Genomic DNA, 1,153,433 nt, shown 5'->3' with positions numbered 1-1,153,433 from the left:
TATTCCAAGTCCATTATCATATACATCAGTTCGTTGCCATAACAATCCTGTGGTTACATATTTGCAACTGTTCTTATCCCACAATAATTAAACTCATATTCCTTATTATTCCCTGTTAGTCATTTTGTACATTACTAGCAAAATTACAATGTGTAAACCAAACATCTTATCTTAAGTTCCTTATAAATTAGGGTTACTACCTGTTAACTTATGTATGCTAAGGCATGTAAGCCTAAAGCCTGATGCTAACTGCTCAAGCTAAATAATACAGGGTTCGGCCTATAGATTTCTCGCATTACTGCTGGATATGCTATTCGCATTCTGTAAGCTACAGTTGGAACATGGATGGGTAGGTGATGGGATGAGACAGTGAGTGAATTGGCATGGAAAGGGATGAGAGACGTGTTAAGAAGCCGTTGAAAATACTTCTAATGAAAAATGATATGGTACGTTGTATCAGGGCAGGTAGGCATAGGTTGAGTAGCTATACTTGGGCTGGAACTCAAGGATTAAGTTAAAGGAGAAACACACATTTTGTTGGTGTTTTGCTCCCACATGTGGTGCTCATTTATACCCCAGTTTTGCACTGTAATCTGCTAGTGCCAAGCCTTGCAACTAGTTGTATTAACTTTGGAAGTGCTTAGCATGGCAGGGTCTGTGCTGATGACTGATTGGGATCATAGGCCAAATCCAAAGCTTGTTGAAATCCAGGGTAGTCTTTGCATTGACTGCATTGGCACTGGCATCAGGGCCTTAGACAATAAGCACTTTGGGACTTATACTGAAAGCTCTTTGGGGCAGGGATATTCTTTTTGTTCTGTGTAGGAAGAATGTACTTAGCACAGTGGGGTCCAGGTCCATGACAGGGGCTCCCAGGTGTTCCGATAATACTAATGCAAACAATAGTCATTAATAATAGCACAGAGTCCTGTCGAATTTCAGGTTACCAAAATATTCAGGTTACCAAAATATCAGGTCTTCTATAAGTATTAAATGAAGAATGACCACTTGGCAGAGGAAGGAGATGAAGAGCCAGTTCACTAAAACCAACACTTCTTCATCAGTTTCACCATGGCACTGATTTTAATGACTGTGGAAATAATTGTACCAATAAGGAAGTAGCCCTTCAAGAACTTTTTAGTTAAGTAGCAGCATGAAATATCTTTATTTGTACCTAATCTTGTTATTCTGGGCATGCATTTTTAAGGTTGAGTAGAAGTCAGGATAATAGCAAAGAGCTCCAAAACTTTCAGTTATATAATCTCCTATAAATCCTCTGGAAAATGTATTCCTGTAGTTTATTGATCTATACAATTCTCCACTTTTTTTTTTTTCCTAGTGCTCTGTACATTTTGCTCCTTTTTGAGCAAAGTCACTGTGAATTTCAAGGCACATCTCACCTCCTATTTAATGTGGCTTTGCAAGCAGAGTGATGTGAGGTGAATGTTATAAGCTGCACAATAGATAGCTCCCATGTATGCTAAGTGGATTTCACTGCAAATAAGCACATTTATCTTTATTTCCCAATAAGGAAAATAAAGGGTTTAAATGGTTGCATTAGATTTTGCCCTCTGCAATATTACTTCATGAATAATAATTAATTGATCTTTCTGTCTTCCCAGTGACTTCTTCTTCTAATACATTGTGCCACTCCTCCTTTTATTGAATTTAACAGGTTGTGTTTGAGTATCAGTTTCTTCATTTGCCTTGACGATTGATGATATTGACAGATTGTGAGTTAAACAAGTGTGTGAATTAGGTGAAGGCCAGCACAGAACTTATGCACCACTTAAGACATATTTTGAAGGCAGATCTTGCATGGGATTTAAGTCCTGCATAAGCCTCATGCTGGTCCTTTGCAAAGTGTTCTTTAAATGCATAAAATGGGCTTTCCTAGAGCTGTAATAATAATAATAATAATTAATGTCTAGCTCTTATATATCACTTCTCATGAGTAAGGCTATGAATCGATCACAGAGGTCACAGATTCTATGATTTTATGAGAGCTCTGTGACTACCTGAAAATACCAGTAATTCAGCCCTGGGCAGCAGAGCTCGGGCTTTGGCTTCAATAAATCTGTAAAATATTGTTTATTACCTGCGTCCTGTCCGTGACTTTTAATAAAAATATTCATGCCAAAATTGTAGCCTTACTCATGAGTAGATCTCAAAAATCTTTACCAAAGGAGGTAGGTATCATCACCCCCAATTTACAGATGAGGAAACTGAGGTACAGAGAGGTTAAGTGATACGCCCAAGGCCACCCAGCAGCCCAGGTGTAGAGCCAGGAATAGAACCCATGTTTTTTAAGTGTCAGTCCAGTGCACATTGCAATTCACTTTCCAAAACTTCTGAATAATTACAGTTGAGCCAATGTCAGAACGAAGACCCTCCCAACTCAACAAATAATGATCCTACCTATTCAACTGTTTCATAAAGCTATAAGCTCTGATGGAAAACAAACACGTGCTCTGTAAACCAGGGAGCATCTGAGAACGTTCTAGTAAATTCAGGCAGTAAATTCCACAGTTGAAATCCCTCCTGTGAGGACACTTGTCCCCAGGCAAAAATTATCTACAGTAAAGTATGTCACCTGGATAGTCTCAGCTGACCTCAAACTTCCATGGGTAAGGCATAAAGAGAAAGCCAGTCTCAAGCAGCCAGAATCCAAACCATGAAAGGTTTTATGAATCAAAATCAACATCTTGAAATGAATTGGAAGCCACTGCCAATTCTGAAACAACAATGGAATATGCTCCCAAAGAGAGATTGCTAAGGAAGCAGGTAGCCATGTTTGACATTAGTTAACATTTCAGAGCGGTTTTTAGATATATCCCAAAGCAGAATGCAAAGCAGCAATGCCGTTTTCACATGACAAATGTATGGGAAATTGTATCAAGGACCACATCTGTCAAAAAAAAGATGCATCTTCCGTACAATAATGTGTATTGGATATATTGTGACTTATTGCAGTCACAGGTGTGTATATATACTTCTCATCTTGTTTCTCTGTCCATAAAAGAAGCATATTTGGCTCTGACATTCTGCCAAAAGGGAATCCAGAATATGGAGTTCCACAAGTCTTTGGCAGGGATTGGTTGATGGGATATGAAACATGGGAACACACATTAAATATGGTCCTAGGAGGTTTCCGTTTTTAACCATATAATGCAAGTCTTGCACACAATAAATTAGAATAGACTATAGTAATGAAATAAAGTACTCTGCATCTTTGTAAAGCATTATAAACTAGAAGTTAAGGAAGGAATTTGAAAACAACTGAAATCTATTTAGCCCTTCCATCCATGTACTAATCCTATCAGTGTACCTGAATGCATCCAAATGTTTAAACAATTGCTCTTTCTCTCCCTTCCCTATGCAAAGGGTAAACGTGAGTGGCTAGTAAGTTTATACAACACCCATACTGTTTTAAGTATGGAGAGGGGTGGTGATAAGTGTGGGGGACCAACCCATTTCATTTCATAATGAAAACAGCTAACTTAAAGAGAGGAGTTTTTCATTTAATTCTGAATGATCTGAGGTCAGTGGATGGTGTTAGAGCTGTGGAAAAATAATGAATGTTTCTTCATGTCCACCATTTTTTGCTGAATGGTCACTCTTATATTAAAACCTGGAATACTTTTAAATGTTGCAAGTTTTTAGTGCAAAATATGATAGTTGTCCGAACAAAATTTCAAAGCATAAGGCAAAGCTTTGTTTATCTGATTTGTGTTTTTATACTTAGCATCTGTCCGATCTGCTGTCCTCTGCACCTGTCTCTTTCAGATACTCTCTGAGCCCTACTTAAAGCAAGTCAGGTTTGTTCTCTCTAAAGTGTCTAATAATATGTCCTTATGGTGGGGTAACGCGCTCGATAGGGGTGTGTTTTCCAAAGTACAGTAACATGTTGCATATTAATTAGTCTGTGTAGACCCTGCTGGTGTGCAGTAAAGGTTCTCTATAGTTCCAGAGGAGTAGCCGTGTTAGTCCGTATACAGCAAAAACAAGGACTCTCATTGTTTTAACATAGCACTGTTTCAAACAGCGCTACATTAAAGTACACCAGCAGTCTGCATGCACCAATTAATGTGAAACAGGCTAATGCATTTGAGAAATTACACCCTAGGGTATGTTACGCCACCATGCAGATAAGCCCTAAAAAATCCCAGAGTCTCAAAGATCTCTCCAGTTTCAAATGCTAGCAGGTTCTTTTGCAATAGAAAATGTTTCTTATGATTGGCACACCAGCTGGAAGAAACCCTCCAAGAAACTCAAGACAAAGAATGTTGGAGGAAAGGATCCACCTGAGTAGAAAGCTTTTAGAGTGACTCTTACCTAACCTGACATTTTGTATTGGTTAAAGTCATTACTGATCTTTTGGTATTCAGAATGAAAAATAGTACAAATTACTTTATGGCTGTGTATTGTTTAATTTGGATTCTATTTAAAAGAAATACAGAAGAATGAGATGTGATGCTGACCTCCTATCAATCTTGGAGTACCACAGGGAAAAAAAATACAGGAGAACTCAGACAAAATTGAAGTTTGCGACATTCAATATATTTGTTTATCAAGACAAGGTGAAACGAGATGAACGGAATTCCTGATATAATGGAAGAAAAGGCTGTACACTAGGGAAATTATTTACTTTGACAGGACTATGCTAATGTGAACTAGATACTTTTTAGAGCATTCCAGTAGGCGTCTACACAGGGCAGTTAGAGCGCAACATGTCCAAGTGCTTTACAAATCACATCCTTCCAATGCGCTTTGCCGTGTTGTGAAGACAAGTCCAAAGTGATTATGGCCTGTCTCTGGGATAGCTTACACACCAGTTTCAGGCTGCAATATCTGTTACAGGTAAAAATGTACTTTAAGATACTCATGCTTAGGCGAAGTATAGGAACTATTTTGCTCATAGAGTTCCCCCATCCCAAAAAAACTTGTTTTTTATGTAATTTCAATGTACTTCAACATTAGCAACAACCAGTAACTCTTCAACAGTTTCATCGGTATTATTATATGGAAGCCGCACCTTTGCTGTATTCATGGTTGGAATTAAAGGATGACTATTCTAAGTACTCTAATATCCACATGGTGACTTTGGTCATCTTGAAATTTATGAGACCTGTGTTGTGGATTAGGTTTAGTGGACCAAATTTGTAGTTATTTGAGCAATGGTTCCTGAAAAACAACCTCTGCAACCAAACCCTTCCCCTCTTCCCCCCCCCCCAAGCAATTTACAAAATCCCCCATTCTAACATTTTTGGAGCATACCTGGGGTCAAACTATAGCTCTGATCTACCCTAAAGTGATCTCATCTGTTCTGCATTAATCTCAGGTAGTGCCTGGCACCCACTGTCCCCCTTTTTGGTTGTGGCGGGGTGGTTAAATTGATGAAGTTATTGAGAGTAAAGTTTGTAACTCCAGGTCAGCAGGAGCCAAAGTGACATGCCTAAAAGAGTGAAATGCACATGCACAGCAAGACTAGGGCTCTGTTGAAACAACAGCATTCCCGGGCAGTCAGTTGTCATGGTAACTGGGTAGCTCAAGGTGATATGTTTGGTCACTGCATCTGAGTACCACCCCTGCACTGTAAATTCATGCTCTACCTGTGGCAGTTTTCAGAGACCACGTCTTATGCATGGTCCTTATGTTCTGCGGGGGCTCCTTTTAAGAGATTTTTCCCCTAGAGACCAAAATTTAAGAGCAATATGTTAAAGTGCTCTTAAATCCACATGTACCCTAATTGTACTTTAGTAGCATAGCCAAGGAAATTAGCATCGGTTAATAAGGGGAAAGATGAAGGACTCTAATAAGCAATTGGGATAATGTAATCATGGTTCCTAAGCAATGGAACTGTGTGATCAAAGGAAAGGAAATTGCTGGGTCATTTGGTCAAGCAATTCCCCATGCACAGTCCCCCTAACATAAGCTGCTCCGAACAATTTGAGTCTCACACAGATTTTTTTGGTATGGCACTCCAGAAAATGGGGGGTTGGAGCAGTGAAGGGAGATGTAGAGGGCTATTCGGGCAATGCTGGGGTTGTGGGGGTTGAAAGGGTTCAGGGAAGGGAGGGGATTTGGGACAGAGGTGTGAAGCTGCTGCAAGGGGAAGGACACTGGTAGAGGTGATAGATAGAGAGGTTGATGGGGTGGTGATTGGGGGGAGCAGGGTTGGAAGGAAAGGGTGTGACTGAGGGAGGATATGGGGTGGGTGGCAGGAGGCATGGTAAATGTTTACAGACAGGGCAAATGTGAGACTTACAGACCCCCTTTCTGTTTAAAGCAGCTGCCCCTTCCTGTCTCTTGCTCTCCATGTCCTGGCTGGGCCTCCCATTCACAGCCTCATCTCTCAGGGCAACGGCCAGTTCATGGAGGGGGATGCACCTCAAAAAAGGGGGAAATGGGGCAGCAGTAAGTGACTCCCAGTCTTAGGGAGCGAGGCAGGCATTTACGTTACCTTTGTACTTCCTGGTTTTCAGAGATTTAAGTTTAGCCACACTTCACATTATGGAAGAACATGGGGCACCACTAGACAATCTGAACTCTGCATCAATTAAATTTTGGGGCATTTAATACATCAAAAGCTCAAGTAATGAGGATGGACCATCTTGCTTACATTCTCTTGCATAGTTAAAGAAGGAGAAATGCTGTATTTGACAAAAGTAATCAAGTCTCATTAGCACTTTAGGATTAAAATTAATCCTGATATAATTAATGGGAGAATAAAAGAGAGAGAACAGTATACCAAATCAGGCACTGCTAGACATATATGGATTGGTGTGATGACCCATCCATGTCAGAATCCTCAAAGGAAAAATAGTATTAAATTAGCAGAGTTTTGTTCCTTATTGTCAGGAGTAAGGATCCGCAGCTAGTCTGTTTACCTGATCGCTTAATCCCCAGGCACTCTAACAAGTGCAGGTGGGCCCTAGATAAGCCACCTGATTGGCTGAGGGGATCAGTAGACCTACTAAGACATGCAGCAGTAGTAGCGGGTGGTGGCTGCTCAAAGCATTTGCCCATACCTGTAATAGTTCCTGTGTCTGCTTTTTCCTAGTCTTGTTCCACCTCTTTGCCTGCCATACCTCCCTTCAGGTGATCCTCGTCTCCGATTCGCAACTTTGGCTCTGACCTGCGGGTCCAGTATCTGACCTCTAGTTCCAGTTCTGTCCCTCAGCACCAATTCCTAATGCCTACATCCATGTCTCTGAGATTTATAAATCCTTTAGCTATCATGTCTCTTTGGTTAGTTCAAATTCCTGCTGCATTATAGGCTTTCTCTCTACTGCATAGGGCCATCTATGAAGAAAAAGGTAATCAAAGGACTCAGCTGCCTAAGAAAGGGCATAACTGTGTAACAATGGGGTGAATGAAGTTCGTCCATGGCTTGTATCAAAAAATGCATAGAACAGAAAATTGTTTAGCTCAACAGCAAATATAAAAAACTGCCCTACAGATGATGTGGAACTGGAGATTTTTATTAAGGATCAGATGAGTGTCAATGGCAGCATCTGGCCCTAAGGTCTTGTCTAACTTAAAATACTACAGCTGCAGTTACCCTTCTGTAGGGCTTCAGTGTAGACACTCAATACAGCAATGGCGAGGTGGTAGCTAAATCACGTAAGAATTCTTCCATCCACTTAAAGCTGCCTATGCTGGCGGTTAGGTTGGCTTAACTGTGTTGCTTGGGAGGTGGATTTTTCTCACCCTTGAGCAATGAAACTGGGTCAACCTAATTTTTCAGTGTAGACCTGACCGAAGTCATTACTAATAATCTTTGAATTGTCTTTCTTCTTCACCCCAAGCCCTTCTCCAGCCTCAATATTGACACTACAGCCTGGATCCTACATTTTCTCTCTGTAGCATCATTATAAACCATTAGTTCCTCCTCATTCCCATTGCCAGAACTGTTCATCCAGGCCCTGATCATCTCTTTCAGAAACTACTACATCCTCTCTCTTGGGATTCAGACTGCTCCCTCAAACCTTTCAATGGGCTCCAAATGATGCTGCAAAAATTGGCTTTTTTCCTGCCAATCTATGTCCAGCCCCTTCCTCTGGTCACTTCTCATTTGATTAGTTTACTGAATTAAAGTCCCTGGTGCACCCATGTTTTGAATAAATAAATTAACTGAATTATTGGCATCTATGACTCTTGCTTCCAATGGCAAAGCTTCCATCGACTTCTGTGGTGAAGCAGCAGCCAGGCCCTCAGTCTTGCAATGTACAGTATATTGAACCTGCTCGGCCTCCCATCTCACAGCTGCTAAACCTTGACACATTTTCACATTGCTTCTGGCCCTTTACATCTGTGAGAGTTTGTTTTGTTATTAGTGCAGTAGTTATCTGTGGTCAGAGGGGTATGTCAAATGTCTAATCTTTTGTATATAAACGGCTGAATCTAGCACGCTTTAAAAGTCCATGGGAGTCTTTACATTAACTGGGCATTGTATCATGCCCAAAGACTTTTGGACAATTGCACTTTTGCTTCCTAAGCACCTGATCCAACTCCCACTGAAATCAATTGAAAGCTGTCTTTGATTTCAGTGGAAACTGGATCAGGGCCTAAAAGCCCAGACGTAGAATCCTGTTCCCATTGAATTTAGTGGGAGTCTAAACTGCAGTAGGGCCAGAATTTCAGCCCGATATATCCATTAAGAGATATTTACTACAACAGTTGTTTTATGAGAAGTTCCTGCTTTCATCCCTACTCCACTGGGCTTGCAAAAATGATTCTCTGGATTCCACTGGGGATTTTTTAAATATATTCTGTTCAACATTTTTATAACAATCTGAAAGCTATTCCGGTGCTTTTAACCGTAGAACATTATTATCAGAACCTATGGGCTCAGGAGGTTTCTGTTCTTTAACTTGGCACTAACTCTGGTTCATATTTATTTCTGTTGATATGCGTCTGAAACCTCTGTTCACAAATTCAATAAAAGAAAATGACAAAGTAATTACAAGAGTGAGAAGAGAAAACCATACCACACTCACTGCATCCAGTTATGAATGACTCACTGCTTGCTTCTGCTCATCCACAGCCATGTAACTATACTACCTATCCTGCAAATACATGCTGCCCTAGCATAGCCCCCATGGGGACACAGGTCTCCACGTTAGCATGCTTATTTGCAGGATTGGGCCTTTTGTAATTATCTAATTAACCTTGTACCATGAGAAATTAGGGAAGTCAATAGACATAAAATAAATGAACAATTTCTTTTAGTTGCAGTTGCTAATAAAAACAGATGCCTTTCCTTTTGTAATTAGTGTAAAATATCTATACCCATCAGCTCATCCAAGAAACAGCGCTACCTTTAGGAGCAATGGTGAATCTAGAAAGAGTGCAAACGACATGCCTTGAAATCTAATCATGTGTCGTGCTAAACAAACATTATCCCTTAGAAGAAATCTACCCTTAAAACATTTATATGTAATAAAAGGAAAGGAGCAAAATCGAGAAGTTCCAGTTTTCAAGCCACTGAAACTAGAGCTGGTTGAAAAATCAGGATGCAAGGAGGAAGAATTGCACCACTGGAAATGTATATATTTTAATACTGAAACTTTGTCAAACTTTTCTGAAATTTAAAAAATGTCGAGCAGCTCAATAGTGGGTTGAAAGAGGGGGGCAGATCTTAAATTGTGTTGCATATGTTTCCTATCTTTTAATTTTGAAAATTCAAAATGGAAGTGTTTCCTTCAGCTCTAATCAAAGCCTTTATAATAATGCCTTTCAAGAAGAAAGCAAAACTGCTCACATACCAGGATGATGGGTGTAGCTATAGACGTAGAACATTATGTAGTAGTAGAGGAGTTTGGTTCCGTTAATTACTCGCAAAGGTATCTGAGAAACAGATTTCAATATAGACAATAATCTGCATTAAAAGTATATTATTTGGTAAGACAAAACAGTCATTTGTAGGTGAAATTAGGAAATACCATTACCAGTATCTAGTCATCCCTCTTCGATATAGCTTCATCTAGTGTAGGAATTTGGAAGTATAGTTCGGAGTAGTTAAAGGAGTGCAGCACTTTAGTTTGGTTCAGATAAGTGTGACAGAATGTGGCTCTCTGTACCCCTCTAGGAGTTATTCTACATTTGTAGGTTTGAGTGCCCTACATAACTGTTTGGACAGAGAGTTTTGTTCTGGTCAAATTTCACAACTGGGATATGTAGAAGAGCTTGACAGATTGTTCCTCCCACAGCAGATTTCAACTTCACAGTGAAACAATCAAAGTATTTGAGTCTCAACTTGAAATATTTTGCCAGAAAACCAAACACTTTTTTGCCTGGTGGGAATTGCAATTAGGTTGCCTCATTATCCCATTCTATATGCTGTGCTCCTGGTCAGTCTACATCTCCTTTGCTGTACCATGGGCTACCCTCTTAATGAAGGGAGGCAGTGCATCAAAGTCTGGTGGCGGAACCCAGCCCAGGGAGGACAATGGAGACATGAGACAACCAAAGTATAATCCCCCAAAAAGCACTGTGGCAATATCTCCACATCTAAAGTTTTGGGTTTTCAAGTATTCAATTTATCCATGAAAAATCAAAACTTTCCACAGACAGAAGAGATGTTTTGTGAAAAAAAAATTAAGTAAAAAACCCAGTTTTGCATTGAAAACCAGTTTTGACCAGCCCTAACAGGTAGGGAGGCAGGCATTAGGAGCTCAGAACAGCTGGACCTACATATTGCAACCAAGGAAGAACAGAACTGCTGAATGCAGATGGTCTTGATATTTAACACGAGCAATATTTGACACTGTGGCTTGCCCAGCATGTTTTGAATAGGTGTTCTTTAAATTAGATTTTGACTGATAGAGGGAAAGCACTACCGCTCTGTTTCCAAAACCAATCTTAACCTGTAGGCAGGGGGTTGTTTCGTCCAGTAAAACAAGATGTAGGAGCAGAGTTTTCCGTAGGCGCCTAAGGAAGTTAGTCATTCAACTCCCATTAAAATTCTGTGCAGAGCAGCTTTTAGTGTTACCTAAGAATATGTGGTGTGGCTATAGTGACCACAAGTCATCTTGACTGGTGTTGAGGACTATACACAGATCAGGCTATTGCACCAGCATAATGTGGTTACTACTGTTTTATAACTACTGTTATAAAATAAAAATAGAAGATCTCTGTGAGATACAGAGGAGAACCACATCAAAACAGTTACAAATCTTATAAAACAGCGGTTGTATTAAGTTTTATTCAAAGACAGACAAAAACGAAGAACTGCTGATTAAAAACAAAAACAAAAATCCTTTCCCATAGCTGCATTCTCAAACAAATTTATAATCCGAATTTTACCATTAGATTTCAGTTAAGTGGCTTATCTGAATTATTAATAGGGTTAAAATGTGTAACTGGATCACAATGGAAGGGGGAAAAAAACTGGCCAAAGATGGGAAATTCAAAGGTGTAATGAACGGTGCTGTTATGAGCATAGTTAAATCTTATTATGGATTGAGTTAAAAACCTCACTGAATTGTGAATGCATCTGTTACTTAAAATCATTAAGGGGCCACACCTACACCAAGGCATAATGGGAGTTGGACAGAAATTAGCAGCAGGTGAATGGAGGGTTGCATTGAGCATTGTTCTGAGAGGGGTATGAGCAGTAAGTAAAAAGTCTACCTGGAGGGCAAGAAGGGCAGGCAAAAAACAGAGCAACTCAGAGGCAGGAAGAAAGCCAAGCCACAGTCTGCATAAGCTCATTGTGATCCAGAAGAATCCTAGAGGAAGGCTTTGTGACTGGTGCTGGCTAGAAAGTCTTGGGGAGCTGTGAGCAAAAGAAGCTATTTCCTGCTATTTGATTCCTTCTGTGTTTAGAGACACAGGACTTTGTACATTCTTTGTAAGTAAACAAAATTGAATCAGAGAAATACCTGTCTATCACCTATTTCTCCTAACTGGAACAACTTCCTAGACCCTGAATTTGTGGCCATCTGCTCAGGTCAAACAGTGATAACAGTACTTCAACAAGAACATGAGCTAAAACATTTATTTCCCATATGACTCGTGTATGAAATTATAGGGTTCAGTAAGAGAAACAATGCTATGAATGAACTAACTTGGCAACCTTCGTGTAAGTGAAGGTGCACTACTCATGTTTCACACTGTTACATCTCCCATGATGGTTTAGTGCATTTGGGCTGCTACATATGGATTTTTGTCTGTGTTTTAGTTGCAATATTTAGGGAGGAATTCCTCCTCTATTATAGTCTACATATGTGGTTGCAGCAGCATACAGGTTCCGTAAAAGCCCCTATTCCTGGCTATAGGAAAATTCCCTGGCATTATGTGAGGCAGCTCTGTGCTCGTCTCTGAGCCCCCAGCCCCTCCTCCTGCACAAACTGCAGCATAGGAGGTGGGTCTGGCAGCAGCGGTGGCAGTAGCATATGTTAGGAGCATTCCTGGCATTGCTGTTGCCTAGAGGGCAGTCTGGGGAAACTGCTGTCACTTAGGACAGTCTTCGGGACTTCTTAAACTATGCAAGGGTCTGCCTCATCCCACAGAGTAGCCCATAATAAGGAGATGTAAAGGTGGCTTAAAGCCACTTTCATCCTTCCTCTCCTAAAGCTAAGAGTTCTTTGCTGATGCTCCTAGCCGTGCACCCAGTCCTTCAAGGTGCTGCTAAATCCTCAATTCCGTTGAAGTCAGTGAAACTAGAGGGTGCTCAGTCCCTCAAAGGAAGGGCTATCCATGGCCATCGTTGCAATCAGAAAACAGATTGGACCAGCTATATTTAACTATATACTGCTGCACATACGGAGTAGATTCAGTACTTGTGAAGTAATTGGTATGGGAGAAGTGGTTGGAAATGCACTGTAGATTGACAGAGCTTACATACTACTATTCTCCTACGGTGTGAAAAGGTGTTCCACAGCTCTGCTATGGTTCCGTATGTGTCAATCTTTTCTTAACATATTTTGAAGCTAGAAACTTAAAGATAGGTGTATGTATTTCATTTGGAATGTGTTGCTATAGAAAGACTTACATAAAAAAATAAACTATACACAGGATTGAATCAAACCCAATTAAAAAAAAACCTCTTAAACCAGAAAGACTGTTCACATTTCATTGACTTTGATGCGGCTATAAATTATAATTTTCTGTGGCACTTTCTATAGTATGTTGATATTCTCTCATTTTATGGGCTTCCTTTGTGTTTCACTTCTATGCGTATGAACTGTCTAAAGTAAGAAATCAAATTCCATGGAAAAGAGGCAATTCGGCAGCAGCAGCTTCTTCTCTGTGTTAATCCCATAAACTGGTCTGCTGTATGAGTCCTGTGCCTCCAAAGAGCTCTTTTCAATGCCATATCCTCTATCATACCACATGCTAGTATGTCTTCCTTTGTGATATCCCACCACTTCGACTTGTGTCTGCCTCTCTGTCTTTTTCCTTCAGTTTTGATCTGTTGGGACTTCCTTACCCTACACAGTTGTCAGTTCTGCGCTTTACATGACCAAGCCATCTGAGCCTGCACACTGATTTTTTTTTCTTTTGTGAGTGCTACGTTGAGTACATCCATAAAATACACATTCCTCACATGGTCTTTCTTTATCACACATTTCAGCCATCTCACCATTTGCATTTCTGTGGAACTGATCATTCGCTCAAGTTTCTTCTTTGTTGCCCAGCACTAAGTGCCATACATTAAAACTGGACAGAACCCTGTTTTATAGACCTTTCCTTTTAATCTTACTGCTGTCTTCTTGTCACATACTAATCTCTCTCCATTTGAGCCAGGCATTTATTATCTTAGATCTAATTTCAACCTCCATTTTCCCAGATTCTAGAACCCAAATATTTGAAACTTTGTGTTTTTGGTATTTTCTGCCCATCTGATTTCAAGGATAACTCTTCAGTGTCCACATTATTGAAATCACATACCATATCGTCTGTTTTTCTTCTGCTTATTTTGAGCCCATATCTCTCCAACACATCTCTCTATTTATCAAGACCCTCTTGTAGACCATTATCTGCAAACAGCATGAGCCAAGGTGTTGTCTTCTGTTCTTTGTATTCGAAGATGACCGTGGAGGAAGGAAATTTAGGACTTGTTCGCTCGGTGATGAGATGCAAGTCCAGCATTTGAAATAAAGCCTCTGTGACAGTTTGGGCAGGAGAAATTGGAGAGCTGCTAGATATTCTGCCATTGAAGATGGTACTGTTGATATGCTGCCTTTCTGTGCACGTCAACTGCCTGGATAGAATCATACACTACAAATCTCCATTTACATCTATCTCTGGCAACTTCTTCTGAGTTCTCTATGTTAACATTTGCTTTCTTCATGTTCCTTTTCAAAATATCCTTATAGTGCAGTTTTTGCCCTCCTCTCTCACTTCCCTTCTTGGAGTTCACCACAGAGGAGAATCTTTGGGAGCTGATGCTCTGGCATGCGGACAATATGACCTGTCCATCTCAGCTACACAGCTGCTATAAGTACCTGGGCATGCTAGCTCTTCTTAATACCTCAGTGTTTGGAACTCGATCTTGCCCTTTAATTCCTAGAAACTGCTGCAGATGTCTCAGTTGCAGGCTTGTAAGCTTTTTGATAACCAAGGGTTATTGTTTCTATAGAATGCAGAAGTGCAGTCAGCACCACAGCATGCTAGACCTTCATCTTCATTGCTCTAGTGACGCTATGCTGATACCAGAGACGTTTCGATAGTCTTCCAAACGCTCAGTGCTGATCCCTGATGCACTCCCACCTTTACCAATAGTTCATCTATTTCACCACTAGATGTTCCGACTATTGACATTGCACCTACATTCATGGCTTGAACAAGCCTCACATAAAATTCTGGTACCATTTTCTCCCTCCTCTACCTAATGATTTCTGTTGGAACTGGGTCAAAGGTCTTTTCCTTATCAATGAATACCATGTGAATATTTTTCCTTTTCTCTCTAAATTTTTCCACGAGCTGCCTTAGTACCGGCAGGGGAGAAAAATAAAATGTTTAATAGAAAAGGCTGCTGAATGATAAAATAATCCCCCTTTTCCACCTTTTAACATGTGGGTTACTTTAATACGGCTTTGGTGCAATGAAAATGGGACATTGGCATTGTTATTAATAGTGTTAACCATGTACATCTGCACAACATCACATGTTCAGCTGATAATTAATTCTGCCTGGTAGGCATACTAATTAAGGCCCTACCAATTTCACGGTTGTGAAAAACTTATCATGGACCGTGAAATAAGCCCTTCCCCATGAAATCTGATCTGCCCTGTGCTGCTGGGAGTGCCCTAGCTGCAGGCCCCCTAGCTGCTAGTCCTGGCTAGGCTGGGGCACTCTCAGCAGCATGGGGGAGATTGGACCCACCTCCAGTACCTTCCCTGCTGCAGGAAGCTCGAGGACTGGGCAGCAGCCATGGAGCTTCCTGCAGCCAGAGGAAGCTTGTGGAGGTGGGTCCGATCTCCCCTGTGCCGATCTTCCTGAGCCCATTCTCAGTCTTTGTGGATGATCAGAATATTTTCCAGAGACTTTTCAAGAACCACGTGTGATATTTTCTCCAGACCATTATTTCTGTTCTTCTCCGTCCCATATAGAATGCTAATCTTTGCTCCAGCTACCTCGAACCTCTCCTCCGAAGGCATGAGTCAGCCTGAAATGTCTCACTTTTGAAGCAGTTCTTAACAGATTCATCTGTGTCATCTCCGGAAATTGTTTTGTTGACCATCCAGCATGCAGCTTCAGAATATGGAGACAGTGTCATGGTTTCAAATAGCAACATGAAGAACTCAATCATCTCAATGATACAATCTGCTTCTGGTACTTCTAGATATCAAAAACAATTTAAAAAAGCCTGCAAACAACAAACTCCATAGCAGCTTCCCCACATGCTAAAAAAACAAAAAAGGGAACTTCTCCCATACTAACATATCTGAGCTATATTTCTCCCCATGCAGGGACACTCCAGGTGTAGATCCCCCATCCCACACAGAAGGGGCTCAATAATCTCTGTGGCAGCATGCCCTGAGCCCCTCACTAAAGGCTTCATGGTTCCATGTGGACCAGGCTAAGGAAGAGTGAGTGCTGGAGGATGCATATTGTCTTTCCAGGGGCCCAACAGAGCTAAAGGAAGAAAAGGAAATAGAATCAGAAGCTGTATTCTATCTTATAGGGAGTACGCCCCTTTAAGGGTGGTTTCAGGGGCTGCTGCACCCAGCTGGAGAATCTTAAGCCCCATGAATCCACTGGAGTTGAGCTGGCAAGGTGCAGGGTGGATGTACCCAAAAGGAACACAAAGCCAACACAAGGACTGCATGGGATGGTTCTAGTCTCCCATTAAGTCTCTGAGTGGGCCCTGCATCCTTATCATAAGAAATGGAGAAGAAACTCACCAAGAGGAGCCTTGCAGCGTTTTCTCCCATTAAACACTCTGATTTCCGCCCCCCCCGCCACACACACACATACATGGGTGTTGGCAATTGATGCATTGGTTATCTGATAGCCATCAGAGCTGATCCAGACAATGCAACCAACCAGACTGCTCTGGCACATCCTGTCGTCTCTAAAGATGGCCGTTTGGCAATTCTCACTGCATTAAAATGACACACCTGTGCCAAGGGTCAGCAGAAGGCCTACATGCTACTTACGTCCTCCAGGGGGTAGGCAGTGTGTGTTGCTGGCTTAGGAGCTAGCCTGGAGACCTGAGTTCTATTCCCAGCTCTGCTACATACTGACTTCTGTGATCTTGGGCAAGTCACTTTCTCTCTCTTGGTTTGTTTCCCCTGCCTATTTGTTTTATAAATGATTTCGGGTTAGGGTCTCTTACTAAGTGTTTAACTTAATGGGATCCCATTCTTAGTTGGGAGCCTCTAAAAGGCAATACCTTAGAATAAATAATTAGTCTATAGGCCTTGTACTGGATCTCTGGACAGGGTGAATATCACCAATTGTTACTAAATTAGAAATTAGATAAATATGAAAGAACTGTCCTTTTACTATTCATATCTGAGAAGCTTCCTTGATTTGCCAGTTGATGACTCTGGCCCATTGTTCTTATTAGAAAAAAAGGGCATTTCAGCCACTGTATTTATGACAGATCACTTCCCTTATCCATTTAGCTCTGAGTTTTTGAGCTTGCACATGATCCCATTAGAGGCCACATTTATTTTTATTAGTATTCCATTTTCTGTAAAGTCCCTGCACACTTCACCCCCGCACACTAGTATCCCTAGCTGATGCACAAGTCTTCCACACTGATGATAGTTTCTGATGCAAACATCTTCCCAGAAAGGAGGTCTAGGCTGGATATTAGGAAAAAGTTTTTCACTAGGAGGGTGGTGAAGCACTGGAATGGGTTACCTAGAGAGGTGGTGGAATCTCCATCTTTAGAGGTTTTTAAACTGCGGCTTGGGATGATTTAGCTGAGGTTAGTCCTGCTTTGAGCAGGGGGTTGGACTAGATGACCTCCTGAGGTCCCTTCCAACGCTAATCTTCTATGATTCTATAAATACTGCATAACCACCATGCCTTTGTCTAACCCTGGTGGGTGATTTATAGGGAGATCGAGCCTGGCGGTGTACTTTACATGCTGTGCCTTAACCTCTTCGGTCTTGATCCTTCAAAAAACTGAACCTTTCTGAGAGGCCTTACACTCCCGGTGATGTCCGCAGCACTTGAGGGTGCTCAGCACCTTCACTGCTCAAGCTATTATTCAGAAATGCATTACACCAGTGATGTCTCGTTTGTGGCATATCTTTTCTGAATGGCTGCGAAAGAAAGGAGGTGGTGGCCGTAATCCTACAAGGTGCTGAGTGACTTCTGCAATGTTCTGATAACACTTCTTTCCTATTGGTATTAGTGGGAGCATAGGGTTTTCAGCACTTGACAGGCTAGGACCTGACGTACAATAAGGAAGATTTTGGGGAAAAAACAATTCATATTTGGCATAAAATGATTTCTTTGACTTGAGGTGAAATTCATTCACTTGTTAGTTCTACACAGAAAACGTATTGTAATCTTGTTTCATTATCTGACTAAATCTCTGAAAATATTTTTCTTGAAGCTCATGGCAGCTTGCATATAAATATGAGATTGTATAAGATTATATAAAATGTGCTCTTTTTTTTTTTTTATTCTTGACTTATGGTTCCAAATTGCTGCTGAAAATGTAGTTCATGACACACTTTTTACTCTGTCACAGAACCTCAAAATACCCATTCATCTGCTTCCATCGGAACAACCAAGAAATGAATGCTACAAAAATTTTATGAAACAAAAATGCCACACCTCATAGCAATCAATTCTGTGTTTTTATAGTTGCTGAAGACTTGCATTTTCCTCTGTAAATGATCTGTCTTCTGTACACAGAGATGTCCATCAATCTTTTCAGGTTGCCATTTATTGCAATCATATTTTATATAAAAAACATGAATAACTGGCCAAATAGCTGATGTTATGCTATTTTACACGAATTTTTCAGACAGGAGAAAGGAATATTCCTTTTACCAAAAGCTTTCGGATATGTGTATACTGAAGAAATACTGATTTAATGACATTTTCAATCCATCCTGGCTTGCTATAGCATTCAAACAGTACTTAGAGGAGCTAGTATATGAGATTAAGCACGTGCAACAGTGCCATGCTATTCATACTAAATAATATAAATGATGGCATTTTCCTTTGGCATACATTGATTTTCCCCTGGCTACTAAGTTAAGATTCATACTGCTGTCGTTCTCTTAATTCAGTCTGCTCTGACTCCAACTAGGGTAGAGAGAAAGGTCTGAGTATTGGTAAAATCTACAACACATTGTTCGGTTTAACTGTGAACTTTTTAACATGGTAGTTTCTATTCTGCACTGCTAAGTCAAAACATCAAATGAAGGGCTGTTATTTTATGCTTAACAAAACATGTTCATATCTGTGAGAAAGGAATCTCCAATGTCCGTCACCTAACTACCTGTTTGGCCCTCATCAGCATAGTATCTCAGCACATCCCAATCATTACTGTGCTTTATCCTCACAAACCCACGGTGAGGTAGGAAAGTATACTTCATTGTACAGGCGGGAGAACTGAGGCACAGTATAAATTAAGGGACTTACCCTAAGTCATAGACAAAGACAAAGTTTGTGGTCATTATGACTTTGCAAACTGAATAATTTTCTTTTAATGTAGATTGTTTTTTTGTCTGTGTGTCACTATCCAGAGCCAGCAAAGTTAAGGGGGCAAAGAATCTGGTACCAAGAGTAAATGTAAGGCCATATCTTTGCATAGAGGTGTGATCACAAATGGACAAAGGTTAGTTAAGTTTGGGCTGAAAAGCTGGTTTGCAGGCTAATTCAAAATGATATGGCTGAATTTGAGAGTTTCTGATTTAGTAAAGGCAACATTTGCTTTGCTGCTGGCAGGATTTTTGTTCTTCATCTGGCCTTTCATTAATAGCTTCTTTGCTGCCTAATGAACCAATAGCATGGGGCAAGAGCATTCAAAATAATGGCAGCATGGTCTGCTGCAGCACAGCTGTTAACACGCTGCTCGATCTCTCTCTCTCTCTCTCTAGCTCATATTTGTCTAATGACTTGCCTACCTTGGGAGATATGGGGATACTGTGAGAAAGTGAAAGGAATCAGCCAGACATTTACACTTGTGAGTTCCATTCCTAGATATGTTGGATGTTTTAAGAGGTCTTTGTTCAGGTAAATTGCAGCACCCCTCCAGCCAGACACTGTTTGATAGGATGCAAAGGGACCTCCTTTAAATCCAATAGGAAATTGGGGGAATTCCACAAGGGGCATATGAAGTTTAAAAGAATGGTGAAAGATGAATTCATCTTCAAATTTGTAAGAGAATATCACAAAACATGCTACATTTTTAATGGAATAGTGAAGATGCTAGTATATTTTTTTTTATATTGGTGCCCCATTATATATTTTCCCCTTTGGCTCAAGCTATTAGCCAGTCATTGGGACCTTGCAGGGTGCAGGGGTGTTTCCATGAGGATGAGAAATTGATTATATGAGTCAGGTTGTTGTTGTTGTTGTTGTAATTTTGTTTAGGTACCAAAAATTGTACACAAAGCCCTGTTTCCCTGATCACAGTAGAAACAACCAACAGTAGATAGCTTCCTTGCTCAGGAATTCCCACATCTGCCATTCCAGCAGAAGCTTTATGTCTCTGCACGCTCTCAGAGATGCATTCACAACTCCTCCTCCTAGCTTTCTGCTTCTAACCACCCACCACTTTCAACCAATATCCTAGCATCTGCATTTGCAACTGGGAAAGCCCTCAGCCAATGAGACTTAGTTCTGACCTGCCATGTGTCTTGGGCAGTCCTACCATTGCTTGTAGTTGTCTCTACTACATAAGAGAGCTTAAATAATCCTTTCGTTGAGCCTGAAAGTGTGTTTGTCACACCCATTGATTCTAATGAGGTGTGTAATTGGCATTAGATCAAAGACTCACCTGATGGCAGCCAGTAGCACGTTTTCAGCATATCTATTTTATATAGTTATTAAGGTTGAAGCAAGCTTTTCATTATCACAAGACCAATTTTTAAACATAACCACCCACAACTTACCCCAAAGGAAACAAAATGTCACATTTACTCCCAGAGAATTTTTCTGGGAAGTTGGGAAAAAGCAGAATATGACTTTTAAAATTTTGGGAATTTAAGATTTTTTCTGGTGTTTACTCCTTGTACATTTTCCTAAGATTTTAGCTCATTTATCCCCAAGCCAACAAGCTCCACATTTGTTTAAAAAACAAAACAAAACAAAACAAAAAGAGCAAACCAAAACACCACCTTAAATAAAAAGTGTGTTTGAATGACACTTTCAGCACAATATATCTGCACCTTTTTAAAAAACCCAGATGTTACAAAGCTTGGAACTGAACACTGAGGGATCTAGTCAGATCTTCACTACCATATTATTCTCTGTTAGTTACTATTAGACCATACAATGCAAGTGACTGATTCACCGTTAACTCGGTGCTTTTGGTTTCACGGAAGCTCAAATTTAAAAAGAAAAGAAAAGGGTTTTCAAAAAGGTTAGTTTCATGAAACACTGGGGCTTCTTAATCTTAACAATTTTTTTTCAGGAGAAACTTAATTTTTTTAAAATGCATTTATAATTAAAAGGAAGCCTGTGCTCTATAGACACAGATTCTTCCGTGAAAGCAATTCTTGCCTTGCTTCTAGGACCATTAGAGAGAGAAAATAAATTTAATTTACTTTTTTTTAAATTTAGCAACCCAAAATCTGTTTTCTCAGAGCCAAATTGAATGTAACCATGCCTCTTGAGTGTGAAATTTGCCTAAGAATGACACAATCCCTCAAAATGTGGAACACTGATGCTTTGTTACATATTTGTCATAACACATAGATTATAATGTTTTTTTACTACAAAATCTTTGTATAGGAATATTTCCTCTGTGTGTGATTGTTATGTTTACCCTCTTGTGGGGTCTCCGGAATGCTATATTCATCGGTCTGTCTTGATCCAGTCCCTCGTACTGTATTTCCAACCTGCAAACCCAAGCACGAGTCAGGCCCCCAAAATTCACAATTGACTTAAAAATCATTTAAAAAAAGTAAATTGGGAGTTCTCTTATTCACTTTTTTGAATGATTAGGCTACCACTGAGTTATGTTTTCCGGCTTTGCTCTGTAATCATGAGAGTAAAAGCTTTTTTTTTTAAATAAAAGCTGAGATTCTCCATAATAACCTGACTGCAGAGACTGGAGCTTCAAGAAAACTCACCAGATATAGTGAGATTTGAGATGAATATCAGTGGAGTTGGCAACCCTACTTCTAGGTTACAGGGTCAGTGTACCATGGGTGAGGCAAGTACTGCAGGCATGTCCTCTGTTAAAGCTGTATAGATCCTGCCCCCAGTGGGTCCCAAAACACTCTTCCACATGCCTGTAACACCACACTCCTCACAGAACCACATACACCCTCCCTCTGAGATCCACTCCCTCCCTGTCCTGCTAACTTCCAAGAAACATTTCCTTCCTGGGGACCTATATCCCTCCCCCAGTGAAGGAAATGAGCATAGTAGACTGACCCTCAGCTGATTCGCCACACTGCCCCCAATCAGCACAGAATTAAATACACAAGTTTTGTGATCCATTACAGATAGGGACAGATGGGAAGGGGTTGCTCTAATCAGGTTTCTCAGGTATTAGTGTGCTTGGGGAGAGGTCCTTTGCCAGCCTTTCTCAGGGCAGCAGGGAGAGGTGTTCCCTGTCCAGGCTGCCTCTAATATATAAATTAATTCAGGCTGCCCTGCCCCCAATTCTGTTATTTCAGGCCAGGCCCCAAAACAATTAATTTAGCTGTGACCCAAGACAATCCAGTCCCCACTCAGCCTCTCTACATGGCTCTAAATTGCTATCCCAGAGAGTTCCTTGCTGAATCTCCTAGGGCAGCTCTGGGCTCCATCTCCAGCTCTTCATGAAATAAAAGGGAGCCAAGCTGCTCAGGAAGGAACTGTTGATTTCCAGATGACTGGAGGGGAGGAAGAAGGTCAGAGGAACCAGGTGCCACTGCTCCATTTTTTTACAGGAGGGGAAAGACAAGGAGGGAATGGAGCCATCCAGCCCATGAAGAACCACCAACTCTCATGGTTTTATCCTAAATCTCACAGTGGTGGTTTTCTGAAAGTCCCATCTCCTGGAGTCATGGGATTCTGTCATAATCTCAATTTTTATTATTTTCTTTTAAAACCAAAAGTTTCTACCCCTCATACTTGCAGAGAAATGTGAACCCTAAAGGTTCAAAACCCTAGAAAGCAAAGAACTCAGAATTGATTATTTAAAAAAAAAAACCAAAAAACTAAAATCTCATTTAAAAAAAACTAATCTCATGCTTTTAAACCTAACTCATGACAGTTGGAGCGGTGTGACTCATGGTTTTTAACTGGTTGGCTTTAGCAATACTGAGCCCAGAAGCTCAGGGCTTGTTCTGCTTGGTGCTTTCATCCCCTTGGTGAATAAAGTCAAACTCCAGACTCCTTAAACCACCTATACCTGGAAAAAAATAAAAAACCTAGCCTTCTCTCCTGCTTTCTCTGGGGCTCTATCTATGCTCCCCGGAGGGTAAGGTCACAGAGAAGCAACCACACGGAGCTGTAAGAGGAGGATCGTACCCTCTTACTGCTAGCCAGTTTCTGCTGTTCCCTGTCCTTCTGGGACACTGCTCAAGTATGTGCTGCAGCAGGACAGGGAGGCTGAAGCAGAAGTAGTGCAGAAGCTACTACTCAACATGCTACACTTGAGAGGTCTGAATATGACCTTCTAAATATTAGAGATCCATGCATCATAGGTTCTGCTGTCCCTTTAATGACATGCCCGGGTCCAGCCAATCCTGTTCTGAGTTCTGGCCCAGAGCAGTAAGGCATTCTGGGACATGTAGTTCCCAGGCATCAGGGAACTATTGAGCAAGCAATGCTGGGAAAGGGAGAAGGATATATAAGAAGCAGCCTTTCCTCTAGTAGGGGAAAGAATAAGGAAGCGGTATCACCTGGCATCTTTCATGAGAAAAGATCTGTTTGGACCAGTGAAGGGCTGCTTGGAATCCTAAACCCAGATAGGGATCTTCCATTTTTAGTGGGTGAAGGTTTATTGAACTTTCGTTTGGTTGCACTTTTGTTTTCCCCATAAGTGAAGGATATTTGTTGGTTTGGCCTACTTGTGTTGTGTTGTTTTTTTTTTTTTTTAATTCTCCAGCTGTTGAATAGAAACTGAGGCAATGGATGATGTAAGGCCAGGCATGCCACTGTTGTACCATTGTTACATAGGTTCTGAATATAGCAAAATGAGTTATTCCTATCCTACAAATTATTTGTCAATTAACTTGTCTTAAATACCAGTTTTTCATTCTCTTTATTTGCTGTTTAATAACTGTCACCCATCATCTGTCCTTTAAGAGCCATTTGATGGTCATAGGCCTACTGGTCCGTCAACATGACAAACTTAAATTAATGATTTAATAAGGAGGATTTTGAAGAATGACTCATGACATTTTCTTAACATTTTGAAAAATATAGCAAGGCAGGGAAATGTTTTTATCTGGGTCACTTGACTGCAAACATAAGTTATTCGTTGACCTTTATCTCCGACTTCCCACTTTCAAGAGTTAATAAAACATTATGCTTTCCAGGGAAAGATCTGAAACTTCATTCTATGTGTGAAAGTAGGAATATTTCATCCTGTTCCTAAACAAATTAAAACGCGAAGTTTGCCTGTTCTTCCCCATCCACACTCCCTCCCCGCTTGCAGCACTAGTTGATCTCATGCAGTGTGAATACAGCAACATTAATATAAAATTATGTCTGGATGATTTCTGGTAAGCATCCACACCCCGCATGTATTTAACTGAAAATTTCATAATCTCAGAAACTTCTGTGGCTTTGTAGGATGCACTGTGGTGGGACAAACTTCACTAAAATAGGGTTAAAAATGTGTCAAGGGAATTCATGAATTCCTCCGCCTCTCCCCAATAACATCAGATTTCAACCAAAAAAAAAATGCGGAAAATTTTGACCAGCTCTATCTGTGGCTCTTCAAAATCTAGCTATTTAAACATTAATTAAACTCTCTAAGAAGGCCAAAGCAGCTATCTAACGGCTGTTTGGATCCCAGGCTCCATTATTCACTTCTCAGGTTGGTTGGGAAAAGGTGTTCTGTGAAAGCAGTGTTTTCAGACCAAAGGAGGAAGGATGACTGGGAGTATCTCATGGTTTCCGGTAAGCTCTATCATGCTGAAGAAACAGTGGTGAAAGGAGTCTTATCTAGCCCTTCTTTCCCAAACAAAAATGTTTACTTCATGGTGGGATGGGCCCTCTAATGAAAATGAAAATGGGGGGAATCCTTCCTGTGCTTCTTCCTTACAAGAATCATTTTAGCACAGCATCTTGTTCCCAGGTATAAAGTACTATTACCATATTTTAATGTTTCAGCTCTGAATGAAGTGATAGTTCTGTGGTAAATTACAGCGAGTCTGGCTCCTGTTGCTACAGTTTAAAAATAAATAGGGAGGAGATTTAGAGGCTTTAAGAACACACAAAGAATGAGGATAGTAACCACAAACACAGTTACCAATAAAAAATATTGTTTATATTATAAGTTATAAGGCGCGCACACACCCATTTACACAACTTGAGAGAGTCCATGCACTGGCCAATGCCATAGCTCACATCCCCGAAGATTGCTTAGAGTCGGGTGGATCTCTTAACAGGTGGTCATTGAAAGAAGGGTGTTTCCTGCTGGGGTCGTCCCAGTGAGGTCTTCCATGCATCTTCCTCCCTTCATAGGTGCTGGAACCTAGGATGCTGCCATACCCCCTGTCTTGAACTGGTTTCCGTCATATACAGGATTTACAGTTTGGTTCAATGGCCCTCAGAACCCCCACTATAAAAATTATTCCAGGACTACTGCCTCTCTTGTGGGGGTTCTTCCCACTTTTACCTAACCAGGAAACCTCTTTCACACTGTTGTTCCTACTACACCTAACACCTTATGCATATTCATTGAGGTTTTAATACCCCTTGCCTTATTTGTATTTCCACACTCTGGTTGTCATAGGTTGTTTTCATAGCTCCCCTTATTCTCATTAGCATCAATGCACCACCTCTGTCCGTGGTAACCTGCAGTTATGTGTGTCCAGGACATCCAATGATATTAAAATCAGGTATTTTGCAGTCTAGACAGGTACATTGAAACATATTTCCTGTAACATCAACTATTGGCACGTCTTTTACAGTAATTAATCTTGTAATTTTATTGGCATAGGATTATTCCTAGGTCACCCTCTCATGACAAGTGTTCTTAAATTCACAGCCCGGTATGGCTAAGCTAAAATCTTACAGCTGTAGGTCTTGCATTCCAACCATGATTTATTTACATACCTAATACACACACATCACTCTTAACTACTTGTCAATCTTATACTTCTATAATCCTACAATTTAAATTTATTTAGCATATATTGATTGTATATGAAACAGCATGTGAGTTGACCATAACACTAAACAACACAATGATAAATGGATGATAAAATGATATAATGATATATAAATGGATGATAAAATGAACTAATTGTCTACATCTGTGTGTCAAAATTAGGGATCTTTGACAATTTTCTGTCAACCTTATTTTCCAGCCAAAAATGTTTGTGTTCAGTGAACACAAACTTTCACAGAAAGAGTCTGTTTTCCTTGAAAAAAAATTATTTTATTTTTTCAGAAAGCCAAAAACTTTCAGACAAAACCTGAACGTGTCAGTTACTGAAAACTGAATATTTTTTGGTTTTAATTTTTTGATAAAAGTTGACATTTTTTTCTGGAGGGGGACATCCAACTAGTTCTAACCAATATAACTGTTAAACTAAGAATCAAGTGTATATTGTAGACCTATGATGTTTGTGACAGAATAGAAGTAAGAGGTGGTAATAGTGGAGTTGTGATTAGGAGCTGACAGCAGAGTTTTATTAAAGAAGAAACCATTATTTAAAAAATGAACCATCTCTTTGTAGGAAATGATGGGTTTGATTCTTCCACTGTCAAAAGAACAAACCTTCCCAGAGTTACATTGTCCCTCTTACTCACTGCCATGGCCTCTCTTCTTAGAGGTGTTAGATCCTGGAGGATAAAAATCTCTTTGCAGCAAATCATATTGTCCCTGTCATAACAACTAAGCTGCAACTCTGAACTTAGAAAAAAATTATTTAATGACAGCAAGCTGTGCTTAACCTTAGAAAAGTATCTTGCAGTGTCTGGGTCACAAAATATTTTCTGCTCTCCGATGACTGATGTAGCTCTACTATATTTTGTCCCTCAAATAACCTTAAGGAAAATCAAAATACCTCTATTTGAAGATCATCAGGATGAACCACAGTGTATACACCCTTTCTTTTAACCTGCTTGGAGTACGAGGGAAATCCCTTATTACCTCAGTCTCTTACTGCTTAACAGTGCTTGTTATGGGGTAGTAGGCAGAAAAAGGGGGTGAGAGGAATTGACGACCCCATAAATCTATCACTTAAAAATAAATCTTGAAGGAATTTGTGGACTGACAAACACCTGCAAATAATTCATATTCTGGCAAAACTTTGACCAGAGTAAATTAGCACCTGTATGCAGTGTTGTTGTATCTGTGTTAGAGACACAGTACATGCTGCCCAATATATGCAAAGATATACAAGATATACCAACAAGGGAACACAGGCAGACTCATTATATCTGGCCACGGCATTCTTACTGAAGGAATATCGGGATTCCTAGAAACCATCCTCAAAACACTCACTATGCAAAGGGCCAACTTCCTCCAGGACACAACCAACTTGCTCTGCAAACTCAACAACATCAACAACCTCCCTCAGAACACCATACTTGTCACCATGGGTGTCACTTCCCAGTACAGTCACATAACTGTCTGCCTCAAATATTTACAATACAATGGACAACTCTCAGATATCCACCTCAAACATATCACCAAACTCATCCATTGCATCCTCAACCAAAGCAATTTTACATTCAACAACAAGCACTTTGTCCAAACCATGGGAACAACCATGGATACTAGGATGACTTCCCAATATAACGACCTCTTCATGGGCCACCTTAAAGAAAAATTTCTCAGCAAATTCTCTACAAAACCAATGACATGCCTGGATACATCAATGATATTTTCATCCTCTGGACAGACAACTTAAGCTCCCTTATAGATTTCCATCACAACTTCAACACCCACCACCCATCTATTAAACTCTCTCTGGAACACTTCCACATTAGCATCAACTTCCTGGGCACCATGATCTGCTTCAGTAATGGAATCCTACAGACAACTATATAGAAGAAACCCATGGATCCCCCACACCTACCTTCATAGATTTATTAACCACCCCAAAAACACCAACAAATCAGTTATCTATAGCCAGGCACTCAGTTATCACGGAATATGCTCCGAGAAGAAAGTCCAGGATATATATCTTAATACACTCTAAACCACTCTCACCAAACAAGGACACTCCACCAGAGAAGTAAATCGCATCAAGGAAGAGGCCATCCAAATACCCTGAGAGAACCTTCTTCAATACAGAAATAAAACCCCTTCTGACCACACACCCTTAGTTGCCACCTACCACCCTACCCTGGAACCTGTAAAGGATATAATCAAACAAGTACAACCCATTCACTATGGGTACCCCCATTCTGAAAGAAATCTTTTCTGAAGCCCTTTTCTGGACTTCAAACAACCCCCCAACCTCTCCAAGCTCATCATCAGAGGCAAGCTCCCAACAAATCAGGACATACCAACTCAAAGTGGCACCAGACACTGCCAGAATAACAGATGCAAACATGCCTTCACTGCAGACATATTTCCACTTCTACAATAATCAACGCCCCCCAACACACCTTTCAAGATCCATGAGTCCTACACATACCTATCACAACACAGGATGTACCTCATTCAGTGCACTATATACCCCAATAACAACTATGATGGTTGAAACCAGACAGTCATTACGCTCTCGAATGAACTCACACAGAAAAACAATAAAAGACAAAAATACCCTATCACCTGTGGATGAACGCATTTCACAAAGTGATCACTCAATATATGACCTATCAGTCCTCATCCTTAAAGGAAACCTGTACTTTCAAAGGACGAGCCTGGTAGCTTAAATTCGGAACTTTGCTATACACTAAAAATCATAAAGACACTGTGTGACCCTGGCAGACCCAGTTTTTCCAGAGTGTATTCAGGCCAATTCACTTGTATATTCGTATAGATCAAAGCAATTGTTAAAGGTATATGTGTATTTGGTGTTTAAACCTCATGAAAATAAATGGGACTTTACTTGCATTGTTTTCACTGGTCTGTATCCTGTTACGATGTAATAACAGACATTTACATTGTAAATACCTCTGTAACTGAATAACCCATCAAAGAAGCCTTGTAGAATACTAATGAAGGACATCAATATAAAAGTATTTCAAAGCAAGTGGCCATTGTGTGTGATGACCAGAAGTCAGAGACTTCGAGCGCATTCCTCTCTCACAATCATCAAAAGAAAATCCCATGTGGGTAGAGACACTGTCAGGTTGCTTTCTGTCAGAAGAAGCTATCAATATAGATTCAAGGCAAGATCCATCAGCTCTGGATGGTTTGGACTCTTTCAGGAAGTGTACCAGATGCAGAGCAGAGATCCCCAGAGATAATCTGGGTACCCTGAAAAGACTTGGTAAACTGGCAGTTTACTACATCACTGTCACCATTTGTAGTTACCTGCTTTAACCTATCTATGGCTCTCATTCTTTTTTCTTTGCTAATAAACCTTTAGTTAGTTTACTGTAGAATTGGCTACCCACATTGTCTTTGGTGTAAGATTCAGAGTACCAATTGATCTGGGTAAGTGACTGGTCTCTTGGGACTAGGAGAATCCTGATGTGGTGTGATTTTTGGGTTGTGACCTTTTATCACAAAGTCCCGTTTTTCTTGGTGACAAGACACACTGGAGAGTCTCAGGGCACTGTCTGTGGCTGCATGGTTACTGGTTTGATGAAATCTAAGTATGGAACATACCACCCATTTGGGATATCTATCCTGTTTTCTGACAGTCTGTCCTGATGTAGGCACTTTCAGATGGGAGCCACTCTAGGCAGCATCACACACTGGATTTATGGCTTATTACAACAATCTCTAACTCACTAACCCCCTTTTTGTCCTATGACTACAGGGATATTAATGGGCTATTTCACCTTGAATGGTCCATTAGAATATGTGTTACTTATGCTAAACTGTATGTTCAGTCTTGTATTTAGCTGTGACACTGTTTGTACCTTTCCCAGATCTGAAGAAGAGCTCTGTGTAAGCTTGAAAGTTTCTCTCTCACCAACAGAAGCTGGTGCAATAAAAGATATTGCCTCACACATTTTGTCTCTCAATAAGAGCTTGGCAGTTACAGTGCAAGAAAGATCTAAAGATCCAAGGTATTCACTGTATCTATTTACAATAGTCCCTATTTAAAAAGTCAACATTTACCTATAATTACTACAGTTATCGGTGTTCTGGGTCTGGGGGAATAATGATGCTACTTCCATATAATGGATGTCCTTAGCTATTTACTCTAAGTATTGCCAGTATTAATGGTATTGCCATTCTAACTATAGTGGATATTTGTTTGTTCTGGTATACCTTCACAACGGTAAAAGTAAACATTTTAAGGAGGTCATACTATTATTGTGGCAGGTGCTGGCTTTTCAATGGCAGACATTATAATGTGAATACAAGTTCAGTGTTTGGAAAAATGAATTCAGCCCTAAATACTTCAAATATATAATTATATCATTAAAAAGAGAATCTGGTACCATTTCTCTCTCATTATGTAACAGCTCATTCATAGACAATGTAAACAGCAAAAGATCTCAAAATATTTTTCATTCAGAGCTTGTTTCTGTATTGTACACAGTGTTTGGTTAAAGATTTAAAGTGACAACACCAATGAAGCATACAAAAAATCTGAGTATTCTATATAAGTTATTGTACTATGCTCAGTGCTGTAAGATCACAGTGCCTACCAGTAGTGAATTAAGGGATGTAACTAATATCTGTCTTCTCGGGGAGAACTGGTTGTGTAATGTAGTGACTTGTTTTTGGGTGAATTGTTTCTAAATGTCCATTCTGCTATATTTGTTAAAGAAGGAAAGGTAAAAAAAAAAAAGTGCATCTTGAACTTGGAGAAGGTACTGAGGTTTGTGATGGTCAGAAGAGGTTATTATAAAACATGCCAAAAATGCTCTAGTTGTAACTGCTGTCTTCAAAATTGTGGAGCGGGCCAGGGGAATGTAAAGATAACCTGTGTTTGCTTGCACCTCATCCTCAGGAGCTTCAAAGGAAGACAATATTTGAAAAAGTGATTTTTACCCTCCCTTGCCCCAAAATTAACTGTATTTAGCCTGCACTGGAAATCAGAAAATATAAATATACTTAAAACAGGAAATCTAGATTACAAAGCTAAGCATGGAAAGCAGATATATTTTTGCACAATGTCTCTGTTTTGTAAATTATTAAGTAAAAGGGATGTGGTTGTTAGCAATGTGCACTATATGGCTTAAGTTACACGCCTGGGGCATTACAAGACAGAAGAAGTGGGTAAATTTTAATCTCATTATTTCCTGAACTTCCTTTATTTTTAGGTGGGATGTCTTTATCATTGCAAACTCCCTGTGACTGTTGCAACATTTATACTGTGGGTCTTCATAATTATCCTTGCTCTGGGATTGCTGAATGGCCAATCACAATGATCCTTTAGTGTAAGCTGTTTTTTGGAGCTGTGTAATGTTGTTAACGTTACTAAGGGAACAGAGAGCAGGTGCAAGCACCATCTGTCATCTCTACCTCAACTGGTAATTTACATAAAAGTTTTAAGAATAGCAGCTTAATACAGAAGCAATCAAAGTAGCAGAATAAACCGAACATAAAATCATTGAAATAATTACTGATACCAAATACTTTTCTCCCTGCTCGCTTCTCCTTGTTTTACATTGTTTCCAAATAACCATGGAGCTGGAAGCCAGATGGGCATGAAAAAAAGGAGACATAAATAAAGCATGTGGACTCTTCCTCTATTGCTTCAGCATTTAAGGGACAGTTATGACATATAGCAATGTTGCTAGCTAGCTGCAATTTGCCAAACTAACAGAAACTTCATTGTTTACCTTCCCTAGTTCCAACTTTTGTAACTTTGGGCCAGATTCTCAGCTGGTGTCAATCAGCATTGCTCATCTTCAGTGACTGGAGCTATGCTAATTGACACCAGCTGAGAATCTGGCCTCATACTCCACTTCATCTCCTTTTTTTTTTTTTTTTTTTTTTAATGTCATCATAACATAAATATTTTAATGTCAATTTTATACTTCCGGTTAGTGCTTCTAGCTTATTGCTTAAAATTTTGGAGCAGCAAGAAAAATTCAAATACATTTCAGACCTCTTAGAATAACTCCTCTTTCTTTTCTTAATGATTAAAGTAAAAGGACATTTTGTATTGTAGGCTTGTATCCATCATCAGTTCCAGACATGGTGACTTATGGAGTTGAGCAAAAAAAGAGGAAAACATTTTTAAAAAAATATTTGTTCAAATTCCATTTGGAATTTATGTTCATAAACTTTTAAAGTTAGTTTTGCCCTAATCTTTTACATTTTAGTAAAACTTTACTAGTATGAATACTCATGAAAAGTGAATTAAGCTCAATTCTCTCTTATTTGCTAAAAGCAAATTTTAAATTGTATATTCAATATTTGTGATTAGAGAGATGTTTTATGGTCAAGTGAACAGGTCCTGGAGTAGGAGTTGGAGTCAGGAGACCTGTGAACTAGTTTTGTTTCTGCCACTGAGCTTCTCTGTGACCATGGCACGTCACTTTACCTCTGTATGCTTCTCTTTCCCTTTCCATCCTTCATCTCAACTATATAGATTGTAAACTCTCTGAAAGAGGACCTATTGTGTTGTACATACAATGCCCAGCGCAAAGGGGCTCCTCTCTGAGTTGTGGCTTCTAGATGCTACCATACTACAAATAAGTATCCCAGTCTAGAATATGAAACAATAGCATGATATATATAACTAGCCAACACAGCAACCATTTATAATATTCACCCCCAAGCCATTTGTAAATGATTCACAGAGGAAAATACTCATGACAAACTTTCAGATAATGAATTTGATAATTTCTCTGTTTTCAAACAATTCATTAAGAGAAAGAGGCAAAATTGAACAATTAATTAATTAATTCATTATGAGCAATTATGAGTTGTTTTATCACTGATTAATTACACCACCTACTGTAACCCTTCTTGCTTTGCTCTTCATCATCTTGCATAGATGAAGGTCATTTGACTTAAGCTCACGATATAGGTGATGATGACTGATTAGGGGAAGCATCGGGAGGAGCTAGTGAATTCCATGACCATTCACTTTATCAAGGTTGTCCATCCTTCCCTGTCAGAGGAATCCACAATCTCAGGGTCCTTCCAGATTAATTTGTGCTCCTGCATTCCCTGATAACAACAGTGAGGAGTAACAATGTCTTCTTTGACTGGTCATAAGGCAGTGCTTCTTTCATCTTGATGTAGATCTTCCCGTGACTGTGTATATCTTGAGTTACCACTAATAAAATGAGCTGCAACTCGGACTAACTACAAAGGAATCTGATGAGAGTATGCTGCACCTGTGCTCTGCATCATCTGCCAGCTAGATGACATTCACTCTACTGCTTACATTTCACAAACCCTTGAACGGCTTAACATCCAAATGAACTGTATCTGTCTGATTTGCTGTAAAAATGGTGTTAATCTGGAATGCCTAAATTAGTCCTCCAAACAGTGAATCCCAAGAAACAGCAGGGCAAGCCATTGCTTGTGGCAGGCATTTGTCTCAGAAATATACTATCACTAAATATAATCACCTAATCTCTGAGCCTGGATAAGAAAACGGCGTAAAATGCACCTTATTTTCTAGACTCTTTGATAACAATTGTCTCTATTTCTCTGTTATTTAGTTCACTGGCCAGTTCTTGCTCGTGGATTATTAGCTTTTAAATATTTTTGCCTTAATCTAAGTGAAACAGAGAGTGTCCACGTACTACACCAATGTGTGTCATATATAAATACTTGTTGTAATGTACATGTCAATTGTAGATAATAGGGCAGTTTGAATAATCATAAAACACTTGCCAGATCATTGTTTTAGGATTTGAGAGGGTCATTATTTGATGCCATCTTACCCTCTAAAAGACCTCTGTAATAGCAGCTGCTACCAGAAACTTGAAGACGTGGGGAAAGAAGTGTCAAATCATTAGATCCCAAAAGATGTTTAAAAAAAGGTTAGGTGTCCTAGTCTAATACTAATCCCCTGGGCCATCTCGTACATTTTTTCTCTACTGGTACAATATGTTTCTAGGAAAAAAAAGCATTAGAAACTGTGTAATGACAGAATTTGGGGCACTATTGTTTGAAACCTATGCAGGATCTCTCTACCTGCTGTGTTTAATTTCAGAATTGAATAATATCATTACAAAATTAGAAACTTGTTTGTGCTTTCATTTTGGAATCGCATTGTAACAATTTTATCAAAAATTACAAAAACCTCCTGGAGGATTATTCCCCTCAGCTACCCCTTCCTTCATGTGACTGACAAGTAAACCATGAAAAGGACACTTCTGTGCTTTTTTTTTTTTTTAAAAGACCCATTGGGAATACCTGTCCTTATTATGCCAGAAAGTCAAGTTATGTTACTGAGCAAAGATAAATAGCCAAGAAGAGAGTAAATGCTGGAAAAAAATATACTTCATAGCAAGTCTTATTATATTTATTTATTTGCTTTTCAATGGAAATCTGGAGGAGTAATAATCTGTGCAGGAGATACCTGTGTATCAATGGGCAAACTTCTCTGGAGAAGTTAACATCCTTACTCTGGCAAAGTATAAAAATATATATGGGGCAAATTCTGGTGAGACAGCGCCTAGATGCATGTCCTAAAATCTATGAGTAAGATGGAATGCAAATGGTGAGACTGTCTGTCATGGAGCTGACTCCTCCATGCTGCCTAAAGTGGCTGCGGGCAAAGGAGCCAATGAGAGAGGCTGCAGGCAGCAGCCAATCAGGGTCCAGCAGGCTCACATAAAAGGAGTTGCAGAGCCAGCGTCACTTAGTTGCTGCCAGGAACTGGAGGAGTGAGGACTGTGTTCCTGGTTGAAGGAGCAGCAGGACCATGGACAGATCAGTTACTAGCACGGACTGGGGAGAGCAAAAGGGAGCGCTTGGCTGGCTGCTGGGACTGAGGATAGAAGAACAGCTGGGGCCAGAAAGGGTGAAGAGTCTCCAGAGAGGAAGCCCTGGGGGTATGGCCCCATACAAGGGTCGAGGGAATATTTAAAGGCTAGCCTAAAAGGGGTTACAGGACTGAATAAGGACTGAGCCCAGGGAGATCTGCAGGAAGACAGTGTCTCCAGGGAGGAAGCATATGGCCCCATACCAAGGCCAAGACTATTTAAAGATTGACCCGATGAGGGCTACAGAGATACCAACAGAGGGTACTGGTGGACTGTATACCCTGGAAGGGGTCTGTTTGTTTCACATACAGACTGTGTGTGTGACTCTGTCAGAAAGCCAAGTCTCTGAAAACCTTCCTGGGAAACCACTGACAGAGGTCATCACAAACTGAGAGCATAGAGGCACGCGCACTCAGCTAGGGGGTGCCACCCCATTACACATCTGCTACCTTCCAAATCAGTGGATACATACCATTACAGGTCTCCCATCACCTGTCCCACAGAAGGTCATGCTGGTAGAGTTTGGTAGGCAACCTGTGTGGGACGTGCATTCATAGCCATAGTTCACTGGTGGAACCAACCCTCCCTTCTTAGCTAAGACTAGCTGTGCTGAAGGTCTGATTGAACTTGGTCAGCGGGTTGGATTATGACTTTACTTTGCAGCTGTATGGTACCAGGCTGGTGAAAGGCTTGTGCTGTAACAGCAGCCAAAAGGACAATCTTGGCTGACGTGGAGGGAAATCTGCAACCTTTGTGCAGAGTGCCCTCCACCCTGAGTGCCTCCAGTTCAGCTGGCTGGTTCTGCACTAGACCACGGCCTTTCTCTTATTCCAGAGCACCCCTTTTAGAAAAGTAATGAAACTGCCTTTATCCACGTGGCCCAAACCCTGAGTTTGGCAGTCACGTTGCAGCAGGTCTCCACTCCAATGCACCAGTGGGGACGGAGGCTTCTTGTCCTTTCTGTTCTCCACCCTTTCTTTCTGCACCAGTGGTGCCAGACACACTGCCCTTAATGTCTAAACTGTGAATTTGCAGTACATGGGGGTTTTTTTTAATCTAGAAGTGTTAAGGCTGTAAATAATTACCAGCTGTCCTATATTACCCAGTTTAATCTCCAGACTACATGCAGAATGTGGGCCTAATCCAAAGCCCATTGAAGTCTCTGGTAGTGTTTCTAAGGATTTCAGTGGGCTTTGGATGTGGCCCTAAAGCCTATGCATGAAGCTCCATTACAGTTAAATTGGAACAACATATGCATAGGGAGAAAAAGAGATGAGATCATTTGAGCAAATGCTGTGAATTATTTACACTGCTGCGTTCTTTATCCAGTGATTGACAGGAAATACCTGACCCAGAGGTGGCTTTTGCTATTATAAACTGTGAATATCAAAATATAATTAAATAATTACTTTTGTCATGTTTAGCTATAATTGGCAGGGATATGGTGTTCCGTTCCCTGTGCTAGTCTCTTCCGAGGAAAGACTGGTAAAGAAACCTAAAGGGAAGCAACAATTCATTTTAAATTAGTTTTATTTTGGATTGTGTGTGTGCGTGCGTGCATGTGTATTTGTGTAGTATTATAATATTAACATATAAACAATAATCATACACATCAGACCTTATCAATGCTATTGGGCAGATGACCCCAAATCAATTGGAATCGGTTCTTGCATGAATACAGAAATGTTCTGCTATATTAATATATTCACAAAAGTTGTGGTGATCTGTTTCTTATTCCTGAATCCAGATTTTCTGGTCAATTATCATTCAAACTGTGGTAATACAAACAATTATCGTGCAAACATTGTATTAATGCAAATAATCCTGTGCCATTACATTATTCACTACCTGGTTCCCTCACCCCAAATTCCTCTGAGATTCTATAAGGGAATTCCTCCCTCTACTGTGAAATTAGACATAGGATCTGCTCCCACGTTTGATGCTTAAATACCAGTTCAGAAATCTTTGACACCCTGGACTATGTGTGTACATACATACGCTCCTCTCCCACCAGATGTGTGTGAGAAAACATCTTGTTAGACTGTTAATTTCTTTTTAACCCTAAGTGCCCTCATTATTTTAGCAGAATACTCTTACATACAATAATACATAATATTACATAAAATAAATACAAGTTACAGTGGCTAATCAAGCCTAGGTTATCAGGGTAACCAAGCTATCTGCTCCTACTGATTAGATCAGTCAGAAACACTGATGGTTTGCTACAGCCCTACCAAGAAAAAGCTGCCTACCCACACTGCTTCCAAGAACCTACGAGTTCTAAGTAAGTTTTGTGTTATAATGCAATCCCAAAAGCACTGGAAATCCATCAGCCACTAGAAGGCTTATGGTTTGTTTTTCACTTTGATGGGGAAATTACACTGGGTGCTTTAAACCCAAAAGTATATGGTCATAACTTAAATCTCTGTATAGGCAATCATGTTCATCTTCAGGCTTCTATCTCTTGATGATAGTTTACCATGTTCTAGTCAATAGGTACAAGGAAGTATGGTCTAAACTAACATAGCACAATATAAAGCTATAGATGTTGTTGATAAGAAGCACGATTTTGGCAACACAGTGCTATAAAGATGTATATCTTTATATATGTCATATATATAAAGTTATCTTAATATATATGTACAAAATAAATAGAATCCTATCCTATCTATGTATTGAGGTTTCAGTAGCTCGTGCCAATGGCAGTGGATTATAAAAACGAAGGGGAAATACAGATCTTGATAATGGTAGATGAAATACTTATGTTTGTAATATTCTGTTACTGTTGTTGCCTATCCACCAGGCAGTTTCAATTCAGCACCTTGCAAACAGGAGGGAAAAATAAGTATCGCTGTTGCTGTGACCTGAATGCACTGATTCAAGCAGCGTATTATTAGTAACACATTTTACCTACTCATAGCTCTGCACTAATTCAAAAATCATTTACAGTTCATATTTCATCTTATTGTTTCCATAAGTATTTCTCTTGGCAACTCGCAAATCAAGATTTAGCCTACACTCTCATACTTCTGCACTACAAGCTCAGCATATCTATTCATTTGACCATACAGAAAGCAATGAGTGACAAAGGACTTTATTTGAAAATGCAATTATATTCCAAACGTATTTTTCCCCCTAGCTATTCTAATCACTCTTGTCACAAAATTACTGGGAAACAGGGTGGACAATACAAGCCAGTTTGTACAGACCTTTGAATTTGGGAAGAAGGTGCATTAAAATTAGATCCAGGCTGAACAAGAACAGGTCATTGGAGTAGGCATTTTGATGCAAATAGAAAAAGAAAGATTTCCTGCAATAATGAAAAGAAGCTCAAAGGAGTTCAAAATGACTGTCTATGAGAATTCCGTTCCCCCTATACAGTTCCACCTCCTATCTCTTCTCAGGCTCTGTCCAAACTCATTAGAAAGGTAATTGCAACTGTCTGCTCAAATACTACATAACAGCAATTGCAATTTCCCCTTCCCCTTTCCTTCCTTTTCCATTTGCAGGTAATCTCTGCACTGTCTGCAGATGATAAGAGGCAAAGTATGCAAACACTGTACTCCATCTAACCACCAGTCTATTCATTTCTGAACCCAGAGACTGGCAAGTAATGTATTTAAAGCAGATTGTAAAGAAGTATTGGTGTTCTTAGTGGGAGTTTAGTCATGTGAATGCTAAAATCCAGTAAAGCCAGGGTTACTTTCCATTGTGAAAGGGAAACAGCTGTGAAAATGCCTATACACTGTAAGCATTTAATAAGCCATTTATCATGCTTCATTGTGAGAAAAATCTATAGAGACAAAACCATATTTCCAACATGGAATGTTTGATTAAATATTCTTCACTGTACACATGCACAGAATTGAGCTAATTAAATACCACTCAACACATTGTATCAAATTGGAAGCATTTTAAAATACATTAAACCTAGTGGGCCTAATTCATCCCTTCTGTAACTCCATTAAAATTAATGAGGGTACAGTAAAGATAAGTTTAGTCTATTAAAATAATGCTTTAAGTGCTATATTGTTTTAAATATGCATGTATGCATTCATAGTAATTTATTCTAAAATTGGCCCTTTTGGCCAAAAATTTGCAAAAATAAGTAATAGAGCAAAGAGAAAAAGATCAATGTCTGAAACATTCAGTCCTCTCAGCCCTACCTAACTACTACTTTTCCTTCCTCCAGTACATCCCCGTCAACCGATTTTCCCAAGAAAAAATAAATAAACCTGAAAGAAAAGATCATCTTTGTAGCATGACCTGAAGGTCAAGAACAGTGAGGTCAGATAATCAGGTGGTATAAATCAGTGAAGCACCATTGACGTCAATGCTGATTTACATCAGTGAAGGATTTTGCTTCTCCTCATGGTTTACTGGCGCACCAGGGCCGAAGTTCCTTCCATGAAAACCCTGCCTCCAGAGGCTGTCTGGTTAAAGCAAGGAACAGTTAGGCCGAGTGCCTCAGATGGTTGCCTCTGTCACAGTATCACAGTGAGAGGCTGTGTGAGGTACCCAGGACCTGAACCGTTCAGAGCTTTAGAGGCTGAACCCAACATCTTACCCTGTACCTGGAAATGAATTGGAAGCTGGTGAGACTCATGGTGCATAGAGGTGATGCTCCCTGAGAGAAGTACCAAGAAGCAAGAAAGCAGCTACACTGTGCATTAATTGTATATTTCAGGCGGTTCCAGGCAGAAGACATTGCAGCAACCCATTCTGTTGTGACAAAACACAAAAATTGCTGGGGTGAAATCTACATCCAAAAGAAGAGTTTACAATATTGAGATCATTCAGAAATGATTAGGGATCCAAAAGCAAGCCTTCTAGGTTGTTAACCTGAGTAGTTAACCTGAGTAGTCAAAGGTTGGGAAAACAAATTGTTGTCTGTGCTATTCCTTCCTATCCCTCAGTCAGGTTGCATTATCTTGGGCTTGTCTGGGTTTAGTCTCAGCCATCTTGCTGTTTTCCAAGTCCTGCTCCTGGCCAGACAGTGGGTAATCTGACCTGAGTGCAGTGCAATGGAGAAACACAGCAAGGAAAGTGAAACTCAACATCTGATTTGTCATTAGAACTTTAAGGGCTATAGGGAAGACCACAATTATCGAAAGAGTTTGGTACAAAAGCACAGTTGTGTCAACATTTACTCTAGAGATTCTTAAACCTTTCAATTTACCTGGTCTGAGTTTCAAGTTGGTAGCAGAACCCTGAAACAGAAAACTTGCATGTTGCTTCTGGCTTTCTTGCAAACATTTTTTGCAGTTCTGTTCATCAGTTTTCCTTGTCATACAGCCTGTGGTCTCCTGCCCAATGATCCCAATCCTTAAGAGAGCGCATCTACCATTCTGCTACATTCAGGTTATAAACAGTTTGTTCAAATAATTATCTGAACAACTTTACAGAAGTTATGAATAACTAAATGCAGAAGTGATTATTTAAAAGTGTAATGTTCTTTGATCCGAAAGGATAAAGTTCATAGGGGGAAAGTTAAGAGCTTTATTTCACCTTTGGTTGGATATAAACCTAGGCTTGCATGATGAAGAATTTGGGTGTCAACTAAATCTAAACGAAGATTCTATGGACATGACTAGAACTTCATGGCAGGCTAGTGTTCTAGTGTGTGCCACGAGATATGGAGACAGTTTAAACCCCAAAGAATTAACAGCACAGGAACAGTACTCCTTTATTCTTTAGCTTTATCAGAGAGCACCTTGCTAGAATTGATTTGTACTGACATTATGTCCATCACTAACTGTGCCAAGGAAGTTATCAGTGAAACTGCATCATTAACTTATTTAATGCAAATGAGAATGTCCTGAAAACATTTCTGTGGTAGACATGATTTTTGGAGCTACAGTCTAAACTGGCAGTGATTCTTAATTCACTTAATCTCACTATTGTATTTCTCATTTTCTGATGTAAAAGTACAGTATCTAGAAGGCAAAGTCTGAAAAAAGAAAAGTTTAATGCAAAACTGTGATAGATGGATATTTATAATTTTAATTGCATGCTTGTTTTGTTTTGCATTTTGAAGTGTGCTTATAGTTACATTGAAAAGTGACCAAAGATGTCAACATGGGATTGCATGGGTTTTTGTCTCTCACTGTCTCCCTTAAATCAGATTTGTTCAATTCGATAAACAAAAGGACGCTCTCCCTTCCACCCCCCAAACTATCAACACTGTGAACTCAGTCTGAAATTTGAAAGTCAAGCTGGATTTTCTCCAGCTCACACATCCTCACTTATGAGGGAATGTTACTTATCTGTAGTTCTGTTTCTCTGAAGATCTCATCACTCTCAGTCTTGGGTCTTCTCATTCATCCACAAGACAGGGATGAACTCTTAGTTCTAATACTTTAACCTTCCTAGGTATCAGTGAGGATGGAAGGATGTTATTTGAATTGATACTTTTCCCTGGGATTTCAATGATAGCAAACCTTGGTGCTAATTTATCAAATGTTTACATTTATTGGCTTTTATTGGGATTGCTTGCTCTCATATGCTTCAGGAGCTAACTGGGAGGTTCTGGGCACCATGGGTGGTGACAGCTGGTGAGGAGTGGTGTCTTCAAGGAAAGCAGAGCTCTAGCACTCTAGCAGCCATTACTGCTGCATGAACCCAATTCAGGAAAGCTATTCAAGATGGTCTTTAAGTGCATGACTAAGTGATGTCCTGAAATGGTGACCTAGATGGACACAAATCTTATAGCCAGGGGATTCCCATCCTGTTTCATCCTTACAATCTGAGACCCAAGAAAAAGAACATTGTCCCATAGTATCCTTAAAGAAAAAAGATTCCACTAAGGGAATAGAGTTAACAAATCAGTTGATGCATAACCCAGTACAGAATCCAGTTCCCTCTCTCTTAGTTGTGTTTGGTTCTTCTGGACTAACAGGAGTATAAATTAAGGGAACACTTAGATCTGTCACTCAGGTTAGCAGCAAGTCTGAACACAACCAGGGAGATGATCTGTTGAAGATAATGCTGCTTTCTTAGAGTCAGCTGTGTAATCGCAGTCTGACTTCACGTAGGTTTCACTATATAATGGTTGATCAAATATTTTGCTGTTTTGGTGCTCTAAAAAGAATTTAAACATTTAATTCCATACTTATCCTAAAGTTCAGGGGCATTTGGGTCCAGAATTTGGTTCACACACCCATCTTCTCTGGTTCATAGTATTGTTATGGCATATGGTGCTAATGGTTTGTAACTTGACACTATCACACTGGGTCTCAATAGGGACTTGGAATGGTCATTTCATTACAAGAAGTAATTGTCACTGTTCACACATTCTCAGCCTCTAATCAATGATTGTGAATAGGTCTCATCTACCCTAACTGAATTGACTTTGTTAGCACTTGCCCTCCCTGTTGTTATGTTTCTCACCCTTGGATGTATATATATACCTCCTATCTGTGGTTTCCACTTCATGCATCTGATGAAGTGGGTTGCAGCCCACGAAAACTTATGTCTGCAGAAATGTGTTAGTCTTTAAGGTGCTACAGGACTCTTGTTGTTTTGTACAGTGTACATTATCCTTGTATAAGCACACCCAGGATGAAACCACCAGAGAATTAAAGATGCCATGCAGTAACTTCACCTAGATTTATGTGTACTGTGTGTATTAAAGCACTCTCCTTTGTCTTGCCGTTGACTCACTGAGGTTTCTTTTGTGTGGCAGAGTAGATGCCTAGGCCATGTGATCTTGGTGAGCTGACTTAGGCTCAGGGTTTCCCAGTACCAAATCTCAGGGGATTGGAGCAGGAAGAGGATACTGTGAATCAGTGAGACTAGTATGAAGCCCTAGAGTGGGACTGAAGTGCAAGACAGCTGTTTTCTGGAGATTCGGAGGTGCCTTACTTGAGGTTTCTGCAAAAGGATTATCTGTGTGCTGTTGAACACCTCTGTTCAAGGAAGCTGTACTTGTGTACAGTTTGTAAGTAAACGAAGTACACTAAGAAAACACACGACTCCACATGAACAATGTCTGCTCCAAATATGGAAGTAGCCTGCAAGGCCCCAAGTTCTGCTACTGCTTGGCAAAGTGATAACAGGATACATTGGTCACAATGGATCTTTGGGATACAGGCTATTTGTCCTTATGATGCTTGGTAACTCCTCAAGTGACTCCTGCAGCATTCCCACAAGAGCTACAGTCCAGTGTCAACTCTAGATTTATATGCAGAAATAACAAGAGACCCAGCTTCTTAGTTCCTTGGACTGAAGAACATTATTTCATAATTCAAGACTGACAGAAAAACATACACTTGAGATGGTAATAGAGGATGGAAGGAAATGCATCGAAACAAGATTAGATATTTTTACATTTATTACATCAAAGAGTTAGAAAGCTAATTAGTTTCTGTTTTGCAAATAGCTCTAAATATAACTCCCAAAGGTTTAACCTGAAAAAAGATCCCAACTCAACACCTTAGTATAACATTAATATAAATTATTTTTAAATGGTGCTAAACCTAGTGCTCATATAAAGTCATTATGTGATTAAAAAAGATATCAGACTATCCTATAGCTAACGGTCACATCTGTTGTTGAACAACAAATTTTGGGCCAGGTCCTTTTACTTCAATGGGCTTTGGATCAAGCCCTAAGGTCTGTTGTATTAATTTAGATGGAATATGGGTGCCCCAAGATGTTAACATAAACCAGTCGCTGTCCAACATTAAATAGTGTTAAACAAGGTCTGGGGTTCAGTATACAGAGACCTCAGCCCAGCAAACACACCATTAAAAATCCTTTTACCCTTTTATTAAAGTTAAAGAAAAGAAGGCAAAAAGTTAAAGCATCTGAAATGTATTGAATAAGGCTTTCATTTTAACAACATCCCTTGTTCCTTTTCCCTTTAGCTGGAAATAATTTTTAGGAGGAAAAATCCTCTTGTTTGGCAATACGTTAGATGATATCGAAGATGATGATAACTGGTTTTTGGAGGGGAAAGACAAGAAGTTAGTTGAGAGGTCTGGAGCTGTTGTTAAAGTCTCATCCCGTTTCATCCCCAGGGGGTAGTTGGGATTCAGCTGGAGCCAGTGGGGTGGCAATGCTAGCTCTTTCCCTCTCACTGACCCATTCTGGTCAGGACATCTCTCAGCATCAGGATGACGAAGGCCCAGGGTCCCAGGAGACAGTGGGGGTGGCATCTATGATGATGAAGCTTACTCCAATAGCCAATTTTTCTCCTTAATATCTCTTTCTTTAAGGACCCACAAAGGGAATGGTGCATAGAATAACCCAAGCCCCCATTTTGTTGTCCACCAGTTAGGCCTACTTTCTGACACCCCAATTTTGATTCACTGGTTTCTGGTTCCAAGTTTTTCTTGTTTACCAAGCATGATCTTAGCACAGTCCTTGAGTAATATCAGTGGGCTCTTTTGTTTGAACTAAATCAGTCTTTCTCTCTCCCTTTCATACTTTTTCACATCAACATTTGTCATTATATGTCATTGTGACATCTTGTAAACATTCATGTACTTTTGACAGTTGAGCTCACAATTAGGGTAAATTTGTAGGCCCAGTTATCACAACTGGCCTCAATAATGCAAGGTGCTATGTACTCTAGCCCTAATCCAGCAAAGCACATGCCTAACTTTAAGCATGTGACCAGTCTTAGTGACTTCAAGTTAAGATGATCTGAAGTGCTCTGCAGGGTCTGGGCTCTGCACCTTGTTGGAATGAGTCTTAAATGTGTATGCCCCATACCATATTCTGACCAAACACTCTTTGTAACCTCAAAGTGTCATGCTGTTCTTTCTGTAACAAAATAACTTCAGGAAACATTTTGGTATTTTGCCAGAGATTATTAACTGAAAAAGTGTTTAAATTCTCAGTGCTTATTCAAGCAAAACTCCCATTGGGGTCAAATTCAATTAAGCCAAGCATGGTTTGCATGATTGGCCCCTCAGCATATTGTTTTCATGGAAAGTTTTACTTTTAGTACTAAACAGGTATTTCAATTATTCATTTTTCTTTAGAAAATTGGCCAATACAAGAGGAAAATAATTCAGGATATGAGGAATAAGGTAACATTTTCCTTTAGGATTGTAAAAGTATTGGATACAGTGTATATTAATATACCCACTAGTCTCACAGAGGTTCATATCAGTCATACCTATGAAATTGCTGGGAATAAATATTGCTATGACCCTTATTCTTACAGGTCTGTGTCTTTCTGTGAACTAGAGGTAGAGTAGAACTTAACTTATAGCTGAGCCATTCAGAACATTTCTAGAAAAACAGTAGAGGAAAGAAGTTCCACAGTCTATATATCTACTAGTAGCAGAATAACTTTGGTTAAATTACAATTGCATTTTACGAAGAAGCATTCATTACTAGGTATGATATTGTAGCAGACACTGGAAATAAATTCAAATGAACAAAATATCATAAACCCTGACACTTAAGGATGGCATAATAAAAAAGTATGTACGTATTTACTCTCCTTTTGTATTTATCTTCAAAACTGCAAGTGATCAAGATTTACTTAGTACATTTTAAATTTGTACCCTCAAGAAAGTGCATCAGGCATGGTATATTTTTATGTGACATGGTACGAAGTGCAAAGGATGAGGCTCCCAGTACACTGGGATAGAGGAAATTAAACATACCAGGTATGGATGTGATGGCACTCTTTGAAATGATGAATGTGTTGACAGATGGGTTATTACTTCTTGTGAATGCAATGAGAGAAAGTTAAAACCTGGCATGCCAGCCACTAGATTTTACAGCAATCCAATTACTCTAGCAACTATGCCTTGCTCTTCCTATGCACTAAGGGAAGAGAAGCAAAACCATTTGACTTATGTGACCAATCACAACTAACCAAAGTAGTTCCAATGTCAAGAATTGAACACACGTTCACGATCAATCTGCGGAGCATAGCTGGCCAAAATACGAACTGACAATTACTCTGGTGAATGTATGCGATGAGTTCAATTCACCATGATCACAGAGTTGGACTTTATCATTCAAACAACTGCCAGGTACTTGTGAAAATGTTTGCTAATCTCCATGAGATTTAACATCCCAAAAATTATTGAATATATTTGAAGGATGAATTCATTCAAGGAAATTGTGATTTGCTTGGGGATTTCCACATGCTTAAAGGGTTAAGGTTTGACATTCAATACATACATGAGCTAGCAGGTTGCATAAGTTGCACAAAGCGTGGGAATAGTCCCAGGAGGCCTTTTGACATACATACCTCTGAGTCATAGTTCCCCTTCTGCAAGATGGAGTGTGTGTGTTTGATTTGTTGTAATTTACTACTGGCCCAAATAGCAGAAGACTATTACCTGTAGCTACTCTGGCCAGTAAGTACCGAGAGTGGAGTGCAGGCTCTGCCCATTCATTGCTCTTTCCTGATCACCTGCTTTAGGGAGGAAGTAAGCCGGCAATTACCCCACCTACTTCTACACACCTAGGGTGAATTCCTGACTCCACTGATGTCAATGATAGTTTTGCCCTTTACTTCAGTGGAGCCAGGATTTAACCCCTAAAAAGTAGGTCCAAATAGCCCACATAAAAATGTAATGAAGGATTCTTACTCCCTTTGTCTGGAAGACAAACTGAGTCAAGAATCGAGCTCTGAAAGCAGGTAAATTAGCTGGATACATTATTCACTCACTGTGAAGCTTGATAAACTGACATGCTTATCAGAGGCTTTGAGGAAAAATACAATTATACTGAAATGTGGTTTGGGTTTTTAAAAGTGCCTTTGCATGAAAAAAGGGACCCAATTTAGGTTATATGCCCAAAACTAAATTGTGACTCTGTTAGAACAAAAAGTGGGTATTTTTCCAATTCCATTTCATTTTTACAATGCTCAGAAAAATCTGTATGATTATGTGCACTGAATTTGTAACTAAATTGCCTATCTCCTGTATGTAAGTCTTACTAATGTAGCAGTGCCTCATCAGACAGATGCTGCTCTGACGATGCAGTACACAATTAAGACTAAACTCTGTAAATGAAAAGGCATAAAACCATGGAGGCATTATTGCACTATCAAAACAACATACTCTTTGCAAATACACATGTGGCTGTAAAAAAGGGATTTAAAACAATGGGGGACTAAATAGAAAGTCAGGGACATTTTGGCATTGTTATTGATTTTGGGTTAGGTGTGTGGAGTTTAATAGCAAACTGGAATTTTCTTTCTCTTATATCTGTCAGTCTCAAGGGTTTCCAAAACTGTTAAAAGAAAAGCTGTTAAAATGGTAAGGAGGGGAGACTATAGTAAGGCCAAATGTGCTTGGCCAGAGCTTTCAAGTGCTTTTATCTGACAAGTCCCAAGTGTGACTTGGCATGTACTGTATAAACTTTCTCTTTTGGATAAATGGAACTCTGCAAAAGAAGGGATGGGACCAGATGTTTGCTGTTCATAACTATTGCAATCTCTGTTGGTTGAACAGTTACATTGCCACACTTTCAAGTGTTTCTATTTTACATCCTACTCTATACAAGCCCTGGCATAGGCTACTGTGACAACTGCCAAGATTTACCAAATGGCAATGCAGGGACACTCATCATTACAATGTTGTCATCTACTAGTCTCAGGAAGGACATTCAGTGTTAAAATGTTAGCATGGCACAGTAGAATGGAAGGGGGGAAATGCTGTATAAAAAAACCTTATACTCAGCTTTTCTTTTTTATATTGCATACATATCCCTTTTCAGTGTCTTATTAATGCTACACAATATTACATTTCCAAAGGCAATATATTAAAAGCAGTAAGACATCTAGGAAATGCATTATATTCATAGTGAGAGCCAAAGCAAATGTAAATTATCTGAAGAGAAAATAATCTGAACTATTTTTCTTTCTGCTTCACAAAAGATTCTTTATTTTTATTACCCATGCTACATTTCAAGGCTAAGCATTCTTAGCATTTGCTTTAAAGCAGTACTCTGATAGCACTTGTTGTAAAAGAATACATTCACCAAGTTGAAATATGCAGTGACTGAAATGCCCTTACGTGTTCAAAGTTTGGAAGTCTCAGTTATAATCTTTTGGGTCAGATAAATTTAAATGATTTCTTATGTGGGTATCATTCGGAATCTAGTTATACTGAGCTGCCACAATTTTTTACAGGGGTTCTTTAAATATAAATTCAAAAACCCAATTTTAAGCACTTATTTTTGAAAATCATAAGATAAAGGCCAGCTGTAACATAATTTATATTAATATTGTGCATTTTAGCAGCTACTTATTAAAAGCAATTTTGTGCTCAGCATTTTGTTAAATTCGCAGGAAGCATCATAGACAGGGCTGGTAGTACCACTATTAAGATGGCCCAGCACTTCCCATTATAACACCCTGTTTTCAAATGCACTTTTCCAAACTCTAACCATAGGGGATGAAATTTTCCATGCTGTGTCTCCACCTCAGGCTGATTTTAATATCCGCTATAATGGTTCAGCCATTTCCAAGAACAAGGCTAGGGAAAAATGTTGCTTTGCCCATGTTACATTCTGATGACTTTTTTTTTTGGAAAGCTTTAGCATCCCCATGCTTTGGATCAGAGACTTGAAATTTGCCAGTGGTGGTGTAGCCGTTGTGTCAAGGATGTGCCCTTTTCCATCCCCTTGAAAAAGTCTAAATTTAGCCAAAATATAAGTCTTTGAAAAAATGGAGTTTGCCCATGCACATGATACAGTCTTTAATTACATGATCACATGCTATTTTTTCCACAGAACCCCTGTCTCATTCAATGCACAGAACAGACCTGGGAAAAATATATGTGATTATGTGTTTAACAGGTGGGTCATAATGCATACACACCAGGGCACTGAATTAAGGTTGGATATGCAGCTTCAGTTCTGGCATTTCCTAACTTCTGAGCACTTGACTTTGCAATCTTCATAATGCCATTGTGATCAGTGTGTATAGGCAATGCATTTTGCAAAGATTTGTAAATGAGAGTGCTTCCCAAGTATAACATAAACATCTTAACATGCTATCAGGTTTATATTTGAGACTGTTTGAAATCCACTTCACCTACAAGTCTTCTGTCCTGTTCAGTTGGTTTTGATTTGTCTTTTACTGGCTTCTCCTAATCTAGTCTAATCTAGTCTCTCATCTAATGGTTCTTGTACCGTGATCATCACTATAGTAATCGAGCAGCTCAGAAAGGAGGAACACAAAGTAGTCTTGATTCTGATGAGCACATTGTGATTCCAAGAGCCCTAGTCTCCCAAAGAGTTATTCAGTGATAAGTACTCCAGATACTATGGTGATCAATGCAGTTTGATTATTTACCTACATAAATCTGCAAATATATCTGCAAATCTGGGATGGAATCTCTGCCCTGTTGGAATCTGTGGGAGTTTTACCATTTGAATTCAATGGGGTCAGTGTGATACCTCTGGACACTAATGGAACAGTATATTGTATATTAATATTCCAGACTATATTATCTAATAGACTGAATCAACAGAAGCCAGGAGATTGTTCCTGGGAATAACAGGGACAACCATACCAGCTCAAGAAATGTTTCCCTTTTGAGGAGGGTTCCAGAAGAAAGAAGGAAAATCATCCCCTAATATTAGATAATTTAATGTGACATATATTCTGTAATTTTCTACTCCCTTGCACATATTTAGTTTATAGACCTGTGTGTTTTCAGTGGCATTATTCAAAGAAAGGAGAAAGAATAGGTTACTAAAAGGTTAACAGCAATTTTCAAAACAACGAGCCCTCAAAAGAGATCAGGAAACCAAAAACAGGTAAGAGTTGATTAATTAGCTTACGTAAACTCCTGCTCAGCCATTTCTAACTCAGTAAAATTGTAAATATTCATTTAAAAACAATTATAGGTTTTTAAAAAAATTCCTAAAAGCGCTTTTCAGTTATTATCTTTATCTCCGTTGTGCACTGTGTATCTCAGGCATCCCATAGCTGCAATTTACTTTTAGGAAAATAACAAACTGCACTCTGATTCCTTTCTGTTCGTAGTGATAATACACCGTATATAGTGTGTGTTAATAATGACACGCTATTCAAAACCCTTACAAGTCAATGTCCAGAATTATGTGTTGAATATATCTAATGCATTGTGATCATCCTCCCAACAACCAACAGATTACACTGTCAAGATGAAGACTGTTGTTGGTTGATAAGCTCTGAGAAGTGATGCTGTTTGTAATTGTTAGAAATAACCAAACAGGTTGTCCCGGGGGTGGATTGGGGAGACGGAACCCTTTATTGCCTGCTTGCTCCACCTTGACGCCGCAAGTGAGCAAGGAGGGGGTTACTTTACAATTCTTTTATCCATAACAGTATGTAAATGTATACATTTCCAGCAACTCCCCATAGACTCTTAGTTGGTTACATTGACATCTATAAAACGAATATTAAGAACTACATAATGAATACAATTATACTCACCCCTGTTTGTTGTTTACAGGATTACCATACAGAGCTCAGGCACATCACCTTAAAACCTATAAATTTTACACTAACATTCTTTGAAGTAAGAGCATGCCAGGGGGAGAAGGAAGATAATGCTTTCTTCCCACCAAAGGGCCTTGCACAGAAATGGCGATAGTTATTTTATTAGCCTTATTCCCAGCGCAGATGGCCAGGAAGGGAGGAAAAGAAGAGAGATAACAGACTCTAACTAGAATTCACACCAATTAACAGAAACAAGGTTTGCCCTTGCCTTGAGCCCGTTTCCTGTAGCTTAGGCCTGACCACTTGTCCAGTTGTTAACTCTTTACTCTCCTACAGTAATAAAACAATATATTTCCTTTGTTTAACAAGAAAGCTTAGATCGAGGCAAGAGTTGTTTGGACTTTGCAAGCCCCAGTATAATGGTATTATACATTGGTTCACTGTAAACCAATAAAAGAGGCTTTTATTTACAAGGCTTTGTACATAGAACTGGTCAGAAAAAAAATCATAAAAATAACTTTTTTTAAATTGGAAAAACTGCTACTTTATTTAGTGCAATTAAAAAAAAAAAAAGTCCCCATTTTTGCCCAACTCTGTTGATCAATAATGGATTTTGACTTATTCTACAGACTGGGGAGGAGGGGGAGGGGGAAACAAACCAACGATAAATGACTTGCCCAGGGCCATAGAAGGAATCATTGTTAGATCTTGAACTATGTAGTGTTCGGTATTTTTATCTCGGTGGCGGGATGGAGCACACTGGCAAAAGGATGTCAAAAGTGCTTATTTATTACACGAGATAGCATAAGAAAGACAGGAGCGGGAGTTCTTTACCATACAGGAACTGAAACTCCGGCACAAGTCTTAAAGTGAAAAGTACAATGAAAGTACAATTAACCACAAGGATATAAAGTAGCATGAGATAGCATAAGAAAGACAGGAGCGGGAGTTCTTTACCATACAGGAACTGAAGCTCCGGCACAAGTCTTAAGGTGAAAAATACAATGAAAGTACAATTAACCACAAGGATATAAAGTAGCAACTTATAGGTACAGGACTTATTATTATCATGAGCTGAGTAACTGCAACAGCAGCAACAATTAGTGAACAAAGAAGTGAACTATAAAGCAAGGAAGGGACCTGCCAAGAGGATACCTACAGCAATATACTCCTGGGGGCCCATCGATGTAAGAGAGCTAGCCTTATCTAAACGTGTGCAGGAACGCTTACCACTGCAAGAACGAGGAGACCCATACTTCGTTCTGATAAGCAGGTGGCGTACGGGAACCGCCTTGACCGAGGCATCCGCTAGCGCTTCCACGGATTCATGGAGAGTCTCAGCTTGGGGAGGCTCCCGGGGGTCTGATATACCCTTTTTCCCCCCTCACCTTGCAGCAAGCCTTACCCAGTAATACATGACGTATATCTCAATCCCAGTAGGGATTGGGCCTTAACACTTAGTTGCTATTAGTCTATTGGTAATTAGCTAGGGACCTTCTGGAACAAAGTGACGTTAGTTGTTTACTTCAAAAAGAACCTAGCCATAGCCTTACTTCCCCTTTATTATTACTAAAATAGGAACCTTTTAGCTTATCAAGCATTAACAAATGTCTGTGGTCGTCTCAGGATGCTCCAGACCCCAAGGCACTTCCTCCTCTGGCCTAAGGTCGGGCATATAGCAGCATCTGGGTTCTGCTCCTGAGAGGTCTTAACTCTTGCCTTTCTGGCTGCTGGCTTAGCATTGCTTTCAGGGCCTTGCTCTTGTCAAACTATACTGATTTCGCGTTACAAAGTCTTGCGCACCCTAACAAACTAGAACATAATATTTTCCAAAATACACTTGAACTACAACACACGGGTGAAGCCCTGTGCATAAAACTGCAGTAAAGTCAATGGGGCTCTGTGTGGGCTTGGGTGCACCCAGACAAGTCCTGCTGCAGGATCTATCTTGGCACCAGTAGGTCCTTTCTGACAATGTAACCTTGTTAAACATTATGGTTATTGCTAGGGGCTGCTACAGGGCTAATATTCAGACTGTGCATTGTAAGCCTTCAGTAAGTGCAACACTTGTGTTTATAAATAAGCAGAGATATTTTCATGAACACAACTAAAATACTGAATGAAATTGAGGATCAGGGAGGTGGCCAGGCCAGTCATCTTTGCAAAATATAGTTAGATTAAAAAATAAAGTAACAATCCAATGCCCTCAGGCTCATTAATACTAGCATAACGTGAACCAGCTCTTTTTCTTCTTTCATTCAAGCAAACCATGACTGATGTAACCAAAAAACAAATTAGTAGCAGGCAAAATGTACTGTTACTGATGCTGAGATAAAATGCTAATTAGCTGAAATTCTGTTTTGGGTTATTTTGGTTGGTTTTTTTAAAATAACTCCCCTTTTCAATGCCAGCTATTAATTATTGTTTAGTCCAACCTTTCCTCTGAAGTATATGCTCTTCTGAAAGACTGTGTTTTTTAACAAATCATTTAGCTCTATCCCTTATCAATCACCTAAAAGTACTTCTTACTAACCAATCCTTTATTTCAGTACATATGATGAAAGCCTGTGAGATCACTGAGACTTTGACGGATTTGGCAGTCATTTAGTTTTTCATTATGTACTCGGACACAGGATAAAGGTGCAGTTTCTCTCCTATGACAGAACTCTGTGTGGTGTGAGAGTTGTGGGTGGGGGTAGTAATCGTTCTCCATCGGAGTCATGCTGTCGGGACATTCCATGGCTGCAGCCAGCTCTCCCCACCACAGAAGAGCTCCACAGAATAGATAATGGAATAGATAACAGCCAGGAATAGTATGACCTTTCCCTGGGTCTCTGTCTAGATGATGATACATATCCCCCAGCCATTCATCCTGCACAGTCCTTTCCATCACCTCGCTCCTGATCTTCTGGAGATTCCATCACAGATTCTCTGGGTGAAGAGGAATGTGCAGAAGAACAGAGATTTCTGGGTGAGTAGGGCCCTCCGCGTGTAGCTTTGGGCACAGAATCCGGCCTATGGTGCTTTCCAATAATTCACAGTAATATGCAGGTTTAAGTAAGTGACTGAAGTATGTTTGTTTATTTAAGGATTTATAAATGTCACATACAAGGTTGGCATCTGGGGCCCTCATTCTGATTAAAACAAATAAAAATGAACAGATATTAAAATATTATTTCATCCAGCTTCCGTGGCAATCCCTAAAGAGATAAGTCTTGCTCTGTTTCCCAGAGCTCACCAAATCCAGTTTCTGAAAGATTGGTAAGAGCAGCAGGTGCCAGACGCGGTGCCCCTCTGCCAATAATACTTTGCCAATGGTTGCAGAGATTTCAAATCCAAGAATCTGATGGGAAGAGTGTGGGAACGGAGCTATGTAACTAGTATGCTTCTTTTTCCTGAGCTCTGTATCATTGTGTCTAAGAAGCCTGGGGTCTATTTGAAGGGGCAGTTGTTGTTTCGTGAGACAGAGAGAATGCAGCATGTTACAGAACAGCCATGAATGCTGTGATCTCTTGTGGAGGTTTCTCTTTTCCTTTTCTTATTTTGTTCTTTTCCCTCAATCTACAATAAATCAGATATGCTTGATTGTTCTTCAGGCATTGAAAAACAGAAGACAACCACCCAAAGGATCACAAATAACATATGGAATATAGGTAGAGAGATGATCCCTCAGGTAACTCAATCCCACACTGTTTAGGGGTTTATAGATCATAACCAGAACCCATAGGTAGGTGCAAAAGGATAACCAGAACAAAGCCAATTTAGCCCAACAACTTAGGCCCAGTTCTACCGTGTACAGTACTTCAACACTTTAAAGTCAATCACACTTAAGTAAGTGCTTTTGAGTGCAGTCCTGAACAGCAACTGCTGAAGGGTTTCCCTGGATCACAACCTTAGTGCTGAATGTGCACTTTCACATTTAAATAATCATGGCCAATTATATCTTCAAGCCTCACCCACTTATTTTTCTCCTCTCAGACAGACTGCTGGGGCTTGATTCCCTCTTTCACCAATGGTATTCCACTGGAGGAGTTACTCTTGAATTTCAGAGGCATAAGTGAGAAGAAAATAAGGCTCCTAATATGTAATGGGTCTTAGCGAACTACATGGTCGATTTTGGACTCTTAAGTATTACCTATGGAAAATGACAGTGTCTGTAAGTAAAGCTAGGTGAATGACAGATTTTTTTTATTCACTGCCAGTTCCAATATTTATATATATATAAACTATTTTTAAAAATGTTTCTGATCAACCTGAAAACAAAATTATTTGAATTTTTGGCTAATTAAAAAGCCCCAAAAGAAGTCTTTTTGTTTTGGGTCAACAACATTTTGTTTTGATTTTGAGCCTTTTTAATGTTTTAAAAATAAAAGTAAATGAAATTTCAAAATGAGTAGTGATTTCTAATAAAAAATAGAAATGTTTCATTTTCACACAAAATGAAACATTGAGCACTTTGGGGAATATTTTCTTCACTTATTTTATTTTACTGAAATAATTTGGTGAAAGCCACATGAATTTGTGAAACATTTCAGTGTCGCTGTAGCAGCATTTTTTGCTGAAAAAAGTTAGTCAAAAAATATCACCCAGCTCTGTTCATAAGTGCATTGTGAGTCCACAAAGCAAGCAATTCAGATGTTTCTGATGTTCTTTTAGTGTGCTGATGGATTGTGTGGGATTGAAAGCCCAAGAGACGGCTGTGCTACTTATCCACAGACTAAGTGTATCATAAGCAAGGCAAGCTTCTCCATATTGCCTGGCTAAATGTCTCAATCTTGATCTGGGGCAAGAAATAACTGTAGGAAGGTAGTACAGTGATAGTTCTGTTCCTACCCCTAATTACCCCTTGGACTCTACTAATGCTACTTACAAGGGTATCTGTCCATTACCAACTCATTTTCTATGGCTCCAATCAAATGCTGCTACTTAAAATGTAATCTTAATTTTTTCTTTAATGTGTGTTTAAAATTACTACTGGGCAGCTCCATTTAGTTGTATAGCAGATATGTTTTACAATGATTACTACTGTCACTATTGCAAAACTATATATTGCTTTTTAATTTGAGTATATGGAAAATAGACATCTTATGCAAAGTATTGTGCATAGCGTATCTCCATTTTAAAATGGACATGAATAAGAGGGATGTATCGATCCTCTATTGTACCTTTATAAGTACATTGGGCTGTACCACAGCTTTTAAGACGCTGCCTGAGTATGGGAGGAATTGTGGATCTAGTCCAATGTAAAATATGCAGGTTTGATTTTTTTCTCCCATACATCCATTTCATGATCATGTAACTACTGACTTCAGAGGAGTAACTTATGGTTTACATCATATAAATGAGAGGAGAATCACATCCTGTTTCTGTGCTTATTTAATATATTTAGGGCCAGATGCTCAGCCAGTGTAGTTCAGTGCAGCTCCATAGACTTTGGTTGAATCTCACCAGTTAACACCAGCTGATGATCTAGCCCTTAAAACTTTGTTTACAAAGGGTTTGGCATTTGATTTACATGACATAAAGTTTGCACATTTTCAATTTCATGCAATATCTGCCGATGTTATGCACCACACCAGCCAGGATGCCTGAGGGGGGAAAGAAAGAATAGAGGAGCTGAGTCAAAAGCCTTGCATGAAATGACTGAAGGATTAAACACACTGTTTGAAATAAAGGATTTTTATCATGTGATCCAGCCCATAGAACCCAGCTGTCAAAGGACAAATTGGAGAATGTATTAGGCCAATATAATAATCACACAAGTATCGTCTAGGTCAGGAGATGGTTTTAAATTATTTAACATGTTCCTATTCAAATGGAAAAGCTTTGCAAAAGAACATTAATAGGATAGACTGCAGGGGAGGTGGGGGGCAGGGTGAGATGAGGTACAGTATATATCCTAATGGACATTACTGTGATTATGGAAGATTGGAGGCATGGTGACTTCAACTGAAAGTGCAGGTCTACGGGAATTAATCTACTTAAAGCTGTGATGCAATTTGACATATAATGGTGCATTTTAGAAGCAGCTTTCCACTCTTTGTTCAAGGCTACATTCACCCAAATATCTTGAGCTCAGTGACACAAGGAGTTTTATTAGTGACAATGGAGCTTGGTTTCTCCAGCAACTACCTAGTCTTGCTCTATCCAATTTGGCAGAAGCAGGAGAATAAAACTGAGAAATGTCCCCTTTTCCTTCTAGCAGCCACAGGAGAAAGGAGAATAGTGACGTTATGTGGTAATGCAGGACTTTGCCTAGTCGAGAATATGTTCAAGAGAAAGTTCTCCAAATAAGCTGTGGGTAGCAGTTAAAGTTACAGGAGTGAGAGCTCACCCATTCTGGTGGCTGCCTGCCACTGTGGGGTTGACACCATGCGGCAAAGTGATACTTCATCATGTTGTATCATCTGATGCAGCACAGGGAAGAGAGTGAGGACAAGGAAATAAATGTATCTGAAAGGATTCCACATGTCCAAACAGGCCCATATCTAGCCAAACAGGAGTGCGGCGTTGCTTAGGGCAATATTTTTTGTGCTCTTGCTCATATGTCTCACCTTTCTGCCAGTTATGGTATGGTATGGTCTGCCATAGTAGTATGGTAAGTGACAGGGCCATTCTGTCTCCTTGGATTCTGCTGGTGTCTGACAAGGTCTCTTTTCCACTGGATGGGAGGAAGAGCTGGAAGGGTGCAAACTCTCCCTCTGGAGAGGAGGAAGCAGCGTAGGGAGAGATCATCCTGTTTCTTGTGAGAGAAAGGAGGCAGATCGAGGATTCCTGGCTTGGACTGTTCTTCTCCCACCAAGTGTCAATGATGCTCCACCTAGTGATTGGGAGATTTGGAGCCTCATAAACTCCCTAGCCAAGCAACAATTTCAACATCTGCTCCTGCCTCATGAGTCCTCATTCCACCAGCCAGCGAAGAGATGGGAGGAAAGGGAACTCAGGCAAACTAAGACAAACTAAGAGAGGAGGTGGAACTCAACCTTTCCAGTTAAGAGGAAGGGAAGCTGCACTCTCATATGCTTCCCCATACTGTAATCCAGCAGTTCCCAAACTGTGGGTCATGACTCCAAGTGGGATTGCTTCATCAGCATACGGGTCACAGAAATCCCGAGCATGCAGAGGACGCCATTTTACAAAATGGCCTCCCTTGCAGATCGTGACTTCACACGCACCATATACACGAGTTCACCTCTCATGGAGGATGCTATTTTGCTCCACAAAACGGCGCCCTCCATGCAGCATGACGTTGCACACACCAGTTGTGTGTGAGGTCATGCAGTCCAGAGGACATCATTTTGCAAAGCAAAATGGCATCCTCCTTGCAGCGTGACCTTGCACGTACAGTGCGTGTGAAGTCACACTGCATGGAGGACACCATTTTTAAATGACAACTTCAATGCTGTCTGGGGTAGTGGGAGACAACACTTCTGAAAATGGGATCATGTAGGGAAAATATTTGGGAACCGCTGCTGTAATCCCTGCTCTGCATCTTTAGTTTGCTGAGCTGATGTCACATCACGGGCCCTTCTGGGGTCACTGGTGCAGCACCATCACCTTGCTGGCTGACGTGAAATCAGGGGCCTCTGTAGTTACAGACTAAGTACCTCTACCTTGCTATTTAAATACTAGATAAAAATTAAAGCTCTGTGAAGGCTCATAGGTATATGATTTCCCTGCATTGCAAGTTATGTTTGAACTTGCAGTGATGTCACTCTAGAACTCCCATCATCCTGGCACAAAACAAACAGAAACAACAACAACAACCAAAAAAAACCCAAAAAACCGTGATCAAAGAGCTCATTAGTTCATGATTAAGGAAGTTATCATATGAGGGATTTTTGCTTGTAGGAAAATAACATTAACGTTACTGTAATGATCAGAGGTGTTGGGGAAAAGAAGAGACTGTGGAATTCACAAGGCTACTTAATGTCAATGGGTAGATTGCCTGGGTTATGTTAAAGATAATATTTTTGGAGCAATTACACTTCACTTCTGCCAAAGTCTACTCTTCTAATAAACTAATTAATGCTACATTGATAATATTACAACCTTCTTAAGTGTTGAACTTCTTTGTAAACAGGCATGTACATTTAAAAAAAAGAAGGGGGGAAGAGGAAGAAGAAAAGAATCAGTTTGTAGCTAAGTTATTTATACAGATAGATGTGTTTGTGAAATAAATCCACAGTGGTGTGGTATAAGAAGCTGGGGGGTTCAACAGCACTCAGTGTTGCCCTAACTTTGCTCCCACTGGCATGAGCACTAAATTTACTATTGACTTCCGAGTTAAGAGTTAATAGAAGAGTTAAGCTAACCCTTAAGATCTTTTTTTTTTGTCCTGAGTTTGAAATGGGTACGTTACTCACCAGTGGCAAAGTTATGATGGAGTGATGGGGTCTTATTTACTATTAATACTAATGTAGAGTCTTCACAGACACAAACCAACTTTAAAAAAATGAGCTAAGATTTTTTTTTTTCTGTACAGAAAATTACCACTAATTAAAATCCATTATGTTGGGCCTTTCCAGGGCTAAAAGTGAGTGCTGGAAATCTTCAGTCATCAGTGGGATAAAGCTTCTATTTCTAGCTCTGCATGATTGGAATACAGTTTAAATTAATAACATTGTTAATTATAGAAAAGTTGTCAGTGACCCTAGTAGCGTAATTTGGGGGGAATAAAATTCCACAAGTGGGTTGAATTAATGGCAACTACTTGAAGCTGTTGAGGAGTTAAAAACACATGGTAAATTCACAACACATTGCTCTGCAGTTTAGCACTTGGTTCTCCAATTTATAACATGGTCATCATCATCACATAGAATATACTTGTTAACACCGTGTCATGAGGTATTTATACCTGAGGTGACACATCCATTATAAAAATAGTGAAGTTTAAGGATAAGGCTCACTATACTTTGTGGCATCCTTTGCCTCTCAGTATATGAGAACAGAATAGCAAATTCTGCTTGACTCCTGCTTGTTCTTGGAAGTTTCATTGAAGCGGTAAAAGTGAAAACTCCTTGCTCCACTTCTAATCATCAGTTCAATAAGATAGTTACTTTCCTTTTTCTGAAGACCCTAATATAATAAAGGTGATGTCTAGCTGTAAGACAAGTAATTTCTTCTTCTTCTGACTCTTAAACTGAGTCACAGATGCATGAAAATGACTTGCTAATATTTAAAAATAATAAAGAAACATCACACTTTGCACTGACTGCTGTTGATAGGATGGAAAGTTTCACTGTTTTCTAATCCCTGTCAACAGTGTCCATAACCTGTGGTAAATAATATTCTCGTCATATGATCAGTGATCTCTCTCTCTCAGAAAACGTTGCCAATGAAGTTTTACTCAAAACCAGTACATCTCTACAAAATGTTTCAATTTCTACCAAACAGCATATTTCAACAAAATTTCATTTAAATGAAAATGTTCCGACCCACTCCATTTATCAGTTTCTATCTTACCATCAGTTCAAGGATCTAGCTCTGCCAGTCCAGTCTGAAGCCTTCACTGGAGGCTTCACTGTTTTCTAATCCCTGTCAACAGTGCCCGTAACCTGTGGTGAATTTTATTTTCTTCATATGATCAGTGGAAATGAAAGAGCAAAGAGTCTTAGCCTAGACTTGGGATAATGCACGGTGGAAAGTCACGTAATTCCACCGTGCATTATCCCAAGTCTAGGATAAGACTCTTTGCTCTTTCACTTCCACTAGAGTAATTCATCGCTTCTCTAATATTGACCCATGTTATATTATGTGATTTCTTTAATAACATTTTCTCTGTCTATGTGCACATATCCCAGCACTTACCCTTTGACTAACTTCCCTTGCAAGAAAGGATTAGCAGTTACCAATAAATGTGACTATGAAAGCTGAGCCAGACATATGGCATTGGGTTAGTTCAGTGGTTCTCAAACTTTTTTTTGCTGGGACCCCTTTTGCAAACATTTCAGGCTGTGATGACCCTCCTCCCCCCAAAAAAGTGATGACCCCCCGCATGCCATGCCACCCTTACCGGCTTGCTCGACCCCTTCCATACTAACCTCATGACTCCCTGAGAGGTTTCGACTCCCAGTTTGAGAATCCTTGGGTTAGTTCAATCTGTAGGGGTAAACCACCTCAAACTGTTTCACGGATTCTATCCTAGTCATTCCCTTTAATGATCATATCAGCTCAGTCACCAAGGCTAGCATATATTATTTCAGGACCATTGTTAAATTGCTTTATTATACCTCTCCCAGGAGGCTGTTGAATTGCTTATCTGCACCTTTGTCACAGTCTATTATAATTCTCCCTCTATTTGGAGGTCATCCAGCAACAGTCTATACATCAGTTACAATGGATTCAGAATGCTTCTGCTGGGACTTTTTAACTCCCACTAAAATATAATTCTAATATTTTACCTTTGCTGATGATGTTACCTTGTCTCCACAGTAAAATATTGGTTTGGTTTCAAAATTCTGCCACATTTAAGACATTTTAGGGATTCTCTCTGCACCTTACTCTCTCACCAAACTTTATTAAACATGACAACCCTGTGTTGCTGTGTGGCTGGCTCATCATCTTCAGCTAAAGTTTCATCACAAGGTAGAGGGAGTTTAGACTTTAAACAAATCACGGACCCCAAGTGGCTGGAATTCCCTGCACATAATTCATTCCCCACTTCTTCATCCATTTGATACATTTAAAATTCAAAGCCTTATCTTCTTAAATTAGTATTTCATTAGCAATGATGTCTGTGAGGTTTTACTGCCTTTTACCAAATGAGTTGGGAGATTTACAAGGGGTGCTGCTACTCTTGAGTTCCCTTGTATGGTGTGGGATTAGGGTTTTTTTATCAGTCTAAAATCAGTGACATTCAGGCCTGCAGATTGTTGAGCTACCGTTCCATGAAATGGAATCACAGAGAGCCACGAAATAATTGCAACGTGATGTCCTGCCCTCGGAGCATAGTGCTGATTTTGTGACATTACTGCATGTCATTGCAATACATGTACTGATGCACAATGATTATGACTTTTTGGTGCTACTGTAATAGAGAATATAATACCATGATGTAAACATCAACCCAACTGTCAAGACGCTGCACTTTGACTTTGGCTCTTTGATTCCTTTTGTCCTTTGTCTTCCTGACTGTCTCTCCCTCCCCCTCATTCCTGGCTGCATAGTGCTTATTTAGAGCTTGACGGAGTTCATTTAGCCCTGCCCCAACCCCCTGCCTCGTAGGAGAAGCAAGAAAGGACCCTGCCCGCCCAACTGTGTTGACTTAGCACCCTTATGTGCTTCCTTGCAACTGTAGAAGAGTTGCCTGTAAGTCAGGGTTCTCTATCATTTTGGAAGGCTGTTGTATTGTGTGGGATATCTTTAAAATAGAGAACTGTACAGAGTGTATAACTGTATCTTCTTCCATAGTTTTCAGGAAGTTACTGTCATGACTAAAAGTGGTCCTAGCACTTGACACTGTCCCTTCTGTGGCCAGCCAACTTTCTTAGTAACTCTGCCTTCCTGCTGCATTACTGAGGCTATGTACACATTGACGGTGGCAAATTTGCCACCATCAGATCGATTTTTCTGGATCGATTGAGCGGCAGTGAAGTCACACTCAATCGATCCAGAAGATGATCTATTAAAACCACCTCCAAAAAAAAGTAGTGCTGCGTCGATGGGATGCATTTCCCATCAGCACAGTGGAGACGGTGCGCTAAATGGAAGTAACAGAGTCAACAGGAGTTACGCAAGCTACTCTGTTCCAGAGGGGTAGCCATGATAGTCTATTTTCAGCAAAACAATGAGAGTTCTGTGTCACCTTAACGACTAGCAAATCTATTTGGGCATAAGCTTTCGTGGGCAGAAACTCACTTCGTCAGAGGCATGAAGTGGAAACTACAGTTAGGTAGGTATATATACACATGCAAGGATGGGTGAGTTACATCACAGTGAAGAGGGCAAGTGTTAACAAGGTAATGCAATCAGGGTGGATGAGTCCCATTCACAACAGTTGGTGAGAAGGTGTGAATGCCAAAAGAGGGAACATTATTTTTTGTAGTGGGCTAGCCACTCAGTCTCTATTCAGACCTAGTCTGATAGTGTCAAGTTTGCATAGGAGTTCCTGCTCTGCAGTTTCATGCTGAGGTTTGTTTTAGAAGTTTTTTTGTTGAAGTATGGCAACTTTCAAGTCTGCTACTCTGCATAGCTTGCATAACTCCTGTCAACTGCCGCTGAATTTTGCCAGCAGTGTAGACCTGTCCTAAGAGTCACTATGGGCCTAATGATTAGAAAGGACAGAATTACGGCACATCTACACTGCCCTGCAGTTTGTAACGCCTCCATGTGGTTGCTGTGGGTGCAGTTTTACAGGTTCCTGCTTTGCATTAATATTGTCCTGTTTGAAGAGGACTATGTTAATATGAGCTAAGAACCTTTTAGTTTATGCCCATAGCGTCCGTGGGGAGGAGTTATAGTGCAGCCCTTTGGTGCACAGGGCTATCCACAACCCCATAATCCAAAATGTGGGGCAGTGTAGACATGGCCTTACATGCTATTTATGGGAATGGGTCCATTTCCAGCTTCAAGAGAAATTCATATTTTTGGTAATTCCCTATTTTTTGTCCTGCCGTCCCAAACTGGAGTTATTCTGAGAATAATTCCCAGAATTATCTGGGGATCAAAAATGCTTCCTTACTAGTGAGAGACTGTTGAGAACACACCAGCCACTGGTCGGCTGGAGCAGAGTGATGAGACCTGCTATGCTGCCCTTCTGTGAGCTTAAAAGCTGCTAATGGCATGTAGTAAAATAGCTGCCACTCTATGTTTATGGTCACTGTCCAAGTTCAGCATAGGTTTGCAGCAGCAATTCATTATTTATTCATGCACCAGATATTATTAAAACCATGAAAAAGGTATTGGTGGACAATTTAAAATGAAAACAAAAAAACTGCATTAATAAGCAGAGGGGGGGGGGAAGAGAGATGTTTCTTCTTAACCTTTAATAAAGCCTCTTTTGATCAAAGTTCTTACAGTCACTTCCTTACCGTGCAGTGATAGAGACTTTAGAAAAGCGATAAGATGAATTTTGTCAAAGCATCTGTCTTCAGACAGAGGTGTCATTAATATTTCGAACATTTAAAAAGCGATGAAGGTAAGTGTTAGAGCTGCTACAGAGCCCGGTTTTCAAAAGTGGGCACCTAAGCTAGCATGCCCAAGCCTGCATTTGAGTACTTTCTATGGGCATGTAGATGCATAAAATGAGTACATGGTTACCTAAGTAATATCTGAGCACTCTAATGTGAAACTCAGAGCCCTAAGTTAGGTAGTCATGTCTGAAAGTTAGCCCCTATCATTATCAGTAAAATTATCAAAACTCTCTGAGTGGGAATCAGTGGCAGAAACTTTCCTTTTGAAGGTTAACGCAAGCTGCTGTTAGCAATCAGGTGAACTGTTTATCTGCCTGAGCCACTTGGCTGGGTATTTTTTTCAAGACCTATTCAGGTCATTATCCTACAGAGATGGGACAGAAAAGAACAGGAGGAGCAGAGAAGGATAGAGCATGTAGTGTAGCCAGCACAGCCTTCCTTGACTGTTTAGTCCAGGCTTTCATGTGACAATGCTCCAGAATCTCAGAAGGAAAGAGCCAATTTCTTCTAACACTGAATCAGGAACTTTATTAGAAAAAAGTGAAACAATATTATTCGTAAAGCTAATCTATATCTCCCTGTGCCTCAGACCTTTCTCAGCACTACGGATTTAAAGACACAATATACATATCCATACATAGACTAAGAATTAGGGAGAGTGGGTAAAATTTTTCCTTCAGAAAAAGCTGATTCCAGAGAATCAAAATGTTCTGTGAGAGTTTGTTAATTCTGTTGAAATGTCTGACTGGCACAAAGCAGGCTGGCCAGCCTAGGCTCCCCAACTCCGTGGGCAGCTACTCCCTGGGACTACCCAACTCCCCAGGCCTCCAGCTTCCTGGGGAGTCAGATAGCATGGGGAGGCAGCAGGGTGCAAAGACAGGCAGACAAGAGCAAACCAAAAAACATCATGCTGGTTCTCCTGGAATAGAATTTTTCAAGATTTTTTTGTCAGGATTTGTTTGCCAGGAAGGAAATTCCATTTTCTGGCCAGCTTCCTCTGGGGAGAGCCTCTGTGATGACACTAGGTAAGTTTAGTCTAGGAGCTTCTGAGCCAGAGGGGAACATCAAAGTTTCTTCTAGTAGCAAATATTTAGTAGCCTCATTAAGAACCCACATGATATTCATTACAACAGAGTCTCTTCTTTTCTCTCCAAAGAGGGACACTATAGAATATACAAGAGTGAGGCATCCTAGCACAGAGAAGGAAAGGGGAATAAAGAAGTAAATTTTAAAAATTACAGAAAATATAATATTTTCTTTTTATACAATATTTGGTACTCGATATTTCAGTAAAAAAACTAAAATATTAACTGTGTGCTTTTGTTTTGTATTTAACAGTGATCTTGTTGGCAAAGAAGTTTTAGAACTCCCAATGCTGGATGTTATTTTCATGGGTTGAAACCAATCAGCTCCCACTTCCCATTCTTGCTATTTTATAACACAGTAGAAAACCCAACTTTGTCAGAATTCCTTGCTGTGGGTCAGATCCTCACCTGATGTCAACTGGCATAGTTCTGCTAAAGTATAAATGGATCTGATCCTATGTGTCACTACAGGTTATTATAGAAACAAAGATTTAACATGAATGCATGAGTTTTCCAGTTTCACACCTATTTTGTGAGTGGACATTTGCTGTTTGTAGCTATCTAATTTACTATATAATGAAGTTACCAAATGTATACAGGGAGGAGAGTTAGAGGCTAATATTGAGTTTCACCCACTTATCCAGACTTATTTCATATGATTCAGTTATTACCAAAACTATCTGAACTGATCTCTGTTTAGTTTTAAATACTTTTGTTTGTAAAGAGAAGAAATAAACCATGGCCTTCTGTTTGATTCACAACTATTCCCTTCAGAAATATTATAGGTGTGCATGATACTGCAGTACATTTTCAGTAAAGAGAAAATGTTTAGTGCTTTCGTGTTTGAGATGCCATACTTTGCCAATATGATTCATACCTAGTTTTTCACAACAGTAATACATTTTGGGCAAAATAAAAAACAAGTTAGTCATTATTTTGACAGTATAACCCATCCCACCCCAACACACAAATAACTATTATTTTTCATGAGGTGGTTGATCAGTTGATTGAGAACTGCTTGCATGAGTTAGTGTCTGACTAATGTTGCTCACTTGTCTGGTTTAAGATGAAAAACACTTCTGTGTTTGGAACAAAACATCTTAGTGCTCTTTCATGGCATGTAACTACACTACATGCTACAGAAACCACTCTTTTTATGAGAAGTCCCTTGCTTGCAGCAGAAAGGGTATGTCTACACTGCAATGACTGATGTGATTGCAGCATGTGTAGACATACGTGAGGTAACGTTAAACTAGCTAGCGCAGGTAGCAGAGCAGTGAAGCTGTGACAGCATGGGCATCAGGGCAGCTTAGCCACTCCAAGTAATTACCCAGCGTGCAGGTGGCTTGTACATGCAACATAGAGGATTAGGGTTAGAAGGGATCTCAGGAAGTCATCTTGTCCAAGCCCCTGCTCAAAGCAGGACCAACCCAACTAAATCATCCCAGCCAGGGCTTTGTCAAGCCACACCTTAAAAACCTCAAAAGATGGAGATTCTACCAACTCCCTAGGTGATGCATTCCAGTGCATCACCACCTTCCTAGTGAAAATGTTTTTCCTAATATCCAGCCTAGACCTTTCTCACTGAAACTTGAGACCATTGCACCTAGTTCTGTCATCTACTACCATTGAGAACAGCCTAGCTCCATCCCCCCTGGAATCTCCTTTCAGGTAGTTAAAGGCTGCTATCAAATCCCCCCTCATTCTTTTCTTCTGAAGACTAAACAAGCCTAGTTCCCTCAGCCTCTCCTCGTAAGTTATTTGCTCCAGCCCCCTAATCATTTTTGTTGCCCTCCTCTGCACTCTCTCAAATTTGTCCATATCCTTTCTGTAGTGGGCGGGGGCAAAACTGGACACAATACTCCAAATGAGGCCTCACCAGTGCCAAATAGAGGGGAATAATAATTTCTCTCGATCTGCTGGCAATGCAGCCCAAATGCAGCCCAAAATGCTATCAGCCTTCTTGGCAATAAGGGCACACTGTTGACTCATATCCAACTGCTTGTCCACTGTCACCCTCAGGTCCTTTTCTGCTGAACTGCTGCCTAGCCAGTCAGTCCGCAGTCTATAGCAGTGCATGGGATTCTTCCATTCTAAGTGCAGAACTTTGCACTTGTCCTTGTTGAATCTCATCGGATTTCTTTTGGCCCAACCCTCTAATTTGTCTAGGTCATTCTGTATCCTATCCCTGCTCTCCAACATATCTACCACTTAGTGTCATCTGCAAAGTTGCTGAAGGTACAATCCACCCCATCCTCCAGATCATTGATAAAGATGTTGAACAAAACCGGCCCCAGGACCGACCCCTGGGGCACTCAGCTTGTGACCGGCTGCCAGCTAGACATGGAGCCATTGATCACTACTCATTGAGCCCTATGCTCTAGCCAGTTCTCTATCCATTTTATAGTCCATTCATCCAACCCATACTTCTTTACCATGCTGATAAGAATACTGTGGGAAACTGTATCAAAGCTTTGCTAAAGTCAAGGTATATCACGTTCACCCACATCCCCAGAGCCAGCCATCACATCGTACATCCCATGCTGCTGTGGCTTGACTTCTCCAGTACCAGAACTGCTACATTAAAACTGATTCAGGTATGTCTCCATGAGCTGCAACAGCACCCTGCCACTGCAGTGTAGACATACTCCAAAAGACCACCTAGGACACGCGATCATACAGGGATCCCTCATGAGAATTGGGCTTTCAAACCACACTTCCTACACAATTGCTAAGGATCTGGACTAGTGAGTTTTACATAGTTGCTTGCAATGAAACAAAAATTTGATGTAGCTCTACATACTTTTCTCTTACCTCTAATGACTGGATCTCAGATCTGGTTTGGATCACAAGTGGAAATCTTGAATTTGTGATTCTTGGCATAACTGCTAGTGACTATCCTCAAAGGAAGGTCTTGTGCTTGGATTAAGTCATTGGCCTAGAATTTGGGAGGTCTGGGTCCAATTTCCTACTCTGGCATAGTTGTCTTTAGTGACCTTCAAGAAAATCACTTAAACTGTTAGTACATCAATTCCCCATCTGTAAATTGCAGATAATAATGCTTTCCTACTTCACAGGAGTAGTGGGAGTATAAAGTCAGCAATGCCTGAAAGACATTCAGATAATACAGTGATAAGGATAAAGAAGTACCAAGATGGATAAAGGTTTTTTTTTAAGAATGAGCTTACACATTTTTCCAGTCACGCCCCACTTTTGTGTCAACCTGTTCTGAGGACGTGTCAGGTATATAATATAAAGAAATATATATGGCAGATCAAGATTACAGTGTATTAGCAAGGATGCAGGGAACTTGCATAGTCCCTTCCATATTGTGCTTAGCTCCAAGAAATGTTATAACTGGTGATCAATCCATCGAGTATCTTTAAGAAAACAGACAGTCATGGCTAACATTTCTATTGCATTTTTCATGTACCCTGCCAATATGATGCAAAATTTATAATACTTGTTTTACAAATACATCATATGCCACTGTGTGAAATGAACTGCATCTAGTTTCTCATATTTCATTCTCTTTTTATACCTAAAGGGAAAAACTTAGAGTCTTCAATCCAAAAATTCTGAAGGAGGCTAAAACAATTTTACACTGTGTGTATCTGCCTTCATGTTTTGAGGGTTTTTTTTATGTTGACAACAGAGAAGACTCCATTTAATATTCATTCCAGGCTTTTAGCTATTTAAAGACAGGTATGTCATACACTTAAGCTAATCCAACCTGTGCTTCTTGAAAGTGACTGAATATAAAGGGAAAAGTTACCTGAGTGATTTTAAAATGCTCTCCAAACTATTTAAACTCTTCCCTCATTAGTCTTTTGTTCAAGAGCAAAAGTTTTAGGAACAAGAGTTGATTCATGGTACTATAATCAATTCTATCAAAGCACTAGTAAAATGATCCCTTCTCCTAGCTATTATGGCTTTCTTTTGGGGCATGAAATCCTATTGAATTAAATCTGACCTCTTTTTCAGATGTGAGTAGTACAGTGATGGAACCACTGAATCTATTAAAAGAAAAAACAAGAACTAAGATTTTAAAAAATAGTTGCCTAAATTGAGGTTCATACATCTGTATTAGGTACCTAATGACCCAACCCTCTACCACTGAAATCAATGAGACCTTGTCCATTGACTCCAAAAGGGGCAGGGACAAGCCCATCAGTAAGTACTCTGCTTTTCAAAAATGCTGAGCAGCCAGCACCTCCAGTTGACTTAGGCACCATGTTTTGTAAACGACGGCCTATTGCTCTCTATTTTCCAAATAAGATGAAGAGTTACAAATGAAGGCCCTGATCTTGAAATCAGCTCCGTACAGGTGGACCTCTGCACTGAAGTCACTGAGGCACCACAGGGATCCCATTTCAGGATCACCTAAGGGCCTAATCCTGTTGCGATGAAAGCCTGTGGCGATGTTGCCATTTAGTTAGATCAGAGCAAAAAATCCTATCGATAGACGGATGGGTTGCTCCTACCCTTCTGCCAGTTGAACTGTGTCACATATTATAATAGATAATATCATCAAATAAAATATAATAATTTAAATCAATGGCAGAACTCCTACTGCCTTCAATAGGAGCAGGATTAGCATGTAAATTTATTTTGTCATAATTTCTCACCTAAGTGTTTCAACTGTTATGATCAGAAAAGCAACTGTAAAAATTATGCTTTGTTTACACTCCATATTTATTCCCATAAATGTCTTCTGAGTCATATTTGTGCAGTTACCTGATAAAAGCTTGTTTTCAATACTGCCAGCCTTGTAGAACCAATATAAATTAAAGTGAATCACTTGCTTTCATCATCAGAAGATTTCCAGCTAAATTCTGATTGCAGAATCTCTGCTGTTGGGCATGCGTTAGAAAGCATAAGAAACACAGATTGGTTTTCAGATCTGCTGTAGAAGTTTGCTGTGCTATCAGGAAGCAAGCTCTCATTTTGACTTGTAAACTGAGCAGATAGGTGTAGAAATGATTTGGACCCTAGTTCTCCCACCCTTACATCAAGTAGTGCATAGCTAAGTAGTCAAGAAATTGACAGCTTGATAGTCAAAGCTGGCATTGTTAGTGGACTGGAGGGGATACGCGGGACACAGAATGAGATGAGCGATCAGGCAGTCCTGCTGCATTGGTCACCAAGGAACTGTAGTTCATAGCTTGCAAGGAGGGTGCACAATCTCCTTATCTGTCCCCTCCGTGCAATCATATTGGTTCCACTGTATAACAAGTTTCCCTCCCATGCCTGGGGACACTTAGCAACAAAATGAATAAAAGCTCCTGTAAAGCTTTTTTCCACCTCTTCTAATATATGTGTACAGAAAACAGACTTCAGAATATTGACAGGAATAGGGAGAAGCTACCTTTCGACTGAAATGGGGAGAGGGCAGCATATTAAACTATTCCAATCTGCTGGGACAGCAGCAAAAGCTGACTTTTCACTATAAATATTTGGCAATCTGTTTTGATCACTGAAGTGTCTCTTGATGTGTATAGAGAGATTTAAAAGACAATTAAGAGGGGTCCACAAGCAGAGCAGGTACTATAGGCCCATGCCATCTCAGCTTTTTTAAGTAAGATTCCAGCCCTCATAGGCACAAAGAAACCATGGAAAATGTGAACTGAAGGTAAGTGATGCAGTGACTTCTGCCTGCATCGGCGGACAGCCTGGAGCAATGGTTCTCAGAGAGGTGAGCTTTCCCTTTCCTCTCAACAAAGTGTTATCTTCAGCACCACTCCAGCAGTGAACTGGGTGGATGGCAGGAGGAAGAGACTGCAATAGGCCCAATCAACCCACTTAGGCAGATGTACTCTGACTGATGGGGTAAGAACTGAGGAAGGAGGGGGGTTCTGCTGACACTCTTGGTGCTCCCTGAAGACGAAGGGTCTGTTGCTGTTCCTGGGGATGAAAAAGGCAGGGAGGACCATCTTGCTGCCCTGCCTCTCTGGGAGGAGAGAAGGCCCCTGGCCCTTGTGAATGTAAGGGGGCCTTCTGCTTCTATCCCAGCCTATCTAGGGTGGAGGGGAGCCCACACCTTCCTAAAGAGCCCCCAAACGACTTGGCAATATAGTTCTTGTGGGGGTAGCCCTTTGCACTGCCTCTACAAGTGGAGGGCAGGTCCATGGAGGTGTCTTGAATTGTCTTAATCGGATGCTGAATACAAGAAAATGAATATTATAGAGATGGTAAATCGTGTGCTCCTATTTATCCTCTCTTATGAGAGAAGAACAAAGGCACACACAATAAAAATTAAAGACAGTGCATTTAAAACCTAAAAAAAAAAAAAAAAAGGAAACTTCTTTTTTATATAATTTGGAACTAATTCATTGCCACAAGTGATCACTGTGGCTAAAATCTAGCAGGATTTAAAAACAAGAATTGAACATTTTATGGAGATGAGAACATCAAAAGTTGCATTAGACTGGAAAAAAATAAAAGGGATCAAATTTCTTATGATTCACAGGGATACGCCAACCACTCACCAACAAAGTTAGGAAGAAAATTCCCTTTATGGGCAAGGTATCCCGTAATTGTCCATTATGAAGTGTCTTGCACCTTCCTCTGAAGCATCTGGTACTGGCTACTGTCAGGATACAAAACTAGATACACCATGAGTCCGATCTGATATGGCAATTGCTATTTTGCTAGGCATTGCCTTGGTAATAGTGCTTTTTATTACTCATTCCGTACAAATCGCAGAATACCAAATGACCGATTGGATGACAGGCTTCAGAGTTACAGCACATGACTTTAGTTTTACATAGGAGCAAAAGTTGTCCTCAGACTTAATTGGTCTTTTCAGTAGTATCCACCAGTCTTTCAGCATATTAAGTAGGGTAATAAGAAATAGAAGTTATCGCTTTATGTCCCAACTCTCCCAGAAAAAAGATCTTTTGTCCCTGTCTGTAAAGTTCAATAGCATTATGTTGATGTGTCTATAGGCCTGCTAGTTGGGCAATATTTTTATTTCTTCTCACTGTGTTCAGCAAGCTACCGCATTTATGGGGGAACACATCAAAGTCCAGGGAGAAAGCGTGTACTATCTCTTTAAGGGTTACCCAGGAGCTCACAGCCAAAATAGCTTGGGTATAATCAAGGAGGCTCCCTGCTGCAGCCTATGGCTGAGCTATTTAAACAGGAAGAGGAAGCTGAGCAAAGGAGAAAAAACTAGAAGCTATCCAGATTGCAAGAGGTAGTGATTGGTTTTTCCCCTCAAACTTCAGAAGACTAGTTTGACCAGGTTCAGAGACTTGATTTAAGGACTTGGAGCTCAGGAGTCTTGAACCAGAATCCTAAGGTAAGGATCTTTTAAATGTTTTTACAAATGCTGCTTCCAAGAGCCTTTATTAAGGAAAACTTGCTGGTTTTGATTTCTTTGGTTTTGACCTCTGCTGGCCCAGATCCTTTCCAGGGATCAGTTTGATAACCCAGGTGGGAGAAAATAAGGCAAAGCTCACCTACAGTGCCGTATGTTGCCATTTGTAATCGTGTGGGCTACCTCTATGGGGCTAGCCCTATACTCCCCCCCGTGGGCAGTGTTACATTCATGGCACACATACAGGGAGGTTAGACCCAAATATAAATACTGGGGCTGGAAGGTTGCCATGTAAAATCCCTTTATTTCTTGGAATTCAGAATGATAACGCCCAAGAATCCAAAACCAGAGAAACACAAAGCAGGCTATTTCCTAAACCAGAGAGACAAAACTGACCCAACCTTGGTCTAGGCTGGCTGGCTGGCTTCGATTGACAGCTGCTCGGGTGCTTTCCCTACCCAGCCCAGGAAACCCGTGAGTCTTTACAATGATAGCTCTACAATTTTAATACCGGTTTTTTCCATATGCAACAGGTGGGCATGAGGAAGTGACTTTTACTTTATAGCGTAGGTGAGAGTGATATTGGAATACTGACTGCATCCAGTTGTGGTGTCCGTGTTTTAAGAAGGATGCTGGGGGGAGGGGCAATGGAAAGGGTCCAGAAAAGAATGACCAAAAATTATTAAAGGGTTGGAGAAAGCCTTACAGTGAGAGACTGAAAGAGCGCCATCGATTTCGCTTCTCAAAAAGTTCAAGAGATGATTAAATTACTGTGTCCAAGTACCTTCACAGGGAGAAAGTAGCAGGCACTAAAGGGCTCTCTAAGCTAGCAGAGAAAGGCATACCAAGAATCAATGGCTGCAAGCTGAAGCCAGACAAATTAAAATTGGAAATCAGGCACAATTTTTTAACAGTGAGGGTGATTAACCAGTGAAATAGACTACCCAGGGAAGTGATGTATTCTCCATCACTTGATGTCTTCAGATCAAGACTGGATGCCTTCCTGGAAGATGTGGTTTAGCCAGATACAAGGTGTTGGGCTCAATAGAGGGATAACTGGGTGAAATTTAATGTCCTGTGACATACAGGAGGTCAGACTAGATGACGTAATGGTTCCTTTTGGTCTTAAGCTCTACAAATCGATGAGTGACTTACAGTTTTATTGCTTGGTATCATCCGTGGTATTTGCAAAATCTGTAATATTGTGAAGACCCAGGGACCAGTTTGATAAGTATATTGAAATCTACTGGAATCTGCATCTTAGACCTTGAGCATAAACCTGAAAAGAAAACTTTAACAATAGAAAAGGATATATTGGCATGGCAGAAGCATGGTATTTATAGGCTTAATTTCATAACAATGAGATGAGTGTTTGCTATGAAAAGGCATCAAGATGTCCAGTGACTATGCTACTAAAATAATTATATTTGAAATCTAATATCTAGACAAGTGCCCAGTCATTAGAGCATAGAACTGAGGATTCAAAAGACCTGAGCTCTAGTTCTGACTGCCCCAAATTTTGCCCACAAATTTGCTGTGTGACCTTGAGTGACTCATTTTAAATGTCTCAGCAAAACACTTAAGCGCATGCTTACATTTCTCAGGGCCTCTGTGTACCCATCCCTGAAATGGGACCATACTTGCCATTGTTACAAAGCACTCAGACATCTCTGGATAAAAGGAACTATAAGTGCAAAATATTACTATGTTACTGTTGAAACAATCTCATTCTTTCATTGGGCATCCTATAACACCTAAAGCTATATAGATTGCCCCCCGCTGTAAATAGACCTTCATAGTATGGCCAGAGCACCCCCTATCTTCAAGGCTGGTGATATGAAATTTAATTAATAGACAAGGTATATTAACTGGAGATAAAATTTTATATGTCTCAATGAAAAAGTGATAATTAAAGACTAATAATAAATTAGTGATAATTAAAGATTAACATTAAAACTATTAATATTTAAAGAAATAAGAAGGAATTGTATGATTGAGTTAATTTGTTACTTACACATCTATCTGCGCTGATAACATTCTCTCAAATGAGTGAGTGTGATGCTTGGTTTTATGATGCTGTAGCTTTCAAAAAGTTGGTATCCTGTACCATGCTTGCTGTCTGTAAGCAATGTGTGGTGGTGGTGGGTGAGTTGTTGGTTGGTGTGGTTGTGGAGTGGACCTGATTCAGCAAAGCACTTTAGGCCAGGCTTAACTTTAATGGGGCTACTTATATCCTTAAAGGCAATGGGAATACTCATGTGCTTAAAGTTAAGCATGTGCTTAAGCACTTTGCCAGATCAGGATCAGAGGAGCTACACATGTAAGCTTTAAAGCTCATCAATCCTGACACTGCGGAGCGTGTTACAGCAGCTATAAAATAATCTGCTCCCAGTGGACCTATAGCCATACTCATGGCTTAACACATGGTGCATATGATTGGCCACAGTGAGGAACCAGCCCAACAGCAGCAGTGAGGAGAAGCAGCACTGGGTACCCCTCTGTCATGACAGGGGTTGCAGGGCCAAAACTGAATGATTGGTGTTGCGACCTGGTGCATGTGGCTCACAGCTAGGGTCTGCCAAAGCTCGAGGACTGTCCTGGAGTCTCCAAACTGAGTGTGTGGCATTGTGAACAGATGCACGGGGTCACAGCACTGCTCAGGGTTGCTTTGTCAGTGAGGCACCTAGTGCTGCTTCTCCTCACCACAGCCGTGGGGCTGGCTCCAGCCTAGCTCCTTTTTCCAGCAGCCCATGTCCCTTCTTAGGGCTGGGGAGCGATGCTGCCTCTGGGGAGCGATGCTGCCTCTGGGGAGTAGCTGCAGTGTGGATGGCTCCACAGGGAGAGATGGTGTACTATGGAAAAATTTCTAGAGGTGCCCCCTCTTTTTTCTCCTTCATCTGATTCTCTTCTGTTGTGGTCCCGAGCAGCATATAACTCAGGCTGCTCCACACACATTAACATCCGCTAATGTACATTAATATATGCTTATTGCTTCTGTGAGCACAATCCTGCTCATTATGAAATATACCAGGGAAAAGGCACATGGATGTAGCTGCCTGGCTACTCTAACAGTGTCTTAACAGTCCAGCCTCCTGCTTTTGTTGCCTCTCTTCAGAGCGAACATGTCTGTTCCTTGGTAACTACTATCCAGGTGGCGGCTTGCTCTCCCTTGTCTTCCCCATCCCCCTTTCATCTCACCATCTAAATAAAAAAACACCTGGAATCCTCTCCCACATAAGACACTGGCAAGATTTCCAAACTGAAGTATTTTGGGGGTTTTTACATTTTTTTTCAGTATGGGGGTCGAGAAGATCCCTATTTTTGGACCAGCTCAAGTGACTGCATGCATCAGGACATGTGCCCCGTGCAAACTGTAGAAAATTTGGCCCTAAGATTTTTTTTTACCTACATAGGATGATTCCAGCCCCTAACCTCCTAAACTAATTGGCGGGTGACTGAGACTAAAATGCCTTTTTCCTATATTGTTTAAAAATAAGTTGGAATTGTAAAACCTTCACCTTTTTCATTGGGACAGCCCACTTCATTTTAAGCTCTGTGGGGGACACCGCCTCCTTCTGCATGAGAAAGCTACAGTGCCTCCCTGCTATCCTTACTCTCAGTCTTCCTAATTACGGTTGGGGAGTTTAAATTTAGTCATCACTCTGAAATGAGAATGAAATTGCAATATTATCAAGCAAAAGCACTGCAGGTGAAAAATACATCTTTTGTTCCATAGCTGAAATAAGTCCCACTACAGCTGCCTGCTGGCATTCAGAATGGCACCAGCTCCATGCTTAGAGTCATGTGTGCCAAGAAAGGCCAGCTCTGTGTGAAATTGCCTTTCTGTGCACACACCTTGGATGGCTTTTTCTAAGTCTAATCTTTTAATTAAGCTCTGCATGACAATGAGGTAACTATTTGCTAGGCTGTAATGCCGCTGCTGTTTGATGTTGTCTCTGATACAAGCTTGCCTTGAACTCTCAGCTGTCAGAGTCACTTGCACTCTTCACTGGAAAAGCGGCTGAATAAAAATGCACTGTTCTTGGGGGGGGTCGGGGTTTCAAAGGTCATTAATGTTTCTGTTATGCTTGTCCCTCTTATTCTGAGACAACAGCTCTGAAATACCAGAAATAACTAGACTTTTACATTATGCTGGCACCCATCAGAAGCATACAGTCAACTAGCTTTTCTTATGCAGTGAAGGCCTTCTTTAATTTCTTTTCCTTCATCAATCTCAGCCCCTATAAATGACTTGAATTGTAACAAATCAAGCCTGGAATCTGTAGCTGATTCACTGAAAAATGCATATTTCTCCCCTCCCAACTGTGTGTATTCTATGACTGCTACTTACTCTGGTGCTGGACACTCTAGAGAGAGAGAGATGAGACGTAGGAGGGGCAATAATCTAATTCTAATAAATCTACTCATCAACATTTTTGTCTATAGAGAGAATCTAGAATCTAGGTGGTGTCCACAAGACATCTAAACACCACTCCTCTTGGATTCTTTGAGATTCTTTCTTCCAACAAAGGCGTGTTCCAGTTGGTCATGTCCATACTAGAAAGACAAGGAATTGAGGCCTGTCAGCGGAGTCGGCAGCTGGAACTGGCCTGTCTGAGTTTGCATACAACTGTGTTAATCAGAAAGCCTCTCCTCGGGTTTTATGGAAACACAGAAGATAGCCTTCCCTTTGCTGTTTCTATACTCCGCTCTGATGGCAGTTAGAGGCACTATCTTACCCTTTTATATTTTTTGTTCTTTGAAACACAGACTTGTGCTTCCAGTAAAGAAATGTAGGAGACAGAATAGGAAAGGTAGATGAAAAAGCATGGGGAAAAATATTTCATACTCCTAAAGCCATCTACAATTCTTTCTGTCACCATCAGCTTGGCCTTGCCCGACTCAGTTTGAGGCCCATAAAGTCTCACCTGCCCTGCATGGATATCCTGTCCTTTAGAGAATATTCCACTGAAAAATGAGTCTGTGTAAGAAGATCCTTTCTGCAGGACAGGTGAAATTTCAAGGGTCCTGGATGCTGTGTTTCAGTTATCTATTGGATTGCAAGCTGTTGGGGCACGGACTGTCTTTCACTATGTGTTTGAACAGGTGCCTAGACAAGTCTGTGGGCCCATTGTGCGGACTGCTCCAGGCCCTACTGTAATACAAAAAATAGAGGCAGTCCTTGCACTGAGGAGTTTGCAGCCTAAATAGAAGAGACTGAAAACAGGTGGAAGTATTATCCCCATTTTACAGAAGGAGAACTGAGGCACAGGGAGAGTGAAGACCCTATACAAAATCACACAGGGAGTCGATGGTAGAGTACAGATTGAACCTAGAACTCCTGTGACCCAGTCCAGAACCACAACCAGTTTCCTTCCACCCTCCTGTCTCTCTGCCTGTTTGAGCAATTTAAGCCATGCATAGTGATCCATGCATCACTCCATGGGAACAAAATTAAATAGTACTAGTTCTTTGTACCACATTTAAAGTTTTTTAAACTCGAGGGTACTCCATTTAACAATTATGTATTTGTGAAAGTTCTATTCTGTTTCAGAATAATCAGCTGAAAATGAACAGCATTAATTTCCAAGACTTGAGTAATTACGAGCCGCTAATGAATGGTTTATTAATGGGTGAATCATACCTGTTGTGTTAATGCCCTAACAAACTGCTCATTTGCTGCCGTAATTATGTTCTTGCTCATTAACTTCTAGATTACGGTGGTTACAAACAACCATTTATTTACTAATATGCATTCTTTGAGAAGGTGAGTTAGACCTTTCTTTTATTTGGTTGACACAGAGACATGCAATTGCTGAGGCTCACACAACAAGGTTGCAGCTACAATAAATTCTCAAGTAAGTAGCCCTCATTTTATATTTATTCCTAACTAAAAATAGCTTCTATATACACTAGCTTTTGATAAGCTAAAGAATAGCCATATTCTCTTCTTTAATCCTTGACAGATTTCCTTTGCCAGAATATAATATTTCTCTTGCCTGAAAACTTAAAGAAGATAATAAAAAATTATATCCCTGAAGAAGAATTCCAGATGTTGGCTTGAAAATTCAGTTAAAGGTTATCTTATTAAATTCGGTACACTAGACTGTGACCCTAGTACTCATGTTCAGGAGTGGTTACTCCCCTGAGCAGTTTTATTGGTCAATGGGAAAGAAACTGTTTACAGGAAAAAAGGTTACAAGTTATAGTTAAGACCATGAAAACAACTCTTTGTAAAGGTTCTAAGAGATCTGAACCACTGATATGCTCTGATACTCTAGAGCCTCTGCTAAAGCTTCATGATTTAATGGGAGGAATAGGCAAAGAGCTGGACGTCAGGCCCCTAACGAGATCCTGGTCTGTGAGTGTACAACAAATACCCAGCTTAGACATCCAACTGCACAAAAGTGGATGTGTCGTTTTTCACACAGATCTCAGGCATCTTTCAAAAAAAATGACCCACTAATCTAAGCAACCATTCATAGTCTACTATAGCAACGTTTCTCCAATGCAGCCACCAGGGGCTTTTCTTGCAGCCACAGACTCCTGGGTGGTGATTGGCATGGGGGGAGGAAGCAATGGCCCCTCCCCTGGAGCCAGTAGCAGGGGTTGGGCCCTCACCACCCCTGGAGCCAGAAATGCCAGAGGAACAGGCAGTCGATGTGAGTGCCCCACATTCTCAGGGGCCATGGGGCTCCATGATCTGGCTTTAGCCCTGGGATGGTGGGTGGCAGCCTCTGGCCGTGGAACTTTAGACTCCATCTCTCAGCCCTGGGCTCACCATTCCCCCCCATCACCCCCGACCTGCGCTTCGGCTGTGCGGCAGCAGGCTCGGTCCCCAGCTGCAAGGCTTCAGGCTCTGGCCCCAGGCTTGGCCCCCTATCACTCCTGGACTCTGCTGTCTCCTTCAGCCCCGCATCCATCTCCCGGGCCCCTGCTGCTTCTCTACGCACCTCCCCACTTGCTTAATTTGTCCTTCAGCTTGCTGGACTGAGTAAATCTGCTGTGAAAAGTGATGTGTATGTTCGTTAATATCACTTTTCACTGCCTGCTAGCTAGCTAGCAAGTCTGCTTTTGTGAAAAATGCAGCAGACTTACAAGCTAGGACATTTTAAAAAAAAAAAGGGGGGGGGGAGGGAGGGGGGCAAAAGAAACAACTACAACAAAAGACAAGAACATGCGAAACACCTTCTTTTTGTTTCTTTTAGATTTAGGTCCGGTAAAGAATAGAGACAACTATACATTATTTTTATTATTGAGATTGCAAGGGGAAAAAAAACCTACATAAATTACAATGATTTGGACATGTATATGTGCATATTTATTTTTTTTCTTAAAGTTAATTAAATATTTTAGGGGAAATTGTCAGAGCAGCCACCAGCAAAGAGTTGGTGGCCGCACTCGGAGGCCACCAGAAACTTTGTTGTGAGAACTCCTGGTCTACAGAGTGGCATGAATTCTCTATCTAAAATTGATGTTTTCCAATAGTACCTTGTAATTGTTTGGGTATTCAGAAATGCATGGACCAATGCAGGTTGAGGGGTTAGAGTGAGATTCTGACAGCATACCCCTCAATCAGCAACTGGATTTGGACTCTCATTCAAGTGACTTATATGACTGAAGTCACCCAGTACTAAACTAAATAGATAAAAATAAACCTCTCCCCTATCTTGCGATACCATTATCCCCTTGATCTCTTGTTCAGCCTTGTTTATTTTTAGCTCTTCTTAGCTCCGGCAAATTGCCAGCTCTGCTGCTGTGGGTCCCGCACTTTTCCTTCTTGTGGACTGACAATGCGCCGCCTGTTGCCCCTATTTCTGGGCATTGGGCACCCCAGTAGTGACCAGTGGGGAGGAGGAAGAGACCCGGATTTTCCCTCTACTCTGGGTCCCAGCCCAGGGGCCCTGATGGTAGCAGCTATGCACTGCTTACAGTACTTCAAGCTGCAATTTTCCTCTGGGCTACTTTCTCCCTCTGCCCTTCCAGTTTCTGGGGTTCCCCACCCCCTCTCTTCTTGGGCAGGGTCTCCTCCAATCCTTCTGCCTGGGAGAATCTCTCAGTCCTGTTGGCCCCTTTTGGCAGGGTCCATTTTCCCTCAGGTCTCTGTCTCTTTGAGCCAAGGGTTTGGCAGGGAAGCCTCCCTCCTAGTGTACCCTTTCACCTGCTGCCTTTTGGTCTTTCCTCAGTCACTGCTCTCCAACATTCCCACCAGCTCTCCTGCCTCTCTCCCCCTGCCTGGCTGCAGTAGGGGTTTTATATCAGGCCCCTGACCTTAATTGGCTCCAGGTGTGCTAATTAACCTGTGATAACTTCCCTTCAGTCCACGGGGAACAAGGCCCTGAGCACTCTAGGCTTTATATACTTCCTTTCTACCACTCTCCGGCTGCAGGAACAGTGGGCACCGTCTGGGGTTCTCTGCTGGGTGTCCCCTTCTGCTTCCACTTGTTTGACCCTGTGACCTCCATGTCTGTTCCTGTTTGTTTTCATTAGTTGTCCCAAGGAATCAGTTGCGTTCTGGGTCCAATGACTCCTCCCCTTAGGATGGGGGAGGAGCCTTTAGCAGTGAGCCCACCCACTTTTCCAGAACACAAATAGGACCATTCTCCGGCTGCTCCCTATCCCTGCTGTCTCTCACTCTATTTTGTCATTATAAACATAGCCAAATCAGAATCCCAAGTAGTTCCTGAATAATAGGAGCTCTGGAATGATATATAACCTGAATCTAAACATTGAGCTAGGCAACCATCTGTATCATGTATACGTGTACAATACCACTCATATGCTGGCATTCCAATCAACAGCAGCAATTTCCCCAGAATCATGAGCCAAGATCATGAATACTCTCTGCACTTGTGTGATACTAGCACACAATATTTAAATGTAATGTCATTGGTTTGGGATGAAAAAGGGACTACAAGTTTTTGAAAATTTTACCATAAATCCCATTTTCAAAAGTGACTTAGGGACAGATTTACAAAGGCATTTAGGTATCTAGTGGGACTCATACAAATGCCTTAACAGGTTAGGGACCTAACATCTAGGATTTAGGCACACAACTGCTCCGGCACTTCTGTAAATCCCACTACCCACCTAAGTACCTTTTATAAATCTATCCTAGACACTGAGGAGCCTACGGGCAAGTCTATACTAGAAAATATTGCCTGCATAGCTATGTCAATTACAGATTTTTTTTTTGTTTGTTTTTTGTTTGTTTGTTTTGCCATAGATATGCTGGGAAAAGCCCAAGTTTTGAAGCATTTATACGCTATACTTGTATGTCAATTGAAGGAACCAGCATAACCTATGTCAGTTTTAGTGTTTATAATGGTATAACTGCATCTACATTTAGAAGGTTTTGCTGGTTTAACTATATTGGGATAAGTAGACCCACAAAGACCCAGTCTATAATAAGAGGGCATTGAGACTTAGGCTACTAAGTGCCTAAGCTACTTTGAAACATGGGTCATAGATTCCTAAGTTAGTTAGGCACATCTGAAAATTGCACCCCTAATGTGGAATTAAAAATGTTTCCCTTGAAATCTTAGATCAGGCAAGGCAAGAACAATTTAGTACGTCAAGCTATTCAGTGTAGGTGTATGACAAAAATTCTTTGGATCCAGGAAACAGGACTGAATTTATCACCTTCTCCTCTGTCAAATAATGAAAGGACTGGTCATTCATCTTAGGAAGGGGGCAGGATAAGGGAAGACCTCTTGCACAAGAGAGAGAGAGTTCCCAGCACTGTTGTAAATACTCAGCACAAGAGAAATGTTGCACCCCACCTTGAGGCTCCTGGAGATTGGTAAGAATTGCTCATTATTTCCAGGATAGACATGTTAGAAAAGGATGAAAGTGTTTACAGATGCTATCAGCATGAAGTTGGATATGTTGACAATAAATCAATGGCTCTTTCTGACATGACCTGCGGAGTAGGGAGAAAATGCCTGAAGTAACTTTTATTTTTTTATATATATATAACTGGCAGACAGATGCGTATGAGCTGAATTTTATTAAAAATGGTCAATGAGACTAAAATGTGGCATAGGAAGATTTTATCAGCACAGTAGTGAAGGGGTGTGTGTGTGTGTGTGTGTGTGTGTGTGTGTGTGTGTGTGTGTGTGTGTGTGTGTGTGTGTGTTTTCTTGCAACCACCCAGTGGAAAAAAAGAAGGGAAATTACTTATATAAGTAAAATCCTTCACAATGGCCCATATCCCTGATTAAAATATTGGGAGTGATTCTGAACTCCGTGTTTTACATCTGCTTAGCTCCACTAATTGAATGGAGTAACTGTCTCCAGATGTATCTGGTATGAGTGAGATCTGAATCCGGTCCACTGGGTTATCAAATGTGAATGCCTAAAGTTAGGTTCCTGTGGACCTAGTCCTGCAGCCAGGGAAGTCCATGGTACAGTTCCCATTGACTTGAGGGGTGCAGGATGAAGTTCTAAAGCCTCACTAAGGCTCCCGCTTACCACATTTTCAACAGTAAAACCGGCACGACCGACTCATTCGGGGGAAGAAAATGTGGAGGGCGCTGCCCTGTGGAGATTGCCTCTGGTATCATTCTGTAAAGGACTAGGATTTGGCCCGCACAGAAAGAGATTCTGTGGGAAGCTAGTGCCACCTGCATGGAAGGCTGGATCTAGAGCCACAAAAGGGACCCAGATGTTACAGCACTGAGCCTAACTTTTGGTGTCCTACAGTCTTGTGGAATCCACAGCTCTGAGTTAGGTTCCTTATACAAGGCATTGGGGGATTAGATACCTAAGAATGGGGTCCACAAAATCCAGCACACTGAGTGGGGAGCTGCCTAAACTAGCCACATGGAAACCCTGAGAAATGGATATGGTCTAAGGCCAACCCCTCAAAGGCATTTAGGTGCCCAGAGACAGGCAAGTATCTCTGCTTGGAGTCACAACTGTAAGCCCTTTCTCACTCCAAAAACACAAAGAAAAGTCAGTGGTGCCAGTGTGCTTTCCCACCTCTTAACCTGGGTTTAGGGCACTCGGATGGGGGGGCAGGAGGCACACATTCAAGACCCTGTTGCAATCACGATTTAATTATTTATACAAAGTTGAACAGCTTCAGTAGAAGAGACTGAGCGAGCCCCATGCAGAATATCCCATAGACTCATGGCTAGGGCAGTGTCATGAAGTGGAGAGATGGGTTCTAATCCCTGCCTCAAATCAGATGGGGGGGAGAGGATTTGAACTTTGGGGTCTCACATCCTCGGTGAGTGCTCTGTAACCTTAGACCAGTGAATAAGGGCATCTCCTCCTTGTTCAGAGCCTGATCTGTTAGGAGGCCTCTGAGAATATCCACTTAGGTAGGGGAATGCTTACTAAGAGGATCCCACTGGGGCTTAGAACTGAGGTGACTGCTCAGACCTCGTAGCAGATTTTTTTGGAGTCTAAGAGACTCAAGTGGCAGAAATGTGGGTGCCTAGGACCTTTGGATGCTCAAAGTGCTACACAGCAGCTGTGTGGGGGGAGGAGGGATTGAAGAACTAAATGTTGGACTTTGGTGCCTCAATCCCATTGTGTGGATCCAATCCCCTGTGTTGTCATACCAGCTCTGGCTCTCCGTCTCCCTGTCGTCACGTCCCTAGCATCATGGTACAACCTTGTATGTTGCAACCTATGTGGAATTTGGACGCAGAAGCACAGGCTCCAGGAGGCACTAGAAAGTCAGTCGGGGTGCACATGCTTGCTGCACCTACAGCTTGCAATCCAATCTGTAAATAATTCTCTTTATTAAAAGCCAGTTTAGTTTTAGAAACACGGAATCTTCTCATTACCCGGCATGTGGTATATGAAACATGGGTCTAGATTCATCCAGCAAAATTGGGCCTCTAAAACATACACACCTACTGAGTTCAACAGAAGTGAATAATTAAGTTCGCCTTGTAGGCAGGATTTGGCCCTAACAGCTAAAGGCTGGGAAGATGCAGGTGCATGTTAATGCTTATGGCAACTGGAGCTTTAAAAATCGGAATCCATTTTCTTTTGCTTTGCTCCTGTAGCTTTTAGTTTTGACTCCTTAAAGAGGACGCCACTGATAAATCAATACCATCCGGAATCAACCGTTTTAATGAAGAGGGAACACTGAAAAGCAGCACCAGTGTGGATTAGCTCCAGGTAAAGCTAGGGCTAGCAGGCTTATTTTGTTGTTTAACTGATCAGATGTGCAAAGTTACGAAACATTATGTTCCTCCCTTCCACTCTTCAATATGTAAGTGGTCATACTTTTTTGTTCACATAAAAATAAATGTAAAGGTAATAAAGGCTTTAGGATCTCAGCCTCCCTTTTATATTAATGGATTGTATTCAAAATGTATTTAAGGGGATGATTAGTGGCATATTCGAGGAGGTGGAGAGAAATCTAAGCTACTTCTATGATCCCTAATATCAGCATGTCACAATTATTAACACATTTGTCCTCACAATACCCTGTGGTATAGGGAAGTACTCATTCTACCAATGGGGAGCTGAGGCACAGAGAGGCTAAATAACATGCCCAAAGTCAAACAGGATGTCTGTGGTGAGCAGGGACTTGAACCCCAGTCTCCAGCTTGTGCTCTAACCACTGACCCATCTTTCTTCTACATATATGTCAGGCCTGATCCTTCTTTGATTTGTGTTTGGTGCAAATCAGGATGAGGTATCTGCCCTGAAGGTAATGGAGTGTAACACTGTGTAAAAGTGGTTTAAATAAAAGAAGAATCCAACCTGTAATGCAGAGGCCACAGCGCTGCTTTACTCCTTGTGTCCCTCAACAGTCTGAAATGTCACTTCACCCTAACACCACTGCATAACAACTGCCCCTGGAAGGGCGGCACAGCATCCTACTAGTTATTCTGGGAGTGGCAGATCTCAAGAGCTTTAACTGGGAATACCTGCCAAAATGGTCCTTTGAAATGTGTTAATTACTTACACTAAACACTGTGTTCCATCTTGTGCTTAGCTGTGACAGAGTCAATTTCCTAGACTTGAAGAAGAGCTCCATGTAAGCTCAAAAAAGCTTGACTCTTTCACTAACAGAAGTTGGTCCAATAAAAGATATTCCCTCACCCACCTTGTGTGTCTAATATCCTAGGACTGACTTGGCTACAACAACACTGCATGCTGGAAACTCTGCATACAATTGTCACAATAACTTCTGCACCCATCTGGTGTTTAGAGTTCATGAATAGACAAAATAGGCCGTTCTGTGTGTAAGAGAGCATTGTACGGCACCTGTGAAATATATACCTGTCAAGTTTTTTTCCCCTTAAACTTTGACTCCTGTGAATGTGATGTCTGCACAGATATGTGTGGATGAATGTCAGTTCTGATGACCTTTTATAGTGCTGCTTGCATGCCCTTTACTTTGTAAACTAATTGGTCTTGTTGTTTCGGGTTTATTGGTAAAGAATAATTGTCTGCTGCAGTGTTGTAACAGTTCTCCCCTTGCAGAGTCATTGTTTTAGTATTATAAATAAAGCTGTCCGGTGGAGCCTTTGTCTCTGCTTCTTTTTAAATGTAGAATGAACACCAAGAAGTAAAAGTTAGGAAAGGCATACATAGGACTTACAGGTTGGGGACGTTAACATTTGCATAGCTGTTTCAGGATGTGACCTGGATATTCATGAGAAACTTAAAGGTCAAATGTTCAGATTCAAGTGCCCAGCTTTATTCACAATATTTTTGCACTCAGTCATTGCGCACACAGCTTGTTTGTTCATGCAAATCAGCTACTTGAATTGCACAAGCAAGTCTCTGCATGCACATTTACTTTGTGAGCATAAATACAAAAATATGCAGTGGATGCATGCGCAAATATTATAGCTGCATTCTGTACTTTTGGATAAAAGCTATTGTGTACAAGTTCTGTGGGGAAGGGAAAATCCTAGCACATGTAGTAAGACTAAAGAGATCAGCTATTAAAAGAAAGAGCTTAAATAAGACTTTTGTCTGCTGTTCCCCTTCTCTACATTAAAAATTACATGTTCATGGGTGGATCCCACAGCTAAAATTCTGGGATTTCTTTTATTGTTTGGGTTTTAATTATATGTAGGTTTCCTTGCCACATCTGTAGGGTTTTTGTTTTTCTCTGCAAATTTGCATTGAGAATGCGTGTTGCAAAACTACAGCAAGAAACCAAGGTTTAGCAAGAACAATCAAATTTTGCAGTGGACTGAAAGAATACAAGTTCATAGGGAGTAGGCAGTTTTTTCCTAACTTAAGTGGAATTTATATTCGATTGTAGAAGAATCTTTCTTGGTGTTAGTTCAGGAAGTGAAAATCCCCTCCAATTTTTGAGATTTCTTTTCTTTATAAAAGTATTTCCATCACTGTGAAGCTCAGATGGAGTTATCTGTGAACTAGGAAGGCTGTGGCAACCACGTGGAATAGCTCTTGCTGAAGAGGTAGAAGCTGTTAAGAAACAGCAATAGCTAGATAAAATCCCTGAGCACCAGCCCCATTTATTGATCTTTTATTACATCAGAATTGGAGTGAGGTTAATGAGAGAGAGCCATCAGTTCAGGTGTGGTACAACCACAATCGAGAGATTTGATCATGGAAGTAATCTATATCTAAAACATAATATGATGCAGGCTCTATGGACTTTGGTCAAGGCAGACACATATTAAATGTTCTCAGGCCTGGTCTACACTGCCGTCGATGGGAGATACACAAGCTATGTAAAATAGCTTGCATATCTCTCATTGACTTACTTACACTGCCGTACCATGGTGTCTCCACTGCACTGTGTCGATGGGAGAAGCCCTCCATTCAATGCAGCCTTGCTCTTTTCAGGGCGGTGGATTTATGGAGTTGACCAGAGAGCACTTCTGGGATCCATTGAGCAGGTCTCCACAGCTCATTCAATCAATCCCGCTGTATCAATCTGTGCAACCCTGGCAATGTAGACATCCCTCTATTGTTGTGGAAATCTAATTAAGGTAAGTAGAAATGGCCTCATGTTAAGAAAACAAAAAACCTTCAAAATCACTTGATCCATGATCCAAATGTCAAACTATAATGGGCATTCTAGTTTTACCTATCTATTTATGGCACTCAAGTACCATGTTGATGAGTATTTATACTACACATCAACATGGTACTTGAGTGCACATCCTACATAATTAAAACTCCACTGCAGTTGTCAAAATAAGTGAACAAACTACACCTTCTGATGAATAGTCTGTGCTTTTGGGTGTGTTTGTTCGCTTGCCAGTTCACAATAGTAATTGTCAATAGATCTGTCACTAGTGAAAATCTACCACACTTTTAATTAGATCTCTATCTCTATAGTATTTACATGGCCCCATTACTGTAATATGAGTACATCACAACCTGGGATTGGTTTATCCCCACAACCCCTCTGTAAGGTAGGGCAGCAGTACTACCCCATTTTACAGATGGAGATCTGAGGCACACCGAGCCTTTTTTAAATACTGACACACATTAACTTTCTTCCAGTCTTCTGGAACTTGCCCAGTCTTCTAACACTTACTGTAAATCAACAATTTTGGATGCAAGTTATCTGGACCTGCTGGATTTTAAAATAAACTTTACTAGCTGCTTTTTAACATCTTCAGATATTAGTGAAATGGAAGAAGTGTTCACAGTCATGTGATAAGATTATATCATTTGTTTTTCTCAAACACAGTACAGAAACACTAATTGAACTCTTCTGTCTTCTCTGCATTATTATTGATAATTCTACCCTTTCCCGCTAGTAATGGACCAATACCATTACTAGGATTCTTTTTCTTCCTAATATACTTCAAAAACACTTTTTTATTGTCCTTAACTCTGTTGGCCTTAGACTTCTCCTTGTGTCCCTCTGCTTCCCTTATTAATTTTCTACAATTCCTAGCTTACTTCCCCTTTCGTCCTTTTTTTTTTTTTTTTTTTTATTTTTACAGCTGCCTTCACTTCCTTTTTAAACCAGGTGGGTTTTTTAAACCAATACAGCCTTCTTCCTCAGTTTGTGGCTTATGGGGTATTTAGTAAAGTGTTCTTAAACAATTCCCAATTGTAAATCACGTTTTTCTGATTAAATTCTTCATCCCCAGTGGATTGGCTCATAATTGTTTTCAGTCTTGTGAAATTGGCCCTTCTTAAAGCAACAAATGCCTATATTGCTGGTCTAGACTTTTGAATATTATAAATGTGATCAGGTCATGGTCACTTGTATCTAAGCTACTGTTTGTTTTTAGTTCTGTGATCAGTTCCTCTTGATCTTTATGTGTGAGGTGTAATGTAGTATTCCCCTGTGTTGACTGCAATGGATTTTGAGTTAGGATATTGTCTTCTATACTATTTGGAAATTCCAAGGATGTTTTAGCACTGACAGTATTAGACCTCTAGTATATGTTGCTAGCACTGAATTCCCCCATGATCATCTGGCTTATTTTCCTACACATTATAGATAGCTGTATAAGGAGCTGGCCATCCTGTTCCCTAGTGTGATTTGGTGGTCTGTAGCAGACACCAACTGATAGCCCATTTTATGCTTTATCAATTAGGACATTGAACCAAGAATGTTCAGGACCCTTTCCTTCCAAGCAGGAAATGCTCCTCATCAGATAGGCGCAGTACTTCAATGGCATAAGGTTAACTGTGGACCTGGACACCAAGGAACATTATTACAACTTTGTAATTATGTCCCTGTCCTGTTCCCTTTACATTCTGCTTATTGTGAAGTCTATAAGACTGTGTATAGATGTCAGTTTTAATGACCTTTTATTATACTTCAGTACTAATACACCCTTTTCTTTGTAAATGAATTGGTCTTGTTCTCTTTGATATGTATATATTTTAAAAGAATAATTATCTGCAATTGTATTGTAGCAGTTCTTTCCACTGAAGGGCCATTATTGGTGTGCTAATTTAAATGCAACTGCCTGGTTGAGCCTTTTGTTCGTATCCACATGTTTCTTTTTAAAATGTAATGTGAGCCTTCAGAAGTAAAAATAGGAGGCCTAGTATTTGTATAAAAAATTAGCAAGGAAAGTTTCCCATGTTACTTGGACACTAAGTGCAAGAATTCAGCAGTTGAAAAGTGAACACTTTTTTTTTTTTTTTTGGTAGTTACCTAAAGTTTATTAATTACCAGTGGAGAAAGAAAATGGATTGATGAGTTCATAGAATGGGTTTTCTAGTAACTATTTTCGAAGAGCAAAGTAATTATTAATAATGCACAAGTAATTTGTAATCCATGAGAAAACATACATCACGAGCATCTCTTGTGGCCAAATATGAGTTGTAACTATTTTTCATTTCCTTCTTTCATCAATGTAAGAAAAATACTATGATAAGTACTTGAAGTGAGCCAAAGAGGAGGGGAGAGGAAGAATTTTTAAGGTCAGGATTCTGAAGAAAGAAGTACAGAGTCTTTTGCATAAGAAGGTCTCCTTGACCCAACACAAACAAAACCCATACACACAGCCTACTCGTTTTTTAGCACAAGATGTAGTGTAATGTTTGATTTTGGGGTGGGGGGAAATATTGGGAGTCAAGTAGCGTGTGTATGTTGGACAAGCAGTGTCTTATATAAACACTGAGATTTCTAGCAGGGAAGACTGCCTATGGTTAAGATTTTTAATGGCCATTAATTGAATTTTGAATATAGTGTTTTCTAACAATGGATAGGGGATTGGGGCCTGAGGGTGGGGAAATGATCCTTCCTCAGTTCTAGAACCAATCTCAAATTGAACACTTTTTTAATTTTTGAAATGTCCAAGTAAGGTTTTTCCCCATAGTTTCCAGGCTCCATCTGCAGCTGGAATGGAAATGTGGTTTTCACAAGACTTCTAGCTGAGTTCTGAACATAGAAAATGCTAGCGCTGTGGTTCTCATAGTGTGGCTCATGGACTATTATTGATCTGAGGAGCATTTGCTGGCAGGGCATGTAATGGTGGCTCAATCACCTTGCTTCCAGCTGTTCTGCAGGCATCCAGACTCTCTTCTTTTGGAAAGAAGAGGCCATGTGTCTGCACAAGCAGCTGGAAAAGGAGTAATAACCCTACCTGCCTCTTCTGAAGGCCATGGCTGTTTTGCAGAAAGAAGAACTGTAATAAGTGTTGCTCTCAATGGAACAGTTAATCACCAAATAGTTTTCTAATACTATGTTCCCATGTAGGTAATGACTCTAGTGGTCACAAAGATGCTTGACACAGGAATGGATGTTGCATAGGAGACCTTAGTAAGTTTCACAAATTGTGAAAACAAACCCCTAGGTGAGGTTAAGCATCAGAATGTAACCTGAATGCTGAACCTTTTGGAAGTTTGCCCGTTGATCTTTATGAGTTGCCTGCAGATGCAGTGGAGCCTTCATTCATGCAGATCAGATTGCATTTTTGCATATGTTTGTATGGAACCTATCATGGCAGAATCCTGTTTCTGATTGAGGCCTCTGGAAGCTAGTGTCTCATGAGCATTAGTACTATGTTGCACACTGGATTTTTCTTGTCACTTTTTCAAAGATTGTTCTCATACTTTTCGTAACTGGCTCTCTTGCTTATTGCATATGGTGTTCTAGTTGTGTCGGTCCCAGGATATTAGAGGGAAGGTAGGCGAGGTAATATCTTTTTATTGAACCAACTTCTGTTGTTGAGAGAGACAAGCTTTCGAGCTACATGAGCTTATTAGGTGTTTGTATCCCAAATAGAAGTTGCCAGCATGTAAACACACCCTTTCAATAGTATTTTGGGAGACTGCACTCAATCTATACTTACTCTGTTTCATATTTAACATTATATAAAAGACCATTTTAGATCCCCGTGAGATCACTTAAAAAGCCAAACCCATAGAACTCTACCTATAATGGCAAAAATCACACCATCTTTAACCTTGCCCTGACCCCTTGCTCTGCGGTCTGGGGACCGATCCCCGCTGTGCCCGACTGCCGTAGCCCCTCGCTATGGGGACCGACCCCTCCCCGCCCCTTGCTTCAGGAACTGACCCTTGCTGTGTCCTGTCAGCTATCATGTCCAGGAAAATCTGGGCCCTATTATTACTACTAGCACTTGTCCTCCGGTCTATATCTGGGAAGTTAACGTCTCCCATCATCACACAGTTCCCAGTAGTATTTACTTCATTAAAAGCTTTAAAGAGGTCTCTATCCATGTCCAAATCAGATCCTGGTGGTCTGTAGTACATCCCAAGTTCTATCCCAGGGGAAACTCTAGTCGTTTTCTTCCCCAATGTGATTTTTGTCAATTCCATCACGTCTAATTTCTTTACAGTCTACTTCATCATTGATATACAATGCTACTCCACCACCTTTGCCTTTATTTCTCTTTCCTAAACAGCACATACCCGTCAATACTTGTACACCACTCGTGACTACTATTCCACCATGTTTCTGTTATCCCTATAAGTGTAGACGTTAACTTCAGTATTGCCAAGCCTAAGGATATCTTTTATAAGATATATGGCATGTCAGCATCTATGTCTAGACAATGCTCCTCTCCTGGAGGTGAGGGGTGATGCGGAAGCTGAGTTAATGCTGCTAGGACCAGCACTCTTTCACTTGAATATTTATACTCCCTCATATCTACCTGCCCATAAGGGGAGTGTGCCTCAGAGAGCAGCGGCTCTGAAGTTTGGCTCCTTCCCACCCTGGCCTTTCCACAGGCCACAGAACTGTGGCATGTCAACCACACAGCAGAGGCAGTGGCTACCTAGGAAGAATAGGGACTGGAGTGTGTAGCAGACTACCTAATTGTATTCCTCTTGACTCCCCATCCCAGTTTTGCTCCCCTCTGCCCCTGTAGGTGGAGATGGGGGAGCATTCCGTCCCTTGAATGGTGGGGGACAATAATGCAGCCCTTACTTGTAGCTGTTTTTGGAATGGTGTTAATCTTAGAACCAAGGATCTTGAACTACCATCTCTCACGTTACATCCTTCCAAGGCTATGCCTCTCCAAATATGTCTGGGCTGCTTTCTCCTCATCCTGAATGTTCACCTATATACAGCCTACTCAATTCATCTTGGCTGTATCTCCACATCTGTGATCTATCTCCATTAGAATGTCACCAGAGAGAGCTTCTGTGGCTGTCTTAAGTGCTCATTGTAGGGCTTATCCATTTAGGTCAGTTCATCTTTGACCATCTGACTAGAGCTGGTCAGGAATTTTTTGACCGTGTGTGTGTGTCTGTTTTGGGAGTGGGGGTAGGTATCAGGAAATACCATTGGTTGAAACCTAAACATTTTCATGGGAAAGTGTTGGTTCTGATGAATTCGCCATTTAAAAAAAAAAAAAAAACATTTAGGAAGAAAACGTTTTTTGAATTGTTGAACCATTCTATTTTGATATTTTGAAATGAGAAGCTCATTTTTAAGGTTCAAAATTACTTCTTTCCATTTGAAATTTAAGGGTTTATATATTTTAAAAAACTGAAATTGAAATAAAATGTGCTGAAATTATCAAAATGTAACATTTTTATTGACCCAATCCAGATTTTTTGTAAACTTCAAGTTTATGAAAAATGTTTAGATTTCAGCTTGTTGTCTTGATTTACGATGGGAAAGGGTTGTTTTGTTTTGTTTTTTTTTTTAAATCTGTTTCCCCTTCTCATGAGAATATTTCCTGTCCAGCTGGACATTTGACCTTACATTTTTTTGTCAGTGACTTCTGTTTTCTAAATCATTAGACTCAGCTCTGTTGTTATGTTCTTTTAACTTTTATACATCAAAAGTGCAGTATAAATTAACCTAATTCTTTGCATGGCCTAGTCTCTGGTTTCTATACATGCAACATGAGAATACAGCTCAAAAAACAATAAGTCATAAAAGTTTAGTTGGTTCAATAACACTTGGAAGCTGTTTTAAATTCATTTAATTTCTGCTGTAATATTACAAAACTTCTCATTGAAGTTAACAATTGTCTGTCAATTGTAATATAGTCGGATATACTCTGTTAGTTTCATAGCATCAATTAGGAATCATTGCCATTAATGCACATTTAATTGTTGTATCTTCTGAAACTAGACATCACATGACAAATGTTTTCTATAAGTATTCCTGATCAAGAAAGAGTTGGTTTTCCCCCTATTTAAACTTTATTTCGTGCCTTGATATGACAAGTAAAGCAGGTCATTTATTCTGTGCTCCTCTGGTTCTGGAAAGGGAGACAATTGCAGTTTCACAGGAGTGATAGAAGCCATCTAAAATCTTTCCTTTTATTAACTCCTCAGCAGTAGTGTTCATGGTTTTTCCCAGTGCATGAAGGGCGGGGGAAGACTCCTGCCACTAGGAAGTTTAATATTAAAGTTGAAGGTGATTTTATGAAGGAATTGTATTGCCACATGCTTTTTTTCCCAGATTGAAGCCCTAAAATTTCATCTTATATATGTCACTTTTAAAGGGCTCAGTCTGAAGGCGTATTTTTTCTTCTTGAGATATTTTGGATTGACATTTCTGCATTGTACATCAAATGAACCATCCCTTCAAGGAGACAGTAATTCAGTGGACAGGGCATGGAATTGGGGGTCAGGAGACCTTTTGGTTCTACACCTCGCTCTTAGTGATGTGAAGCGACCTGAAGCAAGTCACTTCACTTCTTTGTGTCTCAATTCCTCACCTATCAAGAGGATGGTAGTGCTTCCTTTCTGTCCCCCAACCTTTGTCTGTCTTCTCTATAGAGCTGGTCAAAATCCTTTTGTCCAATCATGATATTGACCCAAAAAATGACCAAACTGAAACTTTTCATGAAAATGTTCTGGTTTTTTTGGATAAACTTTTTCCAATTTTTTTAAAATGAGAAAAACCAAATATTCCTCCCCTCCTTTCTCTCCCTTTTCCAATGGAAAAAGAGGGGTGGGAGAACAAACAGTGCGGTAGGTGGGGCAATTATTTTTGTAGCTATTGTTTTTTTTTTAAACTGAAATTCCACAAAGCGATAGCCCATCACTTGTCATGTGACCTCCCTGGGTGGATTTTCAGTAATGGGGTTTAGAACCCAGAACTTCTGGATCCAGAAGAATGGGCTTTACGCCCTGAGCTGACTCAGGTCTGTTAGCTCAAAACTAGTAGCAGGCTCACATCTGTTCAGTCTAACCACTAGAATGGGACATGATTTTAGCTCTGGGGGTCTGTGATTTCATCCCCGGTGTGTCAGCTATAACACTTGGTTCTATACATGGACATAGTTGTTGAGCGTTGTTTTGTTTTTTTTGGTTTTTTTTTTTTTTTTTTTTTTTTTTTTTTTGCATTATTTAAATAGCTTTGTTAATTGTTGTTTGATGTTTGTTTGCAAGTTTAGCCCTAGCATAAAAGGGTTTCATTGACTCCTCTGCATCATCTTACACCAAGGGCTAGATTTGATGCAATATATTCTCAGTATTATAATAAAATGAACAATAAGCCTAATACTACAGCCTTTCCATCTCTCCTACTCATAGGCAGGTGTATCACACTCCCACTCAAAATGTGAGGATCTGTCCCCTCTGATGGTGTTAGGCCACAAATAGAGGAGTTTGAGCCTGCTACAGCCTTGGCTAACAGAATAGAGTATTTTATCTCAAGCCATAGCAAGATATGAAAGGATGCATCTGTTAATACGGAGGTTAGCACTTTATTACATTAGTTCTAAATTAACATTTTGGGGAAATGTTTTGGCATTGGGAAAGTTGTATTTTCTCCTCTAATCATGTAAAATAAAGAAAAGGAAACCTACAGGAGGCCAGAATAGATTCAGTGGTCCCTTCTAGCCTTAAAAGCTGAGTCTGTAAATGAAGGAGAACTTTCACAATGAATCAATAACATGGACAAATGAAAATATTTGTACACAAAATAATGTTCTATCAGTATCTGTTAGACTGAGGGTTGCAAGTAAAACTTCTTTGATTTGTTCTTCCAGTCAGATTATAAACTGGGTTGAATTGTCACTAGTCATAATTAAACCACACAAAACAATACGTGGGAGTAAGGTCTCCCACACCCATTTGCACAGCCACATTAAGGTTGACTGCATCACAGTCCAGGGCTTAGGGGAAATGCAGGGGCTGTATGCCAGATGCTACAGAGACCCAGTTCTGCCTCTGCCTTCAGAAGGCAGGAATGTGCTGCAACCATTAAAGGACTACAGCAAAATGCTCCTTCCCATTATCCACCTTAGAGGGGTGCCTGGAGCAGAGTGCCTCTCAGGATTCTGGGCTGTGCTCAGCCCAGCCCAGCCTAGCCCTGTGTGTTTATAATTTCACTGCTTACTTCTGTAGAAGTGATGTGTGGCATTACAATTCCAGCATTGATTTTCAGTGGCAATAACTGATGCTGCAGGCAGAATTGTAGGAATGTTTTTTATTAAGCATTCTTGGTGGCCAGCACTCCATGCTGATGCTCTGGAGTTTGAGTGTAAGCAAGTCTGTACTGAGCTTGCATTCCAGAGCTCCTGGAGCAATACCAAACTAGGTCCCTTCTAAAACCTGACCTCTTTTTTTTTTTTTTTTTTCTTTTACACATTTCTGCTTATCATACTACAGTGGCTACGCTGTAGAATTACAGTTTTAAACCGGAAGAGACCAAGATTGTCTTCACACTCCAAGAGATTTTCGTAATTAAGAAAGCTGTTGAAATTACCAAAGGTTCAATTCACTGATACAGGCTATTGAATTTTTGTCTCTGCGATGTCCCGAGTCTTGAACCCAGGCCTGGGAATCCCCTAGACAGCTGCCACATCCAGGCCACTATCCAAAAGCTGCTGAAGTCAGCAAGGCTCTGAAACTACTAGGGCTATAGTCCCACCCAAGACACCACTCATGAGAGTTCTGATTGGAGGATCACCCAGCTCCACTGATTGGTGCAACTGCACTATTTAAGCCAGGAAGAAGACCAGGAAGTTTGATTGAGTAACAAAGCCATTTTCTGCTGTGACTGTTTCCTGCACCCAACCTTATTCCTGCTCTCTCATTGTGCTTGATCCTTGCCTTTCCTCATGCCCTTATAACTCACCAATCACCTCCAATCCTTAGTGATCAGTCCTGGCTCCGACCCTGGCCTCTGACTTCTTATCCTGACTCTGGCTTGACTTGACTCTTGGCTCTGGCATTTGCCATCTGACCTCAGCTCTGACCCTCAGCTTAGATTCCTGGTTCTGAATCTGGCTTGACTCCTGGCTCTAGTAACTGGCAGCTGACTCTGGTGCTGATGCATGGCTTTATTTCCCTGATCTGTACACCCCTGTTCTGCCCACTAGACCTGACTCTCTACATCCCAGTTCTTAACAGTCTCATGTCAAGAATTTTTGGCTGGTTTTGGAAAAATACCTTTTGGGGGTGGAAAGAATTCTTTGCAAAAATATTTCAACCTCATCAAGATGTGAGAATAGGAACAAAACTTTCAGTGAAGTTTTTCATCAAAATCATTATCACAATACTCTATTTATTGAAGACCTTGTTTTCAGTAAAAATGTGGTTTCTGGTAAACAAAAAATTTCAGAAACTATTTCTGTAAGTTCTTTTGTTTTGAAAATCATTATTCTGTTCATGTTTTGCCCTTCCCCAACCCTCTGAGGGATTATGCCCACAAAGGTAGCTCCATTAAACTTTGCTGGATCAGACTGCCCTGGGTCTGAGCAGCATCAGCACATCCATTTGACCACGCTTCCTCCCCAGCCAGTGCTGTCTTCTTCAAAGGTTCTCCTATCTGGCTGCAGCTCCTGCCTTGTGAAAAGAGATTGCCTGTGTTTTGCACCTCAGCTGTTCATTCTGGACCAACTCTTCACCATGGAATCCAGGTCTGAATATAGCTCTTAATATTAAGAGGTTTTTATGACTGCAGACAAAGCATGAAGGTCCTTTTTAAAATAAAGCTCAATTTTTCTGGTATAATTAGTATTTACAGGATGAATCCAACTTTTACCTTCTATAAAATCAATAGTAGTTTATGGTGACTTTTTTATATATAATTTTTAAAAATAATACACAGATTTTCCATTTCCATCCTTGGTATGTATATAGATACATTGTTTACCTGAGATTCAAAAATCCTGGTAAAGAAATTCCCTCCTGGCTAGAAGAGAAGAGCTTGCATGCATACTGTCTATTATTAGACCTGGGATTAGAAATATGCCTGAAAGCAGCAGGGAATTTTACCAAGTCACCAACAATTATGAACTCTAGGAGTCAAACGACTGCAAGAGTAGGAACAGAGTTATCTCTGCAATGTTCAAAATGTAATCACTTTACCATACAAACTCTCATTTGACATGGGCATTTCTTTCTCGGTTTGAGGCAGGAAGGAAAAAAAACATAGGGACCACAAAAAGAGGGATTGCTTTAAATACCCCATCAAGGAAGGAATTAAGGTGGGTGGGACAATTTCATACCTGGTATAAGCAAGTGAAATTCCTCTTAAAGAGCATGGGAGTTATACCTGCTTGTAATAAGTCTAAATTTTGGTCCTGAATTTCAAATGTTACAATTCAGAGTGTGCTCTCTCTCTCAATATATCTGCGCTCTAAATTTAGTGTAACAAACCAAAGTTTTACAAAATCACATAAATCATTGAGATGCCTGTTGTTGAGTTGTCTTCTGCATCTCATCTATTACATTTATACTCTATCCTTCCTGTGCCAATGTTGGTGCACAGGGTAGAAATCAGTCTCTTCCATTCCTTTCTATCACTTGCTGCTGCTTCCATTGTCTCTGTAGCTGTTCAGCCCTCCCTGTTAATGATACTTAAGATTTCTCCTGGGTGCCCTTGTTTTCTCATACCCGTTATTTTCCCCTTGATGAATTCATATGGGAAATTGTGTTGCCATCCAGATTACATGCTCCAAATGTGTCCAGGGCATCCTTCTGATTCTGGTGGAGATGAGCTGCTAGTTGGTGAAGTCTCAGTTCTTTGGAGAGGAAGTCTTTCCATCCAATGGCTAGCATCTTTCATACTCAATGATTTTTTTGAAGGCATCTAGTTTTCTGCCTTGGTAAATTTCCAGCTTTTGCAGCTGTAAATTAATGCTGAGATTATGCTTGAGTTGAAAATTCTCTGTTTTGGTCTGGTGATGTATATTTTTGATTTCCATGTGGGGTTAAATTTAGTGAATGCTTTGGATGCCTTTCCTATTTTTGTTGTCACTGCCCTCTTCAGGTCTTCATTGCCTAGTATGGTTAGGTGAACTGTTTTACTTTCTTGACATTTTTGCCTTTTAATGTGGAGATGTTGCTTGACATCTCGGTTTCAAGGATATTTGTTTTGGTGTAACTGATTTTGAGCCCTGTTTGGCCTGTGGTTTTTTTCCAGCTTACCAGTCTTCGAAGTGTTCCAGAGTAGTTGCTCAATAGCCAATAACATCAGCAAAGTCTAGATCTTCATGACATTTTCCATCTACCCGTGATATAACAGTGTTTGTGTTGCTAATATACTTCTCCATTATCCAGTCTATGCCAATGCTAAAATCCAGCAGAGTGAGAATACATCCCTGTTTCATGCCAATATCTACACTGAAGTACTCTGTATGGTTGTTCATCCTTACAGAGCACTTCACATCTCTATACATGGCATTAATAATGCTGACAACTTTATCTGGGATTCTATAGGAATATTCCACCATGTATGTCTCTGCAAGCTGTCAAATGTCACTGTCAAATTTTGGAGGTTGATTAAACTGATGAGAAGTAGAGTCTGCCATTCTATGCTTCTTTCTCTAATGTTTCTTACTGTGATTTAAGGATCTCTTGGGCCTGGAGTCTAGCTTGTTCTCTAAACTTTGCATCTACTACCCCTTTCATCCTATGTTGTATCACACTGCAGAAGGTTTTTCTTACAACAGCTTGCTAAACTATTTTTAAAAAAAGAGTACTTTATTTTTAATTTGAAGTTGTCAAGTTCCAACTTCCAGCCACTGAATTTTGCTTTGCCTTAGTTTGCTAGATTAAATAGCCATGATGTACCAGTTAACTTCTTTCTGTATCTGTAGAGTATGATCAGGTCACCTCCCAACTGTCTCTTTGGTAAGCTACACAGATGAGCTGTGTAAGGCCTTGTCTACCAAGCTGACAATGAATTTTCTGTCACTCTAGGCCTTTAAGATTGGATGTCTCTGAGATATCTTCTAGATACACCATGTGTGGTTGTGCTTGATGCAGAAATTACTGGCTGAATTTCTATTGTTTGTGTTATGCAGTCCAGGTGATCATAAATGTTACTTTTGGGGTTTAAAAATCCATAAAGTGATTTGCCCAAAATTACAGTTAATGTGGCATCCATATGTTAAGAGAATTTATATTCAGAAACTTGAAGTAATTTTTGTAAAGTCATAATTTATAAAGAGCCCTGTACTCCAGGGAGATTGACATTTTGGCATCTTTGTTGTCATGGTGTCTAAACTTTAGATCCTTTAATGATGAGTTTCATAGGAAAATCTAAGCCAGCCAGAGAAATGCACCAAAGGATATTCAAAAAACGCTGCTCAGTGCCCCTAAAACATGTTTGTTTATTCCTCTACATTGTACAGTTGTTTTTATGGCACCTGTATCCATTTATTCTCACTTGTTGAAACAAACTTGCTGATGGCTTGACTTGTTTCAGAAAAGTCTTTTTTCCTGCGAAAAAGAAATTGGGTGTTTAATTTTATTTTTTTCGGGAGGACTTAAATTGAATTTCAGCTTAGTATCCTGTGGTTTTCTAACAGAAATAATGAGGAGAAACAAATAGTAGGATGGTCAAAACAGAATTAACTTGTGATGGTTTGCCTGGTTTTTGCTTGTTTGTTTTATAAGTCCAGTGAGCAGGGAAGGATCCACCAGAAACCAACATTGCCACATTAACATAGACAGTTCTTCATTATTTTTTATTAGACTGAAACAAAGGGACTTTCTCAGTACTAAGAAAATTAGCTTAAATTACCCTGCAGCTGTAGCTGAATAAAATGTATTTTGGAGTTGTCTAGGTAGCCTATCACCATAGTATCTAAGCTAAAACTCCTTAGTGAGGACTCTAGGGCTTGTTTTTACTCATTGACAAGATTTGCATTGACTTCAGTGAGCACACTGGATCAGTGAATGTCCTGATTCTTCTGCTCTTTCCTTTCGTAGAAGATGCAGGTCTCCTTGGGGTAAATCTAGATAGTTCTCACCACTTCTCCTTTTCTTCTCTTCTCCTTAAATATTTTCAGAGAAAATCTCTCTGTTTAGTGCAACAAGAGGGAACTAATATGAAGAAAATTAGTAAAGACAATGTTACATAATAGTTCTTAGGGATCCTATGCTCTGATCTGATTTCACTTAGTTTGGAGCTTATGTTCAGTTAGATAAGGGCTCCAAAGTCTGTGTGAATTTGGTTTGTAACAAATTTTAGGTCTCTCAACACGGGACAGAGCCACCATATAATGTAATGGAAAAGCATGGGAAGATTTCCCTATACTGATTGTGTATTAATGATCCCTATGCAGCATGTTCTGTGATTGTGTAATAAAAGATTGTGTGTCAAAAGTGGCAAAACTATAGAGCAGTTTAGCAATCATTTAGTACCTCACCAATCTCCTCTAGCTGGTGGCATCCAGTGTGGGGTTTTCAGATTAGTGGAGATACGGGACAAGTGAAAGTAACATGGTGTATTTTTGCAGGGCAAAGGAGAAACTCCTCCTCACTCACTGGCCCCACTCAGTAACGCCCTGGAAATGAGAGAGTGCACTGAATGTCCACCTATCACAGAAAGTATGGGGTTAAACTGTCAATTACCTTCTGCAGCCCTGATAGAGCTGGGCAAGAAATCGAGTGGAGTGGAGAGGCCTTAGAAAAGCTGCTGCTCTGCTCCTCTTTTTTTTCACCTGGGGGTCTTAGCGGCCAACTCTGTGGCCCCCATCCCAGCTTCAGCACCCACCACCCTGTTTTGAGTGGCAGAGGACATATTCCAGCTCTGACCCTTTCCTTCCTTCTGCTGGGGAGCAGAAGAGGGTGGAGCTGGGGGACCAAATCCAGCCTTGTCATATGCAGATGCTACTTAAATAGCACCCGCTATTGAATGTGGCTATTATCGTTTAAAGCAAAGATCTGTGCAAAGACCATAATATCCATGTCTTAGTTTATTATGGGCATAATACTTATCTGTCCTGCCATACTAATGTTTTGACACAGTATTCTAGCTTTCTAGATTACTTTGTGGTAGGCGTAGGGCTTATCTATGCAGTATGGTAATACACTATTAGGGGATGCGATTTCTAAAGCACACGAATGTGTAGATGCTGCTGGTGCATAATACTTTTGAAACAGTACTATGTTAAAGAGCACTAGGGAAACAATTAATGTGCAACCTATTTGTACGCTTTAGAAATCATACCCCTGTACAGCATATTACCCACTGTGTGGACGAGGCCATACAGTGCAGGCAATAGCTTTGCAACTACTGTGATTTATATTCCAGGATTGGTTTCAGGCCTCAGCTATGTTCTCTTTTTTTTTTTTCTGCATCCATGTGTGACATTTTGGGATTCAACCCAGACTAGTTGCGTCACCCTGCTTGCTCTGTGTGCCTTAAATGCTATGCTGCTGTATCTCACAGCCCAGATACCAACAGCCAGCATACAAGCATGCAGGTCACGCTCTGACTTCCAGCACCCCGTTACTGCTTGTAGAGAGATCCCACCACTTCCCCCCCAGTCCTGAATTTCCCCAAACTGTCTTCCTGCAGTGTCCAGCCCTCTCCTGGAACACTGGTAGAAGTTGTTTGCTGCTCCTTTAAAGAGACAGAAACAGCAGCTTGTTATCTTGACTGCCATTAACAATCACTTCAGTTGAATCAAAGCACTGGGCTGGTTTAGATGAAAAGTAAAGCAAGTTTATTCAATCAAAAAAGGTTTAAAGTGATCCCAAGTATAAGGAATATAGATAGAAAGGGTTACAAGCAAAAAAAAAAAAAAAAAAGTAAAAACATGTTTCTAAGACTAAAACTTAATTTCAGGAAGTTACAATATTTGCCTAAATAGGTTTCTTACCGAAATTTAGTTCAGAGACTTCAATCCTCTTGGTTGAAGGACCCAACATTCTTGGGGATTCAAGAGGCTGGAGCTCTTGAAATCACAAGTGATGGGCAGCTATGGGGTTCTCCCCTCTTCTTTTCATAGTTCAGTAAATGCTTGAAATATATTCTTTGAAATGTAAGCCCAGATATTGGCTTCTACACTCCAGCTGGGGTGTTGATGTCATGCTGTCTTCTCCCCTGCTTGGTAACTTTGTTAACCTACGTACAAATTTATCTTCATTGTCTCTGCCTGACAGCCAGATTGGTCAGACAAGCAAATACACATTGCTTTGTCTAGGGCAGACTGGGTTTATGCATTGCTTGCCAAACACATTTTAAGACGTAATTCTAGCACAGATATATAATTTTGTACGCACCCTGTAAGTGCATCACACACCAACATGTTACCAGTCTGTACATGATAGAGGTTATGACAACAATGTGTTAGATGTCGTGAGTGTGTCAGGCCTGAAAAGAGTTGCTGACACTGAGTAGTGAATCACCAATGGGCCTCTGTGTCACACCCTGGTCTCACCACTAGCTTAAAAATCAAAGCTCTTTAATGTTTTCTCTTATGAATATTTGGTGAAATTCTTCAGTGTAACATATTTTGGGTCCATTCCTAAAGGCTTCAATGGGAGCTTTGCTTTCATGTGATGATAGTCCCAAAAAGGAACTCTCTCCCAAGACATAGCTCACACTGTGAACACATGAGGATCACTGTTACAGCACACAGTTGAAAAGGCTGACAGCCGTAGACTGTGTACTGTAGCCGCACCTACATCATTTACTCCAACGCTGATATCACAGTCCATCACTTCCAAAAGCAAATTGTACCATCCTTCATGTGAAGTGTTAAGATTCTTCTCTAGACTCATACTGCCAAAGGTTAAATGACATTAGTACTGGAGTTTGTGACTGCATAATATGCTGTATAATCCTGAGGACATACTTTAATGGTCGTCATAGTTGCCTGAATACTTCCGCTGTGCTATAGATATAAAAATCTTTCTGATGGAAAATTGTATTTTAGTATGAATAATTGACAATACCTCAAGAGGTGGGGAGAGGGAGAAGATGCACAACACATTCAGATTAAATGTGTACACCCTGGGGTATAGTCTACAATGGAGGTTTTTTTGTTTTGGGGGGCTTTTGAAAAAATATACTTAATGATTTTTAGGAATATATTCTAAAAATATAGTCCCTTAGCATCTGGGTATGAGACATGAATTAAAAACAAAGCAACGCCTTATGTTGTACTGTCCGCTGTGAAAAAGGCAAATAACATCCTGGGATGTATTAGGTAAGGCATTTCTGATAGAAATAGGGAAGTATTCATGCTATTGTACAAAGCCCTGGTAAAACTTTATTTGGAACACTGTGTACAACTCTGACCACCCATGCTCAAGAAAGATTCATTCAGATTGGAACGAATGCAGAGAAGAGCTGCCAGGATGATTAGGGGAATGGAGGGCCTGTCTGATGAGAGGAGACTGGAAAAGCTTGGCTTGTTTACCGTAGCAAAAATAGGCTGAGGAGGGATATGATTGCCCTCTATAAATGCAGCAGGGTGGGTAAACACCAGGGAGAGTGAGAGCTATGTAAGATGAAAGGACAATGTTAGCAAAGTCAAATGGGTATAAACTGGCCATGAACAAATCAGGCTGGAAGTTAGAAGGTTTCTAACCATCAGAGGCATTAGATCCTGGAAGAGCCTCCCAAAAGGTTTAATTAGCTTTAAGGAAGGGCTGAACAAAAGGAGTGGGATTGCATGACCGCTTTGCTTGTGATTAGAGGGAGGGAGGGGCAGAGTTCAGCAGCCTTCCGGTTTATATTTTATGTTCTAAAGGCTCATGTTTCAGGGCTCCATTTGGTCACTTCCAGCACCAGGAATTCCTCTTGCCTTCCCAGTGTATTCTGAGGATTTTGGGGGTCTGCTTTCTCTGAAGCATCAGAGATGGGCTATGGCTGGAGATGGGGCACTGACCGAGTGAGCCAGCGCTGTGTGGTGGCACTGAAAATACTTTCTTTCACCCGCTTGGCTGTCTGGCTGGTTCTTGCTCACATGCTCAGAGTACTAACTGACCACCATATGTGGGGTCGGGAAGGAAGTCTGCAGTTGTCAGTGACCTTGGCCAGTATTTCATTTCCCTCCACAGCCTGGAGTGCAGACAATTTACCAGGATTATCTGGATTTCTCATTTAACCAACTCCCTGCTATTGCAAGGGCCTCAAGCATTGATACCCTTAGCTCCCTTCTAGCCTCTGCATGTGGCACATGCTAGTTTAATTTCTGGTGGGCTGTAATATTTTCATTTAATTTAAGTTGTTGGGTTTAATGTGCAGGTGCTGGGTGATGCTAGCCTGTGGTGTGCAGGAAGTAGGACTGGATGATCTGGTGATCCCTTCTTGTCTTAACCTCTATGTAGTGATCCATAGCGTTACATACTTGACCAATAGATGAGACCTTTCTGTGCTCTTAAAGCCAGTAAACTCAGGTTCTGGCATGTTCTGAGAGAAGCAATTTCATAGTCCCTCAGCAAAAGACTCTGGGTCTGATTTCCCCACTATCTTGCACCTCAAATAGTCATTTGCACTTCTGTAAAATGGGTGTAAAATGCTACCATTCTGATTGAGTCACATTTTGTACCCTCTTCACGCTCACTCTGGCAGGTGTAAATGATGACAGCGTGAGTGTAATCTACTGTTCAGCATATCTTATGCATCCCTCTCTGTGCCTGATCCACAGAGGATGTGAATCTGTTAGCAGACCTATTCCTTTAACTTGAGTTGCAGAGGCTCTTGCATTCAGTTCTGGAGAGGCCCAGTTTAGTTTCTGAAAATCATCACTCTCCAGAGCTCACAGGCAGAGGGGCTGTGGAATGCAGGACTAAGGCCTCTGCGCCAATGCTTGTGACCCAACAGGAATCAGGGTGGAAGATTTCAGTTGATTTGAACTTTGTTAATAAATCCAGTCCCAAGCAGGTTTATTATGACACCATTGATGTAGGGGATGTGAATAACCTGGTGAAATGGTCATTGTCATATTACTGGAAATATTAGGACTGTAAGAAAGGAAAGGTGGGTAAGAATTGGTGTCATTCTGAGATTATCAGCATAGGTAGAAAGAGATGTTTCTCATTCATTTCCCATCATAAAAGAACTGTCAGACACTTAATGTAACTAACAATGACAAATTTAGAATTTAGTTTACAAAAGTCTTTGTACAGACTATAGATAACTTTTTTTGGATCACTGAGACAAAATATGCAGTGGAATTAGAGGACTGAATATAGAACGAAAGAAGTTGAATTAAGTGGGGAAGAAAGGGGAAGAGGTTTCAGTGATAATATCTAATCCACAGGGATAAAGAAGCAATTCAGTCCTCCTCCCCCAGCCTCTTTGCCAACAGTAAAAGCTTTGTACAAATAGCAAGACATGCGGAATTCTTTGTTTTGTTTTTAATATTTTAAGCATAAGATACTGACCTCTTCTGGAAGAGAAATATTAGAAGGAAAATAGTCTGCTCCATTATTACCATTCCTGTAAACCTCTATACATTAGTGATGCTATTTAAGTGTGGTTTAGGCTCATTGAGTCAGTATTTCATTTCACTGTATCACAACAAGCTACTTCAATTCCAGGGAAAACAAAAACTCAGGATGAACATACAGTGGCGAGCTACCAGAATGACTCTGCAAAGCAAGTAATGTAAACTAAAACACTTACGCGCCAGATAGGTAAAGCCATACATTTGCTGGGGCTGTTCTGTCTATGCTTCTGTTGCACGAAGATACTCATTAGAGCATAAGCAATAAAGGATGGTGAAGAGTGCGAGTCTCTGTCATTCTTTGCTTAAACTTACTTATCCACCACTAATTTCCTGTGGATAAATTAGAAATATTTGAGCATCATTGCATTTCTTTTTCACGTGATGGAGACATAAATCCCTAGAAAGATGTTCTAAGTAAGAATCTGCAGGCTATATCATAAACTTTGTCCTTATTTCCAGCTACGTCAAGAAACACATTTATTTTATCTAGATGCTTTCCCCTTAATAAAATGAAATCTTGTTTCTTTGCTCTTTCTCCTTCATGCCAGACTGGTGGCACTGATCAGCCAACCCTTGATCCTATTACAGACAGTTGTTTTGGGGATCACTTCTTCAGCATTCAATTCAGCCAGCTCATGCTTTTCCACGTGCCTCGTTGCATAGACCATCTTAGCTGAGCACACACTGCTATTTTCATGGTAGCCCATATAAGCTCAGTTCCACCACCGTTATTAGTACATTTTATTGCCTTTACATAGGAAAGAATCAGATCAGATAACTTATGAGCCCTATGCATACCAAGCCTCCCTTGTTAGATGTACACTTGAACTGAACCTTTCTTGAATTTCTGAAGTATTCAGATTTTTTTTTTCCATTCTGATTTGTCTGACACTGGCATCAGAAATGAGAAAATACAAAGAGAGGCTTCCCTTATAGTCTTTCAAACCAGAAACTGGAATGGCAAATTTTCTGTGAGAGCGTGTTCCTATAAAATGTCCAGGCCTAGTTTGTAGAAGGTTCTGATAGTTTCATAACCTTTAACTAAGGCCCTTATCTCAACCAAAGGTAAGCTTTGTCACTAGTTTGTGTGTGCAAATACAAGAGGTATGAAAAGTAAATGAGGTTTCCAGTGCAAAGCACTACCATGCTAAAACAGCATCTTCCTGCCTATAAACATTTGTCCTAATCAAAGCTCATCAAAACCACAGGGAGTCTTTCTGTTGACTGAAGTGGGCTTTGGATCAGGCTCATGGTCCTTTAGCGAAGTATTAACTTGCAAATAATGTAATAGTTAACAAAACTTGCAGTAGTTTATAAGAAAACTTTCTATTGTAAAATTGGTAATTGGTGACTGAAGCTACCACAGCCTAGGTCCTTTGCTATAATACTTAGAAATCACCATAATCACTTCAACGGTGTAATTGGCCACACATTAAAGGGAGTGTTATTACCCTTTAAAGTCTTTGTTAGAGATGTACACTGTGTGCCTTCTGATTCATCTGGCTCTGTATTTTTCCTCCTGCATTTGTCTCACGTCACTTCTGCATGCATATTTAGCAAATTTTAAAGAGGAGCAGAATATGTTTTCTGTACCCTGGTGATAATCATTAGCAGATCAAACAGAATCACACCAAGATTAAGAAGAAAGAAATCACATAAGCTCATCTGGGTGAAGGAGGAACAAGGATGGCTTTGAACCTAGGAGATTCCCCCACAGCCAGCCGAGTACATTGCAGTTATGTCACGGGTACACCAGATGATCAAGGGGAAAAAGAAAAATGATTCTGTGAAATTTGATGACAGCTCTTTGTCCAAGCTGTATTTACATAAAGGTACACTTCATAATCTATTAAATATTAAGATATAGTTTTACCAGAGCTGTCAAAGATATTTAAGAATATAAACATTTTAATTTAAATTATCTTAAGGAATATTGTCAGCGCTTTTAATATATATAAAAAGTTCCCATTATTTTAATACCTTTTTCGGGCCCTGACCATGCAAAGAACTTAAGGTGGGTGCTGGGGTCTGCTCATGCAAGGATCATTTCAGGATCATAGATTTAAAAATTAGTATCCACCCCAGTTTAGTCCTTTCTTGTTAACCGAGCAATTACTGATGTACACTTCATTCGTTTTTTGGCTTTGGGTAACTCACTTAATTTTTCTGAGTGTCCGTTGCCCCATCTGTAAAATGGAAATAATACTTATCTTAATGGAGTAGTGTAAGCATTCATTCGTTAGTGTTTTGTACCGTTTTTGGACAGTGTAAAGTCCTAAATATTGTCATCTAAATATTTGGGTAAAGTCATTTTTAAAATGAGCAAGAGAGAACAACTATTTCACACTGCTGCAATGAGACTGCTCAGGTGCATGTTGGGTAAAACAAGAGCTGACAGGCTATGCGATGAAACCATATGAGCTACAATGCAGATAGTCTCCACCTCAGGAAAGCTGAGAGAGTATCGACTGAGATGGTTGAGTCCTATGAGATGTGGGTTATGTTGGTCAGAGAGTATAAGATCTAGTAGTTGGAGAACAAGGAAGAAAACAAGAAAAGAGTGGTTTGAGATGCTAAAGGAGAACATGAAGGTCTTTAAGATCTATGTACCATTATCCCCTTAGTTTTAAAAAAGGAAAAAATCAAAACCTGTAAATTGTATCCAGTTTTTGGACCAACTCTAAACATAAGCTGAATTGCAGAGGTCTGTGGGAGAAATCAACATATGCACCCTTGATTATTTATTTATATTGCAATAGCACCTAAATAGCAGGTAGGGTGGGTGTATAAATATTTTTAAATATGTGCCCTGAAGAGTTTATAGTTAACACTTCATTTCCCCCCATTGTCTGTCTATTATCTCCATTTTATGGATGGAGAATTCGAACAAAGAGGGATTACGTGGTTTCCCATGGTCTCACAGGGTGTCTGTGGAAGAATCAGGAAGAGAACCCAGATCTCCTGAGTCCCAGTCCTGCCTTTACCACAAGAATAGCAAGTCCTGTCTGCTTTAAATTTAGTGGGAAAACCTGGAGCCATCTTCAGCCTTCCTTAGCACAAGGTAGAGCCAGGGGTGTAGAGACCTGGAGCATGATGGCAAGAGGAAAAATTGAGGGAGTCTTGAAGCTCATGCAAGAAAAAAGCAAGACACAGAATGCACTTTGCATGTTCTGGGAAGGCTAACATCTGAAGTCTTAGTGTGATTTTTATTTCATGTACTCTAAAATACATATCAGATTTCCATTGGGTAAATCAAACATTAAAGAGATTAGGGCTAAGAACATTAAGGAGTAAATTGGAGATGGACTGAGAAAGTGCGCCTGCAAATTTTACTGGTTCAAATATATGCTTGAACTTATCGATCAACTGCAGATTAAGCATCCATAATTGTTTGTGCCCAGTAGTGACATAAGACCTTGAGTACCACCCTCAGGGCAGACTGTTAAGAAGCAGGGCACAAACCCCAAATGGGTGAAATCTAAGTTTAGAACTCAAAACCAACCAATTGCATGAAGTGCAAACTCCTCTGGCACTTTCACAGCCTCAACATGGAGTTACAGATGGTCCCCTGGGCTGTCTTGCGATCCAGGTGATCATATTTCTGTGATAGATGACCCCTTACACCAAGAATCATAGCAATGTTCAGGTGACTCCTGATCACAAAGGCCTAGTCACTTATCCCAGGTCAACTGCACTTTAGGTATGACACCAAAGAGAGTGCTTGTAGCCAATCCTATAGTAAACTAAACAGGCAAAGGAAATTAGTTATTCACAAAGTTAAATCCAACATCAATTGAAGATCAGTGGGACTCTGACTTAAATAGGCTAAGTGAACATGTGTCTTAAAGACTCTCTAAAATGTCCAGAAGAAATTAATGAAAAATTGATAGATAAAGGTCCAAATTCTCATTTACAGCTCTGCAGCCCCATTGCATTAGATGGGGTTGCACAAATATGTCAGAGCAGAATGTGGCCCAAAGACCCTAAGAAACAGAGCGTATGCTTCACAGCATATAAAGAGAGAACACAGAAACATCAGCGTTGTTCCAAACTCCAAATTTCTCAATTGATATCCATTATAAAAGGTGAAATATTATATTCAGACAGTCTTTGTTCCCCTTTCATCTTTCCACCCTCAATGACAATAAAGTTATAGCAGCCTGCACTGTGTATTTTTCATACAGATCCTGAGACCAGTATGTGAAATTTGTGTTCCTTATTACACAAATGCTAATTGCGGCAGAGAAAGGTGCAGTGGACATCTAATGATTTCAGTCTTTGGGTCAAATAAGAGAGAGACAAATAGAAGTTTGCCAGAAATTGACAAAAACTGCTTTTGATTTATGAGTGAAACTTTCAAAACTGCAATAGTGTAAACGAGATTGACAGAGAGAAGGTCATCACAAGCCTTCTACGGAGAGCTCAAATGAGATTTAAGTGGTTCATAGGCTTTGTGCTGGCCATCTGCACATGGATAAATATCAGTTTGGTGAGCTTTACATTCAAACAAAAGCCACTTTTGAGAGTCAGGGGGAGGAAGGGGCCAGTATCAAGAAAACAGACAATTCCATCAAAAGATTATACTTAGCAAACTGCCATCAAATTATGTTTCTACTTAACTCCTTAAAAATTCATCAGGCTTTGAAAGAGATCTCCCAGTGTTCCCTTCTGACACTTATATGATGTCACTACTGATTTCTGATTCCCTCTCTGTAGGTCTTTGCATGAAAATAAAAGAAATAGAACTGAAAGAAATTATTAAATTGAAATGTGAAGTAAATATTTGTTTTTTCAAGTCACTTTCTATGCACTTCCCTTTAGTTCTCAAAGGAGATTCACTCAAAGGAGTTAGAGCTTTGATCACCATTCATCAGTTCTCCCCCCTTTTTTCTTACTCTTTACTAGCTAGCAACACAGTTTTCCCCCATAGGAACCATCCAGCTACATATATCTAGAGTCTGAAATGCCAACAATGGTCCTTATTTTCCAAAGCAAATAAGACTGTGAATAGGCAGTGTCTGATCCCACACAAAGCAATGTATTGTGTATATTGCATTCAGATAATAGTGGCACAGGTATAAAACTCTAAAATAGATTAGTCGATACAGTCACCAAGTGCACTTAAGAGTTTACTGGCTTCCTGACTTTTTTTTCCTTTCCAGTCATCCATATATGTCTGAATTTCAGCTGCAAAGAATGGACTTAAACCTCTCTAATACCCTGTTTGTCAGGCTGTGTGGGGATCAAGTCTGTCCTCCTGATGTCTCTATCAACCAGTGTCCCATAAATACCTTTACTAGTCATTAGCACACAGTAGGAACAAGAGAGGTAGCCATAGCAACACAGGAGAGAGAAAAGACCCTGTCAAAACTCACCCTTTGGCCCTATGTGACTGCAAGGGGATAATCCTAATATGGGCACCAGCATAGTTTCACTGTCACAGCCTCACATCTTTGCCCGTGACAGAGGCCTCAGTAATCAAATATACAGTCATTTTCTCACAATGTGCCTGGGCAAAATAGGAGATCAATACTGGGAGACTCCTTATGAGTACAGAGGACATGGTATAGTCTATCACAGTGCATTAGTTCAGTGTAACTGCGTGGTGAGAGGGGGTTGATCTGTGGTGGTTTTAAATGATTTTTTCAGAAAGACTCCATGATAACGATACCATACTGACAGTGACTCCAGAAGGGGAAGAGTATCAGGGTCATCCTGAAGAGAGCCTTAACACAAGTGGTCTTAATTTGTAAAACGGAAGAATTCATCATACTTCCAGAATGACTAGTGTTTGGAAAGGAGCAGATACTAGAGCAACAGGAAAGTCTGCATGGGCAACAGTTTCTGGAGACTGGTGCTGTGCTGTGTGTATTGCTCTGCGTAGGTAAACAGCAATGGCACAGGCTAACTAATAACACTTGCTCAGGCTAAAAAAGGCTAAAATTATGAGTGTGGGAGTATTTTTTTTTTTTCCCATTAACACCAGCAATCCCAAACAACGTGAAATGCCTCCTGTATTGGTTGACAGAACTGCCTCTGTAAACCCCTGCGTAATTCCTCTTTAGGAAAACACATCAAGCATAGTCATAGTGTTATCGATGTGCAGAAAAGGTTAAGTGAGTATTAGCACCATGTCTCAGGGTCCCCTCCACTGTTCTCACCATTGTGCAACAGCAGGGACAAGTGTTCCCATTTTTGATGTGGCTTAGCAGATGCATCAGCAGCATCACTAGCACTGCCTCAACTGTTCCTGCAGGGCCCAATGATCTCACGGCCAAGCAAACCCTCTATTGTACTGGCAGCTGAAGAAGGATGTTTGGTGGGCGCTGGTTCATGCAGCTGTGCACCTAAGCCATCCTTCTCGCGCATCGACTCTGTACATCTTATTGGCAGAGGCTGCGGTCACCAACGGCGTACTTGTATCTCCACGCCGAATGTAAGGGCTGCTTTTCATTAAAAATGAATCATGCAGTCTTCCAGAATACATAATCAATAGTGGGGGCGGAAGCACAAATGGATGGGGATAACATGGAGGAATTATCAGTACAAATAATGTGTACCTCGTTCATTATGTGCTCCATGGCAAAAACCTGCCATAAATTGTCTTTTACAGAAAGCACTCACTGTGACTTTTTTTTTTCCCCGTTGGAGGCCATTTCAGTTCTGAGAGAGAGAGCCAAAGGATACTGACCTCTGTTCTCAGGAGCAGGCACTTGGCAGATCACACGGTAGACAACCTGACAGCATATTAGTGCCAGACTCCCATTTATTAGTACGCACAGACTGTCTCTCCCAATTTTTGTTGTTGTTATTTGCATGGCTTTGAAAATTCTTCTTTAGAGGAAGAAAGATTGCCAGATCTGTCCCCAAACTGATTATAGAAACGTACGTGTATTTACACCTCTGCTTTGTTTAAAAAAGTATTCTAATTCTTACACACCCACTTGAAGTAGCATGAACCCTCCAGATTTTCCAGTTACCCAGAGTTGAATATGAATTGCACAACATACCCTATTAAACATTGCTTGCCATTCACAAAAGGTAGGAAATGCAGTGTTGGCCATTCACAGCCAAAAGGAAAAATAAATGAGTTGAAGGCTTCTGTCGTGAAGACACTAAAATGGTAAAAATAACTTAAGTTGTTTTATTTTAATGAATGGACAACTTTTTTCATTTGTTAAATTGTCTAAATAAATTCAAGGGCTAGTAGTTTGGCAATTCCATGTGGATTTGATTATGCAGAGCGGTGCAGTCCTATGTTGCCATAAAGATCAAAACTTGTTAATTTGAGAGATCAGCTTAATGAGTGCATTGCTTTTTTTGCCGGGTACTGACTTCCCTTTTTGGGAGATTTCCCTGTGGTCTCTATTAAAACTCTGTGTGTGTAATAATAATAATATCTGTCTTTGGTAACTTCATTCATCATTTTCTTTTCATATCTCTAACTTTGCCCTTCAGAAATGACAGCATCACAACATAGTCATGAACTGATGGAAGCCAACAGTTTTAAATAATAAACATTGTAATAAGCATAGTAACTCTCTGAAATGTAGAGATTAGCCGTACTTACCCATTCATCTAGTAAGTCTGGCCTTCTGTGTTTCAGAAGCTTAGCTCTAAGCCTTAACACTTGGTAAGAGAACATAGAAATCAATATTAATTCTGTCTGTGACTAAGTGCAAAGTAAATGTGCTGCTCATTTTCACCTTTCTGAACATGACCCAAATCTCTTTGCAGGTATCAAAGAAACCTCATAAGGTGAAAATTGGACAGTGCAGTGTCTTTGTGGAGTATTTGGTGGGTGACGTCAACTTTCTATTTCCACCTGAGATATTTGAAATTGCTGTCAAGTTCACTGGCTGGGTAAATGCAATCTGAACTGGCAGTGGGTGGGGACGGGAGAAGGGAAATCCAGTGTAATTTATATTCCTACATAAGAACTGAAACGAGGAGTTGCAAAGTGTTCAGTTGTATCTTTTAATGATCCTATGTGATTAGAAATGTTTAATCATTGCTACTTGAAGGAATTTGGTACTAAGACTGCATGTTGTGAGGTTTGTTTTAGCAAATGTAGGAACTGAATTGAAAAAAACTAAGTAGATTTGGGATTGCATATTTATAGTTTTTCCTCTGTTTTACTTGGTGGCATTTGTTGTTAGTTAATACCCACAGCTTCCGAGAAGGGCACTATGTTGTCAATTAAAATTAAAAATCCTCCTTTTTCTCCAGTTAAACTTTCTATAATATTTCAGTTAGGGATTAGCAGTGTGCTAATATCTTCATTTAAAAATTAATTTATTACAAGGAAATGATGGCTAAAAAACACAATAGCAAGACATAAATCACATATTAGCTGCGTTACTAATAATGTCTTAGATTATAATTGAAATAATTATAAATCTCTTCTTTTCTTTTGACGATTTATGCTATTTCCTTACATCTTGCATTTCGCTCCTCTCGGAAAATGAAGCTGCCCTTGCAATTCTCATGCAGTAGTAGAACATTGAGGTACTTAGGGCTCTCATCCTGCAGTGAGCTCTGCACCTGCACAGGGCTCCAGGATAGTTAAGGAGTTTCCATGAGGGCATAGGGGATCAATTCACATGGTGCTCATTGCAGGACTGGGGCATACCTTAACAACAGGGCAGTGGAATATTTAGTTGCCCCCCAAATCTGTTCTCATTTGGATTTGTTTGGTTATAAAAATCTGCACTTTAAATCTAATTACTTGACAGTACCCTTTTCACATCCTGACAAATCATAAATTGATACATTTTATCAGTCCCTTCATAGGTTACACCAATACATATATGTCCAGTTATCTGAAAATGCATGGTATTAGAATGAGTTTGCAAAGTCACAATATTAGATACTGGTGGTGCGGTGGCTGGGTAGACAAACTGAGCAATTAATTTGCATTCCACAATATCCTGTATACGACTTGGGATATTTATAAAATGGTATTAAGAGAACAGATGCTGGCCAGAATACCACAGTTACTCTTTTCACTGTAATGTTTTTCATATACAGAAAGATAAACATTACTTTCAATCTATATGACATTTACTGTAGACTATGGACTACAACAAGCAATCCAGTATAAAACAGCAACAAGAGAGAAAGGATAGGGTAGCTCTCACTCTTCCATCTTCATCCACTCTTCTCAAGATCTTCCATCTTGAATTGTCTCAAAAGACAGCTCATCTGGCAGACACACAACTCCCATTTAACACTGTATTTCAAAGAAAACAGAAAAACTTTTCTGCCCAGAACCATAGCCAGTGCTCCATGAGTTGTAATAGTCTCTTAAAAGGAACCAAACTCACAACACTCTGACTCCAATAAAATGGTGCTATTGGTCGGTAACACTGACTTGCAGCTAAAGTCTGAAGCTATTCTGTCAAAGGCATGGGTAGAAAAGAACAAAACTCTGTTTTGGGCCTCAGGAGCATGTATGCATATACACACAGTTTTACCCTCCGTTTCAGGTTTGGACAAACCCCAAAACTCAAAACAGAACTTGTGGGGCAGGGGGAGAGACAGCAGCCTTTTTTCCCCCGGCATAGGGTTTAAAACCATGCATAAAAAGCCAAAGATACTCAAATATTTCAGGATACCTGACCTACCTTTTGAATCTGTAACAAAATTTGAAACCAGGAAAAGTTTTGCACACTTCTAAAAACAGGTATCCAAAATGCAGTGATAAATTCACTTAACCTGGGCTCTGTCCCTTTACCTTATTTTTATGCATTATCTGGCTTCCAGGTAAGAATATTGTGCTCTGTATCTGTTCAATATTCATCCAAATGAATTGGCATGGTCATCAGCAGCTGATGGGAACGAGCTCCTTTGCATTCCAGCAGACCACAGAGGAAAGGATGGCTCATGTAATGAGGGCTGACAGCGAAGACTGCAAACACATCCTGGATAGCCAAACCAAAAGATCATCTTCTCTTTAATTTCAGATGTAGTACATTATAATGTGACTTATCATTATTATAGTTTAACCATCTGTAATAGCTCAGTCCTATTTTAACCATGTTATATATTAGCTCCTTACAATGGCATTGAAGAACTGTAGCCAAGCACACTGCTAAAGGACAAAAACATGTGGTGAGCTCTCTGAAAACACAGGCAAGTTCACAGTGTAACACAAACAGAACTAGATCGGGCTTGGCCATTATGTAGGGCAGAGGGGCTCAAGAAGCTTCAATCTTTTTGTGTCGTCCAGGCATTTTGTTGTCCAGGGAAGGACAGAGCGCTTGAAGCAGTCTCTCTGCTTATGTCTCTTTGTCCAGAAGGGAGCAAAGAAGAGGCAAGGCCTCAGACCAACTTCTGCCCTCTACCAAACCGTCCTGCAGACTGGAGCTGCACTGGTACATGAGGGAAGCAATCCACATCCTCCTAGTGCAAGGTACAGAGTGCACCTACAACTCCCTGCTTTCCTTGGGGTGGGTCTGTACTGTTCCTTGCACAGGACTACATGCATTTCACACAATACCATCCATGGTCCTGTAGTGACAATTCACATGATAGTTGATTCCACATAGGGACCAGAGTAGTAAAGCCTCTCCTCTCCCATACCATAGCAGTAATAATCACACTCTGGTATCACTCCTGAAAATCCCACTCTTTGTAGCACTTCATGGTAAATCCATTGTCTATCAAAATATTTAAATCTGTGGCTGAGTTAATTGGTACACCTGTACTTAAAAAATACAGGGCCAAATTCTGATCTCCGTTGAAACAGAGTAAATACATAGTAACTCCAATGATAGCTGGTGAAGTTACTCCAGATTTACTGCACGGCTGTTTACATCAGAATTTCACCCACAGTACCTGCATCTACTGGGGAGGGAGGTGGCCAAGAACAGTTCTAGTGCAAACACCAAACAGTTATTGTTTTACTACTTTAAACAGAAAATCCGAAATATACTAATGATGTACTCAATGTGTTCCTTGTACTTGACTGTATGGTATTTACTTTTAGCCTCAGTTGAGTGTATTTGGGGGTGATTTTGTGGGCATTCCTCTCCAGTGTGGATCTTGGAATGATCATCCCAGCTTCAGTCACTTTCAGGCTCGGTTACATAATGTGTTCTACTTTTAATTAATTGGAAGCTTCAGTGAGTATAGAATTCAGCTGTTGTCTTCTAAGAATGGCACACATTTATTGTGAGCATATAACACCTTTGCTCAACTCTCTGCACTAACGTACTTCTAACGAAAATGGAGGGGATGATGGAGCAATCTTTAAAGTTCTGATTATACTGAAAACTGGCTGTCTTAGATACAGGTGTTTGTCCTGTATTCTGTTGCAATAGCCGAAAGAGAATGATGGCTCATTTAGCAGGTTCCTAAAATTAAACTTTCCAGGAACAATGATAGAGCTTTCTCTAAAGAGGGTTTTACCTTTAGAATGGATTACATTTAGCTGGTTGCCAGAACCAGCTTTGGCAGCTTACAGTCTGATTACAGCATGTTCAATTATTTAGCTTTCAGTTAATTTGTGTTTTTTGTTTTGTTTTTCAGTATCTGAGCCATTTGTCTGAAAACTTACATTTTGCCACAATGGTGGCTGTACCCATTTTTGGTAGCATTTGTATTGTTTCCATTTATGACTCTTGTAACAACTACTACCTCCTAAGGTAGCAGACGGTTAAAGAACTAAAAAACAAGATAATAAAACTGAATAAAAAAAAGCTAAGAAGGACCCGCAGGCCTCATTTTCCATGCTATCTTTGGATCCAGCTGGCCTTTGTTTTTCAGAAGCTTTTGAGGAAGTGGTAACTTTTTTTTCAGTTCATCTGTTAAAATATTTAGGAAACTTATGTAATTTTCCCACACTGTCAGGCATCACTTAGTGCATGGACAAACCTGTGCTGTCCCATCTATCCTGGGCCACTCTTTGAACGTCCTCTGTGTCAAGTCCCATAAGATTCTTTCTCTGAGTAGTGATCAATGGAGGGTTTCCTTCAGTAAGTTCCTTTTGTGTGCTCCTCCAGCTGTCTGTGGCAAATGTTCTTACAGAAACTTGCATTTAATAAGGGAGAATTTAGGCCCTAGTCTTACAAATGGACATATGGGTTCATCTTTATGTATGTGACTAATCGCAATGACTTCAATGAGCCTCATGGGTGCAAAGCCAACACAAGTACATGAATACATGTTTGCAGAATAAGGACCTGACTTTCTGTGGATCTTTTGTTTCTTTCTATGAATGTGGCATTGCCTTTATTATAGGTACAGAAGAGGAAGCCATTCCAGCAGGATGAAACCTCTTCAGGCAGGGAAATGATCCAAACATCACAACTTTGTGTCTATTTTTAGGAAGTATAATCTTTTTCTTCAAAAGACAGATGACTGTAAAACACAATAGCAAGTTACAGTTAACACCCAGAACTGACCTTCACTTTTAAGAACTTTCATTGACCATAAAGCTGAAGATTAGAAAGTTGTTTCAACTGACTAGTCTCAATATTTTTCAGTAACCAGCTAGCAGTATGTGTTCCTTTTCCAGATGACCGGCACTAGTAGTCCATGCTATTTCTCTTTCCTCGCCAGAAATTGATTTAACTATAACATTGTCTTGGGTATAGTCTCAGTAAATTCAGTATATCCTTGGAACGCTGGCGTGGTTTGTGATTGCTTGGAAGCACCAGGAGTATACTCAAGATTTTATAAGGAAATCAATTTCTAGCAAAAGTCAGTGAGCAGTGAAAAGAATCACTGAAAAGAACAATAGGTAAAGGTTTAGAAAGTTTTTAGGAGGAAAACAAAATGAAGGTAAAACAATGCTCTTTCGAAAGAGCATGACCTCCTAGCGTGTATAATCCTGCCTAGTAATTCTATGCTCTGGGCCTATATCATTCCAGAACTGTCCGCTTCAAAATCAGCACTGAATTGCAGATTTCAGAACCAGCCACAGAATCCTCCAGAGGCAGAAACAAGATCTGGGACACTGAAGCCATTAGTCAGTCACTGCCTTCCTTATTACAGAATATGTCATTTTATGCAGCAGATATAAGAGTATGCTGCAAAAATGGGACAAGTGTTTGCACAGAGTTCTTCTGGCTCCCATCTTTGTGTGTACTGGAGCTGTTTGAAATTTTTAGTATTACAGATTTTTCCATATGAAAATGTCCATACTAATGGACAGCTTTTGGTTTTACCCATGGAAAATTTAAAAAAGAGAAAATATTATTTCACTAAAAATGTCAGAAGGTTTCATTTTGATTCCTAAGGTTAAAAAAAAATCCAAAATAAAACATTTTAAATTGGATCAAAACATTTTTTCAAATAGACATTTTGAATCAGATCAAAACACAACTGAAAATTTCCAAACAAAAAATTATTTTTTGTTCTAAATTTCTTATGGAAAAATGTTGGGTTTTCAACCAGCTCTAGTACGTATTAACGAAGGGTTTCTTGTTGTTGAGTCTGAATGGATGGTATTGTGGCCCCAGGACATGATGGGAATCCAGAAGCTCTGCATTCTGTTTCCAGCTGTCACAGACTTCCTTTGAATTTGAGCGAGTTAGCTTGTCTACATCTCAGTTTCTCCAACTGTAAAAGGGGATTATACCTGCCTCCCTCTGGAACATGTTGTGAGGCTTAATTTCATTAATCTTTGTAAAGCAATTTGACATCCTTAGACAGAAGGTACTATAGACAATGCAACGTTTTTATTGTTAGGTGGGCCCAGGGGATAGATTTGTTCCTGTTACCCCTGAAATTCATGAAGATTTGTATTGTGTGACATAATAGATGACCATTTCCATGCCCATGTACTTTTCAAATTTGAATTTGATCATTTGAAAATCAGAGCGTTTGGGGTAATATTTCCCCCATTATGTACAATGGTTGAGCATAGAGTTTGCACTGAAGGCGATACAATGAACAGCTGTATTTTATGTGCTTGGTGCATGCAGATTCTGATGTGACTACAGAATGTAGGAAAGTGGAACTCTTCCCAAAATGGGATCTCTAACACTCTCAGAAAATGGCCTGTGAACGATTTAATAGATCGATGATTATTTGTAGAAATGATTTGAGCCTAATCCATCTCCCATGGAAGTCAATAGACTTTTTAAAATTATAGTAAGTGAGAATTGGCTTGAGTATCCTGGTGAATATTTTCAAATAACGAATACAGTAAAGAAATGGTAGGGTGTTCCTGGGTAATTCACCAACCTAAAAAGAGGTGAGATGCTCCAAATAAATTACTAAGGATTATTCCCTTATCCTTCTACTACATTGTATTCTTTTTCTGTTGACATTGTCAGTTATATTGCTTCAATTTCACCTTAGCTCTTGCCCTTTCAAAAATATGATTGCAAGGTGGGATAATCTTTTCATTAAGGCACTTTTCTGTGACTTGGGTAGGTGTGGGTTCAGTTCCTGGCTCTGCCGGACACTTCCTGTATGACCTTACACAAACCACATAATCTTCCCATGCCTCAATTTCCCCATCTGTAAAATAGGGATAAAAACACTTCCTGTCTTCTACCCTTTGTCTTGTCTTGGCTATTTAGATTGTAAGCTCTTCAGGACAAGGGATTGTCTCCTACTGTGTGGATGAATGTACAATACATACACAATGTGGTTCCAATAAAGGTTGGGACCTGCTGACACTGCTACTACGATAATAAAAGTAATTAATAATTTATCCAATTGGGATGACCCATCAGGCCTGGTCTTTCTCTTTCTTGCCTTGTGTAGTATAGCCATTGCATCTGTTCAAAGCAGGCTGGAGACATTGCCAGATGAAAATAGTAGCATTTTACAGGCACTTTGCACAGGTGTAGATCACCACTTGCGGTAAACTGTAGAATCAGGCCATCATGTCCAGTAAAGAAGTCCACTTGATATGGATATTTGATATATTTTTTACTGCATTTGTTTCTGTATCATTAATATCACAGATGATCTATTGTATGTGGAAATAACAAAGTTCAACTTAGTTTCCATACAAAATTTATGAACCAGGGAACTATAGACTTATATAACGATGGCGCCGTTAACATTGGGCTCGCTCAGAACCTGAGCAAACTAAACCACTACATATCTGGCAATTCAAGAATGGAGGCCCGCTTGAGATCCTCATGCTGTTCAACTGCTGATGCAGAACGCTTTAAAAAAAAAAAAATAGAGGCGTGGCAAGTACAGAAAGTCAAGGCAAAACACTTCGTAAAGTGCCTTTCACGCAAAACATTTCAAAGCCCTAGAGTGGAAAATGTAACTTCCTTTAACAAATCCTCCATCTAAGGTGTTTCACAAGCACAGCTGTGGGCCTGTACAGATTGGAAAGCTTCCAACTTCCTTTTCAAAGAAGTCAAGAAGCAAGCAGGTGTAATGGTTATTGGAAATAAAAAAAGGAAATGTACATTTTTGGATGTTCTCCTCTCCTTGCAAAATTCCTTCAGAGCAACTTCCAGAAGATCAGAAAGAGAAACACAAAGGGGGGGAAAGAGAAAATCTCCACCCTCACCGCTCCACCATGCCCAGCAGCTCTCCCACTGGTTGGAAGGGTCTCTAGAGTCAACTTATTTACTTTCTTCAGCTTTTGTTTCCACACCCATTGTTTTCAGGTTATTTCCAATGGACTAAACCCTAAAGCCCTTATGCAGCCCTTACTCAGGGAAAATTTCCATTTTAGGAGCGATCCTCTGTAATCCTTGCCACAGTGCAACTGGCATACAGTTTGTACATGGTGGAGCAGAGAGTGATGCGTCTTCAGTTACTGGGATTGTCTTGCTCACCCTACTTATAGACGAATACTGTGATATACTCCCAGCTCCTGGAAGAAGTCTGGCAGAACTGTTTGCACTTGTTGAAAGTGGCAGTTCATACCAGGCAATTAGGATCTTGTTTTGTCAGGAGGTTGTAGTGAATGTCATCTTTTCCTAGGTCTGTGCTTTTTGTCTTCATGAGTCTGAATCATTGACATGGCTATATCTTGATCTGTTATGGGACATTGCAATAACAATGTAAAGCCACAGGGACCGAACTTTTTAGAAGTAGGGAGCACAGACAACTCCCACTGAAGCTGAGAGAACTGAGTGTCCAGCACATCTGAAAACCAGCCTCTACAGATACGTATATGAGAGATAATGCTGTGGTATAAAGATCTTATCAATATGAATTGCATTAGTCATAAGTGGCAAAGATCCTCTCACATTAGGACCCCAGTCACTGGGGTCGGGTAGCCTGGTCCAGCCACCGCCCTACCCAGCCTCTGGGCCCTGAGGCAGGATCAGGGAATGGTCGGGGTCTCGGCTCTGGGAGGCAAGCGTCTCTGGTATCGGCTTAGCTCCAATCCAGCCTAGGCCTCAGCTGGCAGGACAACACATCTGCCTCCGACAGCCGTCTTCCCTCTACTGAGCACTAGGGCCTGCCTTTATACTGTCCCTTCCTGCAGAGGCTCCGCCCTGCTGTTGGTGATTGGGCTGGCCAGGTGGTCCTATCACAGCCCGGCCTGTTGATTGCCATGCAGACTGGCCTGCCGGCCCTATCACAGCCTGGCCTTTCTGTCGCCAGCCAGACTGGCCTGCTGGATCTGTTTCGGTCCAGCCGGGTCGCTGTGGCCTTTCCTCGGGTCCAGACTCTGGGGGAGGCCACAGCACCTTCCTACAGGGTGTTCTGAGAATGTTCAGTACTATAAAATTTAACTGAGAAGTCCCTGCATCTATTGCTTGTTGCTCTGCTCAGAATCATAAATTGTACAAGAATCCCAAGCTCACGGCAATAAAAACAGGAACACAGGAAATGCCATACCAGATCAGACCAGTGGCCCACCAGTACTAGATGCTTCAGAGAAAGTTGCAAGTAATGTTGCAATAGGCAGTTAAGGGGTAATCAACCCATAGGGCAAGTCTCTTCCTAACCCCTCCAGTTACTTTCTCATCATTCTCATTACTGATCTATGAACCCTTATTTCTGCTATATCTTTTTAAGAGAGGATGATGAGAATTGAACACAGCATTCAGGATAAGGGTACCATTGATCTATATAATGATGATATATACGTTTATCCATCCTGTTCCTTTTCTGTTCTAACAGAAAGATTCTGATGTCTGCTGTTGAGCTGTCAACAATGATGCCCAGGTCTTTTTCCTAAGCTGATAATTAATTTAAAATCCAATCAGGTAAACGAGTAGTTCAGTGTTTTCCCTCCATTATATGCTATTTTGCATTTGTCAACAATAAATTTCACATGCCTTCATGTTTCCTATTTATCTAGCTTTGTTAAGTCCCTCTGAAATCCTTCACAATCTTGTCCAGACTTGTCTAACCTAAATTATGTGTCTTAGCAAGCTTGCTACCTCACTGTTTATTCCCTTCTATAGATTACTAAAATATATATAATAAATCATTACAGGCCAGTTACAGATCCTTGTGGTGAACTTTTACCATGATGAAAATTCAACAATTGTTTTCTTACTCTTATCCAGTTTCTGATCCATGACAGTACTCTTCCTCTCATCATAACTACTTGGTTTCTTCAGTTGCCTTGAGAGGCTTTGTCAAAGGCTTTTTGAAAGTCCGGTATTTTATTCATATGTTGAAAGACTTCTAATAGAATAATATAGCATAGGGCCTATATCTAGAGGTTACAACAGGGATCTGGAAATTAGGATTCCTGGGTTCTTTTCTCAGTTCTGGTGCTGACTCATTGTATGGCCTGTTGCAATTCTCTTGACTTTTCTGTACTTCTATTTACCCATCTGTAAAAATACATAGGCCATGTCTACACTAGGAGTGTGTTTACCAGAATAGGAATACTGGTATACTATTACTAGCAAAGCACTTTTCGTGTGGACACATCTATACCAGCAAAGCTGTACTTAGTGTCAGTATAATAAAAACACTTCTACAAATGAAACTAGTTATAGTGGTAGAAGTGCAGATTTGCCAGTATAGCTGCATTAATCTAGGGACTTCAGCTAGCCAGTCAGAGACTCGGCCCCTTCAGATCCCTTACTGACATAGCTATGCTGGCAGAAGTCTCTAGTTTAGACCTGGCCTTAACCTAGCTCCCAGGTGTGGTAAGAGCTTTAGTTAACGTTTGTACAATGTTTTGCGCTACTTTGAAGACAGACACTTAAATAAAGTAAGTGCAAAATAAAATATGCTTGAGAGAGTGCATTAGACAATGCTATCCTGAGTGCATATGCATTTGTGAAACTAGAAAATTCCAGCAGTATAAGGAGTAGGGACCTCAATCCAGTTTTAAATTCTGGTTGCATGTATTCCAGTACAGAGTATTGGATGTCATTACAATGGAATTCAATGTTGCGGGTTCCCTCAGATGTGGGTTTCTTCTTTATATCTCTTATCCTGACTGCTAGCCTTGTGGCTGATTAGATTGGAAATGATTAATTTTCTTTTCTTTGATGCTTTCAAAGGCAGGGAAGAATTTTGTACCTCTGTGAGTGCCACTCACTGGCATGCAAAGAACTTCACAGCTAGTGGGAGTGTTAATTAGAGCCAATTATGAGTTCATTGACCTGCCTTGGCACCAAATTGCACAGAACAACTTGTATGGTGGGAAATTGAGCTCAGATGCATGTGACTCATTTGGGAAGCTTTCTGTTACATGAAGATTCATGTAGTGATCAATCAAATGGGATGATCTACAAGTGGGTAGGAAGTTATTTGAGTTTCCCCAAATAATAATATATGTAACAAAATCCTACTGAGTGCTGCTTTAGCTACCATTCTTAATTTTATTGACCTCAAACCAAACTGGTTAATAAATTAATCTGTTTTCACTGGGGGGGGAGGGGTCCGTTATTCCACTGGGACTATCATCCCTGCAGATATTTTCAGAGGAACAAGCCTAGGAGTCCCCTCCCACTTCCTATGATAGCAGGAGTTTTAGTGCTTCTCCCAGTGGGTAGCAACACGCCGCAGGACCATACCCCACTGTTGCAATTAAAAACGTTACATTACCCTAATCAAGGAGTCCACTGCACTGCCCATTGTGCCTCTGAAGCCTCGAAGCATGAGACTGATGGGCATTTGTAGATGTTAAAGCTAGAAGGGACTATTGTGATCATCTAGTTTTGACCTCTTGCATAACACAGGCCATAGAATCTCATCCAGTAATCATCCAGGCACACTGGACCCTTTATAATAAATAGATTGCCACTAGCTGGGAGACCTAAAATATATAGTAGTAGCAGCAACAGAAACAAGAGGAAGCTCTGGCAGAGAAAGACACCACCATCAAAACAGGGATGTATGCAGGCCAATCTCAAGTATCAAAGTTCAGTTTGACCGGTGGGGGAGGCAAAAGTTCAGTCTGCTTTTTAGTTTGGCCAAACTAGTTCAAAGGGTAGTATGAAGCCTGTGCTATCATATGAAGGCACTGGGAACGAATACTCTTTGAGAGGTCTGCTTGCAAATTTGAGTCTGATGATCTTCAATGTTATGAATAAAGACATAGTTTAGAACTCTAGTGGTAGGGCACAATGAGGATAAGTTCCTGCTCCTTATTCACCAGCTAATGGACTTACTCCTTTAGCTTAAAAGATAAGGACATCTGCTTTAGGCACTGGAGGTCTGGGTTTAATTCCCAAGGCTGATCATGACTTTTTTTTTTTAAATGTGTTGATGGTACCTCACATATAGATCCTTAAGAGATTGTATATTTGTAAGTATACTGACACTGGCTTTTTAGAACATCAAACAGCAAAGTGGGTGACTCATGCATAAAACTGAACTTGTTTCCCTTGGCCAGGCCTATCTGTGAAAATGCTTGAGACAAAATGCAAGCCCAGTACTAGAGGGTTTGTATAACAGCTAGTCATAGCAGCTAAGCAAAGGAGCCCTCATCAGTAAATCAGGCTGCCAACTTAGCCATTATTTTACCAACATGGTTAATACTTTTGTTTTACGCTGGTGGTGTACTTGGGATGGTAAATGAGACATTTAGACACAGTCATCACATCTGTATTTCAGCCCAGAAACTAAACTATCACCATCCTCCTGAATGATGAAGCCAATAAATAATGTATCCATTAACAAGCCGAGAAACCAAGGACATAGAATGCAACAAGCATTTGGTTCCAAAAAGAAGCATTTCATGTACGTCAGAATTTAATTTTAAGCATTTTTCCCCTCCATTTATTCCCTGCAATACAGTATCCGTCTGCATTATCTGTTGCAGAAGCTTAATTACCAGAAAGACAAGTGAAAACCTGGATCATATGTCTGCATAATAAAGCAGATTACAATGTTTAAAAATACAGACAGGAGCCCATATGGTGTAGATATTGAAACCCAGGGGTTTCAGAATAGGGGCAAATCACAATGTCTCAGTACTCTTGGATATTGTATTCCTGTGAGAGAGAATGGAAGAGCAGGGCCTGAAGTGAGATTTACACTCCTCTAACCTTTAGTCTCTCATTCCTGCTATACTCATGATCAGACAGCGTTCCCTGTCCTTCTAATCACCGTAGCCAGACTCTAGCTGGCCCCTCTTAGGAGGTTGCCTCATTTGAACGTTTTAGGATAAGGTACCATTTTCTTCATGCAAGGATGCACCAAAGTGACCATACCTCAAAGAACTCTAAAACACCAATGATCTACTTGCATACAAGACTTACTAAAAATAGAAGAAAAAAGAGATTAAAACAAAAGAAATGATGTACATCTAGTACCTGGTCTTAAGATAAGCTATTTGTGCTCGATAGAGGTCCCCTTCATGTCATAAGAGCAAAACAAGCAATCTCTTACATGTTTGGACTGTGTATCCTTTATGCCTTCTGACTCTGTGTCTAACACGTGCTGCCTACCAAAATCTGCAGTTTCAGGTGTGTGTTGGCTTTCTTCTTCTTTGACTCGCAACACTCTTATATTTCTCAGGTTTCTTTAAGTCCGTCTTACTGTCATGCCAGATTCACCCCCTGCAAAAGGTGAACCCCAGCATCTCCACAGAAGGGCTGTTTCTGTCTGTGCTTGTACGTCCACTCTGTGTGTCTTAAGTTGATTCAGAACTGAATTCATTATTTTTGGTAAACAGACTGATTTCTGTTTTTTCAAAACACCTTTCATAGCTCATTTTCCAAATACGAATTCCTCATCCCGGGACCAGCTGCCCCCACATCCTCTTCTATTTTTATGTCTTATAACTATGCTTTCCATTTGAACTGTCCTGGTAGTGTATGATGGGTAATTTTCAGAAATGCTGTGTACTCACAAATTGTGCTGTTATCAATGGGAGCTGCAGCTGCTCAGCACCTTTGAAAATAGTCCTTTTTATTTAGTTGCCTATGGATTTTGGGAGTTTAACATTAAGCATCCAGGTTTGAAAAACACTATTAGCAGCATTTAAGAGCTGCCCCATGTCAGTAGAATCTATGGACACGACGAGGTTTTGATATAAGGACAAACAATATTTCCACAAAAAGGGAGCATATCCTATAAGACTCTCCACTACAAATCTCACAAGTGGGAGAAACCTAACTGGTTGGTAGGTTAAATGACAAGATATTCCAGTACCACAGTTTAAGGACTAGAAAAAGATGTCTTGTATCACATTCCACTCATGGTGAGGCCCAGTTATATTTTCAGTAGTAGCTAGCAGGTTTAAAGCAATAGGCAGTGGGTTTAAAACAAACAAAAGGAAGTACTTCACACAACACACAGTCAGCCTGTGGAACTTGTTGCTAGGAGATGTTGTGAAGGCCAAAACTATAATAGGGTTCAAAAAATAACTAGATAAGGTAACTATTTAGCCAGGATGGTCAGGGATGCAATACCATGCTCTGTGTGTCCCTAGCCGTTGTTGGCCAGGAGTTGGGAGTGGACGACAAGGGATGGGATCACTTGATGATTGCCTGTTCTGTTTATTCCCTCTGAAGCACCTGGCATTGGTCACTGTCAGAAGACAGGATACTGGGCTAGATGGAACATTGGTCTGACCCAGTATGGCCATTCTTATGTACATTCTAAAGGTGAAGGTTTGCGTGGAGAATGCCCTGACCCTGGTCATGCATAATTTTCCCTGCAGATTAACAGCCAGAATCTTCCTGGTGAAGTCAGTAGTTGTGGCTGAGTATAGAAGGGGGAGCATTCTATATGCTTCCTGAATTTTAAAAGGTGCCTCTTTAGTGAAATGATTCACCGTATATTTAAAAATCTGAACTCTCATCCACCAAAGCAAGGAAATGCTTAATTCAGGATTTAGCACTCTATTGCTGTGCCTCAGAAGATGAGGAGAGCAGAATTTCCCAACAAAGGGAAGAGTTGAAGGATGCTGAAGTAGAGGAATAATCAGTAAAAGAAACATTCAGAAAGTAACAACTGGGATGCAATACCTAGATCCAAGGCCGTGACTCTTTATAATGAATAAGCACTGAGATATTCAGGCTGAGATTTAAAGAAAGAAGAAAAGAAGGAAGGAGGGGGGAAGAAAAGGAAAGATAATCAAGCACAGCAGGTGGAGGGGTCAAAGAGTATAGCAAAATTAATATTAAAATCAACTAAGATGATTGGGTCTTTACACTGCAGAGCTAAATACGAAAGATGCTCAATACTTTCCACAAGGCCTTCACAGAAAGATCTTTGGAAGGTGTTACATAAGTTCCAATTAGAGTAAAAAATGACCACGTAAGGATAACTAGACTGAGTTTTATATATAATAGATAAAATGAGTATTCTTTATTCAAAGGCTTTCAGAAGACCCATAAAGGTTACAGAGGAAAATAAATCCTTTGCCAGATCCTTCTCTGCTGTAAAGTAGCATGCAACAGAACTATGCCAATTTACAGCAGCAGAGGATTTATTCCCTTGTAGACGTAGTGCATTGTAGGGTCTGTTGTTAACAACAGTTTTAAGGTTTAACAACCTTAAAAAAATAGGAGATAGATCATGCGGGGGGGAGGACCCACAAAGCAAACCAATAGCCCATGAAAGTTCAACATAGTTCAAAGATCCAACAGCGAGAACAGTTCAGACATTGTCTCTGTCTGTCTCAGAGGCAGCTTAACAACATTCTGCACTTTCGTTAGTGAATTTCCTCACCAGTGAATAAACAAAATTAAACAGCCCCGTCAAAGATGTTTCTTTCCTCTGTAACTCAGTCATCTGCTATCAGCCAGTCTGACCTGTCAGAGTGCCATATGAATGATGATTTCTGTTTTCTTTTCAATTCTCTTCTTATTACCAGGATCAGAACGATATTGAGAGAGAACAGTGGACACTGACATGTAATAGGCCTGAAGAATTAACCCCTTTTGTGTTCCGTTTACTTGTAACGAAACCAGCAATAGTCAAGGCAAAAAATGCTCAGAACTGTCAGAATACCATAAAGACTTTTATATGATCAGGCTTGATAGCCATGAGAGATGAATAATGTCTATTAAATCTCTAAGTCCATGTATGATGCATTTTCCCAATTAGAGGACAGATCAGCTGTTCAACCGATATGTTAACATTTCACATGACAATAAAACACTTTGCACTCATGCAAAATTCCCATTGGCTTACCTGGTAAGTAACACAGAGGTCACTGGAAGCTTTGAGTAAAAGGCAGAATCAGTCCTAGACTCTTTTTTACAGAAAGCCAAAAAAAAAAGTGATCTTTCAAGAAACATCAGCTCCCTAGGTGATTTGGTTAAACATTCTAGGTTTTGTCTTCTGCCCTTAACTTCTCCACCGGTCTTTATTTAATTAACAATGTAAAATTATATCAGACTTTGGGCCTGATTCTCCAGTGCCTTGGACCCTGGATAGTCCTTTACCCCTGTAAGACATGGCTATTCTTATTTGGTAACATTTTATACTCCTTATATACATCCGTATGTGCCTTGCCAAGGCGCAAGGGTGTGGAGAATAAGGCCCCTTGTTATTTCAGCAAGTATTTGTTTTAATTTCTGTTGACTTTCAGTGGTTCTTTCTTTTGAAGAGTAAAGTAATTGCTTGTTCACAGGTTAAATTGATTAAAACTGAAATTAACGTCCATTTCATTACATTGGTTTCCACTTGAAGATGCTCTCAGAATATGGGGCATGTGTGAGAGATTTTCCTGGTCCTTTAAACAATGGTTTTCAATTTTTCTTACCCTAAAACTACAGCAATTACAAGCGTCCTGTGTATAAAATTACATGGCAAACATTTGAGAGAGAGAGCAGAAGATCATCCAAGCTGTACTTAAGTTTTGCTGCAAATATAGTCCTTTCTATAGAGAAGTCACTTAAATGGGTGACCGTAAAGTAGTGGTGGCTGGGAGAGAACACTATAGGTAAAATGTGATTTTTACTCTGAAATTTGAGGCTGTAAAAATGGCATTGTAGGGCTCCACGTTTATTGCCTTTCACTGATTTCCGTATCAATGGGGCCCAATTTACAAATGAAAAGGTATTTTTTAACCCCTCCCACCCTGGAATTTCAACCTCTTATCTGGGAGTCTAGCCAGTTCTGTCTGCCTCATGGATCATCATCAGTGACAAATATTCTGCAGTTTTGATTCATCCCCTAGTTATGCCTTTATAGGTTAGGAAGATACCTGTCCATACAAATGAGCCCTAGTGGTAGGTACTTCCATCGGAAACAGCAGCCATCCCGTCCCTCTCCACTCCACCAAATCCAGATCTGAATGGGGGATCCTCTCTGAAGATTCTCCCTCCAGAGTACCAGACCCAGCTGGCCTCTCATCCTTCTGCCAAGTTGGCTCCTTGGAGCAGGTTCTGCTTCTTGGAGCAGGTTCTATCTCCCCTTTCCGCCTTTGGAATTTGGCTGCATCACTAGAGAATATGGATACAGAATGAGGCGCCTTCACACCTTCTGGAGCCCAGTAATGTCAGCTTCCTGCATGTTTGAATCTGAATTGTGTACATACGTCTGTCTTCTGATTGGTTGTTTTCTCCAACCTTCTCCTGTTCTCTCCCTCTCCTTCTAAGGCTAGCCTCACTGTCTCTGCCCTCCATGTTCCTCTCCAACCTTCTCTTTCCACCTCCACTCCTTGTCCTCCCCTTCAGTGCCCCTTTTATCTTAGCACCATCCCCTCCTTCCATTGCTTCCACCTCTTATTTTAAATTTACATCCAGCCCATGCCAGTGTTGGCACCCAGGGTACATCTACACTGCCTGCAGCATTGTCGACAGAGAAGGATCCATTTTGCGGGATCGATTAAGCAGCAGTGGAGACCTACTCAATTGATCTGGAAGTTGACTGAATAAATCTACCCCCGCAAAAAAATTAACACTGCATTGACGGGCGGGCATTTCCTGTCAGTGCAGCATAGTGGGGATGCCACACTAATTAGAATTTAGGAAGTCAATGGGAGATATGCAAGATACTTTAAGTAGCTTTAAGTACTTTAAGTAGCTTGTGTATGTCCCGTTGACTGCTATCAAATTTCACTGGCAGTGTAGCCAGGCCCTAGGGTGAAAACCAGTCTATTCCACTCCTTTCTGTTAATTGCTGCTGCTTCCATTTGCCCTATGATGTTGAGACTAACTATTCTGCCCTTCCTGCTAAGTATTCTTCTTAAGCTTTCTCTTGGGCACTCTAGTTTCCTCGCATCAGTTGGTTTCCACTGGACAGCTTCATGTACGAGCCAGCAAGTTGGCATCCAGAATACATGCCCCAAAAGTATCCAGAGATTCCCTCTGATTCTGAAAGAAACAAGCTGCTGGTTGGGGATTTCTTTTACTTCTTAGTTGGTGATGAAGTATTTCCAGCCAATGTGCAGAATCTTTTGTAGGTGCCTAGATTTCAGTCTAACATTTTAATAGCTCTCCAGCTCTCTCAGCTGTATGTTAGCCCCGAGATTCCATTTGAACAGAAAATTCTCAGTTTTGTTCTGGTGCTGTATATTTGTTTCATATCTATACATTGTTGAGTTCAATAAATGCTGTGGTTGCCTTTCCTATCCTTAGTATCACATCCTTCCTGAGGTCTCCATTTGCTAATATAGTGCTGCCCAGGTAGGAAAACTGTTCTACTTTCTTGATATTTGTGCATTTTTAATGTGATGTGACTACTTGATGTCTGGGTTTCAACAAGGATGTTTATTTTAGCATAACTAATTTTGAGCCCTTCTTGACTTGTTATTTTTGCCAAGTTATCTGCCTTTATAACTTTTCAGGGATGTCGCTTATTAGCATAATATCAGAGAAGCTTAGGTCTCCTAGGCATTTGCCCTCTCCTCATGTTATACCAATATATCTAGTCAATATCAATATCTAGTCTATGGACCCCTACTCCATAATAAGTGACATTAATAAGATGTGTCTGAAGCATCATCTTGACTACTTTGCTTATATATGTAGCCATTTCCACCCACTCTTTCTCTGTGCTTCTTCTGTTCAGATTGTAAGCTCTTTGTGGTAGAGACTCTTTATATATTGAGAAAACATCCAGCACATTGTGGATGCTGCTTCATTATTAATATATTTTATTTTGTGTGTGTGCGCGTGTTGCATTAATTAGTTTTTGATCATTAAGTACTGGATAATTTTTGTTTACGCAAGCATATATCCATGGGATAAAGGATCAAACTCTTAAAATACTGCAATTTCTATTGGTTCTCCATTTCAAGGATTTTATTTTTCCTTCTTCTTCCTTTTAAAAAAAACACAAAAAGAAATTTAAAAGCATGTTTTGATGACCTTGTATGCAAGAGATACTGTATAACTTTGTCCTGATTCTGGTTATTTGTCTTTAACCAACTGCAGTGTACAGAATGTACAAAAGTATGATTTTACTGTCTACACCGTCTTAAATCAGGTATATGTTTAGTACAATATAGGTCAGATGTTGGGGTGGTGTCTATTAACCAAGGTTTACCGAAGCGACTTTCTGCCTTTTCGTTGTATTCACTATGATCCTGTGACTTCAGCCATTGCTGTTGTTGTTGTTGATGCCAAACAGCACATTGTGCAAGTGAGAGACTGATGTCAAGCCAGCATCTTAGTGAAACTCCCCATAGTACACTATTGTCCCTTTAATATTTCATAGACCTATATGTAGCTCTTAAATTATTCAAGTGCGCTCTTTTTCCTGAACATAATATCTTTTTATAAGGGTTTTGTCAAAAGGATTGAAATGTGGCCTTCTACAGGAAACCTGATACTGCATTAAGATGCATGAGAAGAATTGAAATGAAATTGACAACCCTATTCACAGCATTAAGTTAATTCTGGCTCCGTAACCCCAGCTGAGAGCAGAGTGGAGCTAGTGAAAAATGCACACTTTTTTTTAATCATCAGTCTTCCCGAAGCAAATTAAGAGACTGGATTTCCTGTGATAAAGCATAAAGCTATTTACCACCTTGAAATCTGTCTCTTGTAATACTGCCTATCTCTTTCTGCCTTTACTTTCTGATATTAAATTATAAGTGATGTCTGCTTCAAAATACTCTCATCTTAACTAGTGCAGACGATCTTAGGAGGACAGATAATGTTTTGTGAGCTAGTGATATTTAACCAGCTTTTTTACTTCAGTAATATGATTTAACAAGCAGCATAATGAAATCAGACAAAAATCCAGGACATCTATTTCTGTGTGAACCAAATGTACTCACCTCGTAAGCATGCATTATACTTAATAGATAATACAGAATTCAAAGTGACAGAACATCTTATGCAGATCTTATTTAGTTGGTAAGTATTTTTATATTGAAATCTTCAGAGTAACCTAAAGATTGATCCAGAATCCACTGAAGTTGATTTCAGTGGGCTTTGGAGCTAGTCAATAGTGATGTACGTTTCCCAGGTAATATTGGCCACCAAGGTGATATCAGATCTCTCCATCCATGTAGATCCTTGGGCCTTTCAGTGTTTTGATCTGTGTGAGCTCCACTTATTCATGCTCTAGAAGTCATGAGAGAATGCTGGCCTGCATGAAACCCTCATGGCTGATAAAATCAGATTGGGGTATTCCAGTGTCTTTGTTTGAATTTGCTCTATGAAAGTAAAGGGTCAGCATCACTCAAACCAGCAGTTATTAGTCTCCTGGCAAAGAAATGACCCTTTGAAACAGACTGTCTTTCTGATTAGCATTTTGAGGAGAATCCCAAAGCATACGGAGCTATGCTGATTTCTACCAGCTGAGCATTTGGCCCTCTGTCTCAAGCCTTCTTTTCTGAGAAGGCTTTGTTAGGACACAATGTTAGCAACATTTGCTTTCAGTCTATGTGCTGGCTAGCTGTGACTGCTCTTCCCCTGTGCCCCCATAACTAAGGACACTTGCTCAGTCTGTAGAAATTAACATGTCTAGGCTTGGAAGCAGGGGTTTCTCAGTGTCAAAGGTCTTGACATGTCAATTGTGAAGCCTTATATCTGAGTTCTTTTTATTTTCTCTTTCAACTATAAACACAATCTAGGAAAATATCTTTATGTGCTAATGCATTTTGAAGGGGGGGTGGGAAAATCCCAGGCAGAATTATTTTGCGGTCCTTCAGCTACCTCTGTGTCGCAAAATCTATTAGTAAAAAGTATCCTGTTGAAAAGTATGACTCTTGTTATTACAAGCTTAACCTCACAAAATAAATTCTCATGAAACAAAATAATAAAGACAAGAGCCTAATGTGAAAGTTGGCGAAAGGGATGGTGGAAACAAAGAAAAGAGCTAGATTATAGCACGGAATGAACTAGGTATGAACATTTTCTCTAATAACGTGGAACCTCTGCAAGCTTCAGTTCCCTGCTTTTCCATAGATAGTCTTTTAGGGGATGGGAGCTTGCTCCCTACCACCACAGATTTATTTTTTTAAAGTCAGAAGTGACCTTCATGATCATCTAGTCTGACCATCTTCCTAATGCCAGTCATAGAATTTTATCTATGGAGTAGGTAGGGAACATGAGGGACGCTACCAGCTAAGACAATGTAATAATTTCTATCAAATATACCACATGCATCAGGGCTTAGATAGCATGGTGACAGTTTTTACACAATAACTTTAAAGTAGCTACATTTGGGTAGTCCTACACTATTTTAAAGGGGGATATGAAAGTAAGGAAATTAATTAACTTATTTGGCTCATGATCTGTGTGTATCTCACCAATAGAAGTTGGTCCAATAAAAGATATTCACTCACCCACCTTGTCTCTCTAATATCCTGGAACCAACATGTCTACAATAACACTGCATATCACAGGTATTGTAATGTTAATAGCCAGCCAGAAAGCTCCAATTCTGTAAAAAGCTCTAAAGCCATGCCACCACTTAATTTTTAAAATATTGATTTTTTTTTTTAAATCGGTTTTTTATTATTATTTTGTATTAAAAAGATCTGTGGGCAAGAACAACTCAGGACTGAACTCTCCTATGGAACAGAAACACATCCTTTTCATAGATAATAATGAATTATATTAAGGAAGATTGGCATATACCAGGTTCACTAGCCAGCATAATGTACCAGAAACTCAGAGCACAGTTTCAGATTTCTCCCTATTAAAAAGTGGAATCAGTTTGAAATGATGTTTCTTAATTTAGATTTTTAAAATGACATGGTTGCAATTTCAAAAGAGCCTAAGGCCGTTTTTCTCAATCATGGGTTGTGACCCCTCACTCCCTCCCCCAGAGGGTCACGGAAGGCAATCAGAGGGGTTGCAAGGCGAGGAAAATTGTATTACAATCTAAAGCAGAGAATATCTTGCTCCCTCACTCTCCATATACCCTTGCCCTTCAAGATCAAGTATTCTCTGTCAACTTCTCGAAACACACACACAAAGTATATTGGCTTATCATTAGCACTGATATATTCTTTTAATCTTTTATAGTAAGAGTAAGGGGGAGGGGGTATGGAATTTTTAAATTTTGAATAAGGGGTCGCCAACTTGAAAGACCGAGAGACTGGCCTAAAGGAAACAAGTACCCAAATATCATAGAAAATTAATTAAATTTAGGTTTCTTCCCTAAATCTTCTTTGAAAACCCTAATCTATATCTTTGCTGTAAGTAGTATGGTAGAGACTAATACATGAAATAACATATTAATCTCTCTGGATGTGGTTGATGAACACTGCATGAGACATGAAAGGGTTAAATAGCAGCAAGCATCTCTCATGGCCCTTCCTTGTTCCACGGGTGAAGCATGCCAGACTTCAAAGAGGAGTTTTAAAAGGGAGCAGCCCAGATTGGGGAGGTGGCCAAACCTCTCATTCTCTGCTCACAGACAGGAGCACAGGAGATGACCCAACTCCTTAAAACAGAGTACAATAGACAGCTACTCCAGGACCTTTGCCACAGAGAAGGTACTGTCCTCCATTTGTTTGGTTTTTCCAGTGTTGTTTATAGACCTGGAACCAGGGCCTTGACCCCTGCTGACCTCACAAAGTTCTTGCAGAGAAGAAGGGGTGATGTAAGACATGTCCAGGACTATGGGTCTTGAACCCTGGGTCACCAGGCTATTAAGAGCTAGGTAAGGTGCCAGCCTACCACCCAGTGACCTACTAGGAGCTGCTAGAATAGGAGCTGAATGCTAATAGAGGACTCCTGTCCTGCAATCTGATTGGGGGAATGCTGAGGGTCCTGACTGGTCCAAGCCTCTATTTAATCCAAGCCCAGGAACAGGAAGCTATCTATGCAACTGGGTTCTCCCTGCTCAGGACTGCTTCCCCTGCCCTACTTGCTATTGATCTCCTGGCACCCTGCCTGCCTGATTCCTGGGCTATCTTAGACTCTGATCTCCTGTATCTGACCTGGCCTGACGTGCACCTCCTACTCTGATCACTAGGTCAGACTGTCCTCATCCAGGCCATGATGGGAAGTAACTCCAGGAAGAAGCAAGAAGTCCGACAAGGTTTACAGGGTGCCTGGGCTGGAAACCTGGGTAGAGAGAGGGACTGGATTTCCCTACAGCCTCTTGGAGGAGGCAAGCGTGAAGACCTCAGACCCAAGGGGCTGGAAGGACTATTGGGTGTGGACGTGATGTGAGATCAGGGGGATATTGAATTCCACTCTTATTCCCCCTGAAAGGGACATACTCAAAGTGACCTGGCCAGAGAGCTGCGTCACAAGACAAAAGGGACCATCAGCAGACCTGAATGACTGGTTAGCAGGACTATGGAGAGGAACGTCCTTTGCAGTGGCACACCAGCTACAAGGGATGCATCAGCCGGTGAGTCACTCTTTCACGTTCAGTGACAAACCGCAGCAGTCCAGGAAACTTTGATACTTTCTTGAAAACAAGCATTTGTGGGAGGGGAAAAACATATCTGAAAACAGAAACCTCTCAAAAGAAAATTTGAATATAGTTTTTTTTTCCTTAATTAGAAGCATTTCTTGCTTATCTGTCTTTTGAATCTTGTGAAAAAAATCAAACTTCAAAGGATGTATTAGCTTGGAAGTACCACAACTCGCTGGCATGTGTGAAGACAAGGAAATTGCCTTCCTCTGATTTACCTGAGCTGCTAATTACCTGCCAAAAATTTGCTAGATTTAAAAAAAAAAACAGAAGTGTTAGGGAAAGCAACTTTTTCTTTCTCAAATACAGTTTTGAGGGTTTTTTTTTTCTTGTATTCTAAACTTTCATTGCCAAGGAGTGCAGGAGGAAAAAATACGCAGGAAAACAAACATTAGAAAGCAACTGGGGGGGAAATGTAATAACATCGTTGCATTCTGGCATTGGTCTATATTTAAATGTACTTCTTTATCTATATGCTGACGTAGTAAAAATGTTATAACCCACCCCACCTCAGTTTAAACTCAGTTTTGCTATATAGCTTATTTCTCTGACGAAAAAGGAATAAGCTACACTGCTATAAATTCCTTTATGCTGGTATAACTGCGTCCCCAGTAAAAGTCATACAAGCATGGCTTTAAATAAATAAATAAAAATCACATCCCTAACTAACTGAAATAATTATAGTACTATAAAAACTGTGTGTAGACCAGACCCGGGAATTTCTAGATTTGACACGCTCCAGGTAATACCTTTAATTTTGGTACAATATCAACTCATTACTAGAAATAAATAACCACTCTCCTGAAAGTCTTAAATGATTTAATCTGTTCTAAAAAATAAAATGTTATACTCCTCATCATTGTATGGAAAATCAACCCAGTAGTAGTTATCCCTAATATTATTCGTATGGTTTAATAAATCAGCAGAGTGACTCAAAAGGCTTTTTCTCTCAGCAGCGTGATTAAATGAATGGGGTGTGGGTGTGTGTAAAATAGTCGACATAGAATCCACCCATCCAATAAGTAGCCCCTGTGTTACTAGTACAAAGTATCCAGCCCCATGTAAGTCTCGTAATAGGTATATGTAGCCATTAGGTTCATATCATCAGACTCATTGTATGTGCCCTTGCATTTCCTGTCACCTATACTCAAGCCACTTCCCAAGCCAACCTACGCATAGCTGGTGTCTGGCTCTCTCTCCTACATATATTGGACGTGGATTCATTGTAGTGTAACCATATAGCAAGTGTGAAAAATCGGGACGGGAGGGAATAGGCACCCATATAAGGAAAAGCCCTGCCTATCAGGACTGTCCCTTTAAAATTGGGACATGTTGTCACCCTAAGTCATTGTTCCCTCCAAACACACCTCCATCTCATTTCAGTGGCTGTCCACCTCCTGGGGTGGTTCTGGGGTTTTGCACCCTCTCACAGTGGGCCCACCCCCCAACTGGCAGGTCCCAGGAGGTGAGAGCCAGCTACACTTTTATTGTGGATTTGATGCCAGATTACTTCATAGTACGTGGCTATCTCTAATTTCTCTCTTTTCCTCAAGAGTTAGGTACAGTTTTCCTCATCACTTGTTGATCAGAAATAATAAGAGGATGAATATGTAACATGTGAGGATCTCTCTTACATTCCTTCTCCCATTTCAATCTCCACCCTTCAAAATCACTGAGTCTGTCCTTATCTCATTATTCCCAGGACCAAAACCCTCGTTCATACTGTCATAATTATTTTAACCTTTTCTTTTCCTTCTTCCCCTCTCCTTTCTATTATCCATTCAAAATGCTGCTGCTAAACTCATCTTCTGCTGTTTTGACAATGTCTGACAGGATGTACCTGGCCTTTGCAGCTCCCTACAAGAAGCCCTGCAGTTCTATAACACCCTGTGCCAGGAAAGGAGCAGAGAAAGTGGGTCCTTCAGGCCTGCAGAGGCCTTACAGAAGCAGCCAGTCAGAGCGAAGCAGGCTCAGATAAAAGGACCTGCAGGGCCTTCTCACTTCAGTTCCTTCCTTGCTTCTCATGTCATAGCCAGGGTGCACCAGTCTGGTGGCCACAGGAGTTTGAAGGATAACCAGCATTTGTTCCTGGCTGCATTTACTTAAGATGGATTTGCAGGGAGAGAGAGGACCTAACAAACTTGACTATGAGCTAAGGATGAAGCTAAAAGGGCTCAGGTAGGAATAGTACCAGGGAAGAAGCAGCAATGAACTTAAATCAAGCAGTGCATAATGCTGGTTATAGGTTCTCTGGGTTAGAATCTGGAGTAGTGAGTGAGCCTGTGTTCCTCTACTGGCTGCAGTGGCATAAACCCCAGAAGGGAACCGGACTTATTTGAGAGCCTGAACAAAGGTCTGGATTTAAAGAACCCGGAGCCAGGGCAGAAAGCCTTAGCAAGGACAGTTTTCCTTCTTTGGATTCTTTACTACCCCAGAAGGAGTTCCTTGGGAATTTGTGACTTGGCCAGAGGGCCAAACTGCTGAAGGATGGCTGGCAGCCTTCAAGGAACATCCGGAGCAAGAAGAGGACTGTGGTGCTTGGAGGTGCTCAAGAATTGAGGGGCCCCTGTTACACTATGTCATCCCCACATTGAATCCCTTCGCTTGCTAGAGACCTGCCTAACAGGAATGCTCAAATGTGTATCTGATTCACTTTTCGTTCCTGCAAAACTGCATATTTTCTCACAGCTTACAGAGACTTGCTTTATAAATACAGTGGGTAAGATTTACAGAAGTGCTGAGCAACAAGAAACTGCAAGTGAAGTCATTGAAAGCTGTGGTGACCCAATACCTGTGAACATCAGGCCCCTGGTATATTAATTCCAATTAATCAGCTAATAATCACATAAGGAAAATATCTTCTTGAATCTTCCTTTTACCCCTCTAATGGTACGAAACCCTCATCATAGGTTATTAAAGTTGCTTTTACGCTACTCGGTTTGCTGCCCCAGGACTCTCACAATGAATTGATCATCTCCCAAGAGACTTATCTTGGAAAGTGACTTTAAATAGTGTATATTTACTCTGTATGTAGAGATTTTAATTTTTTAATTTCTTTTTTTTCCTGAGAAATATCTATGGGAGAGAGTGGGGAGAGTCTTTGTATTACTGGAAGCTGTTGTTTCTGTTAATCAGTTGCTCATCATTTTTGCAGCAAAGAGTTTGAGAGTCTGATATGAAGAGAATCCTTATCAAATTCCCTTTGTCCATGACAGGAGCAATGATTTTGATTTTTGTAAGGTATTTGACTTAGTACTGCATGACATTCTGCTTAAAAAATGGCACAATACAATATCAATAAAGCAGATCTTAAATAGATTAAGAACAACTGATTACTGATGGATCTCAAAAAGTAGTTGCCAATGGGAAATCTTATTGACGGTGGGGGGGGGAAGGGGTGTTTCTAGTGAAATTCTGCAGGGATCAGTACTGGACCTATTACATTAATTATTTTCATTAATTGTCTGGAAATAAATATAAAATATCTGCTTATATTTTGCAGATGGCACTAAGATTGGCATAGTGGTAAATAATGATGACAAGGAAGTCACGAGGGTAGTCTGGCTAGGGAAAACAATGCAATGCAATTCTTTGATGTATTAAAAGAGGAGCAGTGAATAGGAATAAGGAGGTGACTTTACCTTTGTATAAGCCATTGGAGAGAGTGATGTTAAAATACCACATCCAAATCTGTGGTCTGCATTTTAAAAGATGTTGAAAAATTGGAGAGGGTACAGAGAACAGATGCACAAATTATTTAAGGGCTGGAGAAAATGCCATACAATGAAAGCCTTAAGGAGCTCTATCTGCTCAGTTTATCAAAAACAAGATTGAGCGGTTACTTGCTTACAGAGTTTATTTACTTTCATGGGGAGAATTCCAGGTACTAAAGGGTTCTTTAATTTAGCAGAAAAAGGTATAATAAGAAGCAATGGCTGAAAGGTAAAGACAGACTAATTCAAATGAGAAGTAAGGCACAATTTAATAACTCAAGGGCAATTGGGTGCGTTTCTCTGGCTTGTGTTATATGAGAAGTCAGACTAGATGTGTCATTTTGGAGTTAAAATCTATGACTCTGTGGGAGCCACATTCAGATGGTAAGAGAAAAAAGGAAGCATAGAAGAGGGGTTTAAGATTTAGATGAAAATTGGTTATTAATCTTAAATTTAGGATACAAATTTGAACTAAACTAAGTTTCCCCAAAGCCTTAGAGAACTTCAGTTACACTTAGAAGAAAGGGAAACCCAATTCTCTGTAGGGTAATGTGGTAAGCAAGGAGGCTAATATTTTTAAAAGCGACTAGTTAATTTGGATGACTTCATTTTTTGGGCACCCAACTTGAGACATAAATGGCTTGATTTATTTATTTCTTAAAAGTGAACACATCCACCCTTTGAAAATCAGTCCTCTAACATGGCGACCCAAAATTTTGGTTACTTCTGAAAATCTTGGCCTAAAACCTTAGTGGGGCTCACCGGGATTTTAAAATCTTCTGGTAATTTGTTTCTTCGATCTTTGCATGTTTCTGCAAATGTCAGGGGCAAAGTTAAGCTTAGGTGGGCAGAATAAATCAGGTGTGATGGGAGGCCTTGTGAGTTGGTGTGAGTCCTCTCAGATGTCTTGCAGGTATGAGTCAAGACCTTCATTTTTAATGTAACCTACCCCCCAAAACAAAGCTTTATTTGAATTTATGTATTTTCTTTTCAGCATATGGATTTCACATCTGGTTTAAAATCGGTTTGTATATTTTAACAAGTGAGTAAAGCTCAAGGGAGGGGTCTTAGTAATTAAGGGATTATGTTTTCATGGTGTTAATTAATTTGATTCCCAATATATCATCACTTCCTTGTATTTACTATGCTTTTTTATTGGCCGAGTATGTTTGTTAAAGAGATTTGCTAATAAAAAGATTATCTTCAAATCCATGCAAGCTTTTGCATTTGAGAATCAAAGGGGGTCTCTGATGGAGTGTGGATTAAAATCAAGGAGAGAAATTCTCAAGCAAGGGCCTCATGTGAAAATGTTCAGCTTCTGTGAGTTGCTAGCTGATTTTTAAACAGCTATGCAAAGATCCTTGAATTGATGGAGCACAGCGATTATTCTGCTAATTATTCTTCAGAAGCTTTCCCAGTTATCCATGGTGGAGTTTTGAGATCTGAAACGTGCACTGTGGGTTTAAACTCTAAGAATTCATTAGTGAATTTATTTCTGAAACTGAAGATGTATGAAAACAAAAATGAACAAAGATAACGCCTTGAGGTTCAGGAAAACAAAACATCATGATTCATAGCAAAATCACTTGGGTCCAGATCCTGCAAAAAAGAACTGAGTGGATGAACTCTTATACCTTTACTCATCTATCTAGCTGGACAAAACAAAAAAATATGCATTTAATGCCATGAAGGTTCCAATCTTGCTCACTTTGAAGCGAGTGGCAATACATCCGTTATTGACTAGTTTTTTAATTTGTTAGAGAGAGATGTCCCGTTTAATTGGAGAGTGGATTCACCTGAATAGAGAGCAGGAGATGAGATACCTCCCCTCTGGCTTTCTGCTGAGGTAGATCAGCTTTAAGTTAATTTCATAAAAGTCCTGTTTCAGGGGGGTCTGGGGGAAAATGGTGAATTAGAGGTGGTTTTGACTAAATTTGTTTTTCATCAGAAAATGCCAATTCTCTGAAACTTTGTGTGGGAATGAATCAGTTTCGACAAAACTTCTGCTGGGAAGGATTCCTCTAATCCAGGATGGAATTTCAGCTTCAAGTCTTTGTTTTAACTCTTTCAGAGTAAAGACTAGATGCTGCATTTCCCCAACCACTCAGCTATAGGATATTCTGGGCTGAGTCCTTCAATCTCTCTTGCTGAAGCTATTCTACATTGTTTAAATAAATATTCATAGTGCCAGAGAGAGAGAGTGACTCCTTAGCCTATGGTAGGGCACTCATCTGGGACATGAGAGATGCAGGGAGTTGAACTTGGTTTTCTACATCCCAAAGCAGTCTCTTGCTTGCTCAATTAATATGTAATTACTTATACCCAGTGGACCAGCTCCAATATGAGAGAATGACTCTATAGCCCAGTGGCTAGGGCCCTCTTCTTGGGATGGGGGGGAAACCCAGGGTTAAGTCCCTGTTTTCCCTGGTTCAGAGCAAGGACTCTTGATTCGGGGTCTCCCACTTCTGAAGTGAGTGCCCTATTCATTGTGCTTTTTGGCTATTCTGGAATATCTGCACGTGGTCTCTTCTTTGGGGTGGGAGGGAGAGAAAGAGAACAGGGAAAATGTTCAAAATCGCATAAATCGTCACGAGCCAGGAAAGTCATTTTTGGACAACCACCTATGGGCTCCAGATCAGAGGGTAGTTTACATCTGCTTTTTACTGCCACTCTGTTTTCCCTTGTTGGGATTTCAACTGCAGGGATCTCTGCTAAGTTCTATGCCAAGTTCTTCTAAGGAATCATAGGGGTGAATGTATTGCAAGACTTCAGTGAGTCAGTAGTGAGTGGCAAAATGAAATAGTGCAAAATATACTAGTACAGTAGAATCCATTAAAAAGTCAGCATGTGGAAAGTAGACCTGGCAGATATGCATTAAGCAGGGAAATGTAGGCAAAGCAGTCAAAGATGCCTGATACATTGCACAGCCATGTGACACTATATTTATTACAGACGTCACTACCACACACTGAGTGTGCATATGTGCATCTGTTTCTGTGTCTGTTATATTACCAATAGGATATGCAGTGTAAACCATATATGTAGTCATGGTGCTCATCACACAAATGCCTGTATTTTCCCAGAGCTTATTTCCCAGTCGTACAGTAACTAAATGCATTTAACCCCAGCTATTTAGAAGCTTATGATCTCTGGAGAAAGTACCAGAGCCCTCCTCCTGCAGGGATCCATGACTGTACCCATAATTATTACATTCACATACTAGCTTCCATTCTCAACTATCCTAAAGTGTTTTACAAACTTAGCAAAAGAGTGTACAAACTATACATGTAGAGGACTTCAACCACTTCTGAATTGCAGCAAATTCTGGGGTAGTTCACAGCAGCAAAGCAATACTCCAGGAGAAGCCAAGGGATTGGGGGAGGGGAAGGGAGCAATATTCTCCAGTTGAAACTGGAGGTGGGTGGGGGGTCACTTAGGTCAGCAGAATACTATTGGCCATTTTGAGATTTGGCCACGGCGTTACCTTTACATTTGCAGAAAAAAGAATGTTGCGGACCTTAATAGGACCGTAGGGGGTCAGGCTCTACAGTATTTTTTTTGTCTGAAAGACCAGTACTTCCCACACCATTAACATCTAGCTGCACGTCAGTTCACAACTGATTCAGAGAAGGTGGTGCTATCTAACATACCCTCAGTACCATTTCCTGAAACACGTGGAAATTTCCCACCCCAAGTATTGATCAGCCTTAACTGTCCTTAGCTGGTGAGAACTGATGCAATCACAACTCAAGGTAGTTATGACCACAGGCCATCCTAAATCAATAAGAGGTTGTTAAACATGTTAAATAAGGGAGCAGTGAAGTGATACAGGAAGACTTTAAAAGTCTCCAGTTGTAAGCCATAACCCCTGACATACAGCTATTATATCATTAAGTAAAGGCAATGTAAGTTTCCCTTGTTAAAGCAGAATTTAATGAGACCAATTCTGCCTTCACTCAAGTATCACAATTTTTGTTTCAGTAAACACAAATCAAACTCCTCCATGGAAGCTTTAGTCACTTGTGTGGTGTTCAAGTTCTTGTAACACTTTAATAAAGCATTCATTTTTGTTTCATCTGTAGCTATGTTGTTACTCATTTCATTTTAATGGATGGAATAAAGCATGCATCTTCCTCCCCCTCATAATAGTCTAGTAATTAATTTGCCTGGGTGTTTGAAGTATCATAGAAATCTTGTTAGCATATGAAATGTAGATTGGTGTGTGTATCTATCTATCTAATATATATATATATATATCTTTCCAGTACTATAAATGAATCAGGTTTTCCACTTGGAGTGTGCATTTAATCTCATTAATGTCATAGGTGTTTCTCTCACCCTTTAAAATGTTGAAGCCTACTCTTCTTCTTAAGGCTGCTGTTTTTCTGGGAAAAAGATGTTTGCCTGACAAGAAATGGTAAATATGCAGAAAGCTGCCTGGCATTTTAGCTATGTGATTTACTCTAGCACTTTCAAAAATCTCCACTGCACTCGTGAACCAAAACAGGCCTTTCCTTAAGCCACATAAATTATTCTACTTGATGTAAAAATATTTCTGAAAAACTTTTAACCCCTTGTTAGAAACCTGTTAAATCTTTTGTCTCTGATTCTTTGAGTTCTTTTCCATCAGACATGCACACTGTATATCTCCTTGTTGTGTGGGAGTGAGAAATCTAGGTCTAAGGCCCTTGTCCTGCTAGCACTTACACACATGCTTAACTTTATGAACATGAATAGTCCAATTGAGTTGGACAGGACAGCTCATGTTTAAAGTTAAACAGATGTGTAACTGCGGCCAAGATCAGGGTCTTAGTCTTTGACATGTTTCCAGTGCATGTTGCACACTGTAAGTGCTTGTGGGACTGAAGTCTCTCTGTATGTTTACTAGTTTACCAAAATTCAGACTGACTTGCATGAAAGTAGTGTCATATTAACTGAAAACTGGCTGGAGGACCACAATCAAAGGCTGATGAAGTGTAGCAAGTTGACAGTAGGGGGTGATAGGGCAAGAGTCCATCATTCTTATTTAGCATCTCCATAATCACCTTGAAGGAGGGGTTAAGCAGTATATCAAATTACACATATTAAATTGGGAGATGTGAGAATACAAATAGGGTAGGGGGATATTAAATAGAACCTAGAGAGACAATAGGTATGAGGAGGAAATAACCAAAGAAAAGTCATCTTGGGGAAAATATTACTCAGTACATTTATGGTGGTGGAAGAACAATTAGAGACCCAGGACACTTGTCTATGTGGAGACTTAGTACACAGAAAGCCAGTGCATGAATGTAGAGCACGCTATCCTGCCATGCACAAAGTGGCTCTGTGGACACTGGTTCTGTGCATTAAAAGTTCTGTATGCACTTTGTGTATAGCAAAGCACACTATGGGAAGTTTACTGCACAGTAGAGGAGTACACAGGCCCAGTTAATGGGCTATCGCAGGCTTGTGAGCTGTAGATTTATACCCCGGCTTGCTGTGCACTAAGTCTTTATGTTGACAAGCTCCCAGAATTTGATGGAGCAGAAAAATGTGGATTCTTCATTATCATCCTTATGTTTCTTCTGGCATTACTAATCTCCATTAGAGGTGAGTTTACAATGCAATACACCAGGGGAAGAAAGCCAGCATAATTCTAGCTGTATAAACAGGGGTTAACCACATCAAGTGTGGTTAAAGGCCTGATGAGTCACTATTGTAATCATCAGGAGCCGGGTTAAAGTCTTTAGGATTGTAGTGAGAGCAGGCTTGGAATGCTGCATTCCATTCTTGACACATCATTAAGAAAAAGCAGTGGACAAACTGGAGAGACATCAGAGAAAAGCAATAAAAATGTAGGAACTGACAAGTGATAGAAATTAGAGATAAGAATCCACACCTTAGCCAAGGATGTCACTTAGTGGAGCTGTGATAGCTTACATCAGGATTAGACCTGCCCCTAAATACGTGTGTGCTGGCTAAGAAACAATTAGGGGACATGAAAATGGTCTAGAAATAATTTAAAGAGTACAAACGCAAAGCCAGAATGAAATTATTAATCATGGTACCTGGACCAGTTCTAGAAATAGTGGAATGGAATCAAGAAAAGGAGACTTTCTTTGGTGAAGAAAATAAAGACTATGTCAGTAATAAGGAGGACTATTAGGAATGGAATATTCTTTCAAGGGTAGGGATCGAAGCTCCATCCTTTGGGGCATGTAAAATACAAAGTAGAAAAGGACTTCAAAAACTCCACATCCTCCTCTGCACTGCTCCATTCACCAGAAACGTCCTCCCTGGATTCATCCATAAAGCCCATTAATTACTTCCCCTTCAAATCTTTTCAAGAAATTAGCTAACTAATAATGGGTAGGTTGAGGGGCAATTGGATATAATTGCCTTACAATCAACATTTTGTAATTTTTTTAAAATCTTCCTCCTCCACCCTTCAAATGTTACTTATGTTCTTAAACCCAAACCCAGCATGTTATCTTTAATGGGGCTCTGCCCCTATGGAACAACTTGCAGGTGCCTTTGAATGCAAGTTCTTCAAGGCATGTAGTGGCTTGTGTTTGTGAACAATTCCTGGAACGTAGTCCGTGCTACCTAGTTATAAATAGGTTTCTGACTTTATATTGGGTGGCACAGTTGCAGCTAGAGCCTATGCCTGGTTCACCATTGCTGAGATTTAGCTTTGTGTAAATAGCACATATGCATGCAGAGGTCTCGTCTTTAGCCTGTGATTGCTTCACAGTTCAAGTAGTGATTCCTTCCATTTGATCAAAAATGCACTTTAAAATCCAAGCCATGTAGCCAAAAGATCCTTTTGAAGTTTCACAATATATAGAAAAAGCATGGCTTTTTATATACCCAGATAGAAAAAGTACACTGTACCAGATAGCATTAACTATAGGTAGTATTCTTATTTACCTTATGAAAAAGTCCTGTAGAATGTAATGGAAAATAATTTTTCCCATAGCTTTTTTGATTGATCCTATAGAATGTAGTAGAGAAGTATGTTCCTGCTACAGAATTTTATAGGATGGCTAAAAAATAATCTATAGCAAAGATGTTGTAGTCTATTAAATTCTATTTTTGGGGAATGCAATGGAGGGCATAAAATAATTTCTATAGAACCCTGTTAAATGTTGTAAACCCTATTGGTTTAATTCATATTTAATTCCATAGGGTTATGGAATATTGATGCTTATGAATATTGATTTTTATAATTCTTACCTTGCTTTTTTTTCTCATTAGCATCTTGTGGCAATGAGTTCCGCTAGTTAAGTGTTAGCTTGGCATATAATTAATAAAGCCATTTGATAATTAAACTGAGTGAATTTTTCAGTCATGAAATTAAGTAATAGCTCTGTGTTAAAGTGATCACAATGGTTCCATCTGGCTTTATAATCTATGAAGTTAAGCATAATGTACAAACTTTTGCACATAGATCTGCTAATTCATCTCAATCCTGAACTGCATTACCCCTGTTATTCCAGTCCTGCGTTGCTTGAGAGAAAAAGCAAATTATGCCAAATTGTGCTAAAAATTGTGCAGTGATGTTAAGGACTAGGAGAAGAAAAGCAAACTCTTTCACTTGTGACAAAAATTACGAGCAGAATTTGGGTCCCTTGTGATGAAAGTCTGTTCTCTAATCCATTCTGCTATTGAGCACTGCCCTTCCTCATAACACTGTGTTTATAGGTATTAAATCCAGTACACATATTTAACATGGAAAAATGCCTGCATAATTTTGTACAAAGAGCTCAAATCTTGGTACTACCATTACTTGTAAGCTGAGTTCATCTTGTAAATAGAGTTGTACATTTTTTCATTTCACTCAACCTCTTGTTAAACGAATGGAAATTTAACCTAAGAAAGCTCAATGAAGCTTTGGTAAAAGCGTATTTTTGGTTGAAAGATTATTGTTCTTGTCTAATGAAGTAAGATTAAATCTGAGGTTTTAGAACCTCCAATTCTGGGACTTAATTTAAAATGAACCCATCATGTTATGGTTATTTAAGATATCTTAATTTATTTTTTATTTTAGACTAGGAAAAGGCAATCATTTACCTTTTATATATTGACAACATCAAATAAAATTAGAATTACATTAAGTGCTTAATGGCGTGCGCAGCACCATTGAGTTTAAAGCAGTTGGGTCGATCTGCAATTTTGCTTTGTTTTAATTATAGTGTCAGTTAATATATGCTGTAATCTATCATTATGCTCTTGGCAATGCTAACATTTACTTTGTTTTATAAAATTGTTATGTTTGCTAAGGGCACTTGTGAAGTATATTAATTTTGGGTATAATGTTCACTTTTATCTGGATTTATATAATCACAACCAATCAAAAGACAAATAGCCAAAAATAAAAACTATTATGATGCAGTAACTCAGCTGTCTCAGTAGGGGGACCAAATGCAAAGTAAAAGGATGTAACTTAAAAACTTATACACAAAATTTGATGGAGAGGAAAAACAGCTGTATGGATGGTGTGTAGGAGAGGCCAGATACCATGATGATGGCCTCACTATGGACAGGGGAGCAGAAAGATAGGTAGATATATCCTAGCAATTTGAAATGTGTGTACAAACTGTCTAATCTGTTGCTTTTGTTTGGCCCATAGCTAGCCCATAATGTACAGGCATCAGGTCAGGCAATATGATCCCCTGACACAGCAGATATAGACGGAGATCACTAACACTGTTAACAAAAGGTATGGTGGTGAATCAGAGCACTTACCATGCAGCACCCCACAAAAATGTTGACTTCAGACAATTAAAAATGGTACCTCATAGTATGTATATCGTTTATACCTGTGTATACACACTGGACAGGAGCTCAAACCTATATGGGCCAGTTTGTGCCCTTGTGTAAGTAGGACCGCCTTCCTCAAAGATAAGAGCTTTTAATGGTGACATGAAGCTATGGCTATTTGGAACAGGTAGGCACGGAATTGTCTGCTTATACCACGGTGGCATCTGGCCTTCTCATCCACTTGGTTACTTTGTGAGTGATAACCTTACCAGCCTAAATGTGAATGTGGCCTATTTAAAAAGCTGCACAAATAGTACTGAGTACCAAAATCCCAGGGATGAACTGTTAATAGAGCGTTTCCTCAGGAATATTTCTAATGGCACTGCTTTTTCATTGTCTTTTTATACAAGGCAGCATTTTAGAATGGAGGCTAACTCTATAGTTAACTCTAACTCTACTGAATAAAATGTATGATCAAATTGAATTCCATTATTCACATAATCAGGCAATGGCAATAAAGTTTTAAATCCATTACCCAATGCATCGTGTCAGTTTTCAGATATTTAGATCTCTGGAAAAGAAACAGGTGTCATGCTGACTTAAAAAAAGGAAATAGTAATAAAAGGCCAACATGAAATCTCAAGCCTTAGAACAAACTCTGTTTTGGTTTGTCTGTATGTTAATAGTATCCTACTCAGATGCCAACCATCATTAAATCAGCCCAGTAAACATTAGCCTCTGAAAAGTCTAATAAATATAACAGTGATATGTTCACAACAAAACTTGACACTCAGCACAATTGAGCTGATTTTGAATTTCATCTCAAACTAGAATGTCAGATCCAGTTCTCTTCATTGAAAGATTCGCTAAGGTGCATGAGTCTTTTGAGTGAGGTAACACAGACCCAGTTTTGAGTTTCGGCCTGCTTATGGAATTTGAATAATGAAAAACTCTTGTTTTCAGATTATTTCAATGTGAAAACTAGATTAAACATCACTGTCAACTGAGTACTCCTTTTCAGAAGAGTTTCAAGGTGATTTGGGGGGGCGATGTTAACCCATGTGGATCAAAACCAGTAAATGTTCTCAGGTGCATCATCAAAGCTGTGTTTCACAAAGCTCTTGTATGTTTATATGATTGGTGAATACTCTTCAATCTGTGGATGTTCTATCTGAATGGTTCACACTGTGATTTGAGCCAGGGACTCACCATACAAATGTAATCACAAACTATTATTTAAGCAGAAATGGTAACGGTAGAATTCTGAGGTACTATGCCTCATGGAGTCTGTGAATACTAGTACAGTGGTTATGTTTACCCTTGCTAAAGTGATTAATAACCAGCTTACAGTTACTGGATGATTGTAGAGATGGGTAAGGATAAGGGCCTTTCTCACCCTGTTTAGTCAAGGAAGATGCCAAACTGCTGGAGGTAGATGCTCCAAGGAGAGCCCAATGTTTACATCATAGGTGATATCTGTTAAGGAAGACCACAAATTTTCCCATAGTACATTCTGAGGGGATGTTATTTGGAAACTTAATTATCAGAAAGGGGCAGCTGTAGTTGCTCAGCAGCTCTGAAAATCAGACTGCATGTTTAAGTGCCTGAATGTGGATTGGGCTAGTTGTGTAAGGACTGACAAAGGCTCAGCTCACTTCCAGGCTCAGCTCGCTATTATTTACTGACTGTAAGAGTGACTTATTTAAAAAGTTTCTGTGTATTGGCAGTGAGTGCTCAGGGAGAGAACCTTTGAGCCAAGGGAACTCCAGTCCAATGTGGGGCCCAGGAAAGAAAGTCTCTCCCATCTGGACTTGTCTGTGACATGAGAAGGCGTAAATAAGTGGATGTGGTTGGAAGCTGATCCTTATTTCTCTTCCAATTAGGTATCATATAACCTGCTGCCCTTCTTGGAGCTGGAAATCTTACTGTGAGGCTTCTGGCCCAGTACAGGGGTAAAGTCCTGTGGAACTGGTGCATGTTGTAAGATGTTGGATGGGTTGAGGGAAAAGTTTTAGGTATGCTAGTCTTATTTCAGTAGGATACTCCCTTGTATGTCCAAAGACCAGCTCATCACAGCTCCATGTTAGAATAACATGATATGCTGAGGCTCTTAAACCAAAAGTGTGATTTGATGCCTGATAAGCAAGTCATTACTGATGGCTGCAAATCAGTCCAGGGCTGGTGGCAACACACACCGGAAACCCAATAACCATGAGAAGAGATCATGTTTGAGAGCCAAATTGTTCTATTTAAACAGTCATTAAACTGTGTCAGTAATGCAGAGCCCAGGGGAAGGCCAATTTGGCCAGGAAGTTGGGTTATGAATAAATTGGTTTGTCTGAGGAACTGAATAAATTAAATACTTTAGGAAATGTCTGTCAGTTTCTCCACCCCATTCCTTGGTTGGCCTGGAGAGCAGCTGATGTGAAACAGAAATTGTGAATGATTCCTTAGCTGGCTGTTTATTTCTGGAATCCTGGAATAAGCTTTCAAAGGATAAAGCTAGAAGTGAAGGTTTCAGTACATTGTAAGGTACGTATCCTGCACCCCAGCTCACTGTTTGAGAGCTTGTGCTATGTTCTCAGGTGTGATAGTGATTGGGTTAGAGATTAGTGGGTGTGGCTTAATGAGCTATAAAGTTTACCCCATGTCTGAAACAGTCAATCTAGCCTGGAAGACTGGCTTAAGTGGATGCCTGCTGGTTTGAGAAATGTGTCCCAGCCCTGAAAGGCCTCATGTAGCCTCGAAGTCTAGCCTAGACGAAGACCTTCTATAGACTGGGAAGATTTAGTCCAGCGGAGGATGCTCAGTGTGGGCAGGCTTTAGCAGCCACAAAAGGTACTGTTCAATCTGGAAGTTCAGCCCAGACAAAAGCTAGTTCTAATTGGGGGGGCTTTTACTTTAGCTGGGAGTTATATGGTTATGAAGATGCTACGGGAATCTCTGAAACTTAAGATATTTCACTTCCTATGTGATGTTGAATTAGAGAAGTACACATCCATTATACATATTTTAATGCTCCTGATCTTTCCCCCCGCTTTGTGGTATTTGAATCTACAACCTACAGTTCACAAGCCAGATCTTGTGTGTCTCAGGCCAGTGCTTTAATCACAATACCATTCTTCCCTCCATTCCTTCAACCCTTTGGATGTAATACATTCTTCAATACATTTAATGTATAGTTTGTGCCTTTTCCTCAGTAGGAACTGAGTGCTATCAATTATCTTGAACTTACAAACTAAAAAGCTTTTTTACTCTGAGGGTCTTAAAGCACTTCCCAAACATCAGTGATCAAAACCTCACACACTTCCATAAAGAGGGTATTGTACCCATTTTACAAATGAGTAAACTGAAGAACAGAAAAGTTAGTTAACTTGCATGAGCTCACAATGCATAATGTGGTGGCACTGATAAAAAAGCCAGGAGTTCTGTCTCCCAGTTACCTGCTCTGTATGCTCCGTATGAAATAGATGACAGATGGCAAATGTAATCTGAGATTCCAGTTAGATCTATTCTGTATCCCTCAGTCTTGTTTTACCATAGGTCTGCAGCAGCTGCCGAGACACACACAGATCCATGCACCACTCGTAAATCGTCACATATCCATTTTCTGTAATGCTGTAGATTTATGAAAGCTCCAAAATCATGTACAAAGCTAAAACATAATCCTGACCCAAGAAGCATCTTGCACCAGATGGAAAAAGTGAATCTCATCTGTTTGCTTATCCTCTGGAGTAAATGTTGCGTCACTGTGGCTGTATCAATAAAAAACGTCTTAAGACATGCTTTTTTGGCTATGACATGCTCCTCAGTGTGATAGTTTCAAAGGTGAGATTTTACAAGGAGAGCAGAGTTCCTTCATCTGGAGTTGTTTAATAATCATACCGTAGATTGGACATGAATTTCTGACAAACCCTTAGCAATGAATATGCCAGTCAGCCTTCTAAATCCGAAAGTTCTAACTGTGGCTGTAGCTTTCTGCCCCCTCTCATCCCCCGTTATCTGTAACATGGATGTTTCTAACTCTAAAAAGGCTAAAAATCAAGCAAATCACTCAAGCCTTTTAAAAGGTAAAGATGATGCTTTTTGGAAAATACAGTTTAAATGTTTCCCCTCCCCACCCCCCTTGAAAATCAGGGTTGCCAACCTTGCATTTTAGTTTTTACTGACATGAAGATCTGATGTTGATTTTTTTTTTACTGACATCACTAAAAATACCATAAACAATACAATAATGTCACAAGTGTGTACTCACTCGCAATATTCTGTACACAGGAATTTGGAATTACGCAATTGTTTTAGCTGCAGTTAATTGATCAATTGGGTTCTTTGTGCGTGTGCAAGAATAGAAAACAGGAAATTGATAAAGTCATGGTCAGTGTAGTTTTATGATACAAGAAGTGGTTCTGAATGATGACAATCAATGTCAAAATACAATATGTTTTATTTCTCAAACATATTTGTTTACGGACATATTCATTTATTTATGGATTTACTGACGGTATTAAAACTGTACATTTTTTTTACTGACTGTCTGTAAATGGACGGTTGGCAACCCTGTTGAAAATAAATAATTGCCATTTTCTTTAAAGTGTAGGTGTAATCAGAAAATGTATTCCATAGGAATTTCATGGTGTGGTCCAATATGTATTCCGTCTCAACTTCTAGAAATGTTCTCAGCGTATGAATCAATGAGTGACTTTTGTAACTGTCAGCCCTCCAAACATAACCTTGGATTTAAAAATCAGGCCTTTTTTTTTTTTTCCTCGCCTCTTATGTCAATACCTGTGTTCTAGAAAGAGGATATCTTTGAGTAGAGCTGTTGAACTTTAAGGCATTACCCTAAAATATAGGGTTATCATTACTATCCTTAGATGCTTGTATGGCCTGCATCACTGTGGTATCTGAGCACCTCCCTTTTTTTTTTTTTTTTTAATGCATTTATCCTCACAACATACTTGTGAGGTACAGAAGTGCTGTTATCTTCATTTCCCAGATGGGGAACTGAGCAGTGAGAAGATGTGGTACATAGCTTAATTTTAACAGTTTTCTATCTCTTTAAATTCTCTGGGGCTTTTCTGGCTCTGTTTACAGGCTAGGTGCTCTACAAAGAAGTATGTGATGTGTGTCTGATAGCAGTCAATCTGCAGAGTTAGCATTTCTAGCAAGATGGGGTGAGTTGTGCCTCTTCGCTTTAGGGCATAGCCTGTTTTGTCCCTCTGTTTTGGTTCTCGCATGTTAAAGTTCTGGATTTTAAGAAATAAAGTAGTGTTGTGATATAACCTTCCATAAAAAGTGTTTTGTTTTGTGTCTGACTTCTGTTTATGTGCTGTGAGTATAACAGAGGATAAGTGACTTCCTTCCTATATGGTGTCTTTGTTGGGGTCTGTGATGGGGTTATCACAGTTCATTTGCGGCTTGGAGTGGAAATCCAGTCCAGTGAGGAGTTGTCAGTGCTTGCCCTCTAATCCTGGGTGCCTCACAATGCTTTGCTGCTGTAACTCCAAACGTGGGCTGCTCACAACCTGCCAATTAGGTTGCACCTTGAGTGTCTGTTTATAGCTGCAACTGTGACCCCAGTAGCCTGCCAGCAACACACCAGTCACACTCTGGCTTCCACCAGTCTTGATTACAACCAGCAAGCTGACCCCACGTACTCCTAGTCCCTAATTCCCCCAAAACTGTGCGCCCTGGAGTGTCCCGTTCTCTCCTGGACTGTTCACAGAAATAATAAGGTTTGTTCTTCCTGTAAAGAGACAAAACCACATCATAGCTGAACTTAAGTGAGGGTAGAACACCCTTCCTTTTAAACACAACACTGAGTGTTTTTAAGGTAAAAAGGAAATAAATTTATTAACAAAATATACATAGGATTAAGTGAGTTCAAGTATAAGGAATGAAGTTAGAAAGAGTTACAGGTAAACAAAATATGTGTCTAAAAGTCTAAAACTGTTCTTTGGTGGATTAAATCTTTGCCTAAGCAAGTTTGTCAGCTATCTTCAGTTCCCGGAGCCTTCAAGCCCCCTCCCCCCCCCCCCCTTTGGTGGAAGGACCTACCTATCTCAGCTTCCAAGTGCTCTATTGCCTTGTGTCTGTCTAGTGATGGATGACAAAGATAGCATCTATCTTTGCTTATCTTCCAAAGTTCAATTAACTTGTTTCAAGAAGCAGGATGATTTCATGCTGCTTTCCCCTTCCTGTGGGCTTCCCATCTCCAAGTAAATATCTGGGACATTCCCTCCTGTTTGGGCACAAATTGTTCCTTCTTTTGTCTGCCCACACACTTTAAAACATAACATCAATGAGTATTCATAATTCCTCCTATAGTGTGATTAATATCTTATAAAATGTACATATATGTTAACCAGCATGTTACAGTCATTCATAAAAGAATGATGCACTAATATTGTATTAAATTAGCTGATCCAATTGCTTATTTGAGATTTAAACTATCCTGACTTTATAACTGAGATCAAGTTTCTCTTCCTTGCTGGGGTGTAGCCATATTGTGGTCCCTCCCCTCCCCCCCCCCCCCCCCATGTTAATACATTCTCATTGTCTTTCTAAGTACTGAGGCAGTAACTCCCTGGTGGAGAAGCCACGTTCCTTTGGTTAGGGTGGGGTAACTCTTGTTTGATTGGCAAATGCATATTAAGAATTAGTTTCAGTTGATGTCCATAACTTTGCTTACAATTCCATTGCACAATGATATTAATAACCAGTGAGTTATGAGTTTTCCAGTGACCTATTACATGGCACCTTTTTAGATACAGATTATAACAATCATGCGTTGGGATATACTGGGCTGGTCAGGCCATCTGAAACTCTCTGCTAGATATCAGGATGCCCCTTGCTCTCTGCCTTTGAGTTGCTCTTAATGTCACAAGTGTATACCCCACACTGGCAGTGACAGGCTTAAGGGAAACTGGAGATCCCAATTAGCCCATTTTGTGGCACCTGAAGGGGAGATAGGTAATTAGAGATTAGACCAAACTGAGAGAACCTCAGTGGCTTTTGAGTGTTTTAAAGGACTGCAGGATAACAAGGGACAGAGGAAACCTAGGGGAGACTTTTCATTCTCATTCTGGGAAAGGAATCGCAAAGGGTCTGCAGAAGGAAGGTTTTTGTACTTTCCTGGGAGGGAGAGGATAGTGGGAGAGAAACAAGAAAACTCCTAAAGCAGGCCTGCTTTGAAAAGACACTCCAGGGAAAAAGCCCTGAGTGTCCATTGCTTGGAGGAGCTGGATCTCCAGGAAGGCAGCGCTTTGTAATAGCATGGTGAGTGTATGATAGTGTCTAGTATGCTATGTGAATTGGGTTACCTGGGTCTTGAATCCAGATGAAAACGCCTGGGTGTTTGTTTGATTTTTCTTGTATGAAAACTAATAATTTATGATTTACACAAGCAATACAGAAAATGCTGTCATTGATACTTGAGGCAAAATAGAAATGTTTGCTCTTCCATTGCCATAATAGTTTTGCAGTGCAAACAGAAGTAAAATCTGGAATGAAATCCTGGCTTCCTTGAAGTCTGTGTCACAACTTCCACTGCCTTCAATACGACCAACAACTAACGATGTTTAGCAGAAAAGCAGGCACATAAGACTCCATGCTGATATCCGTCAAGTAAGAGAATACCATTTTTACATAATCCTTTTGTGACAACTACATTGTAATGGCCCAATATTATTGCAAAGATGAGTGCACAAATTGTGCACTCATCAATTTGCGTGTGCAAATACCATGACCGTTTGGTCAAGTACATTCCCCTTTGTCAGGGTGGAGCAACTTCAATCACTTGACTTTGGGGGGAAAAAATTGATTTTTAAACAGGTTGAGACTTTGTGAAACTAATTTGAAAAACTGTGCTATTGGAATTTTAGATTTAAATTTATAATCTAAATTATAAATGCTGTGGAGTTTTTATTGTTTTTTAATATTTTTTTAAATGCCACTATTGGTAGCGTATCTTATTTAAAATTTCACAAAACTACTATAGATAAAAACCAAAATATTGGAAACTAAAGACTTCATCTTGCAAACACTTAAGCAGATTCATGACTAGTGCTATTGGCTTCAATAGCACTTCTCATATGCTTAGACCTAGGTCTGTACATAAGCGTTTACAGCATCAAAGGGCTAATTCTGTATTTTTATTAAAATGTTTTCTCTTAGCATAACATTTTTATCACTTCAAAACAAAATTTTCATTGTTTACAGAGAAGCTGTTAAGACGTTCAGTACCCTGATGGTGATTGTGAACTTTTTTTATACACCAGGTCAAAAGTTTCAAAAACATGAACCTAAAGTTAAGCTCATATTTATGCCAGTGTGACTTGCAAAACCAACTAAAAGAATTAGGATCACAATTTCCATTGATTTCAAACTGTGAACCCTGACACAGGAGTATAGCCTGGTCGAAGTATTCCAGCTGTCTTGGTTTGTGGAAGCTCAGTATGTGAGGATGGTATTGGTTGCAAATATAGCACAGTCTATTTGCTTATCAGTTTTGACTGTGAATGTGTGTGTGTGGCATTCTCATTGTAAGACTGTTAATGAGGTCCTAGAATTGTTTTTTTCAGCATAGATGAGAAATTCTGCTAATAGTTAAGAAACTAAAGGTGTGATCTTGTGCCCGCTAAAGCCTTACCTCCCGTTGAATTCAGTGGTGAAGGATCAGGTCCTAAAGAAACAAGTATAAAACATCCATTTTTAGCAATTTAAGACTATAAACGTAAAAGAAAAGAACTAGCACCATATAAACAAAAATCTGATTTAAATTTATATTTTTAAATCATAATAAATATAAATAAATAAAATATACCCTAACGTGCATGCAGTCATGGCATCTGCACACACATTAGGCATGCACAATAGTTCTTGAGTAATTGCCGAAGATCAGTTTTTGGAAATCAGGCCATACAGGCCTCGCTTGGAATTCTATTCACTTTTGCAACATACAGAACTGAAAGCATCTTAAACAAGACTCAGATCAGAAAAGTGGATGTGGCAGTAGTTAAAGGGAGGATCTGTAGCATTTCAAGCACTTGCAGGATATGCTGTTATGGTAGAGTAGAGTGGAAGTGTAACACTGTATGACCTGATACAAGTCAAGCTTTGGAGAGTATTTAAAATGTTACATAAATGGGAAATGTTACTTTACATACTATATTACTAAGCCCTGTTTGTTTAAAGGGAAGCAATAATGTTTGAGATTTACTTAGGTAAACACTGAATGCAAAATTACTCCACGATAGTCATGTTGCATCATTGTATATCATGTGGTTTTCACATGCTTTATCTTGATTATTGAATACTGAATTGTAAGTAGGGTGACCAGAAAGCAAGTGTGAAAAATTGGGGTGGGGTGGGGTTAATAGGCATCTATATAAGAAAAAGCCCCAAATATCAGGACTGTCCCTATAAAATCAGGACATCTGGTCAACCTAATTGTGACTGTTCTGTGTAATGATGAAAGTTTAAGTAAGTACTACTGGAGATTCTGAATCTCTTCTATTAAAACATATAAGCCTCTTATTTTACATTAAAATACTTGAGGCTTTTTTTAAAATCAGCTAACTTTAAGTAGCACCAGATTTTTTGCTGCATTTACATTTAAAAAAAAAAGTGTCTATTGTGCAAACTCCACTATTATCAATCCAGCTGTTTTAACGATGTAGAATCTGCCGGGGCATTAGTAATTGCAGGGATTTCAGAGTTATCACAGTTTTAGTATCATTGGTTTGGTAAGGCTACTGCAACAATAAAGCCCTGTGCAACGTAAGGAAAGTTAACAGATGCTATTCAGTTCTCCTCTGGAGGCCTCTGAAATTGCAGTGCTTATAGCTGTTCAGTAATAGGTGCTTGCAAGCCTCTTTTTCTCCCTTATACAGCACAGAAAGCTCTGCTGAGCCGCCTGAATCTCTGACCTTGCTTTGCTATTAGATTTTTTTTTTCTGGTCATCAGCAGTGAGAGGGTGCATCATGACTCTGATGCACAGTAGAAACCCTAAGGGCTAAGTTGTACCATTGAGACACAGGTCAGTGTAGGGGAGGGGGGAAATGGGGTGGAGCCTTCCTCCACATTTCTGTGGGAAGCATACAGGAAAAGCATGCCCGTTACTACAGCCCTTTGTAGGGTGCAGCTTGCTCCCTCTTCTGCACCAGGCTTTCTTCATGCATTTTCTAATTGCCATGCCACAAATTCACCCTAGTTTAGGCATTGTCACTCCCATGGCATGCATCATCATCAGGCCAAATTCTGCACTCTGACAACAATGCAGCCCCACTGGTCTTTAGTAGGCTTGCATGGATATCACTGAAGGCATAATCTGAAGACAATGGGGTGTCACTCAAGACATAATTACGTCTGCAAAATCCATTATAGTGAATATCTGACACCACAATGCTTTTTTTTAGTAAAGCGCTAAATACCTGCCCATGTTCAGACAACATGATTAGCTTTTGTGTGCCGCCCCTTAAAAGAATATTGTCTTGTGTCATCAGAGAGTCTGGATTGTAACTGTCCCATTTGGGAAGGGTGGGGTTGAAAAAGCTTTTTTTAGAGAGATTTTATTAGTTTTTGAATAATCTGTTAATAAAGAATTTTATATTGCATTTTTGGCATATCCAAAGTGCTTGTGCAACAATAGTATAATGTGAAAAAACAAAACATCAAATAAAAAGTTTGCACACTCAGGCCAATATTTTCAAATGGGGGTTCATGAAATAAGGTATCTAAGAGAGTACACTTGTTTCCCAGATGCCTCCTAACCTCCCTGCATATCGATTTTGCTGCTTGACTTTAGAGATCCAAGTTTGAAAACTGACATTCATCATTATAAAGATTCAGGACAATATATATATTAATTTTTTAAGCCAGTTAATAAAGAAAAGCTTAGATGCAGAGCTGGTTGAAATATTTTTAATTGAAATGTAATTGCAACAAAATGACTTTGTCAAAAACAAAAATTTTGCAAAAAATATAATTGGACTGCGTTTTCTAATTTTCATAAACCTGATTTTTTTTTTAGTGAAAACGTATTCAAAGTTGATTGTTTTAGTTTTCAAAAACCAAATTTTTAAATGAAAAATGGGGGGGTTGGTTTTTTAACTTTTTTTTTGTCAGTGGCAAAATTGTCAAGTGAGAGCAATTTAATTAATTCCGAGTGAAGAATTGATACATTATTTTTAACCAGCTGTACTTACGTCTGTTAGTGCTGTTCCAGTCAGCACTATTTATCTGTGTATTGCACACTATTTACCTAGAGATGGATTTAAGTGGGTATTCCTGGTTTTCTGCAAGCTGCATTGGCTATCCTCCTAAAGTTTATGTTCTCAAGCAGCCTAAGAGCTTTGGATTTCAAATTCACATTAATTTTACTGGGAATTGATGTCCAAAGTCCCTTAGACAGCTTAGAAAATTATCAGTCTGAACACCAAAATCTGTCCAGGATGTAGGGAGGTCACTTCAATTTTATTTCACTTTCCCAGTGCACTGCCTCCAGTAAAATGCCTGATTTAGCATAGCAGCTTCCTGAGGCTGGCAAGGTCCCCTGGATGAGGAAGAGTGGTTCTAATGAGTTGCCCAGCTGCCAAAGAGGACAGTGCTGGCCAAAGACGGGGTGTGGTCAAAGTACTAGGGGACTGCCTTGATTCATTCAGCACATCATCAATCTCCATCAGTAGGGCTGTAATGGAACCCTAGTAACAAGCTAACGCCCTGTAGTCCTTGTTCTGGGGTGAATCCCTCCTTTGAGGGAAGAAGCCCCTTGTGCCAGCAGTGGTGAATCAAACAATATGGTAGTTGGTGGAGCCTCTACTATTTTTGCAGAATGGATCTTGAGAAAATGTTTTCTTCCTTTCTTGGTGGGAGCTTTCTCAGGCTGCTCATGTTATTTCTGCTCTGATTTATTTATTAATATTGCACAGCAGTGTTCTTGCGAAGTCTGTTATACTCACTAACTACGTTCCAATTTTTAATGCCTCATTTGTCATTCCTATTTCTATCCTGCGCGATCTTTCTGGAAAAGAAAGTCTCTTTTAAAATGGCTGAATGGCCAAGATTTATACAAAATATCACTATTATGGTAGCTAAATCAGCTCTAATGAAATTTACAGAATGCCTTTAAAATGCCTTTGATATTGGTAACTTGATTTTTGAGGCAATCACGTGGAAATACCTTAAAATATTAAGCCAAATCGCATTCAAAAAAGCTTATATTATTCTGGCCCATGTGCCTCTTTGTGTGGCAGCTCATTTATCAGATGTTATGGCCACAGAGATATTTTACATCTCTTAAAAAGCTCAAGAAACATCAGGTTTACAAGGAAAAAAGGAACATGGTAAAGACTGGCTTAAAACTAATTTTCTCATCTGGAATATCATATTTATATATCACAGAGTATTTTTTAAAATTTTTCTGTTGTAGCTATATGTTAGTGCCTAAAAATTAAAAAAAAAAAACACAAAAAAACAACCATACAGACCCATGAAATGTTGATTGAAAAAGCAAACCTATTACTACTTTCATAAAAGTTAGAATAGCAGCTGTCTCGCTTCCTTAAACCCTGCGGTGTTTTTTTTAAATTTCCCTTTTAAACAATATTAATTCCTTATTCCGAAACTCCTATTCATAGGATGCATTGATTAATTCCATCACAACAGCTACATTAAAAGCACATGAAGGTTGCAAGGTTAAGCATTTAAATGGTAAGGAAATGATACAGTTAAGATTCTAATCTGCCCACTCAGGGGTGCCTAGGCAGTGCCATGGTAGTACATCACTATTATGGTGCATGACTGTTCCGAGTCTGTACCCCGAGGCTCCAGGTGGGTTTGTACTCAGGTGACTAGCCTATGCCACTGCTTGCAACTGCTGGTGCTACTGCAGCTACCTTACTATTTTTAGTGCACTAACTTGATGGGAGCTAGTACTAGTATATCTACTTGTGCTGGGAATCACAATCCTATCTCCATGAGTAGATGAAGCCTTAATGACCTAAAAGGGTGTAGTCAAGTAATTTGACCTATTGTTACTTATCCTTACATAATTGATGATGTAAAAAGGGAGAGTTGGCCTATGCTGGTCTGAAAATTCAGGCCTATAATCTGTCCTAATCACCTTTTTTCCCCCAACAGTGGGAGGCTGGAACACCCATGCCAAGGTCATCCAAGAAAAGCTTGCAGTGGTTCCTGGCTGAATGGCCAATCATCGGAACATAGGATCTGCCATTCTGAATCAAACCAGTGTTCTTTCTAGAACAGGATCCCTTCTCCAAAGGTAGCCAACACCAGGTAGTTCAGAGGAAAGTCAACAAATGAGTGATAGCTGGAAAAGGCAGTTCCTGCCCATAAAAAGAGAATTTCATTCCAATTCATGAGGAAAAAGTCAACAAATTTCATAGGAGAATTTAAAAAAAATGCCATTACTGGAGAACTAAGACAGATCTATTTCTTCCCCACTTAGGAACTAAGGACAGGTCCCTGAAGAGCAAAATCCCCACCAGGCAGGCTGCCATGCAGCTTGTCAGACTGCTGGCTGGCTCGTTGGTTGGCAGGGAAGCAGGCTGGCCAGCCTGCCTTCTTGCCTGTTCTCCATCAAAACATTTAAGTTCAATTGAATAAACATTTTCTGATAGATGACTGTTCCATTAAGAAAAATTGACCCGATGTGCAATGAACTCTCTCCCAGGGAAAATTTTTTGCTAACCCCCATTAGTTACCGGTTGGCTTGTGCCCTCAAGCATGAGGGCATGATTCTTCAATGCTGAGCTGCTTAGACACCTCACTGGCTCAGAAATACCTAGTGATGGCAGAAGAGCTGTTTCTCAACAGTCAGTAACTAGGAAAGGTCATATAACAAAAACAACACAAGAAATAGATAAAGTCTTAGCTATGTGTGGCTCCACTCCTGCTCATTTTAATAATAAAAAAAAAAGAGAGAAAGAAACACACTCTTCTCCTTGCTTGATGTTTACACCTTTGAAATTTTTGTAGACTTGTCTCATGACTCCTTATCTTAATCAAGCTATACATTTCTAGGCCTTTTCATCTTCCCTCTTTTCATAGATTCACGTAAGGGATCCAAAGATAATCTAGTCCGACACACTGCATAACTCCCACACTAAAATTTCATCCAGTTACTCCTGTACTGAGCCTGTTAACTTGTTTGACAGAAATGTATCTGCAGTAAAGACATCTATCTAGTCTTGATGTGAAGATTTTCATAAGGTGGGAAATCCACCCCTTCCCTTGGTAGTTAGTTTGTTTTGTTTCTAACTTGAATTTGTCTGTCTTTAACATCCAGCCATTGCTTCTTGTTATAACTTTCTCTGCTAAACTAAAGAACCCTTTAGTATCTGGTATTTTCTCACCATGAAGGTACTTTTACGTGGTAATCAAGAATCCTCCCATCAAACAGCAGCAGTAGGGCTTGAACCTTCAGGATGGGAACAAAGACTGCTACTACTTGAGCAATCTTGAGTCATTCCCTCCAGCAACCTCATCAATGTTTTTCTCTTCTGACTCCCCCTCCACTTCTTCAATATCGTACTAATAATAATGTGTAGCCGGAACACAGCAATGTTCTAGGCTTCATCCTACCAGAGCCATATCAAGAGGGACTGTGCATACATGATCTGATGCATGACATGATTCTTTTCATAAATATCTTTAAATCACATTAACTTCTTATTTATTTGCTGCTCTATCATGTTTTGTATTGAGTTGAGTGAAAAATGGCAATGAGTTTTCATTTCACAGGTTTCAAACAGGAGAAATTTTTCACTTGTGTGAAACTGATCTTGAAACTTTCATACTTTAAATTCTGTGATTTTATTTTTTTTTGTGTTGCTTTTTTTTGTTTTCCCCCTTTATCCACTTTGCCCTCTTTGTCGGGAGGGGAAGATATTGAAAATGGGGGAAAAAAATTTGGGGGGGATGAACAGTTTAATGAAAATTGGCATGTTTTTAAAACAGGCAATTTTTAATGCAATATTTTTCATTTGAAAAATCTTAACCACCTTTCGTTCCTAACTTGTGTCTAATCTATTGTGCACTACGACCCCTAAGTTTCTTTCATAATTTCTGAGTGAGTATCTGTGTCACAATATATCTGGGGAAAACAATCTATTAAACTTTCCCTATGCTAACTAGCTGGAATCCTAGGGTGAAATCCTGGTCCTATTGAAGTCAATGAGAGTTTAGCCATTAATTTCAATAGAGTTGGAATTTCACCTCCTAGAGACCTCTGAAGATTCTGTGATTGTGATTTTTATTATATGATCAGATACTGGAAAATGAAATATAATTTCAAGCTGTATTTTAGTCCCTTGCAAAAGAGCTGGGAAAAGACTGTTAGATTGTCAGCCTAAAAGTTTCAAAACTATAACACTTTAACATTCTGGACTGACAGCTGTCAAAACATATTTCATCTTTCACTAATTTTTTAGAAGCAGTCATTATGGATTTGTTTAATAAATTATACATAGGATTTCAAATAATTACTCCACTGCCAGATATTTATTTTAGCTCCAGCTTGTAAGGGCTAACAGAATACCAATAGCAAACTTCTTTTATGGAGAGTGTATAGACAGCAATGAGAATAATAATGATTAGTGCCAGCATTGGCATTGCAGAATCAGGAAAATATGTAGTATAAAACAGTAATGGACTAAGCTTCAGACTGCAGTGGTCTAGAGGTGGGAGCAGAGTTTAAAGTCCCCAGTGCCAGCACACTGGTATCCATGAAAATCACAGAGGAGGCCTTGAAACGGCCTATGGACCTACAAATAAGACTCTAGAATGTTGCTGTGAAGACACCCTATGTGTGAGAAAGTGCCACCAAATCCATTCCCTACAGTTGAATACCAGTTCCTAAAGCTTTCTACAGAGTTCAGTGCTGGAGCAGCGCGTCCTACAGTCTTCTTAGACCAGAGCCTCAAAGTCTATTCATTGCCCACGTATTGCAGTTATATTTAGTTTGAGTAGATGGAAAAACGTATGGTTTGTGGATGTGGTGATGAATCCAAGTCCAATAAAGCATCAAATCAACTTCTGCATCTTATAGATTTAAGTACTATTTACTTCCTTTGCTAGAAAGATGCAGGCAAGTGAACACAAAACCCACCAATCAGAAAAACTAAGAAGCTGTGAAATAGAGAGGGGGGAATCTCCCCAGGAGAAAGGTGAGAGCACTTGAATTGGGGCAGGAATATTCCACAAATCTCCCACCCTTACAGATTCAGGTAGTAAAGTTAAATCTGGCCACTTCTTTAACTTTTAGCATTTCAGTAATGAAGTAGGGGTGGCATCTGTTAACGGTGATATGTATTAATTTATTCATTTGTATTCGAGCAGCAGCTTAAGACCTGAACCAAGACTTGGGGCCTTGTACTGTACATTTAAACACACAGTCAGTCCTCCAAAGAGTTTGCAATATAATGTTGTATAAGTAATAATGTTTAATAATGATGATATTAACACAACCGCATAATCAGCAGTGGTCATTAAAAGGACTGGTGCAGCACAGAATGACATCCTGAGTGTCTGACAGTTACAACTCAGTCGTCACAAACCCCCAAATCAGTGTTTTTTTTTTTCTTGATCTCATTTAACCTTTGATCCTGGGAAGACTTGCACACACGCACAGAATTCTTCACTACATCTGGGCATGCACAATTTTTTTGGCAGGATTGGGCCTTATATTTTAAAATGTTGACTATATTAGTTGCTTTGAAACTAAGAACAACTCCCAGCAAAGTAGCTGTCTCCCATTGACTTAATGTTTTAAAAATTTCAGTCCAGAGTTAATTCAATCCACTGAGCTGCATAGAATGATTTATGAACTCAAAAGGTGCACCTAATGTAGTGGTGTTTTTAATGAAATGTTTGTTCCAAATGGAAATAAAAATATCCTATTTTGTGTGCTAAGCAAAATTTGAGTTGATGTTTAGTTTAATCTTTACCTTTAGCACTTATAGACTTGACGGTCAGAAGGGATCATCATGAACTAATCTGACCTCCTGCATGTTGCACATCACAGAACCTCACCCACCCACTCCTGTAAATGACCCCTAACCTCTGGCTGAGTTACTGAAGTTACTTGGCATAGCTCATCTGATATATTTCAATCCAGAGTTTGTAAAATGGGTTCTGTGCTCAGATTGAAAAGAAAACTGTACTATAAAAGCCCATTTACATTTTTATCTTTAAATAACATTTAAAACAAAAAATGCCATCACTTTTTTTAACCAAGTATTTAGGGGCAGGTTCTCATACTCTTAACGCTGAGTAGCATTCAGTCAATGGAACTACTTGCAGAGTAAGATGTCAATCAGCTTGAATAAAGCCCGAGAGGAGATGTCCCCCAAATTAATTTATTTAAATATTGTAAATTGTCATGTCAGCAAGAAGAACAAAACTCATGGACCAGCACTGAGTACAAATAAGTATATATCTATTTATAACACCTGACTTCATCCGCCAAAGGGCCTGGCGTGCTTTGGGAAAATGGGATGATCCAATTATGAGGCCATCTGGTGTTTTGATTTTTAGCTGTGAATTTTAAGATTTCCATTCAGTACATCTGCATGCAGTTAAACCAATGAAAGAAAGCACAGGCTTTCAACTGAGCTACAGCCCTTTTATTGTTCCTTTCACTAAGCTGCTGAAAACATCTGCCGCTGCCAGCTGCTATGATGTTAGAGGGTGACTACTTTGCTCTAGGCTCCTGATAAGGTTACTTTTTACAAGTTGTACTGGTGGTTGTCTTGGTGCTGTCCCCTTATTTTGCATCTGAATCTTGTTAAACAAGAAACTAAAACCAACTGCGCTAGGAGACGCCATTGTCGATAATAATATATTACCTTAGATCCTGATTCTGCAGAGACCTATGCATGTGTTTACTTTTCACAGTATGAGTGGTTCCATTGTAAAATTAAATAGGTATGCGTTTGCAGGACTAGTTCCTCCATTTATAAACACATTGAAAGCCAGTAATGGATATACCTCATTTCAGTGCAATGCATTGCAAGAGCAAGTCATCCATAAAAGTCTTATGGACCAAATACTGAAGTGCTGAGCACCAACAGTAACTTTAGTAAATCTCAGGAACTGGCCTTTTGGAAACAGAAAATGAATCCAAGACCTTATCTACAATCAAATGATTTGCTGTTGTAACTATACTAGCACAGTTAAGGTGGCAGTCCCACCTCTAGTATGGATGCAGTTACAGTGGTATAAAGAATAGTATTTATTCTTATTCAGGAACTGAAATAAGCTATACGGGTATAAAAGCACCTTTATACCAGTATACCTGCAATTGTACTAGGATATGTATCGGGATAAATGCCAAGCAAAAGCACCTATTCCAAACTAACATAGTTATGTTGCTAACACTTTGTGTAGACCAGTCCCCAGAGACTGTGCTAAAGGTCTAGCATGCCTACTGCAGTGTATGGCCATCTGATATAGACAGTTAGGTTCTGGCTTCAAGACTCTTGTTTTAAGACCAGATCTAAAGGGCACTCAAGTTAATAGGAAGTCAAAAAGTTAGAATTTTCCTATGAAATTTCTGGAGACAGAAAAGCCTGTAGAAGTTCTGCAGAACATTTACAGACTTTTATGTAAAATGTTGATTAAAAATGCTAAAGAATTCTTAAGGGGGAGGGAGGGAATGCTCCTATAATCTCCTTCTCCCCCCTTCCACCCCCAATTTTCTACAAATCTTTAAAGTTCTACCAAGATGCAAGATTTCACGCACTTGAATCAATCACTACAATACACCATTTGCCTGGAACTACTTAATCAGTCTGCCTCACAATTTTGGACACTTTTGGTTGATATCCAGATAATACTAAACACCGCATCTTGTGATTCACACTGTATATCTTTGCTTATGCACAATACTCTTTACTGCAATCATATACTGAGCTAAAGGTTTAAGAGCTTTCTACAATAAGGCAGAATTCTTTGCAAAGATATATCCTTATTTATACTATACAAACAAGTGTGCATAGTGCTTTACTGACCAATTAAAACTGTTCAGTGTCCACAGTCTCTTAAATAAGAGTTAAGGTTTTTTTGCAAATTACTTTCTTCAGTTTGCTGGGAAAAAAACCCCTTACTCATGTGGTTTAAAACTGTGGTTCTCAACCAGGGGTACACGTACACCTGGGTGTATCCAGAGATCTTCCAGAGGATACATAAACTCATCTGGATATTTGTCTAGTTTTACAACAGGCTACATAAAAGGCACTAATGAAGCCAGTACAAACTAGAATTGCATACAGACAATGACTTGTATATACTGTTCTATGTACTATACACTGAAATGCAAGTACAATATTTATATTTCAGTTGACTTATTTTATAATTGTATGGTAAAAATGAAGTAAGCAATTTTTCAGTAATAGTGTGCTGTGACACTTTTTTGCATTTTTGTGTCTTATTTTGTAAGCAAGTAGTTTTTAAGTGAGGTGAATGTTGGGAGTATGCAAGACTTAATCAGACTCCTGAAAGGGGTGCAGTAATCTAGAAAGGTTGAGAGCCGTTGCTTTAAAACAAAATGCTAATTATAATAACAGGGATTATATTTTTACAAATATATTTCCTAGAGGCAAAATCTGTCCCAGACATGCAAATTTTCAACTAACTCTATAAAATGGGTAACCAACATTCATTAGACTGTGGCCACATGAGACTATTGAGACGGTTATAATTATCTACTTGGCAAATGCACCTGTACACCCATAGATAAACCTTTATGCTGTAACCTTGTCTTCCATCCATCACGATTCTCATCATACATTTGTTTGTGTGTTCACCTGCTGTGATCTTTCTAAATGCTAGATTGACTTATCTGGGGCATGGGATCTTTGTGCATTTAGTTTGTACAGTGCCTGTTTCAATAAGTGTTCCTCAGTGTTAATGCATTAGGAATATCAATAAGGCTAATTTCAGGTCTGGGGAAAGACAGTGTTGCAGATCCAGTGAAGTCAGTGACTACTTAATCTCCAGTCCATGTCTGGTCTTCAGTCTCTAAACCAATTTGGGGTGAATGTTTCAAAAGGCTGCAGAATTAGGGCTGAAAAAATATAGTGGCAAATTTACTTAATTCTTTATGCTGAGTGGCTAATGGAAAAAATAAGTATAGAATTTATACTGCAAAATTCACCACCACCCTGGAAAGAAGGAATTGCCTAATATCACTTGAGCAGCTCTATCTAGACTTGCTGCCCGTTGCTGAGCATGGCAGGAGCATTACATCTGAAATGGTGATTTTTGTGAGTCAGAAGAAATTAGTCATGCACCACCGATTGTTGCCCTTGGAGCTGCTTTAACAGATGTGGAGTTTGACTTTTTGATGGTGTCCTCTCTCCAATGCTTTTCTGGGTGCCTGCCCAATGGCTTTCCATGCTTTTATATAGGGAGAAGTGTGGCTATCAAGAAGCATTTCTCAGTGCTCTGTGGCCTCAATGCTATTAAAAGACTGAAAACATTTCACTGGATGGCATCACATCTGACCTCTTTCTCTTCTGGGATTGTAGCTCACAGATAATTCCAACTTTTTTTTTCTGGTGCCTACTGCTTCCAGTTGCTCACAGGGTATTTTTCTGTGTTTCAGGTGACTGCAAATTTAAAACTTTCCCAACAAAAAAAGGACAAGACCTAAGTAAAACTCTCCCAGCTTAAATGCAGATGGCATGACACGTATTGTCTTTAAATTTGATCTGTGTTAGGAAGCTACCATGTGGAGGGAGTTGGCTGTCTTTTCATTTTCCTTCAGGGAGGAAATAGGAGGAAGTCTGATGATGTGGAGTTAGCTCAAGAAATGGAAGGTCAAACATTATCCAAATCCTGACCTTAAAAAAATGAGCCACCATGCTTGAATAAGAACATGTCCTGAAATCATTCTCCAACCCTCCACTCCTTTCCTTGTCTCTGTATGTGTGCACTTGGCAGTCTGACTGGCTGTCATTCAGCCACACACACTGATGGACAATTTTATGATGCTGTCAACTACTCAAGTCTTTTCTCAATACAGGGGTAGGGTGTTTGGTGGGGATAGCAGGAAATCTGAGGAAATGTGTGTGTAAAAGAACAATTGGATCTGAAATAGGAGTTGGTGATCACAAGGCAAAATTGCCATAACGAAGCGCATTAGAGATGTCAAACCCAATCTTGGTGAGTTGACGTTTGGTGACAGGAAGAGGAAGTCTTTGAAATTGTTTGGCATGGGCATAATAGGGAAGAGACATTCGAGGGAGGGGGATTGATGATGATGTGGGGCATGGCTTATAACATCTCATGTAGGAGATATATTTAGGTTTTTTAACTAATTTAGGCAACCCTTGAACAATTAAAATTACTTTCTCTACTTCTTTAAAAACAAAACAAAGAACAATTGCCAGTAAATACCTCAGAGCCAAAGAAATTTTATAGTGGGGGGAAAAATATATTTGCTTCATCATGCTGAGCAGATTTTGCTGACCTGGCCAGTGTATTGCTAGTACTTCCTGCAGTCTCTGCTGCTCTCAGCTCACTACAATAGATAGAGCACTTTTACTTTTCAAATTTAAGGACCTGTGTTGAGAAATTGGAGTGTTTTCTACTGTGGTGGAATGCACCCCTGTATTCACACCATACACACTATTGTGATCTTTCTACAAGGCACACGTTGAGTTATCATTTGAAAACTCATAATTTGCTGATCAGTAATATAATACAATGCATGGAGCAGCATTATGTGTAAAGTTATGAACATAAGCTGCAATCACTAATGAAGTGTGATTCACAGATAAGTCTGGGTAGTGGCTAAACCAGTTTCTTGAAAACAAAAGGTAAGTTGACACCCCAGCCTGGTGTCATCAAAGCTGAGAGACCCTTACCTACCAAATGGCCATTCTTTGGCAAGAAAGGAGGCCAGGGACAAGGATATGCACCTTAGCTAAGTATATGTGTACATTACCACTTAGGATGGTATAACTTACGTTGATCTGGGGGGTAAATAAGCCACCACCTTGAGTGACATAAGTTAAATCAATTGGACAGCGCTATGTCCCACTAACATAACTGCTGCCACTCGTTGGGATGGATTAATTAATTAAATTATTAGAGCAACTCCTGCTTCTCTACTTGAAATGTTTTTCAAAGAGGGACTTAAAAACACTACAAGATGCCCCTTTCTCTCCCTGCCCATCTCACTCTCGGCACCTGACAAGACAAAGGAAACAATTGTTGGACTCTGGGGAGGGTTCCTGACTTGAAAGTTTGGTCACTGATGCTGTTGGAAGCCTGTGGTGAGAAACGTTGCTTTGAATCTGATATAATTTTGTTAAACTAGGCACTAAAAAGTGATACATCTTTATTTTTCTTGTAACCATTTTTGACTTTCATGCCTCATTGCTTGTACACACTTAAAATCTCTCTTTGTAGTTAATAAACTTGTTTCATTGTTTCATCTAACCCAGTTGGTTTTAAGTTAGTGTCTGGCTAACTCCATTTAGGGTATCGAGATGTGTGCTTATTTCCTTTAAGGAATAACGGATTTAAAATATTTGGACCATCCAAGAGAGAGAGAGCTGGGTGCTACAAGATACATATTTTTGGGGAAAAATCTGGGACTGGGAGTGTGTGGGGATCACCCTACAGCAATAATTAAGGCTGGTGAGAACCAGAGTATAACTCAAGTGCAACTGGCAGGCTGCAGGAAGTTCCACATAGACACTCAGGGTGTGGCTTGCATGCTAGAAAGCTGTCTGTGAATGTCCCAGGTGGCAGCTACTACCAGCAAGGCATTGTAAGGCACCCAAGGTTGCAGGGCAGGGATGATGCAGCTACTCATTAGTCTGGATTGCACCCTGGTATGTCATGTCCACCACAACTTGTACATGTAGAATACAGATGCAGTGTCAGAAATAACATTTAATGTGTTGAAATTAAGTAATCCTATGTCAGATAAATAACCCCTGGATAGCCCGTATCTTTTCTAGTGGCCCCTATAACAAGGGTTTTACACAGACTTTCCTACAGACGTTGGGGCGGGGAAGGGAACAAAAGTAGATTGTTCACAACAATCTTTCTTTTGCTAAGCAAATGTCTCATGGTTTACACCCATGCCTTATGAGAAACCAGTTTAGGAAGAACTGAACTGCAGTTGTTATGACAGCTGTCAACCCTGGGGATGAGAGTTTCAAAGTAAATAGTGATTGGCATTTTGTAAGCGTTAATCCCCTGTTTCAATTTCAAGTACAAAACCGTTGAATCATGCAGTAATTTTTGTTGCTTTTTTAGGAACTTCTGTTTCTCAGTTGCCAGTCTCCTGTTATAATTTAAGACCAAAGAAGTCCATCATAGCCTTTTTGCCATCATACTTAGTAATCTCACAAGTACGATCATTCTGCGGAGTCTTCTATAAATCTGCCAAGCCATTGACATTGACAATTAAGGAGAAACTAATCTCTCCAACCATATGCTTGTAAACTGTTTACTGACTTGGTTTCAATAGCTTAACACTGTTGTACTCCTGAGAGAGGGGAGTCTTAAACCCAAACAGTGTTCTAAAAACCTTGTTTGATTGCTACAACTTTAACGACTTAAGTGTCGTTCAAGGTTTTGAATCAGATTTTTGCTAGTTTACTCCCGCTATAACCACTACCATTAAAAACAATTAATAAAAAAAAAAAAAGGAGAAACACTTAAATTATTTGAAATTCACAAGGCTAACTAAACTTTTCATTTGAACAATTTTGCTTAATCTTTGCATAGAGTCTCCTGTGGGGGGAGGGACGGAAGCTTTGACTGAAAATCTGAAGTTACTAAATGTGTTTAATTGGGGGCAGGAGGAGAGTGAGAATTGTTAAAATCAGCTCACTCTTTTCAAGATAAAACAAGATGGGTACCTGCCACAGGAGAGCAAGCAATCGTGCAAACCGAAAACGCAGCTTCTTTCTTGCTTCCAAACTAGCTTCTGGGAAAATCATGAGCACAGGGTACTATCTTGTCTACCAGTCCAAATCCTGAAAAACTTTTACAACCAATGTTAAGACATTGGGCATGGCTTTTCCCTCCATCCCCCTTCTGTTTTCCTGCTCCTTCTGTAGTCACTTACACCAATGCAAAAGGCAGAGTAATCTTGGCTGGTCGAGCCAGATAATTACTAGGCAGAAGGCATACAAAAGAAGGATAGCTAAGAGGTGAAGGAAGGTGGAGAAAGGAAAATAGCTAAGGCCCTTCATTTTCAGCTCTAAATTGGTTTAAAATTCCCAGGAAATGTTAACCACAAAAAATAAAAATGGGTGAAAATTAGTGCAAAAATTAACCTCCGGGTTTTTGGGGTAAAGATCTGGGTAAATATAATTCTCTTCTGTGTTTAAAAATCATTATTTTGAAAGGTAGTTGGATACAGTTCTCTTCTTTAGACCATTTTAGCCTGAAAAGTAGTTATCTAACTTTTATTTACTTTGAATGTTAATAGCACGGATATGCAGTGGTGGTGTCTTTCTTATAGCGGAGATAGTTATCTGATAGATATGCTGATAATGTATATGTCGTGAGTGTGGGATTAACAGTACATACACCTGTGGTTGAGTTATTCCGGTACTCCTGACGTGGCTCCCTCCTCTGGAAGTTCCAGCACTTCCCCATTTCATGTGAAAATCTTTTAATACCAAATAATGGTTTTTGTAAAACTTGGGAAATTTCTGGTAAAAATCAGTAAAATCTGAGTACAAAGGACCTTAAAATAGCAGACAGGAAAGGAGATTCACTTGCTAGATGGTGGTTGTGATTTTTGTCAAACATGATTGAGGGTGGTGATGATATCTGGTTCACAATATCTGTCAGATCATGATATATTTTGAGGCCAGGACAATGGGAGACCAACTCCAAACATTTACCTGGTGACTTCATATATGGACAGTTTTAGGGTAAACATGTCCAGCTGGAATCATTCTTTCTGTCTCCAACACTTGCTTATTTTTATAAACAATTTTCTATAACAAACTGAGCTGGACTATTTACCTTTTGGTTTGGGTAATTTAGAATACAACCCCTTGCACCACAGTATAGGTATAAACAATGATAGAATGTAATCAAGAGTGCACAAATGGTGCTAAGGATCACTGGATTAGCAGAGATATCATGTTATGAATGAGAGATAAAATTGGGGTCAGAATCATTAGACCTCATTGCATGGGGTGGGAAGTAAAGTGGTTACACTGTGAAGTTTGCTTCCCTACATCTCCAGAAGTTCTCACTTGTCACTTCAAAAATGGTAGTCTAAACTGAGACATTCTCTCTTTTCATTCAGATACAGTTCTAAAAGGCAGCAGAACAGCAGGAGCAACCAAAAAAAAGTATCGTCAGGTCAGACGTGGGCAGATTTGGAAAAGGAACAGCAGACTCTGATGTGTTGAACTATTACATCCCTTTGAACTGAAACATTCTAGAGAGTAAGTCGGTCAGCATGGGGTTGGGTGGGATGTGCAGATGGGGAAGGACATTTTGAAAAGTGGCAACTCCTGGGGAATTAAATTGAAAACATTCTTTCCATGATATAAACAAGTGAAAGCAATTCGTGAAACTAAAATTGATGCTCTGACATCCGCTTGTCTAAAATTGAAGGTTCTATTGACTGTCAAGCAACTGTGCAAACCGTGAGTAACCGTTCAGATGACGGGTTTTTGGTTTTTTTTTAAAGTTGAAGTTACGTCTTAAAGCTGTATCTAGGTCAGTGGTTCCCAACCTTTTTTCTGCCGTGACACACCTTGATATCTTTAATTATTTTGAGGCACACCACCATATAGTCTCAAAATGAACTTATGAATATTCATGAGCCAGTCCAGAACTCTTCAAGAAGTTTTTCAAAAAATTCCGTAGCACACCTGCTCAGGTCCGATGGTACACTGGTTGGGAAACACTCATCTAGGGCTTTTCCAAATACGTTTTTCAAGTGTTACTTGGGTGAGATACGATTGTTACCATAGCTTGAAATAATTTTTTTTCTATTCTGCGTATAGATGAGGCTGTTTTCTTATTTCAAATCAATTGCCATTTTTCTGGGTCTGTCCATTACTGATATCTTCGTCTCCCTCTTTCAGAAAAATAGTTGATTTTCCCCTAGAAAAGCTTGCATACGGGCTTTGTAAAACCTGAGGGGTTTTATCTTTCTCTTTCAAAAGAGACTTTTCTCTTTTTTTTTCTGTGATGAGATATTTGAAATGAGTAGTATCATGTAGCTAGAGCTGGGTGCAATTTTTGACATTAAGCTTTTTTCAGTGAACAATGCAAACTCAGCAACACTGAAACATGTTCTAAATTTGTGTTGATGTGGCCAAATTGCTTAAGTTTAAAAAATATAAAATTCCCCCAAATTTGAACCATCTTGTTTTGGTATTTTCTAAATGAAATCTCACTTTTTTTGAGGAGGAGGGGCAATTCAAAATGACTTTTTGTTTTAAAATTTCCTTTAAATTTTTTTTTAATTAAAAACCATTTAAAGTGGTCAAAATCAAAATGAAGTGTTTTTTGGGACAAATGAAACTATTTAATTCAACCCAAACAATATTTATTTTTTTGATTCACCGAAGTATTTCACGTTTGGTTTGGTCTGAAACAATTTTCTTCAGTTATTCAGTCTTGCCAGTGAACCAAAAAATCATTATTCATCCAGCCCTGCTTGTAGGGGTTGGAGTAAGGCTTCAAGCCTGCAAACACACATATGCTTAACTTTAAGATGTCGTGTGGCCTTATTATCTTCAGTGGCGCTACTCAGCTAAGTAAGGTTGAGCACATGTATGCAGAATCAGGGTATCAGTGTCCGACTTCCTGAGTCTGTCCATCTTAGCACAGATGTGTAAACTGCTCTTTGGCTTGAACCTGAGGTTTGCTGAGATTGGACTCCAGGATAGGAAAGAGCTAAGTTAACAGGGAACCGTACCCCACACCTACAGTGTGGTCCTGATTAAATGAGCGTTAATAAAATTATAGCATGCAGTGTTGGTGTAGCTATGTCAGTCCCAGGATATTAGTGAATGAAGGGAGGTGAGGTAATGTCTTTCATTGGACCAACTTTTCCGTTAGTCAGAGGAAACAAGCTTTTGAGCTTATACAGAGTTCTTCTTCCCTTCTGGGAAACGTACTGGGGGTGTCACTGCTAAATACAAGATTGCTTAGCATAAAGTAGTTAATCCATTTCAAGGGACCATTCAAGGTGAAGTGGCCTCTCCAGTCATAGGAAGGAGAGGGGGGGAATGTAGCAGGAGGTGTTAGTGGGTTACAGACTGTTATAATAAGCCATAAATCCAGTGTCTCTCTTCAGTCCGATTTTTAGCATCTAGCAAAATTATGAATTTGAGTTTTCAGGATCAGCTTCTGAAAATGTTGTGCAGGTTTCTTTTGAGGATGAGGACCAATGGTCATTGTCTGGTTTTACCCGTGTAGTTGACCATGCTCTCAAAGGAACTCTCAAAGAAAAAGGATTAAAAAAAAAAAAACCCCAAAACACCCTATCACCTGAACACTTTTCACAGAGCGATCACTCTAGATTTGACCTGTCGGTCCTCATCCTCAAATGAAACCTGCACAACACTTTCAAAAGACGAGCCTGGGAACTCTAATTTCTAACTTCGCTAGACACTAAAAATCACAGACTGAATAGAAGCTCTGGATTTATGGTTTATTGCAACCAATTTGTTGCAACAAACCCCCAGCTGCCCTCCTATGACTGGAAGGATGTTAATGGGCCATTTCACCTTGAATGGTCCCTTGAAATGTGTTAACTACTTTACGCTAAACAATCTTGTATTTAGCAGTGACAGTCTGTTTCCCAGACCTGAAGAAGAACTCTGTGTAAGTTTGAAAGCTTGTGTCTCTCACTAACAGAAGTGGGTACAATAAAAGATATTATCTCACCCACCTTGTCTCTCTCATGCTCCAGGACCGTTGCAGCTACAACATGGATATTGGGTGTAATGTACGTACTGTGATTCAGATTCAGCCATCAGATATGTATGTCATATTGGGGAGTGTGCCTTTTTAAGGGCTGAGCTTCTCAGAGAGGGCAGGCATTGTGAAGCTCTTGTTAGGAACACCCAGCTGGAACTGAACACAGAATAAAGAGAGCTCTCACAAACACTTCATGCTCTGAGACAGAACTGAATATCACAATGCACATCCAACGCCCAATTGAATTCAGCAAGAACTGTACCTGCACGTATTCGGCAGAATTTGGATCTCTGTTAAATACTTGAATATATACACTTTACTGATACACTGGATAGAGTCTCTTCTCAGAATGTATTAGGATCATCTGTTTATTCCAATATACATATATAACACCATTCTAATGAGGTAAGGTATTTGTTTTGCACGTGCAATTAGACCTCAATAAAGGTAGGAACCTGACTTAGCTTGCTTTGTAAGAGGATTAATTTTCTAATGCATACTTTTGTAGTGCAAGAACACTACATTTGTTCATATTCAGCCTATTCTTGCAAGAGATAATTAGGTTTGCTGCACCCGAGGTTAAAGATCTACATCAGCCTTTACTGTAACAAACTCTTAGACAATTGGTATCTCAAATACATTCACTTTTTACACTACATATTGCTTAACATTTATAACGGCTTCTGAGTTTGCTAATCTGCTGCCCCAGATATTTAACATATCTTTGATAATAAGTCTTGCTATCTAAATGTATTGCAATCTTTATAAAGATTACAATCACTTTAATGCCACTAACAAAAGACTATTATAAGGTAATCTATTCTTTTATGGGATTTTGGTTTATATTTTTGTCATCTCGAAGGATGTGGAGACAAAGGAATATACTAAAATTACGCAGTCCAACTGCACAGAATGTTGTAAGACAGGCAAATATGCAGAACATGCAATATGAGGTCATAAATATTGGTCCTCAGCTAGTGTAAATTGACATCACTGGTCAATTTTCCTTTCTTTGCTGGCTTCTGCACTTATACAACTTTTGACATCTTGCAGTGTATTTATTAGCTTATATCAGTTTAGCCCATAGGCAGCATCTCTGCACCTTGATTCAATCAGATTCTGGCAAGGAACTATCTTTGCTTGTTGTATACAATAGCTTCTGTGAAGAACTGCTATACAACTACCATTATGCACTTCAAGACTTAGCTACCTCTATAGTCAATTAAATAAAAACTTGTAGGGTTATTTGTAATTGTGCCATCTGGTGATTGACCATATATTTTATGTGCTCTGTATTTAATTTTTAAAAAACATTACCATTATCCCATTTGGTTATTATTATTTATATTGCAGGAGTGACCAGAGGCTGCAACCAGGATCTGAACCTTGGGGCGCCAATACAAACACATCCTCTAATGCAAACCTATCTTAATGCAGTCTCTGTCCCAAAGAGTTTATCATTTTGGTCAAGAAAAGCCACTTGTATTCACTGAAGGTGAATAAAGCACTTGACATATAATCTTGAATGTTTTTCTAAAAATATTTTTAATTAGTGATGGGTTTGTGTAAAAAGTGCTACATGAACTCAGGTCTGAAATTCAGACCAAACGACATCAGAGTTATTTATGTGTAATAGAGTGTAGCAGTCCCATTGTGCTAGGGCTGGCACATACACCTAGTGAAAGGCGGTCCCCGCCCTGAAGAGATTGCAATCTAAATATGCAAAAGGACAAAGGGTGGGAGAAAGGAAGTATGAATACTGCTGTTTTCAGGTGGGGAACTGAGATGAAGTGACTTTCCCACAACCGTATAGGGATTCTGTGGCAGAGCTGGGAATTGGACTGTGACTCCAAAGATCTGCGATCAATACCTGTGCCTCAAGGCTCTCCTTTCTGAATAGGTTTTGAGATTTGAAAGAGTATTTTAAAACACAAGAAAATTATGCATTTGTACCCTTTGTGGTTTGTGTTTGAAAGCAAAAATGGTGAAATACCAAGAGAATAATTTAATTATTTTATAATTCCAGCTTAATGCAAAGCAGGAAGTTCTAGGATTCTGATGGTAAACTGTTCTGGCATGGTTGCTGGCCATCTTCATCAAGGAAGTTGGAATAAGAAACCAAACATGTTGTTTCAACTTGTGATCCAAATCATCCAATTTGAGGCTGATCCATCATTTTTTATTCACATAACTAAGGTCATTTTAATAAATGCCACCTAAGAGCTTGAGTCATCAGTGGCCTATTGTGCACATTTACTGGGCAGAGGAAAAATGCCTGGAAAAAAAACAGGATATATAACAAGCGAGAAACAAATTTATGTGATGTGAACCTCACTGTGATCAAAAGAAACTGATTGAGGGCTGACCGCATAAGTGGGTCACTCATTTATCTGATAATCTGCATGCAGGTAGGCTGGACTTCTGCAGTCGTGCAAACTTATCTCCCTGAGTTCTACTCCAGTTTGCTATGTTATCTCAATTGTGAATGCATTTGCGATCTATGAACTAGCAGCTTCTCTCCTACGTAAGCCCCACTTTACATTTTCATCCTTCTCCGATGTTCCCTTCCCCCACTCTTGGCAATCTGGACATGCAATGGAACAGAAGCAACTGAGGCCATCTCTGAGCTTGCACCAAAATGTTAAACACTGTTGCAATGAAATGCTAGATGATTGTCTAGACTAGTGTTAATAATTTGGTGAGTAGTAATAATACTTCATTCTTTGAGTTCAACCCATGCCCCCTGACTCATCTGGGTAGTCCACTGGGTGCATGACTGGACTGTTGTACAATCTTTCATCAGGGACTCAGACTTTTTTAGATCCGAATTAAATGGAGCCTCACAACTGACCAGTGGGAGACTGAGTGATTATATGAGCACTTGGTTTGGGGTGTGTTTCAAGAACCGTGTTAGCAGCAACACTGTAATAGCAGTAGCTATTTATTTTTATTGTAGTAGCACCTAGTAACGCCAGTTGTGAACCAGGACCCCACTTTCTTCGCCTTTGTACAAAGAGAACAAAAAGGACAATCCTTGCGCCAGAAAGATTACAATATAAGAGACAGCAACTCGATACAAGCAGCCAGACTGGGAATGGGAGGAAACGTGGAGATGACATTAAACAGCATAATGGGCAGTGGTCTCAACACAGCAGCTGTAGAGCTGTTATACAGACAGGTTTCTCCAGTTTGCTTTGACTGTTCAGTGATTGGTCTCCCTGAGCTCCATGTCACCCCCCACAAAACACAGCCCCTGCAATCGCCTTCCCTGATCTTATTCTGACCATGTTCCCAAGCCCCCACTCTTAATCCCTCTACTGCTTTCCCCTTCTAATTGTGTTGCAGTAGAACTTAGAGGCCCCAGTCAGGGTTCTGACTCTATTTTGCTATGAGCAGGTGCACAATAAGAGAAAGTCCCTGCCCTGAAGAACTTAGTCTAATTATCATTAGATGGCCAAAATCATCACTTGCTAATCAACAGTGTGCTATGCTAGATATGGTGCTCTCTGAAGTATTGCCTCTGAAAGGAGCACTTGGGATCCTGTTCCCATTGAAGTTCATGGCATAACTGAGCAGGATCAGACCCCAACTCTGAAACAGCAGGAAAACAGAGGAGCGAAAGTTATGTTATTCTCCTAAGCAGTAAGCACTAAAGACAGAAAATGGTTTTATGGAACAGCTATTGGTTGCATCCACAGAGATAGGTGAAGTGCTTCTAATAAAACAAGGACTTGAAGCTAAATTCTGTGGTTGGTTTGTTTGGTTGTGGGGTTTGTTTTTTTGGTTTTGGTTTTTTTTTGGTACCTACCAATCAGTTAATTTTTATTGATTCACTTTTGGGGGAAGCTTCTGTGTCACCTGCTGGCTTGGTTGGGGATAGAAGCTGAAGTGCTGAATTACCATTTTTGTAGTGGAAATATCAAAGGCAACACTGTTCTCATGAGATTTCCATCCCTATTTTGCTGACTGTGCAGGAACAGTTGCCATACAGAGAGATATGTGCCTCTTCGCTTTTGGGTGCTCTCCCAATCTGAACCTCCAAATAGTTTTGAAGATTGAGCATTATTAGTGTTTTAGATATTAGGGCCCTATCCTACAAGGCACGGAGCATCCTCATCTCCCATTGACATTGCTATCAGTTGAAGGCACTCAATCAATGTTGTGTACTAGGGCTCCTCACTTTGCTGGACTAAGCCCCCAGCTGATGCATAGTAATTGTTACAAATACATTATGCCTTTATAAGAACTACATTTGAAAGCATTAGACTGTCTGCTTACTGCTAACAGGATCTTACTTTTAATCTGTTGGGCACCATTAAGAATAGGCCATTGTAGATTCATAAAAGGTCGCAAGAAATCTTCCTCCTGTACAGGGGCAGTGGGCTAGCCATCATCTGTTTTTTTCCCACGTATGCAAAAGGACTCCTTGAGTTGAGCATCAACAATAGGAGTGATAGGGTGTAAGGGCCCTGCCTGCTCGCTCATATATACGTACTATTCTCCCCAAGCTGGGCCACCAGGGCGAAAGATGTATGCTGCTCTTTCAAAAGGAGTAATGTTCCTGCCTCATGCACAATATCTCCTAGAAGCTACCATTTCCATGCCCTCTTCTACTGTAGGAAGTTGCTCAAAAGCCACAATTTAACCTGGTTAAGGTTAATTTGGTTAAGGATGTTTGAGCCACTCAGAAAGTACAGCAGAGTAGAAACAAAGTAGAGAGAGGCTTTACTAGTGAGAAGAAGAAACATTTAAGGATGTGTAAAGATTTTGCTTTCACTATGTGTTTGAGCACCTTAGTTTGTTGACTGTCTTAAATCAGAAAGATACTGAAGTTGTAAGTGTGTTTCTGAAATTAATTCTGTAGCTGGAAAAATACCAGCATTTTGAATGAACTGAAGACTACACAGTATTTTGCCTGAGAGGCAAACATAAGCTTTCACAAGTCCTCACTGAGTATCTATCATGTAAATTCACAAAAAAAGAAAGCTACAACAACAACAAAAAGAGAGAGCATCTGGTGCAGGGATGGACTAAAACTCTTCAAATCACTGAACTTCTGTCTTGTAACTAATTATTGCAGGCACTTAGTGAAAAAATATTTTCAGTATAATGTTGTCATGGGTTTTAATATTAATTCCACTTCTATTTGACGTCCTCAATCAGATAGCCTTCCACTCATTCATGTCTGATGAGATTTTTCTCAATATATGTGGTCAGTGGAGAAAAACAGTGTATAATGCATAAACAATATATATGGTCAGTGGAGAAAAACAGTGTATAATGCATAAACAAGACCAACTAACTTGACCTGAGTTCTAGATCACAGGTACTGTCTTGTTCCTGTACCAGATATGGACTGGCTATAGAACTTGCTTAAACACACCAAATATGTTAATCATAAGATTCTTTAATGCTTTGCCAATTTTGACTGAGCTGCATTTAAATAAGATATTTCACAAACTGCTGTGTAGATGGACAGTATAGTAAAGTTTAGCATTCCATTACGTGTCCCCCTTTAAGTTCTACATTCCTACCATTCACAGTATTTACACTCTCATACTGTCTTTGAAGTTCAGCACACATCAGTCTAAGTGTCCATGAATTGTTCTGATTTTCTAATTACACAACCCAAACGTGGAACAACTTGGTCAGCTGGCTGTCCATTAGTTGCAATGACTGGCTGCGGGGGGTGTCTGGAATCCTGGAGTTGTCATTTTGTTCTGCATCTGCCATCTGTAGCCATCTTCTTGATCTTGTGGAAGAACAAACTGTACATGTCAATGGTTTCTACTGAACTCTCCACTGTGGGTCTCTATCACATATGATGGAGACATTAATTCTTTTCGTTCATGACAGCTGGAATTGTTCGTCCTTTTTTTTTCTCCATCCAATTTGACATGAATATGGTCACCAGGTTCTAGACCTGGCAATCTGCTGAGTGACATCTGTTCTAAAAGTGTTCATAAGCTCTTTTAGCCCTTTTATTTGATACTGACTACTCGCTTCACATCTCACAACTTTGGAAAATAGGTTCATTTCCAAATTTGGAACAGAAGTTCTGATGGGAAGTTTTACTTCCCATCAGGAGTAGTGCTGGATTATATCTAGTTGCCGCTATTGGTGTTGATCGGTAACTCAGAAGAGCAAGGAATACATCTTCCTGCTGTAGGATTTTCGTGGTTGTCTGTACAGCTCTCTCTGTCTCTCGATTCGCTTGTGGATAACATGGACCGCTAGTAATATGATCAAAATCATACTTCATTTGGAGTAACTTAAATCCTGCTATAGTGAATTGTCATTCTTGAGTGAAGTCAGCAAAAGTGCACTTAGGGTTTCTCAATAACATTGTAAAGTATCATGTCTTTCAAGTACATTATTTCTATGTATCTGGACAAACAGTCTCTGACCACCAGGTAATGACATCCTCTGAAGTCACATATATTTGCATATAGTCTCTTCTATGGTCTGTCTGTACACAGAAGAAGTGTCTGTACACTATAAGATTCAGCATTGTCTCTTGAGAAGAGATCCAATACAAATCAACTCAAAAGTCCAATATCATCAAATCCTCCAAGTTCTTCCACCTTTCTCATTAGGCCCATCATGGCTGCCACACTGCACCTGAGAATGCTTTTGGTCTTTGATCATTTGATCACATGCACTCTGAATGCTTTTGTCTTTGTAAGGTGATGACCTGGCCCATCCAGTTCAGAATACCTCCCGGAGCTAGTCAGGTGACTTCAGGAAGGGGTTGAAGGTGATCATATGTCCCTCCTGAGATGACATTAGCTGTGACATCAGCATCTGAATCAATTTTGAAGTCAATAGTCTGCACAGAATCCTATAATATTAGGGTTGAAAGGGACCTCAGGAGGTCATCTAGTCCAACCCCTTGCTCAAAGCAGGGTCAACCCCAACTAAGTCATTCCAGCCAGGGCTTTGTCACTTCAGTAAAATCAAACGATTTAAATATATGCTCTGCTTGCTTCCCCAAATTAAAGAAGATATCTGTAAATCTCCAGTTGCTCTGTGGAATTTGTTAGCAATTCAAAATATTGCAAAATTGTGCTTCCAGTATGTCCATTATGAACATTTATCAAAGCTGAAGTTTTCTAGGACATTGAAGAGTGGCATGTTGAGGAGATCTTGCAACCTTTTTTTGCTGTTTTCCTTCTGTTTCTGTTCTTTACTTCTGTTGTTTACTTCTGACACCATGTCATTTTGTTCTGTATCATATATGGACTGACTACAGAGCTTGCTTATAAACACCAGAAGTGTTCATGACAAGATTCTACAACGCTCTGCCAGGTATGGCTGAGGTTCTTTCAAATAAGGTCTCTTGCACACTGTGACATCTAGTAGTTGACCAGTATAATAAAATTTGGCATCCATTTTAGGGACAATCTTTTGAGAAGCTGTTTGTCTAGGGAAAACTTGAGATGTTTGTGCGGATTTTTTTATGATGCCATAATCCCCTGTAGGGGATACAGAACATACCAGAGCTCCATTAGTATAGAGGCTGAGGAAAGCATTTGGGTCTGAGAGTGAAAGACAAGATTAGTGGTTGAAAGTCCACAGAAGAACGTGATGGTTAGAGCTAGGAGAATATTACAAAATATGATGTGCAGATATTGATGGATAAAACTGCCAAGTCCCTTTATTTGATGTTTGTGAACATTTGGATGAGCTAATTTTATTCAGAAAAATTTAGAACATATATATTTATGCAAACAAATATTCACAGGAGCTTCTCACGCTGAAGGATTCCTGTGGCCATTTTGAAAGCTCTTTTTGGGATGGAAGGTAGGAAAGGAAATGAAGAGTGAGGTTGTTGGAGAGGAAAGTGGAAGGGAGTGCAACTACCTTAGCACAGTTAGCAGAAATGTCAGAATAAACTTCTGCGCAGGTATCCGTAGGTCATGAAACTCACCACTATACAGAGAGCCAATAAAAGGCGTACGCACCATTGAAATTCTGCTTAAGTCCTGCTTTAAGGATTTTAGTGCTGCAAAGGACTTGTGCTCACGTAGGACTGAATCTCATGATTGATTGAATACACATTTACATATGAAGTAGTATATCTGTGTAAAAACCAGACTCTTCTTTGATCACTTGTCATTTGTTGTTTACATTTTTTCAAGAGTTTCATCCAGTCTGGAACTAGTCTGAAAGAACTAGTTACATTTTATGAATAGCAAACAGTGGAAGTGAAGAGTTTGTGACCAACACACAGGTTAAATGTTGTTTGTCCAAGCAATCTAGTATTTACAAATGTAATCAAGATTAGTTTGTGAATGATCTGCAAATGGGGGGGCGGGGTGGAGGGAATGGGCTAAAATCTGATTTATTCCATCAGCAATTTAACTGAAGCTCACTTCAAATTTAAATTCATTTTCTCCATAATTAAATGGAATAACCCCCCTAAACATATTGTTACAACCAAATCTGCACACAGAAGGGGTTGGATTAGATGAGCTATAACAATTAATATGCAACCATGGTCTGTAACTTTTAAAATGTTTCATCCCAGTTCTCTTTAGCTGTAACTAATTTGGGCTTTGCACTTGAGTCAACAAATGAAACAGTATATTTATTACTTTTCAATAGATGGTTGTGTGTAAGTGGTAATCACTCAGTTTTTTCCTAGGTTACGTTCCTACTAATTGAGTAATTATATCTGTCAGTTCTATACGCAGTGGTCGCTATTTAAAATGTCGTCATTTTCTAAATGTTGCCGTACAGCAGTTTCCCTCATACTTCAAATGGCACAATCACATTTGATAACTCTATGGTAAGAGGTTAATATTTTAAAGTATCTAATATATATCAATTAGAGCTGAGTGAAAAATCTAAATTTCCATCCTGCAGGAAATTTCAACATTTTTGTTTTCATTGATTTCAAATTGGAATGAAAAGTTGAAATATTTAAACTTTTTCATGGAACAAAATGTACTGAAAACTTTGATTTGGAAATGACAAAATATTGAGTTTTCAGCATTTTTAATCGAAACAAAACATTGACACTCCTGAAATCAATATATTTCATCTCTTGAACTGATGCAAAAATGCCGGCTCTCTGCCTCATTGACCCAGAGCTAGGAAATAAGTAGGGAGTCTCAGGGCAGTGCCAAAAGGATATTTTTTGTCATAAAATTATTTTTGATGGAAAATTCCTGATCAGCCTAAATTTCAGCCTAGCACTTCAGAGCTGAAAAGGTTATGTAATTTTTCCATAGGGAAAATTTTGATTTTTGCCAAAACAATTTGACTTTCCATTGAGGCAAATAGAAATGAAATAATAGTTCATTTTGGGTCAATTTGGCCTGAATCAGGATGTTTCGTATTTTGAACTGACACAAAAATGTTTCATTTCAAAGCAATTCAACCACGTATTAAACTGTAGTTCCCTAGAAGGACACTAATTTAAAGAAGTTGTGTTTGATCCTGTAGTCCAGTGGTTCTCAACCCGTGGCTCAATCAACACACAGCTGTGACTCATCTGATATCCTCAGGGCCATACAGACAGTGTGTATTGTGTGGATGAAGCCCACAATGGAAAATAGGTTGAGAACTAGTCCTGTAGTCTCTCCTATGGACTGGACCCCCAGCATCTCCCATAATGCTATGTGGATTCTGCCCTGAGCTGTATGGTGCATTGTGGGAATTGCATGACTCAGTGCATATGGGAGACATAGTCTAGCCAGGAACCTTGACCAATAGGGGAGAATGGGAACATCAGACTCCAGAACTAAAACTCCTATAAGGCAATGAACCATGATGGGAAAGTGCAGCTGACTATCAAAATGGCTCAAAATAAAGTGATTTTGATCACTTTAATAAACTGAAATAAAACATTTGAATTTAGGGAATGTTGCAATGTCAAAATAAAACATTTCTAAATTTCCAAATAGATGAATTTCTTTGTGAAATGGAGATGCTTAAAATTAACTTTTTGTCCCTATTTGATATACAAACAAATGTTGAAACATCAAAATTGTCTGTGGGACAGAGATTATGAATTTCATTAAACTCTAGTAAATGGTCAGTCTCTCTCTCTCAAATTAAGTTATTTTATCCACTAATCGAACAATACTTAGTGAAATTAACAATCTTCAGATTTTAATCATCTGATCTTTAGGTTATGAAATGTAGAAACAGAAATTTGTATTTGCAATTGTTTTCTGGAAGTGGAATAACTTTATGCTTCCCTTCTGGTTTTAAGCTACAAATGATTGAAAAGTAGTGGCCTAAATGCTGCATTTATGTGCATAGTCTCCTGTTTTTAATAGGATTGCATGGAGTGTACATCAGTGTAGATTTTGGCCCACTTATTTTGTTTTCCTTAATTAGGATTCATTTTGTTAAAATGAAGAAGAAGGAAAAAAAAAAGGACTTTCATTAAGCTGAAGGGGTAAAGGGGATTTGAGAAGACAGCCAAGAGGGTAGGAGGGAGAACCGTCTCCGTCCTGGCACAAATCTCATCTTCAAAATGGCAACACAAGCTTGCCTGCTTCTACCTGCACAGCATGTATAGCAAAGGGGAGGTATGGGGTGGGGGAACAAATTCCAACCCTCATTAGCCTTTATTGTTGTTTGTTTTATTTATTAATCAGCTGCTGTGTCATTGAGTGTCATGTGTTGGGTTTTTTTCGTGTTTTTTTTTTTCATTTTGTGGACATCCACTGTGATAGTTCTGATTGACTGTAACATGCTGATGTCAAACTGCTGGGTATTGCTGGCTAGAGCACTAAGCTCCTGAGTGATTACTCACTGTGGCAGACAGAAAATAGCTTGCAGTATAGAGTGGTGTGACCATTCTACTGTCCTGGCTGATAACACAGGAGATAATGCATATCCTCACTGTGTGCTCTGGGGGGAGAGAGAAATGGGATCAGCTTTCCAAGGGTCTCTAAATATTGTAATTCTCTCACATTTTTCCCATTATAACATTTGAGCTGTCAAAACGTTTGCTTGAGGCTCACAGAACTCAATTGAAGCGTGGGTAGTTCAAAGCTCACTAAATCCCAATATGATATCACACAACTGTAAACTTATTTAGCATGCATGATACTAACACATCAGCTTAAATGTGGAGAAGAATAATTAATCCCCCTATCCACCATCCAAAAAGAGGAAATGAATGGAGTTTTCATCCACAGGAATGAATCATTTAAATTTTTTTCATTCTGCTCTGCAAAATCAAAAACAGAGCCATTATTAGTCTCCCAACCACAACTATTACATGTTGTATTAAGGAGCAGTCTTTTTATTTTGGTGTTCTTATACCTATTAAAAAAATATCTAAAGCAATAAAGATCCAATTACTAACTGGGTTCAAAAAAAAAATTAAATAAAAGCAAAATTATTTATTTGCATAAAAATACTATGATAGTTAAATTTATTCAAAATCACAATGGGCTCATGTTCTGTTAATTATTTATTTGTACTGAAATAGAACCCAAGAGTCTCAGTCATAGACCAGGACTCCATTGTGCTAGTTGCTGTACAAACACAACAAAAAGACAGCTTCAACAAGTTTGTGAAAGGCGAATAATATAAGGGCTAGAATCTTCAAAGGAGTTGAAGGGATTGAATTGCAATGGGACTTAAACACCAAACTTCCTTACACTCCATTGGGGCTCACTACCTAAATTCATGTTCTTCCTCTGCTATTGAGCCCCCCACATTTATCTCCCACAGCAATCCCTAGCCTCTATTTTAGTATTTTTTACCTCCTTCCATCCTAATATTTCATTCCTTCCTTTAGCCCTGGGGAGCAGTTCATGCAAGTAAAGAATTAGCCTGTGACTTGGATAATGTGCTTGCACAAGGGAATAATGGGAAATAAGAACCCTTCTTACCACACTTGTGGGCTACTCAAACATTGGGTCTGGCTGTATAAAACTAAGCTATGTTCCTGCTTGCTGTGTCCCCAGTGCAGATATGTGTGTGGTCTTGACTCCATCCTTTTCTATTGATTGATCATATCAGCTGAATCTGGGTGCAGAGGAGGATAATTTGCTGGTGGTAGAGTATAGTGGTAAATAACTACTTCCAGGCAGTTTTTTGGTTAATACTTCGTCAGATGCAAGAAATAGAAATCAGATAGGGGTGTGTGTGTGTATATATGTGTGCATATATATATAAAAAATACACATACAAGGGTAAGGACCAACAATGGGGAGAGTAGCCCATGAAAGCTTATGCCTGCAGAAATTAAATTTTGTTAGTCTTTAAAGTGCTACAGGACTCTCGTTTTTGCGTCGAGGCAGTAAAGAGAGCAATTCACTCTCAGAGGAATTTGAAATAGTGATTCCTGGAGTGGTGCAGCCTCCACTCTATCTTCAGGGCTCAGGGCTTCAGAAGTCAATTCTGTCCCAAAAACGAATGAGGGCCAAATTTTGTTGCCCTTTCCTTAATGCCTTACTCCATGAGTAATCTTGTTGAAACCAATGACCTGAAGCCGAAATGGAAATAGTGCTCAGATGACTATTGTGTCCAGTTTTGGGCCCCCCACTACAAAAAGGATGTGGACAAGTTGGAGAGAGTCCAGCGGAGGGCAACAAAAATGATTAGGGGCCTGGAGCACAGGACTTATGAGGAGAGGCTGAGGGAACTGGGCTTGTTTAGTCTTCAAAAGAGAAGAGTGAGGGGGATTTGATAGCGGCCTTTAACTACCTGAAAAGGGGTTCCAGGGAGGATGGGGCTAGGCTGTTCTCGGTGGTGGCAGATGACAGAACAAGGAGCAACGGTCTCAAGTTGCAGGGCGGGATGTCTAGGTTGGACATTAGGAAAAAGTTTTTCACTAGGAGGGTGGTGAAGCACTGGAATGGGTTACCTAGGGAGGTGGTGGAATCTCCATCTTTAGAGGTTTTTAAGCTGAGGCTTGACAAAGCCGTCGCTGGGATGATATAGCTGAGGTTAGTCCTGCTTTGAGCAGTGGGTTGGACTAGATGACCTCCTGAGGTCCCTTCCAAGTCTAATATTCTATGACATAAGGCAGATAACAGGTGTGCACCATCTGATCCTCTTACTCACCCTTCCAAGCACTTACTCATGTCACTAGTGCCAATAGGTTTACTCCAGTGAGTAACAGCTCACCAAAGTGAGTCAGAGCTTTACATTCTGGCTCTTAGTCAGCTCTTTTCTTGTAGGCAAAATGGAAGAAATGGCTTATCAGTAAGGATTTAAGTGTGTGTGTTTGGGGATGGGGGGAGGAGGAGGGAGAGGCGGAAAGTGTAGTGGCTTTGAAAACCAGGTCGGGAAGGTTTTCTTGCATAGGGTATGGCATGAAAGAATGCACAGAACAGCTGAGAAGCAGACAAAACCTGCCATAATTGGTGAGGGAAGCAACATGCTGAAAGACACTTTATCTGACTATAAATACATTAAACAGTAATTTAAGAGCCATGAAGCACAATGGGCCAGCTTCCAGTCTAATATCTACCAGTGAAAATAGGGATTACACCTTTTTACTCCAAACCGACACCCGTGTAAATCAGAACAGAACCTAGCCTACTATTTCTACCTGCAGGTTTTCTTGTTTCCGTTTGTATTTGGTTCCAAAGAGTGGTACAATTTCCAGCTGGAAGATGACATATGACAATAACCGCTCCATCACAATTATTTTATATACAATAATCTAAGCACAAAAGTTTTAAGAGATGATTTATTATAGTGTTGGGTAGTCAGCCCACTAGACATCCTTGTACATACCTATGCTGCTGTTGGAATGTTCAATTTACTTTGCCTCCTCAGCTGGGGAAACCATTGTCTGATCTGACAGAATCTTTTTTAGTCTAAATCACTTTTGTTGTTGTCCAGGAAAAGGACCTTCCAAACACACTTGGCCAAATTCTGCCTTCCTATGTCAGTGCAATCGGGAGGTAACTCCTTTGGCTCTAGGGTTGTAATTGTGGTGGTACATACATGGAACTGATAGCAGAATGTGGATGATCATATTGTATTCAGTTGAAGAAACTTGCAATCATATCACACAAATCTTGTTGATGAATTCTAATTGAACCCCAGAGGATCTTTATAAAATGAATCAAATGCATATACCATGATTCTTTTAGGAAAATGGAATCCCACAGTAAGCACTCAATTTTCAGAATAATTTGAAAAGCAGAACAAAACAAAACTGTTACTGCACTATTAAAACTGCATGGTTCAATAAGAAAAAGTCACAGAACTGATGACTCTAACTTGGCCATATTGGACATACAAAGTATTTTTCTTGTTAAATGTGAAATCAAATATATTTTCAATGTTTTTAAAATGTACATGTCTACCAGACAAATGGGATGAGAAATCAGATAGTGTATTCTGCTTTTCCAGACAATAATGTATGCTAAACTGAAAGGGTTTCAGAAAGAGACACTACATGTCAAGTTTTTGAAAGTGTGTAAGTTTCATTTTCACAAATATTTAAGGCACTTAGGATCTTGAGGCTCCTAAGGACCAGACTTTTTTAAGGTTTTTAGGAAGTTCTTGGAGTTTCAGGTGTCTTGAATCAGGAGTGATAAGACTGATCAATGAGACTATAGTCAAGAAAAAACATGGGTCAACATTTCTGTATGAGTCTGAGACCAGAAAACCTCACTTTTTTCCTTGTCCTTTGCCATGGGCAATGATTAGCAGGTTCTTCCTTACTCAGTTGTGGCAGATTCATTCATTTCCCCAACAAGTATCGGAGATACTGTTCCTCCTGCTTCATCTAGGTGTAGTCCCATTACAACCAACTTTTTTTCAGGGGGGTCTGTCCTTGCTTTCCACTCTTTCAGTATTTGATATCTGCCTGGAATTCATTCTGTGTGGAATAAAAACTTCCTACATAAAAATGTCTGAACCAGTCTTGCATATTATAGTAGCCCAAAGGGTCTGCAATTTGGCCAGTAGCTATAGGTAACAGTTTGCAACAGCCCTTTCTGCCTTGAATGTAACTTCAACTTCCTGTAACATTTGGTTATCCCTAGGTAGATCCCAGGGTTCAGCTGAATTGCATTTTCAATGTAGATTGGATGGGATGGAACATGTGCAAAGGTAGCATAGCATTCACCTTGGTGCTCTCTGCCTGGAACTGCTGTGTGTAGGACTGGTTCCTCTGTCCCAAAAGCACATCCAGGATTTTCTATGGGCATGTCCCCTACAACAGCACCCCAGTTGCAAGTGGCTGGGAACCTCTACATCATCAGACGAACCCCTCTTGCACTTATTTGAGGTTTTCCATATATACCAGGGCCAAGCACAAGCTGGCCTTGTGTGATTTCATCCAAAGTCCTACACCAATCAATGGCATAGCCAGAAATTGCACCCAAGAATCCTTAGTGCAAGCCTTCTGTTTTGACAACTACAGCAGGTTCCCTTCACCAGCTGTGTACACAAAGTCATTATGTGAATTTCAGTGATCACACAGAGGATAGAAAAGGGGATTTAGAGACTTCCTTTACTCATATAAAGACTGTTGGCAGCTGTTCAGAGCTGAACTAATGTTACTTTATTCATCCCAATATATTATAATGGCTGGCTTCACTGTAGTACCTAAATGGCAGGAATAAGACATTATAGAAGAGAACAGGTTCATTAGAAACTTTCAGCATTCTGTTATTAGTCCATCATTTTTTCTCCTGTTGACTGTAACCTTTCAGTTGTTGGATATTTTACATCTTTAACAACAATTTTGAGAGTGTGAACTTCTTGCTGAGGTTATGATAAAAATGACATCAAATGCCAGTATTAAATGATTCTCAGGTGTAGGCCAATGGCAATGAAATATGTTTCAGTGTGTTACTTTACTAGTGTGCATAGGAGGGGTTTTATGGCTCATCTTTCGGCTGAATTTTGCCAAACCCTCTCTGACTGCTGTAACGCAGGTAAAGTAAAATCAGTGTAGATTATGCAGGACTTGGAACTTTTCTGAGATCTGATTACTGTTGTTGTTGCACCTTCTTATTGTATACAGTGGTTTCTGAAAGAACAAGACAAGATTGTTTCCCTGAGGACGTGGCCATCAAATTAAGACAAAGCAATTCAAGTAATGAATGATCTGATGCATAAGTGACAGTGGAGAGAGATGATCAGTGTTGGAAAGTTTTAAAAAAAAATTAAGGAGAGATTTGAATGAGCCTATTACTATGGTTAATAATACAGACTGTGAGGAATAGGTTGGTGACATTGCATATTAAATTGTAGTGACCTGTGTGAAATTCATATCTATCACAAGATCTCATGCAATTTCTGTCAAGCCTGTGTTCTGGACTGTTTCACTATTATCCATTTGTTACCATGGGAACACCGTAGTGAGACGTTCTCTCCCAGTGATGAAACTATTAACTAATGTCGGTATCTCCAATGCTTGTGGCTGACTTCTTAATGAAAGATGTAAATGTCTGAAATCCAGAAGGAGGTGAGTAGCAGACCAGTGAAAGTCTCTGGGTGTCAAAATAAAAGCTGGAAAAAAAATAGCAGGGATGCCATGGTAGGGGGTCTACTGTATGTCATGAGGAGGAAGAGGTGGATGAGGCATTCTAGAATACATATCAAATATATTTTACAAAAAATAAGACCTTAATCTTTTTCAGTGGATGGCTGGGTAATATGTTAAAACCCAAAATTTACAATATGGTCTTGAAATGTGAGACAACTTCACCTTTCAGAAAGTGGAGGAAGTAATCGGGGCAGCCATTTTAGATTTGACTTTGACTAACGGAGAAATTAGTAGCAAATCTGAAGGTGGAAGGCAATTTTGGGTATAAGTGATCATGGAAATGTTAGATTTCATGATTCTGTGGAATAAAAGGAGAGAGAGCAGCAGAATAAGGAGGAGGGATTTAAAAAAAAACTGACCTTAACAAACTCGGAGAACTGATAAGTAAATTCTGTTGGGAAGAAAATCCAAGAGAGAAAGGAGTTTGGGACAGCTGGCATTCTCTCAAAGACATAATATTAAGGGCACAACAGCAAGATATCCCAATGCAAAAAAGAAAGACAGGCAGAATAGCAAGAAAAGAACATGACTATATCAGGAGTTCTTTAGTGACCTGAAAGTCAAAAAAGGAATCCCACAAAAAGTGAAAATGTGGTAAATTGTTAAGGAGGAGTATAAAAGCACAAGCATGTAGTGACAAAATCAGAAAGTCTAAGGCACAAAATGAGTTACACCTACCAAGTGACATTAAGGCAATAAGGAAAGGCTCTACAAATACGTTAGGAGCAAGAGAAAGATGAAGGGAAGTGTTGTTGCCCTACTTAGCAGGGAAGGAGAGCTAATAATGGACAACACCAAGAGGCCTGAACTATTTAATGCCTATTTTGCTTCAGTCTTTACTAAAAAGGTTAATTGTGACCAGATACTTAACACAATATAAACAACAAGGGAGAAGAGACCCAAGACAGATTAGGGAAAGAATAAGTTAGAAAACATTTAGATAACTTAGATGTATTCAAGTTGATAGGGCCCGATGAAATTCATCCTAGGTTACATAAGGAACCAGCTGACGCAATCTTGGAACTATTACTAATTTATCATTGGGTACGTCTACACTGCAGTTTGACACTTGTGACAACGGAGGACTCATGGAGGTTGGGTGAAATCCCAGAGAACTGGAGGAGGGTATATGTAGTACCTATCTTTTAAAAAGGGGACCTAGGGACTTACAATTCAAGGGAAAATGGCCCAAGTTCTCTAGGGGAACTAGAACCAATTGTCGGCCCAAGAATCTGCTAAATCAAGAAAGATTGATGTATAAGTTTCACACTGCAATGTGTGTGCTAATAAAAGCAAATACAAAGTACTACGCTTAGGAAAGAAAAAAATTAAATGCACAGATACAAGATAGGGAATCAGTGGCTAGGGAATAATACTGCAGGAAAGGATTTCTGGGGTTTATAGTGAATCACAAGATGAATTTGAACAAACAATGTGATGCACTTGCAAAAAAGGCTGATATCATCCTGAGGTGTATACCAGGAGTGTTGTATATAAGACACGGAAGCCAATTGTTCCACTCTACTGAGCACTGGTGAGGCCTCAACTGGAGTACTCTGTCCAGTTTTGGGCACCATGCTTTGACAGATGTGGACAAATTGGAAAGAGTCTTGAGGAGAGCAGCAAAAACAAGATGTCTGGAAAACCTGATGTATGAGGAAAGATTTAAAAAACTGGGCATAATTAGTCTTGAGAAAAGAAGACGGAGGGGGTGGGTGCCTGATAAGTCTTCAAATATGTTAAAGGCTTTTATAAAGAGAATGATGATCCATTGTTCTCCGTGTCCACTGAGGGTAGGACAAAAAATAATAGGCTTAATCAGCAGCAAGGTTTAGGTTGGATTTAGGTTGGATACTAGGAAAAAATCTTTCTAAATATAAGGATAGTTAAACACTGAAATAGGGTTTTAGTTGAGGTTGTGAAATCCTCATTATTGGAAAATTTTGAGAATGTATTGGAGAAACCGGTTAGACAAATACCTGTCAGGGATAGAGTAGATGCATTTGGGCCTGCCTTAGCATGGGAGTATGAACTAAATGACCTCTCAAGGTCCTTTCCAACCCTATATTTCTATGAATTTATGGAAGCTGCTCCAAAGTTTAGACGAGCTAAGATCAAAACAATAAAAAACTAGTCACAACATACTAGTGGATGTTAAAAGTACTTTATATATGAAAGGTTAATCCATTTTTATGTAGAAGAGAAGGAAATAAAAAGAGGGATAAAGATATGATGGGAGACCAGCTGTCAGGGTGCCATTTCATTCCACGAACTCTGCACATCTGGACAGCAGTAGGAAGATGAGGAATGGCTATGTCAGCAGACCTGTTCTAGTTTGCTGGGAGACGTGCTGCACAAGATCTAGGGCTGGTACAGCAGCCCTATACTTCTGGAGCAAATTATGGTGATCCTTGTGAGTCTCCGTTTTCTTCCTGCTTTGTTCATGGGACAGCACAGCTATCCACTGCTCCATACCAGGGCTTATGGCAAAACCAGAATTGACCCAAAAGGGAGCTAAATTTTTTTAATGAAATATTTGCAAATCAAAAGTCCATTTAAAAAAGTGTTTAAAATTGTCAAAACTTTTATGGAAACTACTGATTGAAAATTAACTTTTTGGTTCTTTTTTGATGTAGTTTCTTCTTTTCCATTTTTTGCATTGTCTGTTTCGATTGACCATCTGAGCCACAGATAGGGATTTTTTTTCCCAATTTTTCATTAAATATTTCTATTTCAAAACTGAAAATCTTCAATTTAGAAGATTCCCAATTATGATAATTTTTGCTAAAATATTAATAGAACAGAACATTAATGATTTTGTAAATTACTGTGAAAAAGGGTGTGTGTGTGTGTGTGTGTGTGTGTGTGTAATTTACCAACTAATAAGCATTTATTAAACAAACTTTTCACAATTTTTCTTAATCAAAGTTGCTTCTTCTATAACTGTCAGCAAGGGTGCCGGTCTGTATTTTTTTAAATATTCATTTTGAATATTTTCAAAAAGTACAGTCATTTTAATGCACAAGGCTTTTTGAACAATGAAGTTTTGGTGAAAAGGCTGAAATCGGAGCTCTGTTGAAGTCCACAACAAAACTTTGATTGACCGTAATTGCAATGTAGACACACCCAGTGAAAACCCATGTCTGGCTTGTGCTAGCTGACTTGGGTTCACGGGTCTCGAGCTAAGAGGACTGCTTAACTGTGGTGTAGATGCTCAGGCTGCATCCCAATCTTTAGGACCTTGTGATATGGGAGGGTTCCCAGAGCTCAAACTGCAGCTGGGGCCTGAATATCTACATGTGACAAAGTGATCAGCAAGAACATCTATTGGGTTCTGCGACTCTGGTCTCAGCAGTTCCCATCAAACAATGCAGAATGCAGCTGGTTAAACACAATGGTGCCTAATTTGTGGGTGGAGCAGAGTTGGAAGGCTAATTAAGCCATTAGTCAGAGAGAGGCTACAAATAGTCAGCGGAAGGAAGTAGAAATGGAAGGGGGGGGGGGGAAGCAGGCAAGAGGGGGAGGAGAGAGCTCTTCTCTGCTTGTTACAGGAGCTGAGGGTTCCCTAGGACTGCTGGAGCAGAGCTGTAATATAGTGTGCAGTGGTGAGAACCCACAGTGTAAATAAACTACACAAGGTGTTTGACCAGCACAAGGGTCTCTGAGCAGTCTGTGAACTGGAGCCGAGGCAGGAGCCAGAGGGCTCTGTCACCCAGTACCACAATTAAACAGCCCTCAAGCCCACACCCCATAAGCCTAAATCAGCTGGCACAGGCCAACCACAGGTGTCTAATTGAAGTGTAGATATACCCAGTATGGTGAGGATTTCACAGAGTCTTTATCACATGGTAAAATAGCATGATATGTATGAGTAGGGGCCAAATCTTGGTCTCAAACTTTTCAAAACTTTAATGTGTTTGAGACTTGAAACTTGCCTTCCTGTGCCTTGAAACTTGCCACTCTTATTTTGCAACCTATAAAATATTTACTCCCTCAGCAAGAGCAGTAACCTCATTTTCCTCCATTTTATCTAAGGGCTACTCTATACTTAAATTGTGCCGCTGTAAGAGCACTTGTGTAGCCACGTTACGTTGACAGGAGAGAGCTCTCTTGCCGACATAACAAAACTACCTAAAAAAGCAGCAGTAGATATGGTGGTGGGAGACCTTCTCCTGCCGACACAGCACTGTCCACACAAGCACTTACGCTGGCAAAATTTAAGATGCTCCAGGGGGTGTTTTTTCACACCCCTGAGCGACAAAAGTTTTGCCAACATAAGCTTTGTCTACACTGGCACTTAGCTTACCTTTCCAAAGACTGAGCAGAAAAGTGCTTTGGTAGTTTTAAGTTTTAAAACTTCCGATTTGTGAGTTCCTGTGATTGATTTTTTTCATTATTTTTTGTAAGCCATCTGCTTCATGAAACCTGTGCACTCCTGAAATATAGTGAGTTTTGTTCCTTTAATAAGTCAAATGTAGCGTAAAATGTTTCTTTCCAAAGGAAAATTCTCTTTCAAAAAAATATAAGGTATGTCTATATTCTCCTAATGAGCCACTTCGCAGTACCCTTCACTGACTTCTGTAACAGAATTCTCAAAAATCCAATCTACCCTACAATATGTAAAAGTGTGTTGTACTTTTTTTTCAGATCTGTAGCTTTAGTTATGACCAGTGGGTCTGAGCAGTGCTTGTTTAATTTGCCCTTTAATCTTTTTTGGTATATGTTAGGTTTTAATGTAGAGACGACGGAATTTGTTTGCAGCAGCATGTGTAGGAGTCTGCATATTATGCATTTTGGCATATGTATAATATCCTTCCATTGAAACAATCGGGAGATAATGGCACATCACCAATTGTGCCCTTAAGGCAAGATTGCACCTCCACATACTGTACATCTCAACATCTTGTCTCCTCGGTTTTATTTTTGCCTGTGAAGCTATAAAAGCAGATGACCAATAGTATCACCTGGGTTCTAATGCTTGACTCTGCTACACTAGATTTCATATGAGCTAAACTGTGTTTACTATATTGGAGTTACAATGGCATATAAGTGGAATAAAATAATGAAGAATCCAAGCTACAGATGTGAATGTTGGTCATCGGTTTGTTTACTGAGAGAAATAATTTATTTGATTGTCAGTATCACTTAGAATGCTATCCCAAATTCATGTCTACATCAGTTTAAGCTTTTGACAGAGGGTTATTCTACTTGTCATCCGTGAGGAATAGGGCTGGCTAATCAAAGAAAGTATCCACTGTTAGGAGGTACCTAAACAAGTGTGTGGTGTATTCTACACTATGTAAACAATTGTCCATTTTTGAGGATCCAGAGAACCTGCCCTCCTTCCATTTTTTTCCTTCTTGCTGTTTCCTATCTTCCGTGGCATTCTCTAGGACTGATTTTTCCCCCCGTATTTTTTCTCTTTTGCTACTAACAGAAACTGGACTTGTGGGCCAAGAGCCTTTACAAGATGCGTTTTTGGCAAACTACCACCAGACCAATAATTTTTTTTACCAGTTGTTCAGTAACTCATTTTGGATAACGAATAAACCCTGAGAGAACTGCAATTTACTCAGACGTTTCGTGAACATTAAAAGAAGTGAAATGGATTGATAAATTTATTTAGTATGATATTTATTCAGCCAACTTTTGTGGTAGGTCAGGTTCAAGTTTCATTATGGAGTTGATCCAGAGCGCATTGAAGACAATGCGAGTCCTTTCATTAATTTCAGTGGGTTTTGCTTCAGCATCTCATGCTTCTTTTGTTGTCTTCTTATCCCATATGTCATCTTTGAGAATACCATGACACCCTAACTACTGTAGTTGTTTTTTTCGGAAGCCTTAGAAAGCCTTAAAAAGATGTATGATGCTGCACTTTTTTCCTAACTGTATTCAGACTTCAGATATTAGGAAGCTTTCTTCTATTTTTCCTGATATGAGTATTGATTTACTGTATAATGCACATTAATCTCTGTATTTCTATTTTTGCTGGTAATATACTACCTCAAAAGTATGGCATATGGTGTCCAGCTGCACTGCATTATCCTTCTCAAAGTAAGTCTGAGGCATTTCCTTATTGTATAAACTAGTTATCTAGAAAATTGTCATTATTTTAAAAAAGTGCAATTTTTTTTCAAATTATGTAGGGATTACATGCTTTTAAGGGTACTTTGAAAATGACGGGTTTTCCAAAGACAGCCTTAAAAGCATTTATTGGAGTTAAAGAAAAAGAAAGAGAAAGAGAGTGCTTTCAGTAAGAGGAAAAACACTTTGATACTGTTAAATAGATCACCAAAATTACTCTCTTTATAGCTTCTCTCTGGTAATCCACATATTTTCTGGGGCCTTTTCATTTCCATTCCCATAATTGTCCCTCCTAAGATTATTATATGTAATGTAATTTTGATTGCATTAATGGAATAGTTTGAGAATAGTCAAAAACAGAAAAAGAATGAAATGAACAAAAAGGAACAAAGCTTATGAAAAACAAATAAGGCTCTATTAAGCTTCTGATATGTGGCTGGCTTTGGAATTTGTTATGATTAAATTACTGTCACCACATTATCTTCATAAGCATCTTAAGCAATGAGGCTAAGATAACAATAATGTAGGTGACAATTCATATTTTAGAATCAGTATACTGCTTCCTTGTGGAAACATGAATTGGCTTGGTTTTTCAGCACACGCCTTATTCCACTGCCAAAAATATAGGTCTGCAAATGGCCAATAAGTTTGTAGAGCAATACATTTCTTGGTTATTCTGAGGAAAATTCAGTATTCATCTAAGGTCTATGTAAATCCAACAGTATAGCTAAATGTGCCATCAGCTGGAATATATTATTTTTCATTATTCCAAAGTATCTTGGAAGAATCAAGTAATTTTGATAACTAAGACTCTCATCCTGCAATCATATACACTTTGTTTGACCCTTGCACGCACAGAAAGCCCCACTGCCATCAAGGAGATACCACAGGTGCCTAAAAGACGTTGCTGACATCATCAGTAAAGAATTACATGTTAATTAATACATTTTCATAAAAGGAAACCCTAATAAGCCCTTTGTGAGTGCTTTGGTTTAACTCTGTTTCCTAAAGTGCTAGATTTGATACATCACTTCCACATGTCAGTCTCTATCTATATTATAGCAATTTAGCTGATGCTTGAAAGAGGTAAAATGACGATTAAACTGTTTGTTAAACCAAGGCGCATATTTCTGTAGGTAAAGGGTAAATATGAAAGTAACCCATCACAGGAAAGTTCCAGAGGGGTAACTGTGTTAGTCTGTATACAGCAAAAACAATGAGAGTTCTGTCACACTTTAAAGACTAACTAATTTGTTGGTCTACAAATATTAAATTTGTTAGTCTTTAAAGTGCCACAGAACTCTCGTTGTCATCACAGGAAAAGGGCTCTGGGTAAGTTGTTTTCATCGGAGCCTCGTGTTTTACAAATTGGAGAAGTCTGCCACTATAAATGCTTAAGCAGAAATCACTAATATATTTGGAGATGAGGATTTAAGAGCTTCGTAAAATTTTATGTAATGTCTTAAAATAAGAGCCTGCCATAAAGTGATGAATACTCAGTACTCTTAAATTACTATTAAAAGTGCCTGAAGTCAGATCAAACATGGCTGGTGTCAGAAAAGCTATGCCATCCTACTAAGGTAATCACTACTATTTTTTGGTGTACTGATTCTGTCATAAATATTTAATCCATTCTCAGAAAACCTACATACTATTCAGTTTCCTTTTTCTTTTCACAGATAATTCTTTATTTTCTTACTACTTTTGTTACAGTCGTATATATACACTCTTATCCCTGAGGAATGATCAGTTCCTATCACACTTGGGATGAGACTAGTTGTGAATTTGTGATGTGCATTTGCTCTTGTTGGTATATTTTAAATCTGATTTAACAGATTAAACCCTCTAACACTCTTAAGCTCTTTTGAAAATCCCAGCCTTTAGAACCAATCTAATTTAAAGCATATGGAGTGAAATACAATTAGTTTCAGGCAAGGGAAGTTTCTCAAATATATCCAAGTTTATCAGAAGACAAAATCATTCTTTCTTTCTTTCATTCATGGATATTTGGCTATTAATCAGTAATGTTATTCTGAGACCTTTTTGAGTTGAGACCTTTGGATGGCGCCAGTTGAAATGTTCAGCTAATCATAAAAATCAAACAGCTGAGCTATTCCAAAATCAATTTAAGTCTCTCTTGGCTTGAGCCAATAACTTTATTTTATTATTTCAGTGAGAAATACTGGCTTTAGATAGAAGGAAAAGAATCTACCATGTTTCTCATTTCAATGATTCAAATTAAGTCCCAGTCTTGACTCATGTGAATCTATTCCAGACTATTAATTCCTGTAGGACTACTTTTTAAGAATCTTTTTAAGGATGTTTTACATTAACAAGGGTTTCATGGTCAGGCCCTCTATACCTGTGTACTTTTTCTTGACTCTAACCTAGTCCATAAGAAGAAGTATATCCTAAAATTTCAATCACTTCTAATGGACTGGAGAAACATTAGACATCCATCAGACAGCTCTTTGAAAATGATGAAGAGGAATTTAATATAACTTTATATCCACTTGTAATTATTTTAAGTAATAGGCAAGTTACTGGTGTATCCAAGATATTTAAAGGTGGCCTACCTTTCATAGAGAAGAGCTTTTAGTGACTTAAATTTTCTTTATCCTTAAAAGCAATACTCCATTTGCTTCCCGAATGGATAGGTTGGAACACTCTTTCATGTGTCTTCTTTTCAGCTACTGTCAAGTTGAGACAAAATCAAGAGGATAACATCACCAAAAAAGGGATATTTGGATAGACTCAGATCAAATATCCCATGTAATTGTTCTAACTGCTTGGTTCTTCTTAAACTACCCGATCTTACATAAATTTATCTTCCACTGAAAAAGACTTACTGACAATTTTCTATCCATTGACTAGAAGATACTTCTACAAGACTGCGAAAATCTCTGTTAAATATTTAACATTTGACTGAACGCAGTGGGACATGTTTTGCCCTCAGTTACACGTGCAGCCTGGATGAAGTCAATGGAGATATACAGGAATAATAGAAAAGCTGTCCAGGTGCAACATGTTTTGCTGACAAACTTAAAAACGTGGTAAGCTGGGGAAATGGGGGAGGAGGGAGGGAACGGAACAAACAAACAAAAAACAGTAGGAGGTTTAAAAACTTCAGAGTTGTGCTCTCACTTTCCTGATGCTCTAGGATCAGACTTAATGCACCATTGATGCTTCTGCTATTCAGGGTTCATCTCAGAATGCTTATATAATTACTAGAGCTGGGCAGAAAATGGTAAATATTGTCAGTGAAAATTTTCACTAGAAATGAAAACTTTTAAAGACATTCAGTAGAAAACCAGCTGTTGCCAGCCCCATGATAGGCATGATACTGTTAATCTGATCGATATCACTTCTCCCATGTTCTCTACTCTGTCTCTCCCTTCTATCCCATTTTCTAACCTACCACCATCTCACTTAAGCACTACATGTTTGCTGGAAGATCCTAGCACCCACCCTCTCATGTCTCCTTGATTGTCACTCTACCCCTTCTCCACCAGCCTTTTTTATTTTTTTTCTTCTGCTCTTTCAGGACTGCTTTTACCTCCTTCCTGGCCTCTGTCCCTTGTAATATGTCTATCTTTTGCTACTACACTGCAGACTGCTCAGTTCAGAGTGGTGGCACGAACATCACAGGTGAAAGCCAGTTTTGTCCTCAGCTACAGTTCCTCTGCAGGCTGTAATATCCCTGGTTGAAATGCAGTGAATCATCAAATGAAAAGTGTGTGTGACCAAGGACCTCTTGATGCCTGCTGACAGACAGTACAAGGATGCATAATGGTTATAGGGATCCCCTGGATCCGGTCTTCACTTTCTAGCTCACCAAAGAGTGTCATGTAAGTTCTCTACTGAAAGCCTGTCACATGGGTCACTCTAATTTCTGTGAAAGGTACATGCAGATAATATGGAAGGCAATATGTATACACTGGAAATTTACATTGTTAAGGCCTTGTAGTTAAATACAGGTCACCCAGAGGTAGCATGCATTGAGACCAACTCCAGACAGGAAGCGAGGGACACTTATCTCCCTAGCTGACCATTGTGTGTCTTACAATAGAAGTCTATTAGCACATTGAGTCAAATGCTAATGAGGCGATTTTGAGGACATCTGATGGAAAATTAACAGGAAGAGGTAAACATCGGGGAGAGGGAATCCTGTGAAAAACAAAGCTGGCCTAATATGTGCAGAAGGATGCCCTGGAATCCTTAATCGGGGAGGCAAGTTTCCATCTCATGAAAGGAGGGGCTCAGCCATCCTGTTTGCAAAACACCGTGAGAAAGACTTTAGGATAAACAGTACCTTATTAGATAAGAGGCCTCTTGTTAGCTGAGTTTAGGTTCTAGAATGTGTTATGGTTTAATTTTATATGTTGCCCTTTGTTGCCAATATTTCTGTTTGCTATCATATGAATTTTGAATTTTTTGTTAAACAAACTTATCCGACCCTTCTCTATATGCAAATCTTAGTGCTGTGTGTTAAGCAGAGCTGTGTTCTAAGGTCTAACTAGTAAGCTCTGGTGCGCCTATTACTAACCTGCATGAGGGACAGTGGCACCTGTGTGGGCTAATAGGGAAGCCCTTCTGTTGCCTGTGGCTGGGAGGATCAAGGAGCTGACCTCTGGCAGGTACAGACATGGCTTCTTCGCACAAAGGGCAGATGCTAGCAAGATGCTTATGGAGTAGGACAGTGGCTCAGAGAAACAGACATGGAAAGGTGTGGGTTTTTTCTTATGTTTGTATGTCTTTTTTTTAAGGTGGGCAGATAAATTCACTTATTCAACAAATTGAGAATTTCAGGATTGGTTGTTTATAGACCATATGAAGTCAAAGTGAGTTTAGGGCATTCTGCTCTTCTTGGGATTGCTCAGCACCTTACCGGATCAAGCCATGATGGCACATCCACAATATACTGGGTTTTGGTACTATCCACAGCAGAATCAATGGAGAAAAGTCATGAACGCAATTCAGACAAACTCAGGAAGTTAATTCTGGAGGAAGTGCCTCTTATATATGACCCTGCAATCAGATCTGTGTGAGCAGATCTATGTACCCACATGAGCCGCACTGAAGTTTAAAGAACTTGTGAGCACAAAGGTCTACCCATGAAGATTCAAATGCCAGATTGGAGAGAGAAAGAGTGTGAGTGTGTACAAAATACATACATAATATAGAATTCTGCAATGATGTCCTCATTCACTATAAATATACAAACCCAGTAGTAATAGTTACTAGGGTCATTTTTAAAATGGTAGCTAAATAATAATTAGGAACGTCATTGATTTATTAAGGCTTGCATGGTGAAAATATATACCATTAGCCCTTTTGACAAAACAAAGCTTAATATCCCATTGCAGAAAGCCCCAAATTGCATTGCTGACATCCTTCAGCCATAGTCTTCAAGGTGATTTTAATATTAATTTTAACAAACTCTCTCTGCTGATTTATTTTCAGGCATAGCAGAGAATTGACAGTCTGCACTGCAGCAATTTGGAATGGGGCCCTAGAAAAGGCTCTATATACAGTAAAGTTGTCTAAATGACCCAGGTGCCCTTGCTAGAAATATTACAATTTCAGCGTTCACGTATACAGACTAATATTGCCATAATCTGCGGCTTCTAGCAAAACCCTTTGAAACGTTCAGAGCTTGGAGCAGGTTGTAGCTGCGGTGTTTTTGGGCAATCTTTATAGAAAGACTTTCATAACTTTTAAAAGCTGAACAGACTGGAGATGTTCCTGACCTTACAGTTCAGAATAACCTCCCATTCCCATTACTATTGAAAACCAGACCAGCAGTTAAACCGTTATATTGTCTGTGACAGAAGAGGATTCAATGACCATGTAATATTTTGTATCACAGCATTTTCAAAAGGCCCACAGTGCATTCAGTATATTTTACAGCATCAGTTGCTATACGCCTTACGCCATTCATTCTTCAACAAACCTTGATGTATTAAAAACACTGAATCAGTTATGATAGTTATTGCATGGTCGTTAAAATCTTGGATGTTTAAGGTTCATGGTCTTTAATTCACTTTTTTGCAACAATTAAGCAAAATTAAATTATACAAATAATTTATAATTGCATTTTATTAATGCACTAACCTTATGAGGCATGTCCAGCCGGTTAGCTGGATTTAACAAGATAGTTGAGGCAAGATCCTCATCCTAAGTGACACTGAATAGGCATAAGAATGAACTAAAAATACGGAAACATTATTATGTTTTTAAGCGCAGGGCTGAAGCCATGAAATGTGTTATCTGTCCCTATGATGCCCCACCCCCAGCCAAACCCAGCACGCCATGGGGCAGGATGCCTGCAAGAGACAGGCATCCACTGATGCCATCCAGCTGTTATGCCTGAGGTCTTTTGGGAGATGTCTCTTTCAGTACTGGCTAAAGTCAAAGATAACCGTCACAGGGAAGTTTGGTAGGCACCTGGAGCAAACAATCATGCCACCCCAGAGGGTGCTGGGTGATTTATCGCTAACTGGATATAACTAGTTGCTGAAGGCCACAGTGAGGTGTATAGACTACATCCCATGGTTGCTGCCGATAAGAGAAACTGTTCGCCCTCTAAGGCAGGCCCCAGCTACCTCGCTTTACTGTAGGGATTCACAAGGCAAAAAGGTGGAGAGCCACATGTGAGAAACTAATTTCCTAGCTTCCCAGAAGCAGGAAGGAGAGCCCAAAAGGGATGAAGAGGAGGGAGTTTGAGAAAAGGCAGATGGGGGGGGGGGGTGTTAGATATGGAAGGAAAAATATTAGGGGTTATTACTGTCATGTTCTGAGGGATGGTGGGACTATGTGAAAGTGACTCATGGAGACACTTTGATTGTCTGAGGTAACCACCCTGTTCGTTTTGTTATGGAAATCAGCTGGAGCTTAATCAGTGTAAAGATCCAATCACCTTACTATCGACGTGAATATTAGCACTCCAGTGAAGTCAGCAAGCCCAGGATAGGACTCTAAACAAGTACCCAGGGCAAAATTCATCACTACTACAGTCTCCAGTTATTCAGGCTTTGATCAAGACAGTAAACTGGGATTTGTGTGTGGGATGGAATTGACACCAACCTGCAGGCAGGCAGTGGGACTTCAACACAGTTCCTCCATTGCCTCTGTTCCAACCTGTAGGCTGGAAAGGCAGCAGTTGCAGGCTGACACAGAAAGTTTGGGCCACTAAAACCATGTGGTTGGTCATCTTGTGGCACCTTTCCTGGCCTCTCAGTCCCTAAGTTGCCCCTATGATTGATCCTGCTTTTGGTGGCGATGGAGCTCTTATACACACTGTTTGTCATATGGAGACCTTTATGCATTGCTACTCTACCCACAGACCCAAAGCATGTCTGAAGTGGTATGGAGGGCCTCGTGCAGGGTCTCTGTGTTACAGGTGAAATTCACTCAGAGTAGATGTGCACAGGTACCATAGTTCCAGATCCTCTCACCTCGCCTTTCAGGCATCTCCCTAGTATCATATGAATGAAGCCATGAATAACATTTTTAAAAATAGGTCTACAGTGGAATTATTGCTCTAATGAGAAGCTGAACATGAACAAGAAATGAGATAAGGCCATATTCAGTTTTGAATATATTACCAATCAGAACTCAAGCAAAAACTGGTTGCATAAAGGGAATTTACCAATAAAGGTCAACTAAAATGTTACTGGAAATATTTGGGGTGTGCTGGGATATATGGTCCTGATCCTGTAGCTCGGGGGGGAGGGAGTAAAGGTTAGCTACCTCCCTTTAGAAAGTATTTCAGCTGCCGGCTGCCTGTGGCCATCTTCAGGGCACGAGGGCAGGATCACCTGTGTGGAATTAACACTCCAGCATCCCAGAATAAGAAAATGGAGAATCAGATGGGGGCAGGGAATTGAAACTCATGGGAAAAGCTTATCTAGTAGTCAGGAGACAGCATGGCCTAGGATAAGGCATTGCCTAGGAGCCAGGAGACCTGGAATCTAATCCCAGCTCTCCCAGTGATTTTTTGGGACAGTCATGTCACCTCTGTGCCTCCTTCCCCTTCCATCCTTTTTTCTGTTTTGTCTATCTAGATTGCAGACTCTTGAGAAAGAGAGCATCTCTCTGTGTTCGTACAGGGCCTAGCGCAATGGGGTTCTGATCTCTAGGCAGACCATAATGCAAATAATAAATAAATGAGCCAGGAACTTTGAGGGCACTGGACTAAAACAATCAGCAGGGTCTTTTATTATGGACTAGTTGAGGTGATAAAAGCAGTCCTTTGGATCCCAGAGCTTTGGTTGCAGAAAACCAAAAAGGATTTCTTCATTGGCCCTTAAAGGCTTATTACTTTTCTTGGTGGCTTTATACCCCGCTTCTCCTCCTGCTACTCCCAGCAAATTCATTTTTTTCGTGTTGGGGCTCTCTTGGTGGGTGTGTCATTGTTCCAGCTCTGCTTGGATGAGCTTATTACATGATTCTTTAAAGTGGTTGGCAAGGTGACAAGCCTAGCTGCTCATCTGTTCTGTGTTTGGTTTCTTTGAGCTACTACACTGTGTATCCATTGTGCACACCCAGCAGGTCTGACTGGGTTTGGTACCTGTGGTTCTTCCCTTTGTGAGTCTGTGACCAGTGGTGAATACAGTAACTAGACAGCCTTCTTAAGCCAAAGTATTATTTGATTGTAACAACAGGAACAGAGCAGTTAGAGGATAAAAAGGGGTTTTCAATAACACAGTCTACATGTCTACCTTATCTAAAGCCTATCCTGTGATGGTGACTCTAGCAGGCCACAGTCTATGCCCCGCAGGTGCCTGTGGCAGTCTAAACAGCTCCCCAACAACTGCCTCCAAGACAGACAAATACTTTACACCGAGAGTGTTCCTTTGCTCCTCCTGGTTCCTGCATTTTGCCCTGCTTCTCAAAACTAGTTCAGCAGGGCAAGGCAGAATCCTGAGAGCTGAAGGTTCATGCATTGTACCACTGAACCTTAAAATTCACTGAGGAGTGTTTATCTTCTGCTTCTTTACCTTACAACCCCCATCCATCAAACTAAACCAACATAGTCATACAGCCACCACCCAGGACACATGCACTATTCATAACTTATTACAGAGCAGCTCTACATCATTATCATAGTCATTTACGATGGGTGGTCTTGAGTGCAGCTTTCGCTGTCTATATATGTACAGGGCCTGATGAATTGAAGCTGGCACAGGGAGGTATAAATTACACCACACTGCCCCGCCCCCCTCATATGTCTTCGGGTTGGAGATATATTGCAGAGAAATAATCATGGTGGCTGCCACCAGCGCTTCCTAAGCTGTTATGCCGGGAGTAGGCAGCTTTAAAATCCAGCAGGGTCCCAGAAGAGCTCTGCCAGTGGAGAATATTGTAGGAATGTGTTGAGTCAGTGGATCCTCTGACTTGACTGGCTAGCATCTCTTGCTTTTTTTTTTTTTTTTGGACCTTGATGGCTGACTGCAGTGCCTCCCAAGTGAAAAGGGAGAGATGTCCTCCATTAGGGTCTCTTCTGATAGAAGCCAGCTTAGTCCTTGGGCTTCATTTAGAGCGTGATCCAAAGCCCACTGAAATCAGCGAGGGCCTTGCCATTGCCTTGAATGGGCTTCAGGTTCTTAACCTGATGTTTTAAATTTTGAAGCAGGAAAATATCTGCTAGACTGACATTAGCATGTATGTCAAGTTTCAACACAGAAGGAAATTTTGCATTCATCTGTGTGCATTATAGAAGCCCCAACAAGGCAAAATAATTGTAATTGTAATGCTGAAGGACCATTAACTAACAGTGGCATGGCTTGCATTGCTATAATGATGTGATGCTTATCAGTGTGCTGGAGTGGGAGTAGAACAGTAAGCTAAAGTAATTGAATAAACACAATGTAATCAAATCACTGAGCTACAATTACAGGTTGCTCCATATTCCTGATGCACTTCAAGATATGGTGTTTTCAGATTTTTATTATGTATAGTTATTTCTTGTTGCCAAGTGTAATAAACCCTTTGAAATTGCTAAAATTGATAGACTGGGAGAAATAATATATTTTATAAAAGAATGAAATTATATAAAAACTGTTGGATGGTTCAGGAGAAACAGCAGCACCTTTTTGGTTTGGACCTCATTAATTACTAGTTAGGAGCATTTTGGTAGCTTAGGAACAGGGTGTATATGTGTATGCAGACTTGGGCTTTCTTTATTAAGGCCCTGATCTAACTCCCATTGAAGTGAATAGCATTCTCTAAAGCATTGACGTCGAAGTTAAAAAGGGAGGTGGGGGGAGGAATAGAGCAAAGTGAGAAGGCTATTTACTGAGATGTAAACATGTGTCACAAGCCCCGCAAAGCTCTCAGTCCTTACTGACAGTATAGTCTGAGGTTTAATTGATTTCATAAGCAAACCCACACTCCTTCCCACCCCTCAAAACAAAATAATGTCTTTCCTACTTACTATCCACCCCTCCCTCCAAATCTGAAACTTTACGCATTTCTAGATGGTTTCGTTTGGGGATGTGGTAGGAAGAGGTTGAGTTTCTGAAATACCCATTCTTTTCATTTTGACCAGAAATTTCTTTCTCTTCTTCAAGTAGTATCCCTGTGGGTGCTCCACTCTAGGTCTTGGTGCATCCTCGATCAGAGATTTTTTTTCACCAGCAGTGCTCATCCTGGTCACGCACGCCCAATCCACGTCTCATGGCACCATTGGTGCCCTTTTCAATGCACGCAACCGGACACCCTCAGTTCTTTCTCAACCATTTCTCAACCGAGACAGAGCTTCCAGCAGTTCCTCAGAGCTTGATGGAGAATCTCCAAAGTTTACTTTTTTTACCAAGTTTAGTCAGTTTTGTCACTAGTTACAGTTACCCCAGTTCATTTGTTTAAAAATAAATAAATTTTTCTTCAATACTTATTTTTCCCTTAGACTAGGTTAGTTCTTCCCCTTCTTCAGAATGGTGCAACATGCCAGACTCACTCGGCTTCAAGTGCTGCACCTCCTGTAGTGACGCAGTGCCAGCATCCAATGGGCATGCAGAGTGCATTAGATGTCTCAGTGAAGGACACATTTCTCAAAAATGTCCTCACTGTAGAAACCTTAAAGCCAGAGCCAGGCGTGATAGGAACCTCTGCCTAAAGCTCATTCTGATGGAGAAATCTCTGACCTGCTTTGCCCCCTGGACAGAGTAAACACTCGTTGCTGGAAAGCAATATCAGGACAAGAGACTCCACGCCGCCAGACACAAACCACGGGAAAAAGAGGAGGCCCTCTCCTGTTAAGGAAAAGAGACTCTGTACCAAAGAGGCTAGAGGTTCCTCTGGTATAATGGCTCCTGAGTTACCAAATGACCTTCATAACTCCATTACGGAGCCAAGTCTTACCATCTCCACTCGGACACAGCACTGTCAAAATCAATGGCCTGTAGAGCAGCAAAACCAGCCACTAGCTCAGCACTCTCAAAACCTCCAGTAACAACAAATACAACAGTGCCAATATCCGCTGGCATGTTGCATCAGTTCCAATAACAGCTACAGTACTGTGATGGCGCTGCCCCTCGGCACAGACCCAGTTCTGGCACCAGCACTGACAACCACACCAACTACTCCGGCCCTGAGAAAATGCCCAGAGAAACGTCGGCACCACGACGCAGAGGAGGAATTATTAACGTCCTCCCCTATATTACCTTTATATGGTACTGATACTTCCCCAGTGCATTTTAATTGGGACAAATCGATTTCACCTATTTCATTTTCCTGCGATGAGCAATATGAAGGGGAAGAGGCGACATTTTCTCCCCAACATTCCTCACCTAAGCAGGAAGCATCCAGACGCCGAATACACCACAGACATCCAGCACACCCACGGTGGCACCCCCTTGGTTCTGACCACCACTCCCATACCGCATGCACTGGCCTGGTTGGGATGCCTGGTCTACCTACTCCACATACAGGAGTCCATCTACTTCTGACAGGCATAGGGAAAAATCTCTGGCAAGATCCATTCCCACGGATACTCAACTTTAACCTTCCGAAGACGCTGCACAGCAGGTCACTACACAACCTGCAAATAATTCATCCTCTTCTCCTGACAAGGCTGTAATCCTTCCATCCTCCATGACTACAGATGACTTCAAGCAGTTTCAGGACCTCTTTAAAAGGGTAGCCGACAACCCTGACATCCCCCTCCAAGAGGTCCTCGGATCAGAGCACAAACTGCTCAAAATTCTGCAGATCTCGACTTCTTCAAAGATCACTCTCCCGATGGATGATGCCCTTATGGAACTGGCCAATAACATATGGCAAACTCCAGCCACCATTCCCCCCACTTGCAAAAGGGCTGACAGGAAATTATTATTGTGTACCAGCCAAGGGCACAGAATTTCTTTTCACACACCCACCACCAAATTCCGTGGTGGTAGAGGCAGCCAACCATAGATCTAAGCAACACCATAATAAGTCAACCCCACAGGACAAGGATGATAAATGAATGGACTTGCTGGGCAGTAAGGTCTATACCTCTGCTACTCTACAATTAAGGGTAGCTAATTATGCAGCCCTATTGTCCAACTATGATCACGACAACTACACAAAGATGGCAAAATTTATTGAACATATCCCAGAGAACAAAAAGGAGGAATTTCAATCATACATAAAGGAGGGTCAATTAGTTGTTAGGATGGCATTATAGGCCTCCCTCGACGTTGCCGATACCACATCCAGGACAATCACAACCGTGGTAGTCATGCCCAGATCATCATGGCTTCATTCCACAGTGTTACCAAAGCAGCTTCAATCCACAATCAAAGATCTGCCATTTGACAAGGTGAAGCTTTTCGCAGACAGAATGGATGAGGTGATGCATACAGTGAAAGATTCTCGAGCCACACTCCGTACCTTTGGAATATACACACCTGCAACAAAAAGAAAATCATTTAGGTACCAGCCTTACAACTCCAGATATCCTCATTAATCACAGTACAGACGACATGATCCATTATGTAATAGACAAAGACCACAGCGACGCAGACAATCAAATCAGCAACCATCAACATCTCAGGTTGCTCCATTGAAGCCTCAATTTTGAGGTTTTGGTCGAGGATCTATTTGACTTCCCCCAAATTCCAGAAATGGAAATCATACCAAATACCACTCCTTTCAACCACCAATTATGCCTGCATTATCAAACTTGGGCAAACATCACCACAGACAGGTCTTGGAGATTATCCACTCGGGCTATACTATCCCCTTCATCTCCACTACCCAACCTCCCTCCCCGTCCCTTTTCAGGGACCCATCTCATGAGCATCTATTACAACAGGAAGGCGATCACCTGTTGCAGATAGGTGCCATACAACACATTCCACCTCAGAACAAGGGCAGAGGCTTTTATTCTCATTATTTCCTGACCCAAAAGAAGAACAGAGGTTGGAAACCGATTTTAAACCTCAGGAGGTTGAACAAGTTCATACAGGTACAAAAATTCAGGATGGTCACTTTGGCTACCGTAATACCAGCATTGGAAAAGGGAGACTGGTTCGCAACACTTGACCTCCAAGACGTATACTTTCATGTTGCTATCCATCCACCACATCACAGATTCCTCAGGTTCACACTAGGGACCAACCATTATCAGTATGCAGTACTAACTTTTGGCCTGTCTGCTGCCCCAAGAGTGTTTTCCAAAGTACTCATGATCGTATCGGCTCATCTACCCAGACAGGGCATAACCCTATTCCCATATTTGGACAATTACCTCGTAAGGGCATGCACCCATCTCAGACCATTCATGTGGTTCAGATTACAAGAACACTCTTTTGGAAATGAGGGCCAATATTAAACAACAGAAAATCCATCTTGATTCCTGTGCAACAGATAGAATTTATAGGGGCATATCTGGATTCCCGCACAGCCATGGCGTTGCTACTGGGCCACAGGTTGGATGCCATAGTAAACCTGCAAGCCACAAGAGAAAACAGCCCGACTATAGCCGCCCGCACGTGTCTCCAAATGCTCGGACATATGGCAGCCACTACTTTTGTAGTGCAAAACGCACGACTACACATGCGAGCCCTACAACTGTGGCTCTCAATGGTCTACAGACCACAAAAGCATTCCATTCACAGAACGCTAATGGTGCCAAACAAAGTCAAACAATCATTGAAATGGTGGACGCAACGTGTGAACCTGACATCAGGCATCCCATTCACACAGGAACCACTTTCAATTATAACTACAGACGCATCCCTGCTGGCTGGGGAGCACATCTGCAAGAACATACCATACAGGGCAGGTGGTCCACAGAGGAAACAAATTTCCATATAAATTTACTGGAAGTACGTGCGGTCCGTGATGCGTGTTCCCACTTTCCTTCCTATAATAAAAAAATCCATAAAAATAATGAAAGACAGGTCTATCAATCAGTTCTCTTAAGGTACACCTAACAGCCATCAGCACTTTCCACAGTCAAGTAGAAAACAAATCAATCTTTACACACTCTGTAGTTAAACGTTTTATCACAAGTATGCTGAATGTATACCCAGACGTTCGCCCTCCCACAATACCATGGGATCTCAACCTAGTGCTTAAAACCATCATTAAACCACCTTTTGAACCGCTGGCAACTTGCTCCCTACTATATATGTCTATGAAGGTGTTGTTTCCAGTCGCCTTTACTTCGGCACAACATGTAGGGGAACTCGGGGTACTCATGGCACATCTGTCATATACAATCTTTCACAAAGACAAGGTGTTCCTTAGACCCCACCCGAAGTTTATCCCCAAGATTGCATCATCTTTTCATATAAATCAGCCTTTTCACCTACCCACATTTTACCCAAAATCTTGCAACACTGCACAAGAAGTGGCTCTCCACACATTGGATGTAAGACAAGATAGAAAGCTATATCTAGAAAGAACAAAGGCATTTAGGGAATCACCCAAATTGTTTATATCCCTGGCAGATCGCTCAAAGGGAAAGCTAAGTGGCTATCAGGATGCATTCACTTCTGTTATGCACAAGCAGGAGAATCACCACCGCAACAAGTCAGAACACATTCCACCAGGGCGGTCTTGACGTCAATAGCTTTTTTGCACAATATCCCAATTGTAAAGCAGACACCTGGGCATCGGCTGACAGATTTGCGAAGCATTACATTATCGACCAAGCATCAAGGGCTGATGCAAGCAGTTGGACTATCCGTACTCTCTTCTATTCAACCTAAGATCTACGAAGATCCCTCGTCCTAATGAGGGCACTGCTTGAGATTCACCTAGAATGGAGCACCCACAGAAACACTAATCGAAGAAGAGATGGTTACTTACCTTGTGCAGTAACTGAGGTCCTTCAAGATGTGTGTCCCTCTGGGTGCTCCACTACCCACCCTCCTTCCCTCAACTTCAGAGTCTACACATATTGCTTCTTGGTAGAGAAGGACCAGAGGGTGTCAGGTCATGTATGCTGAAAAGGATGCCAATGGCACTGAGAGATGTGGATTCTGTGTGCGCAACCCAGAGAAGCACTGCTGGTGAAAAAATCTCCAATCGAGGACACGAGGACATGCCAAGACCTAGCGTGGAGCACCCACAAGGACACACATCTCGAAGAACCTCAGTTACTGCACAAGGTGAGTAACCATCTCTTCCAGCTTTTTGTTTTGTTATATTTGTAAGTGTGTTTTACATTTAAAAAAAACCCCGCAAATCAACATAGATTTCTAAACTAAATGTTTTGAATCAAGATGATTCATTTAGAAAATGTCTTTTTGTTTTTTCATTTGGCTGAAACTATTTGCCAAATTCAACCAAAAATGGATCCAAAACTGCATATTTTTGTTGAATTTTCTATTTGATTGAAAGAATTTTACGCAGCTCTACTTCCAAGTGTTTTGTTTTATTAATTTGTTACTGGTATCTGTTAGGAGAGAAAGTGCCCGGCATTTCAAGAGCACCTATTTTTCATGACATTTTCCAGCCCAATATTTCAAACTTAATAGTTTTAGATAGTTAATTTCAATTTTGGAGGCTTAGCCAGACTGAAATCTCAGCTCTGAAGGTTTAGAGGCTCACCCAACATCACTGGCAATATCATCACTTTAGTAATAAGATTTAAGAATGGCCATACTGGGTCCGAATGATGGTCTATCTAGCTCAGTCACCTGTCTTCTGACAGTGGCCAGTGCCAGCTGCTTCAGAGGGAAGAAACAGAACAGGTTAATTATTGAGTGATCCATCCCCTGTCATCCAGTGCCTGTATCTGGCAATCAAAGATTTAGGGACACCCAGAGCATGGGGTTGCATCCCTGATCATGTTGGCTAATAGCCATTGATGGACCTATCCTCCATTAAGTTGTGGAACAGCCTTCCAACCCTTTCCTAATGTTTCCTGTCATTCTGTTAGCTTTCTTGATTCCCTTTGCACACTGAGCTGATGTTTTCGCAGAACTATCCACAATGACTCCAAGATCTTTCTTGAGTGGTAACAGCTAATTTAGGCCCCATGATTTTGTATGTATAGTTGGGATTATATTTTCCAATGTGCTTTACTGTACAATTTATCAACATTGAGTTCATCTGCCATTTTTTTTTTTTTGCCCAGCCCCACCCAAGTTATTGAGATCCCTTTGTAACTCTTTGCAGTCAGCTTTGGACTTAAGTAATTTTGTATCATCTGCAAACTTTGTCATCTCACTGTTCACCGTTTTTCCAGATTTATGAATATGTTGAACAGCACTGGTCCCAATACAGATTCTTGGGGGACCCTGCTACTTACCTCTCTCTACTGTGAAAACTGACCATTTATTTCTACCCTTTGTTTCCTATCTTTTAACCAGTTACTGATCTATGAGAGGGCCTTCCCTCTTATCCCATGACTTTGTACTTTGCTTAAGAGTCTTTGGCAGGGACCTTGCCCAAGGCTTACTGAAAGTCCACGTACACTATATCCAGTTGATTACTCTTGCAGTGGTGCTACAACTAGAGGTGCTGGGGGGTGCTACTGCACCACCTGGGTTGAAGTAATAACAACAAACACCAAATACATGGTTTCCATCATCAGCACCCGCACTATAAAAATTGTTCCAGTGCCCCTGCATCCTTGTCCACATTTGTTTGAGAATTGTAACATGTTTTTTCGTCAAATAATTCTAATAGATTGAGGCATGATTTTCCTTTACAAAAGCCATGTTGACTGTTTTCCAACATATTGTGTTCATTCATCTACGTATCTGACAATTCTGTTCTTTACTGTTGTTTGAACTAATTTGCCTGGTACCGAAGTCAGGCTTTACCAGCCTGTAATTGCCAGGATTGCCTTTCAAAAAAATCGGCATCACATTAGCTATACGCTAGTCATCTGGTACAAAAGCTGGCTGAAGTGATAGGTTACATGCCACAGTTAGTAGTTCTGTAGTTTCACATTTGAGTTTTTAGAACTCTTGGGTGAATACCATTTGGCCTTGATGACTTATTACTGTTTGTTTTATCAATTTGTTCCAAACCTCTTCTATTGACACCTCAGTCTGGAGCAGTTCCTCAGATTTGTTACCTAAAATATATGGCTTAGGTGTGGAAATCTCCTGCACATCCTCTGCAGTGAAGACTGATGCAAGGAATTCATTTAGCTTCTCCACAATGGCCTTGTCTTCCTTGGATGCTTCTTAGCACCACAGAATTGTTTGGCAGGGATTTTGCTTCTGATATGCTTAAAAAAATTGCTGATACAATTTGAAGAGCACAAACAACACAAAAAGTATGTTGGCTTGCCTAATTAATACTTTTGTACTTGACTTGCCGGAGTTTGTTCTTTTCTATTTTCCTCAGTAGGATTTAACTTCCAGTTTTTAAAAGGATTTCTTTTTGTCTCTAGCTGCCTCTCTTTAACGATTGGTGGATGATTTTTTTTTTTTATCCTGTTTCTGTTATTTACTTTTATTTATTTGGGATAGCCATATACTTTCATTCTCTCTTATGGTGTTTTTTAAAGTTTCCATCTAGCTTGCAAGCATTTCATTCTGGTGACTCTTCCTTTACATTTCTGCTTAACTAACCTCCTCACATTGTGTAATTCCCCTTTTTGAAATTAAATGATGCTGTAGTGGGTTTCTTTAGTATTTCCCTTCCTCTCCCCGACCCCCATTCCCACCTCCACAAGGATGTTAAATTTAGTTGCATCATAGCTGCTATTACTGAGTGTTTCAATTATATTCACCTCTTGGACCAGATCCTATGCACCACTTAATACTATAGCAAGATTTGCCTTTTCCCTTGTGTGTTCCAGGACTAGCTGCCCCAAGAAGCAATCATTAATGGTGTCTAGAAATTTTATCTCTGCATCTGGTCCTGAGGTGACATGTTCCCAGCCAATAAGGGGAAAGATGAAATCTCCCATTATTATTGGATTTTCTGTTTTTGTAGCCTCTCTAATCTGGCTGAGCATGTCACAATCACCCCTGGTTTGCTTGAAAGCTGGGGATGGGGACCAATTTTAACTAAAAATGGGCTCATCCATTCATTTCACATACCTTTTCCCACTTTCTCCTACACAAACTGGATTTGTCAACACATGATGACATCTAAAGTTTACTTTCCCTCCACTGTTTATACGAAAACAAGATTACAGAAACAGAGTTCCAGTGCGGAAATTGACATTATTATTATTCAAATGGAATAAATCCCAACAATGGAACATGTGTAGGCCAGTCTTCAATCCCTACCTCCTCTTAGCAGGAAGTCTCAGTGATATTCTCTTTTTTCCATTTCATTTTATGTGTGAAAATAGCTTTACCAGGAGGAAGAAAAAAATAAACCTGTCATCTTTCTACCATGAAGCCTGATAGGAGCATCTGTTCATAATGACCATTTTTTTCACAGTTGTCAGTGTACATAAATGTATTATGTGCCTGCATCTCATACTCAAAATAGAGTTGAAAGATTGAACTTGTGCTTTATTTAAGAAAGAGAGATGCCCAGTAAATTTCAGTAATTTGCATTTCTGGATTCACCCTAATCCTTCCCTTCATTTTCTTAAAAGAGGAAAGCGAGGTCTCTGCATTTTGCCAACAGGAATGAGAGCAAGTAAATCTGGTAACGTTCCATTAGCAGCCTCATACTTATGTTTTGCTCCATTTTCCCTTTATCAGCCTTTGAAGATCTTTCCTTTGCATAATGATTAAACAAAAACAAGAGAGGTTGAGCACTACTGAAAATCTGGCCACTTCATTTATGTACCAAAAAATGGAAGCTTGGATCCTTTTGAAAATCCAACCACAGAATTGCAAGTGTCCTGTTAAGGTAATCTTGTACATCCCTTTTCAGTACAGGAATGTTCCTTGCGGTACTGTCTAGTCTATCAGGTATCCATAGCAGATGGAGCTTTGACTTAAAGTTGCTTGAAAAGAAATTGGAGATCGTTTCCTATTTTGTTTTGTGGGGTTTTTAAAGTAGTTTGTTCTTGTGTTAGAAGAAAAAAAATTACAAGGACGTGTGACATAATTATGTTAAATAAGTTCTATGAGAACTTGAATCTAATCCGTGTGTGTGTGTGTGAGAGAGAGAATCTCTTTCTAAAGTGTACATACAAGTAACCAAGCATTGTGAGCGAGAGGTGCAGCTGGATTGATAGTCCTTATATTCGTGTGTGTGTGCGCGTGCGCGTGCACTCTTCAGTTCTTGTCTGCTGTGTTTTTCTTGATGTTTATTTGTTGTTTGGAAGCTTAAAGAGATCAATTACAGCTAGAAATGGACTATACTCATAGAACAAATTCTTAGTGTCTCTATTTATCTTTACTCAGTCCTCCTTAAGTAAAAATTCTGGTGAAAATCAGTGGGATTTGGATTCTGGTCACAACAGTAAACAATACAGTGTCAATACAAAAAGTAAATCTGTATATTTAACAGACGGCAAAAAGCAATGTTCTTATGCTGGATCTATTATTTTTTTCATGCATTATGAGGGAAATTCTGTTCTCATTTACTCACATGAGACGGAGCAGAATTGAGCCTGTTACATGTATGTGTTCTTTTATTTAAAAAAACATTTTAAAATAGTAAATAAATATTAAATGACTAAATTGTATGTAACAGCATAAATTGACTCAGAAATATATAATATCTGAGAGAGACACACAAGGTAATACTTCTCACCTAAAATGCATTAGTACCATTGAAATCAGTGGAAAAAAAAGTCAATTGTTTACAAGGGGAGTACAACTGGCCAATACTTAGCTTTCACTTTTTGATTGTTAAAAACAAGGATCTGAATTCTATCCTCACTTGTATGCATATAACTCACTGACTTTATCAGAGAGTGGTGCCTGTGTAGCTAAGGCTAGATTTATTCAAAGATAATCCTCTCTTGAACAACCTTTCTATAAAAATCTTGTAAAATTTAGCACACATGAAACCAGCAGTAATGGATGGATATTTAACAATATTTGAGAACATACAGATTCATTATTAACAGGATGCAACCAGTGGGTGCACCAGGGAAACAGAACATGTGGTTTTAGGAGGATGAGATAACAATAGCATAAACAGTTGAGCAGAAAAAGCAGATCACAGCTCATCACTGTACTTATCAATGTCAGCCAGGAATTTTATAGGTTTGTGGTTGAAGCCATTTTATAGAAGGGATCATTCTTCATTCAATCCTACAAGATGGTTAAAACTTGTAGAAATGCTAGTAAACTCTATAGGCCTTTTCCACAAAGGAATGTTTTTGTTTATCCTAAACCCAGGGTTGTATCACACAACGGTGGTTGGAGATCCATTTCGGAACAAAGGAATTGCCTGGATCAGACCCAAAGTCTGTCTAGCCCAATATCCTGTCTCTAGGGTGACCAGATGTCCCGATTTTATAGGGACAGTCCCGATATTCACGACTTTGTCTTATACAGGCACCAATTACCCCCCACCCCTTGTCCTGCTTTTTCACGATTGCTGGCTGGTCACCCTGCCTGTCTCTGACAGGGAGTAATACTAGATGCTTCAGAGGAAAGTGTAAGAATCCCACAGTGGGGATGATTTTCTCCCACATAGATCTTACCCTGATCTCTACTAGTTAGAGATTAGTTTAAGACCAGTTGGCTTAGATGCACACTCAGAACTGTTGGTTGCATGGGCTATCACCATCTTAAAGAAGAATTTCTTATTTAATAGCAGGAACATTAGAAAATGAGTAAGTAGATCTGCTTGAAAATCTGCTTGTAAAATATTTTTGACTAATAGTAATTTTCACCAAAAAATTCAGTTTCCTTTAAAAATGTGGGATTTTCTCAATATATTATAAACTTGAAAACAATTTGGTTTTTGGCAACCAAAATTATTTCAGTTTGACAGTCAAAAACCCTTTTTTTTTTTCTTCATCTTACATAAAATCCTTCATTTCTCAGTTACCGAAATTCCACTTTTGTTTTGACCATTGAAATTGCCTGTAAAGTTAGCATAGACAAAGGTAGTGAGAGAGACTGTAAAATACAGCTAACTTTGGTTAACCTTTATAACCCACATATGGGAGACAGTTTTGCCTAGTGGCTAGAGCACTGGACTAGGACTGTACAGACTTGGGTTCTGATTCTGCCATTGGCCTGCTGAGTGATTCTGGCTGACTAGGCAAGTCATGTCACCTCTGTGCCTCAGTTTCCTCATCTGTAATATGTGGATAGTGATACTTACTGTAAAGCACTTTGAGGTCTACTGATAAAAAGCACCATATAAGAGCTAGGGGTTAAGATAAAAGCAAGAGTATGGTTTTTTGTATGTTGCACTGTGTGCTTCTATACTTGTTTTATTTTTGCACTTTTCTTTCTATTAATTGTTTTTTATTATTTTTATTTTTATTTTGTCATATAGCTAAATTAAAGTGAAAATGTCTTTTAAAAACAATGGAGAATAAAAACAAATCATACCTCAAGAAACATAGATCTTTGTGAAATATTCTTATGCATTGCTGAGATGAAATTTTATCCTTTCAAATTTGAAAATTGCTTAAAGCCATATTGGTACAGAGGAAGAGAATACCAGGAGAGGTACATTTCATCATTTGCTTCACTTCCACCTATGATCTCACTGGAGGATATGCTAGGAATCCAGTAATTCTCAGTAATATACTGTATTTACCCTGTGTGCCTAGATCTGCAGTTCTGTCTTATATTTATTTTTCTGTTTACTGAATGTGCATTGTAAGATGTACATGTTAGTCCTCGCTGTTATGTCAGATGTAGTCAACTTAATTACAGGAGGCTTCCTTCCAACTCCGAGTGGTTTGAGGGACAGATGATTACTTTGCCTCTTAAAAATTGCAGATGTATATAAGTACATTATATAACAGCTTTACATATTTGATTGTATCCCTCATTCAGCAACCCTTCTTGTTTTGTTGTTGTTCATTATTTGTACTGTGGCATCATCTCAAATTCCCAGTCACGGACCAGTTGTACTAGGTGCTGTACAAACACAGAACCAACAGACCGTCCCTGCCCCAAAGAGTTTCCATGCTAAGTAACGGTCACTTGTCATCTTTGGGCTTGATCCTGCTCATGTTTAAGCCAACAAGTGACTTCAGTCATGCAAGATCCATCCCTTAGTCCCAGGTCCTACAATTAACAACCTATGGGTGAAGTTCTGTGCAGTGCCTGCATAGAACCCAGGTTACTCCAGTGGGTTCTAAGCAAGCGTTCCAGGCTGCTCCGTGCACTAAGCTTGTAAACTATTGTTGGAGGGACCATGTGTTGTGTTTTGGGTAGCACCTAGGACAATGGGGCCTCCCGTCTGATTGGGGTGTCTGGGTGATAGTATAATATAAAAATTAAACAAAAACTTCATGGTCTACTCACTGTGCAGTAAGGCTTCGGTAATCTGTTGTTAATGCAATGAAAGAACCGTAAAGTGAACAGTTGCAACAGTTATGTAGTACCCATGCATATTTGTTTTCAATGGCTATTTAAAAGTGCTAGTAAAATGAGTTTTAAGAGTGTGTGTCATGCAGGTAGCCATTCATCTAGAAAGAGGTCATTCTGTTTCCTGCATACCGCACCTTTAAATCGGGCATACCACCCTGTGTGCTTCAGGAGCAGGCTGCCATTTTGTTTCATTTGAAATACAGATGATTAGGATGAGTCTATCTTGGTGCCCTTCTTTGAAAAGGCGATGTTGTATTTGTTTTTCCTTGATCTAAAATGCAGTAGTCTAGACTGGCAAATGCATATTTTGCTTCTGTGCAGAGGGGAAACCGACAGCAAGGAAGGTTCTGTGGGTATGTCTGGACTGCAGCCCAGGCCAACTGACTGGGGCTCATGGGGCTCAGACTGCGGGACTAAAAATAGTAGTGTAGATGCTTCCTTTAGGGCTTGAGCCAGGGCTTTGAAACCAACAAGGAGAAGGGTCTTGGAGCCTGGGCACCAATCTGAGTGGGGACATCTACTCTACACTGCTATTTTTAGCTCCACAAGCTCAAGTCAGTTGACCCAGCTCTGAGATTCAGCATCACAGGTTTTTCTTTACAGTGTAGATGTACCCGATATCATAAACTTCTTGCTTGTTTAAAAAAAGAACTATGAGTGTATCTGTCTACTGCCCTAGTTCAGTTTTAAAATATTTTGCAAGTAGTAATACTTCGAGCTATCTTGAGAAATTATGACATTGATTTTATTAGGTTTGGTTAGAATACCCCATTCTCTTCTTTCCCTTCTTCCTCCACTGGACATGCTGATGATCACCATGAAATGATGAATCTGAGGACCTTTTAAGAGAGAGCTATGTGTAGCTGAGGTTGTGGACTTCTCCCTTGTGGCACTGTGTATGGAAGATATTAGATCAATCAAAACTGTGTAGAGCAGTATGCAAAGATGACCTTGAAGAGTACTTCTCAAGTGCACCTCATTTTAAGACATCTTACTCCTTTTAGTCCCAAAGTTACCTAAGTTCTGTTCTAATGTAGTATTCCCTTACTTTACACTAAAAGTTAACATCAGAAGTAGAATCATGAACTTGAAGTTCTAGAAAGAGCTATTTACATTAAAGGAATGAATCCCACAGCAGATATCAGAGAAGGTGGGTCAGAGGTGAACAAAACCAACAGACCGGGTGGGAGGGGGTGGAAGAGGAGATAAAATGTGATCAGTTAGCAGATAGAAATTATATAGGAGACAAGTCACTGGGCTTTTGTTGGTGATGATGAAGGTAGAAGGGCTTGTTCTTTTCTACCAGTGGAACCAACTGAAAGTTAACACAATACTGGTGATGTGTCCAGTGGAAATCTCCTATGGAGCAGAACAATATCATGTGGTCACGGTTCCAAACTTTTGGTTTAAGCCAAAAGTACATATGAGTATTGGGCATAGAACAATCTCTTCTGTACCTGTTTTTGAAAATGACTATTGTCTTTAGTAGTCCAGATTATCAAGATTTAACTAAAAAAAGTATCCCAGTCTTTCATACACATGTACCACCATTAAAGTTAGTTAAAATAATTGTTAGAAAGGAAAGAATTGTATTTAATTGAAATTAGTAGGATATGAATCAGACCGAACAAACATTGCATAAGTTATTAAATGGTAGCACCCAGATGAAGTATCAACCACTCTCAGCATTCTTAACTAAAACTGCATTATTACATATCAATTGACATTTCTGCTGTATGTTAGAGAAATCATGGCGATCATCTAGATTTTTCCCCCTTTCATTGATAGGGTCATTCCACATTAAAGGGGTTATTTTTTATGGCAAAATAAAACATTGAACAACAGTCTCAAACTTCTGTGCCTGTTATTAGGCACCTAAATCTTTATTTAGGCTCTGAAGTGAAAGTGGCCTGATTTTTTGAGAGGTTCGGAACAATGAATGCGATCTGGGGGTGCTCAGCAGCGCTGAAAGTCAACCACTTCTGCTTAGGTGCCTAACTTTAAGCCAAAATGCTCCAACCTGGGTTCTAACTTTTTATTTTACCATTAAAAAACCCTTTACCATGAAATGACTCCCTCTGTGAAAGGGGGAAAAGCCTGGATGGATTAAAATTTGTGGGTGTCCACAAATGTTAAACTGATGACGATAGGCAACTTTCTATATTTAAAGGCCCTGATTCTTGTTTATGATAAGATTCCTTCATCAATCTAGCAGTTGAAAGGGGCCTTGAAGTGATTTCCTCACACATAAACAAGGCCTGTTTACCCTGCCAGGTAGTTATAAAGTGGCCTCAATATAATTGAGAATCAGGCCCCCTGTATCTGAATTACTACTGAAATATCTATTTGCAGCATTGTCGTAGGCATGTTGGTCCCAGGATATCAGACAGATAAGGTGCATAAGGATTATCTTTATTGGCTCAACTTCTGCTGGAGAAAGAGACGAGCTTACAGAAAGAGGCTTGTCTTTTTCTCCAACAGCAGTTGTTCCAACAAAAGGTATTACCTCACCCACCTTCTCCCACTGAAATATTTGACCTATTTCCAGCTATTAAACAGAAATTCAAGTATTGCCTTTGACCCCACCCTAGAGAGAGTTCCTGAAAGAAGTGATGGCAAACCTTGTTACTACTTCTCCTCACAAAAGACAGAGACACAACAGTTCTTTGCTGCTGGATTAAGTCTTGATGTACTAAGCCAATACTAAAGAGAATGACTGGCAAGGATGTAGAAGGGAAGGACAAAAACAAATTCAAGTTTTTAAAAAAAAAAAAAAAGAACAGTTTTCATGTCTACTATTTTTTCATGGTAATCCACACTTCATCATCCTGCAGAGGTGTTAGACAAGGACTAAGAAATAGCCATGCAACCAGATTTCAACAAGCATCTGCATGATAAAGGCACTGTGCCTTTAAAACTACAACAGTTTTTTGCGTCTGTAAAATCATCGAAACATGTCAAGGCTTAATCCTCTGACTTTTGACACTGACTAATGCTTATTTTTCTTTTCTGTTTTTTTTTAAATATACTGCTGAATGATCTAACATACCAGACTTGACAACATTTCAGATTTTTAAACTAGGACAGTGTCTGTATTTAATAATTCAAATGAATGGCCCAAAAAATGAATCCTGGAGGGGGAAAAAAGTTACAAGGTTGATATATTTTTTGTTTTGCTTTGAAATCTCATCTCATGTCTTATATTGTGTCTAGCACCATCACTTGGAAACTTCCTTAAATGCTGCACTTTATACAGTGATTTTCAGTGACTGCCATCTATTCCCCAGGATAAGATAGAGCTGCTCATATCAGCCAGCAGTATCTTTCTTAGGCTCTCATAAGTATTCCTAGCTTGTTTACACAACAGAGAATCTCAGCCATTGTCTCTTTCCATCCCTGTAGAGCAAAAAAGAGACATCTAACCTGGCACTCTTACTGAGCAGAACAGTCAAGGCAACTTCCTATGGGAAGCAAACTTCTCCTACTATAGGTGTTAGTGAGTGCTTTCATACTACTAATTTAGTTTCAGATCTTGGCCACAGACGCTAAAGTCTGCATCGCTTGGGCAGAAGTGCATACCCAGCTACTCAGACAAGGGCATCAAGTCTAATTAAAAACCTGCCACTATAAACTGAGATGGAACAGCATCACACCAGCCCAACACATGATGCTTGTTTTTGCAAATTTGCTCGGAAGCAATGTGCATGCCTCTGTTGCTGTATCTTGGTTGTATTTATGTTTTGCAATCTTTGTGTTGACCCATGTCCTCTTTCCACAGCCAGAATTGGTTGGCATAGTCAGTCCTGTAATATATATATAATGTAATGGGAGAATACCATATTTACCTTCACGTCATGCGCAGCCCCACCTTTTGTGCTAACCTGTTTTATTCTTTGCACAGGTAAAGGGGGTAGGAGATAACCTTTACAGAGGAGTTTTATAATTTTATTTATTTAACCATTTCCTCTTTAACTCTTGAGTATTGCCGATTGATTCTGCTTACATAAAATTTCTGTGGATTCTGCTGTTTTTTCTCCTGCCCCTTTCCAATTGTGAATAATAATCTAAAGTGTTGACAAATCTGTCCATGTATAGCATGATGGCAGAGCCAAGCCTGAAACAGGCTTCAGTTAATCAAATATAGCCTATTTCTTTGGAACTAGATCAAACTGATCTACTTCTCAGATATCCTGAATTCCTTTCCAAACACAGATGGCTAGATATGTGGTGTGTGTATGTTCAAAGACAATGTCTCTCTTTATATCAATCTGTTTTTCTCCCTTTTCTTTCCATAATCTCCCTTACTTCTGTTTAACAGTGCTACCAGATCACTGTCTTCTAAATAACACATTCACCAAAATGGATAATGGTAGTAAAATTGCTTCCTTTTAATAAGATAAGGTGCAAAGCTTGTGACAAGGGAGATAGTTATCTAAAATGATTTGTCTTATGTGGAGGTTACACTGACACAGCTTTTAAATAATCATTTATAAGAAATGTGTGTGTATATAGCACCACCACCATAACTTTGCACAGTTCTCTATAGAATTACGACAGACACACAGTGTAATAGGGATGCACTGTAACTGTAATAGAGTTGCTCTTACCACTAGTGCACCTTCTTGCATCTAGGTCTGTGAATGTAGCTGTTACTGCATTAAGTGTACCCTTGTAGCTCGTTGCTCACCGTGTGATAGTCTTTCTTCTGGTAACTTGGCACTCTGGTCAAGTCTGAGACTATTTAGTCCACTCCTTCTGAAGTTACAAAATCCAACAGGACAAGTATCCAAATGCTTTCTTTAGATGGCGTTCAAACCCAGCTTGGGATCTGTGCCACTTTGTCAGTGGCTAGTAGGGGAACATGACCCCACCCACTACACCAGGTACTGCCTAGGAATCCTATAACCAGTAATCCATGTTCTCAGTCCCCATTGTGTTTTCCTAGACTCTTTCCTACCAAGCTGCCCTATCTGCCTTTCTCATTTTGGGTTTGCCACCAGACACTACTCTACTCTCTGTGGCTATTTCACTTCTCCAAGCCTCATGTTAGACTCCTTACTCCAGGGCAGGATCCTAGTGCTTACTCTCCTTTTGGCCTTGGGGAGAGATTCTAGGTTCCTTTCCTTGCAGCCCCTTTCTGCTCTCAGCTTCTTGGCTTTATGGTGCTGGCCCAGCCCTTCCAGAGCTGGGCTTCCTTCTCTATCAACCCTGGTCCTCTTCCTCCTCTCAGCTGATGCCAGATGATCTTATTGGATTCTCAGGCCTGTGTTGACCCTATGAGGGCTGATATGGGGTGCACACTCTACCACACACAGTCCTGAACAGCTAACGTTCTATGGGCCAGATTGTGATACAAGGATATGTTTACACTGAAAAAAAATGTTCTTAACGGGTTAAAATAGCTGTGAAGACACAGCAACTCTGCTGTTGACTCAGGTTAGGGGTTCGAGCTGAAGCCTATAGAGGAGTCTGAGGCTGAACTGAAGCTGCTAACCTGAGTTAAAAGCAAAGTTGCCATGTCTTCTCTGTTACTTTAACTCAATTGAACTAATCCAAGTTAAGAACTCCCCATTTTTTTGCAATGTAGATGTACTCTTCTGTGATGGGGCATCCGTCCCACACTGGCAGGGAACAGGCTAATAGAGCCCTAGGGAGGCTGTGCAAGAGTCAGCCAATAGGAGAGGGGCTGAGAGGTGCAGCCCATCAGGGCCCAGTAGGCTCACAATAAAAAGGAGGTGCAGGGCAGAGCAATTTCAGTCACTGCCTGGAGCTTCAGGAGTGAAGACTGTGTCTCTGGCAGACTGAGAGACCTGCAGCACCTTGGACAATGCAACTGCTGGCAGAGACTGGGGAGTGAGAGGAGCTCCTGGCTGGCCACCAAGACACTGAGTAGTTGCAGACCCTGAGGAAAGACAAAGAAGGTGCTGGGGCCATGGGGGACGTGGAAGGAGCCCAGGGAGACATAGCAGTGGTGAAAAGAATTTGAGGTGCAGCAGGAGGCTGCTAGCTACAGGATCCCTGGGCTGGGACCCGAAGTAGTGGGCAGGACTGGGTCTCCCCACTTACAACTGGGGAAGTGGTGGGACTAAGAGCTAAACTGCCCTGGAAAGGGGGAACATGGACAGTGACACAGGTGGAGCGCCGAACCATGAAGAGGACACTGAAGTTCCTGATGCTGTGAGTGGACAGCAGAGATGCAGTGACGGTGTGCAAGCCGTGGACAGGGAGTGCTGGCCTTGTGCTAATCCCCAAGATGACCAGCATGAGGCACCGGTCTGGCGGTGAGTAACATGCACTGTTCCTTGTGATGGTTCGAACATCACTGCATCATTGACTTCTTTGAGATATTGCTGCATAAAGGTATTATTCGTTGTGAATAGAGATCATGTAAATTGTTCCTAAAGGCAAATATAGACCCAGAGTCTGACACACGTACTCACGTTGCATAGTACCTTTACTCTACACACAGTTCCACTGAAGTGGAGTGAGGCGTTATTCCCTATGACCCAGGATATCAGAATCTGTCCCAAAGATATTGGAGAAAAGTCAAGGGACAGAAAAAAGGGTTGATAGTAAACCAAAATAAGTAACAAGAGCTGTATTACATTGTAAATTAATCTAAAGTTCTGATATGCTTCAAATTAAGAATCCACTTGTGATTTATAGAATAACAGGAATGGGTAAAACAGTAGTTGGGATCTCCAGAGCTATTCCTCTGCACAACTCCACACTCTGCTGCTTGCTATACACCCATTCACCCACTCTTGTTGAGCTGGCTATGGGCCTACTTGGGGATGGGGACTCTTTTAAGTTACGTTGACGCCCTTGTCCCATTCTCTTCCCTGACTCTTCACACAAGATGATGCAAGGTCACTTCGCCATATGATGCTACACACCCATGATGACATGCAACCACCAGAATTGATGAGCTCCCCTTCCTGTTTTGATCTTCTTTAATCACCTCAATGCTTCCTTCTGCAAAGGAATTCAAAGACTCAGCAGGGTTAATACTGATGTCAGCAAAAGCCTTTGTAAAGAGCCTGGAAAGAGTGGAAGAGCCACTTTTGAGCTGTCCAGGTGCTAAAGGGATTGTAAACTATACCTTTTTCAATAGTGGTGCAGTGCCCACTCTCGACTTGTATGTCCTGAAGCTCCAGGAGGCATTGTGTATGCCTGGAGATCCCACTGGAGCAATCCTTCTCCACCAATATGGGTCTATGGCTGTGACACACAATGCATCCCAAAATGTTAGGTTAGGCATGTGGTTATAAATAATTAACTTTGAAAAGCCACTACGTTAAATCTGAGGGACAGAAGATGAAAATGAAAATTAGTAATAGTAGAGAACCTAATACAATGTATTGAAAGGAGAGAGAGAACTAACTCTTATGTTAATACAAAACAACATAAAGCAGATGCAGTAGGTAACAGTCTCCGTGACCTCTCCATCTTCTATATTTTCTGTATTTAATGATCATCTCCGTTCTAATTTCATCCTTGTGGTTAAATATAACCAGACCTGCAACTTTTCAGAAATAGCCTCAGGAAACCCAATCAGTAAGGAGATTGTTTTCCTATATTTACTTCACAGTATCCTTTTAGAGTCCTTGAAAGTCTGCATAATCATTCATTGTCTATGATCATTTACCTTGTTCTCTGGAATATCAATAATTATCTTATCACTGTGGGTAGCGTGAACGCTTTCTGTGAAACTTCTGCAATAAAATTCAGGGCAGAAGTTAAAATGGAGGATGGAAATCAATCAGTCTGATTTATACATAGTATTTTAAATCAAATTCTTACATGACACAAATGTATTGAAATTGATCTTGCTGTAATGTGAAGTTCTAGGGATTCACTTTTAAGTTACTTTAGGCTTACAAGGACACTGTCAACGCATATTAAAATCTCTTCTGTTCTCTGATTGTTGTCCTTTGGAACTCAAACGTTCAGAGCCTGATTTGCTTGGACCCACTGTGTATCTCTAGTACTGATTGGGGGTAGCCATGTTACACCTGCACGGTAGGCACCTAATTATGGCTTTAGGAGTTTGACTGTTGAGACTCAATTTTAATTTTTTTTCAAATGTTTAAAACTTGTTTGTGCCTAAGTTTTCTGCTCCGTGGTGAAAGGAGGTTATTAACCATGCTACAGTAGCTAAAACCATGATACAGAATAACCCCTTCTTTCTCACAGCGGGCTACTACCCTGATTTCTGAGCACTCTCTTGTAATGGATTTAGTAAGTATGCTGAATGTTACGTGCAAGCCATGTTACAGCTCTGTTGAGGCGATTTCAGACCTAGCTATAAGCTCAAATATGGACTGTGCCTCTCTGACTAATGGTGGTTCAACGTTCTCCAAGCAGAGTTGAGAAGTGAACAACTAACACAATACATTCTAGGAAACCCATTATTTATAAAACTGATCTCAATATTTATTCAGCTACAGCTGCAACATACAATCTGATTTGATTTTAAGATGGAGATTAAAGCTTCCAAGCTGCAGGGTGCAGTCACATGGTTATTTTTGTCCGAAAGACAAGCAACAGTTCAATATTGTTTCCCCTTTGGCCTCAGTGGGTAGCCAGTATCCAGGGGTTGGCAGAGTTCTTTCCATTAGGATGAGAAATCAGTTGAGGCAGGTATATTCTTGGTGTAATCTTTAGTTACCAGAAATGTAGACCTCTTTTCCTGAAACACAGTAGAGACAAACAACAGCAGGCACTTTCCTTGCTCAGAAATTCGTAAGGAGGGCGCTCCAGCGTGTTCTCTGCCCAAGAAGTTCTGTCCCACTATTTTATCCCAGTGTCATACTGACAACTTTCTCCTAGCTTTCTCTGCCAGCATACATACAGCCTGTTAGAGATATCCTAGCCCTTATGTTTGCATCAAGGAATCCCCTCAGTCTACAAGTTTAGCTCAACTCGCCATGCAGCCTATAGTGTCTTGGAGGGAAACCCCCAGTTCTAGCTAGCTGTTTTTTCTACATAAAGGAATTTGATTGCTCCTTCTATTGAACTTGAAGGAGAACGTCTGGCACTCATTGGCTGTGATGAGGTATGTGCTTGTCAGTGGATACAAGACCCACTTGCTGGCTGCAATTAGCACCTTTCAGCGTAACAACGTTCTAGCCAAGCCAGAGTAGACTTTGTAGTAAAAAACAAACAAACTATCATTAGATTGCTTCTTACTACTGCAGTATACATTTTTATTTGATTTTTCAGAAGAAGATGACCTCTTCCTACCACTTTGTTACAGCTTTTTACAATTGCAAACTAGACTGTTGCTGTCTTGGCCAGGCAATTTAACTTGCAAATCAATTGTTGATCTACACTCCCTTCTAAACACACACAGACATAAAATCTCTTTAAGCACCGATTGATTGATTGATTTTGATTTAAAAATATGGATTTGAGAAAGGTCTTGAACACCTCAATTCACCTTGTTTTGTTGCCTTTAAAAAGAAAACCTCAGCATGGATCAGTAGAGGTTAATAACACAGGCCCTGAGAGTCTACTAAAGTGTAGACATAGAGATAAAAATACACTTTCTGGAATTATTGGAAAAGTAAATATCCTTGAGTTTCATTCTAGAAGGATGAAATCCTTTGTGTAATTTCTAGAAAGCATGATATTCTTTCTAAGAGCAGCAGCCGTTTTTATATATGGGTGTGATAGCGTCCATAGAAGCAATGTTGCTTAATAGGTAGAGCACTGGACTGGGACTCAAGACCTTGGTTCTATTCCTCGGTCTATCACTGCTCAGCTGGGTGACCTGGGGTAAATCATGTCTCTCTCTGCCTTAGTTTCCCTATCTGTAAAATGGAAATAATAATACTTTGCCTCCTTTATGAGGGCTTTGGATGGATGAAAATTACTTATAAGAGGGAGATGTTGTTGTTAAACATACATGATCATTCCATTGCTCACGTGAAATGTGAGCTTTGTCACTTTGTCCACAAGAAGCTGCTGTTAATAGATTGTAGTTCCATAAAATGTAATGTGAGGACATGTTCAAGCTTGCCACCTTGTTTAATGCTTCTTATGTAATTTTAGTTCCAGAGATTTTTAAATACACTGCAACTTGCGGGCAAAAACTGGCCTTAATCTTGGATCAAGCTACATTAACATTGTCAGAGTGAAATTGCAAAGTGTCTCAAATATATAAATACCGGGTTTATAACTGTACTTGCTGATGGATTTACTGACGTGTCTGTGACTGTGCAAGACGCTGTATATATCAGGTTTGAGAAAGTTGAGGAAAACTCGCAGTCTCTTTGTTGACAGACTAGTCAACATGAAATCTGGCAGGAGGGAAAACAAGCAGCTTGAGGAGTTGTGGGGGGTCAGGAGTTCAAAACAGAAGTGCTTGGTCTGAATTCAGATGGTGCAGCAGTGTGTATGGGCAGTTTAAATGGAGGTCAGACAACGTGTAGGCAAAATACTACCACTCATGTTGTTGTTGAGCACAACAACCACAATCTTGAGCTTGCTACTCTGGACTTCAGAAAGATTATCCCTATCTTTAAATGCCCAAAGAGGATAGCTACTTCAACCTCTTGCCAGTATTTTGCAGGCACCTGTGAGCTATTTCAGACATCCTATGCCATCTACAGTGAACTTGCTAGGCAGGCCAGAACAACGATGACAAGCTAAGAAATGATCTTTTGATTGTCCCCCCTTTGTAATAAATTGTAGAAAGTGGTTAGGAGCATTGCTAGAGAGATTAAGACAGGCAAATTTGTGGACTCATATTTCATGATTGACATAGTCAACCCTTCTGGTTGAAGTCCTTTACTTTTCACTCTGAGGATCTCTTGATTTTTTGCAAAGCCTTAAACAACTAGAAAATCCTACGCTGGCACTCACATCAATGAAAAACAATCCTGTCCCTCCTATCTAAAGCTTGTCCTTAGAAATAGGAATTATTGAAGGGCAAATATTTCTAATGTTTGGGAGGCAAAGCTGAAGAATCAAAAAGTTAGACTGGTTGGTGGAAGATAAGACACTGTGCTTTTGTTAACCACAACATCATCCAGGCCAGATTGAATCTATTCAGGCATTTAGAAATATCTAGAGAATACTGGGCATGCCCAAATATAGGAATTGATATACTCAAACCCTTAGGAGCATTGCATCATCTCATTTACATAATCACTCTCTTCCTAGTGATCCTGATCACTTTCTGCTCCCATTAGCATAACATTAAGGCTGGTCAATCAGGATGCTGGAGGATCAGTTCCTGATATCCATATTTGTCCTCTGATACATGTGCATAGCTCCCCTGTAATCAAACAGGAGTTGTGTGCATGTAGATCAAAATTCTGCACTCATTTACATATGTAAACTAGTAAATTTACTGTAAATGAGTAATAGTTCCTCTCCTCCATCTACATGATACAGCGTAACGAAAGAGACTACAGACTGCTTTAGTTTCCTGTTTTATAGCATGGAAAACGCAGTATTTTTACTCTGAGTATTCTAAAAGTAGTTAAATAAACTGCAAATCCCCTCTCTCATGTTTTCGACACCCATGGTTACCCCAGTGACTCTTACATGGATGTGATAGGTAGTTCAAGTAAATCTTAAGAGAACTGGCTTCCTATTAAGCTTGGTTACTCGGTCATCTTTTGTGATGTAAGAGGTAGAATCCGAGTTTGTTGGAACAATAATATTCCAGGGTGTTAATACTGTCAGCCATCACAACTTTTGAGTAAGCATTTGCAGTTTCCAAATGTACTATAGAGACTGTGTTAAGTAAGTTTCCACAAATTAAAGGTGCATTGCAAACCACAAAATCAGAAACAGTACCTTAAATGCAAGCACTGGAAGATTTTTGCATTGCTCCTGATCTCTCACACACTCGATCCCTTGTTACAACAGAAAAACAGATTGGGACACCGCTTTCCAATCTAGAAAAGGAGGATGGCTACAAAGCCCCCATGTATGAACCCATGAGCTAGACCAGTGTTTCTCAACTGGAAGGTCACGACACCATGAGAGGTGGGGAGTAGTTGTCACAAAAAGCAGTTGGAGCAGTTAAGCACTGAAAATGTTATGACAGTCTAAAGCAAGGAAAGTATCACTCCCCGATTCCCTTCACCCCATTATCCTTCAAGGTCAAGTATTCTGTTAGTCTCTCGAAACACACACTCCAATGAGTCATATTGTCTCACTGTTATCACTGATATTTTTTACACTTTTAAACTAAATGCAAGGGAATTGTGAAAATATTGTACCTTGAATAAAGAACACCAACCTGAAAAGACTCAGAAACACTGATCTAGAGGATCGATTGACATTAAAACTTGAGCAAGATACAGTGTTACCATGGAGGCATTCTATACCTTTGTATACGAGTGCTCTATCTTTTTCATTTAAATATTTTCTTGTTAAATTCTCTGAATTTGTTTTTGCTGGGGGATAATAAATTCACCTTCCAGGCTTGCTGGCAAGGAAAAGTGGTTGCCCTTCAAATGCAGCGCCCATATTGTATGAGCTCTCATATTAACTTTCTTCTAGTCTCCGGCCATAAGGTGAGCCTGTGTAAATTAGGTGCTCAGTGAGACCTTATATCTCATCTCTCTGTAGTGTTTTAGAGATTCATGTCCTTTGTAGGTGTTCTGGATTCTGTCGACTCATCCATCAATTTCAATATCACAGAACTGGCACTTTAAACCTTGTGCTGCTGCTGTTTTCTCACCGTTATTGCTGCTGTCAATTTCAGTTCTTTAATAACAAGATTTTCTTGATGCTCTTGTACATAGCTGCCTGCATGCTTGGGGTCTGAGAGTCAGATGTAGCTCTAATTGATATACAAGATGATACCTTTTGATATTTTATTTTTGATGTGCTTATTGGAGAACACTGATTTAGGTCCTGATCTGGCAAATTGTTGTTCTCTTTCTGAGAGGTGCAGAGTGCTCTTAACTCCCACTGATTTATAGGGGCGCCAAAGTGCTATAGCATGAGCAGCTTAGATCCTCCCAGAATTGGGTCCTGAAATTGATATTCCTTACGCCTCACTTCCAAACTGCTCTTTGAGCATGTGATTCCATTGTGTGTGTATGTGCATTCCATGTAAGCTGAACACTTGAATAGCCTTTTTTGCCTCCCCAAGTGATATGGCTTCTGTTAATGTTTATAGTCAAGTCGTAAAATAAAATATATGTTTTTCCTAGGGTTAGGGTGACCAGATAACAAGTGTGAAACAAGTGTGAAACAAGTGGGGGGCAATCAGCATCTATATAAGACAAAACCCCAAATATTTTGACTGTCCCTATAAAATCGGGACATCTGGTCACCCTAGGGTTAGGGTGACCAGATAACAAGTGTGAAACAAGTGTGGGGCAATCAGCACCTATATAAGACAAAACCCCAAATATTTTGACTGTCCCTATAAAATCGGGACATCTGGTCACCCTACCTGGGGGAAATGCATATTAGTCAAAATTCACAGCTACTCTCAATATGGCAAAAGAGGCAGCAAAATCTAGAGAAAAATAAGTTTGTTTAACATAAAAAAAGACATGAAATGAAGATCTGGTATCAGTTCACCAAGCAATCAAAGAACCATAATTAAAATCAATTGAACATAACTACTCCATTTTTCTCTGAATTCTACCTGTCCATTGGATGCTATTGAAAAGTTAATTTTCGCTAAAATATATCACATCATATGGTTTGGGATATATTGAGCGTATTATTTGTATTATAGTAGTGACTGGAGGCCTCAACACTACCATAGGCCCCGGGCTAGTCACTGTGCAAACACATAGCAATAGGCAACCCCTAGCTTTAATTTGAGTGGACCAGTGTTCCCAAATGGTGGGTCCTGACAAGGTTCTAGATGGATTGCCCCATCTGGAGCCAGATGAACACATTGCTGGGACCTGGCCTGGGGCAAACATCCGCTTTCCCCCAGTCTAGTGCAGAGGGGAGGAGCTGGGATGGGGTGGAGAGCAAGTCTGCCCTGCACTTGCCCTGCAGCAGTGGCTCCTGTCCCATGAGTCTGGGCTTCGTTTCCTCCTCCAGGTGTTACGCATAGGGTCACAGACCCACTCAGGTTTGGCCAAGCCACTGTCATGACAGAGGGGCGGTTAGATCAGACCTGAGTGGTACTGCAACTCTGTACACCAGGCATATATCGTGTGCGCACGTGTATGTGTGTGTGTGTGTGTGTGTGTTTGTAAGAACCCCTTTTGTATATATCCCTAAAGTTTTGCAATGGTTATATTGTCCGAAGGCAATTTCCAGTTACTCTCTAATTTTCACAGGGATTTTTCCAAATGATAGCTATAGTCTACATAGATAAAGCCCGTTGTGGATACATTTAAAAAGCAAACAAATAAACCCTGTCACTATTGCTGTGTTTTCAATTGCTTTTGGGACTAAGGTCAGGACTGCTGGAATAAGAAATGTACTCTCCCAAATGTTAGTTTCATTATACTAGACTGAACTTCTCTGTTAGCTGCATAAGAATATAATGTGGCGATAAACCAGTGCCACAGACCACATTATTTTTACAATATTTATTTATAACATTTTCTTCTTTCTTTTCCTTTATGCCATATTTTCTGGTGAGGGTCGCAGCAGCAGCAGCGTGGAAAGTAGGGAGGACCAGACCTCCCTTTCCTCCACAACAGGTTCCAACTCCTCCTGGGGGAATTCCCAGGAGTTCCCAGGCCAGCCAGGAGATATATTCCCTCTAGTATGTCCTGGGATAGGCTCGTGGCCTCCTCCCAGTGGGATGTGCTGGGTTATAGTTACAAAAGAAGCTTACTGGGGGCATCCTTATCAGGTGCCCAAATCACCTCAGCTGACTCCTCTCGATCTGGAGGAGTAACAGCTCTACTCCAAGACTCTTCTGAATAACCAAGCCCCTCACCCTGTCTCGAATAGTCAGCCTAGCCACCCTGCAGAGAAACCTCATTTGTGCCGCTTGCACTTGTGATCTCATCTTTTCGGTCATTACCTATAATTCACGACCATAGGTGAGGATGGGGTCGTAGACTGACCTGTAAACGGAGAGTTTCATCTGAAAACTTACCTCCCACTTCACCACTATGGATCAGTACAGTGTCCGCATCACTGCTACCAGTGCACTAATCCACTGGTCAAACTCACGCTCCCACTTACCATCACTTGTGAAAAAGACCCCTAGATACTTAAACTCTTCCACTAAGGGAAGCTGTTCCTCCTTCACCTGGAGAGAACACACCACTCTCTTCCGGGGAAAAAAGCATGACCTCCAATTTGGAGGAGCTGATTCTCATCCCAACCGCTTCACACTCAGCAGTGAAGCATTGGAGTGCACATAGGAGATGACAGTCCGAGGAAGCAAGAAGGACAACATCTGCAAACAGCAGAGATGCCACCTCCAAGTCCCTGTACCAAGTACACTCCCCAACTCAGTGCATCTTGATATCCTGTCCATGGAGATCACGAACAAGAGTGGGGACAGGATGCACCCTTGGCAGAGTCCAATGCCAAGAATGAACTTGATTTGATGCCAAGAATGTGGACATGACTCTTACTCCAGGAATAGAGGGATCGGAGTGCACACAGCAGCACTTCCCACAGGACATCTCTGGAAATGTGGTCATAAGCCTTCTCCAAGTCTACAAAACAGAGGTAGACTGGGTTAGCAAATTCCCATGACCCCTCGAGTATCTGTGAGAGAGCAAAGAGCTGGTCCATTGTTCCATGTCCAGAACAGAAACTGCATAGTTCCTCCTGAATTTGAGGTTCAGCTAATGAGTGTAGCTTCTTCTCCAACACCCTGGCATAGGCTTTGCTGGGGAGGCTGAGAAGTGTGATCCCCCTGTAGTTCGAACACACCCTCTCATCTCCTTTGTTAAATATTGTGACCACCACCCCGGTTTGCTAATCCCAAGGTATTGCACCCACCTGCCATTTATCATTGAAGAGGCACGTTAACCATAATTTTGTCCAGTGATTTTAACATCTCCAGGTGAATCTCATCCACCTCTGCTGCCTTACTGCAGTGAAGGCATTTTACCACCTTCCACCTCTCAACAATCTTCTTAATCGCCATCAGCGTTTCACCACCCTTGCTGAGAACAGCCTGGGCAGTGTCCCGCCGACCCCTCCTAAGGCAACAAATGGTTTGCCAGAACACCTTTTGAGGCCATCCAGTAGTCATTCTCTATGGTCTTTCCAAACTCCTCCCAGGCTCAGGCATTCGCTTCAATGACCATAGCTCTTCTAGCCAGCTGGTATCTCTGTCGTATCAGGAGTCCGATTCACAAGCATTTCTTGGAAGGCCTCCTCCTTCTTCTTTTATAACATTTTTATAGTCTTCTTCCATGCATTGTCAGCAATCATTCACTCTTTAACATCAACTCTCTCCCAGTGGGCCTAGATAATCTACTTTTGAAATAGGCTTTTTAAAGTAAAAACAAATATTACACCAGGTTCACAATCCTACTCCTAGTAGCACTACTGGTAGAGCTACATCTACAGACAGACATCTTTCCTTAGCACTCTTTATGTGTTAATTGTTACCTTATCTTGTCACTACAAAGGACTAATTTTCTATACCAAAAAATTTTAACATGATAGGGAAAAAAAGGTCTATCACAGACTAAGGCCACATAACTAGTTAGGCTAACATAAAAATTGTCCCCCAACTCTGATTCAGACTTCAAACCACACTTTTTGGAGAATCCCACATATTTAGTTAACATCATTAGTAAATATAGTTTTCTTTATCAAGGGCCAAATTCTGTTAACCTTACTGCCATTCAAGAATCTGGTCTTTGATTTAAATAAGAATATAAGAACAGCTATACTGCAGCAGACCAGTGGTCCATCTTGCCCTGTAGCCTGTCTTGTGACAGTGAGCGGTGCCAGATATTTCAGAGGGAATGAACAGAACAGGGAAATTCATAGAGTGATCCATCCCCCATCATCCAGTCTGAGCTTCTGGCAGCCAGAGGTTGAAGGACACCCAGATCATGGGATTTCTTTGTTTTTTGCCTTTTTTTTTTTTTTTTTTTTTGCACAGGCACATTCTGTTAGCCTAAATACAAACTCCCATACACTTCCAGGGACATAATATTCCACGTCATGTTTGAAAAGTAACTAGCACACTTGTAGATGTTACTGAAAACAAAGAATTAAAAGGAGCAGCTGAGACAGTGTGGTCTAGTAGATAGGGGCCTGGACTGGGAATCTGAAGACCTTGTTTCTGTTCCTGGCTCTCTCACTCCTCTGCTGGCGGACCTTGGGCACATCACTTTACATCTCTGTGCCTCTGTTTCCCCTTCCACTCTGTCAGTTTTGTCGACTTCTGTGGTTCCCAAACTTTTTAAGCCGGGCAAATTGCATTGTGTCTTTTCTGTTAGTGACTCACCATTACAGATATGCACCCTAGGCCTCTGCACTGCAACCCTAATCCTGGCCCAGCATGAAGTGGAGGCCTGGGAGGGGAGAGGGGTTGGAGAGTGAGCTCACCCTGTAGTGGCAGTTCCTGTCCCATGGGGCTTCCGCCCAGCTTCCTGCTCTGGGAGTTGCAGACTGGCACACTGATAGAGAAGTGGCTGGGCCCAACCTGAGTGCTGCTGAAACACCATGCACCAGATTGCAATGTCCAGAGCAGGGAGCTGGGTCTAGCCTGTGTGTAGGAGCTGCTGTGATGTAGGGGCAGGGTGGGCTCACGCTCCAACCCTCCCACCCCCAGAGTTTCCCTTTTGCCCCCTCATTCGGTCCAGGGGAAGTGTATGTTGGCCTACGCCAGGACCCAATGATGGGTTAATCTGCACCTAATAGCGGTGACCTATTTAGAACCTTCCTGTGACTCACAGGTTGGGATCTACCATTGGAGAAACGCTGCATTGAGTGAGTGAGTATCATTTCTCACATCTGTCTCCTCTGCAAACTGATTCTCACAGATAGTGGCAAGTGTGATATGATTCAGATTCCATGAAGCTGCTTCTTGTTGCTTATTTTCCTGATATATGACCAGGTTTTTGTTTCATTTTCTTTCATGTAACAGATATAGCCTTTTTCTTTTCCTGATGCTCTTCTCCTGAAAAGTAAGTGGCAATCATGCACCTTCTGCTTTCAACAGAGTAGAACTGGTCAGGAATTTTGTTTGAAACGATTTTTTCAAACGAAAATGCAGGTTCCTAAAAATCAAAATTTTTCCATGGAAAATTTTTACTATTAAGAAAATCCAAGCAAAATATTTTGGTTTGGGTCAGCTTGACCCAAGATGGAATATTTCAGTGTGTTTAACTGACAATAAAAATAACAAAAATTTCACAGCTTGGACTCCCCTCTGATCAAGCTGTGAGATGTAACCTGGAAGTCACATAACTGAGGGAGAATGGAAGCAAGTGGCTCCTAAACTAGAACTCCAATGAAGAAATGCAACATAAGTAAATGCAGGTTAATTCTGCACTGATTTAAAACTCAACGTTTTATGTCAGTTCAACAAAACAAAATCAAACGTTTCAATTTGGGAATGTTGAAATATTTAATTTTGATCAACAATGTTGAAAAACTTCATTTCAATCCTTCCAAATAAAAAACTTTTCAGAATATGTTCTTTCCCAATATATTGCAACTTTTGAAGTAAATGTAGGTCAAAAAAATGTTGAAATATCAAAATTTCTCACGGGATGGAAATTCCAATTTTTGCTCAACTCTGCTATAGTGATACCCCAAAGGATATTAGCTGTCCCACATATATTCTTCAGTTGAACTACTGCATACCTCGGCTACTGAGTGAGCCATCTGTGAGCGGCAGGGAGCATTTCTCCATCTTTTCACAATCAGGCTGCCAGAGTGAATCTGTACAATGGCATATCTCAAGCCTTTTAGTCACAAGCAGCCTATAGAACACTCAGCAGCTATGGGTTTTCTGGATCAAATAATGCAACGATGGGTGGCCCATGCCATTCTGTTGTGCTGAGAGAATTTCCTGTACCAGTAAATGCCATTATGAAAACCAATTCCCTCCTGTGACTTACTCAGGATATAGGAAATAAACCTGCCTCTCAGAGAGTTACATTCCATTCTTGGAACTCTGGGAGAGTCTGGAGAAGGACCCCCATCCAACCTGCTGGTATTTCCTTGGAACAGCTTGTTCAGACACGCAGCTGGTGCATCCTGCGAGTAGGATTTCCTATGACCTCCCTTGCCGTGCTGTGCGTTTCCCAGCTAACGTGCCCGATGCATTACTATACAGTTTTTGCACTGTTATCTTTTTAAGGACTCACTGTTGATCCTGAGGATCTTGCCTATGCCCTAGGAGAACTGGATGGACTTCGCGATATTGCTGTAACATACATGCAAATGGTGGCCCATCTGTGCCTCGATGTGATGTGTCAGCCTGATGACTGGGAGTCTTACTGAGGAAACAGTTATTTTACAAGGCCAAATAGAAAGCTCTTGTTCCTCTTAAATAAATGGATTTTTGTCAATAGTTTGAACTATTGAACATCCACCTAGGGTGACCAGATGTCCTGATTTTATAAGGACAATTGTGCTATTCAGGGCTTTTACTTATATAGGCACCTATATCCCTCCACCCAATGTTCTGATTTTTTTTCTCGCTTGCTATCTGGTCACCCTACGCCCAGGTATAAAATATGATTGGAGTAGGGATCAGTTTGCCCTACTAAGGCTTCTGAGTTCATTATCCAGAGCTTGTTGCTGCTGACAAGAAAGGTACTGAAGCCCATAGCAGTGCCTTGCTAAACATTTCACACACCTAAACCTACATACTGTGGCCATTTCATTTACTTATTGCTACTTGTCCTTCCTAGCCGTTGATTAATGCACCTATTAGTCTGCTCTTTGGTATTTTCAGTGCATTGTTGTTGTTGCAGTTGTTGTTGTTTCATCTGTGTCTGAGCGAGAGCAGCGGCTGAGGGATTGGCACTCAAGTGGCAACAGCTGGATCTGAGCACTCAGAGAAAAAGACAAGTGCCACTTTGGTTCACTTTTCAGGCTTTAAGGATTTGCTTAGCATGAGTTTGGGATTCATAGGTTCCAAGGCCAGAAGGGACCATTGTGATCATCTAGCCTGACCTCCTGTATGACACCGGCCACAGAACTTCCCCCAAAATAATTCCTAGAGCATATTTTAGGAAAAAAAATCCAATTTTGATTTTAAAATGGTCAGTGATGGAAAATCCTCCACAACCCTTGGTATGTTGTTCCAGTGGTTAATTACCCTCACTGGAAACACCCCACACACACACACCTTATTTCCAGTCTGAATTTGATTCACTTCAGCATTCAGCCATTGGACGGTGTTATATCTTTGTCTGCTAGACTGAGGAGCCCATTTTCAAATATTTGTTCCCCATGTGGGTACTTATAGACTGGGATCGACTCACCCCTTAGTCCTCTTTGCTAAACTAAATAGATTGAGTTCTTTGAGCCTATCACCACTACTATTTCCTAATCCTTTAATCATTCTCGTGGCTCTTCTCTGGACTTTCTCCAATTTTTCAACATCCTTCTGAATTGTGGGTACCAGAACTGGACACAGTATTCCAGCAGCAGGATGACCCTCTCAGAAGATCGCCCTTGGTTAAGAAGAATCCTCATAGAGCTATTGTAGCAGTTCTAGGCAATCCTGTTGCTCCATACCCAACGTGTGGCATGTGGTCAGCTGAGTGTAAGTTGAAGCAGCCCTGAATTTGTTTTATCTGACAGCAGGGGCCAGCTCAGCTCATGCAAAGCCTCATCTTTGCCCAACGCTACCTCTGCCCCAATCCCAGTGCTCCTGCATCAAGTATAGGCTCCGCCAGACCAGATTATCTGTCCCTATGTTGTTACATATGAAGGTCATGTTGTATATGGCAGTATTTAAACTTTCAAAACTATAGTCATACCTTTCTGGAATAGATCATCTCTTTTCAGCATATCACCCACTTTAGTCTACCTTTGATTGATTAAGGGATGCTTTCCACAGAAATAGATTTTTTCATTACCCTTTCCGTTTCTCTTATTTCTCTTAATTTTATTACCCAAATGCTGCCTTTTGGTGGTAGTGAGGGAGGGGAAGTTTAAGCAAACTATAGAAATAAATTAGCAGCATCAATCATACATCAAGACAGATGTTGGAAAAATTCTGGCTGTTAATTTTCTTTAATTCAAACCTATGATCAGTATGGACCAATGCCAGGAATCAAAGTGATTAGAATTTGCTAATCTCTCCAGACACCAAGTCCCCTTAATTTGTTGTGGATTTAATGTAGACAGGGTTGAACAAATAAACCATATCATGTTACAGAGATACATCTGGGACACCTCAGATGGTGCACAGTTTGGCATACCCAGCTCTTGGGTCATCATCTCACTCATTGCTAGTGTAGGGGGCATGTCAGGGCCGGAGAAGCAATGTGGTGGACATATGCTATGTTCAGCCAGAATCCCTTAGAGACCTTAGCCAGCTGGTATAAACTAGAGCATCCCCCCCAGATTGCTCTAATCTATGCCAGGGCTCTAAGGAGTGCAGATACACCCTGGAAATTGGAGACCAATATCCAGCTCTTTTGTGACCCCCACCTCTGTGCGGTGTTGCGCAGAATCTTGGCAAAGCGGAGAAATCTGGGCCTCTGTGGTTTTGAATGCTATAAGCACATATAGATAAGGAAATTTAGTGGTGGTTTTTTTGTTTTCAGACACAATAAACTTCACTTAAGTATACAAGAAACTGAACAAAAAATGAAAAACCTAGAACAATTTTACACCTAAAATGGAAGGGGTAGTCAATTGTTGTCATAGAGTATCTATTGTAGTGGAGTGGGAACAGAGATTTCATTTAAAAACAATTTGAGAGTTTGAACGTTCAGCATTTAGAGCAATTTTAAAATAATGAAGTTATGCATTTTCTATGCTTATGTAGTTTTTATTTAAAAAAAATATTAAACAGCTTTTAGATGCTTTACACAATGGGGTGATTTTTTTTGTTTTGTTTTGTTTTTCTTTTCTTCTTTTACTCCTAATCAGATCTGAAAAACTCCTATGAAGAACTGTATTCTTTCGGTGGCGGGGGGGTGAGAAGGTTACTTATAATCACTGTTAGGCACTTTGGAAAATCTTAGTCTAAAACTTCAGCATTGTTAATGCTACAGTATAATTCTCCTCTGTTAACTGAATAAACAACATAATGTCTTGACCATGGCCAAGCATGATCTAACAAAAATTTTATTATCATGGTTTATGTGCTGTATTACAGCACTAGCTTTTTAATGAACTTTTTCAAGCAGGACATAGTTTTACCAAGAAGTATCCAGCCTAACACACAAACCATCATCAACCCCATGAGCTTGGTGCTTTCCTTGCAGTCGACTCCATAAACTGAATACTAAATAGTGCGTTCTTGCTGTGGAAGGGACACCAGCTCTCGTCTAGAAAGGCTCTCGTATGCCTTGATATAAGGCTTAAGAAGCTCCACATACTGAGTTGATCAAAGAGAAGTTTGAGAAGTGATTTGATCACTGCGTATGGTACTTACACATGGCAAAGATATTTCAGTCTCACTGACAGACATAACCAGATCTGGTGGCTGGACATCAAAGTAAGACAAATTCACGCTTGAAATAAGATACAATTTCCTAGCTGTGAGGATAATTAAATATTGGCACAGTTTAGCAGGGAGGTGGTGGAGTCTCCATCACTTAGTCTCTTTAATATAAGATTAGAAATCTTTTGTAAAGATATGCTTTCGATCCCCATGTTCATTCCTTTCCTTCCTGGCTCATGGGGAGAAGGATTGCTTGCATTGCCCTCACATGCTCTTAACACTTGCAGCTCAGCATTAAGAGGATGACTATTACCAAATTTCATTCATCAGGCCTTCAGCTAGTTGCTTGCAGGGATCAGGAATGATTTCCTACCCCCCCTTTTGCCAATTGGCTAGATGTATTCTGGGATTTTAGTTTTTGTTTTTCACTTTCTTCTGAAGCATCAAGGATTGGTTACAGAGCAAGAGGGGGCACTAATAGAGGTGGACTAGGGCTATGAGGTGACAGAGAATCCTCTTTCTTCGATGCTTGGCTGCAGATCCACTGACAGCAATTCTGGGCCCCAGGGCAGAACAGTCAATGGCCTCCCCCTAGAAAGGGAGGGCTGAGGTCCGAGGTGGGCTTCCACCAGAAGTTTTACTTATTTATTATTTGCCATGTAGGTCCCTGGGCAGCTGAGGAGGCAATATCTGCTACTCAGCTTCCTGGGTCCCTTGGACACCCCAGCCTTCCTGGGAACGTGCATGGCACATAATAAATAAGTTCAGCTCAGGGGAGGCATGGAGAGTGTGAGCGGCGGGGGCCTCAAGGGAAGGGAGGGGTGTGGAGGAGAGGAGGATACATATCTATCCTCCCAGGCTGTTTAAATCGCCACCTCCCGGGCAATTGCACCCCTTGCCTTCCCCTGCTGGCAGGCCTGCCTGGCTGGAATGTCTTAATCATTTGCTCAGGTTCAGTCTGAATGTCAGATTTAGGGTCAAAACGAATTTTTCTTCCGTGTGAGATTGGCAGGGAACCTTGAGTTTTGTTTTTCGTTTTGCTTTGCCTTCCTCTGCTGCATGGGGCACGGATCGCCATGGTAGGTTCATCTGAGTAGATCTCTTCTAATCGATTCCCTACCATTACAGAGGCCTTGGGCACGGGCAGCACATTATTCTCTCCTGTTCTGTCTGTGGTACACAACAATGTAGTCTGAGGACTGAAATGTGTTAGTCTAACTAAAGTCATTGGGCTCAGCATAGGGTAACTTGGTGAAATCTGATGGCCTGTGGTATCCTGGAGGTCAGACTATGTGATCTAATAGTCTCTTCGACTTTAAGCTGTATGAAAGGAAATAATCACAACTTTTATGTTTTGTCATCTTTTTTTTAAAAACATAAATGGAACACAGCTTTGCGTGAGTTGGAGTGAAAAATACCCTTAGTGAGGAGTAAAATGACTTGAATAAATTACTGTAATTTTTGTTTCTGGGTTATATTCTAGGAAGATTCAAATGGATTTCAGTTGTTTAAAACACTGTGGTTCTAAATTTTTCTTACTGGAGTAGGATCTAAGAATCTCAAATGGAGATCAGGGCAGCATTGTACTAAGATCTTTTAAAACAAATAATCAAACCTCACAGAAACCAATGCCGAAACCAGAAAGACAGTCCTGCCCAGGGAGCTCTCATAATCCAGCATTTAGACAATATGCCACAGTGGAATAAACAGAAATGTCGGAGAAGACATAGTAATAGTAGAGACAAGTGTATTTACACAAGTTTATAGTCCCACTGGTCTCAGAGCTGGTTGAAAATTTTACCACAGAGCATTCTTCCATCAGAAAAATGTTCCATGGGAACATGTTGATTTCAGTAGAATTTTTCTTGTTTTTGTCATGATTTTTTGTTTAGAAATGCATTGAATGACATAAATAAGTTTGAAACTGAAACAAAACAATTTGGTTGAACAAAAACTAACTTTTTTGAATCAATTGTTGTCATATATAGCAAGCTTAATCCCTTTGGCCACTTTACTTCTGAATGTAACTGTAACCACACAGGGTTAACTAGATTTGTTTATCAACATGAACTTCACACTTTTAGGTTCATCTTAAAGTTCCTGAGTCTATCCTTGTAGGATGGCCTGAGGAGCGTACTAAACCATATCTTCTAAAGACAAAATAATTTTAATTGTCAGGACCAAATAACTTGCACCCAAACTCCTGCCTAACCAGTCGGTCCCCAGTCAGTAGCTGTGCATGGGATTCTTCTGTCCTAAGTGCAGGACTCCACACTTGTCCTTGTTGAACCTCATCAGATTTCTTTTGGCCCAATCTTCTAATTTGTCTAGGTCACTCTGTATCCTCTTCCTGCCCTCCAGCATATCTACCACTTAGTGTCATCTGCAAATTTGCTGAGGGTACAATCCAGCCCATCCTCCAAATCATTAATGAAGATGTTGAACAAAACTGGCCCCAGCACCGACCCCAGGGGCACTCCACTTGTTACTGGCTGCCAACTAGACATCGAGTCATTGATCACTACCCGTTTAGCCCGATGATCTAGCCAGCTTTCTATCCACCTTATAGTCCATTCATCCAACCCATACTTCTTTAACTTACAGTCTCCCACAGTATTCTTATCAGTATCAAAAGCTTTGCTAAAGTCAAGATATATCACGCCCCTTGCTTTCCCCACATCCACAGAGCCATTCATCACATCATAGAAGGCAATCAGGTTGGTCAGACATGATTTGTCCTTGGTGAATCCATGTTGACTGTTTCTGATCACCTTCCTCTCTTCCAAGTGCCTCAGAATGGATTCCTTGAGGACCTGTTCTATGATTTTTCTGGGGACGGAGGTGCGGCTGACCCATCTGCAGTTCCTCGGATCCCCCTTCTTCCCTTTTTTGAAGATGGGCACTATATTTGTCTTTTTCCAACCATCTCGGATCTCTCCCAATCGCCACAAATTTTCAAAGATAATGGCCAATGGCTCTGCAATCACATTAGCCACTTCCTCAGCACCCTCGGATGCATTGCATCCAGCCCCGTGGACTAGTGCATGCCCAGCCTTTCTAAATAGTTCTGAATTTGTTCTTTCAGCACTGAGGGCTGCTCACCTCCTCCCCATTCTGTGCTGCCCAGTGCAGTAGTCTAGGAGCTGGCCTTGTCTGTGAAGACAGAGGCAAAAAAAGCATTGAGTACTTCAGCTTTTTCCACATCATCTGTCACTAGGTTGTCTCTCCCATTCTGTAAGGGGCCCGCACTTTCCCTGTTCTTTTAACATGGGGAAGGGGGGGGGTATATGTAATTTATATTGACTTGAACTTCATACTTCGATTGAAGATCGTATCTTGTGCATTCCACTTTTACTTCCCATTCCAAATCAGAGCCCAGAATCACTGTGGTCTGTCTGGCAACATCAGTATCTAAAGCGACCAGAGAAGCAGTTAGGGAGCAAAAAGGCATCCATCACACATCGTCAGAAGTCAAAAGGAATGAGAGGGCAGTGATCTGGGAGCAAACTGATTGGTGTGGACACTGCATGTGGGAAGTGACATGTTCTTTCATCCTGAAAGAACCAGATCTGAAGTAGCAGCAGCTCCCAGAATGTTGCCCCTGAAAAAGGCAGAGTGAAAAGCTGAGCTGAGCATGTGACTTAATCACCGATAAGCTGGCAGCCACTTATATGACCACAGTGATATACTGCTGGAAGTCCCTTCCCTCAGCAGCTCCTGGGTCGCCATCTACTGTGTCCCCATGTGTTAGAAAGACAAGTACTCAGACTCAAGTCACTCTAGCTGAACAGGTCTCTAAAGATGGAGGGAATAAGCTTTTTAAAACTCTGGTTAACCAGTTTCCTTTTATGAGAATTTATGTCTGGGGACAGTTCTTTCAGCTATTCTATAAAATTGTTCAGATAATGAATTGTTTTAAAAGTCACCTTTTGAACCATTAAATTCCTGTTCAGTGAAGCCTGGTGATACTGTGAAGGGTATTAATACAGTATATGCATTTGTGTGTGAATTTATACCTAATGGTTATTGTTCTGTGTTGAAATGATGTTTTAAATAAGTTGTTAGAGGGAAGAAAAAAATGCGGTATATAGCACTAACATTCATCCTCTTTCATCATTTCTCTCTTTATAATAACAGCTACTGCACAAGCAATTAGCTGAAAAATATCAGGCAATCCTACTCCTTCTGATCTTCATGAGATAGCGAGAACTCCAGATTATAATGCCAATGGTGTTTCTTCCATTCTTCTCATTGACTGCATTATTGTTTTGGCATTCTCTTTAGTTTGTGACCTTGGAGCAGTTGCTTAATCTCTCTGTGCCTCAGTTCCCCTTCTGTAAAATAGGAATAATAGAGCCTACCTTTGTTTTGTCGTCTTTAAGGTTTGTGTCTTGCTATACGTGTATGCACCTAAAATAGGGACCTGAGTTTGGTTGGGTCTACTGCAATACAAAATATAAATAACAATAATTCCAAGATGTCTACCGAAGAATGCTCCATGGTATCAGGATATCTTCCATTTTGCTTCTGCATTCCAAGTTTTTAAAATTATTTTAAAATGACTGATACTTTCCATAAGCTTAGAATACAGTCTGTGTGCAGATATTAACAAGAGCTCAACACATCTCTGACAAGAATAGTTACTCAGAATTCTGCTTTTCTCCAAGACGCTCCACAGCCCTTTCTAAGTCTTCTACAACCAGCCCTATGGATTTTCTAAGTTCCGTCACACTCTCTCTCTCTCTCTCTCTCTCTCTCTCAAAAAAAGGTTACAATTTGAAATGATTCACCAAAGTATATTTCAATGTGACTTTTCCTATGTTCTTGCAGTTCTAATACAGACTTGTAGACTGTAACACCTTTAGTCATTGCTTTGAAGTATAAGGTATAGTGATAGGCTCGGAGGTTTAGGCTAAATCATATTGGAATTGTGCATTTTTCATGTGTTCCTTATATAGCAGTCATATAGTCAACTAATCTTGCCAAGCAAAACCCTTTCCATTTTGAATGATAGGAAGCTGTAGTTAATGCTACATCTCATAACGATATTGGAACAGTTGGAGCACATGCGGTAATAGGAAATCATTTACAAAGTTAGCAGTCAAACGATGATCTTAAGGAAGTGAATGAGTGTATTTGTATAATCAGGGTAATAACAAGACTGGTACAAAAGGAAAAGGCAAGCAAAAAAACCCAGAAGTTGTCATTATGACTATAAAAGCAGCAGGCACTTTCATAAGTTTGTCACCAGATCAGGGGGAGGGGGAGAAAGTGCTTATTATGAGAATATGAATTGTCCATGAGAGTCTGTGCTCACCGGAAAGATACTGTACTATACTACATAAAGCAATAACAGAATGAAGCTGGAAGATTTAGAGAACTTTACATTTCCCCACTATGTATTTAAGCTGAATATAATGAAGCATCTCAGCCTAAATGAGTGCCAAACTTATATTTACCGCCAATGTGGTTGACAAATGAGAGAGATGGGAAACGTCCCCTCTCTTCTGAACCCCTCAAACTCATTTTTCTAGGCCTCTGGAGTCTGTTCAAATGTAATGGGTAAGGCCCATAGGCTGTCTCTGCTATTTGACACTGTAGGCATCTATGCCTTTCAGCCCTGACTCCACGTAAAGGAGTTAGAAAACAAAGCCGATCCACAGGGGCTACCTCATTCAATTAACATGCCCTTTTAAATGCTGCAAGATAGAGATCAATATCCCTTCCTCCTTTAACTGGGGCAAGAGTTTAGTGTTTGTGCTCCCCACAGCATTGGTGTTACATGTTCAATCCTTGCTTACCAGATCATTGGATGTGTGCGTCACGTCAGGGAAAGAAGTCACTCAGCTATTCTGTCACATCAGCCAAAATCATATTAGTGTTTGTGTTAAGACTGTATCATGTAGATGACTCCTGATGTGACGGAATAGCTGATCAACACCCTCTTTTCCTGATGTGACTGACATGCGCACGTACAATCAAGGATGAGAACAAAAAAGAAGTTGAGCTTTGAGGTGGCTCCTTTCAACAACATTCCCTCTGGTCTTGCTCTGTAAGAATGCTATGGCAGGTAATCAAGACATGGGAGACACCCTGTAACAATTACAAACAGATGATGAAATGGGGGTGTTAGCATTTCCTTTGAATTAAGGAAAATCCTAGATTCCCTAGGACCTGAGTTAAGGTCTCCCTTTAAAAATATGATGACCTCTTTAGCAGAATGCATTGATTTTTGGTTGGGAAAGTCTGTTTCTTTCCTAGGAAGGTAAACCCCTTTCTATGAGGTCATTGGCTTTCCATCTGGCTTTCTCATGGCCACATGGCTTTCTCTGTGGCTCAGAGGGAGCTGTCAGACCCAACTGCTGGCACAGAATATATGATGTCTTACGGTTCCCCACAGCTGCCTGGCAGTTGGGGGTGGGGTAATTTGATCATCCTCTTCTCCTGGACCTCAGGGAGGGCTTTCCTGTTATCCGCTAAAACTTAGATGGAGCAGACATGCAGACTATATTGTCTCTGGCTGGGGGGGAAGTTGGATGGCTGTGTAAGCACTAAGGCTCCAGTTCTCTAGCTGACTCTTTGGTTGTGGTTCCCTGAGCCAGCACAGCCCCTTTGACTTCCATGGTGGTGGATCTCCAAAAGACTCAGTCCTTCCTGACTGCCAGTCACAGAGGTTGCTCCCTGTTTTCATTGGAAGCATTTTCACCTGAGTAGCAACCCCATAAATCTTATTTAGGCATCTCACTTTTGTTCAATCAACACTGCATGCATCTCAGGAGCAAAGTCTCCAATCAGCCCAGTTGCTATTGATGCCATCAAGTTTAAGATGCCTCCAACACATTAAAGAAAAGACATTTTCATTCTTTGTCAGCAAGGGAACAATTTTAAATGATCATACAATCTAAAAAAAGCATCTTGAAAGGCAGTTTTGTTCCAGAATTCACCTAGAAGAGACTTATTAGCCCTCCTTCCACACTCCTCTTATATCCCACAGACTAGACAAGAGCTAGGGCCTTGCATGGTGTATGAGGGGCACTTCATCCCTATGGCTATAGGAAATCCCACAGATGTTCTCTGCAACATGAAAATAGGTGGATCCAAGTTTGGGGAATTTTGGTACATAGAAGGCAGAAAGTTCATTTACTTGAGCTCTCCTCTTGCAACCTGCTGTGTAATTCCATGGCCTGGAGGGTGGTTCAGGTGAGGATTGCGCCCTGAACGGCAAGCTGATTTGTGAAAAGGGTGGGCCTATTGTACAACCAACGCCCACAGCATTTTGGGGTTGGCAGGACACAGAAGGCCTCCATTACTTCCTATTGAATCCGGTCTTAGGTGTTTTGATGACATATGTTGGTTATTTTCCAGTTGGATCTGGGTATATACTTGGTCAGTAGTAATTAAAATGTATTTTTGCTAAAGCTGAGAACGTATTTTGTCCCTTAGTATGTATTGTCTTGGCCTGGATTCCCCCTGTATTTGTTTCTTTTTTGAGTTTACTGAGGTTTTTTTTTTTGTCCCCAGAAAATGCAGTGATTGGCAAAGGTGCATGGTTGACAGCCCAGGAGATTGAGGTCTTCTCCCCACACAAGAGGGATAGCAACAGCATATGGTTTTCTACATTTGTGCCATTGATTTGCCTGAACCGTTTCATGGAGGAACCTTTAGCAGCTCCAGCTTCGTAACTGTTCAGTTCTTGGACTCTCCCCTGACACTGCAGCAGCCATGCCAGTTATGATGATGGTTTATGTGATGTGGACACTTGTCTACCTCTGCTTTTATGGGAATCTCCCCCTTTAAATCTGGAAATGACAAGCAGCTGCAGCCCTAAAGTGAATATTGCACATGTCATCTTCAAAGTGATAAGTAATCTTAATTACCTATGTATTTTCCTCTAGTATTTCTTTAGGAGGTGGTATAATCTTCAGGCTGCATTTGAACCTTTGGACTAGTTGTGGGAAGGTTCCATATTCATTTACTAACTTCCCAAACTACTCAATCCTGTGTTTACTTACTCCTGAACAGGTATAAAGTTAAACGTCTCTTTTTTGTTTGTTTGTTTTTTAGAAATCCTGCAAGTTTGGGAAAAGTGTGTTTGCATTGAAAAAAAAAAAAAAGAACCGATCAAATAATATTTACCATATTTACCAGGCCCAGACCATAAAAGGAATTTCAGCACTGGGAGTTAGGCGCTGAAATACTTTTGAGGAATTGGTCCTCTGTGACAGCTACAGGTTTTCAACAAATAAATTATGCACTGAAGTCTTATTTGTGAGATTCCACCAGCTCTGTTACTGGTCAAATATAATATGTCAAATTATTTGAGGAATACTAGCAATTATACGCTAGTTATTTAATAAATATTTTTCCTAGTGTGTGGCCAGCTCTAATTAAAAGTAAACATAGGTGTGCTCCCTTTAGTTTCTTTAACGAGGGTTTGGTTCAAACACTGTCCTTCTCTATAACGCTGATTAGAACTTTGCTCTTGTACACAAGAAGTGGCAGCAGGTGCTGAGCTGTGATATTAAAGATGGTGACCTTAATTCCCCTAACATTTCTTTCTTTTATAGACACACAGTCTGTCCTATTTTTTAATTAAACTTCCATTTTGGAGAGCTGCTATAAAATCATTTTTATGAAAGTGGGCAATTACCTCCCGGTAATTACCTTTGTGCATCTAGGAAACGATTCAGTTCAATAAATGCTTGTGTTTCTAATTCTCTTTTTATACAAGCAGGCAATTCTAGACTCCATTCCACAGTGAAAAATCTCCTGCTAACACACAGGATGCAGCCCTGATGCAGTTGCCTGCACTGTAGCAACATTATAATAAGAGTATCTCTGCTCCATGTTTAGATGAACTCAAGGTCCCTTCCAGCCCTATATTTCTATGATTCTGTGTTGAATTCCTTTTATGTCAAACCAGCAGCTTGGATAGATTAGATAGATAGATAGAGAAAGCACAGCCCAGGGTGGAGAAACTGTGGCCTGGCCTAGATCCGTAAAGATATTTAAGCTTCTCACTTCCATTATTTCAATGGAAGTTAAAAGCCTAAATACCTTTGTGGATCTGGGCCTATTTGAATTACATGAATCTCCAAGCAATAACCGCTTACATTTACACTGTCACTTTCAGTCCCCAAAACACTTTTACAGGCTATGGTCCCAGTCTTGCATCAGGATCAGATAGAATGGACCTGCATGCATATGTAGAGTCCTAGGGGAGCTACTGCTAAGAGAGCACAGCGTGTTATGCTTTTGTAGAGTGTTACTTCACTGAATTCATGGAGCTATGCTAATTTACACCAGCTGAAGATCTGGCCCAAAGGATTTCAACCATCAATTTGTACTCCTTGTTAGACTCTGTAACCACACATTATTACCGTTACCCTCCTCCCTTGCTACCACTTGATTGATGCTCACTTTGAGCACTTGAGGTAAAATCTTGGCTCTAGCAAAGTCAGTGGGAGTTTTGCCAGAGTTTCACCCATTTCTTTGTGTTGGTTTGGATCAGAGAGACCATGCCTACCTATATATTTGTATAGGGCCCAGCTCAGTGGGGTCCTCCTGATTGAGGTCTTTGTATGCTTCTATAATATGTTTTCCTTAGAACATTATGGCTCTGACCCTTTAAGTACTTGGGTGCGTGCTTAATTCTGTTCACGTGAGCAGTCCCAATAGGCTACTTCCATGCTTAAAGTTAAGTATGTGTATAAGTGCTTGCGGGATCTGGACCCTAAATATTTAGTATCAATTCAGCCATAAAATACTTTTGGAATATAGGGTGTCATTTTATGCTCTTACCTGATACAGTTAATGAATCAGATAATGGTAAACGATTCCGGGATGCTGATATAAATTCTATTTCAGAGTCAGAAGATGATTTGGCTTTTTTTTTAATGTCAACACTATAAAAAAAGACAGAGATGGAGACTCTCATATATTTGACTCAACAGAAATAAAATAAATTGACTCTGAGATAAAAGAAAGGACTCCAAGATATAATAAATCTGTGCCAAACTTTGGTAGCAATGTAATATAATTATAATTTATTAAGGCTTTCTTTAATAAAGTACAATTTGATTAGAATTTTTCTTATCTATAAAATAATATTAAGGATTTGTTTTCAGTTTATTAAAAGAAGGGTTAGAGCTTACTCATCTTTGAAGACTGAGAAATTAATTGAGAGCAGTGGATTAGTCTATATTGGTGCTGATTATTGCAGCGGTGTGAACTAATGATCAGTGACTAGCATTAGAATGAATTATTATGGCTTTTGAATTACTGATACTGATCTGCATTAGTTTTCCTCCATTTTTACCAGAGTAACTGGTGTTGCACTATTATACCCTAAAAATACGTAGTAATGGGAAAAAAGTAAAATTATGAGGCAGATTATTTTGCTTTTGTACACCATTATAGATGTGATTGAGTGACACTGATCTAGGTCTCTGCTTACATATTTGTGTGTGTATTTGTGTTTGTTTTCCCTGCCAAATAACTGTGAAAAATTATTATTTTCTGAATCTTTCTGATGATTCTAGAATACCTTGTTCCTGAAAAATGTAATGGCAGGTGCCACATTAACAAAACATAGAATAATGAAGGCTATTTTAAAATTGTTACCATTCTTCTTCATAAAGCATATGACAAGAAATAGTTCTGCTGAGCCTTATATTCCACCCAACGTTACGGGGAGGCACATTTACTATTACTTCTATTATGACCACTGTCACTTTCTGGAATATTAATTCCATATGTACATGGCTTGTAGAACACCAAATCATCATTTCTCCTAAAACACACACTAATATATTTGTTCCAGCTATTTATTGCATATTATCCCAGCAGAGATTGGCAGGCCCTGAACTTCTGATGCATTCATGAGCTCTCCATGAATAAGTCAAAATACACAATCTCAGGGCAACTAACCATAGGAAATTTTGCAAATTAAATTCTTCAAAAATCTAATGAGGTCCATATCCTTTGAATTAATTCCTACAACTTCGTAAAGTGCTGCCTTTCCAGAATAACCTACCTTGAACTTGCAAGACTTACACCTGTTCTCACTACTCTGATGAGCCTTGCACATTCTCATATGTAGGTTTATGCAACTACTGTGACAATTTTTTCAAGATACAGGGCAACATGATAAATATCAGAGGGTAGAGTTAAGCTTTTAAATATTTGTGTTAAGTATGTGTCATCCATGTTTACGCTGTTTTTTAACAGAATGGAATAATACTGAATTCATAAAAATGAGGGGGGGAAATCCTGCTTGCTAGCAAGATGCAGCCGAGCCATCATAACAATAGCGATAATTCCATAGGAAGCAATACCAAAGCTAAAGAGTTATGAAATGGGGAAAGAATCTGCAGGTTTTTTGTTTTGCATTATTTTCCAGTGTGATAATGCAATTGTTGTATCCAAAGTAATAGTCTTGAAATGGCACCTAAAGGGTTTAGGAGCACAAGTCTCAGAAAGTCAATGGGATTTGAGCTTCTAAAACTTTTGGGCGTTTGTGAAAATTTCACCCTAAGGATTTAGAGATAAGTTAGAAAAGTAACAACTAGGCCCAATTCTGCTCTCACTTAAACTAGGGTGGACGAGGACTACTTAATTTAAGTCAGTGCCATTATATCAGTGTTACAGTGGTGCAAGTGAGGGCAGAATCAGGTCTGCTGAGTTCAGTTAGTGCTAAGCCCAACTGTAGGCGGTTGGAAGAAAGTTCTGAGTTCTTTAGGAACTGGCTAAAACTCCCCAGTAGGATATCACATAAGTGACACACATTCTGTTAATGAAATGCCAAGCATTGCACTGTCAAAGTAAATTGTATTGGGTCATTATATCTGGAATGCATGACAGTAGGCTGAATTTGGATTTCCAAAACTGAGCAGACGCTAGGGCGCTGTTCGTAGCAATTTCTGAAAATCTACTTTTTCCAGATAAACTTCATGGGTGTCACATGCACCAGAGCAGTGCCTGTGTCAAAGATGCATTTTGCGCATTTGCATAAGAAAATGGTGTCCCCCATGTTACTGAACAGCAAACATAGCCTACATACAGCAGCCAGACCCCTGTAGTTTGCATTCCGGAATTATTACAGCCTCTTTCATTGTAATCAGCTATCATACAGTCTGTTACAGTATCTCTGAGGTTAACTATTTTCATTTTAAATTCATGTTTTGTTTTCCATTTCATATTCAACGTACAGTAGAATTTTACACTGACAGCACATAGTTTGTGACGGGAAAGCCAGAAGTTTGGGCAGGTGGTCGGGAAATATTGGAGGCCTGTGAGGCCTGAAGGCAGACTTGGATTTTGGCATTTAGCAAGGCTTTTGACACTGGGGTAGGGGAGGGTCATGCATCTCTTATTTCCCTCCCCTTTGGTAGGGATTTGAAATTCTCATCCCTCATTCTAGTAACTCCCCACTAGTTCTCACCCCATCCAACAAGGATAAACAACTTATCTGGAGATTTTTTTTTCTAAAATAGCAGAGAAACACTTAACTATGATAACATTAAAATTGTCTTCATTGAGTTTCAGAGACAATCAGTCATTCAGATAAGAGAACCAATTTACCCCAGACTCTGGAAGACAACACTACATCAGTTTATATCGGGCTCAACTTTTGAGAAAGATCTTGGCAACCATAAGGGCTATGGAAAAGCTTCGATTCTGCCGCACCATTCCATGGCAGAATCCATACAGGGGTAGGATTCTGCAATAAAGTCTGTGGCCACAGACTATTCTGATAATTAATAAGATAACAGGTAATTGTACACCAATGGACACATACACAACATTGCATGTAGCTGCTTGTTCTGCATGTACTCTTGCCTCTGTGTGTGTGCGCGCCTCATTTTTGTACATGCAATGCATGTACATGTAAACTTTTCTGAGGGATAGTTTATTCGATGAAAAATGCAGTTTCAGAAGACCTAAAACTAGTCACAAATTTGACAAGAATAGCTATGGACATTCAAAATAATAGCTAGAATAGTGGTGCGGCTGTCATCCTGCCATTATAACCCAGACCTTGGTGGTTATGGCCCTCATCTGGGAAGTGGGAGGCCCAGGTTTGTAATCCCTGACTCTGAAGCTAACCTGTAATGGACTTTTCTGAGCCATCAATAACTTTGAGAAATTTCAAATTTGGTTTGATGCAAACCACTTTTTCTTTTTAAACTTCCACCAAACTGAAAAATCCAATTATTCGTCCAGGTCTAGAACTCACCCCAGGACTTTTAATTTTATTCTGAAGTAAACAGAGAGCCAATGGAATTCATGAAGCACACGTGCAGTGAGTTTCTGTTGGCCTGTGTTTAAAATGTGCACTTATGAATATTGTACTGACCTCAGATTTCTTGTGGGATTTACAACCAGCCCTAGGAAGAGAGCTGTAATAATCTAACCTGAAGGAAATGGAAGCATGGACCACAGTAGAGAGATCATTGTCTGGGTGGATTAGAAGGGGGTGTGCAGCTTTCTGACCAATGAAATGGAAGAAAGCATTCCTCACTCCTGTGACAATCTGCATGTTCAGAAGTAAAGACGAGATGACATACTCTCAGTTGTTGTCAACACTCTGACCTTAACCAGTTCTCTCCCCACTAACCTTGCTTCTCTCTCTCCCAGATTGAGCTTCAGCTGAGAGTTCTTTATCCTATTATATCTTCCAAACACTGATACCTTGTGATACCAATGGCTGCATAGCTGGAAAAGGGAGACATTCATCTGGATATCACTGACATTCTAATAGCAATTATTCCATGTTCCTGAGTAATCTAATGTAGGAGAAAGGAGTGTATTGAGCTTTGCAAGACTCCACTAAATAAGTAGTTAGCAGACAAAAGAATCAGAACCTGTCTACATTTACCTCCTGGATTCAGCGGCGGTTGACGGGAGTTACGCAAGCTACGCAAAAAACTTGGGTAACTCCTGTTGACTTCTCTGCTCCTCTTCTGCACGCCATCTTCACTGCACTGCGCTGATGGGAACCGCATTCCTGTCGACGCAGAGCTACGCCACTTGTGAAGGTGGTCTTAGTACATCAATTTCTGGATCAACTGAGCGGGTCTGCACTGACCACTCAGTTGATCCAGAGAAATCGATCTGACGGCGGCAACTTTGCCGCTGTCAGTGTAGCCATAGCCTCAGAATCCCTCTGGAATCTGTCTGATAAGGACGACTGGATTCAGCATAGTTCTTTCCTATTCACCTCAAAATTTTGCATCTATGTCTGTGTCTAATATTTAATACTTCTTTCTACTCTGTAAGGATGAATAATTAATCATTTGTAGTTTATTAAGTAACCCTGCATGAACAATAGTTAGTTAAGAAATCATTACTTCATTTGATATAGCCAGTAACTAACTAAGAAACTTTTGTTTGGTGTTTTCACCAAAGGAGATTATTTTTAGATGTTTTAATATGACCCCATTGAAAAATAATTGACCTTATTGAATCCAGACATGAGCAGGGCTTTAGAGAGGAGAAGGCAAGTCAGGCTATCATTGATGTTAATTGATTGAGTTGTCATTTGGATGGGATATAAAGAGTAACAGTTAAGAGCTGTTTGGAAGCATGATGAGTAACATGTAGAAACTATTGTCTGAAAAATTTGATATTCCTTCTTAAAGGAAAGGATTTACAAATGTCAAGTTTCATTAATAATGTTTGTTTGAAGTAGTTTTGATTATTAAAATATAAGAGACTTTGGAATTTCTAAATTTCATGTCTTTTAAAAAAAGTTTACTTAATGAATATTTTTGGATACTGGTTGAAAGTTTAAATGAAAGAGAAGGATTTTATTTTCTGTCTCATGATCTGATCAATTCATGACTATAAACTCCTGTCCTGTATAAGCCTTTAACTTTAAGTGTTGTAAAATTCCTAAACCTCTGCATTCTTTCTTCTTTTTTTCTCCATTTCACAAATCTATTTTATTTAGATTAAAGGACAGTTGCTTCCATTACAAAGTGATCCACTGATGCCACAACTATTCCTCCTACTCATCATTTCTGTTCATCTGATGAAGTGGAAGAAATGCACCATTATTGAAGCACTAAGGCAGAATTCCTGCAGAATACTTAAGAATGTGTGCAGCTTTGAACACAAATAATCCCAATGAAGATCACAAGACTACTCCTGTGCGCTGGTGGTTTGCTAGAATGGTGCCTAAGATCCAGAGAAGCAATATTTGTGGTATGGAAAAGTTGGAATTAATAGGCTTTGTATTTAAAAACCTGGTTTTGCTAGTAAAGGTCTAAAAGGGAAGGTTTCAAAGGGTAATAGGAAGAAGGGAGTAAGACAAGATAACTTGTGAGCTTCCTCCCCCCCTCCGCTCTCCGAAGGTGACCTAAGAGCAAAAACACTTTATTTTAATGCAAATTTCTGCTTCCTCTGCACTATTATAGTTTCCCTTTCTATTTTAAGAAGCTGCTGCTAAGGTGGGCTGCTTAAATGTCACTGAAAGAGGGGAAAGCATCTATTTTTAGTTCCAAAATCACCTACACCCTGCTCCAGCTATCTGATTTAAACTAAAGCAGGTTGCCAGCTTCAACTCTGGACTGTTCTCATTGTCATAATCTGTCTCAACCTACTTTTTCCTCAGCTACTTTTCCTTTCACAGGATCATGGGACTGTAAATGTCACTGATTCTAATCCTCTGCATCTCACCAACTGAGACCGTAGAAGACTTGGTTTAAGAAATGCTGCTGTTGCTGCTTTAACTCCTGGAGCCCAACAGTTCTTGTAAGTCCCCTCCACAAAGTATCTGTCACCAGGGTCTTTTTGAAATGGCCAGATAGACTTTAAAAAGATATTTTACCATAGATATTGTAACTTTCTTTATAAATGGGTAAAATGTGCTTTTATTTTCTTTACAAGTCGGTAAATAATATCTGTTTGTGGCAGAGTGATTTCTTTAGTGACCACTGCTAACAGAACAACCATGATGGCAGTGTTTCTAGTGGATCTGAGAATCAGAGTCTGTTCTCAATACTCACCTAATCTGAGGTGTGACTTGAGCACATCACGTAGGGTATGTCTATACTGACGACGGCAAAGTCGCCACCGTCAGATTAACCTTTCTGGATCGATTGAGCGGTCAGCGTAAATCCACTGAATTGATCAGGAAGTCGACACTGGTAAACCATCCCCTCAAGTGGCATAGTGCTGCGTCGATGGGAATGCGGTTCCCGTTGGTGCAGTGCAGTGAAGACGCCACGCAGAAGGGAAGCACAGCAGTCAACGAGACTGTGTAGCTTGCGAAACTCCTGTCGACTGCCGCCAAATCTCCAAGTAAGTGTTGTGAGATAGTGAGGGCAGAGGGCAGTAGGAGAGTGCAGGAAGGGAGGTATGTGAGCCCAAGAATGCTCGGGGCTCTGTTCCCTGCAGATTAGCTAGGTGCCATTAGGGGGCAATTAGGGGCAGCTGGAGCCAGTGAAGGATCACCCAGGAGCCTCATAAAAGCCCTCCGCCCCAAACAGTCAGAGCACAAGCAGGAGGAGTGTGCTGTGCTGTGCTGTGCTGTGCTGTGCTGTGCTGTGCTGTGCTGTGCTGTGCATCGGAGTGACGTGGATCGGATTGAAGTGAAGGGGAGTGGTGAAGTGAAGGTGGAGGAACAGAACGGAGTGCAGAGGCCGGTGGACAAACAGAGGTATCCGGCTCAAGGAGCCAGAAGGAGGGGGAAAAGTAGCCCAGGGGAAGACAGTGCAGCTGGGAACATGGTGCCAGCAGCACATAGCTGCCTCTCCTAGGGCCCCTGGGCTGGGACCCGGAGGAGCGGGTGGGCCCGGGTCCCTACCCCCCTCCTTAGGGAAGACGGGGTGACTGGACACGTCTGGCCCACTAGAGACAGTACAAGCGTGGGACCCACCAGAGGGGAGCTGACGGCTGCCACACGTGGTGTCAGAAGTGGGATACTCACGCAGTGGACTTAACTCAGGGCGGTCCTAACCCACCCCACCCTCCTTCTAAGATGGAGGACGTGGTCAAAGCCCTGGTACAGGCCACAGCCGCCCAGCAAGAAGCTACCCGGGTCCAGGCAGCTGCCCAGCAGGAAGCTGTACGGGTACAGCAAGAGACCAACCGCCTGCTGATGAACCAGGCTGCCCAGGACCGCGCCCTACTTCAGGAGGTGGTAGGCCAATTGAAAGTCCTGGTTGGGCAAGGCGGCAGCCAGGGTGGAGCACAGACTATACGGGCCAGCCACTATCTTCAAAAGATGACCCGGGAGGATGATGTAGAAGCCTACCTCCTGGCTTTTGAAAGGACAGCCCAGCGGGAGGCCTGGCCCCGGGATCAATGGGCCAGTATCCTAGCCCCGTTCCTGGGAGGGGAGGCCCAGAAGGCCTATTATGATATGGCGGCAGAAGCTGCTGCAGACTACCTTCAGCTGAAGGCTGAAATCCTGGCCAGGGCCGGAGTGACAGTAGCAGTACGGGCCCAGCAGTTTCACGAATGGAGATACAGGGAAGACCGGGCCCCACTGTCGCAGCTGTTTGACCTGATCCACCTGACCCGGAAGTGGCTGCGACCTGAGGCTCTCAGCGCCGAGGGGATGTTAGAACTCTTGGTGATGGATCGCTATACACGGGGGTTACCATCGAACCTCCGAACCTGGGTTGGCCAGAATGACCCCGCTACCTACGACGAGTTGGTTGCCCTAGTGGAGAGGCAGCTGGCAGCCCAAGAACTGTCTCCGACCCCCGGGGAGAAGGCCCGGCAGGCACGGAGGCCAGTCCTCAACCCCGGCCCCAGGACTATTGGGAGGCCCAGGGGAACAGGGACCGGACACCAAGACCCTGAGGAACGGCCCGGGGACAGGAAGGGACCTGGGAGCTCGGGGGGTGAAGGCTGGGGGGCCCGACCAAACAGCCCACGGCAGAGGGGGGCCGCTGGGGCCAGTGAAGGATCAGCCAGGAGCCTCATAAAAGCCCTCCACCCCAAACAGTCAGAGCACAAGCAGGAGGAGTGTGCCATGCTGTGCCGTGCTGTGCTGTGCTGTGCATCGGAGTGACGTGGATCGGATTGAAGTGAAGGGGAGTGGTGAAGTGAAGGTGGAGGAACAGAACGGAGTGCAGAGGCCGGTGGACAAACGGAGGTATCCGGCTCAAGGAGCCAGAAGGAGGGGGAAAAGTAGCCCAGGGGAAGACAGTGCAGCTGGGAACACGGTGCCAGCAGCACATAGCTGCCTCTCCTAGGGCCCCTGGGCTGGGACCCAGAGGAGCGGGTGGGCCCGGGTCCCTACCCCCCTCCTTAGGGAAGACGGGGTGACTGGACACGTCTGGCCCACTAGAGACAGTACAAGCGTGGGACCCACCAGAGGGGAGCTGACGGCTGCCACAGTGTAGACCAGGGCTTAGCCTCTCAGTGCCTCAGCTTACTTACCTGGACGATATGGATACAGAGAGATCGTATGAAACGCTGTAACCAAACTCCCATCCCACACAGACTCAGCCTGATTTTGGGATTTGTTGCCAAATGGAGGATCTGTCCATATTCATGACCGGTTTCTGAAGTAACTGAACCACCAAGTAAACATGCAGAAATGAGTTGGAGCTGATCTCTGTAGTGGTCAAATACATCAAGTAGTGAAGCTGAGTTAACGAACAAAGCCCAAATTTTCATTTTAGATTTTGGGCCTAAATCATCCCTTTCAGATACTTTGTGTGTTAGGGGACTATAAATGCCATAAGCTTCCTTCAGGGACAGGGTAATAGGCAATCCTTTCCATGCCCCATGGAATGAAAAACACATTAGGCCTCTCAAATGTTTGGATCTGCCAGACTTCTGGGGTATAGCTATGTCAAGGCTCTTTCTGAAATACACATCTTTGAATATTAACAGCAAATATGCCAATGGCCTGTGAAGGGATGTTAAATGGGGTGGGCTCTGAGTTACCACAGAGAATTCTTTCCAGGTGTCTGGCTGGTGAGTCTTGCCCACGAGCTCAGGATTTAGCTGATCGCCATATTTGGGTTTGGGAAGGAATTTTCCCCCAGAGCAGAATGACAGAGAGCCTGGGGTTTTTTTCACCTTCCTCTTCAGCATGAGGCACGGGTCACTTGCTGGTGGATTCTTTGTTCTTGAGGTCTTTAAACCGTTATTTGAGGACTTCAGTAACTCAGTCATAGGTTAGGGGACTTTTACAGGAGTGGAAGGGTGAGGTTCTGTGGCCTTCGTTGTGCAGGAGGTCACACTAGATGATCATAATGGTTCCTTCTGACCTCACAGTCTGTGAGTCTATGAAGCGAGAAGTTGAGGCCATGTGCTCGATTTACTGGCCACTGCCCATAAATTCCCTTTGTGGGCCAGCGGTGGTTCTACTAAATTCGGACAATCTTATATAAGTGTCTTATACCTAACAGTGAAACTGCTAACCCTGAGAAAAGCTTTATCTGGCTCAGCCCACTGGCTGCACGAGCTACCAACAGCCCATCGCCTCGTGCTCAACGCTTCGCGTTGGTCCTGCATGCGGTTAGCCCAGGTTACCTGAAGGACTGCCTCCTTCCACCAACCCATCACCATTCATGACAGCTATTCCACTGGAACAACATTATTGGACTCGGCCACAACATGGACATTCACGAGGTTGGGGAACAGAGCTATCTCAGCAGCTAGCCAGTGACTCCTGGAGCACATCAGATTAACCACAAACCTTTTCACCTTCCGAACAAAACACAAAGCTCATTTATTTGCCTTAGTTTCATTGTGTGAAAGCTAACGCTTATATGGAGAATGAGAAAAACTTAAAATAGCATATGTCCAATAAGTAGGTTAAAAACCTCTAAATTGCTCAAATACCTTTATTTGATTAGAGCATGTATTAAAAAAACAAAACCATAAAGGTGCCACCTGGCCTCATTCCCTCCTCATTCACCAATCCCTGGCTTTGCTGAGCACCCATATAGAGTCTTTGGCAGGCTGACCATGAAGGGGGAGTCACCGCTTTTCTCACCCTTCCATTCCACACCCCCTTCCTGTTGCTTTTTCCTCTTGTCTGCTTGTAAAAGTAGAGGGAACTCTTGCCTTCAATCAAAATGGTCAAGGGGCAGCTAATTCCATCCTGAAACTATGCAAAGCTGAAATTTGCATGATTTTGCTGTAACCACAGGTTGATCCAGGTTTCCATGATATTGCATTGATGGTGAACTTTAGCAAATACTTGGATTACCCTGGTCTGAAGCCTATGTATTCTCACCAAGCATTGAAACAGTGAATCTTCATTAGTTTCTGGTTTTGCATGTTTGCAGGTGTGGTATATTTGTAAACAATTTGGCCAACTCATTCCAGAAGCTTTGCTTTATTCTCTATTGCAGGCCACAGAAGATCATAGAAAGCCAAAGCCCTTCTTCTTGGATTTGTATATCACATTAAATTAAATACTCATTTCATTCATTCTGTGGTTTTCTCAGTAAAAAGGACAGTATTTCTTTTTTTGTTTGCTGTCTGTGTGCAGCTATTTAATAAATGTGTGACAGGCTGGCAATTTTCAGCTTGGTTTCGGGTATTGCAACGTGCCCTAACCATTTGACTTCAGCTACAAATAGTTGCACGTAGAATTTTATACTCTCTTCACTGGGAAATCACATAAGGAAATGTTCTCCAACATCACATCCTTTCTGAATTAGCTCACAACCCATGGATTTATGTCTTGGAGTAACCTGTCATTTAGAATCAGCATATGAAACCTTCAGCACAAGCAGCAGCATTGTCATATCAAAACAACTTGGGACCAGCTCAAGAATATAGTTTACTCTCTCACTCTATTTACACCTAAGAACTGCACTTGGGCAGTATAAAGCACCAGTATGGATCCTTTCAAAACACACATGTTCCCACAAACCCCGTTGCCAACTCTGCCTGCACATCAACTCTAGTGATACCATCACAGGTCCTAACCACAACATCAGGAGCTCATTCACCTGCACATCTACTAATGTAATATATGCCATCATGTGCCAGCAATGCCCCTCTGCCATGTACATTGGCCAAACCAGACTGTCACTATGCAAAAGAATAAATGGACACAAATCAGACATAAAAAATGGTAACATTCCTAAACCAGTAGGAAAGCACTTCAGTCTCCCAGGACACTCTGTAACTAACATGAAAGTTGCCATACTTCTACAAAAAAACTTCAAAAACAGACTTCAGCGAGAAACTGCAGAGCTGGAATTCGTATGCAAACGACACTATCAGACTGGGTCTAAATAGGGACTCGGAATGGTTCTCTCATTACAAGAAGTAATTGTCACTGTTCACACATTCTCACCTTCTGATCAACAGTTGTGAATAGGCCTCATCTACTCTAACTGAATGGACTTGGTTAGCACTTGCCCTCCCCATTGTTGTTTCTTGCCCGTGTGTGTGTGTGTGTGTGTGTGTGTGTGTGTGTGTGTGTGTACTTCCTATCTGTGATTTCCATTTCATGCATCTGATGAAGGGGGTTGCACCCCACGAAAGCTTATGCCCACAGAAATGTGTTAGTCTTTAAAGTGCTACTGGACTCTCGTTGTTTTTACTGTTCCAAATGATTTTTAATTTCTCTAATTTTAGCCCAAGTGCTTTTTAGCTCAAGTGCTTAGATTGATCTTTAGATCACTGCAGATGTTTGAGTCTCTACTGTCAATGAAGTTTTCTATCAAATGTGAGTCTCTCTCTTCATGGTACCCAGTGACAAGATATTCCATTGTCACCAGGAGCACAAGCATTATGTCAGTTGAACATTATTTTGACACTCCAAAGACATTTTGTTTATTCTCAAAATGGAAAAACAACTAAAAGAAATGAAACTGAAAACAATTATCAGTATTGACAGTTTGGGGTCATTAATCAGCTAGAGTTAGATTTACTCCTGATTTTGTTTTGTTTTATTTAGGGTCAGAGGCAGATGTGAACTAGAATAATGGGTCCAACCCCTGTGCTTTAGGAAAAATTATCCTTTAGGACCAGATAGAATTTTCTGGACTGGCTGGAGCCTATGTTTATAATGGGCCAGAAATGATTGCCACGTCCAGATACCCTTGATATGTTTATCTTTTAGGGATGTTTGTATCTAGGTCTGAATTGCTTGGGCTAGCTTCTTCACTGCTCTTGCACCTCACGAAAACAGGGGAAACAGCCGCTTGCAGGCAAGTAATAGTTTTCTGTTTCTCATCTTCATCTGGAATTCAAAGCAAGAACAAAAAGGAGTTAACTTTTTCACACGCTCCCAGTACTTCAAGGTTTGTTAATATTTCTTTTATTCACGATTTTGTTTTTCCATTTATTTGGCCTCACGGGCAGTGAATATTTTTTGCTCAACTCCATCTGTGTAAGCCACAAACAAGAAAAATAAAACAAAACAAAACAAACCCTCAATGGGAGAGCACTCTGTGGGGAAGACAGTTAAAGATAACATAATCCGTGTCACCGTGACAAATATCCACATTCTGCCTGAGTGTTGGTAATTTCTTTCAGATCTGGGCTAACCACTTAATTCCTCTGTGCCTCCTTTCCTATCTGTAAAATGGGGATTATAATACCTCCATTCTTCCATCCCTTACGTTTTATATTTAGGTTGTAAACTCTTTAGGCCAAAGACTGTCTCCTACTATGTTCATATGGTGCCTAGCACAATGGGTCCCAATCTTTATTGGAGAGACTAGGCAATATTGTAATACATCTAGTGTGTTCCTTTCCCCCAGCCTTTGTCTGCAGGGGAGTGCTACAAATGAGGTGACTGAATGCACCTCTGTATTCACACCATGCATACTGTCATAATAATCTTTGTATAAAATATGCCTTGTGAAGTATCATTTGAAAACTAATAACTCACTGATCAATAATATCATGGTGAGAGGGGGCAAGCACAGGAATTGAAATTTGACCCCTTTTGGAGGGGCATGTTCTGTGCCACCCTCCAATTCTAGAAGCTCTTGCTTTCTTCTCCCCTTCCTTCCTGCCTCCCATCCCATGACCCCAGAAGGAGCTCTCGCTCTCTCCCCCACTCTCCCGACCGAGCCCCATGGCCAGAGAAGTTCTGTGCTTCCAACAATTATTGGGGGGACTGGTGCCTGTGCTTGCTCCCCATTATGCACACCCCTGCACGGTGAAACGTATGTAGCAATATTATATATCAAGTTATGAACATAAGCTGATATTGTGACTGACGTCGTTACCAGACAAGTCTGGGGAGTGGATAAACTGGTCTCTCAAAGACAAAGGATGAACTGATGCCTCTAGCCAGGTATAATCGAAGATGATGGGCAATCACTTATCAAGCGGCCATTCTTTGGCAAAGAAGGGGGATAGGAACATTTCAGGAAACAACACCATGGAACCGCTTTCACCACAAGACTCCATGATTCCAAATTCACAGAGGGAATGAATTTTATCTAGGGGTATCCCTCAGAAAAATGCATTTCAAAGGGTGACTGGACTATCAAAGTGAGGGGCAAAACCACCCCATAGTAACTCTCCTTATCCGTCTGTCACTCTCTTTCGCCCAAGGAAGGAAGCAGCCACTTGGCTTTGGGAGAGATTCTGACCTGAAATTTGATCAGCACTGTTGCTGGGAGCATGTGGTAGGAATTTTTATTGTGAACCAAGTCTAGTTCAAATTTTAGCACTAGAAAGTATTTATCCTTATTTTTCTTGTAACAGTTTCTAACTTCAATGTCGTATACTTGTACTCACTTAAACTCTCTCTCTCTTCGGTTAAATAACTTGTTTTATTTTTTAATCAAACTGCTCCAGTGTTGTGTTTTTAAACTGGAATGTTGGGTAATTCCAATTGAAGTAGCAAACTGTGGTATATTGACCGCTTACCGGGAACAATGGACTTTAGATATCCAAACTGTCCGAGAGAGGGCTGGACAGTGCAGAACACATGTTTTGCGGGAGGAGGGATAATTCAAGGCTCAGATTGTGTTGTGGTCAATGCACAGGTAGTAACCAATGTTGCTGGGGTCAATGTTGCTGGAAGGCTGCAGCCATACACTCGGGGTATGTCCGGCATGCTGTTTGGCTATTTGTGAGGAGCGCAAGTTGGAAGCTACAGCAGCAAAGCATTGTGAGGTACATCACGTTGCAGGGCAGGTGATGACAAAACTCCTTATGGGTCTGGATTGCACCCCATAATGTGACACTCTCATTATGTGTATGTATAGGTTGGGGCTATACTTCTACTACTACAACTAATAATAATAATGGTAATCTGTAGCTGTTAAATCTACCCATGAAATTCAGGGGGCATCAGCAGATTCTTTTTTTTTTTTTCCTTGTTCAGTTTTATGATTTGTCTCCTGAATGCTACTGAATCTTATTTTAAACCTCTCAGGGGTGAGAGCTGAAGCTCTTTCTATTTTTTAAGCTTTTAAGCTCTGACAATTCCTTGGAGCTCTGAGAGGATCTGATCATTGGGGAGAAAAAACGAGGGCAAAGGGCTAGGTCCCACCAGAATTCAGCTTCTTAGATGTAAAAGAATGTCCTTAAGAATAGATTTTGTACTCCCAGGCATGTTGCATGAAACTTGCATAGCTGTACAGGGGATTAAAACCTTCAAGAAAAAAATGTCACAAGAAATTAACCCTTTTTCAGCTGAACTTCTCTCACAAAACTAGCCAATGCTGCTGTACAAATCCACCTGATTGCTGTCTTCTTTTTCAGGTGGCATTTTTTAGTATATCTAAATTTTACTCACGTGTTAGTAAAGATGCATGTAATGCTCAGCTCCTGCTTACAGATTGATTAATCATGTCCAATGGATCCGTCTATTTTAATAAGGATTTGGGGGGGGGGGGGGTAAATTTTCAGTGCCATGTGTTTAGGCATTTAGTAGAGCTGTGCAAACACTGCAGGCTTCAATTTGTGTGAAGTTTAACTCAGTGTTACAGGTTTAGTTCCTGGTAGGTTGAAAACAAACCAACCCCTGAAAATTTTTGGGAGGTTTGAGTTTGAAACTAAAGCTTCGAGAAGAACATCTGATCCTCCTTTCTGCTCCATGTCTCCCCTTCCAAACTATAGGCTTCAAATTAGGAATAGGAGTTGCAGTTCCACCTTATCTTTTGGCTTTGGGAGGACCAGGTGACCTGTCCCCATTCTAGTCCTTAAAAGTCTTGATGCTTCTTGCATCCTGCTATCTTTAAATGAGGTGACACAAATCTAACTGTGGGCAGTCTTAAACTATGGGCTATCTCCACATTCAGATTATTTTAAAAGTTCAGCTGAGGGGGCTAAAAGGGAATACTTATGCAACACCAGCCTCAGGCTCCTATTTTCTATTTAAATCTTTAGAAGCAACCTAGATGCATACTTCAAATTACACAAGAAATTCCAATAAGAAAATCTAGACGTTTTAAGAAATAAAGAAGAGAAGAACTGACTTTAAGACAAAGTACTGAACTTCAGCAAGGCTCTGCGCTCCTCACTGAACGCACAATAGCCAGCAATGGCTGCTACAGAAAATAAAAGCCACACACAACTTTCCAGGAACTCAGCTGTTGGGCAGAAGATGTCCACTTCTGTGCCAGCTTTGTCTTGCTTAAAGAAAACAGAGCAAAGGAGACAATAAATTCTGTTGCAGATTCCACTAATGAAAGATCTGTATAAACAACAGCCTGTGGCTGCGAATGGGTACTCCATGTCAGCCCAAGATCAATTTGAATGTCTACAGAAGGACAGGCTCATTAAACACTAAATATACACTCACCGGAGTCTGAAATTATTATTTTTATAGAACTCATATTTTATGGTCACTCATCTTGCTATGAAAAATTTGCTGCTAAATCAGCTGTGAGTCATTTACAGTATGATGTTCAAAATTGGCCTTAGAATTTGTAGGTCCTGTGGGCAAATTTATTGAATGCCTCCAGCCACCTAGCATAAATTTCCTAATCTGTTCACGATGATTCTGGCTAAAAAGCAACTACAGTTTGACAGTCACAATGGTATAAAACTAAAGACTTTAAATGAAAAGTTTATGGCATCTATAGTACTAGTGCCCCATGCTAAGGCAGCGTGAGCAGGTAAACAGAGCATCGGACTACGACTCTGGACAGCTGGTTTCTATTCTTGGCTCTGCCACTGAGCTGCTGGGTTACCTTGGGCAAGTCGCTTCCCAGCTTTGTGCCTCAGTTTCCCCAGCTGTAAAACAGGGATAATGTTCCTTCCTGCTTTGTGAAATGCTTTGAGATCCATTGATGAAAAGTGCTATGTAATAGCTAGGTATTATTTATTTACCACTATGGCCAAAACATTCTGTTGGGCTCAACACCTAAAATCAAAACCAAACTTTCAAAAGAGCTGCGTTTTTAACACTTTCTATGAAAACCCAAAAAAATTCAAAGAAAATTTCCAGCAAACTTTTTTCATTTTTGTCCAGAGACAAAATGAAGGGGAGGAGAGATCATTCCCCTAGGACAGAGTAAAAGGAAGAGAGAATGGGATTGGGAGAGCCTATACCCATAGGCTTTAAGTTTGAGCTATTTATTCTACAAAGAGAAACGTCAGTTGAGAGGCATGTAGACAGGCATTTTTAGCAACCAGCCAGATGTCCAAGACACTACCAATTATTTTGCTTGTTGACCTTAACTATTTAGCAGGCCTTTGCAGGAAACTTAGCATAATTAAAGCATCTGGAAGTGGGGGTAGATAGTGATCACATGACGTGAACCTGATCCCACATGCTCTCTCCGATATGCTTGTGGTAAACGTCTTTGAAAAACAGGAAGTCTGGATATATTTTTCCCTGTTGTCATGGGGAAATATACTTACTGGAATAATGTCTTGAAATTGCTTACTTAACAATTCTTTTTTTAGTGACATGTTTTTGTAACACCTGCTTTTTACCCAGTGATTGACTTCATTCGATCAGCTGTATAAGATTTTTGATTAATCTCTCTATAATTTTTTGAGTATAAAAGGGGAATTGTGGATCTGGGTCAAGCAAATCACTTTGTGGACGCATTGCAAAGATCTCCAGCTGCAGATGGAAGGACTGGCCAACCAAAAACCTGTGAGTGACCACTTGAAGACCACCACAGACTTGTGCGATAACTATCAGTCTGGGGAGCTCTATACCCTGTTGTGTTTTGTGTTTGCTTAAAACTTATAAGGTATAGACTTTAAGTAAATGCATTCCATTGGAAGTGCTGGAGACTAAAAAAGAAAAAAGGCTCTAAGTAAAAGCACTTGACTTTGACTTGTCAGTCCCAGCCATGTAGCAGACAGAAGTGCTGCATCTCCCTTGGTTACGTCCTGATACCGCCTTGCAGAAAATAAAGTTATGGGTTTGAGGAGCCCTGGGTAACAGGCACCCCTTGGTCATGACACTAGCAGTTCCTTGTGAAACAGAACTGTTCATTCGCAAGTGATGTCTCCTTTACTTCAGTATTCTGCAGTGTCTTATTGCATAATATTTTGTGGATTTTTTTCCCTTTTTCTGTGGGCAGATGAGTGTTCTGTAAACACGTCATGGTCACAACTCATTGCCTTGGTACTAGGGCATGCCTGAAACAATACAATAGCCTCATACATTAGAAACACTCCTGTCATTGACAACTGAGCTCACCTTGCCCTCTCCCTCATGCGGAATTTAGCTGCATTCCACCCGTGGTAAGAGCCCCCCCACCAGATGTCAAGCACTGCTGCACCCATCACTGAAACCTTGCCAGCCATAGTTCCTTTTGATCTCCGAAGTCATCCCCAAATGATGAGTATCCTTTGTCAACCCCTACCTAGATCCTAAAACTCATCCTTTCCTTGTTCTAGCCCTTGGCCTTTGTCTCTTCCCGATGCGGCTACTTCCCCAGTAGTGTTTGTATAGCTGTGCTTCAAAATGGGCACCAATCAGAAGAGGATTTAGGATGATGAGAGGGGAAGAAAGAACCACAATAACTCAGGAGGAGCCAGCGCTGCTGAGAAGAGCACCAACCAATGAGCCACCAGCAGTGCTGCAAGCAATTACAGCAAGGTAGGATTCATATGCCAGTCACATGCAGTGCAAGGGACACTGTGCACTCAGCATATACCTGAGTATTTGTATTGTCAGCTGGGTCATTAAAGAGCAAAGAAAAGTGCAACTAAAAGGAAACTGAAAAACAGAACACCTGTGCTAAGTATATTCAAAGGACTATATATGCTACAGAAGTCCTCATCTCCACTGACAATAAAATCAGTAAGCCAGGGGAATTTTTACTGATGCAAGATATAAAATGTAACTATTTCTGTCTGTCACTCAGTAGAAAAGGTATGGAAACAAAATAGAAAATTTTAATCTAGAACATAATTGCACCTACAATATCAAACTTTGGTCTAGTCTCACGTCTTTTGACAGTGTGATAACCAGCTTCCTCCTAATTGAATCCCCAAGTAGCTTTTATTTTTTCCTTCATATCAAGAATGTTGTTTATATATCTTATAAAGGTACATACCATCTTGAAACAAACCAAATACCACTCTGTTTAAATGTAGCCCCGCTGAATATATTACGTGAATTTAAAGCTTAAAAAGAGCCTTAGAACATGATTTTTCCTTTTGTCTTTGCTGTGCATTTTAGACCATATGTCCCACAGTAATTTATACCACTTCAAGATATGGAGGATAAAAGGCATAGCTCATCTCACAAATATTTCTGCTTGATATCTATGTGTGAAAAGTGGAGAGGCAGGGGACAAGATCCTGAGCTTCGACTGAGCTATGCTTTGCTAAGGGTAAGGCTCAGATGACTGAAGCTGAAGTATTAGAACTGTGATTTGAAGTAATGTCAACTTCCATTCCTCCTCAGAGTTTTGGTCCAGTTTTGTATCCAAATCTGAATAAATAGAAGCCCCATCTTGCAAACCCTTAATCATGGAATTAAAGTTTAGTGAATATTAACCAAACAATTAGTAATTAGTAACAATTACTTCTCATGAATAAGAGTTTGCAGCATATGACCATGGTTTACACTATATGCTGAACATATTAACATCTATGTTTTTGTTCATTTTTTGGGTGTCATTATCTGTCTTACTCTGTATATGTCTGGTCAAACAATTTATTGTGGATTTATTATTCATGTGATTTCACCTTTTTCCTATTTGTGAATTGTCCCTGGAGTGATGATGTTGATTTTTTTTCCAGTGTCTGAAGAAATCATTAAGCCATGGAACCTTTAAGGGAAAGGATGGGAGATCAGGTTTTGCGAGATAGACATAGGAGATAATCAGGCCTAGAAAATTTTAGTATGTACAAATCTTTTCCTGTCTTCTCTAGCCCAAGAAAGTGCTTTTATATTTAACTAAATACACAGACCTTATATTTTAAAATAGCTGGGTTACTTCCTGACTGAGAAACAGAGAAGATGTCAATCACATTTATTAGCAGACTAATGGACTCTCAATTTTTTCTTGTCATGTTCGCACCAATGAACTGCAAAATTAGCCATATATACATGAATAAAAATTTCTACGCACAATATTTGTGCAAAAACTAAGTTATACAAATGTTTATGGAAAAAGCTAACACAGAAGCCGTCTGTGGCTGCGTATGCGAACCATCTAAGCCAGGCAGTGTCCGAGGACTCCGTAGCTGCCTTTGAGGGGCACTTGGCACTGTCAGGAGTTATCTGTTTGGTGGCGCTTTCCTGTTCCCTGATTTTTAACATTGGCCCTTCACTCCTATCCCTGGTTTTTTCATTTGTTGTCCCCAGAATTTATTTGTGATTTGAGTTTAATTGACCCTTCAGCTGCCGGTGGGCTTAGGCCTACAGTCTTCCGGCAACCACAGTAGGTAACCCTCTGGGTCTTGAAAGGATTATAAGGGTGACTAAGTCAAAAGTCCCAAAACTCTGGACAGGAGAGACAAGGGTTAACCACCAGGTCCAGGGAGCAGCTGGAGCTAAGTTGCCTTCCTACTCAAGATAAAAGGACATACAAGCCAATAGCAGGCTGCTATTCTGAGTAGCTAGTAAACCAATGAGCAAACCAGGAGAAGAGTTTGCCCCTGACCTGACTATAAGTCTATGATTGGCTTCCTTTAGTCTTCCCTTGTAGGTTGGGCTCTGTGGTAATTTACACAGCCCCGAGGAAGAAAGAACAAAGTTCTGTGCTTGTTCACTAGCAGCCTTACTTCAGTTTGTTTGGGTATGGGAAGTTTCCAAAGGCCTGGGATTGTGGGTAGGCTAGCTGACAACTTAACTCTACTTTGAGTTTTGGACAGGGTGGTATAACCAGGAAAGGCAGATCAGCTTGGAGAATGAACACGAATGGCTATCTAGCCTTTAGGTCCCAAGACTAGGACTTGAGAGCAGATTGAGTGGGAGTCCCTCTCTCCCTTCAAGCCCTCTTCCTCATGCGCAGATTGAATTGTGAGATGGATGAAGCAAATATCTTTGAATAAAAATGTTCACTCACTCAGATCAAATATGTAAATAATGCATTTTTTCTAGTTGTGGGTTTCCCACCTTCAACTCCTCAACACCCCATCTCTGCAGCCACAATGTCATGTTGACTAATTATGTAAATTTTTAGCCCTGAGGGCTAGTGGGGTTTGGACAACACTTATTTCAGAAAGTGCCAGTAGCTTGGTGAGGTTTTGTTTCACTCTCCTCCTTAAGTTCTAAAGTGTCATTGGCAGTTGGTAATACTTTGCCTTTTCATAATGCAAAATAGCACAAGACCGCCTATGCTTGTTGTCATTTGTGTGCATTTGTCTTGGAAATACTATTAGAATAATATTTGTACCTATTTATATTATGCTGGTTTTTAGAATTATATTTCTATTTAGAACCAAATATATATTAGATCTGTTTGTTAAAACAAATAAGTCTTTAAAAAAAAAAAAAGATCCCTTCAACCCTATTCTATCCAGGCACCTATCTTTGAGAAGAATAAGTAGTATTAGCATGAGCAGACAATAAAAATTGTACCTAATAGCTTAGAAGTCCACCTCTAGTGCGTTCAGTTCATCCCTGCACTCATTACTCAGGCAAAATTCCCAGTGTTTTCAATAGCTAGAAATTAGTTTTATGAATGGCATTTATTTCGCTCATAGATCTTAAAAGTTGTATATCGCATGTCGAGTAGTTATGATATTGGAACTTGTAAATTCTATGAACCATATTTCTCTCGAGGCATTTAAACTCCACTGGTTAGGCTAGTGATCTATGCATCGTAATATAACCTCTTCCTCCTGCCTTACAGCATAGTTTCAGCACTTTTTTAATCTTTTGCTGAAACTGCCTGACTAGCTTGAGGGAAAGGGTTTTATATTTTACATTTATCTCTTAAAGAAAAACAAAACAATAAAAACCTTCCTGTTTAAAATAAATTGCCACAATCAGGAGTATTCCATTTTTTTCTTTTGTTTACTGTCAAGTTATGAGTTAATCTAGAAAACCACATGTATAGTTCTAAAATTTCATTAAAGGACTGCTCCATTAAAGCACTGCTCCAGTAGTGGTGACAAACAGAATTGCTCTTACATGCCATAATTCACCTCCTTGTCCTTTTGCTTTGAATGAAGAAAATGAACCCATAAATTAAATCTTGGTGCTGGATCATGAAAGTGGAACTTACACGGAAGGAACTTTGCACAGTGTACAGTTTAGTTTTACCAGCATGAGGCTACATTGAGATTGGCAGTAGCCATTTGTAGACTTCCACGTTCTCTGCTAGATCCCTTGAAGGGTTCACCTTGTTGCCCTGAAAAACCCTTAGATGGTAGGATACAATATCTATAAATCTAAGCATAAAATCATATTTCCTAACTGTCCATAATATAATCTGCACCACATTTTTAACCCCCAAAAATGTAATTGGAAAAAACGATAGCTCTGACAGAGGCAGGGAAAATCTGATCCAAGTCTGAACTGCTACAATAAATTATTTTATGTGACTATAAAGTCAATTTACTTGACTAAGAAAAGTTCCTTCGCTCAATCCTTTCTCAGGTAAATTCAATTGTTTCAACACTTTCCATTTACAGGAACACCAGGTGAAACAGAAATATCTATCTTTAATAATCTTCCAACACAAACTTCCCCCAGTTTCTTACCATAAAACTCTAGAGAACTCAACAAACTAAAATGCCTAACTGGCTGCATTTTATTATTCGGCCAATCTGTCCAGGACTATGGCTTCTCGGTGCATTATTTCATAGCAACATTGCAAGTCCTATAATCAGTCCTCAACTAAAGGGCAGTGCTGTGGCTCGTGTGCAAAAGCCCTCCCCATTTCGGTATTTGAAATTTTGCTGTTGTAGTTAAAGGAATAGGGACAGATTTTTCAGAAATATTGAATATCTACAACTCCTTTTGAAGTCAATGGGAGCTGCAGGTGGTCAGTACCTCCAAAAAGCAGGTCCTATACAGAGTCTCTATAGTTTAATAAATTACCTTGATTCCACTAGAACTCTGGGATGAGCAAATTCCCTCAAGGAACAATCAGTCATTTAGCGCCACTTTCTGACACCCTTATGTGTGTGAATCTCCAGTCACATTGCTTGTAGTGTAAAGTACTACGTGTAAGGAGTTGAAAATCTGGCCCTTAATAATCTTAACCAGAAATGTGGCTGTATCAGAGGGAAATGTTTACACCAGTCTACCCCTGAATCTTGCAAACCATGCAGGTACATATCACATTATTTGTAGCTTTCACAAGATCGGCAACAGCATTTACTTCCACAAAACCTCACTCAGAAGCCACAGAATAAATGAGGAAATGTGTGTTGTAGGTTTATTATTTTTGGACATCAAAATTTTAATAATAAAGTTTAAAAAAAAAAAAAAAAAAAAAAAACCTCTATATGCTGTGGGCCAAATTCTGGTCTTATAGATGTCTATGGGAGATTTGCCATTGACTTCAATGGGATCTGGATTTGATCCTAATTTTTTTAAACCAAGCATAAATATTAGACTGATTTGTGCTTTGTAAGATAAGCCGTTTTTGAGCTAAGACTGTTAAAACCTTCTTTTTCAGAAAGAGAAGCTCCTAGTTTTGCAGTGTCCCATAACACAAAACAGTATTTGCCTTTCCAACTGAAAGTTTTACACTTAGCCAATATTTGCAATGTTGTGTTCCTAGCATCGTCACTGTTCTTCTCTTGCTTCCCAACACTGTGTTTCTGCAACCACCTGGTGTAGCTCTGCTGACTCTGGAACCCCAAAATGTAAACCATCTTTCATGTCCTATTTTTATAACACACAAGGCAATGATCCTGACTGAGACCTCTGGGGCATTTTTGTAATACAAAGAATGTGTGACAAAAGATCTGATGCGCTAACAAGATCTCAGCCTCAAGAAATCTGAGCCCAACCCAGAGCTTTGATTGGGCCTGGAACCTGAAACTTGAACTCCAGTGTCAACCATATTCAGATCCAGCCCTGAGCACTGTCTACGTGGCCCGTCTCTGCTTCACATTGCCTACTGAGATGGCTATTGCGAACTTGTTTGTTCAGTGCCTCGCACAATGGACCCCAATTTGTTTGTGGCCGTTAGGTGCTACCACAATAGAAACATTAAATCGGAGTATTAAGGTGAAGATTGACCTCAGTATTTATCATTTGCATGGAGTGTCCAAGGTGCACAAGGTATTTTAAAGGGAAATAAAAACACAGCCAAAGGATATCGCAACGTAAGGACCACATAACATTAGCAAAGGAAAGGGAGGATGGGAAGGAGAATGACAACAAATAGTTATGAAGTTGCTGCGTAATGTGTTGGAAGATGGGCACAATTGAGGGTTTGTGGAAAAGCTGATTTCTGACGAGAGATTGGAAGGCAGAGATGGGTCTGGATAAAATGCAGGGTCAGGAAGGTCATTCCAATGTGGGGGCAGGCATGAAAGAAGGCAGGGAAGTGCTTGTGGGGAAGGAAAGGGAAGGGGCTTTCAGGGAAGAGGAACTGGAGCACAGGTCCTGAATTGGAGACTGCCCAGCCTACATCTCCTCTTACCAGAGTTGTGTGGCATCTTGATGGCAAGAATGAAGATTTTGAATTTAATGTGCAGAGACAGTGAAGGGGCCTGAAGATTTTTGTCAGAGCTGCAGAAGAGAGCTGAGATTGTTGGCAGCATTTTGGTTAAAACAAAGAGGAGTAATTTACTTGTCAGGTATACCAGGGAGAAGAATGCTGAAGTGACATAAGTAGGAGATAGTCAGGACTGAGCCAAAGGATTTGGCGGTAAGGAGAGAATTTGGAGGTGATATAGAATAAGCAATGGAATTTAGTAACCAGCTGAATGTAAGAGATGAAGGCATGGGGGGGGGAGAAGGGAGAGAGAGAGGAGCAAAAGATAACACCAAGGGCTTCATCTTGTAAACACTTAGGCATGTGAAAAGTTAATGAATCTACTCACTTGTGTAAAGTTACAGACAAGTATAACTTGAAGGATCAAGAACTTAGTTTTCAAGTCAGGAAAAGAGAAAGGAAGATGGAATAATTAACTGAATAATGGTGTATTCCATCAAAAGAAGATTGGTAGAAAGAACTGGCTAAATTTTTGTATTGAGTCCCTATGGATTTATTTTCCATTACAAAAAAAAAGGGAGTTGATTTGTTTTTGTTTTTTTGTGCTGTAGTTCTCAGAAAAGCAGTTTTTTGTCTCATTTTTAAACATTTCTTGGAACTATGTAAACTGAAATGAACATTGAGCTCTACAAACAATAAAAGAATAAGAATTTCTTCTTGCAATACTATTTAACTTTTCTAAGATAATGGGGCTTTAACAGCTCAGGATTACCGAAATCAAATGTTCTCTCAGACGAGTGCTTTTAAGTGTTTGTCTTCATTTTAGCCATATGTTATTTAGATGAAGGAGATTCTGGACTTTGTTTTACCCCTGAAATGACTTCAGTTATAAAACAAACAAAGCAAACATTTATTCCACTGTTTTCATTCATCTCCTGTGACCCAGAATGCATACTGTTGACAAAACTCATTCTGACCAGAGGCAGATGGTAAAAAGCTGACTGGGTTACTGATGTAATATGATCATCAGAGAGCAGTTGGGACATCGAGAATCACCCCTAAATTGTCAATTCATCTGACCAATGGCTGACACACTCCTGCAATCAAAAGGACAAATATTAACTCTGCCATCTCCTCCTACCACTTCCCCCAACCCTCGATCACTTCAGTGTTGTTTGGATTGAACTGCAATCAGCTAATTCCTATCCATGCTCCAGTCTCAGCAAGACATTGACTGAAGTCCAGAACAATGCAATCATCCAAATCAGAGATGCAAGTGGGTGCCATCAGCATATTGTGAACATGACACTCCTGACCTGCTTGTTCCAGATCCTCCTCCACTCCTGATTCCCTGCCTCACTCCAGGTCTCTGGTCCTCTGCCTGTCTCCTGACTCCGACTCTGGCTATGACCCCTGGCTCCAATTCCTGGCTTCAACCACTAGGCATAACTGCCCACACCCTGGTCCTCACATTAGTTCCTCTAATAACCCACATATATATTGGACAGGAAAGAGTGACAGAATGGCACCTTTCAGCACCTCACACTGGAGAGTCCTTCAGGAAGAGGTTGAGTTGCCCACAACTACTTGTTGAGTTCTCTGAGATAAAAGAATGGAGCCATGAAGGGCAGCCCTGTCTACTCACAAAGGTTCAGTGCCACCTCATGATCAATGGTACTGACATGGACAAGCATGATTTTCATCCATTGTCTGGAGATCATTGAGCAAAACAACTGATGCAGTCTCTACTGAAGTCAGGTCTGTACCTAGAACGACAAAGGTCAAGGAGATTTGAACAGCTGGATAGTGAGAGTTGTCTCATTGCTATCTCCTCCACATGCTAATCTAGTGTTGCTTCATCTAGACTTGGCTCAGTCAGAAGGAAGCTTCCCTTTAGCTAAATTAGATCCCACTGTGGTGTTTGTACCATGAGAAACCTGATTGTGAATCCAAGCTGCAGTGAGATGAACATGCACATTCACACACACGTAGGTTCACCCACAATGGAAGTCAGTGGAGTTACTCCCACTTAAATCAGCAGTGAATGCAGGGATGAGATGGAGGGCTCTGCCCACAACACAGTCCTGTCTTGCTGAACCCATTTAATTGAAATGCTGGGCAACACATACTATTAATATCACTTGATGCAATGGTTTCCTCTCTCACTTTACACACATGGTTTTCAGGATTTCCCTGAAATATTTAAGATAAATGGGATTGTCCCATAATTTGATTTGAGCCCTCTCATGCCTGGCAACCACTGACAGATAGCAACAATTCAATCAGCAGAGCTTTACACAGGTGCAGTCAAAAAACTACACAGACTATATCTCAGCTTCACAGTAATTTTTTAGCATTTTCCAACACAATGAAATACCTGGGTTTCCAACAATTATATGAATTCTACATATGTCAAATCTTTAGAAAGGAACCCCTGAATTTTCCTTTCTCACAGCTTTGCCCTATAGTTCCATTTTAAACAGAGCTAGGTATGTTTTAAATGAATCTTTCCCTAAAACTTAATATAATTTCTCCACTAATTTGTAAAACAATAACCACCGTGGCTAATTAGTGCTTTCTAGCAGGATTATGAATAGTTGATGTGCAGTGATTCATGCAGCAAAATAACATACATTACCACTGTCCCAACAATAGTCTTAGCATTTCTAAAACAGTGTATAACAAAGGACTTTTCTTTGTATGAAGCAGGAAAAGGGAATAGGGGTCAAGGATCAGTCCTTCCTGCCAAAGACAACTTCAGAATTAATCCTTTTTTTCAGTTGTTTCAAAATGACTTTTACTGGGGAAATTGTGATCGTGCTGGCTAAAAGCTATACTTAGTTCTTTACTGGAACAAAGCATTTTTTAAAAAATTTTAATCAGCAGGTATATTCTCCATTCCTGGCATGTCCATCCAGAGCTGAATTGTTATGTCCATGATGATGTACACGCTGCAGCCAGTTGTTGCAAGATAAGGAGAGCTGTGTGTTCATCAGAGGACTGAGTTCTGCCCTGTTTGATGCCATGTTACAACCTGGCCCGGTCTTCCTCTGGAAATAAGGTAGTAAGTAGACCCAATCAGTGTGTCTCATATGCTTCTAAGCCTGCTGAGTCTGGCCAGAGTCCAGTCACTGTTTCTAGATCTGGATCTATAGGGCACACTCCCAGACATAGGTCTCATGTCTGACACTTTTCTTGGGAGGTGGGAGTCCAGAGTCGAGTCACCCTAGATCTTGAAACAAATGTCTCTAATTGCCCACGTCCCGTCATATGCTTGCACATGCTTCGCAGAGTTGCTGTGAGGAATGGACACTGGGTTTCTAGTTTAATGATGCTGGGGACAATGTAGCAGGAAAGCAAAGAACACAGGCTTAGCAAAAGAATTCCTGTAGCTGATGTAAAAGAAAAAAGATAGAGGATTGAATCCTGCATGCTGTATTAGATCTAGCGTAGAGTAGATCTAGATGTTACCTTCAGAGCTCCAAAGCCTGTGCTGGTATAAATTGGCTGATTGATACTCCATTTTATTCAGCCCTCTTAATCTCTTGTCCCTGTTGGACTGCGGGAGTAGTGCAAAGGAAGTAGAAAGTCAGTTGCTCTTCACCATTTGAGGATTCCCAACTTCCGTGTCACCCTTTTTCCAGCCCTTGCTAGAGGAAAATTATTGGCAGCATGGGGGATATTGCCATCTGGAAATAGTTTTCAACAGTTATAGAGATTTGTTGTACTATAGTGGGAGATGAATTAGGCCCAGCAAAGCCCCAGGGCTGGGGAGCCAGTCACAGTTCCTTTGAAGTTGCTCTACTTTTGTTGTATCCAGTGGACAGTAGATACAGCTGAGGACTGAGCCTGGAGCAATGACAATTCAAGTATGCCAGGGTGAATATTCATGTTCACAGTTGATATTAGATGTAGCACAACTGAGAGGCATTGAAGTGGCGTGGAATCTTTTTGACTTATAATTTCATAGACCAAAACTTGGTTCAGCTTTTCTTGAAATGTTATTTCTATAGGTAAAACTTTGAAGAAAATCAATTTCTTGCATGTAACTAATTTTGTTTAGAGCATCTCAAAGTAGATTGATAAGAACCAGTCAACTGTTTCTGGTAATACAGTGGAAAGAAATGCAATAAAATACCAGGTTAAATCTTAACAACATGTGAGATTTTAACAAAGCTGTTATTTGTTAATATCTGTCACAGACAGTTTAGTTTGTCTAATTGTCTAGATATATAACTAGACTTTTTCAGTGGTATAATGAGCACAGAAGGAACATAATGCTCTGTTTGTCAAATGAATCTCTAATCTATTTGTAGTTACTGACTACCAGCCCATCATTCAAAAGCTATTGTACTAAAAGAATTTGTTCTTTTCTGTTAATCACCCACAGAATTTCTTGCTTCTTGAAGAATGACAATCTGTTTTGTAAAAGTACTTTTGGCTTCTCAGAAAGCAGTTGACATTACATCAAATTGAGAGTATGTAGGAAACAGTGCAAAACTTAAGAAAATGTTATAAACTCTCATACACAAATGCTTGAGCATAACTAATTATGGGCCAAGTTGTCTGTAAATGTTCCCTACAAAGAACTGCAGGTTATCATGCGTTATTATGCATGACTGTTACTGTTCCTTATACTTTTATAGTAAGGCCAGACAACATCTTGACAGATGAAAGGCAACACGACAAAGTCAGTCAGTGGAGCTGGTCAGGAGTACGAGAGAAGAGCCCAGTATGCAAGCTGAAGACCTTCCCACGTTGGCTACGGGTCAACTCACCGGCTGGAGCGCATCCGGCTTTCTGGCTCACCTACGGGCCTCAGCCTGGGCTCTCTGCTGACTCTCCACGATGACTTCACCAGCCTTAACCCGACTTCTCCAGACTGGGGGATTGTGGGCAGGCCTCTCCCAGTTGTCAGTGGGAAGGCTGAATTTCTTGAGACCCTGCTGGACTTTGTCGTTGCATCAAAGCTTTGGTCTCCCCCTGGGTCGCAGGTAGTTTTTGAGTTAGCCATAGAGCACAACCTTCAGCAGATGATCTTGAGGCATGCGTTTCACGTGTCCTTTTATAGCACCATAAGCATATACAGCATGGTACACAGTAGGAGAACAGTGCCAGACAAATAACCAAAGAGTACTTACATATTAAACAGGTATGTGCAATGCAGCATAGACATACTGTCTTTTTTTAGAGCTGGATGAACTATTTGTATTGAAATTTGCCTTTTTCTTTTTTCATTTCATGAACTCATCAAGACTGCCACAAATCTGTTCATTGCTAGAAATTATTCATCAAATGCTTTATAGAAGATATTTTACTCCATGGATTGCTCACAAAGTGGATGAATTGTTGCATTCACACTTTGAAATTCAGCCCTTGTCTACACTAAAAAGGGTTTACCAGTATAGCTATACTGACAGTCTCTCCTAGTGGTACTGCGGTTCATACCAGAAAAAGAATTATTTTGCCGGTATAGTTTATACTAGTTCCCTGAATGAAGTAAGCTATACTGGGAAAAGAACTTTTTTTGCTGATATAACTCCATCTTCACTCGAGCTTTTGCTGGCATAACTTTATCAGTTAGGGGTGTGATTTTTTTTTTCTCATGTTCTTAATTGATATAGCTATGCTGGCAAAACTTTTAAGTGTAGATCAGGCCTCAAACTGTTTTGAGTGGGCACATACTGGGAGTCGTATTGAACTAACACAGTACTATGAAAACTCACTATTACAAATGTGAACTTTGATTTCTGTGAATTTTCATCAATATCTGCTTTTAAATTCATTGATTCAGCAAACATTCCTGCCAGTGAACTTGTTAATGTTTCACTCTTGAAAAGCGATTACTAAAGAGCCACAAATAGTCAAGGCAAATTCATTCAAGAACTCAAATGGATGCTGACAGATATTATCTTGCAGTATTAACTGAGCTAGTCCTGATACAGTAACTGACCGGCTTCAGAACTGGTGGGCTATTGGAGTTGTTTTGAGAGGGAGCTTGGCAAAAGTTAGCTGAGAAGCTGTTTTTAAAATAGTAGGGCAGTCTGAGAAAAGATGTGAAGCTGTGAGGGAGTAAGGGAGCGGTCAAGAGAGAATGTGTCTAGACAGAAGATGAGTCTAGAGATGAAGGTAGGCGTGGAGCTGCAGAGAGCTTTGAAAGTGATGGTGAGAAGATTGAATTTAATGTTAAAAAAGGAGGGAAATAATGGGGCGTTTCAAGAAAATGGAAGAGTAGGGTCAGAGTAGTGGGAAAAGAAGATGATCTTTCAGTAGTACTTCAGATGAACTAAAGAGGAGTGAATTATTAAATGAATTATTTGTGCAAAATGCCATGACACTGGAAAATGCCACGGTGAAAACACATCTCTATATTTGTCTTTTCAATAATAAAAGGAGTTCTAAAGGATTTAAAAGGAAAAGTATGTGGTAGACATAAAACAAGGTTTTGTTAAGACAAAATGTTGCTATGAATATGCTAGGGTATTCCAGCATAACTGTGGTGTTATAGCTATGCTGGTATAGTCCCTGTGATGTAGACAAATACTTAATTTAACAAATTTTAAATAGAAAAGTAAAACCAAAAACAGCAGATCTAATTGTATTTACAGTAAAATGCAAACAAGAAAGACATTTAAGGCTTGACCCAAAGTCCATTGAAGTCCGTTGAAAGTTTGTATCAGGCCCTTAGGTTGGAATTTTCAGTTTTGGCCTAATTTCATTGGAGGCAGATTTAGGCCCAAATGGAACAATCTTGAAATCCTAATCTAGAATTAGTATTTGTGTGTTCCTAAGAGAGTGTGTGTCAGCACACTTTATCCTAAGGTCAGCTGACAAGAGGAAGGGGAGGGCTTGGACAAGTTACTCTTAAGATTAGAGGGTCCAAATATTTGATAAGAAAGACACAATAAAGTAAAGGCATCCAAGTACAACAAGTATGATCATCAAAAAATAAACTCTGAATGCTCCACCAGTGTCTTCGGGGAAGAATATCAGTGGAACTGTGAGTGAGTTTACTGAGATGGAAACTCCTTTCATGGCAAATGAAATTGCGGAGGAATTTGAATAGCACATCATGGAGGAGAGGCTACAAAACTTTGCCCAGCCTGCGTGCTGGAGGGAAGATGCCCACAGGGAGACACCAGAATGACAACTGTCCGTGATGCTGGTGACAATGATGAGGAAGATAATGACCCAGTACTCCAGGGTCCCCCAGCAGGAGATTTGAAGTGAGTGAGTTTTACCATTCACAATGCATAAATCATTGGAAACAATGAACTCCAAATCTTCACCAAATGTTTCAATAGCCTAAAAATAAATATACCTCCTTGGTAAGTTGAATTTAATTTATTAATCAAGGTGCCAAAAGAACAAAAGTTCAATCACACTGTGGGTGAGGGGGGGGAGGGGAGTCAAAAGACAGAAGAAAAACAGGGCTTTCTCTTCACAGATATGGTCCACAGCCTCTTTTATTGGTACCCTCCTTGAACAGGTGAGTGGATAGGTACCCCAGATCGCCTTGTTCCATATCCTGACACTGCTGCTATAATCTCTCCTTTTTTCTGTTCGTTTTCTCTATTATGTCCCCTTTTATGTTTCTCTTTCCCCTCCTAGTTATCTTTGTAGTCTGGTATTTTTCCTGTATTCATTGTTCACTCTTTTATATGTTTGCTGATTCGTCTCTTCCCTCTGTTCAATCTTTCTTTCTTTCTGGGAGCTCTGTTCCCTATCCCCATTTCTCCACTCATCCCAAGGCTAGATGCTTCCAGGGTGGACATATCCTTTAGTGCCACCCAAAGCTGACCCAAGGAACCAGAGAAGGGAAGCTTGGACTGGCGCTCAGTCTGCAGCCCTGTACATAAATCTACTCCTTCACCCAGCTGCTGTACTTGCCATCAGAGAAGCAAGGAAGAAAATTGGTGGCTTTAAAAGAGCTACCTGTGGTTTCACTTGCAGATGAGCAGTGCATGTAGGGAGTATAGCCTTCCCCATACGTATTGATCCTAAAACAAAATATTTTCTTCCTCAAAAAGAAGCTATTCAGCCAATGCAGTGCTGTGTCAGTGACCATGCAGGATATTATAGGGATCCATTATATGATGTTTTGTCCTTGATTATTGAGAGTGAAGCTTAGCATTCTTCTCTCTTGATTCATCTTTATAGATCATATAGCTATTCAAGCAGCCTGTGGCAGATGACCTGTTTCCCTCCTATCCTCTCATTGCCTGGCTGCTTCACTCAAACTCAGAAGGTAAGATGACCATCAAATCCAGAAACATCAAACAAATGGGGAGATTGTTGAGGGCACAAAGGGTGGTTTCGAGCAGACGCGAACCCACGCCAGACTCCCTTTTTAAGCCAATGGAAGTTTTGCCAGTGATTCCAGTGGAAACAGAATTTAGGTTCACAATATTTTATGCCAAATTTTTCAAAAATAGAATCCTAAAATTAAGCTCCTAAATCTATATTAGGGACCTTTGACCTCAACGGCAGCTGTCTGTGTGTTCAGTGCTTTTGAAAACAAATGGATGCCTCAATAGATTTAGGAACCAAATGCTCATTAATTTAATAGAAAAAGTCATAATGAGATCCAATACTTGGAAGCTGGAGCTAGACAAATTCAGACCAGAAATGATGGGTGCAAAATTTTAACAGTGAGAGCAATTAACCATTGGAACAATTTAGCAGCCTGTGTACAAACCAGCCTGGACCCCTGGGTATGTAGTCAGGTAGCTGGCCCATGCTATCATCTGTGCTCACCAGGACCATGCTGCTATGTTTCGTGATGTGGCTTAAATAGATCTAGCATACGTCAGTCTGTCTACCCATGCTGGGAAGCACGCTCCCAGCTGCAGTTTAGATGTAGCTCAGTGATTTGCCAAAGGTCACACAGAAAGTCTGTGGCAGAGTGGGGGCTTGAACCTGGCTCTCCTGAATCTCAAGGTAGTGCCCTAAACATTGGATCACCCTTCTTTTCTGAGGATTCTGCTAAAACCCTGTGCAGGCTGGATGGATCCTTTTACCTCCCATAGACCGATCTGCTCCCCTGCTCACGCTTTTATGTGTAACTGGACTGACATACCCTTTGTTGCCTGGGAACTGTTGCTTCTCCACTGAAGCCCGTAATTGAGTCTTCTACCTCTCCTCAGTACTCCAGTCATGCTAAAGAAAGGTGACAAAAGGGGTGTAAATGAAACAAGAACAACCAATGAATGGGTACAAGGGAAAGGATTGTTTTTTTCTGCTCTCTGGGTAAAGTGGATGTAGCAGACATTTAGAGAGGGGAAAAAAAAGAGAACCAGACAGATCTCATTCACACTTCATTTGTATCACATTCACACACACGTTCAGATCAGGAAAGACTACCTGAGCAGACAGCACTATTTGTCTTAGCAGTCTGAGGGGTCAAACAGTAAAATAAATAAATAAATAAATAAAAATAAAAGACAAAATAATTTTAAATTCAAGACTTAGGGAGGGAAAACCAAAATGAGCTTTGCCAAGCAGATTGGGAGAGGAAAAGGGTTTAATTAGATGTGGCATAGGTGGGGAAGATCATCTAACTAAGAGCAGAACAGCATGTGAAATCCTAGCTCAGTAAAAGCACGGCGTAACAGACTGTAAGCAAGTTTCCAGCCCATTTTATCATGCCAGTAAGACAGGCATGTTAAATATTTAATTGATAAACATAAATTAGATTTCCTCTGATGATTGTGAAACAAGTACTACATTAAAGAGAGATGGAAGCTTGCTTGCTTTCTCCTCTTCTAGGCTCCCAATATATCAAGGAAGCAGAAACATAACAAATAATGTCATTTCTTTAGCAAGAGTGCTGGCTCTTTACCGTGGGCCCTCAAATGTCTTTTGGAATGAAAGACTTTATTTCCAAATATAGTTCACCAATTGAATTGATTGATTGATCTATTTATTTAAGGGGGTGGGATTTTATGTTTGGTTGTTTTTGTTTGGTTGGGTGGTTTTTGTTCTGTTTTGTTTTGCTTACCATACAGACAGATTCTGTGATAATTATGTAGCCATTTCTCAGGTAACTCACAGAGTATTTAAAGGGTGTTTGCCTGAATTAGGACAAAGTAACAGCTGCAGGAGAACCTCAGGATTTTAGCTATAAGAAGAATTGGATACTGACCTTTCCCAAACACCCCCAAACATTAAGTACATTTAGATCTGAATCAAAAGTTTCTTGTTTGGACAGATCGCTAGTGAAATTTGCTTCATGGGACCTTATTCTTGTTTATACTAAAACCTCTTTGGAATGCTGTAGCAGCATAAAAGACACTTACATTTGATGTAAATGTAAAGAGCTCTTGGTGTAAATGAGACCCTGGCCCATTGTCTTTTGAACTTTTAGATTGGTGGCTGAGAAGAAAGGATACTGCTGTGTCTTTCTCAGACTTGGTCTACCTGGCAGATTTAGGTCAATGTAAGGCAGCTTACGGTGACCTAGCTATGGAAGTGTCTACACTACAATGTTGCTCCCACCGATGTAAGTCACCCACTTCACCGACCCAAGAACTCCACCTCCACACAAGGCTTAGGTCGATGTAGCTAGGGCAGCGCAGTGTTTGTGTAGACACTGCATTACTTATATCGCCTGTTGGCTGTCAGCCCCACCAAGGGTACTTCCACCAACTTCACTGTGTGGGGCATTGACATCTGAAGCCCCCACCCCATCCTGGGACTGACAGCCAGAGTTGTTGGGGGGGCTCCAGCTGTGAGCCCCAGACAGGGCTGACAACTCTGGCTGTTGGCCCCAGGGTGTGGGGGTCCTCCAACTGTCAGTGCCCCACAATGCCCCACGCAGTTAAGTCGGTGGAATTGCTCCTGGTGTGGACCTGCACCACTGACAGAGGGGGCATAGTGTGGACGTGAACCACCGCAGGTCTGTCGACCTAACTTAGGTCAACTTAATTTTGTATTGTAGACAAGGCCATAGACTCCTTTTAGACAGAATATAAATGATTTGCTGTTACTATTTGCAAATACTAAGACAAAATAAGGGTCAGTCCTTTAGTCAAATCCTGCATCGTGGCAGGGGGCTAGACTAGATGACCCTTGTAGTCCCTTCTAACCCTCTGATTCTATGATATTCTGCCCTATTGTTCCTTGCCATGTGAAAAGCAGCAGAAAGGGGCTAAATGGGATGGAATCCCTGGAGTTTTGCTATTACAGAAGATTGGCTGAGGGTAGATTAAAATCTGATACCATCACCCTAAGATATTGAAAGAGGTGGGGGAAATAATGCATCCACTGTAGCCCACCCATTCCTATACTTGCCTAGCTGTTGCATGCTTCCATTTCCCCTTAAGGATCGTTAGCCCTCCAGGGTACACTCTGCAGCGGTTGGGAGTAGGATGTGATGTTCCCCAGAAGCAGATGAGCACTCTTTGTGAAATGTGGGGAGGAGGAGATCCACGTGCAGTTCTCAGGGGTATGATCTAGTCCTTTAGTTTTGCTCAGATGTTACTTATGAAAAACCTCCCATTGAGTTCAGTATCTCCAGGGACCTCAGGATCTGGCTCCTTATTGAACGTTAGTGTGTCAATATATAAGAATGGTGAACATAAAATGAAAATTGGTCAAAGTATTCATCACAAAATAAATCATCCAAGGATGATCAGGGATGGTCTAGGTATATTGACTCCTGCCTCAGTATGGGGGGGAGACAGGGGATGGACTAGATATAGGGTTGGTCTCTTCCAGCCCTAAATTTCTGATTATGAATTTAGAACTTTCTTCTGTTCATGAATATTCTGCTAAGGAATCTTGCTTTTGGTGACTGTTACTCTTTAGTCATAAATATTAACTTAATCCTTTATGCAAACAAATTTTAACCTCTATGGTGTTCACAAAACTGTCTGCTTAATTTTTTTTCTTTCATTTTTTTTTTTTTTTAAGTTTTTATTCATGTGTGGTCACAACAAGTCATATGTCATTGTTTCTGCTGCTGGATTAGATAACTGAAACTCAAACAGTAATAGGAAAGTCAAAAAGATTTTATGATGGCTGTATGGCTACTGAGTGTGAACCTTTATACAGGCATGTTAACGTTGCAGGCTCTACAGTGGGATGCCTACAGCACCATACCTATGCTGCTATAACTCAGTAGTGTAGACAAAAACAACAGCAACAGAAGATGTTCTTCTGTCAGTATACAAACTCCACCAATAGTAGTTTGATCAAAGGAAACATTCTTTCATCAATCTAGCTGTCTACACTGGAGGTTAGGTTGGCATAACTATGTTGCTATAACTCTGTAGTGTAGACACAGACACTTCCCTATTCACTTTCTGCACACCATTCATGATTTTATATCCCTCCTTAGTCATCTTTTTTCCAAGCAACGCAATCCCAATCTTTTTATTCTCTCCTCATAAGGAAGCTGTTCCTTAATCGCTTTTATTGTCCTTCGTTTTACATTTTCCAGTTGTAACATACATTTTTTGAGAGGGGGTGACTAGAACTGCATGCTGTATTCAAGGTGTGGTCATACCATGGATTTATATAGTGGTATTATGATATTTTCTGTCTTAATATCTATCCCTTTCCTAATGATTGCCAATGTTCTATTAGCTTTTTTGACTGCCACTGCATGTTAAGTAGACATTTTCAGAGAACTGTCTACAATGACTCCAAGATCTTTCTTGAGAGGTAACAGCTAATTTGGACCCCATCATTTTGTATGTATAGTTGGGATTATGTATCTGATTGTGTGTGTGGAGGGAGGCCTGCATGAGCCATTAACTATTGACATAGAGGACCACGTTTTCAAAAGCACTGAGGACCAGATTATTCTACTACACAGCACCGACAATTAGGTGCAGACCTGGAAAAGTGCTCATCTCCCATTTCGGTGCCTGGATCAGGGTGAGGTTTTCAGAAGTACTCAGCAGGAGAACTGCGTGAATTTTTCCAGACAAAATATTTTTAGCTGAAAAATGCAGATTTGGATTGACCAAAACATTTCATGAATTTGTGTCAAATTCACTGAATAGTTTCAGTTGGAAAAAACCCCTGAACACTGAAATGTTTTGTTTCGACACTTTCTAAACAAAGTGTTTTGATTTTTCTATTTTAAAAAAATTTTCTTTTTTAAATTGTCTAAATTGTATTAAAGGGGAAAAAAAGCAAATGAAATGAAGCTCCTGAAACTAAACGAAACATTTCACTTGATCTGAAATATTTTTTTAGTTTTGGTGTTGGCTCGGACAGTGAACTGAAAAATCAGTTATTCATACAGCTCTATTTAGCCGTTCCCATGATAAAACTTAAAAATTTGGCCATTCATTTTAGTGCCCAAATGGGAACTCCGCTCTTTTGAAATCTGATCCATAAAGCCTAAAGGGGGTGGAAGATGACACAAGAAGGATAGGTTGAAAGTCTGTATTTTTCTTTAACAATGACTGTAGTTAATGGAGACGAGTAAATTAAATACTTGTGATTGGTACATATGTCAAAAGTTGCTGTATAAGGGATAAGATTCAGTGATTCACAAAAACAAAGCATCAAAGAGAGATATTTTCCCAAACCCTGGGCACAGTCCAGACACTAAAAGAGTTTAACGAGATAGGGGAAGAGAAAGGGGGCCAAAGGTCTCAAGATACTAGCAGTCCACTGTGCCAGGTAGCAGGAAAATGACAGGTGACAGGGTGGGAAATGGCACCACTACTGCATTCTTTGACAAGATAATCTTAGGTAAGGAGGAGTCCTGAAGCCCATGGGAGGGACTGGGGGAAGAAAAGAGGCATCCGTAGCCTAGGGTCAAAGACAACTTGGGTTAAAGTTAACCTGGTTTTAGGTCTACTGTATATCTCCCTGAAGTTCTTTGAAAGGTTTATTAAATTTCAGTAGAACTTGCTAGACCCCATGCCCTCCTCCCCCCCATCACGGCCCCTCAAAAACAATCCCTCAGTGAGTCTTAGTTTTGTACAAAGTTGGAACAAGACCTGAAGCCCGGTAAGACTAGGCCTCGTTTCAGAATTTTACAGAAGTTTTGCACAGCTTTAGTTCAAATGTCCTCCAGAAGATAATAAACAGTGATAACAATAATAGCTCTGTCATTTCACGTCCAGACCTGCCAATGTGCTAACAGAGAGCATGCGAAAAAAAAGGAATTCACTTCACTAAGCGGTAGCATTTTCTATAGAGACTCAGATATATCATTTCCGCTTTTAATATTCATTTGATCTAACTACAAATATAAAATAGGGGCTGAGGAATTTCTAATTTCCATTATTGGCTTATCCTTCCTCACGTACAATAGCTCTAATCTAGTGCCACTAGATCTGAATGGCAGTGGGGGTGTAGCCATGCCACGAGTCCTCTCACACACAGCAGAGAGTACTTGGAGAGTAGAAAAGGGATGAAGCCAGGCTTCACTGTTCAAAAAAGGTGTAGGAAGACTTGCCAGGAGCACATTCCTCCTACAGTCCCTGGAAATACTATGCTTATCTAACGTAAGGTATTTATTCCACCTTAATTACCATAATATTCAAGTACCCTATGGAATTTTATTATTTCACTAGGTAGTCTATGCACAAGTTCTCTTCCTGCACCTACAGAGGAGTTTTCATTCGTTGTAAATAATGTATTATTATCTTTACAGGAAAGATGAGTCTTGCCTTTTGTTCTGTAGGTGGTAATGTTTGTAGTGAAACTTAATTCTTGAGTGAGAGATTTCCACAATTTCCGGCCCCCAAGAAGTTTCTGTCTGCTATTCAAAAGAGTGTCACTCTTCTAGTTTGCTAGTTTCACACTTCACTTTGGTGGAGTCCGTTAACACAGTAGATCTTGGTCACAGAGAGGGAGCGAGACAAGGAGACTTTACACTTAGTAACAGCCTGCCAATTCATTACACTAGTATTTAATCAAATCTTTTTTTTCAAGACCAATATTGTTGTTACTAATATTTATTTGTTAAACAGCAACAATGTGCAAATATTGCATGATACAGGGACATACTGAATATACCAAGAATATAATGTAAAATAAACCATTTTCATAATAGCAATATCCTATACAACCTATACAAGTTCAGTTGATAAAGGTAATGTGTTGATATAATATACATAGACTTCTGCGAGGCAGTAGACTGGATATTGCATGACATCTTGATTAAAGATCTTGAAAAATATAAAATTAACATGACACATTAAATGGATTAAAAGCTGGGTGACTACAATAATATTTACAATTAACTTATCAAATGGGGAATTGTCATCAAAAGGGTGTGTTTCTAGTGATGTCTGGCAGGGATTTGTTCTTGACCATATACTATTTGACATGTTTATTAATGACCTGGAAGAAAACATAAAATCCTCGTGATAAAGTTTGCAGATAACACAAAAACTGGGGGAGTGGTAAATAAAGAAGAGGACAAATCACTGATACAGAGCCATCTGGATTACTTGGTAAACTGGGTGCAAGCAAATAAAATGTGTTTTAATATAGCTACATGTAAATGTATACATCTAGAAACAAACAATGTGGGCTATGCTTACAGGGTGGGGAACTCTATCCTGGGAAGCAGTAACTGAAAAAGATTTGGGAGTGTGATGGATAATCAGCTGAACATGAGCTTCCGGTGCGATACTGTTGCCAAAAGGGTTGGTTATTGTTGGATTCATAAACATGCTAATCTCAAATCAGAGTAGAGAGATCTTTACCTCTGTATCTGGCACTGGTACAACCAGTGCTGGAATACTTCATCTAGTTCTGTTGTCCGCAATTCAAGAAGGATGTTGATAAATTGGGGGGGTTCAGACAAGAGACAGAAATGATTACAGGATTAGAAAAAATGTCTTAGTGATGAACTCAAGGAGCTCAGTTTATTCAGCTAAACAAAAAGAAGGCTAAGGGATGACTTGATTAGTCTGTAAACACATACATGGGGAACACGTTTCATAACACGCTTTCAATCCAGCGGAGAACAATATCACATGATGCAATGGGTGGAAGTAGAAGCTAGACAAATTCAGACTGGATATTAGGTGTAAATTTTTAACATTGAGAGTAATCAACCATTGGAACAATTTACCAAGGGTAGTAATGAATCAGCACTGACAATTTTTAAATCAAGATTAGATTTTTTTCCCTAAAAGATACACTCTAGAAATATATTTCTAGAAGTTTTATGGCCTGTGTTACATAGGAGGTCAGACTAGATGATCACAGTGATGCCTTTGGGACTTGGAATCTGTAGATGTCAAAGTGAATTCAAGACGAGTACAAGTTCAAATGCTTAGACTTGTTTGAAAAGGCCATCCTTGGTAGGCTGAAAACAGTATCTAATCTGCTATTGCAGACTGAGAAAAAGCAAAAGAGTGAGCATAATATAATATATTCTACCATAATATAATAATACAGATACTGTGTGTGTGTGGCTGGCTTTTATGTGGGCAGTGAATGATTTATGGTGTCCTTAAATACTCATTTTCTGTTAGATTTACATGCTTAGATTTTGTAAGCTATGTGATAGCTAAGTGTAGTTTTTCACACTCAGCAGCCTTAACTAGCTTCTGAAAGTAACTTTTTTGGTTTGAGTATTGGCTTAATTACAAAATGGGGAGTTTTGATAGTATCTACTTGTTTACCTGAATACCAAAATTCTAGCAAGTCTCCTAGTGAAACCTAGGCTGTACAAACCAGTGCAAATTAAACCCATTGGTGTTTGAAAGCCCAAACCAGCAGAATTCACACAATTCTAGATGTAATAAACAACAATGATGGGGAAAAATGATATCAAGCATAATGAATAATTGTTATAGTGCTCTCAATATGTTGTAATAACAAATACTGGAAGTAAATGCAGTATATAATATGTGCAGCGACTGATCGCAAACCTGTCACAATCAATAGTGTATTTCTAGAAAACTGAAACCATATACTTCTCATATCATGCCCCACTTTATACAGAAATGGACAATAGTCTAGAGATTTTCCAGAGGGATGCTCTTTAACACATTGCTTCTAGAGGACTGTTGTTTTAAAAGGGTTAAGATCAAATGTTGCAATAAACTCTTAAGGAAAACCCACTGTAGATATGCAAATTGGATGCAATGAAAATCTTCCTTCAAGGCAAGATAATTCATATGTTCTCCAGAAAAATGCTGGTAAAAGTATAATAAAAGTATCATCACCCCCAGTAAGATCATAAAGATCACAAATAAGGGCATAAATTATACATCAAGAGAGCTTTTTTATTTTTGGTTAAATAGAATTTCCATGTTAAAGAAACCACAAAAGAAGGTTTCTCATTCAATATAACAGAATAAGGAATAACAAATGTAGTTCTAACAGTGAAAAATAGCAAAAGACCTTCATTATGTGGGTTCACAATAGACTAAATACCTGTTTGTTAAAGAAATAGGTAAACACTTTTCCAACAAGCATTTAAACAAATATTACTACAATACAATAATTCTTAGGTCTAGGAAAATATAGGTGAGTTACTATGTTTAGCAGCCAATAATTTTATTAAGAGTAGACTGTGAAATAATAGCAAAAAAATTGATGAGAAGACTGGAAATGGTCCACCCACTCTCCCTAAGCAAGTAGGCTATATGAAAAGTAGATGCTCTTGGAGGATGCAAATGAGTTGATATTTTATGTGAGTAAAAATAAAGCCTTTAATTACTGTGGGACAGATTTTTAAAGGTATTTAGGTGCCTATCTCCGAAGGCGCTATATATCTTTAAAAAACTCGCTTTGTCTCTAAATTCATGCCCACTGGGGTTCATCCATATTTATGGCGGTTTCAATCCTTTTTCCTTTTCTATACTTCAACATCCCAATACATTTGGGGTGCTCCATTTTCATGGGCTGACTTGTTAGTTCCCCTTATACTCATTCACATTTATGTTACTCAGTCACTATCACAACCTGTGGTTAGCACATTGTGCACACCCTATGACAGCAAAAAATCCTGAAAATATACTAACTGACTTTAACTGGTACATTACAATATATACTTCCTGACTATCAGCAGTTTTGCAACATAGCATTCTATCTTATGACATCTTGTTATATATGGTCATTGCTACCTTGTGACAACTTATGTTCTAGAGTCATTTAATTGTTAATTGGATATCTCAAGTCTTTAGACCTGAGGCCTTGTTTGGCTAAACTAAATATCTTACAAGTCTGAGGCCTGTAGGTCCTGTGTTATAACATTAATTAAATACATATATTTTGCCTTTATATCTTAAATATACCTGGTATCTTTTATCCTGGGCTACAGTGCTGTTCTAAAACAGTGCAGAGAAGCAGTTTAGAAAACCTTTCTAATTTCAGGTGACAAAATAGGTGAAAATTAATACTGTATAGAGAAATAATGTGCTTTATGCTGATGATATTTTACTATTCATTTTAAAACTGGAAAAATGGTTCCAGCAGTATTGCCATTCATAAAGGAATCTGGAGCGTTGTTTAATTATAAAAAAAAAACAAAAAACCCTCAGTTGGAAGTTTACTAAATATGAGAGGTTGATTGAAAGCATAGTTTGAGAAGTGGCAATTCAGATAGACTCCTGAGGAATTAAAATACTTTGTTTGTTCATCAGTAATCAATCAAAAGGAACAGTCAAAGTAAATTTAAGCCCAAAATAGAATAAAATTAAAATTGAGTTAGCTGATAAAAACAGATGCATTTTTAATCTATTGGGAGGAATAAAATGTATAAAGATGAATATACCCCCTTGGATATTGTATGCACTCAATATTTTTCTCTTTAAAAGTTTCTGGTAAACATGTCACCAAATGTAACACATGATTTCAATTATTTGAAAATTTCATATGCCGGTTGAGAGAGAAGCATCAGGTTTTGGGGTTTTTTTTGGATAAACTGTTCACTTATACTAATGAATATGGGTACCGTTTATTTAACAATCCAAGTAGAACATGAGGCATTCGTTGTAAAGCCACTTGCTTCGTGTGCTGAAGATGACATTAACCAAATGAATCAAATGTTGCTAAAATAAAGAAAAGTTCTATTTTGAGTGTGGAAAAAAATCTTAATACCTAAATGTCCAATAAATTATACCGTTAAAAACTGTCTACTTCTATTTTAAGTGAATAAACAAATTAGATGAGTCATAACAATTCTGTGAAAATATGAGCCAGATTATCTCTTGGTTCCTTTGTGCCATATGTTGAGAGGAGGAGGGAGACCTATCCAAGCAGCGCACAACTCTATTCAGCCAAATTGCATCTGGCATATGGTCCCTTCGGGAATAAGTTAGAGTAACCCCTAGGCCCAACCATAAATTCTTTTGCTGAGTGGATCTCAGTGTAGGAAAGAATATGGCCCAACATCTTCAAAAATCATTTATTTTCAATCATGTCCACCATTGAGCTATCTTCTTATTGCTGTTAAGGACTGGATTAATCCTTGCTGAAACTGGTGGATTTAAAAGCCCCACCCTTCATTCTTGATATATCTAAGAAACCATTAAGCTCCTCTAAGGAACAATAGCAGCCTCCACCCAAAATACAGGCACATATGAGCAGAGTTTTTTCTCTGGGTATTGTTTGGTGGAAGTTGTATGTGTCCTTCACTGTGAGAGAAAGGATAAACAGCAGAGAAACTAAGAGAGAATCAGCAGAAAGCCAAGGACACAGCCAGAGCAAGTACTGGGAACGTGGCCTAAGAAAAGCACAGACAGAGAGCTTTTGAGCTAAGTGCTGGCTGGAAAGGATCTTGGAACAGTGAGGAAAGAAATGTCTCCTGATTCTTGAACCATGCTGTGTTCAAGGAAACAGGCCTTTGTACATGAGCCGTAAATAAACAGCACTGCATGAAAGAAATATCTGACTGACTCCAATATCAATTTCTCCTCCTAACTGAAACCTAGATTTCAAATTTTGGCTAACCACCAAAGAGGGGTAACGTTTTTGAGGAATATCAAGAAGGCAGCGTCCACAGTCTCAGCCTGTGCGACAGATGAGGGCAAACTCAGCAGAAAGCACAATCCCCCTTTACTGCTTTGAGTTACCAAAGCTTTATTAATTTTAATGGTATTCTCTGGATGCCGCTGCTCATGCTAATCATATTTCATACTGCATGGTGCTCCTGGAAACCCTCACCTCTCGCATGGAATTTAAAAGGGTCAGTAGCAGACTTAGAATTATTGCCACTAAATCGTGTATCTGAGCTGTGGAAATAGTGGGGAGTTTCCCTGGTAAAATAAAGGAAATAAAGCTTCAGGGGTTAATATTTTAAGGTTCTTTCCTTAGGGCTTGTTTTATTGTTCACAAAATGATGAGCAAATCCAACTGGGAAATACTGTGCAATAATTCTCATGAGCTTTCTCTTTTTCAGCCAGCCAGGAGGGATGAGAACACACCTTTCATCTCCTAAGGCCACATCTACAGGGCGAGCTAGAGGTGCGGTGCCCCTGCGTGTGTACACATACTGGAACGCAAGTATACATCGCAGTATAGCTGTGATTGCACAGGTGGTGGCACAGCTTGGCCAATGAGAGCAAGCACGGGTATGTGCCTTAGTTCTCTTTTGACCTACCTTCTTTTTATACTCTGCCCCACGCGGCTCTGAGATAGGCAAGGACTTGTTAAACTTTTATGCAGTGGCCCCTATCTTGTCAAAATGATGTAGAAACTTCATCCGTGAAAAGTGGTGCAGTAGGGAAGAACCTCAACACAGACTCTGTCCCTCTCCCAAGGACAACGACCATGGGGCGGGGACAGGGGATTCAAGAAAATTGGTAGAGAAATGGTAAATAGAAATGTCTGTCAATCATTTCTTGACAACTGCTGTTGGCACTAGAAGAGAAGACGAAACCAATTCACCACAGTGGTATTATGGGAGAAGCACGGGGCGGGGGGGAGGGTCTCTTAGCTACCCCTCCCCACAAAGGCTCACACAATATGGATAAATGCTGCATGTTTATCCAAACTGAACCTCCTAATCTTTTGGTGTTCGCTCACCACAAATTCTCAATTTAAAAGGTTTTTCAACACTCTACTGAGCATAATAATTGATAGCAGCAAGGCCTAGGGACACAAGCCAAGTCTTGTAATTATTTCACATGGCAAGAAGTGGCAGATGTGTGCAACTATCCATGTTTGTATCCAGAAAAGAGGAGTATTTTACATTTTGTCATCCTTATCGCCTGCTTAAATCTGGATCCTATTGCTGTCATCTGATAAGTATTGTACATGTTAGCTTTCCTAGATGTATGATCTCTCAATTATTATAATGTTTTGGTGTTTTCTTTTCCCCATAAAAACATTAAAAGCATTGTATAGTTTAATTCCCACATGCAGGACTATTAAACCTGCATCACTTGTCTCTGTAGCAAGAATAGCTAAAATTACATAAAACGGCAGACATGCATGATTATTCATGTTACCTGTTTTGTATCCTTTGCAGTATCAGGTTGACAAGGAAAGGATTAAAGAAATCAAAAGGAGAAAAATACTTCTACCATCTTTTTAAGGACTGATAATATCTCATTTTACAATTACTGTGTCATCCAAATACAGACAAACTACATACTCAGAGAGTAAAAGAAGCGACATCAGCTGAAGGTATTAATATTAGTATTTTCTAAAATAGTGATTTATTTTTTTCATTTTTTAAAGAATGAAAATCTGATTTATGTGCCTATCTGCCCCATCAGGTGTCTAATTAGTTGTGTTTATATCTGACATGCATGTACCTCAGAAATTTGCATATATATGTTAAGCACATACCAAAGAATAGACAGAATTTTGAAACTGTTGTTCATAAAGCCCCATAGTCCACATTCCTAAGGGTTGTGCTATCCAGACACAGTCCATAGCAAAATGTGATACCACTCCAGGATCATGCTAGGCTAGGATTATTGGTCAGAGAACCACAATTCCTTTCCACTCCCCTTCACTTTACTAGGAAGCAGTTTGTTGCTGGCCTCTAACAGCAACAAATTAGTGTATCTGCCAGCACTGGCTCAGCTCTGCTAGCCAGCATGACAGGAGTGGGGAGTGAAGCCATGCCTCTGCCCACTTCCCATCCCTCCCTACTCACCTGCAAACAACGACCTAAGATCCTGGTAGCCCACATAGGCTCGTAAGATGGGTTCTTACTTGCCCCCAATGTTGTGCAATTCCAGGTGCAATCTAGCAGTTTAACTATTTTTTATTGTTTTCCTCTCTGCGCAAGCCCTGTTTGCTGCTACGTGTTCTCTAGCAATAACGGTATAAATAAGGATAGGTTAACCAGCAGAGATCTAGCTCTGTACCATATAGCAACTAATTGCAGCTAGGCCATCCTCAACCTTGTCTGCAGATAGGAGTTAGCTACACTGTGTTTTTAACCCTGGGTATTTTTTTAAAATGTGAAATTAGTGTAATCACACACCTTTCAAGGAAGAATACATATGTCTGGCAATTTTATTGCTTCCAGAATGTCAGGGGAGATTCAGACTAATTCCAAGCAATGTGAATGGAAATGGCAAATAAGATTAAACTTTTCTTTAATGTCATTAATTACCTTAGTCTATTTGCCTTCTCAAAGGAATGTTCTATGTGCCCTACATGTGGCCCACATAGTGATCTCTGTCGTACTGGTGTGACCCGCAAGTAAATCCACTGACTTTACTGCAGTTACTCCAGATTTACACCAACTTGACTAAGATTAGCTCTCTCCGTATGTGTTTATATTAGAAAATGTCTTTTTTCCTTTTCGTCCATTGAAACATTAATTGGCAGGAAAGATTATGCTGTAAAAATGAAGCAAGCGAACATCTGAACTTTTCTATCAGTTTTATTGCACATCAATGGAATTACTCCTGCTGTCAAGAGGAATAAAGCTTGGTACCCTCAGAGAGTGTAAATGTGTCAAATGTATTCTTTCAAAATATAATGAAAGTTGGAGACAGTACCAAACTGAGTATAGACTGGAGTCACTCTCAGGCTCCTACACTCATTAGAAGTGATGCAACGGCAGTAGCCCACAAGCTCTCATTAATCCTTTGAGGAGGCAGGATCTGTTCAAGGCAGTCAAAAAAGTTTGTGCAGCAAGGGTGGGGGAGGGTGACTGGGAAAGGGTACCTGGAGATGCCATGACTTGGCCCTCTGTTAGGTGGCATCCACCAATGGAACTCATACCACTGTATATTAAAGCCCTTTCCTGGAAGAACCAATGTGTACTTCATCCCAAGAATGAATCCCCCTTGTGGTTGGTTTCACACAGGGGCCAGCAGGCATGGTTGTAGGGTTGCCAGTTTTGGTTGGCTGTATTCCTTGAGGTTTCATCACATGACATAATCTTTAATTAAAGATAATTTTTTATTCCTGGAGACTTCAGGACAATCCTGGAGGGTTGGCAATTCTACTTGGGTGGGGGACCCAGGCCCTGCATCTCCACCAGGTCCCTGCCCGGGGCCAAGTGGGAGGGGTGTGGAGTGTCTCAGTTGACTCTTCATAGTGTATCTGACTAGCCTTCCCTGGTCCACTCCCCACTCTCTCTTCAGTTTGGGGCACAGTCACAATTCCCTACTCTCCCCCAGTAAGGCGATCTCAGTCAGTCAGATAAGCATTCCCCAGCTCTCTTCCTAGTGTCCAGTAACTTTCCCTCAGCAGGGAGTGGGGGCGGGAAAAGGAGGTCAGGCCTTTTTATTCACAGTCCAGACCCTCTCCTGTGGATCACTTTGCCTCCAGGAGCCTGAGACTGCTTCCTCCCTTGAGACAGCTTCTCCTTCATTCTTCCATCAACATTGACTGTCAAAGTCCTCTTTTAAACAATCTTCCATTGAATGGTGGGGCCCTCTTGGCCCAGGATTTCTCCTTTGCTTCCTTAGTTTCCATCTGGTGTCTATAAACCCCATCACACCTCCCGTTGGTTCAACTGTCCTTGCAAACTTTGACCTCTGCTCACAAAGATCCTGGGGATGCTACTGACCTTCTCATCCCTCTGCCACTTCACTTTCTCCCCAAAGAGCTGTCTTTTTCCGCCAAGATTGAGTGAAGCCATATAATGTAAGCACTTGATCTGGTCAAATAAAAGGGGAATATTGTCATAATGTTTCATTTTGTATTTCCCTCCCCTCCCACCACCTTATTTTTTTCAGATTTCAAAATCTGAAAAAAGTACCAGATGTATAATTGGTGAGAAAAATGAGGGGAGGGGTCTTCTGCAGATAAATAAAAAATTACCATTGTGACAGGTATTATGGACAATCGGGATACCCAAAGACTATTGTATCAACTTTATCAATGTTCCATGTATCTTGATCAGCTAAGGATTATATTCTGGCTCCATGGGGAAATTAGAGCCGTTTCCTGCAGGAACTAAAATCACTTGGGGTGGGGAGTAATTAATACAAATCCCTAGACAAGAAAATGGGTTTGGAGGACCCCTCGGGAAAATTGCATTTACTGTTTTTGACTAGTTGAAGAAGACTATTAAAGTGCGGAGAACTATATAAAGTGACCAGCCTGACACAGGGGAAGAGGTCAGTCTTACTCGATCCTAAAGCTGCCGTGACGTGATCAAGAGGGACAGACCCTGCGGGAATGGTTTAAAAGACTTTGTTCTTCCTGGAGTTTCCCTATGGAAGATGGATGACGCTGGTAAGCTAAGAACTATATGTAAGCTGTTTATTCTTTGATATGTTTGTGCTGTAATGCTTTTGTTCTGAATAAATATGTAGTTTATGAAGGCTGACTGGTCACTAGTTAACCTTGTTATTGCCTTAAGAGAGAACAGAGCTGCAGGGGCTCAGACCTGCTGGATAAAAACAATGAGGAATTTCAGCCTAAATCCCTGCATTTGAGGAAGAGATTTGCAGGACTCTGCCACAGGAAAGGTGATGACTAGAGGCCTGAGACCTAAGTGAGGGGGCCCTCAACCACAGCATGAAGGGGTCAATTACCTCATGATGATCTTGTTTTGCCACTTTTTTTCAAATTAGAAATGTATTTGAAATTTCATAATTTGGAAAAAAAAAATCAACTCCCTGTAGTAAAAAGTTATGGGATGGGGGGTTAGAAAAGAAAGCGGTAGTTGGGGGAGAGGCTTTAGAATGTCAAGTTCACTGACTGAATGTCTAAGCGAACCTGCAGTCATTTGTTTCCAGCCTTTGTGAACCAAACTGAAGGTAGGGGGAGTAGATGTTTTTGTGGTTAAAGCACAGAGCTACTACTCAAGCTCTGGAGTGTACTGTGGACTCTACCACTGACTTAGGTCACGTCGATGAAGCTGTGCTGCTTAGCACTGTAGTGTGGATATCTCCCACATCAACAGAAGGAGTTTTCCATCTATGTAGCTAACGCATCTCTCTCAGAGGTGGTAGTTATTTCAACAGAATAATTCTTCTGCCAACCTAACCACAGCACCCAAGTCACGAAATTTTTCACAGCCCCAAGTGACTTAGCTAGGTTTATCTAATTTTTAAGTGTAGATCAGGCCTAATAAAAATACCTTGCTTATGCCACTTAACCTTTCTCAGTTTCTGTTCAATGAAATTAATAATATTTATCATCTTCACTGGGGTGTTCCAAAGATTAATTAATATTTGCAAATTGCTTTGAGAGCCTCTGATGAAAGGCACTGTAGTAATGCAAAGTATGTTTATTTTAGCTCATAAACTTGATGAACCCCAAAGGATTCAAACAGCTCTATTAAATATCAATTTACACTTCCTTCAGCACTACCTTACAATGAGGTAGAATGTGGAATACTCTTCAAAGCGAAATAACAGACTTCACCTGAGCCATTTAAACTAGCCTGGAGCAAACAGTAGAAAATATATTGCAAAAGAAAATTTCTGCAGAGGCAAGGAAGAACTAGAAACCTGATCCAAAGCCCATTTATTGAATGGAAGTCTTCTGATCAAGCCCTAATAATCTAATGGCTATTTTCTGTCTCTAATTTATATGATACACAGAAAAACGATACTCCTGTGCTTTGAAGATGAGGTGCTTTTCCATCCTGTCCATAATCTCAATTGTGCTACAGTAGAATAATTATTTCAACAGATCCATTCTGTGCTACAAACCTAGCAAACAATTTAAAAGAGCAAGCTCTTACGCAGTAATAAGAGAGAACTTTCAGAAACAGACATTTAATGGGAAGTTAATATTCTTTATTTCCAAGAGTGCTTTGTGGACATGATTGCTGAAGTATTCATTAAGTTCATAAAAGCTTCTGATGGCTTATTATTGTTAAAGAAATTAAAATGTTATTTCAGGGAGAAACAATTCCAAAAATGGTCCAGGAGCATATAAAAAAGATTACATGGGCTGATAAGCCTTTAATGAACATTAGTCAAAGGAGTTTGGCAGCAATACTCCTTCCCCATAGTCACAAAAGTGATTTTTTTTTTCACTAACACAAGGCTCAAAGCCACAGTAAATATGCTTAGCATTTTGGGGAAAACTATGCTAGCTAACTACCTTAATTCAGTATATATATCTTCTGATAAAGAATGGTGTAATTAGGATCAAGCTACCATTTGTTCCTGGATGTGTTTCGGCTTGTTTTCATCATGTTTCTAATTCATCTGTTTCAGTGCTAAATGTAATTAGTATTAATTCTTCCAAAAGTGGGGAAAAGAAAAACACCCTGGAACACTGAGAGACTGAAGTGGTGTGCGAACAAATACCAATTAATGTTGGTTTCTTAGTTTTATTTTCAATTACTGTAAACTTTCACACCGCGTTCTAATTTTTCTTTCCACGAATCTTTCTGCTTCCAGTTGGGTGGAGGTGGGGTGAAGAATGGGCATTTACCAGAGTTGAGAGAGGAAGGAATAGAAGAGGAGTATACGATTAAAAAACTAGTCTCAGATGATAGATTAATAAATTAGGCTAATTATGTAAAGTATAATCAAGCTATTATTTTTTCTCTACTTTTACGTAAAGATCAGTAATAGTGTGTCTTTTGCTAAGGCAAAGGGAATCCATTCAAGCGAGAAATCCTGCTGCCGTTCACTGTCCCCACCTCAAGTCTCCAACAACAAATATGTAATTAATGACTAGGACAGGAGACACAAAGCATGATGATCACTTACCGCCTCAGCATACAGAACTTTTAAAATGGCTACTTCAATGCTTTCCTATTCCTTAGTAGGTCAGAATTACTGCTCAATGTTTTAAACGAAACTGGTGACTTGCGTCCCCTCACTGAAGACCTCATCTTGCACCATTGAAGTCAATGGGAGTTTTGCGCAGAATCAAGCCCTCATTTTGTGTGTAAGTATGAACGGGAAAATGGTTTTATCTGCTAAGTTGGGCCCTGCACTGGCAGAGGAAATGTATAAAAAGCCTTTCCCCCACATCGTTCCCCGCTCCCCTTGCAAGGGTTGGTCACGGACGCTGTCGGGAGTGCAGAAATCCCCTAAGGTGTCACCTCAAAAGTGTCATGGCCTCATCCCTTGTGCTGAGCCAGGCACACCAGCAAACTGTACCTTTAGGCAATTGCACATCTCACACCAGGGAGCTCACTAATGGATTGTCACCATGCTTCCCAGGGCGCCCCACTTGTGCTGCGTGGATGGTTTAGTCACAGCATCACCTCCATGGACTTCAGTTGCTTTGGATCAGACACATAGCAAACTTTAGTTCGGTGTTGTGCTGCAACACCATGGTGCCTGAAAACAGAGAGGGAGAATCTTTCCTTCATTTGCTCTTTGATTTTTTTTACTTTTTTTTAAATCAAAGTTTCATGAAATTTTTCATACACACTCAAGCAGAGCTGGCTTTTTCTTTTCTTATGGCGATGAGGCAAGGTATAAAATGGCCAGTGTCATGGTTATAGGCCTAGCCTTGGTCACCTGTCTGGTCTTTCTGAGAGCAAACCCCAACAGGTGTTAGGCCTCTTGCCCTGCCTGACTCCGGGGGGAACCTAATGATTCTTTCATTCTAGATGAGGACCCAGGATCACGATCCCATGTATTCCAACAGTTTATCACTCTGCAGCTCTTGACCTGGTTTTGGATACTTGAATTTCCTCCCTTCAGAAACCCATGGCCAGCGAGTCTGACCAACAGGCTGCTTAAAACAAAGTATTCTTTTAGCTGTTGGAACAAAGTATTGGGAAGGGGATTTTAAAACAACAAACCACTTGTATGCATAAATGGTCTAATCCAACCTTATACTTCACTACAAGCTAAATTAGATAGACTTTCGAGTCTCAAGTGCCAGGAAAGGAACAGAACCAATGTGTAGTAAGCCCTGATCATCCTGTGTCCATGTGACTTTCAGACATTTTGTTCAGACTGGTTTGGGGGCTCTCCAAGGACCGCTGACTAGAGCCATAAGGGCTTCTCGCTTTGGCATTACTTTTTAATGACAATTAAATGTAAGCTGTTAGACAGCTATTGGCAACCGTTAGGTGACTCTTTCCCTAGGTGAAAGTGCTGAAACTACCTCCTCTCCAAAGCCAATCACATAAATCACATTTGGGGGACACAACAAAATAGGCCGTTAATACAGATATATGGTCAGATTTTGAACAGGCAGAAAAATCAGCACATGAAAATAAACATAACCCTGATAACCCTGAAAATTTGTCACTGCATTAGGTGGGCCAACCTCTCCTCTTAGTTACAACTCTACACATATATATTACTATTACTGACTATTAAATGTTTGTATTATGATAGCATGTAGAACCCCCAGTTAGGACTGGATCCCGTTGTGCTAGGTGCTCTACGAACACACAGAAATACATGGTACCTTCCCCAATGAGTTTAAAGTCTAATGTATGAGCCTTATTTTGTTCTGAGTAAATTATTCCAACATAAAACCTGAGTAGCAATTTTGACTGCAGAAGTACACTCAATGTAACTCAGAGCAGAATTTGGCCCAGTGTTGCAATACATAGTGTGTTTTATTTTGGAATGTCCTGTCTTTTCTGCCAGCAGCAACAAACCAAACCTAGAAGGACTAAATCTGTAAACTTCAACAGCGAGGGGTGATGGGAAAAATAAGAACTTTAAATCTCTGAAGAAACAATAGCAGCTTTCCCAGAAAGAAAACCTTTCCACATTTCTTTCCATTATATGGTAAATGAGTGGCATTTGTAGCTATAACTCTATTTAAAATAAACCAAACTTTTTAAAACTTGGCTTAAATAACTTTTAGATTTACAAACCAAATGGACTTCCAGCATAAATGATGGAAAAAATGGAAATGAATCCAGCATATGTGAGTGTCTCATATCTGAAAAAGCAAATTCTGAGAACACTGAAAAGGGCAGGTGAGCAAAACTGAAAACAGACAATGCATGCCATGTATCCCCTTAGAGCAGCTTACTGCAATTTATGATTCAGCTGATAACTTGGAGGCTGATTCAGCAATACTATAAAGCTTTTAGGAGTGTGGCCATTTAAAAAAAAAAATTCTAGTACATTTAAGTGCTTGTGAATGTGCTAGATTTAGTTTTGGAGATCCTGTTTGTCAAAAGAGAAAACACAGTATTTATATTTGTCATGTTTATATAAAGTAATTTTCATTTGAATGTGCCTTCCTGGTAGCAAAGATTGTGATCAGATCCTTGTCTGACTAATCTAATTGTCCCTATGCCATGCCTCCAGGGGAAGGGGGAGGGAGGGGATTGGGAATTCTATGTCCTGCAGTGTTGAGCAATATCACATACCATATTAAATATATCGTTTGTTATTGCATTTGCTGATTTGTAATATGTACCATCACCACAATAATTGACAAAGTAAATGTGATGCGTGGTTCTAGAAGTGAAGGACCAGTCATATATTTGCCTGCCTTGCTTATTGTTAGAGTCAGAGCACAGAACAATTGAGTTTAGAAAACTGTTTCCCTATGCTATTTCCATATACAGTATGAGACTTCTGGTGTGAATACTCCAGAAGACTAGTTTAAAACTTACTTTTCACAAGTTGTTTGTAAAAGCAATGCTCAAATGTTTGCATGTTAGCTTCAATTGATTTCAATGGGCTTTGGGTGTAACTTTTTTCCCACCATCAATTGTCAGTAACATTTGTTTCATGGTAAACAAGTTTGTTTTTATTATCTTCCTCATTTATATCTGCAAACAATAAGTATCCAGAATTGTTTTACCATAATTTAATTCCCCATTGGTGGTTCTGCTATTTAAACCTGCAAATCCTGACCTTTTCAAAGGGCTTTTTGTATAAATCTTTATCCTTAACAGTGTAAGTCTTACTACTTTTGAACTTGGAATAGAAAGGAAAAAAAGATTTTATTGCCTTGAAGCTTTGTCAGTAATAAAGCTTCTCCTTGTAAATGTCCTTTAAGCAACTTCAGATAACCTTTAAATGTTTAATATGCATAATCCCAAGCATCGAAGTATTTTTTCCAAAGTAAACCACCCCAATTTACAATATGTGTTTGGAATACACTGTCCTTTAAAAATAACAGTTGTTCAAAAATTCACATATCAGTCATCTCAATTTTAAAATCTTCTAATATTTGATGGAAATAATTCCCTCTCCTAAAATTAAAATATTCTAGGATATCTTTCCACTACAGTTGGTCAGGAATTTTCCATTTGGGGGAAGGAAGGGAAAGAGGGAAGGATATGCAAAATCAAAAATTTCCAGTGGAAATTTCAATTTTGCCAATTGTTTCCAATTTTCCATTGGGAAAACCTATCCTGTTGTGCCCTGAAAGACATTTCCCTGATTTAACAGATCACTACAACTCTGTCAGTCTTAGGATTTAAATTGCAACTCATCTGTATGTATGTTTGCTTGCTTTAACCTGTAAATAACTATAATTTCTTTTTTCCTAGTTAATAAAACTGTTAGCTATTACAGGATTGGCTACAGGCATTGTTTTTTATGTGAAATCTGGGGTATGTGACAGGTCTCTTGGAACTGGAAACAATCTGAATATTTTGCGTTAGTGACTGTTTATCACTAAGTCCAGCTTGCCTGGGTGGCAAGATAGCCTGGAGAGTTAAAGCGGACTGTCTGTGACTCCATGGAAAGACTGTTACACTGATCTAGAAATTCACACTTGTCATTGGTTTGGTGAAATCTGATTATAGAACATACCACCAGTTTGCAGTATCTGCCCTGTTTTTGACAATCGCCCTGAGGTAGGCACTCACGGTTGTGAGCCACTCCTGGCAGCCAGTATTCATTATGAGTGTGCTTATGTTATATGGCGAACTACAAAAGTTTCTTCAGAAGATTCAGAGGTATTTTTTGCTAATAAGTGTTTGGATATTTTAACTCATGAGCAGCCTTTGAGTTCTCTTTCTTACGTATTCTCAACAGAGAGCCTTTTAACTCAAGGTATGTCTATACTGACGGCGGCAAAGTCGCCGCCATCAGATCGACCTATCTGGATCGATTGAGCAGTCAGTGAAGACCCGCTCAATCGATCCAGAAGTCAACGCTGGTAAACCACCCCCTCAAGTGGCGTAGCGCTGTGTTGACGAGAATGTGGTTCCTGTCAGCACAGTGCAATGAAGATGCTGTGCAGAAGGGAAGCACAGCAGTCGAAGGGAGTTATGCAAGCTACTCTGCATAGTTTGCATAACTCCCATCGACTGCCGCCGAATCGCCAGGTAAGTGTAGACCAGGGCTATGGTAGCCTGAACTAAGAGAGTTCTTAGCAAATACATCCTTTGCTGAAGTATCTTCAAGGCCAAATAATCAGGTCTGCATAACCAGTTTTGGACAAGCTCTGGACCTCAGGCTTTCATTAGATGACGTATATGTCTTTGATCAACAATACTTTATGAATACCCAAAACTCTCCTGTAACGATAATATAATATAATTATAATCATTTTGCTGATGGGAAATCTGAAGCAGAGAAAAATAAACAGCCTGACTCAACACAATGAGTTGAGCCAGGCATAGAACCTCCCATTCCTAATTCCCAGTTCCATGCTACAGTTGCTATATAATGTTCCTTCTCTAATTAATAGAATACCTTTTGTTATGCTGGTGTGCATAGTAGTTTCCTATATTTTTTCTTTCCTAATCCTATTATGAACCAGACCCCATTGTGTTAGGTACTGTATATATATGTCCTACAAAGATAGTATGTTTCATGCACAGTAATATTTTAAGAAGAGACTATGGAATAATTCTGTTCTTTCTGCCTAAAATGGTAGGAAAGGATTGGCCTAACTGATTGGAAAAAGTCTGAGCAGTGGGATTTGTAAAGCTCTAACTTCTGTAGAGAAGTGGAGGGCTGAAGAGAAATGACTTCAATAATGAATACAAGTCACTCCATTGGGTAGCAAATGGATTTTAGACCTGGGCTGCTCTCAGAAGTTATAGAGCATAAGATGTTATAATAACTGCATTCTAGCAAATGAAACATAAATTCCTAGAACAAAGAATTAAAGAAAACTATTATGATCCGTCAAGGAAATGTCTTGGTGAAAGTCATTTCACTTTTTAGACGCAAAAACTGAAAAATATAGAATTAGGCTCTCTCTACATTTATTTCACCTTGCTGGCTAACAGTATTTTTAAAATCATCTAATAAAAAGGGTGTAATTAAACTGCTCAAAACAGTATTTCAATCTGTTTGCATTGTTCCACAAAAAAATAGAAATCACCAGCAGGTAAGATTCATAGACAATTTTAGTCAGGCCCTAAAATTGTCTATGGTTCTTACCTGCTGGTGATTACTGGCTAATTCTACATTTTTCACTTTTTAGAAAAAAAAGTGAAATGATTTTTACGAAGGCATTTCCTTGACAGGTCATAATAGTTTTAATTCTTTGTCTCCAGGCACATCCACAAAGAAATGCAAGAATTGAAATAGATTTACAAATTTTAAGGCCAGAAAGGATCACTATGATCATCTAGTCTAACCACCTGCATAACACAAGCCACAGAATATCACCCAATAATTCCTGCACTGGGATGAAGGAATTTTTTCTCTGCTGTATAATGAACGCTATCCCGCTCAACCTGTAAACTAGAATATATTATCGAAAGACATTTATTCTAAGTTTTATAGTGTGTTGTTTCTTTGGTAATCTGTTCCAGTGGCTAACTGCCCTCTTTGTTAAAAAGTTGAATCCTATTAGCCACATTAAGGGTCCTCAAATTTAATGTGTTGAGTGATGAGAAATTCAGTTCCCATAGGAAAAGCCAAACACAAAACATATTTGTCTACATTCAGAAACAGTAATTTAACTGAAAAACATCTCCTTTATTTCTTTGTGTTAATGACCTTGTGGTCAATACAGATTCTTGTGCATATTACTATATATCAGCATGGTGCACAAGAAATTAGTGGGTACTTAAGGCCTCCAAGAGAGGAAGTATGTTTAATAGATGCCTCAAGAGACTGATGTTAGGAGGATTGTTGTGCTGAAATCTTGGCACCTGCGATGTTTCCCAGGATTCCTTGACTCCGTAACTTTTAGTCTTTGTGAGCCTATATCAGGAAATAAAACAAAGGAAATGCAATATCTCTGCCTGCTATATTGCTGGTACAGACAAGTAAAAACCAAGTGCTTTTGATTGTAATGCTTTACTTTATTGGCCTCCAGCAATTCCCATCAGAATGCCTTTGCCAAAGTCTCCAGGTATTAGTCTTAAGAACATACATATACCATAGTATATTACCCCAAAACTTGATAGTTACCCCCACAAGTCTGAGGCAGTCTTTGGGTGAATTGGTCACAGATTTCTGGATGTCCAGTCTTTCGTCTGTGCCTGGAGATCCTTCCAAATGTGTCCTCAAAGTGATCTGCCTGACTCAGATTTGCTAACCTCTTTCTTATACCCCAAAAGTTAGAGACATGTCAATCAAAAGAATGTTACATAGCTGACCAAACAAATCAATCGCTGGGCAGAAGTAGGAGTTAGGGACATATCACTAAAATATATATATTGTTAAACAAGCAGTCTTAAGATGTTAGTCTGATAACTAGATTTCCACATACCGACAATTCTAAAATGTATCCAGACTTCCTGTTTTTCACAAACATCTGCCCGAGCATATTCAAAGAAAGAGAATGCATAGAACTAGGCTCACTTCACATGTCCACTGTCAACCTTTCCCAGTTTGCCTAATTATGCTAAGTTCCTGCAAAGGTCTGGAAATGACTAAAAGCAGCAAGCAGAATAATGGTAGTCCATCCCAATAATTGGCAGTGGCTTGGACACCTGACTAGTTGCTAAAATGCCCCTGTTCCGTGGCATCAATGGGAGTTTTGCTCCTGTTCCAGACTCAACTGAAGTCAAACAGTGATTCAGTTTAAGTCATTTTAACCTTTTCTTTCTTATGTGTAAAATGATTGAAATAGTAATTCACCTAACTCTCAAGGCTGTTATGAAGCTTAATATACTAAAAGTGATAGATAAGGAGAGGCCTTCAGTCCTTTCAGCTACCAGAAGTACTTCAACTCTTAATCAATTCTGGAAAAATGTGTTCCTTGGTTGCCTGATGTTTATTCTGCCTCCTGTTCTTCATCTTTGATAGGTGGAAATATGTTTGCAACATTTTTAAGCCACTGGGGATAAACAGAATTTACAGTAGAACTTTGCCAGTTACATTAAATTCTTCTCCCATTTCCTTTTCCAATAGTCACTTTCACACATGACAACTTCATTCCTTGAGGCACTGAAAGCATTGAATAGAAGAACTAAATTAATCCCCGGGAAGTGGCTATAATTTAGCCTCAAAATTTTATCAAGTTAGATAATGCTTGTATTTAAACAAGACTGAGTCCGTTAGTGTAAATGAGTAGGTTATTAAACATCTAGTAACAAAGAATGTAGGGGGACTCTATCCTGGGAAGCAATGACTGAAAAAGATTTGGGGGCCATGGTGAATAACTGGATCTGAATATGAGCTCCCAATGTGACGCTGTGGCCAAAAGAGCTAATGCAATCTTGGGATTCATAAAGAAGGGAATTTCAGGTAGAAGCAGAGAGGTTCTTTTTACCTCTATATTTGGCACTGGTGTGAATGCTGCTGGAATACTGTGCCCAGTTCTGGTGTCCACAATTCAAGAAGGATGTTGATAAATTGGAGAGGGTTCAGAGACGAGCCACACGAATGATTAAGGGATTGGAAAAAGTGCTTTAGAGAGGGAGATTTAGAGCTCAATCTATTTTGATTAACAAAGTAAAGGTTAAGAGATGACTTGATTATAATCTATGAATAATCACATAGAGAACAAATATTTAATAATTGGCTCTTCATTCTAGCAGAGAAAGGTATAACACAAGCCATGGCTGGAAGTTGAAGCTGGCTTTGGAATCTATGAATTAGTGTATAGGGTAAACTCTCAAATACAAATGGTTTCATTAATAAACTGTTATTTTTGGAAATTATATTGAAGACCTGCTATACTGGTATAGGTTATATATGCTACAGTTTTCATTAAGGGTTTTAGGGCTACTAGAATCAAGTGAGAAGAATAAAGGCACTCTGATCTGGTTCCTTTATCAAGTTAAATGTTACCATTAATTTTTTTTTTTTTGAAGTTGTAAATACGAGAGAATGAAGGCCCCCAGTCCAGTGCTTTGCTGATAGTCTTGGGATGAAAACATGTCATTATAATTTAAAGTGCAATAGCTATATTGCCAGTCTCTCAAATGCCTTCTCTGTGTGCAGAAAAAATACTGCTGCTGAGACTGAGAGAGTTTATCCTCTGGAATAAATGGCAAAAAAAGGCCCTGAACTTGTAAATGCTTACACACACGTTTGTGTGTTTACATTTCAGAGATTTCTTTTTAAAAATGTCTGAAGGATAATAGTGGGTAATAAGACTAGCAGAAAAAGAAGAACTGCAAGTGTATTACAATTTTTCTAGCTAGCTCATCTATTGTGTTACTATGTACTAATAGGGACATAGATGAAATGTCTAAAAAAAATTGCAATATACTTGATGTTCTCCTTTTCCTGCTAGTCTTATTACCCACTATTATCCTTCAGACATTTTTAAAAAGAAATCTCTCCCATGTAATGTATTTATTGATTGAGTAGCTTAGCCACCTATTTGTTGTGCAGTCCAAAACTGAAATTGGAAGGAAAGAGAATGATGTTTTACTTAGGACTTGTCTACACTTGTGGTCGTGCCGGCAAAACTTTGTCACTCTGGGGTATGAAAAAACACTCCTCTGAGTGACAAAGTTTTGCCAGCATAATGGTGAATGTAGACAAGCCCTTATAAATAGTCTTCAAAATAGCTGTGGCTATATATACAATGAACAAGCCTCGTACAGAGTATTATGTGATAAAATTCACCATGGTGGATTGTCTACAAAAGTAGTAATATCCTTCTTCAAAGTACAATTTTCTTCAGTTCTGTCACCCACTTGAAAACTGTAGGGGAAATTATGACTTTGACATTAGGCTGATTTGTCATCTTGCTGAGGCCATAAGGCCATATTGAGGAGAGCTGATCAAAAATTTTCCATTACTTTTTGTCAAAACATGGCCTATTTTCAAAAATTTAATTTTGAGGAAAAAAAGTAAAAATTATGAAAATTTTCCACTTTTCATTAAATGTCCATACTTTTCACCACAACTTATTCCTAAATAGTTCTCAAAGTATCAGGATTTCAGTAAAATATTTCTATAATAAATATCCTGTAAAAATTTCTCTAAATGTTATTTCTAGAGTTCGCTTCAAAGATTGTTTTAATAAAACCAAAGAACATTATAATGAATAGAATGACTGACTCAGAAGGGATGATAAAAGCAGAAATTTCCTCAGCAGTAGCCGTGCAGCATGTCCTATGTAGAAGTTTCTGCTTTAGAAATAGCTTTTTCATAAGAAGCTAATCATTTTAAAGTAAAGAAAAAACACATTTGGCATAGGCAGCCAAGGGGTAGTTTGACTTTTTTATGCAAGAAGTTCAATAGGGCATTTTTGTCAAGTTTCTTGGCAAGCAGGATAGAATAAATTACCATGAGCAGATTGGAGTGCATCTGGAAGTTATCCATATCAATGCAGATGTTCTATATTGTGTTCATATGTGAGAAATATTCATGGAAGGAGCTCTGCTTTATCGAATTATCACTTCAAATTAACGCCTATAACCATCAAGCTTTACTTAATTACAGAAAGTCTGGCCTCTCTCCCCCCGCCAGACACAATCATTGGTTTTTGGTGGGGTGGTGGTTGTTGGGCTTTTTTGTTTTTGTTTTTAAATCTCACCCAAAGAATTGAGGGCAAATGAGACTGTAAGGTGAATACAAATACTCTGCATAACTTGTGTCTATAACATCATGAAGAAGAGAGAAACTGACGTGCAAAATGTAGGGTTAAGAAACTCAACTGATAAACATTTGGGGGAAAATAAGGTGTATAGATAATTGTTTAAATGTTGAATATACCATGGCTTTATACCATAATTCATTGTTTAGTATTAACTATTATCCTTACTTGGCTTACAAAGGTGTTTTTACTCTCTAACCAAGCAGTATTCTCTTCAGATTGAACCAAAGAGTAGGGTATCACAAATTCTTTCATCGAGTGGACCACATCTCAATGGAGACAGATTTTAGGAACTTCCTATTTGCAATGACACAGACAATCTCCCCTTCCAATCACAATCACACGACAACTGTTAGTTTTCCATATACCAGCTGCTGTAGTTGTAACACTAGGGAAGTGTGCATATATTTTTGTGATATGTGTTTCTTGTTCCTTGAGGAAGGGGGAGCTGATCTCACTAGGTAACATTTTCTAAGTCCCATTTCAAAGTCATTGAAAAAGCATTCAGGCACTTGTGAGAAATTTTAGCCATCACCTAGCTTTGCTCAGCGCACGCACACACACACACACCCCGCCCATCTTTTCTGTTCCTCTGCCTTTCACATGTATCTATGTGTCTTAGGGTATGTCTACACTGCAGAGTGAAGTCGATTTATTTTAAATCGACTTTCACCCGCCAAATTTCAGAAGTCAGAGAAGCATGATCACACCACGCTCATTGAGTCAGGGAATTACATCCCCACTAGCCATACTTTGGTTGACAATCAGAGCAGTGCACTGTGGGTAGCTATCCCAGAGTGCAACTAGCCACAGAGGCTTTTAGGAAGGTTGTCATCCTCCCATGATGCAACAGGCTTTCCCCTCCCTCCCTTCTTGTCCCAGTCCAAAACAAACAGATGGTCTTTTCACGCCATTTTTTTAAACCTTTCACTCTTTAGGTGGTTGATGTAAGCCGTGTTACATTGACCTCCACTGTCAGTGTAAACCAGGCCTCAGTCCTCTTCCTCTGCACATGTTTTCATGCATCGTATTTCTTTTCGCCTTTGGATAGGATGCCCAGCCACCTAGTCCTTTTCTCCACCTGCTCCCATGCACATACTTCCTAGTGGCCACCTGCTCTGGGCATTTCTGTTACTGGTGACTGGCAGCTCCAGATTCTTGGGCAACCTGGGTCCCCAAGAGTAGCTCCTGTTTTCTCTGCTCTGTATCCTCTTCTGCTGTAGAGATTTCTAGGTGCTCCCCTCTACATCTCTTCCAGCTGCTTTTAGCAGTTTCTCGGTTTTTTTTTTCTCTGCAACGAAGAGATTGGATGCCTGTAGCAGCGGTTAGAAGCAGGGAAGTGTTAGCACCACATGGCCAGCCAGTTCTCCATAGTCCACCAACAAATGTCCTGCAGACAGCTTAGCAATTCCAGTAATAGAGTATTTTCTGTCTCAACTCAGGCTCTCTGGCAACAAATAACCTAGGCTGAGCAAAGATCTGGAGGGCAGCTGGAATTTCCCGACACTCCTGTCACAGTCCTAAGTGCTCTGCAAGACCCTCACATTTTTATTCCCAGAAGAGAACAATAACAATGTTAAAATGGAGTTAAAGTTGCGTTATCTATTGGTAAGTGAAGAGTATAAGAAATATGGCAAGGATGTTTTAATTATCCCAAACCCTAGAGTTACAAATTCAGGAAATTCAAAGTTAAGGTGACATTTAAAAGAAATCCAAACATGCTATAGTAAGAAATGCACACTTAAGGCATCTCAACAACTTTAAATCTGCCCTGTAATGACCTCATAAAATAACCACAATGCATATCATATGATTATGATTAAGCATCTTAATATTTGTAGGGCTAGACTAGATTAAACTGATATTTAAAAACATTTTTTCTCCAGGCCCCCCATGCTTATGTCATCAATACAGGCTAAAAAAAGGGGGAAACATTTTCCTCCACCCTATTTTGAAATTCTAAATCTTTTGATCAGCTCTACTATTCACAGAGCAACAGAACACATTGAAGCATGGCAGAAATTTGTATCACCTACCTCCAAACCTGCCAGGGTTAGCTTTAAAACATGTTATACTCCTCCTGTACTTCCTTATACATATTTAATATTCCCAAGAAACAGCAGTTATAACTGTCACTTATTAATTGATACTATTTCCCATCAAACGGTATCCCTTAAAAGGAAATATTTAGATACCCCAAAAAGATAACAAAAATGAAATATTAGAAAACCAACAACCGATAGGTCAAACACTGTTCTGTGATGATGAAATACACATTTCTTTATACTTGATAGGAATATTGGACTACCCATTTTTAATCAGATATCTACACTGATTTCAATTTCTTCTTGAAAACAGATGGCCCACTATGGCGCGCGCTGTGTGTGTTACATAATAGAGTAAGACCTGCTGTCCTTAACTATTCATTTTTTTGTTTTTGAGTGATTGTGTGTGTGTGTGAAGTAATGATTTTGTTGTTTAGCAACCTAAGCTGTATTTTTGGAATGAAGTTTTTTTTTTAGAATAAGATACTAACTGGAATTTCTTCTACAACATTGCATGCTTCAGGCATAATGTAATTTAAATAAAGTGTAATAATATTTAATACACTGATAGTGTTTCGCAATTATGGGCCTGATCCAAGACCCATTGAACTTAATTGAAATGTTTCTATTATGTTTAATTGGCTTTAATTAAATTAAATTAAATTATGTTAAATTGGCTTTATATTTGACTGTGTAGACCAGCAGTTAACATTAGTCGGTATTTTCCATAAGCTATTCCATAGTGATATTTGAGAGACTTCCTGTTCCCCTACCCTTACAAACAGAGATAAGTGCGTCCCTTAACCTCACTGAGTCCAATTTTCCTCAGCAAGTCTATTCCACAAACATTATTTTGGACCTGTTGTCAAAGCCATGAAATTAGGAGGGATAGAGGAGTTAGTCAGTCACTCATGAAACTGGAAGTGTGCAGTATGACAGGTTCAATAGAGAACTACAGTTCTGCCCCATTCAAGTTTCCACCCCAAAAGCTGAACCACCAGGTGTACTCAAACGTATAATTTCGAAACTCAGCTGTGCAAAATAACATGTGCAGAGGCCTAATACACATAAGCTACTAGCAGTTGTGCATATAAACAAGCAAATGAACATGTAAATGGTCAGTGAAATATGCAACTGGTCATGTGTGTGTTCAATAATGTCTTGGTGGCAGGGAGTGTTTCTTTGTGAGTACAAAAACTAAAATGATGGGGTTGTGATTCTGAGAGAAGCCTCTTGGATGTACTTTTAATACAAATAAAATAATAGTTGATTAACCAATTTCTGCATTTACAAATGTGTGTATCCTTTTATAAAAATCAGGTCAATACTGTCAACAATCTGAAAATTGGCACGTGTCACTGTGAGATGAAATCTTACTATATACCATCCCAAATAAACAAACATCATGGGAACATCATGAAACAATGTGTCAGCTTTGCTTTAAGCAAGGGGAACATTGGAGTGGTACCTCTGAGGAAGATGGCGAGAAACATGGGGAAATTTCCTGTAGTAATCTTGAAAGACCTTATTGTATTAGATTTATGTACTATTGTTGACCAAAATTATATGGAACCTTTCTTGAAGGAGATGTCACAGATGTGAGACCTGGGAGTTCTAATGACTATATTAAAAATGTGGCAGACAACAAGTGTTAAGTGGTTTTCCTGGGGAATCTCTAGGAAGAGGTTAATGCAAATTCCCGAATTCTGGTTATCCAAAAACTAGTCTTTTGAAGCTACGCCCAGTAGAGGGTGATTTGTCTACTGATTACCTGTACAGAAGGCCAAGATCAATATCCTGAGTTGTAGAAAGAAACAATTGATCTGCCCAGCCTTTGCTTTGATTCTTGGTCTAAGATGGGGTGAATTTGTAGTCTTGGGGGAAAACCAAATTGTGGGTTTTGAAGGACTACTAGAGTCTTAGGTTGGAGTTGGGAGAGACCTCTGGCACGCTTTTAGCATGGATGTACGTTCTTTCATTGGTTTAAAGTTTTTGCAGTAATGCTTTTATCATAATAAATGTGTTTGCTTAGAAGGAGCAGCGTGATAACATAACTGCACCCGGGCAATACACTCTAGAGTGAAGGCAAAACACAAACTGGCTTTTTTAAGGAGTCTTGCTTGGTAGGGATATCACTGTGTAGATGAGCGAGCTGTGCAGCTTTAAATGACCAGTTTGGAGGGAACGAGATGTGAGTCTCTATCCAAAAGAGGTGATGGCTTGGAGCTGGCATCCTTTAAGCAGGTGCCCTTGAGGGACCATGGAGGGAGAATACAGTACAGTTACCCTGAAACTCTGACAGACTGAATTATCCTTGTATTACCGAAGGAGAAACAAAGGTGCTTCAGTTGAGTTACTGTAGGGATAAATATATTCCAGTGAGACAATTATTTGCCAGGGAACACCAATTGAATGGTTTAGGTGTGAGAATCAAGTTTCTGACAAGAATGTACTTTTGCATAGCGAGAGCTCAAAAAGGCTGAACCAATTTTGCTGAAACTTTCCCAAAATTTTTCCATTGCCTGAGAATAAGCAATGCAATTTTCAAGAACCGAAGTAATCCAAAAGAGCTAGTTTGTTAAAATTAGAAATAACTGAAAAATGGGATTACTGTTTGTTTTACAAGGCCCAAAAGTGTGCTAGATGCTCAACAGACATATAATTAGAGAGCTCCCTGCCTCAGTGTTTATCATCTAAGGCCTTCAACCTGGAGTACAATGTGAGGGTAGATGCCTTTGCTTGCACACACTTCTACTGACTTCAGAGGGACTCCATACAGGCGGATCACCTGCACATTGCAAACCACAGGATCAAGGCCTAAGCAGATGAAAGAAGTATGCGATGGAGGAAGAGAACCAAACATACAAACAAGCGATTGAACTAGTGTCTGCCAGGCATTGTGTGCTGTCTCTGCTCCAATGACAGAATTTGCACATGTAAAACTAACTCCCTCACATGCAGTTTTGTGTGTGTGTGTGCGCGCAGACTTGTTTGGATGCAAACATACATTCACATAAGTGAACACCATGTGATGAAGATCGCCCTTTCCACTATATGTAATTCAAATTATTATTTTCTTGTGTAATTTTCATACAAATGGCGGTAACATGCTCTTTTTTTAATGGAAAAACTTTTTACTTCAGTCTGAGTAACTTTCTTGCAAACAGCTAATAGGCTTAACAATTCTGTCTTCTAAATGGTTTTTGCATGGTGTTTGTGGTGATTTTTTCCTTAATAAAGTTTCCAAAGTAATTTCAAACATAAAAATCTTTAAAGAGTCTCCATCTGTGATGAAGAAAAGATTTTTTTTTTAGAAGGGCTATTATCTCCTGTTGAAGTAGTAAGATTTTAATTGTTAGTTCACTGTAGCATACTTTACAGGGGATTTTCTAAAGTGTCTTCTGTCTTTTTCCTACAGTTTCATTAAGCTAATTTCTGCACATCAAAGGAAGTTTAGCTCATTCTTTAGCTAGAATCTGTGATGCCTGTGAGACAGGCCAAAAGTCACACCATGTAGTATCAGAGGATCGTGAAGGCTACCCTAAAACAGCACTTGGTCAGAAATCGTGTCATCAATTTTGAATAGCATATCTACCAGGGATACTGACAATCACATTGACCACTTTGTTGATGATTCTATTGACTTGGTTTGTCACAGGCTGCTCCGTCTGATGTGCAGTGAAGCATATTTGAAAGGCCTTTCATCTAAGTTACGATATATTATTTAATAATGTCAAACCTATTTTGCTGTTGCTGGATTCTAAATGATTCAAGCTGAGCTCCTACCATGTATACAGAATCATTTCACTAATTTCCTTAAATTATGTATTTCCTCACCATCTGCAAGAGAATTCAGTAGATCTCTCTCTCTTTTTCCTGGTGCAGCATTTTTCTCTTTCCCCTCCCTCAGTTTTGAAACATTTTTCCACAGGCCAACATTCAGTAAGTATGAACTTGGCTCAGCTGGCAATGATGCTGAAAATATTGCTAGGTATCTGACTGTGCCTCGCTGATTTAACAAAGCAATATATGAAAGCATGTGGACAGTTCATTCTTGTAGTTTAAAGAAATCAGCATCTACCATTAGCTACTACACAGTGGTATTTGAAATATTGGAATATTCTGCTGCAATTAGAATGCTTAGTAACCATGTTTTATCAAGTACCAGTGTGATAGAATCATGTCTTTAGACTCCAACCCCATGTATGGGCTGTAGGAGCCCAAAGAAGGAATTGGGACTCAGTATAACAAGTCTTTCCTTGCATACCCTTTGCTTCTGTGGGAAGGTAACTTACTGCGACTTATTTTGTCCCCTGGAGTTGGCTCAGTTCCATTGGCTGGCATAGTAAGGGGAAGAGCTTTAGCTCCATTCACTCCCCCTCTTTCTATGCCCCCTATAGTTTCTGTGTGCATTTAAGAATCCAGGAGAGAGACAGTTGGCATACAGGCATCTTTTGCCGTCACACCCTGCAACCTTGTGCTTGCACACCTGGGCTGCTGCCCAGAATTGGGAATTGTGTGTTCTGCAGCTGAGTGTCCTGTGCTTCTTTTAGTCCAAAAACAATCATACTCTGTAAGGTATCCCTCTTCCTCTTTTATATAGGAAATTCTCATGGATTACACTTAGATTAAAATAAATGTTTGACTCTCCCATAACTCCTTAATTCCTTACTTAGGAATAACCTACAGTGAATTGAAACAATACTAATTCTCAGAACTGTCCTGTCCTAGAATGAGACAGAACCCATTATAATTTTACCTCAGTGTTTTAAATACGGCCTGTATCAGCAATGATCATAGTCTGGGCAAATCTCAAAGGGATGTGGCCTTTTTGCAGTTCACGTGCCACCCACATAGCTCTCTGGCTTAGTCCTTAAAATAGTCTAGTTCTATATTCAGTTTGTCTATCACTGGAATTTTATTATGCCACCAAAGCTCTTGGCACCTACATAATTGCCGGCTGTGGAGTGGCATTCCTTGGTACACAAGCTTCAGAATTAATTGATTTTCCATTCTAATAATATGTCCCTACCAAGAAAGCCGCTAAAACCAAACTAGTGCGGATGGAAGCAATTGTTGGGTTCAGCTTCAAATATTCTCATATCTGATCTTTTCCTGCCACTTGATAAGGAGCAGCTGATGAATCTGATGATAATTAAAAACATCAATGCATTGTTCTTCAGCCTTCCACAACACCCATCTTTCACTTCAGTACACTAGACTTGGTATAATCTCCAAGGTCGGTATGTTTACAGTCTGAAGGTGTTTATGCTGAAGTCAACTGCCTGTTACAATCTGGTCAGTTGTCCTTCTTGCTGAAACAGCCCAGAGTTTTTCTGCTGTGAGGTGAAAATCAATGAAACTGTGATGTGGGTTAATTAATTAGATGAGGCTCAGCTGGATGGGAACAGGAGGGGCCTGTATAATGCTCAGGAAGCAAGACCAGCTGGAGGCTGCAGGGCAGTAGTCTGCAGTCACTCCCTGGGAGAAGAGAGATGTGCAGTTGCCAGAGCCAGAGCCAGAGCCAGAGCCAGAGCCAGAGCCAGAGCCAGAGCCAGAGCCAGAGCCAGAGCCAGAGCCAGAGCCAGAGCCAGAGCCAGAGCCAGAGCCAGAGCCAGAGCCAGAGCCAGAGCCAGAGCCAGAGCGGTAGGAAAGGCTCATGGGAAAAGCAACAAAGCAGAGGATAGTGCAGAACTTGACTGCTGATCAGAGGGCCCCTGAGCTAGAAGTAGAAGGGTGAAGTAGAGGGTGGGCCCAGGTTCCCCTACCAAGCAATGGGGAAATGGCATAGTAGAGAGCAGGCTGCATAAAACAGTTTGCCCTGAAAGACTTTGATACCACAAAGGGGAGGACCACAATGAACTGATAAGAGGGCCAAGTCACAAAGAGGAAACTGCAGCACTTGGAGCAAGAGGGGCCTCAGCGTGAGCGAGGATGATGGTTGGACAGACAGCCCAAGGAGAGTGTAGCACCTGGAAGGAGCTAATCCCCAGAGCCGTCAGGAGGAGGCGCCCCTACTGGTGAGTGGACCCAGTGACAGAAATCTTGCTAAAGGGCCATTCTGGTATCCTGTAAGATGGTGCCAAACCTAAAATCAGTGCTTGGAAATGTCTAACACTGTGCAAAACGGCTAAATCCCTCCTCCTCGCCAAGTGGTTGAAACGCCTGAATGTTGATATCTGTGCTTTATCTGCAGTGTGCTGGCCAGGAAGCAGTGTAAACAATTATAGCTAACATCAATTATCCTTGGCACTTGTATAGCTGAGGGTCGCAAATTCTTTGGCAATATCAACAAATTAAGCCTCTTAATACCACTGTGAACAACTTTTTATTCTGTTGATAAACTGATGTACACAGAAGTTAACTGGCTGGCCCAAAGCCCTTCAACAAGTCAACAGAACTGCAGCTAGAGAACACATGACCTGGGTCATGATACCCTCCTTTCACCTCTTAGCCACACTCCAGTAACCAAATGTTACCATCTAAGGGCTAAAGAGCAATTTATGTAAAATTGTTTTAATGTGGCAGTCTCATTTGCAAACAATTATTGCTAGTCTTACTTCTATAGTGGTAACCGCTAAAAACCCCACACAGGAATTACAACCTCATTGTATAAGGTACTGAGTGAACAAACACAAGATTGGTAGATATTTAAGGCCAGAAGGGAGCAGACCATAATGATAATGTAATCTGACCTTTTGTATATCCCATTAATTCCCACATGAAACCCACAATTTCTGGTTGAGCTAAAGAAGTTCGTGTTCCAGAGAGCACACCATGTGGGATTTAGACAAATGCAAAAGGTGAACAGACATACAACTTGGGTAAGGGAAGCCAGGGTGACTGTAGAGAAAGATGTAGTCGCATTAGTAATCACAGTCAAAGGTTGTTGGTTTAATCTATGCCAGATGGCAGTTTAATGATTTTTTTTTTAAGTGACTAATTTAAAGCAAATTTCAGTTGAAAGTTTTGCAAATTCCATTGATGCTGTCTTACAAATTCCATGCAAAGAATTTATACTGTGGTAATCACTTACTGTATTTCAGCAATGGAAAAAAAATCATAAGGAATAATAATTATTTAATCAGACTTACTCAAACTCCAACGGTTTGACTGTCACACAGCTACTTGTGTGGAGCAGAACCATTCTTTCAACAATCCCACTGAAGTAAATAGGCCCACTCATGGAGTAAGAGGCTACTCTGAATTGTTAAGGGTGACCGAATCTGGTCCTAAGTCCATTATCTGCACAAAGGCAGTTAGAATGAAAATAAAGAAGAAAATTGAACAGTTTAAACTGTTACATGAAAATGAGCTTGGAATATAGCAAGCTGGGAGCAGTTTCTTAACTCAAACAAGTAGAAACTAGCCATTAAGTCATAAAATAATAATACTATCAAGGTGTATGCATATGAGCATAGCACCAATTATTCACAGTCATTTGTGAACTTAAATCTTTACAAGGTCTCAGACTGAGCAAATTTGAATAGTTTTCCTTTTGCAATTAAAAATCACATCAAGTCGCACAGATTATGAAGCATTCACAACATCCTAATATGTATGGAGGAAGAATGAAACAGCAAATAGAAATGCATTAGTTGCCAAGGCACAGTCTTTTCAGATTTCTGTTCTGCTTTTTCTGAAAGTTACTAGCCAGAAATACAAATGGCTGTGGAGGTGGCATTCGGAGATCTGGATCATGAAACCACCGAAATTGGAATCTGGGATTCAGAGGCTTATCAGAGTCCATGTCTCTCCCCACAGATGCTAGAGGAGTGAAGCAGCCAGATGTCCCAAAGGATATCAAAAAGTGGTGGAAGTGAGTTAAAAAAAACCCATGATTTCTAATGGTGAGTGAATAAGGTGATGTGTGTGAGGAGCTTAGGTGGGGCAGGACGTTGGTAGAACCGAAGGGCAGGACAGCTTCTAAAACAGCAGTATCTACCCCACCTTCCAATCTTAGCTGCTGTATTCAGATTGGATCCAAATGAGGATAGATAGATCTGTACCCTAGCCACTTACCTTGATTTCAGAGGAAAGCGTATCCTGATTCAGTTCCAATTCTAGATAGAATTCTTCATCATTTCTAAAGAATGATTGGATTAGATACATACATGAATGGAGAAGCTCTTGCTATTCCAATTAACCTATGAGTACTCTCCTGGTACAGTTTGGCTCACTATGGTCTCTTGACTAAAAGCTGGTGGAGCATATATGATTTGAAGTAATGTCTGATGCTGACATAATAGCTCATCACAGAAGGGGCATTTCATTCTTAGACACTCTTATGGATGAGATGAACAGAGGTACCAACTGCTTCCTTTGGGTGGATGATAAGGTGGAAGTTAAATTCTTCAATTTCAGGTTATGGGATGGGTCTAGAACTGGGGAGGAAAACCTGTCCCATTCTGCATTGGGATGAAACAGCCTTTTTGAAGTTTGGAGGGAGAGACCTTCCCCCGACCCTAGATTACTAATAATTCAATAGTTAGGGCACTCACTTCCAAATTGGGAGGCTAATCACCTGAGAGCAGGGACTGGAACCTGCATGTCCCAGATAAGTGTCCTAACCCCTCATCTATTTTGAGGACTCACAAACTGTTCCATCCTAGATGTGCGTGAGAAACCTGTCTCAACTAAACTTTCGTTGAAACAGAGATGTGCTCTTAAAATGCTGATTGTTGAGCGAGACGATAGTATGACTGCCTGTTTTTCAGTGTGGTGATGGTGTCATGCTGGAAATTCCACTCTCCTGCTGAGAAGGCTTTAAGAAATCTATTTGATTCTTCTAGCTGCTCTGCCTTGCCTAATTTAATCATGACTTTTCTCCTCCCTCTTCTTAGGTTGCTTCAGTAAGTCCAAATCAGACACAGGGTTTAAGATACAATGAGTAATACAGGAAATAATCATGAGTGGCTGCAACGTTTTTATGTCCTCCAATATACTTCCAGCTTTTCATTGCAGAGCACTTGATATGACTCCTAGAATTATTGGTTCCCGCATGATAGGCATCAATATAGGAACCTACAACGATAATTATTGAGGTATGTGAGGTCTGGTGCACATGAATAACAGTTTATAGCTAAAGCTGTGGATTTTCTAGATAGAATGTAAAAGTAACAAAGCATATAATGATTTATTACTTTATTGCTGGGAACAGCGGTGGCACTAAAGTTGTGGGTGTATTTGGAATGGTTATTTTTGGTTAATAGGCATATGTTCAAAAGAGAGAAGACCGCACAAAACAAACAAATCAAAAGTACTCTTAATATTGGATTTTCCTGACCTTTACTGATTCAAGTGCATGGCTCTTTAGTTTGTATCTTCAGTAGAGTAAAATAGGTTAAAACATGAAACACTGGCCTGTGTGAAAGATGCTTAATGGTTTGGATTAGATAGTGTGTGAAGCTTATGGTTTATATAAAGCTATAGCAGATGGTTAGGTGTGAACAGAATTGCTTGATATAAAAATAAACTGTTTTTCACATACTGTAGAGAGTCTCGTATAAAATATATTGCTTTGAATAAGCAATGGCTTCCATGAAAACATATTCTGTAATTTTACAAAGATGACACAAATTAATGGTAAAATAAGTGTATACTTACCAAATTTACATTGTGAAAAAAAATATATATATACACACTTGTGCATGAATTCAGTTTCATTACTTATATAGGAGACCCCTGGCTTATGCACAAAGTATCTGTTTTTATTATAAAATGCATGGGACTGAACTAGAAGACTTCTCAAAGTCCGTTCCTGTCCTACATGTCTATGATTTCATCAGATGGACGAACAGGCAAAAAATCTAGACAGAGGTATTATTGATGGTCCTGACTGATAAGAATAATGTAATCTGCCAATTTCTAAAAAGAGAATTTCAAATTTGACTCTTGGCTGATTTAAAGTTCTAGAAGTCACTTGTACTCACCAACCTACAGTGTTAAAACTATCAAATGTTTTGTCTGTTTTTAGACAAACAGTACTGTACAGGCAAACCAAGATCTTAATTGAATTAAAGAAACAAATTGAGCATAGCAAATGTAAAAACAAAGGCCTAGGTGCGAGTGAAGCTGGAATTTGACAAACAAATATATATGCAGGCCTAAGTTCTTTCACAGCAGTATGTCCTGTACGTGGTTGAATAACATAAGAATGTCCATACTGGGTCAGATCAATGATCTATCTAGCCCAATATCCTGTCATCTTTACAGTGATCATTGCCAGATGCTTCAGAAGGAATGAACAGAATGAGCAATTATCGAGTAATTCACCATGTTGTCCAGTCCCAGTTTCTTGCAATCAGAGACTTAAAAACACCCAGAGCATGGGGTTGCATCCCTGATCATCTTGGCTAATAGCCATTGATGGACCTGTCCTACATGAATTTATCTAATGCTTTTTGATCCCAGTTTACTTTTGGCCTTCACAACATCCCCTGGCAATGAGTTCTGCAGGTTGGCTGTGAATTATGTGAAGAAGTACTTCCTTCTGCTTGTTTTAAACCTGTTATCAAATCTTCATGTGTGGAATGGTGTAACAAGAACAGTAGGACTGTCAGTAAATAATCTCTTGATTTATTATTCCTGAAAAACACTGCTCAAACTATACTGTGCATGCACAAAGTGTGATTCTGCCCTGCTCCCTCTCCCAATGAACCATAATATGGCCAAACCCAAACCAGTGTTCACTAGAACATTCAAATGCACTTCTCACCAATGATGACTATTTCTATGCCAAATTTCAACCTCCTGCACTCAGTCATTGAGGCTAAAGAACTACTACAAAAAAAATGTGGAAAGTGTGTGGGGTTTTTTTTTCAATTGTGGGGAAAGTGTGTGGGTTTTTCCTTCTCTTCAAATATAGCTTCTTTGCTGTTACTTAAACTTAAAAATAAAACCCCAACAACAACAAAACTTACCTTTAATCAAAGACCCATACATGGAAAATAATAGCAGAATAGCTTTCAGAAAGTTAGAAGCAACTAAAAACTGAAAGTTGGGATGGAGATGTTCATGCAAATTTATTTATTATAGTAGGAGATGCCAATATAGTTAAGTGAATGACATTTAAAAAACTATTAAAAGAACATTAAGGTCCCAAAGCCAAACACTCAAAAGTAAGGAAATGTCATACTTAAGACTGTCTATGCAATCTTATTTTAGCCCTTTTGTGCATATACCTTCCCTGGGCACCGTATCTTGACATGGTGGAAAGACTCATGTGTTCCATCAACCATGTGTGCTATGCTGACAGCTATTTTTATTCCTGGCCACCCAAACCAGACAGATCAAAGGCTAGGAACCAGACAAAAAGCAGTAAAAGTCTAACAACAAGACATTACAGCAGCGATTTCAAGTTCAACTGAAGAACAGATATCTGGTGCTACAATACTTAGCTACACCACAAGAAGTCAACACTGATAAGTCATGGACTCTTCTATATGACTCTATACTGTTTACTTTTGCTTGGCAGTACACCAGGAGGTAGGGAATTTGATTTTGTTCTATATAATCTGTCTGTATAATTTGCAACACTTTTTTGTTTTGTTTTCAAGGACCTAAAAGGTCCAAATACTAGGAGTAAATTTAGTAAAATTTATAATTTCTCACAGTAAAAATGTGTAGGAGGGAAGATTGCTTATTAGGAGGACAATGTTTTCATGATGAATGTGCAGACATTGACCTAACTTTCAGATTTCAAGCTGGGTTTTTTATGATTAGTACCCCAGACTTGTAGTTTTGCTTCCCTGATAGGCGAAACTTCATATAGTCAAGAGTGCTTGGCTTGAGCCATATTGACTCATTTTCCCATAGGAGAAAGAACTCTTGGTGGCAGAAGCAAAGAATAGGTCTAGTGTTTCTAGTGGCGGGCACTGAAGTGAGGTGGTAATAACACTGGATCAACCTCACCAGGTGTAACAACACTGGCTCCACCTCATCGGGTGTACGTCATGAACTCGAGGAAAGAAAAATCAACCAGAATAATTCAAAATCTCATTAATCTGAGCCACACAAATCAATGTAAAGCTCATGGAAAGGTATACTACTAATGGAAACATTATGTTAAACACTGAAACCAATGGCATCTTTCAAATAAGTTAATTTAATTTTCACAGCCTGCCATGTCACAACAGATCTGTAGATTCCTTATATAAATTGACATTTTCCATTACTAGGCACACAACCATTTATGCAGTGGCAGTTCCTCAGGAGTGGTTTGATAAGCACTGTTCCTACCCTCTCTCCTTGAGTCTGAGAACGGCAAAGATCAGAGACCCAACTGATATAAACTGGCTCTCAGAATATTTTTGTCTCTTTGTCTACTATCAGGTGTCAGCAGATCCCTCTCTGTTTGAGCACATGAATCACTGTACTTCATATGTCAGTGCATAACATTAATATTTGAATTTTGGCCTTTGCCCCTAATAATGAAACATTCCATTTCATGCATCACTCTCTTTTGATGATGCCCTTCATAGCTGTCTCATCTTCTGTTTTTCATGTACAGTGCTGTCACTCTTAAAACCTCAGCCACATTAGCCTTCTTCTCATGTAGTTATCAGTTTAAAGTAGAGGTCAAATAGTCTGGTGGTTATATTTCTTTAGCTAATGTTAGGTGAGACCTATTTTCTATTATTTTTGTGTCTAGTACAGTGAAATCCTGTAGATCACCCTTCCTGTTTTGAAACCACCTCATACACTTTCCATTTTTTTCCTCCATTTTCAAAAACCCTATATTTTTTTCATATTTAACATCAGTAAAATAAGTACATATTGACTGACAAATTAAAAGAGGTAAAGTCCAAATGAATGACAGCCAACTTGTCTAAACAGTCCTTCAAACACATTAGGAATTAAAATAATAAACAAGATTTGCCTTTATTAGATGTCCTCCTTCTTTAAGTAACTGATTTTTGTCAGACTTCTGAGAGATTACTGTAGATACTTTGGAATGTCTTTCTTGAGGAGATAAGAGATCCTATGATAAGCAAATACATTAATCATTAGATGATCAGATCATGTTTTATTCTTGGAAACCAGAAGTTAGCTAAAAATGCTTCTCAGGAAAAAATTCATCTTTAAAAAGATAAAAACCAATAACAAAGTCCTTTGTTTGTCCCCTCCCAAAAAAGAAACTTCACAAGGAGACAGGTAAAAGAAATATTGTTTGTCTTCTGAAATCATATACACTCAGTGTAAAAGCATCTTATGTCATGCTGTTTGCCACTAGTGGCCAATTCTATAATTACTGCATCATCCTCCCTCACAAAAATACCAATGGGAGGAGATCTGTAGAGCTGAAAGGACCTCAGGGACAGTAATGTGCTAGGGAGGACACTCCAGAGAGCCTCTGGATAAAATTCTGCCACAAACCTGAAGTGAGAGATAAGTTTATTTCCCTGCCTCAAGGGCAATCACTTCCTTTTCAGATATATTACTAAACCACCTTGACAGAGACAATTTATCCCTGAAGTTCATGAAAGATGCTTCTTAAGAACAAATTTTGCCTTTGGAGTGCCTCTGATGGCACCAAATTTTCAAGTACTTTATAAAGGCCTTCACAGCCGCTTACACATGCTGAACTATACTCTCAATACCTTCACTATAGGGTTTAGGCACAAATAGTATTTGGAAGCTAGGGCCTCCTCTGTTCTAGGATAGAGCTAGGATATGAGAAACTGTCTGGATTTGAATGGGAAAGTGACCCAGTAGATCACCCTTTCCCTCATCTCTGCAAATATATCTAGTGCTAAGCACAAAAATGATCATGGGAGCCTCTTGTTCAAATAATGGTAGTACATCATATTTGGTCTACTATGAGGGAATGACCCACAGGTTTGGGGAGACAGTTTGGCTGCTCAGGCCTTTGCCTAGATGTTTCTGAACTGGCAGATGTGTCTGGCAAATCACCTGAGATCTGCATGTTCTTCAGGGCCCACACATACTAGCAGTTCCACAAGAGGTTACATAAACAACCCTTGGATAAATCAGTGGAAGTCCACACAGCAAAGTCCCCTGGTCTCCCCTTTACCAAAGGGAAGGAAGCTTACTAATGGAAAGGTTATTCCGTTTACTTTATTTGGTTTCTTGAGTGCCACAAATCCATAATTATCAGTGGCCTAATGAGGAGGAGGAAGGAAGCACGTAGTGTATTTACGCTTCGGTGAGAAGCACCCTCTAAGTACCAATAGATAGATACCAGCCATGCAGTTTCCTAAATACTGTTAGGAATACTGTACTTGCAACCATTTTAAAAATAAAAAATCCCTTCCATACTGGAGGGTAATTCTTCAAAGCTATATGGGAATTCCACATCCCACTTCCATTAGCTATTCTCATGCCTTCTGCACAAGACACCTGCATGCCATTTAGAAGACGTCATCTCTTTGTCCTTAGGCATTCCTCACACTTTTGGCAGATGGTCTTTTGGCTTTTAGTGGTCACTTTTTTGGTGGAGGGGAATATATGGTACTTTTTTTTCTTTAAAAAAAAAAAAAAAAAAAAAAAAGAGGTACCAAAAACCTGACACTCCCCCAGTCTTCATTTAGACCTGGGGTGCACAACACCTCCGAACATAGCCAGACATTAGTTGGCAGTAAAAGTTAAAAGACAGTGAGCGAGTGAGGCCAGCAGTGGTTGAACATTAAAATATTATCATTAAATGGGGAATGAATAGGATGAAGCTCAAAGTGAGTCCCTAAAGTACACTGATATAGAGTCTTTTTGATGTGTGGAATGCAAGTCCAGAACGACTAAGTGCTTTAAGAGAGAGGAAGTGACTGAGAACTTTATTTTTCTCACCCTGTAATTTATCTGTAAAGCAGTATGAAGGAATTGCAAACACAAACTGGTTCAACTGAACTATTTAATACCATTTAATTTGCTGCCAGTCAACCACGTAACAATTGGCATGTTTCTCAACTTTTAGGTGTTATTAAGTGGCAAGAGGCCAAGCTACGATTCCTTTGAAAAGATGGTAATGTGAGGAACAATCAGAAGCTAATATGGTTTACAAGGAATTGTTCAAAGGCCAGGTTTTTGGTTTTAGGTTTTGTTTTTAAGATTTTTTTTTTTTAGAAATGGAAAAGAGGGGAGATACTCAAACACGAATTCTCACTTATGGTTTATGCTATAGAGGAGGAAAAGAATAAGGAGCATATAGAAATGAAATATTTTAGGTGCCGTATTGTTGCCAAAAGGCTTACAGAGAATAAAAAAAGCTTTGAAAATATGAGGTGAGCAAAAGAAGCTCCAGAGATGAGACCTTTCATAAACATAGGGAGATGAAACTGTTGTCCAAAATGTCTGAGGTAGTGAACCTCTTTCTAAAATTTGCCTTTAACAGGAAGATAAAGGAAAGAAATTTAGGTGGCAAAGGAGTGAGGAAAATTTGAAGAAATATATGCTAATAAGAAATAAATAATCCAAACTAGAAGAAACTTTGGAGGCAACAGTATCTGCAGTGGTAAAATTCTTACCAGCCCTTGTTTTATTCCCTGCTGTATTTTTGACTTTTACTGATTATATCCAGAGTTGACCAGACACAAGCATTTTAAAAAAAAAAGTTTCTCCCACCATAAATGAGAAGAATGTTGCTCACTTTCTTTTAAACTTATCAGGAAAAATAAAGAAAAAGAACAGCAGGTCAACTCAGTCACTTCCAGTAATGTTGATTTTTTTTTTTTTTTTGGAAGAGTTTCTCTGTTATTCTCTGCACTCCCCCTCTTTGACTCCCCCACAGCTGGCAAAAAAAAAGGATGGTGAGTCTGACTTGAAAACTTGGCACAACAAGGAGAATTTATGATGTACATTTCTTTCCCCTCCCCCCAATCCATGAGCCAACAGGTGAAGTAAATGGGAAATGTGCTGTTTCTGATTTTTTGAGAACCAATGAAGTGTTTGTCTTTCAGGGAATTGTTTTTGCCCAGCTTCATCTGTTTCATTAAGATTGAGTATCAGATTAAGATTAGGGTAGAGACCAAGTATAGAACAGAGATGATTTAATTGGTAAGATTATGCTACAGGACCTTATTCTGTTTTTAGTGAAAACCACAAAACTTTTGCCATGGACTTGAATGGAGAAGGATCAGGCCTGTGAAGTTTTTTATCATTTTCTTTTAACCTTCTGCGGTAGGACAAGAGACACTCTGGATAGAAGATACCAAAAACCCAACACGCAATTTGTCTTGTGGCTTAAACGTATTAATATATTTGTTAAATTCCCAGTCTTTTTACTGAGAAGAAAAGGGGAAATACTTATAACTGACCAGCCAGTACTGATTCACTTGGGCATAACAGTCACACATGTGACTCTCAACTAGCCATTGATAGAGCACCCCATTGGAATTAGAGTTCTCATGTATAGTAGCTCCTCCATCAACTCCACAGCCAACTTTGGATTCTCTCCCTACACTGCTTGACACAACACCCTGGATGCAAACACTCCTGAACTTTTCAAGGGCTTGGAAATGGAATCTGGATGCAAATTTTTCAGGTAAATCACTTCTCTAAATAGTCCAGACAAAAACTTTATGTCCAAGCGCCTCCAAACTTTGAAAGATTTCATTTGAAAGCCAGATTGAGAAATTCCAGTTTAAACGACAAAACAAAATGTTGGGGTCTTCAAGAACAAAAGTCTTAAGGGTTATATTTTGATTGACTAGTACATTATGACTGTTATTATGTTGCAGGGACCTGGAATGCTATAATAATTAGCCTGTCAACTCAATTGTTACTCTTCATTAAAAATGAATACGAGGGAGTAATTCATCTCACATCTTTAGCAGCATTAGGGCATTCTGTTTTTGCAGTTGTATGCAGTTCAGTGTCTCATTTAATTTTGGGAAGAGTATCACTTCCTAACAGAAGGCTTCACCTTCCTTATTTTCATTATGCACTTGAAGAGCAAAATTTCAGATAATACAATCCTTCGGTGTACCCCCCCACACACACATTATTCCTCCACCCATCCCCCAAAACATTAAAATGGAATTAAGGTTGGGAATACAAATTATTTATTTAAGGATTTAAAAAGTTGCACTAACATTGTAATTAACCTCAGAAGAAGAATTACAAATCCAGAACACCTTAACATGTTTGGGGCTTTCTTTTTAAGTATGGAAATTAACAGTTAAGACACGGAAGCAACCTTAACTCTGTCCTATAGTGATTCCATGCAATTACCATGCTATTATAAGTAATACAGTGAGGTGTTTGTGGGCCCAGATGAGATTACTCATTTTTAAAAGACAGTTTCGTATTTTTTTATTTATTTTTCATGGTGACACTGTGGAGCAGTATTAAGGTTGCTTGGCTATGCCCTCAGCCAGATTTTTAAAGGTGTTTAGGTACCTAAAGATGAAGCTAGGTGTTCCTGGATGCCTATCTGCATTCTTAGGCACCTAAATATCTTTGAAAAGCCATCTCATTGTTCACCTGGACATTTTAACCCTTTGCTTTACCTGTGACCTTGAGGGGTGTTACTCTTTGCCATCTCAGCACCTATGCCATATCCTTAAGGCAGCTGCTTTTGTCCTTGCTTTCCCAGTTCATTATGAAGCAGACAATGTTATGCCTTCACTTAGAATAATGACTTCATTTCTAGTTACTCCCTCTCAAAAAGAATATAGTCAGAATAAGTAGGGGAAGGGGGAAGTCAGAGACTGGAGAAGACCATGATGAAATGGATGGAACAATCCTCAGATGAAAGCAGATTGCAAATATGGAGATTTATTTTAGAGACGAGATGAATAAAACAGAACATGCATACAAAATTATAAATGGTATAGAGAAGGTAGAAGAGGAATTTCTATCCATCCTGTCCGGATTCAATGCAATTGAGAGATGGCATGTTAAAAACCTAAGACTAGAAATAGAAAATACTTCTTCATGCTGTTAGCCTGTGGCATTCATTTCCACAATAGGCTCTTGAGGCCAAGATCTTAGAAAATTTAAAAAGGAACTTGATATTTTTATATTTGATAACAAGAAAGCCAGGTGTTAAAATAGTAAATATTAAAAATAAACAAGAATTTCAGAAAAGATATAAATATTCATGCTTCAAAGCAATAGCTAATCTCTAACTATTGGACATTGAGAAGAACCTTTTTCCAGAGGCAGGATATCCCATAATTAGCTACAGCAAGGTTTCTTGTATATTCCTTGAAGCATCTGGTGCTGGCCATTGTTGATAACTGGACAATTTGGATCACTGAGGCAGTATGGCAATTCCTACGATCATTCCTCCCTGAGATGAAGATATAAATTAGAGAGATTCTTCCATCTCAATAGAGTTATGCCAATTTACACCAGCTGAATATTCTGCCTTATGATCGTCAAAGAAAACCAGAAAAAGGGACTCTTGTCTCCCCCATTACTTAAACTGATAATTACACACTTCAGTTTGTGTCCAGAGGAGATGGCATCAAGGCCTGACTGCAGCTGTGCCTCAAAAGCATGGCTTTGAGGAATTGCATGTATATAAAACCCTCAAACACTGATGACATTCCATCTGTAATTGCACAAGTTTGCAAAATTATTTCCCTCTTCTTGTCTATTCCGTGTGGGCTTGTTTTACTTTTCCATTAGTTAAGAATTCCCTTTACCTTCCCTGTCAACTAGAGAGATGTCTATGAAGAAACTAATTGAAACGGTTTTCCATGTTTAACAGATGCTACTTTCCGCGTGGTTAATGTTTGTATTAACAAATGATCTACTGAAGACTAGAGACGGTTCTGTCATGACTGCATACATTATTTTTTTGCTTCTGATATCCACTTTGGAAATGAGCTGATTAAAACAGCCACACATCTTTTATTTGAAGACTTGCAGAGTACTTCAAGTTCAATGTACTCCGGATGACACACAAGGCAGGATTTACACCATTAAGTGCTACAGCTGTCTCTGAAGCTACAATATTTTCCCTCTAAATTATTTTGGCAAAACAAATAGAGATTTCCTAGTTTCAGATATGTGGATATGCTGTTTTCTAATAAAAAGAGAGAAAACCTTGGGCAAGTCACTTAATCTCTCTCTGCTCCCTACCTGCATAATACGAATAATCATACCCATAACTTACCCTCTTTTATAAGGTACTTGTCACACAGTATTATCAGTTATGGCTGTAGGTGGTCTGAGTTAGATTTAAAGAATAAGGGAATTGATGCTGCCTGTTTAACAAAAAGAACAAAAATACCATTGCCTCTTTATGAGATGGGAGAAGGTAGAATTCAGCGAAATGAAAAGCAATAACAAAAGCTCTTTGTAAGCCGATTGATTGGGGTCTTTAAACAGAAAGCTACGTGTGTGTCTTGCCCATTTTGACTCAATGTGGGGTTTTGGGGAGATCACCAAGTGAAGAGACATCCTGGGGTCTTCGAGTTGGATCCCTTCCCACCCATCTTCTAAGGATGGGAGACACGTATGTGAGTGGCAATTTCAAAGGCAGGTAGGTGCCCATATCCCCGTGCCAGGAATGGTGTATGAGCTAAGGGCCTTTAACTCATCCCATTTCTGAACACAGTCTTGGGACTGAATGAAGTGAGGATGAGGACAGGTGTATTGGACTCCAACAGCAAGCATAGATTAAAGCACCCTTCTCAATGCCCAAACCCTTCACATGAGGAATGGACTAGACTAGAATAGAATTTGGCCTCAGTTTGAAATCCCCAATGACGAGCTGCGAGGGAGGGAGGAAGGCCTAGTCTGTATGAAGAAAAGAGGAAAGAGTGCAATTTAGGTACTGTGTCTATAATGGGATGACAGAAATCAGGAAAGTGTTGCTGCTGTGATGTGTTCTTTTCTAGACCTGTGTAAATAACTCAGCTTTTGGTTCAGTAGCCAAAATGGAAACAAAAATTGTTTCAGGTTAACCCAAAACACATTTTAAAAAAATGTTGGCAAAGTAAAATAGTCAAATTTTGCTGTGGGTCAAATAAAATGTTTTGTTGAACCTGAAACTAAATATTTTGTTTTGTTTTAGTTGTTTTAGCTTTTTTTCAATTAACACTACAGTAAAAATTGAAACAACATTTTAAATCAAAACTGAAATATTTTGTTTAGAAAATGCGGAAACATTTTGATTTTTTTTGGGGGGGGGGAGGGTGTAGAGGATCCCCCTGTAGGGGGCAGTGCCGGCAGCTCTCCCGCGGTGTCAATCCCCGAGGGAGGCCACACGTCCCGGTGCCTACGCCCTTCGGGAGTCCAAATTAAAGGGGCCATCTCCAGCCCTTAGTAGGGCGAGCCTTGGGTTCAGACCGTTCCTAAAGGGGAATAGTCTCTTGCCCTCATGGGCGGGCAACCAGCCTAGGGCCCAGTACTCAGCCAGGGACAGGCCAGCAGCAGGAAAAGCAGTCTCTAGCCCCAAAGGGCGAGGAAACAGTCTATCGCCTAGCCCTTTGGTAGGGCAGGCCAGCAAACACAGGCTCAAGCCTTTGACGGGGCGAGCTGCAGTCTATGGCCCGAGCGGACGACGAAATGGTCCAAGGCCTGGGCCCTTGGGCAGGGCAGGGCAGGGCAGAGGGACAGCAGTCTCTAGCCCTTAGCGGGTGAATAGGTAGTCTATACCCGTCCCTTCTGCAGGGCGTGGCAGGCAGTAAGGGGCAGGCTCTGGCCCTCAACAGGCGTTCACCCCGGGTCGGGGTAGGATGGGGGAAGCAGGCCCACCCGTCTCCACTGCATCTCAGCCCAGGGCCCAGTCAGTGACGGGGTGTCCCATCACTGGGTCAGCAGGGTTCCGGCCAAAACGCACCGACTCACGGCAAGTGTCAGCTCAGTCGGACCATAGTCGGCTTCCCTGGGCTCCTTCATCCCACGAGTACCTGTGGCCAGTTGTCTTCCTCTGGGTCACTGAGGTAGACAGCAAGCGGGAGTCCCACAAGTCCCTCACCGTCAACCAGTGGCTGGTCTGGAAACAGTTCAGGGTCCTCTGGAGAGGGCAGTTCCTCTAGGTCCTAGGGTCCCCGTGTCCCCTCTGGCTAACCAGGGGTTGGTAGCAAGGGCAGGTCCTCAGGGCCCCAGGCAGTAGGCAGTCCAGCAGCCCCTCCTGCGGGTCGTAGGATCCGGGGGTCTCCTTCAGCTCATCCAGCTTAGGCAGCTCCTCCAGATCCATAGGGCCCATGCGGCGGGTAGGTCCGGCAGCTTCTCCTCTGGGTCGTAGCGGTTGGGTGTGGCCATATGCTCGAGCACCAAGGGAGAGGCGTTCTTCTCCCTTGGCCACTGGGCTCTAACTGAGCGGGCAGGCCTGGGTTTTATAGGCCTAGCCCTGCCTATCTGCTTCCGGTCAGCTGTTGCCTTCCTGGGTTCCAACCCCCGGGGGAGGGGGGTGTTTGGCTCTCCCTGGGTGTCAATCTCTGAGGGAGGCCACACTGGCTACAAGGGGGAACCCCTTTTTTTCCCTGACCAAAACAATTTGGAAAATTCAACCCAACTTCATAAAAAGTTTTGGTTGACCTGAACCGGCATTTTTAAAATTGTATTTATTTATTTGTGGCCAGCTGTATTCATCTCTCCATTTAGACTGTAACATCTTTGAGGCAAGGACTGTCTTTTACATACAGCACCTAGAACAATGGATTCTTGAGTGTGGTAAGGGTCTTTAGGTAATGCAAATAATAAATACTAATCGTGGCTAGCCCTGAAATATATTTATGATTTTCTGCTTTTTTTCTGATTGATGCATTTAGGAATTTGCGGCCTTGAGAGCTTGCGATGGGATGCAAGCTTCATGGAAGATTGTGATTCATGATGATTAGGTCGTGCTTGGTAGCTGAAGCAATAACTGGTGAAGAGAACTCATGCAGTTAGTGTGATTGCCAGTGATTGCAGGAAAATTAATGGAGAGAGAAGGAATAACGAATTGAGAATCATCTGCCTTTTTTTTTTCTCACTCTCTGTGATAAGTGCAGTCTACACCTCAATGCTGCTGACGTTTGAAAAGGCTTTGTATCCAAGTGAAAACCCAACACTGTGGTTTTAGAAAGATGGTTTTTAAAACAAAGTAAAGTTATCAAAATGTAAAGAAACATAAATGCATTTGCTTGCATGAAAATAGAAATGTAAATGACCAGTCTCTACCTCATAGTTGATGACTATGCAGGATTATAAATGTCGGTTGGCTTATTTAGGATCAAAGTAGTGGGAGGCTGTTTTTTAGAATGGAATGACGGATTATTCTCTTCGACAAGTGTTGTAGACTGAAACACGTGTAGTTATTGAATGTGAACAGTGTGTTTGACTCAGTGCTGGGTTTAATAACGCTTTCAGAAATAATCAGTCCTGAACTCACTGTTTAATAGTAAGCGGTTACTAGTAAGGACGAGGTGTCACGAGATGAAGGAACTTCAAGTACACATTGTGTTACCTTACATTTGCTTCAAAGCACTGAGGTATGGTATCATTGCTACTGTCACCAGGCAATGCACATCCTGAGGTCAGACAGACAGAAAAAGACAAATGCCCTAAATTTACTTAAGGATGATCTTTCATAGGTTTTGGTTAGACGATCTGCTGACCAATATAGTGTGTGTGAACACAGGCTACATGAAAACTCTGTATAAGTGGGTGGAATGGTGATTGAAATCTGGGTGATTGGTCAAACAGATGGCCTCTGGATTATTGGTGGGGGGGGGGAAGAGATTATGTGGTGGTTGTGGTACTGTCATCCTGATTTCAGTATTCCTTTCCCCATCCCCATGCCTGGTAGAAATATAGAGGGCACCTCAAGGTGGAGCCTATGAAAGGCCCTAGCTCTCTCCGAGAGCAGGAGTCACAGTAACACTAATATCAACGATTGACTCTGGTCGTTTTTTGGTTTTATGGTCGGGGTTTACAGGTAAGTGTAATTCTTCCCTACACAAAGACTCCCCCCAGCATGACTCTTCTGCTTGCAACATACTCTGCTTGTCCTGGCAAGGGCACTGCAGGGTTTAACTGGTGCAGATGGTTTCCTCCGGCTCCTCCATACTTCAGGAAATATCAGATATAAGTGTCAACAGCCTGTGGAGTTCATTGTTGAAAGAAATTGAGAGAGGTGGAAATCAGAATTGACAACAGGCAAAAATCATTTCACTGCCAGGTCCTTCCTGTCTGGAACACTACCTATAGATTAAATCAGCCATAAAACTATAGTGAGTCAGAAGAGCTGCCATTTAAAAGTTGACATTTACCAACAGATGTCATGTTGCTATCGCATTTATTTCTTCTTTTCAGGATAAGAAAAAATATGGTACCTAGATTAGTTCTGTGTGGTAACTATGTGGCAAAAGCTGACTTTGTAATGGCATGCACTGTATTATTGCAGAATATATTGACTATTACCTGTAGTGAGCTCTATTTTTTGTCTATTTACTTGTTGTCTGACTACTGAGATATACATGGAAATAAAATTTTATTCTATGTGCTTACCTGGTTAGCAAAATTGAAAGCAAAATGAATAAATGATGGGTTCTGTGTACTGATAAATATAGCAATTGCATTTGGTGCCTGTCAGAGACAAGATTATAGTTTATGCCTTATTAGAATAGAACCATTCAAACTTTAAAATTTATGGTTATAGGATTAGTCAGTGTAATACCACACACCGTATGAATCAACAGTGCTTGCAATGAAGATTTTAAAATAAGGCAGCGATGAAGAACACACAGTTACCCATTCCATGCATACATCTTCATACTCACGTGGTGTTCTATGTAATAAAGGCAGCAGATGTGGGCTGGCTTCTGAGGTTTCCTCTCAATTTAGCAGTTTGCAGATAGGCTGATGCTGATTGTGGAAGTATGTCTCTATGTAGAAAAAAGTTGCCATCAGTGAAGTTAACTCCCTTTTATATTAAGAAATGCTCCATAGAAATTCCAGGAAAATACCTTTCAATACTATTCTCTGTATCCATGAATAGTAATAGTAATTATTAATAACAATACATTGGCTGACATCAGCTTACCTTTAAGACCAAGGCGTGAATGAATTCTCCTTTCTATGCACTTTCTGGCAACAGTTTACCTTATTTCAGATCCTGGACTGGAGTTTCCATGTTTGACAATTTTATTCTCTTTAGCTCCTGTTAAAACCTCAGAACCTTCTCCCCAGATCCCTCTGACAGACACTTCTACAACCTGCCCCAAAGTCCTACTTTCTGTTGGACCGATGTAGCTACTCAACCTTTTTTCCATTACTTTGAAATATGAGCTTTGTGTTTGTAAAGATCAGAGTGCCGCCTCACTTCAGACTTTTACTTAGCCACAGAACATGAACGGGATGTGCAGTGGCAGTAAATGTTTTGTCAAACCAACCCTTCTGCAAGATGACTCCAGCCAAAGCTTGGATGGCTCACCTAAGGTGAGATTGCCCTTTATAACAGTAGACTTTCTGACCCAAAATCCCGACTGGAGCTGGGTGAATAAAGGATTTTTCAGTTCACTAGCAGTACTGAAAAATCAAAAAAGTTGGGTTTCAGATCAAAACGGAAACTTTGTACGTATGTATTTATTTATGGCGAATCAAACAGTTAGAAAAAATGTTGAGTGGGGTCAAAGCAACACATTGGATTTTGACCCAATGCAAAATTCTTCTTTTCGATTTGGTCACTTTTAACAAGAGCAAAGGAGTCGGTTTGCAAAATGGTCAGCTGAGGCAGAATTACCTCTAGCCTCCTCATCTTTTTTAGCCCAGTGGGCACATCCCCTGGGATGTGAGAGACTTGGGCTCAAATTCCTGCCTGATGTGCAGAATGTATTTGAGTCCCCTGAAGCACGGGGAGAGGAGGGGGAAAGGTCATAGCCACTGGGCTATGGGATATTCTGGTGTGGGATGTTTTTCAATCTCTCCTCTTTAAGTTCCACTTTAAAAAAAATAAAGAAAGAAAGAATTAAATAGCTATGGGGGCAGGGCCTGAAACATGGGGTCAGCTACATCATAGGTAAGTCATAAACCCCCATGCTGCAGAGTCATTCTTGCATTTTGGGGGTTTGTTTTTGTTTAGTTTTTTTTTTTGGCCCCACTGCCTGTTCAGTGTCATGCCTAGTAAAACAGCCCCATCCTTCATAATGAGAAGGACTAGTCATGAAACCAGAAAGGAGCAAGAATGGCTCTGTAGATGTTCAGTGCCCTCACCTAGAATGGGGAGAGTCAAGTTCAAGTCCCTGCTCCACCAGCTCATTAATTCTTTAATAAAAAAGTGGAACAGCTTCAAATTCCTTCTCCTGATAAGGAGGCCATGGGTGGAGCTGAGAAAGAAGGGGGGGAAATCTCCCCCTCCCTCCATGTGGCATTGCCCTGAGATTACCAGTGCATTGCACACAACCAGCAAACAGCCGCCCACTATCAGCTGTGTTTACTGCTGGCGCAGGGCAGATTAGCACCAGCCACCCGGGCCCTCACCTTCTCCCCTCCGCCTAGCTCCTGATTGGCCTCCTGGCCCCGGGGAACATCCTATGGGAGCTGCGTGCAGGAGCAGGACCAGCGCCCTGCTGCACCTGCTCGCTCCCTCCCTCGTTGCAGCTGCTCAGCTGTGCTCCACGCGCTACCCAGGCGCGAGCCCTCACCTGGCTCCTTGGGCTGGGCAAAGAGCAGCCCCCCTCAGGACTTAGCCAAAGGGAGACGGGACAGGCGATATATTTACTCTGCCTATCCTGTCCCCCGCGGAGAAATGATGAACAGAGGCTTGCTTTCCCCTCCACACCTAAGCAGCCCGCTGGGAAATTGCTCCCAGCTGTTGAGCTTGAGAACGCCCTGTTTGGATGGAAAGGCGGGAAAAAAAAAACCCATGCTGGTAGTAAGAGCTGCATGGAAAGAGTGCTCCTGTGACAGAGCCCGCCTGCCTCGGAGCAGAAGAGAATTGCTTTTACTAGCAGGGGAATGAATGGGAGGATAGGGGGACCTGGTTGCAGACAGAGGACAGCTGGGGCAAAAGCTCGATGGAGGAAGGGACTGTCGAAGTTGGAAGAGTGTGGAAAAGAAATGGGGTAAGAGAGAGAGGGGTTCCAGTAAGGGCTGAGAGCAAGAGGGGGGGAAAGAGTAAAGAAAACATGGGAAAGAAAATGTGCAGTAGCAGTAAATGCTGTGGTGAGGGAAAAAGGCCCCAAATGAGGCTGGGAGAATAAACAGAGGCAATGGGAGCAATAGATAATTTTCTATGTAAGGGATAAGGAAAGAAGGGGGTAAGAAGGAATTAGCGAAGAGGTAGAGGATCCAAAAATGGGAAGAGACAGATGAAGCGGTGCAAGCGCTTTGTAATAAAAGCTCAAGCCAGGAAAGAAGCTGACACAGCTTGTGTGCGATGAGTTAGTGGGTGAGGAGCTGATCTGCTGGGAATGCCCACCTTGGCTTGCAGAACACCAACTTGCCAGCACAATGAGCTTCACATCTGCCTGTCTAATGCTGTCTGAGTAAGACCCGTATATCAATGGAAACCTGTGTTTGCCTGGTTGTTTTCATTTCAAGCCAAAGTGCTGGAAACAGACAAAATGTTTTAAAATTTTTTTAAAAAAAAGGTTAATCAAAATGGCTTTTGTTTCCTGAAAACCTCTTTTGCTTAACAAAAATTCAATAAACATTTAATTTTTGATACAAAATAAAAAAACAAAAAAAGCTGCTATTTTGATCCTTTTTGGGGGGGACTAGTTTCTGATTAGAAAAATATTTGAAAAACTTCCACCAGCTCTGTATGTAAGCATATTTGAGAAACACGGTCTGGAAAACATCCTTGTGATAACAATTTACTTTGCCTAAGTTTCTGAACTTTAGTTTAAAAAAAGCAGCTTTCCTGGTAATTCTGCCTAGTGAATGCTGTTATATTTAGTATAACATTGTAGCATATTGGGTAAAATTATGAAAGATTGAGAGTTATAGTCTTCATTTTGATTATAAATCTTTGAAAACTTTTTTTAATATTTGTGAAATCTCTTTTTTCCACCCTGTGTGGGTTGGTTTGCAACATTTGTTCGTGTTTTTGTTTTTTTCAGAGGAAACAACTCTCTCTCTGTGGAAGAAAAATCTAGTAGAGACCCTTTTTTCTTCTGTTGTTTTAATCAGTCTTTTTGGCAATGGTTACTTTAAAAATATTTCTAGGTTGGTTGTGTTTTGGTTTTTTTCCCCCGTCTCGCAGTGGAGGTGCTTCTTACACCCTTACTCTGGAACCTCTTTCTAGCTCTATCTTGTTACATCAACCAGTTCTTCACTGCCATCAATGAGGCTTTCAACTTTTACTTTTCTTATTACAAAGGTTCTGCTCAAAGGAGCAATCATTTATTCCCAGTCCCTTTCTTTGATGTACCACGTGCCTGTGTTCAGTTGTTTGAGATTGCATGTTCTACTTATTTTTTAAATGTTAGTTTAAAAAAAAAAAACCGGAACATCATTGCCCTTAAACTTTTTGATTATTTTTTGTATTGAAACTTAAATACCAAGGCAGACTTAAAAGTGAAGCTGATGGAGCAAGGAGAAGTGGGAAATAAGCAGGAATTCTTGAAGAGGACAGCATAAAAAGAGTGAATCAAATTCTGCCCTTGCAAATACATGCACAATACCCATTGGGTAGTTGTGATGAGAACTGAAGACATCATCAATACAATTTATGCCATATATTTCAGGGTAGAATTTGGCCCGCTTAGATTATAAATTTCTTGTGGTCGGGATCTTCTTGTCCTTATATATTTGTAATGCCTTGCACAATAGGGCCATGATACCTAATTGTAAAAATGTAGTGGATTGGGGGAAATACCTAGTTCCATCTTTTTTTCCTTTTCAGCAAGTATATAAATGACTTATTATTTACATGAGATGATGTAAAGTGGAAGCTGGGGAGATCACCTCTCTGTTCTGTAGGAACTTTTGATAATTAGAACAAGTTCCATCATCAAAAAGGCCCAAACTATCAGACTACAGTTTTGAAAATCAAGCTGCAATAAGGGCTACTAAGTGTAGAAATGCTTACTATTGCATTATGATTGTGCTCATGATTGCATATTGATAACCAGCTATCTTGCTCACTGATATACATGATCTTTCCACCTGTTTGCCAACTGTTTGCAGCAGCTTCATTCTTCTTTTCATCTGAGTAAACAATAGGCTGTAGGAGACTGATGAAAATTAATACCAAGTGAAGGCTCAATCAAGTGAATACAAATCAATCCCAAGAGTTTGGTCTGTAGGCACTTGGGTGCTACTGATCCCATTCAGGTGTGCGGGGAGACTTGCATTTGGCAAGCTCAGACTTCTAAAACATCATCCACTCTTAGCCCTCCCTGCTCCTCTTTCTCCAACAAAAAACCCTGAGATCCTTCTTTATTTGTACTAGATTGCTCAAGAAACACCTTGTGGTTTCTACTGAGGGGGGGAGAGTAGATTTAGAAAGAGAAACCCTCTGATTTCCCATACAAGGCAACCCCACAATGGTAATATTAATAAGCATGTTAATCAAGGAGTTGATTAAGTCTTAAAGCTAAAAGTGTGGTATATTACAGTTAAAATAACTATCTAAGATGTTAAAAGGTTTTCTGAAGTAATGTTATACCTCTGAGTTGATAAATAACAATGGCCACTATGAGTGACACTAGAAATGTTGGAACCGTGTGTAATTTAAACTCCTCTTTTGCAGATGGAAAAATTCTAGTGGCACAATTTTTCAGAAGAGTCGTTATTGGAACAGCAGTTCAAGTGGATGTCAGAGCCGCTGCTATTTGAAATACAGATAAATAATCAAGATTCTGGTAAGCAAAAGCTGATGATAATTTCCTCTTTTAAACAAACAGGAAGACAGATGGCTCTGGGTCCTGGAACTTGTGTTTAAAAAAATAAAGGAATGTGACTTTGTAGACAAAAACAAGGACCTGCTATTTCAAAGGAAAAGCTAAGCACTATTGGTTGCCCTCTGAAATAGGGAACAAGTGTTGATAAGCAGAAAAGACCATGTGGATCAGCAACACAGAAAAGCCTTGGTGATAAAAGGAACTCCTCACAAAAGACCAGAGTTATCAATGTGAGGTGGTGAAAAGATAGCATAGTTCTATACAATATACAAATATCATCCCATTTGATTCATATCACTTTCCATACGTCCAATTAGTGGGGCAACCATGCTTTTCTGATCGTCTCTCAGGAAGTGAAATGGAGAGTTTGCGCCCTAAAACAGGGTAAGAAATTCTTAAATACAAGAAAACCCTAATTAGGGGTTTAATCTGTATGTCTCTTTGAGACTGGTCCTATCTGAGACCTAAACCTGGGTGTCTAGCAAGCAGCATTGTCCTTTATCTGAGAAAACCCTCTAAGTATAATACTTTCATCTAGGATGAACTGTGAAATCCTAGTCCTATTGAAACCAATGGCAATATTCCCATTGACTTCAGTAAATTCATCTCACTCCTTACACTGATGTGGGAAAGATGTCATTCTGAATGAATACAGGATAATAACATTTATTTCATGTTATACAGCCAATATGATCTCCTTAGCCTTCATAAAACATCATGCCTTCGTGCTATATACTGCTGTATGCTAAAGTCTTGGTTTTTTCCCCTGTCTATTTAACAAAGGATTTTCTCCACTGCCAGCCAATATTTCGATCTAACACTGATATTTGGGATCTAAGAGTGAGCAGAGTGATGATGTCTTGGTATCTTTGTATAAATGCTCATTGGGATGTTGATTTCTTCATTACCATGCAAAGGGAAATGGCTTTTTTCATGTACTGCAAACCAACAGAAAAACTTACGTTCCAATGCATAATTATTTATATACTAAAGTGCTCAAATCACCAGTAATATTTATACAACAGGTAAAATTCATCTCAGACAAGCTACACTTAGTTTGTCACAATATTGTAAGATGAGAATGTATAAGATCAGTGGGATGTATTTAGAAAGATTTTGCAGCCTTTTCATGGGTTGTACTCTGAGATATAAATTGAATTGGGGATTCCTTTCCAAAAAAGGATTACATTATTTGACTGAATATGATGTGTGAGTGAATCAAATGTGGAGATAGTGTTTTTATCACAGCTGTTTACTACATAGTATTTTTCATGGCTGATGTTTAATAACTTTGTTTTGCGTATTCTGCAATGGTTAGTTATGGGTTTTATGTGGTAGATAACTTGCACATTTAAGTACAAAAGGAAGAAAGCAAAATAATAAGCATTTAATATGTTCACAACCAAACACATCCTTTCTGTAATTTGATTTATAAGGAATGGAGAATGAAACATTACGAAGCATTCTTCAATAATTCATGTCTTCTTTAAACATGAGCTGTCATGTAAGCTTAGGAATGCCATTTGTGCTTCTCAATATGCTGAAAATGCACTCACACATTTAAACACACAGCCTTTTACCAGGCCCGACTACTTATTGGAGTGTCTTGTGTAGGCACACACTAGATCTTTTGTTCTCAACTATTACCTGACAATGTTCATGTTGGCATGAATGCACCTATTCTCCCAACCGCATTCACAATTACCCATTTTCCACTATATGACAGTGGTATTTCTTTGAAAATGAAGCCCTTGCTCTCTAAATCAATATTCTACAAGGATATAGTCTCCAATCAGTGCACTTGTGTGGGGGTCTCATTAACAATTAGAGCATTATGCATGTACTGAGGGAGAGAATCAAGTCTAATGTATTGAAAGCTAACTGCCAGTTGCAAAAACTCTCTCCTGTGTCATCCAGACATTAGGGGACAAATAGTCAGCTTGTGTAAATCGGTGTAAGTCCATTGATTTCAACCCGGCTATGCCAATTTACACTAGGTGAGGATCTGACTCCTACGGGCCAATTTATAGCACCGGTGCGCCTGAGATAGTAGCATAGTATAGCACCGGTGCGCCTGAGATAGTAGAGGGGACTTGAAGAGTCCTCCTCTCCCTTCTCAGAAAAGCCGTTCCGGAGGCAGCCATTAGGAGCACTAACTAATGATCAGGAGGATCTAGTGCTGCCTGCTGTACTAATTGACACCTGAAAGTGAATATCTGGGCTGAGGAAGGATGAGCTTTCCAAGGCTCTGCTCCCTGCCAATGCCAGCAGCTATGCACACTGGGACAGAAGAGCAAGAGCAGGTTACATCTTTCCTATATCTTTAGGAAGACCTGCTGTTCTTTATGGTCCAGAGGCACTCCTGCAGGCATTGACTTCCACAGGTTTCATGCCTCACTGCACAGCTGTTGAGGTGCACATGATAATCCCTTCCTTCATTGCTCAAATACTTAATTTATCTGCAGGTTGGAAGTCTGAATAAACTAAACCAGTTAGACCTGAGCACTGTGTGTGTATGTGACATTTTAAAGTGTAAGAAATATAACAGACTCTGAGTTCTCTCTGTCCAATATAAATCTGAAGGAAGAGCACTTGACTCCACTACTATTTTACTTTTCTCATTTGTATGTATTTATTTTTATCGCTTTCTGCTTTCGTTTGAAAACAAGGCTGCTTGAATTCAGGTTGATCCATCTTCTCCGACAGCCTGCTAGTTATGCCTATGTCCAGTTGTATGAAGCTTTTGATCTATGCAGTTCTGTTTTTTGTGAAGAACACACATTCATGATTTGAATACAGAATACAGCATTAGCAAGAATGCAGCAGGCTGAGAAACCTGAAAAAGAGTCTGAAGCAGTGAGTTAAGCTTCTGTACTATGTAAACAATAACAGTGACTTTATTCAGCATAAGGATTTTGAAAACTAAAAAATGTCCAACGACAGCAGGGGTTTTGAGCTTTAAGCGGAAATTACATGAGGACGTTATACAGACTCTGAAAACAAAGTTAGCAAATTTTAATTCTTAAGTTCTGAAGATGATTTGGCAGCTTTTTACAATTATAGGCTACTGATGATTTGGGAAATAGCATTGATCTGCAAATTGGCTAGCCTTCCGTGTTTCCGTTTGTACTGAGTATTTATCATTTTAATACCTTGTGCAAAGCAATGGTGGAGGCATTGGATGGACAAATACATGCTCTGAAAATTTGCAAGAGCACCATGTGAAGGGAAGATGCATTCAAAAAATATCGTGAGGAAAGCAGAATTAATCAAGTGTGCATTTTCACCGTGGAATAAAACATCTGAGCAAAATTTCTGAAAGATTTCAAGCAATCACTGTGCACTGAGTATTATAGTATGGACCTAATAACCAGAACCCAAGGCAACTGAAGTTCTATTACATTACCTTGGAGTTGTTCTGAATCTGACTGACATCCAATGCTCTTTTTTTTTTTTTTTTTTTTTTTTTTTTTTTTTTTTTTTTAAAAAAAGTCCAGATTCCCCAAACTTGGCAAAGACTGCCAACCAGCAGCTGGTGAACATCTAGAGGAAAAACTGCCCTCCACATCTGGGGGAGCTTGACTACCGTTAATGACCTCCTTTGGGATGGTGCTGAAGTTAGCTTGCATCCACCAGTTAGCTTGCTATGAGACCAGTTCTTCCCAAAGTGGCCATGTTGTTACTGGCTGCTCCTTGTTGCATTTTTCTCTTCCAGAAGGAAAACATACCTGTTGGTTTTTCCCTTTTCTTATTTTTGAAGAGATGTTATGCGGGTGAGAGAGGAGACTGAACCCTCTGGTTGTGGGGAAAGCAAGTCAGCAATGGAGAGCAGCTTTTTCTCTCAGATTAGGGAGCTGTGAGCAAGCTTTGAATTCTGCAGTTCTAAGCTGCAGAGCTCCAAAGACACGGAGACAATTGGGTTTCACTCTGCTAGCACTTCCTTTAAATCTGCTAACTTCCCTCACCATCATGCACAAATGCTTATGTCCAAAACGTGCCCAGATTGCTTTTGACAGAATTTTTTAATACTTCATAGTGTTTCTTCACATTCCGCTATCTACAACCAATCTTCCTCCTCTGCTCCTCAAAATCCTCTATGCCTCTCCTTATAGGAGGATCAGTGGGAAGTTGGTGCGGTAGTTTGTGTGGTGTTTCTGAGAAGGATTAGTTCCAGTGGGCTGATCAAATTCACTTCAGCGGACTCCCAAAGACTAGGCAGGTTCATCCTTCTTCAGACAAAAGATAGTAACTGTCCTGGCTACATGAAAACGTGTGTTTTTTAGATTCAGTGTATTTCTTGATATTTGCCACCTTCAAAAAATATGATTTACCTTGGTTTTTCAGTGTATAGGGTTTTATGTGGGGAAGGTTCAGGAGCCAATATGGTGTATAAATTATGTTACTTCCATTTTAACTTCAACTTTGCTCATTTAGGTTTCATTTTTATGGACATAAATCAGAATGGTGGCAGTTTTTCTCCCCACCCCTTTTGCTCAAGGGTAAATGACTATGCAACTCAGTGGAATTTCAGGTCCAATGACTTCTCAAGGAATTGGATGTCCAATAAGATACAGATTTATATGTCTGTGTCTTCTAAGGATTCCACTACACTTTTACACTTATTTCTAGTCTAGTTGCAACCGGGAGAGGGAGTGATCACCAGCAGACTCCCTTTTCTACTTTTGAACTGTCAGGGCAAAACGGTTAACTACATGCTACCTCAAAGGTTTCTAAGTTGCTTTCTGATTGAAGCTTTGTCAAAGATGCAGTCTGTCTTAGCTCAGTCATCTACAATCTCAAGAACAATTTGGCTGTCAAACATTGACCTCAAAAGTGGCCCTATCCAAAGTGCTTGTTTTTTGTAGCAAGTGGTATTGCACTGAAGTGCGTAATCTTGTCTGATGTGCAAAATTGACTGTTGCTTGCAAAGGATACTGGAAATACTCCTTTGACTTCAACAACAGCCAAAATATTAGTATGTCATAACTGTGTTCATGTTTAAATTAAAATTTCCATACTGCTTAATATCAGTTAAATACAAATTTACTAGTGATTACATTTGCTTTTTGTTCTGCCCACTCACCCTTAGTCAGTTGGTGAAATTGTCTTCTGTTATAATGGTGTAAATCCAGAATTTCTCTTGATTCCCAGTAGTGTAAGTGGGATTTGACCCAACGGGACTTCTGTGTCATTTACAACCGGTGGAGATGATAGTCCTTTGTACTGTGAACAATCCAGCTAATACACATGTAATTCTTATTTATGCCACCACCTCTGTTGACATATTATTTTAAAAAAACCCTTTATTTTCCTTGAGCTAATTCTTGGAAGAAGGACATCTTATTTCCCTTTTCTTCAGAGATCACCACTTCTTGATTTGGCCAAAACACTCTGGGCTGAATTCTCCCATAACTTACACCTCATGGAAGCTGGTGGGTTTGTATGGGGTGCAATTCAGGGCAGAATTTGGCTTCCAGTTTTAATGGTCCTACTCAACCAGCAACAAATAGTTCACAGCTCTTGCCACTTTTAGTGTGGGGTTTAAAAGCCTCTTTAAGTGATAAGAAATCTGGGATTTGAGATGAGATCAAGTCATAGAGTTCAACGCCTGGGGCAGGGATGTGGGGAAGCAATCTAGTATTAAATTAAATTTGGACTCGTCTCTACAATGAAGAAACCATTCATTTTTTTAAAAATGTGCACAAGCAATATAGGCTGGATCCAAAGAGTGAGGTGTAATCCCAGCCAGTGGAAAGGAAATGTCTGTTTTACATCAATGTGGCTACAGTGCCTTACAGAACAGAGGCTGATTTGCAGAGAATAGTTTGTGATTCTGACTGGCTTGTTCAGGTATCCATAGTCTTGCATCCATTATTGTTGTTGTCATTTCAGCATATTAGCTGCACATTCATGGTCTTGTCTCATTATTACTGTATGATGAAAAGGTCATTCAGTGCCTAGCTGACTTCTGGCAGAATGGCAGGCCAGACAAAAATCAACAAATGGGCTTCTCTTGCTATAAGGAAGAACACAGGTTTAGAACACTGAAGAGCTATGTGGAGACGTGCGTGTTGCGTTGCTGTTTGCATCATAACAGGCAGAGGTGCCCATGTGGTTGTTAGAAGGAAGGCAATTTGGTTGTAAAGAAGCTTATAGGTCTAGCCAGCATAGAATAAAGTCGCACCAAAGATGACACACTGCATCCTTATTGTAAGCTCTCTTCAAGAACTGCATATCCTTTGTGACCCTCAATGCAGTCTTGGCTTCATGCTAAACTAATGCTAGAATAACCCTGGATATCCTCTTGGATTCCTTCATTTAGAACATTTAACTTCCATGGCTCCCAGGGGAGGTTACTTAACCAGAAACTGCAGGACTAGGTGTGTTAGAAATACCTGTGCAATAAAAAAAAAAAAAAAAAAAGATTCAATGCAATTTTGCATTTTAGCCACTAATAAATCTTAACACAAATAAAACCCATTTTTTGAAAACTTTATGGGCCACGGAAGAACAAACTTGAAATCCAATTTTTTCGACTTCAGATTTTTATCTTTCAGAAAAATAGGAAATGCCAGGCAAAAAAACCCAGCTTGATATAAGCAATATCTGCATTTCCTTATAGGTAGAGATACAAAGTGAAAAGATTTTTTTATCTGGTAATTGTGTCTCAAATATGAGAGAGACAGCTGAAGCATGCTTGATAATGTACTATCTATTGACATTATGAGAAGCTGACTGTTTTGTATCACAGGAAGCATTTATTATGTAAATTATGCTCGATGAGAACCAGGTCTACTTCACTGTATAATCTGTAAAACAATGACAGCTTTTAGAATTACTAACAATTTTTCCAGATAAAATGAATTGATTATTATGACTTTATGCTAATGGTGGTCACTCTGATAAATTACACAATGTTTAAATGATCTCTTGTATAACTTTTTTTTTTTTTTTTTCTTGCGAGGATGTGATGCTAGTTTTTGGTCAACTGGTGCTATGATATGTAAATGGCCTATAAACATTTCAGCTTTGCTTTCAAAATCACACAGGACAAGATTTGGGGAATTCTGAAAAATAAAGGTAACAATCTATTTTTAATTGAACCAGTTCAGTAACTATAGGTCAGTCTAATACACATGCTGAATAGTGACTAGCACGAAGAGCTCTAGTGAAACCAATAGGGGCTATTCACAAAATAAGGTACTGCTCAACTGGAGTAAGATTGGCACAGTCTGGCCTTATAAGCAACTTCTAAAACTATCATTATTTTAGATAAATCCTGAGAAGTGGCAGAAATTTCAGGATAAAATTTGAGAACCACTTCACGTACCAGTCTTGCAAATATATATAGATGTGGTTTTAATTCAACTGCCACTAAAATTTCATAGACTTTCTCCAAGAAGCTGAGATCAGCATTTTCAAAGGTCTACTAAGTTTGGATGCGACTGTTTGTGAGTGCCTTTCTTGAGACATCTTAGGTCTGTTTTTGGTTTTTTTTAAATGTGCTGCATACCCTCAACTCCAGCTGAAGTTCATGGAAGCTGCAGGTGGTTAGCATCTCTGAAAATCAGCAACCTGGTCAGGATAAGGATAAGCAAGATGGTCAGTTTTTAGTTATCGTGAAAGTGAAGTCCCCCTCTCTTTTCTGCATTGTGGAGAACTCCGCTGCATAGTCTTTACTGATGCTCAAGCTCAACTGTGCATGGATCTATCTAGACTGGAGTTTGTGGTCCTGTTTTCACCTAGTGGAATTGATTTTATTGTCAATTACCACAAATTGACTCCTACTGGTGAGACTAGTCTATACAGTCATCAAATGTTTGTGTCCTGGAACAAACATTTGTGGAGTGCCTAAACTAGCATTTATCATCACTACTGTGTCAGTCAGCTCAATTTAAATGACAATAAATGAGTAAAAACAAGGCACAAACTCTAGTCTAGTTTACGTTGTCTCTTGAAGCCCACTGACAATCAGAGTTCCATGGAGGAGTTTATTATTTCACAGTTATTACAGAGGTGCTATAAATATTACTGCAGTTTACAAACATAGATTGTGTGTATAATACACAATACATCTACTCCATGGCTATTAGATCTGCAGTGAAAATCCAAAAATCATATTTCACTCAAAATTTAGGTTGCAAACTTCAGTTCAGTTTTTTTGGGATCAATATTAATGAACAATTTAATCTTAATATTTATTTAAGGTGATACATTTTGTGATGGGAGTAGGGGAGGAATCATATACCATTCACACTATTTAATATATAAGAATGCTTTTAATTGTTCTGAACTATTTTAAGCACTGAACTTTCTCCTTTCTGATTGGTTATGTCTCCTGAACTATGCAAAATTTGTGAGTGCATGTGCGGTAGTAAAGGCTTAAAAGCATGTGGTCAGTGGTGTGTAATTATACAGTGGATTTTAAAACAGACCAAAAAAACCCTCCTTACCGTATACTGAAAGTTGATTTCCTACTGAACGTGATCTGTGTAGGTGGGAGAAATAGCTATGCAAACTCTGCACATCAAAAAGAGATCCTGAAGGAAAAGAATGGGACTGTGAACTAGCTTCCATAATAACATTTTAAATTGTATTTAAAGAATTGGACAGTAGAGGAAAGAATGTGGAGCCTCAGACTAGTAATTTTAAGCAGAACAACTTAAAACCTGGAAAATTAGATGCTGAATATTTGTTTGATTGACAGCTTAACCATATACATAAATGTCCATTAACTCTAAAGCATTAACGTAAGATTTTTGCTACCAAAAAAAATCTTAACTGTCAAGGGTTGCTCCGGAGTGGGATGCATGGTCCAACTAATTATCCAATGGCTTCAAAGATTATAAGGTGTAGAGTCATCTTGACATGTAACAGTTCTAATTCATGGGAGTTAAGTGCAAATGCATTGTAAAGATTGTTTGTAGGTAGGGAGTCCCTACCATAGGAAATAATATACAATAAAGGGTCAAAGTGCCTCTGACATGTTCTTGCATTATGGAAGGACTGTGTCTGAATACATGAACAACCAACCTGAACACTGGCTGCAAACTCAAATCAATATTAAGTTTCAAAAACTGCAGTTAACTTTTTCTCCTTGTGGTGTTTTAAAACTATTATATCAATGCTTCTTGCTGCTTCATGGTTATGGCCAGAAACGAAGGTACTGAAATATAGCTGAAACATCTTTGCTGGGGGTATTTCCAAACTGGGCAGACCAAAGAAGTATTGAATGAGAGACCGTGTTCTTGTGATAGTTCCATCTGAGTGACAGACCTAAGGAAATAAATTCACATAAAGTGACCAATCCCGTAAACCTTATTCATTGAAAATTCAAATTGACTGTTTTATGTGAGTAAATCTGTGGGATTGAGCCCAGATTTAATTTCTCTGCACTAAACCCAGCTGCCTATTGAATTAAAATGAATCAACAGAGGATCAATGGATTAGATCCAATTAGATATTGGATATCATAACAGACAGCTGAGGAGCAACGTACAGATAAAAAATTATTCGCAAAATAACTTCAAAATGTGAGAAGAATGTAAATTGCTCAATTTACAAATCAGAAGGAGGCTAAATTTGTCAAATTCCTTACTGTAGATTCTTTGAATATGTCTGCACAGAAAAGAAATACGCGCCGCTGGCCTGTGCCTGCTGACTTGGGCTTGTGGGGCTCAGGCTGTGGGGCTGTTTCATTGCTGAGTAGACATCTGGCCCCATGCTGCTGCCCAAGCTCTCAGACCCTCCCACTTCGCAGGGTCCTAGATCCTGGGCTCCAGCCTGAGCCCAGAAGTCTACACAGCAATAAAACAGCCTCATGAGCCCAAGTCAGCTGCGGGTTTTTCTTTGCTGAGCAGACATGCCCTCAGGTTATCTCTAGTTGCAGCCATAGTTTGCTGAACCAATATAAAACTCTGTCATACAGTGATATAGCTGAACAACATGTCCTTGCCCATATAAAAAGCTTTGAGTCTGTGAAATTATATAGCCAGATCCAACTTCTGCTTTTGGGTGTTTTTTATTATTTGGTTTATAGCATTGTTTGGAGATTAACAGATGTTGGCCCCGATTGTGTTAGACACTGTAGAACACACAGTAAAACACAGTCCATGCCACAGAGTTTACAACCTAAATAGACAAGACAGATTAAGGATAGGAGGGGAGACAGAGGTGAAGAGACTTGCCAAAATATTATGCAGCAGGTCACTAGAAAAGCCTAAAATAGACTCTAGATCTGAGTCTCAGTCCATTTAACTGCACTCTGTCTGCATGTGTGGCTTCTGCTCAAGTTAATAGGAAATGTGCATGCAGTCAACCAAGGACAGAACTCAGCTAGGGTGACCAAGTGAGAAAAATCGGGACGGGGTGGAGGGTAACGGACACCTACATTACAAAAAGCCCCAAATATCAGAACCATCCCTATGAAACTGGGACATCTGGTTACCCTAAACTCTGCTCCCTGTATTCACATAACTAGGAATGTACGTGAGGAATGTGTCCTGTTACAACTCACGGTTATTTTAAAAAACATTTTTCTTTGCTCCACACAGCCACTTTCAACCAGACATTGCATTTAACATCTCTGGGCTTAATAACAATCTCATGACAGGAAAGCTTCAAGAACAAATAAGTGTCTGGATTGCCTCCCAAGGTCTTTCCCCTGGTCTTATTACAAATGACAATGGAGGCAACTTTAGACAAGCAGTATAACAGAAGAAATTCACACATTTCTATGTTAGGGTTTGTTTTAAACCCATCTTAACTACCAGCCACATCATTTATTTCAGGCTGGCAGTGTTACAACATATCTTCTGGTTGGTACATGTAAAAATACTCCCATTTGTCACTCATCAGAGTTTTGCGAAAGGACAACAGGCTATAAAGTAAAAGGCACAAGAGGAAACTTACCCAGATACTGCAGTTTGGTTCATATTCCTTCATCTGCCAACAACAGGGGAGAGCAGTGAGAATTTAAAGCTGGAACAACCCATCATGGACCGTGAGTTCCAAAGCATGCTGTTCACTCCAGTTGTGGGGAGGGTCCTCTGTTCAACACCCTATGGAATTCTGGCAGTGGGAGTGGGGTTGGGTGGGAGGATAATACTGGTGAGGAAACTGTTTTCCTCAGCTTTCTCCATTGCAGACTACATGAACACACAACTGTGAGTTAATGCTGTACTAATCACCAGGATATTATATATTGCTGGGGCTGGTTAGTGACCAGGGCTAATTACATAGGGGACTTAGGTGTTCTGATGTTTTGGATTCACTTCTATTCTTCTGACACCCCTACTGCTTGACATGGGAAAGCTTATTTACAAAGATGTGGTTGCAGAAGTGTGGGATGCGGAAGAGAGTAAGTAAAAGGAATATTGAGTGGACCCCGCCCCCTCCCCCCCTACACACACAAGGAAGGAAAAGAGAGTGGTGGAAACATGAGGGGATCTCAGCACCCCACTTCTCCCCTCCTCTGCCCCTGAATCTCTCTGCCCCAGTTTGTTATAGTTGGAAGCAGAGAGAGAGAGAGAGAGAGAGAGAGTTACTGGCAGCATGATGCCTTTAGAAACCACTTGATGCTCAAGTATAGATTTGCTGTCAAAGAAGTATTAGCTTCATCTCTCTGCATGCATCTACCTCACAGGGGGCTTAGAGCATAGGTGCTGGGCGAGGCGTTCAAAGGGTAACACAGATCTTTACAGAGCCAAAGTCTGAGATTCACCCATTGCCCATTAATTTCATTTATAACTGGGTGAGTAAACTCCTAGTCATCTTTGAACATCTCCCCCAGAATGCTCTGAAGTACACAGAGAGACATAAAGGCCCTGAGATGAGGCAGTAAGGGACTAGATATCACTGCCATTCCTGTGCAGGATTCCTGGGATATGCCCCTTCTACAAAACCTTAAATCTTTCACTCCTTGAGGGAAGCATGCACCTAGAATTCCCACTTCAAACATGTCACGTCCTTGTGAGGTTTTTTTTCCATCCTCCCACTGGTTTCTCCAGAGGAGGGGAAAACACAGAGCCTAATATGCTTGCTGTATTTGCTGTTCCAAATTGCTGCTTGTGGCGACTTTCTGTTTTACATCAAGGTTTGCACTAGCAGAAAGCTGGAAATGCTTACTTTGATTTATTTACATGAATGCACTAATTACTTGTTTAATTACTTTATTTTGTTGTATTCTGCATTCCCAGGGTCCTTTGATTGCATAGCCCACGTGTGGGCTTTGTATGCCCTGGTAATCTCAAAAAACAACTTTATTTATTAAGAGCCACTTACTGAGAATTTGTACATTCAGCTGGTAAATTACATCTGATGTAAGTTTTGATCGTTATCTTCAAAAATCTTTAGCGAAAGTCACAATATTGTATTCTGTTTTTTTAAAATACTGAAAATGGGGGGGTCGTACTTCTTGGTATTACCCCTATTTTTAGACACTTTTTTCAAATATTGTATGGCCAAAAACTATTCTCAAACAACACCCATTGACTTGGATGGTAGTTGTAGGTCTCTGAGGACAGAATTTCACTATAGATTTCAGTAAGGCATTTGATATGGTTCCACATGGGGAATTATTAGTTAAATTGGAAAAGATGGGGATTAATATGAAAATTGAAAGGGGAACTGGTTAAAGGGGAGACTACAATGGATTATAGTGAAAGGTGAGCTGTCAGCCTGGAGGGAGGTTACTAGTGGAGTTCCTCAGGGATCGGTCTTGGGACTGATCTTATTTAACCTTTTTATTACTGAACTTGGCACAAAAAGTGGGAGTGTGCTAATAAAGTTTGCAGAGGTATTGCCAATACAGAGAAGGATTGGGACATCATTCAGGAAGATCTGGATGACCTTGTAAACTGGAGTAATAGAAATAGGATTAAATTTAGTAGTGGAAAGTGCAAGGTCATGCATTTAGGGACTAATAAGAATTTCTGCTATAAGCTATGAACGCATCAGTTAGAAGTAAGTGACAGAAGAGAAGGACCTGGGCGTATTGGTTGATCACAGGATGATTATGAGCTGCCAATGTGATGTGGCCATGAAAGAAGCTAATGCGGTCCTTGGATGCATCAGATGAGATATTTCCAATTTAGATAGGGAGGTGTTAGTACTGTTATACAAGGCGCTGGTGAGATCTCATCTGGAATACTGTGTGCAGTTCTGATCTCCCATGTTTAAGAAAGATTAATTCAATCTGGAACAGGTGCAGAGAAGGACTACTAGGATGATCTGCAGAATGGAAAACCTGCCTTATGAGAGGAGACTCAAAGAGCTTGGCTTGTTTAGCCTAACCCAAAAAAGGTTGAGGGGAGATAGGATTGCTCTCTATAAATACATCAGAGAGATAAATACAGGGAGGGAGAGTAATTATTTAAGTTCAGTACCAACGTGGACACACGAACTAATGGATGTAAACTGGCCATCAGAAAGCTTAGACTTGAAATTAGACACAGGTTTCTAACCATCAGAGGAGTGAAGTTATGCAATAGCCTTCCAAGGGGAGCAGTGGGGACAAAAAAGCTAGCTGGCTTCAAAACAGAGCTTGATAAATTTAGGGAGGGAATGGTATGATGGGACAGCCTAGTTTGGCAATTGACTGATCTTTGACTACTGGTGGTAGATATGCCAATGGCCTGTGAAGGGATGTTAGATGGGGAGGGTTCTGAGTTATTACAGAGAATGCTTTCTGGGTGTCTGCTTGGTGAGTCTTGCACACATGCTCAAGATTTAACTGATCGCCATATTTGGGGTCAGGAGGGAATTTTCCCCTAGGGCAGATTGGCAAAGACTTGGGTTTTTTTTTTTTTTTTTTTGCGTTGCTCTGTAGCATGGGGCATGGGTTGCTTGCTGGTGGATTCTCTGTACCTTGAAGTCTTTAAACCATGATTTGAGGACTTTAATAACTCAGTCATAGTTTAGAGGTTTGTTACAGGAGTGGATGGGTGAGGTTCTGTGGCCAGCGTTGTGCAGGAGGTCAAACTAAATGATCATATTGGTCCCTTCTAACCTTAGAGTCTGAGTTTTAAACAGTAAAAGCATTTCTGTTTGGGTATCCATACCACTCCATAACAATATATATTCACTTTTCCTACCAGTATATAGATCCAAACTCTCATCTCCATCATCTTATCTATCTTAGCATGAGTAGTACTCTGTTTTTGAAGATCTTGAAAGCCACTTCATTATCAGCTGAGGTCACAGAGAGAGACATAATAATCACAGTTCAACATCTCAGTGCTGTTGCAATACATATTTCATGAAGTTGCATCATTACAACTCAATATCACAGTGTGGGTAAACACAGGACATTTTGTCACCCTCCACAATTTCATTTGTCACAATATCCAGTCTCTTTCTTTCCCTTTCCTGTTCTTGACTGAGGAATAAGAAGGGGAGAAGTCTCAGGGATTGTGGTCCATTTCCTCAAGATACAATCTCAGTCTGTGCAATCAGACAGCTTGGAGAATCATAGGTCCTAGACAACTGACAGATCTCTGTCCAGGCCTTTGTGTTGGTGATGCGAGTCTTGTCGTCTGCCAGTACCTGGTTACATGGACTCAGGTTCGGTCCTGTTACTTTCGATGATTTTTATTACGTTATCTCTGGGTGGCAAGGCAGGATCTGTAACTGCTTGCCCCGATCTCTTTGTCAGTCAAGAAATTTCTCAACAGAGCTAAAACTCCTGACTCCATGTGATGACAGATGACAGTTTTTAAGAGTGGGATTTCTTCCCTGAAATTTGGTTCAAGCCTGGTGATTCAGCAGAGGAAAGACAAATGGCACCTCTATGTACTGGAATTCTGACCTATACCCCTAGCCTTTCTTCTTCTGGGACACCATGCTCACAGAACCATCCTCATTGGGATGGACAAATGAACCAGTGAGGGGAGGCTGAGTCAGCCTTGTGAGGGGGGCATCCATTTCCAGCTCTGCCAGGATACATTGAGATGCGGAGGCCCCAATTCTCTGTTGTGCCATGCATCTGCTGGATGAAATAGAGTGCAGGGAGAGATATTGGATAGGTGATTTAGCCCTCTGATTCTCCAGCTGGTTTCAGTGCAGGTTAGAACAACATTCCAGACACTGTTAACTTTCAACCCTGTGCTCAGAGGTGCCTCCCTAGGATTTTAGGATGTGACTCGTCAGGCTCGTTATCTGTGCAGGAGGCAAAAATGCAAGAGAGAAAACAAAATGTTCTTCCTTGCTGTATGGCTTCTGTGCATTACAACTCCATTACAGATATCCCATGTGCCCCATCCGGGAGTGCCCTTCAGATGAGCTACCCTCGGCTAATTAAAAATGTATTTTCAGTTCAGCTAGTTGTGGAAGCTGGGAACCTGCATGAAGAAGGAGCTAGAGCCAAAATGCCTCTCCTGTTTGGACACCGTCTGGCAGACTGACAGGAACACCCCAATATCTGTATTTTCATGCAATGGGAATCAAGTGGCAGGTGAGGAATGCTTGGTTGCTATTATTAGTGCGGTAGCCTCCTAAGTGGGTTCCCATGCTGGTACGACTTCCGGAAATTAATCCTACAGAGTGATGATCAGAGCCGAGATGTATGAAATTGCTGCTGTCACTACCTTAAGCCTTTTTCCAGAAGAAAAGGTCAAAGAACATGACACGGATATTCTACTTAAATTAGAACAAAACACTCGTATTTAGAAGGGGACACCTTACTTATACCTGCTGGCTCCTGAAATGAAAAGCACGTGGCCTGCCTTGTGACTACATCTACTAGGCCCTAGCTCCTTCTTCATGCAGGTTCCCAGTTTCCACAACTAGCTGAGCTGAAAATACATTTTTAATTAGCCTCCGCTACCTCATCTGAAGGGCACTCCCGGATGGGGCACATGGGATATCTGTAATGGAGTTGTAATGCACAGACGCCGTACAGCAAGGAGGAACATCTGGTATATTTAAGCTCTCCTCTCTCAAGCATTTCTTCCAAACCAAGTTTCACTGAAACTAACCTTGTTATGATCCAAGTTGATCTGAATTCTATCAAGGAACAGACTTACTTTTAAATATAAAAATGGAGGGTCGTATCCTCAGCTGGTGTAAATTGATGCAACTCCATTAACTTCAACAGAGCATATTTACTCCAGCTGAGGATCTGGTCCTGTATGTTCTCATACCGAAGATGAGTGTGTGACCCTAAGGATAACTCAATGCCAGCTAGCAAAGGGGTCACTGTTGTGTCACAGTAACCCTTGACAGGCCTGACAAACTCACCACATTCAACACATTGCTTTCATAGTATTTATCCAAAGAGGGTCAAGTGAGGTATTCAATAAAAGGGTATTGATCTTCATAATCATTGTCCAGTATGTGAATGTATAATGTTTAAGTAATTGTGTCTGTATATATACTGGAAAATATGTCTTAAAACCTGAGTCAAAGAGGGATTGTGCTGGTTTTGATCAGATAGGATGTATGTTCACATTTGTAAGCCAACACAATAAAAGCCTGTTTGCAAATGAAGGGAATAAACCATGGGGGTCATCCTGACTCTCGGGACAAAAAAAAAAAAAACAACTTTGGGATTATAAGAAGGTAAAATGATACACATTTATCCTTCACTGAGGAAGCAAAAAGAACAGCACTTTTTGCATTCATGAAAGGGGGGATCCCAGCCATGCTGGTTGGTGATGCTGGGAGATTAGTTTAGGTGACAAACTATTTTACAGAAAGACTTTCGTAGAATCACAGAAATGTAGGGCTGGAAGGGACCTTGGTAGGTTGTCTAGTCCAGTTTAACGCACTGAGGCAGGACAAAATACTATTATTTTAAGCCTGTTAAAGTTAAATTTAGACTCCATGAAGCGTGTTACACTTTTTGTTTTATACATAATCCTTTCTTTTCCCACTTGTTATCCTTACTCGCTGACTCTTACATCTTAGCCTTGGATGATAAATGTATGATTGTTTTCACTATATATGTCAGTGCTGTGATATTAAATTAGAGTTGATGACTCAAACAGACTACAAGGAGTTCTCAAACTTTTTGTATTGGTGACTCCTTTCACACGGCAAGCCTCTGTATATGACCTCTGGCCCCCCTACACATTTTATTACCCCAGCCCCCGTGGACTCTCCACTCTCCCTTCTCCCCAACCCCTGCAGGAAAGTGACCTGCATGCACTGAGTGGCTGGTATTGCTCCTTGCCCCCTTGAACGCTGCTTCTCCGCGCACTCCTAAGGGGCTATGAGGGGGCAGAGCGAGGCGCAATGTCAGGACTCCCTGCATCCAAGTCATTTCTCCACCTGGTTGCATGAGGGGAGGGCAGAGAGCAGCAGCTCCTGATGCTCACCTCACAGCACAGGCCAGGTGGGGATACAGGGAACCCTGGTGTTGCTCTTCCCCCCGCAACCCTGTAGTGGGGCACAGAGGAATGTTGGGGGGACTGAGCAGTATCTGTGTGTCACCGCTCGCCTTCCCCACCCGAGTTCCTCTGCTGGGAGGAAGCAGAAAAGCTCACAGCCCCAAGCGTGGCCGGGGCCAGGGCTCAGCGCCTTGTGTTGGATCAGGGTCCCACAGGTGAGGGCGCCTGCGAGTGGCTGGGGTTGAGGCTCACAGCTGACAACTCCCCACATAACAACGTCACGACCCCCAGTAGAAACCATGGCTAGCGTGTGTGGGGACAGCTTTTCTGGTAACTTCTGAGAGTGTCCAGTGACTGGTGGGAATGCATCCGGGGGGGGGGGGGATTCAGGGATTGGGGTGCACCTATTGTTAACCTGCCAGGACAGGTAAGGGCTGGATCAGAGGAGCTTGTTTGGGGGGCGAATACACTGGTGGTGTCTGGGAGCTGCCACCCAGTTAAGCGCGTGCACGTCTCTCTCTCGCTGGAGGCAGGGGGGGTTACAAGGTGACTTACAAGCCTGGGCACCCTGAGAAAGTGTCAGAATGATTTGTAATAGGAACAGCAGATGATGGAGTTTGTGATACTTCATTAATAATACTGCTACTGGTCTATCAAAGCGGGTGTCTTGTGTCTGCCTGCGGCTAATATCTCATGGTAGGGAGGTGAAAAACAATATAACTAGCCAATGCTGTACATAAAGGGTATGTCTGCACTGCAGCTGGGAGTGAGCCTCCTTGCCCAGGTAGACAAACTTGTGTTAGTGGGGCTAGGCTAGCACACTTTAAAAAGAAAATGGTGCAGACACTGCAGTTCAGGCTCTCAAGCATTTTATTGCCAATTGGATAAAAACAAATTACTTGACTTTTAATGGTCCAGAATGGGCTGCATCCACCCTTGCATGTTTGTTTTTGCTTGAGATGATGACTGTGGCTGAAATAAGAAAAAGTTCCAGCATTCAATAAGTACCTAAATATCCCATTCTCCCTCAACTTAATTCAACTGAGTAACACCATGGAGAAATTTGGTTCATTACATTAATCCAGGTTATAGGGATATAAAATGAGCTTTGATATCTGGTGGAAACAGGCTTTCTCATGCATTTGCTGGTAGTTTCTCATCAGTTAAATAGCACTTTTTCTCTTCCAGAAAATTTATAAACATTAACTACTCCTCTCAACAACCCTGTGATTTAAGTACAGTATTCCCCATCTTACAGATGAGGAAACTGACGTAGGTAAATACTTGCCTAAGCCACTAAGACAATCAGAAGCAGAGCTGACTATGAAATGCTGGAGTCCCTGGATCCCACTCCTGTATGTGCTTTGACCATGCCTCCTTCCATTAATAATGATGCTGAATGGCTTTTGGTGTCCTTGACTGATCCCATCCTTCAATTATCTCTTTGGTGGACGCGCCTGATGCAGAGTCCACTGAAGTCAATGGGAGTGTTTCCATTGACTTCATTGGGTATTGAATCTCATCTCAAAGCTATTCTGCTTTATCCTGGGCTAGTTTCAAAAATTTAAATGTTATATTATTTTTCTTGTTGTCATTAGTGTTTGGTTTTCTCTTGGAGTTTCAAATTCTGCACCGATTTTTTTAAGCGCACCTTGGTGTCAGGAGAAGCCTGGAGAAATGGCTTTTATGTGTGTTTCCCAGTTCCTTATTGTTATGCACTAACAGCAGTAACTCTGCATATGATTCTGGAATTATTGTACTACCCAAAATGTTCCATTGCATTTACCTCCTTGTCCCTATCTTTGCGGCCCAACAGAAGTCTGTCCACGCCTACCTCTCTGATTTCTTCTCAACATTCTCCTCCATTTGGCCCTCTCCAGCACTGATACTAGCCTCAATGCTCCATTTTGTTTTATTCTCCTGCTCTTGTCTCAGTGCTTTCTGTCATGCCTCCCCATCCCAGTTCACCAAGCCATTTCAACCAGGTCCCTGCTAGAGACTTGCATCTTTCTGAGTGTCTACAAAAAGAGAGCTGCTATTAACTCTTTGCATTGTAGCAGAGCCTTTAAGCCCCTGTCATGGACCAGGACCCCATGGTGCTAAGTGCTGTACAAACACAGAACCAGAAGATGGTCCTTCCCAAAAAGTAAACAAAACAACAGTTACTCTCTCTCTTTGAGTTCCTAGTTCATGATGGCTTCTCTCTCAATATAGTTTGCAGGCACTTCATGGCAGTAGCTTTTGAAATTTGTGCCCCGTATAACAAAGAATATGTTGCCTTCTCTTAATAATAATGAGCCTCTTAACCTCTCAGCAAAACTACATCCCAATATTGTATAAATGTCCTATTGCTTCATTAATGACCTTCTCTAAGGCTGCTTAAAAGAACTGCTGGTCTGCACAAGGCACGAGACTGAAATCTCCATTATGATGCATTGGCTCCATGTCACACAAAGGCAGCCACAAGTGGTAAATAACAGCATGGTGTGATCCACTAGAGAGTGCTAGAGGGTAACTCCTTGTCAAGCAAACTATGGTAAAAGAATCAGGCTGTGCAATTCTGTAAGTTGTGGAAAGGGAGAGCAATGAATCTAAAAGTTCCCCACGTTTATGTCGTGAAGCATTATGCTGGATTTTTTCCCCTCTAAATTTCTAGGATAAGCAAAGTTTTCCCCCAATTAAACTTCACTGGCATTTCATTAGTTACTATTAGTTACTTTTTGTATAAAGGACTGTGCTAATGATATAATTTGTGGGGATGACCTAATCCTTTACGTTTTTTGCATAGACAATAATTTATTATTAAAAGTCGATTTTTTTTTCAACCATAACTCTAGTATGTAGGGTTTGTTGTGTTTAAAAGTGACAAAAATCACTAAATGTAGATAGTCAGGATATGCATAGTTTAGGCTCCACTTTTAAATACAGCCACATCCACTACTCTACTATCCACTCATTAGAGGGCATACATAGTCTGTACCTTATTATGTACATATATTTTTAAAAGTTTAGTCTTTGTGTGAAATGTTTCTCTTTTTTTTTATTCATTTCGGTTACATCATAAGTAGTAAAACAAGAGTGTTGGTATAGCTTTTGTGAGGGTTTCACTTGACTACTCAGCAGTACTGATAAAAATGTGGAAAAAATTTAACAAAAACCTTTACAATTTTTGTCTTGTTTTTCAATTGAAATTTTAAATGTCCATGAAAAATTTTGTCAAAACTTCAAAAAATGTCATTTAACTCCTACAATAATGAGTAAATTGAACAGGGCTGATGTGGATATATTACTTATATAAGATTTTGATCATTGTGTCAAAGATCTATTAGTAGGAAGATTTGGCATGTATTTTTTATGATTTTGACAGATATTTTTAACCTTTTTGAAGTTTGTTTGTTTAAATTTTCACAATTGAGGGGAATTGTGAGAGATCAGACACATATTCAGTGACAGACATTGAGATTCAAAAAATTAAAACTTCATAAACCTGTGATGGGCTGTACTAAGACTGAAGGCTCCCTGCTGGAGGAAAAGAGCAGAAGAGGTTAATCCTCTAAAGCGCCTAGAAAGGCTGTGTGGGAAGCAGCCAATTAGAGTAGAGAGAGTGTGTGGGAAGCAGCCAATTAGAGTAGAGAGGGTGTGTGGGAAGCAGCCAATCAGAGTCCATCAGGCTCATATAAAAGGAGCTGTGAGCCTGAGCACATTCAGTTGTTGGCTGGAGCCGGAGGAGCAAGTAGGGTACTCCTGGCTGGCTTAAGCAGTTTTAGTATCTGGACAAAGCAGATGCCTGCAGGGACTGGGGGAGCAAAGTAGGTGCTCCTGGCTGGCTGTTGGGACTCAGAGAAGACTTCAGCTTAAGATAACAATGAAGCTGAACGTGCTGGGGTTGCAGGGAAGTGGCCCAGGGAACTATAGCAGCAACAAGTTAGTTAAAGGGATGCTACAGGTGGCTGCTATTTGTAGGGTCTCTGGGTTGGAACCCGTGCAGAGGGCAGGCCTGGGTCCCCCCACCAGCCTCAGGCAATGTGGCTAAGGCAATGTGGCTGAGAAAGAAGTTTACATAGGCCCAGGGAAAGGGCTTATGACACCAAAAGGGTCAGTATATATTGAACTTTAATACCCCAAAAAGAGGATGAACTGAACTGTAACAACCACCCAGCTGGGGTTGGTTGAGGCACACTATAGAGCAAAGAGCCTCCAAGGAGGAAGTCTTGGGGCCCCTGTTTCATTCCAGAGCAGGGACTATTTGAGAACTAGCCCGGTAGGGGCTGTGAACACCAACCAAGGTACTGTGATTGGCCCTGTGAGACTGTTTACCCTGGAAAGGGGTCTGCTTTGTTTCACACATGGACTGTGTGAGATGGCCGGAGGGCTGAGTCACTGAAAACGCACCTAACAAAGAGAAATGGCCAGCAGAGAGCAATACAAAAGCTGAAAAAGCGCAGGCACACGCACACCCGATAGGAGGCGCTCGTGTGAGGTGAATGGCTCCCACTACAAAACCATTAACACACATTGTCAGTCTCACACATCAAAATACACAATATAAAACTGAATATCCTTAAATCAACAAATCATACCTATTTTTATTACTCATTCTCTGGTCCATTTGTAACAAACCTAATTCAAAAGTCTAAATCACTGGATTTTGACTGTCTCAGGGAGCATTTTTCTTTCTTTGCCTATCTGTATATTTTCATTATTATCGATGGGAATATTCATGTGTGTGTGAAGTGAAATCAACATTTATGTATTTAAAAAAAATTAATCCTTCCAAGCCTATCTATTATCTAGTGTGGTAGAGAAAGGCACTAATTAGCAGCTGTGTGCCTGCTGTTGTGAAATGTTCATGGAGAATAAGATGTGAAATGTACCGTAATATCCGGCTTTTTAAGATGAATTTGGACAGGGATTGGTATGATTCTGCAGCTTACATTTCTGTTTCTTTAGCAATTTGTAGGCTAGCACATAAAATGTTGATGGAGAATTTTGTGTGTGGCTGAGGTATAAAATTTGTAATTATGTTGAAGTGGGGTTTATTGTAATGTTTTAAAGGGAGTTCTACATTTGGCCTTAATTCTATCTTTATAAGAATTTTTTCTTGGGAATTTCCTTGTTTGTTTTTAAAAGAATTGTACATAGTAATCAGGTTGGTGTATGTGCTATATTAGTGGTATTATCTACTAGGAGCCCTATGCAATGCTTCCAATCTTGACACGTTCTTTATTAAGTCACTAGAGTTTTAAACCACTGTGAGTGCTATGATTCAGGGCGTGTATGAATAATACACCTAATAGGAAGAATAGAGTTAACAGAAATTCAGAATTTCTATTCCGTGGAATTATTATTTAATTATTTAATTATTTAATTAAAAAAAAAAAGAAAAGTAGAAATTTACCAGAAAATCAAATATCTGAAAAGAAATTCTTTCTGATCAGTACAAACACTTGATTTCAATTTTGAATTTTTTATGTTCAATTTTATTTTTATATTTTTATTTTAAAAGTAAAGGTTGGTAATGAAACTATAAAATATAAATGGTGACTGACGTAATTGTTAAGTAGCTTGGTCATTGGTATTCTGATTGGTTTGGTAATTGGCATAATAAAAAATCTTTTTAAAAAATTCAAATGAAAAGTCATTTTGGGTTCATTTTGTTTCTTTAAAAATCAAGTTTGATTGAAATTTATACATTCATGTTAAATATTTCTTTCAAACTGGCATTTTTTGACAGAAAAGTGGAAAGCCTCTAAGTGAAGAACTCTTCTCCCTCAAAAGCCACTAGTGTTTCATGATGGATTACAATGTGAACTGAGTTACTACTCCTCATCTTACAAGCACAGAGGGTCACATTCATCTTCATCTCCTACTACTAAAAACCTCACTTTAGTGTCACAGTATACAGCCAACGGGTGGGATTGTGTGAGCTCCCTCACTTCCTAATGTTTCACCTCTGCATGAAGTAGTAGGCTGTTCCTTTAGGCTTTCTCTCTGTATCTTTAGGTAGGCTTTATTTCACTGTGGGGTGTTTTTTAATTATTATTTTTAATGCCTTTCCCCTCAATAAGGGAGAGTATTTGGAGACTGAGAGTCTGCAGTAAACCAATATTTGAGAAGACAACATGGCACTGTAGCAGGTCTAGTAAAATCAAAGGGGTTCTTGTTCCATGGTCCAGCTGTGCAATACTACAACCCTTCACCGCTCCACAGCACGTTGGCAGGCAAGCCTTAAAGCTGGTGGGGGGCAGAATTGCACCAGCAGGAGCAGGCTTTGGAGAATCTCCAGGCCAGCTGGCCCTGACTATTTGGTGCTCTTCGCCAAGGTGAAACATAGCAGCAAGGGCTGGCTCCAACAACAGTGATGTGGCAGACAAGCCTTAAGCTGCTTGGGATGGGGGTAGGAGGAGACTCAGCAGCAAGACCTGGCATTTTGGAAGTTATAACCCAAAGGTCCTTGGCTATTGGGTTTTGGTTTTTTCCCTTTTCTGGCAGGGGTTAAATATGGTTTCCAAGGGTATCCCTAAGTTTCTGGTAAGTTGAAGGGGCAGTAAAAACCCAAAGGCAAGACTGCTAGTCACCAAGTACTTTTGCCTAGTTGTTCCAAGTCTTTGCTGTGGTCAGTATCTTTAAGCTCAGCCCTGAGTCAGCTCCACTCTCGCTCTCGAGGTTTTGAAAACAAAACTTTCTCTTCCCCATACTTTTGATTTTTTCCCTCCTGTTAGTAATTACAGGAGAGTAAGTAATGTGCAGGGGCGGGGGGGAGGCTTATCCATCTGGGATTCTTTATGTGCAGTTTTCCCCAGTTGACATGATTGACAGCACCAGGAACTTCTGTCCCCCAGAGTTATGATTCTCCCCAAACAGAGTACTTGCCTTCTCTATGCTCTAAACCCTTCCATTACTAGAAAATTAGTGTTACTACTATGGGCACTAAAGGGCTTTTAATCTAGTGGAGACAGGCAGAATAAGAGCCAGTGGGTGAAAGCTGAAGCCAGAAAAAGAATACAATTTTAACAGAGAGAGTGGTTACAATGATTAAAGTGGTAATTTTTCTCTCTCTTCATGTCTTCAAATTAAGACTGTCCTTCCTGGATGATGCTTTAGTCAAACACAAGTTATTGGGATCAATACAGGGATAACTGGGTGACATTTAATGGCTTATGTATGCAGGAGGTCAGACTAGATAATCTAATGTTTCCTTCTGGCCTTAAGAACTCCATTCAAATGTTGTCTGTACAAAGCTAATCCTTCATGAACATTGAATGCAATTTTAGGATTTGGTGGGTGACCGAAGAAGAGGAGGGCAAAGGATTCAGATCCACCAATTCCAGAGGAGGAAACTCAGGTGTCTGTCAGGTCTACAAGTTATTCATTAAAGATTCTCCTCCTCCTCCTCTTGGGGGAGTTCACTCAGTCAAGCACATGGCCATTTTGTGGGCAGCACAGCACAGTGCTTCTTCATTCAAGTAATTTTGTCATATGACTACTAGGTCTTCAGTGCATTAGTTTACCTATCATTTTCCTCTGTTCTGAGTGGGGTGACATATGGTGTCAGGGAGCATCCCTACACTTTTGGTAATTTGGAGGGGCAGGAAAAGCCTATGGGGAAATATGCCTCCCTAGACCTTTTAGGCTACCACTATAGCACAGTACTTTTTGCCCAGTTTTCCAGGAAGGACCTTTGATGAGGTCAGTATCTGGAAGCTCTGCCCCTCAGTGGTTTGATGAGCTTTCTCTGTCTCTGAGGTTCTGAAAACAAAAATTTTCTGTTTCCCACACTTTCTCTTGGTTTTTCCTGTTAGTAATTACAGGGGAATTAGTAAGTTTGGGGGCTGTTGGAGAGCTAAAATAGAAAGTAGAAGCATTGTCTTGTCTGATGCGACTTTCAGATAAAATTTTCTGCTGTCTTTGTATAGGTTTTTTCCCTCTCATTAAGGCCCTGTGTGTTGTGGAGGAAGGTAGAAGAAAAAACCCAAACAATGAACCCCTCAGATAAGAGCTCTTTTTCCTCTTGGTTCAGTTTTCTGTGTGTTAAATTTCCCTCCTGTTTGTGGATTTGTTTTATTGCTACTACTTCCCAGTAGTAATGGATCATGGTGCACCAGGTGCCTATGAAGGAGAAGGGCAAGCAAGTAAATTTTACCTGTAACTTTTCCTTCTCTGAAGTGAGCACCTGGTGCTACATGAAACTCCACCAAGGGCATTAGCTAATTTGCATTAAATTCCATTTGGAGGGGTAACTCGGTTCTTCCTTCTTCCCTTTTGGAGCATTCCTGCAGAAAGTGATGGAGACAACTTGGGATTCCTGCCCTCAGGGTACTCAGAACCATAAGCCACTAATTACCTCCCTGTCTCATCAAGGGTGAGCTTTGGTGAGCTTAAACCAGGTGTCAGCTCCCTGCCACACCAGTCTGTCTGCCTCACCCACACATCCCTCACGACTCTGCCAGTTTTAGCCTTGCCTTCCAGATAACAGTCTGTGAACCCCAATTCCTGAGTTTCCCAGAGACGTGTCTCTGCAACATCACTGGACACTGACAGCAATTACCAAGTCCACTGCCTCCATAGAGACAGTGCAAACACTAGCCTGTTAGTTTAACTGAGGACCCACACTGAGATGGTTTATGGTAAAACTAATCATAAGTATATTAATAAGGAATACAGATGTAAGTGGTTCTAAGTAAGAGGAAAAAGAGATGGGTATGGTTACAAACAAAACAAAAATAACAAGTTTTCTAGTGATTAAAACTTAGTTTTAGCAAGCCACAATCTTTTCCTAAGCAGCCTTCTCACTTATATCAAGCTATTGGCATCTCCAGTCCCGCAGGCAGAAGGATCCACCATTCGTAGCATTAAAGGGTGCTGGTCTCTTTGTCTCCGAAGTGATGGATAACAAAGAAATTCCCTTTCTTTCCTTTTATGGTCCAGAAAACATTTAAATTATATTCTTTGAAAAGCAAACCCAAACAAAGTTCCCTTCCCCTGCTGCTGCTTCTTTGGGGTGTAGGTGTTGGGTGAACCCTTTGCCAGTTGGCATAAAGAAGCTCTTAGGGTCACAATTCCTTCACTTTGGGATCTTGCTTTGCTTCTTTGTCTTCATTTCCATTTTTGTATAATAAAAGATAGTCTCATGTTCGAAGATGAATAAACATTACAGAAGATTAGCCATCAGAATTTCTGATTTGTTCTCAGCCTGGGCAGTTGGCTGAGGAGTTAGAGAGGTAATGAGTTCTCTGGACTAACCCACTTACTGGTTTTAGATTGGGAAGCTACAGAGAAAGAGAGGTTTTTAACTAATAAATAAAGAGGAGCTTCTGTGGTTGGATTATAAAGTGGAATAACCCAGTTGGGCCCACTTCAATGAAAGAAAAAATATGGGTAGGTGAGTCGATTTTAACTGTTGCCTATCAAATCCTATATGACTTAGTGATCATGAGTCCAGCTGGTAAACTTGCCATACCCATGAATGTTAAAAGCACAATTGGGAAGCTCGTGGAGTTTCCCAACATTTAGAAGTATCGTACTGATCTCAGCGCAGATACTAGCTTAAAGGGTAGCGGAGAATGTTACCCTGGGGCAGCTTGTTGTAACCCAATAAATCTGGGTTTATGGCTTTATTATTCATTTCTTTCGGCATCTATGACGGTTACAAGCTCCACTAACAACCATCTTTCATAACACATTTCATGGTTCATTGCTGTCACAACGAACAGCAGCAATGGGGTAGCACTTGTAACTCTTGTGAGTGATATACGTCAGGGTTCACAGCCTGTAGCTACCTCATTGGGAGATCAGTGGTGCCTGTAACCACTGAGTGAGCAGCATTTTTAAGAGTCTACAAATGCTGCCAGTAATGCTGGAAAGCTGCAGAGCTGGTGATGGTTCGCACCACTTACAAACACTCCTAGCATATGGACAGCAGCCAAAACTATTGTGAGTCCTTCTGTTAGTGATTGGCTCGGATCAGTTAGAGAAACTGAGGACACATTATCATTACGTCCAATAGTTTTTTTGGCCAGCATAACCATAGTGGCAGGTACTGGCACGGCTATCATGATTGGATGTTTCTGCTTAATGGTGCTACTAAGATTCCATTGGCCAGGATAGTCACCAGCAATTCTTCTCCACATACAAGGACATTGAGTGGCATAATGAGGGGCTCACACCACTTAATACTGCATGAGCCCTAAAACAAGCCATAACATAACTCAAATACTCTCCTTAACCTGACTCCTGGCTACACAGGCAATCTGTAGCTCAAGTTAAGTGATGCTTTAAACTTGAGTTCTCTGACTTGTCAGGTAGTATGGGTTGAAACTCCAGCGCTGCCAACACTTGAGCTGGCAATGCATTGGGGACTCAGATACTCAGTGGTGCGAATGGTCACCCTATGCATCTCATTGTGTTTCCCAGTGTGACCATCCTGACTCAAGGGAAGCAAACTCAGGAGGAGTTAATTAAAATGTAGATAACTCAGACGCATGCTGCCGTGAAGACAAGCCCTTCAAATTAATATCACTTTATTAGCAGCATTTAGAACTATGAAGAGTGCTTTTGTCTATGGTATTAATGTTGAAAAATATGGCTGATAAGCCGGTGACATTTATAATGTTCTCTAGATGCTTGAAGATATTGTCTGTCATTTCTTATGAACACAACTGATGTGTTGGTGATATTTACAAAGTTTAACACACATGCCTTACATCAGTTTATAATATTCAGCAGGGTGCAAGTGAAGTTTATAAAGTTTGTCATGTGTCTGGTGACACTCAGAGGGCCTGACTTTTATTATAATATAGCATGACTTAGCACATTAGGTCCAGTGTGTTCACATTTTTGAAATATCAGTGGAAAAATTGTAAATATTTTTCATGATTGTTTTTACCTATGGTCAACTTTTTTTTTTATTTTTTGAAGAACTGAACTTTTGATGAAAAATATTTGCAAAAGAAATAACTTTTTTTTTTCTCCTGGCCTTTTTTAATCAGCTCTCCTAATGTTTTACTCCTGATTTTACATAAGTATCAGGTTCATTGTATCTGGCATGAGGCTGACAAGATTCATAAAGCTTTAAGTCTGGTCTACACTGAAGATACATCAGCCCAGCTACGTCTCTCATGGGTGTGAAAAATCCACACCCCGATATACGTACTTAAGCTGATTTAACTCCCTGTGTAGACAGCTCTCGGTCGATGGAAGAATTCTTTCGTAGAGCTAGCTACTGCCTCTTGTAGAAGTGGATCACCTACAACAACGGGAGAACCCCTCCCATCGCTGTGGTAAGTGTCTAAGTGTGGTAAGGGCAGCACTGCCCTTGTGCCGCTGTGGCATTTTAAGTGTAGACATAGCCGTAAATTGATTTAAACCTTGTGAGTGGGATTGACTACGTTCCCGGTAAATGTAAAGAAGCCATTGTAATCAGGTGGCTGAAACAGTTATGCAGCCTCCACCCCAAGGTAGATCCATGTCTCCAGCCAAAACAAAGACATATCCAAAGCCACTTAGGAATTTAAACTATGTGAGCAGGGGCATCGCTTCCTATTAGTTTGGGTGGGAGGGGAGCCTCCGAGTGACAAGCAGGACAGGGAGACGGAAGCAGTGAGAAAGCTAAGCAGACAGAAACAGAAGCACTGGTAATGTGGCCTTGAAAAGCTGAGTGAAAGCTTTGGGATACAAAGTGCTGGCTGGAAAGAGAGGTTTGGAACGGGGAGTAAAGGTACTGTCTCCTGCTGCTTGATCCCTACTGTGTTCAGAGAAACAGGACTCTCTACATAACGTCTACATGTAAGATAGAGTCAAGTATTTTCTTTGAGGCAATCATCGGTTTCTCCTTCTAACTCGAACAACCTGCAGCACCCTGAATTTGAACAACTGATGAGGTCAAAAGGGGTAACGATAACGTTCATAAGATGCCTGCCCATACTTGCAACATGCACTAAGAGCCTTCGGGGTTCTCTCCACATTTAAAAATTGGTCTTTGGATAGTTTTAAAAATGGTAGCTCAGGATTCAGAAAATTGGATGAGTTTTCATTGACATTGTGACAAAGGCAATTTTGAAATTCATAGACCAAGCTATTTCTGACCTAGGAGAGAGTAAGCAATGGTGACATTAGGTTTTGAAAAGGAAAATCCACTAACTTTTCCCAAGACCCACAACCCCAAACCAGAACATAGGATGTAATTTAGACTTTCAAAACAGTTCTTCTCTGTCCTCAGACTAACTAGGAAATATTTCAGGCTAGAACGAGCTGTCTCAAAGTCGGCAGGTGAGAGAGATAATAAACATGATTTTTAACCTTAACTATGGAGTCACTATCATGGCTCCCAATAATAATGCTGTCAGATATATTTTAGTTGATAGTATTTATATATTATAGTAATTTTTTTAAAACTCGAGAACCTGAATCTCCACTCTGTTACACCAGTATAACTATTGAAATAAGTGTGGTTTCACCAGCATAAAGTTATCTTTCTGAAGCATTAATATGTCCCTCACTACGATAGTATCTGAGCACCTCACAGTCTTTAATGTATCTTCACAACAGTCCTAGGCAATAGGAGTGGTGTTCTCCCCATTTTACAACTGGAGAACTGTGGCACTGGGAGATTAAGTGACTTGCTCAAGGTCACAAAGGACATCTGTGGCAGAGCAGGGAATTGAACCCAGAGTACCTGAGTCCCTGGATGGTGGATAGGGGATGGGCAGAGTAATAAAAATAAATCAGAAGACACTTCATATATTCAAATCTTAATGAACAATAATCTGAAGACAAAGAGGTCATCCTGGACCCAACAAATATGAGACTGAAACAATGCAGATTAGCAGTAGCATGTAAAGAAAAAAAGAAGCCGTTAGACTTGGTGGAGAGGAGACAATGGAGATGAGTGGAATTGGTGGAGAAAGGACAACGAGATAAGTAGATCTTAAAATGCAAGTGCCTGGACTGAAAGAGACAAGGGTTAGTGATTGAAGACAGGCAATAACACATCAGCAGAAATAGCACAGTGTGTTAAAGTGGCACAGCAAGGAAGGGGACTGCAGACACACTTTTCATCATGGTTCAGAAAACATCACCCAGAGCACTCGTTCCCTACTGCAGTGTCATCAAGGCAGCAGATGGCAAAGTGCTAACTGCACAGGAAGACATTAAGAAATACTGAGGAGAAGGGAAAGCATTATAAGCATCTGGGGAGAATCCAAGAATGAGGCTAACAGGTATGCTGCTGGCAGAAGAAGGGCCTTCACCTTTTGCGGTGCAGGGATTAAAATTACAATCGAAAAAGAAAGAAATAGCATTCAAGCTAGGAGTTACCCTCGATAGAGATAATAGTGTATCTGAGTTCATGAAGCAGACTGTCAACTTTGCAGTTAGCATGTTTTCAGAAAATTCATCCAGGCATATGAGAAACAGAAGAATGGCTCTGTAGACTGGAAAAAATCAACCCAAGTCAAAAGGAGACGTCAAGAAGGAATCTGAGCCCCGCAGAACAGTGTCATTAGTTTCACCTGTGATTCTGGACCTGCTGCTGCTGCATGTCACACCAAATTGTGCCCTGGGCAAAATGAAGTCAGGATAGTTTATATGTGAACAGGCAGCATTGTGGAAGGGCCAGAGGAAATCAGGATCATTTCCTCCTCCACTGGAGGATTTCTGATGAAAAAAGACTAAGGAATTTAATCAGCCACTCTGTCGGTGCTTCACTGATTACCAGAAGCATTTTTCTCTGTTTTATGCAACGGTGGCAGGTGATGGGGTGCTGATACTTGTAGTTTTCTTTCCTCCCTCCCTCCTACCCCTAGCTCTTCAGCTTGGATGTCGTAATCATAACCTGTAGCATAATCAATTATCTGTAGCATCAGCCATAAACCACAGTGGCATCAATCTCGCCTTCTGTGTATGCGGATGTTCAAATAAAGCAAATTGGGATTAATGTAGTTACAACAGTGATGTTCACTTGGACATGTTCACTGTTCATGGATATCCATTACTTGGGTAATTTTTCCCTGACTGCCATCTCTGTCCTTCTCTCCTCTGTCTGCCCCCCCCCCCCCCAAAAAAAAAAAAAAAAAAAAGGAACAGTAAATTTGCTCAAAAATCAAGTGTATGATAAATGTCACATAACTCAAATACCTTAAAAATACAAGAAGCAACACAGGCTAATTACCAGCTAAGTATTGCTTCTAATTGCATGATATGGTGTTATAGCATCCAAATAGTTGGGGTAAGTAAGTTGGGTGGTCACTAATGGTTATCTGTGTGGCTTGCAGTTCTATTTATCTAGTGTAAATATTCATTCTGCACTCATCACCACAGTAGCTGTCAAAGCAGCCTGTAGTGGGAAGAACCAACTCTTTACGGTTTCAGAAAAGTGTAACAGGACACGCTTCATTCCCATCCTCTGATGCCCTAGAAACCTGTCAGACTGTATCCAGTAAGTGGCAAGCTTTGTGTGATTTATGTACATTCCCATCACCAATAACAATACAGTTTTGTGAAGTAAATTATGTACAGTGTTTCTCCACCTGCAGCTCTTTTTCCCATGGGGCCAGAGAAGAACAGAGGTCTCCCTTTCTTGAGATCTCTGAACATACTGGTCTCAGCTAGCCCAGATCCTCTCTTGCTCCCCCCCTGTACTTCCTTCCACTGTCTTCCTTATATCTCTCTGCTGGTGTACTAATTGGCTTCCCAGCCTGATCAGCTATTTAGCTTGCGCATCCCCAGTCAGTCTTATCACGGTGAACTGATTGATGCCTAAGTGATCAGTGTGCTGGTTCACTTGCTGTCTTCCAGCACACTGTCATTGAAAGGAACTATTCTGGGCCAGTATTACCTTATTCCAGGAATGAGTGCTATGTGGCAAGGGATGTGGTCAGAGAGGAAGAGGAAGTGATTTTAGGGAGGTGATGTGAGAAAATCCATACTGCTTTTATTGGCAGAGAGCAGCAGTTTAGGCTGGAACCCTCACTGAGAAGGGTACATCCTCTCACATTCTGCCATGAAGGAAGAAGAGATGCAGCGGTGGGTGACGTTTTTCAACCACAGCTTTCTTGGTGTAAAATGCAGATTCAGCAACACTGAAACGTGTTGTGAATTCCTGTCAAATTCAACTGATTGTTTTGGTCGGAGAAAACTAAAACAAAATTCTGAAAAAGTCAAAATTGATTTTTTTTTTCAATGGGAAAGGACCTTTTGTTTTGAAATGTCCATATAATTTTTTAAAAATATTGAAAGTGCTCAAAACTGGACAGAAAACATTGGCTTGGCCCAAAATGATTTTACTTTGTGATGTGTAGAACATGTATAAAAATTCATTTTCAGGTTGACCAGAAACAGGTGTTTTTGTTTTGAATTGCCTGCAAACTGAGAAGTTTGGAAGGATGGAACTGTGGTCCCCAAAGCAGTTAGGAGTGTCATCAGGAGTCCCCATGAGGTCTGAGGGCAAATAAGGGTGTGTGGTAGGACTCCGGCGAGCCTGCCTGTTTCTGCTTCTTTCTCTCAGAAAGCCAGTCAGAGACCCTCGATTCTGTAACCACTGGTGAAAGTTGATTTATGAGTTGTGCACCAACCACCTTTTCTCAGACACAGCTTGCCCTCTTAGCAGCTAGACCCAGGAGGGCCAAGCCACTGCTCTGCTTCCACTCCCTGGCTCCCTCCTTCCTTCCTTTCAGCCCTTTATACAGTCTCAGGCTAATTGGGCTAGCAGCTGCCTCTAATTGTCTAAGTGCTGGTTTTCTCCAGCCAGCTCCAATTTACCTCCTTAACTGGGAGCTGGTGTGACAGGGGGCTGCCTCAGCAGTCCTCGCTCAGTACTTTGTCAGAGGGTGGGATATATAATGAGCACCCTTATCCAGAATAGAGAGGTTCAGAGAGAGCTGGGGAAAACAATTCTTTTCTCCAAAAAGAAGGGGAAAAATAGCCCAGTACTTTCGAGGGTTGGGGGCTTGTTTGTATTCTTCCATGCACCAGCAGAAATGCTGTGAGTAGACAACCCCTCTAAGTAGGAACCAAGCGGATTAAGAAGCTGGGAGGGCGGCAGGGGTGCCTTTACCTTTTTGTTGGAACTATTCTATTGGTGTGACTTGCCTTTGGCTGGTTTGTTTTATTTTCACTATGGTTTTTGACACACTTGAAAACTGATTTGTGTGTTATGGACTGAACCAGGCAAATAATCCTCAACCAATAATTTAGCTGATTAGCTCCTCCCTATGCAAACAGTTGGTTGACAGCCTGGGAATCATCCACTGAACAACCAATACACTTTTTAGTGTAATATGATAGAAAAGGTAGAACTGAAACATTTTCCTTTATCCTGTGATGATCAGGATACAGACACCTCAAGGGGAGAAGAGGAGGTTTGAACCCCAAAGAATAAGCAGTTGAATCAATTAATTGCATACAATGTTGTTGTACCATAACAGTATGTCAAGTAAGGTCTTTTATGACAGCTTGGAATGTTCTGAACTTGATAGTAGCTATGAGATGTGCATGCAAACAGTGGCTATGAATTTGTGTTTGTTGAATTGCGCTCATAATTTGTGCTGCAACATTCAGCTCCACCTCACAGAGGGTGTTAGGTAGTCGGAGGAGTGGGGGAAGGAGTAGGGTCTCCCTCCCTTACTAGATGAGACTACCTCCATGCTCCTGGCATTGTACAACTTTGAAAAAGACAAACAATGGCTTATTAGGGTTAATCAGAAGGCACTGGGGAAATTCTAACCAGAATGTCTCAAGATGAAGAAATCATGAGTCACCATAATCTGAAGGGGGGAGCAGAAACCCTTTTTAAAAAGGAAGGGTTTAAACCAAAAACGATCCAGAAACTGAGGGACAAGTCACTTGATGGGTGCTGTCCATGAAAAGCTGGGTCCCCCCCTTATGGCAGGGAGTATGTGGGGAAACAGTTCAGAGGCAATAGGTAACTTGTATTAGAAAGGTGATTTTTATCTAATTTGGAAGTGTAAAACCTGAGGTTGCATCTTTATTTATTTTCCATGAAACTTGTATATGTTTGCTTTTCCTTTCTCTTCATCTTTGAATCTGTCAATATTTTTTAGTAAATACACTTTGTCTTTATTTTTACCCCGAGCAGGCCTCTGTGGTGCAATCATGTGTGCCAAAGTATGCTGGAGACTGGCTTCTCACCTTCAGGGTGATGATCCAGATGGGGAAAGTCTGAGTGTCTGATGGTCAAGAACTCTGGGTGGATGGATTTGGGGAAACTCAGGACTGGCAGGCTTGTTGGAGTCACCCTTCAAGAAGTAACTAAGTTCATGACAATCACCCTGAGAGCTTGTGCTAGTGGGCAGGTTACTATTGTCAGGAATCTGAAAGAAACCTGCATAGCATAAAGGTTACAGGGCAGGTGGTGACAGAACCCCTTGCTGTGGTCCCCAAAACATCGCACTTCCACTCCCCACCCTCCCATCATGGACATTCCACCAGCAGGATTGCAGGTGCTGAAAAAGGCATGCACCTTTACAGGTTTCCCCCCACATTTTCTCTTTCTTCTCTTTTCTTCTCTGTATTTTGTAATTTACTAAACATATATAGAGGCAGAGAGGGAGTCCAGTTACCTCATGCCAGCAAGACATCTGTTGGACACTAGGATGCCACTGCAGCAGACTTTACGTGTGCCAGTATAAGTGGCTTGGAGAATCAGAAAGATTCGGAAACCTCAACTGACTAGAGTCTGGAGATCTTCAAACACTAGTGCTTGCACTGAAACACGGGTCTGATATTAAGACTTAATTGCAAGCTTCCAAAGAGAAGAATCAAACCACTGTGAGGTTCCCCTTGGGCCAATGTTCCCCTCATAAACAAAGTACGGTACAATGGACAAAGATAGGACTGTCTGTCACAAAGGCAGATGTTAGTGAATTATTGTCTTTAATAAAATCAGTTATATCTGAGATGCCAGCTTCCTTCCAAGAACTATATAAAGATGTAGATAAACTTACTGATAGAGTAACAGAAGTTGGAGTCTGTCTTAAACCAACATTCATATGTATAATAGAGGATGCACTATGAAATCTGTGCTGAAACTTATGTAACAAGTTATATAAGAGTTGCATCTGTTAGAGAGAAACTACTGCATTCATTTTCAAGCGTATAAACAGTTGTGATTCACACTGGTGGTTTTATAAGTAAAAGTATTATCTGTAGATTTTACTATCAAATACACAATTCAAGATTTTGGTTTAGACAAATATTTGAGTGTTTGAGTCAAAAACCTGCTTTCTCTCAAGTACGTGTTAGGGCAGCTTGAGCATTTAAAGGTTTGCAGAAAGCGAACATGCAAGGGTGGCAAACGTGGATGGATCTGGGGGCTATATCTACACTTGGTGCTAGGGTTGTAATTCCCAGTTCAGTTAGACATGCTCCCTCTAGCTCTCATTGAGCGAGAGTGCTAAATATAGTAGTGTAGACATGGTAGCCACAATTAACCTTGGTAACCTAGGTATCCACAATTAACCTTGTTTCTCCTTTAATAGGGTAACATTTAAAAAAAGCTTTCTTGTGGTTTCCATTGCTACTTTATAACGTATTACTCCAGTAGTTGGAGCCAGTCACAAGCACAAAAACAACCTTAAACAGGCTGAAAAGACAGGTCATTGAAAGATCATGCATTTTCACTGTGGGATCAGCATAACTTCTAACTGCTAGTAGTTCTGTATTATATGACTTAGCATTGCTTTTTTTGCAAAGCATTATGGGAGTCTTGTCAACAAGCTCTTAACGTTAGCCGGGAGGGGTATGCTGGGGATTTTAAGCTTACATGATAACACCTCCACTGATCTTGAACCACCACTGAGGTGTATTGTCTGCTAGATTTCCCCCTTCTCCTCACAACTTGAAAATGTCAGATCTGTTAATGTTAGTCATCAAATACCTTGAAAGATTGGCCTTGTTGCAGTGTGGATGTTCATTAGTCATTGTGCTGTAAGAGTAAGCGCACGCATGCACGCGCACACCTCTTCAAGTCAATTTGCCATTGCTGACGCTCTAGTACTTTCAGCTTGTTTTGTGACTTTTAATTTACCTGATACTTTTCCTTCTTTGCTTGCCTGCTAAAAAGTTGGGTGTGAGCCTGGAAAGATCAGTGACATGCAAAGAGGAGTGAAATAGAGCTGAATTCTGTTTTTTTCATTTCATTGTGTGTAAATTTGCTTACAGCATTCAGGTTAAATTTGATGACTTCAAAGGGGCTCTGTGCCAAGGTATTTTGCGTCCCTATTGCATAGGACTACCTTAGGACATCATATAATGCTTTTTGGAGGTTAAAGGAAAGACTCTCATTGACTTCCATAGGCACTGGCTCAGGCTATTAATGCACGACGTGTGACTCTGTTCATTAATATGAATTAATCAGGATGTAAAAGTAATCTATGAAGGTAATGGCATATTATTTAACTGTTAAATTTCAGTGGTCTTCCACATTAATACTGCATTAGTTCATCATGATTAACATTATTACAGGGAATACCTAGTGAATTAATAATGACCACAAGCTTCCAGTAAGGAGACACAGGCCATTCTCTAATGTTCAAACACAGCATGGGTAGGCTTTAAGGAAGATTTCTCATCCTCTATATCCCACTGGTGAATATATTCATCTGGACTTTTCTGTACATTTGTGTTTGCTTATGTTCTTTACCATGTAGTGGGTGAATCCATGCCAGAACAGAAAATGATTAGAATCAATTATATTGACTAAATTATATTCACTGCATGTAAAATGTGCTCATCTGTGCGTGCTGTGATGGTGTGCTAAATGCTTATGTCGTAGTTTACTCCTGTCATTATAGTTATGTGGAAGATATTGATGATTATACAATGTACCAGTACTTTCACGTATTCCTTTTACACTCTACCATTGTATTCTGCTGAACAGTGTGTCAAGTTTGGCATTGCTGTGATTCCGTTAAATCAATGGGCACAGAGTAGATTAGCAAGGATATCACCACCGCCAAATATGGTTGTAATAGATGATTCATGGCTAGTTCTGTTATGTTGCTACCTGCGCTACTACTTGTGTTGATAAGCATTTTATAATACAGATTACTTCTTTGGGTACATCACTGGTGAGAATCACACTTCACTGTAGTCCGTGACAACAGCTAGGGAGACTGAAGCCATTTAAGTAAAATATGAATGAATGAGCCAGAACTGTTTGGCTAAATCTTGAATCAATGCTCGTTGAGGTATGAAAATTATTTGAGCATGTTTTATAAATGTATTTTTCATTTTCAAACAATTCTGCATTTCTTGGTTCTGGCCTGGGATACAAATTTCTCTGAAAGAAAATCTAGTTCCATACAATGTCTGGCTCAGCTGGAAGCAGTGAATACCATAAATCTTGCGAGAGAGGCTGTTCTCATGAGCTTTCCAGTCCAATTCTCACTGCAGATGCCTGCTGGAAAATTTGTGTCTTTTAAAACTGCATTGCTCATTACTTTTCTTTTTAAGTTTTTCCAATTTGAAGATTTTAAACACAACCCTTGCAGGCAAGAAAAACAGCCATTGTTCTTACTCTGACACTATATGATCAAAGAGAGGAGCTCTTGTAACTCAATGTTTTGCTGCCCAGCTTGCTGCAAAAAAACTATTTGTTGAGGGGGAGAAAATCTCTCTCTCTCTCTCTCTCTCTCTCAAGCTACCATAGCTGCAAATAGAACAATAAATCTGACACAGTCTTCCATTGTGAGTATGGGTAGCAGTGCTTGCAGTATGTGTATATATCATATGTCTGTGGGAAGTGCACATCTTCTAAGAGTGTATGGATGTTAAGATTAACAAACAACTAGCGGTGGGGCAGTGGTTCATTCAACAACTTCCTTTTGAATTTGTTCTCCACTTTTTGGAGGTAGTATTTTGTGGTGCATTTAAAATCCCAGGACGCCATGCAATTACTTTAATGTTTCATTTAAAAAAACAGAATCTAGTTCTAAAAAGTACAGAGCATTCTTTCCTCCTGTTAACTCCAGTGGTATTTCAGGACACTCATTACCTTACAGCTCTGTTTCTTTCTTTAAAGGATTGCTAACCTGAAAAGGTTAGGAAACACCACACTCTAATTAACAGTTAATATTAATATTTGTATTCCAGTAGTGCCTTGAGGTCCCAGCCCTATTGTGCTAGGTGCTGTACAAACATGTAAGGAAAAAAATTGTTCCTGGCCCAAACAGCTTACAGTCTAAGAATAAGATGAGATACAACAGATGGTTACAACAGAGAGACAAGATAAGAGGCTGCTAACTATGGTCAACACTTGCACAACTCCTTTCACTATCCTCTTCCTTTTATCCTTATTTTGTATGCCCCTTCACTAGTTCTCCACAGCTTGAGATCCTGTTCCTTGCTCTTAACTCTTTCTTTACCAAATCAAAGGGAGCTTCTGCAACAGAATAATCAGCATTCATCAACCCCTATTATTTATTTACAGATCTAAGGGTATGTCTACACTGCAATGTAAACCCAGGATTTGAACTCAGGCTCAAACCTAATCCACCTTCCATCTACACACAAATCATGCTAACCCAGGGCTCATATTCAGGATCCCAGGATCCCACTGAGGTGGAGGATATAATCCAGGACCCAGGGTTCAAGCCATGTTACTTTGTAATGTAGACACTGCCCCATTGGACTTGTGCTCTGGGAGTCCACCAAAAGTATCCCATGGGCCAACTTTCTTTGTCTTCTGGACAATCAAGTTCGGTGGACTGTTAAGTTTTCCCACACTGCACCATGAACAAAGGGCTAGAGTGGACACATTTTGGGAGGGCATCAGGACATCTGTGATATGGGTGGTTGGACTCAGGCCTGCATAATGCGGTGTAGACACTGGCACCCCAAGTTGGGACCCAAGATTCAGCGATTCCTAACTTGGATTACAAATGAGTGTAAATGCTCAAATCCTAGATTAACAAATCCAGGATCTGCTAACTCAAGTTCTACTAACCCTGGGCTTCTGTTGCAGTGTAGGCATACCCTTACTTTTCTAACTACTAAATAAAATCCTAGAACAAGACAAACCCTAAGAAACATTTGCTTGGTTTCAACCTGAGCCAAATTCATACCCCCTGCAACTGCAAAGGTCGTGATTTCCCCATTAGCTGGCACAAGGAACACATCATCAGATCACTCTTAATTGTAAACCAGTTACATTTACAAGTGACATTAATAAAGTTGTGCAAAAGCAAGTCCTACTCAGAAGAAATTACTTCTCTCACTTAGGGACCCACTCCTTCATTCAGTGAAGCCAAAGGGAATTTTGATAATGCCTTCAATGGGAACAGGATCCAGGCCTTAGAACATGGAACCAGAGTGAATATAGATTTCTCTAATTTTGGAGTTAAATTATTTGAGAATCTGTTCAGAATTTCAATTAGAGGGATAGGTTCAATTAAAAAATACATTTAGAAAAAAATCAATGTTTTGGAACCTGCTTTTATGGCTGGAGGATTTCATTGCCAGAAATGCGTTAAATTATTTCTTATATTTTAGTGGAATTATCATGCCAGCAGCACCAGATTAGTATAATCATCATTAACACTGTGTGAAATGTTGAAGGGCTTCTGTATTTAGAAAACAACCAGAAACCTCAACTAAACAAAAACCACACATACAAAACTGCATGATGATAGTTTTAAGTGTACAGTATTACCTAAATGTGCCAGGATTTCAATGTTTTTACTAATGCTAGGGCTGAGTGATGGTGCCCTGGATATGCCCCATATGCTGAGAGAGGCACGGTATGGGGGCAGTGAATGCAGAGTCATAGGGCCCAGTGTGGTGCAAATGCTCCAGCAGGGAGTTCCTCTAGGCCAAGGGAATTCTCTGCTCAGCATTCACAGCTAGATAACGACTCATTTGTCCCTCTGCTCTAGTTAGAGAATCTGTCTTATTGTTTTTTGCCACACTGAGTGGTTTGTTCAGTCCTGATGGTTTTGAATTATTTCGATTATATTTCCTGTTACGTGTTGTTAATTGTCATAAATTCTTTAGGCATCAGTTCACTATAAATAAAAATGCAATTAAAATGATGATTGATTGTATCCTAGGATAGGGTGTACAAGCTCTTTAAAGTAGGTGAGGAATCCAGCTTGGCCTTTCTCCTGGTCCCTGCTCAACACCCAAGTACTCTGGAAGGGGGCAACTGGGAGCTAAGGAAAACAGCAATAAGGCATCCTGGGAGGGAAAGATCAACTCATTTTCCTTATAATAGGGGGAGACTGGAAAGGAGCTGGGAGGCATCCCTTTGCTGTACAAAAAACTACAGTGAAGAGGAAGTGATGCATGTGCCCTGATAATCATTTATTAAATTATAAAAACCTTCCTATATGTTTTTTTAAGCTGCTATAGGATTTAATACAGACTATCTCTTCTGTAGTATTATGATGGCAAGGATCAGCAGGTGGCGATAGTAGTCTTAAAGTTCTTTTTTCTTAGTGCGTGAGCAAGTTTTTAGTTTTGGAAGGAATGCGGTACGGTGGCATTTTTGGAGGAGGAGCTGTGGTAAGCAGCTGAAGGAGTTTGCTCTCACCTTTACTCTGTCTAACTGGAGTCAGTTCTTGAGACAGTGTTGGTCCCTGGAATTTGTTACTGACATTTAGGATGAGATTGCCTGTGTTATCTTTATGACCACCCTTGTTCCAGAACTGCTGTATGTGTGTAAATATAACAAGTTGCACCACTACATGAGTGATTTCTCCTCCAATAAAAAGTTGACCTGCAAGACACTAACCTTTGTCATAGGTTAGCAGAGCAGCAACAGTAGTTCTATAGGTTGCTTTAAAAACAAAACAAAAATAAACAGCCATATAGAAGGGATCATTGCTTTGGAACAGATATAATTTAATAGAGAATTTCTATAAAACACTATTAAATCTCTATAGAACCCTATTTGCTTCATAATTATGTTATAGGACTTTTTCAAGAGGGTAAATATTAATATATTACTTCTAATTAAGACTGACTTTTCCTCCTGAAAAGTAGACTATATTTGCAATTTAGTTTGTGTTGGTTGCACCACTTTCTTCGTAGAGCACTATTAAATTGGGAAAACCAAGAATGAAACCACACTGTCTTTTCTTTAAGACTGTGTAGTCTCTGATCCTGCAAACACTTATGCATGTGCTTAACTTTTTGCACAAGTGTAGTCTTGTTGATTTTAATAAGCCATGTTTATGTGCAAAGTTAAATATATTTAAAGTTAAATATAAAGTTAAAGTTTAAATATTTTGCAGGAGGCCTTACTGCATTCGGTACTGGCCAAAAACTGTTTGCCCTCTATCACAGCATCCTGACCAAAGGAAAAGCTTTGTCTGCAAAATGTTCATATTTGTTACTAAAAATGTATTCCTTTCACCTTTTGGAATAATACACTGGTCAAACACAGGTTTTTCTTCTCCACATCTAAATTATTAAATCTCCTTTCTCAGCCCCGCCTGACAGCTCCCCTTGTAACTAACGCATTTACTTAAATGTGCTGACTTCCTCCCAGTGGTGCAGAAAAGAGAGGAGATGGGGGTCATTTAAATTCTAAGAGAAAAAACATGTACTCTTCCTGCTGTAACGGGGAACAATCAGATGTCCATATGCTTAAGTACAGCACAATGTTAAAGAGACATTGATATATTATCACCCAGAGTAAGAAGTAATCTGTAGATGTACCTAAACTCAACCCTTAGCATCTCTGTGCACTCAGCAGCTGATGTGTTGCTCGGCAAATCTTTTGTTAGCACAGAATCAAGATTCAAGGGATTTTTCTGCATACTACCAATGCCTTTAAAAAGCAAAAACAAGCAATTACTTAACAGATAGGATATCCTTTCATTGCCCACATGTATGATTTATTATGCTAATAAATCCAAATCCACTGAAACACATATTGTTCCAAACAAAGTGAGGCAGAGATTGAATTTAGGCAGTATGCGTCTGAACCCGTCATAGAAATAAAATAGAGAATGATTAATCTTCTCCGTTGTTATGAAAAAGCCTAAACTATACACACAAATACATTAAAATAAAATGTAAATTGCAGCATACACTTACTACTTTTTAATATAGTGAGTATTCCAGTAATGATGAAGATAAAAAATGTTCTTCCTCAATAATACAATAAATGAAGAAATGGCTGGCTAATGCCACCTAAAGTGTTGACCTAAAAATGAATCTGGACCATTTATTTTATTTCAACTAAGGGCATAATAGGGTAAATGAGTTTTATTGTTTTGTTTTAATAGTTTCAAGTTATTTGTAAACATGATTTTGTTTGTTCTTATCTGTGTTGTGTTTTGTAGGGTTTTTTGTTTTTAAACTTTTAAATTCATAATACTAGTGGTTCAAATTTTACATACGCCTACAGACGGCTGGAAAAAAGTGCATAAAATTCATGATTATGATTTTTTGCCTGAATTTGAATTTCTATTAAACATTTCATTGAGGGGAAAAATCAAATTTTTGAAAATTTTGAGCAGCCTCACATCACACTTTTAAAAAAGCCATATAGCACAAAGCACTATTAATGAATATTTATTCCATTTTACGTATGGTGAGACTAAATACCAGTTCATATAACCAGAAAGTTAACTACTTTAAGGAACTGTTTTATTATGATTAACCCTTTGGCTACATACAGATGTGCTTCTAGACTTTAGGGGCATTCATTCCATTGTGTTTTACAATGTAATCACTCGAGTTGCATAGATGAATTTAGTAATAATTACATAAACAGAAACTCTATTTAAAAGGGATTAATGTGGGTTAAGCGAGACTCTCACCCCACCTCATGCAATCATTAAAATGTAAGGACATGACAAGTTATGAGACACATTTTAGCCTTAACTAAAAGTCCACACGTCAAGTTTTCATGGACAGTGACAGAATCAACATGTTCATAAAGAAATCCCTCCTTTGTCTGCAAAATGTTCATATTTGTTACTAAAAAAAGTATTTTTTTCCCCTTCTGGAATAACACACTGGCACATATGGAAACACATCCAGTTATCTGTCTCACAGTTTAATGCAAACCCCTCGCTAAAACTTCAACAAATAATTAGGGTTCAGATATGTGCCCCAGGGGGGTGTTCAGCATGTTGTGTTTTGAGTGTGAAGCAAGAAGTTGTTAAGTTCCTGAGTTGGACAGCCAGAAAATTTTCCATTAAAACTGTTTTTGGTTTTTTTGACATAAACCTAAGTTTTTGACTAAAGAACCTTTTTTTGCAAAAGGTGTCTGCTTTCTGCGCAAAAAAAACAAAACAAACAAAAAAAAAAAAAAAAACAGCCAACCCCCCCCCCCACCCCAAATAAACATAAAATGAAATATTTCAGCCAAAAAAAAAAGATGACTGAGAGATCCTACTATGGTGCCTCATGGGAACTGTAGTTCAGTATCTCCTCTGTAGGCCATTGTCCCCAGCCAGACGACATCTCTCATGATTCATCAAAGCCGAGAGTCCCATGGTGAAACCCCACCTCCTGACAACATGGGAGATGTAGTCTGAACGAGGTGCCTAGTTTATAGAGGAAAATGGGGGCATGAGAGACTCGAAGTACCACTCCCATGCGGCACCATAGCAGTGCTTCCAAATCAGAATATTTTGTTTTTTCATCATTCTCCAAAAAATCAAACTTTTCCTTGAAAAAAAATTTGATTAAAATGTTTTGGCTGGGGGTGGGGATGGGGTTTGTTTTTGTTTTTTGGGGGGTTTTTTTGGTCAATATTTTTAGTGGGGAGGGGAGACTATTTTCTGACTAGTTTTCTAGTTTTCAGGTCAGTGGAGTCGTCGTCCATACAGATCAACTTGTAGGATTGGGACTTAATACCCTGCAAAGACATATGTATGTAACTTTACATGAATAAACCATCAAAGCCAATTGAATTACTCAACTGTGTAAAACCCCCTGCAGGATTGGAGCCTAACTGTGCTTGTTTATTTTAAAAGTGAGTTTGTGTTAAACTTGAACTCTTGGAAAATAAATTCGAGTTTAAGAAAACTTCTGTCTGATGCTATTTGATTAGAATTCCCAAGAGAAATGACCAGACCTGTTCAGCTGTTTTGTGGTGATGATTTCCTCCACAGGAAAAAGCAATGTAAAAATGTCTTATCATGATTCTGTCTCCTGATTTTTCTGAAACGAGACTAAAGTTTTATGTGATCCCTAAAATGTTGTTTATGGAGGTATTTAGGTGGGGTTTCATAAGCTTGGCTGCATTTTATAGGCTTATTAGAACTGCTAATCTCTCATTCCTCAGTGAATACAAAAGGGTAGATAAGTATGAGTTATTTTCTTTTTTAAAAGCACTTTCCATATTTTTTGTGAAATGATTACAAAATTACTACCAGAAATTAGGTAATTTGGACATCATGTAAATTTAAAAAAAATCTATTTTAGCGGCCACAAGTTTTTCTCCTCGTTTCTTTGCAGAGTAATATAGTAAATATTTGTTTGCCTTGATTGACTTCCCTAAATCCCTTCTTTTCTAAATCAAATATACTAAATAGGTATTAGCATTACTCTTTTGCATAGTTGTGAATGTATTTAGTTTGGTTCACATTAAGAACACAATTTTGAATGTAAACAGATTTTTCAAAGGAGTTTAGGGGATTTAGACAAATAACTTACATTAAAGTGAATGGAAACTATTTGTCTAAATCCTCTAGAATGCTTTGAAAAATCTCAGCCCTGGGCTTTTTATTAGGCCACTATTTCTTTGAAAAAGACAGTCCTATTCAGTTGATAGGCCATAGACAGTCTTGTTCCCATATGGGGCACAAAAACTGTTTTCCATTGTGAAATTGAAATAATTATTTAAGAGCTCAGCTTCAAATAACATATGCAAAAGGCACAGGTGGATGAAGGTTCATTGTTGCTTCCATATTTATTGCTGCAGTATGAGCAGACCTTGTTTGTGAACCTGCAGCTGAGAGTTGTATCAAAGCGGCTAGAGAATGCCCCTACCAATCTGGATGATGTTAATAGTGCTTTGAAAGAGGAGTAATACCAGGACTTTTTACTGGATTAAAACTCTTGCTTATTTTGTTTTTAGTTTGCTTGCCAAAAAAAAAGGCAACAGTTTTACTCTTCTCTGAAGGCATTATAATCTTTTTACAAGAAAACAAAGGCAGAGTAGGTTCAGAAGTCTGGGGGGAAAACTAGACCTTTTTTATCCAATTAATAGTTTAGAGTTTTTTCTAAGCCTAATTATACACAAAACTTGGAGTAGCAGCAGCCTGGTGCCTGAATAATGGCTATAGACATGTCTTGTCTAAGGATGACCCTGACATGCAGAGGGTTTTTTTGGGTTTTTTTGTTTCGAACGAGAAATTATTGAAGAAATATAAAAACCCAAAAAGCTAAATTCTGCCCTCAGTTATTCCATAGAATTCATTGGGAATTGGACTCTCATACCTGAGGACAGGATGTGGCCCTACAACAACACTATAGGAGCACAGGACTTGTCAGACCAGTGGTCCATCTGGTTCAGTATCCTGTTATCAACAGTGTCCGGTACCACATGCCCCAGAGGAAGGTGCATGCCCTCACTGAAGTAGGCAGTGAAGGAATAACCTGCCCACAGAAAGTGTCCTTTAATTAGAGGATGGTTTGAAGCATGTAGATTTATATTCCATCAAAAACTTTGGCTTTTTAAAAATCCTCCCTATTATAATAGAAAGCAGGAGATATACCTAGGCTACATCTATATATTTCATTGGCTGGCACATTTTACTTGCTAGAACAGGGATTTCTTCTAGTGACGCTGAGGAGCCTTCAGGCTGGGAACTGAAATGAAAATAAACTTTGCAGGGTTTTAGTAAATTAATTTAAAAGGGTCTGCCCTGCTTTATTCTTTTCTGCTATTTTATGGGTTATGCCAAGTTCTGTATGCTGAATGGAGCTTTTTAGAATAACAGAATGAGACCGTCAGAGGAGCCTTTTATAAATAAATTATTAAACACTGAAACAGAAAAATATGGCATTTGAAAGTAAATGTCTCAGTACGCAGTTAAGAAAAATTTAAAATATTTCAAACCTTTATTTTCTTGCAGCTTCTCTTGTGATATGTGCAAGATATTGTTTTTTTTCAGTGATGGTACCTGTTAGAATATAAGAACGGCCATACTGTGTCAGACCAATGGTCCATCTAGCCTAGTATCCTGTCTTCCGACAGTGGCCATAGCCAGGTGTTTCAGAGGGAATCATCAACAGGTAATCATCAAATGATCCTTCCTGTTGCCCGTTCCTAGTTTCTGGCAAACTGAAACCCCTGCCCATCCTGGCTAATAGCCATTGATGGAGCTATGCTCCATGAACTTACCTAGGTTTTTTTTGTATTCCCTTATGGTCATTTCATTCTATGCACCCTCAGGTTTCCCAGTAGCATCCCATAGAAGCAGACCTTCCTAACCTATAATCAGTAGCCAGGATGTCATTACACCACATTTTATCAGTTTCAGGCTAGAAGACAGGCCTAATAATGCTCTCTTTAGAAATGTTGTTTGCAGCATTGCTGTAACCATATTGGTCCATCAGAAATGGGTTAAATAAAAGACATTGCCTCATCCACCTTGCCTTTATTCAGAAATGTCAGATACATGTCAATTAACCATAAAAAGTAACCCTGGAAGTCGCTTTTGAATTTTCACAGACATGCACCCAAAGACTTCTAATTCAATTAGGCAAATTGACCAATAAACCATACAGAAAACAAAAGATGTTAACCATGATCTCCTTCCCTTGGAATTGTTAGAAGATCTTGCAAAACTATTTTCTGAATTTGGTTATGTAGGAGACGGAATTATAGCAATAATACTATTTTACAGCTTTCGTAATGGAGCCCTCCTTTAAGTATATAGATTGCGCCATTACGTTAGAGCCCTGAGTAGAAGCTGTAGTGCCTAAGGAGGAAGTTAGGGAAAGATTGTCCATTTAGGAGTCCATGCTCTCCTGTCAGGATTTATTCCAGTTAATATACATGAAAGGAGAGCATGGTCTCAGGTCTCTGCCCTAAGAGTAATATATTTTAAGGCCCAGCAATAGGAAATGATTTATGCACATGCCTAAATACATTGCTGTTCAGAACACAATGTAAGCATATTCTTAACTTTAGGCATATCTCTAAGTGTTGTCCTCTATAGGGATATTTTCCTGCACAGGGGCCTAATTTGGATAAAAACAGCATGAGGAGGAATATCATTGATATTGATGATATGCACCCTATGAATTTCCCTTTGCTTCCCTTTATTTCACTGCTGATATTTATTTCACCATTTCTCTCTTAATCAATGCAATACCTGATTTTTGAAAAATATATATCAAATCATTCCCTCTTCATCTTTTCCTTCTGTCAAATATGAACAATAGCAGTAATTTCCTGGTTTTGGTGTCATCTCGTCCCCTCCGTTCCCAGGTTGTAAGCTGCTTTACTTTTGAAAGACAAGACACTTTATGGGAGGATTGCCAGTCAGTCTGTGAGCCATGAAGCTCTTAATGCTGGAAATGTGCAGCTGAAACAAAGTTGCAGGAAATCAAAAATGCAGACTAATGGTACTAGTATCCTAGAATCTTTTGGATTGGCTGGTCATTGTCCGCAGCTTTGCACCTTCATTTACAGCTGTGCAAAATGCATATTAAACACCACTACTCTGATTTGTGAGTATTTTATACCCACTTTGCTCTCAGTTTATAGAACTGTAAATGATTGCACAATGTGCAAGGTTGTGGAGAATGAAGACCTGCTTTTTCTTTGTGCTTTAAAGTCTTTCTTACTAAAATATATTGGTTTTCTGGAATGGGCTTTTTTCCATCAATCACATCGTTACTACATACCATGATGTGAAGATGCTGATTGAAGTTGAATGGCGACATACTGTATGTCACAACAACAAATATCAGTACACTGTTGCAAAATGCTAAACTGACCACAAATAGCTCTTATATTTTCAGTGGTAGCCCCTACAGAGTCCGCTGCACATTTTTGCTGAAAGATAAGATTGTACTTTACAATTAGGGATTGATTAATTCTGAAGTGAGATTGTTTTGCAAACTCTGCCTAGGTTCGCAACATCTTTACTGTCCTCTGCAATTTAAACTCTATTATTTTCTCTAGAGTTCCAAGTATGAGTCAATTTAAAACATAGGTATTCCTAGCTAAAGGGAAGCCTGTGGTGTGCATTAGGTATTGAATAATCTTTCGCCACTTCCAAAGAAACAACCTAGGCTGGAATAAGTGGGTGATTATATGTAAGTTGCAGGTATATGCAAACTGTGACCAAGTTGTGCAAACACATTTATTTTATACACACACACACACACACACACACACACACAGACAGACACAATCTTTTAGAACTCTATCAAAAAGACTGTAAAACTTGTGAAAATTAATGCTTGTCCTCTGTCTTGAAAGACTACCTTTAAGAATAATGTAGGTTTGACTAGTGTATCTACACACTACTTTAAAAGGGAAAACTTGCACATAAGTTCAGGTAGGATGCCTCCTTAATGCATGACCCTGGAACTGTTTTTAGCTTAATGTCTGCAAGTAATTAATATTTATACATTGTGAGTAAACATATACGGTTCTTTACTAGACAAAAATATACACAGAAACGTGTTAGATTAGCATTTCAAACCTCTCTGAATGTATCTTGTCTGCTACTGATCAAGACTGCTCTAGCTTGTGGAGGGTGCGATTTAGAGCCAATTATAAGACTGGCCAGATTGTTCTGCAGTGATATTAAAATGGCTAGTAGAACTCAGACTGTCCCTGCATGATAGAGGTACTCTCTGGATGTGTGATTTAGGAATTTCACTGCTCTCTGTAGATCTGGATGTAGTGATCAGTTAGATTGGGATTGTCAAAACTGATCCTTATTTTCTTTAAAAAAAAAATTCCACTGTAGCCCTAACAGTGGGCATCCTTTCAAGTCTGTCAGTTTTATCCAACTGAGAATGCTTTCTCTCTACCTCATTTTCCAGTGTGTGTGGTAATTTACTGTTGAATGCTTTCCTGAGAGAGAGAGAGAGAGAATAGTTAAGTCCACAAAAGGAAGGAAGTGATGTAATAGAGGGCTTTTTTGGTGCTGCAGTGGCCCAGAACTAAACTGAAAATGTTTAATGGACTGAATAAAATATCCTAAGGGAAGATGAAATGCGAGCTACTATGTAGCACGAAATACTGCACTTCTCTCTCTTCCTATGAACAATAGACTTGCTGCTGGAGAGCCAACCACATTTAGTTACTGAAGGTATGGTCAAATTAAGTTTTTGACATTTCCCTTCCTCATTTTTTCTGTGGAAAGGAAATGTCAAAAGAACTGCTGCCAGACACAACGCGCTGCATTACCCCCTCGGCCTCTGGGTCTGTGGCGATGTGGAGAAGCATGAGATGTGGCTAGCTGGTTATGAAGAACCTAAAGATTTATGAGAAAATCCACTTCCAACTCGGTCAATCTTCAGGAAAATGGCAAGGAGAGGCAGCCCCCCTCTGCAATGCTTTGACCTCATTTTTCCTTTCTGGGAGCAAAGTGGTCCTTGAAGTCTATGCTGCTGCCGACCCTGATGAGCAATTAGGGAGCCACGGTTACCGCTGATTCTCCTGCTTTTGCTGCCCTTTCTGATTCCACCTAGCAGTTCAACTTTGGTGCAAAATCTCCAGGGTTCAAAAGTGGAGCGTGGAACATGGAGTAGCTACTCCCAGGATGCTCCCAATCTGCTGGACTATAACACCTAAAATCCTGCATAGATTAAACCAGTGTTTCTCAATGGTCAGTCCATGGATCTCCCTGACACAGTTTAGGTAGGCAGCAAGCCTGTCCCTGGTATCAAAAAAGGTTAAGAAACACTGGACTACAGCACCCAGCATTGTACAAAGGGACTTCCTTAGTCGCAAGGAACATATGAGGTATCAGGGACCATCTTACTCCTTCCGTGAATTAAGACCACATTTGGACGGACGTTGACATCTCTCCGCAGCGAGGAAGAGGGGGGAGTATGTGGTCCATCCCTGTTATAAAAGCAGTAGGAGAAGCTACAGAAAGAAAAAGTGAGCTTATTGTTGCCTAATTACAACAGAGGTTCAAAGATTTGGACTCAGATGTCATTGGCTTTGCTTTACACATAGGTAAGACTGGTGGTGGGGGAAAAACCAGCTGAAAAATTAGGGTGAAGAGAGAGCACAGCAAGCGGAGTAGAAAACAAGTGCAGAGGGACTAAAATAGAAATGGGGGAGGGGAAATGTACACAGAAATTTTACATATTTACACATTTAGACACAGAAATAGATGGATCCATACATACATACATACCCACATACATATCTCCACATCAAACATTTAAACAGAAACATAACTTTATCCACTCACCCACTGAATAGTTCCATTGATCTTGACTTAAATTGGAGGATTTGTGTATTAGAGTTATGCACATGCATAAGTGTTTATACAAGTTGAAAAATATGTTCTTAAAACCTTGTAGTTAAGACCAGGTCACCCAGAGGTAACGTCTTAAGACAGGTCCACCAGAAAGGAGGTGGGAAATGCTTATCTCCCTGGCTGACCATTGTGTATTGTGCGCAAGGTAATACCTTTTATCCAACTAACTTCTGTTGGTGAGAGAGTCAAGCTTTTGAGCTACACAGAGCTCTTGGTCAGGTCTGGGAAATGTACTCAATGTGACCGCTAAATTCATGGTGCAAGAGACTGTTTAGCATAAGGAATTAACACATATTTCAAGGGACCATTCAAAGCAAAGTGGTCTCAACACAGCTATAACAATGTTGCATATATTGTGTGTCTCACAATGAAGTCTATTTGCATACAGAGTCAAACACTAATGAAGAGACTCTGGGGATTTAAGGAGAAGAAATTAACAGGAAGAGGTGACAGTGATGGGGGGAAGCTGTTTACAGGTGAAGAACAAAGGACTGATCTAATATATCCAGAGGTGCAGAAAGAAGCCCTGGCATTCTCCATCTGGGGGGACAAACTGACAGTGGATTTGGTCTTCTGAAAGCAGGGTTTCAACTATCCTGGTTGAAAAATAGTGTGAGAAGGACTTTGGGTAAGCAGTGCCTTATTAGATAAGAGGGCATCTTGTTAGTTATATTTAGGGTCTTGCGTGTTATGATTTTGTTTTACATATAACCCTTTGTTTCCAATATTTCTCTTTGCTATCATATGAATCCCTGTTCTTTGTTACATGAACTTATGCTTGCTTTCTTTATAAACAAATCTAAGTGCTGTGTGTTAAGTGGAGCTGTGATCCAGGGCATAACTGGTAAGCTGTGGTGTACTGTTCCTTTTGGGAACAGAGGATCTGGTAATTCTGGGAGTATGGACACCCCAGGGAGATGCTTGGAGGACTCTGGTGTTGAAGAGTATCTATTGCTAACCTAGAAAGGGACGACAGAGCCTGCATAGCCTGAGAGGAGGGTGCTTGTGTGGCCTGTGACTGGTGGAATCTGGGAGCTGGCCCCTGGCATGCACAGACAAGGCTTCCGCATGCTATTGGCATGTGGTAGCAATGTTCCTCAGGGTATCCCCAGGAGCATCACAACATGCACCACTGTGAATTCCAAGTGTTCTGCAGACAAGGAAAGCCACAATTTGCATCAGCTGAGCTGATCCCTAAACCTGGGTAATTTCCACTGGAGCAAATAGTTACTTCCCTGGTCCATGCTTGGAATATGCACCTATGCTACTACATCAGAGGGAGGCCAGAGATTGCTGCAATCAGGGCTAATTTCCGGTGTCAACCAGATTCCCTTAATTAATCACCTGACATTCCATTATCCACTAGGCATCGAATAACCCACTAGCTCCCCCAAGTGGGTCATTGCACTGTATCACCAACAGGCTGGACTAGGCCCACTTTGTATTTCTCACTTCCTCTATGCTTGGAAGCAATGGACTGCTTGGGTTTTTTACAGACTCTATTACTTTTTTTTTTTAATTGAGGTATAGGAAAATAAACCTGGAAAAAGAAGCCATTCTCTCTTACAGGGGAGTGTAATTTTCACTTCAGCAAATTACAAGATCAAAATTAAACTGTGGGTGGGAGGCAGGTTTTTTTTGGTTTTTGGCTGCAACAACATTTCTTCATTGAATTGCTACTTTTTTGCTGAGATTCAAATACAAGAAGAGCAATAAACTTCTCCTAATGGCTGCCCTTACTTCAGCACTTTATAGTCATGGCAAATAGTTGATGCTGGAGATCATCTCTGGGGACTGGGCTGTGTTAATAAAACGCTCCCCAGATTAAACTGCACGTGGCTTGTACACTGTTCATCTGCCATTTATTGGCACCCAGCAGAGAGCTATACCAAAGCCTGCTCTGCAAACAGTATCTGCAGAGCAACAGCACCTCCTTCTGAGTCTCCCCTCTTTGCCACCCACCACGAGTGGTTTATGGTTTGCCAAGTGCCATTTGGAGTTCCAATATTTATCTCTTTCTCCCCACGCTACATTTGTAGCGAGTACATTGTCATCCTATGGCTGAAGCAGCTACAATAGGTAATTGGTACATGCATCTGCCTTCTTATAGCTGTAGCATCTGCCTTTCCACTAGACATCATTCCAGGAACGGGGAGAGAGGGGGAGGCAGGTAGGGAGACATGGAGACAAAAGTAAGCCATCAATAAATCAGTAGAGCTCCTGCTCTGACTAACTGGCAGAGGGATGTAATTTAGGGGCAAGGGAGGTTGGGCATGGTTAATAAAATATACATTACAGGCATGCAGCTTACAACTGCATGCATTATGGGGAAGTAAAGATACGGCCATCATTAAGTATTCTCTTTTCAAGAGCTAAGGCAAACATGTATTTTATGTAAAGTAAAACTTTATTTTAAAATGCACCATCCATCCCATTGTCAAAAATCTTGGGGATGGGAGGTGGAAATGGTTTAATGTGATGTAATGGGAGAGTTTGCTTTGATGGCTGGGGAAGATGACCGAAGAATCCTTGTGTTTTTTTTTAATTATTATTATTATTATTATCTTGGAAAATGTGGGGGAAGTTGGATTGTGTAGTACTTGGAGATGGGGAAGAACCTGGTGCTGGTAATAAACAGATCGAAAGAAGGTGGATCTGGATGATTTAGGAATTTGATGTGGGCTCTAGAATGTCTCACTTTCAGGTGAATGGTCTGGATATGGTAAGACCAGCAGTGAACAAAACTAGTTACCATCTGATGGCTGTGCCATAGGTGATGTCTAGCAAGTTGTAGTTAGCAGTTCCTAGACCCTGTTCCAAAACCTTTTTAAGTTAGTGGAAAGATTCTCATTGATTTCATTGGGCTTTGAATCAGGCCTCTAGTGAACAACCCACATGCACAAAAAGACTGAGGACTGAAGGGGCACAGAAAATGAATAAACCTTCTATACCTACAAGTGGTTCCTAAAGAGTTGAGATACCAGTGTAAATCTCTAAACAATGCTTACGTAATCCTTAGTTGGAAGTTTAGTGCCCTGGAAGCTTTAGATTTCATGCCTGTTTAATCTGCCTTTTGAGGGATTAGGTGAATGTCTTTCTTCTCTCTCCTTCCTGATTGCAAATAGGGGAGATTATGGACCTAGTAGGTCCTCCATTGTCTCTCCCAGATAATATGTCTGTCCTGGAGTTCGCCTTCAGGAGTCCCCTGGGGCAGGTGCTTGCTTTAAGGTTGTCACTGACTGCAAAAACCTACCCCATCCTCCGTTGCCTATACACAGAGCCCAGGGAGCCAAGATCGCATCCCTGGGGGGATGGGTAGGAGTCGGCGGAATCACATAGTACTTACTTGAAAAAGGGTTCTGTCCACTTCGAGCCACCAAATCATCTCTGACTGAATTTTGCTTTGGGGAATTGGCAGGTCAAGATTTGGGTCTAGACAAAAAGAGTGGTTTTAGTCCCTTAACAATATTAGGCACCTGAAATATGCTAATCTGAGCACAGTGCTGAAAGTTGCTGTCAGTTCAAGGGTAGCAGATGTATTAGACTCTGGAACAAGGTGATACCATATCACAGGTCCTTCCAGTTGTTACCAAGTGGTATCACGCCTTTCTTTATTTAAACATAAAGTTACAGCAAATTGGCATTGGTTTTAAAGAGGAAGGATTGTCTTGAGGTTAAGGCACTGGATTGGGAGTCAGGAGAATGGCGTTTTCTTCCCTGTGTGCCTTTGGGTAAATCATTTTTTCTCTCTCCATTTCCCTGTTTGTAAATTGGAGATCCTTTCCTCAGAGGTGTCATGTGGCTTAATTCATTAATGTTTGCCAAATATATTGAGATTTCTGAAGATATTCTATAACTTCAAGGTGGTAGTAGTTATAGTATTAAAATTGGCTTATTTTGCAAGACCACTATCCTTAAAACTCTCGACATTGCTCTTAGATTCATACTAGTCCACCATTAGTAGACGCCTAAACTCGATATGCAGGAATTGTACAGTGCATACTTCTTTTCAGGCAAGCCCTGGAGCTATCTATACATACACTTTTTTCCATATACACTCAGTAGAGTTGGTCAAAAAATAACTTTTCCCTTATTAGCAATATATATATATATATATAAAAAAAATTTCATCCAAAACCAGGTATTTTATTCAAAATGGTGCTGCATGGTAGTTGTAGTTCTGATGCCTTATGCTCTCATTCTCTTCTACATACCAGGATCTCTGGTCATATCCCATGATGCACCACTTCCTCCCCTCTTGGTGAGGTGAGGGGCTGTAACACAGGAATCCCTAGGCATGGTGCATCATGGAAAATGTAGTCCATCCAGAAAGCCCAACAAATAGAGGAGAATGGGAGCATACAGCACCCAAACTACAGTTCCTAGGAGACACTGTGGTACTGTTTTGAATACAAAATATTTGTTTTGGGGTGAAAGAAAATTGTGTTTGAGCACCTGGCTTTTTGATGAAATATCAACATTTTCTGCAGAAAGTAGATATTTGAAAATTTTAATTTAGTTAAAAACACAATTTTCTATTGAAAAAGTTTTGATAGAGAATTTTTATCCACCTCTAATATTAGGGAGTGTCCAATTGTAATTCTCGCATTTTGGAGAAATCAAAAACTGATTTGCTTACTAAAATTATTAATTACAATATGTAAAATTGATGCTGAGTTTTTCTCACTTTCAATATTTTCAGTAGAGAGTATCGCCAGCCAATTCTTCATACTCTTTTTGGAGAGAAGGAATAACTTAACAAGAAAGAATAAAGTAAAAACATGATGAAAAAATAATCATATTAAGGGGTTGTTTTTTCACACGTAATGTGTCACCTTCTGTTGGACATACAAAAAAGATTAATATACATTATTTACTTCCAGAAGAGATGGCTTTCATAGCATTGGTGCTTGTGTTTTAGAACTAGGGTGACCAGATTGGGACAGGGAATGGCGGATAATAGGTGCTTATATAAGACAAAGCCCTGAATATTGGCACTGTCCCTTTAAAATCAGGACATCTGATCACCCTATTTAGAATTTAGAAACTTAGAAAATCTTTTTGTTCTGGTTTGTGACAAAAACAAATCTTAGAATCACAGCATTTCCTACAAAACAGCACTTCCTGCACAACTCTAACAACTACCCACTCTAGCTCTCATTGACCTTAATGGAAAGTTTTGCATTGACTTTGATGGGAGATATATTGGGTTCTAATTCCATCCTTCAGCAAGACTGGTCTGCAGATACAATTGCATGGAGTCCATCTTTAGATTTCTAATCTGCTTCTTTACAGGTAAAGCTGAAGAATCCTTTTTGTTTTAACTGGCAGAACATACCCTTTCACTAATCGGGAGGGTGGGCAAACTTCCCTCAATAAAAACCTCTGATTTTCCTGTAACTGCAGTGTAAGTCAGGAACAATGCCCTTGAAGACAGTGGAGTTATGCCAGATTAATAAAAATGGTGGCCCACAGCTTGTTTTGCAGCTACTTCTCTGGGAATCCATGAGGGCTAATGTGCAAAGAATTTTTGCCAGAAACACTTCTTCAAATCAGCTGGGGGCTGCTCTATGCCTAGCACTTAGAGGGTCAGGTATGCATGCGGAAAATTGTAGGTTACTTTATTCTTAGACAACTGAGAGAAAAGAGCAGAAAAGAATAACTTAAAATTCACCAGAATATACACGCAGCTCTTCAGCAGGCCCCGGATACTAGGCTTATTTGAATTTTTTTCCCTAGGAAAACATGCTGCTCCCCATCTTTCTGAAATGGCTTTCCCTGTTTGCTTCCCACCAAATGGTTCCTGCTATGCTCCCCACCTCCATTATTTCTGGTACAGTCTTCATGTTTGTAATGCATCCTGCTTAAGCCTTCCATCCTCTCCTGGAATCGTCCTTTGCTCCCTTTGTCCACATGGGTCCTTCTGTGCTCCCCTTAGCTTTTCCTCCTCACCTTTCTACCCTTTGGTCCTATGACTTCTTCTGTTGTCCCCCTAACCTGTAGCTTGTTACTCCTTTTGTTCCCTCTTCCCCGAATGCATAACTAACCCCAATGTCTTCTCCAGGTGTAGGCTGCTCTTTTCTCAACTGCTTAGCATATCTATGCTCCGCTACATGTCTTCTGCTTATCACTCTGTGCTCAGCTTGGCAAAGGGATGTAGCTGGCTGCTGAGAGAGAAGCAGCTGTCAGGGAGCAGGGTGGCCAATATAGTGCTAGGACATAGGGAAATATAGTATTGAATCAGGGCCCATCTCTTCAAATGGGTTGGTTTGTTTTTATACCGTGCATAGCTATTTTAGAACTATAAATATTTTTGTGATTGGCTAATTTGGGGAAAGGTCTAAAAATCTGGCCTAACATGATTTAGGCAAATCAGCAGAAACATTTAAAGCTGTTAATCAGAGGCTTTCCAGCAGACTGGATAATTCATTATGCTCACTCGGTACAGCCTGAGAACAGCTGAGAGAGAAACTATGAGCTAGAAAAAAAGATTCTGCGTGAGCCCTGGCATTTATACAAATACTATATGTGCAAAGTTTGGCTTATCACTCCCTGGAGAAAAGGGGGGAGAGGGAAAGAAAGAGGAAGAACAACTATCTAGGCTGAGTGTGCTGTGGTTAGAAAGAATTACTAATGGTTCTAACCCTCTGAGACCTGTACAGGCAAGAAAGCATGTACACTTGACACTTATTATTTCTTGCATAAGATAAGATATAAACAATTCAGGTTAGGAAGGGAAGCTGGCTTTAATGTATTTTAAGAGATTTCCCTTGGAAAAGGATTTGATCTGTGGAATTCCTTTGAATTGTTCTGAAGTTTACTTTTGTTTTCTTCTGGTTCAACTATACCTTGTGTTCACCTTTGTCATCACTGAGCTCAGACTGACTGGATGGCTCACTTGGTCTGTCATCAGAATTCTAGGTCCAAGGATCTGTTCAAGCCCCCCTCCCCCCCCCAAAAAAAAACCCCACCCACCTATGTATCCCTGTGATGATTTTTTCCTCCCATCACCTCTGTTATGCTCTTTTACCAAAGAAAGTGCTGCTGCAATGCAAGAGAGAAAGAATGGGATTGTGATTAAGGCATGGAACTAGACTTGGGATATTCTGCTTCAGTTATCTGCTCTGTCACAGACTTCCTGTGTATCATTGGGCAAGTCACTTAATCTCTCTGCCTCAGTTCCTGATTTGTGAAATAGAGACAAGAGAGCTTCCTTTCTCCCTACCTTAGCCTTGCCCATTTAGTATATAAGCTCCTTGGAGTAGAGACTTTCTTTCTCTCTCTCTCGCTGTTTATGAACAGTTGTCCAGCACAAATGGGCCCATAGGGGCTATAGGAATGCAAATAATCATTAATGATCTAGTGGCCGTCAACCCCATAGCAACCTGAAATGATGTTTTCCTCAGTAGTTGAGTATGGTACAGGCAGAGTCCTGCAGTGGTGCTGTAGCAAGAACAAAAGCAGTGTGGGAGTGGAGCATCAGAAGTAAGAAGGGCACAAGTGTCTCCATTCCTTCCCTTCCCCCTGCTGGCTCCTAGTACCCATTTCATTTGTTTATTTCCAGATTCATGGGGTGTAACCCAACAGGCATCTCACAGCCCGATTTTGGATCATGCCCTACATATCAAGAAATACCCCCTTATGAATGTTTCTAATCATAATAATCACAATGCTATAGCAGCAATAACAGTGCCGAGATAACAGGTACAACACACACTGTTATCTCTCCATCCGGTTACCGTATCAACCAGTGTTGGGATTATGCCAAGATTTGACCACGCTTGTTTATCTTGTCTTGTATTGTGCTGGGATGTCAGACTAAATTAAAGTGGCTCTTGAAGTTCTGGCAGTCTAATTCCAACTATCCAAACACCTGCTCCGTCCAAAATAATTCCCCACATTTTTTTCCCTTTTCTGACATGGAATAGGGGATAGTTTAATGTAAATATTTAAATATGTCTTGTTTATTTTGTATATATTTGACTTTCATTTATGTATTATTTCTACAAGCATCATTGAGTGTATAAGAATTCTGTTGCAATGCACAATATCCGTTCTGAACAGAAGTCTCACTGTTACTTTGACTATTCTACTTGGTGGAGTTTTGTTACTCTTTCCAATTATTTGTAACTGTATAGAATTATTTGGGGTGGGGGACATAAAGGAGCAAACATCTGGGTCAATGGGAGAGTGGAACCGATAATTTATTAAATTACTGAGCTTTGACACCTAAAGACAGTACGGCAGAGTATGTTTCTTTAAGAAGGCACTATGCATGGTGCAGCAGCTGCTATGGAAAATATGTTTTTATTGACTATCAGAGTTAATACAGTTGGTATATAAAAGACACATAAAATGTCTGTGTCTGGGTTTCCAATGGTGCCCAGGGGCTGCAGTAATGCTGCATTCCCTCTGTTTTCTAAAGTGTTCCAGGTAACTTCTTTTTTATTTTTCTTAATTTAAAGGCACAAACATCTACAGACCCATTTACATTAGAAAATGTTGGTGTTTCAAGAACTGGTTTAAGCACCTGGAAAACTTTGTGCTCATTTAAAAAAAAAAAAAAAAAGTTCTCTTAATCTTTCATAAGCATTCCCAATGTCATTAGAATTGTATTAACTCTGATAAAATCTTGTGGATGTCTCTGCCCTTGCTGGTTAGATTTTAACCAGTTTAGTATTAATGTAGCTAGGGAGCACAGCCATCACAATTGCAGCAGTTCAGTTGGTCCTCAGGGTGGTCCTCTGCACTTTGCTTCCTCTCTGGGGCATCAGATATAAAGAGCTGCTAAGCGGAAATCATTTTACTGGTCCTACAAAACTTGGGAACAGTGCTGTACATTCTTGAACACCATCTACAGCACTTTGTCTATTATCTAACCATTTATATATAAAATATATATAATATGCAGTTATAAAGGAAGTCCTACTGTAACAAATGCCTTTCTTATCTTTCTATCAGACCCTGTACCTTGGGTGATTGTGGGCTTATCTAGATAAAGATAAAAAGTGGGTGTTTCATTTTTGGTTTTTCTTTTTTCTTCCAGTGTTAGAACATTTTTAACTAACCTGTTCTACAAGCCTAGTGTGAATAGAAAAAATGTTTTATATTATGTGATAGCTGGTTGAGGTGAACACTAGGTGTTTTTAATAGGCACTTAATAGATTGGGACCAGTTTCCCCAGAAACCATACTCCATGATTTTCACCTGCTCTAGAGGAAAGATGTCTTTGGATGGACCCAGCTTCTGACTATGGCCTTGTCTTGACTAGGAAAAGTGGTTAAATTTCATTTGGTCTTCGCTATCTCATATTACTGAAGCCCTACCTAGACTCAACCTTTTTCCTAGTGAAGAGAAGACCCCTCAGTATTTCTAGACAAGTGTTTGTGCTGCTGTTTCAACCTGAGGTAAATGATTGCCAATTAACATGAATTAATGCTAAAAAAAAATAGGATTCTAGGCTCTCTCTGGATTAAGATTTTAATGTGTGGTTTTAGATCACATTAGCCAGCTCAGTCTAACACATTCCTTCTAAAACTGTCGTCAAAACAAGGCAAATTGTATTTCAGCAGTTCAGACCTGTAGTCTAGACATACTGGGACTGGAGCATCCTCTGCAGTAGAGTTCCAGTTATAGGACTAATTGCCAGAGGAGATCAATCTGAATTGAGGCTTTTAAAAAAATTAACCTAGCATTGTTTTGTTCCATCTCTTTGCACTGTAGAAAAAGCACACAGTGACTGTTTTGACAGAGTGAATATATAGAGTTAATACTTCTCCTTGTGTTCTTACAAACGTACCTTTATATTTTTATATATATATATATATATATAATATGTCAGAGAGTTTCTTGTTTAACATAGAGGGCAAAGAGAGCATGGAAATTTCACTTTCTGGGTCCTTCTCTTGACTTTGAAATCCAGGTAGAAAATTGCCTGGAGAATACGCCCGCATTGACAGAAGCTGGAGGTAAGAGTTGAAAGCAATTTTTAAGGAATTTCAGTCATTCTTTGCTAAGGGCAGTGCAAAGACATGGTGTGGTGGGACAGGTTCCCAACCCAGCTAGGAAAGGATTAGGAAGCTCCCCTGGGCACAATAGATTCAAACTCCAGGCACCTGTGAGGCCTGTTTCATCTGGAGAAGCATGGCTCCTTAAAAGGGAGGATCCAAACTCAGTGAGAGGTGGCACTCGGAAGGAAGGAGAGCTAGAGAGCAGAGCTCTGAAAACCCACAGATTGGGGACTGCAGGAAAGCTGCAGCTAATCTGCTGCCACCTAGATTCTCTAGATATGTACAGGGACCCCACCTTTAGCCCAGGATGCCAAGCCTGGGCCCCTCAGATTGACAAGGGGTTAGAGACTCAACCCATGCTCAGAGATTGTTACACTCATTAGATTAATGGAGGAACAGGGTGAACTCAAACTGACTGAGGGACAACGGGACTGATTCGTTGTTGTTGTTTGTTGTTGTTCCCATTTGGATTACTGATACATTTCAGAAAAGGGGAGGGAACTGTCCTGAGTACTCTAGCTGGAGGGATATGCTCCTGTGACAGAGCAATTCTATAGTAATATTTGCAGCCAGACAAAGGTGCTGGGGCCAGAGCAACACACCTGCCCCCTCCAAGGATGTGCTCTAGAGGCACGGCCTGTGACCACATGGATATGTATGAACCATTTGAAAGGCTCCATCCTTCATAACTGGCACAGACAGGAAAAATAAAAGACAAGAAGGTAAGGTAAGGAAAGTTACTGTGGACGGAAGAATCCCATGCACTGCGCAGACTGGGGACAACTGGCTAGGCAGCAGTTCAGCAGAAAAGGAACAGGGGGTTACAGTGGACAAGAAGCTGGACATGAGTCAACAGTGTGCCCTGGTTGCCCAGAAGGCTGAAGGTATATTGGGCTGCATTATTAGGAGCATTGCCAGCCAATCAAGGGAAGTGATTATTCCCCTCTATTCGACACTGGTGAGGCCTCATTTGAAGTAGTGTATCCAGTTCCCCCCCTCCACCCACTACAGAAAGGATGTGGACAAATTGGAAAGAGTTAAATAGAGGGCAACAAAAATATTTAGGGGGGCTGGAGCACATGACTTATGAGGAGAGACTGAGGGAATTAGGCTTGTTTAGTCTGTAGAAGAAAAGAATGAGGGGTGGATTTGATAGCAGCCTTTAACTACCTGAAAGGAGGTTTCAGGGAGGGTGGAACTAGGCTGTTCTCAGTGGTGGCAGATGACAGAACAAGGAGCAATGGTCTCAAGTTGCAGTGAGGGAGGTCTAGGTTGGATATTAGGAAAAACTTTTCACTAGGAGGGTGGTGAAGCACTGGAATAGGTTACATTGGGAGGTGGTGGAATCTCCATCCTTGGAGGTTTTTAAGGTGCAGCTTGACAAACTCTGGCTAGGATGATTTAGTTGGGATTGGTCTTGCTTTGAGCAGTGGGTTGGACTAGATGACCTGTGAGGTCCCTTCCAACTCTAATCTTCTATGATTGTATGATTCTAAGTGAACATAAGTCACCAACATAGCAGTGTAATGAGAAGGCTGGATAGATTCCCAGAACTGATACTAAACTAGGCATAGCATTCAAAGTCAAGTGAGAAAAGTGTATGATGTATTTTGTTTATTTTTAAAAATATTTGACAACATTGCTTTTTGGAAAGTTAATTTGTAGTTAACAACTACTCAACAATCCTTGAAACCCTGAATTTGTTGAGGCGGGATCTTTGCTAGGGATAATTTGGAAAGCATAATTTGTCACTGAACTCCTGTATGCTTGTGAGAAGGAGGTTAGACAAAATTAGTTCCACACTGAGTTTAGACACATCTGTGAACAATGGGCGCGTGTGTGAGAGCTGCAGCAGTGTCAGGAGTAAACCCAGGTGTCAATGGGCCTCATACACCATTCTGAGGCATAATTCCCTAGAAGCAAATTACGACACCAGTTGCACCAGTTCAGTTGCACTGGCCAGCATGTGGGTTGAGGGAGTAGAGCCTTCTAACTCCCCATTCTTCATTGCCTGAGTGCTTCTGGCTTGGTCTACACTTACCTCCACGATTCAGCGGCAGTTGATGGGAGTTACGCAAAGTACGCAAAGAATTTGTGTAACTCCCATCGACTGCTGTGCTTCTCTTTTGTGCACCGTCTGCACTGCGCCGACAGGAACCGCATTCCCATTGATGCAGTGCTACGCCACTTACAGGGGTGGATTAATAACGTCAACTTCTGGATCGACTGAGCAGGTCTTCGCTGACCACTCAGTCGATCCAGATAAGTCGATCTGATGGCGGCGACTTTGCCACCATCAGTGTAGACATAGCCTCAGGCTGCAGGTAGCCTGCGCAGGGATGTCAGAGGGATGTAGCCCAGGACACAAGTGTAAAGATTGTTACCCCACGTCAAAAGGGAATTTACTGACGTACTGTCCTAAAAATGGAGAATTGTAGATGAGAGTGAAATGTATGAATAACTCTTCTGCAGCTGAGTCACCTGAGAAGCCATTCACAGATTTAATGATATCCTAGCACTTGTGTTATTTTGCAAACCTGTAAAGACAAGCAAGAAGTAAAATCTGACTAAAGTATTTTAGAAACTTGGAAGTTTTATAGCTGGCTTAGTGTCACTGTATCTAAGAAGAAATGAATGTATACATGATGTTTTCAATCCTGCTGTTGCTGATTCTATAGAATTCAAATTTTTGTGGCTTGTCTAAAAAGATGCATTCCATATTTGTAAATGCTATATAGTGGGAAATTGACTTACTTTTAAGTTATCTTGTAAAGGTGGGGAATTTTTTAAGCTTATGTCATTTTTAAACACAGGCACTAGAGAATATTGAAATCAAAATGATGATCCCTTCAGTAGTGGCTGGTTAAGAAGCACCTACTAATGAATATCTCCTGTCTAATTCAGAGATAAGCAAAGAAGTCAGAGATCTTCATTGAGGGAATCCACAAAGATCTGTTGTGAAGGAAAAAAATACTTATATTCTATATGGAGTTATTAATTAATTCTCAAAAGTAGGTCAAGATTATACCAATTTTTTAGATGGGGAAACTAAGACACAGCAAGGTTGAGTGATTGCTTAATGTCATATACCTAGTCAGTTGTATAGACAGAAATAGCACATATATGGCTACTGATTCCTATTCTCCTGCTCTAACAAGAAGCAACATGTTTTTTTTATGAGTGGGTACTGTATCCTCACCTTTACTTGCCCAATATATTCAGAAAATTATACTAGTTATTATTTCAACCTCCTAGAGGAATCTTCTCATGTTCCACCCATTCCCTGCTACTCTCCAGGGCTTTTAATACAACACCATGGTGACCTTCAGATGAGCAGGGAAAGATCTTTTCACTATGTTCCTGTTTGAGCATGTAGAGGAGGGCAGACTAGTCAGCCAAATGTACAACAGAATACTGAAAAGGTCAAGCCAACAACACTTGCATTATAAAGACCACAGTGGAAAGAGAGATCATGAAACAAATACCAAATTAATTTTTTACAAAAACTTTGTTAAACTGGAGTTAATTATGAATGTACATATTAATTAACTGAGTGTCATATGCTTTGCAAGAAATTTGGAGTATTTTAAATATATATAATATATATATATATATATATATATATATGGGGAAATTACAATGAGGATCACAAAAAGACCTGTTTTTAAAAAACAAAACAAACATTTTAAAGACACCAGCTTTTATATTTATAATGTTAATATTTTTTTTAAAAGTGCACGAGAAACCGAAACATTTGAAACCAAGATCAAAGTTAAGGCATCCAAACCACCTTAACTCTCCCACCAGAGTGACAGCAGCTTCCTCTTTGTTCTTGTTTATACCTACTTTGTATGATGTCATTTTTGGAACAAGAACTAATTTTGATTTCTCAGTCTATTGCTGCTGTAAAGGAATCAAGGCCCGTGTTAGTAAAGTATTTAAGCACATGCCTAATGTTAAACATGTGAATAGTCAGTTTGACTTTAACTGTCAGTTTGACTCTTCTGTTTAAGATTCTTGATTAAGTACCCTTGTTGAATCAGGGCCCCCAACAGTACAATAGAAATCTTCAGAGATCGGCTGAAGGAAGCTAATGGAATCTACTGGAGTTTCCACCAGGTGTGGGGGGAGCAGATGTACCTAATAGCATGTTCTCTCCTGTCCCAACCCCTCTGACCCAGACAGAGTTACAGCTGCTCCCCAGCTCCCATCCCAAAACCCACAGAGGAGAGTTGAGACATCCTGGAGCTTTGTGGGGAGAGGGTGGTGAAAAAGGGGAGGTGGAATGTTCACTTGGTAAAATTCAAACCTCCAAGTGAACATGAAAGATGATTCACAGACAGCTCCTTTTGAATTGTATACTGCAGAGTGCTTTTGCATAACCACAGAAGCTTATATGGCTAATTTCTAGCAGAGAGAGAATCCAGAGCTACTTTCGTTAATGACGTGAATTTTAATAAACTCTCATGGTAAATGCATCAACTGCTCTATACTCACGGGGAAAAAAGATCTACACTGATCCGTGTTGGCAGCAATCATGTGTTATAGCCGTGTCAAAAGCAGGTTAGTCTGTCTTCAGTTTTCACAGTATCATCAAGTACAAGAATAATACTCTGCAAGAGAGATGGGTTTTTTTAATAAAATAATAAAATGGGATTTAGAGACCATTTATTTGATGTTGCTGTTTGCCAATGTAGGTCTGAAATGTAATTACACACGAAGGCCTACCTATATTTTGCAGAAGGTAGAAGTGACCAAAATGAATTGACACATGGTATTGTGAAGCTTGGGGTTGGGTGGGCATAAAAATAGGCAAAGGTCTAATATTTCTTGTGTAATATGCAAAGCCCAGCACCTCCCCTCACTGCTGTCAGGCAGTAGACATGTTTTATTCATAGGCAGGATTATGTGAAGAGAGATTTATCATGTGTGTCGATACCAGGGAAGGAAGGATGAAGATGAGCTTTCTTTCCAAAAGAAGATGACTTCCTGCAGTTAATATAGTGTAGTCTATGAGTTTAAAAAAAAACCCACAACCACTTCTTCCAGTATATTTGTCCAACTATCCTTTTCATTACCCCTCCCTCCTCCTGGTCCCTATTCTTGCCTTCCACCCATTCCTTGTTACAGTGGTTTATAAAGATCATAGCAATCACTGTAGGGGGATTGTATGATTTAGGGGGTTGCGATTGATTACTTTCCAGCCCTGGGACAGAAATGATCAAATGTCACTGTTATCATATGATGGATGTTGGGGGACCTATATGAAACATAATGATGGTTTCAGCCCCGTTCCTAGTGTATAAATATCCCTATCACAAACTACATCAAGTGACAACCTTATTGGTAGCCTCCACACACAAGTCCAGTAGCTGGACGGTTACAGAGACCGAACTAACCTTTCTCATCTCTTGCTGAAGTCACTCTAGATTAGCATTGAAGCAAATGAGATGAGGTAGTGTTAGGAACTTTGCACTGTCACTGTCTGTACTGTACCTACCCTGTGGTGGTGGCTGTTTACATGGGGTCAGATTTTCTAAAGCTCTCAGCACCCCCAAAAGGTCTAAGACTTTCTAAAGAGCTCTGCTTATTAGGTGCTGGTCTTGATTTTTTTGAAAACTGGCCCTAACAGTCAGCGTGGGAGCTGCTGAGTTCTTCTGAAAAGATAACCCTTATTTAGGTGCCTAAATGAGAGCTGAAGTCTTTGGAAAATCTGGTCCATATAGTGCCCCAAAAATGTGTTAAATGCTTTACAGACAGAATGAGACAGGGTTTCTTATGAGATTTCCAGTGCCCCCTGATTATCTCCAGCTGGGAAATAGTATAAGAGCAGACTTTCTCAGGGTGTAGTGAAATGAACTTTAAAGGTTATTGTGGCGGGGCAGCATGATCCAGTGCATAGGGCACTGGACAGGGAATCAGGAGATCCAGGATCTATTCCTGGCTTTATTAGTGTCCTTCAGCATCCAACCTCACTCCTCTGTTTTCTTTCTCACTCTTTGTTTGTCTTGTCAATAAACTCTTCAGGGCAGGGACTAATTCTTATTATGTGTCCGTACAGCACTGAGCACAATGGGCACCTGATTTGGCTTGCGTTTCAGTGTAACTTATTACAAATAAGTAATATTAATGAATGGGCTATGTATATGTTCACCACTGCCTTCTACTGGATTAAACTGGAACTGCATGTCATAAGCTACTAATGGCTAATCATAGAAATGTAGGGCTGGGAGGGACCTCAAGAGGTCATCAAATCCAGCCTCCTGCGCTGAGGCAGGACCAAATAAACATAGACAATCCTTGACAGGTGTTTGTCCAATCTGTTCTTATAAACATCCAATGAAGGGGATTCCACAGTCTCCCTTGGATGCCTGTTACAAAACTTAACTACCCTTTATAGATAGAAACCTTTTTTTTTCCCCTAATATCTAACCTAAATCTCCCTTGCTGCAGATTAAGCCCATTACTGCAGTGGACATAGAGGAAAAACTGAGCAGTCCTCTTGGTACCAGCCCTTAACATATTGGAAGACTGTTATCGGATCCTCCCTCAACCTTCTTTTCCCAAGACCAAACATACCTCTTTTTTTAACCTTTCCTCATAGGTCAGGTTTCCCAAACCTTTTATCATTTGTGTTGCTCTCCTATTGACTCTTCAGTTTGTCAACATCTTTCCTAAAGTGCGGTGCCCAGAATTGGATGCACTACACCAGCTAAGGCCTTTACCAGTGCTGAGTAAAATGAGACCGTTTCTTCCTGTGTCTTACCTGTGACACTCCTGTTAATACGGGAAGACTGTCCCTTAGTTCAAGTAGTAAGGTATGTGATTTTTAGAGCTCGAGTTTTTGGATTCTCTCTCTCTTGTCATTGCATAGTTCTGTGTGGCCATGAAGTGCACAGCTTTGTGAGGGTTGGGCTTCTGCTTTGGCGCCCTCATGAAACCAGGAAAAGTTGCACTGGAAAAGTTGAAAAATATTTTATATTTTTATTTAATGCCAAAATATAGGAACTTTAGGTTAGGGTTCAGCTTGTCTCATTTCTTATTCAACCCAGTTGATCCCTCCCTAATGAAATCCTGGTGTCATCATTTTTCTTAGGTTAACAAAAGCTTTATAACATACCAACTTCTAAAATACTCAGTGGATATTTAACATCCCATTGCACTTTTGTGCATTGTTGTGCGCTTTCAGGCCCTGTCCTTACCCTATGTGCTTCCCCACAAATGCACATACACACATCATACTCTGTGTACATGATGGACTGAGCCAAATAAATCAGTCATTCACAAGGTAACACTCTGTGTTACCCCTGATGGTCTCCTCTTCATTCCCTTGCCGAAATGTAAATATGCTGCTTGCATGCTTTGTGCATGGAGCAAGTGAATTAGGCCCCATTGATCAGCTGGTAGAAATGTAGGTACTTTACACTTGATTAATCATTAGAATTTTTGAAAGTACAAGAAATGAAAGCAATTTTAAATGTAGTTGCTTTGCTTTTGACTAGAGGAAGTCAGCTACAGTAGGTCAGCTGAAAAGTACTTTTTTTTTTTTTTTTTTTCCTTTTGGTTCATGTGGAATGTCCTTGCATTACCTGAATCCAAATATATTTTGTCATTTTACCTGCAGTAATCTAGCTTTCAGAAGACTAAAAACACAGTAGCTGTTGGAATGTCCAGCTAACATTATGATTTTGCTATTGCTTTGTAAGAAACAGCTGAAGCAATTAGATAATGTAGTTATTTGTTTATAACTAGAAGTTTCAAAAGCTGCATATCCTTAATCCATTATATTTTTTTCACTTGCTTTGCTTTGTGTATTTTTTTTCAAACACTACTTTCATGGAATTGACTTACACCCCAAATTTAAAATGCATTCAAGTGCTAGACTTAAATATATGTATTCTAATATAGCATTGTATTTCGCTTATCTTAATTTGTAGCACTAACATTTCATCACCTCCAAAGCACCGTGATATTTTTTCACTCAGGCAGTATATTTTGTTCTGCCAGTGAACTTAATATCAAACATTTTGAAGAGACACTTTCAAGTAATGAGATTTTATTAAGGCTCTAATGTTTGTGCTAAGACATATTGTCTCTTTTGGGCTCATTTTTAGCTCAATTGCTCTCAACCTTTCCCAGACCACGATCCCATGTTACAACAGAAAAACGTTTCAGGATCTCCTCCTGCCATAGTTCCAGGACCCTCCTCTTGTTGAGCCAGAAAGGATGGAGGTACAATACCCAGGTTGAGAACCCACATGCTAACTCACTTGTGCTCTCTCTGCTGGCTAGATGCCCATCTGTACATCTGGATGGCCATAAAAAATACTTCATAGTCATGAATTTAAAGTAAAATTCTCCTCTGGGATATGCATAATGGAAATTTTTACCAGTATTTTGCAGTTCCCATATATATATATGGACAATTAGCAGGGGGGCTAAGGCAGCATTGGAGTCTAGTCTGTTCTGCAGATCCAGAACAAGAGTTTTGTCCTAAAGTATCTTTGGTCTTGGGTTTTTAATTTCTTGGTGATAAAGTGGTAAACATTTTCTTTCAACTATTTTGCACTTGATTATAATATGCATCACATTTTGGCTATAAACTGAGAGCTTTGTACAGTATTCCATGAAGACTCATTAGCATTCAGTTCTCTGTTCTCAAAGGATCAGTCTTGGCCCCTCTCATTTACTCTTTATAGAATGACACTTGTATCATTCCTAGCCTCATTCTGCCTTTTCATTCACTGGCAGCTGGCATACTGCCCCATTCACCATTTCCTTGATTTCTCCTCTCTCTCTGGTTCTGCTTCTTCCCTTGATAATCATGGGATTCAACCGCTTCACAATCTTGGGGAGAGCCCAAGTTTTTCACTATTGATTCTACGCATAGTCTTGATAAACATTTGATTTGAAATCATCTCTATAATTTCAGTGTGAATGGCAGACAGCTTCCTCACTGAATCTGCAATTCACTCAACTTTCCGCAACACCTTGAGTTCCATTCTAATACCATGAAGGCTTTTTATTTGTATCTGGAAAGGGCTGATAGGAGGGAACACGCCAGCCAATTTCTATTTTCATTGCATGTTGTCCATCAGTTCTAGACATTCCTGGGTATGGAATATTTTGCATCCTGTAAACAGCCATAGAGGAATATTGGCTGAGCTCTTTTTTCAGAAAGACTGTTCTCAATTTCAGGTCTGAGACAGATTTAGAGGGTGTAATTCTGTGCTGCACTTCTAAGATCCTGGGCTATTTCAGTAACTGGCAGGGGCCCCAGTGCAATTTAGGTAGTTGTGGGGACCTTTCCACATTATGGCAGCCTCCGTTCTAAGGCCTATCCTGACATGTTCCCTATGCCAGAGCTTGTGAGTAGTCATAACAGGGCAGCCTTATGGCTGTCTTCCACAGTACCTGTGCTGGGAAGTCCTACCCTAGCTGCAGCCAGGTTTCTAGAACACCATTATGCCTCTTCAGTTCTTGTACATGGCTGGAGCAGAGGCGAGGATCTCTCCCGCAGTATTTAAGATGTGAAGTAAAGCTCACTGTGCTCAAGGATATGGATAAATTCCCTGTGGATTTTTTTTCTTAGTTTCAAATATGAAACCCATACTCACAATGGAAGCACGGACCATTAGGGGAAAATATCATATAGACTTAATAAAAAGTTTGAGAACTGGAAAGAAAGAGGGGAAAAAAAGCATTGAAATCATATTGTCCCTTCTTTTTCTTCCTTCAAAATACTAAGCACATGTTTTTGCCAAATTTAACAGCAAGTCTCATGAGTATGCAAAGTCAATTAAAAGGTAGAACCAATGGAAAAAAGATAAAATAGGCCCCAGGAAGCATTTAGCATATGTTCATTACGTTTTCAAGAAAAACTGTCTTGAAAATTTTCTAAAATCAAGTATGTTGTCTATATCTTCTAGGAGAATTGTAACTTCTGGAATACAATTTACCTATTACTTCAGTTCAATATTATTCCAAACAGAATTATTAATTTTCTTATTCGATTTTACTTTAGCTAGTTTACTATCAAGGATGAGTTTCATACCTGAAGTTTAAAGCATGCATGCAAATATAAACTAAGTCACATTGAACAGTTCTGACAGCAGGAGAACATAATGGTGAAACTAAACCTGTTTATTTAAACGTGATGGCCCTATTTTGGATATGTATTAATTTAAGCTAGATTCCGATACCTGTGTGTACAATGATTCTACAAGGGATCCTGTTGAAATCAACTCCTCAATATAAATCCTTTTGGAATTAGATACGATTCATGAGAGTTAGAGTATCAGAATCTCTTTATTTTGCATTATCGGAATGTAAACACTACATGTGTTTGAAAGTGAAGTACAGTATTACAGTGCACCAGGTTTGTTAGTGCATTTCAGTATAGTCTTGTCTAAATTTATCATTAAAATATGTCTTGTATTGTAATCATGCAGTTTGCGCATTATTTTCCAGGAGAAGGGAAAGATCAGAGTTGGTGGGATTTTAATAGCCTGTCATGGAGTACACATAACTCTGTCATGGGTCATGGAGTACACACAACCTGCAATGGGAGTAAGGGAAAGGATCTGCCCAACCCTGTCCAACATGCTCAGCCGGTCTGTTAATTCAGCCCACATGGGATTAGAGAAGAGAGACAGTGAAGTAACGGGCAGCTGCAGTGTGGGCCCAGTATGAATAAGTCCTCCTGCCTTTCCTTTCTTTCCAGGGAGGAAATGGATTTAAGAGACGGTGAGAATGGGCCCAGGCTAGAGCCCATGGAACACCTAGGAAAATGATCTCATCACTTGCCCAGAGCAGACAAGCAGGGCTAGGCCAGCCCCCATGAGGCGGGGAAGGGAGGGAGTGCCATCCAGTGCCACACTGCCCCCAACCCCGGTCCTCATTGTAGCTCCAGTCCCGGCTCTTGACTGTGGCTTCTTGTAGGAGGACAAAGACAGATTTCATTACGGGTAAGAGGAGGGCGGGGGGGCGATATGACAGAAAAAATTTGGGGACCACTGAATTTAGCGCAAGACAAGGAGAAATGACCATAAAAAGGAGGTGATTTGGGGGGTGACATGGAAAAGGTTGAGGACCCCAGGCTCAGAAAATGTCTGTCTGTGGAATTCATGTATTCAGACTTCTTCTAGAGAAGTCAGCTGGATTGTCTGACTTCCTGTCACTCACCTTTTCCCTGGCTAGCCTGCAGTATCTATCAGCTGTTAATTTAGACAATACTGTGCTGCATTGCAGGAATTGATTGCTTGGGCTGGTTTCGAAACAATATATGAAAGATTTCCCCAAAGGCTGAGTTATTCAGTTTGAAGTCTGGAAGAATGGAACTGCTGCTGTGAGACAATGAGAGAACTGACTGAAAAAGACATTCTGGAAGTGCCAGCCCTTCTTCAAAGAGCTGCTTATTCCTGCCTGGCAAGCAGATTTTCCAGCCTACATATGTCTTGAACATCCAGAATTAATATAACGGCATGTCTTGAACTACAGGGGAGCTATGAGGCCTAGAACTGAGGAAATAAGGGTGTTGCAAGGTTCAAGGCTACATTGTCCAAAATGGAGGTCTGAACCTCAAAAGGGTGCATTAAAATCTGTACCTACCATTATGTGCTGTCTTACCACAGCTGAGCACACAGCTTGGGGAAAAATACACGCAAATGGCCCTTTAATAATTTGGCCTTTAATGTTAATTCCTTTTCCATTTGTTCCACCCATTTGCAAAAGATGAAGTATTCTTGTGATCAAATGGCTTCTCTAGCCAAATGCTTATCTTGATAAGCACTTATCTGGCCAAAATGCTGTTTTCTTACAATTTTAGTGCTGTCCACGCAACTTTCCAATCAGTATAACCTCATGCCAACCTTAGTGGCTGAAGCAAAGTACTGTTGTTACAATTTCATGTGGATTCAGAAATAGGCCTGACGATTTCTATTCCATTATGTTTCTATGGATGAGAAATAACACTAGTGGTTGCAATTTTTTTCTTTAAAATAGCATTCATGCATAATCTATTCCGGTGTGATAAGGTGCTGTCACATGTAAATACAGTAGGTTTCCATTTTACCTTTTAACAACTTCAGATGTCCATTTCTTCTTTCTAGCCACACTGTGCAACTGCTTGAAGGATTTAGGCTGTAAACTCTTCGGAGCAGGGACTTGCTTTACCTGTTTTGTAAGAAAGCCAGCATACTGGGGTCTTGGGTTGCTACCGCAATATAAATATTACAAATTAACAATAACTGCACACCTTAAGGGATCATGTTCTGATAACTGAAAAGGGCATTTTGGGGTGGAGGAAGAAACTGAATCTGTGTGGCGGGGCCCCTTACTGGTCTGGAAAGGATTAAGAGGGACCTTGGAGAGGCTGTGCGAAAGATAGCCAATAGGAAAGGGCTGCATGGCAGCCAGTCAGGGCCTAGGAGGCCAGTATAAAAAGAAGGCGCAGAACAGAGCAAAGGGAGTTACTCCCAGGAGCTTGAAGAGGGATAACTGTCAGTGCCCTGGACAGAGCGGTGGCTGGCTGCTGGGACTCAGCAGAGCGGAACGCCTTAAAGCAAGGGTGGAGAAGGTACTGGGGCTTCAGAAAAGTGGCCCAAGGAAATCAACTGAGGAGTTGCGGGGAGACGCAGGGGAAGGCTGCCACACTCACAGGGTCCCTGGGCTGGGTCTGGAGTAGTGGGTGGGCCTGGGTTTCCTGTCACACTCCTGATTGTCATTGGAGTGGTGGCAGGACTCTGACCTGTTCTAAAAATACTAAATAAAAACATGATTTTTGTCAGACAGACTGAAATAGGAATGACCATTAGGAGAAATATTTTAAGAGAAATTGAGGATGGTGATTACAGCTAAAATTTTCAGAAGCACCTAAATAACTTAGAAACCTATATCCCTCTGACCTTCAATGGGATTTAGGATTCCAAGTCATTTTAGATGCTTTAAAAATATATATAAAAGCTTCCAAATACCCAACTTCACTTTTTTGTCCCCTCTCTTCTGTATAGGGTCCCTGGTTGATAGCTGGTGGATTTCCAGAGAGTGGATGCTAAGTAACTTATAATAGGTAGATTGTAACATGGTTCGACTCACCACCATGGTGCCTCCTGCTGGCTATCTGGGATCTCAGCTCTCAGCTGGGCAGATGCCCCTCTCTGCGGTGTCTTGCCCTCCAGGTTGTCTCCACTGGACTCTCCTTCTTGTGACTCGGCCCTCCAACTAAGTCACAATCTGTCTTCCCCCCTTCCTGGAGATTCTGCAGTCCGTTCTAGCCACTCGCCAGCTGATGTTATAAGAGCAAACTGTACTGTGGGTGAGTCACTATCATAGTCTGGGAATTTAACCCTGCAGCTCAGTTTGCAACAGATTAGCAGCAAATCAGCCATTTCATATTCACGTAGAGGCTTGAGATTGTAAACTCAAGGGAGTGTCCCTCCCCCCCTTCACAGCTGCACCCAGGTTGCTTCATGCAGCCTTCTCCAGCAAATGCCAGGTGTTTCCAGGGGACCCAGTGATCTCTTTTCCTAACTGGATCCAAAGCCCCGTGACTTTTGTAAGCTATTGAGGCCAAATTCTTTGCTGCTTGTAAATTACAACAGTTCCATTCACTTTAAGCTGTACAAATCTACACCAGCCGATAATTTGCCTCTGGGTGTCCAGGAGCCACTGGACAGCTGCACCCCCATCTTTAACGCTTAGGGAACACTGGGCAGTTACTGCCAGTTCAGTCGTAGAGATCTTTGGGGTGGGGAAGGGAAACAGGAAATGACCTAGCCACCTCCCAAATGATATATTGGGAATGGAAAACCCTTTCTGTCCTTTTACTGCATCTTTGTCTTAAGCTGCAAGTACAGATAGCACCCCATCAGGCCTAACACAATAGCTAGGGAACCCTCTGGCTTTATCTAGCTACCATGCACTAGGAATAATGGGGCTTCATTTCTTTAGCTGTCACTTCACATTCATTAATAGCAGTCAGCTCTGCTGTGCTTTGCTGCCCCGCTGCCACTTATTTCCAGCAGTCTATTCCCTACTATAACTTCAAACATGTGACACTTCTGCTGTGGTTTCCTTTTCATTCTGACCAGAGTGGACAAAGGCACTGGCAATTAACATTGCTTTGCAACACACCAGGAAGTAAAAGCCCATGTCAATGTCTCTCGGCAGTGCAGTGTTGGATGATGGCTCTTAGATTCCAAATACGGATGCAAACTGGAGCCCAACAACTCCCCCACCCTTGTTCTTGTTTCATAGCCACATTTATTTCCATGCATGTGCTGTGCTGATCTTAGAAAGAAAAATGTCCTATTTACAAAAATTTAGAATTGGAATGAAAATAAGTCGGTCATCATTGTATCATCCATCATCTATATGCCCTTGGCAATTTTGGTTAGTCATAGATCAGAACTAAGTGAAGTAGAAGCAAACTGAGTTGAATGGGAAAACAAACTCGAAGGGAAAAGAGCACAGTAAGTTTACAGGGGCCTCTGTCCTTCCCACAATAAACTGCCATTGTGTTACTAAATTGGTTTTGTTTTGCTCTTCAGCAATTTGTTTCTGAAACTTCTTTATAATTTGCTATTGAAATGCATTAAAGATAGCCTAGAGCTGACAACTCACAACACCATCAGGTCAGTCTTTCACCTATATTTATTAATACTACACAAAGCTGAGGATGCACTGAATGCACAGCAAATCACACAGACCTTGAGTTGATTGTACCTGAACATGTGACTAAAGACTGTATCCTAATGTATATGCTTTTTTCTTCTCCATGCCACCTGGGTGCCAGTAGTGGGATCAATTGAGAGCACAAGACAGTTTTCCTGTGGTAGTCCAGTTAACCAGCAACACAGCGGACCCTAGCTGCTAAGTGAAGTAACTGCAGGAAAAATTGGACTTAGTAAGCTCTGTGGGAGTGAAGCACATCTGTGGGGCTGAAGCATGCTCATTGAAGATGGAATCTTCGAATAATTCCATTGACAGACGTGCAATGACAATATTCATATAACTTCACCAAATCTGGGTTGACTTTCATAGGCATGGCAAAGGCCACTTCCTTGGCACAGGGGGACTGCATGCCCAACAAATTTCAAGTCTCTGTTCCGAAGCATAGATGTGATAGAACTTTTCTTTAAAAAGGGTAGTGAGACCATTTTTAACATTGGGAAACCAACATATCTGTCTCTGACCTTGCTGTTGGAAATAGTTGAACTGGTTTAGCTGATATTAAATATTAAAGTAAAATAAATTTAGTGTTCTGCAAACACCTGTCATGGGAAATATCACATAAACCATTTATATTTTGGCAAAGTTATTAACAACTGAAAACAAGGTCTGATAATGAAAAAGTTTAGACCAACTTAACTTTAGGCATGGTTGCCAGTTTCAGCCATAATAATAATTAGGGTTTATGTCAGGGGTTCCACTTCGTGAATTATGTAACAAAAAGGATGCCTGTCCTCAGGTTGCCATTATATATGCTAAAGGTGTGGGCTTTTCCAACAATCTTCTCATTTTTCTTCTGTGCTCTACTAAGAGGGAGGCGAGGAGGAGAACCAAGCTCCCATTGCATGTATAGTTCTGGTGTAAATTTCTTCTTTCCTAAACCAGCTCTCTGTGAGCAGGTATGTGCCAAACTTGCAGCTGTACAGGGCTCTGACCATCCTCAACCTTTATAACGTCCCTCAACTGCTGCATTACCATAGCCATGACTCAAATTGCCACAGCCCTCTAGTGACAAGAAATCTGATCTCTCCTTGCTCAGATGACAGACTCCTCTTCATATGCTCCCAACTCTCCAGGAATGCTAAACGTACCCTGACCACTTCTTCCTCACCTTCAGCTGTCAAACCACCCCAGATAACTTGATTACAGTATTTGCAGCAATCTGTCTGAGGCTCTGGCCAATGTTTCTTAGCAGGTCCCCTTATAATGCTAGTGCCAGCCCTTCATTCACACGGGGACTTGCCAAAACGACAGGTTTTCCTCACAGTCTGCAAGTTTTCAGACCCTCTTACCAGTCTGTGAGGAAAGCCACGCTTCTAGGGGGAAATCCTCATCTGATTAGCCACCCTTCCTCATTCCGCTGCCTCCCAGGGAAAGACATCTAGTCAGAGATGCTGTATTTAAGGGACTGTCTGGTCCCTCAGAAGATGGAGCAGCTAGTGCTCCCCACCCTGCTTCCTATACCTCAGCTCTGTGACGAGAGGAAGCTGGGAAGTGACAGTTTCTACCAGCAGGGCAACTCCAAGTCTAGCTCCCAGCACTGCCCTGCTTTGGGAAGCCAGGTGTGTGAAGATACTCCTGGGCTGCTCTCTGTATCCAAGCTTCTAAAAGTAAAGGGGAGAATTGTTTTTGCGATGAAGGCTGTTTTGGGATTCAATTTGGAGATTTTTAGGGGTGTTTTCAGTGAAGATGATTGGGTTGGTCGGTCTGTCAGTTGAGGATCGTTTTTGTGATGAAGCTGGATTTTGCATGCAGAGGTTGGAGCAAATTCCTGATGCTGAGGGGAGGACAGAGGAATGAAATGCAAGTAGGAAGAAAGTAGAAATGCTGCAATCTCTCCCTACACCTTTTCCTGGGTCTCGAGGCCTATCAATGCCAATTTGTGCAAACACATCTGAATGTATGTAGATGCACACAGATGTATGTGAATCGGAAACCATTTGTTATTGCTCTGAGGATGTTGGCAGGTATGCCGTGTGATTAATTAGAGCCCTGTCACTGTGAATCTTGAACTAGTACATCTGCTGCGCAAGCACCTGATGTGTAGTGTAAGATTTTTGTCAGTGAACTAAATTATTAGGAACTCTGTGACTCTCTTTATATATTGGATCCATAATATATTTTCTTTTAAGATTATCTGAGAGGTTCAGATATTTGGGTTGAAATTGCTAAGAGAGACAGATTTATAAAGGTACTTAGGTGTTGCTGCGCTCAGCATTGCAATACCTACATCTGATTTTCAAAAGGGATTTAGAAACCTACATTACATCAACTGTCAATAGGACTTTGGACTCAGTCCCCTAAATCAAATAGATATTAACGCTGAGCACAGAAATGCCTAAATACCTTTTAAATATGTGAGCCTATGCATCTGAGGAAGGATAGTCTTGTGGTTAAGGCCCTGGACTGAGTGAGGATATCTATCTTCAGTTCCTGGCTCTGGCACAGACTGCTTGTGTGATCTTGGGCAAGTCCCTTCATCTTTCTGTCTACATTTGCTACCTGTATAATGGGAATAATATAGCCTTCCTTCCGCACTTTGTCTCATTTATTTAAATATTAAGCTCCTTTAAGCAAAGGCTATCTCTTATATATCTGCACAATGTGTAACATACTCGGACACTAATCTAGATTGGGTTTATAGACATTGCCATAAAAAAAATAATTAAGGGAGGTTGCTTTGTTCCCCCTTTCTCTTTCCGTTGTGGCTCACTCTTTTGTTTGACTCATCTCAACAACATATTCAATAATTATAGCTAAAAATTGTGTCCTTTTTATCATTCATTTTTATGTTTTTTTATTTCAGTGGAATATACTGTTTATGTAAAAATCAAACAAATGGCTCACAGTCAGTGGCTGTCGGCAAGAGATACTTTCCTACCAAATGTGAGACAGATGAGAAAAATATACCTGTGTTAACTGTTGTTTGATGAGTTTTGTGCTTGTATCAAAAGAAAACTAGCCTTCCAGAGTCTGAGAGTAAATAGATTTACATATTGTAGTGTCTGGCAACTGTTTCAGCTGTTTCCTGATTGCAGATAGTTCTAATTTTTAAATAGGAAGAAATTATTTTAACAATAGACCCTTATTACTATTGCTGGTCAGACTTTTTTCCATGGAAATGATTTTCTGACCAAAAAAAAAAAAAAAACCAAACCCCTTTTAACAAAACAGATTTCCCCTGGGGAAATCTCAGTGTTGGGGGGCAGGAGGAGGAAAGATTATTTTGCTCAGGAGAATCAAAATGACAGCTTACCTGGAATGCAGAAAATAAATTTTAGAAGAGCCTTCCAGATGATCAGATAAAAAATTCTGTTACAATTCTCCTGAAACTAATTTTTTATTGAAATCCCTTCCCATGAAAAATTTTCTTTTTAAAAACAAAACAAAAAAATTGTGTCAGTAAGTCATGGTTAAATTCTGGTCTTGGTAGAGCTTAGCTATGGCTAGCTGATATGATGTTGACTCTGACCCTTCTCCACACTGGCCAGTCAGTCAAGGTCAGTATCATGTTTCTAATTCAATTCCTAAGAGTCATGTTTACATTTGCTAGTGTAGACAACTTCTCTAAGGTCCGGGAGCTTTTGACAATATATCTAGTACTTAGAATAATGGTTAGATGAAATCTAAGGGAATACGTTTATGGTTGAGGAAAAGGTCTCTGGATCTTCCCTCATGAAATTAATAAGTTTGCTATAGTAATGATAATGCTCCATATTTAGACAGTCATGCCTGGTTTCCTCAGAACATTGTGGCTTAGAGTTTTGTGTGATGAGTCAACTTGAAGAGAAGAAAGACCCAGGATATCTACAGACTCTGATTTTTAAAAAATAGTCATCATGCAGCCTTTAGGGAAAGCATTGGCATTTCATCCTAGAACATGAAGTAAAATGTTGTTTCTTGTTAACCTTTTCCATAGGTAGTATATAACTTTTTACTTTTCTGTACTACTAGGTATTGCATAGAGTTAATTTTGTGCCATTAAACAGCTGTTGCCCTGCAGTTACTGGTGAAATGATCCCTATATATAGTTCGTACACTATATTGGCTTGCTAAATTTGGATAAATGTGCTGTGTAAAATGTAAGATGTTAATTAGAACCAGTACAGGAAGCAGGTGGCAATTATTTCCCACTCTGCTTGTCTTATAATGGTCTTAGGCTATTTGGAAGGATCAAATAAACCAAACTCCTTAGTACTAATGAAGATACAAAGTATCCCACCTTTGTGACTCCCAGACAATTACTTCGTGTCCCTAATCATTACCAGACTTACAGTCACCAAGTCAGTTACAAGGCTGATGCATTTGTGCCAACCTTAAATTTGTAGAACAGTAAAGTATCTTTTAGTTAGTATAAGAGAAATAAAACCTGAGGCTATACCCAGTTGTATTCTTAAATTAATACTACTTATACTCAGGCAAACTCTGTCAGTAAATAAATATAAGGTTGCTAGTAGAAGACGACTTGGTTTCTAGCTTTTCTAAGCTTAAAGTTGCTGTAAATCATGTATAATGTTCTAAAACTGAGCATACGAAGGCTTTCATCATATAAAAATGAGATAGAAAAGAAATCATTCGGTTTGGAAACATGTTCCATGTTAGAATTGCCCATGGTCACTCATTCCTATCCTTACAGAATAAAGAGCTAACATGGGAGGCAACCTTCCACAGTCATTACTTGCAAGTATTTAAATACATGTTCATTTCACAGCTCAGGAATAACTGCATGTATGCACACTTACTTGCTTTCTTTGCTGCTGATAGTCTGAGGATGGCAAGTCTACCTCTGACTTTTTAGCGTGTGAATACTCTACACATGTAACTAACAAAAAGTGACCACTGCTAAAGACTAATGAGAGAGAGAACAAAATTTAACATTAAAATAACCTCTTTGGATCTTTTTGTGATATTTTCATTGGAATCAAATGCTGTAGATTATCAACTTTTTTTTAATTCAAAATCTCTTGTTTCCCTCCCCCCTCTGGCACTGACTCCTTTTTTTTTTTTTTTTTTTTTAAATGAAACTTTTAGGTTGGTTTGATTAGAGCACTGCAATACCTTGTAAATAATTAGTCCTTAATGTAAAACCACAGTCAACATGCACCTATCTGATCAGTGTAGAGAAATCCCAAGCACCTTTGACGTTCTTAAACATGTGATTTCACTTTGTGCCTTCTGTGTGTGCATGTGCGTGCTTGAGCGAGAGAGAGATTTGGAACATCCATAGTTACATGAGATGGGTTTTCATAAAAATGAGGAAACCCTTATGCTTTCAGCCATAATCCAATCACTAACTGCCACCGGGGTTGGGAAAACCCTGACCTGTGGATAGTGTGTCCCATAATTGTCCACTACAAGACTACTTCTACTTTTCTCTGAAGTATCTGGTGTTGGTCACTCACTGTCAGAGACAGAAAACTGCAGTGCCACTGGTCTAATCCAGTATGACAATGTGAGTGTAGGTTTTATATATAATATTGGGTTACATATAAATAAACTGACCACATGAATATCTACAGTGATGTACTTCAAAGTGTGAATTAATTGGCGGTAACTTTTTAATGTTGTGTTATTGCCTCTTCGGTTCTCTATCCTTTTAACTCTATCATGCTCTCTAAGTGCTCTTCTGTGATCTTTATTTTCTCAGTTCCCTTTATGTGGTTTATGACATGTAACATTATAAACTCTCAACAAGAAGATGGTATAGTTTACTACAGTACATTGGAGCCCAGGAAAGATGTATTATAGGGTTTTTTTAAATAGTTGTGTTAAAATAATACCCAGGGACCCCAATCAGGGTTCCATTTTGCTAGGCACTGATCAGCTTCTGTCCCTCCCATATCTTCTTACATGGCACAAGACTAGGGGTCAAGAGATGTAGGTTCTTATCACAATCTTGCCCCAGAATTTGTGTGACCTTAGGCAACTCACTTAGGGTTTGCTCTAAAGCCCACTGATGTCAGTGGAATGACTCACATTGACTTCAGTGAGCTTTGAATCAAGTCTTTAACCTGTTTCTGTTTCCCAATGCTTCCCTACATCAAAGGAGCGTTAAAGCCTAACTCATTAATTTTTGTGATTCTTATAAGTATTGTCTTTGTTTCTGATAAGTGGTGGGAACATGGATAGCAGAGATTTACATACCTCTTAGGTCAGCAGATATGTTCCCAATTTTGGTGATAACTGAGAGAGGATTCTTAATCACGCAGAACAATATTACCTACCAGGAAATAATATTAAGCAAATAGAGAATGACTTCTAGCCCCTGGTGTATTCACAAGGATAGGTAATGAGTTTGCCATTACAATTTATTTAGAGTGTAGAAGCAGTGCAGATATGAAAATACACTAGCAACTGTTCTCAGGTGCCCCATGGTTGGAGTAATCCAACTTTTTGGTGTTGGCTAAGTAATATTTCTAATTAATTACTGTACCAGCATACATATAAGTAATTATTTCATTTTTTTATATTTCATACATTCTAAAGTTGAGTAGCTATATTCCCAATAAAATGAAATATTAAGAACACTTTAATAAGCCAGTGTGGCATCCACGATTTACGTGCTACTCATTGGCATAAATCCACAAAAGCTGATTTGTGTGCCACCATTAAAAACGCCAGCAAAAATAAGTGCTTTTTTTTACGTCTGCATGAATATTTTCTTCTGAGCAGAAATGTAGTCATGTAGTTTAACCCAACAGAAGTTTTATTGTTAAATATAAACACACTAAAGAAGAAATGAAAATCTGTGCACAGCATATGTTATATAGTTTTTTCCTCTTATGTCAAGTTGAAGGATTATGGATTCTGACCTGTTATTATAAACAAATATTTTGTTTTACTTATTCAATAAAATATAGCATCAAGATGATGGGAGAGCAGTTTTATGTGTTGTAAAATCACTGGTGAGGTAATTCATATACCGTAAGAATAACTTAGTTAGGAAACTGTAGCTGCACTATATTCCAGCAAAGAGTTCAAGTACCAACAAGAACTATTTCACTGATGTTTTACTGAAATTATTATTAATATAGAGTCATGATATGCACTGTATAGTATTTACAGCTGAGAGCAGTTCATTCAGGCCATTCATGGAATTCTGCTTTAAGCTGTTGATCTCAACACCTAATGGGTGTTTTTCCCTCCCCCATTTATTTTGGTTATATGGGCCTGATTTTCTAAAGTGCTAACACACTACTCCAGTTGATGTCAATTGGAGCTGCAGGAGCTCAGCACCCCAAACATCAGACCCCACAGTTTGTACACAAATACAAATAAATGTCATGTAGGTCGAGAATTACCAGAGATGTTTGGTTGAAACAGGATCATGTACAAATGATTTTGTATGAAACCCTGCCATCTTATGTGTGTGGTTTTTGCTCTGACCGTCAGATGTTGGGGCTGGATGAAAGGGAATGGATCACTTGACCCTGTTCTGTTCATTCCCTCTGAAGCAGCTTGCATTGGCCATTGTCCGAAGACAGGATACTGGGCTAGATGGATCGTTGATCTGACCCAGTGTGGCCATTCTTAGACTCTTATGTTCAAATCATCAGTAATTGGCTCAGACAGGCTCACATGATCTTGTGACCTACAATAGAAAAGTTGGAGTACAATTTAACACTAGAATTGCAGCATAATAGGTATGAAAGGACTATTTTGATCTGCCAAATTTTTCATCTTAAATTGCATGTCTCCTCTGAAAAGTGACTGATGTAAAAGTGAAAACTTACTCATTTACATGTGTTCTTGATGTATCTTCAACAGAATATCATGGCCGACAGTAGCAAGGAACATAGACACGAACATGCCCTGGCACATTTCCTGAACCCTACTTGTGTAAACTGATTTCCAGTCATAGTCGTACTCTAATATCAGAGTGACAGTCATGCACACCCATGTGTATACAAATACTAAGTAAAGTATGCACATATAATTTGCAATTAGACCATATACAAATGGCAATTTAAAATTCTTTGATTGCAACCATGTGCACTCTAGAAAAAATGACAGTTACTGAGTGAGGAAAAGTTGCTTCAGAATATCAGATTCCATTTTACTGGGTGAGCAGGGAGAAATCTATTTGGTATCTTATATCATCTAGATTTTTACATACTTCTGCACCTAGTGTTATAAAGCATCACTATTTTCAAAGAGGTTTACTGTTAGGCACCATGAGAAGATTTATAGCATTTAAATGTGATTCAGAGTTCAAGTGGTGACTTAATGTTCTGTTGACTAGAATTATCTGCAGAAAATAACAGAACAGATTTTTCCCACCTAAAATTATAATCCTGAAATTGGAGATTGAGATAATTTGGTATAAACCAAAATGTGGTGTCTTGTAACAAAGTTTTTGACTGGTGTATAGAATGTTTTTTAAGTTACACAATTGATGTACATCGCGCGGCTACTGCAGTTTCGATGCGCACGCCGGCTAATCTTTCGGCGGCAGCTCTACCGGCCAACATCTAAAAGGTTTGCAGGCCGGATAACAAAGGTCTGAATCCCCTGCATTAGGGTGTGCCTGGGCACACCCGGCGCGCACACCTATGGACTCAACATTCCAAAGTCACAAGTATCTGTTCAGCAGCTCAGTCTAAAAATCTTTCATTGTAAGAGCTGGTTCCATACTCATTATCAACAAAGAACTGATCCAGCTCAACATTCAGCAAGATGCATAGGTTGAGTCTTGAAACAAGAGTAGCAACTAGTCATTAAGTGGGGCCATCAGTAGTAAAGTTGTAGCAAATAGCTATGAATAAACTGTTTTAAGACTCAAGTTACAGTGACAAGTTGAGGCTCAGCTGACTCCAGCAAAAGGAGCAAGCAAGGCGGGAGAGAGACAATTATCTAAATAAGAGAGCTTAGGACAGCAAATGAACTAATAATAATGGTCACATGAAATAAAAAGAGTATCCCGAATGAAATAGCAATTCTCAACACAGAACTTTAGATTAGTTTGGAAGGTGCACGCTCATTCATCACACTCCATTATCCAGATAGTATTAATCCATTTAGATTTGATATAGTCATTACCAGATGCATTCGTAGGGTCTAATTCTACTGTATTATATCTTTATTAATTAGGACAAACTCCACAGAAGTCTCTAGCATTCTCTGGGATGGACACACAACCATAATTGAATAAACTAGAAGAGTAGATAGAAAATATATTAAATGTGACAAACGTTTCAATGAATCCTCTTCCTCAAACAATATCAGTTAAGTGACTGGCATGCTGTGCTGGGGTACAGCAGGTGAATGATTAGTTGTATACTCATAGTAAATCTGGTGCAAATATAGATGCAATATAAAAAGTTGTATCTAGGGTGTGTAAATACAAAGCCCCATATAGTCCATTGCAAACTGGCCTAAATTCTGCAGCAAAGTCCTTGGATCCTTTGGCACTTGGAGTGCCAGACTTGGAATTATGTGCGTCTTCCACTTAAATAAAATACCTAAGGCCTCTGTTGCAAGTGAGGTATGATTGTTGTCCCCACATCTTCCATTTTTTGACTGACTGCAGATTTTGGTACTGGCAGTGCATTACTGAATCATCAGAGTTGTCAGTGTCGGGGAGCTGGAATGTCTGAAAGTTGGGATTTTTGAAATCTGGGGAAATACTGAAAGCTATCTGTAAGGGTTAGCACATTAAGTAGATATTAGCGATAAAATGAACAGCAGAGAAATCAGCAATGATATTTTTAATTGTCAGCATTAGGTTTCAGAGTTAACAAATCACTGAAATGAATAGGGGAGTTCAACTCTCTTAGACCTCTTCCCCTCAAGCTATCTGCAGACTCTGAAAAATGACAAATATGTATTTGGACTCCTTTCCCCTTTCAACAGATTTGTATCAGTTATGTTATATTGGGGAAGTTTCTGTCTCTGACAGGATGGACCAGATGTTGCCAGTCTAAGCTGCAAAAAATAATGATTACAACGATTGCCTGATAAGACGGAAGCCCAGAGAGAGATCACAAGACATATGGTAGGTTGGGAAGTTTATATCCCATAAGAGATCTTTACCATCTTGTTGTAGGCAGCAGTGTGTGTTTGTAAGTTTGCTTTGTAGCAGCTCAGTTGGGCAGTCCAGAGCGGTTACCCCCATCAACGTTCAATTGACCTGGCCTGCTGGTAGCTTGTAAGTTATGTGTGTGTAATTAAATTGTTCTTCGAATGCTTGCTCATGTCCGTTCTGATTTAGGTGTGTGCGCGCCAGATGCACCAGTGCTGGAAATTTTTCCCCCAGTGGTACCCGTAGGGCTGGCTCTCGCACCCTCTGCAGTGGCGTGCATATGCACTTGTATATAGAGTGCTGCTGGCCACCCTCCCTCTCAGTTCCTTCTTACTGCCTGTGACAGTGCTGGAACAACTCTCCTGCTCTTTTCCTAGTGATTTTTGCTGGCTTTTTTTCCTCTGCCTGTATGGGAGTCGAGCCCGGCACCTGCACTGCTGCCAACTCCGGGGAACAGCAGAGGCCCACGCCTCCTGTTGTTCCATTCCATGCCTGAGGCATTCCAGGCAATGAAGTAACTATTAGCCATGCTGGTGCCGCCTAGTGTGCAAGAGAGCAGGCCGAAGAGGGGACAGTCTGTCAAAGGGGAAGTTGGTGTTAGCACAGCCGCAACGCCCCCCATCAACTGGTTGTCGCTCGCCAGTCCCGCAGTGGTCGCTGGATTCTCAGCACCGGGAGAAATCAGGTTCACACCTCCGGTGTCCAGACGTTAGGCACCGATCCCCAGAGCAACGGCACTGTTCTGCTGAGAGTTAGCATCAATCCTTGGAGTGACACAGTTCCCTGAGCCCATGGCACCGCGTGTCAGTGGCACGCAGCGGGTCACTGGAGCCCTGGCACTGCTCCAGTCCTTACAGAAAACCAAAGGACAAAATGCCATCAAGGCATGGTCAGCGCTCAGACTCTCAGCATCACTCCCTGACGCTGGAATACCAGCACAGTGAGGTGGGGAAACACATGGCGGCAGCACCCCCATGGTCACCGGGTATACCTCTTTGAACTCGGGAGAGGAGGTCACCGTTCCCCCCAAGGGACAGGCTACCAACGGGGTTCCCTATGCCACTGCAGATGGGGAGGGGTGGCCACAAGGTCAATGGGCTTGGACCTTGGCAATTTTGGAACCCTTGGGGGTTCCCTCAGCCCACGGTGCCTTACCTGCTCTTGTCCGCAGGAGCTTCGACGCAGCACTCGTCCAAAGATCCAACCATGGCACTGATCTTAGATGTTGACTCGGACCACGAGGAGTAACTCTTAGGCAGCCTGTCGGTGACCACCCTGACTAGGGAAGAGGTCTCAGCTGCCCCCCAGCTACCAGCCTTCTCCTCGTCCTCACCAGACGAGGCAGTAGCAGGCCCCTCTCCAGTGGTGTACCGAGGGGGGGCAGGCCCACAGGTGCTGGCCTGAGTGGGGGGCGCCAGGCCGGCCCTTCATGATACACGGGGTGGGGGCTGGGGCAGCCCTTCACAACAGGTCGGAGGTGGGGGGTGCAGGAGGCTCTGAGGGGTGCCCCTCAGCACCTTCTCCCCTTGTGTCGTGAAGGGCCGGTCAGGCTCCCCTCCCCAGGCAGGGGGGTGAGGCTGCCCCATCCAAGCCGGCACCAGGCTGCGGGGCTGCAGTGGGAGAGGCAGGTGCCGCATTCTGGGTAAGTGCGAGGGATAGATGTTGGCGGAGGCAAGCCTACATTTGCACCCACCTCACACACCCCTGCCCCCTGCAGGTACAGACCCCCTTTCCCGGGACAGCTGGGGGGTGGCACCGGGACCCCTCCTGCTCTGTGTGGTGGGGGGAGGCTAGGGGGGCCGGCAAATGTAGGCTTGGCCCCCAGGCGCCGGAGACCCTCCGTACACCATTGCCCCCTCATGCTGTCTCGTTGGATGACTACAGGTCACACCAGGAGCTGTTGAAGGGGGTGGCAGCCAATCTGGCTCTCAAGATTGTGGAACTCTCAGAGCCTGTTGAAGAACTCTTTGGCATGCTGCCAGCTGCTGCAGCCCCTTCCAAGGTGGCCCCTCCCAGTGCATGAAGGGGTAGTGAAGCCTGGCCAAGATCCCGTGTGTGGCAGATCCTGGCCTCTCTGTTCCTCACATCCAAGCAGGCAGAGAAGAAATAACATGTGCCCACTAAGGGGTTTGAGTACTTGCACACACGCCCACCCCCGGGCTCGCTGGTGGTCACGGCAGCCAATGAGCACAACAGACAGAGACAAATGAGCTCGACACCAAAGAACAAAGACGTTAAAAAATTAATTTATTTTGTCATAAAGTTTATTTGACTGCGAGCCTGCAGCTGAGGGTGTCCAACCAACAGGCATTGTTGTGTCAGTACCATTTTAACATATGGCAGTCACTGGATAAATTTGCTGACAGTCCTCCAAACAGGAATTTGAGGCGATCTAGGAGGAGGGAAAGACAGTAGTCCAAGCCTCCTTATATGCAGCATCAGATGCTGCTGACTCTGCGGCAGGGTCAATGGTCTCCAAGGTGTCAATGAGAAGGGCGTCGTGGTTTCAGTCATCTGGTCTTTCGGCAGAAGCCCAGCAGTCTATCCAGGACCTTCTGTTTGATGGCTCGGCCCTGTTCGCGGACCAGACCGACTCCAGGCTGCATGGGTTAAAGGACTCCAGGACCATGCTACGCTTTCTGGGCCTTTACAGCCTGTCTTCTTCAAGGAGACACTTTAGGTCCTCCCAGCAGCATTGTTTTGGAGGCCACTTCAGGGGTGAGTCCTACAAAAAGAGAAATAAAGGCTACAAGTGTTGCTGAGGCAATTCACCGGCCTCAAGTTCAAAACCAGGCCCAAGCCGTCATTCCTTGGGCGGAAAACGAAGTTTTTGAAGGTGCACCTGGGGGCAACCTATTAGACAATACCCAAGATCCAGACTCTCTCCCATTCTCCTCCCGCTTCATCTCCTTTTTCCCACATGGAAGGTCATAATGATGGACCATTGCGTGCTAACCACAGTGGTTACCGGCTATAACCTACAGTTTGTTTCACCGCCCCCCCCCCCTTCCTCCCTCCCTGTCCCTCTTCAGGGACCCCTCTCATGAGCAACTTTTTTTTTTCAAGAGGTACACCTCTTGCAGGTGAGGGCAGTGTAGGAGGTCCCTCAAGGACTGAGAGGCAAAGGATTCTACCCTCAGTATTTTTAATCCTGAAAGCAAAGGGAGGTCTAAGACCCATACTGGACCAATGGGCCCTGAACAAGTTCCTCAGAAAGCTAAAATTTTGTATGGTCTCCCTAGCGGCCATTATTCCTTCTCTGGATCTGGATGACTGGTATGCCGCCCTCGATGTGAAGGACACCTATTTCCACATCGCTCTTTTCCTGGACCATAGGAGATTCCTGCGGTTTCTGGTTGGCACAGGACATTACCAGTTTACAGTTCTTCCATGCAGTCTCTCCACCACACCTTGTGTATTCACCAAATGCATGGTGGTATAGTGGCCCACCTCAGGTGCAAAGGAGTACAAGTAATTCCATACCTGTATGAGTGGCTCATCAGAAGTCAATCGAGTGAACAGGTCCAGCGTGGCATCGAGATCATAAGAGACACATGCCGGTCACAGGGCATGCTGGCCTTCCTGCATCTGATGGCGTGGATGCTTCATGGCTGAACAGGGAAGAGCGTCACTGTTTGGCTCAAGTTCAGAGTTTCCTGTTGGAAACTAGGGAGCCTTCCACCAGGACATCCTATCTAGCAAAATGGAGATGTTTCACCTGCTGGACGATCCATCAAAATGTATCACTGACGAAGTTTCCTATACAGATGATCCTGGACTACCTCCTTCATTTGAAACAGGAAGGCTTAGCCTTCTTGTCCGTTAAGGTGCAACTGGCAGCGATATCGGCTTTTAACCCACCAATACAGGGCAGATCAGTGTTTTCCCATGAGATGGCAGCTAGGTTCCTCCAAGGACTGGAGAGGCTTTTCCCTGCAATCCAGGAGCCAGTTCCCCAATGAGACCTAAACCTTGTCTTATCCTGGCTAACTACTCTGCTTTTTGAACCACTGGCCTCCTGCTCCTTCATGCACCTGTCCTGGAAGGTGGCCTTTCTAGTAGCAATTACCTCTGCACGAAGAGTGTCTGAGATTAAGGCCTTGACCTCGGAGCTTCTGTATACAGTGTTCTTCAAGGACAAGGTCCAACTTCACCCTCATCCTGCGTTTCTACCAAAAGTCATTTCCCATTTTCACGTTAACCAGGACATCTTCCTGCCTGTATTCTGCCCGAAGCCTCACAGCTCTAACGAAGAGAGGCGCCTTCACTCTCTTGATGAAAGGAGGGCCCTCGCCTTCTACATTGATAGGACTAGACTGTTTCACCACTCCAGACAGCTCTTCGTAGCCATCGCTGACCGGATGAAGGGCAGGCCAGTCTCATGCCAGCCAGTATCATCCTGGATTATAGCCTGCATCCGAGCCCACTATGAGCAAGCAGGGATCATGCCTCCAGTGTCCTTGTCAGCCCATTCCATAAGGGCCCAGGTGTCTTCAGCGGCCTTCCTGGCGCAGGTGTCTATTCAGGATATATGTAGAGCTACATTATCGTCCATACATACCTGTACGTCCTACTATGCCATCATGAAGCAAACTCGGGACACTGCTGGATTTGGCAGAGCAGTACTGCAATCGTCATGGCCATGAACTCCTTCCTACCTCCAGGGGCACAGCTGGATAAGTCATCTACATCAGACTTGAGCAAGCATTTGAAGAAGAAAGAATGGTTACTTACCTCGTAACTGTTCTTCGAGATGTTGCTCATGTCCATTCCACAACCACAATTAATATCCTCTCTGTTGGAGTTCCAGAAAGAAGGAACAGAGGGAGGGGGGTCAGCAGCACCCTATATACAAGTGCATACATGCGCCGCTGCAGAGGGTGCTAGAGCCAGCCCTACGGGTACCACTAGGGGAAAAATTTCTGGCATCAGTGCATGTGGCACTCACACACCTAAATCAGAATGGACATGAGCAACGCATCTCGAAGAACAACTGTTACAAGGTAAGTAACCGTTCTTTTCCCTAGCTTCAGTCATTGGGGAACCTGGTTACCTACAAGCATCCAGCTTTCTCTGAATAGACTGGATCCATCTTAAATTTTAAACTGCATGACTGTTGACATGTGAAAGAGTATGTCAGCATGCTACTGAACAGCTTGGCTGCTGAGGATCATTCCCATTTTGTCTAGGCAGGTCATAACTATGGTGCTTCTGAATATACCAGGCGATAGCTTACCTTTCCACCAATGTCAATCAAAAGTTGATACAGTGAGGCTAGTAAAGGCTGGGAGTAAATGGCTTAACAAAGATTAATGTTCCTTTCCCTCACACTTAAACCCAAATCACCATTATGAATGAAGCACAGTTTAAGTGCATGGGCCTGCTTCACTTTATCAGATTCCTCAATTTTCCCACCCCTAAATAAGGTAGAAAAGTAAATCCAAGGTTGTAGTTTTATACCCACATCACTACCTTTCACCTATCCCTAAAAAGCAATTGTCACTATTTCTACTCAGGAGACTTTTAGGATTTTGCTTACTTAGGAATTTACTGTCATTTGCATGGAATATGGAAAATTATAGAATACAATCAGGGATTGATAAAGTCTGAAGGGTATTTGGTGTCGGTAAATAATGGGCAAAGCCAAACATGCAAATAGTAAAAGGGTGCAATGACAATAGCAACAGAATGTTGCTCACACTAGAGATATTGCCTGAGATTACCTGAAGCCAGAGATTTTACGCTCAACTGTCTAAACGATTTATACTCTAGGGCATTTTAAAAAATACTATTGCCCCTAGAGACAGTCATGCTTGATTTTATTGTCCTTTTGGATCACTTACTGCGCTGATGCCTTTTGACCAGGTTGAAGCTAACTCTGATTTGCACGCACAGTAAAGGGAGAATTTGCAAAGAGCTTCACCTTCTATTTTCTCCCTTGAACAGAAGTTACACACAGTACGTGTTCTTACATGCACTAGGGGAACAAGGATCTGGAGTTTCTAGCATTCATGGTGGCACCCGTTACACTAAAGGGATAGAGCCCTAGGCCCCACCTCTTTCCCTGGCCAGAGGAGCTGACCTGGTATATAGAAAGCAGCAGATATTATATTTTCAAATGATGCAACAGTGGCCATACTGAGCATTCGTGGAAGATCAGTTCTCAAAGCCATGCACAAAGCCAATGGGAGCTCCTACTGTCTCAGTGCATCTCCATGCACTTTCTTTACATAGGCAGCCTTTTAAAGCCATATTTCAGAGACTCATGGGCATAAGGACTTCAGCACACAAAGATGACTGCACAGAAACCCTTAAAGTTAGCATGTGCTTAAGTGCTTTGCTTATTCAGGCTCTAATTTCAGGGCAGTAACTTGTATGCTGAAGTGCTTTGCTGGATTGGGATCCTATACATCAGCTCCTACATGGAGACTTCTGGCTGCTTACCAGCTTTTCTAGATGGTGGCAGATGGGGCAGTCAGCCAGCTCCTCTCCATAACGGGTAATATTGGGGGAAGCCTGGAGCATTCACTCAGGGAAGCCAGCCACAATGCTGAACATTTTTGCAGAGTTCTCCATTGGATGTCCATGAAGACAGTAGGTATGGATCCTCCATTGTGTACTGTCACCCTTTCAAGAGAACAATAATAGCACCAATCTAATTTTGGTCATGTGACCAATTAACCTAACAGATTGATTAAAAAAGAGTTTTTATAAATAGAGCTACTTAGAAAAGGGAAAAAAGTTACATTCCTATTTAGAGCAAAATATGCTCTACAATATAGATTGTTCCCCAGAAAAGTTGTATTTATCCAGTGCCAGAGACCCTGAGCACTCAGACAAGCACCATCATTTGATAAACTTTGTCTCAACTAGAACATGGGATAGAAGACATTGGAAGGGAGCAAGCCATCTTATCAAGCATTGAAACCAACCTTCAGTCAATCTGCCAGAAATTAAGGCCATGAAAAGCCACTGGAAAATAATTCCATTTTGATTACTTAAGCTGATAAAACTGATTCAGAATTGTTTTCACTATACTCACTTATAAAGATAAAATAAAGGATTTTTTCTTTCAGCATGGCACCTTGACATTTTCAACAATAGAGTAGAAGAGAGTTTTTGTGTAGCTGCTGATATCCCTTGGTTTAGAGCAGCCAATCATGGTACAATCAACTTTTATTAATAAGACACATGGCCAGCAAAATATATAATGAACTTAAGGATTTCAATTTGTGCAAGAATTTACAAATCTGATTTATTATATATCTATCAGACTGGTTGTTGCTTTGTTACAAAAATCCATCCAAACATTTGTTAAAATGGCACATTACTACTGGCAAAACTTTTGCACAATGGATTTAAGATCTATTTTCTAACAGAGAAAACATAATTGATATAAACTTAATTCTTATACCAATATACACTTAAGTGAATCTTGACAAATGACATTTATTTTTCTACTGCAAGTCATTTTAGAGGAAGTCATTATCACAATGGAATTCTGGTGTCTCTACCACAATACGGACAATAAACAATAATATTTATATTACAATAGTGCCTAGCAACCTCAGCCTCATTGTGTTAGGCATTGAAACATTTTTATTAAATGTTTGTACCCCTGTGACACCTGAAATAGGAGTGATGCCATCAGCTGCTATAAGGCCCCCAAAACAGCATAGGGCAGGTTGTAGCTGTGGGCATGAGGCATCTTGTGGGTATTTAGCAGTAAGCTAACAAGGGCACTCTCAGATCCTACATCTTGCTCTCCTGTACCTGGGTTAGATTTGAGTCTGCAATCATGCACTCACCAAAACTTTTTCTGCATTGCTACATGAAATGGAAAATAACAGTCTATAATTACTTTCCAATTCAGTTCCACATCAACTGCTTACTTGAAAGCAACTGTGTAGTATTGGCTGTCACTGCAAAATACCTGATAGTGATAACAGTAGCAGGTATGTGCTCAATGTTGTGTTCATTTGAGCTTTTGCCGTGAAAAAACTATAAAAGTTAAATATCTTCTATAGTTCTAATTTAATTACACTTTGTGTAAATAAATTCTGCCTGAATTGCTTATAGGCTAATCCCTTCCTCGGTGTTGATAGGACTCAGTTAATTTTTTAATTAGCTACTGTATGTTAAATAGCTCATTTGCATGTCTATTACTTTTGCTTTCAAATTCTTGTTTATCTCACAAGTGGATCTTTTTTTTTTAAACATATAAAATGCATTCTTTCCAACTCTAAGTTTTAACCATATAATGTTTAATTAACAAAGCATAGGAAGTGTGTGCATATTTTGTTTTGTGTTTACTGAAATTTTAGTCCTTGCCTGAATCTAAACTATTACTGAAACTATCAATGCATCTTAAAAAGTCAGTATAAAAGGAGTAGTTTGCTACAAATGGACTGCATCCCTTTAAATTGTCTGCTAGCAGACTGGCAAGGTAATTATTCTACAGCTGCATCAACACTCTTCCCTCAAAATTTTCAACCTGCTCATCTTTGGGCTGTCTTTTGTGAGAGTATTGTCACCTATTGGTAGTCTTCATCTGGCTCTCCTGCTGTGGGATCTGAAAGGTATCAGTTATTAGGCATGCCTAAAGTATGAGGCTATTCTGCGGAGATAGATGGGGAAATGCCTACTTTGAAAATTCCACTTCAGGGCTCCTGTGGCTTCAGCTAGCACTTCAGGTAACTTGTTAACTATGGGTTGGGGTCAGTGCTTCAGCTGCTTGGCAAATGCTTTTGGATGGAAGTTTAGGCACTTATGGGGTTTCGCAACCACTCAGTGTTTCTTTTGAGAATGTGACTATGGATTTCCCTGTGCTGAGCAGCTGTGGTCAGAATGGTGACACCAGCAATACGCTCACAACACAATGGTCTCATTAGGTCTTCCACCGCTCCAGTTATGTCTTGCAGATGACCCAAAATACAGGTCGGGTCCCGAGTTTCCTCAAAAGCATCTCCCCTGCTGTTTCTAATCCCTCCTACTGGGCACACACAGAGGTAATACCAAGTTCACTGCCTCCAAACAGTCAGTACACATTGCTAGCTTAGCTGGAGTTATTCATTTCACCTTAATACACAGCACTGAGATGGTTTGTAATAAAACTAAGAATATGTGTATTAACAAAGAACATAGATTCACATGATTTCAGACAAGAGAGAAAGAGATGTGAAAGGGTTACCAACAAAACAGATAGCATGCTTGCTAGTGTCTAGGGCTTAATTCTAGAAAGATAGAGCTTTGCCTAGCATAGTTTCTTACTTGCACCAAATTGTCAGCATACTCTGACCTGTTTTGGTAGGAGAACCCATCTTTCATAGATACAAAACACTGGCTTTTTGGTGTTCTCAGGTGCTGACTTGAATATCTCTTTGCTCCCCTTATATTACTCCAAAGTTCATTGTCTCTGTTTCAAGATCCAGAAAGGCTTCCTGGGTGTGCAGACTCTATTCCCCCCCCCCCCATAGTAATTGTTAAGCAGTCATCTCCCCCACTTGTTAGCTTGATGGCTTTGTTTACCTTCTATTTAAATGTACTTTTTCATTGTCCTCTGTGAGCAAGTTGGTCAGATAAGAAATATACATTTCTTTGCTAGGGCAGCCTGGGTTTTATGTGCTATCTGCCAAACACATTTTAGGAACATATTTCCAACATACCTTTATAATTCTTTGTACATACATCATGCAATGATTTTCCAGACCAGCATGTTACTGTTTGTATATAATACTTTACACGACACTTTTGATATACAGATGATAATAGAGTGTTGGGGTAATGAGTGTGTCAGGCCTGATATGAGTCATGGTTTGTTATGCCTTCTCCCAGTTGGCACTGAGGGAGCTCATAGGGTCATAACTACTTCCTCCACAGGATTCTCTAACATAGATCTTAGGTCCTTAGCATGAGAACTCCAGAGCTTCCTAGTATGGTTGGTCAAAAAAATTCCATATAAACTGTTTTTGATGGAAAATTTGGTTTGACTAAGAAACCGTGAAAAGTGTCTGCTTTCCACATAGCTCCTCAACTTTTTCTCAGAAATGGAACACCCCAAAACTGATTATTTTTTTTTTTTTTTTTTTTTTTTTTAATTTGGAAATGTCACCATAGTGTCTCATGAGAGTTGTAGTTTGTTTCCCATGCCCACGTCCCCTGTCTCCCAGGTTACCAGCAGGACTACCTCCTCCATGACATGCCATGGCTAGGGACTCCCATGATGCTGTGCAGTGCCTCAGCCAAAGGGGAATCCATGGTGCATCACATGAGAGATAATCTGGCCTGGGAACACCACCCAGAGAGGAAAATGTGGGTACACAATCTACAATTCCTGTGAGGCCCTACTGAAACATTGGAAATTGAACATTTTGGATTTAGAAGTTGAGAACTTTCAGCATACATTTTTCAACTTTTGAATTTTTTTTTTTTGCTGAAAAATCAAAAATTTCCATGGGGAAAAATATCCCATTTTCTTAGAAGCTCCAAAGGTTATTTGATTGTTAAGAACTGTCGTAGGGGGATGGTAACTGTGAATATATAGTAGGCAACTTAGCCAGATTGTACCTGGTCTTCTGAGGTGGCTGTGAAGTCCTAATTGTCAGATTGGATTCATTCCCCTTGCCCTTGGTGAAACCATGGTGCATGGGAATGCTTTTTGCCCTTAAGCTGATTCTTGAACCTACAAAGTCGACACTCTCTGAGCAAAAACCTCTGGTCTTAACATCAGTATTGCTAGGAGCAGAGGCACTGGGATAGCCAATATCTTCATTTCCTGAAGCCCCTTTTAGGGTTGTTGTCCCCCCCCCCCATCAGTTAGGTATTATAAGTCAGCCTCTCTTGTTAGGTATTATTTTATTTTAAGGAAATAAGAAGCTACTACTTAAGGAAGTAAAGGAAAATTTAATTTAGATCACATCATTTCCCAGGCTTTTTTTTTTTTCCTGCAAATTATACCACATTCTCGGTCTCAACTGCAAACCTGAGAAGCAGATCGTGAATGAAATTGGCTAAGGTTTTAGCACCTATGTAAATCACAAGTGCCATGAGAAAACAGTAAGCAGAGTGATTTTTCTGCCCTTTTATTTAATTTTTTTTTTTTTTTTTTTTTTTTTAAAAAAAAAAGATGGCTGGGGAAATGATCAAAGGAACTTTCTGAATAGTGTGCTTTTTCTCTTATCCTGGGTCTTTCTATGTGGAAACTTGTGAAAGCGCAAAATACATTCTAAAAACAAAAATATTGCTCTTCATGTGTCTTGTAACAAAGAACAAAGTGTGGTTCATAGCCCTGTGTGCACAATATTTGGCTTCAGTGTTTTGACATTGAATTTTAAAATGAGTTGACCTGTTTTATTTAAGCATAACTCACTAGGTCTTTGTTGCTTTTCTTCTCTTTTTTCCATTCGCTCCACATTTTCTATCTTTCTATAGTATGTATTCTCTCTTTCAGTGCTTTTTTGCTCCCATGACCCTTTCATTTCCTTTTCTCTATCCTTCCCTGTTCGGCATTCTCTCCTATCTTTGCTCACTCTCGTCCCGTCATCAGCAAATGCTGTCACTCCATCTTTTACTCCTGCACCCGTTCAATCTCCGTGTTTTTCTCTGTATCTTTCTCTTTGATCTGCGCTTTCTACTCAGTAAAACCCTATTCCCCATGCTTCACTCATTCACCATGCATGTCCACTCATTTTCATACCATATCTGTGCTTTCTGCCTACATACAGTTACCCACTCATTCATTCTTTTCCACACTCAGATTCCTTCATTTTCCTCAAATCCACAGTGTATTTGTTTCTGTATCTCTTTCACACATCCAGCCACCTTTATGCACACCCATTCATCATGTACTCCCCCTCCACAATACAGTCTGCTCTGTCATACCAACCACGTACAATTTAGAATTGCCATTGAGCATGGACGATGAGGGAAAGTACTTTTGGAGGCTGGGTATGTTAGCTTGGGATCTTTTTCTCAGCTATTTCCTCTACCTGTTTGTTGGGATCGGGATGTGCCTAAGATTAAATGGTTTTTCTCACATATTGAATATATTAAGAGTGTGATAAAAATCTAAAGTGGTCTGAAGCATTTAATACATTATTTAAAAATAATCCCAACAATGGCCCCAATCCTGCAAACAGTTATGCATATGTTTAATTTTCTTTAATTTAAATTAACAAGATTACTGATGTGCTTAAAATTCAGATCATGTTCAGTTGTTTTTAGAAGTGGGGCAATTCAGAGCAAGTCAGTCCTTATTTTAAAAGGGGGGAAATGCTAGTCTCAGCTAATGATTTTTAGATTTTGTGGTACATGTAGTGAAAGTTGTAGTGAAGCAATTCAGACAACAGGTTGTGAAAATGCTTTGTCCACATAAATTAATGAATTCTATAGAGGTGGCAGTCGTGTATTTTCTCTAGGTTAGGAGTCAAGTTATAGCCATTAAATGCTTTCTGCGTCTATCCTGCAAAACGAACTGCTTGAGCAACCTGCTTTGCCTAGACAGAGTCCCAGTGAAGTCAGAATTCTGGCATTAGTGTGTGAGTTTCCTTCAGATATTATAAGCATTCAGAAAACCTTATTGCACTTATTCATTCAGCTGTAGGTGTCATTTTTAGAGTTGTGAAAACTTGATTTAATTGTCAGTGTTTGTCATTCAAGCAGATGGATCAACTAGTTGTGAAACCAGGCAGGATCAAGGGCTGCAAACCTGAAAATGTGATAGCCTGTAGAGAGCCACTGAAGAGGGTCTGTGAGCTGTAGAGACATGGCTTTCTAAATAAAGTTCCCAACCTGTGACTGCTGATATGTTGCTACATGTTTTCTCTCAATCAGCTTTTGATTCACAAATCAGTTTACATGGCCAAAATATAGAGAAGAGAGAGAGGCTTGTGATTAAAGCACTAGACTAAGACTCGGGAGAAATAGATTCTCTTCTTGATTCTACCACAGACTTCTCTGTGACCTTGACAAGTCACTTAATTTCTTGGTGCCTCAGTTCCTCATTTGTAATATAGGGATGGTAATGCTTTTCTCTGCTTCACAAGAGTGCTAGCATTAATCCATTCATGTACGTGAGTGTCTCAGCCAGTATCGTTGTGGGCACCCTAGAAACATACACAAAATGAAACAAATGAATAAAATATGTTCTTGAATTTCTCCATCTTGAATTTAACATCCTTATGTCAGGCTACCAGCAGGGCTATAGAAAAACATTTGTGATTCTATGGAAAAATGTTACCTCAAAATCAAATTTCCATGAGTTCCTCCCTCCCGCCCCCCCAAAATGTTCTTATTGAAATATGTGACATTTTAATTTTTTTCAAGATTCAATACAAAATCGATTTTTATCATATTATATTTCGACGTGTTGAGCAGGGGGTTCCTTGAAAGCTCAGTAACAGTAATATGCAGCTAAAGCACAAGAAGGATATTCCTACCCCAAAATATTGTGGCATCTAGACTCATTTTCAGAAAAGATGAGTAAGGCAAGAAATGCTGATTTTACAGAGAGAGACTCTTCCTTTTACACCATGAGGGAGTGAAGAAGGGCTATGCAGAAGTTGGAAAACACAGGAGGAATTCTGGCAGACAAACAGAATTTCCCTCAGGCTGTCAGCATACACCACAGTGCTTGCTGCATCAGTCTTGTAGGGTATGAAACACACTGTCCCTGTATAATAGCCAGCTCTGCTAACTATTTGTGAGTAGAGGACTGGTGGAGCCATGACCTCACCCTCACTCCATTCCTATTCACATACCTAGACCCCTGACAGGATAATAGGGAGAAACAAGGACTATGCTCCCAACAGGATTATAAGTAGTTCCAGTTCAGAGGCACAAAATATAGTGAAGCTTCTTGTTCCTTCTTTATGCTGGCCAACAATAACTTCTAGTTTCAAAGAGACTATTTGCAGAGTGAGGTACTACATCACATGAGTAATGGTGACACACTCTAGCCCTTTATTTGCCAGGTGAATAATGTCTTGCAAAGATGTGTAAGATTTCCTAGGGCCAGAGTCTGATGTTCTTACTCTAGTTTAGTAAAACTGGAGTTTTATGAAATTTAGACTCTTAAAAAATACAGTTTGCACAAGTGCCATGGCTGGAGAACTTTTTAGGAGCACACCAACTCTATGGGGATCACACCCTACTCGTATTCAAGAGCTGTGTCCCCTCTCAGTAGAGCTCCAGTCCTTAAAGTGACAGGACACAGTAAAACAACCTTGGCATTCCAGCAAGTTTGTAAACTACACAAAATAAAAAAAAGTTCACATTTAAATACTCTAACATACATATGTATTAACTTGAGAGTACTACACCAAGACATAAGAACCTGCCAGACCTGTCCTCCAATTATTAATGTATTTCATGTCTTGTGGCATCATGGTGACTTGGAACAGTTTTGGTTTGGCAAACATTAAAGAAGGAATCTTTCCATGTTTTTGCACCATCAATGCTATTTATAATGCAGGAGGGAAGAGGGGGATTCTCTGACCCCTTTGAATTTGTCTTAGTGCTTGCTTATTTTTAACAAAAGAAAATATCTACCTGCTGGTCCTTACTAGTATTTATAAAACATTTAACAGCTAAATCAGCTTGCTTTCATATTATTTTCAGCACAAGATGTTGTTGCTTTGGATAAAAGTGCCAAATGCTGCTCTGTTACATCAAAGTGAATCTGGAGACTACACCAATTCATATCAATATAACTCACAGCAGAATTTGTCTCTCCCCTTTTGGGTTCCAGGACTAGCTGCTTCAAGAAACAGTTACTGATGGTGTCTGGAAATTTTAGCTTTGCATCATGCCCTCAGGTGACATTGACCCAGTCGACATGAGGATAGTTGAAGTCGTCCATTATTGCTGTGCTTTCTGCTTTTGTAGCCTCTCTAACCTCCCTTAGCCTTTGACAATCCAGACATGTAGACAAGCCTGCAACCAGCCAGATCAGGTGATCAGTAGTATATTCCTGCTGCTATACTATTATTATTCACACATGGAATTTCTATCCAGAGAGATTCTATGGTACAATAGATTTCTTGTAAGTTTTTTACCTTATTTGATTCTATGCTTTCTTTCAGATATAATGCCACTCCCCCACCAGTGCAACGTACTCTGTCATTCCTGTATATTTTATAGCTGTTAACAGGTCACATTGATTACTCTCATTCCTCCAAGTTTCTGTGATGCCTATTATATCAATATCCTGATTTAAAACCAGACAATCTAGTTCACTCAATTTAGTGTTTAGAGTTCTAGCAAGTATATATAAGCATTTGTACATTTTGCTTGCCTTCGTATGTTGTACTGAATACATCTGAGGCTGGCAATAAAGGAGCCATCTCAGGCAAAATATAATAGTGGTTTTGTGATGCAAACTCCTGTCTACTAAGAAAGACACGTCTCTCAAAGGCTACAAAAGGGTCATCAAAGAAAGAGAAACTTAGTCCACCTTTTCCACTGCATCTTCACTGCTTACTTACATCTTTGTAAACACTGAAAATTGGGTATAAAATGCTTCCATTCTGCTATGATGCTCTTTCACCTAATTTGCATTTCCTTATCACAGATGTGACTGCACAAAGTGCAAGGTTATGTAAAATCAAGGCCTCTAATCTTGAACCTGGCCTACCATTTATATTCTCCTCAATATTGACTCAATAAGAGATTCTGATAAGTAACAGCTAGGTAAGGAAATTATTTTAATCAGTTGGTGTCACCGACACCTCTAAATGTAACATGTCACAAGTTGTTTTATTTGTTATTGGGAAGTTAAGCATAATTTTTTTTTTTTTTAGCATTGCCTTCAGTAGAGAAGGAAGATACTCTCTACTTGATACTGCAAAATGCAAAATTATCTGATAGGTGACTCAGTAAAAGTGACTTAATGGGGTTCCATGTTTATTGTGTTCTGAACAACACTGAGATGGACTATAAATATTAAGACACAAGTAAAACACTGATAATGTTTGAGCAAGAATGATCATTAACAAAAATATTTGTGCTTGTAAATTAAGTGACAAGTCTGATGATGACGCATAGCCAGAATGGAAACCAGCACACTCTCCTAGATAGCTGTGTTCTCACGTCAGTACTAACAGAAATAGTAAAAGCTTGCTTACGTCAAGGAAGTGAGCATGAACACATGCAAGTGTTATAATGGGTGCCATGCTTTTTAATCTGCCAAGGCTCAAATGTGAGATGTCATGTGTGACAGACCCAAGGGACATGAAAAAATTATTCATGACAAAAACGTAAACACTTTGGTATCAACGTAAACAATGCCTCTTAGAGTCTGTTTCATGAGTCTTTAGTTCTGATATAAATCACTGTTAACTAAAGTGAGGATCTACCAACTTTGTTTAGAAGATAACCATTGAAGTAAAATCAGCAACACCCCTTGAAAAGAGGTACACGTGAAAGCTGTTGCAGGGGTTGTGCCTACTCTTGTTCAGACTGAATAATGGTTTCCTGATTTTAGTCACTTAACATTCCACACTTTCACCTTTCTGGTGTGCAAATAGCCCTCCAATAAGGAGGAGTGTGCTAGAAATGGTCTGATGGAAAAAAAACATGGTTTAGATTTGACCAAATTATGACCAATTGAAAACTACCCCTTACATATGCACACTATAGTTTGTAACTTGTATAATGTTACACTGTGTATAAGCTTCTTTAATGTAGCTTCACAGGGAAGAATTTCGGCTGCACTGCGCTAGAGCCAGGACTCCTGACTGCACAGTATATTTGTACAAGTAGAGCTGAACACCCCTGGGATCTCAGGGTGAAACACAGTGATTATTCTAGAGGGAACTCCCAAGAACCTCTGCTTGAAATCACACAACTAACTTGAAAATTAGCTTGTCTGGGTGATTTCTCTATCTCTGAAGAAGTCACTCCCTCTGTGGATCGTGCTAAATCACTCCTGCTTGAGATGACTTACCCCTAGGACTCTTCAAAAATATTTTTGAGAAGCACAGTGGTTTTTTTTTTCAAATTTTGTGAGGATAATATTGCACCAAGTGTTGCGTATTTCTGAAACATTTTCATAGGGGAGCATAGCCTTGGACCATTAACAAAATATCCTCATCTCCTACATCCCCCACCATTTCAAATTATGCAGATTGAATACTGTGCTGTTATATCAACTTACTGAGTGTTTTTTCAGGAACAAAGTATAAACATTTCCAGCCAATGCACTTGAAATACTTTGCCACTTGGTGTTGCTTCCTTCTTTGGTGCTGCATATGTGTTTAACTGGGAAAACAAAGGACAAGATTGACAGTCCCTCATTTCTTTTCTCTGCAAATAGTTGCACTCCTGTGACTGAAGGGTTTATCACAGAGTAAAAGGATAATTAAACTATTGATGTAATGTCAGTGTTCCTGTGATGGGGGGGGGGAGGTATGTAGTCCTCCATGGCACAAAAGGTTAATAGGAGCTAGAGTGATCAATTAAAACACCTGCTTGCACATGGAGGCTGGGCCAGCCCAATTGAAGATGAAACTCAGCTGGGAGGTGATCATGACGAAACTCAGCCTAAAGGAAATAGAGATTGCAGGGAGAGAAGAGCAGAGCTCCGTAGTCCTTTTCTGGCTGTTAGGGAATAGAGCAAAGGCCTAGAGAAAGGCAGATGTACAATAAACCCAGGGAGGGGCAATGAGAGAGAGTCTGAACAAAGGCCAAGATAGGAAGAAGTGTAGGGAGGAGCAAACCTTAACTGCTCACCACAAGTTCCCTGACTGGTACTCAAAGGAGAAAGATCAGGGTTCCTCTACAGACCACTGAGGAAGGCTGATGTGGAGAGACTTTTGCACCAGGGAAAGAAGGATTAATTGAGTTAGGAACTGTCACTTCAATGAGAGAGCCTAGGATGTGTTGCTCTGCACAAAAGAGTGAGGACAGCCCTAGAGAGCCCAGGAAGCGTTGAAGCGTCTGCAGAGGAGTGAGCCTGGGTAGACTGAAGTGTTATGTTTGTTTGATTTTAGTTTATTGGACTCCTTGTTTACCCTGAAAGCAGAGAGACTTTAGAATGAGCTGGATGGAGCATGAGACACACAGCAGCTGTCAGCAGAAGATGTTATGTGAGGAAAGAGCTGATATGCCAGGCCCAACCATGAGGGTGTGTACACACGGTGAGTCAACCCTTCTACAATTCCTAAGGCACAAAAGATGGGGGGGGCTTTCTCTAACGGACTTCATAAGGTGTATGGGACAGGACCTAGTAATGATGCTAGCCAAATAGTTCACAATCTAGGATTTCCTTTTTTTGTTAACAAAATGCCAAGGAAGTTCTATTAAAAAAAAAACTGTTTGGAAAAAATCACATCATATGGTTGACCATTCAAAACTCTGAATAGCACGCCTCCCTCCCCCACTTCACCCCCCCCAGCTAAGAGTGTACCCCGACTTCTTCAGCTTTGCATGTGTTCCTTATGATAAGTCTTTAATTATTTGATCGAACACTTCTACAGCATACCTTACAATTATTTCTACATCTGACGCTATTTGTGTGGAATATAACTGGGTATTTTTCTCATTCTGAATATATTTACCCTATCTTCATTGACCAGACTTAAATTGGTCTCCCTGTAGGGGTCCATCATGCAGAGCAGACTTCAGGATTGTGCTTAGAGCAGGAAGCGTATCTGTAGGTTCTCTTTTCAACCAGCAGCACAGGTGCAATTGAAGGGGTCAAGTGTTTAACTACAAAGCTAACTTAGATACAAACTTTGGTCCATACATGACACCCAGTGATCACTATTATCTGTTTTATTTTTACTCATGGAGGATGAGTATGTTGTATAAATATGATTTACTATGTACTTGCCATATGAATTATTTTGGATCTAGATGGCTGATCTTGAATATACAGTGGGAGCAGAATCACTGAATCAGAAAGTGCCATTTTTATATAAGGTAGGCACTTTTCTGACAGTGGTCACACTTTCAATAATAGCACAAAGCTTGGGTGAGTGAGCAACGGCTCCGGTCAATTTCCTCGTTAGTAATTTCCCCTCTTCGGTATGTAGGAGACAAAGCTTTGTTACAGATTATTAGTCTCTGGCAACAGAATGAGAAAATAAGGTCAGTGCACTGAGACAAAGCATGACAATTTATAGTTGAATGTAATGTGCTCAAATGAAATTGTTGCCCGATGCCTGGACTAATAAGGCTGGGCACAATGTTTGCAACAAAAATAGAAAACTTGGAAATCTGAGGATTTCACATTTTGAGCAATCTTTGAGGGGATGGGGAGGAGGAGGAGGAAATGAAATGAAAACAGACAAGTTTGAGAATCTTTTTGGCAAAAATATGTCCATTTTGAGGGGAAATTTTCATAATTGTATTAAAAAACAATAATCTTTGTTTTAGTTTTTATTGACATTTTTGGTTTTTGACAGCTCTATTTTAATATTGAAACATATGCAACTTTGGAATTCTGTGGGTTTTTTCTATATGAAAAATGCTATTTCATGATGCTTTACCAAAAAACAACATTTTTGGGTTGGCAAAACCTAGAACTATTCAGCATTTCTTCTTTCCCCTCCCCCTCAAAAATTTTCATTAATAATATTGCTAACATCCTGGACAATATATGTAGTGTTGCATGAGAACAAAGGCTCCGTAGCACCCAATATTTATGTACTCACGTTACCCAGTAGTAACCTGGCAATATAACACCAATTAGATAATATCTTTGTGATAACAGTATCACTGCACTGGTGTTCAAATCTTCTACCATGCACCCAGCCTTGGTAACTTGTCTGGGAGTTCCACAAAAAGAAATCCTGCTCCTAGAGACTGGATTAGGAACAGAGCCAGTCCATGGAGAATGGTCCCAACAGTGATCCCAGTCTTGTAGTTGAATCTACCCAGGCAGCCCCTTGTTGGTGTAGATCACCATTGATTTCATTATGATGGCATGTGGGCATACATGTCTGATAGCCTGAATCTGACTGTAGATTCAGAGTTTAAAAGCTGAATTGACCACCTTGCTGTTAGTGACCTTCCTATGGTAGAGGTGGGAAGGAACCAGAAGATCTATGAAGCTTTATTTTTTTGGCCTCATCCTTAACTGATTCCCATGTGTATGCATCTGCAATGAGCCACCAGAGGGCTGGTTTGCAGTCAGCTATCTGGAGCATGTATGGCTTGATTCAAAAACCCACTAAAGTCAATGGGGGTTCTTTTTACTATCTTTAATGGTGTTTGGATCAGGCTTATATAAGAGCAAACCCATGCCCATTTCTACAGTCCATTTTTTCCCTTTTTAAAATGTTAACTTCATAGAAAACATATATTTAAATGGAAACAGCTGAGATTTTATTAAAATTATTTACAAAACTAAAAACTACTTTTAATTCCCAGGTCACAAATGGTGGTCTATGTACAGCACTCTTTAAACCGTCTCAGTCTGGGCAACCTGTGCCACCATTATTCACAATATGAATGGCTGTCACTTTACTGCATGATATTTTAAGTCAATTGCAAAACTCCCATTGGTTTCAGTGGAGCCAGGATTCTCTCTTGTATGTCTTCTCTCAGTCGGTCAGTGGGTTAAAGCAGCTGCGATCTTTAAGCACCTTCCCCTAAAAAGGAAGATTGCAGGATCAGCATAGGAGTGCATTCACTACCCACTCTTCCCAGCCTACTGCTAGTGTGCAGCTATGGAGGGAGTTGTCGAAGCAGTGCTTAATGTCTTTGCAAGTGACGTGCACCCTGAGATCCAGGCCCCTTTTTGCACAGCGGAACTGCACCAGTACCACTGCCAAAAGAGGAACAAACCTATACTGAGGCTCTTGCCTTCAGAAAGATGGGCCCAGCTGAAATGATGGCAAAACCTCATGTGAACATGGTGTAAAAGGGCAGATGATTTTCTGTTACCTAATGGTTATTGCCCATTAAATTATGTGCAGCTAGGAAAAAAAAACATTGTCATTTGTCCTCTGAATGGTTCAATAAAGGGTGGTTATTACTCAAATATGAAAATGTGGCAGTTGACAAGACTCAACCTTGTTTGCCTTTCTATGGGGTTGGGACCTACTAAGTAGCTTTACTAGTATCTTACAAAAGTTTATACCAAAGGACTTGCAACTATCAGAATATTCCTATAATCTGCATGAGTTCTTGTTTCTGTTCCAGATTTTTATTCTATTTTTTCTGATCAAAAGAGTCTAGTAAAAATCCCAGAATTTGGATCCAAACTTCTTTACTGAAAAGATGGGAAAGATTCAATTGCCATTCAAGTCTTTGATGGGGTGGGAAGAGAGACATTAATAACAAGTATCACTCAGATCTATTTTATTTATTTATTTATTTTTAGTGGTGAAACTAATTCACGGTATAACTTGTTTGCTTGCTAGCTCTGACAGATACAGACAGGATATTAACAGAAGGAGTAATTCTGTAACACCTAAAATTGTGTTTCATGTTGGAAAAATTAAAAATAAGCCTCTGGTCACTTGCCTTCTTAGTATTTTTTCATGTTAGTTTAAAAACATTTTCTAACTCCAATCAAAGTAACTTTAAAGTATATTGCAGGATTACCGCGTGTTTACCATTTATTCTTCTAGCAATCTGCAGGAACAGCAACCTCTTTTTAGATGATCAGAAGTCAACCTGGGTGACTTCTTCTTTTTTTTTCTTTTTTTTTCCCCTGTGAATAGCAAATTTGGCCTTTAAAAAAATGCATTTTGGGGCACCAAAACTATTTGTGCATTTGGTGAATAGTTTTTGGCCAAAAACAAAACTGGAAAAAAGATTGGAGATGTTGAAACCTTTTCTTTTGACTTTTTTTAAAAAAATAATTTCAACACTTTTTTGTTTTGGAACACATTTTTTAAAGAAATTGTTGATTCAAAATGTTCTATTCAACCTGAATAGAACCTCTTTCAGGATTGTCTTTTTCTTTTGGCAAGGTTGATGGGGTAGATATCAGCTTTTGTACAAAATGAACTGAATTCTGGATTTTTTTTGTGTCAGCCACTACACTGAAAAATCAATTATTCACTCAGCTATACTCAGAACCTGGTGACAATTGTCCAACTTTGGACTCTGCCCGAATGTGAATGTTCTTACAAAAAATATTGGTAAAAACGGTTTAGTCATTTTCTGAAAACCTTGTAGCAGTCACCCTTCCTCCTCCCTCGAAGCCTGTTTTGTAAAACATCTCTAGAATTCAAGTGGCTGGAATAGAAAGCTGAAAACTGTTTTGGAAATATTGAGAAGTGGTTTTCAGCATTCCAGTGAAATTTGGTTTTGACTTGACAACTGTGAGGTGCTTCAGGCAAGCTTACTATGTTCCTTTCCTGACTTTTGAGTCCTTTAACCATGCAGCCTTAGGTCTAGAGTCCATCACCCTTACCTGCCTTGTGTGAAATCCTGCCTCCTGAAGTCAGTGGGTGTCTTGCCCCATGGAAATCAAAGGCCAGGATTTCATCCATTGTGTAGTACTTTCCTCTACCTCCAGTCCCATTTATTTCAATGGGTCTACTGCTGCAGTAAGGTATTATTCAGTGTCAGAATCTCAGAACTGGGACCTTAATATAATCACATATGACCTGATGGTGTACCCCTTTTCATAATGGGGCTCTTGTGAGTAACAGATCACTAATGTGGTCGGGTGGCTTACCCCCTTTGAAGATGGTATTTTGTATAGAATTAAGAGACCATGTGAACAAGCGTGCCCATGACATTCTGTGCTTTTTCTGTCCCTTCCTCTCTGAGAGCTTTGCCTTAGGTTTGGGTTGATGCCTCTAACTTGTGGCCAGACTCTGTCAAGAATCTGCCTTCTTTGTGCATGCTGACGTTAATACAGTAACTCCATTTTAACTGGTCCCTGTAGTGAGGTCACAGATAGGTAATATAAACTAAAAATGTGTTGAGGTGCTTCAAATACTTCTGGGATATGTTGTGTTTATGGAATGCCCTTACTCTCTTTTCAGAAAAAAATAAATGTTGGAAAAGTAACTAGAAAGTTGTTAGGCCACCCACATCTCATCAATATACACCCAATCCCTTACAGTTTCTGAGCGTCCACAACAATACTGAACCCTACCGGCTGTCTTTCATTTGAGGATCTGAAAGCACTTTTGAAAATTGGGTATTATCTCACTGTGCAAATGGGAGACTGAGGCACAGAGAATGGTTAATTGACTTGCCAACAGTCAGGCAACAAGTGACTGACAGAATTGAAAATAGATGTATTTGAATTTTAAATCCAGAAGGGACTATTACAGTCCTCTAGTCTGATCTCTTGCATAACACAGGCCATAGAACCTCACCCACTAACTTCTGGATCAAGCCTGTAACTTCTGTTTGCACTATAGCAGATGTTTTAGAAAGACATCCGGTCTTGACTTAAGCTTCTTCAAGTTACAGAGAATCCACCATGTCCCTACACAAGTTGTACGAATAGTTGATTATATTCACTTAAAAATGGGCACTTCATTTCTAGTCTGAATTTTGTCTAGTTTCAGCTTCTAACTTTTGGGATCTTATTATACCTTCTCCCCCCCCTCCCCCCCCCCCCCCAGATTAAAGAGCCTCTACTATCGGAAATCTCATCCTCCATAGGTACTTGTAGACTGTTATAAAGTCACCAATCCAGGATAGGCATCCCAGCACTTCCTGTAACTAGCAGACAACACTCTTGTCTAAGTAGATGATTTTAAGTATCAGATCTGCATCCTAAATTATTTTTCTTTTTCTCCGCGTATTGCTCCTTTATCATCAACGAGGTTGATCCCTTCATTATGATGTTTGCTCTAAATGAGAATAGCAAAAGCTAAAAGCACTTGACAAACGTTGTGTGTTCGCAGTTTATTAGTCTACCCTCCCCTCTCAATAAATCACAAATCAAAGCCAGATAGTTGATACTGAGATGTTGGAATTTGGTCAGCTTCGTGTGCAATGCCATCCTATAGAGGGTACTTTAGGCGGTTAATCACTAAGGCTTGGGGGCTATTGATTCTAAGGCATGATTTCCTTTCTCTTCACTAGTATGTACTGGCAGATGTACCCAGATATTCTAGTTCTACAGTGATTCATTACCATATGCCTTTGAAGAGACAGTAGGCCATACAGCTGCAGCATAGCAGGAAGGTACAGCCAGCATAAAAATTATCTAAAGTAGCATTCTTTTATCTGTATGAGAGATCCTAAATGTACATGAATTGTGTGCCCAGTTTATACAGATCTAGTGAGTTTAGGTGATAAGCTGTTTAGGCCAGAGGACCTTGTTTTCTGCTTTTATTTGTATCTTTCACTACAGTAAATCTTTGTACGTCTGTGATGCAGTATAAATAACAATAAAATCACTTTATTGCTTTTATAGATTTCTCTGACCTTCTGATCACGCTTGTTCTCAATGGAGCAGTAGAATGCAAATGTGTTCCAGAGAAAACAAGCAAGAAAGTGCCTGTCAATGGAAGGTTCTTGTCATTTATTTTGTCTGCAAAGCATTATGGAAAACCTGTATAAATAATGATCAAAATTTATCAAAAGAAAGCATTTTAACCGTGATCTACTTCCTCCCAGAGGCAAATCTCCTCTTCAAAATTAGAATTGACAAATAGACTGAAAATGGCCCAAATAAATGCCATGGGTTTGAGGTGGGCCTTTTTTTTTTTTTTTTTTTAAGAAACCCAGATCCAGTTTGAAAATCTAAATCATTCTAATCCTACAGAATACACACCATTTGGTTGACTCTAAAACTTAACAGACAATGAAACATCATGGGTCAGAGTCTCAGCTGTTGCACACTAAATTAATTGACACCACTGAAGGTACCCCAGTCCTCAGTAATTGAAGATCTTGCCCTCTATGTTTAGGTCAGAATAGTAGTGTGAATTCAATTCCTTTCCAAAATACTTTGTTTAAGCACAAGATGATATGCCTTTTGTACTGGTTTGAGATGAATGTTTTGTACAGAATTGTCCCCTTCTTCCTAAAAGCCAGTGACATTCACTCTGCCTACCAGTCTCCATCTAACATTATATGCATTCATATTGCTCTGATTTACTTTTACCACATACAGTAGCTAGTGGGCACTGGTACCCAATGTAACATTATTTGCATTTGAAGTTAAAACTGCAACATCCATAGAATTTGCTTTCCAAAGAAGCTGGTTGAGACATTCATTTTTTTCTGCTCTGATAGTCCAAAGATGTGAAGGCTGTCCCCTTTCCTAATAAATTTTACCATCATAAAATAGATTCAGATCATTCTTTTTCTTAACCCCACAACAAGGTATGGAGGATTTATTTAGCAGGGGGTTTTTCCCTTCAAAACTTCAAAACCTGCAGTTTTTAGTCAACTTGATATGCCAGGGAGACAGCTCCCTAAATAGTGCAACTTCTTATAGCTTCTTCTCATAGAAAACAAGCTGACAGCATCACTACCCACATGGGCTTTTCTTTTGATGGAGAGTGAGGAATGCGTTTTGAGTCACTGATGTCCGATCATCATGCATAATGACCACTTTGAAATTAGCACTTTTCTGTTAAAATTCTTCATTTGCATTTCACAAAGTTCTTTCTTATTTGATAGGTTGAGTAACAAGGGAATATGCAATGTAAATGTTTGCTATTATAAGAGGATAAAGATGAGTGAAACAATGCAAGGAACAACCTATTAGTTTTCATGAAGTTTAAACAGCAACTAAACGTATACACTTAACAATTACTTTGATATATACTAATACACAAATGAATTCATCTGGGGCTTTGGCATGAGCTGGCATCTGGTCTGCCAGCATCTCACCTGCAATTTTCTGAAATGGAAAAATTTCTGACACTGTTCACTTTTTTTTTTTTTTTTAATTATTGGACTTAGACCTCCATAAGGATTTCATTTTGAATAGCAAGATCCTTATTTCCAATGGAGGAAAAATATTTTTTGTTTGCAAAAATAATTAACCCCTTTGGGACAGATTCTGTTATTCTATACACGAGTAAGGACAACAGAATGTGCCTTTTTTGGTTTTTTGACACTTGCTTTTCCTGTCTGTAAAAATACTGGTAAATGATTTTGATGTGACATAGGTGTGACAGATTTGTAGTTGCTCTGTAATAACTTTTGAATACTTTGTTCTGTATATTTTATGCTTTTAAGGGGTGTTTACTGTATTAATGTTGGTTTAGTTTAATAACAGGAAAACAATTGCTGGGAAAACTAACAGGAAGGCAATCCAAGGACCTGAGATAAGACATCCTTCAACAAACACTCCATGGCAAAGAGGGTTGTCGAAAATACTTGAAAGACAATGGAAAGGCCTTTTGTTTGATGCTGTAGCAGGTCCCCTTAGGAAGCTCCCCAAACTAATTTTGAGCAGCAGGTCCAAATATATGAGCTGAGAGAAGCCTGATAAGATTCAAACAGAATCATGATGGACAAGGGTAGGGAGTGAGGGGTGATCTTGCGGAAGAGATCGAGACTCAGACCCCAGAGATGGAATTCTTGGTAACATATGCATGTAGACTTCTTGTTTTAAAAATCCTTTGCTCATATGTCCATGTTAGAGTTAAACAATATTTAGTGTAAGAAGGCTGGTTTTGGTCACTAATTCACTGGCCACAAGCTCCCAAAAGGAAGAACTGCAGGTCTCAAACCTGTTGGGTAAGCATGTTTGGTCCACATTGTACTGTAGCCAAGGATCCAGTCTGAGTGGAAGATTCATGGTATTCCACTTCAAGGAAGGTAAAGACGTAAAGTCTGAAAGCTGGGGCGGGGAACACTCTGTGACAAGAAAAGGGGTTAGAGGTGCAGATAGGCCTGTAACCATGACAGTAGGTTTCAGAGTTCACCTCAGAATTACTGTGCTCACTTGTTTTAGAGCATACATAAACAGACAGAACCAGATACTTAGAAAAATGTGTTCTTAAATGCCTATGTAACTTTGCCTCAGACTGTTTCATATACTTCTAATACAATGATAGACTGGAGCTGAACCAGATGGCCCTATTAGTCAGTTGACAAAAAGGCACAGGTCTCACCTTCAGTAAGTCTAGAAGACAATGCTGTACTTACTGCTGCAGGTTAATTGAGTTTATATGTAGCATGTGAACTTCATAACACATGGTGGGTGGAACTGAGTGGGAGACGAGCAAAAACGGTGGCTGTCCAAAAGTAAGTTCCATTACTCTGCTATTTACTTTTGTGTTGTACGTTGCCCCAAGCACCTTTGGCGGGGTGTGGGGAGCACTGACACATAACAGTAGTAGTGTTCTTCTTTAGTGGTTAGAAATAATTTTCAGGGCTACATTTCAATATTACAACTTTCAAAGTAGAAGAGCTAAAGAGTGTTTGTTAGTTTGTGTCACCACAAAGTAGCACATCGTATGAAGGGTTCTGTCTCATTCCTTAGAGAAGCACACCTATTCCTCTGGCTCTCTGTGGAATGTTGTATCTGGTTCTAAATATTTCACATATGAAAATAGTCAACGTTAGAAAAAGAAGAGTTCATCTTTCTCTTGGTTTACATCATTTTATGTGTCCTCTGTTGAAGGACTATATGCTGCCCAGGGATAACAATGGACATAATGACCTAAAAATAGCTTTTTTCCCATCTTTTTTTAGCCTCCAAATATAAAGATCATACATATTAAACCATGTTAGAAGAGGCTAAGTTGTTTAAAGGTCAGGTTAAATAAGACCCAATTCTAGCATAAGAGATCCCCCTGAGGACATTAAATGCTGGGGCCATGCACAGAGATGCAGAATTACGTTGTTTTGCTGACTCATTCTGACAGCCTCACCAGCTGGGTCCTTTGAACGCCACCCAAAAATATAAAAGCTTGAGGTACTCCTATCTAAGACAGAGAGAACAGGGTGTGGGAAGAGAGAGACCACAGAGAGAAAGCCAAGCTCAGGAGGAAAGTGAGAGTGCGTATGTGTGAAACATTTATTTTTGTAACTTTAAACAATTGGCAGGTGCTCAGAGTTTGTGGATGGGTACTTTATTTTTATTTAGATTTAGTCTAAATATAAAGACAAATCCCAGAAAGGGGAAATTTGGGACAATATCCTGTCTGGTTGACCTTTGATAAAAGTAGACTGGAATGCCATCTACTTACGGTCCCCTTGCTAAGGTTAATGAACAGAAGTGCTGAACTGAGGAATCCAAAGTTACCTCTAAATGTATATTGTTTAGTTTCTTTATTTAAGAGGTTGATACTCTTCTAAAATAGCTCTTAATCCTTTTTTACATGTCTGTCTAGTTCTTCATCTAACTTGTTTTTTTGGGGTTGTTTTTTTTTTGTTTGGTTTTTTTTTTTTTTAAAGCAAAGTAGCATTTAGTATCAGTCACTTCATTTTCCTTTTTCTTTGCATTGATCAGGACGGGAACACTTTTAGACATTTCAGTAAATGTACAGCCATAAGAGGAATCAAACATCGAGCCAGATTCTGTTTTATTTTAACTCCTGCAACTCTGTTGAAGTTAATTGGATGGTACATGTATCCTAATGTAGGATTTGGCCATAACCTTTGTAATGTGAAACTGATACTCTCCATTAGGATAAATCATTACCATCCTTGTTTGCCATCTAAGTGAATTTACAGGTGTTAAATTGGCTACAGGAAGGCTCAGCTGTGCCCGTTCTTGCCTTGGTAATGGTGGTATAGTTTTTACATTTGTACTTGTAATGTTTCCTATCATGTAAATATGGAGAATTGCAGTTGGAAGTGTACCAAAATGTTGTGGCTGTCTTATCTCTCTTCCCCCCCCCCTTTTTTTGCTCCAGTTGGAGCTACTGATCAAGTCTAGGTAGTTGTGATAACGGTTCTGGTTTGCCCGCCAGGGAATCCCATCTCCTCTGAGTAGGCTAGAATGGCTGATGAAATTTCTAATTACATACCCTCTTTTTGGTGCTTCCCTTGTGCATGTCCTTGGCAGGAGAGCCTTTGCATTACAAGAACCAGCCATACTGTACTTTGCCACAATTCCATGGGAGAAGCAGTCACATTTTTCTAATAGTGTGCAATATTGAATCTAGTTGCTAACAATAAAAAAAAAAAGCAATTTGTGGTTCTGTTTTAAAATGCCAATCCTCTACTGGAGCATTAAACTAGTAGGTCATGGGATCTCTCTGAAGCTGGCATTTTGTCATAAGATTAATCTCTTTAATAATTTCTGCCCAAAACTGCCTAATTCCTGGGCACAACCACCACATTTTTAACAGATCATTTTTTTTACAAAAATACTTCAAAACTCCAGACAAACCTCTTGAAATCCTAGTAAGATAGATGATTCTCAGAGATGCTGTCTTAATGTAATTCTGGAGGGTGCGGAAGATATGCTTTAACACCTCAGTATGACAAATGAGAAAACTAATTCACAACAAACAGGAAAAGCTGAAGTGTATTCATTTAAAATTTGGACTGCTTTGCGTGTTACACCAAGAACTGACAGCTCTCCTACTCCGAGACCATAAGGTTTCATGGAGAAAACCAGTTCTCCCCAAAATGAGACTAGGTCCTCAGCTGGTCTCTTTCTGAAATACAAAGACTTCTCTTGCCAATTGAAGCTTCCTCACGCTTTCCCACATAAGTTATTCCCCACAAAGAGCAGCTTTCCCTTCTATCAACCATCTACCGAGCCTCATCAGATTCTGCTCCCCATTTGCATCCCAGCAGATAGCTATCTCCTTCTGAACTGCTGTAGTGTTCAAGGCTTGGGACAGAGGTTAATATTGATATGACTAGGCCATTAACTTTGTTTTTGTTTCCTTTTTTTTACAACAGTGAAGGTATAAATATGGGAAAAGAATAACACTGAATGCTTTACACATTCAAAACCCTTTGAGATCATTAACAAGTCCATCTTCCCATCACCACAGTGAGGTACAGTGGGAAAATTACTATTATATGTAATTATTATAATTATAATTACTATTATAAGAATTACATACAATGAAGTCAATACATTACTTTTCAAAAGTGGTTATGAATTTTCAGTAACTCAGGTTTTGGTTTCCCAGGTTGAGATACTTCTAGAACTTGCTTTTTCACTTCATTTCTTTTTTTTCACTTCGCTTCTTTTTTCTTAAGTGCTGATCACTTTTGGCATCAGTTGGAGTCCTGGGTGCTCAGCATGTCTGTAGATGCAAGTTGGGAATCTGAAGCACCCAAGATTAGTGGACATTCTTGACAATTTAGGCCTCAGTGATTGACCTTGACTTGCTGTGTGGTCTTGGGCAACAGACTGGTTTAGAATTCAGGAGCACCAGGTTTTCATTCCACTGACCTGACCAGCACAAAGCCATGTTGTTCAGTGTGTGTATTTTTAAAAGAGACTATTTTTCTTAAATACGTGAAAGAAGAACACCTAGATAGAATGACATGCTTTATGTCATAGTGTAAAAATAGCTGAGGCAAAGCATAAAAGTAGTTCTTCCTCTGCTGTTGCAGAAATAATAAAATGATACCACTGGCCTTCGGTGATTTGTGACATACATTGCATTTCAATTACCCCATAACCAACACTTCCCACCGGCATCCTCCATCTATCCATGAAAAGGTGTTTATGAAATTTGCCCTGATCAGCCCTGAGATAACTTCAGAGCTGCATCTGGCTAGATGAATAGTAGATATTAGAACATCCCTTCAAAGACACTTAATGGGGCAACTTTTCAGCAGTGTGTGAGGGGGGGAATATACTACTTCAGGTTGCTATTACTGAGGAAATATGTATTTTAATTCTCATGCACCATGTTCTGTGTTCATCCCTATGAAATAACTTTTATACTGGGACATTCAAAAGTTCCCGATTATGGATGGCACCAACACCACCTCAGTCTTACATATTGCAACAGCCATTGGAAACTGGGAAAGGAATTGCTATCAATTTGGTTTAAACAGAGGGAAAGAGCCAGAACCTCTTCCCCACCCTGAATGTTTTGTGCCCACTCTGGTGGTGGAAAGCAGCCACAAAGCCAACTTCATGGGTCTCTTGAGGACAGGAGAATCTCCTGGTGATGTAGAGCTCCTGTAACTGGTGGCCTGGCTAGGGGCACGGGTGTGGGCTGGGTTTCCTTGTGTCTTGATGACCCTGGAGGGCCTGAGTGGTCTTGAGGGGCACCAGGGTGTTAACAGCTCAGATAAATTAGGGCAGCCATGAGGTGCCTGTAGTCTATGTTGGGGGATGTCCCAGTGATTAGCCAGTCCCAGTATTGGGGAAACGTGCTCTCAGCTGAGCCATATGTTCAGGATCTGGGCCAAAGCATATAAAATCATTAGACCCTAATATTGGTTAAAAATGTGGTTTTGTGTGTTGATAGGGAAGCATACAGTGGGTTTTTTAAAAAAAAAATAACTTTCTTTAGGTGCTGAATTTCATAGGCCTGATTCTCAGTTGGTGTAAATCAGTGTGGATGCATTGTAGTTTAACACCATTGGAGAATCTGAGCCGATGTGTTTAAGGTATATTTTTGTATGCAAAAAATCTTGTTCCTTTAAGGATTTTTATATATGTAATTTTTTTAAATGGTAAAAGGATTTTAGACTATTACAGAAATCAGTTCATATGATGAATTTACGTCCAAGAGAGGCAAATGTTAATCTGCAAAATAAAGTATAACCAAAGACTTATTCTTGCACAGAGAGAAATAGTGTTTTGCCAATAAAAGAACTGGTAACATTTACAGCAGTAATTTGTGAAGAAAATGTACTATGCACCATACAGTTCAAATACACCCTGAAGGGTATACTTTACTGTTTGAGTAGAACTATACGTTATGCTTACAGGAAATGTTGCAAATTGCATTCTTGGTCATTCCGTTTGTCTACTATGGAAATATATAAGAATGTCCTCTATGGGTCTGATTCAATTCCCATTTAAATTCAGTGAGAGCTTTTCCATTCAATCTAATAGGAGTTGTATTAGGTCCTAATAGGGCAGTGTAACAGGACTCAACGTTCTTGCTCCTTGAAGATCAGGCACTCTGGGGGTGCTACCTTCTACTGGAAGCTTGTGACTGACAGCAAAGTCTCCTAGGAGAGCAAGCAGGATGTGAAGACCAAACCGTTTTCTTTGTAAAGAGGAGGACCTGTGAATAAACAGCACCTGGCTAGCACACAGATAGCTGCTGCAGTGTCATCACAGGCAAGGGAAGTGGGTAGAGTTTGATTTTGAGCCAAAATAGGCAGCTGTGAGGGAGGGTGGCAAGAAGTTTGGGAGGGTCAGGGTTTTCCTGGAAGAGTACTGGAAGTGTAATTTTGAATGGCACTTCATAAAAGTGATGTCATGAAGCCTGTTACAAAGGAATGATTATTGCCAAATCTTATTGATAAGGCTTTAGAAGCCCTAGGACAAGGTGAAGCTGGGAGTGCATTTCTTCTGCCAGTACACAGCTGTATTGTGTAATAATCCAGACAACAAGAGGGGAGGCTCCGTTTTGGAATTCGAGTTGTGTGATGGGTAGAACAGGGAGTTAAGTGTACAACTGAGTCTCAGTTTCCCTAAGGCTGAAAGGGTAAATACCCTATTTTCAGACAGTGATATTGCTCAATTGACACCAGCCTAAAATTCTTACCCATCATATCGTGTATTGTTCATTGCATCAAACAGCAATAGGAAGTAATTGTTGTATCAAAAAGCTGCACTAAAAAGTATATCCATTAGAAAGGTTAAAATGTATTGGAGGACATTTTATACATGAATATAAATTCACCAGAATTTCCTGGTCATGACTTTCTTGAGAAGAGCTTGTCCAATTATAGCAAGTAATTGGAGGAAGAACCCTTACAATTTTGATTGAAATAGGCAAACAAATGCCTTAACTGGCTACTTTGAAATAGATTATGAACCTTACAGCATTTAGAATGTTAACTAAGCCTAAAATCCTACACTAATTGTATTTTCATGTATGAATCCTATATTAATATTCTTTTCTTTCATGACATTTGGAGTGTTAAATCAAGCAAAAGCTGAAGTTACCTTATTGAGCAACACGGTATATAAAATGAGAGAATTTCTATGCTTGTGACATTTAAGTTTTTGATCTACTTGCTCCCTGTAGGTTTTCCTGACTCTTTTTTCCACTGAATTGTTGATCACAAACTATCTATGTCCTGTATTACTGACTTCTGATGCAACTGAAGCACAAGGATGGCAAATTTAAATACAGTCATAAATTATTTTCCTCCGAGTCTTTAAAAGTACAAAAATAATATTGACAATTTTGTCAAGTCTATTTTATATTAAAAAATGTGTTTAGTCATATAGACAGAAGAGAATATAGTCCTTTAGCATATTATCTAGAATGGTCTCTGCAGTCCTTACTATGAGTTTATTCCTTAGATCTTTCTCGATGTCTATTCCCCCAATCCATACTAGATCAAAACAGTTAAGGGCATAGAATGTAGAGCAGAAGAGCAGAGTTTTTTGAAGAGCAGAGGTGGGTTTTTTTTTCTTTTTCTCAGAGTATCTGTTAAGACTATGCACTTAAGATAAAATTCACCTTTACAAAGCAGGCTGGTATAAAGTCTCCACATAACTGAAATCTTGTGCTGTCCCTCTGCACAGGGTTGAATCTCAGACTGAGACACACAGCACAATATGGCACATTCAGAAATTTGAAATTATTTAGAGAGATCAAAGCATCTAGTGAAAATACAAGATTCTGTTTTGCACACCTAAATGTATAATTACACATGCTGGGTACCATCCATTGGTGTTTGCAGTGTTGCAGTAGCTGTGTTGGTCCCAGGATGTTTGAGACACAAGGTGAGTGAGGTAATAGCTTTTCATTGGATCAACTTCTGGTTGGGGGACAGATACAAGCTTTCGAGCTTACACAGAACTTTTCTTCAGACACCTGTTACCCACCTTGTATGTCTAATACACCTCAGATACAGCACTTGAAAATCTACCCGAGAATGGTTTCATTATTCCTTATGTGGAAATCTGCCAACTAACTTTAGGAATACAGTTTGCAACTAGGCTACCACGTGCTAAAAAGAAACTTGTCTATTTAAATAGGCTGGAATATAATGGTGTAGAGGTGCATCCCTTGGGTGGTGTATTGGGGGGATAGCCTGTTCTCAGGAAATCTAGATGGATTGCACCCAATATAACAAAATAAGGGGTCTTGTAGTAACCTTATCTAGGAGAAGGGAAATTCTGCTTTCAAAGCAGAGAGGACTGAGCTTGCTTTGCCTCTGCAAGAAAGTTTGTCTAGGAAAAGGAAAACTGTGATTTCAAATCAGAGCAGTCAAAGCTCCATTAGCCTGGGAAGGCAAGTGGACTTGGGTGGAAACACTGATACCTGTTCGTAGAAGGCTATGACATAGCATTCCCATGAACTGGATAGTGTGAAATGGCCTAACAAACCATTACATTCTCAGCTCATGTACACATACTCATGCTAGCTCTCATCAAGCTCATGCAAGTACAAACAGCCATGGCATAGCTTAACTGGGCTGAGGACATACCCACCCTTTCCCCTGTGTCTGTAAAGATGCTTTGGGATGAGAAGAGGGGAGACCTAAATACGTCGTCATGCCTCCTAGATCTGTCCACATAATTTAGCTTTCTCCTATAGTTGCACAATGGATCTTTTGCTTAACATTTTTCATAGGTGATAAGCACCCAAAGTTCCCAATGGCTCTAGCTGGAATTTTGGGTGCTCAGCACCAATGAAAATCTAGCCTTCTGCATGTGACCCTCTCATGTATGGAGGAGTTTGACACAGCTGTACCAGTATGGTGTCCCCTGCCAGCAGTGATGGCAGGAGCCCATGTAAGTATCTTTACTGGCTCTTGAGGGGCTCTCAGTATGGTTGTCCATAATGGCTCTCTGTTGGCAGGGTTGGGTTGGCAGATCCACCTCTGCTGGTCATCCTTTGCTTTCACAGTATAGGGAAGGGGACATTAGAGCTTCATATCCTTCTGTCCTTTTAGGCTGGAGTTATTGCAGCAGATGGTTTCCATTCCCCTTTTCAGTGGGGATTGGGAAGTCTTTCTCCCTGAAGATTTGCCCATTTGAATCCCTCAGTGAGGCGGTACAGTTTAGGCCTAAATGCGTCAGAGCAACATCCACAACTTTAACATTACAAGTGTTTTCAACAAAACTTTTTTTTTCAAAAAAATATGTTTTTACTCTGGTGTTGAATATTCTTTGCCCTACAAGACCTCGCTATCATCTGGCTCAATTTGATACTGACACATTTCACATGTCCGGAGATAATGTGCTAATGCTTTTGCGCAACTCAGGTGCTAACATAGGCTCCCACTTCTCCAGAAAATGATTACTCTCCTAACTGGAGTTTAAATTTACTTGTCACATCAGGAAAAACAGATGCCACCACTCTGACTAACCAAAAACAAGGAAACTATCATTTCTGCATAACTTTATCCACTTCTGGTAATTCAGAAGAATACAACATTTATAAGTAAGGGAAGAGATAATTCAACAGTTCCTGAGTCTGAGAGTTAGACTACAAGTCTCAATAAGGACTTCCCCTCTGCTGTGGGCTGAGAAAGATGCAAATTCAATTTCCAACTATTTGGGCCAGACACCTTATCATTGGTCAACAGTTACTGACCCAAGAAGTCCTATTGACACCAATAGGACTGTTTGCCCAAGCAACAGCTCACCAGCAAGAGTAAGGGCTTCACAATTGGGATGTCACATCCCACTTCAGTCCTCCAGCAAAATGGGTGTGGGGGAGGATGACCATTTTTTTCCCCAGGTCATACATGAGAAGTAAAAATCACCATCTTTTTAATTTTTTGCCTTTGCAATTCATCTTGAAGGTCTTTCAGCTCCTTTCTTCTTCCCCATGCAGTCACGATGGCTTTAATTGACCTCTTGAGGCAAGCAAATATGTTTTAATATGGTTAAGTGTAAATGTATCCATCTAGGAACAAAGAATGTCGGCCATACTTACACAAAATAGGAAACTCTATCCGAGGAAGAATGACTGAAAAAGACTTGAGGGGTTATGATAATCAGCGGGGCATGAGCTCACAGTATGACACTCAGACATTCCAGGCTATCTTTCATACAGATGGAGAGGGCTGCAGAAAAATTCAGGTTCCTTTTTCTAAAAGTTACCTGCCTAGTCATCACTGAACTCTGGAATTTGTGGTTAATCTTTTCCTGCATACTGTCTCTGTATTTGTCCCTTTTTGAATCTGGAAACAAGAACCAGCTTCAGTGCACAGTCAGCTACTTTGCCTCTGACTGCTGCAGATTGCAACTCCCTCGCTGTCAGCCAGTAAGCCTCTAGTTCCTTTTCTGTTGCTTTTTCTCCTCATTTCTGATGATCTGGCACACCATCCCACTTCTCTCCACCTGCAAAGAGTTCTCCAATTATAAAAAGCCCATTAACAGAACACTAAGGCGTCAAAGCAAGCACAAAAGTTCTCCTTGTCTGAAATGGGCCAAACATTTTTGGTGAAACTTTCCAACTGATCAGCTGAGGCAGCTATCCAATTTCAGCCCAAGCTATTAGGTTGGTGAAGTTATGAGCAAATAAAAACAGGGACTTAATGATGGGCAACCTTAAGTATAGGTAGAGCTACTACCTCTGCTCTAATGTTCTTCAGTCTTCTGCCAGGACGTTATCAGTGATGGCCGGTCCCCAGGAATGGGGATCTGCACAGACACTTCTTAATAGTGAAAGGACTGTTAAGTGTAACTGGAGATGACCTTGAATACTGCCTCTGTGCCGATGCATACTTAAATAATACAAGGGGCCTACCATCAAGCAAATGTTAACCCCGCCCACCTGGGGGTGGAACCCCTGCCCCATCTTCCCCTGTCACCGGAAGCCCCGCCCCATCCGGTTGTCTGACTTCTGGCCCCTCCCCCTTGACCCTTAGGCCCCGCGCCCGTACACTTATGTCCCGCCCCATCACAGGCAGTCCTGCCCCATCCGGTCACCCGACTTCCGGCACTGCCCCCAGGATGCCCCGCCCCTTGACTATTAGGCTCTGCCCCCTAACCATTAAGCCCCGCCCCTGTCACCGAAAGTTCCACCCCAGCCGGTCACCTGACATCCGGTCCCTCCTCAGGTTATGACTTCCTGGTCAAGATGGGCACCTAACCGGAAGCGGGTGGTGCAATCCCTCCGCCAATCGGTGTGCATTTCACACCGAGAATGGGATTGGCCCAGATAGGGTACGGGGAGGAGCAGGGTGCACTGTCCGCCAATCGGAGTGAGCTTAGGCCGTCCCAGAAGGGAAAGATGCACCAATCGGGGATGGGGTGGAATCTCTGGGGCTCGACGGTTGGTTGGGTGGCGGCGCTGCCCCCAGAAGGCTTGGGGCCTTTAGTTTTCGAGACCACATGGTTCACAGCTCGTGGAAAAATGCCGAAAGTAGAACATGGACGCCTTCCCCACTGCCGTGAGGCCTTTGGAATTTGTTTTGGTCTGGGAGTCAATGAGACTCTTGCAAGCAGATCTTTGCAAGATTAGGGCCTTAATGAGTTTTCAAGAAATCTCATTAGATTTTATGAGGGCCAGGTCCTGCAATTTTTACTCGGGTAGAACTCTTCAGTAGGAAGTTAGCCTAAAGACTTGCTAAGGACGACAGGATTCTGCCCTGTTATACTGTAAAATGGTCACGCAGTGTAAGAGTAAGTCAGCAAGCTGAATTGGAGCTGTAACGGAAAAGAACACTTTCCGTTCTCAAGTTTACAGATCGTGATTCAAAATAGTTGAAATTTGCTAAATTAACTGCATTCTCCACTAGTTCCTGTTGAATATTGAACTGCTTCTGAATTTGTTTTACTGTCTCACAAGGTGAGACTGCAGGTTACACAATTACCCTTGACTGCCATTTTTTATAAGCAGTGCATGCACAGTGGGCATATATGGAAGAGGGCTGACTCTCTTCGTTGCCATGATCTAATTAACCTCCCTTTCTCCTGTTGATGAACTTTGGCAGACAATTAAGCAAACTGATAGTGGTTTTGCTGTCTTGCTTTCCTCGTACCTTTTCTTATTGTTGCATAAGAGAAATAGATTAAATGTGACCTCGTATTCATGCAACACTAGTACATTCCAGAGGGAATTGTCTTCTTCCAATAGATCTACAGCACAGTAATAACTAGGGCTGCCTTCTACTGTTCAGTGTATCCTTCCTGAGAAATCCTAAAGTCAGAATAATCAGACAGATTATTTCAGTAGCCCCCATGGGAAAATCCAGGTACCATAAACCCATTTCTATGCAGCAGACTTTAATTTCTCCGGGCACTGCATCACAGCAAAGAGCCATATTTTCACTTTTTTCTTTTTTTTTAAAACCAGGAATAGGCCACTACTATTGGAGGTGGGAGTGGACTGTAACACAATATATAGGCCAGAAATACAGTGGCCATATATTGCTGGCCTAGTGGCAATTTATAAGAAGTGATTTTTTTTAAAAATCACAAAATAGAACAAATATTGACTGACTGACATGCAATACAGATCTCACTTGATTAGAACCCAGAGTCACATGCAGAAATGTTCTAAAATTTCTGTTCAATGATCCTTAAATTTTGTCTCTGTCACCGTAGTTACTGGTTTCACTTATTCTCAGTGAAGGCTGTAGTCATGCCTACATTTGTCTTTTGCAGTTTGATCACAAGGGTTTTGTTTCAATGTGGTAGAACCAGCCAGTGCCTCCTCCCGGTTCCTCCTCATTTGGAACAAGTAGATAAAACGAGATTAACTTTTACTACTCTTTTTAGCACTGTTCTAGTCCTTCCGGGTAGAGAGATGCAACTCTTTAAAAAATTCCCCAATAGTTCTCTCTCCCCCCCCCCCCACACCCCCCCCCCCCCATAACATACATGCCATTGTAGAATGCCCAATGATGTGGTGTGGAATTAAGAATTTAGCATCAGGTGATTGGGATGATTTTTATACCTCTTAATGCTGACACCTGTGGGTAGTGTGACTACCCATACTTGAGATTATAAAACTTGTATGCCATGCCATGAATTTTCTGTGACACAACTCTCGCTATGTGTGTGTGGCCAATGTTTGAAAAATGGTTAGTGATCTTGGGTGACTTGTCTTTTTGGCACCCAATTTGAGACAACTTTAAAAGGGCGTAATGTTTTCAGAGAGTTGATGTTCAGCACTTAGTGTAAATCAGGTTTCTTTAAGGTGTCTCCAGGATGTTCCCAAAAATTGAGACTCCTCAAATCACTAGGCCCTCTGACACAATTAATCCATATATGGATATAGATATAAAAGAGAGAGCCAATACCTGGTGGCTGGTGCATTGTCCTTTTTGAGCTTTATGCCTTTTGAGTTTGAGGGCTGCAGTACTCATGAGTGGTGAAGTTACTTCATTGTTCTTTTCTTTTTTTTTTTTCTTCCCAGGCCACTCTTCCACTGTCTCAATAAATCTGAAAGTGATGAATGAGTTGTCAACATAAACAATAGATGTAGCTTTTCATTGAAACATTTCTGAACTTAATGTTGGCTTACAGAGTGGTGTACATAGCTGCAAGGTCCAACAGAAATTGCTTTAACAATTGTTTTAAGAATCCATTCTACAGTGCCCTATGAAATGATGATCTGTTGCTGTTGCTCATTGCATCCATCGTGTGTAAAATATGGTCAATTCTTCTTTGAATTTTTCAGTTCACTTCCAGAATTGATGTACATTTAGCTGAGATCAATTGTAAATTGAATACAGTCCTAGCCATACAAATAATTTGACTACAATTGCTTTCAATACTAATTCACCAACTGCTAACTCTGATTTAGAAAGTACAAATTGTGTTTGGATACCTCTGTAGACTTTGAGCAACACCTGTTTTGTTCAGCCAAGCATAATGGAGCATAACGTTAGCTATATCATTCAGGAATAGGATATGATTTTCTTTCATGTATGGCTCATGAAATCAATAACACTGGAGTACTCAACTAGTTGTTGAAGTATTGTACTATCTCTCTCTCAACTTAATTTAGATCTAAAATACACAGTAGCAGGATTCTTTCTGTTTATCACTTCAACCAATCTCATTATCAACACAGCTCTCATTGTTTACCTTAAATGTGACTCAACAATTAGTAGAATTCACTTACCATTGTTTTCTTCAATGTGTTAGTAGATTTTCTTCTGCTACATATCAGTAGCAATGCAGTGTTCAATGATTTCTTAGTATTATATCTTGAATGAAGTCCAGTACCAAATTCAATACCATTTGTATTTTGCACTTCTAGTACGACAGTATCAGAAAACCGTTTGTTGGGCTCAAATACTAGGCCATGTAAAGACTATATTAAAAGTGTGCAAATGGTCACATTGTCTCCATGACTTGTTCTTTTGCATCAGCAGCAATATTATTGTTTCTCAAACTTTGTACTTTAGTCTTTTTTACCAATACAGTAAGCAGGAAACTACAACTAATTTGTATGACCAAAACCACCTTTTTTTACCATGTATACTTCTATTCTTTTAGAAGTATCAGTAGCTTAAATACTATAGCTTATGCTGCATCTCGGCTTACCATTATTCTATCCAACCTATAACTGAAGTTCAATATCTGACATCTGATCATGGTGAACTTGTAGATCTTCTCACAAATGTCACTTGACCACACTATGCTGGAAATGAAATTAAAGGCACAAAATCTACTCTATCTATGAAACACACATTATTTTTCCCTCCAAGGGTGATCTGAAAAAAAAACCAAACACCTTATTTTCTTGATTGTTGTAGGCGGGCTTCTTTGTCAACAACCACAATATATTTTTTTTTTTAATTGTGGCTTGCTTTCTGTTGACATCATTCATAAGGACTTGCAAAGATACCCTATGAAGAGAAGACTGGGGAGTATGAGTCATTGAAAATGAGTACTAATAGACTCATTAAATTACATTAGTCAGTGTCACTGAGTGCTAACTCATTTGGGGAAAATGAGTCTTCCTTTGCCCTAACGATGGGTTTGTCAATATAAATGCATGTGTCATTTCTGATTAATGTTGTCAGCATTACTTATGCTGACGCAGACTTGCATTGTTTCATTCCCGTGAAACAAAGTGCTTGGCGAGTGGGTGGGTTGAAGTCTGTTAGATGACATGTCTTTCATAGCCTGTTTGCTTTGTATGAAATAGTGTAATTGTCAGGCTTGGTGCAAGCCTCATAGCTGAGGTTTATTCCAGAATTTTTGCAGATGTCACAATGGTGGTGCTCCCACAATGTCCTGAGACACAGAAACATCCTAGCCACTCCAATAACAGTACAACACTGGCATGACCTGCGGGGAAGGAGAAGGTTTTCCTTTCTCTACAGCACTGGGTGTAGATGAAGTACTGAGCCCACATTACAAGAACAAAGGACCAGATCCTCAAATGTTTTGAGGCATATCACTGAGTTCGATGGCAGTTCAGTATCTAAATACCTTTGAATATCTGGGCCACAGTTCTGTTCATCAGTATGTTATAAAATTCAGTTTTATAGTGCCTGGTATTATCTCAGTGCAGAAACCCTTCAGTCCTTTATACTAGTAACTGAATTGTCATTGTACTGTCTCTTCTCTCTCTACATAAGAATGGCCATACTTGGTCAGACCAATGGTCCATCTAGCCCAGTATCCTGTCTTCTGACCAATGGCCAATGCCAGGTGCTTCAGAGGGAACGAACAGAACAGGTAATCATCAAGTGATCCATCTCCTCTTGCCTATTCCAGCCTCTGGCAAACAACAATCCCTGCATATCCTGGCTAATAGCCATTGCTGGACCTGTCCTCCATGAACTTACTTGGTTCTTTTTTTTAACCCTGTTATAGTCTTGGCCTTCACAACATCCCCTGGCAAGGAGTTCCACAGGCTGACTGTGTTTTGTGTGAAGAAATACTTCCTTTTGTTCATTTGCCTATTAATTTCATTTGATGACCCCTACTTCTTGTGTTATGCAAAAGAGTAAATAACACTTCCTTTACTTTCTCCATGCCAACCATGATTTTATAGACCTCTATTATATCCCCCCTTAGTTGTCTCTTTTTCCCAGTCTTATTCATGTCTCCTCATATGGAAGCTTTTCCATACCCCTAATATTTTAGTTGCCCTTTTCTGTATTTTTTCCAATTCCAATACATCTTTTTTGAGATGGGGCAACCAGATCTGCATGCAGTATTCAAGATGTGGGAATACTATGAATTTATAAAGAGGCAATATGATATTTTCTCTTATCTATCCCTTTCCCAATGATTCCCAACATTGTTAGCTTTTTTGACTGCCACTGCACATTGAGTAGATGTTTTCAGAGAATGACTCCAATATCTTTCTTGAGTAGTAACCGCTAACTTTGACTCCATTTCATAGTTGGGATTCTATTTTCCAATAGGACTTACTTTGCATTTATCGACATTGAATTTCATCTGCCATTTTGCTGCCCACTCACTGAATTTTGAGAGTTCCCTTTGTAAATCTTCGCAATCTGCTTTGGACTTATCTATCTTGAGTAGTTCTGTATCATCTACAAATTTTGCCACCTCATTGTTTACCCCTTTTTCCAGATCACTTATGAATATGTTGAACAGTATTGGTCCCAGTATAGACCCCTGAGGGACATCACTATTTATCTCTCTCCAATCCGAAAACTGACCATTTATTCCTTCCCTTATTTCCTATCTTGTAACCAGTTACTGATCTAAGAGAGGACCTTCTCGCTTACCCATGATGACTTACTTTGGTTAAGAACCTTTGGTAAGGGACTTTGTCAAAGCTTTCTTTTGACTCTTCCGCAATAAATTGTATTCATCTATGGGTCTTATAATTCTGTTCTTTACTATATTTTCAAACAATTTGTCTGGTACTGAAGTTAGGCTTACCAACCTGTAATTGCTGTGATTGGTTTTGGAGCCTTTTTTTAAAAAGTGGCATCACATTAGATATCCTCCAGTCATCTGGTATAGAAGCTGATTTAAATAATCGGTTGCATACTACTGTTAGTAGTTCTGCAATTTCACATTTGAGTTCTTTTAGCACTCTTGGGTGGATACCGTCTGGTCCTGGTGACTTATTACTGTTTAATTTATCAATTTGTTCTACTGGCATAGCAAAGGACAAACAGATCGCTACCACACCCACCTTCCAGATACTTCTTTCTCTCAAACCCACATTGCCAGTCTGCATTGCTAACATTGAATTGTGTATGTCCAGGAAGAGCGAACATAATGAATGTAATAATTTACTACTAAAGACAGACAGTAGTTTGCTGTTTTAATATCATACTGGAAATGAAGTCAACTATTGCACGGTAGTTTAGACTGCATCGTTCTCTGAACTATGATGATGCTTATGAACTTGCTATCACTTTAGTGCTAAGATCTCCTCGTGTCTTTCAGTACTAATATTTTATTAAAATTGTCATTGAAAGTCAGTTCTAATTAATGGACAGATGTAATCAAACGTAGTCCTCTTCTGATCTTATGGTTCTCCCCGCATTGGCCTTTTCCCATCTGTCTGAAGCATTGCTCATACAGGAGGAACTTGCTATTTCCTTTGTGTGAACTGGCGACCCACTCCATTTCTGATTGTGCTTTTCTGAGTTCAGAATTAGGTTCCTTATCTGCAAGTCTCTCAACCATGCTTAACCATGCCAAAGTCTCCATATCTAGTTCCAAATATCTTAAATAACAGCAAAGTCTACTGGCAGAATATAAAATTTATAAAGATTACAAAATGAAAATTGTAAACCAAGACAGATACTCCTAAAAGCCCTGCTAGGTAGGAACAAAAATTGTGTTACAAACTACGAAACTTAAAGCAAACAGAACCATATCTTTCTCTGTACTCTTTCTTTTTCTGTTTGTCTTAGATTTTCTATTGATGTGGGGAGTAGCTTTAGTTGTTGATTGAATATACATACACACAATCCCTAATATATCTGTTCCTGTTACCTAGCCAAATTTATTAACTTAAACTTGCATTTAGTGCAAGTGTCCTCCTTGTCCTGTCTTATACCAGCTTCTCGTGTTTTTCCCCCATTTCAATGTTTACCTAATGTGACACATGTAAAGAGAAATTTTCCTTTCCCTCTATGTTCAACCTGGAGGGAGGATGATCCAGTGACTAAGGTGCTACCATGGCATTCGGGAAATCCAGGTTCAATTTCCTACTCTGTCAAAAATTCCTTGTATGATGTTGGGCAAGTCACTTTGGGTAATGTTTTCAAAAGCATCTAAATCCTATTTTCAAATCTTACTTAGATATGTAGACCTAAAAAACTGATCTTATGTAGTCCATATACAGTTTTATTGATTGCCTTTCATAATTCTTTGAGAGAGTGCTTTATTACCTTATGAAACGTGAAATAGCCTGCTTAGAGAGGGTTAAAAAGTTACTTTATATATTTTATTGAACCTAATTCTTTCAAGTCACAACTTCTTATACAGTAAATAGTAGTCAAATCACCAAGCCAAGAAATCATCCTTTAATCGATGCAGAACAACAGATAACAGGGAAATGAGAGGGGGGATGTAAGGTATACAAAATCTGTAGAACTGGTGAGCTTCTCATGGGGGGAGTTCATGGTAGACAGACATTGGGTGTGAGGATAATTGTTTACTTCCATACGCATAATCAGGTGCTGATAGCAAATCTTATCATCCAACTTCCTAAAAAATCTTAATCTGAGTGACTTAACCACAAAAAGGTGGCTTCCATCTGGGTTTTATAATATTTGGAAGGAAATTTTAAAAAAAATGTTTCACCAGCTAAGAGATCTTTCAGCTTTTTTTCACACTGGAATAATCCCAAACCTTTTGTTTTTGTTGTTCAAATACAACATGGATTTGATCTTCAATGAGGCATCTTGGAAGACAATTGGTTAGAAATAATAGTCTGCACTGTAGACTACTATAATGCATTTATCTGAATGCAAGATGCCATGCTCATTCCCAAAAATGCTTCAGCAGTTTTCTGTATTTTTCATCAACCAGAAATCAGACACATTCTCAATAATAAAGGACTGCAAAAGTTCCTTAATATTGGTAAGATCTGCAAAGAGGAGACAAAGCTCATGTTTTAAATGTAATAAGTTCTTTAAGATAGGGTCCACTCAAATTCTATGGGGCCAGGGTTATGAGCAAAGGCCAACAGGGGACCTAGCAGAGAAGGGAAAATATCCAGCTTGACCACATTTTTGGAGGGTGAGCTTTGACCTCAGAACTATCTGCTTCATGCAGAAGGGATTCTGGGGTGGTGGATGATGTTCCCAAATCAAAATCCCTGCTCTACATCTCCCATGTCCCAAGGAGATGGCGTGAATCAAGGGACATTCAATAAAATGTGGTACACATTTTAGGCTGAACTCCATAGGGCCAATGGTGTCCATGACCGATTTGAGAGAATCCACCAGATTTGCCTCCTGGAAGTTACTAATCCTAAATGAGGTCATATCTCCTCAATTACTAGTATAACTGTCAGTTTGTCTTTTTTTACCAACCTGGATTATGCAGATGACATCCTCTGTCTGGGATGCAAATGACCTCATATAGAGACACTAAAGAGTTACCAGCATGTGACAGCTGCTCTTGGGGTAAGATTTTCTTGGGCGTGGTACAAGACATCTGTGCTGCTGGACAAACCGAGGACGTAGTAGATGATTTCATCTATCTATCTATGCCGTAATTGTCATCAAATAAGTACAACAAGCAAGACATTCTAAGGAGAGTTGGTTTAGCAGCTACAGCCGTGAAGGACTTGCATTGACTGGAACCAAAAGATGGTGAAATTTATATACAAAACTATGGATTTATCAGACCTGTGTCTTATACAGATCTGAAACAGATGTTGCTTAAACAAGACATTAGAAGCCTAGTGACATTTCATATTGGGCATAAGTTATTTTGGTTTTTGTTTTTGTTTTTTAAATCAGTGCTAGGAGTGTATTGAGAACTGGCCTCAAGAGAGTGAAGTCGTCATTGGTCACTGCTGACTGGCTCTTTCTGGTCATATAGCCCACCTCAGAGATGAAGTTCTGGTCTATCAAGCCCTGAAGATTGCACTTGATGTCAGCAGGGGACATACCCTGGCCATGGATTTGGGGAGGCCATACGGTCATCCACAATTAACCTGGATGCAGCACATTAATAACCTTGTGGAGCTTTTTGGAAGCCTTGAATAAAACCATACAATGTGGCCATGGATATTCAGCACTATGGACCCTTGTTGTCTAAGTGTGTTGTTGTATTTGTGACTGTTGGCAGATGCATGTTTGATTACAATTTGCAGCTGCTGTTTTTTCATCAAACTTGTGTCCCAAAAAGTACCGTATATGGTAGGTAGTATGAGAACAGATGGGCTTTCACATCCAGAGCAATAGCTGGAAATACAGAAACAGAGTAAAGGCAGAGATATGTTGTCTTCGTCTTTTATCAGCCCAAGTAACACCGTCTGGCTTCCAGTTGCGGAACTGCAAAAAAACCAAAAACACACACCCACATTTTATTTTTTCTTTATCATCATTTGGTATCTCCTGGTAGAACACAGATGAACTTGTCAAATTTGATTCTGACAATCACGTTGAGGGGATTCACAGCATACAGATTCTGTAACTTGAGTAATAGTTTTGTAGGACTGGCAGTGTGGGATGTTACCATGCAGATATACTAGGTGAAATCCACATTCTGGGTCATCCATTGCCATGTGATGCATGATTTTGGCCTTCAGCATTCTTTACAACCCTTTTGTGTCTCTGTGGAAGACCTTGATGCATATAGTTCCATATGAATAGTTCAGCACAAAGTTTATGCCATGGATTTTGGTGGAGTACATTCTAGGTTGGAAAGAATATTGTATAGATCTTGTCTTATTTAACAGAACTTTAAAATACCATCAACACAACAATAATAAAAAAAAGCTTGAATATAGTCTAATTTGAGGTAATACAGCCATTAGTGAAGATCAGTTAATTGAGTTTTTTTTGTTTTTGCCAGTGTTTTCTAATTCTTTAAATTTCTCTTCTGATTACAAGTCAATGTTCTTGAGAAAGCTACAAGTATACAATGAAGCTTCATGTCTCCCTGAATTGTGAGATAGTTGGGATTCTTCTCATTTTATAGGTTGATAAACTAAGGCACAGATTTTTCCAGGATTTTTCCAGTCACATAGCAAGTCCGCAGAGAATGTAAATGCAAGTATTGTCTCACAATAGAAACACCCATAACTTTTGACTCCCAATACCCAACTCAAACCTCCATCCTATTTTTTCCTCCAGTATCAGTCATAGTGTTTCTTAACCATAATAACTCTTCAAAATAATGGATTTTATTTGTTGCTGTTCACTTAAAATCTATAAAAATAATTAATCCTTGTTTTAGGTGCACTATAGAAAGCTTAGCAACATCTGTTCCAAAATTAGCTGTAAATTGTTCTGTTATCTATATCAATCTTTGGATCAGTGGAATGATTACATACTGTGACTTAGAATAGTGTGAACAATCTGTAATCATAGGGGAGAAAACAATAATTGAAATACTTAAGGCCTAACTTGCTGCTTAACTATTCCAGTTTTACACTGGGATGACTTTATTGATTTCAGTGAAGTTAAGCTGCATACAACTGGAGTAATGCAGCGGTGAGTCAAGCCTTGAAAATATTAATTTAAAAATATCAGGTTTACTTACATTCATATGAAATTTAGCTCTAAGAATCTGTTACTTATAGCAACTGAAGGCTTTCTAGGAGGCCATATTCTACCATCAATGTTTGCATAAACCTCCAGTGGAATGAATGTAGATAATGACCACAATAAACAATTTTTTTCTATTAACCTGAACATAGGTGAAAATATCTCTTTATTGATCTTAACATGTGGCCTGTAGAAATGAAATAATAAAAGCTCTGGTCAGTACTTTGAGTGTTCTAGACAAAGCCGTAAGAGTTATGTAGGAATACTTAATTTTGAATCCTTGGGTGTCAATCAAAAAGAGGGCTTGTATTTTGATAAGGTCCTAATCTAGAAATAAACTCCCCAATAACTGAACAAGCAGAGAAGAGGACGTATTCAAATAGCTAGTGAACCAACTGCATGTAAAAGAGATGCATACAATCTAGACCCTTCTGTCATTTTAAACAGGAAAAAGATGCACATCAGGAAATGGCCTGAAAACCTAGGTAATTGGATTTTTCTATATAATATATGACAAATTCAAAATGATAAAAGAACAGAAGTTCTCTTTCATTAGCTCTTCCTTCTAGGTGATTATTTGAAATGAAATTATTTAGTTCTTTCCTATAATCTAGTTTCCAAATAAAAACAAACAAAACCAAAGCAAGCAGACAAACAAACAACATTATGTTTGCATGGAAGAAAATAACTGATTGCTGAGAACGGTTTGATATGCTCCTGGTTTTACCTCTGAGGTGATCAAAGTGAAGTGTGTGGTAATATTAACATCAGAATTCAGAAATAGGGTATTGGGGATGACTGGTTTTTCATGAAACTTCCTTTCCTTCCATTTATAATGATAGAATAGTTAAAACAACAAAAACAACTTAAACCCATGGCTATAATGAATAGACTCCACCTATTTCTGATTGGTGATACTCAAAATCTATGTAACCATACATAGAATATAGTACTAATTATTTACTTTGCTGAGCATCATAATTTAGTATAGCAGCCTAAGGTAAATATCAGCGTTTATCTCTCATGCCAATAAATCTTGCTGATATTGAGGTATGTGGGGGGCGCTTGCATGCTTCCCCCATGCCCTGCTACTACAGCAAATACGCCTGCAGCCACACTGTCTCTTTTGCCTTTTATTTATTAGACTGTCAGCAGATTCAGGGCTTCATTTCTTGTATGGAGGACAAAATCTTATTTCTAATGGCTATCCCAATCTATAAACTGGAATAGCGTCTAAGCAGCCTGTGCATCGTCCCTGTATCCTGGCCCTCGGTTTGAGGAGATTTAATTCCATTCCATTCTTGGTCTATTTGCATAGCTATCTAATACAATGTGGGGGTGGGGGGGGGAGAGTGGATTTTACCCAAATTGAGTAGACTTAATTTGAGAGAAAGTACTGGCTATCTTAACTCAAATACAACAATCCTAGATTCTCCTCCACAACTTGCTTCCCAACCTCTAATCCGGTCAGTTAGCTTGTGACTCAAATAGTGATCCAAGAATAAAGAGAAGATGGAACTTCTGATCTAAATTATTAGTGGTATCACAAAAAATTGTCTGGGAAAAATGAGCCCTAATCCTTAACTTTTATTTCAATTAATATATCTAGCTAGAAATAGTTCTGTAGGCTAGAATTAGCCCACATTTTCCAAATTCTTGACACACTTCACAATAAATCTTAAGAGGGTTTTATTAAGTTCCTCTTTTTCAACCAACTTGTATAGTTGGCCAAAATTTGTTGAACGTGCAGAATTTCAACTTTTTTCCATAAAGCATCATAATTCTTAACCAGCTCTACAGTGTGTATTCTATTTTTTAACTTCTGTTCATTTGACTGGGTGGTTTTTTGTTTTTGTTTTTTTTACAGTTATATGCAAAATGAATGCTAAAATTGTAAATTTCAGATTGTGGCTCAGTTTAATATTGATACTTCCTAGCTGCCAAAAAAAAAATGTAATTCCCCCCTCAAAGTTTGGGGGAAACCAAGCAAGGGAACTGTATGCACAGTCTGTGTCTTAAAAGGCTCATAAAACTACATGCATTGTAGAAATCCAAAGGATTTCTATTGAAGGTGGAGGCCGGGGGTGGGAGGAAAGAAGTGAAAATTCTGAGACCCTGTATGGATAGCCTCACTGTGCTGGAATGGAGAGAAGAGGAAGGCATTCATAAAAGACAGATCAGAAAATAAGTACATCAAATGTAGATGCGCTTTGAATGTACTAAATGAGTGTTTCTTTGTAATTGAATGGAGTTTCAAGGATCATTTCCTAATTTCCTGTGTTTGATTCATAGACTTTAAGACCAGAAGGGACCATCATGATCTAGTTTGACCGCTGTACATTGCAGGCCACAGAACCTCAGCCACCCACTCCTGTAATAGACCTATAACCTCTGGCTGAGTTACTGAAATCCTTGAATCATAATTTAAAGACATCAAGTTGCAGAGAATCCACAAAACCAGGGTCTCTGCCAATCGGACCCCAGGGAAAATTGATTTGTATGTTTTTAATAATGATACAAGATAAATGCAAAATAGTACCCTTTATATTTCTAAAAGTAGCTACACTTCTTCTGTAGTTTCAGTTCACACATAGTATAGGATGGTTTCCCTATAACAGACTTTACATTCAGTATGAGTATTGGTGCAGTGAAACTATATTTAAAGGACTCCTTCTCCAATTATAGGCCTGATGGGGCCCTTTCAAAATGATGTCAGAGAAGCTGATCCAAAGCCCACTGAAGTGAATGGAAAGAATGCCATTGACTTTAATGGTTTTTACATCGAGACCTGCATGAATAATTTCAGCAGTGATCAGACTCCAGCTGTTCTTCAAATTCCCCACCTCTTTTGAAAGCCAAACATCTCCTACTGATAAATCAAAACATTTCAAGTTTCAACATGTAGTACTGCAAAAATTCTCTTATGATCCATGTAATGAATCAGTCTGGTTTATCTATAGGTGTTGGCTAATCAGATGTAATGGAGTTGTACAGCAAGATTCAGCTTTTCTATTCCTTTATAAGACAAATGATTCTGTTTTCTCTGGTTAACCCTTCAACTTCTGGTTTTTGGTTTGCAATCGCTATGTTAATGAAAAGTTTAAAGAGATTTATTTTGTAAATTTCAATTGTACCATTTGTTTCTTTCAGAGAATAACCCTCTTGGGCAAAGTGATAGCCTTACTTAGAACTCTGCTATTTCTTTTTTAGCACTTGGTAACTCAGTCTATCTATAGTTATGTTGCTTTATCTCCCACTTAGAGGAACATTCATGAGGTGGAAGCCTCTAAAAGAGGCTTCCATTTATCTTTTTGTCAGTGCACTTCTTGGAGTAAAAAGAGTACTTTGTCTTGCTGTTTTGTAAAGCTTCAGAAAAATTTCACTTAACTGGCGAATCATACACACATCCATATACAGTATTCAGTTTCCATCCAGTCTCAAAACATCAGTGCAATCCTTTAGAACAACCACTTCTCTCTGTTATCAGGATTGCACTAAAACTGCAGCAACTTTTTTAGGCACTTTCTTTAACTAGAAATTATACATTTAAGAACTGTGCCCATAATTTTCAAAATTTACTAGTGACTTTGGGTACCCAACTTGATATACCTTTAATGGAGCCTTAATTTCAGAGGTTGGGAACTGAGGACCCATTAAAGCATCTCAAATTAAGTAGCCAAAAATTGTGGTACCTAAATTCACAAGTCACTCTTGCAAATGTAGGCCCACAGGAAGACAATTAAAACCTTCCTTTTTACAAGTAATATGCTACCAACCACCATTTGTGGCTTTTTCTTTTGCAGAGTTTGTAACATGAGTCTTCATGATTATTATTATAAATATGTATAATCCCATTCTGTTTTTCTCTATTATATTCAAAGACCTTTAAAAACTTTTTTAGACAGTTGCTTTTGGATTAGTTGTTGTGCTTTCTTTCATTGATGTGTAGATTAGTGCAAAGACAGCTGGAGCCAGGGTCAAAACCAGGCCTTTCACTACTTGTTTATCATGTGCCAAAGATTGTTGGCTGTATCAGAGACCTTATTCTGCAGCCTCGCACCCACAGGCTGAGAGGCAGAAGAAGACATCAGGTATAGTACTGTGGGTGGTGGTGACTATAGCAGGTGAAGGAGGAGCTTCTGTTGAAAGGAAAGGAAATGTGGTTTCTTATCACTAAAGCTGCCCTGGCTAGTAATTAACAATTACTTCTTACCTTGCAAAAACTTTTCACTACAAGAAGAAAACTGCTATTTATCTGTGATGGTGAAGGAAACTACAGCTCACGCTTTTATTGTAGCTTTTTCGCCAAAACAGCCATTTGGTTCCTAAAAAGGAATACATATTTTTTCTTTACATCTTCCTTTCAGTTTATATAATTGGCATGTTAAGCTAAGTAGCTAATAACTAGTTGCAAACTGACTTAAGTGTGTCCATACTTATCTTGCACTGTTTTAACTAAATGGATTGATTTAAAAAAAAAAAATCTTGTGCAACTATTGTCTCTATTTTCAGAGGTCTTCTTTTCAGAGAAGCACATTATACTGGTGTTTTGAAAGTTGAAAGACACCAGTGCACCCTTCATCCAACTTTCAGAGCTACAAGCAGCCATGAAACACTACTGATCATGGCCCCTTTGATAGAATATTAGAGTTTTTTGTTTTTAAAGGGGTGGGGGGAGAAGGAGTGCTGATTAATTTAGGCTCAGGAGTAAAGGAGAGAGCAGCTAACCTTTTATTATTCAACTACTGGGTATGTGTAAATAAAGAATGTAAGGTACAATCACTGTTCCTAATTAGCGAGTAGAAGAAACTCCTGAAATGTGCCTGGTTTTTTCCTAAAGATGTAATCTGCCAATTTCTCTGATTCCTTCACTTTGCCTGTAAAGTACCACTCCAATCAACTGGGTTTCACTAATGATTGAAGAATCTTTCCTGGAAATCTTCCTAAAGGTGCTATATAAGCAGCTCTAATCATGCATATGGAATTAAGTGTGCACTTCCAAGAACAGCAGTTGCTTAGTAATCCTCCTGAAGGAATATTATTATCGCTTTAGTTCTTTTAAAGAAACGTTTATGTAAATGTATATTGCAAGTTACTAGGTTAGAATCTGCAGAAGAGGAAGCGGCAGAAACAGTGGTACTAGTCTTGGAGAAGTTAAACCGCCTTGCCTGTGAGAACCCCAAGGGGGAGTGTCTTCATCTTGAGACAAGTGTCAGACCGAGGAGGAAATGGAGCTGCAAGATCTTATGGCATCTAAATGATGATATTTCAGACCACTCCATAGCAAAGAACAACTGGTGGCAACCCTTTCTCAGGATGAGCGTAGACTGCAGTAGAAATCTTAGTTTAATCAGACCTCCAGTTTTTTAGGGTGAGTGACTTGCACACAACTCATTAACATTAAACAATTCATTTTGTAAGCAAGCATTTCCCTGTTCAAAATGGAGATGGGGCAGGGCTGTTAAAACTGAACAAGTCTAGTTGAAGGACACGCAGGTGAAGCCCTTCTTGCTACAATGAGCCGGGTCCAACTCCAGATCTTGGAAAAAGTCAACTTCCAAATGTCCCCGCTCGAGTTTTTCAATAGCAGTTATCCAGGATTTTTAAAAGCCGCTGGGAGCTTTGCTGCTTTCTTCCTTCTCTTCGGAGCTGTTACTTAAAGCGCTGCTGGTTTCCCCTGGTTCGCCGGTGGCTGTAGCTGACAGCACTCACCCTCAGCTTGGAGGGGCTGGCTAAGTGCTTCCCCGCAACTCTGTCCACAAATTGCCGGCTGATGCTGGGAAGAGACACGCTGGCGTCACATCTTGCGCACACAATCCCTTCCGCGGTATGGTAATGGCAACTCCGTGATGGAAGCAACGCAATGATCGTCAGTTACACGGCCTGGTTCTCCTGGTACATTGCCTGCTTGGGTTTTGGCCCCCAGCTCCCTGCCCCCGTTGTGACTGACTTCATGCCCAGGGCGGCAGCAGCCTCCCCCTCTGGAAGTCAAACCCCTGGGAGAGAAGCTTTCCTCCAGGTCCCTCGGCTGCGGCTGCTCCTCCTAGTCTCACCAGCAGTTAAGGCTTCCCTTGAAACGTGCATTCGCCCCACGGCGAGGACCGTCTCCTTTCACATCCGGCCTCCGCTTGCTTCCAAAGCAGCCCCTGGCCGCGATCAGCCTCTCCCCTCCCTCTGAGCAGGGTCGCCATCAACTAGCCGAAGGGGGCACTGAAGGCGGGCGGCAGGGGCAAGCCCTGCCTGCTGCCGGGGCGGGAAGGAGAGGAGAGCGAGCCTGGCGGCGGGGTCTGCCCGCTAAAGTTTAGCTCCAGTCAGCTGCCCGCGCTAGGGACTTGCTGCCACCCGCAGACTTCAAGCACCCTCCCTGCTTAAGTCAAGACCACAGCGGCGGGAGAGCCAGAGCGTGTGTGCGCTCCACACACCCACCCACCCGTCCGTCCGTCCGTCCCTTTGGAATAACCACCAGAAGTTTACTCTAATCACTGCATGCCGCATCTTGCAGCCTGGAGGCGGGGAGCGCGCCCACCCACTCGGAGTCTAGACAGGGAGAACCGGACCCCACCCGCTGTTGCCCAGGGATGCAAAGTAGCCTTTTGAACGATTACTTCGCAATCGCGCCTCTGACTCCGGCCCCCTGGGAGGGCTAAACCCGTCCTCTCCTCCCGGCAGCAGCGGAGGACGGCGAGGACAAGCTTAGCCAGGTGCAACCCCAGCAGCTCCCCTGCCCCCGCCAGCGCTGCCCCCTGCCCAGCCTTGGAAATGGCTGCGAAAACTGGCTGGGTCTTTCCCTCCCCTCACCCCTCACCCCTCCTCTTTACCAGCTGAGCGTTCCACCTGCTACCGTCTAACCCGCTATAGAGCCGCAGTCAACATTTAGAAACGTCAAGGCGGCAGCCGCTCGCCAATCCCAGCTGGCTTTAGGCGGCGCGGTGGCGAAGGCAGAGGCCAATCTCTCTTAGCCGCCTTTAAAAGGGGGGGGGGGAGGGGGAGAAGCTGGAGGAGGCGAAGCTGGGGATGCTTTGGCGCCGCTATTCGAAGGGATGCGGGGTTGCGTTGGACTCCGGTGCAAACTGCACCAGCCCCAGCCGCCGACGCCGCGCTTGCTTCCTTCCTTCCCGAAGAAGTGGGCAGGCCGGGGAGAAAGGGGTTAATAGCCGCCTGCCTGTCTCCAGTGTAGCGGGCGGTAATTGTCAGACCAGGCAGCAGCCTGGCTGGGAGAAGCTGGTGGGGCTTGCGGGAAGGGCTGCGGGTGCCTGGTTGCCAGCTGCTAACCACCGAGGAGTCAGTGGCTGATTGATTTTTGTGTGCGCGTGGTGCATTTATTTCCCCCCTCCATTTATCCCTCCCTCCCTCCCCTTTCCTTGCTGCTGCCGGACTTGCTGGTGTGTGCCTGCCAGCCCTGGCAGGAGCCGTCCTCCTTCTTCTCCTCCTCCCCCACCCCGGCTGCGACTGCTTCAGCAGCCCCTGAAAGTTTCCTCCCCTGGCAGGGCCCCGGGAGAGCCCCTCGCCTTGGCACGGCCGTGCCCGCCTCGCCCCGGAGGGGCTGCAGGGAGGTGAAGGAAAAGAGCGGACGCTCCCATTGAAGAAGAGGAAGCTGCCGGGAGTGTTTAGGGTTTTTTTTTTTCCCCCCCCTGCTTCGTCCTGTCTGATCGAGGGAGTTGGGCTGGGTTTGCTTTGCTTTGAAGGGGGAGAGGAGCCTTCCCCGCAAGCCGAGCTGCGAAGGCGGAGAGAGGAACCGAACCGCGCGCGGCTGTGGGCTGGCGCAGCCCCCTTGTGCAGGCTGACCCGCCGAGATTTTCCAGCGCTGGGGTTTGGTTTTGGTCCTGGTTCTTGCACCTAAGGAGGCGAAGTGGATTCAGAAGCGAGCCTGTGCTGCCTGGCTGCCCCTGGGTCCCGCTGGGTGTGAGGACGTTAAGGATCACTTCAGACAGGTAAGTGAAGGAGGGAGCACAGCGGGGGTCTTTACTCGTCATTTAGAGAAGAAATAACGGGGGCGGGGGGGCTGGACGGATGCAATCCCATGAAATCCCCTCTCCTCGCTCGCATCCACTCCCTGGCTGCTCGCAGGGGCGGAGGAAAGTTCCTGCTTCTCTAATGAGAGGCTGTTGCGGGGGGGAAGTGTCTCGTCCTTGCTCCTGGGGGATGCAACAGTGAAGTCCTAATCCCAGGGTTTCCCCTTCCTCCCCCCTCCCAGCCGTCCGCTTCTCCTTGGCTCTCCGCGCTGGTGGCTGGCATGGCAGCACCGTGTGCCGAGGAGAACGGCAAACGGCAGGGCGGGCTGGGAGAGGGCAAGAGACGAAAGGCAGCTGGGGTTGCACAGACGCCTGCCCGGCCAGCCAGCGCCGAGCGCGGTCCGAGGGAGTCCCCTCCCGAGACTTGCCCGCGTTGCTCTGCTCCTTTCCGCCGCTAGAGGCTCTTGGGGAGCGCGGGGAGACCCACAGCCCGAGCCCCTGCGGCGTGCGCCGGTGTCAGCCACCTGCCCGCCGGGCCGGGAGGAGGCGGGGAACGCGCAGCAGGGTGCCCGGCTCCACCCGTCCCGCACCGCCCTGCCCGGTGCCGGTGCAGCCCGGACACAGCTGTGCTGCGGCGTTGTGCGCCCAAGCTCTGCTGGCTGGAGCCGCGGCCGGCCCCTCTCATTGCGCTCGGGAACCTGGCGCTGCCCGGGAGAGCATCTCTAACCTCCTTTTCTGTCTCCTGGATAGTATAGTCAGGGCTGAGGCTTCATTACCTGCCCCCCCGCAGCTATTCTGCCTTGCTATCCTATTCCCCCACCCCCCTTTTAAAAGTTTCCCTAATCTTCACTTCTGTGTGGCCCGGAGGAGGGATTGCCCTGTGCTGTAATTATAGGAGGCTCCCTGCCCTTTGTTTGGTGACTGGAGGTGAGAAAGGGGCCAGGTGGGTTGTAAACCTGGGCCTGAAGAAACCTCCATCGCCATATTATTGCCCAAACACCTAAGGACTCTGTCCTGGATGGTCCCAGTTGAAAGCAATGTGGATGGTAACCACCACACATGGGCGAGGTGGGAGTTAAAGGAGAACAACCAAAAAACTCTTGGAATAACTAAGGCGAATGGAGCTGGATCCTGCTCCTGTTTCAGTGGGAGCTGGAGCAAGGGCCTGGGTGGGTTTTGATATGATGCAGGTTTTTTGTGTTTGGTTTTTTTTGTTTTTAAATCCTTTTGTAACTGGCATAAAGGGGCTGCCACACCTGTGCCAAGTATGATGGCATGTGTGCCTCTCACAGTTTGCATGTTTAATTATCTCTGAGTGCATGTGGTGATTTGACACAACACTGCAGATTCTGCATATGCCATATTTTAAGGGGGGGCCTCCCCAAATATAAGTGCTGGAGTCTGTATCTTGTGTGAAATAGGAGATAAGAAAATAACCAACCAAGGGGCCATTAGTCTTTCTGAATACAAAGTTTAAATGTCAGCATTTGAGAAATACTGTCTTAAACATTTCTTTCCATAGCTTTCTATGGGATAGGACAGAGGAATCTGTGTGCTCTCACCATTATCATACATGCTTGTGTCATATTTGCAATATCATTCCAAACTGTTCAGGTCAAAAATAAGACCACTTTTGGATATAAAAAGTAAAAGGTCAAATCTCTGAAATAAATACAATTTGTAAAGGAGGGAAGTATAGTGGTGGTTCGTGGCTGTGACATGAAAACGAACCATGCAGTTTTTAGTTTGGCTGAAACTACAGTACTAAGCTACAAATATGAAAATCTCTCAATGTCGTTTATCATAAGAAGAATAAACCATGACTTGTAAAACCCACGTGCACGCGCACACACACACACACACACACACTATAGTTCTCAAGCCTCACCTTGCTTTGTACAAATGTGTGCCACAGATGGAGAGATGCGCAATGTGAAATATTTCTACCAGTAACCATTTGAGACTGTGGCTGTATGTTATGTGCACTATATGTACATTAGACATCATGGCATTCAGTGGTAATGCACAGACAAAACACTATAGCAAAGCAGGAGCAGAAGGAGGTACATATTTTGTAAAGCTTCCATAGACAAATAAAAACTAGGCAATTTAAAGTAAGTTACTGCTCCTCAAAATCAAAACATCATGTTCTGTTAGAGACAGCACCCATTCCAGGAACGGGCATCCCTGTCATTGAGAGGCTGCCATGTGGTCTGCTCTGATAGAGTGTAGGTGATTATATCTATGAATGTCCTGGCCTTTTACTGGCTATTAAATATTTATTAATTTAGAAATGGTAATGTGAAAACCTTCTCAACTGCTTACTTATTTAAAATCTAAACATTCTGAAATTGGCTAAACTCTGCAGATCAGTCATGTGTCTCAGATTAGATGACCAGAGAAAAGGGAACACTGTATTTAACTTCTCTGAAATCTGTTCACTGATTAAGAATAACCATGAAGACCTACCTGTGTGATATGGCCACATGTGAGCTGTGTGTTTTGATATGACCGCAGATATTGTGCTGCATTTATTTATTCATTTTTTTTTCCTAGACATTCTATAAAAGGGCTGTAGGTGGAAATGTTTTCCTGTGCAGTAGGAAGAGGAGGTGATGAAATACGAAGTATTTGAGAAGCTTGTCAGTGCCAGATAGCGATCTGTAGGCTCAAAATTTGTAGTTTTAATGTGTAGTTCTGAATAATACTGTACATTTCTGTACATAATTTGCTCTTCATAGTTTGTGAAGTTGTTCGTTCTCTTCTAAAATCAAAAGATAAAGGGGTCTGGAGGTAGGGAAATAAGCTCAGTGACCTGATGATACATCTTAGAAATGCAACTGTGTGCATGTTTGTTGGTACTTTTTTCCTTTAGTTATTTAAAAAACATCAAAGTAATATAAACATGGCATCTGGTTATAATGTGTGGACCTAAAAATCTAGTGAATGTTGCTATTCAGTTATAGTTTATGCTAGGAGGATATTTGCTTTTGACACTGGCCTCTTGACTATTTTATTCCTTGAGGCTGTCTAAAGGATTGATCAAAGTCTATTGACTTCAGTAGGCTTGGTATCAGGCCATATATTGTGTGATCAATTGGTCCTCAATGAGCAGGTGCAATATCTTGTAACTTTGTTGCCAATATTTTTTAAAATATCCAGATTTGGGCTGATGAAGTAAATCTTTTTCAGTGCAATGATGCAAATTGTTAATATTCTGTTGATAACAGTCCTCCTTCACAAATGGCCTATTGGGTTATGTAATTAATTGTAGTTTAGTGAAGGGTTGTTTTTTTTTTTGTTTTTTTTTTTTTTTTTTAAACAGATCCCATTAAATAAAGTATATTTCTCAACACATCAGTTCAGATATGGTATATACATTCAGGACATTTAGAAGAAAATTGGTATATTTTTTTACAACTGCTAATTAATCATGGATTGACATCCTTACGTCACCTATAGACTTTTTTAGCTAAGCCTGTGTCTAATTATGGATCCTTACAAATTGTTTTATTCTAAAAGGTAGGGTACCTGTTAACTTTTTCCAATACACTTTTCAGGTCAGATATTTGGAATCAATTTTTGGAGTTGTTGTTTCCTAATTCACAAGAAACAAGCAGACACTTTTTCTGGAAGAACCAGTTAGACAAATGACTATATTTAAAATCTATTAAAATAAATTAGATGAACTCCAGAGCTAATGAAACTGAAATAGTTAATGCTATGGATATTTCTCAAGATTTGTTTCATGCAGCATACAAGTCACATGATGATTTTAATCATAATACATTATTTCTGGATGTTAAAGTTCTTTTAAAGGAATTATGCTTCCTAGTTTTCAAATTTAAAAAACCAACTAATTTAGGTTGCATGCCATTACATATGCATTCTGATCCCTGAGGATACTTCTAGTTGCTTAGCTATTCAGTCAATAAAAAAAGAAAAAAATAGAAGACCAAACTGTCAGCAGTGCTGTATAATGACATTTCAGTGACCCAATTTAGGGGGAGGGTTGTGTGTGTTTCTTTCAGGAAACAGCATTTGAAATATCTCACGTGACTATTTGATGAAAGGGCTAATCTTTAATTCCCTTTGAAACTATGAATAGACATCACTATCTGTATATTGCAGAGGGTTTCATTCACATACCGATGTGCTATTAGCTATTTCAGTGTGGTGATTATTATAAAAGTTGTTTTGGGTCAAAATAATTTGATTTAATAGGCCTTACACTGGGAAGGGATTTGCTGAGTGACTTTTTTTTTTTTTTTAAGACCACTGTTTTACAAAAATATAAATAGCTTCATTTCAATGGGCTATCTTTTATTTGTACGAAGTAAAGTATTTTAGGTTTCTTCTGATAGTGGATGAAGTTTTAATTGCTCTTTGTTTTTTAAATACTTGTTACTTAATGTAAAGGAAAACAGCCTTTTGTTGTAGCTTGCAAGATACATTAAATGGCATGTATTCCCCAGACTTTAGGTGACATTCTATTTATAAAGGGAAATTATATTTTCCCTAGCAAAATGAATGACTGAATGAGATGAGTATCTAGTTCTTTCCATTCCTAGGAAAGAAAATTACTTTTCAGTTATAGAATTGATGTAACATAATATCAAATTGTGTAAAAGGAGGCTTTTTAGCTCTCAAACTAAAAACCAAATGCATGATGCATCAGAAATGTGTGTTAAAAACACTAGCATAATTTTCTCTTCAGTAGCAACACTGTAGTGTATTTAAAATAGTCTAAATTAGACTGAACAAAAGGATATGGGGTCTTCACAATCTCATTTTAATGTTACTAAGATTAACTTCAAGATGTCTGCTTTACAGCCAATCTGAAGAGGAATAACTAGTATACAAATTGTATTTCTTCTATGCACCAAGGGAGTAAATAACGATGCTTTATGTTAAATGCATTTTAAACAAACCACTCTATATGCTTCATGTTTACGTTTTTAAAAAATTACAACTACTGTGCTTTTGGAGTTTTGGTTTTAAAAAAAAAACAAACAAACCAAAAACATCTTCCAGCTGAAGATACTTTGGTTTGAAATAATATTTCAAAGGGGTCATAGCAAAATCATAAGTGTCCAACATACATTAGATAATGATATCTCAGCCTCATTTGTGATGACTGCTTACGTTTAACATACTGAGGAGGATAGTCCATGCAATACTGCGGTGGTACACTTTAAGCACATAAAGCAGCTGGTGTCCAAGAAACAGCTCAGTTTTGATTATTGAAACATAACAGCAAAAGATAACCAAAAAGACACCATTATTTCAAACACACCAGGTTCCAGCTTTGAAAACCTTGGAATGCATCATAGCCAAGAGTCTGATCTAGCACCCACTGAAGTCAATGCAAAGCCTCACATTGAATATAATAGTGTTGGTTCAGGTCCCAAATCCTGCCTCTCAAAAAAGTGTAGATTCACTTCAGTCCTTTCCCTAGCAGCTGCCATCTTTGGCTGCCTTATCACGACTGAATCGTCATTGTGGGGCCACACTTACAGGAATCTCTCCCAATGTTCTCTGCTCATAGGTGACTATGTTTTTGCTGGAATGACATTCATCTGCCATTATGAATCTGCCTGCTGCGTCTTCCTCCATTCTAGCTGCTAATTCCTTTAGTCTCTATTCTGTCACTCTCTTAGTTTTCCCTTTCTCTTATTCCTGAGGGAATGGCATAGCATCACAGTGAAAGGTGTGTAGAGTTGCAGTTGTTTTAACAAATTTTGAATTAGAGAGTTGATGAAGACCTGGTGGGATAGAAATACATGATGGCCATGAGTTAGCCCTGGTGGCCAACTCTCGGAGATGGACCAGGCTTTTTTCAGGCTGTTTCAAGAGTGAATCCCAGTCAGGAAAAACTTAGCACTGCTACTGTTGTCAGCTTTCTGAAATTTCTCCCTCCTGTGAAACAGAAAGGCTTTTTAGTTTTTCCTTGACTTTGTCCACATGGATCCCACTCATGATGCTTCATGAGTGAGAGCCTCATGAACAAAACATTTACAAGAACCACAGTTACGGTAAGGTAAGTAACTGTTCTTTCTGTTGTTGGTGCAGTGGTGAGAATATGCCCCACCCAGAGAGCAGACACGTGCAGTGGAGGACTTGACTAGGCTTTCATTCTTCAGGAATGAAGCTGTGAGTAGCTCGACAAAAAACTGAACTTAATATGTGGTTTTGAAAGATGATTGTCCTTGCCCCTAAATATCAATATCCTTTGAATTTACCCATTGCTTTTCATCCTCACTTTTCATCCCATCCCAGCCTCCCTTTTCAAAGTCTGGGTCAAGAGGTGGACAGTGGGATGCTGTAGTGGCCTTGCGCTGAATCCCATGGGAAAAGGTCCAAGGAGAAGCTCTAGTCCCCAGACTCACCTTCTCCTGCGCCCCCCCCCCCCCTTTTTTTTTTTAAAGCTACCCTTACCTCATCTCCCTGACTGTTGTGAGGAGTAAGTGATGCATAGCAACTCTCCAGCCCCACCACTGATGATCTGTTCAGACTAAATTAGGTTCTTGGGACCTACTCCTTGTTCTCAACAGGGGAGCATGTGTGTGGGAAAGACTTTATTGTCCCCATTGAACTCCCACCTCTCATCAGGCCTTGGGGAGCTCTGTCTTCTCTGGAGTCAGATGGAGCCCAGTGACCTGCTCTCTATTTCCTACCACTTTCTGATGCATACTGTGTTACCGTGTTACAGGGACAGGCAAATGTTAAAGTCAAACAATTATCTAATTTGTCTATTTTGTTTATAGATTTAGGAAGTATGATCAAGCAGAAGGATTGGGGCTTGGGAAATCTGCTTGTGAATGGAAGGGAGGGTGATAACATGTCGGTTCAAGGGAAGTGAGATATTTTTGGTTGGAAATAAAGGGCCAGATCCTCATCTGGAGTAAATAGTGTAGCTCCATCAAGGTCAGTGGAGCTACCCTGATTTGCCCCAGTTGAGAATTTAGCCCAATGTGTTTTGACTATGACTTTTTTTTTTTTTTTTTTTTTAAATGTTGATGCTGGTGGTGTTTCCTTTATTTAAAAAAAAAAAAAAAAAAAAAAATGCAGTGGCAATGCTTAACTTTTTGTGTGCTCATACTTGCTTTTGTGCCCATCTTATGGGAAATGCATGGGCACATTTGTGACCTGGTGACTCCAGTGGATGCTGGCAGTAGTTCACCCCATTAATAGATTTGGGGAAATATATTTCTATAAACATGTCAATAACGAATTGAGAGGTGTGTTTGCCTCTTATAAGAACATGCACTACAACTATCAGGAGAACCTTACAGATGCATCTGAATTTTTGAAAGGCATGGTAACTCTTTGAAAATTCAGACTTCAAAAAAAAAATTTGGGGGAAAAAAAAGACTTCAGGATTTTAGACCATCGCTCATGGCTTTTAGTTAATTTTCCAATCATCCATAAATTGATTCAACCACATAGTGCAGGGATTTGTTATAAAAGTATATTTATATCCACTTTTCTGTCATTCCCCTTCAAAAATGATGTCCTCAAACTTTTTGGTAATTGTTGTAACTGAAGCTTCTAACAGTCTCACTTTCAGAGTGATATAACCCTTATAGCAAGCTAAAACAGAGTTTTCACTTTTCCCACAGTGATAGCACAGGCTATACAGTTCAGAACTATTTCTAAATTATGGACCTAATTCTGCTCCCAGAAAGGCGTAAATTTGGAATAACACTAGACTCCGGTAGAGTAATTCCAGAATGATGATGTCCAATTATGACAACCAGAGTTGAGACTAGAGTTGTCATAATTGACGACAGCAACAAATTTGAAAGGACATTAAACCTCCATGCTTCAGGTCTTAAACGAACCTCCAACTGTTAGAGACGATGAGATTTATGTAGGGGGCAGATTATTCTTCTGCCTACTGTAGTGTTTATCTTCCTTTGAAGCATCTGGTATTGGCCACTGTCAGACGGGATATTGCCCTAGATGGACTTTGAGTTTGATTCAGTACAACAATGCTTATATACCTAGCAAACAATTTATATAATACGCTTTTAAAATTTTTTAACTACTTTTAGCTTAATTAAAAAAGAACCTCAACAACCCTGATTTCTTTTCCAGGCCCATTATTTTTTTTTTTCCCCCTAATTTTTGACTGTCTGCTTAAATCAATTCAGGTTGAACTTTATTGGCATCTGAATAAGAGCTGAGCGTGCAAACAGACTTGAAAATTGGTTAGTTTGGTGTTTTTGGTGTGCTTAAGGTGATGTAAGAAACCAGCTCCCAGGGTAGAGTTAAGGGAGATCAGTGGAAGCAGATTGTGGACTATGGCAGTGGCAGCAGCAGTAAACTCAATGAGAGTATCCAGATGGTACCCAGTTTATTGCAAAGAATGGAGAAGATTTAACTAGTTCCCATATTTCTGAAAGGTAGGTAGGTAGAGGGGTGTGTGTGTATGTGTTGGGGAGGGATCCATCTATGCAAGGAACTTGAGACTTTTTTAATGCCCAGGTAAAAAAAAAATGTGTCCAAGATTAATAATCTTCTCTAGATGATGCTGACTAGAATACTTTGGAAATAGATGCCAATAGGAAGCTAGTTCATGATGCAAAGAGACCAATGAGGAGAAGAGGGACAACTTCTCATGAGGCACTGGTCTTCCAATATGCGTAGAAAAGATGAGTTTTTCCTCATGTACTGAACAAGCACTTCAGAGAGAAGGAAAGCCAGTTGTGATGTACTAAATATCCTGGATAGGTAGGGATTGTATTATTAGGTTGGGGGGGAAGAGGGGGGAATATGAGAACCATAAGGTAACTTATCTAAGAGGATGTGGATGTCAAATCTCATGAGAGATGGAGAAAATCTTTTGAAAGAGCAGGAACTGATTCTGTGGTTGTAATACTTGTCTACCAACAATGCAAGGAACTGCAGGAAGATTGAGAACAGCAATCTTTAGGAACAAGGTTTAATTTCAAGTTCTCTGTTAGCAATTCTTCTGAAAAATATCCTCTGTATAAGAAAAAGATGGTATGGGGAGAGGGCCTAATTTTGTTAGAACCTTTTAATAAAAACAAAACAAAACACATTAGTTTGTTGGAAATGAAAATTAGTAATCCACCAAAATGTTACTACTAAAAGAAGGGGTGAAATTGGCAAGTAATTAGAAATGCTTAGATCAGATGGATAAATACGCTGGAGATGGAAGTACAAATAAAACTATATATATATAAAAGGTTACAGAAACTTTGCTATATTGTTGTCCTTATTATAGAGCTTTTTGTATGGCTGGTGTAGAACAGCAACTACAATTTGATGTGTAGTTGATGGAGCCAGATGACTACATTAGGAGAGGCAGAATTCATTGCAATGATGTCTCCTTCATATTGCCCAATTTATTAATGAGTCATGGGTTCTGACTGACTAAGGTTGTACAACAGTTTCTGTTATAAACAGAATTTTGATATTTCCTTCCTCATCCCCCGTCGTCTACATTCAGAAAAACCCTTTTCCACCTCAAAATTTTCATTTTCAGTCACATTCAGATTTGGCAGGGAAAATGTGAAAATGGTATTAGCCAAGTTGAGAGAATCTGAAAAACAGGTAACTGAATGTGTAAAAGTGAGCAAAACATTCACTAAGGACAGCGGAAGTGGTCAGCCTACAGAGAGTCATTGGGCCTCATTTTCACTTCTGTTCAGGTCTCCTGCCGGAGCAATGTAAGGGGACTTAGTGTAAATGAGTGCTGGGAATTGTTAAGAAAGGGCTAGGTAATAGACGGTGTGGGAGTGTGTGGCCGTCCCTCGTGGTCAGTCTCTGAGGTCACGCCCCCTCGCTATCACACATGTCAAGGTGAGCTCAAATAGAGGAATTAACTGTCTCCGATCTCTGACCTTTATGCACAGGCCAGGCAAGCAAGCAGTCTAGAGGGGCTCTGGCCCTCAACCGTGGGGAGCACCAAACAACCTTAAGGGAACTTTGGCTTGCAATCAGGGCAGGGCAGAGCAGTGGTGTGTCTGTGAGCCCAAGCCCTCAGGCAGGACGGGGTACCAAACAGTCTAAGGGCTCAGCCAGGGGTGAGCACCAAGACAGTCTAGGGGCTCAGGCAGGTGGTAGACACATGCAGGCCTTTTGGCCTCAAGTGGGGAGGTAGCCACCCCAGGGGTGAGGTGTTAGGGGGCAAGGGACATGGGCCCACCTGACTCCACCATGTCCCAGCCCCGTGCCCCAACAGTGGCAGAGTGTTCCGCCACTAGCTCAGCAGGGCTCCAGCCAAAATGCACCAACCCGAGCTTGGGCAGGAGAAGAGCTGGCCTATAGCCGGGCTTCTTCCTACATCCTATCTGTAATGTATCTGTGCTTAGGGTCATCCTCAGTGTCCCCGGGGTACAGTGTGAGCGGCTCAGATGCATCCTGGATGCTCCTGGTCTTCCTTGCTGACTCCACCCAACTGAGCTGGAGGGCCCGCCTATTATACCTCTGCTTCTTGTCCCACCCTTCTGCTTCCAGTGGGGGGGCATAGCCTTCCTGGCTGTGACCCCAAAGGGGCAGGTTATGGTCCCTGCTGATCTATTTGAGGGAGTCGTCGTCCGTCCCCGCCCCCCCCCCCCACGAGAGATATATTGCCTCTTTATAAATCCATGATACGCCCACATCTTGAATACTGCGTGCAGATTTCATAGACTCAAAGGTCAGAAGGGACCAATATGACCATCTAGTCTGACCTCCTGCACAATGCAGGGCACAGAACCTCACCTACCCACTCCCGTAATAAACTTCTAATCTGTGACTGAGTTATTGAAGTCCTCAAATCATGGTTTAAAGACTTTAAGGTACAGAGAATCCACCAGCAAGTGACCTGTGCCCCACACTACAGAGGGGACCAGAACTGCACACAGTATTCCAGATGAGGTCTCACCAGCGCTTTGTATAACAGTACTAACATCTCCCTATCTCTACTGGAAATTCCTCATCTGATGCATCCAAGGACCTCATTAGCTTTTTTCACGGACACCTCACATTGGCAACTCATAGTCCTCCTGTGATCAACCAATCCGCCCAGGTCCTTCTCATCTGTCACTTCCAACTGATCCGTCCCCAGCTTATAGCAGAAATTCTTATTAGTCCCTAAATGCATGACTTTGCACTTTCCGCCATTAAATTTCATCCTATTTCTATTACTCCAGTTTACAAGGTCATCCAGATCTTCCTGTATGATATCCTGATCCTTCTCTGTATTGGCAATACCTCCCAACTTGGTGTCATCCGCAAACTTTATTAGCGCACACCCACTTTTTGTGCCAAGTTCAGTAATAAAAAGGTTAAATAAGATTGGTCCCAAGACCAATCCCTGAGGAACTCCACTACTCACCTTTCAGTATGACCCGTTGTAGTCTTCCCTTTAACCAGTTCATTATCCACCTTTCAATTTTCATATTAATTCATCCCTATCTTTTCCAATTTAACTAATAATTCCCCATGTGGAACTGTATCAAATGCCTTACTGAAATCTAGATAAATTAGATTCACTGCATTCCCTTTGTCTAAAAAGTCTGTTATCTTCTCAAAAAGGAGATCAGGTTGGTCTGTCATGATCTACTTTTTTTTAAAGCCATGCTGTATTTTATCCCAATTACCATTAACCTTGATGTCCTTAATTACTTTCTCTTTCTAGATATTTTCCAAGACCTTGCATACTACTGAGGTCAAACTAACAGGCCTGTAGTTATTTGAATCACTTTTTTCCCTTTCTTAAAAATAGGAACTATGTTAGCAGTTCTCCAGTCATATGGTACAGCCCCCGAGTTGACAGATTCATTACAAATCTTGCTAATGGTCTTGCAATTTCATGTGCTGGTTTCTTTAATATTCTTGGATCTAGTTGTCCCATCTCAAAAAAGATGTATTGGAAATGGAAAAGGTACAGAAAAGGGTGACGGAAATGATCAGGGGTATGGAATAGCTTCCATATGAGGAGAGATTAAGACTGGGACTTCTCATCTTGGAAAAGAGATGACTAGGGGGGGGATATGATAGAGGTTTACTTTCACCACACCAGTCATCATTATTTTATAAACATGGAAGTGTTGTTATTTACTCCTTCTCATAACACAAAAACTAGGGGTCACAAAATGAAAGGCGGCAGATTTAAAATAAACAAAAAGAAGTATTTCTTCACACAACATACAGTCAACCTGTGGAACTCTTTGCCAGCAGATGTTGTGAAGGCCAAGCCTATAACAGACTTCAAAAAAGAATTAGATAAGTTCATGGAGGACAGGCCCATCGATGGCTATTAGTTGGGATTGGCAGTGATGCAAAACCGTGCTCTGAAGTGTTCCTAGCCTCTGTTTTTCCAGAAGCTGGGAAAGGGCAACAGGGAATGGATCACTTGATGTTTACACATTGTGACAGTGGCCAATGCTAGATGCTTCACAGGGAATGAACAGAAGACAGGATACTGGGCTAGATGGACCATTGGTCTGACCCAACGTGGTCATTTGTATATTCTCATTTTCTAAGCTCAGTGGATCTGCTAAACAACCAGACTCTAAAGGAGAAAAATACATTACAGAGAAACTAAAATATCTTTGTCAGAGTTTTCTCCATTCAGGGTGATGGAGAAATAATTACCCTAGAGTTACTCTGAACAGGTAATGAAGAAATAGGGATGTGGCAACTAGAGAAATTTAAATTGAAATAAATCAAATTGTCTGAATGGCTTTCATCCAAAAATTCTGAAGGAAGTGAAGAACAAAGTAGCTGAGCTACTAATAAAAATCTGTAATTTATCATTAAAAATGACAACTCCTGAGGGTGACCAACAGAGTATCCATCTGTTAAAAAGATGCTAAGGTTGAAGTTAGGAACTGTCAGTGGGCATGCTTTATTTCAGTACCTGGTAAAATAACTGAATAAAAAAAATCATTAAGGAAAAGTTACGATGCACTTGATGAGCATATGATAGGCACATCTAGATGACAATGAGGAGAGCAAACTTGCAAAGCTTCTGAATGGGGTAAATCATGCCTCTACCCTTTTTGGATTTTTTTTTTCAAAAATATGTTGATAAAAGTGAACCAGTTGACGCATGTTTAACTTTCAAGTGTCTATTGTTATAATACCCCCCCTTCCTGATTCATGAAAGCACTTAAGCGCTTCTTAAACCCTGTTGTCTTAAATGGAGTTAAGCATGTGCTTAAACTTAATACACGCTCAAGTGCTTTATTAACTGGGGTCATAGGCTCTCATGAAACTGTTAGGAAATTTGGTAAGCATTGGGCGCATATTGTCAAGGATTAAAAAATGCTTAAGGCCGAAGAAGCAGAGTAGGGGAACTCATCTCTTCCCCCCCCCCCCCCCACAGAATTGGAGAAGGGGGGAAGCTTAATAGTGGAGAATCCCCAGGGGTCAGTCCTCTAAGTGGTGTTAATCCATGTAACAGTGGATTCCAATGCCGATTTGCCAGCAACCTTCTTCTCTTCATTGTGTTTTCTGGTTCTGGAATACCAGTGGCCTGATCTTCTGTTCTGGTTATAAAGTGCTTAAAGGCATTTTACCTTGTAGGTTATAAGAAAGTCATCACACTACATTCCTTTTAACAGGCGCAAATAAAAGAGGAAGACATGTTAAAATGGTTCTGCAGCTGAAAAAGAGTATATAAAGCATTTGAGCCCTTTATTAGAAATGTTAAGTGATTATTGCAGCTGTACTGCTGCTCCTTGAATAGCTTGTTCAGTGTTGGGCCTCTCCCATCAAAACATAAAGCTTAAAAAAAACCCAGAGGGCCTTTACAAATTAATAGATAATTAAGGGAAGGAATTCCGTGTAGAGAGAGATTGCTATGGGGCATGTAAATGCCACACTGGCCAACAAGGGTTAAGTAGAATCTGATAGCTCTATTAGCCTCACCTTTTTACACCTGGGTGGTGCTTCAGACTCAGGGAGGAATTAAAAAGTAGGTGTTCAGTACAGCTGGAAGAGGGTCACCCAGGAGAGAGAATTTGAAGTTTCTGCTCTGTGAAAAGACCTTGACGGGAACCGGGCAGAAGGAGAACTGTGAGAGAAGCTACAGGAGCAGAACTGGCTACTGTGATGGGCCTTGAAAAAGGGGCAGGACTCCAGGAATGAAGCCCTGTGTTAAGAATTCTGTAGTAGACCAAAGAACTGGGGAGAACCTAAGAAGGAGGACTAAAAGCTGAAGCCCAGGAGGTGATTTCTCCTTTTGGATGAGGGACTCCCAGGGCCCACAGGGCTTGCCCTTGAAGAAGTGTGAGATCGAGGAAGATGTTTGTGTTCATTGCCGTTATTGTGACAGACATTATTTATATGGGATGCTAATCTGCTGGAAGGGGTGGAAATATAGTGTGACCCTGCCAGTGGGCCATGTCACTATTGTCCCACACCACTGAAGTCTTGAGGACTAGGTGAGGTGGCAAAATGCCACAAATGAGTACTCTGGAGAAGAAACAACTAAGATATTTTTATGTACACCAATGCAAGGAGCCTGGGTAACAAAATAGGGGAACTAGACGTACTGATGCAGGAAGTGAAACCAGACATTATAGGGATAACTGTAACAGGGGAATAGTAGTCATGAGTACAGGTATTGAAGGGCCTGTGCTGTTCAGGAAAGACTGAAATGATAAAGGTGATAGAGTAGCATTGTATATTAATGAGCTAGAAGCTTAAGACATTAGAAGTGATGGAATGGCTAAAACAGAGTCTGTTTGGGACAAAATGACTTTTGGGGAAGAAAGCTACCCTGGGATAGTGCTTGGGGTATGCTACAGATCCCCAGGATATGATTTGGATGTGGATAGAGAATTCTAATATTTTAATGAAATAAATACGATTGGGAATTGTGGGATTTATGGGAGACATTAACTTTCCAGATATAGATTGGAGGATGAGCCCAACTAAGAATAGGAGGGCCCCGATTTTCCTGGATGTGATAGCTGACAGAGTTCTTCACTGAAGAGGTGATGCCACTTTAGATTTGGTATTAGTGAGTACCTCATAGAAAAACTGGTTGTAGGGGATAACCTTCGCTCTAATGATCATGAGCTAATTCACTGTAAATTAAATGGAAAGATAAACAAAAAAAATCTAACTAGAGTCTTTGATTTCAAAAGGGCGAACTTTAAACAATTAAGGGAATATAGTTATGGAAGTGAACTGGACTGAAGAACTAAAGGATCTGAATGTGGAGGAGGCTTGGAATTACTTTAAATCAAAATTCCAGAAATTGTCTGAAGCCTGCATCCCAAGCAAGGAGAAAAAAATTGTAGGGAAGGGTGTTAGACCAATCTGGATGAGCAGGCATCTCAAATTTATGAATAGGAAAAAGCAGAAAGCCTACAAGGAATGGAAGGTGGGAAGGATACGAAAGGAAAGCTACCTCTTGAAGATCAGAAAGTATAGGGGGGGAAAATGAGAACTGCCAAAAGTCAAGCAGAGTTGGACCTTGTGAAGGAAATTAAAAACGTTTATGAAAGGTTCTATAAACATATAAAGAAAAAGAAAACAAGGGAAGAAGTGGGACCATTAAGCACTGAGGATGGGGTGGAGACGAAAGATAAATCTAGGCGTGGCCCAACACCTAAACTAATACTTCGCCTCAGTTTGGTAATGAGGAGCTTAAGGTAGTGACAGGGTGGCTAATGGAAAGGAGGATATGGAAGTAGAAATACCACATCTGAGGTGGAAGTCAAACTTAAACTGCTTAATGGGACTAAATCAGGGGCCCTGAATAATCTGCATCCAAGACTGTTAAGGGAACTGGCATGTGAAATTCCAAGCCCAATAGCAAGAATTTGTTAATGAGTCCATAAACTCAGGAGTTGTAGCGTCTGAGTAGAGAACTGCCAACATAAAACCTATTCCTAAGAAGGGGTGGAGGGTGGGGAAGGGATCTGGGAAACTACAGGCCTGTTAGTTTAACCTCAACTATGTGCAATGTCTTGGAACAAATTTGAAAAAGGAAATGGTTAAGAACATAGAAGTAAACAATAAATGGGATGAAATACAACATAGTTTTACGAAAGATAGATTGTGCCAGACCAGCCTTATCTCTCTCTTTGAGAAGATAACTGAATTTTTAAGAAATGCAGTAGACCTAATCAACCTGGATTTCAGTAAGGCATTTGATACAGTTCAGCATGGGGAAACTATTAGTTAAATTGGAGAAGATGGGGATTAATAGGAGAATAGAAAGGTGGATAAGGATCTGGTTAAAGGAGAGACTACAATGGTGAACTGAAAGGGGAACTGTCAGGCGGGAGGGAGGTTACTAGTGGAGTTCCTCAGGGATCGGTCTTGGGATGAATCTTTCTTAACGTTTTTATTAATGACCTTAGCAGAAGAAGTGGGAGTGTGCTAATAAAATTTGTGGATGATGCAAAGTTGGGATGTTTTGCCAATATGGAGGAGGACCATCAGACAAGATTTGATGACCTTGAAAACTGGAGTAAGAGAAATGGGATGAAATTTAATAGTGCAAAGTGCAAGGTCGTTCATATAGGTCCCCAGTTTATTGCAAAAATTCTTCTTAGTCCCTATCAGTTGGAAGCAGCAGAGGAGGAAAGACCTGGGTGTATTGGTTGATCACAGGATGATTGAGCTGCCAGTGTGATGTGGCAGTGAGAGACTAATCCTAGGATACATTAGGTAAGGTATTTCCTGTAGAGATAAGGAAGCATTAGTACCATTATACAAGGCACTGGTGAGACCTCATCTGGAATACTGTGTGCAGTTTTGGTCTTCCATGTTTAAAAAAGATTGATTCAAAGTGTAAAAGTTACAGAGAAGGGCTAGGAGGATGATCAGAGGAATGGGAAACCTACATTATGACAGGAGACTCAGAGTTTAGCTTGTCTCCCCTTAGCCTAACCAAAAGAAGGCTGATGGGAGATATAATTGATCTCTATAAATATATCAGGGGAATGAATACTAGGGAGGGATGAGGAGTTACTTATGTTAAGTGCCTAACGAGTGGGTATAAATTGGCCATGAAGTTTAGGCTTAAAATTAGAAAGGTTTGTAACCACCAGAGGAGTGAAGTTCTGGAACAGCCTTCCAAGGGCAGCAGTGGGGGCAACAAACCCCTAACTGGCTTCAAGACTGAGCTTGATAAGGTTGCGAAGGGGTTGGTGTGAGAGAACTGATCTACGACTGCTAGTTGCAAATATTTCCCAATGGCTGGTGACAGGACATGAGACGTGAAGGGCTCTGAGTTACTACAGAGGAGTCTTTCCCAGGTGTCTGGCTGGTGGGTCTTGCCAAAACGCTCAGCATCCTACTGACTGCCACATTTGGGGTCAGGAAGGAATTTCCCCCTGGGTCAGATTGGCAAGATTAGATAAAATATTAACACTATCTGCTTTTACACTGGGGTGGCTTTTCACCTTCCTCTGCAGCATGGGACACGGATCAGGTCACTTAGAAGTTTAAACTAGTGGAATTGGTGGATTCTCTGTAATTTGTAATCTTTAAATCATGATTTGAGGACTTCAGTAATTCACCTAAAGGATATGGGTCTATTACAGGAGTGGGTGGGTGAGATTCTGTGGCCTGCAAGGTACAGGAGATCAAACTAGATGACCGTGATGGTCCCCTCTGGCCTTAAAGTCTGAGTCAATGATGGAATTAACAATCTAAAACCTATTGCTTATAGATAGATAGGAACCTGGAGACATGATGGAGGTAGTTAAAATAATAAATAACTAGGTCTCCTGTTTTTACTCTCTTACATGACAGAAACACAAGAGGTCTCTTGATGAATTAAGCAACAAATATAAAATTGAATTATAAAATTACTTTTATATAACCAAGTGTCATTGAAGTAAACAGTTACACAAGAGTTGAGCAGGATTAAAAAATTATTAGATAAAATATTAACAATCTGCTGTTACTCTAGCTAAGAGAGAGATTAAAAATAAGTACTGCACCTCATGCTCTGAGTCTCACAAGCAATCTCTTTCCATTACATATATGTAACCAAATGTGTGATACTGGCAGTGGATCTTTTTGATCTTTTCCTCAGAAGTGTCTCCGATTGGTCAGTGCAAGAGGGAAAAGGTCAGATTACAAACACCATTAGTCTGTTCTAGTGTGGCAATTCATCGGTTCCCGTCTAGATCACTGCACCAGTGACCATCTTTGCTCAGATTACTGTAGGAATCTTGCTCCAATACCAATAAAATCTTACTTTGCATTATGGAGAGATGGAAGCCTCTTCATAGTTAAAATGACAGCCAGCTTCCATTGGAAATTCCTACTTCAGCCCCCCTCTCCCTCGCAGTAATTCATTTTAAGATGGAAAATAGGTCGTTTTATCTCTAAAAGCAAAACAGAAGTTTTCTGCAATGTTGGAACACAATTTGTCAAACCGTTTGAGTTAAAAGTTATCCTGATTTGGAACTTTGACTTTTGTCAAATGTTTTATTGTTGCAGTTTGATTCTTGTTGTTACCACCTCCTCAGACATTCCATATAGTTTGCATCTCTTGAAACACTCGTGCTATCTATATCTGAAGAAATTAAAGTTAATAGTTGTTCTGTTTGACATGAATGAGATGCGTGCGTGCGTGCGTGCGCGCGTGCACACCATCCTAAACAAGACAATGCATATGTAGCTCTCTGTTAACTGCAGTTTAAAAAGAACTGTTAGGTATAGCAATACCTCTGTGGTGTTCCGCTCAAATGGTAGAGGCTTGTGGTTTTGGAACTGAAAAACTAGTTTGATTTTATTCTGTAGGTGTTCTGTCCTATTATGGAGAGGTGGTAGCCTCTGCATATTTTATGTTTGCACACAGTCCTATTCTAAGTCTCTGATTTTGATCCCTCTTGTAATTCAGAGAACAGAAGAAAATATACTTGTGCATTAAATTTTTAAAATGTGTTCATCAATACCTAAAATATTTTCAGAATTTCTAAATTTTTTTAGATGAAGACTTCAAAAGATCTAGAAGGGCTCTTAAAAATATTGTGGAAAGAAATATGAAAACAACTCTCACTACCAACACACTAGCATGCTTTAGAGCAACCCCAGGGCTGCATTAAACTGTGCCAGACTGCAACAGCCCTTAAGGAATGATAGTGCAACCAAGAATAGCCAGACTGTTGTGGTAGTCCAGCCATGCTCCTGTTGCCCCAAGTCTTTCTCCTGACATGCTCTCTACACAGATTCTGAACTTCCCAAGGATTCTCCCCTACAGTGGGGGAAATTGCTATGCAGCCAGGTAAGCTTTGTCCAAAGGAGCATCAGTGGGGGGTTAGGATCAGGATCTGGCCCTGTCTCCATGATGTTTGAGTGCTTTTAGCTGTTGTTTGAGCCAGTCTCAGTTGCATAAGGTTCTGTTTTTCTACTGCTGTTTAGAGAATGTTATAAACACAGTAACCTAAAACATTTCCAGTTTTCACCTTTTTTGTAACTTAGACAAGTATCTCAGCTGTTGAGATGGAAAAATTATTTGAAAATAGGTCCTAGCAAAATGATAGCAGCATGCATAATTCAAGAGCCAAGTATTTGAAACTTACACAAATTCTATGTAAATCAGAACATGTTTATCAGAACTAATGTTTTCCAGCCCTATTCTGAAGGCTTGGTTCATGTAAAATTCACAATACTCACTTGATTTATTCTCTTCTGTTATTTACCCATAGTGAATTTAACTTTCCTTACCCACTTTGGTAAGCTTCATTATAGGAAATTTAACAGGAACTGAGGTGGTATGTGTAATCCTTGAACTCAGAGGCAGAGCACAGGTATGCAACACAGCCCCATGTATGGCTGCTATTCTTGTCTATAAACATGGCTCTTCCACAACCCTTGTGCTGGGGAAGGCAGCCTTTGGATCTTCTCTAACCTTTATTATGTTAATCAGAGATACAGAAAACTACATATAGGGGAGTGAAATCTCTTGACTGGTGCACAGATCCAAGCCCTATAGAGAGCATCACTGATCTGGATTTTACAATGTCACCTCCCTGAAAAAAGTGTCCTTCACATGCTAACAGCTCCCTATTAATGTTAAGTGAAATGAAGCTAATGTGTACAGTTTATTTCAGCTAGCATTTGGGATATACTGAGACTGTACATTATTTTAAATTATGTATTTACATACAGCCCAAAGTGTAGTCTGCACTTTACAGATGAATAAAAACACGAGGTCCTTGTCCCAAAGATGTCAGCATCTTAATAAATGACTTTTAGGGGATGGCAAGTGACACTCATTAATATTTTATTTATTTGCATGGACTGGGCAGTGATATACAACATAGCTCTTCTTCATGTCATGTCATTTTTTTTTTCTTGAACAGTTGTGATTGTTTGGTTAGCACATCTTGGTTGGGGATGCTACATTTCACAGACTGCTTGGAAAAGTGGAAATCTATTGAGCTTCAGTTCATTAGTTGGAGATAAGGGTAGGCAAATAACTGGTATGTATCTGAAGCTTTCCAGTTTTAGTTGAATCGTGGTCCATTTTCATTGTCGTCAAGGTAAGATATGCATTTGCCAAGGTGGCAGGAGGAAAGTAGAAAGCGGCATATAAATAAAGTTATGGCGCAGCTAATGAGAGATGCTGCATAATATGTTTGTGTAAGAGTTGCAGTTTTTGTCTTTTTTCTCTTTTTAAGTGGACCAGGAAGCTTTGTGATTCAACTGATACATAGATCAGAGACTTTAAAAAACAAAAACAAAAAAACAGTTATTTATAATCCCCTTTTCAGCTAAATCCAAATATGAGGCGGAAGTTTGGCTATAGATTTATTTGAGACAATACTCTGATTCAAGTTCCATGAAAGAAACATTGAATTTTTGCAAATACCTGTCAAGTGGCACTGATTCAGAGTTATGTAAGAGGGTTATTAGATGAATTAATGTCGGATGCTCCAGAAATACCTAGGACAAATAACTAAATTTGTATGCACCTCATTGGAAGCACTTACTGTGTGCAAGCTGCTTGTCTTATGAATAGAAATTCATCAGAGATTGCCATCACCTAGCAGACACCAACCTGTATTCCATAATGCATGTGAATGCCTAACAGATAAAGCCAGACATCAAAAAGTCTGTTTTGAAGAACTTTCTCATCTATATTCCTTCTCCCACAGTCCTCAAAGTATGTTTTATTTTGCTGCATGTTTTGTAAAGTGCTGGATACAGTGTATGTAAAGACTCTAAATAAAATGGCTGCATACACTGTGTAAATACATATGCAAATTAGACCTTGCCCTCTGGCTCCTGGAAAAGTTACCAGTACATCTCATGTCTTTTTTGCATAGGTTGTTTATCATCGAGAAAGCAAAGTAGTTCACCAAATATTTAGTATATAGTATAACATATTAAGGCTCTCAGGTGAAGCTCACATTCAAAATGCACACAACTGTGTGCCTACTTTGTGCTTTAAAGTACAACAGTTTAAAAAAAAATTAGAAGACCTACCTGACTTGGGAGCCTAAGGCCCATTGAAAGTAAATAGGTTTTTAAATGGCTTAGGCCTTTTGAAGATTTTGCTTCACATCTGTATATTTGCACTCACAAATTACTAGTTATCCAACTAAAATAAAATTGACTTATTGATATAAGTTTTCATGCACAATTATTGCAGTTGTGCTGGGAAATTAGGTGGACAGTTGTAGCTGCATTTTTGTACACACGCACAAATGTACAGCTGACTTTTTTTTTTCAAACTCAGACCTCTGATTTAATTTACAGTTACCAAGTAGAAATCTTGGAATTTCTTCAAGTGGATTAAAATCCTCGCCTGTCACTTTTCTTTCCTAGTCCAATGGCTTTTTTAAAAGGACTATTTCACAACAGGTACAAACGTAAACCGTACACAAAGGAAATTATGTGGACTAATCACTTTCTGCATTTGTTTTCTCGTGTTTGCTACATTTGCATTTGGATAAGAACATGATTCCTCACAGTCTAAGTCTCTAACAAAACATTGACCACTGTGTTAGAATATCAGCAGGGACCTTTACTTGCAGCTGCCAGGATAACAGAGGGGCTTAATCGGTGAGCTCCATTGTTTCCTCTCTGCTTTCTTATGCAATGACATTACATGTTTGGCATTAGACTCTTTTGATGTCACAAATACAATATTAGGGACTAGAATTCTTCTTTTTCTAGTCGATTTTGCAGGAGATGGAAAAGATCACTCTGAAAGCCTTCCAGTAAATGCCCTGTAGCGTAATGGAAGATAAGTGCATTGTTTTCCTTTAAATCTGCTACATATGAAAGTTTCTCTCTTATTGTGAATGCCCAGCTATCCTTAAATGCTATATACATGAACGAAACGCACTATAATGATTCTGCTCACAACCTGTTACTGTTTTATTTCCAAATGCAAGATGGGACTGAAGCTCAAGATGTGCTATGAAATGTTTATATTTTCATGGTGGGAGTCACTAGATGGTTCTGTTCTTTAAATTTTGATATATAATTAAGAAAAGCAACTTGTAAACTATAATGTGAGCTTTCTTCAGTCTGAAGAAATACTGCTTTGTTAGTTTTGGGATGAAGATTCTCTTTGTGGGAGCTGTGGCAAACAGCAAGGGAGTTTGATCTCTACCTGTAACTCTGTAGAGTCAGTGTGGTTCCTTGGGAATGAGGCATTTGTGCCTGGGCTGAAAATCCTGAAGGGGAGAATATATATATGTACTGTCTTTGACCACCTCTGTTTCATCCTTACAATGTAAAACGAACAAGTTGCACAAAGAACATACTCTGTTTCTATGTCACTGACTTCTCCAACAAGGAACACTCCTGCAAGACCAAAGCATTTGCTAGGGCTTGGCAGAAGAGCAACAATATCCTTGTGAGTTTACCAACTTTCAGTGCTAGCCTGCATGATTCTTAAGCCTAGTTAAATGAATCCTGCGAAGGAACTTGGCACAAGATTGTGGGGGGAGTGGACAGGAGCATACAAGACCACTTCCTTCATCTCTGTGTCTTGAAGAGAGGGGCCATCCACAGAGCCCAAGGACTAGGTAGGGCTGTGGCTGTCAGTGGCAATGAGGGAGATTGCTTTTGTTTCCATACACTTATTTTCAAAGTCAGATGCGCCTTCCATGAGACACAATGCCCATCTGCTCTATAGAGGGCAGCAGCTTAAAGTTCTCCCTCCCTACCCCCAGTAGACTTTATTTTTTTGTTTGTTGTTGTGGCACCTGGCACATTGGGGCTCCAACTCTGGATGGTGCCTGATATATGTGAAGAATACTAGAACACTTCTCTAATGGCTGCATATGAATGGAATTGATTTCTGTTTGCCAGTAAAAGTAAAGTCTCTCTGGAGCATCTCCTCACCCTTTAGACTGGAAACGTTTTAAGGCATCCTTCAACCAGAAATTGGCTGAGGTTCTGTTACATCATTTCACCGCAGCAATTGCAGGAAATAAGGAATACACTGTTGTCGCATCTTGAATAATTAAGGAGTAAGGTAGACTTTAAAAGACTAACATTTAAAAATGGAATTTTTGAGAAATATGTGGCTAAATCCGATCAGATTTAGGTGGAGTAGAATTTAAATTTTACCCTTTGGAATTACAGTACTAGATGAAATGATGCTATTTTGTTCTTTTAATAAAGGACAAGGAATGTTTCATCTGTCTTCAAGTGCAAATTAAAGTTATCCTCCCATATATTTATATTGTGTAATATAAAGATCAGGCTGACTTATGAAAGGAAAACCTTTTTGCCAGCAATAGAGATATTAACTAATTGTTATAATAGAGGATATGGCTACTAGTCTCTCTTAATTCTCCAAAGCACCTCTTTATCTCCTCCCCCACTACCCTATCTCTGCCCCCCATTGGATGCAGGCACAAAAAGATGTTATTGTTTAAGATCTAGCTTTACAGGAAGTATTTTTTTAGAAGGCAAAACTATAAATTATTTGAACGAAAATATTTATTGATGTTATTACATGAATTACTTTGCCTACACAGGCTTTGTGCTTTCCTTTTATCAAGATAAATTGAAATGTAAAGGCATAGTTGTATTTCTATTACTTACTAAGCATGAGGCTACATGTTTCATTATACAATTACTTAATCTGGTTACTGTTGTAAAATTACCTTTTGAAATCTGCAAACCATCACTGATGATGATTTGCCTTACAGTGGGCTGGAAGAACATGAATTTTTCAGAGGGTACTAAGGGCAATTTCTGATCCTTCCCTCGGGATATCATGTATTGGGGTTTGGCAGAGTTCTGTCTTATCATCCCTCACATTGTTTAACATGAGGCTACTGAAAAGGCAGAGGGCCGTTTCCGGATGCATTGCTATTAGCGTGCTGGTGATGCTTTGCTCTGTGTCCCTTTTTCATCATCAAATCCAGATTAAACCTGAACAAAAGATGATGTAGACAGAAATGAAGCTAGGGGAGGAGGCTGAGAAATTCTCTGCAAGCGTTTGCTGAGGTTCACTCACGCCTTTTGCTAAGGCAGTTTGCCACTGCTGCGCTCTGAGCATTAATGGTGTCGCATCCCTCTTCAGCGCGCTCTATCGTGTGCTCTTGTTTAGGGCTGTCAATGAAAACCATACAGAAAATTTGGCTGGGGAGGAAGGCAGATGTCTAGCTGTTGAGATGAGTGGGCCTCTATGAACATGTCATGTCAGTACTCGGAAAAAATCTATAAAGCAAGTAGATGGTCTCTTGGATAACTGGATCACAGTCCATTCATCCATTACACGTCAATGGTAAGGAATCATGGAAAGAGTTATTTTCTAACGCTCACCAAAGAACTTCACTAGCTTAGGGAAAACATACTTATCCGAAAAGCTACTTTGCCTCTCTGCTTGACTATAGAGATTGCGCCGAGAATCTTTCCCCAATTCTCCTTCCTGCCTGGCTTTCTGCTACAAATTTAAAAATTGTCTCACCCCCCCCCCCCCCCCCCCCCAGCCCCAGCCCCATCCCACCACATACTCTGTTGTAGCAGCTCAGTGTAGTTCTGATGTTCTTGCACTTGGCTCCTGGGATAAAACTCTCCAAAGCTGCTGACAGGTCTTTTCAATTGAGGGCCTTCTCTTATCACCAAGAGCAGTGAATTCTAAAGTTAGAGGCCATGGTGGGGAGGATATAAGGCTTTCCCCCTCTCCCAAGAACTTGGTTCATTTTATTTAATTTAGTATTTAGAATCATAGAGTTGGAAGGCACCTCAGGACGTCATCTAGTCCAACCCCCTGCTCAAAGCAGGACTAACCGCAGCTGGATCATCCCAGCCAGGGCTTTGTCAAGCCGCAGCTTAAAAACTCCAAAAGATGGAGATTTCTGCCACCTTCTAGGTAACCCATTCCACTGCTTCACCACCCTCCTAATGAAAAACTTTTTCCTAATATCCAACCTAGACCTCCCCTGCTGCAATTTGAGACCATTGCTCCTTGTTCTGTCATCTACTACCATTGAGAACAGCTTAGCTCCATCCTCTCTGGAACCCCCTTTCAGGTAGTTAAAGGCTGCTATCAAATCCCTCCTCATTCTTCTCTTCTGCAGACTAAACAAGCCTAGTTCCCTCAGCCTCTCCTCATAAGTCTTGTGTTCCAGCCCCCTAATCATTTGTGTTGCCCTCCTCTGGACTCTTTCCAACTTGTCCGCATCCTTTTTGTAGTGTGGGGCCCAAAACTGGACACAATACTCCAAATGCGGCCTCACCAATGCCGAATAAAGGGGAATAATCACTTCCCACGATCTGCTGGCAATGCGCCTACTAATGCGTCCAATATGCTATTAGCCTTCTTGGAAACCAGGCCACGCTGTTGACTCATATCCAGCTTCTTATCCAGTTACCCCCAGGTCCTTTTCTGCAGAACTGCTGCCTAGCTCGTCGGTCCCCAGTCTGTAACTGTGCATGGGATTCTTCTGTCGTAAATGGAGGATTCTGCACTTGTCTTTGTTGAACCTCATCAGATTTCTTTTGGCCCAATCGTCCAATTTGTCTAGGTCACTCTGTATCCTACCTTCCAGGGTATCTACCACTGCCCCAGCTTAGTGTCATCTGCAAACTTCCTGAGGGTGCAATCTACCCCATCCTCCAGATCATTAATGATTGATTAGTTTCATTAATTTTTTGTTTAATTTGGTTTTAGTTGCTGATCTAGGTTGTCTTAAACCATTTGGGAAATGGTGACTATTTTTCACAACCGGTTTTTGAATGTTTTTGTGAACAAATTCCATAAAATGCCACATGGAAAGAAAAGTCACCAGCTGTACTAGTCTGGTACCATAAGCATTTGGTCCTGTGGCCAGTGGGGCAGATTAATGACAGTTTTACGGTTACCATTTGTTGGAGGCAGCGTATGTAATTACATTTTTAAACGTTTGTACATGACATGCTTGGTAGTGCTATAAAATTCTTTGATATTGTACATGCAGCAATTGCTGTTAAAACAAGACACTGTTTGCAAGTAAAGTTTTTGTGGCATTATAGGGAATGTAAGATATTTCCTGAGTACAGAAAATCCTGCAGTCATGTTAATTAAGCTACCAGTAAATATTTTAATGGTGATCTCTGTCAGAAGGAGCAAATAGCTTGGTGCAAACTATGTAGGCAGATAAGTGGAAGTGCTAGGAATGCTAGCTTTCTAAAGTCTGAAAACTGGATGCCCCTGCTCCATCTCTTCCCCCTTCCTCATTACTCGAGCTTCTTCACCTCCCTCCCTCTCCAGCTGAGCTCCCTCTGCTCCGAGGTTGGGACATGGAGCTGCAGCCTGACCCAGAACCTGCTGCCTGCCTGTCCACAAGATGCAGGTAGGAGGCAGCCCCGGCTGAGCAAGGGCTGGTGTGGATTGATGACTTGGTGCCTCCCTGTCTGCGGTAACCAGACTTTTTTGGTGTCTGGTTAGCACATCTGAACAGACACTCTGTTTCCCTTTTCAACTGGACTTCCCAGTTGAAAACCGGACACTTGGCAACCCTAGAATTTGTCTGTAGCTATTTGATGGCCTCTTGTATGCTTCATCTTGAGTACCAGTTGTACCATATCTTAGACATTCATCCCTGAGGGTCTATGCTCATTATATAGCATAAGCCCACATTTCTGATGACTGTGCTTTGTATGTGATGCAAAAATTTTACTCAACTTTCATTTATTAAAAACAGGTACCTTAAGGTGACCTGAATTTTATGGAGTATGTTATCTTTTTGATGCAATGCGGTATTACAGTACCAAAATCTAACTTAAATGAATCATATTTTTAGATGGTTTGCCCAAGGGTTGGACCCTTTTGGGGTGAAGAATTTGAGACCAGTCACTCCTCTTGTAGTAAAATGTATTGGAGCGGACTGGGGGGGGGGGGGATGTTTGCAAGGTGCTGTGATGGAGACTACCCCACATTTGCCTATGGGGGGGAGGAGGGGATCAGGATTTGCCCCACCCCCTCCTTCATGGAACAGGCTGCAGATTCTACTTCAAAACATGCAGATTTCCTGGATGGTTAAGCAGGAGCTCCTGTACCTCTACTCTGGTTCTATGGCCCCGGCAACTGCCTTTGAGATCCCTCTTAAAGGGGAATTCCCACTGCAGAGGGGGCTCTGCGGAGGAGGTATACAACAAAAACTCCTGTTATCTCTCTTTTATTTGGGGGGGGGGTGGGGTTCTCTGTGTGTCTGAGGGAACCTCTGTGAGCCCCACCTTCATCCCTGGCCCAACCACTGCTTCCCTTCTGCCTGTCAAATCCCTGCCATCCTTATGTCGACCCAAATGAAGTTTCCTCCGCAGAATCTACCAGAAAAAGGAGACAGTGCCACAGAAGCAGCCGAGGCCTCAAAAAACACAGGCAGGGACCCTCCATAGGCAGATCTGCAGACACAGTCTTCTGGTTCGTGTTTGCAAAACCACGTCAGAATATTTTTCATTTTGATTTATTCTGAACCTACTGCCTTCGTTATATAAAGAGCAGTAAAAGACTGTTCGAAGAAGGGTGCTTTTTGCTTTTTAAATGAAAATTAGCACTCTTCGCATGAGTGAAAAAGTGAATAATTCCTCTTTAAGAATCCATTCTTTGAATTTGGTACAGTTGGAAGTACAACTCCATGTATATAAACTCTCTGTATTTTTAATTAAGCTAGCAGAAGTTTAGCATTTTTTTTCAAGCTTCCTTATTTTAGAAAGAAAGGAAACAAGTTTTTATATTTAGTATTGTCATAACAGGCACTTTTCAACCTCTGTCACTCTGAGCATCATATCCTAGAAATATAAAGATTTATTGAAGACATCAGAGTGCGGAATGTATTATCCTATAATATTAAACATCTTGGTTTCATCATCAGCCCCTCAAGGAGACAGGACAAACACCATGCAGTGTTTCTAAATAGGTGCAGTTAAAAATTCTCCAACCTCCTCCTCTCTGCAGAGTTCCTTGTATTCAGTCATTTCTTAGTGAATTCTTGGAGGGAGAGGGAAGCACACTTAGGACTGGAAGCTGCAGAGAAGATTAAATAGTGTTGTTGTAATATAGCTAACAAATGATGTTTTAACCTCCAAAACAAAGGGCCAAGTAATGCATCCTTATCTCGCTAAGGATTTGAGAATAAAGCCCCAGTTCAGCAGTTGACTTAAACGTGCTTAATTGCTTTGCTAAAGTGGAGCTGGAGGGCCTGAAACAAAGCCCATTGATGCAGATCCTCTGCTGATGAATATTGTCATTTACATTGTCAGCTAAGAATCTGCCCTATTAAATCAATGGGAGTCTCTCCATTAACTTCTGTAAGTTTTGAGTCAGGCTATTGCTGCAAAAGAAAAGGGGACATTTAAAGTTAGAGAATAGATGCTTACAAAGGAGTGGAGTTTCTCCAACTTTTCATCTTCTTCCCCAATCTTCAAATCGCTAATTCTCTCGTTATACAGATCCCATTTCTATATCCAGTTAGATTCCACTCCCTGATCTCTGGCTGAAGGTTATTCCTTTCTCTTCTTAGTCTGTATAATTGTTGCAAACGTCTTGAGTGCATTTTTACCTACTTATGGCATTATTTTCAAGAGAAATATACACTATTCTATAACAAACTTCACTAATACAAAATTAAATTTAATAACTGATCAGTATTGTAGGATTCCTAATGTTCTGCTATGAAGCCTAGTGAAAACACAACATTCAGCCTCTTCTTGTAGACGTTTATTTCAAAGATCATCTTTCATATGCTTCAGTTTTTATTTGTCAATACTCCCGTCAAATAGAAAGGTCAAATCTACTGCTTACTAAAATATGCTGATCTTGGAAATCTCTTCTGTCCATGCCACAGATCTCTGCAAAAGGTGTTGGTTCGGAAAACTGTTGTGCCAGTAGAATTTTACTCTCTCATTCAGCAGAGCTTTTAATTCAGTATGAAGCATGCCAGCTGGTAAAGATGACTGATTGACTGTCATTTGTGCCCAAGGAGACAAAAATGTGTTGAGGTTGAAAAAATAAATAACGGGTCAGGTCGTCAGTTGTTCTAAAGTGGCATGGCTTCATTTACCTCTATTGATGTCCATGGAGCAATGCTGATTTCCACCAGCAAAAATCTAGCCTGTAATACTCAGGTAATTCTTCAGTGTTGTGAACTGTTACTCAGTGTGCATTGGCTCTTTCAGGTTAGTTTCATATACGAGGAACCAAAACCGAGGAATTCTCTGCATAAACATGTTTTAGGTTTTACAGCTAATGACTAAATCACTTCTTGTCAATGTTGCTTTAAGAACTCCTTGGACGCATGCCATAGAAATGTATTTTCTTGACTACTGTTGTTTTCTGCCTCTCAGGTATGGTATCCGTACTGGCTTTATTTTCACACGAATTGGGCACCTACAGCTTTCATTGACTTCAGTGGAAGTAGTAGATGCTCAGCACTTCTAAAAACTAAATGATTTAATTAGAAACCTAATTTATAGGTGGGACTGCTAGTACCACCTATTACTACTGACACTTCACCTTAGAAAACTGTCTTCAGTTACGTATAACTTTTTGGCCCAAATGCTTACATGTTGGTAACATTTTCCACCCTGAGGGTCTGCCTCAGTCTGAATGTTTGATTAACATTTCAGCCAAAATGGTTCAGCTGTTTTCAAGAATGAGGCTAAGGAAAATGTACCTTTTTCCGTGTGTGTGTGTGTGTGTGTGTGTGTGTGTGTGTGTGTGTGCGTGTGCGCGCAAGGTCTTTGCTGGGTTTGTGCAAGTGGTTTTGCTTAAACCAGTGGTTCCCAAAAGTGGCCCACGGGGGCTTTCAAAGTGGCCTGCCACTTCCCTTCTGCCGGCTGCATAGGAAGCCGCTGCCTAAGGACCCGGGCGGAGCACATTGCCACGTGGCTAAAAGACCAGTGCAGGCTCTGGGAGATCAGCGCTCCCCTCCCCCTGGCTGTAGAAGAGAGCACGCCAGCAGGGCAAAGTGCTCTGCCTGGGTTCCTAGGCGCTGGGGTCCCTGCTGAACCCAGGGGGATGGGAGATCAGCACTTCTCTCCCCCAGCTGTAGGAGGGAGCAGGGCAAAGCGCTTCACCTGGGTCCATAGGCGCTGGGGTCCCTGCTGGTGCCGGAGGGAGAGGAGCACTGATCTCCTGCCGCCTGGCTCCAGAAGGGAGCCACTGCCTGAGGCCCCAGGGGGAGCGCACGGAGCTAAAGGATGGGTGCGGTTTCCCTGCTGCAGCCAGGGGGACTGGAGATCAGCGAGGAGGGAAGCAGTCTTCTTGTTGAACTCCTTCCATCTGACTGCAGTGGTGTGGGGGGGTCAGAGGAAGGCTGCTGGCGGAGACTGGTGGCCCTTCAGGGCTGTAAAAATATCTGTGGCCCCCAAGACAAAAAGTTTGGGAACCACTGGCTTTAACAATCAGAAAAAAAATCTGGTAATAACTCAGTGTAGTTTAAAATGAATTCAACAAGAACAATGTAGAGCTTCGATGGCTATATGTTGGACACTGCTATGCTGGAACCACCATAATAAGACTGTAATAAATTGGCTATCAGTCACAGGCTCCCTTGGAAGCTGGTCTCCTGGTCTGTATCAAATATGCTTTTTAAGAATATACATAAGAATGACCATATGGGGTCAGACTAGTGGTCCATCTAGCCAGGTATCCTGTTTCTGTCAGTGATCAGTGCCAGAGGAAATGAACAGAACAGGGTAATTATTAATTAACTGTCAGAAGTTGCAACTGGACTAGAATGACTTGCCAGTGGCCAATTATGTTAAGTTAGCATGATCAATAAATGTTGCACACCAAAGCCACGGTGCTCCAAATGCTGCTGGCTTTTCTCATCGAACACATAGGCATAAAAAGATTCCAATTGCCCCCATTTTAAAACACACAAAATGCAAGTTACTTTTTCCCTGAGCAGAGAACACGGATGCTCCCATGCCTACCTCTTCTCCAAGGCCCCTGTAACAATACACAGTTATGGTTTTAGGATTTTGGTGCCCCGGGATAAAGTGTCAATGTCATAAAGACTGAGGGGGAGATCTCTCTTCCCCCCCCCCCGCCCCCCCCCCCCCCCCCCCAAAAAAAAAAAAAAAAAAAAGGCCCATGGGATTGTAGGAGCACAAGTCCTGCTGACTTTAATTGAGATGTGGGCTCCTAAAACTCTTTAGGCACTTTGAAAATCTCCCCTATAATATCCACAAAGCGTGGAAAAGAGATATTAAAACAATGAGAGAACATCCTTAGAGATGAGTTTTATATTTAAAAACCATAAGTGGCCAACTGTGATATGATGTGGAAGACCTGGGTTTTGTTGCACCTTTTGGGAATTTGGCACACTTTGGTAGGTCGCAGGTTGAGAGGCGTGGGTTGAACTGGCATAGGAAACAAACCGTGCTCTTTCTCCATACACCTTTCCCATAATAAATGTTACTGCACGGATAGAACATGATGTCCAGTGGTCTGATGATACTGCTGTGCTAGAGTTTGAGGTCCACTGTAGCAAGTCTGAGACTGTCTCTCGAACGACTGATCTGATATTGTGGTACTCTCTCCAGTGATTAACGCCTCGTTCTGAGAACTTGTGGCTAAATGGCATAGGTATAATTGTAATGACTAGTGCTACTACTGGCAACATGGATAGAACTACTAAGGCTGGAAAAGTTGGCGTTATTGAGAAGCAGGAATATGTGTTATCTGTTCCTGGTGCTTTGCTGCTAGTGCAAGACTGCAGCCAGCTGGGAGAAACAGTCTAGGCTTAAATTCAATGAATACCATAGAACCATAATCTAGTAAATATGGTCAATATGAATTGAAAAATAATCATCAAAGGTGAGAAACCAAGTATTAAGCCCTTCAGGTTTTCAAAGTTTTATACTAGGAATACCTTGGTCACAGCTATAGGAAGTCCGCATATGGCAACAGTTATCATTCAGTGGTGTTTGACACTGCAGTTTTCTCCTTTGCTTGGAATGAGAAATAATTGCAGTACTCTGCTGGCAAATATTATTTTTAATGGTGAGCATTGAATATGATTTGGTTTTTGCTAAAGATGAACATGACAATTTTGACATACTTCAGAAAGAATCCAACTTTGCTTTGCTTTGGTTTTAATCAGCAATGATCCCTATGTAATAGGTTGTCTTACAGTACAGCGGTTCTATTGAGCAATAGAGTTATCAGTAGAAATATGGAGTCTGTGGGAACAACTGATGGATAAATGGAGTTTGAATGGAAATAATTGCTATGTCCATTCAATGCATGGCTCAAGGCTAGCTGGAGTCTCCTATTTCTCTTTCCCATAAGGGTGTTGGGGTTTCCCAGGCAGGAAATTAATTTTCCTCTTCAGTCCAGGGAGGACAGGTGCATGGATTAAGAAGGTGGGGAATTTTTTTTCTTCCTGTCTTTGGAGACTGAGGATGAAAAGGATCTTTGGTAGCCATGGCTGAAACATCCTTTAGGAATATTAGTGAGAACTCTTAGCTCTTATCTGTTGTCAGATATTTGGGGTGAAAGTATTTTAAAAAATAAAATCTACTGGTGATTGTTCAGTGGTAATCATGTTATAATAGTACCATGTCTTGACAGATGCACACAACTGAGTGATCTGGTAAGATTTCCCAAGATTAGCAGGGTCAATGTGCTCACAGCTAGTACTTGGATTGAGGAACTCCAAGTCAAAATTAGGGTGAGATAGAAAGTGGTGTTGCAGATTCAGAAAGTGGCCCTTTTGCTCTTCTATTACTGAGGTGTGGTACTGTGATATAACCATGGAGTAAGGAATCAGGAAGCTGAGTTCTAAAGATTGCTTGAAGCTTTGAGATAAGGACTGTAGTTGATAACTTCTCCTCAGATGTAATGGAATTTTCTACCATAAGGGTAAAGCTAGTTTGTGCAGGAGAGAGCTTTCTCAGAAATTTGAAAAATTTCAATCAATCTATATATCAGATTTAAAAAAAAACGTTTTGCAGAAAATGTTTTTGAGATTCTGAAAAGTCAAATGCTGTGACCATCCTCATTGTCTCTCATTTGTTATACCTACTGCAATACTCCCTGTAGCTGCCTTCTGGCTGTATTGACAGGTGAAATCAGTGACGGGTGAAGTGACGTGTAGTATAGTTTTGTAAAGCAAATTTGAATGGCAAAAGTCACTATAAAATATATTGTACAGCTATTTCCATTTTTTTAATACATGCACCCTTCTCCAAGTGTATATTTGCACATTTTTGATTCTGTTCTGTTCTGTTCTCTTTTGCACATAAATACACTTAACCATATAGGGGAAGTGTACAGCAGTAGCAACAGAGAAAAGACAACTCTAAAATGAGCTTTTCTAGCTACTTGACATTATTTCCCAGAACTAAGAGCATAAAGTATTATTATTAAGTATAATATATTGCTCCTGCTGCCATAATAGCTTCTGTGGTGGATTTACAAGGTTAAAAAGGAGTCTTCCCTGGTTTTTTTTTTTTTTTTTTTTTTTTTTTTTCCCCTAAACATCTTATGTATGTTGGAGGGAATTAGGTATTTACTTGCAGTCCATCAATAAAACCAACTTCCAACCTCAAAGTTATTAAAGCATGTTTTGGAGTAGCACTTATACTCTTTCATTTAATGCTTTTGAATTAAGAATTAAGCTTTTAGTGCTATGCAACTAATTTCTATTATGTGTGCAATATTGTCTATCTCCTTTGTTTGCTTTAGAGTGTGTGTGTGTGTGTGTGTGTGTGTGTGTGTGTGTGTGTATATATATATATATATATATATAAGAAAAAAGTTGCTTTTGATTAGGTGTGAAAGGATCTCAACACTAATCTTGCTTTTCTTTCATAGTATTTTTGTCTTGTTCTAGTTTGATTTTAGAAGCAGCTGCTTTAGTTTAAAAAAAAAAATCTTTCAGGGTTTTCAATGGTTGGTTGAACACAATTGTAATAACCTTCAAATTAAATAAATGGCCTGACACCAGTATAAATTTGGAGTAACTCATTAAGCCAGTGGACTCTGATGCCAGGAGAGAAGATGAACCCCTTCCCTGTTCTGTTCCAGTGAAGAGTTTGAACACCCATTCCCAGGAAAGGGCAGCACTAACTCTCACCAGCTTCCTCTTCATGGACCATGGAGCAACCCTTACTCCTTGCCCAAATTCCCTTTCTTGTATAACACCAGGTGGCATTCTGACGTGACATAACTTCAGTGGAGTTGATCCTGATTGACACTAGTGTAAATAGGTACATCTGAACAGAAGCAGGCCTATTGACTTTACGACTCATCCATGCTAACATGACATTTCAGTTACAAGATTCTTCCAAACTTCAATGGTGCTCACAAGGTCATGTTCTTCATCTCTTAGTTTCACTTCTGGTTCTTTATTTTGGTTTCCCATCATCCTTTGTGCATTAAAATCTTAATACGCTAACGGTTCTTATTCACTTGTTTCAGAATATAACTTCACCTTTTGCCTTGCTTTGTATGTTGGCTGTCCTTGCTGTGTAATGTGCGTTACATTGTTCTGCCTCTTATTTAGTTTTAAATCTGGGGCGTCACTTGTGAAGGAAAATAATTGTTTGCTTGACCACAGTTACTCCATTTTAGTTTCTTTAAGTGTTCTGCTCTCTGAAATCACCCACCCCCACTTTTTCCTTTTATCCTTATAGTGCTTATCTTGTGCCAGGGTCAGAGAAGGGTTTCCTAGAAGAGGCAAGGAGACACCCCCAACTGGTTTTAATTAGTTACACAGCCTTGAGAGAGAGATCAGGCAACTTTGATAGATAAGCTGAAATCTTCTGTTAACATGTTATCTGTTATGCTTACCTTTATAATTAGTAGAAGTAGAAAAGTATAAGCCAATAGCAATAGTAGTAATAATTTGAATGTACCTATAAGCATCAAGAACTTATGCATATGTAATTTCTTTGGCTTGTTTGTATAAATATGCAAAAGAGCATGCCTTCGGGGTCTCACACTGACCACTTGCTGGGAAGTGTTTGACCTCTGCAGAAATAAAGCTTGGATACTGCCCAACTACCTGCGTGGATCTCTTTTCTATCTGGTGCAGGGTAAACGAACCTCATTTGGAATCTTTTTTTTTTCCAACACTTGCTATCAGGCTAGGAGGCAGTTATACCCCAGACTTTTTATTGGTCTCTGCGCTTCGTTATGTCTTGCACTCCCTCCTCCAGCCTCACCACCTTTAGACATGGTCATTAGGAAAGTAATAGTTGCCTAGTTTTTCTCATTTGTGATGTTATTTGGGACAGAGGATGTTCTAAATGCTGACAACTTTCTACCACCCCTATTCCCCAAAATGTGTCTGAGATGATGCCCCCATTTTAAAGCCTACCTAACAAGTTCAGTTTTAAATGTAAGAGGATAGTACATCTTCTGCTTTATGTGCAGGCGTGAAAGCCAAATGTGCCCTCGTCAGAGAATCTGTGGATCCAAAACCTTTCTCTAAATCACTGTCATGCCCATCAGTTTTTCCACAGGCTCATTCTTCTCTTTGTGTTTGCACTTCACACTGGGAGTGTCCCTGAGAGGGTAACATGCTGTCATGTCCATAGTCAGTTCTGCAAGTCCCTGAAGTGACTCATGGTCATGTTGTCTGCCCCAGCATGCTTTAGTCTATCCAGCACCTTTATTGCAACATCATTTGCCTTGGGATCTGGGAGGCAGCACATGATCCGGTTTTCTTTTTTTCTGGTCCACAGTCATTTCATCTAATTTGACTCCATAGGGAGTCATCAAGAAGAACTATTTAGCTCTTCTTTCTTGGTCTTTAGATGATGCCACAAATGGATAATTGCTCATCTCCATATGTCTTTAATCATCACCTGCCTCCTCCTCAGAGGCAGAGACCTTCTTGCTGATGGTTAAAGGCTTCTTAGACAAGTAGAGGACAAAGATCTTAGAACATTCAATCTAATTACCACTTTCTTCTGTTGTGAGCCTCCATAACTATCCTACCCCTTGTTCCCACTTATGATATCTGACTGTTCCTTCCTTATTAATTCACTTAATTTTTGCAGTAACATCAATTGCTTCTTCAGCCTCAAACTTTTTTCCTTCAGGATAGAGAGGGAGGGGTTTATGATATCAGTTGTTACAATATCTCAAGATCATTTCATCCAGAGTCTCCTATTTGTTGGGATTTTGTCAATGTCCAGAAACATTAGCCTCTTCCTCTCAAATGAATCTTGTGTCATTCTCAACTCCACCTTGTCACTAGCACTGGCTTGCTGAACTGCTCCATGCTCAGAGATTGGAAACAAAACTGCCAGAAGGACTTGGGAGGCTTGCTAAAATAAATGAGCTATGCAAGCAGCTTCAGGCTTTTCAAGCAAAAAGCAAATGTACATGAATAACTTAAAGCAGCTGGAAGAAAGAGGGGATAGATCAATCAGTGTTTTGATAAAAGAAAACAAACCACTACTCTGCCATCTAGAATTCATCTTTATTCCAGTGGTCTCACAACATTAGCATATAGGGACTATCGATCAAGACTGAGGAAGATGATGTTGCATGAGCGGTATAAATCTAGATTTCAGATATCTTAAACTTAAACTTAGAGCTGAAGTATGAGTCATATGTGGAAAGGGTTTCTGAATCACGCATAGTAAAACCTTGCCCTCTTTGGTCTGATCTTCAGGATGTAGACTGAATCCTTGTAGCATCTTGAAAAACTGTAGGAAATGAGATATGAGGAGAACCGCACTGTTACTTCCAGATACAAGTTCATAAATCAGGGAGGAAAAGAATCATGTACCTATCAAAGTCTTCAGAGAACGCAGAGACACTGTACTCTGCAAAGCTCAGTAGCAGCAAAACATATCGGGGGTGAACTGAAATCGGCTGAGAACTTGCTGGAGGAGAAATTGAAAGAAAAATGAACACAGAAGAGGTAGAGCAGCAATCAGATGGAGTTCCTGAAGAGATCTTCTGAGACAAACTTGAAATGTACTGATACCTTTTTCACCTGGCAATACTACCAGCTCTATGAGAGTTAACCCATTTTCAAAGGGATCTCGTGTTGGTAAAACAGTCACTAGGCAACGACAAGCCTATTATGTGTATTTTAAGCTGAACATTTTAAAGGTTTTTACATATTTTCTTTTGTTAAAAGTTCCTATTGATCACTCAGTGTAAGTATACCTACCTTTTCCTCCACTACTCTACATGTGTCTTCTATTCAGAAAAGTGATGCCATTAAAATCAGCATTATAAAAATTTGTCCCTTAATGGATTCTTAATAAAGTCACTCATTATATAAGTTTCCTAACAGGCAACCCCGTGAATGCAACCTGCAATCCAAAAATTAAGCTGGGTTGTTTTTGCCTACATCATCAGAAAAAAAAAGATTCTGCAGTTAGCACTGAATTAACAATTCTGTTGAAAATATGTGAGTCATCATAGAATCAAGGTCCCTTAATACTGAGAAAAGTCATCATTTTATATAGTAATTTTTCAGAGTAGAACTGTACTTTAAAACCTTAAAAAATAAAGGACTTCTTTTTTTCCCCCCTGAGATATTTTAAACAATCCAAAAAGAACTTTGCAGTGATCTCATGTCTATATATAACTTCTCCTCATGCCAATTTTATATGCTGTGGTACTGTGGAAAAGGTACTGGGGGGATATACTGGATCACAAATGAAATAAGTCAACAGTGTGGTGCTGTGCCAAAAAAGGCAAATAGCATTCTGGGATGTATTAACAGAAGTTTTTGAATGTGAGACACCGGAGTTAATTGACCCACTCCTTGGCATTGGTGAGGCCTCATCTGGAGTCCTGGGTCCCATATTGGGCACCACGTTTTAAGAAAATTGTGAACAAATGGGGGCGGGGGGGAATCTAGAGGAGAGCAACAAAAATAAGAGGTATAGAAAATATGACCTATGGGGAAAGGTTAAAAAAAAACTGGCTTAGTCGTGCAAAAAGTAGACTGGGGGTGGAACAGATATGTAAGGGCTGTTATAAAAAGGGTGGTTATCAATTGTTCTCCCGCTCCATTGAGAGTAGATTAAGAAGTAATCTGCTTAATCTTTAGCAATGGGGATTGAGGTTAGAGACTGGGAAAATCGTTCTTACTAAAAAGACAGGTAAGCACTGGAACAGATTATCTGAAAAGGCTTTGCAATCCCTGTCATTAGAGGTTCTTAACAGATTAGACAAACGCCTGTCAGGGATGAGCTAGGTATACTGTAATCTTGCTTCAGAACAGAAGGCTGGACTAGATGACCTCCTGAGGTTCCTTCCAGCCCTACATTTGATTCTTGGAGTGTAGAAAGGGAACAGTAGGTGCCAGCATCTTCCAACTTTTCTTCCATCTGTTACTGTTTCCTTCTCATTCTGTCTCTTATCACCACACTCTCCTGAGCTGAGAGGCTGAGCAAAAGTGGAGAAGATTAAAAAGTGACTGTACATTGGAAGAGTTGCCATGGCAGCAGGTACCATCCCAATCGCTAGGTCAGCACCCAGCTGAGCTGAGAGGAGCAAGCTACCCTACCTTTACTAATAGAAAGGAATGGTGCAACATGGTCTGTCACATAGCAAAACTGCCAATATCTGTGAGCATTGGCTTGACCAGCCTGATTCCAGTCAGTAATCTTAGACCTTCCCCAGCAGAGTCTATCCAGCTAGTAATTGTTCAAGGCTTTTGTGAGACTAAGTCTAATAATTGTCATCTTGCCTCTTTCTCCAAGATAAGGGCTCAGAAGGAATTTAATTATCCCTCTAATATATGGTAGGAGTTGTTATTTTCAAGGGTATAAACAATATATTTTTGAATAGCTTGGGATATTTGTCTAAGAGTTGAGTAATGATGGTAGATTTGGCTTTTTTTCCTCCAACGTGGCACTATCCTATTGGAACCTCCCCTGTAGCACGGTGCGAAACCTAGCAAGGGAGAAAGGAAGAGTCTTACCACTTGTTCACTTAATTTAGAGTTTTAGCTCACTTCTATAAGCACCAACACTTAAAATAATGTTTTAAAAAGTAATTTGGAATAGTTGGAATCAAGCCCTTGCATTCAAAAGGATTACCTGAGGACCATCCATATGGACAACAGCATGTTAATATGGAGATTAAGAGACAGCAAATTACCTAAAAGGACTGAGAGAACCATATCTAGATTGTCTGTCTGGTTTTTAATTAATAGTGTATTTTGAAAGCAGAAGAAAAGTGAAGAAAGCTGAGCATAAATGGCAGTTAGCTGGTTGTATTGGTAAAAGGTGTTTTACGTGATCTTACATAACATTTTTTTGGAGAGATGAAAAATATGAATAATTTTTTCTGATCTCCTCCCCAATTCCTTCTCCAACTGCTTCAAGAAAGAGACTGACACCTATCAATCAACACATCCCCTCAAATGAATATCTAAATTAGAAGATAAATATGTTAAAGATTTCACTATTATCTAGAAGGAAAGAAGACGAAATTAACTATGGACTAATATGAGAGAGACGTATATTAAGCACAGAAATCTGTGGTCAAATATGATTGAAATTTTGAAAATTAAAAAAAATTTGACCAGATCTAATTTTAATAGATTAGACCATTTGTTTCTCGCTATGAAATATCATACCAATGTAATGGAAAGTATAATTTTTAAAGGCTTATATTAGCTGCATACTGCTGGGAATTATTACAAATACAGTTCCAATGTATAAAAACTGGCAAGGTATTGACCAAATATTATGAAATAAAAGGGTTTTAGTGTGTATGCATAAGATGATGGACCCTAAGTTGTTTGGTGCAGATACTCTGGAACCAATGGTACACCTTGTTAGCTTGGCAAATTTTGCTTTCTTGCAAGCCAAGTATAGGACTGCATCACAATAAAATACTGTAAATTGACTCACCTAAATACAGTGAACCATGCTGCCAACCCAGCCTCTTTGTGCTAGTCCTATAGCACAAAGGGGCCAGAAAATTGTCTTTACAGGTTCTAGGAGACGGATGGGGGTATGGCGGAAGAGCAATGTGGTCTGACAATCTCATCCAGTGTATTGTCCCTTAGGGGTCCCTTTTAGATGCCCAAGTTAGAACAGTTCTGAGGCTGTTTTAACTTGCACCAGGTGCCAAACTGTAGCCAGATGCCCTAGAGATGTGACTTCCTAACCTGTGTGTTTCTCTCCAAACCCCAGCTCCCCTGAGCTGTATTAGATCTGCAGTGCTAGTAGGGGTAAACAAAATAGTTTTAAAAGTAGTTAAGTATTCATTTTTGTCAGTAAAGTAAGGAGACTGGATGTGGAATGCAAACTGGGAACAGATCCATTGAATAAGAAGGTAGTGGTATTACAAAGCCATTTTTATTACCATGAGCAAACTTTAAGCAGCTGATGCATTGTTCATACACCACATTTTCATTCTGAGAACATAGGATTGTCACTTCTTGATTTTCAAAAACATGGGCCAGTTTCTCTAGGACCCTCTGGCTGCTTTGCACCACTCTGAGAATGCAAAGTAGCCATATCCCCAGTTTATCTGGTCCTCTAGGCTAGGTTTGTGGCAGCTTTGTATCACCAGAGCTGCACAAAGCAGTATACCCCTGAATCTGACCCAGCAGATGAAACAATGGGTCTGTGTAAGGTCCACAGACCTACTCAGAATAACACTCTTTTTGAGTTACATCAACTGATCTCCAAGTGTTACCCCCAACAAAAATCTGTAATAGTCTTTAGAATTTTTCACAGTACCTAAGGGATTTAAAAGCATAAATCCCAATGACATTTAATGGGACCTGTGTTCCTAAGTCACTTAAGCACTTCTGAAGGCCCCACCTTGGCACCTCAAAGACTGATAATCATAGTTATGAAGAAAACAGGTCTATACAAGAGTTCCCCATGACTTTTAGTACTTGCAAGTTTTTGTCTAACTCATAACTCTGCTTTGGAATTAACTGTAAATATTCTATGATATAGTTCTGATGGAAGGTTCTGTGCCAATTGTCTTTTAAAAATCAATTACTGTTTTTAATTGAAATTGGATTCTTCTAGTGGAATATTGAGTATCAGAGAACTATTATTTACTACTTAAATATGAGCCAACCCCTGAAAAAATTCCTGAGAGACTGAATTTGTTTTAGAAACTGATCTTATTAAGGAAGTTTCAGGAATTTTAAATTTTTACGTAAAAATAATTTCAACTCAGTTATAACATGGAAGGTCTTGTGCAAAATCGTTCAGTGTGTCAGGCAACAACAAAAAACTTGCTGTCTTTCTTGGACCTGATCCTATATCACTTACTCATTTCTGTAGTCTCTGCTCCTACAAGTGGGATTGGGCCCTTCTTGCTCGTATAACTAAAAGGATTTTGATTTGGGATGGAGGGGAATGTTATGACAGCTATTATAATAATGGTTGGTGTCTTTAAAACTCCCAAGATAGAAGTTTAATAAATGGCTTCCATGAATGTGCTGTAAATGTTATCCCACACATTTTGCTCAATTTTCCTTTTTATATATATCCACATATTTTAAAATACATATTTAAGCACTTAAACCAAGACAATGAACTATTTTAGTCTAGAGTCTAACTACTCCAATATGCTTTAAAATAGTATTGGTATGTGTGTAACTACTAATGGACTTCTTGGGTGAAATTCTGGTCCCACTGAAGTAAGGGGTGTTTTTCCACTGACTTCCATGGGACCAGGATTTCGCTCTTTATCCCTAAACTGTGATCTAAACAGCAAGACTAACTTACCTGGAGGCACTGGTTTCAGTTCCCATGGAAGTAACTCAGCCTTTCTTTTGTACCTTCCAATGCGAATAAATTGAGCTCCATGCAATTCACTATGTGGGGGTCTTTTGCGGTGTTTGAACTGAAACCTTTTCCAAAGATGACACAGCCTGAGAGGCTGTGTCCTAGTGGATACTGTGACGGAGCCGGCCCTGGTGGCTATAGGAGGGTGCTACTATTTGAGTCCGGTGGGGGGAGGGGTGGGCAGGCACAAGCCCACCCACCGCTATCGGCCCCTCCCCCAGCCTAGGAGGAGGAACCACCGGATACAGGACTCAACTGATTGCGGGGGGCAACAAATGAGAAAACAGGAAGGGGCGTGAGGGTCAAAGGGTCAAACGGAGGGAACCAGAAGGGGACACTGAGCAGAGAACCCCGGACAGCGCCCACTGCTCCCGGAAGGTGTCAAGGGAGCCAGCGGACTCTGCCCAGAGGAACTCTGCCCGGATGTGTGAGTGCACAAGGGAACGGAAGTAGGCCCCACAGTCAAAGGGTGCCCCCCCCCGGCCAACCTCCTCTCCCTGGTGTTATAGATGGCCACTTTGGCCAGCGCTAGGAGGAGGCTGACAAGGAGGTCCTGCGACTTTGTGGGGCCACGGACGGGGTGTGCGTAAATGAACAGGTATGGGGAAAAGTGCAGCCAGAACCTCAGCAGGAGATTCTGGAGGAGCCGGAAGAGGGGCTGTAGCCTGGCCCACTCCAGATAAGCGTCCGCCAGGGTCTCCCTTGTGCCACAAAAGGGGCAGGTGTCGGGGCGGTGGGTGAACCGTGCCAGGTACACGCCCGTGCTCACTGCTCCATGGAGAAGCCGCCAACTGATGAACCCGGCGGGCCGTGGGGTCAAGGTGGAGTACAGACTGGCCCACCGGGGCTCCTCGCCCTCTACAGGTGGCAACAGGTCCTGCCGTTTGGTGTCAGGGCGGGACACGAGGGCGAGGAAATGGATGGTGTGGAGCACAAGCATGTAAAGATGGGCCCTCGGCGTGGTTCGAAAGAGGACCGGCTGCAGGTCGTGCAGCCAACTCGGTGTGTGGGGAGGGGGCAGCTGGGGAGGCTCGAGGGGCCTGGGCCTGATGGAGAGCGCGGGAGGGCTGGGACTGAGGTGGGAGTGGGGAGCACCCTCTCGCAGAACCCGCTCGAGGGAAGCCTGAGCAGCAGGGGGCAAGGCTGCCTTCACCTCCTGGAGTACGCGCCGGGGGGTTCGAGCCAGTACCTGGGGGTCCACCCAGTCCCCCCCGGTTGTAATTCAGTTGGGGCATCTAGATGCTACTGAAATACAAATAAATAATAAGGGGGCGGGCTCGAGCCCTTATACAGGGACCTGTCATCCTTCTGTGCAGACATTTTGAAATACAAACTAGTGTGTTCCAAAGACGCAAACAATCCCAAAGAAAAACTTTTTTTGGAAGCAATTTTTATAAGACAAGGATTAAAATAATCTTTAATACATGGTTTAGCAGTATCCATAGAAAAGTATAAATTCTATCTAAAGCATGGTAACTTCCTTTCCTTCCTCCAACCCCATTTCTCCTTCTGTTTAGAATACCAAGCTTTCAGATATGACCTTCATGTCTGATGCCAACATTTACAATTTTTGGTGCCTAAAGATAATCAGCTAAATTCATATTTGGGCATTTAAATAAAAGTGGCCTGGTTTTCAGATCACTCACTGCTCCCATCATAAAAGGAAACATAGCAACTAGTGACAAAATAAAACATCAAAAAAGGTTTTGTGTAAAATTAAATAGGGCAACTATCGGCTTTTGTTTATTGGTAAGAACACAATCTGCTGTCAGAAATGGCTGTCATGGCATTGGGATTGCGAGGAGCTAAAAATATGCCACTTTGCACATTTGATTTCTTTGTTTCCTTGTCCCCTAGGGATAAATTTTCAAAACCAGAGGCCTGAATTGTTCCCATAAAATATACGCATGCTCAAGCAGGCTTTTGTGCATGTAAAGTACACATTTTTGTATGCAAAGTGGTTAAGTGCATACAAAAATTGGCACTTACATTCCAGTGGTACTTCTGTTAAAATTGCATAATCTGTAATCTGACGGTAAAAAAGAAAAACATTGACATTTTGGGTTTAATTCAAAATACCATAACAGTACATAAATATATGTATTATTTATGCACAGAATTAGCCGTTTAAGCACACATACTTATATTTTGAAAGCACAAGCTCTGTGTGTAATTTTGAAGATATGTCACAAAAAATGCATTAAGAAGAAAACATGTTTATGGATTGTTGGGAGCTCTCTTCTCCTCCTTGCATAATAAGTGTTCTAGTGGACAGTTCGGTTGGGGAATATCCCTGTTGGTGATGAGAGAATTTCAAACTGCTTATTTAGACCGTAAGCTCTTGGAGCAGAGAACATCTTTTTGTTCTGTATCTCTACGTGTACAGGGCCTAGCACAATGGGGTCCTGGTCCATGATTGAGGCTCCTAATACTACTGCAGTATGCATATTTAATAGTGATGATTAAGCAGGCCACTTTCCTGTGAGGTTTCCTTTTGAGGCTGGCTCATCAGGAGAGCAGATACGTTACTTTTAACTCCACGAGCACACGACTCAAAGTTGAAGTGTCAAAATACAGCTGGAAACATCTGATGCATGCTGGGTATGTCCTGAGACTTAACCCATCTGCTAACCTATTCACCCCATTATAATCATTACGCAATCTAGTTTCATGATACATAGCCTTACAACTTTAACATGTGAGTGATAAAAGACAGAAGGTTTCTATTTCACCTAGGCTGAAATTCAACTCTGTACAGAAAGTCAGCACCGGCCTAGATTCTTAAAGATATTTAGGTGTCTTAACTCCTAAATGGCAATTAAGCACCTAACTATCTTTGAGGATCTCGGCCATAGAGCTTAAGAGGGCCTTAAACTATACCCAGGCCTTGTGCTAGATAGAGCTGGTTGAGAAATCCTTAGTAAGCATTTTTGACACACAAAATTCTTTGTGGCAGAATGGAAATGTTTGCAATAATATTTCCATTTTAGGCAAAAAAAATAAAAATAAATGAGGAAGGGGAGGGAGCTACTGAGAAACGAAAGCTGCCCAACTGAAAAATGTTCATTTTTGTCTAAATCTTTGTGGATTTTTTTTTTTTTTTTAATTGAAAAACCGAAAACCAGGAACTGAAAAATGTCAGGGTTTGGGGCTTTTCAATGAAAATCCCAAAATTCAGCGAAAACTTGCTATAAAATTTAAAGGGGTTTTTCCCTCCATTTTCTTCAAGATTTTCTCACAGGAAACAAAATACATTTCCTGACCACCGCTGGTGCTAGCCCTCTGCACAGAGGTGAATTTCACCCTGGGGCTCCCACTGAAGGCAATGGCGAAGCTTCCGTGCACTTGAATAGGAGCTGGGGCAGGCACAATTCCTTTGATACAGACAGATAACTTCCATTGAGGACAGTGATGATTTTGCAGACACAGTCTGAGTTGAACATATATTCCCTTCCCACTCTTGGAATGCCTCTTCCCCTCAAAGAAATATTTACAAAACACCGGGAAGCATTGAAACAAAATGGGGCTGAAAAGATCTATATTTACTCAATGGAACTGCAACCATTTAAAATGTTTGAGCAAATCAAACTACAGTATCGATCTTAGCTCAGAATGAAGATAAAACTAAACTAAAGGAAAAGAATCTTAAGTTGCAGTACTTAGTAGTGTGCTTTTGGGGGGGAATAAAAAAGGTTTAGCATGATTTTTATCCAAGTTATCCTTTGATATTTTTATTTCTGCCAAAGATTATATTTTGCGATGATACAGGTATTTGATGTTAAAACAAGATTTGGATATTCCTGACATAAAGATAAATTTTTAAAATTTGGAATTGAAAAGGCTTTGCAGTCACCCACTGTGTTTGAAGTAATTAGTCAACATCTTTGCATTTTTTGCTGAATTGGAAACGAGAGCTAGATAAAACCACCAAGTAAACTCTGTGGTTGCTGTAAAGATATACTACTACTTCCCTCTTTTTTTACTTTAGCCATCCCTCCTTGCCAGAAGGAAGAAAACATTCATTATAGTTAAGTACTGTTTTCCCCTTGTGTAAAGGGCTATCTATGTTCTTAAATAGGGAAGGAGCATGATGTAGGGACGACAGAGGTGACCGGGCATGCTGGGGTCTGTTCTCAGCTATCCTCACTGACTTGCCCTTCGTCAAGTAACTTACCTACCTGTTAGCCCCTCTGTGCCTTAATTTCCTCATCAGCAAAATGGGGATAATATTTCCCCATCTCCTAGCAACGTGGCACTTAACATTAGTTAAGCCTTTGAGATACCCAGCTGGTATGGTATTTGTTATATTTTATTACCTCCAATGTCAAAGTTGTTGTTTGTGAGGTTTTTTGTGATGTCATCAGATTACAGATAATGCCCCATTAACAAATAACCAAGTACAATAAAACTAATCCTATCAACATAATGAAAATACTTTTAAAAACAGCAGCAAGTTCTCACTATTTATTTATTTATTTATTTATTTAATTTGTATTGCGGTAGTGGCCAGAGGTCCCGGTCAGGATCAGGGCTCCACTGAACTAGGTGGCTGCATGGATTTATAAGTAAATGCAGTCCCTGCCCCAAAGATCTTACAATCAAAGTCCTCTGTCCTGCAATCAGATCCACAAAGATCCCTGCGCCCACACAGAGCCCCACTGACTTCAAGAATATTAGTGTTTAATATTTACATGCTCTATTGGATTTCCATCGACACACCAAACCTCTTTTAGTAATGTAGCCAAAGACTGAAAAATAATTACGTAAGACTCTGAAAACTGAATAGGCTGTCTGATGATTAACTGCATTTCTCTTAAACCTGTTTGATATTAATTATTCTCTTTCATGTAAGTATTCTAGCACTCCTGTTCAAGATAACCTAATTTAAGGGGCTGTCAGTGTTTCTATTCTAACTCTGTTTGTTTTAGTAAATTTGTATCTTGGCATTAATTTACTTTTTGAGTGGGGGATGGTGGAACTTGCTATACATCCTGTCTCTGCCCAACAATGGTGCAAACCATATAAACACACAGCATCACAGGTTAAATGGAAAACCGCCTGCATATATATAAATTTAACAGTGATTACAGCTGTTCCTAGGAATATATTGGAGAAGAAATATTTCAAAGAGTGCTAGACAGGAAATCAAAATTTAATTAGGACCTTGTATTTACCTGTTTCTGCATCTAATCATGTGATGGCATCAAAATATCATTAATGAGAAAAGGAAATTTTGCTTCTGGTTTTGTAGTAGTTGTGTGGTTTCGAGTGTAACAAAGCATGCTCTCTCTTTATTGTAACTAGAAAACTTCCGCTTGTGATGCACTAGATTCACACGCCAGTTCTTAGTTTGGGAGTCTAATACCATATTTCCACTGCTCACTACTATTGGATCAATATTGGGGTGAGGAGAGAATTAGGACATACCATTGCTTTTATAGGAGCGTGGATGAAGGAGCATGTTGGCATTTTAATCCAGCTGGAACATTGTCATTGTCCAAAGTTGGCACTTTATTAATTCGCCAATGATTTTAAGAGATTTGTATATCACCTTTCATGTCAAAATGTCTTCAAATGCCAGTTATTTGAATATAAATAAAATATGGTGGCTTCTTTCTTTGAACCTGGAGTACTACCTCTTCTTCTGCCCACAGCCTGTCCTGCACCGTTGATATCAGTGGGATCTAGGACAAGCATATGCTGATGTATTATGCAGATCAGAGTTCTACACGGTCAGTGACTGCATTTCAATACCAACATGAACATGTATCCCACTACCAACATCAGCTGTGCTGAATATCAGTGTGCTGTAGAACTCTGATTATCTGAACCTCATATGCTCAGCATTGGCTCTTGGGGTGAGATTCTCTGCTGCATCTTTAAGTGCTGCGGTGCAGAATTCACAGCCCAGAGGGATAAGCCAAAATGGTTTTAACCATCTATTTGCCTTCCTGATCTTGGTCTGCTCTGAAGGTTGGGAGAGACCCTTCAGCATAATTTAGTTCCCTCTAACTAATGGCAGCCTCCCCAGGCTGACCTATGTTCTTTCTGCTCCCAGCTCCACCACCGGCATGGTCTCCATGCTAGAGCTTGTGAGGAAGTTCTTAGAAAGCAGTCGTCAGCTTTTGCTGGGGGAATCCTTCCACCGATGGTGGTAGGGATTTTATGGCTATGTTATGATACTGCAAACCTCTTTGCTGGGCATACAGGGGTTGGAGTAGGGATGGTACTTTCACCCATCTTCCTTTAAACGCAACAGTATTTGGCTGTTTTTTGGTTCTCAATTTTAAGTCTATTAGTGACATTTCCTTGGGTAAATGCTTCCATTTTTCAGGTTGATACAACTTCTTAACGGTTCATTTTTGTTGACACTGTAGTATGTTGCATTTGGCAGGGCTGCCGCCGGCAGAGTCCCTTTTACAACAAAGAGCTTGTTATTACCAACCTAAGCTGTCATCTGTCTCCCCTTGCATCGCCTAGACAAAATATTTGGGTGTTTATGGAACAAATAATGTCTGAGATAAGTAATGTTTTGTTGCTGAAATAGTAGCTCATTTTATTAGACTGGTCCACGTTCACTTAGTTGGACAGTTGTATTTACCATGTTTCATGTCCGAGATCTATCGTTCAGCTACCAGAAATCAAAATCATTCAGTATAGAAATTCACTAAAATAATTGAATAAAGAAAATAACCAGTTAAGGCTACATCGTTCAACACTCACTCATAGGGGAATAATAATAATCCCATTGGAGCCAATGAGTCTGAGTGTTTACCATGATAAGGGTGTCACAATCTGGCCCATGATAAACCCTATAACATTCTCCAGGAATCAGGATATACAGGATCCTGAAAACATGTGCTTAACTTTAGCCAAATCAAACGATCTTGTGAGTAGTCACGTGAGTAAAATGAAGTGTCCCTATTAATGTTTTTCAGGACTTGTGCTTTTTTTTTTTTTTTTTGCTGTTGCCCCATGTATACAACACTGTTGTGGGATTATATTGACTGAAAAACTCACGCTCTAGCATATCATGCTTATAAACTATTTTTATTTTGTTTCTTCGGTGAATAACAATTTGATAGCTGTATTGTTTCTTGCCTGTATTAAACTTGTTAAAAAAAATACCCAACATGGTGAAGGACTAGTATTATTTTTTTGTAAATGAACTGTTATTTTACTTTAGAAGTGTTACTTACCAAGGACACAAATGACTCTGAAGTGCTTCAGCCTTTGATGTTACCAAAAAGAGATTTAATGGAATGCAACAATATATCAGAATTCGCTATTTTATTTAGTGATTCCCAGTTGACGAGCAAAAATGTAATCTTAGAGAAAACTACCTTTTACCTGCTGTTTCAGATTGAGAAAGCTGTGAGAGACCGTAAGCTTAAATGAAAGCCATTTATTTTATCTCCTCTTTTTTTGCCTAAAGCCCTCTTTAGATTGATGGCTGTGTTATGAATAGAAAGGTAACTTTAAAAAAGAAAAAAAGAAATTGTTGCTGAATGTACAGTGCATCCAGTGGAACACTGCCTGTTATTAACCATGAACATAAAATTGAAACACTGCTTTTTAATTAGTGTATTCTGAGATACAGAGAACTTATTTTCTGCTGCCAATCTACCAAGGACAATTGGCTAAATCCTAAGTCTCTTTAAGTGTGTTCATAATTAACCTGTCATGGTGAAGACTAGCATTGTACAGCCCTGTTTTGAGATCAGTCTATGGAATGATATGTCATTACAGTGTGTGTTTACAAAAACAATTTACAAAGATATTAAACTGGTGAAACCACACTTAAATGTGGGGCTGTTTAAAAAAACTTGTAGTTTCTAAATTGTGATACTCAGTCTCATTCTGGAAAAAGGACTGATATAGGAACTAGATACATTAATTCTTAATATTTAAAGTTTATACCTCAGTGTCCATTTAGTATTAATTTTTAATTGCACATCAGGCAAATGTAATAGTAAGAGAATCAGTGAAACAATCCAAAATTTGTCTATGCTCCTTTACATCCTTGAGATGGCAGTGCAAGCTATTTCCTGTAGTCTGAAATGCTTTCTTACTAAGAACAACGAGAGTCCTGTAGCACTTTAAAGACTAACAAATTTAATTTCTGCAGACATAAGCTTTCATGGGCTGCAACCCACTTCGTCAGATGCAAGAAATAGAAATCAGATGGGGGAGGGGTGTGTGTGTGTGTGTGTGTGTGTGTGTGTGTGTGTGTGTGTGTGTGTGTGTGTGTGTGTGTGTGTGTGTGTGTGTGTGTGTGTGTGTGTGTGTGTGTGTGTGTGTGTACACATCCAAGAGTAAGAGCACCCATATGGCCCCACAGTATGCCAACATTTTTATGGCTGACCTAGAACACCGCTTCCTCAAAACTCGTCCCCAAGCACCTCTCCTTTACCTACGCTACATTGATGACATTTTCATCATCTGGACCCAAGGGAAAGAGTCCCTCGAAGAATTCCACCCAGATTTCAAGAATTTTCACCCCACCATCAATCTCAGCCTGGACCAGTCCACACAAGAAATCCACTTCCTGGACACTACAATACAAATAAAGGATGGTCACATTAATACCACCCTATACTGAAAACCAACTGACCGCAATACATATCTTCATGCCTCCAGCTTTCACCCTGGACACATTACATGATCCGCTGTCTGCAGCCAAGCCCTAAGATACAACTGGATTTGCTCCAATCCCTCAGACAGAGACAGACACCTACAGGATCTCCATAAAACATTCTTAAAGCTACAATACCCACCTAGAGAGGTGAAGAAACAAATTGACAGAGCCAAATGGGTACCCAGAAGTCATCTACTACAGGATAGACCCACCAAAGGAAACAGAACACCTCTGGCCATCACCTACAGCCCCCAGCTAAAATCTCTCCAACACATCATTAAGGATCTACAACCTATCCTAGCAGATGATCCCTCACTCGCTCAAGTCGTGAGAGGCAGACCTATCTTTGCTTACAGACAGCCCCCAACTTGAAGCAAATACTCACCAGCAACCATACAACAAGAACACTAACCCAGGAACCTATCCCTGCAACAAACCCCGTTGTGCCAACTCTGCCCGCACATTGACTCTAGTAACACCATCACAGGTCCTAACCACATCAGCCACACCATAAGGAGCTCATTCACCTGCACATCTACTAATGTAATATATGCCATCATGTGCCAGCAATGCCCCTCTGCCATGTACATTGGCCAAACTGGACTGTCACTACGCAAAAGAATAAATGGACACAAATCAGACATAAAAAATGGTAACATCCATAAACCAGTCGGAGAGCACTTCAATCTCCCAGGACACTCTGTAGCTGATTTGAAAGTTGCTATACTTCTACAAAAAAAACTTCAAAAACAGACTTCAGCGAGAAATGCAGAACTGGAACTCATATGCAAACTTGACACAATCAAACTGGGTCTGAATAGGGATTTGGAATGGTTCTCTCTTTACAAGACGTAATTGTCACTGTTCACACATTCTCACCTTCTAATCAATGGTTGTGAATAGGCCTCATCTACTCTAACTGAATGGACTTTGCTAACACCTACTCTCCCCACTGTTGTTCCTCACCCTTGGATGTATATATATACCCACTATCTGATTTCTATTTCTTGCATCTGACTAAGTGGGTTGCAGCCCACGAAAGCTTATGCCTGCCGAAATTAAATTTGTTAGTCTTTAAAGCACTATAGGACTCTCGTTGTTTTTGCTGTATACAGACTAACATGGCTACCCCTCTGGAACATTTCTTACTGAGAAAAGAAGCATATTTTTACTTAACACAGTTCTTTCCTTTCTACTGGGGGGGGAAACCTTTCAAATGATCTTTATCCAGGAATGTTCCAAAGCAGATAATTATATGAAGAATCATCTTTCCATTAAGAAAAGGCTTTTAAGCTAATACCAGAGATCCTTTCTCCTCGCAATGACCTCTAGCTTGCTAATGGTAAGTTTTCAGCTACCAGATCAATCAGTATGTTTATTGGAAAATACAGCAGGACATCAAAAATCTCTCTAGTTTTGTGCTTCCCTACAGGGCAGCATGGGTAAATTTCACCCATGTGCAGAAGGCCTGCACAAAGGCCATGCAGCACTTAAACCTTATGCTGAGGGCTTCATGCTGCCCTTTAGCAGTATGTAGGCCTTGTTCCAGCCCTCTGCTCAGGTGAATTTCAACCTTAAACTTTTCTTTCCACTTCCTCCTTCATAATATTAAACAGCAACTTGTTACAGGACTTTAAAAAACAAAAAACAAACCATTTCCTAGGATTTCTTTTTATGTAACATCAAGTGTTCTGATTGTTTTGCTTTTGTTGCTGGTATGTTCCTTACCCCCCCTTCTTAGGCTCAGATTCACAGAGGTATTTAGCCATCTAATTCCCATTGATTTGTGGGAATTAGGCTTCCAACTATCTTTGGGAAGGTAGGCCTGTAGTATTTGTGTACACCATGTAGGGGGTATTATGGTGTTTAATATGGAGTTCATGCTTTTCCAAGGCATCTTGCTAATATCCAGAGAGGGTGATGATGATATTGGATATTCATATTGAACTCTGTGGATTAAAAGTATTCTAGGACCTAGTTAAAAAAAATAATCAAGGGCAGGATTATGATCTACCCTTACAATACCATGAAGGCGGGCTAGGAGACAGTGTTTGGGGGCATTGAGTGAGTCAGTGGCTGGGGATGTGGGAATGCAGTAGATGACTTAATAGCAGGGAATGAGTAGAATATACATTGATTCTGCCACTTCAGTACTCCAGGCAGTGGAGCTGAATTGGCATGGAGGGGGAAATTATAACACTAGACCATTAATTAGCAGCAATTATTTTTCTTTTTTCCCCCTCTCCATCCAGTCCCATCCCAACCCCAGGAAACCAGTCAGGGAATTAAGATTCTGAAAATCAGAATTCCTTCCATGATCTGCCTTGAAGACCACAGTCATGCATCATCTCTTATACAGGGCAGACTGTAAATTTATAATCTAGCCCAAAGACTGAGAAACTTCATTCTGAGAGAGAGAGTTATTAGTTGCGTGCTGTGACCCTAATCCCTCTTCTCCATGGTGACAAGGTGAATCTCTAGTTTGATGGGACTCTTGATGGCGGTAGTGTATGAGAGACATTGTCATTTGTGGCCTCTACTGGTGAGGGCAGGGGATGATTGTGCCTCCAGCTCAAATTTTGAATATTGTTCAGATTTCTCATACTCCTAGAAACCAAGAATTATCATCCAAAAAATGGCAGTGTTCAGACAATCTCTCAAATAAAGAGTAAGATTCTTAAAATAATGTATTTATTGAGTGTGATTCATCCAGCTTTAACTAGGTGAGGTGATGGAATTAGAGTTAGTTCTGGGAACCTGGGTACTTCAAGTAATGTTGTACAAAAGGAGACATTTTTCTTACAGTGTCAGAAGCAGGGCTGTGTGAATAGGGTAGTCAAAGTAGAGCCCCGTGAGGGCAAGAGGGATTGACATTCACAAACATTGGTCAATGTCTAAAGAAGTTCAGAAGACCCAGGTCAATGCACTTGTTCAGACATTGCCGTATTTGCAAGGAAACAATATTTTCATTTCCATCTCCACCCCCTTACTGCCTTTCCACACATTCTTGGCAATGTTTTTGTTTGTTTTTATGCAATCTTGATAACTTAGACTACAAGTCTGACTATTCCCCCTCCCCCCCCACACACACAAGATGCATTGCTGATTAAAACCATCTTGCTTTAAAAAAAAAAAAAATGGGGGAAAAAATAAAACAAGATGTCTCATTTATATAGTGGAATTATAGAGCTGTCACAGTGGTTTGGATCAGTTTCAAGATATTCCTCACCCATATTGAGATACAGGAAAAAAGGAGAGTATCTGATGATTGGGAAGATAATTGGGCAGATAGACTTTTAACTCTACACCTGGATCACAACAATGTGTGACTGCAACAATCCGCATGCATGACGGAGAGATGGATGACTTTGGAACAATATGAAGTTATAATTACACATAAGGGCTTCTTAGAATGATTTATTGCTCTGAGCAACAGCTGCTAGAACTTCATCTTTACTTCATGTAAATTAGGTGGAAGCATAATTGAAATTATGAACATTAAGAAACGAACCACTTTGACAAGTAGAAAACAAAAGACCTATGAGTAGTGCATGATTTTTTTTCTCTTGTTCCCTTTTGTTCGAAGCATACTAAAAAATGATCCAGATGGTGAAATATAACATGCCAAATATGCACTGACAGTGATGACTTCTTCCTACTGATTTATACTTGACGGTGAAGTCTTTTCCAAAATTAAACATGTGATTGTGGAGGTATTACAATGGAATTGTGTATGGGTTTATTAATATTTACAACGTTAGATTTCCCCCCCCCCCCCATTGATCTTTTTAAAGATTTCTGGGAAATGGCAGAATTGAAGAGGCATGAATAAGCCCTAAATACTTCATCTATTTGACAAGTATGGTGGGGAGGGAATGGAAGATTGAAGGCATATGTTTTTAAGTTGGCACCAGATGAAATCTTAAGCATGAGAACTATCTGATAAGAGCACATGAATTACACTAAAAGACCAGCATAAAAACTTGACTGAGAAATTGAAGATATAGGGCCTGAGTCTTCTCACCTTCACACTGGTATAAAAAGTAACTCCACTGAAGTCACCAGAGTTATGCTGGTGTGAGTGAGGGCTGAATTGGGCATGTAGTAGTGAAACGTAAAAATGAAGTAGAGAAATGTTGATTTTTTTAAGAGTATTGTTGCTGCATCTCTGGAATCCAATTCCATGCCTCAGTCATAGACTAAACATTTATAAACCAAATTTAATGTTTTAGAGAACAAAATTCTTATGTTTGCCTGTGGACTTTCCATTGAGTCTCATCTTCTGCATTTCCATGGATTGTGAAGGATGTGGGTTTTCCTTTTTATTTGTGTACAGCACCAAGAGCAGAGGGGCCTGAAAGAAGCATTCTTTGCCACATTAAATTAAGGCTGTATAATAATGTTTAGAGGAGATAATAGCTAGAATAGTCAGGCCATCGGCAATCTTCTTATAGGTAAATCTGAAAGATTCTCTGCCCCAAATTGCCAGATGGAATACCTAAATAAATTAGGATAACTTAAACATGGTCTGACATACGTTGAAACTTTAAAAAAGGAAACGTGGAGGGTCAGTCTCATTTACATTAGGCCCTTTAGGTGTTCAATTATATTTAAATCCATTTTTACATTGCTGAAGGAATTGCAATGCAAATGAGAAATAGGTCCTGAAAGTGCTATACACACCAAAATTCTCAATAAAGAATCCACCATGGAAGATCAGGTGGTAGGAAAATCAAGACAGACAATGAGCTATAAGAATTCTCCATGTCTGCTTGCTAGTAATGTATTACCTTTTCCAGTTAAATTTGTAGAATGCTTTTGAAAACTTTCCCTACAATATCCAGTCTCATTTAACGCCCACTTTTGGGAAGTGTTACAGAATTCTCATGAGAATGAATGTGGGCATAATATCGAAAGTGGATCTTTAATCACAATATTTTCAGATTCACATGACTAGGTGCACATTTTGAAAGAGATGACATCTGTAAATGATTTGCTGTCTGAAGGGATGGGGATGGGGTAGGATTAAATCTTGGATCTGACATTCTGGAGAAATCAGGCCAGGCTGAGAGATTTCTCTTTTCCTTTTTAAAAAAAAAAAAAAAAAAATCAGAAATGAAGTATAGGGGTTATGGTATTCTTCCTGGCTGAACTGGCTATTTTTATCAACTTTGCAGTTGAGGATTAGTGCTTTGGTTGCTTCAGTTATGATTGGGGTCCTATGATGCTGGGCACATATACACAGTAACAGATAGTCTTTGTTCCAAAGAACTTGCAATCTAACTGGAAGAAAGTATAACACTTGACAGGATCTGTATTTTATTTGGAGTATACAGTACGCATTGTTTTACAAAATGGCTGACTATGGTTTTTGTAGTGTCTCATACTCCCTGTTGCTCCTGTATATATTATTAAAGATTAAAGACCACTTCTCCTGACACTTCAGGTAACTAAAGAAAGAATGTCAGATTTTGACTTGGAACACTGCTACACTAGCAGTTAGTTCTATATTGTATTTTTCAGAGTGAACACATTTATATTGTGCACTGTATACTACTAAAGAAAAAAGCAGTCCTCATTAAAAGCAGTCCTTTATTTTCACACCTGTATATCTATTATCTGAGTCATACATAAAGAAAGGTGTGTGTGTGGGGGGGGGGTGGGGTGGAGATTGAGAGTCCTTAAATAGTTGAAAGCACACTTCTGAAAGCATTAAGGCAATGCAGAAAATCTAAAGCATTCATGAAACAGCACAAATCTGTTAACCTCTCATAACCCTTTCATTTACCAAACATGTAATGCTGAAGGTATTGATCTAGATAGTCATCAGAGGAACATCACACTTTTATGCTCATTTCAAATAGATACCAAGATGAAAATTTACCACTTCAGGAAAACACAACTAAGTGACCTAGATACAGAACTGTTTTTTTTTCTCTTCGTATGTTGTTTTTAAGTCATATGCCATCAAACAATAATGTTTTAGGATTATTTGGTTGATTAAATCTACTTTCACTGTTTTACAGTCAAATCCTGCCATTGTAGGTGCAACACAACTATAACCCTGAAGACAAAATTGACGCAAGCCTGCAAACATTTATCACTTGCTTAACTTTGTTGATGTGATTTAGTCCAATTGACTTCAGTGTGTCTACTCACCTGATTAAAGATATGTGCATAACTGTTTTCCAGCTCAGGACTCCGATACAGTGTGCATAAACTGAAAAATATGCACAACAATATTCTGCCATGTGGCAAAAAATATGCACGCTGTGAAACAGTTATGTATTTAAGAAACCATGCCTAGTTAGGCCAAAAGCAGATGGTTTATCGGATATAATACATCAGTTCTTGCTGTTCCTTAAGAGGTATGCCATATCTGTAAAGGAGACTATCTTGCTGCTGAAAGTAGGAGTAAAATCTGTGCATATCTCAGCATACAGCCCAGATAATACGTGACTTGGTACATAAATCCACACATTCCCAACGAAGGTCCTCAAAACACACTCACATGGTACTGCCAACCTCAAGTGCTGAAAAATCATAAGCAAGGTTCCAAAAACAATGAGGGTCTTTTGTTTTTTGTCTTTTTTTTTTTAATTGAATTCTTTTTTATATATACCTTTTGGTTCCTGAGCCTTTAGGGTTGACTTGCTTTGTTTTCAAGTTTTTTTTTTGTTTTTTTTTCTCCACAAATGTGAGGGCTGAAAACTTCCTTTTTGAGAGAGAGAGAGAGAGAGAGATTTTCATGTAATCACCTAATTCTGGCATCCCCAAACTTCAAGAGAAAAGCTCCAAATATCATGAGACTCAGTAGAATTGTGGTAGTGGGCAACACTGAGGCAGTGAGTGCTGTTACTAAAGATAATGGCATGAAAGCACATCCTGGGCATCAGTATCTGACAATGAGCCAAATTTTGCTGAACTTGAAACAAAACTGTAATGTGCAGTTGCATAAGGGCAGTTCTCAGATAGGTAAAGGAGCATTTGCACAGTTGCCTAGCATATATTATACCGTGTCTTTCTATCACTCACTCAGGAACATGAATCCTCAAAATCAGGTGAGGCAAAGGAGTAAAAGAAAATGTGTTGTATCGTGTCCGTTTATATTCTGTGCCCAAAATACAAGCATGGGGGCCTGATCCTGCAACAGGTTCCAGACAAGTTTGAACTTCTTAGGTCTGTATGGAATCGCCCTGAGTGAGGCTGCATGTGAGGTGTAAGGATATGTGTGTGTGGATTCTTTTTGCAGAACTGGGCCCATGGATGAAATTACTAAAGCAGGAGCAAGATGGTTGTGGCTGCTTTCTAGTTTTCAGGCCTGAGACTAGCTTTCAAAAAGAGAATGATGGGCTCATTGCTCATGTTTTATGACCTTTGTGTGGAGAACTGCGAAGATTAAAGCTATTAGGTGGACGCTCTTATGTTATTAATTTTAATGGCAATGAATCTTCCTCCTCCAGGTTAGTGCACTGCTAGTGAGAGAAAAGAGACCTCTCTTCAAACCTCACTTGTTTGAATAAGATATAAAATGGATATTATAGCACGTGAAGACTTAATGGGGGCTTTTTGTGTGGTAATGAGCTGGACCTCAAGGGAAGTGGATTTTAATTTTTTTTTTTCTTTTTTCCTTCGGAAAACCTACCCATGCCATACTATCAGGCAGGATGGCAATGATAGATTAGGCATTTTTTTAGATAATTATTTATTTATCTTTTTTCAATCTGTAGTTAATGTTGATAAATGTGTTCTGGCAAACGTTCACCTAAAGAAATGACAGAGACTGTATATAAATCAGTTAGATATGATATAGGGCAGAGTTTTAGCTGTGTGAATGCCATTGACTTTAATAGCATGTAGGAGGCTAAAATGCTTATGACCACACTGAAAATGGATCTAGCCTTTAACTTCTCCAAAAGAGACGTAGTAAGAAACTAAGCCTCTAAATAGCTCAGATATTACCATACAGCTCCCGCATTCACACAGATTGAGAAGGACAAGAAACTTTTGACAAGAAACTCATCCTAAAGTCTATTCCTCTCCATTTCTTTCTCTCACTTCTCAGAACCATAATGCGTTTTCCTTTTATAACTGTCTGATAGGTATGGCAACACTGTTTCTGTGAGTTCTAACCCTTTTTCCATTTTCATTTATTTAAAAATATCTTTTGGTTTCCTTGTTTAAGCTAACCAAAATGTAGTAGGGCTTAAAGCAGTAGGTTGCTCTTCCTCTGTGACTCGCCATCAGACCAATCACAAAGGGTATCTGAAAATGAGACATGATCACTCCAAACCATTGACCAATATCAGATTCTAATAGAGTCCACGTAAAAGAGGATGAGACTAGAATATAATTCATTCCTGTACATGCCTGGTGGAGACGAGAAAAATGTGTAGCCTCCGAAAAGAAGATTGTTTCCTCTTGGCATCAAGAATACCTAATTCTTGCAGTTTATTTCCTATGTATAGACCTGAAAATCTATCTGACTCCAGCTTTTTATTGGATCTAAGATTGAATTGAATGTTACATTTAAATTGCCTCTTAGTATACAAAATATCAGATGCAAACCTTGTCAAAATAGGGGAAAAGGGAAGTATTTCCACTGGGAAATAGAAGAGGCCTTTTCAAAGAATAAAGTTAGATTGCTAGTTGACCAAGAGCAGAGCTTCACGCATATGCTCCTCTGTCAGGTTAGAGTTCCCCGTTTGTTAATATCTGCCTCTCAGTGCATCTCAAAACAAAGTTCAAAGGGCAGCACTACTTGGATGAATAATCTTTTAAAAGAAATGCCTATCAACCTGAAATCTGTACATTTTAAAAATCAGTTCCCAGTAGTTTGGAGTACTACATATGCCCTCTCCCAACTTTGTGGTTAATGAGAGCTTATGGGTGCTCAGCACTCTTGGAAATCAGGCCAATTATTTAGGGTGGGTGGGTGGGTGTGTGTGTGTGCCCATTTTTATTATTTTGATCAGTGCCCCTCTTGTACTGTTTAGAGCTCATCTGACCAGTTTTGCCATCAAGTAGTAGTCCAGGCACTGGATGATGATAGAAGGTGAACTTACTAATGATCAGAGGTTTCTGAGAGTTCTAAGTCCAGCCAGACATCTCCTCCCTAAAGTTAATGAAGCCAAACTTTGATTTAACTGTGTGAACTTTTCTTGCTTTCTAGTTAGGTTTGTTAAGGTTCTTTATTACTGTTTTTACACAACTGGAGCCTGGCAGCCAGAAAGCTCATTATCAAGGGGTAGTGATACCTTCTTTCTCCAAATGTTTGGACTTGCATGGAAAGACTTATAGGAACCTAACTACCTGGTTAAAAAAATTACTCTTAAAGGTAGTGGTAAAAGAAACAGACAAATCATTTTTTGGTGTAGGCTGCAAATGGGATAATGAGAAGCTAATAAAATACTGCTCTATGGGAACTGCAGGGAAGAACCAAAAATTCTCCAAGCCATCCTTCAGCAGAGAAGGAGATACCAGGAATGCTAATCAGTGCTAGAATAATGAAACACTTGGAAAGCTATTAATTAAACTGCAGCCTGAATTCATCAAAAGAAAATTGTCCTTAACAATGCATTAAATATTTTTAAGCATGAAGCAAAACAAGTGGATGGAGGAAGTCATAGGTCTTATTTACCTGGACTTTGAGAAAAATTTTCGTTTAGCATAGAAGCTTAAATAACAGACGTTGTTAGTTTATGCTGATGATGAGGATGGAGGTGACTAGTGCTTGCGAGACTAGATAATTGTCATAACAGATGTCAAATCTAAGTAGTATGAATAGAAGTTTTTTTAAATGGAGGGAGGAAATCACAAAGAGTATAAAGATAACATTTGTTCACTTTGAACCTATTATCTCTTGCCTACGAGGTTAGGGTTGCCGAAAGCATTCAACAGATCTAGGAAATGGCCTGTTGTTTGGCCAGTGAAAACTTACAGGACATTTCCTAGATAGGTGAACAGTCCAGTGTTCAATCTGCACAGCGATTAGGCACGTCTTCAGTAACCTCCTTATTTAGCAAAGTGTCCTGGCCTGAGGCCCATCCAGTTTACTACTGTATTTGGAAGACCAGCAGATTTAGGCTATAAAGCTGGGAAGCGTAAAAATTAAGACAATGAAGTTCAGTAGCAAGTTTATATGATTCAGTAATGAAACATGAAAGATGATTTGCAGAAAGACGAAAAACTTAGGAAGAATGCACCTTCAAATTTAGATTCTGAATGTTCCTGTTCCTAATTCTTAAAGGAAAGAGAGGAAGAAAGGATGTTTTCTTGCTTCTCACTTCCCCACCAGCATCCACTACCCACATGTGATAGTCCCCTAGCCCTAGTGTCTCATACTCTCACACAAGTAAAACTTAACCCATCAGCAGGGTGAGAAGAGGGAAGCGATGCACCTTGCTGTCTGAAGTCCCAGGACTGACTTTGTGTACCAGCCACTACTGCATACATTCATGTAATGTATGCAATTTATATTTTTCTTTCCAGAACAATTTATCCTTGTCAGCGTATTTTTTCTTCACTATTTTTCTTAATTTACTAAAGTTCTTTAATTTGAAAACATATATTTATTTTCAATTAGGCCATATTTGAGATACTAGTTATTCTTCTGATTGTCTCGTATCTAAAAGGATATTTCAATTTTGTGAAAATGTAGCAAAATGATCAAGGAAAACAAGGTTTAAAAACAGCAGTTAATTTTAGGCAATAGATTTGAATAGACTATATTAAAACAGTGACTTGAACGGGAAGGCATATATTAGCTGATCCACCTAGTCCCACCCAACATACAATGTCTTCGGCTTCAAGCCAGACATTCCATCTTTATGCTGATGGGTGTGAGTTATTTTCATTGAATGATTCATTCTATTGCAGAGGTAAATGTTAAATATGACTATTCTGCACACTGATACCAGTTTGCAAAAGAAGTCTCTGCTGAAGCCTATCAAAATATAAATAAAATATATAGTGCTTGCTTTCTAGGCTTTTCAAAGACTTTGTAACTTTCCAGGTACTGTGTCTTACCCTCAAATTCCCACCTTGAGAAGGAAACCTTGTGGGCTGGCACTCTGGACACTTGGGTGCAATTCTTGGTTCTGCCACTGACTTCCTCTGTGACAACGAGCTAGTTACTTAGACCTTGATCCTCAAAGGTATTTAGACATTTAACTCCCATTGTTTTCAATAGGAGTTAAGTCCCTAAGTACCTTTGAAGATATGGGCCTTAGTCTCTTTGTGCCTTAGTTTTGTAAAAAGGGGAGTTAGGATAAATACATTAATAATTGTAAAGTGCCCAGATACTATGGTGTGTATATATATGGTCCTCAGAACCATAGACAGATTACTTATTTAAGATCTTTTTTTTTTTTTCCCCCCTGAATGTTTCTTTTGGTTTCCTTTTCTATAACTATAAAGTGCTTTGCCGTTCCTAAAGGTGACCTGATTTTATCTTACATTCTAAAATAATTTTTGTGGGAACTAGAGGCACACTTCAATAGTTCAGGCTCCTGTCTGGATTTAGGTGAAGCTGGATGCTTGGAACTAGCCATCTGTAAAATGAAGATTACAAAAAAAGGGGAAAGGTGCAGCCATCCTTGTATAACTGTCTCTCACTTGGAAATTCTGATTGAAGCCCAAGAATTAAGTAATTTTAAATGTAAAGCAACACCCAAATAGTCTGCATGTCTATCTTTATCCTAAAAGCTTGAATTGTTTAATGGAGGAGGAAAAAATCATTTGAAGCCTTTTACAGTGGCTATAAAAGTCTTCAATTTGATAACTTGTGTTTGCCTCTGGAGGAAATGTGCGGATGAGACCTTGTCAAGGACTATACTCCAGGGTGACTTGATGATCTTGACTGGAACTCAACAAGGAAATGGCTTATTTAGATGTTTTCAAAGAGAGTTGAAATGTGTTGTGCAGAATGAGAGAAAAAGTGATTCAATTTGTGTACTAGCCAAACACAAAAAAATAGACATAAATGGCATAAAAATTAGCATTGTAGGACACTGTTGCCAATTGTCTAGTAGAACAGTATAGTCTACTTTAACGGCCTTGGAGCTTATAATGTAGTTCCCTTGTGGGCATTAAACAAATAAAGCTTTTTGTGGGAAAGAAGTTGCTTTAAGTGTAAGCCTTCAATTCCAGCTGTCCCTGTACAGTGCATTCAGGAACAAATCTCTCATTGTCATCCTAGTAAAAAACACACCAAAATAGGGGAGGGAGAGAGATGTTCCTTTTTGTTTCTCATGAGTGCTTTGGCCTCCTGCAGCAGTGATAACATTAAGTGTAACTTGTAATCATCAGGAAAAGACAGCCAGCTTAATGAGAAACAGTTATGGTTCCTAAAATCTGAATCTGACGTTTTCTGGGAGAAGGAAACTTGGCTTTCTGCATGAGTTAATTTCTGCCACCACAAAAATACATCCCCCTTTTTCTAAGGGCATCTATTTTAATGAAAAGTGCTGCCTTCGTAATCTTTAACACTGAAGTCCATTACTAGTCACCGAACAGGCACAGCTCAGCTGTTGGTCTCCCCTGTAGTGCCCCTCTCTGTGCTTCAGCTGGGATCTTAGAACAGCACTCTAGGGAAGAAATGACTGTTCTGTCCTTGTCTAGGTTAATTCCGCCTTTTAACCTCTTCTTTTCTTCCTCTTTGTATCTTGATACAAGTTGCTCATGTTCCACTTTGCTGTTCCTGTCAAGATTTCCACTTTTTAAGAGTTGCTTTTTTAGCCCCAATACACGTGCATATTTCAGTGTTGTACTACTCTCCGTTTTGACTTCTTGTTTATTCAGAAGTATACAAACCTTCCGGGCCTCTTCACACCTTCCATGTTGTTTAGCTTCAAGGCTGTCTGTTTTATTTTGCCCTTCAGTCTGCTCTTCACCATTCTTCTCATTATTCTAAAGTCTGCCCTTTTGAAAGATCACCCTAACTGTATAACTCCGAGGGGAATCTCTCTCTATGTGGATATCCAGCCCAATTTTGTAGTGATCACAATTGCTCAATGATGCTTCTACACGTGACCATTCTAGCAGACCTTGCATAGGGTCACCTTTTTTGTTTTTCTCCCGAAGATGTCAAAGCAATCCTCACCAAGAAGCAGTTTATATGGTTTTGTAGAAGGTGAATGACTAACAGTGCCACCCAATGGTTAGCATGTTGTCGCCCTATTGAAACACAGTTCTGTCCTTCCAAGCCCCCATCCCAAGCGTTTCCAGTCTTCTCCTTTATCATAGGGATTTGGGGTGGCAGGGGAGAGGGCAGAGCCCTTGAACAGTCAAGGTCTCTTCTATCTGGCATCTTGCGTCTGTTCTCCCATTGTGAGTAGGGGAGCCAGGCCCTCCCTCTCCACTGGGCTCTGGTCCAGGGCCCAATGGTGGGTAGCATCACTCAGCACCTTAGGGTACTAAGCAGCTGCCCTGCTTCCAGACCCTTTCCTATCCCGGTCTCCTTTAGCTTCATGGAGTAACACACTTCAATCTAGTCCCTGACCTGCATGCTTAGTCACCGGTCTTTCCTTTATAGGTTTGCACAGGTTTGTTGTGAGGCCAGAGGACGTGAGCTCCTGGCCAGTACTTTCTCTCAGAGCAGCTGTCTGCTCTCATCCACTGCCACCTTCAGAGCTGCTCTGCTTTGCTTTTTAAAACCCTGCCTCCAGCTTGTGCAGGCTTTGCAGGTGTGTCTGGGCATGGCTGCCTGAGCCCAGAGTTGCTTCTTAACCCGTTGCTCTCCAGTGTGGGGTTTATTGACCTCATTACACGTATCAACAAATTACTTCCCCAGACTAGGCTGGAGTATGCCCCTGAACCAGTTAATAATGGGTTATATCAAATCACCTCGTTTTTGTTAATATTATATCAGCAGATCATTTATCCTTTAATTTGTTTTAATAATTCCTTATCATTCTTTGGGTCTACATGCCTTTCCGTGGACTATTCACACAGTTGTGTTTGTATTCTTCACACAGTGAATTTGTAATCCAACAGAATTCACCCTATGGCGATACTTAAGATCGGAGAAGTTTTTGTAACTTTGGTCTTCTTTATGCAACACATAAAACAACTTTTCCCTGGTACCCATACTACTTTCTTTTCATTGCACTATAAGACAGTGGACATACCATGAAAGTTAGAGACTAATTTAGCATCACGTTCTTCAGTGAAATGTAATGTTACGGTTCGTGACATTTCATGATATAGTATGTAATTATACATTGTAATATCATACACATGTACTTAACAGTAAGAAGCCTGAGATACTTAAGGCTGTATTGGACTCACCATCTATTACAGTGGAGTATTGCAAGGGGCTTTGTGAACAGTATTTTATACTTGGGACAAATTAAGTTTAATATATTCATTTAAAAACATCCATGCCCTAGGGCTTTGTGTAAGAGGAATATTTTCCACAGGCCTAAAACTTCTATTTACCACAGCATATCAATTCCCTCAGTAATCAGTGAGTCACACAAAGCACATTATCTGTATAATAGATTACTGATGCTCAGCTTTAAAAAAAGAGAGAGAGAGAGACTGACAAAGTCAATGTGGAATGATCACTGTCTACTGCAGTGGTTTCAACCTGTGGTCTGTGGATCCCTGGTGGTCCACAGACTATGCCTATGATTTCCAAAGGGGTCCGCAAATGAAGACAGGTTGAAAACCACTGGTCTCTTGTTGTGTTGCTGTTAAATAGTTGCCATTTTCAACACCCGGCACTGTCTCCAGAGATGGCTGTATTTTGACATAGCCTCTACCAGTCTGGAGTTAGCTTTGCAGCCCAAGAACCTCTTTCATCAATGTAAGCATAGCAGTGGATTCAGTGGTATCTCCCTCAGCCCAGACCCAGTGTACCCCGGAGCTGGGTTCCATGACACACTGGAGCTATGCGCAACCTCTGTTGTCCATTCTGATTTTTGCTCCTCCCTTCATGCAGCAGAATGACATCAGTTCTGCAGACAAAGGGGCTTACTGCATCAATGGAAGAAGGGGTGGGATTTGTCCCTTAATGTACTAAGCAGTTCTTACATTTTAATTCAAAAGCATTGGGTTCCTCTTAAATCTCTTGCAGCATATTCCAAATAGGGGGTTTACAGTAAATACTATTTGCCTAAAGTATAGGGCTGTATGGCCCAACTTCATTATTGCCTGGCAGCTTACGTAGTAGGATTGGGTGAAACATTTTTGATCAAAAAACGTTAAGTGGAAAAAATGCAATTCGATGGCACTGAAATTCATGAAATTTACAAATTCATGTTGTACTTTTTGGGGCGAGAAAGAAAACACTAACAACTTGTTTCAACACATTTGAAACTAAACTTTTTCTATTTTTCATTTCAAAATTTTGTTTTGAAATTTCCTTTATTTTTTTAATTTTAAAAATAATTTGAAATGTTGAAAAATACCTGAAATAAGATTTTGAAATTTTTTTCCTCTGGTGCCACCTGAATTCCCTCCCCCCCCCGATTTTTTTGGAATTGCCAGCTTCTATGGTGTAGTCATTTTGTATCAGTGCAAAGTGAGTTTAAAATGTTATCTTTCTGATCTAGTAGTATGTTACATTTGTTGTTAACAGATATAAATAACCACTCAAGTGAAGGGCAATAGTGATTGATCTGTATATTCTTCTACAAAAATATACCACACCCTTTTCTCACTAATATGTTTTTCCTTAGAAAGAAAGAAACAAACAACCTCTTCCTCCCCAGGTCCCCCCCCCCCCAACTTCCTTAGTAGGTTCCTTTTTCACTCCCAGAAAGAAACAAAGACATATGTTTAAAATGTATTAGTGCAAGAGATTTCGATTCTGTGCAACAAACGTAGCAGACCCCTTGGGGTTTCATAATCAAATTTTGACAGATGATGAAATATCTGAATGGGGAAAGAGTCATGATTTCTAATAAGTGTCAGATCTTGCTATTCAGTTTCAGACACTGACATGCCTAGGAATTGGTAGTGGTTGAGTCACATTTCTAAAGGGAAAACATGTCAGGTCCCCCGTTAATGGGGTTCCAAGGTATGAGAGAAAACTTGAATGAAATATGAAATCTTTTTAATATTGAGAAGAGACAGATGTTTAACCCAAAATGCTTTGTTCCTTTTGGAAATCCTGATGCTAAAATTACTTTACAGAGAGGTTTCAAACCCCAGCAACTCTTTTTTTTGAATTTTCAGAGGTCCAAAAGATATAAGTATGGTTTTAATAATTCATCTGTGGCCTCCAAACACTAGGTTAGAACTTTTTAGAATATAATTGAACAATAGCTCCTCCGTGAACTTTATGCGCGCACACAGAGATTTTTATGTCCAGAACACGCAATCAGTTTGCACTCTGGAGAGCATTTTCTCATGAGAATATTATTTCTTATATTTACCCCAGGATTGCCTAAGGACCAACCAAGATTGGAGCCCTATTCTGCTAGGCAATGCAAACACAGAGCATATAATCCCAGTCCTAAAGAATTTACAGTCCAAGTCCCACTACTTGCATGAGTATGGTTTCCACTATGAATAATATCCATTACTATAGTACTCAAAGAAATGAATAAATAACGGAGGCTACACTGTTCCAGGGATAAAAGATCTTATTTATCTCATAAGACACTTTCATATTTTAAATCCTTACATGAAAAAGAAAACAGAGAAAAAATGCTGCCAATATGTGACTATAACTTGTTACCTAATTAAATTCACCCTAATTAGGAATCTGACTTGAAAAGAAATCAATATGCCACCATAGCAAGATTATAATAACTCAAAATTAGATAAAAATGAATCTTTAATTTCCTCCTCTAAGAAGAAGGATTCTTGAACTTCTTCTAAAGCTTCTTTATTTGAAACTATGGCCCAAATCCTGCAGTGAGTCTGACTACTGCACCCTCGTGGAGCCCCAATGACATCAGTGAAGGCTGCTTGTAGGTTCACAGTCTGTATGGTCTTCACAGATCAGGGCCTAAATTGGATTCAGGGAACTGGATTTCATTCCTTTTACTTGTATTTACGTGAACCTAATCAATTATGTAAATTCCATAATGTTTTTAAATAGCCCTTCATTGCTTTGGGTTTTAAAAATTAAAGACTTATGCATCAATTTAGGTAAATCTGGCTTTAAAATATTTAATTTTAAAATAAACTTTAACCTGAATTTGGAAAGCGAAGGCCCAGTTCCAGGAAAGCATTTGAGCGCTTGTTTGTCCATCTGTATTCAGAGAATGTGATGAATTACCTCTCAGTCTGAGCCTGCTTAAACCTGATGAGCCATCCCTGAGCCAAGGTGTGTGATGAATCATCAGAGGCAGTTACCTGTAGGTCTTGTGATCGGCCTCATGCCAGTCAACCAGGGTTCAGCCAATCCACTGGCAGCGACCCACCCACATAATCCCAAAGCAAATAAATAATATCCTAAGGGCATCAGTGTCTCCAGTCTGCTCAAGGTCACTATCTGGCTGGGAGTTCTCCCATTGTCCATAGCGTCAACAAGACAGCTCTTGCTCTTGCTTACCATGGTAGCCAGCCCCTGCTCCAGCCTGCATCTATTTCTGCCTCAGCCAGTTGTCCGGTGGTTATAACAAAAAACACTTCAGCTTGTGCTTAAACAGGTGGTTTAATAGGCAAGCTTTCCTGTTATATAAATGGCCTGAGTTTGAAATGAAGAAATGAGGCAAAAGCTAAAATGACTTTAAAGAACTTGATGTTCCAGTTTGACTTTTGATCAGTGGCTTCTATAGATCTGAACTGCATCATAGTTAAATCTTTTGGTTCTGCTAGAACTGCTGCCCAATATCAAAGAGAGTAGTAACCAAGAGATTGCACTGTACTTTAGTTAACAACTTTGATCAGCCAGCCATGAGCTGCGAGACTTTTCTATACCTCGTTTAGTTTTTTTAACTTTTGATTGCCCCGTGATTATGGCATTTTGAAGAGCATGCTACCTCTCACATTGAAAAAGGGTGAGATATCGTTAATTTTCTTAGGACGCCTTGATATTTAAACTTTTTTATAGCAAAAAGCAAAACAAACCCCAGTAATTTTGCTACCATTCGTTTTCCCATGAACAGGGATAACATCTACCTTTTTCCTCTATTAATGCACGTCCATTAATCCGCAATGTCTGAATTGTATCCTCTGCAGAGACCAGAGGTGATTCCTTGAGCTCTCTGACTAGTTAGCTAAAGGAAAATCCACTGATGTTCTCAGGAGAACTTTCTGCCTTTGACTTCCTGGCTTTTAGGTTATCCAGCGTTCTATTTGAGAATCTCTTGGCATTAATTGATGTAGGGGTGTGAGCAGAATGCACGTCTATATCTTAGCAACTGTTGGCAACAGAATCCTTTTTTGCTGCTTATTTTGATATATTATCTTGTTAAGTGGGAAAGAGAGACGATTTATTGTAGTCATAGAAATAGGAGTAGGGAACACTAGACACCCAGCGCAAATGTGAAGGTTTCGAGTCTGGACTCCTTGATCTGTGGGACTTGGAGCTGGATGTGGGGCCTATCCTGCCAAACTCATTCCAGCCAACAGAAAATACCTGGGAGGGTTCTGCAGCAGGGAGAACTGAGAGACTTCCTCATTCTTAGCCCAATCTGGTAGAGGGGGGTAATCTGACCGTAATGGGGAGGGGGGAGACACTGACGACTGAGCAGTCTTAATTCCTTGTATTTCACTTATAGTTAAAGGTGCAAAACACTTTCTTGCCATGACAAAGCCAGGACTGCTATAAGTTTAATGAAGAAAACAAAAACAGCAGAAGCCTGGCATACAGTATTTTCATTGTTGTGAAAGTATTTTTCATTAGAAGAATTTTACGTAAGTCACCATTAATAGTTTGAGTATGTAAATACAGAAAATATATATACAGTAGAACCTCAGTTATGAATACCTCGGGAATGGAGGTTGTTTATAACTAAACAAAATGGTATGGTTCTTTCAAATGTTCACAACTGAATATTGACTTAATACAGCTTTGAAACACTACTACGCAGAAGAAAAATGCTGCTTTCCCTTTATTTTTTAGTTGTTTACCTTTAACACAGTACTGTACTGTATTCGCTTTTTTATTTTTAGTCTCTGCAGCTACCTGATTGTATACTTCCAGCTCCAAATGTGGTGTATGGTTGACTGGTCAATTCGTAACTGGTGTTTGTAACTCTAAGGTTCTAAAGTACACGTTTGGCTACTTTGTGATGGCTTGATAAAGCATGTTATACACTTCTAAATTACATGCTTTACTTGCTTTTCTGTAATCACTAAACAGATCTTACAAAGACAAAGGACTTGTGTACACGATGCCTTAGTCCTCACTAACTGGGGCATGAATTCTAATGTATTCTAGAATGTTGAATGCTAACTGGCCTCTGTGGATCCTGCTAGCGTTCACTAAAAAGTTCCCTAGTGCATGTTAATGTAGTATTAGGCTAGAAATTTCATTATTTTTTTTAAATGAAAGATGATGTGCTTGTGAAGTCACTTGCTGGTAGCAGCTGGAGCTTATAAGAACACCACCAAATATTTCAAGATTTGTGATAACATTGTGAGAGAAGGCAATACTGAGTAGCAACAACTTCTGAACCAATAAGTATTCACGTATTTACTATTTTTATTAAGCATTTGAAATAATTATCCAAAAGCATTTTCAAATTACAAATAGCAAGATATGATTTCATACTTGTATAACTTTATTCCTTACATACTCTGTGCTGTCTTAAAATATCTCACGTTAACCAACACTGATGTAATAAATCAGACTTGAAAGAGATAATGTGATGTGTGTGGGTACAGGGTTCCCTTCACAGAACAATGTTGCTAACTGAGTGTAAATGTTGTTTTCTGTTCGATATCTACACTGGAAACCACAGAAGTAGTTCCAATATTTGAATTATTTATGTTTGTTCTATAAAAACAAATAAAGGGTCAAAAAGGAAGTTAGTGGTGTTTTTGCATGCCTCTGTAATTCAAACCACAATATTATTTATGCATAGTATTAGAATCATATTCCTTATCTCCAAGATGTACTTACAAGCACATTTGCAATCTCATGCTGTAGTGTGATCTATTTCAAAGTGGAGGAGATCAGGGCTGAAAAGCCTATAGAAATTGCCAGGGCTGCACCATCCAAAACTGTCAGCCAAATAATTTCACTTCCTTTCTTTGTACCATGTGTTATAGTAACGTTTCAGCTCTCTTTGGAATGATTTGGAAATACAGGTAACCGTTCTATTTTTTGTTGCCACAGATTATTTCCCAAACAGAGTAAATAACTTGAATCAACACTGAAAACCTGACTTCAGGAGACAGAGTAGAAATAAATGCTGAATGACAACATTCTGTTTCCTCAGTGTAATAGCAAACTCTGTTGGAAACATTCAGTGGTAGGTTAGCAGGCAGAAGGAATTAGAGCCATTCACTAAACTTGGCCTAAAAAGAAGTTGTTACCAAGTAGTGAATATTCAGGAAATAAAAGGTATCCCTGTGCAGAGACACAGCACAAAGTATATGCGTCAGTTAAGCTCTCATCACAGACCTTCCCTTCTGTTGGCCTTCTGCAGAGAGAGGGATTTCACCCATCTTCTGTCCATTTTGTGTGGATACATAGAGGGACTAAAGAGAGCACCGGGAGATATTTCCCCCTCTTCTCACACACCTGCTTACAGCAGAACAGGAGTTCTTCCTGACATTCCCCAGAAGGTGCCCAGTTTTCAAGGCTGTGCTTTCTGTCCTTGATTCAGCAAAGCACTTACATGTATGCTTAACTTGTATGTGAGGAGACCCATTGGAATAAATGGAGCTATGCACATGCATAAAGTTAAGGATATGCTTTGTGTTTTGATAGATTAGGGCCAGAGTGCTCAGCACTGCATAATTGAGTCCCCTGGCCCCCATAAAGCATGCTATTTGATGTGCCCAGATCCTCCACCCAGTTAATACATGTGCTGTAGCATCAGAGCAACACTTAAGTGTGTTTAGAATCACCCTGAGCAGCTGTACCCTGCACTGGCTATAGATGTCTCTTGGACTATGCATTTGCTGTACTCCTCCATGTGTAGATTCGACCAGTAAAGACAGGATTTTACCATATATTTGTGCACAATGTCCAATGTGCTGTGTTCTTAAGATATTCAGAGTAAAATACTTATTATGCACAAATACATCCTTGATGATCACAGACCGTCAATTTTTTCTGAATGATCATCAGAGTTATTTACTGAATTATAAGAGAGTTTCAGACCATAGAAATGACTGCTAATGACTAGGAGAAATTTGAGATCATCTGGCTTTTAATTTGTCATAATACTCAGACAGTAGTACTAATTCTATTGTAATGTATTCATTTCGTAAGATATTTGTCTTGATTTACACCCGTATGTGAACAATTACCATCTATAAAATAGTTTATTGAAGATGGAAATGATCACAAGGGCGCTTTGACACTGTGAGAAACCACAGTGAATAAAGAACAGTACAAAAAACAAAGAGCAGTACAAAAATGACTAATTTAGCAGTAAGCTAATTGGAATAGAAATGCTTAATTAACGAAGAGATGAACCATAGAACGCAGACTGAACATGGAATATGTTTCCGTCGTAATTGTGCATTTCTGCAATTCTGAGACTTGGGTTTGGTATCACTCCTTCTGCTATAAAGAAATAGACACTTGGGGCAAATTTGTGTGTGTGTACACACGCGTGAAAAATGTCCCTTTTCCATCAAAATATCAGATTTGAAGTTTTCACAAGTATTGGCTCCTCTGCTTGCCCAGTTTAGCAATGCTTTGAGAAATCCCAGTTTTGGAGAACTTAGCCAACTTTGGTACCGTTACTTTGACCAGGAAAGAAACACATGAACGGCTTATTTCTTTTTCTCTCTCTAGAGATTAAAAATTGAGGCCTTGTAGAAAGCAGGTAGAGGCTGGCTAATTTTAATTAGTGGCTGATGGGACAGTGCATAGAAATGATGGCCTGCTGAATAGTTCAGTTATACATCTTCAGAAGTTAGCAACCAAACAATTCTAAACAGTTCCAGAGGGTTGGTTTTATACACAAATCTAATCTAGTCTGGTTATACATACAATCCCTATTTGATGGATGCATTCAGTATTGTGAATGTTCAAAGCCTACGTACTGAAACTTGAAGAAACTAAATACTCCAGAATGAAAGCCACAGATGACAGGCATATTTAGAGGAGAAATACTGAATAATAGTTAAATTCAGCTACCTCTGTTCCCACATTATTATTCAAAAGAAGGGAGATGGTAATCCTTTACCTAATTTCTGTAGTCTTATTTCAATTATCTCTCTAAACAGTTCCTGCCATGGTCTACGTTTCCTAACCAAATTACTCTGTGCAACAAAATACACAGTATTTCAAAACAAGGGGTCAATAAATGACCCAAGACTGAACATATAGACTGCTGTAATACCCTAGTCAAGGAAAGAAGTACATCACAGTTCCTTTGGATGAGTTGACGATGGACCATCTGGTTAAATTTATTTATTCTCCATAACTAGCTTTGTATTTTAATGGTTGTAACTGGGTTGTCCAGATTTGACTGTATAGTTTAGTTTCCCAGAAAACACCTGATTTGTTATTACTAGAGCTGTATGGAAAATAGTTTGTGTGGGGGGAGGTTGGTAGTGGGATTTTTGTTGGCATTGGTGTTTTGTCTTTGTTTTTCTTGTGCAGAACATATCAATAATCTAGCAAAAAATTGAAAACCAAAATCTTTTGGCCAAACCCAAAGATTTTCAGCCAAAAGTTTCTCTGAAAACCAGATTTCTAAATTTCAATTTAGAAAAGCTGCTGGGATGCTTCATAGGAGTTTTCATTGATGCCTCATGTGCCCATTCTCCTCTATGGGCCATACTCCCTGACTGGATTATGTCTCCCATGATTCACCCCAGTTCTCCCTTGAGGCAGAGGTGCCATAGTGCTCCATGAGAGATGTAGTCTGGCTATGAATCAGGTCCACTGAAGAGAATGGGTATAGGAGGCATATGAACTCCTACTTCCTCGAGATACCATGATGGAATTTCCGAATTAGTTTACAGTTTTCAGCTCAACTTTTTTTTTTTTCCCCACCCCCCACCGAAAACTGTTTTTTGGTGTTCAGTTGTCACATAATTTTGTGGACCTGAGATGCTTTTTGCAGTAAGATTCATTTAGTTTAGTTTAATTTTCCATCAAAAAGCAGTTTCAGTAGAAAGTTTTCAAGCAGTCCGAGTTAATGTGGCATCCTATTTAAGTATATGTAATATTTTTGATGGCAGGACTATAATTTGTTTAGTAGCAAATGGTTTACTAAGAGCACATGGAATCCTTTTTTTCTGGGAAGGCAGGTTGGTTAGCAAATATTAGAGAGAGGATTGACATTAGAGTGAAAACCAACAGAAAAACCTATATCCAAGTCATCAGATAATATGTAGCAGTATCTTGGCCATGATTCAGAACATTTACAGTGTACATTATTGAGGCACTTCTGGTAGCTTAATCTCCTCTAAAAGCTAAAATTAAGGTCATTATAAAATTTTTCATGTACTTAAGACATTACATGTTACAATGAGAGACTTGTTTGCTAAGAACTGTACCTGATTCTATTCCCAGACTGTGGGCCAAATTATTTCCTGTTGTGCTTTCAGGTGAGGAGAGGGTGAAGAGCAGGCAAATGCTGACCAAAATTGGTCAGAAAGTATACATGGCAGGAGAGGAGCTTTAATAGCATCATTTCCCCACAAACATGCCCCTTTCTCTGAACTGCAGAGCGTCAGGCACAGCCAGGCAGGGAGGTTTGGATCTCAGTGATAACCAGTCTACATGGCTGTGACCTTCCCCAGGTTACAATCTGGACAGTTGAACAGCTGTGTCCCCTCAATTCTCCAATGCAGGGTGCCTTTTACACTGCTTTGCTGTGAGAACAACTACTCCTAGCAGTTCACACACAGCCTTTAGTGCGTAAAATCATTCCCAGCTGAATTACATGAATGCTCTGGCCACCCACTGATGAATGATACACAAGGCGACACCAGCAAACTCCGAGTCCCAGAACTTCTCCTACAAATGTACGTCTTGTACTGCCCAGCTCTCTACTGGACAAGCAAGCTCATATCAAGTTCATCATTTTATCAGTGAAAAATGATGTGCACAAACCCTGTTATCTCAAGTAGAGATTCCCAGCCACTTCAATCCAAACACACTGCTTTAGATAAAACAAGTTTATTAATGATAGAAAGATAGCTTTTAAGTGATTACAGGTAATGAGGCATAAAAGTCAGAATTGGTCACAAAGAAAATAAAAAGATAAAACTCAAATTAATACCTAACTTAACAAGCTAAATAGATTCAAAGCAAAGGTTTTTCTCACCACTTCCTCTTTGCAGCTTTTACTGGCAGGAAGTCTGCAGGCCAGGACCCCTCCCTCAGTCCAGTGTTCTTTCAGATGCTGCTGATGCCATGAGCAGAGAGAAAGGGAGGGGAGAGAGGTAATTCGTGTTGGTTGTGTGCGCTCTATTTTTACACCTTTCTCCCCTCTCTGAGGATTATCTCCAGCTGGGGTTCAGACGACTACCAATCTGTTTACATGGGAACCCCCAGTTGTTCTATTCTCAATATTGTCTATTCCAAGCACAGAAACTAGGCCCATGGTCATATCCTCATCCGGTAAAAAGTTCTTCCTGCCAAAGAATGGCCATTTAACTAGGTCAAATGGTCCATTTGACTTTGACATTACCTGGCTAAGTTGTTGGTTTGTCTTTTGTTTCTGAGGAACTGGTTTGTACCTGCTTTTCTAAACTTGGAGCATGTTTCTACTGTATAACGTTTCTGTATTTTATAATTTTACATAATGTTGATACACATAGTTTACTCGTACAACAATGTTCAGCAGATTGAGTTTTCAAATGGTACCTCACAAAACATAATTGTACAAAATTTATCATGGTCTTGTAAAAAGGATGAATGTAGGGATGTAGACTGTCACATGACGTCATTCCCCTGCTAACCTGCAGCAATAATGTGGAACTTCCCGTGAAAACTGATGTTGAGCATTATCAGCATGTCCCCTCGAGTGGGGTGTACAGGATACTGGGAACATAGTTCTGAGGGAGCTGAATTGCCAAGGGGAGACTGGAAAAGCTGAGTGCTGGGATGTGTGGAGGAGGGGACTTATCCCCAGATGTAAGGACAGCTGAGGGGTTTGGGCCATGCCCCCAAACTGCAAAATGCCTCAGAAAAATCCATGGGCATGGTTCTGCTCCTACTTACGCTGGTGTAGCTCCAAGGAGTTCAGTGACATTACTCTGGATTCACACCTCTCAATCTAAGCACAGAAACTAGGCCCATGGGTCATTTCCTCTTCTGGTGAAAACAGGCATAGCTCTGAAGTCAAAGGGGCTCTGCCAGTTTATAGCAGAGATCTGTCTCCATTTGTTTTAAGCTCAGAGTTTTCTAAATATTTGTTGCCCTCCTATGAGGTTTTTCTGCAGAAGACCGTAATTTCTTATCCTTTATCAGAGCACCATAGACAATAACAGGACTGATTGTTAAAATATACTATTAGTATTCCAAGATACATAGGAATTCTTAAGGGGTGGGGAAGCACTCAGATAGTGCTATTGCTAAGGACCTGTACATGGATGGTTCCTTTTAAAAAATCCACTTTTAATGCATATATACTTCTATCTCTTAACTTGATAAAACTTTAAGTATGTTATTAGCCCAGATGCAAATTTTTTTGGCATAGTTCCCTCCCATACCCCTCCAAACCAAGTCATTTTAAGAAAGCTATCAAAAATAAAGCAAATCAAGATGATTCAGTTACTAACAGTGTTTAGTTTATAAAAGAAAAGGAGAAAACAATTCTATCATGGTACTTACACATGGCAAAGAGATACTTGTCTGATAATTGCTATGGCATTCAGTCCAATAAGAGTAGCCAGGAACAATAAAGCTGAATCCTGTAGTCAAGCCAATATAGTTTACTGAAATGAAAGGAGATGGATGCTGTTTTGCTGATCATTTTACCACTAGTTGTCGTTATCAAACTCCGAGCCAGATTCTCACCTCTGCTTCCCTTTTTAACTAATCTCAGGGGCTTCTTTTTACTCCACACCAATAGATGCACACAAACCTACATGGATTCTGTTAGCGTTAGCTTATATCAGCTGTCCCATTGAACAGTAAAACTTCTGTGGGTCAGTGACCAGTTGGGGAATGTCACTGTTCAACTGCGCCAGCCACTAAGCTGAAATCCATCTATTTTGAGGGCCAAACCCTTTCCCCATTCTGGGAATATGGATTTTGATGTTCATGAATTAGTTTTGGGATGGGGTCTGGGTCTTTAAAACAGTAGAGCTGCAAACGGCAGTGCTTTGCTTTATTGCTTTCATTGTTCCATAAGCTAGCTGTGTGAGAAGGAAACCTCTTCTCCCAAGAAGAGGGTCTGGCTGTCATGTGGAATTTTAATGGTGGCCCCTGGGCGTTTTGGCAGAGACCATCAATATTTCAAGTAGTAAGAGGTTCCTTTACAGGCTATTCAGACAAGTAGGGCAGGAGGCATTACTAAAAGTGTTCAGCAGCATGAAGTTCTGTAGTTCTACAGGTATATCTTGAGGAATTCATTCCAGAAATTCCCCTCGTACACGTTCTCTCTTTCTCTGCCTCAGAGTGTTGTCCCTTGTTTTTCTTTTCTTTTCTTTTCTGCTTTGAAACTGCATATATTTTTCATGAGAGGAGCTGAGATTTGATCGCCCGAGACACACATGGTTTATATTTTTCCAGACAATGGGTACAGCACAGGATGTGCCGGTGTAAACGTCACCATATTATTCTCCTGCCAGTGTGCTAGATCAGAGGGACTTTCCTCTAGAGGGTCAAAGGATTATTGGCTGGCTGCCATGCCCAAACAATCCTTGGCAGTATCAAAAGTGAGGTCAGCTATATTACCATTTGGGATGCTGTTTGTCTTTATGCATCTATTAATATTTTGGATGAGACTGATAACCCATTGCACATAGGGTATTGAATATCTAGATAAATAATATTGAACTTTTTATTGATTCATACTACAAAATGCCTTTTACAAACATCAAACGTCTTTATGAGCGATGTACTATGTAATAACTATATATATAAAAAGATGCACTGTTAAGTACTCAAAAATGAGGAAATTTCATTTAAGGGATACATGTCCAATATTAACTCAGCCCCCTTTTGTGTATGCATGATGATAGTCTAGTTACACAAGAATGTATTCAATACATAAGAACGTATCAATTATCAAATTTGTCAGTGTTAATTTTCATAATTTCCCCACAAATGATTAGATCCACATGTATAGCAACTTCTAATCTTTTTTCCCAAATTTATATGCTTACACTAATTTCAATGCCAGTGTATCTTGATACCTTTTAATGAAGTAATAAAATAAAACTTTCCTTCTCTGTGTGAAATATTGACCAGTATTGTCAGCATCAATGTGCCGATTCTTTTCAGTCATCAGTACATCCTGAAGGTCAGAGGAGGAGGAGCAAACAACAAAGCTATATCACCCACATATGTGCAGTAGTTCAAATAGATCAAGAACTGAGTGTATCCTAAAGGCTCAGAAACCTGAAAGCAAATTAAAGGAACCCAATAGTTTTAGAATCTCATTATTGGAGGGCCTGACTCATTGTTTTCTGGAGTGCTTTGAATTGGCAATACTGAAGACTGAATCTAAAGGCAATAATATAAAGACCTGTTGTGCTTTCACACTGTTGGTTAAATGTTCGTTAGTTGATTGGTTTCAGACATGTCAGTATATGGTTGGATGAATATGGTTATATGAATGGTTGGAGACATGAATTAAGGGCAGGAATATGATTTCCTCTTTGACATCCCCTGTACTGCCCTGTGCAGGCTATCCGTGTTGAGTCCCACATGCCCACTTGTGCAAGTGGAGGTGAAATAACTAGGTAGGCTGAGGAAATGGATCCTGCCTTAGTTCCATCTGTTTCTCCTCCCAATGCACTGGACTGGCAGAGGTGAGCCTGTGTAAAGGGGGAAGTAATGTTCTACTGGACTAAGTTACCTAGGAGATAATTTTTCTCCCAGTGACATACTGCCACATTTGGTACCAGCAGAAGTACATGAGCTGGGGCCTCACTCGTGTGAGAGAGGGAGCAGTGGCTGGATGTTTTCTATGGGGGTCCACCAACTTTGGAACTTCCTTTGTTCTGATTCCAAACAATCCAAATTTGATGACCTGCAGGGCATTCTGCAAGGCTTCTTTTTCTCCCTCATAGTGAGAGTTGGTGAGGATTCTGGTGGTAGGCTGTACAGATCTTAAGTGTGTTGGCAGACTTTCTCTCTTTTTTTATGGAATGAGTATATAAGAGGAAAATAAGTATATACCTACTGGAATAAACCAGTAGCAAATCACCTCCTTACCTTGGCGCAAGATAGGGTTGCACCATCAATGGAAATAGTCAAAATTCTCTCCCTTGCGCATTCCAGGGGTGGCACAGCTATTCACTGGCCCTCGTTCAGGGTAGATGATATTGTTAAAATTGAACTTAAGGGATCTATTCTACCTGAATGTCTCTGGTACTTCTGAATTTTCAAATCTGTAATTCAAATTTAACAACTCAATAGGTAATTTTTAAAAAAGTTGGCATCTGTATTGTACTGTAGAAATAAAATAGTATATTAAGCTCTTTCTTTCATTTTGATCTGATCAGACACACACTACTTAACTTTAGGCTCGTCTGATTTTCCCATCAAACTGATTTTATACCACGTTTATGGTGTTAGGTTTGCATTTCTGTATCTGCTGGATAACAGTGCTTTGACACTTTTCACATTTGCTTAAGTGAGACCATTTAGAATAACATTATAGGCCCCAGTCTTTCAAAGAGATACACACACTTAACTTTAACCACATTGAAGTCAATTTGCTGGAGCAGGCTCTTGGTTTTTTCCCAATATGTTTCATTTCCAATACTCCCCCATCATAGTTAAACTGTCCTTTGTTAATGCAATTGCTCGACCACACTTTTTGGTTCTTTATGAAATATACTCAAAGACTAAATAACCCATGTCAGTTTGGTAGCATATTAATAAGCCTGTCTCCAAAGAGCAGTCCCCTGTAGCGATGTTACATTCACCTTATACAGAAGGTGTGATCCCCAAAGTTACATCTCTAAAGCCACCCTTTTTTACCCTAATTGTTTACCAGTAAAAGGTACTCTATACAACATTTGAAACTAGATTTAACCAATTAGCTTTTTACATTGTATTTCTGGTACCGTAGTGTGCCACTTGTCTATGTTCTGAACCCACCATGTATTCCAAGTCACTATGCACCTATATATTTTGTTCTGGGTAGAAGTCTTCCAGATAGTAATGGGTGAGGTAGTAAGACACCTCCTAGGTTTGTATCAGGATAAATAGGTGAGGGTAATTCTCTTTTTGTTGCTATAAGGAAACAATTTTATGTCCTGATACGGATAGTTTTCCTATCTACTTAAGTCAAAGCTTACTTCAGCATATGCAAGGGGCTATGGATACTTAGCATAAGTGAACAAGATTATGGTATAGGCCAGTTTAGGCTATATCACTGTTACAATATTTGTTTAATGTTGTTGGCGCTTAATGCATACTTACTTATATATGGTGCAGATAATACATAGTATTAATATGATATATTTATATGCAAGCCTGCAAATGTTGACTGAGCAAAAAATCAGCTCTAAGGGCTTAATCCTGAGAGCTGCCAAATGTCCTTCACTGTCTCTGATATTAACAGAAGTTGAGGACACTCAGCACCTTTTGGAGGATCGGACACTGAGGGTGCAGCAAAAGATCTTTTGTCCTTTCATTCTCCCCAGCCTGCATGAATCGTTTTGAACCAGATTCTTAACTGGGGTAAATCAGTAAAGCTCCAGTGCAGCCAATAGAGTTAAGTCAATATACAACAGCATAAGATCTGTCACTAGAAAAAAACCTATCTCACTTAGATACTCCTAAGATTTTGGATGGTTGGTTTTAATTTTTTCTTAAAGGGAGGTTTGAAATTCTTCTCAGGCTACAAATCCAGCTTGTCCAATGTGTATTAAAAAGAGAGAGAGATTCACAGTGGTGTAATTTCAGTGACTTGAGTGGACTGACACTAGGGATGAATTAGGCATTTATGTAATATAAGTGCAATCCATTTACTACCATGGCTTGACCTTCTGTGTTAAGACTAAAATATCGCAATCTAATGCTCCAGAATTCACTTAACTTTTTAAAGACTATTAATGAGATTGAGTCCAGTCAGGCCCCTGATACTTGGACAGAACATGGTTCTTTATGCACAACACAGATGGGCTCGCAAATTTATTTTCTGATGAAATGTTCTTATTCATTTCTATTTTTCATCAAACTAAAAACGCCTCTGACCTGATCATGGGGTGTTCTGTATGTCTGCTATTCCTACAGAAGAACTCTCATTAAAGTAGATGAACGCTGACAGTACTCAGCACTTCTTATAATCAGGCCATAAAAGTGCAACTGTGAAAACTGTTTTTCATTGTTGCCCCACCTCCTCCTCGAGTGAAAAATGAATAGATATTTCATACAATTGGTGCTTACATAAGTGAGGTTAATTTCTAGGGTGTTTTGTCATGTTAACATTCCTAAACAGTTGTCATTGCTTTTGTGCTGCTATGAGGCCTTTTTTGTTTGTTGTTGTTAAAAAGAATAGCATTTAACATCTCTATGGATGCAGAGATCAAATGAGCAAATCAGTGTTTCTGGTCATAACAGCAGGCCATTCTAACCATGTGGCGTCTTCATCCTGCTCCAAGTACAGTCTACACCGATAGTGGTGGATCAGAATGTACCATGTTTTGGAGGCTGGCTTGATTGACAAAAGGAACTCTAAGCCCTGGTCTACACTTACCGGGCAATTCGGCGGTAGTACTCTGTGTAGCTTGCGTAACTCCTGTTGACTGCTGTGCTTCCCTTCTGCATAGCAGTTTCACTGCACTGCACTGCGCTGACATTCCCGTCGATGCAGCACTGCGCCACTTGAGGGGGTGGTTTTACTTTGTCGACTTGCGGATCGAGTGAGCGGGTCTTCACTGACCACTCAGTCGATCCAGATAGGTCAATCTGATGGCGGTGACTTTGCTGCTGTCAGTGTAGACATACCCTAAATGATGCACAGAATCCAGCCCAAGTTTTTCTCTAGGCATGACTGTTCCATGGGTTCCACTCACAACTGCTCAGCCAACACCCTGAGGTCTTTTTCCAAAGCGCCATACCTATTTATCTTCTATACTTCTCACTGTTTCAGTGAGTCAGTAAAACATATTTAACGTTTTCCAGCAGAACCATCACCTGCTGGCAGGGTGGTGCTTTCAGGCAATCTCTGCTGCTTCTCCAATTACAGACCTGTTCTATTATGTCTACTTCCTTTTATCTTTCAGTTGCTCTTGTCATGTTAAAATGTATATTAACAGAACATTTTTTGGTTTCACTCCTTTTTTAGATGCAGATACAAAGCACTTATTTAGGTAAAATAAATGAGGAGTATAACCCATTGTATTTCTGAGAGATCCTATTTTTCCTAATATATCTTTTCTTTTCTTTCAGTCTTTTTAGATTTCAGATATGCTGGTTTACTATTAAAGACTTGTTTCCCTTATGAATTTAAGGATATTTTGACTCTGAATGCTCTGGATTCAGCAAAAAGAACCTTTTTTTCAAGCTTGATGCCGAGAAATGGGAATTCTTTGTTATGCCAATTCTCTCATTCTTTTCAGAATGACTTTTTTTTTTTTAACCTCACTTACTAGCAGTCAATCAAACTCTGATATGTTAACCAATTTTTCCATCTGCACCTAATGCAGGGCATTGTATGTTTAAGATGGAGAGTCATAATTAACAATTTATTTCACCCAAAAAAATGACTACCAAGCATAACCTCTATAGATGAAAGTATCCATTGCATTTTGTAGATATTATCTTACCGTCAGTGCTTTCTTCGTTCCTCTTCTACCAAACAGAGAAAAAATAAGTGTTCCTATTATAACCACAGCTGAAAATGTCCCTGTGCTCTTGAACGAAAAGAGAGACTGTGGCTAGAGCCTCAGCTGGTATAAATTGACATTTCCATTGCAGTCAACATCGTTACATTGGTGCAGATTTCTCTAATGTGGAGGAACATGGTGGCTTTTTTTCCACTGGTTATTTTATCAGGAATCTCTCCTGCCAGTGTGGTGAATTTGGCTACTTTTAGTTTTGGGAGTGCTGACCACATCAGAACAAAAGACCAAGGCCTGGATATTTAAGTATTTAGGCATTGCTTCGCTCAGCATTGCAAAGCTAAGACTCAGATTTTAAAAACTATTAGGCATTGTTGCTCTCAGTGTCCCAAAGTCTAACTGACATATAGGAGACTAAATCTCATTTTTAAAAGTGATTTAAGCACTTAGAAGCCTAAATCCCATTGACTATCTATGGGATTTTGGCTCCTAAGTGCTTAAAATCACTTTTGAAAATGAGTCAATGGGATTTAGTCTCCTAAAATTACTTTTGAAAATGGGACTCAGCTATCTAAGTAATTTGGAAAAAACGAGAGTCCTGTAACACTTTAAAGACTAACAAATTTAATTTCTGCAGGAATAAGCTTTCATGGGCTGCAACCCACTTTGTCAGATGTAAGAAATAGAAATAATAGAAGTAATTTGGGTAGAGCAACACATAACCACCTTTAAAAATCTGGGCCCAAATTCAGTGGTCATATTTAAGGTGAGTAAAGGACTAAGGACCTGATCTAATGCTTATTGGAGTCAGTTACACTACTCACATGCATGTGCATAAATGCTTTGCTGAATACGGATGCTTTCCAGGGCAGGGACTTAATCAGGAATATTGTAATTCTGTGGAAATGAGACATACTGGTGTAAAACTGATCTAAGTGAAATAAGAATGAAGACTTTGGATCTAATTCACATCTTAGTTTTTTAAATTATTTTTTTACATTCTTTTGTATCTTGAAGAGTTGCATCAAAAAATTCTCATGAATTCTCTGAAAACTTGATGTTGTAATTTGTTATATAATTACTAGATTATAAAACCTTTAATTATGAATCTGTACTTCACGTCTCAGAAAATAATCCTAAATTGTATTGTAAGAGAAAAGAGCTAACTCATTAAGTGCAAAGCTCTGGATTTTATTTAGTCTTTTTTCCCCCCATGATGATGATTTTTCAGTTAAACAGTTATTACAGCAATTAATCATACTGAGAATTTTTTGTATGCAATCATAAACTAGACAGATAAGATCAATTGTATTGCATTTATAGACTCTAATATATAATCGTCTATTTGAACCCATTCTCTTCAGGTTAATTTAAAAAAAAAACTTCATATAATGGGGTGACGTGTGGGGATGAAGTACACGTAGGGTCATGTGTCTCCTCCACCCCCCAGTTTTCTGCCAGGATTTAGATTTTTATTTTGCAGTGAGAGGGTTCAAAATACATCCCCTCCCCCCAATCAACAGTTATGCGTCACCTCTGTCCTTTACAGTAACTTTAAAAAAGGTATTGTTCTCTGTTTATTGTCATGCGTTTCTTAAAAGTAAGCCCTGACGTACTATACCATTATGTTGTAAGATCTTTTATACCTTTTAAATTGGAAGATAGAAGTAGATAGACCTATCTGTCCATTTTTTCACAAAGAAGTTACATTACACTTCTTCATGATATACACATTATAAATATTAAGAACTATAGGCCACTCTCTATCCTAATTCTTTTGATTAATCACTAAAGGAAAAAGCAGAATGAGCAGAAATTAAGAGATCATCTGTGCTAATCAAATAATCTCTGTATCTCTTCCATCTCATATTATGTGTGTCTTTTCTCATATTACTATCACCTCTTATCAACTCTTTTCTCCAACACTTTTTCCCCCTTTTTTCCATCTATTGACCATCATTTACAAGGTCAATATTTTACCAAGAATTACTACACCATAGTCTTTGACCTCTTGTACCTTATTTCCTCTTACAAATACAAAAAAGCCCTGTGGCATCTCAGGTATCACTACATGGGAACTGTCGGTTGATTTTTATAATGATGGCCACTGTATTAACCTCTTTGACCTTCTTCTTCTTATCAGAGAGCTGAAAATATTTTGTTTCCCATTTCCCACAGGTAGAGACTTAATGCAGTGTCATTACAACATGTCAATCTTGTAGCATGTGATTATGCACCTCATGGACTTGGGGCTCTGTGCATCTCTCAGGAAGCTGTCAGCAAGTTGCAGCATCAGGCTGTTGAGCCTGAGAGCAGCCCAGTTTCCTACAACTGAGTGAGAGCCTTATTTCCATCCTGGCAGCCTTACTTCCATCTTGGCTTGACCCCAGGAAGCGTCTGCATTGAAGGCATGTAGTTATAGAATTTCATCATTTTAGGAAGAGGGGGTTAATGCTTTCGCTGCCAACTATTGCATGGGGTTTATGCACTCTGTCATGCACACCATCAATTAGATAATGTATTAGTTGGTAAAATTGTCTAGTGACACTTGTTAATTGGTGTCATCAACAGCTCTTTGTTTGTTCAATTAAGAGTATGATAGTTTTTCTTTTGTAGCTGCCATCGCATTTGTTGTCGCACATTACAGCCAGGCACCAAAAGAATCATTAAATGTAAATCCCATGAGCACAGATGGACTTAGGGCACCAAATTCATATTCTGTCTGCAGTTAGGTGTTTGGATCTGATCCACCGACTTTCAAAATAAATATTTTATGTACAGTTGCAAAGGACAAAAATATTTTGAGCTTAATACTCATTTAAACAAAGTCCCTCTACAGCACTCTGGGATTGCATATGGGCCTTAAAGTGGGTATAATTTAATGAGAATTAGGCCCTTTATGTACACGCATAACCCAACATTTCTAGGTATGGAGAAAGAACTGAGGACCACTAGATCTAAAAGTGTGAGCCACTGCTAGCTCAATGGCTGACGTAGAGTCCTAAATCTGCATATGTGGCCTAGCCACTAGCGGAGGACACTTCAAATATGAGTTATGATGTAGAAAATGAACTCTTCTTACATATAACTCTCATATCTATAACAGAAACCACCTAAATAAAGGGTTAGCTCTTTGAAGGCTTGATCAAAAGTCCATTGAAGTCAATGGGGGTCTTAACTTCAGTTGGTTTGGATCAGTCAAGTTAAATAAGACGCTGCTGGATTTAACTTCAGCACTTGTTAGGAGTAAGCAGAGAGCTTATAGGAAATGAAAGAAGCAAAGCTATATCTTGGAGGTTAGAAAATGTAGAAATAAAGTGAGACTTGCTAAAAGTAGCTGAATTTAGCTCTTGCCAAGGACATTAAAATACATGGTTTGTTATATAAACAAAAAGAATAGAGAAGGATAAGGTTGGTTCTTTCTGAACGGATGAGGTTAAAGATAACCCCAAAACAAAATGAATAATTTGCTTTGGTTTTTAATAAGGATGATAATATGGAATGTGGGCATGAAGGTAGGACAGCTGATGGAAATTGAGTGTATAGAGATAGAAGAAAATCTGAAAATGCTTAATGTGCTTAAGTGGGTGGACCAGATAACTGAAAAAAATGACACCTGAGATTGTTAATCCATTAACAAGGAATTTTTAATATATCGGTCTATTCGGAGGTAATATCATATGAATGGAGAATAGCGAACATCTTACCTGTATTTGAGTAAGGGAAAAAAGTAATTTGGGCAATTCCTGACCTGTTAGACTAATTTCAGTAGTATGCAAGACTTTGGAACAAATTATAAGGAAAGAATAATTAGTGGAGTAATTGAAAAGGGGGGTGTAATGCAACATGGGTTTCATCTTTGAAAAAATAATTGATTATTTTTTTAAATAAGAGAAATGCAATAGATGTAATATACCTCAATAATGTATTTGGCATGATATTGAGACGATGGGGATTAGTGCAAGAATTGTAAGGTTGATAAGAAACTGGTGAAAGGGAGAAGTCTGCTGAAATGTGAACTATTGAACTGGAGGGAGGTTACTAGTGGAATTTCTGAAGGATAGGTCTTAGGACCACTCTTAGTCAACATTTTTGTTAGTGACCGTGGCAGAAAAAGTAGGAGTGTGCTAAGGAAATCTGCTCATGATAAAAAGTTGGGAAGCATCATCAGTACAGAGGATGATTGGAATGTTATACAGGAAGATCTGGACGACCTTGAAGACAACAGAAATGGGATAAAATTCAATAGTATAAAGTGCACTATCATGCACTTAGGGGCTAATAATCATCTCTGCTACAAGCTGGTGGTTCATCAGATGGAAATAACAAAGGAGGAGAGAGATGTATGAGTGGAGGTTGATCCCAGGAGGACTTTGAGCCACTAATGTGATGAAGTTGTAAACAAACCAAAAAAAGCAAATGCAGTGCTAGGACATACCAGTCAAGGCATTTCCAGCAGAAATGGAGAAGTATTAATGCCATTGTGCAAGGTAATGGTAAGACCTCATTTGGAATATTGTGTACAATTCTTGTTACCCATGTTCAAGAAAGATGAGTCCAAGCTGGAACAGGTGCAGAGAAGTGCTACTAGAATGATCAGGGGAATGGAGGGCCTATCTTTTGAGAGCAGACTGAAAGAGTTTGGCTTGTTTAGTCTTGCAAAAATTAGACTGAGGGGGAAGATGATTATTCTCTCTAAAAATATCAAGGGGATAAATACCGGGGAAGAAGAATTAAGAATGTAAGAGTAACTTAAGCTGAAGGACAAACCACAAGAAAAATGGGTATAAACTGGTTATGAACAATTGCAGGCTGGAAATTAGAAAAAGGCTTCTAACCATCAGAGGGATGCGTTTATGGAACAGCCACACAATAGGAGTTGTGGGGGCAAACAATTTAGTCAGTTTTAAGAGCTGGACAAATATATGCGTGGGGATGTTGTGATGGTGAAGGGCAGAGTTTGGCAGCCCTGAGAGTCCCTTTGGTTTATATCTTATATTGACAGAATAGTTCTCCTATTTTAGTATATTTTAAATATGCAATTTTAAAATCAGATTTTATATGCTGACTGATACGTACTTTAGATCTATTTCTATTTTATAGCAATAGTAAGCATTTTTATTACTATAGCTCCCTAGTTTTTGTAGTCTCATGACATTTTCCAATAGTCTCCTTTTGGTCTGAAATTTTCTCTCCTTAGACTTAGCATGCTGTTGGGTTTGCTTTTATTTGTTTCTTCTTTAGCTTGAATAAAAGCTTTTCCACCATTTTGATGGTGAGATGGGGTAGGAAAATGCACTTTTTAAGAAGTTGAGAATATATTTTTTTTTCCTCATCAGTACTTCAAACATGGAGTAAATGTTTATTTAAATTATTAAAAAAATAAAAAATTTAGGAGGCTGAAGTTAGGCTCCTACATCCCTACCTAGGCACCTAAAAAAAAGAAGTGCTCTGATTTTCAAGTCAGTGAGGAGTTATGGGATGCTCAGCATTCTTAAAATCAAGCCACTTATTTACAACACTAACTTCAGAGTCCTATTTTTCAAAAATCTTGACCTGAGGAATTTGCATATGGCTAAAGCTCAGGTGGACTTGCTTGTCTGCAAAGCCATTTTGGAGGTGCATTAAAATATAAAATTAAAATTTTACTTATGAACATATATACTTATGATTTTAATAAAACCTAATGAACTTCCCACACACACCTGCTTTGTGACTTCACTTGGAGCCTGGGAGAAGAGCATGTTTATCCTACTGTTGATGGGGGAGAAAGACAGAAGGAGTTAAGGAGGACAGCTGGGATCTTTGCCTGAGGGAGATTGCTAACGTCTTGGTGTAACATACAGAGCAACATCTTTCAAAATTGAAATTTAACATTACAAATGTTAGGGAAGCATAATTCCCTTCACTGCAAGAATTACTGGTTGAATTTCCATGGCCTGTGTTCTACAGGCATTCAGACTCTGTGATCATGTAACCTATGAAATCATGATGGGGAGGAGGAAAGGGGGGAGGGAAATTTGATTTCCTCAGTATTAGCATCTCGCTGCCATTTCTGCACACAATTTTCAGTGAAGTCTAAAATGCTGTTCTCCTCTGGCACCCTCCTCCCCCTTTTTTTTTTAACTCAACATGAAGATAGTGCCATCACTATGTAAATTAGCGAGCTGGTGTCCTGCTAACCCAGGCTTGCAGCAGTAAAGGTAGGAATTTACCCTTCCCTCAGGCCATTTACCACTATGAGGTGTGAACATTGAGGTCTAATTGGGACCATTTAAATGCTAACATATTTAAACATGCTATTAAGCACAGAGAGTTTCTTTCTTCCTTTTTCCCCCTCCTCTCTTTTAAACCCCGCTCCTCCCCCCAAAAAAAGACATTAACTTCAGGGAACTAGGTTAATGCAACATTAAGCTTATACATTCAAATAAAAAAACCTCTGAAAATGGAACAATGTTAGACATTTCAATGCAAAGACAACACCGGCAAATTATGGGGAAACCACAGTGCTAAAATCAGTCACTAGACAGGACTTATTTCGTTCCATTAAGCAATGGGAATATTTATATTAAAAAAAGAGTAATTGCAATGTGCTACAGAGTTCAAACAAAATGTTTAATGTATGTAGGATGTGGACACAAGGAACCCTTGCTAATAAGTTTCTAGATGTGCATCTGCAAAATATCATCAAAGTGTGAAGCCTTCTGAATGCTGCTGAGAATGAATATCTGTAGCCACACGTACAGTATACGCATTTGTGTATGTCAACACTTCAATTAAACACCTGCAGCTGGCCTGTGTTAGCTGACTTGAGCTCAGGCTACAGGGCTGTTTAATTGCAATTCCCTCATGGGGTCCCAGAGCCTGGGCGCCAGTCTGAGCCTGGATATCTACACCCCAATTAAACAGCCCTGTAGCCTACCCCACAAGCCCGAGTCAGCTGACACGGGCCAGCTGTGAGAGTTTAATTGCAGTGTTGACATTCCCTCTGTGCCTTACTACACACCACCAAGTTGGCTGTGAACAAGGGAATGCGATACAAACCAGAGGTGCAGTTGTACCTTTCATGCTGATGGGTACTTTTTAGGGCTTGATCCACAGGGGTGGAGCCCTGTCCTCCATAAGGAGCTCTGCTGAGTTGACTGCAATTGTACACGGGACTATGAGTCCAGCCACATAATCCCTTTACAGGACTGTAGCCTTAGCTGATTGAAATTTAGCCTTTGACGAATAGTCACATAACCTAAAATAGATCATTTTCAGTACAAGGTAACCCTAATACTGAAGTCCAGGAAAGATCCTTTAGGTCGGGAAACACTTTAAAACCCTACCCTAAGCAGATGGTTTTACCCATGAAATGGAGAAGTGACAGACTCCATGAAGTACACTGGGGACTCTGTTATTGCTATTGGTGTTACATGGAAAGCTGTCAGGTGCTACAGTGATGGGCATTTGAATAAAACACAAGGAGTTCCAAAACCCTCCGATTTTTGGACATCTACAAAAAACCCCAAAATGGCTTTTAAAAAAAAAATCCTCAAAAGTGAAATTAACAAATCTCAAAAGCCAGAAGCCCTATAAATAACACACACATGCCTATAATAGCTGGCAGTTACTTCCACATGCTTAGCTTTCTTGTGATTCCACCCAACTCAGTCCTCTTATTCATTACTACATTTCACTTTAAGTCTGTTGCACAAACACCATAGGTTGGAATGGCGCAGGAGACAGGGCATCATAGAAAAGGGGACATCATAGAACAGGGCAGGGCTAAAAGGCATCCTGCGACAGCCTCTCTCTATGAGGAGTCGGCAAACTACTATTCTCTTCCATTTCTGTATCTGAACTGAAATTGCCCTTTTGGTTTTCAAAGCTCCGGATTGCTTCTCCCTTCCACTGGAACTGCAAATCCAGCTACATGTCTATCGGCTCGCTTTGGTTTTACAATACAAGTCTCCTCTCTTTACTCATAAGAGTGTTTCACTGTAGGTCTGGTTGGGGTTTCCACTTGCACTGCTTGGTTCTGTCTAAAACTCTTTCCTGCCCCTATTCCAAACTATTTTAAGAGAGTAGAGCAGATTTAAAGAGTAGAAGTAAATTGTGGTACTGTGTATTAGGGGCCCAAGATGATAAACAAAATTGCATGATGCCTAATAAGAAAGTATTGATTTCAATGGCATTTTATCATAAATTGACTAAAAATACTTATCTGAAAATTGTTAATGGTTCTTGGTAGTGATTAGTTTTCCTAATTTTCGACTTTGAATTGAGGATTGAGTGTCAGAGAAATCTCTCAGATGTTGAATGCCAATCTTAAATCCAAAAGAAAAGTCTTCAGATATAACTTAAAAACTAATTATGCTAATGAAGATGAGGTCATTAGACTTAAATGTTAATTATACTTCAGCTATTAAGATATTGGACTGGCTCTTTAAATTACAAAATGACTTTCTGCAAAACTGAATTAATTTGTTTTAAGTTTATTAAAGTTTCTCGCATGTATTTTTCATTTTAAATAAGTCACTGGTACTATACGGTGCATAAAGTTAAACATATGTCTTTGTCAGGGAGGACCTCAGATGGGAGCTCTGTAGTTTCATATTATTCAAGCATATATTCCTGGAAATGTAGAAGTCTGGGGATGAGAGACATAGCTTTTTTGTCATGTGAACCAGTCACCTGATCTTAACCGAAGGTGAACTTTTGGCGTTTCAGTGTAAAAGGGAAAGTTAAACTATGAATAATATGGGAAGAGCTGGGCATCCATTAAGAAAATGGACGGATGGGGAGGAAGGGTAATGAGAATTTGTCTTTAGCTGGTCTGCCTATGATACTTGTTTAAGTATCACAGGCACATCAGCTAAAGATAAATTCTGTTTAAAACGATCATACTTCAGAACTGAAGAATATACAATATGCTGGCTGATTTCATTGCTGTATGCCAATTGATTTCTGCAGGAGCAGGGGAAACCTACTACCAACAGGAAATGAGCATCATTCTTTGTTTGGTAATTATAGTGTTCAGTGCTTTCTGCCTCCATTAAAATTAACTCACGATTTTTCATAGATAAATTCCTGTTTGTCAAACTATCAATTATGAATGATTTCCAACTAGTACTTGAAAAAGTATGTGTTCTTCAGCATTGTTACATGGATTGCAGTTCTCTTGGCTATGACCTCTTGCATTTCAAGTACATTACACATTGCTCAGCCTGTCTTTGTCATCGCTCTAGTAACAAATGTTTCCTTCTCCAATACCAGTCATAGCGTATTATTGGAAAATAGTGAAATATCTGCTAGGGAAACTGACTTCTTTTAACAGTCATGAGCTTCCTTCAATTTAGAAGTGTAGTGTTGTCACTTGAAGCTTTGTGTGGTACCTCCTTAACATATTAAAATGGCTAACAGTACTAAAAACGCTCTTGGGAATACAAATTACGGCATACTGACTCAGCAGTATTTGGGGGGTAGAGACTATTATGGGCTAGTTTGCAGGGCGTTAAATCTTAACTCAGGCTATAGTCCTCAGTTTCGCAATTCCTTTATCCTAAAAGAGTATCCTTGAGAGACAACTGGAGAAGGAGTCTTCGTTAAATAGCACACTGGGGTAAAGTACTAAAATATGGACCCTTACCTTTAAAACAGTGGTTCCCAAACTGTGGGGTGCGCCCCACTAAGGAGGCATAGAGGAACATTGGGGTGGGGAGGGGCGTGCATGGCAGGACCCAGTGAAGCCCCCATGGGGGAGGGCGGGAAGGACTCAGCTTCACTCCACCCCCAGCCGCAACTCTGCCCTCATTCCCTCTTTGCCCCCACACCAGCTCTGGCTCCAGCCGCAGCTCCTTCCCCATCCCCAGTTCTGTCCCCAGATCTGCCTTCAGCCCAAGCTCCTCTACTGAACCAACTGTGTAGTAATGGAGGAGAGGTGTGGACAGATTCCGTTCCTGGTAAGGGGGATGGGGTTGTGACAGAAAAAGTTTGGGCACCACTGCCTTAAATGGATATTAGAGAGAGAGAGAGGGAGATTATACTTACGGTATACTTGTGCCTCAAATGTTGTACATTTCCTAGTTTTTAATGAACACTATGGCCTTTATCCTGTAAACAGTGCATGAATAAAGTCATGCAAACATGATGAGGTGTTTGCAGAATTGGGACCTCACTTTGTTAGCCATTTTACAGGAATCAAATAATGGGAAAAAAACATACAATATTATATACTTGTTTCTAGGAGTTCAGGAAGGTTTGCCTGACAATGTGAAGGAATCAAATTTTGAAGCATATATTGTATAAGGAAAAGAAGCTGTAAAAACTGAGAAAAATCTTCATTTACCATTTTCCCGCTATTACAGCTCTAGCTTTGATAAAGGCTATTTGATTCTATGAGGAGAAGAAAGTAGGCCGACAGATCCAGTCGACTTAAAAGAAAGTGATAGTTTTTAAAATGACCTAATACAGCACACTTGTATCGCCATGGAATGCAGTTAACACCATGAAAACAGCAACATTTTCCTGATAATGTCAAATTCCCACCTGGATCACATTCACAAAATTAAAGGGACACCGTGATCTTGATAGCTAGGCAGTGTTAAAACATGAGTGTAAAGTAATTTCAGGACTATAGCTGCTCCAGACTCCCTCTTCAGGTGTTTGTAATTTTTGGAACCTCATTTTCCTATATCCTCCTCTTCTGTATTGTTGTATGAATGATCCACAGAAACAATGGGGGAAGACAGCCACAATGAAAGTGAATAGACATAACATGCTATCTAATGAACCAAGTAAACTTCCTGGATTGGGAGAAGGAGCTTGGGGCAGGAGGGTAAGAGGGAAACTGGGTCAGGAAGCTGGTGGTAAGGTTACTGGGACAAAGAGCCGGGTGGAGGAAGAGGAGGACGGTGAAACTGATTGAGGAGTCCTGGCAGTGAGATTGGGAATGAGAGTGGAGAGGAGAGATGGAATGAGGAGCTCGTGACCTGGCACTGGTTGGGCAAGGATGCTGGGGGAAAGGGGTGTTACTGTTCATCAGCTAACTGTACCTCTCGTTCTCCTGGCCTCTTGAGCAAACACCATCTAGACCTTGGGCTGTGGGCCATCCCCTCTTTCTAGGTGTGGAAACGCACATTTCTCCCACCCTCATACCAGGTGCTGGGTGGAAGTTCCATGTGTATCTACTGTAGTCACCTTAGCGGGTCTGAGATCCTGTGATTCTATTCCCGTCAGGGCATGACAGCGTCCTTTGACCTACAGCGGAGCAATACTTTGCTTTAAAGGTTAAGGCTGTTGAATGCTAGCCTAGAGAATGGGATTCTATCCCTGCCTTTCCACAGAATTCCTATGTGACGCTAGTAAGTTGCTTAAACCAAACTTTTCACAGGTAATCGCTAACTCTATGCTCATTTTCTGGGTGCTTGAGACCCTGAAGTCTTATTTTCAGAAGTGCTGAGCACTCACAACTGCAAATGAAGTAATGGGAGGGGGGTGTGTGTGTATGTAATGAAAAATCAGGTCTTAGGAATCTCAGATGCAGCACCCACCATTAGTGGGTACTTTTGACCTTAACTTCCCATGTATTTAATGGTGATGATACCACTTGTTCACTTCCGAATGGGTTTGTGAAGATACATTAATTTAAATTTGCAAAGTACTCAGGTACTATAGTGATTAGCACTGTAGAAAAGTCCAGGAGAATGTTAATCGTTCTGTCATCCTGGCAGGATTTGAATAGTGTGCAGAAAACTAGGCCTGGGGTTACACATTGAAAAATAAGCAAACACAAAAAGGTGCTTATTAATTGAGCACCAACCCATGCATTGAATGAGGCAAGAGTCCTTGTGGAAAAATAGTATGTGATCATGTAACAAATGATTGTATTATAATGCATATGCACAAGGGGGATGAATTAAGGTTGCACAGACAACCTTAATTTTGGCATTTCCTAACTTTATTGCTTGGCTTTGCAACCTTAGTATTGTTGATTTAATGTAGGTTTTTTTGTGTATAAGACAGAAAGTGAATATGTATGTATAAGCAAACAAAATATTTGGGTTTTTTTCTAAGAATGTTCCAGCAGTGCCAAGAGATTTTTGGCATAGCAAATCAAAATTGTCCTGGTACTAAGTGCTGGCTACTGTATGGGTATAATATATAAATGTAAACTACAGCCTCTTAGGAGGATATTATGTCTTGTTTATATAATGTCACTGTGTGAGAGACATTATGAGTGAAACTTTGAGATGAAACTACTAAGTATCTGCAGTTTATGCATATTCTTATCTGATAGTCATGCACAGTGACATAAAAACCTATATCTAATTTGTATAATAATGTAAAGCAAAGACATTCTTGAATATAAGTCCAATATTTCCATTCTCCCTCTAACTTCCTGTCCTCTGCTGCCTTCTCTTGTTGTTTTTCAAAAAAACTAAACTTTGTTTTCCTGCTCCGAATAATGCCCTGTTTAGAGCCAGTGCTTGTGACGGCTCAAGAGGTGTACTGACTAGTGCAATGTCCAGATGTGAAGCTCTGAAATGTGTTTCCCACTGGTGACATATGGGTATTCTGACGAACCCCTTCTCAGGCCTCCATGTGTGGCTGTATACTTGGCTGGTTTGATAGTTGTAAAACTGCTCTGGAGATTGGCAGAAGTTCAGCTTGCTGATAACCATCCTTACAAACTTGGATGGTTTCTTCTTTTTTTTTTCTCTCTCTCTCCTGCAATGGAGAAAGATTGTTCCAAACTACAGTGCCCACTTCAATGATAGGGAAGCATTTCAACTATGAAATTTCAAGCCGAAAGAAAGAACATCAACTCCCTTAATACAGTTGATTTCAGTGGCTCCACTGCTGATGATGAATGTCATAACTGAGTCCCAGCATGACAACGCTAAATCTATGCAGCACAGAAGCTTCCAAAATGCTAGAGACCAAAAATTTCACAATAGAATGTTGGAGGGGCAAAACAGTTGGAAAGTATTAAACAACACCGTGGGAGATCCTGCAGAGTTAGACTGGGAGAAGTGCATCTGGGGCCATTAACACAAACTAGTCATTTTTTCTCCTCTAAAGACTTTGCACCAAACTAGCTATGGTTATGCTCCAAACTGAAAATAGGGAATTAAAATCACCGTATGTGTCTGGATTTATTTTAATGTGATGCAGTTTTTGTGGTTTTATACAAGACCTTTGTAGAGAGTTAATCTACTGTATTTAGGCTAATCAGATAGCTTGAATCATCTGTTAGCTTTCCATTTCTCTTATAATATAGTGTACACTTGGGGTATTATAGCTTTCTAGTAATAAAATGAGCTGTCATTTGCACACATTCTGTCAAGAAACAATTCATTTTTATGGGAACATATAAGTATTACCTTTTATACTTCTCTCAGGTAAAAGCAATTTGGTTATAAATAAGTTTTTTGAAAACATGTTTTTCATTTTCTTCTGCTGGTAGCTTCCCACACATCAAGTGAAATACACTCTCCCCATATGTGAATTTAATAAAATCAACAACATGTCTTATTCTACTACAACATTTTCATTGAAGATACTAGAAACTGAAAGAATTGCAAGAAATTATTCACTCAGTTACCTTCTAAGTACCATCAAACTACTCATAGTTACTGGATGAAATCATGAAATAGGCTGGCAGTGTGTCCCAGTGTGGCCACCCCATTTCCTGCAGGGAGAGCCTGGCTTTACTGAATTCCTGCTGCAGGCTTATTATCCCAATCAGACATAACGGAGAAAGAAGTAGCTTTCTAGAGTGGATCTAGGGTTTGGGCTGAACAATCATTACGAAGGAACCCTGTGAGAGTGTGATTTTGTTTCATTTTCTTTTTGGAATAAAACCAACCCTTATAAAAAGAGCCCTGTGTTGACCCATATATCTTGCATGGAAGCACGTGGTAACTAAATACGTGCAGACAGGTAACTGATCGGATAGACTGGTATCTGAAAAATGACTGGTGTTACACAAAGAATGCATCTGCATTTAGCAGCACTCTTCCTTGAGATCCATTAACTGCATTCTACTATTCTTTAATGGATTCCTCTGAACTCTGAGTAACTAGTGCTCTATGTGTTACTGGCAGATGAATTTGCCATGGCAGGCACGCAACTTCTCATATCTGGGACAGGAGCATTCCATCTTGGTTCGTTAACCTGACCTTTGGAGGGACAAAGTAGTGATGGTGGGATAGGGATTGATTAGAATAGATGTGCAAGTATAGGGAACGTGGTCGAGCGGTAGCAATCTTTCTCTGTGGCAGATTGATTAGGCCAAATTCTTATCTCAGCAACACGGTGAAAAGCCAGAATAATTCTACTGAAATAATTTTATTGGCTTTACCCCACTATAACAGATGCAGGATCTGATTATCTTTCACATTGATTTTACCCTGTTTTAACTTTGTGGAGTTCAGTGGAATTACACCCAATTTACAATGATGTGAGAGCAGAAGTAGTTATTGATAGGCTGACCAGATATCCTGATTTTATATGGACAGTCCCACTATTCAGGGCTGAGTTGTACATAGGCGCTAATAGGCACCTATTACTTCCCGTCCCCTCCCTATTTTTCACACTTGCTATCTGATCACCCTATCTATTGATGTCACCAGAGTTGCAGAAACTTGCCCAATGCACTCATGAGAGCACTTGCACTTCTTAAATGTCAGTTATGTTCTGTTTCTGTACCCTTTTCCATAAAGAAGATATAGATGAGCTAGAGACAGCCAGCAAAAGTAATACCACCTGCTGTTTGTTCTGTCTGGCAATAAAACAGATATGCTGGGAGAGGAGCTGAAAGAAATATGAGCTCTGGTGAGAGTGGCACTCAAACCACTGATGTGGCTTTAAAATTGCTTTGGCAAACATGGCTTAAGCAACAGTCAGGATGGGAAAAGTGGAGCTTGATTGCTTTCTCATATTCCAACGGTTTGGATGCTTTGTTAGTATTTCAACATGCAAGCATCCAAACCAGCAAACTGAAGGCACCAAGCAAATAAAAAGATATATATGTGCTGAGGTAAATCAAACGAAACTTTACACTGTCCATCTTTTGGAAGACATTGTTTTACATTTATGTAGATGTAAATGCTACTGCATTCTTCAGTAATTCCCAAAAAATTACTGCAGTATCACTATTGTCCATAGTTGTGTTTTAGATCAAAATGAAATACTCTGATACTTCTTTTAAGGAGTGTTTGAAATAATAAAAGTGAAAGTTACTTTTGAGATTCAGGATGATCAGCAGATCAGGACATTTTAGAGCAGAGGGATGCAGTTGTGACTGTCTTTATTTTTATTTTCTTCTGTTTCTGGAACCCCAACAGCATATTTCATTTCTCTTCCAGGACAACCACTGATTTATTCAATCTCTGATTCATTGCCTGGGATGTATTCTGGGGATTCAGAGTGCAGCAATAAATTATCGCCAGATTGCTGCTATCACACCTAACATGTGCTGCAAGTTATTTAGCTCTTATCTCTATGGCACTTCTTCCCCAGTCTGTTCAGTGGACAGCTTGTACAGTCATTCAGCTTGCATGCTAACATTTTATTTTGTTCAAAGGCTGATGTGTTTTCTCGGTTTGGTACTCAGCCCTGACACTAAGCTGTTTTCCAGGATGGGTTGTTAAGAGAAGACAGTATCGCAGAGATAAAGCAGCATTGGCACTTCACCCCAGTTGAGGATTTGGCCCAAAAAGTGCGCATCCCTCCAGCCAAAGTGGGACTGTGGCTGTGCTGCATGAAACTGAGAACAGTAAGCTCGCTTTCCTCTAGGTAGAGAGGAGAAATGACTGACTGATTTGATTTGGGTTTGGTTGCTGGAGGGGAATCTCATGGTGGGAGTGGTGTTGATAGGAACCAGAGGGGGACAGGTGTCCTTGGAGCAACTGCTCCTCCCCTCCACCCAAAGGCTTTTTTTCTGCTTCTTCTCAAAATCTGTAGAACTGTCTTTGATCTTAAGAACAATTCCTTGCAGCACTACTGCTTTTTAGTGTCAGCTTGCTTTTTTCCTTCACTCAATCTTTTTCTGCCTTTATCTCCTTTTTGGACCATGTGAGCTGAATACCACATTTCAGCCCCAACTTCTGTAAACCTGCCTACTCTAGCCTGCACTGCCTCTGTCTGTACAACATTCTGTGATGCTTTGTAGTGTGTGATCCATCTTCTATATACCAGAACTTGCATGCATGTAATGCTGGGGACCATTTTTCCTTGGTAAGAGAAACAGCAAACCCTTTTCACAATAGCCAAAGGAGCATTTGCATAGCGCTTGTTTTCGACAGCACTGTCTGTATTGAGGATGTTCAGTGGAAATCCATTCATATTTATTGATGTTTAATTGTCAGTGTTAATGTGTGGAAGATATGGCTTTGATTTCATTATTATTCCACTGGGAACGCTAAAGCCAGGCTGATGATCTGCTGTGGCAGGCACTGATAATGAGACAGAGAACTAATAACTTTTCTTACTATCGTTCAGTTGCTATTTTCTTTGGATGGATTGTGCTTTGCCTGGGAACCATTGCCAAATGCTCTTCATGAGATGATGGATTAAACAAGTCCCCTCGCCCCCATTGGCTAGTGCACAACTTGCACTCCCTCTCGCCTTAGAAGCTTCCACTTGCAATGGAACTGCCGTGGATTCTCTGGATGACTGGATCCTTATTCTACCCATCCAAGGAGAAAGCTAGCTTTGCTGTGCACTGCCGAGCTACTCTCACTGAAGTGGGGGAAGATTTGACTCCTATGACTATACACAGTATTGTCTATCCCAGATGTCCAAAAATCATGAGTCTGGCTCACCAAAAATCACAAGATTGGTTTTTAAATCATGAGATTATGTAAAAATAGATTTGGTGTGTTTTATTTGCCTTTTGCTTCTTGAGCTTTTTGGTGCCCCGGGTCACATTTTGATTTTTTTTCTCCACAGCCACAAGGGCTAGAAACTTACTTTTTTCTTCAAGAATGAAGGCTGAAATCATCACATATTCAGGAGCTGGGACTTTAAGGAAAACAATGATTATCATGAGACTCTTGTCAAAATCATGAAACTTGGCAACACTGTTTGTGACTACCATTCAAAAAGCATGTTATATTAACCTTCGAAATCTGGTCTCATGTGGCCTGTCCATAGTTAACTATACCTCAGGTTTAAAACCACTTCAGTCTGTAGTTCACTTTTCAATATCTCTTCCCTTCCTTCATTATTCCACTACCAATTACAGGAAGGAAATGGTGTAAAAAGCAATGCAAGGTGGAAGGTGTGCATAGGTGCCATTTTTTGCACATTATCTGAACCTGCTGGAGCATCGCTGATACATCAAACCTGTTCTGGTAAAAGGTTTTTAAAATGGCTGGTGGCTGTGACAACTCAGTCACAGGTTAAAAAAAGAAGAAAAAATCTGAGAAGGCACCAAAGAAATAGAAAACTATCTACAGAAAAATGAAAACTGGGAATGCTAGCCACTAGGGTTGCAAACTTTACATACTTGGTTGGACTGAGAAAGTCTGACATCAATTAAATAATACCCAGTCTGTTGGGAGAATATATCCTACCTTCACATTGAGATGGATTCAGTGGTACAATAAATCTTCTTTTATCTCTAACTATATATGATCCTATAAAACAAGGCTTCCTGTTGGTGATGCTTATGTTATTCCTGTTTGTTTTTAGGCTAATGTAATACATTACTTTTAATGTGTTTTATTTGAACTATGTAGGAAATTGGTTTCTTCTGTGCCAGCAAAGGCCTTCCATTTCCTGTGATGTGCTCCCAATGAGCATGTGACATCTTGAGGACCTACTGGTTCTCAACAGTTCAATTGTGCAAAACTTTTGGAACTTGCCAAAATGCCAAATGTCTGGTGCATATGCTGATATATGCTGACGAACAATGACGTGGTCATTGTTAGTAGAAAAGTTTCCATCAATGCTATTTGTTTTAATTTATTTGAAAACCCAATTTTAAATGTTTTTTTTTCCTGAAAAGTATTTGCTTTCTGTGGAAACTTTTTATTTTTAATTCAAACACTGAACACTTGAAAAGAGAAATAATTTGTTCTGAAATGCAGCCACAGTGCCTCATGAGAGCGTGCTCCCCTTCTCCTCTATGGGCTGTGCGTGCTCTATAGCAGGACTAAGTTTCTCATAGTGTTAGAATGTTTGCCTATTAGGTCTAGTACACTGGTCACCATTTAAAAATTTAACATTGCCCATAGGCACCAGAGAATTACTACTATTGTCTCCTATTCTAAGTGCAAGGTGAATCTCTGTGGTATGGTGCCTGTGGACAAACTGTGTGTCAAACTGTGTGTCTCCAGTTCTGCAAACCCTTTAACAAGTGCTTGTCCTCCATTGAAGTCAATGGTTCTAGTCACAAGTGTAAAGTTAAGCATACACATTAAGCATTTGCAGGATTGCAGCCTGAATAGTGGAATTACCTTCTGGCAGAGCTAATCCACTATTCTAAAACTTTAGTTTCAATGACTATAGAAATCCTTTAGCTGTGAGGTGCTGTGTTTCATTAACTGCGCTTTCCACCTATATCTGTGATGCACATTTTGCAGTATGCTTGCCTTGTAAATCAGCCCTCTTTGAAAAGCTGTAAAATGTTCCCAGGCTCTACTGTGGAGATGGGTTCATAATTGTTATTGTATATTAGCTGAATTAATTTGTTTGTTAATGTTATCTTCTCAGAAACTGTCAGATTTATTTGTTATGGAAAAGTAAGTGACCCATGTGCTTTGCAAAAGTTTCAACCTCTTGTGTGGGTTGATTGTGCACAAATCACGCCATACATTTGACACTGTATAGTCAAACGACAGCTGCGGTGGTTAATTTTAATTGGTCACACATGATGTTATTTCTGGTCTAAAAGAATCTCATTCCTAGAAGGCTTAATGAAAAGCCTATTGGAGCCGATGGAAAGACTCACTGATGATTTCAGTGGACGTTAAATCAGGCTCATAATGAGTAGGAGAACTTGAAGAATCTACTGTTGCTTTGAATCTCTGAGGAGAGTTCAGTGGAAGATGACAAGAGAAGGAATTTTAGAACATTTTAAACCTATACTGTGCCACACATGCCTTGACCAAGTCATCGTGCCTAGAAATATTAGTCTACTCTGAGAGATTTTCAAGGGAACATAAGGGAGTTAGGCTCCCAATGAATTTCATGTGGAGTTAGTTACCTCACTCTCCTAGTCTCTTCAGAAAATCCCAGCCGTTGTCTGGACGCAGTTTAAATTTTAATTCTGCCTTGTCTAATCTATACAACATAACTAAATATGCTTGTTTACCCCTGTGTCAGGGCTCTGGTGAGGACTAATAAATAAACTTTATTTTTCTTTATGATAAATGACCTCCCAAAAAGTGTGCAGATGAGAATAGGTATTTCCCTTTTTGCAGATGACGAGGCGATAAGGACTAAGCACAAAAGTCTAAAAGTAGCCATGTAAAAGGCAAATGATGTACTCCAGAGAATTTGCAAGTGGCGAAACGATTGGGGATTTAAATTCTCACTTATAAGAATTAAGGGTATGCTTTTTACCAGGAAGAAAATTAGTAAAAACTGGGACTTATTTCTTTATGGTGGAAAAAATTCAGATAGTTCAAAAGTTTGTTCCTAGGAATAGTGTTTGATACTAAATTGACTTGGAAAGATCACACAAATAATATAAGTGCAAAAGTAGGATGAACTTACTTAGAAGTGTAGCTGGAAACAAATGAGGTACAGATAAGGTATTGATGATGCACAGAGCATTGATAATACCAGTTTTAGACTACAGATGCCAAGCTTTTGGTTCAGTCTCAAAAACAACTTAGAATTTTGGAAGTGCTCCAGGCCCAAGTTCTGCTATTGGCAGGTGGCACACTGATAACACCAGGGGGTGTGCTGCAAATAGCCACTGGAGAAGCACCTACACATCTAAGGCTGAAACTATTAGATCTAACGTTTTGGACAAAGGTAAAAAGGATTCTTGAAAACAGAAATACACAACAGATGTATGAGGATTGCTGGGAGCTTAGTAGACAAAATGATATAAATTGTGTCAGACCATTAGGGTCAAAAAAAGGGGTAAAGGAGCTATGTAAAAAGAAAAATAGAGAGAACAAAATTTTTTTTTAGTCATGGGAAGTCAAATCATGGGAAGCTGGACAGTTATTCCCCCATTGGTGGATTTGGAATTGTAGGAGGAAAAAATCACACATTGTGGCCAATGAAATTTCTGAATTTATTTATGAAAAATGGGGCTGGATTTGCTGGATCAATACAGATGGATCAAAAGATGACAGTACTGGTAGAGAGGAGCAGCATTCTGCGTTCCTAGTTTTGAAATCCAGAAATCTAAAAGGTTATTGAATTATGTCACTATTCTGACAGCTGAACTAATGGGGATACTGTTGGCATTAACGTGGGTAAGAGATGTGTGACCAGCTGCAGCTGTGATTTTTATCAGATTCCTTGTCAGGCATTATGATAATCAGAACAGGGACTTTGGACAGCAGAAATGGCATTCCTACTATGGGAATAATGCAAGCAGATATCTGTGTAACCATAGCATGGGTTCCGGTGCATATCACAATACCTGGAAATGAGATGGTGGACAACGCAGAAAAACAAGGTCTAAAAAATGAGAAGGTGGATATTAAGATAAATTCTTGTCTATTTAAGGTTAAGAGTGTGATCATGAAGGAGCTTGCAAAGGAATGGCAAAAACTACGGACCACATAAAACTTTCATCTTTTTGTTACTGATGTAGGCTCAAAAATCGAAGATAACGTTGTTTTCCACAGTCATGATGGAAAAAGTGAAGCAGTCATTTTTAGAGTGTTAGCGGGTCATTGTGCCTTAAATGAGAAGTTAAAGTTAATTTAGATAAAGTCATAAAGATGGAATGTGTGATGTGTGCAAAACCAAAGAAACTGTTGATCGTGTTCTGTGGCATGGGGTGGGTACTATTCTATGGAAAGAAAAATTGAGTCGACTCTTGGAGTCAAAGATTTTTTTTCGTGATGGGAGTAGTGAGAATGTCAGGAAAATGAAAGTGTGTGGCAAAAAAAAAAAGCCTTGCTGCATTTCCTTAAAGATGCTTGACTGAGTGAAAGGATTTGAGGAAAAAGCACTTGGTTGAAAATGAATGAAGAAAGTGGTGGTCATAGTCTTGATGATGAGGCTGCTTTGCCACCCTCCTACTATTCCTCTACTCCCCTCCCCCCCTCCACACACACACGTACAAAGATGGCGGCAATCCTGGGCAGGGAACAAGCTATTGAGCCTGCCAGCTTCCAGATAAAGGTCTGACAGTCCAGCGAGCCTCTGCCCTTGCAGAAGGGGTACACAGATCCTCTGAGTTAAGAAGGGAAAAGAGACCGAGACTTGTTCTGGCGATCCAGTGAACTCTGGGTTGGACTGGGATACTTCCAAGGCCCTCTGAAGTGGGAGGGACCGGTATCCTGACTGAAGGTGCCTAGAAGTGTTTTTTTTCCTTTTTTCTTTATTCTTTTATTTAACCTCATTTGCTGGCTGTAGACTGGTTGGTTTAGTTCACATGGGACCCCGAGAGGTGGGTGCTTGCATTCCTCACGTAGCTCCTTAAGGAGCAGCCCTGCCAAGGACAGATTAGTGACCTGGGGGTTTTGTTACTGGAAGATGAGAATTGTAAAGCAACATATCTAGGTCAATCTGAGAGCGTTTATCCAGAACATGCTGCTGTCACAGCTGTTCATATACGGTAGCGTCTGACTAGAGCTGGTTGAAAATGATGTGATGGAACCGTGTTCTGTCAGAAAATGCTGATGCAATGGAAATGAAGCATTCAATGCGAACACCTCAGTTCTGTCAGAAATTGTGAAGGAAACCAGGCAGGAAGGCAAACTGGCTGGCAGGGTAGCCCTAGGCTCCCCAGCTTCCAGTCTGGTGGGCTGCCATGAAATGGGGCTTCCAAACTCCTGGGTTGGCCAGCTCCCCAGGCTACTCAGTTCCCCATTTGCTCACCTGACAGGCAGTCCAGGACCAGGCAACCTACTTGGAAGGTGGGCAGTCAGGGAGCCATACAGCCTACAGGCCTGGTGGGCAGATAGCAAGATTACAACATTTGTCTCAGTTCTCCTGAAATGGAGTTTTCCAGCCTCTCCTTCCTTAAACAAATATTGACTGAGGCTTTTTTGTTCCAATTTGAACTATTTTTTTTTCAAAATCTTGAAATATATTGCAGAAAAGAAAATCCCATTCCTACCCACTTCCTGACACTTGTAGTTAATCAGTTCAATCTAAACACCAAATTCTGCAACCTGTATTCTCAATGTGCAACACTTAGTCACACAAGCAGTCCGATTGATTTCACTGGGACTTCTTGTATAACTGCTAATCAGCAAATGGATGAAGAATTGAGCCTGTAAATTAACTCAAAACACGAAGCTATAACACACTGGAAATTCATCCCTGTATTCGTGAATCCCAGAGCCCGCTATCAGCCCATGGCAGCTCTACTGTTACAGCCTGGAGAAAAGTTACTTAAGACATGGATTTAAATTAGGGTGAATCACTGGCAAACTGTATTAGTCTGCAACTGAACTAGGAATGCAAAACATTACAGGAAGCATTCAGAAGAGGTCTTTCTGAAAATGATGTGGAATGATCAATGTGTGAAATACCTATGATTCTTATCATTGCTGTTTAAAGAATATTTAGATCCAAATATCTTCTCACCTATCTTTTTGGGATTTAGTTTCCATTTATATTCTGTTAAGATCAAATCCTGCAGGTGCTAGTCACTTCCGGAGTGGTGATGAATGAATGCCTTCAACTCCCATTTATTTAAACTGGAACTGCTGGATGCTCAGCATTTTTTAAAATGACACGACTTATTTAGGCACCTAAGCAAGGATTTAGGAAGCTAACTACAGGCACTCATTTTCTGCATCTCTCTCATGCACAAGATTGGGGATTGGTTTAGGAATATAAATATTTTTAATTACAGCTCAACACCACATCATTGTAGGAGGAGGCGAGAAGGTCAAGGCATTATTGAGTCTGTAGATAAATTAATACCTGCGATAGAGAGAACCAAAACATTTTTAAAACAATTACAAGGGATTTAAAAAATTTATCACACAAAAAGCGTTTGTATGTAATATCTTTGAGTAAAATTGTTTTAAAGCACCTTAATCCAATTGCAAAAAGTGGGTACTTGGCAGCATAAGTCTCACTAAAAGTCAAAGGGTCTTGGCTCCTAAATCACTTAGGAACTTTTGAAACTGTTACCCTTTACCTCAAAGTTTGATGGGGAAGAAGAAGAATCTCCATGTTGTGGTGGGATGTGGCACACTAAAATGAACATGGCTTCAAGTGGGAGTGAAAATTAGAATCTGGTTTCAATCGTAACTACAGAAGATGATGCTTCTTTCTATAATTATAACATTTTGCATTTATGCTGTCATTTTTATACACCATCTGCTTCTGAATTTGTGTGGACTGATACATCAGTTCAGTAAATAAATGAAAATGTATCATTTTCATAATATATGCTTTAAAGCTGACGATAAAACTGTGGTGTATTTTAATTACACTGAAGGATATATCTCCTTAAGCTGTAATGAAATGTAAATTGTTGTGCTAAGGTATTTAGCAATCCGATTTAACTAAAAAATACTGATGCAGTGCCAGTTCTTACAAGATTTTGGGGCAGCTCCTGCTTCCACTGAATTCGGTGATAATTTAGCATTAGGAGCAGGACTTCCCTTTCACCGCATATCACTTATTCATGTATGCAGTGTTGTAGCTGTGTCACTCACAGGATATTAGAAAGACAAGATGGGTGGGGTAATATCTTCTATTGGACCAACTTCCGTTGGTGAGAGAGACAAGCTTTTGAATTTACACAGAATAAACTTGTCTCTCTCACCAACAGAAGTTGGTCCAATAAAAGATATTACCTCACCCACCTTGTCTCTCTAATATCACTTATTCACATGAATCCCATTGGCTTTAGGGGGACTGCCCATGTGAGCAAATGCTACTCAGACTAAGGGTAAAGTTAGTTTTTTGCATCAGGAGTAAGACCCGTTTTTTGTAGTACATGAATCATGGCTGATGACAGGTGGATAGGAAAAACTCCCATTGACTTTGGTGGAGCCAGAATTTCACCCACAATACTTGCATAATGACACAGGTCCCAGAAAATTACAAACATCATGCATGCCTTTTTAATTCCATATGTAGTTATGAAGAGTATCAAAAACATTTGTTGCTCCTACATTTCATCACAGGTTGCTGTATTTTCTAACGGGTGTAGAGATTTGCTGTATTTTCTAGCGGGTGTAGTGGGTATTTTCTAGCGGGCCCTGCAAACTTTTACACATGTTGAACTTTAAGCATACTAGCAGTCCCATTTGAAGTCCATTGGAATACTCTCCTAGTTTAAAGTTAAGCATGTGTGTAAAACTTGGTAGGATTTAGGGACCTTAGATATGACGAGTAGAACTACATGGGTAAAATATATAGGGAGTATTTTTCCTGGCATCAGGGTAGATGGACAAATTCTATGCTGGTTTATCCCTTAGAATATATCAACTGTATTTTTAATTACTTACCTCATGCATATTGGAACAAGTACAAGTCTCATTTCCATCATGTTTGAAGAGGTGCCTTCAGGGATCTCCAGACTATATTAGCTTGAAAAGAACATGAGTTCTGAAATGAACACTGGGACAAATACATCCGATATTGATATTTGAAAAGAAAACATTCCTTTCATAAAACTACTATGCTGGGAAAATGTCTTAGTACCGTTGTGCACGTTCCTTTAAAAATTTGCTGTTTATATATTTTGGATGATGATATCTCTTTACTTGGTATACATATATATGTAGTCCTCTAACATTTTATATTTATGTGGCACCTTCTTTCTAGAAAGAATCCCAAAACACTTTGAAAAATGCATAGATTCTTAGTTGTTAAGGCCTAAAAGGACAATTATGATCACCAAGTCTGACCGCCTGCATAGCATTGGTAATAGAATTTTCACACAGTGATTCCTGCATCAAGCCCATAACTTCTGCTTCACCTAGAGTATACACCCAATCTTGATTTAATATACAGTATGGATATTCAGGAATTGTGTCACTCCCTTTTGAGGTAGAAGACAATACCTGTTTAAATGTAAACAGCAACAGTACACAGCAGTTTAGAATAGGAAAAATACCATCTACCCTCATGAAACAACTTGGAAGGAATTGAGAGAGAGAGTAATGAACCACACTGGAATTTGTCTAAGATACCAAGAAGACCCGCCCTTTTGGTATCTTGGTATGTGATGGGATCTGATGAAAAGTGGTCAGGACTCAAGGCCTCCATTTGTGTTACACTGGGAAGATGGTACTTCCTTCAGCACTGTACTTCCTGCTACCAGGCTGGGCACTAGTTCAATGCTGACTCACAGTGAATAGTGCCACCTACCAAATCACCAACACCTCTTCTTGCCCAAGTGGAAAGAGGCTGAGAATCCTTGCTCTCAAGCCTACCGTCCACACTGGCAGTAATGTTCTTCTCACCTTGGAGACTTCATGTACCTATTCCATCCCAGCTTTTCTTTGCCCCTTCTAAAGTTTTCCTTATTTTAGAAAAGCTCAATCAGGAGTTTCAAGCAGTATAATAATTAAAAGACAGAAAAGATTTCTAAATTAATTAAAATTGAAACACACACAAAACTAGAAAACCTAGTGGGGCAGCTGACTGGGAGCATAGAATTCTGTTTTCTCAGGACCTGATTCAAGAAAGTACCCTTACTTTAGAAAGCACTAAAGTGCTTGCTCCATTTTGAAAGCAGTAAGTCAAGCAGGGCTAAGCACTTCTTAGTGCTTTCCTGAATTGGAGTCTCAGTCCATTCACTTCTGGAGAGACTGCGTCATGTGTACGCAAAAAAGACCACATCCAGCAACTCATTTTTTGCTTTCCATGTTCATTTTTCTTGAGATTGTCATTTCGCTTTCTAAATCAAACCTGAAAAAGTATCAATTCCCTTCACACATTGCACTAGTCAAAGCTATTAAAATCGGATGCAAGATGAGTTATATCTGCAGCTGGTTAAAACATCAGCTGAAATTAGAGGTTATAGAGTTTAGCTGTAATCTAAACAGGGCACTAGCTCTGCCAGATAGATATTGTTCTGTGTTTGTATGCATAGCCCAATGGGCTCTTGATTCATGACTGAGGTTCCTAGGTGCTACTGCAATAGAAATAATAATGCCAGTGAGTATTCAACTCTATCCCTTTCCACAGATTACTGAGTTTGAGCGGTGGTTTTGAAAGATATTTTCTTCTATAAATGAAATGACTTGGTGAAACCAAATGAAAAATTTACCTTTTTTGTGACCCAACATGCATATATATTTCTTCTAAGTTCTGTAACACGTTTGTCCAATTTAATGAACAAACATGCTTTCATACTTCCATCCACTCTGTGTGAACTCCATTGTGCCTGATAAAAATAAAGTTGTCTTCTGTCTGCTTCCTATACCAATAATATCAACAGGCAGGTAATCACAAATGATTTGCATTCAGGAGTTCAAATTAACTTGAATAACTTTAAAACAGATAGACAACTTAATTTAATAAATTTCAGTAAATCTATATTGCCCAAGGCAATTTGAAACATTGCCATCTTGTAAATTCAGCAAACCTTTGTCTTGTTTAATTAGATTATAAGCTATTCATGGCAGGAACTGTCTCTTTCAGCACTGAGCATGATGGGGGGTGTCACAATCTGAACTGTGCAAACAACTGATATTTTTTTTTTTTTGTTTCTCTGGCCAAAACGGAAAAAACAATCATTTAGTTCAACCAAAAATTAAATGTTTCAGTTTGGTTTAGAATGTCTAACAATTTTAAAAATAAAATTGAAGTAATATTCTTCATGAAAGGTCATTTTAAATAAAAAATAATAAAGACAAAACATTTAGATTTTTTTTTTTTAAATCACTCATTTTAGTTGAAACAATTTAACAATTTAGACACAAATTTGTGAAATGTGTTGGTCAACCCAATCTACGTTTTTAAGTGGGGGAAAAAAGCTTTGGCTGAAAATTTCACACAACTCTAGTGACCATCTGAGCTGGGCCCTCTGGGAGCTACTGTGATACAAATGATGACTACATCTCTCTAAACTGCCTGGGTTGCAACAGTTTGTCTCTTCTGACATCAGTATAATTTGATTTAATGTAAGGCATCTTCTCAGGCAACTAGAAAGATTTTAATGACAACTATTGGAAATTGAGCAAAACAATGTCATTCCACTCTGTGGCACAGCAAAGTATAATTTAAGCAGTACATTCAATAGTGTATCTAACCAATTTTCCATCTATATGTTACATTTTAACCTCGTACATTTGAACCTATGGCGCAGGTTTGAGAGGGAACTTCCGCCTTGTTTTACCTCATGGAATGGCGACAGTGTCAGCATTAGCATGTCAGGCTGTGTCATGAATACTTAAATCCTCATGACTTACTGTAATACTGTACATCTGTAATAGCCATAATAACTTCTGGTTCTGTGTTGGTGCAAGTGAGAGGTGTGAAGTCTTAAGTGGTTTTATACAGTCAGTAGCAGTAAATGGTCTGTGTGAATGGAATGACAACATTTCAGGTCAGAGAGGGACAAAGCTAGTAAATTGTACATGGAGATAAGATTCCAGTCTTGAAAGCCGTCTTTGGAAAACGTAGGAGCACTACATCTTTGGCTACGTGTACTTACCTCACATTGGGCCCAATCCTGCAAGATGCTGAATGCCCTCATTTCCTGCTGGCTTGAATGGGATTTGAGAACACTTAACACCTTTCCGGATCAAGCCCATTGCTGGAAAACCGCTGCATTTTTAAAGGCCCAATCACCAGCTTTGGCAAAAAAGAGGGCAAAAATCTCTTGGACAAAGGAAGGCAGTTAGGAATGGCAGGAAAGAGTTAAAACAAAAATGTGAGTCATATTATAGAGCAAGCAACTGAAGTAGACAAGAAGAGAGGGGTAGATGGCATGCAAATGAACAATGGAAAACAAGGCAGAAGAGGGATTAGATGTGTTGCAAGTGTGTGATGCAACGTGTAGCTTGTTAAAAGCTAAATTACGCCATTTAGGCATAGCCTTAAGTGGAAGACGGTGCAAAGTTGAAATTCGGAAGAGGGATTTCCCTCAAGAAGACAGTATCCTCCCCTGAGTTCCATGGTCTGCAAGACAATGGGGCCTTCTCCACTCCATATATGGCCGTCTCCTGCCCACTTGGCTTTGGGGCTGATGTGCGCTCTAGGGGACACATGGAGGGAGTATTCCCTTTGTTCCCTTCAACACAGATACTGCAGTTTTCCCTGATCCTTGTGGATTATTCATTACTTGGTTTTTAAATCAAGATTAGATGTCTTTCTAAAGAATATACATCTAAAAGCATCTGGGAATCCAGCCAGACCACCATCATGTATACTTTGTAACCAATGACAGAGTACATCTCCCCATCATAGAGGCCATTATAATCTCCATCATGTTCTCCAAATTTTTTATGATTTCTTGTTTACAGTTACATTTTGAGACCCATCTGTTAGCTGGCTTTTAATCCATTTATTGTGCGCCATGTTAATTTTCTATTGTAGTTTTTTAATCAAAATGTGATGCTGTACCGTGTCAAACACCTTACAAAAGTTCAAGTATATTACACAAACACTATTACTTTCATCAACCAAATTTGTAATCTCATTTAAAAAAAAAAAGATATCAGGTTAGATGGACAAGATCTATTTTCCATAAACCCATGTAATTGGCATTAATTACATTGTGCTCAGCCACTCCATTATCTTGCCCAGGATTTATGTCAGACTGACAGGCCTGTAATTACCCTGGTCATTTCATTTACCCTTTTTAAAATATTGGCACAACATTAGCTTTCTTCCAGTCTTCCAGAACTTCCCCAGTGTTCAAAGACTTATTGAAAATTTACAATAATGGTCCAGCAAACTCCTCAGCCAGCTCTTTAAAAACTCTTTGATGCAAGTTATCTAGACCTGCTGATTTAAAAATGTGTAACTTTAATATCTGCTGTTTCTCAGCCTCCAGAGATATTAGTGGAACAGAGAGTGAAATCATTATCATATGATGCGACTATTTCATCTTCTTTCCCTAAATACAGAATAAAAATACTTATTGAACATTTTTCTTTTCTATATTATTGATGATTATGCCATTTCTATCTAATAATGGATCAATATCATTGTCAGTACTTTTTGTTCATAAGATATTTAAAAAGACTCCTTACTCTGCTGGCTATAGATTTTTCCTTGTGTTCCTTTGCTTCCCTTTTCAGTGTTCTACAGTTCCTAGCTTCTTATTTATATTCATTATTATCAACTTCCCCTTTCTTCCATTTGTATATAATTTTTTTTTTACCTGCCTTTACTTCTCCTCTAAACCAGGTTGATTTTTTAACTAATCTAAGTTACTATTAACTTTTAGTTCATGAAGGGTTGGCCCGGAGTGCACTTACCCACCACCCCAGCCCTGCAGGCCAGTGCTGGCTCAGGTGGGGTGGCCTCACTCCCCAGCCTGGCTGAGCGCCGGGGGAGGGGGCGCAGGAATGGGAGCAGCTGCCCCTCAGCCGATAGCGCCCCCGATCCTCTGCCTGTTGTGAAGGGCTGTCCTGGCATCCCCACCCCCATCCCCCCACTGGATGCGTGGAGGCCGCCCCTATCTGAGCCAGCGCTGGGCTGGGCTGGAGCAGCGGGTAAGTGGGTGAAGGGGGACGCATCAGGCCGGCCCTTCATGATGGGCAGAGGACCCAGGAGGCTGAGGGGCAGCTGCTCCCACTTCCCCCTATTCATCGTGAAGGGCCGGCCCAGCCCCCCTCCCCAGGCTGGGTGGGTGAGGCTGCCCCAGCCAAGCCGGTGCCGGGCTTCAGGGCTGCAGCAGTAGAGGCAGGTGCTGCATAGTGGGTAAGTGCGGGGAGTGGGGGACAGCGGAGCCAAGCCTCCATTTGTGCCCGCACCTCACACCCTCTCTAAAGGTACAGACCGCCCCTCCCCAGGACAGCTGGTGGGTGGTGCTAGAACCCCTCCTGGCCTATGTGGGGGCGGAGGGAAGGGTTGTGAGGTGGGGGACGCAAATGTAGGCTTGGCCCTTGGGCACCGGAGACCCTCTGTACGCCACTGATACAGAATTCTTCCATGTTGAACATATCACTTTTTTGAGTTAGGAAATTGTCATCTGTAATGTTTGGAAATTCTGGTAGTATTTCAGTACTGGCTGCTTGTATCACTCAAACGTAAGTCCTCCATGATCACACAGCCTTTTCCCCCTACACATTATAAATAGGTGCATAAGGAGTTGGTCATCCTGTTCCCTGGTATGATTTTGTACAGACACCAATTAATACCCTATCTTGTGCTTTATCTGTTGGGACATTGATCCATAAGTGTTCAAGATAATTTTTTCTGAGTTATCAGTGACAAATAATGCCATTTTTGACAGACTGATGCTTCATTCCCCTTTTGCCCACTCGATCCTTCCTAAGGAGGCTATAACCATTTATTTTAACATTCTAATCATGCGACTCATCCCACCAGCTTTCAGTAATACCAACTAGATCAAATTTATGCTCATAAATGAGCAATTCTAGTTCCTCTCGTTTGTTGCTCAGAGTCCTAGCATTGATGTATAGGCTATTATAGAATTTCTTCTGTTCATGTGCTTTAGTTCCTGAAATAATTTTATTTGCAACATCTCAGTTTTGTGCTTAATGAATGCTCATATCTTCTCTCTTTTTACACTCCCCTTTTGTTATTAGTTTAATGCCCTTCTGAGTATGCTAACCAGCCTGTCCCCGAGCAGGTTGGTTCCCCTTCCACTGAGGTGGAGGTCATCCAAACTGTACAGTCCCTCTCCCCAGACAAATCCAAAACCTTGCATCACTTACCTAGCCAGCAGATCAATTCCAGAGAATCTTCAGGTCCAGAGTAGATGAAGGGATCTCACAATAAAATTAGGGTTTGATCCCGAAAGATCACACTCACCCTGATCCAGCAAAACATGTAACTGAGTTTAGCTTTAACCATAGGAGTAGTCTTATGGACTTTCAAGATGGCAATTACAGTGGACTCTCTGGCTGAAAACTGTGAGCCATGATGAAATCATAATCTGTCTACTGTCTTTATTACCTTGGATCAAGAGACGTTGCTGAGTTGCCTACATGGCAATTGTTTTTCAGCTCTGAAAACTAATGTGGAGTGATGTAGGGCTCCCCCTTCTCACCCCTCTGACTCACAGCATATAGAGAAAGTCGATCCAATTGCTCTGTTACATATGTATTTACTTTTATTTTAATTTTCTCACTGTTTTAGTGATGATGATTGAATTTCAGTATTTCTCAGCTACCAGCCCCTGAGGAATATTGTGATGTGATGTTGTCTGCATATGCGCCTGATGCAATATTGAAATGTGATTATCATTAAAAGAACTATTCACTGCAGGGCAAAGGGAGATTAATAAGAAATAGAAATGTAATTCTACACTCTCCTCTTTCACTGTTATTACTTCTTATTCTAGAATCTCCTGAGGTGCTTGATTCTTCGCTTTCTTGTCATTGTTGATTTCTGGAGACCCCCTCTCAGCAAAATGCACCGTATTTGCAGCCGTGGCTGTAACTTTGATTAACAACTGTGTTGCATACATGGTCACATGTTACTGCAGAGCCTCAGATTTATACTTGTAATCCCACAGTCAATACACTGATAAAACACTTGATAGTTGCCATTGACTCTGAAACAAAGGTCCAATCAAAACTCATGCAAAGGTGCTACTTTAGGGCACTCTGCTTAATTTTATATTACACATATGTATAATTTCCTTGACGTGCTCAGATTTCCATTCTACATGTAATCAGCTGCCTGCCTTGGGTGGTTCCCTTCTCCACCAGTTTCTTTGGGATCCTGTTTCCCTTGCTTAGTAATGCTAGATCGTAGGCAGAAAACCCAGGATCCCACCAGTCACCTTTACGTATCAGTGCTTGGCATTTGAGCCAAGACTTTCAAAAGTGACCAGTGCGTTTTGCTTGCTTCAAAGTTTTCGGCACCTTTAGGCTATGTTTGCACATGCAGTGCAGCATTCCCAGCTCTCATAGACAGACTCCGAGCTAGCTCTCCTGGAGGTAGGGCACTAAATAGTAATGTAGTCAGGCAGCACGGGCTAGCTACCTCTAGTCCAAACCTACCTAGCCCCTGTGAGTATGTTCTTGAGGCAGTTCGCCTGTGCTGCAGCTTGTTGCGCCTCATGCTACACTAGTATTTTTTGCACATTAGCTTTCATCAAGCTAGCACCTGTATTTGTGCTCAGGCTGGGTGGGTGAGGCTGCCCCAGGCAAGCTGGTGCCGGGCGCTGCACAGCGGGTAAGTGCAGGGAGTGGGGGGCAGCGGAGCCAAGCCTGCATTTGTGCCCGTGCCTCACACCCTCTCTGCAGGTACAGACCGCCCTCCCTAGGGCAGCTGGCGGGTGGTACCGGGACTTCTCTTGACCTGCGTGGGGGGTTGTGAGGCGGGGGGTGGAGGGGGACGCAAATGTAAGCTTGGCCCCTGGGCGCCGGAGATCCTCTTTACGCCACTGATATAGAATTCACCCGTGTTGGACATATCACTTTTTTGAGTTGGGAATCACATCCCTGGCAAGTGTAGATGTAGTCTTAGAGGTACTGATGCTCGGAAAATCGCTCTGAAAATAAGCTTCTTTAGAGTGTCTCAGGTTGAATACCCAAAAATTGAGGGTCCTGAAATCATTAGTCACTTTTGAAAATCTTGGCCTTCAGTTTCCCCTTCCAGGTTCAGCAGGAAAACCCTTAGCTTCAATTCCTGTGTGGCCATAACAAAGAGGCAACTGATCCATGGAGGGAAAAGGGACATGCAGAGGGCTGGTGCTGTGATTTTTGCAAAAACACAGCCATACAGTAACCCCATACACTTTACATTGTTTTTTCTAGAGTCACAGTGGAGCAGTCGTTTGCCACCACAGGAAATGTGCTCTAGGTTGCAAGAGCTATTCCCCAGGTCTCGAATACCAGTGTCGCCACTTTCTTCTAGTCGTAAAGCAATAGTACCTCCAAGAACCACATGGACAAAATATTTGCCTGCATTTTATATACAGCTGGTTAACGCTTTTATTTTTCATTTGAAGGTTTTGATGAAATGAGACGATTTTTTCAGAAATGGATATTTTCCCAAAAAAACAGAACATTTTGAACTTGTTTCATGTTGCTCTCAGCAGATTTCGTGTTCTTTATTTTTATGGGGAGAGAGGGTTTCTATTGCCATTTCTGATTGGTCCATTTAGTCATCTGGTGGAATTTTAAAACTAAAAATAATTCCAATTTGAAATAAAATCATTATTGTTTTCAGAAATTATAATTAAAGAAAAAAAAATTAAGTTAAAATTTATTCTACCAGGAATTTTGACAAATGAACGAGTCCATTTCAAAAGCCAGAAATTTTACATTTTTTGAAATTCATCAAATTATTTTTTCATCCTGCTCTTTGTCATGCTCACAATTCTTCAAACAGAATATATTTTTTAGAAGTTGAAAACCAAAAAATACCCATTCTTTGATGGCTTTACATTTCTTAATGGCCTGATCTTGCTTCCACTGAAATCAATGTCAAAACTTCAGTTGAATCTAGTGAAAGTAAAATGAGGTCCCATGGGCTCCAGCCTGCAAGGTGCCTAAATCCAGAAAACACTTGCCTCAATCTGGAAAGCACTTTAGTGTGAGCTCAAGTCCCATACCATGTCCTCATAATTAAGCATGTGCTTAAGGGTTTTGCTGAATCATGGCTATAATAAAGTGATCTTCATGATTCTTGGGAATTAGAGGGCTACTGAGGGGAGGAAAGCAGAACATTACAAATGATTTCTCCATAGATCTGATTAAAACAAAAAAAGCTAAGCATATTTCATCAAAACTTTTTATCATTTTTCAGTTTAAAAACTTTTTTTTTTTTTTTTTTTGACAATTTCTGATTTTCAACAACAAAATAAACACTTTTGATTTGGTAGTTTTATTTTTTTTTTCTCTCCTTTTTCAGTGGCTAAATGAAAAGGGAAGAAATGAGAAAGAATAGAAAGGAGGGGGAGAAAAAAACAAAAAATATGCATGGACATATTTTTCATTTTTAAAAAAGGCTGTTCTATAGAAACAAATATTTCAGATAAAGGTTTTTAATCAGCTGCACTTTTTGGTGTGTATATATATAAGAAACTTGTGCAACCAAAAAAGTCTCTAAGGTATTTAACACAACAACAGGGGGTGGAATTGTATGCAATTGAAGTTTGTTTTAGTAATCTTGTTTTTAAGCAAGCCCTCAGAATATATGTATCAGTCTTGAATTGATTTGTTGAAATGTTTGGGCAAACTCACTGTTCTATTTATTTCACACAGAGAACCAAAGGATCTGGAGTTTGTTTTTTTTTAATGAAAGTGAGCCTGTCGCTAATATGTAAGGAACAATATCAGTCAGCGAAATAAAGCTTTTCACACTTTTCAGTGGTGATAATACAGATGGGCCATCAAGGCACTTTAGTTGGTGTTCTTTTACTAAACATTTTTGGTGCACCATATGAGTCATTTGGTGATTTCAGTAAGGAGGGAGGTCTTCCATTTTATCAGCAGACAGGTTCAATACAGCTGAAGGCAAAAGCAAAGTGGTAGAAATGAGATTTACAACAAAGTTAGAATCACAATTTTCTGGAAAGAAACAAGCTTTTCATCAAAGTGGATTTACTGTTACTCCTGCGCATATGTCTCTGCAAATCCACATAACAGGAGCAGGCAAATTGAAAAGCTTTATACTGTACTGTGCTAGGGTTTATGGGGATGTTCTGGACATGGTTTTAATAAGCTAAAAGGAGATTTGCTTATGTATGCAATTTTTGCTTATTGTAAGCCACCAGAAATTGATAAAATGTGACCGAAGCAAAACATTTGTGGCTGCAGTGTGAGCCATTACTCATACGAAGTCAATGAGACTGTAACATGAGAAAGGGCTGCAGAATTGTTCCCAATGATAAAATTCAGTATCATTTTCCCTTACCCCGAGACTATTCTATTTACCAACGTTTCATGATAAGTGGTTAATTTCAAGGAGAGAGAAAATGTAGCGTAGAGATTGCTAAAATAATTATATTCAATTAAACATTGAGAAATGTTAATTTGTTTTGATGTCTTACTTCTATTCAAAATGCATCCAAGCAAAATAGAAATTAAGATACTGGTATTTGCATATATCAAAATAAATAAATTTCTGTACTTGACCTCTATAAAATTAAATAAAAAAAAATTCAGAGGTTGTTACTACTGTTAAGCACACAAGGCAGGCAATGTCAGTGTTAGCATTGAAAATGCATCCTTTAACCCTTATCATTGCCTGGTGTGCCCTTTCATTATCATACAATAATCAATGGCATGAACAAATAAATCTACTAAAATAACACAGTAATGACTGGAACTATTTATCTCGCCACAACCCAGACTGCTCTGTGCTGTGCAAGATGCACACAGACTGCCTAATTCTGCCATACCTGCTCATGGTAAGCTGCAGCTTTAGGCCTTAATTCAGTAAACCAAAAGTGCCATTGACATCAAAGGCATTTCAGCATATGTGCAAGTGCTTTGTGGTCCAGTCCTATGCACACTGAAGTCATTGGCAATGCTCCGGTTAGCTTTAATGGTTCAGGTTCAGACATTTGCTGAATGGGAATGGATTTAAATGTGTCTAAGCGTCTTGTGGGACTGAGGCCTTCCTCTGTAAGTAGTCCATTGGCACTGATATCTCCTTCCCAGAATAAACTGCAGTTCAAAGGTGTTGGAGCCTAAATAGTATTTGGAGGGAACAGTTACTTCTTGATTGGTGATACTACCTAATAAGCTTCCTATATTACATTTAATATATAAAGTGTTGCCTCATTTTAGGGAAATCTCCAGATAGATGGCTTCTTTCACAAAGACAAGATTTGGCTCCTTTGTGGGTGCGCTACTGTTCTTTACAACACAAATAAAGAGGAAATGTTGTAAGAGTTGTGTCCTGATCCTGCAAACCCTTAGCTCTATGAGCAGACTCATGATGGCTTGCACGATCTGAGCCATACTCTGTTCATGCCATGGTGGAGATAAGTCATGTGAAAGGTTATTTTATATTGAATGTTTGTTTAAATGGATCTGGAATCTTAATCTGCACAATTAGTGATGTTATAATGTATACACACTGCAAAATTCCATGGGGATATGTTTAGAGGTAATTTATCAGAATCGCTGATGAGTTATTACTGCTTAGGAAATACAAATTCCTCCTCTTATGAAATTTTATGTTAAAACTGAACTCAATTCTTAATCCACTGCTGCCAGCTGAGGCAGGAAAATATATGCTATGTTCAGTTTGAAGAGCAGCAATTATACTTCAAGAATAATCATGACAGAAGTCCATCTTCCTTGCACTATTTTGTTGAGATGGGGTGGATTTGGTCCTATGCCAGGAAAAAAACATCGAAAGTTTTTTCAGGCACTTTTCGAACTTTTGACTAATGAAATGTCCTCCAAGTTCTATTGGAAGGGGAGCGATTTTCTCCTTGCCACCTAAGTTGGGCTTCTGAGCCCCAAGGTCAGCTCAAATATGGAGGCCCATTGCCAAACAGGTAGACCCTCCCTCTGTGGTGCTCTCTAGATGCTGCCACTTTTCCGTTCAGGTTTCCCGTGTAATCAGGTCGGATACTGCATGGGATGGTGCCGGGCATGGGTATTCGCGTACACAGTGAATCTAAAAGGGACTAAGGGGTGGTGATGATGCTGTGGAAGATGGTGGTCTGCTGGGCTCTGCCGTCTTCCTTTCTGGCAGCTTCATCCCCAGTGCAATTCCAGGTGGGCTCCCACAGGACTGCAGGGAGCATTGATCTGAAAGCTGTCCCCAACCTCGGATCTGCATGACTAGTGTTCTCTGTTTGCAGAAGTGGAGGGAGGGAGGGAGTGACCAGTCCAAGAGTTAAAATGATGGTGAGCCCAGCTCTTCCTTCTCTGTTAAAAGGGGAAGTGCTACCCTCCCCCTCCTTCTTGGCTAGCGTTGGAAGAGTTCCCCTTTCTATTTCAGCCAACCCACTGACCAGGCTTGTTGTCTGTTTTTTGATGCAGTGATCAAGATACACCATTGACGTGGCGATTGATTTGACCTAATTTAAATTCTTTGCCCCCACCTCCTCTTTCTCTGCTGGTCAGAGTTTTTCCTCAGGAACCATTAGCAGGGTATTTTCAGTAGAGGTCACTCTCTCTCCTGTTGCACTTGTGTCCTCTGGGTTGTCCCGCAGAATTCAGTGAGCCTCAGGGTGCAACTGGAAAGTGGATTAGTTTGGGCAGATCTGAAAATGAGTCTTTCAGTTGAATCTCGTATAGGACAGAAGGCTACCTCTTGTGGTTATGCAGTGTCACATTTTGCAGATTAAAATTTTGAGGATTTGAGAAAATAATCTTCTTATACCAATGATAAGATACCATGGAACCAGTGATGTTACCTTTTTAAAAAGCATGAGGCACCTAGATGCTGTTTGATTGTTTTGATTTATAAAATGATGGCAGAGGAGAAAGCATCTTTGCTGGGTCCGAGGTGCGTTTTGCATAGGTTTAAAAATACAGTGGCATAAAAAAGTGCAGCTGCTGCAAGAACTAGGTGTAAAAGCTAACCATCCAGAGAGATCTCATCAGACTATCCCTATTATCCAAACCGTACTCTGCTATGCTGTAAATATCAGTTCCTATTGCACCTCTGGCCCCAAAAGCTGGGTAAAAATAGATGCCATATGTAGACCAAAGGATCTTTTACTATACTCTGGTGGTGGAGGTTTGCCTCATGAGTGTTCAGGAGTGGGTTTGAAAGGGCATGGAGAGTGAACAGAAAAGTATCCTTGGTGCCTGGAGATAGCTTGAGGGCAGACAGGCACTTTGTGTGAAGGCTCTGGCTGTATTAAAGGATTGTTGAATTTAAAGAAAATGGACCTGCACATTACTCAGCACACTGAATATTCAGCTGTCAGATCAGTGATTTATCCCCACTTCACAGAGGTGTAAAGCATGTTGCTCATTATTTTATCATAATATCATATCTTTACTTAAAGTCCTAGCACCCGGAATCATGTGGTTAGTCAGGAATCTCACCTTTCAATTTTAAAAAGTTTCTACCCCTCATGTTTGCAGAGAAAAACTTGAAATTGTCACTCACGTGTACCCTAATGACTCAAAAACTAAAAGGCAAATGAAAAGAACCCACAAATTTTTTAAATCTCCTGATTTTGAAGGGCTGAGTACTAATTTTTTTTTTTTTAAATAATTGGAGTTGGCAGCGCTATATAAATGGGAGCACAAGCTGCATGGCAGTGTGAAATATCCGCCTCAATGTGGTGACACCTCATTCTGTCAGGTAACCCTAATGCTGCCTAATGTTAACTGGTGCTGCTGATGCTGGGCTTTACATTACTGCCTGTCTCAACTTAGTGTCACTGAAGGTTTTTCTAGTACAGTAGATAAAAATGTAGAGTTTTACATATTTCGTACAGTGACAATGAACAGAAAGTGCCAATGTCAGAATTATGAAATGTCCAGAGCTGACAGAAATCCTGTGTTATTTTGGAAGAGACTCTAATTATTTTGAAAAATAAACAGATGGACTCAAAGAAGGGGGTGGGGGGGTGGGGGGAAGAATATTAGATTTGGAAAAAAAAATAACCCGCAATTGTGTTTAAGCTTCATTCTTTGGTGCCATCAAATCTGATGCTATGATAATTCTGTTGTTTCTTGTAGTTTTCCCTTCCCTTTCCTGCACATCTTGTACAATATACGAGGCTGTTTCTGCTTCTTGGAGGAATGCAAGGTCTGCACCCTATTTGACGCTCTACCTAAAATGTTTGAGACGAGTCTATACTAGTGCTTGCGCAATTGCTTTTATTGGTGTTGGACAACAAATATAACACTTTGGAGTGCAGGTGCACCATCGGATGCATTTCCAGACTTGTTACAAGAGAGTATTATATCTGTATATATGTAGATAGTAAAGGTGTCAGTGCATGGCACTCAAGAATATGTAGCATAGTTCCTGTGTTTTGTAGAAACAATAAGACTTGTGTACTGCAAACAATTCTTCTTATATTGGCTCTTTTGACAGTATTAGAAGCAAAACCGTTTTTACTGCTTTAGTTCTTCATTGTTGCTGTGAACAGTCTTTCTTCGCAGGTAGAACAGAATATTTTAATGGTGTTGTCTGTGGAATTCCAGGATGGATTTTAGTGTGGAAGGACCTGTGTTAACTGTAATCTGAATACTGAAATATGGGGCAGTTTCTGTTTTTGTGGAATAATTACAATGATCAACTGTTATTGAGACCATAATATAGTCTTTGATTACATACAGAAGTCATAGACTCCTAGAAGTGACTACTAGTGAAAAGTTTTTGGTGTAAGTGACTTGTCCAGCATCACATAGGAACTTGGTAGCAGAAGCAGGGTAAAGTCCAAGTCTGCAGGGTGGCATTCAACTGCCATAACCATGAGACATTCTTTTCCACTTCCTGCAGTCTCCTGCTTCATTCACTATACACCTTCCAACTTCTTCAACAAATGAAGTAGCAGCCCTACAGACAACAGTCTATTTTCTGTACAGTCCTGATTCATCCCTGGAGCTGATCCCTCTGGTGCTCTGATGAGGCAGGGGTCCTGTTGTTGTGGGGGTTTTTTTGTTTTGTTTCTTTTGTTTTTCATGTAATTAAAGACTATATTCCAGTGCATATGCACCAGGGGGCTGAATTAAAGTTGCATGGACCACATTCACTCTGGTGTTTCCTAACTTGAGTGTTTGACTAGTCAACATTTTAATCCTTAACTTTATATTTCCTAATGTTTTATAGGTAAATTTAGTGATGAGTGCAATCTTAACCAATGATAAATCCAGCTTCGTGTTTGTGAATATAGCCAATATGTAAACTGTGATTATCCAGTTATCAGTACCCAAATGCTAGGTGCTCCAAAGCATATGCTTCCACCACTAGGACACCAGTTTTAGCACTCAGGTCATTGGAAGGTACCAGGAGAGTTTCTGCAGTTACTAAGGCCAGACTATTTATGATAAATAAATGAAATATACTTGTATCTTATTTGATCTTTTGTTCAAGCAATCCAAGCCCCCCTCACAATTCACAACTCCACACATTCCCTTCTTCAATATCCATTGAAGTTAAGTCTATCCATTGGAACTGGTTGCAGGTAGAAACTTGGCAATAAGCCACCAGAAAAAGTCTAAATGGCTGCTGCGTGACCTGTTTAAAATGTATGCTCTGTTGTCATCCTCTGTTTCTTCCAGAACCAAAAAATTTCAGGAAGATGGACAGAGCTTTGATAACATAGTTCTATAGCTAGCTTTGCCATTCACATCAGTAGGATTAGGGACAGGCTCTATATCTGTCTTTGTAGAAATGAAAGAAATACATATTTATGAGACCATGTATCTTTCACTGTGATGTATACACTACATGTATACAGAATGATATAAATACTTTGGCTAAGATTTATTTAAAATGTTGTTGCTTTTGTTTTTTATATGGTGATATCTGTACTTATACCTCTCAGGAATCTGAAGCAATAAATACCTCTACAAAATAAAGTACAAAACACATAAATAATTTAGTCATAGTTGTAACTTCCAAGGGGCAAAACAGAGATATATTCAGTTGGGTGGTTTTACAGATAACATATGATCAATTCGCAAACACAAGTATTTGCAACGTTTATCTTTCTGTTTTTTTAACTGAAGTATTTTTGTAAATTAGTTTATTACAGTAGTTATACTAATTGGGAGCTGTTGTATGGAAATGCCTACCTCAGAATATGCTTGGTAGTTCTTTAAAAAAAAACAAAAAAACAAAAAAAAACAAAAAAAACACTTTGGACAATGATTTTTAGCAGGGCATGCATTTTAATTGCCTGTCTTTTTATTCTGCTTATGTATTTCAATTTCCACCATACACCATAACTAACTTTGATTATTCTTCTTCCCTGGTGGCCTTTTGACAGTTTTTCCAGCATGTTCACATAGGACTCAATTGTGCAGTATGTGGTCATGTGTTCTTCTAATAGGTCTGTCCTTCTGCAGCTACCAGAGTTGTTACTTTAAAGCGGTGTAGCGATCTGTGCTATGGATCTGAGGGGCCTCAGTTTGAACTTATGTTAATAACCCATGATCACTGCACCTGGTTCTTGGTATCAAAGCATTTAATTGTTTCCTTTGTGCATCAGAGACTCTTATGAAGTAAACCAATGCAGATGAAAATAGTGTCAGATGTAACATTTTTATTTCATAATGTTGGTAGCTAGTGCATGAATTGTGGACTGAAAAATATGCAGATTTATGCAGGGAAACTTCTGTATCCACACCCTCTGTAGTTGAAATTGGAGATCACAGAAAAGAGGTTACATCACACCAGTTTAAGCAGGGATCTAAATTCAGTCTCCGTTACATTGGAAATGGTTGCATTATGGCCCACATAATTTAAAATAGCTTGCTCAATTATCATTTTATTTTTTCCTATAGTTCATTCTGTAAAACTCATATAGTGGGATTTGCAATTACCTCCTCTACCGCCCAGTGCTCTATATATCCTTCCAGCCAACCCTTTGAAGTTCTCCCGAGTGAATATTTATCTTTCTAATACAGGATATTCTCTGATTAATTGTGGTTTAACACACCTGGAAATAGCTTCTGATTTTTCTTATGAAGAAATAGGTAGAATCTTTGTAACTATTTGGCAATGGGGGATTCCAGTATGATGTGCTACCTAAATAGATCAGCTTCTGACACCCATAAGACAATCGCATTGTGCTAGGATGTATGGCATGGGATTTTAGGAACCAGACGTTTCCAATGATGGCAATGTTGCTGTCTGGACTTCTGTATCTATGTCTGCAGGTTAATATAAAAGGGCTATTGACTACAGTACCGTTGTCTGACGTTAAGCCACTCCGGGGATGTGGCTTAATGGGATTTTAATTGATGGCAGAAGGTGTTGAGAATGAACATACAGATAGGGAGATCAGGACGCAAGTGTGAATACTAAGTGCTGTAACCCAAAGTGTGCATAAGATGAACTTTACTTCTTGGCCCTGGTATATGGAATGCCTTGCCTCTAGACAATACAAAGATCATAGTCTTGATCTATTTTAACAGGCTGTACAGAACTTTTTCATTTGAAGCACCTTTTGGTGTGACCTCTTATTTTTTTCCCCTCAGATCTGATTTTACCTTTTTTATTATATTTTAAATGAAGTTTATTTTTTCATAACTTTGAGGCACTTAGAATGCTGAGAGAGGCAGGAAATATGTGGATAAATTATATTACGTGCAATGCCCATCCTCCTCCTCCTTAAACCCTTTGTTTTCAATGCCCTATATGCATTGAAAACAAATACATAGTTTGGAATAAAGAAGCCAGGAACATCTACACTGCAAGTTCCCACAGCAACATTTAATTTGTTCCCGAGGCATATTACACATCTTCTGGTCCATATTTAAGGAAAAAAACAGGAACAGAAAATGTTATATCTGGGGTAATATGGCCACGACAGTGTTGTTGAAAGATCTATAACCTTACATTTCCGAGTTCTTCTGTAACGTTACTTTCTCTTCATGGCCAACAGATTTTTCCTTCCTCTCCTCCAATGCCACAGACAGAAAAGCAAGTGTGAGGACCAGCAGAGGTGCTGTGTATCATCCCAATCTGTAGAAGAGTAAAAGGGTTAATGCAGCCCCAGAAAGGAAGTGGTTCAGCTGGATTCAGTTACAGCTCCGTTATAAATCGGTTTGGCTTCTAGAGGGTAGGGTGACAAAGTAAGGCTCTTTCTAAGAGCCCTGAGGAAAAGGATCTCAGGATGAGAGGCTCGGGAGCATGAGGTATTTCATGTGGCTAGATGGATTTGGTGGTCTATTTCTCTGGAGGGGCATGATAAGAGCAAATTTTGCCTTCCCTCTTTAATTCCTTTGGATTGGGCTGCAAAAAGCCCCAAAGGAATTTTGAAAAATTAAGACTCCTTGGACATCAGGTCAACATCTGTGTCTGAATGAACTACTCACAAGCATGGAGGAAAGAGAATAAAGATTCTACATCTGAACTCAGAATAAAAGTTGACAACTTTTTCTTTAAAAAGGAAGACCCCTGCTAAAGAGAGACATTCACAAACTGGGCTGTTTTATTCCCACTCACACAGATTGTGGGGACATGTTCTTTATTCCCTTTCCCTCACAACAGTGGAGAGGAATCCTGAAGGATCACTAGTGGCAAAGGCTACTATGTATGGAGCAGTGGGCTCAAGATCTTGGCATGGTATATACTAAATCTCTTATTTTCATGTAAATTGATAGTGAGTTAGAAGAAAGCAGTAAACAATTTTTCAGCAGAAGGAATTTTATATCCATGAACTTAAACACATTGCTAGGAGCAAATCTAATAATTAAATATCCCTTTTCTTGTCTGAAGCACCTGGGTGGTTGATTCCTTCCTGCTTTCCCACAGCCATTTTGTCTCCCTCCTTCTTTTCTAAAACTCCTTCCCTGAGCAACTATGTAAGCTAAGGAAAGGAAGCTAAGTTAACCACTAGTTTACTGGGTACCATGTACCATATACATGTACCATGTACCCAGCCACAACAAGTTAAGGATGCTGCATTACTGTTTTACATAGCATGGTTAGTCTGGGTGATGCTTTACAGACATGTAGGAAAACAAGTTCCCGTTCCCATTCCCTAAGGTGAAGTGCATTGTAGACTACAAATACATGGTGTGATATATGTTTAACATAATTTGAACGAATTCTGCTGTAATCAGCTATAGTGATCCAAATTTATTTGGGATTATGGAAACCCTAATCATCAGTACAAGAGGTGTAACTGTACATTCTAGGAATCATCTGCTCTGTACTTCCAGAAAATACATTTATATACCACGGTGCCTCCTTCTTCTTCTTCTTCTATTTTATTGCATATAAGTGAGCTTGTGTTGTATCCAGCAATGTGATGCTAATTGATCACAGTACTCTTGCAGCTTGAATGGAAAGGCCTACCTCATAATATGGTTGATAGCTTTACAAAAAAGTTTTTGGACAATGCTTTTTAGCAGTACATTCATTTCGGTGCTACTTATAATTGTGTAGCTTTTAGAGTAACTAAAAATATTGAATTTCAGGGGAGATAATTTTGTATACACGCTATGTGGATTTGTTTATATAAACATAGATCAATGTGTAACTAGTGGCTATATAAACCAAGGTGTAACATAGTATAGATTGTGCCACAAAAAAAGTGTGTGTTAATTTTCTTCAGGATGTATCAAAGGTGAAGCAAACTACTGCAGTTTCAAATCAGAATTATACAACTCCAAAACCCAAGGATTTGCTAACTATTGTTATCCAAAATGGGGTTATAGAAGGTCTGTCTGTCTTTGTGGCATTCTCTGTGGATCCCAATATACATGCTAAATTAATAGCTGCTATAGAACTGCTTTAGTTAAGGTTGTATTACTTTCTTTAAAATAATCCTTTTAATACTTCTAGAAATAACCCTTTTATACATATATAAAAATTGAAGTCAATAGCAAAAGTCCTCTTTACTTCAAAGAGGCCGAGATTTCACTGTGTGCATGAGTATATATTGGTCCTCCCTCAAATTAAATTACGGATCAGAAATATGGTGAAAGGTTAAACACTAAGAGAAAAGAATGGGAACAATCTACAAGGTCTGACGTATGTCAAGCTTAGTTGTAGTGGCCTAAAATAGTTTAAATGTTATCAAATCCTTGCAGCATTGCTTCCTTGTTTCAATAAGCAATTCTTCCTAGTACAGCTAAATTGCTCAAGCCCTTATGTAGGTCTTCTGTTCTCAGAGGTGATAGGGTTTTTCAGTTCTGAAAGATAAATGCATTCTTTGCACTCATTGTATCAATAGCCCTCAGCCTCAAATTGCCTTGTTAGATGAAATGGGCTGTATCTATTTGTTCCACCCATAATAAATAAATATAGCAACTTTAAGGGACTATTGTCCTGATTCAGAGCCCATCAATTTCAGTAGAAAGACTTCAGTTGAAATGAGCTGGCTTTGAATCAACCCGTGGTCACGCTGTACGGAGTAGCTCACAACTGAGTGCCAACCTCAGGACAGATTGTCAAGAAGCAAGGCAACACCACCAAACCAGTTGTATGTTCTATAATTAGATTTCACCAACCCAATAACAACGGTGAAGTCACAGATAATCCCCTTTCAGCATTCCCGTCTATCTTGCCACCTAGGCAAGCTTGACTTTGATAGATGGCTGCTTTACACCAGAAATCTCAACAATATTCAGGTTATTCCCAGGCCCAAACAATCAGTCACTTTCCCCAGGTTAATTGTACTCTGATCTCAAACCAAAGACAATGCTTGTAGCCAATCCTGTAACAAACTAACTAAAGGTTTATTAACTAGAAAAAAGAAATGAGTTATTTATAAAGTTAGAGCAGGTAAACATACACACACAATTGATTTACAGTCAGGTTTCAAAAGGGAATAGAAACTTTTATAGTAAGCAGACTGTATATCCTTAAGTGCTAATTTAGGCAAAACAGCCGCTTATGCTTAGAAATCTTCATGCCTCAGGGTTCAAGCAACACAGGAATAAGTTCTCCTTAACAGGTCTTTTTTTCCCTTCCCCCAGCAGTCAAGCTGTGATGGGACAGGGGCTTGGGCAAGTACCCTCTTCAGGTCTGTGAGGAAAGCAATCAACAAAATCTTTTGTCCGCAGTGGCTTGTGTGATGTTTGTAGACTTTATTTGTTGGGCAGAAGATAACACCTCTTGTAGTGAACTAGTATTTCGTTCTTGGTAATGCCTCTGCCCTGACTGTTGGGGGGATTTACAGTCTTAGCAATCCTTTTTATAGGTAGAGCAACCATTTTAAATGTTACCTTATAACAGGGGAGTCGGCTATTATAAGCAGGATTAATGCAATATCTGTTTTAATAAAACTAAGACACAGGTGAGCCAAACTGGTTTCCAGCCATGCATTTGTCAGTGCTCAGTGAGGCTGAGGGGGCTTGGCATGAGCTTCCATGTGGTCTGCTAGCATCATACATCTCGAATGTAAAATGGTGACTGAACTAGTCCTTCCTTTTCTATTTTTCAAATGCTTTGTTCAGGGAAACATATTAGCGTCCAGAATGAGGCCTTAGGGTCTCCCACAAATTTAGCTTCTCTCTTTGCTGGTTCTGTAGTTAAATTAGCTGATGTTTCCCTTATGTCTGTCAAATTGGAAGTTCAAAAACTATTGATGTAGTTGAGATTTTTATTAATGCTGTATTGCTCAGACCTCCCAACAGTCTTGATTTACGCAGTACTGTTCCACTTTAACCCTTTCAAGACCCCCTGTCCGAGTTGAATCAGCTCCAGTCCCAAGGGGCTGGTTGGGCTTGACTTTGCCACTCTGGGTGTTGGTGCACAGGGTCACAGTATCACTCACTTAAATTTGGCCTGGCCGCCTGTTGTGGGGTTGGTACACCGTCACCCTCTGGGGAAGTGGAACAGGTGGTATAGTCCTGCAGCAGAGTCCAAATGGCTGCCCTTAGTCTTAGATGGCTGGAATCAATATGGTTGCCCTCCTCTGCAGGGCGGTGAGGCCAGATGGCCAAAGTCAATATGGCTGTCCTCCCCTTCAGGGCTACATGGCCTACCAGTCAAAGTCAACATGGATGTCCTCCTTTGCCGGGTTCTGTGATGTCTGGGATAAAGGGACCCAGGACCTCCCTCCTCTAGCAGGTCCCAACTCAGGTCAGTGTGGTTTCATCTGAAACATGCTGCGGTTCCACAACCGGATCAATGTTTAGTTCTCCCTGGGGTTACTTCCTACTCTGTTTTCCAGTGGTGCCATCCATAGTTCTCCTGGGCCTCCGGGGTCATCAGCCTGTGAAACTCGTGATGGCTCCATCCCTTCTTGGGCTTCTGTGGGCAGCCAGGTGTCCGCCTGGGTCATGGCACAGTTGGCTTCCGTGATCTGGGGCCCTAGCAGCTGCTGTGGGGGAGCCTGAAATGTGCATCCTCTCTCCTCAGCTGTCAGCCCTGACTGAGCTGAGCTGCCTTTTATATTGAGGCTCCAGTTGGAGCATGCCCAGCAGCAGCAGGGGGACCTGGTTTCCAATCCCCACAATATGGGATTAACTCCTTCTTGTCCAGTGCAGGGCTGGTAAACCCCATCACACAGTTCCCTGTGAGGGACCGGAGCTGCTGCTGCAGGATGAATGTGGGGCAGATTTTCTCTTCAATCCCCCCTGCCCACGTCCCAGGACTAGAACTATCCCACTTTAGCCACTTGAAATGCTGGGAGGTATGTTGCTGCATTTGTTCTGTTAGCATTCCATGATCAGCTACTATGTCCCCACTTCTTTGTTATCTTACCCAATATCCTACTTTATCTGTTCCAAACATTTACACACCTATATTTTTACTAAAGTTAAGCATTATGAATGAGCTCAGTTGTCCCTGAAGTGTGCTTAGAGATGGGTAAATATGAGGAATGCCACTGAAATAAAACTCAACCCTTGGAAAGTGAGGGTAGCAATTTAGCTATGTCGGCAGTTGGATTTGAAAAAGCTAAAATATTGTACAATAGACCCAGGAGGGTAAAAGTTTTCTCCTAAAATGGTAGTTCTCAACCAGGAGTGCCTGTACCCCTGGGAGTACACAGAGGTCTTCCAGAGGGTAAATCAGCTTATCTAAATGTTTGCCTAGTTTTACAACAGGCTAAATAAAGAGCACTAGCGAAGAGAGTATAAACTAAAATTTCATACGGACCATGACTTGTTTATACTGCTCTATTAATTATACACCAAAATGTAATTATACACCAAAATTTATATTCCAATTGATTTATTTTATAATTATATGGTAGAAATGAGAAAGTAAGCAATTTTTCAGTAATAGTGTGCTGTGACATGTTTGTATTTTTGTGTCTAATATTGTAAACAAGTAGTTTTTAAGTGAAGTGAAAGTTGGGGGTACTCAAGACACATCAGATTTCTGAAAGGGGTACAGTAGTCTGGAAAGGTTGAGAGCCACTGTTCTAAAACAAACCAGTGAAGCAGCAAAAATAATTCATTCTTCCGTATTTTATTTGTGATGATACCTTCTTGCACCTTCCTGAACTCTTCCTCTCCAAGAAAGCAGAAGAAAGGAGCAGGCCAGGGGCCACGTCTGTTTTCATAGAGGATCCAGTCCTCCTTCCCTGCAAATTTCTAGTGAAGCATGATCTGCCGAATTGCCAGGAGATAGTCCGAAGTCTATACCTGGAGATCTCATAAGGGAAAGGAAGAGCTATATATGAGAGAGGTTCATATAGTGTGAATGTTTGGTGATTAAAAAGAGGCTTGGATAAGTATATCAACTAGAGCTGGTGAGAATTCCCCCCTCCCTGGAGAATTTTGACTTTTTTTCAGCAAAAAATTGAAACCCAAAATAATTCAATTTGGAAATGCTGCTGGAGTACCTCATGGAGCTTTTCTAATATTTCTCTCTCTCCTGTGCTATGCGAAAGAATCACATAAGGTACCAGTCTCACAATTGAAGGGAAATGTTGAAAATCACTGTACCTGAAGGGCTGTCAAAAGTATAACATAAACAGGCAAACTTTAACTCCTCTTTCATTTTGGGTGTTTTTAGCTATACATTGTAACAATAGTATGTAAAATTTCAGAAACAGTTTGACTATTTCTTCTGGTGATTATATTCCTTTCTAAAGAAGAACCAGAAGTTACTGCCCCCCAGCCGGGTTCATTATAACCCTCCCTATGGGGTCCGTAATTTTCTGGACTCTTGAATACTTAGCTGTAAAATCTTAACACTGTATAGCAGAGGCGCAGATTACAACCCAGCTGGGCTCAACTAATACCTGGACTAGCTTTTGTCTCAGCTGGGGATTAAATTCTTCCAAACACTCTGTGTTTGATAAAAATGAGTATGAAATTAACTCTTTGAATTGAGCATGTGGTTTTTGTTTTAGGTTTCAGCTATTAATTTTAAAGTCCGTTCTGGTAAAACAAAAAGCAATTATATGATCCAAAAATCCACCAACCCCACTGTTCTTCAATCTTTGACTATCTGTAGGACAATCAAAAGGGCCTCCATAGCAGGACAATCTAGGCTATTTGGGCAGAGACAGGAGCAGGACAACAGGTCACATAAACAACCTCCTCCCCCGGCAACCCTTTCTCAGAGTCAATGTCAACCTTGAGCTTCACTTCACATACACACCAGTCTCGAGGTTATACTCCACTGACAATTATTCATGGCATCTTGGCTGTCACTCAGCTGAGCATATTTATTCTATTGAGCACACTTACTTGTAATGTGAGCCATCCCAGTTCCTTCCCCTGCAGCTCAGAAGAGCAGGAGGAGGATACATTTCTGCACTGCTATTACTTGACGTTTATTTTCATAGGTCTATAAGGATTAAAAAGGGGAAGTACTAGTTCTGTAACTGTCACCAGTAAAATATGTACTTGTAGAGTTAACATGTGTACCAGTCAACCAATGGGCTGTTAAAAACATGTACCTATTCATGCATTTTTGTGTGTGCAATTTATAAAATCATTAAGGTCTCCTGAATGCCCTGGACAGGTCCACTCTGTCCCTCCTCCACTCACATTTTGTATTTTTTTTTAAACATGGTTTTGTTTTGTTTTTTTCCTTCCTGTAGTTCAAACTGATCAAGACCTTCTTTCCATTTAAAAAAACTTAAACTGAATTACTGTAAGGATTTAGATAGATTTGTTTCCTTTTAACCAAGTTTGAAAGGTCTGTATGTACTGAACAGTCCACACAAGCCTATTGCATCTAACTAGTGTACACCTAAATGAAAATAAAAATAACTACTGTGTGCATAAGTTCAGTATGTAGTTTTCAGTTGATTTTAACTACAGCTGATCAACATATTTTCATCAGAACTTTATTTTTATGAGGATGGTAAATGGCTTTTTTGGCCAAAGTGAAGATTTGTCATAGAATTAATTTTGGATGAATTTTGTTGTTTAAAGACAAACAAAATAGTTTGGCGAGTCTTTTTTCTCTGCACATCCCTGCCTGTATTCCGGGGGTGGGAGGGATGACAAACTTATTTTTTTGTTTAAAAAACAAACAATGTACAAAATTATTTTTTAAAATTCTTTTGTAGAAAATGCTCACTAATTTTCAACGAGCTCTAGTCCCCCCCTAGCTTTGTGAAATCAAGATTAGGTTTTTATATGTTTGGGAAACTAAGCAATGGCACAATTATTCAAGATTTGTTGGAACTGAAATCAGTGGCAAGATTACCATTTACTTCAATGGTCTTTGGACCCAAGTCCTTATCGTGAGGACTATCCATATTGATTACTTGGGCTTCTGAAGTAGGTCTGGGTAGATTTCTTTTTTTAAAATATCTGAATGTCAACTTCAGAATTAGTTTTGAAACAGTAGTAAGAGGGAAATATACTCTTTGAGCATTTGATGGCATTTATACTGTTTCCCCTGTGTACTCAGTTAGCTGGTTGTTTCCAGCTGTTTGTGTCTTTTTTTTTTATGTAGCAAGAAAGGGGGAGAAACTTTGTTCTGTTTTAAAGGGGGAAAAGTGATTATTAAACCATAAATTAGCATGGAAACTCGTTAGCAAGTGTAGTACCTGAAACAGCTTTTAATCCTCCTTTTTGCATGTTTCAAGTGTCCCTTTAATGGGAGTTAACATAGCATAATTTCTTTCTGTGTATTTTTTTCCTCTTTCGTTCACTTAAAACTTTTGCATCAACCTCTGTGTACCTGGTGGATGGACATTTCCATACTTGTATAACTTCAAAGAACATGTGAAAAATACCCAAGAAATAGTTATTTATTCATGACACTTTATATATTAAGGAGGTTAGCCAGTGACTTAGATGGAGTACTGAATCAGACCATAGCCCTCTGGATCCTCTTCTTATACCCATATTATTATGAGTTACTTAGAATCCACCCATCAGAGTTTGGATACAATTATTACATTTATTAACTATCTGTAAACTAGACAATTGAACCAATGTCCAACAGTAAATCCCAACCCAAAATAGTTTGGAAAAGAGAGGAATTTTGCAGCATGACCTGCAGGTCACAAAGTTTGGGCTGCTGTGGTAGTTATAATTTGACTGCATACCTGCAAAATTCAAGCATCGTAATGGTTGAGCTATTTTTCCCCTTTGTTTTCTCTACTTTCAAGTAATCAAGAATAATATGGACTATAGGAATGAACCAGCTCCTTGATGGAAGAATGAGTGAATGCAGACACAAGTACTCAGCTCTACTTTTGCTTACAGTATGCACCCAGTTTCTGTTATGCTTTTAACAAAGCTGGTAAAAATCTCAATGCTAAGCTTGTACATCTGAAGCCCAGCTCTCAGTCCACCAAAAAAATAGTGTTGTTTCTAGCCATACTTCAGTTTCTCTTCAAGTTTTACCTTTTCTTCTTATCCTTTCCTAATATGGACAAATGTTGTCAATTAAAATTTCTACTTTTCAGCCATCCTGTATCACTCAACATCCCTTGGCTTAGCCTCCATGGATTAGATCTTTAGCTGGTATAAACTGGCCCAATTCCATTGATGTTAATGCTGCAGTGCTGATTTTCTTACACTATCTGAAGATCTGACTTGATATCGCTACTTGGGTTGAGCAAGTGAGTTTCTTTCTCTCTTGCCTGCTTGCTCTCCAAGTTTCCACTCTTCCTTTGGACAACTCTGTCTGATTCTTCTTTCCTCTCACTCGCCGCATGGCTGTTACCCAGTGCTTAAACAGGCTTCTCTCTGTTGATCTAGCTCACCTGTTTTGGGTCCTTACTCCTTTTCTCATCACAATCTCTCGCTTCTCTATTGAGGTTCCATTTGATACCCTAGCCTCCCTCTTCTTTACCATCTCTTTCTCATTTGACCTACAATTCCACATAAACTTTGCCACTCATTCATTGTTGTCTTTGTCATCTTCACATTGATCATCTTCACACTTTCCCACCTGTCGCCCAACTTATTTCTAATGTGACTTTAGATCAATGTGTGGGTGTTCTCAGCCCCCAATTCCTTGATATCTCTTCTTTTCCGTGCTAATTTAGTTTGACTCCTTCCATTCCTTGTTTCTACCCAGTTCTTCCACCACAAGATCGATCTCTACAAACCCCAATACTCCCCCCAACATTAATTTATTCATCTCCTGCTTTCATGCCTACTGCAAGTCTTTGGGGAAAGTCCTGTTACCACATAAGCTTTTTCTGGTCCCAGTTCATTCATTTTTTTCTTCAGCACCCACATTTTTCTGGTTGAACAGCACTACTTCTTCACTTTCGTTGATTCACCATGCCCACAGTCACAATTGTAGCATAATCACGACTTCTGATTCTACCAGACCCATCCTCCATCTCCTTCTTCCTTTCCATGCAGGTCTCAGTAACTTTCCCCATTCCTTCACACCTACCTCTTCCTGTGCAACCACGGGCTCTTTCTTCTATCACTGATGCAGTGCTTTCTTTTCCATCTGCTCCAGTAACCCCATCCCTTCCTGACCTCATTCATCTCTATTCTTGTTTCCTCTCTCATTGTTCTCCTCTCCCTCTTTCCCCTCAAGTTTCTTTTCCTCACAGAGAAACATACTTTGGTCTTGCTTCATCTTCCACCCCCATTGCTACTTGCTTCTCTAAATATTGTCCTATTCCTTCCACCTCAAAACTCATTGAATACCATCTAATACCAGTGCCTTGAGTTTCTGTTCTCTGCCTTCATCCTGGATGCACTCAAGTTCAGCTTTCACATTCTCCATTTCAGTGACGCTGCCCTCACCAAAGTCTTCAATGACCTCTTTCATGGCCTACTCCCTCCTCCCTCACTGACATTGACATCATCCATCATACACTTCTCAAAATTTTGTTCTCCCTTGGCCCTCAGGACACTGACCTCTCTTGTTTCTCCAATCTCTTATTGTGCCTTCACTATCACATTTGGTAGGTTCTTAGCACTTTTTCACCTACTCTGGGGGGTGTCAAGTCACAACGTGAAACCATAAACTGGAGCTGGGCCAAAGTTATAACGTCAAATCTGAAGCCTTATGAATGTAGGTCTGTTCAGATTCAGATCCCTGGTATGCAACCTCCCTTTCTTGGTTTTGATCCTATTCTGGTCGCTGCTACAATATGACTTTGGCAAAGGCATTCAAATGTCCTGTGCTCCAGGTCTGCTTCTGTAATAGAGGATAAATAGTACCTATCCTCCTTTTTGTTAACTGCTTTGAAATCCTCTGATGGAAGGTACTGTATAAATGCAAAGTATTACCATTCCTCTATGGCAATTCCCTCTGAACTGAAAAGTAATTACTAGTAATGTTTAATAACTTGTTGGTGAGCAATATGAGCCATCTGCCAGTGAGTCCAGCAGGTGTTTCTTCTGTTCTTTGCTAATGAGGATTTATGGACCATTACATCCGCTTTATTTGTAAGAGTAAATACTGGCTAGCTAGAAAATTCATTTTGCTTATATAAGTATCTTCTCTGCACTACAGTTTAAAGCACAAATAGTAGCTTTAAATACTTTTATCAAACCTCAGCACTTCTCAAACTTTACTCAATGTCTTATTTTAATGTAAAAATGTTTACATTAATTAGTCATTAGAAATAGTTGCCTTATAAGCTGCATAGCATGGTGGAGATGTGTTAATACACCTTGTTTGTAATATCCTTTGTGCCAGTCTGTAGTTCCTAGGATGTAGTGCCAGAAAACCATGATAACCAAGTTAAAACAAGATATTCTTTCTATTGATGTGTCTGTATCCGTGTACATGTGTTATAATATATAACTTTTTGTCCTTAAAAACTCAGTTGCAACTTGCTCTTTCTTAACTGTATCTACTGACATGAATCTACCATAGTAACCCTTTAGGGTTTAATTTTCTTATGATCACAGAATAAAACTGGAAAATAAAAAGCCTTAGTGCCTCTGATATGACATGGGAATTATGTTTAAATTGGATATATTAAAGAAAAGCATGGGGTATACTGTCAAGATGTGTTAAATTGTTACTTTACATCTGTCAGAGAGTCAGCTCAAATACTAGTAAAGGTTGCAGATCACAGGTCATTTGCCCCCGGGATGCTGTATTGGCAGGATCCTGACATTTTTATATGAGTAAATCTTGGCGTTATTAAGGCAGTGCCTTTTTATTCTTCTCTATACACACTTTTGACATGCCAGTCCATTGAGGATTATTCGTATCAGGTTGTAAAGAACTCAAACAGATGAAATTATTCTGTGGTTTGGTCAGAGTTTTCTAAAGAAACAGAAAAGAAAACCAATTTAAGAATCAGGTTAACTTTCAGCTAAATCCAATAAAAATCAATCAATCCAGGTGTTTTGTTGAGGAAGAGCCAAATCTTGAGGTCCTTATGGAGACTTTATTAATGCACAACTCCATGTATGTTCGAGGACTTTCCAAATTAATTAAAATTTCTTTGGGAAAATTACCCTTGGAGAGACCATGTGAGTGAGGTAATATCTTTTATTGAACCAATTTCTGTTAGTGTAAGAGAGAAGCTTTTGAGTTACACAGAGTGTAGTTTGAAAGCTTGTCTTTTTCACTAATAAAAGTTGGTCCAATAAAAGATATTACCTCACCCACCTTGTCTCTCTAATATCCTGGGACCAGCATGGCTTCCACAACATTACAAACAATGTTTTCTCTATAGCATTATGAGGCACCTGATAGAGAATTTACCTCAGTCCTACTAAAAATACTGTAAACGTGCCCCTCCCACACCCAAATTGGGCGGGGGGAGAAATGCAGAACTTTTTAAGAGTAACATTTCATTTTGAATACAGTGATAGGTCAGGCATTTTCCCCACATGTTTAACTAGGATATGCTGAGGTTCACTCAGTAATAGTACCCAATTTGTAATCCATAATATTCAGGTATGTTCGAGATCTATCACGCCCTGTGCCTGCAAATAGCTGCACTCAGGCAGATAGAGAATTGCCCTGGAATCCCCAGGAATTAACCTTTAATTACAGATTAATCTTTGTCATGTGATGAAACCTCCAGGAATACATCTAACCAGAGTTGGCAAGCCTACCTGTGTGAAGCACCATTGACCACACGGATCTGCCCATCCACAACCAGTTGCAGGATCAGGGCTTGACGGTGTATAGGGATATCAGAAGTAATAGTTCTTGTTCTGGGGCTCAGGCATTCATTGGTTTAAATGTGAGTTAAATCACTCTTCCACCTTGGAGGATTAGGCCCACAGCAAACTTGATTTTTAATTATCGGTGAAAATGGAAAATCCATGTTAGCTCAATCAATGTATCTCCTTGCCAATGTAGATTGTTTACTACAGTGTGCTTAGTTTTTTGGTCAATCTACATTTAAGTGTCCTAAGTAACTGGGTTTTTTCTTCTTTGTGGACACAATTCCACAGGCTAATACACCTCAATGTCAGAAAGACATGCATGTCAAATTTTCCCTGTATTAATTTAATCTCATTACTCTTTGTGATATTGCTACGTATCCAGCTAAGTAAGTCCTCTTCTCAGTGTTTACATCTTGCTAATGTTTGTAAACTATTATGTACCATTAGGCCAAAAGACAAGTTAACTGTATAAACTATAAAATAAAAAATAACTTGCCAAACTTTTGTGAAGGCACACTTTTAATACATTTTTGTTTCTTGACTAAATGCAAAGGAATGCAGTGATTAAAGCAGGAAAATGGGGGAGTCAGGGTGATCTGTGTTCAAATGCCACTTCTGCCACTGATTCTGTGATCTTGGGCAAGTTATCTGACCTCTTTAGTCTTAGTTCCTCCAACCATAAATTTGAGATAATACTTTTGTAGCAGTCTTAACAGGATATGGAGTTTTAACTAATTGTTTCCCTAGTGCTTGGAGTGTGATGCATAATTACTGGAATTATAAAACTGTTGGATAAAGCAGCAGTCATAAGTTGATCTTCGGGTTCAAATGTACAACCATTACTCACGTTAGGGAGGACTCAGTACTGCAAGTAGTTCCACTGACTTCAGTGGTAGTACTTGCATATAAGCGACCACAAGCAAGCATTGTACGGTGAAGCTGTACAAATAACGGTAGCTCAGACTATGTTGCTATATATGAAAATGAGAGAATGTTATGTACTAGCATTATCAAAGCATTACAACAGTATTTCAGTGCTGTGTGAATTTCAGTCAGTTGGTACCTGAAATTGTAAATAACCTCAAAACAGATGACCTCTCATCTTTCTATTAAAGATGTTCACCTCTCCCTTTGTGGAAACTACTCTGAAAAAAGAAAGTGAGATTTAATTTTGGAATGCAGTCTGCTTAATAGGTTATAAATTCCCAAATTACTCTACACCTACAGTTAGTCTCTCGTGGGTCTCTTTGGTATAAAATACTCGGAGGCAATGGTAAATGGAACTATTGATTTACTTCTACACAGTACACATGAGAGGGATTTAGTGTATTGCTTGGAGATGCCAGACCAACCTATAGAAGACAGTTTAAAAAAGAAAGGTCAGTTGAATAACGATAAATACTATTAAACTAACTGACATAGTTAAAATATCTCAATTCTGTAATAAGAAATCCAGATTGCTTTGCACATATATTTCCATAAATCACTTCTTTTCATCTCATAAGTCTATATTACTTTTTAAATTGAAATACTCTGCTTCCTGGTCAGGCTGAACTTACTAATTTAACTACGTCCCCAATAATTTCACTATTTATATGTACAATGTTTGTTCTTGAAAATTTGAATGATAACCATAGTTTTGGTTGGGAGAGTCAGGAATAGATATGATCTACTCCAATATAAATGTTTTTGAAAGGTCATGTATTAACAAAGTGTGCATTTCTGTGTTTAGATATAAATGGATGTTGATTGCTTAACAGAGCTGGTTTGGAATAGTTTGAAATGGTTTTGTGAGAAAATGCTGAGTCTTTGAAGCCAAAACTTTTTGTGAAAACATATCTGTTTTGATGATTTATTGGAAAGTTTCTCAAGTCCAGAGAAACTGACCAATATGTATAGCCAATAGCCCACTGGTTACCTGGGTGTGGGCCACCCAGATTAAGATCAGGGACTTGAATCTGGGCCTCCCACATCCCAGGGAGTGCCCGAACCGTTGGGATATTGGCTATTCTGGAGTGGATGTCTTTCCATGAAAAATTTACCAATGTCTCATATTTGTCCAGATGTGGAATGGAAAACATTTTGGAAATTTCAAATTTCTGCAGGATGGTAAAACAGTTTCCTGCCCAGATCTAATTAATTTTTGACATTAGGGTCAAAATAGTTTTCTTGCTACTCCTGTCCATGTAACTTCAGTTTAAGTCAGTGTAAGTTCTGTGTGGAATAGATAATAGAGAGCTTGTGAGAAAATATGAATAACTGAGATAGGCTGTGGCTGAATAAGAGAGGAGAAAAGCAGACTGAAGTGAAGAATTTTGCTTTGGAGACATTTTAATTTTTTAAAAGGAGTGTGTGTTTAATTGATGTCTTTAGGGCAGTCCTGATCATTCTTTCATCTTATCTTTGTTGGCTTAAAAAGATAACATACTGTATTCTGCCTGGTTCTGTGTTCAATGATTTTTAAACACTGTGAAGTTCAGCCCTTGCATACTCTCATGTAACCCCATCAGTGGTGATGTAAAGGTGCAACTGAGATCAGAATGGCCCCACAAGGGTGGAGAAGTGACAGGGGATTGTGTGTCAAACATAGATTTACAAACAAATTTTGGCCAGTATAAGTCTGGAGGACTCTGACGAGTTGCACAATACTTTTTTTTTTCAGGGTCCCAAGGATAACTCAGACTAATTATCAACTTTATTGTTGTGGGGATAAAAAGTGGTGAAGCATAACTTGATGATATAGGTGATTTAAGAGTAATAACATATTCTACCACTGTTGCTTGCTTCTCTGTGTGAGAGGAAAGGTGAATGAAATATAAAAGAACATTCTGTCAGATTGCATTCAGTTTCATTGTTTTCACATCTACTTCAGGCAATGAAACAAGGATTCATTTCCTCTTCTACAATTTTCTTGCTCCCTTTAGACACATGTAGACTGATTCCTAGTCTGATGGAATAATTATGACCCAGGTTGCCCTCATTCATGAAACTGCTTCGACAGAGCTACCTTCCTGGAGTCACATGCTGTTCTGTAACCATGAAGAAGTAGCTATCTAGCATCTCCTCTTAGTGTGGAGTTTCTGTTCCAGCAGGCAGTCATACAGGAAATTTGGTACATACATTGAAGCACATGCCCTTGTTTAAGGCTCTCTGCTGCCATATGATTCTTGGGTTTGGTGCGTGAATTGAAAAAAGTGGAGATGGATTTGGAAAACTGCTGTTACCTAGTTTTGTTTAGATTAGGTAAGGGCACAAGTCCCACTGAAAGTTGCCCTTACCTAATCTAAATAAAACTAGGTAACAGCAACTTTCAGTGGGACTTGTGCTCCTGCTTCCCTTCTGTGCTTTAGAAAGTTTCCTGCTCTCTAAATATCTGAAGCTGTCTTACTGATTCCTCACAGATTAAGGTTATGTCTACACTGCAGAGTGAAGTCGATTTATTTTAAATCGACCTTCACCCGCCAAACTTTAAAAGACAGAGGAGCGTGGTCACACCATGCTCATTGCGTCGGGGGATTGCATCCCCACTAGTTTCCTGGAGATCTCCATGGAGGATTCTCAGAGCATCTCTGTGCACATAAAGCTTTTTTTCCGAGGGGAACCTGTTGCTTACATGAACTAACAATGAGGAAGCCCATCACCACGCTCAGTTTTTTTTCCCTCTATGACAAGAAGCTGGACTGGGGAGATAACTATAGAAATGAGATTTGCAGTACACACGCACCAGATGTGCCTTCCCCGGCACCTCGGTCAGTCACTCTGTAGAGCATCTGCCTGGGCTGTTCCGGGATTACAAACAGATCCTGGCTTTCAGGGAGAATGGATTCCTCAGTTGCCTGGCCCCTGTTTTCCTCCTCATCCACAGAGTCATCCCCATTCATCCTGGATTCCCCTGAGGTATCTACGCTGCATGGTGGTACAGTTGTGAGGTCATCGCCGAGAATTGCATGCAGCTCCTCATAAAAACAGCATGTGTTTGGTGATGAGCCAGGATGACTGTTTGCCTCCCAAGTTTTTTGATAGGCTTGTCTCAGTTCTTTGATTTTAACGTGGCACTGCTGCGCATCCCTTCCGTGCCCCTTTTCCAACATGCCACCTGATATCTTCTTGTAAATATCTAAATTCCTTTTGCTGGCTCTGAGCTGAGCCAGAACAGACTATTTGCCCCACAGGCCAAGGAGATCCAAGACCTCTGGTCAACTCCATGCTGGAGCGCATTTGGGGTGTTCAGTAGCCATCATCAGTTCTACTGGCAAGCTCTCTCCACATTGACCAAACAGGAAATGGTACTTCAAAATTTCCCAGGGCTTGAGAGGAAGGTGCGGCCACATACACAGGAGAGTGCGAATGTGCAGAGCAGTCACACCAGAGCATCGTGGGATAACTCACAGAGGCCAATTACATCGATTTACACTGTGCTGCGCCTACATTGCTGCTCATTCAACCCATACAATTCAATTTCAATGCTACTCCACTTGCAGAGGTGGTTTTATTAAGTCAAATTTTCCTGCGATTTAAGTGGATGGAACTGACCAGTCAGTGAAAGCACATGCATTATGTGTCTTCCTTCGCAGTGTAGACCAGGCCTAAGATTGCGATACATGTGAACCAATGTCACCTAAAGAGCCTTCCTAAAAATCTTATAGTGCCAAATTATTGTGAAAACAACATGATAGGGTTCCATCTTGGGTCCCAGTGTTTTACATACTAAAGGTGTTTAGTGTATAGTAAAATATCTTTTGCTAGTAGGCAATCCTGCAACTTAATCTTAAATGCTGAGAGTTAAGTCGGGTTCTTTTCTCCTTTCACGATCATCAGGAATAAAGGTTCTTCAGATCTAAGTAAATTCTCCATTATATCTGTGCACCCCTACTGCCTTCAGTGGAGTTCCACAGGTGTCACTAACTTAGTGTGAAACTACCACTACTGGTTTTTCTCACCATAGACAATAAAGCCTTTAAATTGTTTATACGGTAGTCTAAGGAGAAACATGCTCCCTTTACTGCTGTACCATTCTCCCTTCTGTTTGTGTTCATGCATCTATCACATTTTGTCTTAAACTAAACTGGTACACTCTTTGGGACAAGAAGCCACTAAAGTCATTGGGGCTCTAAGATAGCACAGGGGGGTACCCACTTGCAGTCATTTGTGGGATCAGGCCCTCAAGTGGGACTAATAGGATGGCTGTACTTGGGAGGAAGTGAAAGTTGGTATTAAATGCTCCTTAGGGCACGCTTGATTTGTTCTGTCAAAAGGAACATCTAACTTTTTTTATAGAATCCTAGAAATTTTGGGTTGGCAGGGACCTCAAGACGTCATTTGGCTTCAGAAGACAAGTCTCTTCTTCCTCACCATTTTGTCCTTTTCTCTCCATGTTTTCCCTGCTATAGGCCTATTTTGTCATTTAAGCTGTTGGAAAGGGGGTGCTGGGGGCAGGGTTGTAAGAGAGCATTGTGGATGTGAAATTCCTTCAGGTCCACACTAAAAAAAAAAAAAAAAAACACGTTCTCCATATATTATTTTTTTGCTGTGGTGCTGAATGTCACCATGCTGCAACAGCACTCATACGCAGAGCTGGGTGAAGAACAGATTTTTCCAGTTCGGGCAGCAAATAAAAAAAAAAGTGTGTTTCCAAAAAAGTTTGGACTTTGTCAGCAAATCAGATAAGCCTGTTTCAGGTCCTATGAAATGTTCCATTTTTAAAGGGCCATTTTCAGAAAACTCTGTGTATTTGTCCCTGATAACCTTTAGCTCAGTGGTCGGGGCAATCACCTGGGATGGGGAACTCAAATCCTCCCCTCCTGCCAGTGAATATCTATAGGCTATTGTGGGATGGGTTGTTTTCAGTTTCTCCTGTTGAAGCTGTTCCATTCTGTATAAATACTTAAATATTCATTGGGCCAAAGAGAGAGAGAGTGAAAATAACACTCTAATGATTAAAGCACTCCACTGGGAGGTAAATGTGGATTCAGATCTCCTTTCTGCCTGATCCACTGGAGTCTGACCTAAGAACTTACTGAATACTTGAACTTCTGGAGAGGAACTGTGCTTAGGTTTGCTTTAATGTCATAGACAAGCTATTTATAAATGGACGAGGGAAAAGAGTCCTCCGAGGGTATGTCTACACTGCAATTAGGTACCTGCTGTTGGCCCTTCCCAGCTGACTCAAGCTCGCAGGGCTCAGACTGAGGGGCTGTTTAATTGCTGTGTAGGTGTTCAGGCTTGGGCTGCAACCGAAGCTCTGGGACCCTCCCACCTCGCAGGGTTCTTGAGCCTGTGCTCCAGCCTGAGCCCAGATGGCTATAGCACAATTAGATAGTCCCTTAGCCTGAGTCATCTGGCATGGGCCAGCTGCAGGTTTTTAATTGCAGTGTAGACATACCTGGAGAACAATGCTTTGGGATAAGTCTGAGTCCTGATTTTTTTTTCTCTTCTAAGTTTCATGTCTCATTGATTTAACTGCAGGCATGCAGACCTGTTCCAATACATAGTGTCCATCCAGGGCTCTAGTGCGGTCACAGAACTTAAACTCTTAATTTGTAAAATATAATCAACTATTGCAGTATAGTACAATGAACTGCCCATGTAGACCTAATAATAGTCTGCATATTTTTCAGTTTAACCCTATTGGAGGTAAATTACAGATACAGGGGTGTTCACTGGAGGCGTTGAGTGTTCCCTAATCTGAATTTAAGCACCAGTCTGGAGATCTATAGGCTAGCATATGAAACAAGCTAATACATTCTTAAAGGTTTTGGTATGGTATTTTTGAACATAGACACAGTCTGTACTGACATAGTGAGTATCTTCAACGTACGTATTTTAATTTTTTAATAAAAGTCTTGATTTTACATTCTCATCTGAACAAGGTCCTTTAACTTTGTTTTAACCAAATGTCTTGTCTCGGTTTATATGAACATTTAGTCTGTGAAAGTCAAGAATGCTAATGGACCGTCCCTGTCAAATCAGATTATGAACTGTGCCTAGTTTATCATCTGAATTTATGACTTAAAAGAAGTTACTCTGCTTAAAATGTCAAGTCTATTGTTACAGTGAAATGTCAGTGCAGCTGCTGATATTATTAATATGCATATGACTCTATTTTTAAAAGATCATAATCTGTTTTCTCAGAATATAGGGAATATTTTATGTCTACTGACTGCTAGACCTGATTAGAATCTCACACTTAGGACTCTGTTTATTTATTTATAAATCCACCTACACCATAATATCTGAGCATCTGGGAGCCATGAAAATCTTATTTAGTCTTTATGTAATGCCAAAATCTAGCATGGACACTTTACCAATTAGTAAAAATAGAAGTTCCTTGAAGCAAATATCTCATCTACCATATGTAGATGAAAAGATGAAAAATAAAAAGTAGAAAAGATGGGGATGAGCAAAGGATATGGCACAAACCCTAGAGAACCGTGGTACTGTTTGACATGTATCATGCTAGTTCTCTGGCTTTTTGTTTGTTTTTTGTTCACAATGTACTATAGCGTCTCTGTAGCACCATTTATCCCAGTGGGATACCTCTCTAAGGGAATCCAGGGCTGCTACATGGCTTGTACATGATTACATCATGATGTTGCCTCAGAGTCAGAAGAGCTCACATCTGTATTCTGAGACCAATTTATCCTCTTTGCAGTTCACCATTCAGAAAAATGTGTTCCTGAAATCTGAGTCTCTGCATGATAGCAACTAAAGACGTTACTCTTACTCCGCTCACCAAACATTCTACTTTTCCACTATAGCGTACCTCATCTATATTTCTAAACTCTGTACAGATTATCATGTTTCCCAATGACCTTCATTATTCGGTTTGCAGAGAGATGTAAGTGAAAAATGGTATTACATTCATAACATATGCAGCAGCCTGCAGAAGCAATTGAACCCAAAGGAATTATCTATATGAGTAAAGAATTTGTAGGATCCCACCTAGAAGGACAACAAATGGATTGTAAAACTGGTACTTACAGACTTTCTGACTGTCACTGACCTCTCAGGATTCTTATGCATTTGGCAGCTCTGTCACATCACCTCACAGAATACTTTTTGGCTAAGGGGACAGTGTGCCTTGGGCTGGGGTTGAGAAAATGATTATTTCTGGAATCGCTTCTTCTACAAACTGACGTTTTTATATTTCTCTACTGTTCACAACCCTTATTACTGACCAAAGCATCTCATCTCTGTCCCATGAGGCAGACAACTAGCCTTCATGCTTTACAAATAAGGTGACTAATAGATTGCATAACATCTATTCAAGCAGAGTTAGGAATAGAACCCCACTAAGCTCAATGGAAAAATTCGCATTGACTTCAGTGGGGTTGAGATTTTGGCCCTTGGATTTCACTCACCCTTGACTTTTGTCCCTTTACACCTTGCAAAAGGGCCAGTGTGATGTAAAGGGGCCTTGAGTGCTAGTTCCCCACTAGGGGAGATCATCTGGGTGCAGTCATGGAGGAAAGCAACAGTAAGGCTGCTTCCTGAGGACACCCTTAGGATCTATAATATAGTGGTTGGGACTGGAGGCAAAAGAGATATATTGGAGGTTGTGATGCTGGCAGACCAGGTGTCAGCTCATTACACTGACAAATGCATAACCACTCTGTGTGTTCGCATTGTTAAAGTAGATGTTATGTTGATAAGAATGTGTTCAGTGTTTAGCCTTGATGAGATCCTTGTAGGATGCTGCAAGTATTGATCTCCCTTATAACATCTGTATCCCATGGTATAAAGTTATATTGAGTGTTTGTCTTGTAAACCCCTGTAACTGTGCAACTCACCAAACAGAAAAGAAGCATTCATTAATGTAAAAGGCTGGTCCTGCATACAAGAAGGCCCATGGAAACCAAATGAGCCATTGTGAAATATCAAAGGGCAAAGATTTTGTTGTTTACCCTCTTCTCCTCTCCCCCCATGAAGAGGAGATGGGCACAAACAGATGTCCCATCACTTTGAACTCTGGAGGAAGGGAATAAAAATCCATGACCAGAAGGAAGTGTATCACTCTGCTGCTTGGAATTTGGAGAGGGCAATATTTCTAAGCATAATCAAGGGGTTAGCACTAGAAGACGTAGAAAGCATGTGTATCACAGCAGTTTCTGTCACCTTTCAGGGACCCAAGACTATAACACATTTGTGTGTGTGTTTACCTCTTTTAACCTTGTAAATAACTTATTTTTTTCTTCGTTATTGAATCTTCAGCTTATTATTGAATTGGATACTAGCATCTTTGGTGTGAGATGTGAGATACAGCTGACCTTGGGAAAGCAACTGGTCCTTTGGGACTAGGAATAACCTGAATGTGGTTGTGATTGTTGGTGTAAGGGATCATCTGTCACAAAGGCGAGTTTCCCAGGGTAGCAAGATAGACCAGGGTACCCAAGGAGACTGTCTGTGACTCCATATTAAGGCTTTATAACACTTGAGGAGTTCACACTTGATACTTGGTTGGTGAAATCTAAGTATAGAACTCACAACCAGTTTGGGATTTGTGCCCTGGTTTGTAAGGTTGGGAATTACTACAATTTGTACCCAGACAAGCTGGACAAGCTTAGTCTGCCCACTGTCATTTCATGGCTTGGGACTCTCCCCTGCATGATATTTGTGACAGACTCCACAGGCCCTAACCTGCTCCAGCCATCCTCTGACTCCAGCCTTGTTCCTAGTCCAGCTCCAGCCCTGCTCTTGCTTCAGCCTAACTTTTAGCACAACTCTTGCTTTGTTCTGAACCTGCTCTTGACTCCATCTCTGACCTTTTAGCTCCAGTTCCTGGCATGGCTGCCACCACATCAACTAGTAGGCATGACTGCCATTGCTCCAACCACTAGGACTGCCCCTTCATGTCTCGGTTTCTGGTAGTTGAGCAAGGACTTCATGCAGGGCTTTGTCCCAAACCGTGGATAATGGGGGGCAGGGAGGGAGGGGAAGGAGTAAGGGTTTGCTATTGGTTTCAAAAGAAGCTGGATTGAGCTGCTGCATAGAAAGACATGGGGATGAGATAATATCTTTTATTAGACCAACTTCTGGTGGTGAAAAAGACAAGTTTTGGAGCTACAAAGAGCTCTCGTTTAGGTTGGCTTAGCTCGAAAACTTGTCTTTTTCACCACCAGAAGTTGGTTCAATAAAAGATATTACCTCACCCTCCTTGTCTTTCTAATATTCTGGAACCAACACGGCTACAGCCACACTGTTACATGGAAACATTTATGACAGCTCAGCTAAACGGGTATTGTATAAAACCCCAATCCTGCAAAGAGTTAGGCATGTATGTAACTTCACTCAGTTGAGTAGTCCCGTTCTGAAGTCAGTGGGACTACTCACAAAAGTCAAGTTTGCTTACCCATGTATATGTTTACAGGATCAGAGTCCTTTTGTGAATTTAAGTATAAATAAATAATGGAGCACTTACATTTTAAAAGGATTAAAGAGAAATGCTCTGCGTTTGAGTAGCTGTCAATTGCATATGCAGAGTATGGGGAGAAAATCCAGCCTTTGGCTTTTGACTTGAGGTTTCTTACAGGCACTTACAAGATTAACACAACATAAAGCAGTCCCAACATTGCCAATGATTATTTGATATATTTGTAAAGGAAGGGCAGCACAATTACCACAAACAAATGTTAAATGTAATTTAATTTCATTTAAAGAAATGTCACCACCCAATTATACAACTGAAGGTCAGATGTCATCAGAAAAAATGGAAAATTAATTTACCTAAACAGAAATCAATTTGAACAAGCACAAATCTTCAATATTTTACTCTTGATTAGATTGCTGTTTGAGACAGCTACTACGTGCTTACATGTTGTTCGCAAAATAAGAAGCCAAACAATAACCCCTTTTTATCTCTTTAATCAACTTAATTTATTAAACATTTAATAAACATAAGATACTGAGAATTCTGTGTGTCTTTATTTAAAAAAAAAAAAAAGAAGTCCGGGTTTTGGTCCGATACAACCTTACAAAATTCAGTGAAGTTGCAGCTTCATGCAGAATTTGGCACAGTTAATGAAAATTAATATTCAAAACATAATTCTTGCTATTCCTAACATTTTTCAACCATGAGTTTAGCATTTTTACGAAGGATAGTTATATATCATTATCCTTATTTTACAGCTGAGGAAGTGAGGTAAAACATTTTGAAATTTTGAGGAGAGCAGGATGTTCTTGTGGTAAAGTCACTGAACTGTGAGTCAGAATATTTGAGTTCTACTCGCTGCTCTTCCACGGGCTTCCTTTTTGATCTTGGACAAGTCACTTAATCTCTCTGTAATGCAAAGTGAGGTGGTTGATAATACTTCCTCTCTCTGTCTGTCTTGTGTATTTAGATGGTAACCTCTTTAGAGCAGCAACAGTCTCTCCATAGTGCTTTCCTGATTTAGAACTCTGATCTTGTTTGGTGTCTCTGGTGCTACCATTAATAATCAAGTTGTTTTTCTAATGCTGGGAGAGAGAATCAGGGATTAATTACTATAGCGCGCAGGTGACCTATCAACAGGTCCTTTACCTATCCCCTGCACCACATTGCCTCTTCTGACTTCTTCTAGTTTCTGAAAAGCACTTAGCCAGCACTTTATTTTTGGCCCTTTACAGTTCTTACAAAAAGGCAGTTGCAGCATTCACTCATAGCCTGATGAGAGAATGAATTAGTTCAGGTGATGCATTTATCATTGGCATACTGAGGAGAAGCAAAGATCCTAGTGTATTCATCAGCATACATTTTTGTTGTGAGTCTAGAAATGGCTAAATACTACTTACAGTGAGTCAGCAATCAACAACTGCCTACAGATACCACACACAGTAATCACAATTACTTTTCCAATTCTGTTAGAAAGGGAAACTGGTCAATTTGGCCATTAGCAAATGCTGAATGGAGACTAGCACATGATGATGTGTGTTTGTGGAAATATATCAGGAGAGAGAAAAAAACTGTACAAATATTGGCTTAAGCGCAAAACCAGATTCCAGCAGCATGGAATATGGTATGACTTCAAAAGGCTTTGGATCAGGCTCTACTTGAACATCTTCACTGATTTGGAATCTGTGATCCATAGTCCAAGATTTAGCTTTCTTATTTCTGTCAATCCTGTGAAGACAAAAGAATGAGGAAAAAACCTACTTTGATTATCATAGTGTCTGGTTATCTAGGAAATAATGACAATATGGAAAGGCATCTTTGAAGAAGTGGATGGAAGATTATCTAGAAACTCTGACAAATTTGCATGTAACCTGAGGAAAGATTAGGTAAAGGGATATGTATTCTGAAGCTGAAAATAGTCGCTGTAAATGTGTGTCGGAGGGGTTTGCTATATTCTTAGATTTTAAAATAAAAACAAGCATACAGGAAATATTTCCCATTATTGCTCTGTTTTTGCTGTGAGCATGCTGCAGTTAACTGGCCTCATTCTTGTTTTGCTTTTTGGCACTGCACTTCTCAATCACTCATCCTTCATTTGGGCATCATCACTAGCTAGTAGAATAACATTTTAAAAGGGTGACTATGGAGCTAGCTCTGTAGCATGTATTTGTCAGTACAAACAAGGGTCCAAATTTTCTCCTTTCATGCAAAAACACAGGTACTGATAGGGGAGAAGGATCTCCAAAATAGAATTAATGTGCTATTCTCCCATCAAAACCAGGAGAGCTTGAACTGTGGATGGTCAACAGTGGATGTGATGTCATAGATTGCCTCATTTTTTTAAAAAAAGATTTTCAATGTTCATCCAAATTTGATCAATTCAGCCTCATTTATAGCACTAGTAGATCCAGCAAATAGCACAGTACTAGAGCGAGGTGGAAAACTATTTTCTGTCCAATGAGTGTGAGATTTTGAACAGATAATCCAAAACACTTTTTGGATTATTGGGTCAATTGAAATGTTTTTCCCATGATTTAAACCTTAAAAAAATAATCTATAGTAAGAGGATAACAAAAAAAATGTTGTTAAAGACATTTTGAACTGGAAAATGAAACTTTGATTAAAAAAATGTTAAAATGGGACATTTTAACAATTGCAAAACTTTACTCAAACATTTTCAAATTGTGAGATTTTGTCAAAACTGATCCTTTCCCACTAACTATTTCAGTTTCAATGAATGACTATTTTCCAATGGAGAAAACATTTTGTCTGAAAATTCCTGACCAGCTCTACACATTACGTGTCATAAAAGTAATCATCCACTCTGGTGTGAAAAATTCCCGTTCTAAGTACACAGTAGCACAAAGCTATCTTATTTCCAAAAAATACATAAGTATAATGATGAACTGGTAATATAATGACAGTTTTCTTGTTAGGGAAGTTGGTATAAACTACTTAATGATTAGAATAGGAAACTAATTCTGCTTGGTTTCCCATTCTAACCTGTTGAGTAGTTTCTCAGTCTAGCTAGTAAAACCAGGATAAAACAGAACAAGTTTCCTAGATTTTATTAGTTTATATAACATCAAAGCTATGGTTGGTCAGTTGTAGAAGTATAAGAGGACAAGGTCCGTGACCTGAAGACCATACAATCTAAACAATCAAAGTATAGATGATAGAGAAGGGAAGAGGATGCAGCGTTAAAATTTGAGTGATTAGGTGTTATGTTTAGAATGTGTCCAGTGAGTACCATGGATTTTGTCAATTAAATTCTACAGAGTAAATAGAGTTAAAGAACAAGAAAGGCTGTCGGGCAAAGTGGATGGCTGAAGATGGAAGGATTGGTGCAGAACATGTTTTAGAATTGATGATGTAAAAGGGGTGATTACTAGGTGTGCTGAAGAAATAGGAATGTAGCACACATGGGGAATATATAATAGGGAGGGGGAAATATGAGAAGAAGGCAAGCATTGATGACCGAGCACAGATCATAGTCAAAGATGTAACAAAGAGAGCTGAGGTTGTAGGTAGGAGCCTTGAAAATGAAGATCAGTTTAAAGATTTTGGAATTTTATACAAAGCTCTCTATAGATTAGCTTTGTATTTCAAAGGCTGGTTTACTTCAGGAACAATCCATGGCAGGTGGTGTTCAAACATGGATTGTTTGTTCATTCAAACTTAGATGTAGACTTGAAGGTACAGCCAGCAGAACCTCCTGATGAGTAGGCCCAAGACTCTGGAACACCCTCCCAGTGAAGATAAGGAAGCATGTTTCCTTTACCATCCTCAGGTCACACTGCAAGACTCACCTCTTATTCCACAAAGTGCCCTAACCAAAGCAAATTCAGCTAGCCTCATAATCAAAATACGGGTCCTGATTACACCCAGAAAAAGGCAGAGAATTGACTCTCTGATGTACTGTCTCCCTCCTCCAATCCTCCAGGTAGATCTCAATATGCTTTTACTTCAGGCGCAGTGATTAGATACTGTGGTGATAAGTGTCTTTTTATAAATGCTTATGATGCAGAATGAGACATAAAATAAGTGGAGTGACTCAAGACCTGTGTGCATGTGCAAGGAGGAGGGGGTCACAGATAGGAGAGTTGATCAGAACATAGGGCAAAGTACGTAGTGTAAGTGAGAAAATGTGGTCATGTTGAGAATTTCAGCAGTAGATTTAGAAGGTAAGGGGTATGTTTTTGGAAGTGTTAAGAGGGAGAAGTGACAGGATTTGATGAGAGAGTGGATATGAAGGAAAAAGTAGCATGATTGTAAAAAATAAATAAATAAATAACTGCCCACTCACTACTAAGGTTCTCAGTCTGGGTTAATGGAAGGACAGAGTTATTGTCACTAGAGGAATTGGATGGGGATGTGAAGGAAGACCATTTTAAGAGGGGAAAATGAGAACTTCATAATCAGAACAATGAGGAAATGGGTAGGGGGTATCAGAAAGGGACTGTAAAGGAGGGAAAGAGCCAGTGCTATAGATTAATTGGGCTGACTGGAAAACAGCAATTCCATTTTGTGAGAAACTTTTGAGGTTTGAAATTTGTTCTTGGTCCACTGTGAAATAAAAACGATGTTTTGAAATATTGAGGAAAAACGAGAGTCCCCACCCATGCCAGAATCACCAATAGCCTACTGGTTAGGGCACCCATCTGTGATGTGAGAGACCACATTCAAATCCTTATTCTGAATCAGGCAGAGAAAGAACTTGTATATAGGGTTTCCCATATCTCAGTTGAGTACCCAAACTCCTTTCTCGTATCCTGGACCTGAGAAACCTTCCTTACCAAATTTGATCAAAACCGATATATTTTCATAAACCATTTCTGTTTTGACAAAAAAGGCATTTTTCTGCTGGAAAACAATGTCAGTTTTTCGACCAGCTTTATAGGCTAGGTTCATCAGTATAAAGGCAATAACTGAAATCCAGGGGAGTGAATGGAGACTAACAGAGGAAAGAGCCAAGGACAGTGAACCCCAAGGACAGTTCAACCCCAGTGAACATCATGTAGTAAATCCCATCTTAACTTACAACACTCCAACTTGACTTCCTTCATGAAGGCGGGTGAAGGGTGGCAGAATTCTGTGCTGTATGCAATACAGTATCAGCCCTTTAGTTATCAGCCATGTAGGCATGCTGATATTACATTACATTAATTTTCTCACTGAGGTCCTGATATTGTACCTTATATGATATGAATTCAAAACAGAAAACTAGGATGTTAATTTTAATCTACAAGGGGCATAAACACTCCATGAATCTAGTTAATTGATACTATACTTATCCAGTCACATAGAATCATTTCTTCATAGGTTATTTAATCAATTATTTACTTTAAAAAATCCTTGGACAATTATTCACTTTACAGCCACCACCACTCAGTTTTTCTTAATCATGCACCAAAAAGTAAAATCCAGTCTAGACGCACTACAGCACATTTAGATTGTCAGAGAAAATGATGCACTTTTAATGTTATGATTTTCTCAATTTAAAAAAAAACCCTAATAGGAATGTTCATATTGGCCAAATATATTTGTAGTAATTGCTTTTGCACTAATCAAATGCATCAACTTTGCTTCAATGCTCACACAATACTGGGCCATTTATTGCTTTATATACACCACCATGAGCATCATTATCCTCCAATAACACTAGTAATGTCCTGTCTTATTGTCTGGTTATACTCTTGCCCATTCTTTTGTGCTTTTGAATGCTGCATGTGTGTGATATGATAGAAATGCTGAGAGCAAAGCGTGCTGTTCATTAGAAACAAAAGCATGTGTCCTCTTCAGGAGTGGCCGTATTCCTGAAGAGAGAGGAGTGACGTGAAAGTGTTCAGGTGGGAAAAGCCAGGAGTGAAACATAGAGCCAGCATGTATAAAAGGCACCTCTTGGTGTGTTATATTCATCAACTTCTGAAGGACTGATTTGTAGAAGAACTCTTTCCAATATGCATACATATTTACTGCAGCTTTAAATTCTGGCCCATCCGTCTAAAATTATATCCTGTTTGGTTTGTAGTGTTCTTAGGGGCACAGTAGTGTGTTAGTCATTTGTGTATACAATAAGATGGCTTTAGTAATGGTAACACTGAACCTTTGGCAGAGTTGAATGGAACTGTCCAAAGTGCAAGAATCAAAAAAGAGTGGGCATACACTGCTCACGGACACACACACTTACAGATGGACAAATATTAAGTATGTAGATACATGTGGGACTGCATCATAGTTTTTTATTCACTGTGTGCATTTTATTAGGTAATTAGATGGGCAGAATTTCATCATTTCTGTATATACTAAAGAAGAAGACAGACTTAATGAGGAACTATGCTGTCAATTACCAAAGGCTTTAGGTCACTGACGTACCAGAGCTAATGGATTGCTAATATAGCTTAGTATTGAGTCTGCTTTTTTTTTTTTAAATGAATAACTAGATTGAATTAATATTTAAAAAGAGAATGAGTGTTAATTGGAAAGGAGACCTGTTGATCCAAAGGGAAGTTCAGGTGTTACGATAGGGGGAAAAATGTCCCTGGGTCTAATGTGGTGTTGGGGGCTTGAAGAGGGAAATTGTATGATTGTGAATCCACATTGGAATGTGGAGCCTTTAATATGACAATTGATTTGTATCCTGGTCTGTGAAGGCACAGACCCTAATCTGTAGTAGGCGAAAATATTTATCCCTCTGATCATTTTGCAAGAAGGGTGTTAGCAGTTACTTAAAAACAATTCTAATAATTTGGGGTTTTCCTAGACAACCACAGCTCCCCTGCGGTATTGAATAGAGCTCGTTGACTCTCTTTCAAATGTTGATGAAATTTTTAAACTAAAAAGAAGAAAAATCAGAGGGGAGAAAAATTATAAAAAATCAGCTCCAGTGTTAATAGTGACTAGACCACTGAAAAAACTGATTTCCTCCTCCTGCAGAATTTTTCTATTGCTGGCCAGTGGCATAATCCTTCTGTTCCCTCTAGAAGCACCTGATTCATTAAAGTACAGGTTATCCTCACAGTGGTTGCCTTTACTGTGTATTTCTTTGTCTTTTAAATTTGTTAATGGATATTCCCCTACTACAACCTTCTGCAGTCATAGTTTAAAAAGAAGGGGTTGTTTGTTTCATCTGACATACACACGTAGCAGTGTATAATATTATTTTGTGTCCAATATATTAGAAAAATATGTATTATAGGATGAATGATATGTAATTAGAGTGTATCTTAATGGATATGCACAAGAGCAGGAAAGTTTGAGGTTTGGATGTACAATCTAATATATGTGAGTACTGGATTTGCTCAAACTCTCAAAATAATTCATCTTAAGCAAGTATATATTCCAGCCTGGTAGGTGAAAGGTATAAGCAAATGATAACTGGGTATTAAAATGGAAGTGCTTGTGCAACTTCAAGTGTATTACACATGTCTTCTACCGTGTGTGTGTGTGTGTGTGTGTGTGTGAGAGAGAGAGAGAGCCATGCGCTGGTAGTATCAATGAATGCAACTGCTTATTGTACACATTAGTAATGGGACAGAAAAGGCAAAGGATAGGGACCTGTTAAGAAACTAGAAGTGAGGGAAAAGCTAAAGGGCTTAGCCGTAGTTATTAAGATGTCTTTGTTTCCTAATAGGAAATCCTTTGGAGATTGTTTCAAAATGTAGACCTCTGCTCCTTGGACTACAAGCACATCTCCTGACTGAAGCAGTGTAACGAAAACAAAATTCACTTTCCCTTACGGTAAGGTCAAAAAGACTTTGGACTCTTGAATTGCTCGAATCAATGCTTAAAAGAAGTAAAATGTGTTAATGTGTATATAACATTGCAGTGGCATGAGGCTGTATTCATCACGTAGCATAACACTCAAAATAGTCTGAGCTGTTTTAAACAATTTTACCTGAAGTCATTTGCTCCTACAAACACAAATTTGCATATATTTGAATGATATAAATAACTAAGGACATAGACTCAGATGCAAGTTTTTAGAAATACTTTAAAAAAAAAAAAAAAGTTCATTGATATTTCTGCCTTTGTAACACCGTGGCTGTAGGCTGCTTCTCTCTCTGAAACATGCTGCACCTTGATGTCAACCTGCATGATAAAGGTCTTGTCTTATGTGCTGTTTAGAAGTGAAAATGAAGCATTTTCATGTGAGAGGTGTCTTTGCTCAAGGGCCCCGTTTTTCTATGGCAGTTTAGAAACAGATTCTATGGCAGAATCCCACAGCTCTCTGGGGGGGTTGAACTTACTGAAAGGAGAAAAAGAATTGCACTGCAAAAATCCCTGTTTATGTGACACTTGTTTTAGTGCCCGCCAGTAATATTTAGACCTTGTCTGCACGGAAGTAAGCAGTTCAAGGAAGCTATAGCCATCTTCTAAACACCGGTTGAGCACAGTTATGCTAACGAGAATGTTGGTGTGCTCCATTGCAGATAGCATTTTGTTAAAGCTGATCTTTGGCTCAAGTCTTTACCCTAGTATTGTCTGTGAATATGATTATAACACAGTTTGTAACACTTTTGAACATGGGTACAATTGTGTTACAACCGAGGGAGTAAAACTGTTTGAAAGCAGTTTCCAACAAGTTTTTCCTCTCTCTCTCTTTTTGGGGGATAAGGAGGGTGGTGGGGTTGGGGCTGCTTAATAAATAAATAAATCATTCTCCTTATATAGTCCCCTTAGCCATAATATCTGAGTCCAAAGGTCAGTGATGCTGTGGACACACAGTTCCATATTTTTCCAGTCAACAATGAATACACTGGGAACATGGGACCAAATTCGGAAGTAATATAATGAGGTAAGAGGTAAAGAGTAACGTGCTATAAGTGAATGTCAATTGTAATAATTTGCTGTGGTTTGCAGGGCAGAAAGGTGTGGTGTGTTGAAAACTGTGTTAAAACTGCAGACCGTCACTTTAAATTTCAGGGGTGGGATTCCTGATGCTGCCTGCAGGCTATGGGACACAGTAGGGAAGTGAGCAATTTGGGTGTAGCAGCAGCTATCAGCCTTCAGAGAGTCAGAGTAGAGTAAGGTTGTGCCTCTCTGTTTTCAGGAGCAGCCTGCTTTTGTCTCTCTTGGGATTCTTGTTTATTCCTCTGAATTCTAAGATACAAAATAGCGTTATGCTGCAAGCTTCCTGCAGGAATATATGTTTTTAATCTAACTTCTCTGAGTATATGCCAATGCTATGCAGTATATGCTGTATGCTATGTGTATATGCTATGCAGAGCTGTAGCAGGCAGGTATAAAATAAGTTGTAGTAAAATGGGGGACTACTTAATCTTACAAGGTCTTGTAGGCTGTCTTTTCTGATACAACCTTCTTTCTGCCCTACCATCAAGTGTGCACCAACTCATGCTCTTACGATGACTCCATGACGTGATTTTCACCATTATTCACATTGTTTCTGAAACTGGACCATATTTTCTTTTGATGCTGTGGACTTACAGTAAAGAAACTAAATAAAAACAGCCAGAGTCACTGAAGCCAATGGGAGTTGGGAGTGCTCAGCCTCCTGGAAAATCAGGTTGGTTGTTTAGATGCCCTAATGTGGGTATAGGTGCCTTGCTTCAGGCGCCCAACTTTGAACATTTTAGCTAAAATAAATATACTTTCCCCCATTAAACTGATCATAGGAGTCACTCACACTTAAGGAGAGAATTCCAAAAATGATGGTGAAAATGAATGGTGTCTTTAATGTTTTGCTTCAAAAGAAAAAAAGATCCACAAAACATTCAAAATAACACGAAATAACAACTTAGACTCATAGACTTTAAGGTCAGAAGGGACCCATCTAGTCTGACCAACTGCACAACACAGACCACAGAACCTCACCCACCCACTTACTCCTGTAATAGACCCACTCACTCCTGTAATAGAGTGTTACTGAACTCCTCTAATCATGTTTTAAAGACTTCAAGGTACAGAGAATCCACGCGCAAGTGACACAGGCCCCATGCTACAGCGGAAGGCAAAGCCCCCTCCGGGCCTCTGCCAATCTGCCCAGGGGAAAATTCCTTCTTGATTCCAAATATGGCGATCAGCTACACCCTGAACATGTGGCATGTGTGACAGCAACTGAATTCTTTGGCAAAGAGTTGGCGTATTCTATGGGAGTCTATGAAAAATAGAAGCAATATATCTTGGTGGTGGTTGTGTGGTTATATTTCCCGATCACCTAATGATAACAGTATTTCCAGGTATATGTGAAAAATTCTTGAAGAATTAAATATCCTTCCTCAAATACACACGTGTTCTAATAAGCACTATAATGTTTTTAAAGGAGTATTCATGTTCATAAACTGTATTATATGTTATGGAGGGGAAAGAAAAAAAGCAGAATAAAATACGTTTTAGATTACTTGCGTTCTTGGTGTTGTATCTGATCCAAGAAGATAAATTTGTCTATTGATAAGAATATTTAGAAGTATGGTAATAAATATTAAAGTAGTTTGGGAAAGGATATAAACCCTCATGCTTCAGAACATATGCCAACTTCTAACTATTGGGGATTCGGAGGAAACTTTGCAAAAGTAGTCCAGCTACTAATAGTTTCTTGTATCTTTTTCTAAGCCAGTCGATGCTAGCCACTGTCAGAGATAGGGTACTGAACTAGATGGACTCTGATACAGTATGATTTCTGTGTTCCATTAAATCATCTGGTTCTCCCTCTAATATCGATAGTCTTTTTTTCCTGCCATTACTGAGCAACAGCTAAAGGAAACCAGGAATAAATCTGGGGGAAAAGGTTTTAAAATATAACTAGCTCAAAAAGAAAATTATTATGCAGAAGTTTGAAGTTCATTCACAATTGTGTTAGTGTCTTAAATAAAATTACTTACACAAACCCATTTTAAGAGGATGCCAGCTGACTGGTAGCCTAATCTTTGTGGTAAAATGACAAGCTTTAAAAACCTTGCCTAAGACCACTAGGACATGAGCATGTGTCAGAAAGAAATGCAGCTTGCACTGTAATTTGAAGCACAATGTTAATGAAAACTTTTTTTTTGCCTTGAAAAAGGCATTTGAGAGAGTTCATCCCACTGTATCAGATAATTATGAAGTACTGCTACACAACTGTGTATCCACATAAATGCAGAGGGAGGCTAGGTGGGTGGGTGTCCACATTAAATTGGACTTAGTCATATCTTATAATCAACAAAAAAGAAATAAAAATGTAATTTGTCCCTTTGCATGTTTGAAGAGTGGTGGAAAATCTGTGATTGCAAGATACTTGGCATAATTAAACATCTAACTCAGAATGCAAATGAAACCTCTGGTCATTGCAGATTCCAAAGAATGTGTCAAGGCAATCTACCTACTCCAACACTAGTCACAAAACTCTCAGATCCTTGTAGCTCAAATGCTGCTAATGATTGGCTTGAGTACTTTCAAAAGTACTTTGCCACTCCATGCCTCAAAGTGAGCTCCATTACCAAATTAGCTTTTTTCCTCCATAGCCTTTTTTTTCCCTTCTAGATACATTAGACAACTTTTTCATAGTTTCAAGGGCGTTTCAGGCAGAGTACATAATAAAATTAATTGCATCACCCTCTAGGTACCTTTTGAAGTCCTGAAGAGATCAGCCTATGTAATTGGCATTGTGTATTCAAATAAGGCTTTACAAGCAGCAGGAGCCTTGGCTATACCACAGCTGCCAGTTAAATAGGGACAATCGGCTATTAATGGAACATCTTGTCAACAGTTCTACATGATTATCTGAGCCATTGGTCACATAGGCCCTACTCTGTCCTCTTATTTCTTAATGTGTGTTAGGGTATGTATTATGCTGTCAGCTGCTAATTCGTTTTAGTTAAATGTCTTTATAGGGCCAGATTCAATAAAAACTCAATTGGGCTTTGAAATCACAAGTCAGCAAGAGCCTTGAAGAAAACTACTGAGAGTTTTTTGGGTTTTTTCACCACATATTCCAAGATGAGAAGGGACCACTGTGATCATCTAGTCTGAACGCCTGTATAACACAGGCCGTAGGACTTCCCCAAAATATTTCCTACAACATCTCCTTTAGAAAAACATCCAATCTTGATTTAAAAAATGTCAATGGTGGAGAAGCCACCAAGACCCTTAGTAAATTACTCTCACTGTTAACATTTTACACTTGTTTCCAGTTTGAATTTGTCAGTTCCAGCCATTGGATTGTGTGGTACTTTTCTTGGATAGACTGAAGAGCCCATTGTTAAATATTTATTCCCCAAGTAGGTATTTATAAACTGGACCAAGTCACCCCTTAAACTTTTCTTTGTTAAGCTAAATAAACAATGTGTAAGCTGAGATAGCTAAAGCTTCTATTTTTCAATTTTTATGCATATATCTTATGTATATAGAAAGAGGGGGAAGATATAGTTGACTATGACTATCCTCCCAATAATATACTTCTTTAGATGTAACCATCCAGTTAATTACTACTATTTTTAGGGTTGGGTTCAGAGTCCCTTTTGAATGATTTGACCTAACCTGGCCTAACTTTCCTCTGACTGAACTCAGCGAGAACCGAGTTAAACTGATGCTGAATGTTTCAGCAAATCCTACCATTTAAGTTCAATTTACTAGATACTCTTCAAACGTGACAATATTCATGACACCCACATCTGAAGAAACTGATGAAACAAATTTGCCTCAATCTTTTTCTTTTATAAATTGAAAACTATCCAAATTGGCCTTTAATAACAAGATAATGCTACTATAATATTCCCTATACTTAATGAATTCTGCAAATGCTGCAGTACACCAGTTAGCTTTTAAAGGCAATTTCAAAAGTTCTTAAGGGCAACTACTATACACTATTTATCTATTAAATTAAAAGGATTTCAGCTAATACAGCCAGCAAAAGTAAACATTCAGTCTCTTACAATGGCACTGAAATCATTATTGGCACCATCCAGTCACATCACTCCAGTTCCACTTTCTCAAACAGTTATTCTTAGCATCATTATGAAATACATGACACAGCACCAGACTTCAGATGAAACTGCAAAGACCTAAGCTTTCCTAAGTGCAGTAGAGCTCTAGATTTGGACTTCTTCAAAGTTCAAAGGTGTCATGGTCTGGCATTTTGGTTTGGGCCTGTTTCTAATTTCTGTGTAACTTGGTTGTCAGATGTTGGAGGTGTTTGGGAGAGATGTTGTTGGAATGCAAAGAGAAGCTACTTTTATAGTAACAAGAATTGTCAGGAATTCTAGGAAATGTTGAAGATGAAATGAGTTGTTGTTTTTAGCTAGGACTTAGTGTTCACTTGTTGCCCCCATGCTTTTGGTTGATTGTGGCAGCTTTCTACAGAAATAAAAGGCACTTTATGGAAACCAGATTCTTTTCATAAGAATTTCTGCAGCAGACCGCTAGTGATTTTATTGTACAGTCTTTTCCTTTTTAATAATCAATTGAGATGACTACTGAAATACTATACTGCATATTAACAGCATGGCTTCACAAATGCAGCAACACTTATCAAAGACATGGACCCCAGGAAGTACTGGTCACATCCAATGAAGTTCTGCTGCAACAAATGAAATAAAGACAGGGTTGCCAGACAGAAGAAAACAGGAGCCTGCGGTTTAGACTATCCATGTCTTGGAGCAAAATTATCCTTTTTTCAAGTACTTTACACAGTGGCAGTCAACCCTAATTAGTTCCAACTCTTGCTAAGAAAAAGGTTTTCCAAGCTCTCAAGCATAGTGATCTCATACAGGCCCAGACTCAGCAAGGTACATAATCATATGTGTAATTTCAAGCATTGCATAATCCCATTGACAGCAGTAGCGCTACTCACATGGTTAGTTATGCATATGCTTAAAGTCCCATTTCAGTAGGACGCATAGCTAGTAGAAAAATTGCTGAAAAATAAAATTGCCTAAAATAACTTACCTCTGTTTTAACCAAGATTTTTCTTTCTCTTTCTCATCATATGATTTCATATGACTGGCAGGTTATAAATTTGTGTTTTTCAGGACTTATTAGCTCACACACTAGGTCAAATTTATCCTTGAGTATAACTCCACTAAAACCAGTGGGATTAGACAGAGGATATGTTAGTCTCTTTGAGTTTTTGCATCGCTATTCAATTGACGTATTTGCTAGACTTGTAGTCTCTGTTAAGTAGCTTATTAGAGCTCTACTTTTTCCCTTCCCCTTGTCCTTACTACTTTCCTTCTAGTACCTGTCACGATAACCTTTTAATTTTTTTTTTTTTTTTTTTAAATTTGGCTTCAGCAGTCATAAAACCCCTGGTGTGAGTTTAGAAACTCATCCCATTCTTCTTCCACATAAGACATTCCCAGCAGATGGAGCTACATCTTAATGTGATGTGTCAATATAAACTCCAGTCTGGGATTGAAAGTCACATATGAAAGAGCCCACAGGTAGGAGAACAGAAACAAAAATATTCAAAAAGAGGGACTAGATCAGAAAAATAAAGTTAGATGTAATTAATGCTTTGGAAAATCAAAATGTAATGTTTTTATCTGTTCAGTGCATGGCATTTAAAAATATATATTCACAGATTTGCAAAACTGCTTTCATTGGTAAGAGAATGAGTACTAAGTTATTCTTCTAAGCAAATGTTTTCCTTGTGTTTTGTATCAGTTATGTTTATGAATAATTAACTCTCGAGAGGAATATTAACCTTGCTATTTGGACCACTGGTAAATTATGGCGATTTCCTACCTAGAGAAATCACCATATCATGCTAAATAAACATTGCAGTTGATGAGTCGTGTCCTTTTTATCCAGGATGCAGTCATTGCCCCTAATTTAGAAGATGGAGCTAGCCTAATAATATTGCTACAGAAATTATTTCTTACATGATGTACATAGATTTTAATTAGTTTTTTATTGTTTGAATTACAGTAGCACATAGAGACCCCAAACAACATGAGTGACCCATTGAGTTTGGCATTGTAAGAGACAGACAGTCCCTGCAAGTGCACAAAACTGGAAGTGGAAACAGGCACAGGGAAGTGAATTGTCGAAACCACATAGCAGTGCTACAGTATTCTGGAAAACAAGATTTCCATTTAATGAAAATTTTTTAGCTTTGGGCATTTGGTTTTGTTCCTCACTGGGACAAAACTGAGGCCTTGAAATTTAAGAGATGCTCACTCAGAAATTGCCAGTAGCTCAGTGCTACCTGCACTACGGGAGACTGAGGTTCAAGTCCATGATCTGAATCAGAAACTTCAACCTGGGTCTCTTGTGTCCCAGGTGAGTGTCCTTACCACAGGGCTATTGCACATCTTGGGAGTGGAGGGCTCTCTCTCTCTCTGATCAGATATTTAAAAAAAAAAAAAAAAAATGCCCAGCTCTACTGGGCATAAAATTTGGATCTCCTGAGTCTCAATCCAATGCTGTCTCCACTACACCACACTGTGTCTCTATTGAATTTTTCTGTCAAGATACACATTTATAGTTTGTAAAATGGAGTTTTAAACAGGTATCCTAATGTGTCTCAGAGACTTTTTAAAGTTTTTCTATATCTGAAGGATAAAATTCAGAGCACCAATACAATGCAGCAGTGAGATCAAATCAAACATAACCTCCAGACCAGCTAGAAAATTGAGAACATTCAATTTTAAATGAAAAGCCTAGTTATAGAGATGAATCTCTTCACTGTGCCATAGATATATTATTAATACTGCTTCAATTCATTTCCAGTTGAATCCTCTTTCACACAAACACTGATGGAATTGAAACAATTTTAGATTAGATATACAAATAGTATATTGTAAAATTTCAATCTTACGTTAAGTAAATTGAACATTGTTTTGTGTGCGCTGGTTTTATCTCTTTATATTGCCTACAGTTTAGGGTGCCTGTAATCATCAACTATGCAGGTCTTCATCTAAGCCAAAAATATCTAAATATTATAAGATACCATAATCTTCTTGGTTCTTTCCCAAGTTTATTTCCTCACCATTGAAAAATAGCTCTTATTTTCTTAATAAAGTACATGTTATGATTTTTCTTCCTTCTCCTTAATGAAGTATAATACTAAGGAGAATTATGAAGGGTGTGCAAGTCTATTTTTCAATCCCCTAAGAATAAAGCTTTTGTGGCTAGTAATTTATAAGACTAGACAAAAGAGAATGTAGCATGCTGTGCAGAAGTATAAAATTGCTTACATAAGCAACAAAACAAGTAGCTAAAAAGAAGCAAGACATTGTGAGTTGTCTGCTGGGACACATACAACTGCAAATTAGCAGATGTAGAGTTGTTATTATATTAGTGTCTAATTTTTATAAATGCTGTTTTCAGTTGTCTGTTGCTAGCTGTCATTTTCATTGATACTGTATAGTTACATGTGTAGCAGTATTTTTTCAAAATCATTGGAAAAAATGACATCCAGTGTGTGTCTGTAGGCGAACTGACAATATTCTTAAATCTGAACCAGTTGAAAACTAATTTAAGATTAAAAGAAAAGAGAAATCATAGTTTCTGGGTGGTACTAAAACATCAATTTCTGCTCCCTCAGCCCATATAGAATTCCATTTTATTTTGTATTGCTTGCATGAAAAATATTCAGTATTGTACATATATCACAAGATCTTGGAGAGTAGGGATGGTCTTCATCTGAGCAAAAATATCTAGACAATTATAAGATACCATAGGCGGTTTACAGGATTGGGAATTGAGAGGGTGAGTTGAATTCATGACTGCCACAGGCTTCTGCTGTGACGTTGGGCAGGTCACTCTCTGTTCCTTGGTTCCCCATTCATAAAAGTCCTTTGCTTACCATGTGTATTTGTGCTCTTTCTTCAGCAGAGACTGTCTCTTACTATGTGTACATACAGCACCTAGCACAATGGGGTCCTGATGTCAGATTAGGCCTTTAAGTGCTGCTGTAATATAAATAATAGTGTTTAGACCAAAAGATAACCCTAAAAAAAATCAGTTCCATATTTTTATTATCAGTGTTAATGAGGAATAGCTCTGAAACCAATGGAGTTCAACCATTGTGAAATTGGTGTGCGACAAGAATGGAGCCCATAATTCACCTGCTGTAACTTTCATTCATGCCACAACTGATCTATATGACCAAAATCTTAAAATGATGAACCAAAACCCCATGGCATTTTTATCCTCAGTGCATTATTTTGAACGTGTGTGTACCATTGTCCTTTGCTGGTTGAAATTAGGCCCACTAAGTATGTCTACAATGACGGTGGCACTGTTGGCGCTGCCGGATTGATTCTGCGGGATCGATTGAGTGGCAGTGGAGACCCGCTCAATCGATCTGGAAGTCAACGGCATTAATCAACCCCAGCAAAAGGAGTAACGCTGCATCTACCAGAGGGCATTTCCAGTTGGTGCAGTATAGGGGGACACTGTGGTAAGTAGAAGTTAGGAAGTCGACGGGAGAAACACAAGCTACAGTATAGAACAAGCCTAAGGTGTAACTGCTCTTCTCAAATAGCTGGCCTGGAAAAACAATAAAATGGCAGCCACAAGACTATTGAGATCAAGTGGTAAAAGCCTGGGTCTTGTCAGTGGAAGGTCAAGGGCTCTTGAGCGATAAAACTGAAGGCAACTTGTATTGGCCTCATTGTAAATGTACTGACACTTTTGGCTGAGTTACCTGTGGGAGTGAACCAAAAACCTCTAGATCTAAAAGCACCAGACTTGTGTGCTTTAGCTAAATGACAAGGGCCATTAGTGCATAGGTCACCTAGTCACAATGGAGGAGGGTAGCATAGAGCCGCACTATTAACTGAGTTATCTAAACATGTCAGTATCCATCACACTACATAGGTTATTCCATGTAGATATTGATTCTGTGACCATCACTGTAGTATCTGAGAACTGTTATAATTTGAATGCTGTCTGGCGCAGGCAAAAAGTCAAGTTAACTCTACAACTTCAGTGCATGTTTGATTTTTCAATCAGAAACCTGTTAAGTATTTATACAAGAAGATTCCAGGATTCACTGTGTGTCACTCTGAAGCCTAGAATGTTTGTTGAGTCAGTGTAAAGTGATGTAAACAGCTAAAAGCATGTCTGAGAGTTCTTTTAGTTCAGAATATCAGCAGATTCAATCGTCACTGGGATTCAGGGTCTATTGATGTCCAATTTTTAAGTTCTCAGCCATTTTGACTTGATGAACTATTTCTGTGTGATATTATCCATATGAATGAATGGGAAGACATTGCTGTGGGATAACATCTTTAAATGGCAATGAAAATGATGAAGTGCTTGACGTGGCGTACCTTGTGGGTGCTAAAGTAGAGAGGCATCTCAAGGATAAATTTTTGTACCATTCTTATTCTTTATATGTGAACAGGTCACTTAGTGTACTGCCTATGTACATCCTTATGTTGATGATAATTATCAAAAGTTCCTATACATATATAGTTTTAAGTTGACTTACAAAGAATTTGGTAAAATGTAAGTGTTCCACTTAAATACACTTATCACTGTGTTCTCATATAGTTTTAAAAAATATATTAAAAGATATGTCCATTGTTCCTCTTATTTCGCTAAATAATTCTGATCTGGAAGAAACTGGGTAGATTAATTTTTTACCAAGAGAATTAAATTTTCAAAAAATACATTTGGAGTTGCACAGGCAGTCATGATGACTCTGTTTGTTGTTTGTATTATCATAGAGCCAAGGAGCTCTAGCCATGGACCAGGATCCCAATATCATGATCACTCTATTTGTTGTTTGTATTATCATAGAGCCAAGGAGCTCTAGCCATGGACCCAGGATCCCAATATGTTACCGCAAAACTTTTTGATTTAATCAAATCAGCAGTTTCTGATAGAAAACTGTTTCATCTGAGAATTTTCAACGAGCTTTAATAACTAAATGGGGTATTAGGATAGGGAGGCTAAACTAATGTTTAGATGGGCTCTCAGACAGTATAGGTGCAGGGAGTGCTACCGCACCCCTGGCTTGAAGTGGTTTCTATTATATACAGGGTTTACAGTTTGGTTCAATGGCTTTCAGCACCCCCACTATAAAAAATTGTTTCTGCCCCCGTCAGACAGTGTAAAATTGTGCTTTCAGTTTTAAATATTACTCCATTTAAGAAGAAGAATGTACCAGCAACACAGTAATGCCACATCTGGTAGCAATTTTCCCTACATAGTAACTTGGGTTAAATCCTTGATCTTATGACTATTTAATAGGTAACCTTTAGTAGTCAGTCAGCTCTCCTCCAATACAGAAATATCCATCCATTTAATGGTTGTTTTAAAAAAAAAAAAAAAGGCACACAGAAAGTGGAATTGATGTATTGCATGTATCAGACTTGCAGATTGTACTGATACAGAAGGTGGTAGCACTTGATTATTGCTTAGAGTATGGTCAGTGATGTTACAACAGAAGGTGACAAGGGGAACCGTCTGTATTATCCTCTGTCCTCTCGAGGCAGCCACCCAAGATGCAGTATGTGCTCTGCACTGACACTCTTAGCTAGGTCATCTCTCACTTCAGACTTGTTAAGTACAATATGTACGTGAGTAATCATTTTGAAAAACAATGAAGACCAAGTGCTGTATCCTAGGTGGAAACTATTAAAAATCAGAAGATGAGAACTGTTAAGTGTAATTCTGTAATCTGAGTGTTGCATAACCGAAGAACAATCCTCTTGGATCCCTGATTAAAGCTTTATAATTGCCACTAGACCTCATGAAGATCAGCTGCAATTATAATAGTATTTCTATCAGTGAAAAATTGTTTTTAATTCTGTGATTTATCCACAAAACTGGGCAGTTCCCTCCCAACCCCTTGAAAACTCAGTGGTGTTGCAAGAAAGTATTTCTCTAGAAATCAGTAAAAGCTTGATAGGTCACTGTTTCCATCTAATAGTAGATACTTTTTCTGGCTGGGTTTTGAAAAGCATTTTAGATTCTCACTTCTTGCATCTGGTGTGGTAGTTGTTGGTATTCTCTTTTTCTTTCTAACTAAGGCCTTCGATTCCATCAACCAAACCGTGAAGCATTTATGGAAAGTGCTGTCTAGGTTTGTTCGTCCATTGAAGTTCATTTGTGTTCTCAGGCTATTTCATGATGGAATGACCACCACCATCCTGTGTAATGGGTTAGAGACGGACCTGTTCACCATCCATACTAGTGTTAAGCAGAGCTGTGTTATTGTCCCAAACCTTTTCTCCATCTATCTTGCTGTAACCTTGTTTTGTATTCGTGACTGCTTCGTTCTGGAATTGGGCTTGAGTATCAAATGGATGGCCAGTTTTTTAATCTGCAGCATCTTCATTAAAAAACTAAGCTCACCAAGACTGTTATTACTGACCTTCAGTATGCCTATGACTGTGCTATCTTTGCACACATGAGGTTGACTTGCAATCCACCCTAGATCTCTTCTCAGGTGACTGTCGTAGCCTAACACTCTCCTTCAACATTGGGAAGACTAAAGAGCTCCACCAGCGTGACCCAGCACAAGCTGCCACCCTTCTCCCACAAATTGCCATTGGTGGTGAACCTCTGGAAAATATTGAGCATTTCCCTTACCTTGATAGCCATCTCTCTCAGGCAGCCAATCTTGATGTGGAGATTGAACATACGATCCATTGTGCCAGCTCATCATTCGGAAAGTTGCTCTGTCATGTCTTTATTGACAGAGGCCTGCAGATGGAAACTACGACATGGTCTACAATGCAGTAGTCATCCCCAATCTTTTTCATGGATGCGAGACGTGGGTGACACATTCAAGCTATCTTAAGCATCTAGAGTGGTCCCGACAGTGCTGCCTTAGGAAGGTTCTCTGTATCATATGGAAGACTGTTGCATCAATGCCACCGTTCTCTCTGCAGCTAACGTCACCAGTGTTGAGGCAAAGATTATGAAACCTCAATTTCGCTGGGCTGGTCATTGTGTGTAGATGACTGATACTCGTCTTCCAAGATGACTGATACTTGTCTTCTCAACTTAGTCAAGATGAGATGACCAATGGGGGGCACAGGAAACACTACAAGGATACCCTACAAGTATATCTTAAGAAGGGAGGCATTGACCCCACACATTCAGAAGAGCTGACTGGCAATAGACTGCAATGGTGTTACATCATACATCAAGCCTCAGCCTGTTTTGAAGAGAATTGCCTTGCTCAAGAGGATGAGAAATGGCAAAGGAGGAAGGAAAGTGTACAGCATCCCAGCTAGCAGTTGTGCTCTCTCTCCAAGCAAGCACCTGTCACATATATGGAAAAATCTGTAGAGCATGAATTGGACTCCTCAGCCATCTTCAATCTCAAAAATGACGTCCCCCCTGGCATACACCATTCTCGTATTGAGGGATAACTGATGATGGGTTTTTTATTTCTGGTTTTTTTGGTCTTAATTTTAGAAAGACAGAATGATTGGATGGTCGAGTAGTTAAGGCAATGGATTGGAATTAAACATAACTGATTTCAGTTCTCTTCTCTGCCACAGTCTTTCTATGTGACATGAGGCATGTCAGTTAATCTCTCCTTACCTCATTTCCATATATTTTTTAAAAGAGGGAAAACTCCTTTTGTCTTGTCTACTTAGAGAAGATCTTCAGGGCAAGGACTTTATATGTGTCTGCACAGGATTCAGCATAATCTTGGTGGGGAGGTGAACTATAGAATTAATTTTAGACAAACAATTTTCATTGGATTAAAAATAGCCATTTACAGAAGAACCAAAAAGTCAGACAATTGTAAGAAAGTCTGGGACTAGAAACTGGGACAATGGGGGTTCTGGCTGCTGCTATTTCCATCTAGCCACTGGAAGCTTATGCTGGGTTTCTGCTTGAGTGCCTTGAGAAGCTAGACACTGCGAGAAGTACTGCACAGCAGGGCCTGCATGGTAGCCCCTCCTCCCCCAGCCCACTAATTGGCACATGCTGGTATAAACCAGGAAGCCGTCACGGCGAGCTGTCACTGCTTGCTTCTTCTTCAGACCTTGCTTAGGCTTCTGACCCTAGTTGGGTCTCAACTCTGCTAGTTGCCAGTTGCCTGGAACCTGGTGTCTGACCCTGACTACCTGGTATCCTGGCCGGGTTCGACTGTGACTCTGCTACTTGTCTCCTAACCATAACTTGGTAACTGACCAGTGCAGAAAGGCCACTCACAGCCAGCTTCTTACAACTGATACAGCTAAAAGAATGAGCTGAATTCTGTTCCTGTTTGTCCATCATGAATGCAAATATTAAGTTTCAACTGCAGGCAAGCTCTGCCCTTCTTTAGATCTGTGCAACCCCTGTGGATGCAATGAAAATTACACAGACAAAATTGAGGCTATAACACATAGAAAGGTATAATCTCTGTTCTGAAGAGCTTGCAATCTAAAAAGACAAGTAATGTACAAAACTTGGGGGAGAGGATAAATGCATACTTTCCTTTGGCCAACTGGGTGTCTCAAAGTCTAAATTCCTAAGTTGATATATATGTATATAGAAAACTTTTATACCAATATTTTCCATTTTCTAGATTTTCTTCTTCCCTCTAGTCTTTCCTGGAATTGTTCTCTGTTCCCTAAAAGTGACCTTTTTTTAATTGTGCGATACAATGTCTGCATTATTTCATGCTGTCCTGCTCAATCAACTTTGATGGTGGTGATGACGTCTCTGCTTCATGTATCTTGGCATGCAGTAGACAAGCATCAACAAACCTTTCTTTTCTTTAAGGAGAGGCTCCTTGCTCTTCATGTATTTTGGTTTTCGAAAGATACCCGTCCTTTGTTTAATATTCTCATTGCATCATTTTCCAGGTCTGGAATAGCTGTTTACTTGGCACCAGTAGAAATACTGTTTAGCAGCTTCTGCTTCATTTCCTTCCTTTGTCATCTTTTCAGATGGTGCAGTTACTCAACAAGAAAAGATTAAATTGACAGAAAACGTGGAACAACCCACCTGCGTCAGAATGCATCTCTGGGGATGTTAATACATTTGCAGACAAGAAGATGAAAAGCAAGGCCCTGGCTCTCCTAACTTTCAGGTTCCCTGTATTTAGGTCTGTTATCAAGAGCCTACCCAGCATCTTAGTTTATACACTCTATTTGTTCTCACTGAATATGCAGACTGAAGGCGTATCACGTCATAAGCATTGAGCAACAGTGAAATCGCTGTATCTTACAAGAAATCACTGTGTCTTACAAGAAGATGCTTATTAATAAAGTGTTAGAGAAATGAGGGAGAAGAAAGACATCTGAATTATGAAAATCTGTTACTCTTTCCATGGTATTAGATCAGTAACACTCAAAAGCAAAGAGGCCTCTTTAATAGTAGACCAAGTACTAGTACACATACAGCCCAGTCAATTCATCAACTGGCTTGCTAGCTGCATTAATTTTACTGTTTTCATTACAATAAATGTTCAATTTGTATTTTATGCTCTGAGATTTACAGTGTAGCCACCAAGATTAGTAATGGAGCATGAGCAGCTCCCATCTCTATAAAAACCCTCCTGGATACAACATCAAAGAGACAAAACTATAACATAAAACTGATTTAATATGGTAAGTGGAACCATTGGTTAATTGCATGTTTTATGCACTATTTTGGCTTGACCTTTTTTCATTCTTTCTGTACTCCAAAATGGTGTGAGTTGAGATGGGCCTGGATAAACTCTTTGGGACTCCTGGAGAGCTCACACGCTTGCTCCAAATTCTGTGGCTGGCCTGGCCCTTATCTTTAAAATGGTCCTCAATCTAAACATTATGGACATCCAGAGCTAAACTTTCTAGGTGTCAATGGCAGAAATTTTCTTTTGAAATCTATTGGGACAGGACTGGACTACATAATAAATATAGCCTGTATGATTTTTTGAAAGAGGCCGGTCTGTGTAGATGGGCACACAATATGGTCATTCAAGATGTTGACATTGCTGGCTCATTCTCTATTTCTATACCATCTTAATCTTCTCTTTAGGAGACTGATTTGGGTAGATTAGAGAGAGAGAAAACTAGCTGTCTTATCTTTTATTAGAAAGGAGAAATAATTCTGTATCGTATGCAGTAGAGGATATATTGGATCAATGGCTCTCAAAAGACCCATGGAGCATGTTCTACATCAGATAAAAGCTGGAGAAACGCTGCACTGAATAACTCCTTTAGCTGCATCCTCCAAACACTAGGGAACAAGAGAGTCCCCTCACAAAGCTCTGGGTATTTTTTCTCCCCCTGTATATCAACAATTGGTTTTGCTTTACTCTTCTCCCCTACTATGGCTGTAAAAAGTATTTGGAAATATGAATACATTACCTTGTCATTCATACATTAGTTTTCCCAGTTTTGGAATATGGAAAATTAATATTCTTCTCACTTAAATTGTACTTACTTAGATATGATATTTTGAGATTTCAGAAGTAAAGGCCTCCTACCCAATTTACTCGGCCTTATAATCCTTTTCCCCCTGAATTAGCCGTATTTGCATAAAACGTTGAAATAATTTGTAATGTAATTTTTCACATTTGATCTTTTATTCAAGGAAATGACAATCATTTTTGGAAGCCTTTGTGACAGTTTATATGAAGACTTTTGATATCATGTTAGACTGTCCCAGTTTTTCAATGACCTAAATGAAGTAGAATCTTCCATTCTCCAGTTACTGTATGGTGCATATTGCATCAGTGATTGAGGTAGATTAGGAGCATGTCATTACAATAGGGCTCTGGGGACTGAAATCACTGTAGCTAACGTAATTGGGTGAGGTATTTTTTTTATCTTCACTGGTGTGAAAAGTTCTTAAAATTATGAAAATCTGTATTGTATTATGTGCTGCAAAGACAGATTACATTAAGTAGTGACAAATGATAAAAAAGTCTGACACCTCTGAACACGGTAGGGGTAGTTACTTTTGCTCATATCTGATACCTGCAGGAAAAGAGTGTGGAAAATACACTTCAGGATGAATACCTTTTAATAGAACTATCATTATTACTCTTAGGCAGACATTAAGACATGGTTAATATATTCAACGGTTATGGTTAGTTTCCTTCAAAATGACATGACTAAATTAACAATAATATTAACATACATACATATATATAGTTTGTGTATTCATGATACATGCACACGTATACCTTGCAAGTGTATACCTATACAACATTTTATAGTTATTTTATTATTATGTAGTAATAGAACTGGTTCAAAACATTGTTTTCCTCTACAGAAAATTTCAATGAAAACAAAAAAATTATTTTTCTTCAAAATTTTCAATTTTCAACAGAAAATGATGACTCTTCACTGAAAAATCAAAAGCAATCAAAAGCTTTCAGCTGTAAAATGAAAACAAAGACAAAAACAAAACATTTTTCAGGTATTTGGTTTTCCAACCAGAAGTGTAAAAAAACCCCAAAACTGTCGGGTCCCATGCGGGCCGGATAAAGCACAACAACCAATATGATTGCAAGCTAAAATCGTTTATTCCATGTTTTTCATCGGCTCATATACTTTTCCAATAACCTAACAGACAATGATCACGCAATTGCTGATTGGCTATTATACAATTTCACATGCTCAGCACGGGAACAGCTTACATTTCATTGGTTGCCTTTTATCTTACATAACTCCCTTATTTATGACCTTGTGTACTTCTTTTTAGCTAGTGGATGGCGGCCAAGTCCCCGAAACTTGCCGCCAGTGTGGCGCCTGGCCGAAAGTGGCTGGCTTCCAGCTTCCTTGTTCGCAGCCTTACTTGACCCGATGTCCATCAGGCCTGCTATACATTTCCACTTCTGCAGCCATTAGGTCAGTATATGGATGATACACTCCCACACAAAACTTTCCATATTTTTTTTTGCTTTAAACTCTTTTTCCATTCAGAAGGAGTTGTGACAGAAAATTGTTTTGTCCACCTCCAGTTCATCTATTTTCAAAATTTGACTAGTAACTTTTGGGTACTTGCTGTGTATGTACATATGCGCGTGCGTGCCCCATTTGAAACACCGTTTAACAATATGATTTTCAGAAGACTGGTGCTCTGCACTTTCTGAAATGAAAATCAAGCCTCTTTAAGGTGTTTCAAGTTGAGATTTCAAAGTCACTAGTCATTTTGGAAAATTTGTCAAAGTAGTTTTGCCTAAGAAGAAACTTTCTGCTTTGTGAATAGGGTGCTTTCTCCTCTGTGATTGTACAAAGTGAGGTCATAATCGAGTGTTTCTCGCATGACTGATGGAATCTAGTAGTTGTAGCATGACTTGGAAGGAGAAAGGTCTACTTAAACAAATGTAGCCTGTTAACTGACAATGATGGAAAAGGATGTCAAGAGAACAGCAATATGAGGATTTGGCATGAAATTATAAACTTTCCAGTTTTTTTCCCTCACTTGGCCTCATGATTTATAGACGTTAAGGCCAGAAGGGACTGTTGTGATCATCTACTCTGATTTCCTGCATAACACGGGCCTTACTGCATCAAATTCAGACTCCGTTCCCGCCATGCATCTAACTTCCTTTCACACTGTGCTACCCTTACTTCTGCGCTAATGCTGGTGGTGGTGCTGTCTTCAGAGCTGGGCGCCTGTCCAGCAGCTGCCACTCTGTGGCCACCCAGAGAGGTGTTTCTGAGCTGACAGGCTCCTCCGGCCGTACATCTCTTGACCACCGTGCCTGTGGGAAGGCAGGATCCACAGGTCGGCCCATTGGCTCCATAGGGGTAAGACATGCTGCCTACACTTGCCCAGAGCTGCCAGCATGGTGGTGAGCATTGCCTGCCACCCGCTGGGCTGGCCCGCACTCATCCCCCACTCTAGCAGCCCAGGCCCGCCAGCTTGCGGCACTCGGACAGCATCCCCGTGACCTGGGTGGCTGCCCACATTTCCCATCTCTAGCCCTGATCTTATTGAAATTAACATGACTACTCAGGAAGTAAAGTACTACCCAATGACAGTAAGGATGGCAGAATCGTGCCCTAAAAAGGTAAATTAGAATGCTGGAATTCTCTTTGACACCTATATAGTTAATCACAAAAGTTAAAAAAGATAAAAAGCAGCTGAAAGGTCATGAGAAGTCATGCTGGGAGGTGTTTTTTAATATAGAATGAAAGGCTTAGTCATGAGTTCTGTATTTAGTGTATTTTATGTATTCTATGGTGTGAATGGATGAGTGAGTTTATTTTTTTGACAGTTATTTCATTTGGTGGATGAGAAAATGTACATTCTTGCAGACTAATAGAGTGGAGAGCTTGAAATATACTGTGCTTATTAACAAGGAATATGGCATTATACATGCATTTTGTGGCAACTCCGCAGATAAGTTGATGTGAAGTACAATAAACAAGTGGATGGGAAATAACTAGATGGTTTTGAATCAAAACCCTTTACTGCTTGGGTTTATCTCCTGAGGTATCTAAGAAGTTATAATTTCCTGGTCATGTATATGATGACCCTTTTTCCTGGATAAAAAACACCCATTCCTGAGAATTATTCTGTGCTCTCCACGTCCAGTTAGCACTTTGGAACATCAGGCCCACAGAGCATCAGATACCGTCTAAAAATAAAATGGAGGTTTTGTTTCGCTCAAGTGGTAGGGATTTGGGTTCTGGAGCTGAAGAACCAGAGCTGCAGTCCTACTCTACAGATAAGTCTGAATATCCTGCCATCCAGCAACAGATGTTTGTCTTGCTAGACAAGACCAGGTGGTTTGGCATGGGCTGTAAAATATGACTGTGACTGACATTTAAGTCCGGTATTGGGAATGGTGACACTGAGTCCTGACATATGCTGTTAAGAGGATTTTAAATGTGCTTGAGGAGACAGAATTAAGACAAAGACTGTTTTGCAAGAGATGGACAGTATTTTGTGAGGGAAACTGTTTTTAACACAGCTGTTTTCTGGAGTTCTGTGCGTGATAAATGTTGCTGCTTTCAGAACCATAGCGTTGGAAAGGACTGCAAGAGTCATCTAGTCTACCCCCTGGCAAGATGCAGGATTTGCGGTGTCTAAACCATCCAAAACAGATCGATGACTCTCCAGCCTCCTTTTGAAAACCTCCAGTGTAGGAGTTTCCATGACCTCCCTAGGCAGTCTGTTTCACTACTGTTCTTACAGTTAGGAAGTTTTTCCTGAGATTTGATCTAAATCTGCTATGCTGTAGTTTGAACCCACTTCATCTTGTCCTGTCTTTTGTGGCAAGAGGGAACAAATTTTCTTCATATTTATTATGGCAACCTTTCAAGTATTTGAAGACTGCTATCATGTCCCCAATCTTAATCTCTTTTCCAAACTAAAAAGACCATGTTCCTTCAGCCTTTGCTCATATGGCTTACATTCCATCCCTTTGATCATCTTTGTCGCTCGCCTCTGGATCCTTTCCAGTTTTTCTACAGGCTTTCTATACATATGCACACATACACAATTTCTATAAGAAATTGGGCACAGTACTCCAGCAGAGGCCTATCCAGTGCTGAATAGAGCGATACTAGAACATCTCATGACTTAATTTAACAGAGGCATAGCATGCAACATAAAATTGCATTTGTGGTGGTGGGAGGGGGTTGTTTTTGCAACGGCATCTCATTGGTGATTCATGTTGAGGTCGCGATCCACCACAACTCCCAGATCCTTCTCAGCTGTGCTGCTGCTAAGCTAGTTATCTCCCGTTCTATATTTGTGCATTTGGATTTCTTCCATAAGTGTAGCACCTTAAATAGCCCAGTTCTTCAATTTATCAAGATCCCTTTGAATTTTAGCTCTATCTTTCAAAGTGTTTGCAATCCCCCTTAGCTTTGTGCCATCTGCAAATTTGATCAGTATGACATCCAGGTCATTAATAAAGAAGTTTTGCTCTTTAACATCCATCCCTCCTCAAAGCAGTAACAGGAACTAGACATACTGTGAATACCTATAGAATAGGAAAGAAAACATTGAACTTTTCTCCATTCAATTGCTCCTAACAATGAAATAACCATCCTCTGGCATAAAGCCAGATTTTTTTGAAAGAACTCTGCTCTCATTTAAGCACCTGAATGTAATTTAGAGACCTAAATGAGAGGTGTTCCCTGTTCAGCTCACTTGAAAGTCTGACCCCAAATCCTTGCTATCTTTTTGGAAGCCTTGATCCTACAATTATCTGGATTCTGACTATAGAAAGTGAGTGCAAGTTAGTGTCCTGGGCTTTTCTACTCTAATGGTACATTGCGCTGGTAATAGCACTCTGTTTGGAGATGAATACTAGGGTATAAAAATCATCATAGAATGCCATTACGAAGTCACTGCTTTTTAGTATAAATTAGCTTTCAACTATGTTTTGTCTCACAAATTAAATGGATTTGTTTGAGATGTTGTATGAACAACGAGTGTTATCAGATAACCAAAGACCACTGGAATCCATGCATAAGCAAATATGTTTACACAAAATTAATAAAGACAGCATGAATGACTGATTCATTCAAATTTCTTTCTAAGTTGCCTGTAATGGAGCATATTAGTAGAAACAGACCTCTTTTAAGACTCGTTGGATAAGATCCAGGGAGATGCTAATAATAAATAACATTCGTTAATTAAATTAAGATCTTGGAAAGGTAGAAATCTAGCAAACTGTACTACAAATAATCCCACATAACATTCTTATAAGCAAATTTGGGAGATGTGATTGAGATGAAATTTCTATAAATTGGTGCATAACTGGTTGAGAGACCATGCCCAAACAGTAGTTAACAATGGTTCGCTATCACATTGGCAGGGCTTACCTTGTGGGGTCCCACAGGAGTCTGTCTTGGGTATGGTACTATTCAATATTTTCATTAATGACTTGGATAATGGAGTAGAGAGTGTGCTTAGAATCTGTAGATAACACCAAGCTGGGAGGGTTTGCACACACTTTGGAGGACAAGGGTTAGAATTCAAAATGATTTTGACAAATTGGAGGATTGGTCTGAAATCAACAAAATGAAATTCAATAAAGGTAAGTGGAAAGTTTTACACTTAAGAAGGCAAAATCAAATACATAGATACAAATGAGGAATAACTAGGTAGGTGGTAATACTGCTGAAAAGGATCTGGGGGTTCTGGTGGATCACAAATTGATGATGAGTCAACAATGTGATGCAGCTGAAAAAAAATCGAATCATTCTTGGGTGTATTAACAGGAGTATTGTATGTAAAACTTGGGAGGTAATTACCTCACACTACTTGGCACTGGTGAAGGGCTCATCTGGAGTACTGTATCCAATTCTGGGCACCATACTTTAGAAAACATGTGGACAAACTGGAGAGAATTCATAGGAGATTAACAAAAATGATAACTTTAGGAAACTTGATGTATGCAGTAAGATGAAAAACTGGGCATGTTAAGTCTTGAGAAAAGACCAAGAGGGGACTTACTAAACATCTTCAAATACGTTATAAAGAGGATGAGGATTAATTGTTTTCCATGTTCACTGAAGGTAGGACAAAAAGTGATGGGCTTAATCTGCATCAAGGAAGATGGAATTTAGATATTTGGAAAGTCTTCATAAGTATAAGGGCAATTAAGCTCTGGAATAGGTCTCCAAGGCAAGTTGTAGAATCCTCTCATTGGAGGTTTTTAAGAACAAGTTGGACAAACAATTTTCAGGAATAGACTCTCTGGTCAGAAGGGACCAATATGATCATCTAGTCTGACCTCCTGCACAACGCAGGCCACAGAACCTCACCCATCCACTCCTGTAATAGACCCCTGACCTACGACTGAGTTATTAAAGTCCTCAAATCATGGTTTAAAGACTTTAAGGTACAGAGAATCCATCAAGTGAGCCGTGACCCATGCTACAGAGGAAGGCGAAAAACCCCCAGAGCTTTTGCCAATCTGCCCTGGGGAGAAATTCCTTCCCGACCCCAAATATGGTGATCAGTTAAACCCTGAGCATGTGGGCAAGACTCACCAGCCAGACACCCATGAAAGAATTCTCTGTAATAATTCAGAATCCACCCTGTCTAACATCCCTTCACAGGCCTTTGGCATATCTACCATCAGTAGTCAAAGATCAGTCAATTGCCAGACTAGGCTGTCTCATCATACCATCCCCTCCATAAATTTATCAAGCTCAGTCTTGAAGCCAGCTAGGTTTTTTGCCCCCCTCTGCACCTCTTGGTAGAAGGCTATTCCAGAACTTCCCTCCTCTAACATTTAGAAACCTGTGTCTAATTTCAAATCTAAACTTCCTGATAGCCAGTTTATATCCATTAGTTCTTGTGTCCACATTGGCACTGAATTTAAATAATTCCTCTCCCTCCCTGGTATTTATCACTCTGATGTATTTATAGAGAGCAGTCATATCTCCCCTCAACTTTCTTTTGGTTAGGCTAAACAAGCCAAGCTTTTTGAGTCTCCTCTCATAAGGCAGGTTTTCCATTCATTCCTCTGATCATCCTAGTAGTCCTTCTCTGCACCTGTTCCAGTTTGAATTCATTTTTCTTAAACATGGGGGACCAGAACTGCACAGAGTATTCCAGATGAGGTCTCACCAGAGCCTTGAATAACGGTATTAACACCTCCATATCTCTACTGGAAATACCTCGTCTGATGCATCCAAGGACCACATTAGCTTTTTTCACGGCCACATCACATTGGTAGCTCATAGTCATCCTGTGATGCACCAATACGCCCAGGTCCTTCTCCTCCTCTGTCAATTCCAACTGATGTATCCCCACCTTATAGCAGAAATTCTTATTAGTCCCTAAATACATGACCTTGTACTTCCTGCTATTAAATTTCATCCTATTTCTGTTACTCCAGTTTACAAGGTCATTCAGACCTTCCTGTATGATATCCCGATCCTTTTCTGCGTTGGCAATACTCCCAACTTTGTGTTATCCACAAACTTTATTAGCACATTCACACTTTTTGTGCCAAGGTCAGTAATAAAAAGGTTAAATAAGATCAGTCCCAAGACCTGTCCCTGAGGAACTCCACTAGTAACCTCCCTCCAGCCTGACAGTTCACCTTTCAGTATGACCCGTTGTAGTCTCCCCTTTAACCAGTTCCTTATCCACCTTTCAATTTGCATATTAATCTTTATATTTTCCAATTTAAGTAATAATTCCCTATGTGGAACCATATCAAATGCCTTACTGAAATCTAGGTAAATTAGATCCACTGCATTCCCATTGTCTAAAAAAATCTGTTATCTTCTCAAAAAAGGCGATCAGGTTGGTCTGACACGATCTACCTTTTTTAAAGCCACTCTGTATTTTATCCCAATTACCGTTAACCTCAATGTCCTTAATTACTTTCTCTTTCAAAAATTTTTCCAAGACCTTGTATACTACTGAGGTCAAATTAACAGTCCTGTAGTTATCCAGATCACATTTTTTCCCTTTCTTAAAAATCAGAACTATATCAACAATTCTCCAATCATACAGAACAGCCCCTGAGTTTACACATTCATTAAAAATCCTTGCTAATGGGCTTGCAATTTCATGTGCTAGTTCCTTTAATATTCTTGGATGGAGATTATCTTCCCCTTCTTCCCCCCAATTTAGTCCCATTAAACTGTTCGAGTTTGGCTTCTACCTCAGATGTGGTAATTTCTACCTCCATATCCTCATTCCCATTAGTCACCCTACCACTATCCCCAAACTCATCATTAGCCTCATTAAAAATGGAAGCTAAGTATTTGTTTAGATATTCAGCCATGCCTAGATTATCCTTAACCTCCACCCCATCTTCAGTGCTTAGCTGTCCTACTTCTTCTTTCTTTGTTTTCTTCCTATTTATATGGCTATAGAGCCTTTTGCTATTGATTTTAATTCCTTTTGTAAGGTCCAATTCTACTTGGCTTTTGGCCTTTCTCACTTTATCTCTACATGTTCTGACCTCCAAGAGGTAGCTTTCCTTGCTGATCCGTCCCATCTTCCACTCCTTGTAGGCTTTCTGCTTTCTCTTAATCACCTGTCTGAAATGCTTACTTATCCAACTTGGTCTACAACTCTTGCCTACGAATTTTTTCCCCTTCCTTGCAATGCAGGCTTCAGATAGTTCCTGCAACTTTGACTTGAAGTAATTCCAAGCCTACTCTGCCTTTATATCCATGAGTTCTTCAGTCCAGTCCACTTCCCTAACTACTTCCCTTATTTTTTAAAGTTAGCCCTTTTGAAGTTAAAGATCTAGTCACAGATCTATTTTTGTTTATCCTTCCATTTAGTTTGAACTGAATTAGCTCATGGTCGCTCAAACCAAGGTTCTTCCTTACAACCAGTTCTTCTATGAGGTCCTGACTACTCACCAATACCAAATCTAAAATGGCATCCCCTCTTGTTGGTTCAGTAACTATTTGGTGAAGGAATCCATCAGCTATCACACCGAGGAAAATCTGGGCCCTATTATTACTACTAGCACTTGTCCTCCAGTCTATATCTGGGAAGTTAGTCTCCCATAATCACACAGTTCCCAGTAGTATTTACTTCATTAAAAGCCTTAAAGAGGTCTCTATCCATGTCCAGATCATATCCTGGTGGTCTGTAGCACACCCCAAGCACTATCCCCAATGTGATTTTTGCCCAGACAGATCCTGTCTTATCAATTCCATCACTTCTAATTTCTTTACAATCTACCTCATCATTGATGATATACAATGCTATTCCACTGCCTTTGCCTTTATATCTGTCTTTCCTAAACAATACATACCCTTCAATACTTGTACAGCAGTCGTGACTACTATTCCACCATGTTTCTGTTATCCCTATAATATCTGGTTTCACTTCCTCTATCAATAGCTCTAGGTCCTCCATTTCGTTACCCAGACTCCTTGCATTGATATACAAACATCTTAATTTTTGCTGTTTGGCTTCGCTCATGTTCCTTACCTGATTTGGCACAGTCATTTTACTGCCAGTATCGCCTATTAGACTGGTATCTACACTACCCTTCCTCTTAATGTCCATTCTGCTTCCCACTTCTGTGTCCTTTCTTACTTCATTTTCCTCCCTCTCAATGCTAAAATCAGGTGTGGAGATTACCTGAGCATCTCCCAACCAACTCCCCCAGCTCCCTAGTTTAAAGTTGTCAGCTTGCATCTTACAAGTGCATTTCCCTCCCTACTCAGGTGAAGTCCATCCCAAGAGAACAGTCCTCTGTCCATGAATGCCTCCCAGTGACCATACATCCCAAAGCCCTCCTTATAGCACCACTGCCTGAGCCATCTGTTGATCATCAAAATCTTGTCATGTCTTTGTTGTCATCCTCTAGGGACAGGCAGAATCCCACTGAAGGTCACACGAGCCTTGATTTCCTTAAGACTCTTCCCCAGCCTGGCATAGTCTCCTTTGATACGGTCCAGCGAGAATCTAGCTATATCATTTGTACTCACATGAAGGACAATCAGTGGATTCTTTCCCACTCCCGTTAGGATCCTCTTCAGCCTCAGGTCTATATCCCGTATCTTAGCGCCAGGCAGACAGCACACTCTTCTGTTCTCTGGTTACAGGCCTGTCTACTCTTCTCAGCAGGGAGTCCCCAGTCATGTAGACGTGTCTTTTCCTGGTGACGGTGCCATTCTCCCGCCTATCCACTGTTGTTTCTGGCTGCAAGTCATCTCGTCTACTATTCTTCTTTACAATCCTCTGCAATCGTTCCTGTATTCTTCTGGGGCTCTTATTTGGTGGTATCTCCATTGGCTCATCCACTCTTTGTATAGGACTAGCTGCTCTTCTCTTCTTCCTTGCCCTCCCACTTTCAGCAACCATCTGCTGTGCCCCTTCTTCATTTTCCAACTCCACAAACCTGTTTCTGAGCTCAGAGTTCGTTGGTCTTGGTTTACTTGGTCCTGCCTTAGTGTAGGGGGCTGGACTTGATGACCTCTCAAGTTCCCTTCCAGCCCTACATTTCTAAAATTTCTGTGAACATTTAAAGCAACAGGCTTATTGAAGAAAATGTTATCTTAGAGATGAAGGCTTAAATATAACTTTAATAGAACTACTCACAATGTTTGTTTCACTTTTGAGATCTAGCTACAATGGTCATCTATGAATTATTTTAACAAGTAATATCCTATCATTTTTAAGATTATTAAATTGACCAATATAGATATCTGGCTCAACCTTCAAATGATAAATCATGCCACGATATGAAACTCATTTCATTTAATGAAATTTAATACATTTTAAATTTCCATCAAAATTTCAAAATTCAAATTCAAAATTCAACTTTCATAGAATTTCATAAAGTGAATATATCTCTGGATATATGAACAGAATCCATAAAATCTAGCATCCAAAATAAACCTGAATTTAGGAATAAGTTAAAGTTGGACAAATTGAAAACTTTTTTTGCTCAAGATGTAAAGATATATTAAATCTCATAAACACCTTAAGGTAGATGTGGCATCTCTGATACCATGGTGTGCTGACTTATGACTTAGCTTCACTAGGCTGCTCCATTGTCTCTGGTGAATACACACTCAATAGATCGCTGAGTGCTTTTCCTATCGACTCTGGAACTCCACCGGAACAAGAAGCATAAGCTATGTCCATGTGAGAGTGTCTCCCGTCCACATAACATACTGAAGTCAGTGTGGCTACTCGATGCAAGGTACATAGACTTCATTTATGTTACTTACGTAACATAATGTGCATACCTTGCATAGGTGGAGCCATGCAGTGTAGACAAGCCCTTAATAAATGTTTATTTTTTTATTGTGAACACTGTTTTGGTTTTTTTTGTTTTGTTTAACATGCTGATAGTTTCACAAATAGGTTTACCCCATACAATAGGTGTTCATGACAAAACATGATAGAAAAATGCGTCTTCATATTCTCTTGACTTTCTAGATTTTGAAAAATCTAGTCTGTGATATCGATATCAAAAATAAAAATGTAGCAGATGTCAAGAGTGCTATAGTTTTGTCTAATCAACCACGGTTGTAAACTTAGTAAGTTCATCTATGTTTTAGTAAATAAGTGATTTGTGGCCAATTTTTCAATTGTCCTTTAAGTTATTTTATTATTCTGAAATCCTCTGAGTGTTTGAAAGAAAATTTCCCTGTGGGCAAGTTAGTCGCTCTACACAGGGCTCTTGCACCTTCCTTTGAAGTGTTGAGCACCAGCTGCTATTACAGAAAGGATACTGTACTAGATGGATCACTAGCATAATTCAGTTTGGCAATTCCTATGACGTTGGTCTTTCCAAGGTATTTGTTGTTTAATTTAATTTTATAAAGCATCCATCTTCCAATACAGCCTCTTGAATTCCATTGTTATACACTGGGTAAGTCTATATGATCATTTTTCTATCCAGTGGCCAGTGCAGGTGAACAGTAGGAGCTCATACCTAGTTTCTAGTTACTCTTTAACCTTAAGGAGTGGGCCTTGTGCTGAAATTCCCTCGTTCTATGGTGTCTGTTTATATATGATCACAGCCATGGTGTCTCTTTACAAATGGTCGCAGATTCTTATATTATTCAGATTGGAGCCAATTTAGGTAAAATCAGACAATAGAAAGGCAAATGATGTCAGTAGAAAAATATGAAACCTGATCTGGCTCACACTACAGACAGTGTCAAAACTTTAAGGGTATGTCTACACTGATGGCGGCAAATTTGCCACCGTCAGATCAATCTATGCAGATCGATTGAGCGAAAGTGAAGACCCGCTCAATCGATCCGGAAGTCAATCTATTAAAACCACCTCCAAAAAAAGCATAGCACTGCGTCGATGGGTACACATTTCGCATCGGTGCAGCACAGTGGAGATGGCACGCTAAACAGAAGTTATGAAGTCGATGGGAGTTACGCAAGCTACTCTGCACAGTTTGTGTAACTCCCCGGCTGTATAGATCAGGCCTGAGTGCTGGCGAGGGCAGGACCGAGATCCTACTGGGATGACGGGGAGGTATCTGCGTGTGTGACTCTCATGTTAAGTTGCAAGTTTACATTTTATAACTTTGAAGTCTTGCACTATATAATATCAGTTAGGTTCTCATTTATTGGCAGCACTGGGGTTTAAAACAAAACCCAACCCAACCTTACCCTTTCATAAAAACCCAAGTAAATACTTCCTTAAATGAAGAATTCTGAAAATTTTTAACCTTGAAAGCCACAAAACCTTGATAATTTGTGCATTGCTTAAATAAACTGGGGTTTTATAGCCATTTTTAATCAGCTTAATAAGGCTCAAAGAATGGGATAGTGAATCTTTAAATGTTTCAGTTAACTAGTAAATGGCATCATTTTCCCCTTCACTCCCCCCTACATCGTCTTTAATTATCACCTTTTGAATTAAAACTATTAGTAGTAATTTTTTTTCCAAAAAGTGCTGCTGCAGGAAACAGGAAAAATACATAACTATTATCCATCTAGTCAGTTCAAGTGGTAATTAATTTTTAGAAGACATAATAAGACTGAATTTAATAAAAAGCATTGCTTATTACAGACCTGGTTTAACCCCCAGAGGAAGCAGAGACCTGTACAACTTGCTGGCAGGTTCATTTTAAAAGCTAATCACAAAGTTACATTTTGGGGAAAATAAAATCTCTCTCATTTATTACTGTTCAGCTAGTAACTAAATACAGTAAGTATGACAGAGAGGGTATGGCCTTTAACCTCGTCTATAAAAATAGCATTGAAATGTATTTCTTTATTTTATGTCTGTTGTGTGAATTATTCTTCATCAATCCTATACTTGACTCATGAGAATTCAGCTTTTTACACACGTTGCATAGGTGAACATTGCACCCGAAGATTACCATAAAATTAGGCTTTGTAAGTAAAATCTGTAATTTAATATTCTATTGTAGAGAAACTAGAGCATTTCATAATCAAAACTTGTTTTGGTTTATACCTTAAGCAACCCCGTTAGTTGGCAAAATCTCTAAGTTAAATAAGGAGCGCTCCAAGAATGTTGCAGGGTACTATTCACAGAGAGGTCTATGAACTGAACACTGCTGTTTGGTTTGCAGAAATTGAGTCATTTCCTATCTCTCCTGCTTGTTTTGGCAACTGGAATCTGAACTCTGATCTTCAAAAACTCTGTTTCCCCCACCTTACCCAAACAGCCTCCTTATCCTAACTAACCTCTCAGTGCGCTCTGGAATACCCCTGCTCCAGCGATGGATAGATTCTAGGATCAAGGTTTGCTGCGGGAAAGCAAGCTTGTAAACGTATCTGCTTGAATATACAAATGTATTTCCACTGAACATTTTGAGTGATGGAAAATGTCAATGTTTTTGCAAAAAAAAATAAGACTTGAAATTAAACACAAAATAAACTTTCATTTTAAATTGAATTTTTCATTGTTTGTGTTTTTGAAAATCAAAACACAGCAAATTTTGATCTGAAACAAAACAAAGCTTTGTCTTTTTATTAAAAAAAAAAAAAAGGTTGAAAATTTTCTCACAACCTTGTTCTTGTGAAACATTTGTGAAACCATGTTCTTGTTAAACATTTCAGCTTTTTACGGGAGAAATTTCAGATGAAATATTGTTACCAGCTTTACTTGCTGGCCTCCCAGCTGCATAAATGGCTTTACCCAGTACTCCATGTACTTTTGCGATCATGGCCTGAGGGTTCTTGAGTTCAGATCAGGCAAGTTACTCATGAATACTTTTGTGATCTAAGTCTACCATTCTATATTGCTGTGGTTTTTGCTGATGAGAGAGGACATTGCTTGTGGCTATTCAGACCTTCTGGGAAGTAGTGCCGAAGTACAAGATTCTTGCTTGTAGCTTAATTAATCTTCCTTTCTGTCTGTTTGTGGGCAGTGCTGTTCAGTTCTAGGCGGCTGTTAGAGTTGCACATTTCACATGGTCTCTCTGGCTTGCTTTCTCTCATAGGTATTATATTCTACATATGCAGCAGTATGTGGGTCCAGTTTAAACACCATAGATTTTAAAATTTGGCCTGACTAATTCAAGACACTCTACCCTGCAAACCTATATAAAAATTAAGCATGTGAACATCTTCTCAAAAAAAAAATGTTTAAGCTACTTATTGACTTCTAAGAAGAGATTAGATCATTTTTGCTGCATTGAACATTACCAGAGCAACATGGGATTTGGGAGTATATAGAACCGCCAGCTCATTAAACTGAATAATGTCCTGCTGCAAAAAGGTTTCAACTTGGGCCCAAGGTAGACCCCTTGTGACCAGATTCAGATCACCTTACTAATTTTTGTGGTCCTACTGGCGTTAATAGGACTAGTTTAATTGTGTGAGTAAAATGAGCAGTGTTTGAACTAAATTTTAGATTGAACAAAGAATTGTATCTTCAGTTTCCACTCTTGCAGTCTTCTTTTATTTGTTCAGTCATCACTAAATGCAGGGAACTATACTTTTTCTCCCAACCCTCCAACTCATTTAAATCCTCATCCCAAAAGGAGGGATTCCAAGAATGAACTGGAAAGACAGAGAAGAGAGAATGTGGAAATGACCATTTGAGAAGAGGACTAAGTAGTTTGTATGACATCTCACTGGCTGAAATATGAGCATGCCAATCAATCCACATATGGAGCAACCCTTTTCTTCTTACAGTGCTCCTGCAATTTTGTAGTGAAGGTAGCAGTTGTCAGAATAAAGTGGAAGCCTTAGCTTCAGCAGCAGTAAAGTGCTATTGGGCACTTCATCCCTGTTGGGAACATAAGTGCAAGAAAAGATAATAGATAAGACAAAAAAGGAACAGAATGCAAAGATGAAAAACAAGGATAAGAGAAATCTGTTGTGCAGAATAATTTTCTTTGGTCTCATTAACATGGTCCCCATGGTGCTCAGCATCCCTTTCAAAATGTAATACTGAATGTCAACCATTTCTTCCCATTTATAGCATTTAAAATATTCTGATAATGATAAAAAAAATCCATAGGTGGTTAAGCATAGTCTCAAGGATTTGGCTTAATATTTTTATTGGAATCAATAATGTAACACCTAACAATAGAATTTGTAGCTGAATTTATTATTTACTTTAATAGACTCAGTAGCCCCTTAGTAACTATTCTTACATTACATTCTGTTCTATTATGCTGTGGGCAGGAACATGAAACACTCCCCAGAACTGCCTAAATTCTCTGTTTTTAATATGAATTTTCTACCAGGGGTTTGTGTGAGTGGGGGGCGGTTTGTTGGTTTTTTTTTCAAGCTCATTCTATCTTTGTTTCCCTTCACATTTAGGCAGCAGGAGGGAATCCTGTATTGAATTAACTACTGACTAAAAAGACAAATTCTCTCTCTTGAGTTGAGATGAGAGAGAGAGAGAGAGAGTGTGTGTGTGTCGTATAAGATAGGTCCGTGATGAAAGTCCTAACTAGATAGGTACCATGAAAGTATGAGGCATTCAAGAGCAACATGTTACTATAAAGATGCCAAAAATACACTCAGAAATCCTTTTCAAATCAAATTGTACCAGCCAATGTTTGAGAGGGGGACACATACATAGTTACACTTCTGGAGAAGGATTTTATTATTAACACATTCTTGTCTTCACTGCTGTCCCATGTGGCTGTAAACTAAAACTAATCAGAAAGCTCCGTCTTCCCCATCAAGTCCACCAAAAACACATAAGTACTTTCTCAAGGAGACCTGTAACAACTAAACCTCTCACCCCATTTCACTAATGCACAGCAAATGTGCATGCAATATTAAAATACAAACGAATGCTACTAACAAGGTGACATCTTAATTTTGTCATTCACCAACAGTGATTTTCATTTACTATTAATTTTCCTTCTCTTCCATTCCCTCCTCCCTTTTATTCTTAGGCACTGATCCTACACTTGGAAAAAACATAAGCAAACTAACATAAACTGGGCAATCCAGTCATCTTCCCTCTTAGGTCCTCATTAAAGGCCAAATCTTGTCATGTACAATTTAAAGGGACACTGCTAACACATAAATCATCCTTGTGTGAATTCTTGTTATACCTAACATTACTGTAACTGGAAAAGTTAGTGTCTGTCTAGTGAGTCTTGCCTACATGCTTAGTGCTTAGCTGATCACCATATTTGGGGTCGCGAAGGAATTTTCCCCCATGGCAGATTGACAGAGGCCTTGGGGTTTTTGTTTTTTTTTTCCTTCCTCTGCAGCATGGGGCATGGGTCACTTGCTGGTAGATTCTCTGTACCTTGAAGTCTTTAAACCATTATTTGAGGACTTAAATAACTCAGTCATAGGTTAGGGGTCTATTACATGAGTGGATGGGTGATGTTCTGTGGCTTGCATTGTGCTGGAAGTCAGACTAGATGATCATAATGGTTCCTTCTGACCTTGAAGTCTGAGTCTATAAAAGATTAGAAGAGGGGAAATGTTCTTTACTTTTATTTAGTTTATTTGGTTTATAGTCAGTTTCGTGGTTCCTCTGTATTGTTTTAGTCAGCTTCCCTAGTTGTTTGGGTCTTTCACACAAGAAGGGAGAAAAGAATGGGTTTTTTTTTTAAAAAATGAGGACAATATGACCAAAAAACCACATACATTTTTATGGGGACGCAGGCTAGTATAGTACTGGATGATACTTTTAACCTATTTTGTTAAGTTGACTAGATTTTGCGTGTGCTCTCTCTCTCTCTCCCTCTCACTTAATTTTCAGTGTCTAGAGATCACAGGAGGATTGCATTAGCCAGATAGTAAAGACAGACATAGGAAAGGGAGTTCAGATAGGAATTAAGTTCAGCATACACAGTTCTAGGTGGAATCATATTTATGGCTGAGTTTGGATTCAGTGACTGAAATCTCAAGTTTATCATTTCATTCTCAAATGGTGGACATCTTGTAAAATCACCGTATCTCATGAGAACTGGAAAGTTTTGTTTCCTTCTAGTTTGGGATCTAACACATAATGAAACTCTATATCTGGATTTGAATCAATGGAGTTCAGTCTGACTCTTTTCTCCCTAAAATTCAGAGAGATTTAAATTCCAAGTTTCAGTTTCGGACCACTTAATGTAGATTGTGGCTTATTTATGCATTCAAATAGGTGTAAATGTAAGATTTGACTAACAATTACCAAATAAGGTAGATTATAAATGATTTGGGGCAGAGCCCATGTTTTTTTATATGTTAAAGTGACCAGCACAGTTATCCTTAATCTTGATAAAGGCCTCTGGATTCTCTAACAATACAAACAATAAAGAGGAGGAGGAATGGAAAAATTTGTATATTGAAATCAAGCATCATTGTAAAAATGACTTTACTGAAAAAGAGGCAACAAAATCGCTGGGTAAACTACGAAAAAGATAAACACGACATTCACACATGGAGGAAACACAATATTTGAACATTCAGAGAAGAATATGTTCTTAAACAGACAACAAAAGTCTTGCTCCTGACATTAGTTTTAAGGTCTCTTAATTACCACCATGAATATTTTCCCCCTTTAGGATTATATTATTGGCCATCTAATCCATCTTCTGATCTGTCCTGAATTACTTGCAGTATTTATATTCATTTAATACATGAATTAAGAACTAAAAAGAAAATCAGTGACATTAGTGAGGCTCTCATTATTTATCTGAAAAAGTTGTAAGAACTATTGATCCAGCTCATGTTTTGCCAAAAAGATTTGAGGAGGAAAAACAAGCAAACTGTGAATTGCAAGTGGGTTGATTATATAACTACATAATAGCTCTGAAGACGCTTTCCCAGGCTGTTGCCTGTCATTTGCCATTGTACTTTTCCAATAAAAAGGTAATGTCTGTACAGATTTGTGATGGGTCAATATGGCTGCTAACCACTCTAAAAAGTACATACTGTAATATTTCCAGAGGGGTAGCCGTGTTAGTCTGTATACAGCAAAAACAACGAGAGTCCTATAGCACTCTAAAGACTAACAAATTTAATTTCTGCAGGCATAAGCTTTCGTGGGTTGTCACATCTGACGAAGTGGGTTACAACCTGTGAAAGCTTATGCCTGCAGAAATTAAATTTGTTAGTCTTTAAAGTGCTACAGGACTCTCGTTGTTTATACTGTAATATGCACTTTCACAAGTTCCCTAATAGTGTCTCTTGGATAGATGCATAATCTAGTACTGTATTCATGCTTTTAAAGAATTTTTAAATTAAGTATTACTCCAAAGGACTGAAATTTGGTTCTGGAATTGATTCTACCACTAAATGATACATATTTCAGATTCTTTCATGCGATATTTTCTCTTAAAACAAAAGGTCATGACTGTTGTTTAAGAAAACACGATGGGATTATTAAAGGCTACACCATGAGAAATGTGGATTGTATGTAGACTGCTGGAAATCTTCCTTCTTTTTCATTTTGACAGAAACTATAGGTGGCTTCATTATTCTCCCCCTTCCCTCAAATATTTGCTTTACTTTTGTGGCTTATATGAAATAGTTGGTGATCCTAGTTCCGTTCCTAAATGGACTGTGGAAACATAGAAGCCATAATCACAGCTGGGACTTGCTGGCATCTTGGCTGACATTCTTTGTAGAGAAGTAAAGGATTTTATATTGAGACTCTCACTCTTCAACATGATCCCTGTATGGCAGGATTCAGGCTGTACCCTTTTCGTAGCTACACTGAATGCTCCAATTAGGCATTTTTCATGTACCTTAAATGTACTCAGTGAAAAATCTTTAAAAATACATTTTTGGGTGTGTATTATATGGTATCACTCATTTGGATTTGACTTTAAGAAAAATAAAAGCATCTTGTCTTTGATTTTGAAAAGCAAAAACTGAGAACATACTTAGTGAAACATATTCAGGCCTGAGTTGACCCCATCTACGTTTATCTGAATTGTACTAATAACACTGTACACACGTCTACATAAATGATTACAAGTTATTAAACAAGTGATAAGTATTCACAAGTAAATAACTGGGAGTAATTGCTTCCTCCCATAGCATCTTTGATAGCCTGACACAACTTCTAAATAATTAGAGAGCACGTTGTTGAGGGGGTTTATGACAGCAAAATAATTTTAGTATTCTAGTGGTTTTCTGACTGGAGAAAATTTTTGCTTTTATTTAAACCAAAGCTCCTGGCAGACTGGGTGGTCCTAATGACTGACAGGTTCAAATAAGTCACTTTCACTTATATCCCTAACAGTGTGGCTAATTATTTGGGGTGTTTGTAACTAGTTGCTGTTGATTGTTTAAAGGTTAAATTAATCTGTATCTGTAAATAACTCTCTGAGGCTAAAAGTGAGGCTAGTGAGAAATATAAATACAAGTACCAAGTCTAAGGGGAAAAACTGTTCAAGAGAGTTCGCAGTTTTTTAGAGAGACATTATTAAGGGCACAAGAACAAACTATCCCACTGCGTAGGAAAGAAAGAAAGTATAGCAAGAGACACCCTGGCTTAGCCAGGGAATCTTCAATGATCTGAAACTCAAAAAAGAGTCCTACAAAAAGTGGAAAATAGGTTGAATTACAAAGGATTAATATAAACAAACACAAGCATGTAGGGACAAAATTAGAAAGGCCAAGGCACATAATGAGATTAAAGTAGCTAGAGAAATAAAAGATAACAATAAAACATTCTACAAATACATTTAGAAGCAAGAGGAAGACCAAGGACAGGGTAGGCCCATTACTCAGTAGGGTGGGAGGGGGAACAATAACAGAAAATGTGGAAATGGCAGATATGCTCACTTTTTTGTTTGTTTTCACCAAAAAGTTTAGTAATGATTGAGCATCTAACATAGTGAATGTCAGTGTAAAGGAGGTAGACCCTGAGAATAAAATAGAGAAAGAATAAGTTAAAAACTACTTAGACAAGATAGATGTATTCAAGTCACCAGGGCCTGATGAAATACACCTGAGAATACACAAGGAGTTGACTGAGGAGATATCTGAGCCATTAGCAATTCTCTTCAAAAAGTCATGGAAGATAGTAAAGATTCCAGAGGACTGCTATAGTCAAATATAGTCAAATATAGTGCCAATCTATAAAAATGGGAATAAGGACAACCCAGGGAAATACATACCAGTCAGCTTAACTTCAGTACCCAGAAAGATAATGGAGCAAATACTCAAGCAATCAATTTACAAACATCTAGAAAATAAGAAGATAAGTAACAATTTGCATGGATTTTGAAGAACCAATTGTGTCAAACTAACTTAATGGCTTTCTTTGACAGAGTAACAAGCCTTATGGATGGAGGCGGATGGAAGCAGTATATCTGGTATATCTTGACTTTAGAAAGGCTTTTGGTACTGTCTTGCCTGACCTTCTCATAAGCAAACTAGGGAAATACAATCTAGATGGAGCTACTATAAAGTAGGTGCGTAACTGGTTGAAAAACCATTCCCAGAGAGTAGTTATCAATGGTTCACAGTCAAGCTGGAAGGCATATCAATCAGGGTCACATGGACTCATCCTGCATCTGGTTCCCTTCAATATCTTAATCCATTAGTTAGAGAATGGAGGAAAGAGTACACTTATAAAGCTTTCAGGCGATATCAGTCTGAGAGGGGTTACAAGTGCTTTGGAGGATAGGATTAAAATTCAAAATGATCTGGACAGAAAGTCTGAATAAACCAGATGAAATTCATTAAGAGCAGATGCAAAGTACTCTGCTTAGGAAGGAACAATCAATTGTCGACATACAAAATAGGAAATGATTGCCTAGAAAGGAGTACTGTGGAAATGGATCTGGGGGTCATTGTGGATCACAAGTTAAACATGAGTCAATACTGTAACACTGTTGGGGGAAAAAAAGCAAACATAATTCTGGGATGTATTAGCAGAAGTGTTGTAAGCAAGATATGAGAAGTCATTCTTTCACACTACTCCGTGCTGATGAGGCCCAACTGGAGTATTGTGTACGATTTTGGGCACCATTTTTCGGGAAAGATGTGAGTAAAGTGCAGAATGTCCAAAGGAGAGCAACAAAAATGATTAAAGGTCTAGAAAACATGACCTCTGAGGAAAGATTGAAAAAAATTGGGTTTCTTTAGTCTGAAGAGGAGAATACTGGGGGGGGAGGGTCTCATGATAGTAGTTTTCAGGTACATAACTGATTGATATAAATAGGAGGGAGGATATGACAAGAAGTGATGGCTTAAATTTCAGCAAGGGAGGTTTAGGTTGGACATTAAGAAAAAATTCCTAGCTGTCAGGGTAGTCAAGCATTAAAATAAATTGTCTAGGCAGATTGTGGAATCTCCCTCATGGGTGGTTTTTAAGAGCAGGTTAGACTAACACCTGTCAGGAATGGTCCTAGATAATACCTACTCCTGCCTTGAGTGCAGTGGACTGGACTAGAAGATCTCTCAAGGTCTCTTCCAATACTGCACTTCTATGATTCTAAAGTATTATGTGAGTTTTTGGTTTGATGAGGAACTCAAATGCCTAGTCTGAGCAAATGAAATGAATTCTGGGCTTGGGAGAGGACATCTTTGTCAGTAATAAGATCTTAAGAATAAATAGCAGTCAGCAGAAGGGAGACCAGAACTCATGATAGAGTTTTGGCTGTTTTGTCCCAGGCCAAAAGGTATTTCATAAGGGCAGTTCTCTCTCTGAGCTGAGATACATCACTTGACTTGGTACTTCAGTGAAACAAGCAGACTAATTCAGCTTGAGAAATCTGATTCTGAGACTGAAGTTTGAGTGGCTAATGCATATCAGTTGAATCCTGAAATATAATTACCAGTCCTCAGTTCAAAATGTGCCTTTTTAAACCAAATGTTATGTAACTGGATCCAGGTTTGACTCCTGGATTCATGCCCTACACAGGCTTCTGCGCTTCCTTTCTACATCCATCCCCAAAGTGCTTTTATGGGCTCCTTCCTGACTCTGCTGCTTCTCCCTCCTTCCAAAACTCTTTGATGGTCTTTTGCTGCTATTAGAAAATGCTGCTTAACTGTTGCTAGAATGGCTTCCAGCTCATTCCGGTAATCCCAATTCCCTTTCACAAGAGAGGCCCAGCTTTGTCTGCTGCTCTAGCAAGTCCTTAGTCGCTATGTCTTCCAGGCATCTATTGCTATTGAATTTAAGGCTCTAATTCCATAGGTTGCTCTACACAGATGGACCGTTATGCCCATGCTAAGACAACAGAATTTTGTTTGTGCTGCATAGCATGCAGGGTAGGTAGTACAGTGAAGGAGAAGACTAATACACTCTGCTGACTCATGGATATGATCACACCTGTGGAATATTTTATTGGCTTGCAATGTTAGATATGTAAGCAAATGCCGTTATAAATCTAAATACGGAACTAATTTAAAATGTACTGTAATCCTCTCTGCATGCTTAATTTCCTGTTGGGCTATTGGTAGAGCTAGAAGAAATGTCTTGAATTTTCATTTTTTGGCAATACAGTTTTAATAAAAACTTTAAATTCTGTGAGGAATTTTTAAGCAGGTCAAAATTTGGAAAATAAAGTTCAGAAATATTTTAAATTAATATAAAAACTTGACCAGCTCTAGCTATAACTGTAAGTATAGATATTTAAGATTTTTAAAAGTACTTTTTAGAGGCGAAATAAGACCAAACTTTCATTCAAACTATCTTTCCTGAAAAAAGTCCATGTGACACTGACTTTCAGTACCCCCTGTGTTGTACTATACCTTATTTATGGCTACCACATAATATAGTTTATATCATTATTAATAAAGATAAAGTAAAATGCAGCTTTGTCCTATTTCTTTAGTACTGGGGAAAGATTTAGGCTACTTCTACACAATGAGCCAGGTGTATGATTCCCAGCTCATACACATACTTACACTAGCGCTTATCAAGCGAACATGAGGACAAATAGCAGTGTAACCATAGTAGCATGGGCAGAGCAGTGGCGTACCGAGGGGGGAACCATTCCTCCTCCTCCCCCCCCCCCCCCCCCCCCCCCCGCCTCGCTGACATCCCCAGCAGCTGCACCGACCAGGTGTAGTGCCAAAAACTCTGACCACCAGAGTTTGTGACTGGCCTCGCCGCCTTCTGTCCTCCCGCTGGGCACAACTAGGGAGCCGCGGGGCGGGTTGGCATGTCCATTGGAGATGTCAGTGGAGGGGCAGCTTCTCCTCCTCCGAGAACCTGGTCAGTGCACCCCCCAGGCCGGCACCTGGGTGCATGGCCCCCTCGGTACTCCACTGCTGCCGCATCTGCCACCCCCACAGCAGAGGGGAGTGGGGGAGAGCAGGAAACAGGCCTGCAGACCCCCCCGACCCCGCGGGGCATTGCCTCCGACGGGGCAGGGGCACAAATATATGTATTGGCGCCAGAGACCTACAATACACCGCTGGGGCAGCAACAGCAGTGGTGGAACTGGCTTAGTCATGCCAAGTACATAGCGACTGGTTTCAGATGGGTTTGTGTTCGGTATGACTAAGCCATGCTACCGTTCCCTGTGCTGCCACAGGTACACAACTATTTATACTCTTTCTAGGTCAATGAAAGCTAGCGTGAGTATGTGTACATGAACTGGGAATGATACCACTCACTCACTGTTTAGACATAACTTGCTAAATTAAGGATCAATAAAGACCCGGATGCAGGGTTTGCTTTCACCCTTGTTTTCTCAAGGTAGAGTTTTAATAGTGAGTATCTGGTACCCCGAGTCGGAAGGAGAACACAAATGTCTATGTTTTAAAGTGGACCCTTGTGAATTCAAGAGTTTTCATGACTCTAGGCTAAAATGTTTTAAAGTGGCCCAGGTTGGCAATTATTTTGAACCTTTTAATTATTTGCGTGTTCCATCTTATCTTGACTGAACTCTCTAAACTAGAGTATTACCACATTGTGCTAGGTAAAGCATGATTTCCTTATTTTGCCTAAATGCATCTGAAGACAAATTACTGGAGAATGTTGCCTATGAGTATAATACATTCATGAGCGCTGTGAGAGGTTTATAGCTTTACAAATCACATTGAGAAAACCTAGAACTTATTTCAACCCCTCATCGGTTATCCTTGCTGAGCCTGCAGTTCCCATATTCTCTTTTTTTAAGCTGCTGAATTTCAAACAAAACTATTTGGCTTCTCTGTATATTAAAAATATGATTATTTTAAAAAGTATTATTTACTTTCCAGGGTAAAACAGATACCTATTTCGTTTGTACGTGCTTTCAATTGTATGTTGGTTACTTTTATATTAAATCACCCTTGCTGCTATATGGTGTTGCTAGGTATCTCTCTCAGAACCTTGGGAAAGCATTTTCAGCATATTCGTCAAGTTAAATATATTGTAGACGAGGCCCTTATATAATTTCCTTTAGAGATGCTCAGACTACATTTTCATTGCTCTGGATGATACCTATTTGTTCTTGGTGAGGGGATGAATATATGGGGGAGAAAAGTGACATTGGGTTCATACATCCCACCTATATCTGGCGGGTAAGTATCAGGTTCTAGATCCTCAGCTGGTATAAATCCATGTAGCTTGACTGAATTTTCAGTGGAACTATGCTGATTTACACCGGATTTGGCTCCTTGACTCCATTTTCTCCTCCATGAAGCTGTCCTGAAAATGCAGATGTAACAAAATGTGTGTAACTTTATTGTCACCTTTCTGTGGTGGGATTTAATCAATGACCAATCTCAAAATAATACATGTAATGATAAAAAAAAAATCCCCTGAAACTTAACAAGATGCCTGCTTGACCTCACTGTCCGACCATGTCATTTATGTTGTTTCCCAATCCCCATCCTTCATTTGTATATTGTCTAGTTAGATTATAAAGTGTGACTGGCATGATCCTGAGTTTCCTAGCTTTCTGTAATGATCCTAGAATGCTGTTGGTACAATTTAATTAACAATAATAAAGATCCTGTTTCAGTTCTGATGGAAGTTTGGGTTATTTCCTAGATCTTTCCAAATTATTGTGCCCATCTCTAGTCTGAGTAGAAACGGTATCTGCACAGCTTAGTGTCTCACTTGTTTAAATTAAAACTCTCGGTAATTATTTCAAATATCAAAGGGTACATACAGATATTTCAGGTACGGCTCTGTACAAATGGCACTACTCCATGTGTCTTTGATCTTCTAGTGTCCTTAGTCTAGTGTCATAAATTTATGACACTGGACTAAGCTGCTACTGTTTAACACTTCTGATGTCCATCTACATTGGTTTAGTGATAGATGCTCGATTCCTAGCAGTGTGGGTTGCGCATAGAAGGTGCAATGTAAAAGGTCTGACAGATGGCAGAAGGGAACCTGATCCTGCATTACCGAACACTGTTGCTGGGCAGCCACCAAAAGTTACTCCTGATTAGTAGCAAGAGAGAGGCCAAGGAGGCAAGCAAGTTGCTAAGCATCTAGTTAGCCTGAGACATGAACATAAATGTGATATTCAACATCCAACATGTCTCATCAGAAATTCTTTGCCACCTTCTAACTCCTTTGTTATCTTGTGCTTTTTAGGAGAAAGGAGTGGTGGCATAAGAGACTTGAGACTTAATGCCTCTTAGTGCAGAGAACTTTACCTAAGCCAAGACTTTTTAAAAAACAGATGGCTAAAATTGTGGTGTTCGGTAATTACTTAATACTCTACATTACAAATCCTTTACCTTCCTTTCTGTATCTTTAATAAAAGTTAAAAAATACTTTTAATGGTGTACGTACCAAGCAGCCTGAGATCTCTCTCTATATACCAAACCCCATAGCTTGTTTAGAACTGTTTAATGTGGTTCTTGTTAACACCTTTGACTTTTTGGACCTATATATTCCATCTAAATAACTGCAATGGGCTCTTTACTTTTAATTTAATTATTTATTTGGTTTTTTGTTCAGTGCATAACTGCATTTATTTCCTTTTTAGAAAATATTGTTATGGACATTGTAGTGAGTTAACAGAATTAATTAGCCTAATGAGAAATAGCATCAATGCCAAAGATTCTGTTAATTCATCAGCAAATTCATTAGGTTATCAGTGAACAGGAAATGAGGCTTCCACATTTTAGAACAATAATCAAGACTCAAGCATTGAATTGCACATTTTAGCAAGGGACATATGGTGATCAGAATTTATTTCGTTGGAAATATTTGAAAAATAGTGCTGTTGAGTTATTATCTTTACAATACCCATATCAGTGATACAGGTTTTATGGCCTGTACCGCTCCCATCTGGTCCTCTTGGCCAGATGCATTCTTGCATGCAGGGATGAAGAGTAATGAACGTTTTAAGTCCTTTAAAACAAGTGGGTAAAAGTGTAATTATATCACTGTTACAGTTTATGGCAGTGGAGATAAATTCCATGCATTTTACTGTGAAACTGCTCTTGGTCCTCATTCATGCCAAAGATGATATAGAATTGTGTGCAGCCAGCACTGCTTTGCTTGTTGAGGATGGCAAGTGCTTCCCTGCCCTTAACTCAATTTCATCCTCATACATGCATGGTTTAGCATATATTATGCCATTGCCAAACCTCAAGAAACACTAGGGTATGTAATTGGGTGGAAAATAATTTATAGTAACAAAAATTAAGACATTTAGGGAAAAAAGGAAAAAGTCCAGATCTGTGCTATGTTCTTCCAAAATATGTGCTGTGCAGGTATCTGATCACAGATCCATGGGGAAAAATAATGTATCCCTAAAACATTATATACAATTTTCAGCCAGTACTGTGGTGGTTTGAACCTATATCCACGATTTTATGAGGGAGGATATGCACAGAAATTGTACCTATTGTGTCTTAGGTTTTTGATCTGTCATGTACCACTAACTGGGAGTGTGTTAAACCATATTCATTTTTAATTTTTTCTATTAAAGATTGATTTTTAATCTCTGCAAACAAATGAAAAGGTCCGTTTCTAGAACTACGTGATTGACTCATTGCTTACAATCCTTACCATTGTGTGGGGAAGGGAGAACACTTTGTAGGCTATGACCTAATACAGGTACAGCAAATGTAGCTAACACACTGTATATTTATACATTTTATAACCACTGTATATCTTCTTTCAGCAGCAACTTATATTTAGTAGCTGCACCTCTACCAGGCAAAATGTAGGGAAAAGTAAATATAATAAGACACAGCTTGTAAATATAGTGTACCCTTAGTTTCTGGGTCTATGCATTGTCTGTTCAGAAGAATAAAATTATTCGGGGGGAATAATTGGAGAATTTGGCTTTAGCAGAAAAAATAAGCTAACTCTCAAAATACCCACTGAATGTAAGATTTTGTCTATGCTAGAAAATGCACTGGCTTCATTTAAGGTGTATCTACACACGCAATTTGTACTTCTGCAATTTGTCACTTTAAATATGATTTAGTTAACAAGTGCAAACCCTTATGTGGAAACACTTGTATGGGTTTAAAACTGGTTACCTCAGTTCAGCTTGCAGCTGTACATTTACTGATGCAAACTAATCCAATATGAGCCAAGTTCAGATCAATTTGTGTGTTTATACACAGTCACACCAGTTTAATTAAATCAGTTTAAAAACCAAACTTTTAGTTAAACTGTGCAACTGTGTGTGTAGGTCAGGGTTAGATGAATACTTAAATTTGTTAGTTAAATCTTAGTTTAACCACTTTTCAGTAAATACAATGTCTAAGAAACTTCTCCCATCAGCCATTTGAATGGCTTCCATTGAATTTAGTGGGAGTTTCATCTGGGAAAAGCAAGTGATAATTTAGTCTGTAATAAATAGTTTGGCGGTATTATTTTTTTCATAGAACCTTAGAACAGGTATATACTACTGTGTGTTGCGTAAAAGCAATAACAGCAATTTTGAAGGTGCCACGTTCACCTTTTCTTTTTCCTAGCAGCACCCTGTGAACATCTTATTTTTTCCTGTATAATAAAAGCTTTCATTCTTCAAATCCATCTTGTCTATCATGCATCTGAACTGTGGAGGCAGAGGTATTTTTAGTGCATCTCTTAATAACACATCAGCATGCTGGATGATACAGTAGGTCTTGGTGGTTAAAAAGTCAGGTTAGCCCATTTGATACGGTCAATTTGCTGTTTCTTTTAGCATTCACTCACTGTAGTATGATGGCAATGGTTTTATGGCATAAAGATGTATTCTATTTAATTTTCAGTAATAAATGACACTGTCAAGGTTGTTAGGTCTTGAATATGTCCTGCTTGAAAAGTTGTCCAATACCCTAAGTGTTAGTTTCTTTTCAAAAATGATTCTTGTTAGGGCCCCTGAACTTGGACATCTCATCTCTACCTTACTGTAGGCCGCACTGTAAACCCATCTGTGCAATCTGCTATGATTTTTGCTACTACATATTTACTTGTTTGGTTTGTAGTGGCATGTATTTTACCCAACGGGGTTTTAGGAGGGGCAAGAAGGAGACTGGGTTAGAAAATCCTGGAGTTCTACAGTTTTCTGTTCCAGCTCCAAGATTCCTTTAACCAGTCACCCACTTGTTCCTCTCAGGATCCAGACATGTAATCTAGCCTGTCACAGCAATCTTAAATTTAAATCTTATCTTCCAAAGGGATTCCCACACATCTGGGTAGCCAACGATATGCCAGTAGGTTTATTCTCTCTCCTCTCAAGTTGTCTTCTTCTCTGGTTCTCTTTGGTTCCTTTGTTTATCTACCAGTTCACGTACGTGAATTTATTGCCTTGTTGCTCATGCTAGTTCTTACTCCATCTTCGTGTGTCTGTGTTTGTGTGGGTGTGGAGGGGGGAATCACCCGAGATCGTAGAATTTCACAAATGGATGGTGTAGCAGCCTTGGTGGGAATGTGTGGCGGGTGGGCAAGAGGCTTCTGGGAATGTGGGAAAACCTGGACTGCTTGCTGTTGCTCTACTCAGTTGTTAATGAGGAATCTAGCTTCCAATAGTGAGGCATTTGAGCAGAGTATGAGCTCAAGGCAGGCTCCTGGGAGCACGTGTTAAGTCATAAAAGCAGGAGACAGGGAGCCGAAGCCTGAAGACTTGCAAAAGGTTGTGGCCACAGTAGCTCTATGAACTCGTAGCAAAGGTCAGTACAGTGGAGTTTTGGGGGTTTCTGACGGAGAGTGTGAGAGTTCCTGAAGTATAGGGACAGGGATTGGGGGAGAGGGAGTCCTAGATGATTGAGGAGGAGGGACCTGGAGGCTGGCAGGAGAAAGGGGTACTGGAGCACTGTGGGGAGAAGGGTGGTGTTTTTTGGTGAATATCCTGGGAAATGGGGAAAATGAGACCGAGAAAGAAGGTACATGGAAGAGGCTAAAGAGGCAAAGGATATGCATTCTTATGGGATAGAGGGGTATGTATGGCTGTGGGTCAGAAGGATATAGAGTTTTCCAAGGGAGGGTGGTATATGTGCCCCTAAAATATAGGGCATCTCTGATGACTCTCAAGCCAACAGCATAACTTTGTGATCATGCAACAATTTATTTTTAAGATTTTGTCTAAGCTTGTTTCTGTGCTGAATGCTTCCACCGTGGAATATTCAGCTTCTGTTTCCTTGCTCTTTGATTTTTAGATTTCCTTCTCCTTTCCCAAGGAACCTGTTTTTGACATGGTGGAAAGAACAAAGCAAGAGAGGAGGGGTAGAAAACATGCTGAAAAAGACCAGGGGAGGAAGAGGAAGGAAAGAGAAAGCAGTGTAAATGGAGCCATTATTCTGCATGAGTGCTGAGCAGGGACTTCAGTCCCTGCTGGCTGGTGTTTGGTAGGGCCTTTGTACCCAAACGATGGGATTCTCTCCACTGACTTCAGTGGGTCTTGGATCAGGCCCACTGTCATAGTGTTTTAATCCTTTAGGTTCTGTGTTAGTACCTTTTGATTGTTAAAGTACTTTATTGAGGGGACTGCGTGTAAGTTTTACTACTATGGAGGCAAACTGTCAGCAGGGTAAACAGGAGAGATATTTACAGTTTTTGTTACCGTGAACAGGAGAGGTATATGTTTCTGTGCCGTTCCAAGGGCACTGAGATGACACGTCTGTATACATTTAATACTACCATTAGCATATTTTGCATGAACATGTCAGCAAATATATTCTTTCTTTGTGCATTTCAAAAAGGGATTAGGCAAAAAAAAGAACTTTGCAGATGCTTATGTTGCTCAATTCCTCATATTTTAACTGATGGGACACAACAGCAAGATGTCACAGTGAATTTATTATTTGTGCACACACATTAGTGGAACCTAAGTATCACACCTCAAGGCTCACTGAAATGCCAAATGAATTCCTCATTTTGCAACAAATTTAGAGTTTTTCAAATGACAATGCTAACAGGCTTTGATTTAAAGTGCAAATATTCCTGAGACTCAAAATATGTTACTGTATAAAGCTTGAATGTTTAAAATAATTCCTTTAAAATCTTAACCTTTTCCACGTCTACTTTTGCATACATTATAGCAGTGATTGTCCTTCTTTAAACTTGAAGGTAATACAGCCCTGGAGAACTTAGTGAGAATAATATGATGTACAAAATCTGCTTGGATGGGGAACTCTGGAAATAATCTGTAAATAGCTGTAATAATGAGTCTGGCTGTTGAAGTTTCTAACTGACCACTACAATTTGCACTCAGGCCATGAGGTTTTTGGTTTGTTTGTTTTTTTAACCAAATTCTAATTCCTATGAACAAGAGAAAAGGTAGCAGAAGAAACTCTTTTAACTTAAAGAACTCTCTGGGGATTGACATTTTGTTGTTTCTTGGTCTGTGTATCCAGTGTTCTGCTTGACGAAAGAGAGAATATTTACCTTATCCACAAGGTGTTGGCATCTTAGTCTCTTCTTGACTGTTAGTTCTTGTTCAGCTCTCTTCCATACAAACTGTCACAAGTGGACAACAATCATCTTACCCATCTTCAGATATAGAGGCTGGAGATGAAAGAGACATTTGCTTTCAGTTTCATGATTGTGGTGTTGGAATCCAGGAATTGCCCAAAATGAAGAAATTCTTGTTATACTGTTTTGATCCATGGTATCCTCAATCCACTGGGAATTGGAGGAAGGTCTGGAAGTTGTTGTCTCCTTATTAACAAACCACTAAATGTTCACAGATGGCATCACAAAAGGCAGCAAAGTGCTTTGAGTGAAGTTAATTGTAAAACTCCTGTTGACTACGGTAGGGTGGGATTTCATGCAGTTTTGATTTGAAAAAGGCTAATCAAAAACTGAATCAATATGAGAATTTTCAGTTCAATGGTGGATGGGGGTCGGTGAGGGATTCCCCCTCCAAAAAGGAAAAATGCGTGATGGGGCAGAGAGGGGAGTGAACAAAAAAAGTGAAAAGTTTTTATTTTTATTCAGTTCAAATCAATACAAAGACAATTTCTCTTTTCAACCAGCCTTAGTTTTGCTCACTGTACAAATCTGGAAAATACCTCTTCGTTTTAAAACTGGACCCCAGATTAATCCACTTCCTGGAACTCTGTCCAATGTTACACATTCACTTTCCGGGACTTCACCAGTTTCTCCAGCAGTGACAGTCTACAGAAACTGCAATCACCACAATGATGTAGAACAAGACAGAAGGGCTTGCATCCCCATTTCTAGCACCTTCTTTCTATCCAGCCCATTAACTTGCATGTTATCAATGGGTTTCTTTTGTCCTCCTAGAAATTATTTCACTCCTTTTAACTTTCAGCAACCAGTTTTTGGCTTCCTTTGAATAAAGCACTTAACTCTAGTTTAACTTTGCCTATGTGTTTAGGTAGATCTTCATTCAGTAAAGCATTTAGGCAAGTGTTAATGGGACTAGAGCATATATTAAGTGCTTTGCTGACTTAGGGTGTTATTTAAAGCAGCCACTAGACTATATCACAAAACTTAGACCTATCATGAGAGAGAATTAATAAGTACTTTCTTAAGAAGAATAGAAAAAGAAAAGAGACTTTCTTTACTTCTGTTCATTGTTCAAACAGGGCTACTGCCATTAGTTGCCTAATCACATCATCAGATGAATACATTATTAGTATATTGTATGTGATACAGGGTTACCCCTACAGAGAAGTAATTTGGCTACAAAACACATTTAGCATTCAGTGCTTGTTCATTATAGTACTGTGCAAAGTTATGCATTAGACTGTCAGATCTCTAAGGAAAGGGCTTCTTAATGTTTTGACATCTTTTTCCTTCTGCACAGTGCTGTGTACGCTGGTATTAATAGCAGTGGATTTCTTGTGTGTGGGATAGAAATGTTACCTCAGTACACTAGTTACACAACATATTTCCCAGATACAGAAACCTAAGAATTCTATTACTACATTGACAATATGGAAATGGACAATATTATTTATTTACATGTTATGGTGGTTAAATAATTCCTCATTCAGTAAGGAAACTGCAGACATGGATCAATCTAACAGCAGAATGTTAGAGAATACAGCATATGTAAAAAAAGGAGCAAGAAGAAAGTCCAAATTGCGGGAACAAACCTTCTCTGTACCCAAAGGAAATACATTGTCAGTTCTCCAGAGAGAGAATATTTCATACCTACTAATTGTTTTTAATGAGCCTTTAAAAAGCCCATCATAAAACTGTCTCCTCACAGATTGGGTGTTGTGCCAGCACGTTACTTATCCCTTCACGTCAAGTTAGCATTGCCATTAGTGCTGTTCTTGTGCTGTCCATGTTACTACCTCCGACAAATTTTGGTCCTCCAGGTCTTACTAAAACTATTTGTGACAAACCCATTGGGTAGTTGCCAATAATATTTAATGGAAGTTCTGTTTCTCAGGTGCACATAGAATCCAAATGAATAGAGCAATTTTGTATATCTCAGTGATTATATATATCATTAATGAGTCTCTGAAGTGGAAGATTGTTTCCTTTTTATTAATGTCCTTTTGTTGGTTTTGACTCATATATTTATTAATAAAATCATGAGCATTGCCATCAAAAAGAAGATCTGGCTCTAGTCCGTTATTATGAAGGCTGTGGTTGCAGCTCCATAGTTAAGGTTGAGTTTTGCACTTCACAGTCCTTACTGTAATTAAGCACAGAATTAATTTTTTGGATAAATTAGAAATAAATTTGTTTAACTTCAAATGAATTGAAAATTCCTCCTTTAAGACATTTTGCATATAGATTCTTGTTTAGTATTTTTTAACACCGGATTAGATTACATTTATTAAAGGTATGTTAGCATTTTTACTTTTTCCCCCCGTCACTACAGGGTGCCAAACTGTGTTTCCAAACCATAATATGTTTGCATTTCTTTAACCTTTACTCTGAATATCTTGGGTTTATAATGCTTGGTTTTGGGATAAATACAACATCCCCTGAATGGTTTTTACTCTAAACTACTCATCTGTAATGTTAACCTTAACACCATCCCAATATAGCTTTTGTCTGGACATAGATTCAGGTAGAAGTCACCACCAGTGTTCCTTTAGAGGAATATAGCCTCTACGCTCAGAAGGGACCAATATGATCAGCTAGTCTGACCTCCTGCACAATGCAGGCCACAGAATCTTACCCACCCACTCCTGTAATAAACCTCTAACCTATGACTGGGTTATTAAAGTCCTCAAAGACTTTAAGGTACAGAGAATCCACCAGCAAGTGAGCCATGCCCCATGCTACAGAGGAAGGCGAAAAACCCATGAAGCCTTTGTCAATCTGCCCTGGGGGAAAATTCCTTCCCGACCCCAGATACGGCGATCAGTTAAACCCTGAGCATGTGGGCAAGACTCATCAGCTAGACACCCAAAAAAGAATTCTCTGTAATAACTCAGAACCCACCCCATCAAACGTCCCATCACAGGCCATTGGCATATCTACCACCAGATCAGTCAATTGCCAAACTAGGCTGTCCCATCATACCATCCCCTCCATAAATTTATCAAGTTCAGATTTGAAGCCAGCTAGGATTTTTGCCCTCACTGCTCCTCTTGGAAGTCTATTGCAGAACTTCACTCCTCTGATGGTTAGAAACCTGCATCTAATTTCAAGTCTAAACTTCCTAATGGCCAGTTTATATCCATTAGTTCTTGTGTGTAATATAATTACTGCATTATGCAATCTTGGAGTCAGAAGAATGAGTAAGAGTTGTGTGCAAGCTAAAGAAGTCCTGTATTCTAAAAGTGATCTAAAAATTATCAGTCAGGTGATCCTTAGGTCTCTCTTTCTCTCTCTTTCTCTGACACACCCACCCACCAGCCTCCTTCACCATTTCCCACAACAGAGTGAAGGAGTCATTACATCTCACTGCTTATTAAATGACAGGCTACCTACAAAGGGACAAGGGCAAGCATCACCAGCAGGAGTACACTTGGAGAGGGAGGGGGTAAGGAAAGCGAAAGCACTGGGTGGTGAACAGCAGGGGAGACATTCCAGCCTGCAGGCTCAGGAGGGAGGATATTCAAAGGGCAATATGCAAAGTCCACAGAGCATATGTGGTGGTGAGTACAGCACTCTTTGCTATTCAGAGATGACAGCTGGCAGATCTGCTTTCTATTCCCTTGTTAGCCAATGTCAAGCAGCTGGGCCCACTACACTTCTGCTGCCACTCAATTCCTTAAGAGGGCTAGGATGCTGATTAAACCCCTTTCAAATAGCTGTGCCTTCAGCTGCTTTACACTGGTGAATTCCAGTCCACTTTACACCTTGCTGACTGCCCAATTTACACCTTTTTTTAAAATTCCTCCCTCTTGGTCTTAGATTTATGCGTCTCACCCTAAGAAAATGAGCCAAACAGAGGAAATTCTACACGTTAAACTAAAGATGGTAATGGCTCTGATGCCACTATTGAGCTATATATAAGGATAAAAAACACAGGAGGGTCTGTGGTGTTCAGTCTCATTAAATTTCAAAGAGAGATTAACAGAAAAATAGACTAATTTTCCTCCAGCGGGCAAACTCAGGCACATGTTTAGTAATAGGTGTCATATGGTTGCCAATAACATTTGCAGGGAAAATAATTTTATCTGAATCATGATTGTACAATGGCTAGCTTTTATTTCCAGTTTTACTGGGAAAATACTACATGAAATGGAGCAGAAGTAACACTAGAGCTGAGTGACAATACAGTAAAGTTTGAAACAAGAATAGTTCTCAGTCTTTTCACTGGTGTCTTCAGAAGACCCACCAAGCACAAATCATGATAATATAGATAAAAAATAATGCTACAAAATAAATACATTCAAACCATGAGCCTTTCCCTTTTCTCCTTTTGCTTGTATGAGGACTTCAGCTCAGTTCCCGATTCAGGAACAGAATCAGAGTTGTGATGCTATTTCACTTTGAGAATTTGTTATATTAACATAGCCCTGCCAGGGAATCTTCTGATCCTACAACATATTTTAGCTCAATAGTGGAATATAATCTCCTCCCTTGGGCACTTCCTTCTCAGAAGAATTAAATTCTACTACAGCTAATGCAGCAAGATCTGAAATGTATTACTAATTGCTTTTCTAGACATCCCAAGTGCAGCATGGTCTGTTCAAGGGCCTCATAGCTTGATGAGCTGCCACACAAATCTTCTCTTAGATATTTTTATTCGTGGAGATGTATATTATTATTTTATTACAGTTTTTTTTAGCAGTTGCACTGTTAAAGCAAAATCACCCCTCAGGAAATTCAAATGTTTTAAATTCCAACAGACAAGTTAATTTAGCACTTGGTATATCCTGTTTATTTTATGTAATACATTTCACAACCCAAGTATATTAAAATATGTATCAAGGCCCCAATCCTGCAAAAATGTCGGAACATGCATAACTTCACTCATTTGGATGTGTGTTATATGGCCAAGTTAAGGTTGCTGAAGGAACCTTACTTTTGCCTTTTCTGACTTTGTATTGTGTTTTTACAGTACAACTTAGTGCTGCATTACTGTAACTTTTTTTTTTTTTTAAATGTGGTATTCTGAAACTATAATAGTGATGAGGAAATGTTCCTTTTAACAGACACAAGCAATTGTCACAATGGGAGTTGCTTGTGTAGCATAACTCTTTTGAGGGCTTACATGATTTTGTGGATATAAGATTTCTATGAAGAAGCCATTTAAATGACACTCTGAGAACTTATCACAAGTTAGAAATGTCTTTCCTAATCCTTTAAGGAAGTCTTATCCTCATGGTTGAGTCGGTGATGTGTGTGAACCAAAGTATTCTTAAGAACACTTCTAAAAATATAAGTTTACAGAAGATGAAGTAAAAAAATTCATCTTGATTATATCGTTCTTTAAAAATTACTAAATAAATGGCTTTTTATATATAGCATTTAAGCTGTTTTAAAATAATTGCTTTGCTGAAACAGATTATTGAAATCTTCATTCTGTTTGTCTTGCTACAGCACTAGCAATTGAGCAGTCTTAGGTCTCGTCAGAATAGGTTTTTAGCCACCGGTGCACCTGCACTGGTATAGATGGAATTTATGCAGGTGTCCTATTGGAACTTTGATCCCAGTTTTGAAACCTGATTAATATATATATTGTGTTGCAGTGATGTAAATAGTGTCCAACTATGGGGTTTGCTCCAGTGCTGGCTAAAATCCCAGTGCAGACAAGGACTGTTAGCTACTGATACGTTTCAAGGTACTCAGCAGAGAGTGCTCAACACTTTGGAGGACACTGTCTGAGCTCACAGAACTTGGCTCAGAGTGATAGGTGTTTGTGTGCGCATAAATATAATAGAGATATCTGTATTTTAAGGAAAGAGTTCTGATGCAGCCCTGTGCTGCAGGATAATTACATTTCTTCTGCATTTGTCATTTTCCACCCTTATAAAATAGATGTTGTCAATGCTGTAGCAAGCTACAGAGCAATAGAATTGTCTACTGTCATTGGTACTATGGAGGATTAGCATTACCTCTGTCAATGCATCTGCCTCGACCTGCGGTGCTCCTACTGTTAGTCACTATAATGTTTCGCTACTCTTTTTTATCTTTCCCTCTGATAACCGAGACATAAAAACAGAGGACTTTCAATACAGCAAATATTGCCTCAACTTCTCCTTTTCCAATACCTGCTAAATCTCTGTTTCAGCTGACTGGGTGTTGTCACAATTTTTTTTTCTCATGACAGTGTGTTGATTGTCCTAAAGCTTGGCATGAAACTTATGCAAACGGGAGAAAGGGTGAGTGTTTTGATCAAAATACTTGCCCTCCATTTTCTAGTTAGTGTAGAATTTGCATGAATTTTATATTTATTATAGCCCTTGATTGACTACTGTTAGTCCAATTTGACTCTTGAGTTATCCACTGAAATCAACAGTGTTATGCTGGCATAAAGCTGGAGTAATTCCATTGACATTAGTGGAGTTACTCTAATGTAACAGGAGTAATGCAATGGTGAATCAGAAACTATATGGCAAGGTCCAGTTCCTCTTAATGGTAATTTAAAATAGCTTTCCTCCTGAAGTAAAACAATTGCTTATGCATAATAACATCCATGGATCTAGTTAGAAAGTCACAACAGCAGCTTGAAAGAGTTCTGAATACCCTTTTATAGCAAAGCTCTGCGAGTGGTAATAGGTATGATTGTTATGGCCTAAACTAGCTGCTGAACATTATATTCCAACAGTGGTTACTACCACTTAAGAGCTAATTTTTTCTCAGTTAGGTACTCCTTTACCTAGTGCAGAGATCAGGAAGGAAGCTGGCTGACATGATTATGGCTTCAGATTTACTGCCTCTTTTTATGCGTGTTGAAAGATCACTATTAGCGTTCGGTTCCTGGGCAGTTATGTCAACCTTACAGCAAGGTTTATTATCTGTTCATCTGTTTATTCATGTAAGTACCTATTTATCCAGACATATTAAGAGTATTCTGCATTTTAAAATGATAGCTGGGATATAATTACTGTCAATAGCAACAACCTCCTTTTTTTATTTACAGTTAATTAGAGAAGACTGGTCAGAATACTTATCCTGAGCATAGGAGGAAGAGTTCATTTTACTGGTGGCATATTACTTTCCTTCATTTGATAAATGTTTACTGTCATGGCTTGATAACATGTGAGCTACAGTCTGCTAGTTCTGGCAGCTTGTGCTTAGTGAGGATGTTTAGCTTGTCCTCCTGAATTACAGCTCCATTTATTTTATTCAGTTTCGTTAATCTTTTGTGTGTTTCCTTGGCCAACGATACGGTCACTGCTAACGCTGATCAGAGAAATAATTGCAAGCCAGACTATTGCAATAACTTGGAGAGGAGAAGAGTCTGTGAGGATTAAGGTATCATTTTAATTAACTCAGCTGATGTTAGTTGCATTAGACTATTAAATTTGCTGGAAATAAACTCTGGCATAGCCAGATTCTCATACACCTCTGTGCAGATGTGTGTGAGAGAGAACATATATCCCAGACTGGAGGATTTGTATTTTATTGGTCTAAGTTCTATGGCCTGAAGCTTGAGAGAGCCCAGAGCTGCTGAAGAACTGAAGATATGCCGTGGCTCTCCTGGCATCTGTTGGAGAGTTCACTGAATGTTCCTGGCCTCATTTGTCATTTTAGTTACATGATAGTTTGGGTCATTTTGGCTCAAGCACAGTTACATTTTGAATGTGGGGGCTATAAAATGTGATTGACCTTGTTGGGAGATTCAAGAACAAGGCATCAACTTCAAATGTGCCTGGGATCACCTGCAGCCAGGCACATTTGGGCAAAGGAGCTGGGACAAAGCTAGAGAAGGTGAAGAAAGGCTCCTCTGTTGTGATGGGAGTGTCTCTCTGGCGGTGAAGACTCTTTCAAGGATCCTCGATACCACTGATTACTCCCTAAAAGCTGTGTTGAGACTGCTTAACAGTGCAGAGCAATGGAAACTTCAAGGCAGCAGCAGCAGCTCTGAGAGAAAGATGGCTCAGAGAAGTGGCAGCACTTTCAAGGGAACAGATGGCATGGAGCGGTGGCAGGCCTAGGCAGCTTAGGCTGAAGCAACAAAGAGAGAGAGCTGCCCACTAAGGAACTCGGGTGCAGGCCTTCCTAGTCAGCAATTAAAGCTGAAATCATTGCAACTGGGTTAAGTAGTGGAACCCCCCAGAACAGTCTAGGCAGCGCTGATCTGCTAGAATCCTTGGACTTCTCCAGCCAGGGACACCTACCCACGAGTGGGAAGCTGGGAAATTACTTGCAATATCCAAAGAAAGACTGAGGTTGGGACTACTGTTAAGACTCCTTGGGGGGGTCTTGATGATAGAATTTAATTGCAGGTTTTCCCAAATTCATTCTGTTGTCTTCCTTCTCCCTACCAGGCCCCTCAGATAAAGCTCTCTTTGTTAAACCCCCTGGACTCTTTGTGAGTGGAGATATATAGTTCCCGGGTGGGGGCTTGAGCTGGTGTTAATTAATTGTTTAAGGGAACCTCCTAGAAAACTGATGCTGGGCCTTTTTGCTGCTGACAACACCTGGCAGAAGTGTTACTAAATTAGAAGAAACAAACTGTAGGAAAAAGAAACGTTAGTGATTTGTCAATAAGGCTAAGTCCTCTACTGGCTATCTGATCATTTGGCACATTGGTACAGTCGTATGTAAAGTTCCATATTCTACTTAGGAAGATAGATTATTTAATCTTACTATAAAAATAATTTACATTCTCTTCCCAGAAACAAAACCATTTTAATTTGAGGTGTCCCATAACTGAGTGTGACACGAAGATTTCTTAGTGAGTATAGAATGGCTAAAAATAATGTCAGATATATTTTATGAATATGTATGAGGTAGGAAAAATAGAAGTGTATTTAGGTTTTTATGTCCATTAAAGATCTCATTCAAAAGCCAAAGAGTACACAGAAATGCAGCCTATAACACGTGAGAAAATTAAGAACGATAAACAAGAAATGTATCCGCTTTATCCATGAGAAGACCCTGGCAGTACAGTTTTACATCAAGTAGTTGATTTCATCTCCATCCCAGCAACATTGTCTAAAATTCTCTTTGGGACAGCTAGTTGTACAGGAGGCTGCATAATTCATCCCTGCTATGTACCAGTAAGGTAGCAGTACAAGAAGAGGTTCTAATATCTGTCCTGATTTGAGCAATCACGCCAGCTTCACCATTCTTTCCCTCTCTTTTGACCAGTTCTCTTTTTTTCCCCCCTAAAGTCTTTTTTGGAGTTACATGGATAATGAGGGCTTTTAATAACCCAACTATCCCTAAGAAAGAGTTGCACAGGAAATTTTCACCCCTGCCTATTTTTCACAGCTTGACACTAACCCAGTTTTGCCCCTTCCACTCCCCGTCACCTCTGCAAAAGTATTTAATCCAACTAGGTAGGTGGAGTTCAACTACAAGTCAGTCCCTTGACTTCTCTCTAAGCTCCAGGACCTGCCTAGTTCCTGAGTACCTCCTTCCCATAACCTCTTCCTTGAAGCTTAGCAGTAGCATTACTTCATCTAGCAATTTTATCCATTCATATTTGGTAAACCTGGATCTCTCGTCCCTTTGTTACATTTCATTATGTAACTGACTGACTTCACGGATTTTTGTGCATTGAGCCTTTAAATCTTTAAGGACTCCGCTTTCCTCATTGACAGACAGCCATTTTATGTTCATCTCAGACAGTGCAGCCTGTCAGAGGACACACACACCCCATCTGTTCTCTCATGGTGAACTTGTTTTTCTTAGTTCTGCTTTTCTTTCAATCTAAAACAAAGGTCTTTCTGACGGAAAGTATCTGGTCTTCATATATAAGGAAAATACAATATTTCTCCACTCCTGGTTTTTTTTTTTTTTTTTTTTTTTTGGGGGGGGGGGGGAGGGGGGAGGGGGTTATGTAGCACAAGTCAGCCAGGCTGTATCTCATAATCTTATTTATGTCACCTGGTGATGCCAACATATAGAGCGCCTGCTTTCACATAGAGTGTCTGATTGAAATCCCATTGAAGGCAATGGAAAAACTCTCACTGACTCCAATGGGTTTGGAATCAATCTCAGAACTTGGTGGTAATGGTTGTTTGTCTTGTGTAGCACCTAGACGCACCACCTGCATCATACTGGGCACCCTGCAGCACCAAAACACAAATAGTACAATATATGTTCTGCATAGACCATGGCAATTGCTTTGATATATAAAAAGATATTAAATTGCATACAGATCACTGTACATGGCACTTTACAGAGAGACATCCCTCTACTGCAAAGAGTTTATAGTCAAACTAAATTAGACTAACCTGGCCAGATATTTTGAGAGGTCCAGACTCCAACATTCACATTTACCTGCCTTAATGTGCTTGTGCAATTACTGCAATAGTTCCAGAAGGCTAGGCATTGGAAAAGCAAATGAGTGTTCAGAAATAAGAATATGTTTGTTCATGCAGGTATATTAATTTTGTGCCAAAATGAAGGTGTGTATGTGTTCAAGGTCCTCAAGCCTCCTCATCCTCTTCTAAAATTAAATCTGGCACATAAACACAAGTCATGGGAAAAACACCCAGGGCCAGAGTTTTAACATATGGAGAGCTGAGCTCTCTTGAATGTCTGGCCCTTACCCAGGTTCCTAAATGGGGACAGATTTTTTTAAAATCTGAACCCAGCTGTAGGTGCTGATCACTTGAAAATCTGGCCCTGAACAGTTTTGGAAACATGACCATTCAGGTAAAGGAGATGCAGCAATTGTTGGTGAGACAAATAAAGGTAGAAAGGATTAAGGGCTTTGTCCATGCCATGCATTTTGGTTACCCTTTGTGTGAAGTAGTTCTGCTTGAGTTTCTTGTTTTTTAGATTTACTCTCTGTTTGTCAATCCACCTACCACAGCAAAAAGGTACCTCTCTCAGCTGTTCTTAATAGTCACTTCAGACTTCTCTTTTCAGTAGAGAATAATCTCAGCACTCTTCACCTCTCCCCTTATTTAAATTCTTTGGACCTGGTATAATGTCTGTTCCTTTATTCTGCACCTCTCCTAGCTAACAATGTCCTTCCTGGGAGGTGACCAAAGAAATGCCTTATACAGTCACAGTAACACCTACCATCGTTTGTTTTCAGTCTCTGTTAATACAACCCCTTATATTGTTTTTTTCTTTTTATGGCTGCTGTGTACCGAGCCAATGCCTTCAATGATCTTTGCACAATAACGACCAAATATTTATTCCTGATCCCTGTGCTGGATGATTGTTCTATTCACTACCTATTCCCTAGCTTGACTCCTGGCTCATAGATTGTGTGAGAAAGTCTGAGCAGAACAGGGTTGATAAATCTGTGTTGTATGAGAGAAAGAGGAATGTATTAGTAAAAATATTTTTGTTGAGCATTTTGATTTCTTTTCTAAGATGTCATGAAGTGAGCCTGTAAATGGTTAATCACTGCAGTAATTCACCCCAGAGGCATCCATATTTCAATAGGGAGGGACATAGTTTAAGGCTCCATTTTGCAGTCTTCACTCCCACTGCCTTGAAAGGGCGTTGTGAGTACAAAAGGAATTCAGGGATCAGAACCATACTGGGTACAGGCCTTTTCTGCTTCCTCTGAAAACCTGTCTCACTGTGGCTCCCTCTGCATCTTGTTCTCTGCACCGGGCATTGGGCACATGGGCTGGCAAGGCGATGCCATCCGGGAACTCCTGGTCTGGGCCTCCATCTTCTCCTTAGTCCTTTTGGATGAGAGATGATAGTATATACATGGAAATGATTCTTTCCACTTTCAAGTAAATCATTTCTGTATTAAATGGGCTATGGAAAGTTATGAGCTGTTAGATATATTACAGCTGAGTTTTTACCAGAACCCTGGAGCCAAACATTCACATGTTTTGGGAAAGTTTGGATGCAGTATATTGAGGAAAATGCTTGTTTAAAGTGCTTCTTAATAACAGGGTTCCGGTTTCCTGTCCCACCTCTTCAGAAAATGCAACTGTGTTGTTAGTGTATGATACCTTACTCTTCAGAAAATGCTTTCTCAGTCTGCTCTTATCTCTGGTCCATGATGAAGAATTTCTAATGGGTATATCTCCTCCCTCAGAAACTCCCCCTCTTCATATCTTTAGCTACCTACAGCCTTATTAGACCTCTTGAATGCTATTCAATTGTATTGTCCTACTCATCTGCAGTAAAGGAGGAAAATCTCCGGCTTAACTGTAAATTGGCACCAAATGGTAGAAAACATACAGCTGCAGTTCTGCAAACAAATACACAATATTTCTTCCCTCAGTGGCTGTAGACCGGAACAAGGTCAGTTATTCTTGATTATTATTAACGTATAAAGGAATGCACTCAACGTCCAGTGCAATCTTAACCAAAGCAGCATACACTGCCTCCACCACCAAGGCACTGAAGGACCAAAGACGTACCCTGGTCCTACAGAGTAGAAATCCATGGCTCATAAATACTAACTTCCAGCTCAAAAGAGTTGAATACTCCACAAGGTTATGGACAAAAACCTGAAACCTAGATAATACTCAAGCAACTTGGAAGAAATGAAAAGCACATCTAAACAGACTTCTAGAAGTTTCAAAAATGAATCTGAAGACTACCAGACTATGTTAACAGTGAAATGAAACATGAAGGCAGACCTTTGCCAAATACAGAATCAGTGATCACAAACTAGAAAAGGGGAATATAAACCAACGTGGAAAGCTAGAGGAGAACTTTTCAATAAGTAGGAGAGATCAAAATTGGAGACATTTTCTATTCCAAAAAGCCAAATTCCAGGGAAGAAAAGGAAGAGTTAATAAAATGTTTTCCATCAAAAACCTAAGAAGAAAATCATGTAACTCAGGAAGAAAGACATGACAGCAGAAAGAAAATCCTCTCTCTCCCTCTCCACCCCTCACCCCTCCGCATAGTAGGGTAAATTGAGGCTATCAACAGCAAGCATGTTTTGTGGAGGTAGATTGATTGTTATCCCGCTCAGTTGTATCAGACTCCCAACAGCTGTATCTGAAAGGCTGCTGCACTACTCTTAGGCTGTTAATCCATATGGATTCTGCCACAGGAGGAGGATTAACAGGAACAGCTTGCAATCCTGGGACTCTGTGCTTTCATCAAAAGGATACTGTTGCTGTAATCGTGTCCTATTCTCAGGTGGTCCAGGACAGGGAAGAATGCAAAATTTCTTTGTAACACAAAAAATCAACAATTATCCTCTGAAACAGTCCTTTTCTTTCTCCTTCCATCAGCAAAATGAAGAAAATAAAGTTTTAAAATAAGGTTTAAAATGAAATCTAAGGGCTTGATTCTACAGGAATTGATGCGATTGGGGGCAAAAGGAATCGATCTAGATATAACTGGTCAATTTTTTGATTGAATTTTCCCAGTATTTTGCAGACTCTGTAATTTTTTACCAGTGCGCACCCACCCACAAGCCTTCCTGCTGAGTTTGGACTCTCGTTGTTATGCGTACAAGAGCTGTTTGCTGAACGTGGGCCAGATTCTGGTACCCTTATTCACACTGAACAGAGTGAAATCCTCCAGGAGGAGTCCCCCTGAAATCAATGAGCTATTTATAGAGCAAGGCACTACTCCATGCAATCAAAGTTGCAGAATTTGTTCTCTGGTGGCCTAAGCAGTTTATGACAATGCTTCTCAGCAAGTAGGACATCCATGCTTTGGCCATGCTTTTGGCCTCCCTCTCAACATCTGTAATACATAAGCTTAGTTCCAGTCTAGTGGAGAAACACTGGAAACTGCCCAGGTGAAATGGCAGAAGTCAGTGGTTTCACTTTAAAGGTGTAATATTTCCCACAACTCTGTTGGCTTGCCAACTCTTATAGAAAACGTGTGGCACATTTAAATAAACTAAATCAGAATAGGACCCTACTAATAATAAAATGGAAGCATGATGTGAGTGTGCACGCATGCATGTTTGGATTGAAAACGCATGCAGTGCAGAAGGAGTAGTAATTTATTGCCTGTAGAATCTAAAGCAAATAGCAGCAGCACAGTAGAAATAGATGCAAGATCATCACTTTCTGAAACAAAATTTATAGCAATAAGAAAAGTCTTCCCTTGATTTGCTTTAATACTAATCTTTTTCTCTTACAACACACTAGAGAATATTGTTCTGTGGGGTAGAAATTAAATAATTCATCATTGAGGAATATACACTGGCTTTTGCTAGCATAGAGCCTGGCAGAGGTTTCTGGCAGTAGAAAGTCATTGGGGAGAAAGCAAGGTCTTCTGGTTAAGACACTGGACTGATTTTGGGAGATCTGGATTCTGAGTTCCTGGCTCTGCCACGGACTTCCTGTATGAATCATGTGCTTCAGTTCCCAATCTTCTGCTTGTATGCTTCATCCCTTTCTCATACTTCTCTGTTTGAACCGTAAGCCTTCAATGCAGGGATTGGCTCTTACTAGATGTATACTGGATGCCTGATCTAATGGGCCCTGATATCTGTGGGCTTATGTACATGAAACTTCAATACAAATAACAACTCCCATCAGGTGGGAGGCCAGCACACTGCTGGCAGGGGTAGGAATGTGGCCAAGCAGCCAGAATTTGCCTTGATCCAGCACATTCCCTTGATGGTCTCCTCCAGTAGGACTACTTCTTACTGTCCAGTGGTTTTCTATCAACTCTCCAATTCCTGTCCTGCCTTAGGCTGAAGCATTCTCATGCAGGCCTGTGTCCAAAAAAGAATGTATAAACTGTGTCTTTATAATATCTTCCACATTGCAGCTAAGCTAATTGCCAGCACTTAGCGTAGCGCACAACAGGAAGAGTGTGTGTGTGAGGGCTTTTTAGTTAGTTATGCAACTTTCACACACCCTAGGCCCTGATTTTGCATAAAGACCCATTTGTGCAGACCTCTGTGTCCTTGCAGAGTGATAATGAAGTCAATCAGGATATATCTGTGCAGTCTGCAGCAGAAAGCCCCTCCCTCAGCCTAGCCTGACCGACTCAAACTGGCAGGGCTCGTGCTTGCTGTCTAAAAAGAGCTGTATAGACAGAGCTTTTGAAGTTGTGGCTCAGGCTGGAGCTCCCGCTCTGAAGCCTAGGCAAGGGAATGGGCTTCAGAACGTGAGCTCCAGCCTGAGCCAGAACTTCAAAGCACTGTCTACACAGCTCTTTTCAGAGTGCTAGCCCAAATCTGTCAGCCCTGGCTAGGAGGCTTGCTGTGTAGACATATCCTCAACTCCATGTAGGGATCTGAACTTGTAGATCCCAAAGTAGGGTTGGCGCCCAAGAGAACACAACATTTTCCTGGAAATCTTTCTCAAAACTACCTTCCAGCAGAGAAACTACCTTTGTCTCTATGCAAAACTGCTGCCAGTACCATTATTAGGTGCTGCCCTTTTTAAATTAGAAGAATCATGTTTAGGCACTGCTATAAACTCAGAGTTTTCAATGTATTTCGTGTCATTGGGAACGGATTAATTTTAATGGGATTTTTGAGGGCATTGTTTTTGCTACGTAGCCTAAACTACTTTATCTTACTGATAGCAGGTACAGTTGGGAACACTGAGGCTATGAGATGCCTTTGAAGCACATGGACATCCACAGACTAGCTGGTACCAGAAAATTGCTGTTCTAAATTTCTAGACAAAAAGTAACACTGGAATGTACTCAAATGCGTAATGTTTCACTTCCGCTTCCCATTCATGTCCCCATCAAAGAGACCCCTCTATTTTACCTGCATGCTGAGTTGCTAACTCTGGGAGGGTGTGCATGTGCGAAATATAAATAAACCACATGCACACACATATGCAGGCAAACAGGAAGAAAGAACACCAGCTAGCTCGAACCTTGTATGCTTATAGACATGCATTAGAAGTCAAATGGAACGGTTACAGTCACCTGTCCTATAACAGACAGGAGCGGAAGCAATTAATCTTTGCATGGGGAAAGCCTCTACGCCACAATCAATCATATCAAACCTGCCCATTTGGACTGCGGTCTACAGAAAAAGGCCCTCATGGTGCCCATCAAAACTTGACATTCATGATAGCTCTAATGGGAAGCAAGATGCCAGTAGCTATTTAGGGACCTGCTGTCAAATGAGATAAATCTGGCAAAAAAAAAAACAAAAAAAACCAACATTCAGGACTTGAATACATGCACTTCATTTACAGAGTAAGGGCCCTTATCTGTAGCAACTAATCGGAGCTAGTAAGGTTGCAGGAAAATAAACAACTTTAAAAGTGGTTCCTATGTTTTATTTTTTAACGTTCCCCACGTCCTCTCTAAAGTGACAACACAGCAAAGCACTTCATTTTAGGCATGTGCTTAGGTGCTTTTCTTAATGGGGATGGACTTAAGCACATGCTGAAAGTTAAACGTGTTTTAATGCTTGCCGTACCCAGACCTAAGTACAACTGGTCGCTAATGTTCTTTACACGTGGAATGATCCTCTTGTTTAACATACACAATAGAAATGGCCAAAAAGCCCTTATTCAAAGATACCACTTCAAAATGAAACAATTTCCCAAAGTTCACACACCCTTTGAAGCCAATGGGAGTTCTGCTATATAAGAGATGAAATGAGGTGAGGGTGGAGGGAAGAGAGCCTGTAAACGTAACTACTTGTGTTGTGATAACATCTGATCTCCTTCTAAACAGAGCTGATTGTGGGTGACAGAATTGTAGGTGGCACTGTAATTCTCCTTCCTTCCACAGGCACTCAGAAATGAAGGGCACTTCTGACAGATCCCCTCTGTCCTCTACTTTCACAGTTGGATGGTTCAGCAAAGCTCAGATTCAGTCTCTGAAAGCTTGTTCCTATTTCTGTTGCAGCCATAATGTGCTGTAATTTGTATGCCAAGTTTGTTTCGTAAGGTGCTTTGACATTGTATTGCATGAAAGGTGCTATATAAATATTATAATGATTAATTTGTGGCTTTTTTTCTGACAGCATTCTTAGGGTGAGTACTGCTTTACTATGCAAATATTGCTGTTTAAGTAAATAAGCTTCTCACATAAATACTACTCAGTTTAAGGTTGGCAGACTTGACTCCTTATTTATTCACTGATAATTTTACAAATGCTCCCATGAATATTTCACTGATGCATGATCTAGCTACAGCTAGGGCCGTGTGGCTCTGGATCTTTCTCAAAGATATTTGGTACTTGAACCAGAAGTTATTGGGCACAATGCAGGAATTACTGGTGGCCTGTGTGAAGTAGATTGGACTACAGCAATAATTATAATGATCTCTTCTGGCATTAAAAACTATTAATTTATTTTGTGGTTCACGTGCTGCCGAAGTGTGGAAAGAGCTTGATGTTTCAGACATGGAATGAGACCCTGAAGCTTAGCTTGAATCTGATGTCTAACTTATTGCTTTGTTAAACAGACGCCTTGCTTCAATAGAAGAGTAGAAATGTGGCAGGCTGTACAAAATAATTAGTCTCTGTAAAGTTCTCCTCTTATGCACCATCTGTGCCGCATAAACATCAGACTTTTCTTTTTTGGTGTAGGTTTTATTGGGTGTGGACACAGATATGCCACTTCCTGAAACCTGCCTGAAGAGTCCCAATTAATGTATGTATTTCTGTAAATGTTCACCATATGTATCTCTTCCTTGCCACTAAATATGGGTCTTATTTAATAATCACAGGTCAAAAATTTGGTGAAGTTTGAATCTCAGATTTGTGGTTGGAGGTCAACGTTCATGGTCAACTTCACTGTTTCAAAATTCCCTTCATCACATTGCATCTCCAAGGTTGTATCAGACCTTGTCCACACACAAAAGATGTACTGCTTTAACTATACCAGCACGTTTAAAGAATACAATCCCCCTCGCATGAATGCATCTGGTATAAACGTTCTTATACCAGTATAGCTTAATCTGGACTTGTCTACACTACAAAAACTTTGCTGTAATAGCCATTCCAGAAGAACCCGCTAGTATACACACAATTTATGCTGACAAAGGAGTTCTTTTGTCGGCATAGCAACACCTCCCTGACTGACATAGCTAGGCTGACAAAACTTTGTACTGTAGTCTCGGATGTGGGAAGATGAATAAGATAAACTATACAAGGCACCTTTATACAAGTATAACTGTGTACACATTAGCGCTTTGTACCAGTTTAGCTATTTCAGTGAAAACAAACAAACAAACAAAAAAAACCAATCAACTGAAATAGTTAAAATCTGTGTGTAGATGAGGCCTAATTTGACTTGTTCTTCTCTAGTAACCTTATTAGACTGACTGAATTGCTGCAGGGATGAATTTGTCCCTATGGTTTCCTTCTCCTTAAATAAGAAAGATCTTTTTTTTCCTCCCCTCTGTTCACATGTGCAGAAAAAATAACACCCACAGCTGACCCCCATTTTCAAATATGCAAATGACCCTTCTGCCATATATCTCAGCTTCCACTGCAACACAATCCTGGAATCTTAAAGTTCCAAATCTCAGGAAAGAAGGTTACAGCCTTCTGTTTCTCTTCTGGAACTCCAAGTAATTCAACAGGTAGGAAATGTCCTGTAGTTTCAGAAGAATTTTAAGGCTCCAGGACTGTTGAGACAGATCAATTTTTGCCTGAATAGGGTTGCCCCACAGTGAGTTGGTGATGATCTATTAAAACCCAAAAGTCCATAAGACTCTATGATGTTGCTTTGCATATGATTTTTCTGCTGTGGGTTGCTGAGTGTAACTATTTCCTTGGCTGCCTTTTCTGCTCTGAGACTTTTCCAGAATATATTTTGTTTCATGACATTTACAATGCTTGGTCTGCATATGAGAGTGAGGAGAAGAAGCAAGATAACATGGCCCAAAGCACCTTGTTAATGAGAACAGCATTTCAGTGATCCATGTCTATATCAAGTGGAAGTGTGGTTTTAAATTCTACCCTTAAAACATTGGTGTAGCTTATATGTTGGTGTAGCTTTGGTGTTGCTTGTTGCAATGGAGGCTAATAGGGTAGAGCTGTCGGACTGGAAGGGTCCAGTATTGTGACAGGTATTTAACCCGCTCTTTGACCCCTGCCCTACCTACAACATGGGAGTTGATATTTATGGTAAACATCATCCTTTACCTCCCTGTTTTCCTCCGCCAAGATTTGTAGAGACAGTTTGTTTGTATGTTTGTTTGTCTTGGTTTTACACTGTTTATGTGGTAGAGCTAGTTGAAATTTTTCTTGTTAAAAAATAATTTAAAAACAAAATACAGCCTTTTTTCAAAATGAAAGTTTTTTTCTGGGAAAGGTATTTTTCCTGCGCAATTTTCCTGATTTTTAAATGATTATTTGAATTTTTTTATTTTTCAAAACTCAAAAGTTTTCTGTGGAAAAATTCTAAGCATTTTTTTCCTGCTTCTTTCAAAATGTGTCATCGAAAAACACTGATAATTTTCAGGCTAGCTGTATTACTCAGTCAAAACTTGCCATTTGTATTGGAATCGGCTGGCAAATTCAAAGTTACCTCTTATTCTAGAGAGAGTAGTTTCCCTTCCATTAGTAATCACAAATACACTGTAGGATTATTTTCCTTTAATAAAGAATTGTTTTATTTGAAGTGTTGCTGCATTTTAAAACAATGCTTTTTTAGGCTGAAATAGATTAATTTTGCATTTTATTGTATTCTATTTGAAATTTCCCTCTTCCCTCCCCCCAAGCTCAGTAACAGTTGTCACAGTTCAGGGTAACTGCATGTGTTTTTTCCCCTCAGTTCCCTTCCCTGTGACCTTCCCAGCGAAGACAGTCTGCCTAAATGGACCTCCTTGCTTTCTCATCAGAAACTGATAACTTATATCTGTAGCAATCCCTCTGTTATCATACCACTCTTTCTAGCAAACCTACCTTATTCTTAAGGTACAAGCACTACAGAGAAACCACATTAAAACAACGGAAGAACCTACATGCATGCTGAGAAGCTTACCAGGCATCATCCCTCCCCCAGGGGTTTCTTTGTGGTTACAAGTTCATCAGAGCTTCAGCTCAGAACAAGCACAGTTTTATGAGGCCTCAGTAGACCAAGTTCTTCCAATTCTCCCCTCAGGTTCGGGGCCCTCTGTGGACCAAAGATCCTGTCTGTTTGCCGAATCAGGAAGAAGTGCTTTAGTCATCTTAAAACAAAGGCTTTTATCCAGAAGTCTTTTCTTTGTCTGTTGGTCTCTAGAGAATACAGTTTGAAGCAATACGTACATATCTCCCTAGGGGGGTAGCTACAAAGTCTGGTAACAGAGGAAGTTCATTAGCTTTCACCCCTTCCCTACTAGAGAAGGTACATATAATGCCATAACAACACATACACAATTTTATTTTTAATACTATGTACCCCAGAAGTATTAACCCTAATTCAATAATGCTTAACTTAATACAATAAAGTTTATCTTAATTCCATAAGGTTTGTTCATGAAATTACAGCAGATTGTCATTCTGTCACAACAGTTACTTTTTCTAACTCTTAAAGGATCCAGGCACATTTAGATGTATATAAACATGGGTATATATATGACTCCACAGTCTAAGTGGGCCCTTCGGTACTTGCTGCTTGACCACCATATGTGACATGATACTCCTTTGGCTGTTGAACTTCCTTGTTTAATTGGTACTTGCAGCAATCAGTTTGTATCTTAATGTTTTTGTCCATGTTAAGTAAAGCTGCTCAAAAATTTTCAAAAATTGAAATTTTGATATTGTTTGCCGGTATTTTGAATTTTGACCAAAAAAAGCATAAATGAAACTTGTGTGAAAATTAATACATTTTGCAATGCACTTTAATAGTAAGGTGCTGATTCTACCACCCTTCATCACAATGAGTGGTACTTGACTCCACAGTAGACTCATTGATGTCATATCTCCAATGGTGTACACCTGGCTGATGGACTTGTGAGACTCCGTAACCAGTTTGCTTCTGCTACATCCTTCCCATTCCCATCTGGCTACAGATTGTCCCTTTACCCTCCAAGAACTCAGCATTATGGCCTACAGTTTTTAGTGAAGCAGACTTCTTGGGACTCTCTGAAGAGTCCATCAGCTATCACTACAAGATTTGGTGTAGAGAGATGTGAGGCATAGTCTTCCATTCCATTTCCAATCCAAAAATCCAGATCCAGCATTTCAGCTTGGTTGCCCTCTCCTGGTTATTGAGTTGAAATACAGTTTATCAGTAGCTGAACCTCTTTCAACAATGACTTCCTTTAGAGGCTTCAGAATCATGGAATACCAAGCAACCGTTTTAGCTTGGAAACTGAAAGTTGAGGTTCCAGACACCGTACAAAGTATCTGTGTGGGTAAGGGAGGCCGAAAGAAAACACAGACCAGTATTTGCATAGCTTATAAACAAAAATCTGAATCTTTACCTTCTGACTACAATTTGTGGAAGCCTATAAGGTCGCTGGTGGAAACTTGTGTAAAAATAATTAAAATGCTTTTGTTCCATTATCCCCAGCTATGTAACCACTGTATTTTGGATTTTTGGTATTGGTTTCTGGGCTCTGGGCTGGTACTAGTGCCCTCAATTTGTTCATGGAGTCAGTGGCGGGGTCAGGAGTAGAACTTAGGAATCCTGGCTCCCAATCGCCACTAGATACCTTTTTATAGTATGTCTTAATTTTTTGGTTTTGCTATAACATAGAACTGAAAATAAAAAGGATGGGGGGAAAGACTGTAAAGAAAAGGGAGCTTGATGTTGGAAAGGGAGCTTGATGTAGCTTTGAGTGCAGTTAGCTGTTAACTATTAGTACAGTGCTCTGCTAGTTCCAACAATCCTGGCCTTACTTTATACTCCACTGGACTGACCACTGAGTTCTTGTAAATGAACTGCTGTTCTTTTGTCCTTTCATCTCTGGATACACTTTGAAGAGTATTTAAATTGCTGACTTCAGTGCAATATGTCAGTCCAAACCGCCTGCCTATAGAATGTTAGCTGTTTTTATTACATGATGGACAAATACATGCAGACAAAGCTGCTTTACTTTTTTTTTTTAATTTATTCAGCTATGCACTTCCAAATCATTTGTTTACAAGATTCTAGACTCCCTATGTGTTAATGCATTTTCCATAGCATGTCAGAAACTCCATAGACCTTATTCTTGTTGGCCGTAAATAGAACAAAAACAGCTGGAAAAAGGGGAAATAAATAGGCATGACTGTATGCCGTTTCTGTACTGCATATTGACAGCTGACAATGATTTGATGCTAGAATATTTCTGTAGGTTTTTGGATTGTTTGTAATGATGCAGCACGATGCTTTTCTGATGTAGTTCTTGTACTTTCAGGTTTCTCTCCTGCTTACATGTTTTCTATCTCTCTGTTAGTTATTTTCTCTGACCACACAGTATCTCTTCCCCTTCAATCTCTAATTATTAGATAAGGAACCAGATTCAGATCTTGGTTACAATGGTAAAAATCCTAAATAACACTACTGACTTTGGGTATGTCGAGATTTAATACCAGTCTGACAGAACCTGGCATTTATTTCCTTAATCTTCAGAAACAATGTTTCTTTCGCTTTCTTACATTGCTCTCTCTCTGTTTCCCAGCCATTCTCTACACTAAAGATATTAAACCTTTTCATGTCTGAGGTTCCCAGACTTTTCTTTGATGACAGTTCAGTCTCTTTGCTTTTCACCTTCAAAAGCACCCATTGTTCTCTGCTCCTCGTCACTGTGCCTCAATATGTTGATCTCTAAAATGGGGCTGTGTAATGTTCAATCACCTCTCACAGTATTCTGGGGGTTTAATTCATTCGTATTTATAAAGTAATTTGAAATTCTAAGATGAAAGATGCAATGAAACTGCAAAGTATTTTTATTCAATTTTGCTCCTACGTTCTTTTCCCTGCTTCACTCTGTACAGGAAATAGTAACACATGAAAAGAAAACGTTTCCTTCTACTATTCTCATCAAGTGTTCCTTGTTACCTTTGAAGCTACGTCCTGGATTCAACCAATCACTTTGGCCCAGGTTTTTTTCTGTGGTCAGTATTGTGGCATTTAACTGTCTTAGGAGCCTAAGGCCTGGTCTACACTAGAAAATGAAGTCGGTTTAACTACATCACTCGCGGGTATGAAAAATCCACCCTCCTGAGCAGTATAGTTAAACTGGACTAACCCTAGTTTAGACAGCGCTAGGATTACAGAAGAATTCTTCTGTCGACCTCGCTACTGTCTCGCAGGAAGGTGGATTACCTACGCCGACAGGAGAACTGAAGCATTGTAGCATTTCAAGTGTAGACATGCCCTAAATCTAATTTTCAAAAGGGAATTAAGCATTTAGGATCCAAAATCCCATCAAGTGTCAATGGAATTTTGTCTGCTAAGTGCCTAAATAGCACACCAACACCTAGATATCTTTAAAAATCTGGCCTTTTAGCACATGCTTTCCTTCAAGCATGTGAATAGTTTTACTGAAGTCAATAGGACTATTTGCTCAATTGCTTTGCTGGATTACAGCCTACCTGAATTTGCAGAATTATTGTGTTCATTTTTTTTTTAGTGAGGCTTTCATATGCTATAATTAATGGTCCAGAACTGAAATTGCTTTGCTTGAAATCATCTTAAGAATTTTTGTTTTGGTAATCTTAAAGCATGAAAGACAATAATGTGTAGAAGTAAATAGTTTTCCTAATTGCATTTTTGAGGGGAATCGGAGCTGGCATGCTACATATTTCAAGTAGATGCACAGTGGTGGCCTGGTGGAAGACTCCTGTTCAAGAAACTTGAGCTAATTATTTTCTCGCGGGTTATTGTTGTCAATAAGTGCAAAATTGCTTCCTTTAGGACAAATACTAATTACAGACTATTTTGAAGATTTTAAAACAGTAAATCACATCCCAGTCAGATGCACAGTTATATTTTCATTCTTCCCTCATTAAGAATAAGTGTAAAATGGATCTCTGAACCAAAACCAAAGCTTTCAGGGTGCCTGACACAACCTGATTCTATATTTAGGCAGCCACATAATTGATCTGATTCTTCATTCTCTCTCCCCATCCTCTCCTCACCCAAGAGATACAAAGCACCCTCAGTGCTGATCAGCCACATTGTAACCAAAAAATGATTGCACCATTTTAGAAAAGTCCAGATTCTGCAAAGCATGCTGAGCTCCCATTACACCTTGCAAGAAGCCCGTGCCACCTTGTAAGAGCGGGATCTTACGTGTTCTGTGGTTATGTATAACAGTTGTACTCCCTCCTCATTACTATTTTTCATTATAGCCAAAGTGGTATGTTCTTTGAATTGCAATAACTGCGAAGGTTTAGGAGGTAATCAGTGGAGCATATTTTCTAGCTGAAGCATGCTACCCCTGGCCATATTCCTCTGAATGGGTCATTCTTGGTAGCAGTAGCATTACCTCTGGGGTCTAATGCACAATCTGTTAATGAGTTCTTGTGTTTCCTTTGGACTCACTTTTTGATGAGTAATTTGCCTACGGTTTTATTCATTTATAAATAAAGTTGTATTTAAATCTTCCTCTCACCCTCCCCCCCCCCCCCAAAAAAACGAGTGCATGCTTTTTTAATGACCAGAAATAAACAATGTTCTATGCCGAGTTAGGTTTTCTAAGCAATTCTAACATTATATGAAGTTTGGGCTTGGAGTAGGAAGAAAAATATGCAAGCTCTTTGTCATGGTATAAAAAGCAAACATTTTAATACACAGACCATTCTTTTTTTGTCATTTTTATTAAAATTGCACTTTCCTCATCTCTCTAACCTATCTTTAAAAAAAAAAAGAGTTGACTGTCAAGCTTATAATTTGTTGTTTCACAGAAACACCTCTCTGAGAATAACATTACAGTACTTAAAGTAGGCATTAATAATTCAGATAATTGGTTCTAGGGCAGCAGCATAAAAAGGAACCATTACAAAGAGCTGAAAATGCAGCTTCTCAAAATTAGCGGTTGTGCTCTTTTGTAATTTCATACAAGGAAACATTCCATGCAAATTAAAACAGACACATTTTAAAATAACACAAATGTTGTTTTATAAAGTAGAGGTTTCACTTCCTTTGAAGAAAAAATGTATAATCTTGGATTCTGACATCAATTCATGAATGTTCTTCTTGATTGTTTCTGACTTGGATTTGATATACAGGAGTTAGGCAAAATGAGTACTGCTCAAAAGAACATTGGAAAAATCTGGCTGATTACGTGAAAGACAAGTGTCATTACTAATATTTTTATTTCGATAGTATTTTACATGTCCATTGAGGTTTGGTGTATTGTAAGCTCTTTGGGTCAGGGATAGTTTATTATTTTATTATTAATTCATATGAGAGTACAGCGCCTAGTGCAATGATGTCAGGATCTCTAGAAGAAAACAAAATCTTGTCCTTCCCCCAAGAAGATAACCGTGTAAGGGACAGACTGTTTTTGGCTATGTGCAGGCATGCACTGTGAAGGGGCATCATGGGAGATGTAGTCCAGCTGAGGAGTTGAGCCAAGCCCATAGAAGAGAATGAGGCACCTGAATTACAGCTACCATGAGGCAAAGCAGTGTCTCAGATTCAGAGATGAATGGAGAAATTGACTCGAAACGAAACCATTTTGTTTCCATTCTTCCCATGGAAAATTTTATTTTTGTGTAGACCACGTTTTCTGTCAATAAACATTTTTTATAGAAGATTCTTGACCAGCTCTAGTTGCAACTATCTTCATAGCTCTCGTGCCCGCTACGTGAAGTTCACCCTGAAGAGGGCCAGCATTCTGGAGTTTCACTGAAGGCATGTTTTGAGGGCTTAATTGGGACTTCAGAAGTGCTTACGTGTTGAACTGGCTACTCCATTGGGGTGTAATCACCCACTGAGTGCCGATACAAGAGAGTTCTAGCACTGCCAGGAGTGCAACACTCCCAAATGGGTGGGAGCAGAGGGCCAGAGCTCCCACTCTGCATGTGCTGGCAGACTGAAGCTAGCACAGGTGAGCGCACTCTATAAAGGTGGTGTACAAGCATGTTCTCCTGCATATCATTGGAACAGCTGGCTGGGGCTGGGGCCCTCAGCCTACAATATTACTATAGCTTGTAAAGCCTGGTAGTGGTCCTCACTTTAGGAAATAGGTTGTGTACAGGAGGGTGGATTAGTAAATAATAGAGAATTTCTACTCTTATTAGAGAATGATGGATGGTGTGTAGCTGTTTACAATTAATAAAGTTGCAGAATTGTTTCTTGATAATCCTCTACTTCTGTCAAATTTGTGTAAGAATAATTGTGTAGCTCTCAACTTCTTGATCCTGTTTCACAATTGCTAATAGGCTATTGAGTTGCTGTATTTAAAATATCCTGTCTAGCAGTCTGTTTTGATGGTTAAAATTGGGTTAGGTTTTTTGAGGTGTTTAAATGGAATATTTATATAAAAAATATTCATATTGAGAAATTACCACTAGATATGCATTTGTTTAGGGATTTTATAATTCAACCAAAGTGTCCTAAGTTTATCATACACAGAACATCCTTATATAAACTTCCTCAAGTATAGAGTTAATTCTCAATATATAATCAAGCTGGATACCAAAGTGTTATGACTAAATCTTTCATCCAAAAAGTTGTGACAAATATTATTCTTACTTTTTAAATTATGAAATATCATTTAGAGGACTATCAGGTTTGTCACTAATTGACAGGCGTGATGGACAATAGGCTTGCAGAGTTCATGGCTTGTTACCTTGAGAACCACTGGAAAACATGAATCTTTTTTAAACATCATCAAAAATAATTGTTTTTCTAAAATGAGCCATTTTATAATAAAACTAAAAAACCTAAGATATTCTTGGTTGGTGCTAATATCTCACAACATGGACTTTAGTCGGGTAGGCGTGAGAATGGGGATTTTACACAGATGGTTCGTATAGCATGCATTTCTTGGTAACAATTTACACAACAAGTCTGTGTGGGTTTGATCGTGACAGGAACTGAATGACTCTAGAGAACTGCTGAGCACCTTCTTTTTACAATGGGCATTGTAGTTTCTCAGCATTTCTCAGGAGACACTTAAGCCCTGCATCAGCAGATAGCATGAGAACTGTCCTTTACCCTACAGGATTTGCAGTGCTGAAGAGTGGTTAGAGCAAAGTCCTGGGAGGAAGAATTCTAGGTTCCATTCTAGACTCTGTCCCTTAACTTATTTTGTGAGTTTAGGTAAGTTGCTTCAAGCTTGACCATGGAAAATTGCAAAATGTGCTAAGCAATTGGGACAGCTGTTTAAGCAGAATGGTAGGTATCTGCCAGCGTGTTCCAGTAAAGAGATGAACACTGTCACGAGCCCCACAGCAGTATAAGTAGGAGCACTAGCAGAGATTTTGCATCTATGAAGGATCCTGTTGAAGTTGACTGGCAAGATTGATTCTCCAAATAAGACACTTGATGCCATAACTGTAGAGCAATTACCATATTTGTGAAGACTGTAATCTATTAATAGACAATGCATGATCAGGAGAAAGGAGATAAGTTGGACAAATACACAGTTAGCTTCCTGTGTAATCTTGGCTATACAGAGAGGAAAAGGCCTGATCCTATGAAATGATAAGAATACTTAACTCAGAATTACAGTGAAGTTAGTGGGAGTTTAAGGTGTTCGGCTTCTGGCAGGGTTGGGCTTTTTCCTTTGCTTTAGAGCTGTGTGAACTATACAGAGCAAACAATGTTAGTATTGCTCTTTTGTCAGTGTAGAAGTTGTGTGCGAATAGATCAGTATTTCCACCACTGTGCTTCATCATCATCATTTCAAATCCCAAAGGGATGTAGCCTCCTTGCAGCTCAATCTCTAGTTAGGTCCTTAAGATGGACTCTCTGCATGTTTAGTTACTGTGCCAACAAAGCTTTTGGCACCTATGTGATTGCTGAACGTGAACGCAACACTACTGTGCTTATTCTCTGCTCTTATTTTGTGAATGTTTTAGGTGAGCGTATTTCATGCAACAGGTTGCTCTCAAACTCTTTGTTGAAAGAATTCCTTCAACTGTCCAGTATTCACAATCTAAATGTTTTTAAGGGTTCCATAGGACACTTGATATGTTTCTGTTACTTGCTTGGTTGAAAGTAGCTCTTAGAATCATGTTTCTCATGTGAATATTTGAAATGATGAAGTCAAACTGAGGGCTTGTGTGTACTTAAAATGCTGCAGTTGTGCCACTATAGTGCTTCAGTGTAGACTGCCTATGTTGACTGGAGGGATTCTCCTGCCTGCTTAGGTAATTCATCTCCCTGAGAGGCGATAGCTAGGTCAATGGATGAATTCCTCCGTTGACCATGCGCTATCTACATGGGGACTTAGATTGGCTTAAATATGCCACACAGGTGTGTGGATTTTCCACACCCTGACCGATGTCGTTACATCGACAACATGGCTTTAGAATCTATGAATTAGAAAAAAAAAATCTATTTATGAACTAAAGAAATTTTGCTCTGGATTCACTCAGGTACCGTACCATAAATATGTAAACATAGCATACCCTTTTGCTAGTCCTTTTTCAGAATAGAACTGTACCTTGACTCCCTCTGTTATCTGATTTTACTTCTATGCACTTTTTCTATCTTCTTAATAGCTTTTTTTAATTTAGAAGAGTGAAGGCACACCACAACTCTGCACTGTGTTCCCACTAGAATGTACAGTGGCACTACATTCTCATTTGAACTCCAGATCTGTCTCTAACCACTTCCGTTAGTAAAAATAAACCCTTTTTTATTATCAAAATTTATAGACCATGGTAAATGCACACAACAGTTCACAAAACACATAAGACTGTTTCTGCATTCCAAAGAGTTTACATTCCAACACATAAAAAAGATGAAAGAAAGCGTAGAAAGATATATTTTAAAACTATGCCCTGATCCTGCACTCCTGAGGTCAATGTGAGCTTTGTCATTGACTTAAATGGGCACAAATATCCTAAAATATTTCAAGGTAAAACTCAGAAGGAGAAGTAAATTGTATATATTTTATTTATTTATTTATTTATTTATCCAGTAATATAGATGGTCTTATACTTTAAGAACTGGCCGGAGACACAGATTTTGTTACAATTCCTGGCTTTTTTGTAGGCTCCATGTTTGACGTTGAACTATTCAAATGGGGATAGATTTTCAAAATAGCTCAATAGCCTGTAGCTCTGATTTGTTACAGTAATGTTCAGCTTTTGTAAAAATTTGGCCTTAATTTCCTCAGCCATCTGTAAAATGAGAATAACTATACTTCTGTAGCTCTCAATATCCTTATGAGGATAGATGTTAGTTTGTGAAATACTCAAGTACTACCATGAATAAGAGGGCAAGAAGTAGGTATTAACATATGGCTGCCTTTTCACATGAACTTCAGAAAAATAAATATTTAGGACTTTATCCTCCACTCTGTGACGCTATTTTTACACCAGTGTTACTCCATTGAAATCAACTGATGTAAAGCACATGTAATAGAGGAGAATCGGTCTCTTAGTCAACAAGCATAGGTAAGAATTGCTTTTCACAACACTAACAAAGGATCATTGTGAATTAACATTGTATAAGACAAAGCAGAAAACTCATGTGACACCTCCTAGTGGACGCAGTAGTAATTTAAATATTTACATCGCAATATATTGGTAGATTCTATGGAAAAGAGGACTTCAAAAGTTGTGTAATGTCAACACAAAATCACTAGCAAAGCTGAAAGAAATAAAAGACCTTCTCATCTTGTCCACTCACAACATCAACAACAAAAAAGCACTGATGTAATTAAATGTGTACATAGGGAAAGTTACATAGGTGAAATATGTCTCACTGAAACAATAATGCTCTTTATGAAGTTTCAAGCGGGGCTCATTAAAAGCAAAGTTATAAAAGTTAGGAAGAAAATAGAAGAAAAAACGGAACATAAAATCTTCCCATCTCAAACTCCTAAAATGAATATTGTACTAAAATAGGCCAGGCAATGCAGTCTAGTGTAATTAAAATTCACCAGTTCGATAATCAGGAGAGTATGTTATTTCTATCCAGCCATGGGACTCCTGAAGAAAATACTTTTACAATTCTGGAGTTCATCTGGGAATGAGAGAAGCTAAAAGTGTCACCAAGATATCACAGATGTTCTTGGAAAGCAGATGTGATGACATGCCTAGTAACTCTGGATCTCAAAGCTATTTATGGGATAGTGGGGGGGAGGGAGCACGAGAACATGAGAAGTCTCCACTGAAGGTGGGATGGAAATCTCCTACTTACACCAAACTTAAAATGGAGAGAATTGGGAAATATTTGTTGTGTTTTTTAATATTATATGACATTCAGTGCGTCTATATGGTGTTACCCTGCTTGAATGCCTGAAGTTAGATCAAAAGGGATGGTTAAAAAAGCCAGTTGTGAAAGATAAAACAATGGTCTACATTGGGACATTCCCTCAAACAATAGTCAGGTTCATAGTCATGGAGAGGGACTCCTCATGTCCAACTTTGGCCACGGGGCAGTTTACTAAGTCTGAGAATCTGGAGATCAAAGCACACTTATCTGGTAAAAGGGTCTGTCCTACAGAGAGGCTGGGGGCAGGAGGGTGGACAACATACTGTGAGGCTGACTGACTGAGGGTCAGGATCTGCAACAAGCAGGCTATAAGTTGGTCCCCAGAAAGAATGGAGGGGCATCACGTCTAAGAAAGATCTACTTAGTGGTTTGAGGGAACTGCCGAGCATGGATAAGACAACATGCAGATACATCTCTTTGTTATTTTAAATCCACTTGTCTAAGTGTTATGTACCTTTTGGCAAAATAAACCAAACTTTGTTTTGAAGAAGCTGCTTCTGTGTCACTGCATACTACCACTTCCCACAGGCTCCTGGAAGGAAACTTGTGCATGTGCCAAATCCATTGGGTCTGCTGAGTAACATGATTGTCAAACGGGGGCGGGCGGGAGGGGGGGTTAATCCAGAAACCTGCTTAGAGAGTGGTTGGACTGCAGGATCCCATCCCAAAGAGAAATGCAGGCATGGGCCTGCTACTTGAAAGGGTTATAGGAGGATGGAAAAGAGTGTCAGTGGGGACAGCTTATCCAGGAACTAAAAGTTAAGCCTAAATGAGTGTTGTATTAGTTCATACCTGCAGTTACTTTGTCACAAAATACATATGGGCCTGATCCAAACCCCACTTAAGTCATTGGGAGTCTTTCTAGCAGTAGGCGATAAACACATTCCATAATATCTTGCGAGAGGCTGTTTCGGTGGTAGTAACAGCCTGATTTGAAGCACCAGAAATCTCTCACCTGAGCTCCTTTTCTTGAGAGACTTTTAGCCCAGTTCTGCAGAAACACAGAATTTGGGCAAGATTTTTCAAAAATATATATTTTACTTCACATGAAAATGTTTTCAGCAAGGTGCTTTATTTTGGCGCATTGTGGGCTTTCAATCATCGCTGGACTTCTTCACCACATAGAGGTTCTGATTGGCATGTCCTCTTAGAGACACCATTCAGCTGTAACTTAATTATAGAAAATAGAGAAGTAAAATTAAGAGTTAACAGAAATTAACAGGTCTATCTATTATATTTTAACTTTTGTACATATTAAATGATCACTAGCAAATGGTTACTATGTTTTCACCTGCCTTGAAAAAGGAGTTGTATATATGTTGATAAATGTATTGGCTATCTAGAGACACAGTAGCTTCTGAAACTACATTGATAACCTGGGTTGAGAAATATAGTCATTCTCACAGGAGTATTCCATCACATTGCAACTGATCTGTGTGCGCTTGTCAGCAGTAGAACACAAATGGGATTATTTTTTCTTTTACCCACAGTAACAGGATACTGTTGTCACAGATCTGTTTGTGATCCTGCCAGGTGCTGAAGTCAATGGCAGGAGACAGTGCTCAGCATCTTATAAGAGACACTAAGCAATTTACTGGTTTACCCTGTTCCTGCATCTAAGCTGTGAGTGGACCTTTACGTTCATGGGGTGTGTTCAGTAATTGCTTAGAGCCACAGAGACTGACAGACTCCATTCAGTATCTGAATTCTAAATGATCAGCACTGCATAAATTGCCTTCTGCAAAACATAACCACCGGTTGCAACTAGCTCTTTCCAGAGCTTCTTAAAAGTACAGTTCTTCTTCGAATGCTTGCCCATGTCCATTCCGCTGTAGGTTCATGCGTGCCTCATGCAGTTATTCAAGAACTTTTTCCCTCAGCAGTACCCAACAGGGCAGCTTGAGCTCTCTCTTTCATATCATGCCACAGCATGCTGGTATAAGAAGGCAGAGCCAACCCCAAAACCCCTCAGTTTCTTCTTATGACTAGTGATGTTTGTCAGAGTGATCCTAGATCAGTTATCATAAATACTTCCATCACTCATCCGTATGTATAGCCTCTTGTTGTTAGGAGCTGGTTAGTTTTAGCTAGCTTTACCGATATATTAGAATCGGAAAAGGTACAGAGAAGAGAAATAAAAATGACTGAGGGTATGGAACAGCTTCCATAGGAGGAGAGATTAAAAAGACCAGACTAGAACATCTTAGAAAAGAGATGACTAAAAAAATCTATAAAATCATGAATGGTGTGGAGAAAGTGACAAGGGAAATGTTATTTTACTCCTTCACATAAATCAAGAACCAGGGGTCATCCAATGAAATGAATAGGCAACAGGCTTAAAACAAAAACAAGAAAGCACTTCTTCACCCAAGCCACAGTCAACCTGTGGAACTCATTGCCAAGGAATTTTGTGAAAGCCAAAAGTATAACTAGGTTCAAAAAAGAATTAAATAAGTTCATGGAGGATAGGTCCCTCAATGGTTATTAGCCAAGATGATTTGATGCAATCTCATGCTTCATGTGTCCCTAAGCCTCTGACTGCCAAAAGCTTGGACTGGATGACAAAGGATGGATTTAGTCAATAATTGTCTTGTTCTTTTCATTCCTTTTGAAGCATCTGTTACTGGCCACTGTCAGAAGAATAGTGCATTGGTCTGACCCAGTATGGCCATTCTTATGTTCTTACAGTAAAAACACACCTTTTCCCCTAGTGGAGAAAAGGCATTAGTTTGACAAAATTAAAACTCTGCACTTTTTATTTAAAAAAAAAAAGTATAAAATATAACTTTCTACATACACTGACTACAACATAGTTTTAATATTAGCTTCTCTGACATAATACAACACAGAACTTCCACCGCATACACCCATTTATTTTCATTTACACAGCTCTTAAGCAGGTGGCTTAACACCTTCTTTAGAACAGGTTTTTCTTGTCTTTCTTTGCTGTAGTGCTATAAAGAAGAGTGGCACCTACAACATTAAGTAGGAATTGCGTGCTTTTTTGCACCATGCGTAACCTTGTGAAGGGTAAATAAATGGAAACTATTCTGTAAATTTTACTGATATAATACAGTCCCTAAATATGCATTTGTCTGTAGCTTCTCAAGTAAATATTCACTATAAAAAGTCTCCTGCACTTTATTTCAGTTATAGCTTGTAAACAGACAAATATTCATTAAAAAAGTACTAAATAGTGTTTTAAGTATACTGCAAAACAAAAACAAAAAAATGAAAAAAACCCGAGCTATGTTTTTCTATTTAAATTGTTGCTTGTGACACCATATTAGCCATGAATGTTTGAATATGGTGGGTCTTTTCTGTATGATCTCCGTGCACATTCACTGTCTGTGCTAAGGGTTCAATTCAGTATTCCTCTGAGAAGAGCTGAGCAAATAATTAATTTTTCTGTTCAGGCAACAAAACCAAAAAATCAGAAGACAAGTGATAAAGTTACGTACTCTGGAGCAGGAACTTGAACTCTTTTCTCCCTTCCAGGTGATCATCCTAACCATCAGGCTCTAGGCTATTTTGGGTTACTCTCAATCTCTACTGTTGAAGTTTTTGCATTTTGACCCCAGAAATATTTAAGTATTTATACAAAGGAAGAGTCGGTGAAAATGATGTATAGTTTGGTGATTAAGGCATTCACCTCAGAGGTGGGAAATGTTGATTCAATTCTTCTCTATGCTTGATTCGGAGGAGGAATTTGAATTGACATTTTGTATCTCCCAGGTGAGTACCTTAATCACCGGACTATAGATCGTTTCCACTCTCTCTCTCTTTGGACCAATGAATATTTACGTATTTATAGAAAGCAGAACAGTCTCAACATAAGAGAGCAGAATAGCCTGTCGTCTGGTGCTTAGAGCACTCACCTGGTGGAGGGGAGACCCACGTACAAGTCCGTGATCTGATAAATACTCAAATGTTTATACAAAGAGGAACACTTCAAAAGAAGAGAGTGAGAGTAACCCATCCCACAAAAATAGTCTGTAGCCTGATGGCTAGAATGCTCACCCTTGCAGGGAGATCTGAGTTCATCTCCCTGCTCCAGAATGCTGATTCAAACCTGTGTCCCCCTATCCCAGGCAAGTAACTTAACCACTGGGGTAAAAGGTGCACAGAAGTAAATGATCTGGGAAAAAAAATTTCTCCAGCTAAAACTAATCTGGTGAGATTCACACCAAAACTACATTTTTCAACAAATAAACTATTAGTTAAAAAAAAAAAAAAAATTGCACAGCTTTTATCCTGATCCACCCACAGCACTTTAAGCACCTGACTAAATCCCATTGCCTTTGGGATAATTTGGTAGCTTACGGCATTTGCTGGGAATGTGAATAGATGTTTGATGTATTGAGTTGCACCAACCCATTGCGTCTTTGTTACACCAGCCATTAGACAATGCAGCTAACAGACAATTCAGGCAGCTAAAATGAAATTGCTGCATCTTCGCCCCCACCTCTGACAACACCCGCCCAAACCTTTTCCTTCAGACACTGCCCCCTTTTTTCTCTTCCACCTAGTCCTTATGTCACCACTATATCTAACTGCAAATATACCTAGTTACACTCTCTCTGAATCTCATGGACCGAGGCATTGTATAGCCCACCTACCTCAGAAACTTCCTTCCACTTCTGGGCTTAGGACAAATGGCCAAATTTTGAGCTAGCGTAACTAGAAGCACAATCCGCTATGTCAGCGTGAAACTTCCTTATACCAGCCTGGTTTCTTCTGGCTCTAGTTACACAAGCACTGACTTTGGCCCCATTGACTTTAATCCACAAAAGGTAGAATTTTCTTCAAGTTCAGACTATTAGCACACATTTTCTCATAGTCTCAAAATGACCTCAGTCGACCTAAATGGAACAATAAGGCTGACACAGACAATTAAGCAAATAATAACATTTAGGAAAAAAACAGTTCTCAATTTTCCGTTTCACTATAGTCTATAACTACTCCTTTGGGGGCATTATGAAACACTGAATGCATATTCTGGAAGTCTGCAATTATGGACTATCATGTAATTATATGATGACACCAAATGATTAATACAATTTTTCTGTCCATAATAAGAGATTTACTCAGTGGATTAAAATGGACTCTTTCTTCAATTTCATAAACTTATATTTTATTTTGATTTTGCCTTTTAATGTTATAGTAAGTAAATAAGTTTTCAGACACATCTTAAACTCTTGTCTTTAAATCAGATTAATAAAAGAAAGAAGCCAGTTAGAATTTACACCTGTGCTATTTTCTCTGCTGTAAAAACAGATCTGTAGCAAAGCTAAGGAACCCTTCAGCTGTTTGAGCCTGATAGTACTGGGCAATTGCAGTTGTGCTGCTCTCATTCTTGATGTCTTTTTCTTTCTCTTCCTGTTCCAGTCTGAAACTTCCTTTTTAAATTAACAATTCTACATTAAATACATTCTCTTGGTGAGCAGGAAGAGGGTTCAATGCTGTAAAATGAAAGTACATAGAAAGCAAAAATTTCAGCATTTGCTCATCCTGACCACCAAGCCTTACGTTCATGGTTATTGACTTTTGTTCTCAAAGGACCTTATTAGCTCTCAGCTCCCAATAGATGCGGATCTTTACGAGTTTTCCCTTCTAGAGATATTGTTGTAGCTCTTAAATGATGACACTAACAAAAACACAACTGTCAACATTTATAAAAAAGTTTACTGGAAAATATTGGCACTTTGTGCCTGAAATGGGAGAAAGAAAAAAATGGATCCAAATTTTTCTCTGTATGTTTATAAATGAGTCCTCTTTATTTATTTTGCTGAGGATTTTCTCTCCCTTTCACTAAATTAAATTTGTGGAAGACATGAGCACTTTGTAGATATATAAAATGATGTTAAAAGGAAAAATATATATACAGTTTCTCATGTGGCATTTTGTAAACTGTTGATTTACCTGGAAAAGTTTGAAAGGCCCTAATTCTACAATAAAATCCATGCAGGCATTTACTTATCTGGGCATCATGATAGCCTAGGTGTCTGTACTCCACATGATTCTTACAGAACTGTTGTTATTAAAATGTAATATACAACTGTTTGAAAATAAAATGAGCTTGAATGGGGCATGTTCATTTTTGCTACATTTTTATGCAGTATGTGAGGAGAGGAGTCCATCCACATGGCACTCTCTTCTACTTCTTGGAGTTTGAAGACATTTAATGGTGACCTGACATGTTTTTCAAATAAAGATTTTCAAACTTGAACAGATTTTCTCAAAAAAAATGCCTGCGCATATCCATGGTCTTGGGCAGTAGCTTGCACACTCCACATTTCTACCAGGATCCTCATGAAAGCTTTGATCTGTGGCTCCACATGTATGCTCCTTGCAGTACTGAATGTTTGCACCTGAGTGGGTATAAGGACTAGAGCTGGTCAAGAATTTTCTGTAAAAGATTTTCCAGTGGAAAATACAGTTTCTGCAAAAAATCATAGTAATTTTGCTGTTATCTCTATTAGATATGCTTTTTCACCTTGCTTTTATTCTTTCCCCTTTGCAGTTATATCTACTTGTTTACTTATCAAATATGACTATAGATTAATGTCTTAGCTAGTAATTTTTTCTGTTGCCAAAATTACCTGCATTGCAGCCATGTGATAGATTATGCATTGTGTTCCCTAGAGGTTCCTCAGGCAATATGGGCCAAATTCTCTGCTGGTGTAAGTTGATGGAGTTTCTTTGGCTTCAGTATTGCCATACCAGTTTACACCAGCAGAAAAAACTGGCCCTGTGGTTGAGGTTTGAGTTGTTTATGTTTGTCATACAGAATGTCAGGTATAACATTTTTTGACAAAATTTTCAAAAATAGCTATGTGAAGTTAGTCTCCTAAAGCTATATGATTTGGGCACCTAAATAAGTTGCCTGATTTGAAAAAGGTTGAGCATTCAAGCAGTGCCAGTTGATTGGGGAGGGGTTGTTTTTGTTTTTTTAAAATAAAATTTGCCCATTGCACGTTGATAGCCTTTGTCTTACTGGCATATCTATCTCCTGTTTCCCCTTAATTCTGTCTAAGGAGCCAATAGGTGACCTATTTTTCTCACCATTTCACCCCTCACCGACTCCATATCACATATAAACTCTTCAGTCTCCCCTATATGGTCCTATAGAATCTTATTTCTCTCTCTCTCTTCTCTCACTTGTTCTTTCTCACTGTCTCACTATCTATGTTTCTATCAACTTTGTGAGTTCCCGATTCTCTTCTTTTTCCACTGACAACATCAAGCTTTCTTTTATGCTTTGAATAGTTTTCCACTTCTTGTCTGCTAATCCTTTCTCTCTTCACTTCCTCACCAAACATTTCCATTATCTCCCTCTCTTTTCCTTATTATTATTTTCTGTCCTGATTGATTGTTTTAGGAATCAATCCAACAGCTGTTGTACTCAGTGTGATAGATGCTCAACTGGTATACCTTGTCATAGCTCCATTGAATTTAGTGAGTTGCACAGTGCCCTTTGATTGAAATTTGTTGGGGCTTGAGAATATATTGCTGTGTATGTAAAATATATGTATATATTGAATATATGAGTATATGTATATATTGCTGTATAAAGCATTGTGTATGTTACCGTGCTCATGTATGTGATTTCTGAATGATAATCTACGTGTTTCCTTACATATTTTTCATCTGATTTTTAGTTTCCTGTGAAAAAGTTAGTCTTTAGTTACATGATCACATACTATCATCATACATAAGCACAGAGGGTCCAAATGAAGGTTATACAGGCAGCCTTAATTCTGACATCTCCTAAATTTTGAGTGCTTGACTTTGCACCTTTAATAATGTTCTTTTAATGTATGTGTGGTGGGCTTTTGGGGTTTTTTTGGGGGGAGGGGGTGTAGGGGTTGTAGAATATAAAAAGAATAGTTAATGGGTTTTGTGCTTTAAGATAGAATAGTAAAGTATATAGCTTGGGGAAAGGGCTGGAAGGACCTGATAAGGGCTGTCCAGGCGCTAGCACAGCACAAATAGAGGGCAGACATAAAAACAAAAGCTGATCAGGTTGACCACACCCGGCTGAGTGGCACCTGGAAGTGCCTACAAATCAGGATGACTCAGCAGAAATGCTCACTGATCATGTCACATGACAAGGCAAAGTGACACTGTTCACTGGTTGGTTACATACCGACCGCAGAAGTGATAGTGTTCACTGGCTGGTTACATACTGGTCAAGCTGATCAGTTTGGTGATCAGCCTGTGGGTACTTAAACCCAGAGTGTCAGTTGCACTTTGGACTGCAGCCCGCTGGGATCCTCGGTAGCTGGACTGAGCCCTTCTATGAACCAGCAGCATCCAAAGGATGGCTAACACTTATCAGAGTCGACTCGGCCCAAGGGGCTTAAGGAGAGAAGCGCTTTTGGTAACGTATGAAAATAGCTTTTGCTTTAAGATAACAAACAAACATCTGTCTGTTTATCTGTCTGTGAAAGAGTAACTAGGATTTTACAAATGACCATCTGTCTGTATGCATTGGAATAACAGAGAGTTTGCAAGCGATTATCTGTCTGTAAACATAAAATGACCAATAATAGAATTGTGTACTATGAGAAATGATTGCATGAATAGAAAAGAAAAATATTAGGCCTTTGTATCTTTCTTTGGTTTCATGTTTGTATTGTTTACGTTTATGCTCTTTACTTAATATTAATGACTAAATAAATGAGCCATATTTCTTCAGTTAAAGCCCTGTTCGTATTCTTGTTTGGTTGCCCCCGCCCCTAGGTTGAGGCGGCAACTCTGCTCCCAGAGACCCACAATCCTAAAGGTAAGGCCTTTCAGGCTGCTCTGAGTCCACGGAGTTGAATAATTCCATTGGTTCTTTAAAAAGCAAACAGAAAATTCATCATGTGGCATCATACTCACAGGCTCATGAGTCCCCAAGAGTGTTGGAACTAGAACTGGTGGGGATTCATTGTGTTGGCAGCAACTTTCAAAGTTTCCAAATTTGTTTTGTTCCACAGTGAAATGAGAACCAAACCTTTCAAATGTTTTCATGGGAATGGAATTGTGTCAAAATGACAGCTTTCAGATGAAAATCTGAGCTTTTTGGGTCTAGGTCTGTGTTGATGTGTGTGTGAGAAAGATAGAAAGTGACTCTCTATCCATAGCCTGGGAGTTAGAGCATTCTGAATCAGACAAAATAGGGACTTGAACTTGGCTCTCTCACATCCCCAGTCAGTGCCCAAACCTCCAGGCTATAGTGCGGTGAGAGAGTCTGAAACTCTTACTCCACAAGTAGTCCCATTCAGTGAAACTATTGGAGTAGTGAGGTGCTACTTAATATAAGAAAGAATATCCAAATCACTCTCCATAATATCCAGGTTGGTTCAAAAGTAGGCCAAACAAGTTTGCTCATGCACTATAACTAACTCCAAGCATTACTGAAGAACAAGAGAGATGTTCAATGCTGTCTCACATTAAACAAACATGAGTTGAGGGGAGAGTGTACTGTATATCTGTTTATTATATTTCATTAGATTGAGAAAAACGCACTATACAGTTTGGAATGAATGTTCTATGTTCTGTGTATTGAACGTATATGTAATAGACACATATGACAGAAGAGATTAAGATAAGGGATGAAATCCTGGCCTCACTGAATTCAGTGGGAGTTTTGTCATTGCATTTAGCTGTGCCCAGGATTCCACCCTATGTATCCAGAATCTTCTGATATTGATATTGACATTGGTGATATTAACATATACCAATCATAGGGGAAAAGATGATTATGGTCTGCTTTATATACGTAATAATGCGGACTTTTAATCTGTTAATTAGAAAAAGAAAATTAGAATAAGAAAAAGATATTGTGAAAGCCACTGAAGGAAATGAGTTCAATGTCTTTGGGCAGTTTCTGTTTACTTTCTGGAATAATAGGCTCTAAATAACCTCAGTGTTTTCTCTGGATATCTAAAATTGAGACTTCTAACTGGAAGAAGTAATTCACCAGTTCAGATGTTCTCAGCAGTGCTGGATCAAAGTTTGTGGACTCTAATGAAGTATTTATCAGTCAAATAAAAGCGTACTGGAATTCAATCAAACAAGCCCAAATTTCTAGTTTACTATTGAAGTAGAAAATATTGCCAACTCACAGTAAGTCTGCTCTTAAATTCATTTATTGACAGGCTATTTGTACTCCATCACAAAGCCAATTCTGATTTAAACCAGAAATTGCATACAATAGTGCATGGATATCACAGACCATTGATCCTTAAAAGCAAAACAAAACAAAACAAAAACCTGCTTAGAATGGTCCTCCACTGGATACTAGACAATATCAAACATAAATTAATTTAAGTTTATCTTATCTTTTTATCACTTATGCTCAGATGGTAGTCTATGTGCTTTGGGGTGAATTTATTAAATGGAACATCTGGAGTTAAAGGAATGTTTTGATTTGCTTCACTAGCTGTTCCAACTGTATATAAGAAAAAATGCATTGCTAGAGCTCTTAACCTGAAAGGAACATTTGCCAAAAGGCATGAAAAAATTAATTCATTGATACTCACCTCAAGACTATATTCCTATTAAGGTTACCAAACCTTTGTGGTAAAACCTCAATTTCCCAATCTGTAGACAAAGATCACAGGTTCTATAAACACAGCCAGTTAAACTAATTAGCTCTGCATTATATGCCTTCCATCACTTGTTTCAAGTGAAAAACTAAATCACCCTTTGTTTTAGGATGACACAACATATATTGAGATCATCTTGCTACAGTGAGAGTTCTTGATTTATATTAATAGAAGATAAGAGTTGCATTACTGGAAGACTGCTTCTGTGTAAACAATTAAATGTTGTGTGGGTATACGGGCATTCAAATATAAGTATAAAGTGGTGAGTTACCTTTTTCCTTAGGCTGGTCGCTTTCTTTTACTTCAGGGTCTGGATCACTTTATCTGGCTAAGGAATCTGTAAAAGTGAACTTCATGAACTGAATGCGGAATGGAAGGGAGAAAGTGTCCAAAGAAACTCAGTTTGATTGGTTCAGAATAGATCAGCACGGCATTTGTAAAGGGAAATCATAACTCGCCGATCTATTAAAATTCTTTGAGGTTTCAGCAAACATGTGAACAAAGGGTGATCTAGTCAATATAGTGTACTTGGACTTTCAGAAAGCCTTTAAAAGATCCCTCACCAAAGGCTCTTAAGCAAACTAAGCAGTCATGGGATAAGAGGGAAGGTCCTTTCATGGATTAGTAACTTTTTAAAAGGTCAGTTTTCACAAATGAGAGGGGTAAACAATGGGGTCCCCCAAGGATCTGTACTGGAACCTGGGCTGTTCATCCCTTTTCCCAAATCATTTATGAATATGTTGAACAGTGAGGTGGCAAAGTTTGTACATGATCCTGAATTACTCAAGATAGCTAAGTCGAAAGCTGTCTGCAAAGAGTTACAAAGGGATCTCCCTAAACTGGGTAACTGTGCAACAAAATGGCAGATTGTTGTGAAGGCCAAAAGTATAACTCTGTTCAAAAAAGAATTAGATGAGTTCATGGAGGATAGGTCCTCTCAATGGCTTTTAGCAAAGATCATCAGGGATGCAATCCCATCCTCCCGGAATCCCTAAACCTCTGACTGCCAGAACTGGGACTGGATGACAGAGGATGGATTCACTCAATAATAGGCCTGTTCTTTTCATTCCCTCTGAAGCATCTGGGCCTGGTCACTGTCAGAAGACAGGAGACTGGGCTAGTTGAAGCATTGGTCTGACCCAGTAGAGCCGTTCTTATCAAAGACACCATGAGTGTCATAATTTCTTTACTGGTAACTCCTGTGGATGTAAATAATGCATTGTGGTGATGTAATTAAGTAATGCTACTGGTACTGAAAATTGTTCAATATCTAGATGCCACTGTCGCAGAAGAGTAGCATCTGCGAGGACAGGTGTATCATCCGTGAGTGTTGATTTCAACCTCCCGAGACCCAATGAGGGACAAAAATGCAACACGAGAAAGACAAGAAAAGTAATATTGCAAGGAGCTTAAAATGATGCAAGATCAATTCTTCTGCTTAAATATTATAACATAAGCTTCCTGGGTCAATATTTTTGTTTTAATAATTTACAGTAATAAAAGGGAGATCTCAGCAGGTTTGCACAAGTCAGGTAAATTTGGGAGTGTAATGAGGGGCAGATGAGAAGTACAAAACACAGTAAGCAGCAATGTGCAAATAATACTCATGAATACTATTGCAGAGCAGATACAATGTCAGTGTAACTGTATTGGCATCTTAATAACTCTTGGATGTGTCGTGAAATTGTCAGTAAAGGTTTATGAGATGGACAATTATGCCATTAACATATAAGGCCTCCTTCAGTTGGAATATCAATGCAAATGTTGCTGCTATATACCAACTTCCCCTGGAAATTGAAGTACTGCACTTATAAGCAAATTGCCTTACTTTATAAAAAAGTAATGTGTTCTAGCTGCCTTTCAAAGCTGCTATACAGTAAATAAATAGGTCATTTTAAAAACAAAAAATTACACCAAGTTGTAAGTGCCAGGAGAGAAAAATCCACTACTTAAAATTGCTTATTGGCCATACTTATGAGGCCTTGTTTTCAATTTGATAGCACTTCTGTCTATATATAACATAGTAACTTTTGAACGCCACATCCAATCAATTCCACAATTCTAGGGAATATTCTAGGCATCAATGACTAGAATCTTACTGATTTTGGGGGACAACTGGAAGATCAAAAGAGAAAATTAGAGACACATGGAACCACTGATCTGTTGATGGCAAGTGTTAACACTGAGAAATACGGCAATTTCCTGCAATATCCTTGAAAGATCTTAACTTATTAAGTGTATGTATTATTGTGGACTGCAATGGTATGTAACCTCTCTAGAGGGGATATGAGACAGATTTGAAATATGGGAGTTCAAAAGATTATATTGAAAATGTGCCAAAAAAGCATGGACTTTTTTGGAACAATAATAAAATGGATTTCCTAAGGAGAGGTTAATGCAAATTCCCTAACTCCATTAATGCAAAAACCCAGTCTTTTGTAGCTACCTCTGAGAAGAGGGTGGTTGTCTGTTGATTACCCGTTACAGAAGCCAGGATCAAAGGCCTGAGCATCTCTAAAGAAATGGCTGATTTGCCCATTCTTTGTTCTAGTTTTGGAACTAAGACAGATGAACTTCTAACCACAGAGAAAATCCAGTTGAGGGTGTTGAAGGACTAAAATCTACTAGAGCCCTAGGTTGGAGTTGGGGGTGATTTGTGGTAAGCTTTTTAGTATGTGTGTAGGTTCTTTTATTGTTTTAATATGTTTTTTTCTGTAATACTTTTACCTTAAGAATACATGTTCTTGCTTAGAAGGAGCCGTGTGGTAACTTCTAACTGGTCATAATCTTCAGAGAGAAAGCAAAGTGCAGGCACTGGCCTGTTTAGGTATCTGGGCTTGCTGGGAATATCACAGTGTAAATCAGGGAGCTGAGATGCAGGTCTCTGCCTAGGATAGGTGATGGCTGGCAGAAGGGGAATACAGATGCAGTTTCCCTAAAACTATGACAAACCTCTTGCAGCATAACAATACCCCTGCTCATCTTCCCATTAGTGTTTAACATGTTCATACTCTGAATGATGAAAAGGAAATAATTGCTGCTGGTAGCTATGGGGTGGATATTCAGCCAGCAGAGGCAGACAGAGGAAGAAGAGAGAAAAGTCTTCATTCCTTCCTAACATCCTGCTAGGATCCTGCTAGTCTGTTCCTGATGGGGAAAAGAGAAGACCAGCCATCCATCCCTCCCTTCCAGTCTGGGGAAAAGAAAGATATTTTGTGGAGAGAATGGGGAAGGAGAGATACACAGAGCCTCTGGCATGGGGTGGAGAATGGGGGACCCTGGGGAGTGGAGCGGCAAACAGAATCCTTGGTGGTGGGGAATTGAGATGCACTGGGATGAGGGAAGGAGGCACACAGAGCTCTTGGCATTGGAGAAAGGTGGGAATATGGGGCACTCAGAGCCCCAGTCAATGAGGGGAAGGGTGAAACAGTGGGAATGAAGGTTCCCACAAAGCACTGGTATGGATGACTTTTGCATGGGAGATGGGGCAAATGTGGATATGCACAACCTCTTAGTGGGAGGGCGATTTGGGGGAGTTGTAAGAAATTCCTTGAAAAGAGGGTTAGAAGGGTGGCCAACAGGATGCTTGTTGGTAGGACTGGAAAGATGCAAGGAGTCCCTGGTGTGTGCAATCAGGTGGGCTGAAAAATGAAACAAACCATTAGTTCATAGTGAGCACTTAACAAAAAAAAAAATAAGAAAACCTCCAAAATATATAAATATAGTTGATGCTCTAGAACTGAACGGATCCTGCCTTCTGTTGCTGTCTTAGTATTTTAATGCATCCATTCTAATGGTATCTAGGTGTAACCAAAATGATAAGAAACATTTCTATTCATACGTATATCAGGGCCATATTCTCCTCTTTGCCTTGTGAAGCAGTGATTAAAGTGTGTATGGTAGAGTTGTTAATTTTTTATTTACTGTAATGTAATTTGTCATCTTTAGGAAAATTATTGTTCAAAGGCTAATGGAAAGAGATGAGTTTTATTAAACTTGTTTTGTTTTTTGTTTGTTTTTTGAACTTGCCATTAACTTGGGTTAATTAGTTTGTCTCCTGGCATGACATAGGCATGGCATAGAATTTAGGTGTAGCAATTCTACATATACGTAGGGTTCTGGTTGTGTGCATCTGCTAATTGTTTTTGGTTGCATGTGTCTGCCTTTATTACATGTGTGATAACAAATAATGGTTTATCTGTGGGATTTACTCATGCTCACAATTGCACAATTTTATATCTTGCTTGCTTTCAGGTTTTGTTGAAATTAATTAGCTTATTGGTTTTCATTATTTTGAATTAGTTTATTTTTTAAATTGGGGGAATGAGTTATTAAAGGCTTTTTGAATGGCAGGCACATCTGCATCCTTCCACATGAAACTAGCATAAACTGAGATAATGTCACCTAAAGCAATAGCACTTCTTCCTTTAAGAATGTGCAGTTGCAGATAACACAGATTTCAGGACCAGAAAGAGCCTGAGGAACAAAGATTAGGCTCAGGTACAGAAAATACAAGAGTATTATTAGACTTAGGATCAAGCAGACTAATTTCTTCTCAAGCCTTGTTTTGATAACTTCTGGTCTCTGGTTGGCTTGGTGCATGTCTCACTGAGACGAGAGACTTTTCTGTATGAAGATTTTTTTTCCTTCACTTTTTCTCATCACTAATCCTGTTTGTTCAGCTAATGAGTACAGGTTATAAAAGGAATATTTCAAGAGTATAGTAGGTTTGTTAAATAATGTCTGCAGTAACTGGTATTTGTCAAGCAATGTTTACTTGGGATTAATATCCCTGTGGCAAAATAACATTGGATGTCAGGTTCAGCATTAATTAAAAAAGTAATTAGTAGTGATGGGTGAATTTCAAAAGGTTCAGACAAGCATCCGAAACTCTAGATGTTCATGCAAAGTTTATCCAAATTGACCTGAGATTGAGGCACACCTGAGCCATCTCCCTGACCCATCCCTTCCTCAGAGTAAGAACCTCTAGAAGGCAGCTGGAATCCTGTTTCTGTCCATTTTTTTAACCTTTTCTTTATAGAAGACCATATTGGCTTCCTTGTCTGTTATAAGAAGAGGCAGTTGGGTTGGCAGGAGTCAACTGTTCTGGCACCCTACTTCCTGTAGTTGAACTATGAATTCTTAGGCAATATAGACCAGAATGCCATGTTTTTCAGGGTATGCAACATCTTAACTATGTGGTATTGCAGGACCCATAAGAGAACCTACTAGAGCTGTGGGATCTTATATGAGATTATCAAAGTCATTTCAAAGAGTTGAGCTGATTGGCTATAAATGCTGTCCACAGCCTTTTATAGTTAATTGGGCCAAATTCTCTGACATCATTGGAGTTGTACAAGCAAAAAATTTGACCCACAGAAAGGAAGAAAGAGTGGTGGGATGGGGAGGAGATTCAGCTTTAACATTCACTCTCCCCCACGCCCACACACATAACCCCTCCATCCTTGAGTTCATGTTTGTTTTGATGACTGGTCAAAAGTTCAGTCACAGTTGCCTCAGGTAATAGATCAATGGATAAATCTTACTTTTCAGATTTAATCCAAGCATTCAGACATTTAAATAGGGTTTACACAAAAATGGAGATGTGATCTAGACACAATCGCTACTCCCACCTGGTTTACCAAGTGGCAGTTAATTTGGGCACAAAACCTTTTTTTAACCTGGTAACTGGGTAACATTTCAGCAATACTCTTAGAGGAGAAAGGGATAGTTGTATCCTATGTCTTGAAGTGAACTGCTCCTGTTGATGTGTCAAAAACAGTAAAGGACAGCCCAAAGAGTAAGGGAGAGAGGCAGGAGAAGATAATGACTTCTCACTAACCTCCATCTCTTTTCCTCTTCTTTCACCACCTTCCACCTAACCTTAGCCTCAGTTGTTCCCTATGCATTTTCTTTGTGCCATATTAACACGATCACAAAGACAGATGAAATCCTATGACACTTACTGTAACATGAGAATTTTCCAAGAGCTTTTAGAAAAAATGCATAGAAAGACCCTTCAGAGAGAGAGATTTTGTAAGGGTCATACCTTTTTCACATGAATTGTCTGTACATTGGTTCTGTGAGTGTAAATCTTCAATGTAGTCATTATTCAGTGTCACTGAAGGTTATATGATGATGAAAACAGAAGAGAATAACAGAGAAATTTCATTCTTTTATTGCCAAGTGACTTGATATCCATTCCTTGTACCAACTCCAAAAGCATGAATGAATCCATGCATCTGTGTAGTGTAAAGCAAGTGAGAATGAGAGTGGCACTGCTAGATGGTCAATGTCTCCTTTGACTTCCAAGATTTATAACTATTAGAGCTGGTCAAAAAAAATTAGACATTTTTCCATTGAAGAGTGCAGTTTCATCAAAATATTTCACAGGAACATGTCTATTTCAATTAAATGTGATGGGAAAACTCTGAACAAGTCATTTTGACCTTTTAATTTTGATAATATCAAAACATTTCTTTTTGACTTTATATTAAAATTAATATTTTATATAACATCATCAAAATAAAATGAACTGAATTTTTAACTTTATTGAAACATATTTTTAACTTACTGAAATGAAACATTTTGACCTTCTTGAAATGAAACATGTAGATGGTCCCAAATAAAATTTTCTTTTACTGTTTTCCCCCCATGGTACATTTCGAAATGTCAACTTTTTGTTCCAGTTTGGAGCACATTTTTTTCTAAATGTCAGATTCCCCTCAAAATGTAAATTCTGGTTCCCAGCGAGGTCTAGTTACTAGTGACAGGTGAGCCAGTTTGAATAAAATAAGGGCTGACCTGAATTTTAGCAAAGCAAAAACTTAGGCCCAAACCAATTTTTATTTTTGATGGTGCTAAAATCTGGATAACTTTAAACATACAGATTGTTTTTCTTTTTTAACTTCTTCTGCACTTCTTCTGCAGAGGCTGAAATGCCAAAATACCATTAGAATCTGTTATCAAGACATTCTTGTATAATCAGGAGTAGGAAGTATTCTAAACTTCACAAGAAGGCCTGCTCTCATGAAATTTCTGTCCTACATTTTCATTGTACCACTACATAGCTTCCTGGAGCTGGGAGAAGTGGGATGAAGTCATAAGAAGCAGGAGTGTGGAATGGTCAATGTTGTCCTCTCAAAACTATAGGCCAAATGATACATTATACCTTCTAAACCGTGAATTAAATGATTAATTCATTAACAAAATTGCCTCATCCACTTTTCTAACAAGGAGCACAAACCCTTAACCAAACTGTAAATGTAGTAAAGTTATTAAGAAATGGAGCTCTTGAGACAGCTCCATCACCGAAGGGCTACCTTCTAATTACAACAAAAACACTTATCTTTCCATATGCAATCCCCCAAACCACTTCTCAGCTGTCAAAGAACATAGTTTAGGACATCCATGCTCCAAAGAACAATGTATATAGATTGGGATATTTTTAACCTTGTATAATGACTTGCATACTACACCATGAATTAGGTGAATGAGAATAATGACTGATTATGGAACTCTTAACGGCTTCAAATTTCTAGGCTTTAAAAAATTGCTATAACTGCTACGTCCTAATAATGTTGATTTAATTTAATTGTCATTTTATTGTAAATTCATTTGTAACTCTGTGCATGTGTGTGTGTGAGAGAGAGAGAGAATATTATTATTGGTACTTTTTGCTGATTTCCACAGATACTTCTATCAGATGATTGATAGATAGATAGATATAGATATTTCCTGTCTTACAGAAAGGTAGTGTGTCATATGTCAGATACCTCTTTAGGTTCTGGAACAGCTTGTTCTGAGTGCTGAGCAGTCAAAAAGACTTGTTTTCTCTAGGCTCATTTCCTGAGTATCAATGAAAGGCTGAAGGCCACAAAGGGCATATATTGGTCAAGACTAGAGTTAAAGGGAGTGGATGACGGTTACTTTCATGTTTTGTGTGTGACAATACAGAAATAAGTCTTCCAGGTAGATGAACATTAATAATAGCCATATATCAGTTTAGAAGGGACCTGGGTTATTGCACAATCTATAACTGCTTCATTCTCTCTAAAATAATTCTGGAAATAAAAAACACTTCAGTACGATATCACTTTTAGACTCCATGAGCTTCTCTTTTCCTCTCTGCATCCTCTCTTTGACCTTGAGCAAATCACCTTTGTGTACCCAGTCGTTCTCCCTTTCATGTAAATGGGAAAGCTCCCATTTTACTCTGGCAGGGTTTGAGGGGCAGGCCCTTAAAGTCTCCCTGCTTCATTTACCCCATCTGTAAAATGGGGGATAAACAATGCTTTTCTGCCTTTGAAAAGCACTTTACGACGGATGAAAAGTGCTACACAAATGCACTGTATCATTATAGCTGGAGAAGTCACAACAGCTGTAGTTAAGGTTGCTTAAGTGTTTCTATTCTTTCAATCAGAAATTGAAAATTATTCTTGCTTACTGGTTAGTGTTGCAGTGTTTTCTAGTGCTGTGGTTGCTTTCCCCCCACCTCCTGCTTTTTTGCTTATGCACTAGCCACTTAGATCATTTATGGAATGCTCACAGGTCTGGCAAACTGCTTCATTGCTAATTCTTCTTTTGCATAGGGGCCTAATATGTAGTGAAGGTATATTTTGCATCATGGCTATCTTTCACTAAAAGCATCACCACTTTAAAAAACTGAATGCAGGTGAGATTTCTAATGCGATCTCCCTCTTTTTCTTTGTAGTAACTAAACAAGACCTGGGAGACTTGGCACTGAGCTGTTTTCTTTCCTGCTTTTATCAATGGAGTGTGAATCTTACAAGGTAAATGTTCCATTTTAACTGACTGCACTTTAAAGGTAGTGTCTCAGATTATCTGATTATAGTATTTTCCAGGCATTGAAGGAGAAGAAAACCTTCATTGTCTTTAAATGTGTCCCTGGTTTCATCTTCCCTCTGTACAATGAGCCATTCTTAATTCCTGCTAAGGTATATGATTATTTTTATGCACTGTATTAAATGCACAGGATGTTTATGAAGAGCGTGGGTGAGATTTTTCAAAAGCACTGTATTGGCTTAACTCAGTTTCCTTTAAAATTCATGGGACTTCAATGGGAGCTGAGGTAGACCAACACGGTGAGTTTTTGAAAATCATGTCTTTTATGTATGTAGAGAACACAAGTTGACTTCAAATGCATTTATTTACATATCGAATTACAGTATGTATTTGTCGGTACTTTTTATTGTTAGGCAAGTGGTGTGCTTCCTCCCACTCTGTCTGATTGTGTTCAAACTTCCCAAATTCCTTATTGTTGTGTAATTTGTAAAACTAAGCATTTGGGTTCCTGATTTGATTATGATTTTGCACAGTGAAGTGCAAAATTATTCATGCCAAAAGCTAAATACATTTTTTTTAAATCCGATTTTCTGGATTTTGAAAAATACCTTCATTCTGGTGGTATTAATGGCTATGATGAAAAACAATTTTGATGGCAAAACCAGCTCTGTGTTCCCCCAAACCTCCCTCCTCACCTTGGGGGAAAATCTGAGCAGCAAGGTCTAAAGTTACATTTATTCTGTGTCTTTTCCTGGAGTCTTTGCATCAACACAGTGTCCTCACTTGATATGTTTATTTTCAGGTTCCATTAGTTTTCTTTAGACTGTGACATTAATTCCTCAGCCTTCCTGCCAGCAAATCTAGCTTTTCTACTCACAGTGAGAAGAGATTTTTAAAAGCTTTTATTAAAAAGCTGAATAGGAGGCTGTGCAAGGGTAGCTCTTGATTCACATTTTTAAACTCAGTGCTGAGCCAGATTCTCTCCCTCCTAACTTGAAGGCTGCTGTGAGCAATATCTTAAAAGGTGGAAATAGGCCCGTTTGAAAAACAGAATCACCAGCCTTCCTTAGCTTCGAAGACGGGAGAGTGAATATCCAGCTCCTCATCATTTACTTAATAAGCTGAATCCCAAGACTGCACAACTTAACATATGGTGGTTCTCTCACAGAAAGAGGAAAAGGTGAATCATCCTCTGCCATGAGTGAAATGCCACAAGGAGATGTGGGCGGTGATTCTAAATGGGGAAAAGGAGCAATATTTCCCTTCCAGTGGAGGCTGATTATTCCACTCTTGAATGTAAATACTGAAGTCAGAGCTTGACTCTTACTGCTGCTGTTTCGCCGCATAAAACCTGTAAATAATAGAAAATGTTCTTCTCAGCCATTGTGTGGGAAAGTTCAAGTGTGATGATTCTCCATGGGTAGCTGAACACTGGTTATGGGTATGTAGTGGACACTGAAAAGGTGTGTGGTGTTCCTGTGCCATATAGCCACATGGGACTAATGTCCCACCCTTTCCCCCAGTCACCCAGAAATATTTAAGTTAGATTGTGATGTTAAAACCTCCTCTGCCATCCTATTGTTGGAGGCTAGTGTTCAGGGGACAGAAGAAGCAGAAAAGAGATAGGAATGTAATTGTCAATTGATATTTAAAGCCTTGTTTCAGCAAAACAAATGAGCACATGCTCAGTTTTAAACATGTCCTTAAGTCCTAGTTGATTCAATGAGATTTAAGCATGTGCTGAAGTGTTTGCTCCCTAAGTGTACTTGTCTTCATCAGGGCTAGAGAAATGACTGAAAAGATGATGGCTGAAGTTTTCAAAAGCGCCTAAGTGACTTCTTATCCACAACTCACGTTTGCTTAATTTCTACCAATAAGGCATATTTCTCCCTACAGGAAAACAGTTGCCATACCTCCCACCACCCAAAAAAAGTTATGAAATGTATCAATAATATTTTAAATTAGGATGGCAAGAAGCAGGCCAGGAAGGAGAAAATAAATCATGCAAATGTTTAAATGTTTGTTTTTGCAAAAATGATATTCTATTTTAGAATGTTAAATGGGCCAAAATATATACTTTGACTTGAAACACAGTTACATTTGGACTTTCCGTTAGTTCCATGGGTGTTGTGTATGGGGCTGTGCATCCAAAGCCAGTATATGGCACTATGTAATTTTAATAGAAAAATGTTGGTGTTCCATTTTGAGTGGGCGGTAGGACATTATCCATGGACGTGCATTGACATGTTTTATGATAAAGATGTCCTTATCTTGTGCCTGGATAATGCCACATCTCTTGATCAATCGGAATGGAAGATTCAGTGTTGCGATTTGATAATCACAGGTTTTAACCAGTGGTTTGGGGCTATAGAAAGATTTCCTAACATCCTCTTTTAACAATTACTTTTTATTAACAGGTTTTGGATGATCTCTTCCTGCACTAAATGTGAGCTGCATAAACTAACACATTTGTGGATGTGTATAAAAAAATACTTACCTGATCTTCTAAAAGTTACTTCTGGGTTAGAATTAGATTCACAGAAGAAATACATAGGAGTGGTTTTTAATTTCTCTTTTCACAAGAACATGGCATCAATTTTGTTACCCAAGACCAGAATGGGGTATTTTATTTGTTATCAGAGCACATGCCAATGTTTTTATCTTGATCTTCACTAAGGGCTCATCTCTTATGCTAATTAGTCCCTTGCTCCATGAGTAGTCCCATTGAGACCAATGAGACTTCTTGAGGAGTAAGATACTTCTCAACATGAGCAAAGGTAACAAAGTAGAGGGGAGATATGATTGCTCTCTATAAATACGTCAGAGGGATAAATACCAGGGAGGGAGAGGAATTATTTAAGTTCAGCGCCAATGTGGACATAAGAACTAATGAATATAAACTGGCCATCAGGAAGTTTAGACTTGAAATTAGACACAGGTTTCTAACCATCAGAGGAGGGAAGTTCTGGAATAGCCTTCCAAGGGGTGCAGTTGGAGCAAAAAACCTAGCTGGCTTCAAAATTGAGCCTGATACATTTATGGAGGAGATGGTATGGTGGGACAGCCTAATTTGGCAATTGACTGATCTTTAACTACTGGTGGTAGATATGCCAATGGCCTGTAAAGGGATGTTAGATGGGGTGGATTCTGAGTTATTAGAGATAATTCTTTTTTGGGTGTCTGGCTGGTGAGTCTTACCCACATGCTCAGGGTTTAACTGATCACCATATTTGGGGTCAGGAAGGAATTTTCCTCCAGGGCAGATTGGCCAAAGGCTCTAGGGGTTTTTTGCCTTCCACTGTAGCATGGAGCATGGCTCACTTGCTGGTGGATTCTCTGTACCTTAAAGTCTTTAAGCCATGATTTGAGGACTTTAATAACTCCTTCATAGGTCAGGGGTCTATTACAGGAGTGGATGGGTGACGTTCTCTGGCCTGCGTTGTGCAGGAGGTCAAACTAGATGATCATTTTGGTCCCTTCTGACCTTAGAGTCTGTAAATCTATAAGTAAGTCCCAATATGATTTTATAAGGTCACCAGTGAGGCACATCAAAATATATGTGAGCAGACTCAAACCCCAAAGCAGTACGTATTCAGTACTTTACAGAGAAAGTAAACAGCGCTTCAGTCATGGAGCTCATTGAACACCAACACCAGAAAAGCCTTCACTATCATGCACCTGTCTGTCCACTATATTCAACCCATTTAAGGAGATCTAGCCCTGGATATATTATTTCTTGTTGGCCAGTTTCCTTATTTGGGATTGGTGATTTTTATAGCCTTCCTCTGAAACTCATGATCATTCACCCAGGCTCTGGTGCAAATTGTTCTCGCTGATATCTGGCCCACGTACCAAATCTTTGGTCTCTCCATTGGTCTTCTTCCATCCGCAATCATTGCAAAAGTTATCCTACCTATGCAGCTCTCTTGGTCTCTGCTGGATATGCCCATAGCAGCACTGCCTAGCCTCCCGCAACTTCTCTTCAATTGGAGCAACTTCATTTTGTTTCCATGTTTCCTGTACACACGCCACATTTATTCTTCTCTTGAAGACCTCACCTAGCTCCAAACTTCCAGTCAGCATTTCTATATTGCAACTTGCACATATCCCTTTAGTCACTCACTCTTTTAACTTTAGCATCCCTTGACCAATTACAACAGGCAGGCAAAGCTGTTGTACATTGCTTTTGGGGAACCCAACCCACAGGGGTACACTTGACAAGGGCATCAGTCCACATGAGCTTATCTGATGGATAAGCTTTACATGTAAGCTGTCCAAACCTGACACCTTAGGTTTGAAATTAGTTTCCTTGTCCCAGGTGAGCTGCCTCCCAAGGCCAATGAACCTCACCTGCCCCGGCAAGACTTATTTTAAGGAGATATTTATTCGCCTTGACGTACTCCATCATCGGGCCTATATAGCATTTTATGGAGGTAGCTGAACCACCAGCTGAGAGAGGTCATCAGCTGGTCTGCAACTTCTTTTTGAATATTCTCAACTGTCCTACATATCTGCAAGACATTCCCCTATCCACCACCCGGGGACATGCCTGATGGGAGATGGTTGATCTTTCAGAGGTAGTCCTGCATATACAGGTGCATGACACTAAAGCTTTTCTGGTGTCGGCCTCTTTGAAACATACCTCTGCAATGGTGCTTTCTTTCCCTGATGGAAATCCAGAGGCAGCATTCTACATGATTTATGCTGTGGTTTATGGTAGCCATTAGGCACAAAAGGGTCAGAAAATCAGGGCAGGCTGGAAAGTAAACTGAATTATTCAGCTGAGACTTTGTGTAGATGTGCAAAACAAATATTACTCTGCCCGTCTGCAGGGAAGGTGAAAGGGGGGATGGTAACATGCAAGAAGTGTGGCCAACCAAAAACAGGACAAATAAAGGGTAAGATCTAGCTAAGTCTGTTCTGTGCAGGTGGGCTTTAAAAGACCTAGCAAGAGTTTGTGTGCTGAAGCCTGCTTTCCCCCAGCGTTTTCATGGCAGATATCCCAAACATTCCTGGCAGGACAGAGGAAGGCCAACACTGATGTCGCGGTAGCATAATTGAAAAAATCACCCTCTGGGGGCAGAAAGTGAAAGTGTCACTGGGAAAGGGAGGGAGAAACGAGTCTATACAACAGGAACTGTGCAATTGAGTGGTAGCAGTAATGCTAGAGACATACCACGGTAACAATGGGTGTGTAGCTGAATGGTGATCTATACAGCAGTGACGTGGTCAGTGCTCCTAGCTAGATATCAAGGGCCAGATTCTATCTGGTGCTTGCACTGGGGCAAAGTCCAGAAGAAGATTAAAGGAAAGCTGTTCTGGACGGGCAGATTTCCAGTCCTTGTTCCCAGGAGAGTGCAGTGCCACTTGGATCCTGCTGTCTGGGTGGAGGGAAGACAATGCCCCACTGACAGAGGGAGAGCCATGGGTTCCCTCTACACCTGCCCTCCATACATCAGTCAATGAAGCTGGACAGCAGCTAATGAAGGAAGGAAGTTACAAGTTGCATCCTGGAGTGACGCTTCCCAGTGGTTCCTCTGGGATAAGTTAGATCCACATCATCCCCAATGTAGTACTGTGCCTATGAGACCCAAAGTTTAGCAAGGAGGGAGAAAGCAGGTCCAACTCCAGTTTGAGGGCTTGAATGTTTCCTTTTCACTGATTCTGCTTATTTCTAGAGCTGTGTGAAATGTTGGGGTTTCACGCTGCATGGATTTTTATGAATATTTAAAAGTGAAGAAAAAAATAGCCACTGTGAACTCAGATCTCTGTGAACCTGAGGTTTGTTTTGAAGATCAAATAGTAAAGCAGAATTCATTTTAAAAATAAGTTGGTGATTTCCTCCCAGCACGTCTTAGATGAGTCTGATTCGAAGCCATATATTAGCCCACTGTGTTGCTTGAAGGTGGACCCAGGTGTATGTGAAAAGTGCACAACTCTTAGCAAATCTCTCTCTCTCTCTCTGCTTGTCCTGGGTTTTGAACTAGAGGTGTAACTAGAATCCAGGTGAGCTCTTTGCATAGTTCCTGTTTTGGTGCAAATAGCTGGCCCAGGTCTACTCATTCCCCCCACCCTCCCCATTCTCCTTTTGCTTTTCCTGAGGAATTTTTCTCTCTTTTTTTTCTGCCTGCCCTCTCATATTTCCTGCCAGAAGACTAACAAAAGATGATAAGAACGGAGATGAATTTTGGAGATAACTCGCTGTTCTCACTGGCATAACAGCAGAACTCTCGGAATGAGAGAGGTTGTTTTTCAGCTCTCTTTAGCCAATTTCATTTAACATTTTCTGTTACACTGGCACTGTGAAGAAGCTAAATCCCTGATTCCATGAAGATATCTTCTTTGTATCAATGAGTGGTGGTAAATCATATGAGGAAAAACGTAACATTTATTACTGCTAGTATTTCAGTGCTGTAATACAAAAAATGACATTGTCTTTGCCCGAGTGTGCTTGCAGTCTAAAGGTTTAATCCTGCAAATCCCTTGGTCACGTGATAGTCCTCACACACGCGAGTAGACATTAAGGGAACTATTCATATCAGAAAGGGTTTGCAGGATTGGGTCCTTAATGAGACGGCATAAAAGCATACTGGGGTAGGCTGCATTGACTGATTGAACTGGTGAGCTGTTTGAATTGAGTGAATTTTTCACACATGTGCAGTGTGTTGACAGAAGGGGTTTGCATGAACGTGACGCTGATACAGCAACGTTTAAATCTTATCTCCTCTGTCTCACACACCGTGCCTGATTCTCTTCTCTCTTACACTATTACACTTACACTTCAGTGGAGTTACATCCATGTAACTCAGAACAGAACCAACCCCACTGTACTGTTCCAACCGCGGTGTACTAGGGGAGAAAATCAAAATGTCCCATTTATTGCTTGTATCAGATATTTTTTGACAATTATTAACAGCCCTGCTCTGCAAATTGACTTTTGATTTAAAAATCTCAGCCAGGATATTTGTAGTCCCACTGATTAAGATTTCTCAATAAGAAGGGAGAGGTTATTTCAGAATGGTAGCAGAAAAAGTCTAACTTAAAATGAGTACAGGCTACCACCATAACTACTGTATTTTGGATATGGGAATCCATTGTGCTTCAGGCTGAAATGAAAAATTGGAAAATCAAGTTAAAATGACTATTCAGTAATATGCAAAGAAGTGTTATGTACTTCAAAAAGAACAAATTTTACAGGAATTAATAATAATATTATTCAGGCTCAAATCTCTCCAAAAGGCACAGTCCAAGATTTTCAAAAGTGACTAATGATTTTTGGGAGCCTACCTGGAAATACTCTACAATGGCTTGATTTTCAGGAAGTGCTGAATACCCCTTCTGAAAATCAGGCCTCTTTAAGTTTTCTCGAGTTGAGGGTCCAGAAACTGAGACATGCAAAAATTACTTTTGGAAATCTTTACCTCAGTACTTAGAGAATCACCCCAAAAATTCTCATTATATTAATTACAAAAGAAAGGTTTTTCTTTCGATCATTGATCTGTCTGGGCTTCCCAGTACATACTATCTGTTTTGCTTCTATCTTGTTTAGACTGTAAGCTCTGTATTTTTTGTCTTGTGCAGCACTGAGCGCATTGTTGACACTTAAAAAAATTAGTTGTAGTAATGTGGAGAATTGTTAATGCATTAAATAATACCCCCTTACTCTCCAACTGACAATCAGAAATGATATAGCAACTTCTGGGTGTAAAGTTTTGGGCCAGTGACATTAAGGGAGCAAACACCTACTCTGATAACAGGGGTGACGGGACACACATGCAGTTCTTGTAATAAACTGTGTGACTTTCCAATTTATTTGCTGACTTCACAGCGATGTAAAGGCGTGATTCCAGGGATGTTGCCATTTAAGTGTGGGCATTTATCATTTGAAAACAATTAACATAACCTCAGTATACCTTGACTTTCAAATGGTTAACATCAGTATTTTAATTATTAACATGCAATTTCAAATCTGATTACTTTGCTTGCTCTTCAGACATGACAGACTAGGGGAGAGGGCCCTGATCTATGGAAAGACACCTTAAATCATCTTACAGCTACTTAAACATAGCATCTTAATAACAACCATTTTATAGGTTTTTGCAACAGATGAATACACTAAATAAACATACAGAAACCTGTTTTCTTTCATAGTCAGTATCGGGGCCCTTCAATTTGCTTTCACAAATAATGACACATTTTTAGATTGTGTGTTTTACTGAAATAATGAAACGTTCCTTGATTCACCTTCATGCCTGACTCACAACAGGATACTGCACACCCTTTGTCTTTGTCTTTTAGTTTTGCATTTTCAGAGTAGCACAGTTCCATCTTTGGGGGCATATGTTTTAGATAGCGAACTCATCATATTAAAACATCGTGCCACGTTTGATTAACCATAAAGTATATAAGCAATAAAAAAGGAACAACTTTGTGCACAATTAGTGTTCCTAAGGGTGATACTTGAGCTGAGGTAATAATAAAAGTTAAATGGGGACCTTATCAAGATTATACAACACTGAATAGAATGGATTGGTTATTGAGATGGCGGGAGAAGAATTTATATGCCTGAAAACATTTTTGAATTCCTGAAGGGCAAAATGGCCTTTATATAACAGCAGCATGCTCAGATACTAAGATGGAATTTAAATATATATAGTGTGGCAGAGCACCTTCTCTGCCTTAGTGGGTCCAGCGCTTCCCTATAGCAGCAGGCTGGGGTACACCTTCGTCCTTCAGAATTTTCCCCCTCTACAGGTTGGTGAAGGTAACACTGTTCCCCAAAATGGCCATTCTGGTCTCCAGTCCCGTCTCTGGGCCTGTCTCTTTGTTGGGGTTTTGGCCGCTCCGGCAAATGACTGGGGGAGTCTCTCAGTCTCTGATAGCCTCTTCGGGCATGGCAGCACTGAGTCGAACACAAGTTCAGTCGCCCCTCTGGCAGGGTCTTTTCCTTCAGGTCTCTGTGCCTGGAAGGGCCATCAGCCCTGCTTAGGCAGGGTTTCTCCCCCAGTCTCTGTATCTGTAGGGTTCTGTCCTGGTCCTTGCCAGCATCTGTACCATTCAGCTCTCCAGCTGCTCACCTCACTCCCACAAAGACTATCACCCACACCTGTCTGGCTGAAGAGAGAGGATTTTAACAGACTGAGGCTCCAGACAGGTCCTTGATTGGTCCCAGGTACCCTAATTAACCAGGAGTAACCCCTGTTCAGCTTCCAAGGGAAGAAAGACCTGCTGATCCTGGGGCTGATAGACCTGCCTTTACCCGATACCTGTCCTTTTTGTGGCATGGGGGAGATCCTGGCGCATATTTATCTGGAAATTTATCTCCTCCAGAGCCTTCTTTTGAGGGTCTGTCTGCACTTCTCCAAACACCTCCTGCTATATGGACACACTATCCATGGCCCCACACATTTGCAGGACCTTCTCGTTAATCTCCTCCTCCTAGCTTTGGCCAATGTGGCCATTTACAAGTCCAGGGAGAGGAGGTTGGCTGCATAGGTGCTCTGCGACTGTGGGTCCTATTTCTGTTCCTCTGTCTGATCATGCATGCAAGCAGAGTTCCACATTGGCTGTATCTTTAGATACCTTTGAGGAGCAGTGGGCGTTGTCTGGGGTTCTCTTCTTGGTGTCCCCTTCAGGTTCCCTCCATTTAACCCTTTGACCTCCACACCTGTTTCCTGTCTTCTCAGTTGTGCCCCTCAAATTCAGTTGAGTCCTGGGCTCAGTAGCTCCTCCGCTTAGGCTGGAGGAGGGGCTTTTAGCCATGGGTGGGCTTGTGCCTGTCCATGTCCTGGTACCCAAAAGGACCCCTCTCCTGTAGCTGTCCAGCCTGACCTTGTCACAATAGGTAATGACAATCTAATATCCTGAATTACTTATACAGCTGTGCTTTCTGTTTAAAAAAAACCCCAAAACAAAACCAAAGAAACCCCAAAATTATCACTTAGAACTCCTGGACACTGGATGTAGAGAGACTTTTAATGCTAAATTTACACCTCATTCTTGGATAATGGAAGGGAATGACAACTGGGTTCTTTCCTAACTTTGCTACTGGCTCACTGGGTGAAATAATCCTTGGAGTGGAAGGCTAATGAAAAACTCGTAAAAAGGGGGTCAGAGATTAAGGTGAGTCACTTAGGCGCTAAACACCTCAAGAGAGGTACTACACCTGGGGAGGCTTGTATATGCTGATTCAAACTAGATTTTCCAACAGACAAAGAAAGGGCTTTGGGCATAAAAAGGTTGTGTTTAAACTGTTTACCTTTTTTCTGATCCAGAAAACACACAGGGCCTTCTGTCAACTGAGGCCCCCTTCCCTTGTGGAAGGGTTGAAAAAAAATTTGGCCTGCTAAGGTCCCATAAGACTGATGGATGACTTCTGATGTGTTCTGTGTGTTTAAACCTGTTTGTTGTTTTTATTATGTATTCTCTAATGTTTTCACCTTAGAAATAAAGGTGCTTGCTTAGAAGGAGCTGTGTGCTAATTTGTAACTGTTGGCAATACACTTCATGGCCGCCAGCGAGAAAGCAAAACACAGCCACTGGCCTTTAGGCAGACTGGCTTGCTGGGGATATCACAGTGTAAGGCAATGAGCTGTGCAGCCTTAACCACCTCCTGCCCCAGTCAGGTGGGAATGGGGCAAAGGTCTCTATCCAGAGACGGGTGCTGGCTGGAGATCTGAGGCCTGACAGGGAACTCCTTGAGTGGATCACGGAGGAGGGATGTAGGTGCAGTTACTCTGAAACTGTGACAACAAATATGCATTCTAGTATGCTTCTTGTAGTTGTGAAATACTCCCTGTGTTTTAAAAGCTGATCTTGGAATTGCTTCTGTGGCTATTTTTGTAATGATAAGTTACATGCAACCAGATTGCTAGATGAAGTGGAACAGTAGTGCTGTTATCTCCACTTTGTTGTACTTGGAATTTGATGAATGCTTCGGAGAAGATTGGTACACTTGACATGAAATGTCCAAGAAGTATTCTTGGCATTCATGAGACATAATATCGGAGGTCACCAACTGTGGGGCAAGGAATAGAACAATTATGGATTAATAAAACCTTGAAGAATCATCATTTGACATGCTGAAGAATACAAGCAAAATGGAGAGGAATATAATATAGTGGTGCGACTGTCATGGAATTCTGAAAAGGAGTTATCACTACCCAGAAGGCAGAAATAGACATATGTCTGCAAGAGGCTAAGCTCCTCAAGAAAGGGTGTAAAAGTGTTTGCGACATAAAATGCCATATGGGGAATTCCACTGTAAGCTCTTTGGGACAGGGACTGTCTTTTTGGTCTCTGTTTTGTACAGTACCTAGCACAATAAGGACCTGGTCCATGACTAGGGCTACTAAGGGTTGTGGTAATACAAATCACAGAAATATAGGACTGGAAGGGACCTTGGTATGTCACCTAGTCCAGTCCCCTAAACTGAGGCAGTACTGTCATCTAGACCATCTGTGACAGGTATTTGTCTAACCATAAAAACCTCCAATGAGAGAGATTCTATAACTTTCCTAGGTAATTTGTTCCTGTGCTTAACTACCTTTATAGTTAGGAAGTTTTTCCTACTGCCTAACCTAATCTTCATTGCTGCAGTTTAAGCCCATTACTACTTGTCCTGTCCTCAATTGATATGAAGAATAGTTTATCACTCTCTTATTTATAACAAGCTTTTACATACATGAAGATAGCTATCCCTCATATATCCCTGAGTTTTCTCTTCTCCAGACTAAACAAACTCAATTTTTTCAATCTTTCCTCATAGGCCGTGTTTTCTAGACCTCTAATCGTTTTTGTTGTTCTCCTCTGAACTGTCTACAACTTGTCCACATCTTTCCCAAAGTGTGGTGCCCAGAGCTGGACACAGTAGTCCAACTGATAATCAGGACCCAAATCCCAGGACTAAGATTTTCATTTGTTGCTCATTAAAATTTGTAGATTTTTTTTCTATTGAAAAAATTTCTTAACAGTATAATGTGGTGTTGAAATAAAAAATGTTCTTAGGAAAATGTCAGTTTTTATTAAACTTTCTGATTTTTTTAAGGGGAAAAATCTGAATTCATTTTCTTTCAAATGAATGAAACTGTCGGTGTTTTTAATTTTGACATTATCAACTCAGCGTTTCCAGAACTTTTTGTTCTGCAGTCTTTTTAATTTTTTTTTAATATTTTGACTTTTCATCCTCTTTTGGAATGAAATCAAATGTTGAAATATTGGAATTTCCCACAGGATGTAAATTCCACTTTCCTAACAGTTCTATTGCTTATTTTTCAGTGAGGTTGCTTCTGGTTTTGATTTGAGTTTTTACTGTAGAAATACAAACAAGGGGACTAGTGAGACTTTAGATAGGGTATAAGCAGCTAGGAACAGATTATTTTATGCCATTTTTATTTATTACTTTTAGTTATGGAATATTATCATGATCCATAAACTGAAGTAATTTTTAAAGAGGAAGGCGAAGCAGGGGAGAAAAAAAATTTAAAAAGTAAATTGTATCAAAATAAATGGAATAATTCAAAAAGTCCACAATGCATTTGCAGCTCATTTAAAAAAAAAAAAAAAACCCTAAGCAAAACTGCCCTGATTATATGCACATCTTCGCACCAGAACCCTGAGGTTGGTATTTTCAATGGAGTCTAAAGAAGATAGCTACCCACATTTCATGGGAGTTTGAATATTTAACTACTGTAGACCCCTTTGAAATCCCAGCCTTGGTGGTTTTCTAGTTTTCATAACCCTTGTATTTGAACATGCTTTGTATTGTGAGCACACCAAATGGAATAAGTGCATCAAAGATTTGATTTGTGGAAGTGGTGAGGAGAAAGAGATGAACAAGGCTGTCAAAGGGATGGCTCCTACAAACACCTATACACATGAGTAACTTTGAAGTCAGAGAGAATACTCGAATGAGTAAAGTGATTAATATGCATAGGTGTTTTTGCAGGATTAGACATGCATTTGTCATTGCTAAATTCACTTCACACATATAGTAGGTTCCAGAATTTTAAACTGACAATATAGAAGGCGAAAAGACAATAGTTGAAAACTTCTAAAAGGCTGCCTGCAGTGCCTTTGTACATTGTCAGATTTGTGTCCTTCCTTCATGTGATGTGCTAAGAAACTTTGCTGCACTCTTAGTTCCAATCTCAACACTCAGCATTAATGCTGAATTTTATTCACATCTTCCCAATGTGTCATAACTGAGTATCTTTAGGAGCGATTTCTTGAACAATTTTTTTCCAGTGTTTTGTTTTTATTTGTACCTTGTTTTCCACCCAGGTATCTCTGTGTCTAAGTACTCATATGACTCTCATTTCTGAAGTGAAGGTGAAGTGTTCATATTCTAATGGATTTATCCTCAACACTCCTATAAACTAGGGACATATTATGCCAATTATAGATATGGAGAACTGAAGCAAAGGATAGAAGGTTATCCAAGGTCTCATAAGAGCTCTAAGGCAATTTGAGCCAGGGGTTGAACCTGTATCCTATGAATCCCTAGTCCAGTGCCTTCTCCATAAGACCATCTTACAGCTAGGTTTGCTTCATGGCTTCTCCTTTACTGTTGAAGATCTGATATTTTATCATTACTTATTCATGGAATGTCGTAGATGTACATATGCGCAACAAACACACACACACAAAATGAAGTGCTTTGAACTTGAGGTGGAAGGAGAAGATCAAGCCAATGAATGGATTTAATAGGGTTGACATATTTGGAATGACTGAAGAGAAAGATATTGTTGTCAGCAGTATCAGATGCACTAGAGGAGACAAGTGAGCTAAAGGGAGGCCCAAAAGGAGAAGGTTATAGCAGTGCAGGTAAAGGATGATCAGTCATGGAATAGTGGACATGGATAGTATGATCTAGAGGAAATATGGAATTGAAGTAGTGACATAAAGGAAGAATAAACAGGATTTAAATATAGCATGGATATGGGGAAAAGAGTCAAAGATGACAGATTTTGAGATGGGGCTTATAACATGGGGTTTAGAAGGAGGGAGAAAAGAAGCATTGTGTGGAAAGAAGAAACTTCAGCTTTAGACATGATATTTTAAATTATACTAATTAATTGGCCTAATCAATCGGATCTGAGGATCTGTGTTTGATCACCCACAGTATCTTTGTGAATTTCCTGGGCTCTGTAGTTATGGAGGATAGTCCTTATGCTGGATGAGATCTGCTCCTATTCTGTAGGCCATGAAATACATCATTTGCTGATATCCCAGCTTTGCTTAATTATAAAAACTTAATTATAGGAACTCATTTTACTGACATTTTATTCCCGAACAATAAATAATGAGGAAATATTTATTGCAGCTGTAGTCAGCAAAGTATACGCTTGTGTGTAACTGTCGATAGATAATGGCTAACAGAAATGCAACCAGTGACATTGACATATTTTCTGGATCATTAAATAACTAGCACTTTCAGTTCAAGTATAGTAGTAATTATATGTTAGAATCTTTCTTGGAAGATTTATTTGGAAGAGGATTGGAGAAATGAGTTTACTAAATGAAAGGGGATTGAATGCAAGTTCTTTTCCCCAACCTTAGGCAGAGTTTCCAATTGAAAGACCAGTTTCTTCATTTATTGGGAAAAGTTGGCCAATTCCTCAGAGGTGCACATGTTCGGCAGTTCTCAGGCCCAGTATTTGATTGTGCAACACCACCACCCCTACTCCCTTGAGTGAATGTGAAATGTTCAATTAAATGTGTCTCCTAGGCAATCTTGAATACTTATGGTTTTCCACAGAACAGGTAGCTAGGCACAATGTAAGTCACCTAGCCTGCGGGGTTACTACACTGATCTCATTAAAAGTTGCACTGGTTTGAGTGAGGGCAGAATTAGGCCTAGTGAGTACCTTTCCCATGAAGGGTTTGATTTTTCTGGATTAGATTTATAGAATCATAAAAATGGAGGCCTGAGGGGACCTTGAGTAGTCATCTTGTCCAGCCCTCTGTGCTAAAGCAGGACCAAGTAGACCTAGACCATCCCTGGGAGGTGTTTGTCTAACCTGTTCCTAAAAACCACACCCTCCATTGGAAGCTTATTCCAAAGTTCAACTACCTTTATAGTTAGAAAGTTTTTTCCTAAATCTCATTTGCTGCAGATTAAGCCTATTATTTCTTGTCCTAACTTCAGCGGACATGGAGAACAATTGATCCCATTCTCTTTATAACAGCCCTTAACCTGTAATCAGGTTTTTCCTCAATTTTCTTTTATCTAGAATAAACATGACCAGTTTTTTAACCTTTTCTCACAGGTCAGGTTTTCTAACCCTTTTATCATTTTTTTTGCTCTCCCCGGGACTCTCTCCTGACTGTCCACCTCTTTCCTAAAGTGTGGCACCTAGTACTGGACACGGTACTCCAGCTGAGGCCTCAGTAGTGCTGTGTAGAGCTGGACAATTAACTCCTGTGTCTTATATATGACACTGCTAGTAATATACCCCACAATGATATTAGCTTTTTTTGCAACTGCATCACTTTGTTGACTCATTCGATGTGTGATCCACTCTTACCCCCAGATCCTTTTCAGTAAATGTACTGCCTAGCCAGTTATTCCCTGTGTAGCTGTGCATTTGACTTTTTTCTTTCTTAAGTGAAGTATGTTGCATTTGTCTATATTGAATTTCATCTTGTTGATTTCAGACCATTCTCCAATTTCTCAAGTTTGTTTTGAATTCTAATCCTGTCTGTCCTCCAACATGGGAGTAACCTCTCCTAGCTTTGTCATTCACAAATTTTAAAAGCATACTCTCTATTCCAATCATTAAGGAAAATGTTGAGTAGTACTGGACAAAGGACAGACCCCTGCGGGGCTCCACCAGATACTCTCTCCCCATATGACGGGAAACCATTGATAAGTGCTCTTTGAATATGGACTGTCACCCAGTTCTGCACCCATGCTATCGTAATTTCATCTGGAACACGTTTCTCTAGTCACAGCTGGCCATAGGCATAAACAAACTAAGCAATTACTTAGGGCCCCAAGCAGTTCCAAGGGCCCCCTATTAATTATTAGTATGTGTGTGGGTGGGGAGGCAAAATATTCCTGCTTAGGAGCCACAATGTGCTACCCCCAGCACTGTCCCTAGTTATTTTTATGATACTGTCATGTGAGACTGTGTCAAAAGCCTTACTAAAATCAAGATATATCACATCTACAGCTTTCCCCCATCCAGTAGGCCAGTAACTGTCAAAAAAAAAAAAAAAAAAGAAAAGAAATTGGGTTGCTTTGGCATGATTCATTTTAACATCTGTGTTAGCTATTCCTTAGAACCTTATTACTAAGGCCCTACTTAAACTGCAAGATTGTGGAATTGCGGATCCCGCAATATTAGGCTTCCACCGCTATTTTGATTTTAATTAGCATAATTTGCACAATCCACAATTTTGCATGCATTTTGAGGTTTGCAACACACACTTTTTTACTCAGTAGCATAGTAGAACCCCATTTATCTGAATTGATAATAGCTGGGGCTCGGGCTGTCAGTCCCATGCATTAATTACTGTAATATAGTTGCAGCACAATGTCTGGGTATCAAAAAAAAAAATTAGCAGGCATAACATAATACTTGAATTTTTATATTGTTCCAGGATATTTTTCTTAAACAAATAGGTCTTCTCTGCCTTTTCCAAATTACCCATTTAATAAAGGTCCTTTATTACTTTTCCGCGATTTTCCATGTCTTGTACACAACTCAGCTGCAATTATTTGAAAATCATCCCACAATTCAAGTAGGGCCTTACCTATCACCCTCTAGGTTCTTATAAATTGATTGTTTAATAATTAGCTTAATTATCTTTCCATGTATCGAAGTTAGGCTGACTGGTCTGTAATTCCTCATTTCTCTTTGTTCTTCTTTTTAACAAAAGGTACTATGTCTGCCCTTCTCCGATCCTTGGGAACCTGACCCATCTTTCATGAGTTCTTGAAGATAATCACTAACAGTTTAAAGATTGCTTCAGCTGACTTGAATGCATCTAACTTATCTAATTCTTCATTAACGTGTTCTGTCCCTATTTTGGCTTATGATCCTTCCCCCTTTTTGTTAATATTAATTGTGTTAAGCATCTGGTCATAATTTATCTTTTTAGTGAATGTCCATAGTTTGTGAAGGCACCACAACTGTAAACTGTCTTGAAATATACTTGATAATTTTGAGAATAGGCTGCTTCTGCCCACTGAGGATTTGGCCGAAAGCATGGCATTCTTTTTTTCATTCATCTCACCTCTAGAGATGGAAGGCTGGTATTTTCTCTGCGAGGGTTGCCTTTAGCGAATAAATAGCATTGTTACACATGGTTGCCAATTCCTGTACTATGTCCGTAAACCTTCGTTTTGACTGTCATCCGTAAGGATTTAAAAAATAACATTGCTTAAGTTCAGAAACTACTTCACCAATCAAAAACAGTAATAATTCTTTCATAAAGATGGGTTTTACGTCTTCGAGATGTGCTTGTCTTACAATGCAGTGTTGTACGCACAGGCTATGTATTTCAAAAGAAAACCAATATGGATTTAGTTGTATTGATGGTGCTGTACTAAGTGACTTTCCCTGTCAAAAGCACATCCACTGCACCAATTCATAAAGAGTTCTTTGACCTCTTTGTCACAGTGCAACCTAATATGTTTCTGGTTGAAATGCTAGACTTTCTATCTTCTCCTCTAACTGCTATTGTCAGCAATGTCATTTCAAAGTAGCAATATGTTAGTTGATATAATCAGAAAATTTAAAGTGAATCCAAAAAAAGAACTTGTCTGAATTCCTAAGAAGAGGGGTGTGTAGTGGCACTAAATTCTGAGTGGATGCCCTGGGAAAAAATAACTTCTTTAAATTTGTTTTTGGTGGCTGTTTTCTCACTGGGCTTTCTGAAACACTATGCATTTGAATTTTTGAGCATATTTAGGTTTTATTTATCTGTCCTACAATTTGAGAAATTTGACAAAGCAGAAGTGAATGTAATGTATGAAAACTTGTTAAAGTTGTTGACTAGCTCAGCACACCTGATTGAATTTCCCAGGCTTTAAGTTTTCCCTCATTCTACAGTGAGGACCTCATTAACCAGAAGAATGATTCTATAGCTGAGGAAGTTAGAGCATTTGTGAGGGATTAAAAACTCAACATTTTTACAGTGCAGTTACTTAGGAATTACGAGTTCCTCAATTGGTGTAAATCAGTGGAGCGCCACTGAAGTCAATGGAGCTTTGCTGTTTTACATCAGTTAATGATCTAGTATTAAGACTGAAGGGTTGAATTAGCAAATGCTTCATTGTGATCATAAAAATTAAACATTCCAACTCTATGCATTTGAAATAAGAGGAGCTGCCTGAAAAATAGGGATTTTTTCTGCAGGAATTCTCATGGAAGAAATCCACTTTCCAAATGTACCTGTTGGGAAATAAGTTTTCCTCTGGGAAAATCTGAAAAACAATAAATGTGTCGAAAAACCTGCTTCCATACTTCACTATTGTTTGCCAACTGGCAAAATGAAGACAATGAAAGTGACCGAATGTTTCCCCTTTTCATCTTTTTCTGACTGTCTTCTAAACTTGGCCATTTGGAAAACAGTAACAAGGTGTTGAAAGTGTTACATTAGAGGGAAAAGTAATACCTTCACTAAAAGTACTACTTTTTAAAGCAAAAATATCCCTTTTTAAAAAAATGGAAGTATTACTTTCTTGCACTTATTGCTTTTTACTTTCCCCCCTCCCACTTTCTTAGGAAGGAAGTCATCTTTTTTTTTTTTTAATGGGCACTTTTCCACATTTTAAAAAAAAAAAATCCCCTTAAATCATTTTATGAGAAAATTTGGAATGAGTAACAAAAATTATGTGCCATGAGAACTTAAAAATGTTTTGACTATCTCCATACATAGTGTATATGGCATGTATGATCTTTTGTCTTTTTCTTTCCCAGCAAATGCATAGCTCATTCTCAGCTTCTAATCTTTTATGCTCTTTCAATTGTAACAGCAATATTAGAGGTCTGTGCCACAGTGCTGAAAATTCAAATGCTGCAGCCAATGGCTTATAATATGGAGGTTGTTACATTTGTATGTAAGGGTGTTTTTTGTTTGTTTTTTTTTTGTTTTGTTTTTTTTAGTTCTTATTCTATCTAAAATGTTTAGCAAAACGTGAAAAATTGTTAAAAGAAAGTTTTTAGAAAGTTGTGTAGTCAAACACTAACAAAGTTGAGAAATGACGGATTGATAGTCACCCATGCAATCTTGAGTGTATTTATTACAATGTAGTCTTTAATTACAAGGTCATATGCCACTTTTTCAACAGGACCCCAGCCTCATTAAGTACTCAGCTAGGATGCAAAATGGAGCAGAATTTAGGTTGCACAGGCAATCTGGTAACTTTAAGTGCTTGAATTTGCATTTTTAAATCTATTAACATAATTCTTTTTGTATGCTATTTGTAAAACAGAAGCAAAAATGCAACCAAGGGGGAACAAAGTGAATAAATTATGCCTCAAGGGAATAAGGTTTCTCACCTTTAAGTTCATTTCGGAAACAGTTGCAAATCGAGGAACGATTCCATATATATTTTAGAGTTCAATACAAACATCTAAAGGTATGCCCAAATTCAAATAATTAATTAATCTTGCAGTCATAATCTGAATTCCCAGTTGACTCCAAAGTAAAAACCTTGAAGGTATGTTTGTTTGTTCCAGCTTCAAAAATGCCTGGGTACAACTGTCATAGTTCTTGAGTGGTTTAGGTTATGGTGATGCCTGTAAATGAAAACCTGGGCCCCTTTAATGTAAGTAACGGGCTTGCCTTTAGGAGATTTTTGTGAAGCTTAGTGATGGTGGCAGGTCGGGGAATAGAATCCAAGTCTTCTGAATCACAGTCCAGTCTTCTAGCCATTAGGCCATATTAAGGAAGCATCGTGTTTAAAAGACACACGGATAACTCTTCTGTAAAGAATCTTACAGCTTAAATGTTTATTTTAATCTTTTTACTCTTTATCAAACTTGTCAACTTACTTTTTTTTTTTTTTTAATTAAATCTTGATGTTTTAGAAAGCAAATTCAATTAAGAATACATTACAAATAATCAAAGGGGCAAAATGGGAGTTGGGCTAAAATCTCTTTAATCTCGGATGGAAATTTATATGATAATTTGTTTTCATGCTCTTTTGTTCCTAAAGGGAGGCAGTATATTACCATAGTGTTTTTTTAAAGCATGAAAAATAATTAGACATCTCAATTATGAAGAATACCAGTGCAGTTACCCAGAGGCTGTAACAAACAGATAATTAGTAGCCATTATTATCTTTACCACAATAAAATGTTCTGTACTTGTACAGGTAATTGTAGTGTGGAGCTCTCTGTTCTAGCTGTTCCATGATTCTTAAAAAAAGGTTGTTGCCACTGTTTCCTCTGACACATGTTGTTACTACAGTAGAAAATATTTACATGAATGAAGTATTAGTGTAACACAATGGTTTAGTGTGTGTTATCCTGTACCTGGCCTCATTGACCTGATATCGCAGTCGAGCAGAGCATCCAAGTATGTGCTTAACATTTTAAACATGAGAGTAGTCCTGATGAATCATCACCTACAAACGTACAGAACATTTATTCTAGAAAGTTACTAACAGCTATCGTTCCATTCTAACTGAACGTGGATTTCAGTAGGTGCTTAGTTGCCACGCTAGAGCAAGGCCTTTGGCCCTCATTCAGGAAAGCACTTAATTTATAGTTAAGCACATGCTTAACTTCAGTGAGTTTTAAGCATGTGTTTAAGTGCTTTCCTGAATGGGGATATATTTCTGAATCCGGACCTATAATAATTTGCTTGCACCTTGGAGGTGTTTGTGTTCAAGTGGGGCTTGTGCTACTGAAGCTGAAGGTTCCAGGTTCAGTCCTTGTTGATTTACAATTATGTCTGCCAAAGATCATTCACATTAACAAAGGCATTTAATCCTTACAATCATTTGCTTTTTAAAAAAAAAAAAAAAAAACAACAACTTTCGACCAATATTACATATGAACTGAAACCCTCTGCCACCCTTACTGTGGTTGAAGAAGCTGTAAATCGGGACATATTTTTGGTACATAATCTGTGTTCTTTTCTCCTTTTCTTAATTCTCTCCTAAATTCAAACAAAACCAGCGTGGACCTTCGCTTCAATAACTTTTTTTTTTTTTTTTTTTTTTTTTTTTTAGAATATAAGGTCCTTGGGGGAGGGGATTGTCTTTGTGTGTGTGTGTGTTTGTAGAGAACCAAACACAGCGGGGCCCCAAGCATGATTAGGCCGTTTGGAGACTAGCAGAATAAAAAGAATCATCAATAGATAAATGAAATAGCTTGGGATAGGGCAAACTGATTCTGTACATGCAGTATTTTGTTGGTAGCCCTTAGACAGAAAGCTCTTTGGGAAGGCATTTTTGCACGGGCATGGGCGCGCGCTCGTGTGTGTGTGTAATGCCTAACACAGTAGGGCCCTGATTCCTGACCAATACACATGAATAATTATAATTTGGCCTTGCTTTATTAAATAGAAACTGTTTTATAAGCTTTATGGCCCTAGTGGAGCTTATTAGAAAATGAATTCATATGATGGATTTTCATATATAGTTCCATCCGAGCTAAGATGTCACATCCTTAAAACTGTTGTTTAAGGATCTGACTGAGCAATGAGTTAAGCACCCTCAACTCCCATTGAAGTTGATAATAGCAGAGGGTGCTCAGCACCTAGTAGGATGAGGCTTTTCTTTTTCTTTTAAGGATCCTTGTTCTTTAAAGTAAACTTCAGCATAATGAAGTGGGACAGCAGTAGTGCCATGTGGATTTAGGGTTTATTATAGCGGTGCTGGAGTCTAACAACCAAAGTCCCAGTGCTGTGATTGGAGCTGCATGGGTTTAACTCTTGCACTGGCTTGAATAAAATTTGGAAGACCAAGTGTGCCAACAACCCATATTTCTTCAATCCTTCTGCCATAGTATCTTCCAGTTTATCCTGTACGTGGTCCCAAAATTTAGTATATTTGATTAATATTTTCTTTTCTTTTTTTAACAAGATGTGCACATAGTAAACCCATCTCCCGCTCTTTATTATTGTTACACTAATCCTACCACTCACCTTCCCCCCTGTTTGTTTCTTTTTACTCTTTATTGTGTTATGACTAATTTAGACAATAAATTACTGAGGTCAGGGACTTCTCTTTTGTTTGTTCCTAGCATACCACACACACCTGTGGAGTGATGATTGCTAGGGATGCAATTTTGAAAATATCAGGTAGTTATCAAGCCCACTGAAGTCAATGAGAGTTATTACATTGGATCAGGAATATTTATTGCATCAATGCTTATATATTTACAAAACAAATCCTGGTTTAATTTAAACCTGTGATCATTTTTCCATTGACTTTAGTGGGACAAAAATTTGGTCTGGGGTGCTTAGAAGCATTTCTCCTGTCTTTTAGTCCTGACTTCTCACTCTCCCAACTCCCAAATACCACTATAACTTTCTGATTTCTAGCATATGCCAAAATATACTGCACTGTATTTTCATAGTTGAGTTGCAATAATAATCTAAGATATATTGTATGTTAACTATCAGGAACACAAGGTAGTTTCCAAGGACAAGAGTGCCACTGCTTATTAGAAATTCATAGATGCAAAAACAGCTGTGAACCTTTTTTTAAAAAATAGAAAGACCAAGAGATTTGTTTCCATCGCACAAACCTCTTGTTATTTATCCCTGACAATAAATAGTGTAACAGACAAACTAATCTCTTCATCAGGATTGAACATTCTTAACTGCAGCTCCTAAATTTACATCACCACATATTTTAAAATAAACAGAGGAAGAAATATAAAATCAGACAGGTGAAATAAACCTGGAATGGGGTTAGATTTTTTTTTTTTTTTTTTTTACTTCTCTCACCTCTCCCCACCCCCTTTTTTCATAAATGATTTTTTGACGATCCACTCTGATGGGACTGAATCACACAGTGGACTTGACCCTCAGAAGTTATGTGGAGGACATTCTTCTCTGTTAAAGAAAATATCTTTTTAAAACCACAGGCGTTTCCTTGGAAGTTAAATTTCTATCGACTGCAAGCAGTTCTGATATTAGCTGGGGACATTTTACACTACATCACACTTCAAGAGGGAAAGCAGATCCTGCTTCGGTTGCACCTGTCAGTTCAAGGAGGGTTCATTTTAGTGCTCTCAATCCAGCTGTGCAGAACTACCTGTGCAGTGTGAAGGACCACATCTGAATATAAATACAAGGCTAATCTGCCCCCTTCCCACCCACTCTCATTTATAGTCACACTCAACTCCTTTCTTCTGCTCTACTTTTAAGTGGGGAAGCTAGCTTTAAAGGCAACAAAAATCCTTGCCATTTAGATAAAAATGACATTGTTATTTCTCTTTTTCTTCTTTCCTTTTGTTATAATCCCTACTGGATTAAGGTTTTTAATTAAATTTTGCGCACCAAGAGCACATTCTCATATAAAACAAAATGAAATCCACCTCCTCTCCATAGAATTCTTAGGGGGAAAACAGATACAAAAGTCTGGTAATCAATCATCCACAACAATCATATGAATAAAACACAATAATTTGCATATACAGACTTAACAAAAGTACATAACTGACTGAAGTTTTATCAGGTGCATATGACCAAATTCACCATCAGTGTAAATCGGTGTAGTTTAATTGACTTGATTTTCAAGAGTCTAATTAAAAAGTCTTGAGAGAGAAGATGTAAGTTACTAGTGACAAATCAAACATAAGAAGCTCATTTTTATAGGTATGCTTGTTATATTAGGACCACTCTATTGTCCTAATTAGTAGTATTCCAGGAAAAACAAGCATTTCATTGATGTCGGAGGTAATTAGAACACACTGGTGTGCCTCAGATTTAAGACTTATTTGATTTTTTCTTTTAATTTTGAAAGATTTGATTTGTCTAGTGTGAAGGCTGCTTCCTAGGCTGGAGAAACTTTCACCCTTATGTGTAGAATTTTTGTGAGCTGCTGTATTATGTGTTAATCCCAATTTTAGTACTAAACCATAGGTTTGATCAAAATGCTTCCATCAACTGTTTTTGATGGTTTTCAATTAAACAAATTTGATCATGAAAAATGTTTACTTTCTTTGAATAGTCTGGATTTGTTCATCAAACTACAACCAAAATCTGAAAAGTGTTCAAATTTTTTTTTTTTTTTTTGCCTGAAAATAAAAATGTTTTCATTCTGTAATTTGGCTGCTGTGCCTCATGGGAGTTGTAGTTCAGATGCTGCATGTTCCCATTCTCCTCTATGGAGCAGGCTCCCCAGCAGGACTGCATCTCCCATGGTGCACCACAGCCCTGTAATTGCCAGTTTTTTTCCCTTTCATCAAGAGGGGAAACCAAGGTGTATCATGGGACATGTAGTCTGACAAGGGAGCCCAGATTACAACTCCCATGAGGCACCAGAGAAGCATTTCAGACTCAAAATATTTAAGATTTCTGGGGGATGGTTTTTGGAGGGACCCATTTTCCAGCCAGCTCAATTAAACACTTATCTTGCAGGAGTGTCTAGAGGCCAACCAAATTAGGGCTCCACTGTGCTTTAGAGATAATGTTTTGTTTATCATGTAATATGCCCCATTCAAATAATTGTAAAGGCTTTTATATATATATTTTTTGCATGTGATTTCATTCTATTAATAATTTAAAAACAGATGTCTCCCGTGAAAGTGACTCAGAAGAAACTTTACAAGATGAAACTCAGGTTCTGCTGGCTTTCTTGTGGGGGTGGTCTGTAGGTGAGAATGATTTGTCTCTGTGTCTTAAATGTGACTATTTGAAAATAGACAAAAAAGACTCGTACACACAAATATCACCTCAGTAATCCACAATCTACTGGTGAGAGATTTATGATAAGGTCAGAAAAAGAAAAGTCATAAATCTGTGCCAACTCTTGAAAGTATAATAGAAACATTCTCCCACATGGCTATCCATAATTAAAAATCAGTGGCCAAACTAGCGTGTATCAGAGAGGTTACTACTTTGGATAATCCAAAAACCACTAATAATCCAATAAAAGATGTCAAAAAAGCAGTTAAAATTCCAGGAGATATTAATCTTTAATTATCTCTTCCTCTGAAATATCCTCTTCATGTTCCTATTCTTTAGATATCAAAGAACTTTTTGGCTTTATCATAGTCAAAGAAAATTTAGCTATTGTCCTCAAAACTGGCCCAACCTTTGCTGGATGAAATCTGATTTTTCTGTCCCATCATGGGGGAACTCTCTCTTTAATAAATCAATTTTTTGTTATCTAGGCTGTTAAGCATGACACATTCCCTTCTTAATGCTACTTATTCCTCATCTCAGAACATGAGCTGCTGCTGCTGCTGCTGCTTCTCCTTCGGGGCTTTTTTCTTTGATGCCAAGATGTGTTTGCAAGTGTAAGTGAAATAGGGGAGAAAATAAAATTCTGATCAGGAGAAAAAGACCCCAAACAAAATGCTTGTTGATTTCAGTGAGAGTAGGCATTGAGGAGGAGATGAGGAGGAGTGGCTCCATATTAGGCACAGACCAAGAAATGTAGCTTTCCTTGTGCTAATAGATTTCAACAATGCTCTTCTGAACACTGGCAGCACTAACTACAAATGAGCTATCACATTCTTTTTTGTCTCTGTCTTCTGAATAGAAAATAGATCTTAACAAAGGAAAGAGGCAACATTGTATCTAAAATAATATGTGCAGTTGTAGAGTATGGAATTTTCAATTGTTACAAATCCTGTCGTGCATTTCTGAGGTTTTTTTGTTTGCTTTATGTAGGCTGATTTAAGAGATCATTTCAAATTATCTGAAAAACGACAGTGAATTGATTTGACTACTGAACAAAAATACAGTCCTGTCGTGTGGGTAAGGCAAAATGTGAATAGATTGCTGGGGTCTAAATAAATGCAGTATTACTTGATTGATAGGGAATTCACTTTGCTTCTTGGTTTTATTTTCCTAACTGAATGAGTTTTGTAATGATTGAAGGAAATCAACAATTTTTGTCATTTGGGGAGATTTTTTTTTTTTTTTTAATTTAAGATTTCTTATACCAAGCTGACCAGGGTGGGGGGGGGGGGGGGGGAATAGAAAATATTAGACTTGACAGTCAAACAGATCAAAAAATGCCATTTTTCCTCAGAAGTATTCATTAACAAAAATCTAAAGCGTCTAAACCAAAATAGTAAAATCTCAAATTATAGAAGACACTGTTTAATTTCTAAAAACGTTACTGACCCAAACATTCTAACTTTTTTTTTAAACAAACCAGAGGCCAAAGCTTTCTTACTAGAAACTTGCTCCTGTTTCCATGAGCAGGAACTGGATTTTGCATACTTAAAGTTGGGCAAATGCATCTGTACTTAGACACTTAAATAAGTACTTGCATGCCTAGAATTGGTGTCTAGTTGCCTAGAACCTAAGGAAATCATTAATGGGCCTGATAGGCAGAGATGCTGAGCTCCCATATCTCCTCCTGAAGCCAATAGAGCTGTAGATTCTTTTTGTTCATAGCATTTAAAGCAAAAGGGGCCACTAGATCATCAAATCTGACCTCCAAATCCATAGTCTGTCTGAAAAACAGAAACAATATGGGGTTTTTGGTTGGGTTTTTTGGTAGCCGCTCTAGGCCTGGGCAATAGTATACCTGGAGAAAGATCAGGGATTTTCTGTTTGCTGGACTCCAAAGAGCTTCAACAACTCTCACAGGAGGTTAAAATGTACGTGCCAGCACAATTTCCAAAAGAGTTTGAAAAGCTATAGCAGGATGATCCACTTCAGCTTTTCCAGTCAGGCCAAATACACACTGCTTTAACACACATTAGGTAATTCTACCTTCAGAATGCTTTTTGAAGTAGGTCACCGTTATCTGCATTCTTAAAATGGAGAAACTGAGGCAGTGAGGTTAAGGTGACTTCCCCAAAGTCCTGGTGTCAGAAGTGATGTGAACATGCATGGATTTCCAGTCACTTTACATTTTATATACATAACCCATTTTTAATATGTTTTGGCAACTCTACACTCCCTTTTTATGTTTGAGCTCCTATTCTTGGGGATTGTATGTGTTGCATTTTTTGCAGTTGTCTACACTGCAATGTAAACCCAGGATTAGTAAAACTTCAGTTAGCAAACCCAGGATATGTTAATTTATGGCTAAGTGACTACATTAATTTGTAACCCCGGATTAGGAATCGTTGAACTCTGGTACTCCAAGATCTACACTGCATTATGTGGGATCAAGTACAACCATCCATATCCCAGACTTCCTATCACCCTTTCCAATTGTGGCTACTCTATCCCTTTGTTGGTGGGGCAATGTGGAAAAACTTGACTGTCCACTAAAGCTGACTGTCCAGATGACAAAGAAAGTCAATCTATGGGATTGTGGAATACTTTTGGCAGTACCCCAGATCACTAGTCCAGTGAGATGCATCTACACAGCAAAGCAACAGGGCTTGATGCCATGCAGCCTTATTTGACTCAGGCTTGCATGATCCACCCATATAGGGTGCTGGGACCCTGGGTCTGAGCCCTGGCTTAGTGTGTAGGGAGTTAGGCTTGAGCCTGAGTTAGAACCCTGAGCTTACATTGCAGTGCCGACATGCTCCTAGAGGCCAGGGCTCCACTGGGCTTGCTACTGTACAAACATCTAACAGAGAGACAGTCCTGCCCAAGGCAGTTTATAGTTTAAATAGATAAGGGTTATGCACCATAACCACATATCATCAGTTTAATAGAATATTGACTCCTTAGTTATAATCGAATGTTCAGGAGACCGAGAACTTGCTCATTTTCCCCTCACAAAATCCCTTTGGGTGATAATTTTTGGATACTTAGGCAGATGTTCTTCAAATTCTCCAGAGCTGTGTAGATAGCAAGTATAATATGCTCCCTGTTAGGATTTTGGGTCTGACCCTAAATGCCCCTGTACAAAGAGCTACATTCTACTTAGAAGGCATGTGAGAACCTTTAAAAGAGGAAGCTTTTACGTTTTTTGTTTTGAATTGGTGAAAATTATTGAATTTAAGAGAGGAAGGAAAGGGGGTTTTTCTGGCTATTTGGTTTGATTTGGTTTTTTGGTTTGGTTATTTTCCCTGAGAAATAAAACAATTCTTAATAAAATAAACACAAGTCTTCTATATACCAGTGGCATGTCACATACTTCTTTCTCTTCAGTCATCCCTTTATGATCAGGGTATATAAATTAAAAGACTGGGGAATTACCACGCAATAATTACACAACAGTATTAGACTCAGGACCACACCCCTGTCAAGGGAGCCTTTCTTGAAGGCAAGGATAAAAAAGTAGGACCAAACCATTTAGGCCTTGTGACCATAGTGGGCCATAAGTGGGAGGAAAGGGGGAATGCATCAAAATCTTGTAATGAGTTGTCATCTTGTTGGCAACAATGGGAAGGGAAAGGATGGACATGCCTCTTATTTAAACTTGCAGCATCAGGAAATGCTCATCGATTATCTGAGCTCCGGAGATCAAGTCCTGAAGTACTGCAACTTGTCTCACTTGCTGTCCCAAACTTCTCAATAAATCGGCTCTTTGTGAATCTGCATCTGTCCATTAGTCATGCAATTAAGAAAGCAGAAATGAACTTTCCTGGAAAATAAGCTACCTCATCAACCCACACTATTTCTTCTCAGCCACACATCTGAGCACTACCCACTATGGGAAAGAATCTGTAACAGTCTCTCCAGCCCAGCAGAAAGTAAATTGGACCAGAAAGAAGCATTCATGCCACCTGCCTGGCCTATTCAACAGACAGAAATGTTGAAGCCCAAGTGAAATCTGTGTCATCACATACAAATTAGGCTATGCCCCTCCTGCCATCTTAACAAAGCAGGCAGGGAACACCTTAGTTCAGTGCTGATAGATTAACCAACTCCCTCCAATGCTCTGGGATTGAGTGTCCCTTTTTTTGAGATCTATAAAATGTTACTGTTTCTTCAAACCATACTTCCTTTATACAGGAAGCTGCTCACAGTCAGTGTAGGACATGAACCTGAACAGGCTCGTAAGCCATATTTTCTCATTAACCAACCTGCATCAGACCGAGGGCCAGGCTGTGATACCAGCATTCATATCCAGTAAGGACTGTACTCCACAAGTAGCCACTCTGACTGCAGTGGAACGACCCGTGCTGCCAGGTACTATTCAAAATGAGTAAAAGTATCACAATCGGGCCCTGAGTTTTTACCACCTCAACAAATACCTATTGTTTGCATTCACACTGGAGATGGACTGAAAGTGTCTAACCTGAGTATCCATGAAGATAAGGAGAAGTTGAGATCTGACCCTGAACCTGGCAGTTTGAGCCCATCTCTAATTCATATATAGTATCTTTATTTGTAGAGCAGTATGAAACTCTGCTGCAATCCCCAGGTGGCTTAACTGACATATATGCTACTTGGTATGTTTTGTTTCATGCAAGTTCACACCCTTGAACTTCAGATACAAATGAACTCAGAAAATCCAAGTGAAACTTGCCTGAAACATCTTAATTTCCTCATGGCAGGTTCAAGAGCTGTCAAAAATTGTTTTCTGAGGATGGAAGGGAGTAGCTACTTAAGATTTGGCCAAAGGCTTGTAATTCAAGCTTGTAATTGTGGTATATTGTACACAGGTGAGAGCTGTGGGTTGTGTAAGGAAAAGACAGACCCTCTGATAATTGCTGCTAAAAGCCTACTGTGATTTTTTTTCACTGTTCAAGAACAGGTACACCCACTGCCTGTTAAGAATTCCAGGTAGTATAGTCCCCAGTATTTCCTGTACCAGACATTACAGTTAGAACTACTACTAGAGGGTATTTCATGCTCTCTCTAGCCACAAATTGCTGCATTACAATAATAAAACATGCAAATAGAATTGTTTTACCTGCTTATATCGTTGTTTTCATTACTAAAGGGTCTCTCACATTTCAGTTTGTGTTTTGGATCGGGAACAAATAGCTCATGGTGCATATTTGCATTGCAAATGTGAATCTGTTATATAAGGCCTACTAACTGTATCAAATTATGTGGTAGTCTTATAATACAGACCCATATTCACTAGGAACTGGGGTTTTAGTTGTTTAGCTTTTAGGTTATTGCCCTACCATGAATATGCAGCACACTATTACTAATTGAAATGTATATTTGTATTTACTTACTTCACAATACAACCAAAACACACCTGAAAAAGCTTTGGTTCAACCTCCCTTCCCAAAGAATACACAAAATATATTTACAATAAAATCCTTATGGTGGTCTTCCTTATTTACTTACTGGGTTTGTTAAGTGTCTCCAGAAAATCTGCTTTAATCACAGGGTTTCTTAAACTTAGGAAATTCAGAGAACAGTAATTTTAGAAATGGCCATCAGCTTTAACTCATAGTTTTTCTCAAAAACTGCTTTTTTTTTTTTTTTTAAACAGTTTTTAATATATTTTACTTTTATTGCAAAATGAGAAAATCAAAATACCTAGTCCGTTTTTTCCTTGTGACACAGGAATCTCAGCCTTCTATCCTTGTAGGTAAAAAGCATGCTCATTCAGTTAAGCATAAAACATCAGATCCTTGGCTCTGCTACTGCCCCTTTGCACCATCCTGGCATGAAGGGGACCTAATGCAGGCTTAATCAGCAACACTGGGATTTCCCTAGTGTACAGAGAATGCTGTAGAGCTGCCATAGCCACTTTCTTCCTGTTCTCACCTCAGTGTAAAGGTGTGACCAGAGTAACACTGCATTTTGCTGAGCCCTACCTTCTGAAATGGCCTCAAGGGGACCCAGGCAACCTAGAGCAGACCTGAGGTTGCTATAAGCCATTCTGGGATCGAACTAGACTCTGGGACTGGGAAATAATGAAGGTGATGTAAGCACCACTTGGTCAAACTAGAGGATCTGGACATATATATATAGATCAAATAACAAGAACAATAGCTTTGTTTCTTTCTCTTTATTTCCTACCACTCTGCCAATGCTGAGGTCTCCATCTCATATCCCAGTAGTATCCCATTCCCGCACACTACTGAATACTCTGGAAACTAATTGACTTAAATGGGAGTTGAGGATGTTCCTATAGCCCACCCCACCCCAGCAGGGAGCTTTCCCCATCCTCTAGTGATGGCTGGGCCACAGAGAGAGGTTGATGATCCTGCTACAACCTTGGCTAGCAGAGTTGACTCTTTGATCTCACCCAGTATATTTGCAGGGTCAGAGGTTCCAGTTTAGTCCCTGCTGCCCATGACCTACCCAGGAGGGCAACATTCCCCTCACCAGCTTGCAAGAAGGGCTTAGCAGCTCACAGGGTTGGGACTTCTGAACCTCTGTTTTCCATCTGTAAAAGAGGGATGATGATCTGTCTCTCGCAGGGCTGTTGTGACATGTAAAGATATTAATGTTTGTAACCTGGTTTAAGATCCTGGTAGGGCAGTGTTATAGATGAGATAAGTAACATTATATTATATCTTACTTGACATGTATTTTATAAAGTGAAGCTCAGTGTTGTCACTAACTTTGGCATTCTTATTGTCTCGTACACACACTGCCTACTTTTCTTTGACTATCCCTTAGTAATGCTGTCTTCTTTCCCTCTGTCTCTTCATCACCAAATTCATTTTGCTGGTAAACATTAAATCATTGCCAGTTTTGTTTGTTCTACATATCCCACTCTATTAGGTCTCTGAGAGTGCAGAGGCTTATTCTATAATTGAAAGTTAGGAGTTGCTTTTGTTTTAATGAGCTTCCATGCATGTAAGAGTGTAATTTTATTTTCCACGGGATGTTGCTAGTGTTTAGTGATCATCTGCTTCTAAAGTTCCATTTGTTATGGACCAAAATAGTTCAGTGTTTTCATCAGAAGGGTAGGATTGTGAAGGTGTTTGCAAACACAAGCTTTAGAGGATGTCAAAGCTACAGCTTCGAAGATAGCCTAATGTTTGATTGGGTTTTTTTAATGGCAGTTCTTTTGTTTGATACTGTGAAGCCAGTCTGATACTGTGTGGTAATAGAGACCTTGAATTATAGTCTCCCTGAAGCAGACGCATGTAACTCCCTATTAACAAAAAGCATTAAAAGCTTGGTTTCCTCTGAAGTGACTAGCACTGTCCTCTTTTATAGTCTATATGAGGCTAATATCTGTCCATTTTTTAAAATCTATGCTCACAGTAGGGTGCTAAACCAACTTCACCCATTTGTCCGTGTGCTTCTCCTAAAATCTCTTTTGAGAACTATAATGAAGACCATACACTCATCATCTTGTGTAGAGGATTAATGCACCCGTGTAAATATAGTGGTGACACATGTTACCTTGTGTGATTCTTTTTTCCACCATGCCATGTTTCATCATTTCACAGTAACCAGAAGCCATTGTTTCCAGGGGAAACAATGCCAACCAGTAATGACAGCTCAGGATAACCTGCCACAAAGCAATCTTATCTCCCAATAGCATGGCAGATAATGCATGTCATTGCTAGTTCACTGATGAAAGGTTCCTTACTGTACATGTCAGGGAGAATAAATACTGTGTTATCTTGCATTTTTTGTGCTGTGTCTCCTTCTCCTTTGGCTCCCACAAAGCTTGACAGAAACTATTTCTAGAAAGCAGGCATGTTCTACTGTAGTCATGAAATGTCCCTATTAACTAAATGGCTTTCTGTTGCATTGATGATGAATCATGACCATTTAATTCATGCTTTTTGCATTTATGTGTTATTTTGAATGCTTTTATTAATAGCGCTTACATAAACTTTCATTCAGGTGTAAGGCATGTGTTTTCTTCTTGGCCAGTTCACCATTATCTTTGAAGCAATCTGGCTTTGTTTTTTCACCTGACAGTTTTTCACCTACAGTTTTTGCTCTGATCCTCTAAAGGGATGCACAGACATGAACCCTTATGTCTGTGTGGAGTCCCACTGAAAGCAACTGGAGTCTATACAAACATAAGTGTCCACCTCCTGTAGTTCCCATCGCAGGACAAACAGCCAAGTCTGTACCTATCTTTAAATGAAATGAAAGAATTACTGTAAACTGCTTTGTCATATCTCATCCAGATTGCGTATAAAGTGGTTTGTTCCTCCACTAAAGGAAGTGTAACTCCACATACTGTGTACATGGATGGGCTGTGGTTTAAGATACAGGGCTTAGAGGCAGGAGACCCATGTTCTTTTTCTGTTAGAGATTTCCAGTGTCACCTTGGACACAAGCCGTTTATGGCCTGATTTTTAGAGGCACGGAGAACCATTGGGCTCTTTCAGCATCAGTGTTTCCGTCTGAAAAATGAGTAAAAATAATGCCCCTCAAGCATTGTAAGGACTATAAGGGTTGTAAGGTTATAAAGGACTTTGAAATCCTTGGGAAATGCTGCATCCACTGAAATCCAGTGAAAAAGCTACTCAATGGGAGTAGAGTCTTGTCTGAAAAAAGGAACAGGGAAATCCTGTAAAACTAAATATGTCACATTGACGCTAATTATAATTTGCTGATGTAAAATGCCACAAGAGAGTCAAATTATATGTGCACAAATCTTGATAGAGATTAAATTAAAATAATGTACAAGAAATGGTCAGGCATTGGTTTTAATTAGATGTGAAAACTGGACATACAAATCCCCGTTAGTAAGGATTTGCTTTAATGTATGTGTTTGCAGACAGCTAGACTTAGAGGAGGATTAATATAAAGAAGGCAGCTATAACCCAAATGGAAAGATTTGAGTCCAATATCAATGATTGATAGTAATGCCACAGAAATGGAAAGTAAACTATATGTTTTACAAGATTATATGAAACGTTGATTAATTACAAACAGTTTTTCTTGGTGATAACTGAAGGGAGGTTGGCAGGGGAGCAATAAAAGGTTTCTGTACTTGTCTAAGGACTATTTCAACTTTCTTTTTAAATCCATTTCATTTAAAAGTGAAATAGCAGTTTGGTGAATTTAAAAACAAATTGGTATTATATACTCCATTAAAAACAAACAAAAAGAATCTTTCTACCAAATGACAGTGCAGAGTAGTGGAAAAGTGTATCCATAAACCATAATATGGATTTTGTTTCTCTGATGTTCTTTCACATAAAACAGCTGGTTCAACACGATGTGAAAATTGTAATGTTTCTTCAATATTTGGTGGTGATGCTGCTTTATGACTATGAGGCAATGAACTGAAAGGTCAGTGTAGAAATCCTGGGTTGTGAGGAATCACACCTTAACCCCAGTGTGAAACAGCTGTTTGAATATACAAAAAATGGAACTTTCTGTCCTGAATGTAGTCCTGAGAAATGCTCATATATCTGTTCCATAAATATATCTACTGTACATAGTCCTGTGTTAAACAATACTTACATATGCTAATATTTTGTCACTAGTGAATGGGTAAGTAAGTGGCCATCAAGGATTGCTTATCATTAATTTCTCTTGTTGATGCGTATGAAAAATATATATTGACCCTATACAATCATGAATACTGTGCAAATAGCTAACCTATGCAATCTTGTGTACCTATCACTGCAGTTATCCCTTTTGACACCTCCACTCCTTTATTGCACCCACTTGTTGCATTTTGGCACAATTTAGTTTGTAAACTCTTCAAGATCAGAGACTTTATCTAATCTGTGGTTATAGTCTACGTAGCACAATGTAACCCAGATCGTTACTGGGACCTCTGGGTGCTACTGAAATACAAATAATTGGGTGTCAGATCTTATGCAGGTCAGTAGAGGTGACCAAGTGAATACAGTGATAGAAGTGTACAAAAGAGAGAAGTAAGCAGCAAAGGGAGACTGTGAGAGATTTGTTAGCATGCAGGAATTAGTCTGGATAGGTAGGAAAACTGGGAAGGCCCTAGGGTAGCACTGTGGAGCAAAGAAACCGTGACAGCTAGAACCAGAGAGCTGGCAAAGCCAGAGATGGCAATGCTGTCCCAGTGCTGCCCTGAAATTAGGGGAGGTTTTTTTTTTTGGTTTTTTTTTTGTTAGAAACTATTTACCATATACTCACACACAAACTAAGTGCAGACATCTTCACTGTAATTTCCTCCTGTCCAGAGGAAATCCTCACTAATCTATGCCTCAATGACAAGATGATTCCATTTAGAATCATTACATAGCCCATAGGACTAGCCTGTTTGCTTGCATATATATCCTTACTTATGGATTTAATTGCTTTTTTTATTATGATAGGTTTCTATATTTGCATTAGAGTGTTTTGGCTGTAACACAAGAAACCTACAGGCCACATCCTGTATGATGAGCTAAAGCAAGCTAGCACACATATATTCAACACATATATTTGGGATCTTTAACTTAGATAAGTGATGATGAGCTAAAGCATAAGGTATACATATATGCTTCTGACTCATTCTAGAGAAGTGAGGATGCGGTAAGGTAGGGTGCTATTTAATTTTGTGTCCTCTGTAAACCTAACAGGTACACCACAAAGACCGTGGAACTAACCGGTTGGGCCAGCAATAAGAGTTAGCTTCTAGCTCAATAGCTTCTCCTAAGCTCTGTACCTCCCATTTGAGAATTGAACCGGAATCATTGGACTCTTTGGCATGCCAGAGGCGAGGCTGCTCCTTTGTCTTTTACCACCAGGTTATCAAGAAAGGGTGTGGATATATTAATCTAAAATCTTTATTGTATATAGTTCCACATGTATCTCTAGAACAATATTATTGCCTTTGTAACTCTAATTGCATTTTATCCATTTGATCATTACTTCATTTTATCTAAATAAAAGTCTTTAAGGCTATATTTTTTTCTCAGTCTGAACATCTTGGTCATACATCCCGAGGGTCCTTGCAAAACTCTGTGTAGTCTGATTCTTGGACAAGAATCATATTATCTTCTGATCAGAACAACTGGCGAACCTATAACCCAGATTATATAAATAATATTTCTCTCCTAAAATCAGGCAACAACAAATTGTGTGTTTAGCCTTAAAGTGAAATGAGGTGTGACTTACCTACTTTTTATTGCAGCAATGAGGAGTAAGGGATTTGTTGTAATGATCCCTGATTTTGTTCATCTACAGAAAGCAGAACAGGGAGCAAAGTTGCAAGTATCCAGAAATATCCACATTGTACATTTGTTATGTGAATGAAAGTCATCAGAATATCAGGTCTGCTGCTGAATACAGTCCGTAGAGCATTTGGAGAACTAAGTCCTGTGGTTTTGTCCCCAAGAACTGGAAGTGAATCTAATCCCTACAGGAGATGTTAGGGTTTGATAAACTTGTACCTCTAAAAAGAAATCCCCACAACTGCCCCTTTCTACCACAAAATCCTCCTTTCCCCAATAAGGCCTACAATCCCCTTTTTATCTTTGATATCTTTGGAGATGAGAGGGTCTGGTAGGCTGCCCTTTCCACTTGGGGCTGAGTGAGTCCCCTCCATCACCATTGTGGGATAGCAAGACGTACTGGGTGACTACTCCATCTCTTGTTCCCAGGAACTGTATGGTATGGGTTGCTGCCTCCTCCAATTCTTAAACAGATCTTCTGATGGAGCAGGATGCATCTGTCTTCCTACTCCTCCACTAATGTGGTGGGTGCAGATAAAGCAGTCCTGTTATCAGTCTGCTTGACTGAGCTGTGGCAGAGAAACGATCTGTGCTTAATAAGACTGGAGTATTCGTGAGATGGAAGTGAGTGGTCCCTGGCCATCATGCAATAGGAGTGAAGCCTCATAATGCTTAACCTATGGTAGCTATGGGATTCTAGGGAACCCCTCACCTGTTTCTTAGCTATTAGGCTAAGGACCAGGGGTTTCCTGTCCCTGTTGGTTCAACAGAAGTGAGTGGAAAAAGGAAAGTTTTCCCAAGTTGCATTACACTCTTGAGGTGGCAATACCTACTGTGCTGCCCCAGTGGCCATTGTAAAAGTTAAGGAAGATAATTTCCATACCAGCCCCCTCTCCCCACCCAAACACCTGTTGGAATGGCAAGTGCAGCCCCCAAGAATCCCTTGAACATCCAAGGGAGAAACTGACAGGACCACGGAACTCCAGGACTGAACAAAACGGAGTAACAGCCTCTGGAGGAAAGCCACAGTAAAAAGAGGAATTCCCAGTGCTTGCTATGTGAGGAAACAGGTAGGCCAGCTGATGAGAGGGTAGTTTGTGTGTTTTGTAACCATGCAAGCAACTTTGGCTCTGGTTCATACATTTGGAAGCGAACGAGCTGAAGTTCGTGAGCAAACTGAGCCTCCCATGACAAGACACTCTGAGTGGATGTGCAGTTCAATGCTTCTGTTTAGGAGTCCTCTAGTAGCCAGAACAGCTTCAGCTCTTTTTGGCTCTTGGTTACTAGACGTGAATAGTCAGTATCAACATGTGGAGCAGTTTTGCTCTAAATTGGCTTTTCTGCAGGCAATAGCTACATGACAAAACAGCCTATATTAATTCAACCCACCAGATCCTTTTGTGAAGGTTCATACATTTTGAGTATATGTAAAATTATGATGTAGTCAAATGTTATTACACACCTAGCACATTTTAGAAATAGGATGGAAATTACCTAGACCCATTGTGTGGTGAAAATTGTGGGTAATAAGAGCCAGTGTGCAGACAATTTTCATATGGCTATGATTATTTTAATGCAAAGTGGGAAAGAGTAACAGAATGAGATTGTAAAGAGTAGCATGCCAATAATATGTCATGCTATCCTTAAACATGGCTAAAACATAAGGAAGACAAAAATATAAACTGGGTAGCATGAATGGAGGTCAATGGGACATGAAGGGAATTAGCAATAACTTATCAATAAAATGTAAATCCAAAAATACATTATTTATGATGAAACACCCCAGCTCCCAAAAGGAAAGAGGGAAATAATGGATGAAAATGTAGGAGAAATGTGCTTCAGTACAAAGTGTTCTTTGTTGAATTTGCTGTGAATCTTACGATTTAAATAAAATAATAATTATTATTACCAGCTTTGGCTCCTTTTTCAACCAGAAAATAGTGCAGACATAATAGAACATGATTTGCATATATTATTTTTCAACTGTCAATTACTATCATATCTCTGTTACTTGGGGATAAACTGAGATCTGATAGTAATGAGATATGCTAGCCATAGTCCTCAGAACAAAATGTCTGCTTTTAGTATCTTTCTTTTAAATTCTTAAAAGCAATAAAATTCAACATTGCTAAAAAATTGGGAGCTAATGAACTATAGTAAAAACTGTTGTCCATGTGTCATGAGTAGATCTTTAAAGTTGCTGTGCAAAAAAGATTCCTGTAAATACAACTTTTGGGGATTTTTATTTGGTTTTTTTAGTAAAGATATCATACACAGTTATTTTCTAAGGCCAATGCTAGTTCACTTTCCTGGCATGCATAATTGTTATACAAATAAATAGTAACAGATAGATAATGACTGGGTTAGGAATAACAGTCCACCAGAAATAATTATTTCTGAAGGAACAAAGTCATTCTCTAACTTGATGGGTCTTTGCTTACGCCATAACTGGACAGGTGTGAGTGACCAATCAAACTTTAGAATTTTTTTTAAGTGACAACTTAGATGTTGTGCATCTCTTGAACACCTAATCATAGTTCTGTCTCTCAAAAAGTACAGCACAAAAATTGAGTTCTTGCTCTTAATTGTCAGAGTTTTCCTTAGTTGAATTTTGCAGATTTTCTAGTCCTTCCATAATACGCTGTTATTGGTAATGGGTCAGAAACAGAGAGGGCAAAAAGAAAGTCAACAGACCTCAGGACTGAAAGACTTTAAGTCACAAGGTCAAAGCTTATTTTAGTAAACCTTAAGGACACAGAAAAGTCAGAGGGCAACCTTAATGGAAAGCAATAAATGCTCCTCTCGTGGTCACGTATCACAACCTAAATTCTCCAGATTTCTTTCTCTCTCGTGCTGTGGCACTCTGTGACTCAAAACCAGCACCCTAGAACCCATATTCACCATGGTCATGTAATAATGATATGTTCTGTATAAAGTAGGCCTTGTGAGGGATCATTTTAAAAGTCTTGATCTGCTGAACATTAATATCCTGTTGGATTGTATGTGCTACCATTGTATGTGACGTCATGAAACATTGCTGTATATGTTACTAAAATGTGTTCTGAGGTGGGAAACACCTAAAATCAGCCTTTCGGGTATAACAGTGGGATAGCCAAACAGTGTTAATGGTTCATCACCCAGCAAGGAAAGAATCCACTTTCAGAAGCTGTTTACAATGAAAACTTCACAGCGGGAGCACAAACACAATGGAACACTGTTTGATCTGTGGGGGCAATCCCCCACGTCATAGCCAGAGATCTTTCCAGCAAGCTGGAAGAAGCTATAAAAGAGGGGAGGTGACATCATCACTTCCCCCACAACTCAACACCTGGAAGAAATGTCTAAAGGACAAAGATTTTTGAACTGAGGAGGGGGTCTCAGACTGGAAGAGTGTTCCAGCCTGTGTATTAATGAGCAGAAACCTGCTTGTACCATCTGTCAGGGTGAGACATTTGCTTGATTTAAATCCTGTTTAGTTTGTAGAACTTAAATTGTGAAAATACTTTTGTTTTTCAAGTAACCAGCTCTGATCTTTTATGTCTACCACTTACAATCACCTAAAATCTATCTTTCTGTAGTTAACAAATCTGTTTTATGTTTTACCTAAAACAGTGTATTTTGGCTGGAGTGATTGTGAAATTGCTCAGGTTGCAAAGGCTGGTGCATGACCTCTCTGCATTGAGGGAGGGGACTGAATAATGAACTTACACTGGTCAAGCTATTGTCCAGTGCAAGATGGTACAGTTCTAGTGTGCAAAGCTAGGAGATGGGGGGACTTGGCTGGTGCATCTCTATTGCTAGTTTGTGAGAGGCTGGGTTTGTGAGGGGGAATGCACTTACATAATTCAGTTGGACGCGTCCCTGCCTGTTGTTGTCTGTGTAAGTGCATATGTACTAGAGGTTTGTAGCTTACTGACAACATCACAATGTGAAGGTCAACACAGGTAAACATGCTGGGTGTGGTACTTTGCAGACCCTTGGGCTAGGTGAAAACAGAACCTGGAGGGGTTTGCTGCTTGTCACCAGCAAGGCATTGAGAGGGACAGCCCAGGCTGGAGATTTAAGGGGGCATAGCGGTTCCACAATTTCCAAGCTGCATTCCAGGAGAACCGTCACACATGCCAGTTGCTCTTACAACAAATAGATCATGACTGGCTGGTTTGGGGCATTTTTTTCTCCCCGTGTGGCCCAGCTGGCAGTTTGTCTTTGTTCTATCTGCCAGTTAAAAAGAATTGAAAATGCAGTGCAGGAGAAGCAATATAGGTACTGGTCATTCAGGTGTCAGGTATTTCACAAAGTCAAAAACATTAAGGGTGAGTTAATTCTCAATTGTTATCAGACTGGAAGCAAGTACTCAAAAGTAATGTATGTATTCCAATAGGAAACCATAAGATAAGTAACTTTCTTTTCCTTGTATTTCTGTTTAAAATACACAAAACTATACAACTTCCTCTAGATATTTTCAGCTTGATTCCAATCTCATTTACACTCATATTGGTGTAAATCATGAGTTACTCCATTTGAATTATGCTGATGCAAAAGCAGTGAAATCAAATTAGACCTAACAATTCCCTTATTCCAGTCCATGAATATATTTATTCCAGTCAGATATAAACATTCTACAGTAATTCAACATCCAAAAGTGCCAGTTCATCTTATTTTCCTGTAGAATTTGGCTTTTATGCTCTGAAGTTGTCTCACCAAGTTTACATGTCAGTTTTATCTGTGTGCTTATGTATGATAATAAGATCAAAAACGTAATAATTACAGGTTTTAGATCAGACATTGAGTCTTCTATAGTTCCAATTCCTTATTAAAAGGACCACTTCTTCAACTGGTGTATACTGGCATAGCTCCATTGCAGCTAGCCAATATATGCTAGCTAATGATCTGGCCCATGATTTTTAACATATGTTCAATTAAAGAGGATAGATCTATAATTGAAATGGGTTTACTGTTCTGTTTCTTTGCAAAATATTTCAGAGATTAATGCTGAGCAAATAACTGATTTTTTGCTTCAGTTTTGAAATTGATTTTTTTTTTTTTGTCTTTTGCAAAAATTAAAAAAAAATTATTTGGGTGAAGCTAAATATTTCAAAAAGAAAACACTGATTTGACATTCCACCCCTCCCCCCCAAAATAACCCCTTTCAACCCCCCACTGTTTTCAGCTGACACTATTCACAATATTTGACCAAAGTTTTTAATAGTTTCGGTGCCCTGAAAAATGCATTTTTGAACAGATTTACCATTTGCCAAAAGAACTTCACCCAGCTTTACTATAGATAGCTTTTTATATAAACTTCAGAGCAAACTAGGTAAGATTGTACTTTAACTATTTCAAACACTGTACTTCTTTACACTAAGACAATGACATTACCTTTATTCTAAGCCTAAAATAAGAACACATCTCTTTAGATTATGGCCAATAGTACATTAAGTATTGGTTGGTAACAAGAACTATTTAGTGAAAAATAAATTGTTTTCAGCATCACATCTGTTCACCTTTATACTTCTGCAATGCCAGCATGCAAACATAATTGCTCTACTATAGTCTTTGTAAGGTTAGAATGCATTGTATTCCTCAGGATATTTATTGTACTAAAAGTAAACAAGATTGTGTTCAAATTTTGTGTGCTTTATCGTTAACCAAATAATTCAAGATACTTCAAGGTTTGAGGTATTATGTTCAGTATCTCAGGAACTGACGTGATCTTCAGCCACATATTGAAAGAACACAATGAAGTATTTAAATTACCTTAGAAAATCATATGGTCTCCATCACCATGCTGCTCATTACATTATCAGCATTTATATGTGCACGTAGAAGGAAGTGTTCTTTGCTGAATTCCTAACATGGTCTCTTCCTAAAACCATTTGTTGTATGGTATTTCTAGGGTGTCTTTCACCACAGAATCTGCATACTATAAATTCTTTTCCATGCAGTTTCAGCAGGATTTGCAAACTGCCAGCAATATGCAGGTTAAAGGCTGGATGAACAGAGCCATCCATTCCAGTCACAGCTATGAATCCAAGACACAGATGTGTTCCCTCAACAATAACTCCTAGGCATGCCTAATCCAAGAAGCCCAATTGCTCATATATAACTTGGGCTTTCCAGACTCTCCTGGTATTCATACAGAGTATACATAACACACTAGCAAAGATCAAGAAAACTAATGCAGTTGTCTAAATTCGGGGGAGGGAGCAGTAGCGTTCCAGCCCTTCCTCCTCTCCTTTTTCTGCATTTGTACATCATCACTTTTTACTGAAGCAAAAATTTAAAAATCCCCTTTCCAAAGGTTTCCCTAATAGACCAAAGCAGGTGGGAAACTAAAGGATAAGGCAAATGTGCAAGAATGATGCTGCTCTTCAAACGCCACAACTGAACTGCAGTTTTACTCTGTTCTCACCAACCTCAGTAAGTTTTTCTCCTCAATAATATCCTGAAGTGATAAGTCCCACAGGTTAATTACGCGTTGCCAGAAAAAGTATTTCTTTTTATCTATTTTAAAGCCGTTGACTCTTAATTTTATCAGCTACCTCTTGTGCTTAATTGGGTTGACTGCTGCTTCATGTAGAGCAGAGGTCTTTGCTGAGAGGACCTTTTTATATTTCAGAGCCTGTAGTATATATGAAGCATAAGCTGGCAGAAGGAGATCTTCTGACAGCATAGCTGTGCCACTTCCCCAAATAACATTAGCTACGCAGACAAAAGCACTCTTCTGCCAGCATGGCTACATCTACGTTGGGGTCTTACCAGCATAGTTATGTATTTTTTTCACACTTCTAACAATGTAATGTAGACTGGGGCTAACATGTTCACAATGTCACCTATATCTTTTTTCTGGGGGAAAAAAACAATTCACAACCCATCAGTGTATACGAACAGTTTACGCTGTTCCTTCTAATGTGTCATTACCTTGTCCTTTACTATATTGAATTCAGCAGTTTGTCCACTTACCTTTTGGTTTTTTCCTGCTCCCTACTAGATCCCTCCTGCAGTCCCTTGCAGTCCTTATTATTGACTAACAAATAACTTTGTCAGCCGCAAATTTTGCCATCTGATTTATTCACTCTTTCCACATTATTACAGTCTGGCATAGTAGAAGCAGGAATGAATAATAGTCAATTGGATGTTATCTCTGGTGGAATATTGCAACATGAAATGCAAAGGTGTAGACACAATTTATTTCTACTCACTCTTTTAGGTTCACACTAGTTCTCATCCAAGTCCACAGGAGTTTTACTGTTCACGTCAATGAGAAAAGGATCAAAAATAAAATTTTCAACAGCACCTAAGTGACTTAAGAGCCCAAGCCCCATAAGTCACTTAGTTGCTTCTGAAAATGTTACCCTACACCATTAATACATGTATATTATAAAACACATTGGTTATTGATATAAGCAACAAAAAAATGCACTTTTTTCCCCTTTTGCAGTTTTTAGGGTGTTCTGATTGCTTGATGGTTTGGATATTTTTTCTCTTTTAAGAATGAATGTTTGGGGAAAAAATTACATATATGAAATTGCATAACAGTTACAGTATATGGAGAGTAATTAATGGAGTTTTAACAACACATTTGTTCAGTTGTCTAGCTGGTTCCTTAGAGCTGGTTAAATTTGTTGCGTGAAGATCAATGTACAGAATTTTTGAATTGGCATCTTTCACCCTTGGAAATACAGGTTCTTTTGAGAAGGCGACAGAGGACTGAAGAAGAGCTCTGAGTAGCTTGAAACCTTTTCTGTTTTCTCCAACAGAAGTTGGTCCAATAAAAGCACCAATAAAAGGAATTACCTCACCCACCTTGTCTCTCTGATACCTAGAACCAATACAGCTACAGCACTGGAAACGGGTTTTTTAACTGTATGTTAACAATTCTTAGGAACTTTGTTATATAAATTAACCCTCTTCTACATCCTGTTTTTATAATGATTTTCCCTTTCTCTGCCTCCTCCTTCAAAGTAGCAAGAGCCAGATCCTTAATGATGTCCTGGCCCACTACTGAATTCTGGTTGCAGGGGAGCATTGCTCTGGCAGAGGGGAGTACCCCACTGACCTAAAGATACCTGAGCTACAGCTGTGCAAATAACTGATTTTTGACTCACTGGAAGTTCTGAAATAACTCTTTTAATCTTTTTTTTTGTTTGACCCAAACTGAAACGAGGTGGGGTTTTTTGTTGTTGTTTTTTTAGAATTTTCAGTGAATTGAAACAGTCATTTCAGTTCAAATAAAACATTTTATTAGGTGGTATTTTTAATAAAAGCAAAGTTTCTGTTTATTTGGAAAGGGGGAAGGAAAGTTTTATGCTGTAGGCGTTGCGCACACCCTTTCTGAGCCTGCCCCTCCAGAGATCCAGTGGGTCTTAATTCCCACTGCCAATAATGAGGGAATATGTGAATAATCAGTGTATGCTGTTTAAAGTACATACAAAAAGTAGAGCTGGTTGGAAAATGGAATTTCTGTCCTGCAGGAAATTGAGATTTCAAAATGAATTTTCATCAAAATCAACAAGTTCCTGAAAAACATTTCAGTGTTGATGAAACAACATTTCTGATGAGCAATTCTTATATCAATTTTTTTCAACCAGATCTAATTACAAGCTTTATCTGCCAACTGTATCCCTCTGCCAGGCTATCAGCAATCCCAAAGAGCAGCAAGGATTGGTCTGAAGTTTTACTTTGGTAGAAAGCTCAGTCAGAAGTAATATATATATATATATATATATATATATATTTTTTTTTTTTTTTTTTTTTGCTTTTTAACCCTGTTGTTGCAGAATGTTGCCAAACCTTTGGCCACCTTTCTTTGATGTACCCATGTTTAATGGCCTTTCAGTACCTAGTATTTAGGGCTACCCTGAAAATGTTTGGAGAAAGTTAGGGTGGATGAGGCTACGCACTACACATAACAGCAGCATGGAGGAAAGACACAACAGGTTTCTTTCAAGTTTGGCCACCAGCATTTCTCAAGTTGTCCAACTTCAGATAGAAATTCTGCAATTCTCCTCCAGCCGAACTACAGCCCTGCTCCATGCTTAACAGTCTGCTTAGACTACTTTGAACTTTCCCTTCAGAAGGTATCTGAAGCCACTGCTTGTAAAGTGCCATCAAATGCAGAGGCTGGGCTAGTTCTCAAGCAAAGTAACAGCATCTTTAAAAAGAAATGACAGCTGTGGAGAAGAAAAGGGAGGAGAGTGGGGAATGTGTGTGTGTGATAAGGTGTGCATAGGGTTAACTACAGGATAGAGTTTGAAATGGAAAATATGGAACTATTATTAAAGTAAAGAGATGGGGAAGCTCTTTCTAATTAGCAGCAAACATGATTTTGTTCTTTGGCTTTTCTCCAAGAGAACAATGCAGTGTCCGGGTTTGAATCTGACTTGTGTCTTTCATAGTTTTGGACTTTTTTTTTCCCTTAGGGATGTATCCAATGGTACATCATCTCTTGAACTGTACTTAGCATCCTTAGCTGTAGTTTAATAAGGTTTGTTTTGTTTTGGAATAATGTCAGATTTTATTGGCAAATTATTGAAAGAAAAAGGACACAAAATGTAGCTGAATTCAGGTGGATTAATATAAGTACAAATATCTGGGCAAGCAAGAAACTAATGTTATAAAGGATTACACTTACAGAGTCGTAGAAATGTAGGGCCGAAAAGGACATCTAGTCCATCCTCTCCTGCACAGCAGGAGGATTAAATATACCTAGACCTGATAGATGTTTGTCTAGCCTGGTCTGAAAAAAACATAGAATCCTAGAAGATTAGGTTGGAAGGGACCTCAGGAGGTCATCTAGTCCAACTCCCTGCTCAAAGCAGGACCAACCCCAACTAAATCATCTCAGCCAGGGCTTTGTCAAACAAGGCCTTAAAAACCTCTAAAGATGGAGATTCTGCCACCTCCCTAGGTAACCCATTCCAGTGCATCACCACCCTCCTAGTGAAAACGTTTTTCCTAATATCCAACCTAGACCTCCCCCACTGCAACTTGAGACCATTGCTCCTAGTTCTGTCATCTGCAACCACTGAGAACAGCCTTACTCCATCCTTCCCGGAACGCCCTTTCAAGTAGTTGAAGGTCACTATCAAATCCCCCCCCTTCTTCTCTTCTGCAGACTTAAACAAGCCTAGTTCCCTCAGCCTCTCCAAATAAGTCATGTGTTCCGATCCCCTAATCATTTTTGTTGTCTTCCGCTGGACTCTTTCCAATTTGTCCACATCCTTTCTGTAGTGGGGGGCCCAAAACTGGACACACTACTACAGTTGATGAGGATTCAACAGCCTCCCTAGGTAACATGCTCCAGTGCTTAACTCTCCTTTAATTAGAAAGTTTTTCTTAATATCTAACTTAAATCTCTTTTGCTGCAAACTAAGCCAATTATCCTCTTATCCTGCCCTTGATGGATATGCAGAACAATTGATCACCATCCTCTCTCTGGCAACCTTTTATATATTTGAAGATTGCTATGGTCCCCCTCAGTCTTCTCCTCTCTAGACTAAACATGCTCAATTCTTTCAACCTTTTTACACAGGTCATGTTTTCTAAACCTCTTATCATTTTTGTTGCTTTTTTCTGGACCCTCTCCAATTTGTCCACAAACTATTAAGCAGTCAGGGGAAAATCTTGGTCTCCCTCAGCACATTGGGTGACTCTCATTTAGTCAAAATATCTATGTAATGTAAGTCCATTAGGTTTGGTTTGCTTGTATCCAGACCCAGGAGAAATCTCAGCATTATATAAAAAACAGCCTATTTTTCTTCCTCAGCAAGAAAATCCAGTTTATATGACTCAGGTTTCATAGTCATTCCAAATTCATGGTCCTCCCACTGAGGAAGTTAAGTGCATTTTGTTTCCTCTCTGTCTGGATTCATACCCACTGAGAATCTAGCTTCTTAAATCAGGTACCTCCACTGAGCTCATTGGAGCCCAGCTGGTCTACAACTGCTAAAGATCTGGCATAAGGATTTCAGAAAACCTTTAAAATAACACCTCCAAGACAGATCCTCCGTTAGCAGCTCTTGGCCAACCGATGTGCAAGCAGAGGATGTTTTTTTCCCATGCTTCGTAGTCAACATCTTATGAATATACATCATGTAGATTTTGTGATAAAAATGACTCATGGATTTAGTACAGTCTTCTGCATCTTATTTTCCAGATAAAGATTTCAATCCCAAGTGATCAAAACAGTCTAGTGGCTGTCCTGAAGACGGAAAATCAACTGTTTTAAAAAAAACCATGAGTTTTTATGAGTTGGTAAAAAAAATTAGTTTTCTTGCTTGCCTCATTTTTTGTTGTTTTCTCTGGTGAAAAAAACAGGGCAGTTTTCACAGTTGGAGAGTTCTTGTGTAGCCACGCAAGTAATGTCAAAGTGCAAATAGCAAATTGCAACATAAAGTTACCTCTCCTCACCAGTCACCTTTAATTACATGCTGTATGTGACACAATCAAATCTAACCACTCATGCAGAATTAAGGATCCCACATGGATTTCCTAAAGTAACACAAATTTTCAAGGGGCTTCAGAGGGCTTTGCTCATTCTCTCATGCATGTTTTCCTGGTAATTGGCATAACCTCGGAAACTCCTTCTTCTATGTAACTAGGAATGGTTGAAACTCAACTTCAAAAAGAGTTAGGGCTTTTAAGAAAGACACCAAAAATTGTGAGTGTCAATAAAATCCTGAAACTTAGCAATGTCGGAATGTCATCCTTTAGAAAGTTAGTTTGCGACTGTAAAATGCCCTAGAGAGCTTAATGAGTGAGTCCTAACTAGTGAAGAAAGTGAGAAATGCTGTCAAACACCCTATCATTAAGCCTAACAGAGATAAGCTGATGGCAGGAAGCAGCTGTATTACCCTTCCAGTTGAGGGCAAACATCTACCAGCATCAGAAGCTAGCAACCCATCCACTGCCCTGTACCCAGACCAAGACACAATTGCCAGTTATTAGGATGTTAAGCTAGGGAGAATCCAGAGCCACCTGGGAGCATGGCAAGGCCTATGTTCCTAAAGCTTGTTAAAGGTGCACACTAGTCAGTCTTAATTTCTGGCAGTGAGGACCTTTGTAGTCACTTATGTAAATAAGGCATCACATATTAATCAAATATGCAAAGTAGGATATCTGGGTTATTTGCATAAAACCTGCAGATTTTTGAACCTGGGCACTTGCCACAGTCATTTCCTATACAAAGTATATGGGGAAAATTAGTACCTCCCCATACTACCGTGGTATCTTGGCAATAACTGCCAATGTAATAGTGACTGCTGTTCTGTGATGTGAGTGAGAAAGAGGATTGTCATTAATGCATGAATGACAACTTGTTCCGTATTCCGTTATATATGGGCAAATGGAAGCATGTACAGTAGATACTGCAGATAACTACACCCAGTACACATCCTCAGAATTGATTTAAATGGATTCAGTTGAATGAAATCCACAGTCAACTGATAACATTCAGTTACTCTTGTTTTATAAAACAGCATTTAAGGATTCACTCCTGCAAACAGTTACACACCCATAGTTATTCCCACATAGATGACACAAGTAAATTAACCAGGCATCGTATATCCGGCTCACAGTAACAAATTTCTCTCACCTTGCATGATGACAAGGTGTATGCATTGGCATAAGTTTGCAGATGGGCAGCAAGCAGCTACTTTTTCAGATCCTGTAGATGCTAGAAGTTCATAGTGCTATGATTATTTTTATTATTGTTGTTGTTTCTTATTGTTCTTTCTTTAGGAAAGCAAAGGTGCTGCCAGTAAGAGCAGGATTATGAAATGGTCCTAATCTCTTTCTTCCTTGTTGCTGTTAATTCAGATGGGCTTCCTTTGGAAAAGGTTTTTAATAATGAAACACATGTCAGTTTTCTGTCTGGTGGCCTTCAAGCAACGCCCAAATTCTTTCCTGCATGATGCATCTTGTGAAGTTGGTGTTCAATTCTGTGTGTGACACAGCATGACTCCCCTTTGTGTTACGTTCAGATAATGTGTCTCTTGAGGCCTCCCATCCCTGCCTGGACTGTGCCAGTTTAAAGTCTTTGATGTTGCTACTGATAAAAACAAAAGGCTAATGTGTCACTCTGAAAGAATACGCTGGTATGGAGACAACCACCCCCCTCAGCACTAATGGTGGTTTCATCAGGCAGGTCATTGCTTTACTAGAGTAGATAGGGGGGCTTCCACTGCTCTTGCTGATTCTGAAACTTATTCTGTAGATAAATAGTAGACTTCAGCCCCATTTATTTGTTGCTAGTTACCTTTAGTTTTACACATACCCCAAAAAGCTTGGTACATTCCCAGAAGACAGAGAAGCATTCTTGATAACACAGGCCAATAAAAATATTATAATGGAGTTCAATGAGCTACAGAGGTGGGGTATTTTCCCTTTCCTTTGTCACTCTATTTATTTACTTCATTTAGTGCTCTACCTTTCTTTAGAGGTTCATAATGTGTATGTAAGTCAGCACATCTTTTCAACGAGGGTTTCTTGGGACTAAAGGAATATAACTACTAGCCATAAAACGGAGCCTTGGATGCAACATTCTTGATAACACATAAGTTAAATTAAAATGTTAAAACATGAGAGTGCCTACTATGTGGAAAGACAAGAACACTGTGGAACATTTAGGGGAAAAAAATGTGCACACACGCACACAGCCTGTAAGTGATCAGGGTAAATATAATTTAACTGCAGTCGGCTTTGATCATAATAATAGGTATGTATATTCTGTTCTCAGCAGAGTAATCTCAAGGCATTTAGGAAGCAGAATCAATAGAAAAACAAATGTAGCATTTACTCAGCAAACTGGGTATTATTTAACTGTAATACAGTATATGTTGAAAGTGAAATACTTATAAATAGGTGCATTGATTTGACATGTGGGCCTGACTGTTTGAGTATAAGAAGCATTAATCTGCATATCCTTTAGCGTGGACAGATTTCAGTAGAGGTGTTTAAGAGTTCATAAAATAATGTACCATTTCTGTGTGTATACCATGTCCCTTATGCAGGGGAAGGGTAGGATTTTACCGAGAATTGCAAAGAACTTGTATTGAAATAAATTAGGCCATTTTGTTTGTTTATGCTAGAGCCGTGCAGATAGTAATGCAATGTTCTCTGCCTGTTTGCTTTTTACAACCACAACGCTGCTTTTTTTGTGGACCAGGCATTGGTGCTAAGTATAATTTTTGGAAGGAGCCCCTGGAAGGTAATGCTTTGGAAAATAAAATTTCACTGCCAGTAGTTGAAGACTTCCACTGTTGTGACTTCAATTCCAAAAAGTACAGCATCTGACGAGGCCGTCCTTCCAGAAACTGCAGTCTACACAGTATTAAACCTGGCATCAGACTGAGGATGAGCAGGTAGCACAATGTGGACCTGGTAGATAGTCTGAAGAAGTGGCTCTTCAGTGTGAGCATAGTCTCTACAATCTGGACCATTCCATGCAATATTGCATATTTAGTTCCCATGCAGCCTCAGCCATGGGACCTTGCATAGTACCCTATGCAAAATAGAACCTCCGGGATCCCCCATCCAGCTCCTTATTCATCTGTGAGTGGGACTGTGTTTCTGTCTATTGTTGTTTGTACCACAGTTAGGCTAGATGCCTCACAAAATATAGAGCCAGCCACAGAGATCTTACAATCTAGAATTTAAACAGGACATGAGTGATGGAGAGGTTGATCAAAGTTGCAAAAATAAGGTCAAGTCATGACTCTGATTTCAGATGCTCTGTGGGGAAAGGTAATTTTTCTGTTCTGTCCTTAGGGGAGGGGATGTTAGACTCCTAATTTAACTGGTTCCCTTCTTGTGCTTCCAGGCAGAAATGAGCATTTAGGAGGGATTAAGATGAGGAGAGGGTGATGGCAAGGAAGAAAGGCTTTGAGAAAACATCCCAGGCATCTGGGACAGCATGAAGACACTTGTGTCAGAGGACAAGGAAGTGATTCAAGGGTAAATGCCATTGTTTGGGATAAAAGGGACAGGGCCACAAAAGTAGATGAAGTTCAACACAACTCATGTTAGACTTGTATGCACCCACATGCCATATAGGCACCTGAGTCACCAACTGTTTTGCCCTGCCCCAGTTGACACGCTTACCAATCAGAGCCAGTTGCAACAAAAATTTGAAACTCTTGCTGCCTGAGACTGGGGCATAAAAATCCCAGTTCAGACAACTGCCTTACCTCCAGTCACCAGCAGAGAAAGCACCACTGTAGCCAGAGTCACTGCTTCTAGAGTTCCTTTCTGACCAAAGTGGGGGGAAGTAGTAGGAGGAGCTGCCATTGGAGGGCACAGGAGGAGCCGGACCAAGTAGCTCTTGGTGCAGCCAAGGCAGACGAGTCCTTGCTCCCTTCTTGGAGCAACTGTGGGGCATCATAGTAATCCTTGCTCCCAGGAAATGGCGGGTCTGTGGTAGGCTAATGTGGGACCCCAGCATGGTATCATGTTGTTGCCTTCTGTTCTATCTAGGTGCTTGCTTTGGGTCCAACCCGGTGACATTTACCCATCTCTCTTGTTTCTCAGCATGATAGCATGATGAGCAGGTGGAATTGTGCTTGTATTTGGGAGAATTCCACCACTGATTTTCCCCCATGTTGACCCCAGAGGTTGGAAGTGTAGTCAGAAGGTGCGCAATCGAAGGCCATGAGAGCCAGGACAAGGAGTTTGAATGCACGGAGCAATGGGAAAAAAGGAGAGGGATTTAAAGAATCGGGTGACACGGTTGATTGGTGGGCAAGAGAGATGACTTGAGGCCTCTCTAAGCTTCTCTCTTGTGGTGCTAAGGCTGTGCGAAGGCTGCTGGGATGTACATAAGGTAAGTGGCATGGAAGACGTGAAACAAATGAAGCAGGAAGGGAGGAGCCAATAGGAAGAAATCTGTGACAGAACACCCTGTTAACATAGGGCACTGAGCTGTGGATTGAAAAGGCAGAAACAAAGGTAGTGAGCAAGGGCCACCATGTACTAGAAGAGTGGGCATTCCATCAGCAGTGCTGTCACTAATGTGCTCAGCTGTTTTGTGATGGGGCTAAGGCCTGTGTGACTGGATAGGATGCTTAGCATTAAGGGCTCCACTGGTATTTATGTTATACGCTAAAACGTGCCAGTAAAATGCGAATTATTAGTTTGTGTTAGGAATACCATCAAACTTAGTGCCTACGCCTTTTTTCTTTGCTATTGCTGTTTAACATAAAAAGCTACAAGTCACATAAATCAAATTATCTAATTTTCAAGTGTGACTCCAAACTCACAAAGTACCATTCCTCATTGTTTCACATGTAGACAGAATGCATTTGAATCCTGTTTCACTGAGGGTTGATTTTAGTGCTAGATCAAAAATACAATATTCAAACCTCAATAAAAAAAATTAAGAAGCCAATGCAGACAAAGTAAAAGGAAAATACACGTAGCCTTTTAAAACATGAGAGCCAGACTTTTGCTTTAAAAACTGTCATCCAAAATGGTTTTTGACAATATAACTTCATGCATTAGTGGAGCACGATAAATAAGATGGATTCTGGAACAAAGAGATGAACATTCCTCTGAGTTCTATATCACGGCGGCATTCTTAATGAAAGGCAACGATTGTAGTTAGTAATTGTTTTCCTTTTTACAGTTACTACATTGAATTTATATGACTAATTACCCAGTGGTTTTGGAACACCATTAGTGTACGTGGAGAAAAACCTATTAAAACTTATTGTAATATTAGACAGTCTTTGAGTGCACAATATACAACTAAGGGAGAAGAATTAGTTGGCTTTATTAAAATGATGCTGTCAAGGTATCCGTGTTTAATCAATATCTCCAAGGAAGCATTAAACTTACATTTTTCTTGGCTAAAATGTTTTCCTTCTTCAAGCATACCTGATGGATGGTTTTGTGGGGTTTCTCATGAGTACAGGGCTACTCACGTTTAATTTTTTTTTTAAATTAAATTCTATGCATTTCTGTCTGTTCCCTCTGACCCTGAATATATTTAGAGAGAAAGGGAATAACAAGGATGGTGTCATTTAAACATTTTATTGCATTTGGGATGACATCAATACCCATGAATGCAAAGGCAGTAATTAAATTCTGTAGGTAATGCAAAAAAATTGCCAGTAAAACCTTGATAACACGCCTCATCACTATGTGTTCTGGACATGCTGTATGTTTTGCAGAAAAAATATATTTTAGAAATGATAGCTATGAAAACTTGTTATTATGGCTTCCCCCCACCCTAGTTCTCAAGCATGTGGTATGCATATTCAGCAAAACACATAGGGTGTGCTTAAGTGCTTTGCTGAACTGGGGCTTAAGTTACCATGAGTCCATCCAGATCTCAGAGGAAAAGAAAAATACATAGTACATTTTTAGAAGCCTTCTAAATTAACATTTACATACATAATCATATCATATTCTTACAGTCCAGTGTCTCAGGACTGTTCAGAGCTGAAAACCAATGCTGTGTGACCTATTGGAAAGCTAGGAATCCGCCCTCCCTTGTCCAGTGGTATGAAGTTCATAAACCTGATGGTTGTCTCCCTGCCCGGCTTCTCTTTGCACCAACAAATGCCCTGAAAGGGTGGCAGGGGAATTCCTCAATGTAAGGGGAATGCTGGGAGAGACAGCAGATGGTTTGTCAGGGGTGTGGCTGGAGTGGCTTGTGGGTCATTACCAGTTGGTATAGGTTCAAGTAGCTCTGAGGCTGCTCTAATTTATGTCTGGGGTCTTAACAAGCCTCCAGCTGCCCCTGGGATTTGGGAGAGTACAATGGTGGCTTTAAACCACCTTTGCCTCCTCCCTACACTAGATCCTACATTGAGCGTAGCTCATTGGGACCCAATGATCTGGCCCCTGTTTCTAGTTCTGCTGTATCATGAGATAAGGCAAATCACTGAGATAGGACTGAATAATCCTGGGCCCTGGATAAATGTAAATTTGGGAAGAAATTCCACATCTGAGAGGGTGAGAAGTAAATTTGTTGATGGCTGGCAGGGTTTTTTGTTTTAAATAAGTTGTTTGAGACTATGCATGGGTGTGTAATGTTAGTCCTATTTAGTCCTGGGGGAGATTTAGTGGTAGGCAGAGCACAAGGGAAGTGGTGTAAGGTGTATTAATATAATTTATAGCAAGGCTCTGCGATTTCTCATCAATATTCAGTGCTGCATATGTGGTGTGTATATATATATGGATTTATTTAATTTTCAAAAATAAATGATGCCAGAATGTGGTTCTTTTAATTATACGCAATGAGCCTTTCTCTAATAACTTTCAACACCAGAAATGATGATTCGCAGCAACTAAGAATATGGAGTAATTTTTGTGTACTCAAGGCAAAACTAAGAAAAGTATCAAAACAGTATTCAATATGCTACAATGCTGATGCTATGTAGCTCGTTTATATAACTGACGTTGTTTATGCTACCGTCTAGATTAGAGCCACAGAAATGGTGACGCATTCATTTGCAAATATTTTTGGTAAATCCAACTCATAATTGAGTCAAACTGAGTAAAATTAAGAAGCTTCCCAATCAGAAAGCCGGTCCAATAAATTTTAGGGAACAACCTTATTATAAGATATAAAAAGTGCAACTTTTTGTTTTTAAACTTTTAAAGTGTTCTAAATTTGTCGTCGTTATAGGGCAAGCTGCTCTTTAGACCCCTTTTAGTCCCTTCTGAGGGCAACCCTCAGGTGACAGGTCTGACTTCCTGGAGATCACCTTGTACTTGCCTTTTGTTTGGGGAGGAAGCAAGGTTGATATGGACTGTTGCAGAAAAGGGAGAGAAGGGTTTAGGCTTTTGAAAACCCCAGGGAGTCTTTATGGGGGCGCACCTCACAAATATGCTATTTTATTAACTGAAAGGATCTTTGTGAAAAACACACATACAAGCTGTTTTCACTTATCTTTGTGCCAACATATAAGCAGCAATTGCATGTCATTCTAATACCCTGCTGATTTGCTTTAGGATTTCTCCAGAGCTCCAACAAAGTTGGTTAATCTGGTCAGACATGGGGTTAGTTTTGGTGAACCTGGTGAAAAAATAACGCTTTTCCTGCACTACCAATAACCTGCCCTTCTGAGAGGAACTCCACTCCTGCAGAGGGCAGGGTGGTGGTGGTTACCTTCCAATAGGCTTTGACACAAAAGGTGGGGGGGAACTAAATTTAAACTCAGCAGACCATCACAGGAGCTCTGCCAGTGCCTGCTGCCTCAGAGAGATGTAGAATCTGTGGACACGCCCCAATAGCTCCTTATGCCATAAGTAGAGTTATGGCTGTTTTGTACTACTGCAACCCACTCACCCCCATTGGCACTCCCCCTAGTAGAAATCTCCAGGATTTCTGCAAGCATAGATTGACGTAACCTACTTGTGAACCTGGCCCATGAGGACGTTGTAGGACGTTGTAGCCTTCGAAATATGAAATGTTGTGCTGCATTTGCTTCAAAGAACAGACCGAGAAAGTTTATACGGTTTGCGATAGAAAGTAATCTAAATAAATACAGCCTGGACAAAATGAAACAGAAGCTGCTACAGGCCCTGTGTAGCTGTATATTAGTAAGGCACAAGTGCTATGCTGCATTTGACCTAAATTATGTGCCAAAGCCCTTAGAGTTCTGCAGTGGGGCCTAGCACAGCAGAGAAGCAGCAGCCTAATGCCACAAAGCCGCCTTCCCCTCCACAGACCAGCCTACCACAGCATAAAAACTCCACTTTGGGTTGCAGCCGCAGTTGACTCTAAGCTCCCCCTCTTTTCAATGGGGAATACGACAACAGCTGTAAGGAAATGGAAATCTTCTGAGAGTTAGTCCGGGAATGTTTGCGGACGACACTAAGCTGGGGGGAGTGGTAGATACCCTGCAAGGTAGGGATAGGATACAGAGTGACCTAAACAAACTGGAGGATTGGGCCAAAAGAAATCTAATGAGGTTCAACAAAGAAAAGTGCAGAGTCCTCCACTTAGGAAGGAAGAATCCCATGCACAGCTATAGACTGGGGACCGACGAGCTGGGCAGCAGCTCTGCAGAAAAGGATCTGGGGGTAACAGTGGATAAAAAGCTGGATATGAGGCAGCAGTGTGCCCTGGTTGTCAAGAAGGCTAATAGCATATTGGGCTGCATTAGGAGGGGCATTGCCAGCAGGTCACGGGAAGTGATTATTCCCCTCTATTCGGTATTGGTGAGGCCGCATTTAGAATATTGTGTCCAGTTTTGGGCCCCCCACTACAAAAAGGATGTGGACAAGTTGGAGAGAGTCCAGCGGAGGGCAACAAAAATGATTAGGGGGCTGGAGCACAGGACTTATGAGGAGAGGCTGAGGGAACTGGGCTTGTTTAGTCTGCAAAAGAGAAGAATGAGGGGAGATTTGATAGCGGCCTTTAACTACCTGAAAGGGGGTTCCAGGGAGGATGGGGCTAAGCTAGGCTGTTCTCGGTGGTGGCAGATGACAGAACAAGGAGCAACAGTCTCAAGTTGCAGGGCGGGAGGTCTAGGTTGGACATTAGGAAAAAGTTTTTCACTAGGAGGGTGGTGAAGCACTGGAATGGGTTACCTAGGGAAGTGGTGGAATCTCCATCCTTAGAGGTTTTTAAGCTGAGGCTTGACAAAGCCCTGGCTGGGATGATATAGCTGAGGTTAGTCCTGCTTTGAGCAGGGTGTTGGACTAGATGACCTCCTGAGGTCCCTTCCAACTCTAATATTCTATGATTCTATGATTCTATGAATGTGGGGAGGCCTGAGAAGGAGGGGGCAGCAGCTCAGTGGCTTTTAGAGTTGAAACTAAGCCTGTGGAGGTGGGTGCTGGCAGATCTTTGATGAACTTGGCAGGGTAGGCGCATCCCTACCTACAGAGCCCTGCCTGCCTGGCCTGGCCTCCATTCTGCTAGAGCGTCTGAGATCCCCTTTGGAGTTCTGTATCTGGAGAACACTCTTCCATCAAAGAACGGTTCTGCTTCAGAAGGACCCTGTGAGGTAAGGGCTTTTTCCAAAAAGCCTCCACCTGCTTGCCTACCTTTTCTGGGGATTCCTTGGCTGCTACCTGGTCATCTTTGCTAAGCCTCAGTCAATTTGCTTAGCAATTTATGCAGTCATTTCGCAAAAAGCAGAAATTGGGCAGCCATTCCTATTGCTGCATAATCACACATGATTCAGAGATGTGTATAATAGCTTGTATTAACACACACAGATCCATCCACGTCAGTCCCTCTCGTATAGGGGAAGAGTATTTGTTAAGCCTACTTATCTCTCCCGCTGTCTCTCTGACTGCTATAGAGACTCTGACCAAAGTGGGTATTGCACAGGCAGCCCTTGCTCCAGGGAGAAGTGCTTATGTATTCACAACATGTGCCATGCATCAGATAATGCTGCGGGGCCCCTGTATGGACATGCCTCCTTTATTCTGGTGTGGAAGTAATTTTCAAATGCTACACACATTCATTTTCATTTAATAAGATTTGCATTCCTTGGAATTTTAGCATCTCAGGTTCCTATTTTATTGTCATGGAGAGCTCGTTTCAAGCCTTTCATGGAAGCAGAGTTTAACAGTACCAATCCTCACTTGCTGTCAGATCACTCTGAGCCTATGAAAAAAATTCCTATCTAAGCAGAAACACCTTGCAATCATTTTACAGCCTTTAAACTAAAACTGAAGTTTAAAGTCAGGAAGGTTGTTTTGCAGGTTATGGGACATAATGACCAATGGAGAGCTCTGGCCTTCACATGTGTGGATTAAATGTGGAAAGTAAAAGCCTTTTTAAATTTTAGGCTTAAAAAACTGAATAGGATAGTGCTAATAAACTGCAGGAATGAATATAGGTTAATCACTTCTTTATAAGATGGATGGTGACTAATATAGCAAAGTTAGGGGGGCTGGTTTTTGGGTTTTTTTTTTTTTTTTTTTTTTTTTTTTTTTGTAGCTTTGTTCTATTTTCTAGGGTTTTTTGTTTTTGTTCTTTGTGGGGAGGTTAATTGCCTTTTATTTTAATTAGGCTTAAATCGCTGCAGAGAATTGTATATTTTAAAAATTCATGGAAAAATGATACATTGGTATTTCCGTCCATTGAAAAGGCTACAAATTATCCCCATTCCACAGGATGGCCAAGGAATGAATAGCTAATTGTTGGTTGGTGGTGGGAGGGTGTTGTTTGTTTGTTTTTTTTTGTTTTTTAATCTTTTTCCCCTTTGGGGAAATCTCCAGCCTCCCCATCTTTTGCTTTGTTTTTAAATAGCATTTTCATCCCTTCCCTACTGCATAATAGACTCCTGCTGGTTTGTGGTGGTTTTTTAAATGGAGTGCCATAAATGCAGAAGGTGTTTCACAAAGAGAAAGGTGTACTTTGCACAACGAGCTTACACTCTATTGTCCTGATACTGTAATAAGCACTGAATAGGCAGGTGTATGCACTCACTGACTTCACTGGGGATCCACAAGCACAAAGTCTATCTACATGGGAGCTGTTGCAGGATGGAGACCTTAATTAATCCAGGTTAAATATGAAACAGAAGGTAGCATTTCAAAGAGGATATTTTATTACCATTATTATTTTACTACAGCAGCTCCTCAAGATCCCAGTGAGCAAGGCTCAGTAAAAATCCAAAGTAAAAGACAGTCCTTGCTCAATAACTGTCTATTGCTCACCTATCTGTTGCTTATCTAGGAATATAGGAACAGCTGTACCGGCTCAAAGCAGAAGTCCATCTAGTTTCATAGCCTGTCTCTGACAGTGAGTGGGATTCTCCGAAGTGCCTGAGGTCCAGATCCACAAAGGTATTTCAATGGGAGATAAGCACCTAAATAACGTCTGAAGATTTGTGATTAAGTGGTTTAGGAGCCTAAATCGCCTTGGCTTTCAATGGGATTTAGGCTCCTAAGTCATTTAAGTGGTTTTTTTAACCCAGTATCCAGTGCTAGCTGTTTCAGAGGAAGATGGATGAAATCCTGAGGAAGGCAGTTACAGAATAATCGGCCTTCTAGGGAAAGCTTCCTCCAAACCGCTTTAGTTAGAGGTCAGCCCCAACGCATGAAAGTTTGTATGCCTTCTGACATTCCTGTTTACCTTTTTGACATTTGTTATCCATATACATGGCAAACTTCTTTGGAATCCTGCCAAACCTTTTGCCTCCTTGCTATGTGTCTATCACTTGTCTGTCTTTCACTTATTTGTCTCATTATAGTTTATCTGTCTATCACTAATCCAGTGATATGCTGGGCAATGATGGTATGCAGATCAACACTGGAAAGCTTTCTAAGAAAGAAAGGAGTCTTAGGGAAGAGAATGAGGGCAATTGGCAAGCAAGATTTGGGAGGCTGATCAGAGCATATGGATGAACTTAAAAAGGGCATATTGCCAGAATGTGCAAGAGATAACAGGACTAATAAGGAGAGAGAAGATTTGGGACGAGCAGAGAGAGGGTAAATAGGAAAAAATGAAAGCAGTTGAAAATAAAATGTCCTATTTTATTTTTCAAAGAAAGAGACATTTTATTTTCACCATCTAAAGGCAACCCAGTTGGATACAGATTTAGTGAGGGAGCTGCCTTATTGCCATTAAGCAAAAATTCCTTCTTTAGCTGGTTTTTTGACTGAGAAGGATTTTTTTTCCCCCTAACACTGTTTTTAAATAGAACGTTCAGACATGCTGGCTTCATAAATGAATTGTTTTCATCAAATGAAACTGCTTGAAATGTGCTTCATTTTTTAAAATGTTTCTGAGGGTTAGCTTCATAAAATAAATCCTGCAGAAGCCTGCAAATATCAACACCATTTATCTTATGCTCAGGGCGTAAGGGAGGGGGGAGCATGTCCTCTCCATGTCCTGGCTGCAGGTATGGATGGGTGAACTATGGTGCTGGACCTGCTATTTCTCTCACTCATGAAGCTGGATGGAAGTCAGGCAATGGGCGGGAGGTTTGGTTTTTCACCCTCAGTGTGCTGAGCTAGCCCAGAGTAGAGGGTAATAATGTAGTAATCTGCCACCAGAATGAGTCATGAGCAGATTTCTTCCCTCCTAGACTGAGTTGGGGAAGAGGGAATGAATTATCCTTTTAAGGTACAGTGTCTTAAATAAGCTGTTCCTGGGGTGTCACAGCAACACCCTTTGGCAGGACTAGATGTGAAAGCACAAATCTTGGTGCTGCAATGCACCTTTGGGTATTGAAATTGTTGCAGAGAGTATCAAGTAGTTTTTAAGTAAAAACCCTGATAGGATTATTGTAGGGGTGGTAGATATGGTAGGGATGGTAGATATCTTCCATTTGAACGGTCTTGGTTTAGTTTGCACAGAAAATGTTTAATTCACAATTCATTGCTTCAGCCAAAAACCTCTCCTGTAAATGTCACCAGCCAAGATTTGAAAATATCAAACCACTTTCAGACATCTGGTAGTATGGGATGATCTCAACAAAGTTCTGGAAAGCAGTCAAGTTCCTGGCAGAGAAGTTTCTAGTCTTTGCTGAGAGTATGAACTGATACTTGCAGTATCCATATAGGGGTTTTTTTGTTTTTGTTTTTACCCGGATGCTGTTCCATTACAGCCCATTTCTTAACTTTAAGTTACTCTGAAGCAACTGACTATTTTTATAGCTTTTCATTTGTGACATCTGTGAAGGGGCAATTCTGTAGTAGATAATTTATCATCCTTTACTTATGGTTTGTTCTTTCTGCACATACAGATTGGTTTTACCTAGGTCTGAAGTCAGAAATATGTTACTAGAGTTCAACTGATTAAAAGCCAGCGTTTTTTCAAAAGAGCTCAACACCCATGTGAGCATCTAATATAAGGACCAGATTTTCAAAAACGCTCAGCCATTGAAACAGTTACGGCGAGATGTGCAGAAGTGCTCACAATGCCACTTGCTGAGCTCTTTTGGAGATCCGGTTGCTTATTTAGGTTTCAAAGCAGGTGATGAGCTCTTCTGAAAACTCTGGCCATAGCAGCTTCCGTCTAAGAACCTTAAAGCACTTTACAGACATTAATGAATCCTGGCAAAACCTCCGTGAGGTATGTGGTGGTATCTCTAGTTTAAAGATGGAGAAATGGAGAGAAGAAAATTAAAGTCCTGATTCTTTATCATTTAAATCAATGCAGTGTTGCTTAATGCATCGAGCACTGGACTGGGACTTGGTATATCTGAGTTCTATTCCTGGTTCTGCTACTGGGTGACTTTTGGAAAGTCATTTCATTGTTCTGTGCCTCAGTTTCCCCATATTTAAAATGGAAATAATGATAGTGACCTCCTTTGTAAATCGTGCTTTGAGATCTTTTCATGCAAAGTGCTATATAAGAGAGAGATGATACTATTATTATTATTTATTTTTATTATTACTGGCTGTCTTGACATTAACTTTAGGGTGGAAAGATCGGGTCATAAGTGACTTAAATAACCTATCGGGACCAGAACCTAGAACAGAACCCAAACTTCCTGAATTTTAGTCCTTTTCTCCACTACAGCTCCCTGCTTCCTCTGTGCACAGTCGCATTTGCAGACTCACCCTGGGTATATCCTGTTGCAAGTCAAAAATTAATGATTACATACATTCTGTCGCAAAATGCCATTCCTAGGGTTGTGACTGGCCCTCCATACACACACAAATCCCTTTGCCAGTCAGTGAATGATAACATTGTGGCCTTTAGTGCGTGCTTTTTCCTTGCAAATGTTCAGAATGCTCTTCCTATTTTACTGAAGTTTCACTTGTGGGAAGAAATTGTAAGACTTGGGTTTGGCCATCTTGGCCAACACACCAGGGATTGAACCAGGGACCACCCAGAGCTAAAAGCATGAGATGCTACAGCTTGACCTAACAAACTCTCTACCTATGCTTTTGACAGACCCATAAACTTTGTGGATCAGGCACAAAGGGAGCTGTGTAACACACACTCATCAGTGGCTTACATTTGCATTCAGAATGACTGGAAGTCTTTCCCCAGTCTCCATATCTTTTCTGAACTCTGTCCTTAGATATTCATGCAAAGCTGTCTGTGGATTGAAAATCGTGCTAAGATGGTAGTTTGTGTTTAGCTAACAATTTTGAAAAAAGTATTGTTATGTTTTTGCTGTGGATCTTCAGTGGAAAAAAGATTTTCCATCCATCCTGTGCTGTGATCCTGTCGGATATCACAAGCTAAACCAGGCTAATTTTGGGGACAATCTTAAACACCCATGTGCTTGAGGAAATGGTACTGGTGATTTAATAAAAGTAAAAGTACTGGTGGTACTTTTTCCTCTGTCAGTGTCACACAAGTATTGCAGTAGCATTGAACTCTGTTCTGCTGAGGATTTATCGTCTTTTGGATGAAATTTTAAACTGCAATATGCAATAACTTTGGACTTGAAAGATCCTGTGGTATTTTTACAAGAGTAGGGTTAACCTGACTAAATTCTAAGAAGCCTACTTAAATTCCCCCTTGCAGTTATACACTTTTGGTTCTAAACTCTTATGTAGTTGTGTTGATGAATACTGATAAACAGCTGCTGCATTTCATCTCAGGAGTGGCTGTGTTTCAGTGGTGGTTTGAAGTAATCCCCAGACATCTCCCTTACTTACTCTTAGGGATGCTGAGTCTTAATTAAATGACGGCAAAGCACTTGGAGAGTCTGTAGTTAGCCAGGTGCTTTATAAGTGTAAGGTATTTTTAATGATAGGGTTATGGTGATTCTGTCAAAGATGTTTGTTAAAAACTTGGACAGGTTGAAAGTGTCTAGAACACTGTTGGCATTGTATAAACAATAAATAATAATGTGACCTAGTTTGGTATTTTAAACAATGGTGAGTAAAAGAAAAATGCTATATAAAAATGATGCAGTAGAGTATTTCAGGTTTTTTTAATGGAAAAACAAGTATCCAAGATCTCAGATATAAATTAGAAAAGTAAAATGGAAAACAAGTTTTACTGCTGATATTTTTAAACCATTAGTTCACATATTCTGCATCCACAGCTTCTGCATTTCTTTCTTATCCCTTTGCTCCCTCTACTCTCTGCCTCTCACCATAATCAACTCAATCCAATATCTGTTCTTCTTACCCACCTTCACTGTCCTATCTAATGTAATCATATCTTCTTGTGTATTCAGAGGTTGGATTCAGAGGTGCTCCAAAATGCATTGTGTATCATGCATTCTGGCCTCGAGCAAATGCATGAGATTTGATGGTGATAAAGACTGCTGCAGCTGCTGAAACTCCTTCATGGATTGGATGAGATAGCTGCAAAGACAAAGGGACTTTTCAAGGGCAAAACAGACTTTAGTTCAGGAAGAAGAATACCAGTACTTATTTAAATTGCCTCTAAAGCTGTTAAGTAAATAATCCTCTTGTAGTTCTAAGCCAAGCCAAACCAATACTTCCAAGCTAACTTCAATTGTTTTTGCTGAGATTTGGGCTCAGTCTTATATTCAGTTTGTCCATCCTTTGTCCATCCTTAGGTGACGTGGGCATTATTTCTTCATTTAAATTACTCAGATTTTGACGGCTTGAAATTAGTGGCAGCTGCATAAGATGCTTTGAGCCAGGGTATCACTGAGATACATACAGCTGACAAAGTTTGTAAGCTCTCGTACTGTTTACCAGCTGCTCTCTTAGTCTTTCCTGAACCTGGACTAATTTTACAGGTGAAAGATAAATTAGCAATCACAGTGAATGCTGGCCAGATGCTGTTGAAGAATGTGAAGAAGACAGTAATGTAATCTTACTGAAAACAAATTTGAAGATCATCTTGTTCTTTTAACATTAGGGACTAAGCTAAACACGATGACTGATTTATTCACACACCTTATGTCTTTATTAAATATGCCAGGATGAGAGTATAGGCATGATATTACACAACAATTTTATTGGTATGAGCTACAGTACACATGATTTAGCAAACAAATTGTCTCCTTCGAACAGGTGGCTCCATCTGGCAGATAGATGCTGGTGAAAATTTCACAATGCAGGCAGGGTTCAGTTATTTAGAAATTATTCAGCTTGTTTCCAGGCATTTCTCAGGTTCTTAGGTGGGAGTTCTGGGAAAGATGAATGCATGCTTTCCCCCCAAAGTATTGTGTGTCTTACTGCAAGTCAGTAAATCTATTCTGCAAACGAGTAAACAAATTTCAGTTATGTGAAGGAGGTAACATTCTTTCCAGTATTGGATAGTGGACAAATAATGTTGTGAGCCTTGATAGAAAATCCGACAGTTACTAACTCTACAGAATTTAAGGTGCATAGAAAATATTTGAATAAACCTATAGAGACAAATTAACAGCCAATGAATGATGCATCCAATTAAGAATCCTCCCTGTGGAAGAGTTTATAACTTGATCATCAAAACGGATTGGGACTGATACAAATAAGGCTGCATTCATGGCTACCAAAAGCTGTGCACTTCGTAACTTTGGGCTCAGACAAAACTCTTGCTAGCTAGCACAGGATGTTACACCAACAAACTATGGCTGACTTCTTAGATAACCAGAAAGTTAAGGCTCTTTGGGCAGGAGGTGTAATGTCCTCCGGGGAATGTTTTTAGTGATTGCTTGCAGCTTCGGCCTCACATAATTTCCCTGTGAGTGGATAAGAGTATTATCAAGAAAAAATACTTTTGATCCATGAAAGCTATGTTTTTCCTCCTCTTACAAAATGTCTAAAATGTCCAGACAAATATTCATTCTGTAGCGGAGCTGTGGACAAAATCAACTGCCAGTTTTTGTATGTAATTTTGAAATGTAAAACTTTCATCCAGATCTCACCACTCTCAAAGCTCTATGTCATGATCAATGCCACACTGGTTTATGACAATAGAACTGTGGTTCTCCGTGCGAATGGAACAGAAACCCGGCAGATCTGTGTAGAGAGAATCTATGCTATTCACTCCTGGGGTTGTTCTAACATACGTGGAGGGCAGTGGACAAACTGGCCCTCGGCCAGCCCCAGATTTGATGGGCAACAAAGGAGGCATAAAGCCACTTTAGCCTCTGTTCCTGAACCAAAGCACTGATCAACCTTACTTGAGAATCAGTCCCAGAGCACTGCCTCAAACATCTGCTCTCTGTATCTTTGTATGTTTTAAACCCCACTTTCTCCTTGTATGTGGTTTGCTAGCGAGATCTTCCTCTGGTATTGAATAATTCCTATTCCTAAAACCTTTACTACATCAGCTTTTGCTTTTTGAGGGGGAGGAGCCATCGAAGAGTCATTCCCTAATTCATTTTGTGTGTTACCTTTTTGTTTCATGGGAAACAGGAACATCACAATTAAAGATGGGAAACCAGTTCTGATAAATTAAGAATTAAACTGCATCGTTGTCAAAATTCAAACGATATTCCACAGTAAACATTTTATTAAGTTTTTTTTTTAAGAAATATTATTTAAAAAAAAAAAAATTCTTGCAGTTCTGCATCTCTGAATTTTTCACTGCTGGACCAGAAATTGAGATGCTGAAATATAATGAAATGGCTTGTTTTTATAAAATGGGAATTTCTGGCCTGGCCATAACTGGAAAGTACTGCAATTATCCTTCAGGATTTCCAGACAGAAGATTTAGCTTTTCTAGTGTTTAACCAAATTTCTAAACATGGTTAATCGCTAACTAGTTCCATCTACCATATCTTTTATGACTTTTTATTTGTAAATATATGCAATAACATTTTATTTAGAGCATAAATGGGGTCAAGCCAGCAACAAGGAGAGAAAAATGCAAAACCAACATGACTAATGGTGCACTAGATTTAATACAGTACTTGAAACAAAATCGTCTTCTTTTTTTTTTTAAATAGAAGAATGGTCATGAATTTGTGAGGGTCCCATAAGATTTCCAAAATAACAGTGCTTGGAGACAAGGTGGGTGCGGTAAGAGCTTTGATTGGACCAGCTTTTGCTGGTGAAAGAAACAAATTTTTGAGCTACACAGAGCTTTTCTTCATGCCATTTCTTGGAGAGAAACACAAAGTCTTCTGTCCATTTTCTTCCTGAGACTTGTTGGGAGGAAGTCCATTATCGAACCTGTACGCCTTTCTGTTTTAGACTGGGGACATCATTTCAAATTTGAATACGGGGCTTCGTCATTTCCTTACATGAAAGTACACAACTCCAGCAATTCCCAACCTGTTTGAGTGTGCAGACCTCTTTTCAACCTCCAAACATTTCACGGACCACCACCTGCTACTACTTTTATTTGAAATTGTACATGTCCTTGGTGAGGATTATTTTTCTTTTCCGCGGACCCCCTGTAGCAGCCTCGCAGACCACAGGTTGGGAACTGCTGCACTAATCCACTTGCTGAATGGGAAGGGAATTGTCTGAAAGGCCAAGATACCCATGAATAATTCCAAAGATTTATCTACAGTAAAATATTTTGCATTGTGTATATACCAGGAATATCAGACCTGCAAATACAGACCAGCTGAATTGAACAGGAACACTGCAGTGTGAGTTTAGGCAATATATAATGTTTCGTATCTATGTCTGTAAGAGGCAAGTACAAATGTTTTCTCTGCCCACTGCAAGCACAGTTCAGCATTCCTTACATATTGTCAACATCAAATAAATAGGATCCTTCCGAACATGGAAAAACATATAACCAGCATGTACTCAGTATATGTTGCAGCCTCCTCAGACGCTTCTTATATGTTACTTCCATTCCATCAAGCCAGATTTCAGAAACTGAGGATGCAGATCTGGCTTTTGTATCAGGCCCATAGCTTTTATTTATTTGTGGTTCTTGTAAGAGATAAATATATAGGATGTGATCTTTATTGCCTAGCCACTCTGGTAAAACAGGACTGTTCTGATCTGATAGCATTTTACACTCTTTGCACTGGTGTAAATGACTGCATGAGGTACAAAAGGATGGAAAATCAACCCTGTTCTTCCACTTTTACTTGTAGACTAAAGTTGTATTCTGACTAAATTTAAAATAATCACTGTTGTAATACAGTGCTACGTGGAAGATCAATAAAGTTAAGATTAACTGCCTATGTTTGCACAATCTCATCCACAGTATAATGTGAAATGATGAATTCTTGTTAATTAGTTCCTATTAATATCTTTAAACTTCAGTGGAACACTAATTAATCAGATTGAGAGGAAAGTAAGAATCTCCCAGGAGGAAAAAAAAATATGACTGTACAAAATGGATTGCTGGTTCAATATAACTGTTGTACTTTGCTGTCAGTGTCCATTTGTTAAATATGGTAATACACCCTGAAAGGGCTAGTACTCTCTTTCCAGCAAGGGACTGACACTTTGATAGACAACTGAGTCTCTCCCCTCAAGCCAGTCTAATCCATTATGAGGCAGAACTAGTGACAGAGCCATCTTGGAAGGTGGTAGAGGAAAGTGGCAGCTCTCCGGCCCTGAGGGGAACAAGGAGAGGCCTGGGTAAAATGCCTCTGAGCTGAGGGCGAGCCCTGAGTAGAGAAGGTCCTGAAGATGGAAGCTGCAGCTTAATAGGCTTCAGAATCCCTGGTTGGAAGGGCTTTCTCTCTGGGTGAGTTCGCCCCAGAGGTGCAGAGACCCACAGAGATTCCTGGACACCTAGAACAACCAGCTGGAGAGCAGCTATTACTGTTCTACAAAGATGCAGCAATGTGGCCGCAGAAGCCAAAGATCATCCCAAAGGCGGGATTCTGGTCTACAAAGTTCAGGAAGTTACAGGTTGCCGCATATACCTGGCTCTGGCTGCTGTTGTGTATGTTGTGTAATTTATATAAATAGAAAGAACTACGTTGGCTTGCTTTAATGCAAAGAACAGCACAAAGGACTCACTCTTAGTAACTACTATTTGGCTGTCTTAATTGTGTTTGTCAGGCTGTTCTGTAATTCTTTTCATTGTTGCTTTATTGCAATCATTTACATTCTTCCAGTGAGAAATAAAGTAAAGTTCCTTATTTATTTTTGTGATTCCTGCATGTAGGCATCATTTCTGGGAAGAACCCATTCAGTGTTAGATGCTCATGTGGCTCTAAAAATTGGAGCACTTACTGCTCTTATCTCAAGGCTTTGTGGTGAGGGTGACTGACTGCAGCCACTTTCTGTGAAGCATTGTTCACTTAGCCTCAAACTAGGGTGTAATCTCTGAGGGACTAAAAACCAGGGATGAGCCTGAGCCCATAAAATTGGACAACTGGCAATGTGCACTGAGCACCCTTACGTAGTTCCTGGGACAGCTACCTCTAAAAGGGTTGATACTGGGAAAACCTGGACAGGTGTCAAACTAACTTAAGTTCAGGCCTATCTGGGATAAAGCGAAGATGTCATTTACAGCTTGTGTACAATGGTGGGAATTTCTTATTGTTTGTTGGGTTTTTTTTGTAAAGCTCTAGACATCGCTGTGGCGTGATTACTCCAGAATCTTAAACTTTTTTTTTTTTTTATGAAAGCTGTCAGTCTCACGGCTGAAGAGGGAAGCTTGAAAACGTGAACCCAAAAGATTCAAAAGACAGATGGCAAATTGTTAAGGAACCCAAAAGTTAGCTTAAAAATCATGAGATTTTCAGGATAACATCATGAATTTTTTGGAACATGACTCGTGATTTTTGAATGCTTGCGGTTTCCCGTAGTATCTTTGTAGCTTTAGAGATGTGAGTATCTGTGAGCAAAACAACCTGCAAGAGGAAATCTTAAACCCAGGCCCTCCTAGTGACTGTGAGGGTCAACTGTCAAAAAGGGATTCCCCTTGTGGGAGGGCAGCAGCAATATTGCCACTAACCCTCTCCAAGGGAATCTGTCTGGGAACTAGTCAGGTTGAATAAGCTATCTGTCCGCAGATTCTATGAGAATCATAAAACCAGAGGGTTAGAAGGGACTACAGCAGTCATCTAGTCAAACCCCCTGTCAAGATGCAGGTTTTGTTGTGTCTAAAGTATTAAATCAGTGCATTGGTTGACCTACCTCTGCCCTCTTCTGATCCCCACAATTTGGTTTTATGTTGAGTTCTGTGTTATGAGGTGGTTCAACAGGATCAAGGATACATGGTGTATTGAAGCTTTGTGTAAACAGTCACTGCCACTCAGTACCAGGAAAGGGGGAGTCAAGGGCTCCTCTTCCTGTCGTTGCTTTTTCTCATTCTCATTTGCTGTTCAAAGTGTAGATCAATATAGTCCAGACAAGCATTCCAATGACGCATATGGTTGCTTTCCATCTACTCCTGCTGCTTGTTTGGTTATTTACCATTCTTTAGCATGCAAGATTTCTGGTACAATAATCTCAACAGATAACTCCATCATTCGTATGCAATATTGCTTAGTGAGTCTGTGTGTACTTTGTCAGCTGTGGCCCGACACACTTTTCCTTTATCTGTAGAAGGTACAGAGGGGAAAAAATCACTCCGTTTAGGTTGCTAGACTGAACATATGATATCACTTCAAATATTTTCATGAGTCAAGAGACAGAATCTTTAAAATTGGACAGTTGCCTTCTTGAGAATTCAAGAAGAATTCAAGAGAATAACCTGCCAGAAGTTTTAAAATTTTTCTATTATTAGTAGCATTTGTACTTAATGTTCAATATCAGTCTTTTTTAATCTGTATACTACCATGCATATTTTTCATTGAGTTAGAATGAAAATTCTTCCTAGTAATAAATGCAATCCTAATATATATGTGTAACTTGAACTAGAAGTTCACATTCGCCTGCACTCCACTATGCCTAAATGTGGACATCCTAAACCATATATTTCTGTGACTGAAGCAAATATTAATAGCAGCTGAATTCTTGTCTCTGCTGATATATTAAAAAAGAAATTAGCAGAGAGAAATTCACCCCTGAATGTCCTAAGCTAATTCCATGAATGAAGATCTCTGCTTTTTTCCACAGTGTTCTTATGAAGTTTTAGACCTGTACAAAAGGCTTTTTAATAAACCCTGAAACCGTGCATAACTCCCCTGGTTTTGTTAGACTCAGAACTAGGGGTCAGATTGGTGGAGGAGAAGTCATTTTTTGCTGAAGCCCTACTCACTGTTGAAGCTCTTCTCATCTCTGAAAATACAGACCCAATCAATGATGGGTCACCAATTAAATGATTAGAGCAGGCGGGGGAGCAGCTGCTGTCCACTCCATTTCCCACCCAGGAATCAGGGGGATCATGTTTTGTGTGTGTGAGTGTAAAAGGGTGTGCGTGTGCGTATGTGGGTGTAAGTGGGGATATCAGTTAGAGGGAGGTCACTCCCCACTGCACAAAACCTTTAATGTTGCCTCCCTGCGATTGATAGACATCCTATCCACACAACTGATGCAAATCACCCCACTCATAGAACCACACACACACACAACTGATGCAAACTCCACACTCTTGATAGACTCCACACACATTACAGACCTCTCACACACAGGACCTCCCCACATTTGATACAGCCCTGCATCCCCCAGCAGGCCTGGGAGGAGACAATAGCATTGGCAGAATGTTTCTCCTCAGTTGGTGATGGAAGCCAAGTGGGTAGGAGCAGCTGGTCCCCAGTCTGTTCTAAACTTACCCACTCTAGCTCTGTGCTTTCAGGAAGGAGGGTGAGGGAGCGTGAGCTGCTCCATGTTCTGAGGCACCAGCTGTCTAGGAACAAAGACTGAGGCTGTATTCACACAATGGGGGGACTCTATCCCGGGAAGCAGTGACTCCAGAAAAAAATTTGGGGTCGTGGTGGGTAATCAGTTAAACAATGACCTCCCAGTGTGACGCTGTGCCCAGAAGGGCTAATACGATCCTTGGATGTATAAACAGGGGGATATCAAGTAGAAGTAGAGACGTTATGTTATCTTTGTATTTGATGCTGGTGCAATCACTGCTGGAATACCATGTCCAGTTCAGGTGTCCGCAATTCAAAAGGGATTTTTTAGAAATTGAGAGGATTCAGAGAAGAGCCATAAGAATGATTAAAGAACTGGATAACATAGTTATAAACTCCAGGAGCTCAATATGTTAGATTAATTTAGAGAAGGCTGAGAGAGGACTTGATCATAGTTTATAAGTGTTTACATGGGTGTGATGTATTGAGGACTGTGTTGGAACTGCAAGCTATCACTTTTAATATGGAATCGAGGGGGTAGGGGGAAAGAGAAGGGGGAAGGTGGGTTCCTGGTCCTGCTTCTAGATTAGTGGGCTCTGTAGTGAAGTGTGTGATCCAGCCTAGAACAAAGTGTGGTGAATTGTGCCTTTCTGCCTTGGGAGCAGCCTGCTTTGTCTCTCTGTTTTCTGGGTTCTCATGTGTTACTGTTCAGAACTCTAAGAAATAGTCCTGTAATGTTGTAACTTTCCAGCTAGAGTATTTTTATATTTTTATCTAACTTCTCTGTATGTATACTGTTGAACATAATGAGGAACAGAAATTTGGTAATACAGGGTTCTTCAATCTAGGAGACCAAAGTATAACAAGATCCAATGGCTGCAATTTGAAGCTAGACAAAATCAGTCTGGAACAAAGGTGCAGATTTCTCACAGTGATAGTAATAAATGATGGGAACAACTTATCAAGGGTTGTGGTAGAATCTCCATTAAAGGACATTCTTCAATCAACATTGGATTTTTATTCTAAAATATGTGCTGTAGTTCAACTACAGCTATTGGACTTGAAGCAAAAATTAATTCATGTGAGCAGTATAGTCTCTGTTGCACAGAAGGTCAGACTAGATTATCACAACGGTCCCTTTTGACTAGATTATCACAATGATCCCTTTAACAGCTATGAATTTGCATGGAATAGCTGACAGCGGTGGGACAATATGGCAGCAGACTGGTAGAAGTGCTCGTATGGCATATTGGCTAGTAGGGGTGTTTGTATGCGCTCAAACCTCAGTCCAGGATGAATCTGATCAAAATTGGGGTGTGAACTAACCACCCAACTGCATGTTCAGATCTGAATTCACAGCTCTCTGATGGGCCAAATCCAACACTCATTCTGAGCAGTTCAAATGTAGTTCCAAATTTTGAACCCTCAAGTTCAGGAGAGTTTAGGTTCTGCATTTTTGTTTTCAATTTATTATAGAATTAAAATGGTTAGGTGCAAATATCAGATAGGAGGTTTTGCTGAGATTTCATATAAGGAAAAGTTCACTAAAATTCAGAAACCTTTCAAGCAAGCCTTTCTTGGTTCCATGCCAACCTGGGTGGCTTTACCCAATATTTTGTCAAATGCACATAGTAAATGAAATGAAGACAAATAGATTAAAAACAAAACTTAAGCTAAAGTGTAACATTTAACCACTAATAATGAAAGTTTCTTCACGTTAAGAAATAAATTGTACAGTTGAGTTAACTGTGTTTTAATTAATTATTTTCCCCATTGATGTTGGATTATAAACAAAGATTTGCAAATATGGGAGCCTAATGTCAAGCTCCTAATTCCATATTTCGGCAACTAATTGCCTTGGTTTTCAAAAGAGCTGAGTATCTGGCTGCTCTCATTTACTTCAGCTGGAGCTGCTGGGTGCTCAGCACTTTGGAAAATAAGGCTGCTTATTTAGGCAATTAACTAAAGCTGTTGTGGGGAGGAGTGAGAAACCCAGAGTCAGGGCACAGCATGCTGTATAACTTTGGAAGGAGATCTAGCCAAGACAACAGAGGCAAACCATTATTGTTAGCGAATAGCAATTCTCATGTCCATTGGAACAGGTGTGATATCTTTTTAAAAAGATTTAAAAGCCACCTTATTCAGTAGATCTCTCTGCAGTAAATTGCATTATACTCCTTTTTTTACACCTCTGAATACTAGCCGGCCAAGTCCTGGAGTTGAAGGAATGCTAGGTAAGCTTTAAATCACTACCCCATGGAGTCTTTGTGGTGGGTAGAAAACAATGTTAAAATTACAAACTATAACTTGAATTTGTAAGGGGTTTCCTGGTCCTGCTTCCAGGCTAGGAGGCTCTATAAGGAAGTATGCAATGAGAGTCAGTTGTGCAGATAACCTGCTTATAGTAAGGTGGGGTGAATTGTGCCCCTCTGTTTTAGGGGATAGCCTGCTTTTTCTCTGTCCGTGTTGCGGTTCTTATGTGTTTTAGGTATTGAATTCTAAGAAATGCAGTAGTGTCACATGGCAATCTTCCAGCCAGGAGTATTTTGTGTTTATATCAAACTTCTCTATGCCACAGCATACGTACCACATTCTCCATGCTTTCCATTCTGTGGTCTACTTCATGAGGTAGACTGCTCTTCATGAACATCCCCCAAGCCGCCCCTTTCTTAATTTTCACAATATTCTGTGAAATGTCAGCAAAGACTCTTCAGGCCCCTAGTCATCCCCAGAGCACTTGAAGAATCTCTGAGACTCAGCTGTCCCCTTAGGCTGAACATAGTTAGCTAGTGATGTGTTTTGTTTAGGAAATTAAAAATGTTGAAAGGAGGGAAATAAAGACGCATTTCCAACAGTCCTGTCAAATCATATTGCACTTCAGCCTTCATTTATGAAGAGATTCATAAATAGATTCAGCTTCTGCATCTATTTTTGATCAGATTCTGCCTCTTCATTCTAGTCTTCCGACTTTGCCCTTTACAGAGCTGTATTGTGGTGAAAGCTGCACTAGCACTTACATTATAAATTAATTTTCAAGGGTTCATTACTGCGCTGTAAAATTTTGCTTCAGGCTGAAGGATGGCCTGAGGAGTCCAATCTCAGTAGCTATTTTTCTTCCATTAATTCTGCCTGTTTGTTTTAAAGCATTGGCTCTATTCTGCAAAATAACTAGGTAAAACTGCACCTACTTGCTTTAAATCTTTGCTCCATGTGCAAATTTGGGATCACATCCTATTATATTGGGGGCTAAATTATGGTTAGTACTTTTTATTTAAATAAGCACTGCAGAACTAACAGAGCTGAGAGAGACTGGGCTGGATTCTATTCCTCCTTGTGCATCATCAGCAGAATTGCTTATTATTATAAATTGCAGTTAGATGGCTAATTGACTTCACCTGTGCCACCTCATGAATGACAATGAGATGGCACAGGTGTCAGTGAGGACTTGGTTTGAAGACAGTGGGTTGCATGGTTGTAACTCGGGGCAGAATTTGGCCTGCAGCACTTTTACAGATAGTGATGCTTGTGAAGAGAAGAGCCCAGGTGGGGCCTGAAAGAGTGACAGTTAGAATAGCACTAAACGTACACACCATCATGAATAGTAACATGGGAACATGTGAGAGTGTCAAGAACAAGATACTGCAGATGAGCCTACTCAGTCTCTTGGACATCTAAGGAGCACAGCTAGGTAGCATCCGCTAGACTGCCTGACAGAATCCCTGCCTCAGTGGCTGGGAAGCTAGCAGGTTTGGTTTCAAACCCAGCAGCAGCACCAGTTCAATAGCTGCTCAAAGCATTGACCTGTGGATGTTTTAGCTTCTGCTCATGTCTTGTTCCCAGTCCTGCTCTTGCCTTGTTCATGTCCTGTACCCAGCCAGGCTCTTGCCTTAGCCCTCAGCCTTTCCCCTGCCTTACCTCATTCCAGTTAACCTCAGCTCTGATTCCTATCTGCTTCACTCCTGCTCTCACCACTAGGCATGATCGCCCACATTCCAGTCCCAGACAGAGACACCACAAACTCAGAACCCCTCAATGACATTTTCGCAATACTTTTCAGAGCAGAAACTGCATTTTAACTTTCTTGGGCTGAATCCATCGGGCTTCCATGTGGACCCTAGAAGACATCACAGGGTTGGCAGGATGTAAGATAACCACTAGGTCTATCTGCTCCACTAACTCAAAAATTAGTACAGGTTAGTGCACCAGGGAAGAGGATGCTTGGGAAAGGGGGGTGCTGGGGCTGCCATTACAATTGGTTGGACATTTTCAGATGAAATAGAGTTTTGTCAAAAAATGCCAATTCAGGGAACCTGAAATGTTGCACAAAAAAACTTTGGGGGGGTCAATGACTTTTCATGAAATCTGTCCATTTCTGCAGGCTGATGGGGAGCCCGGGCTTCCAGGATACAGGGCAGCCCTACCAATATCATGCTGACTACACCAGAGTGGCTACACCTCTGGCTTCCGAGGTCTGTGGCTCTGGGGCAGCCCCACCATGCGGACTGCCCTGGTCAGGGGACCTCAGGGCTTCGAGACTCCCTGTGGTGAAGTAGAGAGCCCTGACAACCCCAGCTCAAGCCAGGGCTCTCAACGTTTCCAGGCACCTTGTCACAGAGCTGGGAGCCTGGAATCCCTGTGAGCCCTGGTTCCCAGCTCAGCTGGGGCCTGAGTGCCCCAATTCAAACTGGTGCTCTCAGGGCTTCCAGGCTGATTGCCACTGAGACGGGCTCCTGGGTGGGTTGTCCAGCTCCTGACGCTTGGGGAGCCAGCTGCCCTGAGACTTTGGAAGCCCTGGTGCAATTTGCATGGCAGGGCTGTCCCATAGCTGCAAACCCTGGGATCCCCAGGCAGTTGCTGACATGTTTCTTTTCTGTTTCACTGCTGCCAACCACTCCTTCGGAATCACAGTCTGCTTCCTGATCTGCTCCTGGAGCAGGACAAGGTTGCATTACCCCATACACAGGACTTGTGGCAAAGCCACAAATATTATCCTTAGCATTGTCCACCTCAAAGACAACTTAGAAAATCTGTTTTTTATCTCTGTACCATGTTTAACTCCTAACAGTCTTTCTTATACTTGGCATGTTATTTTTAACTTCATATCACCAGTAGAAAACTGCAGCAGGGCATTTTAAAAAAAATTGCTGCTCACTGTATTTGAGGAAAGTAGATAAAACTAGGATGCTTATAAATCACTCTTTAGTTCATTGTATTTCCATTGCTTTCATAGCAATTTTATATAGCAGTTTATTGTTTTGGAGGATGAGGATGTGAAGTGGGGAGGGAAGGACGTTGGATATTAGCATTCTATCATTGTGTTTATAGGACAAAGCTATTGTAACATGAAAGCCCAGACCTGAATCATTTTCATGATCATTTGTTACATTTAAACCAAGATTATAAAATATTGACTTAAGTTTGTAGTCAAACATTTGGTTACATGGAAGGTTTATATCAAATGGAACATTTCAGTTTTTAGTGACCTTGGACTCTTCAGAAACATTTCTTTCCTGAAAAATGCTGAAAATGTTTAAAGATATCCACAAAAAAGCTAACTTACGAAGGTTAATCTTGTTTACATCACCACCATATCCTAAATGATATAATCAGTCTTAAAACATAGTATTAACTGTGCTAATGTGAACGAGAGTACACAGAGAATAGTGATACATAGTATGAATAGATTCAGCAAATGAAGATGCATTATGTGCTGCCATCTTCTGGCAGCACGAATGGGGGAAATGAAATAGGGCTCTATATTCCTGTTCAGAAGCAATATTAAGTTTTTGAAACTTGTTTTTCCTTAGATGTGCTAGACAATAGTATTTTTATTTTATTTTTGTGAACAGTTCAAAGCCTTATTTACAAAGGGGATGATATAAATGTGCAGGGGTAAAATTTCCAAAAGCGACTTAGTCTCATTTTCAAAAGTGATTTAGTTCTTGTCAAAATGGGGTGTTAATCTGCCCTGCACTAGCTTGCAGTGTGCTAAGTGTGCACATGGCCCCTGCTGCCATGTGCTAAAAGTTCCCTACTGCGCTCTGTCTTAGTCCTGTTCAAAGCAGCATAGATCAGCGCAAACTAGGGAACTTTTACCGCACAGCACCACGGTCTGCGTGGCATGCTAGTGTGGGATAGATTTACTTCCCAGCTTGCCAGGAGCTGTTCATGTAGACAAGCCGTTGGCATACAGGATCAAAAGTTTCATTGAAAGTCAATGGGATTTAAGCACTTTAAGCTTTTACCCTTCAACTTTTATGTGAGGGTTAATCATAAACATTTATGGTTTAATTTTTATTCCAGAACAAGCAGATCCTGATTGACCTGAAGTAGCATCTCTGGCACAGTGGTTCCTGTATACTGTGTGTTACTACTTTGGCACTGCTGCTGGTCTTAAAAATAAAATATATTTATAGGCAACTGATATAAGAATGTTTTGTAAATCTGTTTTATAAGGCACTTGAATATAAATGGGTAATCTTGCAAATCTGACTCTGGAATAATTTAGTAGATGGACTATTTGGCACCCTTTTTTTATTAATAGTCCAAACTCTGAGATATATAGAAAGTAAACTCAACTATTTAGCATCTGCCACAGATTTATAATACAATACAAAGAAAAGCTTATGTAGCTCTTTTAATGCAAAAGTATTCTACGGTATTTTTATATTAACTACACAAAATACAAAGGGCAAGAAGTGTTCAGTTAGTGACCACGCCTAGGTAAAAAAGATAAAAGTTTAGGTTTGAATGAGTCAGACTCTGCATTCTAGACCCAAGTTGGGAATGAGTTCCAAATTGGCATGTACAACAGCTGAAAGTATGTGCACTGTTTTGAAACAGCCCACTTCAGATGGTCTCAAACAACAGCTAGACTCCAAGAGAGATAATAGCCCAGATAAATACAGAGGTTCCAAATTGTGCAGTGCTTTATACTGTAAATCATCATACAGCAATTTAAAAATCAATTCAATGTTGAATAGGAAGCCAATGTAATTCTCTCAGAACTAAAGTAACACACTGAGGCCACCTTGGGCGTGTTAAAATCCCAGCAGCATTGTTTCCTTAAATGAAATTTCTACCTAGGCTTACACTCATGCAGAAACATTTAAAAAGGCATTGGAACAATCTAACCCCACACGCTATGGATGTTTGGACTACAAATGGTGCAGCAGGCTGTGATGGGATTTGGGTAGCTGCGATCTAGTGGAGCAAATGTGGGGATGGGAGTCAGGGCGGAAGATTTTTGTTCCCTGCTATTGAGATGTTGTGTGACCTTGAGTGAGAATAGATGTGATTTTTCCCTACCTGAAGAACCCCCACACTCTTTCTCCTAGGAAAATAAGTGATGGGGGAATAAAGAACTGCAAAGTCTTCTTTAAACGAAATACAACACACATACAATGGGCTAGATTCTGGAATCCTTATTAATGCCTAGTAACATCTTGCTCTGCAAGAAGCCTATTGACATCTACAGAGCTATTTGTAGAGTAAGGCACTACTCAACGTGAGCAAAGGTATTGGAATCTGGCCTAATGTGATTCACTTTATAAGGAAATTTACTCATCAAATATAAAAAGGCACACACTGTCCAAGTTAAAATGTTCATTTCTGCAGGTAAAACACAAAGCATAATAACTGAGTCCCCAGTCTGTTGTTTGGTTAGGTCTTATCCCTCTTCTGTAGCAGCTTTTATAGACCAATAGTTCTGTGTTTTGTTTTGTTTTTTACCAACTTTGATTTTCAGCACCTAGATTATGATGGTTTTGCCAAACTAATCTGAACATAGCATCAATTAGATTTGTTTTTAGTAAGATGACTGGACAGGATAGCAAATTTGCTTTAAAAAAAAAAAAAAACGGGTGGGGGGCAAAATTCCAACAGCAAATATGCCATTGCCTAAGACTTTATATCTACAATTTTCCACTAGTTTGATGCAACAAATTGTAACTTTAGCACAGCCATCTTCTCAAGCGTTACTTTAGGATATAAATCTGGATCATCAGTATTTAATATGATTGTATCTGAGAAATTCACGTTCTATTTTATTTTTGTTTTCCAAAAGAATGGTAAAAACTTCCTTTTCATGCATATTTCTGTGTTCATCTTCAGCATCTGACACAATATTCTGCCGTTTTCTTCTCAGACTTAGACTCAATGGTATTAAGTAGGAACATATGGATGTTTATAGCCATTATCAGGTCACTTCTTGTCTTCTACTAGCTATCTAATATTAATATCAATGTTGATTGCTTTACTTCTTCCTCTCCCCACCCTGCCTTTTCTTCAATTGTGGCATCTGGCAGTGGACATAGACATTTAAATGTCACAGGAGGAACTAAAACCAGGGTGAAGGGTTTACATCACTACTTTAAATTGCTCATATTGTGCTATGTTGAAGAGGATGATGTTAGCATACAAAAAGGTTGCAACTTTCTTATCAAGTTCAAGTGTTTGCTTTGTAATTGTTTTTATGGCGTTGTCACCAATTGATCTTAGCCATAATGAGGGGCATTTGCTCCTGAATGAAACTGATGGTGAGCTGCTAGAAAGTCTGCAACGGGGGCTAAAATGATCATATTGTGTTTGTTTCAGTTATAGTAGAGTCTAAACTCTCCCACTCAGGGGCAGCAATGTATTTGGTAAAATTATCTGAGATCTGTGGATTAAAAGTGTTACTTTATTTAAGTGGAAAGTATTATTATTGGCTGTACTCTGGCAATTCTGTAGGATATTCAAATCAAGTGCTAACCCCAAAACTGATAAGACAGAGCAGAGTCCAAGGTATGACAGTAGATTGTTTAACAGAGGCAGTGGGAACAGTGTCATTAATTTTTTAGAAGTTGGCATAGTTGAATAATGTCTCCCTCACAGAATGTGTTAGACCCATGAATATGATGAAGGAAGGCAGTTAGACAGTGCATATTAGAAAGACAGAGCCAGGATGTATTTTGTATATACAATCCAGGCAGTCAAAGATTCCAAACTAAACACTAGTGTAACAGCTTCATCTGAGTGTGACTACCCCCCCCCTCCCCTCCCCTCCAATGCTGCCTCAGATACCTCACATTTTAGTGTGGTGATATTCCAAAGGAGAACACTGGCACTTGCAAGTACACTTCTACCATCACAAACGAGCTTCAGTGGGAACTTGGAAACAACTTCCACAACAGGTACTTGCAAGAGAGCTACCACATAAGGCCCTGATTTAGCAAAGTACGTAAGCAAGTGCCAGTGGAAAAGATCCAAAAAGTCATTTGTGAATTCAGCCTCAGAAGCTTCAGAGAGACCCAACGTAACAGAAACTTTCTTCAGAATCAGCAAAAAAGCATCAGCATAGACACTTGCCAAAACACTTTTATCTCTGTGGTTTCTCTGAACCCAGACTGATATGTGAATAGTGTGGGTCAGGTTTGGAAAGAACAACAACAATTGCATAGCAATAGCTTTCTCCACAAATGCAGTGCAGTTAGAAACTGGCAGTGCTTATGACTCATACCTTAACTAATATTTTTTTAACTCCTAATTGTGGTACCAAAAGATGACTAGAATTATAAAAAACAAAGGGATAGTTATTTTTTTAAAGTGATGACACTATGTTGTTGTTTCTGTTTCTGGCTTCCTTATTCTGAAGATTCACAAAATGTAAAAACCGCTTTAAAACTTACCCCTTTTGAGTCAGAATTATCCCATAAATAGTCAATGCCCAGTAGGACAGACAATGTTAAAATTAATCCCCCTGTGTATAGATGTGATATATAAAAACTTATAAGGTGGTCTTCTCAAAAATAGTATCTGGGACACTGGATAATGTAAACAAAAATTTTATAATACTGGGCTGAGTGCCCAGAGCTCCTGTCTATGCAAACCAAATTGAGCAAGGAAGAGAAATTTTGCAAAAAAGAAAAGCCAGTGAGGAAAAAACCAAAAGGATCACTAGTATATGTCCCAAACAATGAGACCTTGCAGTGGATCTTGAAGCCAGCCAAAGAAGGGACATTTTTAGGGGATCTTTGAAAGGAGATGACCAGCCAATCCAGATGAAACCTCAGCATAGGGAAGTATGTAACCTTTATTTCTGCAGTGGGACGTGAGGAAGAGTCATTGATGCAAATAGATACCAACATTTTCAGGGTTAGTTGATATTCATAAAAACACCCTGCAAACATCTATTAAAACCCGTTTGATTTCAGTTTGATTATCCAGTGTACTAGGCATAGCTAGGAATCAATTTAGTTTAAAAATGAGAACTAGTCAAAAAACAGAATGTAACTTCCGCACAAATTGTCCCTTTTCATCAAATTTTCATTGAAATGTCCATTTTTGAGCAACTCTTTATATAAACTTGAGGTGAACCAATGTCAGTAAAACTTCTCTAGCCACCAATGCTAAAATACTCCACACACACCTCTCCTCAGAAAGTGCCTGGGAAATAAGTTTGCAATGTAAAGGGTAGCTGGTCCTAGTGAACAGACTGTGTCAGAACAGGTGGCCCCAATTGAGCCAATTAAAGGGGCTGTCAGAGAAAAGAAAGAAGAGTTATTTTGGGACAGGCTGTGCCTGGAGAGAGGAACCACAGAGGAGCAGAGCTGAGGTGGATCCCTCGGGCCAGATGCCCAGGAAGAGTGTCCTAGAGCAGCTGTTCCAGAAGAGCACAGCTGGCTGAATAAGGACTTGCTGAGAAGGAAGGTGGCTGGGATGAGAAAGCTGCAAGAAACAGGATTACCAGATACCCTGGGGCAGATGGTGTGAAAACCTAGGACAAAGGGTGAGTTGAGAAATTGTTCCTGTTTATTTTGCTTATTTTTGAACAACGAGCCTTCTGAAAGAAGACTGGGCATGGCAGTGTATACTTGGAATCTGGGGAGAAGCCCTGCCTTACCACAACCCTGAAGGTCAATAGATTAAAAAATGATTTCCAAAGTTGAGTTGTCTTACCTTGTGTAAGCTAAGTTGTCTGGAGGAGTGTCTGTATTTCAGTTCCTGTGCCAGTGTGGTGCATACAATTTTTATTGAATATTACAATGGGAGTAGGATCAGGCCAGTTAACTCAAGACCTTCAACTACCTGTGATGTCTAAGGTAGAGAAGATCTAAACCATTGTGATTTTATAAGTCAAAATCCTATTGGAGACAAAAGGGAAGCCAGTAAAGACTGAGGTATGCAGGTGTAGGGTGTTTCCTTCAGAAAGTTGCATTAAATAAGTGAGCAGCAACAGTTTGCATTAGCTGAAGCTTCCAAGTGGTCATTAGTTATACTGTGCATTGCATCAGTATTTATTTATCTGGATTTAAATAAATTCAGTAATGTAATACTCAGGATCTAAGGACAAATGCTATCAACTGAAACTGCATTACAAAAATCATTACAAAACCACAATGCCAACACTTCCTCCACCATATTCCCTGACAACCACCAATCCTCAAGAAAATATTACAAATCAAAATCTCCCTTCCTCTTACATTACATTGTCACCTCATCCATCCCCAGATTCCTGGTCAGATAAGTGGTTAGTCTTCTAAGGAAATTGATAGTTCAATTATCTCTATCTCTGTGAGATCAAAATTATCAAAACCCGGAAGGTCAAAAAAAGTGAGCTATCTTGAACAAAGACAGTCCAGTCTGGCAGTGACAAAGGCTTATATAACTCTGATATGATCCATATCTGAGAGGAAAGGTTGCAACATTCTGGTTACATTATGTGGACTGTCTCAGAAGAAGGGGGGAAAGACGATATCTGTTTCTTCTGCTCCCTCTTCCCCCCCAATTTATCAACTACTTTGTCCGGGTTCAGACTCTGCCAACTAGCTCACTTCCAAGCCCCATTCTGCAGACTCTTGGAAATCCAACCCTGCTTCATTATGAATGTCAATGAAAGCTGAATGTCATTGGCATGTTGAAGGCATAATAACCTGCATCATTTCATTATATATATGATGTAAAGGCATCACATAGGATGGGTGTTGCAATAGAACCCTGCATGAGAGAGTCCATGGAGCAGATGAACACTTACCATGTACTACTGACTGGGTGGGTTCTGAGAGAGAGAATATGGTGAATTCTTTCAAGAACACCATCATCTATCTCCTCTTGGTTTGATGCCTATCAATCTCATCTTTTGGCCATTGTCAAAGGCAGCTGGCAGAGTTTGTCTATTGTCAAAAGGAGACAATCAGCTAGCAAGACTAGTGCCAAACAATGACCAGATTGATAGGGATTAAGTGAATGAGAGAGATTTATTAGCATTGCTTCATCTCAGTTACTCATTGAGGCTTCCTAAATACAGAATATTAGAGGATACTGGACAGAAAAGGTAATAGCTGGTGATGCTCTTATAATCAAGAGTGGTTTCTGGAGTAAGGGTATAAAGTTGCTTATTTATGACATACTGACAGCCTGTGCTTGTGTGGGGAAACTGACAATCTCCTTCACTAATAGAACCAATGTCTCAAAATGGAATATTCCAATGTAGATATTGGTTTATCTCCCAAAGTTCAAAAACTTTCAGTATCTTATGGAATGAAACAGGTTGAAACTCACATACCGACAATTTTGTGTTATCTCCCTTAGATATAGTTCAGCCACCATAGAGACCAATAACTTTGCCTCATCCAGGTAACTTCATTTAAACTTAAAAGTAAGGGTGGGATTTTAAAAAGTGCTGAGCATTGGTCTCAATCTGCTTCCATTAAAGGCAATAGAAAAACTCCCATTGACTTCAATGAGAGCAGAGTTAGGCCACTGCTGAGTAGGGATGTAAAAATTAGTTTAATTAAAAATTCTTTAAATGTTCTAAAAATAGAATGTTTAAATGGTTAAAAGCTGTGGGGTAGCCACAGCTGTGCAGCTCTTGCTGGCAGGAGGTGTGGAGCCCGGCCGGGGGAGGGGTGTGTGGCAAGCCACAGCTGGGCTTGTGCCCTCTGACCCCCAGCATTGGGCTCTGTGCTTCCCCGGCCCGTAGCCAGCCCAGCTGCAACTACCTGAGCTCTGGGCTTTGTGTTTCACCCCCAGGGCAGCTGAGTCCAGCTACAGCCACTGCCCCCCCTCACTGCGCTGGGCTCCAAGCCTCCACGCCAGGGAAAGTTGCCCAACTGCTGCTCCCCTCCCTCCAGTTTAAATGGTAATCAGCTGTTTAAAACGTTTAAACAGCTGGTTACCATTTAAATGGTAAGTGCTTTGAAACCTCTTCCCAAAATTCTTATCTATTACTAGAAACCATGCATTTCATAGAAGGGTTTGTATTTCCTCAGACATCAAGATGGATCAGATATGTGTTGTTATGAGGGAATGGAGATCCATTTAGACAAGATTTAAGTAACGGAAAACTGTGATGTTGAGGACAAAGAGATAGACAGATGGTGAGGTCAAAATGGTGACGTGTTAACTACATGTTCCTTGGGTGAATTTCTCCAAATTCTCTCTAATGGCCCGTTACGTCAAGTCATTTTTTTTTACCACTGGAAGTCATGACTTGTGGCAAAAGATTAAGCTATGTTAATGTATCTCATAAACTGGTGCTTATGTCATTCATGGATGTCACCACTGTACATCACAACTCCCTGCAGACTGACATTTTGTAACTTGAGGATTTGCGTGTGTGTGTGTGTGTGTGAGAGAGAGAGAGAGAGAGAGAGAGAGGGGATCTGTATTACAAGTAGGTTTGGGAGTCTTATATCTAATTGTGATCTACCTTAGCTTATTTGATTAATCTAGATGAACTGGAGCTTTGAGATGGTTGGAGGGAGAGAGAGAGACTCACTATTCATCATGCATGCACAAAGAGAGTATGATAGAAAAGTTTTGCTTCCATGTTCCTGTTTGGAATATAGTGTCCTATTATACCTATTACACGGTGTACTCTCTAGCTATGTGGAGATTAGAGCACTCACTTCTAGCCTTAGGGAAAAATATCTTGTGCCCTTCTGTCTTAGCAAGGAGTCATTTCTGAGGGTATGAAGAGGTCATAAACAGGAAGGTTTGGCATTTTTTGGATGAGTTTTCAAAACAATTTTTTGCCACCCTCCCACCCCGAGATATAACTGGTTCCAGGCTGCCTAGATCATTGGGGCAATATAAAGATTTGGAGGGTGGTTAAGGAGATGTTTCGGTGGGGGGAGGGGGTGATGTCGTGGTGGGGAGAGGGGACAAACATAGCCCAAATTCAGCTGACAGCTTTTCTACAAAAAAGCAGAATTTCTATAGGTGTTTCAACCTCCTGCTGCAGAGATGGAGCCCAGTTGCTTGGGCTAGGGTCTGTGCATAGTTCAGATTATAGACCAGCCAATGATGAGTCAGCTGTGTTAACCACTGGCTTTCTGTGTTGTGGTTAAGGCAATAGTAGAAAACCTACTGTCACCACTGAGGGCAGAGAGAGTAAGGATGAATGAGTGGCAGTGCTCTTGAATGTCCCCTAACCTGAATGCTATCCTAATAACTGCATTACAGTTGGCATCGCTTCTGATTCCCGAGGAATTTGCTGATAGACTGAGTGATTACAAAAATGTTGCTCATTGAACTATACTAACCTGGCCTATGTTGGTAAAATAATTTGGAGCTTGGCAAAAGGAGTAACATGTTTGGCTTAGTTTTCTACCATTCATTGACTTGCACCACTCATTCAAAAGGAACACTGCATTTTTGTTTCAAAATCTGCTCCTGTGATGTTTTGCTGCTCCTGTTCCTCTCTGCTTGATTTACAAGATGGTAGGAGGTCTGTTTTCTCCCCCTATTCTTCTTGGATGTGATCATTTCTGCTTGATCATTCACGAAGAGGTAGACAAAACTAAGGAAGAAAAATACTGTGCATGTACAGCAAGTTGCAAATTGCTTGTTTAAATTTTTATCCTGCTTCATGTGCTGCTGCTGTCTCACTTCACCTCAGCCAGGCCCCTTGTCCCCACTAACACTGTAAAGCAGAAATTTATAAAGATTTATGCTTAAAGCAGAATAATTGCAGTAACTACATCAGCTTTGTTAGTTCTTAACAAACAGAGCTTGTTTGATTTAAAGTAGATCGTTATTACTTTTTGACAGTGCCTATACTTGTCCTACCACAGTGATGCCTGCTGAGTGACTGTATTGCTATATATTATGTTGCATTACAATGGTTTTTTCCAGGCAAATGAATTATATTCCTTGATTGTACCAACAGCATAAAGGAATTGGTTACTGCTGTTACATACTTCTCAACATCATTCACGTCCTATCACGGGAAGCATATTGTTATCTGGTGCCATTTCCTTCAGAGAGAGAACGTAGCCCATTTAGGACAATGAGTTCTCTTAGAGATAGACAAGATCTAAAAAATCTAATAGGCAAAAAAGGGAGTTGTATCAGATTCATTTTAATGGCAGCTTGCACAATGGTGTCATTTCTCCATCTCCGCATTAGACTGTGGTAACCATTGGATACAATCTCCTAGTCTGGTCTGTGTGTGTTCCGTGTCCCGCTCTATGTCTCATCCACAGAGGATGTGAGGGTGATAATTAGGTTCTTTAGCTCAAGCTGCAGAGTTTGTCTTTCTAGTTCTGAAGGTTCCTGATTCAATCCCTGCTGTGGCAGCCATCACATTGGATCTGTGGGATCCGGCCCACTAAGTAGCAGCAGCTTTTCTTTACTGACTCTAAGATTGTCTGCTTGATGGAATCAGGCACAAGTAAAATAACAACCTTTTAAGTTTGAACATTCGTTACCTACGTAAGCATAAATGTTACTGTATTTAACGTCTTTCTTTCTGTACAATGCTAAAACCTATTGTAAATTAGCGCTCAAACCCAACCCTTGCTCTGGGTTAATTACCAAAGCAAAAAAACTTCAATGACTGTCTGTCTTGGGGAATTATGGTAGTACTGGTGGTCAGCAAGTTGCAGCATTGAAGACAATGAGGTTACTCTACCAAGTAAGGAATATTCAGGTAAGGATTTGCAGGATCAGGCCTGCAGTTCCCTCTACCCAATTCAGAGTTCTTTCATATGAGTTTAGGGAGTTTGGGGCTGGAAGGGGACATGAAAATCTGAGTCATATCTTTTTTTAACTTGACCAGTGAACTGGCTACCCATTTTCTAATGGGGCTGTTATTAATAGAAATCAATTTTTATATACGGCAGAAGTATTCTGTTTCAAACTTGACTATTAAAACCTTTAAAGAACATATGAAATAGTTCGAAACTGATTACTTACATTGTTGGATTCATTTGTTTAAAATATCAGCATTAAGCATTTACCAAAGGTATGTCTTTCCCATTTATATTTGTGCTGAATATTAGTTTTTCTTTCTTTTTGTTCTGAGCTCAGATCAGTCTCTACTGTTTTGCTCCATTAATATCTGAAGATGGTAGGTAATTGAGGCAAGACAGTGACATAACTGTCACAAGCCACAGTATTTAAAAACAGCAAAAGATGACTAGTCAATGAACTCTAAATGTTCAAAGAATCATTAATAAAATATATTTGAAACCAGACTTTTTTTTTTTTCAATATGCTGCTATCAGAAATAGTTGTACAGATTGTAACGAGTCTTTTTTTAATAGGGTATTTTATGAGACTCTTAATTTCTTTATGTACATTTAATGGGATTTCATAATGTGTTTATGAACTTTCATATTGATTGTTTGGGTCATTTTGTTGACTTAGTAAAATTTCTGATGACTCCGTGAAGTGATTTTTAATGAGTCTAGAATAATCCAGTAGGTGTTGCTTTCCATATTAGTTAACAATAACAACATGTCATTTGAATAGAAGTTTTGTAAATTACTTCATAATATGCAAATCCATTTTTTTCATTACTAATGCAAAGCTGAGGTGCCCAAAGACAGCATACACTAACATCTTGCCTCCAAGTGTTCAAAGACATAAAATAAATGAGGCATGGCTATTGATTGTCTTTGGCCTACATTATCTGCACAGGAACTATTAAGAAGGCTTTTCTATCTTCCTTTCATGCCTCATTTTCTCACACTATCTAATGAAGAGCTTCACTTAAACTATAATGTGCTACTCTCTCAAAAGTACATTTTTATGGCTCTAAAAAGCTACACTTGTGTATTAAGGGCATTTTTTACTGCTGTGTTTATTGGCTTGTTGCACTGTATCAAAATAACAACTCCCTTCAATTCTGCAACAATTTATTTGTTTGTTTAATTTCTTGTTTTAATTTTGTCCACTATAAACACAATTACTTTTCTTAGTTGAAAATGGGTGTCAGCAATAACACAAAGGTTTGAATTTTAGACTCTCCGTCAGCAGTGTAGAGTTGTGATGCAGTTAGCATTGGTGTGCTTGTGTCTTTTATTCACTATTGGCTTCTGTGCAGGTAAAGATGCTTCTCTGGCATTAATGATCTAGAGACTGTTTGAGCATTGAAATACTCAGGTGGATTAAAGTTGACTTTTTGGTGTTGGGGCACATCTGGGGGGGGGGTTTGGTGGTGGTGAGGGAAATATGGGGAAAATCAGCAGTTTCATGAGCATATTGCTTTGAGATTTTGCGTGGCTTGAATCTGAAACTCAAAGTGCATCCCAGAATGCAAAGCAAATCCATGCAATCCAAAAAATATTTTCTCAAAACCAAATGAACTAAAATGGTTGGATTTCCTACCGTTCTGATTGTGAGGCAAAGATGATGTACCATGGCACAAACTTCCTTGTGGTTTTCCAAGGGTACTGGAGACCCCCCGTCCCTGGAAAATAGCGAAAAACCTGGGATCACTGAGTGTGGTGATTACAGCTGGGTGACTCTAGATCTAAACTTTTGCTGGTGCACTGTAACTTATTGTGCTCTTTAAATAAGGTGTTTTTGAAAGTGTCTTTCACTGCTGTGTTATGGCCTTTGAACTGTTCGTTGAAATGCTATTGCTGTTTTGAAATCCCTTGTTGGCCTGTGCACATGTGGGGTATTAAAGCAGCCGACATGGCATGGAACTTGCATCTAGGAAAACTATTCCATTCAATTAACAGATGGAAATGGTGCATAGAATTGGAATGAAGGCGAATTTCTTTTAAACTGATTTTATATTTGTGTTTTTTCTGGGTGAAGACAGGGTTCACACAGTTCACACAATGGTAGGTCCTCCTCTCGTCATGGCAAAAGATAGCATATACTGTGTCAGGAACAAAGCAGAACCTCTGTGCAGCTCAGTCAGTCTCTTCCTCTGAACCTGAGCCTTTGAATTTCTAACATATTTTACCATGCCCACCATAGGAACGTAGATTCCCTTCCGGTACTGCCTCTGCTTTAGGATGACCAGCAACTCAGAATGTAGATATTGCTTCAGCCTTTAAGCTTTATTTAGAGCACAGGAATTTGTCTTGGATATAGCTATTTTCTTAGACATACTGATTTTAAACTATTGAATTTGGAGCATAAAACATGGTCTCAGAGGTTCCAGCCAATTAGTCCTCAAGCTTCCTAGTTGAACAAGCTTCAATTTCCTTAGGAAAAAAAGAAAATAATGTGAATCACTGAAGCAATAGTACCACCAAAATGTTGTCTTGCACAAGTGTCCTGTATTAGAGCTAATATAATCATGACATATATTAATTTGCCATAAATTTTCTGATACTTTCTGACTTCCCTCTACAATGACATGGGGATTTCATTAATCTTACCCCTAATATTCTGTTGTATTTTCCCAGCTCTACCTAAATGTGTACATGTGCATCAGCTTCTACTAAAGGATTTTGGAGAACAAGTACGGAGTTTTTCACAGCTCACCACTGCTATTGTTAAAGTTGTGTCAGCATTTCTATTATAAGCCCATTTTTCAAGGGTTTTTATTACTTGTCTCTGAAAATGCGCTCTGGGTTGGAACTTACCAAACAAGGTTTCAGTGTGGGAGTAATTGTTTTGTTACAATTTGAGTTCATCTGTTACCAAATTGGAGGACTAGATGGCTCGGGGGATTGGCAGTGATATACAGAGCCTTTCCTTCCTAGCCAACTGGCTTATCTCCTGCCATGGTGCATAGTGAGTGACCACAAGTCTACTATGAATGCTGTTTGGTGGCTTAATTGAAGTAAGTTCTGTTCTACAGAAAAATTAGAAAGGGTTCAGAGAAGGGCTATGATAATGATTAGAGGCATGGAAAAACTCATACAAAGAGAGATGAGAAACTGAGATTGTTTCCATTAGAAAGGAAATGAATAAGAGGGACATGATGGTATTGATATTATATATAAGAAACGCAAGAACAAGGAGAAATTAAATTAAAAGATGGTAAACTCAAAACTGATAAAAGGAAATGCTTTTTCTCACCATGTGTAATGAAACTGTGGAACTCTTGTCACAGGAAACTGTTGAGGCAGCAAACAGAATGCAGGATAGTTCACTCTACTACCCATTCAGTTCTTGGTTTCTCTGCAGTGGGTGCTCCCCAAGTTGCCAGCTGTCTTGGTGGTTTGTGAACAAAATTATTCACTAGCAAATGAACTGGGATACATTTCCAAGAACCTACCTAGGAAGTGCCAGACTTGGTGAGACTGGAGGTCCATCTACTCCAGTATCCTGTCTCTGATAGTGGCTGTACCAGATGCTTCAGAAAAGGTGTAAGAACCCCATAGTAGCAGTTGTGTGCTTATCTGTCCTCTGTCACACAACTGCATGCTCAAAGTTACAAGTGTTTTGCTGGCTCAGGGCCTGAGTGCTCACCTCCTTATGTGATCGAGCTTGTAGGCACCTAAATCCATACTTTGGTGCCTAAATAAGAGTAGCCTGGCTTTCAGATCCCATGCACAATTCTATAGTACCCTACAGCTATGCCAGTATCTCATAGGCACTGTGTTAGAGGGGCGTCATGGGAGAAAGGGTGAAGATATTTGTTGGTTAAGGACAAACAGTATGTCGAGGCTGGCATCATAGGTAGAATTGTAGTAATGAGGGCTGACACGGGGGGAGAGAGAGAGGATCAGATAAATAGGGATGGGCGGAATTTCTACAAGATCTTGAAGACAAGTATAAACTTTAATTTGATGAGGTTGAGGAAATAGTGGTGACAAGAGAGTGTGAGGTATCAGAATGAGAGAGGGAGGATTGTGAGGGGTATTAGAGGGCAGCTGCATAGCTGGAGAGGGATAATAGAATCTGGAACATAGCTTGAAGGAGTGGGAAGGCAGCAGAGGGAGGCTCACTCACAGTAATCCATGTCTGAAAGGGAATTTGAGATCCTCCGATGAAAGGTTCTATTCAAGTTCAAAGTATTTATTGTTATTACTATCATTATAACTAGCATGGTTATAACTTGTAAGACTATACCTTATCTCATGTCATTTTAAGCTTGTTTAATTAAATGTGATTAATTTCTCAGATTACCCTGTTTATGAAATAAGCACAACTTCAACACAGACCGTTACAACTTAGCATCAATTGGGGAGCATGCTCAGAGAATCATACTTGGGTGGATTAAGCCAGCTAATAGCCTCAGTGCATCCCTGAAGAAGTGTTCTTGTAAAGATACCGTAGGCAGTTATAAGATCCTTCACCGTGGGAAATGCCAGCCAGAGTCAGAGATGAAAAATATATACTGTAAATGCGTGGAAGGCTTATTTGCTGCATTGAACTATTTGGCAATATGAATTGTGAATGTGTAGCGAATGAGAGAGAGAGAGAGAGAGAAATTTTCCAGCTATCGATTCCGTCTGTCTTTTCCCTGGAGGCAGAAGTGAGGTGAAGGCCTGCTTATCACAGAATCCACTGAACACCCCACACATCACCATGTTAAAAATGCACAGAGAAAGTTTTGCTGCCTTTGCGATTCTCTTAGCATATTCCTGAGTAAAGGAATAAATGTTGTCTCTGTGGGTATAAATAATGCACTTGTTTAGAAAACGGGTTACAGAGATCTCATGTAGCCCCAATTTGGTTAGATTTGCAGGATAAGCAGAAGGGAGCTGAGGTTTTAAGAGGAATGCTGTACGTTTTGTTTCAGTGGGTTGTGAAATAATTTACAGAGACAGGCAACATATACAGTACAAATACTATTTTACCTCTAAACTTGATTAAACTAGAAAGGACGTATTTAACATGATTGCCTGACGTTCAGGTATTACCCAGATGACAATTCCAGGCATTTTTGTTTCTCTCTTCCCCCACCCCACCCCCCTTTCCCTTCCAACAGCAACAGTCAAAACTCATATTGGAGGTTTAATACAGATTTCAGTGAGCACACAAGCTCCATGGTGGAACTCATTTTATTAGACCCTGCACTCAATATAAAACATCAATTGCAGTGGGTCACGCTGCATCTGTCTAGCTGTCACACCAATATCTTCTGAGTGCCTGCTGCAATTTCTCAGGTTCTTTATTTATACAGGAACTCATTTAGTTTGATCCAAAAGCTATTTCCAAAATGCCTGTAGTACACAAAAAAGCACTTTATCAACAGAGAGTCCATTGCTCTGCAGCTGTGAATTTCAGGGAGCATCATTGTGGTCGGGGGGATGTAGTATGTTGGCATGATAATGGTTTTAAGTTAAAACAATCTTAATTCCAAACAAAAGTTTGATATATTAAATAAATCCAGATGTCTGAAGATCTGGGAGCACGTCACTCTCAAACGATATTTCTAAGAGATCTGCTTTTTCAGAGCTTTCTTCTTTATTTTCCCACATGAATGTACCAAAGTCCTTGTATCTGAAGTAGTCATTTATATGGACTGCTTGCTCCAAAATTGCATATTTTTAACAGCATCATTGTCTTGTGACAGTGACTGACCTTTTAAAATTGGAAAGCACAAGTAAAGGGTTGCTACATTTCTGAATTCCAAAGTGATAAAATTTCTGCTGGTGGAAAACCTACATGTGAGTAATCCTGCCAATCTGACTGGAGCTTGTGAACAATGGGTTTAATCCTGCCAGGTACTGAAAGCCCGCAGTCCCTTTTGAAGTAGATTGGAGGTTTGGATGCTCAGCACCTTCAGGCCTTGTGTCCTTTTGCTAGAAATTCACTAGCTGCCTAAATGTGATCATTTATGGAAAATATTTTTTCCTGCCTTCCACTTTAATTCCAGTTTTGATCATCACTTGAGTTATAAACGGGTTTTCGCTAATCAGTTGTAGCGAGAGAGAGCTCTGCTGTCCTTTCTCATGATGTATATGAGAATATGTGCTTAACTTCTTGCTTCAGACAGGGACATTTATATTTAATTTAATTTAATCAAAGTGATTTTTTGTGTTAGGTAGCAGCCTGCTCCATTGCTTGCACGTATTTTGACAAACCAGATAAGATTTATTTATTTTCAGCTGTTGGTAAATGGGAAGATTCCCAGGGGGAAAGGCAGCAGATGTCTGCAGGATTTGCTAACTGGTTACTTATTAGCTTCATTGCTAATCTACTTGAGATAGCTGCTTTTCCTGCAGGCACAATCTAGGTCTTTACACTGCATGTATTTAAAGTCTGACTTTGACACCCTTGATCATACTGAGTAAGTGCCTTCCTCTGGGAATTGTTCCATCAAAATAAATGGGGCTACTGCTGAAGTAATGTAGTAAATGAATATGGGTATCAGACTCTGGATCCTACCATATATACTTGAGATGGGAACTGTGTCTCAGAGGTCTGACAATGAAATCCTCCATCTTTCAACTCTCTGTTCCAGTTCAAATGCTGCTTATGTTCTTAATGGCACAAGTTCTTACTCTCTGGCTGTTCAGTGGCCAGATAAATGGATCACCTCAATCTACTTCCAACTAAGGAAGTTTCTGAATCACCAAACCACCGCCACAGCTAGCACCATATTTGATAGTTACAGCAGAAAGTCCAACTGTTTAATGGAAACAGAGACTTGAACTAGCTACTAGAACTGTTTGAATAACGCAGTTTTCAGTTTCGCAGTTCCAAAACATTCAAACAAGTTTTGTTTTGGGTCAACCTGAAAGTGTTTTTTTGGGTTTTTTTTGAATTTTTAGTAAATACATTTTAAAAAATGAATGAAATAGTTTGTTCAACCTGAAATGAAACATTTCATTTTGATTTTTGAACTTTCTCCTTTTTAATTCTTTAAAATAAAATTAAAGGTCATTTTGAATTTAAAAAAATGAAAATGTTTGCTTTCAACAACTTTAAACAATGTTTTGACTTTCCAATTTATTTTATTTATCTGGACAAATGATTTGGTGAAAATTTTTTGGTCCAAAGATTTCGCCCACCTCTACCTGCTACTTCTTGGTCTAGATCAGCAGTTCCCAAGCTATGAGGTGGGCCACCCAAGGGAGGCACGAGCTGTGTGCTTTCTTTTTTTCATTTTTTAAGAGTTCTGGCTGTCAGCCCAGGATGACTAGGGCTTGTGCAGAAGGGCCATGGACAGCCGAAGCCTTGCCGTCTTGGCTCAGGCTTTACTTACCCCCCCCCCCCCCCCAAGTCCCTCACTGGGAAGCAACCCGGGCTCAGGCTTTACTTCCCACTCACCCTCAAATTCCTCTCCAAGAGGGGCAGGGCTCCAGCCGTCAGCCCTCGGGTAGCAGCAACGCAGAGTAAAGGTAGCAATGGGAGCACTAAGTCTGCTGTGAAAAGTGATATTGGCGAGTATCGCTTTTCACATGGCTGGCCTTACTTCTGTGCTGTTGCTGGGCCGGCACTGCCTTCAGAGATGGGCGCCCTGCCAGCAGCTGCTGCTCTCCACTCTGCCTTCCGACCTGGATAGTAGCATATGTACTTGGGGGGCAAGAGGAGGGCATAAATGACAACAGACAGGGACTGAAGAAGGGGGTGCGATCTAATAAGTTTGAGAACCACTGGTCTAGAAGATTCTTTTCTAGGTCAGGGCCCATTGTGATGGGACTGTGACGAAGTTTACAGTGACGCTGCCTGTGATGTACCTGTTCTGTGGATAAAAGTTTCATTCATTTGGGAGGTCCGTAACTATTGTTGTGCAGTAGTTTGGTAGCCCTAGTGGAAAATTACCTCTCTTGTGTGTAAGCGGCCACATGTTCAAACCTATCTAATCACTCTCAGAAGTGGTAAAATGTCTGACATGGCTTCTGAGCCCTAAATTCACTGCAGGGGAAACAGGGATTGGGAAAGAGTGTTGTGTATAGATGGCCTAGTTTCAAACCAGAGACCTGTTTGCAGAAATGCCCTTTGCATTACTAAAATGGAAGCCTGAAATATAAGTGGGTAGTGTAGATCTGTGCTGATTTTGTGGGGGAAAAAATTAAGACCTACTATGCCACGTTGCTATCCCCATTCTCCTTCCTGTTTGCATTCAAATTCAAGCCTTATTACTGCATACTTCTTTTGGAATGTCTCCTGTGGAAGCAAGTAGCAAGACTGACAGACCCTTAGCAAGACTGACAGAACAGTTCCGGAGGGGTAGCTGTGTTAGTCTGTATACAGCAAAAACAATGAGAGTTCTGTAGCACCTTAAAGACTAACAAATTTCTGCGGGCGTAAGCTTTCGTGGGCTGCACCCCACTTGGTCAGATGCATGAAATGGAAATCACAGATAGGAGGTGTGTGTGTGTGTGTGTGTGTGTGTGTGTGTGTGTGTGTGTGTGTGTGTGTATATATATATATATACATTGAAGGGTAAGGAACAACAATGGGGAGGGCAAGTGCTAACAAAGTCAGTTCAGTTAGAGTAGATGAGGCCTATTCACAACCATTGATTAGAAGGTGAGAATGTGTGAATAGTGACAATTACTTCTTGCAATGAGAGAACCATTCCAAGTCCTTATTCAGACTCAGTCTGATAGTGTCAAGTTTGCATATGAATTCCAGCTCTGCAGTTTCTCCCTGAAGTCTGTTTTTGAAGTTTTTTTGTAGAAGTATGGCAGCTTTCAAGTCAGCTACAGAGTGTCCTAGGAGATTGAAGTGCTCTCCTACTGGCTTCTGGATGTTACCATTTTTTATGTCTGATTTGTGTCAATTTATTCTTTTGCGTAGTGACAGTCCGGTTTGGCCAATGGCAGAAGGGCATTGCTGGCACATGATGGCATGTATTACATTAGTAGATGTGCAGGTGAGCTCCTTATGGTGTGGCTGATGTGGTTAGGACCTGTGATGGTGTCACTAGAGTCAATGTGCGGGCAGAGTTGGCACAACAGGGTTTGTTGCAGGGATAGGTTCCTGGGTTAGTGTTCTTGTATGGTGTATGGTTGCTGGTGAGTATTTGCTTCAGATTGGGGGGGATGTCTGTAAGCAAGGATAGGCCTGACTCCCGTGGCTTGATTGAGTGAGGGATCATCTGCTAGGATAGGTTGTAGATCCTTAATGATGTGTTGGAGAGATTTTAGCTGGGGGCTGTAGGTGATGGCCAGTGGTGTTCTGTTGTTTTCTTTGTTGGGTCTGTCCTGTAGTACAGTGGTTCTCAAATGGTGTTCCATGGAACCCTTCAGGGTTTCGTGAAGAAGCGGAACCACGCTGCCGAACATGGCTGTTCGCGCGCCGCCGAACATGGCTGAGAGAACATGCTGCCGAAAAGAGGAAGATTTTCTCCACTTTTCGGCGGAGGGCATGGCATGGGCGCGCAAGGGTTCTGGGGGCATGGCATGGGCGCGCAAAGGTTCCGGGGGGGGAAATAAAATTGAGAAACACTGCTGTAGTAGGTGACTTCTGGGTACCTGTCTGGCTCTGTCTAGAACCTTAACAGGATGTTTTCTTTAAGTAATTGGAAGCAATAACACTAGCTCCTGTCTTTTCCCCCTCTGCCTGACTGTAAGCTGTTGTCTTTGGTTATCCTCATTCTCTCTTCTGGGTTCCCTTGGGAACATATCGTGGCTCTTTCACAAAGAGCGTATTAACGGGTAATGGATGTTGTGTTGCCCCAGGAACATACTTGTCCTTCTTGCATGGAAAGGGGAGAGGAAAGGGTAATAACGTACTCCTGACCCATACCTTCAGAGCTGAAGGAATGCACAATGTGGGATGACGTTTCCCACACCACCCTATCCCCATACTCTGGGGAGTAGTAGTGGTGAGTGGACACACCCATGAGTGCCTGGATCCAAGGTCTGGATATGCCACTCAAAGCGGGATTCTTACTCCATTTATTCCTATTCCCACACCAAGGCATGTAGACCAAGGAACAGTCTAGCTATTCAGAATAGATGGAACTTCTTATAAAGAAAGGTTAATTAAGGATGGCAGAATTAGGTTATATTTTAGACTGACCATCTGGGAATCCATTTTAGCCATCAAAATATGTAAAATACCCTAAAATGTAAATAAGGAAAGGATGAGGGAAGAAGCAGGAGGCTGACAAAGGTGCTGAGTTGTACGCTCATCCATAAATTCAAGTGCTCAATCTCGGAGGCTTATAAATATTTTAGGAAGAGATTTCAAAGGATTTTCTCTCCCTCATTTCCCATATCCTTAAAACAAGTACAAGACTTAAACTGCATGTAGTATGCTTTCTCTTGCTCTCTGGTTCCTGGAGGGGTTGCTTTATTCATTATTTGTTTTTTCCCTTCATCCAGTATTTTTAAACAAACTTATCGCAGATCACAAATCAACACACGACATTTTTTAGCTGAAAATGACTTTCAGGATGGCAATAGGTCAGTAGTGGTCTGTTCATAAATAAAACCATCACCATCAAGATACTTCTAAGATAAATGAGGACTTGGATTTATTTTATTATGTTCATATATATCAGGTTCTTGACAAGTTCACTGAGTTGTATTAAGGATTTGATTAAATAATAAGACGAGCAACAATAATCTATTAAGAATATGGTGAGGTAGGCAGAAGAGTGGGGAGTTTCTAGCTGAATAACAAAAAAAGGGAGCAGAGGAGAAGTCATTTAAACTCAGTAAAATAAGTCTCACATCAGGCCAAAAACTGACATTAAGAAGCAAATTGCCATCTTTTTGAAAGATGTATGAGATTCCTCCTAACACCGCCCCCCCCCCAAAAAAAAAACTCCCCTATTTTCTGTATTTCAGGATCCTAAATTAAAATTGTGTCCATGCCTTAGATAAAAGCAATTGTTACTGCTGTGATTTCATTAAACAGCAATGCCTATCAGACAGCTTTGATAAGAGAGAAAATAGTTCTGTAGTTCTTTTCCACAGAAGGACACTTCTTAACACTTCAGTGTGGTGCCATGAGCATTCCAGTAATAAATCCCTGGTTTGCTTACTTGATCTGTAAACCTATTGCCTCCTCATGGAGTAAATGACCAAACACACATGCATCAAGAACAAAAATAATAAATATCCCTTTTCAAAATGGATGTTAAAAATGTCATTAGGGTGATAGCAGTTAAAGATGTCTTTCTTATACTTCATTCTGGAGTTGGATCACACAACCTGAGTGGATGGAAGGAAGATCATGTCAGTTTCTGTATGCTTTGTATTGCACTGTATAAACTCCAGGCATCCTGAGAGCAGGAAAAGGGTTAATGTAGGCCCAGGATTTGCACCAGCTGGGCTCATTTACAGATCTGTGATAAACAGGCTTGTCTGAAGTACTGAACTGAGTACAGTAAGGAGAAGGAAGTTCTTCTGGAGGAAAAGGGTTTAAAGCACATAACAGCAAAGCATCCTTTTCGTGACTGGGTCAGGAGTGGGAGAGATTCAGAGTGTATGGACTGATTTACTGATGGCTTCTTTTATTGGTGGCTGTCTGGAGCAAGCCTTACTCCCTCCTCCTTTTGCATTCTCTGAACAGGGCATCAGGGAGGCTCAAGGGATTTGTTTAAGTGGGACTCCTAGGATAAAGTGCAGGGGGAGGTAGTTATACATGTGAGGCACTTCCAAATGGAGAATGAATAGTTTTCCCTGTGGATGCAAAATAAACGTTTTTGTCTAGGACAGATCCAGTTAAGGGAGATGCCGACTTTAGAGTGTCTTACATGGCAGAATCATTGATGGTGTATTAGTGTGTTATCCTGCACTGTGGGTCTTTTACATGTTTGCAGGACAATCTGCCCAACATTGGGAGAGTGGGGTCCAATCAGAAAATGTTGTTTTATTAGATGCACTTACCTTGGAAAGTTCTAAAACACACCAAGTAAACATGGTTGAAAAATGGAATGAAATTTTTTTTTTCAAAAAAAAATATGTGAAAAATTTTTTGTGCCTGATTTTCATTGAAGAACTTTGAAATATTTTGACTGAATACTGGGTTTGGAAAGAGAACATCTTTAATTACATAACAGTAAAGCAAGTGGCATGAAAGTCAGAGTTGAGTCTAAGCAAATAACATCAAGGTGGTAAGCTGGTGTAAATTTAAGTAGACCACCTTTCACTTTAAGATAAACGTATCTATTGGTTGCTTTTCCTGGTACACCCTTTTCTTCCAGCTTCTCAGCAGGTGAGTTGCACTAATTTACATTTCCTTAAACTCAGTGAGCCAAATTCAGAAGTGATGTGTGAAAGGTTGTGCAAATTGCACATTGACAAGTGGGTGTGAATCTAAAGGTATTTTTAGTGTAAATTGCATGGTGAAAGGGATTAAAGGGTGTGTAAATTAAACCAGTACAGAGCTATGATTTGTCACCCTTTGCTCCAGAGAGAGGTGGGGAGAGGGGTAGCGATGCAGTAATTTGCTAATGTACTGCAGAACTATGCCAGAACTAAATTACCACGACCTCCACCTTCCACTGACTAGTAAGTAGTGGGAGTGGATCCAAGGTACTATCTGTTTCTGCCCCATCTTGCCACCTGCTCCAGAGAGGAAGTAAGCGTTTACGTAGCCCTTGCTTACTTCTGTATGCCCAAACCAAAGTTCTGTAGATCCTGTGAAGGGATGTGTATGTAGGTTGTTTTTTTGGAGTGGGGAGTGAGGTCAAGGCAGTTATTCCCTTGTGTAAGTGTGCAGCCCAAATCTCCATCTACCCCTGAGGTTCACTTTGATTTTTCATGACTGAATTTGGCCCATGGTCCATAGGGATTTTTTCCAGGGTTGTGTAAAATATTCCCAAGATCCTTTGGGGCCCACAATCTGCAGTATAAGTTGTGAGAGTCCTTCATGGGTTTCATGAGTAAAATGTTGTATTTGACGGAAATAGATTACTTTAAACACTGACATTCTCTCGCCTCCTAAAATATTAAAATAAGGCAGAGGCTGTTGAATTATGTGGATATGATCGTCCAGTCTCCCTGATTAATACTGATAATAAAATATTTGCAAAGACGTTCATGAAACAGACTGGAAATCATTCTGCCAGACTTGATACATCCCAGCCAAGTAGATTTTATTAAAAATAGATACTCATGTAAAAACATTAGACTGTTCATTGACCTAATAAACATCAATCATTACACTAAGGACCAAATTGTTGATTTGCTGGAAGCAAAAATAGCTGTGCAGAAATCGTTTTTCTTCATAGCTTTTGTTTTGGACTGAGGCAAAACTTCAACTGAATCATTGTTGTATCCAGGAATAGAAGCAGCCGTATCTAGACATGGAAGGATGTCCAAATCATTTCCAAAATAGAATTGCAAGACAAGGGTTACCCTTCTTTGACTATACGTGTGCTCTGAAATTGTGACAGTAAGGCAAAAACCCACACTTGCCTTGCTGAGAGTGAATTTAAAGCAAGTGTGCATACATGGCTGATTCTGTAACTTATAATCCATGTATTCTGCACGTGGCTATTTCCAAAATGTTAGAGCTCAGAAATTTATGCTTTTTAAAGGAATATTAAAATTAATTGGGGGGGAAAATATCTCAAATAAGGTCCAAACCATGGACTTGAATCGCCGGACCAGTTACAGCCCCTTCGCAGCAATCATATGGCACATGTAATGCTGCTACAGGTGGCCAGTAGAAAATTCCTCCGATCTAGGAAAACTTCCTCTTGGTGTACCTGAGCCACTGCTCAGCATTCATCATTTGCACCCCTCCCACACAGTAGAGGGTGAGGGTGCTGAGCCTGGGAGACATTGAGGCAGAGTTCTGCTCCATACACCTATCCTCCACTGGCCCAGGGTCCATTAAGGACTCTAAAGTCAGTGGCAGAACTTTAAGCTCCGCAGCAGCTATGGGTGGCTGCTGGCCCCAAGAACGTGGCTACCTAATAATGAAGGTTCCTCTCCTTCCCTCCCCATGCACGAAGCAGAGCTCTTGCACATGAGAAAATCTTCCCCTCCCTTTAGTGACTGACCTGAGTGCACTTTACCAATGGGAACATTTAAATGTACCAGGGATGGGGGGAGGCGAGACTATTTTAAAAAGTACCAAATAGACTAAAACCACTGAAAAAAATGAGAACCAATAACAAGTACAATAAGGGTCACATGATGTGACCCAACAGAGCTGTTTGAATGACTGATTTTTCTGCACATTTTCTGACAGTTGCGAAAAGTAAGTAAATAAGTCAGTTTGTGTCAAACTGAAAACCATTTCTTTTTAATTTTCATTAGATAGAAAAAGTCAAAAGATTTTAATATTTTTAATAAAAGCAGAGGAAATGAAGGACTAGATTCACAAAAACAGGTGGTGGCAGTGGCAGCAGACCTATTTTACTCAAATAGCCCAGTTTTTAGGGCACTTACCTGGGATGCAAGAGAACCAAGTTTGAATCCTCACTGTGGAGCAGGGACTTGAACCCATGTCTCCCCCTCTTAGATGAGTACTCGAGCACCAGGATATTGGGTATTCTGGGATGGGTCTCACTCAAGCTCTACTGTTGAAGCTGCTCCATTTAGTATAAATAAATTGTCGTTAGAGCAGGGACTGGAACGTGGGTGTTCTCTTTTTGGATGAGCAAGCTAACTAGCAGGCTATAGGCTATTCTGGAGTAGGTTTCTCTCCATCTCTCCTGTGGAAGCTGTTCCATTTTATATAAATACTTAAATAGTCAATGTGCCAGAGAGACATAGTGAGAATCCCCTTGTGAATGTATCCCCTCCTGCCCCCACCCAAATAAAAATGTTTTGTTTTGATTTTTTTGTTTTTCCAGAGGAAACAATTTGCCGAAATTGACATAAATTTGTGAAATGTTTTGTTCGATCTGAATCTGCTTGTTTTGGTGTGGTGGAGAAAAAAGTTTTGTCAGTAAAATTTTGCCCAACTCTAAACCCTAAATCAAAGTACATAGCACCTTACTCAACAAATAGTACCACTGAAGTCAAGGATGAGACTACAGAAAGCATAAGCTACAACTCTATGTCAATAAGGGCATTGCAATATAGCCATTAGGGTGGAGGCAGCCACTCAAGGTGGCTTTGGACCAGATTATGCCACAGTTACTCAGGGTGGGTGGTAGATTTGAATTCAGTGACCTTACATGAGGAGTAAGGTATTGGTTTCCATGAGGAAAGGTAGGAGAATCTAACTCCTAGAGATGCAAGATTAATGTAACACCAGTGCCGCTTCTATGCATCTTCAGGAACAATTTACTCTTCAGATAATCCCATTGAAATAAGTAAGGGTTTTATGATAAATGCAATAGAGTGCTTGCAATTTTGCGATCAGTTCGGTTTGTGACAGTATAATGAAGGGAAACGAATATACTAGATGTAGCTCAGGGTACAGTGCCATGGCTTTGCAAGTGCAGGTATTCTTACTTAGAACACAGACAAACCCATTCTATTCTCCTAATATGCCCTAATAAACCCACTTTATAAGCCAGGACTCCCAAATATCCTCAAATACCCATAGATGTGTGTATTCCTCTTGTCTTCAGGTTACATAATGCTTCCCTCAGGGCAGCTTGTGGTACTACAGTGAAATTAAAATTTGTATCCTATTGATCAGTATGTGGTGGTATGCTGGAACAATGTATCCAGGAGCTAAAACTCAAACCTTTGAGTACAGGTGGGGGAACAGCCACCACCAGAAAATACAACAACAAGCCTGAAAACCATTGAAAGAAGGAAATATTTTTTTCGTATTTGGGCTTTGAAAACCAGCCACCCCTTACTTATGCTGAAAGGATACCCTCTTGTGTTTTTAGGTTCCAGATTGGGTTGGTTGATCTATTGTATTTAAAAGGCCTCTATCACTGTGATACATCAACATATCACACCCTAATGTATTTATCCAACACCCCCGTGAAGTAGAGAAGTGCAATTTACCCCCATTCTATAGATGAGGAACTGAAGCACACAGGGAAAAAGTGACTTGTCCAAAGTCAAACAGAAAGTCTGTTGTAGAGCAGGGAATTGAAACCAGGTTTCCATAGTCCCAGGCTACTGCCCTAACCTTTAGACCCCTCACTCCCTGACTCTTCCAGCACCTCCTGCTCAGAAGTAACCAAAGTTAACATACCTTCTTCAGCCCATGTACCAAGCAGATTCTGATATCATTTTGGAAAAACCACAGAGACCAAGAATTTCAAGAGTGACTAGTGATTTGGGGTGACTAACTGGAGACATGATTTTCAGAAAGCTCTTCACTTTCTAAAAACCAGGTCCTTGTATAAGGTGTCTCAAGTTGGGCACCTAAAAATGGAGATACCCAAAATCGTTAGTCACTTTTGAAAATCTTTGCAATAAGTCTTTACTTTCTCTGTTAATATTATTCTTAGATCTCAGATAAACTGAGGGCCAAATTCTGCCCCCAGATATATATGCAGGAGCCCATTTTGATTTCCTCAGAGCCCCTACATGCGGGGTGAAGAGGGTACACTTTACTGGTGCCCGGAGGCCCTGGAAGGCCTGGCCCAGGCTGCAACTCCCCATTACTATGAGGAAAAACATTTTCATGGCTCATGAGATTGTATGTATGGGATGAGGAATTGTGATATGTGTGTGGTAGAGGGCCTGTGTTATAAGTTATAAGTACTGGGTCCGAAAAAATTGGCTTGGGCCCTGGACTTCCTACACAAACATCCAAATCCTCAATTTAACCCTTACTGTGCTCCTACTTCCAATTCGAGATTGGAAATACCAAATACAAAATTTGATACACCCTAAAGACAGAAGATTTTTGAAGATCAATCTGTGCCTCTTGTATCTTCAGATCTCTGGAGCTCTTTTTTTTTTTTTTAGCTGCTCAAAAAGAAAAGCATGGTTCTTTACCAATGCAACAGTTAGCTGTATTTGAAGTCTTTCCTTCGAATGTACAAGCTTGCAGTAATAGCGTATGGGCCTTGGAAAATTGAAGCATCCAGAACTTGCATCTGTTCTTCTAATCTGCATCAATATGTAAACATCAGGTCCTACCACCTACTGTCTAAGAATACAAGCATACTAAAACTTCCCTTATTATTTAATAAAATAGGTACATAGAGGAGCATTAGGGTGACCCTATATGTAACTTTAACAGATTATACTGGGCAGTTTGACAAGTGCTTAAGGGCACTTCTTAAAATGTGCTATCTACTCAACTTCACAAATTCAAAAATAATGAAAAAAACAATACGAGCTGTCGCTTTAATGCACTGAAAGATTTCTGACCCAGTTATCTAAGTTACTTCCTCTAAAGATTTGAATATCATCTTTTTTTTCCCCCCTAAATCAGGTTGATATGATGATATACGCTCTGAAACACTGAAGCAGAGGGAGAGCTCCACCATAAGCATGAGTGATGCACAGTTTCAATCTGGTAAGTCTCTCTTAGTTTATTTTGTTGACGATGATGTTTCCATCATTGATCTCGTTTACATTTACAATAACGTCTCAGTTGTTATGATCCCCCCCCCCCCCCCCCCCACCATATTGTTGGCTTTCAATGTTGTCCTTGATGGCAGCTGGCCTGTCTTCTAACAAAACATAAGTATTCTATCTCTACTGCTGACTTATAGGTTTCATTTTATAATTGACACCAGAACTCTTACACTCTGTCCTAGTTAGGGATGGGAGGAGTGTTGTGTAGTGTAAACAACGCTGTCTCTTCCTGGGGAACTAGTGCCTAGGTGTATCTATGAACAGCAGCCCTGTTCCCCTTGGACACTGCTCCACCTAGTGGTTGTGATACTGTTTACCCAACAACCCACGTGGCAAACCAAGGCGAGAAAGGCACAATACTGGGAAGTTATAAGGCAGTTCTAAAGGTTAAAGAAGAATCTGGACAGGCTGTAGCAGCTAATGAATTTGAATCCATTTCTTTATAACCTGGAGATATGAAGCAGTGGGTATCAGAGCATTGGAACAGCATGAGAAGCTCAGGTGGCATTTCTTTAGGATTAAAAGGGAATCACAAGAATATCAAAGGTGTCGGCATGTAGATATGCAATACAGTGCCCGTAAGCATCTATCTACCAGTTTCACCTGCTCTCCTCTCAAATTATGGGGTATTTTTATCTGTAAAAGGAGAGTCTCTATCATGTTCTGCAAGGAGTCCTGCAAAAAAAAAAAATGAGTCTTGGGGATGAATGGTAGCTTCACAGTCTTTGTGGAGGGCCATGCTGGAGCAGAAATATGCACAGATCAAAGAAAAGGAATGAAAGGCCTATACTAGCAATAAGGTACACAATTCCTTGTCTTCCATGAAGGTTTTAGGGGCTCATAAATTTCACTTCTCTAAAGATAACACTGTGCAGGCTTCTCATTCCTGGACATGTGATGGGCAGAACTCCCTTAATTCTTAAACTTTTTTACCTTGGAGGCCAGCAGCAAGGAGAGAGAGCGAGCATGAATTGGGACCCCTCTTGTAGTCAGGCTCCACCCCTTGCCAAGTATAAATGCTGACCTCAGGATGTTCTACTAAGCTTCTTCTTGACTGTGTTTGGTGAAGGAGCTTCACCCGCAGCAATTCCACCATGTCTACCCTGCTATGGCTCTGTTACTGGGATCCAATGATGCCTTGTTGGGTAACTCTTTCCTTAACATCCTGCCAGTCAGGGTCAGGTTAAAGTGGCTACATTTCAGACCATTTGTCTCCAGCAGTTTGGGGTGTGGGTCAGATGCTCAGGCACCAAGTTCTGCTTTAGAGATCTAGGTGCCTCTTCTAGACACTTCAGTGTAGTGACACCTGCTCTAGTGTTTAGGAACCATATTTTTTCTATCCCAACCTGCTATGCTTTTCTTGCCACTAGGCTCTTTTTCTGATGGTTTTGCTGCATTGATGCTTGTGTTTAGCTAGTCTCATGCTTCTTTTTGCTGCTTCAGTATTTTCTTGGTTTTATCAGCATGGCATCCAGGGAGGAAGAAACAACTCAGTGACTTCAAACCCATCAGCAAGACAGAAAAATAGCAAAGACCAACTACAATTGTCATTGCATAATCTGCCTCAGAGTCAGATGCTGCACACACCTCAAATGTCACCACCAGCACTGAAGAAGCATGAGGTGTGTTTCTGTCACCTAGGGAGACTCCTTTTGCAGCTGTACAAACCAATCTGTAGTACAGATTGTTTTGCTCATGCCTGCACTTCTTTATACCTGTTTATACTTTGTGTCCTTCATGGATTTTGGAGAGCATCTCTTTCTGAAGTACTAGCTTTTCAGAAGCAGACCATTGACCATGTGAAGGTTGTTCTGGGACTGCCAATATGGTGGTAGGTCTATTGGAGTTTACTCCTCCAACCCCACCCTTTTTGGCAAAGTTCAGTACATTTCTGGCATGTTTCATCCTATAACTTTTCATCTTGAATTTGCTGAAGTCATCTGCCAGATGCTGGAATTGCTGCCAGGACAAAGTCTATATAGACTTTGACATCGTTCTCTATAGCCTTTTCTTTTCCCCTGATTGACTGCTTAACAGGGGCTCTAGATAGTATCTGATGCTATGAATGCTGTTTCTAGTATGTGTTCAATGTTGTCTATACTGCTAGTCAGTAAGCCACATTGATGTTACTTTATGGTTCCTTGCATTCTCCCTTTTGCTAGTGCGTGATCAGGGTCTCAGTGCTGTTGTGCTGATAAATTAGTGTCTCTTATGCCATGTTTCTTATTATATGCAGCTTTGCTGTATCCATGTTGCTCCTAGGTTATTAGAGAGACAAGGTGGGTGAAGTTGTATCTTTTATTGGACCTACTTTTGTTGGTGAGAGACACATGCTTTTGAGTTTACACAGAGCCCTTCTTCAGATCTGGGAAACTAACCAAGTAAATGCTCTGAGATTAGTATTTTTGTGATTTCTCTATCATATCCAGATCCAGCAAGGCCAGCTGCCTGAGATGACAAAATCAAACTTCTCACAGAGTCATAGACTTTAAGGTTAGAAGGTTCCAATATGATCATCTAATCTGACTTCCCGCACAATGCAGGCCACAGAACTTCACCCACACACTCCTGTAATAGACCCCCAACCTATGACTGAGTTATTGAAGTCCTCAGATCATGGTTTAAAGACTTCAAGGTACAGAGAATCCACCAGCAAGTGACCTGTGCCCCCATGCTACAGAGGAAGGCAAAAAAAAACCCCAGGGCCTCTGTCAGTCTGCCCTGGGGGAAAATTCCTTCCCGACCCCAAATATGGTGATCAATTAAACCCTGAGCATGCGGGCAAGACTCACCAGCCAGACACCCATGAAAGAATTCTCTGTAATAACTCAGAACCTACCCAATCTAACATTCCATCACAGGCCATTGGGCATATTTACCGCTAGTAGTCAAATTAGGCTGTCCCATCATACCATCCCCTCTATAAATTTATCAAGCTCACCACTCTGGCAGTCCGGGGGACTCTTCCTCTTGCTCCTTCTAGAGAGAGAGTCACTTATTTCTAACACTGTGTAGTGTGGCATGATTTAAAAACTGTCATGCCTTAAGCGGCAACTAGAGAATTCCCTGACCTGGAAATCCCTTTCTTTCGTAAGCTCTCCTTATAGGGCATTCTTCCTATGTGGTAACTGTGGAGGACCAGGAACTCTATAAGCACACCACAAACTGACCTCTCTTTGTAAAGTGCTTTGAGATATACTGATGCAAACCACTATATGAGAGCTTGTATTTATAACAGACAGAGAATCTGGAGCAGAGAGGTTAGTGATTTTCCATAGGTCAGAAACAGGAGTCACGGTCAGAGCTGGGATATGAACTCAAGAAGTCCTTGCTACTGTGGTGGGGCATAATCAGAGCCTTAATGGCTTCTCCCATCCTACTTGTTCATCAGTGCCGCTCTGTTGAAATTTACGGCTGGTATAGATGCAGTGGAGTAAAGAGAGAGCAGAGGAGGAATTGTGACTTAGATAGGTGGTTTGATAGGGTGACGGACTGTCCCAAATTGGGCAGGACAGTTCAGAAATGCAGATTTCAAGTCCTAGTCCCAGGCTGAATGACTCCAGCATAGCATTTGTCCTGGATTCTCTGTGGTGCAGCACTGCTTTGTGCCTGCCCAATGTTCAAGGGGGGTGCCAGCCTCTTCCTGGTGGAGGGGGTTGAGGTGAGCCTTAGCCCTCTCTCCCCCTTCACCACGAAACCCCCCTCTGCTCCTCCTCTTCCTCCCAAGGCCCCGCCCCCTGACCAGGATGGAAGCTGGAGCTGAGCTGTGGTAAAAGCCTCCCAGGGAGCCCAGACCTCTCTGGGGAACCCCAGAACCTCCACCTGCCCTGGGTGGCTCACCCTGAGGGGTAGGCACACAGCCGGGGGCTGCTCTTGGGCACCCTCCCCCAGCTCTTAACATGGCCCAGCTCTGGCTTCCAACCTGGCCGGGGGATGGGGTTTTGGGGGAAGAGACGGGGTGGGGTTTCTGCATGTGTCCCACTTTCACCTTTTGAAAAGACGGTCACTCAAGTGTTCGAGTCACCATGCAGTTCACACACCAGCCCATGCTCAGGCTGTGCCTAAAGGTAGAATCCATCCATAATAAATCAGTGCCAAGAAACAGCTCCTCAGCGTTACTGGTTTTATTTAATGCACTAGTTAATAGTAAGATATGGAGAAGTTGATGGTGAGAGATGTTTGACCCACACACAGAGTAGCTCTTAAAGTTTGAACCAATGATAGTTCGTGTTCATATTGACATCTAGTGAGGAAAGCATTTCGCACAGCTTGTGTGACCTTTTGGGAGGTTGACGTGGTGAGTAGCTAATTATCTACTAGCTAGGTTCCTCCCCTTTAAGCAAAAGGTTTGTAGTGTCCTTGCCCAAATGGGCCTGGCAGGATGGGCACAGGACAACAATTAAAAAGAAAGCTAAGGCAGAGACTTGAAGGTCAAGACACTTTTCTGTTCAATATGTGTATTTTCCCAGAATAGGAACCGTGGTGGAGATCATAGATTTCCTTTACCGGGAGGAAGTTTTAGAATAGCTGCAGTTTGCAGTTAGCGCCACATAAAATAGAGTTCATATTGCAGACATGTAATATTTGCATTTAAAAGAGAAGTGACAGTAAAAAGAAGGGACTGGAGAAGAGAAAAGGGCCTGGTAGCGGAAGAAAGACTCATTCAAGGTCCCGATGGAACTGGGGTAAAGGACAGAGAAATAATTGAGGAATTAAATCTTGCCGGGCTGTTTTGAGTCAAGAGGCTTTAATCCATAGGAAAAGTAATTGTGCAGATTTTCAAAACAGCCCAACATGTGGGATGCTGATTTCTTCATGAAATATTTGTCCATGGTTTTCAACATGAGAACTGCTGGATGCTGAGCACTTCTACAAGTGTGGTCCCAGCTATGGGTATTTAACACCTGAAAATCTGGCCCCCAGTGAGTTGCCATGGGTCCCTAGAAAGTCTGTGGCTGAGCTGGTAATTGGACCCAGATCTCCTGAGTCCCCCTCTGGTGCCTGAGCAACCAAGCCATCCTTCCATAAGACACATCAATATGTAAGTTTTGAAGTGGCCAGTGTGTGTGTTCACTAGTTTCCACTATGCCTGTTTAAAAAAAATTATCAAATTTGTCCAAGTGGAGAGGTAATTTGTCCTTTTTCAAAAGCAACTTGTCACTGCAACGTTAAAATAAGGAGCTAAGCAGGAACAGAACATAGTGGGTCAAATTCATCCCTGATGTAATTGCACTGAAGGATGAATTTGTCCAATTACCATTTAAAGCATGAACAAAATAATTTCATTTTTAAAAAGATGTGACAAAACACAGAAAAGAATATGCAATGATCTTTAAACAACTGCTGTGCGATGGATCATGGAATATAATATCGTTTTCATTTAAGGAATTTGTTTCTAAGTGGCCCCTTCAGACATTATTTTGGTATGTAGAGTCCTCTCCAATTTCAAACACTTATCTTCTTTCATTTTATGCCTGTAAAAATGAGTTACATTTTGTCCTACCTTGGACTTTCGTTGATATTCATGAAAAGCCTCCATGTAATAAGGATTTCATCTGCCCCTGTAATAGTGATTTATAATCATTAGCCTTTTTTGCTATCAATGTGTTTATAAGCAGACTGATCTGAATGAAAGAGAGAAGGATGAGCTAGGAGCTTTTAGTCTAATTATCTATACTGTACTATTTATCCTACTAGTGTAAATACATGCTATCAGTTTGGTAGCCAAGATTTCAGTTTTACTCTGTATTAAGCTTTCCTAGAGGAAAAGAGCTTTCCTTTCCTTTCCTTTTTTTTTTTTTTTTTTTTTTTCTTTTCCTAAAACTTTTATGTTAAAATATATTGAATTCTACACATTGTTTGATTTCCCCACTCTTAGAAAGCATTCCCCTGGTGTTGTTCCAGCAGGAAATAACACTGAGATTTCCACTTGCTTGTTTCCCCCTTTCTATCTGCATTTACCAAACAGTCTTTACTTTTTCTGTAATGTCTTTCTGCCCTTTTATGGGCACAATTCTGCAATCCTAATCCACATTGAGAAATACCTACTCATAAAAATAATTCCTTGGGGCCAGATTCTTGTTTACACTAGGGCCCCTTCACACTGTTCTGACAGTTAAAAGGGGACTTAATTTGGGTGTCATGTCTTTACAATGCCCTTATGGTGCCTCTTTTTACTGTAAGAATAGTGTAAAATTAGAATGTGACCAATTTTCAGTAGAGATGATATGTAAATACCACTCAGCATGAGCAGGGATTACAGACTCTGGTTCTATGTCATTAGATCACTGCTCTTCTATCTCCCACTATTCAAGAAAGGGAAGAGATGGATTTACAAATGACCAGTTTCTAAAAAGGGGGATTTGTTTCAGATGTCAGTGCTATCTGTGTGCTTGCCTTCAAAGTCACTGTCACATTATGAAATACGTAGGTCCCGGAGTCTGATATCCTCATGCATGATCAGTAGCAACTTTTACTCCAAGAGCAGGCCCATTTAAGTCAATGGGTGGACTACCAGAATTGGGGTATCTGACTATGGCCCACAGACGTTTTGCTCATGACTAGGTTTGTCTTCATCTAGTGCCCAGTAAATGTTTTTCCTTTAGTCTGGTACCATATTTTGTTATTCTTCTGGAAGCTATGCCTATATTTTAGAGCACCATACTTACAAGTAGAGCTGGGCAATATTTTTCAGATAAAGAATTTATTCTCTGAAAAAGGCAGTTGCAGTTGGCGTGAGGCTATTCATAAATTCACCAAATAGCTCTGGCTGGGGGGGAAATCCGGTTGGAGTCAGAAAATGGAAGGAGGTGGTGGTGATGGTGCTGTACCCCTCAACAGTCTTTAGTCCAGTGGTTAGAGCACCCGTCTAGGATGTAGGAGACCCAGGTACAAATCCCACTGTGGAGCTGGGATTTGATCTCAGGTCACCACTCAGGCTACATTTTGCAGATGGATTTCTCTGAATCTCTCCTCATGAAGCAATTCCCCTTTGTATAAAATACTTGAATATTCATTAGGCTGGGGAGAAAGTGGGAATGATTCGATAGCCTGGGGGTTAGGGTGCTTACCTGGAGGAGGGAGACCTGGGCTCAGTTCCAAGCTCCAGAGGGGTCTGGGCTATTGGGTATGGGGAGGGGGGAGGGAGGAGGGCATAATCACCACCACTTCCTCCATGCCAGTCCATTTTGTGCATCTAGCCCTTTAAAAATGCCTAAAAACCAAACTTTTTGGGTCCAAAACATATTTGGTGCAACCTGAAATGGATTCCTTGAGTTGCAGGACTTTTACAGAGCTTTCAAATTTGGTTTGATGCAAACCCATTTTGTTTCTAGAGGTTTTTTGTTTTTTCCCCAGAACTGCCAGTGAACTGAAATATCCGTTACTTGCCCAGCTCTACTTACAAGTATCTTACCACGTTTTCTAGAGTTTTGAGGAATGAATTATGGTCCAGTTCTCTGCTCTGATAAATCAATGCGGTTACCTTGAACAGAGCTATGCCAACTCACAGCAGCTGGGATCTGGCCCTATGTGTTTATGTACATGTCTCATTTTTGTATTTACAATTTTGGCAATAAAGTAAAATCAGGGGGATTCTCTGATTTATGTGATACTTCATTTTATATCTCAAGTTTTCCAGTCTCCTTGCCAACTTCCATTAACTTGTACAAACACTACCTCAGGTGAGGGGTTGCCTCTTACAGGCTTTGAATCATCCCTTCAGCAGAGGAAGTGGTGTAAAACAGTGGTGCTGAACGGCAAGGACAGCTGCTCTGTGATCTGCCACTTTAGAACAATGATGAAGAGGCATCTGAGCAGCAATGACAATGTAATTTTAAGATCCTGTACAAACAGTATGGCTGGTGGTGGAGGAGGCACAAAAGATACAGAAAAGTGAGAGCTCAGAAAGGAAGGTTGAGACTTGCAAAGGGGCAGAAATGGAAAAGAGGAGACAATTTGGTAGGAGACGAGAGAGAGGAGACAGGCGACAGTGATGCTGAGGGGATGATGGAGAAAGAAAAGTTGGGAGTGTGAAAGACAAGAAAACTCAAGGTTAAGTAGGGGAGAGACTGGATTGATGCAGCGTTTTGTGTCCAAAGTAGTGACGTTTGGAGGACCTGAATTTTTCCAATAGTATAATTCACTTATAGTATCTCGAGTTGCTGCTGCATACACGCAAGTATTTAGTTGTGTATCAATCAAGGGTTCTGCACTGCATAGCTTGCCTAACACAAAACCCCATAGTCCAGGAAATGAGAAATGAAGCCATCTAGCAATATATACCCTCCTCTCCATTCAGAGATGCGCACGCACACTCTTCAGCACTAGTAATACCACCATCTGCCCTGGAGTAAACATCACAGCCTTACCGTAGTCATAGGGGAGAGGCCAGATTTTTCAGTCTCCAGCCCCCCAAATTTCCTCCTCCATCACAACCAGCAGACGAGATCTTCCCCATAACTTTATTTCTGCATCGTTCTGGGGCACCACACTCACATTCCCCCTGGGGGAAGGACGTGCTGAAAGGGTGGTTTCCTAGAAATTTCATGAATAGACATGATACAGTTAAATTCTTGGCTTGTGTTGCAACTGATGCCCCATTTGTGGCAGTGAATTTTGTGATGTGCACACAAATGACACTGAACTAGGATAAACTGACACATTTTGCATACGCTACGGAACAACCATTCAGCTGTAAGTAGTTTTAATCACTAACGGTTTTCAGTAGAGTCATGCCGACAACCTAGAGGTCACAGGTTTTGTGTCCTTTTGTAGGTCCTTTGAGCTATCCCATTCAATTGACTTTTTGTTCTGAACCTGACATTCCATTGTTGCTCTCTCAGTTCCATCTGCAGTTGCTGCTCCTTTCCCTCTTAAGATCAATGAGACTTTCTTCTGTATCTAGCTGAAGAGAGTAAATTCCCCACTTCACAAAATGCACTTTGTGTTAATCAAATGTCTAAATCTTACATGACTAAGAGGTGTTTAAAGCTGTGTTTGGAGTATTGTACGTCTCCTTTAAATTATATTTTTATTGAGCTGTTTTTGTGGAAGATGATCATTCAAACATGAGGTATTGTCTGTCTCTTCCTTTTAGACCCCTTTCTTCTTCCCTCCAGTTCATCTTTGCCATATACATTCATGGTCAGCTAAAGTTTTCTTCTTTAAAAAGTTCCATTTTGGCAGAGACTTAGGATTTGCCTTCCCTCCCGGATGACAATACAACAGTAAGACATTTAAGTGATCATTTCTGTACCTGGGCCCTAATTCGGCAGAGCACTTAGCCACTTGCTTTACTTTTATCATGTGATTAAGTCCATCCATATTCAGCAAAACACTTAAATATGTGTTTAACTTGAAGCATGTGTTTTGCTGAATTGGAGTCCTAATCTTCAATTGGCCCAGGTTACAGGATTCTCAGATTTGTTCCTCCTATACTAGTATTAATTCTTTACCAGGTGTGGAGCTGCACTATTAACTCTCATGTGATGTAAGTAGAGAATCGCCCAAAACAGACCCACAGATTTAATTCTGCTCTTTGTTTTTCTATGACAAGTCCTCTGGTAGATTCTTTTCTACTCTATAGGAACATAAGATCTGATGCTCTTCACCAGCCCATTGAGTCATCTGATTGGGTGCCAGCTGTCTCCAGCAGTGATCAAACTAATGTTAATAGGCAGTGAAGGGGTTCTTCCTGACCACTGCAGCAATTAGCTTATGCCCAGAAGCATGAGAATGTTGACGTCCTTTGGGATATTAATGTGCCTCTTCAGTAATTTCATGTTTTGTTGATGGTCATGTTTTGTATTTTAGAGTTGCTGTTGTTTAACCACATGTTCATAATTACATTTAACTTCAATTATCTTTTTAGATAAAAAAGATATTCCGTTATCAACTTTTACTAGGAGAATATTTGACTTAGATTTTAAATAATGTCTAGCTTGTGGTACACAAATCTTTGTTCCAGATCACTTTAAAAAAAAAAAAAAAAAGTGGAAGTCCTTAGACTTTTTTTATCACAAACTATAAGCATGCATGAGACATCTGACATATGGTGCATGTGCCGTGAACCAGGATTGAAGGGGTGATTCACTGTTCATCTATCAGAGAAGCAGACTTAGCAGTTCTTAAATTTACACTGAGACAATTTTCTCAACAGAGTTCTCCCTACCTACAGAAAAACCTGAAAAACATTGTTCAAAATTGGTAATTATAGGCTCCTTTGTAATTTGCCTTGTAAAGTATTCTCACTGAGATGTGCTTTGTGATACCGTGCCTGGGTTGCTAATTCTTTTCAAAGAAAATACTTAGCTGAGTTATGTTACTAATAAAAATTTATGCCTCCAGGAACCCTTCTTATAAAAAAAAAAAAAGTGGCGCAGAAATGGTGCAAGAGAAAAGGAAACTATGAATGTGAAATATGTGCACCGTGCTGATCCTTTTTATAACACCTGACAAAGTTTTATTCTTAGAACTGATGCATAAATTAGCTTTCTTGATGGCAAAATGGCAATATTGACAGAAGTAGCTGGCAATAGTGAAGATTTAAGCTTGCTCCGTGTAATTTAAGACCACTAATTAATCAACCGGTTGAGGTTATTATTCAATATTCCAGTATATTAATCCTTTTATTTTTAATTAAATTAACCCTTTAGTAAACTGCTCTGTGCCTTGGTATTTGGGGTTGACTTTAGGTGCTATGGAAGAAAATGATGTATTTCTGAGCGTGTGGGAAGGATATTTTTGCTTACCTGTAGGAAATACCAGACTCATGGACATTTCCTTAAGCACAGCCTTCAGAAGTCAATATTACTTTGGGGGGTGATATTGCATCAGAATATAGCATTTTTGGCTCTAGAAGTCATTATTTCTGTTCTGTTAAATGTAATGAAAGAAAAGGAAATGGGGATAATATTTTATTGTTTCCCTAACCCCAGTTCCTTCCCCCCACCCCCACCCAAAGTCTATAATAAAACACATCATAAAATGTCTCCATCTTCCTTCAAAGTATTTTTCTCCCCTTCACTTTCCTATTCTGGCGGCATGTTTCTTGGGTCAAGAAACTAAACTGAGAGCCTTAAGGTACCCAGAGAGCACAACAAAGTAACCCAGCCACTTTTCTAGAGTTCCTATTTGCAGCAGAAGGGAAATCTGAAGTCAACGGGAGATCGCCTGGCCTTTGCCCAAAGAGCATATATAAGTACTGAAGAATTTACAGGCACATATAGACATTTCTTATGATTTTTTTTTTATATTTATAATACTCAGTCAGGTTCCTTTCTTCTCTGAATTTTTTCCAGTAAACTTTCATTTACCTTTCTTACGTTTTCCCATAATTTTTCTTAGCAGATTGGCTTGCTCTCTTGCAAACCCATCTTTTCTTCTCACCCCTGCCATGTACTCAGAATGACAAGTTTCTTATACCATGACTATTCTAAAGGGATCAGATTGATGCCATAAACACAGGATTATGAATACACTGCAGGATCAGGTAGTTAATGGATGATTGCGGTTGGGCACACTGCAGTAGATATTTTTGATACAGAAAATAAGCTGTGAAGCAAACAGATATTTTCATTAATGTGAGGCAAAGCATATTAACCCAATGAATTTATTCTTGCATCTTTTCAAGTTTGTCCCTATGTGAAAGTCCTTCTTTAAGGATACGTGACTGTTGTCAGAATAGTGCAGTGAAAATGAAATTTATGTCTTGCGACCAAGATGCAGCAAACATTTCCAGCAATAAACATACATAACTTTTCCGAGAGGAAACAAATATTAACACAATTAGAATATTCAGTGGGAATAATTTATTATTCCATTATGTTCTACATAATGAATAGAATTTTCCTTTTTCCTAGCCTCAATCTCTCCTGTGCCTATGTGCTTGAACACGCATTCTCTCACCATGTACCAGCTGGTTTCCTGGGCAAAAGGAAGCAGAGGCCATTTCCAATCTCTGATACCCTGTATTGATAACAGTGAAGTTTGTTAGTGATTGCAACATGAAGGCTTTCTGCTTCCAGTAACTCTCTGTTTGTTAAATGTTGTACATTTCAAAGCACAGGCCCGAACCTCATGTGGAGTAAATGAGTATAACTCCCTTGAAGTTAATGAAAGTATGTTGATTTCCATCATCTGAGGATTTTGCACTGCATCATCATTTCACTACAATATGTTAAAAATCACTCTAGAAGTAGCAACCCCACCAGTGCAGTCTGTTGCCTTCAGTTTCTCCATTGTCTAGATTTTTTTTGTTCTGAAGTAGGGCTCATCCTGTCCTGGCTTTGCAATGTTTTGTATTGTTACATTATAATGAAACTAGAGTTGAGTCTGATCCAAAACTTCAGCTCAAAACAAGCCTTTGAGGAAGTGCAGATCCAGATTAGGATCTGATCTCTGCAACTCAGGCTTATTTGCAAATGAAACATCAGGATTTTAGAGAGATGAATCTTTGGGAACAAAACTTGTCCACAGAAAAACAGCCTGGTCCTTCATCCCTCACGCAGGTGAATAGTTCCATTTAAATTGCCTCCTTATTGACTGTAAGAGGAGACAGGATTGGTCTGTGATGAGGACGTGCTGCACTGGCAAATTTAGATCCCTCCCCGATCACACAGGTTAGATCTAGATATGCAAAGGAGTACGAGTCAGGGTACTGAAAAGTAAAACCTCCCCAATGAGTTGCAAAAGTTCAGTAGCTTCAGAAGGATCACACAGACAATCTCTGTTGCTCCTTATTCATTTCTCTCTCTCTCTTTTTTAATGTTCTCTTACAGCTGCTAATACTGAGAATTTTGAAATTTGAAATAACCGTGGAACATTTTGTATATGGGCTCTGGTTTTGTTTTTTAAGTAGTAAAGACTTATAATTTTCTTGGTACCAGAGACTACCACGTAAGTCAAAATCTAGTCTCCAGCTGTAGCAGGATTTTCACTACAAATGGTCATAGAAAAAAAAAAAAGATATATTCCACTGAATATGCGGTTCCATTGAAAATGAAACCCTTCACAAAATTAGTCAATTTTGCTAAGATTTTTGTTTAGAAAAAAAACTGGGGAGGAGGAACTCCCATAGTGTCAAAATGTTCTGTTTTCAGAACAAAACATTTCAATTTTTTGTTTTGAAATAACTTTTCATTTTGATTTTATTTTGTATTATATATTTGATTATAAAATATAAAAATTAAACTCAAAATGAAAGCAAAATATTTGTAATGATCCGAAAAAATGTTTTGGTCATTTTCCTTTGTGGAGAATTTCAAAATTTTGAAGTTTTGCCCCAGTTGGGAACTAAGTCATCTTTCAAAGTCTTTGATGAAAGAGAACTCTTAGCTCCAATTTTTTTCATTTCTAAGATGAGCAACAGATACGGCACTAGCCTGCGGCTGGCCTCTGTGACAGTGCACATGGAGAAGTAGAGGTTCAGGGAGGGTTACTCAAAAAGGGCACCCACAACTGAACTGTGCTGTGACTGGAATGCACTTAATGTTGCTGACTAGTGTTGCTAACCCTAAAGGAGTAAGGAAGGAAATGGGGCCCAGGACTTCATACGGCTTCCACTGTGCGAGGTGCCACTTCATCACCATGTGAGCCTTATATAAGGGAAGATATCCGTACGGCATGATGATCCTCACGGCTAGTCAATCAGAAATGGTAAATAGAATCAAGGTTTTCCAAGGGAGCTAATAACTTTGGGTGCCTCCATTTTTTGGATGTCCACCAGATGACAACTTGCAAGAAAATGCTGAGCACCCACCCGCTCTATGAAGATCAGACCTTGGAATGTTTCTCAAGTAAGGCACTCAAAATCATGAGTCAATTCTGAAAATCTTGGCCCTTGTGGTGTGTTGGTGGGGGGGGGTTTTGTCATCATTTATTTGATTTTTTTTCTCTCGTAAATTTCCCCTTGTGTGATCTTTGACTGTTTTATCTCTCACTGTATTAATACCCATTCTCCCTATGCTATAGAAAATAGACTGGACGTTTGGGAGAAAAACACTTTTTATATTAGGAAAAAATTAGAAACATTTGATTGGCGATGCTGTTAATCCTTATTTCATGTGATGATACCTGATAAATCACTGGCAATGGAAAGTGTCATACCAGATTCAAGCCCTTATATATTTTCTAACAGTGCATCCCTTCCCGCTCCTAAATTAGTTGGTATTATTGATTGATAATAGCAATAATAATTGACTCGGTAGTTTTACATGCTCTGAATGGGTGAATTGGGAAAACGTTATCAAAGCTCTCCATCCTCATCTGCATAAGAACAGGGGGAAAGAAATTAAACCCTTCCTGGTAATCACTGAAGCATATGTAGATGGTTTCAGCTGATTAATTTTTGCATCTGCTCCCAACGTTTCTGCTGCTCCATAATTTCTCATTTTCGAGTCACAGCTGAAACTAATGAGATTTGTTCTGTGTTCATGTTCCCTTTTGGGAGTTTCAGGGTGGCTTTTAGAATTTTGGTTTTCCTGTCTTTGCCCCCCTAACTGCTGGTATAATATATATCTGCATTTATGTCTGCCTCTCCATATAGACAGGGGTTTTAACTGATTATCTATGTCCATCCTTAAGGCAATATTAAGCTGGAAAACCCAAGCATTGAAAAGTCAGAAACATTAACTTTTGGAATTTCCCACGGCAGTGCTAACTCAGCCAGGTTGCAGAGTGTCTGTCTGTTGTGTAGTAAGGCCAGGCCCACTGACAGCAACTCCAGGCCCCAAGGCAGAACAATCAATGCCCCCCCTCCCCACTCCCATCCTCAAAAAGGGATTGATCAGGTCCAAGTGGGCTTCCACCAGAAGTTTTTACTTATTTATCATGTGCCATGCAGGTTCCCGGGCGGCTGAGGAGGTGGCATCTGCTACACAGCTTCCCGGGTCCCTTGGGACACCCCAAGGAGATTACTGATGAACCCGGAAAGTTGAACCTCAGCTCAGGGGAGGGACAGAGAGCGCAAGCAGTGGGGCTTTCAGGAGAAGGGGGTCTGTGGAGGAGAGGAGGTTATGTATCTATCCTTCTGTCCACTTGGCCCTTGTAAATCACTGGCCCCTGTGCAGTTGTCCCCCTTCCCCACCTCCCTCCCCATTGACAGGCCTGTGTATAGTCAAAATACATTGGGCACTTAAAATTTTTATTACAGATCTCAGAGCACTCCCCCATATTAAGTCTAAGGAGGGTTTGTGAAAGCTCAGCTAGTTTAAAAATCAGAACGAATCCTTTAAGCCTTGTGCTGGGAGGGTAATGGCTGGAGGTAAGGCTGCGAGGACTCCCTGACCAGGATTTCTCTGATCAGGCAATCTTTAGCTGCTGCATTAAGTCAGCTCTCGGTTTTTGCACCACTGCAACTGTTCAAAAGGAGCTTACAAGGTGTCAGGGTTCTGTGTTTTGGAAATGAAGACTCTGCGTGCTTGATCTCACAAAGTTAACATTACATTAATCCCGATTTTTACATTTAATTTCTTTGGGTGTTTTTAAAAAAAAAGTTGAGAGGAATAAGGAGGTTAACGAAAAAAGATAAAAACAGAGCTGTTTAGCTCCAGGAGAGAATAAGCTCTGCCAGTTTCACCTTCACAGCTTGTATGTTGCTTTAACTGGAGCATTAAAGTATCTGCATCTGTCTTGCAGAGCATAGGTGCTTGAGACCTGTTTGGCTTCTGGAGTTAACAAACACAAAATTTAGTGAGGCATGCAATGCGATGCAATCATGCTTGTTTAGGTGTATGGAGTAGTGGTTACACAGCTGAGATGCAGGCATGAAAGGGGATTCAGCATCCCTGCAAATGCCAAAACAGGCTCTGCAATATCTCAGCATGAGAAAATATACAGGATGTTTTATGTGTGCCAAGCTGGACAAGGTGGGGGCTGGCTAATCCATGATTATGGGACTCCACTGGCTGAAAAAAAGTCTACCATTAGGTGTATTTTAAAATAATTCATAGGTAATCTTTCTCCCCTCAGGGAATCCTCTGAGCTCCTTTGAAGTTATTGGCATAAAGGGTAGGCTGTAGCGCTGGTAATGTTTGATCTTATTCTTAACACACACTGAAAATAGTTTGTATCACCATAGATTCCAAGGCCAGAGGGGACCATTGTGATCCTCCAGTTTGACCTCCTGTGTAACACAAGCCATAAAACTTCCTAAATAATTCCTAGAGCATATCAGTACATGGGATAGAACTAGCACTACTACACTCGTACTGCTTCCTGTGTCCCTATAACTTTCCTAACCTTTCAAGTCTGAGAATCATAGATTTTAATGCCAAAGGGACCATTATGATCATGTAGTCTGAGCTCCTGCGTAGCACAGACATGAGACTGTCACTCAGAATTTCTTGCATCAAGGCCAGTAACTTGTACATAAAGCTGATTAAAACATTTCCAACAAAACAGTTTTCCATTGGAAAAGGGTGATGTAAGAAAATCAAAATGTTCTACAGGAATGTACTGATCTCTTCGAAATTTCAGGTGGGAAATTTATCAAAATGGTTCAACTTTTACAATGTGCTGGAAGGTGTTAATGGCTGCCATCAGCTACAGACAAGTTCGTCAATTGTTGTACTGAGCATCTTTCATTCAGGCTATATGAAAGAGCAAATACATGTCCCTTTGTATAGTGATAGCTGAAATAATAGAAGCCACTACCCAAGGTAATGGCCATGTGAGAAGACCTGAGTAGAACCTAGCTCAGGGAGAATAAGAGGGATTTCCTTTGGCCTGACTGCAAATGCAGATCCTGGAAATGCAGAGGGAGAAGAGCTGCAGAAAGCAACCAGAGAGAAAAGAGAGCCGCAGACCAGGGAAACAGTGGTGAGCATGGCCTCGGGAGAAAGTCAAGAGACAGAGCTAGCACAGGACTAATTGGAAAGGTAGGGTTGTAAATTGTGACCAAGGAAACTGCCTCTTGATATTTGTTCCCACAGTATTCAGGGAAACAGGACTCTGTGCTTTCTTCTTAAATTACCAGGATTGTATCAAAGAAATACTTCACTCATATCAGTTTCCCCTCCTAGCAGAAAGAACCCACCAAGAACATTAGCTAACTGCTCAGGCGAAGGAGTAATAGTGGCATCTGCTGACCTTCAGGGTCCATCTATTTCCTGTGCATTTATGAGTGTTTACAATAGGGATGGAAGAGACAGAGTTTCTCGGGGGTTGGGGTGAGTACATTGTACGTAATTACTGCCCAGCTTATTCCTTAGTTGTGTACTTTGCTGAGTGGCTATTCTTATGTATAGGCTATCACTTTTTAAAAATAATTCTCAGGGCCCCTGGAGCCCGTGGTAGGCTTTTTTAAAAAAAAAAAAAAAAAAAAAATTGAAATAAAAATAATGAATACCAATAACATAAGAACCATGATCTATTACCAAATTTGATGAAGTGAGCAAACACAAAAAGCACAATTAAAAAAAAAAAAGCAAAAATCTCTATCCCAAGTGAACTTGATTTATTTTTTGACAAGTTTAATTTAGCTTTATTTGATAATGCTTCATGGTCCTCAAATGAACATACTTTATTTAGCATGTTCTATAAGAAATGATAAAGACTTGACTTCAGCATCCTTGCTGTAAAATCTTTGATGAGAAACAAGTAGAGATCATAATTTTTGTGTGTGCAAACTATGGAGCGTGTGTTTTAGCCAAGTGGAAATGCGTGAAGTACTATTGGAACGTTTCCTGCTCAGTAGGACCTGAGATTCAGATATAGGGCAACCTCTGTCCTCTCTTCTAAATATTACTTGTGCTTTTTTGTAATGAAACAAAGCGTAAGCTACCCTACAGTGTAGAAGTATGCCTATGTTAATTATATAGGTGGGCTTTTGGCACTTGAATTCTGGTCAGTCTCGGTCTTACCAGAAAACAGTTCCAACAATGCTGAAGTGTCCAGTTTTGACATGTTCAGAAAGCAGGTCTGCTTTGGTTTTGGAAAAAAATTCTTTAAAAATGTTTTTAATATAAAATTCAGTCAAACTTGAAATGAAACATTAACATTTTGTCAAAATGAAACCATTCCAAATGACCTAAAGTCATTTCTCTCACCCCACAAGCTGTTTTCGAAGGAAGCCAAATTTTGAAAACCTTCATGAAATGGAACTTCTGTCCTCCACATGGCCCTTGTCACTAGTGCGTTTTTCACGATGGTGAAGAATAAATTATCATGTTTTGCAGTTCCAAGTTTATGATTATAATATGTAAAGTCGCTATCTGTGTGGTGATTCTTGGTAAATGCTGATTTTTAGACATGACTGCTGCACATTTTTTTTCGTAGACTGCAGTGTGGTATTTGCACAGTTATTGCTGCCTGCAAGCTGTGTTTGGTAAGGGTATGGAGGGAATACATGCCCAAAAGCCAAACATTAGAGTCTAAGGCCAACATTTCCAAAGTGAAAGAGTTAAATGATGTCTTTTTAATCCATATTTAGGAAACTAAATTATGCAGCCCAATTATCAGAGTTGTTAAGTAAGCACAATTTGCAAGGAAGATAAGAATTCTAGAAATGTAGGACTGGAAAGGACTTTGAGAGGTCTAGTCTTTCCCCCATGCTGAGACAGGACCAAGTAACCCGACACCATCCCTGACAGGTGTTTGTCTGACTTGTTCTTAAAAACTTCCAATGATGGGGATACAACCTGCTTTGGTAACCTATTCCAGAGCTTAACTATCCTCATAATTAGAAAGTTTTCCCTAAAGCTAGCCTAAATCTTCCTTGCTGCACATTAAGTCCATTTTTTTTTGTCTTGCTTTCAATGGAGAACAATTATTCTCTGTCCTTTCTATACCAGCCCTTAACATATTTGAAGACTGTTATCAGGTGCTCCCTCAGTCTTCCTTTCTTAAGAATTAACATGCCCAAGTTTATTAAACTTTCCTCATAGATTAGGTTTTCTAAATCTTTTATTATTTTTGTTGCTGTCCTTTTGAACTCTATAATTTGTCCACATCTTTTTCCTAAAATATGTTGCTCAAAGGTGGACACATTAGGCCACCTGAGACCTCAGCAGTGCCGACTAGAGCAGAATAATTATCTCCTGTGTTTTACATACAACAGTCCTAGTTATCCAAGAATATGTTTTTTCTTAACTCCACCGCATTATTGGATCACATTCAATCTGTAGTCCACTGTCACCCCAGATCCTTTTTATAAGTACTACAATTATTCCCTATTTTGTATTTATGCATTTGATTATTTTTGCCTTCCGAAATGCAGTGCTTTACGTTTGTTATTGAATTTCATCTTGTTGATTTCAGACCAATTCTCCAATTTGTCAAAGTCATCTTGAATTCTAATCCTGTTCTCCAAAATGCTTTCAACGCCTCCCAGCTTGGTGTCTTCTGCACATTTTATAAGCATACTCTCCACTCCATTATCCAAGTCACGAATGAAAACATTGCTTAGTACAAAATAGCAGAACATGGCTGCTCATCACCTTTGGAATCAGGTCCCTTATTTTGGTGCCTAAAGGTTGGGTTTTTTGGTGAGTCTAGTTAGACAGTCAAATTGGAAAAATCTTACCCTAGAATCTTAGTGCATGAATATGCCCCCTGCTAATAACGTTGTAAAGTCACCTAAGGGCTAAGTTCCCTTCTCAGTTGTGCTTCACCTTCTCCTCTCACTCTCTCTTACAACAAAGTATGTTTAAGGTTTATCCCATTTTTCATGTTGGACCTTTTTCTTATCAAAGCTGTGACAACTTACTGTATCTGCAATATTCTTCTTTCATTATAAACTCAGGATCCAACTTCACAACCACAGTGTGTGGCAGTTGGGCTTGAAATACCTTGGCACTAGGTCAAAACCTTCTTTTGTGTGTGCGCCAGCTACCTCCTTATTGTATAATCCTTCATGCATAATTACAATTCCTTTAAGGCTATGCTGATGCGTGTGTCACATTTTTGGGTGAAGTCTAGAATATCCTTCAGCTTCTTTTTTTTTTTTTTTTTTCCATTTTTGCTTGCTGTGGTTTTTGACATCTTCCTGTTTTGGTTAGTATTTTTACCATCTGCTGCCTTAATGACATTTCAGTGGGGAGTGAATGTTTGAGTTGCTTGACTGGTGAAGAGCCTCCTTGCACATTAACTCGCAGCATGACTCTGATTCTCCACATTTTATGTTGATATATCTCAGCTCGGTTTCTGTCATCAGCCCATGTATTATGGTGCCTTTCATTCTTACAGAAAAAACAAAAACAAAAAACAAACCACAACGTACCTACTGCCATTTGACTGTAGAGCAGGGGCAGTTAAAGTGTGATTTGATGTGTACTTTTTCTGCCCTTGAACTTCATTTAACTGCTCTTACTAAGAATAAAGTTCTGAAACTCTGTTTTCCCTGTTCTAAACTCTGTCAGCCATGCGATCTTTTATAATGGAGGGGGAAAATAGCTTAGAACTGCAGTTTTCCATCACTGAAACTCTGATTAATCTCCAGTACATTTAGCTTATAATAAATGGTAAATGTAGTTGAGTTGAAGTTACTCTCTTTTATCTGCAATGTTCCATTATGGAAATGGAATTAATCTGAATTAAATACAAGCATCAGAATCCCTGCATCTTAAAAGTGCAATTAATGCTTAAAATGTGTCTCATAACATTTTTCTATTGTGCACCCATGATTAATTTGACTCTAAATGTGGTGAAAATAAAGACAAGCTAAAATTCCGAAAGCATTTAAACTGTCCTTTATTAGTTCTGAAGCTGCAATCATATTAGCGTATGCGAATTCATGTATTGTTTGTGGATTTGAACTGCCATCAATCAATCATGGTTAATCTGAACTGAAAAAAGAATTATAGTTGCCACTCTTGAGCATTGACAGCAAAAGTTGCATTTCATGGTTTTCTAAATTGACAAGTCCCCTGTTTTGAAATCTGTGACATGGAGGATTAAGGTACAATTAGGATGTCTGGAACGTACACCAGAGCTGGGACATCATGTTGTTAAGAATGTATGACTACTTACCGGTTTCTTTGGCATAGTTCAGTATAAGAACCCAACGTAGTCTTTCTGGTTAGCATCACACCCATTTAGTTTTTTTGCCAATTTGTTTTCTACTAGCTTCTGGGGAAGATGGAAGATTTGGGGTAACATTTTATTCCTCATGTAATAGTGCTGTAGTGTAACGCCGATCAGCTTCAGATAACACTATTTTCATGGTGAAAGTGTCTGAAATGGGTTCTATTCAGAGGAGAATAAAATTGTCATTCTGGTTGTGTGGCCTGATCCAAAGTCTACTGAGGTCAATTTCAAAGGCTCCCATTAACATTGATGGGCATTGGATTCAACCCACAGTGAAGTAATATCTGTTTAATTCACTATAGTTACTAGCTCGCTATAACCAGGATCTCCATACAAGAAGGCTAGGAATTTCAGAAGAGCCTAAGGCAGTGAAGTACCCAAATCTCCTTGACATTCAGTGAGCGTGGAGCACCTGCATCCAGTTTAAAGTGATTAGGGGCACTGTAAATATTGTAACTGCTCAGTGCTGTGGTACACCGAATCTCTTAAAGGTGTGATATAGCAGGGGCAGTAGGAGAGTGGTAGAGGAGAGGTATGTAAGCCCCAGGATGATCCAGGCTTTATTGCCTGCAGACTAACTGAGTCATTAGGGGGCAATTAGGAGCAGCTGAGGCCAATTAAGGACCAGCCAGGTGCTTCACAAAAACCCGCAGCTCTAGACAGACATGAGCTGGAGGAGTAGGAGTGCCGTGCTGTGTGCAGGAGTGCGGAGTTGTGTGAAGGAGCAGGAAGGAGCGCAGAGTGGTGTGGAGGAGCAGACAGGAGTGCGGAGGAAGGTACCTGGCTCAAGAAGCCGGAAGGACAGAGGGGGGAAATCAGCCCTGGGGAAAAGACTGCAGCTGTGAACACAGTGCCAGCAACACACATCTGTTACTCATAGGGCCCCTGGGCTGGGACCCGGAGGAGTGGTTGGAGACGGGGTAACGGGTGACTCCCTGGCCCACTACAAGAGGCAATAGCGCAAGACCCACTCGGGTGAAGCCGGCTGTTCGCCACAAAGGTGTACCAAACCTGCCCGGTGTACCATGACTCAGCAGTGAGCCCTGAAGGTGCTTCAACTGCTAGGCCTTCCAAGTGGGTCACAGGTAAATTGTTAGACAGGGCTTAGTCCTGTAAAACATTAAACTCCTCTGCCCTTAATCCAGAAAAACCCCTTGATCCAATGCCTATTGGAGTCAATGGGACTATTCACACACTTGAAGTTAAGCAGATGCTTCAGGGGGTTTGCTGGATTGGGGTCAGGCTTAGAGCTACCTGACTAAAGGGTTTTTCAGTTCACTGAAGATTCCTAATAATAAATCATAATAATTAGTTTTGAGTCAAATGAAACATTTTGTTTGACCTAGAATGGAATCTGCCATTTTGATTTTGAGGGTGTTTTTCTTTTCTTTTTTTTTAAAACAAAATCAAAGGTAACTTTCAAACAAAAAGTCAAATTGCAAAGATTTCATCTTGAACATGTTGAAACAAAATGCTTTGACTTTTGGGGAATTTTTGTTAGGTTTTTTTCAATCAAAACACTACACTGAAATCAACACAAATTGGCAAAATGTTTGTCACTACAAATCTCCATTTTTTTAACTTTTTAAAAATATTTTTGGTTGAAAAATTTTGCCCAGCTCTAATCAGGGTGATCAACACTCATGGTCTCCTGAATACACATCCATTTAAAAGCCTTCCCTATACCCTAACTTTAATTGTAGTAATAGCAGATCATAGCCCACGCCTCAGAGCCAACATAACTTCCAAAAATGCATGATGGTGAAAGTGCAAGGTTGCTTTTTTTTTTTAAACAAATGAGAACATATCATGCAGCTTACTCTTATAGAAAATATGGTATTGTAACAACAATAATTTGTTCTACTTACAGAAGAAAATATTATTAGAGATTGAAATTGAAACCCACCATGAATTCAGTGTTTGGCTTTGTTCTTTCCTTTTACCTCTGACTGTTCTTAAACAGCTTTGAGAGTACAATTTGAAATGAGGAACTCCATGAGCAGACTTTCAGTCCTATTTTATAGCGATTGGATGAGTTATTCCCACCACTAAAAATATCAGTCATTAGGGCTAGCAAAGAAAATAGAATATTGAAGAAAAGGTAAAAAAAAATTCCACATAGTTTGTTTGATTTACTTTTTTCCCCCCAAATTGCTGACTTCCGGTGTTTAGGATCACAATTGACTCTGAGCAGCAGCATATGTCTGTTGGTTAATAAAGATGGGATTTATGGAGAACAGGAGGAAGTGTTTTGCTGCTTTTGCAATTACAGCTTTTGCAGTCCCTGCCAATCACTAGTCCTGGACCATCTTATTGAGCCATCAAGTGGTTTTGTGTGTTGGTTATAACTGTTTCTGTGTTTCATTTAACTCTAGAAAAATCAATGACTAGCAGAGTAGGCTTTTTTGGGAGGTGTTCGGAATATTCTAGCTATCAGTTTCTGAAAGAACATAGTGTACTATATTGGCTAATGTTGCCACCGCCCTCTATAACATATCAACCTTTTGTGGCTTGCTCAGTAAAGATCTGATCCTGTGCTATCGAACTCAGTGGGAGTTCTAATAATGGCTTCAGTTAATACAAGATCAAACCCAAAAGAGGATATAAGATTCATAAGTTTTAAGGCCAGAAGGGATCTTTATGACCATTTAATCTGCCCTCTTGCAGAACACATGCCATAAACCCACATAAGAGTGCAGAATTTGGCAATTTCTCTTTTTGGGAGGCAATGCAAACATTATTCCTTTTGTATTCAAAAACATTGTGACTTTGTGAAGCTTTGGGTTTGTACCGTGATATTTTTTTATTCTGTCATCTGCTTTCCATGCTATGTTTGCCATGGCTAAGAGAGATTCTCCCTGAACTCACCAGGTAGTGGAAAGCTGTGTTTTATGGAAATGAATTCTCCCTGGTTTCTGTGTGTGTGCACAAGAGCTGATGGCTGTGGTGGTCTGTGTGCGGACCTCTTATCATGCTGAAACATCAGCTTTAGCAGGCTTCCATCTTTTCCTTTCTATATTATGCATATTTCTCTTCCAAGTGATTCTAATTGTTGGAGGAAATGGATGAAGGGCCCTAAGAACTGTCAAGTAAAATTTAATTTTAATTTAATTGCACATATATAGCACTGTCAAAGTAAGGTGGAATAGCAAATAGCACTGAGGACAAAGAAATAACAGAGCCCTAGCGGAACTAAAAATACAGGAGAAAAGCAACAATATTATTCCATGGAAGGGGGAAGATGTAAAAAGATGCAGTAATGCTGGCAGAGACCTAGAGCAGTTAGCAGACACCAAATGACACAAAGTGATGTGGTAGTAAAGGGGACCAATACAAGGAGATCATGTCATTGAACAGATAGGTAATAGTCCTTCTTTGTATGGTCTTGGAGTAACTGCATTTCTATTAAGTTTCTTATGCTCTGCCCATCACCATGGTATCAGAGCATGGCACTGTGTTACTAGAACAGTGTTTCTCAATTGGGGTTCCGCCGGAACACTGTTGGGGTTCCGCCGGAACACTGTTGGGGTTCCGAGAGAAGCTGTTCATTGAGCTGTTCATTGAGGGCTCCTGAGGCTTGGAGAAAAAGAGTGGTTGGGAAGTCTGGTTGTGCAAACTGTCAGTCTAGGCCATGGATTTTCATGGACCACAGTTGACAGGTCACTGTGTAGACTGGAACCCAAAACTGCTGATTAAAGACTGAAATAAATGTACTGCAGTTTGAAATATAGTTTAAAATTAGTTGGAAACAGAAGGCACTCTAAGCTAATGGTCAAATTTCTTAATTTTCAAAAATTAGCTCTAATATTTTTGACTAAATGGGAGTATATGCAATGGAAGGGCAACTACACCAAGTGTCATAAGAAATATAGTGAAAGCATAAGTTGGTTGTGGAAGTTCACCCTCCAATAATTCAGAAATATTTCTGAAAGCAAAGTTCTCTTGGCAGGTCCAATGCTACAATCTTTACTTGATTTAAACTCCTACAGTGATCAGTGGTAGATTAACCTGAGTTAGGAGAGAAGAGAATATAAAATGAACCCGATCCTAAACAACTAGAGGGGCTTTCTGCATAGATTTTTATTTGCTTTTGAGAATCTGAGCATGCTCTACCTTCAGTGTTCAGAAATCACTTTTGATTTTCTCCTGATGAGATCTGGTAGTGCCCATCTCTAGTACAATTTTAAAATTAGCAGCAGCATACAAATTATTTACAATAGAATGTCCATTACCTCCATGTCACCCACAAAGGAGGCTTTTTTGAGGGGTGGGTGAGATGCACACACCAGAAGGAAAGTAACTGGATTTATTACTATAACTCTTGTCCATCCTTGCCCAGTTTTTGTTAGCTTCGCTTATCTGGATCACATTTAATTAGATTATAAACTATCTGGACCAGCAACTATGGTCTCTAAGGGCCAGCTCCAACTCCCATTGAAGTCAATGAAAAGACACCCATTGGCTTCAGCAAAAGTTAGATCAGGCACTAAAGCTCCAAGTATACCATCTGGGGGTTGTATCAGACTCATATCCTCTGTGGTTTGGGTACAGAAGGGGATGCACATTACACAGTAACCAGTGAGTTATACAAGTGCACTGTAAAAATAGCACCGAATCATAACACAAGATAGAAAAACAACATCTTGGGTAAAATTTTCAAAAATACCTAAGTGACTTAGTGGGAACATGGATGGCGATATCCATGAAATGAGACTCAGGGGGAGGAAAACCCACCCAGCATGTTGGGGCAAAAAAATTGATGTCTGGGGTGTGAACCAGGAATTGCTTTAATCGATTTATGCAGCAGAAGCTGAGGCTGCTTCAGCAGCAATTCTATTTTCATAAGTATCTTGGCACTTAGCTTTAGTCTCACTGAAATTCAATGGGACCACGTCACCTTGTTGCTGCTGAAAATTTTACCTGTAGCCTCACAGTGGTGAATGAAGAACCAAATCTTACATTCCCAAAGAGGTGGCTTTGCCATCATGCTTGTAGGGCCCAATTTTCAGAGCTGTTGAGCAACCATAACTGCAACTGAAGTCAACGGAAGCCGTAGGCTCTGAGCACCCCAGAAAAATTTGACCGCATTTATTCAATATCCTGTTGAAATAAGAGATTGTGTGTGTTATGTATGTGTTCTATTTAGTGCATGATGAAAGGCTAAGTTTATTTCAAGACTGGATCCATCACATCATAGATATTTTAGCTGTTGAATGGTCAGAAAATAGTAACTAGACAGAACAGTAATAGGGGAAACGGAGTATTTTCCATGACATACAGTGAAAGCTGACATATTTTTCTTCTCCTTCTCCATCTTCTCTACTGGATAAATATGTGATAACACAATCCTGCTCCAGTGGAAAGTTCCCAGGGGCCCTTGTTGATTCTTGCTTCAAGGATCAGACCTGAAGGAAAAAATAATTGTCCTCTGTTTTTAAATAAGATTTGATTTGCGACCAACTCCTTCTAGCTTTTACGATGACTTAAATTAAAATTAAGCAGTGACAGATTAACTCTTTCTGTTGCACACAGCCCACATTACCAAAGGGAAGTAAAGGAGTTGCCCTCGGCCCCTATGGTCTGCTGAGGGTAGCAGTGCTAAATTAAGCAGACTGAAAAAATTCAAGTATATTTGAGAATCAAATGGCAAACTTCAGATGCTCAGAGAGTATTCAGTGGTCTCTCATTAAATACATGATGGAGTCAAATCAAAATTGAACCATTTTAAGAGAAATATTTTCTCCTCTTTTTGGCAATTGAATGCTCTCCCACAGTCTGGTCTATCCAGTCTGTAGATACATATGTCAATGAAGCAAAGAGAGAAGCTATGTGATTTACAAAAATAACAAGAGAATACAAATATTAATATTACATTTTTAAGCAATAGGGCAGATACATAGCCATTTTTAAAGATGTTCATTTTTATTGAGGCAGTCTAGACCTAAGACAATACATGGCCCAAGGGAAAACTGAGTCACTTTGTTTACTTTTTGTTAGCCATGGCTTCTGCTATGAATAATGTCATAAAAGCCATGTCTGACATTTACTCATGGAATAACATATGCCTCTCTGTACTTGTGTGTAGAGGTTCATGTGTAACAATGTTACATAGTGAATTAAATCAATGGCTTCTTAGAACTTGTTCCAGTGCTGTGCACTGTGACCTTCTGGGACATCACAGAAATAACCGGATGGAATTCAGACCTGCCTCTCTCTGAAAGCACAGGCATATTTGGCATACGGAGACCATGCTTTAAAAGTTACTGCCTTTGCAAAGAGTCTGTTACTTTCAAAGATATCTTCTGTCTTTAAAATGGAGAATTCCACCGGGAACAGTGATGTCTTTCAAAACATGGAACTTATCCACTGGCTAGAGCTATGTAACTATTTGGCTTTTGTTTTCTCTCCACTGCATCTGTAAGTTTGTAGGAAGCTGCGCTCTGCAGGAGGCATTTTCCATTGTGAGTTCAATTCAGATGTTTTGTCATGGTTTGGTGGCTTTTTCCCCCCTCTTGACTAGTACTATAAAGTAGAAGCAATTCAAACTGACGATATATGGTTGCTCCATTTATATGGAAAATTGCAACACATACCAGTACTAAAGGAGCGTCTTAACACTATATCCTACAAATATACAGGTTATCAGCTGCTGTAAATTAGCATAGCTCATTGAAGTAAATAAAGCTACGCTGATTTACCCCAGGTAAGGGTCTGTTGCATGTTATGTGCATAAAAATTAAGTAGGCATAAGAGAGATGTTTGTTTAATCTTCCAATCCAGCACTTTATATATGATTTCAAATTTGACATGCAGATCAGACATAAAGGTTATGTCTACACTGTAATGTAAACCCAGAATTAATACAACTCAAGTTAGCAGACCCTGGGTTTGTGTACCTAGTGCTTGAGTATCTACACTCATTTATAACCCCTTGAGTTCGAACCCTGGGCTTACATTGCAGTGTAGACATACCCAGGTAGTATAATGGAAAGGGTATTAGAAGCTTGGTGGAAGAACTACATGTGACATACATTCAGTGCTCCCTGTGGACTCTATTCACGTAATGAGATCTTGGCATTTGTGGATCAAGATTCCACACAGATGACTTACTCCTCAGAACACTTGTTGCTGTTGATCTGTCCACTGCAATACATTTGAACTGGAGATTTGTGTGACGTTCTGGGACTTCCAGTCTCAAGGGGAAAATATAAATGTCCAACGTAAGATAATCATGAAAACGTTAAGTGTAAAAATGTCTATTTTTGATCATTTTAAAGCAGGGACACAAAGTGGTAAAAGATAAGAAATGCAAGGCTGACGTGTCATTTGTAACTGATGTCACTGTATGAAGAGAGATCAAATATGTGAGCTGGGAATTACTGACCAGCCTTAGTGATGTGCTGTCAAGCTCATTACTGGATTTTTAAAAATAATTCCTTGTTTGTGGTGGTATACTCCTGGTGATTGTTGAAACCAAGAATGTTGAAAAACTCTTTAATATGTCATTTTTCTCCATGAATTCCATTTAGTATCCACACTGCACTTAACTTCAACAGTCAAACTAGACTGCTCAATATGACTTTTGCTTCTAATTAGTTTTTTTTTTTTTCCTTTTTTGTTTCCTATGCCCCTGGCAAACAAAAATACCTCCTTGTGGGCTGTATTTGTTTAAACCCTTACTCTCAATATGCTGCTATGGCAGTGCTTGCTTTGGAAACTTAAAATACTCATGATGCAGATTCCTATCTAAGGTTTTCTCCATAATTATCACTTCTAAATTTTATTCCCTGTAAAATTTGCAAAATGTCAGACTGGATTGAAACAAGCAAACTCAAGTTGTCTATTTGATTTCAACATGACAGTGTTGTAATAATTTTTATTCACCCTGAGAACAAAAGCTTTTTATGCTAAGTATTTGTGGTTTTATTTACTTTTTATTCCAGAACAGTGACCAATGAGATGAGCTTAGAAATCCTCACTCTCTTTTTAACCCCATTATTTTTCATTTTCCTTCTTGTTTGACTCTTAAGGGTGCACATTGCACCTGTTTTCAAGCTTGTCTCTGCAAACTTGCAGTCTAGAACATTACTCTTCTCTTTTAACATGAAAACTGAGATTCTCATATATTCCTATGACTCCAGGAGTAGGGGCTCTAAGAAAGTCACTAATTATTACAAAACTCACAGTATGAGTTCCTGATATATAATTACTAAGTTATGAATAGCTAAATACTACAACTGCAATAGCATGGGCACGTCTCCTCATGTATCGTTCTGACTGACTACGAGCCAAGTATAGGTTGAAAAGGTAGTTGTCTCTAGGAGCCTTTTGGCCTATTTGTGTGCGAGTTGTGGTGTTGGTTTTGATTTGCTTATTTTTGTCATATGGATGACACCTGTCCACTGGGAACTGGCCTGAGTCCACCATGCTACTTTACATCGGCCATCAACAGATATTGGACAGCAAGAGCTTTCAGCCACTAGAGACCTAATAAATACACACTAGTGAAGTAGAGGTGAGATTTTTATTATATCCATTAAGTTACATTTGAAGCATTTCAGAGGAAGGACCGCATCTTCCTGCATATCTGCAGAGCGTTTAATACGATGGGCCTGAATGGGTCCTTCTCATGCTACTCTCACACTAAAAATTAGTAGTAAAGATTCTTAGCAATCAACCCACCCATCCTACCCCTCAAACCGCACAGGCTTCATTGGTTACAAATTAGGATAAAATCACATTTTAATGTCCTTTTTTTTTCCCAAGAAGAATAATTTAAATATAGTTTCTCTGTCATGGAAGAGTATAACACCAGGTATTATAACTTTTGTTTGAGTTGATTGAGCAGGGTGTTTCTACAGCAGTTTGCTTTAAAGGTGTCAACACATAAATTATTGAAACTAAGCTTTGAAGTTAACACCTCAATGGAAATTGACATCTGTTAGTGCTTCTGTATATTACCTGTCTGGAGCTGGTAAATCAAGGCATGAAGGGTATCTTTGCAGCCGAAAGGATTAGAATTAGTGGGTGGGTGGATGGTTTAGTTCCTGTGGAACAAAAATGTTGAAAACATTCTCAGAAGAATCTCAGTTTATACAAATTCATGGATTTGCTTGCTGTTTTTCTTGCCTGAAGCATTTCTGCTTCTGATCTACTGCATTCCCACAATATATTTTTTAAACAGAGAGATGGTAGTACAAGCATTCCCTGATTTTCAATAAGGGAATAAATTTTAAAAGCCCAGACAAATTTAGAACGATATTTCTTGGGAAAGTAAGTACTATTTTACTTGCTTGATTAGTTAGATCGGGGGAGGAGTATTGCATACCTGTGAATTTGAGCAGGGGAAAAATATTTGTTTTTAAGGCTGGTAGAAAGGTCATTTTGTGTAATGAACAGAAACAGAGTATAATAGGCACAGTGTGAAGTCTAGTATTAAATACACTTCAGTTAAAATGAAATGTGAGAACACCCCATGCTCATCACTATCTTTTTCTCCCTCTGAACCCCATTTAATTTTTTAACGTTATATGAGGCCAGGATTTCACCGTAACTTTTGCGGGTCTCTTCCATTTTTTTCTTTGCCTTTTCTGTTGTTTGTTAATATTATTTTAACTTTACAGCCATAATATTTAACAATGTAAAGCCTGTTAGGCTACATAGTGTTCAATGTACCTCTCTGAGTAAAGTTAAGCACAAGCGTTTGCAGGATTAGGAACATAATGTACCGGGTTATTGTTGTGAATAGTCCATCAATTTATATTTAGCCTCAATCCAGCAAAAGTTTATACCCAAGTGAAAGCAGGGTCTGAATGAATAGAGCTCTGCATATCTGCAGATATCCACTTTATATCTGCAGACCATTTTTTGCAGATAGTGGATCAGATGCGTATCTCAAAGGTGGGGAAGCAGCTGTCTGCAGCTCATAGCCTTTGATGGTGCTTCTCTGCCTTTGAGATCTGGAGTGGGGGGTTCCCCCTGCTGGCAACTGATCAGCTGTCTGACAGCTGCTTGGAAGGGCTGGCCCCCGAACTGCTGGTCAGTGGCGGCAGTGGCTGCAGCAGGGCTTGCATCAGAACAGCTGATTGGGGAACCCAGAGTTGCAGATGCGTGTGGATGTGGATGACCTAGAAGACAGAGACTGTGGATGGCAGGTCAGACGTCAGCTGATTCTGGCAGATGCAGATCTGCGTTTCTGTATCTGCGCAGGGCTCTAGGGATGATGTCTGCCCTGACATCTAGTGATGAGCTAGGGAAAAAGACTTCAGAGGCATAAACACCCCTACTCTGCCTAGGTGCACAGCAGAAGAAACTGCTTTGCCAAAATGATCAATTGTGGCTGGCATTGGGTTAAAAATCCCTCTAGAATTTGAGAGGAAAGGAAATGGAATATTGTCCTGATTGTATGAGTGCAAGGCACCAGAACTGTGCTTAGCATCCACTGATTGAGTGGGTCGCCCTCAACTAAATCTCATTCACTGCCACTTTTCACTCTGATGCCATATTCTGAGGTTCCACCAGCTTTTAGTGACTTCAGCAGGTAGTTGGGAACCACAGAGCAGGCTGTAGCCTCTGTCACTGCAGCACTGTCCCACGACAGCTCTAAGACTCAGCAGCTAGCCCTGGTTATCAGTGATTTCAGCTCTAGTCATCACTTAGCAAAACAAAGACGCTTGGTTCAGCCTAATCAGCTCTGTGGAGAGAAGGCAGGTCAAATGGTGTCTAGGACTCTTTAGACCAGTGTTTCTCAATTGGTGTTCTGCGGAACCCTGGCACTGTTAGGGTTCCGCGAGAAAGTGACATCGTGCCGCTGAGAGCAGCTGTTCTCCGTGCCGCTGAAAAAGGGAAGATGTCCCGGATTTTTCGGCGGAGGGTATCGAGTATGAGTGTAATTTCCCTGCGGAGCCTAAAGGGTTCTGCAGGGAAGTTTAATTGAGAAACGCTGACCTAGTTGTTTGTATATAATTTGCTTATTTCGACTTTTTTTTTTTTTTTGGCCCCATATGTAAAAATACTGTTAAGAGTTTGGGGGGTTCCGCAATTATTTATCGAGTTCAAAAGGGTTCAGTGGCCAAATTTAATTGAGAAACACTGCTTTAGACAAAGCCCACACCAGCAGGTGCAAACACCTGTCCTTATCCTCTCTCTCTCTTTCACTGGGATTTGGCATCCCTACCAGTGGTGCCAGAGTGAATGGTCGCAACTGTGCAACCAGTTGCAGAGTTGGCGGCAGCTGTTAAGACATTGCTCAGTGCCTTCCTCCCTCCCTGCCCTCTGGGTGGGAGGTGAACTTATGTGAATACACCTCTGCATTCTGGATCTTCGCTGACCAAGGACAGCAGCAACAGGGTACAGTGGAGTGAGAGGGCCATGGCACCTGAAAGGAACATTTGTTGGACTTTCACACTGCAAGGTGAGAAACTGAGGCAAAGGACACTGCCCAGTGTACTCTGGAGTGGGTGTTTGCTCATGGTCACATGCTTTTGAATCATGGTTGTGGTGTTTTCCCAAACTAATGCTGGATTCCTCTTCCCTTTTTATTAAAAGATCTCTTTTGTTATACACAGACTCAGTGCATGCAAGAGGGGAAGTATTGCTTCCCAGTGGCGCCAGAGGTGGTGGCTTGAGCCAGTTCTGTTTTGTATTGTTAGGAAATACCCCTAGATTTTGAACCTGGCGCTTGTTGCTGCCATCTCCACCTGGCAGAAGGGTTAACTTTTTTTAGAAAGGTACTCCTTTTAAATCCCCAATCTTTTAAACTATGATGTCCGTAGCTATCTATACATGCGGTTGCAGACCGAGATAACTATCTGTATTTCTACAGCTATTGAAAGCTATGAGACTTAGAGCTGTAGTGACACAAATAGGTGTTTCTTTTTCAATTTACAGGCTGTTCTCTAGCAGTGAGTTTTTACTCTGCTTTCTGGGGCAACTGATGGAATCAATATCAGTGATCAGAAAAAACGAGAGTTCTGTAGCACCTTAAAGACTAACAAATTTCTGCAGGCATAAGCTTTTGTGGGCTGCAACCCACTTTGTGAGATGGCGTTGAAGCCCACGAAAGCTTATGCCTGCAGAAATTTATTATTCTTTAGGGTGCTAAAGGACTCTCGTTGTTTTTGCTGTATTCAGATTAACACGGCTACCCCTTTGGAAGTGATCAGAAAAGAGCAGTTTCTGGGGATTTGCAATCAGTGGAGATTGCTGTAATAGATTTTCAGTTCAGACAAAGGTGATTCAGCCCAAAGAGCTGCACAAACGGAGTTTGTTGGGTTTTTTCCTATGTTTAAATGAAGCAAGATCTTTAGTGGGTTTTGAAAATGCATTAGAATTTTTGCAAGAGGAGAAAACATTGACTGTAAAACCTGATAACTTTCCTTTGGATATATCATTCTGTGATGAATTCTCCCAAAAACCGAGTTTCATTGTTTTACATTATAATTTTCAAAGCTTTTCTAGTTTGGTTGAAATTAGAAGGGAAAAGTTTAAAATAAAACACTTATTTGTTTAGTTTTTTGAAAAAACATCCTGGAGCTGTTCTGTTTATCAGATTTAGATTGGTTCTAAATGAGCTCTAGCCTTGAACTATCTGATCATATGCCACAAATATTTGACATTGCCATTGGGTTGATACGATGCTAAAATGACATTGATACATAGTGAAATGTTTAAGCACACAAACAATTCTCCATTATGCAGTGTTGTCTGAAGATCATCTCTTTGGCAATACTTTATTTTTAAGCTGCTGTAAAATATAGTGGAACTTCATAACATGAAAGTGATGTTGCATTGCTAGCCCATCAGATTGTCTTATTGTCAGATGGTTCGTGAGCAGAATTGTCTCATGTCTGACCACAGATTGTTTAATAGGAAATTTGTATGGTAAGCTGAGATAGAAATTTTATATTCGGAATGATGACTTATTAATAGTATTAAATATCTGATTGGAGTTAATTCATCAGACACAGAGGTCTGGTCTACACTTACCTTAAAATTGGGCGGCAGTCGACGGGAGTTATTCAAGCTACGCAGAGTAGCTTGCGTAACTCCCATCGACTTCTTAACTTCCGTCATGTGCGGTGTCTTCACTGCGCTGCACCACTTGAGGGGGTGATTTTAACAGGTCAACTTCAGGGTCGATTGAGCGGGTCTTCACTCACCGCTCGATCAATCTGGATAGATCGATCTGACCGTGGCAAATTTTGTGAAGACATACCCAGAGTGACAAGTCTTGTGAAGGATGCATGAATTTTTCCCCTCTCTCTTCCTCAATCTTGTGAATGCTGTTCCAAACAGAACAACAACACTCTTGGAAGGGTTCTGAAAATCTATCATATTTAAATTTAATGCTGTAAAACTTTTTAAATTCACAGGAAGACAATTGCACACTAATTGGGGGAAAACACACTTTGGTGTACAGTGTAATTTATGGAAATGGGTATCAGTTGATTACTCTGAAATTAACTATCTTCCTAAAATAGAAATGTTCTCTTACCTCTTCTTTCTCTCCCACGCTAGCAGTGATTTCATTTCACGCTTTCAAGTTCACAGTGCCATGTGCTGCAAACTAATAGGCACTAGTGGGTTAACGTGCAAGTGTTGGCAACAGCTCACAGATCTCCACTAATTTTAGCAGAAGACTTGAATTTCCATGGAAGCGCTGCAGACACGATTTTCCATTTTCTTCACCAGACAGTGTTGTCACCATATGCAATAGGTTGCTGGTGTAGCAGATAGGGGGAAGCAGTAAAATTGATAGATCTTGATTTTAGTAAGGCTTTTGATACAGTCCCACATGGTATTCTCACAAACAAATTAGGAAAATGTGATTTAGATGAAATTACTATAAGATGGTTGCACAACTGTTTGAAAGACCATACTCAAAGAATAGATATTAATGGTTTGTTTGTCAAACTGGGAGGGAGTATCTAATGGGGTACTGCAGGATCAGGCCTGAATCTGGTACTAGTTGATACTTTCATTAATGACATGCATAATAATAATAGAGCATGCTTATAAAATTTGCAGATGACAACAAGCAGGGTGAGATTGCAAGCATTTTGAAAGACATGATTGGAATTCAAAACTATCTTGACAACTTGGAGGATTGGTCTGAAATTAACAAGATGAAATTCAATAAAGACAAGTGCCAAGCACTACATTTAGGAAAGAAAAAAATCTAGTCCCCAACTACAAAATGGGGTATAACTGGCTAGGGGGTAGTATTGCTGAAAAGGATCTGGAGATTAGAGTGGATCACAAATTGAATGAGTCAGTTGCAAAAAGGATTAATATCATTCTGAGGTGTATTAATAGGAGTGTCCTGTGTAAAACACAGGATGTAATTGTCCTCATCTTCTGATCATTGGTGAGGGTGCTGGAGTACAGTGTCCAGTTCTGGGTGTGACAGAAGCCAATTTCCTGCACTCTCCTGGTAAACCTTATTAAAATAAGTCTAGTACCTTTGGGATCCATTGTATTAAAAATGGAATTGTGTATGTGATATTATAGGCTTATATACAACATTTCTAGGAGACTGACTAATGTAAACATTGGGAAAATGTTAAGAACTTGAATGAACTATTTGTTACAATACTTGTGAAGTGGGTTTCCTAGGAGGTACTTGGGAGGCCTTTAGAATCTACGCTCTAGGCAGAAAAACCCATTGTCTGCTGATAGCCTGTTCCTGGAAACTCCAGGGCCCTGAACTGTTTAAAGACAGGACTAAACTCCTCTAAGAGTGCTAATTCAAAGCTGAAGCTGTTACGAACAAGAGAAGAAATCCATTTGTGGAATTTAAAGGACTAATAATCTCCCAAAGCCTATGTCTGAGTTGGGGTGATTTTTGGTAAACTTAGTATCATGTGTGTAGGTTCTTTTATGGTTTTTAATGTTTTCTCTATAATGCTTTTCCCTCAGAATAAATAAACTTGCATAGAAAGACCTGAGGGTAGCTTACTTTTGGGCAGTTACGCTCTTAGTCTCTGATGAGAAAGCAAGCAGGCCTGTTAGGAAAGCTGTCTTTTGCAGGGAAATACACAATGAAGGCAGGGTATTTCCCCTCAGTGATCCAGCAAAGGCAACCCCTCTCCGATTTCTAGCTCTCCTGTCCAGCTTGGAGAAGATATTGTGGTGGGAAGGGAGAGAGACATGTTTCCATCCAAGAGAGGCAACAGGCAGGAGAGCTAGAAGTCTGAGGGGGGCTGCCTTTGCTGGGCCACTGAGGAGAAATATGGGTGCACTTGCCCTGCACTATGACACTGGGTGACACGCTTCAGGAGAGGTGGGGATAAATCGCAGAGTCCAGAGGAGACCAACAAAAACGCTAGAAGGTTTTGAAAACCTGACTTACGAGGAAAGGTTAAAAAGAAAAATCTGGGCCTGTTTAGGCTGGAGAAAGAAGACTAAAAGGGAGAGGACTTGATAACAGTCTTCAAATACATTAAAGGCTGTTAAAAAGATGGCAGGGATCAATTGTTCTCCATGTCTCTGAAGAGAAGACAAAAAGTAATGGGCTTAATCTTCAGCGGTGGAGATTTAGGGAAGATATTCGGAAAAACTTTTGAGCCAGAAGGGTAATTAAGCTCTGGAACAGGCTTCCAAAGAAGGTTGTGGAATCCCCATCGCTGGAGGTTTATAAGAACAGGTTGGACAAACGCATGGCAGGGATGGTCTAGGTTCACTTGGCCTTGTCTCAGCACAGGGAGCTGGAAGAGATGACCTCTCGAGATCCCTTCCAGCCCCATACCTCCATGATTCTCTGAAAAGGTGTCTAATATAAACTGTGCATCCTGTGTCAGATCTCTGATGCCCCAGCTTACCAGGCACTGTTCATCCTCTGCAAGGCAAAAGGGGGAAAGAGATGCTTCCTTCCTTGCCTTCATTGTGCAGAGCAAAAAAGCTGCATTTTACAGTTAAAAATAACCCTTGTGATAGGTGCAGTTTGTTTTAACTGAGGGCTGTGTTTTTAGGGGTGTGTATTTTCCTCCTTGGAATTTGGGGAGTTGGAATTGCAGTCAACAATGGTGATTTTCATGGGTCAGTCCCTGAATCGCAATTGGGATCCTGAATTTCCTTTGGCCTTGTGACACAGCTCTCATCTACTTCATGGCACCTTCTGTAAAGAAGCAGCCTTGCAGACTCATGGGAACTAATAATCGGATACAGAATCTTTCCATCTGGGGCAGCAGTTCAAACCCAGGCTTCATTCAGTACTGACTGAAGAGTTATTAGCCTGCATGGCTCTTCAGTGACCCTCAATAAGGCTCCCAGTTAAAAGCTGCCCACATCATAAAAACGACTGTCATAATAGTAATAATTACTTAATAGCCCTTTTCATTATCAGCTGGCACTAGCCAGCACCCTGGTGGGCAGCGAGGCTGAGGAGGAAAAGGACACAGAGAATGATTTATCTTCTCTTCTCAAAAGGAAGTTCTGCTAGGGCAGACTTGAAGCTTTGGCAAGAGAGCAATTTTCACAAGCATTAACAATCCCTTAAATTATTATTTAATGGAAAAGTCAAACATTGTAATGGGAGAGTTTGATTAAACTTCACTGAGTTTTAAAAAAAAAAAAAATGGTGCTACTTTTTGCCTGAGCTGACCAGACAAACGAAACAGAAATAGAACTCTGAGCTGTGTCCTCTTTTCGGAGTGTCTAATAGAACAGGGAGTTTGTGATGGAAAGTTTCAGAAGGCAGGAAACAAAACCTGAGGTTCAAAGGGAATACAACCTCATAAGACTGGGGAGGGAAAGAGGGGCAGAGGAAAGGATGAGGGCTCACTGGGGACAAAACATACATTGTCAGTCATGACTGGAGAGAGAGAGAGAGGAAGAACTTGAGGCAAGAAATAGTAGAAGAAAAGTCTTGAAGCTGACATCATGAGCAGGAGAGAAAGGAATTGCTGAGAGCTGTTTCCACGATGGACCAACAGACATAGATAGACTTAGCAGAATTTGATTTTTTTTTTTTTTTAATATATTTTTATGGATATTGATTTTAAATTTTCGAAGTTATGGGGACAAGTCAGACAATAGTTAATTAAGAGTAGTTGTTGAGATTCAAAGTCTTAAAGATTTATAACTGTTAAAACACAAATTGTCAACATCCTATGTCAAAATATACAAAATAAATATCCTTAAATCAAACTTTCTCAGCAGCATTTTTCTTTCTTTGCCTTCTTGGACATTTTTATTGTTGATCGAAATATTTTTTCAATGATTTCTGTGTGTACAGAGAAAATGCTATTTATTGAAAATCTAATAGTTCCAAGACTAATCATAGAGCAAGACAGTTTGAGGAACTAAAACCAGTACATGCCCAATGTTCAGGCTTTTTATACAGTTTTTTTCACTAACATGGTGGGATCTAATTTTCTTTAATTGGCTAGCAAATTGCCCGCATCCCATAAGCTGGAAGAAAATACAGTATCTCTGCCTTCAAAATTCTCTATATCTAAGTTTACCACCAGAGTAGATTGATCTTTGATTACAGTAGGCAGTTCCAAAATATCCAGTGTTAACTGGAGCACATCATGCTACACCAAGAAGTGTTCATTAGTTGTTCAGTAACTGAAAGCTACTGTTTAGGGTTGGACAGAGGGCTGTCACAGAAGTCACTTACAACTACTACTGTAGGATAAAAGAGAAAAGAATTCTTAACTGCTGGGTTCTCTCTACTTATTGAAGCCTCCTGAATTCTCCGGAGAGCACATTCTCCTGGAATGTTCTGGGGATGGATCACAATGACAGATATGTTTATTGCACAGGTATTTCTGCTGTAGGGTGACGAGATATCCCGATTTTATAGGGACAGTCTCTATATCCAGGGCTTTGTCTTATATAGGCGCCTATTACCTCCCACCCCCCAGTCCTAATTTTTCACTGCCTGCCTGTTATCTGGTCATCTTATTCTGCTGGCAGTGGATAACTGTTCAATACCAAGACATTGACAAATCCCCAAAGGAGGACAGGTGTTTCGCACCCAAAATCGACCCCTGGTGAATAAATATAATCTCCCTCACTGCCTACCTGGGTGTCTTGCTCCACTGAAGTGTAAGTTAGCAAGCTGCCAGTAGGTGCTCAGGCCTGGAAGTTGTCCAGTTTCATTTTTTAAATGGTGCATAGGTCCATCTGAAACTTTTCAGTTAGTGGCATTTGAGATTATTAGCTTAGTACATTCCAGGTACACTACAAGGGTAGTGCCTGAAATTACTTTTAAGTTGTTGTTTTCAATTGCTATAGGATTCCATAGGAGATGTAGAAGCCACCCCCTTCTTTGTAGACTGAAATCGACAATCTGATAGTTGAAAAGTACAACAACAAAATAAACTGTGGTGCTATGGGAGGTGTTAGGATATAGTAATATATGATGTGTGTGATAAAGTAAATACAACAAGCCAAGATAATAGTTGAAAAACAAAGTTTTCTATTTACCATCTCTCTTTAATTGTGGCAGCTGCAGAACATACCCCTTAATACGTAGCCTCTAGATGTACAGCATTGTGAAGAAACAGTTCAAAGACCTTTTTAGGTCCCCCTGATTCTACTGCAACCAGCTCTGAAATAGAATTGAAACTAAAACCCTTGGTAAACCCATTGGGAAATATAAGAATCTGCCCCAACCCCTGAACCCTCTTCCACAGTGCTAGAACCAAAAGTATATAAAACTTATTTAGAGGTTCTGAAATAATCACTTAAGATTTGTTTAATTTTGTTTAGTTTTATTTCCAGTTTCTGGCTATGATAGGAATTAGCATTTTTTAAACACAAGAAAAATAAGTTGGGTCTGAGCCAAAATTCTGGACAGAACATACCAAAACTGTTAACTATGGCCTATTCTCTATAAGAAACCCTTTGGTGTTTTCAGCCATAAGTGGAAGCAGAAATGCCAGAAGTCAGGCAAAAACCCTGATTTTGCAAGAATTTAAGGCCCATTTTGCAGATAGGAGCTTGAATAACTGGCATAAGATTCCGAGGTTTGGATGCTTTTCCAAATTCAATCTAAACCTTTTGAACATCCTACGTTGCATCCTTCTAGTGCACACTGTGCATAGGAACCATTCTCATTTCAGAAGAACAACCCACACTGACCGAAATGGTGGTTGCTTATTTCATTTAATATTGCAATACCCAAAATAATAATCTTTACAGAAAGCAAAAGTCTGGTTTTATGGAATGGGAATCAGAAGCAGGCCCAGGTTAAGTTATAGGCCTGTGCCTAGGGTCCTAGTTCCTGAAGTCACATGTTGAAATAAACATCTCTGATTTCAATTGAAATTGTTTCCCACCCTCACTGATGGAAAGAAAAGCTTGAAAATGTACAGAATATTACTGATGGCTGAGTCTGCAGGCCTCATGAGACAATAGCTTTAAGAAGTGTGAACTTAACTCTGAAATCTGCTACGTTGCCATGAGGTGGGTGGGGCCACAGCCCTGTGGATGGGGCCATGTGCTTTATGCCTAGGGCCTCAGATTGTGCCTTACTTTAACCATGATCAGGTGATCTAGATTCTGTTTCCAACACTGTCACATATTTCTTGTGTGACCTTGGGCAAGGTTCTTCACGTGTGAAACCAGGATAGTGATAATATTACTTACTAGAAGTGGATGATTACAATTAGCAAAATAATTTCTGCCAATATTCAGATGACTTTTTAATATGTTAAGGACCAGGTCTAGATTATAAACTTGGTATAATTACATAACTATGGGGTGTGAAAAATCCACTCTCCTGAGCCACGCATTTATACTGACCTATTTCCCAGTGTAGATAGCTCTATGTCGAAGGGAGGGCTTCTTCCGTTGACATAACACTGCCTCTTGTGGAGGTGGATTAACAATGCCAACGGGAGATGCTCTCCCATCTACGTAGTAGCATCTTCACTAAACTGCTACAGTGGTGCAACTGCAGCAGTGTTTTAAGTGTAGACCTGCCTTTACACTGTACTTTTCCCTTTCCCTTTGTATTCTTCCTCAAATATTCTAGTAGGCAAGTTTGCCAGCAGGAATGTTTAAGAAAATGGTGAATTGAAACCAAAATCGGAGAATAGTTGTGGAAAGCAAACTTTTTATTTGTAAACTCAAGTATTCACACTGAAGAACTGGGTTCTATAAAAGTTACAGGATGATCAACAGAAACTTCCTGGATGATCAGTCCAAACTAGTCGACGCGGCTCAAATTTCAAACACTGAATACTTGCAGTGAGCTGCTTGTGAAAAAGCAACACTGAATTCTTCACAGACATTATTTGGATAATTAATTTCAACTAACAAATGAGAGAAAATTGTACTCTGCTGATAGAAAATTTGTGGTAGGGGGGAAGAGGTGAAATTTGTCAATTGATCTACTCATTGATTATTTGCTCAGCTTTATCTTTTGTGAGATGAATAAGAGGCAGTGAATGAGGGCTAGTCTACACTTAAAACTTACAACAGCACAGCTATATCAGTACAGCTGTGCCATTGTAAGAGCGCTTTTGTAGATGCATTATGTCAACGGGAGAGAGCTCTCCCCCCAACATAGTACTGTCCACACAAGCACTTATGCTGGCAAACCTTATTTTGGTCAGGAAGATGTTTCTTTTTTCACACCACTGAGCGACAAAAGTTTTGCCAGCATTAGTGTTAGTGTAGACAAGGCCTGAGGCTTAGCCTGTCTTTTCTATTCTGTTCATCCTCTGCTTGTTTACACGTTTCCCTACCACCTCGTCTTATTGCTTCTATGGATGTGTTGGCCAATTACCTGTTCCTCCTCCTGTTGCCTACTGAGAAGCCTTCTTGAGAAAACTCTTTTAAATCTGTCTAGATCAGGGTTATCAGACACAAGCAGCTGACAACCAGGAGGAGCAGCATCATGTTACCCACCAGTAAGTGCTCCGCAGACCACAAGTTTAGAATAATTCTTTAAACAACCTTATATCCTTGTGGGGGGTAAGAAGCTGTATTTTGTCCTTGTTCTACCGTTAAATTTATTTCAGCTTTATATTAATCGTGCTTTGGTTGTTTCTTCAGGATGTTAAAAAAGAGCTTGGCTTCCTCTGAATTTCTATAATGTGACAAAATATTCATTTGAACGTGCGTCCTCCCTTTTGCAAAATCTCCATTTGTGATCTCTTACTGGCAAACTCCTAGCGCTATTAAGAAGCGTTCCTCTGAGCCAATACTGATTAACTGAAATGGTAATATCTGGAAGTTTGATGTAAGAATCCAGAGCCATAAAAGGACATTTCAGCACCATTTCACTGAATACATTTAATCTCTTAGATAGGTTTGACATTATTCAGGGAGCTTGTTTTCAAATGAATCTCAATATTTAGTGGTAATGGATTGTGTACCTACTGTGGTGTCTGGCATGATTGGTCATGAAGGGGTGCGTGAGTTTGGTTGCTTATCTGAATCTCATCAGAGCCTTTTCAGCTGGAAAAATTGAGAAGGAAATCACAAGCGAATGATCTTTTTCATGGGGTTTCTGGTATGCATTGTCTCAGATCATACTGGAAATAGCATAAGAATAGCCTTTTGAACAGTTCCAGAGGGGTAGCCGTGTTAGTCTGTATACAGCAAAAACAACGAGAGTTCTGTGGCACTTTAAATTTTAGTCTTTAAAGTGCCACAGAATTCTATTTCTTTTGAACAGTGTTTTATCCCTTCTGCTTCTATCTATAAACCAGGAAGTGCAGGTGAAGGTGGAAAGAAAGGAAGGAAAAAGAGTAGAGGAAAAGTTAAGTGAAGTTTTTTTGAACCTCATTACAGCTTCTGTTTGTGTATAGAGTGTAAGTCCAGGGCAGTTGTTGTTGTTTAATCTTTATATATTATTTAACTGGTAATGGAGTGCTCAGCATTGTACAAGATGGAGTTTTGTACTTGAAAAGTTTTCAATACAAAAAACAGGCACACGACAGAACTCATCGAGTGATATTGCTCTGTGCCATTGCCTTCCATGTCCTTCATATCGGAAGTGGGCTAGGGGGTGTCTGTGGAAACAATTCCACTCCGTCAATCAACAATTGTTGCAGTGGTGCCTTGGGGGACTCTCAGATAAAGGCACAACCATGAACTGCCCTGAGACTCCAAGATGGAATATAAAGATGGCATACAACCATCTTTGCCAGCCTCCAGCTGTGTCAGGCATAGCATCAGAGAATCTCTAGATCTGGCTGGTAGCATTCCAGATGTGGCACAAAATTTTCCTTTTCATTAAATCAGACTTTTTTTTTTATGAACTACAGCTGTAAATCTCCTTAAATGTATTCAAGTATTTATTCTGATAAAAATGTGCAAATCTTGATTGGCTTCTAGTACAGCAGAGGCTGACAAGATAACTGGCAAGAATTTTTTTAAAGTGCATTGTTAAGAAAAAAGGTTGTGAATTGTGTGAAAAAGTATTCCCCTTTATTAATTGTGAATATGCCATTTTTTTTCATTTCAGTGAATGTCCCCTCAATCTTGAGTGGAAAAACAAAAACTAAGCATTATTCATATTAACTAAGGCAAACATTTCCAAAAGTGCTAATGATTTTTGGTGTCTAAATTGAGACATCTTACAGGGGTGATATATTTTTTTTTTTTTAAGATGCTGACTACCAACCCTCTGAAAACCAGATCTCTTAAAGGTGTCTCAAAATAGACACCCAAAAATTGAGGCACCCAAAATCACTAGTCACTTTTGAAAATCTTGGCCTTAAGTATCTTATATTAAGTTAAATGCTGTTGATTTGAGAATCCACAATATAACTCTGGAAGATGGGAAACGTATGCAAATAACATGATGTTTCAGAATAATGTTATATTCTGTTTCTTATTGGTAAATGAACCTGTTTATGCTTCTGTCCTGTCTATCAGTGTCCGGTTATTTTTATGGCTTAAAGTAGTAGTTGCTTTTTAGGACGAGTGGTTTTTAGGACTTAGTATAATGATAGAGAAATCTATATAAATCAAAAGTTCTTTAGGGTTAAATAGTCCTGCTTTTGGGGCAGGAGATTAGATAGTAAAAACAGAGAGCAAAGAAGGAAGAAAAAACTTGGAAACCAAATAAATATCAAGGCTGAAACAGGGAGAAATTTCTGTAGAAGTCTTAATTCCATATCTAGTGCTTAGATACCTCAATGATCAGGATGCCCTTTGTAATACCTTGACAGAAATGGTCAGATGGCTTTTCCTGTGAGCCATATTGGATAATGCTCAAAATCTGTACGTTAAGCAATTGTACAAACAAAAATCTAAGAATTCAGTTTATGCACCTACACTAAGTAGCTTTAAAATACTCTTCATTACTTTCTGAAGTAGCAGATGTGGGTGGGTTTGATTTGGTTTGTTTTTTTGTAACTTTTTTTTTTGTAACAGCATGAGAGAGTCAGAATTTATGGTATGTTTTTTCAAAATATGGTTCGTCTGTCAGGATGAGGTTATGAGCCAGCCTGAGGCTTGGTCAACGGATTTAAAAAAAACCAAAACCATATCTAAAATACATTCTTCAGATGAATTGGAATGGGGCATAGAAAGAGCAAACAATACTACTTGGGATAAGAACTTGGATCTGTGTCTTTCACTGTCTGAAATGTTTGACTGTCAGGTCCAGATTTGATCTGTGTGTTTTTGGGAATGATAACTATTAGCTGCATGTCTTTGCTAATAGTCTGAAGAGCATTCAAGAGTTTATGAAATCAATCATTCCCTCCCAAGACTGTATATGGAGTTGCATATGCTACATATGGAGAGTAAATTGTAAAAAGTTTTCTGTCGTCTACTCAATGGTAGCCTACTTTGTAATTTACCCTTTCTGGTACATGGTCCAATCAAATGCCATACACTAGAGTGATGCACGCTATCTATATTCCTAAAGACAATACACTGGAGTAAATACATTTTTTTGGGAGGGCTGACGATTTCTACATTTTAGGAATGAGAAGAATTTACAAAGCTTTCAAAAGATAGAATCTCAGCAGCACCTAACAAATCTACATCCGGCTAGAATTTCGCAGTTGTCTGTGCTGCACACCATGGCCAAGGAAAGCTTTACAGAAGCTGTGGAAATAGACCTCACTTCCTTCTGCTTCTAAAGCACAGACCTCACCCTGTGAGCTAAAGGAGAAATGGGATTAGTTATAAACTGTGTAGGACTGTGACACCTTGGTGAGCAATTCTAATTCAATCCAGTATGAGGCAGTGGTTCACATACACTCTAGGTAATTCACAAAAAAACTGGTTTTAACTGTGATTCAAGTTAGTTATTTTAAATAGTTTGTCTATGGCTATGCAGTCTAGACCAAACATGAACATTTTGCAGCAGAGTCTTTAAAAAAGCATGTCTAATCTAGAATATAATTGTCCAGATTTGTGAAAAAATTATACCTAGCCTAATAACCATGTTCCAGATATGCAGTGCTGTAAAATGGCCTATCTTGCCCAGGCAAAACATGTAATCCTGACCCATACATAAATACAGGTTAACTAGTATAGTTTTATCCCTAGCATACAGAAAGTGGTGCTGGCTGTCCATATGCTAAACTAGGGTAATGCTGAACTTTTTAGGGTGCCAACCAGGAAAAAGGCAAAACCCTTGTAGCGGAGGATCCAAGGGGGTCTCTAGTACTGAATCTCTAGACATATGGGAAGGCAGGTAGATAAACGCACAGGCCCAAATCTTCGATTGGTATAAATCAGTGTAGTTTCAATGACATCAATGAAGCTATGCGTTTAGGGGCCTGGCCTATACTCTGAAAGAACATTGTGCTAGCCTGGTTAAACAAAAGACAGTAGATGTTTCATGTCACCATATCTGCTGACATCACAAAGATAAAGCTCATGTAATCATATTGGCCATCTTTCCGTTGCTGTATCATAACGTTGATGCATTTCAGATATGGGGGGAGAACACACATTTACCAAGAAAGCACATTAGAGAAGTCATTTCATCTTACTATGTAATATGTAAATAACAAGTTCTTCATTCTGAATCTTAATAGGCCTGTTTAATTATGTGAGTATGTAATTGATGAAGTGAATACAAATAAAATGCTATCAAAGTATCTAAGAACAAAGTTTTAAATTCTAGAAGTCCATGTATATGCAAAGTAGTGTGATTACACACACACACACACACATTTAGTCTGAGTTCTTCTTGACATAACAGGTTCAAAGCTCAACCACATGGTTGTTTATGTAGTGGATGATAATGTAAAGGTTCGTCACACAAAATGAATGATCATTTAAGGATGTGGCTCTAATGAGTAAAGTTGTAGAAACTTTGTCCCAGGTCCACAGCTGGTAAAAATTGGCATTGAAGTCAATGAAGCACTTGGATTCATACCAGCTGAGACTCTGGCTGATAATCTTTCTCCCTCACTATCTCCAATTCCCCAAGACTAAGAGAACTGAAAGCACCAAACAGGCAAGATGAAAGGTTGTCCTGCCAGAATGTTTCTGATGTTGTGGGGGTGGCATTAGAGGATCCCTTCCAGCTGTCCGTTACCAGGCTCTGAAGGGAGATCCCAGTTTAATGTCGTCTAACAGAACAAATAACGCCAGTGAATCTGACCTTGATGACTGCTGAATATTTTTAGACAAATAGTTTGCATCTATTACCAAGATTCAATATCAAACCCAGTGACCTTGTGGAAAACGTTTCATGAAGCATTAGCTGCCTCCTGGGCAATGTAGGAATCAGACTGTGAGGTCTTTGTAAAAGCTTGGCTTCAAAAAAGATGGAAAATGCCACTTCTTGGGGTAGCTTGTTTAATTAATTTAAAGAATTAATGTGAAATTTTCCTTTCTTGTTGAATTTTTTCCAATAGGGTTCTCCCCTGTAAGAGGCTGAGCGCCTTCAGTTCCCTTGGAAAACAGTGGCAGTTGATGGTGTTTAACACCTTGCAGGATGGGATTTTCAAGCATACAAGCTCTATTGTAGTACTGTGTCTTTCCTCATTGTTTCTTTACTGCAACTGAGTAATTTGATGAACAGGGCATTTTCCTTGGCTTTAGCGTAGTAATAAAAAATCAGAGAGTTTTCCCTAGAAGTTCGTCTCTGCACATCATCCAGTCTGAATCATTTGCTCATGAAGACCACAAGGAGAGAGACAATTCATGGATTGACTCCCTGATACTCTCACAAGACCACTAAAAATGTTCATAATATAATCCTATGCAAGAGGCTGATAGACTGAGCCAGGGGGAAGGGGTAGGATTAAGCCTATTACCTGTAAAATGCCAAGATGTGAGCAGTTTACTTGTGCTCAGCAAATATAATGAGTGATCTGGCATTTGACTCATGCCAGATAGAGAGCAGAAGAACAAAGGGGTTTGAGAACATTTAGTTCTGCTAATTCAGTAATGAAGCATTACTGCCTCAGTACAGAGACCTGAACACAGCAGATGTGAATTGATGTAATGGGCTAGGTGAGAACTCCATTACTGATTGGTTTTTGTTCATTTTTTTCTTCCTTTTTAGATGCATGCAACTGAATAATGAAACAATAATTTCTTTCCCTTCCAACAGTATTTCCAATCTCAGTGAAATCCTACAGAAAAATGCAAGCAGAGAGTAAAATGAAGCACAGATACAAATATTGCATATTGCTATGGTAAAAGCATTAAACAATGAAACACAGGATTCAGACTTAGGATGGGCAACTACCAGTTGTTGATTTTAAAACAAGAATCCTCGGCTTTGATCTTTGTCCCATTCTTTGAGGTTCCGTTAGGATCATTTCAACCTTTTTTGACGAACTTTTGTTTAGTGTGTAGTTTATACATACCCTAAGCCCAGGCTTTGATTCAGGTTTGAGCCCAAGCCCCCCTTCCATCCACATGCACATCTGTCTGATGCAGGTTAACAAGCACACAGAACCTTGTCCATAGGATCCTGAGAGGGGAGTGGGTCAGAGCCCAAGTCCTGCTACAACTCTGGTCCAAGCCCTGTCATTTTGCAGTGTGGATGTAGATTGAGCCACACACACAAGTCAGAAGGTCTGTAGCGCAGCATGGACATGTCAGCATGGCTGAGAGACCCGGATCCAGCTATTGTAAACCCAGGTTTACAATGCAGTGTGAATGCTCAAGCGTGAGCTTGGAAACATTAAGTCCACAAGACCATGTCCCACAAACCCAGATTTAGTGAACAGTATAGACATACCCTTAAAAAGCAGTACAGGAATGCATTACCGTTTACTTCCTGCCCCTATTCTAATGTCTCCTTCCCTCCCTCTGTTCCTGTGAAATGACTGGCCCTCCTGAGGCACAGAGGGAGGATTTCACAACATTGCCATGCACTCTGGGGTGTAAGCTGTACAGGCAGGAAGGGGCGCACCTGCACCTTCTTCCCCCCGCCCCGATATTTTTAGAATGAAACTGAGTCGTAGATGGGATTGACAATGGCCTTTCGCTACTCTCTACTGCACTGAAGGCTGTGGGTATGTTCCACCTGGAACTGATGTGTTCTTAACATAATCTTTGTGTGTACGTTCCATTTCTTAATTTTTTTTGAATGTGTTAAACTAGATTGTAATGGTTCCACAGAAACAGTTTGTAAGAGGCATATTAGTTACCATGTCTATTATGTAAATATGTACTGTATACTGCATTCAAACATTTCTTTAAAAAGCATATTATTTAGTGCCAAAACCAAAACAGCTCCATTAGCGCAATTGTATTCTATCATGTAAAGACAAAAGCAGACAATTGGGGCTTTTGTTGTAAGTTTGTAAATGCTTGTTATACCCTTGATAGACCATAATGGTTTCTTAAGAGCCATAATGTTCTGTTGAGTACAGTAAATACGTACTCTGGCATGTGCACTGTACTGTACATGTGCAGCAAGGGTTGTATATAGTAGAGATCATCAACAAAACTGTGAAACATTTAGCATGCTCCTTTGGAAAGGGATGGATCTTCTCTACTTCTCTACTCTTGTTCTCTCTGTAGTAAGAAGGATCACAGCATTTGATAATCTAGCAATAATCTAGCATAACCTAGTAATAACCCTTTAAAAACTAGATTCCGGTTTGCACTACACATACACGTGAGGGAGAAACCACTGTCTCAGTCTAGGGTGGTGCAAAGCTGAACAGACCCAATGAGATTGTCCCCACTGCTTCATTCAGTTAAGATTATTGCTCACCTCTTCCTAGTCCTTTTTGTGACAGTTAACAGTGTTAGCCAGGAGCACAAAGACTGCATTTGTGGTCAGTCCCTTTGCAAGAGAGCACAAGGTTAGCTGCTTCTATAGATGATTTCAGCTTGCACAGTTCAGAGCAGGATCAGGTGTTCTCCAATAAGAATCAGTGCCCTGATCCAGCCTCTTACAGAGAGGAGATTGAGACATGAAAGAGGCTCTGGATCCAAAACTTCCCAAAGATGATCTGGGAATTTCTGAGCTATCCCACTCAGTGAACTAATCAATTGCCTTATCTGAGTTGGTAGCTCAAAGTGTGTTTGAGAAAAGAGCAGAAAAAGCACCAGAAACTAAAGTTTTTTTTCTTTCCCATTTTATTTAAACCAGGGCAGTTTACTCTTTTTGCCATAGTAAAAATTTATTTTTTAACAAACCCCCAAATCTCATCACGCATAGGTATCTAATAGAACAAGTCAGCCTTGAACAAATTCTACACTCAACCTAAACCCCTGAAAATAAGGGTTTATAATAGAAATGCTCATACGCCCCATAAGGCACTGTTATGTCAATTGAGGCTGACCAGCTATAATTGCTTTGTTTGAAAAGCCTATTAAATTGTCCACTATTTGTATTGGTTTTAGAAATGACGGTAATTTTTAGACAGCCTGAGTGCAGATTTTTCTTTTTTGTTTTGTGAATCTCATTGTAGATGGAGGAATATGCTATAAAGAAATGTCCTTATGGCAGGTTTAAAACTGTTCATTGTGTTTTATGTTTGCCCCTTAAGTAGCTCTTTCTTTGTGATTATTCTGGTTATCTGTTACAGGACAATACGTTTTTTTTTTTCCCTCTTGATTTGATGAGCCAAGTGATATACTTTTTTGATCCATTTCTGTCCATGAACACATCAGTGCCTACTGAAGCACAGAGCTTCAGCAGGATAAAATTCAGAAACTTGTGATCTCTATCAGTGAATTGTGTTTCCTTTGCCTTTAGAGGAGTAAGACAGATAACAAAGATATTATCATGTATGTTGTCTAAGAGATGATCCTTAGGTGGTCAGAAGAAAATAGGTAAACAATGCCCTTGCTCTGTGGAGCTTTGCAATTTACAGACACAACATGTTTGATTGGAAGAAAGACACTGCAGCATCTCCAAGGCTGTTTGTATGTCTCTCCAAGGCAATTATCTGCTGCTATCAGGCTTTGGTTCCCAGAAGGGCCAGTGCAGCGGTATTTTATTAATGATGCTCTGCAGTAAAATGTGTATCGAATTGTGCTGTTTCATTAAATACAAAACCCTCTCTGTTGCCAACGGTGTATGTTTCTGTAGTAACCTTTCACTGAGTGTAACAGCCTTCTCCAATAGCCCCCTCCACTTTTTGCCAAGCCTGACTGCAGCAGATGTGTGCATGCGTGTGCATGCATTGAAGCTAGTTTTGTTGAAACGTAAATAACTAGAATAGATTTTCAAGCTGTACATATTTAATTGCTGTTAAGCATGGGGTTTATGAAGACAAACTCATCGGTTCATATTATATTGGGTGCATTCAGGAATTCCAGCAGTGAGACATACAGAAGCGTGTATTCATGTTTAATCTTCAGTTTGCTTGATGTTGCTTTCCCCAAAGGAAATGACACTTGCACATCAATTCCAAACTGCCCCTGCATTACTCCATGCCATGGTGTATCAGTCCTACCTGAATAGATCGAGTATAAGAGCAAGAGGGAGTTCACCCTCCAGGCCCATTCATCCCTGGGCCTCTGTTGAAACTGTATTTGTATTGTACTGTCAAGGATTTTGAAGGCCAGGTATTTTCTAAGTCATTCATTTCTGTTGGAATACCTAGCTATTATTTATCTATAGATTATGTTTAAATGCCGCAAGGACATCAAGTAATTGCCCCATAAATCGTGGGAAAGCATTGAGAATTATGCCTACAACATGCCACTTTCCATAATGAGGACACACAATATTCAGGTTTAAAAAGATGTAGGTTATATGTGCAATAAAGTGATAAAACTTGACCCCTCTCTGTAAAACAGCTGAGGGCCTTGGATCGACTAAAACATTAATGTACAAGTGGAAGGAGGCAGGATTTGGGAAGGTCAAGCAACTTGTACTTCCCCGAAAGCTGAGGAGCCCAATTCTATGGGGCTTCTCTACACATCCCAGTGCAGCAATGGTGGGGGCCATGGCAGAGCTTAGCCAAGGAGGAATGAGAGATGAGCCAGAGAACCGAGACAGTGAAGTGAATAGGACACTGGCCTGGGACTCAAAAGACATGAATTCCATTTCCTGCTCTGCTGTATGACTTTGGGCAAGTCATTTCCCTGCTCTCCCTCTCTCTTTTCCCACATTTTGTTGAGCTTCTCTTTTTTTAAATTACCAAGCTCTTCTGGACTGGTGCCATTTCTTGCTATAAGAAGAAGTAGTATTTCTTATATGGTGCTTTTCACCAGTAAATGGCAAGGCATTTCACAAAGGAGTTCAGTATCACTGTCCCCATTTTGCAGATGGGGAAACTGAAGCAGAGAGAGATGAAATGACTTGCCCAAAAGGTCATCCAGCAGGCCAATGAGAGAGCCAGATCTCTTGAGTCCCATCCAGTGCTAAGTCCACTCCGTGTCTCTGTGTCTGTACGGTTTCTAGAGGTCTGTCTATATTGAGGTCTGTCAGCGCTGCGGGATCGATTCTGCGGACCTGCTCAATCGATCCAGAAGTCGATGCCATTAATCCACCCCCACAAAAAGAGTAATGCTGCATCGACAGAAGGGCATTTCCTGTTGGTGCAGCGTAGTGGGGATACTGCGGTAGGTAGAAGTTAGGAAGGTGACGGGAGATACGCAAGCCACGTAGAGTTTTGCCGGCAGTGTAGACCAGGCCTAGGACAATGGGCCTTTAGGCACCACCATAACACAAATAATAGAAAGAGAATATGAGAGTCCTCCCCTTCCCTCGTCCAACAGAATAAGCTGCTGTGAACTTGGGGGAAAAAATTATTATATCCATGGAGTGGGGTAAATTCCTTCCTATCGCCAGCCACTGCTAAGCTTCCAAGCCCTGCCTAACTATGTGCATTTGAGGAGAGGACAGGATTTACGTTCAGAGGAATACTGAGGTCTGCAGTGACTATTATTGACCTTATGGACAAGGTGGATTGATTTAAATCAAGGCAATTTAAATCATTGATTTAAATCACCAAGAGAAAATCATTGATTTAAATTGTTTCCCCACTGATACTTCTTCACATGTTTTTTTTAAACAATGGTGCAAATCTGATCACTAAAATATGTTAATTTACAACTCAGTACAGCATTTTACATCATCTAGGAGGGTATGCTTTGTGTAATTTTTTAGATAACTTGATTTTTATTAATTTAGGAAATAAGTACCTAATACTCATTACCTGTGTCAAGCTGCAGATGCAGCAGCAGTACATTAGGAATGGTAAGAACTAAATCACACACAAACACAATAGCATCTATATTTTATTAAACTGAAATGTTACATAAATGTTTCACATTTGCAATTGCAGCAGTCTCCTGAGTTGCCGGCTGATGGCTGTCCTCAAACCCTTTTCTTTTAATTTTCAAATTTTATTGACTCTAACAGACAAGTCATCAAAACACTAAACATACGCTGTCCTTAAAACTTCTACAAATAGCTCTCACCTTTCCCACCCCCACTGTCATTTTTATTCATAGACACAAACAGAAATACAAGTTTTCCTGCTTTTTCAACTCCTAGTTGATTTCTTACCTTTGAGTGAATAATACCAAACAATGAAAATATTCTTTCTCTGCCTGTAGAGGAAGCTTCTGCTGTGAAAAGTTGACTTAGCAACTGAAGGAGCTCTGTTTCAAGGTGCCTGGCTAATGATTTCCACCAATTCAGGAGAGTGACTTTGTTCAAAACATCATCAATAAACATGTACTGTTTAAATGGTTCCCCTCCAACCCTGAAATTTATTATGACTGGCATAACTGAGGAGTGATTTTGAGATGCCCATGCCATGGCAGCAGCATCATCTTCAGAAGTTAGGCATCTACTTTGTATCTGGAGTCGAGAATGTTTGCAAGAAAATGAGGTGGAGTTAGTGCTTGATCTATTCGCTTCTTTATTGCCTGCAGTTTAACTTTCTGGTGAGGTATTTCTTTCTTCAATGTCTCTTGAAGTGCCTTCCAAATTTCGACAGCATCAGCAATGCAGCAACAATTTCTCTGAAGTTTGTTTAAGGCTATGGATATAGGCTCCAGTATACTGAGCATATCCTCTACATTCCTCTTTAATCCAATGTTAGATACTTTGGATGAGATACTTCCATCTGTTTTATCATGGTTTTCTTCACAAAATTTTATGAGAATAGGCCGGTTCTTAATAAATGGTTCAAAACAATCAACCACAGAATTCCATCAAACATCTTGAAGTAGAATTAGTTTGGATCCCCCTGCTCTCTTTAGTGAAGCTAAAGCAAAATGGTTTTTACGGAAGTATTTTGTGACTTCAACAACATTTTCTTTTTAATTCCTGGAGAAGATGTACTTAAGTCTTTGGGTAAAAGATGAATGAAATGCAGCCGTATGTTGTTAAGAAGCATCCTTCCATTTCTTCTTATCTTTGTCATGTTTGCAGCATTGTCTGTGACAAAACTGCGCACGTGACAGTTGAATTTTTGTTCACAGTTTATTACAGCTTTCACTGCCACTTCTTTTAAATATTCTGTTGTGTGGGCATTTCCCAATGTATCTATTTTTTCTGAAAGATATGCAACCTCATCTTCTGTTGTCACACAGGCACATATTACTAGAGCTTTGTGTACATGGCTCCACCCATCCAGGCTTAAACTGGCAGATTTCCCCTCAGTATTTCTTGCACACTGTTCAAGTTCCTTCTCATACACTATCTAGCAACCTTCCACCAATGTCTGCTCTACCAGGTGGAGTGTGGCCTGGTCATAAGGATTCAGCCATGTCAGCGAAGTGTTTATTGTTAACCGTGCGAAAAGGAGAATTTGTGGCATAAATGAACCAAGCAATCTTCTCATCTATAAGACTGTCTGAGACTTTTATGAGACTATAAGTGTAGGTGTAGCATGTTTGTGATGAGATTTAATTGTAACTGTTGTTTTTAAATGAGAGAGAAATTTAGTATTTTATTGATTTTTAAAAATATCAAAAAACTCTGATTTAAATTTAAAAAATCTGATTTTTTTATTTTTTAATCCTTGATTTTTATTCACTCTGCTTACGGGTGACTGCAGTAACTGGGTGGTGTTATTTTAGCAATAAAGTGGAGATACACTGCAGTTCCTATTGTGTTTAAAAGACTTTTTATGCCAATGTTTGCTATTCTCACAACTCCAAATATTTGTCTAAATGAGTTTGTTGTAATTAATATGACTGATAAATGACACTGTAGCCACTTTACTAGCACTGAAAAGACAAGTCTCTCTTATTTTGATTAATCATTCAAGAAGGTATGTATTTTTACTTACCAACAGCCAATCTTCTGAATTGCTTAGAGATTACAGCTTTTGCTATGTAGGTTAAAGGAGGCTAGGGAACATGGGTACAGTGTGATGCACTGTATATAAAAGAAACCAGGAGACAAATGCAAGGCAAGTGCAATGTGAGAAATGTACTGAGGATACCAACACATCTGGGAACAGTCTAATTAGCTGGCTAAAGATGTTGCTGTATTAGTTGTATTCTCAGCATGTTCTCTGTACAGCAGGGATGTTACGTCAGCAGTACAACCGGAGAAAGATAACCCTCGGTGGCTGTTTAAGTTCTTTGTAATTTAGAGGTTAAACCTGCCTTTTTGCTTGAGACTTGCTTCTTGTAGACATGCTGAATTGGAACATCCGGGGTCTTTAGGTCAGTCTAAAAGAAAGGAAGTAAAAGCTTTAATTGTACTCATTTATCACATCTGCAAAATGGAAGGCACAATACTTAGTCTGCAAGACCCCCAGGCAATGGGCACACAAGTGCACACAATAGAAGTTTGGCCTGTTTCTACCATTTTGCCAAAGCTTTATGAAAATCTCAAGACAACATGGAATTTTTTTTTTTTTTTTTTTTTTTTTTTTTGCCTTTCACCGTAATAATTTTCTTTTAATTTTTTTTTAAATTTTCACATGATCTAAATGTATCCAGGACATGATGATCATCTGTTTGTACTGAAGTAGCATATAAAGGCCAGATCCCCATTGTGTTAGGTATTGTACAAAATATATACCAAAAAGGTGATGCTGCCAAAAGAGCTTTTGCTCTAACATTAAGATGAGACACACGCTGTAACTATATAAGCATCTTTATACCAATATAAATGGTCCACACTTGGGCATTTTATGGGTGTAATTATATCTGTTTCCAAACCAATATAGCTAAATCAATAGAAAAACTATTTGTAGACCAGCCCTTTATGATTCCGCTCTGTGGTTAGTGGTTATAAAATGTAATGGGCCAAATTCATCCTGGTCAATTTCAATATATTGTTTGAATTTAGTAGACCTTGCTCCAGGAATAAATTTGGCCCAACATGTTCATTCTTGTACACAACATATTTAGCCTTGTTCAGGTGGTAACTAGATTTTTTTTTTTTTTTTTTTTTTTGAGAAAAGTATATTACTGTTATAATATACAGCATCATAATTGCAGATTCCATAGGGGGCTGGTATGTTTACAAACAACTCTGTAATTAGTATTTCCATGAGGGTATGGAAACAAACTCTAATCAACAATCTGGAGAATCAAAGAGAGCAGATGGTTTGTAGGCTCCAGAGCCTATTGTTACACACCCTTATTTTGAATTCCAACCGTAGTCTTATAAAGAGAGCAAAGCTCAGCAAACTATATATTACAAAGAAAACAAACTGTTTTATTAGCTTCTTAATTAGTGAGAGGATGGGTGCCCTTGTGATTAAAGCACTGGATTGGGATTCTGGAGATGTGGGATCATTCCCTGGTCTGTCTGTCACAGACTTTAGGAGTAACCTTGGGCAAGTCACTTAAGCCTAGTTTACCTTGGAAAGTTGTACAGCTTTAACTATGCTGGTATAGTTAATGTGGTACAACCCACCTTGAGTGGACGTAGTTATACTGGTATAAAAGTTCTTATACCAGAATAATTTATTCCTATATGGGAAGGGAAATAAGCTGTAGTCATTTAAAAAGCATCTATACTAGGGTTATACAAGTATAATTATTTAGGTTTAAAATAAAACCCACACCACTAACCTTATATCAGTAAAACTTTTAAGTGTATACCGGAAGTCAGGGCATGCTTTTCAGAGGTGTTGTGCACCTCTTGGAGTTGCAATGAAGACTCCACTGGAGTTGCAGGTGCTCAGTACTTGTGAAAATCAGACTAGTAACTTCCCTGTCCCTCAGTTCCCCATTGGTAAAATGGGAAGAATACTACCTTATGTCAAAAGGCTGGTGAGGATAAATTTATGTCTGTGAGGCGCTCAAATAATGCATCATCAAGATATAAAAATAAGCCATTTCATTGAGGGCCTCTTAGTTCTGTGGCTCCAACTCAGCTCTCTGTGTCTTTCTGGTACAACAAAGAACCAAGTTTTAAAAATAACAAGTTAGTACCATTTAGCCAGGCCCCACATACCCAGGACGCTAAGACAACTGTGTAGTAGAGGTCTGCTCAGCCCTAAATGTAAAGCCTGACCCAGAGCTGAACCCGAGCCCAGCACAGCTGACCCAAACCCAACCCGAGAGCGTCGAGTTGTTTTTAGAACTGACCCGACCCAGGCCCAACACTTTCCCCAGAACCTGTCAGCACCTTTACCCATCCTTGGCCATGTGGGGAGCTTCCTGCTCCCCAAACTCTGTGTCCACGATCTGTTCAGTCACCTCAAGCCCACGGGGTCAGTTTGGTAGTGACTATGTGCCCTGCTCCTGTCGGCACTGTCTGCTGTGGAGTTAGAGGTGCTGTGACTCGTTGGCACACTCACTCCATAGCGCTCACAGAGCAGAATGAGGTGGCCCTGGTCAGCAGGAGTGGGGTACTCAGCCACCTCTGTGCCAACCCAGTGGGGAAGAGGAGGTGATCAGCGATGATCCAACAGAAGCCCGAGAAGGTCGGGTTGTTTTCAGGCACAACCCAAACGCAACTGACACTTGTTGTTGTGTTGCAAGGCTGTACCACATAGAATGGCGTACCTCTGCAAATGGAAACCCTCTGATATTAAACAAAAACTCAGGGTTGTTCTATTTCACAAGGGCCATGAAAATACTGACACTTTTAAGCAAATTATGTTGTCATGTCTGTAGTGTTTACTGTACGCTCACTCCTGCCCAAGCAATGGTGCAAATTATAAGATGATGATGATGATGATATATAGCTCTTACATAACACTTTCATCAGTAGATCTCAGTGCTTTATAAAGAGGGTTATCCTGCACATTCTTACAAGTGGGAGTTACTTCACTAGTTGAGTAGCTCCACTGGTTTCAGTGCAACTACTCACCTGAGTAAAGTTGCTCACATAAACTTGCGGTATCAGGCCCCACAGAAGTAACAACGTAGAGAACAAATGATCTAGTCTTGGATTTCAGCAGTTGAAAAATATTGAGAGAGAGATTTTTAGTAGCTTTTAGGAGTGCAACAATCATCATCAGTAATATTTTCAGCATCATACTTTTAGTGATAAATTATTATTATTTCTAACATGGAGCAGACTTTTTTGCAACACATTTTATCAGATGATAGGACACCACTGGATTGCAGGACTTGGGCAGTGAATTGCTGAGGGTATGTAGGCATAAAGTCACTTGTCTGGATGCTTTTCTTTAAAAACTTCTGAACTGGTCTCACTGCTGGCTGTGTGTGGTCTCCCCTGTAATCCCATTGCCAGCAGGATAGATCGGTCTTCCTTTGATTTCTCCCAGGCTAGCGCTTGCCTTGCTTATGCTTAAGGCTAACACAGCCACATTCCTAACACATTTGACTTCAACATTCACACAGATAAACCTGTGGAAGAAATGCAGGAACATCTGGAATGCTTTAGGTCGAAAGTTTATTTTTTAAGAATTAAGGAGACTTAAAAATGCCTGGCTCTGGAGAAAAGAGAGATTACGGTGTGAGTCACTGAACTGAGCAGAGCTGGTAAAACACATTGGGTGGGAATAAAATAGGTATCTATTGCTAAAACAGTTGGAAAAAGATTTGCCAACCTTAGTGGTAAGTTTTGCCTGAATCAAAACTGTGCCAGTTCATGCCCCTAGACAATAACAGTAATTTTTTTTCCTCAGAGTAACATATTACCACACACCTGCAAAGTAAACTTGTATTAACTGCCAACAGCTAAGAGGTAGGATGTGACTGTCCTTCATGCAGTTACAGAAGGCTTAGACGTGAGTAAGAACCCATTTTGTATGTCTGCACTGAGACGTCCTGAATCACAGCTTCTGGCACAGTATTGAGTGTTGGGGCTGAGCAGAGATGCTCATCTCTGGAACAGGTGGAAGGAGATCTCCTCTGACCCCAAACATACTTGAGCCAGCAGAGCTGGCTGGATGTTTGACATGCCAGCATTATGCTGTCTCTTGAAAAAGGGTATTTAGAAATTGCCTCTTCATCCATCAGAGCAGGGGAACCTTGGAAGACATTGTGCCTCTGACAGTTGTGTCTGAGGAGAACTGTGAGGGGACAGCCAAACAGCAAAAACCAACCGTGAAGACAATTCTTAGAAAAATGAACTGTTCAATGAGGTCAAAAGCTGCCAACATAAAGGAGGATGAGGATTGAATAGAGGCCCTGGGATTTGGCCAGGGAGAGGTCATCCAGTATTTTATTGAGAGCAATTTTGGCAAGGTGGAGAAGGCTGACACCAGATGGAAACGTCTCAAAGGTGCAAAGGGAGGAGGCAAGGCATATTGGTCACTATAATTCAGCCCATTCAATGGCCATTCTTCTTTTAGAGTAAAAATGCATTTGCAACAGCAGGCAAATGACTGACTAGGGTGAAAAAGACATCGATGGAGCTTTTATTTTTATGGTGAATGTCTCAATTGGATAGTAAAAATCCAAGCAAGTGAAGACACAATAAATGTGAACAGTGATATGCATCCTGAATAGCAATTGACAATCTGATGTGTTCAAGAACTGAACACCCTTTGGGGATAATAGAAAAATTGAAAAAGAAGCCTCTCTTAGAAGCAGGAATATGAAGTTTAGAGGAGCCATAAGAATTAACAGCTCACAGACAGGAAGAGATGCGAGATGAAAAATTCTGCTTATCAAAAAACTGAATGCCAAGGAGTGACAAATTTCAAAAGGACTCATTAGATTCTTTCAAAGAGTTCAAAGAAAGTTGCTATGAAATTAACGACAGTAACTTATTTCAAATAGCTACAAATAGCTATTTAGTTGTAATAAAAAATATAAAGTTGCTATAAAGAAATCAGAATTCTGAATTATTAAGGGACCTGTATAGCAATACTTCATCACATGAGTTGCAAATCTGTATTCAGGCACCTAAAATAAGTGACCTGATTTTTCAGAGATGCTGGGCACCCTAGTTCCCACTGAAGCCAATGAGAACTGTGAGGTACTAAGCATCACAGATATTAGACTACTTATTTGGGGGCAAAAATGTGGATTGAGGCAACAAAGACTACCTACAATTTGTTGGCCATAACTTCTGTGTGGTTCAGTTTCCTCATGTGTAAATGAGGACAATTATATCTATCTGATTCTCAGCAATATTTGAAGATTTAAATCATTAATATTTTAAAGTGATTTGAGATCTTCTAAAAGTGTTTATACAGAAGCATAAGCTATTTATTTATTTGCATGTTTCAAAGCATTGATTGATTTTAATATAGATTCTAAGGCCAGAAGGGGGGCCATCATGATCATCTAGTCTTACTTCCTGTATGATACAGGCTGGAGAACCTCCACAAAATAATCCCTAGAGCAGATCTTTTGGAAAACATCCAATCTTGATTTTAAAATCGTCAGTTATGGAGAATCCGCCATGACCCTTGGTAAATTATTCCAATGGTTAATTATTCCTCACTGTTTAAAAAATCACACCTTATTTCCAGTCTAAATTGTCTAGATTCAGCTTCCAGACATTGGATTGTGTTGTCCCTTTCTCTGCTAGACTGAGGAGCCTATTATTAACTGTTTGTTACCCATGAAGATACTTATAAACCGTAATCAGGTCACCCCTTAACCTTCTCTTTTTGTTAAGATAAATAGATTGAGGTCATCGTTGTTCGTCCTTCAAATTCAAAGGTGACCATGACATCATTGTTGGGTTTGGTTTCAGTGAACACGTGAGTGACTGATCAGGTCAATTTGAGCTTTGAACTGTCAATGGCACACTGAACGAGAGATGCCGCTATGTGTTTCTTGATTAACAGCGGACATGCTGCTGTTACAAGATTTATGCTGCTGGTGCTTCTGCTCTGCATCAGTGGTTCTCCTCTGCTCATAAACTGTTGCAAATCTGGATAAGACTTATGGATGCAAATATGGATAAGACTTCACCAGGTAGAATGATCCTGAGTGAGATCTTCCCAGAACTCTGAGTCAGTGTTGAAATGCCTCAAGGATAACTTGAGGGAGTCTTTGAAACATTTCTTCTGGCCTTCCTGAAAGCCCTTTCCCTCCTTTAGCTCACCATACAAGATCTTCTTTGGCAGTCTCTCATCTGACATTCTAGTTGACATGGCCTGCACATCTCATTTGTGATTTCATCACCAGAGTATGGCTGCTTGAAATACCTGCCTCTTTGAGAACCTCAGTAACTGGGACCTTGTCTTGCCATCTTATCCTCATCAGTTTCCCCAGACAGCCCATGTGAAAGTGATTCAGCTTCATAGCATGGCATCTAGACACCGTCCAGGTTTTGCATGCGTATATCAAAGTTGACAACACAATGGTTTTGTAGATCTTCAGTTTTATTTGTTGACTAATACCTCTGCACTCCCACACATTTGCATGTAGTCTGCCAAAGGCCACACATGCTTTGGCAACTCTGGAATTGGTTTCATCATTGATGATGTGAACGGCACGTGACAGTGTACTGCCAAGGTAGGTGAACGTGTCCACTGCCTGGAGGATTTGGCCATTCACTGTAATGATAGGCTTTTCATAAGGCTTCCCTGGTGCAGGCTGGTACATCACTTCTGTCTTCTTGATGTCGATTGTGAGACCAAAATTGTCACAAGCTGGAGAAGTAGTCCATGCCCTGCTGCTGCATGTCAGATTCAGATTTGAGCTCCTTGCATGTATCACTATTTGGTGTGTTTTCTAATCCTTGAATCATTCTTGTGGCTCTTCTCTGAACCCCCTCCAGTTTATCAACATCCTTCTTAAATTGTGGGCACCAGAACTGGATGATATAAAGGTGTCTGTTAAATACATTTCAGATTTAAGGTAATGGTACGGACAAGCCTAGCTTTGAAGAAAGTGTGATTTAAAAGTGTATTTTTAAAGCTATGAACCTTTAATGCCAGTATATTGAAACTTTTAACTTCTTTTAGATTGATTCAGTATTAATGGGCTTAGCTCATAAATGTAGCTTTTCATCCTCATATTTAAAGTTGTTTTATGGAGGAGGATCACTATCATTATTCCCATTTTACAGATGGGGTAACTGAGGCACAGAGCAGTAATGTACTTTGCACAAGGTAACACAACAGGTTGCTGATAAAGATAGAATGTAAAATAGGTAAACCTAGCTCTCAAAGTAGAACCATTGTGCCATCCACTTCTGGGCCATTCTCACATCAGGGATCATGTCAAACTCTGGGCTATTCAGATTAAAACCTTCCTTAATTAAAAATGTAACTGAACCAGTGTTCTTCAAACTTGCCTTGATTTTGAGGTCTCAGTATATAAAGAATCAAGCCAAGACTGAATTCTGTATATACTGTACTATAACTTAGTGACTGTAATGTTATATATAAAATTCCAGTAATATAATATTACATGTTGTACTAATAGATAAATAGTTTATGATAATATAAAGATACAATATTCTAAGTTATAAGCAAAAGGAGGCAGATTGAAAATTGAAACTTTAATATTGCCTAACTTGTAAATAGAGCTGGTCAGAAAAACTTCAAGGGAGCCATTTCTGAGTGAAATTAAAACACTTCACAAAATCATTCAATTTTGCTGGTAATTAATTTATGAGAAAAAAAATTCCCACAGTATTGAAACATTCTGTTTCAACATTTTCAGAATGAAACAGTGTTTCACTTTCATTTTCAAACAACTTTTCATTTTGAACTGTCTTAATTTTGAATTTAAAAAATAGTTTTCAAAAATCAAAAGGAAAAATTTTGATACAAAATTATTTGTAATTTTCTTTTATGGTGAATTTTGAAATTTTTGGCTTTCATCGCAATTCAAAATTAAGCAAAATTTAGAAATCCTTCGCAAAATTGAATTGCTGTCTTCTGATCAATGCTGCTCCTGTGTGCTTAATTTCTCAGCCTTAATATTGAAATAATGCTACTTTTATACTGAAAATATGTATTATTTGTATATTATCTCAGTAAAACATGTTTAAAAGCATATAATCCTTATTCTCATTTATTCATTTACTTTACATCACTTGGAGTGTACAGAGGGCCTTGAAGTGGGCATAAATTACAAGTATGTCCACTTTAACACCCTTTTATATGGCTACAATGGTGTAAAGAGGTTTTAATATAACTAAAAACCTGGGCCATGGTCCAAAAACATCAACTATCCTCATTTAGCAACCCAAGAGAGCTCAGTCTACCTTGATCACCCTCCCTGTATTTGCTGTAAACCCAGCTTTACCTCTCATGTTCATCTTCCTGATGTAGGCTAGAGACACCACCCTTCAGAGACTCACTTCTGTCTGTCTACTCAACACAAATTGGCTGCATATTTCAGAATACCTCCTGCACCTAACTGGGGAGCTTTACTTTTATCCTGGAGCTGATTTGTGCAAATCTAACCTGGCAAACTCTGTTATTACACAACACTAGCAAAGAGTTCCAGTATGAGATTCTTAGAATGGTGCCTTTTGTCTAAGTCTCCCAAAGTATGTTGGAAATATTAATTAATTAAATTGCAACCTCTAAACACCTATGAAGTGCATAGTGTTACAACTGTTTTGCAGATCCATGAGCTGAACCACAGAGAAGTTACATAATTTGCTGACAGGCACACAGCGAGTCAGTGGCAGAACTAGCAAGAGAACCCAAAAGTCCAGTTGTAACAGCTAAGCTATTTTCACAGAAGCACATTCCAGTAGAATGTAGAAGAAAGTAGTAAATATACCTATTGTAGCTTGACTGCTTGAAATGAGTCATTCTTCATATATATAAGAATAAAATATAAAATGATTGTGCCGTTTTAGACAAACTGTTTAATAAAAACAGAGCGAATGTAATTTCTCCCATGAGACATCACTGCTGCATGCACACATTATGATTGTTATTCAACATGGATATGTCATTTGGAAGCCTGTAATATTAGAAGTGTCAGGTGACTGCTCTATCAGAAATATCTCCATGGGGTGGAGAGAGTGAATCTCCAGGATTTTGCATTTACGTAGGCAATGAAGGAAATTCTTAACTTGCTTAGTTCATCAAACTTTGGTGGACGACAAGTGCAATGAATGAGGGGTTGAATTGCGGGGAGAAATGGTGGGCGTACTTTTCCCTGCTGTGTGCACAAAGCAAATGCCACCCATGTGACTGAGTCACTTGATTTGCAGGGGCTCCCAGTATATATGTACATTTTGTGATTTCACTGTTTGTGAGCAACCAGCCATCAGATTTCCTTTTATCAGTCCTTTAGGTAATGTCTGATGTTTCAACTGTGTGGCCTTCATCAGCTTTTATCTCTCTCTCTCTCTCTCTCTTTTTTTTTTTTTTTTTTTAACCCCATGTTCAGCTTTTAAAAAAAAAAAAAAAAACTTCTCCAGTTAGCAGAGTTTATTCCATTTTAGCTCTCAGAGAGGGCAGGGTATCTCATTTGCCTTACTTGAATGACGGCTTTTCTCTGATGGAAGTTTTAACAGCGGTAGGACTATCTAGGAAAGCAGTAGGTCTAGAGATGCTAGTTCATGAGATGCACGGAATGAGAAAGGGTTCCAGTAAATGTCAATATTTATTTTTGCGCTTGTACCATTAGAAAACGTCAAGGGGGAGGAAATGATCTCCGGAAGGTCATTGACAGGTTTATCCTGAAGTGGGGTTACATACCCACACTTCAAACTAATATATGTAGAGATGATGCCATATTTTATTAAGTGCTTCAATCAGGTGAGTGAGGTCATTCATTTTGTAGACTCACTCTTTATAATGTATTGTTGCTTACTTGAACATAGTCCTAGAAAGTAATAAATTATAAATGTTGCCAGCAGATTAAGTAAACCACAAGGGTAACGTTTTAGATTGCTGTTTTGCAGTTTTCAGAACAATTGTGATTCACGGATAACCTGAAATTGTTTTGCTGCTATGCTGAGAACGTTGCAGTTTCGCTGCAGGTTAATATATACTGCCTGTTATCATGGTTTCCAAAAAAATACTGATTTGTGTTTTAGCCTATCCATACCTTTATTTTATCTGTATCTTGCTAGCTGTGTAATTATACTAGGTCATAGTGTGGTTTTAAACCACCCTATAGTAAAAGTTGGCACATCCTTTCGTAGTGTAGATTTTCATAGAAAGAAAATGCCTCCCTTACAGACCTCTCACTTCTGGTCCCATTCGTGTCTCTGTGGTAACTGTTACAGTTGTGTGTGTGGAAAAGAGGTATTAGCGAAGTACTTGTGTATTTTTAGTTGTGTTACTGCACTTAGAGTTTTGCCCTTTCTGGGAGGGCATGAGAATCATCACACCATCTCCTTTTGCTCTTGATTTCATCTTCCACTCCCATGTGTTTTGTTTTCCGCACCACAGCCCCTCTACCCCTTGCTTCCCTTCACATGCTTATCTGTAGAGCTCTGCATGGATACAAAGATGTGGATCCGCATCCATGCAAATCAATTTATATCCAACTAGCCATCCACAGTCTATCTTTTCTATGGCAGCTGCACTCGCATGGCACCTGCAGCCCTGGGTGTCCCAACCAGCTGTTTGGAGGCTAGCAGCTGCCACCACGGACCAGCTATTCAGAAGCCAGCCCCTCCAGGCCCCTGTGGAACAGCTGATTGGTGGGGCCCCCGAGGAACAGCTGATCGGCAGCCATGCCGCACCCCCGGATCTTAAAGGTGGGGAAGCAGCCTCAAAGGCTATGCACTGCAGACAGCTCCTTCCCCATCTTTGAGATTCGCATCCAGTCCACCATCTGCAAAAATGGTCCATGGATATAAAGCAGATATCCACGGATTTGCAGGGCTCTACTTATCTGCTGCCTAGTCAGATTCTCACTGAACATGCTTGCATGTCCTGCAGTCCCCCTCTCCCTTGCAAAAGTGGCTCAGCTGTTTTGTCCTCCTTTTCCCTTGGTGTTTTTCACATGGTGCCCATCTCCATCCCTTCCTTCTCCCTTACTTCCATGGACATCCCTGCTCCACTTACGACTCCATTCCCATTGTCCGTTCCTAGCTATTTCTGATATCTCCGGGATCTTCTCCCACTGGTGGCTCTGGTTTTATTGGCAAACTCTTGGTTCCTCTGCTACTAGTGGTTGCTGGTGGTGATTGAGAGCTCCAGTTACTCTGAGGTCTCTGCTGCAGCTGTTGCTGGCTTTGGTTCCTGTTTCTCACCACCTATGTTCCCTGAAGGAGATAACTAAACTGGCTCTTCCTCCTTCCTTCCAGCTGCTTTTACATGGATCCAGGTTTTCCTGGGTCATAGACACTGGTTAAAGCAGCTGGATGCAAAGGGGGAGACGCCATAACCTTGTGGCTTGCCAGCTTTCTGTGGAACATGCACTGTTTGAGAACCCCTGTCCTTTAGTATATTTATACATGGCATGTTTCAGATAACTCCCAACAACAATTAAGGGAGTAGCGCTTCTCTTTGCGCTGTGCTTTACCCATGGGGATTTTTCCAAGGATTTTAGTGGGAGCAGAGCTAGGTCCACACAAGAGAATTCTACCCTTAAAACACATCTCATTGGCACAGACTTTGTCCTAATACAACAGGAGACCCTTAACGGTTCTTTTTACCTTAAAAGACAACGTATTGGTTGTACCTGCAGTATTTCTGGTACTATGTATATGGAAAACCTTCTGATTTTCCAGTAATGTCTAGCTTCATGGATGAAATTTTAAAAGAAATATTGAAATATGTTCACTGTATGTATGGCAAACCTGGACTACACATGAAGAGATCTTCTTGGATGAACCATAAACCTTATATGGCTGCATAACAGAATTTAAATTTACTCTTAAATAGAAGAAAATAGAGGGCTAGATCCACAGCTGGTATAAATCAGAGCAGCTCCATTGACGTCAATGGATCTATGCTGATTTATGTCAGTGAGGATCTGGGTCATACAATACAGCTTAGAAGAAGAATATGAATGCGCAGTGGCAAAACAATGACATGTTGTTCAGTTTGGAAATCTATTGCTTTATCAATCTTAATTTTTCCAAGTTCAATCTTGATGACCTGCAAAAAAACATGCCAAATAGTCTTGTAAGAGATCATATACCCTGAGTGCATTCACAAAGGGAATGTCACTAGTAAGAACCTCTCGGAGCAGGCTGATGAGCTTTGGATTGATTCTCTTGCTTTCATAGGCAATCTGGTTGTCTATTGCAGGATCAATCTCTCTTCACAAACACTGAAAGTGACTAAATGCCTTACTAAATGCTACAAATGCTTTTGTAATTTTCTGGGATCCTGCTCACTATTCATCCAATAATCACCATGTTCATGTTGATCATCATCTGCCAACCCTAATTTACTATGACTGTACAGCTGCATTTTTATCCACATGCGCCGCACACAGGTGCTTATGTTCACTTCAATAAATTAAAAGTGGGATGATGGATTTTTCTCCCTCAGCATCACACTTGCTTAATGTAAATCAAGTCCGTGTGAGATTAGTGTGTGTCTCCGCTGTACAGCACAGTTTGAAACCAGTCTCTTTTCTAAACTGGCATTTGGCCATCCTCTGAACTGGATACATATAAACAGATACCTGGGGCAATTTCTTCTCTAGCTTCAGCAGCGTAAATCTCTTGTCATTTTCTGGGTTTCGATGGATCTATGCTGGTGTGAAGATGGAGTAACTGAGCGCAGAATTTGGCCAACAGATCCATATTTAAATGTTTCAAGGAGCTGATTTCAAGGGTTTGGTTTGCGAACCTCTTACTCTTGTTGGTGAGCAGTTGCTCATGTGTAGACCCATTGCAGTTAATGTGTACTCTTGTGATTGCCTGTTCATTGATGTGAGTAAGGGATTCACAAGCTGGCCCAAATGAAATAAGTGAAGATCTCTGAAGTCCTCAGTCTTTGCTACCAAGCTTCATCTTTGAGTTGTGTAGGCTCTATCCTCACCTTTATTCAGTGCTTGACAGACAAGCAAAGTGCTATGTCAGCAGTTACCTGGCCAGTTGGGAGAATACAAAATGCAATTCAGTGGTTCATTTCTGTGGCATGTATGCTACCTTTATTACATCGATATATGCTCTGAATGCGGTTTATGTCCAATTAAGACTACTTAAGGATATTGATGAGCTCAAGTTCACTCCACTGACTTGGCCATCAGGGCGACATCAATTGGGGGTGATCTAGCAGGAGCTGGATTCAATACGATTCTGCTACCATCTGCCATTGCCCCATTTAATTCCATCATTGTACCGCAGATCGCTCAGTGAAATGCTTGCATTTCCTTCTTTCGCCAACGGCTAGACTTTTTTTTTCTAATTTTGTTGCTGATGCAAGACAGAAAATGTTCCATGTTTCCTTATCACACATGTGCAAAGTCTTAAGCTGATAGAGCCTGATCCATGGTCCATTGCATTCTTTCTTCTCTATTAATGAGCCAAATCCTGAAGTCCTTTCTTAATTTGAACATAGGCAAAAGTCAGTCCTATGGAGGTTACTGGGAGCTTTCAGAGTGAAAACTGAGTTAGACTTGAGGATTTAGGCCACTGTGTAGACATGCAGGAAAGAGTATACTTAAAATTAACTGTAAATAAAAAATCAAATCTAAATACGAAGGGGTTTATTTAAGGACTGAAGAGATCCATGCAAAACAGGAATTCACTCCAACTTTTGCCCTCACTCAAACCAAGCCTGAATCTAACTGGTTTTGAATGTCAGTGTGGATAATCTTTTATCTCCCCTCTCCTCTCTCTTTCCCCACATATCTACATGCAATTGTCATTCTTCTGTATTTCCTGGCAGTGGCTGGAGGCTGATGTGTCCTTGCAGTATAGCTGGTCTGATAGGAACCAGGCAGTATTAGTTTCATTCCCGTTTTGCACAGACAATAAATTTGGACAAAGGTAGATAATCTTAAAATAAGCATCCATGCCTTTGGTGCTCATCCAAAGTGAATCTTTGATCCTTTAGCGGTTGTCCATTGCTAATTTTATTATTTAGCATCCTTCCTTTGTAAATCATTTTAAATGATTTATATTTTGCTTTTGAAACCTAACTGAAAAGCAGAGAGAGCAAAGCTCATTAATATTGGCAGCTTCCCATATCCTCATTTATACCAAATCTAGTTTAAAACAGCTCCATGCCAATAATGAAAGGCACAGACTACAGCTTTCTTCACAAAATACAGTAGTAAGTCATGGACAATCATTAATGTATTGACCTTGCCAAGGGGGAGAATTGTCTCCTGTTGAGAATTACTTTTTATTGCAAATTTAGGATGACCAATTTTACTGCTCTATTTGTGGTTTGGTATAACCCCTGCGTCTCTCAAGATGATGTATCACAATTTGTTTTATCTCATGCTATGGTTGTGACCCGTCCGTGCCCAGGGCAGCCACCTGAAAATGCCAAGGTCAGGGCAGGCTGTAAAAGGAGAGCAGATTCTCCTAGCACTGGTGGGTGGCACTAAAGCCAGACTTCCCAATCAGCCACAAACTGCACTTCTAAATCCCCACACTGATTATCAAGAAGCCAGTCCACAAATGTACACAGCTCCCTTTACTGCATTTCAGCTCCAGGCTCCCAAATCAGCACTAGATCCGGTAAAGAGACCAGTTACTTAAATTCTATGCTCTTTACTAAATAGGTTCCCTCTGACCCCAAGGGGTCAGCCACAGTGCCAGTCCAGTATAAGTTTGGAACTTACCTAAAATAGCACGCTGCCAGCCAATCCTTTAGTAACTAAAACTAAAGGTTTATTGTAAGAAGAAAGAAATAAACCATAAGAGAAATGTTAAAGGATTAGAGCAATCACATACATACAAATGATTAAAAGTCCATATACATCAGGTTTCTAGAAGAAATGTGGAGTTGCAGGCTTGTATAGTCCCCTCTGGTATACATCCAGTACCTGGATGGGCCTCAGTCCTTTGTTACACAGCTTCAGTTGCAGATGACTTGATCCAGAGGTAAGTAGGTGGCTGAAGCTCAGGATAGAAGGCAAAATGGTTTCTGGGGTTTGATCTTGTATACCCTCTTTCCCTGCCCATGCGGCTTGTGGAAAGTTACAAAAACTAAAATGGAGTCCAGAGTCACATGGGCCAATCCTGGTAACTTTTCAGGTATGTCTGGGTTTCTTCGTGGGCCCTTTGCTTCTGTAAAGGTTTTGATGGGCCATTAGGCGGGCTATTGTCCTACCGCCTCTCTGCCGGGGGTGTATCTCAGCCAGCACAATTTGAAATACAGGTACATCAAATATGTCCCTAAACTTCCACTACACACATAACACATTAATATAAACATCATCATCTTACTTAGCACCTTATAGCCATTCTAACAGTACCTGACATGGCATACCTCCCATGAATTATGATTTTGACATATTGATGTTAATCAATATGACAAATGCCCCCCCTCCAATCCAACCAGTATGACAATGGTATAACTCTCAAACCCTTGATTTAATATCTTTTTTCCATGATTCCGACTAACGTGCCACTCACCATCGTCCTTGAAAATAAGCACCAAAACTTTCCTCCTGACACAGCCATAAAATCTAGTTCTTGAAATTAAAATTGTTAGTCTTTAAAGTGCTACAGAACTCAAGTTGTTTTTGCTGTATACAGACTAACACGGCTACCCCTCTGCAGTTCCTGATCAGATACTGATGGTGATTGCCATATATCAGTTGCCATTGACTGCAGCTGTTAAAGTGCTCCAACGAGACAGTTCAAATAGAAAGATCTATCTTTTTAAAGGTGTTATTGCTAAAATGAAAGGATGTGAAACCACTAGATGGCAGGCCAAAAATGCAGCCTATGAGAGCCACCTTTATACGCCAAATGGATATGTTTTTAGAAAGTTCTTTCCAGGGATATTCTTTGTCTTTAGTTACCGGGACTAGCAGAGGTTTGACATTCTGAAATTGAACCAAAATGATTCAAGATTTCATTGCTCTTAAATCCAGTTCTGCATAAAGAATTGCATTTCTGCCAGCAATAAAACTGTAAATTGACAGGCCACCTCTTAAAAGGCTTAGGGTAGTGGCTGACCTGTAAAATGTCTACTGTACTCTTGAACAGAAAATCACTGAAATGATGGAGGTAATTTAGACTTCTGTGCATCATCTTAACATAGTTGCTCCTATTGAATAGTGGTCAATTATTTATTTTATTTTTTTTAGCAGCCTATTGAGTTTCCCTCTGAACTGCCTTAACATTAATGACAATAAATCCAACTCAGTGTTGGACTGCAGCTTCTATCTGCCTTTTGTGCTGTTGGGGATTATTAACTTCTCCTTCTCAAAGTTTCTTTTTATAGTTATCTGGGGCTCCAACACGGTGAAGAAGCTTAAAGTCATGCCTCACTCTTTAGATGAAGAATTAGTGCCAATTATTCCATTTACAGATACCTTAGAGACGAATATACTATACATACCTAGCAGATGGGCAGATGCCTGCATGATGTACTAGTAGTATTCTAAGCAGAGTCTCTAGGGCATGGTTTCTGCCTGCGCCTCATGCAGGTATGCAGCGTGGGGCAGAAAGGAACACTTGCCCACCTGTGTGGCCCCCATAGCCAAGCAGAATTTAAGTGCATGCACTCAGGAGCACAGGGATGGGTCCCTAATTTCTCCCTTCACAGTGCATAAAAGGGATCGGAAAGTAGACAGAGCTGCCTACCTCCACATGTACCAGCCATCCAGGATGAGGCTGTTGCACTCCTTTTAAAGGAGAGTAGCAGTTTGCTCCTTTAGGGCCAAGTATGCAGAGTTCTGTCTACATAAACATAAAACTAGGTGATTTATATACAAACTTCAGAAGCAGTCAGATCCTATGCTGCTTGATTTTTGTACCATGATGAATTTGTGACAGATATGGTGATTTCCAGTAATATCTGTGGGAGATCATACTGTATTAAGTTAATGTATCATTGTGGGTCTGGGACTGTGTAAAATTCCATGGGGAAGGGTGACCTCAGCCCCTCCAGGGAACTAAAAACAGTCATGGGGTGATCAGGCAAATTCACTCAGGTCGTAACACCCCAGAGAGATACCACTACCTGGCGAGGCTCACATATGCTGATTCAAACTGGATTCTCCAGAGACCAACAGACACAGAAAGAACATTTGCATAAATACCCTGAGTTTTGAACTCAGGGCTTTCTTTCTGATCCAGCAAGTGAACAGACCCTTCTGTCCAAGGAAGGGAGTGGGGCAATCCTTTGGGGAAGGAGAAGGGTTCAAAGGACTGATGCCTGCCTGCGAGAGCCTGAGTTGGGATGATCTCTGGTATGCCTATTAGCAAGTATGTAGATTCTTTTATTGTTTTTAATATTTTCTGTAATGCTTTTACCTTAAGAATAAATGTGCTTGTTTAAAAAAGGGTTGTGTGGAAACTTTTTAACTATGGGCAGTTATACCATTTTTAGCCTCTATGGAGAATGCCTATTTAGGCAGTGTAACTTGCTGGAGAACTTGCAGTGTAGGCAGAAAACCGCGTAGCCTGGAAAAACTCTGGACAGGACTCTCTCTATAAGAGGTGACGGCTGAGGAGCCGGGACCCTAGAGTGGAAGCCCTTGCTCAACAACAGAGGGGGAATACAGATGCGGTTGCCCTGTGACAGTATTTACAACAGGGATAGCTTTGTTTCTTTTTAGGACATTTATTTGCCTATTATCTTCATTTGCCCTCATTACAAATGCTGACACATCATCACATACGAACAAGATTATTACATGCAGAAAAGGGCACAGTCCATATAGCTGTACTAAACCTGCAAGACCTCTGCATGCTGATTCTCACTGATGTTAATGGGAACCATAGGGGCCATATTCCTGATGCTATTTAGGTGATTAAAGATGCAGATAGGCAATTAAATACCTTAAAAACTAGGGCCCTAACCGACTCCGGCTCACAGGATTGGGCCAATAGTGGGTTTTCTTCTGAATTCATCCAAATTTTAATGTTCAGAAACTCTCAGCCTCCCTTCCACTAAACTATTTTGAGTTAATCAGTTGATAAGCTATAACTACAGCTTTTCTTCTCACTTCATGACAGCTCTGTAGTCCCTTCTTTCTCTTTTCTTTTGTTCGCATTTATTAGTCCACTCTCACTTATGCTCCTGCAACACCCGTTGATATACAGTTGTTATAAGCCCAGTGCAATTTTGTGAAGATTAAATTTTTTAAAATTAATTATGACTCACAAAATATATTTGAGAAGAGGGGAGAAAATGAGCTTTTGTCCTATTTTTAGTAGTATTGAAACATTCTTCCCCTCTGTGTTTAATTAGACCATTGTAAATACTCTGCACACTTGAATCAGCTGATCTGTGTTAGCTGAACCATGTAAGTGAGAGCTCTTACTGCAGATTGTTTGTGCAGTAGGCATCAAGTCACCTGGCATTTCAGTGAAACTCTGAATCAAATCCCAATTCTTCCAGCTCTGATCTGATCTTAGGGTTTATCTACACGGGGAGCTTGGGGGTGGGATTCTCAGTGTGTGTAGACATACTCAGACTAGGTCTCCTCAAGCTCGTTGGCTAAAAATAGTAGTGGAGCCTTGGTTGCATGAGTGGTGGCCTAATCTTGCTGTGCTTAGGACAAACCCACCTGTACCCCACGGGTACGTGCTCAGCACAGCTAGCCCATGCTGCCTGTGCTGCGGCTGCTATCCTGCTATTTTTAGCCTCATAGCTCTAGGAGAGCAAGGGCAAGGATATCTCCATGATCTGAGAATCAAACCCCAGCTCCAACTGAAGATGTAGCCTGGATATTATTAGATGCTTCTCTTTTTTTCCCAGAAGATTTAAGTTAAGGGGACAATATCGCGTATTTAATGCCCCACCTCATATAGCTTATCCAGGGAGTTTCCATGTTGAGTTGACCTTAAAGTTTACTTCACAATGTAATCGGTCTTGAGAGCAAGCAGAAGCAGCCTAGCCCAAGAACGGGTCTGGTTAGGAGCAAAATAAATTTTCACTCTTTTGTTTAAAGGAGAAGAATAGTATAGAATTTTACAGTCAAAAGCAGGGCGGTTTCTTTGTCCAGCCTATGAACTATTCACTAATGGTTATGGTTGTATTCAGCAAGTCTGGCGTTGCACTGTGTTGCCTTGCTTTGTTATGCAATTTTGCTCTAGTCTATTCTATTTCTGTAGGTTTATGTCAACTCTTTTCTAGAGATAGACCAAGATACTTTGACTACAAGAGGAGTTGTATCTGTGTGAGTAGGGCAAGCAAATAAACTAATGTGTCGCTTCCTTTCCCTAGGGAAGAGAGCAAGGATTTTATGCTGCGCAATGAAATATTGATTTGTGACAGCCACCATAGCTTTTCTAATTTTTATTGAAAGGCCCAATTTGAATATGGCACTTGTGGGAATAAGACTGATGATGGAATGTTAGTCCTGCATAAGACAGTTTCTTTCCAGAAGAGCTTACAATCTAAGTAGACAAGAGGATGGGAGAAGTGGTGTGCTATAGTGCAGAAGGCTGGGTGGTACGTGAGCCGTACCGCGCTGCCGAATCCGCTGCCGGAAGTGCCCACGCACCCACCCTTGTGAAACCCTGCCGCCGAAAAGGGGCAAATGGCGGAAGGGTTTCGGCAGAGGGCATTGTTCCCCCCGTGTAACCCGCCACCATGAAACCCCACCGCGAAACGCTGCCACAAGTCCCCCCCCCCCCCCCTTTTTTTCCCCGAGTAGTACTCGGGTCAGATAAAGTCAGGTCAAGTGGTACTTGACCTGACTGTACCTGACCGAGTGGTACTCGAGGGGAAAAAAGGTTGAGAACCACTGCTATAGTGGACAGGACACTGGAGACCTGGATTCTATTTTCAGCTGTGACATTGACCACCTCTGTGACTTCAGACAGGTCGCTTCACATTTTACTACTCTGGGAAAATATTTTTAAAACCCACCTAGTACTATTGCACTTAATGTCAGACATTTTCCTTCCAAATAATTCAGTATAAGGAAAGATTGTTATTTCTGAAAAGCTAACTAGAAAACAAAGAAAATATGGTAATGGCCCTTTCCTGCTTGTTTTATGATCAATACATACTTTTTCAAAGTTTAAAAGCAAACCTTTTTGTCTGTTTGTTTACTTTAGAAATGTCCATTCCATATTTCTTGTGGACCCCAATTTGGGAACACATCGCTAGTCAGGAAGGGTGCATGAGCACATGCTTAAATTGCATTGAAGTCAATGGGGTCTGAGCATGTAGTTAAGTGCTCTCTCAAATAAGGATGGATTTGAGTGTGTGCTTAGCTCCTTTTTGAATCAAGGTCTGAGATCATCTTAACAATCAACATCCCTGTCCAGTGTAGGAAAGGAGAGTTGCAGCTCAGATGTCAGTCTCTTGTGACATACATGTCCAAAGATCTGGCCTAGACTTCTCAGCATTGAGAAGGAAGGACTCAATAATCCTGATGTTTCAAATGCAAAAAATAAGAACAAGCAAAACTTTTAACTACAGTCCCCATGATCTTGTGTTTATAAAGGGAAAAAGGGAAGACAACATCTGTTGTTGCTTCACACTAATTCACCTCTACAATATTTCTGTGTTCACCTGTTCACTCTCCATTAGGTCCCAGTACGCTATTGTTTTTTATTTGGTGTTGCTTGTTTCTTTAGTGCCAAATGTGTGCATGGTGCTTAGCACACAAAGAAAAGACAATGTCCATGACCTGGAGAGCTTACAATGTAATTGGAGACAAGAAATGTGAGGGATATGGACAAACACTGGGAGCTGAAGGAACAGGATGACGAAGGTTACCGTGATAAGGCAATGTGGTTGCTAAACAAGTTCATCAGTGCACACTGAAAGTTAAAACATTTAAGTTTTATTCCTTTTCATCTATCCATCCTCTCAAACACACAGTTACAGATACAGCTAGGTGGTGGTTGGTGTGTTTGTTTTTTTGTTTTCCTGTTACCATGTTGATCATATACAAACCTACAGATATGACTGTTGTTCAAAAAATTAGCTGTATATAGATCTTTTTCCTTCTGAGCTCTTCAAAGTTATTGACCTTGTAAATTTCACAATGTGGAGCAATCATTGCATGATACACAATCTCACCTTGAGTTGCTTTCATGTGCTATATAAATTATTAATAAAGAGCAATAATAGTGATCCCATGGGGTAACCTCTTTATCAGATCATTTTTGTGCTGCATATGTCAAGCAAATAACATATGGCAAAGATTAAAGGATGCCCCCTGCTGATAATTTTATCTTTTCCTTTCAATGGGAATTAATGTGCAAGTTTTGTTCCTTCAGCGTGATCTATGATAGCAAATAAACTGATAATTGCATCTTTACTGATTATTCATTCGTTTGCCTATGCTGTAACATCTATGCCCCCGATTCTATTGGTTTGCAAACAGATATAGTTAAATCCATGCAACCCCTAGTCTGAACAGAGTAATCAGTATAAAAATGTGTAGAGGAGCATAAATTTTTGGGGAAATTTTCTGAAATCGGCTATACCAATATAAACATTTTTATATTGGTATAATTGTATCCCTACTAGGGCTTGCACTAAATTAACTGTATCTATTTCAAATACAAAAACTGTGTGTGGACAAGCCCTCACTATCCACAATGGGGCACATGCTAAGGGTAGAATCTTCAAAAGCACTTGTCAGAGTTGGGCAGTGAGGTGCTCACTTAAGTGCTTTTGAAAATCTCACCCTAAAAGACTATTCCTTGGGTAGATAGGACAAGTGTAATTTACAGCTTTTAGTAGTAATGGAATAAATGTTAAGCTATTTTGCTGAATAACAAAACAATAAAGTAACTTTGTTTAGCAGTGGAAGAGAGATTAACTGCTTTTTTTTTTAATCCTAAAAACGTTTCCCAAACTTCTTTTGTTTTTGGAAACATTTCTTAGGCTTGATTGAGTGGTGGTAGGCAAATCCCAGTCACAAGATGGCAATACTACTTTGCCTGCTGTTCCTTTCCACTTATGATCAGTATAAACTTCTCCCTTATCTTCCTTACTAACCGTGATGGTATCCTAGTTCTCCCTTGCTACATTTGCAGAAATGCATCTGATATAATAATCATTTTTACTTTCTTACTGTTCATTCATTTTCATGAAGTATTCCTTCTGTTTGAGCATTAACCTCAAATATTTCTCTAGTATTCCTCCAATATTCTGCCTAAAACCTCCAGTATTCCTTCAGTTTGAGCATTAACCTCCAAAATTTCTATTTCTTCATTGAGTGTCCCTGTGGGTGCTCCACTTCAGGTGAACGGTGTGTCCTCGCGTCTGGATCGGAGATCTTCGTCAGCAGTGTCCACGCGGGTCGCACGTGCACGGCCTGTCTCACGGCGCTGTTGGCGCCTTAAGCTGCGTGCGCATGACCCGAGTCCCTCAGGTCCTTCTCAACCATCCATAGTCAGAGACAGAGCCACAAGAGTTCCTTTCAACCGCTCATTCTGACAGAAAGGTTTGATTAGAAAATAGGTTGTATGTTAGTTTAGTTAGTTACTACTTACTTTACTTACCCCTTTCAAAAAAAAGGTTTTTTTCTTCTTTAAACTCCTTTCCTCTACCCTTTAGCGTAGATAGTAGTTATTTAGTTACTATGCCTGGTTCCCCAGGCCTCAAAAGATACACTTCATGCAAACACACCCTGCTGGCGTCTGATGGACATAAGGGGCATCTCACGCAAAAATGTCCCAATTATAAGAACCTCAAGGCAAGGGCCAGGAAGGACAGAGAACTCAGGTTAAAATTAATTCTAATGGAGAATTCCCTGAGACCTGCCTCAGACCCTGCATGAGAGCTTTCATCACTATCATCCAACCGGCGAGGCAAAAAGAGGGCTTCAACGCCATCTAAAAGCCCACTATTCTATTCTAGAGGGGGTTTGGGTGCCAGATCCAAGGGCGACGTCTTTCTTATCAGCTGGAACAGAGGTCTACTCTACGCATTTCCCCCCATACTGATGATCCTAAAATTCCTATACAAAATATGCTTGTACAGAGCGAGAGTGATCCTCATAGCTCCTGCATGCTGAGACAAGTGTGGTATCCTTACCTGTCCAGATACAGATGTGCACATCAGTAGTCCTTCCAACACGCAGAGACCTACTACATCAGGACAACAACCAAATTCTGCATCCGCACTTAGACAAACTCCACCTCACAGCGTGGCTCCTACATGGTTTTAAGGGGAAGAGTTAGAATGTTCAATGCAGGTCAAAAAATTGTTGTTGAACAGTAGAAAATCAACAACTCACAAAACTTACTTCCAGAAATGGACTAAGTTCAATGAATGGTGTAAAAATAGTCATATCTTACCTGTATTGGCTAAATGTACTAGAGTACATGTTCGAACTCAAAAACTCAGGCCTGTCACTCAGCCCTCAGAAAGTCCACTTATCCGCTGTAGCTGCCTTTCTCCTGAAAACAGCATACAAGACTGTTTTTACTCACCCATTAGTCAAATGATTCCTTAGAGGCATACAAAACACATACCTGGAGATCCACAGGCCCACTATCCCATGGAACCTGAACTTAGTATTACACACTTTAACTGAATATCCTTTTGAACCATTAGTGACATGCTCCCTCATGCACATGTCCATGAAAGCATTTTTTTCTCATGGCTATAACATCTGCAGGACGTGTAGGGGAAATCAGGGGACTCATGGCTCACCCGCCATACGCAATCTTCCACAAAGACAAAGTCACACTATGTCCCCACCCAAAATTTTTGCCAAAGGTCAGTTCATCGTTCCTCATTAATCAACAAATACACCTACCTACATTCTGTCTGAAACTGCACGAGAACGCACAGAAAGCTTCGGTACACGTGTTAGATGTCAAACGAGCATTAATGTTTTACTTGGACAGGACTAAATCCTTCAGGCAGTCATCAAGACTCTTTGTGTCCATTGCAGAACTCTCTAAAGGGGGGACCATATCTAAACAGAGACTCTCTAAGTGGATAAAAGACTGCATCCAATTTCGTTATACTCTAAAGAACGTGCAACCCCCTCAAGGGATCAGAACACACTCCATCAGGGGAATGGCAGCATCCACAGCCTTCCTTAAGAACATTCACATAGCAGACATATGTAGAGCAGCTACATGGGCTTCAGTGCACACTTTTACCAAACATTACGCCCTTGACCAACCTTCCAGGTCAGATGCAACTGTAGGTCTAAATGTTCTATCATCCGTAGATCACGATAACTCCGACGTTCCCTCCATCAAATGAGAGAGACTGCTTCATACTCACCTGAAGTGAAGCACCCACAGGGACACCACTCGATGAAGAAAAGAAGGTTACTCACCTGTGTAGTAACTGAGGTTCTTTGAGATGAGTCCCCCTATGGGTGCTCCACTACACTCCTTTCTCCCTGTACTTCGGAGCCCATACCTATTATTGCTCCATGATATAGAAGGAACGGAGGCACTCAGGTCGCGCACGGCTTGAGGTGCCAACAGCACCGTGAGACAGGCCGCGCGTGCGTGACCCAAGCAGACGCTGCTGATGAAGATCTCCGATCCGGACGCGGGGGCATGCCAGACACCTGAAGTGGAGCACCCACAGGGACACACATCTAGAAGAACCTCAGTTACTGTACAAGTGAGTAACCGTCTCTTCCTTTCGGTCATCCTCCTAAACAACTTTCCAAGCTCTTGTCAGTTTTCCAGGGAACAGTACCTGCTGAGCAAATGAAACACTCATCTTTCTCTTGTGCTACTTGTAAACACTGAACTGGATCACTTCCACTTTTTGCCTTATATGACTCTTACATGAAGATATTTTATCTCCAACTATTCCACAAAGTTTTTTTTGCAAAATAAACCAAAAAAAATGCTTTCCACTGAAAACTCAAAGCAGAAAAAAGTGCTAAGACCCACAGTAATTAAACCTTATTAGCATTGCACATTAGTCTGATGAATTTCTTTTCACTTTTACAAAGATGTAGGATGATACAGTTGTTGATTAATGGGGTTTTCAGCTTTAAACATTTAAGAGTAACATCACTGTGAACACGGGGAATGTAAAGTGGCTGTTCAATGTAACTTTTTAAAAGATATTTATTGAAAACTGTTAACAACGTCTGACAGACCTTCAACCTTAATAGCAACAACTCAAAAATATCTTCTGTCTTTTGTCTATTCAAACGCTGTTACTAATTCTGAATAAAAGCTGTTTATTACATAACCAATATAGGATTATATAAACTCTGATATTTCAAATAATCTTTGTTCTCCTTTAGGTTGTGGCACATGTCTAGATTCTCAACCAGTGTAAATTGCATAGCTGCATTCATTTCAGTGGAGCTATGCTGAGTTATGCCAGCTAAGGATCCGGCCTGTAACTTTTGAATAGACTTACGTGAACTATGCATACAAATGCCAATGGCATGGTGCGCTGTCCTTAGGTAACCAGGTTTGTTTGTTTTTTTTTTAAAGGAATTAGCATATTTGTTTGCATGCATCCACTCTCTAATAAACATTCCCTAGTACTCAATTTCTGGATTTAGTTTGGGGGCAGAGGAGGAAACTGTCCTGTTCTGTCACTGTCCACATCAAACTTTAGCAACATTAAAGGTTAGGCAACTGGTGTAAAACTCCAAGACCAGCTTCAGTACTGGTTAAATTGTGTTTCTGACAGTGGCCTTTGAGTCACCATAGTCCTGTGTGTTCTGTTCATCTTGTTGTTTGTTCTAATATACCTTCATTTAATTTCTTGTTTGCTTGTTTTGAGACCCACTTGTTGTTTATGAAGCCATTCCCAAAAGTTACTCTATAATTAAGATTGTCCTATATATCTATTAATTTAATATGTTAGAACATTATTTTCAAAAACTCAAATGTTTGAAACTTGGAAAATTGTAGTTAGGTTCAGAAGCCAAAATTCCTTTACATTGATAGAGAGTTACTTGACATAGGAACCTGGAGAGATTGTTGGCAGCAGATATTGAACCCAAGACTTCTGGATCTATAAAAGCATGAGCCTCTGCTGTGTGAACTAAAAGACCAAATCCTTCTAAGACTGTAGCAGACTAAAACATCTCTGTAGTCCACCCACTAGAGGGGGATGGAGACGCACTGAGTAAACATGGGTAAATTAAGTTCCCAACATCGACTATAACTCTGCCTTCTGTGCCTCTTTTCTTTTGCTTGCCCTCTTCCCATCATTGTCAGAGAACACTCTCCTCTTTTTGGCCTCTGTGGGATTGAAGGGGATTATGAGTTCTTCCTGATGGTGGGTCTTTGGTTTTATGCACAAGATAGATGTGGGTAAAGCTGATTTCTTGAACTGAGAGTGTGAATAGGGAACAGTGGTGTATCCCAGTCCATCTTAAGTTAGAGAATGGGAGCAGGTTCTTGTGTACACCACACTGTGCATAGAGGGATGTGTGTGATACGTATTGGTCATTTACCCATACTGTAGGGATTGACAGGGTCCAGTCTCTGGTCCCTAAAGAGTGAAGTGGTTCACAGTTTATAGGCTTGTATATAGTGTGAAATCGGGTGGGTGGGTGGGGAGGGGATGCAATTTAAAATGGATTAGAATAGCGATGGAAGTCCAGGTGAGTGGGTAAAGTTAAGGTTGGAACTGAAAGGCTAGCAATTACCATACCATGTAATGTTTAGATTTTCTGAAGAATTTCAAATGCTCTGACCTTTGTTCTTTTCTAAAAGATTTTAATAGAAATCTGTGCATGACCTTAACTCTGTGGTGAGGTCTTTGGGGAAGGGATCATCCTTTTGTTCTGTTTGTACAATTTCTTGCATGGTGGGGTCTTGGTCCATGACTGGGGCTTGTAACTACTAAACGAATACAAATAATTAATATTAATAATAATTAATATCATAAAAGTGTTTCTGTTCATTTAGAGAATTTATTTTATTTTTTAAAGAAAAATAAAACTTAGCTGTTCTATTTCTTCCTAACTTTTTAACAACTATTTTTTTTCAGAGTTTTTAAAAATAAATGAAACCTCTTTTTCCTATGTACATTAATAAAGTTTAAAGCCCTTACACTTGAATATTTATTAGGGTTTTTTTTTTTAATTATCCACCTTCAACTATAGCTTATTAAAATATATACATGGCAACAGTGAGCTGGGATGAACACGCAACAAGAAGTCTGTCTATATAGTTTCTGTGTCCCTCACCAGTATAGTGTGTGAGCACCTCTCAATCATTAACAGATTGTATATATGCATCACCTCTATAAGGAAAGAAAGTATTATGCCCAATTTAGAGATGGTGTAATGAGGCCCAAAGTACATTAAATTATTTGCCCACGGTCACACAATAAGGCAGTGGGTAATCTAGGGTTTGAACAATGTCTCCCAAGTCCCAGTCCAGTACTTTAACTATGCAAGCTCCTGCTGAGGGATTTGGTTGCTTTAGGCAGCTGACACAGCCCCTGGGGGCTATTAAAGAAGCTTTAGCTGAAGCCCTGATGGCTCTTTTTTCCTGTGGGTTCTATAAGGCCTTCCTCTCCCCTTCTCCATTGGCTCTTTTTGCTCCCAGTAGGGCTTGTACATTCTTGTACAATCATTTACTTTAGAACTGTGTGCGTGAAAGAGAGAAAAAAATACTTGAAAAGCAAAAAGGGAGCTTTTTGTACACCACTGATACGTGGAGAGCCGCATGTGTTTGGGTTGTTAGGTTCATGGCTGTAGCTGTGAACTAATGATATTCCTTTTCCTTGCTTTACGATAGTGATGAATGGCTTTATACATGCATTGATCTTGCCTTGTTAGAAAAAGGCAGTGAAACTTAATTATAGCTACACTACGCTGATCTTTGCCTCTTGAAAAATATATACATGATCACCAGAAACCATACGATATTCAGTTTCTTTTTAAGTAGCCTAATTATGTTCCCATGCGTGTGTTTCTTAAAAAGAGACATACAACCAGAGAGAGAAGACTTGACAATACTGAGTATACCTCTGCTTGGCTGCTTCATGTAAGTGGATCCTTTTCATTGAGTATTAGTTGCTGCTTTTTTTTGTTTTTTGTTTTTAAATAATACCATTTAATTCTAGCCATCATCATTCGCTGACATTTTATGCTTTTGATTGGCCATTCTCACTTCCTAACCTCCTGAGATGATGTTAGCCTTGTGGGTTTTTTGATGCAGATAATAATGGTGATGAACTGTGATTGATTCTTGCTTTGGGTACATTACCATGCACATTGTTCTCTGACAGCTCGTTTGCTTTGAAATTGAGTTCTCAAGTTATTTACAATGTGTCTGCTTCTGTTTCAAAGCCTGATATTTGTGGCTCCTCTGCTTGTCTTTTCCTTCTTATGTTCTTGTACGGTTATTGTCTGTTAACTTTACTCCATTCACAGTTCTTTAAGGCAAGGTGTTTTTAGTGGGGCTTCTTCAAGATCTGTGGCTGTTCCCTCTGGCTGTAGTTTTGGCCTTCTTTACAAACTGTTGTGAGTGGTGGATTGCACTAACAAATCTGGCACTTCAGTTGATTTCTCTTGAAAACTGGTCTCTCATTAGAATGCTGTTCATTTGTTCAGTTTTGTGTATAGAGAATATGGAATACTTTCTTTTATTCAGCTTTTAGTCTGGCAACATAACAATAAAATCAACATTGCTCCATATGAACATATGTAAATGTGCATATGGTTGTGTGTACTGGTGATTGTCCCAGAAGAGCTATTCACTCTACATACCACAATTAATTGCTCCGTCATTCTTTGCGTGCCATATACTGGTAGCTGTAAGACAGCTTCCATTTGACTAGTTGCACTGATATAAATATGATGCTACTATAGGCAACTGAGTGGTATTTAAAGATTGCACTGGTCTCTCCCAGGCTTATTGGGAAGTTACTGCAATAAATTAAGGCTACCTACACACATACACTTAATTAGCACTTAATTAGCGTTTTGTATACTCAAAGCACTGTACAAATACTGGGTCCGATTCAGGAGCCTGTCCATATTACACCAAGTACAGCGCTGGAAAAGAGGAGAGCAAAAGTGGCTTTAAATCACTTTGCTTTGCCCTGATTTCAGGGGTGCTGGGTCAGTCTCCAACATAAGATAAAACAGTCTGTAGGCTGTATTTTTTTAGCCCCATGAACTGTTCAGAGGGGCAGCCAGAGATGTGACTTCATGACGACACCCTTTTTTCCGAGACCACACCTACAATACGCTCCTCATACCCAGAACCACACATGTAGGTGGTACAGAGTCCTGGCAAACCTATTGATTTTCCCCACCCTTACTCCTAGTAGAATAATGTCCAGGAAGACGGATGAGCTGGCCTCAAACCTTAGTGGATGCTAGAATCTGGCACTCTGTCTAAATGACCCTCGCAACAGTCCTGTGAGCTCAGTAAATATTATTCATCCGGCTTTTCCGAAAAGAAAAATGAGACCCAGACGCCAAGTGATGTGACCAAGACCACGGAGTAGGGATTTGAATGCAGAAATTCCTAGTTCACGGTTCTATGCACAGTGGAACACACCAACTTGGTAAAATGATTTGTTTACTTTAAGGATGCAATAACACTCAGCTTTGAATGAGGCTTGGTATGCAGAGGCCAGTAAGTAAATTGGACCAGTTTGGAAATATATTACCCATAGAACTTGCTTACGAAAAAGAAGGTGTGGAGGGGAAATTAATCAATTTTTCTAACAGAATGTACAACCATCTCAGGCTGGCTATCCTTTTCCTTTCCAAAGTCATGCCATACATGACTTCATGTTAACTTTCTCTTCTTGGGTGAATCATAACATCTATTTAAACATATGTGTGAGGTGGTGTTTTTTTTTTTTTTAAACTACTGAGTTATATGTGTATATGTGAGTGAGAGGAACCGGGCCAAAGGGGGAGGGGTGTATTTAAGCAATTTGTCCATGTGATGGTGAATACTGGTATAAAGGTTTTGCTGGCATGAGAAAGCCACAGGTGACAGAGGAGAGCTGATAAAACCTTCATTCTACACTTTTATGTATTTTGCATATGCCACATAGTTTATATATTAATAACATTAGGAATGTTTTAAGGAATATTTTAAAAAGTTGGTGCAAGATCTTCAGCTGGTGGATATTGATTTCAGGGGAGCGGCACTGCTTTATACCATCTGAGGATTTGACTATTTATTGGGACTAGTCTTCAGATCATTCTACCAGTAAAGCTATATGCTTTAATTACAATGAGTCCAGCTGGACTGATGACTAAAGTCAGTCAGAACTTTTTCATCAAAATTCAATCTTGGCTTTGACAAAATAGCATATTTTATCAAAAATTCCATGAAACTTTCTATAGCTGGGTGATTAGGGCACTCATCTAGGAAGGAGGTGATTCAAGTCCCTGTTCTGCCTGATTTGGTATTATCTGGGATGAAAAACTCTGCTCTGGCAGAGCAGGGATTTGAACTTGGGTCTCCAACATCTTAGGCTGGTACCCCAACCATGAGGGTGTACAGATCATGTGACCACACATGCAGAACATTTTCCTGTGGTCAGTTCTACTAATGACTGCATGTTTGAATCAACCTTGAAGGAGCAGCACAGGGAGAATTCTGGTAATCTAATAATCCATGAGTTGGGTTTTGTTTTTTTGCTGGGGAAAGAATTTGAAGTTTTGTTCTTTCTAAACTCTCCTCAATGTCTTACATTATTGGGAAGTGTGAAAGGAAAGAATTAGGTTATGTCTACACTGACGGCGGCAAAGTCGCTGCCGTCAGATCGACCTTTCTGGATCAATTGAGCAGTCAGTGTAGACCTGCTGAATCGATCCAGAAGTCGACGCAGTAAAACCACCCCCTCAAGTGGCGTAGCACTGCATTGACAGGCACGCGGTTCCCATCGGCGCAGTGCAGTGAAGACACGGCGCAGAACAGAAGCACAGCAGTCGACGGGAGTTATGCAAGCCACTCTGCGTAGCTTGCGTAACTTCCATCGACTGCTGCCGAATCGCCAGGTAAGTGTAGACCAGGCCTTAGTGTTGACATCATTGCTTTATCTGTATGTTAGGGGCACTGGCATGACAGTTCCACCCAGTGCAGATACAGAATTCTGAAACTGTTGTTCTCATAACTAAGAGCCAGAGGACATGTCCTTCCTCCCTCTTCTCTAATACCTTTCAGGCCATATACATATCATCCAACAGGATGTTTTCCAGTAACATAAAGAGGTATAGTGCAACTGAGATGACAGTGTCAGTATTTCTGGTGGTATTCTTAGACAAAATTGCAGCCACTCTTGCATATCAGATGAATCGGGACAGCTTTCACTGAAGAGAAATTTACCTCTCCAAGGGTGAAGCCAACTCCATGCAGTCAGAATATTTGCATTTAATAACATTAGGCTGAGCTATGGTACTCTTTTTGAATGAAAGAAAAATTGCTGGTTTCACCTTCTCCTCTCAACTTCAAATAAGCTTCTTGCTGGCGAGCTAACTAGCTGAATTAGGGTGACTGATTCACATGTGTTAGACACTGTGGGCAAATTCAGGGATGATGCAGAGAGTATTAAGTTAGTAGACCTAGTAGATCCTAGTAAACCTTTTCAGAACAATTTAAACCTACTTGCTGATGTATAAGGGGACTTTAAGGAGGTGGAAATTAAAGTAGGGTGGGAACTGCTGTTACTTGCACTTTCTTCTGTCCTTCTGTTTAGTTGCCTTTTTGTTACACATTTTTGTTTAGGCCCATCAGCTTCTGAGTTACACCTGCTTAGACTGTGTTAACAGGTGGTGTAATGTGGCTAAGGCGGTTAGCACAGTTTGTAAAGTTCCTGATGGGGAGTGTAGATGGGCAGAATAGGTTTCACTAGCACAGTTAAACTGTGTTAGTAAAACCATTCTCAAAACTGGGTTAGCTGAGCAACAGTATGAAAAGAGCTTTATACTGCAACGTTGATGTCACCCTGTATTCCTTCGTTGGCTACAGTATTGTCTGGGGAAATGATTCTAGAACTTAGTGTGTGTTTTTCTTTTAATTTAAAAAACCAAAAATTAAGAAGGAAGCAGCTGTCTTCAGAACAGTGATAATGGTCCCAATCTGATTGGGTCTGACAACGCAAGCATAGTGAGATGTTTTACTTTCAAACTGCAAAATCTGATTGGTCGTTTTAGTTAGCTCTGAACCTGATGTTACCATAGGTAACTGCCCAATGATGTCACAGTTTCAGGGCAACTGCACCTGTATCCCCCCTCCATGGTCCACCAAAGGCACTTACTTTAGGCTTCCAGTTCCTAGTTGTCACCTCACTTGGGCAGAGACCCACATCTCCCTCCCTCCCGACCAGGGCTTTTAAGGTTGCAACGGTTCTCTGCCTTACACTGTGATATCCACAGCAAGACAGACAGCCTAAAAAGGCCAGCATCTGCACTTTGCTTTCTCTTCAAAGACCATGACAAGTGTATTGCCCACAGTTATAAGTTACTACAGAGAAAACATTTAAACAATAAAATAATCTGCCTGCATGCTAAAAAGCTCACCAGAGGTGACCTCCAACTCCCACCTGGGGGCTCTCATAGGTGTCAGTTGTTCAAAACCCATAACTGGTTTTTCCCCATGGTTACAAGTCCATCTTAGATCCTAAACTAGAGCGAAGGCTGGACAAATCAGCCATGTTTTTATCCAGCTCAGACATTGGCCTTCGGTAACAGGGAAACAGGAGACAGTCACCCTCTCCTCAGGGCATAGGTTCAAAAGGTTCGGATTTTGCATAACTGGAGTTGGAGAATTTTCATTAACTTCTCCCTAGGGATTCCTCAAGAAATCCACTTAGCACTTGTGGTCCCAAAACTCCATACATGTCTGGTACATTTTCAGTAGTCTTTTGAACTCACATCACACCCTAGAGAGATTATATACAATTCTGAACCACAATAATACATAAACTTAATAAAATAAGCTCTTTCACGAATATTTCAGGAAATTGCTATATCTCTCACAAATGATATATTTTGTCTTCATACATGACTGCATCTCAGAAACTGCATGAAGCAGGATCCAGCTTTTTTAAAAGCTTGTGGGCTTGTGCATTTTAAAATGAATAACCTTTGTTCAAAGTTTCTATTTGCTTTGTTTATGTATCAAAAGATCTGCTTTAAGGACAATCCTGTCTTTTCTATACTGGACCCAGGCCACTGTGCATATAACTATAGAATGTCAGGAGCCCTTTTTCACCAGGATTTACATTATTTGCTGTTGGAGAAAAATCTCAAGGCAGAGAGTCTACGGGGTATGAAGGTTACATCATTTTATTACACATTTATATTACAGTAGCATCCAAAGGCTTCATTCAGGATTTGGGGGCCCATTATGGTAGATACTGTGCAAACACAGGTAGAGATGATCCCCATTTTGGAGAGCTTACAATCGAGAAGCCACGAGATAGGTAAAGGACCAAATGAACTAGCAGAAAATGATAGAAGCCTTTTTTGTTGGGAAGGATAAGGGAACTGAAAATATGAGTATTGTTGCCTGGGATGGATGGGGGATTTGACACTTCAGCAGATCCTGCCTGCAGGATTCCCGATGGGGCACAGCTGTACATTGTAAGGATCATGTGATGGAACCCTGAAGAAGAGCCTGGGCAATGCCTCTTCTCCCTCACTGCAAATGTCTCCTGTGACTCAGGAGAACTGGCTTGATCAGGAATTTAATGTACACCTTCCTGTGGCAGCACCAGCAAATCTGTTCTTGCATGTTAAACACGATCTTTTTTATATACATGTCCTTCTAGAGGATCCTATTTCTTTGCTTGGTAGTCATAGACTCATAGACTCCAAGGTCTGAAGGGACCAATATGATCATCCAGTCTGACCTCCTGCACAACACAGGCCACAGAACCTCACCCATCCACTCCTGTAATAGACCCCTGACCTCTGACTGAGTTATTAAAGTCAAATCACAGTTTAAAGACTTTAAGGTACAGAGAATCCACCAGCAACTGAACCATGCCCCATGCGACAGAGGAAGGCAAAAAAAAACCCCAGAGCCTTTGCCAGTCTGACCTGGGAGAAAATTCCTCCCCAACCCCATATATGGTGATCAGTTAAACCCTGAGCAGGTGGGCAAGACTCACCAGCCAGAGACCCGTAAGAGAATTCTCTGTAATAACTCAGAACCCATCTAACATCCCTTCACAGGTCATTGGCATATCTACCACCAGTAGTCCAAGATCAGTCAGTTGCCAAACTTGGCTGTCCATCATACCATCCCCTCCATAAATTTATCAAGCTCAGTTTTGAAGCCAGCTAGGTTTTTTGCCCCCACTGCTGTCATCTGATGTCATCACATCAGACATGACTATGTGTCGGCTAAAGATATAAATCCATTCAGCTGTAATTATGTTATCTTGTTAGGTATCTAACTTATAGGAAGTCAGTGATTACTTTTTCATTCAGAATCTTTCTTCATTGGTCGCAAAACAAGCCCTATGATTATCCCATAGTAATTATGAGAACATTGTCTTCACTTATGATTGTTTTCAGTTGAAGACTTATGGGACTTCAGTTTTTATAGATCACCCAGCCAGCTATTTTGGATTTGGAGATTTTTCCTCATTGTGTGAATGTAGCAAATGAATCTTGCAGATTATGTTAAAAGAAATGAAATTTGTGTTGTCCTTTTGGGACACAAAATAGTACTCATCTGCTGTATTTTGTGCTTCTGCCATGCATTTCAGTCCAAAGTGTTTTACAAATATTCAAGAAACACTGATAAAAAGAGCTGCAATTATACTCACTTTGCTGATGGAGAAACTAAGGCACATAAAAGTTAAGTGGCTTGCCCGAAATCATGAGATGACTCAGTAGTAGAGCCAGAAATAGGACTCGGTCCCCCTGACTGCTTCCTGCACTGACACAATTTGACTTGATATTCCTCATGAAATCTTACAACAGATGGCAATATAGCAGTGGAAATAATGGCTGCAGATAAATGTTTTGTGTTACATTCTTTACCCTTATTGTTCTATTAACTTATATGTGCCCGACTACAGTAATAGAACAGTCTTTATTTACTGTTCACATGTTTATTTACATGATCACAGGGCCTCTGCCTCATTCAGTCCACAGGATGGACCTGTCTGAATCATGGGCTGTTGTCCCAGTCTCCTTGTCCAGCCAGTCCCAGTCTGCCGCCCAGTTAGCAGTCAGTGATGGGAAGGATTCCATCTTGTCCTAATCCATTCCTTCCCACCTACCCCCTACCTGCTTCCCGTCTGGCTCTTGTCCCCTCTGCATGTGAGTCAGACAGCAGCTTCCTCCTCTACTCTGTCTGGGAGCCAACAAAAGGGTCGTTGAGAGCACATGTGAAACAGACTCAGTTCCATGCCTAGTCCCACCCCAGCCCTGACCTGAGTGGCTGGGATCTGCAATTACAAGGAGAGATCGGACTTTGCACTTTTAACCCTGGGTTGAATCAGTGGAATTGCTCTCTTGGGATAGCACCTGCACAATGCGCTCAACACTCGGGGAATGAACCATGCTCAGTAAGGAAGGGATATTCAGAGATTTTAGCTGCTAAAATAAGAAGTCTCTAGGAGCATGTGGAAACTGAGATTTCCAAATCTTATAACTTGGCCAAATTTGATTGGATTTTTACAGAAACAGCAAAAGGAACACTTCTGATACAAAGCCCCCTTCTTCCCCCCGACCAAATTTCAAGTCTCTCTTTCACAGCCTTGTGATGCGATAGCTTCCCAAGGAAATGGTTATGGGCATTTTTTCAACATGGGCAAACAATGAATTTTTCACTACTCTTTTATTCTTAGAAACTGCTGAAATATTTTGACTGAAACTTTCCAAAAAATTTCAGCCTGAGGCAATGATCTGACATGGAATATTTCAGTCCAAATGGTTGAAGTTTACCAAATATATAAGCAACTGAAAACAGGATCTTATACTGGAAAGTATCAGGCAATTTTATTAATAAATTGCACTACCAAACCCAGCTATAATCACCAGGGCATTAATTGTATATTGCATTGTGAAAGTTCAGTAAATAATTCCTTTTTCTATAGTGATCTCCGTGTAATGGTGAATCTGTAAATATTGCTAATGTCCCTATAAATTGCTGAACTCCTTCTGGGAGTTGCTTAGTAGTTGCCTTCCAGGATCAGGTATCTGAGTAGCCTATAAAAGAAAGCAAAATATTACATGCTCTGGGCCAAATTCAGTCCTGCTGTATGTGGACCAAGTTCCATAGAAGTTAATGGAGTTACATCGGGGCAAAACTAAGCAGTTTCAGCTCTGGCATTTCAATCACTTGTGCTTCAGGATGGCATTTAGTCATTGCTGCTACTCTATTGATAGGCTGCAAGTGGATTTCTACAGGTTTTTGAATTACTTGTAGCATTTCTATACATATCTGTGGTGTGACTTTACCCTGCAGCATATTGGTTTTATAAATCAGTATATTTCTTCACCCTCTAAAGAACCAATACCAAAATTTAAATATAAATAATTATGCTGAAAAGAAACTGGATGAGAAATACTTTAGTTAGAATTGTGAAATATCTTAGCATAAAATGGCATTTTTTTCTGAAAGCAAAGAAATGTTTCAAGATAGAAGACAACTAAAACTGATGAGAGTGCAGTGTCCTAATGCAATATCGTTATACAGGCGGCATTAATTAAAGATGCTCTGCTTGAATCTACTCTCACATCAGTGAAAATCAGCACTGTCACTGAAGTCAATGCAGGTGCATCAGGTAGAAATCAGTGTGAGTGCAGAATAAGGGACACTGTCTTTAAGGGCCCCATCCTGAGAGGTGCTAAGCACCCACAAGTCCCATTGACTTCCGTGCATGTTGTGGATACTCAACACTTTTCAAAACATGTGCTATGTTGGCATTTCTAGTCCAGGAGGCTTGGGAATGGGCTGCTTGCATCTGAAATCATAATGAAGATTCATCGTTGCAGTCTGTTACAGTGGAATTGACAAATCTCCCTTTGTTTGACCAGATTCAGAATGCTTGCCTCTTGGATCAGCACTTGTCTCCTTGCCGGAAGGTTAGCAGCCAGGTTCTGAAGCTGGGGAGTTTTGAGGGTTTTTTGGGGGGCCAACCAATAAATTACCAGCTGTTGACAGGATTACACTGACTGTTTTTACACTGAGCTAAGAGGGTTCCTACAGAGATTCCTTAATGAGATGAACATAAAAAGAATATCCTGGATGATTTGCATAAACCGTGTAATTAGTAATGAAGCAGTTAAACATGCAAAATTGGGACCTACAACACCCTCATGCTATTTATATTGTAATAAAATCCTGGGCTCAGTAATAGAATAGCAGTATAGTCATCTGGCTCTGAGTCTCTCTTTTTTTCAAGGAATGACAGGTAATTTTATACTTCCAGAAAATTGGATATGGAAGGTCTGAAGTTTTGTGAATTGAAAAAAATGGAAGAAAAAAAATCAAGTAGTTCTGTGAGACATTCTAAAACTTGCAAAGCAGTGGTTTTAACTCTTGAAAAATAATAATAATAAAAAAGAAGTCCATTTCTTGCTGTTTTCTCATCCCTAACCCCCCACCCAAAATGGAACAGAAACTTGAACGTTTCCACAAGATTTTAAATTCTAGAACTCATGAGGCCAGATGCTCAGTTGGTGTAAATCAGCATCGCTACATTGAAGCCATTCCTGAGTTGCACCAGTTTAGGATCGGGTCTGTGCTATCCTAAATAATTCCTCCAGTTCTATCCCAATCTTGTGCATACTGCCATATGAACAAAATGTAGCTTCGTTTATTTACTGCATATGAGAATTGTAGAAGCTAGAGCAGGATAAGACCTATCAAGTCATCTTTTCATCTCTCTGCAAGTGCAAGATTGTTCCCAGTAGTATGTTCTCCAGTCTCCAGTTGCTTAGTCTACTTTTAAATGACTCAAGCATTGATGAATCAATGAAAGTCTAGCTTTTATATTTCCCTTGTCCCCCAAAAGGAGAGATTTAGACCCATAAGATTAAAGGATGTCGGTGAGTGATTCTTCTGTCATCTGTGATGTCTGCGTTTATGTGGGAATAGTATTTGCTGGTTAAGTACTACCATAGTAACCAGTGCTACAAACAGAGTACATCATATTGTTGTTTGCTCTACAAAATTGTTGCTTTAAAAAGATGTCTTGCTACTGGTGAGGTGCTATCTATGAAATGCACTGGGAGTATAAGTGTAGTTTTTAGTAAACAGGTGTCCACCATATCACAATGGATCCCTTTGCTGGCAGACTCAGAAGAAAGACCAAGGGATTGAACGAAGGACACTTTAATCTCTCAAAGGTGACTCTTCTAGGTCAGGCTTGAAGCCCATTGCTAGGCAGTGTGAAGAAGCTTGTATTACCACAGCCCATGCTGTATCTGATCTGTGGCTCAATAAAGGATTTCAGTTTACAGAACTGTTTGTCCAGCACTAAATTAATTTTACAAGCTTTACTGGACAAATTGACTTTCAAAAGAAACTTGTATCATCCAGAGGACATCAAAGTTTAAGGTAGGTTATTTAGATTTTGATCCTAAAATAACTCTGTGTCTATAATTTGTGTTAATGTTGTAGATAAATTTTGGTTAAAAAGGAGCTCTGAGGTTTTGCCTTAGATTTATATATCTTGTTTTTGTTTATGGAAGGGTTGAAATGGACTCCGTCATCTCTGTCTATTATAGCAAGCTGCCTTGGCTGTGTCTATTCCATCCCTCCTACTGGATGGAACATGAGACCTTTTCAGAGATGGATTCTTTGTTGTTGTTTTGCTGTCTTGTATATTGTATTTGGTAAAGCCCCAGCTCCTGGAATCAGGTGGCATGTGTGAGAATCTCAGCTTACTTGCATGGCTGTAGAGGAAAGCTTGAAAATATGAACCCTAATGAATCAAAAACTAGAAGGCAAATGAAAAGAATCCAATGTGTATTATTTTTCTCACTGTTTTGGGATTTGACTTATGGTTGTTCAGTGCTTGGGGTCGTCGAGACTGAGCGTGTTCCTGCTGACAAGTGAGCTAGTGAAGCTTCTCTTGCCTTTTTAGGAGAAGCCTGAAGGGCATGTGGGAAGGGCTGTGGAAAGTCTTGCCAGTGAAACCCCAAACCAACAGTGAAACTCTCTGGTGCTAACTGTATGGCCTTGCTGAGCGATGGAGGGAGGGGGCAGGGCGTGCTGGCTACCCCTTTCTCCTCACCAGACATCTTCAAAGACCATTTTAAAGGGGTCCTTTCACCTCTCTCCAAGTCCACAATGGGTCTTCTGAGAGTACAGTAACCCCCAACCTCCACTAGGCAGCAGCATGGCAGGAAACGTTCCTGCCCTCGCTATTGGTGGCTACTCAACTGGGATGGCCCAGGGGGTGGGCAGGGTGCTATTTTCCTGAGGGTTCAGTGTTCTCCATCCACGTCCCAATAGACAGGTGTCCACATCACAAAAACCTGCCACCGCATTTGAATCTCATCGGCACTGTTGTTGGCGGTCAGCAACAGGTCAGAGATGGCAAAGGCTGAAGAAATACTGGGTCCTTTCAGGACAAGGTTGAGCTACAAGAAGCTTGCATTGCTATTGTCCCTCCTGCTCTGATGTCTGCAGTATCTGTGTACGTGTACAGCCCCGGACCGCTACCGGTGCCTTGTTGTAAACATTACAAAATCTGCCCTGGTTCAGGGTCAGGTTGTGTCTGGCCTTGTATTGCAGCTGGCTGCAGAAAGTTGTTTAACCAAAACCATCAGACTGCTTTCTGCCCTGTGCAGATCGGCTATTGGGCTGCAGCCCCTTTGCTTGCTTTGTCTTTCTATCCAGCTCATTCTCTGCCACCAGAACCCCACCAAAAGGATTTAAATAACCAAGCCAAACCAAAAAGCTGTCCGATCTCACGTGACCTGCGCCATCCTTGCATTAGTCGCTCTGCGTGTCTGTAGTATTCCCACCCTGTTGTCTGTCTTGTCTATTTAGTCTGTAAGCCCTTTGGGGGCTGTCTCTCATTCTGTGTTTGTACAGTGCCTAGCACAATGGGCCCTTGTTCTTGGGTAGCCCTTAGGCACTACCATAATAAACAGGAAAATAAAGGAGGGGGCAAGGAACTTTTCCCTCATTTGTGTCCTTGCCAAGAGCCAGACACAGTCATCCTCCTTGTACGTAAACAGGGCAAGATTTGCAAAAGTCTCATGCTCTCAATAGCGCTAACCTCCTCAAAGGGAAGGAGAGAGACTGAGCCATAGGTCTGCCTGCTCTCTGTGAGCCTGCAGAACTGGCACTGTTCAGGGAAAGGGCATGCTGCGCCTTGTGAAAGGAGGTGATCAGGAGCTGCTCTTGCTTGTGTTGTCACAAAGCTCCTAAAGATATTGGGCCGAATTCTGCATTGCATTTAGCCTTGTGCGGCCATTTCCACCTGTGTACAGTGGGGGCATGATGCCACTATTCTTATCCGGTAGCGCTATGCACTCGCTTTGGACAGGTGGAAATGCCTATGCAAGGTGCAAGGCTACAGAGAATCAGGCCCATCGCATCTGCCTCAGGCCCAATGCCTTTGCCAAGCTCCTTGTATACCCTATACTTTGGGATTGTGCTTTTAAAGGTACAATCCAGCCCTTACCTTATATTTTCAACTTCTTATTGTCAGTACTTTCTTCTTAGAAAGTGGGACAGAAATAACAGTAGGTATGAATAAGTGGAGGAAACACTGGATTTTAGATACTGAGCCATCTAGTTAAATGGGGCTCGGGTGTGGGGAGGGGATATTAGGTGTAGTGCCATGTTTGGTCTTTTCTCGTCATACTTCTTTTGTTTTTAATGCCAGCTTTGTTGAATGCTTGTGACTTGTAAAATCATTGCTAATACAGTTTCATTAAAAGCAGTACAGGCATGGTGGAGAGACCAGTCAGATTTCCTTTTATTGCAATAAAAGAATATGTTGTTATAAAACAGATGACATTGATTTGCCATGCGCCAATGTAAGGTGAAAGAAAGCTATTAGCTTCAGTCTTTGAACCATCTTATGTAATTAACAAAAAAAATAAAGGTGGTGAGCCCAAATCTGTCCAGCTCTTAGATGACAAGCAAAATGAAATCTTAGGAATAAAACAATTGATTTGTCTCGAGTATTTGCAGTAATCTGAACCTTATTTTTAAAACATTCTTGGTCAAAGCCTTTGGCGTTGGGACCAAGTCTGAAATCTGTGGCAGGTAAATGGGTATTAACCAGCTTCGATCCTGCACTTTTTTCCTCTTCTGGAAAACTAAACGTAGCCATATAATCATAATCACTTTACTTCAGTAACTGGAATACTAACACCACCGTTTTTTGCTCCATGAATGGCAATGCATTGTGTAGGAACACTGCGTGCACTGCGCAGACACCCTAACATCATGCTATAGCTCTTGGAGGGTTTTTTTGGTTTTTGTTTTTTTTTCTTTACATTGTTTCTTGAGGAAAAGTGAAAAATAAACCTGATCTATTTCTGACCACTTTACTCTCACTCACGCTCCCCATCCTCCTACTCTATCAAAAATTTCTTTACTGACTTCTGGTCATGGTCCTACAGCCCCGCATTCTCTATCCCTCTCATCTGCCTCCACTAGTGCCTCTTTGTCCTGCCACGTGCCCGCTGTGCCATCCCCTCCTCTGCTCTTGACTCGTTTGTCCCACAGTTTCCACCGTTGAGTCCATCTCAGCAATCATGGCCCCCCTTCCCATGAGTTTTCTCTGCTCATGTTCCTGTGCAACTCCAGGGAAAATCTATGGACCACACTGATTTCCTGCACTCCGGAAGTTGTCCGCTCTTCCTTAAATCTTGCCATATACTTCCCCCCTTGATCGCCTTGCACGCCTTTCATCTATGTCACCTCTTCTCTCTGTCTTCTTATGCACTCTTAGCTTCCTCCCCACTTCCCTTTCTGATCAAGATTTTTCTACCTTTTCTTGTCTAGCTTTTCCAAAGAAAGGATTGTCAATATCAAGTGCAGTCTATCCTCATCCTATGACCTCACTCATCTATTCCACCTGGATCCCAAGCTATTCTCTCCTTCTTCATCCCATTCTCTGATTTTTTTAAGTGACTCTCAACCTCCACTCTCTGGATTATCTGCCCTTCCTCCCCTCAACTGGTCCTTTTGATCCCATCACCTTCTGCCTTTTCACCTCTGATACCCCTTTTAAGGTGTCTCTGGCTGATCTTACAAATGTTGAGGTGCCCAGATTTACTAGTCCCTGTTGAAAATCTTGTCCTCACTTTCTTAAGTACCATGTGCACCTGGGGGTCTATGCAGTTTTTAATTAGCATATATTCAAAATATTGCACGTCATTTGCACTTTACAAACAGTAATTAAATGAAACCATGTTTTCCCTTAGCTATCAAAAAGGCCCCATGTAGTACATTTATAGCTTGCGAACATTAAGAGCGGCAATCTTAGATGCACAAAAATGTCTCATTCTGTCTTTTTGTTGAAATTTGCTTCTGCATCTGATTCTTTATGCATATTTGTGGCTGACGCTATGTACGTTAAACCCAGTGGAAAAACTCCCACTAATAGCTTGGTGCAGGATCAGACCCCAGCTGTGTTTACAATTTAGTTATTCCTCTGACCTTGAGTGTATGAGATCAGAACAGAGCTATTAGTCTTGATCATTATTAATATAGGTGCATCCAAGTACCTATGTTTGATCTCTGTACACCGCTGCCTTCTCAGCTAAAATCACCCAGAAGCCTGCAATAAATCTACTACTGTGGGTTTTTTGTTGCCAGTGCATTATGCATCAGATGCAACCAACCATCTGCTTAACTTTGGGCAAAGTATGTTTTGTGGAGTGGGGTGGTGGTTTACTTTACGTTTTTATTACACATTTCTCTTGTCCTTCGTTTGCAAATTCCTTTTTGCTTATCTTGGTTCCACTAATGATCACCATAGGTTGCAGAACAGTTTGTGTTACGACCCTCCTGTTTTAGTTCATTTGCAGCTGTCTAGCCTTCATCTTTTTAAACAGAAATGTGTCATATTTAGTGTCTTCCCAATGGAGAATTATTTGAAAGCTAGAGGAAAGATCAGTTGGCTTTTTTGGAATGTCAGAGTGGGGGGAACCTCTCCCCCGCGCACACATTTGTCCCACCAGTGTAATATAATGTAAGCCCCATTCAAAAAGAGGGCATTCGTCTGGAGGGGTAAAGAGCAGGTGGCCATTCCACTGCCAGCTTCCCAGAGTGTTCCATAGGCAGTGACCCAGTCAGCGTTAAGTTCCAGCAGAGACTCAATATGAGTTATAATCTTAGATACAGAAGTGTCTTGTTCTATTCTTAAAATTTAGTTCTGCATCCGATTCTTTAGACGTATGAGGGGCTGATACTGTGTGCATTAAACTCGATGCCAAAACTGAAGGGGCCCCCAAGGAATCACTGGATCTTCCGGGTGCCTTGGCCATGACATTCCCTTGGTGCTCTGTAGACATTGCCAGTGAAATCTGGACTGCCCAGTCAAGTGGAAGTTGCAGAAAGTTAGTATCACTGCAGCCAAACTCTCCAGGCAGTTTTACTGCTGCTGAAAGCCACACTCTGGCTTCCACTGATAGAAACCTGGGGCAAAGTAGAGAAAACCCAGGGCAAAATAAATTCCCATGGAGCATTTTCAATTCTGGCTTTCCTTGTTAAATGTCTACCACACACATTAGAGAGTATGTCACAGGGATGAGTGAATGTTGCTGTAGGAAGCTAAAATGTTTAATTTATTGACTCTTTTTTTAAATGGTACAATCTTAACGTCACATAAACGTTGAGGGCCAGAACCTCTGCTGATGTAAATCAGCATAGTTCCATTGACTCTGTGTATTGGTTTATACCAGTAGAGCATCTGGCCTTGGATATTTTGCCCTTAGATTTACAGTGTTTTCCTACATATAGTGTGAAAAGTATACATGCCTGATATTGGTTTGTACTGGGTCTTGTACTGTTTGTTACCTGGGAAGCCCATCACGGAACACCCACATTTTACTTCACTGAGTTCTTAGCACTGCTTTCTCAGATAAAACTCCCACTGGCTTCAGATGGGAGCTTCGCCTGCGGGGAATATGTGTTGAATGGGACCTTTCTGAGAAGGGACCTGCAGCTGTGTTTGCAGCAAAGTCATGGTGCTCAGCTGTAATTTTTTAAACATAAATATATTATTATTAAGCCTGACAGTTTTAATAGATCAATAACAACATGGTATATAGCAAGACTTACTCAGCAAAAACAATTTCAGTGGAGCATAAGCTTCACAGTCTCTGGCTTTGATGTTTATCCTGAGCCGTTTATGGGTTTGTATGCATTCCTTTATGAAGCACTTATTGATTAAGTGATGATGCCTCTTGGTCCTTGGACATGGTTGACTATTTTTCAATTAAAATGAAATAATATCTGTGTTACAGGTTCATTTGGAGCAGTTCGAGTGTGATGCCATGAGAGATGCTGTTGTCCATGACAGGTTGGGATTATTATGATCAAATACTCTTTTTTGACTTCACCCATTGGCCAAGAGCTTTGTATGGTAGACAGCCAAGGACTGGACTTTTACTAATAGTGTAACAGGTAAGACTATTGAAATCAGTTCGTTTATTGACCATTTCCAGGGCTTCTTTTAACTGCAGTTTTTCATAGCGTATGTATCGCTCTTCTGTTTATTTTTGATATTATATCCAACAGATGGCTACTTCTACAGTGTTATCTCAGCACTGTGTCTGTAGTTTAAATTAATCCTTCTATTCTCAAGGTGCAATAAGGCAAAGACCAGGCTTAAGATTCACATTAGATAAGTACAATAAAATTTTAATCCCATACCTCTGAACAATAGAAAGGAATACAAAGACATGCTTAGACATTATATTTGCAGTGTGGGTCTTTTTAAATTGTGACCAGGTAAGCACTTGTTTTTCCATAAAACTGTATTAGAGTTGCTACTGGGCTAGAATATTTGCACAATAATATCTGTTTGGTTTTTTTTGGTTTTTTGTTTTTTTACTGTGGAAATCTGTTTTGCGCAAACACAGATGCAAAGAGATTGATTCAATTTAATTCCAAACAGCTCTCGCATTACCTGAGAAGTTTTGCTTGTTTGAAAAAGAAAAATGTTTGTGACTTAAGCAAAGGATAAAATTCCAAGGGACTGACTCTGCTCTCACTTACAGCAGTGTAAGTCAAGACCAGCTCTTCTGAACTCAATGGCATTGTATTAGCCTGAAATCAATGGAAGTGAGGTCAAGCTCAGGCCTATAGAAGCTTAGAATGGCCAGCATGTGTGTTGCATATAAATAACCATTGCTGTCCATTGTCCATACAGAGTATGGACCTGATTCCACATATGCTTTAAAATAAAGTTAACTGATTACTTTGTTTTATTTCAAGAGCCTGAGAACCCTTATTTACCGTCAGGCAAGGCTCCCTTTAGGTGCCTGGCTAATTTATCTCTCTGCTCAGAACCATCCAGAGAAATTAATTAATTTAACTTGACGCCAGCTGATGTGATGAGAATCGATCAGCCACTGCTGAACATAACCAAAATTAAGCTAATCTACTGAGACTCCAACAGGTATCTCAGTAGCTTAGTGGCTTGTTTTCCCCCACTGATTCTCTGTATCTTGTTGTAGTCCTTTTCCTCCCCATGCAAGATTGCAGCTAAACCACGAGCTGGAAACCACTCATTAGTCTGACACCATGAACAAAATGCCAGACTGCTTGGTGGTGGTAGTGACTGTCCTCTTTGAGACATAAAACCCCATGTTTACTGACTGGTTAAAGTCCAATAATAGTCATCCTCTGTTTCGTGACCTGGTTAAAGGGGTCAATTGTGAGTCTGTTAATTTTTTTCAATGCTGTTGTATATATCTACTTTAACATATGTTGGCAGAAGAATTATTTTTGTAGTAACAAATGGGAGGAAATACAGCCTGTTTGCTGTACATCAATGCATTGGAGATAAAAAAAAAAAACAGTAATTACAGCAAAAGGCATCTTTGTAAACCTGATTACAAACCTAATCATATATTCATAATGCCTGTCTTCTGAATTCACAAGTAATTATTTAATGAATATATTTGTTTCAAATATTTTCACCAAAACTGTGCGACGTGTGTTATACTTGTATACCTTGGCAGGCTCAGAAGGAAGGAAAAAAGATAAAACTAATAACTGAAATAAGATAGCAGTTTACAGTTTGGAGAATAAATAGCGTTGTAACTGAAGTTCTTGTGGTACTATATTAAGGAAGTTTAATGCTAGTGCTTTCTGTTAAAACAAAAACACATTCTGTTTAAACTATGGGCATCATGTGCTGGTTTTTCTCTCTAGCCTTAAGGTTACTTTATGCTAGGTGAATTCTAGGCTGACAGCATATGTCTATCATAGGCCTGCTCTTTCATTACAGTTTTATTGTGGTGTAGCTCTGCTGAAATACAGTTATACTGGTTTAAAACTGGAGTAATCCATTGGTGAATCAGGACCATTCCTGCTTAGATAATCCGTATCTCCTAACCCCCCGACTTTTTATCCACTTTAAGAAAATTCTTTATGAAATTTAATTTACAGACAAGATGGATGGAAGGAAGCAAGCAGTGGTGGTACTATGATCTGTAGTCTAAGATGTTGTGTAGGATATGACACATGCTATATCTACAAATAAATACATCAAATCCTCCTTTCTGACTCCTCCCAAAATTTCCCATTTTTCACTTGCTTTCCACTCCTACCCATCCTCTCTTGCCTACAGTATATAAACAAAATATATTTTAAAATTGTAATATATATTTTAAAAGATCCTGGAAATAAGATGAGCCACATGTCTTCTGTTAATCCTTTCCTCTCATCCCATGATCCATACATTGTCTGGATGCTGATTTTACTCAGGAATCCATGCAGTAAGAGTCCCATTGACTATACACTGAAATCAGGGTTCCTTTGTGTGTCCGTAAACCTATGGTACTATAGAAATGACATAATGATAAATATAGGTAGGGTTTGGCCCTCAGAAACAATACATTTAAGCACATAATTTGCATTAAGGGGCATATCTTGCCTCTGGCTCGTGGCCTGAGTCACCAGATGGCATACTGGTGGGAGTGTTTGGGTGGATTCTACAGGACCATGAAGCAGGGATCCATTTCCCAATGCCTTGGATCAGCAGAGTGACTGTTCAGTGGGTGTTAACACAGTTTCAGGGCTTACAATAGCTTCTCTGGCTTTCGCAATGCTCCTCATTGGGTGATTTCTGGTGGATCTACTATCCCTTGTTCTCCCACATTCCACCTCCAAATCATCCTTCTGTGGTAATGGGGAAATACCCCTGCAGTGCTGGGGGAACTATATAAACCCCAGACGAGCTCCTAACATCTCCCCCCTCCTTTGCACAGTAGAAACATGTATTTGTCATAGTAGTCAAGGTCCCTGTATATCATGCAGGGGTGCGGATAAGCTAGGCCTCCAAATCCAGAACCTGTATGTTTTTATAGGAGTCTGTTCTCTTCTCAGTGCTTGGGGGTATGGCAGTATTACATGCAAACAAAGGTACACTTTACCAGGGCCCGGTCCAGTCTGCAAATCCCATGGGTATGTGTGTGGGAGGGGCCCCATGTTACAAGTTTGTACTGGGCCCGAAAAAATTATGCTTGGGCCCTTGTTACATGAACGACCCAAATAATAAAACCTCTTACATGTTTGCTGTTTTATAGGATTTTTTTTTAAAACAGAGAAATATTGCTATTAATTATACAACTGACATCCTTTTCCCCGCCCCTTTCATTTAATAGCGGCACCTGCTGCTGTTTCAGACAAGGTTAAGTCTGTTTCAGACAGACGGTTAAGGTTGTGTCACAATGGTTTCAGTGCTATTTTTCAGCAGCTTCTCATACGGTTGTAAAAATATTGCACCAAATCTTAGCTCAGGATGTCTTATTTTTATACTGCTTTAAAAAAATAGGTGTGTCGTCTTTGAAGTTATTGCATAATGCTAGTTTAAATATAGTGCTGCTTTGTGCTTGGGCACCTCAAAGCACTTCTTTTGGCATGAAAGTAAAAAAGGCACCACAAAGTGATGAGTCTGTGGTGGTATTACATCACATTGAGCATTCACAAGAAAACTGGACATGCAGTGCAGGCAGGCCAGCTGTATTTGTCGTAAGCCTGACATGGTTTTAGGGTTTGGAGAATTAACTGATTGATTATTGTGAAATGATTTTATACTGTGTCCTTCCATCTGTGTTATTATAGAAGTGCAATAGACAGATGTGTCGCTTTCAATAAGGCTCAAATGTTTACAATGCTGTGCTTCTACAGGCATTTAAAATTTGCTATCATTTTGGTGCACTAGGGATGAGTGAACTGATTGGTACAGATACGACCATGGACTCTAATACAGGATCTGACTGTTTAGATATGTTCTGATTCTCTCCCACCCTCCCTGAATATCTTATGAAACCAGACATCAGCCTCAGTGCCCCGTCTATCCCTAGTTTATCTCTACCCAAAAGGCCTTGGGTTACCCCTTCCAGTCACACACCCACCCTTATGGAATTAATGTTAACAACTGTTGCAATTTCATTTGAATTTCACAATATTTGGTGGTTTTCTGAATGTCCCCAGCTCCTAGAGTAGTGACTATATGAGAATCTCAGCTTCCTTTTTTTTAAAGTAAGTTTCAAGTCTTCATGGTTGCAGAGAAAAGCTTGAAAATGTGACCTGAGTGTACCCTGAAGGCTCAGAAACCAGTAGGCAAATAAAATGAACCCAAAATGTAATTTTTTTTAAAATCCCATGATTTTGGGGGACTTGGCTCTTGATTTTTGAACACTTGGAGTTGAAAACACTGAGGTTATCTTATTGTAGATAGCCAGTTCCTTTGATTCTTCCTCCTTGCCTTCTGTAGTCATTGGGTTTAATTTACTAGTTCTTTTTTGGGTGCTTGGAGGTAAAAACAGCAAGTATTTTGCTTCTAAATCTGCAGGAGGCCTCTGAAGAACATGGAGTGTCACCCATTCTGCATCAGCACAGTAGGAATGGGGAAAACATTCTTCCTCATCCTACTATACAGGCTGTTTAATGCTAGGGGAGGGAGGGAAGATGGCTGAGAGTGCACTGGACCATTGGTGTGATTTCCCCAAGAGCTCTATGCCCTCTGAAGAAGGTCTCAGCTTCAGACTGTTAAAGGATCAGTGCAAGAGGAACGTGTCACAGTTTAGGATAGCTACACCTGTCTTCCCCTTTTGTGATCCAGTAAAGACACCCATGCTCAGGTTTTCAGCTCCCCCGCTATCACCTCTCTTGGGCAGACACCCCACCTCTCTCTCTCGCTCTCCAGAGAGGGTTCTTTCCAGGCTGCACCATTCCCTACCTACACTGTGAATTCCCCAGCAATGTAGGTTGCCTGAGCAGGCCTGCTTTGCGTTCTCCTCAGAGGCTATATAAATAGTCTGCCTACAGTTAAGTTATCGCACAGTTTTTTTTAAGCAAGCACATTTATTTTAAGGCAAAAGTATTACAGAGAAAACATCTTAAAACTCGTGCTAATAAGCTTACCAGAGATCACCCCAACTCTGACATGGGCTCTAGCAGATGATCAGTCTTTCATACTCCATCAAGGGATTTTTCTGTGGTCACAAGCTCATGACAGCTGTTAGCTCAGAACAAGCACACCCATGAATCTGAAAGTCACTCTTTTATCCAGCTGGGGTCTACAATCTTGTACTCATGTAGCAGGTGATCAGCAGACAATGGATTTTTTCTGAGAGCGCAGCTTCAAAAGGATGGACCTGGAGGTGAAACTCTGCTTTCCCTCCTCCTGAGTATTTTCTAGGAATCCCACTTAACTTTGTCTAGCATTTTGTTGCAAAGGGTCCTTTGAAGCTTATAACACTTCCCAAGGTTTATGTTAGTCATGTCTCCTAGAGAAATTACGTGCAATCCTCCAGTAACCTACAAACATTTGCATTTTTAATACAATGAACTCCTAAAATAATTGCAGTACAGTTTGTGCAGGATATTGCAGGTAATTACCATATCTTTCAGATTGATTCCCCTACCTCTTCACGTCTAATGGGGTGGGGTGGCTACTCTAACCTGAAGGCTTAGCTAGGTGGGGCAGGAGTGTCGAAAAAGGGGCAGTGGGCCACAGTGCTGCCTCCTAGCCCCTTGGAAAAATGGGCGTCTTAGGGGAAAAGGATCTTCACTTCTGGCTCCAAGGAAAGTGATGTTGGGCCTTTAGGAAAGAGGACTTCTTCATTCACCCTCACACTTGAATGACAGAAAGAAAGACAAGTTGGAATTTCTGGAGAGGTCCTTTTCTCCCTCTTCCTAAGTGAATCAGTATACGGAGGGTGTTTAGGAGAAGTCTTCTTCCAAAACATCCCAGTTTCATTATTAGAGGAAGGGGAGTGTGGACAGCTGCCGCGGGAGGACTAATTGGCATTCCTATAGCTCTACCTGGATTGAAAAGAGGTAAGGCAGAGCTACACTGCTCAGAAATCCTACGTTAGCTCAAGTCTGCTGGTAGCTGCAGAGCTGAAAGCTTCACCCAGGAGATGGGCGAGAAAACCCAGCTATCACAAAGACTAGCCAAAGTTATTCAGCCATATTCGGAAAACTGGTGCTCATATTATCTAGAAAACAAACTACCGGATTTCTTCATTCCTCATGTTTGCTACTATCATCCTTTATCGATGTGATTTTAAAAAACCTCTTTAAATACATCTTTGCAAAAGGGCCATATTAGCTCAGAACAGGTCTGCGCCTCTTAAAAGTTCTCTCAATACATATTTGCTTGAAATGAAATCTCGTAATCCTGTTCCTGAAATTTGTATGTCCAATTAAAAAGGGGTAAGCTTCTTCACAACTTTATTTCTCTTCTGAGGCTTTTATCTTTTAAGCTTTATCCATCTATTCATCATTTAATCATCTCATCAATCATTAAATTTCAACTCTTGAGCAAGCTCAGCAGCAGAGGAAGAAACATTACCTGAAGAGAGAGTGAATGTAACTGACACCAACATGTTCACAAATAAAACTAATTAAGCTACTATGGAATGCTACCTAGATCAGGGGTGTCAAACTTCCGGCCCGCGGGCCGGATACGGCCCACCAACCTTTTTGGTCTGGCCCCTGGTGGCAGCGTGTGCTGCCGCGAGATCTCGTGGCGTTGTACTCTCTAGTGGCGTCGCGCGCTGCCGCCAGAGAGCACAATGCTGTGAGATGTCGTGGTGTCAAGCGCTGCCACGAGATCTGTGTACTCCGGCGGCAGCGCGTGGAGCGCTGTGCGCACGAGACACAGCGCTCCAAAAGGCGGGAGAGGTACAGTGTGGTCTTGGGGCATCGCGCAGTACTGTAATTCTTATTCATCGATCGATTCTTTTAATCGTAAAATAGTCGTAGTTGTAGAAGTGAATTTACTGCAGTTCCTATATCGCTGATCTCTAGCAAATACAACACAATGCTACATAAAAATGGTTGTGCCTAGTATTTCGGTGGATGGTATGTATGGCCCACTTGAAGTACATTTAATTCAAATCTGGCCCACCATAGCAAATGAGCTTGACCTAGGTGCTCTTCTGTAAAGCATGTCCTAGCTGAAAAGAGAAGAAAAAACAGAGTTACTGTTAGAAATCAGGCTGCATCCTAAGCCCTGGATCTGAGTAGCCCTACGGTTTGGGGTGTTTGCAATCTGAACCCCCATCTGAATTTTGATCTGTTCCTAAGAATAGGCAAATAGGTTTTTGTTTTTTTCAGAACCTGTATTCGATCAAAGTTTAAGTCAGGATGTTAGGACAGTGCCCTCCCAGCTTCTCTGAAACCTCTCTGCATTTCTTGCTTCTGGCCAGTATTGTAGTAGGATTGCCAAAAATATCCTATTTTGGTTATATTTCCAGCCTGATCAAGATCACTTTTGCAGAGAGCAGAGGGTCAGAAAATCATCTAACTGTCTGGGTTATTATCCATAACGAATTGCACCTCTGAACCTTTTGAGGTTCACCTGTCTCTTTAGAATAATGTCATCTTCTTCTTCATTTGGGATTTACATAGTATCGGGTTGTTCCCCTCCTGATCTTCACCCTTATTGACTGAGGTATTATACCATTGTAATGAGAGACGCACTTTACGCTTGCCTCAATACACAAGAAGTTTCCTCTTGTAATGAGATGAGAATGAAAGATTGATAGAATATGATTGGTGTGATGTAGCTTGATGGTATTATTTTTAGCTCAGGGTATGTGTTTGTTCCCATTACAAACTGGAAAATTAGATGTTTGGCCATCAGAACATATTGAGCTAAAAATCAGTTTCTTATAAAGTTCTTAATCCAGGATTGCACAATAGTTCATGGTCTGTCAAGTAAATAATATGCATTTTAAGAAGTCACTAAATGTGTATTTGAAAGGAAAAGTCTCAGCAGTCGAAGAAATGTCTTTTAAAACGTCCTTTATAACCTCTGTGGCTTGTCAGATGGAATATAATACATGTTTTAAAACATGAATCATATGAATTCTGCAGGGTTTTTTATTAACATCTTAATATTGAAAATAAAACAAAATCAGATAGGAAGAATATTAAACACCTTTGCATGATATTAATGTGTGTGTGTTGTCTTAAACCTAGGAATTCAGAATTAATGCATTAACTTAGTCCATTCATCTTATCTAGGAATTGCAGATGATGCCTTGAGCCTTTGTTACAGGTCTCAGGATGGTGGGATGATCTTACAGATCATACTGGCTTCACTACCTTGGTAGGACAGGATTAATTAAGGATGAATTTTAACCTGTGGGCCAAAAATTAGTCTCTGTAATGAATAGGAATTGCTTGTATGGAGTGAAGACAGAATGGCGCAACATTGTAAAACATTTCATTTTACTGTGGCTCCTATGCCCAACTCCCAGCTGCCTGAATTTCCGCTACATCTAGTATCTTTCTTTAATGGACACAACAATATAAATTATGAAGCTTTGTGAGTGAATTATGATGTGTGTTAAAAACGTTTCTAATGTTACCCAAATTTCCCAAACTTCATCTGAAGCAGAATTTGTTATCTTTAAATTCATATTGATCCTGCAATCCCCATTGGTCATCGGGTTTTCTAGCCATTTTATCCATTTAATTTAATATATTATTTAATGTAATATTGGCTACAGTGTGCCACTTTTACTATTTCTAGTAATTTGCTTTGCAAGTAAACACATTGAAATCAATGAGACTATTAAAAGAGTAAAAGGCTACATAGTATGACTAAAGGTGGCCGAATCTCTAGGTAAATCTAGCTAATCTATTCAATATGCCCATCACTATAGTAGGTAAGTGCCATATATTTTGAAAATACTATGCATAGATAACACCACTCTTGATTCTGCCAACAAAGCTCTCTACCTTCTGTCGTTTTAGCCAGCATCTCAAGTTAGATCATTTTTGGTGATTTGCTGCTATTTGAAACTTGATTCTGACACTGCTATTATTTTTTACTACTATCTTACTTCACGAGTAGTCCTATTGAAATCGAACAAGTAAGCTGCTACTACTCTTAAGCCTTACTTTACACCTTGCTGTGTTCCTGACACTCAGACAGTCCAGTTCCTCTGTTGATTAAAGTGTCTTGCTAGTTCCTCCCAGGTAATGCCAGTTCCTTCAATATCTACTGTCCTTGCCTTCTTCCAGGTCTTCCTTGGTCTTCCTCACATTCTCTTTCCTTCCTTGGGCACCCAGTTCAATGCTTGCTTAACATGTCTCCCATCTTCCATACGGTGTATGTGTCCCAGCCATCTGGACCTTCTTTCTTTGATGATATTTTCTAGTATGTCCTTTCTCCTTTATTTTATCTTTTCATTAAATGTGTAGTGTCTTCCTCAACCATCTGTGATGGGCAGCCTCCAGTCTTTTAGTTAGCCACTGTCATTGGTCAAGTCTCTGCTCCACTCAGTAGCATGCTCCCTGAACAATTGCATGGTATAATCTGACCTTTAGTTTGGTGTGGAGATCTCTGTTTGACCAGATGTTGTTCATTGTCCCAAAAGTAGTGTTTGCTTTTCCTAATCTCATATGAATATCTTCATCGCAGCTACCTTTAAATGTCATCACACTCCCCAGATAACAGAACTCTTTAATCTGCTCAATTTATTTTCCATCCACATCCATATGTGCATCTGTTGTCCAGTTTCCTATCTTCATAATCTTGGTTTTCGCTGCATTTATTTTCATTCACAATTTTCACAATTTGATCTACCATTAATGTAAGGCCAATCATTTTGTTCTACATCATATTTAAGCAATGTCATCGGCAAAATCAGTCATATAACTCATCCCCATTAACCTATTTCACACCACCCACAGTGCCTATTTTTTGCCTGCTTCATCACCCAGTCTGTTGCTAATGCAAAGAGGATTGGTGATAACACGCACCCTTGTCTAACTCCAGTCACAGTATCGAACCACTCACCTAAGTCTGTATGCAATCTTACCAGCCATCTACTTTCATCATATAAACTCCTTATTATGTTTATCAGCTTGTCTGGTGTCCCATAGATTTTAACAATATTCCACAGGTTCTCTCTGTGGATACTATTGAGCATTTTCTTAAAATCAATAAAGATTATTAAGATGGGTTTTTGCTAAGCAGTACCTTTTTTTTTTTCAATGTATGCGACTTAATTGTACAGGTCAGCAACAACTCTAGTGGCTAAGAAAGAGTTGTGGACCCAGCAACGGAATGCATCTGAAATGATAATGCTGAATGGCTCTTGATACTCTGTGGCATAAACACCTTAAATATAGGAGACAGTCTCTTCCAGCACAAGAGAATTCACAAATTCACATGAACATCACCAGAAAACATGGCTGTCAACCAGATAGACCAAGTGTGTATATCTAAGAGATGGACATCTTCTCTGAGGGATGTCATAGTTTGCAGAGGAGCAGATGTTGGCTCAGAACATTATCTTTTAGGGGCAATATTACAACTTAAACCCAAAAAGATCACAAAGACAGACAAAAAGTGTTATAGCAATAAAGATGTTCATGGGCAAAGAAACGTAGATTAGATTCCAGATTGCATTTGGTAGCCATTCCAGCATCAGGCTGATGAAAGTCTGAAAGATACATAGTCAAAGTAAAAGAAGACAGTAGTTAACACAACAGAGGAAGAAGTGGACCATTGAAGAGGGTGGAAGAAAGATGCATGGATTACTTCTGGAACATGGGGAGTGTTTAACTAGTGGAAAGCTCTGAAGGCAGAAAAAGAACAATACAAAATTTCTTAAAGGCAGGTGCAAGATACCTAGAAAAGGACAAAGAAATAAAGATAGAAATGCCTGGGTCCAAAAGAGGGCTGCAGAGGCAGAAGAAACAGTGCAGTGGGAAGACTTCAAGCAGCTCTATAGAATAGTGAAAGATCTCTCAGGAAGAACCAGACTGTCACAGATAATGCCCATCAGGGATTCTCATGGACAGATGTTGAAAACATATGAAGAAAAAGGCAGATGTTGGAAAGATTTCCATTCCATATTCAACTGCTAGAACCAATGATCACGTACAGATTCGAGAGAAATGCCAATACTAAGTTAGAAATAGAAAAGGGACCAATAACACCTAATGAAATTAAAGCAGCCATCAGAGGTCTCAAATAAGGACATGTTCCTGGGGTTGACAGAATTCAAGTGGGGATCCTAAAGGCAGGAGACAGTATTCTGATGGAGCAGCTAACAAAACTCTATAATGAAATATGGATGAAAGAAAAGTGCCACGAGACTTGGAAATATGCTGTCACTGTGTCATTGCCAACAAAAGGGTCATCTTAGTGCGCGAACTGGAGTAGTATTGTATTGCTATCAATCCAAGGCCAAGTATCATTATTTTGAACAGAATGAAAAAAGTAGTGGATGAAATATTACAAGGAGAACAGGCTGGTAGATCCATCCAGGTAGATCATGTTATGAATAAAATGTTCACTCTTTGACAGATCATGAAAAAGATACAGCTTGGGGGGGAAAAAAAGCCATTCTACTACTCAGTGTGAGTAAAAACCCAAAATCCTCATAGGCTGAGGGAGCACACGTTCACTATTGACATGCAAGGTATTTGGATTCCTCCCTTTGATAATTAGATTATCACAGATTGGTCCAGAGAGTCAGGGAGCCATAACCAGTATCTGGATGCTTCTCTCCTTCCCTTCCCTTCCCTCCTTATCCCCTCTTTACGCAGATATCAGCACAGGGCAGAATTTGGGCTCTGTGTGGTACTGATTATGGGTGGTTTTGTGATTAAATAGTTAAAAATGCACTAAAAACACATGCATACCCCTTTTTGACATTCTGGACCAAAATTTGCAATATATTTTGCTGGGATTTCAGAGTAGCCCTAGGTGAATCTTGGTCCTTCCCTGTCTACTTTTATATTGTAAAACACAACACTGTAATAATCACATTCTAAACTGGAAGAAGAAAAAATGACTCATAGTAACTAATTCTTTGAAACTGCAAGACTAATCCTACAACTGGTTTTCTGGCATAGATGTGTTCTGGCAAACTAGGTGGGCAGGTCAGATTTCTTACTGTATTTTGGGAATTCTTCTGCTACTTTCATTACATTAGTTCTGCTGCTGCTTCACATAGTGGAGATAAACATTTATGGAATTGTTTTGTGACTGGCATATGCTCTTCTCTCCGATAAACCACACAGTGTATTAATTTTTTACTAGATTTAAACATGTGAAAGAATAGCTAAATTCATTCTAAGTGCTTACTTTACTGTGTTGTAACTTAAAACTGTTCTCTGTTGTCTTTGAATGGTGAACTCTTCAGAATGGAAGAAGGAAGGTTTCCCAGGAACATGCAGTCACTACTGTTTATGAACTGTAAGCATTTGGTAACGTTGCTTGTCTTTTCAGGGAGGATGAGAGGTTGGTTGTGATAAGATGCATTCACACAGAGGTTGCACAGCTCAACCTAGCGCTTAGGTGAACTAGGTTGGGTAAAAAAGTATCTAAAATAGCAGCCGCTAATGGAATTGTCAAACAAGTGCCACTGCATTTTTTTTGTTCTGGGGCCTGGACAAGATGCTTGAATACTGAAAGGCAATCTTTTCAAAGTTAGATGTGAGCAAGTGCACTCATACATTTAACATGCTCACAAACATCCAATGTACATACACAAATCATGTATTATTCAAGCATGTGACCTACTAGGAAACTCACTGGCTGTTTGTTCAGGCAAATATCTTACATGTGCCCCTCACGGGGGATTTGCACACAAAATTTGGAGGTGTGTTAATGTGTGGACTTATTGCACACACCTCACTCTGAAAATCTGGTCCTGAAATAGGAGGGAATGGGCTACGTTCTCATGCCACTGCTAATCAGAACTATACAGAACTCAGTGGCTTTGGTTCAAAAGGATTTCTTTCAAACTTTTCTAATGTTGTTTCCCATGGGTTAAGTTTTTTGATTTTGGTATATACAAGTTAAAAGCCAAACTCTGTTTAAAGCCCAGGTTCAGATATTGTTTATCCAAACTCGAATATCACACCTCTCTGAACCTGATGCGTTTGTAATAGATCCAGGCAAGTATCAGCAGATTTCATAGTGAATGTTCTGCACAGTTCTATTTCTGAGACCAGGAAATGCTGTAAATCCCACGAAACAACCATTTGTGAGATTTCTATCATGATATTGAAATCAAAGTGTTTCACATAGGTTGTGGCTAATGCTGATCCAAATCAAAATTCTGAACCTTTAGGCAGTTGCCCATCATTATCTTACTCATCGTTTTTACCATAATTTCAAACATATTTGGTAAGGCTAACCCTTCAAATTTCCTTATGGCTGTGGCTTGCTTCTCATTTTGTCCCACTCAGTTTCAACACGTTATAACGCTCAGGTCAGGTTTTCAAACTTAGATGCCAAATCATAGGCATGTAAAGCCATATTTAGACAGAAATTCACATTGGAAACAAAACTCAGTCAATAGCGAGTTCTGATCTCTCAGCAGAGTAATAGTTATTGTTGAAACACATAAAGTGTACATATATGTGTTACAAAAAACCAGATTGTGTTAAATTGTTTACTTTAATCAGAAAGGCTGTTTAGTCAAATACAATGCTTCTCCCAATCCCCCACCAAAAAAAATATTGCTCAGGTGAGCAGTAAATTATAATTTTATCTCATTAGCGCTAATAATTTTATCTCATTATCTCATCTGCCCATAACTCGCTCATGCACACTACTCTATTGAATTATGAAGCTTTCACACTCTTGAGACAAAACCCATAACTCATTCCAATCAATGAACTGCATTCATTGATGCATTTGTACTTGGAAGTAACTTTGTTTGAAACCATGTTCTCTAATTAATCAGTAGGCAGTTGTACTAACTACTCTTTTAGTTGCAAAGAACTAATCACACTGTGCAGTACTTATTTACGCTATGTATCATCTATACCTCAGCATCTGCAAACTATCATAGACAAACAAACCTACATATTTTTTTCAATAACACCTTGTTGGAAATACTTTGGTATGCAATTTAGCGTCTGTACGGTCAAGAAACTTTTGCTGGTATAGCAATATTGGTGATTTTTTTCCCTCTCCACATTTCTGTAATGGGAAAAGCCCTAGTGTATATGAAGTCATACAAGCTAAAAATGCTTCTGCTGGTATAGCTTATTTTGCTTCCTGAACCAGTATAAATTATACTATACCTTTTTTGCCAATATAAGCCATGTGTACCCTAGGTCCAGGATTTGCTGGTACAGCTATTTCTGTATAGATGCATTGACAAACGTTATTTAGAGTAGACCTGGCCTAAGTAAAGGAGTTCTAAATATTCCACTGCAATCATCTTTTAATTGGAAGAGAAGAGAAAAGGTCTGATTTCCAATTAGTGCAGGAATGGCATGTATATCTAGTCATTTTCCTGGGTCTATTTAAAGGTATAGTGTCAATGTCAAAACGTATTTAAATAAATAAATATCGAGCTGCATCAGTCAGATTACACTAAAATTTTAAAATGAATGAATCTCTATCACTCAAGTTTATTTTTAGCCCCTTTTGTGGTTTAGTTTTTGCATTTCACTCAGTTTGGATGATGAAGACGACTGTTCTGTCCCTTTTTTGTCTAGTCAGTTTCACTTTTTGGTTCTCCTAAAGTACCACAGTGCGGCATTATTTGGGCTCCCACCATTTATTTATATTTATTTTCTTTACAAAGTCATGTATCTTACCTATTCACTTTAGCCATATCTGAAAATTCTGAATTTTTACTCAGACCTACTGCACGTGAGTTTTACCAAGGTAAAGACTGAATAAGGAATTTGAGATTTTGCACAGATAGGTTTGTTAAAACTTTTTAATTACTATTTAAATCTACACTGACAAAAACTGACACTGTTTTGTTCACAGGAAATCTCTTCCCTTTGTGCACTGGGCTAGAAAAACATATAGATATGCAAATATGTTTTGGGGTTTATTACTTGATTCTTGTTCAGTGTAGGGCTAAATCTATAGCTTCTGATTTACAGCTCTGATTGTTTTCTAAAGGATATCTTACTCCATCAGTAGGTTATTTCATTTTCTTTAGGTAAAACAAATACAGCAATGAATTTGTTTTCATCCTCACAATGATGGACTGATGGACACCTTAGTTATCATTGCTTAGGTAGGAGAAATTAGTGCAGTATATGAAACAGCATTTGATACAGCTTATTGCCTCTTTCTTTTTCTTGAAACTAGCAGCAACCTGCGTTCTCCAATTCACTAGATTTGTTTTTGCATGTTGGCTATTTACGCAGCTCTGTTATTGTTATGAACCATTTAGAGCTTCTCTGTTGCAATGTTTCATGTAATCTGGGGACAAATGAGACCTTAAGAGGAAAACAAAAGAATCCCTATTCTTCACAATTTGTCTAATGTGATGCAGAACGTGACTTGAGTTACGTTTTGAAAGTAAAGATGGCTCAGATTAAGTAGGAAATAATACAGTTTAGAAGCTTTTTGGGTATCTAGTGTATAGTGTAATGAATCTGCTGGCTTCTCAAATAAAAATGCATTCTGGAAGTAACAACTGCAGGAGAATATAATCAGTCAGAGACAAGAGAATTGTGACAGTCTGGATTCTTTGGGTAGTAATTTGGACTTTTGGAATAACAAAGGAGTCCCTTCCTCATATGCTTGATCTGAATCTGGGCAGGTAGTTCTTGCAGATTGAGTTATTTGACATACACCTGGATAAGGAATCCCAGTTTAACAATCTGAGAGGCATAGTCTTTTCCTTTGTGTCAGACTGAAGATGTTCTATAGATTGCTTTTAATTATTTTATACAGTACTTTGTAATCTAAGCATGGCATCATGAGCTATTTGAATAACACCAGACTATGGGCGTGTCCACATAAACATTTAGTACCCACCACAAACATAAACCCAGTTGATGAACACTAACAGTTCACTAGTGAGCTGTAATCTAGTCCTGTTTCAAAGCAAGGTAGATCAAAGTGCATGTCAGCAGTGTCAACACGGACGTTTAGTATGTGGCAGGCTAGTGCAGGGTAGTTTCACACCCCAGCTTGCTGCAAACTAAATGTGTGTGTAGACCAGCCCTCTGTGGCAACCAGGTTGATTTAATATTTCTCTCTTTGTTTCTACCCTGTACATGTAAAGGCTATTTAAGGTCTCTGGAGCTGAATGTGAACAAGATTAAATTGGGGTATATGCTGTAGGGGGATCTCAGAGGGGGATGAGTGAGGAATGAAGGTAATCAATCAAAGGTGAAAAAGTTTTGATTCTCCTATGCAAACAGTGCCAGAAAGGGACTGGCACAAGTCAGTGTAGGCACCCTGTGTGAGTTAGATGACCCTAGGGGGTGTTGGGCTTGGTGATGGATGCCCATTTTTTGTGCATGATTTAGATATGAAGAGGTTTTTTTTAGCACCTGACTAGAAGCATTCACAAGTATCTAGGCAGGATAGGTAGACTAACTGAGCACACTCCCATCTCTGGCTAGGAATCCATATATATTTGGCATGTGATCTTGAGAGTCGGAATAATTATGTAACTAATTATAAAATGAATGGAGAGAGAGTTGGCGATCTTCCCAGACCAAGTGTGGGGGGTAGGAGGAAATAGTAGTAGGCACAGAAGCTTCTCCACACAGAAATCAGTGGGGAGTGGAAGGGGTGGAAAAGAATTGGAAGGCCATCTGATGCAGAGTGGGACAATAGGTATAGGAGTATGGGGTCTGCATCGTCATAGCCCTGTGGAAAAGATGTGGAGGGATTCAATACAAATTACTTCACCATTCATAGAAATGATGTTACTGCATAGAGAGTCCTGCCAAAAAAGGAACAGACACAAACCAAAAATAGCACCAAAACTTGTTTAAAAACCAAACCAAACAATCCTTTCCATTATGGAGATAAGGCCCCCATCTCTGTACTGGTCCCTTCATCAGAGCAATAATGCCCAGCTGAGGTACTTTATGCTCCTTTCTGCCCTTCACGTAGCCCGTAAAGAACTAGCACAGTGGATCTTATTGAAGATTGAGATATCTAGACAAACTGATAGGGTGATGTGATTGTGGTTCATAATGGCACTAGTGACATAGGATGAGCTGTCTTGGTAGGTAAACATAGACTATTAGAAAGTTTTATGTTGCCTTATCTGAAATGCTTCTAATTCTATATTCAAGGGAACATTGAATGAAACTGAAAGGCAGGAGATTAGAAACCGATAATAGGAAATACTTTTTTTTTTTTTTTAATAGGACACATAAATAGCAGAGGAACTGATTGCCACATGATATTGTTGAGTCCAAAAGCTTAGCAGGAAATTTTATTTATTTATTTATTTATTTATTTATATATAACACATGCATACACACACTCTCCAAAATTGTATTCTCAGACCAAATAATAAAATCTACAGGACTACCAATCTCTCTGTTCCAGGATATGAGCCAATTCCTAGTTACTCTAGTTCAGGTAGAAATTCCCCTAGAGGCAGGTTTTTACAAAACTGTCTATTATAAGTTTTCTTGCACCTTCTTCTTAAGTAGTACTGGCCATTGTTGAAAACAGTCTGCCAGATTAGCAGGTCCATTGGTTTTATCTGGTATTTTAATTTCTCTGTCTGCATTAAAGTGCTTTTTAAAATGAGGGAATCTAGTACCGACTGGTATTCTATAGTCCACAAATAACAGCTGGATTCCCACAGAAATCAAATATATGCAAAAGCTTAAAAACACCTGAAAATGAATGCCGGTTGCCTACCAGTAATTTCATTATCTGCAAAAACCACACCAAGAAGCATGAACATGACTAGAAAGTGGAATTTGTTTTTTTTTTAAAGCAACATTGGTTCACATAAATCAGCACTGAACAATAGAAACAGATAAGAGCAAATTTTCCTCCAGCCCCTTAGCAGACACTTCTTGCTGGTGAAAAGGGGATGACATCTGTAGAAACATGCACTGGAAATAAATGATACCTTTTGAGAACTTACTCTTTAAATATTTCAGAGCATTGCACTGTCTGGATAAAGCTATTCTGAGGATTGTTGCTGTTGGTATACCCTTCCTTGGAAACTACTGTGCAGTTTGGTAACTAAGTAGTAATACTACTTAGGTACTGTAACTAGAGCTGTGAAGGAGTGGAAAAGGTTTAGTCTCTGGGGCTTGAGCCAATGCTACCTCTGGGGATGGAGTCACGCTTCTCTGTGAACAATCAGTAGGTCATGAAGACTATGGTTCATCCTCTCTAAATTATGCTGTTTATCTGCCTCTAGGCCATAGGAAGGAACATATACTCATCAAGAACCACTGCAGTCTTTGGGCCAAATCCTCAGCTGGGGTAAATCAATGTAACTTCATTTTCTGACCCTGGGTCTTTATTAGCATGAAGTTCTTAAAATGGTGTTTGAAATAGTCTCTGCCGCTAGTCATATTTTAGTTTGCCAACACTAACCAGAAAAAAGAAAAGCCATAAACAAAACGAAAACCCAAAAACTAAAAGAAATTAGTTTAATTAGGAATTTATAAGGAATTAGGAAGTTAGTTTTTTTCCTTTGTGAGTTGTGAGCAGTAACTAAAATACCATCTGCTAATATGGGTGTTTATTTTTACTGGTTTTATTTAGTTACACATGCTGTCCTTGGGTGGCCGGAGCTCAGTTTGGTTTGTTCCTTTTTTCAGTGTGAATTTGTTTCAAATATTGCCTGATGTCATTTGAAGCTGAGAGTCTAGAGCTGGTTGGAAAGCTGGTTGGTGCCCCCAACCACCCACTCACTCACCCTCTATTCCATTTTTGCAAAACTGTTAGAAAGGTTTTGCTTTCATTCCAGTGAGGAAGGCAGACAAATTTCGAAATCTGGAAAGTTGCTGCAACTCAGAATGGTTTATGATCAGCTGCAGCTGAGTCTTGTGGTTAAGTCACTGGCAGGGACTTGGGAATTCTAGGTTCACTTTCTGGCTCTGCCACAGACTACTTGTGGGGATCTTGGGCAAATTACCTCATCTCTCCAAGCCTCATATCCCATCTGTCATCTAGGGATAATACTTCATTTCTCCCTGCTTTGTTCTGTTTTTTTTCATAGCAAGCTCTTCAGAGCAGGGACTGTCTGTTATGTGTCTGTACAACACCTAGCTCAATGGGGCCTTGGTCTTGGTTGAGGTGCTTGGCCTTAGGAGCTTCTGTAATACAAATAATTAATAGTGATGATAAATCTCACTCGAGTCCTCCTGCAAGGGCTTTCGTTTTCCTTTTCTTTTTAAGTGGAGGTGACACAAGTTGTGGGGATTGAGTGTGAGAGATGAGTCCTATGTTCTGGCCATGGAACAGGCAAAAAGAAAGCAAATTTCCCCACACCATAACCCCATGTGCCCCACCTCTAATCTGAAGGAATCACTTCTATGGGTGAAAGAGCTATTTATTCTCATGCTCATTCAGCCCTTGGCCTCTCAGCTAAGACTGTAATTGAAGATGTCAATTACTGGGAGCTGTAATGCTTTGTTTTATGATATGGAACTTGATCGAAGCCACCAATTCATTTCCAATAGGCCATCAAACAGACAACTGATAGTAATAATTTTCAGTCACTGATGACCTGAAGAAATTTCAGTCAGTTACCTAGAGGCAAAAGGCTCCATATACCAATGATCTACGTATTCCTAGGAGAAGCCTGGTTTTCCTGGCCTTCTTTCTCTCATGCTTTTATGTTTATGTAGCTGTTTTATACCACAATTAGGTGTGGACGAACATTAAAGCCAACATTTTCACAAATGATTCTTGGAACCTCAGTTTTTGAGTGCCTCATTTGAGATACCTTGGGGTTGATTTTGAGATTCTGAAAATCAGGCCTGAGGTATGTCAAATTGGACAGGCAATATCATTACCCACTCTTGAAAAATTTGGCCTTAAAGGTTAGTGTCTGATATAAAACTGGAAAAAGAGAGATTAGGCTAGTTTGAAAATAGATGGAAACCAATTTTAAAAACCTATTTGGAGCAGGAGGATGGAACACCTGCTTTGTATAAATGTTGATATATTTGGTACTTGCTAAGTAGAGAGTCCCCTTAATTCCAAGCCAATCAATCGGAGTTGAGAATATTTACAAATTTCCATGAGATGCCCAATACCTCATGGGTCTCAGTTTACACTTGATCATAAGATCTGATGGTGAGATTTGGCAGGAAGTCTTCTTCACTCCCATCAAATAGTGTGAATTCACCATCATCCCATGATTTTCATTGCCATTGTGTGGCTGTGGAAGAACAGGTACCTGAGCTCTAGGGCCTTCCTCTTCTTAGTAAATAGGACAGCAGGGCAAAGAAGGCTTTTTAAAATAAAATGTTGAATGTCCGCATATACCTTTTGAGGGAAGTTGCTGCAGTGGGTCAAATTCAACCCTGGAATAAGCAAGCACATTTTTCTATTGACATCTACGGAGGTTACAACTGAATTAACCAAGCATTAATTTGATGTACACTGTATCTTACCAAGAAGGGTTCTCTTTCAGATTTGGTCATCTCAAGCAGATTGTTAAAATACTTGGTAATAAGAATTCTTCCACAATGAGAACATAAGAATATTATTAGTGAACGCAGTTCCCACCAGCTATGGTGATTGGAGTTAGGATGATGCTCAGGCTACTAATATCTCCCAGAAATTTTATTATGTTCAGGTTTTGATACAGGGCTCATCACCACAGCTTCCTGAGTGTCTGACTGTTGTACCTTAGTTGATTCTATGTTGATCTCCAAATCAACTTGACTGATCAATTTAACACTTGACTTAACTGTATTACAAGACACAGTAATAGTAGTACATTCCTGTGTCATATGTACTAAAATGCCCTCAACATTTTTATATCTCCCATCAATTATCTTAAGAGGAAAAAGCATTTGTGCTCAATCTGGTCAGGTTACAGTGAATCCCACGTAAAACTTTAATTTGAGTTATTCATACACACAGACTCATAAATGTTTTCTGAACATGACTCACTCTGAGCTCCCAGTGTTAGATGCTACCCTTCATCCCAGATTGTCTTTATGATATTACTGAGTACCCAACATGTTTAGCAACCTATGAGGAAGATGTTTTCTTGGATGACATTTAATACCCTCAAAGGCCAATGTAAGTTTAGTCTAATAAAACAGGAATTCAGTGTGGTATTTATTACTATATTTTTGCTTCATTGAGATTGCAAATAACTTGTTCATCCTGATAAAAGCCAAATAAACAAAATGCCCCACTTTGTAACCCAAGTTATGGTAGCCTTAGAATCAGAGACACTGTTAAAAGAGGATATTTTTATGCTGCATCATTTCCACTATTTTCATGTTAAAAACAAGAAAAGGTGCAAGCAGTTATCTAAGGTTTTATTTATGATTTCAAATAAATTATATAGGTTCCTTAAATGATAGAGCGGAGGAGTCTTTATTGAAGTTTCTTTATATCAGGGATCATGTGCTGCTGCTCAAGTTTTCATTTTTTTCATTTTCATTTTTAGCACACAAGGAAAAGAAAAAGGTGAAGGGACTGATCAGAAAATAAAGCACAGAGTGTTTTGAAATGCTTTTCAAATATCCACTGCTTTCTTTTGACTTTTTCTTCGTTTTTCTTCTGTTTAGGAAATGAATAGCCTATAACAAAAACATAGGAATTTCCGCATCAGATCAGACTAGTGTCCCATATAATCTTGTATGCTGTCTCTGTCAGAGGCAAGCGTCAGATGTTTTAGAGGAAGGTACAAGAATTTCCATGATGGGACAGTTATGGAATATCTGGTGTGGTATCTTTGGATATGTTGTTAAGCCACAGAGAATTCTGAGACCAGCAAGGGGCTCTGCTCCTCCAACTCCAGTACGGTTTCAACAGGAGTTTTGCTGCTTTGCGTGAAACATTCAGAAACTTGCAACAATCAGGCCCTTTGTAACAACATCTGAGCTTTTCAGTGTTTTTGCATAGAAATCCAGGAGATTCTATGAGGCTGTAAATGTCTGTACTTTATAAAGCTCTACTGGATAGTACCTGCATGTTCTAAGGCCATATTCTATAGATTCTGAAAACTTTCATATATTAGCAGTGAATATAAAAATCAAAGATGAACTGATTAGCTGAAATTATTGATAAATGATCACATGGAGATCAGTACAATATTTTTAGAATATGTTCTGTAAACCATACCCTGATGCCCCCCCCCCCCCCCCCCCAAAAAAGCACCTTAAAGCTACGTCAGAGCAAATTATATTTCATTGTGTTGTTGATTCTTAAGATATTCACTTGTGGGATTCCAGTGACAATTATTTTGGGGGGAGGTTTTCAAAGGCATAGAAGGGACTTAGGCAGGAAATTCCAATGAAAATTAAAGGAAACGGAGCACCTAACTTCTCTTTATATCTTTAAAAATCTCTCCCTTTGATCTGTGCTCTTTATATTTTATAAGTATCAACAGCTTCCCTATAAAGTATGTCTAAAAAATCTGATTCTGCTTTAAAAGCTATCTGCATTGTACATCACTACGTTGATGTAAAGAATATGCAGCTATGCAACCCAAGTTTATCATGCCAACATAGTTGATGACATCTAAAGAAAAAAAGGATTGTGCTCATTATATATTTAACATATGATGTCACATTTAGACTCCTCATTTAAAAAAAAAATCAGACTGTGTGGTAGAAAAGCAAAGAAATCTCTTTAAAGCTTCCCAGATTTATTTTTTATCAGAGGAACCAGAAAGAGAATTTTGTTGAAGATCAAATACATTCCAATACATTAAAAACTGTGTTCATAACAGAAACTTACTAAGAAATTACATAAAAGTGGTGGGTGAAACTTGAGAAAAAGCATAAATTGCTAGTAAGAAAGTAAAATAATATGCTAGTTTTCACTTGGTGTCAGGAAGATGATGGGGCAAACATTGATTGCCTGTCTCACCACTAACTACGATTGGCTACTTGTGTGACTAGAGAGTAGGATTTAATTTGATGTTACAGGCCTGATCCAGAGCCCAATATAAAAACTTCCATTGACTTTAATGGTCTTTGGACCATGTCCATGGAGTATTACACAAACTGAACTGTTTCTGTAGTATGTGTAGGATTGCTGAAAACCTCCTTTTTCCTTTGATTTCCTCATTTATTATATAATTTTTTTAAAGTGCATCCACTGGGCAAACGCCAGGCACTAAATTTTTTATCTTGATGTTCTAGCGTGTGTGCTTTAGCATGTGTGCTCTAGGGTGTGCTTTGCTGGAAAGACAGAGAAAAATCAAGAAAAAACAGAAACCCAAATAATTCTGTCACTGGAGTATGCACATAAAGTTTCTCTAGATTGTTGTCATAATGGTAATATTTATTAATGGAATAAAGAGAATGCAGGTTCTGAAGGCAATATAGTGTGCTACCTTGTTGAGCTCTGGGACCTACTGTAGAGAGTGAAATTAACTTGAGCTAAGTTTCCAGAGAATGAAGAGAGAACCATGGAAAGAAAAATGAGTTAGACCAGAGCTCTAAAAGTCTGAATTTTATTTTTACTATATCACCAGTAGGTTCAAGAGTAAAGAGGTCAGAGGTGGGCTAAAAAGGAGAAGAGAGCTGGCAAAGTTTATATTGTCTGTTTTTGTTTTTGTTTTTTAAAAAAGGCCCAGCTGGTTTGTGAAAAAAAAAAAAAGTAAGCTTCCTGTTGTTGGGGACTCTAACTTTAGAACTATACATTGTGTCTGGATAGCTGAGAAATTGCTAGAAGGCAGAGTTTTGAGAGCCAGTTTGAAGTGCAAATTATCTCTAGATATCACTGTGTGAAGCACTATATCTTAGAAGATGTAAGCAAGGAGTTGAGGAGGCATTGATGATAGACAGGTTGTGGCAGGTGAAGTTGAATTCAGAATCTAGGATGGCACTAAGTGTATAGATAGAGAATAGTAAGGAGGGAGGTGGCAAATATTTGAGATTGGTCTTCCTGACCAAGAGAATCATTCCTGTCTTTGAGAGACATGGCTACATTACATTTTACATTAAGCATTTTACATTGATAGGGAGAAACTGGACAGGAAGGACTCAGCTGTCAAAAAGATATGTGTATTTGAGTATCATTACTGGGAAAAGTGGTAGCTTAGATAAATGATCAGGCAAGAGATAGATATACAAAAGAGCAGAGGACCAATAATGGAACCTTGTGAAGTGTCTTGGCAAAGAGGAGATGCCACCAGAAAGAGAGAGAATGAATGTAGCTGATAAAGACACTAATATATGAGTGGAGCCATGAGAGGAGGGAACTAGATTATGAGAAAATGTTTGAAGTGCAGGGAATAGTTTTGTGATTTATAACAAAGAAATGTGGAAAGTAAGCAGCCAATACTTTGCCATTTGCTGAGTGTCACATGACCTAAAGTGGCACATTGAGTAGCATTTTACTTCTCAAGGACACCCAAAAATGTGGTGGAACTGCTTAAGCAGTAAGGTACTAGTCTGTATGGGTGGGCTTCTCAGAATCTGGCCCCCCAAAGGATTTTTATTGAAACCCCAGGATGTAATCAACATCACATTTTATTGTCTCCTTGAGATAGAAATATAATCAGAACAGTTAAGTTGGCATATTGCTATTTCATTTCTTAAAAAGTGAGAGGGAAAGAAATATAGCTTGATAAAGCTATAGAACAGAAACATTCTTCATATTTCCAGTTGTAATTATGGTCCTATAATCAGTTTAGTTCAGTTGAGATATTTTTGTTTCCTGTTTTTCTATGAATAATAAAAATAATGACAATTAATAAAATATATGAGACCTCTTGCCTGAAACTGGAACATCACAAAGATTTTCTCTGGATCATTAAATTAATATAAACAAACATTTCAGAAGAACACAGCGTACTTCTTTTATCTAGTTTTTTCCTCTGTTTTACAGTATTTTTGCTTCGCCTTTGCCTTGTCCCATTATCTGGGCTCGTGTTAAAGGTATTGAGGTGTGATTTTGAGCAAATTAAGCTATGCTAATGTCTGTATCATTGACCTGTGGAACTCATTACCAGAAGGTGTCATTGAGGCTAGGGCTTAGTGGTATTCACAATTATATTGATAACAGGAAAATGCTCAGTTTATATTAGAAAAGAGCTTTACAAAATTATGAAGATATAAATCCTCATGTTTCAGGGGACAGACCAAACACTAATAACCTGGGGTTCAGAAAAAAGTGACCTGATAGGTATTTTTTTTCCATAATCATGCATTCCTCTGAAGCATCTGGTACTGGCTACTGTCACAGACAGGATACTGGTCTGGATGGCCACTGGATCTGCTCCCATGTGGCACTTCCTATGTACTTGTACATAGCACTGAAATGTTCCTATGGAGCAGAAACCCCCAAACATCACAAATAGCACATAACCTAAAACTTCTGCTTGGTGATGTTTTAGGGATGCTATTCAATTTTATAAGAGTTCTGCCCCCACTAAAATGATCCAGTTTTTGTGAGCTTATGCTTTCATATAGAACTGGCATTTTTCAAGACTGAATTATTCAGAACACCATCAGCTGTATGAATGAATTCATAAGATACAAGCCCATTGCTTTCATCCTGAAAATTGAACTGAAGCAACAACATATCAGAACATATGGCCATACAGAATTTGAAGGTCATGTTATTCATGAAGATAGCCCTGAACTTGACTTTTAGAAAGGACAGAGTCACGCTTTCCTTTCACTCCTTTGGCAGTTATCCCAAAAAGTACCATAATGTAGTGATTTACAGAGCCATGCTAGGAAAGTATCAGAAATGCTGATTTGTGTTCTGTTTTTTTGGAATAGGGGAAAGGGAAAACTTTTGATGACATTTCACCTTGGGCTAGTAAGTATAGCTTTGTTAAACTTATTTTTTTAATTTGTTTTAATAAGATATAATGTTTTATTTCCACTTATTATCATACCTCTTTTTCTACTCCATGGAGAATGATGTCTCCTTGCATTACTCTATTCCCTTGAATTTCAGTTTTGTTTTTTTGGCCAGTTTAAAAAAAACCCAACAAACCAGGATCTCAATCCTTATCAGAATATAAAGATGTATACGCTTTTCATCTAATAGTTCTACCCATTCAGACGGTGAACTCTTGCAGTCCAGTATATGTGCCACTATACAACTCTATTACTAAAATTTTAATAGCCATGTAAGTGCAAAACTAAGTTAAACATGTATTTAAAAGTGCAACCCCCTCCCTGAAAGGCTTCTCACGTTTAATGTCTTTTGATAGAATGATACCAAGCCTAGTTAGTTTTTGCCCACACAGGTGCTAATGCTGTGAAGCACTGAGCGATCTCCAGAAGCACAAAGCAAGGCCAGGCACTATATTTACTGTGTCCCATGGGGTGTTTTTTTTGTCTGTGGTCTCTTTCTGCTCCCCCTCCGTGTCCCTCCTGCTCTAATAGTGTTGGGCAGGTGAATTCATGGAGCAGTTCTAGATAGTGAATGGGATTTGGCATTTCGCCAAAATTTTAAAAAGTGAAACATTTAGCTTACATTGCATTTGAGCAGCTGAAGAAGAGCAAAAGTCTAATACCTAGCACTCTTTTTGTTTTCCTTTAAAGCCTTTCCAGGAGGTAAGAAGTAAATTCCTTTAGGGTTTCTTACTGCAAGATTCATACAACTATCTGACACATACTCCACTGTACATACACAGATGGGAATAGAGATAATGGTATTCCCTTTCTACCTCTTCCGCCCCTCAAGCCTTCTCCTGGGAGGCTGTCGCCTGTAAGGCTTGAGTCTCTGGAATTGAACGGAGCACAGGCCTAGGGAGTGATCACCTCTCTAAATAAGTAAGTAATGCACATGGGGAAAAATAATCCTAGCTACACATACAATGATACATTCTAAATTAGCTGTTACCACCCCAGAAAGGGATCTGGGAGTCTCTATGGATAGTTCTCTGAAAATTTCCACTCAATGGATGGCAGAGCTCAAATAGGTTAATTGTGTGTTAGGAACTATTAGGAAAAAGGTACAAAATAAGACAAAAAATAGAATACAACTATGTAAATCCATGATGCATCCACATCTTGAATACTGTGTCTAGTTTGGATTGCCCCATCTCAGAAAGGATGTAGTGGAACTGGAAAATTTCTGAGAAAGGCAACAAAAATGATAAAGGGTATGGGATGGCTTCCCTATGAGGCGAGACTAAAAAGATTAGGGACGTTCAGTTTAGAAAAGACAACTAAGGGAGGATATGAAAGAGGTCTATAAAATCATGAATGGTGTGGAAAAAAGTGTATGGAAAAGTTTATTTACCTTTTCATACAATCCAAAAAACAGGGGCACTCAATGAAACCAATAGGCAGTAGGAAGCAATAGGAAGTACTTTTCCACACAACATGCAGCTAACGGGTGGAATTCATTGCCATGGAATGTTGTGATGGTCAAAAGTATAAAGTCAAGGTATATCATGTCCACTACTCACTGAGTAAAATGGGCCTCAATCTCTACCATCTGGCACCTGGTTGTAGTCATTTACACCTGGGCAGCGTGCTACTTAATCAGACTTCTCCACTCACATCCGTTTTACAAAAATAATACCCAAGATGGTAGGTAGTGGAGAATCAGGCCCAAGTATATTTTATGGACTCCAATAGAGTTCAGTGAGCCAGAGTCATGCTGGGAGAAGGGAAGATATATACTATGCCTTCGCACTGGAGGAGAGAGCATAATGCCTTAAGATTGCTGATGAATGCGACTGAGATCAGTATTTGCTAAACCTATTGGATGGTGTATATAGCCTGAACTCTGCCAATAGTGATCTGAAACTGCACACTGAGGCTCTGGGGGAGCCGAATTGTGACCACGCGCCTCCTGCTCCATCCTCTGTATTATTGTGGTCAGCAAATTAGTATTAGTACTTCAGTATTGTAGGGTTTGCAGAGCTGGCTGGTGAGGCCTGGTAAAGGACTTTCCCAGTCACTCGTGTGTGTAAAAGTTAACTTTGGGTTGTTGGGAGACAGATGGGAGGAGGGAGGGGGAGACCAAGCCTTCCTTCACAGCATTGCTAATCTTCCTAACTTATAAAATATTCAGCACATTGTTTGAGGAATAAAACAACATGCATGTCTGTTCCCAGCCTTTAGGAGAGAGAGAAATTCCTCCTGGTTGTGATTTATATTCATTGTGTAAGCTTTGGTACGGTTGGTGAGTCAGTGAGAGTAGAGATAGTGGGGTGGGAGGAGGGTCTGAAAAAGATGTTCTGTGTTGTAGCTTGCAGCTTTCATGCTGCAGAAATCTGCTTTATTTCTGTACCTCGCTAACAAGACTCTCTGGTGGGATAGATGTTAATCTCCACAGACTGCTTTTCTTCTGGAAAAAAAATATTCCTGGAAGATATTTTAATGAAGCATAAGAAGCAGCCTATCTTTATCTATGCCTCACATTGAAATGAAAGCAATAGAGTTCGTAAGACAACTTTACTGCAAATGTTAAAGAGCTGCAACCAAAAAAATGTGCTTTCAGAAATGTTATGTTGGCATATTTCCTCCTGATTCCAGAGTTTCTCTTTGACATTTTCACTACCCCTTGTTCTGTGATTGCTCCTAGATCTGGGTGGGAGAGGAAGAGGAAGGTCTCAAAGCTGCAAGATGAGTCGAATAGTGGCATCATTACTCATCTTTATCTGTTGTTACATCTAGGTCACCCCCCCCCCCCCACACACACACATGTTGAGTCCATATACTGACCTCTGATCTCCTTTCATATCAATTTCAAACTCCTCCTCTTCACAGAGGGAACAGCTTTGCTCTTGCCTACTAAGATCTTTAAAACTAGCTAGTGCCCAACTTTGGGTACCCAACTTGCTTTAAATGGGCCTGCTTTCCAGAAAGTGCTGAGCCATCCACCCTCTGAAAATCAGGTGTGTCTAAGCTTTTCCTAGATCTAATGGCTAAGACTTAAAAACCTGTCTCTTTAGAGAATCTTGAATCTTACCTCTGAATTCCCCCTCTACACACATTCTGCCAATGTGGTACTCTTTGTTCTTCTGTTAGGGTTTGATCGAAAGCCCAGCATTCACCGCCTTTGTTATGCTGATCTCACTGTTATCCAATATCGTTCCTTCAGTTCTAGTTAGCTGATGGATATTTATGCTCCAATTCTCCACTACAGACAGATACTGGACTGGACACCTGAGTAGTCGGTCCCAAGGGGACCATCAGTAGCCTCACGCTGTGAGCTTAGGTGTGTGGCTAGGGAAAATGAGATGTGGGTAACACTTTTTTCCAGCCTGGTGATCTTTAGATGCTGTATCAGCCTCTTGGGATCATTGCAGCCACCACAGCATAGAGGAGCCTTCAGGCTGCTGTAAATTATGTTGGGATTTGGCTCAAAGCACAACCAGCCAGGATCAGGGGAACAGGAAGGCCACCTTTGCACCTCCTCTCCATAGTTGATGGCGTTAAGTTCTAGATTTTTCCTTTAGTATATTAGCTGCATAAAATATACCCTTCAAAATTCGTATTCACTTTTATTTCAAAAAGAGAACTGGTTCAACGTCATTAATGTAAGTATATTTCATGATCTTTTACAGTTGAATTGAGAGCTGAGTTAATGATTCACAACCAGTTGCTTGTTTATATGCTGCCTCTTTCTGTGCTTGTAGAAAGCTTCAGCAGTTTCCTTGTATGTGTTTTCCCCCATTTATTCTACAGATATATCTTTTTTTTCTTTTGGACTGATTACAAATATTTGAAATTTGAGCTACATTGCTTAATTGTGATTGGTCAAAGTAATGTGTTATTGTTTCTTTTCCCAAACGGGGTGAGAGTGCAGGCATTAAAATCTGGTTTCTGCAATATTCATGCCTGCAACTTTGAAGTTCATCTTCTATAATTATTTGTGCCAGTAAAAATTTGATTGCTAAAAAATTTGTGTAGCGCAAATACACAAGGAGCACAAATATGGACCAAACAAATTAATTAAAAAATTTGAATGAATGTTCAGACACATTTTTCTTTATTCACCTAGCTTTATCTATCTGGGTACTCCTGGTGCTAGTCACTATAATATCTGAGCACCTTTTAAGTATTCAGAGATTTATCTTCACAACACCCCATTTTATGGCGGGGGAATTGAGGAACAGATAAGTGTATTTGATTTATCCAAGGATGTGGGAAGTCTGGCAGAGTTCAAAATTGAATCGAAACATATTGAGGTTTACTTGAGTGCCTTAATCATAAGGCCATTCTTGCTAGCTGTGTTGCTTGTCCTCTTCAGAAATCCCACAGTTACCACTACACTCACTGCCCCCTTTTTGTCTTCCCCAGGCTTGCTACATCTAAATTTGATAGGAACTTGCATGGAGGAGACCCCATCATTTTTTAGTTGTTCTGTGATACACCGTGCACACCCATGGCACTACATAATCATTCCGTAATAAGTTACCAAATAAGAATGCTAAGTATAACTAATAAAAATATATAAATGATATATTAGAGAGAGAGAAAAGAAATATTCTCTAGATAACAAGTTATTGAACTTCTAGAATCGGAGGTCAGCTAGTTTAGAGGAGTGGAAACTCTCCAGAATAATTCACTGTCATTTTCTTAATGACACAACAGAGACACTTTTCCTGTTCTTTATCTATTTGTATCTAAGAATTTCCACAAGTGGTGACAGACGGCACTTAGGCTGTAAATGTCTGTGAACTAAAAGCTTCTTTAGAATAGTGCCTTGGCAATACAGCAACTAACTTAGAGCTGTCTCCTGCAAAGGAGCACTAGGAAGGATCCATCAATTCAATTTTATAGGATCCTGTACAGCACAAGGTATCTGAGACCTTCTGTGTCACATAGGCTACAGAAAGGTATGGAGGACCACAGCTAATCCATTCAATGAGAAGATCAGCCATCTGCAGAAGGGGCTAAGGGCTCTGCAAACCAAACAGCTAGGAGTTGCCTAGAGAAAGGATAATACAGTCAAATAAACAAAGCATTTTACACACTCTATGGTCCCCTACGGTGGGCCAGCCCTGCTCTCACTCCTAGGATGGGGACTCACTGAAGCCAAGATTCTCCTGCATAATGCAGGAGGAGGAGATGTATGGGTCCCAGGCCCAGCTAAAAGTCCAGATCTCTTTCTCCAAAAATGGTGTCTGTAGAAGAAACGCCTTCCCTCGTATCAGGAAGTGGTGAGAAGCCTCAGCCCTTTGTTGGAAAAACCTAGCGGGAAAGATTCTGATTGCCATTACTTTGGAGGAAAAGAACAAATCTTGAGCCCAATAGGCTTATTCCTTCTCTGTCTGAGAAGAATGAGAGTTCTAGCTTGGGGCATGTTTCTGGGTGCAGGACATGCAGCCTCTTTAGAAACTTCTCCAGAGGGGACCTGGGTGAGCATCCTCTTCTCTGCTTGGAAATAAGAGTGTGCAGATGTGCAGCATGGCCATTCTTATGTCCTTAGTGCAGTGGAAAGATTATCACCGTATGATGAGACTATATAATCTCTTTTTCCCCAAATATAGAACATATTTATTGAACACTTCTGCCTTCTTTTACATTATTATCGATAGTTTTACCGTTACCATCTAGTAACGGAGCAATACCCTAACCAATACCATTGGTCCATTACTAGAGACTTTGGTGTCTCTGTGCTTCAATTTCCTATCCGTAAACCGGGGATAATCACACTTTTCTACCTCCCAGGGGTGTTGTGAAGATAAAATACATTACAGACTGTGAGGCACTCAGATACTGCAGTACTGGAGGTCATGTCAGAACCTAAAATAGATAGGCATCCAACCACTACTGACAGCCCTGAAATTAAGGCCTTTGGTGCAATTTACATGATTAAATATTTATATTGCAATAGCCGTCGCTGTATGTTGGACTAATTCTTTGTAGTGGAGAGGATGAAGGCGAGAGTGTTACTTTTGCAGTTAAGGGAAGTATCAAATGAAAAATAATGGTTAATATTTTTTCTAGGAAATGTTAAGCTGTAATGCTGCCTTTATAAAAACAAAATCTGATGGTGTAAAAATTGTCTGTTGCTATTGGTGCCTGGATAACAGCTGTGTCTGAATGACAGCTTTTGTGCAGCTTTATCTTCTGAGCAAAAAACAAAAACAAAAAAACTCCACGTTTGTCTCTCACTAAAGATGGCCAGATTTGTTGATCCCTTTCTACATGAGTTTAAAGGATGAGTGTGGTCGAAAAGAGGCATGCCTTTCCATGGGGTTTGAAGTATATCTAGAAGCTATCAAGTCCTACAAAATATAAAATGTCCTTCCCACTTAGTGTCAAAATCCATTGTGTTTCCTGTACCTTATCAGAAATAAGCACACACAACTCCATTTTTTCATCTTGGCCAGGTTTATCAAATGCTGCAGAAGTAGATTCTCTTGTTATGGAAGGGAGGCTGAATATTATTTATTAGGAAATTGTATAGTTCTCTGCATGGTTGCAGTTCTTTTCTCGGGCAGCCACTGCCATCTGACAGTTCAACAAACAAATGCTGCTTCAATTTGAAAAGTAAACTAGCTGATTTCAGTTTTCACAGCCAGCAGTTTTGACAGGCAGACAAAAGTCATTCTCTGGTGGGGCCTGAGTACCTCCTGGATGGTCCGGAGTGGCCTAAATTCAAACTGAGTTTAGTGAGAGTTGAGGATACTTATCAGTTCATGGGGTCACCCCAGATAATTGAGATGTACCAAGTTTAGAGTGACCTTCTCCTTCTACTTCTCCACCTATAACCCTAGGGATGTGAAGGCTGACACTGTAATCCCTCATACTGAGGAACTCTTATTTGCTGTGCACTGAAATCCAGAAATGTGCCTACTCATTTTAATTGCAGCCTTTCCCTTTCACATTATAGAAGAACTAAGAGATGTGCTGGGACCATTCCCTAGCAACAGACTCCACAGCATTAGCCTCTTTAGAATGTGTCTACACTGCACAAAGAGGTGTGTTCTTAATGCAAGTTAGCCAATTCATGTTCCAATCTCAGTGAAGACATGGTAACTCAGCTTTTAACGTAGGTTAGCAGCTCCAGTTCAAGGGCAGCCTAGAGTTGAATTTGAGCCGTTAATCCAAGTTAAAAGTCAAGTTGCCATGCCTTCACTGCTCTTTTAATCCAAGTTAGCTAATGAAGGTTAGCTAACCCAAGTAGGGAACATACTTTATTTTGCAGTGTAGACATACTCTTAGAGTATCAGGCTATATATAGTGCTGGTATCTCAGAAAAATAAGAATTTTTAGTCAATTCTGGAACAAAATAAAATTCTCCCAATAGCTTCCTGAGGGGTGGGGTTTTTAATTAATGGCACCTGAGGTGAATTTTTTTCTGCTTTAATCTTTAAGCTTTCTTTTAGTAATCTTTAAAATATAAGGATGGCAGGAGGGAAAGATCATAGTTTTTTATTAAAGACAGACATTCATTCTGACTATTTGAAGCTCAATTTAAAAGTTCTACTTTCTTTGAATGTAAAATAAAAAGCCAATTTAATGTTAATGATCAGGGGAAAATTTTTACTTCTGACTGAAAGAAATATAACTCATCTTTTCTTTAATGGGAACAGTAAGTAAAAATAATTATTCATGCATGCTTGCCATCTCATTGATGTAAAAATCTCTCCAGTAAAACGCTAAGTGGATTTTTTTTTTGCAAGGTTGGGTTTTAGAAGGTTTATTATTTCCATTAGGCCTTGGAATATGATTATTCAATCAACCCACTTCAGTCCAGAAAATCTCTTGTGGCCTACTAATTTAGTGATGCTCCTTGCTTCGTACCATGATTGTTTAAAAAGATGCTCAGATAGAGAGTGTGTCACTCCCCCCCAACTCCTTTTTCTTCTCTTTCTTTTCTGGTTTATATAACTCTTGCTGCACTTCATTTGTGATAAGCACATTTTACAGGCTTTCTTGATGAGCCAGTTTAACTAGAATGGGGGGGGGGGGGGGGAACGTAAAAAACCATAAGCAAGACTAACATACGGGTGCATTGTATTGCTCCCAAAGTACTACTGAGCTGCTCAATAGTAAATTGGTTATTTCTCTTCTCTACATTTTAAAATGCCTTTATCTTTATGAAAATTAACTTTTTTTAATGCTGGTCATTACTGCAGAGTAACTTTTGTACAAACATCTGGGATAGTTTTCTTATAAACTGAATAGTTTCACTGCAGCCTGAAAAGTTTAGGCGCTCGGAGATTGATTGTATTTGTGGACTTCAGGCCTATGTTGGTGTCAGGAGAATTCTGATTTGGTAATATTTGACACCCGCTTTGCTTTCCAACTGTACAAATGTTAGGCCCACATTCAGGAAGCCATTTAATTACGTCCTTAAGTTCCGTTTATCTCAGTGGATCTTAACCATGTGCTTAAATGTTCTTCCTGAATAGGTATGCTTTCCTGAATCAAGGCTTAAATGACTACACAAAGTACAAGGCAAAGGGGAGGGATATTAACACACATTTGCCTGTTATCTACAGTAGACTTCTTATTGCTGCTACTACCTGTTTAGCTCCACTGGTGGTAGCAACAATGGGAGGATGAGTGTATACAGAATTTTAAGCATGGTCTCATAGACTTAAATAGAATTAGATGACACTGTGTTAAAAACAACCTTTTGGACCCCTGGGTACACTGATGCTCCCACTGTTTTTGTGATGGGTGGAACTGAATAGAGGTTAGTCAGAGCTGGGAATTTGGGGGGGGGGGGGGGACCTTTGTCGCAGGGTATGACAGCATTACCTTGAAAGTTTGAAGAAATAAACTGTGAGTACCAACTAGAGCTAAGGGAGTAACTGATCTTTTGGTTTATTGGCAATTTCAAATTTGACTCAAATTAAAAAATGAATTAAAACATCAGAAAAAAATGGTTTGGGGTTCAAATGAAATCTTTTGTTTTTGAGCTTTCTTAAATATTTTTAATTTTTTAAAAATACTGGGAGGAAATTTTGAAGCACAAAGTCCTTTCGAACTGAAAAACTGAAACACTTCATTTAAAAAATGTCTTAAAAATCATTTTGACTTTTTTGGGTTTTTGTTTGGTTTGTCTCCTCAACAAACAATTTGTGAAACCAACATGAATCTGAGAAATGTCTCGGGGTCACTGAATCTGCATTTTTCACTTTAAAAAAAAAAAAAGTTTTGCTCGAAATATTTTGCCCAGCTCTAGTGTCAATAGCTTTTACTAAATGTTTCTGAAATCTGGGTCAGGAATGTCTTCTGAGGGATGTTAAAAATGTCCTGTGTACTGTGCAATTGACAGGGACTTTAACAGAGCTCAATCCTACTCCTGTTCAAAACAATAGGTAATTGACTTCAATGGGAGGAGCACAGCCCTAAAAAGCAGTGACTCTCATGACCTTGAGCACATGATATAGAATTGAGAATGAACAGATTATAATCAAGCTACAATTTTTTTATTTTGTCGAATGTAAAATATAAGCAAATTGTTATTACGCTGAGACTGAATTTCTGTATGGTGGATAATAATAGTACTTAACACCATTGCCACTCAAAATTCTGCTTACTTTTTTGGCCAACACTTAGGCCTCAATTTGGTGAGGTACGTGCTTCATGTTAGGCACGTTCCTAATTTAAGTACGAGTAGTCTTATTCACTCCTGAGGGGACTATGCATGTGATTAAGGTTAGACACATGCTAAAGTACACAACTGAATTGAGGCCTTGTATAGCATTCTTTATCCATAGTACTCAAAATACTTCATAGTGCTGACCAACCAACATGACCCTCATCTATAGTAAATAAACGAGATACAAGATCACACAGTAAATCAACAGCACATCTGAGAGGAAGAGCCCAAGTCTTCTGCCTCCGCATCAAGTGCTGTGTCCATTAACTAATGTAGGCTATTTCCTGATGACAGTAAATTGCTCCTATGGTTAAATCATTTCATTAGGTCACATGCCTTTGTTTTGTCGCTATGATCGACCAAAGTATTTGGCTGAAATCTTGATGAATCACCCTGGAATTTTGCGTGAAACATTTGAGCTCCATTTTGAGTAATGTAGATTCATCTTTGAATAGGATGTAGCTCTGCAGGCCCAAACTATGAGCTAATAAATTTTGCCTTCTGCTTATACTATCAGTAGACCTCAACTGGTGCTTGGTTTAGCATAAATCCTTAAATCTGCTGCTTGAACAAAATCCCAAGATCCCCAACTTTGGCCTTGGATTTGCTGTTATTTCAATAGGTTGTCAAAATGATGGATTTTCTCTACCTGAAGAATTTTCCCTAGTATAAAGTAAATTAATATAGTACTTAGCATAACTACTAGCAGTGCTATAGATTTGTTTTCTTCTACACGATTATCAATAAACAATTTCAAACTATGGAACAAATTTAATGCAGCTCACTTTCTGCCATCCACTCCTTGCCTGATTGCAGATTATGTATGGAGGAACTTCAAAAGGTTTTGAGTTTGTGTTCAGGTTGAGTAAGTAAATAAAAATGTAACTAAAATTTTCCAAATATCTCATGCCACATCCTCCATTCATGTAAAGCAATGAGGACCATTGAAAGTCAGTGGAACTACACAGATCTAAACCAGCTGAGGTAACTGGTAACCAGCTGGTAACTTCAATTTGGAGTTAATACTGGAAAACTCATGAAAATGTGCACTGTTGAAACATTTCCAATACTACTCCTTACCAGTCAGGCAAGACAGTCATCAGTCTTTCACTGTCTCAACCATTTTGTTAGAGGGGCCCAAACAAAACTTCAGATCCAAGCACCTTTGAAATTTGGAGAAGACCCAATCTAAACTTTGTGTCTCAGGCAGGTTTCCAATTTTCACTGAATTTGTATAAGGATTTTATCAATTAGAAGAGATAAAAACCAAGTCTTGCAGAAAACTAAACAAGAGAACAGTCTTTATTTGTAGTCTTTGACCCTTTCGTTTCTAGACTTTACTGGAACCAAGAATAGCAGAGATGTGTAACATTGTGGGGGGAAAATAATCAAGGGAAAAATAATCAAGGGGAAGAAAATTAACTGCGCTTTTTGATCTTGAGAGAGGATTTTTTTGGAAATTTGGACAAAATTCTGGGAGATTCTCTTTTCTTTTCTTTTTCTTTTTTTTATCAGAGCTTGTTCACCCATCTCTGTTACTGATCTCAAAAAATTTTTTACCCCAATTTAGCATGTGTCCAGCATTAAGCATGTGAGAAATTCCATTGACTTCAACTTAGGTGTGTACTTCAGTGACTTGCTGAATCAGGGGCTTTGTGCCCTCTTTCCTGAAGATCCAACCTTCCTCACCAATGAGTTACTAGGTTCTCTAACACTTGAGAAATCTGTTACCTTTTACCACTTTTTTTTTCTTCTTTCAAATGACTTTAGTGCTACCAAAAGCTGCTGCACAGACAGCCCTGGAGATTGAAGTCTGTATGTAGACAATGAGTGCAGCATGGGGTAGTGACAGTTCAAGTTTCTCCCTGTTAATCATCTTCAGCAAAATTTCTCCTAGAACTTAAGTCTCTAAAGGCGAGAGCCTTTACTCTTCAAATCGATTCAATTCCATATCTGCCTGGAGAGTCCACTAATGTTGTACTGATTAGTGACCATTGTGATGTGGACGCTAGAAACGGGACTGAGCCCATCAAAGCCTTATGCACATGCTCTTGATGATCAGATGATTACTGTGGTATTGGGGACTGTGCCTTTGAAGGCTCAGCTTTCCAGACAGAGGGTATATGTAGATCACAGCTGGGGGTGGTGCTAATTACCCAAGCTACCTTATTCTAGCTAGCTTGCATGCCTATAGCAACGAAGCTGCAGCATCACAGACTTCAGCGCAAGCTAGACAGCTGCATAATTATCCAGCAGCCCAGACAAGCTCTCATAGTCTCACTGCTATCAGTACCCAAGCTATCTAGATTAAATCTCACGCACGTATGTCTACACATGCTGTGATCATACACCCCAGCGTCAGTGTAGACGTACTCAGATGGTCTCGGCAGGGTGCTATGGAGCTCTTGTTGTTGTTATGCGTAGCCAGTTGGAATTGGATACAGAATAAAGCACATCTCTTTCAAGTACCTTAAGCACTGAGCGATTGCTGAATGTCAGAGTTCTGACTTTGTCATTACTGACCTGAGTCAAATTTGAACTCATGACCTAGAGTTGAAAAGGCCCTGGATCCCATCAACAGCCTTTAGGGCTGATCTTTTTCTTTATTGTATTGTCTTTATTGTATTTTTCTTACTACTGCAGAGGTTTTGCAACTAGATTTTTATTCTCTACAAATGGACATTTAACACACTTAAAAAAAAATCAATACCAGTTGGTATTTTCTCCATTTATTTGGATGTTTTGGATCCCTTATGTCCTCTTCCTGCAGGTTCTTTTATCAGTACAGGATTTAAAAAGAAAGCTAATTTAGTTGAAACACATGGATTTTTCCTGGATTTGAAGGAAACACTGAATCTTTAACATATTTCTTCCACTCATCCATCTGAATATGCACATAGCTGTTTCAGCTGTGTCTTCTGACAACATTAGCCGCTTCTCTGTGGAGTCAAACAAAGTATCAGGTTCAATCCCATTGCTGTCAAGGCGCTTCTCCTCTCAATGCTGTTATTGACAATGAGACCAGAGCACTGTTCGCAGTCTGCGAGTTTAAAGAAACAATATTGATTTGTTTGTGTCTGTTTACGGCTAGTGAATAGCTTGACAGATCTGGAAACTGAAATCTTTTCTGTGTCCATAGGTCAAGTCTAGTGCAGGCAGCTGTACCACAAATGTCCCCATGCTGCTCGGTCAACCAGTCTCAGCCATGAGGTGATCAGACCTCTTCTGAGGGTGAGTTTGTTCAGTCCACAAGTCCACTTAGGCCTCACCCTTGCCTGATAAGGCTGACAGTAAATCAGTAATGATGACTGTGGTGTCTTTTGCAGTGTGGACCCCTGTCCTGTGGGAGTTAAATTCAGATTGCAGCACTGGTTTAACATAGGCCATCAAACAGCCACCAGATAACTATTAGCCTAAGCTGAAATCCTACCAGTAAAGTAGGGGGCAAAGGCTTTATATCTCATTCTCAATCAGCTGGGCCATCCAGATCACTGTTGCGTTATGTGCCACAGCTATATTCAGGAATTCACTATTAACACCTCTGTCATTTGATTCTGTTGGTTCCTTCACCCTACTGTTGTCATTTGTTCTGTTTTGCAGTGTGTTGTTTTTGGAGTCCTTTTTTGTTTGGTGTTACAATACAGTGTGTTACTTTATCAGAATACTGTAAGGCCAGACAAGAAAAGCCTCTTTTTACAGTAATTCATCCAAGGACAATCTGGATCTGCTATTAGGTTATTGGACAGTTGTACCAAATGAAAACTGGCCTCCTGCCTTAGCTTCTTTGTTAATGTGGCCAAGAGCCAGACTGCACATACATAATTATCTGTGTGTATTCTTCCCAGCACACATCCAGGGGTGCAAATGACTGAGTCAGAGATAGGGATTTAGCAAATGTAATCGCCAGGCAAGCCACCAGTCCTTCTGTCATCCAGTGGTATTAAAAGTATGATGGAGAAGCCACTTTTCATTTTCACCTCAGGTCAGATATGCCATTCAGTTGATGCACTGAGGATTATTAAGTGCCGGTCAACAGCTTGTCTGCTGTGTAGTAATTATATTTCTCTTGTGTAGACCAAGTTGTTGGTTGTCTTGGGCAGCTGGATGCCACAGGGCGCCTGCCCCTCACTGGCCAGGAAAGGGTTAAGAGGGCTGCTGGAGAGGCTATGCAAAAGGCAGTCAATCAGGAGGCCAAGGAGCTGCAGAGCAGAGCAAGGAGAGTGCCTCCCAGGAACTTGAAGGGGAAGGACTGTCAGCACTCTGGACAGAGCATTGGCTGGCTCCTGGGACTCAGCAGAGCCAAAGGTCCAGAAGCAAGGGCGGAGAAGGTACTGGGGCTGTGGGGAAGCGGCCCAGGGAAATCTGAGAGGAGTTGTGTGGGAGGCGCAATGGAAGGTGGCTGTGGAAGGCTGCCACACACATAGAGTCCCTTCGCCGGGACCCGGAGTAGTGGGCAGGCCTAGGTCCCCTCCACGCCCCTGATTGCTAAAGGACAGGTGGCAGGACTGCAGTGGCCCCAGCGGGAGGTGGCTAGAACGGACTGCAGAATCCGCCAGATGGGGAAGAGTATGGATTGGGACTCAATCGGAGGGCTGGGTCACAGGAAGGAGGGTCCAGCAAAGACAGGACTGAGTGCGGAGAGGGGCGTCTGCCTGGCTGAGAGCGGATTCCCCAGGTAACCAGCAGGAGGCGTCAAGGCGGTGAGGCGGACCGTGTTACACTGGACAATAGATTATTTTTTTCTTTGATTGTGCGTGGCCCTATAACTATATGCAAAAGACCACATCTGAAGGTACATTATTATATCAGCAGTGGTTCTAAGGAGCTAAGGTGTTCTCTCTGTGAAGACAGTAGACAGTAGAACTCTCTTCCAGCTTGCAGAGATTGACCATATATAATGCATACTTAATGGGAGACTGCTGTGTTGGTTGATTTAAAAAAATTATTCTCCCCTCAGAACAGCATGTATCCTCATCTATAGGCTGAGTGTTATATCTTTGCATCGTTCTATACAGAAGATGAGTAAATGGGAGCAACTTGAAAAAAACAACACTCTCTTGATATCCACTGTGGGGAAAACTTGAGAATTGACTTTATACTGAGGGAACGTGAGGAGACATTTTACTCATTAGAGTTGTCATTGGACAGTGGCAAGAGTAGATGAATTTAAGAAATTATGTGGAGAGTTTTTTCCAAAAATTCCCCCTTGCAGTGTCACATCTCTAACCTAGATGTCTCAAATTGTTCCTGTGTCTAATAATCCACAGTAAAATATTGATAATCAAATCATGTTCTTTCTGCTGCGCAATGTGAAGGATGAAAACAATCCATTGATAAACCAAATATAATTAGTCAACTTCTCCATGTTGGCAGCACGTGTTCCATGAAAACATGCTTTTATGGGTGGGTATCATTAGTTAATTCAATTCCTGCCCTATTGTCTTTGGTTCATCCACTTTGTGGGCTCTCACTCAACATTATTTCAGTAGGATTATCACTAAGATTCTCATGGCCACATTTTCAGTGGGAGATGTTGGGTACTTACCATTTTTGAAAATTTGGCCAATACAGTCTGCACAATTCTTCTGGCAGAAGAGCAGAGTCAAAGTGCAGTGCTGTTGTAAAGGACTGTCTGCAGCTGCTACAGCAGTGTCACTATACAGTACATTGGGCAAACCATTTTCAAATTAGATAAATCTTACTGTCTGTTACTTAAACCTGTATCTTACATTCTACAGCCTATAATACCTTAGAAATATATTTGGTATTTGTCTAAAATATTTACATTTACTAGAGCGATCGCTTGGCAGAACCCATTCTGTAATACACATTTTGGATTATACAAAGCTACGATAAGCTACTTGTACGTTTTATTATGTGAAATAAACAAATTTAGGGTGCTAACAGGAATGGGGGACACATTAAGGGAAATTCCCAAATACTAAAAAATCGCCCTTCACAAAGTATAATTTTAGTAAATCAAGAAAAGAATTCTATTTTTTTAATTTCCTTCTCAGTCCAGCATAACATTCACCTACAGGTTTATATGCTTTGGTGCATCTGGGTTTAAGGAAAGAACAGTTTCTCTCTCTTTCTCTCTCGGTCAAATTCCTTTTTTTAAAACTCCCCTGCCACAGTCTCTATCTAGTCAGCCACTCAGATGGTCTCAGCATATAATTGTATACCTACTGCAGTAGTCTAGATGTTAATGGTGAAAATCTGGCTACAGTGAAGTCAATAAGAGTTTTGCCATTGATTTGAATGGGGCCAAGATTTCACCATACAGGCTCAGTTGTGGAGTTCTTATTGGTGAGCACTTTGGTTAGCTGAGCAATTCCATAGACTTAACGGGTCTGCTTATCTAGTATGTGCTTACCAAGATGTATAAGGGCTTCACAGTCGGGCCCTACATCTTCACGAAAGGTGTATAAATGGTCATGTATCAATCAGGAACTGATGGGCTCAGGCCTCTGGGGATGCTGAAGACTATAGCTAAGAGGGCTAAAAAGATTTTCAGATGTATAAGCAGGGGAATGTCAAACAGGAGTGGGGAGGTGGTATTACAGCTATATACACCATGAATGAGGGCATTACTGGAAAAGTGTGTGCTGTTTTGATCTCCCCACCTCAAAAAGGATGGTGACAGATTGGCTAGGATTCAGTAAAGAGCAACAACAATGATTTGAGGCCTGGAAAACATGACTTTAAGTGAGACACTTAAGAAGCTCGATCTGTTTAGTTTATCCAAGATAAGGTTAAGAGAAGGCTTGATCTTGATCTTCAAGTACCTATACAAGGAAGAGATTTCTGATAATAGAGGGCTCCTTAATCTATCAGAAAGACATAACAAAATCCAAAAGTTGGAAGCAGAAGCTAGATCAATTTTGACTAGAAAAGGACAAATTTTAACAGAGTAATTAATCACTGGAACAACTTATCTAGGGATGCAGAGGATACTCCACTGCTTGAAGTCTTTAAATCAAGGCTGAATATCTTTCTAAGAGATATGTTATAGCTCAAACAGAAGTCATGGGCTTGATGCAGAAATTACTGGATGAGTTTCTTTTGCCTTCGTTATGTTGGGAGTCAGGCTAAATGATCACATTTTTCCCTTTGCACTTAAAATCTGTTAATCTACCCACAGTTAAAATCAATACTGTATCCTATCTCAAAATATGTAATCCTATTTTTCAAATGGGATAACTTGTCTATATGAAAAGAAATGGCATTTCAAAAAGAATGAAAAAGGACATTGTTTTCAAAAATATTCACAATTTCTCCCTATTTTTCTACCACTTGTACTCCTGGCCACATTCAAATCAGTGGTAGTTTTGCAACTGACTTCAATGAGATCAGGATTTCACCTTAAGAATTCATGAAAATATTAACTCCTATTACCATGATGGAATTGACTTGTTCTCTCCATTAAAAAAAGGCAAGCCAGTAATCAGAATGATCTGATTTTATGTAAGATTGTAATCTATTTTATCAGTTGTTGTTGAAAGTAAATTATGTAAAATTTTCAGCAGCTGCATGCTTCATAAGGAAATGTTAATATCCATGCCACTGCCTCTTTCGGCTAATGCTGAAAGAACATTTGAGTCCCATGCTAGTACTGCATCCTAAGAGTATTTTTCTTTTCACATTCAAACTGAGCAACAGCACCTCTGTGAAAATAAGTTGAGAAAATATCAGGGATCAAAGGAATAAAAATCATCAATCTTTTAATGCGTTCATTAAGGATAGTACTAGTTATTTTTAAATAATTGTGTGTCTCATAAATTATTTGGATTAGATTTATTTTAGATTGATATTTATAGCTATAATTACTTACAGGCAAGGGAGAATGGAATGCTATAAAATTGTGTGTGTGTACACACATCCTGAAATATAACAAGAAATAAAGTAAAATAATGTTTAAGGATAAAGAAGTTCTGTATTTCATATACTTCCACCTCCACTGTTGTATCTCCTCTGGATCATAGAACTTAGATAAAGGCACAAATAGAAATGTGTTATTTTAGCATCTCACATGCAGGTAGCCTAGAAGGGAATCAGTAGGCTACTGGACTGCCTGGGAGTGAAGGGAGTGGTTAGGCAGGATAAGGGGATTATAAAGAAGCACAGTGTTTCCTTTATCAATCAGGTACAGTCAGAAGTGGCAAAAGAGGAAGTGCTGGAGCAAATAGATGCATTAAAAAGCAAAAAGTCCTTAAGACTAGATGGTATTCATTTGAGAGTTCAGAAGTAACTTGAGAATGAATCTGACCTTCTAACAAAAATATGATCTCTCTGAAATCAGCTACAGTAATGTAGGGCTGGAGGGCAGCAAATGTACCTGTCTTCAAACAGGTGCTAATGGTGGCCCTGGGAGTCATACAGCAGAGAGCTATACTTCAGTATCAGTTAAATTGGTAAAAATAATCATCGACAACAGAAATATAAGACCCCTTGATTAATTCAATGTGACGGGACAGTATGTTTCTGTAAAGGAACAGTGGATTAAGTGGGGGGCACAGGTTGACATAATTTATTTGCATGTACAAAAAGCCTTCACCAAGTACCTTACAAGATGTTATCCATTAGGGGGATTCTTGTAACCGGTACTGCTGGAAACAGGATTGTGGACTAGATGTACAGCTAGTTTGACCCGATATTACAGTTCCTACATAACTGTTTGTGTGGTGTTTGCACTAGCATAGGGCTCAAACTTCACCGAATTCAACCCACTCTGTATGTAAATTACACCAGCATAGGTTCTGTCTCCCATAATCAGTAGTAGGATGAACTTCACAATTACGTACACTCTCCTGTTAGTTGCTTGTCATGCTCCACCCTTCTCTGCAGTCCTGACATATGAATCATAGGAAGTTACAATCCCTGGGATACTCAATAGCCCAATACACCAGTTTAGGCTTGCCTCTGAATTTGGCCCTTGGATGCTGTGCTGGGAGAGTGAGCCAGCCAAGAGAAAAGTATTAGCTCCACTTTAAGGTTTGTAAAACTATTGAAATTCTACCTAATTAACCTACAGTACTAGCCAGTGTATCTAAAAATTATGCAATAAATTATTTGACCCCTATACACTCACACTTTAGGGTCATTGTTTCATGACTTTTGGGGTAGGGAATACTCTGGATAAGTACAATTGCATTCAGGACCAATAGCGTTTTCTAAGGCCAGGTCTATGCTTAAAATTCAGGTTGACATAACCACCTATTTGGGATGGTGATAGTGATTGTGAAATGCTCAGGGAGATTAGATTTCTGCAAAGGGAGAAAATACAATAATAATGGGAGATTTCAACTATTCCCCATAATGACTGGTATATATCACGTTAAGAATGAGCATGGAGATAAAATTCCTAGACCCCATAAATTACTATTACTTGGAACAGCTTGTCCTGGAACCCACAAGGGGAGAGGCAATTCTTTTCTTAGTCGTAAATAGAGCACAGAATCTGGTCCAGAAGGTGAATACAGTTGGACCATGGGGTAATAGCAACCATAATGTAATTACATTTAACAAAGAAACCCAACACAGCAGCATTTAAATTCAAAAAGGGGAATTACTCAAAATGAGGAAACTTCTTAAACTGAAATTAAAAGGAACAGTTTTCTGTTCACAAGAGTGAAATGTCTGCAAACTGCATGGAGGCTATTACAAATGGCATAATAGAGACTCAAGCTAAATTACCCAAATTACCTCCCCCCCAAAAAAGAGGACCAAAAATGCTACCGTGGATAACTGCAGGGTCAAAGAGGTGTTAGAGGTAAAAGAGGCATCCTTCAAAAATTGAAAGTCAAATCTTAGTAAGGAAAATAGAAAAGAGCATAGACTCTGGCAAGTCAAATGTACAAGTATAATTAGGCAGGCTGCTGCTGTGGGTGGTCGACTCCCTCTCGGTAAAGCAAAGATGAGGTGGTGACAGCAGCAGAAGAGGAGGAGGGCACTCATTGAATAGGATGGCACCACTAATGACCATTGCCACGCCTGGTTGCAAAATATTGCTCCGCCACTCGGGGGGAGGAGGAGGAGGAGGAAGAAGGGAGAGGACCTGCTTGCAATTGAAGGGCAGGGTGTTTGTATCTCTGCATGAGGGAGAAAAGCATGTCAACTGTTCACTTAATTTCTCTCAGCTCCATTTACAGATGAATAAACTGAGAAAAGAACACTTTCTGTATCTCTGAGGTTAACTTAATTGATATTTTAAGTGCATTGGGATCCTGGGATAGAAGACATTATATAGACATACAGGATATTAAGGTACCTAAATACCACAGTGATGTCCTCATTAGAAATGCAGAGAAAGGGAAACATCTGTTACCTTTTCCCAACAAAATGACATTTTCTGCCTGTGACACCTGCCTTTGGTTTTTCCTGAAAATGTTGTGTCTGGAAAAAGAAATGTATAAATGTTGTACCACTCAAGGAAACTAAATCTTTTTCTGCATTGGTTAGATTTTTTTTCATGCATTTGCATTTACGAGGCAACCTACATATGTAGCACAGAAACTTCTGCTGTAAATGGTTGGGTTAAGAAAATAATCAGTAGGAAGGAAGGTGATTGGATAAATTTGTCACTCCAGGGAAACCTATTCTGAATGCTCTGCAGAGATCTGCAGAACCAGGAAGGACTCATGTTAACTTATTCATATTAAATGTGAAGTGTTATTTGATGAGATCATAATGTATCTTTAACAGAAGCAATGCTTTATGGATAGAAACTTCTGTGACTTGTTAATTTTGGTTGGTTTGTATTTGTTTGAGTGCCAACCCAGGGCCATGCTTGAAAGTGCAATTTTTGCTCATCATTATCTACACAATGCATATTGGGTGACATCCATCCCTGCATAGAGAGACAGCATGAAGTATATGTTGTATGAATAACCGATTTTTCTGTTCTCTGGCCAATTGGAAACCTTGAAAAAATAATTTGTGTTGACTGGGGGAAAAAATTGTTTTTGTCAAACAAATCATTTCAATTTCTAGTGGGTTTATTTTTAACTTAAAAGTAAAACAAAACAAAAAAAGTCATTTTGAATTGAAAAATCAAAATATTTCACTTAGAAAATGTCAAAAGAAACATTTTTCCTTTTCGGGAATTTATTTTTTGGGGGTGGGACAAGGATGGGGTTCAGCGTGAGCAGTTTGGTAAAACTGATACAAAACTGCAATACCTCAGTGGTGCAGAAAAAAAATGTCAGTCCAAAAATTTCACTCAGCTCTACCTCTTAACTCCCAATTCAGCCTCAGAATCAGGCCTTGCACAGGGGTTAATTTCACCCATTGTATATTGTTTGATGTGTCTACTGCGTGTCTTCTGCATTTAGATTCTGATCTGAGATGAATCAGTTTAAATCTAGAGCAGAGGTTCCCAACCTGACATGCAGGACCCCTTTGAGGGGCATCAAAGATTATAGGGGGTCCATGAGGCTTTAGTAATATTGAGGTCATTTAGCGCCCACCCTCAAGCTCTGCTCCGGGCACAGCCCCCTCCCTCCCAAACTCCACTCCGACTGGAATGGAAGAGCAGCCCCTCCAACCCCACACTGGCCGAGCACAGCAGCGCCATGCCAGTGGGGGCCTGGAGCAGGCCCAGTCAACTCGCCAGGGCCTGCGTCCTTTACCCTCAGTCCATTAGGGACAGGAGAAGGCGGAGCCACTTGGGACGTGCAGTGGTGGCTACACCAGGGAAGGCTTAGCTTCTTACTCAGATCAGAGTAATTTATTATTTATGTAATTTAGTGTTGTTGTTATCATCATCATCATCATCGTGTTTATAGGGGTTATATAAGTTTACGGCTGGTGAGGGGCAGATCGGGGGCAGGTTCATGTTTTACCTGATGTTAACTAGTGGGGCTTTCACTCAGAAAGGTTGGGAACCACTGATCTAGAGTAATTCCATTCGTCTCAGCAGAAAAGGAGGTAGTGGGAGGATTAAAACAGCAATGCTTTCACCTGGCTTGGTGACTCAGTACAACCTGAGCCTGCTTCTGCTTCTGCTTCACTGATTCCAACTGGAGATTTATCATCCACTTCAACAGGAACCGGTCCTGAAGGCCAGTTCCTCAGCTTGCTATTTGTGTGTTTCCTTGAGGGAAAGAGATAGCATGCACCCTCCTAAAGGATGTAATTTTGTGACGAGGAGAAAATAAAAGGCATGAAATCCTGCCATTTGAGAGAAATGGCTGTAGGTTTTATTGTATGATGAACAGATACATAGGAAAAGGTGAATGGAAAATGGGTGTGAACACCAGCAAATGGATAGTCTGTGTACTATAAAAGGAAGAAGCACATCTCTGATACAGAGCCCATGGAGAAATAAATATAAACACGGTATTTTTGCCCTGAACAGCACCGTGACCCTGTCCAGCACTAACTCATGAGATGATGTCAGAGAGCTACCTACAGAGGTAGTCATGCTGTTCTTGTACTGTCATGTAGCCCACCTAACAACTCAGCAAAAGATCTGTGAAAACATTATCCCAACAACACATGCAAAATGATGGGTTTTAAATGATCGGTTACCACTCAAGAAAGAGATCTTGGAATCATTGTGCATTATTCTCTGAAAAAATTCACTCTCTGCAATGAGAGTAAAAAAAAAATTGAACAGAATGTTAGGAGCCATTAGGTAAGGGATAGATAATAAGACAAAAAAGGTCATAATGCCACTATATAACTCCATGGTACACCCAAACCTTGAATACTGCATGCAGCTCTGGTCACCCCCTTTCAAAAAAGATATATTGGGATTGGAATAAGTACAATATTATTTAATATCTTCCATGTGACTGTTTAGGTTTGAGATGACACATAATACAAGAACCAGTGAAATTAGTAGGCAGCAGATTTAGAACAAACATAAAGAAAGTATTTCTTCACAAAAGCAGAGTCAACTTGTGGAACTCTTTGCCAGGGAACGTTGCGAAGGTGGAAAGTATAGCTGGTTTCAGAAAAAGAATTAGATAAATTCATAGAGGATGGGTTCATCAGTGGTTATTAGCCAAGATAGTCAGGGATGCAATCCCATCCTCTGGGTGTCCCAAAACCCTTGACTGCCAGAAGCCGGGCCTGGACAACAGGGGATGGATCACTTAATTGCCCTGTTCTGTTCTTTTCTTCCGAAGCATCTGGCACTGGCCACAGACAGAAGACAACATGCTAGGTTAGAAGGACCAGTGGTCTGACTTGGTATGGCCATTCCTATGTAGACACACATGCCAACAGCATAGCAACAAACAAATATTGTCCAATATAACTTCATCACAGGTCAATCGTGCATGTCACGCAAATGTACCACCGCAGGATACCTCATGGCCAAGTGTCCCACATAAAGGTCCCCACGAAGGAGGAAGCCCATGATGTTAGCTGTAAACAGATGTATTAAAATGAAAGACCCAATTAGGTGGAGGAGGGAACAAATGACCAAACAAACCCCAATATTAATATACACACTGACATAAAGCACCAACAGAGAGCACAAAATACATCATAGCCCCTTTTGGTAAGGCATGCATATAGACAACTATGCTGCCCAAAAATATGCTTTGTCATCCAAACTCTCAGAACAGTGAGGGACTCAGCTGTTCAGGACCACAATGCATAGCACTTCTTCCTGAAGTGCAGTTGCAGTTTTTGACTTCTCTGTTTCAGGTTATTTGTTTACTTTTGGTTCAATATTTAACTTTTCTTGTGTTCATTTTCAGGCTGTTCTTTCTGCTACTTATATATTGAGGTAGCTTTGTGAGCTGAAACTTCGGTTTTCAGAGCATCCTTACTTCTTTTTCTCTGAGCAAGATTACATTACTGTTCTAGTTGTCTTAGGATCTGAACCAAAACACGCTCGGTTATCAGGAATCTTTCAATTTAGTTTCACTGGACTTTGGATCAGGCTCTTATTTTTACCAGTGCTCTGGGATTCTGTCTAAAGCACTATGGATAAAATTGCCAAAAAACACGCAAGTCCCATTTTTAAAAGCTCTCGTGTGATATAGGAGCTTAAGTCCCAATAACTCTTAATCGGACCTGAGTACTTTAGACACTTTTGGAAATGTTGCCCTGCTATGTCTTATGCACTAAATCTATACACTAAAGCCATGTCTACATAACAATGCAAGTGACATCAGCATATAGCTGCTGCAGTTAGTGTATCACTTGTGCATATGCATACCTGGCTCTTTGCATTGACATTGTGCATATTCCCCGGGAATATTTGTGTTGATACACGGTGTGGTGCACAATGAGTTGGTATCCTCCAGTATTTGCAGAGCCTCAAGAAGAAATGCAGGGAATATGACAATTTCATGGATGATAGATTGCTGTGGGACATAGCAAGAACCATTTCAATGTTGTTGGTGGCATTCACGGAGCAGCTGCAGATGGTGGAGCACTACTTCTGGGTCCAAGAAACAAGCACTGACAGGTAACATCACATCATAATGTAGGTTTGCAATGATGAGCAGTGACTGCAGAATTTTTTAATTTGCAAGGCCACGTTCCTGCATCTGTGAACTGAGCTTGTTCCAGCACTGGAACACCAAAATGAGAGCTGCATTGACAGTGGAGGAGTGAATGGTGATTGTGCTGTGGAAACTTGCAATGCCGGTCAGTGGGAAATTATCTGCTAGCGGTCAGTGGGAAATTATTTTGGAGTTGGAATATCCACTGTGAGGGCCATTGTCGTGCAAATGTGCAGTGCCATTAATTGCCGACTTGGCAACGTGTAGGACATAATGGATGGATTTGCAGCAACGAGGATTTGTGGTGGAGTGATAGATGGCACACACAACCCTATTTTGGCCCCAGACCACTTTGCCACAGAGTGCATCAATAAAAAAGGCTACTTTTCCATGGTTATGCAAGAGGGATGCTTCACTGACCTCAGTGCATGCTGGTCCAGGAAGCCACATGATGCTCACATTTTTAAGAACACAGGACAGTTCAGAAAGCTACAAGCAGGGACCTTCTTTTCCAACTGGCATATTACCATTGGCGATGTCGAAATGCCAATAGTGATTCTGTGGGACCCAGCCTACCCCTTGCTTCCTTGGCTCATGAAGCCATACGTTGGCCACTTTGACACCACTAAGCAGAGATTCACTTACTGGCTCAGCAGGTGGAGAATGGCAGTTGAATGTTCTTTTGGTACATTGAAGGAATGCTGGTGATATTTACTCACTCGATTGGATGTTGGTGAGAAAAATATCCCAATGGTTATAACTGCCTGCTGTGTCTTGCATAATATCTGTGAAACAAAGGCAGGGGAGTCTCTGCTAGAGTGGAGGACAATGGTGGAGCAGCTGTCTGCTGAGTTTCAACAGGCAGACACAAGGGCTCTTAAAAGAGCTCACTGTGAAGCTGCATGACTCAGGGGGGCTTTGAAGGAGCGCTATTACAGTAAGCCACAGTAATGTGTTGTGGTATGGTATACTGCACTTTACCTGGCTCTGCTATTTGGGGGCCTGTTAGGGAGCTGTGTGCTGCCTGGTGTACATCTAGTAATGTAACACTCTCAGTGCACCTATTCATTTTGGGAGGTTTGCTGTACATTTAAGATTATTACACTGTGTTTGTCACTGAACCTATGATTTGTTTCACACAGTACAATAATAAATAAATGTGTGCTTTCACTACCACTAGGCATTCTGCAGCATATGTTGGGAACTAATAAAGACTAATTATTTTCCAAACAATAGGATATTATTGAGTTATGAAAACCTTCAAAAAATTCTGTGCAAGTTAAAAGCAAATATGTTCAAAACTCAATAAATGAATGGAAGAGTGCTTAAGAAGGGGAAAGAGTGTTCATGTTCATTTCTGCCAGACGTACACCAATTGTGGCTCTCATAGGTCAGTGTGTGTGAAGCTGAGGTTGTCCTTAATATCCCCTGGTGTGGAGTGGTGGGGATAGGGCTTTGGCCCCTGATACCACAGGGAATGTTGAGGTGGGATGTAGGGAGGTGCTACAACGTAGTTTTCTGTAGACTGCAAAGGGAGGCAAGCCTGTGACTGTTGAACCTGTAGGTCCACAAGAGTCTGCAGCATCTGTTTGTTGGCAAAGAAGCCCCATTATGTCCTGGTGTATCTCCCCCTCCTTTTCCTGCTGGGTCTCCTGGGCCTTTGTCCTGTGTGCTCTTTCCTTCTCCATGCAGTCTGCAATATTCATCTCCAAGCCCTCTGCTCATGGTCTGAAGCAGCAGTGGCTTGCAGGATCTTGCTGAACATACCATCCCAAATTTTCTTCTTTCTCCTCCTTATCTGGCTGAGGAGTTCCTCAAGGCTGCAATGGCAACAGCTACAGATAAAACACACAGAGCTACCATTATCAATAGAAAGTGGAAGTTAAGATTCAGAACACCCTTCCCTTACTCACTTACAGTTCAAAACAAGACACACTTATTGACCTTTCTGCTTAGGAGTTCTTGTCCACTCATAGCACCAGCCATGTATGGCCCACTAGGAGTGAAGGAAATGAGAGAGGAATTGCTCGGTTGCATGAAACTATGAGTATAGGGCAATGGCATTGAATACTGGCACTATTTTCCATAAGGGATGGTGATTTTAGCTGATACCTCACTCCTGAGGAAAACAAAGGTACAGAAAGCGCAGTTGTTGTTGTTGGCATCCTGAAGATCCCCAGGCCCATATGGTGCTAGTGTGTTTACTGCAGTGATGCCTGTGAAAGTTATTGCTGAGTGGTATGGGAAAGTGTCCTACCATGGAGGAAGAAATAAGGCTGCCATCCCTACAAACATTTGGGAGAGTATTACAGAGTACTTCTGTGAGAGTTTCATCGAGATCTCTCGGGAGGATTCAAGGGACATCCCTGTGTACATAAACAAACTGCTCTGCCTCTCCCTCATCCCCGCCTAACTGCACAGGGAATGAAAAGCAGGTGACAACTCTACCTCTCTTTGTTGCACCACTACCTCTTTCAGTATGAGTAAATTAATGAAAAGTTGATAGCTGTGTCCTGCTAAATTGGGGATGCTATCACTGTAATGGGAAATACATTTATACACTTACCCGAGGTTCCTTCCCCTGCATCGGGCTCCCCTGTGCTCAACTGCCAGGACTGACTGGACTGCAGTGGAGTCTCAAACAGGTCTTGGCTTGCGGCATAGCGGGACCCATCAGTCACATGTCCCCCCATTCCCCTCTTCCTCCTACTCCTCCTCATTGCTGTTCACTGTAGGAGCCTGTGCTTTGGGTTCCACTGAGGTATCCATGGTGGTGTGTGCGGCCCCAGACAAATATGGCATGCAGCGCTTTGTAAAAGCAGCAGGTCTATGGCTCGGCACTGGGTTGATTATTGCCTCCCTGGCCTTCTGGTATGCTTGCTGCAGTTCCTTGGCTTTAATGCAGCACAGCTGCTGGTTCCTGTCATAGCCTGTCTTCTGCATCTCCCAAGCAATCTGCTCATAGATGTCGACGTCTCTATGGCTGGTTCGGAGCTGTGCCTGCACAGCCTCTTCTCCCCACAGGCCCAGGAGATCCAATATTTCCTGTCTGCTCCAGGTCGGAGCACATCTGGAGCATGTAGCCGGCATGGTCAGTTGGGCATTTGCATACAACAGTAGAGAGCTGCTAAATGTGCTCACCAAGATGGACAATCAGGAAAAGGCATTTCAAAAATTCACCAGGCTTTAAAGGGGATGCGTGGTTTCCGATCTCTGTGAGCCCAGGCAGTGGAGTTTGCCACTGTGACCAGAGCGGTCAGTGTTGGGCATTGTGGGGCAGCTGCTGGAGGACTGTTAGGGACAACATAGGTATTGCAGTGTCTACACTCACCCTGCATCGACCTTGGTACATCAACCATGTGTCAATGCCATGTGGGGAGGTGGTGTGATTATGTTGGCAAAATGGGGTGCTTTTACATCAGTGGGAGACAAATTTAAGTGTAGACACAAGCACCAATAGGTCCACACAAGGCGGCTTATGTTGACCTAATTTTGTAGTTTAGACCAGGTGTAAATCTAAATGCTTGAGTCCCCATCGCTGCCTTAAACTGCCCATAGAATTCTTGCAAATTTTCAAATATCAGTCTTATTGCGTATGGGAGTTACTTCTCAGTGATAACAGAATCTTCCCCCCTGCTCTGGAGAAGGAAAATCAGAGTTGGTACTATCCTGTCATCATTGATTCTCCACACGCAGGTTATAAGGCTGGAAGGAACAGTTGTGATCATTTAGTCTGACTTGTATAGCACAGGCTATAGGATTTCCCTGAATAAATTTCTGTTTGAACTAGACCATATCTTTTAGAAAAACATCCAATCTTAGTTTTATAATGTCCAGTGATGGAGAGTCTCCCACAACGTTCAGCGCATTGGTCCAATGGTTAATTATATATCTGTTAAAAATGTGTGCCTTATTTCTAGTCTGAATTTGCCTGGCTTCAACTTCCAGCCTTTGGATCTTGTTATACCTTTGTTTGATAGACTGAAGTACCCTCTAGTATCAAATTTCTGTTCCCCATCTAGGAACTTACAAAATCTGATTAAGTCCTTCCTTAACCTTCTCTTTGTCAAGCTAAACAGATCGAGCTCTTTGAGTCTTTTACTATAAGGTGATGCTATCAGCTGAGCTGTGGTCATTCATAGGAAGAACACGGCTGTTTGGAGGAAACTTAATACTCATTAAACTGGCATAATAAATATTTATTGGAAAGATATTTAAATAATTCATATTCATAGGGTTGGTAAAAGAGGATACTTTTAAAGGTAAATCCAAATTAAATTTAAGACCTGCTCCTGCTTATTTCACATTCGTCTGCAGACCTGTTGAATCCAGTAGCACTGTTCACATGGGTAAGACCAGCAGGATCAGCCTTTAGAATGTGATTTTTCTAAAATCACAATAAAAGCACAAATATTGTGCTTTCTAACCTTCACCACAGAATCAATTTTAGATCAAAAGCAGAGAATCATGGATAAAATATTTCAAACATTGCTTTGGCTGCTGCTCAGGGAAAATGCCATTTTCATTAAAAATTCATCAGTCGTCTCAGATGTTTGATTTGATAAATTCTTGATATGTGACCTAAACCTTGACTGTGAGTAATGTTGACTTGAACAATATAGCTTATTTCATACACTATGTACATTTACCCATTTGAGTTTTTTATGGTAATGCTTATGTGCAATTTCCAATGCTCAGGGACATTTTCTAGTTGTTGCTGTATCCTGGATGGTGAAATATTTACACATTCTTTTAAAAACTGGAATAAAGTATTCTATCACAAGTTAATGTGATTATACAGCCTGTTTCTGATTTACCAACTCTATGAGTAGCCAAATCTGTACAAGGGTATGTTTGGTACTTGGATTGATTAGGCTGGTTTCTCAGTGCCAATGTAGTAACACCTACATCATGCAACACAGGGTCCCTGAGATAAGGGTCCTGACAGTACAATATATTTCTTAATAATAATATTTAGCATTAATATATTACTTTACATTTTCAAAGTTCTATGGAGACATTAAGTAACTACTCATCAAAACACCTCTGTAAATTAGATACTGATAATGTTATCTTCATTATACAAAGGAGGCAATTAAGATCTGGAAAAGTTAGGTGATTTGCCCAGAGTCACTGAGTGGCATTTGAACTCAGGAGAATACTGAGCCCCGCCTCATGCTCAATCTACTAGAAAATGTTGCCTCTGTTTAAAAAAAACCTGCCATGCTGTCTGTAAGAGTACCTGTAAGATACTGACGAGAGCTCATTAGAAAATGAGAGCAGGGGTTAGGTGAAAAATTTCTATGAAAATTTAAAAAGTCAATTTTCCACAAAATATGAAAACTGATTTTTTAAAATTTTTTAGTTTAAAATCCCCATTCTCCTTAATGTCCCAGGCTCCCTGGACAGATTACATTAAGTGTCAGGGGCATGATCTTTTAAACCCTGATCCAGGACAGGTCACTGGGACCAGGAAAAAAGAGTTAAATCTCTTACCAGCCTGTGTCTCTTTCACTTTTATTACACCATCCACTGAGCTTGAGAGGTACATACTAGATGGGGGCATGTTCACAGCAGTATAAAGGATGAAAGTTCAAACTTAATTTGAAGTAGCATACGCAGACTTGTAAGATTGTTACACACACAATTCTCATGTGGCCCCTGGCTCATGGAGGAGAAACTGCTTTGTTTTGTTTTTGTTTCTTTTTAATTAAGCCCCCAATAAATACAAAATAAAATTGAAGTTGCCTGTGCTCTGTGCTGAATTTAACAGAATGCTCAGTTCCTAATGTGTTTGTTTGTAACATTGACATTTTCTGGTTTAACTGGGAGAGGGGGTTGGGTTTTGCATATTTGTTTGAGGGGGTGGGTTTTGCCTTTCTTACTGATTGAAAGCAAGCCAAATAGTTCAAAATAAAGATTTTATCCTGTAAAGAAGTTAATACCTCAGTATTTCCATCTCTTCAAGGGCAGTTGCAATTCATCATCATCTTATTGCTTGAAACTAAGACTAATAACTTTGATAATTCTGTTACTATAGGTTTGTCAGTGCTTTTTTAAAAAAATGTATCCTTCTCCATGGCAAGTTGTTCTAGTTTTTCCCCCACACAACCAAAAGAATCTCCACAAAGCTGACATCACAGATTAGTCTGACCCTTTTATTATTATTATGCTATTATTATTTATTTGTAAGGAATTTTTCATGAGTGTCGGAGCACTGTAAGGGAAAGTAGCAATACTAATGTATATGGAGGCAATAAAGTCTTGAAGTTTGGGTGGGGATTTAACTTTCCCAGAGTGGCTTAGACTGAGCAGTTTGGTTCAACCTCTAGTTAGTTCCAGCTGTGAAATTCTGAGCTAGAAATGTGTTTTTCCAAACTACAGGGATGTTTAGACTTGCAACTTGGATTATGGCCTTTCTTAAACAATACTAGAAACACAAAGAGAAAAGTGTGTCCAAATGAAATTTAAATGTAGAAGAAGAAGAGGTAACACAGTTTTCAAAAAGGTTTTCTATCAGATCAGGCATTAAAACTTCAAGTTAACAAGATACTTAAGTACACCTAATTTTAAGCACAGCATGGTAATTAAGCATGCCTAACTTTAAAAACTATAGATTTAAATGGGTTTACTTATATACTTAAAGTTAGGGCTGCTTATTAAGATGAATATCTTGCTGACTTCGGGTCTAGGTGCTCAAAGGTCTGTTATCTAGAATGCAGGGGCGTTGTAAGACCTTCGTAGGCCCTAGGCACACTTGCCTTCGTAGGCCCCCTGACCGAAATAACTAATTAGATTTTAAGCTATTAATAAATAGTTTTTTTAATAAAAATAAAAAATTATATATAAAACATTTTTTCGTAGGCCCTGAAAGTTTCATAGGCCCTAGGCACTGTGCCTATTGTGCCTAATGGATAATACGGCCCTGCTAGAATGCTGCACACGACACCAATGGTAACACTAAGTATAAATCAGGTATCAAGCGCACGGCACAAAGTTGCATATAAACGAATTAAATTGTGGTTTGAAGCAAATTCTCATTCTTAGAGAAGAAGAGTGGCTTAGCTGTTGGGAGCCTTGGGAGAGAGACGTTCAGTTCCTGCTCTGGCACAGCCTTCCTGTGTGACCCCAGCAAGTCAGTCGTCAGTCTCTGTACCTCAGTTCCCCATCTGTAAAATGGGGAAGATAAAACTTCCCTACTTTACAGGGGTGTAGTGAAGACAAATACATTAAAGACTGTGAAGTGCTCAGATACTACTGTAATAGGGGCCATTTAAGATATGTGCAGAGGGATCCAATGTAATGCCTGACTGCAGAAATAATATTAAAAGAGAGACACAATGTATACATCATGTTTTGGTAGTTCTCTAGTTTTAGGTCTCCCATCCCCTGTTTAAAAAAAAAAATTGCTCTTCCTACTTACACATTGTAGTAGTAGTAAGCCTACAAAATTAGTTGTCATGTAGCCACCAGAAGAAACTGAAGTGCTGTTGTTTGTTCTAATATGCTTTATTCTTGTGTTGACAGAGGCCTGTTAGATCACCTCCCACTCAAGGTAATGATCCAGTGTCTAAGACATAAACTGCACCATTAACTTTCTGTGGAGCTAAAGCAAGAAGGCCATATATGGTGCTTCATTCTAACGTCAATTTTTTTTAAGAGCATTGCTTATCTATCATACCTAAACACTCAATCAAGGTCTAAAGCCTTTTTTCTGGATTCTTCTCCTCCTCCTCAACAGGATGAAATAAGTGAAGCTGTACAAGCACTCCAAGACAACCAACAAGTGTGGTTTCTTGTATCGGTTGCTATCAGTTACACCCACAGAAAATGATGATAAAAACCCTCGCCTCCATTGTGAAGTGGTGAAATTGCTCTGGAATCTATAAATAAGTTATATATTTCACCAGCTGCCCAGAGCCAGAAGTAACTAGTCTGTTTTTGACACCATATCATGTCTTTGTTTGCTTGTGTGACTATAAGCTGTAGGCAGCAGTTCTCCACCTAAGAAATGATTCATTCAGACAGACTAAGGAGTGAACAAACATTATAATAAATAATATAATACTTGGCTCTTACAGGGCCTATTGAAAACCCACTGAAGTCAGTGGGAGCCTTTCCATTGACTGCTGTGAGCTTTGGATCAAGCCCATTTGATGTTTTTTGTTCAGAGATCTCCAAGCAGTTCACAAAGGAAGGTATGTATCAATATCACCATCTCCAACATAGCGAAGCAGGGGTCTTCTTGCTGTGCTTGGCTTTTTTTAGTTGGTGTTTCAAAGTTTGCATTTTTCTCCTCCTCATTTGCCCATTTGCTTGCGGATAGCAAGGACTAAGTGCTGTATGACCAAAATCCCAGCCATGCACAAGCTATGGGAATTCTTGTCAACTGTGCTGGGGACCAGCCCCTCCAGTGTACCATGTCAGTCAAAGATGCGTTTGTGCTTACTAATACCTGTGTCTCTGCCTCTCCAATTCATAATGAGTATTATAGTCCACTGTAAGAATACAGTCTTTGTTATCCAGTGTGACAGAGTGCTTGCCCATCACTGGCCAAGAAAGGGTTAAGAGGGCCCTTGGAAAGGCAACCAATAGGAAGGAGCTGCCTGGCAGCCAATGAGGGTCCAGGAGGCCAGTGTATAAGGAGCAACAGGGCAGAGCAAGGACAGGAGCTCGAAGGGGGAAAGACTGGTAGTAGACTGGACAGAGCAGTGGCTGGCTGCTGAGACTCAGCAGAACCAAAGGCCCTGAAGAAAAAGCAGAGAAGGTACTGGGGACTGCGGGGAAGTGGCCCAAGGAAAGCTACGGAGGAGTTAGGGGAGACGCAGTGAGAGACTGCCACACACAGGGTCCCTGGGTTGGGACCCTGAGTAGTGGATGGGCCCGGGTCCCTCTCCCACCCCCTGTTGCCACAGGACAGCAGTAGCCACAGTGGGAGGTGGCTAGAACTGGGTCTGCAGAATCCCCTGGAAGGGGGGGGAGCACGAATTGGACTGAATGCGAGACACCGTGGAGAGGGGCATCTGCCTGGCTGAGAGCTGATTCCCCAGATAGCCAGCAGGGGGTGCCAAGGCAGTGAGACAGACCGTGTTAACACACGGTATGAAATGGTTTGATGGGTGAGATGGAATGCCGTTGGGGGGAGAGGAACCATGGGACCCGAGGCTTTGATTATACAGTGCTACAACAAACTGGACACATACAACCTCTTCTTCAAGTTATGCATTGGTACTAGTCTGCAAAGCCCTTGTTCTGTAGTTTCCCTTTTCTACTCCCATATGAATGCATTTTGTCATTTCTGCTCTCAGTTGTCATGGCACAAATCTTCCAGTTTCAAATATCGGATCATCCATAACTCATGGAATGTCTATAGGTCTGTCACTGACACTAGACGCAGGTTGTTTTTCCTTTGACCGGATAGCCATGCTAGTTTCCAGCAAAGTGAATAACTGCAATGTAGTGGCAGCCCTTAGCTCTCTCTGTTTCTTATCTGACAGGTAAACTGCACATGACTGAATTAACTTAGCATCTAAAGACTCTACCTTATTGTCCCATCCTGTCAGAAACAATCTGCTTACATTGCCCGTGACTGGTGTATTCTTCCCTGCACTGTATTGAACCACAGTGTTGTATTTCTACAGGAACAATATCATTCTTCACAGTTTTAATGGTGCTGCCATAAGGGCATTTTCCATGGTTGCCCTCAGAGGGTGCTAGACTCCAAAAAACATATTGATAGAAGCGATCACAGCCAAACTCCATTGCGTGCATCTCCCTTTCAATATGTGCATGGTTCATTTCTAAACAGCTGGCTTCCCTTTTTGTAGTAACACAGCCCCAAGTCCTCACTTGAATTTATCTGCCTGACCTGATTGTGTCTATTTTAGTGTCCTACTAAGCCAGTGTGCCTTCAGGGGCAATTAGTTGCTTCCTTTTTGACAAGGCAGAATCCTGCTGGGCATCATACTGAAACTCTGAATCTGTCTTTAGAAGACCTTTTAGTGAAGCCAAAGTTAGTGCAATCCTTAGTCTAAACTTGGCAAGGTGAATCACCATCCCTGCTATCTTTCTTAGCCCAGCATGACTCTTCAATGGCTTCATATCAGTGATTGCTGCCTTCTCTCTACATATTGTGGGCTTTTAAGTCCCCAATATAAAACACAGGAAAACTAAGTGAGTCCTTGCCAAAGGTCAGGAACTGCAGGGAGAATGTGACCAACTAAAGTAGTTTTCTTTTTTAAATCCTTCTCTCCCAGATGAGTAAGAAAAGGTGGTGATGGTATAAATAAAATATGTGCCTAAAATGGACTTTAAATATATGTGAATCCAGGGGAACCTCTGTGACCTTGGGGTGAAACCGTTTACTGGATACCTGGAAATAAGGATTTCACCAGTGGCTGGTCACGTGCAGGAAGAAGGAATCCTTCTCCCAGCCCTTGGAGTCATCCATGGCACTCATGCATCCTCTCCTGACCCCCCACTTTCTCACCCCACCCCACTCCGGAACCAGAACTAAAGGATCCACGCAGAGTTAGATCTACTAGTCCCACACCTGTCCCCGTCCTGCACCCCTCCCCCATTCATGCACTGCCATGTCAGGAACCACTGTGGAGCAGGGCTCTAAATCACATGAGAGCTGCACACACACAGCGCCCTACCCAACCCCACTCCTGGAATGCTGCCTCCTTGAGTAGCAGAATAGCATGGGACATCCTCTGTAGAGTCATAGGCAAGACTTGGTCCTTGGTGCTTCCTCTCAAGACTCACACAGGAGTCCAGCTGTGACTGGTGCATCCCTGTATTGGTTTTCCAGAAAGAGCGCATTTGGGTGGATTTTTCCATCCCTAAATCACTAACATTTTTTAAGATGTTCAGCTGCTGTCCTTCACATCAAAGATGAAAGAACAATTTGTGGAAATGTCAAAAACCAATTATATCTCAACCCCGTACTTCCCCCAAAAGCTATTTTCTCAACAACATGGTAATGGTAACATCTTTCTTCCCCCTTTCCCATCTCAGGAGCCGCTGTAGAGTGATCAGCCTGATCTACTTGAAATCTTGCACTCCTAGACAGAATATAAAAATGGAACCTTATCATTCATGTGCATAATTTAACAGCAGCCCCATCCTAATATGAAACTAAAGAAAGACAGTGACAATGCTAAGGCCAGGAAGTGAGAGAGTTGGGTGGCAATAAAATTAATCTGAGGGCTAGAGGAGTTGTCTTCGAAGGGAAGAGTTGGACATTGAACATGCAGAATTTGAAGAAATGGTTACTGAGGGTGTGACTTCACTGGAGGGTTTAAATACCCCAATGGATAACATAAAGACCTAGGAAATGCCCCCAGGCTCCAGGGATATGGTACGGTATGCTGCAAAATTGAGGAAGGGAGAGGTTTAGGCTAGATAGAAGGAAGTGTGTTTTATTTTAAAGGTTTACAGGAACTTAGAATAGTTTTCTGAAGACCGTAGCCAGGTCTACCTGCTGGTAGCCACTTCTCACTCAGCTGCCAGAGAAAGTTAAGTTTAAGCCACCAATCTATGGCCTGGTCTACACAGACCATGTAGATCGACGTAATGTGGATTACGTTGACCACATAAAGTATGCGTCTCCACTGGCATGTCAGTTCTGCCGACCTAAATCGCAGTAAAATTCAACTTAATAAAACCACCTCCGCAAGTGGTGTAGCGCTGAAGTCGAAATCTATGGGTCAAATGAGCGTTAATGTAGGCAGAGCAGAACGTAAATAGACGTCATTGGCCTCTGGGAGATATCCCATAATGCTGTCTTGTGACTGCTCTGGACATTCGCACTCTGCTGCACCACGGCCACATGCACAGGAAACATCCCTTCCTCTGAAGCCCCTGGATATTTTGAATTCACAGTTCCTGTTTGGTCAGTGTACAGAGAGCTTTGTAGCTGAACTGCTTATGGCGACTGCATGCCCCAAACGCGCTCCAGCATGGAGTCGACCTGAAGTCTTGGATCTCATCAGCCTGTGAGGCAAAGAATCTGTTCTGGCTCAGCTCCAAGCCAGCAAAAGAAATTTGTATATCTATGAGAAGATATCATGTGGTATGGTGGAGAAGGGCCACAACAGGGACAAGCAGCAGTACCGCATTAAAATCAAAGAACTGAGGCAAGCATATCAGAAAACTAGGGAGGCAAACAGTCATTCTGGCACATCACCAAAGATATGCCACTTTTATGAGAAGCTTCATGCGATTCTCGGCGGTGATCCCACCGCTCTGCCACCATACAGGATTAATACCTCCGAAGAATCCTAGTTCAGGGTGAATGAGGAGAACTCTGTGGATGAGGAGGATGAGAAGAACAGGGTCAAGAGAGAGGGGTATCCATTCTCCCTGGGAGTCAGGATCTGTTTGTTACCCCAGAGCAGCCCAGTCGGACACAGGACAGCGTTACTGACCGAGATGCCGGCAAAGGCACATCTGGTGAGTGTGTATAGCAACCACAGAAATGTGATTTATGTCCCCAGTCCACCTTCTTATTTGTGGGGGAAAAAGGAGTTTGTGTTTTTGTGGGGATGGGATTCCTGAGTGTTAGTACACTTCAGCAGAGGGTTACCCCCAGAACAGACTATTTATGTGCACAGGGATGCTTCGAGAATCCTCTGTGGATATCTCCAGGAAACTTTCATGTAGGTACTCTGCAATCCTTTGCAGAAGGTTTCTGGAGAGGGCAGCCTTATTTCTTCCACCACAGTAGGACACTTTTCCCTGCCAGTCTTCTATTAAGTGAGCAAGCATCATTGCGGAACACAGCATAGCAGCATAAGGACCAGGTCTGTACCCCAATGCTTGCAGCAAATCTTCCCTTTTCACCTGCGTTACCCTCAGGAGATTGATACCACACATGGTCACCTAGGGAAGATGGCGCAAGTTTACAGTATCTGACCAGTACAGTCACTGGGTGTTATTTCCAGGCCATGGATGGTGTCCTGGGCCCCAACACAGACAATTCCTAGCCATAATATTGTTGGCATGCATCTTAGGGGTCCAGGAAGGGGTGTCCCTATGTTTTCTCCAGCGACACTTGACCCACACCCTCCTCCAATCCTTTTTGACAACCTCCTCCCAAATCGGTCTTTGGGATGGTAAAGGGGAGCCCAGTGATTCTTCTCTTTGGTTAAGTATGGATTGGGCGATTTAGTGCTACAGATACTTCCCTATAATGGATGCAAAGATCGCTTACTTACCATGGCTGGAACGTCACTCCTACCCATGCAATAGGTACTGATTGGTATGCGGTTCTGGCTTTGCCCTGTGAATATGAAAGGGAGTTCTTTTTACATTAGAACGTTTCTTTTCGTACATGGGGCCATCTAACAATGGCAACTTTGTGCTTTGCTTGCCTTACAGTGGACACCTCGGCCTTCACCACAGCTTCTACTCCTGCAGAGCGCCTTTTCCAAATTAGAAAGCAGGGGGAAAAAAAACTTGAGATGACATGTTCAGCGAACTAATGAACACCTCTGTGGCTGCTCAGACAGAGCTCAGAGCCTGGAGGATGTCATTGTCAGAAAAACTAAACATGGACATGGAAAACAGAAAATCAGTGCAGGAGCGTGCAATGCAACAGGAGATGTTGTATATTATGAGGGATCAGTCTGATATGCTGAGGCATCTGGTAGAGCTCCGGGAAGAGTAGCAGCAGGACAGACTCCCTCTGCAGCCCCTCCAAAACGCTCAACCAGCAAGCTGTTTTGTACCAGCCCTCACTCCCCAGTGCTCTAGGAGGAGGTTGAGTAGGATGCAGTACGTGCACTGGTGTGGAGGGGAGCAGAAAGAGGCAACAGCCCCTTTAAGAACTGGGAATGTGCATGCTTTGCTGTTTCCACAGTCACACTTTGCTCTGGATGGCCAAGCAGCCTTATGAGAACATTATATTAGCTTCCTTTCCCCTCAATGTAACCAATAAAACTGTACTACTTTTAAAAACATTACTCTTTATTCATTGAGAGCTCGGGGATTATTGGTGGGGAAAGAAGGGAGAGGGGACTGATGGTGCGAGGGTGGGGGATGGGAAGGGAAGGCACGGCACAACACTGACAGAGACACACACTACTGCGGTTCATTGTAAAAACAGGTTTTCAATGCTTCCCTGAAGCACAGTGCTCCATGGTTGGCTCTCAGCGTAGCACTGAAATCTAGCTACTCAACATTTTTGGCCAGCCTATTAGCCTCCATGACCCAACCCTGCGGGAACTTTTCCCCTTTGTTTCACACACATTATGGAGCACACAGCAGGAAGAGATAACAGTTGGGATGTTGCATTCACTGAGGTCTAACCTAGTGAGCAAACTGCTCCATCTTGCCTTTAAGCAGCCAAATGCACATTCCACCATCATTCTGCACTTGCTAAGCCTATTACTGAAACGCTCCTTCTTACTGTCCAGATGCCCAGTGTAGGGCTTCATTAGCCAGGGGAGTCAGGGGTAGGCAGGATCTCCCAGGATCACTATTGGCATTTCAACATCGCCAATATTTATTTTTTGGTCGGGGAAGAAAGTGCCCGCCTGCGTCTTTTGTAACAGCCCTGAGTTCCTAAAGATGGACGTGTCATGCACCTTTCCAGACCACCCCACATTGATGTCAGTGAAATATCCCCTGTGATCCCTACAGCACCATTGAGAAGTATCCCTTTCAAATAATGTACTCTGTGGCAAGGTAGTCCGGTGCTAAGATAGAGATATGCGTGCCATCTATCGCTCTGCCACAGTTAGGGAACCCCTTTGCGGCAAAACCATCCACTATATCTTGCACTGTTTCCCAAAGTCACTACCCTTCCTGGCAGAAGTCTATTACTGGCCCGGCATACTGGCATCACAGCAGCTCCCACAGTGGATTTACTGACTCCAAATTGATTCCCAACTGAGCGGTAGCAGTCTGGGGTTGCCAGCTTCCCCAGAGCAATGGCCACTCACTTCTCCACTGGCAGAGCAGGTCTCCAGTGAGTATTCATGTGCTTCAGGGCTGGGGACAGCTCAGAGCAAAGTTCAATGAAAGTGGTCTTTTGCATACGAAAGTTCTGCAGCCTATTATCATTATCCCACACCTTCATAACGATGCGATCCCACCAGTCTGTTTCCCAGAACCAGAACCGGCACTCCACTGAGTGAAGATGCTTCCTGACAGCCTGTAGCAAACGGGAATTGTTTCACTCTATGGCTTGTAGCAGGGCAGTTTCAGTAACATCGCAATTTTCCATGCTGCAGCTCCTATTTCAGTCTTGAAAATACTGCAGGATAAGTCATGAGGTATTTGTGATGCTCACAATGATAATGCACATCTGAGCGGGCTCCATGCCTCTCTGACAATGACGTGTGCATGACAGAGACAGGTTTGGAAAAGTAGCGTGAAAAAACGTTCGTCTGTTTGTTTGGGTCCAGGGGGAGGGAGTATGTTGCATCATGGGAGGATGACAACCTTCCCAAAAGGCACTGCAGGTAGTTGCACTGTGGGATAGCTACCCACGATGCACTGCTTTGATTATTGATGCAAGTGCAGCTGGTGGGGACGCAAACCATTGACAGAATGCACGTGGTGTGATCACGCTCCTCCTATTTCTGCAGCTTGGCGGGTGAAGGTCAATTTAAATGAAATTGACTTCACTCTGCAGTTGTAGACATACTCTATATTTAGATATACTACAGAATTTTAATCAGTGGTCCAACATGGATTCCTCTATTCTTAAAAATCTATTAAATGTATCTAAATAGAGAGCTAAGATTTAATTCTCTTAGCAAGGAATGACAGGAAGAACACTTCCCCTTGCTCACCATTCAGGAGAGGTAAGAAGTGGATTGGAGAAAAGCCTCTTGCTGCTAAGGGACTTGGATTTCTCACCAATCCGCTAATGGAAACTCCATTTTATTTGCTCTGGCATGGTTCACTGACCATCTCTGCTAACACCAGCATCAAACACACAAAGGGTGAAAGTAATAATATTTTGCTTTTCCAGAACGCTTTTCACCATGGATCACAAATCTAGGTAATAGTCCTACCTAACGTGCCTGAGATAATCCAGTAAGGATGTTTTTATGAGTTCCTGTACTGCATTTGCTGCAGCAGAGGGGACTGAAATGTCCACTGCAATGCATTAGTTTTGCTTAAAGCAGTGCGGCAGAGGCAGCATTCAGTGCCCAGTCCTGCGCAATTGCAATCACTGGAAACAAGATCCACCCTTTAAGCAGCTTTAGAGGTACTGCACATTAAGTAACCCTAATGTTTAGTGTGTGTGCACGTATGTGCGTGCACGCACTTCATTGAACATTACATATATATATAACCTAAATAATGATTAGGGGAGGTGGCTGCTTAGAGCCTTTATTAGAGCAGACCGGGGTACCACAATATTGCAAAAAGGGAAATTATTGTGTCTATCCTGATCCATCCTGATTTCAGACAGCTGAGTAAATGACTTTTCCATTATGTTATTTACATGGTAAGGAACACTGGAGAGTGGGGGACTGGATGGCATTAGGGACTGGTAATTCAGTAAAGAGCCTTTCACTTCTCAGTCATTAGTTGAAATCCAGTTTGGCTCAGTACTGAAGCATACTAGAGGAATGGTGAAATATTCACAGAGGAAAATTAAATTTGAGCATTTTTCTTCATTTTGTTGCAAATGCTGAAATTGGTCTCATTTTTGTGTTTAAAAAGAGATTCTTTTTAATAGTGAAAATGGGCTCATTTTCAAAGGAAAAATAGACCTATTTAGAGCCAACCAGGAATAAATTGATGATCTCAGTTAGGTTTCTAATGGATGAGTGTCTGTATCTCAAATGACACTGCCTGGCACTCTCATTGATAGTCCTAGCAGAGAAGCAAAGGAGCAAATGAGCTTGGAAAAGACACTGCCCTTTCATCCTTCACAGGGGTCCCTGGAAATCAAAGTGGAGGCATATTGGCTACTGCCCATGCTGTATTTGTAATAAGGCTTAAAAGCACTTCAGTTCCAGGGTTGTTAGTCCAATACCTTTCACAAGTAATAAAGTTACTTTAAAAAGAGAGAGAGAAAATCTGAAAGGCATTGTGCGACTTGCAAAGAGTATACAAAAGAGAGAGCTTATGATTTCATATTTGTAAATTAATTTATATGAAACATTTACATTTAGTCTTGCTTTTGACCTCGATCCCTCCCCCCGCAAAAATCACATGGAAATGTCTGTTTGAGTCAATTATTTCAAAACAAGATAGTGATTGCCAAAAACACTTTTTGCAGTGCTTTAATGTTAATAACTGCCAGTGTTTCATATGTTTATCATTGCATGTACATTGCTAAATGAATTTTGTACAATTATGGGAACAATTGTCTTGATGAGTTCTGAACCTGTGCAAATCTTCTATCCTGAGCTGCTAGATGATATCCAAGTATGAGAAATTAACTGAGTTAAAAATGTTTCTAGCCAGTCTTAAATTCCATGCAGTGCTTTTAAGTTAATCTCTTATGAAGATTCATTTGGGAAAAAGGGCCAAATTCAAAGGTGAAGTGTAAGGCAAATCCCTGGGCTAGATTCTGATCTTACTGTGACCCTCCAATGATTTTAAAGGAGGTGTTCCAGATTTATACCAATGTAACTATCCCCATTGAAATCAGTGGAATTGCTTTGGATTTACACTGATGTAAGAAAGATCAGGAGCTAGCCTTCTCATCCTCTTACACTCCATTCTGTCTATTTATACCTACTTACTGTTGTTCAATGGGAAGTAAGGACAATTAAGTTGGTGTAGAAGAGCTGTAAAAGTGCAAGTTGAAATGAGGTTTGATCTATTTTAACAAACACCTTCTAAATTGAACTGTGCAAAATTTTTTGAACTAACTTTTTTTTGTCGCAAAATGCAGATTTAGTGACACTGAAATGTTTCACAAATTCAATGCCTCTCTTAAATTGCTCATTTAAAAAAAGTCCAAAGATATTTAAATGTTTTGTTCAACTTTTTTTTTAATGAAACTTTCATTTTTTCGGTTCAAAACAACATTTTGTACCAAAATTTCCATTTTCTTCTTTTTTTTTTGTTTTTTGTTTTTTTAAATACAAAACTTTACAAAATGCTCAAAATCAAATGAAATATTTCATTTCAGGTCAAATGGAAAGCTTCATTACACCCAAAACTTTTTTTTTTTTAATTTCTAGATTCATCAAAAGTTTCAAAAAAATATATTTTTGGTCCAACAAGAAGCATTGCTTTTCAAAATTGCCAAAGAACTGAAAAGTGACTCATATTCACCCAGTGCTATTTTAACTCCCTCCAAAGTGGTCCTTTGCTGGATCACTCCTGTCTTCTGGCCCTAGCCTGTGCTATGTAAGCTGCACCAACTCAGACCTTCTTAGACTCAGTGGGCCAAGCACAGAGGTGTTGTGTAAGTTAAACGCAGAAAGTCCATGTCAGTCTTAAAGGTGTAAATTACAGAACTTAGACCCCACTAGAACCACTGGGCCTGATTCTCCACTGCCTGCCCATTGAGTAGTAATTTATATCTGATCAAAAGGGGTCCAGGATGCTACCATCTTTATCTGGTAGTGTATTACACAAGTGAAAACAATTATACAATATGAAAGGCAATGAGGAATCAAGCACACTTAGGTCTTAGATAGACTCATTTAGACTCAACTCTGAATTTAGCCCAAGGAATATTATCAGGCCCCCTTCTTCACCTAATGCAAGCCACTTCTCCTATGTAGCAGAAGACTGACATTTTATTCCTAAGCTCCTTAATCATTTCTGAAATGCCTAGACTTAAAAATATAGAAACACATACCAGGCTCCAAGGTTAAAACCTAACAGAAAATGCAAACTATGAATTAGAAAAAGTATTCATAAGTTGTAGTCTGCAAACCCATAGTTTATTTATTTTAACAGCTGTGGATGTAATAAATTATTCCAAAGTAATTTTGACATTTATGTATTCAGCTAACATGGTGATTTAACAGCCTATTCTCTATACTGCAGCTTGAGTTGAGGATTTGCTGTTGCATATGCAGGGCTAGTCATCCCAGGCTGTGTCTACACTGATGGCAGCAAATTTGCTGCCGTCAGATCGATTTTTCTGGTTCAATTGAGTGGCGGTGAAGACATGCTCAATCGATCCATAAGTCGATCTAATAAAACCACCTCCCCAAAAAGTGTAGCACTGCGTCAAGGGGTATGCATTTCCCATCGGTGCAGCACAGTGGAGACGCGCTAAACAGAAGGTAGACTTTTTCAATCTATTTGGAAGGTGTGGCAGAGGGTGTGAGGTCTGAGGCCTGGATCCGTTGATGCTACTGGGAACGTTTTGTCAGCTGGGTGTGTGGTTCAGATTGTGTCTCACACAGGAGATGGATTGGAGTTCAGGTGGAGGAGAATGGGATCAGGGTGCTGACTCCTCTCTCCAGGTGGTAAAAAGAGTGCTAGGTGTGTGCTGAGAGGGAATGTTGACCAAAGTCAGCTCCAAGATGTTCAGGGTACTTTGTTACCATATACTTGGCACATGCCCAGGATAGGACCAAGCTATTAGTGAGAAAACTACACTCTTTACATCCATAGTGATTAAAATTCCCTCACTCATTTTAGCCTGATCTCCTGTATGTCCTTGTGTATAATACAGGCCATAGACCTTCCCCAAAATAATTATTTTCGGTCTGGTGCTAACTTTGCAGATACATGTCAGCACATAAGCATCCGACTATCTCTCTCTCTCTTTTTTGGTGCTCCTGTTGGATATGGATGTGGGACTTGGGCTATTTTTGTTTTTTTATTTTTAACAGCTGTCAAACATCATTGCAATTAAATCAGCTGCTTTTACCAGGCAATTATGAAAATGGTCTGAAGTCAGTCAAGTGCTATCACACTCGCTTAATACAGTTGTGTGTTCCTGGAAACAAAGTGGAGACAACAATGGAGATGAGTGTTCAAGTTGGTCCTTCCTCTTGTATTTTGATTTGAAATATCTTAGGAGTACTTAAAGGTTTCTTCCCTTTAATTCATTAACTGACCTCTCTTTCCTTGAATATAACTCTACATGCTGCTATTGTACATTGGGATCTTGCTCAGCGTGTGGAGGTTTTATAACTCTGTTGCAACTGTGAAAAATGCAAGGTGTTGGTCAAAACCGTTGAATCAGAGAAGGCACTTGAAGAAAAATAAGAATTGAAACTTAGTTAACAATTCTGTTGATGCTTGTGCCAGAGTACAATCCAACTCACTTCCCAAATTGTATTGTCTCAGGAGAGCTAAATGGATTAAAGATGATCAGAAAAGTATTTTAGCCCATAAGTAAGCATATACAAATCTCTTTACTAACAATAACTGCACTTCACAAGTGTCTTAAGTTACATATGAGTTTGTGGAAAAGCCTGTGATAGGACCCAGCTATCCATTGTATTTCTAGAATGAGTTTTCATTAATGCAAGCCCAGTTCCAGCTTGTATGAATGATGGTCTAATTTATATATCTAATTGTTCAGGGCAATTGCACCTGTATTTCCCCCTAGTGGTCATCTAAGGGCACCCACTCAAGACTACCGGCTCCTCAGAAGTCACCACTTTTGGGCAGAGAACCACATCTCACTCCCTTATGACCGGAGTTTTTCCAGGCTGCACTGTTCCCTGCCTATATTGTGATATTCTCAACAAGCCAGACTGCCTAAGCAAACCAGCATCTGCAATTTGCTTTCTCTTCAAAGACTATGAATAATTGTTATTGCCAGCACTCACAAGTTATCCCACAGCTCTTCATAAACAAGTACATTTATTCTTAAGGTGAAAGCATTACAGAGAAAACACATAAAAACAATAAAAGTTCCCATATGCATGTTAACAATTTACCAGAGGTCACCCGCCAAAGTCTTGCCATCTATTCCAGGAAGGGGTAGGGCCCCGCTTGGACAGAAGGGCCTGTCTATTTGCTGAATGAGAAGGAAGGACATGAATTAGCCTGAGTTTAAACTACTTATCCAAAAGTCCTTTCTTTGGTTTCTGGAGAATCCAGTTTGAACTAATGTAAGCAAGCGGCTCCGGGTGATGGTACTTCTCTGGAGGTGTTACAATCTCAGTGAATTTGCCTAATCACCCTCACGCTGTTCTTAATTCCTGGAAGAGCTGTGGTCATCCACCACCATGGAATTACATACAGTCCATGGCCCACAATGATAAATAAACTCAATACGTTAAGTACTCCCATATTTCAGGAAATTGCCATATCTGTCACACCAACATTTCAAGATTTCCAAACACCTGATAAACAAGAAAGAAATGTAACTTGCTCATGTGGGCCTGTTATTCTCTTATTTCTATACTTTCGATATGTGCCTCTCCCCTTACATAATTTGCAAATGCCTTGAAATGATGCCCGTGATTTAGGAGAGAGAGTAATGACGTCAAGTTACTTAAAATGAGAGAGTTGTGTTATGGCACTCTTTCAATGGCATTATGTAATAAAAATCTGACATTTGTGGGGCATGAGAGACTTCAGATAGAGGTTTAAATACAAGGTGTCACAACAGCTCAACTCTTGCTTTCTCGGTCTGTCTGGTTCATTTGTGTAAAGTAGAAGTTCAACTAAAAAAACTTGAAATTGTGGAACTCTTGGAGCGATACGATATATTTCCCATGAAAGCTTTTACATGTACGGGCAATTGGAAATGACTCCCTCAAACATCAGGACGACTTTAATAACTGTCAACTGTCAGTGGATTACACGCACAAACAGCAGCAATGTCACAGTCCATCAGCCATTCCTTATTTCTCCCGTCGCCTTTCCATTGCTTTTACTCACCTAAATATATATAAGAAATCCTTTGCATCAAAGTTCTGTACTTTATTTGCTACTCAGAAATGCTGCTATATCCATTTCCCACATTCCCTCTCTGCATATCTCTGTCCTAGTGTGAGAATTGGTTTTTCATTTTAAAATTTCAGAATAATCTCTCCTTAAAGTGAGATTATAGTAAGAAAATTGACATCCATATTTATTCCCCTTCAGTGATTTCTATATTGAATCTGCTCAGTGTGCATTCAAATCCAAGATACTTCTAGCTGCCACCAGGGCAAACTCAGCTTGAAAACAGAACTACAGGCCTCTTTCTGCTCTTACTTACCCCAGTGGAAAATACTGCATTTTGTGAAATGCGACCAGTGTAAAACTGAAGAGAGATCAGAATCAGACACCCCTGCACTCTGTCAAAGGCTCCTAAAGCGGCAATTGTACTGAGGATCCATGAAGTGGAATGAAATTCTGTCATTTCTGTAACCCATGCTTCCACAGTGTGGTTCTCTGTCACCGTCTACTGGCTGGATCACGGAGGTTTATGTGTCCACCACTAGCTTTGATGTAACAGCTGTCTTTTTTGGATCAGGCACATAAAGCTCATGTTTTCAAACACAGAAGTCTCAGATTCAATCCAACGACCCATCCAGTGGCATCGTGTTACACTTCCAAAGCCATGATTCTGCTGTGCTGACAGTAAGAAAAGATAAAGGGGGTGGGGGGTTCATTAATAAAGTAAGCAAATCTGTCTCAGAACAAACATAAATCCCGGTTGTGGCTGGCCTTCTCTGAGTACACAAGGAGGATAGAGTCAGTGCTACTCTCCCGGTAGAAGAAGTGGCCAGGTGCAGAGAGGAACCCAACACTGCCCCATTTCAAAAGGAGTCCATGGTGCTGTCTGTGGTGCCCTAGAGTCCCAGGAGGAAATCTGACCCAGTTTATTAGAATCCATCCTGATGTTCCTACTGCTGAATTTCCCCTTTACACTTCACCTCTCCCTGGGCTGTACATTAAAGGCCCACAGAGAACACAAACTCTATCATCTGTCAAGATGTAATTTTTAGAGCTTAAAATAGCCACCTTTTAATTTCCTAAGACTATTCATAGAGCAACACAATCGAGTACAATTAAAAGTCCTTATTGGAAACAAAAATATTGTTTTGAAGGATTCAGATAATGTTCTGCCATTACAGAAAAACAAGACAGGAAAAGGGAAGAGGAGCATTGTCATGCAAAAACCCACACATTTGAGATGTGAGAAATAATAAAATGCAAAACGTCTCAAAACTCAAGAGGATTTTTATTTTATTATGAAACCAAAAAAAAGGACCTATTTTCAGAAAAAAGTCCCAGAGCCTCAAAGGTATTTAGGCACCTAGTTCAATGGGAGTTAGGCACCTCAATATTTTTGAGAATCTGGGCCTGTTTCACTAAGCCACATGCATTTATTTTAGCCAATAAAGACCCTTTTTTTAAAGAAAATGATCTGGCAAAACATCTGATTTTAAATGAGAATTGGGCCTGATTTTGGAGCATTCCGCCTCCCACCCCAGACATAGAAAAATTCACACTTTTGTTGTGGCCATTTTGTCAAAAATGGCAATAAAGTCAGTATAGTAGAGGACAAACTAGATGACCTTAATGGTCCTTTTCAGCATTAAATCCTGTGAACTATGAAAGTGAACACTGGAGATGGGAGATGATACTGTTGTGCAAAATTCAGGAAAAGCTAAATGTTTGAATTTAGCAGAGGTCTAGTTTGCAGCTTTAAAAGATGGAAAAAATAGAACAGTTGCCAAGGTAGTTTTCACGAATGAGTGATGAAGCCCATATTTGCAGTACTTCTCTAGCTCTCGACTGGAGACAACATTCAGTTTGGTATCATCAGATATATTTAGAAAGTCAAGAGGCCTGAAAGATGCTGTCATTCGCTATTAGCATGTCTGTTTATTTCCCTGCAATTTGTTGGGCTCCTTTGGTTTTTCATTTCAGCTTTCTTCATAGCAGAAGCAGCTCCTGTGAATACCCATTGAACACAGTTCCTCATGTCTTGTTAAATTCCCCTAGGAAAATACATGTAGTTACTAAATTACTTCTCTCTTCCTCCTTCCTTCATTATATCTTCCATAGAGGAAGAAACTCTTCAGGGAATTTTGAACAACGAAGGAGATTGATACGGATGTACCCCCAGGAGTATTATGTAGAGTATAACTTGACTGTGATTGGATTGGGAGGAACTGTCTGACTCTGAGGTGATACTGTAACAGGATAGGTGCTTTGGGAGCAAGTGAATGCAGGCTGCTCAAAGAGCAAGGTGATTAGAAAGAGATTGCGGGGCTCTAAGTGACTAACCGGTGACTGTGGTACTGCAACAAAGCTTGGTCTGTAGTTTATGCATGTGTACAGGTAGGGCTAAAATTTACTTTTTCAAACTCGGTGAAGTCAGTGGTATGGGTCTTAGGCTGAATCAGAGCTAGAGTCGAGGTTCAGATTTGATGGTGCTGAAATCTCAAGATCTGGCCTCCAAATGGCCTGTGTTAGAAAGAGAAGCAACATGCAAGATTTCCCTCATTACAAAGGCATTCCATTGAATGTGAAATACTGAACACCGACTAGCTGGCCAATTCACTTTCTGCTCTCAGAGCCTGATTCTACTCTCACTTACATCAATATTGCCCTCATTTCACTGGAATTACTTCTGTTTTACAGTGCAAGAGAGAAGTGACTCAAGGCCCAGTTCTATAACTGTAGCATGTGATCAGTCTGCTTTGGGAACCGTGACTAGACCCGCTTTCAAGCTGTATAGAGTGTGCCTAGATAAAGCAATACCTGGCTCCCTAAATTGTGTGTAGTAAGTGTCTTGAATAATCAAAATGATCAGATCTGCTATTCTCACAAGAACTCAGCTGCATGTAAGCTGCATTCAAACTGGATCTAGAAAATAGCCCCCTTCTAGGTTATTTTTGTTTGTTTGTTTTTATTCAGTCTCAAATAAAAAGTCACAGGCAAAATTTTAGGTCTACAGATTTGATTTGTCCAATTTAACAACTTTTTAAGCATATTGGATTCCCCAGCATGAAGATGGAAAGAAATGACAGATGCTGGAGAAGTGGGGCAGCAAGTGGCATGTAGCTGTATATTCTGGTCTAACATCATGAAGTGGCTATCATTAAAAAGTCAAGTAACCCTGGCTGACAGGCGCATGGGGAGGACAAATGCATTAAGGAACGTGAGGCGCTCAGATACCATAGTAATGGGGGCCATATAGGATAGAAAGGTCTCCTGCTCCTCTGCACCCCACCTTTTCAGGATTCAGAAGAGAATCTTGCCTAGTATGCTTAAGGAGACCCAGGAGGTTGTCAGTAGTGGAGTTCTTTTGATCAGGTAAACATGTGTAAACATTGTATTTACATGTAACAAAACACTGGGTGTTTGGGGAGATTTTCTTTTTTAAATGTGTCCACTGAAATTTTCCTTTGTTTCTCGTTATCCTTACTTTGTAATGTGTTCTTTAAATAATGTCAGAACAATACAACTGTGAATCCCAAGCCCCAAACATCTTAATGCTAAGGGTTTGGACACAATGACTTGAGGTGGATGGGGGGGAAGGCTGTGCAAAAACTCTAGATATTTCTGTGGTGTTATAGCTTTATTTGTACTTTTGAGGTCTCCAGTTTAATCCAGTTGGCCTCTGAAACGCTTTTTGATCTTTTGGTTTTAGGCTATCTTGTCAGAACTAACTGCTCAGCTATAAAATGATTGGCCAAGTGCTTCTGAAACAGTAACATTCATCTGAGAAAGTAAAGCTATTAGAAGTTATGGTACAGCAACACTGAATAGCTGGGCCTTGAGATTGCCATGGTACCGAGCTGAGCAGATTCCTAGTGCTGAGGGGAATGCACAGATGAATCCTAACCTGGGAGAGAGATGTTTAGTTTCTTGACTGCTCCAGAAAAAATCCATTTATAGCAAGCTAACAGTGACTGCTTTTGAATTACCTTATAAAAGCCGTCCTATATAATTGAGAGCCACCTTTGGTCCTATGCAGAGTGCACTGTAGGGAAAGTAGGAACAAGCTTTTGTGCAGACACACTTGTTATATATTGTACATTTTCCCCATACGATAGTAATCAAACCATTCTAGAAACATCAGAAAGGTATTACCTAGGCTACAGCCAGGTTAGCCACTCATTCTGAGCTTGATTTATACCCCCAAAGAGAAATCAGTGAGAGCAGCCTAAAGGAGTTCAGGTCTTCTGGATATTATAGATTGGGCTGATTTTCCTTATAAGCAGGGGGTGCTGATTTAACAGGACTTAAATAATCCTATATTTTGTTGTTGTTGACAGCAAAGAGTTTTATAGGCTCATAAAAGTGATGGACTAATAGAACCCTGGCTAGTGTAGTGTTACACTGTACAAGCAAGCACTGTCTTTAGGGTTCTTCTGACAATTACGCTTAATTCCAATCTGCAGCAAATAGACTCTCTGTCCTCAATAGCAAGATAAAAGGCTAAATCCTAAAGCCGCTCTTGATGCTTTGTTCCCTTCCGGTGGTATAAAACAGCCCTAAAGCTGGCTTAACCACCTCCTTAAATGATCCTGTCTTGAGGAATCCTTGGGTGGCGCATAGCTGCAAATAGCTTCGCTGGCCCTGCTGAAATCTGGCACTTGGGATGTGGCCAAGGGAACAGGGACATGGCTAGGCATCTTGATACCCAGGCAATCCCTGACTGCTGGAGCAGCCCTTTGGAGGTCTGAGCAGCTGGACTAAATAACCCCAATCCTCAAACTGCTCTAATATGTGCTGGAGTACAAGTCATAGAACAGCCCCAGGACTTAAAGCCATCTTTGTCAGTGCTCCTCCTTTTGAATGTTATGCCGAGCTCAGCTCAGCTGGGAGGGAGAATTTGTCCCCATTTATTCAGAGCCAGCAGTGCTTACTGGTGCTGTGCTTTTATGGAATGGCTAAATATCCTTTACAGAGGGATTTGAGCATCAATGAATTCATGTCACAAATGGCTGAAATTAGAAGCACTTCACCTAAAAAAATATGGGCCAGACTCATTCTCAGCTTCCTCCCGCAGCAACCTCCCAGTGGTGGTAAGTCTTGGGGGCGGGGGGAGCTGTATCCCCCCATTGTGCCTGGGGACGGCCAGAGCCAGCCACATCAGCACTGAAAAAGTTGACTTTGCTGGCTTAAAGCAGGCATACCAACAGTGCATAATGCAATTTAGTGAGCTTCTACTGTAATTTAAGATATCTAGACTGTGGAATTATTTCCTGGCTTTCTCTCAGACTCCTCAGTCTTTTAAATCCGGTGTGCTTTTTTTTCCACTCAATGCCCTCCTGCTAGAAACACTTGAAAAAACTAGAGTTCCCTTAAATATAGCCATTTTCTAAAAGAACATCTATTCTGACAGCAGTCAGGAATTAATGACAGCTTTATATAGTTAAAAATGCACTCTCAGTAGCTACTCTCCAAGTGATTATTTCTTTTATCTCTATACATATACTTTTACTATTTGGAAAAATTGTAGAAGACAGTGGTTTCATATTCTCCCTCAAAAAACACTTGATTTAGAAAATGAGTAGCTTGCAGGCATAGATGCAACTTTTGTTTTTCTTGCCAAGTCATGATCAATTTGGCTTTGTGGTCCAATGTTTCACTTACAGAAAATTCACTGGGGAAAGCTCTTGCTTTGAGCTGGAGTCTAGAGGGTGGATGTGTGCAACTGAGGAAGATGGGGGCAAAAATAAGAGACTTACAACTGTTACTAAAATGTATAAATATGTGATTTTACGTTTTTGTGCATGTTGCCATGTTGCACTAGAGTTACAATGTGGGTGTGATGGGCCCTAGTCCACCCTTGAACATCCATGGCACAGAACTGAGCCTCTACCCTTTCTGATTCATAGAGTGCACTGTAGGGAAAGCAGAAACAGTCTTTCATAGGGGTGTAATTTTTATAAATTGTACGTTTACCCCATACTCCGTTCACAGATTTGTATAGGAGCTTTTTTATAGAAACCAAGTACATTAAAGACATTAATCAAAAGAATCAAATTAACAACTGCCCATTTACATACAATGGGATAAAATTTATTGTTTCTTGTGCACGGACATTTACGGATGTATAAGAACTGTGTGCGTGTGTGTACACATACACACACCTGCATTCTAATGTGAGTGTTAATATAGTGAGTTATTCAACAGGACACAGCCTGACTGGAAGGCTTAAGTGACGTCGTATCACTTCTCTAACTGCACCTGAATTTCACTCTAGCTAAGGGACAGTAGCAGTGATATAGACCTCAGCCAGGGGGTCATGACCACCCTGCCCTTCTCATACTGCTAAAAGGGAGGGCTGGTCCGAGCATGAGAATAACTGAAATAGACTCAGCGGTGAGTAAGAACTAGGCCAAAATTTTTGGGGGGTGTGTGTTGGGTACTTTCTGAAAATTGAGTCTCTTTATGCTTCTCATGTTGGGCACCCAAAATCACTAGTCACTTTTGGAAATCTTGGCACTGCTGGTTATTTTATTTCAATCGTATTCCATCAGTCTAATTTTTTTTTCTCAAAATAATGAGATGCAGTAGTGAGGCGAACTGATTTGATTACAGCATGTAATGCTGACTCTGCTGGATAAAACACACAGGGAACACATGCCAGGATCATACATTGGGTAACAAATTTCTGTTCCTCCATTGTATGTTGGCAAAAGATTGTTGGCAGGTTGTAAAGTCCACATAATCACAGTAATTGCAGCCATAACAAAGCCTTCCCACCCCTAACAATTTTCTTTAGTACTAAAATCATTCAGTTTAATTGGTTTATTTGTTAACTGCTGCTGATTAAGTAGATACTTTTGATCCAGACATGAGTTGTTGCCACTGGAGGAACAGCCTTAAAAAAATAGAAACCTGTCATTTTCATATAGGGCTATACTGAGATTTTAAGATCAACCCTAAGTAAGAGGCTCTGCCCCAGGGAAGAATTGTGATGTGGAGTCATAATTCTTCCCATGCTCCCCCTCTTGCTCTTGGGGGAAAGTTAAAGCGGCTCTTTAAATGGGTCGCTTATTTACCCCTCATGCATAGCAAGCTTCACTGGCTAATGAGCTCTGCTACTCCCAGTCTTCCATCAGAATCCTTCCCAGTAGTTTTGTTACTTTGTTTGGTTTTTATTGGCCTATGTCTCACACAGAAGAAGCTAAGAGATGATTTCTGGAAAGTGGGAAAAGTGATCTTTCTTTGGTTCCATGTATAGGCTAGGTTCAGGTAATGCCCGCTTCTCTTGACATAGTCCCAGGCACAGGGCTCCAAAAAACTGTGGGAGGTAGCAGCAGAGATCAGTCACAACCTCCTTTTTGCCAGGGGTCCCCAGTGGATCAGTGCTGGCTGGGGAAGGGGTATGACCAAGGCATGTGCTGATCCAGCATGATGCCCCGGCCTCCACTAATAGGGTTGCTATGGAGCCATAGAAAGATTTGAAAGCTTCCAACGGCTGTGCAGGTGGCAAGACCAATATCTGTCCTTCCCAGGAATGATTCCCACCCAGTTATACAGGAGCCAATGCACAGACTTGTAGTTTATACTTCACTGCACCAGCAAGAGTAAACCTAGTCCTACATCTATAGGGCAGCTGATATAAACTCCAAATTGTCCTTTCTGGTCTCCATTTGTCCTTGCCTCATTTGGCACATTTGGACACTCCAAAATTTTGCTTGAGATCAAAAGCCCAATTCCCTACCCCCATTTTTGTCAGCTTCACCAGACTAATTGTAAGCTAATACAAAAACCTTGTTCTGTCATCTTAATTCTGCAGATAGAATTTTGTATTTCCAATCGACAGTTCACACTGTTATACTACGTTAAAATTATGCCTACACTATTACTTATGTCGGCAAAACTTACTTCGCTCACTAGTGTGAATATTCCACATGTCCTCTTCGAGCGACATAAATTACACCGACATAAGCGCTAGTGTGCACGGTGCTATGTCAGTGGGAGAGTTTCTCCCACCGACATAGCTTATGCTACTCACGGGAGTGGTTTTTTTATGCCGATGGGAGAGCTCTCCCCTGTCAGCATTGATCATCTTCACCGCACACGCTGCAGCGGTGCAGCTGTATTGATACGTTAGTACCAGTAGTAGTAACATTTTATCATCAAAGGGATTTATTTAGAACTTTAGTAAGTTTAAACATATATGCAACAATAAATAATATAATCATTTACAAGACATAGTGCAGTTGTGGTAGTGGCTTTTGTGATGTTATATAATCATTAACAAGACAAGCACGGTTCTGGTAGTGGCTTTTGTGATGCGGATATCTGGCCCACTGCAAACTGAACTGAAACCACAAAACTGATTTAATGTGAACCATAGAACCTCTAAGCCATGTCTACACTAGAGAGTTAAGTAGACTTAATTTATGTCGACAAGCATAAGTCGTTGGTTGAGCACATCCACGCCTCGCGTCTTTTTGTCGGCTGAGCGCGTCCACAGTGCTCTTGCATTGACATAGAGAGCTATCCCGCTGTGCAACTCACCACCATCTGCCACTGGGAGCTGTGGAAATGGATTGCAGGGCATCATGGGGATGTTCTTTCTGTCCTATCATTCCATACGCTTCCGACTTCGTTTCCCCCTGTTTTTTAACAGCCCCTGTGAACTATGCACCCGCCATCTCTGCCTGACAGCCTGGATCCTCCAGCTGCTGACCATTGTGGTGATGAGCATTCACACAAGTGTGTGTGAACACAACATGTCTGGTCCTGCGGTATCTCAGGAGCTGCGAGACAGACAGCAAATCGGTGATACCTGCGCTGCTGTTTGCTGTGGAGACAAATCATTCAAGATTGCTGCTGGCATTCACGCAACAGCTTGCCACGGTGAACCGTCGGTACTGGGCTCGGGAAAGAAGCACTGAGTGGTGGGATCACATTGTGATACATGTATGGGATGACAAGCAGTGGTTGCAGAACTTTTGGATGCTCAAAGCCACCTTCCTGGAACTGTGTGTGGAGCTCACCCCGGCACGGTGGCACAAGGAGACCAGAATGAGAGCAGCCCTCACTGTGGAAAAGTGAGTGGCAATCACTTCATGGAAGCCGGCAACTCCAGACCGCTACTGGGCAGCTGCGAATCAATGTGGAGGTGGAAATTCCACCGTGGGTTTTTTTCTGTGGTGCAAGTGTGCAGGAGCATTAATCACTTCCTGCTACAAAAGACTGACTTTTGGTAATGTGCAGGAAATAACTGTTGGCTCTGAAGCAATATAGTATTCCGTAACTGTGGCAGGGCGCTAGATGGCACACACATCCCAATTTTGGTCCCTGACAATCTTGTGACAGAGTACATCCACCAAAAGGGCTACTTCTCCACGGTATTGCATTGGTGGATCACCGGGGCCATTTCAGTGACATCAATGTAGGGTAGTCAGGGAAGGTGCATGATGTGCACATCTTTCAGAATACTGGACTGTATAGAAAGCTGCACATGAGGACTTTCTTTCCAGATCAGAAGATTCCAATGGGGGATGTGGAAATGCCCATAGTGATCCTCTGAGACCCTGCCTACCCCTTGCTCTGTGGCTCATGAAGCCTTACACTGGGAACCTGCACAGCTTCAAGGAGCACTTCAACAATAGGCTCTGCAGGTACCAAATGATGCCCTCAGTGTGCCATTGGGTGATAAAAGGCGCTGGTGCTGCTGGTTAGACCTCCAAGAGGAAAATATTCCCATGGTCATTGTGGCCTGCTGCACTCTCCATAATATTTGTGAACTGAAAGGGAAAAAGTTTCCCCAGGAGTGGAGCACGGGCTGATCAATGGGCTGCTGACCTTGAGCAGTCAGTTACAAGGACAATTATAGGGTGCAGCGGCAGGTTATTCAAATCAGGGAGGCTTTGAAGGAACATTTCGACAGTGATTCCCAGTAATGTGTCTCTATGTGATGCATTGGGCCAGGCAATGTTTACGCGCCACCTTGAATTACCCCTGTGGTGCTTGCTTCCTGAGCAGTAATTGCAGGGAGCAAATATTCCTCCTATAGCCACTGTGATTCAGTGTTAGCACTGAGCGATGTCTGTATGTATTTCACAAGTAAAGACTCATTTACTTTCAAAGAGTCAAGTTTAATAACGGGATCAAACACAAACTTTTGGTCAACCCGGGAACATGACAAAGAAGAACACTCTCGCGGTAGGGCTCTGACCGTTGGGTGTAACTCCAGCATTCATCAGGAACCAGTCCCTAGGCATGAAGTGCACTGGGTACTGTGCGGGACCAGGGACACACAAGGAATGTGGTGGGGGAGTTTGGGGAGGGCATGAGCCAGGGTTCTGTAGTGGAGGTCTGGAAAGGATGTGCTCAGATTGAAGGTTAAAGAGGGACTTCAACACCTTTGTCTGGCCCTCCAGGAGCTTTATCATCCACTCCTGCCCCTCTGTCCTTTCCTGGCTTATCCAGCCTGAGTATTTCATTGAGGGTCTCCCTCCATGCCCTTGCTTTGCTATGGGTTGCATCTGTTGGCTACAGCACTTCATGAAACATATCCTCTTTATTCCTCCTGGGTCTGTCTGTGCCTGTCAGTGGCGCTCTGCTGGTGTGGAGGAGTAGGTCTTCAAGGGCACGTCTGCAGAAGGCAAAGTAAAACAATGAACAGAGACAGAATTGTGAGTGCACTCCCAGTTGTGAATCGCAAAAGTTACACACACCTATTTCTCACTGTCCCTTGGCCAGCACACAGGTTTGCGCGAGTCCCAAATATGGTGAGTTCATGGGGAAATGGTGGGGGAAATGGGCAAGAAGGCACAAAGGGTGGTTTGCGAAGGGGCTTGCTATAAATGGCTAGGGACATTGGTACATGGTACATTGGTACATCTGAACACTGGTACACTTTTCCACAGGCTAGGGCAATCGAACCCGATATCTCAATCCTGAGGGTAACCCAGGATGCAAGGGTGCATATCCTGCATTCGTGTGGCTTCAGACTGGCTCTGTATGCCTTTCACTTGTGTGCTGCTCTGGTTCTTGCAGAAATAATTGGGGGGGTGGCGGTTTCCTACAGTGGGGGTTGAAACAAGGCAACTCTCCCAAGGAGCCTTTGGCTGAGGATTGCAGAATACCTACAGGAAAGTTCCTGGAGATCTCTATGGCAGATACCCAGGACATCCCCATGAACATTAACCAACTTTTCCACCATGGCTCCGCTGCATAGATAAAAAGGCTCTGTTCTTAATTTCTGTCCCTTATCCCTCCTGTACCATATAACAGAGTACAGTAGAACTCAATCTCCTCTGACCGTGCGGTATCAAAGCAAAATTAGCACTTACCAGAGCTCCCCTCTCCTGCATCCTGCATGCCAGAGCTAGAGTGCTGGGAGTGGGTAGACCCCGCCCCCGAATGGAAAAGACATCCTGACTCACCACAAGACCAGACGACCCTGCCATGTGCTCCACATCGTCCTCCAGCTCCACTTCCTTGTCTGTGCTGAGTCTGCTTGCCACTCCCTCCAGTCCCCCCAAAGTATCCACGGGGCTCTTGGCAGTGGAGATGGGTCGCCATTGAGGATGGCGTGCAGAAGAGCCATGACTTCGGTGCTGCTCCAGAGCATCGGTTGCCCTCCCTTGTCTTCTGGTATGCCTGCCTCAGCTCCTTCATTTTAGCATGACACTGCTGAGTGTCCCCCTCGTGTCCCTTCTCTTGCATGCCACTTGCAATCAGCCCATAGGTATCAAAATTCCTATGACTGGTGAAAAGCTGCAACTTCACAGCCTCTTCTCCGCCTAGATTCAGCAGACCCAATAACTCCAGTGTTCTCCATGAGGCAGAGCATCTGGTACATACAGCCAGCTGGGAAGATGCACACCAAGCAAACAGGAAGAAGAATTTCAAAAATTCCCGGGCCTTTAAACAAGGGAGGGGCATATACCTGTGTACCTTCAGGGCAGCAGAAGTTCAAACTGCTGACCACAGCGCGGTCATGATGAGCATTGTGGGACACCTGGAGACAATTAGGGCGACATAACCAAGCTCAGCCTCTACTCCACTGACTCTGCATCACTTTAACTATGTCAATGAAAGCTCTATGCCCCTTGTCGTGGTGGTTTTATTTTGTCGGTCTAGCAGGGGAGTGATATTGGTGGGAGGAGCACTTCAGTGTGTACACCTCCAATGTATTGTCAACAAAAACTGCCTTTTGTTGACAAAACTCTGTGGTGTAGACAAGGTGCTGGTGGACGACAATGTCTGTTCATAATCTACATGGGCTGGATTTGAACTAGACACCTAGAGATGAAAGACTCTACAGCTCATTAACAATCCATTGTGCCTTCCAGTTCCCCTATTTTTTCTTTTGTATTAAAATGTATTTATGTATTGTAAATATTAAATGCAACTTATTTCTGAAAAGCATCACAACCACAGCAACCATAAACTGAGTCAACAGTATTCATGAGATATTCATGGATTCATATCGGATGCGAGATATTCTGCCTTTCTTTACATTGGTAAGGGAAGAATTGTCAAACCTCCCGATTTTGCAAGCAGTTCTTCGTTGTGTGAGAGCATGGTAATTCCTGCCTTGTTTACAACATATCATGTGGATCCGTTTGTCATGTGATAGAGGGTGAAGCTGAAAACATCTTTCCATTTCAAAATAAACATTTAAAAAAAAAAAAGGCTGATCTGGTAGCACTAGGGGCATAGCCTGTGCCTCTACCCAGTGGTGGAGCCCCTGGACCCTGCCTCCCCTTCCCCCAATCTATCCCTAACTTGATCTCCACACAGTGCTGTGTGGGTACTCACAGGAAGACCTGCAGAACTAGAATCCAGGAAATTCAGGGTGTTTAATCCTTCTGAAAAGACTCCTTGCCCTTGTAGAATATATTAATTATTATATAGGCATATTTTGTACCAACATATAGAATTTAATAGAGAATTATATCCAGGCAATACGATTTTATAGGATAGTAAAAAACAAACAAATCCTATCCTCCATTAAATTCTATTGCTTTTTAGAATAATTTTTGCAGAAACTTATTAAGTTCTGCAGGAGTTTCCCATTATGGCAACACATCTGCCTTCTCTGCAGGCATGGAGAGCTTGCAGGGGTTGCCCCTACTAGGAAAGAAGTAGACTAAGGAGAGTAGGGTAGTAAAACTTTTGAAAGAATAGCCGAATGACTATAACTTCTACATCACCAACCACAGCTTTTTTTTATTTCTGACAATTGAAAAGCACTTCCAGTGTTGCAGAATTAATACTTGAATAATTGTATTAAGGGACATTGAAGGACACAGACTTTTTTCCCTCTGTTGCCATGTGCATACATGTAGTTGTTTAGACCACTTCTATCATGCTTGCAGTAACTCACTGCAAAAGAAAAAGTTTGACAATAAGAGTCTTGAAAGCCTTTGCCTTTTCTAAGGAAATGTAGGAGACGGGGATTGCATTTGGCACTAAAGCAGTCTCGCACACTAAAATCCATGTTCAAATGGGTTTGACTCAGGCTTAAGCCACCAATGGCTAAGAATCAGAACTGATGCTGTGTCCTTCACTCAAGTCAGTCTCTCAGAGGGCCCAAGAATAATGAGTAAACTCTCCTTCATGGACTGCAGGCAAAATAGGCTTAGAGAAATAGAGTTTTTCAGCTTTGACTCTAGGTTCTGTAGCGTTTATAGACTAGCCAAGTCTCTAAATGTTGTTTCCATGTTGTCTTTATGCATCTTTTACTTGAGAGGCAAAACTGAGCCCTTGCCATATGTGAAAGTCACAGTAAATTGCATTTCACAGCCTGTTTTTTATACTAAACAATCCCAAAAGGATTTATAAAGCTAGGACCTCCCCTGGTTCCTCAGAAGGCCAAGGGACCCTTTGGAGCAATTGGGCTCTATCCTATAAACATGAGTCTAGGTAATTTTGGAAGCATTTGAAGCCAACAGAAGGCTGCAGTCTTTCTGAAGGCCAGATTGTGAACCTTTTATTCCTGCTGCTCACCAGTTACTGACATGAGTAGTCTGAAGTCAGTGGCACTTCCCATGTGAATAACTGCTCGCCATTTTGAGTAAGAAATTGGCCATTTGGCCTAAAAAAAATCCATATTCAGAGTCTTTGGAGTTGTTCTAATGTAGTTAATCAATGCACACTCCAGGCTGGAGACGTTAATTGGTACCTTAACAGAATACAGCATCTCTGAATACTTAAACTGCATAATGTTGGTATCAGTGCAGTTCTTTAAAGTCTAGTTTTTTGCCAATAGTTTTCCATGTTCATTAAGCTTTCTGGGAGTTCTCTGAATTTCAAGACCACAGTCACAATACCGACATTTCTTTGCACTGGTGTGATCTTTGAAAACAAGTTGTTTCCTTGAGGCAACTTGGTATGAGATGAAGATCAAGCAGTGTTTCCACTACCTGTTTCAGTAGGCACTTCCTTCTGAATAGCTTCCCATTTCTAAAGCAGAATTTCAAAGTTCTTAGGTTTAGGGCTTCGTTGTGCCCAACTAGTCTGAACTATGGAGAGAAAAAGGAGACACTGAGAGAAGGCTGCCATTCCACTTGGTAAAACATGCTCATTCTTGTCAGAGCACAGTAATTGCCTAGGCTTGCTAGAAGAATATTTTGAAGTCCAAGTGATATCTGAGGAAGACAACTACACAGCGATCAAAGCTGCATGTAGGAATCCCAGCAGAGTTTCCAAAGTGAGAGAGGTTATATTGCCTGCTTATCAAAGAGCTGAACTCAAGATGTTCGTTTTGTATACACCAATAATCTTAAAGACAGTCTTCGGCAGGCTTGTGGCATGCCTTTAAGCCCGTGAAATAAAGGAGTTTGTTTATTGTCAAGTTTCCTTTGTTTTGTGTTTCTCTTCCAGCAGGTGTATCAGAGGGGAGGTTGTGTCTTGAGTGTAAGAACAGATTGAATGGTGTTGGTTTGTAATTCACTGATCGATGCTCTTGTCATTTCGATAGGAAACTCTGTAGTTACAGCAGGGGGCAGCAACTTAGAGAGGGAAGCCAATCTGAATCAGTTCAGTGAACTGGAAGAAGGAGACTTTCCCTCTGCTCTAATGAAGGGAAAAAGTAGAGAGGAAATAAATGTTTTTAAAGGGAGAGAAAAGAGTAAGGAGTGTAAACACACCAAAATCCTGTAGAGTCAAAATGAGTGAAACATAGTTCTCTCCCCATGGGCTTTGGTTTAAGAGAGAGATTACATGCGAGATTGTGCTTTGTGGCTCCAAGTAATGGAAGCTGGAGAATTAAGGATATGAAGCTTGAAGCAGAGTGGGGGAGCAAATACTGAATCGGTTTGTGTAAAACACAGCTGTTCTCCACCACTCACTGTCAGTGCACTCAATGCCTTTTTCATTTTAAACTTCTTGTTAAGTAATGTTCAGAAGGAAGGAAGCCCGTGGCCCCTAATTTGATTTAGCAATGTGTAATGAAGTAGGTCTGCCATCATCAAAACATTGTTGCCTATTTGCAATTGCAAATATTTTTTTTTTTTTCAGATTTATCTGCATCAGAGCAGGAAAAAAAATTGTTCCGTGAAAGGCAGATTGATTTAACAAGGACGCGTGCCAATTTATCTGGTTGCTTTAATTAAGGTTTTCCTACTTCACTTGGCAAGAACAATGTGAATTTTAATAGTAACCTCATGAATATATAGAAACACTTTTCCACTTGACCTTGTTACATATAATTCATTTTTAAGGCAGGCCATTTATAATAAAGAGACAACGTACAGACTAAGAACCAGGCAAAGCCTTATATAGAATGGCCTTGATTATATCAGACCTGCAGCTCATTTAATTCAGAAACTGAATGTATGTTGCTCTATTGTTCTTGTTTGTCTTTAGAGATGGTCAAATCAAAATTGACTTGCTCAGAATTGCTTGGATTTTTTTTTAACTCTGAAAATTAACTTCAAGTTCCAACTTCTTTGTTTTTTTTTCATAGCTTGCAAGGCCAAAAGAGAGCATTGTGATCCTCTAGTCTGACCTCCTGTGTAACACAGACCATAGAACTTCCCTCAAAACAATTCCTCCTGGCAGCATTACCTCTTGGTGCCACTTCCTGCAGATCAGCCAATGTCTAAAGGGGGCAGTGCACTGTCTGGTACAGGTCCTCTCATGTCTTTGGCCCTCTGTACTTTTTGCACATGTATTGAAGTGAACATATCATGTCTTTCTTATTGAGAAAGAAGGAGGCTAGAGCAGCTACACAGTGGCTTTGCACCAAAAACTTGGGAGGGGAGCAGGATTTGTTATACCCCAAACACTCTGAAACCTAATGATGATCATTTAAATATAAACATTCGCTATTTTAGTGGGGGAAAGGATACTGGGGCATTGTGAGTGGAGTTGAAATAGAGCATAACCGCCTCCCTTCTCTGCATGTTTGTGATATACACTTAAGTAAAGCAACACAAACAGGGAAACATTGTTCACATCAAAGAGAGATCTTCCTGCTGTTTAAAGACATATACAAATGTTCCCTTTGTCGTTCAATTTTTATAAAACATAAATATTATGCCAACAATAATGGAAATAGCAACATGCAAGATTAACTGGCAGTTTCTGTAAAGCAAAAGGGGAAAGCAGTGGGATACTGAGCTACGTATGGATTCTGTTGTTTCAAGAAGCTCATTTTAAAGAGGAGAAAATAAGATTGCTGCTTTTCAGGGGTTGTTCCAATTATGTGGTTCATGGTGATCCGCATGACGCTTCTTGCAGTTGGGGAGAAGAGGAAGGACAGCAGTATAGAATGCGGGTAATCAGCTCCACAATTGGAGAAGTTTCTTATAAATCAGACCGTTTGGGAATTGTGAAGTACCATACTGCAAATAGCATGTTGTACTATAGAACGATGGTTAAAAAAAATGCAAGATGTGTTAGAATAACACAGTTCAACTGAGAAACAAGAATAAAATTAATTCCACCATAAAATTTATTCTGCTTAATGCTAGACTCTGGACAACTCTTGTGCTTCAGAGGAAGAGGGACACAAGGAGTTTTTGCCCTTTTACCCTCAGCCGAGTGGCTGGCTAGAATCCAAACAGGGAATGTTCCCTTCTAGCTATTCTATGGGTAATCAGGCTATGTCTGCACCAGAGACCACACAGTGGCACAGCGACGCTGCTGCAGCTGCCGCTGCAACGTCTCCTGTGTAGCCACTCTGTGCCGATGGAGAGAGCTCTCCCGTTGGCATAATTAAACCATCCCCCCCGAGCAGCAGTAGCCATTTTGGCGGGAGAGCATGTCTCACCGACACAACGCTGTCCACACTGGTGCTTCTGTTGGTAAAACTTATGTCGGCGAAGGTGGGGTTTTTTTCACATTCCTGATGGACAAAAGTGCTAATATAGACAAAGCCTTTGTCTCTGAAGGGGGCAGAGTGAGTGCTAGATTTGAGTGAATAGCAGATTTTTCGGTTCACTGGCAATTCCAAAAAAACACAAAACCAAACAAAGAACCCAACAATTTTAAATCAAACATTTTTTTGGAGGTGAATCAAAAGGAAAGAAAACAATCCTTTTGGGTCAAACAAAACATTTCGTTTCAATTTTGAGCTTTATAATTTTATTTAATTTTTAAAAGACAATGAAAGGATATTTTGAAACAGTCAAAAGTGATCCCCAAATGAAAATATTACACGATAGATTCTCCCCTATGCTTTGTCAGAAGACACTGGACGGCACTGTAATATTTTCACTTTGGGATCACTTTTGTGCATTGGGATATATGATATCAGTGGCATACCAAGGGAGGGTGTGGGGGCCAGGTCCCTGGGCAATGGCCTGTGGGGGCGCTAGGCCGGCCCTTCACAACGCGCCGGGGGCGGCACCAGCCCCTCCAGTGCTCCCCTGTACGTTGTGAAGGGCCAGTCCACTGCCCCCTCTAGGCTGAGGGATGAGGCCACCCCACCCGAGCCAGCACCGGGCTGTGGGGCTGGAGCGGCGGGTAAGTGCGGGGCGCCGGGCCAGCCCTTCACAATGGGCGGGCAGCGCAGGAAGCTGAGGGGCAGCTGCTCCTGCTTCCGCTTCTGCGGCCCCGCCCTGCACATCATGACGGGCCAGCCTGGTGCCCCCCACTGGGCCAGGGGGTGAGGCCACCTCCATCCCAGCCGGCGCCAGGCTGGAGCGTGAGAAGTGGGTGCCGCAAGGTGGGTAAGTGCGGGTTGGGGGCAACGGAGCCAAGCCTGCATTTGCACCCGCTCCAGGCCTCTTGCGCCCCCTCGCAGGTACAGGCTCCCACTGATGCCCATTGACTTTATTAGTGCCAAGATGTCATCCCTTGTGTAAAGAAAGAGAACCTTCACATCAGAAAAGTAGCATTTCACACACTCTGAGATCCTCTTTTCTCTCAGATACGGGTCAAAAGGGAGGCTGATAGCATGCTGTAGCTCCAGACAATATCTCTGTAACCCCAAATGGGGAAAGGCTAATATCCAGCCCAGGGTCTTATGAAGAAATACAACACAAACTGCTAATGCTTTCTTTCCATAGATAAATGTGGAAATCAGCACTGGAAGTGTGCTTATGGCTTTGGGATCCTTAATCACACAATCTCCTTCTTTTTCTCATTTTATCCATTTTGTCTCATTTTACACCATTCTTTAAAATAGGATTCCCCACTCCCTGTGACTGCCATACAAGATTCAGATGCTAACAAACCAAAACAACACACTTTTGAGGGTACTGGGGAGGACAAGTCAGCAATCCGAATGTATTTCACCTCTAGATCATCTATAATGTCTGGCTCAATCCTACTCCTACTAAAGGACCAGATTCTGCCACCCTTACCTAGGTTTAGTTGTACCTTGCTAGACAAATGGTGCCATTTATTTCATTGAGACTGCTCAAGGAGTAAAGAACTATTCAATCTGGGTTAGGGTTGCAGAGTCTGGCCAAAAGTAAGTGGGAAAAACCCCTTATCCACTACCATTTAAGTAGAATGGGGATCCCTCATGTACATTAGTTACGTAGATAATTTTGCCAGACCTATTTCAAATTCCCATTGTTTGTGTGTGTTCCAGTTGAGGGATCTGATTGAGATCCATCCCTGCTGGGCTTCCATTTTATCCTTGTAGCTGAAGATTTGGCCAATATTAAGGTGAGTGACTAATCCATCCATAAAGGTGAATATGAATAGAACTTGGAATATATATTGAAAGTGCTTATGTGTTGCAATGGGAAATGTTGCAAATTACAAATTCATAACATTTGATTATAAATTATGTTCAAGTGCTCATTAGGGCACAAGAGCATGCATTTCATTATCAAAACATAGGGATTTAATACAGGTAGAAAAGTCATTATGACACCCACAGGGATAATAAACTATGACCAACGTACCATTCCTCTGTAGCGGTGAACTAATGTGTATTCTGTTCTAGGGCTTACTCTAATAAATGGGCTCCAATACCAGGCAACATTCTAAAGAGTCCAGAAATGGAAATGCAGTATTTGCAGCCTGTAGTTTCTCTCTGTCTTTGACCGGCATGTGATCAACTTTGATTTGAGGCTTTTTCTATTGAAATATGCATGATGGGAGTTTGACATTATTACTGATAGCTTTATTTTGGAGTAGGCATTCATTGTGTGATCAAAAGTACTCGTCTCCATCTACAGATGAAAAAAATACTGTAACAAATCAACAAAATGACAAACTACTAAAACACAGGTTACAAAATGACACTCGTAATCTAGTCAGCAGAGATCTGTTTGTTTCATGACAGGGTCCTCGTTCTTGCCCTTGTTTCATGTCATTCTGCAAGCATCCCTGAGTACAAATACAGCTCTCTTCCTCCACTCACATCACCATGCCTCCTGAGTTGTTAGCCCAGGAATCTCTAGTCATGATAATTACAGTGTACTATCAGCCTGACCAATTAATGATAATGCACTTCTATAGCACCTTCAATCCAAGGACTTTCAATGTGCTTTACAAACATTAATTAAGCTTCACAGTGCTCCTGTGACATACACTAAGTGTTATTACAGATGATGAGGAAACTGAAGCACAGAGAGATGAAGTAATTTACCCAAGGGCAGGCAGACAGCCTGTGGCAGAGCTGGGAAGTGAACTCAAATCTCCTGACTCCTAGTCCTATGAGCTAACCGCAAGATGATTTGTCCGCCGATCGTCAGTCTAATTCCAAATGAATAACAACCTTGAGATGCCAGGAACTTTGAGCAGGAGTACAAAACAGCTGCCCTGCTTTGTGCCATTTAGCACAAAGGTCAGTATTTAGGTCAGTATGTTGCATGTGATAGTTACAGGAGAAAAGAGAGAAAATGATGGCCAATTGATGGCCAATTCCAGTTGGATTAGATTGCAGGGTTTTCTAACCATTCCAGTTATGGAATTTGCCAGCTTTTAGGAGTCTAAGCCTATGAAATGTTGAGCATCTCCTGTGACTTAAATATGTGCTTAGGTGCTATGCTGGAGCCAAAGTGCCCAGCTTCTTGCAGCATCGAGCACTTACAGAGCAGGATTTGGTGTGTTTAGGCTGGCCCATGAATCAATTTTTGCTATTGCCATCCCATCCCAAACACAACCAAATTCCTGTCCATCATTATTACACCACTATCCACATATCCAACCTGATAATCTTGGGGCGGTTAGAGAGGTGATGTTTTGGTATACAACTGAAATGTAACTGACTTGTTCTACACCGCCAGTGTTTATGGGGGGAAGGGCATGAGAATCTTCAGATTTCCCCTCATTCCGGTTCATGATGCAGAAGCAGAACCCAGCTGCTTGTTCCTTTTCACACCTGTGGTTACTTTGTATCCGGCTCTTTTTAAAAGCTGTCTTCACAGGCAAAAGAGTTTGGGATTAAGGGCATGATCCAAAGTGCATGGAAGGACTCCCTTTGTCTTTGGATCAGACTCTTACTCTTTTAAAATGAAAATTTTCCTTTATATTTCATGAAGGACCTATGGCCACAAGATTTCTGAGTGCCAAAGTCTAACTCTATGTGTATATGGTAGTTGGTGATGTGCTTTGCAACTCCTTAGGCAGAGGCAATAGAGACATAAAATAATAGATTTTATTAGCCTCTGGAGTCTGCGTTAAACAAAGTCTATGGGGAGCTCAGGTCTTACTATCTTCTTTTTTTACTTTTATGTCCTTTGGATTCGTTTTAGGGACAACTAACCGGTTTGGCATATATCGTGGAATGCCTCTAATCATTGCAGTATTTTCAGAGGCAGTAAAAAGATGCTGAATGTCAAAGTTCACTGCTGCACAGCACCAAGTATGTGTCATGCTATACCACTTTCCTTGGAATACACTGTCAGGAAAAAAGTCAGATCTACTGTATTTAACTATGAGACACGATGCACTGTGTCTCATAGAGTTGGGGGAGTTACTGTAATCCTTGGGTGAATTTCATATACCAACCTAGGTAATTTAACTTGCTGAATAGGGCAGTAATTCATATAAATGCATCGTTACTTATTGCTATTAAGAATGAATATTAGCCCTGATGAATACAAACACTCAGATAACTGGGGAGATGAGCTGAAGGTGCATGTCCATATTGGCTCTTGGTACAAAGTGTAATAATAATCCTCCATCATAAGAGGCCAAAGCCATTATTGTCTCATTCTTACATTGCTCATACATTCTCCACCTTTCTCTACCACAGGCTGGTAGATGTTTGGCTAGGAATTGGACAGGTAGATATGATGCCACTTACTAGAAGACCCTTATCAAGAGTTGCTAGTTCCAGAATGGAACAGCATTGTTTCTACGTTTTATACATCTATCATCTTTTTAAAACATGGTGTCACGGTTGAGGGTGACTGCATGTATATTTCCCCATGGTGGTCCACCAACGGCACCCAGTCTAGGTTCCCAGTTTCTCAGCTGTCACTTCAGTTGGGTAGAGAACCACATTTCTCTCCCTTCTGACCAGGGTTTTCCAGGCTGCACAGTTCCCTGCCTATGCTGTGATATTCCCAGCAAGCCAGACAGCCTAAACAGGTCAGCATCTGTTCTTTGCTTTTTTTTAAAGGCTATGAACAGTTGTAGACTCCAGGAATGGGTAATCAGCAGACAATGGTCCCCTTCTCAGGGAGTAGCTTCAAAAGGTTGGGTCTATGCATAACTGGTGGTGGGGAATTTGCATTCACCTCCCCCTAGAGATTCCCCAGGCAAACCACTTGATACCGTTTGTCCCAAAAGTCTACAATGTTCTATACAATCCTTTGAAGTTGATAACACTCACTTCCCAGGGTTTGCTTCTCACCTTCCCCACCCTCCCCCCCTAACCTAACCCTAACCTAACCAGAAATTGCCCCCTAACCTACAAGCCTGTTAATATCCCATGATTCAGAAATAACTACATTCCAAGTACAAAAATTAGTTTCTCTCCACTCTTCCTCTCGGCAATATTTATTAATCACCAACAGGAATCTTCTTAAAAACCTTGTTGTAATCCAACATGCTGCATTCTAAGTATGCCAAAGAGCTCAATCCTGAAAAAAAAACCTCATTTATTCCTTACTTAGGGACGGAGTCTGCCACATTTACTCGATATGAATAGTAACTTAGTATAAGCATGATCCAATGGGACTACTTGAAGACCAAGGCACTACTCCACTTGAGGAAGGGTGGCAGAGTATGGCTATAAATAAGGACTTTGCAGTGGAAATTATTATTATTAAAGCTATAATTTGATCACTGTTTCATGTTACTATCGAACTGCCTATTTTGCACTCTGACCCTTCCATTGTCTTCTCTCTTCGTTGATGAACAGAAATAATTTAGTTTTCTGGAACAGATCTGTAGAAAAGGGACACCAGGCAAATCAGCTGATCAGTGGCTCACCAGTCTCAGTAATGTCAAAAAGCCAATGTTTTGCCAAATTTGTCGTTCCAACCTCTGATGAGTTGGCATAATGACTCAGCCTTCCCTAATGGGTTTTTGCTTTGTTTTGTTTTGGGTGAGGGTGGTTCTGTGTGTTCATGATATCTGCTCTTTTTTTCTCTCTCTCTTCCCCCTTCTCCCTCCTCCACAGCAATTCTATTAAAAATGGATGGCATATGTGCATCAAGCACACGTGGCACTGCTAGTTCACTTCAGGAACTTTGAGGTTACCCTTTGACCAGCAGAAATGTCAGTCAGCATAACATCTCAGTCTCTGGAGTCTGAGTCACTGCAGCTAGTTGCATTTACTTGCTTCCTGCTGAAAGAAAAGAAAGATGAGTTTAGCTCTTTATTATTCCTGTTCACTCTGGAAATCTATAGTATATCATCAAAAAAGCTCAAGTCATTTGATTGAAAGAGTATCAAGAAATGTATTAAAAGTTCTCTCCCTGTCTGTTTAGACGGTAGGAAAAGATAGGAAATATTAATCTTGTTTCACTGCTGTGTTGCTCCTGTTTTACATCAACAAAACTCCATTTGAAGTCAGCAGTTACACCAGCACAGAATGGAGTATAACCCAGTTTTGTATAAGACCCATTACTTTGGGCATAACAGTCCTTTGGCAGAACACCCAGAGAATGTAAACTATGCTTATTAGACAAAGAACAAATGGTATACAGGCACCGCGGCTGCAGGACCATGCATCAAGATGCTCCCATTCTGTAGCATCTCATAGTCAAGATGGCCCTTGTCCTGTCTCTGCTATGAGATGCAGTATAAAAGAGGTAAAATTATGAAGAACAACCATAAAGTTTTCTTGGAAGTGTTCTGCGGGAAATCATCTGCTTTCTCAGATGGTGTATTTTATTGTGGGTAGTATTCATTTTTGTCATTCTTGAAAAAATTAAACTGTTTAATTTTAGTACTTAAAATGTGAAATCAGATTTACCCATGCAGACCTGAGGAAGCAGTCAGTTAACATGTTAAAACTATTATTCCTTGATATGATATAAGCTGGTTCAGTGACTCATCGGAAGAACAGCTGCAGCCAGGAATAGTGCTCCTCTAGAGACAACGTTTATACCAACAAAATAAAACATTAGTAGTAGTATTTCTTTTCTTTATTACCATATTTATCTAGTGTCCACAGTGTGCCAAGCATCTTGCAGGCAAACAAACACTCCTTTCCCCTGAGAGCTTATGAGTTAATAAACAACATACAGGGCAGGAACGAGGGAATGTGAAAGATCAAATAAGCCACATGATTGCAGTATTCGAGAATGAAATAGCTGGGGCCGAGTGTAGAAGTGATGTCGGTTAGTTAAGGGCATCATCTAGAGAGAACTGTGCTGAAGATACCACAATCCTAGTTGCCTTTGAAATGCTTGAGACAGATAGACTAGCTGACTGGGATAGTGCTTGCCCTTTGAATTGGGGGTTGCCATTTCAGGGTACTTCTGTATCCCTGATTGCTCCATGCTTAGTCTTGATAGAGTTAACCTGAAGTCAGGTTAAATTAGCAATAATACTTCTTTACATACATGAGCCCAGAGACATTGTGCAGGGTTGATTCTTTCTTTTTAAAATAAAATAATCAATTTAAATAAGTTTGTTGCTGGAATACCTTATATTCCTTGCCTCATGGTCCCATTACATTTATCTCCAGACTCTAGACTATAACAAGTTTGTGATTTCATGTAGGCGCTGAGGCATGGGGTGGGGACAGTCATCTCTAAGGATGCAATTTTAGGGAAACTGAAGTTTTACTGGTACTTCCATCACAACTAATCAGCATTGGTTACATTTTGCCATCTGCAGTTGGATTAATCTTCTACAAAATAATGAATGTAATTTATAAATGAACTGTTTGTTTCTCCAAGAGGGTAGTTGTAGTTTTCTAGCTGTCAAGTCTCCTCTTAATTGCTGCATTATTAATCAAGGATGTCAGAGTCTAGCCATTTCAAATTAGAGAGACTTTCTGGAGTTGTCACTTCGCTTGGCTCTTGGACAAAGTACATGAAAGACAGCCGGGTTTTGTTTCCGATTTTTCTCAGAACCCTGGTGAAGCAGAAGCGTATGTTATAGTAAGTCTTCCATCTCATTGCTTGACAATGTAAAAGAGTGCTTAACAATCAGATCTCCTTGTAGAACATTTTCCAGTTTCGCATTCATCATTCTGTGGCGTGACAGAGATGAGAGCTAAGAACAATGGCTTTATGATTATGAAAAAGATCAAATATGAAAATCGTACAGTGCACTTTCTTGAGTAATGATAACATGTGATGCAGAGCCCAGGGCTCAGTAAGCCCTGAAGAGGTTTAAATTATTTTCCTTTAAGAAGGGAGGCATTTTCTCTTGTTATTTCTGCTCCTGCTCCCAGCTAGCTCAGTGTATTATGGTTCTTTGGGCCTTCCTGAAATAGACAGGACCGCTATCACTTACATTCTCTTTCTGATGGGTTCTGCTATGCATGTGTGTAACTCTGTTCTGGGTGCATATAGAATCCTTATAATAGAGCTGGGGCTGGCTTACTGATTTCCTATAACATTTATTAGGGGGGAGAGGATGCAGCTTAAAAAGAGCCCAATAAATTGCAATGTCTGTTATAAAAGGAGTATAAATGGCAGGCTACAGAGCAATATAAGGTTTAAGCTTGCAGAATTCAAACCCCAGATCTTGATCAGTCATGCTGGTTGATTCTTACTACAAGCACCTACTTTATACACAGAAATTGTGTACATGTGTCGTTCTACATGCAGATTGGTACAGTTGCAGATTGGTGCTCTGTAGGTATAGGTGCAGTTGCTAATTCAGCTGAGTCTTGCAGTATTTAATGTTTTTTCCTTAAAGCCGCAGATCCTGCACGCATGCAATTCGCTGAGAATTTCATCTTGAGCCCAAGATTTATGACTTTTTCAAAAATCTCATGATTTTTAAGCCAGTCTCATAATTTTTTAGACTTACACTCATGATATTTGAACCCTTGGGTATGGCAATACTGCAGGCTCACAGCTTGTTAATACAGTGAGCATGTTCATGTTCAATAACCTCTTTACAGGTGAGTACAAAAATTTTGTAGCCTCAGATGAGGCTTGTCGCCGGAATTCAGCACAGGGTACAAGAATGACATACAAAAATAGAAACACAAACAGCTAATGTCCCGCTCTTTCCCAACCCCCACTCTTTGCCAGATTGAAATGGCACTTTGATTTCTCCCTAATGATGCAAGAGACACATTATTAGAGCTGAACGAATAATTAGCAATGAATAATTTAATCAACAGTTTTGCTTTTCAGTCAGTTTATCGGTTGTCTGCAAACAGATTATGAAATTCTCCTTTACTCATTCTAAGTTATTTGTGGATTTCTTCAGTGAATAATTCTTGGTTGGCAGATTTTTTTGCAATGTTTATTGGCAAACATTTACAATTTGTGTTGTAATTTTCAACTGCAGATGTCACATGTTTTTTATTCTGTTCTGATTGGATAACGTCTGTGACTAACCACCACAGAACGAATTATTAATTTTACAGTCATATATATAATTCCAATATGTGAGTATTCAAGCTTACAATTGGTTTGTTTATTTGTGCTAGAAAATTTTGAGCATTATACAACCATAGGGTTAGAAGGGACAGCAAGGGTCATCCAGTCTAACTCCCTGCCAAGATGAAGAATTTGTTTTGTCTAAACCATCCAAGCCAGATAACTATCCGGCCTCTTTTTTAAAATCTCCAGTGAGGTGCTTCGACAGCTTCCCTAGGCCATTTGTTCCATTGTCCTACTATTCTTACAGTTCGAAATTTTTCCTGAGATTTAATCTAAATCTGCTACGCTATACTTTGTACCCATTGCCTCATATCCTGCCCTCTGTGGCAAGAGAGAACACCTTTTTCTCCATCTTATTTATGGCAGCCTTTCAAATATGTGAAGATCACTATCATGTCCCCCCTTAATCTCCTCTTTTCCAAACTAAACATACCCAGTTCCTTCAGCCTTTGCTTATACGGCTTGCATTCTATCCCTTTAATCATCTTTGTCGCTTCCCCCTGGATCCTTTCCAGTTTCTTTCTATACAGTGGTGACCAAAATTGGACACACTACTCCCAGCTGAGGCCTCACCAGCACCAAGTAGGTTGATGCTATGTGTGAGTGTTTGTGAAAAGCAAACACGACAGACGTGCAAACACAGTTAACTCAAAATTCACTTTTAAAATGGAATGGATATTCCTGATGATAAAATGAAATTGAATGGGTATTTCTGAAACAAATGTTCTGCTGGCCACTCAGATCTGTTTATCATGAAAACTATGCAGTGTTCCTCCGTAAGGACAGCATTGTATCTTTTACAAGCGAATGGAAGGTTTGCATTCCATTGCAACACCTGCAGTGAGTAAGGGGCAGTGTATAGCAGAGAAGATGATGAACTATGTGAATCATTGCCATATTTCCCTCCTGATCCCTCTTGCTGTAGGGAGGAAGAAGTTACTTTCCCTGCAGCAGTTTACTTCCATCCTGCGTGCTTGGCCAAGGATCTTCCCGTTCCTTGGCTCTCTAGGCTGCTTCTCCGCCCATTTGCTCACACCAGGGAATGTTAGACAAGTATTTCTTGCTTTCCTTATCAGAGCCAGAGTCACAATCTGAGCAGGGGGTAGGAGTGGCCTAGTAAGGATAATGACAGTCTAGCCTTAAATTAGCTAAAGTATGCTGAGATTAAGTTGAGCTCTACTGAATATGGATTTTGAGGGTCTGAGATCAAAATCAGGTGCTGTTTAGGGTGTACTCGATTTTTTGCTAGAGAACATTTGCTGCAAATGAAGGGATAAATATGTTGCCAATTAGAGACATTTGGGAAATGTAAGAGCTCAGACCCTGGGATTTGATTTAGTTGTTCTCAGTGATTGATCAGCCCTGTGCAGTGATTCAGCCTTTCATTAATGGCACTTTTAGGTTCATACGCTCTGCCAATTCAACAGAGAGGAAGGTCACTCAATTTCTTCCTCTGTCCTCCTTTTCTTATTTCCCCTGAGTTCAGCGCTCTGCAATCTAACCGCACATCAACCAACCGGAACTGAAACCTCTTCTATCTCATAAACCAGACTCTAAAAAAGCTCTGCGTTCATTGCCCGTTTGTACATATTTATGCAGTGCTATTTTATCTTGGTAGGGGGAAAAGTCCTCTTTTGCATTACCCTTGGCATTCTTTAGGATAGCATTTCTGGCTACATACCTTTCATATCTCTATACAAATAGATATACATTCATATATACAGCACATATACACCCACGATTTCCTATGTGTGTTTGTCTCTTTCAAACATACATACACACAATTTAGATAGTATTGGAGAGCTGGCTTAGATCAACTGTGATCTTTAGTAATGGAAGAGACTGTGTCATTTATTTTCCTTTAAGCCAATGTATTTTCATGCTTATTGGACCATAGAAAGGTTTTTTGAAATTCATTGTCACAGCTTCCCCCAGGTCTTATAGAAACTTAAATCACAGTATCTCTGTTTTGGGGTTTGTTTGCTTTTTGTTTTTGAATTCAGGTGTTTTTTTTTAATATGTACTTGACTTGGTTTTTTCACATCTAAACTTTGAGGAAGTTCTAAGGGAAAGCAAACGTCTCTCTGCTACAAACTCATTTGATATGGTTTGATCTGTAGGAAACTGGTAAGTCAGCCAGCTAAAATCCAGAAAGAAAATGGGATTTGGGCTTTCTTTGGCTTGCAATACATTCCTTTCTCATATTTATCTCGTCTATAGTATTTGAAGTGTGAATAATATCTTTTCTGATGCAACATGCAATCATTTTTAAAGGATCTTTCCCTATAGTGTTGATGTTAAATACCGTACAGCTTATTTAAGCAGCGCAAGATGCTTGGTTGAATGATACTGAACAAAAGACCCCGGTATGCAGTGTGTGCCAGACTGGGCAGCCAGGGGAAGAGTGATATGTTCTCTCATTGTTTCCACAGTTTTCCACTAGCCACCTATCTCCCACAGTTGGTCCCTTGCCCAGCACTTTTCTTGCAGTTCCTAATGAAGGCTAATAGCTGCCTCTCTAGCTATCGTATTCCTTGGCTAGCTATTGGGACACTCATGATAGAAGCAGCCTCTTTCCAGCCAGAAGTAGAGATTTTCACCTTGATGGGAAGCTTGGGCTCTACTAACCAAAGGGACTAGAAAATCAAATCTGGATACAAACTCGGGTGTCTGCCATGACATCTTCAGGCCAGCTGGTTTAATGAAAATACATATATTCTCTCCACAGAGTTTTTCAGAGAAGTGGTTTATCACTCAGTATAATGAATGTGCAGATGGTGGAAATATGCACCTGTGTGAATATGGCGTGTTATAAATGAACGAGTCTAATGACTTGTAAGAAACAAAAGCATCGCACTTAGACAAATGCACGTGAACAAGGTAATTTCTTCTCAACCCTATTCCTGGGTTGACTTGTATTTAGCTGCCTCAGTGACTTCCCTCAAAGAACCAACACAAAACTCCTGACTCAGGACTGTACTAACAAATAGCTCAACATAATTTCAGAGGTATCCCCCCACCCACCCAACCCCCAGCCGCTCCCAAGGGTTTTCTCTCCAGGACTTTGTATCCCTTCTTTTTATCGAGACACTCAGCCTTTATTCTCACTGATTTGAAGTTAATAAGACATTCTGTACCTGGTCTGATTGTCTGGATGAGTCAGCAGAATAGCCCTGCATCTTCATCCAGAGTCCTAAAGCTTGACAACCTGTTACAGAATCTGTTAACTGCAAAATCAGCTGATTTTGCAGTTATCTAATTTACAAATTAAAAATGACATGGTGATGGGGGTGGGATGGGGCATACAAACACCACACCTGCAAGGAAAGGGATTAAGCAGCTGCTCTGGGCCCAGGCAACCCCACCCCATCCCACCTGCAAAGCATGCATCACATGGAGGAGGAGCTCAGAAGTAGAGCAGCCCAGTGGCAGAGGTGGAGGTGAGCTGACCTGGCCTGCACTCTGAGCTCCTGGGAAGGAGCTCCATAGGGGCTCATGTTGCCAGAGGCCTGACGACAGTGATCTGACCAAGCCTACAAAGAAGGGACATGAAGGTAGAGACTTTTATCTTTGTGTTTTAGTTATTTACTCTACCCTGCAGGAAAAGAGGGGTAGGATGAGCTCCAGGGAGGTAGCCAAGGTGCAAGCTTTAGCTGCCTACCACTGGGACCTGGATCAGAGCCCAATGGAGAGTCTGAGCCCAAGTTCTCCTGCCAATCCCTAAAAAGAGACAACTACAGACATCTTTCCTTCTTCGGCAGAGAACCTGGTTGGGGGAAGACCCTGAAGAAACCAGGGTCCAGGCCATAAGAACCCTGACCCAAGGGGAAGCCCTGAACCTCTCATTGAATTCTGAAGACTTCCCCATTATTGGACTCTTTTTATGTATCCTGAAAGGGGTGGATTTGAAAGCATGACCTGGCTGGAAGACTGAGTCACTGAAAGGACAGACCACTGCAGGGAGGAACTGCCGTAGGAAAGGGGAACACCCAGGAGGAAGGTAACCTGCCACCCACTCCCCCACCCAACCATTATGAGTGAGTGTTCCCATTCACAGAGGGTGAGACCTGGACAGAATATTCTGTACCCAGTAATAGAGTGCGCTAGAGTGGATGATCCACCATCAAGGACAAAATCCTGCTTTCTTTTCCACACGGAGAACCCTGATTTTGTGTTCTACTCTCCTGACATGTAGGGGAGAGTAGATGGCTGTTCCCCACAGGTAGTAGGATCTAAATATCCAAGTCATGGTCTGCCATGTTGATCTGAGAACAAATTTTTGCAACAAAATAAGAAGTGGAGTGGAGTATATATCCAACACAAAAAAAAGGAGTTGAAGATTTTTGAGACTGTGGTCTTGCTAGCATTAGACAGTTGCACTGGTTTAAGTAAAATCGATGCTTAGACTATCTAAACAGAACAGTTACTGAAGAGACGATATGTTGTTAACGCAAGGAGCTCTGATCCAGTCTTGCACAGACATGCTGGTAACAATGCTTTTACATGTGTTTGTGATGAATTGAAAGTCTTGCCTTGTATGTATAGCCAGGTTACAAATTCACTGCCTTTTCCCCCATAAAACAGCAATCAGTTCCTTTGATTCTTTAGCTATTTTTAACATCAGCAAAGAGGGAGATTAACCAAACAGAAAATAGAATTAACCTCTGCTCAGAACATTAGCTCAGCTTCTGAAGGTGTTCCAAATCCCAGCTATTCCCAAATGTTTTCTCTTTGTTTCTCTTTATATTATTTAATAGAAGAGGATATCACTGTTCCTGTCACTGTGGCTTTTCCTGTCTCTTTCATTCCTTTTGCAGTCAGATTAAGGGGGGGGCTTATTGCTGGAAATTACTTTGCATTTGTGTTTGAATATGATACAATTAGCCTGCTCCCTAGAGAAAGGAGGAAGTGGAAACACTGAAAGAAACCAATTTCTTCATGGATTTGTTACAAAAACTTGTGGAATAAAGGCTTCCATTATTCCTGGAAGTCTGATTTCCTTTGTACATGTCCTCATTCATAGAGAAACTGTGGTTTGAGGAAACCCTCCCACAAGTTTGCGGCAAGCTAAAGCCTGGTCTACAATGCCGCAGATTTTGGCGGCACTCTATGTAGCTTGCATATCTCCCATCGAGTTACTAACTACTACTTACCGTGGCATCCCCACTGTGCTGTGCCAACGGGTAATGCCCTCTGGTTGACGCAGCGTTACTCTTCTTGTGGGAGTGGATGAATGGTGTTGACTTCTAGATCGATTGAGCAGATCTCCACTGCCACTCAACTGATCCCGCACAATCGATCCTGCACTGCCAACAACGCCACCGGCAGTATAGACATACCCCGAGTCAAGTAATGACGATGACCACATATAGACGCTTTCACACATAGCCCTTGTTTTGCAAAGGAGAACTTTTGTCTTCCCTTCCATTAGAGGTCCCTGTGTGGTTTTCTTAGTGGAATGCAGTTTATTTCAGCAAGATATAAACTAGAAACCAGACTTCCCAGACAATTCATGCCGAATTATCATCAACCTTCTTGTCAACTTCTCATCTCCACCATTGCTGAAACCAGTGTGGTGTCCTGCCATCTCTTGCTATAACAGTGTCCTTCCTGGCAGTCCACAATCTAACCATTTGTAAGGAAGCATGGGCACTTGTATAGTTTCATGCAAACTTAGGAGATTTCTTTGGGGGGTTGGGGAAAAAGGGGAAGGGGAAGAGGAGTGTTTTTATTTATCTAATTTTTCTGCATGTCTAGCTGGACTAACATAAGATGGAGTTAGCAGAGCTACAGTGGATACTTAGGCGGCTATCTGACAGATCCAGCAATGTATGTGTGTGTGCATTTGCTTGTTTTTCTTTAAGTTGATCTCTGTTTGGGCCCTTTAGGACCCAAATCTGATAAACTGTGCAGGAAAAAAACACTGCTTTCCCTTAAACACTTGCCGATTGCCATACATAAGTAAATATCATTACCTCAGTATTAGCAATATTCCTATGGTCAGTGTGGGTTAGCATCACAGAGGGGCAGATACTGAGGTAACTTGATCTGAGGCAGAACTGGCAAGTTTAGAAAGATGATAGAGGTAGGCTGGATGCTGGCTTGCCAAGTGTGGCTAGAAGAGGTGGTCAGAGCTGAAGGAACTTTCCAGACATTTCTGAGTCAGGGCTTGATAATGGTGCAGCTGAGTTGCAGACTTTTCTTAGGGGAGAAGTTGTAGAATTATTATTTTTCTAGTTTCCTATCACAGCTGATCGACCTACCTGTGGGATGTTTCTCAGGGAGAGACAAGAAATAAACATATACATAGAGAATACCCCTTTGTTCTTTTCCTCCTCTACCCCCACAAAAAAGGTAGCATTTTGTATAATGTTAAGTTTCCTCCAATGCATCGTACTTGCATTTTATACCTTTTCTGAAATCCTCAACACCTAATAGCCATGCTATTACTATTACTATGCTATACTGTTCCAAATCACAGTGAGGCAGGAGGGTTTTCCTCATTGAAATTGGTTGCAATATTAGATTTCTTTCTGTTTCTTTATTCCCTGATTTCTACAGCAGTAGACCATGATGTGGAAATCAAGAAGTGGTTTCCTTGGCAACAATAACCATATGAAAGCTCTCAGAAGTCTCTCTTCTACTCAAGTGACTCTCTTCTATTCTTTCTAAACTGCTAAGTAAAGGTAGAAAATAAATTAAAAATTGTTATCCCCATATTATTGTGACAGACGTTGATATGCCCCTACTACTAGAGACTGGCAGATAGCCTGTGTGTTAGTGGTTATGTGAATCACTTTCAACTAGTTGGACTCTGTGTTCACTATACCGACCTCTCTCTCTTTTGATTCAGTTTAACAGCATAATCTATTGCTGCTGGATCTCTTTTAGCTGCAAGGAGATATGCAGTTTTATAAGGACAGAATTGTTCTGTTTGTTCTTTAGCCACTGTTCGAGTCCATTCTGCCTGGCATTCCACTGGACCTTGGATCTCTAGGACTCTCCATAACTTCTTTTAGAAAAGTAGAGAGTGTTCAATCACTCCTCCCTACTCTTTATGCCTCCCCAGAATGCAAGGTGTTTCTATAGTCGGTAACAATGAACCTCCTGTATTCATGATCTTAAAATTATGAAGCTCTTGCATACAATTTGGATGCAGTTCGTTTTTACTTAAATAGTCGTCTCTTGATCCCGCATTCCTAATGGGAATTTTCTATGCAGAAGTAGTATAACATGCAGAAGCTGTATAACATTGAGCTGATAAGCCTTTTTAACTTCTTCAGGGGCACTCCTCTGACTAGTCATATCAACTATATGAAATCTATATTTTCTCTAAATGAGTGCATTCCCAGAGCAAAACTGTATCTTTCAACTTGTCTTATTTTTCCTTTATTTTCCTTTTTGGTTTTTTGAGGAATCAAACTCAACACAGCATCTTATCAAGGGAGAAGTTCACTTTTCCCCACTCTCATGATTTCACTGAAAGTCTCACAATATTTAGTGTTTAGCTCCTGGAGTCAGGTGATGAGAATCAAGAGAAATTCTTTTTTTTAACGTTTCTAGCCCACATGGTTGCAGACAAAAGCTTGAAAACGTGAAACCTAAAGGGGCTCAAAACTCAGTGGGCAAATGGAAAGAGCCCAAAGGTGTCATTTTTATTTGTTTGTTTATTTTAATCCCATGGTAACAATTTTTGGACACTTGGGGTTGACAGTACTGAATTTTCTAGCTTTAATTTTGCTCTGGCAGCCTTTAAGCAGTTTAGCCTAGTGGCTAGAGCACAGGCCTGGGTCTCAGGACCTGGTTTCTATTCTTGGCTCTACCACTAGGCAAGTCACTTCTGTCTGTGCCCCAAACTTCCTATCTGTAAAATGGGGTTAATGATGCTTGCCTTTGTGCTTTGAGCTCTGATGAAAAGCACTATATAAGAACTAGTGGTGGTATTATTTATAACGTATTATTCACCTAAGGAGTCACACTCACTTGAGTCAGACTTTTCCACAGAGTGATATACTGTGTGATTATAGCTACAGCAAAACTACAACCTTGTTAGTTAAGACTCAAGACTATCTCAAGACTCTTTGGAGTCCGCTTCCCTTACCTCGCTTGTTCCCACAATCTCATGAGAGAAACAATCTGATCGTTATTTAAATATTTTGCTAGATTTTTTTTTTTTTTTTTAGTTGCTGAAGCTGTTTTCACCTTCATGGGAAGCTTTATGTTTCCATGCATTGTGTCAATGGGAACATGGTTCTTTAGATTCAGGACATCTACAGTAAATTTGTCTTTGTATGCAAACAATAATGAACTCTTGCTTCTGTTAATCTCAGTTCTGTATTCCCTGTAGTGAAACCTGAAGGATGGCCCTTCAAACCCAGCCCCCTGATTCACACTTGGTTGTCTGAAATATGAAGTGGGTGGCTAAAATTATTTGCTTTCTCTCAAATGGTAAGAATGTAAAGCCAAATTAACTTTTTTGGGGGGAAATGTATAAAGATGGTGGGTCAAATTCATCTTTGTACATCGCCATTAAAGCAAATAGAGTTGCACTGTGAATGAATCTGGCCCAGTCACTGTTAGAAAAATCTACATAACAGTAGCCATTTGCTATGAAACGTGGATAATGGCGTTTCAAAGGGGAGTGGTTGAGTTGTATTTGTGAATTGACCCTGGTTAGAATGATGATACACATTATGATTCAGGCTGCTTTTCTCCTGAAATATATTGTCTGGAATAGCTTCAGTCTAATTTGTTGTAGGGGTTACAATGAGAGAGCCTCTGTCTCAGAATGAAATATATAAACCAAGGGGAGCAAGATGAACAGAAGGCTAAGATGCCATGAAAGAAATTGAAATGGAGAGATGAGATGAGATGAGGTCAGAAATTTAGCAGGACAGATGACTGGTGAGCTGATTTATTTTGCTGGGGGTTCAATCATTTTCTACCCTTTTGATTTGCAGGGATCATGCCACTGTCTCTGCTCTTGATACCCTATCTGACTGGGAGTTGTAACTAGAATACCACAGAATACTTCACTTGTGATTTAATGCTTGGTTCTGTGCTGTGCAAAGCACCACCAACATGGTGCTGGGCTCCTTCAAATCTCATTTATGTCAAAATAATTTGAGGATGACCAATGCCACACAAGGAGAACTCGGCACCTTGTTGAACTGGGCCCCTAAAGACAGATGAATATCCCATATTCGAGCTTGCCATTTGCAGAACTTTCTGATAGAAAGATAAACTAACAGCTTGGGTTTTGGATTATGAAAACATTCTGAAAATTGTCTGTCAATGATCTACTAGACTTCCCTTCAAACTTATACAAAACTTTCAAAATTACTTTTATCATGATCCCAGAGGTCTCAAAATATTATTATGCAAAACTACCCATTTTTATATTTACAAAACTGATTTTCTTAATATCACGTGGATAATTTCACCATGAATTTTCCCTAAGAAGCCTTCTAGACCTGAGCTATGACAAAAGACGAGGACTGGGACGTAACATTGGACCCCTTTCCATCCAGTGACCTTAGGTCAGATGAGGAGTATTTTGCCCTGGAAAGAATCTTGTGTAATCATCCAAGCCATATTCAGACCTTCCCAGAATCCTCTTCTCAAAAGCCTTATTAACAATGAGGCTAAGGTATTTAAAATGCAGCTTGTGGAAGAGGAGGAGCTTAGTAGCCATCTCCTGTTTTTGAAGGAATATAAGAAGGGGGAAGAAGAAATTTCTGGATTCTTTTAGGGAGAGGAGATAGCTGATGCTTGCTAGAAGACCAAAGGCGTGACTGACCCTACCCACATCTATGAATAAGTACTATAATTTAGCTGGAAAAATGTTTGAATACTTGTTTAACTACCTTTTGGATGGATCCTTCTATGGCGCTATGCATGAAGGCCCCGATTCAGAGAAGCATTTAAGCATGTACGTACCTTGAATTGACATCAGTGAGACTACTCACATACTTAAAGTGACACAAGTCTTCAGTGGTTTACTGGATCAGGACCTATGTATTCATCCATTCCATTAGAGGCCAACCTCTCTAACCTTAATCTGAAGATTGAGGAGTGGCATCATGATAGAAATATTGACTGTGATCTATTGCCCAGTCTGTCAAAAAGAGGAGGAGCTTCTCATTCTTCCTGTACTTCAGAACCAGGGCATAGAGTGGAATGACTAGGTAAGAAATTCCCCTTTTGTATAATGTTTATATTTAGAATATGTGCAGTGTGTCATTCTACCTGAGTATGAAATTCAGTCATTTACATTTTTAATCAACCCCCCTCCCCAAGTGCTTACACTATGGAATTATAGCAGCACTACGGTCTACAGCACGTTGATAATCAGTCTGGCATCACTTGAATAACGATAAACGTATGACTGCTTCTGATGCTGACCTTCATTTCACACACAAAGTTTACATGTTTGTAACCCAATTTAAAGAATATGCAAGCTTGAGTCTAACAAAGCAAACCTCTTTATAATTGGCAGGGATAAAGACCATTTCACTTCTAATCATGACCGACAAATCTTCAGGACTAATTTGTATCAGCATGGTGCAAACGAGAAAGAATTTGAACTTTTGTTTGCAAGTTTATTCTACCTATCTATCTTACGGTTTCCTATAGTGCCCATCACTAATATTTAAGGGCAGAATTTTCAAAAACAACCTAAGTCCAATTTTCAAATGTGATTTAGGCCCAGTTCCTTTAGATGCCCAACTCCCATTGATTTCCACCAGCCATTTGGGGCAAGATTTTCAAAAGAATTCAACATCCAGCAGCTCCTGCTATGAAGCTAGCTAAACCAAGATTTTCAGAAGTGACCAGTGATTTTGGTTGCCTTAGTTTCTGGATGCCCAATTTGAGACACATAAAGGGGCATGATTTTCAGAAAGCAATAAGCACCCACCCTCTGACAATCAGGGCTTTTTAAGGTGTTTCAAGTCCGACATCTAAAATCACATGTTCCTTTTTTTTATAATCACGGCCCTAGCATTACAATGGGATCTGCTAGGTGCTGAGCACTGTGGAAAATTGGACCCAAAGAACCCAAACTTGAAAGATGCAATAGAATGCTAAGTTCTCCCAACACTCGTTGACTCCAGCGGTGGTTAGAGTGATTAGCATTTCAGAGGTTTAGACCCTAAATGATACTTTGCCTTCCATGCAAACCCTGACTCAGGCTATGTCTACACTGCAGCGCTAATTCAAATTAGCTTAATTTGACTTTCAGAAGCCGATTTATAGAAATTGCAGCAGACTGTCCACACTACGCTGTTTGTGCTGGTCTCTTGCATTCACACTGACCAGCCTTAATTCAAATTAGAAAACAGTGCAATGTGGGTAGCTATCCCACAGTGCAACCAGCCACGCCGGCTGTTGGGAAGAGTGTCTTCGTCCCAGGATGCAACGCTGCTTCCCTTCCTTCCCCCCTGCAAAGAAACAGGAAAAGGATTTTCATGCTGTTTTTTTACTCCCCCTGATCGCCATTGCTTCAGAGAGATGGAGCCAGCTGAACTCTGCGCTGTAATTCTGATCATGACAGATACATTGCGGCTTATCATGAAGTACTTTAGAAATAGAGCAAGAAGGCAAACAGGTACTGCACCTATGCCACTGTCTACAGGCAATCGAGCAGAATAATTCCCGATTGCTGCAGGCTGTAACGAATCATCTGCATTCCATAGAGCACAGGTTCTGGTGCAGGGAAACAAGCACAGACTGGTGGGACTGCATCATTATGCAGCTGTGGGATGATGACCAGTGGCTGCAGAACTTTCGTATGCGAAAGGCAACTTTCCTCGAACTGTGCTTGGAGCTGGCCCCATCCCTGAAGCACATGAATATTCGCTTGAGACAAGCTATGACGGTGGAGAAGAGAGTTGACATTGCTCTCTGGAAGCTAGCAACCCCTGACTGTTACCGCTCGGTTGGTAATCAGTTTGGAGTCGGTAAATCTACAGTGGGAGCTGCCATGATTCAAGTGTGCAGTGCCATCAATAGACTTCTGCTACAAAGGATAGTGACTTTGGGAAATATGCAGGACATAGTGGAGGGGTTTGCCACGATGGGCTTCCCAAACTGCAGGGGGCCATTGATGGGACGCACATCCTCATCTTAGCACCTGCACACTTGGCGACCGAGTACATAAACCGCAAAGGGTACTTTTCCATGGTCCTGCAGAGGCTTGTGGATCACGGGTCGTTTCACAGACATCAGTGTGGAGTGGTCTGGGAAGGTGCATGACACATGCATATTTCGTAATTCGGGGCTGTTCTGTAAGATGCAGGCGGGCACTTTCTTTCCTGACCAAAAAATTGACATTGGGGGTGTGGAAATGCCCATAGTGATCCTGGGGGATCCTGCTTACCCCTTGCTCCCTTGGCTAATGAAGCCATACACCAGGCACCTTGACAGTGACAAGGAGTGCTTTAATAAGAGGTTAAGCAGCTGCAGAATGGTTATAGAATGTGCCTTTGGGTGTTTAAAGGGTAGAGGGAGGAGTCTCCTCACTAGGCTGGACATGAGTGAGAAGTACCTCCCTTCTGTGATATCTGCTTGCTGTGTTCTTCATAATGTGTGTGAAGTGAAGGGTGAGAGGTTCCCCCAGGGTTGGGCTGTGGAGGCAGAAAGACTGGCCGCCAATTATGAGCAGCCAGTTGCCAGCACTACACTGAGAGCTAACCATGGAGCGCTTTGCATTAGGGAATCTCTGAAAACCAGGTTCTGCAAGGAGATGGAGGAATGATTTCTGTTCCTGTATGTTGTTTGCCTTTGATGATCCCCATCCCCCTTTGATATCTGTGCCCGACAAGTCCCTCCTGAACAAGATAATATTTAATTAAAAAACGTTTTGGAATACTGCAAAACTTTATTTTTTTACATTCAAGTCATAGGGGAAGGGGGGGTGAGGGTTCATTCACTGTCTCCAGGGGTACGGTGGTAGCTTGCTGGGTTGGAGGAGAACATGTAGTGCATCCTGGACAATCTGCTCTGAGACCTCGTGGTGGCGGGGGAAGTGGAGGGCGGCATAGCCCTCAGTTCAGGAGCATTGTGGAGGGGCTGCAGCGGGACTGTGTCCAGCCTCCGCTCATGAAGGTCCACAAGACGCCGGAGCATGTCTGACGGTTCCACAGGAGTTTCAGCATCTCATGCGTGGTGCTGCGATCAGTCTCCTGCATTTGTCTATGACTGTCCATGATTCTGTCCATGCTCTGGGACAAGGTCAGCCTCCACGCTCTTTGCTCTCTCTCTGCGGATGTTGAGGTGGTCATTAGCTCAGAAAACATGTCATTTCTGAACGTTTTTTTGGGTTTTTTTTTCCTTTTTCTAGTCTGAGACAGTCTGTCCGCAGCATTTCTTAAGGGTCAGTCCAGTGCAGAGGTATCTACAGAATGAAAGAAAAATAGCAGGGGAGACAGAGTTAGCATAATGAAGAAAGTAATATAAATGTTACTATTTCAAAAAGGAGACCATAAAACAATGTAGCTACAAGTAACATAGTGAATAAAGTGATACAAACATTACTCTTTAAATAATTAACCATGAAACAATATAGCCACAAGTAGCATAGTGAATAAAGTGATACAAATGTTACTATTTAAATAATTAGACCATGAAACAATGTATCTAGCAAATCATTTCCTCTCTCAGCTTGTATTTCAAACCCCTACAGAGATCAGCTGCGGACGGCTTGTTGTGGGTGGGGGGGAAAGCTATGCTTGGATTCAGACCAACTACGGACGGCTTGTTGTGGGTGGGGGGGAAATGTGTGCTCGGATTTCAAACCCTTACAAAGACCAACTGCGGACAGCGTGGTGTATGGGGGGTGAGGGAGGAGACAGTGCTTAAAACACAGGAAGCCATGATGCTGGCTACCTTGATTGCAGAGAAAAATCCTGCTGTGGAGGAAGGAACAAGGCAGCCTTCCCCTGAAAAGTTTTTCCAGCTGAGGGAAGGATAACAGATTACATACATTAAATTTCCCACGTTATAACAAGTGGTGATAAACGTAGCGTTTCTCAACACATGAAATAACTGAGCCCTGGGTTATCACCCAGTACAGGCAATGAAACGCCTGAGATCCCCCTCGTGCCTCCCACACCCAATGTACTAGGACAGAAATGCTAATAAAAAAGAAAACTCACCAGATGTGCCTTCCACAGGATCATTTGTGCTGTCCTGTGTGCTGGTGGACTGTTCAAGGGTCAAGAATAAGTCCTGAGTTTCTGGGAGAACGGACACCCCACTCTTATGCTCCCTGCTTTCCACATCTTCCTCCTCCTCATCCACGCGGTCCTCCTTATTGTTCATGGACTGTGAAGCAATGGAGATATCGATGCTACATGGAGGCATTGTGGTGGGATCACCCCCAAGAATAGCATGCACCCCATCATAAAACCTGCATGTTTTGGAAGAGGCGCCAGAGCGGCTGTTAGCTTCCCTGGCTTTCTGATATGGCTGGCGCAGCTCCTTGATCTTGACTCTGCACTGCTGAGCGTCCCTCTTGTGTCCCTTCTCCAGCATGCCCACGGATATCTTCCCATAAATGTCCAGAGTCCTTTTGCTGGCTCTGAGCTGAGCCAGAACAGACTCCTCGCCCCACAGCCCGATGAGGTCTAAGACCTCTGGTCGACTCCATGCTGGAGCGCGTTTGGGCTTTGCAGTAGACATGCTGAGAACAGTGGGAAAGCTCTCTCCATGTTGGCAGCAAGCACAGAAAATGAAGATTCAGATCTTCCCGGGGCTGCTTGAGGGGAGGGGACTTTAAAATGGAGCATTATGGGATACATTCTAGAGGTCAATTCATTCGAATTAAGTCCTATTGCATCTACACTGACAATAATTCGAATTAACAAATTCGAATTAGGCACTACGCCACTTGCAGAGGTGGTCTTATTAATTCAATTTTACAGGCACCTTAATTCGAATTAACAGTGATGCCAGTGTAGACATGGGAGTAATTAATTCAAATGAAGGGACTTTAAATCGACCCAAGCCGCCAGTGTAGACCAGGCCTCAGACAAAGGCCTGGGTGAATATTTCTGCCTTCCAGCACTTCCTGAAGGCTGCTTGATAGTTTCCAAAACTTGTTAGAAAGTCACAGTTGGTAGAAATTAAACAAGTTTTGGTAAGCAACCTTGCTAACCTCCTCAGCTTCAGAAAAGATGAAAGTCCCTTGTTACCTTAAAATGCACTCATTTCTGCTTTGATGTTGTTTTGAGAGGCTTCAGCTCTGACACTGCATCAAAGCTGCCGTGAGCATGATGTGAAACAGCATGGTTAAAAAATACTCTTACATTTTCGCCTTCCAGCTGCAGGGTCTCATTCTTAATTCCTGTTTTCAGACCAATTAAATGCATGTATTAGCTAAAAAGACAGAGCATTTTGCCCTCTCCTCCCACCTACCATTTTCTTTGTTTTAAAGCAAGAGTTAATAAATACATATTGAAATTAATATTTTATCCACTTCCCATCCACAGATTGCCATCTCTTGTCTCCATTTCATGACAAAATTAAAAGACATCTTCATGTCTTACTTCCTCCTCTGGACTACAGGTTCCTATCCAACACCTTTTCAGCCATGGTACTAACATATAGTGATGCAAATTCACCTCTGTTATAATTCCATTGCAGTCATTCACTGCAGAGTTGTGTTAGGGGAATGAATTTTGCTCAGGACAGTTAAAAGTCGTCTCCTGTCCCAGATGAAGCAGTAAGTAGGTTCAATGCATATGAACAAGGCAGGCTCAATTTATGGATAAGAGTGCTGTGCGCAAATGAACTCGGGCTCAAATAACAAGACCCACCACGGGCTATGGAACATCGGCTATAGAAATGATGCAACATATTCTCTAGCTATCTTGTCTCTGACCTCCTCCCATTCCAGTCCATTCAACTTCAGCTAAAATTATCTTCCTTGCTGCCTAAACTAATCATGTCAGACACAGTTCTACACACAGGCACACTCCGTTCCCTCCGCTGGCTTCTGATCCCATTCCACCCCCATTTCAAATATCAGCCTCACTTTGCAAGGCTCTGCACACTGCCTCTTTGCTACGACTGCGCCTTTTAGTGACTTGTTGTTTTTCATTCGGGTGAGATACATCCAGCCATAACTCTTCCACCCTCCTAGGAATTGTTTTGCCACTACCCTTGTTTCACACCTCTTCCTCCACCTGGAACAACCTCCTCCTAGTCCATGATGCCAAACAGCCTCCCTCTGCTCTTTCAAATCCCCTTATAACCTTTTTTTTTCCAGCTAACGTTCTGGCAACAACAACCCACCATGTATTTCCTTCACCTCATAATCCTTTAATTTACCTCACAGTATGGAATAATAATACATTTCCCGTTAAAAAAAAAATCTCCTTCCCTTCAAGGCTGACCTTGTCTGATCTAACTGCTTCAATTACTCTCTTCAGGCTGCACTCCTTCCACCCTTCCTTGCTGTATTTTTTTCTGTTTAGGTTGTGAGCTCTTCAGGACAAGATCCTGTCTTGTTATATTTCCTTAAGGGACTATTTAACCCAGTGGCTTTCTATGAATAATACAATAAAATTAGGACACTGAATAAATAAAATCCACACACCACTAAAAATTGTTAGCTCTTGCTCCCCCTTTCATTTCATTCTTCCCCCCCCCCCCATCTCTCTCTTCTTCTCTACCTGATGTTTTCTCTCCTCCCCCCTTCCGCATTCCTTTTCTCTTGTTCCTTTTGCACCTGCTGCCTTCTTTCTTCAGTTTTCTTTCCTTTGCTTCCTGTTCTGCCTTTTCTCTTTGTCTCCATTTTGTCCCTGTGCCCTTTCTTTTCTTCCTTCTGTTGCCTGGCTATCCCATCTCCTTTTCTCTCTCTCTCTCTTCCTCCTCAAAAAACCTTCTCTGATCTTTCCCCTTTTCCCAAGTCATAAGAATAGCCATACGGAGTCAAATCAATGGTCAGTCTAGCCCAGTATCCTGTCTTCCGACAGTGGCCAGTGCCAGGTGCTTCAGAGGGAATGAACAGAACAGGTAATCATCGAGTGATCCATCCCATCACCCATTCCCAGCTTCTGGCAAACTGCAATCCCTGCCTATCCTGGCTAATAGCCATAGATGGACCTATCCTTTATGAACTTTTATCTAGTTCTCTTTTGAACCCCATTATAGTCTTGGCCTTCACAATATCCTCTGACAAGGAGCTCCACAGGTTGACTGTGCATTGTGTGTTGAAATACTTACTTCTGTTCGTTTTAAACCTGCTGCCTATTAATTTCATTGGGTGACCCCTAGTTCTTGTGTTTTGAGAAAGAGTAAATAACACTTCCTTATTTACTTTCTCCACACCCGTCATGATTTTATAGACCCTTTCATATCCCCCCAGTCATCTCTTTTCCAAGCTGAAAAGTCCCCTAATCTTTCTCACCTTTTCCCTTTAGATTCATTTTCCTTCACTTGCTTTAAAGCCCCCAATGTATTTTGTCTTCTTTCTATCCCTGTTTCTCAAGGCTCCCCCATCTTTTTTCCCTCCTCACTTTTACAAGGATTCTCTGAGCTCCATTCCTTCCATAAGTTACCCGTGTCTGTTCCCTGTCCCCAGCCCTGAAAATGGGGCAGTGGGTGAAGCAGATGCTGGCACCTCTATTCCTGCAGAGCAAACCAGCCATTCCCTTTGCCGTTCCATTCCATCCACCCACACTCCTCTCCCGCATTGGACTTCCCTCTTCACACACAAGTGCACCTCCTCCTTTGTGTCTTTACTCCTATTGTCTTCTTTCTGTACCTCTTTTGGGACCTCATTATCAGTCCCTGCCTACCATATTTCCTCTTTGCCTCTATATCCCCTCCTAATTCTTTTATCCCTGAGCCCTCTTCCTCCAATGGCAGGGGTTCCCAAACTTTTTACCATCATGACCCCATTTTAATGAAATATTTTCTGCCTGGAGCCTGAACAGCATGGAAGATCTTAGAATCATAGCATATTAGGGTTGGACAGGACCTCAGGAGATCATCTAGTCCAACCCTCTGATCAAAGCATGACCAATCCCAACTAAATCATCCCAGCCAGGTCTTTGTCAAGCCACACCTTAAAAACCTCTAAAGATGGAGATTCCACCACCTCCCTAGGTAACCCATTCCAGCACTTCACTACCCTTAGTGAAAAAGTTTTTCCTAATATACAACCTAGGCCTCCCTCACTGCAACTTGAGACCATTGCTCCTTGTTCTGTCATCTGCCACCACTGAGAACAGCCTAGCTCCATCCTCCCTGGAACCACCCTTCAGATAGTTGAAGGCCGCTATCAAATCCCCTTTCACTTTTCTCTTCTGCTAACTAAACAAACCTAGTTCCCTCTGCCTCTCCTGATAAGTCCTGTGCTCCAGCTCCCTAATCATTTTTGTTGCCTTCCGCTGGACTCTCTCCAATTTGTCCACATCTTCCTAGAGTGGGGGGCCCAAAACTGGACACAGTACTGCAAATGTGCTGAAGAGAGGGGAATAGTCACTTCCCTTGATCTGCTGGCAATGCTCCTACTAAAGCAGCCCAATATGCCATCAGCCTTCTTGGCAATAAGGGCACACTGTTGACTAATAACCAGCTTCTTGTCCACTGTAACCCCCAGGTCCTTTTCTGCAGAACTGCTGCCTAGCCAGTTGGTCCCCAGTCGGTAGCAGTGCATGGGATTCTTCCGTCCTCAGTGCAGGACTCTGCATTTGTCCTTGTTGAACCCCATCCGATTTCTTTTGGCCCAATCCTCTAATTTGTCTATGATGGCATCCTCTGCACACTAGGGATTGCCGTGACCCCCATCTGCTGATGGCGCAGCCTCATTTGGGGTTGTGATCCACGGTTTGGGAACTACTGCCCTATGGCTTCCTCCCCCAGTTTTCTTCCGCCGCTTTCTCTGAGCCCTTGTCTCAGTTCCCTCAGCCCTCTCCAGTTCTCCCTTACCCTATTGTCTCTGCCCCCTAATCACCATTCTCTCTCCCTCCTCTTTGCGCCACCAGTTCAGTTTATTAAGAGGAAGGGTGCTGCTGAGCCATGGTTGCAACAAAAGCACACTCTTCTCCTGTTTTGCACACACTGCCACGTGCATCCCAGGAAGGGAGGGTCAGCCAGGCTGGGCAGAGGCAATCTGCACCCTGCAGCATTCCACTAACTGAGCGGAGTGCTGGAGGCAGAGCCAGGGAAATGGGAAGGGCGGGTCTGCAGACTTCACTCTAGTGTCCTGGGCACAGCCCTCGAGTGCTTCCAACTGGCAAGTCAGCTGCTGAGAGCTGATGTTCAAGTCAGTCCCCTAGACAAGCGAGGGTAAGGAGCAGGACCTGGGACTGAATGCACAGCCAGCAGCCCTTTGGTTTACACAGGTTAGAATGTTCCAAAGAGCTCATCAAGGGTAGGGCGGGGGGGAACCAGTCAGCATTTGCTGATTGTGCTGCCCCTTAGATCTGCCCTGCTCCAAGGTGAGCTGGAAGCAGGCCTGACTAGGTAATTGGAGGAGGGCATGCTGCTCTGTTTCATGCCAGCCTACAGTGGCTTGCGCACCAGAGTTTGAATTGCCTGTGCAAAGCTCTCATTTCAGCCACACAAATGTTAAAATATTATATTAAGTAGAAAAAACGTAAGTGAGTTATCAGGGCTGACTGTTCTTGAGTTCATGCCTTTTAGCAAACAACTTCTGAAACCGTGTCCCTGTCTCACCCCCTTTAAGACAGCACTCAACAGTTCACATATTTTTTTAATCTATTTTTTTAAAGCCCTCCTTAAAAGCAAAGTTTTTCTACCATAGAGGACCTGATTTTGTTCCCGTTAAAATCAACTGCAGAATTGCCATGGATTCTCAATGGGAACAGAGCCACAGTACATACCAGGCCAGATCCTCAGCTTGTATAAATCTACTCTATGGGGCCTAATAATTTTAAGATGTGAAAAGAACAGATAGAAATGTTGAAAAGAGGACAACAGTGTGATTACAACTAAAACGTCTATCTGCTTTCGTATGCTTTTCATATGAAGTAAAATATTAACACGTGCATGTAAAATATTACTTTACATAAGAGGAAGCTTTTCCCTGCCAATAGCCTTGTAGAGAATGAGGTAAAATAACGTTTATAATTTATCTGCAGTTCTGCAATCCTTTAATTTGCTATCTTGAACAAACACTCCCCTGATAGGTTAAATAGAAATATTGCTTTTTGGCTAATTCTCAGTCTCTTCTACAGAAGATGCATGTTAGTGGCCTGATTCTTTTCCCCTTCTCCCTCCCATCTCCCGGAGGGTCTAAGCTTCCACGGAATACCATGGGAGCTGCTAGGATATGATGGAGTTACTGTTCAGCTTCTCTAGAATCAGGTCATAGGATTTTACTCAAATCATTCACAGTCCATAACATGCATCTTTAAAAGCAATCCTGTATATTAAGAGCTATAGGTTGTGCAATACAGAAGAACAGAAAATGCCTTCAGTGCTGTAAGACGCTTGTGCAATGTTTTGCAGTACACTGCAGAATAAAATGTGACAGGAACTTTTAATATCTCTGTGATAGGTGGGTGGTGGTAGGGAACTGGGTTTTTGTTTATGAAAGCCTCTGTATTTTTAATATCTCACATTTGGATATTCTAAAAGGTGTTGTTTTTTTCAACGTGATCCTTCACTGAACGTTTATGAACTTTGAAACAGTAGCAGTCCTTCATGAGTCTCAGCTTGCAGTCGCAGTACCTGCATGTCAAGCTGAATGCGATCTGTATGGAAAAGCTAGCCAAAAATGACCAGTATACTGTATCCTTAGGATGATTTCTGAAGGTTAGCTGTGTTTAAAAGGAAAATATCACTCTTTCTCTGAAATCATGGTCATAGTCTGTTCAGGTTTGTTTGGGAGAGTAACACTGTATATACTGTAAGGAATCGTGTTCAGTCGGGATGGAGAGAGATTTAGCTGAATACCTTCCCTGATTTCTTAACATGCTCATTTTAAGTAGATGCTCCTGAAGGCAAGGCATAGCAATGCAGCATTCATTCCACTAATCCATCCTCATCCTTTGTAACATGCAGAGAAGAATTTAATTCCAGATAAAAGAGCAAACTTTTGGAAGGAAAGATTTTAGTGGAGCTCCACTCAGGCCCAGATGTCCATCCATGAAGATCATGATCCAGGATCAGGCCTTAGTTGTGCCCGATCCTGCACTCTGCTCCACTTCAGCAGATCTCTGTACTCTTGTGGTACTCCCTTAAAGCCAGTAGGGTTCCGCACAGGCACAGGGCTCCGCCTTGGTGGAGGAGCTTGCATGATCGGAGCCGCAGCGTTTGGACATATTCGAAATGCTGATAGATCCTAAATTCAGGCAGGCGGAATCTGTATGCAAGAAAGAAATACAAAATTGTCAAATTTCATGACGTCTTATCCTAAGCAAAATGCTGCTTTTCATATAGGGTAAAATTCTGCTTTTAGAATAGGGTAAAGTATTAATTACATTACTTTATATTACTTCACATAAGAGGAAGTGATTCCACTTTTCCCTGCCAATAGCAGGGAAATAAAATAGAAATAAAAAATTGTAAAATTTCATGACATATTTTATCCTAAGCAAAATTTTACCCTTTGCTGCATCAGAATTGGGCTTGTAAAGCTGAAGTAAGTCCATCAGGAAATAAGTTGCTGTATAAAAAGAGAGTACAGTTCAAATATGTTCACAGTGCTACTAAATCTAAACAATTCAGATTACCCGAGAACAAATCTCATCTCTTTTTTCTTTGCTTAGGATGCCTGCCAATTATGTTGAACACAATTCATTTTCACTCTGTGATTTGACTAAAGATAGTTAATTTGTTTTTAAAAAATATTAACACTTAAAATCACACACACTGGGTAGCATTAAAAAAAAACCAAACCCTTTCCTTTCGTCAGAAATGAAAACAAAGAGAAAATGACTTTAAAAAATTAGACCCAAGCAAAACCCAATAAAAACCAGCTTGCGGGCCATCAAGGGAAGCCAATTACATAAGGGAGTGAACTCTGCTCCTACAACTGGATTTTCTCATCGGTGTATGTGTCCACGCTTCGTTTGAAAACCTGCGGCTGGCCAGTGCCAGCTGACTCTGGCTCGCAGGGCTGAGCCTGCAGGGCTGTAAGATGTAATTGCAGAGTAGATGTCCAGACTTGGGCTGGAGCCAAGGCTCTAGGACCCTGCCAGGCAGGAGGATCCCAGAACTCGGGCTGCAGCCTGAGCCTGGACGTTCATGCTGCAGTTAAACAGCCCCACAGACTGAGCCCCGCAAGCCCGAGTCAGCTAGCACAGGCCAGCCACCGGTGTCTAATGACAGTGTAGACCTACCCTGTGAGACCAATGGCAAGAGCCTCCCAGGTGATTTGTAGCTGCCTTGAGAGGGTGAGGGTCTCTCTTCCAGATAAGAGAGAGACAGCAAGATCTAGTGGATATTTCCCAAGCCCTGGGTTCTAATCGAGACTCTGCCACTGACTTGCTTTGTGACCTAGAGTAAAGCACTTCACCCATCTGTGCCTCTGTCTCCCTGCTCACCCTTGGTCTGCCTTGTTTATTTGGACTGTAAGCTTTTCAGGGCAAGGGCTGCCTTTTATTATGTGTGTATACAGCGTCTAGCATAATGCGTGATGTTCTCAGTTGGAACTTCTCAGCGTTACAATATCATAATACAAACAATAATTGCTGGCTCCCAGAACATTCAGGACCTTAAAGATAGGGTATGCCTTCAGAGACGGCGGCAGATTCACCGCCGTCAGATCAATCTATCCGGATTGATTGAGCAGACAGTGAAGACCCGCTCAATCGATCCAGAAGTTCACGCATTGAAACCACCCCCTCCAGTGGTGTGGCGCTGCGTTGACGGGAATGCATTTCCTGTTGGCACAGCGCATTGAAGACGCCCCGTAGAAGAGGAGTTACGAAGTTGACAGGAGTTACGCAAGCTACTCTGCGTAGCTTGCATAACTCCCGTCAACTGCCGCTTAATTTCAAGGTAAGTGTAGACCTGGCCATAGTTGCCAATGATTGGGAGTGAGCAGCCCTTGTCCAGGAAAGCACTTAAGCACGTGCATAACTTTGAACACCAGAGTAGTCACAGTGAAGTCAAGGAGACAACTCTCCTCCTCACAGTTAACAACGTACCTAAGTGCTTTGCGGGCCCAGAATGCTCAGCTCCAGGCAGGATCCAAAATCATTATGAATAGTCTTTGAGAGTAAAAAAAAAAGGCAGTACAAAGATTTTTATCACAGGAGTGTTATGTGCTTATATCAGCCTGGCCAATGCTAGGAAGATTTCTATATTCTGCACCACCTGGAGCTTCCAGTCAGATTTCAGTGGTAGTCCTAAACAAAACACATTATAGTATCTAACCTTAATTTGTGTGGTTCTTTTATTTCTTTCATCTCCCCCCGTCCCCTTTTCAACAAGTTGTCAGCATCGAATTATCAGGTTTTGTAGATTTGTTTCTGATGTCTGTCAGGCACAGGAATACACAGGAGCTGAGTAAAGATTAGAAAAGCAGAGAAAAAATATTGTTTCAAAATTAAAATGAAAAATTGAAAGTAATAAGATGCATACATGACATAACAAACCAAATCCCAAAAATTTCAGTGAAAATTTGTTTTGATTTTTCTTTTTTCAATTTTCCATTGAAATTTTAAAATTCTCAATATTCTCTATCCAGTGCTAGTGATCTCTGACAGCATGATGATGTTTAAACTGGATTTTATGGTGTCTAGGGTAGTGATGGTTCCTTTCTCTAGTTCTATAATGCATTGGACAGCATAGAATAAATAATGAAGATGCCAAAGATATATGTTAACCTTAATTGGGCTCAATCCTGCAAGGTGCTGAGCAACTGCAGGAGGTGCTGAATTGCTAATAATGTATATACATATCGATGTATTACTTCTTGTGGATTGCAAATTTTAGGATTTGAGATTGCAGTTAATATTAGCCTTTTGGGGGAGGGAGGGAAATGTCCTTGTGGTTTATTCCATGTATTTACTAAATAGGCTGTTAGAAGACCCATCGGGTAAAATGTGTATTTGTGCATTTTCAGAGGTGATTATTTTGTGCTCACATCCATAATGCCTCTGAAGGAAGGAGCCATTAGCATCCTTTATATATGGACAAGTTAGAAAAGACAAAAGAAAAAAATTCCCCCGGTTGTGAGTGAGAAATGGCCTGGTGGACCCGAATGTTTATTTTGAGCCCTTGCTATCTAAGGTATAAATCCATTCTAATGCACGGCTTATATCTCGGGTGCTGAGTTTGACTGAAGTGATTTTTTATGGCTGAGTTATAAACCCCTGAAAATAAGAGTGTATAATGGAAACATGGACAAACCTTTAACTGTAGCATAGCTGGCAAGCTCTGCTGCACCGGTGCATCTTTCCTCTAGACTACAGCAATAAACAGACTGTCAAAGACGTCTCCACTCTGTGAGTGGTTTCTATGCTGTTCTAAAGCGGTGATAGCCAGGAGGTCATGGATGACTGTGTCCTCAGAAATCTCAAGGTAAACATTTGGGTAAAGCCAGAGGGGAAAGAACTTAGAAGCAGAAGTTTTTTCATTCATTGCTTTGCTTCCAGACATTAATGTCAGCCCTCAGCAGCATTCAATACATTTCATATATATATTTTAGGGGAGGATTAAAGTTAGCTTTCATATCATACGTTGCAACGTTGGTGCAGCCAGTCTTGCAAGTTCCAAACTGAAAAGATTTCATTGGCCTAATTTAGTGCAGCAGCAGCAGCAATAGGAGCTCCAGATAACTACATAAGCCGGGCTGAAATAATTTAATTTTTCAGGTACCACGTATGTCCACGTTTAGAAAGATACATAGCGAAGATCTGAAAAATCATTTAAAACATATAAATATTCCCATTGATATTAAATGACTTTTTTAGGTCTTTGTGTGTCTGGGGCATTCAGGAAGATCTCAGTAGAGATGATCTCATAGGTATCAAAGACAATTCATATGATTGTTAGGGACTAACATGTACAGGAGAATATCAGTCATGACACTCTATAACAAGGATGTATCCTATTAGGCTTTCTAGACATTCAAGTTTTGGCATGGTAGTCTTAAAAGGATGCATGATGGCTAGCAGAGATCCGGAATCTCAAACTTACCTTTATCCCACCAATGACTGTAATCTTTTAAAGGATGATAGCAGGCTAACAAATGAGAGGCAATGCCAATCCTTTCTTCTTACTTCTCTGTCACATCAAACAGCAGTAGCAGGAAAGTCCAAGTCTAAGAGGTAGAGCTTGTACTGTATACTGTGCTGTTAAATTGCTTCTATTCCGTAGCCATGTTGTGCATTGCATTTGTTGATCTGAGGAAAGCTAGTGTATACATTCGTTCCATTCTGTATAGTCAGAAAGTTTGTAGAAGGGGAGATTGTCTAACTCTGTGACAAAGTGGGTGTTTCATTATTTTATCTTGTAGTCAATAAAATATGTTCTCAAATTCTTGGACTAGAGATATCCATTTGATAAGAGTTGGGTTTTTTTAAAAAAAAACAACTTTTGGTATTTAAATTCCAAACTCAGTGAAAATTCTTTTTTTTTTTTCCCCCGTTGTAAATTAATCAGTTTGGTATGGAATTATAGAAGATCTATGTATCATTTATAAGGAGAAAGATGACCTACTGGTTATGATGCTTTTAACTTTTGTCCACCTCCCATCTCACAAAATTGTAAAGCTAAAATGTGTCTATATAATCATTTCATGAATCTCTTTGTTGTGGGAGCAGCATACGTGAACTGCCACCTGGTAAAAGAGGTATGCTAGGATCCTACAATACCCGATTGTTGTTCTGTTCATGCTTCATGTCATATGGTCCTTTTTGTGTGTGTGTGAAAGATTGCAGGAAAAAGATTGTACCCATCACATATTACGATCGGTCAAGGCATGAGAGTTTGATTGAACTTGTTCTGGGGGATCCTCTACTAGAGAGACTTTATTATAATCTTGTATTGTTCCCAGCCTGGTTGGCTGCATAATTAACATGAAAAAATTTCACCTTACATAGCCATAGAGATTTTCATGTGTCTCTGTGTCAAGTCCAGTTCAGAACCACATTAACACAGTAACAGGCACCACTATGATATGGGTTAAGTAGAGACAAACATTTCCTTATGTGTTGCGTAACACCTAGAGCCTGATTCTCCTCTTACTTACACAGGTGCAACTCCATTGACTTCAGTGAAGTTACTCTTGATTTTCACAGGTGTGAGAAGAAACTCACACCCCTACTCTTTTATTGTGCAAATTTGAAGCAAAATGAAGGAGCTGTTGAGCAATTATGCACAAAAAGGGATTATTTTAAAAACAGGTAAATTAGAACAGCTAACAACAACTGTATTCTGTTCCAAATCTCTGGAGAAAAGCTGGTGATTAGATGTAGTTACTATTTTTCTCCTAAGATTTTTTGAAGAGTCTGTTACTTAGTACATGCACTGCAGAAGTTGAGAATGAATTGTTTTACTAAATTCTTTTATTCTGGGGAACAGTGAGAATAACAAACTGAGACACTGATGAACTTGGAGAAATACGAATAACACATTACTGCTCAAGATGTATCAACAGAATGATGACTAGCCTTGGGACGTACATTTCAAGGACACTAGGGAGTCCCAGAATGGTTTTCTCAATGACAAATATGGAGATTTGAAAGACCACTTTTGATGGCTCTGGGAAGAAGAGGCTCAGTCCAGGGGGATGAGAAGTCTCTCCAAGAAGAAAGCAAGATTTTTCATTTCAACAAATGTCATCAGATTACATATAAAACAGGAGGGGGCACAAGAACATACAGGACTTGGTATTAATTTGTTTATGGTACATGACTGATTATATTGCAGGATTACTGCTCCTCCAACCCAGGTTTCTGGCTTGACACCCAAGAGAGCATGATGACATGATACAGTTTCAGGGGAAGGTGGAGCCCTGTTGAAATCTGTTCCCCTGTTGGCCTTAGTGCATGACATCATGGTACAATATAGCCATTACCATGGCACGGTGTCCGGACATAAACAGTAAATAAACATAATTCACCTTTTTTGTTATTTTATCATCACGCAGAATGCACAATTGTCTTTTTTTTTCCTTGAAGATAATTTATTTCATTTGAATGTACTGAAATATACTGAATTAACAATCCGAACAACAAGAGTTCTCTAACCATAGAACAAGCAGTATCAGTTTCCCAACTGCTTGACTGGTGTGCTTCACCCCTGACTAGGCAGGGGCTGCTCAGGATGGATGGGTAGTTAACTGTTCACTGGTGTCTTCTTTGAAACTGCCAACAGTGGTGCCACTTGCAGTTCAGATATTACTTCACTGGAAACTGGATTGAGAGCACCAACTCATTTCACAGGGGCCATCTGACAGCCATGACGGGGCCAACTTTGTCACTACCAACATGGTGACCCAGAAATGGGAGGTTTCCAGTGCCCCAAACCACTTAGTCCCTTTATAATGTCTTTTTCTTTTCCCTGCCCCATACTTCGTTCTTTCTCTGCTGAAGATGGAATGTGTAGAATTTATGTACAGACTATACAGTGGAGTATGGAGATGAATGAAAAGTTAACCCGTTATGTCAGACTGGCCTGCTGCAGCTCAACGCTAAGTTCAGCACAGTTGGCAATTGGCCAAACCAGTGTGGGGAAAAGTGCCACACCTTGTGAGAGTTGTTGGAAACCAGCAGAGAGCTTTGCTCTTTTAACACCCCACCTGTGCTTTCGAATTTGAGGCGGTAGGTTGTCATACATTAAGGCCACTCCCCACCTGGTATCATCTTAGATACCACTAGAGGATGTGCTAGAAGAGAATGGCAGAACAGGATTATTTAAGGAAATCGCTAAGGTAGAGTTGTTTTGATTTTGCAGAATGAAATCCAGGCCTGACTATAATTTTTAACCTGGCCTTAATTTAATAATTTCCAGCATTAATAATACAAACACCATTCATCTGACTGTGGCTGTAACCATAAATAAATAAGAACAACACGACCGGTAGCTAGGCTTATATTTGAATTTTTCATTATGGCATTTAGGGAGGAGAGGTGCACTTCTGCACAAACTAGGGAGGCTGGAGGCATTATGCCCCCTATGGGCTGGAGGATGTGTGAGTCAGCATCGTCCTGTGAATAGGACATTAGACACTGGGAATCAGGAGACCTGGGTTCTCTTATCTCTGTCCGTGGCCTTCTGTATGGCCTCAGGCAAGTCATTCCTCTCTCTGCTTCCCTTTTCAGATCTATCAGATAGGGACAATGATACTTACCTTCCTTTGTAAAGCACTTTGAGAGCTACAGGTGAAAAGTGCTATGTAAGAGGTAAGATGATATCAGCATATCACCACAGTATTCAAATAATAATGTTAAAAGCTTTGTTGGGGTAGCATGCTCATACGTAGCAGGTGTTTGCTCTAGTGCAGTCCTATAGGAGCTGTCTACGGCATAGTTTCTCAACCTGTGGTACGGGGTACACGAGACACAGGCAGGGGGGATCCGGGTAAAAACAGAGCGAAGGGGAGGCAGGTGACAGCAGCCCACTTCCTGCCTGGTCACAGCTCACAATTGGGAAGTGAGCAGCAGCCCCCAGCTTCTGGGGAAGGCGGGCGGCAGCCGCTACAGTCCCGGGAAGCCAGGATGCAGCCACCTGCTTCCTGCCCAGTCCCAGCTGGGAGGCAGGCGGCAGCCACCGGCTTTTGGGGAAGGCGCGCCGCAGCCACCCGCTTCCCGCCCCAGTCGGAGCTCCCAGCTGGGAAGCGAGCAGCAGCTGCTGGCTCTTGGGGGAGGCGGGCAGCAGCCGCCCGCTTCCTGCCAGGTCCCAGCTCCGAGCTGGGAGGCAGGTGGCAGTATACTTCCCCAGATTTCACCAGTTACCCTCTTTCCCTGTCTCTCTCTTGCCTCTTCCTCCTCTCAAATCTATGGCAAAAAATGCAGCACAGCGCTTTACATTCCCCAGCATTGGCAGGCCGCTCAAAGCCCCCTAGCTTTGGCCAACATCACCTCTAGCCCAGGTACATACTTGAGTTGCGCACCCCTGGTGTAAAGCTGGTAACCCTACCCACACTAGATCTGACATCTGTCATATCACAGCCTTATATACTCAGCCCTTCTTCCAACATATGGCTCACGTTACTCTGTAAATATAAAATCCCGTGGAAAATTGAGTGTTGGGTACTTATTAAAATGTTCAGAAGTTAGGGGGTACTTGCTACTTAAAAGGTTGAGAAACACTGGTCTACAGCACCTTCCTCTCTAGACAGTTGATGCTGCTGCTGGAACTAGCAACCCTTCTTAGACTCCTGTGACCTGACCCAAAGCCCACTGAAGTGAGATGAGATACTCCCGTTGACTTCACTGCACTTTTGAATCAAGTCTTTAGTATCCTTGTGTTGAGACAGGGCAGATATCTACTTCTGCAATGTTTACGTGCATATGCTGATGATACCTGACGAATCCAGTACTTCCAAATGTTTCGGTGGTCCTGTCTCCCCTCGCCACTGCCTGACCCAGGAACACAGCAGTATTTTCTATCCTCCCCCTGATGAAGCAGCTGTGCTTTTCTTTCCGGGAAATGTGGCTTCCCCATCACAGCAATATTTTCTGGAACACTGTATTACCGTAATCACTTTTTTTTTTCTCCCCTGATGCTGTTACATCATGCTCTGTGGTTCTTATGGGAATAATGTATCAACTTAGCAGTTAGGAATGCCCACGGGGGGTGCATGACTTTATAGGTAGTGCCCATGTGCACAGTCAGGTAATGGATACCTATGTGAAAAGCCACCTCTAATTACTGGCAGACTTAACGTGCAAGCAAAAACAGCATGGCACATAAGGAAATGCCTGGGTGAAGAAAGGCTAATAGTTCAGTCCTCTAAGGGTTAATTAGGAAGGGAGCCCCCTTCAGGATCAGAAAATGTTTACTTCAATAGTTTACATGCAACCTGCAGCGTTTCACTTGGGCACTAATTGTGCCTGATGGACCCATTACTTTGTATTCAAAACAGCTTTGTAGCTGATTCCCCAGTGGTTAATTAAGTGGATGAGGTAGTGCCCAGATCTTGGTAACAGACAAGACCACCTGAATTTTCCACCATCCATACAGGGGAAACTATTGTTGCTCTGCACCAGCGGTGTCTTTTACCTCTCGAGTTTATTAGGTTACTGTACTAAGACAATGCAGAGTGATCCATCAATGTTCCCCTTCATGACTTGGCCTTGCAGCTGCACACAGAGGACTCATGAGGCTCTGGAAACTTAAACTGCTTTTAGCCAGGCTTGTTTCCCATAAAGGTTGTTTCCTGACAAGGTTAAATGTGCAGCGCTCATGAAAATGACTGTGCCTTCGGCCGAAAGGCATTTAAAAGACAGGAGAGCTGTCACTTAACTGCTGTCCACTTCACAACATACTAAGCATGGCGGGAGGCCAAAATGAATGGTAAGGTGATTACATCTTTTTATGATCTCTCTTTATTATTGCCACTGCCACTGTGGTCTGACCTGATGTGACATGACTTTCAAGGGCTCTGGCTACAGGGTCCATAGTGTAAATTGTGTTGTTTAATTGCAGCGAACCCATGGGGAAGAGGCAGGGGGAGGGAGAATGTGAAATGAGGCATCGAGCACATGAATGGAAGTGGAGAGCGGGCTCAGAGAAATAAATAATAGCAGAATAGGTGGTTGTGTGGTTTTTAATATTTATTTGGTGAACGTAGATAAGGAATATTGGCAATATGTGTTTTTATGCCAGGAAACCATAGGTCCTGCATTAGCTGTTTAATTCAAACATAGGCTCACCAGCTGTCCTAGGCACAGACATTGCAGTTTTGAGATGTTCGTGAAAATGTTCTGTTCCCTGTGGATTCTGCCATTGCTCAGAGGAGACTGGCTTTCGCTAGCCAGAACAATTAGTTACCTTTGAGGTGGGTTGCAGGCAGGCCTGTCTTTAAAGAGGAGGCAACATCAGTAATAATGAGCAATGTCTGAGACATCAGTTCAGCAAAGCACCGAAGCACAAGCTTATTCTGTATTCAGCAACGTACTTAACCAAGTGTTTGAAAGCAGTGAGTGTTAAGCATGTGCCTAGGTGCTTTGCTGAATACGGATGATTGTAAGCACTTCTCCAGGCGAAGTACGTGCATAAGTGTTTCTCTGAACTGGGGCCTGAGCCCCTGCCCCCCTTGTGCTTTGTTGTGAACTAGTGAAACTACATCATCAGGAAATAACTTTCTTGAAACCACTCGTGCATCCTGTTCTCTCTCCACCCCTGTTTTGCTTTGAGTATCCAAAAACTCAAAGCAAAACTCCGATTTACACCACCTGGCTTCACCTGATTGTACAACAAAACTGCAAATGTCAAATGGCTGCAGTGGAGTGCTGTAGGCGGGCCCAGGTCATCTGGAAAGTTTAGCAAACCTCTGGAGTAGATTTGACTGAGTTTGGTGTGGTTTGGGGTTTCACCACAAACTGTTTGCACAGATTTTGCTGCTGTGCTTACTACCATAAATCTGTAGTTATTTGCAATGTTATGTTTGGGATACTGTTATACAGGCTTGTTGTTGTTGCTAATAGCATTTATGGGATAATGCAGGAAATGTTTTGTTTCATATTTGCATTGTTGAGTTAAGTTATAAAACTGAGAGCAGGGAGTCAGGCTAATAACTTGCTAATTAGGCTTTATGTTACTCTGTGAGAGATTCTTTCATCCAAATGAGGAGTGCAGTAGACGCACCTCGATGTGCCATGCAATAATCCCTTCCAATCATGAGATGGGTAGGGCTGGTTGAAATTTTTCTGTCAGGTTTTGACTGTCAGGTTTTCTGTCAGGTATTTTTCAGGCAAAGGGTCTGCTGTCCATGGATGATTTTCACTTTTCATTGAAAATACAAACACCCAAAAAACCAAAATGCTTTCAATTTTTGGCTGAAATCCAAAGATGAAAAGTCAAAATTTTTGCAGGGAAAAAAAGAAATCTGAGCAGCTATAATGATACGCTTCAGAAGTAGCCCTCAATATGATCTTTATGTAAGGAGGGAGTACATTAAAGAACAAATTAGCAGGGAGCTCTCAGGGAGGCATGTGGAGAATTCCCAGAGTGGGGAGGGAATTTAGGCTCAAAACCCCCATGAAGAGAGAAGCCACATTTTCTTCAGTTTTCTTCAGCCATGTTCTGTATACAACCCCAGGAAAAGGCTGAGCTGCCTTCATGTAAGATGCAGTCATAAGTGAAATCCGAGTAACTAATTCCATGATGACAAACAGTAATTGCAGAATGACCAAGACACATCCAGAGCCTTAATGCAAAATCTGATGATCTCTCTCGGTAGGCCCATTTTCTTCCACAGAATAAATATTGATGTCATGAGATATTTGTGCAGCTGGGCATACTGAGTATCACTTCTATATCCTGATTCACATTCTGTGTCACTCTTGGTGTCATTGGATCTCTTAAACGCATTTGACCTTATTGATCACATTTCACATTCTTATGGCCTATTACTGGGGTTATTTGCGGGGTACAGCTGTGGCATATTTTAAATAGTACTTCTTGCATTATTTGATGTTGATTTAATTGGGTTGCTATAGCCTCCATTCTGTTTCTGGTTGCTGTGGTGGCATTACGATTATGCTTTATTGATTTTGTTAAATGATGTGTGCACAAATAAGAGGCACAAATAAAGACTGTTCTTGGCCTAAAAGTCTAGAACACCGATGCAAAAAAGACAGGGTGCACTGGAAAATCCCAGCAAAGTGATGTTCCCTGGAGATCTGATTTTACAACCTTTTGTAGTCCTTAATGCTTATACTTAGTCAAGTATATGCCAGGTTCTGATGCCCTTACACTGAATAGTACTGTACTCTGTGTTTACTTCATTGGCATTACTTAAGGAGTAAATTGCTATTCTTTGCGTTTAAGGTCACCAAAATCTGGCCCAGAGAGAAATGAAATCTGGATTTTCATTAAAGGTTGGCTTACTTTAGCATTGTCGGTTTTGAAATTAGAACTTAACTTTGAATATTACTGGAGTCTCTTTCTGCTTGTGGGTGATGGTGAAAGAAGAAATAGTGAATGAGCACAGAAAAGAATGTCCAATGGAATAAAAATAAGGAGAAGCAGTGGGAAGAGGAAAATCTAGTGGAAAATAAATTCTCTCTCCTCACCCACACCCACATGAATGAAGATGGAAGAGGACAAGAGGGTATTTTGGGTCCACTAAGTAACTCTCTTTAGCAAGGAAAACACTTTGAGTGTTCCTCAAAAGATGGACTCATCTTTGAGGGAAAATGGGTTTAAATTATAGGGAAAACATGTTTGTGAACTCAAAAATATAGTTTGTGAGAGATGCCAATCTCTAATTTTTAATCTTACACAGATTCCAGCCTGTTACAGGAAGCGTTAGAAAGTGTAATAATCCTGCAGTAAATTTACCATAGGGACCAGAGGGTAAACACTGTCAACCTATTACTGGTGCACATTAATTTTATCCTCAAATTATTATTATTATTAATTATTATTAATAACTTGTAATGCATTAATAGATTCCATAACTGAAATTAAGGCCCCATTGTGATGGGTACTTAGTAACAGACAGTCCCTGCTTCAAAGAGTTTACAATCTAAATACACACAATGGATGGATAAAGAGTGAGAGAAAGTAAGTGCAAGGGGTTCTCTGCCGCAGCCCGTCTGCTTCAGTCTCCCTCTGGACAACAAAGGACTTGAAGATCCTCCGGCTTCAACGCAGTAACCAGTGTGTTTATTTACAAAGTGCACGTGAATTCCCCACCACCTTATAGTGCTTTGCTTGGGCCAGCAGTCTCGGGGGTGGTTCAGGGAGACAGGCAGAATCTCCGCACTTCCTTCCCCTCTCTGCTCCCCTCCTCTTCCCTTCTGGGCCGGCACATAAACCCTTCTGGGTCAGCTGGGCAACTGCTGCCCCATGTCTAATCAAGCTCTCGGGCAACTGCTTAGCCTGTGTAGGCTGACAGCTGCCTCCCCTCAGGCAATCAGTCCACAGCCCAGCTAACCAGTTCTGCTGCCCTCCACTATTTGGGCTGGAGTGACGGGCTGGCCAGGGGTCAGCACCCAGTTACAGTAAGAATTATTATCGCCGTTTTACAGATGGTGAATTCAGGCACATGGACGTTGGGACTTACTCAAAATGACACAGGAAGTGCAGAGCCAGAAAATATACCCAGAGCTCTTTAATCTATGCAGGATTTAACCACAAGACCGTCTCTCCTCCCCTTCCTCCACACCAAATACTTACCCACTATGTGGTGCGGACTCAGTTTTGCTCAGCTGATTACAAGTTATTGTTTTCAAAGTTCCGCAACTGTCTGAATCTGAACTGATCTGAAAAGGAAGTTTTAAATATCGTCTCAAAGCATTGCAGATGAACAGCACTCCCTCTCTGGTAATTTTGCATGACAGTGTTCTATTGACTCCACCCTCCAACATGAAAAGCCTGGGTGTAATGTTGTCCTCAAATTTATGAATGGCTATGCACTTTCAATCTGTGATTTAAACATAACTTTATCATTCACCCAGTATCAGCAGGCTAAGATTGTTCAGCAGGACAGGTTTAGAGCTGCTGCCGAATGCCCTTGTTTTTTCAAAGCTGGATTACTATAATTCTTTATTTTCTAGAGCCTCCAATTGTATTATCTCAAGGATGCAGATTATTCAGAATGCTGCAGCTTGCATCTATTCGCATGTATGTATCACTTCTATTTTACAGTCAGGTTGTACACTTCCTTCCCTGTACAGTTTCACATGGATTTCAAAACTCTTCCTCTTATTTATAAGGCCTTGAATGGATGTGGTCCAGTATACTTGAGTGATCTTTTGCAATTAATTTGCAGCCATCCCTTAACATCTACATAAATAGGTTTCTTAAGTCACCCCGTTTACAATGTCAACACAATGGGAACCAAAGCTTGGTGTAGCTATTCCACTCCCCCCAGTTACAGAGTGCATTTGCCATTCAAAATGCTCTATCTGTGTCACCCTTTGAAAGTAGCTTATTTATTTTATTTACTTTTTAATTTTTTTATTATATACTTGTCACAATTAAGATGGCCAGTTGCCTTTGAAATCCTGGAATCACCCTGCTTTCAGGTCCTGTCCCAGTTTCCCTGCTGATTTAGGATTTTTTTTTTTTTTTTTTAAATTCTTCCAGTTTTTGCAAATGCACATGCACACACACAGCAACCTGAAGGAGCCGTCCGCCAACTGAGATGGTGATATTGACAGCAACCCGTGTCTGTTCACATGATTCTATCCTGCCTTTCCCCATCCTTTCAACAAATAGACTCAGCAGCACTTCTGGAAAGAGGAGAATCTCCCGGTTTCCTGAAGGGCCACTTCCATCTCTTGCTCTGATTTACAGAGATGGGGGGGGGGGTGTCTCCTTCCTGGTTATAGTAAACTGCTCCAGAGATGCTCCTAACCTTGCTGTGCTGCTGCAGGAGGGCAAAAGAAAGGTACAGCATCCTTTTGAACACACACACACCAGGCTGCCCAAATACTCTCAGATACACCTTGTTGCCTCCCCTTCATGTACTCACCTGTCCCCTACTCCCTTTGCCACACGTTTGTCTCAAGGAGAGTTTCTCCCATGCCACTCAGTGCAGAGTGAATTTCAGAAGTGCTGAGCATCCACCGAAGTCAAAGGAAGCTGCTCAGCACATTTAATTGTAGAGAGCCCTGTGACTCTTTAGTAAAGAGCACCATGGACCGAGTCCTGGACTCTCTTGTATCTTTGGAACCTCACAGACGTCAGAGGGCTTGTACATGTGTAAATGAAGGCAGAATTTCTGCCCTTAGTGGTGTTGCTGTTGGAGCAGCTCCAGAAAAAAGAAACCCAGTGCGAATCATAACCGAAGCCAAGTCCCATTAATCAGGTCCCCAGAGCAAAGGTTCCTTGTGGAATCTCTGTAACATTAGCTAGTAGCAGAAGTGGGCTGGGGGGTTCACATTATTCTAAATCACTGCGATCACCAGAATAAGAATTAAGTTAAAAACAAGAGCTGTGGATCCTACTAGTTTTCAGAGGAGCTGAATGTGGGACATCTGCCCAAACAGCATTATTAAGAGGGTGTGCGGATAAAGGGGGAATTCTGTAATACAAAGTGACGCCTCAGTGGAAGAACAGTGAAGGAAGTTACCAGACAAGTCACAATGAATAATAATAATTTAAAAAATCCTCAGAAGTGATAGTATTAGCTTCCTCCTCTTTTCCTGAGCTGTTTCATAACAGAGCTAATAACAGGGCATTTTACATTATTCATGGGAATGGGCAGCAGAATTAAAAGGGACAGTCCTCATGCAAAAAGGTGCTGAGACTGAATTCGTCAGAAGTCATCTGCAAGTTTAGTGGTTTGAAAAAAAAAGAAAAGTATAAAGGTCTCCACCTGAGCTACTCTGACATCTTAAACCACTTGGGAATGGTAAATGGAGATCATGTTAACGAGCATGAATTGGTACCATTAATTCATTCCTAGAAACCAAACCTATGCCTTTCTGTGTGTACTCTTAGAAGGCTTATGAGGTACTTAGCATCCATGACTCCCAGAAAGCTAAACAGGATTTGTGCTGGCTTATTATCTCTCAGGATCAAGCCTATGGAAAGGAAGTAGGGCCCTGTGGAAAAGTCCCTGAGGAAATTAATCATTCTGTATCTTGAGCAGAGTTTGATTAGTGTGCAGTAAATAAGGCATGAGGTCATATAATGAACAATGAGAAGACAAAATATTGAATAGCTGCTTATTAAGTGAGCATTGTCCATCCTGTATATTGAATGAGGCATATCCTGTGGAAAAAAATAGTATGTGATCATCTCATTACAGACTGTATGATGATGTATATGCTTAAGAGAGCCAAACTAAGGATGCAAAGCCAACCTTAAGTCTGGTACTTTCTAACTTTTGACTGCTTGACATGGCAAACGTAATGATATTTTAATGTAGTTTTGTGGATATGATTAAAGTATATTTTTGCCTTCCGGGAATACATGTGTTTGATTTGATTATAAAAAAATCAGGAATCAAATCAAATGTCCTTGCAACCTTTGCAGAGGGAAAAAATATTTCAATTGTAAGGAAAGTTGTTTGCCCTCATAGGCGACATGCTTAACACCAAGTAACAGTGTCTGAATGTTGAAAACAAATTTACTTCCTAAGCAGCATAGCATCAAAAAAGCATTGCTGATGAAACATGACAGGGAGTTCTGAAGAATAGCATCTTTGTTTTTGTCTTGGTATCTTCAATGAAAAATACATTTCTTGTATGGTAAATTTTTCTGAACTTTTAATATTCAAAACCTGAGGGACTACATGTCAGAGAGGTTCAATTAATCTAAACATTAGAGATCGGAGACACTTGATTTAATGATCATACCCTTGAAATTTTAAAATATGTAAAGCGCATCTTATCTCTCTCATATGGAAGTCACAATACCTTGGAGCAAGAGATGATAGGGGCCGGGAAGACCCTAAAGATACCCTATATGGTATTTCCTTGAGTTGTCATGAGTAGAGATGGGTCTGAGCTGCAAAATTCAAATCCAGATCTAGATTTTGGACCCTTCCCGAGACTTCGTGGGTGTTTGGATTTTTGGGAGTAGGGTTCGTTCATCCTGTTACCAGGAAGAGGCAGAGGCAGCTGCAGAATTGAAATTTTAGATGGATTCCTGCATCCCATCCCAAATAAGAGAGAGGATGGCAGGGGTTTGAATGCAAGGTTTTGGCTCAGCTTGATGGAGAATTGTTGCAAAATGTGGATATGGGTCCTGGTTTAGTTTCCAAACCTCATAAAGTGTTGAGGCATTTGGATCCAGACTGTGGTTCAGGCCTATCTCTTCATATCACTGGGGTATGTGATTCACACACATCGTTGTAGTGAGGAAAATACCACAGAAACCAACTACAGCAACTTCAAAAAAGGGGAACTACACAAAAACAAACAAAAACGAGGAAGCTAGTTACATGAAAATTAAAAGGAACAGTCACAAGAGTGAAATGTCTCCAAGCTGCATGGAAACTATTTAAAATCACCATAATAGAGGCTCAAACTAAATGTATACCCCAAATTTAAAAAAAAAATCAGTAAGAGGACCAAAAAATACCACCATGGCTAAACATCAGAGTAAAAGAGGCAGTAAGAGGGGAAAAGACATCCTATAAAAATTGGAAGTGAAATCCTACTGAGGAAAATAGAAAAGAACATAAACTCTGGCAAGTCAGGTGTAAAGTATATTTAGAAAGGCCAAAAAAGAATTTGAAGAGTAACTAGCAAAAAACACAAATACTAAAAGCAATATTTTGAAGTACATCAGAAGCAGGAAGCCTACCAAACCATCAGTGGGGCCTCTATACAATCAAGGTATTAAAGGAGCAGTCAAGGAGGACAAGGCTACTGTGGAGAAATTAAATGAATTCTTTTCATCAGTCTTCACTGCAGAGGATATTGGAGAGATCCCCACATCTAAGCCATTGTTTTTAGATGATGAAACCGAGGAACTATCACAGATTGAGCTGTCAATAGAAGAGGTTTTGGGACAAATTCATACATTAATAGTAATAAGTCACCAGCACCAAACGGTGTTCACCCAAGAGTTCTGAAGTAACTCAAATATGAAATTGCAGCTACTGTGTGGTATGTAACCTATCAGTTAAATCAGTCTCTGTTCCAGATGATTGGAGGACAGGTAATAAAAGGCTGATTTTTTTTAAAAAAAGGCTCCAGAGGTGATCCTGGCAATCACAGGCCAGTAAACCTAACTTCAGTACCAGGCAAACTGGTTCAAACAATAGTAAAAAGACAGAATCATCAATCACAGAGATTAACACTATGTTGGAGAAGAGTCAGCATGGCTTTTGTAAAGGGAAATCATGCCTCACCAGTCTATTTGAATTCTTTTGAGGGAGTCAACAAGCATGTGAACAAGGATGATCCAGTGGATATCGTGCACTTAGACTTTCAGTGAGTCTTTTACAAGGATTTTATAGCTGTGGAAACTGAGTCAGAAACATTCAGTGGCTTGCTGAAAACAAAAATGGAGACTGGGTCAGAGTTAGGACTAGAGTTCAGGAGTTCCTGGGTCCTGATGCTCTACACAATATGCTTGCATATTGTATCCCAGATTGTTGGACTATTGCGTCAGTAACAGATACGTTACAATTGTCCTAAGACAGTGAAAGATATTTGCAAAGACCTAATGGGAGAATTGATGACACATAGAACCATGAGCGAGGTATATCAGTCTGTTGGGAATATTCTTGTGGTTCTAAAAGAGAGACCTGAGTCTGAGAGGTGAAGGGGTCTGTGTATCCGATACCCAGCTGCCCAAACCTTGGAGAAAATAATGAAACTGTGACTCCTTTTCTTTTACAAAAGAAGACTGTTGTTGCTAAAGCTAACTCAATATGGCAGGAATACAGGAACAGTCAATCAGCATTGCCAGTCCCAAGAATTCCAAGATCTTGAGTCAGATCCTCAAATCATGAGACTGACCTAAAAATCATACATTTTTTAAAATAGTGCATTGGGGGGGGCTGGTATTTGCTTTCTGAATTTTGAGCCTTTAGGGTTCCTATTTTCCAGATTTTGTCTGCAGCCATTAGGGCTGAAATGAAATGAAAACGAAGATTTTCACATAATCACATGACTCCAGAAACTGGGCTAAAGTAATATATCAAATGTCATGAGACTCGTAATAAAATCACATGGGGAACCTTGTGTAACACCTATGTGAGAACAGTAGAGGGAGGGCGAGCAAAGAAGTCAGGAGGAAGGAGAAATAAAACAAGACAGAGCTGTTGTATGTGATCTACTTAGTGCTTTGCCTAAGGTCTGATTTCGCTATCCTTAATTAGGTTGAGTAGTATCCCTTAGGGTAGAGAATTTGACCTTGATACAGAAGAGACCAGAGGAGTGAGTGGATAACTGATCGAAGACCTCCTCACCTTTTTCTTTTACTAAAACGAAATAATTTCTATGTGTATTATATCTAAGGGAATGTTGTGTACTGAGACAGAAAGGGGAAACAATGGATATAAATTACATTGCATTTATGGGTTCCCAATAACTGATAGTCACATCAGTTATCACAGTTCTCCTCTGTACCACTCATGCTTTTCTGTGGGGGTATTTCTTCACACTTCAGCTCATTTCAGGGCCCTTATTAATCAAAAATGCCTTGTGACATTAGGAGCCATTCCTCATCCCTGATCAGGACTTGCTTATTATTTTAACAGTCCTCATGTTGCTTTCTGCGTTTTATATGGCTTTCTACATTTTTATCTCACTGTCAGCCACTTTGAACCTAAAGGACCATAGTTATCTATTACAATCAGTATGTCACAAACTTCACTAATTGTGACAGCAACTATATACCACGCTTGTCTCTTAGGGAACCAGTTTAATGACATTGAATATGGCTTAATTAAGGCAATATTAGCAAGAAACAAAAAAAAATCTTCTTTATCGAGATGCATTTATCCTTTACTTACAGGGTCAAGTAGTATTTACCCAGTTGTTAAATAGGTGGCTGATTCTGAGCTGTCTTTTTATGATGGTAAATAAAGATTAGGGGTCAGAACCAAAGACCATTACGGTCACCAGAAATAGTACCTTGGAACGGTGGCAGCATGTAGCCTGTCTGGAGGATTTTGCAGACTTTGGATTTGCTCCTAGTTTCTGGAGCCATCTGATTTCTATAATATCTTAAACACGCCACTGTTGCTTATAATTTAGAGCCTACAGTGCTTGCCTTACACAGGCGACATGGCTACTGCCCACTGAGGGGGAGGGAGTGTTATCTGAGTAAAGCATGTAGCTGCGTACATATAAGCATCCACGGACATTGAATCCTACGCTAAGGATATGCACTGTAAATAGGCTACCCTCTGTCCTAAGCAACCTCTGTAAAATATCCACGAAGATTTCCAATATAACTTTGCTTGACCTTTTTCAGAAAGTCTGTCCACTAAGCAGCTGATTTTTGCTCGTTTCTTTGGTGATTATCTGAGCCATTTGCCTTCTATTTCCATCTTTCTAGTAGTAAATGTAAAGGGTAGGGGGAAAAGAATGAAATAAGTAAATCAAGTTATCTCACCATATATGCTCCTTCCTACTATGAAAATCCATAAGAAGCAAGTTCTAGAAACTGCAACCCAAAAAGTTGTGCCTGATTAGAAATTAAAATGTGTTTATTTTCATAAATAATAATGAGATTTTTTTGAAGGCGAATTACTAGTGGTGCAGATCTCTGAAGCTGAGCGTGCGAAGCTGATTTCAAAAGGAAGTGAAGTAATAACCAGCACTGATTCCCTTGTGCCTTTTACTAACAGCTGGTTTTTTACACTGACGCTATTGAGCAAGCAAAAAGCTGAGCTTTTTCCCAAAAATTCTCTTTTATGTTCTCTGATGTATTTCAGAAACTCCTTTTAGATTATGCTCGTAATGCTGTGATTCTTACCAGATATGTAGCAGTCATAAATGTTCCTATTGTGGTTGTCTTGTCAAGTCAGTCAGTGAATATATCCAGTGGGTTTAGCACCAAAGCCTTTACACACACACACAAGCACATCTTACATCCTTGCAGTCCAATAGCTGATTTCACATGTGTGAGGAAGTGACACCCTTATTAGGCATGTTGAGTATTTCACAACTTATTCTTCACGGTAAACACCAGCTTTTAAATGCCCTCAAGGTATACAGTGATGTCCTGTATGTGTAGTGGAGGACATGGTTTGTGCTGGGACAGCCTGTGGACTCCATCATTAGCCCAAAACTCTATGGGCAGGTTGCAGACTCAAGCATGTGCATAAGTACGGTATTCTCATTACTCGCCTTGAATATGCTAAGATCTCATCAGGGTAGGAGAAGTACTTGTTTCTGTAGAAACTTCCACACTAGATTTCTACTCTCCCTTGTCCCTCCGCCCCACCTTTTTTTCTTCTTCTTTTTTTTTTTTTCCCCTCTGTGCTACTGAACCATGTAATTAGCTAACCCAGCTCTATTGAAATGACAGGCCGCATTATTTCTTTAATTAGTGCCATCTTCACAATTTTATTCAGAATAGTCCTCTATGTAATTACTGATCCTTGTTGAGAAAGAGAGGGGGGAAAAGAATGAGACATTATTTACTGCAGTAGGTTGTGAATGCAGAGAGCATATTATAGTCTCACGATTCTAAAGGGAGTCTGAAATGGAGACTGACAAATAGATTAAAGATGTGAGGTTTCTGGAAGGCCTGGAACAGCATTAAAATAGATATAATATGGAATGTTTCATGGGAACTACGACAAACAGGTGCCAGGCAGAAAGGTGGCAGAAAGTGGTAACAAAGGTATGTTTGTTCCCCCTGGCCTCTCCAAGGCATTATCTCTATGCCTTTCCTAATGAAAAGGTGATGAACCGGACCCCCCTTTTGTTACTATCTATTCACATGATGTTCTCTCTGTGACATATCACTTCAGATTGTCATTGTGTGCCTGTGACTTTTTCATATCTCCTGTTTACTAAACGCTGTCATGGCAACTTGCCAATTTCTTCCAAGATGAGATTTCACTGGTGTGCAGATTGCTTCCTACTGGATTGATTGAAAAAAAAAAAAGAAAGAATGTGAAAGAAAAATGTGCACTCTAATTTTGTTGCAAATTCTATCATCTTACTATATGCAAGGAAATGTTGGAATTTTGTGCAGAGGGGTGCCTTACTTAAGAAGAATATTCAGGCAAATCAACACTCTCCTGACAATATCAGTTGATTTTTATCAGGCTTTCTGATTAGGTAGATATAATGATCAATTCTGTGAGTTTCACAGGTGTAAAGGGATCACGTCTACTTGGTCAGACAAAATGTGTGTGTGGCTTTCACTTTTTGACTTTCAGAATGTATAGCTAAAAAGTTATATCTTATGCAGTTTGGTAAACTGTTGTATGCTGGATAGTGAAGTTGGGGGGTGATCACTGATTCTTTTAAAAAATCTATAATTTTAAAGATTTTTAGATTACATAAAGTGTGGCTTTTCAGAAAGAATAAAATTAATATAGAAAATTAGCAACAGAGGAAGTTTTACGATGCATGGAAACCAGAAAGTCCAACTACAGTTTTGTATCCAGTTTGTATTTGATTAAATTATCCATCTATCCTGATTCTTCCATTGACATCTATACCCATAGTGTGTTGGTAGATTTTTGTTTCCTAGTCCCAAAGGTCTTGAGTCCAAAAACGTTTGTTGCATATGGAAGTATGGGGCTGAAGCATATACCCTAGAACAGCAAAGGCTGCAGAGGTTACTATTTTCCACATCCCTGATGCTATCTATGCATGCTGATTTCGAAAGACTTTCTTCCTGTTTTTCTAATGCCAGCCATCCCCTAGGAGGAAGTTTATATTAGAGCTCGTTGGGAATTTCCTAATGAAATAATTTTTCAATAGAAAATGCAATTATCCCAAAATCAAAATTTTCCACATGAAATTTCAATTTTGAAGTAATTTTTCTATTTCCCTTCAGGAAAATTGAAACAAAAGATTTAATTTTGAGGAGAATGTACCTGAATTTGTTTTGTTGAACTGAACCAAAACATTTAATTTTGAGAAAGTTTCACATTGTACATTATCTGCCTAAGGTGCCACGGTGACTCGTTGAAGGGGGTGTCTCATGATGCAGGGCTTCTTGCTTGAACTACATGACTTGTCATGGTTGCCCTTCTGACTGAGCTGCATGGTGCATCTTGGGGGACATATGATTGGAGGTGCACTATGGAAAACATAGTCCAGTCAAAGAGGCCAGTCTGTAGGGAAGAATGGGCACATGGATCATCCAAACTACAACTCCATGAGGAACAGTGGCATCTTAGGGACATGCAGTTAAATGGCAAATTGACCTGAAATAAAATGTTTTGATTCAGTTCAACAAACCATAACAAAATATTTCAACATCTCCCAACTAAAATTTTTTGGAAATTTTCATTCAATGAAAACTTGCGATATTTTGACTTTTTGTCTCTATGTCTAAATATTGGAATTTGCCACAGGATGGAAATTCCAATGAGTGCTCTACTCTAGTTTATAGTCAAAGCAATGTCAGCGTCCCTTAGGTTTGGTCACACTACAAAAATTATTTTTTGCAATGTCATTTGCACCAAACAAAGACAAATATATGTAAGCCTTAAGAGTTGTCCAAGAAAGGAAGGATGGTCTTCAGGCTGAAGCGAAGAGCCATGGGTAGGGCACAAGATTGAAACTCTGGAGCCTAGGATTCTAGTTCTGGCTCCACCACTGCTTTTGGGCAATGTTTCCCCTCCCACCATTTGTGTGTCTTGCCTATTTAGAATGCAATAGATTCTTTCTTGCTAGATATTTGTACAGTGGGGCCCCAATCTGATCTAGGAGCTTTAGACACTACCTAAATACAAATAAGGATTATGGGGGGGTCAAGAGCTCTGTTTTGTCTTTCCAGCTATGCAAAAGCTTCTTGTGTGCATTTGAGCAAGTCAGTTATCTCACTATGCCTCAATTATTTCCTTCCTGACAGTGGCGTTAATTCATTCAGGTTTCTAAACACTTAGATCCTTGCATAAAAGATGCTTTAGAAGTTCAAAGCAGCATATTCTTAGTAATATTTCCAGTGAGGAAAGGGAATTTCTATGTGTTTATGTACATGCAAAAAAATAAAGAAAATCAAGCTTCTTTTACAAATTTAAGGAGGGAATAAAAGTACTTCTTTCAAGAAGTAAATGCAGGAAGCTTACATGCTTAAAAAGTTGCTAGCATGTTGCATGCATATTTTTCAAAAATATATATCCTTTAAAGCATTCAGGACAATAAAATAATAGGTCTATTTCTTATGGTAAAGGAATATTCTCAACTCTTTTCCTTCAGATGCTTGCGTAGATGCTCCATTTTAGTCAGAGAGCCCTCCATGTACATCCAAAATTAGAACTAAGCCCTTTGCTTTCATTTTAGGGGAGAAAATAGGGAGAAGTGAATATCATTCATGAATGTCCACTTTGCTGGGCAATGAAAGAGGTAAATTTATTCACTGAATGAGAGAAGTTATCCTATTTTTCCCCATACAGACTTCATTATTTTCCTGCATAGCTGTTTCTTGCCATAAATAAGAACGAACTTGTTTATTTATCTGGATGACTTTTTTGGACTTAGTGTGTCCTTATTATACCTGGTACATCAGAGACCCTTCCACCAAGATGAGACCTTACCCTTCTAAGCTTAAATGGACTGGTCCAAACAATAGTATCATAAATCTCCTCTAATGTACCAAGGACTAAACTGCCCCATTTTTGGTCACACCTGATGCTGCAAAATCAGTAAAAGGAGCATGTGTCCTTTCAAAAAGTTTCCACAGTGTTCCTGTTTTAAATTTTAATCCTCTTAAATAATACATTTTAAGAATGATTTATCTAAAATACTGGAATATGTGTTACAGTAATTTAGTAGGGCCTAAAAATTGCCTTATACCTTAGAGTCAACAAATTATTTCAAAATAGTTTCTGGAACCTAAGAACTTTTGCGCTGTACCTGAGATGCCCTGTGCTCCACACAAAAGGAGCTCAGCGATGTTCAGTATTATTAACTAAAGAACAGATACAAAGGCAGGAATAACTATAAAACTAGTAACATAAGCCACTGTGAGACCCTGTAAAAAGAAAATGGTTTATAAAAGCAAGATTTAAATTATAACATGTTATAACAGAAGGAAAAGCACTTTGTATAGAAAGGGACAATACTTCAAGAATATGTTTATTAACCAAAAATCATCATGGGTCCTTATTATTTGTTATGTTAATATGAAGTCTTACCAATTACTTCTCACCGAAGCTGACAAGTGTCTTGCCATGGAGATGTCCTGTGTGTCCTTTCATAACCATTAGAGAATTTCCAGAATAACCACCTTAATCTTTCAGGCAGTATGAAGAAGACTCCAACTTCTCTCAGGCTATTGAATGTTCACTTCTTTCCCTACCCAGGTTTTGGTGCAATTGAACACCTTATTGATATAGCTTCCAGCTCAGTCTGAAACTTGGAAGTAATTAGACTTTAACTTAAAGGTGCATGGAAACGAGCATTCTCAGAGAAGCTGCTTCTGACTTTGGGTTCTGCATAACTCAGCTAGACTACTCAGACATCACATGTGCCTCCATGTAATCCTCCATTTACACTCTTCAGAAGAATAACATTGTTTAAACATATGATCAGAATTTGATGTTAGAATTCAGCTGAGATTCATTCATGCCTTGCAGAATACAATGAAAAAGTGATACACTTTTAAAGATCCTGACTTAAACTATGAAACACACACCTAAGTAATATTACTCTGTAGATGCCTGCTAAATATAGCTGGCATTTTGCAAGAGTGTTCTTGTTACTTTCTTTGATCCATTAACCCCTGGAGAAAAATCAAGCTAGAAAAGTGATCATTTTTATACAGAGTATTACTATCCTCTGAAAGATAAAACATCATTTGGTTAAATGCCTCCTTGTATATAGGATAAATTATTCTGCTTTATTTTTCCCAGGAGGTGATGGCAGGAGGGGAGAGTTACGAGAACATGCACCCATAGATGTATGGGACGCTCATTTTTCTCTAACTCATTAATTTTGGGGGTATTGATTGTGTCATTTCATGAATCCTACTATGAGTAGTCTGTGAATTTTATTGTGGGTGCAGCCTAAAACCTTCCTATGTAGACTAACAAATGTTCACAGCGTGGTACCGTTACAAACAGAAGTAATGGATAGTTTTTTTCAGAGCAGCAAATATTGCCTGACAAATGATCTTTGCTAGTAATTACTACATTATTAATCTTGTCACAAAATGAAATGATTATAAATTAAATGAATAATAAGGAAAAAAAATTATCTTGGAAGTCTAGGCTTTCTTTTCTATTTCAGAGCTACAGTACAAACCAATTCTTTTTATCTCTCATATAAAATCATTCATTATATTCGAGACAGAAAAGCAACTCCAGAACAGGAGTTGATGGCACAGTATGTAAATCCAGCTCAGGAGTTGGAGTGAATTCTGCTAGCTTTTAAGGAATCAGTCTGCTTTTTTGATAATAAAGAAATTAGAAATTAGAGCTGAAGTGACGTTCCAAAAAGGTAACATTTATCTTTCAATATCTGAGAAATGCTATAAAGAAAGGCAGCAAAATGGATTTTTAAAATATTCCCAGAAACACAATAAATCATCTTATCTTCTGCTGATTAACACACAAGCACTTTATGCTTTTTAATTGAAACCCAATTTAAAAAATCAAACAAAACCTATTACTAAGAGGAGGACCCTCTCTCCCCACCCCCAGTCTATTATCACTTCTTATTTACAGCCAGTGCCCCTGTGCTGTAAGCACAATACCGTAAAACAGAAGAAAAAAAGGGAATATTAGCATGTTCAAAGAAAAACAGTTTTAAGAACTATATAGGGGCGAGGTAAGAAATGTATGTACTATATTGAACATTAGGCCTGGTCTATATTGCCACGCTGGGTCGACGTGAGATATACTTACATCTATGCAGTGCAACATCTTCACGATGCTACGTAGCACCTTTCGGGAGGTGGATTAATTCAGTCAACGGGAGGGCGCTCTCCCATCTACTGAGCAGGTCTACACAGACCCACTCAATCGATGCAGCTGCAAGGGAGAGCATCTCCCATTGACGCTAGCTTCCACCTTTTCGGGAGGTGGATTAATTCAGTCAACGGGAGGCGCTCTCCCATCTACTGAGCAGGTCTACACAGACCCACTCAATCGATGCAGCTGCATAGATGCCTGCTGCTGCAGCAGTGTAGATATGCCCTTAGTGTGTTTATAGATAATCTGGAAATTTGGTGATGGTCCCTGAAGGTTGTTTGTTAAGATGATGATGAACAGTAAACAAATTATTTTTATCATTTCTTCCCTGGTTATTAACGAACCCCTGGATGGTTACAAAATACATCATCTTATTTGCATCATGTGATTGGCACAGGAGCTAAGAATGACTGTGTTGGGATAAATAATGTAAAACTTACCTCTTATAAATGAATGGGAGCCATACAGGTATGTTTTTCTTATGTAAATCTATTATGGGAATGAACGCTTTAAGCACCTCTGAGCTTTGGGGAATTCCGACTGAGACTTGATCTTCACAGTTTCAAACTAGAAGTTAAAGACCTTCATCAAAATCCCTCAAAATAATTATCTTGTGCAAATGGGCGTTGCATCTTCAAGACGTCTTTTTAGAAGAGTCACTGATGAACCATTTGTCTCAAGACTCAGCTTCCACAACAATTTGTCCTACGAACTTTGAACATGCAAGATTTTCAGATTTTTATGATGTCTTTTTATCTGCAGAATATACATCTTCTTCATATAGCTCCTCCATCTATAATCTTGTCTCACTTTGATTAAAGTGAAAATGTCGGGTGAGTGTGACAGAGGCCCATTTGGGGTTCACTACTCTGTGTCAGCAGCACTTGTCAATCCTCACCTATTCACTGCATCTAACACACTGCTGTCATAATCTGTATCTAAAAGGTAGCACGTAAAATATCATTAGTAAACTAGTAATTCATTGCATACATTATACAAGAATATGAATAATCACAGAGTGTGTACAAAAAGTTATGAATATGTACTAGAATTACATTCTTAAAATGTGTTTGGCAAGCAATGCATCAGCACAGTCTGCCTTAGTCAAAGGAATGTGGGTTTACCTCAATTTAAATATAAACAGTAAACAAACCAACAAGGTGGGGAGATGGCAGCAAACAAAACAATTTGCATTTTAGCAAACTCCAGCAGGGGAAGAAAGAGCATGGAGCTTCCTTCACCACCAGACTCCGTGTCGCCTTCCTCACAGCTCGAATAAACTTTACTTTGAGGGGTGAACTTCAGAAGAATCCATTTTACTGGTCTACAAAGACAAAGAAACTGAACCTGAAGTGATAAGCAATTGAATCAACGGATTGCGTACAATATTACTATATTATAAAGGTGTGTAGAGTGAGATCTTTTCTGAAAGCTGATGACACATTGGTGATTAATGTCATAGTGAAATGTGCATATTAACACTATATGAGGAAAATATGGACACTTAATGACACTATGCTTTAAAACTTGTGACCAAACAGGGAGAAACACGTTCCCTCCCAGACAGGAGAGAAGGCAGCAGTCTCTTATGTAAAATAAGCATGGTGGAATCCGAACAATGGATGCTCCATTTATATGCAGAGGGATGGGAAGCCCATAGGACAGGGAAAACAGCATGAGGCCATTCTGTCTCTTGAGACAAGGTATTTGAACTTTGGAAAATATGAACAAGCACAGAAGCCATCTTTGGCATCCATCACTATATAGACACAGGAAGCCAGAACTCTTACAAGCTGAGAATGATAAGTCCTTCAACCAAGGAGAGATTGAAGTTTTTGGAAACTGGATATAGGTGAAAAAAGTTCTTAGGCAAAGATTTTTCACCTAGGAAGAAAAGGGAGGTTTTGTACTTCTGTGGAAAGTCTTGACTGAGAGAAGGTCATTCATGGCTGAGAAGAATGACTGATGACAGACAGCATCTTGAACAAAGTCTGCACCTTGCTAGATTAAGTTTTACACTTTTAGATGTGTGTTTTCACTTTGATTTGCTTATTACTATTTCTAACTTTATTCCTTTTAGTTGGCATCACTTAGCCTATGTGCTGTTGTTAATAAATTTGTTTTATTTTTACTATAAACCAGCTCAGGGCTGTGTTTGCAGAGAAGGGTATATTTATCCCCCAATTAAGTTAATAAGCTGTGATGTGCTTTTGTTTCTTTACAGGAACAAACAAATCTTCTTATTTCTCTGAACTGTCCAGGAGAGGGCTTGGACACCTCAGCTTTGGGAAAATTCAGGACTGGACGTGTGTTGGGATCACCTTGCCGATTGTAATCAAGGCTGGTGGAAGCCAGAGTGGGGATATGGAACTGTAGACAGGCCGCTGGGGTCAGAGCTGCTGAATCAGGGCTGTTTAAGCATACAGACACTAAGGGTGTGATCTTAATGCTGGTAGGCTGGATGTGACCATTCCAGGCTCAGAGCTACCACAGCAAAGCATTGTGAGGCATGCAGGGTTGCAGGGCAAGTGGGATACAACCCCTCACTGGTCTGGATTGTACCCCGAATCCTATGCCAGTAGGATTTTCAAAAGTGCTCAGCATTGACCTAACTGTCCTCTCACTGAAGTAAATAATAAAACTCGTTGTCTTCAACTGGAGCAGAGTTAGGCCAATGCTTTTGAAAACCCCACCTTTAGACTATAGTAGGATGGGATTGCACAGACACAGTGAGTAGAGATAAACAATACTGAAAAAGGAGCTATCAAACTGGCCAGATAACAGTTACCTCTTCTGCTAAAGAACACTTTAAGGACCACAATTTAACTCACACTACTTGTTCAGCAATGAAATTCCAATGTATTCAGTGTGTCGGGGGAATTAATGTCTACAGCCATGAAGCTGAAAATGAGTGTGCTTTCTTTCTTTGCAGTATGAATGGCTCAAAGTGAGGCCACAGTGCAAGAACAGATTGAATTTAATTTCTTTTCCCAGGTGGGCTAAATCTTTTCACAAAATGTGGCCTGATTTTCCTAAGCTGCCATTGCTGTATATGGTCCAGCATTGCTGAATCAACAGAATAGATGTACTGAACATAGAGCTACAGCGTTTTATTTACCCCACAAAAATAAATATTTGGACTTTGTGAGTCTGTAACCATAAGTCTATTTCTTCCCCCCGTTGAAATCTATTTATTAATTAATGTTCTAGCTAGAATTTCAAGACTTACTTTGCACTGGCCTGAAAGCTTTGGAAGTAATGGCTAAAAAAATAAATAAAACAAAAAGCACTTTTCATTTTCCCACATGGTCAACTCAGAAGCTAAAAACCACTTGCCTTATGTTTAATTGAGTTAGGCCATTTTGGATTATTTCTTTGATCAAATTTTAAGAAACACATTGATTTTTATGGTAGAACACACAGGTTCAAAGTCCACCTCTTACGGGAGTTATTTAAGCTCATTTAATGCTTCTTCAACCTGGGCTACATAAATCTCTCTGAAGAGCAAATTGGAAGAGAAAAGCAAAGTGTGACAGAAAAGTTGCTGTTCACTGACCATTTTTTAAAAATAGAATTTGACTAAGGCCAAATTAAAATGTACAGACACTGTCACTTATTAAAGGTTTGTGTTGCTTTGTTTAATTTATTTTCCTACAAGAAGCCTTGGCAGAGGGTGTATTAAGTATACAGAGCAGAACTGTACTTGATTAACTGAGAGGAAGGATGGTCTTGTAGCTAAGCATAGGAATGGGACTCAGGAGTCCTGGGAATATATCTTGGCTTTGCCACATATTACTTCTGGGGCTTTGGGCAAGTCACCTAACCTCCCTGTGCATCAGTTCTCTATTTGTAAAATCAGAAATCAGGATTTCATTTCTTCCCCCCTTTGTCTTTCCTGTCTATTTTGATTGTAAGTTCTTTGGGGAAAGGACTGTGTCTTATTATATTGTTTCTACAGTGCACAATGGAAGCTCAGTATTAGTTGGGGTCTCCAGCAATTACATTGATACGCATAGCAAATAATGATTGTGCTGTTTGCAAATGTTGTTGAATTGTTGTGAATGGATTCCTTGAAGACATCCTCGAAGTGATGTTAATTTCAGGGGCAAATGTGTGTGCTCAGAACCTCTTACGCTCAGGCTCCATGACACAAGAGGCACCCAATATCTGTTCTTTAATCATAAAGCTACAACCCAAACCAATTAGCTATCTGTAACATCTGAATTAAACCTAAGTAGAAAATTGGTAAGGTTTTATAATAACCAGAGATGGGCTGAAAGAATTAAACAGACTTTTTTTGTACATCTGACTGGGAAAAATTGAGGATGAAAAGGGATTCAATACATTAAATTATTTGCTGAGAATTGTTTGCTCGGATCTGGTAATAACTATAACCTTGGCTAACAGCTTGGCTTTTTAAACCAATTTCAGTTCAACTGGTGCAACTTTGTGTATAGACAAGACTTTAATTCCACACTGGGATAAGTAACCTATTACGGAATCTTTTAGTCAGTTTTGCTGGAATTTGGAAGATGGAGTTGGAGGACAGAAGAGATTATCGTAATGGTCCCTTCTGGTATTATAATTTGTGAATCTAAAGTCAATGAGTTTTTGTTTAAACAAAGTTAAAATGTCTTTTCCGTATTTCAGTCTAAAATGGTTTCTTGGTTGCCTGATGTAAAATCTGGAATAAATCCAAATAACCCAGTGGATTTTCTCTGACTATACACCAGTAACAGAGCAGAATTTGGCCCTCCTTCCCAACAAAATATATGGCCTAAAATGACAAAATTAAGTTTCTCATTCTGAAGCTTTGGGGTTTTTTTTTATATAAATCCTTTTCATAATGATCCAGGCCTCGCATCCTCTCTGGTACATTTGACCTAATTATGCAGCAGGGATCCTGGAATTATTTTTACTGCCCCTCCCTCTCCTGTTCACTCCTCCCTCAGTCCAATCCAATCAATGCATTATCTATTGTTCTGTTATACATTTAATTTCGGTTTGAATTCCTTTTAATATACTCTGCCCACAAACTTTCCATATGCAGATTCTTGTATTGTAACACGTAACTGAATTGTAGAAGTTGTCAGAGAACGGTGGAGTTCTGGGGTTTTGTCAGCTAAGAATGTGCTAGAATCAGTCTTGTATTTTGGCAGTCAGGAAGTAGTTGAGGCTTTGGGCACCTGGGACGAGAGGTGCATCTGTTTTTCCCCTTTCCCTTTTTTGGGTGTGGGGCAGATAGCCAAATTTGAAGTTGTTTTCCATTCCCATGACAGCAACTTGATGCCCTACTGCACCTTGCTCCAACATCTGAAATTACATCCAATACTAGGGGATAAGCATGTTTCTGCTAAAATGATCTGCAGTGAAATTGTCAATGTAAAATGCCTGTGTATCGTGGATCTCGAGCTCCTAGCTCTTCTGCTTTCAAAGGGAGCTGCTGACTTTTCTGTTTGTACCTTACCTCTGGCCTATGCACTGCTCTCCTTTCTTCTGAGTGCCTCTGTCTCTCATACACAAACAATATCCTGCTGGTTCATCTCATCAGGGTCCAGAGTCCTACTCTTGGAGGAAACAGGATAAACTATTTTCCTTCTTTCAAGATGAACCAAATGGGAACTATTTTTCTGGATCTAGCTGACTTCAGTGCTTTGGCCAAACTGGGATCCAGATCTGAAGCAATTATCACCAGTTACATTTGCAAGTTCCTACCTCTCTCCCCGAGTGTTGCGCATCTTTATTAATTGTGGCACCAGAAACATCAAAGAGGAGACCAACCCCTTGTCTCTGGCTAATGGGATCTTTGGAAACAGGAACTGTGTATGTCTAGCCTATTACCAATGATAGTTACAAACCAACCTGAGCATAAAAGAAGAGTGCATAAACCCGCAATAGCACCTCCAAGTGCCCTCGCCTTTACAAATACCCATTTGTGCATGCAGTTACTCATTTTCCATGTACAGTAATGGACGTGTTGGGTCACATGTCCATGCACAAGGCTGTCTCCAGAATCTGACAACCTGCCTCTGAGGTTTTGATGCCCCTGCCACAGTGTGGTCAAACACTTCCAACTGCATTTCCACCGCTCCATTTCCAATCTCTCCATCATTCTGTCTCCACAAATTCCCTTTGTCAGCCAGTCCTCTTCACCATCATTCTCTTCATATTATTGTTGCATAAACGTTATCACCAAGAAAAAAGTCCCCCATGATTTACTTTGCTAATCTGACATCTGTCTTCTTGTCCCTTCTCTCCTCAGCCTCCCCATGAACCATTCTTTTCTCTCCAACCTTCCAGACCATCTGGATCCTAGTTCCTCATCCCCAAATCACATTCTTTTTCCCATAGAACCAAATCCCGTCACTCTTTCTCCCCAGTTCTCAAGAGGCCCTGGTTTGGTATTCTATTTTCATGGGGAGTCTCAGGCATGTCTGTGCTTCCTGAGCTATGATTACTGACTGGTCTGTTCAAAGCTTCCACAGGTCGGAAGCACCCTAAAATTAATTCCTTCCAGCAGCAGAAAGATTCACAGCATTTGAGTCAAGCTGCATCAAAGCAGAGATTCTAATCTAACCCAATACTATCTGTAGCAAGGGGGCTTGGCCTCCCTCGGAGTTGGACATGGAGGTGGGTGGGTGGAATCAGAACAACCCTGCCCGCCCCGCTGAAAGCAGAGAGGCGTAGCAGGAAGTATAAAAGGAGAGGTCTCTAGCTCACTCAGGGCCATGCTGCTGGAGGGGAAGGATGTCTCTCCACCCACTCTGGAGCCCCAGCCGAACAGCCATGCCGCTGAAGAGCTGCCTATGGCATGGGCTGGCTGCCAGAGCTGCCGGCTGCCTGCGACCATGTGGAGCTGTCATCGGTCGACATCCAGGGGCTGTGGAGCCTGCCCTTAGCCGAGTACCCCGAAGAGACTGAAGGTGATCCTGAGAGCCAAGTACTCCAGGGAAGGGGGGAAGGAAGGAGCCCAGGAAAGCCAGATGGCAATCCTGTTGTGTTTTGGCCTGCTGCTGCTTCAGCAAGTTGTGGCTGGAGCCTTGCGGACCCAGTGGCAGACCTGTCTGCCACTGATAGCGCCCTGGGCTGGGACGCAGTGTAGCCAGGTGGGCCTCCATTCCCCTCCCCCCTCACCACCCAAAGCCTGGGGTGACCACCCCTCAGCCTGTGAAGCCACCTGGCTCATAGACTGCGGTGTTTGCCTTATCCTGCTTGAGGGTCTGGGCTGAAGACTAACTGGGACACGGGCACCAAATAATTCACCCCCAAAGCCACCAACCAAAGACCAAAACTCAGGGCCAGGGCTAAGGACTGCTGGGTTTGCATGCCCCTGATAGGGGCCTGGGCAATAGATGGCTTTACTTGCCTGCCCCCACCCAAGGGCCAGGACCACAGACTCATTACCTGCCCGTCCTGCCAGAGGGCCCGGGTTAGGGATCGCTTCAGTGCCACTGAACAGCAGAAGGGGCCAGGCCCCTGCCCCAACTGCTAATTCCCCCTGCCAGTTTCTCCCCACACAGGAACATCTAAGTGAGGGGGCATGGCCTCCCTCCCAGATGGACAGGGAGGGATGGCCTGCTGCCTTACACTATCCATGAAAGTTTTTACATAGCACCCGTTGCTGTATCGTCTGAGAGCCTTACACTAGGTCTATGAGGCAGTGTAATGTTGTATCCCCGTTATACAGATGGGCACAAAGAGGCTGAGGTAGCCCACGGTGTCACAGCGCGACTGTGGCAGAGCTGGGAATAGATCTCTGACCTCCTGAGACGAAGTCCAGTGCTTTAATCACAGCTCAGCCAAACCCCTAGATGGTTATCCATTGCCTGGGCACTAGGGAGAGGAAATGGAGCACTTGTCCACATTTTTCTTATCTGGAACAGTATTGCAGTTTAGGCCAAAAATTAATATTTCCACAAACGACTCATTTGCTCATCCCTTCTTACTATCTGAACTATCTAATAGTGCATCTTGTACTCAAACATTCTCCCTCTCTCTATCTCTCCACTGTATCAAAGTAACGTTGCTTCTGGCCAAAGAGGAATGAATGCAGCGTTCCCCAAAGCCCATCCGTGTTATTCCAAATTTAGCTAGAGAAGTAACTAGAAAGTGAAGTGATGTCTTCATTAATGCAGTCTCCTCCTGTTGAGACCCTTTGATCTCAGCACCCTCCAACCCATCTAAAATGCTGCCTCTCCATCACTTGTACCCATTGCTCCATTCCTCATTAAATTTATTCCATTGGCTCCCCTTTGCTTCAGTGCATCTTGCTTTCAAGGCCATAGGTTGCCTACATCTCTGATTTGGCCTCCTTTCATGTTCCATCCATCTGCTCCACTCTGACAGTGAAGCCAGTTTTGATACCCTCTTTCATCTCCTCTTATCCCAGTCTTCTCTGTGGTCTTTTATGGTGTCCTTTTTGCTAGGACCCCCTCGTTCCCAAATCTCCTTGCCCAGCCATCTCCCTTGCCTTCTTCAAATCCCTTCTAAGAACTTACTTCTGCCTCTGCACCTACAAGAAGTGACAGAAGAAGAAAAGAAACATAAAAAATGACTGGAACCTTTGAACTGTGAACATGTCTCTGAGTAACCATGCTTTGTCATGTTGAATTTAGATATTACGCTGTTATTGTCATGAAGAGTATTTTATACTGGTTTCTTCTGAGGTGTCAAACACCTATTTGGACACTGGAAAAACAATGCATTATAATGATGTAGGCCTAAATTCCCTGATGCCATAATTTCATTGGAGGCAGTGGATTTACACCAGAAGATAATTTGGCCTAATGTCTTCCTTCCCCTAGGACTGAGCTGTCATTGTTGTGCTTCCAACCTCTCTCAGCTCAGGGACAAAGTGTTATGCTCATGTCCTGAACCTGGAACTCTTACCATCAGACTGTCACAGTTTCAATTAAATACTTTTCATGCCCATTCATGCTTTGCCTTCTTCTTTTAAGCAAAACCTGCTATTGATACTGATAATAAGCTCTCATTTTGTGCCTAAAGAAATAAAATGATGCTGAGTGGGCCATCAGATACATTTCTGTCATGATGAGGCCTGCATTTAGGCTTAGCTACTATTAGCCAAGTAAAAGGTGTGTGCACTGAAATATGAAATGTTTATTATACTAAATATCTGAAGGGGCTGCCAGAGATAGTATTGTTCATAGCTAGTAACTCAAGTGGATAGAATGGGAACTATTCTTAAGTATATCTTTGAAATAAATATGTGTCCTGTGGTTTCAGCTATTTCTTTTGTGTTTGTATTGATAGCCCGCAGCAGTCTTTCTGTCTTTTTTTTATCTATCTTGTCCTCCATCACCTTAATATCTGAGCTCCTTCCTATGGTGTCTGAATAGTTCTGGGGTTTGTGAACTTGCTATTGGAAACTCCTTTTAATTTCAGTGAAGGTTGTGAATGGGGGAAAGAACAGGATAATCCAGCTCTTACCTATCTGTTCTTATCTATCTATTCATTTTAGAAGATAAAATGAAAAGATACCAAAGACAACAAACATTATATACATTTAAAAGGTGGTGACTTGAATTGTTGAGCATCATTTGTAGAGGTACAAGTAATTGTTGCATAATTATTATTCTCATCAGCCTGAAGCATGTAAGTAATTGAGTGAAAAAAATCCTCGCATTATGTAAAGTGATTACTGCCTTTAAGCCATAATAAACAATGATGTTCTCACAGCGGTGATGTTAAGCGGTAGAACAAATGAGTGCAGCCTGCTGATTGTGCCCTGTCTGAATCATTACCAGTTGCTGTAACCCCAAATAGGTAAATGATTTAATTATTGGGGTGTCAGCATGGTCCATTGTTAAAGGAAATAAAAAGCATGGTGGAAATTCACATCATCCCATTTTTTGACCCAAAGCATCATAGACATCTCTACCCAGTGCGGGCTTCTCTCTCGGCTTATGTTCACATTCAGCTTTGTACTCTGCAGGATGGTCAGGATAGTTGTTAAAATGCAATGAGTATTCAGGGAGTGCAATAGCTAACTCATGTTCCAATAGTTGCTGACATTCCTGCTGAATGAAATTTATTATTGCTCCACAAGGGGGGCTGTGCTTTTAAGGGAACAGCACTCTGCAGCACCACCAAGAAATGTTTATTTCTTCACTACCACTCCAATCTTTAAATGGTGCAGGAGGGGCTCATCCAGAATTCAGTGATGTGATAGATTTACTGGTGGCATTGTTGTCTCCTTCAGTTATCTTAGTATTTGCTTGAGATACAAACTGTTGTTCATGGAAAGGGAGAACAATCCAGAGAACTCATCACACTGTGCACAGAGTAGAAACTTCCTTCATGCAGCCTTATTAAGTCGTAAGTATGTATATATGCTGGATCAGAACTTCAGCTGAAGTGTGGGTATTGGGAACTGTACCATTAAGAGATTTAGTTTCCCAGACTGGAAATCTGGGGGAAAGGCTCTGCAGGACTCCATGTTCTGTTAGGCAGAGGCAGTTGGAGAACTGCGTCACTGAATAAAGAGGATCTCTTTCAAGTATCGTGGGCCCAGAGTGATTAATGATCCCCAGAGAGGATCCCCATAAGTATGCTGACTTATATCGGTGAAGATCGGGGTGAATTTTTCAAAAGCATTTAAAAGAGACTTAGGAACCTAACTCCCATTTTCAAAAGTGATTTAGGTGCTTTTGAAAAATGTACTTCATGCCTACTATGCATACATACTTACTGTATATCAACAAGCAGAAAGAAAAGGCACCTTCCTTAGTTGTATTGCAAACTTTCTCCATCAATCTAGCTTTTAAGATTGCAAGGTCTTCGGAGCAGGTGCTGTGTTTCCCTTTTTGTATGGAAAGTACTTAGCACATTTTGAGCATTACCACAATATAAGAAGTAATCAGCCCTCAGGAAAGCTTGTGGCCTATTCTTCTTATGACCTGGTCGTGGAGTGTGCACAGATGTTTATATCTAGTATCCAGGCATTTGACTTTGTACTTGCTGTAATTATCTTTGGGTGTGATAAAGGGGTCTTGTGGCTGCAGTTGAGCAGTTCAGTGACCCAGCCATAGCTTCTATTGTCATTCATCTCTTTTTTTCCCTCCATCCCCTGTCCAAGACTAAGTCACTGCTCAGAGTCTGTACTTCACTCTTAATCTTCATCATCATATACCTAGCACATATATAGGTATGACATTTTGGGGTGCAATCTAGACCAGTGAGGGGCTGTGTCAACTTTGCTCTGCAAGCTGGGGTGCAACACGATGCTTTCCTTCTGTAGCTCCCTCCTGGGCCATTCACAAACTGGATGCAGATCACACACTGAGGGTCAGTGTATAGCCATGGTCCAGCAACTCTGACCCCCAGCAGTTTGTCAGCAAACACCAGACACACTCTGACTTCCACCAGCCTTGGTTACCCCTGGTTACCACTCACAGGGTGGTACACTCCCAGGGATTGGCTGCCGGTACACTCCCAGGGACTTGGCTGGGGATCCACAGCAATCTCAAGATCCTCACCAGTGTGATGGCTCCTTGAGGGTCGTTACATGCCAGTTCAACTTAGAGGAGCCCTGAGACTGCTCTGAATTGCACTGTGGGACAAACCAGCCTCGGGAGTTGGAGGGGAAGAAAGTCTCTTTAGCTCCATTTGTCCTGAAAATGTCAAGTGCTGCTCCGGTGCAGCTGAGGAGCTGATACTACAGATCCAGTGGCTTTTTTTTTTTTTTTTTTTTTAAACTAAGAGTAAGGGTTTTCTCCCAGTGTCCTTGGCCAAAATTCACTCCACCCCTGCCTGTAGTGTAGTTTGTTGCACTTTGATTGTGTCTCAGAAGGTGCATCTCAGTGGTGCTGTGCATATAAAGTTCACAAAGCTTTTGCAGATCCTTTGGGATGAACAGTGTCACATAAATGTACATGTTGTTTGGACTATTTTATTTTAAATGGTTCAGGTTTGGTACCAAATTTGGATGAAAAATTCTGGACAGTTATTTTATCCAAAGATCCTCCCCCTCCATCCTGTCTTCAGTGTGCTATTTTCTCTTCCATTCATTATCTCTTTCTCTTTCAATTTTTCCCCCAAGTCCTAATTCATCATACATAACGCACACTAAAAAAGTCATGTTCCAAACTCTCTCTTTAGGAAGCACCGATGCTTATTCTACTAAAAGCCTTTGGTGCTAGATGCTCAACTGGTGTAAATCAGTGCAACTCCATGGATGGGCTGTTCATCTGACCTTTTATCTATTGATTTCCATACTTTGACAAAATTCAGTCCCCCAATAGTTTGTTGTCACAGTCTTCATTTATTCTTTTTTTGTCACATGCAAGCTTTCATTGCAAAGTGAAGTTGTTACGGGGTAGGGGCATGAGACTCTCACACTGTCAGAGTGGTGGCCAGTAGTTTACAATGGCTCTTAATAAGGCTCTTCTCTTTTTGTTTATAATGAACATAGCAAAATAAAATCTGAATTTCATTATATATAGATTTCCTTTCCTTCAAAAAAGGATAACAAGTTTTTAATGTGAATTGCATGGAACCAACCCATCCTTCCCACCGCCAACCTCTCATGTATTGAAATTCCGTTTGGTCAGAACTGCCGTCTTCCTGGTGCCCCAGATAGTCCCCTTTTTCCTCCAGCTCATTCATTAAATGCTGTCTGATAACTGTTACTGAACTGAATCCCTAATTTAATGAGTCATCTGAGAGATGCCTACAAAGCAGGCAACACATATTTGTATGAACTTGTTAGGCAACCTCTTGATCTGACACTATCATGGAATTCTTGTTAACTGTTTGCTTCTGAAAATATCACATCTACATACCTTATTCTTAAAGCTGCATAAATCTTACATTTATGGCTGAACTCAGGGAGCCAGATTCATCCCATGGTGTAACTTCACTGCCTCCAGTGGAGTTTCATGAGGGGTGAATTTGGTCCAGTGTGTTTGCATAGATCCCACTTAATTTTGTAGCTACAGTCTTTGTAAAGAATGGAAGACCATCTTAATAAAGCTATGAAATGGGCTCAGACAAGACAATGTAACTGCAATTACTTTGCATCCTGTCTATCTTTTGTATTGATCTCACAAAAGAAGAACTTACCTTACTATGTGAGACTAACTGTGATATCAATGGAAAACTCCTGCTAATTACTGTCCCCTTACTCAGTGCAGACATGTTCTGATGGGCTAGTTAGATAAGCATGCCACTGAATTCTGTCTAAGTGATCTAATCCTGTGAATTTATTATGGAATACTCCAATATTCTATGGTCACTGGCATAGCAGTCTAAGATGGGGCAACTAATGGATTTGGGGCAGGCATTACAGAAGAGTAGAACCTACGTCAGAGACTATTGTGACAATTATAACTGAAATATATTTAGTGTAGAAAAGAGTTTCTTTCTTATCAAAATGGATCAGTTGTGTTTTGTGTATTTATTCCATCAGCTCCCAAATGATCATTCCTCAGAATAATTTAATTCTACAGATATGCCAATAAATACATTGTTTCTGTGTTCCTAAAGACAAATGGATACCACGCTCAGATTATACTCCATGTTATCAATGGATACCACCAAGAATGCATTGTGACAAGCAGGTCAGGTCATGTAAACCATGACTTCTGTTTAGCACTGCCCTAGATAGTGGCATTCAGAATTGTTTTATTTGTTGCAGTAGCGAAGACGCACATAACTCAATGACACTTTCATAAATAGACTGAAAAGTAAAATTTTATAAATAATAAAAGGCAATGAGCAGGCCATTCAGGAATCTTTTTTTTTTTTTCATCTAATCATCTGAAAAATAATTACTACAATCATCCACATGCAGTGCTGATAAGGGAATAAAAGTGATAAATGTCATTAGCTTATTGTATGTAGTGTCGCGGTAGCCACATGGGTCACAGGATATTACAGAGACAAGGTGAGTGAGGTAATTTTAACAGGTGAGTCTGCCTTGAACGGTCCCTTACAATATGTGCTAACTACTTATGCTAAACAATCTGCTCCACCTTGCATTTTGTTGATACTGGGAGTACCTTTCCCAGACCTGAAGAAGAGCTCTTTGTGGCTCGAAAACTTGTCTTTCTCACCAGCAGAAGTTGATCCAATAAAAGATATGATCTCCTCCACCTTGTCTCTCTAATTGAGCTTATTGATTAGCAACTGCCTGTTTAAAGTAAGGAAACATGAAAAGGAGACATGAAATCCATGGAGGGTAGGTTCCCATAGCTGCCATGTGAGCCCAGGCATTGTATCAAGTTAGCAATGAAAGAGTGGAAACCAACCGTTAGCTGTGCCATCTGAAGAAACAGGCATATACATGGAGCTCTTTGTTACATGGCAGGAGCGCTGCCTTAAAAGCTGTGTTAAAGTTTATCCCACAAAATAGAAAAGCTGCCTTTAAATTGGTTTCCACCGTTATTTTGCTGAGTGTGTGTGCAAAACGCACAGTGTGAAAAACAGTGAGATTCCAATGAGTGCCAGATGAGGCCCAGACACCCACTGGAAACATAGAGTAGTTATGTGATGTGAATGCAGCTCATGATGGACTCACTGATTTACTGCATATGCCGCACTGCGCTTGGTTAGTGATTTCACACAGCATTGCACATTTAATCTATTATTATTATTAATTTGTATTATCATAGTGCCTACGAGCCCTAGTCATGGACCAGACCCCCATTGCACTAGGCACTGTATAAACGCAGAACAAAAAGGCTGTCCAATACTTCCCCTTTTCCACACCTTTCAAGGATTACTAAGCACTTTTGCAGACCAATACATTAAGCCTCATCTAATCTCTTTGAGGTAGATATTATCTTTATACCAATTTTCCAGAAGGAGAAATGGAGGAAGAGTGCAACAGTAGCAAAACCAATAATAGAACTCAAACATCATGGCTCCCAATCCCCTGCTCTAACCATTAGTCCACACTATGATTAGTGGTCTAATGCATTGTTTTGTACTTCTCCCATTTGCCACAAATAGTTCCAAAAGTTCTGTTAGAAGTTTTCCATTTACTCATGTACAGTGGTAAGTGTGGGAAAAGCTGCCAAATGGTTTGCAATCTAGCAATTGCCCAGTTAGATTACCATAGCAGAGGAAGAGATTCAAGTGATTAGCTCTGTCTCCTGAGGTCATTTTCACACCACAGAAAATGTCAATGGAGAAAAAGGTTTGACAGTTTCATTGGAATGTGAAAAAGTTTTTTCCTTCATTTGGGGGGGAAATAAAACCCATTTGTTGTATATGAAACGTTCATCTTAGTTCACCACTTACCCGTCACCAGCCTATACAGTGAAAGCTCCAAGAATGTATGTCATCTCATCAGATCCCAAAAGGGATGGCTGGGTTTGGTCAGTTCTAGGATGGGAAACCTTCAAGGAACACCTACTGATGATTTTTTTTAAAAGTCAGAAGTTAACATTTATGAGCCATTAATAGACTATTAATATTTTTCCTAAGTACAAGAAGAAATGGTGATGATCTCTAGTATCTCTGAAAAAAGGTTAAAAATTACTGTCGATGCAGGGAGTAGTACCGGAACACTCATTCACACTGGTGGCACTCTTCAGTTAGTAGTTAACTCGTCGTGCCCCACTATTATATTGGGCCACTATGTTAAAGGTGGAGCTATCTTTCCAATGAGACATGGAACGTGTGGCTATTAAAGATCCCCTGGCATATTTTGTAGAATGGGGAATGCAAATGCCAGTGTTAGCACTAAATGCCAGTGCTAATGCCTGGCTAAATTGTAGCTTCGCTATTTATTCCGCGTCCTTGAATGTCCTCTTGCTTTTCCATTGTAAAATCATTTCCCAAACTGTGCCGTAATGTTGCTATGCCCTGTTAAACAGCTGCTGTATTTGACCAAAGAGGTAACTGTCTAGAAATGACTTCTCCTACCATTTAAATACACAGTGAAGTTTGTATATGAGTTTGTAACATACTTTGAGAGGTGTGTCTACGGTTCAACAGACAAAATATTAGCTTGGGTTCATATATACCCTTTCTTCTCAAAGAATCTCCAAAAGCTTTGCTGGCATACATAAACCCTGATTCAAAGCCCACTATAGCCAATGGTGGCATTGGGTCAAGCCCATAACAGGAATCATGGTTACACTTTATGATACAGGCACAATATTCACACTTGTAATTACAGTGTAATTACATAGTAGTTATGCTTTCTAAAAACTATTACTAATTAATATAACTAGACGCTTTATTATATGACTAAATTACTTATTACTAATTCTTTATCTTCATAGTTAAGACATATTATTAAAATCCAGGTACATCAAATACATTTTTGTGTCTTCAGTTACTCTATCATGGAGTAACTGCAGGAACTGATTACAATCAAGCTGAACTGACCTCTCAATCTTAAGATTCTCATGCCTGCTTCTGCATTAATTTTGGGTAAAACTGGCTTTTATAAGCAGATGACCAAATTCACAAAAGCTTATCAGGCCAAAATAGTTGAACTTTTAATAGCATTCATAAAGCTGGAAACAGGAAACAAAATCCAATGTGGCCTCCCAGAGCTGTGTTAAAGATTGCCATGAAATTTCTAATTTGGAACCACTGGAGGCTCAGAGTAAAGAAACAGACTATTTTGCACTGATGAAATCCCTCCAGAATTCTGAAGGATACCACCTCTTTTTTATTTTATTTATTTTTAATTTTTTTTTTTTGCGTACATATTATGTATTCCTACTCAATCTGTTAGCAATTCATGGAAATTATGTCCATTAGACACAAAAATATTCATGGATCTGATTGCTGATATGAATACATTGGCTACAAAGACACAGAGCTACCATCTGTAAATTGAATGAGATGTATTATGTGAACATAAAGCATGCTGACAGGATGGTATTTCCTTTGGACTTATGAATCCCTCCAGGTTATTTCTTTCTTCTTCAGAATTACTTCTTTTAGCAAATGTGATTTGGTGTCTCTAACTGTTCTGTTATGCTGTTAAAGGCGTTGGGCCAGATCCTCAATTGATGTAAATTGATGTACCTGCATTGACTTCAACAGAGATACACCAGCTGAGGATCTGGCCCCAGAAGACACGGACACGGACACATGCACACAGTCTCCGTGAGATTGGAACCTGCTGGGTACTGGGTTAAAATAGTTCTTCCGTGCTGGCTATATGAGTGACTGGGGAATAACGGGAGGCATATGCTGTTTGTATCACACAGCAATTTACGAGAAGGGTGGGGAGGGGAGAGTTTCTGCTTGCAGGCTCTTACAATAAAATTAAGCCAGTAACAAACAACATACAGTAGACGAGATGAGGGAAGTTTTGAACAGGCTGCACTGTGCAGTCCCTTCACTAAAGAAGGAATATGTGTTAGGTGTTTGTAAAAACAAAAAAAAGTGGCTGACATCTCTTTCCCTTGCTGGAAGGATGGTCTTGTGATCAAAACACAGGCCTGGGACTCAGACTTGTCTATGTTTGACTCCTTGCAAAGTTTGGATGAGGACTATGAAAACATCTGTGATTTCAGTCATAGCAGAATGACGAGTTTTTGTTCTTCATGTTTTGGGTCATGTGTTTTTTGGACACTAAAACTAACAAGGCAGGTAAAGGTTAAAAAAAGAGGGGGGGGGGGATTGGAGTAATATTTCCAGTAGCTACTAAAATAACTAAGGGTATGTCTGTACTACAGCACCACAGCTACAGTGCTGTGCCACTGTAATGTAGACACTTCCTACAGCGGCAGAAGGGGGGTTTCCATTGATGTAGTTAATCCACCTCTCAAAGGGCAAGGTCAATAGAAGAATTCTTCCATTGACTAGTTGCATCTGCTCTGGGGATTAGGTTGACCTAACTACATCACACAGGGCAATGTACTTTTCACAGTCTTTTAGATGTAGACCAGGCCTCAATGATTCTCTCAAATTCCATGGCCAATGGGAGACCCTGTTGCTTCCGTTACTGAAAAGGAAGTTGGGTCTAGAACGGGACTCGAGTTCTGACCAAACTAAAACTGATTATTTTTGTAAAACTCAAAAACAGTGTTTGTAGGACCATTGAAACAGATGGAAGGAAACATAAGGTGTTCCTTTATATAGCATAAGTAACATTTTCTACAAACTAATTTTCATGAATCATGAAAATTAATTATTCTAAATAAACTGAAATAATAAAAACGAGACCCAAAAAAACCCAGTTTATGTAAAATGGCACTAAATCTGAACCCAACATATAGGACATCCCTTGTGATGAAGGACAGTAGGGGATACCTGCCCCGAATGCTCTTACACTCTTGCAGGTTTGACTCTAGAAGCTCAATTCTATTGTCCTTACTTGTAAGCTGCAGTTACTGGCACTGGCAATAGAGACATTCAGAAATGCAAAATGCACAGCAAAAGATTTTAGCTGGATTATATCAAATCATTAGCTACCATCACAGGTAAAATCAATTCTGTTAACCAAGCATAGTAATCTGTAAGTAATTATCAGTAAGAGGGCAACCAGAATGAGAAGACTTGCCCAATACCACATCTAGATACTGGAGCTGGAAAGACAAATTGCAAAATGCTGGATTCTTTTTATCTTCAGTGCTCCTGTCAGCAGAATACTAGATCAGTCTTGCACAGTAGATGTTAGCTAGCACTGGCACTCATTGCCTCAATTGTGTTTGTGTTTGTGTTTAGTGTTTTCACTTGGCAGAGGTGTGAGGTTTTAGCAGATCAAATTTCTAGAGCTGCTGGTCTCTGAAGTTTGTATGTGAGAGATGACTGTTGTTTTCTTATTTTTGCTGAAAAGCCCAGGAGTTCATAAGCAGGCTTTCTTCCTTGATGATTTTCATTTCAGAGAGAATATGTTGTTTGCAGTGAATTGATGGTATATGTTAAGTGCTGGCACCTCTCCTGAAAAGATCTTTGAGATACTTTTAGAAAAAGATGCTCTATTAGAAACAGCAATGGAATGAATATGTGCTAACATCATCCTCTCCTATATTAAAGATACATTTTTCTACCGGACTTAGACTTCCTAATAAAAATCTTGCTGAGTTTCCCGAGTTGAGCTTTTGTGCTGTTTGACATGGTTTTGCTATAATCCAAACCATTTTATTCAGTTCTATAAATTCCCCAGCTTGCTGTTGTTAGCTGAATAAAGTACTCCAATCTGAAATCATTTGTAAAAGCACTCTGTTTCACGCTCATGGCTTTTTCTTTATCCATTTTTCCTCTATTTTGCTGGTTTTTAAAATCCTCTGTTCTGTGGGTCCTTCCCTGCCCTCCCACCCATCCCCGCCTTTTAAAATCCAGGGACTGATTCTGCCCTTAGTAAAGTCAATGAAGTTTTGCTATTAACTTTAATGGGAGCAGCATAAAAGCGCCCTTCTTTGTGAATGTGTTTCAGTTTGCAGTTAGACTCCTTGTTTTGTTAGATAAATACTTTCAAGCAATCTAAGCTCTCGCGTGCTTGTTCCTCAGAAGCAACTGCCACAAAATATTGATAACACTGGAAATAGATCTTGCTGCCTTTGCCCTCCGATAGGCCCAGATCATATCTCATCTCCCTTTGCCCCAGTGATAATTGCTTATCAACACATGTTCCATCTGGTTCTGATGCCACCAAAGCTTACTATCCCCAGCACAGACAGACAAGTTGCTCGATCCTATGGATCAATGTTGAATGGCTTCAGTAGAACTTGGATGATAGAATATTGTGCCCAGTTGACTCTTGTGTCTAAAGATAAGGCCCTTCCATAGAAGTATTTTCCTGTCTTTTGAGTCCCATCACTCTCTTTACCTCTGATGCCCCCAAGACGAAGAGAGAAACAATAAGAAAAATTCAGCCAAAACTAAAAATTAGACTGAAAAGTTTTTAAAGGAACACTTCCAGCCATGTTGTAGCTTTCTCCACAGCGCCAGATCAAAGGTATGAAGATAAGAAGCATCCAAGCGCACAGGTCACATATAAATAAGTAACCCCTCAGCATTACATGTAGCAAAAGTGAAAGCAGCACTGGATCTCTCAACTACCTGGTGGAATACAAGAGTCAGGACTCCAGTTCAGGGGCAGCAGTGAGGGTTGCGCAGCCTGACACAACATGTATGAAATGTGGGGAAAAAAGAAGTAAATACATTATTATTAATACTAATAATTATTTGTTTTATGGTAATGCCTAAAGGCATCAGCTGAGCTTGGCACTGTAAGCACACAATAAAAGTCCATCTCTGTCTTGAATAGTTTACAATCCATATAGAACCAATAGCCAAAGAGTAGGAGGAAGGAAGTATTGTTGTTCTCATTCTAAAGATGGGGAGTTGAGGCACAGAGAGAATAAGTGACTTACCCAAGATCACACAGAGTCAGTGGCAGAACCAGGAAATGTACCCAGATCTCTTGACTCCCAGACTTAGACACAAAATTATCCTTTCACCTTCAAGTCATGCTAAATTTCATACCAATAAGTGTTAATTTACTGTGAGCTTTGCTTCTTTAATAGAAACAGTGAAAAGATTTTTTCCTTCATCTTAACTATAGATTTGCCCATAAATAGGAACTCCATGAAGCTAATTTTTTTAACTGTAGTGCTGAGTCCTTTTTTTACATTTGTGACCCTACTGACTGGAATGGAAGAGGGACGGCACTGATCCGAGAGGAAAATCTGGCCAACAAAGAATAAAGTTTCAATGCTGGGCCAGAGAAAATACAATATTCTTTGTCTCTCTTCTTTTTTCTCCCTCTCTTTCGACGCTTCGTCTTTCTTTCTATCTCCTTGTCTTTTATGTCTTTCCTTTTCTAGCTCCCTTTTTGTGAATTGTCTCTTTTCTGGCACTGTGTTTTTGCTTTCCATTTGTCTTTTTTCCTCCCTTCTTTCTTCTTTTGCTTTTCTTTCCCCACTTCTCCTCAGTTCCCCTTATCTTATTCCTTAGCTCCTCCCTCTGCTGCCTCACTGATCCTCCCACCAATGGTGCTCTGTCCAAACCGCCCTCCCCCCCCTCCTTAAATGCCCCCACTGCTCAGCTTCATGTACAAACAGTGGCACATGAAACTTCATGATCTGTGAAGCACAGACAGTACTTGAGAGATCAGAGCTTCTATCAGTCTCGTTTTACTGCTTGAATGTTGACTGGAACAGCAAAGCAGAAAGAAAGTCCAGGTGTATGCTGGCCTAATTGGAACCCTGCCCCAGACTCCCCATCAAGTTGATCTTTCATAGGTACTAAGAGCGGTGCTCTTTTTCAAGCTGGACTGGCCCTTAGAGTCAGGGTAAGAAGTTATGTCTACACTGCAATGAGACACCCGTGGCTGACCTCTGTCAACTGACTCAGGTTGTGGGGTTATAAAATTCCAATGTAGGTGTTTGGGCTCAGGCTCCAGGGCAGTTTTATAGCCCCACAGCCTAAGCCCCACAAGCCTGAATGAGCTGACATGGGCCAGCCATGAGTGTTTTATTGCAGTGTTGACATCCTTAGTGTCTTTGGTATGGTGTCTGCATCAGCAGTTAGGCTCAAAGTCATCCAACGAAGCAGACTCATGGAGGGTCTTTCAAACCCTGAATCATCACTAAAACCCCATGTTGAGGGACAAATCCAGCCTTCAACTCCCTGGCAAGGGTTGTTCTGTGCAAGGTGGAAAGGTGGATGTTAGAGACCTGCGCTGTCCATTTTGGCTGGGTGCTGGACTCCTGATTGGAGCCTGCATGGGACCCAAGTGGTTCGGAGGGCGTTACTCAAACCCTCTGAACTGGAGTGAGTTTCATCCTACAACGCATTATTCCTATTAAATATACTAATGTTGCTTGTACTTCCATTTAATAATAGTGGAGTCTGAATATATTTGTTAAACTCTTTTTATATTAATGATGGATGAATATCAGAAAATGTTTAGGTGGGTACAAGGTGTGGCCTACGGTACCGGAGGTTCTTATTTTATCCAGTCTGATTTGCTCATCTCATAGCTAACTGGATGTAGTGAATTCATAACTGATGACCATGTATCACCAGCAGAGTATGTGATGAACACCTATCAATGACCAGCCAAAATCCAGTTGGCCACAGTCGTGTGATTAAAGTAGTTTTGCGCTATGATCCTTCCCAGTTCACCCTAAGGAGGGAGATGAATGAATGCACATGGTACATGGAGGAGGAATAAGAGGAAATTAAGCAAGAGAAAGTGTCAGCTGAATGTCAGGAAGAGTTTTTGAAAGTGAAACATTTTAGGCTGTGGAATAATAATAATAGTAACAATTAATAGACTATCAAGGGAAGTGGTACAATGGGACTTTTTAAAAAGGGACTGGGCAAAATATTTGAAAAGGTAGTGTAGATATTTATCTTGCATTGGCACGAAGATGGAATGGATGATCCAACAGAACTTCCTAAACTTCTGTAACTTCAGAACTAAGGGTACAACCAGCATCTATGATAAGGCCTATTTTCTTTTCTTTTCTTTTTTTTAAAAGGTCTTTGTACTGTATGTATACTGATGGGTCAAGGTTAAGATTTTCAAATTGTGATAATATAGCCATTTCTTTGTACTGGTTAAGAATACAAGCAATACATCTCCCTACTATGTTTACGTAGGTTGTATGTAGAAAGCACTGATTGTGTACAAGGAATGCATTGGCCCAGTATCTTTGCTTTGGCCACTGAAAGGATTCATCAGTGAAAGGGGGCCATGATAGAATAGATTCAGCACTGGTCCTTTCTCTTCTCCATCAGTTCTCAACCAATATTTCAGAAAGAAACCATTACAAAGTCTTAATCTGAAAAGGCACCTAGTCAACTTCTTCAATATTTCTAAAGCAAACTCAATTTGTCAATCAGAATTCATCCTAAATAATGAAAGCATGAGGATTTTCTGGGTGTTTCAAGCAGGATGCCATGAAATGGGAACCTAATAACAACCTTATCTGTTGAGAGAAGGTCACCTACCCACAATAAACCAGTTATGTCTTCAGATTTAGGACTAGAACCCTGGGCTTTTCGCTCTAAAACCAAGCCTCTGTATTCGGGGTAATCAAAACTTTTCCATTGAAATAATAAATTGTGTTTTTGATAACACACAACTTTTTGCAAAAAAGGTCTGCTTTCCACAGAAATTTTCAATATTTCATTGAAAAAACAAATGGCTAAATATCATAAAGATTTTAGCCAAAACCTGAAACACTTTGATTTTCCTCATGGGAGTTGTAGTTTGGTTGCCTTGTGTCACCTCTGTGGGCTGAACTCTCTGCCCAGATTACATCTCCAATGAAGCATCCTTTTCCTTACCAAGCGGGTAAACAGTGGTGCATCATGGGAGATGTAGTCCAGGGAGAGAGCCAATTTTTAGAAGAGTATAAGAACATATTACCCTGAATTACAACTCTCACATGACCATTTTTAATCAAAATATTTCATTTTTGGCCAAAATATTTTGTTTTGATGTTTCATTGAAAAGTCAAAATTTTCCATGAACAATTTACAATGAAACCAAAGGTAGCTTTGTTTTTGTCTAATTCTTCAGTGGAAGGGGAAAAAAACAACTATTTTTCAACAAGTTCTAGCCTCTACCAGTTGAGCTAAAGGGAGGTGACTATATTGTAGGAAATTAGCTCCAAATGCATTTTGAAAGTGATCATCATCATTTTGCCTCCATTACAGTTGGAATGATACCAGCTATTATACTTAAGATTGCATAAACATTTAGGGTGAGATTTTCAAAAGCACTTGGCACTGCTGAACTCTGTTCTCATTGAAGTCAATGGTTAAACTCCCATTTACGTGAATGGGGGCAGAGTTAAGCCGTCATTGAACTATTTTGAAAGTTCCACCCTTACTTTTTGCTTCCCGTTTTCAGTTTCTTAAAGCTTTCTTAATTTTTCAGGATGAAATTTTGCAGGTTTATCACTGTCCAAAACTGATTTTTTTGTAAAGAGTTTAAACAAATATGATTCAGCTGTTTTTGAGTAGAAGAGTGAAAAAAAAATACACCTGGGATGAAAAAAGAAATGACTCATATAAATCCCATCACCTAAAAACTTACGAATATCTGTGAGTGGATAATCAACCAGTATCCAGAAAAAATGTCTTTATGAATGTACATTGAACTACTCACAAAGATACGCATGGTGTGGTGGACACCACAGAAAACACTCTGACTTCCTGAGCGTGCGGTGTATGTGGACTCCAAAATCTAAACATCTGCTAGGGACGTAAGCAGTTTATTTAATCAAAAGGAGACAGTGCGGCTGATTAGCATTGATCTTGCCTGTAGGTACTGTAGCACTGAAAAATCACGCAAGGAAAGATGATAGACAATATAAGGAAGTTATGTGCAGATGAGCCGATGGTACTGAGGAGCCCAGTTATCTGATTCTGTATTTTCTTAGGACAGTTTTATGAAGCGTATTTGCATCTTTGTTCAGCAAACCTTTGACACCAGGTATGGTGTAATAGGCTAACAGAGACACCTAGTGGCTTCTTAAGGGGAATTGTTCATACCATGTGCGTCATGAACTTTCTAGGTTTGGGGGCGAGGGGGGGAAGATTCTCTGTGTCTTTGTTTCAAAGCTGTCTTTCAGGTTTTTATACAGCACTCCTGTTCCTTCCTGGAATCTGCATTTCCATGCCATAAACATTGAGGGTTTTCTTTCAGTACAGAAACAGTGTTTGCTGACTGCTGGTGCTGCTATTCTAACTTTGGTTTGTAGAGAAAAGCAGGTAGGAGGCCACCTTAAACGTGAATTCCATGCACCAGCTTTATTATTTTGATCTATATTAAATGGATAAGTCAAGGAATGCTTTTTTGTGTGTGTTAAATTTTCCCTCTCTATATAAACTTAATGGTTGCATTATATTGCTCACATGTGTACAGTATAAGGCCAAATTCTGCTTGCCTTCCTCAGGTGAGTAGTCCCACTGAAAGCAACAGGACTACTCATGAGAGTAAGACGAGCAAAGTTTCCCCACAGTAGAACTCGATTATAAAGAATCTTTGTATATAATTATCTTCAGTTATAAAAGATTTTCTGTTTAAAAAAAAAAATTTTAATGTAGGTGAAATTTACCCCTCTGCTCAGGACCAGCATATAACACATGCCCTACTTATCTCTCACTTAAACCCTCAAGACAAAATTTACGTAAGACATACATGATGCATTCATTGTGAAATTCACTCTGCATAGGAGTGTTCTGCTGTGTAGCTAATGTATATAAATAGATTTCCATGTACTGCTTTTGTTTTGGTTTTAACGTGCAACTGTGTCTTGTTTCATTGAAGATCTGGGACAACTGACAAGTTTAATGACATTCATTTCCTACACATTCAAAGTACTTGTTTACAATTTTTTACAAAAAAAATCTACAAATGTTACCTTCCTGTAGTTTTTATTTCTGAAGACCTGAGAGAGAGAAAAATATGGTCTGTGCTACGACATTCATCTTCACAAGTGAGAAGATTGGTTTATTGTTACTCCTCCCCTCACTCATAAAGATCAGTGACATAACAGATCAGCCTTAATGTACAGGGATATTATTCTCAACATAAATGATCAGCAGCATAAAACAGCTGAGCTGGACACACAAATATCTCCTACGCTATATCAAGCCGGCATGCTTGTTATTGGTTGCAAGCCTGTGATTTTCTCTGCTCACACTGCTTTCAGTAGTGCTTCCTCTAGTATTCTACAACTTTCCAACTTCAGGACTATTTCACAAGAGAAAGGGACCTTCTTCCATGCCTGATCCAAAACCCAGTCAGGTTCCTGCTTGGGTTCTCAAATCATGTCAGTCTAAGCATCACCAGGAACGGCTTCACAGACCACTGGTGAACCAACAACTGTGAGTTGAGAAGCATATTTCTTAGTAATGGCCCAGAATGCTAGAATGACAGTGTGCAGGGATTCCCTTGTGAATGATGAGTTCTCAGCTTCCCATTCCCCTTGCTCAGAGTAAAGGCTATGAGAGGCTGCTTGAAGAGGAGAATCTATCAACTCAGTGGGACTATTTGTGGACTAAAGCACTTCTCAGTAACAAAAGGTGGCAGAAGCTGACCCCATGTCAATTTAGAAAGTGTGTTAGACGATAAACAGTGTTTTATGGCTGCATACTACACTGTGGTTATCTTAATGATGGAGGCCCACACTTTCAGAAGTGTCTGCTAATTTTGGCTGCCTTACTTGAGACAGTCAGGCCCTGATTTCCAGAGGTGTTGAGCATCTCTGGCTCTCGCTGACTTCAGCTGGAATTATGGGTGCTCAGCCCCTCTAGAAATCATGGGTGAGGTGTCTCAAGTCCCTAAAAATGGAGGCTTTTGAAATAGGAGGTCATTTTTGGAAATGACCTATAAATTCTTCTTTCATTGAGAATTGTCATTTCTTCTCTCTTTCTGATTGTCTGTTACTTTTCTTTGTGGCCTCTTTTCTTGCTCTTTTTGACAGTGACTCTTAGTTTTAAAAAAAACAATATTTCTCAGCTTGTTGGGGATTTGCATGCCATTTTGTTCTTCCCCTCTTTTTCATCCATAGGTACAGGATCCAGTACACAACACCACAATTTCTATGCAGTAAATTATGGTTTATTATAACATTTTTAGGACTTGTGTCTCTGAATTTAGCTTTAGGAGATTATACATTTATTAGGATAATAAAAAGTTACAGCTTTAAAAGAAGAGATGTGTTAAACTGTTCTCAGCAGTAATCACAGTCGATATACATACACTACTTGTGTCATCTTATGCTGAGACTATCATTGCTGCAATTGGCTAGTTCTGCTTGTTTCGTTTGCTTCTGACTTCACAGTGCTGTGTGAGAGCCTAAACTGGTTGTAATTAGTACAGCCTGATAACAAGAAGCTTTCTTGCATCACAGAAATTAATTCAACATGACTTTAACGTGAACTGAATAACAAAATGGGCCTGAATCTCATTTACACTAAGGCCTCTTTACGCTGCTGTGGCAGTAAATTACATTTACACCCACTTTGAGGGTTTACACTTTGCACTGCCAGTGGTGTGGAAAGACCTTAGTGCAAATGAGAATCAGGTCCAGTGTTATATACTGAAACATTTATTCACCAATATCTTCGGAAATCATTGTTAAGATATTTCAAGTAGAGTTGGGTGAAATTTTTCAGCCAAATGTTTTTTCATGGGAAATGCTGATTCGGGTCGACCGAAACAGTGCATGAATTCGTGTAGATTTCAGTGAATTGTTTCAGTCGAAAGAAAAAGCAAAAATTCAGAAAAGCCAAAACCATTTGGGTGGGGTGTGTACTTCCCCTCTCTCCACCTCCAGTAGCCCAGTGATATGACAGTCACCTAGGATGCGGGAAACCTCAGAACTCCACTCTGGAGCAGAGGCTTTAACACTCTCTTCATCTCTCCTGTTGAAGCCAATCCACTTTATATAATTAAATATTAATTGAACTAGAGAGAGGGAGAAGGGCTATAGCCTGGATGTTAGGTGACTTCCTGGGAGGGGGATACCTGGGTTCTACTCAGAGCTCCTCTGAATATTTAATTATTGATACAAAGTGGAAGAGCTTCAAAAAGAGAGATTGAGAGAGACCTGTTCTAGAATTGCCAATAGCTAACTAGTTAGGGCATTCGTAAGGGAGCGCAGGGAGATCTCAGTTCATTTCCTTGCTCCAGAGTAGGGATTTGAACCTGGGCATATCCTACATGAATGCCCTAACCACGGGGCTCTTGGGGGCACCTCCTCCTCCATTTTGTGAATCTAGCCTTTCAATTACACATTTCCTTTGTTTTTATTTTTAAAAGGTTTAAAATGCCCCAAATCAAAATAAAATATTTTGTTTGGGAGCAAATAAGTTTAGTTTGACCAGAAACAAAACTGTTTCTGACTTTTTGATTGATAGAAAATTCTGAAAATTGTTGGTTTCAGGTTGGCTCAAAATGAATTTTTTCCCCCAATTTTTCAGAACTGTTAGCAAACCAAAAGAATCAGTTATTTTTGCCTATTTCTAATTGTAATTAGTACTGAGATGCTATACTGGAATTGGGGTTCTGAGTGGGAGCTGAGAATTATGTGTTCACCACTTCTTTAGAGGCCATGAGTATGTGTGTGTTTACTAAAGTGGACTATAAAGATACATCTGGGTGTTTCTGCGGAATTCATCGAACAGGTGAGAATCCCAAGTGTAACTGAAATTTCTTACATGGCCTGTTGGATTCATAATCTTTATTTCCTTTTCTGGAACGAGATGTTTCTGGTGGTGTTGTAGAAGCATGTTTTGGGTAGGATACATTTGATGGAAAAGGTAGTTTAATTGTATGCCCTATAATTCAGCAGGGTGTGTGGAGTACTGAACAAGCCCATGAAGCAGAAATGTGAAGTTTTGATCTTTAATGCAATCTTAATTAAAAAGTTTCTCAATTAAAATCTCTGTGCTCTTCTAGGAGTTGATTGCCAAGGAAACCTGGCTGCACACTTCATATCATGCAACTGTAATTTAGATTTTTAGACAATAGGGAAAAGTTATAGCTTTCACTGAAAAGGTTGCAGATCATGCACAAAAAAAAGCAATATATTACCTCAGGGTATTAAGCTAGTAACATGCCAGGATGGCTTTTGAATTCTCCTTTAAAGACTCTTAGTCAATTTTATTGATTAAACCTCAAACTATCAAATGCAGTGCATACACTTAGATGTCTATAAATTGTCTCTGAACACATTGTAAAAACTTGGTCTGAACAGCTAAATAGCACCAGTCTGCACGACAAGGCTGCCTTCCACTTGCAAGTACTAGTAATATTCCACCTAGGCTTTAAGTAGTGAAGAGCAAACTTCAGAAAGTTTCAGGGTTAATTTCAGGCAAGCACCCACACTGATGGGTGTTTCTCAGCCGTTGTATGCCTGTTCCAAACTGAAAAACTTGGCATTTTTAGAGATTTATCCATCTCTGTTTAGGACTATGAACAATTATAACAAGCTATATATTAGTCATTGCATATCTCACCCAAATCCTGTGGTACTGTTTATTTGAAGTGGAAATCTCATGAGAACAGGGTTTTTCATGAGATTGTCTTTGCTTCTCGTTTCCAGTCTCATCATAAATATAACAGCAGCAGCTTTATTTGTTTGGTTGTTTTTTGGTAATTCAGCATATTTGCTTCCTGTTTCAATTTAGATGTCATTATTATTTGTATTGTGGTAACACCTAATCATGGATCAGGACCCTATTTCACTAGGTGTTGTACAAACACATCAATCCCATGATATAAAGCCGTTACATAGAAGTCAAAGGATTGTGAATATTGGGAAATAGTTTTAATAAAAAGTTATCTAAACTTTTACTAACCTGGACCCACATTTGGCTTGTGTTCTAGTGTGAGTTTGTGTTTAAAATGAAGCTTAGAGATTCAAATCAGTCTGGAAATCTCAGTGAGATCAGGCTCTCTCTCTCTCTCTCTTTCAATTTCTAGGTTTCACCAGGACAGATATTCTGTAAAAATGCCTTTCTCACATTAGATCCTCATTTCCTTTTCCAGTCCTTATTTAAACCAGGAAGGGTAGAGGTTCTCAATACTCTTATGGAAAAAACCTATAGAATGATATCCTTTCCACAGAACTTTTGAACCTACCTTGAATGCATCTGGTTTCCCAGAACTGTGCAGAAGGGCCAGTAGGAGAGAAGTCTTGTCTGTTTGTTTGTGGTGGTGGCAGTGGGGATGGAGTTTGTGTAAGTTGGCACCTGGAAGGTTCTTATCCCAAATGGGGCAGAGTAAATGGTGTGTGCTGATTGTTCTAGAGGTAAGATCTGTATCTCTAGGGAGGGCAAGGAGTAGAGGGTGTGTATTATTACCAGTGGCTTACCAGTTCGTTCTCATGCACTTCAGGTTTTGTGTTAGGTTTGTTACATGTGTAGCAACCTCTGCTGGTACCCAATGTAGGGTTTTGTGCATCAGTTTGTATACAACCCTATTGGTTTCATTACCATCAAATTGCATAGAAGGCTTTGCTATGAGTGTAGTAAAACAAATATAAAAAAAAGTTAATTCACCTCCTTTGAACCCTCCCCTTCCCCCCCCCCCAAAAAAAAAAAGTGGGAGGGGATTCACTTTGGCTTAACTTTGGGATGGTAGTACAGGTTAAGTTTATATGTCCATATCGTTTTACCCATTCCCTAAAGGAGCTGCTGCCTGTTGCATGCTGTCATTTCACAGTGATTTTGCTGGGGGGTTTTTCTTGGGGGGATTGTTTCTTTAGTTGGGCAGTTATCAGCTCTTGAATGGGTTGTGCACATCAGCAATCTTTCAAAAGGTCAGTATTTATAGTGCCTGAATGTTCACTCTATAACACAACTTTCTTTGGTTAAAGCCTTCCCCACAACTGCATCTCCATTGCTTTCCATAGCTAAATAAACCACAACAGAGATAATAACATGGAGGAATTAAGTGGTATAAGCAAGGGAGGAGAAATTGCTGAGATTATAAATGAGATGGAGACTCGGTGAAGCAGAGCAATGCAGAAAAGCTGTTCCAGACAGCTGAAGCTGCAGACTAGAAGGCACTCCCATCAGCAGAGCCGGATTGTGTGGAAGGTACTAGACAGGCAGTTGGGAAGTGGATCAAGGACTGATGGAGTTGTAAGAGTTGTACAGGAATCCCAAATCCCAGCATCTAACCGACCGAGTGTTCAGGACCCATTCTGGGGGGATTGCTGCATTCAGCCTGCCATTTCTTACTGACCTGAGTCCTTTTCCCTTCAACACCTTTTGTTGCCAGAGGGTCAGTGATTCGTTTTCTCTTCCTTCCCCCATATGGTGGGATGTGTTAGGAGGTTGGGGGAGATGCTTAACCAGAACAGGTTCTTCCAGTCCCACAAAAGAGACAGAATCTGGATAGACATGGTTGGATAGAATTTACAGCTTAGTTTTCTCCTCTCACCCCTATGGATGGGACAGGTTGGCTTAGGTTGTTTCCCTCTCCAGTAGCAAAGATGGAGAGGTATTTCCTCCTTCCCCACGCACGAGACAGAGTTAATTGAATGCCCATCACTCTGTACAGTAGTCAGCAGCACTTTTAACAGCTGGGCTGAACTCCTTTGTAAGACTCATGTGTCTACACAGTATAGAATTCAGTGACATGCCAGATGGCCTCCGAGTTGCACCATATAAACATCAGCCTTACTTTATCATCTGCCCATAAGATCTGATTCAGGAGGCATTTGGAGGTGGTGCTATCTTTCCACTTTGGCAGGACTATGCTATCCAGAAAAGGACAGGTGTTTGCTGTATTGAGCACCCTTTAAAGGGAGTAGTGGGGCTCTCAGTGCTAGACAAATAGATGTATATGATGTATCAGTGTAAAGTCAGTTTGACCAAGGCATGGCAGGGTAATATTTAATTGGTGAGAATCTCCCCCATGCCTTCCTTCCCCTTCATCTAATGCAAAAATATACTGATCAGCAAAACCAATGAAAATTTACCGGGGTAATTTCCTGTCATTAAATAGCAATGTAAATATTGATCTGCTATCTTAATTGTCTTGTGGTTAGGCTTTTCAGACATTAAATTTCTGTTCTCTGCGAAGGAAACAAACAGCCAGTCTCCTTTCATTTAAAACGTATATGTTTATGTTAAAATGAAGAGAGAGCTATTGGTGCATAAGGACAAGACACACATGGACGAACACAGTCAAAACAAGCTTCCCACAAACCACAATCTAGTCACCAGCATTTTCTTTCAGTCGAAAGCATGGCCCCATCTACACAGTAAAAACAACTCAGTAACTTATAGTGCAACACATTGTTGCCAACTCTCACCATTTTATCAGAAATCTTATGATACTATTTTTGGCCCTTCCTCCTGGGGTCAAGTGATTAGCTGAAAATTGCAGCTTTCATTAAAAAAAATTTAAAAGATTCTAGCCCGCATGGTTGTGGAGGAAAGCTTGTAAACGTCACCCAAGTGTACCTGAGAGGGTCAAAAACCAGAAACAAAGAAAAAAGAACTCAGTGGTTACTATTTTTTTTTTAAATCGTGATTTTAAAAGTATGGGTTCACAATATAGATGAAAGGAAGGATGTCCAGGGGTTAGAGTGCTAGTCAGGGACTTGGAAGACCCAGTTCAGTTCTGTTTCACAACAGGCTTCCTATAAGAACTTGGGTAAGTCACGTAGCCTCTCTGTTCCTCCATTCACCTTGCAAATCCCTTTAGCACTATGAGGCCATTGCCTGCACTGCTTTAGGTGCATGGGAGGTTGACAACTGTGTAGTGTAGATAGATTTCCCTTCTGTGACTGCTTAGTTCTGGCAAAAACCTAGAGAGATCACGCATGATGATAATAGTGCCACTGTTCAGCAATTGACACCACCAGCAGGTAGACTCCAGGTAGACTGAAGTCAATGAGTCACTACACAAGCAGCAGGCATCCGCTTACATAGTATCAACTGCATGCTAGGTTCCTAAGTGGCACAGAGTGTGTTAGTTACTCTGCGGGCTAGAGAGAACTACAGGTCCAGCAGCCTCAATACAGAATCCCCTTTATGGCCAGAATTTTCAAGGGCTCAGTTCCAATTCAGGCCTCAAAATCAGTGGCCAGATTTTCAGAAGTGGTCACCATGGCATAGGGCATCACAATGGGAGCTGCCGGGCGATGAGAACTTTTGAAAAATCTGGCCCCACTTTGGGTATGGAGCACTTAAAACTCTCACTGATATCTGGCCCTTTTTCTCCACCACGAAGCACTTTAAAAACTGCCGAAAGACAATCACAGCTCTTGAGTACCATACCATAATACAGCTGGGCCTGAGCTGGGAAATTCAGGTGGATGTTGACCTGCATCCAAACCTTTTCACGTTTGGGGCTGTTCAAATCCATGGTTCTGGTCTGGGACCATCAGAGTGAAGCCTAAGTTATGAAATTGGGGTCTGCATCGGAGCTTTCTCCAAAGACTTCATATTTGGGATACCACCTTGGGCCTGTCACTGGTCCTATCTAGCAAATGACCTTTCCATTTGCCTTATAAATATATTTCCATGTGACTTAACTACATAAATGCCCTGTAGCCTGCACTTTGGATTTGAAACTTTTTGATAAACTATTACTTCATTTCATTTTATTTCCCTTTACCTTTAATTAAACATCCTACATTGTGCCTTACTCTGTCTTTTGCTTCCAAGTCTGATTTTATTCTTGCTTAGAATCATCATAATGTCATAAGCATTCTTTTTAGAATCATTCAGTTTACATGATCAAGGCAAAACCTGCAGTGAGAATATAAAATGCAGGATAAGGCACTCCGGAATGCTGATTTAAGAAATCGACATAATGCACATTATCAAGTTGGTGTACTTCCAGAGATAGAAAAAGGTAATTGAAATATGCAGTCTTCCTTATCCAAATGGTTGCCAAAACTGCCAAATATACAAAATGCAACTTTAGGGAAAGTTAGTGAACCATAGCAATGAAATACGGTATATATCATTCTTTTCTATCACTTGGAAGCTTTTATATTAGGTAAGCATTGTGCTTTTTATTATATTAACAAAGATTGATAATTCTCTGCCTACCAAGCAGCTATCTATCGTAGCAGTCATTAAAGCCACAATACTGCAACAGTATTATGCAGGCAATCAAGGTCTAAAACGGCATCATTTTCCAATCCATTCCCACAATGTGATAACTGCAATACTTCAGCTGCAATAGCATGCCTGAGCAATCAAAAATCATGAGATTAGCATAAAAATGATTTTAAAAAAAAATTTAAATAATAAAGGTCGGGTTATTTTTTATTTGCCTCCTGAGCTTTGAACTGTTAGAGTGCACATTTTCAAACTTGCGGTCTAGAAACACGGTTGTGGTGTTTTGTTTTTTTGAGGGTTTTTTGTTTTTTTTTGAATGAAGGTTGAGATTCTCCCAAAATCACGACTCCAGGAGCTAATGCTTTATGAAAAATACCCAAAATATGGAAATCCATGATAAAATCACCAGACATGGCAACATCTCCGTACTTAGAGGGCTCAATTCTCTCCTGTGCCACAGCTCAGACAAGAGTTCCAACAGGCCCATTTCTTGCCCCCTACCTATCTGTAGTACAGCCCCTGCTCATCCTGACAAGACCTCTGGAAGGGGATGGCACATGCAGAGTCCTGAGCCAACACACTTTCACCAGCAAGAAAGTCCCCTCTGACAGCAGAATTCTCTGCTGGCCTGTTGTAGCCAACTTCCCTTTGATCCAGTGGTTGGAGTCCTAGCTGGGGTCGAGTGGTACTCGCATTCAATCCCTGCTCTCCCACAGTTTGTGTGACCTTGGTCAAGTCACTTAGACTGTGTCTCATTTTCCCCAGCGGTAAAAATGGTATAAGAGCCCTACCATACTACACGGGGGTATTGTGATAAGTACTGTTGTGTATTTTGTGTCCTGCCTAGGTTGTTGTCATAGCAACGAAGTAGATTATTGTGGGATAGCTCAGCCAGTTCTGGATGGCCTTTAGAGTAGTTAAATAAACCCTGTCTCTATGTTTATATCTGTGTCCCTGTCTGCTGGTTTCCTTCTGAATACAAGTAATCTTCAAGGATTTAAACATAACAAAAGTGGCGACGAGGAACAGCAGACCTGTGCTGTACTGCCAACAGTGAGAAGCAACAGTTAAAAAGTAAGGAAAACTTTTTACTGTACTGTTTGTGCTGTGTGGAAATCGAAACTAAAAGCAGGCAGCTTAAGAAGCGGGAGGTGGAAGCAGAAGCAGCAGAAAAGCAGTGCTAGTGAAAGGAAATTACTAGCAATGGTTTGTGAACGACTCCCAACACACATGAATAAAAGACACTAAAAGAAAAGGGGGGGGGGGGGAAAGGGCAGCAATGGCTATACTTATGGGGCTCTTGGGACCTTTTGATGAAACTGTGGAGCAATGGAACTCATATACTGAGCGTTTTCAGCTTTTTGTTCTTGAAAATGAAATAGCAGATGCAAAGAAGGTGCCAAGTGTTGTGGGAGCTAAAACATACAGCTTACTGCACAGCTTAGTGCACCCTGATAAGCCAGGCACAAAATCTTACGGTGACATTGTGAAAATCCAGGAGGCACGTTTCTCTCCAAAACCCCTGGTAATTGCAGAAAGATTTAGGTTCCACAAAAGGAATCAAGAAGAAGATGAAACAATTGTGCGATTTGTAGCATCTCTTAAGAAACTTGCTGAGCACTGTGAATTTAATGATGTGTGAGATGAAACCCTACGTGATAGGTTAGCGTGTGGTCTGCGCAGTGAAGCAGTGCAGAAGCGCTTATTGACAGAGGCCAAGCTCACCTGGAAGAAGGCCATTGAAATTGCAGTTTCTATGGAACTGGCAGCAAAAGAAGCACAACAATTAAGTGCATCAACCAGAGTGCATAAGGTGTCACAAGAACCTACCAACCAGACAGTGGGAAGCCAGGAATGTTACCACTGTGGGAAGCCTGGTCACCTGCATCGGGATGCTGGTGTAAAGACCTAGTATGTCGACAGTGTGGCAAAAAGGGGCACACTGAGCGTGCCTGCAAACAGAAGAAAGGAGAGTCCAACAGAACAGGCAAACCGGAGAAAAAGAAGCCTGCGGTCTGGAGGACCAAAAAGGAAAATATGCATGCAGTAGAGCAGGCTCACGATGATCAAAGTGACACCCAGTCAGAAGAAGTGCCACTCCACGTCTTGTCCATGGCAGTTGGCTCACATGAATACTGGGTAACCCAGCTATTGGAAGGTAAACCTGTACGCATGGAACTGGACACAGGCGCAGCAATTTCGCTGGTCTCAGACACTGTGTATAAGGAGAAGCTAAAGCATCACCCGCTTAAGCTGACAAAAATTGTTCTGAAGACGTACACTGGAGAAGCTGTACCCAGGTTGGGCACTACTGATGTTAAAGTGGAGCTCAATGGACAGACTGCTCATTTGCCACTGTTCGTGGTGGAAGGAAATTACCCAACCTTAATGGCTTAGGAAGATCCAGCTGAATTGGGCTAAAGAAGAAACAGGTCTGCCGGCTGTATTAAAGAAACATGCTGCTGTTTTTGGAGAGAACCTGGGAAGTATGAAAGGAATCACTATGAAATTGAACATTAAGCCTGACAGACAACCAAAATGTCTTACAGCCAGAACTGTGCCATATACCATCAGAGCAAAAGTTGAAGCAGACCTGAAGCACCTGGTCAAAAATGGAGTCTTAGTACCAGTTACCCACAGCCAATGGGCAATACCAGTCATTCCATTATTGAAGAAAGATGGCTCCATTCAGATTTATGGGGATTTTAAGGTCACTGTTAACCTGGTGTTGTGTGCAGAGCAATACCCTCTTCCCCGCATCAATGACCTCTTCACTGGCTTGGCTGGTGGACAAAAGTTCAGTAAGATTGAGCCGAGTCAGGCGTATTTACAGATGCACGTCGATGAGAAGTCCCAAGAGCTGTTCACTATCATGACACATAAGGGGCTGTACCGATACTATTGCTTGCCCTTCGGAATAACGTCTGCTCCAGCTTTGTTCCACAGGGCTATGGACCAGATCTTGAGTGACTTGCCAGGAGTCCAGTGCTATCTTGATGACATCCTGGTCATTGGCAAGAATGAGGAGGATCATCGTAAAAACTTGGATGCTACCTTGCAAAGACCGGAAGACTACAACCTATGAGTCCACAAAGACCAATGTGACTTCTTCCAGCCCTCTATTGAATATTTGGGACATATCATAGATGCTACTGGCCTTCATAAGGCTCCTGCAAAAGTCAAGGCTATTGTGGAAGCTCCACCTCCTCAAAACGTTAGCTAACTTTGCTCTTTTTTAGGGCTATTGAACTATTATGGAAAGTTTATTCCACAGTTAGCAACACTACTAAAACCACTATGTGAACTCCTTTGCCAGAAGAAGGTCTAGAAGTGGACTGAAGCCTGTGATGTTGCATTTAACAAGGCTAAAAATGCATTGCTAAATTCAGAAGTTTTGACACATTTTGATCTGTCCTTACCTCTACAGTTGGCCTGTGGTGCCTCCCCTTATGGCGTGGGAGCGGTTGTGTTACACATTATGCCTTCTGGAGAGGGGAGACCCATTGCTTTTGCATCACACACATTAAGCAAAGCAGAAACTAACTATGCCCTAATCGAATGTGAAGCACTGTGAATCGTTTTTGGAATTCGAAAATTTCACCTGTTTGGATGGAAGTTCACACTTCTCACTGACAATCGCCCTCTAACATCCATTTTTAGACTACGCACAGCAATTCCACCATTGCCTGCTATGATCGTATGCAATGATGGGCATTGTTGCTTTTCGCACACACGAGTTCAAATATCGGAGATCCACTCTGTACTGCAACACAGATGATCTCTCAAGACTGCCTTTATCCATTAAACATCAAGATATCAACCAGAAAGAAATCTTCTACTTTGAACAGGTAGAGGACACACCCATCACTGCTACTCAAGTAAGGAGGGCAACTCACATTGATCCAGTACTGTCCCAAGTTATAGACCTAGTGATGCATGGAACGTCTTATGGGACTCACAGGTCTCACCCAACCTTCATCCCTACATGTCCAGGAGGATGGCGTTATCAATTCATTTTGGTTGCTTGTTGTGCAGGATGCGCATCATTATTCCATCACTACTGAGATCGCAGATGTTAGAACAACTGTATTGAAGTCACTGTGAAATAGTGCCCATGAAAGAAATTGCACAAAGCTTCTTTTGGTGGCTGGCCTGGACAGTACCACTGAAGGAGAGGCAAGAGCTTGTACTTCACATCAGAGTGTGAGAAACACACCTCTGTTGGCGACCCTACACCCATGGGACTGGCCTGAAAATCCATGGCAACATATTCACGTTGATTTTGCTGACCCATTTGAAGGAAGTATATTCCTGGTTGCTGTCAATGCCCACTTCAAATGGCCAGAAGTCTCTGTAATGCTGTCCACCACTGCTGAAAGTAGTATCCAGAGACTGCATGAAATCCTTAGACGTTTTGGTCTGCCAGAATAACATGTGAGCGACAACGGACCCCAGTTTGTCTCTCAGGAGTTTGAAAATTTTATGAAAGGAAATGGGATATATCACATCACTTCAGCACCATATCATCCATCCACCAATAGATTAGCAGAAAGGTTTGTGCAGACAATGAAGCAAGCTTTAAAATCTGCATGGGGACATTTTGTCCAATCAAAAGTGTTGGGACACCTTTCTACTATCCTACAGAAACACACCTCATGCTACAGCCAAAGCGTCTCCGGCCTTTCTAATGATGGGACAACAGCTGCACACTTCTTAGACCTGCTGAAATCCTCCAAAGCACGACAAGTTGTGCAACATCAACAGCAAAACCAAGTCATCAGACGTGCACACAGAGCAAAAGACTGAACCTTTAGTCCTGGACAGCCTGTTCTAGCTCGAAACTATGCTTCTGGAGCTAAATGGGTCCCTGCTACAGTCATCACCCAGACAGGACCTGTTTCCTACATTGTCCAGATTGCAAATGATTTCACCTGGCGGTGGTATGTAGATCAGTTGTCGCTAGGTCATACAAGTCCCAAGGACACATCTCCAGTTGAACTGCCTGACCTTACCATTGCAGGTGAGATATCCTCGAGTCAAGAGTCACCTGTTCCTGACTCCCCTCCTCCATTCATCTCTGCAGCATCCCTCACCTGTTCGAGCTACGAGTCTTGAGTCCATTGTTAGACCCGCACCAATAACACCTTCCGGTGCAAGAACACCAGAAGTCCGCCATTATCCACCTACAGAGAGAAGGCCTCCTCAACAGTTGGATCTTTAGCTAGGGCAAACCCACGTTTATGGGGCAGAATAATCCCCGAGGTTTAGCCAGGAATGAGGCAGTCTACCCTTATTCCCTAGTTTAGTGATTTGTTCTGTTAAATGGAAGTTTTCATTAAGGTCTGTCGGTGTGTTTACATCTCTGTGTTCCTGTCTGCTGGTTTCCTCTGAATACAGTGTGGCAAACAGGCAGCTTAACCCTGATGGGTCTTGCGCTTTTGCCTCTCTTAGTGGACCAGGGCATCACCAGTTACCCCATCTCCCCAGGGAGGGGGTATGGACCCGGGCCCACCTGTTCCTCCGGGTCCCAGCCCAGGGGCCCTATGAGTAGCAGCTATGTGCTGCTGGCACCGTACTCACAGCTGCAGTCTTTTCCCCTGGGCTAATTTCCCCCCTCTGTCCTTCTAGCTTCTTGAACCCGGTACCTTCCTCAGCACTCCTTTCTGCTCCTCCACACACTCTGCGCTCCCTTCCTGCTCCTCCACACAACTCTGCACTCCTTCTCACAGCACGGCACTCCTACTCCTCCAGCTCATGCCCTGTCTGTCTGGAGCAAAGGATTTTTATCAACCATCTGGCTGAGCCTTAATTGGCCTCAGCTGCTCCTAATTGACCCCTCATGACTTCTAGCTAGTCTGCAGGGAACAGAGCCCTGAGCATTCTGGGGCTTACATACCTCCCTTCCAGCACTCTCCTACTGCCCTCTGCCCTTGCTATATCACAAATCTCCCCACCCGCCCCCACACTCAACATCACAGGGTTGGGCTACTTGGGACATGAGGCAGTGCTGACGTGACAGGACGTCAGCGTTGCCTTGTTGGCTTCTGACCCTATGCTGTACCCGGAAGTGGAAAGGCTGTAGAGAGAGGAACCATCGGGTCACTCTTGTGTTCTTCTCCTTGTTGGTGTGCATCCACTGGAGCGGGGCGTGGTCTGTCACCAGGGTGAATCTCCTCCCTAGTAGATAGTATCTGAGGGTTTCCATAGCCCATTTAACTGCCAGGCACTCTTTTTTGACCACCGCATACCTCTGCTCTCTAAGGAGGAGTTTCCTGCTGAGACTTCACACATTTTTTAATTATTTTATTTACGACAGTTCATTTAACTTCTAAGTGAAAAGTCCCTTCAAAATTTCAAAAATGTCAAAACAAAACATTCTGACAATTTGAAAACTTTTTTCCTAAAACCTTTTCAAGTCAAAACAATCAGCAAAACCAACCCTTTCCCATCAAATGTTTCCATTTTGACAAATCGACCTTTTCCCATGAAAAAACATTTTGTCAAAAAATTCCTGACCAGCTCTAAGAAATACCAAAGATAGATAAACCCTCAAAAGGGACCATGTCACCTATTCAGCAAGGTACTTAAGCACAAGCCTAACTTTAAGTATGTGAATCTTCTCATTGAGTTCAGTGGGATTAGTCACCTCTATCAAATGCTTTGCTGAGTCGGGGACTGTGTGGCTATCCTCTCACCATGGAAATGGAAAAGAACTTTTTTATTTATACACTGAAAAGAGGAGAATAATTTGGTTTCTGGTTCTGGAACATACTGTCACTGGTTGGGATGAAGAGGTGGTATTTTATACAGAGAAACAAGACACAGCAGTGGGCCTCAGTGCTTGCTGCAGCCTTCAAAAATTACGTTTAGCAGTAAGACTTGTCACTTGAAAATATGCCCACTTGGCCTCAAGCACTGCCTCAAGTGGCTCTGATTCAGGCTATTGCGTCAAAGCAACATCAGAGCTTCGGGAAATTCATCCTGAAAGCGACGGGAACTTAGAGTCCTTGTTGTTGGCAATGAATTTATTCTGAGATCAGTGAGCTTAATGTAGAAGTAATCTGCACATCACCGTTTTTCAGTCAAAGCACCCAAGTCTCCAAGCCCATTCTTTGAAGCAGAGGGTCCAGCGTGCTAGTGTTTGGGGCAGGTGCTGGTTCTTGGAGCTCCTTGGAGGATCTGCAGTTGAGCGGACCCATTGCCACCTTGTTTTCAACGAACAGCAAGGTAAAAGCCAGCGAGGTGAAAGGCTGAAATCCTAACAGAGGAGTAGTGTGGTGGGGAGTTCACCCCACGCAAGCTTAGAAAGAGTTAGTCAGGCTGAGAAGGGGCCAATCAGCCAGATAGGCCCCAACTGAGTGGAATTAGGTGACCTAGGAAATCCCCTGAAGGATGATAGAATCCAATTGAGAAGAAACTGGCTGGGCTAGTGTAAAGCTAGGAAGCTGTCAGCAGGAAGGAACTGCAGTAAAGGAGCCTGCAGCCACTCTCTGGACATTAGAGGGGGGAAAGAAGGAAACTTAGGGAAGAGAGTGTAGGAAAAGACTCAGGGAAAGGATTGTAGGATTTAAGGCGGTACAGACCTTGGCTGCTGATTAAAGGGTCCTTGAGCCGGAATCTGGAATAGAGGACAGGCCTGTGTTGTCCTACCAGCCACTGGGGAAGTGGCACCATCTGGGCAGTGAATGAGAGGACTGCCAGAGACCCATTATACGGGAAGACTTTGATATCCTGGAAGGGGAGGACTATAATGACCTGACTGGAGAGTCAAGCACAAAGGGAGAGCATCCGGAGTCTCAGGGAGTGTGAGAGAGAGAGAAGCAGCAAGAAGCTTGAGAAGTGGCAGAAGGACCTGGACAGAGCTAATAACCAGAGAAACCAGGAGAAACAGTGAGTGGACCCCATGACAAATAGGATATGCTCACTATTTCCACAGAAGCCTGAAATCTGGGACATGCAGCATGCTGCATCATTAACATACCATCATACTGCATAACAACGTGATAGATTCCAGGCCTTTAGATGCAAAGATTTTCTGTTAAGTCTGCCTCCTCTCATCAGATTCTTGAACCCTACATGGAAAGAGGTACTTCTGCTGAGTTAGTAGGTTTGTTCAAGCATGTCCAACAGGAGCATAGGAAAGGCTGGATTATCTCAGAGACAAAAGGAACTAGTGGTAGAGACAGTTCCTGCAGGGGAAAGCCCTAGCAATGTCCAACCTTGGGATGAGGCATATGGTTTTGTTGTTTCGTGAGTTGGCAGTAAAGCCAAACATGAGGAACGGATTGGGCCTGCTTTGATATCCGCTTTGTTAGGAGTAGGGTGCCAATGTGACCTGCTTACGCAGTGCTTATTTATATTTTAATCGGTTATATTCATGGGGGTGGGGGGATTTCATGGGGAGGGAGAAACCCACAAACATTTTTCCCACATTCTGACACCAACTTTTTTTCTTAAGGTAGTGTACTGGGTTGAAAATGTCTTGACAATTACATATTGGATAGCAGTAAATTCAGACTTCATGGTGACAGGGGAACAATGTGGATGATGGCTTTTGATATTTCACTAACAAAGTATTAAAATATTAACCCTCCAGAGTTAAACCACTATTTACCTCCCGTGGCCTTCCCAGCTGCCTTTTTGTTATGGACCTTTTCTTCAGAGAGTAGAGTTTACAGGTCTCTCTACAATATTATTCTTTGTAACTTATGCTCCTTTAGTTGTTTGTTGATGTTTATAGCCAGGGAGCCATGGTAACCCCAGGAAAGTAGGAAAGCAACAAATCATTTTCTGCAGAATAGAGATAAAGACAGTTCTGCAGAAAAATGCAGCTCTCCTCACAGCTCTGGATCTCCTGGAGAAGTGAAGAGTATAAGTAATATTCCAGCAGCCTGGTTTGGTTTATGCAAGATTTCCTTTGAGCAGCAGATTACTCCGGGGGGAGATCTTCGGCAGGGGTGGGGGATGTTGAATGACAGAAAGAGAAGCTCTTTGTTCCTCCTCTTCCTTTCCAAAAAATGTGCAAGTTTGCTGAATATTGCACAGCACCTGGACTCTTTCCTTACTGCAGTAGAATAATTAGTAAGATAGGGTATCTTGATAGTCCTTCAGGTGTTTGTTTCTGACTTTTATTCCCATACCAGCTGCTTCAGTAATGAGCAGAAAACTCTTCATTTTTTCTCCCCTGCTTTCATTTCAAATGCTGGCAAAATTTCCTCTGAGCTGCTTTACTGCACATTTGTGATATGCTTGCACCAAAGTGAAATCAGGAAATCAGAAAGAAAAACACAGAAGGCTTTGGGGAAAAAAAAGAAAACTATCGCTGGGAGAGAAAAGGCTGGTATAGGATTTCTGTCGCACAAAATACTAGGGATTATTGTTTTGTGGAGGATTTGCTGAGCTATGAGTTGTCTAAAGGTGTCAAATTAAAATCTGGACCACTAACAAAGGAGAAATGTGGGGAGGGAGGGTGTGTGTGAATCGTAACAGCACAGTTGTTCTTTTTGAATATACATTCTTTTGAGTTCTTTACACACAAAAGCTGAGTTTGGCTGAGTTACATGTGTGAGAAACAGACCAAGTATAATGGTTTTGAATGATCTTGTTTTGTAAGCTACTATACATCAACTATGATTCATGACTGTGTACAGAGGGTTTTGTGAGCACCTCGGGCATAGTGTTGAAGTTTGAAGTGTTGTCCAGAGATTTATTGTTTCCCATTAACATAGAACATGGGTTTAAGTCTCAGACATATTGAATACTATACTGTCTATGTGGAAAAACAGAATGAATTTTTCAGATACACAATCCTGATTGACTGCTTCATTATACTGTGTAAAAAGGGGCATAGGTACCAATTCTGCTTTAGCATTAAAGAGTAATTTCTCCTCTTCAATGTTTTATTGTCTCTCTCTTAATTCATCACTTCATTTACCTACCCTTGAGCCATGAGCAGGTGCCAGTTTGGCAATTTCACACCCTACAAGAAGCTAAGGAATAATCATTCCAATAAGGCTAATGCTTCTGCTTAGTGAAGTTCCTGTGGACAAGTGTTGAACATAACCCACTATGCTTGAATACTGGAATTTTGCTTGTCATAAAATGCATAGCAAAGACAAGTCCCAAACGCCCTATATTGCACACGCTGAATTAAATTACTGCTAGTCAGTTAATTCTTTTCCTAGTTTATCATTCCTCAAAAGACAAGTGAAGTATATCTTTGAAAAGTGCGTTTTCATTTGGAATCCCCATGCCAGATTTACTGTACTAGGCCTTACTCCCTTTCAGTGACTGTGAGCAAAATCATAATAATTAGATCAAGTTGGGACACTGCCTGAAAAGGAAATTTCAATTATCAAGTAATTACCATCATCCTAGATACACAAATGAACAACAATTGGTTCCTGTGATCATTATATTCGTCATTGGGGACAGATAATAAGCTCTAAGATCTTGGTGAATTTTCCAAACTAGATGAATTATATTGTATTAAAATTGGCTGTGGAGAAAATTATGTTGCATATTTCAGAATTCAAGAGTTGTGGGGAGGAAATGCTATCAGCAATTAGAAGGTGCTCTAGCTTCACGAAGAAGCCTTTCACCGTCTCACACATGGGCTTAAATAGGTGGGATACTCTCATCATAGTCCCTGGTTTGCCTCAGTCACCACACAATTTGCTATATATGGCCGTCTCTCTGCTCAGGAATGTCCCAGGTCTGCAGTTCTTATGATGTAGGGTGCATCATGGGGCATTGTTACAGAGATAGCCTCAGAGTGCAGCTTCAGTGGAGTTTTACCTGTGGTTTAAACCCTCCTCTCTTGTGTAAAAGACTTCCCATTCTCAATGAAATATGTGGTGATTGGAGTTCTCAGCAACTTTTGAATCCAGCAGAGAAAGGCATAACATGATCCAATAGCTTTAAAGCCAGACAACTCCAAACTGGAAATAAGATGTAATTTTTTAACAGTGAGATTAATAAACCATTGGAGCGATTTACCAAGGGTCACGATGGATTCTCCATCACTGCCAACTTTTAAATCAATATTGGATGTTTCTCTAAAAGAAATTAGGAATTATTGTGGGGAAGGGTCGATGGCCTATGTTACACAGGAGGTCAGACTAGATGATTGCAGTGGTCCCTTATGGCCCTGGAATCTATAAATTCAGCCCTTATTCACTGCCAGTTGTTGCTTTGTTCAGAGTCCCTCCTTGCCTCAGAATAAAGTTTGGGTCTTTACGAGTGGCCCACATCTCCAATTTGTCACCTACATTCTGGTGATTGTTTGTCCAAAATGGGATTTCAGTTCCGGAGCTAATAGAAAAACTGAATTATTACAGAGATTCTCCAGCTATAGTTACATCAACGCTCACTAGAGCATTATAATATTTGTTCCCCTGAAGCTGCTTGCTCCCTATTTCTGAATGACAAGTTACTAGTGCTGATGTCCCCTTAACTTTTAGGATCCCAAATGATAGATTCTCATCTGAGTTAGCAGTGTTTTTTCACAATTTTCTTTTATGTTAATGAGTTTTTAATTGAGAATAAAATTGAGACATCATTATGGATGGAAGTAACCATGCAGAATTAAATATTCTCCGTTTATTTATTTTTTAATTAGGCCATATGAAAGCACTCCACCAATACAGAAGCATGTGTTAGCTTTAATTTTATTTAGGGCCTGGTTACATGTGGGGATTCTGGTATAGGGTTAACACAAATAGAATAAATGGACTTAGCCCCCTCTTTTCAAGAGGAGTGTCTAGTTTTTGGCAGAAAATGGGGTTTTCAAATAAAATAATTTTTGCAGAAAGTTCCTCCTTTCTGTGGAAAATTTTGACTTTTTTCAGTGTCTCAACAAAACATTAAAATTTTCCACAGAGAGAACCCTTTCTATTTTCCGACCAGCAATACTCATCCTCCCCCCCCCCCCGCTTCTCCCCAGACATACAGCCAATTTACACCAGCTGAGAATCAGTTCCAGGCTTTCAAATGGAGTTCTTTGGTTGAGGTGTAATGGGTTGACTTGTTAAGGCTTAAAACTATTGTCTCCATTTTGTGAGGGGTCTGCTCTAGGCTTCCAAGGAGTCAATGAGTTATAGGGATGAGATCAAAATGGACATCAGTGGAGATAGGATGTGCAGTAGTTACAACATCTACAGTATGCTGTAAGGACATCGTTATCAGGAGCTGAGCACCCATAGGATCTATTGACTTTAGTGGGGGCATGCAGGTGCACATTGGTGACCTTGGAACAATCTCTTTGTAAAGGACTCTCATACATATTTATATAACAAGCGGCTGCAATATCCAGAAACCCAGAGTACCCTCACTCAGTAAAAATAATTTTTAGAAGTTCTCAATTGACCTTTTAAAACTACCCCAAAAATCCATACATAACTAAGACAAGCGTAGTAAGAGAGACAATTAAACACAATCAAGGAAGCAATGACTCTTTAATCACTGTTTTGATGTCAATGACTAGAAAAATGAGCATGCCTTGGCCAAAGTGAACGTATCATTTATCATTTGTTAATGATCACATGATATTTAGAAAACATACATTCGTTCACAGAGTACGCTGACTGCCTTCTGCAAAGAGTGCCTTGGGTACCAGGTCTGATGCCACTGGAATGAAAAAAGTGCATATATATATAAAAACTGTACAATGTGGGCCAAATTATGTTGTCATGTACACCAGTATATATCTTGAGTAAATGTTGAAGTCCCTGGAGATACTTCAATTTTACATTGCTGTAATTGAGAATAGAAGTTGACTGTGTGTGTTTAGGGCACCAATCAACAAGTCAGTTTATAAATTTCCTGCCTTGGCCCTCTGCAGGCTAGTTTTGAATGTAAATATATTTTAGGAAGCCCTTTAGCTAACAAGGAATCCCCATGGCAGTCAATACTTTCCGACTGCTGTGTGTATATGCTATGGTGAACTTTTTTTTAATGCAGGGGGCACCGGTTTTCAGCAGCCACCTCAATAATGGCTTTGTTTCCCATCTGAGCCATTACATGTCTTTAATTGTGTTTGGATTACCTGATCCCTTTCTGCAAAAGCTATTAGGTGTTGACTGATGAGCTAATGTATTCTTTCCTCCCTTTCTGCCATTCCCGGAATATAGGCCACAATTCTCTGATGTCCTAACACTGTTCCGTTTAACAGTTATACTAACAGAGAATATGGCCCATAGTTCTGGGACCAGAGAACTTTTGGGAACTCTGACAAGAACTCAAATGCACTGTATTGTACTGGTCCTTAGTGTATTGAACAGCAAACAGATCCAATGTCGGTTTTCCCATATCCTCTAATTCCTCCAGCAGTATGCAAACAGCACCCAACAGAAGCTTCACAGCTTTCTCCCATGCCACACTCAGTAGGCTCTGCATGTGACAATTCAAAGAAAGAGAGTCCCCGGTGAGTATATTCTTTGCTTTGACTGACAGGATTTCTGCACAAGTTACAAACAGAACAGCTGCTAACGTGCTTGTCCAGATGGGGGAAAAAAGCCCACACAACTGATGGGATTGTTTGTTTGACTGGTTTTTTTATTCTCCATGTAATTCAATTGTACAAGTGCATGTGTTTTACCAGTTTCACTAGGTGTATCCACCTCCTCATTCCCTTTCTGCTAAATGTTCAATACCAATATGCTTGTGTTGCTGTTAAAATTCTTACCTTAGCACTAGCAGTACCTTATTGTTTTTAATTTGCCTAAACTTCCAATGCCATGAGCTAGAATTGCCTTCCATAGTAGAATTTAGGTTTCAGTTTTTAGCAGTTTACAAGTCGTGATGGTTATGAACCTTATGGTACATGTGGTCCCAGTCCCCACATGCACCACAGGTAATGACACCCTTTTAATGTGCATTTATTTTCCTGCAGGCATATTTGGGTTAAAAGTGTCTAAAAACTCTAGATCACTGACGCAAACACATCTGTTGACAGCCAATTGCCTAGATTCTCTTCAGACAGACCCTTTAGCTGGGATTTGGAATAGAAACAGCATTTGTGATGCAAATGGTCAGTCTCTTGTTTTCCCAGGTGAAATGGCAGACATCCATACTCATACATTTAGGCCTCTCTGCATTTGATGATTGATCATGGGATACAGCTATCCTATGTGAAGGAGGAGATGACAGGGACCAAGAGCAATGCATGAAAATAGTTTTGAAAATCCTTCCTCGAGGGTCCACAGGGTAGTGATGGACATTTAGACATCTACCACCAGAACTATCCTCTGTGGAGTATCAAAGTCTCTTCCCTGGTCTATTCAATATTTACACACTGCTGCTAGGAAAAATGTTCTCGGTTGCCTATCATATTCCAATGGCACATCACTGTGTTTCACAACTGACAACTGCATTACTGTCCCCCAGTTATCCTAGTGTCTGGATGAGTTAGAGCTGGATGGTGTTAAATCCTAGCAAGATGGAGACTACGGTGGTTGGCAGAGGAAAACACTTTGACACGAGTGTCAAAACAGTGCTGTCACTGCCAGTCAAAGCCACAAGGGATGTAGACAGCCCACAGCTTGTGGGGGTGTTTCTTGACACCTAACAAATCCAGCGCTCTCTATAGCTGCATCTGGAAGAAACCATCAGTCACAAAGGAATCTGCAACCCATCCTTGTTGCTGATGACCTAGACTATTATATACACATTTGTCACTGCCCCACTGGAATATTGCAATGTGGTTCAATTAACCTCAAAAGCATTAGCCCTGAAAAATCTGCAGCTGGTGCAGATTGCAGCAGCATCCTTCTCTAGCAACTCAAGTACCAAGAGAACCTCACCTGGAGTTCCACCCACTTTACTGGCTTCCCTAAGATGATGCCAAATATCAAAATTCAAATTCCCTGGAGAATATAGTCCTCTGTTTATTGCCTGCATTAATGCAAGGCTTCCTGTACCTATTATGTCCTGGAAGAGGGACCGCCTCTTTGATGGAGGAAGAGAATAATTTTTCACTTTTTATTTTTTTACATAGATCTGATGATGACAAAAGCCAACCTTCCCTTATTTTAATCAGAATGCTCAGCCCTCCTACTGGTCTGGTTTTTTTAGATAATTTACTCAAATGGTGTTAATTAGTGAAGCTCTGAGAGAGAAACATAATATTTAACTCTCACACAGTCCCATTTTCAGTCTCCTGGTGCTAGTAGCTATGATTCCCAAAGTACAAATAACTGATACATGTATACTAAAAGAAAAATGAAAGGACTCTTAGCTATTCTGTGTAATTTTAATTGAAACACTGGTCAGCAGCAAAAGTAATGGCGTGTAGGAGTCAGTGTGGTCTTGTGATCAAGCCTGGCGGTGTTCAAGTCAAGACAGGACCTCTTCAATAAAACTTTCCCCCAAAATAAATCATCTGAAATAAATAATGTGAAAAAACTTATAAGCATCATTGTCAATGTTCCAGTCTTTGGAGGGCTTTAATTTTGCACAATGCTTAGTAATAGGGGCTTGATAAAATCTTAGTCTCCTGTTATGAGTATTATCTGTCTGAGCCAGGAGATTTAGATCCTATTCTTGACTCTGTCACTGACTTTTCCTGTGACTTCAAAGTAGCTTTTCACCTCTGTGCGCCTCCATTCCCCACTGTGTAAAATGTAGATAATACTCACTACAGTCTGTGACACCTATGGCAATTTCCTGCCATATCCTTGGGAGACCTTATTAAATTATGTTTAAGTATCTTTGGGATCCATTGTATTAAATTAATGGTTTATGTATTGTGGACTGGGATTGCATGGAACCTTTTGAGGGGGAAGATGTGACCGATGAGAGACCTGGGGATTCGAGGGACTGTATTGATCAATGTGCGAGACAAGAATGGACTTTTGGAACTAAACGTGTTAAGTGGTTTTCCCAGGGGAATATCTAATTCCCCATCTCTGGTTATGCAAAAACCCAGCCTTTTGAAGCTATGCCCTGAGGAGTGGGCCGTTGTTTGCAGATCACTTGTTACATGAGCCCAAGATCAAAGGCCCATGCTATATAAAGGAAAGACTGAACTAGTCATAGTGGTTCTGGTTCTTACTCTGAGACAGTTATGAACTTGTAGCCACAGGGGAAAACCCAGTTGTGGTTTTAGACACCTAACAGAGCCTGAGGTTGGAGCTGGGGTGACTTCTAGTAAGCTTTTTAGTATGTGTGTAGGTTCTTTTATTATTTTTAATGTTTTCTCTGTAATGCTTTCACCTTGCTTTTAAAAAGCTGTATGGTAATTTACAACTGAGGGCCATTATGCTGTCTATAGCCTTTGGAGAGAAAGCAAAGCACAGATGCTGGCCTGTTTAGGCAGTCTGGCTTACTGGGAATAACAGCGTTGGCAAGGAAACTGTGCAAACTGGAAAACTCGTTGTAAGGAGGGAGAGAGACGTGGGTGTCTATCCAAGAGAGGTGACAACTGAGGAGCTGGGAGTCTAGAGTGGGTGCCTTTGATGGACCATGGAGGGAGAATACTCTGGGAGGGAGGTGCAATTACTCTGAACTATGACATAGCCAAGTGAATAATTTGGATGAATTTCACTTTTTTTAATCTGTTCCTGAATTGTCAGTGAACAGCTTGTGAAATTCTTACATACATTGGATATTCGGTATTTTTTTAGCCCATGATTCTTTGCCTACATACAGTTTCTGGGAATAGTTTGTTAAATATGTAGATTCCTTGATATTGTCCCTGTCCCTTTATTGAATGGCTTAAATAATCAACGCAGAGCAAATTTTGAATTTTATTTCACTTTCGAGGCTCTTTTATGACTCTACTCCCCCCCCCCCCACACACACACTTCTAATCCCGTCTCTGATTTTGTTGCTTTCTGTCCCTCTCCAATTTACCCAGCACACCAATCTTAAATGCCTATTTGTCTACTTCTCCGACAAACTTCTCTGGACTTCCTTCCCTTATGCTTCCCTTATGCATGAACTACCCTCCCTAACCAATTCATAATATGACTACCATCTCCTTATTCAAATTATGGTGCTACCACAACACTGTCACCAGTAAACATTTTAACATTAGAGATTGGGCTTTTTGTGGGTATTCACCCTACCGGACTTTTTGTGCTGAAATGCTTGTGAAGAATGAACAAAGGATTGTGAATGTAACTGAATCAAAGCTTTCTTCCAGATTTGAATGAATTGCTTGAGAAATGTTTTGCGCAGTATTCATGCAGCCCTAACACTCACCTACTTCAGTAGGATGTTGTAAAGCTTAATTAATTGTTTGTAAAAAGTCCTGATATCTTGCAAGAAAGGTGCTGTAGAAGCACACATGGATTCTTCTTATGTATTAATTAGTGGATTGTATATTGATTACTACTTAGGCAGCAAGTGCTCTAAGGGGAAATAACAGTCAACTTCCTTAATTTAAAGCATCATTGATTCTAAGGCTCTGATGTATGTGAAGCCAAGAAAGGAGGAGATGACAAACTCCATACAGAAATGAAGAATAATAATGGAGGAAGATGGGGGAGGGAGGAATAAAAATGGTGACCCAAAGGTACCCATGTGCCACTGCTCTTACTTCAGTGAAACCCTGATTCAAGAAAGCATCCCTATGAAGGATAGCATTCAAGAAGATGCCGAAGTCATCCAGGCAATGGGATTTCTGTGTCCAAAATTAAACTCTTGCTTAAGTGCTTTCCTGAATCAGGGTCTGAAAGAGCAGGAAGGAAAGCTAGATATCTCCTTTCCCAGTGCACTATGTAATACATTACATTGAAAAAAACCTACATTAAAAGGATGTTGTAGTTGCAAAGTCAAGCGTTCCAAAGTTAGGAAATGCCAGTATTAGGTTCTGTGCAATCTTATATCAATCCTCTTATGAGTAAGCATTATGATACAATCTTTAATTGCATAATTACCCATCTGCTCCTGCCCCCAACCCACTCTACTCCTGCCACCTGTTTGGAGTAGCTTCTGGCCCCACTCTGGCTCCCTGTTACCTTCTCCTCCGCCCCCATTCTCTACACCTCTACTTTCCTGTCTGTCCCCTCGTCTCTGTACCAGTGTTCACCGCCCACAGCTGGCAGGACCAATTGCAGGAAAATCCTGCTCCCTACTTGCAATCATGAGATGGAACATGCTCAGCTCAGATAGAATCTTCAGAGACTTTAGCTGCCACACTCCAACAATTTTCCACTGAGAATGTGCAAACTGAGATGTTTTGGAGGTTTATCATGTGCTCAGATTTGGGCAGAGCCTTATAGGGATGGCAAAAGGCACACTCCGACATCACAGTATCACATACCTCTGCCTAATTTCAAGTCCCTGCTCCAAACCATTGAGGTGCTGCAGTTTCTCAACAAAATAGTTGTCAGCAGGGTCCCCACATGAGAGGGGAAAAGGGTACACTTTACCAGGGCCCGGAGGCCCAGCCTGCAACCCCCATTACCAGGAGGAAAAAAATGTTCACGGTTCATGAGATTGTATGTATGGGTTGAGGGATTGTGGTTTGTGTGGGAGGGGGCCCATGTTACAAGTTTGTACCGGGCCTGAAAAAAGTATGCTTGGGCCCTGGTTGTCAGAATCTTTTTAACCTGGGCAAAACAATATATTTTTCCCTGCTCTTATTCTCGGAAATGGCTGAACTATTTTAGTTAAAACTTTCCAAAAATTTTCAGCCTGAAGCAGACACCCAGCGTGGAAAATTTCATCCCAGATGGTTAGTTGCAAAGTTATAAACAACTGAAACCAGGGATTTACAACAGTAAGCAATCTTAACTATAGGTCGCACTGCCAGCTCTGCCAGTAATAGTTATCCCTGATTTGCCTGTTTGGCTGTGGGTTCAACACTACCAAATACTTATGGCTTTGGATACATTGGCTTAACCAATGGCTGAATTTGGTCTTTAATCTTTTACTGTCCCTGGGTAGATGTTGACACTGTGTAGTGATGTAGAGTCAGATAGGACAAGGAAAAGAGACAGATCAAAGAAGAGTATGAGCAGCAGCAGAGCAGCTCTTAGGCATTGAGGCTGGATAAAAGACTCCTATTTAAAGGTGAAATTCACTGAAGTACAGAGAGTCTAAGCAAGGCCCAAACAATCTTATGCAGTCTGTTAAGTGGGGCATAGGATTTTGGGCAAGCTTTCTGCACTGGGTTGATTTTCACCCTAAAGGCTTACGGAATACAGGCCAAACTCTCTGGCCAAACATTTGCAGCCAATCAGAATGGAGAGTCAAAACTGCAGGATTGTGAACAAGTGATTTGCATTTCAAAGGGCTGGAATAAATAGCAGCTAAAAGAGGCCTCAAGTGTTTGGGGTCAGATCACATAGCACTATTAACTAATGACTTAAAACACACTTCGTTAATTGTTAATCGGTCATCAGAACCCGGGATAAGGTCATATGTTGAAACAGGATATGGACCAATGATAACTTGATTCTTTACAATGGATTTTAAAAGGCACAGTCAGAGAGAAAAATGAAAAGAAGTAATTAGTTAATTTTTACTGTTTGGTGAGGAATAATATCCTGAAATGTGTCATTCTGTAATAAAAAACAAAAAACAAATCCGAAAAACTTGGGAGACTAATTTTCAAATATGGATGATCCAAATCTGGCATTTGGATGCTTAAATTGGCACTCACGCAGACAAATAAGTGCCAATTTGAGTATTCCGCTCAGGAATGTAGATGCCCTGTTATGTAGCTATATCTGAAAACTGAACCCTTTGCCTATTAAGTGCAAAGTCTTTAATAAAATAAACATCATAGAAGTGTAAAGAGAAATGAGCCACCATTAAATGTATAGTCAACTGCAGACTCATTTTGCAGATGAAACCGTTTTGAATGCATAATATTAATTCATACAGTTAAAGAAAACTTCAGTGTGTGTGTGGGGTGATTCGATGATAAAGCAATGGCTACAGAAAGTTCAGTTTAACACATTCAGGACTGCCCATGATTCGCTCATGCAATGCCCACTAGTAATTACAAAAAACAACCTTCTGTTACTCCTTCTTGTGGTTCATACTGTTTATTTCCCATTTCTCTCTCTTAGATTATAACTAGATTATGATCTAGATTTACGTGGTGCTGTCTCAGTGCAGAGGGCTGGACTTGATGACTTCTCAAGGTCCATTCAGGCCCTTTATTTCTGTGATTCTATAATCTTTTCATGTTGTATCTACTAGAGTGCTGAGCAAAAACCCAGATCCTGCAACAATGGGCATAATATTATAAAGAGAAGAGAAATAAAACTGTTGGTGTTAATGGATAAATAGTAATATTTTGTGGTCAGTGTGACACCCAGTCTAGTGTAGGCAAAGAAATGTACACTTCAAACACGTCTAGCTGATCAAGTTGAACCCTAGGGAGAAATCTAGTTAGGGGTGTTAGCTAACACATTCTGAAAACACACCTTTATATTCTCATCAAGACAAACACTAAGTGCATTTAAATTAAGGAAAAGGGTGTATTTTTACCTCATGTTGGCTGAGTACCTAATGCGACATAAAATCCTAGTGAAGACGAGAAACTGTAGTTCTCACAGTGTTAACAGGTTGAGGTAAACACTAGGGAGGAGTTAACATATGGAAATTACGAACTGCCTCATCTTCATTAGGATTTTCTCTCCTGTTAGTTATCCATGTGTTAGGTGACATGAGGTCAGAACACACCTTTTTCCCTCGTGAAAGCAAGGCCTAAAATGGTGTCATTTGTGCACACCAGAGCTGGAAGGGAGAGGCGTCTCCACAAAAATAACCAACAAGAGGGAGAAGATGTGATGAATGGGGTAGAAATGCCTGGGCAGATAGAAGTTAAAGTGTGCCATCTATCCTCTCAGCTTTTATTCACATTTTCTTCTGGCCTGTAGGTGTGTGAATCAACTCAGTTTTACTCCTTTGGACTCCACTACTCTCTTACTTCTTAACATGTAATTTATACCATCTTAAACCTCAGCTCTGAATCTCAAACACGCGCACACATGCATATTAATGCACACAAATCTTCCTCTCTGTGTGTGTGTGTGTGTGCACACACAAAAGTTATTACAAACACCACGTCTCTTTCCTCATTTAGGCATGGTGAAGAAATTCTTTTATCACTTTTCAGTCTCCTCATCCCAGCGTTTATGCTGCTTAGAAGTTTTAGTTACCAGGTAGCATGGATGTCTGCACAGAAACATTACGTACTTTTGCCAACTAAAATAAGCACTCCAGGGGTGCTTGTCTTCCACTGAACCTGTTTACTTTATGCTTCCTCCATTAGGTGAATAAGATGGGAAATGAATTCCCTGCACGCCAGAAGTATCAGAATGAAAGTGCTAACCTCACAGACTGAGTTAAAAATGTAATGATCAGAGTGACTGAAAGCCTCTTTGATCAGAATTCAGTGGAAAGACCCAAATCACAGAGGCCTACAGAAATTCAGTCTTAACTTGGTTCCTAATGAAGTGAAGTTTATCTTGGAAAACCTTTGTCACAGTTGGACATAACTAGTAATCTTTATTCGCAAGACTTTTACTGACGGGAGAAACTAAATCAATCTCAGCAGTTTGTCCTTCAGGACAAGGATGAAATGTACTTTTATAGGTAGTGTAGCAAAGAATGGCCTTCATCCTAGTCCCCAGGCAACATCACAAAACCACCACACAATTTGCCGCACATTATCAGTCTCTGCCTAGGTGAAGCACTGGAGTGGAATAGGGAGGTCATGCAGGTCAAGACTGAGGTGCGCTCACAGAGGTGTGAGAGGAAGCTTGCACTGCCCCTGATTGCAGTGTGTCTAGTTCTGGCTAATGTTGTTAGTCACTCTCTTTCTTGAGAATTAACAACACTTTTTGGGGGGGAGGAGGGCCCATAAGAAATCAACTTAGGGAGTTCCTTTGTTGCATAGGCATGCTGATAAAAGGAATCTGCCCTTTGGTTGCTGCACCTTTAAAATGCAGCTTCAGGAGAGAGTAATTAAATTTAATAAAAGAAATCCTCAATTTTAACCTGCAAGTGGGAGCAAATAAATCTAATAGAAACTGTGGCTGCCAGACAATCTATTGTCCCTACCTGGAATGTGTGTTGTTTAAAACAAAACAATTCATCTTTTTTTTTCTGCTGTTCCTCGCTCCCCATCATAGTTAACATACATATTTAAGAAGGAAAAAAGGCACTCTGTAAATAGTGGCCTTTACAATAGTTGTCATCGCAATTGGACCTTGAAATAAATAAAACCCCTTTGTGAAATTAAAGCAAAGTTTCAGCAAGAATTGATTTGTCCTTAATTGAAGTGCTAATCAGAGATGCACCAGTTCCATCACCATATATATATTAGTGTGTGTGTATCAATAATCTCTATCTATATATAGCTATAATTATAATGTGTACAATAAATGCTAAGATGAGTCCTTCTCTTGCCAGGAAGCTCTCTTTCCTATAGAAAATGAAGTAAATGAAACTTAAGGTTCACAGCTAAAATATTGAAACAGTTAGGCAATACAAAAGTTTTAATATCCCATCACTAGGTCCCAATGCTGCAAACATCTTACAAGAGTGATTAGCTTTATTGCTAGCCCTGATAGCATAGAGTGTGTGTTTGTCTTTGATTTAGCAGCAGCACTATCGGGCAGAGACCCAAACAGGGGGAAACAGATACCCCAGTCATTGCATCCAGTAGGAAAAGCTGCTGCGTGATATATTTGAAATCTGGGGGCAGAATGCCAGATCAACAGATTCTTAAACACGTCCCTTGACTTGTAATGAAAATCTGTTTTCTTTTTGTCTCCACTTGCTATGGGTTTTATTGTTGTTCTGATTGGAAAGCTATGAGCCTGCTCTGCAATGGATGCCAGAAATCTGGTTAAAACACAGTCATTAGCTACTAACTTAACTTCTCCCCTTTTTCTTCCCTCTTCCTCCAGGCTTGTGACCAAGGAGTAGAAAACATCGGTAGAGTCATGCTTCACACGGCCATATCATGCTGGCAGCCATTCCTAGGTCTGGCTGTGCTACTCGTTTTCATGGGGTCCACCATAGGCTGCCCAGCCCGCTGTGAGTGCTCAGCGCAGAACAAGTCTGTTAGCTGTCACAGGAGGCGCCTGATCTCCATCCCCGAGGGCATCCCCATCGAGACAAAAATCCTGGACCTAAGCAAGAACCGGCTGAAGAGCGTCAACCCTGAGGAATTCACATCCTACCCACTGCTCGAGGAGATAGATCTCAGCGACAATATTGTTGCCAATGTAGAGCCTGGAGCCTTTAACAATCTTTTCAACTTGCGCTCCCTGAGACTGAAAGGAAACCGTCTGAAGCTGGTCCCTCTAGGGGTATTCACAGGATTGTCAAACTTGACAAAGCTTGATATAAGTGAAAACAAGATTGTCATTTTGCTGGACTTCATGTTCCAGGATCTGCATAACCTGAAGTCCCTTGAGGTCGGGGACAATGATTTGGTTTATATATCCCACAGGGCCTTCAGTGGACTGCTTAGCCTGGAGCAGCTCACCCTGGAGAAATGCAACCTAACAGCTGTACCAACAGAAGCCCTTTCCCACCTTCACAACCTCATCAGTCTGCATCTGAGACATCTCAACATTAACCTTTTGCCTGCATATGCCTTTAAGAGATTGTTTCGCCTAAAAGACCTGGAGATCAACTATTGGCCTTTACTGGACATGATGCCTGCCAATAGCCTGTATGGTCTCAACCTCACTTCTCTCTCAGTCACCAACACCAACCTGTCTGCAATACCTTATTCTGCTCTTAAACACCTGGTTTACCTGACACACCTAAACCTCTCCTTCAACCCCATAAGCACCATTGAGGCAGGTATGTTTGCAGACTTGGTGCGTCTGCAGGAACTGCATATGGTGGGGGCCCAGTTACGTACCATTGAACCACATGCTTTCCAAGGGCTCCGGTTCTTGCGCGTGCTTAATGTGTCCCAAAACCTGTTAGAAACACTAGAAGAGAATGTATTCCATTCCCCCAAAACTCTAGAGATCCTCTGCATTAACAACAACCCCTTAGCTTGTGATTGCCGCCTCCTTTGGATATTACAAAGACAGCCCACGTTACAGTTTGGTAGCCAGGAGCCCATGTGTGCCGGCCCAGACAATGTCAGAGAGAAGCCTTTCAAAGATTTTCACAGCACCGCCCTTTCTTTTTACTTCACCTGCAAGAAGCCCAAGATACGAGACAAGAAACTACAGTACTTGGTAGTGGAGGAAGGACAGACGGTGCAGCTGATGTGCAATGCCGATGGTGACCCTCAACCTACCATCTCCTGGGTGACGCCACGACGGAGGCTGATTACGACTAAATCAAATGGAAGAGCCACGGTGCTGGGTGATGGCATGCTGGAGATCCGATTTGCTCAAGATCAAGACACTGGGATCTACACTTGTATTGCGAGTAACGCAGCTGGGAATGACACATACTCAGCCTCCCTTACGGTAAAAGGATTTGCTTCAGACCGTTTCCTTTACGCCAACAGGACCCCTATGTATATGACAGACTCCAATGACACCAGTTCCAATGGAACCAATGTGAACACCTTCTCTCTGGACCTTAAGACAATACTGGTGTCCACCGCCATGGGCTGTTTCACATTCCTTGGAGTGGTTTTATTTTGTTTCCTACTTCTTTTTGTGTGGAGCCGAGGGAAAGGCAAGCACAAAACCAGCATTGACCTTGAGTATGTCCCCCGCAAAAACAATGGTGCTGTAGTTGAAGGGGAGGTTGCTGGACCACGGAGGTTCAATATGAAAATGATTTGATGGTATATTGCTAGCAGTGCTTTTTCTGTGGCATTATAACCAATTAAACCAGCCTGGCATGTGGAATTGCTAGGTAGAGGCAGCTGAATGCAGCTGCCACTGTGTCAAATGGTTATGTGGAAACGGAAAGACTATTTGGGGTTGTACAGTAGAGCCTCCTAACCTTGAGGCATGTGTGTCAGGGCCTTTCACAGAGTTGGTAAATGGTACTAATTGTTTGCATTGCAAATATTGGCATTCTGGGGATCTCAGTAATGAACTGTTGGCTCATGTTCATGGACAGTTGTTCAACATTTTCTACCACTACAAAAAAAAGAAAAAGAAAGGGGAAAAAAAACCTACAGTGTAGGATTTACATATAAAAAAAAAGACATTTGTCTAAAACATACTCTGCAGTGAAATTTATATCTATAGATCTCATTTGTTAAAGCCTTGCATCATAACTTATGATTCAACACCACAAATAAATTGAACTTCTCTTTTTTTAATATACATATATACTGTGTACATTTTAAAGCAATATGAATGAGGTTGTGCTTTGAGATATCCACCAAGACTGACCCAAGTGTGATATCACTCCTCCCTTTAACTACAGTCAAACCCAAAATTAGACCTCTGTAGTTACCAATGAGCTAACACAAGATATTTTGTTTTCATGTAGAAGACCAGAGAGGTATAATTTAGGACAGAAACGTTCTGCTCTGTTGAACTTCTCTTCATATAAATAAAAGGCATGTGCCTAGTTTTGATACAAAATGGAATATTTTTTATATCTGTGATATCACACTGGACCAGTTTACTGTAACAAAGTCCTGGGTCTCACCCAGGAGAGTCCAACCTACCAGGCATAGCAGACATATATAGGAGATAAATTATACTTTGAGAAAAGAGATCTGTTTTTGTCACCCTTTGGTTTTAATTTCCAAGCCATTGTTAAAATGTTAATGTGTACTGAGGGAAAAAGAAAGACAGTAATGCATTCTGTATACTCCTAGGGAAATATGGTCACCTTAGTATTTGAGGGAGTGAATTAAAATGTACAAAAGCTCTGCTGATAGGAATGAACTATTCTCCAATGCCAATAAACCAGGGTTAGCCATGCATAATATAAGGATTATGCTACTAAAGAAATGTTTGAAACATGATAGCCTCCAAAAGGCCAAAGTACTGCCAATTATAATGAATTTCTAGCCTCTGTCAGTCTCATGCCATATATTTATAAATAGCATATAAACACAAAAACTAATTTCCATGAACAGATTACTTCAGCTATTCTAGCTGCCATTTTAATAATTGTATTGTCTGGGGATTTTTAGGGACAATGTGCCAGAGCGGGAGCGGGCAATCAAATTTATTTATTTATTTGTGGAGTGAAGAAGACCAGGGGAACATTGGTTCTGTTTATGAATACGTTTGTTTTATTTCTATAAAGACCATGCAAAAAAGGCTCAGAATTGGAACCGTAAAGACAACCAACCCATTGTACTGTTGATATCAAAAAGATATTTTAGAGCACTAGTATATTCCAACTCTTGGAGGGGTGGGGGCAGTGTTTTACCAATTTTTAATGTCCTAATAAATATGAGCCATAGATTAATTTATTTAAATATGTGGTTGACAATTATTATATTTATATAATATAAATATAATTATTATAATTATACATTATTTGGAATAACTTTGAGTAAGAATAATCATCAATGTGTTTAACCAGAAAGAGTATAAAAATGATCTAGGGTAAAATGTTCAAAAGTGCCCATGTGACTTAGGCGCCTACATCTCATTTTGAAAATTGACATGGACGCTTTGGAGTATAAGTCAGATTGACTGATTTTTAAGGGGACTTAGCTACTTTTGAAAATATTACCCATGTTCTTTGGCTGAGATTTTCAAAGCAGAGCTAAGGGATTTAGATACACATCTTCCATTGTTATCAATAGAAGAGGTGTATTTAAATCCCGAGGCCACAGTACTACAATGATAGTAAAATAAATAAATGAGGGGGGAAAGATGGCTGATTGTCAATTGGAGACATTTCCATTTGTCTTTCCCTTGTAATTATCATTTATCCATTAGTAATCCATTCCCCCTGTAGTGATGATGACCTGATTTAACTCTAACAATAAAATCAACGTTTTGAGCAAAAGTGCTGCTGAATTCTGGTTTAGGTGGTTGGTACCAATCTAAGTGGATGATTTTTTTTGTTTTGTTTTGTTTTGTTTACTTTCAATTACACAAAAAAGAAAAAAAGTGATGGGAAAATCAGGAGGAGCTGTATTCACAGAAGTTCACCTAGACTGAATTGTGTTTTCAAGTTTAACTACTTACCGCATTTCTGAACTCTTCTCTCTCCCTGCTCCCCCATCCCGTCTGGAAAAAGTATCTCAGAAGTGATTAAATAGTTTTTGTGCTGTTAGGGTATCCGATCAGTACTGGCATTGGCAACTTCAATGAAAAATGATATGGGTGATAAAATCTATAACTACTTGCACAGACTTAATTCAGAGGACTACAAGCAGCCAGAGGTAGAGAATTGCATAGTACATTCTGGGCTTTGTTGTCCAAGCTCCGCTGTTTGCTTGCTGCTTGATTTTGTTATCCTCACATTAGGTAGTACCCTACCCTTTAAACAGACCCATTTATTTCAATGGGACTTTGCAAAGAGTAAGGTACCACTTAATATGAGTAAAGATGGCAGAATAGAGCTCCAATCACTTTATCCCCATTTTGGTTTTTGGCTCCCCATAAACCTGATCCTATATTCCTTAGGCCTCTGCCGTTGACTTCGCTGGGTGAGCAAAGAATGCAGGTTCTGGCTCCAGGTAAGCACGTCACTGCTCCCTTTGCAAACATAAGGGATCAGTGACCAGAAGAGTATTTATTCTGCCCCTTATGCACCTCCAATCTGTGTCTGTTTGGACCAGTTGCTCATCTGCCTTTGAAAGCAGGGAGTGGTTGCAGCTTCCTTTAGTGCCGTCTAGTTTAGTTTCAGAGGAATTAAACTGAGTTTGATGGGGCTGCTGCTGCTCAAGGGTCTATGCTAGCGTATCCTAGTGCAGGATTGGGACCTGCCAGTGAAAGAAAGTGAGCGCAAATGGAACACTTTGCCCTAGCTTTTATTTGTCGTTTGTCTACCTCTCAAGAGCTGGTCATAAGGACTTCCAGACAGTGCAACTGCAAGGGGCACCCCCTGGTTATTAGAGCAGCAGCACTGCAGTGCATAGTTCTTTTGAAAGGAAGAAGTTGGAAGAGTTGAGAGCAGCAGAAGTCCCAGGGGGAGAAAGCATCAGAGGGACGGAAGAAAGTTGGCTCCCCACCCACCCCCACGTCTAAAATCTGTACGACCCAGACTGCATCTCCCAAATCAATCCCCCTGCTTGGGCAAGCTAAGGTCACATTGTCCACCTCCCGTGTAGCCTACAGCATGCATGGATTCTGTGGCTCCCCAAAACTACATTAAAAAGGAATTTGGAGCAATATCAAAAGGAAGTAGTCGCAAGGTGCTGTTAGAACATTATGACACGAGGGTGGATGAAGGACAACCAGCACCCAAGCCCACTAACATTTCCAGGCTTTCAGCTACCCCACGTGATAAGGGGTACAAACAAACTCCACCCTAGGCCAGAAAGGGTTAAAGGACAATACGGGGCCCAGGTAGCCCCACCTCTCCAGACCTGCAGAACACAGTCCAAATGGAGATATAGCTTAAAAGGGAGCAACTCAGTCAGAAGGGGAAGAAGCCAGACCTACCCTGAAGGCTCCTGGACTCGGGTACCTGAGAAGCTCCCTGCAGGGAAGAGGGCTGCATGCTGAGCCCAGTTGGGGCTGAAGGTTTAGTTGTCTGGTTTTTGTTACCTATGTTGGACATGGAGCTGTGAGGAGAGAGAGGTGGTAGGGAGGGTAACTCTGAGGGCACGCCAGGCTGCCGGACACCACTGACTCTCATAGGGTCCTGGGTTGCAGCCCAGTGGAGCGCGCGGGCCTGGGCTCTTCTCCCAACTGCCCCCGCTACAGGAGAGCATAAGCCACATTCCAGTCTCACTCCCCCTCTGATAGAAAGAGGGCAGACACTGCAAACCTGAGGTGACGCTAAACCCATCCTTGGGTGAGGAACTGGACTGAAAAGCTTCCCGCTGAGGGGGCAATACAAGTGTGCTACCCACTAGACCACCTGGTCCACTGAGTGCTCTATCACACCCTACAACAGGTTTTTGTTCTAGCTTTACTCTTTGGCGAGGCAGTGTCCAGTCCCAACAGACTTCCCCCCCCCCCATCAACTCGTTGATGGACTCAGTGATTTTCCTCCCATTCAGGCAGCCCAGCCTTCCTGGACAGACTATCCTTGTTCCATATTCTGCCTGCAGATGTCATAGCTGGCAATGTTTTCACAAACTAGTATCAAAATACATCAGGAGATAGGGAGTTGTTAGAGGATTAGTGGTGCAGTATGGTGTGCTAGGTGTGGGGGTATTATGAGCTTGCCTCTAAAGATTTCCTCTATTGCATGATCCAAAATCTACATTTTATTCTCCATAGATTGCATCATGACATTGTATCTGCAAGTGATGCTGTCACCATGCAGAAGGATACGAAATCATGCCCTCGACATTGTGAGATGACATAGAAATCCACTTATGGGAGACACCCTAAACATATATCATTATTCCTAGACATGATTGATTAAATGGGAGCACCCGGAAGCCCCAGTAAGGATACTCGGCAGTTGTGCTAGGCACTTTATAAACAGATATAGGCATGTTTTCTGTCCTGAAGAGCACATGCTCTAAAAAGTCAAGTAACACTTTTTAACTGGGAAAAATGCCAAAAAACTCTATTTATGTACAAATATATGCTCCCCCATAGTGAGCTTAGCCATCATTTGCTGCAGATTTGGGGCCTGGTTCAGCAAAGCATTCTAACATGTGGCTGCTTCTCAAAACCCAACCACCAGGTCTCACAATTATCTCATAGCCAACGCCACTTTCAGCTGCCCTTGGCTTTCGCGTCTCTTGTAGTCTTGAGGAATTCATGTTTGCCAGCACCCCTTCCACTGTGTTTGGGAGAA

General features: G+C 40.2%; 2 protein-coding genes and 1 long non-coding RNA gene across 30 annotated transcripts; 2 read left to right on the top strand and 1 right to left on the bottom strand.

Annotated features, from left to right (window-relative positions):
- The first annotated feature begins 71,596 nt into the window (after nt 1-71,596).
- Nucleotides 71,597-178,966, top strand: LOC137156547 (uncharacterized). Of its 16 annotated transcripts, XR_010920795.1 has the most exons (8): nt 71,604-71,730; nt 72,069-72,222; nt 77,551-77,606; nt 86,548-86,693; nt 112,998-113,057; nt 136,193-136,334; nt 174,172-174,313; nt 178,161-178,327. It is a non-coding gene; the product is annotated as an uncharacterized lncRNA (long non-coding RNA). The 16 variants fall into 16 exon arrangements; XR_010920797.1 differs by lacking the exons at nt 72,069-72,222; nt 77,551-77,606 and adding an exon at nt 178,834-178,966 and having other exon boundaries at nt 178,161-178,302; XR_010920798.1 differs by lacking the exon at nt 72,069-72,222.
- Nucleotides 178,967-343,323: 164,357 nt separating this feature from the next.
- Nucleotides 343,324-1,148,838, top strand: LINGO2 (leucine rich repeat and Ig domain containing 2). Of its 13 annotated transcripts, XR_010920755.1 has the most exons (13): nt 343,324-343,881; nt 346,515-346,626; nt 450,181-450,327; nt 643,809-643,915; nt 658,966-659,628; nt 661,715-661,860; nt 741,141-741,219; nt 845,067-845,150; nt 944,219-944,378; nt 1,001,844-1,001,871; nt 1,002,398-1,002,514; nt 1,005,336-1,006,772; nt 1,007,700-1,008,235. XR_010920755.1 is itself a non-coding variant. In XM_067553184.1 (10 exons), the coding sequence occupies exon 10, from the start codon at nt 1,146,548-1,146,550 to the stop codon at nt 1,148,366-1,148,368; it is 1,821 nt and encodes a 606-aa protein (XP_067409285.1). In that variant the 5' UTR covers nt 343,324-343,881; nt 346,515-346,626; nt 450,181-450,327; nt 643,809-643,915; nt 658,966-659,628; nt 661,715-661,860; nt 741,141-741,219; nt 845,067-845,150; nt 944,219-944,378; nt 1,146,512-1,146,547; the 3' UTR covers nt 1,148,369-1,148,838. The 13 variants fall into 13 exon arrangements, 9 of the variants coding, with proteins under 9 accessions (XP_067409285.1, XP_067409286.1, XP_067409290.1 ...); XR_010920756.1 differs by lacking the exons at nt 1,001,844-1,001,871; nt 1,002,398-1,002,514; nt 1,005,336-1,006,772; nt 1,007,700-1,008,235 and adding an exon at nt 1,069,037-1,069,168; XM_067553184.1 differs by lacking the exons at nt 1,001,844-1,001,871; nt 1,002,398-1,002,514; nt 1,005,336-1,006,772; nt 1,007,700-1,008,235 and adding an exon at nt 1,146,512-1,148,838.
- Nucleotides 1,056,647-1,057,183, bottom strand: LOC137156605 (zinc finger and SCAN domain-containing protein 20-like; the record flags this gene model as incomplete). The annotated part of the gene is made up of 1 exon (XM_067553486.1): nt 1,056,647-1,057,183. A coding segment is annotated over one exon (537 nt), but the record flags the coding sequence as incomplete, so codon positions are not given.
- Nucleotides 1,148,839-1,153,433: the final 4,595 nt, after the last annotated feature.

This window comes from Emydura macquarii, unplaced genomic scaffold (genome assembly GCF_026122565.2).
Source record: "Emydura macquarii macquarii isolate MOO-44397 ecotype Brisbane River unplaced genomic scaffold, CSIRO-AGI_Emac_v2 contig_1451, whole genome shotgun sequence".
NCBI lineage: Eukaryota > Metazoa > Chordata > Testudines > Chelidae > Emydura > Emydura macquarii.
The sequence above is the reverse complement of the archived record's forward strand: the minus strand, read 5'-3'. Positions and strand labels throughout refer to the sequence as shown.

Bases quoted from the DNA above. Each gene is read 5' to 3' on its own strand.
- LINGO2 (XM_067553189.1), top strand. From the start codon at position 1,146,548: ATGCTTCACACGGCCATATCATGCTGGCAGCCATTCCTAGGTCTGGCT.